The 1,153,433-nt window shown below is 31.4% G+C and overlaps 32 protein-coding genes, 4 long non-coding RNA genes, 1 other non-coding gene and 1 pseudogene across 78 annotated transcripts in view; 20 read left to right on the top strand and 18 right to left on the bottom strand.

Annotated features, from left to right (window-relative positions):
- Positions 1 to 312,490, top strand: part of CARPA (Carbonic anhydrase-related protein A) — a 626,351-nt gene extending 313,861 nt beyond the window's left edge. The window contains exons 3-10 of the mRNA XM_076394854.1: positions 56,929 to 57,065; positions 80,160 to 80,351; positions 129,090 to 129,185; positions 166,261 to 166,327; positions 252,866 to 253,020; positions 264,874 to 265,005; positions 308,082 to 308,124; positions 312,291 to 312,490. Of these exons, the coding sequence (XP_076250969.1) occupies positions 56,929 to 57,065; positions 80,160 to 80,351; positions 129,090 to 129,185; positions 166,261 to 166,327; positions 252,866 to 253,020; positions 264,874 to 265,005; positions 308,082 to 308,124; positions 312,291 to 312,361 (893 nt within the window). The 3' untranslated portion in view covers positions 312,362 to 312,490. The remainder of the gene's footprint in view (positions 1 to 56,928; positions 57,066 to 80,159; positions 80,352 to 129,089; positions 129,186 to 166,260; positions 166,328 to 252,865; positions 253,021 to 264,873; positions 265,006 to 308,081; positions 308,125 to 312,290) is intronic.
- LOC143190516 (uncharacterized) lies at positions 223,090 to 256,569 on the bottom strand. The gene is made up of 4 exons (XR_013004262.1): positions 256,431 to 256,569; positions 255,597 to 255,667; positions 223,287 to 223,390; positions 223,090 to 223,227 (listed from the first exon to the last, which is right to left on the bottom strand). It is a non-coding gene; the product is annotated as an uncharacterized LOC143190516 (long non-coding RNA).
- Positions 312,491 to 375,205: 62,715 nt separating the features above from the next.
- Positions 375,206 to 378,517, bottom strand: LOC143190859 (uncharacterized). Its single transcript, XM_076395429.1, has 6 exons — positions 378,469 to 378,517; positions 377,949 to 378,089; positions 377,618 to 377,684; positions 376,204 to 376,328; positions 376,025 to 376,143; positions 375,206 to 375,739 (listed from the first exon to the last, which is right to left on the bottom strand). Exons 1-6 carry the CDS (start codon positions 378,515 to 378,517, stop codon positions 375,206 to 375,208), a joined length of 1,035 nt encoding a protein of 344 aa, XP_076251544.1.
- A 3,256-nt stretch (positions 378,518 to 381,773) lies between these two features.
- Positions 381,774 to 384,439, top strand: LOC143190512 (clathrin light chain). 4 transcript variants are annotated; one of them, XM_076394841.1, is made up of 7 exons: positions 381,775 to 382,004; positions 382,265 to 382,369; positions 382,591 to 382,632; positions 382,922 to 383,023; positions 383,097 to 383,208; positions 383,503 to 383,514; positions 383,996 to 384,439. In XM_076394841.1, exons 1-7 carry the CDS (start codon positions 381,857 to 381,859, stop codon positions 384,192 to 384,194), a joined length of 720 nt encoding a protein of 239 aa, XP_076250956.1. In that variant the 5' UTR covers positions 381,775 to 381,856; the 3' UTR covers positions 384,195 to 384,439. The 4 variants fall into 4 exon arrangements, with proteins under 4 accessions (XP_076250958.1, XP_076250956.1, XP_076250959.1 ...); XM_076394843.1 differs by lacking the exon at positions 382,591 to 382,632 and having other exon boundaries at positions 381,774 to 382,004; XM_076394842.1 differs by lacking the exon at positions 383,503 to 383,514 and having other exon boundaries at positions 381,779 to 382,004.
- A 1,571-nt stretch (positions 384,440 to 386,010) lies between these two features.
- On the bottom strand, positions 386,011 to 388,897 carry Clc (Clathrin light chain). Of its 5 annotated transcripts, XM_076394845.1 has the most exons (7): positions 388,655 to 388,887; positions 388,257 to 388,361; positions 387,974 to 388,015; positions 387,230 to 387,325; positions 387,060 to 387,171; positions 386,886 to 386,897; positions 386,011 to 386,364 (listed from the first exon to the last, which is right to left on the bottom strand). In XM_076394845.1, the coding sequence occupies exons 1-7, from the start codon at positions 388,800 to 388,802 to the stop codon at positions 386,181 to 386,183; spliced, it is 699 nt and encodes a 232-aa protein (XP_076250960.1). In that variant the 5' UTR covers positions 388,803 to 388,887; the 3' UTR covers positions 386,011 to 386,180. The 5 variants fall into 5 exon arrangements, with proteins under 5 accessions (XP_076250960.1, XP_076250961.1, XP_076250965.1 ...); XM_076394846.1 differs by lacking the exon at positions 386,886 to 386,897 and having other exon boundaries at positions 388,655 to 388,897; XM_076394850.1 differs by lacking the exon at positions 388,257 to 388,361 and having other exon boundaries at positions 388,655 to 388,889.
- Positions 388,898 to 389,156: 259 nt separating this feature from the next.
- On the top strand, positions 389,157 to 390,132 carry LOC143190514 (uncharacterized). Of its 3 annotated transcripts, none has more exons than XM_076394851.1 (3): positions 389,157 to 389,284; positions 389,459 to 389,696; positions 389,746 to 390,132. In XM_076394851.1, exons 2-3 carry the CDS (start codon positions 389,477 to 389,479, stop codon positions 390,129 to 390,131), a joined length of 606 nt encoding a protein of 201 aa, XP_076250966.1. In that variant the 5' UTR covers positions 389,157 to 389,284; positions 389,459 to 389,476; the 3' UTR covers position 390,132. The 3 variants fall into 3 exon arrangements, with proteins under 3 accessions (XP_076250966.1, XP_076250968.1, XP_076250967.1); XM_076394853.1 differs by having other exon boundaries at positions 389,248 to 389,345; XM_076394852.1 differs by lacking the exon at positions 389,157 to 389,284 and having other exon boundaries at positions 389,352 to 389,696.
- Positions 390,083 to 392,191, bottom strand: IFT57 (Intraflagellar transport 57). The gene is made up of 8 exons (XM_076394840.1): positions 391,897 to 392,191; positions 391,677 to 391,839; positions 391,499 to 391,617; positions 391,150 to 391,300; positions 390,967 to 391,091; positions 390,662 to 390,832; positions 390,444 to 390,598; positions 390,083 to 390,391 (listed from the first exon to the last, which is right to left on the bottom strand). Exons 1-8 carry the CDS (start codon positions 392,046 to 392,048, stop codon positions 390,231 to 390,233), a joined length of 1,197 nt encoding a protein of 398 aa, XP_076250955.1. The 5' UTR covers positions 392,049 to 392,191; the 3' UTR covers positions 390,083 to 390,230.
- Positions 392,192 to 392,334: 143 nt separating this feature from the next.
- On the top strand, positions 392,335 to 476,938 carry LOC143190507 (apoptosis-resistant E3 ubiquitin protein ligase 1). 4 transcript variants are annotated; one of them, XM_076394831.1, is made up of 17 exons: positions 405,844 to 405,982; positions 443,975 to 444,130; positions 454,976 to 455,190; positions 456,623 to 456,761; positions 458,553 to 458,692; positions 458,753 to 458,893; positions 462,915 to 463,009; positions 469,050 to 469,260; positions 471,347 to 471,563; positions 471,620 to 471,831; positions 472,338 to 472,683; positions 474,181 to 474,354; positions 474,409 to 474,524; positions 474,579 to 474,713; positions 475,445 to 475,630; positions 476,173 to 476,435; positions 476,764 to 476,938. In XM_076394831.1, exons 2-17 carry the CDS (start codon positions 444,052 to 444,054, stop codon positions 476,864 to 476,866), a joined length of 2,772 nt encoding a protein of 923 aa, XP_076250946.1. In that variant the 5' UTR covers positions 405,844 to 405,982; positions 443,975 to 444,051; the 3' UTR covers positions 476,867 to 476,938. The 4 variants fall into 4 exon arrangements, with proteins under 4 accessions (XP_076250945.1, XP_076250946.1, XP_076250948.1 ...); XM_076394833.1 differs by having other exon boundaries at positions 405,859 to 405,982; positions 443,990 to 444,130; XM_076394832.1 differs by having other exon boundaries at positions 405,968 to 406,020.
- A 3,242-nt stretch (positions 476,939 to 480,180) lies between these two features.
- Positions 480,181 to 564,859, bottom strand: LOC143190510 (uncharacterized). 2 transcript variants are annotated; one of them, XM_076394837.1, is made up of 7 exons: positions 564,740 to 564,859; positions 558,627 to 559,007; positions 547,198 to 547,393; positions 523,957 to 524,100; positions 523,741 to 523,890; positions 486,653 to 486,795; positions 480,181 to 480,569 (listed from the first exon to the last, which is right to left on the bottom strand). In XM_076394837.1, the coding sequence occupies exons 2-7, from the start codon at positions 558,920 to 558,922 to the stop codon at positions 480,257 to 480,259; spliced, it is 1,242 nt and encodes a 413-aa protein (XP_076250952.1). In that variant the 5' UTR covers positions 558,923 to 559,007; positions 564,740 to 564,859; the 3' UTR covers positions 480,181 to 480,256. The 2 variants fall into 2 exon arrangements, with proteins under 2 accessions (XP_076250952.1, XP_076250954.1); XM_076394839.1 differs by lacking the exon at positions 564,740 to 564,859 and adding an exon at positions 559,529 to 559,609.
- On the top strand, positions 564,307 to 638,684 carry Dl (dorsal). 3 transcript variants are annotated; one of them, XM_076394836.1, is made up of 12 exons: positions 564,344 to 564,728; positions 564,880 to 564,971; positions 593,983 to 594,030; positions 601,746 to 601,897; positions 609,628 to 609,812; positions 625,166 to 625,344; positions 628,266 to 628,501; positions 631,302 to 631,542; positions 633,224 to 633,307; positions 634,735 to 634,797; positions 635,646 to 635,834; positions 637,899 to 638,684. In XM_076394836.1, exons 2-12 carry the CDS (start codon positions 564,953 to 564,955, stop codon positions 638,174 to 638,176), a joined length of 1,674 nt encoding a protein of 557 aa, XP_076250951.1. In that variant the 5' UTR covers positions 564,344 to 564,728; positions 564,880 to 564,952; the 3' UTR covers positions 638,177 to 638,684. The 3 variants fall into 3 exon arrangements, with proteins under 3 accessions (XP_076250950.1, XP_076250951.1, XP_076250949.1); XM_076394834.1 differs by lacking the exons at positions 634,735 to 634,797; positions 635,646 to 635,834; positions 637,899 to 638,684 and having other exon boundaries at positions 564,367 to 564,728; positions 631,302 to 634,157; XM_076394835.1 differs by lacking the exons at positions 564,880 to 564,971; positions 634,735 to 634,797; positions 635,646 to 635,834; positions 637,899 to 638,684 and having other exon boundaries at positions 564,307 to 564,728; positions 631,302 to 634,157.
- A 3,953-nt stretch (positions 638,685 to 642,637) lies between these two features.
- On the bottom strand, positions 642,638 to 642,735 carry LOC143192134 (uncharacterized; annotated as a pseudogene).
- Positions 642,736 to 646,013: 3,278 nt separating this feature from the next.
- On the top strand, positions 646,014 to 681,708 carry LOC143190506 (protein stoned-B). The gene is given in 22 exon segments (XM_076394829.1): positions 646,014 to 646,154; positions 656,210 to 656,342; positions 656,400 to 656,523; positions 656,578 to 656,752; positions 656,808 to 656,954; positions 657,880 to 658,071; positions 659,322 to 659,441; positions 661,354 to 661,534; positions 662,176 to 662,369; positions 663,595 to 666,409; positions 667,093 to 667,253; positions 667,307 to 667,397; positions 667,517 to 667,682; positions 673,702 to 673,906; positions 674,482 to 674,721; positions 674,774 to 674,851; positions 675,720 to 675,867; positions 675,933 to 676,047; positions 676,102 to 676,268; positions 677,552 to 677,703; positions 677,798 to 678,008; positions 681,419 to 681,708. Coding segments are annotated over 21 exon segments (5,925 nt in total). The 5' UTR covers positions 646,014 to 646,154; positions 656,210 to 656,238; the 3' UTR covers positions 681,558 to 681,708.
- LOC143192119 (U1 spliceosomal RNA) lies at positions 672,314 to 672,474 on the top strand. Its single transcript, XR_013004740.1, has one exon. It is a non-coding gene; the product is annotated as a U1 spliceosomal RNA (small nuclear RNA).
- A 3,597-nt stretch (positions 681,709 to 685,305) lies between the features above and the next one.
- On the bottom strand, positions 685,306 to 686,120 carry LOC143190505 (uncharacterized). The gene is made up of 3 exons (XM_076394828.1): positions 685,916 to 686,120; positions 685,604 to 685,837; positions 685,306 to 685,540 (listed from the first exon to the last, which is right to left on the bottom strand). Exons 1-3 carry the CDS (start codon positions 686,069 to 686,071, stop codon positions 685,415 to 685,417), a joined length of 516 nt encoding a protein of 171 aa, XP_076250943.1. The 5' UTR covers positions 686,072 to 686,120; the 3' UTR covers positions 685,306 to 685,414.
- A 1,064-nt stretch (positions 686,121 to 687,184) lies between these two features.
- On the bottom strand, positions 687,185 to 692,452 carry LOC143190503 (FAST kinase domain-containing protein 1, mitochondrial). Of its 4 annotated transcripts, XM_076394824.1 has the most exons (8): positions 691,618 to 692,409; positions 691,463 to 691,563; positions 691,277 to 691,392; positions 690,167 to 691,188; positions 689,958 to 690,108; positions 689,585 to 689,708; positions 688,231 to 688,411; positions 687,185 to 687,433 (listed from the first exon to the last, which is right to left on the bottom strand). In XM_076394824.1, the coding sequence occupies exons 3-8, from the start codon at positions 691,328 to 691,330 to the stop codon at positions 687,238 to 687,240; spliced, it is 1,728 nt and encodes a 575-aa protein (XP_076250939.1). In that variant the 5' UTR covers positions 691,331 to 691,392; positions 691,463 to 691,563; positions 691,618 to 692,409; the 3' UTR covers positions 687,185 to 687,237. The 4 variants fall into 4 exon arrangements, with proteins under 4 accessions (XP_076250939.1, XP_076250938.1, XP_076250941.1 ...); XM_076394823.1 differs by having other exon boundaries at positions 691,277 to 691,563; positions 691,618 to 692,452; XM_076394826.1 differs by lacking the exon at positions 691,618 to 692,409 and having other exon boundaries at positions 691,439 to 691,554.
- Positions 692,453 to 692,579: 127 nt separating this feature from the next.
- Positions 692,580 to 693,067, top strand: LOC143190504 (uncharacterized). The gene is made up of 2 exons (XR_013004261.1): positions 692,580 to 692,706; positions 692,888 to 693,067. It is a non-coding gene; the product is annotated as an uncharacterized LOC143190504 (long non-coding RNA).
- A 4,101-nt stretch (positions 693,068 to 697,168) lies between these two features.
- On the top strand, positions 697,169 to 700,062 carry l(2)dtl (WD40 domain-containing protein denticleless). The gene is made up of 7 exons (XM_076394813.1): positions 697,169 to 697,353; positions 697,458 to 697,641; positions 697,706 to 697,914; positions 697,966 to 698,121; positions 698,181 to 698,381; positions 698,436 to 698,671; positions 698,971 to 700,062. The coding sequence occupies exons 1-7, from the start codon at positions 697,305 to 697,307 to the stop codon at positions 699,817 to 699,819; spliced, it is 1,884 nt and encodes a 627-aa protein (XP_076250928.1). The 5' UTR covers positions 697,169 to 697,304; the 3' UTR covers positions 699,820 to 700,062.
- A 1,461-nt stretch (positions 700,063 to 701,523) lies between these two features.
- On the bottom strand, positions 701,524 to 702,282 carry mRpL49 (mitochondrial ribosomal protein L49). Its single transcript, XM_076394822.1, has 3 exons — positions 702,127 to 702,282; positions 701,902 to 702,076; positions 701,524 to 701,855 (listed from the first exon to the last, which is right to left on the bottom strand). Exons 1-3 carry the CDS (start codon positions 702,187 to 702,189, stop codon positions 701,563 to 701,565), a joined length of 531 nt encoding a protein of 176 aa, XP_076250937.1. The 5' UTR covers positions 702,190 to 702,282; the 3' UTR covers positions 701,524 to 701,562.
- Positions 702,283 to 703,420: 1,138 nt separating this feature from the next.
- LOC143190500 (uncharacterized) lies at positions 703,421 to 907,008 on the bottom strand. 2 transcript variants are annotated; one of them, XM_076394815.1, is made up of 8 exons: positions 906,736 to 907,008; positions 884,138 to 884,613; positions 748,245 to 748,377; positions 742,982 to 743,092; positions 737,518 to 737,750; positions 704,186 to 704,397; positions 703,834 to 703,962; positions 703,421 to 703,778 (listed from the first exon to the last, which is right to left on the bottom strand). In XM_076394815.1, exons 2-8 carry the CDS (start codon positions 884,561 to 884,563, stop codon positions 703,688 to 703,690), a joined length of 1,335 nt encoding a protein of 444 aa, XP_076250930.1. In that variant the 5' UTR covers positions 884,564 to 884,613; positions 906,736 to 907,008; the 3' UTR covers positions 703,421 to 703,687. The 2 variants fall into 2 exon arrangements, with proteins under 2 accessions (XP_076250930.1, XP_076250929.1); XM_076394814.1 differs by having other exon boundaries at positions 906,785 to 907,008.
- On the top strand, positions 768,739 to 773,218 carry LOC143190471 (uncharacterized). The gene is made up of 4 exons (XM_076394774.1): positions 768,739 to 769,288; positions 769,349 to 769,467; positions 769,752 to 770,247; positions 770,350 to 773,218. The coding sequence occupies exons 1-4, from the start codon at positions 768,967 to 768,969 to the stop codon at positions 771,213 to 771,215; spliced, it is 1,803 nt and encodes a 600-aa protein (XP_076250889.1). The 5' UTR covers positions 768,739 to 768,966; the 3' UTR covers positions 771,216 to 773,218.
- On the top strand, positions 817,207 to 971,438 carry LOC143190501 (protein FAM151A). 5 transcript variants are annotated; one of them, XM_076394817.1, is made up of 6 exons: positions 817,207 to 817,244; positions 835,099 to 835,188; positions 960,527 to 960,585; positions 964,692 to 964,823; positions 969,318 to 969,562; positions 970,768 to 971,438. In XM_076394817.1, exons 2-6 carry the CDS (start codon positions 835,169 to 835,171, stop codon positions 971,299 to 971,301), a joined length of 990 nt encoding a protein of 329 aa, XP_076250932.1. In that variant the 5' UTR covers positions 817,207 to 817,244; positions 835,099 to 835,168; the 3' UTR covers positions 971,302 to 971,438. The 5 variants fall into 5 exon arrangements, with proteins under 5 accessions (XP_076250932.1, XP_076250934.1, XP_076250933.1 ...); XM_076394819.1 differs by lacking the exons at positions 817,207 to 817,244; positions 835,099 to 835,188 and adding an exon at positions 933,720 to 933,841; XM_076394818.1 differs by lacking the exons at positions 817,207 to 817,244; positions 835,099 to 835,188 and adding an exon at positions 936,555 to 936,669.
- Positions 971,439 to 987,592: 16,154 nt separating this feature from the next.
- Positions 987,593 to 1,010,323, top strand: LOC143190497 (venom acid phosphatase Acph-1). 2 transcript variants are annotated; one of them, XM_076394812.1, is made up of 7 exons: positions 987,593 to 987,683; positions 1,000,386 to 1,000,548; positions 1,001,545 to 1,001,649; positions 1,003,755 to 1,003,980; positions 1,005,329 to 1,005,649; positions 1,007,854 to 1,008,059; positions 1,009,901 to 1,010,323. In XM_076394812.1, the coding sequence occupies exons 2-7, from the start codon at positions 1,000,408 to 1,000,410 to the stop codon at positions 1,010,033 to 1,010,035; spliced, it is 1,134 nt and encodes a 377-aa protein (XP_076250927.1). In that variant the 5' UTR covers positions 987,593 to 987,683; positions 1,000,386 to 1,000,407; the 3' UTR covers positions 1,010,036 to 1,010,323. The 2 variants fall into 2 exon arrangements, with proteins under 2 accessions (XP_076250927.1, XP_076250926.1); XM_076394811.1 differs by lacking the exon at positions 987,593 to 987,683 and having other exon boundaries at positions 1,000,261 to 1,000,548.
- A 4,531-nt stretch (positions 1,010,324 to 1,014,854) lies between these two features.
- LOC143190411 (venom acid phosphatase Acph-1) lies at positions 1,014,855 to 1,022,833 on the top strand. Its single transcript, XM_076394671.1, has 5 exons — positions 1,014,855 to 1,015,068; positions 1,015,123 to 1,015,230; positions 1,017,648 to 1,017,943; positions 1,020,595 to 1,021,057; positions 1,022,597 to 1,022,833. The coding sequence occupies exons 1-5, from the start codon at positions 1,014,952 to 1,014,954 to the stop codon at positions 1,022,729 to 1,022,731; spliced, it is 1,119 nt and encodes a 372-aa protein (XP_076250786.1). The 5' UTR covers positions 1,014,855 to 1,014,951; the 3' UTR covers positions 1,022,732 to 1,022,833.
- A 9,834-nt stretch (positions 1,022,834 to 1,032,667) lies between these two features.
- On the bottom strand, positions 1,032,668 to 1,044,390 carry l(2)41Ab (lethal (2) 41Ab). Its single transcript, XM_076394800.1, has 9 exons — positions 1,044,100 to 1,044,390; positions 1,043,850 to 1,044,039; positions 1,043,569 to 1,043,761; positions 1,043,272 to 1,043,426; positions 1,039,383 to 1,039,596; positions 1,038,915 to 1,039,075; positions 1,038,161 to 1,038,839; positions 1,035,023 to 1,035,260; positions 1,032,668 to 1,033,308 (listed from the first exon to the last, which is right to left on the bottom strand). Exons 1-9 carry the CDS (start codon positions 1,044,315 to 1,044,317, stop codon positions 1,032,687 to 1,032,689), a joined length of 2,670 nt encoding a protein of 889 aa, XP_076250915.1. The 5' UTR covers positions 1,044,318 to 1,044,390; the 3' UTR covers positions 1,032,668 to 1,032,686.
- A 1,048-nt stretch (positions 1,044,391 to 1,045,438) lies between these two features.
- On the bottom strand, positions 1,045,439 to 1,053,429 carry LOC143190496 (uncharacterized). 8 transcript variants are annotated; one of them, XM_076394806.1, is made up of 16 exons: positions 1,053,307 to 1,053,429; positions 1,053,000 to 1,053,126; positions 1,052,686 to 1,052,775; positions 1,052,487 to 1,052,604; positions 1,051,034 to 1,051,218; positions 1,049,950 to 1,050,170; positions 1,049,504 to 1,049,721; positions 1,049,265 to 1,049,383; positions 1,049,052 to 1,049,197; positions 1,048,838 to 1,048,994; positions 1,048,494 to 1,048,669; positions 1,048,177 to 1,048,380; positions 1,046,864 to 1,046,971; positions 1,046,610 to 1,046,810; positions 1,046,200 to 1,046,482; positions 1,045,439 to 1,045,852 (listed from the first exon to the last, which is right to left on the bottom strand). In XM_076394806.1, exons 2-16 carry the CDS (start codon positions 1,053,009 to 1,053,011, stop codon positions 1,045,634 to 1,045,636), a joined length of 2,457 nt encoding a protein of 818 aa, XP_076250921.1. In that variant the 5' UTR covers positions 1,053,012 to 1,053,126; positions 1,053,307 to 1,053,429; the 3' UTR covers positions 1,045,439 to 1,045,633. The 8 variants fall into 8 exon arrangements, with proteins under 8 accessions (XP_076250921.1, XP_076250922.1, XP_076250923.1 ...); XM_076394807.1 differs by having other exon boundaries at positions 1,053,000 to 1,053,118; positions 1,053,307 to 1,053,424; XM_076394808.1 differs by having other exon boundaries at positions 1,053,303 to 1,053,419.
- A 400-nt stretch (positions 1,053,430 to 1,053,829) lies between these two features.
- On the top strand, positions 1,053,830 to 1,055,266 carry lsn (vacuolar-sorting protein SNF8). Its single transcript, XM_076394799.1, has 5 exons — positions 1,053,830 to 1,054,343; positions 1,054,399 to 1,054,516; positions 1,054,575 to 1,054,753; positions 1,054,816 to 1,054,971; positions 1,055,028 to 1,055,266. The coding sequence occupies exons 1-5, from the start codon at positions 1,054,140 to 1,054,142 to the stop codon at positions 1,055,127 to 1,055,129; spliced, it is 759 nt and encodes a 252-aa protein (XP_076250914.1). The 5' UTR covers positions 1,053,830 to 1,054,139; the 3' UTR covers positions 1,055,130 to 1,055,266.
- A 131-nt stretch (positions 1,055,267 to 1,055,397) lies between these two features.
- On the bottom strand, positions 1,055,398 to 1,059,687 carry LOC143190493 (uncharacterized). 2 transcript variants are annotated; one of them, XM_076394798.1, is made up of 8 exons: positions 1,058,630 to 1,059,687; positions 1,058,322 to 1,058,394; positions 1,057,972 to 1,058,265; positions 1,057,370 to 1,057,643; positions 1,057,123 to 1,057,236; positions 1,056,765 to 1,057,063; positions 1,056,158 to 1,056,426; positions 1,055,398 to 1,055,724 (listed from the first exon to the last, which is right to left on the bottom strand). In XM_076394798.1, exons 1-8 carry the CDS (start codon positions 1,058,650 to 1,058,652, stop codon positions 1,055,415 to 1,055,417), a joined length of 1,656 nt encoding a protein of 551 aa, XP_076250913.1. In that variant the 5' UTR covers positions 1,058,653 to 1,059,687; the 3' UTR covers positions 1,055,398 to 1,055,414. The 2 variants fall into 2 exon arrangements, 1 of the variants encoding a protein (XP_076250913.1); XR_013004259.1 differs by having other exon boundaries at positions 1,055,585 to 1,055,724; positions 1,055,787 to 1,056,426.
- A 2,065-nt stretch (positions 1,059,688 to 1,061,752) lies between these two features.
- Positions 1,061,753 to 1,071,197, bottom strand: ktub (Tub domain-containing protein ktub). Its single transcript, XM_076394797.1, has 8 exons — positions 1,070,836 to 1,071,197; positions 1,070,647 to 1,070,770; positions 1,070,364 to 1,070,453; positions 1,067,589 to 1,067,752; positions 1,065,246 to 1,065,464; positions 1,064,908 to 1,065,129; positions 1,064,631 to 1,064,819; positions 1,061,753 to 1,063,423 (listed from the first exon to the last, which is right to left on the bottom strand). Exons 1-8 carry the CDS (start codon positions 1,070,866 to 1,070,868, stop codon positions 1,063,250 to 1,063,252), a joined length of 1,215 nt encoding a protein of 404 aa, XP_076250912.1. The 5' UTR covers positions 1,070,869 to 1,071,197; the 3' UTR covers positions 1,061,753 to 1,063,249.
- A 313-nt stretch (positions 1,071,198 to 1,071,510) lies between these two features.
- LOC143190488 (uncharacterized) lies at positions 1,071,511 to 1,077,945 on the bottom strand. 6 transcript variants are annotated; one of them, XR_013004256.1, is made up of 17 exons: positions 1,077,312 to 1,077,449; positions 1,076,814 to 1,076,949; positions 1,076,629 to 1,076,756; positions 1,076,239 to 1,076,383; positions 1,076,015 to 1,076,162; positions 1,075,850 to 1,075,911; positions 1,075,626 to 1,075,779; positions 1,075,454 to 1,075,570; positions 1,074,260 to 1,074,340; positions 1,074,049 to 1,074,191; positions 1,073,815 to 1,073,949; positions 1,073,632 to 1,073,706; positions 1,073,477 to 1,073,575; positions 1,073,375 to 1,073,416; positions 1,073,174 to 1,073,298; positions 1,072,655 to 1,072,822; positions 1,072,445 to 1,072,582 (listed from the first exon to the last, which is right to left on the bottom strand). XR_013004256.1 is itself a non-coding variant. In XM_076394794.1 (16 exons), exons 2-16 carry the CDS (start codon positions 1,076,942 to 1,076,944, stop codon positions 1,071,656 to 1,071,658), a joined length of 1,674 nt encoding a protein of 557 aa, XP_076250909.1. In that variant the 5' UTR covers positions 1,076,945 to 1,076,949; positions 1,077,312 to 1,077,449; the 3' UTR covers positions 1,071,511 to 1,071,655. The 6 variants fall into 6 exon arrangements, 4 of the variants coding, with proteins under 4 accessions (XP_076250909.1, XP_076250908.1, XP_076250907.1 ...); XR_013004257.1 differs by having other exon boundaries at positions 1,072,655 to 1,072,738; XM_076394794.1 differs by lacking the exons at positions 1,072,445 to 1,072,582; positions 1,072,655 to 1,072,822 and adding an exon at positions 1,071,511 to 1,071,744.
- ArfGAP3 (ADP-ribosylation factor GTPase activating protein 3) lies at positions 1,076,751 to 1,083,591 on the top strand. The gene is made up of 10 exons (XM_076394796.1): positions 1,076,751 to 1,078,243; positions 1,078,623 to 1,078,814; positions 1,078,956 to 1,079,084; positions 1,079,149 to 1,079,250; positions 1,079,320 to 1,079,412; positions 1,079,519 to 1,079,703; positions 1,079,831 to 1,079,966; positions 1,082,446 to 1,082,799; positions 1,082,861 to 1,083,034; positions 1,083,100 to 1,083,591. Exons 1-10 carry the CDS (start codon positions 1,078,172 to 1,078,174, stop codon positions 1,083,115 to 1,083,117), a joined length of 1,455 nt encoding a protein of 484 aa, XP_076250911.1. The 5' UTR covers positions 1,076,751 to 1,078,171; the 3' UTR covers positions 1,083,118 to 1,083,591.
- A 1,345-nt stretch (positions 1,083,592 to 1,084,936) lies between these two features.
- Positions 1,084,937 to 1,085,405, bottom strand: LOC143190490 (uncharacterized). The gene is made up of 2 exons (XR_013004258.1): positions 1,085,198 to 1,085,405; positions 1,084,937 to 1,085,121 (listed from the first exon to the last, which is right to left on the bottom strand). It is a non-coding gene; the product is annotated as an uncharacterized LOC143190490 (long non-coding RNA).
- Positions 1,085,406 to 1,085,782: 377 nt separating this feature from the next.
- On the top strand, positions 1,085,783 to 1,089,210 carry LOC143190487 (uncharacterized). The gene is made up of 3 exons (XM_076394790.1): positions 1,085,783 to 1,086,314; positions 1,087,548 to 1,087,640; positions 1,088,443 to 1,089,210. Exons 1-3 carry the CDS (start codon positions 1,086,094 to 1,086,096, stop codon positions 1,089,104 to 1,089,106), a joined length of 978 nt encoding a protein of 325 aa, XP_076250905.1. The 5' UTR covers positions 1,085,783 to 1,086,093; the 3' UTR covers positions 1,089,107 to 1,089,210.
- Positions 1,089,211 to 1,089,671: 461 nt separating this feature from the next.
- On the bottom strand, positions 1,089,672 to 1,091,472 carry ND-39 (NADH:ubiquinone oxidoreductase subunit 39). Of its 2 annotated transcripts, none has more exons than XM_076394785.1 (5): positions 1,091,180 to 1,091,472; positions 1,090,896 to 1,091,089; positions 1,090,416 to 1,090,843; positions 1,090,203 to 1,090,364; positions 1,089,672 to 1,090,151 (listed from the first exon to the last, which is right to left on the bottom strand). In XM_076394785.1, exons 1-5 carry the CDS (start codon positions 1,091,208 to 1,091,210, stop codon positions 1,089,791 to 1,089,793), a joined length of 1,176 nt encoding a protein of 391 aa, XP_076250900.1. In that variant the 5' UTR covers positions 1,091,211 to 1,091,472; the 3' UTR covers positions 1,089,672 to 1,089,790. The 2 variants fall into 2 exon arrangements, with proteins under 2 accessions (XP_076250900.1, XP_076250899.1); XM_076394784.1 differs by having other exon boundaries at positions 1,091,156 to 1,091,250.
- A 473-nt stretch (positions 1,091,473 to 1,091,945) lies between these two features.
- LOC143190485 (ras-related protein Rab-38) lies at positions 1,091,946 to 1,094,287 on the top strand. 2 transcript variants are annotated; one of them, XM_076394787.1, is made up of 6 exons: positions 1,091,946 to 1,092,222; positions 1,092,305 to 1,092,337; positions 1,092,828 to 1,092,981; positions 1,093,479 to 1,093,539; positions 1,093,658 to 1,093,838; positions 1,093,890 to 1,094,287. In XM_076394787.1, exons 1-6 carry the CDS (start codon positions 1,092,081 to 1,092,083, stop codon positions 1,094,048 to 1,094,050), a joined length of 732 nt encoding a protein of 243 aa, XP_076250902.1. In that variant the 5' UTR covers positions 1,091,946 to 1,092,080; the 3' UTR covers positions 1,094,051 to 1,094,287. The 2 variants fall into 2 exon arrangements, with proteins under 2 accessions (XP_076250902.1, XP_076250901.1); XM_076394786.1 differs by having other exon boundaries at positions 1,092,290 to 1,092,337.
- Tim9a (translocase of inner membrane 9) lies at positions 1,092,330 to 1,095,066 on the bottom strand. Of its 2 annotated transcripts, none has more exons than XM_076394789.1 (4): positions 1,094,897 to 1,095,066; positions 1,094,748 to 1,094,843; positions 1,094,489 to 1,094,650; positions 1,092,330 to 1,092,466 (listed from the first exon to the last, which is right to left on the bottom strand). In XM_076394789.1, exons 1-3 carry the CDS (start codon positions 1,094,957 to 1,094,959, stop codon positions 1,094,522 to 1,094,524), a joined length of 288 nt encoding a protein of 95 aa, XP_076250904.1. In that variant the 5' UTR covers positions 1,094,960 to 1,095,066; the 3' UTR covers positions 1,092,330 to 1,092,466; positions 1,094,489 to 1,094,521. The 2 variants fall into 2 exon arrangements, with proteins under 2 accessions (XP_076250904.1, XP_076250903.1); XM_076394788.1 differs by lacking the exon at positions 1,092,330 to 1,092,466 and adding an exon at positions 1,093,378 to 1,093,520.
- Positions 1,095,067 to 1,095,178: 112 nt separating this feature from the next.
- smg (sterile alpha motif domain containing protein 4 smaug) lies at positions 1,095,179 to 1,099,158 on the top strand. Of its 2 annotated transcripts, XM_076394781.1 has the most exons (5): positions 1,095,179 to 1,095,320; positions 1,095,429 to 1,095,929; positions 1,096,702 to 1,097,317; positions 1,097,462 to 1,097,660; positions 1,098,667 to 1,099,158. In XM_076394781.1, exons 1-5 carry the CDS (start codon positions 1,095,318 to 1,095,320, stop codon positions 1,098,989 to 1,098,991), a joined length of 1,644 nt encoding a protein of 547 aa, XP_076250896.1. In that variant the 5' UTR covers positions 1,095,179 to 1,095,317; the 3' UTR covers positions 1,098,992 to 1,099,158. The 2 variants fall into 2 exon arrangements, with proteins under 2 accessions (XP_076250896.1, XP_076250898.1); XM_076394783.1 differs by lacking the exon at positions 1,095,179 to 1,095,320 and having other exon boundaries at positions 1,095,432 to 1,095,929.
- A 2,006-nt stretch (positions 1,099,159 to 1,101,164) lies between these two features.
- LOC143190410 (neutral alpha-glucosidase C) lies at positions 1,101,165 to 1,119,533 on the top strand. The gene is made up of 14 exons (XM_076394670.1): positions 1,101,165 to 1,101,286; positions 1,102,211 to 1,102,315; positions 1,105,387 to 1,105,611; positions 1,105,662 to 1,105,815; positions 1,113,047 to 1,113,264; positions 1,114,299 to 1,114,485; positions 1,114,539 to 1,115,111; positions 1,116,882 to 1,117,139; positions 1,117,949 to 1,118,198; positions 1,118,261 to 1,118,418; positions 1,118,474 to 1,118,584; positions 1,118,647 to 1,118,768; positions 1,119,165 to 1,119,235; positions 1,119,405 to 1,119,533. The coding sequence occupies exons 1-14, from the start codon at positions 1,101,279 to 1,101,281 to the stop codon at positions 1,119,497 to 1,119,499; spliced, it is 2,535 nt and encodes an 844-aa protein (XP_076250785.1). The 5' UTR covers positions 1,101,165 to 1,101,278; the 3' UTR covers positions 1,119,500 to 1,119,533.
- Positions 1,119,534 to 1,126,499: 6,966 nt separating this feature from the next.
- LOC143192075 (uncharacterized) lies at positions 1,126,500 to 1,129,566 on the top strand. Its single transcript, XR_013004704.1, has 2 exons — positions 1,126,500 to 1,126,641; positions 1,129,335 to 1,129,566. It is a non-coding gene; the product is annotated as an uncharacterized LOC143192075 (long non-coding RNA).
- The last annotated feature ends 23,867 nt before the right edge of the window (positions 1,129,567 to 1,153,433 follow it).

Below are 1,153,433 nucleotides of genomic sequence, written 5' to 3'. Positions count from 1 at the left end.
CAATTGAAAAGTCCCTAGCCACGCCACATAGATGGCGTCACTAGAATTAAATCCATATGTCTTTAGTTTGTCCTAACACTCAAAAGATGCGTGTGTAAATTTGACAGCTGTCGGATCATTAATTTATGAATTATAGCATTTTGAGTAAAGCAACTTTTGTTAAGTTAGTAAAGCAAAAACTTGGCATGATGACCAGTTTCCGGACACTGCCCCAGGACAATCAACCATCTATGATTGGTATGCTAAGTTTAGACGTGGTGAAATGAGCACCGAAGACGGTGAATGCAGTGGACGCCCAAAAGAGTTTGTTACCGAAGAAAACATTTAAAAACTCCACAAAATGATTTTGAATTTCAGAGCAGGTTTTGAAGATGATCGAGCGTAATCCACTCAAGCTTTTGCATCGATATGTGACAATGGATGAAACATAGCTCCATCATTTCACTCCGAAGTCCAATCGACAGTCATCCGAGTGAACTGTACACGATGAACCCGCTCCAAAGCGTCGGAAAACGCAACAGTCGGCTGACAATGTTATGGTGTCTCTATTTCGGTATGCGCATGGAATAATTTTCATTGACTACCTTGAAAAAAAAAGGACCAATAACAGCGACCATTACATAGCGCTATTAGAAAGTCTGAAGGACAAAATCGCCAGAAAACGGCCGCATTTGTAGAAAAAGAAAGTGCTGCGCACTGAAAGTGATCGCCGAAACTGAGCCTTATTTTGAAGCAAAGGACAAATCATACGACAAAAATAGCATCGAAAAGTTGAACGGTCGCTATAATCAGTGTATCACCCTTGAAGGGAATTACGTTGAATTAGAAAAAACTAATTTTGCCAAAAAATTAGTTTTACTATGGAAGGCCGGGGACTTTTCAATTAAGATGTTATATTAGAGCCACGTTATCCGTCAAAATTTCGAAATAGCCGGCTTGGTTGGCGCAGTGGTAAATGCGGCAAGATGGCCTACCTACTGTTGCGATAGTCGCGTGTTCGAATGCTACTGGAGCATGGTCGTAAATTTATGCTTCTGATTGTTTAATATTTGTGGTTGTCTTGGACAAAATCCGACAAGAAACGACAAGAACCGTGCGTCACTGACCAATCGATAGGCTTAATGCCGAGGACTGTGGTTTAGAGCCCACGTTAAATAGTAGGTCCAGTCTAGATAAACCCTCATTAGTTAAAAGGAGACTTTAAAATATAAAAAAAAAACATTTCAGAATAATGAGAAATTATAAACAGTACATTCCGCGCTATATTTGTATGCGAAATTCTACACAAAATAACGTTTCTAAAACATGACGCTCAATTTGATTTCATTTAACTTAAAATATCCTATGAACTGGTACATTCATCAAACTTATACAAGATAAACAGTTCAAAATGCCGGACAATATGCGTATATCAGCAGTTGAGTTTATCCTCTGGAATTCTACAAGTTTTATTCATAACTGCATTCTTGTGTTATCTGAGTGACAAATGTCTGGGAAGTAAGGTGTTGTTTATATCAGGATGGGGTTAAGCCATTTCTTTCCGTAGATTAATACAAAATATACTAATATTTGTTTTGATTTGGAACTTTAAAAATTGAATAGCTTATATTCCTAGATGCCTGTTGTTACTGTTGAAGTCAAAAATGTTTTATAAAAATACTATATATTTTATGCTTTCGCTGTGTAAATTAATGTATAAGTTTACTTATTTTAAACAATTTGCCAAATAAATAACAACAACAGAAAAAAATCTATTAAAAATATATGTAAAGTATTAATTAAAAGTTGAAATATAAATTTTAAATTGGTACATATGGCAAAAAAGGAATATGAAATGAGTTTGAGAGTTACTAACTCGTATGCTTTCGGATTTTATTGAGAATCGAAGTGCTTCTTTAACACCGATTCATTACGCCTACACCTAACACCTAAAGACTAACTTAGCTATCCTATCCCTACACTACTAAGTCTTCTTAGGGAGGGATATGTTATTTATGTCACTGGATATTCATAAAAATTCATATGAAGTAGTTCCTTGTTCAAGAGTATGATAAGTTTATATTATGAGCTTTCGTTTACATTTAAATAGTGATGAAACGGGAGTATTACTTATATCAAACCCTACCTAGTAAGTCACCTATTTCCTTTTATACCTGAGATTTACGTGGCCCTTTATATTTTAATTGTTGGTTTCCAGATTTAAGCAGCGTTTATTTGCTAGAGATTATCGAATCGAATTACAAACTACATCTTGAAAAACAAAAGCTTCGAAGTCTTCCTAATAAGGGGATTCTATTTAGGCAGAGGCATATCAGACTGCCTTCTCATGGCTCGTTAGTTTTTTAAAAAATGCGAAAAGATGCCAGATCTTATATATCTTATCTTTGTTGAGGTTATTTTAATATATGTAAACCCTCTCCATGGTATTGTAGGAATGTTCGTCTGGTCGGCCGGTCGATCGAAACGTGTGGCTGTCTATGCTTGTCGATTGTTTGTTTGATCACTCACTACTATTTTTGGAAGGAATTTGCACGAGAACTAAAAACTGTGGTTGAAGAAATACTTGTTTATTTCGACTTAAACTGATACATGTTGTCGAGGGGAGAATTGACAGGACATAAGATTAAGATAAAGGAAGTGCGGTAGTGCTGTGGAAGTGGTACTGTTACAAGGGGGTAGAGAAAAGAAAAGAGAGAGAGACGTCGTCGTGGTGGCCTTTTATAGCCGGAAACCGCATGGTACCAATCCACCGGCGTTGGCAATCTTTGAACTTGCTGTAGGTGAATACGTGGTGGCCTAAAGGGTCGTAGCGGTCGCTACATTATCTTTCAAAATAACATTATAAGGTATTTAAAACCTGACCTTTATTGAACTGAATCATCGTTACTAATTTAATCTTCTATATCTCATCTATCGTTGGTTCAAAGAACTGGTTAAAAAATTTAATCGCGATAACATCTATACAACTGAAATATTTGAGATATATATGTGTAGAAGCACCAAACAAAACAAAGTATACATTAAAAATCATCGTGGTCCGGAGATTCGGCTACTTTCGGAACTATTCGTATATTCGTCTGCGCGATCTACTCGACGCAAGCCGAAATGCTAAAAGTGGATGTTACCAATTTACAGCTAGACTGTTTGCTTTATGGATGCCTTTTATTCTATAAAAATAATATATTTAACAAGACTTTCTGACATTAACTTTTATATTTTGTTTTGAAAAAAAAAAAATAATAGACTAGATAAGTTTTTTTAGTACTTAGTACAATATATAGTCTGCCCTTAGATTTGGTAACACTGTATTGCAAACCAAGCGTTTCTCAAATGAAACGGCCACGTACCGTATGCTGGTTTTTACAAATAGGATAAATTAATTAAATGACTTAGATTTTGCAGCGAAAGTAAATTAATATGTCAAGTTTGTAATATAATTTACTTAGTAGCAAGAGAAAGAAAGATTTCACCATGAGCTTGCTGCATAACTATAGCCGATAACAAGAAGGATCATTTGCGTTCTCTGTGTCTCCAATTTAATGATTTTTGTATCCATACGTACTGAATTTAGGCAGCATCTTTGATGGATCCATAATATAGATGTTAAATAATCTAATATATATTTTAAGAATTTTCAAGTCTTTGAAAGTTGGAAGCCACAAGACGATAAAGAAAAAAAAATGCTTAAAGAATGTCTTAGAAAAGAAGAAGTTAAGAAGTTTATATACGACAGTATAAGGAGTTATCATCAAGGTTTTTTATTGTTAAGAATGTTATAAGACTCAATATAGAAGCAAATACAACTAGCAATTCCTGAAACGGTAGCTATTTAGAAAAGGATTGTACTTGCTACAGCTGTATGATTTGTTGATAAGGGAAAGTAATCTTCAAAATATCAAAGAAGAGAAAAGCAGACCTAAGCAGAAATAAAAGAAAATAGTTCCTAATAAGGGGATTCTATTTAGGCAGAGGCATATCAGACTGCCTTCTCATGGCTCGTTAGTTTTTTAAAAAATGCGAAAAGATGCCAGATCTTATATATCTTATCTTTGTTGAGGTTATTTTAATATCTGTAAACCCTCTCCATGGTATTGTAGGAATGTTCGTCTGGTCGGCCGGTCGATCGAAACGTGTGGCTGTCTATGCTTGTCGATTGTTTGTTTGATCACTCACTACTATTTTTGGAAGGAATTTGCACGAGAACTAAAAACTGTGGTTGAAGAAATACTTGTTTATTTCGACTTAAACTGATACATGTTGTCGAGGGGAGAATTGACAGGACATAAGATTAAGATAAAGGAAGTGCGGTAGTGCTGTGGAAGTGGTACTGTTACAAGGGGGTAGAGAAAAGAAAAGAGAGAGAGACGTCGTCGTGGTGGCCTTTTATAGCCGGAAACCGCATGGTACCAATCCACCGGCGTTGGCAATCTTTGAACTTGCTGTAGGTGAATACGTGGTGGCCTAAAGGGTCGTAGCGGTCGCTACATTATCTTTCAAAATAACATTATAAGGTATTTAAAACCTGACCTTTATTGAACTGAATCATCGTTACTAATTTAATCTTCTATATCTCATCTATCGTTGGTGTTCTTTTTTAATCGACTTCAAAAAAGGAGGAGGTTCTATGTTCGAATGTATATTTTTTTAAAATTTATGTTCGCCGATTTCTCCGTGAATTAAGCACCGATTTCCAAATTCCTTTTTTTTTTATTTGAAACAGTGCACATCAGAGATGGTCCCATTGAAACCAAATCAGGATCTGATGGCAGAACACGGGTAAATCGAGGGAAAACCTCAAGTTTCAAAGGTGTGTTCAACGTTTTCACATATTTTATTATAAAATAATCAGATATTTGGGTATAATGTTAGTGCTGAACTGATGTGGTGGAAAATCGGTAGTTCAGTGTAAAAGCCATTCAGTATGCTTTTTAAGCACTAACCATGTCACTAACCAGAAATATTGCATGCAACTGCTTCTATAGTATAATAGTTAGAGCATTCAGCTGACATGCGCGCGGGTTCGATTCTCGACGGGGGCAACAACTTTTTGTTGTTCTAGTTTGATTAAAACATTTGTTAAATCACTTAAACGAGCGGGATCTGAAACGTTCTTTACTTTCAATCATTTGTTCCTATTTTTCCTCATACAGGCTACAGGTCATGCCAGTAACCAGGCTGGGTAAAACCGGATATCTTCTGGGATGATTTCTAAAGTTGGTCACTCGCCAGTCGGTAGGCTTAATGCTCAGGACCGTAGTTCGTTAACCTTTAGGCCCAGTCCAGATAAACCCATAGTTGGTAAAAGGAGACTTAAAAATTATTGAGTAAATAAAAATTATATAGTAATCTAACACTAAAAAAAAAATAATTTATTTTGATCAAAAAAATTAACCGACTTCAAAAAAATAAACAAGTAACTCACTAAAACGTAAAAAAATCAAACTTATATTATTAGCACAAAAAAAGTTTAATAAAAAATATTGTTAAATAAGTTAAATAAAATATGTTCATAATAATCGGTGTAATATATAAATAAAAATAAACAATTACCTTATTTAACTTATCTGCAACATGTATTTTATATTCCACTACATATACACAATTTAGCTTAATACCTACCTAAACATATTTATCTATTTATAATACTTTTTTAACTACTACCAACCTATCAGATTAAAGTCGATACCGAGCCCAAATATTACCAAAATTATAGTATAATTTTGTGACATATACACAAAATTAAATTACGAACAAAACAAATCTAATTTGTTGTTCGGACCGTCTTTAAAGTATATGGGTTTATAATACAATATATAACTTTAGGTAAGTATTAAGCTAAATTGAGTGTATATAGTAGAATATAAAATACGCGTAGTAGATGGGTTAAATAAGGCTTTTGTTTATTTTTATTTAGTTATAACAACTATTATTATCTACATATTTTATTTTAAAACGTTTTTTTTTGTGTTATAAATTTAAGTTTGATTTTTTTTTTACTTTTTATGGAGTTCCTTATCCTTCCTTTGAAGTCGGTTTGACTTTTTTGTTAAAAATACATTTTTTTATTAGCTTCACCTCACATTAGATATGCGCAGATAAATTAATTTATTACTATTATTCTTTTGTACTTGCATCAATACACAAGAAGTATTGGTAGTAAGACGAGTACGGTATAAATACATCAGTATGAATTTTCCAAATTATATGTTCTTACATGCATGCACTTATGATCCTCCCAGTTTATCCCATGTACACTTCTCCATACTCACTGGAAACGCTGTACACGCCCGTTACCATTACCTTTACCAATACCAATACCTTTGCTTTGAGACCTTTGTAGGTGAGTTTATAATATAACTTTTATATGCTTTCAGTATCTTCCAATAGACCTTCATTATCCTCATCATCATCTCTTTCCATGGTAGGCGAGCATTGGCTATTATTGCTTATTTGGAGGCTCCTTTTATTTTTTCTTTTTAAAATGTATCAATTTTGAGGAAGGACACGTCTGATTTGGTTAAGTTAATTTTATATGAAATTTAGTTCGAATATGGCGAAGGAACTATAAGATAAAGAATTCTGGATAGATCATTTTTGGGATTCGTTATGGTATTGCCCAGCTTGAAGATATGGGTTTAAATGTATATTATAAATTTGAAAAAAAAATGCGTTTCCTATACACAACAAAACTTACCATCAAAATATATAATAACTAAAATAAACTTTAGAATGTTCGTGAAACTTCTAACGGCTAAACGGCGATTTAATTTTTTTTATCGCCGTCTCAGTTGAAATCGATTCGCGTCCCCGCTCTGAACTCTCATCGCTTTTGTCTTATTATTTTCGGTGAAAATGAAGCGTTCGGGCCGCGAAAATTACTTTATTTACTTACCGGAATAATTTCGTTGTCACCGAGAGGAATCTTTTCCGTTTTTAGGCCCTTGTTCGAGATTTATCGCGGCAAATTGTATTGAAATATGAAGTTAGCAGAAGAAAATGCGATTTTTTCTTTCGGGCGGTCCGGAGTGTCGGCGACGGGGAGCGCTCGAACTTTTCGTGAGTTGGGGACCAAGTTTTCATCTTCGGAGAGGAGATGTTTGTTTTGTAAATTAAGGGGTTTATTTTCGCTAAGAGCCGAAGAGGTTCATGGAAAAAGAAAATACGAACACTAGAGTACACATTTACTTTTTTTAAACTAATAAAAAGTACTGATTTTTTTGTGAAAACTCAAACTTATTTCTAGGTCTATAATATATACTCTTTTTATACATTTGTAATCGCTTAATGGCAAAATTTCACAACATTTTGTAATATATTAGATATTATATAATATATTTCAACATTTTATTCATATTGCCGATATTCATTCTTTTGTTTTTAGATGGACTTAAACGTCTAGCTTACTTAGCTGCTATATATTAATAAAGTATCGAGTGAGATGTACTTCTACAAGGCTTATTATTTACATTTATAGTGTGAAGAGCATGCGGTTGGTATTACTGAATATATAGTTCCTTAGAATTTGAGATTTTATGATTTGAGCGCGATTTGTGTTAATTTCAGTAACTTTAAATTCATCGCCGGCAAAAGATACAATTAATACGTCAACATTTTTGTGCTATTTGATTTTCACAAGTTTAAATGTGGGTTTGCGAAAAGCCTTGGAATAACGTCTGACCGTTAATTTTGAATTGTATACTATCATCTGTTTACCATAGTTTACGGTGAAGTTCAGAAAAAGTCGTAGGAGAAGCGAATCATTTATTATCACGACAACAAAGTTGTCACACAATAGGATTTTTGATCCGCCATGGCATCGAGTATAAACACACATTTAAATAAATTACGTAATCATACATTCGAAGAATCAGTTGATGTGTGCAAAATGTGTATTTATTTATCTCTTTTTTAGAATATTTTTGTAATATTAGGCTAGATATATAAGGAACAACCCTCGTATAACTATTTGTTGCTAGCATATTTCTTAGTAAATTTGTGTGTTTGGAGCTTGGAGGTAACTCACAAGCAAGAAACTGGTACTAATACCTCTGGGGAGATTGATAAACACCAGCTCAAAATAGATTCAAAGTACTAGATTTATATTGAATACGCATGGCGCACATGAGCGTTGGACTGATTCTTCCTGCCATGCTGCGGGCACACATGTATGCCGGACACTAAATTAAACCCAAAAAACATTTTATCATGTTAAAAACAAGCAAATATTGAATTTTTAACTTAAAAAAATTACTAATACTCTATAACTAAGAAGGTCCCCGTAGACCACATGAGTTTGTCCCTCCTCCAAAATATCAGCAAATCAGAGCCAATAACGATGTCGTTGGTCGAAGTTGGTGAAGCAAAGCTTCAAATATTCGTCACCAATTCCTGTCACTCTCGATAATCTAAAAATTTCAGATACGAGCTTATTTCGTTTCCATAATCTGACAAAAGCTTAAAAAGATATTCGTGTCAATTGGTTCAAAGAACTGGTTAAAAAATTTAATCGCGATAACATCTATACAACTGAAATATTTGAGATATATATGTGTAGAAGCACCAAACAAAACAAAGTATACATTAAAAATCATCGTGGTCCGGAGATTCGGCTACTTTCGGAACTATTCGTATATTCGTCTGCGCGATCTACTCGACGCAAGCCGAAATGCTAAAAGTGGATGTTACCAATTTACAGCTAGACTGTTTGCTTTATGGATGCCTTTTATTCTATAAAAATAATATATTTAACAAGACTTTCTGACATTAACTTTTATATTTTGTTTTGAAAAAAAAAATATAATAGACTAGATAAGTTTTTTTAGTACTTAGTACAATATATAGTCTGCCCTTAGATTTGGTAACACTGTATTGCAAACCAAGCGTTTCTCAAATGAAACGGCCACGTACCGTATGCTGGTTTTTACAAATAGGATAAATTAATTAAATGACTTAGATTTTGCAGCGAAAGTAAATTAATATGTCAAGTTTGTAATATAATTTACTTAGTAGCAAGAGAAAGAAAGATTTCACCATGAGCTTGCTGCATAACTATAGCCGATAACAAGAAGGATCATTTGCGTTCTCTGTGTCTCCAATTTAATGATTTTTGTATCCATACGTACTGAATTTAGGCAGCATCTTTGATGGATCCATAATATAGATGTTAAATAATCTAATATATATTTTAAGAATTTTCAAGTCTTTGAAAGTTGGAAGCCACAAGACGATAAAGAAAAAAAAATGCTTAAAGAATGTCTTAGAAAAGAAGAAGTTAAGAAGTTTATATACGACAGTATAAGGAGTTATCATCAAGGTTTTTTATTGTTAAGAATGTTATAAGACTCAATATAGAAGCAAATACAACTAGCAATTCCTGAAACGGTAGCTATTTAGAAAAGGATTGTACTTGCTACAGCTGTATGATTTGTTGATAAGGGAAAGTAATCTTCAAAATATCAAAGAAGAGAAAAGCAGACCTAAGCAGAAATAAAAGAAAATAGTTTAGAAAAAAAATTAATATTATGCTGTATTTTTCTTTTAGCCTCTCTAAAATGTTTCGTAAATTAATGTCATGTTCTTACTCTTTTTTTAAGTAATTTTTACTATATATACATATGTAGGGTATATACAGCTTTATATAAAACTTATGAACATTGCCCTTTATTTTAATAAGTAATACAGAGTATATTTTACGCCTCAAAGACTAACATTATGCCGATATCAGAAGTTTGCTTATAGACGCGATACAGCCCCACTTATGACGTCCCAAGCAACACTGGGGACGCGCGCGCCAGCTCAGTATAGTCAATCAATCGAACCTCGATGATTGTTAATGTATCCCACAAAACAAGAAGCCACTGTATGGGTCTTCCAAAACAAGCCAAATTAGATAAAAGTTATTCGTGGCACTTCGAAGGAAATGATAGGCTGTCTCTACCGATTATCTGAACACCTGACAAAGTGTATTCATTATCATGGAAACTACTCCGAAAATCATTGAAGTAATTTATATATTTTCATTATTAAGCTCAAAATATAAATTGCAACCCTTGGAACCTCACTAGTTTATTGTCATTTTAAATAGCGTCAATTTTATAGGTCACACTCAACCTTCTTTCAATACTGATCCTACTTTTGTAGTACTCTGATTTACCAACCGTTAGAAATATGTCGATAACATACAATAAATTATCCTATGAACTCAAATAAAATCCGAAACAGAGAAATCCGTCTATCAATTACGCAAAATAACCGAGTAAAATACAACTCCATGTTTGCTAAATGGATTAAAATATTTCATAAAGATTAGTGCCACAATTTCCATCTAGCATGATGATAACTATATTGGGACGGCGATAAAATATCGTTTTATTTATTCAGTTATTTTTCAAAACGGTCCCATCGGATCGTCGGTCTGGCGAATTGTTTGGTGGGCTGCGATCGTTTTCATAATTGCCGAAGTATAGCTGTCATAAAAAATACATACGCTCAAATTGGATATTGTGCGTAGTAGTTATTGCCATTTAATAAACAATATATTTTATCCATTTTGCTTAATTTGTTATTTATTGCGACGCGTTCGGAACGGAAATAGTTTACCTAATTTAATTATGTACTATCATTCACGAATTGAATTAGGTGAATTGTTACATTAAATAGTGGAAAATTAACCAGATTTTTGTACAGTGTTTCGAAATTAAGCGTTCTTGAATACAAATATTTTGTTTTTTGTTTAATAGAAAACTTCCACATGGTATGGCGTTCACGTTTGTGAAGTTACAGAATAAATTTGAGAGTCTCAGTAACTTCAAGGGGTATAATTTTTGAAAACAACAATATTAATAAGGTTGATAAGTCCCCAACATTTTTATTACAAAGATGTTTAAAGTAATTAAAGCTTACGATATTCCACTTTACTATTATCTTATTTCAAAATTTAAATTAGATTAGCTACTAATTTTAAAAATAATATGATAACAATTTCTCCAACCTGTCAAACAGGGTAAACTGAATTTAACTAGCAAGACACGCTTCCAACTGGTGTTGAGGCTTTATGGTGTTTTTGGTCTTTTGGATGGCGGTTGGATCAAATATTTTTAATATTTTCCAATTATGACTTTCAACTTCAATTGAGATTTCATTAGCACAATGAGAAACGTGTTTCTGCTATTTATCTGAGTGTCTAAATGAAAGTACAGTAAACACATTATGGGTTCGGAAGTAAATATTTGGTATATGTTGCTAAGAGTTCATCAAGAATTGTTTTTGTCCTTTAGTGCGTGATTTTACATGACGGTTTCAATGAATAATACATTCAAATACGCAAAATAAAAATAATAATTTAAAATATATATGCGTCTTTTGAGGCTATTCAATAGTTTGCATTTCTGAATATTTTCGTAAAAAATAATGAGTCCAGAGCATGCGTTTCTTCAACTGAATTTCAGAATTTTGATTAAGACTTGACTGCGGTTTTTTTTTGTGAAATATGTCAAAATTATCTACATATATATTGGAACCTCTTATTATGTCTGGTGTGGATTGACAAAATAATATGAACACCTGACATATGCATAATATTTATTAATATTGCTATCAATTACTTGCTTTTAAAACAGCTGCGATTCGTGGAATAAATTTCCCGAGAGATTCGAACAAAATGCTGTTGTCTTATTCTTGTACCAAATCGTGAAGTTGGAGATAGAAATCTATGTCATTACACTCTGCTTCAAAATGTTCCATAACGGTTCTATTATATTTATGTAACACGATTTTGCTAGCCAAGACGCTTGATGATATTCTGGTGCTCCTCAAACCAAGCCCTAATAATTTTTCGGCAGTATTTGGCAGCCATATACTACTACTATACTAGTCATAGTAAGAATTTCATCATTGAGGAATCAAGCTATTAATATGCAGTAATGTGAATAAAAGGATCAGCTGCTACGACTACTAAAGGACTCGGGGAATCTCCCACATGATTGACTTTAGCAAACAGACACTCCAGACCATAGGTTTCTTTTGGGGTTATTCATACATAAATACTGAAATCCTGAAAACTAGTTTATCGGAACCATACCACATTCTGTTAATCATCCAATGATCGTTGCACAACTCCTTTTACAGGATAGCGATGACTTAATAGGATGGATATAATAGACAAAATAGGCGATATGATGAGAAAATACCGAATATATTCTACAAGTATGGTGAGACAATCGGTGATATGGTAGGAAGAATATTGTTAAGGTTATTTAATATGTTGGATAAAATAAATAGAATTTCGGTATAGAATTACAAGAATTCTTTAAAGATGAATGAAACTGTCACGACAAGAACGATGAAAGTAAATTGGTTATATGTACACCATATTTTAGTAAACAATTGTTATAAAACTCTGACGAATATCAAAGTTTGCGAAGTCAATACAGTCTTGGGAGGACTAATAAAAGTCAAAGTATTGAATGATCTTCGGGAAGAGGAGGTGAATTTGGAGATTGGATTGGATAATTTGTAAACATAGTGTTTGTTCAGTGAATGCGCAATTATCAGCATCTAAGAAGCAAGAATTGCCATTTATAGTTTGATAATTGTGCACGGGAACTAGAGGACCAGATGGGTGTCATACCAGTGAGAGACCAGTAGTCAATTATGAGCAAGAAGCCAACACGAACTATACAGGATCGATGGAGGTCATGTGAGTGCAGTAGCAATATGGAGTCGAAATGGACTTGGGGTGAATGAATGTCTAGCCCAGAGTTGATGAATATCTTGCAGGTATAGGCAGAGCTTTCAGTGAAGCATTTACGGTCATTACAGATGGAATATTTGGTATTTATATCAAAGTGTTGAAAATTACTGATTTTCAAATGAATATTTGATAAGGCAATTAGGTATTTTGCTTTTGTATTAAGTCACTGTTGATATGAACAAGGATGTCAAACCCATGGTCAAAGTTTCGACAGTATGTTATTAGCAGTTGTCGAGGAATTTGCTTGGAATTTTGAATTAGTTCCAGCAGTTGATTGTTGACTACTTGGTTTATACAGTGTCGTTTATTTGTTTGTTTGTTTATTTGTTTTGACGCAATAGAGGTAATTAAATTGTCGTATCGAAAAGTGGTATATGTTAAGCTTTTTCAGTTCTGAGGACAGAACAGGCTTCAAGATGACCGAATGTAAGAAAATACAGAACGGCATTGTTGACGAATTATGCAGAGGACACCTCATAACTCACTAGCCAATCGCAGCGAACGTGATGTTGGAACGGGGTGATGGAAATGCTGAGGTGTACACTTTTTAAATACAAATACAGACGACTGAACTGGAAATCATATAGTTTATTAGTAGTGTTGGGAACTATTGACTGAAATCGACTATTGTGTAAGAAATACTTTTCTTTCTTGGTAAATAAAATGCAAATGTTCAACAAAACATTATATAGGGCACTACCTTGATAATATAAGCAATTACAACGGTGATTACAATAACATTCGTCTTTTTTTTGGCCTGGAACCGGGTAGGGGAATCCTGTTACGGATACCTGAATTCTCGAGAAGACCGGCAGGAATAAGCGAGTTTGACTGGTTATGTGGAGACTGCCTTTGGGCTATCCACTAAACCCCATATCAGCTTATCCAATGACCCTAACTGATACTTTTTACTGTTAGTAAGGAGGGTGCCCGTAACCGATAACACCATTAAGGGGCCAAGGCCAGGCAAGGACGTGGCGTCGTTATCACACCACGCAGCTTGCGGTATATGAGTTAATCGCTCGCCGGAGAAGGTCGAGACAATTTGGAGTTGGAGCACGACGGGGTAGTGTAGGCTGTGATAGAATAAGGCTACGAAGAGCCGAATGAGTTATTGGCCTGAAATATGGGCTAGCTTGGTAATACATCTATTGTACGAGAGACGAAGAGTGGAGAAATATCTCAAGTAAACCTTGGATATAAAATCGTTAACTTGGGGGACGTCTGTTTCTCTATGAAACTCTTGTTTCTGACAAACCAGTGAGCATTGATTATTCTCCTGAGAATTTTGTTTTGAAAGACTTGGAGACGTTCCACCTGGATAGGTGAGACGTATTTTAGATAGACACTGGAGCCGTATAGAACGACTGACCGAACCAGCATCTTGTACAGGAGAGATTTTATAGAGGGAGGAAGCCTGCTGGCCCGGTTAATAAGCGGGAACAGCAAATTAACAACACCTTGACCTTCATGGAAGGACTTTTGAATGTGGGAATTCCACCTAAATTTGCGATCGAAGACAAGACCGAGATAGGTGGCTTCTTCTGGCCATGAGATTTCGGCGTTCTCGATTTTAAGACGCGAAATACTCGGTGCAAAACGCTTCTTGTGGAAGAAGATGGCCTGGATTTTCTGTGGGTTGACCTGCAACCTCCAGAAATGTAACCACTGGACCGTCTCATCGAGTTGTTTTTAGAGTCTGCTTCGGATGTGCGGTGCTACTTTTGAAGAAGCAAAGTAAGCAGTGTCGTCTGCGTAAAAAGCTGTCTCAACTTGTGGTCTCCTAGGGATATCTGAAAGAAAAATATTAAATAGAGCGGGTGCCAGGTGGAGCTCCTGCGTCGATGGTTTTCCGGCTATAGAGAATATCTTTAATCTTCACCTGGAACGATCGTCCTGAGAGAAATGATTTGATAAGAGCTGTTAGGTCATCAGGTAGACCTAATCGGATACATTTCGCCACTAAGCCTTCGTGCCAAACCTTGTCAAAGGCTTTGGATAGGTCCAAGAAGACCGCTCCAAGTCTTCCACGTCGGTTAAAAGCACAGTTGATTTTTGCGGCCAGCCGATGGGCCTGATGAACGGCTGACTGTTTGGCGCGGAACCCGAATTGCTCATCTGAAATGATATTGTTTGACTTCGTAAAGTCATTAAGAGCATAAACAATTGCTCTTTCAGCAAGTTTGGAAATGGAACTTAGTAGGCTGATAGGTCTGTAGTCAGAAGGTGATGATTTAGCTCCAACATTCGTCTATTAACTATGTCAACAAGTACCCTTCAAGAGACTCTAAGAAACTATATGTTCCCAGTCAAGGCGCTGGCCTTTGTATGCAAAAAGTGTCATCTCAGTATTCCCATCGCCCGGTCCCGATACCACGTCCGCCTGGTTTAACCAATGAGTCATCAGATGCCCTTTACGTAATTCCTCAACAATGCCGTTCTATATTTTCTTACAATCGACTGTTTAGGAATTCACTACTTTTTACTATCGACCGTTTCAGTCGCTATTTTCGGTCCGACTGATTTTGTTACTATTTACTATCGACTGTTTCAGTCGTGCATTTTTAGTTACTTTTGGTTCTACTAGTTTCATACGACTGATTTTTAATATTCTAGCTCTATCGTCCTAGCCGCGACCTTGACAGAAATGTACCCAATTTATATTTACATAGATTTATATGTAATATGTATATATATATATATATATATATATATATATATATATATATAAATTTATGATTTTTTGGTAGTTTGCTTGTAAATAACAATATATTGTATATTAATATAGCAGCATTTTGGAACGACATATTTCAAAATTGTTAAAGTAATAGGGTAAAAAGATTAAAATTATGAATGATAAATAGTAAAATACTTTTGACTCTCATTCCCTCGATTTTTGTTAAATAAAATATTTCCGTTAAATAATAAATAATTTACTTTATTACTATATATACTTTATTTTAAAAAGTTCTAGCAGTTATTGTGCGATCATTGTTAATTATGTCATGACTTAATTTGCTTTCTATGATTAGATATATGTTTAATTTTTATTTAGTATTTATGGTTATTGTAAATCTTTAGATTTTAGGTTTTGTTTAAGTTCTATTGTATTGTCTATATTTATTATAGTATATTATTTGAAAATAACAATTAACATATTAAAATACAATAATACATTTGTGGGGTATTATTCCTTTCCAATGAAAAATTCTATTCTTTCTTACAGATCCACAGAATATTCAAATATAAAAGAAATTCTACTTCGTTTAAAATGAAAGTATTAATTGCATGATAATAGTATTCAGTATTTTTTTGTTCCTTTTCTTTTTTAAAGTTAGTACGTGAAGGAATATGTATATCTCCATTTCGCTTATACTACCGTTTGAAAATATAAGCACACTGCTCCAAGCAATTATCTCCGTCCTTTCGTCTCTCACAATTTATACAGGAAAGGGTTCATACATCTTCGTCTGACATCACGAATTAAATAAAACAATGGAACTGTGCATTTGACTGAAAATAGTAATAACTTTTTTCAGTCGCTGGTTTTTTGACTATCGACTGTTTCGGTTGTTTTCAGTCGCTATTTATAAGAGTCTTCCAAAGAGTATCTTGTTGACGTAGCTGATAAGCATTATTGTAACGTCTATCTACGTCGTAGTTTTGTATTGACGATACGTTATTGCAATTATTGTTGTAATACCTTGTCTATAATCAAGATAGTGGACATTATAATGTTTTGTTGAATATTTGTATTTTATTTATCAAGAAATCAAAAGTATTTCTTACAATTGGCAATAAAACTCTAATTAATAAATGGCAAAATTAAATAAACGTACCGTATTATATTTATTTTAAAACGTCCGCCGCGATTATTGTCCGGAGATTTAGGAGACGCGCCCCGGGTCGAATCCCTCACGCCCCGACCCCCGCTGGCTCGAAAATAATTAAATAGAGAACTTTTTCAAGTTCAGACCAAGACGGTCTCCGACAGACGTAAATTCGATAGGCCTGCGTGTGCCGGAGATGAGATGGTTCGAACGACGAGTCAATCACTTAAATGGCTTAGCTTGCAAACTGGCTCTCCTGCGATAACAATGGAACAAAAACAGAACCGAAAGTATTCCGGAAGTATTAAGAGTAAAAAAACCGATTTATTTTATTGTGGTAATCCCGCGGGGGTTCTATAGTTAAGATTTGCTTGATGAAATTGAAAGAAAATGGTATATGCAAATCTTTTAATGTGTTAAATTATTTCTCGTTTACATTTCATTCCACTTTTTTATACAGAAAATATTTTACATGTATAAAAAAATTTTAAACAATGTGATGAGGAAAAGAAAAATAGGTAACCTAACACTCTGATTGTTTCATTCTATTCCAAAATTAACCCTCTCTTGTTACAGCTGAAGAAATAGTGGTAATATTGAATTTGCAAAGTTCTAAGGTATAAAATGAAATGAATTCTAGTATAAAACATAAGTAGTTGGATAAAAATTAGACGGCTATACTAAACAAATGTTTCATAATTTGTAGTGATACAGACATATTCACAATAGCAAATGTTGAATGAATCGTTGATATAGGAATTATAATTTACTCTTTCGGTACAGCTTACTTTGTAAAGTATAAATTAAATTTGCAAGAAGAGCGTCAAAGAGAATTCATGTCAGTTATTAAAATGATCGAACTTCAAGAAAGTTATAGATATTACGGCAAAATCAGGCAGTCATATTACCAAACTAGTCAAAATATTCGCAAGAAATCGCTCATTGAAGTTTAGCAAATCTCTGAGACTATGACCCCGAATTTAAACAGCAAAAAGTACTTCCAAATAAAGTTGAAAATTTATAAATATATTAGTATTTTATATTTTCAACTTCAAAATAAATAAAATTACATAACAGGTAATTGAAAACGGTCCCCCTCTTGGCACATAGATTAAGCCTCAAAAGATGCATGATGAAATTTGACCGTTCTCGGATCATTAATTTGTGAATTATAACATTTTGAGTGAAGCAACTTTTGTTATTGTGAATAAAATGGATAAAAAGGTATTTCGCGTGTAGGTAGAATATTGCTTTTTGAGGGGGAAAATACAGTTGAAGCAAGAACTTGGTTTGATGCCGAGTTTGAGTGCCAGACACTGCCCTGGGAAAATCAACTATCAAGGATTGGTATGCTAAGCTTAGACGTGGTGAAATGAGCATCGAAGACGGTGAAAGCAATGGACGCCCAAAAGAGGTTGTTACCGACGAAAGCATTAAAAAAGGCCAAAAAATGATTTTAAATGACCGCAAATTGAAATTGAATGAAATAGCAGACACTCTAAAGATATTAACTGAACGTGTACATCATACGATTCACGAATATTTGGGTATGAGAAAGCTTTGTGCAAAGTGGGTGCCGCGCGAGCTCACTTTTGACCAAAAAAAACAAAGAGTTGATGATTCGGAGCAGTGTTCGAAGATGATCAAGCGTAATTTACCCGAGTTTTTGCATCGATATATGATAATGGATGACACACGGTTCTATCATTTCAGTCCGAACTCCAATCGACAGTTATGAAAGTGGACTACACAAGATAATCCCGCTCGAAAGCGTGGGTGAACGCAACAGTCGGCTGGCAAGGTTACGACGTCTGTATTTTGGGAGGCGCATAGAATAATTCTCCTTGACTACCTTTAAAAATGAAGGACCATCAACAGCTACTATTACATAGCGTTATTGGACCGTTTGAAGGACGAAATCGCAAAAAACGGCCGCATTTGTAGAAAAAAATGCTGCTTCACCAAGACATTGCACCGTATCAAAAATCCACGAATTGGGCTTCGAATTGCTTCCCCATCCACCGTATTTTCCAGATCTGACCACCAGCTACTATTTCCTGTCCTCAGATCTCAAAAGAATGCTCGCTGGGAGAAAAATTTTCGTCGAATATAGAGGTGATTGCCGAAACTGAGGTTTATTTTGAAGCAAAGGACAAATCGTACTACAAAAATGGTATCGAAAAGTTGGAGGGTCGCTGTAATCAGTGTATCACCCGTGAAGGGAATTATGTTGAATAAAAAAACTAATTTTGCCAAAAAAAATATGTTCTACTATGGTAGGCCGGGGACTTTTAAATTGATCTGTTATTGCAGCATAATTGATACTGTTAAAGTATGTAGGAGACGATATACGTTGTACTAAAAACTACAAGTGTATTTTTCAATCATATACTAACAAATTTAAATACAGAATGAATTAAATTGGTAATACAGAGTGAACCCTAAATTATAGAAAAAAAATATAATAAAAGAAATAGATATATCAGGTCTCTATTTCTGTATTTTGATAATTTTTGACTTCAAAAAAACATTTATTGAAAAAAATTGGTACAAACTATATTAATAAAAATAATTTCCATCACTACCCATCTCACAATTTACCTATTTTTTTGACAGCCTGGCAATATCGTGTTGAAAGAACGACTTTGCTTTGTCAGCGAATCATTCGTCGTTCCATTTTCGCAGCTCTTCAGCATTTTGAATCCGTATGCCAGAAGACGCTATGTCCAGTAAATACACTGGGTGCGACAGAAGTATGTTCGATCCCTTTATAACAATATTTCGCTCAAACTTTTCAGTTAACTTCTGCAGGCAGATATATGCAAGACTACCACCTTGTTGATCTCACCAAGATGCATGGCATCAGCTGTACTAACTTATGACTGTTTGCATATGAGATTGTAGTAAATCCATTTTTGATCGTCATCACAACTGTCACTTTCACCTTTCGCTATATAAAACTTTTTTTTAACCTGACAAGCAATGAAACCACTATGTTGAAACAGGTTGAAATGGCAATTTTCATCCTATTTTGTCACTGACGCTACTGCCTCGAGTTCCTGCTGGTAACCGAGAAGATTGAATCAAAAATCTTTTTTGCAAACTGACCTTGCTGTTGCTTCTATTGAGAGAAAGACCCATCCAATAGTGACTTTGTCCTCTTATTTAAAAAAAAATACGTTCACGTAGGATTCACAGCGCTCATGGTTTTCAAATCGTGTTGATATTCATCGGTCTATTTTTACCATTGGCGATATTCCGTCAGATTAAATCCGCGACGTACTATATGTTCAGTGTTGCCATCTTGTGGGGAATTTCCCAATCCGGGGCGACATCATGTTGATTAGTGATTTATAGAAGATTGGCATTATACGAGGAAATTACAGGGATTTAACATCTCATCGATAATATAATATCAATAGTCCGGGGTTACAAGAATTTCAAATACACACATAATTATTTCAAAACATTTTAGGTTAGTCATGAATATCGTAATTGAGTTATGACGTCAAACATTGCCAAGCGATTTGATTTCAGCGATCCTTGCGATATACAAGGGCGGGCTCATGTCTTGCTGGATTTTGATCAACATGGACAACATGGACACAAGACCGATATTGCAGTATCTTCAATGGAAAAAAATAAAATATTAAGAAATTGGGCAGCAGTGTCATGTATAACCAATCCAGCAAAATGCTTGTAAGAAAGTAATGTTGCAATTCATAACATTGCACTTTATATTTTATTATGAAAAGATAACAAAAACATATTATCTCAACGGTTTTACTTTTACCTACTTTTTCTTAAAATAATTTTGAGGCATTTGTGGGGAATCAAATATTTCTCCCCTATTTGGAATTTTACTTGTATTACTTGTGAAATTGATAATTTGGTATTGTCTCCTTGTTTGCAGCCTGTCTCAAAATATAATTCAAATTTAACAATCAACATAATGTCTAGATGTAAGAATATAAGTAAGTATTGGTAAGTTGAAACATATAATTTTCGGCTTTTATAATTTTCCAATCGAGCCTAATATGATTAAGTGTAAAAGAACAATTCCAATCTCTGTAGGATTCATGCTATTTCCAAATAGAAAGCAAAAACTTCTGAATATAGTTTAGACATACATCAACAATATTAATATAATGTAGGGACCTTAACGTATGTCGAATTTTACATAGTGGAATAACGGTCTACAAAATACCCAGAAATATAATCCAAGATGTTGAATACGTTCGGGGTGCCAGCAGTGCCAACTAGAACCCGATAACGAATAGCTGGCAACCCCGAGACGTTTATCTGGGATGTTATTGAAGAGTATATTTATTCATTCAGTACCCGACCATCGTTTGGTTGCCCAAGCCTCGTAACCAGGTAACACTGCTGCCATCAGTTTTATCTAATCTGTATTTTCCACATTTTTATATTACTTCAATAAATAACGGTCGCATAATGTAAACACCACTGTTTCATTTCGTTTTACCTCCATTCACCGAGCCATATCAATTTACTCTAAAATAACATGAGACAAGCTTACAAAAATTGCAAATAACAATTTATTGATTAATATATTACTTATATAACACCATTTCATAACAAATAAATTATTTCACAGTTAAAACATATTTACTAAGCATACAAAACTTTTAACATATCACCCCTCCATCGTATAACTTTCAAAGATAAACACTTTTATTGAACCATTACAATACTCATTCTTATATAGCTAGCAGTATAAATAAATTTGTTGCAAAACGTTTTGCGGCGAAAAGTTTTTAATCGTTTCAAAATGTACACCAGTGAACTTTATCCAGTCTGGAAGCGAACCCTTTTGTTATTTTTAAGCCGAAAATAGTATTTATACCATGCATAATTCATTTTATCTGTCCCCGGCGACAAAGTTTAAAACGTTCGGAAAATTTCCCATATGTAAGCTTCAGCTCGGAAAACGATCTTTAAGGAATTTAAAAGTCAGTTTTGACGCCTGTTTGACGGCAGGGGTTTTGTAAATTCTTGTTTAACTGCTTTGTGTTGTCGCAGCAGGAGCACGCTAATAATTTATCATAAAAATCCAGCCAAAAGTTAGAGAGTTTGTAGAATTTAACCCATGGATGTATATTTAGAGTATAAATAATGTTAATATACAATTCATAAAATTATTTTATCATGTACTATTTATAGTTACTATATATGTAAATATATTGCTACCAGATAATTTTTTAAATTAATTAATTTATTACATTAATTTATTACAACCACTAATAACGGTTGCCGTCTAACCTACAATTTGTCTTTACATTAACTTTAATCTAGGTATATATCTGGGAGGGCCCATGGGTCCTATCTTAGGTTCTGGTGTAATTATCTTTATGTATTAACACTACTGTTTTTCTATAAAATGCACCTCACTACACTACACAAGATCATTTGGTCTGATTCTGTGAGTCAGTGTACTGTTCTAGTGTTATCCAATAGTTGTATTACTTCGATATTAACATGAAAATGTGGTCTGTCCTCATATTGGGTTGGTTACTATTCTCTTGATTTGCTGGGTGACAGTGGACATCTGAAGGTCTCGATGTAAATAACTAGTTATGCAGAGCACCACTGCACCTACAATTCTCCTCATGACTCTTTTTATGGAAAACTTATACTAGTTTTCGCAAAACATACTCATAATTGTATTCCGTATGCGTATATAAGTTTCAAAATTTGCTTTGGTCTTTTTTTCAATTAACCAATACACTTTTCTATATTTTAACTCCAGTTCTATTATTTTCTTCATTATATGTTTAATTTTGCATCAATAATCATTCCGAGACAGAATTGTTGTGTATGGAATGATATTAATCTATATTGTTATTGGATGTTGTGCCTTCTGATTGTACGTGAACCGCACATGCACAGCTTTATGTTATAATATGTGTATAGAGTATATAAAGAACTGTATCACTATTGTCTTGATTAAATTTTGTGCAGCTTATGAACAAGGCCGTCAAGCAAGACCTTTTCGAAGGACTGTGTCACATCTAAAAATATGCCTGAACATACCTTTTTAACTTCATAAGATTATTCAATTATTTCTGTTATTATATGTCCCTGATCAATTGTCGAATGCTGTTTAACAATTCCAAACTTATGTGTAGGTATTAGATTTTTCTCTCTATAATTCTAATAGATAATACCAGTCAAGTTATAATGTTCATCTTAAGTGAAACCTGACACAATTTTTATTTACTTCTATATTCTCAGCTATGGAAATCTGTCTCAGAACAATTCGTTATCTTTTACCAGTTTAGAAGTTATCCCACTTCTGAATTGGTTGTTCATTCTATTTTTTATGATGAGCCATTCTCTATGTAAATCTGATTCTTAAACTGTTGTCCTCCTACTCCACTCAATGCCATTTAAAGCTCGTCTGTATGTTGCGTTAATATCCTTTGACATTTTTTGCTATACTGATATATTTCCTGCTTCACTGTTCTTATATTGAGTTCTACATAACATGTAGCTATTGACCATATTTTGAGGAATATTGAGCATGTCTCTTGAAGCTTTACTCTAGAATCTTTTTAATATAGCTTTTGCTTGATGTGCCTCATAATTGCCGTGTGTGCAAATTGGCTGGATGATGACTTTGTATACCATCAATTTATTGACTTATTGCTGATGTGAAAGTGGCGACCTGTTAACCAATGCACACTAGGGAGTCTACTATCGAGTCTTTTCCGCTTGGTCCGTGTGTGCTTCTGTCCAGTTGATATACGATCCAAGTATTTTGCATGTCCATCTTGTGGGAATTTTCGTTATATAATTTTACAGGCCAAGTCATTTCTCTTCTCAGTGTATAAGTAACATGAGTGGATTTGGTTTGGTTTCCACCATACTTATCAAACTCATCAGATTAATCGTTACACACCTAGCATAAAGAAAATATTTTATTGTTGGGAAACCCAAGATAGCAGCAACTTATATCATTTTATTATATTAAACTAGATGAACCGGTAAACTTCGCATTATCTATATCTATCCTGCAAACTTCCTCAGATAATAACAGCAGCTATTGTTTGTTCGTGGATTAAGCGTCAACTGTGGGTCAATTAAACTTCCTCACGTGTTCATCGATAGTACTTTGTATGTCTGACAAATATGTAGGGTACCATATATGGCTAGAAACGAGAACGCTATAATAAAGATTAATAGACTGATATTTTATGAAACATGGTATGAAATAATGGTTTTTAGTAACTTATTTGTTATTATATTAGTACATGTATCCTGACAAATCTTTTTTTTTAATATATTTCATTTTTAAAATGGTCTTCAGCTTATTGAGCAAGCCATGCGGTATCGATCTAAATAAGCAGTAATCAGAAGATGCTTGGAGAGTACACTGCAACGTCTGACTGGGCGTTTCCATGAGTCAATGTGTCAAATCAATTAAAATAAAGTAGTGGATATTGATTTGAAAATAAAAGAAACAAGCAAAAGTAAATTTATATAAATCAGGAAGTAGTCCGTTTGGAAATGCAGCCAAATATCTTGAAATGACCCTTATTGTTAAACTCAGGTGGAAGCGACATGTTAAGAAAAATTCTGATTAACTTGCTATAGTAAACAAAAATGTAGTGATTATTGAATATATATTCAGCCATGTCGGTATATAATAAGGTCTTCTTTTACCAAGAAGTCTTGAAACCTGTGTGGATTTATGATGCGGTTGAACCAAATAGTGTAATAGAAATATCATACTATAATTCCAAAACAACTCCATGGTACATTCATAATGATAATCTGGATAAGGACCTGAAAGCAGAAAATGTCGATAACGTTATCGAGAACTATGCCGAAAGTCATGGAAAAAGGGTTAATCTATGGTGAGCTTCCTCAGCGCCTAGGTAATGATGGCTTAGTCAGAAGATTTATGGGAGTCAAACGATTTGATTTAGTTCACTTAGGTTTTAGGTTAAACTCAGACTTTGTGTCTAATACTCGCTAATATAACAAATACAACAATAAATGTATATATACCCTTATACAAAATTTATTAAACCACCTGGTAAAAGCAATTTATTAACAACTAGCGACCCGCCCCGGCTTCGCACGGGTGCAATGCTGATACTAAATTAAATACACTACAGAAAAAATATGAACGTTGTATATAAAAACATAGCGGCCCGCTCCGACTTTGCACGGGCATAAAATATATATGCCTATGTCACTCAATGAAAACATGATTAAAATCGATCCAGCATTTTTGGTTCATTCATTACTGCCCTCGGCCTGCACGCATTAAATTTGGAGTAAAACAATTCCTCTTCCCCTATACTTACTATGAAGATTTCCTGCTATCTTTAGAATATCTAAATTCATACAATTTTTATTACATTACACATTTTTAAACGCAAATTTTAAATTTGTAATATCTCCGAAAATATTTGTTTAATTTACATGCTGTAAGGAACCATATTGATCTATATTAATTGCACACTGTATTTAAGGTACTTAGTTCGATAAGGATTAATGGCGTATTGCTTAAAATAGCTTCGTAAATAAGCCATTTTCTCACGTAAAAAGTAAACAATAAAAATGGTTAATGTGGGTTATCCCTAAAAGATAAACATATACCATCGCGGACTTTTTCGTAGACCTTTTTATGGTGTACAATACTGTAGTACATTAATTTGATCTAACTCGTAGGGTTAGGCAGCGTTTTTGCTAATTGCTAAATAAGCCTAAAAAAATAGGTTAATTTACGACATCACGTTAGAAACCTCTAAAATTAGCAATGTTGCCTTAATATATTATGCATGTATTATACATATAAACCTTTTAAAAGATTTAAAGATTTAAGCGCACATAGGGATATAGGGACAGAAAAGGCGACTTTGTTTTATACTATGTAGTGATTACATATCGGAACTTTATGCATGTAACCAAGATAAATTCCTTAATTACCCAGTAACCAAACAAAGGGCCCATATATCCCAATATTATGCCATCCTATACAAAGAATCAAACTAAGTGCAAACAAACCCACCTGGTCCATGCCCCGAATAAGCCCCGGCGAGAAACTAACGCCAAACATATCAGCCGCATTATTAGAGTCCCCAAAGATGGGTCCAAAAGTTAAATACGACATAGAATTAGTAAGAGTTCGGGCAAACGGGACGCCTTTGATATTCCTGCGGCGCATCTGACTCCGCCAACGAAAAGGAGGTGGTGGAAAAGCGTAAAACAATAGTCTGAAAGTTGAATTAGTCGTCGCGTTCGGTCGGGGAATATTGAGCGATAACCCGAACCAAGAAGGAAAGAAAAGAGAAAACAAGGGTTAGTGTGCGGACGTGTACCGAATTACAATAGGAGAATGTCGGTTATACAATGAGTAACGTACCGGTAAGGTATAACAAAACCTTTATTTTTATAGCCCAAGGAGGGAAACGTTACTCTGGTTGGGCATTTATTCGATTGTTTACAAGAGATTGAAACTACTTTTTTATTTGATGGACAAAATCTATAAAATAATAAAACAAACGAACTTATTGGCGCATTTTTAGCAGGAATTATTATATTGTATTATCGTTTTAAGAGAAAATAACAATAATTCATACTCTACCAAAAACAAAAATGGATTTCGTGCCAAATATCCATGAAATAAATATGCAAGAATGAAGAAGTAAGAATAGAACAAATAAATGCATCCAAATACCTTACCTAGAACTATCCCGGATGGTTGAAAATGGCTGAAGTTATTATGATACCGAAACCTGAAAAATTACCAAATGAACTAATGTCTTATAGACCAGTTTCGACCTGCTACCAGTAATACCCAATGTATTCGAAAATCCAATCAGGTTGCTTTTTATGAGCAAATATTCCATAACTGACAATTACATAGAATCAAACATATTATTGAAAAAGCTTACGAACAGAAAAATATTTGATCAGATATTTTAAGTATGACATAAAGGGCTAGTACATAAACTCAATAAAATATTATCGAAGCAACATGTCGAAATGTTAGAAACATAGATCTGAGCCAGGATGTTTAGTGTTAAACAAGAAGAAGCTTATTCAGTAATAGAAGAAACAAAAGCTGGTGTACTGAATGTTTAGACCCTACTCTTTACCTACTCTGTGCATAAAAAACCACACATATAAAACATTATTATAGCTACATTTCCTGACGACACTGCTATACTTGCTAGTCGAGGCGATAACGAAGAAGTAACTAGAAAACTGCATCACTCAAGTAATATAGATAATTAGAGCCAGACACGGAAAATGAAAGTTAAACGAGAATTAATCAGGTTATATGGATTTCACTTACAGACACACTGTTCAGATACCAAAACCATATCGCTACAGTCCTTTAAACCACCACGAATTCACCTAGTCAAAGGTTGACAACGCTGGTGGATTGGTACTATGCGGTTCCCGGCTATAAAAGACCACCACGATGATGTCTCGCTCTCTTTTCTTTTCTCTATCCCCTTGTAACTGTACACTTTCTTGCACAGCGCTACCGTACTTCCTTTACCTAACCTAATATCCTGTATATTCTCACGTCGAAAACATATATCAAATGAAAATAAACAAGTATTTCTTCAACCAGTGTTTTCGGTTCTCGTGCGATGTTTTCCGGGATGAATGTTGGATGGCCCAAAACTTCGTTAAATGGAGCACATAACAATGAAAAGAACTGAATGGAAATTAAAAAAAAATATATTGGTTATGTGTAAGAATATAATTATCATTCGTACATAATAAGTTTCTGTTATACAAGCAGATAGTAAGACCCATATCAAGATGACAAAATTATTTTAGAATCGGATTCGAACTGTTATAGAGGATATTAGGAGGATCGTTACAAGGCATGAGGAAAGACTTCATCTACTCCACATAATAGACTACCTATAAACACTGAATGAACGACCTGAATAAACACTGAACACAAGATGGTGCAACTATTGGACATCACTAAACTAAAGAAAACTAAACCCCTTGATGTTCTGTAGTAATGTAGTGAATTGCACTAAACAACATAAACACTGAAGTGCTGCTAACTTTTATTTAATTTTATTAGAGACTAGCTAAGGACCAATGGGTATTCCTGGATAAGTACCCCATTTTAAACTACTTTATAGGAAAACGACGAGAAATTGTAAGTTAGTCGGCAATGACTAGTAAATGTATGACAATATATAAATAAATAATGATGGAAAAGGAAATGAATGTCAGAAATGGAAAAGCTATGAATTTATACTTTTATAGAAATAGCAAATTCATTAATGAAAAAGAGATATTAAACAAAACAAAAATGGAAATATATAAACAAATCCTTAGTTTTAGCTACGATGCATCGGCAGCATGAAAGCAGAAGAAAACAGAATTAATGCAGTAAAAATAATATATCTTAGAAGGGTGAGATAAGCGATGAGGGATGGATAGGATGAGAAACTCTAAAGCTTACTTAAAAAACCTCAACATAGAAAGTTTAGAAATATAAGTACAAAGGGAAAAACTAAGCTGATGGGGCTTAAAATGTATGGAAAGGAACTAGGCAGGGTACAAGAGTTTGTGAGAGGAAGACACCATAGTGTCACTGAAATACTGCAAAAAAATTATATTATCTGCTCTGTACGTGCGCGGATTTAATTGTCAGTTATTTTTAGATCCAAGACGTGTTTCAGCAAGGAGATGTCTCTCAACTGAATTTTATCATCGCACTCAATGATGCTACAAACTTTTTAATCGATCTGATATTACCTGACAATAGTGCTGCATTCGCCGATATACGTGTTGAGGCTTCATGTCATTGTTCGTATTGCGGAGCTCTATGGCTTGAGAATAAATAAAGAAAATATCAAATTATTGACAACAGACTGATCGCTTGCTGTTGTAAATCCCAATGTGATGCATTTGAAGCTGAACTACAGCAGATTAGGTACTTGGTAGCGTGCTAAAACTGAAGTAATACGCCAAATTTTCCAAAGCGCAGGAGCTTTTACACTTCCAAGACAGCGCATATGGACAGACAACAGAGGAAATATAACAGTGAAGACTAAAACCAGTTGGACGCTTATATTGCCCAACCTTCTGTATAATCTCAAAATTCTATATGTTTCTTTCCTTAATCGTATTAAAAATGATGTTATTCGTTTAAAATATCCCATTCAGTACAGCGTTGACCAAATTCAGAAACACAGAGAGACAATGGTTTGGTGCAGTTAAACATATTCCTACGATATCAACACCAGCATACTCTGGTTGAGAATTAGACGCTCTTCACTAGTTCCGGAAGACATCCATCAGAATCATCCAGACATCCAGAAGACATTGATAATATGATTGAAACCACGCCTCTTTCTTGTAAATTATTTTTACTTTATTGATAATAGTAAACAATATAATTTAAGGCATAAGCTTTCGCACTGGAGCCATGTTTATTGGTTAAAATTAGCAAGCATTTTGCATGGCTATAGCATAGCATAGCATAAGCTCCCGACGGTTTAGTGATCAACCGGTAAAGAAAAACTAGGTCAAATATGTCTATAAATCTCAAAACCCTCTCCATGCATTTAGTCAAAGTTGATGGATGATGTTCCCATGGTCTCTCAATAACGATGTATTACTATTTTATCCATGTATTACCATCCTCTCTGTTTCTTTTATGTACACTTTTTTGTACTCATAGGAGATCTTGTACTCGCCTGTTACCTTTAGAAGACTTCTTTTAACTCAGGTGTTAGGGAGTGCATCAAGCTTTTTCCTATATAGTTTGAATGCAACATTCCAGCTGTGTTTCTGTTACCCTTTCAGTACGATTTCTTATACTCTAAAGAAACGAGAAGACCGCTAGAAAACGTTTCGGCCTTATCTTCTACTGTTTCATTCTGGATTTGATACCTCATTCGGAAATTATTTTTATTTATATCATTCAAACTGTACGCATTTTAGATAAAACATGTCTGAAGTTATTCTATTTGAGTGAAAGTCTATTGTCTAAGAAATCAAATTCGGATGCGATAAATTCCATATAAATTAAGAAAAGGTTAATAGAATGGATAGATTTTGGACTGTCTGATGATGTAACGATGCTTGAAGATTTATGTCTGGACTTATCGGTTTATTGTAGACCTTATCCTAGCCATAACCATTGTGTTCTCGTTGAATATAAACCATTTAGAAAAGAATTTCAGTTTTTCCATTCAATGACTTTTATCTAGGTACATAGGTTATGTATAAAACTTTAGCATCTGCTAGTTTTAGTAAATAGAGGAGGCTAGAATACAAAAACCGATAATTTCAACATGAATGATCGCATATATCTCGAGACTAAAACAATTTAATTGTTTTTGAGCAAGCTTAATTAAATACTTATTAAAACCAGCTTGGCAATAGCTCATTCTCTTAACAGAATCGTACAATACTTTGACTATTTCTGAAATTAATACATTTGGAATAATTAATTTACAATAACTAACTTGAATCAATTATTATATTTGGTGTCTTACTAAAGTGGCATGTATCATTTACCATTTTTATCATGTAATATCATTTTTCAAAACAAAACTTATATTCTACTTGAAATATTTCCAAAAGGTATTTATTTAACTCATTATAACGTGAATTTTATATTATTCGCGCTGTTTATTTGTTATAAAGCCTCAGTTAGTCCCTGTTACAATGTTATATATATTCTGTTCAAAGTTATTTTGTACATACGTCATTTAAATTTGTGACATCAAAACGTCGCCATGTTGCAACATGAACTCTGAGTTTTAGTTCAGTTTGGCTTTGACATACAACCAAATTATAATCTATATAAAATAATTGAATAAAAATGTTATAAAATGTAATTTAATTTAACATTATAGTACATTAAAAACTACAGTTAATTATACAGCCACAATAGTTTATACGTTAGAGTTATAACCTCTTATTACTATTGCTTTTCAAGATTTTTGCATACGTCTGACACCCGGACGATTTTGACAGGCTCATTCGTTTACGCGTTCGAACTAATCAGAAAGTATTGTGTCTCTTTTCAACTAGAATAAAATGAGACGGAAAATATTGCATTATTGCAATATTGCATTATGACGTATGTACAAAAAATTTGAATAGACTATGTATCTTTGAAGTACAGATTATGTAAATAAAAATAAAAATATTTTTGGAATATTTCAAATATATTAGAATCCAGGATTTTCGTTATTACTAGATTAATATAAATATTAAGGGTTCACTAAAATTAAAATTGAAATAAACTTGTAATATTTTAGTAGACCCGTATTAAATCTTCTTCATAGAATAATTCAATTAAATATAACTTACGAGCGAAACCATTTCTGATGTTATTAATTATCAGTTTGTCGAAAAGTGATTTAATTCAAACAGGATCAGTGAGAATTTAATCAAGCCGCTCCCATAGAGAACACTTCCAGTTCGCTTCTTAAATTACTCCAATGAAATGCTCTTTTTATCCGGCTGATAAGTAACGTAACGTGGCGGCGGTCGCAGCGAAATCCCAGGCGTTACCTTTGATTTAGATAGCTTTCAGCTAGATTACGGCTAAAGTGGCTGAATTCCGATAGAACCCGGCGACGAGACGGCGGGAGGAGTCTTTATCATCGACTAGATACCGAGGGAGACCGCTTTTGTCGCCGCAAAATTATGCAATTGATAATAATTAGAAAGGATTTTATCAACATTTTCGTTTTCTTTTATAAAGGCAATCATTTTAAATGTTAGACCGCTAAGTGAGCCTCGAATATCATTGGTGGCTTATTACAAAATAGTTTTTAAATTTTTAAAATGTATATCGTTGTTCAGGATGTCAGAGAGTTTTGTGATGTCAGATGTACAGTACCGTTTTTGTAACATCTGCCGTTTTGTAACTTTATTACGGTATTTTGGGTCTTTCAGTCAGAACATTTTATTGTCACCAGCTGGCTTCTAGTTTACTTGGGAAAGGAAAAACTCTTATAAGTGGACTATTGGTTAAAAGAAAAGGTGATTGTCAGATACCGTATAGCTTCAGAGTGGGTGTAACATACACACCACCTTAAGTAGGGCGAACCAAGAGGTTCGGAAGAATTCGCGATTAGTTACAAGAACCGGGTACAAGAACCGATAAGCGAGAAGACCTCGTGCCACACTGGATCCTGAGAATAAACGCGTCGCACAGTGCGCAATCAGAGAAGTCAGAGATAGGGCTAAAACCTGGAACGAGAGGAAATGGGAATCATTTCCTCAAAATCTAGGCAACCCCACTGCTCCCTATGACCTCTGGTATGCCGCCAAAGATGTAGTAAGGAAAAATTCCAACGCAGTCCCCTTCTAAAGGCCGATTCCTCCACGGACTTTGCCATAACAAATCAGTAAAAAAGCAAGTTTCTCGCTAATACGTTCGGGAACCATATGTAATTCAATCCATCTCTTGGCCCACCTCAATAGACGTTATCCATCACTAACGATACTATACCCTCCCTAAAGAGGAAACATTTTCAGTGCGTCTTCTGAAGAGCATAGTCTCTCCCAAAGACCTTCATCTCTCAACAAAGTGTCTATCTTCATGCTCCAGGATCAGATGGTATCACGGTAAACCACCCGAAAGACCTCACCAGCCATCAGCTTTCAGAGCTTGCCAAGTTTATCAACTCCGTCCTGACGTTAAGCAATTCCCAAAGAATTGGAAACATGCGGTTGTTGCTATCATTCTAAAAATGAAAGCCCATCAGCCTGTTTAGTTCACTATCCGAACTTACCGATAAAGCGATATTGCACGCTTTAAACAGCTTCACAGACGCACATGATATAATCCCGAATGAAGAATTAGGTTTCCGAGCCAATCACTCAAGTCTTCATCAAGCTGCTCACGTCGCACCAACCATCTACCAGACATAAAGAAGATGTCGCTAAGCAGGAGCCATCTTTTTAGATGTCTCCAAAGCTTTCGATCAAGATTGACGCAATCTTCAAAGCGAACCAGCTTGGGCTAACGAATGACCTAATCTCCCTGATTGATTCATACATGGACGGTAGGTCCTTCCAAGTGAGGATCGATGACCCAGTCTCGTCTGGAAAACAGATCTCCGCAGGGTGCTCTACTAGCCCCAGCCCTATTCAACCTTTATATGGCTGACTTCCCACTCCACAAACATTTCCACACAGCACTTTACGTAGATGACACAACCTTTTCCATCACCGGTTACAGCCCCGATGCCTTCCACGACAGGCTTCAAGCCTAACTGAACCGTGATACAAATTGTAGCGGCTATAGATCAACCAGAGCAAAACTTAGGCTATTCTGTTCCACTGCAAGGAGTTCCGCACCTATGGCCCCCAAATCGATAAAGTCCCTATTCCCAGGCTCCAGAAATGACATGTAGGTGTCCAGTTCGACCGCAGATTCTAATGGTGAACCAAAATCCCGCACGCTATCTGCAAAGGTAATGGCGTGTACTGTCTACTCTTCCCACTCCTCTGCAGAAAAATTGGACTCCCAATCTGCCACAAAGCGATTCTGCGTCCAGTCTGCCTTCATGGAGCACAGGTGTGGTACAGGTAGAGGCAACTTGAACTAATGCCCGATGGTTTATGAGGAACGTCAAAAATCACCTCGAATCATCCCATTTAGGAAGAGTTTAGGAGAGAACGAACATTCAATTTTAAGGTAATTCTCATTTTGACGTTTTAAAAGTGGTTATTTTGAGACTGAAGACAAAGAGCAGTCTGATTTGAAGGCACTAAATCGATGAACCCATTAATGGGTATCGCTATCGACTAAAATTGATGCGTTTGCTGGGAGTAACACGGTTATTAATTTTCAATCGTTGAGGAACATGGGAATGAGTCTTGGATATTTCGTGCCGTATAAATTGAAGCTAAGAGATATTGAGAGGGATTAGGACATGTATAAAATGCATCGTATTATTTCTCGTGATTAAGTGAATACCTTGAAGGGAACTGACTGGCCATGCATCAACATCAACGGCACAAAAATACCCATAGGTCCAATGCTGTGTATTTGGTGGGATTAGCTAGGTGTGGTGTGCACTGCGGGGAAAAAACGGGCAGAATACTAACAAGGTCACAACAATGTTATTCGTCAGCATGCCAACTCTCGATCACATGTTGCAAAACCGGTGAAAACATATTTGAAAATTGGAATGGGAAGTACTAACCACTGTATTATTCAGCCCTTGGTCCTTTTGATTACTACTTGTTCAGTTATACGAGTCGTGATCTGTTCGAGCAGCGGTTCACTTCTTAAGAAGATACCAAAAATTTGTGGATTTGCGGATAGCCTCAAAAGATACACCGTTCTTTCGAGGTGAAAAATTAACTGAAAGATGGGGAAGAGTAGCAGCTATTGATAGACAACACTTCAAAATAAAAAAGTGGAGAATTTCATAAATAATCATTTATTAAAATTTTATCATTTACATTAAGGAACCTTTCTAATACACTACGTCAATATATTAATCAATAAACGTATTAATATTTACATGTCATGAAATACAAATAGATTTATTTACTGCCGTTCGAAAAATAGTCATATACTTACTCTTCGGATTCATTTTAATTCAGGAATCCATTAAGATCGACAAATATAGATACTCTTAAAGTTTCGAGGGTAAATAGGCGTTTTATCAAAAATCTTTTCGGTTGTATGCTGACAGTATTCCTCTGGGAACGGCTCCTCCTGTCGAGTCAAAGAGGGTTCGGAACGAAAAAGGTCTTTTTCCCGCGCCGGCTGCCGGTTGCCACTTCCCCTATCGGCGCCGCTGTCGCCGCCCCATCCGCCGCCCATATGAAAATTACTTTGTCGGGTCGAAAAATACGGAGTGCTTCATTTATCATATTGATATGTACAAATAGAATTGTGATATGAGAAATGTGTTTCGCAGAATCGGTTTTTTCCTTTATCGGTTCCTTGTGAACTCTTTGCCTTTTTTCTGTGATAATTACGCTCTTATATTGTTACATAAGACGAAAGATGATGGGGAATTATTTTAACGGATTAAATTAAGATATTACATAGCCAAAATCACCATAGAATGAACCATTGTGAATCACTAGATATTGCCAGATGCAGAAGTTCTAATTTGTGTGGGGATGAAAATACACCGTTAGCTTTCTAAAATTACTTTATTTCTAAGTAAGAAATGGCGACTTTCTACCGTTGCATTTAATGCATTTAAGTATGTTGATGTTTACAGAAAATTTTATATGGCATGATCGATACGCTCTCTTCCGATCGGAATTCGGGTATAATCGTGCATTCTCCGCTATCCGGTACCGTCATGCGGTGTTCTTTTCTTACTTCAACTGATTGAATTAATTATAATAAAAACAGAAACAAAGGTAATAATTTAATTTGGTTTTATGTAAATATGTTTAATTTTTTTTTTCTATTTAGATGTTCATATATTCCAACAATTAGTGTAATATATATTCATTCTATTAACATTGCATTGTTTAATTATGACAATAACATAGATACATTTACCACAAAACACATGAAGTCAAAGAATTTTATCAAATTGAAAACACCAATGGGAGTGTATTAAATTAATATTTATAACCATGATTTTTAATCGTAACATATGCACATTTTAACCATTTCAAATATAGATTTACACAACTAAATAACTAAACAAATGATAAAGGCACATATGTAATTTTATTAATTATACAAAAACTCAATATTTTGGAGATTATATTGAGACGTATTTTCATAAAAGCGTGATATTATTTCATATTATTAAAAAAAGAAAGAAAGAAATTTATTTTGGTATGTGCTTCATGTATCCCAAATCAAAATCTTCATCTTCCAGGTGGAAGTCTCCAGTCAATACATCATTATTTTTACTTAACCTATGTTCTTATATAAAAATGCATTTCTTCTTCATTGTTTGTTCCATACTTTCAGTTTCAGAGTAGTAGTCATTTGATCACAAGAACGTCGTTAATATTATGACTCTATTCGATTTATATAATTATTTTTGCATCCTGATATACCTTGTCTTGTATTCCAATATTATTATTATTCTAATTTTAATTATTCTAGTAGCTTTCTTCGGATTTTGTGCTCAACAAATTATTGCACACTTTATCAATAAAAGTAAACTTTTTCATTAATAAAATATATCATGATTAAAGTTAATATCTAATTATTCTATCTTCAATACATAATAACTTCTATCTACTATTCTTGATGGACAAACCCCACTAACGATTTGAATTGAAGTTCAATGATCTGCTGTCTCACTCACGGATAAAAAATGAAAACTTTATAACCTTATTATCTTTTTGACAAAGAAGATATTTTAAATCTACTCATAACATCAATTCATGAGCGATGGAGTTAAATTTCTTCGCAATTTTTCATGTGGGCAAAATAAATAGCAGGTAACAATGTTTCAGGTATGAATTGTATGATTTATGTAATAATACGAATTTTAAACATTTTTTTTTATAATGAAATATTAAAACGTGAGATCCTGGTGGGTGATAAGATATTTTTTGCCTATATTTTCAAATTCAGCACACATCAGTTCCTTAATCATTTGTCTCTGAAATTTTGCAATTAGCTAATTCACCAACAGGTACAGTTGATACTGAAATAACGAAATGTATAAATCAGGTAAAATATTCTAAATAATTATAAGTTACCTGTTGAAATCTGGTTCTAACCTTGTTAGAACATATGTTTTTGACAGAGTACGAGCTAACTAAACTTAACTTCCATTATTGCCCATCAGACTTGTTCACCTCGGACACCTAAATTGTCGCAATGTTGCCGTATTAACTCTTGGTTTGACTTTGACATACAACAATATTCTAATCTAAATAAAATAATTAAACCAAAGTAGTTTTATCAAATATAATTTATTTTAACATTATAATTTAATGCATATATTATCAAATGACTTCAAACTACAATTACGTGCACAGTTATAATAGTTTGTAAGGTAGGGTTCTGTTTGATTATATTTAGATGCATATATTTACAACTCCTTTCCATACAACTTATGAGTTAGAGTTCCAAGCACGTTTGTAGCTCTATCGATTGAGGCCTAATCTACGAAAATAACAATTTTATATCCTAGTAATATATTTTACTTTCATTGGAAAGCATATTTACCGTTTACGCTTAGTTATTGTATCTTTCGGTAGAATTTTTACCTTCTACTTCTACACTTTTTCTTTCACTTTCTACACTTTCTTTTACCTTATACAATAAGTTTTCCTTCAGTTATCATATATTAATTACACCCTTACTTGTTTCTATTCTCATTACTCTATCTTAGAAATTGGCAGCATTGAATGGAATAATATTCATAAAGTATTATTCAAGTGACTGTTAAACTGTTAATTTCCCATTTATCTAACATTTGTTGACAATTCCGCCATTTGTCAATTTCTTATTCAATGTATCTTATCGAGTTTATCCAAACCGAAGTTGATATTAACCATTCCTATTTCCAACACGAAGTACAATATATTTGTAACGGTAAATATATTATTAATAAATGTTATGACTAATAAAACCTAATCAATTGTTATTCCAACATTTACCTTTTTTATCTTATTTTGTTGTCATAATTCTATTTTCGTTATCATCTTGCCATAAGTGACAGTCGGATATATTGGCCCCATTCTGAAATATCCATGTCTCATCTAGATATATAAATTGAAATAATGTCTTCCTTCATTTTACTATATTGTTTTAAAAATCATATTCTTTTAAAAGCAATATCCGGAAGTTCAGTTTGACCTTTTCTATATTTTTCAGACTAACAGTTTCGTTTCAAATAATTGTATTAAATTATGTTTGTATTGAAAAACTACTCCCTGTTTTTATACATTTCATATATTTAATTTATTATAGGTTAGCTCAATCAAGCTGATCTTGATTGGTCACCCGTTCCGTATGAGGACGTTTTTTTTTCCGGTGAATTCAAGATCATATTTTTTATTTTTTGAGACATTTCAATGACCGTGTCCATAGTAATATTCAGAACAGCTGCAACACGCTAAAAAATATTTTCAATAAAAATCGCAGCAAATTAATATTTAACACTAAGAATTCTTACCTCTCGAACTCAAACGAATTTTGGTTGCAACAGGGGGCTTCTACTGTTCTGCTCTGTCTGGCGTCGGAATTTCCAATCAGAGTAATAATAAACAGCGATTGGAAATATATCAATACAAGCTAAACATTAAAATAACGTATGCCGGTTTATAACCTCTTATCACTATTGTTTTGAATAATTTTGCATACGTTTGACAACCTCACGGCTTTGACCGGTTAGTTCGGTTATACGTACGAACATATCAGACACCATTGTGTCTCTTTTTATATAGAATAAAATGACAAGGAAAATATAGTCTGCTGCTAAAACGAATTTACAAATTGCGGCCAGCAATACATTAAACCATCTTGATGATGTACAAAACTTTGAATAGACTTTTTTTTCTGTTATTTTTATATTATTACATTTTATTATATATCATTTTATTCTATACTTATATTGTTATCGCAATCATATACAACTACCATTGTAGCCGCCAAATAATATGGTTGGAGCGACAAAAAATACATTTAAAAAAATTCGCCAATTGTATCAAGGCTGATCGAAATAAACCAGGATTTTTTTTTCATTCTTTGACAATTCTGAATTTTCTTTAATAGTAACAGTCCTAATTTTGTTATAGTTTAATTTTTTATGATAGAAGAATGTTTATAAAAGGCTCATGCCAAATTTTATGTATGGCCAATTCAGTAGAACTAAAAATGTCATGTGAATCGTTTGTATAAAAATTGGTTTTGATAAAAACATGTTTAAAGCTTGTGGTGACGTTTGGATTTTGAAATCCTCTTAAGAGCATATTCTTAAAGGTATAAGCTTTTAAAAAATACAAAAAAGAGGATTTTCTCAAACTTCTAAGAACGTTCGTGAAGAACAAAAAAATGACACTAACCGTTTAGCATGACGAACGATATCCGCAAGTGAATACAGAGCGATGCATGCTCCACTTATGAAATGGTTTTCGGCAAATTGATGATCCGGCCGCTGCAATTCGTAAAGTGGATTGCAATTTCCCATTAAAAAATCAAAGCGGTCGAACACGACACGACTCGGTCGTTCTTTTTTCTTTCCGTGACTACAAGGAGGGCAGAGCTTTGATAGATCGGCAGGCAGACAAACGAAACCTCTACTTTATCAATAAAGTCCGCCCTTTGAAGTTGGCCGTCGAGTGCAGTTTTTCGACGGTCCGACGATATTTTGCGGAAATGAAATTTGGAGTGGACTCCGGACTCCGTGGCCGTTGTTCACGTTTATCAAATGTAGAGTTCGATGTGCAATAAAAAAAGTCCAAGCAAAAATAAACATTTACCCTCGGTAGCCAGATACTATTTATTTATTTCTAGGTTTTTAAGTAATTAATTGGTGGTGTTGTTGTTAATGGAATGTTCTTTATTTATCTTTATATAGTCTGTAAAAAATAGCAGTGAAATCTCAATTTATTAAACGTAAAAACGGCGCAATGTTGCCGCATTTAACGTTAAAATTTTACACAGTTCAGTTTATTTTAGCTTCAGTATATAACAACATTCTGATATAAATAAAATAATGAAACAAAATGTTAAAAAATATTGTTAAAATATAATTTATTTTAATATTCTAGTATATCTAATGCATATGTTATCGAATGACTTAAAGTACCGTTATTAAAACAGCCACAGTAGTATAGGTTAGAGTCATTTGATTAACCGACTTCGAAATAGGAGGAGGTTCTATGTTGGACTCTATATTTTTATTTTTATTTTTAATGTATGTTCGCCGATTTCTCCATCGATTGTGGACGATTATCAAAATTCTTTTTTCTCCTCGAAAGAGTGCCCTTCCGAGGTGGTCCCATTGGAACCAAGTTAGGATTACTAGGAGAGAAGGGGGGAAATTCGAGGGAAACGCTTAAATTTCAAACGAAAATCGGAAGTCGTTCAGTGCAAAAACGATTCAGTTTTCTTTTAAAGCACACATTATAGCATAGCCTCGTACAATACAAAAAGAATAATATCTAAGTTTGATTATATTTAATTTTTAGTGAGTTATTTTTTTAAATCGGTTCAGCCGGCTTGGTGGCGCAGTGGTAGAGGCGATGGGACGGTCCTTCTACTGTTCCGATAGCCGCGGGTTCGAATCCTGCTGGAGCATGGTCGTAAATTTATGTTTGTGATTGTTTAAAATTTGTGAATGTTCTAGGCAAGAGTGTAAAATCCGACAAGGAAAATGATCCCAGTCACGCCAGTAACCAGGTTGGGTAAGACCGGATGTCTTCTAGGATGATTTCTAACATTGGTCACTCGCCAGTCGGTAGGCTTAAAATGCTGAGGACCGTTGTTCGGAGCCCACGTTAAACTTTAGGCCCAGTCCAGATAAACCCATAGTTGGTAAAAAGAGACTTTAAAATTTTAAAAAATCGGTTCAATTTTTTTGTTAAAAATATTTTATTATATTTACATTGAACTATTTTCTAAACAACCTACGGTATCCCGTTACGCCTTGACGCTTTCATTGTTTTGATACACTCCATATCGTTGCTTAATAGTTTTGTTGTTGAAAATTACCGAGGCCACATAAATTGTCAATCATAAACAGATTACGTTTCTATTTAATATCTTCGACCATAAAAGAGATAAAGAGGACCGTTCTTACCAGTAAAATGCGTTTGCGAGGCGAGAATTGATATTAAATATTAAGCTGTTGGTGTTCTTATGTTAAATATTTTATTGTATTGCAACTTCACTGAACATTAGTATGGGCACCCTAACTAATATCTATCAAATTTAAGAAAAACCATGTAACTTTGGATTCACCGAAAAGAAAGTACCTACATTCCTTGACGTTATCTTTATTCAAGGTTAAGTATATGAAATGTATATAAACTGAATAGTTTTTTCAGTATAAACATAATTTCATATAATTATATCAGGCCAAACTGTTAGTTTGGAAAGTATCCATAGAAAACTTAGAATGTGCAGCTTTTTGAGGGACATAAGTCAGCACTTCAAACACTGTTAGGAAAAAGTAATACTATAAAGATAACCTACAAAGAGGCCCAATGCAATTTCCAGGCATTGTTAAAAGAATAGAATTTTTAAAAGTATATTAAAAAATCCAAAATCGCGCAACTATTGGGCCATTCTTGGAAACACTAATAAAAAGAGAGTAAAGAAAATAAATCTGGATGGAAAAAGAATAACATTTAAAGTTTTGTAAATCATAATTTTTTTTAAAAAGTTCATTACAGATATATTGCTCTTGATGCTGGAAACCTGTGGTCGGCTAAGGTTATAATTAAGGATTGGCTTGTCATATTAATTGGAAGTCATATTAAGCAGTGTAGAATTTCAATTAAATAATATTTTACAAATAGGCCTGTGGTATTAAATCTAATTTAGAAACTGCAATACGCAACACATTGTAAGTATTGATATTACACTAAATTAATACACTGTCGAAAAATATTTTGCATGAGTATTATTACTAATTATTATTAATAATGCCGCGACCAATAAGATCTATTATTTTCCAACGGAGCCGTAAAACAATTAGGCTATGGAAGATTGCGAATAAGTTAAGTGATGAAGAACGACAAATTGCACAAGAAGGGCGCCGCGTTGATACGGCATGAAGTAGGCCCGATTTCGTGCTTCTCAAACATAAGAGAAAAGAAGGACAGCCCGTGAATTGGCTGGATTAGAAATCAGAAATCGTAGGGCTTATCGAACAGGTCAACAACGAGATAATGCTCGAAGTGCAAGAAGAAATAATTCAAGTGTTGATTTGAATCAAGCAGCGTTTCTATACTATTGCACAATTGACATACAGTTAGCAAACTTTCGTTTGCATTGGTCTTATAGACATAGTTTGCGAGCCTTGGGCATTGAAGTTTGCTGAAGAAGCGCCTGGATTATTGCGTTAATAGCAAAGTGAAATTTCTCTTATTGGTTCCTTCGCCTGAGTCATTGCCTTTATTTCTTTGCGGCTAAACGTCAGAATCATGACATTTTTCTAGCGAACACTCAAAATTACAACGATTGTTCACAAATTAATTCATTTGGAACAGCAATTCCAGAAGAGCACAGATTTAGTCCAACGTTGAAGGCAATTTATATTGAAGAGTAAATGTTCGTTTTTTACTATGATAAACGGTTTGCTAAAATGTAGTTTCTTAGATTCATGAGATTCTAAATCAATAATACCTACTGACTTTGCTCTCAACTTACAGATTCAAGGTCAGATTCACTATTTAACCAGAATTAAACGTATTGATATAGTTGATTTTTGTACATTAATATTTTTTTGTGTCGTATCTTAATACATTACCGAACTTAACATCTATATTAGATTGTATTACTTCCATAAACTCATAATTTAGTACAGCTATAAATAAAATGACATTCAAAGATGGCCGCGAAACCGTCGAGAATGAGCCGCATGATCGTCGACTGCGAACCAGCATCACACCAGACAACATCCGCCGCTCTCATTTTGGAGGACCGTAGATGAATGTTCGAGACGTTTCGGCTGAACTCGGCAGTATTGGTAGTGTAGAGTATATCATCCACGAACACCTTCAATATCGCAAAATAACGGCTCGATGGGGTTTAAACTATTGAACTGCGGAGGTGGACAATTTTTTAACGCGAATCCTAACTACAGGCGAGACATGGGTACACTATTATACTCCTGAAAGAAATATGTCGTCTAAAGAGTGGAGGGAGAAGGAGGAAGGGGTGCCAGTCAAAGCGAAGACAATCAGGTCCGCGGATAAAGTTCTGGGTACGGTGACCTGGGACCGGCGGGGAGTGCTGTACGTCGATTTTCTGCGCACCCAACCTACTATTAATACTACATACTACTCTAACCTTCTGAAAACACTCGTGAAATCCGCATATTGCTCGAGACGGAGGAGCATTCCAGCACGAAGTACGATTCTTCTCCAGGATAACCCGCGCTCTCATACCATGCGTCTCACGCTTGATACAATATAGGAATTACAATGGGAGGTACAGTCCGGATTTATTACCCTGCGACTACCTCTGGAACACTGAAAGAATCCCTTGGAGTTCAAAAATTTAACACCGACGACGAAGTAGAGAAGTTCATGCGCACATGACTGTCCGAGTTGCCCAATGAATGCTTCTTATATATATATATGGACTGATATATAAATACAAAGCTACAAGGCTTGGAATGTAAATTGGAAAGAACGTTACCGACATCAATATGTACTATTTTGCATGGTGTTCGTATTATCTTGCCTACACATTGGGCGTTGAATTTAATCAATTAATGCTTTTAAGAATTAATTATACTATTGTCGACATTTAGGGGATTATTACTAATGTAATTTCTATAAGTTCCGCCTAAAAACGAAAATAATGTCCGCACGCACACCAAATGACATTCGGCGTTTCCGTCAACGTCACCATGTGCCGTGGCTATCCCGTAGATTGTTTTGGCCCTTTTATCAAGTTGTCGTCGGTCGTCCCCACTTCATTTTTCACCAGCTCGCGCGTCATTTGTCAGCAAGTTGGCGCTACACCGTAATGAGTTCGAAAACAACGGAAGGGCGTATCCGAAGATCCGTTACGTATTCGTTACGTTTCCTTTCTTGGGGGTCAATTGTTTTTTCCCCTGTCTCGGTCCTGGCTGCTCTCTTTTTCGACGGCATCCAAACTGTTACTGCTGACGAATCACCGTCGACAATAAAAGCAAGCGGACTTTGAAATAATCAAGCCCAAATGCTTTAATGTATTTAGGTCTTTTTTTATTTTTCGGCATTTGGTTATCGTAAATCTCCATGCATCATGGATATATTATGCTAGACTGTTCAATAAGTTTTCAGAGGATAATCTATTTGTCAACAGTGAAACTAAAAATTGGGCGTCATTTTAATTATCTATCTTTCATAAGAACATAACCGAAAATTAAATTTAATGTGAAATTTTTAAAGACAGGTTTAAGTTGTTTGCTCACATGTTGCCCAACACATATCAGCACGATTTTAAAAATGTTTAAATACAGATGGGATTTAGATCTATTACTGTGATTTTGATGGAGAACGATTTAAAAAGTATCCAACAAATTGTTAACGTCATTTATTTGAGACGTAAATATTACTTATAAAATTATTTAAAAAAAATAAAAATTTTATAGAGAAAAAGCTAATTTTTAATAAAAACACGAATTGATTACACAGCAGGCTTAAAATATTACAGATGCTATGTATGAGTATTATATTGAGTCTTTTCTAAAGGCTCTAAAGAATGTAAATTGGGATTATCTGAAATATTTAGCCTTGACCAGAACCTGTATAACCACAATTGTTGTTATTATAGAAACGCGTTAATAGTACTGACTGAGTTAATATTAATAACACTTTTGATGAATAGTTTTTAGATGCTTTTTATATAATACTATTATAAATCTAAAAAAAAATAAGCCTTAGAAGTCATGGTTTGTTTTTTTCAGCTGATTATATTGGTAATTAATTATGTACTAAAGACTGCTTGCAAACTATTTCTGGTAATTTGATAATAATTTGCAACACTATACAGTTCAAATATTCTCTAATTCAATATCTCTAATTGGCCCTTTGTTGCGACATCTTTTAACTCATCTTAAAAGAAGTATTTAGTCTACTATCTATAGCTCATCTAGATATAATCCTAAGTTACTCATATTGATTTATGGATATTAGCGTCATAAAATAGTGGCAATTCTGCTTGTCTACATACTGAATAATTTAAACCAGGTCAAAGCCAACTATCAACCAAGAATGAAAAATCTGACACAAAACAAGGAACAGGATCTTACAAGTAATCAGGCTATCTAAAATAGAATGCCTTCTTGAATTATTTCAGTCATAGTCACTAAAAAGTTGACTAAAAATCAAAATTAGCCAATTATATTATATGAGAATCGATGTTAAACTATAGTTTGTAGCAGTAAAAGGGCAGGAAAATTATCATTGCTTAATGTTGCCATGCGAATAGAATTTAAAAAATACTATATATTATATTAGATTCTTAGTCGTTTGGTCAATGACCCGGCACCCAGGTATCCATTTTAAATCTGCATCCGTCTGGATCCCCAAAACTGAAGTAATTTGACACCCATTTTTCGTCAACTTTTTTAACAATCAATTAAGTAATAAAAGTTATTAACTATCAAACTTGATACCCCGCCCGTTCAATATAGAGGTACGCGGGTACCCACTAAGACTAATATATATGAACGACGGTTTTATACACACTTCAGATACTGCTTATTAAAGTATTTAGTTAATTTGACTTTTAAATTTACAATAGAAAATATAGTTTGTAAATTTTTTTTTATTTAAACGATAATTAAACAATAATTCTTATTATAAACAGTAACAAAAATAGTAGGTAAGAAATACATAACTCCGTTTTATTTTATTTTATTAATATCGTATTCTATTCTTTTACATATTTTATATATTTTTATTTATTTACATTATTTTATTTATTATGACACAGTGCCTTATACAAATTGTAGTATATTAAATTATTTCGTACATCCTTCACATGTCGTGGTTGTAATATATTGTTCGTCACAAATAGGGTTCTCGCATACCGAATATATTTTTCTAGTTTAACGTATCTGGGTTTAACAGCATGTTCGTATTAGGTCCACATATCTCTCGAACAATATTACGCCTCCCACCTTGATATTCACTTGGTGATGTCGCAGCCCACTGAGTAATATCTTTTGCTGTCATTCCAGACGCCGTCGTTTCTACTTCACTTTCTTCATCCTCATCCTCTCCATCTTCACTTTCTTTATCTTCATCTTCCTGGTCTTTGTCTTTATTATTGAGTGCAATTTCATCATCTCTTATGAATAAAATATACAATTTTTATAACATCAGATACATTATAACTATCAACATACACAAGAGAAAATAGAAATATTAATTACCTGTATCATCACAATCTGAAGCTGCCGCCTGTCTCGGGGAAAATATTCATCATCACTACTCTCCAACACGCAGTCATCATCAGATTCTTCTGCTTCGAATGTTTTCTCCAAATTTTTATTACTCTGAGAGCGGGTGAATCTATTGTAAACAATTTAAAATTTATTTATTACTATTTTTTTTAATATGAAAACATAAAATAAATAATGTACTTGAAAATAAAACAATTAAATCTCTCCTTACCGTATAAAACTCGATGAATCAGCCATTGTATTTAGATTAAATACAATTTTTTTATTAATATATTATTATTATATTATATTTTTTTACACTACGCTTGTAGAATTTCAACTGAACACATTTTTCTAAGAACCATATAGATTTAAAACAAATATTTTCCTTAATTTTTTCAAAATTTCCTTAAGACCTTTCTGGAGGCCTAAGGATTCTGATTGGCAGCTATCCTATCATGGATTAATTTTTGGAATTCTAATTTAAGAATAAGTGGTAATCAGAAATCATTATGTCTAGTGAATACGTTCAATGTGACACAACTTCGAAAATCGAGCTATTATAACTCTTGAAACATGTGGCCCAGTATTGTCATACAAGAGGATGACTTTAGGCCTGTTATTCGCAATGGTCATTTTTTAAACGATATATCGTTCAGTTTGTGACATCTGCAGTAACATTTTCTTTGGCTGTATCGACACAGATTGACCTAGTCTAACCCATGACTTTTTGTGCTTGCGATTATCGTTTTTTTACCTTTTTGACAAGGAATGAAACTACAATATTGAAATAGTTCGAAATGGAATTTTCAGTTAATTCGTGCAATGGCCATTTTCTCCCAATTTTATGTTTCTCATCACATATAAACAGTTGATTCATAGAGTGCTAACGTTTTCGAGTGTGCTTTGAGAGCATGAGCTAGCTTCTGTAGAATAAGTCTTCATTATCATTAACATCAAAATAATTGCTTTTAAATAATTTCTTCTATAACATACAATTAGGATAGGGTGGAGCAAAATAACAAAAGTATTAGCGCCTGTGTATACTAAATACTGTGCATAATGTGTATACTTAATAGCTAAACTGGACTAAATGGGCAAATTTTATTTTATATAGAGAAATTCTGAAGCCACCGTATAACAGTTAGCAGTTAATTAATTTAATTGATACCAAACAACATAAAATCCTATAGACCTATATCACTGCTGCCAGTAATATCTAAGATTTTTGAAAAGCTCCCATTGAGAAGAATAAAACCGATCATAGAGAGAAAAATCCTAATACCAACACACCAGTTTGGGTTTATCAACAAGCACTCAACAATTGACCAGGTCTACAGAATAACAGATGTTATTGAAAAACCCTACAAAAGCAAAAAAGTATGCTCAGCTGTATTCTTAGATATAGGACAAGCCTTCCATAAGGTTTGGCATGAAGATGACCGTTCATAAACTACAGAAAATGCTACCAAAACAACACACCGAACGATTAAAATCATACATTACAACCAGAATGTTTAGAGTCAAACAAGAACAAGCTTACTCTACAATAAAAGAAGCTAAAGCAGGTGTACCACAAGGAAGTGTACTGGTGCCAATGCTTTATCTACTCTACGCTTGGGATATACCACAAATGGATATTACGCTGGCTACATTTGCTGATGATACTCCGATTATAGCTGTTGGACACAATAGTGAAGAAGCCCATCGAAAATTACAACAGGCAAGTGACAATATAAATAATTGGACACAAGCTTGGAAAATAAGAATTAATGAAAGTAAATCTGTACATGTGCAGTTCACCTATAAACAGACCGTACAAGTATCAATAACATTAAATAATACTATCATTCCATATAGCAACAACGCTAAATATCTCGGAATTAATCTAGATGCAAAACTTCGCTGGAAAGAACATATAAAGAAGAAAAAAAGAACTGGAATTGAAATATAGGAAACTGTACTGGCTAATTGGAAGAAAATCACAATTATCAGTACATAATTAATTGCTATTATATAAGCAAATATTGAAACCTATATGGACATAGGGAGTTCAATTATGGGGATGTTATGCAAAGAGTAACATAAATAAAATTCAAATTTTTCACAACAAAGTCCTGAGAGGTATTGTGGGCGCACCCAAATACTATAGGACTGATTACCTACATCGAGACCTTCAGATACCCACAGTCAGTCAAGAAATCAAGAGAATTGCAAGGGGGCATAAGGAAGGACTCCATTCTCATAAGAATATTGAAATATTGCAGCTTTTGTATACCACCAGAACAGGACACAGACTCAAAATAATCAAATAATCTGATCTTGTGTAGTGTTGTGTAGTAGGGTGCATATAATAAAAAATACAGCAGTGAAATGAGTAAACATTATTTCATCACCAGAGACTGAGATAGGCCCGATGGGTCCTCCTAGTTATATACCTATATTTAAGTTATCATTAAGACAAATTGTAGTCTAGACGGAAACGACTAGTAACAATGTAATAATTAAATAATATTAAAAAAACTTAATTAATTTTTTAAGACAGACGGTTTAACATTTCTTTACATTGATACTTCACATTTTCAACAAAATACTGATCCAGACACATGCAAAAATATAATATTATTCTCGGAGTATTATTTTGGGGTTCTGTTTCTTTGTAAACATAAAATAAACGATTCCGCCTCCTCCAGATATCTATATAAATATTTTTTTATCATTAGGTCGTATAATTCAAATTTGCAATAATATATATCGTATCAAATGTGGGTGATCAAATGGGTCTCTAAATATATATCATTTTAATTGTCATCCAGAACGAATCTTAAAAATGTAAAAAAAGTAACCCAGACACTCACAAAAGTATCAAGTTTCTATGCTGATGATTTGTCCAATTTATTCTGAATATTTATTTTTTTCCATGCAATAAATCAAACGTCTGATATAGGGAGTATTGAGAGATTTCCATTTTTCTTACCATATATTTTTCACTGTCGAAAATCCTTCGGTAATTTATTTATTTTCTGATTTCTTCGAATCATGTCTGTATTGCCATCGTGTCTGATTATATGTCGACCTTTTGAGGGTGTACTTAAAAGAAATATGAAATCAAAAGAGGATTTTCTAATTGTGTTGATATGAATATATCACGACTCCTAATGTAAAAAAATATGTCTGTGCTGGCTAATTTTGCAGTGTGGGATAATAAATGTTAATAGTAGTATTTGTAGACTAAATATATCATTATTAATGAAATAGGAGAATTGTAGGTGGAGACGATACCGAAAAAAAAATTGCTTCTAATTGACAAACGTATGCACATATATTAATGCTAAAATCCGGCTCTTACGAGTTCTTGTTCTGCAAATTATTTATGCGACGCAACTTCAATTACTGTTCGGACCATTTACTTCTTCTTTTAGACGTGTCGTATAGCATGTGGGACTATCTATATCTCGCTGCCTGGTGCCGTTTGAAGATTATATGCAGCTGTTCGGTTAAATAATTTTTTTATGTTATTCATCCATGATGCATTCTTTCTGCCAGGTCATATACTTGCTTCTATTTATCCAAAGGTGATTATCTATAACTAGTATTGATTGATATTTTCTTGCTACTTGTCCTACATCTACATTTTATTACCGCAGTATTGGTTAAATGTAACACTTTAATGTTCTTAATTTGGGCCTTACGTTTTATTTGCTCATTTGTCAACTGCTCGATGCGATTCTGAATGTCCAGTTCGTGATTAATTTGTTTATTGTCGCAATTATTATAGTCTCTTAGTCTTTTAGTTTAAAGTACGACTTGCTCTCATCACCTCATTCTTCTGTATGTTTCTTTTAACCTCCAGTTTTGGTTTCCAGTGTTATTTTAATGAAATTATACTATGTAGATGTGATCTTGCTTGGAGTCGACAATCAAGCTAAATTTTCTTGTTTAACTGATTTTCCATATTTCGTGGAATAAAAAGCTTTTTAGCGTCTGTTATGTCACTGGATACGGAATACATTGCGTATTCAAGTACTTGTGTTAAGATTGAAAGATGTAACGTGTGAAATATCGCCAAGATAGTGCTTCTTATCTTTCTTATAATAGACAAAAACTGTCGGTGATGTTTTGTATTGCCGTTCAATAACACGTCTCTTGCTTTCCTGAAAAAGAAGTGTATTACTTTATGGAAAGGAAAGGCAACAGGTTGAGCGGCGATACAAAACGACACTAAAGGTCAATTAGAAAACAGACCAACCCGTCTCACCCGTTCACAGGTAGTTTTAAAACACACAGACAGACAGTCAGGGCCATATTACACAACACCTTCGTTCTAAGTAATGGCTACAGGAATATTCAGGATATTTCGTCAGGGCAGCATATAGTTATTATAAAAATTGTAATTGAGCATCAATTGTAGTTTCATCCACCAGTTTGCCATTGAAGATCTTCGAAATGGCACTGTTTATACCCAAATTTCCATGGTACCATTCTACGGAATGGTTTTCCAAATTTTAGTGATTTCAATAGTCTACGGCTAAATAATTGGGCTACTGTAATCCGCCTTTGGTGACCGTTCACACTAAATTACAATCTTCTATCCAAATTCCAATAAACTGTGTTAATTCGCAGCAACATCATTCCCGTTGTATTTTGGGAAAGGGTATTAAACTAAAAAATTGATTATTATACAAAATATTAATAAATAATATTATTTTACTTAAAAAACTGTTTTATTTTACGAAAAGAACAGGCAACTTGTTGAATAACGATAAAAAGGTGGCTGAGGGTCTATTAGAAAACAGAGAGTCAGAGTCATATTACATAACATATATACATATTTTTAATTCAATAGCAGCGTATATAGGCAAAACATTGCTTTTCTTATTCCTGTTTTTTGTATTTCCCGTTGCGCTTTCACTATCTCCACTTATTATTAGTGGTATAAATTGAAGAAAACTTTTAAAATATGACTCATTAAGCATAGCTTTCCGTTTACTTGCTTGGTTCACAATTTATTTTTAGGTGGCATAGAGACCTATGAAGGCTCTGATTTCGTCTGATATCCCTGTTGTAATATTTCTGTCTTGGTTAATCCTGTTGATACTAAAATAAAATATCGAGAGCATAGTTTACTCGCCGTAATAAGGAATCATTTTATGAGAGAGAACAAATATATTTTTTTAATAGCAGACCTTGTCAAAACCTAGAGCGTGGTGAGACATATCTATCTAAATCGCGCTAGTAATCAGGCTGGAAGAGTCTAGATACCTTCCGGAATGATTTTTAAGCTGATCCGTTAGAAGTTGGCAAGTCCAATCCCTAGGCGGTAAAAGAGATTTTAAAACTTTTTTATCAAGGTTTTATTTTAAATTTTCATATTTTATTAAAATATGGATAAGATAGAATTAAAATATGTAGTAATAATTTATTTTTATCTACCTATCTTTCACTAATGAATGGTATGGTAGAATCAGTATTGTAATAATATAAAATTTTACGTGTGAATATTTCGCCAATTTAACACATTTTTTAATTCCCCGCGTTATTTCTGATAATGCTTCATTAAATCCGCATAACGAAATATCAGAGTATATCGGGCTACAGGGCGAGTATATTTAAAATTTGTCTTTTAAAAGCCGGATGGACCTGAACGACAAAATTATAACTAGCACGTTTTATATTGGCTGAAATTTTACGACATATAAAGGTGCCGTAAAAAATTATATTGACTCGTAAATGTGGTTAATGTTAAACCAATTTGCCTTTAATTAATGTCGGCCGGCTGTAAAAGTAAATTGCGATGGTGGATAATTTTCGACTTCATATCTGAAAAACGTGAAGTTTTATTTGATGAAATCGCGTCTGGTGTAAAACCGACAAGGTCGCGTTTGATGATGGAACGTGACTATATATACATTTTCGAATGTTATTGGCTGGAAATGTAGGTTTATTTGGTGTGCATTAATAGTACATTTTGATCAATTTCATACTCTATTGCACAAGTTAATAATACACCTTTGGCGCTAACAAATATGTTCATAATTAAGTTACACAAATAATTAAGGTTATATATATGTTATATATTAGGAACTATAAATAAAGGCCCTATTTGTTTAAATAAAACTTTATCTTTTTATTTCGAGTGCATTCCTTTCTCCCATGACCCGGCTATTCACACATGTATTGGTATTCTTGTGGACGAGGTATTTTAGGAAAATCAACAGAAAATGACCTTGGTGGCTCCTTTCGTTTGCGACCGTCAAACTCGCTTAAAATTTTTAAAACTTCTCGCCCGTTGCCGGGATTTGGAATTTGTATTACCGCTCCAGCTTCAAAATGACATAAGCCGTACTCAATCATACTTAAAACCCTATTCCACAGGAGGTCGTTGTGAAAAGTTCTGATCTTGCAGATTTTTCGAATTCCGCAGTTATTAAGAGATGGACAGTCTTGGCATCGTAGTGTTGCTGCATTATATGAAAGTTCACCTAGAGATTATTTGATAGGAAACACAATAATGAGATCCTTACAAAATTCTTACCATGTTCGTCTAACTAGTCGACATTCACAACAGTAACAATTAACAGTTAAAAGCCCCCGGCCTTTAAGTGATTCGCCAGCCTTAATTATCATAATGCTTTCACTTATCCCTAATTCGTTCTTTATATTAATTTCATATCCAAACCATTCATCATAAAATAGCTACTATTATAGAGATCAAATTCTGACAGCATGATTGATGTCACACTTTGTGCATTGGAAGCATCAGATGAGGAAGGTAACCACGATGAATTTTTACACTAATTCAGTAATTTCTAGCTTCCGTCCTGATAATATGACAAACGAAGTTTTTAGGGAGTCGGATTTTGCCAATATTGAAGGGGATGGTCCATCGACTACTTTGTCACTCTCAACACTTATGTCAATAGGGTTGTCTCTTTTTAACTCACTGTTATTTTCCTTTCTGTAAACACGTATGTCAATAGAGTTGTCCCTTTTTAACTCACTGTTAATTTCCATTTCCACAATATGAGTAAATCGTTCCTTTATGTTTGAAATGTTCACTGTTATTCTAACTATTCTAATTACACATACATGATTGGATAAGTATCCCAGAAAAACATGGTGTGCTCAAATCTAAGCCACAAACAGACATTGTTTGGCCTTGGAATTTATTAATTATCATTGCAAATGTCAATCTAATCGTAAATTGAATACGCTTAAATTGAATTGGCACATGTGTGGGTATAATAGGTATTCATGGTATTATATATTTTCACCTCGAAACTTGCCATTTAAAATGGTGGCTTCGATAATGACTAATTGCATACCGTTGCATGGCCGCGGCGGGTTCAAATTACGAAGCAAAATAATTGGTGATCCAACCTTCAATTGTAAGTTATGCGGTGGCATGCCTGGTAAATCCAGTAAGTTCAAAACCTCTGTTGGAAAACAAAACCAAGTGATAATAATTGATGTTATCGAGTGGGACAAAACATGATAAAATTATTAAAATGTCTATTAAAAAGCAGTGGTTGGTGATAGAAAAGGAAAATTTAGGGTTGTATGTATTTTTAATGCGATTTTAGTGATTAGTTTTTATTATATTGATAGATTGATGGCATATTTGCTATTAGGAAGTTTATAATAATCAGAATGTATAGTAATCAACTTCAATTTATTAAATATCTCGCATTACGCATCCCTGTTTTCTATTTTTTTTTAAGATCACTAAATTTTCTCTCAACCTGTGCGTTCGAAAACGACAGTATCAATAGTAAGGAGCATTCTTCAAGTATTCCTCGCAGATTTTTGAAAGCGAGGCACTTTACCCCATTAATATTCACCATCATACCATTATTGTTATCTTCATAAATTTCAAGTCGCTGGTGATCCAAACTGCATGATAAAAACATGTATAATTAAATATAGATATTATTATAATACAATAATAAAATTGCCTAAATATGAACTATAATACTTTATAGAATTCAACTATAGTATGGAGAGCATTAAATAACCTAGTATTTGGATAAACATTCTTGAAATACAATTATTGATGTATAGTTAATTCTAAACAGCAATGATCTACATCAAACAGCTAAGCCCACATGATCTGTCAAAATGTCGCAATGTTGGCGCAGCAACTCTGAGTTTTAGTACATTTTGACTTATAACATATAACAAAATGTTAATCTAAGTAATATAAGACAACAAAAATGTTATCTAATATAATTTATTTGAACATTATGATACATCTAATGCATATATTATCGAAGAATCTAAAAAGCAGTGGTTGGTAATAGAAAAGGTAAATTTAGGGTTGTATGTATTTTTTAATGCCACATAATAAAAAAAATATATTAAAAAAAAATTGGCGTTGAAAAATAGACACTATTTTCAGATGAGTGTGTGAACGAATATTGTGACATGAGAATTTTATATATAAGATATATTAAGAAAGAGCTTTTAAAACCAAGTAGAAACTATTATTTTACTTAAGAACTGGTTTAATTTAAAGGAAAGAAGAAGGGACACTCTTGGTTTTTATCTATTAGAAACTCGACCAACCCGTCTTACTTTTCCACCATTCAGATAAATTTAACACAGATGGCCCGATAGTCAGAGCTGCTTAACACCTCTTTCCTGAAGAAAAGGCCATATGGATATACGTGATTACAATTCCATCCGCACATCTTATAGCAGTTATAAGTATATTTCCATGGTACCCTCTACAGAATGGTTTTCCACAATTTAGGGACTTCATATTCCAAACGTTTATTGCTAAGAAACTGAGCTATTACAATCGATATTTGTTGGCCGTTTATCTTGATTTGCAGATTTCTGTGCAAATTCCAGTAGAATATGTTAATTCAGAGTAACCTCCGTCCGTCCTTAGTGGCCTTACATCTTGAACCGAGATGCATGTGTTGGTAATCCATGGATTAGAGGTTTGAATACTTTAATGTTTCTTACTTGTAATAGTTTATGGTTAGGGATCTTTGAGCTTCTCAATCCATATTTTGGGACAACCTATACTGAGAAATGCTTTGATTAACTGCGGATGTATTGCCAATCCAACATCAACCTGTCATTTTTTCTTGACGATTAATTTTATTCCGGTTAATTATCTTATTATTGCGCGAGTTATATTTTTTAAGGGTACTAAAGAAAAGTTATTTTGTTATTATTTTGTTGTTAAGAACTGTTAATAAATATATGTTAAAATGTATTGGGGGCGGTGAAATAATAGGTGCTACATATGTAATATTGACTATAAATATAAAAAAAATTAAATAAAAAATATAACAAGTCAATTGAACAGTCCCCGGCCTACCATAGTACAACAATTTTTTTTGGTAGAATTAGTTTCATTTTATTCAACATAATTACCTTCAAGGGTGATACACTGATTACATTGATAGTGACGTATATACATAATACGATTTGTCCTTTGCTTCAAAATAGGTTTCAATTTCGGCTCTTCATTCGAGGAAAATTTCTTCCCAGCGGGCATTCTTTTGAGATATGAGAACGGGAAATAGTCGCTGGAGGCCAGACCTGGAGAAGACGGTAGATGAGGAAGGAATTCGAAGCCCAATTCATGGATTTTTGCTATCTTTTTCACTGGCTTGTTATACAGCGTATTGTCTTGGTGAAGCAGCACTTTCATTTTCTACAAATGCGGCCGTTTTTCGGCGATTTCGTCCATCAAGTAGTCCAATAAGGCTATGTAATAGTCGCTGTTGATGGTCCTTCCTTTTTCAAGATAGTCAATGAAAATTATTCCATGCGCATCCCAAAATACAGACGCCATAAACTTGCCAGCGAACTGTTGCGTTTTCCCATGCTTTAGAGCGCATTCATCGTGTGCAGTGCACTCAGATGTCGATTGGACTTCGGAGTGAAGTGATGGAGCCATATTTCATCCATTGTCACAATTCATCGTTGTTTTTGGTCAAAAGTGAGCTCGCGTGGCATCCATTTTGCACAGAGCTTCCTTATACCTAAATATTCGTGAATGATATGATGTACACGTTCATTTGATACCTTTAGAGTGCTATTTCATTCAATTTAAATTTACGGTCATTCAAAATCATTTTGTTTGTTTAATGTTATCGTCGGTAACAACCTCTTTTGGACGTCCACTACGTTCATCGTCTTCGGTGCTCACTTCACCACATCTAAACTTAACATACCAACCCTTGATGATTGATTTTCCTGGGGCAGTGTCCGGAAATTCGGCATCAAGTTTAGTTTTTCTTTGAACTGTATTTTCCCTTCAAAAACCAATATTTTATCAACACGCGAAATTCCTTTTTATGCATTTTTTTCTAACAATAACAAAAGTTGCTTCACTCAAAATGCCATAATTCACAAACTAATGACCGACAGCAGTCAAATTAACACACGCATTTGTTGAGGGTTAGGGCTAACTAAAAAAAAGGATTTAATTCTAGTAGCGCCATCTATCTGTCGGGCCGAGAAATTTTCATTTGACCTGTTTTAACCTATATAGACACACTTCCCCTCTCAAGCCAATTCTAGGCGGTGTCACCAGTTTGACATTTTATACAGTAGATTCCTGCTGTTACATAGGTTTTGTTTTGAATCATGAGCAACATATACATGTATCAAGATCTCAATATAAAGCAGGAAATAAGTTAGCATATTATAAAATGAGAAGGGAGTTTCGCAACATACAAACGAGCTTTCATTGACGCTGGGTAGAATAAGAGGACAGCAGCATGTGAGATTTAAGGGAAGATACCCAGTCTCTACAATATGTTCATGTAGTGGGATGGGAGCTGCGCCCAGAGATTGAAACTCCCTCTTAAAAAACAACAAACAAATAGTTTAAAGTAGCACAGTGGCTTATTGTTCGGATACCGTTTGCAATGAGGCTGAATAGAGAAGGAAACAAATATTAACTACAAATTAATTTATACCAGGTTTCGTACGTAAATGCACAAAGCAACAACCAAATACTAGAGGTTCAATAATAATGCTTTATAATAAAACTAACTCAAGAACATTTCTTTAGATAATTTAATTCTCTAGGTATTAATGACAAACATATTTGCAGAAAAGCACCAAATTCAAAAAACACATTTTACATTTTTCTTTCCATAAAACGCTAATTTTATATGTGTAGTATCTCAATATCATCAAAACTATTAAAGTAGATATACCAGTTTACCACTTTACTAGTTGAACAACAAGAACAGTTAATATTGATAATAATAATCAATTATTAACTGCCTCTAGTTTTCTATAATGTACTTATATTCTATTTTATTTTCAGGCCCTGCATACTGGGGACTAATGAATCCTCAATGGAATATGTGCTCGAGGGGTCGAAGGCAAAGTCCTGTCAATGTAGAACCAGATAAGCTCCTGTTTGATCCGTATTTACGACACATACATATAGACAAACAAAAAGTGAGTACGAAAATTAAAATATATATATTTAATTTATTATCGAGTATTTAAGAAATTAATTAATTAAGAAGAATAATTAAAAATGATTAGTTTTTATTATATTGATAGCATATTTGCTATTAGGAAGTATATAATAATCAAAATGTATAGTAATCAACTTCAATTTATAAAACATCTCAATAATCCAAGCCAAATTTCCAGAAAATTTTTCTGATTCCCCACAAATTCCCCTCAAAATTATTTTAGGAAGTGAAACAATGTTCAAGGCCTTAAATAATATTTATTTTTTATATTCTTATAATATGGAATATAGTGTCATGTTATGAATTATAACGTTACGCTATTTTCTATATTTTTCTTACAAGTATTTTGTCTGATGAGCTAAATTTTCACTAAATTTTCTCTCAACCTGTGCATTCGAGAACGACAGTATCAATAGTAAGGAGCATTCTTCAAGTATTCCTGGCAAATTTTTGAAAGCGAGGCACTTTACCCCATTAATATTCACCATCATACCATTATTGTTATCTTCATAAATTTCAAGTCGCTGGTGATCCAAACTGCATGACAAAAACGCTTATAATTAAATATAGATATTATTATAATAAAATGATAAAATTGTGTAAAAATGAACTATAATACTTTATAGAATTCAACTATAGTATGGAGAGTATTAAATAACCTAATATTTGGATAAACATTTTTGAGATACAATTATTGATATATAGTTAATTATATGTATAGTTATTCAGCAACTCAACTTTAGTACATTTTGACTTATAACATATAACAAAATTTTAATCTAAGTAAAATAATACGACAAAAATTTTGTCTAATATAATTTATTTTAACATTATAATACATCCAATGCATATATTAACGAAGGATCCAAAACAATAATTGATTATACATTCACAATAATTTACAGGTTAGGGTTGTTTTATTATATTTACATTGTACTTTTTACCACACTAGTTAGGTAAATTTCTAGGCGCGTTTTTTATGCAGTGATATCCCCCGAAGGCCTAATACACCACAATTGTTCATTATTGCATATCTGTATTGTATTTTACTTTCATTATAGAGCATGTTTACCTTTTACACTTAGTTCTTGTTTCGTAAGATGCAATGTTTTTTTGTTAAGTTATTTCGATAACACTCTATTTCTCCTTAGTTTGTTCTGTTTCTACCTATATACATTTTTCTTGATAAAACTACATTTAATCAGTTCATTCTCCTTAACGCATTTGGCATATCTGTTTAATAGTTAGTATTAGTTCTTTCCTCATACATTTTAACCAAAAGTTCATGTATATTCTGAACAGTAACATACACGCTCATAAAGCTTTCACACTCTATAATATAATTTTCTACAATTAAAGTATATTAATTATGAACGGCTATGAATTTCTAAAGTACTGAGCAGACGATCAAAATACTGATTATTCTCTCGAGTTTGTTTAAAAGATCAAATCGAACAAACTACTAAAATCCGCCGAAAGAAAGAAGCATGCGAGAAGTCAAAATTATTTGCTCAGTGCTTAGAAAATATTTTCCAACCTTAATATGGTGAACAATATGATAAATTATTTAATCCAAATAGAAATATAAGTAAAGTGACAAATTAATAACTCCGTAGGATATTGTCAATAATTAGTCGACAATCGAAAAAATGTTTATATCAAGATAGTTCCAGAGTATTATCTAATAACTCGGCGAGTGCTTCTTAATTAGCTACCACTAAAATGCATAATAAAATTTGACTTGTATGCTGAGGAAGTTAGCGGATATTACTATGTTTTATAAACACCAGGTAAATCGATCAAATGACCATCAAACCATATTATTTATCACATCAATTATCACAATTATCACATTTTGAAACCCGTATAGTACCAAGTTCTTCACAGCATTATCAATTCCCCATGACATGTTAGAAATGGTAACATGCACAAATATCTAATGGTACCCAAAAAATTTAAGAGAAGAGAATAAGCATTTTAATTAAAATAAACACCTACTTTATATCTTCAAATAGTTTTTAAATAAATTGCGTGGCAGATGTTAAAATTAAATTGAGGTAACCTTCGCTCTAGTACTAGCTGATTTAGTTATCTAGAAGCAATTCATTTAATTAGCTAAACAATTTTAACAAAAATACATGGTGCAAATAATGCTACAAAAACGTTCGGATAATTTTTATATTATATAAACGAATATTTACTTTTTATTTTTATTTATACAGATAACTCGAAAAATATTCATACTATAAAAATGTTTTTAGTTTCCAGTGATCCCTATATTGCCTTTTAGAACCCTCTCCCGTACAATTACTTTGGAGAATACTATTGGTAGTGTACAAACAGGAAAATATTCCGGCAAAGGTAAATTAAACAACAGCAGACAATTTTGATTTCGTTTCATGAATATTTCATGAATACTTTCGTCGAGTTATTCGAAAACTTTTCCGAGTGCCGAACCCTCGAAATATTCAATTATTTAAAAAACACTTAATGTTTTCTCATCGGATCTGATTTTCTACTGTGGTCATTTGTCAAAAAGGGACGGTACGCCAGAGCCGAGTGGACGATATATTGTTTTCTTCTACCGCTGTGGTATTTACGGATGAGGATCTCGCGAATTATAGAAGATTAATATGCGGCGGTTATATTATGGTCGGGAAAAATACACATTTAATGGATGCGGAGTAGGCGGCGAGATTTATCCGAGCGGGGGAGGTTGGTTAAAGTGTTGATTGTATTTTGTTTTACGACTAAATTGCGGCGCTTGGCTTGGTTTGTTGGGTTACGGAATATTTAATGCGATAACATTTTAACGTTTTGGTGATATTTTTATTGTAAAATTCGGATTATATATAGGATTCTGTTTCTAATTTTGCGTGGATTTATCGTAAAGGATATAAAATTAGTTTTTTGTTCTTTGAAGGTGTGAAATATTACATACATGTTAAATAATTGGATTAAGGGACAATGTGGTTTTGTCATAGCCGAAGGAGGTTTCTCAGTCCTTCTAGATGAATGGCAATGGGTGAGTTCAGTTTTTTGCAGTTTAATCTTCTCTATTTATCTGTTGTACTTTGGTTCGCATTTGTCGCAGTGATTTATCATTTCTTTGTTCTTTTGTTTCATTTGATTCTTTAGAATTACTATGAGAAACATGCAATCAATATAAAAAAGCGACATTTTTTATTATTATTTATTAGTAAATGCTACTAGTAAGTTAACACTAATACGCTATCTGTTTTTATCCTTATTTGCTACACTTTTAAAATTACAAAGTACTTATTCTACACTTTGAGCTTAATATCTATGTCACTGTTTTTAATGTGCATTGAATAAGTTTTAGTAATATCCTTGGCTGAACTTGATCTAGTAGTTTTCATCTGTTCGAGTTTCTGACTAAGCCATCATTCTCTGTTTAGGTCTTTGTTATCGACAGTATCCATCTTCAGGTCCTTATGAAGATTGCTATTATGAATGTAACATGGAACATCCACAGTACCTCGCAGTATCTTGCTTTTAACCTTTATATAATATTTATATTTATTTAGCTGGTACAACTCTAGAATTGAACATCATAGGGCGTCACGGGTTTAAAATCTTGGTATAGTAAAAGCTTATTATATACTGGCAGTGCTGAATATTTACCCAATAATCCGTACATATTTGTACCTACTACAACTTCAGTTCATACTTTTTAATTTTTCTTTCATGTGGCTTCCAGATGAATTTAACATTAAGGGTCGTACCAAGATATTTGAATAAACTTCCTGACGAGACTACTTGTTGATGTATTAATATTATAAAACAGGAAAGGGTTTAGAACAAAAAATCCATTAGTTAAACTTAAAAATCGTTTTATTCAAAGAAAGAAGAAGCGACTTGCCAAACGGCGACACAAATCGACATTGAGGGGCTTTATTTATTAGAAAACAGACCAAACCCATCTCACTCGTTCACTATTCACTCAATCTTAAAACAGGACCGTAAAGTTTGTATAATATAACATATACTTGTTTGTGCTTTATTCTTAAATTGGTGCAATCCATATGCTCTGATTTATTTTGATTCATTGTGATGCGCTATATTTCTGACCAGCATTGTATTTCGTAAATAACTCTTTATAACTTTTTGCTTGAATCAGTGTTATTATCTCCAACAGCTGGAATTTCGATGTTTACAATTAGGTAAATGTAGAATATTTTTATTGAATGTAGGTAAATCCAGAGAATACCGCATATAAAGGACTAGTCCCAATACACTTCCCTAAGACACTCCCGCTTTTATTTTCATCAAGTTACAATACGTATCATCTTGTTTAACTCTAAATCTTATAAACTCTAAGTTTAAATTGTTCAATTATATATGAAAGTCGGTCATGGAGAAGCATTTTAATCTTATCCTTTAAATACTCATGCGTAACTTGATCGAAAGCTTGAGCAACATCAAAAAATATTGCAAAACAGGTTTTATTCTTCCTCTTTTTTTTATGATGTTCTTTCTAGACATTTCTTTAGGGTAGTTATTACTGTTTAATTCTGAGGTCTTCTTTCTATTTTTATTGCTGAGGTATTTTCAATGCTGAGTGTTGATATCCTTCTCCACCTCAAAATTCAGTTCTTCTTCAGTTGATATTTGGCCTCCCAAGCCTTTTTTGTTTGTTCTAACATTATTCTAAAACTTATTTCAGATATGCCGAGAATGGAGCATACTGACGTCGCCTTTTACGCTGACGACACTGCTTTCTTCACGGCCGCCAGGTTCGAAGTTACAATTCATGAACGTTTACAGAAGCAGCTCGATCATGCGGTCAAGTGGTTCAAATTCTGGAGGTTGCAAATCAACCCCCTGAAAACCCAGGCCATCATTTTCCACAAGAACCGTTACGCACTGCGCGTCTCGCAACTTAAGACCGATACCGCAATAATTCCATAGCTGGATAACGTCACGTACCTAGGTCTTCACTTCGACCGGCGGTTCGGTTGGCATTCCCAAATCCAGAAAGCAATCCAAAAAGGTTCGGGGATAGCAAACCTGCTATCTTCTCTGATCTGCCCTTCTAGCAGACTTCCCATCTCCATCAAATGCTTATTTTACAAGATGTTAATTCGGTCCGTACTCCTCTACGGATCTAATGTCTATTTCAAGATTGTTACACCCAACCAGGTCAAACGGCTTCAAGTTTTCCAAAATAAGCTCCTCAGGAGAATATTAAATGCTCCATGGTTTGTCAGAAATAATCAAATTCATAGGGAAATTGACACTCCAGAAATCAAGCACTTCATATCTCAATCATTCCACAAACAACAACTCAGCTCAAGTTCTTCTGAAAACGCGCTTGTTCGCTAGCTGGTCGACATGCTGGGAGCTTAGCACCGCGTCACCGCTAAGCTCTCCCCCTTTTCCAGGCTGAAACGACCTCATCCGTCGCTACAGTCATAACTTTTGCCCCCATACAACAGTACCCAGTTGTGTGTTCACTCAGGTTCGCGAATCAATAGAATCGCCGGGCCCTCGTGCCCAATAACGGCTGCCCGATCAGCGGGTGCCATATCCCCAAATTTAATGGAGTAGCAGAAGTGATCCCCAGGGGTCAACTGTGAGGCGGTTTCGGTTGGCCGAAGTGTATTGGTAAGCCCAGAGGCAGTCCCACATAACCCGGTCCAACTTGTCACTCCAGGGCAAGTCTCCCCGACCAGGTATGCGTCATGCATTCCACCGCCTGGTTTTTAGGCCAGAACAAAAAAAAATATTCTAAAACTTATTTAGGAATAACTTGGCTTTGATATGATGGATTCAGTTAAAGTCAGCACAGCTTTGTTGTGATCAGTGAATGGTCTGAATATAGTTCCCGATTTTCTGAAATTAACATATAATTGCTTTTAATGTATCCAGTTATATAGAAATCTGGAGGCCTGGGTTCTTAACTGTATCCGTTGGTCGGTATGTGGGTTTATCTATCAAAATCACAGACATATTCTTGAAAAATATTCAAAAATTCTTCGCACTTTTTTGCAACTGATGTACTGTGGATATTTTGGTGGACTATATATTCTTGGTGGCTACAGCTCTGACGTGGATATCTTCTGTTTAGAATTTAATTTCCTCACAATGATAAATATTTTCTTTTATTATCACCACACTTCCTCCTTTTCCTGCATACTCTGGATGATTTGCATAGTATGTTTAATTAGGATTAATTAAGGATTGTTTTGAAAATATGTTTCTGATATCAAAAACATCTATCTTATTTATATCAAGAACTGTTTGGCGCTCTCCATTTACAATTCAAGTCATGATTTCCATTTTTCAATAAGCGTCTTTTCTTAGTTCTTGGTTAATTTTGTTAAGTTTAAGTGGTAGTATTTGACTCTCATTTTTTGTTAGAGTCACTTTTGTGTCGATGTCCCTGTAACTATTTTGCAACAACGTAACCTCGATGATTAGCAAGATGCTCCTCTCCGCAATAAACACATATTGATCTCTTCTTTATTCTGAGTTAGATATGATATTTCTGCCAGCACATTTAAAAGATCTTGACTCTCTAACAGTTGTGTGTGTTCATACTTTTTGCATTACGGAATTAATTTAGAGTCCTTGATCGTGAGAATTTCTATTGTTAGCAAAAGTAAATATGCAAATAAAGAAAGGTATAATTCTAGTACGGGAGCTAGCGACGCAGAGAAAACAAGAATTTCAAGTAAGCTGATTTTTTTGATATTTGATCCCTTTCACTCTCTCGTTCAGCTTCTGGCCCATTTGGCTGGCGGCAAGGGTTGCGTTTACCAGTGCGCATCGTATCTGTACTGTTAAAAATAATCAATTTTTAAATTAATTATTTTTAGCCGCTTGTTTTAGATTCAATAGCATAGTAGAAAACTTAAATAACAATATGTGAAACACTACAATGAGTTTTCGTTATCAGTGCCGTATTAGCCGCGCTATATAACAATTGCCTACTGAAATGATATTTATAAGTATTGTATATGGCTTCGTCCTCCTCTTATGTAAAATGATTTCTCAAATTTTGCTGTCCTTAACTTCAAATAATCTACGACTGAGTAACGGAGCTAATGAAATTGGCCAAATTCCCTATATATACTAAATATACTTCAATTTGCCTTTGATTGTCTTACACCTTGAAGTGTGATACTTGTACCAGTAACCTATGGGCTACAGATGTTTTAAAGGCATTTATTTTCAATTCTAATAGTTAATTGCTAGAAGAGGAAACCTTTCACCACCTTCAATTCAACTTTGGTGACCTTACAACTTGAACTGCGATACTTTTTCCGAATATCGACACGCGTTTTGTAAAAATACGGCAGGACTGGACTATCATATCATATATTATATTATTTCAATCTCCAATATTTTAATATAAACAGAACCTTTAATTCTAAACACTTGACTCATACATGCCATAGTGTATATATATATATATATATATATATATATATATATATATATATATATATTCCAACTGACCTTTGCTCCCCCAAATCCAGACTATTTTTCCTTCAGAATATCCAGTCGCATATTAATCTCGCCTAATGTCCCCATTCCTTGCGTCTAAACACAACAGCGGTTAAAGAAAACAATATAACGCTGCCAGCTTTTTGCCACATATTCTTATAATAAATGACCACTCTTAAAACCCAAAATGAACGACAATATTCCTCATATGTTGGCTGAATAACAGACTTTTTTCATAAAACTTAAACCTTTTCAAAATTACAATAAACCATAAATATATAGGTATAGAAATATTGTTTTAATGAAACAATTTTGTTATATTGCTACCATTTTATTTATATTTCAGTAATGTATAACACATATAGCTACCACCTAACAATAGTAAGAAATTAAAGGATCTTAAAGATGGATTATTTGCAAGATATCTGGGTATCACTATATTAGTTTTATTGCCGAAGGCAAGCAACTCTTCATTACTACTTGAGATACTATGTATGTATTACAGGTAAATGAGAAAAAGAGTGCTGAGTAGGGTACTGCTGCAATTGAAAAAATATTTAAAATTATATGATTTCAAGTGACCTGAAAATAATATCAAAAGTATGTTATGGTTTGTAAACACATTTATGTTATCTGTTTATTTTTATAAAAGAAGCAGCCTTACCATACATGTAATAGCAGAAATTTGGTGAAAATTACTGTATTCTCTCTTCCTAGGAGGAAATGGACGAATGTACAATGTCACAGTATAAGTCGCAAAGAGATATAAATAAAATTATACAAATCGGGGGCTTCCTGATTCCTCAAACTAACGAAATACCTATTTAGACTTAAACGATACAAATATGAGATTATATTACAAGTCATTGAACCGATTTATTATTGATTAAATGCTGTCAAAGCCAACTTTTACAATTTAGTACTAATGCTCATGACTGCCTAAACGTACTAAAAACTGCGCAAGGACCTTGAAATTAAGTGTATTCAGGAATGAATCCAATATTTCGATAAAAAATATGAAAGTGTATTTACTGAGTCACACCAACATGGAAGTACAATACAACTTCTGGACGAAACGTGGACATCAAGAGTTTGAAGCGAACCAAAGTGAACTTGGCTTTGGTTGGAACTTGTTGGCAGAAGTCCAGCTACCTTAGTCATCTTGGTCATACGACGTTTAGCTCTGTTTTGCTTTAACCATTGTGTTGTGTAGCCGTCGAAATTTTATTATGGATAAATATACGCCACAAGAACGAGAAGAAATAGTGATAATGATAATTGAAAATAATCGTTCTTTTATTGCCATTTAGCGGAAATTGCGTCAATGATAGTGGGACTTTTGTCTTACGTTGTATGAATTGTATATATTACTATTAACTTATTGATATATTCTCCACGCACTCGCTTTGATTGTGAATTGATCTAAAAATTAAAGAAACAGTAGTTAATTTATAATTGAAATTGTACTTAAGTTATGTGAAAACATATTTTCTAAAATTAAGGGAGTATTAGCAACAGAATTTTATTTTATAAATGTTTAAGTGATATCTCCAATACACAAGGCTGTCTCAATGAATATTAGTTTCTTCAAAATATTGCAAAAATCTTTGCAAATGTACTGAAACACCCAAGTTGAAACAACAGAACACTACCTATATCTGTTAGAGCTTTACTATAACAAATTATTGGGCGACCTGCAATAGAACTGCTATATAAGATATATGTTTAATTGTATTGTTTTATTCGGTATATAAAAAGAACCACTAAGGTTAAATATGATAAAAATGATAAATAAAAATACACGGAATCAAATCATCAGAAACCCTTAGGTCCTAGACACGGACGTTCATGCTAACAGCGATAGGAAAATAAAGAAAATGTTCTTCTTTTTGTGCTCCCAGACCAAACAACAAACGGACATTAGAAATTAAAAGAACCAAATATGGCCAGCGTCGGTCGTATCCTGAATAATCGATTTGATTGCGTGGAAGCACAAAAGTTCTTCAAATAACAGTGGATGTAACCTAGCGGAAATATGTATAAAATATTCATGGAACAACAACAAAACAACTTTATTAGTCACGCTTAATAAATTTTCATGAGAAACTTTGTCGGTCGTTATATATTAAATAACCGATAAATTTGTTTCGTTGTTTTAAGCGGTATATTTTTGAATTGGGGTTGAAAATAATGGGCATTCCGATATGCCTTGTATACGAGTCAAGATATGATTAACAAAAATGTCTAAAAAAGATACAATTTTTATTTGTAAATTTAATACAACTATCTTCTTCACCACTTAAAAAAAAGGTCGAAATAAGGGGCAGTCCAATATGACTTGAATGCGAGTCAATATATAATTAATGAAAATGTTTAAAAAACGACTACTCAACTATCTTCCTCGTCACTTAAAAGCGTTTATCGGGTTGCCTTTAACAATATTATCAAAATACGCTTTAACGATATCAGTGTCTCTCCATCTGAAAAAGCTCCAACAATACGTAGAAATTGCCTATTACTGGATCTGAAGATTATAAAAGTTATACCATAAATATGCTTTTGTCATTCATTCAGCAAGATAATCAAAAACTGGGGTTCATATTAAGACAAAATTTATTATAATGTAAACCTTTCCTGTTGCTTTTGTATACCTCTGAGTCCACACCTACATCTACAATTATAACTTGATATGAGGTATCACTCTCGAGATATTTGATAGCACGGTAGTCATCCTTAGAAGAATTTTGCACTTGAAGACGATCAAACTCTTTCAATAATACATTTTATTTGACACATTCATTTCTTTAAATATAACATTTCAGTTATCTGTAATGCTTTGAGTGCTTTCTTCAAGCACATTTTGAAGATGTTACTATATCCTTCAACCGTTATTAATACCTTAAAATGTTAGTACGAAAATAGCCGAAAATAAACAATATTTTTTCGAAAATGTTGTAAAATTAAACATCAAAATCACATTTTAAATTCTTCAAATATTCAGTTCAGTCTCCATTTCAAATTTTCTTAAATTTCTCTAGTAAGAATATTTTCATTATTTTAAATGTAGCGATATCTTAGTATGATATCTGATAATAGACTGAAAGAGTGCATGCAAACAAGCACAGCAATAAAACACTGTTTGTTTCAATTGGTGGCTTGTGAAATTAACCTTGTTTGTAAAAACAAAAAAAAATTTTTTAAATACATTAAGGTAACTATACACAATAGCCTTTTCATTTATAACTGCCCAAATAATAAGAATCACTAATTAATCATTATAGAGTTACTTTATTATTCTGCAAATTCTTCTCATTGAACCACGTATCAAAGCTTATTTTTGTTACTTTTCAAATATCCGCAAAAAAAACGTGACTTTTTTTACCAACGAAAATCATTCTCTGCATAGTTTATTTTCTAAATTGATTTATTTTAATCAAGGTGTACAAAACTATTAGCAGACATATTAAGTAATGGTACTTGGTGGATTTCTGAAAATAAACTTGATTCAAACGTAAAAGTCAATTCCGCTTTTCAGATTGCAATTCATAAGTATGATATGATTTAACGCGTATGCCATTTTATTCTACTGACATCAAGCTTAAAGAACGTTCTGGTAGACCGAAAAAGTGTGAAGATGCGAAACTTCAAATGTTATTGGCTGAAGACCAAACGCGTTAAATGTGGTCCAAAAAATGATTAGCGACCGATTACGAGCACTGGGAACAATCCAAAAGATGGAAAGATAGATACTACATCAAACGAGTGATATGAAAATGGAAAATTGATAAAACGGCTATGAAATGAAGCTTCAAAGGTAAATTAAGTGGGAAATCATGGTCATCAAGACGGCCGATCGACTACAAAATCAAATGATTTTGGTCGCAAGATAATGCCCTCTGCTTGGTGGAACCAGATTGGCGTGGTGTATTACGAACTGTTGCAACCTGGTGAAACAGTTAATAGTAATCGCTACCTACAACAATCTGAACCATGCATTTATCGAAAAATGTCCAGAATGGGAACGAAGACGCGGTAAAGTGACTATACAGAGCGATAACGCGCCCTCTTACAAAGCAATATTCATTAAATTCATGCTTCAAAGGTATGATTGGAAGTAATTTCTGCATCGAATAATGACGGGTGACGAAAAGTGGAATTATTTTGAAAACAACAAGCGGAAACAAATAATGATTATCACCTGGATAAGCCGACCGATTAACTCCTAAGCCAAATTGTTTTAGTCGTAATACAGGTCTCTGTGTTTAATGGAATCAGAGGGGCATGGAGTATATTGAACTGTTGAAACCTGATAGAGCAGTTAATAGTGATCGCTACCGACAGTAAATGATCTATTTAAACCATGCATTGATGGAAAAATGTCCAGAAAGGGCCCAAAGAGGCGGCAATGTAATTTTACACGACGAGAATACACCGTTTCATTAAGCAAATCCGGTCAAGAAACCGTTGAAAGCACATTAGTGGGGCATATCGAACCCACCGAACTTTTCAGAGCTTGCCTCGTCCGACTATGGGATACACGTTAGCAGCGCTAATTTCGAAGGAGTTAGAAAATAGCTCAATGAATGGAATTGCTCAAACATTTTTTTAGGAATGGCATCAATTTAAATATATATATTTAAACTCAGACGGAATGAAAAAAATTAACCACCTCTGTAGTAAAAAATAACTATCCCTAAAAGGATGCAGATGTGCTTTGTGAGAGTTTCGCCCCATAATTACGTAGACAGTCGTTGAATTTTTGATGACGTGACGACGCCGACAAACGGGTACAGTTGCGCCAACTAGCGACAACGAGCTGAAAAGTGTCGACGGTCATCTATCATGAGGCCTCGTCGGTCGCTACGAATCAGGACCGTATACAAGCGTAGCCGCGGACAACCGCTAATGATCGAATCCATTATGTCGTCGGGGTCCGTGCTTTTTGCTCCCGTCGGGGGTAATAGCGGTCTCAGAGGCGTGCCCCATTATTTTTTTGTATGCGTTGGGGCTTTATAGTCGGTATTGCGGTTACCTTAGGCATTAGTTATTGTCTAGGTCCTATCCGTAAAACAGTTAGGAGGGATGTTCAATTCGAACTGGAAACGTGGTTAATACGAGACGACTTTGAGGCTAAAGTTTCGAAAATAGGAGGTTTTAGATATTATTAACTAGCATTGGGAAGAATCGACACACTTCCACGGTTTTTCTATTCAGCGATTATAGACGGAGATGTACTAATTCATTCTCGTACTAACTTCGAGACAGGAAAAGACGAAGATAATTGTGTGATTCTCTGTAACGTACAGATCAATTCATTTTATATAATTTTAAATTGGCAAGTGGCAGTGTGAAAAAAGGAATACAATAATGATACCAAATATATTTAATCGTATTTTAATATTCGGAAAGTTACATTGACATAATATAATAAAAGTAAATGGTTTATTCCTATTTTTTTACCATGCCCTAAGAGAAAGGATGATGTACATATTTGTTTTCGAACTTTCTTTGAAGAAGAAATGGAAAGAGATAATTGCTGTAATTTATTACCTTCAAAATAACTGTTTCATTTTAAATTATTTCATTTCTATATTTTATATATTTGATATGATTTTAGAAGAGGAATGTTCATTATTAAAACTGACTATTTATATATCTGACTATCGTATTTTATCAATCAATCTTTTAACCATCGCAACTTTTTCAAATACAATTATAATTTCATTTATAGTTAATAAGAAATATTTTATTACCAGGAATATTAGTACTCGTTGACACTTGAATGAAGGAAGTTTTAACATTCAAAAGGCTTGAACAAACATTGAGAGACTTAGAATGTCGAAAATGTCATTCAGAAAACGACCCAATAGTTGCCAAGATAACATTTTTTTATAACATCTTTATTAGATACGCTTAGTACAATCTTAATTTACAATTAACTTAATAGTACTTTTCCAATGTACTTAAAATAGAGAGAAATACATCAATATGTATACCTCAATTATAAAATTATAATCATTTATTAATTATTAACTTATAGCTATAGTGTATACTAAATGTATACACTTTAGATAAGTTCGTATGGTTTTGTTCGCTTCCATCTCCTGACTTACTGCGCGCTGTCCAGCAGTTGTATTGCTTTCACGTTAGTATGATTTAGTAAACTTCTTTCGTGTTTCAAGGCGAAATTTTGGATAAATTCGCAAATCCATTTGATTTCCAGGTCATCTGTCAGTTCTTCGTTGGTTACAAAGCGATAGGCATTGGTAATCAATCGAAGAACCATGTTTTAACAACCTTGTATAACTAGTTGATTTGAATATATATTTTGCCCCCCATAGGTCCAAATGGGATTTATAATTGTATTATAGATCAACCTCTTTGATTTTAGATCAAGTTGAGAGTATCTTCCGACTAACCAGTATAGTTGTTTTATTTTGGTTCTAATGTATTTTGCTTTTTGTCTAACGTGATGTTTCCAATTTAATCTACCGTTAAGATGGATTCCAAGGTATTTAGCTGATTCTGCTTGAGGAATCGGGCATTCATTGAGTAATATAATTAAGTTTTTATTATTTCGCCTCAATGTAAAATTAACGTGGGAAGATAACATAAACGCACTAAAAATTTTTTACTATTTATCAATCAAATTGGTGTTCTTTTTAACCTATTATATTAATAAATAATATTAAAGTTTTCAAAATGTTGCCATATTAAAGTACAATATATAATTATTTGCAATCATACTACAAGCAAAACATGAAACCGTATATTACATATAAATCCATGTAAACATAATTTCGGCACAGTTCTTTCAAGGAGGCGGCTAGGACGGCAAAGCCAGAACCTTAAACATCAGTCGAGTGAAACTAGTAGGTCATAAACTAGTTACTAAAAGTACACGACTGAAATAATCGATACTAATAAGTATTCAAATCAATAGAATCGAAAATAGCGACTGAAACAGTCGATAGTAAAAAGTAGTAAAATGAGCCACACCAAAAATAGCCAATCAAACAGTCGATAGTAAAAGGTAGTCACTAAATAATGGATAGTCGTTTTCAGTCAATCGTTTCCAACGCTGTTCTTAGCGATATATTTTTGATGCCTACATAAATACTCATCCAGAATTAAAGTGAATTTTTATTTAATTGTTGCAGTGATAAAAATAAATAAATAACATTATAAAAAAGGCTATTCATGTCAACTATTAGACGACACTTCATCGATTTTTGCTGAATTAAACCTCATCACGTAGTCACTGGCCTGTGTTTTGCCAGGTCTGATATTATGGCTTTAGATCAGATAACTTACGATATGTTCTTGTTAATATTTTGACTAAATTGTTGTCATAATGAGGAAACATTCCTAGTTAACTTATTTCTGATACAAAATTGAATGTTACCAAAAACATTTGTCTTATAGTACCATGAAATGGAATACGAAATCCCACAATTTAATTGTATCCTGCTTACTGTTATTGTGTAACTCTCGAAATGCAATTCATACCAATACGACCTTTCATTATTATATTATAGTATATCCAAAATTATAGTGAACTTACGTCATTTCAATTTATGACTTCAAAACGGTGCCGCATTTAACGTTGACATTTTACCCATTTTAGTTTATTTTAGCTTCGATACAAAATAACATTCTAATATAAATAAAATAATGAAACAAAAATATTATTAAATATAATTTATTTTAAAGTTATAGTACATCTAATGTATATATTGTCGAGGGAATCAAACTACCGTTAATAAAACAGCCACAATAGTTTGTAGGTTAGAGTTACTTTATATTTATTTAGATCAAACACTTTTATAAACCACCTATGGTATCCCCTTAACCTTAAAAAGTAAACTCCCGTATACACAATTAAATGTTTAATTTATATTTACCAAATTAAAAATTAATTTCTTAATTACTGGCTTTGCAAAACACTTATTGAGATATTTTTGTTGCATTCCTGTTTCTATCATGAAGAACAATATATACGGAATGAATTATTTACAAAATATTATGATTTACAGAAACTAATCAAATATTATTGTAAATTTTACTTTTTTCCATCAGCTTTTGTTTTCTTTACATTTTTTTATTAATATCTTAGCAAGGGTGGCTTAGTGTTTTGAAATACCTATATCTGTTCACAAATTGAAATAGCAAGTCTCCTTAATTTTATTATATGTTTTTAAAAACAACTTTCTATTAACTTTATAATACTTAAATCCTTTTATTTCCTAGCAGTGTTTGAAGAGATGACTTATATTCCTCAAAAGGCTCTATATTCCTAAGTTTTCTATAGATTCTGATAAATATCTTGGCAATTATGTAAAAATCTACTCACCGTTTTTACATATTTCATATAACTTATATCATTTACGTCATATCACCCATTCTTTGTAGAAACATTCAGTCAACCCTTATTGATAGAAAATAGGAGAACTTAATATTCAGTTCAGATACTCAATCAAAAATAAAATGATAATATGATAAAAAGAGATTTATAAAAAATATTTATTAAAATATCTACTCGTTCCTCATGGATTTGTTGAACATCACTCATAATTAACAAAGCTAACTACGTCTATATTTAGTATACCTATACAGGTATATTTTAAATAATATCAGTCTTATTTGAAATAAAACATTATATACAATAATTATACAAATAACAAAATAGCAATCACTGTATGAAAAGGTACACACGCCACTGTAAAATGTATTAGCTATTCTTCGATAACGCTCAAATATTACAACTGTTATATTTTCGTTCATTAGCGGCTACCACAAGGGATTCTTTAGGAACAGTAACGATTCTATCGACCTTTTATACTTTGAAAATGATTACTGGAATTTTTGTAATCGCCGCTGATGTTTCCTTTTCACAAAATATTAAGCATAAATAAGCATGTCCCAATGTCTAAATGAAATAGTACAATTATTACGAAGTGTCATATATAAAATAAATTCATACAATTGAGATAAAATACATTTGTGATTAATAGAATTAGATACAATCATTTCTAATATAGTTATAATAAGAGAGATATAAAAATGGATATTCGGTTCTTAATTATTATTTCTTAAGTAATTGAAATTTCGTAGACAACTTTTTTGTATTATGTCGAATTTAATGGTATAAGGTGCTGGGATATAATTAAGTACGAACAGTTACACATTCTAAAAATGTAGTTGTGATCAATGTCATGGTGGAACTCTGCTCACTAACATATGTGGTATTAGTAATATTTATTATATGTAACAAGTTCAACAACTGATATAAAATATTTTGGGTAATGTATAGGATTCCTTTATTCTTACAGTCACCTCAACACAAACCTAACTTAAAGATTTAGTTACATAAATGAACGTAAAATTCGAATTTTTTAATCTTAATAAATAATAAAGTAGGTCTAGTGTATTCTCACAAAATTGTAAATATATTGGAATAAAGTTCTAGAGATAGACTCTTCAAGTTCCGCCTATCAGTTTGTGTCAGGCTGGAGAGCAGTATATTTTAAAGTAGCTGCTTAGCAATTATTTGTCTTTCACGCTTGCTCTCACCTTTTTCAAGGAGAACTAGTTTTACAAATTTTATGTTTTAAATAAATTAATGAATAAATTAAAAAAATAAAAAATGTCCTGGCTATTAAACAATATTGTTATTCGGTACAAAATATGAATAACTTAATATAGGCTAAAAATATAGGCTTGTAAATAAATATTATAGAAATATCATATATATGTTTAAAAGTATGTTTAAAAGTATGTTTAAAAGTATGCTTCAAAAATTAGCAAAAATATTAAATCATTTTTAATATATTAGATTCTTCTCATATTACACGCAAATGTACGCCAATGCAAATTAATATTACGTAACCATTTGTGATAAATGGGATGAGATATAATCATTTTATTAACAAAAAGAGCTACAAAAATGGCAATTTGGTTCTTTATTATTATTTCGTAACTATACTTTTGTAGAGTACTTTTTGTTTTCTGTCGAATTTATTTATATGAAATCCTGGAAAATAATTAAGTGCGAACAGTTATATATGCAAAAGATGTCAAGATGAAATTTGAAAATATTTTTTGGCTAATGTAACGTATGCCTTTATTCTTATAGTCACTTCAACATAAATATAACTTCAAGATTTAGTTACTTAAAAAAAATATAGATATCTTCTCACAAAATTGTAAAAAAATTGGAGTACCGTTCTAGAGATAGACTCTTCAAGTTCCACCTTTCAGTTCGTGTCAGGCTGGAGAGCGGTATATTTTGAAACAGCTGCTTAGCGATTGTTTATCTTCCTAGCTTGGCCTCACTTTCGAAGGAGAACAAATTTTGTAATTTAAATAAATTAATAACAAGGATAAATTAACAGTTTATCTTGTCCTGGCTATATGAGGATACTGTGATTGTGTACAAAATATGAATAACCTTATATAGGCTAAACAAATATTACATAAAAATAAAATTATGTATGTTTAAAGACATGCTTTAAAAATTAAGGGAAAAACTAAATCACCTTTTATATATTAAATGCTTCTCATATTACACACAAATGTACGCCAATGCAAATTAATATTACGTAACCTTTCTAACGCACTAAATCATGAAAGCTTTAGTACTTCTGTTTATATCCCAGCGGAGTATTTAGGCACGGTATTGATTGCATAAAAGGCCAAGTTGATATTTTTGAAATTGCCCATAGCATACACATTATTCACATCATAAAATTCTCGTCATATTAGACTCGAAATACGACCGGATAATATCAGGTAAACATGAAATCACTTCATGTTATTACTATATTTAACACGTTACACTTAATATAATTCATACAAAATGGCCTCATAATGTGTCATTATATACTCGTTGTCTAACTGTTTTGAGAATATTATTTAGTTAAATAAATAAGTTATTATATGATTCTTTAATAACAAGTGAAGTATCGGTTTTAGCACGTTTATATTAAGTACAGGCCTGAAAGAATTTGTTACAGAAAAGTTATATGTTTCACTGTTTGTGTCACAAAAATGGTTCATCATATATTCATAAATTATGCTTAGCAAGTAGAAAAATGTACTTTACTTCATTTTTCAGCTTAAAAGGGTAACTAATATATAGTCCACCAATACAAAACTTGCCCAAAATATGTCATATACTCGTTGTCTAACTCATCTGGCCTAAGCGAATTTCTTGCTCAAAAGTTACTAGTTTCACTATTTGTGTCACAAAAATGGTACATCATATACTCATAAATTATGCTTACCAAGTAGTAAAATGTCCTTTATTTCATTTTCAGCTTATATAGGGTATATAGTATATTATCCTATCACTATTCTACTGCAATTGTCTTTTTAAATTAATTATTGGTTCTATTTTGTAGACTTTCTTCAGCGACATACCTGATATTTTATATAATTTACTTAATAATTGCTTTTTAAACTTATAAGCTGAGATAGCAAATAGCAATATTGAATTTAGGGGGTAGTACAATATATGTTTATTATTTATGAAAGGTGTTGGCATCAAATGCCCTTAATTTTATTTAATTTTAAAATTGTAATAATGTACATAATTGTAACAATATTTTTTCTAAGAATCCAACAACCCTCTCTCCAAGTTCTAGCTGCTACCTCGCGATCATGTTGATAATATATAGATACGATCCTGATTGCAGATCTACTGTAAAATAACACATGATACCTGTTCACTATTAGTAGAAGTACCATTTGCATGAGTTTAATCTTAATGAATACTTTTATAGATCTTGAAACTCCGTGGAGAGCTTGTATTGATTTGAGAGATCCTGACAAATGCGACGTTCAGGATGCATCTACGGAACTTATTTTTGAATATTTGAAGGCATTTTACCTAGCCTGATGTAACAAACCTGAAATAGACTCTAGATCTATACAAGACTGGATGGAAATAGAACCTTATTGAAGAAGGATAAGTGATATATTTTCAACTAAATAATCTCCAAATTAGTTAAATCGACATTACGAATTATACTACCGAATAATTTATCGAATTTTAGAAAATCTACTACCGTATTTGTCAAACATATTTCGACAATTTAAACTAAACTAAAGACAATAGTTTTGTCATACTGTACATTTTGTAATAATTTAATCGAAATTAAAAACCAAGAAAACATATTCTAACAGAAATAAAAATATCATAAAACAAATATGCAAGATATTTGTTGTCATCTTAAACAAGGAATTATTGTCCTGTTTACTTTTGTTTTAAAAATAATTTTTTATGAGGATGGCACACGATAATTGATGTATTTGTTTGGCACCAAGAAGAACTGTTTTCAGCGTTATATATTTCTTGGTTCGAATATCACTGAAGCGACTTTAAAAACACTGATACGTCCGTTAACTAAAACTATTATTTTTGTTATTTACTTATGTCAATAAGACTATAATGGAGAATGTTTACTTCTCAAAAGCATGTCCTTGTAGAAGGGATATTTTCTGCATCAAATTTAACGAGGATATATTTATTAAGATAAGACTTTAAGGATAGCATATATAATAAATAGCCAATAAACCATAACTTGAATACCAATCACGCAATAGGACACAAATTCAACTTATAGTTTTTTTTTAACGAACTTTTACAATTTACATTCGAATTCGTTACGAACAAAACATTTACAATTTTACTATCATTATTGTGTTTAGTTACGCGATCAACGACATAGTGAATTATACATTGTTTTTAAATTAATTGTTTTTTAAATTATGACTTAGGTGTTGTCAACTATAGTTACTGATGTAATTGGGTTAATTGTTCTTTCTTGACCTTTATGTTCTTGCTTATAGATAATCACAAACAGTCTTGAAATAATTCTTTATCATCAATCCATAGTCGACAACATAGCAATATCAACTAATATGGCTGATGGTGCCACATACTAATACCCTGCTTTTGGCTGCGGACAATGTTAGCCGTCTATCATTCTTCTTTCTCTGACTTTAATCCACCTCTCTTTTGTAAAGCTGGACTTGGTTTCTGTCTGAATAAAAATGTATTTCTAATACAACATGTGAAATAGTCAACCAATGAATTATTGAATTAGTCAAAGCAATCAGCATGATAGTGATAGTACTATCTTACAAGTGAACTAGGTATTTCTGAAAATGATGACTTACTTATTCCGATACGGAAAAAACTGACAACTATCATCGTTACTATGTGAAATATTCTAAAAATAACATTTAGACAAAATTATTTCTTAAAAGAAATTCATAACAATATGTAAATTTTATTGTCATACACTACTATTTGCGTTGGTTAATAACCACAATACATTGAATCAAATCATAATCGACGGCAAATTCCGACACGCATACTAACGAAACGAACGACAGATATTGGAAATTTCGCTTAGCAAATTCTGGAAATCGGCACGCCAAATGAACAGTTTGAGGTCGGCGCGGGACCTAAACAGAACCTGTTACAATTAAGACCTAATTTCGAAGTAAATGGATTGAAGCCTATTAAAACCCGCAACCGGGATTGCTTTATGGCTTTCGGTTTACATTCGATGAGTGTATTACGACGCCGCCAGAAAGGCTCGTGAAAAGAACACGTGACTAATATTTCTGTTCAGTGTTACGTCATCACAATGTAATAATAAATATAGAAGATCGTAATTTTAGCAAATAACTTGTTATTCAAAACAAGCAACAATAAATCAACAGATAAGTATTCAGATAAGTTCTAACTAATTATTTATAACATACAGTATTGTACTAGGTGCTTGGACATATTTTGATCAGCAATATTTGTAGACAAGTAAGAGTTTTATATTTAGTGTTATTAAGTTACTTAAAGTATACAGACGCTGTACTTTTGTTGTTAAAGTAATGCTTTTATCGTCAATGGCAAATGACAGCTTCGAAGGATTTAAATGTTCGAAGACATTGAATAGCAAACATTTATTGAACTAAAATTTCAGTTTAAGCTCTCAAAGAAATAATTGAAAAAACTAAGTCGTTGATGAATCAGATCTGTTTCAGATCTTAGATGCTTCCGATCGCTGGAACAGATTGATACTACGTCGATACAGGGTTAGTAATGACTAGAAGTGTATGAACAAATTTTGATTAGTAAATATTGCATATATCTTTAGTATTAAATGCCTTTTTAAAGTAAAAAAGTATCAGAATACATATAAGCACCTAATAAAATAATTGAGAACATGTACAGTTAAAAGGCAAAACTCTTTTCGTTAAAGATCAATTATAACGGAAAGCTTTTCTTCGCTTTTAGGTTTATTAACCTAGAATATTTATTTTTTTAGCCTAGAAATGCACCCTTAATTGTATCAAACACGTTACAATATATTGCAGTAAAAATATTCAGTTTCGAGACAAGTGGTAGTTAAGTTATAGGTTTGGGCGATACACTTTGAAGTTGTAGACCATTTGTTTTTGGCTCTGGTGCTTGTTAAAACTCTAAGCTGGTCTTTCCTACATAAATCCCGGAAACGGTTCACGGATGAGTCTCCGAGCGCCTGTTCAGTACCGTCGCGACGTTATTGCGCTTTTTATTCTCTTCGTCCCCTGTCATGTTCTGTCCCTAATCTCTAGCTTGGCCACTTTATTGCGCGCCAGCATTCGTCTCCTCTTGGCTGCCATTCTGGGTATCCCTTTCCTCGAAATCAATCACCATTTCGGCCCAAACGTTGATCCTTGTGACAGTTTCCAATGAGGAGGAGTCAATGGACTATCCCGTCTACGTTTCTTAGCTGATAGTTCTCGTCGGCTGTCCGGTCCTTTTTCCAATTTCGCATGTCTCCAAGATATGCGTCTGTTCCTGTGCGACACTTGCAGAGTACATCGGTCTTCTTCAGCTTAAACTTGTGCAAATAAGCTTGCATATTTCCGTGGCCTGTCATCAGTTACACAGCCTTCCTACTCAGTCCTATGTTTCCTGTCCCTACTTGTTGGCAGAATTTGTAAAGGGTTCTTCCTTTAATGGATTGCTCCCAATGCATTTGCCACCTTCTTTTTACGTCTCCTTCTTTGATCCTATTGATGGTTCTGCTGCTGATCCATCCGTGGTTTTCCAGTCCGATTTCTTCCTTTCCGATGGCTTCTCTCGCGAGTCTGTCCGCGGTGGTTTGGGCTAAACAGAGACTCAAATGAAACTTCCCGTTCTTTATATAGTAAATAAATTTTACACAATACAAAGAAAGTTATTGTCTTCTATCTAGTCATTACTGAGTCTTTTCTGCGTTTATGTTTATTCTGTGTTCTTCTGGAAAGTTTCTTTCAAAATTCCAATGACTTTTAAATATATGCACATAATTGGGTGATCATCATTTAATGATTTCATATATTTTTGCGATTGAAAATAATCCAGAAGCACCTGCAATTGTATATTTTATTATGTTTAAATTTCTGTTAAGTCATCAATTTTTGTAATTTGTAATCGAATTGTTTCAGGGGTATTCCACCTTTAGGGATAAAAGACATTGAAAAACTAATACACCTAACATATTACTTATTATAAAACGATTGTTTATCAGGTCAAGATACTCATATTTTTATTTGGTTTCAGGTTAGTGGAATGCTGCACAATACTGGCCAATCACTAGTTTTTCGTGTAGACAAAGACACAAAACAACATGTGAATATATCCGGTGGACCTCTAGCGTACCGTTACCAATTCGAAGAAATATATATACACTACGGAATGGAAAATCAACAGGGTTCAGAACATCATATACAAGGCTATTCGTTCACAGCGGAGGTATGTAGGCATGTTTATCTAGTTATTAGTGCTATTAGCAATTAATTGTGGATCTAATTGCTGTGACAAATTTTTTAATATACTAGAGTTTGTAAAATAGTATACGTTTCTCGCAAATAAATATAAAGTACTGAAAAGTTCCATTGATAAAAAACGACAAGATTTTGTTTAATGGAAATGAGTCAAATAAACGATCAGCCTTTACTTAGACTGCGTTTCTTACGAAATTTTGGAAAACATTGTGAATAATTTTATTTGTGACTACTGCAATTTTATCAAGGTTTGTTGACAGTGCGCATTGTGTGGATTGATCGAGTTTCATTTTAATTGTATTTATTTAATAGAACTAGTTAAAAAAAAATTTCCAATAGTAATACAGTAATTACCGAATCGAACTCAATACAGCGACTATTTATGTTACGATATGCAACTATTAAGATGCATATTTTTGTTATTACTTCATTGACTGACTACAAGTAATGAATTTTCAAGGAATGATGTTTCTTTCTTTCCTTTTCCCCCTGTGTGTTTTCAATTACAATTTACTTATATATTTTTTGTTCTGGCCTAAAACTAGGTGGTGGAATGCATGACGCATATCTTTCTCTTAAGAAACTAACTATACATTCGCGAACTTCAATTAAGACACGACTAGATGCTGTCGCATGGGGGCAAAAGTTATGACTGCAGCGACGGATGAGGTCGTTTCAGCCTGGAGAAGGGGAGGTTAACGGGACAAGCTTTCAGAATGTCCACCAGCTCGCGAGCAAGCGTGTTTTCAGAAGAACTTGAGCTGAGTTGTTGTTTGTAGAAGGATTGAGATATGAATTACTTGATTTCTGAAGTGTTAGCTTCCCTGTGAACTTCATTATTTCTGATATACCATGGAGCGTTTAAGATTCTCCTGAGGAGATTATTTTGGAAGAATTGAAGCCGTTTCACCTGGTTGTGTGTATCAAACTGGAAGTAGATATTAGTTCCGTAGAGGAGTACGGACCCAATTAACATCATGTAAAATAAACATTTGATTTGATGGAGATGGGCAGTCTGCTAGAAGGGCAAATCAGAGAATATAGCAGGTTTGCTATAACCAAACCTTTGTGGATTGCTCTCTGGATTTGGGAATGCCAATCGAACCGTCGGTCGAAGTGGAAATCTAGGTACGTGACGTTATCCAGCCATTGAATTGTTGCTGTTTTGATCTTACTTTTAAAGAAAATGATGGCCTGGGTTTTCAGAAGTTTGATTTGCAACCTCCAGAATTTGAACCAATTGACCGCATGATCGAGCTGCTTCTGTAAACGTTATTGAATGGTAACCTCGAGCCTGGAGGACGAGAAGAAAGCAGTGTCGTCAGCATAAACCCCGACGTCAATGTGCTCTTTTCTAGGCAGATCTGAAATAAAGAGGTTACATAAGGCTGGGGCCAGCGGGGAACGTCAGCGTCGATTTGCTTTCCACACAGCACTGCAGAGTGTTTTCCTGATCTTCACCTGGAAAGATCTGTCCGATAAATGGAACTTGATAAGAGCAGTTAGGTCTTCTGGAAGGCATTCAAGATGGAACAGTGTATCCATCATAAATTTCCAATTTGCATGTGTGACCGAGCGTTATCATACAGGGGTATGACTTTGCATCTGCTTTCGCTACTGCTGATCTCTTTTGTAACAATACGTCGTTAAACTTATTCAACTGGTGCCGCAAATATTTACAGCACCATATGCACTGTAATACTTTTTAATTTTGATTGAATATTTAAGTTCGATATGGATGGTTCTTCTGGACTAACTTATGATCTATTGCACTTCGGATTATTGTAGTAGATTCACTTTTTATCGCCAGTCACAATACTCTACAGAAAACTCTTCTTAAATACCTGACAAACAACGGACAGCGTCATTAAAACGGTTGGGAATTGCAATTTCAGAAAACTAATTTTTATTGTAACGATTTTATCTTATTTTGGATGTTTCCCATTACATGTATACTTCTACAAAATAATTGATTCACTAACCGCTAAGCTGTCTAAAACTTCTCTGAAGAATATATCTTAAATTGTTTAAAACCAAACCGTAAAAACCGTAGTAAAAAATTACTAAAAGTGTTTATAGATTGAGTCTTACAGATTAAAGTATTGAAAGTATTGAAATGAAACAAGTAATAATTAAAAAAATGGCATTGAATTTTGAGCCTTGCTTTATTAGCATCTCTTTATACGGAATAACTCAATGTTGCTAAATGAGAAATTGTTCTTTTCATTACTATATGGATAATTCCTATTTTCACCAATAGATATCGCTAATCAAAGGACGTGAAAGCACATGGTATATAAAGTTTTAAAATCCTAATCTACAGTTCATATTGTCAATGCGAAAAATAAATATATATTATATTGCTATATAAGATATAAATATTTGTTATATATTATATTATATATTAGTTTATTTGATCTATTTATTCAAACTATTTACTTGTGGTCTAGTTGAGTTATTGAATAACAAGATAATTTTAGAGCACGCTTAAACCAAGAACTCCAAGGCTCACCGAAAATATGTTTTGGAAGCCCAGTAGAATTGATTTTAATACCCAACTTTATAAATAAGGACGAAGCATGATAGAAAATAAGGGTATAAAAATTCGATAAACAAAATACATGAAATACCATTATCGTTAGATTTGTTTGACGAAAAGTTTCGGGCTAAGTGATCAGTAAAAAAGGATCAAACATGGAGGTCTATTGAAATATCTCCATAAAATATAAAGGAGGGAAAGGGTCTGTATATTATATCCCATAAAATTTCAACTAAAACGGAATTCGAAATTATTATTATACAATTTATAGTATTAACCTCAATATTACTGAGATTGAAGGAAGATTTATAATAAAACTTTTACTATTATTATTTAATTTAGCGAAAATTTGTAATTCACAAGCCTTTTTTCATAGTGCCATAAATTAGCTAAACATTATTTTATTATTTACATTAAAAGTTATTGAAAACAATTAATTACTACTGAATTTAATACAAATTATGAGTTAATAAGTTAAAGCTTAATGAGTGTTGCCTATACCTTTATCCGTTAGTTTTCCTTTGATGATGTTCAAGCATCATAAAACAACTTACTTTACATTCCTCATAAACGTATCAAGTAGTTAGCAGAATAAACAATTAAAAAAGCTCAATAATGTAGCTCACTAAATATACATTACTAGGAAACATACAATCAACACAGTGCCCAAATTTTGAAACTTTAACATTAAGATGATTATTGATTAAGACTACGATGGTGATCGAAAAATCTTCTTTTATCATTAGGGGCGTTCCTGAATTAATTGAAACAATTCAAACCAGAATAACCAATTCGCAATTCGTTCGCATTCTAAGTCGAATTACAAACTTAATTCTAACTTAACTGGATATATAATATATAGTCAATAGAAGTGAATCAGTTGGGGATCATATCATCTTCAGAAATCATAGCAGATATTTTACATTTCCATATATGGTCATTCCATTACAATTTCAGTATCAAACTGCACAAAAACTCTAAATAGTTCTGATATTATAGTTTATATACTTCATGTTATAAATATCTCAAAATAATTTGAAATTGTTCAAAGCGTATCTATAGACTATTCAAATTTTTTTTGTATATGCGTCATCAAAATTTGTGACGTCAGAACATCGCAATTTTGCCGCATTAACTCTGAGTTTTGGTTCAGTTTGGCTTTAACATACAATAAAAATCTAATCTAAATAAAATAATTCAACAAAAATATCATCAAACATATATAGTTTATTTTAACATTATAGTGCATCTAATGCATATATTAATGAAGGACTTAAAACAACAATTAAGAACACAGGTATAATAGTTTGTAGGTTAGAGTGGTTCTATTATAATTACATTGAAATATTGTCCACACCACCCATTAAGTAGAGTTCTAGGCGCATTTCTTTATGTAGCAGTATCCTCTTGGAGACCTGATCTACCAATTATATATCAAAGTAATGTATTTGACTTGAATTCGAGAGCATATTTACCTTTTTATATTTAGATCTGGTTTCCTTCCACTTTATTTTTTTATATCTTCTGCTAGTAGTTGTGTACACCATTCTTGATAAAATTAATCACTGAATTCTGCCTAGTGCATTTACCATATCTACAAAAAAGTTAGTATTCATTCTGTCCTAAAACATTCTAACCGAATTCTCATATTTAATTCTACAATACCATTTTCTACAGTTAATGATCTTGGTAACAGTGACTGTACCATTCTGAAATATTCACGTCTTATCTAAATATATAAATTCATATAATAGTTCTTCCTTGATTTTGTTATGTTTTTAGAAATTGTATTATTTTGAAAGCAATGTCTACAAGTTCCATTAAACCGGTCGGTTATCTTTACACCACTTAAATCCTATATTACCCAACAGCGTATGAACGAATGTTCAATATCGCTCAAATAGCTGCATATCTTTCAGCTTTTTATGGATACTTTCAGACTAACAATTTTTTTTTGAAATAATTGTATTAAATTATGTTTCGATTGAAAAAAAAAAGTTACTGTTTTTATACATTTCGTTTGTATATTTGACACAACTCTGCAATACGCTAAAAAATATTTTCAATAAAAACCACAGCAATTTGAAATTCATTAAAACAATGTTCGTCGGTTTATAATGCGTAATTGTAATACTTTGAATAATTTTGCGTATGCTTGACAATCGAACGACTTTGACCGGCTAATTCGGTTTCACTTTCGAGCGTATCAGATAGCATTATGTCTCTTTTTAACGAAACGAACAATGGCAGTAGGCAATACATTAAATATCTTGATGACCCATGACGCTAAAAAAAATTTGAATAGACTATATATCCTTTACCTATAACAAAATAGTTGCAAGAATTGCCGGCTTGGTGGCGCAATAGTAAAGGCGGTGGGACGGTCCTCCTACTGTTGCGATAGCCGCGGGTTCGAATCCTGCTGAAGCATGGTCGTAACTTTATATTTGTGATTGTTTAAAATTTGTGAATGTTCTAGGCAAGAGTGTAAAATCCGGCAAGGAATGATCCCAGTCACGCCAGTAACCAGGCTGGGTTAGACCGGATGTCTCCTGGGATGATTTATAAAATTGGTCACTCGCCAGTCGGTAAGCTTAATGCTGAGGACCCTGGTTCGGAGCTCACGTTAAACTTTACTAGTCCAGATAAACCCATAGTTGTTAAAAGGAGACTTTAAAATATAAATAAAAAAAGAAGCAGGGATTATTTAAAAAATTCCAGTTAATGGGACGTCTGAATTTCCTCACATCGATTCACCCCATTTGTACATATTACTGTTAAAAAGAAAGAAAGAGATAATGGTTAGAGTCCACGAAATTCTTTAAGCGCGCTCTCGTTAAAGAAGATTTAACAGGAAGTGTCTCACGTGTACCAGGACAAATTAATAATCGCTTTCGAAGCGTCGGAAGCTGTGTAATTGGGAAAATGGGATGGGTAAAAAAAGGGACCTAAAAAGTGACCCTTCCGGCTTCATCCTCGGTTCATTTGTTAGGTTTAATTATTTAAAGCTCTGAAGAGGACCGATATAGAAGAAAAGGTGTGAGAATCATGTATAATTTATCGTCGTTATTTTAATTCTAAAACAATTTGAGTAGTAACAAAGTACAAATACAATTCCTATAACTATTATCATTAATATTCAATGAAGGTATAAGACATTTTACCGTACTTCTAACAAGAGCTATTAATTATTTAACATTACACAAAATATCTATCGGAAAACTTTTCTTTTAGAAAGAAAACAATTTTTAAATTATAGGATTATCGGCATTTCTAACAGACACGTTATTCTATAAATATAAGTTTTTATAAAGTCCCGTTAACTTTATAAAAAAAACTTTATTTAAATAACAGATATTATAGGATATACTAAAACTAACAAGCTACATAAGAACGTTCTAATAACGTAATAAGATTGTACTTAGGCGACTATCAGTACTGCACTATTAGAATTGTACTAATTTACCTTAAGAGTCCTATGATTGTATTTATAAAGTTTGGTCAGAGCAATATTCAAGATTATGGATTTATTGAGCTGACCAGATAGAAATAACTAAACCATAACAAGGGATTTAAGTATTAATGTATAGAACTGTATACAATTTTTACCGCGTAAAACTCTCTCTACAAAACAAGTAAACATTTTCAATTTTCAGGTCATTTCCTGTGAACTTGATCCATACCTTTTTTTAATGCTACTTGCTGCGTCTTTCATGTAAAAGGCTTAGCCACAGAAGACCTTGAGGAATTCGTTCACCTCTCATTCGACGGATATCTCCAAACCCTTCCATACTGAGTCTCTGGATTTGTTTGACAACTATAAACTTATTTTCGCATCTCAAACGAAGTGCTTAATTTCTGACACAATATTTAACAGTCAAATGTCAAACTGCAACGATCTCCAAATCTCAGAGAGCTACAGAGGTAAGAAATAGGGTAACCGTTTATATATGCCGTATAAGAGAAATATATTATATTTCTTTCACTCTTTCACACGCACCATCTTCGAAAAGCAAAAGATCCGGTAGTTCATCTCATTCAGCTTATTACTAGACAGTAACGTAGGGCTCCAATGCATTTCTGCTCTATTGCTGTATGAAATTATTAAAATATCCTTCGAGCACATTAATCAAAGCAAAAGCCACCAATGTAGTTAATTCAATTATTATTTTATGGTTTCACAGCAATAAAATACAGGTTACCTTTCAATTAATCATTTAATAATAACTTTCGCATGGTCAGCAGGAGGATGGATATAGATTATGATATATATTAGGCTTAATAGGCAAAGGGGAAAGAAGAAAAGAAGAGGAGTAGCCGTTCTGGTCTTTTATATGATTATATTGGCCAATTTTAAGTACATTATTTCCTGTTTAATATACGTTTGCCGTTAATCTAAAATGTTTTTTGGAAAATATTTTGATTAAGTAGAGAAACCAGAAGAATTATCACTGACCATTTCTAATATCCTATAAGAGATTTTCAATATTCTTGAAAATCCTAAAAGATAATATTTGTGGTATTGTCGATATATATGTTTAGAAAGTTTGGAGTCAAAATATACGCTATACTATTACAAAATTAGTGTTACCATTATGACTATAAATGTATGTCAGCATTTATTTGAATTTTTTTGCTATACAGTTCATAGGAATATGTAATGACCTTAAGTAGAGCGACTCATTTAATAACGTTTCAACAAATACTGTACCATGAAATTGAGAATAAAATTACACCAAATTTACACATATGGATTTTTCTTACAAAAATAGACTACGGGTCAATAATATTTAACTCTCGAGTCAGTATGTACTATATCTGCGAGCATATCTAAATATTCGGGCATGGCACTGGATGTCTAAGTTAAGTGGAAAGATCACATATCTAAAAGAAACTAGCAGAACTTATGAATGAATCTCAAAAATTGTGGTAGTTGTTAGCTAATATGCCTGCTAATTACTTGACAACAATGGATTTACTCGGCGATTGAGGCACAGCATACGAATTTTAAAGACTAAAGAGTCTAGTTTGAACTATTATATGTTAGATTAACTAACATATTCATATGTGAAAAATTTGCAGTTTTAGTTTGGACTTGAAACATTAGACCTAGACTTGATGAACAATAGTAAATATTACTCGATAGTGAAGAATTGTTAAAAAAGAACTGCTATATACTTTTAATAAAAATAAAAATAAAAGTCAATATAAAAAGTATTATGTTAAAAGAATGTAGTTATATAGTGTATCTAATAGATAAACATAGAGCTAGACATGAAATACCATTAATGTGTTAGAGTCAATTTTTATTTCTAATCCAAAACAAATTTCGATTTACCTCTAAATTGTTTGTTCAATTAAAGTTAGATTATTATTTTAATGTTTTCCCCCAGTCATATCTAAAAGTTTTTAAAAAAGATTCTGTCAGAGCAAGATTAATTTTTAGATCAGAACAGTACACACACTCCAGCAACTTAAAACACCATTATGAAATGCAGAAAATATTTACCCTTCTCGAGAAATTTTTACGCTTATTTTAGAGTCAAGCTTATTTTTTGAGTTCTACTCATACTATACTCTGCAACTGGAAAAGAAATTAAGCGATTATTTAGTAAAGAAAGCGATTATTACCCTAATAGATATGGTTCTAATAGTATGATCTATATAACAAAAGAACTTCTAGATCACGATAAAGCCGCTGAATTCAGATTCAAAATATTTTCATTACTCGAAAACTATAACTATGCCATATATTTTTACGTATAGGTGATCCATATTTTTGAGAAATATTAAGAATTTTATTTATTGGGTGTAAGTCCTTCATAGGGAAATATCATCATGGTTGAAGTTGGTAAATAGTTGATAAATAAAAGTCCTTCATGGTCACCCACTATCAAATTAATGTTCACTACCTAACTATATGATTAACCGATGATATTTTTTGAAGTTATAGATATTAACTATTACTAGTGATTGAACTGAGGTCCAATCTCGACAACATTTTTTTAAGTTAATCATGATTGCTTCATAATATAGTAAAGGTATTAATTTAAAAATAATGTACCGAGTACTGAGTATATTCGATATTATATCAGAAATGTATTTGATATATAACATTATTTAAATAATAAATGTCTATATATTCAAACATTAATATATATACAAACTAGCTCAAGAATTTTTAAATATTTAAAATGATTTATTTAATTTATCTTAAAATATTTTAAATGGAATTTAATTAAATCTGGTTTCCTTTAAGTTTAAATAAAAAACAAAATGTTGACAAGTTTAAATTAATACAACAAAATAGTAGCAAGAATTGCCGGCTTGGTGGCGCAATAGTAAAGGCGGTGGGACGGTCCTCCTACTGTTGCGATAGCCGCGGGTTCGAATCCTGCTGGAACATGGTCGTAACTTTATATTTGTGATTGTCTAAAATTTGTGAATGTTCTAGGCAAGAGTGTAAAATCCGGCAAGGAATGATCCCAGTCACGCCAGTAACCAGGCTGGGTTAGACCGGATGTCTCCTGGGATGATTTATAAAATTGGTCACTCGCCAGTCGGTAAGCTTAATGCTGAGGACCCTGGTTCGGAGCTCACGTTAAACTTTACTAGTCCAGATAAACCCATAGTTGTTAAAAGGAGACTTTAAAATATAAATAAAAAAAGAAGCAGGGATTATTTAAAAAATTCCAGTTAATGGGACGTCTGAATTTCCTCACATCGATTCACCCCATTTGTACATATTACTGTTAAAAAGAAAGAAAGAGATAATGGTTAGAGTCCACGAAATTCTTTAGACGCGCTCTCGTTAAAGAAGATTTAACAGGAAGTGTCTCACGTGTACCAGGACAAATTAATAATCGCTTTCGAAGCGTCGGAAGCTGTGTAATTGGGAAAATGGGATGGGTAAAAAAAGGGACCTAAAAAGTGACCCTTCCGGCTTCATCCTCGGTTCATTTGTTAGGTTTAATTATTTAAAGCTCTGAAGAGGACCGATATAGAAGAAAAGGTGTGAGAATCATGTATAATTTATCATCGTTATTTTAATTCTAAAACAATTTGAGTAGTAACAAAGTACAAATACAATTCCTATAACTATTATCATTAATATTCAATGAAGGTATAAGACATTTTACCGTACTTCTAACAAGAGCTATTAATTATTTAACATTACACAAAATATCTATCGGAAAACTTTTCTTTTAGAAAGAAAACAATTCTTAAATTATAGGATTATCGGCATTTTAACAGACACGTTATTCTATAAATATAAGTTTTTATAAAGTCCCGTTAACTTTATAAAAAAAACTTTATTTAAATAACAGATATTATAGGATATACTAAAACTAACAAGCTACATAAGAACGTTCTAATAGCTTAATAAGATTGTACTTAGGCGACTATCAGTACTGCACTATCAGAATTGTACTAATTTACCTTAAGAGTCCTATGATTGTATTTATAAAGTTTGGTCAGAGCAATATTCAAGATTATGCATTTATTGAGCTGACCAGATAGAAATAACTAAACCATAACAAGGGATTTAAGTATTAATGTATAGAACTGTATACAATTTTTACCGCGTGAAACTCTCTACAAAATTAGTAAACATTTTCAATTTTCAGGTCGTTTCCTTACCTTGATCTTGATCTTGATCAGAACTTGATCCATACCTTTTTTTAATGCTACTTGCTGCGTCTTTCATGTAAAAGGCTTAGCCACAGAAGAACTTGAGGAATTCGTTCACCTCTCATTCGACGGATATCTCCAAACCCTTCCATACTGAGTCTCTGGATTTGTTTGACAACTATAAACTTATTTTCGCATCTCAAACGAAGTGCTTAATTTCTGACACAATATTTAACAGTCAAATGTCAAACTGCAACGATCTCCAAATCTCAGAGAGCTACAGAGGTAAGAAATAGGGTAACCGTTTATATATGCCGTATAAGAGAAATATATTATATTTATTTCACTCTTTCACACGCACCATCTTCGAAAAGCAAAAGATCCGGTAGTTCATCTGATTCAGCTTATTACTAGACAGTAACGTAGGGCTCCAATGCATTTCTGCTCTATTGCTGTATGAAATCATTAAAATATCCTTCGAGCACATTAATCAAAGCAAAGGCCACTAATGTAGTTAATTAAATTATTATTTGATGGTTGCACGGCAGTTAAATACAGTTTACCTTTCAATTAATTATTTAATAATAACATTCGCATGGTCAGCAGGAGGATGGATATAGATTATACAGATTAGGCTTAATAGGCAAAGGGGAAAGAAGAAAAGAAGAGGAGTAGCCGTTCTGGTCTTTTATATGATTATATTGGCCAATTTTAAGTACATTATTTCCTGTTTAATATACGTTTGCCGTTAATCTAAAATGTTTTTTGAAAAATATTTTGATTAAGTAGAGAAACCAGAAGAATTATCACTGACCATTTCTAATATCCTATAAGAGATTTTCAATATTCTTGAAAATCCTAAAAGATAATATTTGTGGTATTGTCGATATATATGTTTAGAAAGTTTGGAGTCAAAATATACGCTATACTATGACAAAATTAGTGTTACCATTATGACAATAAATGTATGACAGCACTTATTTGAAGTTTTCTGCTATACAGTTCATAGGAATATGTAATGACCTTAAGTAGAGCGACTCATTTAATAACGTTTCAACAAATACTGTACCATGAAATGGAGAATAAAATTACACCAAATTTACATATATGGATTTCTCTTACAAAAATAGATTACCGGTCAATAATATTTAACTCTCGAGTCAGTATGTACTATATCTGCGAGCATATCTAAATATTCGGGCATGGCACTGGATGTCTAAGTTAAGTGGAAAGATCACATATCTAAAAGAAACTAGCAGAACTTATGAATGAATCTCAAAAATTGTGGTAGTTGTTTGCTAATATGCCTGCTAATTACTTGACAACAATGGACTTACCCGGCGATTGAGTTACAACATACGAATTTTAAAGACTAAAGAGTCTAGTTTGAACTAATATATGTTAGTTAATTCATATATGAAAAATTTGCTGGTTTGGCTTGAACCTGAAACATTAGATCAGGGCTTGATGAACAACAGTAAGAAAAATTATTCTATCGTGAAGACTTGTTAAAGAATAACTGCTATATACTTTTAATAAAAATAAAAATAAAAGTCAATATAAAAAGTATTATGTTAAAAGAATGTAGTTATATAGTGTATCTAACTAGCTTCCAAGGTAGTTAGAGATATGAAATACCATTAATGTGTTAGAGTCAATTTTTATTTCTAATCCAAAACAAATTTCGATTTACCTCTAAATTGTTTGTTCAATTAAAGTTAGATTATTATTTTAATGTTTTCCCCCAGTCATATCTAAAAGTTTTTAAAAAAGATTCTGTCAGAGCAAGATTAATTTTTAGATCAGAACAGTACACACACTCCAGCAACTTAAAACACCATTATGAAATGCAGAAAATATTTACCCTTCTCGAGAAATTTTTACGCTTATTTTAGAGTCAAGCTTATTTTTTGAGTTCTACTCATACTATACTCTGCAACTGGAAAAGAAATTAAGCGATTATTTAGTAAAGAAAGCGATTATTACCCTAATAGATATGGTTCTAATAGTATGATCTATATAACAAAAGAACTTCTAGATCACGATAAAGCCGCTGAATTCAGATTCAAAATATTTTCATTACTCGAAAACTATAACTATGCCATATATTTTTACGTATAGGTGATCCATATTTTTGAGAAATATTAAGAATTTTATTTATTGGGTGTAAGTCCTTCATAGAGAGGGAAACATCATCATGGTTGAAGTTGGTAAATAGTTGATAAATAAAAGTCCTTCATGGTCACCCACTATCGAATTAATGTTCACTACCTAATTATATGTTTAACCGATGATATTTTTTGAAGTTATAGATATTAACTATTACTAGTGATTGAACTGAGGTCCAATCTCGACAACATTTTTTTAAGTTAATCATGATTGCTTCATAATATAGTAAAGGTATTAATTTAAAAATAATGTACCGAGTACTGAGTATATTCGATATTATATCAGAAATGTATTTGATATATAACATTATTTAAATAATAAATGTCTATATATTCAAACATTAATATATATACAAACTAGCTCAAGAATTTTTAAATATTTAAAATGATTTATTTAATTTATCTTAAAATATTTTAAATGGAATTTAATTAAATCTGGTTTCCTTTAAGTTTAAATAAAAAACAAAATGTTGACAAGTTTAAATTAATACAATGCTGAATATTATAACAAAGTGTTAGAACTAAGATTATTTTCAGAAGTGTAACAACTTCAGACTATCAAATATATGAATAAATGTTTAAACAATAAACAATTTTGAAATGTATACTAAAGGAATATATATAATCAGAATAAGAGAACAATCACTAAAATAGACTCTTGATTTTTCAGTGCGATATAAAATTATATAATATATAATGTATATAAAGCAAATAACCAAAATAATTGATAAAATTTCAAAAAATAAAATGTCATATAGTCACATATAATATTGCATTAACAATTAAATTTATCAATGCCTTAATATGTTTACAAATTTACTGCCAATAATTCATAATTTTTTATATTTGTGCTTTCTGTCTCATCTATGTAAATTATGTAGTTAGATTCATTTTTTCTGTTTCACATTTTCATTACTTCATTACTTTTCATTACTTGTATAGTATAGTATTTATAATCTTTATCTGTTTTTCATATTCGTTACATAAAATATATATTGTAAAAACCATAAATACGCCAGGCTGATTGAAAGGAATATTTTTACCTAGGTTTATATATAAAACTGCATTTTTAACTTATCATTTTTTGCTGATTTATTCCACTCTTCGATCTCACCCTTGCAGCTAGCTGATCTTTAATTTGCCTTCTATGGTATTGGTTTATATGTGTCTCATGTGGGAACTAACAATTTACCAATAAATCAGGAATTAAAATTATATGAGGCTATACATTATATGATTATATTTTATAATTGTTAATAATCATTGCAGCAATAATTTTAACTCTTGATGCACACTTATTTAACACCTGACGTATTTGGTTAGTGCTTTGTTAAGAATTGCATTTACTAATGAAATTTTCTATTAACTTATTTAGAAGTTTAAATTAAACACTAACATTTACAGGAAAATCTTAATATCCTTCAGACTTACCTCTAGTACAATGATATACTCTCTCCAGAGCCATATTAATTACTATCACTCCTTAAGCAATACAAATTGTTATACATACAAAACAATTGTTGCAATACAAGTGTTAAGCTCTTCTCTGTGCACCATAAAACATCAAATTAAATCAAACGCTTATTTCGATAATCTAAATATCTTCTACACAAAAAGGGCATTCTCGAATTTTGTTAATCTATGTTAGAATGAAATTTTCGCACATGCCGAGTTTCTATATATGTATTCTATATATGTTTCTAAATATATACCTTTCAATAAAGCGAATATATTAATTAGTTTTCTCTACAAAAAATATAAAAAATAACTTCAAGTGGTAATACAAATTTATATTCTCAATTGTTTCTATCCAAACTTGCCATAATTCTTTATTAGTTCTAACAATACGGGAATAATGGAAAGTAATTAAAAATCTTAAATAACACTGCTTAAAATTAAATGAGCTCGTTTAGTATAAATATAAAATGTAGAGATATGTCTTCGGATTAAAAATTACCTACCGATAATTTGCGGTAGCGCGCCGGCAGATTTTTCTTTTAAAAATTACGCGTGTTTGTAGTTAACTTACATAGAACAGAAATGACGAATAATCTACAGTATACCGTTGGAGCTGGCAACGTGTCGACCAGAGTTTGATAACTATTCCTGGTTGTTGTGGCTATTTTTTATTAATCTTTCAAAACTCCAATTATCTGCCGTAGGCAATAAGTATTATTATATTGTTTCCATTTTTTCATTCGATCATTTCATTTGATTTTCCAACTTTGCACTGACATTTCGAATCATACTCGTTATGGTTCTAAAGAGATATCGCGGTGAATAAGTTTGTTGGAGGCATAATATGGGCCGTCGATGATTCCTTGCAACACTTTATTCTGGAACCTCTGGAGGATATCTATATTAGACTTGCTAGTAGTACCCCACAGTAAAATACCATAAGTACAAATGGGCCTAGGTGATGACTTGTATAGCAAAAGTTTGTTATCTAAGGATAAGTTAGATGTACGCCCTATAAGCCAATACATTTGGTTTAGTCTAAGCCCAAGCTCTTTGCATTTGGTCACTATCTATTTTTTCCATGTTTATTGTCGATCAAAATGCATCCTCAGATATTCATTATTGCCTTACAAATCGTGAATGTCACATGGGTGGATTTTGTCTCATTTGCTTTGATACGCAATGTTTTCAACCAAATTCGACTTCGTTAAGATGAAGTTGGAAGTTTCTGGTGGCTGCTATTGGATTTTCGTATGGTGATAAAACCACTGTATCGTCAACATATGTTGCAACAGTAATGTTCCTTGAGGTCGGTAGGTTAACTGGACATAATAGATATAAGAGTGGACCAAAAACACTATTCTGCGGAACACCTGAATATATAGGATGTAGTGTATTTGTCACCCCCTTTTACAATAAAATGTCTGTGTGTGACGTATGATTTCAGTAGTTAAAAGTAGGTATGGGGCAAAGTTGTTGTTGCTAACTATAATAAATTTTGAAAACAAATAGCACTAAAACTCAAATATTAACATTATGTTAAAATTAGGTAATTTAAACTTTAATATTCATCTGCGCCGTTAAAAAACAAGCCGTTATTTTACTTGATATTAATCGAACAGTAAAAAAGACAACGACTAAAAAAACTAACAAAACTAGAACCGAAGCAAATGAATCAAAGGGTCCTTTGAACCGTCATCTGCCTTCGTACCACGTGACTTGTCCTTTGAAGCGGAAACATAATGATTCCAATTATTTAAACTCCACTTTCCAATCGAATCCGAAATAACAAGCAGAGACAGAGACTTAACAAACTGTTCGTTCGGGCCATTGTTCCTAAAAGCCCTTTACACTTCTTTATAATGAACCGTTTACCTTAAGTTGGGCCGTGTTCCCTCGCTGGATGCTGGGGATGTTGGAGGCGAGAAGGTCGTTAAAGGAGATCTAAGGCGGCGTACCTGGCAGGTGCCCGACAAAATTAATAAACGGCCTCAAAGTATCATCAGCCGGCGGAATAAAATGCGTCGGATAAAAAAATAAAAGGTCAGAAAATTTATAAAAAAGACCGTTTACATTTCCGATTAGACTCTTCATTGAAATCTTGTCTATTTTTTAAATATTAATTAGTACTAACTAATTATTAGTAATAACTGTACTATATATTATATATATATATATATATATATATATATATATATATATTTATTTATTATCGATTATTATCGAAGGACTTAAACTACAGTTAATTAAACAGTCGCAGAACTCAGAACACAGAAGTCTTCTGCTAACCATCTATGCTATTCCCTGGAGGCTAAATCCAACTAATTAATTTACACATCTGCCGGCTTAGTGACGCAGTGTTAAAGGCGATGGAACGGTCCTCCTACTGTTGCGATAGCCGCAGGTTCGAATCCTGCTGGGACATGGTCGTAAATTTATGTATAAATAATATATAACGAAAATAATCCCAGTCACCCCAGTAACCAGGCTGGGTAAGACCGGATGCCTTCTGGGATGATTTCTAAAGTTGGTCACTCGCCAGTCGGTAGGCTTAAAGCTGAAGACCGTGGTTTGGAGCCCACGTTAAAGTTTAGGCCCAGTCCAGATAAACCCATAGTTGGTAAAAGGAGACTTTAAAATATATATAAAAAAATAATTACACATCTAACTAATGTATTTCGTTTTCATTAGGAAACAAATTAACCTTTTTATGTTTAGTCCTTGTTAACTTCGTTGCTGTGTTTTCTTGACAAATCATTCTGATATCACTGTTGTATCCTTGGTTTCTTCTATTACTACACGTGGGTATTACTTTGGTCAAATTATATCCGATTTTTTTATTGTTTTATTTTATTCTTTATTTAATTACTGCATTCTCCCTATTGAATTTGCCAAATCTGTAAAACAGTATTCACTCTCTTTGTATATATTAACCAAATACTAATATATATTCTGAACAAATACACTCTTATCTCTGCACATACATCTTTCACACTCTACAATACGATTCTCTACAGTTATCCTATATTAATAATATTTTCAGTCATCTTTGGTTCTTTCAACTATCGTCACCATGTATTAATATTGTCAGCATCGAATCATAATCCCACATCCCATTTGTGTGTCTGACGAAATTCGTCCAAACTAAAGAGAGTCATTGCTGACAATCATTTCCACTAAAAACAGTTCTTGCTTGTATATGTTCTCCAACCTGTATGGGGTTATTCTACGCGATATTCCAAAACAATTTTATTTAATATTCAGTAACGTTACCTGTGACCTTCTTAGAGACGCCTTATCTACTTTTTTTCAGACCTATTACTAAAACAATTAAATTACATAAAACACAATTAAGATTTCATTTATATTTACCAGATAACAATTTGAAATACTTAACTCTTTAATATGGTCCTTCAAAACTTAATTTATATTTTGCAGGCCATCCCTTAATTACAGCCTTTGCTGATCACTTGTTGGGATTGTTTTGTTGAATTCCTGTTTCTAGCACGAAGATAAGAAGATATCAATGAATTAAATAATTGAGTGCAATGAATTTTTAAAAAATATTATGGTTTACGAAACCTAACCAAAAGTTATTTTAGCTTTAACATCACCTTTTGTTACCTTTACACTGTTTTAATTAGCATCTTTCAAGTTGTTCTATTTTCATTATATATTACATTGAAATGTTCTCTTTTGAAATATATATGCCTGTATACAAATTGAAGTAACAACTCTCCTTAAATTTATTACATGCTTTTAAAAGTTGTATTCTTTTAAAAGCAACGTCTGAAAGTTGTATTGCACCTCTTCGTGGGTACGTTTATGCTACTTAAATTACCTGTTTCCTAACAATGCTTAAAGTAATGTCTTATATCCTTAAAGAGCTGGGAAATGCAGTTTTCTATAGATACTTCTCATGCTAACAATTATCTTGGAAGTAATTGTATTAATATATATTTATGTTTAAAAAAACTGATTTTTATAAACTTCATAAATTTAATATTTAATATAATTTAATATTAAATTTGAAATTATGGTGCTTTTCAGATTTTTTTTTGAAAAATTTTAATTACAGTGTCCATACTAATATTAGTGCAGCTGCAACACAATAAAATATTTCCAATAAAAATCCCAGAAGATTAATGTTTACGGTAATTGTACAAATATTTACCACTCCAGCACATTTTATGGTATAAACGGGCCCCCATTATCTTGTTTCTGTTCAAAGTTATTGACTAAAGACGCAATCTATTTCGGAGTGGATATTTATTAGGACGTGGCATTTTCAACTGGAGTAATCACAAATAATTAGCAGCAATTTGAAATTTATCACAACAAATAATGCGCCAATTTGACCTATGTACCTGCATAAAATAGTTTATGTAGTATTCTAAGCATATATGATTTCGTAATGAATGAAGTGGCAAATAGTGACGATACTTTTGTACCGTATACCATTTACTTCACTGTGTATTACCTCAGAAGAATTCACTGACTGATATATTCCAAGTATATGTTAAATATGGTTTTACCTGTGTCGATCAAATAAATAACTAATGTAATCATCAAATAATCATTAAAAGATCAAATAAAATTAATTATTGGGAGCTAAAAGTACGAAATCGAAATATTACATTGTTCGAGTATTGATCTCATCTCTGAACCGGTTTTGCGTTCAGAAATTGAGCAAGAAAGCGTCAGCGTCAGAAAAACAAGAAGGTTTCTTTGTGAGGGAAAGATGACGGCAAAAGCAAAAGGAAACAAGAAAGGATGTATGCGGATTACTTCTAAAGTACTAAAACATTAATTCCAGATTATTACTATAACCTAGAAAACTTGATGCCCAAAAAATGACTATTATTTCTGCGTTTAAATTGATGCTTCAAGCATATAATTAAGACCTTATAGAAACAAATGCACAGATGGTGAGGTAAGTTATTCAAAATAAAAATCCGTTTTTTATTGGAAAGGCTTGACGTTGCTAGATTGTACTATCTGCAACATAATATGAAAATATTCGAAACGTTTGAAATAAAAAACAGACATGTGTAAATATAATGCTATTATCTCATTGGGCAATCCGATAACACCTTGTATAATATAGTTTCCATTTCAAGGATTTGATAATTAATAAAGAAAGGAACAAAGTGTTGATAACTAAACGTGATTCAGTTAGAACAAAAGCAGTAGCGCATGTACTTGGAGGGTTAAAACTAGGCTAAATTGCAGAAGCATTTTTTTCTCTGACATGATGCGAGTGAAAGGGATGAAATAGTACAGCTAGGACTTTAACCCATTCCCCTTTCGAACCTTTATCTTGCTTCTGAAATCCTTCTGAATGGTTCGAAGACTTGGCGAGAGTTATAATCTGGCATCTGTTATCTTGAAGTCTTTCAAATGCGATACCTCAAGCAAATTTTACATGTTTCCTCTGAGATCTTTTTTAGAATGAAGACACTCGTTTAGGATGCGACAATAAGCCCAGGGAGGAGGAATAAATACAGTTACATTGGTGAACAGATTACATTAGAAAGCTGAACTAACTCCAAATAAACTTCTATAAAGAAATCGACCTTTTACGCGGAAAATGCAGCGAGATTTGAAAAATTGGAGCCCTATGTTGCCCAAGGCCAGAACAGTTACTAACTGTAGAGAATTCTAATGAAGAATATTGGAAGTACTGTGGCGCTAAGAGCAGAATATTGGTTGAAAAGTAGACACTCTCCCCAAATACTGACTATCAACTCGCGATGATGAGTACTAACTGAGAAGCAGCATGATATATATTAAGTCGTGTTTTTGAAACCGTAATAGATACAGATTTCAAGAAACTTTTTGCTGGTCAAAACTTACCATTTAGTTATCATTTCTGTTAATACAATAATATATAAAAAGTATAGGTATGTTATGTAATCAGTTTGTACCATTTTATTCAATATACTTTTAGTATCGTCATATTTAAATACATGTTATAGTTTTTGTACTAAAACTATGGAATTCTGTATTTATTATTCTCCCATAAAACATTCCCGTATTAATTGCGTCGATTTTGACACACAGATAACCTCTGTTAACCTGTCGTGACACCTGTGAAATGCTGCCAGTTAAATCTCTTTTAATGAGGCTTCACTCACTAGGACATCTCTCTCTTCCGCCTTTTTCCCCTCTCCTTCTCGCTCTTTCCAGAAAACAACGGAATGTAACGCTTAAATGGTTCATTAAAACGTAGTCTAAAGAGCTTTTAGTAACAACGTCTTGGCGGATCGGCTTGTTAAATTTCGCCTGCTTGTTATTATTATGTTTTGCGGAAAATATATTCTCTTCCCTGCCTTCGATCGGGAATGGGAATTTAAATAATGGGCATCGTTTCTACAGTTTTTATTAAACAACAATAAAACAAATTGTTATCGTATCGATGGGGAGATATTCCCCGTTTAATGATTTCCTTTTGATCAGATCCTTTCGGAATCCTCCTAACGTATACCTTCGAGAAATTCTTGAGCATCATTCGTAATACGGCATATTTTGTAGATAAAGTATGGTATGCGAAAAATGGTATTTTATCACCTTATAAACAGAAGGAAGTGTTTTTGGTTTAAACTGAAAATCTATATAACATACTGTATGGTATTTAGTATATTATCTATGGCAAATAATATTAAATGTTAGGTCTTAATCAAATACTTACACGAATATACACCCTTTTAGACCTGATCAAAAGTCTCATCTCTGATCATGTCTTTGTCCCAAAATCCTTGGTATCGTCTTTCAATGTTCGCTATATTTTGCCAAATATATCGGTACCGAACCAGTATCGTACTTTTAACAGTGTCGTCCTATTACCAGTATTATGAGAGAAAATTACCGAAAAAAAAACATAAAATTTTTTAGTAAATAATTAAGAAACACATTAAAGGGGAAAATTATTAGAATACATGCATATGAACATACATAGAAAAATTAAAAATAGAGATGTAAGATACCTTTTATACTAGGATTTATAAAAATAGACTTTAATAGCAATATTATTTTCTTTTTCTACCTGGAATATTTTCAGAGCATTGAGCTTTTTAACTGCAAAATTAGTCCCATACTAATATAATAGATTTAAGGCTTTGGGCTATATTTCATACAATTAAATTATATCATATAACTACATATATAAATCATACATACAACTACTAAAATATATATTTTCTAACAGGCTTTAACATAATTATCAAAACTTAACATTGAGATAACTTGATACATATTTTTTCATAATTTTGCCTTCTCAAATTTAACATAAATTTATTTGTAAACCCGCCAAAAATTTCTTTTATTTCATAGTAATCAATGGAAAAAGAATTAGCATTAAAAATCAGTTCAGTCAGTCAGGAAAATTACATAAAAATCAATAACGCACACCGTTCTCTAAAAATAAATCTTTGAATTCATAATATATGCTGATAGAAAATGTGAAAATCGTATAATTTATTTCCTTAACTGGGCTATTTATTAGTTCATCCATACTTTTTCATTAATTGTGCAATTAATATAATTCGCTTCATTTTGTAATAATCACCCTACTTCCTATATATTTTGATTTATTTCTCAAATACAAGAAACCACTTTGAGACATCCGAAAAACTTTAAAAATCATTTTATACAACGTTGACAAAAACTATATCCAAGGTAGTTTATATCCACCAATAACCCATAGGGGTTTGTATTTCAAGAGTCTTACTACATATTTACTTCAAGGAGCATATCAAAATAACTTAAAATACAAATAATGTATTGGTCATTTGGAAGCAAATCGAAATTTTCCGTACATAATAAGTTTCTATTATACAAGCAGGTATTAAAATCTATATGAACCTATGAAAGTATTGTAATATTCTGTGATAAGTAATATTAACATAATGCAAGTATTTGGCAATAAAGTTCTGAGGAGTATTTTTGATGCACCCAGTTATTATAGAGACAATTACTTACATTAATTCTTCGGATCCATAGAGGAAATTAAGAGATTGGCAACAAGATATGAGAACTCTACAAGATTCTACAAGAGAAGTGTTTCAACTCCGTAACAGCACTGAACTAGGACGCAGACTCAGGAGAAGCCGTGTGACCTACTGTAGTTGAGTCAAGAAGTGTACTAAATGGTAAAAACTTTGGGAAGTGTTACTAACTTTTATTTTCTGTTATTTTATCACTGACTATACAAGGGCCAATGGGTCTCCCTAGATAAGTATATAGTTTTAAGTCACTGTAGAAACAAATGGTAAGTAGTCGACCACGATTAGCAATAATATATTAACAATTAAAAAATCCTTTATTTACAATATTATATTATTTACAAGTATTATTTACAACGCAGAATTATCAGACAATACTAAATCACTAGAGAACAAACGAAAAACAAGATAAAAACCAGCAGTTAAAAAGGGTAATAAAAAAACAGATTCCGAAGTCGAAGAGTGTTAGAAAATTCCAGCTTGAGATAGACTCGGTAGTTTTATCATAAAGATAATCTTTATATATGCCTAACGACGCATAAGGATAGTAAACACTGTGAACGATAGAGATTAGGTCCCTCTATAGCTTCTTTGTTACCAGAAAAAATGGCTTTTATAGGTTTTATGGTTTAGTTTATAAATCTCGGCCTTTTGTGTGAATAAGAATAGATAAAAGTTTGACAAGTATGGACTCCCACTGTCGACGATTACAATAAAGACAAATTATTTAATCAAATAATTTAATGTTGCTTCTCATCATTTTTTATCCTTTGTAATTCAAACAATATTATTTTAATGCAGCATTTTAATACAGTAAATTGAGATAGTTCAATTGCTTACACTGGTTATTACATTATATGGACGAAATCGATAGAGTATTATATAGAGTATTAACTTAAATAGACAAAGCTGGGAACTGTTTGGTGGTGGGAATAGAGACCATATTTTTGAGGCGTTTGATTCGTTCGTTTGAATTGTCCCACAAAGACATTTCATTGGCTTACTTCCATAACTCCACTGTATCAGTTTGTTTATGTCGCCGTTTTTGTGTGCCTGGCAGAGTACGATCAGCATTTTTCTGAGTTTTTGTAACTTAATTATTATGAGTATTATTTTATTACAATGTATATTCAGCCTAAACAGTGTTGTGTATCCAGTGTATATGTAGAAATAAAAAGGAAACGTCGTTTTCATCGAAAAAAATTTCCATTTAAAAATGCATTGGTCAAGCCAAACAGCCCAAGTTAGCCAGATTAAGGATATGTGTGTGACTTAGCATTATTTTTACCTGGTATACGCTATGTATATAATTATTTATATAAAGCATTTGTATATATATATATATATATATATATATATATATATATATATATATATATATATATTTATATATATATAGTTTTCAATAAAAGCACAACAAGAACATCGTTTGTTTGTTCTGTAGTGATTAGTATTATCGTAATTCTACATTGTAAAAGAAACCATGAAAATATTCTTCAAAGTGTAAACCCAAAATGAGTCCAAATGGGGCAATAGCACAATTATATTTAAAGAATATGAGGCTATAATATATCAAAAGTTTTAGTGCAAAGCCTTTCAATATTTAGTGCCAAACTTTATTACCCTTTAAGAAGATGCAAGTAATAAGATTTCACCAATTATAAACCTAATTATTTTGAAGGGGCTTATTTACTTAAAGAAATATATTTTTGCTTAAGACTCTGAATCAATATTTTGGCTTAAGGCTACAACCGAATTTTTTTGGATGTGACCCATCTATTCAGAAATATCCGTTATTCAAAAAGAATGTTTAAATAAAAATAAATAAACTTAATAGTTTTTTGGTTTGCAGTGAATTATACATCGATACAAACTAAAATAATACAATTCACAAACCAGTAAGTTGAGACTGAGTTTAAAAGAGACGATCATGACTCATGGTTGTTTTATTATAAGCTGTCTTTTTGATTGTGCCCCTCGATTTTTCCTTAATAAAAGACCCGCTAGTAAAAAGCATCAAAAGCAATAAAAATGAAGTAGTAACTGAATAATTGAAGAAAAGAAATACTTCTCATATCTCAACATTACTGTTCTATCAAAAGGGGTTACGAATTCATGACATCGATATTTAATATGAATAAATTATATCTCTATTATCGTCCCTCTGCTCACTGCACCTTCAAGATATGAGCCCCTACTGGCAAGCTTTGGTAGATGAGTTAAATGTGTCCAAGAAATCTGCAAAATTATATAAATCGTATTTAAACTTATGGGGTCGTGTGTAAACATATGTTGCTTCTTCATAGTTAACAATCGTCACCCAAGATTAATTTCCAGACCAGAGGCATAGAATAGCAAATTATATAGGCCTATGAAGGTAACAGGCATGTTCGGCTATATTATTAGTAGCAATAGCCTTCGGCAAGATATGGCATGACGACTTTGTCCAAAAACTGCCAAAAATGTTACATTATAGCCAGAATTTCAACGAAATAAAAGAAACTCACTCTACAATAAAAAAAGCTAAAGCAGGTGTACCACAAGTAAGTGTATTGGCGCCAATTTCTTATTTACTCTACACTTGACCACGAAAGAGGCCACACAAAAATTACAACAGGCAAGTGATAATAGAAAAAATGAGCTTAAAAGTGGAAAATAAGAATTAACGAAAGTAAATCTGTGAATGTGTAATCACTGTAAATATCAAGTATAATCAGACCGCGAAGCAGCAATAGCATTTAATAATAGTATCATATCATATAGCAACGACGCTAAGATCTCGAAATAAATCTTGGTACAAAACTTCGCCGGAAAGAACATCTAATAAAGAAAAGGAAAGAACTGGAGTTCAAATATAGGGAAATGTTAATTGGAAAAAAATCTCCATTATGCAAATATACACATTATTCAAATAAATATTGAAATCTATATGGACAGACGGAATTCAATTATATGGATGTTTAGCGAAATGTAATATAAATACAATAAAAATTTTCCAGTAGAAAGCCATGAGAATTATTGTAGATGCACCAAAAGACTACATGACTAATTACTTCATCGAGAACTTAACACAGACTTATTATCGACTATCACTTAGGTAATCAAGAGAGTCGCAAGGATATATCTAAAGAGATTCCATATATTAACATTCTCTTGGATACTACAGGAATATAAAACACACTCAAAATAATCAAACCATTTGATCTTGTGTAATGGAGTGAGATGTATTTAATAGAAAAACAGCAGTATTAATACATTAACATTACACCAGAGACTAAGATAGAGCTCCTGCTAGGATGATGGATCCTTCCTAGATATATACTTCGATTTAAGTTATTGTCAAAACAAATTATAGGTTAGTCGATATCGACATGTAACTACGCAATATAACATATATTATTCACTAAAGCTTTTCCACGGTAGTTGGCTACTTTAATCCTTCATCTTCTTACATTTTGAGCATCATACTATGTTTATATCAGCTGCGTACGAGTGCTAAATGATGTGTCAAGTTAATTTAAAATCCAAACCAAAACATAACAGCACAGTAGTTCAAGCTATTACTACAACATAGTGGTAGCAGTAGTAGATGCAGTTATGAAAGAAGTATTGAAGAGAAGTTGAGGAATCTAATAGTGTTATATACTCCTTAACCGATCTTACCTTGGCTGATAATACCGCTTAAATTCGCAAATACAGATATTAACAGATAGCTTGCCATTTTAAATCTCAACGACTCCCAATAATAAAGGAGTATAAAATGGATGTATAAAGTGATGTGCAATAAAAGTAAAGTAAAACAAATATTACGATCAAGACTTAAATCCAGCTGATATTCCAACTGGCACTTTAGCTTCGACACATCTCAAGTCGTTATAGTCAGACATCTGAAAGCTTAAAATCTTTCAAAAGCGACGCTTAAGGCACATTCTATATGTTCCAATTAATTTGTGAGTAACTTATGAAGATATAGGAACTTCAAAAAATAGGGAAATTTTATTTATCGATCTAATATATGTATTATATACGTATAAAGCCGGAGTTGCCTAATAAATTTTAGAGTCTAACTAGAAGCAACAAATTCAAAGTTACAGTTAAGAAGATTTCATAGTTATTTTTCTTCTGTCGGACGAATATCCTAACGATACCCATCATTTAACTTCGTTTCGTTGATCGAGACCGAAAATGGAATATATTTTCTCGAAATCGTCGAATAACAAGCAGACAAAATTTAACAAGCCGCTCCGTTAGGACGATGCTCTGAAAAGGCCTTTTGACTTCATTTTAATGAACGGTTTATTCTAACTGGGCGTTATTTCTCGACAAAGGAGAAAAGGGTAAGTTGTCGTCATGCTTGATGACGTAAGAGTTTGGCTCGAAAAGTTCTTACAGGTTATAATGTGTAAAGATCAAGGCGGCTTGGTGATAATTTGAAAAATAATTGCACAGAAAAAAAAACAAAGAAATATATTTTCCGCAGTAATATCATAAGGGTATTGAAAAAATTATACTACAAAAAAAATCCATGTACAGGTTTTTTAGTCTATTACTAAAGTCTATTTAGTGACACACTTTTTAATCTTATTTATTATTTTATGATTTGCGTTATATAATTTACTTATACTGACAGGTAGAAGATCGCTTCAGTAAGTGATCACCTGTACAAACTTATGATCTAAATCTTATTCTAGAGACTACTCTAACTTATTCTAAAGTCTATCCCAACATATTCGAAAGTCATATAACTTATTCTAGGGGGTATTATATCTCACTCTATGTGTCTATTAATCAGTTCGTATGGTAGTTTGCGTTTGAGCCTACGCACTTCACTGGCATTACGCACTTTTAACTGTTTCACAAGTGCATTGAGATGTACTAATTTTTTGTTCTGAATTTATTAGTAGATACTTTTATAAGGGATTATATGATAACAATCATATTTACGCCCAAATGGTAGTTTGTTTTATTGGCACGAATATTTGTTTTATTTTATATTACCTAATTATACGTGATTTTGGACAGGAAGAATCCAAGGCTGTTTATAAGGTAAATTGGGGACTGAATCCAAATCAGCTCTCCGTTCTTTTTTTAAATTGATTCTATAGATATTCAATAAATCCATTATTTTACTATTTTTGACTATTAACGATCATTTATTGAATTAAATAGTATACATCAAAAATGAACAGATATTGCACTGAGTCTTTTATACTGATTGGGATATGTTTCATGCGATAAGGTCTAACATTACTTTTGATTTTCGCTCTATCTTGGTGTAGACGTTCATCGCTCGTATCGTTTTGTGAGAATATATCAAGATATGAATTCAGAAAGTATATTTTGAGGTATTCGAGCTCCAATTTTACAACAAATTGTCCACTACTTATTATAATCCAATGATTGTTGGTTACCGAGAAAGTTGTGAAAAATACCTTGAAATTAAGCCCATTCTGCTGCTTCATCAGGCATTAAACATTTTATAAACTTGCGTCAGTTATCAGTTTTCGAAGATCAGGCCCAGAAAAATATTCCTTAATAAATGAAATGCTCGCCGGTGTTGAAGACGAACTTCTTAGGGAATTGCTTGCTCATGTACCTAGGCAAATTGGCAATAGATTAATGTCCATACGTGAAATTGGCTTCGACACTGATAATACGCCAGGATATGTATACTGTGCTATTTTATTTCTGTATTTATATCGACTATATTCATCGAAAAAATAGCTGTCACCTATATCGTTTTCCTATTCTCTTCATAACGTTGGTACAGAAACAGAGAAGTACTGCCAATAAGCACCTTTGAGTGCATTTTTAATTATTTCTCCATGTCTACCGAGTAGAAAACATCCACAAAGATAACAAAAACACTTTGAATCGACTTTGATACGCCACTAAGCACAATCGTAGTACAAAACAAGTCCCAATTGATGTTTAATGCAACGTCGTCAGCTGACTGTCGTTATAAGAACACTGTGCTGCCACCATGCGAGAACTTGACAATTAAAACCGATATTCAACGGCTGAAGAGAAAGGAAATGAGGTTATACTAAGAAAAGAATGAAGACATTCGTTTAATATGAAGGTCTACAATTGAAGAACAAATTCACAGCCACAGATTACAATATTTTAGAATGTCTGTCAACTTATTTAAACTAAAAAAAGTATTTTTATCAACTTATAATATGATGAAGTTATATATGAAGCTATATTTTTGCATCAAGCTGAAGTGACACCTTCAAAGCATTAAAAAAGCGCTCTTTTGTTTTCTTTCCGCAGGCTTATAATGAAAAATGAATAACGCTAGAAATATTTGGCAGAACATGTTCAAACTTTCCGAGTTTATCCGTGTCAGAAATCCATATAATGTTAGTTTAATCGACAGCACAGTGTTCGGCACTCGAGCAACTAAACTTTGCCGTAGTCTGTTTAAAATGTCGCTTATTGGCGAGCAAACTTTAACATAGATAAAGCGGTTATATGAGCAGAAAATTGAGTGTTATGTTTTTAAACTGGGCTACAATACTTTCCCGCAAACTTTTCTCCGTTATAAAGGATCCTATACAGTTTTATTTTTTGCTTGTATCATTTTATGCTAGAGTTGCAGAAGCTATTTTGTTTTATCTTTTGTTATAACTTTAATGTTTTAATATATTTCTTGCGGTACGTATACTTGCTATAACTATTAATGCGTTCACAAACACAATATACCATCAGATATCAAATATTTATATTTATACGATGTACTAGATATACCTGACAAGTATATTCGCCTCAGTTGTCATGTATTAATAGATTACTTTGATATTTTGAGATGATTCATTGATCATTTACTACCTCGCGAGTTTGACACCTATTGACAGCAGATAACTTTCTATCGAATGTAAAGAAAAATGGTAAGAACTCATAAAACAGGCAGACTTAGAATGCGATAGGCCACGTCATACCTTATGGTTGTAACTAAGTTTTATTCATTTATGCCACTTGAACGTAAAACCTGTTTAGATACTATAGGGGGAAATTTAAAACTATAAATTAAAAAATTATTTTTCAAAATGTACTTAAATATGCTTTAAACATAAGTGTGATAAGTATTATGCAGTTTCCTGATCATTTTCAGTGGTTATTGAGTTCTGGTTGTACCAGGTGACGTCGAAAGAAGTAGCTATGTTATAAATCCAAGGTTGCAAAAATCCGTGATATTAAATTGGGCAATCGTAGAGTGACTGAGGCTGTAGATATGTTAACCGAGCGGGTATATCGCAGTTTACATGAATATTTTTATATGAAAAAATTAATAGCCCGATGGACGTCGTGATTGGTCACACTCGACCAGAAACACAAATGTGTTACCTCTTCAAAAGAGTGCTTGCCAATGTTCAGTCGCAATCCGAACTGAGATTACTTGTGAAATCATTTTAGTATCAGTGTATTTCTCCTTCTGTAGCTAACTGTTTACATTTTTCTTAATAAAACTAGATTGAATCACTGCATTCTCTCTAATGATTTGCCGTATGTGCAGAACAATGAGTGTGCATTTTCTCCCCATACATTCTAACAAAATGCTTCTGAATAAAGACATATATCTACGTACACAACTCTTTGAAACTTAATGATATAAGTTTCTACGGATATCGTATATGAGTTATATTCTACCCTATCTACTTCCACTCTCATCACTATGTGCTGGTAATTGTCAGCTTTCACTCACTGTCATTTTCGCACATGGTAGTGTATTAGGCCCTCTCTTATATCTGCAGTATACTGCTGATATATCAACAACAAAATAAATATTACTTCTGCAAACGACACATTTATCACGGCAAGAGATATATTTCTGCCTAGGTTTATAGAAAAAGTACACGTAGCAGTCAAAATATACCTTCATAGCTCCAAATCTGTAACGTTAATTTTGCATTGGGGCGAAATGACAAAATCATAATTATATTATTTGTCGGATGTCTGAATCCTTAAGCAGAATCAGACTAAATTAGAAACACCGTATTAGACAAAAAGCAGAGCAGATTAGGCTCAAAAGCAAGCAACTGCATTGGTTAGTCGGAATATACTCTCAACTTGATCTAAAAACACAGAGAATAGTTTATCAATCACTCATAAAGCCAATTTGAATATATAGGTTGCAAATATGGTGATACACTAACATCAAATCAACTAGTAATCCAACGCAGCCAAAACAAAGTTACGATTAATTACCAACACAATTGAGATGAATATCTGCACGATGACCTCGAAATGCAATAGCTATAAGAAGTGATTCAAGATTCGCCTTGAAACATGAAGTAAGGTTGCTACATTATAGCAACGTGTAAACAATAGAGCTACTAGACGACAAGCAAGAAATCAGAAGATTATAGCGAATCAAACCACACGAACTTCTATAGTGTATAAGCGTATTCTTAAATACATACCGATGTATTAATCTCGTACTCGCCTTACTTATCTATTTGTGCAAGTACAACAGAAAAATATTAACAAATTAATTTTTAAATTAAGATTGTATTAAGCATATCCAATGTAAGATGTCGTTAATAAAAAAATGGTCAATTCCTGAGTCACTGTTAAAGTCAAAAATTAAACTGTTAATTTCCACACTATCTAACAGCTTCATAATTACATCACTTGTCAACTACTTCTTCTCTGTGTCTGATGTTATCTATCCAGGCTAAAGATGTTACTGCAGACAATTATTTTTTCATGTATCCCAACAGTTCTTGCTTGTATATCCTTCTCGACCTGCATGTCTATTTTAGCTACACCTTGTCACACTCCATATAAATTCGGTAGAATTGAACATGCAGAATAAGGAGGAGTACATAACATACTATGGCCATATCATTCAGCCGTCTAATTTACAGTTTTTCTCTTTTCAGGTCGATTTTCAAAAGATAAAATTTCATGAAAGTTTATTATAAACATTCCAGTGATATTTATCGAGTAAACATTTTAATCATTGTCATGGTATGTTCAAAGCGTAATGCATACTTTGCAAGCCATTCCTTAATTACAGCCTTCATCGATCCACTTCTCGTGATCTTCAAACCTGATCAAAACATGTTAAGGTTCATTTATCCATGGTAATAATCCTTAGATTTGCAGGAAAACAATAACCCTGCTCCAGACATAAACCCACTCTTGTTTCATAACACCACGATTACATGTTCCAACGCATCAGACAGCATTTCGTCTTTTTTTAACTATGATTATCTTCAAACACTACTTCGAATCATCAACCCGTCGTAGTTTTTGGTAAAAAGTGATCCACTTTGCACAGAATATACTTTCTCATACCCAAATATTCGTGAATAATATGATGTACACGTTCAGATGATATCTTAGAATGTCTGCTGTTTCATCCAATTTCAATTTACGGTCATTCAAAATCATTTTGTGAATTTTTTTAATGTTTTCGTCGGTAACAACCTCTTCTGGACGTTCACTGCGTTCACCATCTTCGGTGCTCATTTCACCACGTCTAAATTTAGCATACCAATCCTTGATGGTTGGTTTTCCTGGAGCTGTGTCCGGATACTCGGCATCAAGCCAAGTTTTTGCTCCAATTGTATTTTTTCCTTCAAAAAACCAATATTTTATCAATACGCGGAATTCCTTTTAACCCATTTTTTTCACAATAACTAAAGTTGCTTCATTCAAAATGCTATAATTCACAAACTAATGATCCGACAGGTCTCAAATTTATACACGCATATTTTGATGGTTAGGGCTAACTAAAAAATACATGGATTTAACTCTAGTAGCACCATCTATGTATCAGACCGGGGACTTTTCAATTGACCTGTTGTTTTCGATACCATCCATGATATACATTGGGCGATTTATTAGAATGGCTATAAAAACATAACATAAATATATCCGTGTTACTGAAAAATACATTGTCTTCTTTAAATTCCTTATAAATAAGTCACACCCGTTCATATATGGAAAATATCAAGAAACAACAAAAAATCGAGAACTACTTTCCTATACTGAAAAAATATCAATAAGTCCCTGTCGAAATCTGCTTTAAATATGCACATAACTCAGGAAGCTGAAGTGGTCTGACGTATTAGAAAATCATCGGTAACCTAAAAGGGATTTGCAAATGTATAAAATATTTCTCCCCGGGAGCAAGTTTCCTTTTTACCCTTTTGGGGTGACACTTAAAATATTCCGCGCGTATCTTCCCATCGAGGCAAAGTGAAAAGCCCGATATATTCAGCCGACAGCGCCACTCGCTGTTTATGCAGTTATCGAAAGAGAGTCCATTTGGGAATCGCTCTATTGGAGCGCTAAAGAAAATATATTCTGCTCGTCTCTCACCACAAAAGAAAAGCCAAACCGATGAGAATAAAGTAATAACGGAATAGATACGTATCCTTCCATGTCCGTCAAGGATGTGCCGCCTCCACACACGAAATTTGATAATGCGTGTTCATATTACCAAAGGAACAGTTACCATTAATACTTTTTTAGCCGCACAATTTAGTAATAATCCTAAAACAATCTATTCGACTGTACTAGTCGACCACAATGTATTAAATTAATCACGATTCTTTCATAAAAGAGTAAAGGGATTAAATTTAAAATGATATGTCACTAAAACTTATTTTCAGAATATTTTCAATATAAGATCGGTAATATTTGATATATAATATTAATTAAAATAACAAATATATCTCTATTAAAGCATATCAAAATAAATATCTTAAGAACTAACATTCAGTAATATTTTAATGGTATTTAATTAAATCTATTTTCCATTAAGTTTGAATAATCAACAAAGTAGTAATAAGTTTAAATTACTAAACCACTGGACATTATAATACAGCTCCTCAAGTAAGATTATCTCCAGAACTGTAACTTTATTTACTTTTATGTTATAAACATAAATACGGAATAATAGATCAGTAATACATGTTTTTTTTTAAACAATAGTCTGCCATATTTTTCTGTCAGCAAATTTAATTATAATAAAATTTACAGAAACATCTTAAAACATTTTAAAATCACCTATAATACAATGATATGCTATGTCTTCAGAATTACTACTAGTTCTTAAGCAAGAATATATTTTCTTAGCTGTTCTGGGTTCACTAGATATGAAATTAATTGATATTCTTAAAAATAAAATGGATTCATTAATGTTTATATTATGAACCTAAAAAAGTAGCTCGCCTAAATATAAATACCTTGTAAACAAAGCACAGACGAATCTTGGTATTTTGGAATATTTTTGGTCTATGTTAGGATGAAATTTTCGCATATGTCGTGTTTTTCTTTCACAAACGGACACATTAATTTGTTGTCGCTACAATAATATAAAATGAAATTTTATATGAGCATACATTTTTTAATCATTATATCACAACTACCATAACGCTTTAATAGTTTCAACAATACATGAATAACCAAAGGTAATACAAAATCTTAAACAGCACTGCTTAAAATTCAATAAAATCATTTAATAATATCTTAAATTATTCACTTTTCGTGTTAATATCATTCAAATTCAATTCAATTAATTTTTTTAGCTATAACTTAATGTTAGTATCACCAACTTCTAAAAAAACCAAATTCATATCCAACAGCGCTGTCAAATTTACGTCCTGACATAAAATTAGTCTATTTAGGTACAACAGAAACGGCGACTAGGTCATATTGTATTAGAATTGGAGCTGGAGAAAATTGACAAAAATATTTGTTTATATATTATGGGTCACCAGTCCACCCCGGCTACCCCTGATTACTTGGTTTGGGCATATCTCGTTTCGAATTCATATTCGAATTTACTTATTTGTAAGGCATATCAAACAAAAATTTAGGCCTAAAAGTTCTTGCCTCGTATAAGCCTTAATCATGCCAAGTTTCAACCCTTTCGATGCTACTGTCCTCTTCAAAAAGGGAGGCAAACTTTATATTAATATATAGAAGAAGAAATGGTCGATCAGCCTGTCTTTTTACTTATTCAGTAACTAACACTTAATAAGTAAAAAGTATTACAAGTTAAAAACTCCCCAAAAAATTTGCGACAACTTAGCAGTTGATGAGTCAACAATTTCCGAAAGTTTAAATGCAATGAAAAAAAAACTTAAAGAAGCGAAAAGATATTGTTGCAAAAAAGACCAATAATAACCAGTAATAAACGCAAAATAATCTTAATTGAATTTAAAAATATGGTATTGCTGTGTATTAAGTTGCATCGGATATATTTGTAACCAACTTCGTGTTGAAGCCTCACTGACAGGCTTCACTTTTGAATGTTTGACGTATCAAAGACGTGTGAACAAAAAAGTTTTTCAGTGCATTGGGAATGTCTGAGTATGTATGTATGACGAATGTTCAGGATGTTAAAGAGATAAAATGGGAACATGTTTATGTTAAATATGTTTATAAAATTCTTATATTTACTTGTCAAAATGCCGTCTTATAACATCTGCGTTTTTATATTTATAACCCTTATAAGTGGCCTATTGGTTCCAAGAAAAGGTGATTGTGAGATACCGCTTAGATTCCGAGTGGGTATGACATTAACACCACCTGAAATAGGACGAGTCGAACTTGCCGAAAAAGCGATATTACACGCTTTAAACAACTTCACAGACGCATACCACATAATCCCGAACGCACAATTCGGTTTCCGCGCCTTCATTCAAGTCTTCATCAAGCTGCCCGCGTCGCAACAACAATTCACCAAACACTAAGAAAAGGTCGAAAAGATCGAATGACCTAATCTCTCTGATAGATTCATACTTGGACGCTAAGTCTTTTAAATGAGGATCGGTGACGCAGTCTCCTCTCATAAAAAGATTTCCGCAGAAGCCCGCAAGGTGCTCCACTAGCTATAGTCCTATTCAACCTATATATAGCTGATATCCCACTCCACAAACTTTCCCACACAGCATTTTATGCAGATGATACCGCTTGTTTCACAACCAGTTATAGTCCCGACGCTATTCGTAACGGACTCCAAGTCCAGTTGAACCAAGAGATAGCGTATAGCGAGGTACAAATTCTGGCGGCTATAGATAAACCCGAACAAAACTCAGGCGATTCTGTTCCATTGCAAAAAGTAGCTCCGCGCCTATAGCCTCCAAATTGATAAAGTCCCTATCCCCTGGCTTCAGCATGCATATTACATGCTATTTGCAAAGGCAATGGCATGTATGTACCTACTATTTCCAGTCATCTGCAGAAAAAGAAACTCGCAATCCCCCAGACAGCGACTCTATATAAAATACTAGTCCGTCCAGTCTGCCTCGACGAAGCACAGGTTTGGTACAGGTATATCTCTGAGAGACAACTTGAGCTACTCCAAGTGTTCCAATCCGAAAAAGTCCGCGCGTTGCTCAATGCATCATGGTTTATGAGAAACGTCAACACTCACTTCGAATGGGGCATCCCGGTAGTAAACCAACTACAAGAATCCCAGTCATAACCCAGGGTATTTGTCGCCCTCAAAACACTTCACTCTGCCGAACCCGAAGCGTCATCAGCAAAAGACCATTTTGTTCTAGCTGGTCATCATGGAAAAAAAAGGTTCGTAAGCATTTACGAAGTATTCACGGCAGTAAAGTGTGCATACAAATTAAATATTCACGACTAGTTATTAATCAAGTTAAGTAAAATAAGACCGATCCGTATGATCGCAGATAGTTATAACTGTAAACATTAGTTTAATATAAGTAATTAAGAAAAAGTTTACTTTTATTTAAAGAAAGATACCCAAGAACGCTGACATCTTCAAGAACAACTTATTTTTGACACGATTGAACCAGCGTTCCGGAAATTATTTACTGAATAAAACAAGTAATTCAACAAGTTCCTTCGAATTGGATAGAAGTAGCAGATAAATCAACACCGACTAAATCGCATTTGTGGTAGCATTTACTAACGGTTGGTAGGTTAAAGGTGACTGAAGGTCATTGAATGCTGTGCGAAATTTATGACAATCATGCTCCATCGATTTCAACATGTGAATGGTGGTTTCGACGTTTTAAAAGTGGTGACTTTTGACATCGAAGACAAAGAGTGTTTTAAACAGCCAATAAATATTGAAGACAAAATCCCCGAAGGTATTATTCGATGAAACCATCAATGGAGTTCACCATCGACTATAATTGATGCGTTTGAGTCGAGTACATCGTGAAATACGGCCGGAATTATTTTGCATGACAACGCTTGACCACCTGTTGTAAAACAAGTGCAAAACATAAGATATGGATATAGACATAGTAAATAGCCTGAAAGTAGGAAAAGGTAGCGGCAATGGATGGAAATTATTTCGATTCATAATTAGAATAAAATTAGATCGACCCAATAAACTCAACGTTAGTGGATATTACAGTATTATAAACCTTTTTGACACCAAACCTAATATTACCTGGCTAGAAGTTAATTTAAACCAGAGATATAAATCAATTTTTCTCGCACGATACGGATACGACCCGAAAAAAGAGGCGAATAAATATTGTGTAGGAATGTTTTCGTCGATTCCCGTTTGAATACGAAATAAAGACATTTCGCACGTCAGTCACTTTGATCGAGTGCTTGTCTTTTCGCGAATGGAACGATCCCCTCGAACACCCACGCAACCTGAAAACTTAAAACTTATTGAATACGGATCGGTAGATTTTAATGTTCTCGATGGATTGGAGCCATGGAGTCAGTCGTGTAGATATTCTTTTAAATAAATGTGCTCGTTTATTTACTACATTTTTATACATTTCTTTTGCTATCACACCTTAGTTGGAGTATAAATATAATTTTACCTAATTGCCTATATAATCTAGATAAATATTACACAAATATATCGAATAATGTGAACATGATTGCTCACAAATTAACTCACTCTAGAGTTTTGATTAGCACTGAAGAATTTAACTGAATGAATTTGATGAGCCATTATCAATCAAATCCTGATTCTGTGTCTATAGAATTTGTTTTATTTTTATATCAGAAAAGGCTACATTTGCTGATGATACTGCAATTATAGCTGTTGGAGACAATAGTAAAGAAACCACACGAAAATTAAAACAGGCAAGTGGCAATATAAATAATTGGATACAAGCTTGAAAAATAAGTATTAACGAAAGTAAATCTGTGCGTGTGCAGTTCACTAACAATCAATAACACATGTATGTTACCAATAACATGTACCAATAACATTAAATAATACTGTCATTCTATAATGCAATAAGGCTAGGTATCCCGGAATGAATCTTGATGCACAACTTCGCTGTAATGAACATATAGCATTGGCTAATTGAAAGAAAATCCCAATGATCAATAAATAATAAATTGCTTTTATATAAGCAAATATTGAAACCTATATGGACATACGGAGTTCAACTATGAGGATGCTATGCAAAGAGTAACATAAACAAAACACCAATTTTTCAGAACAAAGTCCTGAGAAGTATTGTGGGCGTACCCAAACACTACAGAACTGACTACCTACATCAAGACATTCTCATAAGAATATTGAAGTATAGCAAGTTTTGGATATCACCATAGCAGGTCACAGACTGAAAAGAATCAAACCGTCTGCTCTTGTATAGTATTGTGTAGTAAGGTGCAGTTAATAAAACATACAGCAGTGACATGTATAAACATTATTTCACCAGAGACTGTGATAGGGCCGATGGGTCCTCCTAGTTATATACCTAGGTTTAAGTTTTCATAAAGACAAATGGTAGGAAATTACTAGTAACAAAGTAATAATTAAATAGTAAGAAAATTATAGCACTGGTATAGTATGAAGTAATAATTATGTTTTTCAGTGTAGTAGAGGCGATGCTTTCAAAATTCATGTTCTAGTTCCTCAATTGAAATAGAGGTATTACTTTAAAATGTATTTGAAAACATTGTCGAAAATAATAAAATCACACTGTTAAGAGAGTTAAGAGATAATAAATTCTTTTTCATATGCAAAACCAAATTATGAGAAATAACGCAACGATGGTCGAGAATAACTGTGAATGTACGTTAAAATTATAAATAAAAGGTTGTATTATTCTAGAAATAGTGATCTCTATGGGAAATTGGAAAGTAATATATTCACTAAAAATAAGGAAAACAATACAAAAATATAAACTATTAAAAAATCTAATACTAAAAGTGACAATTATTAGGTATAAAAGGTATATCATTAGATTACTTTGTCATTTACTAATTTCGATTTTGAAGAACACCAGAGTGGTAGTGAAATGTGTTATGTGATGTACTATGAAATGTTTGAAGAAATTAAATTATAGAATATAGAAAAGAATAATGGAAAATAAATGAAATAGTGGTAAACAATATATATCAAATCTAAGTATTGTGTAAGAATTATAGTAAAGATAGGTTAGGAACCATTTATGTACGATAATTACAGAGAATTTTTTAGACATATAACGGATGAGATAATTTAAAAAAACTTTTAAGTCTATATAAGAAGGTTATAATAGTTATCATCAAATGACCAAATAGAGTCAAGAACTAAGAAATGGGCCTAATACTTCAAATAAATAATAATTCTAATAATTTAAGGACACATGAATGAGAATACTGATGAGATAATTTAAAGAAACTTTTAAGCCTATACAAAAAGGTCAAAATTGTTATCATTAAATGTGCAAATAGTAAAGAACTAAGAAATGGGCAGATAGATCAAGAATCTCACAAGGCAAGATCAGAGAAGATTAAATTCAAGGACAAATGAATATAACAGAATATAAGATAAGGAAAAATATCATACTAATATTTTATTTAAAAGAGAGCACGAAAATATTGACTGAGTGAAAAGGCAAGGCGAGAGAAATTAAGAAAATGATGAAAATAGATTATGGAGGACGAAGGGGCCAGCGAAAAATGAATGAAAGTAAAAAAATAAAAAATATCTTAAAGAAAAGGAAAAAACCATTTAAGATAGGGATGACCAGAGAAATAAAGAAACTTTAAATTTAGAAAAACAGGAAAAGTTTAAAAGAATCACAAATATATATATATATATATATATATATATATATATATATATATATATATATATATATATATATATATATATATATATATATATATATATATATATATATTAAAGTCTCCTTTTACCAACTATGGGTTTATCTGGTCTGGACCTACAGTTTAACGTGGGCTCCGAAGCCCGGTCCTCAGCATTAAAGCTTACCGACTGCCGAGCGACCAACTTCAGAAATCATCCAGTCTTACCCAGCCTGGTTATGGGTGTGATTGGGATCATTTTCCTTGTCGGATTTTACACTCTTGCTTAAAACATTCACAAATTTTAAACAATCACAAACATAATAAATATGACACAATTTTTAAAATCATTCTTTTAGTATTTCACAATCCGCCCAATGGGTAACACTATTTGATGACATTTATATTATAAAATGACATCTAGAACTAATATATTTATTATGATGTCATATCTTATTCTAAAATTGATTCTATTTTTATGGGCTAATTAATGGTAATTAGGTTGGATTACCGTAAAGGTTGAGACTACGCACTTCAATGATTCGCACAGATTTTTTTGATATTTGAGCCTTATAAGCCAATACATCTGATTCAGTTTAAGTGGAAGTTGTTTACGCTTTATAAATATATGTTTCTTCCAAGTTAAGCGTCGACCCAAATGCATTTCTAGATTTCTAACATTATCTACTTCGCGATTGTTAATATTTACTTGAGGACAAATCCTTTTAAGGATGGTGGTACTTTTAGATTTTTATGGTATAGATTTTGTCTCATTCGCCTTCATTCAGGAAAAATACCAGAAGATGTGACCTCCTACCGACCTATAAATTTATTACCAATAATCTCGAAAGTTTTCGAGAAATTATACATAAAAAAACTAAACCATATAATAGAAAAAAGAAAAATTATTCCAGAACATCACTTTGGATTTCGCAATAAGCATGAGACTATAGTACAAGTGCATAGACTTGTAAACCAAATAAAGGCCGACCTAAATGCCAAAAGATATTGTTCGGCTGCTTTCCTAGACATATCTCAGGCTTTTGACAAAGTATGGCATACGGGCTTGCAGGTTAAACTAAAGAAACTTCTCCCTCATCCGGACTATCAGCTACTAAAATCGTATCTCACTGACAGACATTTTATTGTAAATCAAGGAGATGAACATACCGAATTAAATCCCATATATTCAGGAGTTCCGCAAGGTAGTGTACTGGGTCCAGTACTGTATCTTCTGTATACGGCTGATCTGCCCACCACAAAAATAACTACTGTGGCAACATATGCAGACGATACAGCAATCTTAGCATCCCATGAAGATCCAGTCACAGCATCAATAAACCTACAAACCCACCTGGAGCAAATACAATTATGGTTGAAGACATGGCGCATTAAAACCAATGAATCAAAATCCAGGCATATAACGTTTACCCTGCGTAGAAGAACATGTCCACCAGTAAATATCAATCATCGTCAACTCCCCCAAGCAGAGCATGTTAAATATCTTGGTATGCATTTAGATCGACGCCTAACCTGGAAGAAGCACATACTCTCTAAACGGAAACAACTAGGACTAAAATTATATCAAATGTATTGGCTCATTGGACGCAAATCCAAGTTATCATTAGATAACAAGGTATTGCTGTATGAGTCTATACTTAAGCCCATTTGGACATATGGAATTCAACTATGGGGTACCGCTAGCAAATCTAATATATCCATCATTCAACGGTTCCAAAATAAGGTGTTGCGTGCCATTGTGGATGCTCCGTACTATATTTCAAATAAAGTGATACAACGCGATATTCCTCTAGAACCTATAACGAGTGTAATCCAACGTGTTTGTGTGAAGTACTTCGAAAGAGTGTCAGTGCATCCCAATGTACTCGCTAATCAGCTAAATATGCGACGTGATAGTGAAGTGCGTAGACTAAAACGTTTAACACCACCTGATCTGATTACTGGACATATGTAGAGTTTAGAATAAGCATTAGAATAAGACTAATTAATTAAGATAATATTTTATACAGAAGATTGCTTAATGAAGTGATTTTCTACATGCCATGTATATATAATATAGACATAAGAAATACTTATTGCCAATAGGGCAGATTGTGGACTCACGAAGAGTAATAAAAAAAAATAAATAAAAAAAAATAAAAATAAAAAAAATTCGCCTTCATACGCCATTTTTTCAATCACATATGGATTTTATTGAAATAAAGTTGTATGTTCCTTGTATCTAATAAAAATAATGGATATCTTTTATTATCCCACTTATTATTACAATATTTACTATTCGTTATAATGAGCTGATTTTTAGTTACGATTTTTCATCATAATTTCATTTGAATAAGTTTTCAACACCTTTTCTTCCTTTACACCAGTGTGAAAATATAGCTAATGATTTTACATGTTCAGGTTACTTTTTAAACGACTTCAAAAAAGGAAGAGGTTTTATGTTCGGCTGTATATGTTCTAATATATTTTTTTAATGTATGTTCGCCACTTTCGCCATCAATTATAAACCTTAAAAACATTAATGGATTTTATTGAAATAAAGTTGTATGTTCCTTGTATCTGATAAAAATAATGGATACCTTTTATTACCCCACTTATTATTATAACATTTATTATTCGTTATAATGACCTGATTTTTAATTACAATTTTTTATCATAATTTCATTCGCATAAATTTTCAACAGCTTTTCTTCGACTTTTTCTAATCCGATAGAAGTTATTCATCAATAATGAAGTTTATATATTCTTATTCGGTTGATACGGATTTAAATATAAATAACTATTAACTATAATAATTATAAAAATAATTTGGTCAACTATAAATAGTAATACAAATACTAAAGTAATTTAAATTCGAAGCCAAAGTTGTTATAAAAAACTAAGAACATTAAACAAGATAAAACGAATGAGGTTCATTTTTCAAAACAGCTGCAGTTAGTTCACGACATAACGTAATTGGAACTATTACCAACCAGTATTGATATCGATAGTTCTGCAACTCCAGCAGATTAATTCAATTTGACCTTCCATTAACTTTCGCCTTGAGCTTCAATTTGATTTGCAACAACTTGTAATTTAACTTCGTTTATTAAAAGTGGCCGAAGTTGGTTTCGTGGAAATGCGATAGTTTAATTATGTTGGAGCAATTTGCCGGTGCAAATAGATTTCGTTTGGGACGGTTTCATTTACAGCGCTACTATTTTTGACGTTCAATATAAGGCAGTACTCGGCTGATTCATTCGGAATATACAGTTTCATAAAATTTAAAGTTCACTCGGAGTTTAACGACGGTTTATATCAACGATTTCATGGTGTACATAGATATTTCTACTTCGTAATAAACATTACTAAATTCACTATTCGACAGTAAATTTATTTTTTAATGTATTAATATATTATTTCTATACAGCGTCGCTCTGTAGATTACATACTAATTTCGGAAAACCCACGGGACTTTACTTAGTCTTCTAATAAAATAAAAGAAAAGAAACAAGTAGTACTTTGCTATGTTTTTACAATTTTGGTACGCTTCTCTACACAACTACACAAGATCACATGGTTTGGTTCTCTTGAGTCTGCATTCTAGTTTAATGTTATCCAACAGTTGAATCACTTCGGTGGTAACATCAGTGTAGAATCATTCCACATGGCTTGTGGCAAATCTTTAATTTCCTCTATGATAGAATCCGAACATCTAGATGTAAGTCAATGTTTCCACAATATCTGGTTACATAAACAATACTTCTCAGGACCTGATTCTGACATATCTGTACCTGTTTTTTGTTAATATTACCAATCGCAGAACATCCGAATAACTGAATTCCATACGTTCGTATAAGATAAATATTTGTTTATACAGTAGCAACCCGAGTAGAGATAATTTATATTTTTTTTTTAAATAACCAATACACTTTTCAGAAAATAATAGGGGGGTATCAAATTTTTTCTATAATTTGTTTGAATTATTTAACAAGACCTTTGGAAATACTTTGACTATTACCAATAGCAGTGAAATTGGTCAATAGGATTTTAAGTAATTTAGTGTTTACCATCAAATTTATGAAATCAATCATTATTAGGTAATTACTGCGTATTATTGCCCCCATTTTGCAAATTTTATACAACACTGGACATGTTCTATAAACTACTTATAAAAAGTTAAATATTTTAGCAAGTAAATAATATTACTTAATTAAAACTTTTATATTAATGTATATAGCAATAATATATTAATACATAAAACGTATCTAAATCTTATAAAACCTCAGAAAATCATGACTATTAATTTCTACATAAGCAGGGAATCTAATTTTCATTTTTATCATAATAGAGACTATCTACTGTCGTACTGCTGTATATATTGTTGACTCTCTACTGTATATTGACAATTGACAAATAATTACTACATTGACAATATATTTATTATACCTCTATTATCTATTGGTGAAACTGCGAGGTATCAATGTAAAAAACATTTAAACAACCTAACCAAACTATTCAGTGACATTCATGCTAAAATTTAAATGTTATTAAATAAATTAATTTGATGTCTATCGGTGAATATTCAACAACAACATTTGATGCTTTTGACAGTCCTCTAAAAAACTAAGTTTTCCATTTAGTATTATTCAAATATTCAGAGTATACAGACGCTAAATATAATACGCCAAAATTTATTTTCGATTATTCCTCCTGTATTCTTGATGTGTACTGGCTAAAAATGTATGGAATCAATTGCACTACTCCAGTGTGAAGAAACAGATAATAGTTTTACATGTTAAGATTACCATTCAACCGACTTCAAAACAGGAGGAGGTTCTATGTTCGCCGATTTCTCAATCAGATATAAACCGATTTTCAAAATTCTTTTCATATTCGAAAGGGTACATTTCCGAGATGGTCCCATTGGAACCAAGTTGATATCTGATGGGGGGAAGGAGAAAAAATCGAGGGTAAGACTCAAATTTCTAAGGTGCGTACAATATTTTCACACATTTTTTATCTGAAATAATCAGATGTTGATGTACAATGTTATTACTGAACTGATGTGACATGAATGTGATGAAAAATCGGAAGTAATTCTGTGTAAAAGTCAGTCAGTTTGCTTTTTAAGCACTAACCATAAAATATGAGACATCGTAGAAACGTTATAGGAAACTGTATCCATGGTGTAATGGTTAGAACGTTGAGCTCAGGGGAGGTCGCCTCTTTTTGTTCTAGTTTTTCAGACCTCATGGCCTGAAATGGTCCTTAGTTTCAATCATTGTTTCTTTATTCCTATTTTTCCTCATACTTTTCCATTGTAATATTTTTGAATTGTAATTTCCATACTTATCCATTGTAATACTTAATAAAATAACTGCGTAATTTAATGAGTAAATATATAACACTAAAAAGAGAAAAATAAAATATGCTTCAAAAAAATTAGAACGGACTACAAAAAATAAATAAGGAAACATGTAAAACTTTGTTGACTTTTTCAAGAATTAGACGGTCAAGCGAGATTCATGTTTTCTATAGAAATTTCCAAAATATTGAAAATCTAATCCTGATACTGGTGTTTATTGAAATGTTCATCACTACCACATAAAATTATATTTTTCCGTTTTCAATAGTGAGTGAGGTTAGCGTTATATCGCAAATATAACAAATATAAATGCCAATAACCGTAGTTACTGTTTGACAGCTTTATTCATTAAAATGTTTGTCAATAATAATGATCGCACTGTCGTCGATATTCGACCACAATTTATTAAGTTAAACATGTTACTCTGGTAACAAAGCGAAAGCTATAATTTAGAAATTATATGTTACTAAAGCCAGTTTTCAAAGTATTTCCAATACAGTATCAGAAATGTATTTGATATATCATATTAACCTTTTTAAATTGCATTTAATTAATTCTAATTTCCATTGAGTTTTAATAATCAACAAAGTATTAATAAATTTAAATTGCTATACGACTGAACACTATAACAAAATATCATAAGTAAGATTATATTCAGTACAATAACTATTCTAATTTCTATATCTATTCCCCAGTCACTGTTCACTTTTTGTTGGCCTGAACAGGATGTTTCACAAATTCCTTTAAGCATCGCTCAAGTAAAGTAGTAATATAAAAAACTTATTTTGAGAGGTTGACAAAGATCAACTTGCCATTTTATAAAGTGCTACAAAAACGCAAGTTATATTGGACAAACCCCTAAACACAACAAATATATCATCAGAATACTAACGCCAATATTATATATTTCTAATTGTAAACACCCAATAATTTTCTTTTATATAAACAAAACCGATTTCAAAAGCCAATAGCTCTACTACCATGAAATATTTTCACTTTCACAATCTACCAGTATTTACGACGAATTATTAAGTATTGACGATTGAATTTAACATTATCGAAAGAGAAAAATGGCAATAAATAAAGTTAAGTTAATTAAAAAATTCTTAGTTAGACTATAATTATAAGGTCATCATAAAATTTTTGCTTTACTATATACATTAAATGTAAAATATAGGTAATTTCTAAAGCGGTCTCAAAAAAACTACAATATATTACATAAATATTCAATTTTTCACCTTTTTTGCACTTCGCTTATAGTATACGAACCATTTTACCCCGTATCATTGAATTTTGATCGTACATTAAATTATTTGAATCGCAAGAAGACGGACATCATCTCCGAGACCATTTATATCAGTTTAAGTGTGGTCCCACACGCACTCTACCGAACCCCTTAAATAAATCAGAAAAATATAACAGTCGAATCGATACACCTTCCGGGGCGATTCTCATTTTTCTTCTTGGATTGAGAGTCTCGATCTGATCACGTTAAGTGCTTCGAAATACTTTTATTGGCTCGTAACGAGATGGTTTATGTTTTTTTCTAGGTTTATTACTGACCGAGTCGATACCGCAGCGGTTGATTTAATAGATACGTCCGATGGTCAATAGGTTTTCCGCTGGGGCAGAGCGTTCACTGAATATTAAACATATTTAAAACTTTATAGGGAATATATAGAACACTGTCTATATTTACATGTATATATGTATGTGTGTATGTATGTATTAACATATTACTACATACTCTATAAGCAATTATTTAATAGTCATTACCTCTCTTGTTATATTTGAAAATACACGGGAGAAACATATTGATCAACGATAAGAAATAGTGGTCGAAACTCAAATTTAACTGACAGATACCGACGAACATTAAAAAGGATTGTGGCCAAACCACCTAAATCAACCACGACAAAAGTTGCAGAAGTCAACACTCACTTTTGTAATGCTGTGAACTAATAACTCTACATCCCCAATAATGCCAAACGCCGCCATATATCCACTATGATAACACACTCCTACACATAACCAAAATGGTTCAATCTCAGCTTAAGGAGCACCTGGATATCATCAAACTTTTTCCCTGGCCACAATATCTATAACATATCTCAACGTAATTAAATCGTTATGGGAAGTATTAGAGCAGAGAATGAGGAGCAAATTTCCATCTCCAATACCATGAAGCAGTTGATTGTAAACATACTCTTATACACTAAAGTAGTTCGTGTGGTTTCGTTGGCTTCAAGCTTCTGATTTCCTGCGTGTTGTCCAGTAGGTTTATTGTATCCACGTTGCTGTGATTTAGCAACCTTATTTCATGTTTTAGCACGAAATCTTTGATCACATCGTGTATCCATTTGATTGCGGGATCATGGTGCGACTCTTCGTTGGTTACATAGCCATAAGCATTGGTATTTAATCATAGAACTTTGTTTAGGGTGCGCTGGATTACTAGTTGGTTTGATGTTTTAGTGCAACCCCATATTTACACCCCATAGGTCCAAATTGACTCTATGTTTAACTGATAAACTAATTTCTTGATTTTAGATCAAGTTCATAGGATCTTTCAATTAACCAATACAGTTTGAGTCTAATCTGTCCTGATTTTTGTCTGACATGATATTTCCAGTTTAACCTACCATCGGGATATATTCCGAGGTATTTAGCTGACTCTGCTTGAAGAATCGGGCATCCGTCGAGTGATACAATTAAGTTTATGTTAATTCGCCGCAAAGCAAAATTAACATGGACAGATTTGGAGCTATTAAGCTGTATTTTCCAGTTTTAGTCAGTCCATTTATAGATCTTGTTGACCGCTACATGTGCTCTTTCTATAGCCATAGACAGAGATATATATTTTGCCATTGTATTGCACTATGCCGTCAACAAATGTTCCAAATATTGTTTCTTTTGTTGTTGGGATATATATTGGATATATATATTGGATATGCGTATGCTGCAGGCTTCCGAAAGATACAGATACTGCTCTTCTTTAATACCTATTGTTTGATCTTTATTTCACTGCTTGTTTCGGCAGCTTATAGTCTGAGATTGATTAAAATCGAAAACTAATGGTTTCACCCACAACTGATTGTTTCACTGTAAATTTTGATAATGATTAGACAGTCATATTATCTTTTACTCGTGAAGTTCCTCCTTCACGAGTAGTATTCGCTAGTGGCCATGGAGTGGTTAGGTAAGTTGGGCCAAAAACCCCCTAAATCTCTAGTTCCCTGCATACTCTGAAGAGGAGGAACATTTATTTTAAAATTATTTTCAACATTCATTCAAATTGTGTTTGTTCTAACCCAATGGACAACGTGAGTTTTCCAATTATCGGAGATTCAAAAACTGAGGGTGTGGTAGATCAACTCAAGATATCAGATTCGTAACTGATCATTTAAAACACGTGGCCAACGTCGCAACAGAAGAAAAGAAAATGGATATCAACTCAGAATTTTATAAAATGTAATCACAATCATTAGTTTATAGTTTTCATTAATTAGACATTTTTTTAAATTTAGAGCCATATAGCAAAAATACGGATAGTGACTATACAAATAAGCTAATTTATGTTCAACAGGCACAAAAAAGCAAAATATTAATTCTTGCTCTTAAAAATGTTATTAGTAAAAATATATTTATTCTATATATATATATATATATATATATATATATATATATATATATATATATATATATATAACATATATGTATTTTTGTTGCTTGGGTTGTGTAAAAAGTATTGCCATTTGTATGAAGAATCTCTTATCACATATCGCTATAAACTAAATATCATAACTATCACCGGCCGTTCATAAATGTTATTCTCATTTCCAAACCGAATTTGAAATCAGCGTGTGACTGAGCTAACGAGGGATAAACGATAAAAGGTTCAATGTAGTTTATGAAATGACACTGGAAGTATATTTTAAATATAATTTGTAATCCATGTAAATGTTAAGGTCTGTATATTCATCAAATATTGTTGTTTGTAAATGTTCATTTGTATATGTATTGTTTCAATAACTAAATAGATATTTGGTTGTAAAATTTTATTTTTCTATAAATAATTTATATCCCACCCTTTTCTAATGTCTGAATGGATTGATGATTGCTGATTATCGCATCTTAACCGAATTAGACCAAAGAGAAATATGTAGAAGTTGTTTTAAGAATAGCATTTGAAATAGGTAAAGCTTGGAAGGATTGATAAGATATGTATTCAAAAGAGTTTCATTATAGTCTTATATTATCTCTTCCACACCCACCGTCTTCTTTAAGGTCGCCAGGTGAAGCTGTCTAAAAATAATATGCATTTAATACTTTTGTAAATAACTGTAGGGTTACATAACGTTTACTAGCATCTTATGAAAACATTTAACTCACCTATGGGTAGCACCCTAAATAACAGCCCTTTAAACTCAAATATCTTAAATTTATTGTAGGCTAGTGGAAAAGAATTGATGTTTCCTTCATCAGATATATAAAATACCAAATACGTAATACTGTAACTCTTAACTCTCCTTTTTGGTTTCAGATCCAGTTCTACGGATTTAACAAAGACTTATACCATAATATGTCAGAGGCATTACATAAATCACAAGGAATCGTCGCAATCTCTTTAATGGTACAGGTAGGTCACCTTCTCAATTCTAATTATATATGTACCGAAGCAATTTTCATTAAGACTTAGTATTTGTGAATTTCGTGATACTAATACAGTTATTTGCTCATAGTCATAGTCATATATAGTTATATACTCATTTGAAATATGTTTGTTAAAAAATATAGGCCTCATATAAATTATATTTAATACCTACTCTTAATAAATTAAAATATAAATTGTAAACACCGCTCTAATGTCCACGAGATGAGTGTGACCGCAAAACATGGTTTATACGATTAGCAATCAATAGAATTATGAAGCTATGGAAGGCAGGACGTATGAGATACTACAACGTCGCTAGAATTTCGTATGTTGCCTTATGAAGAGACATTTTCTAAAAAGATGCAGCGCGCTTATTAAGTAACTTCTTCAGGCATCTTACAATGGTTTCATTGGATGAGTGCAAGTGCGAAAATACTTGTCTTCTCTCCACTGCTTTTCAATATAGTATTGGCCACAATCATGCGAAAAGTTTTTAAAAACAGGCATGGCGTTCAATCTTGAATCGTTCTGATGTTCGCTGATAACAGTGCTATATTCGTTGCTAAGATGTCATCTCAATCTAAGCCTCGTCTAGTAGTCTTCATCATATATGGCTTGAAAATATTAATGGAAAAAGACTCATTATTTAAAACAGATGGATTTTCAGCTAAAGAGTTTCTTCCTACTCTAAATAAATTAAAATATAAATTGTAAGCCCGACTATAATGTCCACGAGTTGAGTGTCACCACAAAAAATTGTTTATACGATTAGCAACCAATAAAATTATGAAGCTATGGAAGGCAGGATGTATGAGACTCTACAAAGTCGCTAGAAATTCATATGTTGCCTTATGAAAAGACATTTTTTAAAAAGTTGCAGCGCGCTTATTAAATAACTTCTTCAGGCATCTTACAATGGTTTCATTGGATGAGTGCAAGTGCGAAAAGATTTGTCTTCTCCCCACTGCTTTTCAATATAGTAATAGCCACAGTCATGCGAAAAGTTTTTAAAAACAGGCATGGCGTTCAATCTTGAATCGTTCTGATGTTCGCTGATAACAGCGCTATATTCGTTGCTAAAGATCTAACCTCAATCTAAGCCTCGTCTAGTATTCTTCATCACATATGACTTGAGAATATTAATGGAGAAAGACTCACTATTTAAAACAGATGGATTTTCAGCTGAAGAGTTTCTTCCTACTCTAAATAAATTAAAATATAAATTGTAAGCCCGACTATAATGTCCACGAGTTGAGTGTGACCCCAAAAAATAGTTTATACGATTAGCAACCAATAAAATTATGAAGCTATGGAAGGCAGGATGTATGAGACTCTACAAAATCGCTAGAAATTAATATGTTGCCTTATGAAGAGACATTTTTTAAAAAGATGCAGCGCGCTTATTAAATAACTTCTTCAGGCATCTTACAATGATTTCATTGGATGTGTGCAAGTGCGAAAAGATTTGTCTTCTCCCCACTGCTTTTCAATATAGTAATAGCCACAGTCATGCGAAAAGTTTTTAAAAACAGGCATGGCATTCAATGTTGAATAGTTCTGATGTTCGCTGATGACAGCGCTATATTCGCTGCTAAAAATTTAACATCAATATTAGCCTCTTCTAGCATTCTTCATCATATAGGGCTTACGATTAATGGAAAGAGACCCATTATTTAAAACAGATGGATTTCACATGAAGCAGTTTCTGAATCTTTAAGATGGTCCATGTGGAAGACTATGGTGTCCGACGAAATTCAAACGAAAATCCGCTTCAATCGGAATCGGCTTCGAGACTTAGACTTTATCATAGTCTGACATCTGTATATGATCTTATATATATAAACATATATATATATATATATATATATATATATATATATATATATAATGCGATAATTAAGGCAATTTATATGGTTCTCCCCGAAGTAACTTTATTCCTTACAATACGACAGTCACTCCGCTGTCGAATATCCTCTTAAGTTCTGCTGCATCTCACAGCTGTGTATCGGCAGAGATGTATGTACGATTCTCCAAGAACCGACTATAAATAGATGATGATGATATAATGTAAGTAATCTTGTTAAGTGTTATAATAAATGTAGATTGATATACCCATAATACCAATAAAAACAAATTCTACTATATTCTTGATTTACTTGACAAATATCGATTTATCATTTCCAATAAAGCAATAAAGAATTCACATGCTGCTTCGAGACAATGATCCATTACAATAAATTAATTGGCTATATGACCACTTTGAAATTCGCACGCATATTCCAATGAGTATCTGGAAAAAAATTGTTATGCATTTTTATTGAAAATACAATATTTCCAAAGAGAATACAACAGATTCTGCCATAGAAGAAAACTCAAATTAAATCAAAGAACACGCCAAGTGATTTCTTACAATAAATAGTGGAGTAAAAACGTTATAACAAAAACGTACTTAATACAGAAAAAAAAGCAACTCCCAAAGAAAATATAAATTTTTAAAACGTTAGCGCTACAAATTTCCTAGAGCTTTTTCAAGAAAAATGCCCATTCGCACATAAATTCCCGACTGATAACATCTGGCCTAAAAAAGGCACAATGAATCAAATTTATCCAAGCAGAACGACATATATTTGCTTCAAATGATTTTATATGACCGTTTACTCACACTGCGCGTCTATATGGTTCAGGAAAATTGTAGACTTGAATAAAATAGAAGCCTCTCTGTCCCGAATATAGAGCCAAGTTCAAATTAATTTTCATTAAAATAATTATATTTGGTCATTTTAGATCTGTTGACGGCTAAAATTAATTCTAATTAAAAGCAAACTTACATGTAGGTTCGTATAGGTAGATGTGGCTAATATTAACTAAAATGTGCTTCTAATTTAATTTTAAATCTATTTTCGTATTATTATAAATGTTTTTATAAGAACAGTTTCTGTTTTAAAAATGTTGTAGTATTTTCGTTGTAATTTGATTGGAAGTTTTATATTGGCGTATACACTTTATTTTTTGACAAAATATTATTATCTGGTACATGCACATGCACATAATAACTGCAGCACTAGCTCAGGACATTGGCAGTAATAATAAATTGTAAATAATTTTGTATTGCGGTTCCGATTAATTCATCTCTTTAATTTTCGCTTTTTTTTTGTTTCCGTACAATATTAGCATGCATATCAAATATATGTCCCCTGGCCGGCTTGGTGGCGCAGTGGTAAAGGCGATACGACGGTCCTCCTACTGTTAGGATAGCCGCGGTTTCGAATCTTGTTCAAGCATGGTCGTATATTTATGTTTGTGTCTTTAAAATTTGCGAATGTTCTAGGCAAGAGTGTAAAATCTGACAAGGAAAATGATACCAGTCACGCCAGTAATCAGACTGGGTAAGACTGGATGTCTTCTGGGATAATTTCTAAAGTTGGTCACTCGCCAGTCGGTAGGCTTAGTGCTGACGACCGTGGTTCGCAGCCCACGTTAAACTTTAAGTCTATAGTCCCCCATTTTGGTGTAGTAAAATCTGGTAAATACAATTTGTAGGGCCTGTCATTTAAACATTTCTCGGTAAATTTTCTTGGATTTTGCAAAATGCACTCCAGTGTTAACATGTTGTCAAATAACTTCATAGCACTTTTACTCCCATAACCATACATTGTATTCACTTATTGATACAGAAGTATTAATTTAATTTATTTCAATTTCCTATTTATTATTTCAGTAACCATCTACCAAAATGATTTTATTTTATTTAAATTTTCTATTTCACATATTCAGATACTACACTTTTTGATATCACTCCCGAAAAGTATTACCATGTGCTTCTAAATATAAACGAGGTTTCCCACCTGTAAACTCCTACAAATTAACAAAGGTCTCCATAAAATACTACTGTTGGCTGAGAATTTCAATAGAAGAAAAAATGCAACAAATAGGTTGTTGAATACCTTGCCATATAATATTTTCAATTAGATAAGTTTACATTACTGAACAGTTAGTGTTATCTGTTGAATGAAATAATCTTATTTGTACATCTTAATTTTTGATATTATAATTATCTCATAATCAATAAATTAAATTTAATAATATATAGCAAATACGTAATTGACACATAATAGTGTTCTAGAAATGTAGCAGAGTGAAACAAAAGAGATAATTATTTTATCAAATGTGGTTGAAAGAACCTGATACATCTTGATATAACAATGTTTAGCATAGTTTAAAACTAAATAAATGATTTGCAGATTGAAAAATCCTTTGAACTAATATTACAACAGATTATAGAGTTAATATTTCATACTGCTCCCAAGAAGAAAAACAGAGAAACAGGCTTATCTCTTGAACATGAAGAATATGTAAAGTCGAGTCCACATGGAGTTTTTATAGTGAATTCACTTTTCATCCATGCAATAAAACCTCTTCTTTTTCAGCCATTGGAGCAATTGCTGCCATATGATAAAACCGTTGTTTTAACATTCCCAAGGACTTTGATTGTTAGAAAAGGGCTTGTTAAGTATCTTCTGACTAGTTGGCAAGCTTATGCTGAATTTGGCAATAATCTTCGTGCAACAGATCCCCCAATTCCAAAGTCTATATTTTCTCCTGCTAAAGCATTTCTAAAATTTTTCAGCCCGTATTTAGTTCTAATCTGGATGAGCCGTGGACAGTCGTACAGTATGTGGTAGAATCAAATAAGGGCACGGTGACAAAACCCACAGTGAGCAGACGGGATCGAAGTCATCAGGTGCGAAAAACGACAATGGCCCAATCTCAGTCAATTCAGAGATTCAGATACGGCATGGTGACGAAGGGAAGGAACGCGAAGGGAGAAGAAAAAATCAGCTTCCTGGCCTCCTGGACACAAGGACGTTGTATCTCGTTATTTGTGAAACAAGAAACGAATGGAATAAGGTCAGTATGGACATAAACATCCGTGATGGGGAGAGCAGAGGAGGCTACCGATTTAGCTGCACTGTCCGCACTCTCTTTTCCCGGTATATCAATGTGAGAAGACATCCACAGTAAATTTGTCCTGATGCCATTGAGATAGAGGGTACGGATGATTGATAGTGAGTCAGTGACCAGGGGATGGTTGAACTCCTGTTCCACGAAACAATCGGGAGCCGGTCAGGACTAGCCATTCTTTGAAGGATTATGTTGTGATGAAGGATTAAGCTTTGAATATCGCGATGAGTTCAGCCGTCAATACTGTACCCTGTTCAGGGAGCTTGAAAAGGAATTCCCGGTTGTTCCCACAAATACACTGCCAAGCCCGCTGCGAGATCTGTAGCCATCAGTATATATGTGCTTTAAGTCAGGGTAAGAGTGGACAAGTTCACAGAACATGGACCAAATAAGGTAAGGACAATGTTCTTTTTGATAAAATTGATATAAGGATATGTTTATGAATGGGGTAGTGGTGGTTCAGGGTAGAAAATTAGGGCAGGGGGCAAGGAGGGGATACGAAAAGCCCATTCCGGCGCTGGAAAGAAGATCAGCAATTAAAGAGGGGTACCAGTGAAGTAGTGACCCCAAGTGGAGGTCAGATTTAAGGAAGATGGTAGAGCAGGCGATCTCAGCGACCTTCAGCGGAAGTAAATCACTACGATAAGAAAGTGGTGGGGTTAATGTAAAACTGCGTAAGTTAATTGCAGGGGAGAATCGAAAGGCACCCTGCGATATTCTAAATACAGTATTTTGAATGGCATCTAGGAATTTGAGGTAAGTTAGAGCAGCAGCGGCGAAGAGTAGGAAGCCCTAGCCTAGCTTAGGAAGGATTATGGAGAAATATATTTTGAGTATGGTTTCCTGATCTGCACCTGTGTGCTGGTTAGATTGCCCCTTAATATTTGTTTACAGTTTAGCTACATAATTCTTATTAAATATTTTTCTTATTCTATACTTTATGTAGGAACATAATTTGTCATTGCACATGAACATAATATGCTGAGTAAAGACATGAACAAACCGAATCATTCGGCCCTTGCGTGAAACCATGTGCGACGATTCGGCATGGATTCGGCGAACAGTTCTCCATTGGCCGTATTTTCTGGTGATTTAGATGATATGTGGCGCGTTTATTGCTAAAATAGTATGTACGCTATAGTATCTTATTTACAGACTCCTGAAGAAATTTCAAGCATTTACAGTTCTGTAATGACTACAAATTAATCCATAGAACGAATCATCAGAAGATATATTCAGCCCCAACAGAAAGAAGCTAGAAAAACAATTGTTGAGTATAGTACGGTTAATGGGTGGTTGATTTTACTTGTCAATATGCCTGATACATTTTAAAATATTCGAATTGTTCTATGAATTAAAAATAATTAGTAGTAATATGACATTATTGTATTTTTTAACCTTTCTCCAATTACCATTTCTGCGTTCCAAACAATAATATATTCAAAAATAATGTTTCAACAACCCTTGGCAAACTTAATTTTCTATGTTGTTAATTATTAGTCTATATGATATAATCATTAAACATTTTTTCTCTCATCAGTTGCGTAATAGCTGTTCCATACTATTTAATAAGTTTTGTGCTACGAAGGGTATTAAATAATTTAATGAATTTGAATTGAATAAAATTTAATAAGAAATTTTTAATTCAATGAAAAATAGGAAGAACAGCTCATATTTTTAAGATATTATTTTATTTTTATGACATGTTTTTGATAAGTGCCTCTAGCAAAATAGAAATCCCAGTTAAATATTATTTTCAGATTTCATAACAAAGTTCATATCAGTAAAATATAAATATTTTAATTTTTTATGTTTCCATTAGATTTTTATATAATTATATTTATTGTCATTAATCATTAATAGACATTAAATAAATATTAATCACTCACAAATGCCTATATACTAATAATTAAATAAAAATGCAAAACAGGGCTTTTCTCGAAACCAAACCCTATGCCATTCATAATCTCACTCTCACTTAAATTCGTTGACCCGATTCGTAGCTCCTGGGACTACATTCTGTTCGTCGCCAAGCGCTGAATGTCATACGGCGAATACTAGAACTAAGCAAAGCACATGCGCACTCCGATTTTGAACCAATTTTGAAACCTTGAAACCTATTCGACACAAATGTTCTCCGAATTCAGTTCTGCTCATGCGAATTTAAAATTTTCTCTGTAAATTCGCCCCGAATGCTTAGGTTTGTCACCCACTTTGTAGGTGAATTCTGAATGGTACTCAACCATTTGACTATTAAAAATGTGCGAAAAAAGAAAAGTAATAAATTGAATATAAAGAAAAAAAACTAAAAAAATGCAACACATCGGCTGAAACAAGCACATTGAACACCATGGGAAACAATTCTAAAAGTAACAACAAAGCTATTTTCCTTAATTCTGTCTTTAAATCGTCCTTTCGTTCATTACTGCCTTTACATTATTAGTCTCAAAACTTAAATGGCAACCCTCGTATTATACACGTTACACGCATAGAGTAATAGAGAGTCGACTCAATAAGGATCTCTGGCGAAAAGTTTTGCTTTTCCCAACATCCAGATGGGGTTATATAGACTATTCAAGTAATTTGATTGGCTATTTTAAATCTATATTATAGGCACCTGTAAAAAAAAATTCGCTGTGGACACATTTGATTGGTTCTTTGATAAAGCTTGCCACGTAGGTGTGACACATGATAGCCCTGACGTCACGTTTAACTTTGGAACTATAAGAACTTTGGAATAAATCAAAATTACTTAATCAGCCTTTTCCCTTTCTATATTTGTTTAGTGCCATTGATTTAATCTATTAGATATGTATTATGGATTTACCAAAAAATATATAGTACACCGTATATAGTACACATACGTACACCTTATTAGTAATATTTAATCTGGAAAATCATTATGTAGTGTACAATTAAAAAGTTTTAAATTTACATTTTTAAATGATACTTGACAAAAATATGTTATATCATCGACGTGGCAATATCGCGCGATAAAATAAAAGCCATTAAAATAAAGAGACCTACGGACAGTATAATTAAACAATTTTCTGGGGAATAAGATATTGCCTTGACTCATTTATTAATATAGGAACATCTGGAATTGAAGTTATAGAGTCCTCCCCAGTTAGTATAGAATGTAAATTATTTAAAGAGCCTTCATGTTCATCCTCTTCACAATTTCTTAAGGTACAATAAGATGAAAAATATTTGCTTATGTTGAGGGCTTCAAGTGATTTCTAGACATACTAGCCGAGGATGTATATTCCTGAATCAATGAGCTAAATCCAAAAAAACTATCTTGGTTAAGTTAAGTGCATCCAAGTATAGAACAATTCCTAGATCGATAACACACTTTACATTTTGTATTACCGACTTTTATATACTAATGTAGTAATAATTTAATCTCAAAACACGCTATTCCTTATATCATAGATACTGAAAATGGCGCCATAGAGTATATATAGAGGTTTTAGTCATATAGGTGAAACTGAGGAAATGTATTGCGTAGTCCGGCTAATGCTGATTCTGAGACCACTTTATTAATTGATTCATTTGAATTTCCACACCAGATTATTTGTTTCTATGGTTTGCTCATGATGTTATTTGTGTGTGTTATTTGTCCATTATTTGATTATAATGTATCTTCATTCCCAAAAGTGTTGTGTATCCAGCGTATATAAGGAAATAATATATATATATATATATATATATATATATATATATATATATATATATATATATATATATATATATATATATATATATATATATATATATATATATATATATATATACCTGTGTGTGTATAAAATGTGTCCCAATTGGGCGATAGTAAAACTGCATTGAAGGTAACAAACCTATATTGGTTAAGATATTTATAATTAATATTTTGGCTAAAGGATCCTTAACCCAGATAAACTTTTCAACAAGGATGTTAAAAAAATACATTAATATAAAACGAACGAATATAACTTGTAGACCAACAAGATGATCAATCTCTTTAACTCCTCGATTTTACCATAATGAAACACAGCAGTAATTTTGATATATGCCATATGTTTTAACTTTTTATTACTGTTATGTAAAATATTACTTTTTGGTATGTTTTCTCGATTCTGATATATGTCATATCATACAATTTAACCATTTTAATTATCGTTTCCACAATTTTCACAATAACATTGTAAACATAATTATAACTTACTGATACATTTTTGTGTTGAACAAGTAAGTAAGATATTAACGGATACATACTTTCATCATTTTTTCATATTTCATCTTTTTGATATTTTTATAATATTAGAATTCTATTTTAATAAATTGTTTTGAAAAATTACAATTCGGTTTTATTTCAAATTGAATTGGTCAGTAGAATGTGACGTTAGAGGTTGGTCACATCACTCTCATGAAATCCTCAACCACTGAAATGATTTCCTAGTAAAATATTTTCTATACAGTTCCCTGTAATGGTAATTTAAACTAACCAATGATATGCAGCAAAATGACGTTCTCAGCGCCTTCCTGCTGAGACCACGCAGAACACTCTCTTTAATAGGACTACTCTATGAATGGTGCTCAAAATAAATAAACAACAAACGTACCATAGAAACAAAGGGAGCCAATCAGATCCCGTCGCGGGTTATAGCGTAGTAATTAAAGCAAATAAAAAGTTAAAAGTAGCGACATCTAGATGTTGGACTTCGCGAAACATTCCCCCAAAATTTGCTATAAAGTTAAATCTCTATTTCCCTATGGTTATACGTACTCCACGCATTATTTGAAACTAAAATATTTCAAGGAAACTATGTAGTGCATAAACAGTGGTTGCTTATCCTAACGCAGTTCGTTTTGCTTTTGTTAAATAACGCAGACAAAAATTTCAAGTTCGAAATGAGCAACTTCTATTATTTCTACTTCATTTGCAGTTTAACGAATTTCAATTTAAATTCCTTTTAACAAACTCCTAATTACCTGTCTTGGTGCATAACGAAGTCGAGAGCGGTGCCGCTAAGAATGCCACGCAGGCCAAAAGGCAAAGATTTTAAGTGTTTATAAATTAATTTGCTCCCGGCTCTGTTTCGAGACGACGTATTGTTCAGTGTGGCGGTTTCAGCTGCAAGAAGGTAAATTCGTAATTATGTTTAAATAAGTTGTTACAGACGGATTGTGTAAGTTAAACTTTAATACAAAGGAGTTATTTAAACAGGCCAAGTAAATAGTATTAATTGCTAAATACGCCATGAACAACGCTTAGACCAATTATGTTAAAAGTAAATATACCTCCCTTGATTACGACTCAAATAATTGTCTCGTTTTCCCGCTTAAAAAAATACATTTAGGTGTAAGTTATGTAATAGAATTTGAATTAAATTAAAATAATTTTAATCTCGTTTTCACTGGTAACGTTTTAATATTATTTAAAATATTGCGAAGGATGTTAAAATTATGTAAGTGCATATATCAGCAACATTTATTGGTAAATATGCAAAGTGCAATGTATATAACTATTAAATTCAAAGGTTCTGGCATTTCTATATATAAAACAACAATAAACCAGTGATCACCTTCAGGTCGAAATTTATTATTATAATTTATAAAGTTATTATAAAGTTAACCATGTTTCTGTCATGACATACTAACGAGTGTATCTTAAAAATGATATGTTAGCATTACTAGAACTAGTTCTGGTAATATTTTCAATTCAATATAAGAAATATATCTGAAATATATAACATTAATTACAGTAACAAATATGTGTATATTAAAATACATCCAAACTATCACAAGAACTAACACTCACTAACCAATTTTAAATGTCATTTAATTAAATCTAGTTTCCATTAAGTTTTAATTATAAACAAAGTATTAATGAGCTGTAATTACCACATCACTGAATATTATAATAAAAGTATCATGAGTAAGTTTATTTGCAGGACTGCGACAGGTTCAGAGCATCATATATAAGTATATGCAATTTTTATTTCTTTTGTGTTTATCGTTAAAACATGGAATATTAAATGAAGTGATATATATTTGTATATTTACTAGAATAATAAAGAACACAATTATGTGCTATATTTTTTAAAATACATAAATTATATTAAAGTAATGTATTTTTAAATGATACAGTTCATATAATATTCAATAGTTCATATAAATAAATAATTGATTTCTTAGATATACAAAGTAAATAATAAGAATAATTGATAAAAGATTCATGTAATAAATTGTCACCTAGTTATATATTTTATTACATTAATCGTTAAGGATCTTAATATTTATCAGCGGTTTAAAATATTTACCAAATTACTGTTAATAATTCATAATTCATTTTATTCATTATTTCATGTAATATTCTAGAATCTCACCATTACAAATAGTTCATATAAAATTAAAGGTTTTCCATGGCTTTTGTTAATTTTTGCGAATACTAGGCCTTGTATTCCTCATGAGGACTAAAAACTCACCAACAAATAAGAAATTAAAAGACTAATTTTGCTTCTTAATATAATTATTACCTACAATATTTGGCTACGGTTTAATTACAAAATTCATTTACTAATGAAACCTGAAAAGAACTCAGACGATTCTGGTTATTCTGTAATCTTATTAATCTGTATTAGGAAGAAATGTCATGTTTTTCTTTCACATCTGAATATAGCTTCCGATAAATTGCCCCTAATATAATGCAAAATGTAACTTTATATAATCATACTTTTTTAATCGTTAAATCATAAATACCATCATTCCTTAATGGTTACAGCAATATGCGAATAACTACAAGTAATACAAAATCTTAAACAACACTGCTTAAATTTAAGTAAAATCATTTAATTTTAACTAATGTCTTAACTAACTCACTTTCCCTGCTAATATCGATTCAAAAAAAAACATAAGGACTTGACTTTTGAGTTAAAATTACACCGGTATTTTGCGGTACAGCGCTGCCAGAACGTCCGAACGTAAATTTATACGTCCGTAGTCGATTTACATACAATAGAGACGGCTAATAATCTACTTTGTTAGAATTGGGCAGCAGGTCCAATGAAAATAGAGCCTAAAATATGATTTTATATATTAACATATGTGCAACTATCTGACAGCTATTCCTGGTTGCTTAGAGCGTATTTCATTTTATTGTAATTATTTCTAGGACATAATACACAAAATTTTGGGCCTAAATCCTCTTCCTCCATGTAAAATTTACGGTGTCCCGGTGTTCCTAAAAAAAGGAGGCAAAATTTTTCTTACGCCAATTAATATATAGGTAAAAATATTAGTTAAACAATAACTTAGTTTCTACAAATTCTTAGTTAGAAATAGCGTGTATATTTTAATCTTATTGAACTAACGGGAAGCTGCATATATATATATTTCACGTTGTATATCCCGATTACTTCGATTTTCGTCTATATTAACCAATTGATTACCATTAGAACGGCAATTATGTAATGGAAAAGTTCGAAATTCGAATGCAATAATCAACGCGCCAAAATGTACGTAACAAATCAGCATTTGCCAGACTGACCTGAGGGTGGAATTAGTTTTAACACACGGCAGACGAAAGCGTAGCCCATCCCTATGGCGTGACTGTGTTGAACTAAAGAGTTATATCAGATTTTCATGCACGGCCTATTTTAGGATTTTAATTAAAAAATGTACATGTAACCCTTATCGATAACCGTAAACAAACCCCTTTTGCTATGACCTTTGTTTCTTTCAAATTATTTTCGCTCGATTGAAGATTTTGTTTGATTTCATTCCTGCTGGTAACGTTCAGTAATATTTAAAATAAAATATTGAACTAAAGTGTTGCAATAACGAAAACGTGTACACTAACAGAATGGTTAGAGAACTAGATAAAAAACACTAATCCAAAAAGCATGAAAAATATGTTTGCCTGACAGACTACATAAAACGCTACATATTATATATAAATCACCAAACCCAACACTCAAAAAAAGGTAAATTCAAACTGATTTAAAAATATTTGGAAATCTCAAAGATATACAGCGACAATAACATATATAGTAGAGTTTTGCAGATATAATCCAACACTCACAAAAAAGAGGACTCCAGACAAAACTCAAATATAATTATATAATATGCATAAAAAAAACTGTTTCTATTACTGAAATAAATCTAGTTCTTTGTGTAGTGTTGCTGAAGCAAACAACAAGGATACTAAAATTCTTCGAAATGGCATGTCTATTCTAAGTCTTGTCTAAAAACCTTAGTTAAGATTTGTACCGAAAACATTGAAAAATTATCAAGATTTCATCTTTAACCATATAATATGATATATTGTTTATATCTAATATATATAATTGTATGAACGGGCAACATATACGTGTCTGAATAATTTCCAACGAAATATTATTTCATTCTTATACCAAAACATCCAATTGCATCAGTGATGTTGGAGATGGAAATCTAATCCTCATTATTTGCTCTAAATCTCCCATAACGTTTCAATTATGTTGAGGTCTGGTACAGGAGGTTTTGCTGTCCAGTGAAGACTTTTGATGATAATGTGACGCTCATCAAATCAAGACTGGACCTTTGGATATGTGACGTATCATCATCTTGGAGTATGGCAATGTTTGGGCAGCAACATGCTACTCACAGTAAGACCAATATTATTGCGGTCAGTGATGTGAATGCGAGGAACAGCTAAATACCACAAAATTAAAGCTCAAATCATTACAGAACCTAATACCACGTCACCACTTTCCAAGCTTAGCGTTGGGTTCGGTTATAAATAGTTTCGGAATTGCAGCCCTTCCATAAATTTTAGTTTTTAAAAAAATATCGATAAATTAAAATTTAACTTTTGTATAATCTCTTTAATTCACTGCAATATCAGAAATGTATAAGTACAAAACGTATAAAAACACGACTATTTTTCTGTGTAATCTTTACTATGATCTTCAAACAAGTTCTAATTACATATTATTCGACATTAATATAACTTTCTTCCGTAGCAATCTATAAAATTAAAATGACTAAATTTATAACATTTTACTAATAACTCCTGCCTTATAAACGTAATTTCGTCTTGTATGCTGCTGAGTTTCTCTACTAATTAATAAATAATTTTATAAACTAACTGATAAAAGATGTAAACATAAAATTAACCTAAAAAGTACTAACTAACCTTTACCTTTTGTTAGTGTTTTCAAATATCTACAACATCAGGTATTTATAAGTATAAAAGTATACAAATATGACCAATTTTGTTCCATAACAATCTACAAAATTAGTGTTACTAAATTATAACATTTTACTAATAATTCATAACTTACAGTTGTACTTAAATATTGTCTGCTACTAATTTTCTTTATTAAGTAATAAATAATTATATAAACTAATCAAAGAATAACGTAAACATAACATTAGCCTAAAAACACCACCTAACAAGCAAAGACGCGTGACCTCCATATTCGTCGGCACCACCATCCAAATGTTAATAGGAGCAACAAAATAGCTATACATGAGTAACGCGCAAAAGAATACAGCATTTGCTGAAAATTCGTGTATGATTTCATGTATGCTCCACTATCTGCAGCAGATCATTGCTTAAATATAACTTGAAAATAATTTTCCATGTACATGAATGTACAAAGCAGGCAAGTTGAAAAAAACGGAACTCCGGCTTGCTAGCCGCAGTAAAGAAGACGACGGGACGGTCCCTGTACTGATATCGCAGTAGTCATTATTGAGTGATGGGCACGAATCCCCAGGGGTCTAAGATATATGTAATGCCTAGGTAAGAGTATCCGACATGGAATATAATCCATATTTATACACAGTAAAAAACCTATACATGCATGCTCACACAAGTTTTGATTAACTAGAACTACCCATGCGCACTTGTTCTAATCTAGCCTGAGAATTTTCACAATGATGAGTCTTTTGTATATACACCTTGTTGTTTACTAGAGCTGTTGTTAGAAGTTAATTATAGGTTAATTTTATATTTACATTTTGTTGAGTTATTATAATTATCTCATAGGCAAAATTAGCGGCATATAATGCGAAAATAAGTATATCAGGTATAAATTATTACTAAAATATTATCATTTTATAACACTAATTTTGTAGATTGCTATGGAACAAAGGGTATGTTTTTATGTTAAATAATATGGAAACAGAACTTATTTGAAGATTATAGTAAAAGTAAGAATGAAATATCGTCATGTTTGTATACCATTTCTATCAATTTGTTATTATAATTATATCTTTCTGATTTTACAGATATTTCAAACGAAGAAAGAAACTAAATGTGTAAACGAAGTGTCATGAATTTTCAGCATAGTGTAAATATAAAGTGCACTTAATAGGAAGTGGTTGGAATAAATTCATAACTTAGGATTTGAAGCTTTGTGATTTATTGTTTCTTTCGCTTCAAATATTCATTAAATAAATTTTATTGCAATAAGTGAAATAAAATAAATAAAGAAAATGTAATCTAAGCAATACACATAGAGAGAGATATACAGAAACCATATGAACAAAATATTAAAACAAAGATTTGAATCAAAATAACTTATCTTACATTTTCCTTTCTAATTTCTATTTTGTTAAAAATCTCTTAAGCTCCACCTCTATGTTATTAACAATTTCAATTTGAGATTCCTGATTGACTGATTTCGAATCTGCAGATATATTGTCTATTCTGTTATCGATGACAGTTTCCTTATTTGCTTCTTCTGCTTCTTACTGTATGTTTTTTGATATGATTTTTCTAATTTCTTGTCTTGCAATTTAATCAGTGTCTTATCTCCCCGAACAGTAAATACATTATCTGCAAAAGAATTAGTGCCTATATTATATTGCTGATATTGTTGTACATATATTCCAAATAAATATGTAAAACACATTATTGGCAAAATTATTATTTTTTTATTCAACATAATTCCCTTCAATCCATCTTTTCGATACCATTTTTGTAGAAAGATTAGTTTTTTGCTTGAAAATAGGCCTCAGTTTCGGCGATCACTTATTCATTCGGAGAAAATTTCTTATCAGCGAGCATTCTTTTGTGATTTGAGATCAGGAAATAGTCACTGGGGGCCAGATCTGGAGAATACGGTGGATGCACGGATTTTTGCCATCGTTTTCATTAACTTGTGATACGGTCTTGGTGAAGCAGCACTTCCTTTTTCTTCAAATGCGGCCATTTTTCGGCGATTTCGTCCTTCAAACTATCCAATAAAGCTATGTAATAGTTGCTGTTGATGGTCCTTCTTTTTTTAAGGTAATCAATGAACATTATTCCATGCGCATCCCAAAATACAGACGCCAACACCTTACCAGCCAATTGATGCGTTTTCCCACGTTTTGGGGCGGATTCATCGTGTGCAGTCCACTCGGATGACGTCTGGACTTCAGAGTGAAATGATGGAGCCATGTTTCACCCATTGTCACATATTGACGCAAAAACTCGGTTTTATTATGCTTGATCATCTTCAAACACTGCTCCGAATCATCAACTCGTTGTTTTTGATCAAAAGTGAGCTCGCGCGGCACCCACTTTTCACAGAGCTTTCTCATACCCAAATATTCGTGAATGATATGATGTACAAGTTCAGTTGATATCTTTGGAGTATCTGCTATTTCATTCAATTTCAATTTCCCGTCATTCAAAATCATTTTGTGGATTTTTTAAGTATTTTCGTCGGTAACAACCTCTTTTGGGCGTCCACTGCGTTCACCGCCTTCGGTGCCCATTTCACCACGTCTAAAGTTAGCATACCAAAATACAGTTGATGCAAAAACGTTTTTATTTCAACTGTATTTTTTCTTTTTAAAAAGCAATATTTTATCCACACGCGAAATTGCTTTTTATCCATTTTTTCACAATAACAAAAGTTAATTCACACAAAATACTATAATTCACAATCTAATGATCCGACAGCTGTCATTTATACACGCATCTTTTGAGGGTTAGAGCTAACTATAAAAGATATGGATATTGTAGCAACCGCTATGATCCTTTAAGCCACCACCTACAGCAATTTCAAAGATTGGCAACGCAGGTGGATTGGATTTATAGCGGGGCCATGCGGTTCCCCGCTATAAAAGACCACCACGACGACGTCTCTCTCTCTTTTCTTTTATCTACTGCCTTGTAATAGTACCACTTCCATAGCGCTACCGTACTTCCTCTACCTAAGCTAATATCATATCCATTCTCGCGTCCACCTCATGTATCAGCAGCGCCATCTATGTGTCAAGCCGGGAACTTTTCAATTGATTGATATATTATCGAATGCTATTACAATAAGTATCGAAATATTATAAATATCTATATATATATATATATATATATATATATATATATATATGAAAGAACAAAAGGAGAAAAGAATAAAGAATAACGATGCATAAAAATAACGGAATAGCCGCAGGTATTTAATTTGTAACGCGATAAATTTTAACGGCGGCAATTTTAAAGCCAACTATGTGGTCGGGGGTGGGTTGCACGCTGTGAAATAGAGGACCGCATTTTAAATTTTATACGTTTGTTTTCCCTTTTTGCCGTGCTTAAACCGGTGCCGTATATTTTGCGACATAGTTGCTCGGTACTTTATCAGATGTACGGCGGCGATCGATATCGGATTGTCATATAGGTCGATTTAAATCAGAATTAATGGTCATTTAAATATCTACGAAACATATTAATTGTAATGCTAGGTCAGTGAATGAATGAAATTTTTTAACTTGTTCGAAATTGACAATGCTGCTGTGCAAGCGCGTTCTATCTATGCTAAAAGATTGTATTCGGATGGAAACAGATCTAAAAAATACGGAAAGCACAATAAAACTCAATAAACCATCCCAGTGACATCTACACATCTTTCACTGCTTGTCATACTGCAAAATCACCTTATCATGTCCTATTATGGGGCTTTCTCGATCATTAGTAAATGCAGAGCATGGTTTAGGACCAATGCGAATCGTCTCAACAATCGATGGACTGGCTTCATTAGATTATAACAATAATTTTTCTCACTTGTTATTTTCGAAATACATCCACTTTTGTCACCCGTTACTGTCCTATGGCACATACTTCCTTTGAAACATTTGTAGCAAAATTTTACAGCGACTCGGACCACATTCTATTTTTCCGACAGTTGTATTTGAGTTTGTGTTGGGCCTTCATCTTACAGTTCCGCATCTTCAAATATTTTTAGCCTAGAAGAAGTTCTTTTGTTCTTACTACAAGTTTTAAGTTATTTGTCTTAAACGTTAAATTACAAAATTTAAACTATCGAAAACATATCTCATATGTTCCACATATATGAATGGAGTATGCTCGCAATGATTTTCAACGCTTTCTTCTTTTGATGGAATCAGAAAATTAATACGTACCGGCAACGCATGCTATTACCTTTTTAATAGTGTTATTTTGGAATAAGGTAAATTATAATATCGCATATTTATGACTAGTGAAATATGTTACACTATATTATAACTTCAAGTAAAATGTAAAAATAATTAGCAATGCTATTAAGTATTACTCAAGAATCTAGAGGGAGAGAGAATCAATAACTCATTTTTATCAATAAACAACAATGGTGACAGTTTCCCGTTTTAGCTAAGAATAATATAAATCATAAAAAATTTAATTTTTGGATTTTTCATGTTCTTCATTTTTTCATTCACAGATTAATGAATCAATGATCAATAATCAATGACAATGTCAATTTCCTGGAGTGACATTCACAATTGAAATGTTTATTTGCGTTTAATATCAACTGTTCAAACATTTTTAACAAAGGCTTTCAAATTTTGAAGTCAAGTTCAAGTCTCAATCCTGTTGATCTTAATACTGGCTATACCGTTTTCGCCAGTTCCGCCAGTTTTGAAATATATGGGCGCCGAAATTTACGTATGCTTTCGTTTCCCCATCAGAAACTTTTAATACATTATCCAATAATTCAAAAACCAACAGAAAAACTTTTAATGACTTTAGGTCATCCCGAGTTTTTACCAAAATTTCAATGGATATATTTCGGACTAACCCCGATTTTCTTTGTTGGATATCCGGTATTTATTTTCTTCGAGTAGTTTTCACTATTAAAAATATTTTTCAGAGCTCTCTTTGGGATATTAAGAATATTTAAAATATTCCACGAATAAATTAATTCTCACAAAAAGTACTCATATTTTCCCACTATAACCATAGAGTAATTGAGCGAAAACTCAATAGGTGTTTCTGGAGAAAAGTTTTGCTTTGCCCAACATCCACGCGGGGATGTAAGAGAAACATTTTGCTGTGAAGACATTTAATTTGCTTTGATAAAATTTGGCATGTGACAGCTCTGACGCCACTTCTAATTGACCAATAAAATTTAAATAAAAAACAATTTAATTTCTAAAATAAATTTCAGAACAGATCAAAATTATTTCTTCTTTATTTTCCTTTTGCATATTTGTTTAGTACCGTCAATTTAATAGGCTATATTAGAGTTCTGTATTTTTATTTTCTTATACTGAAAGTATACTTTTAGTGTTTCTTTGTTAAAATTGGGTTTACCTATTTTATTCAAAATATATGGCGTAGTATTTTATTTTATTTTTAATATTCTATCTGGAAGATTATTTTTTAAAGACATTTAAAACAGATAGCTCAAAGACCTACTCAGAGTATAATAAAACTGTTTTCTGGGGCATGAGATATTGCCTTACCTCGTTTGTTCGTATAGGAACATCTGGAACTGAAGGTATAGAGTCATGTTACAATTTCTAAAGTCCTGATAATATACCCCCATTAGTATCACTGAGCACACTGAGCTCTAATAAATGAGCCAAAGAAAATCAAATTACCTTGTTAAGTAATCTTAAGCCAATATATTTATTGGGATAATTACACAATTTTTCATTTAATACAATGAGAAGTTCAAGGTAGATATTATATTTTTAATTGATGACACTTACCAAATGTATTTTTACCCGACCAATAAATACTATTTAAATCCAGAATTGCTTTGCACCAAAATTCCTAGTGTATTGAACTTCAGTTAATCCTCTCTTAAAAGGTTTGCATTCGGTAGCTATTATGTTATTTCATTGTTTGTAAAAACTATAAAATAATTGATCCAAGAATAAAAGTATATCGACGTTTGCATGGCTGCTTTCGGAAGAGCATAGATTCTTCTTCTTTTAATATTTGATATTTTATATGATTATTAATATGAATAAATTTACCCCAACTTACAAAAAAAAACATGCTGCAACGATCATAAATATCTTTCATACTTAACCAAGTCATTTTCAGATTTTTAACATTATCAACCCTTTTTTAAATTCTGATTCTGAATTTCTTTACTATCTATGCATCCTGGTAAAGAACACTTCCTATATCGAGAGTTCCCTTTAGGTATTGTACTACCGACTAATATATACTAATGAACTAATAATTTAATATCCGAACTTTATAAAAATAAAAACGCACTATTCAACTGGAAATGACGTCAGTGAAACTGGAAATAGCACCCGAAATAAATAAACGATAAACGCACCATAGAAACAAAGTGGACCAATTAGATTCCGTCGCGGCTCTTAGCATAGCGATTAAAGCGAGTATTAAGTTAAAAGTAGCAACATCTAGACGTTGGACACCGCGACGCATTTTCACAAAAATTCCAAAGTTAATTCTCTATTTCTCTGTAACTATAAGTAGAACATATGTTCATATTTTCAAAATTTGAAGTTTGATAGTCGATGTTAATATTGCGTGGGCGCGAACAGTCTGTCTTTTACCTATCCATATTACTTGATGTTGTTCTAAACATCATTTTAGACCAGACGCTGTCTTTGATGTAAAATTTCGTTGGAAAGAACTTATCAAAATGGAAATAAAAGAACAGGAAACAAAATACAATTTATTTATTGGATTTTGGAAGAACATTTAAATTATCCGTACATAATAAGTAGCAGGTGTACAAGCAGATATCAAAAGCTATATGGCCGGTTTGGTTAGCGCAGTAGTCAAGGCTACAGGACGATCTCACGGAATCATCCATGTCCTAGCAAGATTCACGATCGAATCTTGCTAGGGCATGGATGTACTTCATGTTTGTGATTGCGATTGTAAATGTTTTTATAGGCAACAATGGAAGTTTCGATTAGAAATAACAATCCCAGTTACATTAGTAACCATGCTGGGTAAAACCGGACGTCTTCTGGGATGATTTCTATGTTGGCCACTGGCCAGTCGGTGCCGAGGACCGTGGTTCGGAGCCCACGTTGATAAGTGGGTCCAGTCCGGATGAACCCCCGTTGATAAAAAGAAAACTTCAATATATATATATATATATATATATATATATATATATATATATATATATATATATATCATATATACATCATATATATATATATATATATATATATATATATATATATATATATATATCATATATATATCATATATATATATATATATATATATATATATAAGGTATATAGACATACATAACTCAGTTATAGGGGATATTCTGCGAATACAATTATTTCAGAATAAAGTGTTGAGAAGTATTATGGGATGCAACCAGTTACTACAGAAACAGCTACTTATACCCAGACCTTCAGATTCCAACTGTTACAAAGGATATTAAAATACTCGCGACAAGACATGAGCCAGGTAAACCATTTAAACACCAAAGTGCAAAGCAACTTTTGAATAACGTTAACCCTAGTTAACGCAAACTCAAGAGAACCACATCGCGTGACTAAACCTGTAGTTGTGTAGTGGCGTCCATAAATAGTAAAAATATTCCCTGAATTTGTCGTAATAGAGACATGTAAGGACCAATGGATCTTTTCTGTAAGTTAGTTGCCAACGACTAGTGATAATGTATTAATGAATATAAAAAATAAATATTCATGGACTACTTAAATTATTAAAACTGAATATTTATTTAAAAAAACCCATCTTTATCAATGCAAACAATAATGGAAGGTCCTTCTGAATTATTCATATTGAACAACACCGAAATATTGACAATCCTGGCGGTGTGGTTATAAAATTTTCAATGTTGTTCCGGTAGTTCCAATATTCGAAGTTTATTTAGGCGTACGTCAGCTTCGTGCTACGCCATTGTGCGCTATCGGTTACACTGACCAGACTGTCGCATAAACTAGGGCGGCCACGCCGAATAAACGTTCAACTGTCTCCACAGCCTTCCAATAAAAAGCAAAATGAACACTTTGTGTCCCGTCACGCGTGCATTTTCCCAAAATTATTAGTTCATAGATGTCGCTTTATCGACTCGAAACTCGCCCGGCTCGGCCTCTACTGCTCTTTTACCCTATTTCGACCATATTATAATGTATTCCGGTTTAATAGCTGATAATTATCCGGCATAATGTGTACGACGTCGTGTCATCGCGCTATTATAGACCCGATTGAATTTGTTTTTCGTTTTTAAGTTATTGCTTTAATTAAATGTTTTTATGTTGTAATTATACTGTTTGTTTCAGCAACTCTAATTATATAACTTGTAATTAAGTTAAATTTATCGCCAAACGTCACAAAATGGCATTTGTCTCATTTTTATTAATTCTCATAGAAATCTGAATCACTCATAATCGCTGTCAAGACCTTACATAGGATTTTCTATAAAGATTGGTCTGTGATAAAAACAACTGAATTAATTAACATTTTACTAGTTACAGTGTCCACAGTAATAACAGCATATACGAAATTATTGCATATTGTTGTGAAACACTGTCATACTCCAAGATAATAATGCATCTGTATAGAGAGCCAAAATATTTAGTGTTGGTTTGAGGAGTATCAAAATATTATTAAACATCTTTCCTGACCAGCATAACCGGCAAACCTCAACCCCCTTGTGGGGAGTCTTAAAGTAGATAATATGGAGTACGTTTCGATCTCCAACATATTTGAAATAATTGGCGGAATTTTCAGGACAATACTCCATTGGAAACTATTCAGATACTCTACGAGTCTCTTCTGAATCAGTTTTTAATTTGGTTACTCGACATACTTGAATATTCGTATTTTAGGGTCACGCGAAGCAGTAGCCGCACCTTAATTGCTAAAGAATTAACCTGATATATAAACAAACTGCTATTAAATTCCATAAATATTAAATAATTTTTAATATAGAGACTGAAGATCTGATTAGTGTGTTTCAACCATTCTCGGGAATCCTACCAGGGGAACACAGCCGTAGTGTAAGAATGCTTTAAATTACTTTTGCAAATTTACCTAACGTTAAAGACATGCCTCCTAAAGAGACAGAATTAAGAACTCTCCCGGAAGGAAAATCACCAGGCAACTAGCTTGTCAACGCAGCTCCCTTGACAAATCTACCACATAAAAAAAGCATGAGCCTAGTTAAAACATTTAATACCTGCTTTCATCTGGAACATTTTCTAAGACAAAAGAAAATTACCCAGGTCGTAATGGTATCCAAGCCAAACAAAACCCCCATAGGATAGGAACTCGTATAGGTCTATTAGACTTCTACCAGTAATTGGTAAAATAATAAAAAAAAACTCACTCTAAACAGAATAAACGAGCATCTAAACAAAATAATCCCGTAACCAGTTTCGATTTCGTAAGAATGATCTATGAGGTCGAACAAGTGTATATGACTATAGAGGTCATTAGTATATGCCTGTAAAATCGACTATACTACTCTGCTGCCTTTTTGGACATAAGCCAAGGCTTTCCCAAATCTGGCATGATGTACTGGTATACAAAATAAAACTTATTCTTCTACTTTCATATTATCATATACTCTCATCCTACCTCAATCGAAGGAGTTTCATGATCATGTATAATGACGAATATTCTGCTTTAAACGAATTACGCTCAAGTATCCAATAGGGCAGCGTACTGGAAGCGATGTTGTGAGGACACAATGACTACGAACTGTGCTTATACTGCCGCCAATTCAGTGCATTTTGACACAAAAACTGCTTCGTTACATGCCATCTGAATAGCTTCGAGAATTGATTTAATCAATGAAGAATGAAGGCAAATCAAACCAAGTCTACTCATGTCACTTATACTCTGAGAAGAAAAACCTGTTAATCGGTAAAGTTATACAACTAAAACATTCCGCAGAAGGAATATGTAAAATACTTGGGCCTTTACTTGGATCGTAGACACAGCTCGGCAAAAGCACATCTCTGTACCAAACCGCATGTTCCGTAGTCTGCTTTAGTTAACGAGTCAAAATCATCATCCAAGCCAATCTGCATATGCGCCATTCAATTATGGAGAACACCAAGCAACCGCAATATAGAAATATGGGAAAGATTTCAGAGCAAGGCTATCTGGATGCCTGGCTATATGTCTGGATCTCGGCATGTGAACAGTAAAGAAGAAAATAATAAATTATAGCAAAAATATCAGAGGAGACTTACGCAACATATGAATGAGCTAGCAGTGACGCTGAGAAGAATAAGAGGACAACAGTATGCGAAGCCAAGAGGTCTGATACCTCCAGTACCTGCAATGAATTCGTGTACAAGGATGAGTGCTGCGCCCACATATTAAAGCTCTCTCATTAATATTACTGTAACAAACTGTTGAGAAAATGGACAAAATAATGGCTTATTGTTTTGAAACAGATTATGATGGAGCAAAATAAAAAAGAAAGGATTCTTCAAACTAGTTTCAAAATTAGCATACTTCACAAGAAAAAAATATTTTTAAGAAAAATATTAAACTGGCCTCAAAAAATAAATAAGGAACTGAACAGGAACTAAAAAAACTAAAGGAACTAAAAAGTAAAAAATAATCAATATTAGATTTTTTACACAAAAAAATGTTTTAAAATAAAATCTGTACATAATAATCGTTATAATAACTAAATAAAAATAAACAAAAACCTTATTTAACCTATCTACTACACGTATTTTATATTCTACTACATACACATAATTTAGCTTAATACCTACCTAAACCTATTCATCTATTTATAATATTATTTTAACTGCCAAATGAGTACTTTGAAGTCAAATTATATTATTATTTTTGTATTCGGCTAGGCTAATTTGCAGCCAGTATGAGGACAAATAGGAAGGAAGAAACAATGATTGAAAATAAGGAAAGCTTCAGGTCCCGTGGTCCACAACCTAGCCTAGATGATTTAACAAATGTTCTAAGTAAACTGGAACAAAAGATTACTATCCCCGCCGGGAATCGAACCCGCCACCTCCATTTGGGAACTGAACGCTCTAATCATTACACCATAGAAGCACTTGTTGTTTGGGTAATAAATAAAAAACGGAGAAATCGTTGAACATACATTAAAATATATATATATATATATATATATATATATATATATATATATATATATATATATACAGTGGAACATAGAACCTCCTTTATCGAAATTGGTTAAAAAGGAACAATTTATCATTATCATATTGAGCCCACAAATATTTGCACATAATCTGATGACTATGCGAATCTCCTAATTATTTAGAGATAACTAGTACTGAAAAATAATTACCCAAATACTTAAATTATTAAAAAAAAATAAATTAAATTATCGAAATGGAAATGAAAAAACCATCCCAAAACACATCTATCCAGTTTCCAGAAAACAATTAACGAATTTAAGGTATCGGTACCTATCTTTAAGAATATAATTTAATTCAGTTTAGTATATAACATATCGGTAAAACTGTTTTTCACTTGGTTTAATTAACCTTAACTATTTTTCATATGATGCATATTCGACTACAAACAAAAAATGTGCCTGTGCTAAATTGATTGAAATGAACCGTTTTATACCAAGCGTCAAACCATAGGCGTCCTCATATTTTCGTAACGAGTACATAAACAAGGAGATTTCATTATAGACAAGGAATATTTTATAGTTCAACATACACGAAACTTAACAAGGAAACTTTCCTATCAAATCCGGATTTTTATGGGGGAGGTTTACGGCGTTTGACGCATTCTACCAGATAATTATCGACTGTTAAATTATACTAAACAACAACACATTTAAATTGGCATATATAAGTTTATAGTTGTATAATTAAGGCAGAGGCAGTTTCGACTTAATAAGCAATTTCGCTAAATAAATAAGCTAAATAAAGCTAAATAATTAATAAATATTTCGCTAATAAATTAATAAGCAAAAATGCTTCGCAATTTTAATTATATTAATATTATTCTTAAAATAAATTTAACGCATAGGACTCGAAAAATATACAATTTGCTTTGTATTAAGTGCTGGCATGTATTGTGATCAGTTTTCTCTGTTAAAAGGCATTTTTGAGAAAAACTGGTTTATCAAGAATTATTCACTGACTTTCCCATCTTTCAGGCAACATGTCGATACCGTGTCGAAAAAACGATGTTGGTTTGGCAACGATCCATTACATTGATTCGATAGCCTTTCTGTAGTAATCTGAAGAAATGGTAAGCAGGAGGCACTATATTTGGTGAGTACACTGGATGCAGTGTCCCATTCAAGCAGCAACAGTGTATCCTTCATAAGTCTTGCAACTTCTGGCCGAGCGGTGCGATGCAAGGGAATGCCTTTGCATCTGTTACTCGCTATTGCTGGTCTTTTTAGCAACAATACATTGTTCAATTTGGTAAATTGATATCGTTAGATATCTGATGTACAAGTTTCATTCGACTCTAGTAGCTACTAACACATACATCTTGCTGAAGGAAGCCCAAAGGACTCTATTTGACTTACCCAAGAATTTTTGTACTTGGGGTTATCCTGATAGGTCTAAGTCTAAGTCCTTCTATAACACGGAAATAGTTCATTCATCAACTAATAAACCCTCTAAAAATGTGTTTAAGCTTCGGCATTAGATTTCCTCAAATAAAACAACTAAAAAATTAAAGCCGAAAATACACATTCGAAGCGTGTGTGTACATTGAATAACTTAATAATACTAAATGCAAAACTGTTATTTTATGTAGACAAATATTAACCAAGTTTAATGTATTACTTTCCGCAATTGGTAAATTCGTTTTAAAATCAGACAATATATTCCTTCTCATTTTATTATAGTTAAAAAGAGACACAATTCTGTCTGATAACGTCGAACATGTAACTACAAAATTCTTCAAAATATTAATTATTAAATATGCAGGTTATAAACCGGCAAACGGCATTTTAAAGATTTGTTTTGACAAATTTCAAATAGCTGCTTATTATTATACTGATTCAAAATTGCCGAAGCCAGACAGAACAAATTACGTCTCTAATCAGTTACTTCGAACAGGAACGAGATAATGGTGACCCCCTTTTGCCAGTAAAATGCGTTAGAGAGGTAGGCATTTTAGTTTTTAACGTGTTGTAGCTACACTGATGTATGGACGTATTGACACGGTCACTGAAATATCTTAAAATATTAAAAATATAATATTGAACGGAAAGAAACGTTCCTCATACGAAGCGGGTAACGAAGTAAGAGTAGTTAGATGTTAGCTCAATCAGAGATCAAAAATATAAATGTATAAAAGCAGTGAGAAATTTTTTCAATATGAACATAATTTAATACAATTATTTTAGAGGAAACTGTAAGTCTAAAAAGTATCCATAGAAAGCTTAGATACATGTAGCTCTTTGAGGGATGTAGAATATCATTTCATACACCGTTGGGTAATATAGGATTTAAATGGTGTATTAATAACCCACGGAAAGGAGGATGAACATGATGAGGTGGTAACAGAACAAACTAAGGAGAAATACAGTGATATCAAAATGATTTTACAATGAAACGCTGTACCGAAGGAAACAAAAACTAAGCGTAGATGGTTGAAATGCTCTCTAATGAATGTAAAATATATAATAATAATATATAATAATAATATATTACTTGAATATACATTTGTTAATTAGGTGGATTAGGCCTCCAGGGGATATAACTACATAAAAAATGCGCATAGAACTCTAACTCATAGGTGATATTAAAAAGGGTTCAATATAAATATAACAAAAATACAACCCTAACCTACACACTATTATAACTGTATATTTAATTTTAGTTTTAAGTCCTTCGATAATATATCCATTAGATGTACTACAAAATTAATATAAATTATATTTCATAACATTATTTTACTTAATTATTTTATTTACATTAGAATTTTGTTTTATGTCAATACCAATGAACTAAAACTCAGTCTTGATGCGGCAACATTGCGACGTTATGACATCGTCAATTTAGATGACCCGAGCAGGGGTATGCAAATCCAATGGTAAGTAGTGGGGCAAAGTTTTGCTTAGTTCAATCATTGGCGGCGCTGACAACGTGAATATGATTGGTTCGTTAAAAATAGTTATCTAGAATCCTTTAAGGAAAATACTTTGCTTTGATTGGTTTGCCATTTCGCCTGATTACTTTGTGACGTCACATTTATTGGCCAATAGTATCTAAATGAAAATCAACTTATCTTGATATATTGAAGGTAAACTTTAAATCCTTCCCTGTTTATATTACATTATTAACTTCATTAAACCAAAAATACAATCACACCTCATAATAAGTTTTAAAATTTGGCCTTGAAAATATTATGGATTGGATAGTTGAAAGACTAAAAATGTATGTGTTTTTTAAAGATATTTAGATTTTAGAGTATTTAATCTGTGAAACTACTTAATATAGAATGTAGACAAATATTGCATGTTGTCTCTTTTTCAGAAGTTTTGTTAAATAGCCTGAAATAAGACTAAAATACAATATTAGACTCTTGTTTTTCTCAGAGCAAAGTTCTCTGGAACTGAAAATATAGACTCAGCTGGTGATTTAACAACCTCAAGTGGTACTAGATCTCCCGTTAAAAAAGAAAATAAGTTATCTAATATGTTCATCTTCTTCACAATTTTCTCCGGGAGAATGATGTGGAAAAATTGAAGTGATGATGTGCCCTTTTAAAGATTTCTCGAACATACTAAGTGAAGGATGATGTTTCTACCTCCATGGCCCCTAATAGATCCAACAAAATTCTTTAAGCAATCTTGGCTAAGATTTGTTAAACAAATGTAGTTATTTGTAAATTTAGACAAAATAGATTTCTTTAAGGTAATAAATCTAAAAGTAGCAATTAAATATTTAATTGATGGCACCGTAACAAATATTTTCTTAACAAGGCAATCAAATTTAAATATACAATAGCTCTACTATAAAATTATTGAACACCGATTGTTCTAAAATGTTAAAGTATTACAAATATTTTAGGGATATTTTACAATTAAAAGTAGTATTTATTACTACTAATTATTCAGTTATATTCATTATTACCTTCTTGTAAAACTTCTTTATGTGGAGACATCACACTGACAGCATACGAACAACTTAGTAGATTAATTGAATTTTATTACTACTAACATGTTCATAATTAGGTTTTGATTTTCTGTAAACAAACAATATATAAACAGACATGTAGTAGATAGATAATTTTATATGTACCTGATAAAAATAATGTTGTTCGTGAAGGAAGGGTAATTCTAAATTTTTCACCAAAATGCCCGTGACAGACATCATGACGTTGATATATTTGCATTTTGGTTTATCCAGATAACTTACTACTATTTACTTGATCAACCCATTTTTGGAAAGGAACGAGATCATTCTTTGGGAAACGATGTCTAATTTACGTAGTAGATTCTTGCCCATGTACGCTACAACTTTTATTACATTGACGCATTGTCATCAATTTTTATATCATTACTCCATAATAATTAATGTAAAACAGAAAATATGCACAACGTAAAACGAAGATTTCTTGATCTAAACAAAAACACAAAAACCAAAACCTTCAAACAACAAACTAAAAAATGGACGCCCATAGAAAATGCTGTCTTCGCATAATTTGATCGACCAATCATGTTCCATGTTAGTGGTGGCACCAGGAATTTAAACTAGCCAATCACAATTTGCTATCGCAGCGCTACCGTTAATTGAACTAAAGAAAACATTTCCCCAAGGTCGCCTATACCGTGAAATTTCTGTTTTCTATGGACCCGAGTCACTGTTTTAGTGAACTTTTCTTTTGCGTATATATAGCTGATCAAGATAGAAGCAATCACCTAGTAAAAAAAATTTAAGATACAATATTTTGAGGGAAGAATAAAAGCTAACAAAAAGGCGTTCTCTCAAAAATATTAAGAGTTACTTAAAAATATTCAAAAATATTACTTTAGTATCCTTTAATGTATTATCTTCTAGTGGCTTCTCATATTCAATATTTATTGTTGATTCTAAAACTAAGGAGAGCTCTGCTATTGCTGTATATAATATAGCAACATTTTGAAAGATATTTTTTTGATTTATTTGATATCCCATATGTTTGATAATTAGATAGGTAATTTCAATATAATAGAAGATAATTTGGAAATCAAGTATTTCGTGTGGACATATGATTTAAACAAATCAACAATATTAGTTTTAAATAAAATTTATATATTGTTAGGCTAATATATCCTCATTAGATTTATTCGATTAAATTAATTTTTAGAAACCATACATTAACGCAAAAACGTTTCGGGTTTACTACTGATGTTTCATTAATAAGCGCGCTCATTAGGCTTCACATAATTATGCTATGGCTATAATCATAAAGAGGAAGCCCATTACAAAATAATGATTCATTTAATGGGGGTAATCTTTTCACTATACGAACAGTAGAGAAATAAATCAACACAACTCTGTTGATAACGACATTTATAATTATCTCGATTTCAGAGTAGTTTTATCCAATTTTCTCAAACATTTGCGTTTATATTTTCATAGCTTTATATTATACTTTACCAATATGGTTCTATTTATTAAGAACTTACACTCAAAGAGACTAACTTTATATAAAAACCACTCCACTGATTTATAAGATGTTCGTATCAAACAAAGGCCTCGATCTTTCGTTACGTCTTCTCAATCATATTTTTATTTTCACGAAGTCTCATTAGTCAGAATGGCTAGCTTTACTATATTGGCCGAAACTACTGTACGCGACTCAAAACTTGCGCGCTAAATTCAAAATATTCATGGCTACCTTCACTCCCCCACCTATGACTTACAACGACAATAAAAATTAATGATTGAAGATTAAATTCCATCGTTAAAATCCGTTAAAAACGATCACCGGTGTTTCCTTAAAATATATCTATCAATTATATATATATAACAATTGTTTTCAATTTATAACTAATATTTTATAGAAATAAATTTTTTACCCACATGTTTAACTAAATTTTAAGTAAAATTTTAAATATAATTTAACTTGCACTACTCTTAGTGAATATCGTGGAATTATAAGATTTTAGAGTGGTGTTCATTTATCTGTGCAGTCTTTCAATCAGGACTATGGTGTATTAAATTGCACTAATAACTGTTTCTGTACTAGAAGTACAGTTAAAAGTAGTTGAATATATCCTAGATCTTGGATTCGCTTCAATAAATGTATCAACCCATTTAACATATTTTTCTAAATTTGTATCGCAAGTAACCAAAATATTTGTTATGTTTTCAGGTAGGTTTCCACTCCACAAGTTTCTTTTTATTTATTCTGATTAGTCTTTGATTCTTTACTTTGTTTTATCTGCAACCGGCGAGCTGTAAGCCGTTTTAAGCTATATTCTAAATATGTCGCACATTAGCTTGAATCTATTTGTCCTTGCCAGTTCTTCCACTGATGTCGTAATTGTTCTGGAGGAACGAGGCTCCTATTCAGATTTTCATCCTAAGTGTTTCAATTCTCGTCTGTTCAGAACGAGAGAAGTTTGATATCTCTGACTACGTGCTATTGAGGATTCATCTCACTTGCTTGTTTGTTTTTCTTTATCGCATCACTTATTATTTCAAACTCTTTTTTCAGATTCTCTGCGAAATAACATACAAGCAATCAATAGAGATTAGGTCTAATTTCCCTCCTGTGCTAGCTCGGCAATTAAGTGAATCTATCTAATACAATCCCTTAAACTAACCCTTAAAGTAGGCACTGAAAGCCATAATATGTTTTTTCAATACATTATACTTATAAGCTCCGAATCGATTATAAATAAATTCCGTGGAATACAACTTGCTCACATATCTTATATAAATATTTGAAACCGATCAGGGTAGTTCTCAATCCTAACACAAACAGTAAAATAAACAAACTAGTACAACTAGACTCCAACTAAACTAAATTGAGAGCATGAACACAAACTTTGATCTATCAAGGAATAGTATTTTTCAATCTATCGATAATAGATAACTGTGTTTTCTTTTAATCGCAGACTTTAGACATAGACTGTTGTATCCCCGTGTGGAAAGCATGCGTCATTTTTTCACTACTTGTATATCTTCATGTTTTACTAGAAAACAATTTGACAAAAAGATGTTAACAATTATCGCAAGGTGCTTTTGAGGATGGTAACTGATTTATTACTATTCGGTATTATTTAATTATTCATAGAACAGCAACTTCATTTCATTTAATTATTGTAAATAGCTATATTTACGAAAAACCTTCCAATTTTCTACTAGGAGCATCAACTTATCTAGGTTGTCTATGTCATATTTATCATACATTCAACTAAACGAAACAATTTATTTAATATCTATAGTTAATCGGCTTAACAAAAATTTTGCTTCCGTCTTTGAGGAAATATGGGGTTTGATGATGTTTAGTGAACAGCTATGAAAAAATTGTTGTTGCTTAAGGATTGATGGGAATTGATATAGCTCTGTAATCTGTAAAGTTCAGTTATAGTAAATTCAATTTCACTGAATATTGCAGAAAATAAATGTGTGTTAATGTCTGACTATGATGAGTTCTGGAAGGAATACTAAAAATTATAAAATAACTTCATAGAATTTTAATTCCTCATTTCCTGGTGTGATGTTAGCTCCCACGTGGGGCATTTGACACAAAGTAGATAGCAGTAGATAAACGAAAGTCATAGAAGTCAAACTAAAGATCAGCTATCTACAAGAGCAAGAACGAAGACTGGAAGAACTAAGGAAAGAATGGTGAATTATTTTTAAATTTACGTAAATAAATTATTCTTTTCAAGCTGGTGTATTTATTGTTTTAACAAAATGTATTTTAGGTGAGAAATATGGATAAAACATTAAGACTATATGAATACATAAAGTAAACTATCCACATAATTTGTAGAAATGGAACAAAGGAAAAATAGAAGTAATTATGAACTATTAACAGTAAAAATGTAAAATCTTTAAAACATTGATAAATATTAAGGTTTTTAACGATAAGTGTTAAAATATATACGATTATATGATATTTTATTGTTAAAACTTTGCATCAATCATTTTGATTATTTACTTTATAAACCCAAGATTTTAAAAATTAATAGTTTACTTATTATTTTTTAGTATTTATTTAGTAATATTCCTTTAATATATGCTTCAAATAATATACATTCTACTATATATATACAATATATATTCATTCAACCATGTATTCCATATTTATGATTATAACATAAAAATAAACAGCAGTCCTGTATACTCAGTGGTATAGCAATTTAAACTTATCAATACCTTGCAGATTATTGATTATTAATGGAAATTATATTTAATTAAATGATTATTTTAGAGTTATTTTATTATATTTTGATATATAGACTTTTATTATTTCAATTAATGTTTCATTCCAAGTACATTTCTTATTTTATATTGAAAATATTGTGAAAACAAGTTTTAGTAACATAGTTTTTAAATTATTGACTTTACTCTATTATAACAGAAACAGGATTAACTTAACAAATAATCAAATTTCGACCACAAAGCGATGACTAGTTATGTTAAATTGCTATCGAACAATACAGAAAACATAACTTACAAATCGCGCTTAACAGTTTTTAAATAAATAATTTATTTCTAAATATAATAATATAAATAATTGACATATTAATTTTCCCAATTGTGTCAAATGAAATCACATAATGCTTTTGTAAAAACAGTCCACATTATTATACTCACATTTAATATCCATATATATTATATAAATATATATTTCCACAAATGAATATGATTGTTATCAAAATAAACCTATAATTATATCATATATAAGTAAAAAATAAATTATATTTTATGTTTATATATGAACCCAAATAATAAATAATAAAATTAGATCTATAAATAGACATCTATCGAAGGTAATATGGAGGCAAATAGGAATTAGTGTTCTAGCGAATTTTATCGATATAATTATAACTGCGGTTTAATTATATACCCTTAATAAATGAACTTATTAATTAAAGGGTAGTAATTTATCGTCATGGAAATTTTCGATATTCCACGATGAAAATATACAAAATCAACCAGTTACAAACTTAACGCTATATTAGGTTTCATACATGAAGAAAGTATATCCTACGTTGATATAATATGCTTTTTTTACCTTTTAAAAATAAATCTATATTTATATGTTAAAGCTAACTATAAGTTTTTAAATTTTTACTCAGGTTCAAATAAAAGGTTTTCTTCCATTAAAAGATTTTTTTCATAGAAAATATGGGGAAGTATTAGATTACCACTGATAACAAAGGGCACTGTAATTATGTCGTCTATCAAAGATGGTCTTAAAATAACAGAACTTTATTAGATAAACAATATAATAACCAAGATTTAATAAACACTAATACAATCAATCACTTAAATAACTGTTATTTATGAGCGGTTAAATTGGTATTGGAACATTGGTACAACTGTTGAGTTAGCTGACTATTCAAACTGATGATTGTTTGACTCGCCTTCTATATGTGGGTTTGATTACCCTTACAATATCTATTTTAAATTACATCAAGTTGCCTCAATTCCTATTGATGTTTATATCGGGACAATGGAATCTCTGTATTTTAGTGTAAGCCGAACTTTGTACCGTAAACTGCTAGCAATCAAATGATGCCTTTTTTTGTTTGTCCCATCAGCTCACTTATTATTTCAAACTCTTTTTTCACGTTCTCTGCGAAAAAACATCCGAGCAATCAAATAATCTATACCGAGAGCTTTAAGTTCTCTCTTACGGTAGCACGGCAATTAACTGAACCTAGCTAATACGATCCTTTAAACTAACCTTTAAAGAAGGCACTGAAAGCCATAATAAACAATCATCAATACATTTTATCAATACATTACACTATTGATGTTTATTGTTATTGGTTATTGATGTTTATATCAGGACAATGGAATCTCTATTTTTGGTTGCATTTATGTTTACTGACCGGGCACATAACTCTGCTAATCTAGCAATATTTTTTTTAAACCCTAAAATTTACAAAAGATTTTAGTGTAAGCCGAACTTTGTACCGTAAACTGCTAGCAATCAAATGATGCTTTTTTGTTTGTCCCATCAGCTCACTTATTATTTCAAACTCTTTTTTCACGTTCTCTGTGAAAAAACATCCGAGCAATCAAATAATCTATACCAAGAGCCTTAAGTTCTCTCTTGCGGTAGGACGGCAATTAACTGAACCTAGCTAATACGATCCTTTAAACTAACCTTTAAAGAAGGCACTGAAAGCCATAATAAACAATCATCAATACATTTTATCAATACATTATACTATTGATGTTTATTGTTATTGGTTATTGATGTTTATATCAGGACAATGGAATCTCTATTTTTGGTTGCATTGATGTTTACTGACTGGGCACAAAACTCTGCTAATCTAGCAATATATTTTTTTAAAAACCCTAAAATTTACACCTAAGATTTTAGTGTAACACTTTATACCGTAAACAGCTAGCAATCAAATGAAAAATATTTTATTATAGAGTTATTATATATAAAGTATAATAGCAGTGAAAGGAATTAGTTGAATGGATTGGCTTCTAGTAAAATTATCGTAAGGGATAAACATGTTTCGATAGAACTGGATAAACGATGTTTCCAAAATCCAAGTTGAAGGAAACTTGCGTTTTTAATAGCCATATATCTTGATTTACAATTCTTCTGTTCACACTCCAACTAAGTTAAGGGATGTTGAATGATGAACAACTTACGCCATATTGACAAACCAACGTATTGCTATCTTTCTTGGCTTGTAAAATTAATTCAATAATAGATAGAATTATAATTCCTTAATATATTAATAAATATAATAATGATTAATATATAATTCCGAGTTACTGAATATATTTAAAAGAGAATATATAGTCTACCCTGAAAGAGAGTATAGAAAATTCTTCAGCTAATAAGTTTTACGACTGAATATGCTATTGAAGGAAACAAGTCCAACATTTTGCATATTTATTTAATGATTTACAGTTTCTGATTTAATGATTTACAGTTGAGATTTACACTGATATATATGTTGGATTTTTAGTATTCTTCGCAATATAATTACATTGCAGAGCCGAATGGCTGAAAAATTAATGAGTAAAGAACCAAAGAATTGCTGTGAAAGAGCTGTCGCGCTGTCTGCTATTATATTTAAATGGTATCATTTGAACATCAGAATAAATGCAGATCTTCACGTTCAAGAATTAGTAATATAGAATAAGAAAGTGGCATCTAAGCTGAAACGGCCGAACTTATTACAGCCATATTACAACAAGAAGACTTAGGTTGACAATATTTCTATACCACTCCAATACTTGAACATTGGTACTCTCTGACATATGTAAGGTTGTAAGTTATAAATGAAGTAATTCCATTAAGATGACGTTAATCACTTTACAATTGAAGACAACCATTAAGATACAAGAGCTGTCTAATATAATATAAAAAGTCCTACTACACCAAAAGCAGCACGTTGACTGAGAAGTAGATGCTATCCCCGAGTGCAGACTATTGATTGATAATGATGACTACAATGATGATAGATTAATATACGTTTCATTCAATGTCATATAATAACCTGAAACATCACACAATATATAAAAATAGAGTACAAAATGTTTTGAACTGTAATCTCACAACTTTTAATTTTTTTTTTTAAATTCCCCTATATATAAAACTTATAAAACAAATATATTTAAAAGTCTATTTAAAGGTCCTGAAAGCAGTTTAATTCAAAGGGCGGTTTCAAGCAAGTCTGAGTGTTGACTGTTAAAAATGTTATCTCCCATTTCGACTAAACTAACCTACGTATTTTTGTCACGTTCACAGGTTGGAGACACACCAAATGGAGAACTCAGGTTGATCACCACCGTGTTTAACAAAGTAACCTATAAGGGTAAGTTCGTTAAACTCTGTCGTTTTTCCCTTATTTTGTTAGTCAATTATACATAACTAATATAATGTCTGTAATTATAGACTAATAACGTTTCTAATAAACAGCAAATTATGTTATTTTTTTACTTAATAAACAATAAACTAATTTATATTAAAAAGCAAATTAGAGCATGGAAGACTGTTAAATAATTAATACTTTATTTATTTTTATTAATAAATATGTAGATACTAATTCCTATGCCACTACCTCCTCGATTCTTGAACTGTATTTGAATTACAAGTTTTAGGATAAAATTAAGCCCAAAAAATATTCATGGGTTTGTTAAATTAGTACACAATAGAAGAAATAGATTAGGTAGTATCTCTCCTTTAGGTATATCCGTTCGGGTTTTCACATATTTATCAACACGTGACCCAGAGTTTTTATATTAATATATCTATATATCGAGCTATGCATTAAACATCCATTCGGAGATCGTCAGTTATAATTACCTACTAATACATTACATCCGAATATTGTCCTCATTATAAGAAACAAAAATATAAGCATATGGTAGTGTAAGTAATATGTCACAACATATATTAGAATATGTTAAATTTTGTCAGTAAGGGCATGGATTACAATGGGACTAAAACAACATCGAATAAATCATATAAAACAAACAAGAGTGCGTAAATACCAAATTATTACACTACATATAAAGTGTTAAAAGCTGTATAAATAAATTTAAATATGTGTCAGTAACTAAAATATTGACAGTTTGTATGAAAGGTTAACTGATGTATTAGGTAAACGATAATACTTTAGAAATGAAAATCAGTTGTCTCAATTTGGGGTAGACTCTGCGAAGATATTCTATCTCTTAGGAATCCAGTCTTCATTTTCCAATATCAGTGTTATCGCGTAGATTTTGCGCTTTTAAAGACTATATAGCTTATATATGATCAAAGTGAGGATTTAATCATCAACGTAGCGCACAAACTTAGAGGATTACTGCAAAAATTCATAAACTAAGGCCAATTTCGAAATATTTGATGCATAAAATGACATAAAGTGTGTATAAAGTGATAGCACCTTCTCTTGATCCGTGCAATTAAAAAGTCCATCACTGATCTACCGCAATACATGACCACAGTTGGTGGTTGCATGGTATGACTGGTGAGTTAAAATTAAGCTCTAAACGTAGTTGGTCCTTAGTGGAATACCAAAAGCACAGTACTTCAGCAAGAAAGGTCACTTTGGGTCTCGGGGTGTCACTGATGCTACTTTCTTCATTTATCAGTTGCATGAGAGATTGTATATTTTAAATTACATGAAAAATATTGCAACCAATGTATATCTTTAAAAATAATTGAAAATGTAATTAATAAACTTAATACGTAAATAAACTAATGTGTCAGGAAGGTCAGAATTCCATTGGATCAAAAGTTGTTTCAAATTTGTACATATTTATTTGAGAAACCATCAGTCCAGCTATCTCTGAAAATGCAATATATGTAATATATAATCTAAAATATGTCTTAGCGATCAAATTCCGGAGGTATTCGATGTATATAGATGTTAAAATTAGCTTTTCAACACTTCCTAACCTCATTCACAACCCATTTTATATAGCAAGGTTTGATTCTTATGTCTATTAAGATTACTTAACAATATTGAAATAATGCAAACTTTAAAAAAAAACAAACATATAGTCCAGTCGACATATGTTGTTCATAAAATTTTTGTCAGTTTCTGCCTGCCTGTGGATTTCATTTAATCGAACTGGGATTGGGATAACACTGTTGTCTGTATAGTTTCCAAGTAAAATAAAAGTGTTGGTTGTAAATTTTACACATTTCATAACATATTTTCTTCTCATCATAACTCTTTTAAATTAATTCAATAACCAGAATCAACTTATTTATCAACAAAAATGTACATAAAGTATTTAATTTAAAAATTTTTTATTTTGAAATACATCTCTAGTCCGTGGAGTCTTTGCACAATAAACGCAGTTCAGGGTGTGAAGCCGCAAAAGTTGTTTCAAGTTAGTATGAATTATTTGGAGGCACCAAAACTTGGGCAACCATTCCTTAAAGGTTATACCATGAAAGTTTGGATAAAACCTGAATAAAATTGTTGCTCAGAAAATCATCAAACAGTTCAGAAGATAATTAATTGATAAGGCCCTGATTATTTTTAAAAAATGGTGAATTTTTATCTAACTGTGATGACTGTGAAATATGACGAGTGAAGAGTTACACCAAAATATTATACTCATTATAAAAAATAGAAAAATATGAATGTAAGTATAAACAATCTGTGAATATTGAACTCTTATTATTATATTATTCCGCGATTTATGAGAATTTTTATATCTTAATTTTTCGCAGTTTTCTACTAACAACCCATTGAACCATAAGTATTGACAATTACAGTAAAACAAAATATGGTATATATTGTTAAGGTGTTTACATTATAAGAGTTTAACAAAACTCAAATGGAATACATTTCTAGTGTATTTCGCCCCCTTCAAAGTAATTTCTCCTGGATACAATATAGGTGTATATGGTGGATACTGATTAACACAGGATGACAGTTAGCTCTCGGGGCGCATTTATTCATCACGAAGTCTTTCTGGAGAACAATGTTTATGTTTTGCGTACAAGAGTTTTACAAAAATCGATATTTCCAACGCTGTATTGCGTTTACCGCCAAGCATTTTTCTCACTTGAAAATATACCAAAAATACCAAAGTATCTGGAACCAAGAATTATAGAAAGTACATAAGGTATTAATTAGTCTGTTCATGACCAATGAGATATTTCAATTTGTAATCACATACTTACTCGAAATGTGAATAAAACATCATTCCGAGTTTTTGCCCAAAACCCATATCTAATGCACCAGAATTCAATTGTGTTATAAACTAATATTATGGTCACTTTTTAACCCTTATCGACATTTTAATTACGCATGTAGCCCATTTTCATCTCTGAAATGCAAAGAATCAAAATTGCAAGCATCGAAAACCTCTTCATTCATAAAATCAACCATTGGATTAAATTGTGTACTGAACGGTACTAATTAATAAACATTCTTATTCGGTTAATGAACAACACCATAATATTATATATTTTACTATATTATGTGATTAAAAATATCACCGCTGCTCGTATATAATATGAAAAATTAATTAGAAGTAATTAATTATAATTTTCAGTACGTTTATCTTCCGAAGAGCTAAAACGTGGACAAATGAAACACTGCGCAATGCAAATATTAATCCTAAGCCCTTTTCAAATAATAATTCTGGTCGTTAACCAAATTCGGCAGACACTCCATATGACCTGTTATAGTTAAACAGTAGCATTGTCTAAAATCCGCAATAAATTTACATTATTCGGTTCAGACTACTCCATGCGCTCATATCGGACCGTATGGAAAACGGTCACTTCACACGGATTGACATTTCATGTTATCTATAGCTTCGATACAATATACGATCAAATAAACCGATGACAACGGCAATCGTTGATGTTACACGACCACAATTTAATCAGCGGTCAGTTCAATACACTCTTGTCATAGCAGTCTTATAAACAGACGGACTGTTAAGTATTAATATTCGGACTATGTTAATCGATAGAACCATTGAAACTTAAATGAGTTTAGTCAAATTAACAAACTTCTCTCATTACATAATTTAAAACGTGCATAAATAGCATAAAACCCTCTCCGACTCTTCGATTAAAAAAAAACACTTCAAGAGTTCTCAAAAGTAACACATTTATTTCAAATCTCCTTTTAGTGACATGATTATTTTTGGATATTTTAGACGGATTTCAGTATCTCACAGTGACTTTTTGAATTTAGTCTCATACGGAACGATAATATTTCATAGTAAACCAATCCGTGAAGTTTGGTTTTACTAGCTAACAGGTCAATTGAAAAGTCCCCGGCCTACATAATTCCTTTCAAGGGTGATACAGTAATTATAGCGACCCTCCAACTTTTCGATACCATTTTTGTAGTACAATTTGTCCTTTGCTTCAAAATAGGCCTCAGTTTCGGCGATGACTTCTTCATTCGACCAAAGTTTCTTCACAGCCAGCATTCTTTTGAGATCTGAGAACAGAAAAGTCGCTGGGGGGCATATCTAGAGAATACGGTGGATGAGGAAGCAATTCGATGCTTAATTCATAGGTGTTTTCACTTATTTGTGACACGGTGCATTGTCTTGGTGAAGCAGTACTATCTTTTTATTAAAATGCGGGCGTTTTTCGGCGATTTCGTCCTTCAAACGGTTCAGTAACGCTATGTAATTGTCGTTGTTGATGGTCCTTTTTCAAGGTAGTCAATGAAAATTATTCCATGCGCATACCAAAATGCAGGCGCCATAATTTCGCCAGCCGTCTGTTGTATTTTTCCGCGCTTTGGAGCGGATTCATCGTGTGAAGTCCACTCATATGACTGTCGGTGGAACTTTGGAGTGAAATGATGGAGCCATGTTTCATTCAATATCACATATCGATGCAAAAACTTTGGTTTATTACACTTAATCATCTTCAAACACTGCTCCTAATCATCAACTCGTTATTGTTATTGGTCAAACGTGAGCTCGCGCGGCACCCCTTATGCACCGGGCTTTCTCATACCCAAATATTCGTAAATCATATTATGTACACGTTCAGTTGATATGTCTAGAGTGTCTGCTATTTCAATCAGTTTCAATTTACAATCAGTCAAAATCATTTTGTGGATTTTTTTAATGTTTTCGTCGGTAATAACCTCTTTTGGGCGTCCACTGCGTTCACCGTCTTCGGTGCTCAATTCACAACGTCTAAACTTAGCATACCAATCCTTGATGGTTGATTTTCCTGGGGTAGTGTCCGAAAACTTGGCACCAAGCCAAATTTTTGCTTCAACTGTATTTTTTCCATTCAAAAGGCAATATTTTATCAATACACAAAATTCCTTTTTATCCATTTTTTGCACAATATCAAAAGTTGCTTCACTCAAAATGTTATAATTCACAAACTAATGATCCAACTGTCAAATTTATACACGTATAAATTGAGGGTTAGGGCTAACTAAAAAAGATATGGATTTAATTCTAGTGTCGCCGGGGACTGTTGAATTGACCTGTCAGAAATGCAGGTGGAGCACAGTTTTCCTTTAATTAACTGAACAAAATCTCATGTTTCAGGAGTTGCTCTTCAGGTGTTATCTTAGAAAAAGGCAAACAAATGTATAGTACCATAATTTTATTTATATTATTTACTTTAAAAATTACATAATAGCTTGACTTAGAATACGATGAGAATTGTAAATCATGCAAATATAAGATATTAAATAATAAGCATTACCTCCAATTGACATAGACATCTGGTCTATAAATTAATTTTAAATGATTCATAATAACTGGTGTTACTCTGTTTTAAATTGCATTGGATGTATTTGTAACCAAATTCATGCTAAGGCCCCACAGACATGTTGACAGCAGTCTTCACTGTTCAGTATACAACGAATACAAAGAGCGTTCTCGACGGCCAGGAAAAAATTGTATTACTCGATAATGATCCATGTAAAATGTAAAAAGAGTATGCAAAATTATTGGGAGTAATACTAGAAACAATTTCCAATCACTTGAAGATTATGGGAATGATCCAAAAGCTTGGATATTTTGTGCTATATGAACTGAAGCGAATAGAGAATGAAGAGCCTTTGGTGATGTGTGACATATTTCTTCAACGGCAAAATCGGAGAGATTTTTTGCATGGTATTGTTACTAATCATGAAAGGTGGATCCACTGTGATATTCTAACGCGAAAACTCATGGAGACGACCTGGTCATACATCAACATAAAAGACAAAGTTAAATAACCATGGCTCAAAATCTTGATGTATACTATAAGCTGATAAAACCTAATTAAATTATCAATGGGTATCACTCTTGATTACAATTCATGGGTTTGAACCGAGCGAAAAACCTTCAAAATACGACCAAAGACACCACAATGTTTTTCATCACATGACAGCGCTCGACCATATGTTGCAGAATCGGTGAAACCATACTGGGAAGTAATATAAAATATTTTTAACAAAAAAATTAAATCGACTTCAAGAAATAAATAAGGAACTCACTAAAAAAGTTAAAAATAATTAAACTTAGATTTTTAACACAAAAAAAAACATTTTAAAATAAGATATGTACATAGTAATCGTAATAACTAAATAAAAATAAACGAAAACCTTATTTAACCTATCTACTACACGTATTTTATATTCTACCATATGCAAGCAATTTTGCTTAAGGCCTATCTAAACCTATTTATCTACTTACAATATTATTTTAACTAATACCAACTGATCACTTTGACGTCGGTATGAGCAACAAATTAGATTTGTTTCGTTCGTCATTTAATTTTGTGTATATGACATAAAATTATATTATTACTTTTGAGTTGTTTGAGCTCGTGACCAGATCCTGACTGAAATCCGTGAATATACATAACAAAATATAGAGACCAACATAGAACCTTCTCCTTTCTGAAGTCGGATAAAAATGGTAAATGTTACACCACTCGCTGTATTTTCCAGCCCTTTTTCCTTCTGATTGCTACTTGTTTCGATATATGTGTTGTGAATATGAGTTATTATCTATCTCAGCAGCGCGTCACTCCTTATGACACAAAACAATGAGTCGATTTTTAGACAGCCTCAAAGATACATCGTTCTTTCGGGATGAAATCCATACATTTCCAAAAAGATGAGAAAAAGTATCGGCCGTGTGTAGACAATAATTGAAAATCCTTTACAAATAATTTATAGGGCCATTAAGTACAAAAAATACAACTGATATTGTTCATACTAAAAATAATTGTTTCGCATAAAAATATTCGTTTATTTTCATCGATTACCATTTTGAGTAGTGGTATGGCGACAGTACTATAATTTAACTGAGCATCGTTATCAGAAGAGTAATCGTATCGCGACCACCTAATATTGGTTTGTTTGATCGTATGTCACTTTGAAATTAGATCGAGCACGAGACGCCGGCCTCCCATATACATAAAGTGATTTCGTTCTATGGTCAGTTGATACGAACTGGCCGAAAACTGTTGACCTAATAACGCAAATTTATAGCGGAATTTGCGCAAAGCCATAGTTCACGGTCTAGTGGAATATCCAGTATATTCAATTTACCATTTTGTGCTAGTGGTTTTGTAGTTCAGTAAAGGCAACTGCTAAAATAATCTCTAAAGCAAAGTATATTTATCTGACCGATTAAAATTACTTATATAGAACAGATGTATCATATTAATACATAGTCTATTCAAAACAGCAGTAAAACGACGTGATCTGAATTGACTCGCAATATTGCCGCATCAATTCTCGTACATTTTAACTTTATAACAAAATTCTAATCTAAATAAAATATTGAAAGAAAAATTTAATCATATATTAAAATTATAATTAAATATAGGGCCACAATAATTTACAGGTTAGAGTTGTTTTATTATATTTACATTGATTTTTTTCCACACTAGCATAAGTGGAGTTCTAGGCGCGTTTTTTTATATAGTGGTATCCCCCGATGACCTAATCCACCTAATTAAAAATTATATATCTGAGTAACGTATTTTACTTTCATTAGAGAGCATTTATTTACGTTTTACGCTTAGTTCTCGTTTCCTTCGATGCCACTTTTCCATGTAAAGTCAGTTTGATGCTACCGTATTTCTTCTTGGTTTATTCTATTACCGCCTGTATACATACTTTTTGATAAAACTAGATTTAATCACTGTATTTTCCTTAATTCATTTGCCATATCTGCAAAATAGTTAGTATTATTTCTCTTCTCATACATTTTAACCAAATGTTCAAGTATATCAAATATATTAATTATACACTGGAGTTTAGTTGTATAAAAGGAAGAGGCGTCTTGTTGCTCAGCGATACAAGGCGGTTCTGGGTGTTATTATCTATTAAAAAACACACCAACCCATTAAACTTGACCTTGCAGTTGCAAGTACAATGCATGTACTAAGAATCAATGTACTAGCAATGTTTTTAATAGCTTGTATGTACTTGGGCTAGAGGTCGTTGGATATTTTCAATACAACTTTTGTTACCTTATAGTTTTAGCTGCAAAACTTTTACCCGAATTCAATATACAATAAATACAACTATATCAAGAAACACTGAGTAACTGCGAAACGATTACCTCTCCAATGTCAACTTGTCTACTTTTCTTGATAATTAATTTGATTTCGATTAATTGAATGAATTCAAAAGAGATAAACCTTATAATCTCCACGGAATCCTACCGACTGCGCCAGTTATTAAACATTCAATGCAAATTTTAAATAGTAAAGAAACTATTATTATAATACTAAAAACTGCTTCGAATTTACCAACAATTTAGAGAGTGAAATGAATTTTGGCACGAATGTATTGGGCTGTGGAACATCTTTTAACGGGACCAAATAACATTAGAAAAATATATAACCTATATATGGTTTATTTCAAAGGACTTATTATTTGTGATAGTGACTATAGCGGTAGGTAATTTTTAGCCTTGAGCCAGAGCTAATAGTCATATGCATTTTGTTTTGTAGCTTCCTGCCAGATCATAGATAAAAACGATAATGAAGTGTGACTTGTAAATAGCTATTTTCACAATAATGGAAGCCATTCTGATTGCCCATCCTGATACGGAATTAATTAAGATAGATAATCTTAACAAAATATTAAAATTATGTATTGAAAGTAAAGATTGAAACATACCTTGTTACAAAAGATAGCTCCGTGTTCAAAATGGCGAAAAGGAATTTTATAGTTAAAACAAAACATTTGCCCATAATACCAGATCACTACGAAATTTCAAATTAAACGCAGCGTCGTCATTATATAATAAGAGTAAGTATAACGAGAACTAAGAGTAAACACTTTTAGCTCAACGTTGTTTGAGGAAAGTGAAGATCTTCGTTTAATTATAAAAGGACTGCAGCTGAAACATGTAGAATAATAATTAACACTAACTAACACTCATTGGAGGCTACAAAGCGAGCTATTTCTCATTGATTGAAATATTAGTAATGGTTTGAGAAGAAGGTCATTAGCTAGCATACGCATATAAGTTTGGAGACTATGAATGGCGTTTTGCACATGTCAGCAACTACTCTAACGGTAAAAAGGTATTTTTGCATTGCATGATTAATGAAAACGAAAATCAGATTATTTATGATAAGCACATGTGTAAAATAACATAACAAATCACCGATCTCTATTCTAGAAATCATGTACTATGTAGAATTAAACGGGTTGATTATTGGATTGCCTACAATTAAAAAGATTATATCGATAGGAAATTTGCATATAAAGTTAGTCGTGGATAGTGGTAGGTCCTCAAATAGATACGTAACGGTTTTTGTGAAATAATGTTTTAATATTTGAAAATATAACTACGGTTTTCAATTTATACTCCATATAACCATAGACGTTTGTAATTTTGCGCATTGAACGAGAATGAAACTTTTCCACAAATGTCATTGTAATTATTACATATATTTTCATGGAGTTGCGAATTATAGCTGATTCAAAACAGAAATACAGAAAAATGTTGATGAAGCCAAGACTGAGCCAGAGTAACAATTTTTTTATACTTTTATTGTTTTAAAAATCAACATTTCGTTTAGAGCTTAAATTATCTAGACAAGTACCAAATTTACAAAGAACTATTATATGGTTAATATCAGAATTCAAAAGAAATATTTTGTTTGAAATGTTTTTTTACGGCCTATACAAATACATACTCTCTCTTTATACATTTTTTAAGCTATAATCATATTCAGAATTTAACATTTATTAATATCAGTAAATAAGAAACACGCATAATAGTTGATGGGATTTAAATTAAATAATATATTTACATAACTCAACATAGATAATTGTTGTGAATGGCAGGATATTATCAGTAACATTCCTCAATGGTGCATACATTTATTAAGCACGAACAAAGTACATTAATACTGTGTTTAGTAAATCCTCATCTACTAATATATTGGTAATAATTATTTGTCCGGTAGATCAGAGCTTGTACGTACATATACCAATAGATTGACGCAGGAACACGTATAAAGGGCATTGGTAATATTTCATGTTACCCATACCACCCTAATATTAGTTTATCGTCGAACATAAGCCGATTACTCCTATACTGATAAACATCAGCAACTACTTGCTGAATCAATAAAGTAATATGTTTACCAAATTACTTTTTGCTATATAATTTAAAGTTATATAACATAATTTTTGCAAAATAATGTAAAAACTGAGCTAAATTTGAAAAATGCTTGTAATTTCAATTATAGTAAAAAGTGTACATTAATAATCAATAATACTGAATTACAGCATCTATAGTCCGTCGAAAATAACAGTAAATTCACGTCGTTAAAATATATGGCGTCAGTAGGTCTCAATATCGGTCAACATTAACTTTTAGATTATTTTCTCTCTCAGACGCAACATGTTTCTGGCTATTTTTTAACTTTAGCCTTTCGATAAATCAAAATAATCATTAATGCAAAGCTGTGATGTGAAAATTTTTCAATACTATTTTAGCATCAAAAAAAGTTTACCTGATAACCTCCTAATTATTATTATTATTATTATTATTAATGGATGATGTTCGGAGACATCAGACACATCAGCATTATATTGAGTCTTTAACTAGAATAAAATGAGAACGAGGAATACGGTTTGATTTTAAAACGAATTCAGAAACTACAATAGGCAATCAATTCGACGTCGTGGTGACCTGAGTTCACTGCGATGTTGGACTGACTATATATCTAACAATATAACTCTGGTAATGCTTTTGGCAAACAAATCTTAAACTAAAAGTCATTATTCCATAAAGCCTAAGCTTTTAATATACTTTCGACTATATAAAAACTCTAGTTACATAATTGTATATCTATTTATCAAGCAACTATATGAAGCTGTTTCTCAAGCAATCCAAAAATCTCGAAGGCTTCCATCCCCATTATTTTTCTAAAATATTATCTGGTAGATTAAAATCAAGCGAAGCCTTCAAACTGGCAATCTGCTTAAAGAATACCTTGGGAGTACTTGCACAGTAAAATATAAAAGGTATATCATCTACTATATAATTATGAAAATACAATATATTACAAAAAAGGTACATGATTAAGACTGCTATACATTTCTTGGTAGCTAAGGGCATAACTAATCTTATTTTCTTCTAAGAAACATCAGAATTGCTTGCTTTATAACTATATACATTCTGATGACTTTTGGCTTTGCTTATTTGTCAAAGTAACTATAAATGCCCTTTCTTAACAGTCATTTTTTCTTATATTTAGTAATGTGATTCCAAAGAAAAAGAGCTTCCATTGAATGAAGGCTTGGCACTTAGAAAAATGTATTCAATTTTGTGTAGAACGAAGAATTAATTTACTTTTTCGATGATTTGAGGGAGCACATATAATATATGATATATAAGTTTATATAGTCTGTTTATAATAACCATTTGTTTTTCGAAAAATAATTCTAATATTATTTTTACTCTAAAAATCTAAATTTATAAATCACCACCTGTATAAGACCTGTTACTTCCTTGGCGGTTATTTGCAGCCTACCTGTACTTAAGTTTTAAATAACTTTTGACTTCATAAAAAAAATCTTGCGAATTTTCGTTAAATCAAATCATTTCGCCGGTTTTCGGGCCATTAAATTGATGACAAAATAATAATGATGGATCTTTTTATTTCGATGGTTAAACAATCGATCTTACAGATATATATTGGGGTTATAAAAGAAAATAATATAACGACGATAACACCACTGGAGATATATTAGTAATAGATTATTAGTGTTCACATTTGTTTTTCTAGCTATTTAAATTATATTTAATAAAATAATTCCATAATTATTTCTGAAACGAAACATTTATATAAAAATTTCCTAATTTTTTTTATTAAAACACTATTCTTACAATGCTATTTTTGGTGTATTACATTTTAGGATTCCTAATGATTGATAATTAATTATTTTATTTAGGTCTGACAACCAACAATTGATAATCGCTTAATAATGCATAAATTATATATCAAACTAATATAATTAAATATATGCTAAAATCCCAAAGTAGTGTGAGCTTACCACATCCAGTAACTTCCTTTTATATTCCATCTTGATTTTCATTAAAAATTTTTGATATCATATTTAACTTCCTAATTTTAATAGTGGTATAAAATACAACAGTACAATATTGAAAATTATTACATTAATAAATCATAATCCAGTGACTTATAATTCGTGTTCTGTAAATCGTTCTGGTTTTACGATGTTTTCTTCCGTGCAGTAAAATATACCCATGTTCCAGTACATGCGAATTATTCTGAAAAATTAATAGACCCTTAACTGTATTGAATATTGGAGACTCAATATTTAATTTAAACTAAACATTCCCTTTTATATATTGGGTCTAGATATAACAATTACAATATTTTTAATAAATTTGTAAGCTAAGTAAAATGTAAACGAGCCCATAATGCTAATTATTTCAATGATTTTTTCAAATGGGTATTTAATGTACAATTAAAAAATGAATGGATTGTTATTGATTAATTCCAAGAACAAAATAAATGAACAGGTCACAATAAAAAATTAATGGAAATTTGTGATCTAAATTAATATACAGAAATTACTGATGGCACTTGTTTCTAGTAACACAGTAGCAACCGATACATCCAATAATGAATTTCGAGTGCCCCTAATATCCTCACATAATTACTGTGTCAAAAACATTTTATAGAGTTCTTTTAATAAATTAATTTAATTAACTAGTTAATAAATAATGTAAAAATTAATCTCTCATAAAATATGGCGACTCAAATCAATATAACTTACTACTATTCCTCTATACATTTTTCCTTGACGTTTTACATCATTTAAAAAAATGTAAAGAGATCTAAGCAATTATGAAAATTAATGAATCATTTTTTAAAACGTGTAGTTGAAGAATATGTAAGTTAATACTGATTGAATTAGAGCAATATAATACAATATATAACATCATATGATATTACAAGAAAAGCTAAATAAAATAAATGGCTCAAAATTTCAATGCTGTAACTTCTCACCCAGCCAATCCAATCCACTAGTTCAAAAATGTTCTATTCCGAAGCTACAAAAAGTTACTTCATTTTAATCGCCATCTCTGTCTGTTGCCTATCATATGTAGATGAAGAAGTCAATTAATAGTGAGTTCCGTTTATCTATATGGCTCACAAATATGGTCATTTTACCTGAAACATACCAATATATAGAACTCGTATGATGAAACAATCAACTTAGGCTATAAGTTCAAAAACAGAATAGCAAAAAGTTTATAAAACAGACTCCGGGCATCACTAATAGGTTAATTCGACTATAATATTTCCATAGTAGAATAACATCAATAATAGTTCACAATTTGTGCACTATGTTGCACAATTTGCAACAGTATTAGTAATTGCTTCGGATCCATCCTTTAGAATACCTGACATTAATCCCTATATTAGGGAAAATGGCTCCCATACCAACCAACTTAATTTGTTTAATCCTTTTAACAACTCGACTTCATTGTTTTGCAAGCTCCAAACCAAACATGCATCGTTATTGCCAGATTGTTAAAAATCGTAGAAAATGATATAATATACTTCTCTCTACAAATATATTTTTAAAGAAAAAAATTATTAAAAAGTATATAAGCATATAATAACTGATAAAATGGAAAAATTTACTTATTCAGTATTGGCCCTTTGATTCTATACATCTTGCCCATCTTTCAAGCAATTTATGCTATGCCTTGCCAAAAAACAGTTTGTTCATTTTTAAAACTCTTCCATTTTCTAACTTCTTCGAAATTGGCGAAATTCTTCTCTGCAAGCGCCTATCCCACTAATGCACAAAGTTGATAGTCGGACGGGATAAGGTCCCATCCGAGTGTTTTCAACGCTTCCTCGACTGGTTTTATTTCATGAGGCGACGCATTATCGTGATGCAAAATCACTTTAGAGTGTCTTCGGCTCCATTCTGAATATTTATCGATCAATACATGGTTCAAATTGATCATTTATCGACAGCGACCACTATTAACTATTTCACCAGGTTTCAATAGATCTTAATACACGGTACTCCTGGTACCGATTTCGCCAGATGATAACCATGATTTTTTATGCTTAGGGTCTTTAAAATAAATCCTTTCATCACCCGTCACTATTCGATCATACCTTTGAAGGACAATTTCGAAAGACGATATTTTGATTGGCTCGTCATTCAATTGATGTGACACCAATTTCCCCTCTTTTTTATGTTTGGTCGATAACTATTTCTTGGGCCACATTTAATGGTTCGGCCTTTTTGTTGAATTTAGGTTGGATCTCCATCCAATAACTCTTGCAGTTTCGTATCTTTTTCATTATTATTAACGTCTACCAGAATGTTCTTCATCTTACATATCGAAATCATCACTTTTTAATTTTCAAAACAACGCCTCACAAGTTTTTTAGGTTTGAGTGGGCTCATCGTATGTCTCTACTTGCAAACGATGACTTCCAATGGCTTTTTTCTATGAATAAATAAAAAAATTAATGCGTACCGCAAATGCATGGTTTCAAGCACGAAATTTGACATTTTCAAAGAGGTATAAATCTATGATGGTGTTAGTTTTGCAAGATATGAATAAATTGGCAAACCTATCAAATTAATATATTGCATACTTAAGCCCAGCGACATCTGTTAGGGAAACCTGTAATGACTTTATGGTACACCTGGAAAGTTTTAGCTTCAATAATGTAATCAAATAATCTTTATCTTGAGATATATATAATTTGCAGCTGTAATCGCAGTATCGCCATCCAAAAGAAAATATAGAGCCAACCCCTGCTTCTAATATTGAAGAGATCATTGAAAAACGCGAAGTCGTTAGGATTCATGCGGTATTTTTTGCACCCGCTTTTACCAGCTGGAAATATCCCTTCGAAACCGGCAAAAGAGACCCGAACAGCAACGGCATAAGCAATTTTTTGACCACTTGGTCACGGACGGGCATACTTTCCGCTATCGCCGAAACGGAGCGCGAAACCACACACACATACACAAAAAAAAAGAGAACCGAGAGATCGGACTCCGGTCCGATGAAAAACGACGTCCGGCTTCGGAGTCATCGTGTTGTTTATTGTCCAGTTAAGGGCGTCCGCTATCTGAGCGGCGATGTCGTGATTTACGACCAGATAGAGATGAGGCGTCGGCGTCGACCGCCTGGATAACGACGACGCCAATTTATGAGCCCCACCGCGTGCCCAAATATGAAGCCGCTTTTAATTATCAGCGTCGGATCGGGAACCGCAATTGAATGTAAAAATTCCATCGGGTCTCGTAAAATTCGATAATGTTTGTCGGTGCCGCGAGGGTGGAAGGGGTTGAGGGGGGCCCGGTGAAAAAAAAACGACTAGGGGAGTAACTGGAGCGAGGGGAATGTCTAATGGAAGCGTATGCATTACAATGAACGGAAATGGATTAATTAATTTGCCGGTTTTTAATTTGAGACAATCATTAGTCGAGTGTCTTCGGTTGAGTATTATACACAAAAAGGAATACACCAATGAAGATATATAAATACGTACCGGAAGATATATAAATACACAACAATTTATCTGCTAGACTTATAGTCGGAAACTATCTAGTAGAAGAGATTAATTTTTAATGTGATACTAGAGGACCCGGTGAACCATCTCGAAAATTTTATCTGACAATAACATTAGCTTCTTCGCCAAAGCGCCTCTCGTGCTCAACGGCTGATGTCTTGTCAAGCATAATGACGATGTTATATCTGTCATACATCATCAGACGTCTGTGGTTACTTTCTATAGTAACAGGTGGGGCAAAAGTCCCGCTACCATTTTTATTGCGAGCCATCTTGTCTCAGTTTTGCTTTAACCAATGTGTTGTGAAGCCGTGCAAATTTTATTGTGGATCAATATACGACGTAAGAACGAGCAGAAATAGAAAACTCACAAAACCACAATTTATTGTTTCCATTTGCATGCGAATTTTCAAAAGTACGGTACGACAGCAGGCAGGCTTCGTTCTGAAAGACAACGGACGCCTCGTAACACTGAAAATGTGGCACTGGTGGGTGATAGTATTGCAGAGTCTCCACAGACATCAATTCGACGACGTGGCTCCCAGTTACACATTTCTGCACGCAATTTAAGGCGAATTTTGAAAACTGATTTAAAATTGTTCCAGTAAAAAATTCAATTAGTCGAAAAATTGTTAGAGAGATCCTGATCAACGAGTTGAGTTCAGTCATGCAGTCTTAAGGCTGTCTGGTGAAGTTGAAGATTTTTCGTCTGAATTGATACAGAGCGATGAAGCCCATTTTCTTCTCAGTGGCCGCATCAATAAAAAAAACATTCGGTTTTGGGGAATACACAATCCTCAGTATCTTCATGAAACATCATTGCATCCACTAAAAACCACTGTATTTTTTTCAAAATGACCAAGATGTGGTAGTTAATTTCACGAAGTGGCGATTTAGTATGTCCAGCCAGATCTCCGGATTTAACAGCACCAGACTTTTTCTTATGGGTGTTTTAAAATCAAAAGTTTATATGAATAAGCCTCAAACAATTCAACATCTTAAAGACAATATTCTTCACGAAATTGAAGAAATTCAGCCTCAGATGTTACAGGATGTCATGAAAAATGTCTTAAAAAGAGCCGAAAGTTTCATAAAGAATCGCGGTTATCATTCAGCCGATATAATTTTCAGATCATTATGAAAAACTAGACGTAAAAACCAAATAAACTGTTTGTGAAAACCAAACTTAGTTATCTTTCCTTTGAGCAAAGTTATAGGACATCAAAATGGTAGCGGGACTTTTGTCGCACTTTGTATAAGGTCATTTCGTATGTATAATTGATTGTGAACGCCTATAAATTTCCGCATCCGTAATTCTTATAAAATCAACTTGTAAGAATTGATTATTTGCATCTGGCAGTGGTAACAGAACCCCTAGTAAGTGATAAATGTGTCCTGGTGTCTGAAATTGTTTAATATTTGGTTAAATTATTTCTGACACAAATTTAAATGTTGCCAAAAACTTTTATGGTATAACATCTTGAAAGTTGTAGAGTACAATATTCGTGAAACGGCATCATTTGAATACAATAAAACAACATTGTTGAATATTAGAACAAGTGGTTAGAATCATTTCACATCCCAAATACTATAGGGGTAATGGATCTGCTGGTGAGACCAATTGTGTCAATTTTACTTTTCTCATAGCACAGTAGATTAACCGCTGTATTTCTATTTCCAGATCATAGCAGAATAATCACAGGAGTAAGCATGTGAGAGAGGTAGCACATCGCTCATTAAATAGACTATCTAAGTCAGTCAAAGAATATTCTCGCACACAAAAATGTGACTAAATAAATAATAACAAATATGAAACACATTTGCAAAATATGCTTTACCATAAACAACCGCTTCATATTACAACTTTATTCTTGGTAAATATTTAGTCAACCGCAATTAGAATTAGATTCGAAATTACGGTTAACACATTAATATATTAATATATATAATATATTAATATTCAATCCTGTACCTGTGACAAATACCTACATTTGTATGAAACATAAATCCCGGTAAAGTTTTTAAACAGTCAGTGCTCAAAAATTATACGCAGTGGCGAATTATTAAACACTAGACAAGGCTGATTACTAGTTATGAAAACTGGACATATTACGAAAATCTAAAGGGAAACTTCAACAGCAAAGCCATTTATCTATATGGTATACTATAAGCCGCTAAAACTTAATGAAACCACCAATGGGAATATCCATCGATGATCTGAGATGATGATGATGATGATGATGCTTCTGAGCCAACAAACAAAAACCAGCTTGAATACTAGCAAAGAAACAACAAACTCATTTTTGAACATTCGGCCACATATTATAAAATCAGCACAAACATATTTAGATAAAAAAATACCTTCATTGTTTAATATACAACGTGGGCCAATAGTCTCGCTATCATTGACGCAATTTCCGCAAAGTGGCAACAATGGAACGATTATTTTTAATAAATATTGTGAGTATTTCTGCTGGTTCAAGTGGCGTATATATATCCATAATGAAATGTCGATGTCTGCACAATAAAATGGTTAAAGCGAAACTGAGCTAAACGTCACATAACCAAGATGGCGAGCAATCAAAATGGTAGCGGCATTTTTGCCCCAACTTAGTATCAAATCAAAATGGTAGCGGTACTTTTGCCGCACCCTATCTTTTTTATTCAAATCGCCAAATTCAAAATAAATGCCTAAAGGCACTCATAAATATTTCATTACCAACAATGTCGATTGCTTGACTGACAGTGAAACTTTTGATGACAGCGACATTGATTTCTAATATGGAGAACCAATATTTTTATTCTTACTATTTTCTTCCCAATTATTCCACATTTTCTCACCACATGAAACTTACCTGGACTTTCAAGGCCTAGACACAAATATTTCCAAACAAAATTTAACCAAATCGGTCCAGTTGTTATCTTGTTCTAGCGGGACTAACTAACAGCAGTTGAGTTTTATATATATAGAAGATGTAGAATCTAGGAACATAAATTACAATCCGCAATTTTACTACAAATAGCGTGAGCCAAAAATCAGTGCATAAAATGGAATTTTTGATGTATCAAGGCGCAACATGTGTTCATAATTTCTCATCATTACATTTGCGAATTTGACACGACTTGATAAACATTTTAATGAGCAAACACTTTTAGGTAGTGTCGACTTTTTATTTTAAATGTAAAATAACCACAGATAAAAAACCTGGAATGATAATAGAGACAAATGGAAATGAGTATGTAAAACAATACAGAAATATGAAGGCGCGAAATAAGACGAGCTAAACCAAAATTGCCAAACACAACAAAAACTTCCAACCTGATTTGAGGTTAGTCAGTAAGCCATTTCCAATCGATAAAAGGTCTTAGGACTTTTAAAAGTATATTAATTACCATATGAATTTAAGATTAAAGTTATTGAGCAGCGTTTTCAGAACAGAACTGTTCTAAAATAGGAAGAAAAGAAATGTTTGCCTCTGATTGTTACTGACAGAGTTCTGTAAGGTTTGGCAGATGAGAGAGAGATACCTTCTTATACTCTAGGAAGCCATCAAAAATTTCGACATTTCACTGGCCTTTGATTGAATAAACGGACAATGAAGACATTTATCATCATCATCATCATCAATCCATAGCCGGCGTTAGGACAGAGTAATCGGCCACAGCATGTTATGGCCTTGGACAGTTTAAACTGCTATTTTTTAGGTTGTGTTCAGAGCAATACCATTTTCGTAGCTGTTCGCTGTATCTTCCACATAAAAAATCGATTTCGCCAAAGAAATATATGAGGTATTCCTCCGCCTTTCCTTCGACAGATATGTCCAAACCATTATATGATGCGCTTCTGAATCTTGAATGAAGAACATAGACTAATAAAGTAAATAATAAATTTAGTTTCTGTGCAAAATGATTCTCAGTTGAAATTGAAAATCTAAAAAATATATTTAGTAAATTTTCAAATCTAAGATGTTAATCCAGGTCGCATCCAGGAGACAACATTCTCCAAATTCTAAAATATTTTTTCTTATATAATACATTATTAAGCTAAAAAATAAACAATTGTAACAAAGAATCTTAGCGAAACCACTATTAAATGTATAAGTCAATAAATAATTTAATATGCGAGCACTTTTGTACATATTATCTTAATTAATTTAATATTATAATCTATTGTCAGTTATATTTATGGTGATAAAATAGATATATCTAATTAAAAAAATATAGCATTTTATATTCGCTTGTTACAATTTGAATATGACATAATATTTAACTGTGAAATTCTATATTTCATAACAATAAAAGAAGTGCACTGGCGCATGCTTTTTAGTAACTAAAAAGTAAAACAGATCCGGTAATTACTTTGACAAAAAAATGTTCGCTTAACACAACTGTGGATGATTCATTTTCAATTTTTTCGAAAAAAAGCACAAAGCTGCTAACAAAGACCATTAAAATGAAATTAGTATTTAAACTCCCTGTAGATATGGTGTAAATAGATTGGATTTAAATGACTTTGTCGGTATGGCGCCTTTGAAAATATCAGGACAGATATTGATCCTACAACAAATATACTATACAAAATACTATTCCTTAGTTTAAATTTTTTTTTATAATTTCGAGACATTTTTAGATTGATGTAAAACACATTAGTTTATGTTGCATTTTATTTTATTACAAATAAATTTCGTTATTTTATGAAAATAATAAATTATAATCACTAATTTGTAATTGATTTTTGATATTAGTACAATATCTCTGGGTATTTTTAAAATAATCTATACCTAATCTATATGTAATAATAATACGTACTTTTATTTATTAGGTAATTAGAATATACGCTGGAAAAATTTAGCATTATTTACCAAAAAATTCTGAATCTCCACCCACTACACCCTTCTTCAGTGGCCCGCAAGTACCAATGTATATTAAATTAAAATCCTAAGATAGATAAGGGCTATCTGAAACAATCCAGGTGATATTGATAATCATGATGATAGAAATGAAAATTAGGAGGATGATAATCCAGTTTTCACATTAGTTTCATCCCCTAAGTTCCTCCTACTGTTGCGATAGTCGCGGGTTCGAATCCTACTGGGGTATAGTCGTAAAGTTATGTTTATGCTTGTTTAATATTTGTGATTATCCTAGGCAGAATGCAAAATTCGACGAGGAAAATGATCTCAGTCACGTCAGTAACCAGGCTGGATAACACCGGATGTCTTCTTGAATAATTTCATCGATAATTAAAGTCGGTAATGCCGAGTACGTGGTTTGTATCCCACGATAAACTGTAGGTCCAGTTCAGATAAACCCTCGTTGATAAAAAGGAGACTTTAAAATTTTAAAAATAAAGCAAACTTGATTCTTTCCTATTTTCGAAATTATACTGTATTTGGACAAAGATAAAATGAAAATATGAGTAGACTAATTTTATTTTGCTCCAAAGGGAGCATATGTTATTAAAATTTATTTTGATACTAATAGATTTCGATGTTCCAGTTAATTTTCTCGCAATATTTAATTACTGATTACCTTGCGCGTTTTCTAACAATTACCGTACATATTGCTCAAAATCGATGCAGATAGGCGGTTAACTATCCATCTAGCTCTCAAAGCCACAGGTTTGAATCCCATTCTAAGCATATAGGTTTACGATTACTGAAGGGAAAGACTAAAAATGAACCTTTATAAGTTGATAATAAACAAAACTTTAACGTAAAACGTCATATTTATTAACATTTAACATACATAGTATTTACATAAATAGAAATACTTGCTGATGAATATTGAGTATTCTTTAAATTTGGATCATGTTCCCTTGGACGCAATTCTTTATGCCTTACAACATCTATATCATAGCGTCATATATAAGATATTCTTACTGTCAGAATGGTCTAAACGATATCCACTCCATTTTCCATTTAAAGAAATATCAGTGAACATCAAGTCATAATATCGTTTCTAAATGATATAATATCGAAGTGTCTAAAGGAATGACAATAAGACTCTGTTATATAAAGCGTGTCTAAAGTGATATTAGCCAGCCTTCTACCTTTCAGTCTATAATTCTATCTGCTGCACTGCCAGATTAATGGACTCGATAATCTATCAATATTCTGTAGAACTTATTAGGTATTTCTCTTGTCCCCATCATCAGTTGATGTTTTATTTTAGAAAAGCCTAACAAGAGAATCTTCTATATTAAATCATTCAAAAAAGCAATTTATTTTGGGAAGGAAAGAAACAAATTTACAAGGAATATAATTAAAAAATCTCATAATTTTTATATTTAGAAGGTAAATATATTAAATATCTAATATTATGGAAGAAAATAAGAGATAACAAAATTGATAAACAATACGTATTGAACACTGTTGCTCCTAAATAATGAACAAAATTCCTCATAACATACACGATAGCAAACTGTTTATTTTGATCAAAAACGGCCTGATAAAAGACGATCCATCGATCAACCCTTTAAAAGATAATTAAGCGTCAACGAGAATAGACCTGATACAATAGTTAATTATTCCTGTCGACAGCGTCTTAACTTTACGTTAATTAATATCGTGAAAAACAGTTTGCTTTCGATCTGTGCGGCGTGCAAATATTTGTCACCCTGTTACCTAATTAAATTGGCGAGTTGTTTTAATTTGCCGACATTGTTTAAGAAATTCGAGAAACCGTTTACAATAAGTCTCTAATATTAGGGCCCCCATATGTCCTGATATTCTGATAAGCGATATCTATTGGCGGAAATTTGAGGTATCAACGTAAGAAACAGGCCAATTGAAAATTCGCCGGCCTGACACATAGATGGCGCTACTTACACGAATTAAATCCATATGTTTTGTAGTTAGCCTCAAGCATCAAAAAATGCATGTATAAACTTTACATCTATCGGATCATTAGTATGAATATAGTTATAGTGAATTATAGCATTTTAAGTAAAGCAACTTTTATTATTATGAAAAAAAAATTGGATAAAAAGGAATTTCGCGTGTTCATAAAATATTGCTTTTTGTAGGGAAAAAATACAATTGAAGCAGGAACTTGACTTGATACCGAGTTTCCGGACACTGCCCCAGGAAAATCAACCATCAAGGATTGATGTGCCAAGTTTAGAACACCGAAGACGGTGAACGCCCAAAAGAAGTTGTTACCGACAAAAACATAAAGAAAATCCTCAAAATGATTTTGAATGGCTGTAAATTGAAATTGAATAAAATAGCAGACACACTAAAGATATCAACTAAACGTGTACATCATATCATTCACAAATATTTGGGTATAAGAAAGCTCTGTGTAAAATTGCAAAGCAAAGTTGATGATTCGGAGCAGTATTTCAAGGTGATCAAGCATAATAAACCCGAGTTTTTGCGTCGATATGTGACAACGGATGAATCATGGCTTTGAAGAAAAAGAAAGTGCTGCTTCACCAAGACAATGCACCATGTCACAAGTCAATGAAAACGAGTGGTTATTAAAAAAAATGATATGAGAAAAATGTACATATGATAAGAGTCTGTAAAGAATGGGTACCGATACTGTTCCAGACAATATTGTAATTGTTGAACTACGAAAAATGTAAATATGTTAATAGATGATAAATAAAGTCACAAGCGAAGAATCCATATATAAAAGGAAAATTTAGAGAGCATTGGTGGTATGAAAAAACAAATGCAAAATCATATACCACTTCCCTGTAGTCTTTGAATTAGGGGTGTTGGCCACCGAAAAAAATATCGATATTTCGTTATATCGATATATTTAAGGAAAAATAAGAACAGTTAAATATTGGCTTAAAAAGATATAAATATGTTCTAAGTAGTTAACCTTTAAAATGAAGTAGCAATTTTAAATGTTAAAAAAATTATCGACAAATATCGACTAAAAAAATATCGATATATCTATATATCCATAATTTTTCTGCATCCCTACTCTGAATCATCACTTCACTATCGTTATTATTTTCTCTGTGAAATCATTGCCATTTGCATTCTATGGCATAAATATCGACTAAAAAAATATCAATATATCTATATATCAATAATTGTTCTGCATCCCTACTCTGAATCATCACTTCTCTATCTTTATTATTTTCTCTGTGGAATCATTGCCATTTGAAATATATGTTTATTTAAAATTATATTTAACTTATTTTGAAAAAATATTGAAAAATATCTGCTAAAAAATATCAATATATCGATATATCGTTTTTTTTTCCTGCACATGTACTCTGAATCATCACTTCTCTATCTTTAATATTTTCTCTGTGGAATCATTGACATTTGCATTATATTTTTATTTAAAATTCTATTCTGAATTTCTGGGATAATATTTTTACATATTTTTTTACTTATGAGCTACTCGTTTTGTAACTTGTAACTTTTTAAGTGTTCCAACTGTATAGCTTTCGTCATTGACTGTTTATATGGGCGTATGCAATTATATAATATACCAAAAAATAAAAATTGCTTATATATAAATTGCAAATAAATAATTTGCTTTTAATTTCCTTTTCAGAAAATCCGTTTATATCACGCAAACTTATTAAACAATCCAAAATAAAAATGGTCAATGTAATCAAAGAAGATCATAACTTATTACTGTACATGAACAATATCAAACAAACTAGTAATACATTAAATAAATTAAAAGTTAATCAGCAAAAATAACCTTAAGCAAACCGTTCTTCGTAGATTAGCGCAGATTAACTAATGTTACGAGATCAGGCGTTAGGTTTCTATTAGCAGCATACAAAGCATACGGGTGAATACTAATGTAGTTGTCAGAAGGATGTTGTAAATACTGCTCTAATCCCCGAAGATTACCACCTGCTCGAATGCCGTGTAGGTCTGATTAAATGTAACGATGTACTATGATGCCGCATATGCGTTCGTTGCCAGTGGCTTGTCTCTAGAGCGCAGTATTGAAATTTACAATATTGTCTCGTAAAATACGAAAACGACAAGTTATTCTACCGTGCTTGACGTTTTTCTTTGCATATTATATCAATGCTAATTATAACTAGGTAGTCCAATGCGATATTTACTCAATATGAATAACTGAATTAGATTTTTCGACAGACAATTCAAAATTGACAACATTACAACATTAATTGCTATAAACTTTTGTGTTCTTAAAAACAATCTTTTTCAATACATTTTGCTTTCACAATAGAAATTTTCATGGCATATTTTACAACACTCCGTTGCCCAAATATTCATCCAAATAATGATATCCTAATTTATGTGGCTTGCTTTGGTATTTGTGTTATAATTTCTTATATACTAGGGATCGCCCTGTGGCCGAAAATCGGCCACAATCTATTAAAGTAATCATATTTCCCTCATAATAGAATAAAATGGTTAATTTAAAACTGATATGTCACTAAATCTTGTTTTCATATTATTTTAAATATAAGGTCAGAAATGTAACATTAATTAAAACAATAAATGTCTGTATAATGAAACATATTAAAATATATTTAAACTATTTTAAGAACTAAAACTCACTAATATTTTTTAATTGTATTTAGTTAAATCTAATTTCTAATTAATAAGAGTAAATTACTACGCCACTGAACATTATAACAAAGTATCAGAAGTGAGATTATTTTCTGAACTGTAAAGACGTGTCAATAGCATCAAATATAAGTATATATGATATTTCTTTACTTTTACATTATAAGCATAAGTATGGAATAATAAATGAAATAATAACTGCTGGCTAATACATATTTTGATGACTACAAGGGAGAGATTGGAGATAGAAATAAATAAGCAACGAAAACAAAGCAATTTTATTTGAAAATTTAAGTAAATAAATTATTCTTTTAATCATCCTGGTACTTCTAATCATATCTGCTGTTTCTGTAATATATATTTTAGGTGACCAATATGGATAAAAGATAAGGACTCTACGAATTCATAAATGAAGAAATGAAAATGCAGGAGTTAAAATGAAACTAATTAAATAATTCGCGTAGAAATCTCCTTTTACAAACTGGGGGTTAATCTGCAGTGGGCCTAAACGTGGGCTCTGAACCACGGGCTATAGCATTAAGCCTAATGACTGGCGAGTGACCAACTTTAGAAGTCATCCCAGAAGACATCCGGTCTTACCCAGCCTAGCTACTGGCGTGACCGGGATAAATTTCCTTGTCGGATTTTACACTCTTGCCTCGAACATTCACAAATTTTAAACAATCGCAAACTAAATTTACTACCATGCCCCAGCAGGATTCGAACCCGCGGCTATCGCAACAGTAGAAGGACCGTCCCATCGCCTTTACCACTGCACCACTAAGCCGGCGAAATAATGAATTATTAACAGAGTACTTGCAAATATTTTAAAGCATTCAATTTATGAATATACAATTATACACTTAATTATTTAATTATAATTATACACCTTAATATTTTTAAGGTGTATAATGATTGATGCAATAAGATACGAGACTACATAACATTCTTTGAAACATATATCAATTATTTTGATTATTTGCTTTAAAGACCTAAGTTTTGGAAAATCAATAGCTAATTTAATTATTCTAAATACATCTTTTAATATAAATATCCAAATTATAAAAAATTGCGTTCGTTATTATTTTGATATACATGGTAGAGTCAATTATTAATTTCAGAATACCTCATTTATTATTCCATTTGTATTTATGTTTAAAATAAAAGTAAAAACAGATCATCTACGCTCATATTTGACACTCTGAAGTTGTTGCAGTTCTGAAAATAATCTCATTTATGATACTTTGTTATTATGTTCAGGGCGTCGTAATTTGCACTTATTAATACCTTGTAAATTACTGAAAGTTAATGGAAATTAGATTCAATTAAATGCAATTGAAAAAATATGAGTGAGTCTGAGTTCTTAAGATAGTTTGCATATATTTTAGTATGTTTTAATATACATATATTTATTATTTTAATTATTTAAATATAAAATAAATTTCTGAACTTATATAGAAAATACTGCGAAACCAAGTTTTGTAACATATTTTTGAAATATTCCTCTCGTACTCTATTATTAAAGACAAATGATTAACTTAATAAATTGTGGTCGAAATTTGACCACAGGAAAATCACTAGTATAAAATAACTTCTTAATTAATACATACAAAATAGATGTAATACGTTTTTATTCAGCTTAAGATAAATCAAGTTTGTTCAATAATTTTATCAAATTTAATATGCGTTAATTATTATATTAATAAAGATACGATATATATTAAAACTGAAATCAATACACAAACATTTGTTCGATAAACGTATACCCAACAGAAAATATCCAGGCAATATTGCGACACTGCTCTGTATTCTAAACATTAACATAACTTTTACATTGTCAAAGTTTATTACGCCCAACTTTCAAGTCAATAATAATTAACCAACTCTTAATTTGCTTGGAACTCTTTACACGAAATAGCCTTCAAGTTTGTCTCTGTTTGCTCATCCCCCTTTCCATTTACAAACTCTGAACTTTACCAACTCCCACATTAATTATGTAATTATAACGCAAATTTATACCTACCGAATTACGATTGTGTCTTATCTTTCGGGCTAAGTTTGTAGGTATGAGTTGAGAAGTGGGGAATCAGCCGTAATCAGTTGGTTATGTTTCTATCTGAACACCACTTAACCCAAAGATTAACACCTGTTCACGCGATGATTTCGTTCGATGTATTTTGTAGCGGCGTTGTATCATCGGTGGTTTAATATACCTTGTGCTATATTAACAGAAATAATAAGACATAAATTAGTTACCTAACAACTAATTGGAGAGAATTACGAAACATAGAATTACGATATGTTTTATATTTAATAAACTTTAGCTCCAAAATATTACGTACGAATAAAAATTACTGATATTCTACCTTGCAAATCTCAGAGATTTATAAATTTCCAGCTTGGAGACAGCGATGGTCAAGGCAATAGTTTATCATTCTTCTGCTACGATAATGGTGAATTTTAATCCTGCTAAAGGATAGTTTTATTATTATAGTGGTTGTTCATAGACAAGAGTGTAAAGTCCAACAATGAAAATTATCCCAATTACGCCAGTAACCAGGTTGGATAAAAGTGGGTGTCTCTTAGTCTTTAATTTGACCGCTTGTCAATCGGTAGACTTAATAGAGCAGATCATGGTTTGGTTTCAACGTTAAACGGCCTCATCACTAAAACATAGAAGAGAGAAAAATACAGAAAACATGACTAAAATATTCATAATTAATATATAATTATAATATATAAAACAAATAATGAATCATCAAGAACAGAGTGCAGCAAAATTCGAGAATCTCCATGAGAAAAGTCGCCTGTAAGACTGGTATAAGCAAGTCAGCGGTTCATCCAATAGTCAAAAAGAAGCTCAACCTCAAGGTAGGGATACATTACTCAGCAAATATCTCCAGATTTGGCACATACTGGGTTCCATATATTTGTGAAACAGGAAATAACTAAAGATTGGCACATACGTATATACAGCTTGTTCTACTTATTCCTTTTTTATAAATAAATTATTTTTTATAAATAAATATACATACATTTGATAAATAATTAATATAATATCGAAACTATATATAAGGAGGGAAATAAACATTGAACATTTTTTGAAATAACACATTTTATATAAAAATTATTAAATAAAATGAAATAATAAAAATAATTTTTTATGTCTTCCTATTTTTATAAAAACACCATATTTAAATTAATTGATATATTTGAACAGTTAACAAGAACTTCAAGAACCATATAAATATACATTACCATAAAAAAAACCAAAATCATTTAGATCAAAACCCAGCTAATATAGTTAAAACCAAACGAAAAAGCCACCACTTTATATGAATGCAGTGAAATTCTCCTAAAAATCTCCAAATATGATCAACTGTGATCGCTACTATTCTTGTTCCACAAACCCCATTAATGAGTTGACTACTTCGATTAACATTATGACTTGATTACTTCCAACATAACAAGAATAATTTTCTGCCCTGTTCTTGTTATCATTAAATTTTGGCATATGTCGATACCTATTCGACGAAAATGATGTGTTTTAAATATGGTAGCTAAGTTTGTATTTTATAACTTTTAAAAATATGACCTTACAATCTGCTCTTGCCCTTGCTTTTCCATATTTGAAAACCAATGGATGTCAAACCACCAAGAATATCACAACAATTTAATTATTATGACTACAGAATTGTTAATGTAACGCAAAATCTAAATATTCTAGATTTTTTTTGTTGCTTTAACTTGATTGACTGTACTTATCGACTCGTAAAGAATGTACCGCCATTAGGAAAAGAAGGTAATATAGTTTATTATTTTCTAGGATTTTCTATGCAGAATAGTGCGCATGTGTCAAATCTGAAGATATTTGTTAAGCAATGTATCCTCCTCAAGGTGTACGAGCTCAGCAAAAATTATATCCCCAACTCAAGCGTTGGACCACTGCACAGCGATGGCAATGCACTCTTTTCACGGACAAGAAGCTGTTCACCGTTGACCAAGCGCCTAACCACCAAAATGGAAGTCCATCCGCTGAGGTTCCTGGCACGTTGGCCATCCTCGAATACCACAAAACTACGCAGTCCGTCATTGTCTGGAGCGGAATATGCACCAGCAGCAAAGCCCTTCTCGTTTTCGTTAATCAAGGGGTCAGAATCAATTAAGAAGGGTATCATCGCGACATCCTCGAGGCTATCATACTTCAGCAACATTTTGACGATGAGAATTGAACATTCCGATAGGACTCGGCTCTGGTCCATAAGGCAAAAGCGACAATCTGCTCATTGCAGAATTCATCACGCAGGCAGAATTGCCTCCCTACTCACCCGATCTCAACCCGATGAACTACCACGTGTTGTTCATTTTCAAGGCCTGGACTGTGCTACACACCACAAAAGTTTGGAACCGTTGAAGCAATCGCTGCATAGAGAATGGGACCGACTATCGACAGAAGGATTTATCGGTTGGAATTAAAAGTGATATATTCCAATTCTATTTAATAATAATCAATTACTCTAGTGGGAAAGAACGAAATACTACTTACTACAATTTCATCAGGTGAATATATCGGAGAAGTTTTATTTCAAAAATTCCATAGGCTTTCATGTATACTCCCACCACTAAATTCTTAAATTATATAAATCGAACGATAAAATGTTAAAATCATATCTTAATTATCATCTTGATAGTTCTATAAAAATAGATTATTTATAGAGAAATAGCAACCTAAAAATATTGAATGTAGTTCAGATAAAAGCTATTTATTAGCCATAAGAGTTTTAGTAACAGTCACTGAAATGTAAATGTATTTTTAACAAACAAAATTGAACCGACTACAGAAAATAAATAAGGAACTCACTAAAAATCAAAAAATAATCAAGCTTAGATTTTAACACAAAAAAAAACATGTTAAATCAAATTAAACAATACCCGAACCCAAACAGTTATATTAATTTATATTTGTTTTATTGGTAATTTAATTTTTTGTATATGTCACAATAGTATATTATTATTTTTGGTTTGGTTGATTAGTTCGTACTAGTTGAAATAATATTGTAAATAGATAAATAGGTTTAGGTAGGTATTAAGCTAAATTGTGTGTATATAATAGAACATAAAATACGTGTAGTAGGTAGGTTAAATAAAGTTTTTGTTTATTTTTATTTAGTTATTACCACGCTTATTATACACATATTTTATTTTAAAATGTTTTTTGTATTAAAAATCTGAGAATGATTGATTTATAATTTTTAGTGAGTTCCTTATTTATATTTTAAAGTAGGTTCAATTTTTTTGTTAAAAATATTTAATTTTTCTCTTTTTAGTATTGGATATTAACTCAATAAATTACACAGTTATTTTATTTAATATTACAATAGGTAGGTCAAGTAAAAGTGCACCCGTATGAGGAAAAACAGGAATAAAGAAACAATGATTGAAAATAAGGAGCGCCTCAGGCACCGGGCTCCGTTATCTAGCCTTGGCGATTTGACAATTGCTCTAACTAAACTAGAACAACAGAAAGTTATTGTACCTTTCGGGAATCGAACCAGTCACCTCCGTTTGGGAGCTAAACGCTCTAACCATTACACCATAGAAGCAGTTTTCTACAATATTTCTACGAGTTATTATATGGTGTAATTAGTGCTAAAAAACAAACTGAATGGTTTTTGCACTGAAGGACTTCCGGTTTTCCGGCACATCATGTCAGCAATATTCACATATATTCGATTATTTTAGATAAGAAATAAATTTCGATTCAAAAAATTGATTTCCCCCCATCAGATCCTGACTTGGTTCTAATGGAACTACCTTGTAAGTGCGTTCTTTCGAACAAAAAAAGGAAATTGGTTCACAATTGAGGGAGGAATCGGCAACATACAATAAAAAAATATACAGCCGAATATAGAACCGCTTTCTTTTTAAAAGTCGGTTAAAATTTAAGATTATGGCAGTTACTAAACTCTTCAATACATTATTGAATGACCAGCTATACAACAGTTCAATAGAAAAACTTTTAAAGCCGTTTTAACCGATTTTGTCTAAGAACATAATCAAACTTCACTATAAAAATAAATATAACGTGAAGATATCATTCTCTAAAAACTTAATTAACTAATAACATGAACACATTTGAGTGCAATGTTTAAATGAATTAAAAATATTTGTGCATTATTATATTACTACGAACGATGCTTGAAATATACCAGCATGATTTCAAATTTGAATCAAAACAATAAACTAAACTATGATGTAAACCCAGCTTATCGACTCCGAAGCTAGTGTTGAAGAGTCGACCAAGAAAGTGCTACTGGTGTACAAATTTAATGTTGTCAATGGATTACAAAACTAACCAAAGTAATAAAACAATCAATTTAGTTGTCATTGTAATTTTATAAAATAATTGAGCATGTTAGAGAATAAAAATCACTACTAATAGCCCTGTAGTCGATATTCGATAACAATTTATTAAAATAGTTATGTTTCTTTTATAACAGAGGAAAGGTAATAATTTAAAAATTATATGTTGTGTGTAAGATACGAATGGAGTCTCTAGTATATTGTATAGCATTTCTCTAAAACATTTCTATATATTCAAAATTGTAAAACAAATAAAAGACTGTCTCTTTGAAGAACGTTTGGCTATTCTCATGAAAGTAATACAGTACCGTGATACCAAATACATATTGTTCTATTAAAATATGATCCAAAAGTTTCAATGCAGAACAATGAGTATCTTCTGAGGCAGTCTCATGATTATATTAGACTGAAAATTATCTAGTCAATGTGTTAGTGAACTGTAAATGTAGTTTTTCTTTCCTCCGCTTCTCAAAGAGTTGAAGAATCTTCAAGAGACATACACCTGAAAATCAAAGCTGAAATCTCATCACGGATTCATTCGAGATCATTTCCCAGGAGCGACAAGCGACGGAAAAAATCTTCCAAATATGCCTGCCTAACAAACGAGGACCTGTTCAGTTTGTGGCGCTCGCAAAAACGTTCGAATTTGAATATTTGATAAATCTGAACGACAAGAGCCTTACATTAAGGGCGGCGGTCCTACACTCTCCTATCCGGAGCCGTTCTTTGTCAACGGAATAAATAGCAACACATCATCCCTTACAAATGATGGTGTTCGTTCGGATCCGACCCTCTTAAAAATGACGACCATTATCTGGCAGACAGATCGCGAGCAATCTGACTAATGCAAAACTCGGAGTGTTCCTCCATATACCGGCGGATCCAGTGAATATATTTTAAAAATATGTTTATAAGATCCTGATTTATTCTCACGCCACGATTCTGATGCTCCGAGAACGGTCCACGTTTTCATCCCTCCGTCCCTCTCTCTCTCTTCTTCGCTGGCTCTCGTCCCGTCTCTGTTTCTCTCTATCCCGATTTTTTCACTAGATAAATGATCGCGATTTGGCCGCCTTTCGGATAAATTGAAACTTATCGTTATTATTTTCCGCTGTACGTAGCCCTGCACTTGTTTCTTCCACGATATTACGGGCATAAGTATGGCTGCTTGATGAGAAACTATCACTTCGGGACCAGATTATTCCGGTTGGTTGTTATGCTGAAGATTGTCGCTGTGCAACATCGTTAAAAAGTAAGACTTTCTTTATTACGTTGTTAAAAAAGTGCGGTTATAAAAGTTTGTTTAATCATTGGCTTTAGTTATTCATTTGATGGCGTTACTTTTTGTGAAAATTTACCCTAAACTAACGGTTACAAAGGAGATTACTAGCGTAAAAGGAAATTATATATAAAATCGTCAACTAATTTTTCAGGATACCTTGTAAATGTTGAAAAGACACTGTTACAAAAATGTCTTTATATTGTTATTATATCCAATTTTTCTACTTCTTTTGAAAATCTCAAAGCATCAATATATATATATATATATATATATATATATATATATATATATATATATATATATATATATATATATGTATATTGATGCTTTGAGATTAGAGAGAGATCTAGAGATTCATAGAGAGAGAGAGAGAGAGAGAGAGAGAGAGAGAGACAGAGGGCGAGAGAGAGAGAGAGTCTGGTAACACCAGTAGAATTGGACGTAGTCATATATGTAGAGGGGGTATTGATATGTAGGAGGTGGACAAAAATATATTTTCCAACTACATTAGAAGCAAGAAGAAAATACAGCCAAATTACATAGACACAAAATAGACACTGCTTTAATGCGCTTTGCACGTAATAATTAGATAATAATTTAATCATCATGAGGAATTAGGATCCTAGATAAAGGAATTTCAACCTACCTCCATAAAAGTTAAAACCAAAATATGCAACATAATTACTATTCAATCTATAGCAATTTATCAACCGGCAAGCATTCCTATATATTTACCAATATTAGTGAAGTAATTTGGGCTCAAAATTTCTTTGAAAGAAATAATGGTAAGTCAAAGAGCAGTAGTGAACTAAACATTGTCTTGCATGGTGATCACACGACATAAAGTTGGTGTGACTAAGTTGCGAGTATAAAAAACAGTGATGATAAAATCAATGACCCTGAAATGTTATAGATTAAACAAATTTTAAAATTTTAGCGAGTATCAGCTGTTAAATCAAATTCATAGTGTTTTATACTAATTATGTTATTTGGTTACTAATAAATTATTTACAATCATATGTTAAAAAAAGTTACATATAGTAAATATACCATTCCTATTCCTATAATATTTATTATTCCTATATATTCCTATAATATATGCTCCATACCTAATTTATCATTTATTTAAATTCCAAGTCATTCGACGTACTTAATGTGTCGGATTACGTTAAGAAAAACACACGAATATAATACCATTGGTGAAACATTCAGACGTCAGACCATCAAGTAAAACTGGTAACACCGAAAAAAAACGCTTTTGTTGCAGAGGTTTTTCTTCCATGTGCCGTGTGGCACAAGCTACTAATTTGATTTCAATTAATAATCTAACGTGATTAATAAAAAACGAAGTCTGACACAGTCACGCTAACTTGCAAAAAAACCATTTAATTTCACCACAAGAGAAATTATTTTTTGCAACAGCTTTATATGAGATTTTAAAAAGTGAATTTCCAACGAATGTCGTCTCGACTGCACTTATATTGGGCAAGCGCAATATCATTAATCAACTTAAAATTAACATGTTTTTAATAATTTATAAATAGAGCTTGATTGTATTAGGTGTAAAATTTAATTTTTACATATTTCTCAGTAGATTTATTATATATAAAAAATAGTCTTCTAATAAATAAAATATTATAGATTCATGGCTATCTTCGCAGGTAATATTTAAATACCAAGTAACTGATTTTTCCCTATCTGGACTGTAGAAAATATTTCAAATAAACCTTGCTTCTCTAATAGTGCATATGATTTTCTGTTTCGTCAATTCAGCTCAATGGACCAAAATGTATAGATAATATGTACCCCAATTATAATGGACAACTCCTTCGGTATCTCTTGAATGGAATTGCTTTTGGAACCACTTATTCGAATTTAGTAAAGTCAGTGATTCACATTTCGGTGTCACTTCCTCCTCTAAACTCCTTGGATACTCACGATACAACTTCTTACGACTAATACTCTGGCAGTTGGTTTATTAAAAAAAAATCTCTAACAAACAGGTTTTCTTCCGAAACATGTTGTCCCAATATTTCAAGAAATATTTCAAGACCACAAAAAGGCGCGGAAATAATTCTTAAGCTTCAATAAAATACCAAAATTTAAATCATGTAACGATTTGTTAGGTTATTGAGAAGCTGTTTCGAAAAAAAAAAAAATATTCGAAATAACTCCTCATTATATATGCTATGAATGGCTGAAGATTTGGTAGAGGAAGTCCGAAAATAAGTTAAAAATGATATCATGTGATAAGTGGTGATTTAAACTATTCACTAGGTCTACACAATTGAGGAAATATTTTGTTACTTGACAGTTTACAGACAGATTTGGCATCGGTGAATTTGAACACTATAGTTTCTTTCTGTCGAAGACATTTTGCATATTATATAGGGCAATAGCATGTTTGTCAAATCTAAAATAGTAAAGGCAAATAGAGAAACTCAAGCAGTCGTCGTATTGAGCTTAGCCAAAGACAAGCAATAATAAATACAAAAATTTTAACAGCTCGTAATATGGTATACTATAATATGTACCGCAAGAATTTATGCCTTGAATAATCCGCTTAGATGTCGATATGGATCATGTCTTTCATGGACTAACTTTTAACTGTTTTCACTTGAGATTGTCATAGTTCCTCCACTCAGTTTTCATTGCCAATCCCTATACATTATGTAAAAACTCTACTTTTTGTCCAGCTAATCCGTGTGGTAGCTACTTTCCCTCATTTTAGATCTTTCCCATGGATTCATCAAAAGCTAAGTCATGTGATATTTCTTTGAAAATTTAAACTGGGTTTTAGTCCTACAAATCTTGTAATTCATTTTATTAGAACATTCTTTAAAACCCACAATTGGATTATGACAGTATAGCATCACCATAATTTTATAAAAGTATTTGGTGGGCTTCGACAACATATTTCTCCATATCAAACATACACCCAATAACTCAATGATATTTGGTCACTCGCCAGCCGGTAGGCTTAAAGCCGAGGATGGAAGTTCGGAGCCCATGTGAAACAATATGTCCAGTCCAAAAAGAACACTAAACGGGAGGAGAAATATATGAAAATAATAATATGATGTTGATAATTTTAAAGAAAACAATTACAAACAAATCATGTACAACAATTTACATGATATGTTAAATATAAGAGAGCAAGGTGAAAAATTCTCGATATTACCATGTAAAATAGCAATTTTTAAAATTCTTTTATATCTCTACATAATCTCACTTGACTTCAATACATTTGTTCCAACGTTTCTTCAACGCCAGTATTTATTTCTGGTAGTGTGAGCCTGAAAAACTTTCCAGAGAGAATGAAAAATGAAGAATGTCAGAAGACAAATTGAAACTAAGTCATAAAAATTAATATACATGATCCTACGCAAAAGAACATGCTATTTTGCTGATTGTAACACAATATCTGTAGCAGAACTTTCATTTTATCATGCTAAGAAATATTTAACACTCCGTAAACTACTGCTAGAAAAAAGAGCTTTCGAGAAAGAAAATTATTTTAGTGAGATTACTACATGGAGTTCGATGTGATAAGCGCGAGAAAGAATGGAGGGCTTTGGATGTCTTAAGCGGACTTCGCTATTTAGACGGTTCCAAGTTTTCACACTTTTCTAGAGGCGGTTTCATAATTAAAAGTACTGGTCGCTGTTGGCGCACGCTATTTGTTAACTGGAAGTCGTGCGGTAAATAATACAGTTCAGACTTTTGCAATGACCGTGAAAATAAACGCGTAGTTCGATGAAGTTAGCGTGACTGGTTTTTCTCTTTATGTTGTGAACTCATTCGTTGCTTATGAGGAGTTTTTTAGGAGTTAGTAGTTGTATTTGTATTAAATATATCACGTATACTATAAAACTGTGTTAATAGAATGTCTATATGACTTTCATATAATAGCACTATCAATAGAACCTCAAGAGTTCCTCAAAATTACCGGCATAATCTACCAATAAATTTGGCATCTCGATAAGCAAAACTCAAATCAATCAAATCTAAGCTAATTGTTTTACTTTCTACTTATCATCTAATGGTAATTTACGAGAAAATTTATTTTTATGCCTTGCCTTCGTCTTGATTAAATTATGCTAATGACTTTTTAGCTGATTTCTGATCTCTATCTTGTTCGCATCCGAAGTACTAGATTCCCAACTCTCTTAATATATTATTGAATCATAACAGTAAACCCAAACCCCCATAATATTGACATAGCACTGGAAATTATTTTGATTCTTGCTAAATACTCTAAATATTAATAAAATTATCACATTACAATTAGCTTTAATTTCGTCCTTAGGTAATGACGTATTCATTATGCGCACAATTTTCTGAAACCCAAATTTCAACCAAGATATTGGTCACACGAGCGAATAAGATTTCTAAAGTGTCTACTAAATAGTTTTACTTTCATTTATGGTATATGAATTTGTTTTGACGCTACACATTTCAAAACCAAATTTCTATTACTGCACCATCATATCCTATATTTTTAAACAGCAATATAATTAGAATTAATTAGAATGCAGAAAGTAATGGGTTGAAAAAAAAGGTTTTCCCACATATTTGAGAGAGTGAATTTATTCATATAAATCTTCAGTATTATCAATAATACACCTATGGTTTTGATCTACGAGCTTTTGATATTATTCCATAATTCCTTTCCTGTAGAACTTCTAAGACTTCTGAAAATGTAAACAAAGACTCTGTTAAAGCAAGCTTGGATACATAAGATTATTTGCTTAAGAGCAAAATAAATAGCAGTCGGGCGAGGTAATATCCATGCTATACCACCATCACCAGAAAAGATTCAGCGCCTCTCTTAATGTTTAGCAGTTCACTAACTACACGTGTATTGCAGCTTTATCCTGATGGGAGGCAACACGTTTTCCATTAGCAAAATTCAATCCAATCAATTGTTCCAATTAGAAAACTGAATTAATGGTTTACCGATGTTCGAGCAGCTCATGATCACTTTCGTAAATTATTATTGTAACTGATCCACATATTATTGCCCACAATCACTCAAAACAAATAATTATTGCAAAAACGGCGGTATTTTGTTTCGCGTCAGAAGCAAATGGAATCTCAATTCCCCCCAAGAAGAGATGTCACGAAATGATTTCTACTCTTAGGAGATCAAAAAAGCAAAATATGACGAAACCGGTCAGTACACTCCATTTTCGCTGTACAATATTTATTTGTGTAAACGAACAAATAATAATAATATATATATATATATATATATATATATATATATATATCTATACCGCTATTGATCACTAAATTCCAGCTATTTTGTTGGCGTGCTTCATATAACAAACATTACTGATTTGCGATAACTGGCACATTCGATATACATTTGACCAACTGACTGAGTTATGCGATTTTAAACCATTTATTAGGAAAAATTAATTACTTCTTCCCCAAACAAATATTAAAATTTTACTAATTCAATCTAATAATTAATATTCTAGAACATTTGATTAAAGATAATAACAACAGAAACTCATTATCGCAAAGTGAAAAGACTTGATCTGAGAGCATAATAGTACCAAAAAATCAGTATAATAGATTTTTAAAAACTAATTGAAAGTAGCTAAAACAAATTCGGAATATTCGGTTATTTTAGATGTCAGTAATCCGATCATGTATTAAAACCATTTTGAATAACCTATAATTTTAACTTTTTAAAATTATATTTTAAAAATAATTTAATAAATTTTAAAAATTGTAATTTAAATATTATTTAAGTTCTCCAAAGTTTTTCTTTAAAGAATTTATTTAAAAAGTATATTTAGGCTATTAATATTATATAACTTTTTTTTTACTCTTTGTGATTCCACAATCTGCCCTATAGGCAATAAGTATTTCTTATGTTTATATTATATTTATATGGCATGCAGAAAATCACTTCATTAAGCGATCTCCTATATAAAATATTATCTTAATTAATTAGTCTTATTCTAAAGCTTATTCTAAACGTTTTAGTCTACGCACTTCACTATCACGTCGCATATTTAGCTGATTAGCGAATACATTGGGATTCACCGACACCCTTTCGAAGTACTTCACACGAACACGTAATTACACTCGTCATAGGTTCTAGAGGAATATCGCGTTTAATCACTTTATTTAAAAGATAGTAGGGAGCATCAACAATGGCGCGCAACACTTTATTTTGGAACCGTTGAATTATGGATATATTAGATTTTTCTAGCGGTACCCCATAGTTGGATTCCATATGACCAAATAGGCTTGAGTATAGACCCATACAGCAACACCTTGTTATCTAATGATAACTTGGATTTGCGCCCGATGAGCCAATACATTTGAAATAATTTCAGTCGAAATTGTTTTCGTTTATAGAGTATGTGCTTCTTCCAGGTTAGGCGTCGATCTAAGTGCATACCAAGATATTTAACATGCTCGGCTTGGGGGAGTTGACGATGATTGATATTCACTGGTGGACATGTTCTTCTACGCAGGGTAAATGTTACATGCGTGGATTTTGTTTCATTGGCATGTCTTCAACCATAATTGTATTTGCTCCAGGTGGGTTTGTAGGTTTATTGATGCTGTGACTTGATCTTCATGGGATGCCAAGATTGCTGTGTCGTCTGCGTATGTTGCCACAGTAGTTATTTTTGTGGTGGGCAGATCGGACGGATACAGAATATACAGTACTGGACCCAGTGCACTACCTTGCGGAGCTCCTGAATATATGGGATTTAATTCGGTATGTTCATCGCCTTGATTTACAATAAAATATCTGTCAGTGAGATACGGTTTTAGTAACTGATAGTGCGAATGAAGGAGAAGTTTCTTTAATTTAACCTGCAAGCCCGTATGCCATACTTTGTCGAAAGCCTGAGATATATCTAGAAAAGCAGCCGAACAATATCTTTTGGCATATAGGTCAGTGTTTACAATATAATTTAAATAATTACAAGTCTATGGACTTGTTCTATAGTCCCATGCTTATTGCGAAACCCAAACTGATGTTCTGGAATAATTTTTATTTTTTCTATTATATAATTTAGCTTCTTGATGTATAATTTCTCGAAAACTTTCGAGATTATCGGTAATAAACTTATAAGCCGGTAGGAGGTCACATCTTCTGGTATTTTTCCTGGTTTAAGATTCATTAGTATTTTAGCTACTTTCCAGATGCTAGGGAAGTAATTAGTTCGTAGCATAGCATTAAATATAAATGTTAATAGTTTCATTCCCTTTTCTGATAGTCCTTTTAAATTTTTACCAATAATTAAGTCATAACCAGGAGCTTTTTTAATATTAAATTATCTCATTATTGTTTGCTTAACTTTTTTGACCGTTAACTTCTCGTGCGGTAAGTTCATTTGAAATGGCGAATCTAGAAAGTTAGTCATTTTTTCCTCACCTTTATGTAGCTGAGACTGGAAAGGTTTAAAAACATTTTTTAAGTGTTTAGGAGAAAATGTCGGCCTTCTCTTTATTGCTTCTAGCCCAATTATTTTCGTTTGTTTTAATAGGTGCGTTATACTGCTGGGATCTAATAAGCTTTTTTTGTTACTTTCCACAATGAATAGTCTGTGGCCTCAGTTTGTGTCAATTTTTCTAGGTATTCTTGAATACCTTGGTTTTATTCATTTTGGATTAGTTCTTTCAGCTCTTTTATTGCCCTATTAAATTTTCTTCACTTCTTCTCTTCACTTCTTTGCTGTTGCCAATTCCGTCGTAACTTTCTTTTTTCTATCTTTTTCTGTATTGTACATGATATATGTGTATTTTTTCTTGAAAAGGTTTCACTGTTAGGAGTCGAGGAATATACTGCCTCCTGTATATTTTCTGTAAGGTTTATTGCTGCTATTTCTCTATCCATTTCAGTTTGTAACAGTAAGTTTAGAGAGATGTTTCGGTCTAAGTTTTCACTAAATGAGGACCAGTTAGTTCTATTATTGCATGGAATATAAAGTCCATATTTGATGGTAATTTTTGACTAAATTGTTACTATTATTGGTGAATGAACAGAAGACAGGTCGAAACATGATTCTACATGAAACTTTTTTGGTATCAATATTTTTTGAAATACAGAAATCTATAGTATCTGGTTTTTTATTTCTGTCTGAAAGCCAATATGTTGGTTCACCAGTAGAGATATGTTGTAAATTATCTGTTTTTATTGCTTTTAGTAGTTCTCTACTTTTTGAGGTTATTATTCTTGAACCCCACATTAAATGTTTTGTATTGTAATCTCCTCCGGCTATAAATCTATTACCTAGCCTACTGAAGAATTCTTGAAAGTATTCTGCCTTGTTGTTATGTTGGGTGGGCAATAAATCGCAGACATTCTTAATGGTCCATGGACTTCCTCTATGATTATATTGGTTGCTTGCAGGTAGTCTTTGCGGAATCTTTGTTTTCTTTTGCTTTATATCATCTCAAATGATTATGGCTGTACCCCCATGTGCTTTATCATCAGGGTGATTTGTTTAATAAAGTTTATATTTGGAAATTTTCAAATAATGTTTGTCCATAAAATGTGTTTTAGAAACCATCATAACGTCAATATTTTGTTCCGTTATGAACATTTTTCGTTCCCTGGTGTGTTGTTGGATCCCATTGGCATTCCAGACGGCGATTTTGTAGCTAATGGTTTCAGACATTAGGCAAGTTTGCTGACGACGGTTGTGAGTAGACCAAGCATCGTACTCATTTGATCCATTAGTTTGGCCATCATGTTTTCTAATCTAGAAATGTTGCTGCTAGTTTCAGTAGGTTGTGATGTGGTTTCCCGATTTTGTGCTGAATCACTTTCAACCATTTGGGCATAGGTTATGTCTTGTTGACTTAGTCTGATGGGTAGACTGGTAGGTGTGGATTGTTTTTGTTGCTGTTGATGCCTTTCTCTTAAGCAGGATTGAGTTTCTGTTGTAGTTGCTTGTGAAGTGCGCAATCCTTGTAGTTCGCTGGATGATTTCCGTTAGAGTTAGCACATTTCACTTTTTCATCGCGAACTTTACGAGTACAATCTCCTGTTTTGTGTTCTCTTGTACATTTTACGCATCTATATGATTTGCGACAGTAAGTCTTTGTGTGCCCGTGCGCTTGACACCTCGTGCATTGTGGTATAATTCTTTTTGTATGTGGTGGTTCGCATTTAATAATATTATTTTCCAATTTGGTGGTTGGAACTCATACACCGCCTTATTATTTATATAACTTATGTGTGATATAAAGAAGCACAAAAATTCCAACTAAAAACAAACAGAATATTTACTAAACATCCAATGTAAACTAGAAAGAGTGTCTCAGAAATTATTAGAAAGTTGTTAAAGTTTGCTAGTCTCTGTGTTGTTGAAATGAGTTGGATTACGCTATGTAACAGTAGTATATTACAATTACGAGCTGAAAAACTACAAGTGCATATCTAAGACTCAGGTGACATATTAAACATATAAAACCTTCTATTGCATAATATATAAGAACGTACAGAAAAACATTTAATAACTCATGAAATATTTATTGAAAGTAAAAAAACTAATTTTTGGGTATATTTTGGCACTCTTTATTAGGAAATAATGGTGTGTTTAGTCAGACGGTGAGATGTTGAGTATTAAATATTTAGAAATGAAGTATTGAATATAGAATGAAACGTTTCGTCTAGATTAAAATATGACAAGTATAAATCGTATAACGAAAATGGTATCGAAAAGTTGGAGAGTCGCTATAATCAGTGTATCACTCTTGAAGATAACTATATTGAATAAAAAAAATCATTTTGCCAAAAAATTTTGTTTTACTATGGTGGGTCGGGGACTTTTCAATTGATCTGTTAAGGAATTCTTCAATATTAATTACAATAACTAATATATATCAAATGTATCAATAAGTTATTGAAACTTTTTGCGAGCCGTTTAAAGAGCAAGTCATCAACCCAATACCAAGGTAATCGTATATAAGGAAACGACACCGATATCACTGGAAATACCCCACGGTCACTTCGGTCGCAAACGCCAATAGATTATTTGTCTCGGCCCTTAATCATCATCGAAAGGGATCGTGCCAGCTAGACCGACAACGAATCAATCAAAATCCGGACCGGCGTTAACTGAAATCGCCCCGAAACGTCCGCACTATAGCCGCTGATTTCGGACGAAATTAGTTTGGTTAGCTCCCAATTTTCCTAAACGTATAATTCCATTGATTTACCGAGGCAACCAACTTTCGCCATTTGCATTTGTATAGATAACGGTAAGTTAACAATAGCGCCAGTTAAATTGTCACCGTATTATATATTATTAATTGCTAGAAGCTATCTGACCGTACATGGTAAGGAGCTCATTTGAGATAAGGTCTCCAATATTTCAATTTCAAATAAGGCGGAATCATTAATCAGATGAATCATTTCTGGTGAGAGGTAAATTAATTATGCATTTTTCCGTGTATACCATTTTACGCAAACAAATCAATATTTATATGAAATAAAAAACTTGTTCGTTTATGAAAATTAAAAAGAATAAATGAAAATTAACTAACTTAAATGGTACAATGAATTCAAAATAAAATTCAACATCAGTCATAATAAAATGGTATCTATTTCAATTAGTAGAGCATAAGCGATAAGTAGAAAATATATTAAAAATAAAGACAAAACAGAAATGACAAGCTGCCCTGTCATATATCTAGTCAAGGTATCCCAACAGTGTAAATTTGACCAGCCAGTTTTTTTGCGAAAATGGTGAAATAATGGACAATTTGGTAGAGTTGACTAATTATATGTTATCTCATAAATCCCCTCATAATATACAATTGAAAGAGTTTATTCCCCCACAGTGTAACAATGTCTCTTAGCTGAATAAAGATCCGGTCCATAAACATTTCTGTAAAACTTGAATACATTGGATATAATGAAGCACTTGAATATCATCATAACAAACCATGTAATCTGCTAGCCGACTTTTATGTAAGACGTTCTAAAATATTTAAATGCACTCAACAGACAGTTGAAAGGAAATTAAAAATTAATAGGTGATTTCAATGAAGTGTAAATAAAATGTGTCTGTATTTCATTACAATCAATAGAGATAATTGACTTTAGAAAATGGTGGCCCACCTAAATATTTTAATATATTCATAGTTAATCAATAATAAATGTATGTATATCTATTGATTCATGAATAAAATATAATGTAATTGTTACATATATATTAGGCAATGTGTATTTTGATCACCAATAGCTGTAGGTGAAAATTAGAAGTATTAATGTAGATGCCTGTTAGATTCGATGCTTTTGATGTTTCCCTACATAAAATATCAGTTTTGCACTAAATATTATTGAGTATATGGAACGTCCAGAATTATATTTTTAACATTCATTATTTTTGTCGTTTGATGAAGTAGTTTCAGAAACGTATGGTAATGTTGCTCCGTCATATCTCAATCGTCGGCTTGATTTAAACGTAAATGAACGATTTAAGAGTAGTAAATTTGATTCCAATGACACAGAACAGTCTGGTTGACTAAAAAAATTCAAAAACAATGAATTCTAAGACAATGGGCAAAAACCCAAATGACGGATTTCGAACCATTTTAACATCAGGGTTTCATTACTTTCCACGCAAGAGTTAGAGTGGATGACGCAATTCCTAACAATTACGATAATTACGTGCGCAAAGATCATGGGTTAATCCAGGAAAACTGCCTATATCAATACTATGACGATATGGCAATAAAACCTTGATGTATATGGTGGAATTAGAAAAGTAAAATGTATCGCAAATTGGTAAAACCGAATTAGACTGTTATTGCAGATGTCTACTGATGTCAATTGAACAAACAGATCGAGACATGGATGATATGAATAAAAGATGTGAAAGATACACTGTTGCAGTTCGAATAAGAATTTCTGTCACACCCATGATACTCACCATACATAGCGTATTTGTATTAAAACTTGTTCAGATCCATGCACTATCTGCGTTTTGGCAGACACAGAGCTTCCACACTTTGAAGAAGTGCGACAATATAACAATGATTCGATTGCTGCGAAACCAATATCATCATTTCGACACGGTATCGCAATGTTGCTAAAAAAATTGTAGAAAATAGTGTAATTTTGTTTTATAACAAATAAACCTCAAGAAACAATGTTTGAAAAGTATCAACCGAAAAGACATAACCAAGACAACAGTGAAATGACTTATGCCCAAATTATAAGTCCAAATAACCAAAGAGATACAAAGGAAGATGATCACCAACGAATGGCTATTTAAAATAATAGCAAAGTCCAGCTTTGCCAGGAAAAAATTATTGGATATTTTTCCGAAAGAACTGAACAACTTGAATTGAAAAACATTAGGCATGTGGCTCCAAGAAATAGAAATGGCAAATAAAAATATTCAAATAGTAACTTGGAATACTAATGGGATCCAGCAACATCACGCTACCCTTACAAGTATCCCTAGATATGCAAAAAATAGATATTTGCCTAATATCAGAAACCCATTTGACAAAAGAATACTTTATAAAACTTAGGATATAAATTTTATTATACCATACATCCAGCTTACACCACAAGAGAAGGAAGTGCAATAATAATTTAAAAAAACCTTTGCCACCATCGAGAATGCGGGCTTATCATAAAATCAGGTAACCGCAGTAACTGTTAAATCCAAGTCCTCCGAGATACAATTAAGAAAAGGAAAATTATTTGAATGTCCTAAGCAACCTGGGAGAAAAATATATAAATGGAGATGATTTCAATGCAAAAAATACAAGATGGGGATCCAGAATGACAACAACTAAAGGTAATGAACTGCATAAAGCAGCTGCTGAACCAAGATGTCGTTACATGTCAACTGGAAAACCAACTTATTGGCCAACTGATCAAGAGAAAACCGCAAACCTGTCAGATTTCTTTATAGTAAGAAACATAACATCCAGCTATAAAAAAGTCGAAGAAAATTTTGAGGTAAGTTCAGATCATACGCCAGTGATTCTGACGTTGAGCGAAAATATAATAAGAAACCCAACGTTAACAAGCAAGAGAACAGACTAGGAAGGATTTGCTGAAGAATTGAACAAACGAATTCAATTAAATGTATCCCTCAAGACAACTGAACAATTAAATTTTGAAGCAGAAAAATTCCCACTAGATATTCAATAAGCTGCTTGGAATAATACTCCAGAAATTAAACACACAATTAAAGGAATTAATTATCCAAAAGAGACGAAGAAAATGGTAGCTAAAAACGAAAATTACAGAACAAACTGGCATCAAAACAGAACACCTGAAAATAAAAATACTTTAAAGAACATAAACCAAAGACAATGAACAGGGAAATACTGGAAATTAAAAACGAATCTATAAATGACTATCTAAGAAATTTAACTCATGATAAAGAAACTGATTATTCAGTCTGGAGAGCCACCAAACATCTAAAGGGCTAATGTCTACATAGTGCACCTATAAGAGACCTCTGCGGGAATTGGGCACGCGACAATCACCAAAAAGCAGAAGAATTTGCTGAATATCTAGAAAAAAAAATAAACCAATTGAATATAATATGCCGGACATGAAGTTGAAAAATCGTTGAAAAAATTAATGAATTATTGAAAAAAAATTATTGAATTAGTCACGCTGAAAGATCTAACCAAAGTTATTAAAACTGACATTAATCCCAGGAAATAATCAAGATGTGATTCAATAACAGGAGAATTACTACAAAAACTACCAAGAAATGGAACTATAAAACTCAACAACATGATCAATACAGTATTTAGACTAAAACATGTCCCAGGCATTTGGAAGTCACAAAACGAAATAAAAGCCTATATACCTATATCACTGCTGCCAATAATATCTAAGGTTTTTGAAAAACTCCTTGTTGAAAAGAATAAAACCGATCATAGAGAGACAAAGCCTAATACCAACACACCAATTTGGGTTTATTAACAAGCACTCAACAATTGACCAGGTCCACAGAATAACAGATGTTATTAAAAAGCTGAAGCACATATAATAAAAAATACAGCAGTGACATGTATAAACATTATTTCACCAGAGACTGAGTTAGGGCCGATGGGTCCTCCTATTTATATACCTAGATTTAAGTTATGATAAAGACAAATTGTTGGTTAATCGGAAACGACTAGTAACAATGTAATAATTAAATAATAATTAAAAAAAGGTCACGCTGATAACCAGTTAATTCCTAGAAAATTCCTCCGTCCTTGAGGTAAGAATTCTTGGAAATCTTGTACGAAAAACAACCCATGCAGGCAGCTACTTAAATGCTTAGGAGCGCCACTATCTGGCGCTAGAAAGTAAAGACAATAATATCAGTATGAGGAAACCTATCAGATTGTTAAAGCATACAAGAACAGATAGAAAATATAGAGGAAGCACTACCTCAGAATGTTTAACTACAGAAACAAATAAGAAAAGTCCAAAAAATACGCCCAAAAAAAAACAGGAAGAAAAAAAGGAACAGGCCATACATAAAGGGCCTTACGAATACGATCAGCCAGAATAGTTTTCGTCACGCCAACTAGACAATAACAGAAAATCCTTCATATGTTATAATTAGAATAACTATAATAATATATAATCTTTGCGCGATAAGATATATTTATCAATATATCACTAGATATTTTAATAACCATATTATAGCTTCCAGAATTTTAGTTAGAGTTAAAGTTTGCAGTTTATGTTACGAAAAGAAATGTATGAAAAGCTAGTACGGCTTGTTCCTAAACTATCCAAACTGAAAACTCTGGAAAAGTCGGGTTCCCTTTTAGGAATTAAATCTTTTTCGTGTCTTTGGAATACGTTCGTTTGTACAGAGGATAAAATTTCATTAAACGTAAACATCTTCTTTAATTAGTTCTCGAGATAATAAAGTTGAAAACTGCTGGTTTTCTGTTTAATCGAAATGAAGGAAATTATTTTATGAATTTGATTTATTTTCTGTTAAAGGTAATTAATCCAGAATAGCAGAAATTAAATGGCAGATAATTAGCTAATTGATTGTTTTTATAAATATGAAATTTTAACGCTTTTAATTTTAATTTTATTAATATACTTACAAAAAATATTAATAATAATCCTTTTTAATAAGACTTAAACTCACGTTTATTGTGGTGATTCTATCACTTATGCATAGATTCAAATTCACTATGCATATATAGTCTATTCAAAACAGTAGTGACTCACGTCATCAGTTAAATAGCTGCCGAAACTGGTAAATTCGTTTTACAGTCAGACAACATTTTCCTTCTCATTTTATTCTATTTAAAAGAGATAGAATGCTGTTTGACTAGTTCTAACATGTAACGGAATGGGCCTGCAAAAGTCGCCCGTTTGTCAAACGTTTCTAAAATTCTTTAAAATATTATAATTACGGGTTATAAATAGGCAAGCGTTGTTTCAACACTATGTTTTAATAAATTTAAAATATAAATAATTCAAAAACTGATTGCCTCTGTAATCAGTTATTTCGAATGGGAACGAAATAATGAAGACCTCTTCTTGCCAGTACTGTATATTAGAGAGGTAAACATTTTTACTGTTAAATATCAATTCCCGCATTTTTTGTTGAAAATATTTTTAGAGTATTACAGCTACACCAAAAGCTGCAAATAAATTCACAAAAAAACCGTATTTATGCGAAACGGGTGACCAATCAAGATCAGCTTGATTTTAGATGTATCAGAGTTCGAATATGCCATATGTCACTATGAAACAATAAGTAGTTTTTTCATACTAGACATAATTTAATACAATTATTTCAGCGAAAATTGTTAGTCTTGAAAGTATCTATAAAAAGCTGTAAGATATGCAGCTATTTGAGGGATGTAGAACATCCTTTCATACACTGTTGGGTAATATAGGAATTAAGTGGTGAAAAGATAACCCACGAAAGGGTTTGATGGAACCTCCAAACATTGCTTTTAAAAGAATACATTTTTTTTAAATATAAGAAAATCAAGAAAGACTTATTATATCAATTTGTATATTTAGATGAGACATGGATATTCAGAATGGTACATTCGGTCACTCATGGCAAGACGATAATAACTATAGTGTAAAGAAAACTAAAGTTGATGGAAAAAGGTAAACGTTGGAATAACTGTCGATTAGGTTCTGTTAGTCATAACATTTATTAATAATCTATTGCAGACATATAGTTCTTCATGCTGGAAGTACTTTTCTCTAAGTCCAAGGGTGACAACCTTGGAGAAATGAACCATAACTTATTTTTGCAGCATTTTGATAATCAGCTTTTAAAGCACTTGGAGGAACCATCAGTTATTGTCACGGACAATACACCATATCATAGTACCCTGGGGGAGAAGATCCCAACAAAAGCAAAAACAAAGGCGGCAATTAAAGAATGGTTTATAGTATATAAAGTAAGTTTTGAATAAGCCATGTTAAAGAATGAACTGTTTCAAATTGTTACTTGGTAAATATAAACGAAATATTTAATTGCCTAATATATTACATCGAAATAAGCTTGAAGAAAGATACACGGTAGATCCGATTGCTGAACGTTATACACAGAGTATTATACCTCCCTCCCTATCACTGAATATTTAATCCAATATCCAATATAATAATTGCAAAGAATTAATACAATAAGCATTCAGGTCGAGAAGGATATTCAAACCAGAACTATCTGAATTTATGGAAAAAAGCATTGTCGACAATAACACCTTCGGTTTGGATGAGCTCGATCAGACACATTGAAGAAAAAATTAATTGAACTGTAATCGTGAGCAAGTTTTTGATAGTTTGGAGAACTATTAAAGGTCACTATATAATTAATATACTTGAACTGTAGGAAATTGTATTATAGAGTATGCGAGATGACGAATGATACAATTTTGGCATCACCTAGTAGCAGTTGTGGTGACGGAGCATACGTAACAAGACGTATAAATAATAAGCAATATACTATAAAACAAAGACAACTCTAACAGACTTAGAGTAAATAATACAAATAGATATTTACCAACGATATATCCGTTACTTCGATACAAATATCGCTTTTGGTTGAAAAAATATCGAGCAAACATTGCATGATTTATTTCGATTTTCCTATCGACGATCATTCGCTGAATAAATATGCTTTATCCTCCTTCGAGATTTTAGTGATTTAGTAATCGGCATATTATTTTAACGGTTTGTGTACACTAGTCCGGTCATTTCCAATCGATGGCTCTCGAGAGAGAAAGCTCGAAACTGCGATATTTATAAGCTGATTTATTCGCCGCTAATAATTAAAGGAAACAGGCGGGTATTTTAATAATACCGGAACGAAATTTATTGCCGTTTTTTATTTTTAATTGAAAGACCTGAACAAACTGCCGTATTTGGTCAGAGGAGTATTTGAATGAGAAAATATTTCGTTTCTGAATAGTTATTTCTGTAACTTTATATTTAATTAAATACAGTATATTTGGTTTTATTTACTTTTGCGGTTTAGTGCGTTACTACCGCTTAATTATGAATGTATCCTAAACATATATCGGGTACAGTGAAACATTAGATGTATTTTATATTTATTTTAGTTCCCGATACTCATTAGTAAAAATGTGGAGTATTAATCTAAATAGGCGTTAAAAAATTCATTCTAACTATCAAATTCAACGATTTTAACAATTAATCGCCTACCAGGTTGACTCCTGATTTGTCTACTAGATGCAGACACCAATGATGGCCACTCGATCTAATCACGCTTGATATAATCACCCAAATTTGACAAAAACGAAGTCCAACAAACACTATTTGAAATCTATGGTGATGCTGCTTTATCATATCCCAATCATTATCTTATCTAGACTGACTTGTATGTCTACAAAGATTTTCCATGTAGGATTTTGTATTCTTACCTTATAGCACAATTATAGATAATTACAAAATTTACATTAATTGCAAAATTAATATAAATTTACAACCATGCACCATCAGGTTTCGAACCTACGACTCTTACAACAGTGGCAAAAACTGTCCAATCGCCATGACTACCGTGCTATCCGCAGTCGCCAAATAATCGCAGGTTTTGGTTGAAAGTATTTAAAAGTGGTCATATTGATGCCAATTACAGAGCACTAAAAAACTTTAAAAGCAATAAAGTGAAAGACATATCGGACCAAAATCTATCTTATTCTTTTCTCACAATTTTTCAGAAAGTTTAGCAGTTCATCAATGAACTGTCACCAGGCATGTACATTTAAAATGAGAAAAAATAGCTACTACACCAACTACCATTTCAAACCGTTTTAACATTATGGTTTCATTGTTTAACCCATAACAAAAAATTGTTTTCTGTAGCGTATTGAGATTGACGACAACAAATATACCTGCAAAAATCTCAAGCGCAAAAAGTCATGAGTCCTGGAGAGCCATCCACATCGACACTGAAGCAGAACATTGATGCCGACAAAATCTTGCTATGGGTACGGTGGGAAGGTGTAGTGAATTACAAATTGTTAAAATCGAATGAAACTGTTACTGTAGGTGTCTACCAGCTTCAGCTAACAAATTGAACAACGTATTGTTGCCAAAATCACGACCAATAGCGAGTAACAAATGCAAAGTTATCTTCTTGTATAACAGCGCTCGTTGCAAGATTGATCTATGAAGGGCACACCATTGAAGCTCGAATTAAAAGTTATTCCGCATCCAGCGGACTCACCACATCAAGTACCTTCTAATTACCACTTGCTAAGATCTATACAATTTCAAAATACTAAAGAAGTACAACAATGGATCGCCAATCACAAACAAATTACTACGAAACCAATATAGTTCTTCTTGTTAAGGTAAAAATATGATCATAATAAGTGCAAGTGCCTGATATAAGAACATAAATATGTATATTTAAGACACCACAGTTCATTTCTAAATCAATGTCTCTTTAATACGAAAATCATCCTGACTCATTTAGATATCACCAAAATTATATTTACATATCTGCTACATATATTATTAACAATTTTAGAAGGACCGATTCCAGACTGCCTTATTAGAGTATTTGCCAGGTATATCATTTTGCAAATTATTTTTAACGATATGCAAACATGTTATTTGAATGAACTAATAAATAAACTATTAAATATTAAACTAGTTTTACCATTCGTATCTTGTTTTCCGAATAGCCAGGTTCAAAGCCGTTGGGCCCAGGAGGCCAACCACAACACGTTGTTTATAAATTTATTTTATTTAAACTAATAATAAATATTATTAGTTTAAATAAAGCAAAAATCATTGAAAAATATTATTAGGCCTGTATTATTAATTATATTATTATAAATTAATTTTAAAGGTATTACAATAGATGCTATTACTGTGTATTAGATCGTATCGGGTACCTTTACACGAACCGGCTTCATTTTTGCCATTTCGACGAAGTGTAAATAAAAAAATGTTTACTGCATTCAAGATGTCTGAACCTGTATCGAGTAAATCGTATTTGCGGGATGTTTTAATTTTTACGTCAATATGAAGAAAAAAGCGGCTTACGGCAACTATCCTCCATCGATTTCAGTACGAAATACTAGTTCCGACATTTTAAACGACAAGACAAAGAGAGCGACAAATATGAGGAGTTGAAGGCATTACTCGATGAAACATCGATGAGGATAGATACTGACTAAAATAAATGCGTTTGAGTGGAGTACTGCTCGAAAAACCGCTGGAATACGGGCAAACACGCGATAATATTTTTCTTTCTCATGACAACATCTGACCACATGTTGCTCAATCCATGAAAATATACTTGGAAATATTAAAATGGATAGCGTTATCCGCCATATTTTCCAGAGTTTGCTCCTTCTAATTACTAATTGTACCGACACCTAAGTCGTGATCTGTCTGAGCCACAATTTACTTCTTAGGAAGGTACCAAAAGGTAAATCGATTTGTGAATAGCTACAAAAGATACATGATTCCTTTGAGATGGAATCCGCAAATGGCCTGAAACATGTAAAAAGGTAACAAAACATAAGAGTCCATGGAAAATACTTTGAATAAAGTGCGTTGTAGCGATTTTTCACAAAAGAGCTTAAATTAAAACAAATACCTTTATAATTTTTAGACCTTATTTAAATGTATACTTTTAATAGCACTAGAAAATTTAATATAGTCTACTCTGTATAATATATTGATCTTGTTCATTGGAAATCAATTAATATAAAATACTTTATAATGAAAAAACTCAACCGACTTAATAGATAAATAAGGAACTCACTAAAAAGTAACATTTGATCAAACTTAGATCTGTAACGCAAAAAAAACGTTTTAAAATAAAATGTATACCTAATAATCGTTGTAATAACTAAATAAAAAAATAAAAACAAAACTTATTTAAACTATCTACTACACGTATTTTATATTCTACTATATACACACGATTTATCTCAATACCTACCTAAACCCATTTATCTATTTACAATATTATTTTAAGTACTACCAATTGATCACTTTGAAGTCGGTGCCGTGGTTTTGAAATACGTTTTTTTTTATATTTTATTAACAGTATAATGGTCAAAACAGAGCCCGGCGGCCACTCGCATTTACATAAATGTAACTTTTTTAAATGCGAACTTGTGATTCTTTATTTGCCATAAATTTCCAGTGATAAGTGCAGTTTCTGATTCAGACTTTTCATATCATAGCATGAAAATATTTCAAAATTTCTACTAATATGAAATATACATTTTTCATTTTATTTTGTAAACCCCTGTGGTATCGAAACATGGGACTTCAGGTGATGTTCAGCAATATATTGCAGTCATATGGATCACTAGTTATATAATACTATGTTGCAATTATATAACATAATTGCAAATTTGATATTCATATATCTGGGCAAGCATGATCCGAATATTTTACACAAAATACAAAAATCCTAAGAATATTAAACAAAAGCTTAGATCGCAACAAACCAACTTGCCTCTGTCTCCTGTAAATACCAATTAGCTACAAATAAACTTGAAACTTATCTAGACAGTGTACTATGTTATAGTGAATTGTAAATAACAATAAGTGATGATTCCTCCAAGTTCTTTAAAAGCTAATTTTCAAACTACTGCAAAAACGAGTCATTTCAAATATTTCTTCATGGTAGTTACCCTTAGACTTAGAGGAAAAACTAATTTTGCGTCAGGAATAAAACCATTCCTGTCTCCAGCATGAACTATATGTCTGCAATGAATTATTACTTCCAAAGTTTACCTTTTTCCATCAACTTTTGTTTTCTTTACACTACAGTTATTATTATCTTTCTATGAGCGACCCAATGTACATTTCTAAAATATTTATTCCTCATATAAATATTCAAATTGATATAGATATATCAATCAGATAGATCATATATTTTAATACTTTTATATTATATTTTTATAGTGACGATATTTAGGGGATAAGCTATTTTTTACGAGATTAGTTAGCTTAGTGGAAAGATTTAACATAAATTCTAATTCTCAAAATAAACCAACGCAATAACCATTTTCTTAACCGCTTCAGAAACTATAGATATTCATATAAGATATTTTCAGCTTTTACTAAAATATTATTTGACAAAACGAAAACAAAATTATTAGCCATAATGACTATCATGGAGACATAAAAAAGATATATTTGTGTAAATTGTATAGAAATAAATATCACAAATGTACTCAATTATAATAAAATATACCGCACCCAGAAAAAAAAGGTCTAGAGTTCTATAATGTTATACGCTCAAAAAATTGCGTCCGCCCTTTTACGAACCAAATTAAGAACAACAACAAAAAAATACCAGACCCATTATATCGAACGGAAAAAAACGTGGTATAAATATTTGGCTTATGCATATATTTTACGGCGAATAACTTGCAATAACGCCGACAGTAAAAGACGTTATCTTCCATCATACTCCAAGTGAATGAAAATGCGACACAACAAAGGGACCATTTAAATGTTAAACACATTCACCGAGTGGGAAAATTTATTTTAACGATTCGCGAGCGGACCAAGAACGGACACGCTCTCCTAATTTACGACCATTATGCATCTTAATTTGACCTTAGCGGACTGTTCCATCCTGATAAATACCCTCCAACAAATATTTTCTGGAAATAATTGAAGATACTATGCAAATAACATGTACGAGTAGGCTCCAGTATAATCATCTAAAAATAGTTATTGATTCATGATATTTTCGAGCATATCATTTGTTCCATTGCTTTATTATTTGTTTGTTCTATACTATTTGTCGGTGTTCATCCAGAGCTATTAATTATTTATTAAAACCAAATGGAGTATACAACGATTTTTCTTAGAGTGATAACTAAGGCAAATACAAAATGACATATAATCATAAATAAACAAATAATAAATATTCATACATAAATAGTATAATAAAGATAATTTCTAATTAATATTAATTAGATTACTAATGAGTTAATTAACATGATATATTATTATTTGAAAATGCCTCAAAACTAATTCAAATTCCTTTTCATTGAGTAGGTTAAAATAAAGTAGGGAAAAATCTCAAAAGCCTGCTCCATTAATGGAACTCAACAATTGCTTCGAAGACAGAAAAACACTTACGTCATTTGAATTGATGACGTCAAAACGTCACAATGTTGCCGCATCAACTCTGATTTTTAATTCATTTGGGTTTAGACATTCAACAAAATCCTAAATTAACTAATAAAGAGAATTAAACAAAATAGAGTTATGAAATATAATTTATTTTCACATTATAATACAGTAGTATTAAATCCACAAATAATTACACTATTATAATGGTTTGTAGGTTAGGGTTGTGTTTTATTATATCTGCATTAACTATTTTCCATGCATATTTACGAGGTTGGGGTTTAGGCACTTTTTTATGTAGTGGTATCCCCTGCAGGCTTACTCCATCTATTTAACAGTTATATATACAAGTAATATATTTTACCTTCATTAGGGAACATATTTATCTTTGATGTTTTGTTCTTGTTTCCTTCGGTACAGTGTTTCCTTGTCATTTTCATATCACTGTATTTCTCCTTTGTTTGCTCTGTCACTACCTGTATATATATTTCTTGATAAAACTATATTCAATCACTGCATTCTACCTAATGCATTTACCATATATATTCCAACAAACCTTTATATATTCTGAACAATTACACACATATCTTTGTACTTAAATTTTTCACACTCTACAATAATATTTCCTACAGTTTTCGTATATTAATTATATACTCACCTTTAGTTGTTTGCACTCTCGTCACGCTGTCCTAAAAACTGTCAGTATTGAAGCATAATCACATAATCAGAAAGTATAAAGCGAATAACTAAGCTGTTAATTTCCAATATATCTAACAATTGTTCATGATTTCATCTTTTGTTAATTGTTTCTTCTTCAAAATCATTCAAACTGAAGGTGATATTAATCATTCCTGTTTCCAGCATCAAGACAAATATATCTGCAATGAATTATTAGTAAACATTATGACTAGTAAGACCTAATTAACTGTTATTCCAACGTTTACCTTTTTCTATCAACTTTTGTTGCCTTAACATTATTTGTCATGAGTGCGAATACCATTAGGTATATTGGTCCCATTCTGAAATATCCATGTCTTATCTAAATGCACAAATTGAAATAATAAATCTTCCTGAATTTTAGTATATGCTTTTAAACTTTTAAATTCTTTTACTATTTCTGGACGTTCCATTAGACATCTTCGTCGGTTATATTTACGCCTTTAAATCCTATATTACTCAACAGTGTATGAAAGGATGTTCTAAATCCCTCAAAGAGCTGCATATCCCTAAGCTTTCTAATGGATACCATGTGGAAATAATTGCATTAAATTATGTCGATATTGAAAAAAACTACTCACTGTTCTTCATATATTTGATCTTTGATAGAGGTAACAACAAGCTGATTTTGATTCGTCACCCGCTTCGTATGAGGATGGTTTCTTTTTGGGTACATCCAAGATGATATTTTTCATTTTTCGTATTTATATATCAGTTCGCCTAAAAATATTTTCAATAAAAACAGCGGCAACTTAACATTTAACATTAAAAATGCTTACCATTATCTTGTTCCTGTTCGAAGTAACTGATTAGAAACCAAATATGTTCTGCCTGGCTTCAGCATTCTCAATCATAGTCAAAATAAGTACCGATTTGAAATGTACTAAAACAAGCAAAGCATTAAAATAACGTTTGTCAGTTTAAAACTTGTATTTTAAAAGGTTTAAATAATACTTTGATTATTATTTATTTCGATTACATGTTCGAAGTTATCATACAGTATTATGTCACTTTCTAATTAGAATAAAATGAGAAGGATAATATTCTAAAACGCATTTACAAATTGCGATAGGCAATACATTAAATATATTAATGACGCGAGTTCACTGTTATTTTGAATAGACTATACATTTGTTGAACTACATGAAGAGAGACGAGAAATATATATAAATGGATATCTAAGATGCTGCTTGAAGTAGTACTCCAGTAATTAAGAGTACAATTAAAGAAATTAATTATACGAAAGACATCAAGAAAATGGTAGTTGAAAAACGAAAGCTACAAAAAAGATTGCAACGAAACGCTTATAACTATCTGAGAAATCTAATAGATGACAAAAAAACCCAGTATTCGCTCTGGAAAGCAGCCAAACACCTAAAATGATCATGTCTACATATTGCATCACACATCACACACCTACAAGAGACCTAAATGAAAATTGGTCCTGCAACGGTTAAGAAAAAGCAGAAGCATTTTCTGATCAAATAGAAAAAAAACCTACAAACCAAATGAAACTGATGCGGAGTATAATTCTCCGGACATAGAACGTGAAAATTCAATTAGTCAAGCCGAAAGAACTAAACAAAGTTACTAAAGTTGACATTAATCCAAAGATATCACTAGACATTTACTTAGTAGCATAACAATTGCTACAAAAACTACTGAGAAATAAAATTATAAAATTCAACAACTTTATCAATCCACCATTTCTGTTAAAAGACGTTTGGAAGATAGTTGAAATTATCATGATCCCAAAATTTGGAAAATCACAAAATTAAATAAAAGCCTACTAACCTATCTCACTATTATCAGTAACATCTAAGGTATTTGAAAAACTTAACAAACATTCGACAATTATCTAGGTGTATAGAATAACAGATGTAATTGAAAAAGCCTCTATGAAGGTAAAAAAGTATGCTCAGCATTATTTTTAGATACAGTCCAAGCCTTCTATAAAATATGACATGACGTTCTTATTCATAAGCTACGTAAGTTATAATGTTATTGAAACAACACAGTGAACTATTGAAATTTTACATTACAGCCTGAATATATAGAGTCAAACATGAGGAAGCCTACTTTACATTAAAAGGAGCGAAAACAGGCGTAACTAGGAAGTGTATTGGGGCCAATTATTTACCTACACTACACATGTGATATACCACAAATGGAAAATATTGCTATGACTACATTTGCGGATGATACTGTGAGTCTTGGCGTCGGAAACTATAGGAAAAGCCACACGAAAATTACAACTGGCAAGTGACTGTAAGTACTACTGACAAGTCAATAATTGGACCCAAACTTAATTTATAAGAAAAATAAAATTAAAGAAAATAGATCTGTAGTTGTACAGTTTACGTATAATCAGATACCTCAAGCACCAATAACAATAAATAACACTATTATTCCAGTAGTATCCAAATATCTCGGAAAAAATCTTGATGCAAAACTTCGCTGGAAGGAACATGTAAACAAGAAAAGGAAAGAACTGGAATTGAAATATAGGAAATTATATCAGTTAATTGGAAGAAAATCACAATTATCGTTACATAACTTTATATATAGACATACAGAATTCCATTAAAGGGATGTTCAGCGAAAACTAATATAAACACATGTTTTTGAAAACAATATCCTGAGAAGTATTATAGATGTAACGACGTACTACAGGATATATTCCTTACACCGAGAGTTTTCGATACCAACTGTCATAGAGAAAATCAAGAGGATTGCTAAGATACATGAGGGCAAACTTCACCCTCATGTCAATCTCGATCGAAGTAACATAACTATTGAATAACACCAAAACAGGACACAGACTGAAATAAACCAAACCATTAAATATTGTGTTGTGTAACATAGCGAGGTGTATTTAACAGAAAAACAACTATGTTAATACATAAACTCCTTCTTGATATATACCTAGATTTAATTAAATTAAAAAATTGGAAAAATAAAAACAGCGTTTGAGGTTCTTCTTTAAAAGTCTTACTATTTATTACCGCAGTAGTAAACATAAAAGTATTGTTTTAGACACTGAATTAGTATGAATATTTTAAACAAGCTGATAGAAGTCGACTGTGGAATCTGGATGTAAAATATGACCAAAATTCTTAATTTCAAAACAATAATAAAGATAAATTTAAAATGTTAATAATAAATTATTACTACTGGATACGAAACTTCTTGTTTTCTTCATACTATATGATATAAATGTAAAATACTTTTCTGCAAGCTATATTTTTGTACAAACTTTGTCCTAGTCATAACGAATACACAAAAAAACTATCAACTTCTGAAGTTATGCTATATTATTTATATAGATTTGGTTATATATTTTTTATCAAAAAGTGACGTTTAGTGTGTGTATTATTAAAATAACACAACAATAATTTATTCATATATCTGACAAATCACTAGGTCGCCGCCCTTCATAATATATGAGCGTATAAATCGACCATGGCCGATTAATAGCTTATTGATTTTAGTTTGTTTAGTTCTAGGAATACTAGGTTATAGTAGCTGGTAAACATTTAGTTTCACTTGGTTAATTAACCACAGTTTTTTAGCGTCGTTACGAATCTATTATTCCAGCTATATTAACTTTTATAGCAATTGTTTTTTATTAATTAGCATTATGGATGATTGAAAAATATTATCAAGAGTAAACGTATCATAAATAACAAATGTTGTGTCAATGTCCTTTAAAGGACAAAGAACCAGGACATATGATTTCATACGTAGCAAATGAGGCTCATTATCTTAATTGAAAAAAAAAGTTTCCTTTAGAAAGTTTGATTTTTTTTATTTTTTAGTATAATTAAAAGATTTAAACACCGCAAAGGTGATATTATCGATAGTAATTTTTTTAGATTTGGATAATGAATTTGTTTGACTTGTAATCACTTGTAACAAAATGTATAATGTATCCACACAATAAAAGACTTTTTTCAGTCAATATATCTAATCACAACATTAAAAATTCAATTTTTAGATCGATCTTAAAATTTGCTACACCAAAAAAAGAAGATATAAATACTACAGAAAAAAGGCGTTTTTTTCAGTATGTCCATTATTCTCATCTAGTTATCAAATATCAAAATATTTCTTGACAAAAGACAATAATAGATAGTTGTAACCAAATCGACAACTGGAATATGATGAAACAACATTACCATAAGTTTCTAAAATTTTTAATGGGCTTCGATGCTTATTAATTATATCGGAAATGCCATTTTGAGCGTTTCCTGACTAGCGCCTATGTATACTGAACAACTCAATAAATCTAAGTGACAAACTGATATTGCATGCAGAAAATGTTAAAACCATCGAATTTAGTAGTTAGATCAGAATGTTTAACTATTGTTTACATTGTACTTAGCTTTTCATCAATAGATATCAGCTGATGAAAATACATGCAACCGTCTAATATTTAACACTATAAAGATAAAGAAAAACTATATACATAAATTAATAATCGGCAACATACATGATATACAACGAGATAATGAAAGGTTAGCTATAAAAACAGAAAATTATTGAATAAATTAATAACTTTAACAAAATATTATATATATATATATATATATATACATATATATATATATATATATACATATATATATATATATATATATAATATTAATATAAGACATTAAGAACCAACTGATAGTTAAAACATATGCTGGCTGTAATGTACAAAATTTGAAAACCCAACAATAATTACTTGACCGTGTTAATAATTAATAAATTCGGTTCTTTTTAATTTCAGTGGTATTGACAAGTACTTTGCCAAACACGGAATTCGATCGTTAGCTACAAAGCGACGATAAAAACGAAAGAATTGGTCCGAACGAACGCACGTAAACTGTATTTCAATTAGAAGGAATCGATAACACAACCCATAAAAAAATCAGTGCACTTACACAGTTTCTTGTACCCTTATTTGTTAAAAAAAAAGATAAATAAAAAGAATATTAAGCAGAAATTATCATTATAACGAGTTTGTTTTAATTTTGAAGGACTTAAGTGAGGTTCCATAATTTGACAAAGTATCAAATCACAACAAAAATTATCTGATATTAATCTAAAGATTAGCAATTTTGAACCAAAATTAGTGTAATTTCCGACAAGTTCAGATTTGATTTTGTAACTTGGATAGATCTGCAGTTGAAGTTCATGGATTGTTAGTCAAAGCATGTGGTAAATTTAAATGAGAGAAGTTTCTGTCGTTGGTTTCAAACATTTTAAGAATAGTTAATTCAACTGAGAGTGTAAAGAAACCAGTATTTAGAAGCTCAAATCCAACAAATACTACAGGGATTCTCTATAGATACCAAACTCAAATCTTTGAATTTAGCAGTCAACAAAGAACGGTTATTATAAAAGCCGAACCTACATAAAAACCTTCATAAAATAAACCTTGGATAGACGTGCAAAAATCCCTTTATATACGTCATATTCACCAGCCGTAGCTCCATCTGGTTACTACTTGAAATTGATATGAAATATAACTTACAATTGCTGAACGATAAGAAATACTTTGAAGAAAATATTTTCTTGTCGTTTTTTATAATAAACCTTAAAATTTGATAAAACTATTACGCTATTGTATACCGAATACAATAGGTTACTGAGTTATACAATAGTGTACAAAAGGGTTATTGATGCATTATTATCAGCCCAAATGATGAGGTAGTACAAACCAACAAACAAAATATTTTTGGAAAACGTGTATTTGTTAAAAATTGTTACATGTTACATTTTTTGCAAATTAAATAGTTACTAGTGAAATTATTAGTTAAGTAGTGAAACAAGCGGTCGTTATACAAGCAGAAAGATAAACTGGTTTTACTACCATACACCCTATATATCATACTTTCCGGCATTGTTCTTCTGTTTTCTTTTACATAAAAATAATCTAACCTAGTCATGTATTGTTCATTTGAAATATAGTAACGATCAATGTATAAATCCTACCCAAAACTACCTACTCCTTAGGTATTTTATTCTATATAATCATTCTATAAATTCATGCATTATCCAGCGATATTTGTCTTCCAATATATAAAAACCACAACTTGTTTGTTTGTAACCGTATGGATTAATCCGCTGATATATGGAATTGGAGTCAATAATAATTGTATATGATTGTAATATGAAAATAAATGGAAAAAAGGAGCTAATAATAAATCAAACGCATTTGTCATCTGTCAGTTTTGATGATATTTACTTAGGAGCCAACAAATTAGACCTGATTTTCATTATCAAATGTAAAAGAAATATTATAGATAGTTAACGCATATGAGCTGGCCATTGAAAACACCATACAATAATAAATAATAAGAAATAATAACAAGTCATTATACTAGAAAAAATTGGACAAAATATCTTCATCGTATTTGGTCTTGCTGTAGAATCCATGAGCACTAACATATTAATGCTTAAAAGGGTGGGAAAGTACTATCCCACTTATAATACTCATTAGAAATAGTCTTTTCAGTTTCTGACTTATATTGGCCAATGTCACATGGTCCGACACAAAACAAATATACAGTAAAACGTTCCTATTTCCCATATATTCGGTTATTTCTGACCTCTCGGCAAATTAAATTTACGTTGCTCTAAAATAACTTTGTTGAAATAACAAAATTATTGTCAATAAATAATTACTATAAAAAATTAACACTTGACAATTTGAAAATGCTCATATTGAAAGTGGTATAAGGAAAAAATTAGTATAGTAAAATGTTGCACTATTCTAGCACTAACTTGTAGATTATCATCTAACCAATGGACATGTACGTGAAATAGTATGAAAACACAATTTCCTAGAAAATTAAATCAAAGATAATAATAAAAATTTGTTATACTTTTACATATTTCTATAATTTTGTAAATGTTAGAACAGGCTAAACATACAAGACTTATTTATATTGTATTTTCTTATTGCTGTAGTTCTATTGTATTATTATATGAATAAACCTGTATGTTATTTGTTGTGTCGTCATTTAAAATGATTATAAAATGTATATATATATATATATATATATATATATATATATATATATATATATATATATATATATATATATATATATATATATATATATATCCATGTGTATTATTGTCCTTATCAGATAAATAATGAAAATAGTATAATATATAACTAATGTAAATCCAACATCATATTACAAAATTCATTACAAGAAATCAAATGACATCAATAAGGCAACACTTCAACAAGAGCACTACAAGGTATTTTTTTTATAAATATTTCAGAGTCACAACTGATCACAACAACCTGTATTCAATTGGTGCATACATATTGAGTTTTCACAATTCCAATTTCAAATTTATAACTGCTTTGCTTGTGTTGTTTTATGATTATTATGGTTGTTTACCTTACTGTCTGTGTAGCTAAAAATCATGTTTTATTCGACCGACTCGTTTAATATTACGAGATTTTTAAACCCATTTTTATATAATTAACATTGTTAATGTATGTTATTTTTGTGTCGTCATTTAAAATGATTATAAAATGTATACAGTTCTAATATAACATTTGAAGCTGAATTCAAAATTCGCTCAATTAAACATAAACAAAATAAATTGCTTGTCCGCTGACAATAGAAAAAGAAGACACCGCCACCTGGAAGCACTTCTAAAAGGGAACTGTTAATTAACAAGCCCTGTGTCAATATAAACACATGCTGAATGAGCATTTTGATATCGGTGTGTGTGTCGGTAAACCAAAATTGCGCTAACTCGACTAGTTACGGTGTCTTGGGCCGTTCCCCAAGGAGCTTTGTTTCTTATCGCTCCCTCGTGGGAAACGATTATTCAGCACCTTTCTCTAGCCCTAGGTGTCGCTGCCGTCAAAGTCGTCTCGCAGTATTATGTTTGTTCGCCGACAATAAGATTCCTTTCGAATTTACTTGCATCTTCTAGGCGCATTTTTACTACAATTAGAGATATTTGAATAGTTCGATATATTAAACTAAATATTGTGTTCAATTTTCTACGGCCTCTTTTTTTTGTTTAAAATTATAGTACGTATTTGATCGGACCACATATATTTTAACTATTAACGTAATTTATGACATTAAATATCAAATCATTCGTTTCCTTTTTTATTTCTTCAATTTCGAATCTTCTGAAAAGGTATGACCTATAACACTTGGAATTTTTTACATAACCTTCGCTAAGACATAAAGTAATTTAGGCGCTGGTGGTAAGAATTTTTGAAGTGAATTATCAAGAAGACAACAATATCAATACACTGAAGCATTGAAAAGGTGCTAAAGATTCATCCTACAACTCTACAACAAATTCCGCGAAGTTTATCCATAATCAGTTGTTGCTAAAAAAAATTGTTTCTATACCTAATCTTATTGTGCAAGATGATTACCTTAAGTATTAGTATCACAGGCATCAATAAGATATTGCATAGTCATTTCGATCTAATGTAATTCCTATTAGATCTCGCATAATCTGATAAATGCTCAAAAACTATTTATTATTGTGTGTCAAAAAGTACATCAAAAACTGTATATAACATCTATAGGGGTAGCGAACAATGTGCTCAATACATGAACCCGAAACAAAATATTGGGCTATATTGGTGCTCCAAGTTTTAAATAATAGAAAAAAAGTTCTAAAATATGGAAAACAATAAAAACAATAAAATTAATTTCAATCATTAATACTCGCTTTTTCATTATTAAAACAGAAATATAAACAGAAACTTTCAGACCAACACTCTAACCGAACAAAAGCGACAATTTTGTGGAATTACTAAAATAAATCTAAAACTTGTGTACAACTATTGTTTAATTGAGCCAGACTGAAGTGCTACCTACGGTATAAACCGACGGTATAAAGACCTACGGTATAAACCAGAACTGCGATAACCATGATAAGTGGCAACACTTGATAAATACGACAGGTTAAGTAGGAGTTCTCATTAAAAATTATGCAAATTTTCGAAAGTTTTGCAACATGTTCACAGAATCGCGTTCATATTTCTATGGAAACTTTGAGTTTTCAATGTTCAACTTCAAATGATCATTTTTCTTATCATTTTAATTTTCCAGTTAACAAAAGTAAATAATAAAAATTGTTACTTTAATATTCCCTACGGAGAATATTGACCAGTTCTAAAAATTTCTGTATACAATTATTTCAGCTATTCTGTTCTATTGTATAACTCTAGTTAATTATATATTATTCTTTACAACATTATATTACTAATTATTTACCAATAATTTTTAGATTTTCTTAAAAGCATCATTCACACTATCAATAAGCAACTTCAATCTCGCTCTCCCCAACACTCTAGTTACAGCTAAAATAAAATATTTATATCGTGAAGAAAAACAATTAGCTGATATCAATTTAATTACATATTATTGAATCAATAACGATTTATTATTAACTGAATATTCTCTGTTCGATTTGAGGAAATTTAAACTTTATAGAACATTTCCTATAAATTCATAACAATAAATTCATATGATACAGAAATATTACATCACCAATTGTAAAAAATTCAAAATTAATTCCCAATCAGTAATGTTCCTGCATGCAGTCTAGGTATAAGTTAAGTTTTATTGATTTTGGCCACGTCAACATCTTGGGTTTTTTAGTAACTGGACCTACATCTTAACGTGGCCTACCGACTGGCGAGTCACCAACATAGAAATCATCCCAGAAGACATCCGGTCTTACCCGGCCTCTGCTTGAAACAGTCATAAATATTGAACAACCACAAACATAAATTTTACGACCTTACCTCAACACTATACAAACCTGCGACTATCGCAACAGTAGGAGGACTGTCCTGTCGCCTTTACCACTGCGCCACCAAGCCGGCTAGTCTAGGTATAGAATGACAGACTCATGCATTCTATAGTTACTCTAGATATATAAACTTCAATTTCAGTGAGTTCTTGAATCTAATTTTTAACGATACAATCATGATCATTAACTAAGAAATTTCTACTCAAATGTGCGAGCTTATAAAACCGATACAGCCGGGATAGATAAATACCATCGAAATATGAATTGAAATTAGATTATTAGATCTGAAAAAATATTAATATTTTACAATCATCGAGTCAGTTTTACCAATCAAGACAGATAATTTTGAGAATATGGAGATCAGATGAATTTCTATGAGAAACAAATGATTTTGTAAATTTTCCTAGCGCAAGTTATTTAATTTTCCTTCAATTTCTTTCTTAATAAGAATAATAATCTTATTCTATATTATATTTATAATATTTGGAGAGAATATATCAGCATTTACATTTTATTATATCTCTATTTTTATGAGAACTGGAATAGTATATTACACCACTAGGGTCGAAAGTCAAATTTTTGGCTCCTGTCGTCATAATCGCCCAAGGCGAAGCCGAGGGGAACATCACGAGCAGGACCGAGATTTCAACTTTTGGCCCATATGGTGTATACGATTTTTTTTTCATAGCCAGTCGAAAGTACGTTATTAACAACATTCAAAACAACATTGATGATTATTTTTAAGGTTAGAGGTAGCAACGTTAATGACAGCGGTAAGCAATTCGTTGTAGGGACAGAATAAATAGTCCCTAGTTACGATAATAAATACGCATAAGAAACTCTTTCTTCTCGCCGTTATAGAGGGCGCGGTTGTACTTTTCACAAGGAGTAAATGTTTCACTTTCTTCGCTGTTATTAGGGACGAAAGTACGTACCTTCGACTGAGGTATGAAAAAAAAGTTATTATTCGAGTATATGTATAACTAAAATAGACTTTCAACTATTGTAAGACTACGAACGGATAAAAATCTTATATCAGTATCAAAATCAAAAATCAAAATCAATATTGTTACGAACCGTAACCTTATAAGTTAATTTAATTGGTTTCAAGTTTTTTTTAGAATGAATATAATTGCAATAAGCTATAAATAATCATTTGGTACTCAATATTTCAAAATAATAATTATTTGTACAGTATTAATTAAGCATTAAATTTCATCTCAATATCTCACAGAAACCAGAACTCTACTTAAATTCTGAATTCTACAACACAACATATTTAATAAGCGTATGAAAGAAGGGAAAGAAACTGTAATTGCATCTTTTGCCTATTTCGAACTACCGAACACTTTTATAGAATTTGCGTGACAACATCTTGCCCTATTAAAAAGCCATTAGTTATTCATTTCCCAAGGAAGGCTCCCGTCACAACAACCGTCACTGAAAAACAATTAGTAGGGCCTTTGGGGCCCGATTGCTACGTCCATTCATCATCCGCTGATATGACGGCGTGCTTTCCAATAAGCTTGATGTTGACAATCACGGCGATACGAACCGGGCATAATTAGGCTTTCCGAATGGGGCTTCCATCGATTTCTTTTTATATCCACTCAAATATTTGAAAAATACGCCCCAATTATTTTTATTTTTTGATTTCCTCGATCAAATAATATTTAGTCAACATTACGTATACAAATAAGCCTATCACATACAATAAAAGAATTCAGCAATTACTGTAAATATTTATATTTACAAAAATGTGTATTTTACTTCAAAATTATTTTATTTCAATGGAAAGAAGAGTCGACTTATTGAAACTACTGAATGAAATGCCTTACCAGAAATACCGTATTTACCGATAAAGCATCTTTCAATTACTACTGACTCCAATTAGCTGTAGAGATAGTCCATCATGACCTGGTTGATCAGTACCTCTTAAATCGCTTGAAACGACCCGTATTTTACCTAAAAGATGGGTCATTATTATAGCTAATAATCGAATATATTTTGAATTAAAAAAGGTCAAAGACTTTCAGTTTCTCTAATCCTTGGAAGATTTATTAAAATATTAATGTAATTTATTCCAAAAAGAGGTATCTGATGAAAATTACTAGTGAAAAGAGTTATTATGCTATAGTTAATCTCAACAAAACAAATTAGATATGCTCTGTGGATTTTATGGATATAGCCAAAATCGGAACATCGTGTGGTATACTTAAAATTCTGAGTATATAGACTAAATAGATAGCAAATTCGTTTTTCGTTTACACTGTAGTTGTTTATTTATTTTAAAATTGTTAATTACTGCGCATATTAGTGGTAATTTGTTGGAACGACTCTACAAACAACACTATCGACTGGACAATTTTTTTTTTCGAACGAACAGCGCCATATCCGTCCCAGTCGGAATAAAATAGGATTCATTCTTAAGTTCAAATCATATTAATTTGAAATGTTGAAATTGTAGTCGTCGACAAAAATATAGTCACCTAAAACATCTAGCAAGATTAGTGATTGAAAACATCACCTTTTGTTAAAAAAAAAACTTCAAAGAAAAACATTATATTAAATAATTCCTAATTTTTTTCAAAAATTTATTTAATATAAAAGAACCATATTGTGGTTAAACTATGTTTTTATATAATAACTAAAGCATTTTATGAAACCAGTACGGAAATATCCGTACAGAGCCAATAATTGCTGCAAATGAAGGTAAATCTTGCTTATATTGCTATCAATATAGGTAATATAAGCAATTCAATAAGTATTCAAGGAACAAGGTATCACTATTTTATGGTAAAATTGCTTTAGCATATAAATTTCTCTCGTAAGGTAAAAAATCTTTATTTGAAATATTCTTTATTATGTTAGGCAAAAAGTTGAACAGATGACCAGAGTTAAAATTAATTTACACTACTGGTTAGTTGGAAGATATTGAACAAAACTATTGATCTAACTTGAACGAAGATAAAAGAAATTGAATTACAGAGAGAGTCTAGTAATACAACGCCACTAAAACAAGTTCATTACCAGTGCTTATCATCTTGTAATCAATGAAGAAATGCATGGTAACTCCGAAGTCAAATGGATCTTCTAAGTTACCGAATGTTTCGTTGTAAACATAAAAGTTGACTAAATCACATGAACCTGAAGACAATATAGCTACTGCACATCACGCAGGAAATCAGAAGAGTGAAGCGAATCAAACCACACGAACTTGTATAGTGTACAATTTTACTATTAACCTTAACTTAAGTTTAATTTGGGAATATATAATGTTTATTTTTCCATCACTAGTCTTACTTTTAAATTAAATTAAAATTGAAAAATAATAATAAATTAATTTGTAAATTAAGATTATACTAAGCATATTTAATATAATATGTTGTAGCGACCTTGAGGCATGTCGAATTTTACATCTTTATCGAATTTACAAAAATTGGGTTTGGACTCGTGAATGGAGGGTACGTGCAACATGGTGTATTTTACGTGGCCGTTATATTTTTTGTTTCAAAATTTTCAGTATTTTTAATTCGATTCGTTTTCGATTTTATCGTTTTCAATATTCCTTTTCACTTTATTCCTATTCATTTCATTATTTCCAATTAATTTTTTTTTTAAATTTTTTGTCAAAATTTTCTTTCACAATCCCTTGAACTCATAGATATTTTTACATCACTGCTTAATCATCAGCGTCTCGGCTAAACATTTTTTTCGGCGCTATGCTTAAATCATAATGTCTTCCTTCGCTCGCCGTCTCCGTCATAATGGCAGACATTTTGATTTGAAAGGCTTTGGGCAGCTTCGGTCGGATACCATCGTTATTTGTTTTTTCTGAATTACCGTAACGTATGTGACTACGGATTAGTCACAGGGCAGCTACAGAAGCTAGGTACCGATTGCAGTCACCGTAGACTCGTCATGTCTTCGCCGAGGTACCAGAATTGCTAACGTCTCGTCGTCGAAGAAAATAAGCTACCACGTCGTCGAACAATCTTTTGAACTCATAGATATTTTTACATCACTGCTTAATCATCAGCGTCTCGGCTAAACATTTTTTTCGGCGCTATGCTTAAATCATAATGTCTTCCTTCGCTCGCCGTCTCCGTCATAATGGCAGACATTTTGATTTGAAAGGCTTTGGGCAGCTTCGGTCGGATACCGTCGTTATTTGTTTTTTTCTGAATTACCGTAACGTATGTGACTACGGATTAGTCACAGGGCAGCTACAGAAGCTAGGTACCGATTGCAGTCACCGTAGACTCGTCATGTCTTCGCCGAGGTACCAGAATTGCTAACGTCTCGTCGTCGAAGAAAATAAGCTACCACGTCGTCGAACAATCGATCTTCCCACAGCGTCGATTACGGGAGCCCTGTCCGAAAAATAGCTTGTTCTCAACGTCGTCGATGGACCACATTCAAGTGCCAAAGCGACAATGAGACAACGGTATCTGTAGGACCGGAAGATATCAACAGCCGTACCAGATCGCAACCGTACCAACCACAACCGTTTCGAATTAACATATTTTTCAAAGCCCTTTTTATGCAGCACATTTTGTTTGTTGATGAACTAGACGTTGAACACGGGTGGGGTGCCAGCAACGCCAACTAGAACCCGATAACGAATAGCTGGGGGCAACCCCGAGACGTTTATCTGGGATGTTATTGAAGGGTATTTCGATTAATTCGGTACTCAACCCTCGTTTGGTTTAGACGTGCCACCATCGACGTCCCAAGCCTCGTCTCCAGGTAACACCGCTGCCATCCGTTTTATTATTTGTATTTTTCGCATTTTTTTATATTGCCAATAAATAACGATCACATAATGTAAACACTACTGTTTCATTTCGTTTTACCTCCATTCACCGAGTCACACCATTTACCCTAAAATGTAATAAAAAAGTAAATACAAGTGATAATTATCCATGGGCATCAATATGTGCAAAAAGATCTAAGATGATATAGTATTATTCTTACGAGAAACTTGAACGATGCGAAAAAGTTCATATTTTTGATTTCGAAAATTATTCGTGGTAGCGTAATAAACTGTAAACATCGTTCCATTTCATCCATAGTGGGGTATTTTCTGGCGAAATGCACCCGGCGAATCAATTTATTAAGCCGGCGATATTCCGAATCTATTCAGTATAATTTTGTGGGGCCGACATAAAAGATAAAATTAATGATGATGGCGTTTGCAGTTTGGAAAGCGAGAAGCTATTACTCACTTTGTCGGATCAACGGAAACGAAGTATTCGTTCTACAGCAAACAATGAGAATAAATAGAAATTATTGGTTGGCGAATGATTATCTTGTGTTCCTTTGAAATCCATCTGTTTCGAATTAAACTACTTTTATCCTGTTCGGTTAACAACCAACTAGTAAATCAATACTATGCTAGGAAACATTCGGTAAGAAATTCATATATATATTATTATAATAATAAAGAAATACTCTAAACTCTTTGTAGTGAATCAGTCCTATTCATTCAAAGTATTTAATATCTATTAGAACCAGTGACAATAACAATCAGAGGTCAGGAACGAAAGAAGTAATATCCACCAGAATATTATCATGTTTTGACATGTCTCTCGCTCTCTCTTGATATTGGCTGTTTTTTATTAAAACTTCATTCAATTAAAAGAATTTATAATCCGTAATTTGGATTAAAAAGCTCATAATAAGATATACACTACCGATCCTATCAAAGACCGAACTGGAGCTCCAAACTATATTCGCCATTGGTAAGCTTATACTAACGCTTATACTAAGACTAAATAAACAGTTTCTTATCATCAATTACAATTCCTACTCTATTGTAGATAGACAAAATATTATTCCCAAAGATAAATAAATAAAAAAAATTATTACAACAAATAAACTACAACTCTGGCAAGGACAAATTTATACTCAGAAACATTTTAGTAGGCGTAAAAAATAGATATTTTCATATTTTCAAAACTTATTACTTAAGAACATGGCCTTAATATAAAGTTTCAAAATTTAAATTATTGGAAAATATAGCTGTTTTTGTGAGGTGGCATCTGAAAATGAAATTTTAAACGCGTTTTTTCTAGAAACCGCCCTTTCGAGACGGTTGAATCATATAGCTATTCTACTGACTACTATACTATTTAGCTAAAAAAAAATAAAATAATTACTAAAAAAAGTATGTTTATTACTATTTTTTTAAAAATTCGAAAATTATTTAAAAAATTAATAAAAATTCAATGGTAATTGAATATTTTCACTAAATAATTGTTCTGACGAAGAAACGTTGGTATTTCTACTAGATTGTGAGCATGCCTATCAAATTCCATATCCAGATTTCCAGTAAAATAAAATTTTAAAAATTAATTATCTCCATCATGTAATGGTGCCTAGTAACTGATTTGGTGGCACCATAATCTATTTTCGAATTCTAGTGAAATGCTGTTGATTCCTGGCTCATAGGAGCACTATGTCTGCGAAATCGCTCAATTTCATTCTGTCGTACTCGTTGTTGTCACCAGGTGCATCGGAAAGTCATTAGCGGTTTTTTCGGAAAATAATAACAAAATTTAAAAAAAAATTACATAATGTATTTATTTCGAGTATTGGCCTTTTAATTATATATATTTTGCCCATCCTTCTGGCAACTTATAGATGCCATCTTAAAAAAAATCTGTTTCTCCTTGCAAGTGCGTGTCCCATTCACACAAAAAGTTGGTAGCCGAGCGGGGTAAGGTCTGGAGAATACGGAGGGTGCGATAATATGTCCCATTCAAGAGCTTTCAATGCTTCCTCGACCGGCTTTGTTTTATGAGATCGTGCTGTAAAATCACTTTACCGTGTCTTCAGATCCATTCTGGGCGTTGTTGGATCAATGCATTGTTCAAATTGATCATCTTTTGTCGGTAGCGATCACTATTAATTTTTTCACCAGGTTTGAATTGAATTTTGTAATACACCACGCTACTCTAATCTCACCAAACAGAAAGCATTGTCTTGCGACCAAAACTATTTGGCCTTGGAGTCCATCGGCCGACTTTACCAGGTGATAACCATCACCTTATGCGCTTAGGGTTTTCAATATTTCCATTCGATTCAGAAATAACTTCCGATCATACGTTTAAAGCAGCATTTCGCACAGGATTTTTCCATTTGCCTGTCACTCAATTGATATGACACCTATCTTCTCATCCTTCGGAGTTTCCATTTTCTGCAAATTGTTTTGAGTTTGGATTAGGTCCCCATCTAAAAACTCTTTCAGTTTCGCATCCTCAAACTCTGTTGGTCTACCAGGACATTCTTTGAATTTTCAAAACCACACCTTATACACTTTTAAAGTTAAAGCGTGCTCACTGTAAGTCTCTACCTTCAAACGATCACTTTCAGCGGCTTTTTTCGTTTGCTTAAATAAGAAAAGTAAAGATAATATAGCTTGTTATATTCCTAGAGGTATAAAACTATGGCGGTGTTACTTTCGCTAAATATAACATCTCTTGAATTAACAAATCTTTGAAGCTTGATGTCAGTAGAATAAAATGACATAAGTGTCAAATCATAGCATTGCATACTTGAGTCGTTAGAAAAAGTTAGAACGTTTGATGTACATGATATATATATATATATATATATATATATATATATATATATATATATATATATATATACAAGAAATGAATATTAGGGGTCTCTACGTAAACACATCATTAAAATTCCGCTGTGCTATTAATTTAAATTCGCGCATTGAAATCAGCCCCCAACATTAACCGAAACAAAATAAGATCGACGACAGTGTCTCATGCATAATCTAGTCGAGGCCATGGCGGAATAATAACAGAAGGTAATAATGTACGTGCAGGTGTCGTGTCGCTTCCAAAGGAAGAGTGCGTGATACCGACACATCGAGGCGACGGTCGTCTCGCGAGCCCTCTCCTCGCGCCCGCTTTGTATTCGACGTTCGAATGCCTCGCGCGCACTAGTACCGGAGAACATTGTTATGCAAAATTTCCCTCGTTCTTGTGGACGATTTTTTTGCCCCGAGTGATATATGGTTTGTTTTATTTGGGCCGACAAACATCATTCAAATTAATCACTTCCACACACTTATTTGTAGCTATTTCGGTACAATTTACTTCAGCTTCAATACACGTATTATAACGATGCTCCAGTTTATATATCCTATCACTAAAGTCGTTTTGGGAAAGCCTCCAAAATACTAAAATTCAACAGCAGATAAGATATTTTTGAAGTGCGAATGTAGCCAATAGTTTGGGAAATATAAATGTGGTGAATAACATGAATAATGAAACAATTCATACTTTAATTCATTGATATGAGCAATGGCTTCTTGAAGTGTGTGAGCAGGTACATCATCTTAGAAAAACAATATTTTTCTGTATCCAATTGGTCCAATAACATACGATAATACCAGTTTGAACGTAAATTAAAATAAAATATCCATTGCACGCTGAAAACTACAAATAAAGACCTGCTCAAATGAGTCAGATTCTTAGATTCTACAGTTCTGTTCGTCACTATAGAATAAGATATAGAATATATTTAAAAGTCATTTATGCGGGTATACCGTAATGTAGACTTCTGGGACCACTATTGTACTTACTTTGCGTCAATAATTTCTCCAAATTTGAAAAAGTGACAATGGCCACACTTGCTGGTTACTCGCTATAAGTAACACTATTAAGACGACTGTAAATAGATACATATTGCTGTCAATAACATTATTGAATGGACTAAAAAATGGAAATTAAAATTAAGTGCTATAAACCTATGTGAATTTCACATACAAAAAATATGTCAGATGCAAAAACAGGAAAATATTTGGGCATGACAAAAGATGCCATGATCAAGTGGAAGGGAATGTTGAAAAGAAGCTAGCAGAACTTTGAATAAAAGTCAAAACATGAGTGGATTCACTTGGACGACGCTGATTTATAAGTCCACAAGAAATTGTTATTACATAACTGAATTTTGAAGCCATTCAAACTTATCAAAAGAAAATTTCTCCCAACATTGTTAATGCCCTATGGTATATTAGAAATGAATAAATCCACAAAGACCTAAGAATGTCAATGGTCAGCGAAAATGTTAAAAGGTCTGTGTGAACATAAAAAGCGAAGAAAAACAGTGGAGTTCCTCGCAGATGGAAAAGACAGAAACCCTTTGAGTTAGTATTGTAGTTGGCTAAGCTATGTGTAAGAACAATGCAATGTTCTAAAATTATATAAAACGGACATGTGGAATTATATTCATCAAATGATATAACTAAATATTATATTTAGATTTTAAAAACAATATTAAGGAAAAAGTTTTAGGTAGTGACTTTTGTTCTTACAATATGCCTATAAAATGCTTTTAATTAATATATTAAAAATATCAACACAACAAGAAAAAGATACATTGTCTCAAATACTACATATTATGTTACTATAAGTGTTGAGAGGCGGGAGAGTAAGTATCATAATTCTTTTCCATGTCATATATATTAAAAACTTAAGTTAAAAGGTTTAATAAATTAGACCCTCTAATAATAGGACCGATAGAATTCTACAATTAGCGTAACTTACATTTTACATGGCTGTCCCAACCATTCAAAATAAATTTGCGACGCAACAATAACTATATATATTTGGTTAATATTGAATATGTATTGGTACAACTAATACTCAAGATTTCTTCGCTTATCACCATAGATAACTTAGTACTAGCATTCAACCTTAATGGGACATTCTAGTTTAGAAATTTGAAGAAATGGATTTCCTTCAATAACCAAATTTTAAACGTGTTTTTCTCGAAACCACTTTTTTCAGACATGATATCTGAATAGTGTACCGATTTATTTGAAATTTGATGCGAATAATCTATACACCCTTCTGGTATTAAAGTACTATACTTAATCCACTGTAGATTATTTATCATATTAGTTCGCGAGAAAATTGTTTAAAATCTGGCCTAAAATTATTTATAACCTTTTAATATGACATCAGCATATATAATACTTGTAGTGCAAGTCCATAAAATTATATCCTTAATATGAAACCTTAAGATAAAAAATACTTTTAATCTGCAATCATATGACGATCCCTTCTACCCCGATACCTTTCTTCTATTACTTTCCCGTTATAATATAATATACGGTTCCTCATTATAATTTCTGAAATTCCCAGAAAGCGTGAAGAAAGCTAAATTTAAAATTTTGAAGTTAAATTTTTGAAGCTTATCAATAACCTTTACACAGTTCTTTTATAATTTCTTGATTTATAGTTACCCAGCAGGTTTTCTGCTACCAAAACAAAATGTCTTCAAATTTGACTTTCAAAATCAGTCATAATTCATAAAAAAAATTTCTTGGAAAATTCACCAAACATATAAACATATAAACATATAAACTTATATAAACCAGAGCCAATTCAGTACTTCCGTGAATATATTTGAAAACTATGGACATGAAAATAAAGAAATCCATAGAGTTATGCAATGCTACAAGAAAATGGTTAAACAATGTTTTTTATGAAATTATAACCATTGTCAAGATCATATAATACTAGAAACTGTTCAAGTCGAAATTATATATATTAATAATATTCAAATATAAAGTTTTTTAAAGTTAATGGTTTGACTATAAGTTAAATATAATATATATGTGGCTTTTCATGTACGATATGTTTGATCTATATAACCCGAAAAGTTTCGACCGAGTTCTAGCCCATACACTATATACCCATATGCAGCAATTTAACTCTACCTTATTATCAAATAGAGCTTTCAAAAATCATACTTTCGAATACATCCCGTTGAATTCCAAAAGTTTCCGAGCAAAGTTTTGCAACACTGGAGTCCTTTACTATAGAAAAACTAATTTATTACTGCCTGCATTTCTTCATAACTAAAGCATAAAAGACATGAAAAATAAATAATGTATATGCGTTATGTTTTTATAATAAATACTAATAATGATTATTCGATACATATGATTTTACCATGAAAATAAAAAAAATATTATAAAATAACTTTTAAATATATTCTGTATCTTATTCTAAACTAACGATTAGAACTGTATGATCCAAGAGTCTGAAGAGAATATATTTTATTATGCAATATTACATTGTTATTAGTTATTGCCGACTAGCCTACAATTTATTTTTACAACAGATTAAATTTAGGTATAAATATATACCCATAACTTATTCACTGGTGTAATAATAATAATCGCTGATTTTCTATTAAATTCGCCTTACTACACTGCCCTACACAACTTTCAAGTTTGATTCTTTTGAATATATGTCCTATTCTGATGTTATTCAAGAGTTTGATATTGACAAGATCGATATGGATGGTGTCTGACCTCATGTCTCGTTACGGTTCTCTTGATTTCCTGGGTGACAGTCGGTATCTAAAGATCTCGATGTAAGTAATCAAACCTGCACTATCTGGGTGCACCTACAATATTTTTCAGGACTTTGTTCTGGAAAACTTGTATAATATTTATGTTATTTTCGCGGCACATCCCCATAAGTGTATTCCGTATGTCCATGTATGTACTGATAATTGTAATTTTTTTCGTATTAACGAATACATTTTCTTACATTTGAACTCCAGTTGTTTTCTTTGCCTTTCTCCAGCTCTTGTCATGCCTCGACATAAAATACCAATTTTGCTTTTAATATGATTATACTTTTTATTTAATACTTTTAGAAACTTATTATCATAGTGATCCTTCTTATCCTAATTTTGAAGTCAATGACAACCGACAGTCTGTATAGTCAAAAAATTGTCAGAGACAATGAATTGCCGGATTTATTATACGAAAACACAGCTCAAACTCTCCAAAAAATATATTAGAATTTCTCAGAAATCAGAGCTGATTACTGAACTGGTTTTAGACATTTGAATACTATAGGAAATATCCAAAAGGAAAAAAAAATGCCTACGATACCGAAAATGTAATTTCGGACTGTTTCGACATTGCCGTTTCATTTCTTACCAAGCAAAAAATATTTTTTTCTGTGGCCTATTGTGACTGGTGATGAGAAGTGAATCTACTACGATACTCCAGGAGATGTTGCTAGGTATAAGATGGGGTCAATAAGGTACAGCGAATTACGAGTTGCTAAAACCGAATAAAACTGTTACTGCAGATGTTTACAGGGTGAATTGAACAAAGTGAACGATCGACTGCTGTTGCAAAAAAACACTAATAGTGAGTAATCAGGCAATGATCACACATTACAAGGGTTGTGAAGGAAATCCTTGGTTACTATTTGTACAAGAAGTGCTATCAAAGATTATATGAATACTATAAAGAACAACTTTTAATAATAATGAAATTCAAAAGAGTAGTAAAAATTTCAATTTGTTTATTAAACAAGTAACCAAGAAAATTGTTGACCCATTACAAAATATAAGTTTAGGATATCTGATTAAATTACAAATTACAACTGTTTCAAATAAAATTGAGAAGTACAAATTTATTGACTGGTACAGAATATCATAAAATATAAAAAAAAGGGAGGGGAAGCATGTTACATTAAAACGCAAAAATTAATTCATCGTTATCTATCGGGGGCAATAGAAACAGCGAAAAACCAGGGGAGAATTTAATAAAATTCCTTTTTGAACGCCCATTCGGCCCCCCACCCCATCTTGCTCCGCCGCCACTTCGTTTGCATAATGTTTTCGCTTTGATACCCCGGCAAGTTTACACGAAAGCACATTTCCGCCGAACTTTTTTAATCTTAGTTTTTCCAACTATAGTTCCTTGCAGTCTTTCAACGTCTTCAGATTTACTACTATCTAAGTTCTCATCAATTTTCGATTAATGTAAATTTTTACGTACCTGCCGAGTGTGCATCGATATAAGGGTCGAGTCCGAACAAGTCCGGGCGAATATTTCTATGTAACCTTGTTCGATAACTTATCTCAGGACATGTAGAGTAACATGTGTAGATAAATACATAAGTTGAATTTCTTTAACGATGTAATGAGATACATTTTCCTTAAAGCTAAAGGGGTTAATTTAGTCTAGCTTTGCCCTTTACGGATATGCCCTTAAGAGGATTTTTCAAAAATTAAATAATTTTCGAAGATATAGCTGTTCTAGTGGCGTGGCCTCTAAACCGGCTCATAACTAATCGGATACTTTCTAGTCTAGAATTTGAGTGAAAAGTGAAACTATTTTTTCGAGACCTTTGATATGGTATCTAAAGTCCTGCCGAACCGACAAGCTAAACCTATAACAAAATTTGTACTTTTTAGTAATATTTAAAAATAGGAAATGTCAAAAGAGTGGTACAAAAATATCACGCTTTTTTCAGCAGACGTAATTTGGGGCATACAACGAATTTTCTTTTTTTTTTAATTCAAATATTAATGAGGACGATTGATTTCAACGAGGACGCGTGATTTTTTTAAAACCCCCACATCAAGAACTTAACATAACTTTTTTCTGTAATTTTAGTGTATTCTTTAAATATTCGATATATTATATTGTTCGTATTTTTATTTTTCTTCAAAAAATACGTCAAATCCATGCCACTAATAAGATGAAGTCGAATTTATTAGTCTATTATGATGTTATTCTTAAATGACTAGAAATTTTAGACATTTTTGGATATTTTCTAGGATACGAACGAGACACATGTACCACATTTCCAAATTACCTCGACTTGCCTAACTGTAACTACCTTGCCCAAAAATTAATTAATGGAGCTTCCGCCAGACTTACCGATAGATATATCTACAGCCCCCTTAGGACAGAAATTTTTCAAATTCTCAAGGAATCATACTTGTCAAATTTAGCAACAGCTTAAAAAAATTTCTGACTTATTAACAAGTCACACTTATCATAACAACAACATCAAGGGAACAGTCCCCTTAGACCTCATTAGCCTTTGACAAAATGGGGCATCATGAACAAATTTGCAGTAAAGTCCACGTTTAATGACTAATGATACTGCCTTTTCTGTACACTCTCAATCGTCCAAATATATACGCTACAAATTCAAAGAGCAGCTAAATATAACAGTAAAATGGCTTCAATTTTTGAGTGCTGCAAAACCCAAGTAATAATTTTCCATCGTAAGCAATCCCCTGCCTAAACCTCTTTGCTAGATGAAAAAGTTCCCATTCAGTTCAAAATTCAGTATAAAAAGTTAAATACCTAAGACAAAAAAACAACCTATTTTAAAGCTCCTTTACAAAATTCACCAGTTTAATATTGGTACAATTTATGTTTTAAAAACCATTGAATTACTTCAAATTATTGCCCAATAAAAACAGTAAAATGCACGTAAATCAAAAGCAAAAAGCCTTTTGTTTAGTTAACTGAACAGAACAATTAGCGGTAATGTAAATAGATTTTCAATTAAACATAGTTTATTGACACAAAAAGTATTTCGACTCATAGATGAGCGATAACTAATTTAATTATAGTAGATTCAAATCGCATTTTATCAAGTTTAAACTGTTAATATAATATAAAATAGATAACAGACCCGATACTACAAATGAAGTGAAGATATTATAATGATGATGATGAGGATGATAATATAAAAATGGTAAGCAAAAAGAAGGAGATGAGGCACATATTGGGAGATCTTAACAAGAAAGTTCCTTCCCGAATGTTGTTTGTTTTGATTAAATAAAATGTAACCGGATATCAAATAATATCTCAATTCCAATTTCAAAATATAAACCGGTTCGATCGTTCTAATAAATGTAATAGCTAGCATTTGTCTAAAAATTTGTTCGAGAGTCACCGCTAATTTTTGTACGATCGTTTAATTGACTGTACTCTAGTGACCTACGAGATATTCCAAATGTAAAAGTTTCGATAAGAGAAGCTCGTTGACTTGATGTTGTTCTTTGAACATGTCTAAACTATTGTAATTTGTGTCCCTGCATTTGTTCCTCAACTGTAGACTGATGATTACGTCTCAACCGAATAACTTCATTTTCAGCACGATCTTAGAGAAAAATATCTAGAATTTGTCTAAAGCATTGCATTTGAATGACTTCAAGCGTAAAGAATTTACAGTAATACTTGAACTCCTGCTAAACCAGTGCCTTTGCTTTCCCATAACTAAAGCCCTTGTAACTTATAATATCAAATGATAGTAATTTTGTTATTTCTACACTAATTCCCAAATTATGTGACACTGCAAGGAGAAATATAGACGAAAATTCGAAACCATTACTCCATGAAATCAGCAATTCGAATAGCTACCGTCTACAATTGATGCGTTTGAACCGAGCACTACGCGAAAAACTAGGAAAATACAAACAAGGATACAACAGTGTTATTCTTCAGCATGATAACGCCCAACCACATGTTTCGAAGCCAGTGAAAACATATTTGGAAGCATGAAAATGGAAGGTCCTATCCCATCCGCCATATTTTCCAGACCTTGTCCCAGCACTTCTTCAGCGCTTCACACACCTCAAAAGATACATCGTTCGTTCGAGATAATACCCATATGTTACCTAGAAGATGAGGCAAAATTAGGGACTGTCGATGGACAAAATCTTTTATTAAAACAGAATGCGCCGATTTTTCACAATAAAACTTCAAAAAGATCCTTTAATATTTATATTTCATTTATTTGTACTCCTTAGTTTATTTCAAACTTTATCATTTGAAGCTAGAAGTATTTCTCTTTTCATTCCTCTTTTACTAGCTATATCTGACCTTAAAATAAAAAGTAAAATAAAAAATAATAAAATATTTTTCCAAAACAATTTAATCTGACTAATTTACCGAGACAATGAATGTACCGATCAATTGATATAGCTCTAATTATTTAACATGATTGTTGTGTATGTACGTTAAACAAATAATTCATTTTCAATGCATCAAATTATAATCGACTAGATTGCCAAAGGCTTTTAGCTTGATTCGGCCAAAAGGGAGATATCCAATATATTAATAGTGCTTTAATAGCCATGCCTAATTTCTAATACGATCTGAATGATTTAGGGATGAATAGCGGCATAGAAATAACAACATTGGTAAGTTATTCCACAAATTAGTATCTTGAATGAGTTCTAGCTGTTATAGCAGTTATATAACTAGTTATTGACGGTATTATCTATCAGTATTCTTATTATTTATATAATATTTATTATAACCATTGTTTCCCATTGTAATATATCATGATACATCATGATATCGACATGATACCCGTTTTAAATTTATCTGATAAAGTTAAGGATGCGAATTTGGCAGTGGCACGTAATTGTTAAAAGTAATATCTGGTGGACTATTTCTATTGCAACTTTTAATATTGACAGTGACGAGGCATGTTGTATCCTTTGTTGTATACATAAACAATTCTTCAAAAAGAGAGATGTTGAACGTAGAACAATTATAGAGGGCAAATATTGAGGGTGTCTCTATAGTATACATAAAGGGGATAGACAAAATGAAATGAATTATATGTTGTTCCAATACTGCTTCCGTGTAAATAATGTGACACGTACGTATTACTCAGTTTACATGTCTACTCTTGTACGTTACTGCACATTGGTGTCTGAAAATTGCGAAGAATATTAAAACGTAACAATATTCTCCAAAAATTTAATCTCTCAAGTATTCTACCATGACTAATCAATTATATACTCAGTAATTTATGTGAAATGATATATATCATTCAATTATAACTCAATATAGTGTTTGTAGTGAGCTTGCTTTAATAATCTTGCAAGCCTTCGGATTTATTATATGGTTATATACAAATAAAAAATATTAAATGAATAGCACCAAATATAAATGCAGCATATAAATAGAGCAAGTTAATCAATAATAAAAATATGGTAGTATTTAATTGATAAAGGATGCAGATTTTATACGACTATCACTTTTAGGTATGCTTATTACTAAGACATCGGTAAATCTAATAGTTAACATATTCCTTATTCACTAGAGTTGGGATTGAAAGACATGACTGAATGGTTAAAAACATATTTGTGAAGGAAAGATCCAGGTCAAATGAAGTCAAGTAAGTCTTATTTTGAAAACTTTCAGACTATGACAAGCACAAAGCAAACCTTGAAAGTGAATTTCGATTTTTTTGTTTTAGTAAATGTAGTGAAGTTTAGAAAAAGAATTGGAAAAATAACATGAAAGAACGTAAGAATACTTTTTCTTTTGCCCATTCAAACTATAAACACAACTTTAAAATGAATGTAAACTGTTCGAATGCATCAAATCTATAGATTTGACATATTTTCTTTCAAATTGATCCAACCTGTCAACTCTGGGGATGACGATCCATAATAATAAACAGTCTGTATTGATCAAAATAGATCAATATCAATATTGAGTCTTGATCTAAAATCTTGATCTAAGTTAGATCCATTAACTACTTGAATTCATCTGTATATTTAACACATTCTATATTTACTATATACAGTTGTCGCCTGTAAGACGCGGAGGGAGCAATTTGGATCGAAGAAATGGAAATGCTAAGAGCTATGCTAATCTTAGATGTAATAGGACTACGCAGCAACATGAAAAACGAAATAAAATTGAAATAATTCGCAGATCACAGACAGGTGACGCTCAAAATTTTAAGGCCACAAAACTAGGTTTGCCGGATGATCTAATATCACTGACTCACTCACATTTTGGAATAAAGGTCCTTTCAAGTAAAGATTGGTGATATTATTAAGATTTTTCTTTCCCCAATCAATCGAACACAGTATTTTATGCAGACGACTGCGTTTTTCACCGCCGGATGCAATACAAAACACACTCCAAGCTCAACTCAACCAGGCGATCGTGTGATACAAATTCTGACGACTGCAGATTAATAAAGTTCCTCTATAAAGGCTACAAAAAAACACATACCCCGGTCTCCTCTTCTGCAGAAAAATCAAACTCGGATTTCCTCAGAAAGCAACGGTGTATAAAATGCTGGTTCGACCAATTTGTCTCTATGGAGCGCAGTTGTAGTATAACTACATCTCTGAGAAACAACTCGCACTACTTCTAGTATTTCAGGCCAAAAATAGCCGCGCCTTACTCAATGTCTCATCGTTTATGAGGAACATGAACACACTTCTCGAATAAGGCTTCCTTTTTGTGACATGTTTCACAATTATGCTCAGTATAAGGTTATTCCTCGGCACCTTACAACACGTCAATCCCCTGGTTAAAGCCCTACACTCTCACCATTCGCGGTAAATAAATAATCCAGGGTCTCAAAATCAAAATTACAAAAATCCAAAATACTACTTGGTAGTAGCTGGACAACTTCGTTTACACAAAAAAAAAATTGAAGCCGGTCTATTGTGTTGCGCAAATGGAAAAGTGAAATTAGTTAGCACTAGGTCCAACTAATTCCATGATTTTTTAAAATAATTATTTAAAAATATATCAACTCAAACTATATTATAATATTATTCCAACTAACTAACGTTCAGACTAATTTATAACAAATGGACCTATCAGCACCATATTAATGGACCTATTGTTTTGTTTATTTCTTATAATTATTATAATATTATATCTTATGATTTTTATAATAGAAGTTTTTTTTTAATTGCCGATATAATACCGAATATATAATATTAAAATATATTACACATTATTTGGTAAATAAATATAGCGAATATCTGAAATAAACTTATATTGTTATTTTAATATACATTATGTTATTTTTTTAAATTAAATTACTCATGCTTTACGGTACAGTATTGGAAAATTATCTATTCTAGTGATTACTCAAAAATAAAGATGTTATCAAGACTCGTAGATTGTACAAGCTTAACAACATTCCAATAACTTTTGACGGAACTATAAATATAAAGTATTTATCAATCTTTCAAATTACCAATCTGAAAAACACCATATTTATGGAACTAAGTTCTGTATGTTTTACAATATATTACAATGTTCTAAACTATATACAAAAGTAGCTTACAAAGGAACACAATTTATTTCAGAAGTTGACCGTCTTCATACTAAGCGCCTCTATTCGTCTTCAGGTTTCATCAACATCAGCTTTCTTAGCCGTTCTGTGTTCACTAGATATCAAATCAAATCAAAATCTACTTCGAATTTCTAAAAACCTTAGTTATAATAGAGTTTTGTTAATATATGCTAGGATGAAATTTATCGGATTATTCTTTCACAGCTGTATATTATATACAGCGTAAAATATAACTCTACATCATCATATTGTTCTTAATTATTTTTGTCATATATTAACTCTTTAATTTCCTTTGCGGTACAGCACTGCCAGGTCTTGGTTTTAAAATGTACACATCCATAGTTGATTTATAGATAATAAAAACGACGAATATTCGCATCGCATCGGTCAGGTCAATGAAAATATAGCCTAATATATTTGTTATGTATATTTTGTGTCACCGATCTAATCCCTGCCTGCCTGATTTGGGCGTATTTCGTTTTTTTTTGGAATTTATTAATTTGAATCTAATTTATATAATAATATTCATTAATATTTATATAATAATACAGTAATAATATTTATATTAATACTTTTTGACTATTTGAAGGACACTTGTATTACTTTTTTTGGTTAAAGGTCTCTAAATCTCCGTTTAAATCTGTAGAAAAAGTACATGTACAAACGGACTAGAGACTGGAAAATACAACTCAATAGCTCAAAATATCTCCTTGTTAATTTTACGTTGCGACGAAACGACAAAAACCTAATTATATCACTGTACGGGTGCTCGATTCCTTAAGCAGAATAGTAGCACTAAACAATCAGAAAAATAAGCAATACGTACGTTCAATTAGAAACATCATGTTGGACAAACATCATGTATTGGGTTGCATTAAAACATCGAACCAACTAGTAATCCAACAAACTAATGCTTATCGCTAGGTAACCAATGTCGATGATCACGAAATAAAATGGATATACGAAGTGATCCAAGATTTCGCCTCAAAACATGAAATAACATTGATCAATAACTTCAACATGGAATCAGTACAGCTACTGGACAACAGGCGGGAAAGCAGAAGATTAAAGTGAATCACACAAGTATTCCTGACTTTAGCTTAAGTAGTTCAATTTTATTTTAATTTGGAAAATACATACTGATGTATTAATCCCGTACTAGCCTTGCTTGTGTATTAATGCCAGTACAATACAACAGTAGTAATAAATTAATTTGTAACTTAAGATTGTCCTAAGCATGTCTAACGTAAGATGTAATTACTTTTAAAACAATATAATTTTTTCGATTATATTACTCATAGTTGACGGTACAGTATTTATACAAATAACTTATCCGTGCTAGTAACCATTACTCAAAAATAAAGATGTTATTAAGACCTGTACACTTAATAAGCTATCACAGAAAAAATAAGTTTGGGTGCCCAATATATTCCAATATGTTTTGACAAAAATTGTATCAATCAGAGATAAACCAAATTTAAGAAATTAAATTATGTACGTTTTACAATTTAATACAATGTTCTAAACTATATGCAAAAGTAGCAAAATGTATAATATTTCTTACAATGGATTACAATTTATTTGAGTAGTTCACACTTAACGCCTCTATTCCTTTTCAGGTGCATCAACACCAGTTAAACACATTTCACTGAGAGCCATGCTGCCCGATACCGAACACTTCATGACGTACGAGGGTTCGACGACGCACCCAGGCTGCTGGGAGACCACGGTGTGGATCATCCTTAATAAGCCCATTTATATTACCAAACACGAGGTACGTGTCAGCCATGCGGCGTAATCTACGATGCCAATTAGCTAAAAACCGCTTTTTGCCGTTAGCTTCGCGCGTTTTCTCCCATTTGATTTAATGGTCGGACGGATTTGACACGCGCATAACTCTGCTTTATGGATCTATTTATCTGACGATCATTATCGTAACTGGATGTCGTTTTTTTCGGCGGTCTCTCGGTCAGAACGAGATTCCTTTAGAACTAATTAACGGAAGTGACATCTAACATTACCAATCAACATTGTTCACTTTACGTTTTATTTAAAATTAAATTAATTACCATTTAAATTAGGGTTATCAGATTAATTTTTCAGAACCTTCTGGAAAGTAATGTGAAAATAAAGACCCATAAAATTGTTTCTTGCACATATCTTATTATTATATATTTGAAAATGTTCGAATCGTTTCTATAGTAAAGTTCCACTGGTTTATTTATATAGCAGAAATGGATTTATTTAAACTAAATATGCTGATATTATTATAATTGACAAAGTTTTAAATCATAATATCGTCAAAGAGCCAAAACATACAATGCTTTTTGCAAACATGTAACCATTAAATTGCATACCAACTGTTAAAGATGTCAGAGAGATAAAGGAGGAAATTTCTTAATTACTTTTATAAAATTGTAATAGTACATATTTTATGACACTTTTATAATATCTGCGTTTTTATATCTTTATGGTGGTATTTTGAGTCTCCCTGGCATATTTTCGGTCAGCATTTGATCGAATTTTGTTGCAATTAAAATATGTGTTCGCATTATAATTAGCCATTGGTTTGTTATGGGTTAGGTGACAAACTAATTGGCAGATACTGTTATGATTTCAAAGTAGGAGTGATATGCTTGCAGCCTTATATAATTTAAGCCGCGGTTTTCTAGTCATCTCTCCTCAATTATCTTTCACAATCACAATTTATGGTTGAAAAGTCTAGATAAAAAGACCCAAATTAAAGATCCGCTTGGTATATTTAAATTATAATTAGTACAGATTAAGTAAGTAGTGCGAAGTAAAAGTTTTTCATTAAGTCGCAAGAAAGTCAAGCTGAAATCGTAAAGTGTGAGCTGCCAGGGCGCAAAGTGAATCAGCAACAATAAACTAATAAAAGGGATCCAAGAACAGTTTGCTACGGAAACTATCGGAGAAGTTCTCCAACGACGAAGACAGAACTGTTTTTTAATCAACATCAAGCTCTATCAGTGTTTGCTGTCATCAAAGAAGAACATTGTCGTGATGGGAAACAGCGACTTTATTATTATTCGATTTAGACGATTTTTTTTCAATTGCCTGGCTTTATATATCTAGCTACAGAAATTAAAGTAATTCAATCATTGATCTGAACAACTGGAAGTAGATTAAAATGAACGACTCCCTTCCAGCCCCGTCATATACAGAATAACCTTTTTCGATGCCACTTCTGTTGTTTTCAGAAACACTTGTGACTGTTGACATTCTCTTGTTCGCGATTTTTGACGCTGCTCATCATCGTAATGCAACAAATTCGATATTCTAATACATAAATAATTCTCCCATTTCTTTTCCTAATTTAGAATGAAATTTTCGAAGTAGTAAAAATTCGGCAAATTATTATTCTAAGTACAAACGCTCTCAAATTGCCCAAAATATTTTTATATTTTTATTTCGACAAAAAAGCAACATATATATTGGAACAATAACAAATAAGCTATAAATTAATTAGCGTAATTCCAGAAATACATAGTAAAAATACAAATGCTACAATTCCAGGCAATAAGAAATTAAAAACTTTCAGAAAAGCAGAAGTGAGACAAGGTAGTAATCGTACACCAACTTTATCCATAATATTTATGGACGCAAAAATAAATAAATATGGGATCAACAAAACAAGTAATAAATTGAAAGTAACGGAAGCTAGAAGATGAAAATTTAAGTCAGAATTCGAAAAACTATGAATATAATACTTATATATGTTTGGTATCTTAATGCTAAGACATGCTAATCTAGAAAGCAAGGACGAAAAGAATAATTATAGAGCAAAACTGCAAGAAAGAACAAGAAAAATCAGAACGAATTTGTATATGAAGTAACAGACACCAAATTCAGTCACCTTCTTCACTTAGCGATACAGAATGTGTTTTATTTTGTAAAAAGTAATGCAGCGAATTTTACCAACCAGCAATCTTATTTACAACATATGATAGATGTGACAAAATTGCTCAAACAAAATTTTAGAACTGTCATTATAAGATATTTATTTTAAGTTAACCGCGGCAACAAACCAAATTTATAACAAGAACTACTGCATTATTATATATCTACGTATGGAATGTATAAGGTTAGTTAAATTCTATTTTAAATTTGTTGCATTTTTACTTATGAGTATTTTACATATCCTAAATACTATATGTTTTATCAACTGCATATATAAAAGAATTGTAATGTATGTAACACATTTGCTATAAAATATATTCACAATGAAGTAAAAGACTAAGAATTCACAAACTATAATTAACTAGTTTAAATATAAAAACGGTAAAAGCTAACCACATCAGAAACGCTTACTTAAAAATAAACACTTACCCAGGCATTGTTTGTATTAAACGATAATCTGCGAAGATAAAAGACACTCGCGCCGTAAAATCCAGAGTTCCCTGAAAAATATAAGTTCGAACGTACATGAACAACCTTATAAGTTTTTAGAGAATGTAGATAAAAATATACTATATTAGTGTATATGATTAACATTATTAAGAATTTCTTCCTAAATATTCTTCATTTGTTATTTTTATTTTACATTTGATATTTTATCTGATTATATTAAATGGAAATTTGTAATTGCAATAATTTATCAATATCTCGTCAAATTATTAATTGTATTACATATACCTATAACAATTTTTCTTCGCTTAACATTTCCTGAGGAACTATCAAATTATAAATCTCTCTAATTTTAATAATTTTAAATTTGAATTCTCTAAACTTTTGGCGAACTCAGAGAGTTAGTAGACAAAAACAAAACAAAATAAATATGCATAAAATAAATATACTATACAAACACAAATTATATAAATAAAACAATATTCAATCAATATAGAAACTAAAATGTAAATAAATTTTATATAATTAAAATTCAAGTGTAACATATGTAACATAGTAGATGAATTATTAAATATAGACAACATATAAATTAATTAACAATATGTTATCATGCAAAGCTACATTTTATTTTTTTTAGAAATAACAAATTAATGTTTCTGCTCTATCAGAAGGTATAACATATATAACACATGGAATGAAAAGTCCCGGGTCTAACACATAAATAGTGATAGTTTATTGCATTGACAGCTTTTTCAGTTAGTACTAACTTTCAAAAGAAAGTTTCATAATATTCCGTGTCTCCACATGATATCTTACCTCGGTCTCCATTGCGATCTCAGGTTCCAATGGTCATCTCAAATACGGCACGCTATTCGCAAAGACAATGGCGTGTACAGCCTATTATTTCCACTACTGTGCAGAAAAAGCAAACTTCCAATCCCCAAGAAAGAGACTCTGTATACGACGCTAGTCCATCCAGTATACCTCTACGGAGCACAATTGTGGTACAGGTACGTCTCTGAGAGCCAACTTGCATTGCTACGAATATTCGAGTCCAAATAAGTCCGCGGGCTACTCAATGTCCCATGGTTTATTTATATAACACTCACCTGGAGTCAGATATCCCGTTCGTGAAAAGATTCACGAACATGCTCAGTATAAGATTCTCCCTAGGCGCCTTAGAACATGAAAACAACTTGATCAAATTCCTACCCCTCCAGAAACCCCGGTAGCTAAACAAACTACGACAATCTCAGTCGAATCCCAAGGTCCCTGTTGCCCGGAAAATGTTTCTATCCCGAACCCGAAGCGACATCAGCAAAAGACCATTTGCTTCTAGCTGACCAATCTGGAATAAGAAAAAAAATCATGATATTCTAATCATAAGTTTGTGAGTCCCACCACTTCTTGTTATTTTCAAAATAATGGATCAACAACAATTTCGTGTTTAATTTTACACTGCTACTTAATTGGAAAAAAAACTGTTCAAGCCAAGCTATGGCTTGAAAAGTGTTGGTTTTGTGACTTCAAACGTGGTCGTAAAGACACCGATGATGCAGAACGCAGTGGACGTCCAAATGATGTGGCAACAGCAGAAAACATCAAAAAAGTCTACAAAATCGTTTTCAAAGATCGAAAAATGAAGTTGCGTGAGTTTTATAGTTTTATAAGTAGGTTTATATTGCATGAGCATTAAACTATGAGAAAGATCTGTTCAAAGTGGGTGCCGCGGTAGCTCACTGTTGACCAAAAACAAAAATATGTTCTGACTACAGTCTGAGTAAAAAAAATTCTGAGTACTGCTTGGCCATGTTTAAACGTAACAAATTTGAATTTTTGCGTCGATATAGGACAATGGCTGAAAAAAAGATCGTCATCTGAGTGGACAGCAACTGGTGAACCAAATCTGAAACGTCCAATCGACTGGAAAGGTTATGGCCTCGGTATTTTGGGATGTGCGTGATGTAATATTCATCGACTGTCTTGAGAAGGGAAATACCATGAACAGTGAATATTTTATAGCGTTATTGGAGCGTTTGAAGGCCGAAATTGCACAGAAACGACGGCATATAACAAAGAAAATTTTTTATTAGAGCGGTGCTGGAAGGATTGTGTGGCTCTTGATATAGATCACGTTGATGACTAAAGCTAACTTTGAATAAAGAAATCGAGCTTTTACGCTCTGGACTTTTCAGTCCATGTGTTAACTGTGAAAGAAAGTCTGAATATGCGAAAATTTCAAAATTATAAATATTATAGAATAACACGAGTCATCTGTCCTCTTCGTTTACAAGGTATTTAAATTTTTCCAAGCAAAATTTATTTTAATTTAAATTTTTGGTTTAATTTGATATTTAGTGAACTCAGAAGAGCTAAGAAAAATAGATCTGGTTTAAGAACTGATAGTAATTGATATGATTCTGGAAACAGTACACCATTGGTATTAAAGGCAATTCTAGATTGCTTAAGTTTTCTCTTTAAATTCTTATGTTATTAACTTCTAATACATTTCAGGTTTTATTAGTAAATATAGCGAATCATTAACCGAACATTTCAGCTAACAAATACGTTAATTTGTGTATCAAGTGTTAAATGAATGTTAACATTGTTGGTGAGTGACTAGGTCCCAGGTGAGACATAAAATAAAGTAGAAAGCAGTAGATTAACGTAAACCATAGAAGACAAATTCAGAATGAGCTATCAGTAAATGCGAGTTTCCAGATTTATATAAAATTCATAGAATAAGAGCTTGAAATAAATACATATAGTAGAGAATAAATACGACCACTACTTTAAAGATCAAAAAGCGGAGAATAAATAAACGAAGAATGATGCAATTTTATTTTAAAATGTTGGTAATGAAATTATTCCTTTAATCAGCCTGGTGTATTTATTTTTTTCAACATATATTTTAGGTGACAAATACGGATAAAAGGTAAAGATTATATGAACACATAAATAGAGCAAAGAAAATATACAGCAGTTGAAACGAAACTAAATCAAATATCAATTTCAGAATTGTTGTATTGGTACATTCCATGTTTTAATATACCAACATGTATCACTTCATTTGTTATATTTAATTTGTTATATATTAATGTTTATAACATAAAAGTAAGGCAACATCATATATACTTATATTTGACGCTCTGAAGTTACAGTTTTGAATATAATATTACTATTACTTAAAAAGAGTTAGTGACTGTTACTACTTCAGATAGTTTGCATATAATTTAATACGTTTTAATATACAGACCTATATTATTTTAATTAATATTAAATCTCAAATATATTTCTTATTTACAAATTTTAGTAGAATAAAATATCATTTTTAAATTATTATGTGAGAATCACGATTAAATTAATAAATCGTAGTCAAATTTCCGCCAGTGGGGTGATCACTAGTATTACATAAAAATCACACTATTTTTTTAACATTGGATATATCGAATAATACTTAATACAATAAAAGCATATGACTTTGTATTAATGTTTAAGGTAACTCTTGTTACTAAACCGGTACTAAGCAGAACTTATTGCAACCGACTTGGTTGGCGCAGTGGTAAAGGCGACAGGACGGTACACCTGCTGTTGTGGCAGTCGCAGGCTCGAATCCTGCTGGAGTATGATCGTATTAATTTTTTTGTGGTTGTCTAAAATGTGTGGTTGTCCTAGGCAAAAGTGTAAAATCGGACGAAGAAAATGATCCCAGTCACGCCAGTAACAAGGTGGGTAAGAACGGATGTCTTCTGGTATTATTTCTAAGTTGGTGACTCGCCAGTCAGTAGGCTTAATGCCAAGGCCCGTGGTTCGAAGCCCAAATTAAACAGTAGGTCCAGTCCATAAAAAATCTCATTGGTAAAAAGGAGATTTTAAAATATAAAAAAAGAACTTATTAGAAGTATCAGACGTAGACATAAATAGTATTTATTACTATTTATATCTACTATATATTGAGTTTAGTTAAAATCAGATTCAAGATTAAATCAAATCAATTTTCGCTATCCCACTGTAATTTTGACGCCGTTTTTTACTCAAGCTTAATTATAGCTCAGCAAAGTTGCACTGTTTTTTGTGTTTGTGTTTTTTTCCTTAATTGCGAGTTACCCGAACATACAATTAAGGTTCGCGGAAACGTCATTTGCGTGCGGACCTGGAATAAACCGTAAAATTACTTTGAATATTGGATTGGAAGTGTGGAAAAGTCAATTAAAACCAACCGCCCTAACGGTGCTAATATCGGTGTTATTAACGCCTGCAATAAGGTTTGGAGGGGGCTTATTATCGCCTAATTGTTTGATTTAACGGAAATTAAGGGGCTTCAATTAGTTATCTTGTCAGGAGGACGTTATTTTGTCATTAATTTCCGTTTTTTCACTACATATCGAATATAAGCATAACAACATAATCAGTGAACTCGTTATCGTAGAATTAATAAAACAGATAATAGGTAAAAATATGATAAATATCCAACACAAATTAAGTTACTTAATTGTGATACAAATAGGTTTTCTTTAAAAGATTCAAGTAAATTTTGATTATCTTGCTTAACACCTCTTTTAGAAAGTTTCCACGCTAAGTATGAATATCTTTTAATTTAACCACTCAAAAGCAATACATTCATCTTTATTACTGTTACAAAATTATAAAAATGTCACATTTTGATATATTTGAAAATTATATATATCTCATGCACTTTACAGTTCTTCAAAATCATATTGTGAACAATTTTACTAATTCAAGAAAAAGTGGCAATATAGCATCCAAAGTGTTTATCAACATTTATTTTTAGTTATCTTTTGGTTCTAATCTCCGCAACGCTTACCAAGACATTAAACTTTCGAAAGATCCAAATGAATGGTACATAGCCACCACACCAACTGGCTGCAAATATTATTTCGAACCGTTTCAACACGCTTCCCTTGCTTACCAGGCAATAAAAGAGTTTTCTGTGGCGTTTTGTGAGAGAGTTTGCACATCAATAACAAGCTGAATATTCAAAAATATTGGTGAGCATATGGTGGGATCACCAAGGTGTTATGTATTAATAGCTATTTAAACCTAATATAACTGTGGTTGTAGATGTCTACCAACTTTAATTCAACAAATTTAATGACTTATTATTGCAAAAAAGACAAAGAAATCGAGTAACAGACGCAATATATTATTTTGTATGACAATGCCCTGCCACACGTTGCAAGAATTGTTAAAAATACACCGTGGAAATTCAAATGGGAAGTTCTGCCACATTCAACAAATTACAGACGTAGAATCTTCTGGTTATGGCTGCGGAAGAAATGCAAAAATGGATCTATAATTGGATCGCTGAAAAACCAACATCGTTCTTTCAAAACGGTTTCGTCATTTGGCCAAAAAAAATGAGAAATGGGAATTTGAAGGAAGATGTTATTAACCATTCCTGTTTCCAGCACGATGTACAATATATCTGCAATGAATTATTAATAAATGTTATGACTAATAAAACCTTAATCAATTGTTAATCCAACATTTACCTTTTTCCATCAACTTTTATTGTCACAACACTATTTCTATTATCATTTTGTCATAAGTGACCGTTAGGTATATTGGTCTCATTTTGAAATATCCATGTCTCATTTAAATACATAAATTGAACTAATAGCCTTCCTTCATTTTATTATTGACTTTTAAAAATTTTATTCTTTTAAAAGCTATATCTGGAAGTTTCATTTGACCTCTTCGATACTTTTCAGACTAACAGTTCCACTTGCAATAATTGTATTAAATTATGTTTGTATTGAAAATCTACTCACTGTTTTTATACATTTTATATATTCAATCTCCAATACAGCTAACATCAAGCTGATCTTGATTCGTTACCCACTTCGTATGAGGACGGTTTTTTTCGGTGAATTCAAGATCATGTTTCTCATTTCTTGAGGTATTTCAGTGACCGCGTCCATACTAATATTCAGTGCAACTGTAACACGCTAAAAATATTTTCAGCAAACTAATATTTAACAGTAACGAATTTTACTGGCAAGAGGGGGCCTCCATTGTGTCTCCTTGATTAGATTCGCAATCTGTTCTATCCAAGCGGTGATTTGAAATTTATCAAAACGAACAAATCATTAAAATAGCATTCGCCGGTTTATAACCTCTTATCACTATTGTTCTGAAGAATTTTGCATATGTTTGACAACCGGACGACTTTGACAAGCCAGTGAGGTTACACGTTCGAACTTATCGTACAGCATTGTGTCCATTTTTAACTAGAATAAAATGATAAAGAAAATATTGTGTGATTCTAAACCGAATTTACAAATTACGACAGGCAATATCAGACATTTGATGACGTATGAACTAAAATCTTTGGATATACTATATGTATTATTTATAATACATATATATTTCCTTGTATTAAAACATTTTCCTTTTTATTAATATATAATCTACCATTTTTTTTCAATAAATGCTTGTAAATAATACGAATAAATTCAAACACCTAATACAAGCTAAAATTATTGTTAAATTTATGACGCTGTAGTCGGTAATAGTCAGTATTACCATTTATTTTGAACAATATATTATCTGGAGAACTGTTGTTAATGATTATCGAAAGTACCAAAACTTAGACGAGCAATTAGACAAGAGGTTTTAAAAAACAAGCAAATTTTTACAAAGAACCTAATATTAATTAATTAATTATCGATCGATTACAATAAATTTTAACTAAATATAGTATACCAAAAACTGCAATAATATTATTCCCTCATAGACTTATAACAATAGTAAGTATAGGTAATTATTTTCATTGAAATAAAACGACAAAATTGCGATTTTCCAAGCCGAGGTTGTGGAACGTTCACACACAGTGACACCTCCGCTAATTACGTTTTCCCTCTCTTGTCTGTATATTAACTGTTTTAAAACGCTACCCTCGGTTATTATTATGTTATAATTTGTATGTACAAGGTAACCTACCACATTTAACCCCATTTGAACGCGCCCTCCCTAGTAATAGGGGCGAAGGTAATCTGAACTGCGGTAATGTAAAGGTAACAAGGTACCAATTGTGGAGAATAAATGTCGAAAACTTTTCAAAAAATTACACGTTATATTGTACCTAATCTTATTTTGTCAGGGGACTTTTTAAGAGGCAAAATTTTTAAAGGTAAAAATGTCAATTGTATAGAAGTTTCATATTAGTTTCATAAAAGTTTAATATTATATACAGTATTCAAGAACTTTTAAAAAAGGCTTTTATATATTTCAGTTACAAGCACATAATTACATAAAAGTAATTAATATAGTTAACGTTAAGTACTCCTCCTCAATTTGTTGAATCACTAGCCCACATAATTTTACTTCATATAATAAATTTTATCTAATTATTACACACTTTCAAAAAAATGTGTCAGTAAATTCTCACTGCTAAAAACTACAATCTGAAAAATTATTTAAATTGTGAAAAAGTTTTTGTTTAAGACTTTGGATAGATTTTTAATGATCCGAATATTTGAATATGTCCAAGATTATGAATATTACTATTTCTGAAGCACAACGGGATCGTAACGACATTTCTCAATATTTTTTTCTGAAACCACCGCACGATACCCAGATTGCTCTTACTTTGCACAACCACGTATCTGAATGCCAAATGTCCATATGTTGTATGTTAACAGGGGGGCTGAATTTCTTCCAAACAGCCAATACACTTTTCTAAATTTAAATCCAGTTATTTTCTTCTTCTTTGTATAAAATTTCCATTAGTATAAAATATTATTTAAGGTTTATCAGTCATACACTATTAGACTATAAAGAATGATTTATGCACTTCTGTATGAATATATATGTATAACATATGTTACCACCGGGTCTAAGATTGTCATGCCCTTGTGTATATTGATTTTTTATTTGGATTTTTATTGGATATTTCGACAATAAAATAAATACTATAACATGATTATAATAACATCCAATTACTGACTTAGGTTCTTATATTCGAAAATATTCATAAGCTACAAAAAATCCTGGAACTCTATCTAGAAGGAGAACCAAATAATGAATGCGTTGTACATGTCACTGGATTTTTGGTAAAATGTTTAGATAGAGGAGAGATCTCTACTTTCCAAAATACCAATGAACATTGCAAGTCATCGTAAGAACCATGATTGTCTTGGATCATCTAAAGGCATCATCATTCTCACGACATTTTGAGAAAGAGAATATTTTATTTAAACATTAAATAAAGAAATCCATTAACAGGTACAACAAATATTTTTCTATAAATAATTTCCTTGTATTTTATAAACATGTTATTGTCCAGGCGCAGAAATTATCAATAAAAATATATGATCCCATTACATTGTTGATGTGTGCAAAAATTGAAAGTGGGCGATTACGATATGTTAAGTTTTAATCAAGCGAAACTTCGTCCATATATTTACCTGATGGTATCATCAATAACGTGGATGGAGCAACTGATATCGGAAATAGTTAAGCTGCGAATATATTTTTATTGTTTTTCAAAACACTAGCCACAGTGATCGATACAGTTTAATCAATTTCCAACGCATTTATAACATTCCGAATGAAAGACACCTCAAACATGACTTTTGAGCGCTTCAATAGCTTCTTCGGGCGATGAAAATCGTTGACCACGTAGTTTATTCTTCAGGGATGGGAACAAAAAGAAGTTATTGGGTGCCAAATCAGGGCTGAGTCCGGCCCATCAATTCGATGTTTTGAGTGCTCAAATAGCTTCTTGTTTGAGAGCTCGCACAACACCCCATAACTTTCTTACAGCTAAGTGGTCATGTAAAATCGCATATATGCCGGTGGAACTAATACTTAGGGATGCCTCAATCCCACAATAGGTGACATGATGATCTTGCTTAATCATTTCGCGCACAGCCGATGTTTTCTGACGATGACGATTGAATTCACTAAATCAGATACGCTGTGGCTTTTGATGGAGCTTCATCGCCAAAAGTCAAATCAAGTTGATTGATGGAATCTTGTTGTGAAAATCCACGTCGAAAATCGTAAAAAAAATCACACGAAAATTTTCACGATTCAGTTCCATTTTTTGCCGAAACGAAACTTTCAACTAAATATAAAATAAACAAATAGCCTCCGTGGGACAAAATGTTCTGAAGCGTCAAATGCACTCGTTTATATATAATTTCTGTTCCAAATCAAAATCTGACTTATTCCAACTAAAAAACCTAAAAAGAAAATTCCTGCCCTCTAAACATTCCTTATTTCTGATTTTCAGCTCTACCAGCTTCGTAAATTAATGCAAGGCTCCGCAGATGCGCCAAAGGCCCCGTTGGGAAATAATGCCCGCCCCGTTCAGCCTCTACACCAGAGGACCATTCGGACTAATATTAACTTTAAAAACGCAGAGGTAAGCAAAACCGTCCCGGCTCCATAGCCTCATAACTAAATCAGATTTTCATTTTGTTTAATGTCGGCTTTTTACTGTTCGCAATTAACTCGCCGAGACTGCCTACGCCTAAATTTATTCATTAATGTACGACGTCCTCTCAAGGAACTTGTCTCAAGTACTGATGATAGAAGAAGTGATACTGGACAAGATAAATTAATTTTTGAAATATTTTTTTACAACTGCATAAATATTAATATATATTTCTTAATAAGATCAAATTTCATGAAGTTCAAGAAATATCCTAAGGAGTAACAATAAATTATTAATATGTGGCTATGCAGCATATATTCTTACTAATCAAGTGTAATGTTTAGGTACTTTTCTGAAGTGTTAGATATAATTCATAGGTTTAATAGACCCTTGTAGCTATAGCAATTTTATTAGTATTTTAAATCACTTTAGAACTATGATATGTTTTTATTGGCATCATGACCATTGTGTTTTCATCGTGCCAAAAACATCTTTTTAGAATATTAATCCTGCCTAATCCCTGAAACGCATAAACCTAGTTTAAAGTTCGAAGAACTACTTGTTACACATTAAAATGCCGTGGTACGGTATATCTACAGCCAAAACATTTGGAAATTAAACTGAAGGAATATAGGCGAGAATAGGAAATTTGAAGTACTTGATTGATATCCTTACTCAATAACAACAAACTTCTAAAACAACTAAGTGAACAAAAAATAATATAATTTGTAATAGTTTTTTAAACAGAAATATCCATAATGACAAGGATACCTCGTCTGAACGCTTCCTTTGTTGCAATTCCAAGTACTACTGTTATAGAATGATCATTTTTGAAAAAAGTGAGCAAAACTATAGTTATTTGTCCTAAACACTACAATAAGTGTAGAATTGGTTTCTCAACGTCTACAGCACGTTCATTTGTTCATATACTAAGTCAACCGTTTTATTAGTTAGTTTTGGAACCTGCTGACTATTAATATTAGGTTAATATAATATAAAGTGACAAAGAAATATATAGAAAATTCAAAAAATAAAACATTAGAAAACTATAATATTTATTAAACATTATAGCTCAAAACCAATAAGAAAATAAAAAGGAAAATAATGGAGAAGATACATTTATGCCTAAAAAAGGTCTTAGAAATGACCGATCACTGTATTCTAGTAGCGCAAACAAATATATATGCATTAGTCTTTTGAAAACTTTTATTGAACTATTAGACCTAACATAACTTGTATTGAGATTTGATGATTTTATATGACTATATAATATACCACTTTCATATTTTTAACTTTTAGTAAGTTATAATAAGAAGTAGTAAGAATAATGTTTCCTCTGTTGAATCGGCAGAATTATTTTGAAAAGACATTTCGTTAAACTTCTTTAATTTATTAGCTTTTTCCATTCGGTATTCATATTCTAAATAATGCCTATCCTCCTTTTTGCCGAAGCTACGAGCGAAGCTACAAGCGAAGCTTCCTTATAAATGTGTACAAACTGAAACACAAAAAATAATGTGCATATTAACTGGTTTGAACAGGTGATGCAAGTACTACCAACTATCAAACAACCTAACCTAACTGTTAAATTGGTTTTTGAAACTTTTCTACATAAATGTTTCTACATTATTGACTTATTCTGTGGATACAGATGTTCAACGGACGTAAACTTTAAAATCTGCTGTTGATGCCCCTTAAAGAGTGCTACAAAACTATGGAGATGTTGCTTCGTCGTATCCTAATTGTCGGTTTTAGTGTCAACGATTTAAAAGTTGGCTATTTTGATAATAATGCCAAGGAACGGTCTCAAGGTCCAAGAATATTCGAAGACAATGAATCGCAGGACTTATTAGACAAAATTCAACTCAAACTCTGAAATATCTTTCAGATGGCTGTTTATAGACGTCTGAATAAGGTGAGAAAGATTCAAAACAAAGAAAAAATCACCATACAAATTGAATGAAAATGCCATTTTGAATCATTTCAACATTGCTGTTTCTTTGTTTGCCATTTAAAATACCAAAAGTTTTCTGTGATATATTGTAATGACAAATACTACAGCAAAACTTAATATGACAATAACAAATGTGAAATGTCGTGTGTTGGCACGGGAGAGTCACCAACACAATATTGCATCAATTATTCTTAATAAGTGCCAATTAAAATGAATCAGAATATATGGAATCACTCACCCTATGTCCAACTAAACACCTAATTTATAAAGAAACAATTTAAGATATGTTTTATAAACAGTCAATATTTACTACTAGTTCTAGATCTAGATTGTAGATCTCTTTCGCATGTCATTACATTACTTTTGTTACAAAATACTAAGCGACCACTTAACGACGCCAGACGAAGACGTAAACATTGGATAAACAATTAAATTTATATCTCACCGGCCTTCGATACCCTCTCCTAGTTGAGTAAATATTTAGGTCCTGGAATTGGCAAAAAGGAAATTAAATAGATTTTTTCTATTGTTTCTACGACGACCCTTTTCAGGAATTTATTGGGGCATTACGAGCTGTTTAATTGTTCCCTTTTATTAATACGTGATCAAAGAAACGTTCTATCTTTTTGTATGTGGCGTTTTAGCCCTCTTGCTAACATACAATAAAGAACACGCTAATATCATAAAAACAAGCATTGTGTAAAATCAGCTTAAAAGAGTTTTATAGAAGAGCGGCGTTTACATGTTGAAATTCATAAATTTTATATATCACTATTACTAGTTGGTGTAAAGAATAAAATTTCCTAGGAATTAATTCTTAATAATTATTTCTTAATTAATCCATAATTACGCAAGTATATATGGTTTTGGACCTGAGGAACCAAAAGTTCGTTATAAGGCAAATTAGAGGGAAGAATCCGAGTCAGCAACTAACTTTATAAAATTTCTCGAGTTGAAAAGTTTGAAGCTTACATAGTCCCATCGGTCTTCGTCCCAAAATCCTTATTATCACCTTTCGATTTTCACTATATCTTGGTGTAGCCACAACTCCTGCTAGTGGCTCATGTCGCGTAAGTTTTATGGGAAAAAAATAACATGTGAGCGCAGTAAATGCATTTTAATAGACATTCGAGCTTTACCTTGTGGTAATTTTGCAAAAAATTGTCGATTATGTACTTGTATGCCGGTGAATTGTGGCAACCAAGAAAGTTGTGAACAACACTTTGAAACCATGCTGCTGCTTCATCAGGCGTTAAACATTTCGTATACATTGCGAAAGACATTAGTTTTCGAACATTCATCGCACAAAAGAGGAAATCATCAATAAAAGCATACATTTACACCAAGTGACAACTTGTACAGCTTTGTTCTGCACGCATTAGACAGCAAATTCGATTGTCATGTTTGTCAGTGATTACTGCATCAAACCCAAAATACTGCAAATATGCATCTTGGTCATGACTTTTCTACATTTACCGATCATATAACATCCGCATACGTAAAATACTTTGAATCAACTTTGCAACGTTGTATCTTCATTTACACATGTTCCGAAGCACAGTCGCAGCACAAAAACAAATTAAATGATGTTTAATGCAATTTTGTCAGCTGACAGCTATTATAAATGTTGTCACCATTCGCGAACTCGAAAACTAAAATCAATATTGACATAAAGGTTGAAGATCTGAGCTCAAGACCTTAAATAACGTTAAGAATTGTTCTCATCCATTCGGATCCAAAAGTTGATCCAAATTTGTAATATTGTGTTATTTATTATATAATCGTTTCTATTATATTTTATTGTCTATATTCACTGTATATTTTACAGCGGCTTCCTCATCTACCTGATGTCATTTTCCATTAAAATTGTTCGACTTATTAAAAGACACACTTTTTTAAATAGATCTAATGATCAAATGACATTCGTCCAAATAATTCAATAAAATGCTTAATACAAATTCTGTATAAATTTCCCAGAGATCACGTCAGAACGTAACTTATTCGATTAAAACTTACCATTCAATATAGGATCGAAGAACAAAGCATGTCCTCAGTCATAAAAATACATTGAATACATTCATGAGGTCTGCATCATCAACAAAAGTGGATATAACTCTAACCAAGCACCAACTAAGAGTTAATGATGATGATTAAAACAATGCATCATTGAGAGCAGATAGCTTAGCAGAATGAAGAACAGAAAGCAGAGAAAAACTTCTCATGAGACCTACTATTAACTACTCTTTCAACAATATCATAGATTATATGTATACATATTATATGACCGTAATTCTTGGCGATTGACGATATTTGTAACGTAATAATATTAGAAACAATGCAAGTTGGTGAAAATAAAATGAAATCATAAATCGTCCAAAAACTAAGAACAAATTACCGCATTTACCGCAAAATACGTACAAATGAACTGCAGAAGAACTAAACGAGTGTATTTATAACTTTCCGGGAATGCCATTTAAACCGGCGCTGGTAAAAATTCAGTGGCGCTCCCGCCGCCCCATTAAAAGATTTAATAAAACGGGGACAGGGCGCGTATTTTATTTAAATGGACAATTAAGCGAAAACAGCCGCATTAGACCAAGATCGCCAAACCGAACAGATTGGCTAAAGTTTGCCTTAAACAGTTTTACAAGACCGTTAGCTGCACGGACCGTAATCTAACTTGGGATATTTGAATTTTACATCGAATAAAGTCGCGTCATTTTTTTCCCTCGCACTCTGACGTCGACCGCAAAACTCTCTCACGCGATTAAGTTCCTGTTCGAATCGGTTAATGTTTAGAATTTTATGTTATAAGTCTGCCAGAAAATAGGCTCATCATACAAAGACTTTCAATGTAAGTTTCAAAACCAAAATTCATATAGTAAGCAAAACCATTTTTAGTTTTAGGCGTAAAAATAAAAATCAAAACTATTAAAAAAACAAAATTAATACCGCAATGCAAAAGATGCCAATTGCATGGACACACACAGAAATTCTACAAAAGAGAATCCAGATGTGTAAAATGTTCAGCCAAACATATCACCGCACAGTGTAGAAAACTTAAAGAAGCTAGGGCAAAATGTGCAAACTGTAATGAAGCGTATACGGAAAGTTATAGAGGGTGTGTAGTTGCTAAAACACTACAAGAGAGGAGAAAAAAAGTTGCTCAAGTTAAACCTCAAGAAACAATGGTTGAAAAGAACAACTGAAAAGATATAACCAAGTTAATGGTGAAATGACTTATGCACAAAGAATCAGTCAAAATAACCAAAGAAACACAAAGGAAGATGAAGCAACCACCAATGAATTGCTATTTAAATGTATAGCAAAGCTGGGCAGACCGGAAAAAATTATTGAATATTTTTCCGAAAGAATTGAAAAACATTAAGCTTGTGGTCCCAAGAACCAGAAATAACAAATAAAGATATTCGAAGAGTAATTTGGAACGCTAATGGAATCCAGCAACAACACGCTATCATACCATATCAGAAACCCATTTGACAAAAGAATCCTTTATAAAATTTAGAGGATATAAATTTTATTATAACATACATCCAGCTAACACCTAACCAACTAAGAGGAGGAAGTGCAATAATAATTTAAAAAAACATTTGCCACCATGGGCTCAGTACAGCATAAAATCAGCTAACAGCAGTAACGGTTAGATCAAGCATATACAGGGTTACAATAGCGGCAATTTATTGTCCTCCAAGATACAATCAAAAAAAGGAAAAATTATTTTAATATCCTAAGCAACCTGGGCGAAAAATTTATAATTGGAAGTGATTTCAATACAAAAAATACAAGATGGGTATCCAAAATGAAAAGAACTAAAGCAATGAACTGCTAACCTAAAATGTATTTACATGTCAACCGGAAACCGGAAACCGGAAAACCAACTTATTGGCCGATTGATAAAAAGAAAACCCCATACTTATTAGATTTCTTCATAGTAAGAAACATAACATCCAACTATATAAAAGTCGAAGAATATTTTGAGCTAATATTTAAATCATTCAGAATAATTCAGATCATATACCAGTGATTCTGATGTTGAGTGAAAATATAATAGGAAAAGAAAGAGATCCAACGTTAACAAACAAGAGAACAGAATGGGAAGGATTTGCTGAACCTGAACAAACGAATTCAACTATATGTACCCCTCAAAAAACTCAAAAGAGAAATACTGAAAATTAAAAACAAATCCATAAATGACTATCTGAGAAATTTAACAGATAATGACAGATGATGACAAAGAAACCGATTATTCACTCAGGAAAGCCACGAAATATCTAAAGCGCTCAGGTCTACACAGTCTACCTATAAGAGACCTATATGGTAATTGGACACGTGGCAATCACCAAAAAGCAGAAGCATTTGCCGAATATCTAGAAAAAACTTTCAAACCAAAAGAAACTAATACTGAATATAATTTGCCGGACATAGAAGCTGAAAATTCGATGATTGAATTAGTCACGCCGAAAGAGCTAATCAAAGTTATTAAAACTGACATTAATCCCAGGAAATCCCCAGGCCATGATTTAATAACAGGAGAGTTACTGCAAAAACTACCAAAAAAGAGAATTATAAAACTCACTAACATGATCAATACAGCATTTAGATTAAAACATGCCCCAGACATTTGGAAGATGGGGGAAATTATAATGATCGTAAAATCTGGAAAGTCACCAAACGAAATAAAAGCCTATATACTTATATCACTGCTGCCAGTAATATCTAAAGATTTTGAAAAACTCCTGTTGAAAAGAATAAAACCGATCTTATATAGAGAAAACCTAGTTTGGTACAAACAAAAATACAAACATACTAGTTTGGTTTTATTAACAAGCATTCAACAATTGACTAGGTCCACCGAATAACAGATGTTATTGAAAAAGACTGCGAAAGTGAAAAACGTATTTTTAGCTATATTCTTAAATGTAGCACAAGCCTTCGATAAAGTTTGGCATGAAGCCTTGTTCATAAACTACTAATTGGTATAATTGGTTGACGATAACTTTCTGTTGAATCGAAATTGATTAAGTGTTTTAATTATTTGGTTTGGACACCTTGTCTTGATGGAACGAAAATTATGTAACGATTGCATGAATACATCTGATTTTATTCTTCAAGCCTCTCACTTAAGGTTGCAGTGGTGGTACTCCATATATATTTTTAGGAAGTATATATCTATCCGTATAGAAGTGGTTACTTTATAATACTGACATGAAAGGCAGGCTTGCTGAAATTTAAAGATATTCCTACAAAACGTATTCCTAAAAAAACATACTTAATCCCAAGAAAAAGGCAGTTGAAGTCATCTCTTTTTAAAACTGACTTAAAATATTTAGACGTGATGATATATAATCTATGCCCGCATAAATAAGTATAGAAAAGCCGCTGGAAGAATGGCTTCACATGATTTAAAATGATAAACCTATCCGCAAATATGAACGTAAAAGTATATGAGAACGAAAAAGCCGGTCGTTTTATGTGACAATAAACCATATTCAAGAATTACTTCTTATTACTCAAGATTAAGTACATTAAATTAAACTAAATTAAGATAAGTTTAACAATTAAAGATAAGATAAGATAAGATTCAACAATTAAATAAGTCAAAATAAGTTTTGACAGATTTCTTTGATTGTCGTGATATTGTAAATTATAAATTCCTTTCATCGAACCAAACCATCAATGAGGGGTATTATTTAATAATTATATGTGATTGATGAACATTAGTTTAAATATATGTATGGGATTATATTAACTGGGAGAAAAATAAATAATTTACCTCAATTCCAATTAAAAAAGTTTACTGCATCAGCTTGGCAATTTTCTAAAGATGAAATTCTATATGAGTTCAGCTTAGTTTGCTGATTTTTTTAAATGTTTGATTAGGGATATCTTGTCTTCATGTGGTGTTTTGTGGGCATATTTATCCTGTATTTACTTTCACCTATTCTTCACTGCTGAAAAGCTTCCAAAGTTAACTGTTCTTATAGAGAATTAACTTCTTTAATGCAAACAACCGTGTTGTAACTTTGTCTACTTTTTAACACCATCTATGCTGCAGTATAACATAACAAAAGACAACCATTTCAATATAACAGTTATTTATTCACCAACAGTTATAAACTGTATATTTTAACATTTTAATTATAACCACTAAAAGAAGCTCCCTCTAATATCGTGTTTTATCTCAGCATTGTAGCCCGAAACAAAACAGAATAACAATACCGGAGGGATTCGGCCAACGTTCTCATTCAAAGGATTCGCTTTCCGGTCTGCGCTAAAAAAATATTCTTTTCACTCCTAATCCGATAAACGAAAACAATCAGAAGCAAATTTAAGACAAACTCCCCCATAGAAATTCATTAAAAGTCTATTCTTCTCGCGGAAACTTTTCCAAAATTCATACTTCTTTCGCGCTCTTAATGCTGGACTCTCGATTCGAAATACTAAACGGATTTGCACCAACTAAGTCCTAATGAGCTTTATTAAAAATGTTCTAGAAGCTTTTTTTCTTTTGCGAAGAATTGCATATTGATTTTATTTTATTTTCCACAGTTATATGTCTAAATAATATAAATTTTAATTTAAATATATTTAAATTTATTCCGATATCATAGTACTATTAGTAATTAGATTTATAATACAAATGAAAAAGTGATATACACGTGTCATAAGTTATTAAGTGTTTACATGTATTCTCATAATTTTTTCTCTTAAAATAACATTTATTCAGAAGAGTTAGCGAAAAATGTATCAAGCTGAAAGCTGAGAAGACTTGTATACATCTAAATAGTTTAGGCACGTCACACTTCGTGTGAAACTCACACTGAAATAATTGTCTCTCTATAAAGCCGTTTTTTCTATAACATTAGGTGTTTGTCTGTCTATTTTAACTAATTTTTAACTTTACAAAGGTTACAAAAAATTGCGAAAAATTAGTATATAATAAACCATGTTGGTCGGGCAACGATCATCGATTTATTTTCGCACTTCTTGGCTAAGCCACGTTGAATCAACCTCAACAAGTGATAATCAGAAGACACTAAGCCTGATGGGTATATGCTAGATGCAGCAGAATTTTTGACTGGTGCTGTAACTGTGTACCCTTCACAACTTTTGCAACATATGATCATAATTTGTCACGGTGATTTGTATTACTGATCTCTCTTTTAACAAAACGCGGTTCAATTTATTCAAATGAGATTGCTAGACATCAATGCAATTACAGTTTTATTCAATTTTAATAGCTCGTAGCGGACAACACATTGTTCTTCACCATATGCACAGCATTGACATCGAAATCACCAGTTTTTGCGGTTGGGATTGTCGTAATGAATCCAATTCTCACCGCCGGTCACAATATGCCGTAGAAAACTCTTGTTTGATCCTGGAAAGCAATAAAACCACGATATTGAAATGGTTCAAAATAATATTTTCTGCCAATTCTGTCAATTTATGTGTTATTCGCTGCTTTCGGTATTTTCTGTTAGCACATAAATATCTGGAAAGTAAAACTGAACGGAGTTTTTTTTCTTAATTCAATCCGCAAGGTCCTCAAAAACACAACTTTTAAATATTTGGAACCAATACCAATATTTGGTATATGAGGGACCAGAATAGTCACGATTTTCTAAAAATGTTTAATGGGTTTGGCCAACAGATTTGAGGTCTTCATGATTAGCGCCTTTATACACTGAAAAACTCAGTAACTTATTACATTAGTGTCTGTCATTTTCTTCAATAGATATCGCTGACCAAAATACATATACTCATCTAATTTAGCAGCACATCGTATAACTGATACATCGCTGATACTATCGTCAGACCTGTAGCGCGATATTATTTTCCTAGTATTAATTTAATACCAGATAGTGCTCCGATTAATAGTTTAATTATGTTGGGGTCTGGCAATTGTTTTGGTCCAGGAAGATATTTAACGATGTTCTAATGCCCCTTAATTCCAGACTGATCATTTAAAACTATATTTATGGACACATAACAATTTTGGAATATGACTGCGTTTGGCAGCAATAAGCCATACATAGTAAGAACTTCATCACTGAGGACTTCCAGATATTCATTGGCACTAACATGGTCAGTGATGTGAATGTCCAGCTGATGACCACAATATTGGCACCCAAATCATAGCGAAACTTCTCCATGCTTGACAATAAAAAATAGACAGTCCGAATCGTAGACTTCTTTTGGGGTTTTGCGCACATAAACCCGGCCGTTTATAGGAAACAATATAAACGATAATCCATTGGACTGTGCCATATACTCCCAATCATCAAGTGCTAATGTTTTATGATCGTTTCATACACGACAGTAAAAAAACTATACATCCATGCCTATACAAGTTTCGATTGGCTAGAACTGCACATGCACACTTGATCTAATCTAACCTGAGAGTTTTCACAATTACACGTCTTTTTCTATATACGCCTTGTTGTTTACCACAGTTGTGGTTAGAAGTAATTTTTAGGTTAACTTTGTATTTACATTTTGCTAAGATAATATAATTATTTCATAAGCAAAATTAGCAGCAGATAATGCGAAAATAAGTGTATAAGTTATGGATTATTAGTAAAATATTATTATTTTATAACACTAATTTTGTAAATTGTTATGGAACAAAGGATATATTTTTATGTTAAATACTATGTAATGGTTTTCTGTCTTTTTGTTTGTTATTTATAATACTTATATCTTCCTGATTTTACAAATATTTTAAAAGATATTTCGAATCAATACAAATATGGCAGTAGAATCTTTGAACAATGTATTAAAAACAAATACACTGAGATGGAATGCTAGGGTGTCAATTGAAAAACCGTTAGATTCGTTAAATGATGAGACTTGATAATTTGGAAAAGGATTTTGAACATTGAAAGACTAAACTCTAGTATCTATCAGGATCGTACAATTAAAAGGGCTCATAAGAAAGCAGAACAAAAAATAAGTATAAAATACACACAGTTCAAAAAAATGCAGGCAAATTTGAAGTCAAATATTACAACAAAATATACAATGTAAATATCAATCAAATCTACGAGAATAGTTGTAAAACTTTGTATTGTAGGGTGTGTATAATTTGTTTATATAGGTATCTGTGTAGCTGTCCAGAGCATACGATAAAAATGCTATATGCAAGCATATATATATATATATATATATATATATATATATATATATATATATATATGAGCAGATAATAAGCACCTAATTATTTTGCAGATAATGTCGCTAGTGCTCAGGGAGAGAAGATTGATTAATTTGCAAGATAAGAAATTAAAAAAACCATTCTAAAAAAACACAGTGAGAAGCAGGAGAAAATAAGGAAAATGGCATCGATAACAGAATAAAAAATATATCTACAGATTCTAAATCAGTTTATCAAGAATCTCAAATCGAAATTATTAATAACATAGAGGTGGTGCTTATAAATTATACAATTATAATAATATAGTGCTTATTATTTATGTGGTTTATGTGTATGTCTCTAAATGTGTATTGCTTAGATTACACTTTCTTTATTTATTTTATTCCATTTATTACAATAAAATTTGTTAAATGATGTAATAATTCGACTTTATTTATCTGCTCTGAGGTGTTATATAAACCGAAAGAAATAACAAATCACAAAACTTCAAATCCTATGTTATCAATTTATTCCAACCACTTCCTACTAAGTACATCTAATATTTACACTCTGACGTCGACCGCAAAACTCTCTCACGCGATTAAGTTCGTGTTCGAATCGGTTAATGTTTAGAATTTTATGTTATAAGTCTGCCAGAAAATAGGCTCATCATATAAAGACTTTCAATGTATGTTTCAAAACAAAAATTCATATAGTAAGCAAAACCATTTTTGGTTTTAGGGGTAGAAATAAAAATCAAAACTATTAAAAAAACAAAATTAATACCGCAATGCAAAAGATGCCAATTGCATGGACACACACAGAAATTCTACAAAAAAGAACCCAGATGTGTAAAATGTTCAGCCAAACATATCACCGCACAGTGTAGAAAACTTAAAGAAGCTAGGGAAAAATGTGCAAACTGCAATGAAGCGTATACGGAAAGTTATAGAGGGTGTGTAGTTGCTAAAACACTACAAGAGAGGAGAAAAAAAGTTGCTCAAGTTAAACCTCAAGAAACAATGGTTGAAAAAAAAACAACCGAAAAGATATAACCAAGTTAATGGTGAAATGACTTATGCACAAAGAATCAGTCAAAATAACCAAAGAAACACAAAGGAAGATGAAGCAACCACCAATGAATTGCTATTTAAACGTACAGCAAAGCTGGGCAGACCGGAAAAAATTACTGAATATTTTTCCGAAAGAATTGAAAAACATTAAGCCTGTGGTCCCAAGAACCAGAAATAACAAATAAAGATATTCGAAGAGTAATTGAGAACGCTAATGGAATCCAGCAACAACACGCTACCATACCATATCAGAAACCCATTTGACAAAAGAATCCTTTATAAAATTTAGAGGATATAAATTTTATTATAACATACATCCAGCTAACACCTAACCAACTAAGAGGAGGAAGTGCAATAATAATTTAAAAAAACATTTGCCACCATGGGCTCAGTACAGCATAAAATCAGCTAACAGCAGTAACGGTTAGATCAAGCATATACAGGGTTACAATAGCGGCAATTTATTATCCTGCAAGATACAATCAAAAAAAGGAAAAATTATTTTAATATCCTAAGCAACCTGGGCGAAAAATTTATAATTGGAAGTGATTTCAATACAAAAAATACAAGATGGGTATCCAAAATGAAAAGAACTAAAGCAATGAACTGCTAACCTAAAATGTATTTACATGTCAACCGGAAAACCAACTTATTGGCCGATTGATAAAAAGAAAACCCCATACTTATTAGATTTCTTCATAGTAAGAAACATAACATCCAACTATATAAAAGTCGAAGAATATTTTGAGCTAATATTTAAATCATTCAGAATAATTCAGATCATATACCAGTGATTCTGATGTTGAGTGAAAATATAATAGGAAAAGAAAGAGATCCAACGTTAACAAACAAGAGAACAGAATGGGAAGGATTTGCTGAACAAACGAATTCAACTATATGTACCCCTCAAAAAACTCAAAAGAGAAATACTGAAAATTAAAAACAAATCCATAAATGACTATCTGAGAAATTTAACAGATAATGACAGATGATGACAAAGAAACCGATTATTCACTCAGGAAAGCCACGAAATATCTAAAGCGCTCAGGTCTACACAGTCTACCTATAAGAGACCTATATGGTAATTGGACACGTGGCAATCACCAAAAAGCAGAAGCATTTGCCGAATATCTAGAAAAAACTTTCAAACCAAAAGAAACTAATACTGAATATAATTTGCCGGACATAGAAGCTGAAAATTCGATGATTGAATTAGTCACGCCGAAAGAGCTAATCAAAGTTATTAAAACTGACATTAATCCCAGGAAATCCCCAGGCCATGATTTAATAACAGGAGAGTTACTGCAAAAACTACCAAAAAAGAGAATTATAAAACTCACTAACATGATCAATACAGCATTTAGATTAAAACATGCCCCAGACATTTGGAAGATGGGGGAAATTATAATGATCGTAAAATCTGGAAAGTCACCAAACGAAATAAAAGCCTATATACTTATATCACTGCTGCCAGTAATATCTAAAGATTTTGAAAAACTCCTGTTGAAAAGAATAAAACCGATCTTATATAGAGAAAACCTAGTTTGGTACAAACAAAAATACAAACATACTAGTTTGGTTTTATTAACAAGCATTCAACAATTGACTAGGTCCACCGAATAACAGATGTTATTGAAAAAGACTGCGAAAGTGAAAAACGTATTTTTAGCTATATTCTTAAATGTAGCACAAGCCTTCGATAAAGTTTGGCATGAAGCCTTGTTCATAAACTACTAAGTGGTTTAATTGGTTGACGATAATTTTCTGTTGAATCGAAATTGATTAAGTGTTTTAATTATTTGGTTTGGACACCTTGTCTTGATGGAACGAAAATTATGTAACGATTGCATGAATACATCTGATTTTATTCTTCAAGCCTCTCACTTAAGGTTGCAGTGGTGGTACTCCATATATATTTTTAGGAAGTATATATCTATCCGTATAGAAGTGGTTACTTTATAATACTGACATGAAAGGCAGGCTTGCTGAAATTTAAAGATATTCCTACAAAACGTATTCCTAAAAAAACATACTTAATCCCAAGAAAAAGGCAGTTGAAGTCATCTCTTTTTAAAACTGACTTAAAATATTTAGACGTGATGATATATATGATATATATGATATATATGATATATATGCCCGCATAAATAAGTATAGAAAAGCCGCTGGAAGAATGGCTTCACATGATTTAAAATGATAAACCTATCCGCAAATATGAACGTAAAAGTATATGAGAACGAAAAAGCCGGTCGTTTTATGTGACAATAAACCATATTCAAGAATTACTTCTTATTACTCAAGATTAAGTACATTAAATTAAACTAAATTAAGATAAGTTCAACAATTAAATAAGTCAAAATAAGTTTTGACAGATTTCTTTGATTGTCGTGATATTGTAAATTATAAATTCCTTTCATCGAACCAAACCATCAATGAGGGGTATTATTTAATAATTATATGTGATTGATGAACATTAGTTTAAATATATGTATGGGATTATATTAACTGGGAGAAAAATAAATAATTTACCTCAATTCCAATTAAAAAAGTTTACTGCATCAGCTTGGCAATTTTCTAAAGATGAAATTCTATATGAGTTCAGCTTAGTTTGCCGATTTTTTTAAATGTTTGATTAGGGATATCTTGTCTTCATGTGGTGTTTTGTGGGCATATTTATCCTGTATTTACTTTCACCTATTCTTCACTGCTGAAAAGCTTCCAAAGTTAACTGTTCTTATAGAGAATTAACTTCTTTAATGCAAACAACCGTGTTGTAACTTTGTCTACTTTTTAACACCATCTATGCTGCAGTATAACATAACAAAAGACAACCATTTCAATATAACAGTTATTTATTCACCAACAGTTATAAACTGTATATTTTAACATTTTAATTATAACCACTAAAAGAAGCTCCCTCTAATATCGTGTTTTATCTCAGCATTGTAGCCCGAAACAAAACAGAATAACAATACCGGAGGGATTCGGCCAACGTTCTCATTCAAAGGATTCGCTTTCCGGTCTGCGCTAAAAAAATATTCTTTTCACTCCTAATCCGATAAACGAAAACAATCAGAAGCAAATTTAAGACAAACTCCCCCATAGAAATTCATTAAAAGTCTATTCTTCTCGCGGAAACTTTTCCAAAATTCATACTTCTTTCGCGCTCTTAATGCTGGACTCTCGATTCGAAATACTAAACGGATTTGCACCAACTAAGTCCTAATGAGCTTTATTAAAAATGTTCTAGAAGCTTTTTTTCTTTTGCGAAGAATTGCATATTGATTTTATTTTATTTTCCACAGTTATATGTCTAAATAATATAAATTTTAATTTAAATAAATTTAAATTTATTCCGATATCATAGTACTATTAGTAATTAGATTTATAATACAAATGAAAAAGTGATATACACGTGTCATAAGTTATTAAGTGTTTACATGTATTCTCATAATTTTTTCTCTTAAAATAACATTTATTCAGAAGAGTTAGCGAAAAATGTATCAAGCTGAAAGCTGAGAAGACTTGTATACATCTAAATAGTTTAGGCACGTCACACTTCGTGTGAAACTCACACTGAAATAATTGTCTCTCTATAAAGCCGTTTTTTCTATAACATTAGGTGTTTGTCTGTCTATTTTAACTAATTTTTAACTTTACAAAGGTTACAAAAAATTGCGAAAAATTAGTATATAATAAACCATGTTGGTCGGGCAACGATCATCGATTTATTTTCGCACTTCTTGGCTAAGCCACGTTGAATCAACCTCAACAAGTGATAATCAGAAGACACTAAGCCTGATGGGTATATGCTAGATGCAGCAGAATTTTTGACTGGTGCTGTAACTGTGTACCCTTCACAACTTTTGCAACATATGATCATAATTTGTCACGGTGATTTGTATTACTGATCTCTCTTTTAACAAAACGCGGTTCAATTTATTCAAATGAGATTGCTAGACATCAATGCAATTACAGTTTTATTCAATTTTAATAGCTCGTAGCGGACAACACATTGTTCTTCACCATATGCACAGCATTGACATCGAAATCACCAGTTTTTGCGGTTGGGATTGTCGTAATGAATCCAATTCTCACCGCCGGTCACAATATGCCGTAGAAAACTCTTGTTTGATCCTGGAAAGCAATAAAACCACGATATTGAAATGGTTCAAAATAATATTTTCTGCCAATTCTGTCAATTTATGTGTTATTCGCTGCTTTCGGTATTTTCTGTTAGCACATAAATATCTGGAAAGTAAAACTGAACGGAGTTTTTTTTCTTAATTCAATCCGCAAGGTCCTCAAAAACACAACTTTTAAATATTTGGAACCAATACCAATATTTGGTATATGAGGGACCAGAATAGTCACGATTTTCTAAAAATGTTTAATGGGTTTGGCCAACAGATTTGAGGTCTTCATGATTAGCGCCTTTATACACTGAAAAACTCAGTAACTTATTACATTAGTGTCTGTCATTTTCTTCAATAGATATCGCTGACCAAAATACATATACTCATCTAATTTAGCAGCACATCGTATAACTGATACATCGCTGATACTATCGTCAGACCTGTAGCGCGATATTATTTTCCTAGTATTAATTTAATACCAGATAGTGCTCCGATTAATAGTTTAATTATGTTGGGGTCTGGCAATTGTTTTGGTCCAGGAAGATATTTAACGATGTTCTAATGCCCCTTAATTCCAGACTGATCATTTAAAACTATATTTATGGACACATAACAATTTTGGAATATGACTGCGTTTGGCAGCAATAAGCCATACATAGTAAGAACTTCATCACTGAGGACTTCCAGATATTCATTGGCACTAACATGGTCAGTGATGTGAATGTCCAGCTGATGACCACAATATTGGCACCCAAATCATAGCGAAACTTCTCCATGCTTGACAATAAAAAATAGACAGTCCGAATCGTAGACTTCTTTTGGGGTTTTGCGCACATAAACCCGGCCGTTTATAGGAAACAATATAAACGATAATCCATTGGACTGTGCCATATACTCCCAATCATCAAGTGCTAATGTTTTATGATCGTTTCATACACGACAGTAAAAAAACTATACATCCATGCCTATACAAGTTTTGATTGGCTAGAACTGCACATGCACACTTGATCTAATCTAACCTGAGAGTTTTCACAATTACACGTCTTTTTCTATATACGCCTTGTTGTTTACCACAGTTGTGGTTAGAAGTAATTTTTAGGTTAACTTTGTATTTACATTTTGCTGAGGTAGTATAATTATTTCATAGGCAAAATTAGCAGCAGATAATGCGAAAATAAGTGTATAAGTTATGAATTATTAGTAAAATATTATTATTTTATAACACTAATTTTGTAAATTGTTATGGAACAAAGGATATATTTTTATATTAAATACTATGTAATGGTTTTCTGTCTTTTTGTTTGTTATTTATAATACTTATATCTTCCTGATTTTACAAATATTTTAAAAGATATTTCGAATCAATACAAATATGGCAGTAGAATCTTTGAACAATGTATTAAAAACAAATACACTGAGATGGAATGCTAGGGTGTCAATTGAAAAACCGTTAGATTCGTTAAATGATGAGACTTGATAATTTGGAAAAGGATTTTGAACATTGAAAGACCAAACGCTAGTATCTATCAGGATCGTATAATTATAAGGGCCCATAAGAGAGCAGAACAAAAAATAAGTATAAAATACATACAGTTCAAAAAAATTCAGGCAAATTTGAAGTCAAATATTACAACAAAATATACAATGTAAATATCAATCAAATCTGCGAGAATAGTTGTAAAACTTTGTATTGTAGGGTGTGTATAATTTGTTTATATAGGTATCTGTGTAGCTGTCCAGAGCATACGATAAAAATGCTATATGCAAGCATATATATATATTATATATATATGAGCAGATAATAAGCACCTAATTATTTTGCAGATAATGTCGCTAGTGCTCAGGGAGAGAAGATTGATTAATTTGCAAGATAAGAAATTAAAAAAACCATTCTAAAAAAACACAGTGAGAAGCAGGAGAAAATAAGGAAAATGGCATCGATAACAGAATAAAAAATATATCTACAGATTCTAAATCAGTTTATCAAGAATCTCAAATCGAAATTATTAATAACATAGAGGTGGTGCTTATAAATTATACAATTATAATAATATAGTGCTTATTATTTATGTGGTTTATGTGTATGTCTCTAACTGTGTATTGCTTAGATTGCATTTTCTTTGTTTATTTTATTCTATTTATTGCAATAAAATTTGTTAAATGATGTAATATTTCGACTTTATTTATCTGCTCTGAGGTGTTATATAAACCAAAAGAAATAAAAAATCACAAAACTTCAAATCCTATGTTATTAATTTATTCCAACCACTTCCTACTAAGTACATCTAATACTTACACTATGCTGAAAATTAATGACACTTTGTTTAAACATTTAACTTTTTTCTTCTTTTGAAATACCTGTAAAATCTGAAAGATATAAGTATAATAACAAATAGACAGAAAAGGTATACAAACATGACCATTTTTCATTCTTACCTTTACTATATCTTCAGATAAGTTCTGTTTCCATATTATTTAACATAAAAATGTATCATTTGTTCCATAACAATCTACAAAATCAGTGTTAAAAAATGATAATATTTTAATAATAATTCATACCTTATACACTTATTTTCTCATTATATACCGCTAATTTTGCCTATGAAATGATTATATTACCTCAACAAAATGTAAATACAAAGTTAACCTAAAAATGACTTCAGACCACAACTGTGGTAAACAACAACGTGTATATAGAAAAGGACGGGTAGTTGTGAAAACCCTCAGGTTAGATTAGATCAAGTGCGTATGTGCAGTAATAGCCAATCAAAACTTGTATAGGTATGGATGTATAGATTTGTTACTATCGTCTTCGTTTTATCGTCTTCGTTTTATCACTTCTTTCTCAGCTTAGCATTGGGTTTCGTTATCAAGGATTTTCCATGAATATACTGTAAGCATATTATTTTTATCTAAACAGCATTACTTAAATGTGTCTTGAGTTATACTGTAACTTTTCCTTAGTTGTTTTATGTAATCATGTTGCTATACATTTAATTCGTCGATTTATGTCAGAAATAACTTTGTGTTACGCCCACTATTCCTCTTCGCCAATGATGTTTTGCCATGTTTTGTGTATACTTTCACTACAGTGGACACAACCACTCTCACCAGTCGCTTTTTTTAACCATCACAGAAGCTGAGATCTATCCCCGGTATATGTCAACTTTATTATATAATAGAAGTTTCCAGGACTGAAAGCTTGTTAATATTACGAAAATCACTAACGAATACATTCCATACTTCCATTTTTATATTCTTATCCTGAACTTTTGGCTGATTTTCCAATCAAAAAATATCGCCATTTCCTCCACTTTGAAACAACGTCTCCCGGCGCCGAGACAATGGAGTCCGAAAGTTGGCACAGTTCTTTAGAAATGTCAATCTATCGGCGTTCATTTAACTTGTCTCGAAAAAGTTTCCATGACAATAATTAATCAAAAAAGTTTCCCGTTTTGTTACTTGGCCCAACTCTTAATACAATTTATAGTTTTTCGCTTTTTTTTCTTCAGTCAAGTTATTAGTAATCTGCCAAGAAAGAAACCTATTAACTGGAAGTGTTTCTCCGCAATTTCTAAATGTCGCGATCCGTTGGAAAGCTCTGCAATTAATAATAATATTATTGAATAAAAGGAAGAGTTTTTTGCAATTCTATTTGTTGTACGAATAAGTTTTTACCGTTCCACAAAAAAGAACACCATTATCTAATTATAGTCGACGTCGAATGTATTGCCACTTTGTAAATTCATTTTAAAATCAGACCGTATTTTTCCTTCTAGTTTCATTTTAGTTAAAAAGAAATACAATGCATCCGAACATGAAAGCCATTCAGCCTATAAAATTGACCTGGCAAAAAATGTCTGCAAAATTCTTCAAACATTATTGGTAATAATTAGATGATACAAATCGGCAAACAGTATTACCCAAACATTGTTCCTTCGGATTACCACTTAATGCTTGAAAACTTGGAAAAACTAACTGCTATCGCTGGATAATACTTTGAATTCAACAGTTGTTGTAACATTGTAACACCAGCAGAAAACAGTTAAGAAAACATTGACAGTTTGACATTTTAATTTAAATTGGGTAACATAAAAGTAATGACGAGCATGTTCAACAGAATTAAATTAAATTAAATTCAATCAAGCACAATAAGAAAGAAAGAGGGAAATGCAGTTAGGAATAGACAATTAAAACAAGCTAATTCTGAGCTAGCTGCTAAAAGATATAACATATATAGTCATCATGAAGTACATAGTAAAATTAGTGAGCATTCAAATGATATTATTGTAAGTATAGAAAATCTGCTATCCTCTGTTGGGTAACATGGAAGTGTGCTGAAAATATAGCTTAGAAAATATAGTCAGAATCATCTTGAAGCACTTGTTTTAGTAAAGCAAACTAGTGAAGTAAATTCATAGGCTATTCAAATGATATAATTGTAAGTATAGGATATCGGTGACCCTGTATTCGCTATCGTAATTTTAAATGGAAAGACGAACATTTGGATATGATATAGTAGCGATCAAGCTGCTATTATTAAGACCTGAACCTTTAAAATATCACCTTATTCATCAAGATCTGCTCTTAAAACATTCTCTATGTACGATTCATAAATATAATCTAAGCCTTTAAATGAAGTCTCTCGGATCAAAAAAAAGCAAATATTTCAAATTCTAAATATCGAATAAAGCAATAATATTTTATTTATGTTACACCCAGCGTCATCAACTTCTGTAATCCATGCTTATCATCAGGTATATCTATCATGCCTATCGACATTTTAAATGTACTGATTTTGGGCACCCAAAAAGTTTGAAGACGAAGGTTTGAAGGCATTACTCGATAAAATCATCAATAGAAAACGATATTGACCTCAACTGTTCCGTTTGAGCCCAACAGATACAACAATGTTATTCTTCGGCGTGAGAACGCTCGACCATATGTTGCAGAACCGGTGAATACATACCCCACCAGACCAGAGTGCTTCTCCAGACCTTGTTACCTGATTACAATTAGTCCTGATATGTGAGTCGTAAACTATCTCACTTCTTACAAAAATGGGTCGATTCGTCAATAACCTCAAAAGTTAAATCGTTCTTTAGAGATTCAATCCGTAAATTACCTGAAAGTGGACAATAATTTTAAGAAAATACATTGTACCGATGTTTCACAATAATGTTTTGAATTAAAAAAATGCATAGTTTGCCATATTTGGAAATATTTTAGCTTCTTAACTTCTTAGTCTTAGCTTCCTAGCCTGTGACTGAAGAATTAACCTCTATAGATACATCTAAAAATAGTTCGATCTAAGGAGCCCTAATTAAAATTAGAAAGAAATGATTAAAATTAATATTGACCACAGAAGCAGATACAGATATTTCTTTAAAAAATTAAAAAACCTCTTAATTATTTTATACAAACGTTTAAAATTGATACATAATGTTAAAGGTTTACTGCATTTTGGCTCTTAATGTATTAAAAAGTAGGTTACTTTTTTAATTATTTAGAGAATATTTATATTTTTTGGCCCAATAATGGCAATCTAACCTAACGAATAAGTCACAAAAGAACCGGCAAAATTATGGAACAAACCAACGGCAATCATCAGTCCCTACATGAAATAAACCGAAATAATTCCACTAAAATAGAACCAGGATAACTTAAATCGAAAACGGCTGCTGTTACAGGGCAGACAACACATAATTTACGACAAAATTTTAGTATTGTTAGCACCCACCCCAAAATATCGCTTACATTCCAAAAAGAATTTCGTCGTTTCTCATACATAGCTAATTTGATTCTATCTGAACGTCGCCCTTATTGAAAACTATTTATCTACAAAAATTACAAACAAGTCTAATTACCACTTGTTCGGACATATGAGTCGTGATCTATTCGAGCAGCGTCTCACTTCTTGCGAAAATATAAAAATCTTAAGTCAATTCATAGATAGCCTCATAATATACATCATTCTTTCAAAAAGTAATCAAAAGGTAGTCTGAATAGATGAGCAATAGTTTGAACCTCTACAGCTAGATCTAAAGAGTTCAAATTAAGATTATAAGAAAGATCGAAATTAATAGAGAATAACTTATATCATGTTTGGTTTAACTCGAAGATTTATTAAGACTAACAAGTCAATTGAAAAGTCCCCGGCCTAACTCTCAAAAGATGCGTGTATAAATTTGACAGCTGTCGGATCATTACTTTATGAATTATAGCATTTTGAGTGAAGCAACTTTTGTTACTGTGAAAAAATGCACATGGTATAGTTTTCATTGACTACCTTGAATAACGAAGAACCATCAACAGCTTTTACATAGCGTTATTTGGCCGTTCGAAGGACAAAATCGCCGAAAAACGGTCGCATTTAAAGAAAGAGAAAGTGCCACTTCATAATGATAATGCACCGTGTCAAAAATCCATGAACTGGGCTTCGAATTGCCTCCTCATACACCGTATTCTCCAGATCTGGCCACCAGCGACTATTTCCTGTTCTCAGATCTCAAAAGAATGCTCGCTGGGAAGACATTTTCGTCGAATGAAGAGGTGATCGGCGAAACTAAGGCTTATTTTGAAGCAAAGGACAAATGGTACTACAAAAAAGTTGGAGCGTCGCTATAATCAGTGTATCACCCTTAAAGGGAATTATGTTCAATAAAAAAACTAATTTTGCCAAAAAAAAATGTGTTTTACTATGATAGGCTGTGGACTTTTCAATTGACCTGTTATGCCTATTGACCTAGTATTTGTCTTGTAGGGCTGATAAACGTAGAAACTATTTTGTTTCAAAAGAAAGAGTTGCAGAATCCAAGTCCCAATTCCAAATAGTTCCAAATGATGTTTTGATGCAACGTCGTTGGCTGAATGCCGTTATATATGCTGCCGCTATACACAAACTCGAAAACTACATCCAATATTGACACACGGATTAGAGATCTTAGTTCAGGACATCAAATAACATTAAGAATCATTGTCGTCTACTCGGGTCCAAAAGTTGACCCGAACTCTCATCCGGCCTAAAATAGCTTACAGTAGTTATACTAGAGAAAAGGTATCTGTATCTCATCTTAATTATTATTACATCAAAAACAATATTGAGAATATATAGCTGACGGTCGTCATAAGAACGCAGTGCTGCCACCAAACACGAATTCGAAAATTAGAACTAACCTTCATACACAGATTGAAGAGCTGAGTTCAATTTCAGTTTCGTATGCTCAGGTTCAAAAATTGAACCGAACTTGTGTAGTGGTCTATATTCGAAATTACGGGCTATCAATAACAACTTATTGGTTGAAAATTGGAAACTGTTTCCCCGGGATTCGGAGGGCATATACAAAAAAAATGCTCGAATAATAAAAAATGCTGGGAATAAATTTTCGTCGAATGAAGAGGTGATCGACAAAATTGAGGCTTATTTTGAAGCAAAGGACAAATCGTACTATAAAAATGGTATCGAAAAGTCGGAGGGTCGCTATAATCAGTGTCAAAAAAATGTGTTTTATTATGGCAGGCCGGGGACTTTTCAATTGAGCTGTTATATGGTTATCTAACCTTTAACTCTAACCTAACCTAACTTAACAATTAAGAAAACCTTTAACTATCGCAATCTAACCTCTCGAATAAGTCAGAAACGAACCGGCAAAATTATCGCACAAACGAACGGCAATCCTCGGTCCCGATATGAAATAAACCGAAATAATTGCACTTAAACAGGAACGAGATAAATTGAATCGAAAACGGTTGCGACTGCAACGCAAACAACACGTAATTTACGACAGCGACGACCCAACCCGAACCACGAGAATCCACAAATTAAGCTCGGAGATTTAACGGGGAATCTCTAGGTAAATTACCTTCGCCGTTAGACGATAATGTTTTAAATTAGATCCGTTAATATTTCTGGAGGAATCGCCCGGTTTAATAACGTGCCTACGAAGCAAAAATCTACGGATTATTGCCGCGGCAAAATGGAAGTTTATATCGCAATTATCTCGATGATATAATTGCATTCGTTTTACTATGAATGTGTTAATGGGCGAGATTGTAGTACGTGTCTTGGATATTTCGGCGGTCCTGGGGAGGCGGGAGAGGGATGCGAGTTTCACGACGACGGCTAATTTAAACGCGGTTAAGCTGCTCGGGTTTGGATATTATTTACCTTTATTTCTACCCTTATTTACATTTTCATTTCGTAAATAAAATGTAATTCAAGCTCGTTCTAATTGGTTGAGGTCCTGGACGTGGGCTGAGAGGATGGTAATGGTAATAAGTATAACTGATTCCGATGTGATAGTTGGGGTATTTGAGGGACGAACATGCTTGATACATATCTAAAGATTTAAATTTTTTGACAAGAATGGTTGTTGTTTTTTTTTTTTTCGGGAGCTTAACTTGTTCATTTAATTTGAATTCCGAATTACGGGGAAAGAGTGTCCAATTTTCAACCAATAATTTTCTATTGAACTGAAGTAACTTCGAACATAGACCACAACACAAGTTCTGTTCAATTTTTGGACCCGAGCATACGAAACTGATATTGAAATCAGCTCTTCAATCTGTAAGAATGCTCGTCAGGTCGGTCGGTCGGTCGAAATGTGTGGCTGTCGATGCGATTGTTTGTCCGAAGACTCACTACTATTTTTGGAAGGAATTTGCAAAGAAATACTTGTTTATTACGATATTGAATTGATACATGTGGTCGACGGGAGAATTGACAGGATATTAGGTTAAGGTGAAGGAAGTACGGTAGCGCTGTAAAAGTGGTCCTGTTACAAGGGGGTCGAGAAAAGAAAAAGAGCGAGACGTCTAGGTGAATGCGTGGTGGCCTAAAAGTTGCAATTTTCGAATTCGCTTTTGGTGGCAGCACTGCGCTTTGATAACAACCGTCAGCTATATATTCTCAATATTGTTTTTGATGTAATAATAATTAAGAAGAGATACAGATACATTTTCTCTAGTATAACTACTGTAAGATATTTGAGGCCGGATGGCAGTTCGGGGTCAACTTTTGCACCCGAGTAGACGACAATGATTTTTAATGTTATTTGATGTTCTGAACTAAGATCTCTAATCCATGTGTCAAGATTGGATTTAGTTTTCGACTTTGTGTATAGCGGTAGTATCTATAATGGCATTCAGCAAACGACGTTGCATTAAACATCATTTGGAACTATTTGGAATTGGGACGTGGATTCAGCAATTTCTCTTTCTTTTGAAACAAAATAGTTTCTACGTTTATCAGCCCTACAAGGCATATACTAAGTCAATAGGCATATACTAGGCATAAAAAGTCAATTGCAAACAACCCTTTCACACATTTTTTGGCAAAATTAGTTTTTTTATTGCACATAATTCCTTTCAAGGGTGATACACTGATTATAACGACCTCCCAACTTTTTTGTAGTACGATTTGCCCTTTGCTTCAAAAAAAGCTCTCAGTTTCGGCCATGACCTCTTCATTCGACGAAAATTTCTTCACAGAGAGCATTCTTTTGAGATATGAGAATAGGAAATAGTCGCTGGGACCAGATCTGGAGAATATGGTAAAGAAGGAAGCAATTCCAAGCCCAATTCATGGATTTTTGCCATCGTTTTCACTGACTTGCGACATGGTGCATTGTCTTGGTGAGGGAGCACTTTATTTTTCTTGAAATGCGACCGTTTTTCGGCGATTTTGTCCTTCAAGCGGTCCAATAATGCTATGCAAAAGTCGCTGTTGATGGTCCTTCCTTTTTCAATGTAGTCAATGAATATTATTCCATGCGCATCCCAAAATACAGACGCCATAACCTTGCCAGCCGAGTGTTGCGTTTTCCCTCGTTTTGGAATCGTGTGCAGTCCACTCGGCTGACGGTCGATTGGACATCGGAGTGAAATGATGCAGCCATGATTCATCCACTGTTACATATCGACGCAAAAACTCGCGTTTGTTACGCTTGATCATCTTCAAACACTGCTAAGAATCATCAAATCGTCGTTGTTTTTGGTCAAACGTAAGCTCGCGCGGCACCCACTTTGCACAGACCCAAATATTCGTGAATGATATGATGTACACGTTCAGTTGATATCTTTAGTGTCTGCTATTTCATTCAATTTCAATTTACGGTCATTCAAAATCATTTTGTGGTTTTTTTAAATGTTTTCGTCAGTAACAACCTCTTTTGGGCGTCCACTGCGTTCACCGTCTTCGGTGCTCATTTCACCACGTCTAAACTTAGCATACCAATCCTTGATGGTTGATTTTCCTGAGGCAGTGTCCGGAAAAAATCAAAAGTTCCATATCTTATCCATATTATCCAAAAATCAATATTTTATCAACACGCGAAATTCCTTTTTATCCGTTTTTTTCAAAATAACAAAAGTTGCTTCACTGAAAATGCTATAATTCACAAACAAACGATCCGAAAATCAATCAAATTCAAATTCAGTTCAAATTCAAATCGTCAAACTTATACGCGTATCTTTTGGGGGTTATGGCTAACTAAAAAACATATGGATTTAATTCAAGTAGCGACATCTATCTGTCAGGCTGGGGACTTTCCAATTGACCTGTTATGTTTATATAATTAGATAAGATCTGTTTTTATAAAATAATACCTCTCACATCTGTATTTCCGATCTTTCCCTCCTTCTACTCACTCTACGTCTTACTCTCCTCCTATCTGTACTCTGGAATTATTTTGACATGTTATGTAACCACGTCCCTGCTTCCTTCGTTTCCTATTTTCCATTTCGTATCCCCCCATTGCGAGTTCCTATTTTGATGGGACTTTTTTACTTTTGGCGTTGTGTTATTTGTTTTTTAATTTTTGCTTCACCTGCCATAGCCATGTTTGTCGCAGCATATCCCTTTTCAACCTGCACTATTATTAGTTGTTTGTTTTCCCTAATGATTCACTGATCTTATACCATAAAATTGTATATAACTGTACGTTACTTTTCTCCTCTATATTTTATTCATTTCTGTGTTATCTATTGAATATTTCCTTCCAGAATTCCATTTATCACAATTATTATTAAAGAGAATGCCTCCACTTCACACTATATTATTTCTTCCCATATTCATTAAATTTCTAGTGTTTCCAAGCTTTCCGGTCAAATATTTTAAATAACTTGAGGTGCCCCTTAAAATAGTATTTTCAGCAAGTATGAGTCTTATATCACCTTTATATTCTTCTAGATCTTCTTTTTCATTCTAAATATTTAAATAATTTCTTATTATCTATGCTACAACAACGGACACCACTATCCTGTTCATCACCTCCTCCAAACACATTAAAAAATTTCTTTTTTTTTATTTGCAGCGTTGTGAAAATTCGGTACAATGTATTTTATTAAATGTATTATCTGTCGATAGCCGCTACTTTTCTAATCTTTCCCATTTTTTGGTATTTTTGTAAGAAGTGCTTTCAGCACTGCTTAGACAAATCAGGACTCATATATAGAAACAAATGGTAATCAGCAGAAGCAAGGTCTGGAGAACATGGCAGATGGGATAGCACTTCCCATTCTAATGTTTCCAAGTATGATTTCAGTAGTTGTGTAACATATTGTTGAGCGTTGTCATTACTGAAGAATAATATTGTTCTGCCTTTGCTCGTATCCTGGCCTTTTTCCGCAGAGCATAAATTCAACTCAACTGCATCAATTTCAATTGATTGCGATACTCATTAATGGTTTCATCGAGTAGTATCTTAAACCATTCGTCATTGCCTTCGGTGTCAAAGGTTAACTCTAAAAGGAAAACTGCAAAAGTGTAAAAGGAAAACTATTAAAACCTCTATATTCACATATTGAAATCGTGGGAGCATTGCTGCCATAAGCTTCACACAAAACTTGATAAGCTTCAGTGACCATTTCTTGAAATTTTTCGCAAGAGCGGTTTACTCAAACAAATTCAGTCATTTTCGATGTATTGAATTTTTTTTATTCACATTTTGATGCAATGACACACAATGAAACGAGCGAGGCTTCAACATGAAATTGGTTAAAAATGTACTCGATACGATTTAATAAAGAGTTCGCCATCTGTCGTAAATTCTTTAAAATTAATTTATAGGCCTGATATAATAATCATTGTTTCTCATAACAATCTTAAAATTAATTAATATCCATAAAAAATAATACGTACAAAGCTACTAAACGACGAACTATTCTACGTACAGCTTTATATATTGTTACAGTTTATCGCTGTGCTACTTTTGTTGCTATGCTAATTCAAACAAAAACTACCATATGTATAAATATTGAAATCGCAATATAACTACTATATCCATAACCCGTATTTTTGTCGACGCACGATCCTAAAACCGGCCGCCGACAGTTGAATATTTAATATTTGTATTTCCGTAGCGCCATTCGATTACCGAATGATTTAGATTTGTTTGATGCCCGATAATAAATTTGACTCTGTTACAATTGTGTTTTAATTAAATCGGCGGGTATCGTTGAAGAGCGCGCCTAATTCGAATTTATCCCGACGCGTCTACGCGAAATTTACATTGTCTAGTTTTCAATTTCCTGAGGGAGCGAACCCGGCCGAACAATCGCGTCACGGGAACCGTGGGTTTCGGCTGGGCGACCGTGGAAACATATGCGGACTTTATTTCCGTCCACGCTCAATATTCGCCAGTTATAACTTTAAATAAATAATGGATCCATTCTTATACGTTCATGAATATGTTTCAAACTTCTGTTTCGATCATTTGATACAGGTCAACAATTCTATTATATATAACACATTTATGGAAAAGTCCTCGCTCACAACTATAGACGGTCTAGTATCGTAGTAATATTTAAAATGATTATCATTAAATATTATCATATTTTTGACTGATATTGGAGTATCTCCAATATCAGTCACAAGAAACCTCCAGCTTTATCTTAACTAAGTCGAATTGTAGTTGAAAATGTGGCATATCAGAGCAAAAATAGAGAAAAATAAAAATTGTAGAGCAATTTTTCCCTCAGTAAAACTAAATAATTATAAACTCCCGCAAGCAGACAACGCAATAACCTAGCAATATATTTTGATCGACGTATAACATGGGAAAAACTTATAGTGACAAAACGTAAACAGCATGGGCTTAAACCAAATCAAATATTTTTGTTGATAGGGCGTAAATCTAAATTAACCTTAGACAACAAGATTTTGTTGTATAAGTCAATACGTAGGCCCATTTGGACCTAAGGTATTGAACTGTGGGGTACTAACATAGCTATACTTCAGAGGTTCCAGAATAAAGTGTTGCGAGTCATCGTCGATGCCTCATATTACGTGTCCATCAAACTGATTCAGCTCGATATCCCTTTAGAACCCATAACGAGTGTTATTCGAAGTATTAGTGCAAAGTAATCTGAAAGACTGATAGTGCATCCCAATGCACTCGCCGAACAGTTAAATTTGCGCGAAGACAGTGAACTGCGTATGCTCAAACGTAAACTACCATACGAACTGATTAACATAGAGTGAAATGTAATAATGTAAAGTAGACTTTAGAATAAGTTAGAATAGCATCTAGAATAATACATGTAGAAGCGATCTTCTACACATCAGTAAAGTTATATTGTATACCCATGGGCAGATTGTGGAACCACTAAGAGATTAATAAAAAATAAAAAAATAGTATTCCATGCTGATTTTAATGTATATATGGTTTTGGATGTGAGCAAAAGCTGTTTATAAGGTGAATTGGACTCTGAGTCCAAATCAGCAGTCGGTGGGTTGATTCTAGTTTCAGAAATATTCAATAAATTCATTAATTTTATATTTTTGACCATTAACGGCCATTTATTGACTTCAAAAAATATAAATCAGAAGCGAATAGAGGTCGAACTGAATTTTTTTATACTACTTGGGATCCGTTTTATGCCTGAGGGTCCAACAATAATCGCCCTTCGTCACAAAATCGTTTGGTATGGCCTTTTGATTTTCGCCATATCTTGGTCTAAACGCATTCCTTGTCCATCGTCCATGTTGCCCAAGTTTTGTGGGAAAAAACGATGTGAATGTGCTCCAATTTTGTGATAATTTTGGAACAGATTGTCGACAGCGTGCTTTTAATCCGATAATTTGTTATTACTAAGAAAGTTGTGAAGAGCATTTTGAAACGTTCATGTTCATGCTGCTGCTCCATCAGGTGTTATGGTCATTCATGGTATCAAAACCCTGGGAACTTGTGTAATAGCACTTGAGTGAAAGGGCGTAAGGTGTGAGAAGAGAACTATATATTGTCGTTGGATAGACTATAGTGTGTAAAAATCAGAGGAATATTTCCGGTTCCTTCCGAATGTTTCCTAAACCGAATATAGTGGTTGCTGTATATGGTTGATATCAATATGGGTTGATTTTTTGACGATAAAGTCTATAGTCAATATTGAGAGAAAAACTAATAGTATTATTTGCTAATAAACTCACCATATTTACCATAAACAGCAAAAATTCTGTCATCTATTAAACGATGTCCGTTTTCATAAACAGGGATAATTGTATCAGAGACGAAACGATCTCCAACTTTATTTTGCCACAAACTCACGTTCCTGTCGACCACCCTGCAGGCACGCACAGATTTAATTTCCGGTCTTACCAAATTCATATTAACTTTCACTTTATGTAAGTTGAATACATCATAAAATTAGTATGTCTAAATTATAAACAATAAAAATATAATACAATCATATCCTTTAGATTTCGAAACGAGATCTCGCATATGTTCCCACACAATATAACTGAATTAATAAAAATAACAATAATTAAAATCCAATTATAAAATATATATCCTACTAAATAACCAAATATACTCAGAGCTTGATAGGCCAATAAAAAATAATTATGTAATTTTTTTATAAATGCAACATTTAATTCTTACTTTTGATATCAGCCCAGCTTCGTTCTTAAGAATATTTTCAAGAAAGGTTGATAATTTACCCTCTTCATATGCAGATAATATGTATGTCAAGTGCATTAGAAATATATAGACAGAACCATCAAACAACTCAACGGTAATCTACAAAATTGTGCATTTTATATCTGGGGGGGAATGCTTCTCATGTATATAATTATTACATGATTTTCACTAAATATAGTCACTGTCAATTTTATTCCTAATATGTTTAGTTATATTAAAGAGATTTTGTCTACATTTCTGTCAATTTTAACTGCTAAACAAAATTCGAAATCTTCGAAGACCACGAAAAGTAATTATTGGTCGATGTACACATAATTCAGAAGTAGTCGATAATTATCGATTAAATAGAACTACAGAAGAATACCTGACTGATAATGTAAATTTAGTAAAGCCAGCGGCAGCACAATACACTTGGGGTTAATAGAATTAGACTATTCGTCACGTCGTCATGGATAATATGGAAAAAATTTAAACATTGTCATATATTTAAATACAAAAGTGAATCAACCAGTTTTTGCTGCGCATCCAGGAAAGCTTCACTCCCATTGCGTGCGCCACCACAAACAGTGAAAAGACTATTAGCTGAAACTACATTTCAACAGAATTCGTAGAATTAGTCTTACTTTAAAATGACATCATCTGGAGCAAAAAATCGCCCAGAAAGATAATCCTGAATCAACATCAAGATTCAGGGCCTTATATACCGCCAAAATTATTTCTTTTTTTTTATAGTAACTTCAACACTGTTGCGTTATTTAGTAATTTAAACGTATATTCATTTTATTGGGACTGTGATATATATTATTAAATATGCCTAGTTAACTAAACTAAAACAGAATAAACATGTATAAAATACATGTATGATACAAACACTAATTGTATAAAGAAATCAATAATAAAACAGTAATCAATAAATATATAAAACGAGATAAAACATAGAAAAAATTGCACATTTAAAATATATCAATATAATAAGTAGAATATGTAACACAGCGGATAAATACAAAAATATAGATAAAATATAAAAATAAATAAACGAATAAAATTAACTTAAAAGCACATATAAACAAGAATAATATAAAAAATTATAATTCATAATACATAATATATTAATGTATTGAGACCAAAGCACTAGATAAAATATAACGTAATAGGTTATAAATATAAAATAGTTTGGTTTCTCCAAAATAAAATTAAACATGAAATAAAAAATTAAATAGAATACTCTAAATGAATTTCATGTAAATTATCAAATATTTTATCGATGTGGCTTGAAGTAGAAAGGGCTTCCAGTTTAAGTTGATAGCTTGGGCATCCTTCGTATCTTGGAGAATGATTACCATTACAATTTGAGTATACCGGTGAGATGTATCTTTATGTATATTGTGTCCACATGCAGGACAGATAGGATTATGATTACAGGAGGCAGAGACATGTCCGAACTTTTGGCAAGAGAAGCATCTCTTGCTGGGTTAGGAATATAAGAACAAACTCTCGGATGTATTGATAATTATCCCCCTTTCCTTTTTGGTTGTGATTCTTTTAATTGCTGTTATTCATATTTTTAATATAAATATATACTATCTTAGGGTAATTGATATGGCTCAGTAAATGGAGGTAAAACGAAATGAAACAGTGGACCGTTATTTATTGGCAATATAAAAAATGTAGAAAATACAAAATAGATAAAACGGATGGCAAAGGTGTTACCTGGAGACGAGGCTTGGGCAGTCGATGGTGGCACGTCTAAACCAAACGATGGTCGGTTACTGAATCCTGGAAATACTCTTCAATAACATCTCAGATAAACGTCTCGGGATTGCCAGCTGTTCGTTGTCGTGTTCTAGTTGTCGCTGCTGGCACCCCGCCCGTGTTCGACATCTGGGATTATATTTCTGGGTACCTTGTTGACCGTTATTCCACAATATAAAATTCGACATGCCTCAAGGTCGCTACACTATTATATGTATACTAATTATATATTATATATATATATATATATATATATATATATATATATATATATGAAAAAAGCAAATTATAGTTTATTTCAATTTAACTAAAAGAAGTTTGAGCGCATAGCATTCAATAGTCAAAACTTCCTCTAAAACGATGACACTATCTCGAAACTATTTCTAATGAAATTTGAAACATAGTGAATATTTAATAAATTATACTAATCTTCTAACTATTACATGCATACAATAATTTATTACACAGATTACATAAATTCAACTCATACCATAATGAGCATTACGAGTCTTTGTTGTCATTCGTCTATTTGGTAAATGCACTAGCAAACTTCATTAATAAACCAACTGTTTGCCTATAGTATAGAATGTAATTCATTAATAAATGCTCCAAATAGGTAAATATTTAACAGTCGTATATTTGATATTCGATTAAAACCGCGTTATAATTATGACGATGAGGAATATTGAAATAAATCAATTTTGACTTTTTGATCTTAATGCCGCATTATTATTTAGATTCAGTGTCAACAATTAAAATATAAAAATTAAAATTTAAAAATTGGCGGAACTGTCTCAATCTTCCAGTGTTACACCTAGGTCTGTTAAGCTGGGAATATTGGTTTAAGAGTTGTTATTGGTCAACGTTTTTGAGGAAGACAATTGACATATCGTCTCTTTCACTCACTCGATCAGCACCCAGCTCATCTGGTTGGCGGCAGGGCTTGCTTTTACCAGTACACATCGTACCTGTACAGTTAAAATTCTCAATTTTTAAAATAATTAAGAATGGATAATTATTTTAATGACTTTTGATATTTTTAATAACTAATAACAGAACTCTTTCAACATACCTATTTTATTTTCCCGATATAATCAGGGTTCCTCATTATTTAGCAATATAATTGTTGTCTGGCAAATTAATATTACGTCTTTTGATATTTAAATATCATATAAAAATTACAGCCATACTGAAATAAGTTGATTTTTTTTATAAATAAAAAGTAGCGTATCTGGTACATTATAAACAGTCATACAAATCATACAAAAGTCTAGCAATGAATTACATATTTTTCTATATATTATATTACTATATATTCGTCTTTCGATTAACCTGCGTGTAAGCCCTAGAATTTTGTTCACTGAAATTCCTGTTCCTAATTATTACAACTTTCAGTTGTATGTACTAGCGTAAAATGAATAGTTTTTAACCTGACAATACAAGGCTGTAAATTTCAGTTAAAAAATTAATTATAAAAAAAGTACTCTCCCTTAACTCCAACTACGGGTTTCTCAAATAGCAGTATTCCTTTTCTCAAGTGGAAAGCTATCAAATATTCTCAACATTTTCATTGGATGAAAAGCGTTCCCCAGAAATATATATCTTTAAGCGTGGGAATTGATGAAAATCGATGAAACTAAGAGTACCAAATCAAGTGAATAGGGGAAGTAGCCGCTCAAATAGTATCCCCGATACTGCAGTTTTTCCATCACTAAAACATCCTTGTGCAGATATTCATCATCCCGATGAAAGATGATATTTTATTATTGAAACCAGGCCTCTTTTCGCTAATTTCGGCATATAGATATAAGGTTGTTATAATATTCATCTGTAATTTTCTACCTTTTAAAAGCAATCAGTTGTTTAAGAAACACGATACGGTACTTATCCCAAAACAGGCCACCTTTACCGCCTCTAGCGTCTGGACTGTGGGAAATGTTTAACCAATGCGTTCCAACCTAAAAATATATATCGTGTAGCTTTGTTGTTTTTATATATAAAATAATTTCAAACATATATATAAATTATTTTATAAATCTAACTATTATTTTCCTCTTATCATATACGGTAATTAGTAAATTAAGTATTTATAGAAAAATATAATGTCTGCATATTTTTTGTGTTATATTTTTCAGTCCCTCTTATACCAATTATATGTTATATCTGGACCGAACCTACCGCTTAATATGTGCTCCGAACCACAGTCCTCGGCACTAAGCCTGCCGACTGGCGAGTGACAAACTTAGAAATAATCCCAGAGTACATCCAGTCTTACCCAGACTGGCTACTGGCATTACTGGGATCATATTCCTTATAAAATATTCCACTCTTTGCTATTAAACCTTCATAATTGTAAAGAATCACAAACATAAAGTACATCCCTCAACAGGATTCGAACTCCCGACATATTCAACAATATCCAAAATTAAAACATCACATTACACAAACTCCAAAAATTGTCTAGTCTAAGATATGCCATTTTTTAAAATTCGAGGTTATTAACTAATTATTATTAACGTTATTTAAAAACATGCCCAAATATTACCAGTTATCTCACAAAAATTTATTATACCCTTTTCAGTATTGTTGATGGTTGATTCGAAGAAGTCTGCAGACAAAACCAACCAAACACTTTTAGAAACTTATTTTGGTTTCAACAATTCAATAAGTATAACCTGCAAGACCAAAAAGTTGAAAGGCATTGACTTCTAAGACTTAATGAACAAAAACTCAGCTCAAAGTCTCAAAGAATTTTCAGAGAGCTTAGCAGTTGATGAATCAACTGCTTCCTGACGTATTCATCAAATATTCCTAATGTTCCTAATACTGAAGAGACGCGAAAATGAATGTCATTTCGCTATATCAACGAAAGATGGAAAGAAGTTGTAGAAAATGATGGAAAATATGTTGATGAATATATATTGTACCAATATTTCTCTATAAACACCTTTTTAAAGCAAACAAATTATCAGAATATATTTTAGTTATTTTAAAAAGCGTACAGATTTATGTATTTATTTATATATCAGACGCATGCAAATGACATTAAACAAATATGTATCGACCGCGATAACATGAAACAACGAGCGTTTATTAAATAAGCATTACATAACAGTGAAACTCCAATAAATAGTTAATATCTAAAATTTTCGATATTCCATTGGAACACGAGCGAAAATTATTGTTGTATCTACGACAATAAATTTGCTACAGTTACCATTGCGTTTTAATTAAGCTGGCGTGTATCATTGAATGGGGACTAATTCAAATTTACGTTACGCGTCCATGGAAAATATACATTGTCTAGTTTTCAATTTCCTAGGTGAAATCGACGACCGATCTCATAACGCCAACTAAACATTGTCCCATGGTCATTGTGCGTTTTCAGTTCAGCCGGTTTCGAATGTTAAATAAGCGCAAAATAAACAGCTAAGAATTATTTTCAACGGATATACATACAGAGTGAGTGAACTATTGGTTTGTTTTTGACAACAGTACTGAGACAAATCGAATTCTCCATTAACAATCTATACCATAAAGTAAAATATTAATTTTGTGGCCAAGGGGATTAAAATATTAGAGTGTTCAAAAAGTTCGCCAGATTTATATTCATATTACGTTATTTTACAGTATAATTTACCTGAACCTACATTATACTTATACTATACAGAGTATATTTTTCCAATTCCCAATCCATTTCCATTTTCCATTCCTCCAATTTATTGAACCCACAGGCAGAATTACAGAGGAGTAAATCTGACAAATAAGATGGATGTTAAAAGTATTTGTACGTATGTTATTTTTATGAAAAACTATTTCCAAGCCATTATGTTTTCAAGCCGCAATTTGAACGATATTTTGCACCGTTTCGTAACATGGACACATCACTAATAGCAGAGACCAAGGAAAAACAAGGGCAGTGGGTTTCTCCAGGTGACCCTGCACCAAAAAGAGACCAGGTCGTGTCTGTCGGCCAACAAAGAAATGGTTACTATTTATTTGTTTTTTTTATATATACGTGATATTATTCAAATCGGTTATCTTTAAAATAGTACAAAAGAACAATTATTATCATTTAGAGCTTTTGGGCATATTTGATATTGATTTAAACAAAAACTAGCTCATTTGTCGCAGAAACATTCCCCTGTATTTGGCTTTTAAGATAAAATGTTACACTTATAATGTTAAGAATATGAACGTTAACGAACTCACTAAAAAGTAAAAAATTATATAATTACTTATAGTTTTAACACAAAAAAAACGTTTTAATACAAAATATGTACATAATAATCGTTGTAAAATATATAACTAAATAAAACTAAAAAACCTTATTTAACCTATCTGCTAAACGTATTTTATCTTCTACTACTACTACTACTACTACTTCTACTATATACACACAATTTAGCTTAATACCTACTTAAACCTATTTATCTATTTAAAATATTCTTTTTAGTACTACCAACCGATCACTTTCAAGTTGGTGCCGAACACAAACCGTAATATTATTTCAGATTTGTTCTATTGGTAATTTAATTTTGTGTATAATTCTGAAAATAATATGATTATATTTGTATTGTTTGAGCTCGGCACCGACTTCAAAGTAATCAATTAATAGTAGTTAAAATGATATTGTAAATATAGGAATAGCTAGGTTACAGGTGCAGCCCGTATTAGAAAAAATAGGAATAAAGAAACACGGATAAAAAAATATGTGGAAACTTTGTACGTTCCTTTAAAACTTGAGGCTTTAAATAAAATAAGAATTTTGAAAATCGGTCCTTAATTGACAGAGAAATCGGCGAACATACATTAATATAAAATATATACAGCCGAACATAGAACCTTCTCCTTTTTCTCTGAACTCGGTTAAAAATAAATTACCCAATTGTGTTGGTTGTTGTTTTAATATTCATGCTAAAGTTAAATACCAATTTCAGAATTGTTTTTTCTTATATTCTCGGTTCATAACAGACTAATTTGTGTTTTAATATTTATGTTGAAAATATAAAAATAAAGAAAGAGCATAACAGGTCAATTGAAAAGTCGCCTGCCTGACACATAGATGGCGCTACTAGTATGAAATTCATATGTTTTTTAGTTAGCCCTAATCCTCAAAAGATGCGTGTATAAATTTGACAGCTGTCGGATAATTAGTTTGTGAATTATAGCATTTTCAGTAAAGCAACTTTTGTTATTGTGAAAAAAATTGATAAAAAGGAATTTCGCGTGCTGATAAAATATTGCTTCTTGAAAGGAAAAAATGCAGTTGAGGCAAGAACTTGGCTTGATGCCGAGTTTCCGGATACTGTCCCGAGAAAATGGTGAAATGAGCACAGAAGACGGCGAACGCAGTGGACCCCAAAAGAGGTTGCTACCGAAGAAAACATTAAAAAAATCCTACTAGGAAAACTATTTCCTGTTCTCAGATCTCAAAAAAATGCTCGGTGGGAAGAAACGTTCGTCGAATGAAGAGGTTATCACCGAAACTAAGGCTTATTTTGATGCAAAGGACAAATCATACTATAAAATTGGTAAAAGTTGGAGGGTCGCTATAATCAGTGTATCGCCCTTGAAGATAATTATGTTGAATAAAAAAAACTAATTTTCCCAAAAAAATGTGTTTTACTATGGTAGACCGGGGACTTTTCAATTAACCCATTATATACATATATTTCATGCCCTGAAGTTGTTACAGTTCTGAAAATAAACTTTCTCTTGATACTTTTGTTATAGTGTTCTAGTGTAGCAACTTAAACTAATTAATACTTGAAAGGTTATTAATTATTGAAACTTAATAGCAATTGCATTTAATTAAATGCCATTTAAAAACGTTTAATGAGTTTTTGAGATAGTTTGCATGTATTTTAATACGTTTTAATATACAGATATTTATTGCTTTAATAATTGTTATCTATCAAACACATGTCTGATAAGAAAATCAAGGTATAAATTATACATGAAGTAGAAAGAGGTATTATTAGCGAAAATAATTATATGATCAGACTTAACATACAAGATGTCCATCATGTATTAATTTTAAAAAATACTTATTGACTCGTAAATCTTAATAGTAGTGCTTTATTTTTAGTATTCAATTATATTGAAAATTGATAAATGCAATGAATTCCTTGAGAGTCGCGATGCAATTTAACCAGTTCCCTTTAAAAGGGCTCTGAAAATACATCAACGATACATTAGCAATTTATCGCCGAAAAATGTCCGCGGGAACATTTCAAAGCGTGTCGACGTAACGTAATTCGTACTGGCTTATTTCTGAGAGCACTTACTTTTCAGTCGCCTTAAATTTGCCTGATAAATCAGTCCGTCCCTCACGAACGAATAGCAAATTTTCAAAGTTAATTTTTATTCAAACACAACCGAACTGACACAATTTCCTACAACATTTCAGCTTTGCTTCGTTGGCTTTAAAAGGGGCCGTTTTAGTTATAAAAATTGTCAGTGTATTTTTAAAAATTAATTCCAAATTAGTTTGGTTGGTTCCAAAATAGTTTGAACTTTGCGATAAATAGGTTTGGAGAAAAAGAAATAAATTAAGGTGATGTTAAGCATTTGGTGGGATTGGAAACTAATTTATGAAGGACTAGTGATCGCCTGAGCTCCAAATTGGATTTTTTTTAATTAAATGATATGTTACTAAAATTTGTTGCATGGTATTTTCTATATAAGATCAGAAATTAATTTAATATATAACGTTAGTTAAAATCATAAATATCTGTAAATTAAAACATATTAAAATATATTAAAATTATCTCAAGAACTTACTAACTTTTTTCAAATGGCATTTAATTAAATCTAATTTCCATTAAGTTTCCACAATCAACAAGTATTAATAAGTTTAAATTGATCCACTACACCATTGGATATTATAACAAAGTATCATAAGTAAGATTATTTTGGGAACTGTAATAACTTCAGGGAAAAAGAATAAACTAAGATGGTGCTAAGCATTTGGTGGGATTGGAAACGAATTTATGAAGGACTAGTGATCGCCCTGAGCTCCAAATTGGAACACTTTTTTTTAATTAAATGATATGTTACTAAAATTTGTTGCATGGTATTTTCTATATAAGATCAGAAATGAATTTGATATAGAACAACGTTAGTTAAACTCATAAATGTTTCTATATTAAAACATATTAAAATATACTAAAACTATCTTAAGAACTTACTAACTTTTTTCAAATGGCATTTAATTAAATCTAATTTCCATTAAGTTTCCACAATCAACGAAGTAATGATAAGTTTAAATTGACCCACTACACCACTGAATATTATAACAAAGTATCATAAGTAAGATTATTTTGGGAACTGTAATAACTTCAGGGAAAAAGGAATAAACTAAGATGGTGCTAAGCATTTGGTGGGATTGGAAACGAATTTATGAAGGACTAGTGATCGCCCTGAGCTCCAAATTGGAAAACTTTTTTTTTAATTAAACGATATGTTACTAAAATTTGTTTGCATGGTATTTTCTATATAAGATCAGAAATGAATTTGATATATAACATTAGTTAAAATCATAAATGTCTGTATATTAAAACATATTAAAATATACTAAAACTATCTTAAGAACTTACCAACTTTTTTCAAATGGCATTTAATAAAATCTAATTTCCATTAAGTTTCCACAATCAACGAAGTATTGATAAGTTTAAATTGACCCACTACACCACTGAACATTATAACAAAGTATCATACGTAAGCTTATTTTGGGAATTGTAATAACTTCAGGGTCTCAAATAAAAGTATATATGATTTCTTGTTTTACTTTTATATTATAATCATAAATACGAAATAACAAATAGAGTAATATTTGTTCAAATAATTCATTCAAGGTACAAATGATAAAATATCATTGAATTAACATATATCTTATAACAACATATATCGTGTTTTTTTGTGTTAAAACTCTAAGTTTGATTATTTTTTACTTTTTACTGAGTTCGTTCCTTATTTATTTTTTGAAGTCGGTTCAATTGTTGTGTTAAAAGTATGTTTTACAATTTAAAATGTACATTGAAGGAATGTTTTTACAATTATAAAATGAACTATTGATTTCAAAATGTAGGTCAATAAAATAAATAATCAAATAATTGATACAAAGTTCAAAGCATAAAATGTCGTATAGTTATATATTTTATTGCGTTATTATTTAATCGTTAAACACCTTAATATTTATTGATGCTTTACAATGCTTACAAAATTACTATCATTACTTCATAATATTTTCTATTTGTCCTATATATTCCATATTTTCATTACTTCATTTTTGTTATTCATATAATATTTAGCTTTCATCCATCTTTCCCACTTAAAATCTTAGTAGTCTTTAAAATGCTCTTAGGATAATAATCCTCAGAACCATATCAATTAGTATCAGCCTTTAAGTAAAAACTTAATTAATTACTTTATTTTCTTAGCTATTCTATGTTTACCAAACATCATATTAAATCGAAATTTGCTTGCCAAAATCTAAATACCTTGTAAACAAAGAGGACAAATGATTCTTGTTATTCTCGGTTGTCTTTGTTATTCTATGTCATAATCATATTCTCACTTACGTTTTTTGCTTTAATCCTTACACAGCCGTATATACTTTCCAATAAAGCAGACACTCAACACATACTCTCTATAAAAAGAAATAAAATGTAACTTTACATGATCATATTTCTTAATCGATTTTTACCCAAACATTTCACAATTCTATACCTCCAACAATACGGTAATGACCGAAAATAGCACAAAATTTTAAACAACACTACTTAAAATTAAATAAATTCGTTTAATACTATTTTAACACAATCATTTTCTGTTTTAATATCTTTTCAAATATACAATGCAGAGATTTTTCTTCAGATTTAAAATTGCTCTGATTGCATTTTGCTGTCAGATTCTGATTTTAAAAATTATGCGTCCAAGTTGTATAGTGTATACCGGATATTTTATTATATTGGAATCTACTTATTTATAGCCCATATTACACAAAAATTTAAGGCCTAAAAATTCTTCTCCTTATAAGCTTTAACCATACCAAACTTCACGCCCCCAAGTGCCCTCGTTTTCGTCCGAAAGGGAGGCAACATTTTTGCTAAGTAGATTAATATATAGATTATTAAATTACAGCAACGAGGAAGCAATACTGATCAACAAGCAGGATAACCGAAAATCAAAACAACCAATAGCACACGTTCTTGTAGAAATTATATAGGTGTTAATTGAATCTAACCTAAGTTAGTCGAATTTATTTTTAATTTAGGATATACATACTGATATATTTATACGACACTCACCTTGCTTGTGCATTGACCCAAGCAAGCACCATAGAAATGTAGTAAAAAATGTATTTGTAAATTAAGATTTTAGTAAACGTGTCTAATTAAAGATGTAATAAAAAATTGCAAGAATTTAGAGTTTTTTTTTATATTTTCAAGTCTTCTTTTTGCCAACGAGGGTTTATCTGAACTGGACCTACAGTGAGCTCCGAACCACCATTCCTCGGCATTAAGCCTACCGACTGGCGAGTGACCAACTTGGAAATCATCCCACAAGACATCCGGTCTTATACAGCCTGGTTATCATATTCTTTGTCGGATTTTACGCTCTTGGACTCTAGGACAATCACTAATATTAAACAGCCACAAACATAAATTTACGACCATGCCCACGCAGGAATCGAACCCGCAACTATCGCAACAATAGGTGCACCGTCCTGTCGCCTCTACTACTGCGCCAAAAAAGTCGGCCAATTTAGAAATGCCTAAGCGTATTCTGAGGGCTTGTTCTAAATTTTAATGTTTCAATTTTAAATTGCAACTTTACTCTTCACATATGACATTTTACCACTTTTGTTTACTGTATCAAAAGAATGTATATCACATTGAAATATAGCCAAAAAATGTATCATGTGAACTAGACAATATCTATGCTTGCATTATTTATACTATTGACACAGTACTGCCAATGTGTAACATATGTAACTTACATTCTATGATATCCACGTCATTTTTATCTATTGTATATTTGTAAATGGTAAATATATTATGTTTGTTTCAGGTCAATAACTGTCCATCCATGCACAAAGAAATGTATTATAAAGGTGAGTTAAATATTTCTCCACATACTCTGGAAAGTCCTCGAAATGACTTATCGTATTTTAAAGACGTCATTATACTTGTCAAAAATACACAATAATACATAGAGCAATAAAGAAAAAACTCGCTAGGGATCTCTAGAGAAAAGTTTCGCTACGTCCAATATCTAGATAAGCTTATAATCGTCCATTCAAATAATTTTATTGGTCAGTTTAAATCTCCATTATAGGCACCTGTTATGAAAACCTTTTGCTCTGAGGATATTTGATTAAGACTTTGACAGTTATACGCGTGACAGCCCTGGTGTCCCGTTTCATTGACCAACGAAATTAAAACAAAACACAAATTAATTTATGAAAACAATATATTAAATAAAATTCAATAAAACTATGAAAATAAATTTACAATTCACGTTCTATCTATCAGAGATCTACCGTTTTGTTTTCTTATACTAAGCAAATTTTGAGTTTTTCTCTGCTAAAATTGTATTTAGCTGCTTAATATAAAAATATGTGAAACACATTTTTACCATTTTTAATATTTTATCTGGAAATTCATTGTGTACTGTACAATTAAAAGATTTTCAAAAAATTACTTTCTTTTACTACTTTTGACAAAAAAAAATGTGTTGTAATATCGACGTTTCAATGTCACGGAATAAAATAAGAGAGATAGCTTCGAGGACTACTAACAATAGAATAAAACAATTCTGTTGAAATCTGGAAGAGATATTGCATTGCCTGTATAAAATTAGTACAAAATTAGACCTGTCGGCCTAATAACAAAGACAAAATGGCCAAAGAAAAAATAAAATTAATTTCTTTTTTCAACATATTACCAAATAACCTGAAATATATACTATGGTACAACGTAAAATTTTGTTTGTTCGTCTAGGACCATCAGAAGCTGGAGATATCCCTGGTTAGTAAAGAAGTAAATTTACTTTTATCTAAAACGCCCTCATGTTCGTCCTCTTCACAGTTTCCTAAAAGATGAATGAGATGAAAAAACAAAGCTATGATGGGTGCCTTAAATTATTATTTAAATATGCTTGTTGAGGGATGTTTATTCCTGAATCTTGGTTACTTACCTTAGCTACTATATTTATTCCAATACGTACTGAAAGTATTTATTACACTTTTAATTAATGGCTTTTTGACACATTTGTTTTTAGTTTATTTTGCACTATTTAAGTATTGAATGGCTTTACACCAAAATTCCTCTTGTTTTGAATTTATGGTTTAGCCACTATTCAAAGGTTTCCATTCAGGAGCTATTCTTTTAGTGGAGTTGCAACTATAAAAATGATGACCAGAATATTTGAATAATAATTATTGTGAACTTACAACAACATATATAGTAACGATCATAAAATTCTTCATACTAATCCAATCAGTTTGAGATTTTTAATATTTTGAATCCATTATTTAAGCAGAGGGATACTTCTTGAAAGGAAAACAATGTTGCATTTCTTTACTGCCTGTATAAAACTTGCTGGATAAAGGATGCATTATACTTATATTGCACTACCAACTAATATCAAACTAATGAACTAACGACTAATAATTTAATCACTAATCCATATAAGAAACTAAACGTACTTTTCCATATATAAGGCAGACTGAAAATGACCCAAAAAAAAACCAAAACGCACCATAGCGACTAAAGCAAGTAATATTATCAAAGTAGAGATAACAAGATATTGGACGTCGCGAAACATTTCTCTAAAATTGGCAATAAAGTTATATGTTTACTTTCTCTGTACAATAACGCAATCATTAGATAATTCTAATTGTTTTATCGACATTAAATTCCCAAATAATTAACAACGATTTCCTTATTAAGTGTTCTAAATACTGTGCAACTATGATGAAAATACTAACTTGATATCAAATGCACCAAAAAGGGTAACATCAAAATATTAAATTACTACTAGCTAGTAAGTGAAGTTTAAAGTCTTCAGTTCAAACAGTCACCGAAAATTATTAAAAAACCTACAAAATGATTTTGAATTACTGAAAATGTTATACAGATGAAGAAACCATACACGAAAATATAAGGTTGGGGAAAAATAATATCTATTTTTTCTAATAAATGATTTAAAAGGTTATAGAACTTGAAAAACTAAAATTTGAAAACTCTAAACAGAGATTTTGCTTTTTAAGTGTATTTCCAAAAAGAAAAATATCCGGGTCAGTCAAAAATTATATGGATTTATGGTGATTAGCGCTTAAATGAATACCTTAATTAGCTAAAAATAACGAAATTCTTTAAAATGTCAATATAGAGAAATATATCATATTGTCACATCGTTATCGAACTAAAAATCAACCGTACAATTCACGAACAGGTTTGAGTCATTTACATAGTAGTAATTGACCGGACATAGAAGCTGAAAATTCGATGATTGAATTAGCCACACCGAAATAGCTAACCAGAGTTATCAAAACTGACATTAAACCCATTAAATCACCAGGCTCTGATTTAATAATAGGAAAATTACTGCAAAAGCTACCATGAAAGGCAATTATACAACTTACCAACTTGATCAAAACATCATTTAAATTAAAATATGTCCCAGGCATTTGAAAGATTGCAAAATTATAATGATCTCAAATCCTGGGAAGTCACGAAACGAAATAAAAGCTTATAGACCGATATCACTGTTATCAGTAATATCTGAACTTTTTGAAAAACTTCTGTTGAAAAGAATAAAACCGATCATAGAGAGAAAAAACCTAATACAACACACCAGTTTGGGTTTATTAACAAGCATTCAACAATTGACCAGGTCCACAGAATAACGGATGTTTTTGAAAAAGCCTACGAAAGTAAAAAAGTATGCTCAGCTATATTCTTAGATGTAGATCAAAACTTCGATAAGGTTTGGCATGAAGGGCTCGTTCATAAACTACAGAAATGTTACCAAAATACACTGAACTATTAAAATCGTACATTACAACCAGAATATTTAGAGTCAAACAAGAAAAAGCTTACTCTACAATAAAAGAAGCTAAAGCAGGTGTACCACAAGGAAGTGTACTGGAGCCAATGTTTTATCTACTCTACACATGTAATATACCACAAATGGAGAATAATACGATGGCTACAGTTGCTGATGATACTGCAATTATAGCTGTCAAAGACATTAGTGAAGAAGCCTCATGAAATTACAATACGGAAGTAACAATATAAATAATTGGACACAAGCTTGGAAAATAAAAATTATCGAAAGTAAATTTGGGCATGTGCAGTTCACCTACAATCAGACCGTACAAGCAGCAATATCATTAAATAATATAGCATTCCATATAGCAACAACGCTAAATATATCGGAATGAATCTTGATACAAAACTTCGTTGGAAGGAATATATAAAGAAGAAAAGAAAAGAACTGGAATTGAAATATAGGAAAATGTACTGGTTAATTGAAAAAAATCCCAAATATCAGTACATAATAAATTGCTATTATATAAGCAAATACTGAAAATTCAAGAGTCAATCAAAAAATCAAGAAAATTGCAAGGGGGCATGAGGAAAGACTCCATTCTCATGAGAATATTGAAGTATTGAAGCTTTTGGATACTACCAAAAGAGGACACATACTGAAACGAATCCAACCATCTGATCTTGTGTAGTGTGAAACTGAGTTAGGGCCGATGGGTTCTCCTACATAACATATATGCCTAGATTGAAGTCATCATAAAGACACATTGTAGGTTAGTCGGAAACGACTAGTAACAATGTAATAATTAAATAATAAAAAAACATAGTAATAATCACAAAGTTAGGCATCTTTAAATTGGATAAAAATTTAAACACATTCATTTGAGTTGCAGTTTTGATATAACGGCACGTATGCCATTGATTAGCATCTCAAATTTATATGCAAAAATTTTATTTACAATAGAAGACTAAAATTGCTTTCCCCAACCAAATAAATATATTGCTAAGAATATTAAAATTGCTATTGAATATTAATTAACTACTGAATAAAACTACATTCTTAAAAATGTGTTTTTATTAGATTGGATAGCTATTAGATATATATATATATATATATATATATATATATATATATATATATATACTACTTATTACATTTATATTTAAAATTTGCGATTAATCTTTCAAAATATGAAAAATAATTATGATTAACGTTTTGTTTCAGCTAACAAATGGCCGCAGAATATCAAGGATCACAATCCGTTCCACAGTTTGCATTCCTTTCCAATAGGTTAAGATAACAAATTACCTAATAAATAATTACAAAAATACAGTTACTTAATTCATGGAAAATTCAGCATTATCCCTTTTAGAAGTTATACCTTACCCGAAAAATTATTTCTTATTCAGTTTCATCAGTTCAATGTCAGCGATTCAAATTATGTCAAATATCTGTAATAAAATTTGAAAAAATTCAAGCGAGACCGAAAGAACTACGAAGATAGAAGCGAAGCAGCTCGGAAAATTTGTATGTTATATTAAAAGAAAAGGCGACTTTTGGCAGGAAATGCTGAATTTTCGTTCTTCCGTGCTTTTTTCCCGGATATAATGTTTTAATATTCGCTGTTTTCCCGGTTTCTCCCGTTGGCCTTTTGTATCGTTCCAAACGAAATCTTTTGAACAAGAGAAGCGTTTAATATGTCCTGTTTATTTATTAAATGTTATATTTCATGTTATTAAACAGTTGAAAGGGTTCTTGTTAATTTTTCTCGTTGAATGTCATTATTTTTAATATTGATGTTATTGTACATTGACAATCTAAACACAAATGTAACCACGTGTTGTATTACACGTTTGATTTTATAATATCAAAATCAGTAATAAAACTTGAATAAATAATAGTACCATAAAAATGTTAAAATATAAAATTAATAACTTGATTTAATTTAAACTCTGCTTGTAGCCAAGGCAAAAACATATTAATTAATTATATTAAATAAAATAGGATGCATAATAGTAAACTGTATATACAGGAAATAAAAATATATACTTTTTACCTGTATAAGACCAACTATTTTACAATTTCTTTTATGAAATTAAAAATAGTTACTATAAATTAGGAATGAATTGAAATAGCAATGAAAAATAATTAAATAAAATTCCTCTTTTGACATTTTTACTTATCATTATTATTAAATTACGTTAAATTATATAGTAATACATAGGGTTGTTAAAGTTACCCAATTTTTAAACAATTTTTTAGTCACTAAATAACAGAAAATAAAGGGGTTTAAAAAAATTAATGAAACAGTCTAAAAACCGTAAGAAAAGCAAATTGAAAATATAATGAAAGCATATTTTAGTAATATTACAATAAAATATTAGTTATATAAAAAATAACAAAATATGTAAAACATCAGGAGTAGATACAATGCAAATAAATTGAATTAAAATTCTATTTTCATTCTTATTAACTATGTAATATCATACCCTTTTGACTCATTACACAGTTTTGTCTGTTTTTGTTTCTATTTTATGCATTTATCCTAATTCTATATACGTTTATTAAAATTGCATAATTCAATATAACTATTTAGTCACTAACGAAAATAATAAGTTCTTGAAAAAGATATGAATGAAGATAGACTGCCAAAGCCTTAATAAAAGCAGGACGTGTAAAAATGTTGAACATTTTGAAAAGAGAAAATTTCAAGTATATTAACATGATAATAATAGTGTTTAACACATTTAGAAATACATATCTTGAATGTAGTAAAACTTAATTAACCATATCTGATGAACAATATAGAGATACCGAATTAACTGTCACAAACTTGCCAAGTATAACATTTCAAAAACTTGAACAAGTTCATTTTCATATCAAAATTTCTCTCAAACTTGAGACTCACGCAGTCGCTCATATCTGAACTATTTGCTTCCGGATCGGATCCGCTAAATGCAACAGGTGTATAAGGTCTCCTGTAAGTGAAAGCGTACATCAGAGAAATTGGAAGGATGAAATTGACTTATAAAAGATCATGAACAAGATTTGAATACACTAACCAGTAGTTGTGACTGAATATTCGCCAGAAAATTCAATTTAATAAAATCGAAGTTTTAGTCACTCCATGAGGGTCTTTTATAGGAAACATCGAAAGGGTTTGGTGATTTATAAGCACCAAAACAATTTTAATAAAAGGTATCCCCCTTTTAGGGAACACAACCTGTCCTCGTCTTTTAATTGTCCAACGTGCCATGAAAGAATAAAAAGAACCTTATCGGTTGTTCACCAATAACATCCATGTTGCTTAAATAGAATAACCTAGTTAGAAGAGCTTCAATATCATAGCTCCCATCCTGAAAATCGAACTATTGTGGAACTTCGACCAGTTTTAGTCAATAAACGCAGCACCAATCCAGAAAAAAATAGTTTAAATATTCCTCTCAAATTTAATGGGGATATAACTTAATACATAAATAAAACCACCCTTATTAATTACTATTTAATAATTAATATATTATGTAATTCTTTACTTGTTTACAACGCCAACTTCTAAAAATAAAATCCATTCATACACATAATTCATAACATGTATTGATGGCTGTTATTGTGTATTGATGATTGTTCGAATTTTAATTTAAATTAGCCTTCAGAGAATTTTAATCATAATAAAACATCGAAGTGTAGACGTATTATTGAAAATTTGCTAGCAAAAAGTAAAGCTCTAAATATAGTCAACTTTATGTTTTTTAAAAGAAATCAATTATTTTACCTATGATTAACAGAATTGTATAACGGATTTAAACTAAAAATCACAAATCATTAATATCATTAAAAAATTCTATTTAAATCATGAAAACGTGTTAGAAACACACTGTCTACAATTAAAATCAATACATGAGAACCCTTTTAGCTGTAATTATGTAATTTTAACGTGTAAAAATATATATTCAGTTAAACAATATATTAAAATATTGAGAGTATTTGTAACTAAAAGAGAAATAATAAATCTATATAAAGTTGTAGGGTATATTTAGAACAATTTATTAATATTAATAATCAAAAACAAATGCTTAGTATTCTCAATATAACTGTATATGTATTTTGTATCATTATTTAAAGAGTATTTGATTAATACAAGTGACGCTGAACCGGGAATCTTAAGTCAAACTTTTGTCAGGAACCAATTTATGAAATGATAATGCAAATAACTGTATAAATCAAAACCTTTAGTGAAAGCTTTTATATATTTCCGTTACGTATTTAAATAAAATTAATTAAAAAGAAAAAGAAAAGTGTAAATATATAACCATTACTATTCGGTAAGCTGAAACTATTGTGTATAAAAAATACTAGCAATAATTGATAAAAAAAATGTTCGCAACTATTTTATAAAAGAAAACTAGGGCAGCCGCTAAATGATTAGATTTTTAGAGAATGTGTAAATAATAAATAGGTTTCTTCAGCGGGGACTGTCAACCTTAAATATAAAAATTACTCGATTTTCTGTTCAATCCTTTGGCCAAAGCAAACTTGAATTTATTCATATTTAATTAGAAAGTCCCTCTTGAACGTGACAATTAAACAATAACCAACAAATGTCCAAAGATCTATTAAACTGAGGATTTCTATTAATATCTGTATTCAATTTTAGTTCTTTCAGTTTAGTAATTAATGACTGTGCTTCGATACAACTACAGTTCTCTGCAATAAAAAAATGTAGTTCGTCTCAAATAAGATCCAAATATTACAACTAATAACTGGACCACCACTTATTACGGACCTAGGTTATGATGGCAAACTGCATTTTTATATTGTGGAAAATTAAACAGTAATAAATTTAGCCGTCAATTGTAATGCTTTATAAGTAGGAGAATTTTAATGTAAATTGCCAAAATGTAATATATATAATTATATACAAAAATAAAGTTACTAAAAATAAATCATGTTTCATTTCTTCACAGATTTTCTAACGCTTTTTAATAGAGAACATTTACACCCTCTTCTTTTTATATTTTTATTTTTTTATATATTTTAAAATCTCCTTTTACCAACTGGGGGTTTATCTGCACTGGACCTACAGTTCCTACAGCATTAAGCCTACCGACTGGCGAGTGACCAACTTTAGAAATCATCCCAGAAGACATCCGGTCTTACTGGCGTGACTGGGATGATTTTCCTTGTCGGATTCTGCACTCTTGCCTAGGACAATCACAAATTTTAAACAATCAAAAACATAAATTTACGACCATGCCCCAGCAGGATTCGAACCCGCGGTTATCACAACAGTAGGAGGACCGTCCTATCGCCTTTACCACTGCGCCACCAAGCCGGCTTTTCTTTATTTTGTTTAATTCGTTCTGATTTTTTTTTGTGCATCTAGACAGTTTATCAGTACTAGTCGAAATTCGACCAAGATTTGTTAAGTTAATCATGTTTCTCACATAATAAAGAAAATAATTTAATTATTTTTTATAAACCTTAAAAAGATTTATTAAAAATATCGGTACTTTTTACAATATTTAGAGCATAACGTTATTTTTTGGGCCGATATATCAATATTTTTCTTAGTTGTTGCAAAATAAATGTCGATATTCTTTTCCTCCGATATATCTATATTTTTCTCGGCGGTCGATACCCCTATTACTATGTCTCCAGAACCATGTCAAATACTATCAGTCCTTAAGCAGGAACAATTGTTCTCTGTTCACCAGACATATGATTTCGAAAATCTAAATATATTGTAAATAAGGAAGACCGACAATTATAGTTATTTTCGAATTTTGTTAATCTATGTTGAGATCAAAGTTTCGCCTATCAGGTTAGGTTTTTCTTTCAAAGCAGTGTATATCTTCGGATAAAGCGTAAATATTGACTTAAGATATAACTTTACGTAATGCAACAATACGGCAATAATCGAAAGTAACACAAATTCTTAAATAACTGCTTAACACGTTCGCTGCCAATAACGCGCTAGCGCGTAATGTGAAGGTTTCATTGGACGCCAATTACGCTCAAGCGCGTAATATATGCGATGATCTTTCTGAGCCTTGTATTTAGTTCGGTAGTAGAAAGGTGCACGTACCGTTATATCGGCATTATCTGAAGATTATAGCTGAGTCGTTTACGTGCTTGGTTTCGATTTTTCCTTTTTGATTCATATGTATTACAGAATTGCATATGGCGGGAAAAAATATCGATATCAGAGCCCTCTCGTCCCAAAAGTGGAAACATTGATATGAAACATGCCCTTACAGATGCTGAATTATCAGGAATTTTGGAAGACGATTTGTCTGACTATGTGGATGAGGATTTTGATTCTAGTAGCGACGAGTTTGTGCCTAAAGGAACTTCGACTGATGAAAATTCGGAGGTAGATCCTGATGAAGATACAAACCAGTAAAAAAGACAAGATATTGAAATCAAGTCTAAACCTCTGCCAATTTTAAATTCTAAGAAGTATTATGAGTGGCGTCGATAGGCAAGACCAAATGCTTGCTTACCACGCCTGTGAAAGAAAAACGATCAGATTGACCTCTAAATTCTCGTACATTTTTAGCTCCTATTGATAATAAATCCAGAGCCAGCGAACATGTTTTGAAAATACGAATAATGAGAAAGCAATGTAAAAATTGTTATTTACAGAAAATAAGAAAAAACGCTATTTATGTATGTACTGCATGTCCTGGAAATCCTGGTTTCTGTTTAGACTGCGCAAAAATTAGTCATGACTGACTTCTTAGGATTTATTTAGATAGGGTTTGTATTTATTATGTGAGTTTTAGTGAAAATTTGTATTAGCTTGTGGTCATTCATTTATTTCTATTAGTAGTTGATTCACTTCCATTATATATATATATTATTCAACATTATTCCTATATGTTAGGAATTATAAATAAAGGCCCTATTTCTTTAAATAAAAGGCAATGTGTCGATGTCAATCTATATCCAAGGGACACTGTTCTAGAACCATTCTGTGATGTTGACATCACTCATTTATGCTGACTTAGTATCTGATTGTTGCACAGGGATTAGATTTAAATGCAAATATGGAAATTGACTATGTTAAAACATTTTTAAACGAAGTTATTTAATTTAAGACCTTCACTGTCGATCTGCAGAGCTGAGATAAAGCTGAGCTGAGCCGATATATGGTGAACCGATGGTGACTGTGATTCGCCTTGCAACTTTCGAATCTTTTTAAGGTATTTTTCATAACATCTTGCAACATCTGAGACTGACTTCCTTCAATTTCGTGACGAATATTATCTTTAAGATTGAATCGTTTGGGACTTATTCACATAAACTTTTGATTAAATAAAAACCCATACGAAAAGGTCTAGTGCCTTGAAATCCGGAGATCTGGCTGGTTATGCTAAATTGCCACTTATAATAATTGAACCAATAATTGAATTGTTAAACGAGCTGTGTGTGCTGTGGCCCCATCTTGCTGAAACCACATGTCCTGTCATAACATGATATAATTATATCCATGATACAATTTGAACGTCTACACAACACCATGGTTAAAGCGGATCTGAGCTAAACGTCACATAACCAAGGTGGCGCGCAATCAAAATAGTTAACTTTTGCCCCACCTGCTATACAAAACAAAGTCTAACAAGTTCTAAAGGCCAAAAATTAATGAAAAAAAAACGTAATTTGGCATTTAATGATGTGGTTTTAGGTATGTTAATTTAAATATTGTATCAGCTATATTATCAACAATTAGTTTTCAATTCCCAAAATTCAAAATATAATAATTAATTACTAAAGGCAAAAGATATAATTGTATATGTAAAATAGAAAATAGAGAAAAAATATGTTAAAAACAATTAAAATAGGACAGAAAAATTATATCGTGGTAATGATTTACGTTATTTATTAAATTATATTTGCCAAAAATGTATTTCAAGATGCATTCAAACAAATTCATAGCGAAGTAAACAATAGATTTCAACCCTCTTATTTGGATGAACGCACACGACAAGGGCACAAGTTATTCACGCTGAAATATTCATCATACATTCAGAAACACTTTCTATATACCCAAAAGTCTCCGAGTGAAATTTCACCCTAATGCGTCACCCCTTCCTATATTTTATGTATAACTGGAAATGGTTATAAGAACTATTCATTAACTATAAATGTGACCTACATATAATAAACGTTTCTTCCAGTAGTGCATTTGAAAGATTACATAAGATGTAGATTGGTTTCTTTTCCGTAATGTAATATTGTACTTAATTTGAAAAAGATAAGCATATTTTAGTGATTAGTTTGTTTGCAAAAAGGCGATTAAGTCAATCAAACTGAGAAATGCATAACCATTATTTATGGAGTATTTGATTAGCCAGTAGAATTCTTCCTTTTTAAGTAATTTAGTATTCAAATTACTAAAAAAATAATAATTAATCGATGAATATATAAATATAAAATGTTAAACAAAATGCATCACAAATATTTATGAAGGTAAAAATTGTTAAATATATTTAGCCCTTAGGATGGCGATTGCAGAGTACGTACGGTGCCGCAAAGTACTTTTAGAGCGGTAAGTACTACAGTTATGTGTATGTAATAAAATATTTAAAATGTTAAATGCCACGTATGTCAATATATTATTTTATTCGAATATTTCTTATTTTTGAACTGTTTCTGTACGATTTCTGGGCAATGAGCGAATATATTGTTATTTTGATTTTTTTTATCAGTAATGGTACTTTCTGATATTTCTTATTTTACAATGCACGAAGCCGTTAACATTTATTGTAGTTTTGTAATTATGAGCGTTTATGGATAAACGTGTATGTTAATATTTAAGATTAACGATAATTATCTAGTCAGATACTGAATGAAGGAAAGTACCCTTCAATAATCTCCCAGATAAACGCTCGGGGTTGCGAGTTATTTGTTATTGTACACTAGTTGGCGTTACTGGCACCCCGCCCGTGTTCAACATCTGGGATTATATTTCTGGGTATTTTGTAGACCCTTACTCCACGATGTAAAATTCGACATGCCTCAAAGTCGCTACAGGTTGATGAGATTTCTACGGCAGATTGATTATTATCGTAGGCCTTAACTCATATGAATCGCTCCCTTAACTCCCAATAATTATCATTTGTACTTGTATCCTTCAACTGCTTTAACCCTAATTATCACCCTGAACGTTGACATTTCATTGTTGACCTTTATTTTATATAACATATACATAAATCTTTGTTTCTCATAAATTTTAAAAGTTAAGAAACTTATATTACTATTATTTATATTTAATTTATAGATATATACATTTATTATCCTATGTATACGATATTCCCTGTTAAATCCAAAATCAGCAATGTATAATTGCGAAATAACAACAAGCGCGCCGAAAGCGAGAAAAAATTGTATCAATAATATTTATTAGACCAACTATCAATCGAATGTGTGGTAACTTACAAATTCTAATTTGTCTTTGAAACAAATCGAAAATTAAAAAAAAACTTACCCTGTAATATCAACTTTCCTCTACATATAAAAAAGACATTAACTTTTTATATCATAATCTTTTCAAACCCATTATAATTATCTCATGAATACAAACACAACAGGAAAAAAGTGGCAATGTTAAACTTATTTTCTCTCGACTATAAAATATCCCAAAAATTAAATTCGGCCCTTTTTGTCAAATAATAAAAAATATTAATTTTTAACCGAGACGAGACATAAAAACCGTAAAGATAGGATGGGAATAGCTTGAAAAATTTGTATTTTAAATTAAAAGAAAAGCGACTTTTGGCAGGATGCTGAGTTTTCATCCTTTTTTTCTTCGAGTATAATGTTTTAGCGGTCGTTATATGCTCAGTTTTTAACGTTGGCCTGTGGTGGCTTCTTTATAAACAAAAGGTTAATAATTTCTGCTGTTGAACTTTTATATATAAAAAGTATATCGTAATAGATTTTAAATTTTCACTTAGCGTTTTTATCAACTACTTTTGATGTTATTATATTTGAATTTAATACTATCTAAGTTATTGTTATAAAACGTATTTTATCCATTTAGTTATATTAATATTTAATATAAAAATTATATTTATTTGAATTTAATTTGAATTAATAACGACAAATATTCTACAAACCTTATGAGTATAAGTTATAAGTAATTAACCAACATTTCAAAATATATAAATAGTAATAATATAACATAATAGTAATGACAATTTTTAAATATTGTATCAATAATGATACAATAATACAATACAATAAAAACTTACCAATTTGTATCATATTACATCGTCTCCAACTATTGCTACTCCATTAGTACTATCAAGCAGCACGTTCTGCTATTCCTAGAAGATAAATATTATTATCATCGGCCTTTACTATTTGCAATTTTTATACTTAAATCTTCATAATTGATTCACAGCAACAATATTTTATTAATTGACTAGCGACCCGCCCCGGCTTCGCACGGGTGCATTGCTGATACTAAATTAAATACACTACAGAAAAAATATGAACGTTGTATATAAAAACATAGCGGCCCGCTCCGACTTTGCACGGGCATAAAATATATATGCCTATGTCACTCAATGAAAACATGATTAAAATCGATCCAGTACTTTTGGTTCATTCATTACTGCCCTTGGCCTGCACGCATTAAATTTGGAGTAAAACAATTCCTCTTCCCCTATACTTACTATGAAGATTTCCTGCTATCTTTGAAATATCTAAATTCATACAATTTTTATTACATTAGACATTTTTAAACGCACATTTTAAATTTGTAATATCTCCGAAAATATTTGTTTAATTTACATGCTGTAAGGAACCATATTGATCTATATTAATTGCACACTGTATTTAAGGTACTTAATTCGATAAGGATTAATGCCGTATTGCTTAAAATAGCTTCGTAAATAAGCCATTTTCTCACGTAAAAAGTAAACAATAAAAATGGTTAATGTGGGTTATCCCTAAAAGATAAACATATATCATCGCGGACTTTTTTGTAGACCTTTTTATGGTGTATAATACTGTAGTACATTAATTTGATCTAACTCGTAGGGTTAGGTAGCGTTTTTGCTAATTGCTAAATAAGCCTAAAAAAATAGGTTAATTTAGGACATCACGTTAGAAACCTCTAAAATTAGCAATGTTGCCTTAGCATATTATGCATTTATTATACATATAAACCTTCCTCTTGAATCACTCTATCTATTGAAAAAAACCGCATCAAAATCCGTTGCGTAGTTTTAAAGATTTAAGCGCACATAGGGATATAGGGACAGAAAAGGCGACTTTGTTTTATACTATGTAGTGATTGTTAAAAATATTTTCTGTCATTTTTGCTTAATTATTTGTAATATGTATATAAGTTATAAAATGTGTAGGGTTTAAAAACAACAGCTCTTATTTACTTAGAGCTATTTTATTTTACGGAAAAAAGTAGTGACTTATTACACCAATATCTAAGACGATACTGCAGGCTCATTTCTATTCTACTGTGAACCAAATCCTGGACATCTCACTCACTTTTTGGGTAAAATAAACACATCGTCTTATTTATTGAACAACCCATAGCCGTATCTGTTAACTAATCTAAATTTGATTGATAAGATATTGATGAAGTGAAGATCAATGCTAATCATAATCATCATCAATACATAGTGGGCGCCCGTCGAGATCGTCTATTTCTTAATTTAATTAATAAGTTGCTGTTGGCGCCACAGGCTTCTTCACTTTGTTGTGGTCGATCGGGCTCAGCTGTTCTAGTCTCGCACAATACCAGTCGTCTCCTATTTTTCAGACGTTTCCAATTTCAATCCTTCGGTTTTCAATGATTCGAATCCATTTTTTCGAAGCTGTTTGTCTTCCAAATAAAAAGTCGATTTCACTACAGAAGTCTGTGATGACGTTCATTTTTGATTCGACAGGTTTGGACAACCATTGAAATCTACGCCTTTAAATTTGTACCTCAACTGTGCTCTGATTATCACATCTTAAACGAACAAATTTATTTATAAAATAATCTTGTACTGAAACATGTAGAAAAGCCATGTATTTGCCTTAAGCATTGCATTTCAAGGACTTCAAGCTTAAGTCCATAATATTAGCAAGATAAGCGTTCGAAAAAGGCCAATTTTAGACCTGATTGTAGACAGACCAAAGTTCGTCGCTCTTCAAATACACTAAAACACTTCTTTCTTTAAAGTAATTTAATATATATATATACCTAGAATGTTTCACGGAATAAGGAAAAAGTTGCTAATACCAACATAGGAAACATAGAATTGACAAAGAGTTTAAAGCTGATGATATTATTTACTGTTATTTCCCCCATTATATAATAATAAATATATAATTAATAATATATAATTAACTAAAGAATGTTTTATCGTATGTCATAACCTCATTAAAATATTTATTTTTAGTGATACGCCAATAATCATTGTGATGTAAAACCCGTTTCAATAACAAAGAACATTTGGAATTACTTGTATCAAGCAATACCATGTTTATTAAAAATATAATTATAAAATATACTACATTTTATATGTTTATATATGTATTTATATCTTTTTATATTTCATATTTTGTATATTCAAAATATGTAAAAATATTGTTAATAATTAAAAACAGAATAAATTTATAAATAAATTAATAATAATAATTGATTACTGAAAAGTGTTATCGTACATCATAACCAGATTAAACAATTATTTTTAGTGATACGCCAATTAATATACCATTGTGATGTAAAAATTGTTTTAATAACAAAGATCATTTTGAATTCCTTGTATCAAACAATACCAGGTTAATTACTAAGTTATTTGTTATTAAAAGATAATAAAATATGTAAAGAATATAACAATAAATTATTCATTATATCATATATTAAACATTCAAAATAACAGGTCAAGTCCCCGTCCTGACACATAGATGGCGATACTAGAAAAAAAGCGTATTGATAAAGTATTGTTTTTGGAAGAGAAAAAAATACAAGAAACACTTGGCTTGATGCCGAGTTTCCGGACATCGCACCAGGAAAATCAACCATCAAGGATTGGAATGCTAACTTTAGACGTGGTGAAATGAGCATTGAAGACGGTGAACGCAGTGGACACCCAAAAAAGGTTGTTACCGACGAAAACATTTTAAAAATCCATAAAATGATTTTGAATGACCGTAAATTCAAATTGAATGAAATAGCAGACACTCTCATGTCATTCACGAATACTTGGGTATGAGAAAGATATGTGTAATGTGGGTGACGCGCGAGCTCACTTTTGACCAAAAACAAGGACGAGTTGGAGCAGTGTTTGAAGATGATCAAGCGTAATACCGAGTTTTTGCGTTATGTGTGACAATGGATGAAACATGGCTCCACCATTTCACTCCGAAGTCCAATACTGTCATCCGAGTGAACTGCACAAGATGAACCCGCTCCAAAGCATGGGAAAACGCAAGAGTCGCCTGGCAAGGTTAAGGCGTCTGTATTTTGGGATACGCATGGAATAATTTTCACTGACTACCTTGAAAAAGGAAGGACCACCAACAGCGACTATTACATAGCGTTATTGGACCGTTTAAAGGACGAAATCGCCAAAAAACGGCCGCATTTGAAGAAAAAGAAGCTGCTTCACCACGACAATGCACCGTGTTAAAAAAACATATATTGGGCTTCAAATTGCTTCTTCACCCACCATATTCTCCAGATCTGGTCCCCAGCGACTATTTCCTGTTCTCATGCCTCAAAAGAATGCTCGCTGAGAAGAAATTTTCGTCGAATGAAGAGGTGATCGACAAAACTCATCCCTCTTTTGAAGCAAAGGACAAATCGTACTACAAAAATGGTATCGAAAAGTTGGAGGGTTGCTGTAATCAGTGTATCACCCTTGAGGGAATTAAGTTGAACAAATGAATCTAATTTTGCCAAAAAAATGTGTTTTACTATGGTAGACCAGGGACTTTTTAATTTACCTGTTATGTAAATTTATAGTTAATAATTAAAAACCTAATAAATTAATAAATCAATTAATAATAATAATCGAATACTAAGGAGTGTATTATCGTACGTCATAACATGATTAAACATTTATTTTAAGTGATACGGCAATACCATTGTGAGGTGATGAAAAATCGTTTTAATGACAAAACACAAATTCAAACTATTTGTAAAACTATTTATCTCAATAAGCCAGAATTATTCCGAGACCATAGCATAGATTTATGGATAATTTTTCAACAATAATTTAACTCATATCATTCATCAACCTCCTTATTAAGTACATCACGCTAAACTGGCTATTAAGCACTAAAACTCCCTTCAAAAACATCCCTTTGAGTCAATTATGGAGATTGAAACTGAATCGACGAAGGTTGTTTCGAAAATAAAAAGCATTTTATAAATTCAATAGATCATTGAACTTACCGACATAGTTGTAGTTCGTTACAACATCGTTTTTAACATAATTTAGCACAAGATAATTTAAAATAATCCTAAATATTATCACACATGTTCACCCATTAACGCTCAAAATCAAACTGCAATAAATAGCCAAAGTATTTTAACGATTTGGCCCAATGTAAAACAACAAATATCAAACATATACAAAAAAGTTTTACTACTGATAAAAAAATGCCGATACTGTCGAGTTAGTCGCCCAGAAATTGCACAAAACCAGTTCAAAAATGTATAGTAATGTATCACTACATAGTATAAAACAAAGTCGCCTTTTCTGTCCCTATATCCCTATGTGGGCTTAAATCTTTAAAACTACGCAACGGATTTTGATGCGGTTTTTTTCAATAGATAGAGTGATTCAAGAGGAAGGTTTATATCTATAATACATGCATAATATACTAAGGCAACATTGCTAATTTTAGAGGTTTCTAACGTGATGTCGTAAATTAACCTATTTTTTTAGGCTTATTTAGCAATTAGCAAAAACGCTGCCTAACCCTACGAGTTAGATCAAATTAATGTACTACAGTATTGTACACCATAAAAAGGTCTACAAAAAAGTCCGCGATGGTATATGTTTATCTTTTAGGGATAACCCACATTAACCATTTTTATTGTTTACTTTTTACGTGAGAAAATCGCTTATTTACGAAGCTATTTTAAGCAATACGGCAGTAATCCTTATCGAATTAAGTACCTTAAATACAGTGTGCAATTAATATAGATCAATATGGTTCCTTACAGCATGTAAATTAAACAAATATTTTCGGAGATATTACAAATTTAAAATTTGCGTTTAAAAATGTGTAATGTAATAAAAATTGTATGAATTTAGATATTCCAAAGATAGCAGGAAATCTTCATAGTAAGTATAGGGGAAGAGGAATTGTTTTACTCCAAATTTAATGCGTGCAGGCTAAGGGCAATGAACCAAAAATACCGGATCGATTTTAATCATGATTTCATTGAGTGACATAGGCATATTATATTTTATGCCCGTGCAAAGTCGGAGCGGGCCGCTATATTTTTATATACAACGTTCATATTTTTTCTGTAGTGTATTTAATTTAGTATCAGCATTGCACCCGTGCGAAGCCGGGGCGGGTCGCTAGTAATAAATATTGGAGATAAATAATTTATTGAAATACCTGGCGTTTAACATTTTAAATATTTTAATTGGGGAACTCAAATCCGCGATTACCGTAGCAATAGGACGTCTGTCCTATCACTGCAGTTACCAAGGGGTAAATTAATTGGAATCTTATATATAAAATCCTAATGTGACAATGTTCGTTCCCATACTCCTCCGAAACGGCTTGACCGATTCTTATGAAATTTTTTATGCATATTCAGTTGATCTGAGAATCAACTACTCTCTATTTTTCAAACCCCTAAGTGATTAATAATTTTTTTGAATTTTTTGGATATTTTGTTATTGTTTTATTATGTGGCATTAAAAAATACATACAACCCTAAATTTTCACTTTTCTTTTTAATAGTGATTTTAATAATTTTATCACTTTTTATCCCTCTCGATAACATCAGTTATTATCACTTGGTAAGTTATCCCCTCCATGTCTCTACCAGTGTCACTTTTCACCCAATAAACAGCACGGAGTAGAAATGACAACGAAGATGGTCTCTTATTTCTCTCAAACAATAAGCCTTCTCTCATTCCCTCTACAGTTTTCGGCTATTATTAATGTTTATGCGTCAAGCACAGTAGTTAAACACAATCATTGAATCGCAAGATGCCCTCATTGAACAAATATTTTCCGATGTACACACGAATTACATAAATCTCGAGTGGCTTGCAGAAAAAAGCCATTTTAGCGGCAAAAAATGTGGACGTTAACATATTGAATTTGAAGATAGAACAGTTATTGTAAGGGGACTTGGTATCATATAAAACTATTGATACAATTTGCGATAACATTGAAGCTGTAAATTTTTCAACAGAGTTTTTGAACTCACAGGATTTGCCAGGCATGCCACCAATGCCAATTCAATTTCCGATTAGATTGACATTTGCAATGACTATTAATAAATTCCAAGGCCAAACAATGTCTGTTTGTGGCTTAGATTTGAGGACACCATGTATTTCACACGGACAATTATACGTTGCATGCTCTCGAGTGAGTAAACCATCAAGTTTGTTTGTATTAGCTAACGGGCTAACAACAAATATTGTTCACGCTGTAGCATTAAGAGATTAATATTATGTAATGAATTAATGATATAAATAATAATTACTTAAAATAAATTATAATAAAATTAAAAAATTAATGCTTGGTGTTTTGTTATTTTTATATTCCCTCATCGTTCACAGCGCTCCATGGCTTTTTCACTCATATACCACATCCTAACACACTTCCAATAAGTTTTTTTTTTCTCTATGCTAGAAATTATCTATAAATTATTTACATAGCAAAACACGTTTGCCGAGTCAGCTAGTACAGATATATAATTAATATAGTAAGCTTATTTTATAAGGACATATTTACAAAACTTCTTGCAGTAATTATACACAATAGTCTGAAACACGAATTAAAAAATCAACTAGCAATGGTATTCCCACTGATTGTCGTAGCTTCGAATCCTGCTCATGATACGAATGTATTTAATTTATGCAATACATTAAGTTTTCAATTATATTATTATAATTATTTAATTTATATTAGCAAAAACATAAGTACTCAACAATAAATATCCGTATAATACCACCGTAATTATGTCAGTAACCAGGTTGAACGAGATTGGATAACCAAAATAGTCTTTGATTTAGTTAATCGCCACTCTGAACATCACTAGTAAAGAGAAGACTTTTAAAATTTTTAGTCGTATAGGCCATAGTATTAGACTGCAAGAAAGTACCTCCATTTCATACTATGGAAGTACATATTCTACATTAAAGCAGAAAAAAGTTATTTATATAACTTTTTTCTTCTGTGCTTTTAGACAGCCAAATCGTCAGTGTTATCAAAGTTTTTTTAAACTACTGTATACATAAATTTTAAGCAAGTAATCCTCTCATTAATTATATTTCATTAATTTTCTATTGGAAGATGTAAAAGTTAATTAAAAACATCTTCTAGGGCTACATGCTTCACAATACTGTATACAGAAAGCCTATTAAAAATAGAAACTTAATCACACCTCATTAAACTTATCAGGTAATTTCACTTGTGTTGTGCTAGATTCAATTTCAAGTATTACTATCGTCTATCCAAAGTAGCAGTGAATTCACGTCATCTCAATTTATGACGTCAAAGCGGTGCAATGTTGCCACATTTAACGTTGACATTTTACCATTTTTTGTTTATTTTAACTTCGATATATAACTATACTCTAATATAAATAAAATAATGAAACAAAAATGTGATAAAACAGAATTTGTTTTAATATTATAGTGCATCAAATGCATATATTACCGAAGCACTTAAATTAGAGTTAATTAAATAGTCACAATAGTTTTTAGGTTAGAGTTATTTTATTATATTTACATCGAACTCTTTTTTCAACCACCTATGGTATTCTCTGGAGCCTTAATCCACCTAATTAACAATTATACATCCAAGTAATATATTTTATTTTTATTAAAGAACAATTTACCCTTTTATGTTTAGTTCTTGCTTCCTTCTTTGCTGTGTTTTCTTTTCAAATCATTCTGATATCGCTGTATTTCTCCTTAGTATCTTCTGTTACTACCTGTGTATATTTTTCTTAATAATGTTAGATTTGCTCAATCCATTGTCCCTAATGAATTTGCCATATCTGCAAAAGAGTTAATTAAATATCCCCTCATATATTTTAACCAAATTCTCATATATATTCTAAACAATTACACATAGATCTTTCACACTCTACAATACGATTTTCTACAGTTATTCTATAGTAATATATACTCACCTTAGGTTGTTTCCACATAACCCTATCTTGGTATTGTCAGCAGTGAATCATAATCCCACATTCAGAAAGTTTCATTCACTCACAACTAAACTGTTAATTTCCGATCTAACACTAGTTCTCAATTATACTATTTGTCAATTTTTTCTTCTATGTGTTTGACGGAGCTCATCCAAACCGAATTATAGACAATCCTTTTTACATATAAAACTGTACCTGCTTGTATATCTTTCTCGACCTGCATATCTACTGCAGTAAGTATTGGCCACATCCCATAACAAATCGATTTGATTGAATATACAGTCAAATGGTCTTATGGTCGAAGTTATTGATTAGCAACGTAATTCGTTTCTGACCGACTATTTAGTTGGCCTCGACCTTTTCAACCAGATTAATCGAAAATATTAAGCAACGATTTGAAATGTATTACATCTTATTATCAACAATGTTTTGAAAAATTTTGCAGACATTTGACAACCGAAAGACCTTTGCAGGATGATTCGGTCAAATGTTCAAACGTATCAGACATCATTATCTCTTTTTAACTGGAGTAAAATGAGAAGGAAAATATAATCTCGTATTAAAACGAATTTACAAACTGAAATAGGTAATACATTATACATCTTGATCATGTGAGTTCATTGTTACTTTGGATGGACTATGTATATAAAAACAGCTCAAACGCACCGAAAAGTCCGCAAATGTCTTAAAAAAGTCCGAAAAAGAAAAAAGGGAACCAAACCAAACGTTGCTACTGAAGATACAATTCTAAATCGGTTCCTGATTGTTTTTTCTTAGCCCCCTAAACAAAAAATGCCTCTAACGTATTACACTAGATGATAAGTGGAATTTTGCGATGACCTAGAACACCAACACCAAAAAAAAAATAGGATCGGAATTAAAACGTATATACTAGTCCTAGTTGATAAAAAGTTGTCAAAAAACTAATGAAAATACTACTGCCAATGTCAATTGCCAAATAACTAAAATCAGAAGAAATGTTGGAAAAGAATGTAGAAGGAGCTTTCTTGGAGATTTCGAAATGTTGACGAATTACGAAAAGTGATTGGGTACCGCAAAAATATTTAGAATTAAGTTATACCAGCGTTCTTCTTATAAGCATTATTTTGTGGACTCTATGTTTTCTTTTGGTTTCCTTTTTAACTACTACGAAAACTTCATGAAAATTATAAAAAATGTATCTGGTCTGAAACAACTGGTCTAGGCAACATCAATTTCTCGATGGTCAAAAGGACACATACAATTTATTTAGCTATCATAATAATTATATTATAATTGCTTAGGAGAATTAATATTCAATTTTGGAATCATTCTCATGAATACGAATGTTATTCTATCCTCTAAAATTAAAAATAATGCACCGACCCCTTAAAGGTTCTTATGTGTATTTTGAGCTGTTGTAAAAGCATAATTAAAATCTATTATATATACCAACTTTAACCATAACAATGGCAGTTATGTAGAGATAATAAAGAAGAAACTCTCGGAGCTGTTTAACAATATGAATTTAACATTTCAAAAATAAACAGGATGAAATACTATATTTCCTCTCGTTCGACTAGATTTTATATAAAAAGACATCAAAGGCAAACGCGAAAAACCGGAGAAGTAGAGAATATTACAACATTATATCCCGGAAAAAAAGCGCGGTAGAACGAGCACTCAGCATCCTGCCAAAAGTCGCCTTTCCTTTAATATAAAACACAAATTTTCCGAGCCACTTCATTCTTATCTTTACGTATGGTCTCGGTTAAAAATTAATATTTTTTATTGTATAACAAAAGCGCCTGGATTTATTTTCGAGGTATTTTATTGTTTAGGGAAAAACAATTTAATTATACGTTGGGTTTTTTTATAGATAGATTTAAATTCGCACAAATTTAGAAATTTTAATTCAATGAAATAATACTATAGCGCGTACATATACTAAACAGAGAAATATAGAATGAGAAGTTAAATGGGCACACCCGTAAATATGTTCTCACTGTGCGTCAAGTCGCAAGAGCGCCGAAGGTAAAAAGATCTTAGGATATATTTGTTCATTTATGCTTTTAATGATTTTGAGAATTTTTTTTGCCAGGCGTTATTTTTGTAGCGTTTAAAGTAAATATTATTTCTGTAAATGCAAAAACATAATAAGAGTGTTCTTTTTAAGAATGAGAAAGTTCAAATAAAATTAAATATATAAAGGATTCTGGTCTAGTACAAAAATGTTTTTTTTAAGGAAACAATGATAAACTTATTAAAAATAATAAAGGAAACATCTTATGAACTCCTGCGTCAATTCTCTCAACAGGAATGTTTATTTTTTGCATCTTACATCAACCAGATGACTATTGATCCAAATATAGTAGATCATTGCTGGAGCCTAATGCTGCCTTCCTAATTGTAATTTTAATAGTAAGTCTATCGTTCAAATCTACATAGATAATTGAATTGCAAGGCATACAAATTAAATATTGGTATTAGCAGTTACTAATCGCACATTAGAATCTCTAAAAGGATTAGAATTAAGTATATATATAATCTGTAGACATTTTTATTTATTGGCAATAGAATATACAAAACAAACGAAAATTCTCATTCAGATATTAATCAGCAAATGGTATTCTATTTTAAAACTATCAAAACAAATTCGGTAGAACATCCTGAATAAAGGCAACGTAGTAAGAGAAATAATGATTAGGTTTTACTTCTTCTGGTTGATGAAAAAAAAAAGATTGCAACGGGAAAAAATTTAAAATACATATAATATGGACTGTCCAATTAACTACCTATAAAAAATATATAGGCAGAGTCGTAAATTTGTGTTTGTGATTGTTCAATATTTGTGATTGTCCTAGGTAAGAGTGCAAAATCCGACAAGGAAAATGATCCCAAAGTCACGCCAGTAACCAGGATGAATAAGACCGAATATCTTCTGGGATGATTTCTAAGTGGGTAGTCCAGTAGGCCCAGTCGAGATAAACCCTCGTTGATAAAAGGAGACGAGATATTTTTAAAAAAACTTTAAATATTGTATTTTTAGGTATATATTTTGGACAAATGGTTTTTTAATTTGTAGCTTTTACTTTATGATATTTAGGTATACGTTGTTTACTTAGAAAATAAGTTATCTCTGACAACTGATTTTTATTTTATTATTTAACTTTTTCTAAATCTAGGTATATATCTAGGGGGACCTATCGGCCTTATCATAGCCTCTAGGGTAAAAATATTTATGTGTTAACTGTTACTGTTTTGCTATAAAATGGTAGCCCACTACACTGCACTACACAAGTTCAAATGGTTTGATTTTTTTTAGCTTTGAGTGTCATTGTTATGGTGTTCAAGTATCCAGAAATTGCATTAATTTAATGTTTGTAATTGTATCCCCATGTCTTGAAATTCTCTTGATTTGAGTAACAATATTAGTAAGAGTATACTCTTGAGTATCAGTCGGTATCTGAACGTCTCGGTGTAAGTAAACAAACCTGTAGTGTCTGGGTACACCTACAATTTTCTGAGACTTATTCTGGAAAACTTGTATTTATATTAGTTTTTGCGGAACATGCCCACAATTATATTCCATATGCAATTAGCAAATATCAATGTATTATGTACTGATAATATTGATTACTCTCTAACTCCAACGAATTTCCTTCCAACGAAGTTTTGCATCAAGATTGATTCCGAGATACTTAGCATTGTTGCTATACAATATAATAGTATTATTTGTTGTTACTGATGCTTGTGTGGTCTGATTATACGTGAACTGTACATGCACAGATTTACATTCGTTAATTTTTATTTTCAATATTTGCCCAATTATGCCCTAAGTTGTTACTTATCTGTTGTAATTTTCGCGTGGCTTGCTGCCGACGTCAATTTAACAGATTAAGTGGCGTATTATTTCAAAAAAAAGTTAGGCAATAGCGAGTAACAAACGTAAAACCATCCTCTTTCACTGCTGGAGCTCGAATGAAAAGTTCTGCCGCAATCAGCATACTCGTCAGACATTGCCTCGTTTGATTACCACTTGTTCAGATCTATTTTAAACTTCGTCCCAAGTATGTAGCAAATCGAATCCCGTAAGAATGTAATACCCTGTAATATATAAAAGCACACAATAATAATGTGAGTTATTAAGACCTTAACGATTATTCCTAAAGATCACTTTAACTCATTTAATTTATGTTTAACAAAGGTTTTGTTATACAGCTTTAATGAAACAGATAGAAAGCGCATCAAAATGAAAATAAAAATTGAACTGACGGAAAATTTCGAAGTTATTAAAAAATATTTCATATTATCAGATTACACTGTAAAATCAAAAATCATTATTTTATGAATACAAACAACGAAATAAAAAAATAACGTGTAACTTAAAACGGCCTTGGAAGGATGAAAGGATCTGAAAATAAATCCGAATATTTTTGTGATATAATAAAAAATATATATTAATTTTTAACCAAGATGGAATGAACTGTAAAAAGAGGAACGAAGTAGCTCGGAAATTTTGTATTTTATATTAAAGGAAAAACGACTTTAGTGGGATATAGCATTTTAATATTCGCTATTTCTCTGACTCTACTTTTGCGTTTTTTTTTATTTTATTGTATATTTTAAGTGTTATATCTTCAACAAAGAGACATCTTTAATTATATTTACATAATAATAAATTATTACTATTCGAATAATCGACATAATGATATGTGTAAAGGACGTGCGTTGCCCTTAATGACTCACAAAAATATAGATATACAGTGAACATAAAATATAATTAATATAAAAAATTCTTAAAAAGTATTTAAGTTACAAAACATGTAGGACTTAAAAGTTTGTTATTTTATTTTAACGTCCAGAAATGGGGACTTGGAACTACGGATGCCGAACAAATATCGACATGATATTTTGTCCGATATTTTTTTTCAACCATATATCGATATTTTTCCAATCGGGTATTTTTGAATATTTAAAAAAAAGTAAAAAAAAATTCTTAAACAGTTTAAACATACTTTTAACTGTAGTTACTGTAACTGTAATCAGTAGTTAACTTTTAAAGTTTAGTGCGTTTTGGTACTTAATTCGATATATCCATATTTTAATATTTACTTAAAAATATCAATATATCTTTTGTAAAATATCGATAGTTTTTCTGGCTGTTGTAAAAAAATATTCGACATATATCAATATTTTTTAAAATACCGAAATCGGTATATCAAAATATCGATATTTGTCTCCTCGACATCTGTACTTTGAACTGTAGAAACATACTGAAGATAAATTCATCATCAATTCTTCATTCATCACATTTCAGAGCTAGTCTAAATATGTTATTTTTCCAAATAACTGTATCGGTCGTGCATAACATTCCTCCTGAAGAAACAACTGAATATGCGTGCTTGGTCGATCTCCGGAAGAGACACTTACAGTGGTTGTTAAATTATTGGGAGTATCAATTGCAGCTTCATTCGATAGTTTGCCTTTCATGGTCTTCTATGTCGCACGTCTTAAACAAATTTCAAATATTCTTCATGATCCTAATATTTCATGGCTAGAAGACATTGAAGAACTTTTACCCAAACTGAAATAAGTGCAGAACGGTTTCCAACAACGGTCAACAGAATACCCTACTTCCAAGGCAGTCTTTAAACAATAGTATTTCTCACAAATAATCTAATATGCACTCTTTTAATAAAAGTAAGTTACCCTTATTGGTTCAACAATCTTCCCAGTTGGAAATAAGTGTTTCTTATGATAACAATTATTTACATACATGTAGAATATCACTTCATTAAGTAATTTCCTGTATGATAACTATAAATGACAACATAAAAATGACGATTTCAATAGGTTAGGTGAGAAAATTATTGATAATAAATTTAAACCGATAAGCAATCCCACTAAAATAATATAAATGATAAAAAGAAAACAAATGGTATAACATAATCTAATAGAAAGAAGGCTTGTTTCAAGCACTTAAGGCATCATTTTTAAAATACCCATTTGAATAATTCTGTACAGAAAAAAATTACATGTATGGTAAAATCCAATATAAACACCAAAGTAAAATATATGTATGGCAATAGTTTAACATATGTTACAAAATCGCTTTATCAGGAAAAAAATACAATACAATATACATATTAAAAGAATACATCGAAAGGATTAGATTCCGGTCGATACAGATAATAAAAAAATTTAAAACATTTAAAAAGCAATATAGGTGAGAGAAGAAGTGACAGAAAATGGAAAAATTCGAATATTAAACTTTTACATTCGAGATAGTAATCACACAAGCACGAAAATTCAGCATTTTCCTGTCGCGTTCTTTTAATATAACATGTATTTTCCAAGCATCCTAACATTGTTTTGAGTTATTTTTTATTTTTAAACTAAAACCTTTTTTACACTATATTGAGCTTAAAGTTACATTAACTTTTAAATGTATTAAAATGTCGGCTTGGTTTGCGCAGTGCTAAAAGCAACTGGGTGGTCGTCCTGCTGTTGCGATAGTCGCGGGTTCGAATCCTGCTGGAGCATGATCATAAATTTATGTTTGTGATTATTTAACATATGCTATCCTTAGGCAAGAGCGAAAAATCCGACAACGAAAATGATTCCAGTAATGTCAGTAACATGGCTGTGTAAAACATGATGCCTTCTGGGATGATATTCGAGTTCGTCACCAGGATCGTGGTTCGGAACCCTTATTAAATAGTAGATCTAGTAAAGATAAAACCTCTGTGGTGAAAAATAGACTCCAAAATATATTTTATAAACAGTATTATCATTTATTCACCTGTAAAAATAGGAATGGAATTTGCGACAAGATATAATCATTTTTATTAGATACATTCCTCTTCTTTTTTCTTTAGTTTCTTCAACAAAATATAGTAAATTATAGAACTAGAATAATGAAAACAATAAGGTATAAAACAAAACAAAGTATTCCTATTTTTTTGCTTTGATAACTTTGGATGAAAAGTTAACAAATACCACACAGCCTTCTGTGGCGAAATCAACTCTGACCAGCTGGGATCCAGATTAAAAATGAGAATTGTTGCGATTTGAACAATGGGAGACTAACATTATCCAACGCTGTGGTACCAACAGCAGCGTATTAATTCAAAAGTAGACTCTGTCCACATTCTTCAGCTAAGGATTCATGGTGATGATGCATTATTATAGAAAACGTTGTTTTCAAATAATATTTGGGTAAAACCATCAAATTTTGTTATATTTTTATGAAATATTAAATATCAGAATGGTGTGTAACTTTTAGTCATACGACTTTTATTTGAACCATATAATTACGTAAAGTTATCTATTATATTTTAATCTTACCAATAATTCTTTACTTGTTGCAAAGTAAATCTAATTTTAAAGCATGATCCGGAATTTTGTATTTACTGTCGAATTTCAAAAGTCGTAACCATTATATTAGAAACATAATAACCAACAAAAATATTAAAGTTTTATTGTTAAACTGATTCCCAACGAATGATGAAATGGTCCGAAAATAAATTCGAGCTTCACTGTAACACAATAAAAAAAAGTATTAATTTTTAACCGAGACGGAACGAACTGTAAAGATAAGGACGAAGCAGCTCGGAAAATTTGTATTTTATATTAAGAGAAAGGCGACTTTTGGTAGGATGCTGAGTTTTCGTTCTTCCGTGCTTTTTTCCCGGATATAATGTTTTAATATTCGCTATTTCCCCGATTTTTCCCGTTAGTCTTTTGTATCTCTTTGAGTAAAATGTTGTTAAGCGGAGGGAAATATAATATTTGTCTGTGTTTATTTTTTGAGTGTTAAATTTATGTTTTTAACCAGTTCGAAACAGTTTATGATTTAAAAAAAGTAATAATAACGGTAAAAAATAAAACACGCAAAAATGTATTTTAATGATATAACAAAAGGGTCCTATTCGCAGAATGTTTGTCATTTTTTGTCATAAACCGCTAATATATACAAAATCTCTGAGGACTGAAAATAGTATTTATTTTCATAACTCAATATTTTCGGAGCTGGAAGAAACACTGTGATTTACAGTTGTAGTCAGATTTACATAATAAAAATTAAGAATTTATTACAGTTGCTTTTATTATTAATTTTTTTATTAAAACAAGTAATATAACTAACAATTAACTTTAATCTGGCTTAACCTAGTATGTTAACAAACAACTACAACTAATATATTTTCTGCTGAATCACTTAGTGTTCAGATATTTGCAAGGTTTTCTTTCATTTGAGACGTCTAATGACGTTTCCATAATGACATAGTTCTGGGGTCTTCTGTCCGTAACCATATCAGTTTCTAGGTCGCGATAGAGACCATAGACCCGTACAAGGCGCATTCTCAATGCTCTTCAGCACCTTATTTGGAAGTTTTTCAATTATTTGGAGACTAGATTCACTGGTGCAGCCCCACAGCAGAATTCCATAAGTCCATAATGGCTTAACCTAGTATGTTAACAAACAACTACAAACTAATATATTTTCTGCTGAATCACTTAGTGTTCAGATATTTGCAAGGTTTTCTTTCGTTTGGGACGTCTAATGACGTTTCCATAATGACATAGTTCTGGGGTCTTCTGTCCGTAACCATATCAGTTTCTAGGTCGCGATAGAGACCATAGACCCGTACAAGGCGCATTCTCAATACTCTTCAGCACCTTATTTGGAACTTTTTCAATTATTTGGAGACTAGATTCACTGGTGCAGCCCCACAGCAGAATTCCATAAGTCCATAATGGCTTAACCTAGTATGTTAACAAACAACTACAAACTAATATATTTTCTGCTGAATCACTTAGTGTTCAGATATTTGCAAGGTTGTCTTTCGTTTGAGACGTCCAATGACACTATCCATATTTAGAAGTCTGGACATTTCCATATTGACATAGTTCTGGGGTCTTCTGTCCGTAACCATATCAGTTTCTAGGTCGCGATAGAGACCATAGACCCGTACAAGGCGCATTCTCAATGCTCTTCAGCACCTTATTTGGAAGTTTTTCAATTATTTGGAGACTAGATTCACTGGTGCAGCCCCACAGCAGAATTCCATAAGTCCATAATGGCTTAACCTAGTATGTTAACAAACAACTACAAACTAATATATTTTCTGCTGAATCACTTAGTGTTCAGATATTTGCAAGGTTGTCTTTCGTTTGAGACGTCCAATGACACTATCCATATTTAGAAGTCTGGACATTTCCATATTGACATAGTTCTGGGGTCTTCTGTCCGTAACCATATCAGTTTCTAGGTCGCGATAGAGACCATAGACCCGTACAAGGCGCATTCTCAATGCTCTTCAGCACCTTATTTGGAAGTTTTTCAATTATTTGGAGACTAGATTCACTGGTGCAGCCCCACAGCAGAATTCCATAAGTCCATAATGGCTTAACCTAGTATGTTAACAAACAACTACAAACTAATATATTTTCTGCTGAATCACTTAGTGTTCAGATATTTGCAAGGTTGTCTTTCGTTTGAGACGTCCAATGCCACTATCCATATTTAGAAGTCTGGACATTTCTATATTGACATAGTTCTGGGGTCTTCTGTACGTAACCATATCAGTTTCTAGGTCGCGATAGAGATTACAGACTCGTACATACCAAAGCGCATTCGCAATACTCTTCAGTACCTTATTTGGAAGTCTTTCAATTATTTGGACATTGGAGTTACTGATGCAGCCCCATAGCTGAATTCCATAAGTCCATAATGGTCTTAATATTTGCTGTTATAAAATAAGCTTGTTGTATTGTACTGACCAAGAAAGCAATGTATTGTCCTGAACCTGATGTTGAGTTCCTCGTGTTTATTTTTAAAATGTTCCTTCCATCTGAGCTTGGCATTCAGGGTCACGCCAAGGTATCTTGCTGTGTTGCTTTCTGCAACTTGCATGCTGTTAACAAAGACACGCTGCGGCGTGGTCCTCCTATTTATGAATTCAATGTGTGTAGATTTTGCTTCATTCAATTTGAGTGGCTATTTCTTAGTCCAGATAACATCTATAAAGAGAAGATTTGTGCTTCTGGGTTGAGCTCTTGACGTTCTCTGCTACTGCTAATATTGCCGCATAACCAGTAAAGATAGCAGGTGTGCTATCTAATATCGTGGAGGGGTCGCTAATGTAAAGGAAATAAATAACTGGCCCCAACATACTTCATTAAGGCACACCAGCCTTATAGGTTTGAGATCAGAGCATGTTTCTTCATTTTTAACACGGAAGTATCGATTAATCAAATATAATTTTAATAGGCCTTCATGCCATACTCTGTCAAAAACCTGTGCAACATCGAGATATGCAGTAGAGCACACACCTTTACTTTTAAGAGATTTTTCAATTATATCTATAATTCAAAGTATTTCATATCAAACTGGTGAGATGGTATCAGCTTTCTTTACTCGAAAATAAATTTGAGGCGTTTCACTATAAAGGCTAGTATTTTTTTCTTAGGATAAATACACACAAATTATTACAATATTTTATATATTTATAAAAAAAACTAACCAACTTCTTGATTGAATTATTAGAAAAAATATATTTGGAATGAAGAAACAAAAAAAGGAAAGTTTCATTAGTGTAGTATTTGTAGTTTCATTATAAAGTATTTAACTTGTTATTTATCAACCTATGAAGTTACTATATGCCTTTACTCCCAATAATATCTAACTTCTTGATAAAAACGTCAGTTCCCTAATAAGCATTAATTAAGCAAAATATCAAAACATAAAAGGCAGCCCTCGTATAAAGTGCAATTACCATGAAAACGACAAATCTACCAAAGTCAGATAATTCTGCGACAATATCTTTGTGAATTAAATGTAATTCGCGTTATTCTCTTGCAGAAGCAGCAGCTCTTATTTACTTATTTAAGAAGCTCGTTTCCATTTTTGATTACATAAATTATGTATGGCCCTGTTAAATTTAATTAATGACTTTGCGTTAATAATTTTCGGCGTTTCATAGTTCAAAACCCGTTCTTTTGAAAGGTTCTTTTATGTTTTTACGAGTAGTGTTTTTTTCGATAACATTTCTTTTGGATAAAATTATTCAGCATAAAATTTCATTTTATAATTTCTAGGTTTTTCAAATAGTTATCTAAAATATATATAATTGTTTTTGTAACAGTTCTGAATAAAATAATTAATTTTTATGGTAAATATAAAGACAAAGTAATCTGTAATTATATAAAAATGACTGATTTTTAAGTAACACATTCTCCCTTAGCCTGAACTAGAACATATTAAGGGGCTCTACCACCTCCATAAAATAAGTAATACAATTTAACTTAGCATAATATAGTAAATTATTAATATATATATTATATATATATATATATATATATATATATATATATATATATATATATATATATGCTGGCGACAGGCAACAAATGGCGGAAATTATATGATATTTGGAGTAAGGTTTTGCAGATTAAAAGTTTTAAAATTTTGAACAAATTGAAGACATAAATTAATGAAATTAAAAAAATTGTCTTAAATGAGAAGAAAATCACATTTTATCCTTCACACTCTATAAATACAGCACATTTCGATGCCAAAGTGGAAAATATATATTCTATAGACATATTTTATAAAAAAAATTGCTTGTATGTTTATGCCATTTAAAGTTCCATCAAAATAAAAAATATGACATACTAAATTATGTAAATGTATATATTAAAAAATAAGTCTCCTTTCTATCAACTGGGGTTTATCTTGAGTGGATTTACTGTTTAATATGGGCTCCGAACTCATTAGCCGCCATTGGCAGCAGGTCTACCTTAAGGCACCAACTTAGAGATCATCCCAGAAGAGATCTGGTCTTACCCAACCTAGTTAGTAGTATTATTTGGATCGTTTTCCTTGTCAGATGTTACATTCTTGCCTTTGGACAATCATTAATATAAATTGATAACCAAGCAAACGTGACCTTATTATTATAATTAATTATAAATTATGCATCAAAACTGAAAAGTATAAAGATTTTTCTTCGCTTAGTTGTTTCTCATATAGATTATTCGTGAATTTTGCAGATAATTTATTTTGCTTCTCTCTATCCCTTTTGCAAAAAGGTTTATTTCTTCACGTTCAAATTAGTACAATTAATTAGTGTTTTTTTAATTAGATAAAAAAATTAAATTTAAAACATTACCCACGCAATACCCACACAGATACTAAATTAAAAAATGAAAAATTGATTAATGACTCAGTACCTTGATAGATTTCATATAAAACTATCTCATTAGTACAATTTAAAAATAGATTATTTTAAAACATCTAATCAAGCATGATAGATGATTTTTAAATAACTTATTCATTTCATTTAAAACGTTAATTAACACCCGACCATTTCAGATTTCATTCGAGAACTGCGCGAGATTCAACTCAAGACGATACCGCTGTTTCTTCTATAATAAAAGAGGATAACTTTTGATTCGGAGTTAGGATCCGGAGGAAATTATCAGAGAGCTTTTCCACTGTGTCGCCGTAACGACTCACAGAAAGGGCGTGATTTTCTTTTAATTAAACCGCCAAAAACTTACCTTAATTAATTAAAAACTTGGCATTACCATAGTTCTGTTTTAGATGTTAAAAAATAAAAATAATAGCTGTGAAATTCAATAAATTTCTTTAAAATATTAGAATTATTCAATTTAAAAAATCCTATTGGTACCATACATACGTATTAATAAAAATATTTTCCGTTATTTTCTACAACTTTTTCCCATATTTCTGGCAACATATAATATATAAGAACGATCTTTATTCGGTAGTGACCAATTCATCAATCCATTTTCACAGGTCTTCAGCATTTTGAAACCATATGCCAGCCAAAAAGTTACTTAAATTCCAATAAACTGAGCTAAAAGGTGTTTTCGCAATTTAATAATTTCCAAATTCGAATTTTCGAAAGTTCCGATATTTCATGGCTAGGAACACTACCAGCGACTTTAGTGACCGTACATCCTGAATTGTTATTTTATCCAAATTCCGGTAAACTAGGTGTTATCTCAAATTTCTTGCTAAATTTTGAGTATCTGCTAGCTAGAGGTGGTTCCAACAACTTCGAAATGGTAATATTACAGCAACTTCCTCACCTTTGTCACCCAAATTCAATACAGACTGGATGAGACTAGGTGAAGGTGAAGTTCTTGATAACAAATTATCCTGTTAAATGAATACATTTTCAGAAGAACAGCCTTATGATTTCCCCAGCATAATTTATTTATATGTAGTGGTGAAGATGTTCCACCGAGGCACTGTTGTCAGGTTCGTTTTATAGACTATTTTTTATCAATTAATTAAATCCTAGATTGGACGTACTCAAGTAGATGTGCTTCGACTTGCTTCAATATTCTGATATTGTATGTGTTGTTCAGTAGCTGTATTATTTCCAGTTGCTATGATTTAGTAACATTAATTCATGATATAGGGCGAAATTTTCATTTTGTAAATACATCTGATTTCGAGGTCATCGTGAAACTGGGCTGTATTTTCCAGTCTCTAGTCCATTTGTATATCTTGTTGACGACCACTTGTAATTTTCTATAGCTTTAGGTATATATTTTGCCATGATAACTGTGTCCTCGGCATATGTTCAAAATACTGGTTCTTTTGTTGTTGGGATATCATCAGTATAGAGCAGAAATCACACTGATCCCAAGCCACTACCCTGGGGAACTCTAGCCGAAATATGATTGACTGTTAAGAATGCTCCTTCATGCGAGACTACAGTCGTACCAGTCTATACCAAAATGCCATACTCAGTCAAAAGGTTGTGAGACGTCTAGAAATACTGCAGAGCAGTATTTATTTTCTTCAAATACATTTCAACGCTGTTAATTTGTACACTTGGTCGATGGTGGAGTGGTGATTTCGAAATCCAAACTGGAAATCCAATATGCCTATAAATTGTTTCCTACGTTTTAGTAGCAGTTTCTCAAATAATTTTAATGTCGCAGTAGCAGCGAAATAGGCCGGTAAGATTCGACATTTTCGGCTGATTAATCAAGTTTTTAAGCAAAATTATTTGAGCAACGATGAAATGTTCCAGAAGATGCTTCAATTTCAGGCACTGAATATGTATATCAACATGACGATTGCTTTTCGTGGCAGCTCTTTCAATAGTCCGGGTGAAAAATCATCAATTTTTCAACATCAACATCAGGAATCTTTTTAGGATTGAGGCTGTTTGAATTTTTTGTTTGCTAACTAACTGAACATTTATTGCTAAATTTTTTGGTTTTTTGTATTTTTGGGCGATACAATTACGGCTTTTCGGTTTTTTTTTATTTTCAATAGCAGATAGCTTTGCAAAGTTTTGAACTTTACCATGTTGCCTTAAACGTTCTGGTGCTATAATTTTATTTGACTGAAATTATACATCCTTTATAATTGGCAGTGTATAATTTTTCATTACATAATGCACACAACTTAATTATTTTAGTACCCAAACTGAATTTCGGCAGCATCTATAGTAGTACAGGATTGTTCTAGTACAGGAACTACCTAACCTATAGTTTCCAGAAGCACAAGAAAAATTATATACTAAGCTAGCATTAATCCTGAATATTTGGAAAAGTATTGTACTTGTTACAGCTGTACACTTTGTTGACAAGAAAGAGCGACTGCTAAGAGAATCTACCAAAATATCAAAGAAGAGAAAAACAGATCTACTTTCCTATTATTAAGTTTTTGGGTACTCAATTAATTTCGTTAAATATAGTTACTATATTAAATATATTAACCTTGCCTTTATTTGGAAAAATGTTCTATCGCGAATTTTAATGTATAGTAATTAATTAGTAATTAATGTAAGTAGTATAAAGGAATGTACGAGGAAATTGTTATAAAATATTATTTACATAAAATACATTTTTAGTATTATATATTCAAATACGTGGCAGTTTAGTAAATGGTTTATGGTATAATTAAAGTTCATTTTTCATTTCCTTTAATTTATAATTAAAAATTTAACATTATGATGCATCTTTCGTTTTACCTCCCAGAAAATGATTCCTTATGTCTTATGTATATATATATAAGAGTAAATATAAAATGTATGATCATTACCTTTTATTTTAAAAAATAATCGAGAGTATACTTTAGACCTTGAAGACAAATTAATACAGTAGAAACAGTAGAAGAAGTAGTAGCAGATATCAATAGAACCCACAGCGTTACAAGCAAGAATGGAAATATTGAAATATTTCTAATATACGGGACGCACACACCGGCACAGTATGTTCAATCTACTGGACCACGATGAGTTTTAATGAATCCTGTAAACACCAACAAAAACAAGCACTTGAAAAGGAAGATCGCCCTATGGATATGACGGTATTACCAGCGATGTACCGCGACGTAACATATATTCAATAATAATATTTCTAAGTCGTTTTGTTCATCCGCCCTCCCCACATAAACCACCGAAATAAAAACTTGCCAAATTACTGTATTAAATATATTAACCTTGCCTTTATTTGGAAAAATGTTCTATCGCAAATTTTAATGTATAGTAATTAATTAGTAATTATTGTAAGTAGTATAAAGGAATGTACGAGGAAATTGTTATAAAATATTATTTACATAAAATACATTTGTAGTATTATATATCCAAATATGTGGTAGTTTAGTAAATGGTATATAGTATAGTTTAAGTTCATTTTTTATTTCCTTTAATTTATAATTAACAATTTAACATTATGGTGTATCTTTCTTTTTACCTCCTATAAAGTGATTCCTTATGTCATATGTATATATATAAGAGTTAATATAAAATTTATGATCATTACCTCTTATTTTAGAAAATAATCCAGAGTATACATTAGGCCTTAAAGACAAATTAAGACAGTAGAAGTAGTAGAAGTAGTAACAGATATCAATAGAAGTTTGGTTATAAATAAGACAGGGAATAACCCACAGCGTTACAAGCAGGAATGAAAATATTGAAATATTTCTAATATACGGGACGCACACACCGGCACAGTATGTTCAATCTAATGGACCACGATGAGTTTTAATGAATCCTGTAAACACCAACAAAAACAAGCACTTGAAAAGGAAGATCGCCCTATGGATATGACGGTATTACCAGCGATGTACCGCGACGTAACATATATTCAATAATAATATTTCTAAGTCGTTTTGTTCATCCGCCCTCCCCACATAAACCACCGAAATAAATATTTGCCAAATAAACCTTATATAAACGATATGACTGCAAAAAAAAACATTCGCGGGAAAAGTTAAGCACGATCTTCTCGGAGTTAATTAAAAGAAAATCTCGATTCCTGCGAGGGTGTGAGTTGTGATGGAGGGGTAGTGAGAACGGCGGGAACACTCCGCGACAGCGGCGGAAAAAACTCGCCGATAATTCTAAGAGAAATTTCTTTTCGGAGAGTCAGAAGTTATTTTCGTTTGGGGCGCTCGTCCCGGACAGGGCCGGTTCGTTATTTATTTAAAGCTTTCGCTTTCGTCGATTACATAAATTATTTAGAAGGAACGAGATTAATTAGCGGGGGGGCGGGGGATTATTCAAAGATGCCCCGGCACCGGAGTTCGAAGGTTCGAAGATTGGGTAAATAACAAATAGATTTGAATTTATTCGTGGAGAATCGTCAAAAGAACGATTCGGCCTGTTCAATTAGAATCAGGCCATTTATACCAGTTAACCAACAAGGCTAAGCTAAGCTAATTAGTATTATGTCATTATATATTGTATCAAAACAATTTTATTTCGACAACATGAATCAATAATTACGAAAGCGAAAAGAAAATCATCCAAGACGAACAGTTTTGAGTTAAATACTCGTTAATCTACCGATTTTTATAACAAGATCCTCATGGGGGCAGTATTCTTGAATATCGTTGATACCTTCGACAAAGTGTGGCATCATTTTCTAAAATTCATGTAATTATAAATCTTATACACTCATATTTGTAAAAAACTAGAAATTATAGAGTCGTAAACAAGTATTAGAGAGATTTTAATAGCTTGATTTCATAGCAGAAAATCAAAAATATTAATTACCAAGAATAAATGAGAATTTGGTATTTTGGAATGTATTTGGTTTAGAATGCTTTGCAAATATGATAATTACGTTGGGGAGAATGCTGTTAACCCTTGAAATTTCATTTAATCAAGAAAGGTGTACACATGTAACAACACAAGAAACTAGGGAGAAATACAGTGAATGAATATGAATCAATAAGAAGAATCAAAATAAATTGACAAGAAAGCCCGGTAACTAAACAAAAAAGCAAACCGTAAAAGGTAAATATGCTCTGTAATGAAAATTAAATACATTACTTTTACAATACAATTGTTAATTATCTGAATTAGGCATGCAGGGTATACAGTATATAAAAATGCGTCTAGAACTCATAGGTGGTGTGGAAAAGGGTTAAAGATAAAAATAATAAAACACAGCCCTGACCTACAAACTGTTGTGATTGTATAATTAACTGCAGTTTAAATCCTTCGATAATATGTGCATTAGGTTTACTATAATGTTGAAATAAATTATACTTGATAATATTATTTTATTTAGACTAGAATGTTGTTATGTCAAAGCCAAAATGAACTAAAACTTAATGGTACGTTTTTTTCTATGGTTTGCAGGTATGTATATAATTATGTATATAATCGCAAGCATTTGTATCCAAAGTGATTTGAGGATGATTCCGAATGCTCCATGACGTGTCAGAAATAACTAATTACCAAATACATTGAGAACCGAGTAGGTGTTATTGGTATGTGGATTCATAAACAATATCACCAAAAAGTTCATAAATTGAAAAACAGCTTTACACAATCCGTATTATTTTAAATGAAATAAGGTGGACTGTTGCCGTGGCTGATCATTTTACAAATATTCAAAGCTTAACAAACGACTTTTTTACTTTGAATTATTTGTAATGTATCATAAATTTACCCAAAAATACACTCACTTTGCTGCAGATATCTTTTAAAAAAGCATGGAGTAAATGTACGCAAATTTACGCCATCAAAAATGGAATTTGCTTGTTTATTATGTGTTTGCAACTAGCGTTTATCGGGACTGAACCAACTGCTTAACGTGGGCTCCGAACCACTCTCCAAGTTTCCAACTCAGAGACAACCCCAAGAGTAATTCAGTCTTACCCTACCTGGTTACTAGCGCGATTGGAATGGTTTTCCTTATCTTATTTTGCGGATAATCACAACTACAAGCAACCACAAATACAAATGTATAACCATGCGACTATCGCCTTGACCACTGCGGCTACCAAACCGAGAGAACCGCAATCTTAGATAATATACAAATATACAATCATAGATAATGAAGCTAATAGAACAAACAAAAGTAGTAGTGAAGATTAATTATCCAGCACGTTGTATCCAGTTATGTTTATAACGGTCTGTATTTTATGAAGTTACGCAATGAATACATCGACAGTTTTTGTGACAGTTTTGAGACGACACCGGTTTGTGTGGTTAAAACCACTACATAAAAGTGCACTTGGGACTCTACCTCATAGGCAGTGTGCAAAAGAGCTTAATGAAAATATAATGAAATACAACCCTAACTTGCAAACTATCGTCAATGTATAATTAAATGTAGTTTAAGTGTTTCGATAAAATATGCATTAGATACACATAAAGTTTTTAAAAGTCAGGATATAATTAATTGACCAAAATTTAATAATGTTGTTTTTCTATTATATGTGCCATGGATATTTAGCTGATAATAATAACGATCCAATAATCATCTTCATATTTTATAACTGAGTTGAGTTGAGCTTTCTCTGCCTTTCATATCAAAATAATCAGCTTCGAAGCATTGAATAGCTTAGTTATATATATTTCTGCAACTGTCATGTCAGACTGTCATTGATATATCTCTATGTTAGGTTATTTATTATTAAGTGTTATGACTAATTCCATTATTAGGAATGATCTGTTTTAGGACACAGAAGTACCTTATGCATAAAAAAAAATTGTATGCAAAACTGGCGACTTGCTGAAACAACTATATATATAATACTGCCAGTCCAACATGGCTAACACCAACACATCTCGTCATCAGAATGCTGTAATAATCCATGATATAAATAGATCAAATAATATTAATCTAATAGTACAATCTTACATGCTCGCATTAACTACATCTCGTCGTCAGAATGCTTTATTAATCTATGATATAAATAGATCTAATAATAATAATAATTTAATAGTAGAATCTTACATGCTTGCATGAACTATTATTGGGTAGTATAAACAAATATGCTACTTCAATTACTAATTTAAGTTTACTTCTACTCTAAGAAGGAACTTTTGAGATAACGCCTTCTTCCATTTTCATTAACCACACAGCCCTAGATATTAAAGGAATGGTTAATTATAGTTGTTAAAAAACAATTTATAGAAATAATATGACAATATGGTATAAAATATTGAAAAGTCATAAGAAATAAAAAAAATAATTTAATTAAAAAACAATTAAGTTTTATATTAATATTATGATCTTTAGAATAAAACAAGAATAATTTTAAAGTATTTGCAGATGTAGTTCTAATAACACTAAAAAAATCAAGAGATGGCTCAGCCTACACAAGCCCTTTTCAAAAACTATTGGAGGGTTTCATGAACTTAAAAGTTGTTGGAAAAGAGTAGAAGCTTGCTCGCTTTCTAAGGAAGTTTATCAAATAAAAAGCGAGAAAACCTATCAAGATACGTAGGAGACTCGCTGCTACTCAAAAATAAATTAACTCTAAAACATGTTCAATATCGTCTGGACTCTCGAAAAAAATATATACAAACCGCAGTAAATTATAGTCTAAAATAATTATAGACAAAGATTTAACTTATTTCGTTTTTTATCTTACTTTTATTAGACATTTTTGTGACCTTTATATTACTTTGAAAAGGCATTTATCCAGTAAATTGGTACATCATATATTAATAAAAATATTGTTTCTACAAGTTTTTCCTGTCGTTCTGGCAACATGGCGATATCATGTCGAAAGAACTTTGTTAGTTTGACTGCGACCCAATCATAGATCCATTTTCGTGTTTCTTCGGCACTTCAAAACGTTGTGACCTTCAAGTCTCTACTGCATCGATCTGAATAAGTAGTAATCAAAAGGCGCTAGAACTTCCCATTCGGGCCACAACAATATATAATTCACGACTGTTGTAACATGTGGACGAGCGTTGACGTACAAGAAGATTACTTTGCGTCTGTTACTCGCTATTGCTGGACTTTTTGCATCAATACCTCATTAAATTTATTTAACTTACATTGGTAGAGGTTTGCAGAGAGAGATTCTGATTTTTTCTGATAGCTACTAAAACGATGACTTGAAATGATTCAAAATAACACTTTGAATCAATTCGTGTGTAATAAAAACATATAATACATGAAAACATGGAATGAGAGATGAGGAAAGAAAAACATGAAAGGCGCAATCCTTTTCTTTATTCGTCAACCAATAAGCTGCTTGAAAGTTTTTTGAAGGCTTGAGCTAGCTTTCCACCTAATATATCTGGAAATATAATGCCAACTATTTTCACCTTTCAAGTTGTTCTTTGTCATTGACGTCTATATTATCATTTTTAAATCATTGAAACCAAAAACACCAACACAAGGGATATGATGGAGCAGCTTAGCCATAACTTGATATGTTATACTACTAAAACTTCTTTTAACAATATTTTGAACATATTAGTATATATATGCAAACTATTTTGACAACTAACAGTCAATATAAAAGTATTGATAAGTTTAAATGACTCACCACTGAATATTATAATAAAGTATCACAAATAAGATAATTTTCACAAATATAACTACAAAACTTCAGAACATCAAATATAAGTAAACATGATATTTCTTTACTTTTATGTTATAGGCATAAATATTTAATAATAAATGAAGTAACAAATGTTTGTATACTAAAACAGAGAATATATGAATATATAAAAAACTAAAACAATAACGAATACAATTAATAATTTAATTTCTACAATTTAGAAATGTATAATAAAGAAATATATTTACAATCTTCAAATTGATTATCGATTTTTCAAAACTTAGGTCTATTAAGTAAATAATCAAAATAATTGATACAAGGTTCAAAGAATAAAATGTCATATATTTAGTTTTTATGAATGCTTCCAAATATTTACAAAGCTACAGTGTGTATATTATGTAAATTATGTAAATTATGCAGTTAGTTTTCATTATATTTTATATAATCTTCTTCTAATTCTTCATTCATATATCCTTTATTTATATTTCTCACCTAAAATATATGAATCGAAATTCGTGAATTGAAAAACAATAAATACATATGGCTGATTAAAATAATAAATTCTTTACCTAAATTTTCAAACAAAATTGCATTATTCTTGTTTATTTATTTCATTCTTCGGTCTTTAAAACAATAGCTGAATAGTAATAGTAAGTCAGTAGATGTATTTATGTCAAACTATTATTTTATGTAATTCAGGAATCTCACCCTAGAAGACAGATCAATTTCAATTTGCCTTCTATGCTTCTTTCGCTAATATATTGCTTTCTTCTGCTTCATGTCCCACGTGGAAACTAACAACTCACCAACAAATGAGTCAAAATTCTATAAAGCTACAAAGTGGGCCAAAAGTCCCGCTACCATTTTGATTGCCTATAACTTTGCTCAAAGAAAAGATAAGTAAGTCTGGTTTTCCCAATGAAATTCCCTATGAAACTTTCGGGTCTTTTCAAGGCATTTTTCATGACATCCTGCAACACCTCAGGCTGAGTTTCTTCAATTTCGTGACAAATATTGTCTTTAAGATATTGAATCGTTTGGGGATTTTTACATAAACTTGATTTTAAAAAACCCCATAAGAAAAAGTCTGGTGCTGTCAAATCCAGAGATCTGGCTGGCCATGAAAATCGCCTCTTCGTAAAATTAGTCTTCGTGGAAAAACGTCATTCAATAATTGTTGAACGAGCTGTGTGTGCTGTAGCCTCATCTTGCTGAAACCACATGTCATCTAGTCCTTGCTCTTCCATTTCAGGCACAAAAAAATTTCAAATCATGTCTTGGTACCGTTAAACAGTAACAGTAACGGCAACACCTTGGTTATTTTCAAAAAAATAGGGACCAATGAAGTTTCCAGCATGAATACCACACCATATAGTTATTTTTAGTGGATGCAATGATATTTCATGAATTAGTTGAGTATTCTGTGTTCCCCAAACTAACTGTTCTGTTTAATGACGTGGCCACTGAGAAGAAAATGGGCTTCATCGCTCAATATCAATTTAGACGAAAAATCTCCAGTTTCACCAGATAGCTTTAGGATTGCATTGCTGTATTCAACTCGTTGAACAGGATCTCTCAGTAGTAATTTTTAGATTGGATTTTGTAAGGGGGAACATTTTCAAATCAGTTTTCAAAATTCGCCTTAAACTGCATGCAAAAATGTGTAACTGGTAAACACGTGACCGAATTGATGTTTCTGGAGATTTTGCAATACTATCGCGTACCAGAGAAACATTTATATATAAGAGTGTATAAGAGATGAAGCTGGCAGCTCGTCGGCCAGCTAAAATATTTCTTTATATATTTTGTATCACCGATCTGACGACTACTCCTGGTTGCTTCATTTAGGCGTTTTTCGTCTTATTTAAATTTACTTATTTATACCGCATATCATACAAACATTTTAGACCTAGAAATCTTCCGTCCTATTATCTTTGACTGGGCCACGACTTCAGGTACCTCCGTTCTCATCAAAAAGGGAGGCAAAATATTCGCTAAGCCGATTAATATATATAAAATGATACTAAATAGAAAACTATAATATTATATAGAAAAATATTTAAATCATAGAATTTAATAGTAACATTGATACTTCGCATTTTCACCAATAAATATCGCTAATCAAAATACACGTAAGTACCTACTAATACAGCATATTGCCATATATTTCACTGAATTTTGATTAAAGGAAGCGAAAATAAAAACAGCCTTCAAATTCGAACCGCACACACGTGTGTATAACGTCTTAATGGAATTCCACAAGACTGACTAATTTAAATGAACTCTATATATATTTTCAGTTTCTCCCTCGCACTGACTGTTGAAATTAACCAACGCACAGCGAGCGAGCGATTTAACATCGAGAAGTCACCTCGTTCGAATGCCTGAAAGTAATAGTAAGTTGTCGAAGCCGCAGAAACAAAGATACAAGCCGGGGCCCGCTTGATTAATCTGCTCGATAGTTGAAGAGAATTAACATTTGATTCGGTTTTATTCCGATGGGATGAATTCCTCAAAATCCGATAATACAACGTTATTAGGGTACTAATTCCAAAGTCGAACAGATAAAATCCATATTAATAAGAGTATAAAGAAAATACACGCTTAATATTATTAAAGCCGATAGATTAACCCGAATTAAACCGATTATTATAAATTTTGTGTCGGATAAAAGGTGTCGCTTTTACTTTTACTAAGCACAACTTATTTGCTTGTCGAATTTGATATGAGAAACAAAACACTGGTTCAGCCTATTGTTGTTTAAAGTAGTACGTGGTCTACAGAGGAATGATGAATAAAGCTTTTGGATTCTCTCCCTGAAAATAACGCATAATATATAAACATCCACTAAAATTAGCTAGATTAAGTTCGGTTTGACACCTAGCTGTTCTCACATCTCAAAAATGCAGATATTCTTCATTGAACAAAGTGGCAATATACAATTCAGAAATATTAATTGAATAATAAATACATTTAAAATATAATCTAGCTAGAATCGGATATCCCACAGAAAGACCAAACTGATTGAATAACCTGGCATCTGTCACATGTGCAATATAATAATTTCAGTAACTTTACACTGGCGCTTTTTCGCTCCTAAGTGAGTCAATTTTATCTATCCATTGTATACTAAGCACAATTTATCTGCTTGTTAAATTGGATATGAAAAACAAAAACACTGTTTCAGTATTATTGTTTAAAGTAGCACATGGTCTAGAACCGGACACGAAAATAAGATTCTGTTACGAAACTTATATAAAGATTTTCCGGCTATAGTTAACTAATGTTGAATAAAGGATTTTGGGGCTCAATTCAGAACAAATGCTTGTTTCATTGTACTAATGTGGCTCAGAAGACATCCAGACTTCCAGACAATATAAAATTTAGAAATATTAAAAAAATAATAAATACATTTAAACGTATATTATATACAGAATACCGGACTTCCCACACAAGGAACAAACTGATCGAACAACCTGTTATATCTTATATGTGCAACAAAGTAACATTAGTTAATGTGTTTTAACTGTGATTACCATAAGTAAATTCATAGACATCAATTGCATTGACCTCTTGAAGTTTGAGTGAGTCAAGCTATTGCTTAATATAAATTGCAAATTAGAAACTTTCAGTCACTAACTTTAGGGTTAACCTTTGACAATTCGTGAATCTCGCCAACTAGCGAATCACATGAACGTCATTTCTTTTACAATATATAGACAAAATAATACGAGCACCATGCAATTTACTATATTTTATTACATGCTGGAAATACTGCATCTTGGAATACAACAAGTCTTTTTTTTTGCGCCAACAATTATTTTCCAGTCTTAGTCAACTTTACATGACATGTCTTGTATGTACTATATATTTCAGTGAAGAATAAAACAAAAAATTTCTCGTATTTTACTTTTTTTTTGATAAAGATGAAAAAGCTAGCCAACAGACTGAAATCGTAGTTTTGGTTTCGCCAATTATATTCAAAAAATTTCGATGTCAAAGAAGCACCATTTGTATGGAAGGTCGATAGAGTTATTGAATATATTGAAAAACATAGAAGTGGCTGAGTCTGTCCACCATAAAAACATTATTTCTATTGCCCAAGAGAACTAAACAATACATAAAAAGGTTGTGGAATCACTTGGAAAAAGTTGAATACAAAAAAAAACTGAATACATTGGTGCCACACCAGCTAACCCAAAAAAATGTTTAAACTAATTCTCTCTGCGAATTAATGTTGAATCGCAAACAAAATCGATCCAATTTTGAAACGAATGATAACTAGCGACGAAACTTTTGCTACTACGGTGGAAATCGTTTCATCAACGCATACACATCGAAAGCGACTCGCCAGAGAATCTGGGAACTTGGTTAGAAGGCCCTTATACATCTACCTTACAACTCAGATCTAGCACTAAAAAACTAACGCCTGTTCCCGCCTATGCCGAACTATTTTGTTGACAAAAATTATTCTTAAGAGAGGATTAATAAAGTCGACTGTATTAGCTTTTTATCAACAAAAATAGAGATAAACGCTTCTATAAAACCGACTTAATTAAATTACCCTCAAAATTACAACAATTTATCGAACAAAATGGCACATATTTGACTTAAATTAGGTAACTTAGCAAAATAATGTATGTATTTTCTGATTTATTTATTACTCCAAAAGTACTGTATATTATTTTTTTAAAATACATATATAGACATACAACCAATATAAAAGCAAATACAAAATATGTTGAAACAACGGGCAACAAAAGCACAAAAATACATTATGATTAATGTTTTCCCACAGAAAAAGTTAGAGAACTCTAAAAAGTAAAACTATAATCCTGCCGTACTAATCCCGGCTTATCGACGAGCGGGATTAACATCAGCTTTTGTTTGATTCCACTTTACACACGAACGGATCTAACACACGCCTGATCTTTAAAAGATCAGCGTTATTAAGATGGAAAAGTTCTTGGGGAGCAAGAAAAGAGCCAATAAAGTGCAATGCCGTTCAAGTGTGAAAGTCTCAGGACGTGTCCTTGTTCGTTAATGCAAGAGAAAAAAAGAGCAGCAGCGACAGATATAGAGTGGGTCATCTACTTCCTTCTTTTGATAATATTTTTAAAATGGCCCCTGAAATTAATTTTAATACTTGATTGTTAACTTATAACTTTGTTAATTAGTTGTTTATGCAGCAATTAAACAGTATCCGACAATAAGAAGAAGGACGGATATTAAGTATACCAACTCTATACAACACCAAGGGCTACAAACAAGTATTAACCAATAAATATTCTTAAACCGACTCGAAAGATTAAATAACTTAATGAACAAAACACCAATTATATCATAGTTTCCATGGCATGTTTAATTGTAGAAACTTCTTGTCAGTTCAAGCCTAAATCATTTAAATGTAAAAATCATATATGTTGTAGATATGTTAAATACACAAAAAAATATAAAAGTTTAACTAATTTTTAGTCCAGCTTCGGTTTAGACGTAAAATATTTTAATAAAAATTAATTACAACTAAAGATGAAATCGTGCTAAATTTGAAGACGCAAGGGTTTGTTACATGGGGCGTCAATCTATCGTTCTTCTTAAAAAAAAATATATATATATATATATATATATATATATATATATATAAGGTAAAAACATTTCATAATGACTGTACGCAATCCTACTTGCCTAACGTATTTTAAGTCAAGTGCGGTAGCGTTATTAATATCAAAATAACACGTGATGCAAATATAAACACATACAAATCTTTAAATATACAAAGGATAGGCGAAAATAATATACAATCTGACATATACATAATATTTACTTTTAAAACAGCTGCAATTCTTCTCGGAATAGATCCGCAAAGTGTCTGAATAGTTTTCAACAAAAAGTTGTGTCATTTTTACACCAACACATGCACACGTCAATTACTTCAATGACGTTGGAGATTAATTATGCTGAAGTCTGTTGATTGTGCTGGCTAGGAACGACGTTTGATGATATTTTCATGCTCCTGAAACCATGGGTTTGATGGGCGCATTACCACTTTGGAATATGGCAATATTTATCAGCAATATTCTAATAATAGGAAGAAATTCATCATTGGTGAGGTCCAGATATTCATTCACAATAATCCGGTCAGTGCAATATTATCGCCTAAATCGTAACTTCCCCATGCTTGACAGTAGGAAGCAAGCAGTTCGGATCGTAGGCTACTTTTGGGGTTCTCCACACAAGAACCCAGTCGTTTGTAGAAAACATTGTAAATAATATAAAAATTATTCATAGGACCAAACCATGTTCTTCCAATCATTAAGTATCCAGATTGTATGCTAATTGCACCATTTCTGCTTTCGCAGCTTAGCGTTGGCTTCTGTTACTAAGGGTTTCGTAATCGTGTAGCTCTTCCATGAATGTTAGCTTTGTGGAGCTCCAGCTGCACTATTTTTGTTGAAACAATATCTCTCAAGTAAGTGTCGAGTTCTGCCATCACTTTTGCCATAGTAGTTTTATATTGTGCGGCCACAATCCTTTTAAATGTTCGACGATCTCTGTTAGTTAACTTTGGGTTTCGCCTACTATTCCTCCTCACCGACGATGTTTTACCATGTTTTGTGGATGTTATCATTACCAAGGATACTGTCTTTCGTGAAATTTGAAACAACACCTGAGAGGCCACACAATTCACCGATCGCTTGTTTTAACTGTTGCAGAAAAAAACTTATAATGCGCTGAAATATAACCCACAAGATTTAGCATATAAACTGAGCTATACATAGTCGTCGCATTATATGGGAGCAAGTTAAACAGGAGCAGTGTTGGCAACATGCATGGTTGTTCATATAATTTTGTATAATTTTTTATGTCGTTTAAATATTGTAATATATGTGAAAAGATGTTATTTATAACATCAATTAAAATATTAAAGCAACTCGAGTCAAACTGAGTGACAATACCGAGTGACACATGGTTTCAAAATGCCGAAGAAGTACGAAAATTGCTCGATGGACACGATATGGCATATTGCTAGGAACTTAGCCAAAAGTTGTAGAAAGGAAATTTAGGAAATTATCAGTATAAATATGGGCACGTAATAGTAGAGGTCATAAGTGTATTAGTGGGCAGTGTGATCAATTTCATTATAATGCTACCTCAAATGCCGGTTAAGAGTATATTATGGGTTCTTTTATCACTATAATTTTGAATAAAAAACAAGAACCTTAGTCTAGTGGTATAAACTTGGTGCCATACGAGTAGCTTCCAAGAGAGTTGACTTCTGGAAATTGACCAAGGGGGTGGTAGCATCAGTTAGGTAATTTTTTGTAGAATGTCTTTGTGACAGTATGTTTTATATAAGGGGATAGGAAGTGTATAGAAGTATAGGGAGATTATAACAAATAGTCACATCTATTTATACTTAAATATTTAATTTATTTAAAAATATGATTTCCCTCAATGCAAATACAATATTTTTCCAATTTTTTCATATGTTCTTATTATGGTGCATGGATGTTCTTATGGAAGGGTGCTTTTTTTGCCTCAATATTTTCATGCAATTTGGTCTTCGAAACTAAGTATTTTTGATACATGTGTTTTTCTATTTAATAAACTTACAGGTATAGTTTGCGAGAAATTTTATTTTTTATAAATTTGTGGTATTCAATTTACAATTTGGTATACTTCATATACTTTATATTTACACATACGATGTGCCATCGAAGAGATTATATATCTTAAGTTTGAACATCTGGATACTTCGTTTAAGATGGATAAGTCGATTTTGACGTGATTTGCTTGCACTTTCTGAAATACTTGACCATCAAGAAATTATGCTAAACTTTGTCGAAAGTCTTAATGATGTCTAGAGGGGACATACTGGCTTTGGGAGAACGTTTTGACTGGTTTGATAATACTGGCCATGAATATAATACACTTATTGGGTTGTGGTCTCTTCAGTTAGTTAAACATATTCAGTTACACTAAAATATTTATTTCATTCACATCCATATACTACACCTTCGGATTTTTTCTTTATTTTTAATAATATTATTTTCGATCAATAGTTCGTTTTTAATTTTTAAAAATAACGGCATTCCCAAGATATGATTACATTTTCACATTCGCATAACAAATACATAATCTGATGCCAGCCTAAAATCGCATCCAATATATTGGCATCCATGCTATTTATTTTTTATTATGTAGCCCGGAAAGTTTTCAGCCAAAAATTTAATAGTTTATATTAAATAACTCTTTTAATAGTTCATCCAACATATTAAATTAATGATGATCGATGAATATTTTTATTAAAGGTTAGACCGAAAACTTTTCAGTCGACTAGTTAAGTAATTGAGTGCTATACATTAAATAATGCTTGTGAATGATGCATCAGTATACCACCGCAATTTAATTAACAAATTCGAGAACTCAATATATTTGTTCATTTATTATGAAACAGACAATTATATAAAATGCTATGGAATATTTTATGAGGCCATGTAATTTCAAATTGGAACGTCTAACAGTTTAACAGTTTGTTACAGGAATTATAATGATGTGTAAAAGCGATATTTGTCAAGAAGAGTTAATCTGACTATATTAAATCTTGAAGGGGTGAAGTTAAGTAATAATGTGTTTTATTATATGGTACAATGTAATTTTCAAGATTATAGGTAGGCATTTTCAGAAATTTTAGCTAATAGAAATTTAGTTATTTGCGACTGTCAAATAGTGATTAAATAAGCAGTATTCATTTAAAGCATAAAAAATAATATTACATGGTTGATTGAATATGTAAATAGAATACGGTATGTTATAATACATGAGAAACGATTAAAGCAAATTAGAACTACAATGTAATATATATCCATTATCATTAATATATTAAATTATTTATTTATTATATTGTTACTATCTAGTTTACTTAGTTGTAGCTATCGTATGTTGTTATCTAGGAGAATGCATCAACACTATCTTAGTCGCTAGTGTAATAATGTTTATGTATTAATACTGTTGTTTTTCTGTTAAAAGCACCTCACTACACTACACAAGATCAAATGGATTGTTTTGAGTTTGTGTCCTATTCTGGTGTTATCCAGGAGTTGCAATACTTCGATATCGACAGAAGAATGGATTCTCTCCTCTTGCCTCCTTGCTGTTCTCTTGATTTCCTGTGTGACAGTGGGTATCTGGACGTCTCGGTGTAAGTAATTAATCCTGTAGTATCTAGGTGCACCTACACAATACCGATAATTGTAATTTTCTGCCAATTAACCAGTATATTGTCCTATTTTAAACTCTTCTTTTCTCCCGTGTAATTGCCGAGGCAGTGGTAGACTAAGATTAGAAATATTCTATTCTAGGTTGTTAACTTTTCGATGATATTCATAGATTCTATTAATTTATTATAGAGTTCCGTTACTTTTCTTGTTTGATTTGAAGAAATTTGCTGCTAAACCCATTCAGAACGTTTAGAAACTTATGATGATGTCGGTTCCGGTTTTAATGATTTAAAAATGGTAAGTTTGATGTCTACGTCAAAGAACGATCTCTAGCAAATACTATGGCAATGAATATTTCGCTGTGGATCCACATCCACACCGAAGCGGATATGGATAAAATCCGCTTTTTCGTCGCCAGTCACAATAAACTGTGGAAAACTCTTTTTGTCTAGAAAGCAATAAAACATTAATGTTTAAACGGTTCGAAATAATATTTTCAGTTCGAGTTTTCAAGTTCGATTTCAGTAATAGTCATTTTTACTCCTCTTAAATATTTCCTATCCCATGTCAAAGTCTCGAAATATTTGATTCATCAACTGCTAAGCTGTCTGAATTTTTTAGCGATTTTGTGCTGCATAATCGTCCAATAAGTCTTACAATTATATAACAATTACATATATATATATTAAAATATGAGATCCCAATGCTTGCATAAATAACTGGATCGCTGCTAAACTAGCATCGTTATTTCGACAATGTATCGTATTTAGAAACATTGAAAAAAGTGGTTGAAAATATTTTGATTAATATACATTGTAATAATTTTTCTCAACCAAACTTTTTAAATTGAAAATATGAGATCCGAATGCATACAAACATTTCATATATTTATTTATGATATACTAGCGACCCGCCCCGGCTTCGCACGGGTGCAATGCTGATACTAAATTAAATACACTACAGAAAAAATATGAACGTTGTATATAAAAACATAGCGGCCCGCTCCGACTTTGCACGGGCATAAAATATATATGCCTATGTCACTCAATGAAAACATGATTAAAATCGATCCAGTATTTTTGGTTCATTCATTACTGCCCTTGGCCTGCACGAATTAAATTTGGAGTAGAACAATTCCTCTTCCCCTATACTTACTATGAAGATTTCCTGCTATATTTGGAATATCTAAATTCATACAATTTTTATTACATTACACATTTTTAAACGCAAATTTTAAATTTGTAATATCTCCGAAAATATTTGTTTAATTTACATGCTGTAAGGAACCATATTGATCTATATTAATTGCACACTGTATTTAAGGTACTTAATTCGATAAGGATTAATGCCGTATTGCTTAAAATAGCTTCGTAAATAAGCCATTTTCCCACGTAAAAAGTAAACAATAAAAATGGTTAATGTGGGTTATCCCTAAAAGATAAACATATACCATCGGGGACTTTTTTGTAGACCTTTTTATGGTGTACAATACTGTAGTACATTAATTTGATCTAACTCGTAGGGTTAGGCAGCGTTTTTGCTAATTGCTAAATAAGCCTAAAAAAATAGGTTAATTTACGACATCACGTTAGAAACCTCTAAAATTAGCAATGTTGCCTTAGTATATTATGCATGTATTATACATATAAACCTTCCTCTTGAATCACTCTATCTATTGAAAAAAACCGCATCAAAATCCGTTGCGTAGTTTTAAAGATTTAAGCGCACATAAGGATATAGGACAGACTTTGTTTTATACTATGTAGTGATAATTTAGGGCCACTCTATACAGCATCTCGTTTACAGGCAGAAAAAAAGTCCTTTAAAGATCGGTCATGTGTTTTAGTTACGGAAGTAAATAGGGTTGGTAACAAACAAAAGGAATTGTTTAAGCGACTCGGTACATTTGAAAAGATTAATTCGCCAGAATGAGTGTCTTTGTGCCTACGATTTCGGAAACTTTTTTACTGCTTCGCCGAGAGTTGGACTCGATAAAAGACTATAATAAATTGTGTTGTTACGTTTTTATGATGATGATAGTTTTGTGGGATATCTTTTATATTACTTGAATGCTTCTTTCAGTAATATTTTCTAAATACAGTAGAAAATCTGTTGAAATAACAAATCGGTATTTTGAAAAGTTCATAAAAATTTAAAAATATCTTAATATGACCTTTGTTAATGATAATTTCTGGTATAGTTGAAAAGTTTTTGATATGACTAGAAATTTATTGGGAATGAGAATCACATTAAAATATGTTGGTGGTTTGGCGAAAATTGATAATACTAGTTTAGGAACTTATAAATTCCGAATTATAAATAGGAATAAGCATCTTTAAATTATTATTTTTCATTGCTCTTCCCAACACTTGTTTAGTTTAACGCTGGTTTAACCTGAGTTGCTTTAATATTTTAATTAACATCAATTTAATCAAATCCATTAATCCATAATATATATATATATATATATATATATATATATATATATATATATATATATATATATATATATATATATATATACATATTTCCGCACGGTACCTCCTAGAACCAACCGGGATTACCGTAAAATTGACTTGATGATCAAAGGGATTAATTTGGCATAACGGATTACATCTTTGTCTCGACGATTTCGGAAACTTATTATTCCTCTGTGGCAGCAAATAGGCCGCCTTTCAGACTCTTAATTGCCCGTTGTTATACAGCGTGGTGCTGAATTTTAACACTCCCTCAAGCCGATTTGGAATCCTCAGCTTGTCCGATAACAACGTCTCATAAAACTTCGAACTTTATAGAGTAACTAGAAAGGGAAAGTTGGAATCTTAATTCGCTTCTCATTTAATATTGCTCTTCAGTAAACTATCCTTTATACACGAATAATACTTCAAAAAAAACAAATTGCAAATGTTGGGTTAATAATTGCTAACAGACATTTTTGAGTCAAAATGTCTAACTGCATTTATATGTTGTAATATAAAAATTATGTACCAGAAAAGAAATGTATGTAACTACTGACAATTTTAACGCAAGACTTGCTATGAATATTTCGCTTCGGTATTGAAGTGGATCGTTCTCTTGGCCTAAGCCATCACTTTTTGCCTTTGAGATTGTTATAGTAGATCCGTTTTTCATCGCCAGTCACAATACAACACAAAAAACTCATATTTTTGATTGGAAAGCAATAAAACCAGGGTGTTGAAATGTTTCAAAACAAAATTTTCACTATATTCCTATGGTAGCTATTTTCCCTAGTTTTGGATCTTTCTCAACGAATATAAACCTTTAGAAATACTACTGTTAAGCTGTCTGAAAGTTCTCTGAGCGTTTGAATAATTTGAAATAGCGTTCGTTCAATAAATTTTCAAATTACTTTCCTCGAAGTTATTTAGTCCTCCAGACCATTCTTTGTCATTAGAATCAAATCGTCACTTTTAAAACATTAAAACCAAAACGGACAACTGAAATGTCAGAAAACAAAAAAAATCACTTAAAGTTTCTAGTAATAAGATACTAAAACGTTTCTAAAACTATTTAGTGAGCTTCAGCAGCAGATTATCTGAAATCAAACAGCAAAAGTAATGAATACTCAAACTGAAATTCTGAATGTTTCTTAAATAGCACCTAACCACACTAAATCACTTAATAATACCAAATGAAAAACGTAAAAAATGTTATTTTTTGTAAAAAAAAATTTCAAGACCATTTAATTTAACAGTTCAGTTAGGATGTTTAACAGTTGTTTACATTAGTACTTTGCATTTTCACAAATAAATATCGTTAATCAAAATACATTCAAACATCTAATATGTCACACTTCTTCTGTTGTTATTTACAAGAAGTATTTTAATGTGGTTGTTAAACAATATCGAGTATTTTTTTTGTTCTGAATTTCTAATAATATAATAATTTAGCTGCAAAGAATTTTTTTCTTCTTGGATATAATCTAAAAAAATTTAAATAAATAGTTGGAAAGATTGGTAATATTTCATCAATATACTCAAAAGCTGTAGTAGTTCTTTAAAATATTAAATATAGAAAAAATGACGTAAACAATAATTTTCATCGGCAGAAGTAGTATCATAAGCGGAATGGCGGAATTATTCGAACACATTAAAAAATATGATATGTAGACAATAATGGAGAATGTTTTTAAAACGTGTAATAAGTAATTTCAATGGAAAATTGAATGTTTTTCTATAAACAGACTCAAAATAAATATAATGCTCTCTCCTTTCATAATATTCAATTCAATAATTCGAAAAAATCAACCAAAGAAGACCTATATGTAAGATATAAGCATGTTCAGGCATACCAAAAGTCTAAAAACTTATGAATTAGAAAATTTTGCACGAGCCATATACAATGATAAATAAAAAATAAAGTGTTGGTGATTGAGAGTATAACATCAAGCATAACGAATAGCCTATATCGCTCGATTAATATGTCGTGTTAGTCAGTAAACTTACGACTATCTGTCAGAATTATCATCAGGCTCCACCACAATCAGGCGACTGAATATTAACGAATGTTGTAAAGCTTATGGCCACCGTGCTCCATCGGTTTTAACATGTGAATACATGTTTTAAATGTAGCGATTTTGACACCGGAGACAAAGAGCTCCCTGGACCATCAAAAAAGTTTGAGGATAAGGGTTTGAAGGCATTAGTCGATCATGGTCCATATAAAACACACAAAAAATGGGCAGAATTGTTGGGAGTAACACAACTATATACATTGTTTGAAGAACATGGGAATTATTGAAAAGATTGGATATTTTGTACTGTTTGAATTGAAACAAAATACATTAAGAGGCGTTTCATTATATATGAAATACTGCTTCGACGGCAAAATCGAAAAAGTGGATCCATTACGATAATTCAAAGCGAAAAAATCATAGAGCCACCTGATCATGCATCAACGTCAACGACAAAGCCGAACAGCACTTATTTGGTGAGATAAGCTTGGTGTGACTATGCTATGAGGAGCTAAAACCTAATGAAACCGTCAATGTTCGACTGACCACATGTTGCAAAACTGATGAAAATATACTTGGAAACATTAAAATAGAAAGTGCTACCCTACCCGCCCTATTCTCCATACATTGCTCCTTATGTTTACAATTTATCCAACATATGAGTTATGACATGTGTGAGAAGCGCTTCACTTCTTACGAAGATACAAAAAACAGATCGGATCGCGGACAGCCTCAAACGATATAGCACGATAGCAGCAGGAAAAGCAGCTTTTCCTACTGCTAAATAAAATTCTTTAAACGAATTTAAAATTCGATACTATATTTTAAATCATATTGCAAATTTACAGTAAATCAGTCCATATAAGTCTAAATACCTTTAAAAAATCCAGTTATTAAAAAGAAGATATTCGCTACGCTCCGAAAAGGTAATAAAGTCGAGTGTCGCTGAAGTGTAAAACTCTCCAGACGTGCTTCTCTATACTAACGCGGCAAAAGCGAACTAAATTACCGTTGGATCGGGAAATACTTCCATGATTTACATTCTTCTGGAACATTCGTGTTGATTTTGTCTCGTGCAAGCCACGATAAAACACTAGTTTGATTATTCCCATAATACGGTGTAGAATTGATGTCAATTGAAAAGAAAAATATGCTACTAGATAAGAGCTGTCGATTTTATATATTCAAAAGCACCTTCCGGTAACTCCTAAGTGCATTAGAACGGGTGTGGATAAGTAGTATTATTAGGAATAGATGATGATTTATGTTCTAAGTTATAATTAAAAATAATACATTCTCTGTCGATATTCTTATAATTAATGAAATAAAGACCGTGGGTAGCAAAGTAATCTCGAAGTACCCCGAGTCAATAAACCATTATTTGTTCAACTCTATTCTTCAACAATTCTAGCTTAAACTGATCAGAGAAGAGGTCAAAAAAAATTCAAATATTAATTATTTCTCAAAAACTTGTAAATCTGCAGTTTGTTCTTGGGAATACACTAAGGTCCTGCCAAATTAACAAAAATTCTAGACAGAACAACATTTGAACGGACGGTTCGTACGATATTGCTAAATATATATATATATATATATATATATATATATATATATATATATATATATATATTTCGATATATATAGATTTTTCGAAGAAGAAAAAGAAAATATTTAGTTAGAAATTTGAACAAATGATCGGATGGGACTAGGTATGGTAAATATGCAGCGTACACCAAAACTTCTCACCCAAAGATCAAAACGGACTTCTCTCTTCTCAAGTCACGAGAACAGCATGTCATGCATCAATATGGCTTCGTTACCTATTTGCTCAGTGAACGGACTTTTCTTATGGTGTTAATTGCTTAGTGTGTTCAATTATTAGCCGTAGCTCTTCACAATCACCTAGTTTCCTAAACTAGTTTCTGGGTACATTATACATGCTCTTCACATCGCACCTGATACAAAGTAGAGGTTTCTTTAGGTGAATTTATGTTTAAGTTCCGTTTTGGCTCTCTCATCAATCTGTCTCTGGAAAGCATTGCACAGCAATATAGACTGTCCAAGTCAATCACTAAACTGTTAATTTCGAATCTGTCTAAAACATGTTCACGATCCACCATTTATCAATTACTTCCTCTCTATGTCTTGTCGAATTCATCCAAAACCAACCTCCAAAGAGTTTTTGATGGAAAAACTTATAAATCTGCAGTTTGTTCGTGGGAATACACTAAGATCCTGCCAAATTAACAAAAATTCTAGACAAAACAACATTTGAACGGACGGTTCGTACGATATTTCTAAATATATACATATATATATATATATATATATATATATATATATATATATATATATATATATATATATATCAATAACTTGATATAAGTTAAAAACTCTGCTGATTTTATAAACATACGATAAAGATACGGACTATCCAAACCAATCCAACAAACTTATTAGTTGACGACATGGTGTTCCTTTTACCACAGTCTCTATCAATGAGAGTTTAAAGCTAAAAAGCTAAGAAAGATTATTCTTGCTTAAGGGCTGATAGTAATTTATATTGTTCTGAAGTCATGGCACATCATTGTACTAGATGTAATTCGTTGAGATTTTTCGAAGAAGAAAAAGAAAATATTTAGTTAGAACATTTCTCTTTTTCTTAAAATTCCTTAACAAAGCACTAACCGAACATTACAGGTAATACATACTTTAATTTGTGCATCAAGAGTTAAAATGAATGTTACAAAGATTACTAACAATTATAACATAGCTTCATAGAATTCTTCGTTTGTTGGTAAATTTTCAGTTTCCACGAGGGACATAAGACAAAGCAGAAAGCAGAAAATTAATGAAAGCCACAGAAGGCAAATTAAAGATGAGCTATTTACAAGGCTAGAATAAAAAAGTAAAGAACGAGGCGATTTTATTTAAAAAGTTTGGGTAAATAAATTATTATTTTAATCAACTTGATGTATTTATTAGTTTTGCAATATTGAGAGAGAAATATCGATAATAAATAAGGACTATATGAATACATAAAGGAAGTAATGCAAATATGCAGCAGTTGGAATGTTAACAGTATATTCGTAAATATTTTAAAGAATTGACATGTGATTGTGAATATGACATTTTATTCTTTGAATTTTGTATCAAATTTCTTGATTATTTATTTTATACATTTCCTAAATTATAAAAAATATATTACCTAATTGCGTTCATTGTTATTGTTTTTATATATATGATAAAGTCAAATATCAGTTTGAAAATTGTTTTATTAATATATTCTGTTTTTTAATATACGAACATATATTGCTTCATGTATTATTATTCGATATTTATGTTTACTACATAAAGGTAAAGAAAGATCATATATGATGCTCTGAAGTTTGAAAATAATCTTACTTACGGTACTTTGTTATGATGTACAGTGATGTAGTACTTTAATTCAAATTTATAAATACTTCGTTGATTACTGAAACTTAATGAAAATTAGATTTAATTAAAGGCCATTTAAACAAGGTTTGAGACTGTTAGTTCTTGAGATACTTTTATTTTAATATATTTTAAGATATATTAATGTATTATTTTAATTAATGATATATGTCAAATACATTTCTGATCTTACCTTGAAAATATTGAGAAAACAAGATTTATTAATATATAATGTTATACTATTCCCTCCATTATTAAGGAAACATCATTAACTTAATAAATTGTGATCGAATTTCGATCAGCGGGATTACTAGTAGCGTAAAATTGCCAAATATTAAGTTAAAAACGTCAGTTGTAAAATTGTTTTTATTAATTGCATCTTACATTCAACATGCTTAGTAGAATCTTAATTCACAAATTAATTTATTACTACTGTTCCCCAATTCCCCAATATTTGCCAAATTAGAATAAAACTAATCTACTTAAGCTAAACTTAAAATACTAAACTAGTTCGTGTGGTTTGATTCGCTTCAATCTTCTGATTTCTTATATGTTATCCAGAGCTGTTTTGCTTCTATCTTCCTGTGATTTATTAATCTTGTTTCATGTTTCAGGACGAAATCTTGGATCACTTCGTGTATCCATTTGATTCCAAGATCATGGTGTAGCTCTTCGCCGGTTACGTAACGATAAGCATTGATAATTAATCGTAGAACTTTGTTTTGGATGCGTCTGATTACTAGTTGGTTTGATGTTTTAGTGCAACCCCATATTTGCACCCCATAGATCCAAATAGGCTTTAGGATTGATTCATAGTTGTAAGATGATACCAGTTTTGCACCATATTAAAATAGAAAAAGCGATCCTCCTAAATATTAACTAAATCCCAGCAACGGAACAACAGAAGCAATGTTGCTATTGGACAACATGCAGGAAATCAGAAGATTGAAGCGAAAAAAACCACACAAACATGTGTAAGTGTATAAGTTTTACAACTTTAACTTAAGTAACTTAATTTTATTTTAATTTAGGAAATACATCTTATACAATACGGTCCTGGCTATCCGGCCATCAGTGTAAAAGCAAGTGAAACGCGGGTCAGTTTTCTAATAGAGAAGAACCCTCAGTGTCACTTTGCATCGCCGTTCGGTCAGTCGTCTCTTCTTTCCGTAAAATAAAGCAGTTTTTTAAGTAAAATAATATATATTTTAATACTCTTTCGCATAATAGAATACTGATGTCTTTAACCCGTACTCGCCTTGGTTGTGTATCATTGCAGGTACAACAGAACACCAGTAATACTTTAATTTGTAAATTAAGATTGTACTAATCATATCTAAGGTAAGGTGTAATTAATTTAAAAAATATACCTTTTATGTTGCAAATATATCTAGTTTTAATAAATAATGTAATTAGCATTAAGAAAACAATGTAATTTTTGGCCTTTAGGTTATTCGTACCGTGGTTTAACTATTCCCAATCGATTGTCTGAAACAAATATACGTCCCGAAGTTTTACACTTGAACGACACTGTACTTTATTGGCTTCTTCGAGCTGGGGGAGCATCTTAATAACGTTGATCTTTTAAAGATCAGCCGTGTGTTAGTTACCATCGCGATTCGGATAGAACAAATCGCAATCTGGCACTCCGACGAGATTAATTCAGCGAAAAGGGTCGACGTCTTTGTTTTTGTCATTTCGAGGACCTATCGATATCTTAGGAGACACTTGGGGGATACTTATTGGCTAAAATTCGGGGGGTTTCTCCATATATACACTTCATAAGCAAATCGTGTCTGTTAAAGTGTGTTAAAATACGTCGAAATCTCAACATTTAAGTGTTGAAATTTTTACAATTTTACGGATTTGCAGGATTCGAGACTATAAAATTATCGTCTAATTTCGAACAACGTTTTGTTTATCCTCTGAGATGTGCTACATTAACCGAAACAAATGATCGGATGGGACTAAGTATGGTAAATATGCAGCGTACCGTTCCGTTTTGGCGATGTGGTGTTTGACTTTCCCAAATTAGAATAAAACTAATCTAACTAAGCTAAACTTAAAAATACACTAAACTAATTCGTATAGTTTGGTTCGCTTCTATCTTCTGATTTCTTGCGTGTTGTACCGTAGCTGTATTGCTTCTATGTTGCTGTGATTTAGCAACCTTGTTTCATGCTCTAGGGCGAAATCCCGGATCACTTCGTGCATCCATTTGATTTCGAGATCATGGTGTAGCTCTTTGTTGCTTACGTAGCGATAAACATTGGTAATTAATCATAGAACTTTGTTTTAGGTTAGTTGGATTACCAGTTGATTTGATGTTTTGTGCAACCCCATATTTGCATCCCTAGACCTATAAGGCATTAGGATTGACAGATAGTTGTGATACGATAGCAGTTTTGCACAATATTAAAATATAAAAAGCAATCCTCCTAACAATATTAACGAAAGATATAATTACAAATAATCGCGTGAATCTTACAATGTAAATATATTTCATTTTCAAAAATAAACTAAATCACAGCAACGTGGAAGCGATATTGCTACTGGACATGCAGGAAATCAGAAGATGAATAAGAAAATAAGTGTTAAGAAATATTATCTTCTTTAATATTGGACTTATAACTTAATTTTAACAGATTTTTTTACAATTTTATGAATTTGCAGAATTCGAGACTATAAAATTATCGTCTAATTTAGGAACAGCGTTTTTTTTATCCTCGGAGATGTGGTAAATTAACCGTAACAAATGATCGGATGGGACTAGGTATGGTAAATATGCAGCGTACACCAAAACTTCTCACTTCTATTTGCTCAGCTTTTCTTATCTTGTTTTTTTTTTCGTTTCTATTTCTTTAGTGTTAATTGCTTAGTATGTTCAATTGTTAGCCGTAGCTCTTCACAATCACCTAGTTTCCTAAACTAGTTTCTGGGTACATTAAACATCCCCTTCACATCGCACCTGATACAAAGTAGAGGTTTCTTTAGGTGAATTTATGTTTCAGTTCCGATTTGGCTCTCTCATCACTCTGTCTCTGGAAAGCATTGCACATCAATATAGACTGTCCAAGTCAATCACTAAACTGTTAATTTGGAATCTGCCTAAAACGTATTCAGGATCCACCATTTATCAATTACTTCCTCTCTATGTCTTATCGAATTCATCCAAACCAAAGGTGTTATGGTCGACAATGCTTCTTTCACATATCCAAAGAGTTTTTGATGGAATATCCTTCTCGACCAGCATGTTCTAATTCTATTATAATAAGTCTTTACTACCCCTCACATCAACTGGATTGGATGGAATATACAGTGATAGGGAGGAAGTCATAATAGTATGTGACCATATTGTTCAGCCATCTGGTCTACTGTATATCTTTTTTCGGACTTATTTCTAAAAAAAGTATATTGCAAAGAAAGCAATGAAACATTTCATTTATAGTAGCAATTTGCTCTGTCCAAAATAATAAATGATGGTTCCATGGTAGTCGTCCTTGGATTTGGAGGAATACACTAATTCTTTACCAAGAATAAAACCATTCTTATTCGCTGCATGAATAACAATATCTTTGCAATTAATTATTAATATTTATTTATAATCAACAAAACCTAATCAAATGCTATTGTAACTTTTACTTAACTTTCTCCATCAATTTTTATTGACTTTACTGTCTTTTTATTACTGTCTTACCAAGAGTGAACCATGAACCATTTTGTAATACCCAAGTTTTATCAAGATACACAAATTCAAATAGTTTATCTTCCTTGGTCTTATTTTATGCCTTTAAAAATTGAATTCTTTTTAAGGCAATATCTGGAAGTTTCATTAGACCTCTTCAAGGGTTATCTTTACACCATTCAAATCATATGCTCTGTAAGAGTGTATGAACGGACGGTCTTACATCCCTTAAAAAGGGGCTTGGCCCTAACTCTTTTATGTATACTTTCCTGACTAAAAATTTTCTCTGAATTAATTTTAATAAATTATGTTTATATCGATAAAGTAGTTACCCTCTGCTCTTATATATTTCGTATATTTTATCTCTAATTGAGTCAATATCAAGATGGTGAAGATTTGTCGCCCACTTCATATGTAGACGGGTTTTCTTAGAGGAATCTAACGTATTCTTCTTCATTTTGTAAGCGATGTTATTCATAGTACCCGCACTAATATTCAGCGCAGCAGTAAAGGCTAAAAACCATTTTAAATAAAATTTCAGCAACTTATAATATTGAATATCATCAATAATTACCTCTCTAACGGAATTTACAGGTAAAAGGAGGCATTCATCATCTCGTTCCTTTTCGAGATAACTTATTAAAACTGCAATCAACTTGTGACCCTGAATATCTATTGTTTTCGGCATTTTCAAACAAAGTGATATGATATATTACCGAATGATTTAAAATTTATTAAAGTAATCAAAACGCTAAAATAAAGTTTTCCGGTTTATAACCTGTAGTAATTATAACTAATATTTTGAATAATTTTGCGTACGTCTGACAACCGGACGACTTTGACAGGCTCATTCATTTACGTGTTCGAACTAATCAGACAGCATTGTGTCTCTTTTTAACTAGAATAAAATTAGAACAATAATTTTGTCTGATTCTAAAACGAATTTACAAATTGCGGTAGGCAATACATTAAACATATCGATGGCACATATACAAATAAACTTTGAATAGACTATACATAATAATCGTTGTAATAACTAAACATAAATAAACAAAAACGTTATTTAACCCATCTTTATTACACGTATCTTATATTCTACTATATTCACACAATTTAGCATAATACCTACCTAAACCTATTTATCTATTTACAATATTAGTTTAACTACTATCAACCGATCAGCTTAAAGTCGGTGACAAACCCATACGATACATAAGTAATAATATAATTTTATGGCATCTATACAAAATTAAATTACGAATAAAATAAATCTAATTTGTTGCTCGTACCGACTTCAAAGTTATCAGTTGGTAGTATTTAAAATAATATTTTAACTAGATAAATAGGTTTCGGTAGGTATTAAGCGAAATTGTGTGTATATAATAAAATATAAAATATGTGTAGTAGATAGGTTAAATCAGGTTTTTATTTATTCTTATTCAGTTATTAACAACGATTATTATGTACATGTTTTATTTTAAAAAGTGTTTTTGTGTTAAACATCTAATCTAGTCTCATTATCATTCATAGTTCATTTTAACGGATCGCTGATCAAAATATATGTAAGTACCTAATAAATAATACCAAGTAATTTAGCAACATAAAAATTCTATATTTTAAAAAGCATACTTTTAGGTATACAGAGCAATTACCACAGAACTAATTAATCTTAAAACAAACATAACGGGAATTTTATTTTTATCTTTACTTGAAAGTAAAAAATATAATATAAAACAACGTTATCTGAAATTTATATCCTTCACAATTATTTCAGTTCATCGTGCTTATATGAATGTATAATAATAGTTCATTAGAAGTTGAGAAGACTCTCTGTTATTATAACGAATAATGGAAACATCGTGCATTCGAAATATAAAAGCCGCAACTTTGCGGAGAAATAATGGTATATATATATAGGGTTATAATATCCAACGCAAACAAAAATAAATTATATGTATCTCAATGACATTTTAATAAGTGTAGTTAATGGAATTTGTTCAAAATAACAAACTAAAAAAGACTACACCATTTACATCATTTACCAAATTACTCTACCAATTTTAATGAAGTCTACTTATAATACAAATACTACTAATACGTGTTATTTATACTGGCTTGCTCAATAATTAATATATAAAAGCATCTAGCATATCTAGCGTTCTCTGATATACATACTATGCTGAGTGCGACAGTACTTTGTCCTCATACATTTTTTGTCTTCTCTAAATCGTATGACTTCTTACAAATAATAATCATAGTTTTTTGTATTGCCATCATAAGTGGTAGTAATCCCCGAATAATATTGCTATTGTATTCGAAAATACTAATGTATAAATTGCTTTAAAATCAAAGATACATCCCATATCTTAATTTCGACTCATGATGATATTCAAGTATCACACATAGTGATGAAAATCCTTCGTAATGTAATACTTTTAATTAGTTTTAACAAACCATTTTTCGAATTTTTTCTAGTATCACTAGCATGTATAGATCTGATAAAAATTTATTATTCATATTCTTTAGTTCCTACAGTATGTATTATTTTCAGGTTATCGTAATTTTACATATAGAGTTACATTAGTGAGATTATTAAACAAATTTACATTTTTTGAATGGAGAGTTAAAACGTCTATTGATCAGCATATACCATTTCTTTTAATTTTATTCACTCATTTTACGTATAGGATTACTATTGTATTGTGATTTGTTCTGATACCATTCAGATTTTGGTTTCAAACACTAGGCAATAATGGGTAAATTAATTAGTTGAGAGTATTCTCAATACAGATGAATATCAATTATATTACTGATTTTAAATTTTAAATGTGTTTGTGTGCGTGAGGAAACTGAACAAGAAAGATTGAAATTTGACTCGATTTTGAAGATTTTGAAGATCATTTTTATCATTTTTATCTTCTTTTTTTTGGTATCGACATCCATAAGGGGAGGCAAGGCATCCAAGCAATAACCTCCTAATATAGCTTTATTCAATTTAGTTAATTTAACCAATTAATTTAACCAAAATGGCTTTGACATTTTTATTTAGTACTAGCTGACCCGACAGACTTCGTCCTGTCAAAAAGATTTGTAATGTGGCAGTTTGTGTGCCTACGTATTTTAAAAAATTCTCCTGAACAGAACCATCACCCTGGTGATAGGGCGTTGTGAATAAAAATAATTTAATAAAACATATATAAGGATTTAAAAGTAAGTAATCGCTTTATTGTTAATCATGTGAATCATAATTATTATTATTATTATCATTGTAGTGCTTTGTGGTATACGATGTTTTTTGTTTGATTACCTGGCGCATAGATAAACAATAAATCTGATGGTTTTCCAACACGGGAACAGGCAACATACAATTGACCATGTGAGAAACATGGGTTTTCTAGATTAATACCACAAACACTTAATGATTGCCCCTGGGACTTGTTTATAGTCATAGCAAAAGCAAGCCGCACTGGAAACTGTAGTCGTTTAAACTCAAATGGCACATCAGTCGGAATCATTGGGATGCGCGGTATGAGAACATCTTCTCCTTTATACTTTCCTTTGAGTATAGTTGCTTCTATCACATTGTTTAGTAATTTTTTTATCGCTAACCGTGTACCGTTGCAAAAACGCGGTTGGTTGATATTTCGCAACATTATAACCACCGATCCAACCTTTAATTGAAGATTGTGAGGTGGCAATCCTGGCAAATCCAGCGAGTTTAAAAATTCCGGTGGATAGTTGACTACATCACCTTGATTAGTAGCCGAATCAACTGATTTATATATCCTCAATTCTCCTGTAATTTGTTCTTGAATTTTGAAATTTAATTCATTTACATCTATGTTTTTGCAGCCAGTATAGCTCGTTCGCTCAACCAATCATGGTTTCTGTAATTTTGAGAAACATCTGGAAATACTTTCTGAATAAGTTCATCTTTTGATCGAGTTAACTGACAAAAACTTTGAGGAAAGTTAATGCAGCCAGTCAACATGTCTATAGGAAATTTGCCATTACCAATGTAAATGAGTTGTTTAGAGAATATGTTTCCAGATTGGTCATTTTGCAACTCGACACGCATATTCTTGCTTAAATGAAGTACTTTAACATGTTTCCACAAATTGGAGGACTTTAGATATGCATTGAGTTCATCAGCTGGCGTTGATCGTGGAATCACTGGCAATGTTTGACGAAAACCTCCTTATCATTTTTATTGATAAATCGTAGCCATCTTCACCTTGCCAAAATATAATGGGATATTGCAGTGCATCATATGAGCGGTGTGTTTCCTTTATACGTTGTAATTGATCATTCCGACGATGTAAAACAATATCACGGGATTCCAAGTTTTCTCCAACTACAACGATAGCAACTTCATCAATAGTTGGTGCATTAAAACGTCTTGTATGTTGACATGCAGGTGTTTTATCAGCTCTGATTACAATTTTGTGATTATCGGATGGCATCAGATCCAGGGCAGTTTTAAACAATATAATCAATTGATTGTGTTGATGAAATAAAGTTTGTAATTGTTCTACAATAGACCTCTTTACTAAATTGTTATGTGCATAACGCAGATCAATTTCTTGTGGTGAATTGCCCATAAAATAAATTTGCAGGAATTTGTTGTCGCTATCTGACACTGGTAACAGTGAACCTGCTCTGTGATATATTTGCCCTTGTATCTGTAAATAAAAAAAAATATTATGGTGTGGTATAAATTAATGGATTGTCAGTGATCAAACTTAAATAATATTTGATCTTCAAAAGTATATATTTAGTTTTAACTAATATCTATCAAATATAAAATATAATAAAAGTGTCACTGAAACTGAATCACCATATAATATGATGACTAAGTGATATATTTCGTAATGATTAAGAAATTGAAGATTAGTAACACATCTTAACTTTGGTGACAGAAAATTTTGTTCGCTAAAATAATTATGAGTAACTGCTATAATACATACCTTGAAAGTTGGCATAAAATTTTCCCGAACTACATTTGTTGCCCCAAATGAAGTCATTTGAAAGCAATTGTTATATTGTTGGATATGTGTCAAAAAGTGTATAGAATCTGTTCCTATTCCTGAAACCAATGAGTACAATGGTTCTGGTGGTGGATCCAATGGTATCAATTTCACTTTACCATTTGCGCAACACAATCCATTGGCTTCGTTTTTGTATTTTAATGCCTTACAGTGTGAGCAAACCAAGTTCATAGAACCAATAACAACACATTGGTAGTTATTGTAGTCAATTGACACATCGTAACTGAAAACAGCTCGATTCAAACTTGCGCGATTATTAGTTGAATGTCGCGCTCGCGCTTCACGCGTTTGTGATATCCGAATTCTTTCATGTTCATTTCCGTCGTCACGTTCTTGTGCAGTACGATTAGATCGGTAATTAGCTTGGTTTATAGCATTTCTGGTTCTTCTACCTAAACTGCTTCGTCTTATAGGAGGCATATCAAATATAAATTATTTTTTCACTAATCACGAACTAAACAAACACTAACTAACTAAACACTCTGCACAAAACACGATATACGAATTTGTTTCGTGTATCAGTTGACAAAAGCAAACTCAGTAGATTAGGTAACAGACAACTTTTTTTTTTTAATTTGATATGACTTGAAGTCAAATCCTTTTAAGCCGTACGAATTGTTTTATTTATTTAAAATTTGGATATTAAAAATAATAAAACACTGTTGGTAACGCGATTTTTTTTTGACTGATGTAATGACGTGGAAACTGATGCATTTTATCTCGCGTGCCGAAACTAATACAAAAGAAACGCGAGTTTCGGAACGCGACATTAAACTCCTCCAACTATGTATTCTGTACTCCAACGCACACACGCACATTGTTTTGATAGATATGATCTTTGACGTTAGGAACACACCTACATTGCTTAGACAACAGTGAGTGCTTGTAATTTAATATGAACTTTATACCATAGCAATAAAGCTCAAATTGACTACGTTTTAGTTACAAATCATTTGTATGGGAAAAAGAAAAGGGCTATTTTTAGGGTTTTTCCAGCAATAATTCTAATTTTTCTCGCCGTAAAAACCATTCTTGAACTTCAACGAACATTTTAAAAAAAGATTTGGCCAAATTGGTCCAGGCGTTGTTGAGTTATGCGCTTACCAACACATTTTGCGATTCATTTTTATATTATAGATTCTTGAATTATTCAGTATATACACACGCTAATCATGGAACGCTCAAAATTATATTTTCGACCTTCGTTACTTTTGGTGCGAAAGCTCTCAAAAACGTACGGTGATGTCGATTTCGGTTTCAACGATTTAGAAGTGCCTATTCTGATATCAATGACACAGAACCCCTTGAAGAATAAAAAAATCTCGAGAAAATTTAATCGCAAAATCGACTTAGAACAATAGACAATAAATCAATTATTTCTTGAAATTTACATGCTACGAAAAAGATCCACAAAGAGATCCACAAGGGGAACCATACTTCCCCCCAAATGAATAGAATCAAAATGCAATTGGGAAAGTAGAAGTTTCACCACTCATCCGTCCATCAGGCTACTCTTCTGGCGGCACACATCCATTATGCTCTTGACCGACGTGAAAATCTGGAAGAAGTCCTCCTGGACCTAACCAAAGCTTTCAACAAGGTCTGGCACTTTTGATCGCAAAGTGCATACGGTTAGGCCTCCCATAAGACCTAATCGCTCTCATCAAGTCTTATCTATCGGACATATTTTTCCAGGTCAAGATTAGGAAAACTCTTTCCACTCGAAAATCAATCAAAGCTGAGGTACCTCAAGATTTCCTACTGTCGCCAGCCTCATTTAATCTCTATTTCAGATCTGCCGAAAAAAGATCACATTGACGTCGCGATTTAGGCTACAATTTACGACACTGCCTTGTTACGGCCTCCAGGCTCGAGGATACAATTGAAACCTGAAAACTCAGACCATCATTTTCCATAAGAAGGTTTACGCACTGAGCATCTTGGAGTTGAAGATCGACACCGCAACATGGCTGAATAACGTCACCTAGCCAACCACCACTTCAACCAACGATTTGGTTGGCATTCCCAAATCCAGAAAACAATCCAGATGCTCTTCTGGCAGACTTCCCATCTCCATCAAATGCTTATTTTACAAGATGTTAATTCGGTCCGTACTCCTATACGGATCTAATGTCTACTTCAAGTTTGTTAAACCCAACCAGGTTAAACGGCTTCAAGTTCTCCAAAACAAGCTCCTCAGGAGAATCTTAAATGCACCATTGTTTGTCACACAATAAAATTCACAGAGAAACTGACACTCCAAGAATCATGCACTTCATATCTCAATCCTTCCACAAACAACAACTCAGCTGAAGTTCTTATGAAAATGCGTTAGTGTATTGGTAAGCCCAGTCCCATATAACCTGGTCCAACTTGTCGCTCCATGGCAAATCTACGCGATCGGGTAGGCATCATGCATTCCACTACTTGATTTTAGGCCAGAACAAAAAAAAGTCCAGAAGATCTATCCACATTGACCTAGAAACGGAATTATACATAGTCATAAAGACGTGTTGTGCATAAGGTAGGGTAAGCAAGGTACAGTGTATTTCGCGCTGCTAAACCCCAAGCAATGTTACCGCAGATATCTGCTGACACTAGTTGAATTTATTGGACGAAAACCCAGATCAAACAGTCTAAGAAATTTCAGATAGCTTGACAGTTGATGAATCAACGTATAAGGGACGCAAAATCATCATCTTGTATGACAATGCCGAACTTTGCAAGTGTTTTGAGGAACACACTGGTGCAGGTCGAATGAGAAGTTACGCCACACCCAGAGTATTTACCAGAAAATACCGTTTAAGCAAGGCAATGACTGGAAAAGTGTTATAAAAACTTGGCTCCATCAGAAAAAATTATAAAACGTTGATTTGCTGACTTCAAACATGGTCGTAGAGACACAGATGATGCAGAGCGCAGTGGGCGTCCAAATAAGCTGTTACCACCAAAAAAACATCAAATGAATGACGTTTTGAATGATCAGATATCAGAAGATATCAAAATAACGTGTTGGCTTTAAATTGCTTGAGCATTATGAGCAATATCTGTTCAAAGTGGATGCCGCGTTTGCTCACTGTTAACTAACAACAAGTACGTGTTGATGATTCTGAGCAGTGTTTGATCATGATTAAAAGTAACAAACTGGAACATTTGAACAGATTGAGACATGAATACATCAGATCGTCATCAGAGACATGAATAAATCATTTCAGTCCATGTCTTATATACCTTCCGATAAAGCGATCACATTAATTTGTTTTCTCTGCAAAAGATGTAAAATATAACTTTACGTGACCATACCATATTTAATTGTTTTTTATTCAAACTAGCCATAACTCTTTAATAGTTCCAACCATACGAGACTAACCGAAAATAACGCAAAATCTTAAATAACACTACTTAAAATGAAATAACTTCGTTTAATAATGTTTTAATCAATCAGTTTCCCTTTTAATATCGTTTCATTTACAAAAAATAAACAATCACTTAATTTTACGAACACTATCGCACACTATCCTTTAGTTCATTTTATTTTTTTTTTAATATTTAGCCCCTGCGACGTTCGATCGTCGAAAACATAATAATATTACCGTTAGGTAAGTAAAATATGCTTATTTATATTATTTGTAAATAACTGTCAATAGAACCTGTACTCTATAAGCTTGTCTACTGCAAGAAATGGCTCTTTATCTGCAAAATTTTAACACTTCAGCGACACTGTAGTTTATTACCCTCGAGAGTCTCTATCTAAACTTTGATCTTCAAAAGGCGAAGAGAGTAATCATGTGCGACGCTTTAAAATAAATTTCCTTCCTTAATTTAAAAAAATAATTTTAAAGCATAATCTTACCTATCTTTTAATTGTTGTTAACACGAATATTTATTTCATTAATGTTATTATTAATAAATTGAAAATACAAGACAGATAAGTTCTAAGGGTTTTCTGTATAACGTTGAAATTGTGTTCAGCGATGTTAATAGGAAATCGATATTTTTGCTCAGAGAATTGTCTTTTTGGCTTCTTCGTAAAAAATTAAACCCTTTCGACCTTCCACTGGTCTGAAATTTTACGTATAGTTTTAACAAATTTTGTTGTTTTGGCTTCATTTTCATAGCATATCATAAAAATATTTTGTTTAAATATGAAAACGAAGTAAATGTATTGTATTCCGTAAAGTGAAGGTTCAAATACAGTAGATTATTCTCCAAATGACCATGCTTTAGATTAGAAATGATTTTTAAAAGTAAGTAACGATAAGCTTTATGGAATCATTTTAGGGAGCTCCTGTACAAGTTTCTGATGATCTGCTCTTTGCATGTCAGACGGAATGGATGAAGACCCATATGTGGAAAAACATTGTTTAACCAAAATGCAATTCCTAATTTTAATATAAACAGTAAGTCTTTCATTATGACCAATGTACATAATTGAATCGAAATGCGAATTGTGTTTCTCCAATAATTCTTGAATTTGAATTTGACTTTGACTTTGAAACCGACGAATCTGTACTAATTAAACATTAAATAAACACCTGATTGTAACAATTAGTATAAGTCAACCATTATAAATGCTTAATAATAATTGATAATATATTAACACATTATTTAATTAAATCCTATTCCTATTCTGGACAGACCCACATGATTTATTGATAGTAATGATATTCAAAAAATAGTTGTAAAAAGTATATATCATTATAACTATTATTTTACAATTATATTTTTCTGAATATATTTTTAGACCGGTTTTAGTCAAACAACTTTCCCTAATTTCAAAAGAATTAAGTCTAGAAGTAATTTTGTTGTTGTTTGTTATGTTGACTAAATATTGTTTTTGTTGATAAAAAATACTGTAGACGCTAAAAAATGAATGACCTCATCATTAGTATAACACAAATTTAAACTGAAATCAGTATTATAGTAACAAATAATGGCTAAGAAAAAATCTTAATACAGAACAGTACATAGACAATATTACAATTAAATATATAACTATAAAAAGGAACTATTCACTATATATAATAAATACCACATTAATATTCAATTAATATGTAATAGTTCGAAAGTATCCTCAAAAGGCAATCTAAGCTTGATTAAATAATCAATGTAGAAATATAAGATAAGTATTTTTTGTTGAATAAAAATAAATTGTTAATAAAATATTAATTGTTAATTAGTTCATTTTTTACTTACCTCTTTTTAAAAATAAACTGAAAACAAAATATCTGACTATATTATTTGAAATATATATTATATATAAACACTTACAAATATTTTAAACAAATATGCCGTAATTTAATTAACCATATCACTTATACATTAATTTGAATTTGAATTTCATTCTGAAATAATACACCCAACACTGTACAGACAATTGGAACAAAAAAATTAAACATAGGATATAAAAACCCTAATTTGAAAAAACTATAATAAAACAGGCTTTGATAGAACAAAATTCTTAACAAAACGTATTAATCTTGAAGTGGCTTAATCAATATGCATTATTATAATTGTTATTTGTTATTAGATTTTTCTAAAGTATATAATGGTAAGTATGGTCTCAATTTTATTATGTTTAGTTATATTTGGCTTATCGTATTATTATTTATATGATCATCATATTCCCTTATTGGGTAGGCAACCTTTAATATTTGACATTGATCTGTCAGAGGGAGTTGTTTATTTGGTCTGTTGTCGTTTGACAAATAGTGGTAGTTGCTATTTAGTTCCTATATATTTATTTAAAGAATGTCCGGTTTTGGCGATAATTTTGAACAAGCGGAAATTGACCCCGCTGCAGAATTTTTAGCTAGAGAACAGAATGAATTAGCCGGGTTGGAAGATGAAGTTAAACCGGCAGCAGCTACGGTGATATCCTCCACCCTTACGAACGGAGGTAAGAAAAAAGGAGTTGTATATAAAATATGCATGGCAACTTTATATGTACGTTTTATTTCTTATGTTTAATGTATATGGAATGCATTGTATATATCTAATCCCTCGCCAAATGATATATTCAGACACACACAGAAATAATTTTAACATAATACCCAATTTCTTATACTCATTGCTGTTTATGTTTATAATTATAGGTGTGTCCTTATTTATTTCCTTTATTTTGCCTATTGTTTGTATTTCTTTGCTTTACATGTCCAGACGAGCCAACCAACTCTGCTGGAAGTTTTGAAATGATAGAAAATTTAAGTCAAGATACTATAAAACAAGATAATGATATTGATATTAAAAAAGGATCTTCCAATGGTAAGTGAGCCTGTACCTAATATGTTATAATTACCTTTCATATTGAATATTGAATGGTCATCTAGTGTATTTCTTTCTAACCATCGGTTACAGTAGTATTTTAAGTTTTTATATAATAATGAAAGTATTGTTTGTAACTTATAATATAAAACTATTGCATGAAAAAGATGTTTATAGTAGTTTATCAGTTTGGTGTAATTTGTTTTATTTTATTTTATTAGATGTTTTTGGTGTAGACAGTTTACAAGAATTTCAAGATTTTGGTAAGCCTAAATGTGGTGTGACTGTTTACATTTCATCTATAACACAAAATAAGTATCATTGTTTCATTGTCTTAACATTAAATTCTTGTTAACATTAAATTTTTCTTTTTCTTCAACTATATTTATGATCAACCTCTAAAGTATCATTGATACTAATTTTTTCAGTTTATTTTTTGATATTTTTATTCGATTTATTTTATATTTTAATTTTTCATATAAATGCCTCCATTTAAGCAAATTAAAATTGATATAAGAATATTTATATATTTATAAATGTAACTATTTGTAGGTACTAAAATATCCCCGCCTATTTCACTTATTATGCAACGAGAAGAACCAGAAAAAATCAGGATATGGCGTGAGGAACAAGCTAAACGTCTTGAGGAGAAAGGTAAGAGGTCAAGCAGATTTAAATTTAAGTTCCAAACAAGTGTTAATTAACAAAATATTCCAATAATTTTTAGATAAAGAAGAAGAACAAAAAAAGCTTGAACTAAGAGAAAATGCCAAGAGAGAATTGGAGGAATGGTATAAGAATCATGCAGAAGCAATTGCCAAAACAAAAGCAGCTAATAGGTATGAATTTTATTACATTCAAGTATAATATAACAAAAAAATCTGATCCAATTTCATTTATAACAAAAAATACTTTGTATGTATACTCATTGAACTAATTTATTATATGCACCTTATAGTTATAGTTAGGTTCTACCATGTATTTTATTGCAAGTACAACTTCAACTTAAGAATTTAGTGCTATGTACCAAAACTAATTAGAAAATCATATTATAGGCTCTTGAAATAATTTTCATGGTTATATATTACAATTTCTTAATATTGTGTTTTTGTTTTTAATTAATGCTTTAACAGGGATGCTGCCAAGTAAGTTACTATAATATATTGCTTTTTTTCTGGTAGGATAGTTTCAATGTTTTATTTAATTTAAAGATAAATATTGATTTATTTTCATGCAAATAGAATACTGTTCAGAAATTAATTATGTTTTGTTTTGAGGGTATTAGTTATTAAGTATTACTAAGATATTACATTACTGTGCTATTTTTATTCAAAAAATATATGGAAATAAGATAGGTCAAATGCTATATGATTTTTATAAACTATATTTTCTATCATATAAAGGATATTATCTACTAACATATAAAGGATCCATAGGATTTTTTTCACTGAACATTAAAGATAAGTTAATTAATAAGTTACTGAACTTAATTGATAAGTTACTGAACATTAAAGATAATTTTTCCACAATCTGGTAAATGAATAGAATACCTTTCGATATTTTCTCTGATTTTATATCACTTTAGTATTTTCAAAACCTGTGTATAAATGTGATGTCTGTATCTAGGAATGCAGAGAAACAATTTGTCGCCGAAGATGACGAAATTGAGCCGGGAACTGAATGGGAGAGAATCGCAAAACTGTGCGATTTCAGTGCCAAGACAAAACCTGGAAGCAAGGACGTATCCCGTATGCGTTCTATCATTCTACAAATGAAACAAAACCCTGTACAAATCAAGAACAAAACGCCACTACTCACAACATAGATCTGTTCCAATGTAGCCAAGATATTTCAAGCTGAAAGCCAACGCCTATTCCTACTTTACAACCCAAATTTGATAGCTTAGAGATTTTGTTAGTTATTTATGGATGTAAATCTTTCATCAACTCGAATTAATTAATTTTAAAAAGTTTGTGTGAAATTTCTCGATTTTATTGATAGGTACAAAATATTTTAAATAACTATGTTTTTGTTACTATGTAGCTCTTTAAATACAACATGAACTTTCAAGGCTGTTTTATTTTAGTTTAAAATATTTGCAAATTACATGAATAATTCACAGTATCTGAAAAATTGCATGTAATAATGAAAGGTGTAGTCAATTAAGACCCTGGCAAATACTTTTTATATTAAAACAATATTTTTAACATTTTTTTTTTGTCGGCAAATTAAACATAATCTGTAATAAGTAAAAAATACATTATTTTAAGTTGATGTAATATACAGATTTGTTATTTGATGTAAAAAAATAAGATATTACTGAAAATAAAAAAATTTATTTTCATAGTTAATTTAGCATTTGCTGACTCACTTATAAGAGAAAAGGGCTCGATATACCTAGAAAATAATTTAAATAGTAGTTAATTATGTGAAACTTCACCTATACATCATCAATAGAATTAAAAGTTCAAACTGGTAAAACAATAAAATCAAAATTTACAAAAAATGAGATAAAAAGATTGATGAAAAATACTTTACTTTCAAGTGAAAGCAACCATTTGCCATTCAAGATGACGCCGGAATAAGGATTCGCTCATGAAAAAACATCAGCCGGTGAATGAAAATACGAATTGTTTTAAGATCTAGCTTAGTCCATACATCTGCACTACTCTGATCTCGATTTAAAAATTATTTCGTAGTTAAGGACCTTGATTAAATAAAAATGTAATTTAGAATCCTTCTGGAAATCCACAATCCTACACTGATTAGCTCCATAAGTTGAGGGGAGTTATAAGAAGATAAGATCATTTTTATAAGAAATCCATTATATTTGATTACTCAATCAACACTAACATGAAACTACACAGCTAATTAATATGGTGATATAAACTAACAGTTTTAGAATATAACAAATACTTTACAGTTAGAGAAAATAAATTCCTTCCTTTTAAATGTTAATGTACTGACATATTCTGTGATAAAAAATATTTATTGTCTGTGTTTTCATCATAAGTCTTGTGGCTTGAATAAGATAGATAGATAAGTTGGAAACTCGCATTAAAAATATTTACGGCAATAGAAATCTTACCTTGTTTTAAAATAAACGTTCACAAAACACCTGTTTCTTTGAATAATTAAATTACAACACATCTGAATGCAATGCCTTCTTAGATCATAGAAATACTGATCAGCCGACAGTTGGTACACTTCTCGAATTAGCAACTCTGCAGGAACAAGTGAGTCTAAATGACAACCAACGTCGTGGTGTTTAGGAAATGTGTATAATAGAATAGCTAAAACCAATCATAGATCGACAAGCGATAGATCTAAGGCTTTATGGCTAACTAGGTAGTTAGCGCGACTATAGACTACGCAGACAACACAGAAAGAAAACAAAACAGTAAAAGTACATGTTCTGTTTATAAAAACTAAGGTCTATATATCAACTAATCTAAATCTGACTGTTAATAAATATTAATCCATAGAATATATCATCCCAATGTCATAATACATTTCTTAAATAAGACACATTTACTGAGAAACCAATACCAAATATGTTCATAACAAATTAATCTAATAAATTAGCGCTTATTATTAATTAGTTTAAAATAAAAGATGTTCAATTTAATAACTATCCTAAGCTCAGTTAAACATATATATATTTTGTATATAAGATTAACAGTATAATAAAAAATTAACTATTACAATAATAAACTTGGACATGTAACATGAATACTGATTCTAAATCAGTTCAACTTTTAAGTAGTTTAAATATACAAAGCATATGATACAATAACTACGATGTTATCCACTATGCTTTATTCTTAATCTGCACTGGATTTTGTTTCATCTGCAGGATAATGGAACGCATGCGAGAAATATCTTTACTTCCTGGTTTTGCCTTGGGGTTGAAGTCGCAAAGTTTTGAGATCCTTTCCCATTCGGTTCCCGGTTGAATTTCGTCGTCTTCAGCGACAAACTCCTTCTCTGCATTCCTAAGTTAACATACCAATAATAAATATTTCTTAATTTTATTTAAAACTAAAACTGAAAAGTCCGAATGTGTAATCGGCTTATTAAAATGCACCTTCCACAATGAATTTTGTATGTTAAAAGATTTCTATATTTTGAATAGCTATGGACAACACAAAAGCATTTCTCAACCAATTAATTTTGAGACGATCAGAAATGAATTATATTTTACAATACATTTAAAGATATTTTTATCATTAAAGAGAAACAATAATAACACAATTATGTTATGAAGAACAATACACCAACAAGAAACCCTCTGTTCTGGAAACATGGAACAATTATTACTATATAAGTGTATGTTGAATAATGTCATAATGAGGTAAAATATGTTTTTCAACTTTTTATTTAAATTAATGTAAACAAGAAATACTCAAATTTAAAATTACATTTTTGGGAAAAAAAAGTGTAGGGTTGTTCGACATACATAGACATAAATGTAATACCCAAATAAACCCTAAAGTAATTTATTGTTAGAACTTACATTGCGGCATCTCTGTTATGGCAGTGGTCAAAACAAAAAAATATTAATATCATTAATAAAAATGACTACATTTTGTTATTTAAGCTTATGAATATCCGCATTTAATTAAGTTTTAATTATATGAGATATTGCATTTCAATTAAGAAAAATTAAGCATATTGGTTTATATATTACCTATTTGCTGCTTTGGTTTTAGCAATTGTTTCTGCATGATTTTTGTACCACTCCTCTAACTCTCTCTTAGCATTTTCTCTCAGCTCTTCTTTTTTCCTCTCTTCTTCTCTATCTAGCAACATTTAAATAAACCATTCACAAACCAGGTCTTAGTTTTTTTTCTTTCTTACCTTTTTCCTCTAAACGCTTAGCCTGCTCCTCACGCCATATTCTAATTTTCTCTGGTTCTTCCCTTTGAAGTGAACTTGGTGGAGATATTCCAGTACCTTCAAATAACAAGCTGTGTAATAATTATTTATGTTCAAATAAAAATTGAAACCAAATATTTTAGTATCATCAAACTAATAGTAATCTCTTTAAATTTTAGCTATTTAATAATAGTAAGATATTCAGTATTTCAAAAGCAATGGTCTTTAGTTTCCTTTGCTGGTTCATAGTGACTAATCTTGGTTATTATTAATTTCCCAATTTAAAGTCATAATTAATACTTTAAACTGGTTAAAAATATATTAATATAATTGCAGAATACACTCACAAAATAATATTCTTTGATTTTGAATAACTTTAGGTATCTTCTCAGTCAGGAAATTTAAAATAACATTTTATTTTCATAGTTTAATTTCAATTAATTAAATATAATTTAATTTCAAAATTTAAAAAACAGCTAATTAAAAATTGCAAAATCAGACCAGCCTCTAGGGTTCAAATTTGAAAATACATTATTATAGCCTACAGATATAGAAATAATTATATATTTTGTCAAAAAATTTTAACAAAAGGCTTCTTAACATTAAATATCTTTCCTGATAATGAAATACATATATAACAAATAATTTTTTTTAATATATAAAATCATGATGAATGTGCTAACTGAGAAGAACTTTTAAAAACTGCACACAACATTTAAGGCTTACCAAAATCTTGATACTCTTGTATATTGTCTACACCAAAAACATCTAATAAAATAAAATACAAATATTACATAAAATCTATACAATCATACAAAATGTTCATGCTACATATTGGCTGACATTAATGTGAAATCAGATATATAATTAGATTTAATTACATTATGTTTTTATGTAATAAAAATATAATGTAATTAAAAAACATTGTTTTATTGATATATGATCAGAAAATATTATAGTTCCTAACTAATCATTATATATGAGTGTGAATAATCAGATAGAAACTTACCATTATATTGCTCTTTTTTAACATCAATATTATTCTCTTGTTTTATAGTATCTTGTTCAAAATTTTCTATCAATTCAAAACTCCCTGTAGGATTGGCCGGCTCATCTGGACATGTAAGGCAAAGAAAAACAAACAATAGGCAAAATAAATCAAAGGACAAGGGCAAAGCTTTTGTATTAAAACTTATAGAATCAGATGCAAGCAGTCACAAATTAACAGTAGATAATGTCATTTTAGCAATTTGGCAATATACAAAATGTGTATTACATTCCATATGCATAAAAGACAAGGAAATTAAAACATATATATATACACATACATATATATATATACATATAATATATATATATATATATATATAAGTATCGTGCACATATGTTTACGCCCCCTTTTCTTACCTCCATTCGCAAGGGAGGAGGATGTGCCTGTAACTGCGGCTGGTTTAACTTCATCTTCTAAACCGGCCAGCTCATCCTGCTCTCTAGCTAAAAATTCCGCTGCAGGATCAACCTCAGCTTGTTCAAAATTGTCACCAAATCCTGACATTTTAGCGAAAGAATATTAATTTAAGACAAACCAAATAACAACTTTGTAACTGATGACCAATCAACTAAACAATGACGTTGACATAGAAAAAGACGTTGACAATTAAGAGTTATAACGTCAAGCATATTTTAGAGTTACAAAAGCAAATAAAAAATTATAAATCTGATAAAAAACATAGAACAAATAAAATTTCGACTCTAATATCTCATTTAATGTTCATCCATATTTAAAATACAAACATTTTTTCATAAATCATATCCTAATGTTTCCATATTTTGAATCATATTTCAATATTGAAAAATTTAATGTAATCTTCTTTGTAAGTCATAGTAAAATAATAAATTAGAAGTTAACCTTTCTCTCTATTGTTAACCTACATAGAAAAAACATAACATGTTAACCTATAACATGTTAACCTATAACAAAACAACAGAATGAGTAGTATTTCCATGTTTTGTGAATAAAATTAACCTGGAAAGCAGGTGATATGAAGTTAATTGGTTTTATATATGTTGTCATTGTGTCATTATATGTGTAATTCATGTAAATCACTGTCACTAATTATGCCTTAAAAATATTATACTTACAACATATTTAGTTGACGATGAAGTGAGTTTAGAAGTGACTCTATATATTTTTAATTTGCCAAATTACAGATTTTGTATCTAACTGTAATGGATGTTGAGGAGAAGGTGATTCAAAAGTACCTTTTAAACTTTTGTTCAATGTTGCCCTCACACGTAGAATTATGGAAAAAAGCTATTGAAGAAATTCAAATACCACTAAAAGCCTTATCTAATTTTACTGAGCAGCTAGATTTTGTTCGTTCCGCAGAATTGGGAAAAGATGAACATTTTGAAAAAGTTAAAGAGGAATTGGATGTTGAGATTTTGAGTAAATAATAATATTCTATTTTACCACTTACTGTATGAACCTATTTCAGTTAGCCTAGATGAAGAACTGGATATTCTAAATTTTAAGATTAATGACTTTTATAAATACAATTGTGACTACAAAAATAAATTGACTTGTCTAGAAGAATCAACATTAAATATAGATTGGGATTCAGATTCTCCAGTTATTAAAGGTGGTCCTCTCCAACCCCCTTTACAGAAAATACTGAAACTTGGTTTTGATGTTTATATGATGTATTGGAACATGCATAAAGTTATTAGTGCCAACTTAACAAACCTAAATTCTATAGAGAAAAAATATGTAGATAATTTTGTAAAACTGTGTTCAGAAGAATTTAACAGAATAAAAGAATATGACAAAATCAATATTCTCCTGGCTTTAACACAATATATTAATAAAGACATTTATCATTAAATAAGTGAATTTGTTCTAGGTAGAGTAACATACTTTAGTGTTAAGAAATAAGTTAGATATGATCTGAAAATTGAATAATTTTAAGTGTATGTGCCTGAATTAAAAAACTGAAATAGATTGGCCAAAGTCATTTTCAATTTGTTTTTCTTCTCTTATTTTTGTCTGTAATAGAAGGCAATCAAGTACACCAATTCTTACATCCATATCTATTATTTCAGCCTTTATTTTTGATACAGATTTTTTAATGTTGACCAAAGGAGCTGTAATATAAGGATTATTTATTTAGTATGTGACAGAAATAGGAAAACATACTTCCATCTGTCATAGAATTTCCTCTTGCTTCCATTTGTTGTTTAATTGTTTCAACCCTGTCATTAAGTTTATTCAATTCCCTATTTCTTTCTGCTACACCACTACTTATACTTTTGTACTTTTCTTTAATTTTAGACAGCTGATCTTGCAAAGCCCTATAGCAGGACTTCCTGTTAATATAATGTGATCTTCCTAATGCAATATGTACCAAAACAAACCTATAAGTATCCAAAACACCATCCAATTCACGATTTAGGTACTTCTCTCGATTTCCAATTTTATCTACAGTAGATGATACTTCTTTATATAGTTTCTCCAATTGCATTTTAGTGGGAGCTAGGGATTCATTAATGCTGGTCTCATAGTTTTTCATCTGTTCTAAATGGGACCTAAATTGAAAAATACGGATTTTCGGACAGAATATTTTTAAAATATTTGTTATTAACTTGAGGGTTATTTATAATCATTAGTTACTGTTATACCACCAAATTATAATAAATATTAAATATAAATATTAACAAACCTCCAATCGCGATTCTCATTTTTTATTGTCACTTTTAACATGGGCAATACTCTCTCTACCTCTAATTTCCAACTTTCTTCATCTACATGGTTTTTTAAATCAATTTGTTGTAACTCTGTCTTGAGCTAAAATACCAACAGATGTAATTCGATGATGATTTATTTGTTTGTAAAGAGATGTTACCGGTTTAATGTTATCAAGTCTAAACAAATTTTCATCATCTGAATCGTCTGAGTAGGCAGCGATCATTTCTTCTTCAACACGATCTAGGTTTAACTCAGACTCATCATCAATTGTTTCAGTTTCCTCTTCCTTCTCTTCAGGAGGTTTGGGTCTAAAATAATTTATACTTAAAAAGCTCAAAACAATGACATTAAAAATCTGAGCGCTGCAATAAGTTTAGATAAAATGTAATAATATTTAAAATTCTAGATTAATAATTAAAAAAAAAGTACTTCGTAGTCCTAATCCTTTATTTTTTTAATAAACCCCGAAATAAATTTGTAACGTAAATGCTAAAATAATAACTTACTTTTCTATTAAAATATGTTGTTTATTAATAGCAGCATTCGCCAAAAAAAAAAGAATATTAACGACATTTTCACCAACACCCTGTTTCAACTTACTAATCGAAAAATCAGATTGTAATCCCTTAAATTGTCAAACATATTTTAAGTTATTCTTAGCATTATGGTCATTAAAATTCTTACTGCAGTTTTAACTTCATTTATAATTTTTTCGATTGTGGCATTAGGATCGTCGTCCTCTTGAGGTGGATCAAAAGTTTTGCCACATTTTCGAATCAACCAAGCGGCTAAAAGTGTAAATAAATAAAATTGTTCTCCGCTATTTTTTGTTACAACAAAGTAGTATCTACAAAAATCCTTCTGTTATTAGTAACAAGTGAAAATATACTTGGGGAGAATATACTTATGAATCGGTTTTAGTTTTATTCCTTTTAAGAATTCTGTTTCATAATTTAAAAGTTTCAACTTATCAAGTAAATATTCCATCGTTACAAAAGCAGAAAATGGATTTTCCTGCTCCTTTTCAGAAACTATTCGTGGTTCGGTAGAAATCATCTTCAATCGACTAAATTTTTACCTGGACGTTTTATGATTTGAAAATACTAGATTTGTTGTGATTGTAGGACGAAATCAATTATACTATTTGGAGTTAGAGGGCACCACGGGACTCACTACTACAGAGAACTAACTTATATGATATTGTTAATTATTCTATTATTATAATAAAACTATAAAATATATTTTCTAATTAAAAAAAAAAGACGATATTGTAGTTTTAGTTCGTTTCATATTTTAGATATTTTGATGTAGTATTTATTATGACGTTTGAACAGCTGATTTTGACATTTCTTTTGCGGTTTTCTCTAATAAATTCAAGGATACAATTGTTTATTGAACATTTACAATTTAAAAAATGTAAACAATAAGTGATACGTGTATTATGAAGAATAGTGCCAAACCAGTTATCTTAGCCGTTTTGTTTTTCCTTTTTAGTTGCACTTTATACCTGAATTATCGAATTTCTTTGTTTCAAGATCTGAAATCATCGGTGGAAAATGACTTGGAGAAATGGTTAAAGGAATTTCGCTTGGAAAACTATATTCCACTATTGAAGGAAAAAGGTAAGAGTAAATTTTATGTTCTCATTTATAAATTTTATTAAATTGAGCACATGTTTAATTCAAATTATAAATAATTATCTCTTACATACTATATTACGAGTTATTTATTGTATTGTTGTTTCAAAATTTAATTAACAAATTGCTCAAATTCATTATGTATAGTATTATATGGCAACTCATTTAGTATAGATATTTTATAGGTTCGTAATTATTTGACATGCACCCTCAGAAATAGTATTTTAACTTTAATTATTAAACATATTATATTTTTTATATCGTAACGAAGCACAATTCAAGGCCAGATTTTAACAATATAGGGACAGGTGTTGAATTTTAAATAACCGTAATATTTTATGGTATGAAATGTAAAAGTGACCTAGATAATGAGCGGGGAAAAAGTATTTTATTTTAAAATTTTCCGGTTTAATGAGAGTTGGCAATATGCCAAGTTACGTGAAATCATTTTTCTTCTTAGCGTTTCATGTACTTCCAACAGAAAGTTATGGGATATGTTCACTATGTGTTATATAATATCATTGGAATTTAGAATTCTTTGCAATGGCCTTGTAGAGTACGTGAATCATCACCCGGACGCACGCTAAAAAATATGAATCAATGATGTTTATAATATGTGCTCATATTGATAATCGTAAAAACAGAATATAATGGTGTAACCTTATGGATAGCCTTATATTGTCATTAGATATCTAGAATAGATGATAATAATATAATGGTAGTAATTGTTTTTAATTTTACATGATAATTCTATTAATCACTGAGAAAGTCACTGAGATTTAAAATGCTTAATCAAACAGATAAATAAACAATACAGTAAGCCTTGTATTTGATAAGGTATGGCTTGAATTAACTTTTTAATTAAACAATAGGTAAACAAGGATTATATAGTTTATATGTTATGTACGTATTAGACACTATATATTAATATAATGAAATATATGGATCTTGTAATCACTTAAGCCTTTAATGTTGCGAATATTATTGTTTAATATGAAGCAAATGTGATGTATGAAGTAATAAATAAAGTTCTAATAAATAACACTGGTCTGCAACATGTAACGGACATGGACATGAAGATCCAGTACAATATATTTAAAATATCACTACATAGTATAAAACAAAGTCGCCTTTTCTGTCCCTATATCCCTATGTGCGCTTAAATCTTTAAAACTACGTAACGGATTTTGATGCGGTTTTTTTTCAATAGATAGAGTGATTCAAGAGGAAGGTTTATATGTATAATACATGCATAATATACTAAGGCAACATTGCTAATTTTAGAGGTTTCTAACGTGATGTCGTAAATTAACCTATTTTTTTAGGCTTATTTAGCAATTAGCAAAAACGCTGCCTAACCCTACGAGTTAGATCAAATTAATGTACTACAGTATTGTACACCATAAAAAGGTCTACAAAAAAGTCCGCGATGGTATATGTTTATCTTTTAGGGATAACCCACATTAACCATTTTTATTGTTTACTTTTTACGTGAGAAAATGGCTTATTTACGAAGCTATTTTAAGCAATATGGCATTAATCCTTATCGAATTAAGTACCTTAAATACAGTGTGCAATTAATATAGATCAATATGGTTCCTTACAGCATGTAAATTAAACAAATATTTTCGGAGATATTACAAATTTAAAATTTGCGTTTAAAAATGTGTAATGTAATAAAAATTGTATGAATTTAGATATTCCAAAGATAGCAGGAAATCTTCATAGTAAGTATAGGGGAAGAGGAATTGTTTTACTCCAAATTTAATGCGTGCAGGCCAAGGGCAGTAATGAATGAACCAAAAATACTGGATCGATTTTAATCATGTTTTCATTGAGTGACATAGGCATATATATTTTATGCCCGTGCAAAGTCGGAGCGGGCCGCTATGTTTTTATATACAACGTTCATATTTTTTCTGTAGTGTATTTAATTTAGTATCAGCATTGCACCCGTGCGAAGCCGGGGCGGGTCGCTAGTTTATCACTATCGCTATATCAAATTAGTCGATCAAAAACTACCAATGCATATAAGGGGGCTATAGCGAAAATTTTAAGGAATCCTAAAAACTCTTGTTTGTAAAACTTGTTCTCTCGGCGTTGTTGGAGAGCTTCTTCTATAGCTTCCGTAGTAAACTGCTTTTGGGTTCTTTTATTTACTTGTATTATTAGTGCCAGCGGTTCTGTGAGGTGAAGACTGACGCTAACTTCAATTTATCTTTATTGCTCACAGCTGACGATGTCGAGACGTGTTAAACTTGGATGTAAATAATAAAGCACTCTGTACTTACTACTCATTTATTAATTAACTATTTAAACTGATGTAAATCAAGGCGTTGATTTTCCAAGGTTTTTAATTCTCAACTCGACCTTGAACGTGAATAATCATCGCCAGGCTGAAGTATGCAATGTTATAATTTCATACATATTTCATTTTATGCATCGACATCGAGCACCAAAGATATACATATTATATTTTGCAAAAGTAACACCGTCAAACATCTATACCTCTTTGAATATGTCAATTTGCGTGCCTGAAAACGTGCCTGATTGGCGGCAAGCATTACTTTCCTTATCTAATCAAAAGAAAAAAAGTCGCTAAATGTCACCGTTTGCTGATGGAAAATTAGGAGCATGCGTAGAAACTTACGAGCATGTTCTAATCTTAAAAACATGTGAGGCGTGGTTTCCTAAACTCAAAAACAATAGGCAGAAGCGTGAAATGTCCCCCAATAAACGATGAGCGACCGATTACGAATGAGGAAAATCCAAAAGTTGGGAAGATAGGTACCATATGAATTGAATGAAATGCTGCTTCAAAGGTACGATCGAAAGTCATCGATTAGTGACGGGTGAGAAAAAGTGGATTTATTTTGACAACCCTAATAGTTATCACCTGGCGAAGCCGGCCGATCGACTCCAAGACCAAATCGTTTTGGTCGCAAGACAATGCTTTGCCAGAATTACTATAATAGCGAATAAGTAATTTTACAGCACGATAATGTGCCGTCTCATAAAGCAAAACCGGGCAAGGAAGCATTGAAAGCACTTGGATGGGACATAATATCACACCCACCGTACTTTCCAGACCTTGCCTCCTCCGGCTATCAATTTCTCGGATCAATTGGATTCTCGCTTGCAGAGGAGCAGTACTTTGCCAATTTCGAAAAAGTTAGAAAATGGCTCGATGAATGGTTTTGCTCAAAGGACAAACAGTTTTTTGGGATGGCATCCAGAAATTGGCCGAAAGATGGGTAAGATATATAGAATCAAATGGTCAATACTTTGAATAATAAATAATAAATATTTCCCCCCCTACTGGGTACAAACCAGTAGTGTGTGCTAGTGATCGTATATTAGATAAAATAATATTTTTTCTAGTCAATTGTATTTTATTTTGATTTAATAACTCGTTTAACAAGCGTACTCCAATTATAAAGAAACTTGTTCTATGTTATAATATTAAAATATTTAAAAAAATTGAACCCACTTCAAAAAATAAATAAGGAATTTACTAAAAAGTAAAAGATAATCGAACCTAGATTTTTAATAGAAAAAAAAAACGTTTTAAAATGAAATATGTGCATAATAATCGTTGTAATAACCAAATAAAAATAAACAAAACTTTATTTAACCTACACGTATTTTATATTCTACTATATACAATTCAGTTTAATACGTTCCTAAACCTATTTCTCTATTTACAATGTTATTTTAGCTACTACCAACTGATCAGTTTGAAGTCGGTACTAGCAACAAATTAGATTTGTTTTGTTCGTAATTTAATTTTATGTATATGACACTAAATTATATTATTATTTCTGTATTGTTTGGGCTCATCACCGACTTCAAACTGATACTATCTCCTTTTCCGTTAAAATAAAATAGTTTTAAGGTAAAATAAATTTTTTTGTTCTAAACCCTAGACATTTTATAACTTACATACATCTATTATTAATTATTTGAACGTGTTAAACATTTGGTAATAATACCAGATTTCCAGTTTGGTTTTCGAAATCACCATTCAACAATCGATCAAGTGCACAGAGTAACTGCGGCTACTGAAAGAGTATTTGAGGAAGAGAAATACTGACCTGCAATATTCCTGGATGTCTCACAAGCTTTTGATCGGGTTTGGCATTTGGGATTAATCTGTAAAATGAGCAAATTGTTACCGCGTAACTATTGTCAATTGCTGGAATCATATTTATTCGGAAGAAAATTTAGAGTTCCACAAGGTAGCGTCTTAGGACCTCTCCTGCTGACATTCCAACAACAAAAGCAACAACACTACTTGAAACCTTAGCTGACGACACAATTATTATGGCAAAATATATATCTCTGCCTAGGGCAATAGAAAAAGTGCAAGTGGCCGTCAACAAAATCTACAAATGGACGAAAGATTGGAAGATTCAACTTAATAGCTCCAAATCTGTTCACGTTAATTTTACATTGCGGCAAAATAATAAAAACTTAATTATGTCACTCAATGGATGCCCGATTCCTCAAGCAGAATCAGCTAAATACCTTGGAATCCATCTTGACGGTAGATTATATTGGAAACATCACGTTAGACAAAAAGCAAAACAGATTAGAGCCAAAATAAAACAACTATAGTGGAAGATACTCTCAACTTGATCTAAAATCAAAGAGGTTGATATATAATACAATTATAAAGCCAATTTGGGTCTATGGGGTGCAAATATGGGGTTGTACTAAAAATTCAATAGTCATGCAACGCTGGCAAAACAAGGTTCTTCGATTGATTACCAATGCCTATCGCTATGTAACCAACGAAGAACTGCACGATGATCTGGAAATCAAATGGATTTGTGAAGTTATCCAAGATTTCGCCTTGAAACACGAAAGAAGATTTCTAAATCATACTAACGTGAAAGCAATATAACGGCTGGACAGCGCGCAGGATGTCAGGAGATTGAAGCGAACAAAACTATACGAATTTATATAAAGTGTATACATTTATTGTAAACTATAGCTATAAGTTATTATAATTTTATAATAAAGGAATACATATTGATGTATTTTCTCGCACTCGTCTTGCTTGTTAATTAATCCAAGTACATAGGAAAAGTAGTAATAAATTAATTGTAAATTAAGATTGTACTAAGCGTATCTAATAAAGATGTTATAAAAAAATCTATTATTAATGAATTTTTATTAAACTTGGTATAAATGCTCAGAAGCTGGAGAAATATCACTTGATAATAAGTATTAAAAATTAACGAGTTTGAGAAAATCAACTCACGAATACGCGATTTGTATTACCACCTTCGTTCCTATTTTTCGGTGGTCGCACATACTCGATGAGGCAAAACCCTATCAATTGTGATAGCAATCTGCATATCTAATAGGTTTGCCGCTTTTCTACCGATATGTTGCCCTTGTGGGTCGTTTACTGCCATCCAATACCTTTTTAGTCAATTTAATTAAACCTATTTTCTTGTTTCACGATATTTGCCTATACTTTGATTAAATATTTGACGACATGGCAGGGTGTGTGTGAGGCACAGGTATGTTTCCAGTTTTAATATTGTCAGTTTCGTTTAAGTTTTTAACCGACTGCGAAAAAGGAGGAGGTTCTATGTTCGGCTGTATATATATTTTTTAAAGGTATATTCGCCGATTTCTCTATCAGTTATGCACCAATTTTCCAAATTCTTTTTTTATTCAAAAGAGTTGGTGCACGTGGTCCCATTGGAATCAAGTCAGGGTCTGATGGGGGAAGGGTGGAATTCGAGGGAAACCTACAAATATCAAAGGCACGTATAAAATTTTCACAGATTTGTATCTAAAATAACCAGATGTTTGTGTAAAATGTTATTGCTGAAGTGATGTGACAGAAAATCGGAAGTCGTAATGGTTAGAGAGTTCAGCTCCCGGACATAGGTCGCGGGTTCAATTCCCGGCGGGAACAATAATATTTTGTTCTAGGTTAGTTAGAATATTTATCAAATCACCTAGGTATGTAGCGGACTCCAGGACCTGATACGTTCCTTATTTTCATTGTTTCTTTATTCCAATTTTTCCTCATACGGGCTGCACTTTTACTTGGCCTACCCATTGTAATACTTAATAAAATAACTCCGTAATTTATTGAGTAAATATCTAACACTAAAAGGAGATAAATAAAATGTTTTTAACAAAAAAAAATTGAATCGACTTCAAAAAATAATAAGGGACTCACTAAAAAGTAAAAAAATAATCAAACTTAGATTTTTTTAACACAAAAAACACATTTTAAACTAAAATATGTACATAATAATCTTTATAATAACCAAATAAAAATAAACAAAACCTTATTTAACTTATCTTCTACATGTATTTTATATTCTACTATATATACACACAATTTAGCTTAATACCTACCTAAACCTATTTATCTATACAATATTGTTTTAACTACTACGAACTGATCAGTTTGAAGCCGGTACTGAGCTCAAACAATACAAAAATTATAATATAATTTTGTGACATATACACAAAATTAAATTATGAACAAAATAGATCTGATTTGTGGCTCGGCAGCGAACGTGTTAATAGTAATCATTTCAGCCAGAAAGTAGAGCAGATCGGACTCAAAATCAAGGAACTGCTTGGTCGGAAAATGCTCCCACCTTAACCTACCATCAAATAGAGGGTTTTATCAGTCAATCATAAATCCAATTCGAACATATAAGATGCAAATATGGGGTTGCACTAAAATATCAAACCAACTAGTATTTCAAAGCTGTGAAAACAAAGTTCTAGGATTAATTACCAATGCTTATCACCTCGTAACCAACGAAGAGCTGTACGATGGCCTTGAAATCAAATGGATTTTCGAAATTATCTAAGACTTCCCGTTAAAAATGAAATAAGGTTATTAACTGGACGACATGCAGGAAATCAGAAGATTGAAGCGAACCAAACCACACGAACTTGTTTAGTGTGTAAGTGTATTCTTAACTTAAGTAGTTTAGTTTTATTTTAATTTCGGATATACATATTGATGTATTAATCCCGTACTCGCCTTGCTTGTGTATTAATGCAAGTACAACAGAACATTAGTAATAAATTAATTTGTAAATTAAGATATCTATAGCATATCTAATGTAAGATGTCATTAATAAAAAAATATTCGTAATGATCATAATGATGTTAAAGAGGCGACTGTTAAAGGAATCCCCTTGTCGAATACTATCCACTACTGCTGCTTCAGCTAAATTCGACTTGACATTATATTTATTTTTACTTGTATCTGATTTGTTTCAAGTATATTGATGCTTTTCATGGTTTTTGATCACATTATGTAGAATTTTCCTGTTAAAAAGAAGATGTATAACGTGTTTAAACCGCTGCTGCATGAAAACCACTGCTTAATAAATTTATATCCCTGTAGTTTGAGGGCTGTCTATTAACTCTTTTTTAGAGATAACGATAGCAATACTGGTTTATCGACTCCTAAGTTGGCATAAGATTTTTCGAAGGAGAGTTACTAACTTCCGAATGAGATATCGATTCAGAAGTAATTCGTTTAAAATGTCTTCTTTCTCTGAGTTCTTTCTATTCTTTAGCTTACGACGGTTACACTTACATTGGCTGTCAGTTTGTATGGTGGCGTTGGTCGCTATTTCGGTTCTATTTCTATTTCCTATTTCCTTCTATTTTATATAGTTCTCATATATATATACATATATATATATATATATATATATATATATATATATATATATATATATATTTATTTATATACTTTTTCTTTTCTATTTGATTAGAATGGAACATTCTACATATTATTGTAAAACTTAACGCTTTTGTTTTAATATATTCGGAACTCCATATACAATATGATTGAAAGTCGTCGGCCAATATCGACTAGACCAACAAATAACCTGTAGAAACCATATCTGGTGAACATGGCAGACGGAATGGGATATATGATGTGGATTTTCATGGATTTCGTAACAAGGCATATTACCGAACATTCTTATAATATAAAGAAGACCTGTAGGATCTTGGTTTTCTGAGTGTAAAATTCAAAGCAAATACTTATCCACCAGTTTTCTTAAACTCATCAATCATAACAATTGTGATCTTACATGATTCAATAATTCCAGTTTTCAAGGTTTCTTTCGATTTACATAGTTTCATAACATACCTTTTTTTTATTATTTAATCATTACATTGTTACTAGTCGTTTCCGTCTAACCTACAATTTGTCTTTATGATAATTTAATCTAGGTATATAACTAGGAGGACCCATCGGCCCTATCTCAGTCTCTGGTGAAATAATGTTTATACATGTCACTGCTGTATTTTTTTATTCTATGCACCTCACTACAGAACACTACACAAGATCAGATGGTTTGATTATTTTGAGTCTGTGTCCTGTTCTGGTAGTAACCAAAAGCTGTAATATTTCAATATTCTCATGAGAATGGAGTGTTTCCTCATGCCCCCTTGCAATTCTCTTGATTTATTGATTGACTGTGGGTATCTGGAGGTCTCGATGTAGGTAATCAGTCCTATAGTATTTGGGTGCGCCCACAATACCTCTCAGGACTTTGTTCTGAAAAAATTGTATTTTATTTATGTTACTCTTTGCAGAACATCCCCATAATTGAACTCCGTATGTCCATATAGGTTTCAGTATTTGCTTATATAATAGCAATTTATTATGTACTGATAATTGCGATTTCCTTCCAATTAGCCAGTACATTTTCCTATATTTCAATTCCAGTTCTTTTCTTTTCTTCTTTATATGTTCCTTCCAGCGAAGTTTTACATTTAGATTCATTCCAAGATATTTAGCGTTGTTGCTATATGGAATAATAGTATTATTTAATGTTATTGGTGCTTGTACGGTCTGTTTATAGGTGAATTGCACATGTATAGATTTACTTTCATTAATTCTTATTTTCCAAGCTTGTGTCCAATTTTTTATATTGTCACTTTCCTGTTGTAATTTTCATGAGGCTTCTTCACTATTGTCTCCGACAGCTATAATCGCAGTATCATCAGCAAATGTAGCTATAGTAATATTCTCCATTTGTGGCGTTTCACAAGTGTAGAGTAGATAAAGCATTGGTCCAAGTACATTTCCTTGTGGTACACCTGTTTTAGCTTCTTCTATTATAGAGTAAGCTTCCTCTTGTTTGACTCTAAACATTCTGTTTTTTTTTTTCGTAGGCTTTTTCAATAACATCTGTTATTCTGTGGAGTGCTTGTTAATATTGCTAATGCTAGTGTGCAATTGTTAATGCTAGTGTGTTGGTATTACGATTTTTCTCTCTATGATCGGCTTTTATTGTATTATTCGGATATATTGTATTCTTTTCAACAGGAGTTTTTCAAAAACCTTAGATATTACTAGCAGCAGTGATATAGGTCTATAGGCTTTTATTTCATTTGGTAACTTTCCAGGTTTTAGGATCATTATAATTTCCGCCATCATCCAAATGTGTGGGACATGTTTTAATCTAAAATGCTGTATTGATCAAGTTGGTGAGTTTTATAATTTCTTTTCTTGGTAGTTTTTGCAGTAATTCTCCTGTTATTAAATCGTGGCCTGGTGATTTTCTGGGATTAATGTCAGTTTTAATAACTTTGGTTATCTCTTTCGGCGTGACTAATTCAAGCATCGAATTTTCAGCGTCTATGTCCGGCAAATTATGTTCAGTATTAGTTTCGTTTGGTTTGAAAGTTTTTTCTAGATATTCAGCAAATGCTTCTGCCTTTTGGTGACTGACGTGCCCAATTCCCACATAGGTGTCTTATAGGTGGACTGCGTAGACATGAGCGCTTTAGATATTTTGTGGCTTTCCATACTGAGTAATCAGTTTTTTATCATCTGTTACATAACATACCTGATATTCCAAAATGCAAAATATATATGGAACCCTGAATATCTAATCTTTTCTTAACATTGATGCACTACACATAAAAATGTGTATGTTTATGTATGGATTTTAAACACATCAAACCCTTGGAATTTTAGTGGCTAGAGGAACCTATTACTTAACGTGGCCTCGGTATTATTAGTATGCTCGACATTAAGCCTACGAACTGGCGAGTAACCGACTTAGAGACCATCTAATCCTATCGCCTGCTTGGTTAGTTGTCTCCTGTCATTCGTTCACCAAGTTGAGTTAGAAACATTCATAAAGATACATCTACACCCATGCCTCTGCGCAAATGGTGACAATTGCAGCAATATGATCTCTGTAATTATCACCGATACCATCTTAAATAAACAACCATAAATATAGCACTAGTAACTAATAATATTTGTCGTGAAGCAGCGTGAACTTATTCAAGATCTAAAGACTAATTTAAAAAATGTGAAATTAGTTTTATATATAAAAAGACTATATATTGAATACTAATGGCTTTTAATTATATTATGATAATTAATTTTAATATGAAAACTTTTCGTTTACGTCTATTAAAACATATGGTTCTAAGTGATTATAATAAGATTATATATTGGTCGTAAATTATAACTGTTAAAATGTTTTATTTAATTAGATTAAATTGGATATTAGATTTGTTATTTTTTTAAATTTAATATATTGTTGATTTTATTAATAGTCATCATGATAAATACATATATAACCTATATAAAATACAATATTTATGTTAAACTTTCGTTTGATTCAGAATATAGTCAGATATATTGATGTTTCTTTGATCATATTTAAACATTTTATTGATAGCATATATTAAATACATTTAATACATATAATTTTGCCATAGAAGACGAAGGTCAGGTTACAACTGTTACAACAAATCGACAAAATAATCTACAAATGATTGTCTATTAAATTATTGCGGTTTTTCTTTTGTTTATTTCTGAAATTTAGGATAATAGTCTTGGAAGATCAACTAATATTGAAATATCCAACTGAAATACAAGAATAATTTCTAACCGTCCCATTTGGAAAAGGGAATCATTATACCGAATTGCTATCGAAGCTATATAAGTTTAAAACTATTTTATTTTAGGGAAAGAAGTTTGGACCTGTTAAACTGAGAGTACAAGCGATACTGTGTGGACTCAATCCCATTTTAATATAAACTAACTTTTTATCAGTCGTGATATGAGTGATCGTAAAGAAACTACAAAAGGAATATAGTTATCATTATAAAATTATTTGTATCGTCTGTGATGATCTTCTGAATAGCACTGTTTTCACCCAAATTTCCATGGTATACCAATAGTCTAACAGGTTAATTGAAAAGTCCCTGGTCTGACACACAGATGACGCTAGTAGAATTAAATATGTTTTTTAGTTAGCCCTAACCCTTAAAAGATGCGTGTATAAATTTGACAGCTCTCTGATCATTAGTTTGTGAATTATAGCATTTTGAGTGAAGGAACTTTTGTTATTGTGAAAATATTTATAAGAAATTTCACGTGTTGATAAAATATTGCTTTTTGAACGGGAAAAATACAGTTGAAGCAAAAACTTGGCTGGATACCGAGTTTCCGGACACTATCCCAGGAAAATCAACCATCAAGGATTGGTATGCTAAGTTTAGACGTGGTGAAATGAGCAGTGGAGGCCCAAAAGAGGTTGTTACCGACGAAAACATTTCAAAAACCCACAAAATAATTTTGAATGACCGTAAATTGAAATTGAATGAAATAGCAGACACTCAAAAGATATCAACTGAATGTGTACATTATACCATTCACGAATATTTGGGTGTGAGAAAGCTTTGTGCAAGGTGGGTGCCGCGCGAGCTCACTTTTGATCAAAAACAACGACGAGTTGATGATTTGGAACAGTGTTTGAAGATGATCAGGCGTAATAAAGCCGAGTTTTTGCGTCGATATGTGACAACGGATGAAACATGGCTCCATCATTTCACTCCGAAGTCCTTTCAACAGTCATCCGAGTGGACTACACACGATGAACCCAAAACACGACAGAAACCACAACAGTTTGCTGGCAAGGTTATGGCATCTCTATTTTGGGATGCGCATCGAATAATTTGCATTGACTACTTTCAAAAAGGTAGGACCATCAACAGCGACTATTACATAGCGTTATTGGACCGTTTGAAGGGCGAAATCGCCGAAAAATGGCCGCATTTGAAGAAAAAGGAAGTGCCGCTTCACCAAGACAATGCACCGTGTCAAGAATCCATGAATTGGGCTTCGAATTGCTTCACCACCGTATTCTCCAGATCTGGCCCCAGGTGACTATTTCCTATTTTCAGATTTCAAAAAGAATGCTAACTGGGAAGAAATTTTTGTCGAATGAAGAGGTGATCGAATCGAAATCGATGGAAAATATTACCTTACTCCCAACAATTCTACATATTCTTCTTGCGTTTTACTCAGATCACCATCGATTAATACCATCATCTTCACATTTTGTTGGCTGTCCAGAACGCTTTTTGTCTTCGGTGTCAAAATCACCACTTTTAATCGATTAAACCAGTATTCACACGTTGAAATTGACGGAGCATTGTTGCCAGAAGCTTAACGCATCATTCGATGACCTTTAGCCGTCTTTTCCTTCTCATTGACGTAAAAAAGTAAAACTTCCCGCAAATGCGATTTACTCGGTACAAAATCAGACATTTTCAACGCACTGAAAAGTTATTTTGTTTACCCGTAAGAAATAAAATGACACGTACTGAGTAGTGAAGCATGCCAATGAATCTTCAAGATGAAATTGTTACAATGATGCGACTTAATACCACTCTATCTATAGTAATTTATAGGCTTATATTTATATAGTTAAAATGTTTTCGCTGTTAGTGTTCAGTCTTAATTTGCTGGAGTTCCATCAGCGTCAGCCACAACAATGAACGATTAAAGATACAAAAATGAAAAGCAGTGGCGAAAAAAGCATCGGATACGCAACCCTCAACCAAAAAAAAAAGAAAAACAGAACCGAAAGCGGACGAAAGGAGAATTAAAAGGAATAAAATAGGCGGCCGACGACCAATTAGGCAACGGCATCATCATCAGGGCCGACCGTTTCACTTTTTATCGCCAGGGTAGCGGCATAAAGACCGTGCGATAGACACAGAAGAAGCAGAAGTAGAGAGAGAGGGGGGCGTCCGTCGCGGTGACGTCATTGCGCCGCGTGCGGCCGCCCCCGGGCCATCCTGCTGCCGACCTGCAGTCTCTGGCGCGGCGCACTGCCATCAACCACGCGGTAACCCGTCTCGCTCCGGGCGCAGAGCCGGAAGAGCGAGTTCGGGATTCCCTCGTGCTGCGAACATTCCCACCGCAAACTCCGCGTCCCTCTCTCTCGCGATCCGCGAAACTTTGTAAACTTTTTGTCTCAGGCGGCCGTGGCGTGGGTAGTACAAAGTTCAGCGAGGATGCATGCCGTAAGATCGTGTTTTGTTTCTTTTTTCTTTCATATTTGGTATACACATATACAGGGTGGTTATTATATATATATATATATATATATATATATATATATATATATATATATATATATATATATATAGATTTCTACAGTATTTTAAAATTGAAAAACAATATATTTTTTGATATTTAGAAAATATTGTATTAAGTAAATATTATTTAAGTTTCTAGTTTAGAAATTTTCGTGTTTTGTTTCTTTTTTCTTTCATATTTTGTATACACATATACAGCATGGTTATTATCAATATCTATATTTGTTAGAGTATTTTATTCTTAATGAGATACACTGGTCTTGAGTCCTATATTTTGGGGTTTTTGTTGAGATCGAAAGACACTTTTTTTTTTGATATATAGAAAATATTGTAGATTTTCTAATTGTGTTAATAAAGGTCATTCTGGTGTTGGGTTGTATATATTAGGTCTTTTGTTGAGCTCAAAAAATGAAATTTTTTGATATTTTCGATATTCTTTCAAGAGAAGTTAAATATAATTCTTAAAATTCCTTTTAAAACAGCCCTTTTTAAATTGGTACTTAAAGTATCGAAAACGCATAAACAATATCGAACCGACGTTCCTATTCTAGACTACAAATTTGAGTAAATTAAAGGTTTTTATAAAATCAAGACTTTTTACCCTTGTTTAGAGTTTTTTAATACAAAAAATACAAATTTTATAATGCCTACAATAAAACATTATATAGAGAAGACTCACCCCAAATATCAAGAAAATCCACTCAGGTGAATTTGGCGACATCATGTCAACCGTCTCCAAAGAAGCAGTTTCGGGAAAGACAGTTATATATCTTCAAAAATTCTCTTAAAACATATTCTTAAAGGATTAAGTTTTGAAGATATGAAAAAAAAAAATGGATTTTTTCAAATTTTTACTCCATAATAACATGTTAAAAACAGGTCTGTCATTTTATTTAAAATGGTTTTAATAAAGGCTATTTTGGTTTGAGTCATACATTTTGTTCATTTGGTTGATTTATTGATACGTAGAAAATATTGTTGATAAAAAAAATATATCGATTTGATATGGACCAATGATGAATTTAAGTTCATGAATTTTTTATTGACAGGATAATTAATGTAATTGTTTTCCCACGGATTATCAACCCGTTGTAGTTTGTGAAGTCTATATATATTATTGAGTGAGTAATATGGATAATTTCAAAAGTAAGTAAACTAACCATCTAAGATGATTCTGGATGTTACATTTTGCGCTCTTATCATCCAAAAATGTCAAACTTCATTCCCAGAGCCGGATTCAGCTATTCTATCTAGCAGCGAAGCTATCGGTTTAAGCGCTTAGCTTAGCCACCAACTTCTTATTTGCCTAATTAAATAAATTAAGTCTTGGTAAAAATGTCTCACTGTATCGTAGTCATCTCCACCCAACCAATATTTTAAATAACAACTGTCAAGAATAATACGAGTTAAAAATCTGGAAGACAATCTTTAAAATATTATGAACCTAGTTGTTGGTTTGACTAGGTTCCTTGTCGGATTTTACAAAGTTGCCGAGAGACATTTATAATTACAAACATAAAGTATATCCGCGTCCTGCAGGATTCGAACCAGTGACTCTCAGCAGCAGGAGGTCCGTCCTATTGCTTTAAGTGGGCGTTCTAGTCTAGAAATTTAAAAAATCGATTTTTCATATTTTCCAAGCTTAAGACTTTAAGAACATGTCCTTAAGAGGATTTTTTAAAGTTTAAATTAAAATTAATTAATTTAAATTAAAGACATATAGTTTTAGTGATACGGAAAACTTTAAATGCATTTTTCTCGAAAATTAGAATACTGCGGCTATCGAATCGTATTTAACAGGTCAACTGAAAAGACCCTGGCCTACCATATTTTATTCAACATAACTCCCTTTAAAGGTGATATACTGATTATAGCGACCCTCCAACTTTTCGATACCACTTTTGTAGTACGATTTGTCTTTTGCTTCAAAATAGGCCTCAGTTTCGACGATCACCTTCTCATTCGACGAAAATTTCTTCCCAGTGAACATTCTTTTGAGATCTGAGAACAGGAAATAGTCGCTGGGGGCCAGATCTGAAGAATACGGTGGATGAGGAAGCAATTTGAAGCCCAATTCATGGATTTTTGCCATCGTTTTCACTGACTTGTGACACGTGCATTATCTTGGTGAAGCAGCACTTTCGTTTTCTTCAAATTCGGCCGTTTTTCGGCGATTTCATCCTTCAAGCGGTCCAATAACGCTATGTAATAGTCGCTGTTGATGGTCCTTCCTTTTTCAAGGTAATCAATGAAAATTATTCCATACGCGTCCCAAAATACAGACGCCATAACCTTGCCAGCCGACTGTTGCGTTTTCCCACGCTTTGGAGCGGGTTCATCGTGTGCAGTCCACTCGGATGACTGTCGATTGGACTTCGGAGTGAAATGATGGAGCCACGTTTCATCCATTGTCACATACCGACGCAAAAATTCGGGTTTATTACGCTTGATCATCTTCAAACACTGCTCCGAATCATCAACTCGTCATTGTTTTTGATCAAAAGTGAGCTCGTGCGGCACCCACTTTGCACAGAGCTTTTTCATACCCAAATATTCGTGAATGATATGACGTACACGTTCAGTTGATATCTTTAGAGTGTCTGCTATTTGATTCAATTTCAATTTACGGTCATTCAAAATCATTTTGTGTATTTTTTAAATCGTCGGTAACAATCTCTTTTGAGCGTCCACTGCGTTCACCGTCTTCGGTGCTCATTTCATCACGTCTAAACTTATCATACCAATCCGTGATGGTTGATTTTCCTGGGGCAGTGTCTGGAAACTCGGCATCAAGCCAAGTTTTTGCTTCAACTGTATTTTTTCCCTTCTAAAAGCAATATTTTATTAACACGCGAAATTCCTTTTTATCATTTTTTTTCACAATAACAAAAGTGGCTTTACTCAAAGTGCAATTTTCACAATTCACAAACTGATAATGAAATTCACAAAAAATGCTCCGACAGCTGTCAAATCTATACACGCATATTTTGAGGGTTAGGGCTAACTAAAACATATGGATTTAATTCTACTAGCGCCATCTATGTGTCAAGCCGGAGACTTTTCAGTTGACCTATTAGTTACTTTTAAAGCAAATTTCACCTTATAAATAGATCTAAGGCTAACGGTGCAATATACGTTGAACAAGTTAGATGATCTGACGCTGGGATATTCCATTTTGCTAGAAACCTCTAGAATTATTTATTTGGTCAACAAGGAAGTGGAACTTGTTGATAATTAATAAAATCTAATAAATCTAATAATAACAAATTAATAGTATGATCTCTAGAAACTTAGGGAAACTAAAAGTAAAAAACTAGTGAAAAAGATTGCCCCTTGAATATCTAAAAAAAAAAACAATCAGCAGTCAAGAGATACAGTTCATCACGTGTTATGATTTTCAATAAGTTTGGATATATTTTCAGTGGCATTCAAAATATTAGTACAAATATTTTTAGGAGATTTTTGTTGTTCAAACAAAAAAAACTGGAATATATTCTGTCTTTTCTCTCTTCTTGAAGATAGTTAATGCGCTGAAAAATACGTGCATACGATATGAACGTTTATCGTCAGTTTATAAAGCTTCATATGAGATCAGTTTTGAAATTGGTTGCTTTTTTGATGCGCTTATCTTTTTTTTTTTTTGGGCGAGTTATAAAACATCATGTATTACAAAAAAAGCTCAGTTTTGGATTGAAGTCACATTTATTGACTAAAATTAGCCTACGTGTCGGAATTATTAGAGATTACTAGCGAGAGGCACTGCATTCGAAAGAGCGGATTTCATACTGAATAATTGTGGGTCGTTAGTGTCCTGTGAAGTGTGTTATGCCAGTCTCATTATTTAATAATTGTTTTAATAATTACCTAAAATAAAATGAAAGATACCAAAGAAAAGACAAATTCATTTTCCCTTAGAATAATAAAGGAAGATACAAAATGTAATATCATAAAGTATATCAAATATAAATTTGTACGTGAGTACAAAATTTGAGATATATCGGTTAAGTAGATCTTGACATTACATCATTGACAAGGAGGGCTTAGTTGCTTATCTGTTGAATCTCTGAATGTTAACATTCAGAATGAAACTGAAAAACTGATATATTAAGATCTAAACTTTATCCTCTTCTATGGAAATCTTTGACACCTCCAAAACATGTTCGCATAACACCTTCGTTATCTTGTTGAGAAAAATTATGACAAACCTTTTTTTTAATACCTATATTAATTTTAGAAATATATACAATAGTAATATAATACTTATTATATGCAACTACGAGAATACATGAATAATACTAATTTTAAATAACATTGAAACATTCAAGTACGTTAATTTGTCGTGTGTTAATTAAATTTAAATACCCTACCCGGAAAATGTATTTGCAAGTCGAATAAAATTTACACTGTGCTAAGGTTTCTCCTCTGTTTTTGGAACATCCTTATAAATAATTTATCAAAAGAATGGTCGATAATCGATAATCTGCTACATTATTTGGTCGATTATTTCGTATTTCATTAATTCTTCATAAGGAAAATTAGTTGGACTTTGTGCTTTAATTAAATTTCAAACAACGTTTTCTATATTTCAACTAAAATGCATCAAGGTTTCAAACCATTGGGAAAATACATGAATCTGGAAACCGATCTATATTTTACATTAACCAGTAATTGATGAAAGATTGTATTACGATGGAAAACGATACTGCAAGATAATTCTGCGCTTTAAATATAGTCTGAGACGTTTATTGTTATCGATAAAATTAATTGGTTTTATGAAAAAATATATAAGATTTAATTATTATCTAGATATGAGAAAATTCAAAAGTTCTAGATTGTTCAATAACTTCATATGGTTTGGTAGAAATAAATATTATTATTCAATATAATTTTTCAATAGAACTTCAATAATCTTATTTCAGTACTCTCTTAATTTATGTATTCTAATCGTAAATGATGTGAGACTCCAGTTGCAGAAACCAAAGTATCTTTTTTCGTTCTGTAAACCAAGTGTTAATGGAAAATGTATTTGGAAGTCGAATAAAATTTTCAGCGTCTCTCCTCTGTTTTTGGAAAATAAAAATTATATATAATTTGCCAAAGGAATGGTCGATAATCTGCTACATGATTTAGTTGATTATTTCGTATAAATTAATTCTTCATAAGGATAATTAGTTGAAGTTTGTGCGCTAATTAAATTTCAAACAACGTCTTCTTTATTTCACTAAAATGAATCAAAGTTTGAAACCATAGGGAAAATACACGAATCTGGAAACCGATCTATATTTTACATTAACCAATAATTGATGAAAGATTGTATTACGATGGAAAACGATACTGCAAGATAATTCTGCGCTTGAAATATAGTCTGAGACGTTTATTGTTATCGATAAAATTAATTGGTTTTATGAAAAAATATATAAGATTTAATTATTATCTAGATATGAGAAAATTCAAAAGTTCTAGATTGTTCAATAACTTCATATGGTTTGGTAGAAATAAATTTTATTATTCAATATAATTTTTCAATAGAACTTCAATAATCTTATTTCAGTACTCTCTTAATTTATGTATTCTAATCGTAAACGATGTGAGACTCAGGTTGCAGAAACCAAAGTATCTTTTTTCGTTCTGTAAACCAAGTGTTAATGGAAAATGTATTTGGAAGTCGAATAAAATTTTCAGCGTCTCTCCTCTGTTTTTAGAAAATCCTTATAAATAATTTGCCAAAGGAATGGTCGATAATCTGCTACATAATTTGGTTGATTATTTCGTATAAATTAATTCTTCATAAGGATAATTAGTTGGAGTTTGTGCGCTAATTAAATTTCAAACAACGTCTTCTATATTTCAACTAAAATGAATCAAAGTTTCAAACCATTGGGAAAATACACGAATCTGGAAACCGATCTATATTTTACATTAACCAATAATTGATGGAAGATTGTATTATGATGGAAAACGATACTGCAAGATTAATTCTGCCCTTGAAAAATAGCCTGAGACGTTTATTGTTATCGATAAAATTAATTGGTTTTATGAAAAAATATATAAGATTTAATCATTATCTAGATTACTAAAAAACTAAAAAATTCTAGATTGTTCAATACATTCATATAACTCCGTACAAATAAATTTTATTATTCAATATAACTTCAATAATCTTATTTTAATACTCTCTTAATTTATGTATTCTAATCGTAAATCATGTGAGACTACGGTACCAGACACCAAAGAATATTTTTTCGTTCTGTAAACCAAGTCTCAATCACATATATCTTCATCGAGCTGTTTCGCAAGATTTGAATTTGTTGTCTTACTAATTCGAAAGTTATTTACCAACAATATTCCCTTTGCATCGTAATAAACTGACGCAAGCAACTGGTTGCGTCAGTTTATTACCCTAAAATCCTGCCATTTCGCAACTTCAAACATTTTCGATCTATTAAGGCGGTCTTTGCATTTAACGTTGATATCACTACATTTGAATTGTCCAAACAACGTTTCCCATGTTCTTATGGTTAACACATGCTCATCGTAAGCTCATCCAAGAAAATGATGAGTTTTGGTGCTGCTTTTTTCTTTTGATGACATAAAAAAAGTAAGGATAAGTGCCGCAAATGCACTTTATCAGGCACAAAACTTAATGGTTAATGTAGCTAGAATAAATGGAAGCTAGTGAAATCTGTTACAAAAACCAGTAATTACCGACATTCCTGATAATTTTCTTTAAATTTGAAATGCCTTGTATTATTTATATGTATTTGTATTTAAAATAACTTTTAAATATTAATGAATGCAGATACATTTATCGTCTATACAGCATTTTTAAAGCCAAAAATCCCATTTAATGAGACGACTAAGGCTTCTACTAAACATGAGGGTAAGGTTCTCGGTCTGATATTGAAAAACTCTCAGCGATTCCCAGTTAAAAGGTGATTTAATTTTTCTACATAACACATAATCTTTTTTGACTTCAAGAACTTCTTCACTTGGTCCAGCATTTCTCCAACATCGGAACATATCAAATTAGAAGAATAAGAAGGAGGGGCTACTAAATCGTATCTCAAATTCTGTAGTATTGCATTATCACCAATGCACCCTTATGTGCGCGTATGTCATCCAGCTGAAAGGTGATTTTTTCCTTCTTCAAGCCAGGCTTATTCTCTCGAGTTTTAGCATCTAGAGAAGTTTGCTGCGTTTTTCAAGGTAATCAATATTCATAAGACCTCTTTCGCGTTCTAACACGCTAGTCATAATTTTTCTGGCAAGAGCTCTTTACTTGGCTTTTTTGGACTTGAAATACTAGCTTCCTTTATAATGGTAGATTCGTGTCTCATCTCACAACTTTATCTATCTCACTCACCCTCAATAATCTATTGTCCAACACATCATTCATTATTCTGGGGTTTCCTATGTGATTGCAGTGTTTAGCCGTCTTTCATATGGCCCTCTAACTCCCCCCAACCTTTGTCAACTTCCCATGAATTCGAATGAATTTCCTTAGAGGTTAGTCTAAGGCCTAAAACGAAATATTTTATAGCCGGCCATATTCAAGTTTATCCATTTTAACAAAAAACAGGCAAGACAGACAAGCAAAAATTCGTGTAGACAAATTACTGGAGAGCTTCGAAACACATCGATACTTATCATACGAACTAATGGCACACGTACACCCAGATAGGAAACATACTTTTTTGCTGATTGGAAAGCCATTTCTGTGTCACGCTGATAACTTTTCACCTTACTCTTATATATTATATATCGGTTAAATGACGACCCTAATGTGATCTTGTTGAGCACAAATCTTATTGAACATTCTGTTACATTAACCCTTAATGTTTCTTACAAAACTTGTTAAAATATATTCCATAGGGTACAGTTATATCCGCAGTTCGAGGAAATTTACGTATCTGCAAATTAATTTGACACCTAAAAAGCACTCATAGATTATATCTCTAAATGTAAATGTTTTCTGTTTACCCATTACCGTGGACGCAATTTAGTTATGAGTAGAGCTTGCCAAAATATTGTCCAGCATGGGTTGCAATTTGAATTCGAGCCAATACATTAGGTAATAAACTAATCTTGCTTCCGTTAAAGGTCCTCGAAAGTTAGGTTTATAGTGGAATATTAATCAAAATAATCTCCATTGTTCAATAAATCTCCATGAAAGTTATATAGGTATATTTTTGAAGTGCAGGCTATTTCGACGTTGCTAATATTATAGCGCTTAACATTGACTTTTTTTAGTATAATTTCTTTCAACTTCAGTACACTTTGACTCTCCAAGTTATATATTACTTGAAAACTATTTTAAATTTAATGAAAAAAAGTATCAACTTGTTAGACTGATTCTACACCGTTACCGTTACCGATAACGATGTATATTCGACTATCAACTAGGTACAATCGTACACCAGTTTGCCTTTGAAGATCTTCTGAATGGTACTGTTTTTACCCATATTTTGATGATATAGCCTGTATGAACTGATTTGCCAAGTATGATGACTCCAAATTCCAATAATCTACTGTTTGTATTTGGTGACTGAACTACTGAATTGCAAGCTTCTATCCAACCTTCAGTAGACTTTTTTAGCTCAACGCAACTTCAGATCGTAAAACTCGAACTGTGATGCTCTGTACCAGAAAAGTTCGGACTATGTCTATCATAGCATAGATTTTTCCTAATTCTAGGATCTCATGGGTAGGCTAGACGATAAACGAATCGGCTTGGTTAGATAGGCGATAGGACGGTACTCCTGCTGTTGCGATAGTCCCGGGTTCGAATCCTGCTGGACCATGGTCGTAAATGTATGTTTTTGATTTCTTAACATTTGTGATTGTCCTTAAACAAGAGTGAAAAATCCGACAAGGAAAATGATCTCAGTCACGCCAATAACCAGGCTGGGTAAGATCGGATGTCATCTAGGATGATCTCCAAGTTAGTTACTCGCCAGTCGGTAGGCTGAATGCCGTTCGGAGCCCACGTTAAACAGTATTAACTGTGATATAAACATCTCATTACTGTAGCGATTTTCCAGATGATCTATACTCGTTTAATGAATATTATTTCGAACGAATGTATTTTTTAAGTACGAAAACCAGAAGTCAAATAGTGCTAAACCGTGAATCAATTTATAATTTTGGACGTCTTGATAGAGGTTTTTTTTTCTGTAAACCGATCCTTTTTTACGTAGTTTTGCATCCAATTCTATCTAATACATTACGATAATAAGAGTCTATTCTTCTGCCAGTGTTAACAAATGAGGCTCAGTTATATATACAGCTTTCTTGCTATTTGTAGGTATTTCGGTTGTGCTCGTATAAAAGATGAACAATTAATATTAAAATGGTGTCGAGTTTTTAGTTCTACCGTTATTGAATAACCTAATATGTGCCAATCTTCCGATGTAGCGAAATACATCGTTTTAATCTTGAACAAATTTTCGAGAGTTCAACATTTAACATATTCTATAGACGTATCAAATAATGTCGCAGAACTCATATTGGTGCAAGTCAAACTGACAAGCAAAGTGAAGTGCGAAGCGTAGATCGTAGAAGTGTTACCTTTAATTCCCATCAAACTGATTATAGTGAGGATTATTATAACAATTATAGCGTGGCAATCGATTACATTGCTAGACAAGTTTAAAGATGAAGCAAATGTAACAGCTCAATTGAAAAGTCCCCAGCCTACCATAGTAAAAAACATTTTTTTTTGCAAAGTTGTAAAAAATAATTTCCTTCAAGGTTGATACACTGATTCCCTCCAACTTTTCGATACCATTTTTGTAGTACGATTTGTCCTTTGTTTCAAAATAGGCCTCAGTTTCGGCGATGACCTCTTCATTCGACGAAAATTTCTTGCCAACGAGCAGAGATTTGAGAACTTTTTTGAGATTTGAGAACACGAAATAGTCGCTGCGGGCCAGATCTGCAGAATACGGTGAGGAAGCAATTCGAAGCCCAATTCATGGATTTTTGACACGGTGCATCGGCGATTTCGTCCTTCAAACGGCCCAATAACGCTATGTAATAGTCGCTATTGATGATTTTTCTTTTTTCAAGGTAGTCAATGAAAATTATTCCATACGCATTCCAAAGTACAGACGCCATAACCTTGCCAGCCGACTGTTGCGTTTTCCCACGCTTTAGAGCGGGTTCATCGTGGGTAGTCCACTCGGATGATTGTCGATTGGTGAAATGATGGAGCCATGTTTCATCCATTGTCACATATCGACGCAAAAACTCCGGTCTATTACGCTTGGTCATCTTCAAACACTACTCCAAATCATCAACTCGTTGTTTTTGGTCAAAAGTGAGCTCGCGCGGCACCCACTTCACATAGAGCTTTTTCATACCCAAATATCCGTAAACGATGTAATGTACATGTTCAGTTGATATATTTGGAATCTCTGCTATTTCCTTCAATTTCAATTTACGGTCATTCAAATCATTTTGTGGATTTTTAAAATCTTTTCGTCGGTAACAACCTCTTTTGGCCATTCACTGCGTTCGTCGTCTTCGGTGCTCATTTCGCCACGTCTAAACTGAGCATACCAATAAATTAACTAAAAACATACTGATTTAATTCTAGTAGCGCCATCTATGTCAGGCCAGGGACTTTTCAATTGAACTGTTATATGCTGGCGTACTATTTCGGATTTCTCTCTGTGTTCTGAAAAGAGCCTTTAATATTTTGACGATGTTTCGGCAATATCTCATCTGCCATCTTCAGGTCTTACTTTTTGTGTGCTACTCCTCGTTACACGAGCTGAATTAGTCTTCAGCTTTGCTCACGACAACCTATATATTTGAGTATGTGTATAGACTCCTGGTATATGGACATTTTGCTTGGCCGTCTTCTCTTTGTACCATCACATCTCTCATCTTTAGTGTTGTAATTTTTAGGGTGTTTTTCGATCTCAATAGCTTTTTCCTTTATGATTTGACGATGTTTCGGCAATATCTCATCTGCCATCTTCAGGTCTTACTTTTTTGTGTGCTACTCCTCGTTACACGAGCTGAATTAGTCTTCAGCTTTGCTGAAGACAACCTATATATTTGGATGTGTGTATAGACTCCTGGTATATGGACATTTTGCTTGGCCGTTTTCTCTTTGTACCATCACATCTCTCATCTTTAGTGTTGTAATTCTTAGGGTGTTTTTCAATCTCAATAGCTTTTTCGTTTATGATCGTTTTCGATTTTTGCATTAGCATATACATTAGCTATAGCTTTTGTGTCTTAAAATCAATCGTGTGTGAAGTAATTATTACATGTTGTGCCAGAGACGATCTTTCTCTTGTTATTGACTGCATTGCGATGTTCATCCCTTCTAGTATGCAGCCTTCTATTTGTTTGTGCTTTGAAGACCTTTTCACAGTATTGGCAGAGAATTTTGTATACTTCTTGGTCTTCCTTCTCGGTAGGATTTCGCTAATTTTTTTGTCAGTTTTAAAAATTGTTTCGATGTTGTGTCTTTTATCTATTCCTCTAATTTTATCTGTGGTGCCTTTTATGTATGGCATGCAAGTCTTTCCCTGTCAATGGTTTTTGCTTTTCTTGTTTTCTCAGGCATGGCCTTTGTGTCTTATCCTTTCTGTTCGTGTGATTAAAGTCTTCACTACTACTACGTCGTGTGGTGATGTAACTGAGCATTTAAATAACGATCTATATAGGTTTGTTTTCGGTATACTGAGTACCCAAGCATTCTGATTTCTTGTTTCTGTATTAAATATCCAAGAATGGGAGTCTATTTTCCTTTTCGACCTCCATTGTCCCTTTGATATATTTTATTCGGATGTATTCATGAAAACTTTGTAAAGGTTCTTATCCATGCATCCATATAACGAAAGTATCGTTCACATATCTGCGCCACAGGAGAGGTTTGCCATGGATAGCGGTGGATATTTCTAGGCACCTTCTATTTGTAATAATGTATATGAAAAAAACGTATAAATAAATACAGTGTATCGGAGAAGACAATAAACCTGACAAAACATTGTCTGAATAATACCTAGGTTATGTTTAAAGATAAAACATATAAACAAATAGAAGGAGCACCGATGGGTTCACCGCGAAATATATTTTCAGAACCAAACGCAGATAGAAAGCCGAAAGACTATGCCACCATGTAACACCTGCGGAAGCATAAAAAACATATATTTATGTATTGTGATTGTAAAAAGTGGCACAAAAAGACTGAATGAAGAGTCTAGAAGCATGGGGGGCTGTCGCCCAGCAAATTGATATTATAAATCGCTCTCATAAGTGACTGCAGGAACTATACGATAAGAGCTATAAAAAATCGATAGAAAATAATGTGATTGTGATGAAAATAATAATGAAAACTCTGTGTCTGTCTTTATGTTTTCGTTTCTTTTAGGACTAGATATATATAAGAAGTGAGAAAATTTTCTGTCGAATGCCAAAATTTAGTGAGCAATTTAATATTAGTATTAATACTATTTCGCAATGAGCTAAGAAAAATGTAAAATAAATCTTATATTTTTCATTACTCGACGAAAAGTGTTCCATAAACTGATCCTTCATATATCGACCTAGTTACCAAAGTTTTTCGAATTATTTGTTTCTTGTTGGAGAACTGGCGCTTTAATATAATTCTACTTGGCCTTTGGCTGGCTTCTCTTTTATCTCTTTCAGTTCGAATCGACAGATGGTTTCTTTCCGGAAACTTAGGTTTAGTTTATCATTGCTTTCTTACTCACTTATTATTAGAATGAAAGCTTTATGTGTTTCATATATTTGGAATTTTTTAAATTTCCATCCAGTTTTATTTTTCCATCCAGAATATATATTTTTAGAAAAATACTGACTAAACTTGGGATTGTTTTAAATTTCATGCACACACTGTGGTGTTTCACATTTTCCGGATAAACGTGCTAGTAATTATGTCAATCATAATTATTTAATATTGATTACTGTTATTGCTTGCTTAAGAACTTACAACTCATCATTTTACCAGTTTCATTTAATAATTTCACATCAAAATAAGAAATATGAATACATCTTTCGTACAGGAAATATTTCAATGTGTAATAATAGAACTTGCTTTCGGACAAGCCGAAAATTATCATAGCCGGCTTGGTGGCGCAGTGGTAAAGGCGATAGGACGGTCCACCTACTGCTGCGATAGTCGCGAGTTCGAATCCTGCTCAGCTAGGTCGTAAATTTATGTTTGTGTTAGTTTAATATTTGTGATTGTCCTAGGCAAGAGTGCAAAATCCGACAAGGAAAATGACCCCAGTCACGCCAGTAACAAGACTGAGTAAGACCGGATGTCTTCTGGGATGATTCCTAAGTTGGTCACTCGCCAGTCGGCAGGCTTAATGCCGAGGACCGTGGTTCGGAGTCCCCGTTAAACTGTAGGTCCAGTCCAGATAAACTCCTAGTTGGTAAAAGGAGACTTTAAAATTTATATAAAAAAGAAGTTTATCATAAAATAAACATGGGCCGCTATGTCTAATCCAACACTGGTTCTTAAAGAAGAATTCGAATGATGTAATTTCACTGTTAATGAGCGATGAAGCCATTCTTTATTTATTTAAATCAACATCTTTTTAGTGGAATTATGACTGTAGCGTATTATTATATAAGGTACTCATATCACAACAGAGATCGCGTCACAGTCGGAACATATTCTAGAAATAGGAATTAGGTTAAACCTCATTTAAAACTACAAATACCAAATCCGTAATTTCTTGTAACTAAAGACAAGGCAGAGTTCATAAATTAATAATAGTAGTTATTATTACACGTAAACAATTTCAAAAATTCGATTGGTCCGAGTAAAACTCTGTATCCCTATATAATAATATAAGATAAGATAGGTACTATAATTTTAAACTAGAAAGTGACAAAAAGATGTAAAAATGAAATTATACACCTAATAGCATTATACTTTTAACTCCCATAGTTTCTATGTTCTTTTTTACCTATTGAATTAATGTTTTTGTAACCAATAAATATTATTATGTTCTTATATACGCTACTTGTTTGGATTGTAATTTATTTTGTCCCGTTCTGGCTACATGACATACTCGTATTTGTTCTATGCTCGCATTTTATTTCTCTTTTTATAGCGCATATAATGAACATTATAAACTGTGAAATATTGAGACACAGTTTATTGGCCATGCAAATACTCATATGGAATCTGTGTTTGTTTTATACAGTTATTAAATTAGTTTCGCATATTAAATAATAAAAAAATATCAACAAACATAACGCGACTGTTTAAAAAATAATCGTGGATAAAGTTAGTGAAATATACTAAATATAGTGTTAGTATAATTCATTCGTTACATTAATTTTTATTGAACTACAAAAAATATTAAAAATATGAAATTGTCGAATTCAGGTCATGCTTTTTTCTCTATATAAGAGATACTTTTTACTGTTATAATAAAAAAAGTTAATAAAAATTTCTCCGAATTTAAGTTGTGGTAAAAAAGGCCTCTTGAATAATTCAGGATGAAAAATATAAAATTCTGTCACACATTCGTGTTTTGGAAGGTGGGTCAAAATTATCAATAAGCAGTAAACTGAATTATAATTGAAATATCAGTTTTACATTCTTGTTTTATATATTTTATGTGAATTTTATGACACATTACCACTAATAATATATGAGTACGTAAAAGCAAAACGAATAAAATTCACTTTCCCTAATGGTTCAAATATTTTACATATTTTTGGGGGCAGTTTTGAGTATCATTATAATAATAATATGATAGCCAACATTTATGTATACTTATCTTCAATGTGCAATTTATCATTCAATAGCTGTACTGCATTTGTTTTTATGTTTTAATTTCAACAGACAGTGTTATGGATTTAAATCAAAACAATTTATATCGTGGTCAACATTAGTATGAAAGAAGGGTTTGTGGATGTTGGGGACCAATATTGGAGGTTATGTGTCAGCTGGGAGGTGCAATCAATCGTTGAGGGGAAGGTTCTCTTTGGCTGTTAAGCGGTTTTAATAAAAAAATAATAAGCTATAATTGATACCTTGTCACTGATTTATAACTGAACATAATGCTCTAACATGCCCAATTACTAGTCTGGCGATCATATTGAGGGTTCCTGATATACTAGACTGCATTTAGGAGGACTTTGTAATGTCATTACTTTACTTGAGTAATTTTTGACTTCGTATAAGTGAATTTACTCTAACATTAACTTCTTAACAGAGTTATCTCAAACGGAATTGATAGGCTGCTTCTTTTGTCCCACCCCACCACATTTTTATAGATGAAAAAAGCCCGAAAATTGGCTTTTCTTTTGGATCAGCGAACGAAAAGGCTATATTCGAATAAGGCAATATCTGTCGGGTCGGCTAGTAAATAATAAAATACAACATTATATTATTAAATAATAATATATGACATTATACGTGGTTTTTTAGAATGATGGTTTGACACTAACATATCTGAAACTGTCAGTAATTGTTTTTAAATATAAATATATATCTTTTCTTATGGCTTGTCCTTTACTTGATATAATTGATTTTCTGATAAACTAGTCAGCTGGATTACTTGTTCATAAAGTGAAAATATTTGCATCTCATGTAATTTATTGCAACATAAGGATACCAGATTTATTTATTCGGATGTGTTAATGTACTAAGTTCTAATATATAACAATAATAATAAAAATAAAGTATTCCAAATACAATTGATTAATACTACAACATGTACATTACTTGTGAATGAGCTTGTAGAATCTTAATAATATTAAAACTATTCCAACTTCATCAGCATATTCAAACTAAAAATAACCTTGAAAAAACTAACGAAGGCCGTATTTTATAAAAAGAATAATCAATAGTGTTTCGTGAAAGCAACAGTGTCCTCTATGATATAAAATAGGAAATTAAATTGATATTGTTATAATAAAAAACAGCAAACATTTTTACATATCATGATATCGTATATCAAGTATTAGTCACTATATAGTCATGCTATAGTTTTTATAATGCTCTATATGTATTTTTTTCTATATTTTCAAAATATGGAGGAGTATTAATGAGTAATTAAGTTAATTTTCTTGTTTAATTCAGAGTATATTCAGAAATATACTCCTTAATTACGGTTTTAGTCAAGAAAAAGCATTGTCCAGTCATAAAAATAGACGACAAAAATGCTAAAAAATTAATAATCAGTGTATTAAATAAAACTAGAAAATGTATCGACAAACTATTTTGTTAACAATAACAAGTGATAGATAACCAAACAAAATATCTAACAGATACGAAAGTGGAAAGAGCCAGAAGTCCTAGCGGTTTCAAAGTCAGTGAACTACATAGAACTAAGTGACCACAAAAATCCAGGATAGTAAGGCAGAGAAAGTTATTTAGGTTTGGTCAAATTCTGTATTCAAAACTATTTGAAAGTTATGAATGAAGAGGGGATGTTGAGTATTTACCGACAAACAAAGTGTCTATATACGATATACTATATACCGAAAAGGGGTACTGCGATTTTACAGAAACTAATAATAAAAAGAGATTTTTGGCTCCGGTTCATAACTGCTGACTAAATATGAAATAGAAACCTGTGCAAATAAAGCTAAGACCACTTCATTGAAGAACACTGTACAGTAAACAAACAAAAAATATTAATGCAGAATATCATATGAATTTATTAAACCTACTGTGGTTCTAGTATACACTTTTCAATACGGTTACTATATTTCGTAAATTTGCCCTCTAGCGATTATTTATTGTTACTAAATCTAAAAAATTGATTCAGTTTAAGAGTTTAATTCTATGAGGTCATTGCTGAAAACCTATCAACTTATTCTGAAGCAATCATTTTTACAATAAAACATTAAAAAATAAAATATACAAGGGATATTTAAATATAAGTGAGCATTTATACTTCTAGGATTTAGTGTGTAAGGTTAAACTATGTCGAAGGTCAGAGGAATATAGAGAAGGGTAAGGAGAATTACCTGTAGATGACTTGTAGATGACCTGTAGAAGTTTTTAGCGCGGTCTTATTCATGCAGATAGAAATGCGAGAGTTCATGCTTGCTAAATTCTTATTCTTGCTTATTTTTAAAACCTAGTGAGACATTACAAATAATGTATTGTGATATTCGAGGTAGTTTGGGTTTATCTCTACCCTTCCGAGTCGAAAAAGTATGAAGTGAAGAGACAAGAGGATATCAATGTCATCAAAGGCCATTAGAATTTTTAATATTTTGACCACGTTCGACACATATCGATGTATCGTCAGTCCAATCATGGCATTCTTCTGCTGTATGATCCACGAGTTGGTTTAAATACAGTACGAAATTTGAAGTACACTTAACGCCTCTACATTCCAGATCTATCATCATGAGATATCGATATGTTTGGACCTGTCAATGTAACACTTGGTGCAGAGTGTTTTACGAATAACCAACAGTCTAAATAGTTTGTACTCAATTAGTTTGGTATCCCCCGAAATCATTCTTCGAAAATGACAAGAAAAAACTACTTATTGGATGAGAGAGATCTAAAAGGAGAGAAAATAACTACTACACAAATTGACTGAAAGTGCCATTTCGAGCACTTTAATTTCTTGCCAGACAAAAATAATAGTTTTCTGTCGTGTATTGCAACTGGCCATGAAAAAGCGATCTACTATGATAATCCTAGTGCAAAAATCATAGCTTGACCCAGAGAATCCATCTAAATCCACACCGAAATGGAATATTCATGGTCATATAGTCTTGATGCTCATAAGGTGGGATCATCAAGTTATAATGTAGACATCTGCGGTCTGTCGATGCCATTTGAACAAACTAAACTGTCTATTGTTGTAAAAAATACTAGTAATAGCCAATAACAGATGCAAACTCATCGTTTTCCATGACGCCGACACACGTTGCAAAAGTTGTAAAGGACATATTACTGGAGCTTGCATGAGAAGTTTTGCTGCACCCAGGGTACAAACCAGACCAGCTTGGCTGGCACGCGGTTTGAAAATGCTGAAGAAGTGCAAAAATAGATCGATAATTGCATCGCTGCCAAACCAACATCTTTCTTTCCACACGGTATCGCCACGGACCAGTTAGATGAAAGAAATGAATAGAAAATTATGGAAAATATTTTGATTAAAATATATTTTGTCACATTTTCCCAATAAATGCCTTTTAAAAGTGAAAAATGTTTAGAGGACATGTAACCTGCAATATTTTTAGTTTTGAATATCTAAGTCATTTAACATATAGTCTATTCAAATTTAATTCAAGTGAATAACTAAGCTGTTAATTTCCAATATATCTAAGATTTGATCACAATTTCCTCTTTTGTCAAATTCTTCTTTAATGAAGGTGTTATTAACCATTCGTGTTTCCATCCCAAAGAACAATATGTTATGGCTAATAAAACCTAATCAATTCTTATTCCAACGTTTACCTTTTTCCATCAAATTTTATTGTATTAACAGTAGTTTTATTATCATCTTACCATAAGTTACCCAATGTTTCGTTCTGAAATACTCAAGACTCATTTGTAAACACATATTGAAATAATAAGTCGTTCTTGATTTTATTATATGCTTTTAATAATTGTATTATTTTAAAAGCAATGTCTGAAAGTTCCATTAGACCTCTCGTGGGTTATTTTTACACCATTTAAATCCTATATTACCTAACCGTGTACGAAGAGGTGTTCTACATGCCTCAAAAATCGTATCTCATAGCTCCAAGATATCTATGGATACTTTCTACACAGTTTACCCTGAAATAATTATATTAAATTATGTTAATATTGAATAAACTACTCACTGTTTTTATACATTTCATATATTTGATCTCTGATAGAGCTAACAAGCTGATCTTGACTCGTCACCTCCTTCGTAGGAGAACCGTTTTTTTTTTCGGTGAAGCCGAGATGATATTTTTCATTTTTTGAGATATTTTAATGACCGTGTCCATGCCAATGTTCAGTGCAGCTGCAACACATTAAAAATATTTTCAATAAAAACCGCAGCAACTTAGTATTTAACAGTAAAAATGCTTACCCTTCTAATAAAGAGGGATAAGAGGGAGTCTCTATTATCCTGTTCGACGCAACTGATTAGAGACGACTATTCTGTCTGGTATCGGTATTTTTAATTAGAGTAATAATAAGCCGCGATTTGAAATTTATAAAAACAAGTAAAGCGCTAAAACAACGTTTGCTGGTTTATAACCTTTTATCATTATTGTTTTGAAGAATTTTGCATACGTTTGACAACCGGACAAATTTCATAGCCTGGTTCGATTATGCGTTCGAACTTATCGTACAGCATTTTCTTCTCTCTAATATATTTTTAACTAGAATAAAATGAGAAGGAAGATATTGTCTGATTTTAAAACGAATTACCAAATTGCGGCAGGCAATACATTAAACATATTGATGACGTATGTTCACAGCAACGTTCGATAGACTATAGAGAGGGTGCAATGTACTTTATTCAGAACTATATTTACATTTATACAGAATATTCAATATTTTATTAAATAATTTATTATTATATGTATTTTATCATTATGTTTTATTATTATTTCCATGAGATATTATGGATTATACTCTTATAATATAAGTATTTTACTAACCTATTTTTGTGAATCAAAAAGTGATTAACAACTCACGCTTAATTAACATTAATTAATTATCACAAAAACGCATTGGCTTCGAGATTTATGTATTTTAACAACGCGTTGAAATATTAAGCTTTTTATTCGTTTAATTAACATTTTGATGTACAAAAAGTTTTTCCAACGAAACAATAATAAAATCTCAGTTGTAGGCCGGGAGAGATATCTTGTGTTTTTTTATTCAGAATTATTCTGGAGGGGTGTTTTTGTTCTGGATTATCATAAACTTTTATTAAAATTTTGTTTATGTGCAGACGAAAATGAAAATTTTGTAAAAAAAAAGGTAAAGAAGTCTCCCGCGTTATCATGAAAATAACAACCGCAACAACATTAATGTTTAAACTATAGTATAAGTCAACTAATAGTGCTTTTTTAATTTTGAAGAAAAAATCTTAGTTCTGTCATGACACTCTTATTACGTTTTTAACCGCCTTCAGAAAGGAGGAGGTTCTATGTTGGAATGTATTTTTTTAAAGTATGTTCACCGATTTCTGTATCAACTGTAGACCGATTTTCAAAATTCTTTTTTTATTCAAAAGAGTGAACGTCCGAGGTGGTCGTCCCATTGGAACCAAGTCAGCGCGGAATCTAGGGGAAAAACCTCAAATTTCGAAAGCACGTACAAAGTTTTCACATATTTTTTTATCTAAAATAATCAGATATCCGGGTATAATGTTATTTCTGAACTGATGTTACGAAAGATCGCAAATTGTTCAGTGCAAAAGCCGTTCAGTTTCAACGGTTAGTAGATAGAGGATATTTCTTTAAACATTATGGGGATCTATACACAACTAATTGTATACTTTGAAGTTATTTAGGTAGGCTGATAACCGCTATAGCACCGCTTTAGAAGTTTTTGAGAAGTTTTTATTGAGGGTTTTCCTGCTTCTTTCTTTCTCTTCATTCTTCAAAGTCATTCAGTGCAAAGGCCGTTCGGTTTGCTTTTTAATCACTAGCCGTAGAAATGCTACTGGCAACTGCAAATTGAACAATACAAAAATAATAATGGAATTTTGTGTCATAATTTAATATAACCTGTTAGGTTCAACACCGACTTCAAAATGATCAGTTGATATAATATTATAAATAGATAAATAGCTTTAGGCAGGTATTAAGCTAAATTGTGTACACATATTGTAGAATACAAAATATGTGTAGCAGATAGGTTAAATAAGGGTTTTATTTATTTTTATTTAGTTCGGTATTTCGATATTTTTTATATTTTTTAAAAATGAAATATAAGGTAAATGAAACTACGATATTAAGGTGAAAAGTGGTCCCCTGCAATGTGGTTTCTTGAGTGATCCCAAGAAAATACACTGGGGAGCTCCAGCCGAAATAGGAATTAAATGTTGATAATACTCCTTCATGCGAGATGCGTCTTTTCATCGCTCCTAGTTATTCGTGTCAAAAATTCGATTTGATTTTGATTCAGCTTTTTCACAATTAATTCCATGTATAAGCAAGTGTCGACATAGTTTTGGTATTGGTTTTATGTAAATGGTTCTAAACTAATTTATGGTCTTTGTTTAGTTTCGTGGCGATATCGCGATTTGAAATATATCAGATTCATCAATCAGTCGACACTGGCGTTTACTTAAGACCTCATAGTCATAAACGCCATTCAATTTTTCACGAGCCTTTTAGATTACTTCCCTTTTTTGGAAGTGAAAAAGCAACATATGCCAAAAATTACCTTCTGGAGTTTTGGAAGTGCAGCAAATTATTACTGTGTAAGCGAACGGTACATTTTATCTAAAATATTTTATGAATTTTTGCCTTTAAACGTGTTATAATATGACTTCATAAAATAAGAATTACTAGAAGATATGCGATTTTAAATCCATCTATTAAGGAAAATCGAAACTCTTGATTATAATGTGAATTCAGTTAATTGTAAAGTATTTGCATTGATTAGGTTTTTCATTTGATGTTAAATGTTCCTAAGATGTTAATTTAATGAAAATTAGTCGGGTAATGCGAGATTTTTATGAAATATGAAGATACATAAAACTACGAGAGTAAGGTGAAAAACTCTCGGTCTGCCATGTTCCTAACCAAGACAACGCACCTATATGATTTGCTTGGCCATCCCCTTATTCTCCCAATTTGTGACCCTTAAACTTCCATTTGTTCTCAAACTTCAGGAAATTTCTTTCTGGCAAACGCTTCGCATCCAATGAATAATTTAAGAGACACACTGAACCAAGTTGAAGTTGAAGAGATTATGTAGGAAAATAAAAATATTTTTTAACTAGGCCGGGAGTTTTTCACCTTGTAATCGTAATTTAAAAACAAACTGAACAAAATAAATTGTACTTCTGTTCAACTAAGTAACAATATTATTTAACTATCACAGCAATATCAATAAATTAAATTAAACATAACTATTAATAGTTAATTAAAAAATACTGGCTGATTAGAAGATACGCTCATGGATATTTCTATTTTATTATTTATTATTATCTTATCGAATTATTGAAAAAGAACTTCTTTTATATATGCCACAAAAACAGCATATGTGAAACTGGCTGTATAAAGAGTCTATTATATGGCAACATTAAAGGTTTTCAGAGACCTCTTGGAAGTTGGAAGGCGACTGTCATTAGTGCCGATTGGGGAGACTTAGCAGTGGCACTAAACAAAAAAAGACCAGAAAATATGAAAGTCATGCACCTAAAAAGCTTTTATCGTTCTTGGCAAACTTATACGTATTAAGTTGGATGCTAATTAGGTCGAAAGCTTTGCGAAATTTTGTTTTCTGAGTATGTATGTTATTTAGGTACTTACGTATACCATAACTTTCGAGTGTAAATATTAAATATATAAATCAGTGGACCACATATTTAAACTTATTTTATGATAATAAAGCCGTAATTATTAGAAGAAATAATTACATCTGTCATAAGATACAATTGGTTGGGGAAATAGTAGTATCATTTATGTATGTACTGTTTTAATCCATGACCCTTTGTCACTATTGTGCTAAAACCATAAATCTGTTTCTTCTTAAATGTTGCTGTCATTTAGTAACCTTATTTCATGCTTTAAGCTGAAATCTTGGATAACTTCGTAAATCCATTTGATTTCGAGGTTACCGTGCAGTTCTTCGTTGGTTACATAGCGATAGGCATTGGTAATTAATCGTAGAACTTTGTTTTGGCTGCCTTGGATTATTAGTTGGTTTAATATTTTAATACATACCCATATTTACACCCCAAAGGTATAAATTAGCTTTATGATTGACTGATAAACCAATCTCTTTGATTGATTATACATTAAGTTGGGATAATCTTCCAGCTATCCTGTGCATTTCTTTGATCATCTCTGCTTTTTATCTAAAGTAATGTTTCCAAATTGATCTAGTATCAAAATCGATGCCGAGGTGTTTGCCTGATACTGTTTGAGGAATCGGTCATTTGTCAAGTGATATTAGGTTTTTGTCATTTCCCCGCAACGCAAAATTAATATGGAGAGATTTGATGCTGCTGATTGGTAATGTTCAGCCTCTAGTTCAGTTGTAGATCTTGTTGGCTGCTACTTACACTTTTTCTAATGTCAGAATTGTTGTCAATTATGCCGTTTACTTAACTAAGCTCCCATCGCCATAAACACCAATGAATTTTCTGTTTTGAAAGTGAAAAAGGAAAATTAAATTCTGTCTTTAAAGTGCAGCAACTTTTTACTGAGTAAGCGAACGGCACATTTATATCTACAATGTTTAATTAACCTCTAAAACGTTATAATATGGCTTTCATAGAATAAGAATTATTAGTATGCGATTTTAAATCCATCTATTATCGAAACTGGAAACTATTAATTGTAATTTGAATTCAATTGTGAGGTATTTACATTGAATAACCTTTTTCAGTTGTTGTTAAATGTTCCGAAGATGTTAATTTAATGAAAAGTATTTAGTAAAAAGTTTTGATATAACCTTGTAAACACCCTCTATCGATAAAAATGTATGAAAATTGGTTTTGATGTGTCGAAAGCTTTTTCGCAGCCGAGCAAAAAGGTTTGAAATAAATACCACCTATATTAGAGGTATATTATACTGTATTAGATATATATCTATTTTTTATTTCTTGTTTCACTATTATATTAAACAAATAAAAGGACTTTTATATCATGAAATTAACCAGTCACATAACTTGACATATTTTCTATCATTTTATGACGTGCTGCTATCTACGATCATATTATCGCAAGGTTTCATCTCAGGAGGTTATTAAGATTACGTTTATATGACTCTCATGGTTATCAAAGGCTATAAGATAGGCAGATACTGAATAGCTTGCCCGTTGTATATTACGAGGGGTGTTTTTTATATTTCAACATTGTGCTTAACTAATGTTTTTATCTGGAGTATTTCTGATGGCGCATTTGTGTTCTAAAAGTATTTAAAAATTTTACTCAACGTGATTATATCAATATAATTGAATCAATAAATTTAATTAAATATTTAACGAAGATACATCATCAAGGATTATCGATTTTTGTCGATAATTGTTATGCTAGCTTACTGTTAGCTTATAAGAAAACTATTTAAAAATGTATTGAAGCTTATAATGTAGACATACTGTGGTATATTGCTGCACATAGATAATGTTTGTTTGATACATAAATGATGTACCTTATTCGTTTTGGTGCCAAGCCTGAATGTAAATGATAACCTTCTTAAAAATAGCTTTGATTAATATTGATCGTACAGTAAGATCACCATCAGTTGGTTTTCTTTGGTTCAAAAAATCCAATAACATGACGTATCTAAGTCTTCACATACATAGTCACGTCTCAGTCTTTTAGGGTCACCATGCCGCAAGAATAATGAAAAAATGTTATTAAAATGATAAAAAATATTTTGATTAATATCTATTATACCAATTTTCACAACAAATGCGTTTTTAAAATGAAAAAATGAAAATAAACGGACCAAGATGGGGTATCAGTGGTATAAACATTGAACTTCCTTGAAGATGATAGTAAATGTAATAATGTGCTATGTCGGCTTGGTTGTCGTAGTGGTCCTCAGGACGGTCCTCCTATTGCTGCGCTAGTCGCCGGTTCGAATTCAGCTGGGGTATGATTGTCCAAAAGACAAAAGTTTAAAATACGATAAAGAAAATGCTACGCCAATAACCAGACTGAATAAGACCGGATGTCTTCTGAAATGATCTTTAAGTTGGTAATTCGCCATTCGGTAGGCTTAATGTCGAGCAACAATGAGCCTTAAATTTCATTTCATTATTTCCATTTCATATTTTTAAAATTTTTTGTCCAAATTTTATTTCTTTCCCAATATTTTGAACTCTTAGATATTTTGACGTCACTATTTAATGATTAGCGTCTCGACTAAACATTTCTTTCGGCTCTATGTTTAAATCATAATGTCTTCCTTCACTCGCTGTCTCCGTCATATTGGCAGACATTTTGATTTGAAAGGCTTTAGGCAGCTTCGGTCGGAGACTATCGTTATTTGTTTTTTCTGAATTACCGTAACGTATGTGACTACGGATTAGTCACAGAGCAGCTCCAGAAGCTAGGTACCGATTGCAGTCACCGTAGACTCGTCATGTCTTCGCCGAGGTACCAGAATTGCCAATGTCTCGTCGTCGAAGAAAATAAGCTACCACGTCGTCGAACAATCGATCCTCCCACAGGGTCGATTACGGGAGCCCTGTCCGAAAAATAGCTTGTTTTCAACGTCGTCGATGGACCACATTCAAGTGCCAAAGCGACGATGAAGCAACGGTATCTGTAGGATCGGAAGATATCAACAGCCGTACCAGATCGCAACCATACCAACCATGACCGTTTTGATTTATCATATGTTTCATATGATATCATATCATATGAGCCATATCCAGTTACCCTAAAGATATATAGAACTGACTAAAGTGGTAGGTATTCAATGACAAATGAAGTAATATAAAGAAGGTAAGAATACTTAACTAAATGCGAAACATTTCAGCAAAAATTGTACAAGAAATTTAGAACTTCATATATTTTTCATATTCGATTTTAATGTTCCCCTTAATTTTTTAAATATTCCGGGATTAACTGATCTCATCGCAACCATGAACTGATCACGATAATTAGACAGATTATATGCATTGGATTGATGCATACATATTTCACCAACAATCAATCATGTAGCTTTAAAAGGCTTTTGTCATTTATGTTTTTATAAGATTACTGCTTGTGAATGTTATAAATGTATCGCATTTTATGGATTATTTATATTTTACATTTCTTTAAAATCAAACGTAAAAAATAAAAAATTTATAACGTAGTACCAATATATCTAAGTTGTTCACCTCTCATATATGAATAAACTCTTATTAATTAATGGAAAAAAATCAAAAGTATTTTTAATTATTGTCTGCTGGTATTTTTTTTTCATATTACAACAATTTTAAGTTAATTAGTTAATTCTTATATTCGTCAATTAAGACAGACTAAAATTTCAGATTATTTTTCTTAACTCTAAAAAATAATTATCTATTATTTAAATTACTAAATCACGTGTACATTAACGTAATGTAGACATTAAGTTAATTCAAAACACTCAAATAATATTCCTTGTGGACAGTTCCCGCGAATAAATTAATAACGAACACACCAAGATTTCTATGTGTACTATTTTTTGATCACAGTAATAACTTACATTAGACCTGGTATATTGTTGTTCAAGTCATAAGATTCTGTGTGGCTCTCTGTTTTTGCCTCGTCACGCTGTATTTGATTAATTTTAATACTTAATTGATACTAAACATTTAAACTACCTCAATTAACGTTAATGAACAATCCGAACTAATCCCATTAAACAATGATCCTTGTTGGAGGTAATTATGATAGCACGAGCCTAATAAATGTGTCTGTTAGCTGCGCCGGATTTTGTCTCCATTGCCGCGCGATTTACGCGTAATGTGACATCATATTTTGTAGTCGGGTTCCGTACGGGGAGACGTAACAAGACCCACGACACTATTTCTCGGGAAATTCCGCGTCGGAGTCTCCAAGATGAAAACATTCCACTCTATAACGCTGCAATTATTCAAATTGAGCGCCCAATATTTATTACTACGTTGTATTAGAACCTCTAGTTCGATTTAAATTGTCATAAGTCGATATTTTATTTAACATGACTTTCTTACGATGAAATATAAACCGTTTAAACTGCAGGTGTTAAATATGTATTGAATCATTTATGTTTTAATATATTAAACATTAAATACGGTAAAAATAGGCATTTGTGGTATAAATTCAAGCGTATTCCATCCAGTCACCCTAATATAATGTAAGCCAATAATTTTTCTGTAATGAGGGACTGCGAAAAAGTTTTGTAGCCCTTTTTCGTAAAATTAAACTGGTTTAATTATATTAACAAAAGTGCTTATATATATTTTAGTCAGCGTTATCTCTTGGTTTTTTTTATTATTTAATTAATATATTGTTACTAGTCGTTTCCGTCTAACCTACAATTTGTCTTTATGCTAACTTAAATCTAGATATATAACTAGGAGGACCCATCGGCCCTAACTCAGTCTCTGGTGAAATAATGTTTATACATGTCACTGCTGAATAATTTTTTAATATATGCACCTCACTACACAACACTACACAAGATCAGATGGTTTGGTTCTTTTGAGTCTATGTCCTGTTTTGGTGGTATCCAAAAGTTGCAATATTTCAATATTAGTATGAGAATGAAGTCTTTCCTCATACCCCCTTACAATTCTCTTGATTTCTTGACTGACTGTGGGTATCTGCAGGTCTCGATGTAGGTAATCAGTCCTATAGTATTTGGGTGCACCCATAATACCTCTCAGGACTTTGTTCTGAAAAATTTGTATTTTATTAATGTTACTCTTTGCAGATCATCCCCATAATTGAACTCCATATGTCCATATAGGTTTCAATATTTGCTTATATAATAGCAATTTTTTATATACTGATAATTGTGATTTTCGTCCAATTAACCGGCACATTTTCCTATATTTCAATTTCAGTTCTTTTCTTTTCTTCTTTATATGTTCCTTCCAGCGAAGTTTTACATTTAGATTCATTCCAAGATATTTAGCGTTGTTGCTATATGGAATAATAGTATTATTTAATATTATTGGTGCTTGTACGGTCTATTTATAGGTGAGCTGCACATGTACAACAGATGTACTTTCATTAATTCTTATTTTCGAAGCTTGTGTCCATTTATTTATATTGTCACTTGCGTGTTATAATTTTCGTGAGGTTTCTTCACTGTTGTCTCCGACAGCTATAATCGCAGTATCATCAGCAAATGTAATATTCTCCATTTGTGGTATATTACAAGTGTAGAGTAGATAAAGCATTGGCCCCAATACACTTCCTTGTGGTACACCTACTTTAGTTTCTTTTATTATAGAGTAAGCTTCTTCTTGTTTGATTCTAAACATTCTGGTTGTAATGTATGATTTTAGTAGTTCGGTGTGTTGTTTTGGTAGCATTTTCTGTAGTTTATGAACAAGGCCTTCGTGCCAAACCTTATTGAAGGCTTGTGCTACATCTAAGAATATAGCTCAGCATACTTTTTTACTTTCGTAGGCTTTTTCAATAACATCTGTTATTCTGTGGACCTGGTCAATTGTTGAGTGTTTGTTAATAAACCCAAACTGGTGTGTTGGTATTATTTGTTTTCTCTCTGTGATATCTGTTATATAATGCGAAGCATCAATGTCTGCAACTGTTATGTAAACAACCTAACCTAACTTTTAAACTTTTAGCATTTATCGATATAAAATAACAGTTTTTCATTTAGTTTAAAAATCACATTTTCGGTATTCATTACTTGTGTTAGCTGATTTTAATAAATCTGATGTCGCAGCTCATCAAACACTTTTAAAAACATTTGAATTCTGCTGCTCTGTCATATCCCGATTGTCAACTTTGGTTCCAACGATTTAAAAGTGGCGATTTTGATGTAACTCACAAGAATTGACTTGGAGGACAACAAAACTTTCAAGCCAATGAATTACAAAACGTTATCATTTCGTCCAGCCCAAATTCTCAAAAACCTTTGCGATAGCTTAATAGCTGCTGAGTCAGTTGTTCCCAGATATTTACATGCGATGGAAAAGATCCAAAAGGATGGGAAATAGAGATCAGCATTTCCGAGCAGTAGATTTTGATAAAAGTGCATAGGGGACATTTTACACACGTTTGAATAATGTTCTTTTCTTTGTCATAACAAAGTTGTAAAATAAGCCCAATTTTTTTGTGTATTTTTTAAAATTTTCAAACAATTCTTTAATGTAAACAAATATGCAGTTCACGAGCATTTATTGATGAGCCATAAGAATGTAGAGATGTGATAAAGCTGACCAAAGTGAGAGTTAACATAGAAGATTAGAAATACATAAGACGTAGAAAATCGTGAGAGTCGAGTGTGTATGAAGAAGCAGAATTAAATGTTCGAATCAAACAAATTACGAGAGAAAGTTATAGACTAAGCTTGTTAGCAAAATATACCGATATATCGCCAGTTTGTTTGGTTGTGTGGCTGTGTAGATATATTTACCACTTTCAATATCCCTAATATAGACTGTAATTCATATATTTAAGTTGAACATTAAATCACAATCAATTCTTAACAGAAATGCTATAAAGTAATTTTACAACTAACATGGGTTCACCACAATGTTTGACCCATTCCCTGGAAATATAATTTTTTACAATTACTTGTTTCATAATAATTTTTATAATTCTAGGTTAAAAGAAAACCTACCAAATTAATATACTTTTTAGACTATTGGCTTCCAGGTTGGAGCCGTGATTGTTGACTTCAGGACACGTCAAACCAGATGATGGATCCCAAAAAATATCTACTTTATTACACCCGACTAGACTCCTTAGGAAATAAGTTCATTGCCTTAGGTTGGGGATTCTGCAAATGAGCGAGCTTACTTACCTGACAAAAACTGAAACAGAAGAAAATAAACCAGACTACCAGAGTAGTAAACCATTGGCAAGGTGCTACTAAAATATATCAAAGTAATATCAGACCACATAGGAAGATGCCTCGGCGCTCTTTAACCTTAGAACCAAAAGGAATAGACATAGGACGATATGGGAATGATGATGAGTACACAGATAAAAGAACATCAGTGGTGTCAGAGAATGGACACACGGTTCAGTCAGTTTTGACTGAAAATTGGACGGATAGTTGTGGAATGTTGTGGTCAACATTCAGTTCAATAAAGTTGAGGTTTTAGTCACAAGACTATTTTGACAGAAAACGCGTTTTCAGGTTTTTTCAGGTTTTTTCAGGAACACCAAAATAATCTCAACAAGGACAATGGCCATCACTATATAGTTTGCTATTCTTCCAGTTTTTTAATTATGTAACGTATTATAAAACATATTATAAAATAGATTATAGGTTATTAAACTGAGAGAGACACTTGATTTTATTGAGCTTATCGGTGGATCACTTTAATCTGGCAGTCAAGAGTTAAAATATAAGCGACTGCATATAAATGTAATGCAATATTTTTAATAACTACGGATAAATATATAATAAAGTATGTAAAAACTGCATATAAGTTAATGAAATTATTATATATGAAATATATCATATCTTGCCAGGACCGTCGTTTTCTTAAAAATTCTTAGATTATTTCTCTAGAACAAATAAATACTTCTGGTATACCTCAAGCGACGACATAACAAACAGAAAGAAGAGGAAATGCGGAAGTGCTTCTATCTAATTAAAACTGATTAGGCCTACGAGTGTTGCCAAGAAACAAATGCGCTTTGTGCGAAGATCCTATTTCGGACTATGTCAAGACAAGGAGAGTATACATTTGTTTTAAAAATGTAGCGAATTCATTCTATGAATACAAGCGAAATTAATTATCTTGTTTTGCTCTATCTAATGTAATATTTTCTAAAAACAATTTTAATCCATTGTATTAGTGATTGTGTACTTGATTATCTTAATTTAATAATGCACGATTTTCATATATTTTGTAATTTTTTCAAATTATTTTGAATTATTTTAATTAAACAAAATACTAATATGCGAATTTGCGGAATTGAAAAAATTAATTTATATTTACAGCAATGACTTTATTTTTTAGTATAATTCCCCTCAACTTAAATGCACTTGTTCTAACGATAAAAACTTTCTTGAATTACTATAAATAAAGCGTTTCCCCGCAATAAATAGGCCAAAAACCATTATCATAGCTTAAAAATGACTGATAATCTTAAAACACAAAAGGTTCTTTATACTTTTCAAGATTATGTATAAATGCGACTAATTATGAAAGGTGAATAAATTAATACCTTAAAACCAAGTTCAGAAACATTCTGCAAAACTAGTATATGCACTATCGATATAAGATGAAGAATGTATTGAAATTTTTGTAATAACAGTTGTAATAAAATTATTTGTGAGCATCGCCTGTACCTTGTGTGCTGGATTGTCTTTAATGATCTTCCTTTTTTAATCTGCCCAATAGCTAATTCATATTTATAAAATGACATGTATCAGCTTATCAAGCAAAGATGCTAGGTTGATGTTGGATTGACAATTGTTCCGCAGTTCCTTAAAATATTCCTTAATATGGTTTATTCGAGTTCGGATAAAAGCAAGAAATTTCTCAAAACATCTCTAGCTGTGAACTATTTGTTTTTGTTCTGGTCTGATACAAGGCGGTGGGATACCTAATGCTTAACGCATAACAAACCGGGAAGCCCTAGAGTAACGAGTTTGACTTCTGGCACTAAGTAGTATACTAACTGTTTTATAAAACTAACACATTTTTATTAAAAAAATAACTCCAAAGAACCATATAAATAAACATTACCAAAAACAAGACCAAGCACAATATATTTATTTACATCGTTTAGATCAAATACAGCCGATATATGTTAGTTAAAACCAAGCGAAAAAGCTACCAGCATCATTACATATGAAAGCAATGAAATTGTCCTAAAAAAATTCCAAATATGATCAACTATGATCTTTACTGCAATTTGCCATTTTGCTCCTATTCTTGACAAACCCTATTAAAGAATTGACTACCTCCAGCTTTCGGTCGACATATTGTACATTTACTAGTCGAAAACGAATAGATGATTGTGCTTTTCGGCTGAAAGAATTTTACGGAATAATAATTTATTTATCTAGACTCTTATATAAAAATGCATTCTCTTATCCTTGTTTGTCATTTGTTTATTTTTTGTTTTATAGTTTGTTTATTTGATCCAAGTCTACTTTTATTAGCAAATTTAATTTTTTCATACTATTACTTCCTACTATTATTACATCCTGGCAAAATTTTGTCTATTTTCTTCTTTTCCGATTCTCTGGATTTGATGTTCTTCGACTTTCACTATCGACAAATTCTAGCTACATCTCGCCTATAAGATAAAAATTAAATAATTACTAAAATGTATCATGGTCAAAATAAATGTCTAATCATTACCAGTTACTACAATTTTTGCTACTATTCTTGATGGACTCGTTAATGAATTGATTACTTCCAAAACATTACTCTAATGTTCTTCTCTGTTCTTGTTATTGTTTTGAAATTTTTTGCTGTTTCGGGGAAACATTTTGGCATATTTTGATTCCTATTTAATGTCATTGAAAATTGTTTGTTATCAATTTGACATCTAAAATTCTCACTATAAAGAAAATTGATGCTGTTTGGATTTTATAACTTCTATATAAAACTTTAACCTTACATTCTGCACTTACCCTTGTTCTTCCATATTTCAAAAACCAATGTATGTTAAACTACCAAGAATAACACAACAATTTAATTATGTAGCACAAAAACTGAATTTTCTAGGTTTTTTTGTTGTTTTCACTCGATCGACTGTATGGATCGACTCGAAAATGACGTACCGCCATTACAAAAAGGAAGACAATAGAGTTTATTCTTGTCCATAGTTTATTTTATGCTATATAGTTCGTATGCGCCAAATCCGAATTTATTTGCTAAATAATGTATGCTCAAATCATGGAGCCAGAATTATCCTGATAAGCTTACTTTGGAAAAGTTGAAACGGCTTCAATTGATTTGGCGTCACAAACTTGAAGTAGACATTAAATTCGTAGAGGAAAACATACCGTATTAACATCTTGTACAATAAGCATTTGATTGCGATTAGGAGTCTGGTGATCGTACGCGTTTTTAGAGAGCAGAAGAGATGGCAGGTGTACTATCCCAGAACATTCCTGGATTTGGGATTTCCAACACAACTGTCGGTCGAAGAGAAGCCCTAGGTACGTAACGTTATCCGGTCACGGAATGGTTACATTGTGGATATTGAGTTGCGCTATAAATTGTTGAAATTTGAAAATTTACTTTTGGAGATACCTCTAGTTTGTGTCATTGTGATTGTGTCATCGCAATTCCTGGTGTAAACTACAAATGGCTGATTGAAGTTGGTCAGGCTTTATCTAGCCGTAAACTATTAAATATGGAAATTGTTAAGTTAAAGAAACATTTCTTAACTTAGATTAGTAGAATTTGGGCAGAAGCTGGTACTACCGACACTTAAACACTAACGAATATCTGAATAAAAACAGCGCAGTTCATTAAAGCTGAAGTCCTCCAAAGACGAACTGGCAGACAAAAGTACAATAGAAACTCAGGAATAATTCACTACATTCCTTTGGTCGTTTTTTCTGGAGGGAGATCTGATATGTCCTTGGTTATTCCAAAAAATCGCTGTGTCTGTGTTTAGTTTGAGGTGTGATAAGTGAAGTATTTGCAGCTAGAGGTGTCGTTTACATTAGAATGAGATTGGATAGCTAGTATCGTTCATGTAGTCGATTCAATAATCCATCACTTCTTTTCCTTAAAATAATTTTTATAAAAAAATTAAATTAACATAACTATAAGGTTGTTTTAGATTCGTTTTAATTTCATTATTTAATTTGCCGACTGTAATTAAAATTAACAGGAACATGTAGAAATATGAAGAACAGGACCATAACCGTGACAGCTGTGCTAATATTCACTTTGGTTTATATTCCGAGTTTTAGGTTTTCGGGCTTGTTCTAAATCATTGTCCCAAAATTTAACGAGCCAAATAGTCAAAGTTAAACCCAAAAGCTGGAAAGATCGCAATACGGGCAGACGACGTGTATGTCAGGATTAAATTTGTCATATTCGTAATTGTGTTTGCAAAATTCATAAATGGGTGGGGTAGATGGAAAATATAAATTAGCGTTGGAAAGCAAAACACACATATTTTAATAGGTCGGGATACTCAGAAGATAATCCCAAAGGACCTATTATGTTATTAAAAGGATCACTCTAAACTGTTTAGATTAATATTCCGCCAAGCTTTGGTGTATTCTTCAATAAAGTGGCATTAATGTCAATCATTTTTATACATTTAATTTGTTATAATATGTCTTATAGATTTTAATATTATACTTATTTATCATGGTATTCATAATTCCAGTTAAAGCGAATGAACGGGTCTCTTACTATTGCGATAATCGCGGGTTCAATCCCTGTTGGAGCATGGTTGCAAATTCATGTTTGTAGTTGTTTACCATTGTTATTCTCCAAAACGTAAATGATATCAGTCAATCCACTAACCAGGCTGGTTAAGAAACTCTAGTTGGTATAAAAGATACTTGATGCTGTATGCATTATTTCTGAGATCATGTCAAAAATTAAGTAAATTGTAGTGAGATGTGACAATCAATGCGCATATTGTCGGCTAAAATAAAAAAGAAGAATTATAATTTTAACAGTAACAGGTCAATTAAAAGTCCTGCCTACCATAGTAAAACACTTTTTTTGCCAAAATAATTTTTTTTATTCAACATAATTCCCTTCAACGGTGATACACTGATTATAGCGAGCCTCCAACTTTTCTATACCATTTTTGTAGTACGATTTGTCCTTTGCTTCAAAATAGGCTTCGTCAATCCTCTCTTCATTTGACTAAAATTTCATCCCAGCGAGCATTATTTTGAGATCTAAGAACAGGAAATAGTCGCTGGGGGGCCAGATCTGGAGAATACGGTCGATAAGGAAGCAATTCGAAGCCCATTTCATGGATTTTTGCCATCGTTTTCACTGACTTGTGACACGGTGCATTATCTTGGTGAAGCAGCACTTTCTTGTTCTTCGAATGCGGCTGTTTTTCAGCGATTTCGTCCTTCAAACGGTCCAATAACGCTATGTAATAGTCGCTTTCCCTTTTCAAGGTAGTCAATGAAAATTATTCCATGCGCATCCCAAAATACAGACGCCATAGCCTTGCCAGCCGAACGTTTTCCCACGCTTTGTAGCGGGTTCATCGTGTGCAGTCCTCTCGGAGGACTATCGATTCGACTTCGGAGTAAAATGATGGAGCCATGTTTCATCCGTTGTCACATAATGACGCAAAAACTCGGGTTTATTACGCTTGATCATCTTCAAACACTGCTCCGAATCATCAACTCGTCGTTGTTTTTGGTCAAAAGTGAGCTCGCGTGGCACTCACTTTGCACAGAGCTTATACCCAATATTCTCATACCCAAATATTCGTGAATGATATGATGTACACGTTCAGTTGATATCTTTAGAGCGTCTGCTATTTCATTCAATTTCAATTTGCGGTAATCCAAAATCATTTTGTGGATTTTTTAAATATTTTCGTCGGTAACAACCTCTTTTGGGCGTCCACTGCGTTCACCGTCTTCGGTGCTCATTTCACCACGTCTAAACTTAGCATACCAATCCTTGATTGTTGATTTTCCTGGGGCAGTGTCCGGAAACTGGGCATCAAGCCAAGTTTTGGCTTCAACTGTATTTTTTGCCTTCAAAAGGCAATATTTTATCAACACGCGAAATTCCTTTATCCATTTTTTTTTCACAATAATAAAAGTTGCCTCACTCAAAATGCCATAACTCACAAACTAATGATCCGACAGCTGTCAAATTTATACACGCATCTTTTGAGGATTAGGGCTAACAAAACAAACATATGGATTTAATTCTAGTATCTCCATCTATCCCGGACTTTTCAGGAACAGGAATGCCTGTGGCCCATCGTCAGTAGTAACGAGACTTGGTCTTGAAGTGTTGACTTATAGTCCTGAAGCTAAAAGTTCCGATGCTTGTTTTGATACATTTTGATTATCTCGTATTAAATTATTGAGTCCATTTTGAGGAAACAGCTATGCCACCTTTACATTTACTTCAACTTGTAGATTGTGTTAAACGGTGTGAATTTGGTAACATGATAGTTTTTGAGAACATATAACCTACTTTTGATACATATATGGGTTGAAGATGATTTGTAAGAGACTGTAAATCTTGTAGATTGTATATCTGGATATTGCCCACTTTTATTCTACTACGTTACGTCTTTATCGTCTATACAGAGCACCAGCTAAAGATTGATGAGGATTGTCAGTCCTCTAGGTAGGCCCGTTGAATTTATTGAACCCTCGACAAAATGTCAGGTATCTTTAAAAGAACAGTAATAGTGCTTAACCAGATATTGTAAAAACATGTTTCCGCTTGTACAGGGTATGTTTCCAAATTCAACCGGAGCTTTTAAATTACTCCAAAAAATTCTTTTGAGTTGGGAACTACATCCTTCCCCGTTAATCTGTCATCATTTCATGTTTTACTAGAAACCAAGTGACAGTATGTAGTCGCCCAAAAATAAATTAAAGAGCTTTAACTATGCTAAACTATGGAACTATTAGTACAGATATGAATAATTGGCTATTATGAAAAATGGGTAATGACTTGAACAGGTACAAGGCAACAACAGCAAAACATGTGGTATATTGCATGTACCTTTTTATATACAGTTGCGTTTGTATCTACTGCTAATCTGAGAGAAGAACCGTAGAAACCGTCAGTCTATTTGAAGAATAGCTTCAAGTAGTTACCCATGTAACACAAATAAAACTTAAGTTTTATAAAATGGGCTAAATATAATTACAATGCTAGCTTTATTAGCCTGTAGCATATTTAACGCAATCAATCTATCTATTAGTAAATCCTGGTGTTTGAAAAATAGTTCGAATAATTATGATTCTCAAATCATTAAAAAATCCAGAAGGTGTCATCTCCTACCGGCCTATAAGGTTATTAATGATAAATACCGACCAGAAAGATCACTGCCATGAAAATCACTCACGTGTCATATATGTAGACGATACGGTTGTTTCATGACTACGCAGTTACCCAAAACATCAAAGAACCTCCAAACACAACTCACTAAAGATCAATTGTACTTGAAAACACGTCGAATAATAGCAAATAAATCAAAATCTACCCATGTAACAGTTACTCCGCGTAGAAGAACATGCCCACCAGTGAAACCATCTGAAAGAAGCATATACTAACTTAATGAGAGCAACCTGGAAAAGACTTGGATAAACTATATCAAAAGTATTGGCTGATCTGGCGCAAATCCAAAAAAGGTTATTGACCATATAAATCATTCAAGCTATCTTGAAAAATAAAGCCTATTTGATCTTAGGGTTAACGTTTTATATCAAATACTAGGATATTTTATTATTCGTCTTATATTTGAAATATTAAATATGTCGAGATTTAGAATATTATTATTAACATATAAACTACACTAATATGCAGTTTGATCGCTGGTTAGATATACCACTTTCTACAAAGAAAACGAACATTATGCGAACTGCTTGATTATTATCATATCATAGAGTTTCATGCAGTTTATCTGCACATGACCGTACGGTTTCCTTTAAGCAGATCTTAACGTCTTCGCCTGGATTGGCCGATCTGGAGTCGGGTTAACGAAGAGTTGCAAGCTTTTTTCTATATTTTTGGTATTGGTTTTTTGATGGAAGATATTTTTGTTCTCACTGTTAAATAATTCCTTTTGCTTTGGAATGCCTTTGCTTCATTGATAGTTTTTATCATCATCTTCAAGCTCTTTCGGACTGTATCGAAATCTTATCAGTAAATGTGCAGCGTTAGTTTCCTTTGTATTTAACAGGAAATTATAATATATTATTTTAAGGAACAGTGAAACTATTTAGAACTATTTAGTAAGTACGGTAAATTAAATTACGCTATCTATTTTCATTTCTTAACAATTAATTTACAGATTTAGTATATTTAACCGATCGTAAAATGTATTTGAAGTCAGTAATTTTAACGTTATGCTTACTGATATATATGTAGAACCACCCTGTATATTAAAATAACAATATTATTTTTATTGATTTTAACTGTTGCACATGATACTATTTAATAATAGCCGGACTCCATATAGGATAACATAGGATTAATAAATATATACGTTCGTTAAAACTTTTAAATTCTATCGTGTTTAAAATGTCCAATCTATTCGACGAGGAAAACGAAATTTGCTCAATTGGCATGAGTATGCGTCCATCAGACAGCGTTTCTTCTGGTAAGTAAAGCGAATAATTTCTTAGTTTAGTTTATTATGATTTATTGCGCTGGATAGAGACTGATTCTAATTTTATTCTCCGCTCATTTCCTTTTGTGTATGTTTCTGTTTGTATTATACGCTTATTGATTATTTTAGGTCACTTGCTATCATTTCTTTTTGCTATGTAACATGTCCTACATTTCAGTCATTGATTTTTTTTTATTTCGTGTTGGGATGCCAAGTATATTTTATACGCTGTGTTCATTTGTTTATTACGACGCAGACATATATTTTATATAGACTTGCCTTATATAAATATTTCTTTTACTTGAAAGTCTTGGTGAAGGAATCTTTAAATTAACCGAGTTAGTTATCAATTTATTTTTTGGGGTGGATAAATAATTATTTTCTTTTGAATTTTATTATTAAAAGTAGTATCAAAGGCATTTGAACATCAAATGAATTTATTGCTTTTGAAAATATTTTCCGTAAGAATCAATGCACTTTTTTGGAGTTTTATTCGATTCTGATTGAAGTTACTTCAAATTACACATTTTGAATGCATCAACTGCATGGCTCGCCTTACCACCTGCATGCAGTCGATTTCAGTTTTGTTTCAAGCTCAATGGCATATGTACATAATTATTTATCTCTGTACATGTTACACATAACCTTTGAACGTATTTTTTTGCAGATTTCCGTACAGCAGTCGTTACTTTTCGCGTCATTTTTTGAGCGAGTTTTGAGAGTCATATTTGTCAGGTTAGACAAATATTCTTTTACTATCCACAATCATTTGATTTATTGAATATATTACTGATGCTTGTCATGATTAACGCCCAATGATGCTTCAATTCTATGGTATATCACATAACGTTATTGCATTAATTTTGTAATAATTTAACATTACGTACAGCAAGCATATATTCTGGATCAACAACACACTTTGGCAGTACTGCAGTGTTTTTTTATATAAATCAGCCATTTTTGCCAGAGATAAACTTACTGTACACGATGCAAATGGCGCACAAATTACAAAATGTGGTATGGTAATAAATTTAGTCAAAAAAGTTTCCAATGAAAACATCACATGGCATCTGATAATACTTACTGTTGCCAAGCCCAGACATATAAAGCAGCCCTTGTAGAATCAGTTATTGATTATTACAAAACAAAAATAACTAAATTGTAACTTTAATGCAATTAAATAAAATAGGATAAAAAATTAATATAATATAACAAAATAATAATCTTTTTTCATACCTCGATCGAAAGTACGTATTTCCGACCGGCTATGAAAAAAAAAAATCGGATACACCACACGAGCCAAAAGTTGAAATCTCGTCCCTGCTCCTCATGGTTCCCGAGGTGAAGCCGAGCAGGGCCGAAAATTCAATTTTCGTCCCTTGTGGTATTCCATTATAATATACCATTTCGATATGGATTACAATATATTGTCACTGTCTTAAAAATTACAGAGTGTTTGATCACAAGACCATTAAGATCATTCAAATAATTATAAAATAAAAAAAATTCATTTATAATCTGTTATAATACATTTATTGTCCAGTTACTTAAACAGTTGACTGAAGAAGGCATTTTTTAAAATATTGTTGCCGATTTGACAGATTCCTATAAAAGCATTTTGTAAGGAAGTGTAAGGAAGTGGACATTTGGATGTGTTAGGTACCATGTATTATGACATTTTTTTCATGTTAAAAAGATCTCAAAAATATTGAAAATATTTTAATCTTGCAACCTGACGATACCATATCAATAAATCAATATTGGTTTGGTATCAATCCAATCATCCATTCATTTTCGCAGCTTTTCGAGTGCCAGTCGAGCTATGCTGAATTCTCATTTGGGCATGCTTCACAACTCTTGCAACGTGTGGCCTAGCGTTGTCATATAAAAGGGTGATTTTGCGTCTGTTAGTCACTGTTGCTGATCTTTTTTGCAACAATACACTATTCAATTGACATCGGTGGACATATGCAGTTTGATCAGCTAAATCCGTTTTAGCAGCTCGTAATGCCGTAGATCTTACTGGCCTACCACATATAAAGAAAAACTTTATGGCCATTAATATTCGGCTTCCGCGTCGATCCTGAACTAATCTATGACTTTTTGCACTTGGAGTTGTCGTTGTAGATGCACCTCTTATCACCAGTATGCCATAATAATCTATCTTTTTTTTGTTTGGCAAATAAGGATCCGCGATGTTGAAATTGTTCGAATAGCGTTTCAATCGATTCATGTGGTAGCTATTTTTTGTAGTTTCAAATTTTTTGGAGCTTTTTCAACACATATAACCATTTGGAAATAGTTGGTTCATTACCTTTAAGCTCTTGATACATTTTGCAATTAATTTTTTTCGTTTTGACTCTCCAACCCATTATTTTGTCATTGACAGCAAAATCACCACTTTTAAATCCTTAAAAGGTCTATATTTAGTATATGGTGGAGCAGCATCACCAAAAGTTTCCACAGATATTTCATGAGCTCTGGCATGAGGAATTACAATAGTAATAAATGTTGAAAATGAAGTGTTAACGTTATATAATTAGAGTCTATATACAATGAATAATTTAACAATGCTAAATGGAAAACTGTTATTTAATGTAGAAAAATATTGAAATTATCGAATTTAATAATTAGGTTAGATTGTTTAATAGTTATTTACATCGATACTGTGCATTTTCACCAATAGGTATCGCTGATCATAAAGCCCTTAATAGTTAATGGTATATAATGAGATTTAGCATAACTTATGTCAACTGATTTAAATTCCATAATATTAATACAATAAATCATACTACAATTTTCTTATCTGATATCATTAAGCGAGTGATGAATTATTTTGTGATTGATTACTGTTTAAGTCTGAAGGAAATTGCTGTGGCGCTACGGAGATATGATTTCGATAGCGACTGATTTTCTTGAATATATCTTCTGTACTATTAAATGGTTCCGACTTAAATATACTATCATTTAATATTCCTTTGATTAATAGTGTCTACATGAACACGCATTTTTTAAAGTATTTGTTGATAATTAAAAGTTCCCTTAAGTTATGCGAGTGTTCGAATGAATTTTGCCAGGCTAGAGAAATGTACTTTTATGCTCTGTTCAAGGAAATATTATTATCCTACCATTGATTTATATTGCATGTTATATAATTATACATGGACATTTTAGAATAGCTTTTACACATTTTGTAATTATTTTTATAGCTTTTGAGTGGGTTTAACACTTTCCAGTATTATCTCTCTATTGGAACGAATTTCATGTCTTTTTTGTAGATAATGTGTTCTGTTTTATTAAGTTATCGTATTACGGTTACACATTATTTAGATTCGTTTGATAGTTGGGCACTAATATATTTATATCAAGATGAAACGATTGAACAAATTAATCAAGGTATTATCTATTATTGGTTACTACGCTTTACCCTTTCTAACAGTTTCTTAAAATTCCATGTAGAGCAAACATGTGTCGTCTTTTGAAGCTAGTGGGAAGTTAAACATGTTTTAATATACATTATCGGAATAAGTGATAATAGGTCGAAGCAACACTTGCATTACACGGTAGATAAGGTAGATCTTACCATTTGAGTGTTCCAAATACATTATGGTGGCTTTCATAGTATTTCCCTACTATGGTTTTATTTGGTTATAATAGATCACAGTTTTTTTATTTCACCAAATAACAGTTTTTAGATGTTGTCTTTTGTTGGATTTAACAAAAATTTCTGTCTTTTTATGTTCGAAGCAAAAGATCACAAATCAAAAACGTCTCTCCTACAATGCCAGGCGGCATTTGCTCGTGGTTGATAAGACAACTTACGTGTTTAATACAAGGTTTTAAAATGCAACGGGTGTGATGACTAATTTGTCTAAATATAATTTTAAAAAACTACTCCTCGATATTCTATGAATGTTGCTATTAATTATTAACAGTAGTTTTGTGAAGAATATACTATTAGTAGGAATATTTTATAGCCTTCCTATCTTTAGTAAAATGCTACGAATATCATCCTATATTATGTTATTTAAACGAATTGAAATAAATAATAATTTTAATTATTTACTCTCAATTTATATCTAATACGAATTAAAATGTTTGAATATACCATATTTTCACCTGAAAATTATAGTTTAAGTTATGTACTGAAATTGGTGGAACAACGGCATTATTAAATATTTTATTATTTTACGAGATATCGACATTTCTACTGGAAGTAAATCAAATTTCTCCATATAAACTGGCCTGCTAACCTTGTTATTATCCTTGTGGTATTAATTATGCATTTCTTTTCAATTACTGGTCTACGATTGGTAGAACAACTGTGATTAATTAGTTATTGGCATCGGCGGAAACGAACATCCATAAAATCGGAATTCGATTCGGACGTGTCCGTTAGGTTTTTGTAATGTTGGCATTATTGATTTCCAATTAGTTTGAATTATTTATGAAAGTTGCTGCGTCAAATTTTCTAGGCCTAATACTTTTTTCTATTATACACGCTGAATTATTAAACGATTCAAGAAAAATCGAATTTGATTTTACGATTCAGATTATGTTGGAAGGGGCTCGTGAAGTTTTTTTTCTACCATAGTAAAACACATTTTTTTGACAAAATTAGTTTTTTTTATTCAACATAATTCTCTTCAGGGGTGATATACTGATTATGGCGACCCTCCAACATTTCGATACCATTTTTAGTACGATTTGTCTTTTAATTCAAAATAGGCCTCTTCATTCGACGAAAATGTTTTCCCAATGCCAGATCTGAAGAATACAGTGAATGAGGAAGCAATTTGAAGCCCAATTCATAGATTTTTGCCATCGTTTTCACTAACTTGTGACACGATGCATTGTGTTGGTGAAACAGCACTTTCTTTTTCTTCAAATGCGGCCGTTTTTTGGCGATTTCGTCCTTCAAGCGGTCCTATAACGCTATGTAATAGTCGTTATTGATGGTCCTTCCTTTTTCAAGGTAGTCAATGCAAATTATTCCATGCGCATCCCAAAATACAGACGCCATAATCTTGCCAGCCCAGTGTTGCGTTTTCCCACGCTTTGCACAGAGCTTTCTCATACCCAAATATTCGTGAATGATATGATGTACACGTTCAGTTGATATCTGTAGAGTGTCTGATATTTCATTCAATTTCAATTTACGGTCATTTAAAATCATTTTGTAGATTTTTCAAATGTTTTCGTCAGTAACAACCTCTTTTGGGCGTCCACTGCGTTTACCGTCTTCGGCGCTCATTTCACCACGTCTAAACTTAGCATACCAATCCTTGATGGTTGATTTTCCTGCGGCAGTGTACGGAAACTGGGCATTGGGCTAAGTTTTTGCTTCAACTGTATTTTTTCTCTTGAAAAAGCAATATTTTATTAACACGCGAAATTTCTTTTTATCCATTTTGTAGTAGCGCCATCTATGTGTCAGGCTGGGGACTTTTCAATTGACCTGTTATATTAATGAAATTATTTTCCATAATGTTCTACAACTTTTTATCATCTCTCTGGTAACACAGCGATATCATGTCGGTAGAACAATGTTGGTTTGGCCATTTTTCATTTTCAGTCGATTTTCGCACTTTTTCAGCACTTTGAAACCGTGTGCAGCCAAGCCATGCTGCATCTATCTGATCAAATGAGTTATGAGATTTAACAATATCTAGTGAGTAGGCTGATTGCGACAGAACTTCCCATTCGAGCTACAATGGTGGGTCCTTCATAACTCTTTACAACTATGTCAACTTGTGCAGTCTAATGTTGTTACGCAAGAGGATTACTTTGTGCCGGTTACTCGTGATGTTGGAATAGTTCAAATTAGTATTTTCAGCCAATTTTTGTGGTAGTTACTTGTCTTCCTTTTGGATCTTTTCCATGGCATGTAAAAGTCAGGAAATAGTTGATTAATGAATTCCTTCCTGAAAGTTCTTTGATAGTTTGAGTCTGCGTTCTTATCCAATAAATCTTGCAATTTATTTTCTTCGAGTTTTTATGGTACTGCAGGCCATTCTTTTATATGTTAATTAAAACTTTTTGATGGCCTTCGGCAGCATTCCTCTTCAAATCCAACAACGAAATTAAAGATTGTCAAAAATATAATTTCCATGATTAGGATGTAAATTAATTTCCATGATTCATGAGTATAATATTGTATTAATTCAATGACATTGAGATTTAATATTTTCACCATTATGTATCGAGGATCAAAATACACGCAACCATCTGATGGTAACACTTCCAAGTGTATTCTTCAATACCATGCGCATTAACATATTTTCCACTCTTCGAAACAGTTAAAGCCTTCAGTTCAGTTCTAATCTTCTCAATTAAGATGACACCCTTGAAGTAGTTAATAACGTCCAACGAGGAAGAGTTATTGACCCATCATTCTAACCTGTTGAGACCAATAGCTTCATATAAACGACGCATATAACACTGAAATAATATTCCTTGTTGATAGCTCGCAGTATTTGAAAACGTGTTAAGGCCAATGAGACAAAGTTTACTAGTATGTCATGGTCACTATTTACTTAAACTTCCAAATATGTAGTTTTTCAAAGAGGTTGCTGTATATTTTGTCATTGAGCGACGATTGAACGTCTGCCATCTGTCATTTATTTTATTTTCATTGCTCGATTTTGTTACTTATTACTAGTCACAGCCGGCTTGGCTGACGCAGTCCTCCTGCTATTGCGATAGTCGCGGGTTCGAATTCTGCTGGGGCATGGTCCTAAATTTATGTTTATGATTGTTAAAATACAAATTCAATTGTCATTAAAAGTTAGTTACTCGTAAGCCGGTAGGCTTAATGTCGAGGACCGTGGTTCGGAGCCCACGTTAAAACTGTACGTACAGTCCAGAGAAACCATCGTTAGTAAAAAGGACACTTTAATAAAAAGAAAAAAAGTATCTGGGAGGTATCCGTTAAATGTTACTGGTGATGAAACATGAGCGTACTAATTTAGCATGTAATTTATTCAGCTAACGTTAGAATTACGCCCTCAAGCTGAGCTGAAACCTAAAATTACTCGTTTTTATTAAAAAAAAAACATTAAAAAACTAAAATAATCGATTAGAACAACTATTTTATTTCGGAAAAGGGTTACTTTGAAGGTCATACAATGAATATGGATAAAAATCATTATTTTGTTTATTTTATATTATTCATAAAAAGTTATTTCAAGAATATTCATCATTCTGGGAAATTCTGAGATACAATTTAAAAAATCAGATCATTCTTCTGGTCCATAACATATTATATATTTTCAGTCAGGTGTTAGAGTAAGATATATCCGTTCAATCAATTAAGTTTAGAGTTTTAGGGTTTAGGGTTTAGTATCTAAGAAAGCGTATGCGGAAAAATACAGATGGGGCAATAAAACACTGAATGATAAATGTAATCTAATAATTTAATCTATAGATTTAATCTGATAATCTTGAATTTACCTTTAAGTGTGGTTTATAACAGTTTAAAATTAATTAGTAGCATGTTTTAAATAAAGAAATAGTTTATTTCAAATTAAATTTAAAAAAATGAATTTAAAAATATTACTAAAATAACATTTTATATTTTAAGTCGACAAGATTTTTCATGATTCGTCGAAAAATGTTAAAAACCTGAGAGGATGGTATGCAATATAGTTTATATGTATGTTTTCTCTCAAAATAGCGTTGTGGAGTGGTTAACACCTTGACCTGATATTGACTAACGTTGGGAACTATCGACTGAAAACAGTCGAAACAGTCGATAGTCGCAAAACAGTCGAAACAGTCGATAGTCAAAAAACTAGCGACTGAAATTACTAGTTATTGCTATTTTTAGTCAAATGCATGGTTCGACTGTTTTTTTCCATTCGTGATGTCAGACGAAGATGTACGAATTCTTGTCTGTATAAAATGTGAGATAGGAAAGGACGGAGATAAATGCTTGGAGCAGTTAATTTTAAATGTCTTTATATTCCGCAAAGGTAAGTATAAGCGAGACAGAGATGTATATATATTCATTCCGTGATAACTTTAAAAAAGAAAAAAAAAACTAATTTCTATTATCATGTAATAAATAATATAATTTTAAAGAATTACTTTTATACTGAATGTTCTTGGGATGTGTAAAAAGGAATGGAATAATAACACCACAAATGTTTTATCGTGTTTTAATATATTAATTGCTATTTTAAATAACATAGCATAATAAATATAAATAGTACAATATAACTTAAATAAAACCTAAGAACTAATGATTTTCAGTAACCATAACTACTAAATAAAATGTAAACGTATACCTAATCATTGAAAAATCTAATCCATGATGAACCTAAAAATGGGCGTCCAATAACTACCAGACCCTTTTTAAATAAAAATTTTATTTATTTTTGAACAGAAATATTTTTAAATTACTGTGAATATTATCGTGTTCAACTTTTCTTCAAGGCAGTTTCTTCGATCGTTATTTGCCCAGATTTTGAAAAAACTCGCCCCCAGGGGACAGATATTGCGGGTATAGAGGAATATTTTATTTGTAACTGATATAATTCAGGTAGTTTCATTTTATGGGTTTGCTAAAAATCCAATGGGTTTTGAGTAATTACTTCTTTCATTCTAACCATTTTTTTATCAAAATATCTCCAGATGTCAATACATCCTTGGTCAATAGTTTTGTCTTGAATTTCGAATTGTGGAACAATATTTGTATTTTTTGAAGTTAGAATGGAAGATACCTCTTTTGTGATAACTTTTTGTATCGCCTCAGCATTATTTACAATAACAAATCCTGCTTTTTTAAATCAAGGATCTAAAGATGTGGATTTCCCGCATATCGTATTCATTTCTAAAATTGCCAGTCTTTTATTGATGACATCTAATAGACAATTTTATAATTTTTTCCCCATTCACTTATTAAAATCCTGGATTTGATGGAATGTTGCAGTCCTCTTATTAACGGTATAATTAAAGACATTGTTGGGATATCTTTCACCAGATAACTCGGTGGTCATTATTTCAATGGGTTTTAAAAGTTGAACACATTCTGTTAAGGTAGTCCATTCGTTAACAAATAAAAACTGTGGTGCTCTTCTTAATAGCCAAAAAAATATGAAAGTAGAGATTTCCTATCAGAAAATGTATTTATTACAAATATTTAATATACTTTATTCACCTCTTTATCGTTAATATTTTTAAAAGAAATTTAACAACTGCTACTGTAAAAAACTCTTCAAATCTTTTGGATCTATGCAATTTCTGAAACCGTTAGAACCTAATTTTAGTTTTGAAGATTTTAGGAAAAAAGTTTCGACAAACAAGAGGCTTGGACAAAAATCGTGAAAGTTTATCAAAAAAGTATTACCTATTATACCAGTCCAAAGTATTACCTATTATGCCAGTCAAAAGTATCTTACTATTTATCATTTACAATTTAATTTTTTTGCCCTCGAAAATCAGCGTTCCAAAATGCTGCTATATTAATTTACAATATATAGTTATACACAAGCAAACTACAAAAAAACATAAAATCACATATAATACATATAAATCTATATAAGCATAAATTCGGCGCATTACTTTCAAGGTCGTGACTAGGACGGAAGGCCAGAACGTTAAAAATCAGTCGAATGAACTAGTAGAACCGAAAATAGTAACTAAAAGTAAACGACTGAAACAGTCGATAGTAAATAGTAATACAATCAGTCGGACCGAAAATAGCGACTGAAAACAGTTACTAGTAAAAAGAGTCGAACCAAAAATAGCGACTGAAATAGTCGATAGTAAAAAGTAGTCAATTACTGAACAGTCGATAGTCGATATCAGTCGATTGTTCCCAACACTAATATTGACTTTATTGAACTGATATTGCGATCAGTATCCATTCAGTAATGTTTAATCTTTGATATTATTTTATCCGTGTGTTTACCATTGTCATAGTACAAACCTTGGTGATAAATTCAGACATGAATGACCGTTTGATTAAAGATTTAAACACTATTTTGTTGCTGTATTGGATATGTGTGACGTTCCTTCTTTGGATAATTTGTTACTGTATAGGCAAAGCAATAGTTTATCTGATTAGAATTTTAAATATATTTCATTAATGTTGATGGCAACTCAGAAGGTTGAATCAAGGCATCCTTTCTGCTGCTTAGTTCTCTGGGTATTTCGGTGGAGAGAAATGCTTCAACACTTTATTTCTCGATGTTGCTCAGCATATATCTTGTCACAATAACTTCTGACTAAATTGCGACACATACATGCTCAATATAGAGATATTTTCAAAGTAAATCCGCTACAAAATGTTGTACAAGTATATTATTTAGTCTTTAACTCAATAAAATATAGCCCCTAATAGCAGATTCCTTACACCTAATATATATGAATTAAAAATTTGTGAAAATCGGTTGTAAATATTGCTAAAAATATATTTAGGATGTATGCCTAACAGCTATGACCTCTCTATTTCTCTATTAAATGCCAACCATTATTATTTTCTGGATAAAAACTAAGGTATCTGGCATAGGCGAGAAATAGCTTTATTGGTTTTTCAAAATCATGATTACAGCAATACTGTCAATATCTGTGAATGGCAGCTGTTTATATCGAGAAACTTTTGGCCTTTTACAGTAAAGTGGAAAATAGAATATCTCTTTCTTCAGTTTTCCCATTTTGTTCAGCATTACATGATCCGTGATTTTTTACTCAATATAAGTATGAACTCATAAAATTTTAATTATTTAAATCACGATGAGTTATTGTAAATATTTATAAGAGATGTATTTATATCTAGAAGCTTTATAGCCGGTAACATTTCTTTTAGTACTGCATGTATGTTTTTATTTTCAGGTATTTCACTGTTTACTCAACCTGAGGAACTTCCTGAATTACCAGCATTAGACGAGCAACGTTTACGAGAAGCTGCAGCTGCTCTGCAACAACGACTGGTGCTACGACAGTGGTTGGCCAGGCATGGGTTGCAGGGACATTTGCAGAGGTTGCTCAGCGTGGGCGTGGCAAGATTAGAGGATGCCTACTGGTTGGAGGATAGTAAAGCAAAACAAGTAAGTCGTTCTGAATTAATTATTTCTTTATGTCAATTTTCTACTTTTATCATTCTCAAATTATGCACAGTACTGGAGTGTTGACGTTGTTTTAATTAAACCCAATGAAGAATTATATTCGAGATATTTTTGTTTACTTATTACACCATAAATATTAATATTTCTGCATTATCTATATTAGGTTCAAGCAAATATTTTGAGTATTATATCGCTTTAAAAAGAAATTTATTGAGAAAAATTGGTACAATATATATTAATCAAAACTAGACAGAAAACTTTCTCCCATTTTTCTGGCAATATGGCGATACTGTATCGAAGGAACGATGTTGGTACTTCTTTTTTCAACGTTTGAAAGCCGTGTACTAGCCAAGCCAACCCACTGAAAAAGTATTAATCAGAAGACGCTATGCCTTGTGATTACGATGGGCATTGCAATCACAGCTCATCCATACCATATATGTCATACAAGAACATGATTCTACGTCTACTATTCGTTATGGCTGGTCTTTCTTGCAACAATACGTCATTCAATTTGTTTACTTGACATCGATAGATATCTGCCATAACAATTTCATTCAGTTTATAGAGTACACCTTGCTTATCAATTCATGTGGTAGCCATTTTCTCTCTTTTTGGATCTTTCTCACATCTAATTCACAAACTGCTAAGCTATCTGAAACTTCTAGAACAGTTTCAGCTGAGTTTTCGTCCATTATATTTTGTAATTTATAGTATTTTTGGTTTTCCAGACTATTCTTTGTCATTGTCATCAAAATCGCTATTTTTAAGTAATTGAAACCAAAACTGAAAATTCGGATATGACGCAAAAGTATCACTATAAGTTTCTAAAAGTGTTTGATGGGCTTCGTCAGCAGATTTGTTCAAATCAAACAACAAGAGCTATGAATATTGAATATACAATTTTGAGTGTTTTTTGATTAGTGTCTGTATACATTGAATAACTGAATAATACGAGGGGAAATCAAACATAAATATAATTTTACTATTTAGCTTAGCACGTAATTCCGATTTAGAGGATTCGATGCTCGAGTGTTCTGTTGTTTATGAGGAGGGGGGAAACCTGTGTGGATAGTAGCTGTGCTCGTTCCGCAGTACAGCCATGACTGAGCGCGATATACTTTCATCTGTTGCACAACGCATCATCATAAAATGTTTACCCAATGAAAGCTGATAGTGACTAACGATCAGTGAATGCGTTTATATTTGATTACCCCTCGTACAAATTGCAAACTATTATTTTATATGGAACCGTATCAAAACCATCGAATTTAATCGTTGGATTAAGTTGTTTAATAGTTGTTTACATTAATAGTTCGTATTTTCACCAATAAATATCACTGATCAAAATATTTTCAAGTACCTAATATTATTTATAGGTATCTTAATTTTGTTATATAATAATACTTTCTAGGTATTCAATAAGGATGTGACGGAATGGTCATCAACACGGCAGTCTTTACCAACATCAAAGTCCCATCTGGATAGCCTTAAAGCTGAATTGTGGTCTGAGGTGGTGAAGTCGAGCAATCATCAAGACGCATGGACATGGGGTAAGATTATTGTTGATTTGCAAAATTCAATTTTCTTTCTTTATTTTCCTTCATCAGTTACTTTAGCAACTCGTAGGTGACTCTAAAATAACGAAACTGAAGCTCCTTCATGCTGTGTATGTATCAAGGTTTTACAACTATCAATTATGTCACTTATCTTTCAATTAAAAATGTATATGCTAAAAAGAATAGGATTTAGAAAACTCTTCAAAAAGGATACCATTTTTTCCGTTTGGTACTAAAGACATACTTTGATACTACTATAAGCCATTAAATGTAAGGTTCAGTGATAAGAAAGGGTTGACAACAAAAACGTGTTTTATAAACAATATACGTTTTATTGGCTGATAGAGCAAAAGATGGATTAAAGTACATGCTGCTTTCTTCAATCATTAGACATATTCCGATTAACTGAATTGTTTTCTAATAATTACTACTAGTACCATTAAATAAATGTCATATTCATAAATTGTTCCCGGTGTTTAAGTTGGCAAGACCTTATATTCAAATTAGACTTGGCTTAGACCACGAAAGGTTAAACTTTAACATAATTCAGTACCAACTGCATAAACTGTTATTACCATATTTCACAAGTTGGAATTTAGATACAATAATATATGTATAGGAAAACACGAATTGTCGGAACACTTTATATAAGCTAGATAACACTTTTAAGTTACTTTAGTTCTTGTTGGCGCTAATAGTTTGTGAATGAAGTTATTACTCCATTTTGGATTAGGTAGTGTTAATATGTAAGTTCCTTATAATTCTATTTATTTTATTAATATATTCAGTGGTCTGAAATGGACTTTTTATATCAAGAATATAATTAGTAATAATGAACAGGCCCAATGAAACTACACTTTGTTTTCTGAGAACTGTAAAATAGGAAAGCTGCGTTTGTATTCAAATGACTAGAAAAAAAATTTAGGAAATTCTGCTTGTGATTTAACATCTAGATTGTAATGAATGAATCAGACTACCACGGAATTTATAACATTTATTTGGTGCTCACATGTATTCTGATAATCTTTTCATGTCTTCACAACTTTTACAACGTGTCGCCCAGTGTTGTCATGTAAGTGAATAAAGCTGAGTCTGTTATAATGCTGGTAATGCTGGTATTTTTGTTGCAATGATACATCTAAGTCGATCAATTGACGTCGATAGACATCTGCAGCAACACTTTCATTTTGTTTTGGCCGTTCGTAATGATCTATATCTTGCTGATCTCACCATAACTACAGTAAAACTTTATGGATATGAATATTTTGTTTCAGTGTCGATATGGATGGCTCTCTTGAACTAACCCATAACTTTTTGCGCTTAGAATTTTCATAGTAAATTGACTTTTAATCATCAGTCATTTAATCACCTCACCACGGAAAACTCTTTTTTGTCAAGTAGGAAATGAACCGAATAACTTGTCGAATAGGTTTGGTAGCCGTTTTTCTTTGTATCTGACATCAAAATCGTCACTTTCAAATCATTGAAACCAAAACCAACAATTGGTATATGACGACGCAGCATGACCATAATTTTCTAAAAGTTTTTAAGAAATTTAGGCAGCACATTTGTTCAAATAAAACAACAAGAGTAATGTATGCCGAGAATGCACTTTTGAGTTTTCCAAGTTTCGCTTAGGTTAGGTTATGTTGTTTAATAATTATTTACATAGATATTCCGCTTTTTCACCGATATATATCGCTGATCAAAATATATGCAAGCATTAAAGAAATAAAAATATTTTTTCAATATTATGATTCTGATCAGTCAGTTTATTCTTTCTAGGTGGCATGCTTGTAGTTTCATTTTCAGTCGCTGGACTAGTAACTTTAGCAGCAATGACACAGCCATCATTAGCTCCAGAGGCCAAACACACTTTGCTACAGTATGTCACGGGAAAATATCTCCATCCCTCCAACTGTAAGGTGAGTTCATCGAGGACGAGGGAATTTTTAATGTTGTGTTAATGTTTTATTTCTTTACAGATCAATTTTCAATGGCATCTGCCACATCCAGTTGGTCAGACAGTGTGCTTTATTGTAAATTTTTATCAACGTAATGGACAGCCTTATCCAATCTGTGATACTGATAATTTTGTTGTAGATATTTCTGGGGGCACAAGAAAGGTAAGTTAAATAAGGATTTTAATAATTCAAGAATTTCATTAAATTATGTTAATTTTAAAATGGGACACAATTACTATAATCAAAAGTAACTTATCGGCGTTTTAATATCGTCTGATGTTGATCAGATAGGTTCACTAATTGTCGAATTTTTAAAAATATTTTGCTATTGAAAAAACTACAAAGTAATACTGTTTTTTGTGTAAAAAATTTAATGATTTAATGATTAATTTGAATTGGATCTTTTATGTACAGGGGATAGACAAAATAATACGAACACCAAGCAATATAGTATATCTTAATGCATGTTGATGACACTGCTTTCGCGTAAATAATACTACACGTATATATTGCTCAATTTACATGCCAAGTTTTGTAAATTATATTTCAAGCGATTGAGCGAAATAGGCGGCAAATCGTTGGTGCTCGAGTGTCCCTGACGAAAACAGCTGAATTATGTAACGTTTCACAAGCGATATTCTTCACGGTGATGACGACATAACATGGTGAAATATCATTGACGAAGAGGAATAGTGGTTGAAACCCAAAATTAACTGACGGAGACTGACGAACATTAAACAGGCTGTGGCCAGACAATATAAAACTACCATGGCAAAAGTAACAGGCAGAATTCAATAATCATTTTAGTAATACAGTTTCGATAAAAACAGTACTGCGGGAGCTCCACAGAGCTAACGTTTATGGAAGGGTTGCGATTGCGAAACCCTTTATAACGGAAGCCAGCGCTAAGCTGCGAAAGAAGTGGTACAGCGATCATAAATCCCTGACACAGTGTTTCCAAATACTCCCATATTCCAACATAATAATGCCTGCATACACACAGCCAAAAAGGTTCAGTCTTGGTTTGAAGAGCATCAGATAATCATAAAACATCTTCCCTGACCAGCATAATCGCCAGATCTTAATTATGTTAACCATTATGGGGAGTGTTAGCAGTTGGCGGAGGTTTTGGCTCAAGAATAGGATAATACATTGGAAACTATTCAGAGACTTTATGAATTTATTGCGCGAAAAATTGCAGTTTTAAAAATAAATGGTGGCTCAACATCTTAGTTATAAATAAATATTATGTCAGATGTTTATATTATTTGGTCTACTTCTTTTTATTAATTTCGAAAAAAATACACATCTTTTGTTCTACCAAAGAATTTATTTTTGGGGTAACTTAATGAGAATGAAGGTGCATTTTAATCGTATTAATCAGATTATGTGTGAATGGAATAAGTGGTAAATGGAAGGACTTTATGGAAGTAATTTATGTTTTCAAAAGTGAATGTTTTCATATACTGCGGTAATTGGTCGATAACAAAATTGGTAATATATAAAAATAGGTTCTTATTTATTAGGACTTTAATCCACACTATGAAAAAAAATGTTTTTAATTGTTGTTTTCTTTAGTAAAATCAAAATATGCTGATAGAACTTAAAAATTCTTACATTAACGAATAACAGTCACGAATATTTTGTTATTCGTGTTGTTCAACTTTTATATACGTATTACCATATATACAGTGTTATATTTTACCAACATAAATATGAGTGATGGTTTTATGGAATTATTAAACCTAGAGCTAAGATTATTGTCATTGTAAAAAATATGCTCCATTCAAAAAAAAAACTTTATTTGCATCGAGAATGGCGCAAAAATCTCATAAATCATTTTAAGCAGGAAATACAAGTGCTTTAAATCTAATCCTATTACTGCACACTCTCTTGGCTAGATTTCGAATTGAAGATATATATTTTCTCTTTAAATGTTTGAAATAAAAGTATATTCTGTAAGTTCATGCCGTATATTATGGAATTTATTTAAAATAGACAAAATAGTAGTTATTTATTCGTCCAAGTTTATTCCGTTCCGTCGATACAGAGCATTTATGGCAATATCTCGAAATCGTTGTCGAATTTGATAAAGTCGAGGTTTTTGAATAAGGGCGGATCGATATTGAAATGGACAATAACTGTGTGTGAGATGTTAACAAAAAAATTATGTTTTATTTAAGGCTTTTTATCTACAGAACATAACATCATCAAATACCTTCTCACGGTGGCACAGATACGAGTAAAGTTTAGGGGTGTCGGCCACCGAGAAAAATATCGATATTTCGGTATATTTAAAAAAAAATATCGATGTATTGGAGGAAGAAAATATTTTTTTGCAATAACTGATATTATATAATATATGCAAACATTTAAAATTAAATACCAAAATACACTAAACCTTTAAAATTAGGTATCAATTTTATAATGTTTAAGAAATAACAGGTCAATTGAAAAGTCCCTGGCCTACCATAGTAAAACACATTTCTTTGGCAAAATTAGTTTTTTTATTCAACATAGTTCCCTTCAAGGGTGATACACCGATTATAACGGCCGTCCAACTTTTCGATACCATTTTTGTAGTACGGTTTATCCTCTGCTTCAAAATAGTCCTTAGTTTCGGCGATTTCCTCTTCATTCGACGAAAGTTTCTTCCCAGCGAGCATTCTTTTGAAATCTGAGAACAGCAAATAGTCGCTGGGGGCCATATCTGGAGAATACGGTGGTTGGGGATGTAATTCGAAGCCCAATTCATGGATTTTTGCCATCGTTTTCACTGGCTTGTGACACGGTGCATTGTCTTGGTGTAGCAGCACTTTATTTTCCTTCAAATGCGACTTTTTCAAGGTTGTCAATCCCATGCGCATTCCAAAATACAGACGCCATAACCTTACCAGCCGACTGTTACGTTTTCCCTCGCTTTGGGGCGGGTTCATCGTGTGCAGTCCACTCAGGTGACTGTTGATTGGACTTCGGAGTGAAATGATGGAGCCATGTTTCATCCATTGTCACATATCGACGCAAAAACCCTGGTTTATTACGCTTGATCATCTTCAAACACTGTTCCGAATCATCAACTCGTCATTGTTTTTGGTCAAAAGTTAGCTCGCGTGGCACCCAGTTTGCACAGAGCTTTCTCATACTCAAATATTCATGAAAGATATGATGTACATGTTCAGCTAATATCTTTAGAGTGTCTGGTATTTCATTCAATTTCAATTTACGGTAATTCAAAATCATTTTGTGATTTTTTTTGTCTTCGTCGGCAACAACCTCATTTGGGCGTCCACTGCGTTCACCGTCTTCGGTGCTCATTTCACCACGTCTAAGCTTAGCATACCAATCCTTGATGGTTAATTTTCCTGCGGCAGTGTCCAGAAACTCGGAATTAAGCCAAGTTCTTACTTCAACTGTATATTATCCCTTCAAAAAGAAATATTTTATCAACACGCCAAATTCAACAAGTTGCTTTACAATACCAAATAATCCGACAGCTGTCTAATTTATACACGCATCTTTTGAGGGTTATGGCCAACTAAAAAAGATATGGATTTAATTCTAGTAGCGCCATCTAAGTGTCCTGTTTTATAATTTTTTTTAAATATCTATATATCAGTTAAAAATATATCGATATTTTTCTGCATCCCTAGTTTAGTTCAACTGTAGACGGAGTTATGATGCTTGGTAGCTAATCCATGTTACCCCTGCGAAAGATAACATATTGGCATCCGCTGTTTGACGCTTTGACATAAATACTTTGACAATAAATCGTTCACATATCACAGTTATCACCATCTAGTACTCTCCGTTGATGATGATGGATTCACCAACGATTCTCACAGCCCATGATACACCAACTAAATCCTATTGAAAACTAAAAATTTTGATCTGGCGGAAATAATTCTGTAATAAAGTTGTAGAATAATGATGAAATAAATATTTTTTGAAACAGTCCCGGATAACGCAGAAAAGCACATTTTTTGATGGAAATAAAAATAGAAAATCGACCTTTTGCTTATACCTATAACCCTTCAATAATACTTGAAAGTTTGACTTGATCATAACTACCACCACAATTTTTAGAATTTACTACTTTAGTTTGGTGATTGTATTTTATTTTATTTTTAATAAAGGTTTTTGTGTAATTTCTAAACTTTTTTAATGTTTTTTCTTTACTTTCCAGTTAAATGTTATAACTGAGTTAGGATCGTCAACCGATCCAAATAGTGCAAATGTAGCGAAAGTGAAATTTACCGTCCGACTAGCCGGCCAATATAGGTAAGCGTTAATATTATTGAGTATACAAATAAGTTTCTGCTGTTGGATATGTTTTTTTTTGTGTTAAAATTCTAAGTTTGATTATTTTTTAATTTTTGGTGAGTTCCTTAGTAATTTTTTGAAGTCGGTTAAATTTTTGTTAAAAATATTTTATTTTTATTTTTTTAGTGTTTGATATTTACTCAATAAATTTCACAGTTATTTTATTTAATATTACAATGGGTAGACCAAGTAAAGGTGCAGCCCATATAAGGAAAAATAGGAATAAAGAAACAATGATTGAATTTAAGGGGCGCTTCAGGCCCCGGGGTCCGCTACTTAGCCTAGGCGATTTGACAAATGTTCTAACTAAACAACAAAAAGTTATTGTCCCCGCCGGGAATCGAATCCGCGATCTCCATTTGCTAGCTAAACGGTTTAACCATTACACCATAGAAGCAGTTGTCTACAATATTTCTACGGAGTCTTATATGCTGTAGTTTATGCTTAAAAAGCAAATGGCTTTTGCACTGAACGACTTCCGATTTTCCGTCACAGCTCACAGAAATATGTGAAATCTTTGTACGTGCCTTTGAGATTTGAGCGTCCCCTTCGAAGTAGTCAAATCAGTCGAGCCGAAAATAGCGACTAAATGTGGTTGAGTGAAACAGTCGACAGTAAAAAGTAGTCAATTACTAAATACTCGATAGTCGTTCTCAGTGGATAGTTCCAAAATCTATTTTTTTTTCTTCTCTACTCTTTTCCACAGCAATCTGTGTTTCTGTTTGTTTGTTGTCCAATCTCTCTATGTAAATTTGTATTGCGAAGGTGGAGGTGTCACATTTCTTCTTTCTTAGGTCACGCGTGCTCTTGTCCTCTTGTCCCTCTACTCCCCTCTACGCCAATGCCATCTCCTTTGTATGCAAGTCTTCTCTAATATTGTATGCTATGCTGACTTATTTACTGCTTCACTATTCTCATATTGATATCTAGATACATGCACATATTTCTCATGCTTTAAGAAATATTGAGCATGTTCCTTAATACTTTGCTCTCAAATATTTCAATATTGCTGTTGCTAGCTGTATGCCATTGCGGACGGCCGTATATCCGTATAAGTTGACCTGATCCTTGTCAGATCATTTTCTTCTTTGTGCATTTGTCATTTTCTTCTTCTTCAGTTACTACTTGTGTACACCATTCTTGATAAAACTAATCACTGCATTCTCCGTACTGCATTTGCCATATCTGCGAAACAGTTGGTATTTTTTCTCTCCTCGCACATTTTAACCAAATACTCATGTATATTCTGAACAATTACACATATATCCAATGGACATAAATCTTCCACACTCTAGAATAGGATTTCCTACAATCATCGTATACTAATTATATACATACCTTTAGATGTTTCCACTTCATCACCCTGTCTTGGAAACAATCAGCATTGAATCATAATTCCATATTCAGATAGTTTCACTCAAGTGAATAACTGAGCTGTTCATTTCCAATCTCTCGGACGTTTGTTCACGAGTCCATCTTATCTCAATTTCTTCTTCAATGTGTCTGGTGCTATTAACATTTCCTGTTTCCAGCATGAAGCACAATATATCTGCAATGAATTATTAATAAATGTTATAACTAATAAAACCTAATTAACTGTTAATCTAACATTTACCTTTTTCTATCAACTATAGTTGTCTTAACACCATTTTTATTAACATCTTGCCGTGAGTGACTTGGGTATATTGGTCCCATTCTGAAATATCCATGTCTCATCTAAATACACAAATTGAAATAATAAGTCGTCCTTAATTTTATTATATGCTTTTAAAAATTATATTCTTTTAAAAGCTTATGCCTGGAAGTTCCATTAGACCTCTTCGATACTTTTCAAACGAACAGTTTCCTCTGAAATAATTGTATTAAATTATGTTTATATTGAAAAAACTACTCACTGATTTTATACATTACATATATTTGATCTCTGATACTCCTAACATTAAGCTGATTTTGATTTGATACAAGCAAAGCATTAAGACAACGTGTGCCGGTTTATAACCTTTTATCAATATTGTTTTGAAGAATTTTTCATACGTTTGACAGACGGACGACTTTGACAGGCTGATTCTTTTACGTGTTCGAACGTATCAGACAGCATTATATTTCATTTTAACTAGAATTAAATGAGAAGGAAAATATTGTCTGATTTTAAAACGAATTTACAAATTGCGGCAGACAATACAATAAATATGTTGATGAGGTATGTTTACAGCAACTTCGGATAGACTATATCTTAATTTTTATATTTAAGATACTTTTCATTATATTTCGTCAGATTACATTTTCAGATAGCTGATTTTCATACAATTAACATTTTTTATAGATTAGTCCTTGATATTCCTCGTATACTGTATAAAGTGGTTAACTCATCCAACATGTCGATAGGAACAAAGTTTGAAATGGCTTTTGATCCGAGAGCATTAATGTGTTTAGAGTGATCGATTTTCGGTCATTTGCACTTCGGATATTGTGCTCTCGACCGTTATAACCGTCAGATATTCGGTAGAAAATTCACAGAACAATTTTCAACGATGGAATATGGAACGATACTTACAAGCGCATGAAAAGTTTCGAAATATTGTTACGGTTTTACGTCGATTTTATTGGATCGGGTGGAATTATTACTTTTTACATCGTTTCGCAATATTAAAAAAAACTGAGTCACATATATTACAATATAATTTTATGAATTTGAATAGGGAAAAATTTTAAATAATTAGATATAACAGATCAATTGAAAAGTCCCCGGCCTACCATAGTAAAACACATTTTTTTGGTAAAATTAGTTTTTTTTTATTCAACATAATAATTCCCTTCAAGGGTAATACACTGATTATAGCAACCCTCCAACTTTTCGATACCATTTTTGTAGTACGATTTGTCCTTTGCTTCAAAATAGGCCTCAGTTTCGGCGATTCTCTTCATTCGACGAAAATTTCTTCCCAGCGAGCATTCTTTTGAGATCTGAGAACAGGAAATTTTTGACACGGTGCATCGGCTATTTCGTCCTTCAAACGGCCCAATAAGGCTATGTAATAGTCGCTGTTGATGGTCCTTCCTTTTTCAAGGTAGTCAATGAAAATTATTCCGTGCGCATCCCAAAATACAGACGCCATAACCTTGCCAGCCGACTGTTGCGTTTTCCCACGCTTTGGAGCGGGTTCATCGTGTGCAGTTCACTCGGATGACTGTCAATTAGAGTTCGAAGTGAAATGATGGAGCCATGTTTCATCCATTGTCACATATCGACGCAAAAACTCGGGTTTATTACGCTTGATCATCTTCAAACACTGCTCCGAATCATCAACTCGTCATTGTTTTTGGTCAAAAGTGAGCTCGCGCGGCACCCACTTTGCACAGAGCTTTCTCATACCCAAATATTCGTGAATTATATGATGTACACAGTGCCTGCTATTTCATTCAATTTCAATTTACGGCCATTCAAAATCATTTTGTGGATTTTTTAAAATGTTTTCGTCGGTAACAACCTCTTCGGCGTCCAATGTGTTCACCGTCTTCGGTGCTCATTTCACCACGTCTAAACTTAGCATACCAATCCTTGATGGTTGATTTTCCTGGGGTAGTGTCTGGAAACTCGGCATCAAGCCAACTTTTTTGCTTGAACTGTATTTTTTTCCTTCAAAAAGCAATATTTTATCAACACGCGAAATTCCATTTTATTAATTTTTTTCGCAATAACAAAAATTGCTTCACTCAAAATTCTATAATTCACAAACTAATTATCCCACAGCTGTCAAATTTATACACGCATCTTTTAATAGTTAGGACTAACTATTAAATATACATATGGATTTAATTTTAGTAGCGCCATCTATGGTCAGGCCGGAAATTTTTCAATTGAACTGTTATATCATTTAGTTTAAAAATTAAATTAACAACCGGGGCGGTTCTCTTGTCTGATAAGAAACAGGTATTCTAAAATGGTCCGTATTTTGGTTAGTCTCTAGGCGATAAGCTTTCTGTCGAAAATCTAGCTTCAAAGTCAACATTAAACAGTAGTTCAAATCCAGCTAACCATAGTTTGAAAAGGAGACCCTAAAATATTGTTAAAAATTATGTATTCAAGGCGTTTCGGTTTGCTTTCCTACTTTCAATTTTTAATAGTTGCCTTTTATTCTTACTATCCCAATGTAAAGGAATTTTGGAAAAATCAAACTTCAAAATTAACATTTCCACACTTTTCGAAAGATGTGTATCTCTCATGCTTCGGGTGAAGATTTTATGAGCGACAGTATCCATCGCAGTAACACACGAAACATGGTAATACATCATCAACGAACATAAAAAAAATGTGGTCAGACAATATAAAACTACCGCGGTAAAATTGACGGAAGAACTTAAAACTCACTTGAGTAGTACTATTTCAACAAGCACAGAATGATGCTGGAACTCCACAAAGTTAACATTTCATGGGAGGCCTGCAATTGCGAAACCCTATATAATGGCAGCCAACGCTAAACTGTGAAAAAATGGGCAATGATCATAAAACCTAGACACTAGACGATTGGAAGAATGAAGAATGGTATGGTCCGATGAATCATCATTTGCTTTATGGAGGGTTTACATTACAATGTGTGGAGAACCTCAAAGGAAACCTACAATCCAGACTGCCTTCTTATTATAGTAAATCACAGCTGGTCCTATCATTTATATCACTGCCAAATGAATATCTCGACATCCACAATGATAGAGTTCTTACTATGAGTGGTATATTGCAGCTGTATTCCAAATTGATAATACGCTTATACGCATGAATGGAACAATGTTCTGTTGGAAACATATTATTAATAAATAAATATTGAGTATATATCAGATGTTCATATTATTTCATCCATCCCCTGTACATAAATAAATAAATATATGTTATCCTATATTATATATAATATTTTATATAATATAATAAACCAAATTAAATATTCCCATGATATCTAAATGTGTACGCTTTTAACATATTTAAATTGTTATTTAAATTGTTTTAATGTTCTTGGTCTAAAATTAATTCTAAACGTAATATTATCTTTTTTTCTCTAATGCTCAAACGTTTTTCGAGTTTATTACGTTTAACTGAAAGTGGCTGACCCTTTCAAGCCACCACTCTACGTTCACGCAATTATTTTAATTAAATTGTATTAAATAGAAGTACCAATCACAACAAAAAGCATTTGACGAGATTAAATTGAAATGTTTATATATTTTTTGTTGGAACTACTTTTGTTCATTTAGTGTAGGAAAAATATAGCATAGGTTTACTATAATACTATATTGTTTGTGTTATTGGTATATATACGTTCAACATTGTCTTATTATTTGAGTAATCAATCTGAAATAGTGAAAATAAATTTTAACAAATTTTATAAAAAGGCGGTTTTCCAAATAAAAACTGGGAATTAAAAAAAAAAACACGTTAAACGTGTTGAAGTAATGACAGGCAATTTCGCGCATATGTTGATGCACATGTGACGAACATTTGATATGTTTAAAGTGATTTATTTTATTACAGGAAGGATTTGTTAATAATACTACTCATATTTTATCTCTCTTTTAATATCTAAGCTTAAGTTTTCTGTCAATAAGCCAGCAGATGTGTATAAAATAATATATATATATTACATATTTTTTACTAAAAATAACTACTTTTTAAACCAAAGAAAATAAATTTAATTTCAATATTTATTTCTATCTATGATTAATTGGTATTTTATAGAAGAAAATGCATGCTGAAAAAATTGTAAGCCCACTATTTCTTTACTAGATTCTTTCCTTCCGACTCAGAAAATTATTAGAGAGTATTATGAGAAGACTAGTTAAAATGATAATTAATTTTAAATGAATAATCCAAAGGACTAATGTTCGACGAACATATGTTATATTATTAGGCTTCTTATATTGTTATATATTCATGTTATTAGGCTTTACTATATTCGAAAAGTAATATCCCATATTGATAAGTGTTAAGCCAATTTTTTTCTTTATTTAGGATTTCAGTTATGGTGAGCAATCAACATGTAGCGGGAAGCCCTTTCTCGACGTATTTTGTTGCTGGACCAGCATTCGCTCAAAGAACTGTGGTCATTCGTCATTGCAGCACTGTGGTGTGCACAGCTAGCGTTGCTCATTTAATGTACATCGAACCCAGAGACGAGTATGGGAATATATGTAAATATGATCTGGACAGCAAACCAACCGAGGTAAGACATCTAAATATCTTATTTTATGTAGCTTGCTTGAGTTATATAAACATAAAGTAAAAATGATTATTTTGCTGGCTTTCCACTAATAAGTATTTGCTTTACTTTATCATTTCGGCTCTCTTCATTCTTTCTTTTTCCATTATTTCTGAATTTCGATGATTTTAAAGCTGGATTCTAGAATGTACTAATCTCGGAGGTATCTTCAATGCCCAAGCCAAGAATACCGCTTAAAAGACTAGGGCCTCGGGATTGTCACACCCGTATCCTCAATACTTCAGCTTGGAGGACCCCCTGAGGACTATCGTGCTTTTCTTGATTTTGTTAGAATCTAGTGAATCTTCTAAAACTACAATATCCAGAAGATTTCCGTTTTTAATTATGAAATTGGGTGTACAATTAAGTATTTGTGTGTACTGTAATATTTTTATTTTATTGTCTTCAGTATCAGTGGCAATAATAGAATTCATGCTAACATGTTTTACAATGTAATGTGTGTAGATCGCCGCATCACTGGGATATTATCTATCTAGTATCTGTTGATTGAAAAAGATGCTATGATCGAAAATACCAACTTATTTAACGGCTATTTATAATGAACATTCCCAGTGAATTATTTGTTATATAATATAATAATTTGTTTTATTATTTTAAACATATTATTGCATGTTACAAAAATAGGTGCATTGCAAGATTTTTATCAAATGCTGTTTCATAATAATTAAGCAAAGTATATATGTGGATTCATAACCATAGATTAAAGATAGGCCCTACGTTTCTGTTTTATAGTTATCAAGAGCTAAATTCTTATTAAAAGGGTATAAAAAAAGCTATTGAACATTACATTACAAAGTGTATGTTTCAAAACTCTTTGCGCCCTTTATTCGCTACTGTTAAAACAACAATACGTCATTCAAATTGTTCAATTAACGTTTCTAGACATATGCAGTAGCAGTTTCGATTGGTCATTTTGTCATTTTCACTCCATTTGGATCTTTCCCATCGCATGTTAACACTTCGAAACTGTTTAATCATCAACTGATTTGCTGTTGGAAAACTACTTGATAGTTTAAATTAAGTTTTCTTCCAATAAGTCTTAAAATTCATTGTTTTCTAACTTTTTGGTCTTCCAATACTTCATCATCTTCAAAATCACCACATTTAAATATTTGAAATTAAAATCGACAATTGGTATATGACAGGGCAGTATCAAAATGAGTTTTTAAAAGTATTTAATGGACTTCAGCGGCATATTTTTTCATATCAAACTACAAAAGTAAAATATGCTGATAATGTTTAATGTTCCATGGTTAGTATAATATATTATGTACCCTAAAAACTGAAATAATACTATATGGAAAACTGTTATTCTATGTAGAGAAGGTTGTAGGTTAACATACATTTATACTTAGCAAAGGTATCGCTGATCAAAATTCATGCAACCACCTAAAAATGCATTTCCGCATTATTTTGCGTATTTTTACCTTCTTCTAAAACTCATAAAAACATTTAAGTTGGTTTCTTTTTATATTTAACTTGAAATACTATATAATTTTCCACATTTCATAAACCTTTCCTTGTCATCTATTGATACTCTAGAATACGATTTCCTACAATTATCGTATATTAATTATATATATATATATATATATATATATATATATATATATATATATATATATATATATATATATATATATATATATATATATATATATAGCTTTGGATGTTTCCACTCTCATCACCCTGTTTTGGAAATAATCAGCATTGAATCATAATCCCAGATTCAGAAAGTTTTACTCGAGTGAATAACTAATGAATGAATATAATATGTAATGAATTAGTATAATATATTGGATATTCTGAAAAATGCAATAATTCTAAATGGAAAATGGTTATTCTATATAGAGAAGGTTCTAGGTTAGAATGCTTAAGAGCTCACATTTATACTTCGCATTTTTAACAAAGGTACCGCTGATCAAAATTCATGCAATCACATAAAAATGTTTTTCCCCATTATTTTGCATATTTTATAAAGCTTATTTGCTCTTATCAATTTTGATCAAGAAAATTGTATTTGTTTTAGGGTTATTCGGTTCACATAGTTCCACTTGGTTTAAATTCGCGCGAGAATATATTGGACCTCGAAGAGGACCGACACTCCACCAGCTTAGATTACGATTGGGCAAGTCACAGAGTCAGCGTACAGTTGAAGTTCTTAAGAGAGGGTTGTTATCACGCCACAATAAAATACAACGGAACCGAGCTACATAACGGAGATTTTGATATAATCGTTTTAAATAGTAAATAATTCACTCCTATTTGACAATGAACCAACCTAAATAAACATTTTCAACAGGTATCGATTCAACCTTGGTTCAGAAGAACGTCGCCACGAAGAACCACAACATCTGTTACGACGCCAAGCTGATCGGTATCAAGGGAGAACGCGTTCAGAAACCAAAGAAAGTCATGTGCTACGTGTCCCCCAAGCAGCTCATCATTAAGGAATTGATATTAAAGTTTATACCAAAGAGGCTATTTACGTTTAGGTTATGCCCTTCAACAAAGGTAGGTAAATAAGTCAAAGTAGCTCAAATACTAAGTGAAATATTTTTGATTTTGAGTTTTATTTTGATTCGTTAACAAACATAGTAATAATTTTTCCTTAAAAAGCTAATGTAGTTTGATTTAGCTACTCGGCTATATATTAGGTCTAGTAAAAATAAATCCATTACTTCTCAAAGATGGCTTACATCATAATAAATTGTACTTCGCTCTGTAAATGTCAGGTTTACATTAAATGGTATCGCCATTTCTTTTATTACGAAAACTTATTAATTTTTTCATACGAAATTCATAGTTTTTAATCGTTGACTTTGTTTGATTTGAATTCACGTCAGAGTTGGACAAGAACAAAGAGAAAATACGCTATATTTTACAGTTTCACTATACAGTAAAGCTGAAAATACAAGTCAGACAGCTGAAAATATGTATAATATTTATGTTTCTTATGCTGTAACAACCAATAGAACCATTCAAGTTTTGTTATCGTTGAATCGATATTTTTGTTTCAGTTTATATTCCAATCTGAAACTTTGAAGTTGAATGATAGTGGTGATTCCTTTATAATCGACGATGGTTGTCAGCCGAAAGTCGAACTGATTTCGAAAGAAAAGAATGTCATAGCAGCCACTTTCGCTCAGTTTCTTCTAAAAAATATGGGCGGCTCAGAAACGTTTAAGGATAAACAGGATTTTTTCTATCATGAAGTACGGAAATACCATCAGAAGCATTATCACGAAAAATTAGCTATGAGGGTGACCAGAGAGAAGTTGCTGGAGAGTAGTATAAAAGCGACAAAGAACTTTTCAGTTTCTGATTGGTGTAAGAATTTCGAGATCACATTTCAAGGGGAACAGGGTGAGTTTGAGCTCTATATTTTAAGTTATTAATTTGTATTATATTACATAAGTACTTAATAAATATTTCACGTTTCGGGTTATCTACTAACTTATATACATCCTAAATTTCTTACTCAGTGTAACAGGTCAGTTGAAAAGTCCCCGGCCTACTATAGTAAAACACATTTTTTATTCAACATAATTCCCTTCAATGGTGATACACTGATTATAGCGACCCTTCAACTTTTCGATACCATTTTTGTAGTACGATTTGTCCTTTGCTTCAAAATAGGCCTCAGTTTCTGCGATTCTCTTCATTCGACGAAAATTTCTTCCCAGCGAGCATTCTTTTGAGATCTGAGAACAGGAAATTTTTGACACGGTGCATCGGCTATTTCGTCCTTCAAACGGCCCAATAAGGCTATGTAATAGTCGCTGTTGATGGTCCTTCCATTTTCAAGGTAGTCAACCTCTTTTGGGCGTCCACTGCGTTCACCGTCTTCGGTGCTTAGCATACCAATCCTTGATGATTGATTTTCCTGCCTATAGCTGTCAAATTTATACAAGCATCTTTTGAGTGTTAGGGTTAAGTAAAAAACATATGGATTTAATTCTAGTAGCGCCTTTGATGTGTCAGGCCGGGGACCTTTCAATTATCTTGTCTGTCTTATCATATAAGGTGAAGTAATACTAGATGTAGAAATATAAGCTTTATCTTCCTACAGATACTGTTGATTACATACTTCTATACAATGGGAAATATTTTTGCTTACAAAATTCAATCTTTTGAATAAGTAGATTACAAATTTGAAAGCGGATATAAAAGTAATTTGGAATCATAAACAACGCCTTGAAAACCAATGAATAGCAAATCTATAAGGCTATGAGATAAACCACCCATCTTCAGTACTGGTGAAATTTGGAGAATAACATGAAAAAGATGGAAATGTTATCATTGTTACTTAGATCAAATGTTAGATTATCATAATATTTGACAGAGCAGACATATTTGGAAGATATATGTCGAATACTATCTAGAGATTAATCAATATGCTGCTGATGATGTTACAAAAGTTCTCACATTCTTTTGGATTTTAAGCTACACTCTCTAAGTACCTTAGATTGCTATTCAAAAGGTTTTTTAAAGCATTATTTAGAATCCCAATTCAAATCTTTTGAACTGATTGTCGATGTTCATTTATTCAAAAATTTAATTACTTTTTACAAAAATTTAATTTAATTACTAAAGAAAATTACTCTCTACGTTTATGAAGAATTTGTTTTGATTTCAATAGTTTGTAAGTGTAGCTGAAGTCAATTTCACTAATAACATCCAAAACAATATAAATATATTAATTTCAAATAATAAACCAAAAAGGATCTTTTGATTATTATTTTAATATTGAATATGTATTTAATGCACTGATCCTTATATGTGTTTGTTTTTGTTAAATTAATTAGATTATAGCATACAACTATCACTTGATATATAAGGTAAGATTATCCCCATTTTCAGGTATTGATTGGGGTGGATTAAGACGCGAATGGTTCGAACTAATTTGCGCACAATTGTTTGATGCTCGTCATGGCCTCTTCAGCACTTTCCACGAGGGCCAGCAATCATTAGTTCATCCTAACCCAAACAGACCTGCCCACTTAAAACTCAGACATTACGAGTTCGCTGGAAAAGGTTAGGTCGTATTTTTACCGAAATGGTTATTTTAATTATTGTATTGTATTACAGTTGTCGGAAAATGTTTATATGAAAGTGCATTGGGTGGATCATACCGACAGTTAGTAAGGGCTAGATTTACGAGATCATTTCTAGCCCAAGTTATAGGACTTAGGGTTCATTATAAGGTATGATAGCTGGTAAATGAAGAGAAAAATGTTAATATGGTTTAATCATTATAGTATTTCGAGCAAGATGACCCAGATTTATACTTGTCTAAAATAAAATACTTGCTAGACAACAACATAGATGATATTGAAACAGAACTGTATTTTGTTGAAGAAGAATATGATGATACAGGTCAACTAGTAAAGACGGTATGTAACTTTTTTCTATTAAAATAAAACTTTTTAATACCAAACATTTATAACACTTTTTCAATTCTCAATCTCGTATGATATGAATCAATCAACAATATGTAAAGCAGTGTCTTAAATAAGGTGAAATAAAATTCAAACTATCGGAGTTAGATAATGAATGCTAATTTAAACAAAATTTTGGAAATCTTTTACACGAATTATTGCAGATGAGAATTTTTTTAATTGATACGCTAATATCGATATTTAATGTAATATTTTGTTTATTGTTAAAAATTAAATGTATTACCAAAAGTTAAAGCAAATCAAACCTAAAAATAGTAATGCTTTTTTTAATACCTTAAGGAAATCTTATAATACATAGGAAAATGAAACGTTGATATTTATAAAATATTTATTGAATATCTTGTAGTTTCTTGTAAGCAGAATCATATGTGTTACTTATTTATATGATCTGAGTATCCAGCCTTCTAGAGAGAGAAGGAATTATTAGTATATAGAGATATCTTTTAATTCATTTAACACCCTTTTATCCCTTTTCTATGTCATTCAAAGCATAGATTATTTTCTTAAGTCTTGTTTTATATTTACACAAAAAGTATTATATTTGTCATATGGCACTAGCTCTGCTGAAAGTCTTTGCTCTTATGGAATATATTTATTCAATACTTACTATTTTGTTGCATGTAATGATATGAAGTAAATGAAATATGGATTCTAAATATTTTTAGGTTGAGTTAATTCCCAATGGTGTACAGATAAAGGTAACTGACACCACCAAACTCCAATACTTGGACGCCTTAGCTCAGTACAAGTTAGCCACCAAAGTAAAAGAGGAACTTGAGGCCTTTTTGAAAGGACTCAATGAATTAATACCAGACAACCTCCTCAGCATATTTGACGAAAATGAGTTGGAAGTAAGTAGTGTTCTGAATGCATATATAACATAAACACAGAATTTTATTTCACATTGGATTGTTTTTCATTATTTCATTCAATTATTTCACATTGAAAAAAATAATATATTATTTTTTGTCATATGCATGTGAGTTTAGTTAACACTTTAGTTATTTTCATTTAATTTTTTTTGATAATTACTCAGAATGAAACTTCCATCCTTCCTGCCCAGGAATAAGTCCATGTGATAAAGCATGCTTTCATGTTTTACAGTTTTCTTTTTCGTCAAGTTAAATTTAAACTTTAATCTTTTCTCAAATCACGTAAAAAGTTAAAGGGCTAACGAGGACCAAAATTTAACGGGCGTTAAAATTCTTCACAGTCATACTTTTGGCTCAATAATGGCATTTATATTCGACGTACGTATACGGCATAGGACGTTGCTTGGTATGTGCGTGGTCTTGTCTATATGAATAAAACAACTACAATTACACTGATATATAGATTATAAGATGTGATTTTCTCTTTAAAAACATATCTGATTTCCTTACGGGCCTTCCAGTTGCTGTTGTGCGGCACAGGACAGTATAGCGCAGCTGATCTCAGAGCGCACCACGTCCTCAATGGCGATTCAGTGGAGTTTAGACGAGTAGTGGGCTGGTTTTGGGCAGCTGTGGGTAATTTCACACAAGAAGAATTAGCCAGGCTTCTACAGTTTGTTACCGGATGTTCCCAATTACCTGCTGGAGGTTTCTCTGAGTTGACGCCCAGGTTTCAGATAACAGCGGCACCGACTTTCGGAAATTTACCTACTGCTCATACTTGGTAAGTTAATCATAAGACTTATTTTTATTTCTCTTAAGATTTGTGAAAGATAAAACGTATGTTTTGACACTTTTAAGTTTATTCAACTGTATTATCTTTAATGGTTACCATATTAATAAATAAATATGAAATTGTAGAGTTTAATTACACGGTTTGTTTACCTTTATGTTTTACACATATGTATATCACTTTTCAATCTTTTCTCGTATACAGAAACTATATTATTATTAATTAAAAATATTTAATACACTGGATTTTTTCTATTTGTATATTACAGAAATTGAATTATTATAACTATATACTTGTACATTACTGTTTTATTTTTCAGCTTTAATCAGCTCTGTTTACCAGACTATGATTCCTATGAACAATTCGAAAAGGCTCTGCTGCTTGCAATAAGTGAAGGGACGGAAGGGTTTGGCATGGTATAACCTATTAGTTGCTAGAGTTCAAGCCACATCTTCAAGGCTTCAAATATTTTAATTATATTACTTAAATCAAAAGAATACAGAAAAGCTTTAAACAAACCCATAGGAGGTTTGCACCATAATTGACTATATACTGCACTGTCATTTATAATGGCGGAAATGTAATATATTGTTAATAGCTGATATTATTCGCAAGACTGTAAAAGTTTTAATATATATCAACATACAAGGTGATGTTTATTAAATATTTACGTCTTATTTTTATTTACAAATAAAGAAAATATTTTTATTATTATTTATTTATAAATAATTTTATTTATGAAATAATATATATAGCTTTTAACTATTTTTTAACACAGCAATATATTAGCTTTGTTTATACATCATAATGAAGAATGAATAATGATAATGAAGTGAAGAATTTTTTTCTAGCTATGACTCTTTTTTTGCCTTTATAGTTTTCTTTTCTATAGTTTGGATTCTGGTATAATTTTCATCCATATGGTTAAAACTTGTATTTTTTATCCACACTTTTAATACACTATCCAATTTTGTGATATTTAAGAGAAAGGCAGAACATTTAAGCTAAAGAATATATGTCACTGTCAAATGTATTACGATTTCCATCAAATGTCAGTACAGTGGTAACATTAGCACCATCTGTCCTCAAACCAACTAAGCTAAAGTTATCTATCTGTCTAGTTGATAGATGTGTAGTTTAAAATATAAAATTTTAATTATTTATAATTATTTTATGAAGTATGAATAATTATATATTATGGTATTAGATAATTTTGATATTTTTATGATGATTTTAATATGTGGATTTAATATATAATTTTCGGAAATAAGTAGTTTGTCTAATTATCATATATTTTAATTACTATTTATTTTTACTAGTTATTTTACAATTAGAACTAACTAAATAATTATGGATAGATGCGTTAATAATAATATTACATTTCCTTCATTATTTTACAATTTATAACTGAATTATTTGCAAGTTACGTTTGCTATATGTGATAATTTTGAGTTTATTGTACTTAATCTTAAGAAATGTATTTATATTTGGAATATTTTTATTTTATTTAAATGACTTCATTTTATCAACAAATATACTTTGTTGGTTTATTTTTAATTATGAAGTTAGAGTTATATGTTAAAACTTATTATGGACTTTTCATATATTTATGATACTATTCAAGCTATGTTATATATATGCAGTATAATCTAGTTTAATTTTAACCATACAGAATGTACAATATTTAGCATGCATTAGTTTATTTAACAACTTCTATTTTGCGAGTACAAAATGTGGATATAAATGCAAGGTGTTGTACTATTTCAAATATTTCATGGCGTATGTTTAGCTGTGATAGTTATTGTTAAGAACGTGGACAATTCCCTAGATATCACTGTCCACAGTAGATAACATATCTTTGATATTTCACAAGAAAAATATGTTAATTGAATTACTACCTTTTCAACTAAATGAAATTTTAAATTAATTTATTTAATAGTATCAACACCTTGGGTATATATATACAAGTAAATAATACCAATGTTGAATATATTTACATAGCTTTAGTCATTTTTCATATCTGTGATTTTGTAACATATTCTCTTTTACTAGTAAGACGATTTTTTGCACTTTTGATAGATCGATAATTGTTTAACCATATTTATTAAAGCAGAATATCAACAATAACAAAAATAGGAATCTAGAAGAGTTAGAAAAATCTAGCGAAACAAATTTAAGATAACTGCGTGATCTATTGAAATCAAATTGGACATTTTGTTCTGTTGTTATTGTTGCTTTAACCATTATTGAATTAACAGATCGTGTAAAATGAATCTAATTAATTTTTTACTTCATATGAAGTTGTAGTTCTGCTACAGGAATTAGAAAATCATTCTCAGTATACAGTATTAACATACTCACCCCTAATTAGTAATCATAATAGATTTGCAGTTATGGTTCATTTCATACTGACATTAGATTCGTGATGACTTTTTGATACAAAATTATTATCTAGGGTTATATCTCAGTACAATAGTCAATGCTGTTTTCGAACATGGTTATTCTGAAAATGAAACGACGGTTTACATCTTTATAGTTATTGTTTCTTTTAAATAGCAGTTGTTGGGAGATCCTATGGGTTTGCTGCACTACATATTTTCTTTCTATAACTTCTAAATCATAATTATTTAATTAAATCCATGTTCCACGAAACCAGCCTACAAAACATTGAATTTTAAATATTATTCAATATTGAAAATATAACTTTTTCTGATTTTTTTTTCTATACTGTACTACTATACTATACATTTCCAAAATTTTTACAGCTGTTCAATGGTTAGTTTCTGAAAAAACAAATACGAATTTAAATTTAGGTTTTAGTTAATTTTTTAATAATTAAAAAACTTGTCAGTGACCATTTCTATTTTATGTTATTATTTACTAGGGTTTAAGTAATTCATATATATAACTTGACTAATGTTATCACTTTTTTAGTACTATAATTTTATTTATATTTTATATAATGATGTTTTATAGTCCAGTGGCATATGTAGGTGAACCATAGGTACATATATGTTGAAAAAAACACAGAGTGATTGTTAACCCATACAATTTTTTATTTTTATCCTGTAGCACGAAATATTTTGTAAAATTTCTGAGCAGATGGTATCTTTTAATTTTGGAATTGTTGGATGATTAATGACTAAGATCAGTAGGATGCAATAATTGGCAACATATGAGATTTTTTTGTAAAGCATATAATGACAATAAAGCAAAATCTGTAGAATTTCTAAAAGATCTGTTTTTAATCCTCTAAAACTAAACTCTTTAAAGTGAACCTGAAACCATTCACCCAAAACCTGAAGATTTTCACAGAAAATCTGAAGAGCTTGTGTCTATAGTCTAGAATTCCGCCATATTTCAGAATAATGGATTACATGACATTGTTTCTAGGGTGCTATATATTTGATAATGTAATTTCTCAAAGTTCCACAAACTATTGTTTGTGGAATTTTTGACAATGAAAGATGTCTTTGGATGTTTTGGATATGTTTCTTTCCTATTTATGAATTTCTAAAGTCAATAGACTGGTTGAATAGCGAAACATATTTATAAAGAAAAACTTAATGGTGCTTTCATTAAGGCTTTTTCATAGTATCTCACATAATCCATTTAAAGAATGAAGATGTGGATAAATATATTTCAGTATCCAAATTATTCAGAAAACCTGTGAACTGGAATGACCAACGTAAAAACCATTTAAATATTTAGTTTTATATATCATCATTGATCAATAAAATGATTACACTGTCTTTATTAAAAGGAATACAAAAAATGTTAACATGATACAAATTAATGGCAAGTCACAATGGCTAATGTATATCAAAATAAACTGGTAGAACAACGCGAGAGATCTTATGTATGGTGGATAACGACATCAAAGCGAAATCTTTCGTATTCCTGAGCCAGTTCATCTTCTTTTCTTCAGTGAGTTCCTGAGCGATTTCATTCATTTCCAGGGTCAGTTCGTTATTGATTTCCTTCAGGTTCTGACAGGACTCAATGTAGTCATTCAGTTCCATTTCTAAATGTTCGATCTTGATGGATATGTCCGATTTTTCTTCGTTCAGCGACTGTAATTCTTTGGAGAGCGAGTTATTCATCTCTGTTTGATTCTTCAATTCACTATTAAATTAGTTATATTAGTCGTCAGTGTTAGATAATAAAAATGACTGTACTTTTAGACAGCTTTTCTGTATTCTGATTCTGATTTTACTTTCAACGCTGATCTATTAAATCTATTTTTTCTCTATCATAAATTTGAGTTGACCACCGAGCAGTATTTACAGGCAATGGACAAAATAATATGAACACATGACATACACAATATTTATTTATTAATAAAGTATTGAGCCACAATTTGTTTTTGAAAACCACTGCAATTTCGTTACGTGAAGTAACGGAATGTATTTGTAGAGTATCTGAATAGTTTTTAAACGGAATGTTGCCCTATTTTTGTACTTATACATCGGTCATTACTTTAGTGATTTTGGCGGAGGAAATCTCCTTACTCTCAGCTCCAAAACTCCTCATTACGATCGAATTATCTTGAGGTCTGGCGATTGTGCTGGCCCCGGAGGATGTTGATTATATTCTGATGTTCCTCAAACTAAGACTCTTTGGATTTTTTTGGCTGTGTCTTTGGGCATTGTCATCTTGGAACATGGTAGGACTGTAGGACGGATCGTAGGCTTCTTTTGAGATTCTCCAAACAAAAACGATTATTATTATACCACATTTTCACAATCATCAAATGTACAGGATTTATGCTCGTTGCATCAGTTCTTTCGCAGCTTAGCTTTCGTTTTTTCTATAAAAGGTTTTCAATCGTACTTCCATGAATGTTAGCTTTGTGGAACTCCCGCCGTACTATTTTTTATCAAAATTATTACTTAAGGTAAGTATTACTTAAGGAAGTATTGAGTTCTGCTGTCACTTTTGGCCCTGTAGTTTTGTTTTGAATTATGTACACTAATGCATTCCATCAATGATATTTTACCATGTATTGCGTATGTTGTCATTACCGTGAATACTGTCGGTCGTGAAACGTTAATTAATTTAACCGATCGCTTGATTCTATCGTCGCAAAACAAAGCGTATCATACATTGAAATATAACCTATAAGACTTGGCATATAAACTAACCGATTACAGATAATCTAACGTACTATATGATTGGCTCGTTCTGAGCATACGCATTCTAATCTATATAGTCTATTCGAAATAACAGTGAACTCACGTTATTATGATGTTGAATGTATTGCTTATCGCATTTTGTAAATTCGTTTTAAAATCAGATATTTTCCCTCTCATTTTGGTGCTTTACTTATTTTGATAAATTTTAAATCGCTGTTTATTATTAATCGGATTGAAAATACTGAAGCCATTGGATAGTCAGAGTCAGAACACAGAAAAATATCTAATCAATTACTCCGAGACAATATTTGCATTAGATCATTTTATTTAGAATTATAGAGAGAAAAAACCTAATACCAACACAACAGTTTGAGTTTATTAACAAGCACTCAACAACCAGGTCCACAGAATAACAGATGTTATTCAAAAATCCTACGAAAGTAAAAAAGTATGCTCAGCTATATTCTTAGATGTAGCACAAGCTTTCGATAAGGTTTTGCATGAAGGCCTTGTTCATAAACTACAGAAAATGCTACCAAAACAACACACCGAACTATTAAAATCATACATACAGAATATTTAGAGTCAAACAAGAAGAAGCTTACTCTACAATAAAAGAAGCTAAAGCAGGTGTACGACAAGGAAGTGTACTGGGGCCAATGCTTTATCTACTCTACACTTGTGATATACCACAAATGGAGAATATTACGATGGCTACATTTGCTGATGATACTGCGTTTATAGCTACCGGAGACAATAGTGAAGAAGCCTCACGAAAATTACAACAGGCAAGTGACAATATAAATAATTGGACACAAGCTTGGAAAATAAGAATTAATGGAAGTAAATCTGTACATGTGCAGTTCACCTATAAACAGACCGTACAAGCACCAATAACATTAGATAATGCTATCATTCCATATAGCAACAACGCTAAATATATCGGATTGAATCTAGATGCAAAACTTCGCTGGAAGGAACATATAAAGAAGAAAAAAAAGAACTGGAATTGAAATATAGGAAACTGTACTGGCTAATTGGAAGAAAATGGCAATTATCAGTACATAATAAATTGCTATTATATAAGCAAATACTGAAACCTATAAAGACATATGGAGTTCAATTGGGGATGTTCTGCAAAGAGTAACATAAATAATATACAAGTTTTTCAGAACAAAGTCCTGAGAGGACTTGTGGACTTGTGTTGTGGACACACCCAAATTCTATAGGACTGATTACCTACATCGAGACCTTCAGATACCTACAGTCTTATGAGAATATTGAACTATTGCAGCTTTTGCATACCACCAGAACAGGATACATACTTAAAAGAATCAAACCATCTGATCTTATGTAGTGTTGTGTAATGAGGTGCATGTAATAAAAAATACAGCAGTGACATGTATAAACATTATTTCACCAGAGACTGAGAGAGGGCCGATGGGTCCTCCTAGTTATATACCTAGATTCAAGTTATCATAAAGACAAATTGTAGGTTAGACGCAAACGACTAGTAACAATGTTATAATTAAATTAAAAAAAATATATTCAGATTGGAATTTTGTTATATGTTAAAGCCAAAATTTACGTTATGTGAGTTCACTATTTTCTTGAATGGAGCGTACATCACGTTGTGTTTATTATATGCTAATTCTATGGTTATGTATTTGTAGGCTTATTAGTGTTTGTTTGTTTGTCACAAAAACATAATAAAACACTATTTTTATTCTGTATTGGTGACAGAGGAAATTAAAAAATTATAGCGATACTTAGCTTATGAAATTTAATTTATGAATATACGTTTATGCCAGTAAGTATCTGTTAGTATACTATAGATTAATGATACAAACTTCATTCAGAAACGTAACTAAAATTAAAAATATTAATAAAAATTATCAAATATTCGATGTTCCAATGTGACAACATCAACAAAATTACCAGAATATGGTAATTTTCAAAGCTCACGTAATGACAGAATACAAAATGCAACTAGTTGTCTAACACTTTTTCATAAAGTATGTTATATTTTTTCAATACCCCAGATAAAAGCCTTTATTTATATTGTTACTTTTTATTTATATTATTTTCCACTGTTTAGTGGAGGTATATTAATAAATTTGAGAAATTTGAGCATTAAACAATGATTTGAGTTTTTCAATTCTATTAATTCTTGCAAAATATTGATCGCATTATGATTAATTGTTTTTCAAGAGGAAAATTGGTTAAATTTATTTCTCAACGAAATACATAACCAAACATAACAACTTTTGGTCAAACATAACCAAACTAAATTGAAATGTTATTAATTGTATTTAAGTGCGCTTGCGCTCAACTAGCCAATCATGTTACATAGAAAAAAATAGAAATTTCACGCTATAGGCGACCTTGGAGAAATGGTTTGTTTAGTTCAATCAACGATAGCGCTGCGATCGCAGATTGTGATTGGCTAGTTTAAATTCCTGGTGCCGCCACTAACATGGAACGTGGTTGGTCGATAAAAGTCAGCATTTTCTATGGGCGTCCATTTTTAAATTTGTTGTTTGAAGATTTTGGTTTTTGTTTAGATCAAGAAATCTTCGTTTTACGTTGTGCATATTTTCTGTTTTACATTAATTATTATGGAGTTATAATATAAAAATTGATGACAATGCGTTAGTGTGACGTCAATATATCAACGTCATGGTGTCTGTCACGGACATTTTAGTGAAAAATTTAGAATTACCCTTCCTTCACGAACAGGTATTAGGGTAAATGCATATCCAAAATTGTTTTTATCAGGTACATATAAAATTATCTATCTACTACATGTCTGTTTATATATTGTTTGATTACAGAAAATCAAAACCTACTTATGAAGATGTTAGTAGTAACAAAATTCAATTAATCTACCAAGTTGTTCGTATGCTCTCAGTGTGATGTCTCTACATAAAGAAGCCTTACAAGAAGGTAATAATTAAGATAACTGGATAATTAGTATTAATAAATACTACTTTTAATTGTAAAATAACCCTAAAATATTTGTAATATTTTAACTTTTTAGAACAATGAGTGTTCAATAATTTTATAGTAGAGCTATTGTATATTTGAATTTCATTGCCTTGTTAAGAAAATATTTGTTACGGTGCCATCAATTAAAAATTAAATTGCTACTTTTAGGGGATTTATTACCTTAAAGAAATCTATTTTGTCTAAATTTACAAATAACTACATTTGTTTAACAAATTTTAACCAAGATTGCTTAAAGAATTTTGTTGGATCTATTAGAGCTCATGGAGGTAGAAATAGCCTCCTTCACCTAGTATGTTCTAAATCTTTAAAAGGGCACATCATCACTTCAATTTTTTCATATCATTCTTCCGGAGAAAATTGTGAAGAAGATGAACATGCTAGATAACTTATATTCTTTTTAACGGGAGATCTAGTACCACTTGAGGTTGTTAAATCACCAGTTGAGTCTATATTTTCAGTTCCAGAGAACTTTGCTCTGAGAAAAACAAGAGTCTAATATTGTATTTTAGTCTTATTTCAGGCTATTTAACAAAACTTCTGAAAAAGAGACAACATGCAATATCTGTCTACATTCTATATTAAGTAGTTCCACAGATTGAATACTCTTAAAAATAATTAAATATCTTTAAAAAACACATAAATTTTTAGTGTTTCAACTGTCCAATCCATAATGATTTTCAAGACCAAATTTTAAAAGTTATTATTAGGTGTGATTGTATTTTTGGTTTAATGGAGTTAATGCAATATCAACAGGGAAGGATTTAAAGTTTACCTTCAATATATCAAGATAAGTTAGAACTCTAATAGATCCCATAAAATTGATGGCACTAAACAAATATGGGAAGGCGTTATAGAAGAATTATAGATATTTTGTGTTTGCCTAGAATAGAGTTCATAATTTTTTTTTGATTTTTGTTTATATATATTTATAAGTTAGAACTCTAATAGATCCCATAAAATTGATGGCACTAAACAAATATGGGAAGGCGTTATAGAAGAATTATAGATATTTTAATTTTGCCTAGAATAGAGTTCATATTTTTTTTGCTTTTTGTTTATATATGTTTACATTATTTACACTTATGTATATTTGTATAGGATTTTATTTTAATAAATTAATTTTAAAAATTAAATTTGATTTTCATTTCAATACTATTGGCCAGTAAATGTGACGTCACAAAGTAATCAGGCGAAATGGCAGACCAATCAAAGCAAAGTATTTTCCTTGCAGGTTTCTACATAACTATTTTAAACTAACCGATCAAATTCACGTTGTCAGCGCCGCCAATGATTGAACTAAGCAAAACTTTGCCCCACTACTTACCGTTGGAGTTGCACACTTCTGATTGTAACTTGTTCATTTCCTTGTAGTGTATTATTTACATGGAAGCAGTGTTGCCAACATGCAACAACATAGAAGTACTATGTTGCATGGTGTTGATATTATTTTATCTATCCCCTGTATATGACTATTTATGGGATTTTTTAAAAGATACGGTACATCATTTTTCAAAGTAATCAGAAAATCGATTAACAAATATTTGAAAAAGTTACAAAAAATAAAAAAGGAATTCGTATAAAGTTTCCTAAATTTACATGCTCTACATTTTCTAAATCAGATTAAGGATAATTGATGTTAAGAGGGTATCTCTTTTTAATTATACAGGATAAACAACTACAAGGTTGCCTATTGTTAACTTGAAATAGAAAATCCCATAAATCTCGAATTTACCTACGCTACAATAACTTTTCGTTTAGCTTACACGCAAAGCGATCTCTTGACACTCGCCAATTATTGGCCCGATTTTTAAGCTATCGGGAACAGAGAGAGCAATATTTATTTTTCTTTCCAAATACCGACCAGGATCTGTATACAAAACATATTGTTCTCGATATAAATTAGTGGTGAGAAATTTCTCCTTCACTACGAACACCAGGACGGGCTCAAAACATAAATAATTATTTCGTCTGGCGAATATCCAAAAGCTATTACTGTGGCGCATTTATGACTTCGCACATCAACTACTACGCAACGAGCAGGAAGAGAAAGAATTCGGAAAGAACCTTTTCAGTTGCGCGCATTTCTTTTCTTTTATCTGGTAGCTGGACTCGAGGACCTGAAGGTTCTTCTGTAAGTTCTGAATGATGATCTCTAGATGTACGATTAATTCTTTTTGTGATGTGATTTCTTGTTGTTGACGGTTTAACTGCAACAAAAATAACATAAATAGATTTTACGGAAGGGACAATTCAAGAGAAATTGTTATTATATATATATATATATATATATATATATATTACCTAATATGTAGTTGAATATATAGATATAAACTAGCGTTGGGAACTTTCGACTGAAATTGACTATCGACTGTTTTTTTTTTTGGGTCGTGTACTTTTAGTTACTATTTTCGGTTCTACTAGTTTCATTCCAGTGATTTTTAAGATTCTGGCTCTGTCGTCCTAGCCGCGATCTTGACAAAAATGTGCCAAATTTATGGTTATATAGATTTATATGCAATATCTATAGTTTTATGATTTTTTTGGTAGTTCGCTTGTAAATCACAATATATTATATATTAATATAGCAGCATTTTGGAACGCTATTTTTCAAGATTATTAATGTAATAGGACAAAAATATTAAAATTGTGAATGATAAATGGTAAAATACTTTGACTGTTTTTATGGCAATAATAGGTTTTATTTTATTGATTTTCTATCTAACCCTCTCGATTTCTGTTCAAACCTTTTGATTGTCAAAATATATTTCCTAAATACTAGAAAAAAATTTAGATTCCAAAGGTTACAGAGTCTATTTTAAAAGACTTAAAGAAGTTTTTACAGTAGCAGTTAAATTTCGTAAAAAAATATTAACAGTAAAGAGGTGATGAATTAACAGTAAAGAGGTATTAAAAAAAAAGAAGAAAATAATGATGATCGCGACAATTTTTGGTTAAGATTTATTTTATCAGCAAGTAAGACAGAGAAATCTTTTTTATAACCTGTTTTTATTATTTTATAACTTTTCCCTAGAAGGATGCATTCAGCGAAACGTTCTATGGTTTGAGAATATTTTGTAAGGAAATCCTCAACTTCTGCTATCTGCAATTAGATGTCATCAATAAAAATAATCTATATTTTTAGATCCTCGATTTCTCGAAAAGTAGTAGTAGTAGGAAAAGTAGTATTTGGTACTACAAATAATATTGAGGCAATACAAGAAATGATCACTAAAGAGATATCTTCCATTCTAACTTCAAAAAATACAAATACAGCTCTGCAATTCGAAATTCAAGACACAAATACTGACGAAGAATGTGTCACATATGAAGACATTTTGATAAAAAAACTTGGTAAAATAAAATAAATAATTACACCAGGTGCTACAACAATTTTACAAATTAAGCAGAATTTGGAAATGCCACTTATTGGGAGTTTAGAAAACCCATTAGATTTTTGGCAAGCTCATAAAATAATATTACTTGAATTATATTAGTTACATGAATTATATTCGAAACGAGTCTTTTTTTCAAAATCTGGCCAAATTATTAATGATTGAAGAAATCGTATCACGGACAAAAGCTAAACATGTTTATATTTTTGAATAGTTATTAAAACTATTTCCGTTCAATAATAAATATATTTATTTTATTTAAAAAGCCTCTGGTAGTTATTATGCGATCATTTTTAGTTATGTCATGGATTTGTTTTTTTTTATATGATATGTTTAATTTTTATTTAGTATTTATGGTTATTGTACATCTTTAGTTTTTAGGTTCTGTTTAAGTTGTATTGTATATCTATATTTATTACAATATGTTATTTAAAAATAGCATTAACATATTAAAATACGATAAAATATTTGGGACGTCATTATTCCATTCCTTTTTACAGATCAACAGAACATTCAAATATAAAAGTAATTCCTTTAAAATCAAATGATTCATTGCATGTTAATAGTATTCAGTAATTATTTCTTTTCTATTCTTTTTTAAAAATAATAATTTTAAAATAAACTGCTCTAAAGAATTATCACCATCCTCTCCTCTGTTACAATTTAAACAGGAAGGAATTCGTACATCATCGTTTGATATCATAAATATAAAAAAAACAGTCGAACCGTGCATTTGACTAAAAATAGTAATTACTATTTTCAGTCGTTAGTTCTTTGACTATCGACTGTTTCGACTGTTTTCAGTCAATAGTTCCCAACTCTAGTATAAACTATAATTAATAGATATCTGGTATAGATGAACAAATATTGTACAATATATCGAACATGTGTTTATTTTCTTAGTGAAGCTTCAACTTTGCCCTTTTATTGTGAATATACCGAATTAAAAGGTTTAATCTCATTTACACTTGGACAACTGAAACATCTTTAACTATTCCTTTCGTAAATTACATTACCTTTCAGAGTTAATTTTACGTCTTATGCATCTATTATGACTATTTATTCAAGACTTGTAACAAAAGAGGTATAATAATAAAACAGTTGTAATCAGTTGTTAATAATCTTGGTACACCAAATGGTTTAGTAGTAGTCCGCTTCAGTGTCGATATGGATGGCTCTCCTAAAGTAGCTAAGAGATCCCCTTTCGTCGCCAGTTACAATACGTCATAGAAAACTCGTCTTTTTTCCTTGACAAGCAATGATATTGAAATATTTCGAATTAGGGATTTCGGTTAATTAGTGTGGTAGGCAATTTTCTTCTTTTGGGTCTTTCCCATCATAGGTGAATGCCTAGAAACAGTGGATTCGGTAACTACTAAGGTGTCCGAAAATTTTTATAGAGTCTGAGCTCGGTTTTCTTTCAATAAATCTTGCAATTTTTTCTTTCAACTTTTTTTAATTTCCTGATTCTTTGTCATTCGACACCAAAATCGCCATTATCTATTCATTCTTACCCGTTTTTATTACTATATTTTAAATAATTGAACCCAATGACGTCAATTAGGATATGAAGGAACAGTATCGTCATACGTTTCTAGTAATGTTTGATTGGCTTCGACAGTAGATTTCTTCAAATCAAACAGACGAAATGAATGTGGAAAATGCAATGCAATGAGCGTTACATGATTAGTGTCTACAGAAACTAAATAATACAATAATACTGAGTTGAAAACTACTAGAGAAATATCTAAACCACCGAATTTAAAAGTTAGATTAGGTTGTCTACATTGATACTTCGCCTTTTAACCAATAGGAATCGCTGATAAAAATACATGTAAGTACGTATGTAATTATCCAACTCTGTTAATTGTTCAAACTAATCACACTATAACATATTTTAACAACCACATTCGTACTTTTCTAAAAGTACAGGTCTAGAGCTGCAAACATTAAGTATTTTTTAAGTGAAATGAAAACGCAAACAACAATTTTAAGGATTTTTAAAAAAATAAAAAGTTCAGATCTTAATCAATTAAGATGCTGCTATCGTTTGTTCTTCGAAGAAATAAAAAAACAATTTGAAATACTCAATAATATTAAATGGAAACTGTTAATTTATATATAAATATAAAAATCGATAGATCGTTTAACAATTATTTACATTGATACGTCGCTTTTTAATCAATATGTATTGCTGATCAATATACATGCACGCACCTATAAGAATATATAAAACTCAGGTCTTAAAATAAGTACAATTACAATTTAACATATTATCAAGTGTTCCAGTTGAGGACGTAAATTAGGTGAAACAATGGTATAAAATAAAATTTTATATAATAGTGTCTTTATATAATTTCTCCCTTATATGCAAAATCCACTGTGACGATTTTTGATAACAGTTAATTATTTTTACCGGTAGTAGTAATCGGTCTGGCGTTCACTAGATCATACACTATCAGTTTCAATGGCAAAATATATCCAATAATGCGATGATAGTTGATAAATGATAACAAAGCCTGTATTTTTTCATCTCTTTCAACGATTTTATCGTGATTTCACTACTATACAATTGTGCTTTTGCGTTTAAAACAGGACATTCCATAAAAAGGACGTGGACAAACACAAAATGTGTATGTGTATAAATAATTTTTTTATAATAAATTAAATAAAATATATGACAAAATCCTGTATTAATTAACAGTATGTTATTAATCAATTCTTATGACACTCACGCTGTATATTTTCATGGGTATTCTATTTTAGGGAAAGCGAAAGCTATATAAAGAGTTTTTTTTTAATAGAAAACGTTGTTAATAAATAAATACAGTAAAACATAGAATAAATAACTGCATTAAGTAGCTACTGCTATTTAGTATTCATGTTGGTAATAGTGGTAATGTACATGTAAATTGCAAATATGAAAATTTGAAATCATCGATTTCAAAATAAAATGTATAATTCTAATGATACTAATATGCAAAACTACTGGCTGAAGCGAGTTTTACTAAAAATATGTATGTGTATTTTCTCCGACCTTAATTGAAAATTGCCTCTTTCGGTTCTATATTATAACATATTTATTATATGTATACAGTTTACAAACATGATTCTGTATTTTTAAAGTAGGTTACTAAGTACCAACGGTAGTGTGATAAAAAATATGCCTTTACATTTAAATCACACAGCCATTTTCAAATTGGGTTAATTTTAGGTTGATTGAAAATTAGCTGACATCTTAGTTTTAGGGCCATAGCGTCAGTAACTAATACGGTTTGCTAACAGATGTCGATTTTTAACACAAATGGAATATTCATTAAAAAAATTGAATTAAGTTGGTTTACAAAAACATTCAAACGCGCCTCTTTTCTTTTTAAGCAAAACCACTCAATTATTTCGGTAAAGAACGCATCATAATAATTTTTGACTATCAAAACAGCACCAAGTGTACCGTTATGTTGGCAAACGATCTTCATTACAAATTTGTCGATAAATCAATATAATATAAAATGATAATATCGGAATAGATGTATCAGGCCAAAAATCAAATCAAACTTTCAACAAGAAATGTTATTTGAACGTCATACATTGTTATACGCTCGAAGAGGTCTGAATTTTGAGGAACATATATTTCTATAATAGTCTTTTTGACATAGTATGAGTTCCTCAAGACCTATTTATCAATTATTGAACTCACACAATTATATCCCCTTGATTTAGTACCGTTCCACTTCCAGCCATTCCCTAAACTAAAAAAAAAAACAATTTGAAAACATCGTTTTGAGTAGCATCAAACTGAACCAAAGAAAAGAAGAAGAGTCCAATCTCTAATCCGCAAATTTCGTGGTGGTTTAAATTAGAGGAAATAACGATTATTGAATCGAATACAGCGACTGTTGATATTATATATTGAGCGAAATCTTAACATATCTTAACTTTATTATTGCAGTGTTCACAATAATAATTTTTATAGAGCCCATCTGGGTATCCATTGGCCACCCTTTCCGTTTATTTGTTTTTTTAACAGTAATATTTTCCTTAGGATTTATTGTTAATAATATATGGAGTAGCGATACAATTTTTGCCATTTCACCCAGAACTATCGAAAAATATTGCTAAATTTTCTCGCTTCGGATGCCAGGAAATCGTCTGATTTATTCTTTTATGCAACAAACTAAAACTCAAACAACAATGTTTATCTTAACTAATTTCAATAAACAGGTTTGAAAATCAAATATCTTATTTACCTTACCTAGCATTGCAACACATGTAGAAATTAAAGTATAGTTAAATATTTAATTTTCTGATATTGATGCCTCGTTAAATTTTAAATTACTTCTTATTTGTTTCTATTTTCAAAAATAAATAATTTTTCATATAGATTTTTTGGGCTAGAGACCCTAGCGGTCATACGCAGAGCAAAGAGTCTCATTACAATCTGATCAACGGTTTAACTTTATATATTATAGTGATAATACTTGGATCAGGAACGATAAAAGGCGGATGTTTCCTCTAAACATCTAAAAAGTATTTAATCCATTGCCTCGACTCTCTTAAAATTTCATTTCAAATGGATCTACCATTGGAAAAATGTACTGTTTGGGAAGTAAAACGAACAATTATTAAAGAAATTAATGCTAAAACGTACCATCCTACAAGAACTTCCAAAAAGTGCTTGAAGTTAATAACATTTATATGTAATGCCACGTTATGTCTAAACTAAGTCTCTAGCACTTGGAAAGTGACTCAGATCATTATGATTCTCAAACCAGGGAAAAAATCATCTCTCCAATTCTCAACCTCCCCCTGTATAATATACAAAATTTTCGAGGTACTATACATAAAGATATTGGAAATAATCAGAGGAGAAGGAAATATATAAATCTTAGAGCATCAATTTTGGTTGCGTAACAATCACGGAACAATAGAGCAAGTTCACAGATTGATCAACCAAATAAATACAAAATTAAATTATAATATTTTCGATAAGCTCTAGCATACTTAGATTCAAGTTAAATCAGCAGCATCATTTGCAGCTACTAAAATCATATCCCAACAAATAGACATTTTGTTGCGAAACAGAGCAAAGTATACATTCAATTACATATATTCGGGTGTTCCGCAGGACAGTGTCCTTGGTCCATTGTTATACCTCCTGTGTACAACTAACCTACCTACCACAAGAACCAATACTATAGTAGCATATGCTGATGATACGGCGATTTATCATCTCACTGGGATCCAATATCAACCACAAGGAACCGCAAAACTTTATCTCAACAAAATCTATTTGTGATTGATGGTGTCATCTATGGTGTACCAAGCTGAATGAGACATGACGTTCGATTCATTCATCGAAGTACGATTTGTCCTTAATAATCATAAACTCACGCGCAAGCAGATCATTTTAAATATTTGGTTAATTGGATAATTTAATACATCTGAATCGATGCTTAACTTGGAAGGAACATATATTAATAAAGGGTAAACAATTTGGGCTTAAATTGGCCAGATATATTGGCTTATAGGGCATAAATATAAATTATACTTCAATAAAAAGTTATTGCCATATAAGTAAATTTTTAGGCTTATCTGGACGGATGGCATCGAATTGTGAGGTACTACTAGTAAATTCAACATTACCACACTTCAGACGTTCCAAAATGAAGTGTAGCAAACTTGATCAGCGCACTTGAACCTATAATGAGTGTAATCTAAAGTGCCGGTATAAAGTATTCTGAAGGAGTGTCAGTGCACCTAAATGATGCTAAATCGTGAAGTGAATAGCTGAAGAATAGAATGAAGTGAAGGAGTGATATGAAGTCATAGAATAGTTTTTAGAATAACATAGGATAGTCATTAGATTAAGACTAGTTTATAAGCTTGTACAGATCACTTACTGAAGCGATCTTCTATAGCCCATTCTTGTTGGGCATTGGGTAGATTGTGGAATGCTAAGAGAATAATAAAAAAATAGTTATGTATTAAGTAGTACCCCTTGTAAGCATAACCATGTAAGCGCAGAGTTAAATCTAAAACATAAAAACCTGTTTTAAAAAGAATGCGAATCAACATCTCATGTTAGCGTGCTAAAACTCTATTTTGGTGCATTTTTACCTGGTTTTGATGACGATAGTTGTTTGTACCAACATGTTAATGCAAAGTTAAAATTCTGCCGAAGATAATATCTTTTGTGAATTTTAGCTTATGTGCGTGAACTGCCTATTATAATTTTCAATATTGCTAATTTGGACTTGAACTGGCAGGATACTAAATATATAACATCAGACTAAAATTCATTCATTTCCTGCCACTACTGTGAAAATGTCTACGTAGGACAAACCAATAGAAGAATAGGAAAAATGAAGAAACATCAATTCAAGAAACAAGACTGGCTTAACAAAGTATTTTGACAACACAAAAGCAATAGCTATTGTGATGTATATGTTAAATCAAGAAGGATCATAAGAAACGCTACTGAGATCGAGAAACGTCCCAAGAGTCTTGAAAACCCATCAGAAAATTTTGGAAATCAGCGCTACAAAGTGCAGTCCATACAGCATAAGTTAAGCGCACAGACATGTGACTACACTCGAGTATAGACGCCGCCGACGGCAATGCAAGAAACCAAGCAAAGCCTTTCAAAATATAAGCAATCGTCTTCCATTGGAAGCGGGACATCCAGATCTCCAAACTGATAATTGTGAAAAGTCCCCATTCCTTGGCTACAGAAGATCACGTATCTCGGTTTACACTTCGATTGACGATTCAAGTGCTCAGTGCAATTCCAACAAGATATATGTAAAGGTAATGGTGTTGCTTTTCTTATCTATCACCTAATATGCAGGAAAAACAGGCCTTCGCTGCATCTAAAATATTGCTGTACAAAGCTCTAATTAGATCCGTCCTACTAAACGGGTCCCCAGTTTGGTCTTTATCTCACTAGTTCTGCTAAAATATCTGCAGGTGAAACAAAAAAACATGATGTAGATGATTCTGAAGGCCCCCTGGTCCATGAGGAACACTGAGGAATACGCTAATCCACACAGGTACCCCACAGGTGGTCGATTTTCTTTCTAATATATAAGCGAAGTTTATGAAAGACCCCGAGCAAGTCGACGACAATTTAGTCCGCTAACTCCCAGCAAGATTTCCTCCAAGACAAGACACAGTGGGGGTATGAGTGTATATGTAAAAAACCAGTGCATTGATTAAAGATAAATGAACAAAGAAGTGACTTAAAAAACTCAATATAAGTTTATATATATATATAGTATATATTTTAAGTTAAGTCTGTTTAGATATAAATTTTAAAATAAGGGTCCTAGCACTGGCAAAAATAAGTAAAAGATATGTTCAATATCACATAACGTGTGATGTCAAGCATTTGTGTGTTGTGCTGCTTAAAGTTTAATAAATACCTGTAAGGACGAAAACTGGCTAATAGAAAACCACTGAATAATAAATTGCAGGGAACCAGTTCAGTTCGTATAATGGTGTAGCGACCTTGAGCATGTCGAATTTTACATCGTGGAATAACGGCCTACAAAATACCCAGAAATATAATCCCAGATGTTGAACACGGGCGGGGTGCCAACTGGAACCCGACAACGAATAGCTGGCGGCAACCCCGAGACGTTTATCTGGGATATTATTGAAGGGTATTTCGGTCATTCAGTGCTCAACCCTCGTTTGGTTTAGACGTGCCACCATCGACTGCCCAAGCCTCGTCAACAGGTAACTCCGCTGCCATCCGTTTCATTATTTGTATTTTTTATATTGCTTTTATATTGTCAATAAATAACGGTCACATCATGTAAACACCACTGTTTCATTTCGTTTTACCTCCATTCACCGAGCCACATCATTAGACCCTAAAATGGGAAGTAGAACAAAACATGAATGTTTTGAATTCTGGATAGTATTGGTCGGCCAAAATATCTCTAATACTATTTTTTTTTAGTTATTAAGTTTAGTAAGTTGAAGTATTCCGCAAAATTATGCATCCTTACAAAATTGAATTAGTGCGAGTTGTAAAGGAAAATGATTATATTCCAATAACTTGCGCTGAAAGTTTCTTCTTTGCAGCATAAATTAAATAAAGTAATGTTCAGAGATTTTGAGGGTTTAGAGAACGATAGCTACCGCGCAATATTGCTTCCCAACGTGATTTTGCAGAACGCAGTGTTCTTGTCGTAGTTTTTCGCCTAAAGTCACGGTGAGTGCTTACAAATTGAAGTCATGTGGACTACATGAGAATTAAATCCTTTTATTAAAATTCCTCACTACATTTTTTAATTAAAGTAAATTTTCCGTGAGTCTTTCTTCTTTTTAGATACATCTTCTCAGTTACTTTTTACCAGCCATCTGGTAGATAAACATTACCATTTCAGATTCGAATTCGTCTTCCGAATCAGATTCAGAAATAAGTTCTAGTTCAGTCGTTATTAGTGCAGGATCAATTGCCATTGTACGAAGTCTACTGCTCTGTACAGCTTTACTGCGAAGCGAGAACTGCAATCGTATTTTCTGAATTACCGTAACGTATGTGACTACGGATTAGTCACAAAGCAGCTCCAGAAGCTAGGTACCGATGGCAGTCACTGAGGTACCAGAATTGCCAACGTCTTGTCGTCGAAGAAAATAAGCTACCACGTCGCAGAACAATCGGTCCTCCCACAGCGTCGATTACTGGAGCCCTGTCCGAAAAATAGCTTGTTTTCAACGTCGTCGACGGACCACATTCAAGTACCAAAGCGACGATGAAGCAACGGTATCTGTAGGACCGGAAGATATCAACAGCCGTACCAGATCGCAACCGTACCAACCACAACCGTTTCGATTTATCATATGTTTCAAAGCCGTTTTGTTTTGTTTTGTTTGATATATCAGTATTTTGTATTTGATTTTTTTTTCATACATTTTTGTATTTTTATTTGTTTATAATAATTGTATGTAAAATTCTGACAGGGGAGTACTGTAGCAACCTTGAGGCATGTCGAATTTTACATAGTGAAATAACGGTCTACAAAATACCCAGAAATATAATCCCAGATGTTGAACACGGGTGGGTGCCAGCAGCGCCAACTACAACCCGATAACGAATAGCTGGCAACCCCGAGACGTTTATCTGGGATGTTATTGAAGGGTATTTCCAATCATTCAGTAACCGACAATCGTGTGGTTTAGACGTGCCACCATCGACTACCCAAGCCTCGTCTCCAGCTAACACCGCTGCCATCCGTTTTATCTATTTTGTATTTTCTACATTTTTTTATATTGCCAATAAATAACGTTCACATAATGTAAACACCACTGTTTCATTTCGTTTTGCCTCCATTCACCGAGCCATATCAGTTTACCTTAAAATATTATACTGATTTTTCTCATTAAAGACCTATTTAAAGTGAAAAAATGACCAGAATACAAGCAAGCACCTAATAAATACGCAATTACTACACAAAACATTTGTTTTATTTGTCAGGCTATCAAATTTGAACTTCCCTACTGGACACGCTGTAGATGTACGTAAAAGAAACATTAACAGAAGAGCCGGAAACCAAATTTGGTTTTTGATAGGAACATGCTTTGTCGCTTTATTGTCTTCATACGTTGACCAGTTGAACGTGAAAAGGTAAATGTATTTCGTGAGTAATTTCACATCTCCAGCTTACATGTGTCTGTCGGTAATGTTTTTCAATCGTTACTCGGAAATAAATGTTGTTTGTTATAGTTTTGGCCTTGATGGTTATTTTTATGCAGTTTATGTTTGAACATTCTATATAGCATTCGAAGTATTATCACGTAATTATGTTTTAATATTATATATGTATTTACTTATAGTTGTTACAAATTAATTTAATGTCATATTAGATTTAGTACAGGTTTTGATTTATTTATAACAGTTTAATCTGCTATTGAAACTAACAATTTCTATCATTATTTTAAACTATTTTTTATTTAGGGAACTTCATATAGCTTGAAGAACAGGTAGTTTTTTGCATGTTTTTTTTCAAAGTGAACTTATTTATATACATTTTAAACATTTTCTATAATCGGCGATATTCCGTTCCGTTTTTGGTAGAAACCTTAATTCCGCAAACGTAAGGCTTTGATATTTCCCAGCGAAAAACTGAACCAAGAGATTTCCATAAATATTTTTTGAAGCCAATTTTATACCATTAAGAGAGTTTTACAAAAATCGGAACAGCCGGCTTCATTGCCGCAGCGGTCAAGGCGACAGGACAGTCCTCCTACTGTTATAATAGTCGCTAGGGCATAAATGTACTTTATATTTCTGTAATTGTAAATGTCTTTATAGGCAACAGTGGAACATCCGACAAAGAATAACCATCCTAAGTCCAGTCCAGATAAAATCTCGTTTGTAAAAATGAGACTTTAAAATATTAAAAAAATTTTTATAGAAATACTGATTGAATAGGGCAAGTTTTGGGCTATACAGTGGATTTATCAAAAATTTTCTTTTCTCAATTAATAAAAGATATGTAGCCTTCTTTTTGATCAGCTCTTGACACTCATTTAATAAATTCTTGCTTCAATTATGTTGTTTACAGTAAAGAGTGGAATTAAGATTTGCCCAGGTTTAAACAGCTCATGATGAACAGTTCCTCTCCACACTCACCAAAACTTTTAACTATTTGTAAAGTTTCTCCAAGCTTCAACCATAACCTTTCTTGCCCGTTATTTAAATACAACATACGCTTTTCATCGAGAGATATTTCACACTTTCATTTCATATACTTCACAAATGATAATTCATAATGATAAAAACTGTTTTGTAGTCGATGGTGGGTTCTGTAACGATTTTGTTGAGAGAAATATGCCGATCCACTTCAATATTTGAAATTATTTCATATTAACGATTTTTTCAACAACTAATCGGGAGCTAGGTTAAGGGCAAGGGCTAAATTCTTCTTTAACAAATCGAAATTTCAGGAGCGATAACAAATAAACCCGACACTAGAGCTGACTTAAGCAGTCATCATCTTAAATACTCAACAATTTTCTATGAACTTTCGCGGCATTTCTCTTATTCGAAATTAAAAAGGCCAAATATGACAAAAAATAGTTTCTGGAATCTTTTTTGAATTTTTTATTGTGCTTTTAACTAATGAATGACTCTACCTTAATACAACGTGGGGCAAAAGTTCCGCTAGCATTTTTATTGCCTATAACTTTCCTCAAAGAAAGGATAAGTAAGTTAGGATTTCATAAAAAGTTTATTTGGTCTTTAATTTTTTTTTGGTTATGATTGAAGAATTATATTGGCTAAATGGTGACCGCGATTCGCTATGCAATTTTCGGCTCTTTTTAAGGTATTTTTCATGCCATCTTGCAACATTTGAGATTGAATTTCTTCAATTTCGTGACGAATATTGTCTTTAAGATGTTAAATCGTTTGAGACTTATTCACATAAACTTTTGATTTTAAAAAAACCCAAAATAAAAAGTCTGGTGCTGTTAAATCCGGAGATGCTGGCCATGTTAAATCGCCACTTTGCGAAATTAGTCTTCTTCCGCGGAAAAACGTCATTCAATAATTGAATTGTTGAACGAGCTGTGTGTGCTGTGGCCCCATCTTGCTGAAACCACATGTCTTCTGGTCCTTGCTCTTCCATTTCAGGCACAAGAAAATTTCTTCATCATGAATCATGTCTTGGTACCGTTCAGCAGTAACAGTAACTGCAACACCTTGATCATTTTCAAAAATTTAGGGACCAATGATACTTCCAGCATGAATACCACACCATACCGTTCTTCTTACTAGATGCAATGATGTTTCGTGCATTAAGTGAGGCTGTTCCCCGAAACCGACTGTTCTGTTTATTTAAGTGGCCACTGAGCAGAAAATGGGTTTCATCGCTCATTATCATTTTAGACGAAAACTCTTCAATTTCACCAAACAGCCTTAGGATTGCATTAATGTACTTAACGCGTTGATCAGGATCTCTAGATAGCAATTTTTGGACTAATTGTATTTTGTACGGCAACATTTTCAAATCAGTTTTCAAAATTCGCCTTAAACCGCGTGCAGAAATTTGCAACTGGGAACCACGTCTTCGAATTGATGTTTCTGGAGACTCTGCAACACTCTCGTGTACCAGAGCCACATTTTGAGCGTTACGAGGTGTTCGTTGTCTTCTAGAACGAGGCCTATCTACTCTCGAACCGTACTCTCGAAAATTTGCATGTAAACGATAAATTGTAGTTTTGTAAAGCACTGGACGATTAGGATATTTTTGACTCAATTTTCGCTGAGTGGCAATAATGGAACGATTATTTTCAATAAATATTGTCACTATTTCTGTTCGTTCTTGTGGCGTATATTTATACATAATAAAAATTCTACACAACACAATGGTTAAAGCGAAACTGAACTATACGTCACATAACCAAGATGGCGCGTAATCAAAATGATAGCGGGATTTTTGGCTTACCTGTTATTCAGAACGTTTTAACGATTATTTTGATCCAAACGCATCATAGTATGGTTTAATTGAATATGCTTAATTATTAAATATATGGTATTAAAGCCTTTTCAGGTTAACCAAAATTAATTTTTCCACAACTTTAGATCATTTTTTCATGGCCGCGACATTGATAAAAATGTACTCAAATTATGCGTACATAGATTTATTTGTAACGATTACTCTTTTAAAATAAGTAAATACTTTAATGATTAAAGCATTTACTTTATTTAAAAAAGCTCTAGTAGTTATTGTGCGATCATTTTTAATTATGTTATGGATTAGCTTTTTTTCTATACGTATATGCTTAATTTTTATATAGTATTTATGGTTATTATGCATCTTCAGTTTTTAGGTTTTGTTTAAGTTCTATTGTATTGTCTATATTTATTATAGTATATTATTTGAAAATACCAATTAACATATTAACATACGATAAAACATTTGTGGGGTATTATTCCATTCCATTGAAAAATTCCATTCCTTTTTACAGATCCACGGAACATTATAAAATAAATATAAAAGTAATTCTGCTTCGTTTAAAACGAAATTATTAATTGCATGTTAATAGTATTCAGTAATTATTTTCTCCTTTTCTTTTTAAAGTTAGTACGTGAAGGAATATATATATATATATATATATATATATATATATATATATATATATATATATATATATATATATATTCGTAAAATTCGAAAGGGTTCGTACATCTTCGTCTGACATTACGAATTTAAAAAATAGTCGAACCGTGTATTTGACTGAAAATAGTAATTATTTTCAGTTTTTTAGACTAGTAGTAACCAGCTAGTATTTTGACTACAGACTATTCCAACTGTTTTGCGACTATCGACTGTTTCGACTGTTTTCAGTCGATAGTTCCCAATGCTACTTTTTTATTTAATCAAAAGAAAAAAGCCCCTGAAAATCGTCGTTTGATGATGGAGGTTTACGGTGAGTATGCTCCATAAACCATAAGAACATGTGAAGCATAATTTTGATTTAATTATCGTGATGATTTCAGTGCTCAATGCTCAACTGAAGGAATTATTCAATGAGGACTCAAAGGACACAAACCCAAAAACAATTGGCAATAAAGTTCAATGTGTATCGAGTAGCAATTTGTGAACGATTACAAGCGATGAGAAAGATCCAATAGACGGAAATGTACATAAATTGAGCGAAAGACAATTAGAAAATCGAAAAATCTTCAATGAAATATTGTTTTAAAGGTATGATAGGAAGTCATTTTTGCATCGAATAGTAATGCGTGATGAAAAATGGATTTATTTCGAAAATACCAAGAGAAAAATATCATGTTTATCGTCGAGCGAAGCCGACCCATCTAGGCTTCGAGATCATGCTCTGTATCTGGTGGAACCATATTGGTGTCTTTTAACCTAATGTGTTGACATATTTTCTATAACAAAAAAAAGGGAAGGAAATAACGACACACCTGGTACGCGTATTTATTTTAGGTGGTTATTCCATAGAATATCTAAAATATAACAAGGTTGTTTTGGACTACTCAATAATTAAATAAATATACTATTATCGTTAATCGATTAACGTTAAAACTCGTCTGTATCTTTCGGTAAAAAGTAAAAAGTTAGTTTCAATGATAACACTGCATGAATTGTTCAGAAATTATAATTTATTTGCAGAACATATATGTGGGTCTATAAAAGATATACAACAAAAACCTAATTTAAGAACAAGGATACACTTTATTATTAGGTGTATTTAGGTGTCGTTAATGCATGCTAATGCTTGTCATTCTAATATTTCGCAATACTTTAATTTGATACGTGTGACAATAGCTGATTAGTTTTGGTTTATAATAGTATCTCTCTGTTAGGGATGCCGAAAATACACATCGATTACAAAAGTATATAGCCGATATATTTCGATATTTTTTCAAAAAAAATTAATTAATTATATATAAACTGCTTAAATTGGTACATCATTTACCGGAAGTATATTTAAAAAAAATTCAAAGATAAAGAATTGGACATTTTCTATTTTGATACTAAATACAAACAGTATGTGACACTATCAAGAAAAAAACCAAAATGAAGAAATAATGCTTGCCACTTTTTATCTATTAATTATTTACAATAGCTAGTAGCTGTTATATTAAATGAAATGACTAGTTAGTTAGGGACTGCAACGTTTCACAGTAATAAACTAATTAGGGTGTAATCCATCAGATATCCTGAAGGACCTTATTTAAGTGGATTTATGGACTTTTTACATTTGGCGTTCTTTTAAAGATTAGTTTTTGCTTGATTGAAAAATCCTTTTTTGTTGCTGAGTAATTAGTGAGTTGTGTTTACAACGCAGGAGGAAATCGTCTCTCAAGCCTTTAATTTTTTCTTCATCTATAGCACATCCTTTGAGGAAGCTAGATGACGATGATTTCAAAATAGCTCAAGATGCACTAAAACATTTGTATCAATAATTACATATTTTGTAACACACAAGGTCGTCACCATAACACACTGATCCAAGACGATCAGTAATAGTTTTCAATAAAAAATTGATTTTTGAGAATACATTTTCTTGTCTCCTTCTCATATTTATATATTTTTTAATAATTGACCAAATTAATATGTAAATAAAGATTAAAAAACCAGAGCTAAAAACTATTCATAGAGCTTCATGAATTGTTAGTATAGAGGAAAGCATAGAAAACATTCTAACACGAAGGGCAGCAAAACCATTGTTAACCAGTGTTAACTTATTAGTGTTCATTCACTTATTAGTCAAATTATTCATATTCATTATTCAGGATAGACCGACAAGATAGACATAGACAAACATATTTTAACAAATATATTAATTCCGTTCAGTATCAAGCAGTAGCAATATAGTTCGCGGAAATGAAACTGATGTTCTCTAATTTAGTATCCTAACAGTGTAGTGGTTTTCTAAAAGACCTGCTTCATTTGACGAAAATCGTTTTCAAGTCATGCTAGAGGGAAGTAAATCTGTCGTTTAAGCTGGACGTTCAAATATTTTTGAGCTATGAGGATGATTTATGTGCCGAAGAGTTGAGCTGACACCATTTCTTGCCTATTGCCATGATTTAGGATTTTAGTGGTGGATTCAAGATCCAGAAAATCAGTAATGAAACGACCCACAAAACATTTTAATGTTTTTCATTACGTCACACTCGAAAATGTATTTACTCCCATTGTGCATACAGCTTGCTGTTAGTTTAAAAAATTTAAACTAAATGAATAGTCCTAACCATAAACTAAATGAACTAAATGAAGCTCCACAAACCTACTGAATAATTAATAAAAATTATAAATTATTTTATTATTTTTAAAGGATTTAAAAATTACTGCGTTACTATGCTTTAAATATCATCGGCTACATTTGTAATCAACTTTATGTTGAAGCCTCACTGACACTTTACTTTTTGGTATGTGTCATTTCGTCGAAGTGTGAATAATATTTTTTTCAGTGTGTTGAAATCGTCTGAATTGGTAGCGAATAAATTGCATTTGCATTTTACTTTTTTACTTTATTTTGAAGAAAAAGGCAGCTGAAACTCATCGAATGCTGTGTGAAGCTTATGGTCATCATGCAACATGTAAATACTGGTTTAAATGTTTTAAAAGTGGTGGTTTTGATAGTCAAGAGTATTTTGGACTGGCAAAAAATTTGAAGAACATGATTTGAAGGTATGACTCGATGATGGTATGTGGAAAAAGCAAGAAAAATATGCAGAATTGTTAGAAGTAACACAATAAACCATTTCCAATCGCTTGAAGAGCATGGGAATGGTTTAAAAGCTTAAATATTTTGTCCTGTAGGAAGTGAAATCAAGAGATCGGAAGGTTTGAAGAATGAAATCAGAAAATCGGATAAGTTTTTTGCATCGTATTGTTACTGGTAATAAAAAGTTGACTTATTACGATAATGCATTCATCAACATCTTTCCAGTGATACTTATCCATGGCTCAAATTAATGCGCTGTATTTGATGGGAACAGCAAGGTGTGATACTATGGACTGCTAATACCTAATGAAACCATCAATGGTTTTCGCTACTAACTACAATTATTAAACTGAAAAAATACTTGGAAACATTAAAATGGGAGTGCTGCCCCTGGCGTATTCTCCAGAACTTGCGGAGTGCTTCATTTCTTATGAAGATACCAATAAAATGGCTGGATTTGCGGACAGCCTTAAAAAATGTTGCTTTTACGAAAAATTCACGAAAATCTAATTCTACAAAAAACAATACCACGGTTTCTTTAACACTCTGGGTAATAAATTAATTGCGGGAGGAGACTACAATGCAAAACATGTAATGTGGGGATTAATGACAGGAAAAGGCAGAGAATTGGTCAAAGCAATGAAGGCACATAACTTACATCATATCTCTACTGGTGAGTCAGCATATAGGCCGTCAGATAAAATTCCCCACACCATAGACTTTTGTGTTACAAAAAATATTGACACCAAAACGTGCAAAACTGAATCATGCTTCGGTCTATCATCTGATGACTCAGCAGTTATTATAACAGTGAACTCAAATATTCTCTAAATTTACCTCTCAAAACAGAAAGAGACACAGAAATAGCAGCAAAAAGTATAAGAAAATCTATACAAGAGGCCGCATGGTACGCAACATCTAATAGCGTGACATATCAAAAGTTTAATTATATTTCAATTACAATTAAACAAAAAATTATCCAAAAGAGAAAACTGCGAAAAACCTAGCAATAAATCAGAACAGAAGAAAACAAGAGAAAATTCAACAAGGCCACAAAAGGGCTGAAAGAGTTAATAAATAAGGAACAAAATCAAGGAATTCAAAACTATTTAGAAAACCTAACACCAATTGATGCAACGGAATATTCTCTCTGGAAAGTAACAAAAAAAAACATCAACATAGCTAGGGATGATAAGACTTAATTACTTTCCTAGCACTTGGAAAGTGGCTCAAATCATTATGATTCTTAAACCTGGGAAAAATCAGAAGATGTATCCTCTTATCGTCCTATAAGCCTGTTACCTAAGATCTCTAAACTATTCGAAAAACTATACATGAGGAGACTCAAAATAATCGCAGAGGAGATATTATTCCAGATCATCAATTTGACTCAAGTACTCTGAAAGACTATTAGTGCATCTCAATGCACTCGCCAAACAGTTAAATGTGCGCGATGACAGTGAAGTGCGTAGGTTCAAACGCAAACTGCCATACGAACTGATTAATAGACACATAGAGTGAGATTTAGTAAGATCTAGAATAAGCTAGAATAGTTTTTCGAATAAGTTAGGATAGACTTTAAAATAAATTATAATAGTATCTAGAATATGATTTAGATTATAAGTTGTGCAGTAGATCACTTACTGAAGTGATCTACTACATGTCAGTATAGTTAGATTATGTTGTATAACTGAAACCATATAATAATACCAATTGCCCACGGGCAGATTGTTGACGTTTTAGGAGATTAATAAAAAAAATTCTACGAAAGATGGAAAAAGTATCGACAATGCTTTTTTAAATAAAATAGATTGTACATGACAAATTTATAGGTCTAATAACACTTGTATTATTAAATGATTTCAGTAACAAAAATATTTCGCCGGCTCACTGTTTATAAACACATGCGTCTTGAATATTCTCATGAGATAATATCTTATAAAAGATAAACGAGCGTTTCAAAGAACTGGCCTGAAATCCTGATTCATGTTAATGGATAGAGCTCACCGGCATGAATCACCACGCATAACGTATACATCCATCGCCGAAACTGTTATTAACACACCGACCCATCGACATAGTGATTTTGAAAATGGCGTGACGCTCGGCCGATTTCTCCACGATTTCCTACGATGACTCATAACAACCACCCGGAAAATTGCTCGAATTCCACGAAAAGCTCGCCGAGATATACGAACCGACCTGACCTCTCCCGACTCCCACTGCCCTTCGCTCCGGGTGGGTGGAAAGGGCGCCATGATTCATCGCTTACGTATCCGGATCCCTGTTCCTCGCACTGGCTTTCGGAGGCTCCCGGAAAAGGCACTTGTTGAATCGGAGGCCTATTTTTAGACCTGGTGATTCATCGGCGCTCGGGTTTTTGATTGTGGTTTATAATTTTTGGGTAATTGTAGGTTCGGAGGAAGGCGGTGAGTATAGTACTGGTCGGGAAATTCGCATCAAATAGATAAAATACTCGACAGTTATTTTGCGGTGGGATTTTTCGAAATTTATCTCGTGTTTACCGGTTGCTTATCTTGGAGTTAGAGATTTATCCAGTAGTGATTCTTATAGTAGTGGCTGTAAATTTTGGACTTTCGTTTTTTTTGTTTTTCTTTTTATGAACTCTTTTTGGATGTTGGAAAATGGCAGAGGAAATTCATCTTCTTAAATAACTGCTAGCTAAGCTAATAATTAGAATGATGATATGCATTTTAGAAGGCATTGGGTTATATTGACTTCAAGGGTATTAATCGATTGCAACTTATTGGTATAGACCGTCGACTCTACAAGACAAAGTCTAGTCTAGTGGGATCAAATAGCATCATCTTCGTCTAAAACTCGCACCAGTTACTTTTAGATGTATTGCTAGTTGGTGAACCTCATTTGGAATAGCAGTTTATATTTGTTAATCGTCTAAAAAGATATATTTCGACCAAGATTGGGGTTCTAAAGAATACTCATTTTGATAATAAAGCTTAATTATTTTCATATATTTTCAAGACTTAAACCTATTTCGGCTGGAGTTCCACAAGGTAGTGTCTTGGGACCATTTCTATATCTGCCCTATACTGCTGATATCACAACAACAAAATAAACAGTACTTGGAACATTTGCTGATAACACAATTATAATGGAAAAAGATGTATCTCTGTTTAAGGCTATAGAACAAGTACAAGTACCGGTCAACCAAATCTACAAATGGACTAGAGATTAGAAAATATAGCTTAATAGCTCCAGATCTGTTCATGTTAATTTTGCGTTGCGGCGAATTGATAAAAACTTAATTATATCACTTGACGGATGTCCTATTCCTCAAGCAGACTTAGCTAAATACCTTGCAATATATCTCGATGGTAAGTGAAAATGGAAACATCATGTCAGACAAAAAGCAGAGAAAATTAGACTCAAAGTCAAGCAAGATACTATCAATTTGGTCTAAAATCAAAGAGATTGTTTATCAGTCAATCCTATAGCCTATTTGGACCTATGGGGTGCAAATATAGGGTTGCCCAAAAACATCAAACCAACTAGTAATCCAATGAACCACAAAAACAAAGTTTTACGATTAATTACCAATGCTTATCGCTACGTAACCAACGAAAAGCTGCACTATGATCTCGGAATCAAATGGATATACGAAGCGATCCAAGATTTCGGCCTAAAACATGAAACAAGGTTGCTAAATAACAGCAACGTAGAAGCAATACGCGAGAAATCAGAAAATTGAAGCGAACCAAACTACCCGAACTAGTTTAGTGTATAAGTGTATTTTTATGTTTAGCTTAAGTAGATTAGTTTTATTCTAATTTGGGAAATACCTACAGATATACTAACAGCGTACACGCCTTGCTTGTATATTACAAGTACAACAGAACAGTGATGATAAATTAATTTGTGAATTAAAATTGTACTAAGCACATTGAATGTAAGATGTAATTAATAAAAAAAAGAAGAAATTGGACATATTCGTTGATCGTGTAAATTGCCGTAACGGTTTGCCATCCATGATTGAATAATCAATAACAGGAACCCAATTCTTTCTTGTAGAGTCTTACTGTAGAAATATATATACGTAATAAAGGAGGTGTTATGTAATACGGCTCAGACTATTCAGCCATCTGTTTTTTTTTACTACCCGAATAGTGAATGAGTGAGACGGGTTGGTCTGTTTCTACCTTTAGTGCCGCTTTGCATCGCCATTCAACCAGTCGCCTCTTCTTTCCGTTAAATGAAATAATATTTTCATGTATATATTTTCATATTGTGAAGAACCTATCTCCAGCATAAGGTACAGATAAAATATTTCAAGTATCTGATTGGCTCAACAAAATAAAGGTGTAAGACTATCATTGCATCGGGAAGAATTGCGGAAAAAGATGAATTTGTATCAGATACACTGAAGAATTTTCAATCTTAATTACTATAGACTACTAGCATTATATAGATCAAAACAAATTTTGAATGTAGATGAATGGTTCTCTATTTTGATAATGAATGAATCAAACAAAATATATCTGAGGTAGGTAAGAAGTTCATTTGGGTTTAAAGCAACCAAAAATAAAGTTACACTGATGGAGCTGGAGATATAAAGTCACTAAAGCTTTAAATGCACTTGATAAAAATAAAATACTAGCTGCCGGCTTACTTGGCGCAGTGGTTAAGGCGACAAGATTCTCTCCTACTATTGCGATAGTCGTGGGTTCGAATCCTGCCGGGGCATGCATGTACTTTATATTTGTGCTAATGTTCAAATTTGCAACTAATAGCTCACCCAATATCTATCCTCTTGAGTTATTCGTAATGCTATTAAAGGTTTTGAAACTATGATATCTTCAATTTTTTGTCTATATATTGAAACTTTCTTTAGCTTCGCCACAATATTAATTTTCTGTCATTCAAAATAATTTCTATATTATAATAAAGCATAATTACTCTAAGACTCAGCTAAATCTATTTGCTACGGCATTTTTTAAAAATTAAGTGGTACATAAAAATGACCCGCAACTAAATACAAATATAAGCACATTTCTTATCTAATTTCATCCCATGGTTAAACGCCATAAATTTTTAGATTCTAGATTTAATTGCGGTTATTTTTTTCGTGAGATGTTCCTTTTTAACAAATTTTATTATTAATTAATACATCTGGCAAGATATCAAAGAATGCGTACATTTTGGCATATTTGTTACATTCATCACTGAAATTACTCATAGAAAAGTTAAAACTATTATTAACATTTTGGTATTACTTGTTATTTCCCACTTTATACTATATTAGTTAGGCCAAACTAAACCAATCATATTGTTTCTAAAGTATAATGTTACGTTACTATGATTACTATGATACTATGATACATTACTATGTTTACTACTATGAACTGCTAAAACGAAATAAAAATACTGGGGATCCTTATGAACCAAAATAGACGGACCTGAACGACACGACGTTATAATATTTTTAGTATGACAATGCTTCACAAAACGAGTCAAATGTATTTGAAAACTCCTAGTTCTATTCCATCCGCCGTATTCTCCAGTTATTCCTCCGTCTGACTACTAAGAAAGTTGCTATTTATATTTAAGTTTAAAGAGAGGTTTAAAACCTAACCTTCTTCAGAACTTTTTGTAATTTGAGCTCTTGAGTTTTTTACAGTGACCCGAAACTTAACTTACTCTTAACTTAACTCTTCCATTAACTCTTAAAATGGAGACATCCCCACTGTCACTGTCAAACGCTAGTATAACGAATTTAATCTTGGTCGTAATTCATTCGAGAGCAAAGGTCATGAAGGTTATCCAAAATCGTCAGAAAACATTGATGATGTGCGCGATATGATATTGCAAGATCGTCATGTGACTTACTGTGAGATGAAATCCTTGGGCATTAGTATGACAAGCATTAATAATATATTGCATAAACATTTAGCTGTGAAAAATATATTTTCGCGTAATCGGGTCAATTGACAAAAAGCTGTATATAGCATTTACACAGGTGATGAATCTCATACGTAAGGAGCCCAAATAATCAACAATCCACTATTTGGGTCTTTTAAAAGGAGCCAAACCCAATAAAAGTAATTCGTGCGCCTGAAGCACTTCTAAGCAAATTATTAACTTTTACTTCTGAATAACTAGACATGAGGCAACCATTTCATTAGGGCAATGTAAAATGATGAATTTTGAATGATACATAACCATTTCTTAACCAATAGTAGTTGAATAACCAAAAGTGTTTCGTGAAATACGAAAGGAGAAGCGAAACAAATGACCATTCTTCATAATGTCATTGCCATAAACTCTCATACATCGGCTGAAACAACCTCTTATTTAATTGGCCGGAAGGTCGAATAGATGGGTCATCCTCTGTACGGTCTTCATTTGACACAGAATTGCACCGCCAACGTTTTTCACAGCCGAAGAAATATTTGATGCATTCAAAAGCCATTTCTTGGAGGTACCTTAATTGGAGTAGAAAAAGTGCTACCAAGATTAGTTCACACCAATGCAAAAATGTATTGATCATTATGGAGAATACTTTGAAATATCGGTAAAAGTATTATGTAGAGCTGGACAATATTTTTTAAAATAAAATATTTCAGTTTGGTTTTAATTAAACTTTTCTTCCAGTAGCATTTAACATTTGAAAACATACTATTTCCAAAATATAATATTGAACTATTATGACATGGGATTGCTATGTGGTATTAATTGTTACACTTAATATAATAAATATGCTGTAATTCAAGCGAGAATATCAACTAATAATTACAGGAAGTGAAGCCAGTGTGTCTAATCTCTTATTTAGGAAGTTATTCACACATTCCAAGTTGATTATTCATTTTGTAACAGGCGTAAATATCCAACTTTTCCTATTAATTCCGATCTCTGTATATTACGAAAACAAAAAACTGGCGAATTTATCTAATTAGCCAACAATTTTCAGACAAACTTACTACTGTTCGTTAACTCTAGTTGACACTCTCTTGCTATCGTTTAAAAATAAACAACAATTTATTGGTCCTTACGATCTTTGGCTTTAATCCAAGCTTTGAATGCATGCCTTACAACTGGTCTTTAATACGCATTTTGTGGTCTCTTATTTTCAGATGACTGCTCTGGGGCGGACTACATAAATTCGCCATAGCGCTCGCCGACTGAGAAGATTTAGAAAAAAAATGGAGAATTGCCAAAATTAAGAAAATAACAGCCTAACTATAAAAATATAACGAAAATTTACCACTTCTGGGACGTTAGCCGTTGACAATGGCGATAATTTATTTACGTCGAATTTACATCTATGGCAGTTCTAAAAATAAGAAGATTGTGTACAAGAAATGGCCCGACAATCTTGACTCCATAAATCCGCTAGTCATTCTACAGAAAAATTATTTCAATATGTTGAGATTCCAGGCATAGATTTATCGATCAATATCGCTATTACTTAAAAATTGCTTGCTAATCTTAGGCATATTGCCGTAGTTGCAGTTTACAGTAATATTTCTTGTTATATTTTAGAGTCTCCTTTAGCAAGTGGGTTTTTTCTGAAATGGACCTTCGAACCACGGTCTTCGACGTTAAGCCTACCGACTGGCCAGTGACCAACTTAAAGAACATCCCAGAATACATTCAATCTTACAATTATTAATCTTACTCAGCACCCTTCCTTGGCGAGAAATCATAATTATAATATAATGCAGTAGGATTCGAACCTGCGACTATTATAACAACAGATGGACGGTCCTGTTGCCTTCACTACTGCGCCAATCAAAGCGACACCTAAAGAATTTTGTAAAATGAATAAAAACTTGAATATGGAACAAAAACATAAAAGTAGTTCTGAGAATAACAGATGCTTAGAAAATAACACCACTTGTTAGTTTGATCTCTAGTTCGTCAAGTTTTGTGAGGGGTGATAAATTATTTCTAATAGGCAATTATATTTTATTGAATGAAATGACTTGCCAGGCAGTCACTTCAACATTGTCAGTTTCACAGTAGCGCAGCTGTCTCATGACAACACTTCTCTCTTGAAGAAGATGATGAAGGTCTATGACTTTATAATGTATTTACTATTACTTAATGGAAATTTCTTATGTATTTTAAAGCTTCCGGTTCCAAAATATAATAGTCTACAGCTAAGGATCCCTAGCTAATAACTGTATAGCTTCGTCCACCAAATTCGAACTTACTAGGATGCACAATCACAAATATAAAGAGAATGGGACGTTAAATCGGTCAATGGGAACACTAGGCGTCTAAACCACTAGCCAAGAAGAACCTAGCCAAGAAGAACCTAGAAGGCCAGAGATATAAAAACAATAACAACTGACAGATTTATTCTCTTTGCTCTTGGGCTCCTATGCATCTTAGGTTATAATTGGTTTCTTCTTGGTTTTGTGTATAATTTTAAGGAAAGCCTGCTTGGTTGGCTCAACAATGGACAATTCGACAAGGAATAACTACCTGTGTCACGCCAGTAACCAAGCTGGGTAAGACCGGATGTCTTCCGCGATGGTCTCTAAGTTGACTAGCAAGTCGGTAGGCTTAGTGCCGAAGACCGTGGTTCGAAGCCAACGTTCGCTGGTAAAAAACAGAGCTTGTACTATATATGAAAAAAAAATTAAGGAAACTTGTTATGGCTTCATTTTTATAGCGTTTATTGTAAAAATAATTTGTTCAAATGCAATCTAAATATGCTCTATGTGTAATATCTAAATGTGCCTTTGGTGATTATGATGCGCAATATTTGATTACAACTTTATATATGTTGTTTGGAAGATTGTATTTTATCTGTCTTTAGTTCGTGAGAGATTAATGATTGATGAGTGTACGATATAAACGCTAAACTGTTTTCTTATTTTGCAAAAGCTATTCTATTTCAGTTGGATTGAGTTCCAATTGAATATGTCAAATATCACTTAATAAGTCTCCGATGTGGTATAGGGAAGATACCACTGTTGATAGAGCTATATTATTTCTTAGGAGATAACGAGTTTCAGTGAGGACTACAAAAATAAGTTAAAAATTACAATATTTAACCTCTCTATGATGAATAAAAAACATAAAATCAATAAATTTGTTATAAATGACAATGACAATGATGAATATATACGGCTACTATCCTAGTGCGATATATCTAATTTAACTTTACTAAAACATGTTTTTATTTAATTATGCACTTAGTCATTGGCAGTGAAAAATAATGTTAATTACTTAAACACATTATTTAAGTTTGGGTCAAAGCTATTTCATTGAAACTTAGTAAAACTAGAAAATGCACGTAGACACAGGGGCAAGTTTATTAATTTTTATAAAATCTAACGTTAAAAAAATGTTTATAAATAGTTGTTCTGTAACGTAATGAGAATCTAGAGTTTTTCTGTTTATTGAGTTAAATGGTTCAGTAGCCGCAGTGGATAAGGCGACCGGACGGTCCTTTTACCGTTGCGATAGTTGCAAATTCGAATCCCACCTGCGTATGGTTATAAATTTATGTTTCTGATTGTTTTTAATTTAATTTCATTTAATTTATTATTTTAAAAGCCCATCAAACTTTTGGGCTATTTAGGGTCGGATTACAATGTAATGTAACATGTAATGTACAATGTATTTAAATAAAGAATATAATGACATAGTAATTACATAACATATGACAGATAATAGTAAACTAATAATATATTATAATAACAATAAATTGCAATAGAACATAATAACTGATTTTCTGAAGCTATCACAAGAGCTATATCAATCCCGCGACCGTCAAAAAGTTGATAAGCATGTCCAAGAGCTTGGGTTGGACCAGTTGCTCTAATGGCCTTGGCATCCCGAGTTGCTGTCTTAGTGTTTCAAGCTTTCTACAGTCCAAAAGGATGTGCTTGACGCTCTGTTGTATTTGGCATTGATCACATAGTGGAGGATCTTTTCCTTTTAACAAATGCTCATGGGTTAGTCTGCTATGTCCTATTTGCAGCCGAGCAAGGAAGCTCAGTGGGAATCTGTTAAAGTTATTAATATTAGGAGATTGATGAAAGTCACTTTTGATCTCCCACAACTTGTTATTTTCCATAAGGAGATCCCAATTTAGTTGATCCAGTTTTGTGTATAGAGTCCATATGTGTGTTATAGCGTCTTCCTTACTAAATAGAATGCTTAGTTTAATTGAATCCTCCTTTCTGCTCAGATAGTGAGTTCTTTCGTTACTGGATATTCTCCTGTGAGAGGGAACTCATAAATAATTTATCCTTACTCTCCTCCTCTTCATCGCTATATGTAGCTCTCTGATATCTATAACTATAGGGTGGACTGTCTTTGCTGCAATCGGACTATCCAAAGAATTCATTGAGTCCGATATTATAAGTATTATTGCCTATTAATGACCTATTCAGGACAGATAGGGCCTTATAAATGGTCAAAAGCTCCACAGAAAAAATGTTAGTAATAGTAGGAAGCCAAAAGTGCTCCTCTAATAATTTTGATGTGTATGCGGCACCGACGAAATCTTCTCGTTTAGAACAATCCGTGTAAATGGTGAAGTGATTTGGGCAATTCTCCTCAAGTGTCTGGGCGAAGAGCTGTTTTATTATGGAGGGGCTAATATATTTTTTATTTAGTACCTTCATAGATAGGTTTATGGATATATTGCAGTACTGCCATGGTGGTATTGCCGTGATTCTGTTGACTGCAGCAGGGATTGATGTTTTTAGTCGATTGCTAAAGATTGCTTTAGTCTGACGAAATACTGGTGATGGACTTGTATGCTTTTTTATTGTAGTGTTGCATAATGCATGAGAAGGAGCTCTGGCCGGAAACCAAGTTATGGAATTTCTGCCTCACATTGAAGGATCTCAACCGGACTAGTGTGGTATGCTCCCAGTATAATTCTCAAGGCAGCGTTCTGGACTGGGTCAAGTCTCCTCAAATAGGAGAGAGCTGCAATGATGTAACATTAACTTCTATAATCAGGTTTATTTCTAATTAGTGTCTTATATAGGTTACTCAGTTAAATTCTATGAGCACCCCAATAGTGATTAGAAAGAGTCTTTTCCTTTTATTTTCTTAAAGTAACATTTTCCTTTTATGTAGTTTATGTGAGAGATACAATTTAGTTTGTGGTCAAATATCAATCCAAGGAATCTATGTTCCGTTTTATTTATTAAATTCTTACCATCCATCGTCAGTGCAATCATCCATAGGCAATTTCTTCGTCTGTAAAAATGGACATCTACGGACTTTTTGGCAGAAAATTTTAGTTCGTTTTGATTGGCCCAATTTGGTATTTTATTGAGGTAATTCTGTAGGAGATGCTGGCATATTATTATTATTATTATTATATTATTATCATTTCGTTTTTAGTGAGTTCCTTATTTATTTTTTGAAGTCGGCTTAATTTTCTTGTTAAAAATATTTTAATATTCTCTTTTTAGTGTTAGATATTTACTCAATAAATTACGCAGTTGTTTTGTTAGCTATTACAACGGATATTCCAAGTAAACGTACAGCCCGTATAAGGTAAAATAGGAATAAAGAAACAATTATTGAAAATTAGAAATGTTTCAGGGTCTGGGGTCCGCTACCTAGCTTAGTTGATTTGAAAAATGTTCCAATTAAATTAGGACAAAAAGGTTGCTGCCCTTTTGGGAATCGAATCCACGACCACCGCGTGTGACCTCAACTTTCTAACCATTACACCATTGCCAACAATGCTTCTACGACTTCCCATATGATATGGTTGGTGCATAAAAAGCAAACTGAATGGAATTTACATTGAACTACTTCCGATTTTTCGTCACATCAGTTGAGCAATAACATTATACCCAAATATTTGATTATTTTAGATAAAAAATATGTGAAAATATTGTACGTGCCTTTGAAATTTGAAGTTTTTCCTTGATTTCCCCCTTCCTAATAACAGTTCCTAATTCGCTTTCAGTAGAACCACCTCGAAAGTGTATTCTTTGGAATAAAAAAATAAGTTCAGAAATCGGTCCATAATTGACGGAGAATTCGGCAAACATACATTGAAAAATATACAGCCGAACATAGAACCTCCTCCTTTTTCGAAGTCGGTTAAAAAAGCAAATGGTGGTTATTAATAAATAAATATGATATATATGTTAAGTGATCGCATAATTTTGTCCATCGCCTATACATATATAAATGTATATATTAGATTGTATGTCCATAGGGGTTAAATTCTTTGTACTCATGATTTATATAGTCTCGCTATTCTTGTTATTTTTTAAGCGGCTATTATTTGTGTGTATATATTATTTCTTACTCTATATTTTTAACATTATCTTTTTCAATCTGTTGCTTGCTAAACTCTTAACACCTTCATCCCACATACATTTTTATTATGATCAGCTTATCATACGTTAAAGACAAATACATGTTTTAAATTTGTAAGCAGAAAAGCGTAAGAGATTTATAAGTCTTTTGTTGTATATATCCCAATTTATTTAGTTCTATTATAAACCAAAAACCCAAATTCGGAGAAATATTTTTCAAATAGTTGTCTCGGTGTTTTTCAAGTATTAACATATTTTATCATGCTAAACTTGAAGTCTAGTTTAAGATACTCAGAAGTTCCTCAAGATAGTATTTTATTATACAAGGTATCTTGCAAATATATTTGTACTTTGTTATGCAAAAGCAACTTTATATTTAGTTTATTAATTTTAAAAAGTCGTAGTCGATGGAAACTCATAGTTTGGGAATTTTTCTCTTAAAAATAATAATGGTACGTTCGTGGTACTTACTTAATCTAAGGGCTAATAATTCCTTGCATTGATATCGCAGTGCACTTTATGAGGCTAATAAAAGAATGCTACCATTTCCCATTCATGACACTCCAATATTATTTTAAGGCAGTTCTGCTTATTCAGCTGTCAATTACGATGAAAATAACTTTAATTGGAAAACGAAATTGCAGATGACGATATCGAGCCTCTGACTGACACTCTATCTCTTTTGTCAATTTATATTTTGCAGATTTAAGTGCACTGAAATACAATGTGATTAAAATTAAAATACGAATTATAACGTTCGAAATATCACTAACAGATTGATTCTGATTTTTTCGCCTTTTCAACCATTTTTGGTTTTACGATTTTTTTTTAGTATTTTTACACTTGTTTTTAGAATGCGAGCAATACTTGGCACTGCATTTAAATCACAAACACTTTGAATGTAACAGAATCCTCTACGCGCTACGATAAACTAATAACTAATTTTTAAACTTTTATTAAAAACACCACAGTGGTTGTTGGACATTCTTTGTGTTCTAGCAGTAATTTAAGCAAGCACAAACTTTCCTTAAAGGCATCTTAAAGAAAATAAAAAATATCCACTTTATAGAACTTTCCCTATCATGAAGAAAAATGAAGTCAAGGATTTTTGCACCAATTGTTAGAAAGATGTCAGAAAATTATTGTAATTTAATTTGCTTTATAAAAAAACATTATTAGTTTTAAATTCTAATGTGATGAAATAAAAACAGTTTTTGAATATTATCTTCACTGGATAGAACAAATAATAATAATTTTAGGCTAACAAAAATTTGTATAAAAAAGAAACCAAATCAATAGTTCTACATTAAACGACATATATTAAGCATAACGATATTGCATTGACATATTACCAGATTAATTGAAAAGTCCAAGGCCTACCACAGTAAAACACATTTTTTTGGCAAAATTTGTTTTTTAGTGCACTTATTATAACGACCCTTCAACCTTTCGATAACATTTTTGTAGTACAATTTGTCCTTTACTTCAAAATAGGCCTCAGTTTCGGCGATCACCTATTTTGAGATCTGAGAACAGGAAGTAGTCGCTGGGGGCCAGATTTGGAGAATACGTCGGATGAATGAATTTTTACCATGGTTTTCACTGACTTGTGACACGGTGCATTGTCTTTCTTGGTGAAGCAGCACCTTCTTTTTCTTCAAATGCGGCTGTTTTTCGGCGATTTCGTCCTTCCTTTTTCAAGTTAGTCAATGAAAATTATTCCATGCTCATCTCAAAATGGAGACGCCATAACCTTGCCAGCGGACTGTTGCGTTTTCCCACGCTTTGGTGCGGGTTTATCGTGTGCAGTCCACTGTCGATTGGACTTCGGAGTGAAGTGATGGAGCCATGTTTCATCCATTGTCACATATCGACGTAACAACTTGAGTTTACTACGCTGGATTATCTTCAAGCACTGCTCCGAATCATCAACTCGTCGTTGTTTTTTGTTAAAAGTGAGCTCGCGCGGCACCCACTTTGCACAGAGCTTTCTCCTACCCAAATATCCATGAATGATATGATGTACACGTTCAGTTGATATCTTTAGAGTTTCTGCTATTTCAAAAAGCTATATTTTAACATGCGAAATTTCTTTTTATCCATTTTTACACAATAACAAAAGCTGCTTCACTCAAAATGCTATAATTCACAAACTGACTAGTTAGGGCTAACTAAAAAACATATGGATTTAATTCTAGTAGCACCATCTATGTGTCAGACCAGGGACTTTTCAATTGACTTGTTACCTTTGTAAATAAAATTAAAGTTATTTTTCAATTATAAATAGTTATTATCAGTGCATTATTCCTAACGTAAGGCAGAACTTTAAGTTCATAAGATTGAAATTAATTATGTGTCAGCTTCATAAATTGTTTTATAAGTCAGTTTTAAATTCTTCGAAAACTTTAGATATAGAAATTTATCTGGACTGGACCTACTGTTTAACGTGGGCTCCGAACCACGGTCCTCGGCATAAAGCCTACCGACTGGCAAGTGACCAACTTAGAAATCATCCTAGGAGACATTCGGTGTTACCCAGCCTGGTTACTGCCGTGCTGGAATTATTTTCCTTGTCGGACTTTACACTCCTGCGTAGGACAACCATAAATATTAAACAATCACAAACATAAATTTACGACCATGCCCCAGCAGGATTCACACCCGCGACTATCGTAATAGTAAGTGGACCGTCCTGTCGCCTTTACCACTGCGTCAACCAAGCTGGCAGATATAGAATAAGATCACTTAATTCCGCTTTACTCAGACAGTGGTTTGCAAGAAAACTTGCTGGGCTCTTCTACTATGAAGGTCTCAATTACATCTCATAATTTTTGAAAAAAATATGTCCCGGTAAGTATTTTAATATGGAATGGACCGAATAAAAGAGGAAACGTCCTAGTATTCAGTTTATCTTTTGTTCACTGGCATGTCATAACATGTATATTCCAACCAAATGAGAGGAATAACAAAAGTTATAGCTCATATTTTCCTCTTCAGCTACTCTCATAACATTATTGCATAAGTTTCTCAACAAATATGACCATATGATATTTCATAACCTATGACTTATCCTGAACCTGGCAGAGCAATGAAACTGACTTCGTTATGTAAGAAAAACATTTAATTTCGTAAAATTAAATGAGTAATTGGATTCGCGATTTGAATTTATCGCAGTAAAAAGTTACTTGCATCGCGGTTGCAGGAATGGAAACATCTTGACCCTAAAACATAAGTCTTTATATACAGATATATATAAATCAAGCGATTTTACCGTTTAAAAAAAGAATATGACGTGTCTCTGCAATTATATCAATGATTTATATGTGATGAATATACCATAGGATTAAAATTTTAGCTAAGATCAACTACAATAAGCATTAATAGAAAATTTGTGGCGATCTAAAGATTGAGAAATAAATTGATGGTATTTAATTTTGAAATATTGATTGATTTACATGTCTACTACAGGTTATTGGTCTAACAGATTGAAAGACCTCCGATGACGTAAATAAGTGGATATATATCGAGAAGGGCATTGATCTTGAAAACCCGTGGGAAAGGTGAATCTCGAGGTATCAATAGTATTTATGGGCGTATAGATTTATCGAGGCAAGGAAATCATCATCGAATAAGTCTTTCCCTCTCTAGAAATAATTACTAATCTGGTTGCGAGAAGTAGAGTTAAGCCAGCCTCTTTTCTCAATACAATGGGTTATAAAATGCGATGTATCCGTCTAACTAGATATAGTCTTTACATAAATCACACCGTCTTTAGACATCAGTCTTCACACACTAGCCTTTATACAAATCACACGAGTCACCACACATATTTTGTCACTAATTATTTAAACCAATCTTTGTAATTTACATTTAATTATAAATAAAGTTGATTTTAGTTTGCCAGTGTTTCTCCCATAATCTAGAGGGACAAGCAATACCATCGCGCAAGTTTCCATTATTTTTTGAATCAACTTATTCATATTTGGTTAAAAAAACATTTTCATTCTTAGGGTCTCGTTTGGTTATAGAATTTATAATAGTAACTTTCAATGTTACCAAAGTGTCCTGATTCGTCAAATTTCGATAATATCGAGTATGTAGTTAAAATACAACAAAATTTAAAGAAAGTTGCGGAAAGAAAACAATATATTATTATAAGTCAGATTCTGAGCCAAAACACGTTCACCAAGCCTCTGGGCTAACGGTTTAATCAAATCGTGCGTCTCATTTCAACAAGCCCACTAGCACGATCCTCTATATATATATCGTTATTGTTAAGAATCGCGTAAACAATAAGTTCCTAGCTTCATTGCATATCCATCTGCGGGTAAATGTAGATTTCCGGTAATCGAAAAATTGCAGAAATCCTTTCAAGCTCTACGTCAAAACAACCAAAGCAATTATACATGTTCTAACTGGAAATCTGAATAATTCACCTTACAATGCGAGACCTTATTTACATTGCCGTTTCAACCGAATCGAAAAAACCGCGTTGGTGTTACCTAATCTTGGTGCGCTGGTCAGTCATGGGCGGGAAAAACCCGCACACACGCACGACGAAAACCGCGAGCGACGGCCGACGACGCCGTGACGACATGGAAAGAGAAGAAACGGGCATGGCTCGCGGTTTCGTAATGGACCTGCTCGAGTAGCCGTCGCCTATACCAAAACCGCGGGTTTTCCCGTAGTACTACGAAGATCGGCCGAAAATAGACGGCCATTCGGAAGTAGTTCGTCCAGGTGCAGTACGTTCCATTGTTATTTGGCGAAATGGATTATGCAAATATGTTAATAATAATTATCGGGTAAAACCCCAGTATCGGTCAGTTCGGTGAATTATTCGACAACTGTATCAACGCTTCTAATATTGTCGCTAATATGGTTCTAACATTTTATGATGGTGGAATTCCTTGTATTGTTTATCATTTAGTAGATCTTCTTAAAAATAAAATATAGCTGTATTTGCTACATTTAGGCAAATCATTGAAAACATTTCAGATATTTTTCTGAGTACAATTCTACCACCTATCTGAAGTTTATCTTCTTGGTACATATTTCGAATTAAAATTAGCTTAACTTAAACATGGAAGAATTATGTTGATTTTAAATAATACAGCCATAGAACAGCGGTGCTTTGTGATAAGATTTGTATTACTGATCATTGCTATTTGATTTTTCATAATATTGTCGATAAATGTTCAAAAAGATGAATGTTGACACTGACGAATGAATGCAGGTACTGGCCAATTTTCACTGGACACAGACTTACATTATTGGACATTTAAGTTGTTCTAACTCTTTCAAGTGAATTTGAATGTCTCACCGCGGCTATGCCTTCCTACATTCAAAAACTGGACACAATACACAAGAGCATGTAGATATGCCAAGACGCTATGGGTCCGTCCTAACGTTAGGATTAACTTATCGATTAAAAGCCTCACCAAAAATCAACTTAGCTAATATTCAGAATTTTAATAGACTTGTAAGAAGTAAATAAAACTAATACCCAAACATAGTACCCATTAGAATAAAGAATCTATCCATCTACACCAGCATAAAAATACGTCGCTTAAAGATAATATACGAATTAATTGAACGAACGATAGTGATTTCTGTTGGTGATACTTTGGAGGAGTGTCGTAATTCAGGAAACCCGGAAAACTTGACGCCTTTTCTGAAAATTATTGTTTTCTACATAGGAATATAATATGTTTATTTATAACGCTTTATTGAAGTAAAATACTGATTTATTGATCTGCATTGTTTTAAAAGTATGTGTATTCGTTGTGTTACATTTTATTTGTTCACATTATTTGATAGTATTATCGACCTTTTAATATTTTATGAGATATTGTTTTGTTCCTGTTAGTTTTGTGCTTTTTTGTGCCAATCTCTTGTATCCATAGAAATCAATAGTCAGATATATACCACATAACATCAATTGGGCAGAAGCTGTAATTTTACTTAAATAAATAATTCATATGGGAATATATATAATGATGGTGGATTGGTTTGAATTTGATTATTTGTCATTTGGCCACAAATGTTGAAGTATACTGGAATCGAGAATAATGAAAGAGTATATTATCTGGCGGAGAAAGGAGAGGATTTACCTTATCGGAAAACTTCCTTTTCTGGGGCGTAGATTTGAAATCTTTGCTGTTCTATTCTCTAGGCAACTGAATTAGCTTGGGAGGGACCCAATGGAGAACAATAAACTATGGGAGGTGAAGAGATAGTTCCCTACCAGGGCGTTAATGCTGTTGACTCAAGAATTTCTAATGAAGAGTGAGCCTTCGCCGTCATGCAATGAATGTGGATTATCACTGACCATTAGGCATGCATTGATTGAGTGTCGCTGTTCAACTTGAGATGAACAATAGGACTGTGACTAACACCAAATGCATTTTTGCTTGTTATTAGTTTATATTTATGTTTATTATTTTTATCTTATACGATTTGTATATATATAACCGCCCTCAGTACTAATTATTTCTTACAAGTAGTACAGGATCAATTTTTTCTTAGGTCAGTTATATACCCGAAAATTATTTCTGTAATCTTCACTGAAGCTAAATTGGCACAACGATTCCCTAGTGCATCATCAAAGTCTTTTTCAAAGTTGCAATTTAATTAATAAAGAAATATAATCAATGTGATTATAAACTGGGATATCGAATTTTAGATGTTAGTAGGGGCGGCAAAATTTGAATGGCGATAGATATGTGAATCCGTACGTAAAAGTGCGCTTGACTGTTAAACCTACGAGTTGATCATTTTTATATCATATTACCAGTTACCGCACAATCTAAATATAAAATATAAACCTTCCCGCAGAACAACCTGTACATGAAAGAAAAAGGAAATGTTTATATTTCGGCAGTAAAGCTACAATATCAACAATTTTAAACAAAATATAAAGGCGTTGGCGCACTGGTCAACGCAATAGGGCGGTCATCCTACTGTTGCGATATAGTCGCGGGTTCGAATTCTGTTGGGGTATAGATGTACTTTATGTTTGTACTTGTAATTGTAAATGCCTTTATAGGCAAAAGTGGAAAATCTAACAAGGAATAACCATAAGGTAAGACCGGGTGTCTTCTGGGTCCCTAAGTTAATAGATAAACCCTCGTTGGTAAAAAGGAGATTAATATATTAAAAAAAAAACGATAAAAGATATAAATATAAAATGTAGATATAGAATGACATAGTTTATTTAAAATCATACTCAAACCTATTTTAAATCTCCTACCTCGTCATCCAGTAATTTCTTCTCGTTTTTCATTTTAGCAACGGCATCTCGACACTTGAGAGTTTGATCGCTCAGAAAGTTGTTTTCGGATTTCATCATTTTCACCTCGTTCTGTAACACCTCAACTGTTATCTGCTGATTTTGATTTTCCTAAACCCCAAAACAAGCCTTTTTCTGTATCGATTATCAGTTACCTCTTATACCGTGAGAATATACCTCGTTCAGCTGGGCGTTTTCCGCTTCCAAAAGCTCGACGGCCTTCTTGAGAGCCTGACATTCCGTTACAGACTCTTCACGCTTCCGACCTTCAAAATTCCGCAGTTCGCTTAGGACGTCTATTTGCATTTGCAGTTGATTGACCTGAAAATGTACGAGTTTCGCACTGAGCACATTACTATTTCAATCATGTATTTAATTGAACATGAAAATCTCAACTTTTTACGTTAAATAATGTAGAAAAGCATAAAATTTACATAAAAGTACTTTCACAGAAGATTATACAAATATTACTGTATTAAGCCGTACAAAAGAGGTCCAAGAAGTATACTCGATTTTATATGTACAAAATACATTTAAACATACATGACAAAATATTATTACCGAATTTAAAAATTTGAAAATTTTTAATCGAAACGTAGAACTTGACAAAACTGATAAGGTGATCAAGAAACTTACTTAAAACTAATCAAATAATTTTCCTTTGGTTAGATGTAGTAGATTTTTGCTTGAATTTATTACAAAATGCTGTAATTAATTTCTTGGACTGATATTTCATTTTAGATGTAAACTGATTCATTTATGAGAATAATTCAATAGAAACTCGGCTTCGATAATGCGATCCTTTCCGGAACCGTGCTGCAAAAATTACGTTTCAGACCGTGTGGGGGTAATTATGGTACCTCACTGTAACACTTTGATAACTTATGTAAATTACGCATGGCTTTTTGCACAGTTTTAAAATTAAACTTTACTTAACGTTAAATGATTATTTCCGCTTAAATCATCATTTTTGCAGTCAGAACATAAAAAGATTTTAGTTTTGTCTCGGTGGATATTGAAAATGGGGGGTTTTATATGTACTGCACGATATTTTAGTATTTCTATCCCGTGATATGGCACAAAAGCTGAATGCTGAATCTCTTTAGCAGGATTTTGAAATAAATCTATTGCAGTTGTTACAGTTTTATGAAAATCATTGCTATTTTGTTTCCTGTTTAGAAATTTTGAGAGTGCAAGGTTTTGTGCCAAGTTTAAAAAAATTGTTATCTGCTTCGGTCAGTGTATTTCCAATTAGGAAAATATTTAGTATATATATATATATATATATATATATATATATATGATATCCACCATGATCTATGTTTTGGTCTAACAAGTCTTGCAATTATTCATCTACGAATCAGAGTCTTTGTCATTGACATAAAAAGCGACTAGTTCAATATTACTAAATTGATAACTGATATTTTGTGTAAAGAAATGTCAGAACCATGGAATTTAATAGTTGTTTATATTGATGTTTCCCATTTTCACCAATAACTATTGTTGATTAAAATATCATCTAATATGTTTTCATGAAAATTGATCTTTTTGTGATACATTTATCAAGTTTTAGTTCCCTTGGTTCAAGTGTTTTAGTTTTACTTCGATCAGTGTATTTCCAATTAGGAAAATATTTAGTATATATATATGATATAGGCCACCATGATATATGTTTTGGTCTAACAAGTCTTGCAATTATTTATCTACGAATCAGAGTCTTTGCCATTGACATAAAAAGCGACCACTCTAAAATCCCTGAAACCAAAATCAACCGTAAATAATAAAAGCATTTAATGGGCTTTAACATTAGATCTATTGAAATAAAACAACAGAAATTAATATGATTGACGTATGTAAACTATCGACTAGTTCAATATTACTAAATTGATAACTGATATTTTATGTAAAGAAATGTCAGAACCATGGAATTTAATAGTTGTTTATATTGATGTTTCCCATTTTCACCAATAACTATCGTTGATTAAAATATCATCTAATATGTTTTCATGAAAATTAATCTTTTTGTAATACATTTATCAAGTTTTAGTTCCCTTCATTTGAAGCGATTTGGACTAAGATTTTAGAAGCGGATCTAAAAGTATCATCAATATATATAAAAGTATCAGCGAGACATACTTCAATCACTTGTTGTAAGATCAGATGTTTCCTACTGTGTTATTTCAGCTTCGACTGTAAAAATATTTTAGTAGATTGGTGTTAGTGAAAAACATTATATTCCCAGATTTTTAAAAATATTTCCGTTTTTTTTTAATTCATGTAAGCTCATTTAAATCACGTGAGCGTTGTTGTTTTTTACTCTTAAGTTTTTATCCAAATGGTAATTTATTATATTTCAATCAACATTTTAATTATATGATTTATTATTTTTTTGTTTATTGATAACTAAATTATTATGGAATCAAATATGGCAGTATCCTTTATATATGCTGTATCAATTAATATTATTACATAATAAAATAAAATAATAAAAAGAAATAAATAACAATATTAGCAAGAAAAAACTGATACATTTCTGGATCCTGGTATGTATTCACAGAGTGTTCTTCCTGTGTGTGTTCTTTCTTCCATAATACATTGATAAGTGCAGCAGTTTCATAAGTAAGAAGTGGAGAAGGAAAAAGGTAATGAGACAAGGAACCGAAAGTTGAAAATAATAAAAATGAAATTAGGGAGTATATGTATAATAAGGAACAATAAATATGATATTGTATTTTCCCTCAGTCAGAATTGCGTTAAAACATATTTTAGACTGAGACTATATTTTTTTCTTAACTTGACGGCTGAGTTTGTAAATTAATTTTAATTTAAAAAAGAAGAAAAAAAGTAAATTTTAAGTAGAATTCTCACTGCATAAGAAAATCGAATATCTATAACAAAAACATTTGTGGTCTAGATAATAATCGATATAAAATATATTTTTGAAACATGCTGGATTGAATCATTGATAATCTGTTTGAATCATGTAGTGTGCTGATAAACAACGCTTTTAAATTGCTCTAAAATTATTTAAATTGCATAAAAATTCGCTCTGGTTGATGAGAAAAATATATTATCAAAAAAAGAGATACATTCCAGTCCTAATTCGATAAAGGTTGAGAAGTCGCGTGGTAATGAAGAAATAGTAATTTTTCATTCATCTTTTAAATTTCAAAGAATCATCAAGAATTTTTCTATGAAATTCAATGCACCCCATAAATTACATGTTTGAAGTGTTTCTTTTGCTCTTTTGTACTTTAAATGTTGTGACGTAAGTCAAGTTATCAAGATCATTTAAGCCACTGGATATCAAATCAGAATCAGATTGAGCGCAGTCATATCACAAATTTCCATAAAAATCCTAACTGGCCATCTTCTAGTTGAACGAATACATGAATATTCTCTATATCTCACGATGATACATGCATCGTACTTGTAGGATTACGATATGCTACAGGCCGTGCGGGGAAACCAAGGTACCCTTCATAATTAGATTCAGTTTTTCGTCGCAAATTCCAACTAAATTCAATTTTTTGTTTAAAAATGGGCTTAGTAATATATTTTCTAGGATAATCTGGAAGGAAAAAGATATCAAAAAAGTATTTTCAAAGTTATTAAAAAGAATCCGCGGTACCTAAAATACCTCGCTCGGCCACGGAAAGGTTAAACATCACTACACATTGATTTTCAACATCTTTACATCTTTACCAAAGGGTTGATTCAATATTTAAAAACGAAGCATTCATCTTGCACATTGCACCAGAATGCACTCGCCAAACAATTAAATGTAAGTAATGTGCGTAAGTTAGAACCTTTATTAACATCCGACTTGATTAATAGATACACAGAATAGTTTTTAGAATAACATAGGATGGCAATTAATTACAATAAGTACTAGTTCATAAGTTGATAGGAGACCATTGAAGCGATTTTCTACATATCATTTTTTAATATAAATCCCATTAAAACTTGTTGTCGATAGGGCAGGTTGTGGAATGCTAAGAGAATAATTTAAAAATCCATTTAGTAATACATTTGTTTATACAAATATACAGTTAATATTAGTGTTGGGAACTATTGACTGGAATTGACTATCGACTGTTTAGTAATTGACTTAATTTTACTATCGACTGTTTCAGTTGTATTTTTAGTTACTATTTTTGGTTCTAGGTTCATTCGACGGATTTTTAACGTTATGGCTCTGTCGTCCTGGCCGCGACCTTGACAAAAATGTACCCAATTTATGCTTACATTGATTTATATGTAATATATGTAGTTTTATGATTTTATTGATAGTTTACTTGTAAATAACATATATTGTGTATTAATATTATAGCATTTTTGTACAATATTTTTCAAGATTCTTAATGTAATAGGGTAAAAAGGTTGAAATTAGGTTCTCGGGAAGATTGTGTACTTCTCAATCAATTAGATCCTTTTGATGTCGTAGGGCCAAATTTTACCACCATCCAAAATGTCAATTTTGCCACCGAAGTCTGTGAGGGCCCTAGGAGGAGTTCACCTTAGAGTTCTCATTAGAGAGATATCACAGTGTAACAGTATTCAAGTTTCTGAGCCACAAAGAAGAATTGGTAAAATAAGTGTTGAAAAGAGGCGGATATTAGTCTTGACTGTAACATTTTATTTCTTCCGTATATATTCTTTTGTAATATATTCTCTGCAGCTTGACCGCTTCGATTACTTATTCTCCTGTATTACTGATCTCAAGTACGTGAACTCCTTACTGGCTCTAACTGGATCCCGTTAAGATTTAAAGTAGCAGGAGATCCGTTAATTGTCAATGCTTTGCTCGTATATTTTTTTATTTTCAAGCCATATATTATGAAGAATGCTAGAAACTTCATATCTGTTTCACGAATATAGCGCTATTATCAGCGACTGTCAGATCGGTTAAGGAATTTAACAATATATTATTTTAAACACATTTTGTTTATTAACGAAACGACCACAAAAAAGCCACACATCTGATATACCACTAAAGGAATATTACCATAGCTACGTTTGCTGATGATGCTGCGAGTCTTGCTGTCCAAGACAGTAGCGAAGAAACCATGCACGAGCATTACAACAGGTAAGTGAAAACATAAATAATTGGACCCAAATGTGCCCAAGGAGGTATGAGGAAAGACTCCAGTCTCATATCAGTATCAAGATATCACAATTCTTGGATAATATCAGAACAGGATATAGATTAAAAAATACAGCATAGTGAGGTGCATTTAATAGAAAACAGTAGTATTAACACCTAAATATTATTGCACCAGAGACTAAGATAGGGCCGATGGGTATTCCTAGATTTATACCTAGATTTAAGTTATTGCAAGGACGAATTGTAGGTTAGTAGGCAAGGAATAGTAATAAATGAATAATAACAAAAAATAACACGAAACTCTTGTTAATACCAATTGGCATTCCTTTGACATTAAGTACATTTTAATTCCAATAAAACCTTACAATATTAACTACTACAATATTGTCATTGCGTACAGACAAAAAAGAACAGTTTCCGTGATGTATTGCAAATGGCGTTTAAAATTGGACCTACTATTATATAATTCAAAATAGAAACTAATATAAAACTTATGCTCTGCATAGCTAGAATCAGAGAGAAATGATGAACTGCAGGTTGATAAATTCTGAATGAAGTCATCATTGCTGAAGTATCATGAAGTCTATTATGAACAGCTACAGAAAAAGTTACTAAAAGCTGAAAAACTATTCCTTTAGTATAATGGTCCATCAAATTCTGCTAGAAATAGTTTATGCATTGTCATGGACAAAATGCAAAGAAAAAATGTGAAAATAAGTACCCAATGTTAATGATTATTTGCCGCTAAAATAGCTACTAAATATACATAAATATACAAATAATATACTTCTAAACTTTTTTGTAATCCCATCATTTAAAGTTAGCATCATCGTCCAGACGTCGGGGACGCTTTTTTTACGCGTCGCGACGGCGAAATCGACAACGACGATGAGTGTATTATGCCATCATCCACCTATTTCGCATCTGAGCAAACTTCCTATGTTTTCATGTATCATTTCACCAATACTTATTTTCGGGACCTGTTAGTATTTATAGTTGGTGACAAACGAACTAACGGAGTTTTATAATAGATCCAATTATTTGGAAAGTGATTAGAAGTCACTGGAGTCAAATTTCTGATATACGGTTGTAGAGGTACGTTATATATAATCAAAGTAATTAGTTTTTATGTTTAATGGATGTCAATATACGATGATATAGTTACAAAATAACTAGTGTACGGCAATGGTACTTCAGCTTTAATAGTTCTGAGATCTGTCTTTTAACAAATTAGTTTAATAGTTTAAATTAGTTTTAAAGAATTTTTTATAATTTGAAGCTTTGTTGTAAAAAATCAGTACAATGGATTTTATTCAAAGTATTGTTGTTAAAGTATAGTATTTCTTCATTTGTTAAAAGGCTTGTGTGTAGTATAGTAATGAAATGTCACTAGCTTCTAGGGATTTTTAGTTATAAAAGTGTTGGTTAAGAGAAAAACCACGTTGTTGTTACATATCATTCATTTTTCCTTTATAGACTCTTCTAAGTATTGATAGGTGTATTAAATAAATATAGGTATTTGTTAAAGTAATCTCAGAATGTCAATTAATAACCTAAAATTTCAACAGGTTATGGACCTAGTTTCGTGTACAAAAAGAAAATAGATATATTTCTTTTAAGGTTATTAGTTTTATGACTAAATAGTGAAATGGATTTAATTAAGCACATTAATACGCTAAACAGTGAAGCAAAATGACCGATGTGGAAGCGTAAAATTCGAGATTTACTGGGTTACGACTCGAAGGACTCGAAGATGTCGCAACATACATTGCAAAATTGACAGGTTTATGAAATGAATTAAATAACGGACTTAAAGCCAAGAACGAAAATGATTACCTGATTTAATGTTAGTATGTAAATATTTTACAAACTTTGAAACTTTCAAATCAAGTTGGATGATGTTGTGAACTAGGAATGACATGAGGATATTCGAAGAGCTAAAAGAACAATATGTTTGAAAGATATTTTACAAAAGTCAATGATATAAAAGTTTAACAGAAAGCTTTAGTGGTAAAATCAAGTAAAGTAAACCAGAGTAAAACAATTAGAAATAAGTTTAAAGGCAAAAGTACTTGTAACTATTGCAAACAACTAGGCCATTGGATTAGACAATGTCAAAAGTTGATTGCTAATGGACGACCGTCTAAGGATGCAACTGAAGAAGGAAAAGGACAAGACAGTGGAGACAAATACAGTACTATTGGCGACATGTAATGAGATTTTTTCTGCACAAGTAGATGAAAACATTTGGTGGATTGACAATGGGGCTATGAAACATGTGAGAAACAGAATGGAAAATCATCTGTAGATGGTGCCACTCCTTACGAATTGTAGAATGGAAAGAAGCCGCGAACCAAACGTCTAAGGATCATTGGTTCAACATGTTATGCCCATATCCCTAGTCAAAAGCAAAAAAAAATGGATAGAAAAGCCATAAAAGGGCGCCTCATAGGATACGATGGTGATGAACGGTTTAGAATTTGGATTTTGAAAAAAACCAAAGCGTTATCTTGTCTAGATGTATGATTTGAAGAGAAACTTGGATATTGTAATGGACATTAAACTACCATTTCAAGAAGTGAAACCAGAAGAAGAAACTGTTCATGATGAATCACAAGATTGTAAGACAGACAGTGACGAGGAGAGCACCATTGAGGACAGTTTAAAGGAAGACTTTGATGAAGCTTCAAGCTTCATCAAAGAGGGACTAGGTGCCAGAAGCGTTGAAACCAGTATTCACATATTTAAATCGATTGAGCATGGTTGCCCTAAACTTCACACAGCCTTCCACATCTCTTCATCCGCATTCTTCTTCGAATTCATTCATCAATTCAACGCATTGAAACATTTTTTCGAAATTTCGTCTAAATGACACGTACTGAAAAGTGAAACCTGTCAGTTTAACATGAAGTTGGTAACAAATATACCCCATGCCATTAATACACACTAATATCATCTCTTGTAAATCCTTTATATGTATATTTAATTTTTTTTATAACATTTTACTTAGTACTTAGTACTGTAGCTTAGTACAATCTTAATTTACAATTAATTTATTACTACTTTTCCTATGTACTTGAATTAATTAACAAGCAATACGAGTGCGAGAAAATACATCATAATGTATTCCTCAATTTTAAAATTATAATTATTTATTAATTATTAACTTATAGCTATAGTTTACACTAATAATACACACTAAATGTTCACACAAGTTCGTATGGTTTTGTTCGTCTAACATCTCTCCTGACATCCTGCGCGCTGTCCAGCAGTTGTATTGCTTCCACGTTAGTATGATTTAGTAATCTTCTTTCGTGTTTCAAGGCGAAATCCTGCACAATTTAGCAAAACCATTTGATTTCCAAGTCATCGTGCAGTTCTTCATTGGTTACATAGCGATAGGCATTGGTAATCAATCGAAGAACCTTGTTTTGATAGCGCTGTATGATTAACTGATTTGAATTGTTAGTGCAACTCCATATTTGCACCCCATAGGTCCAAATTGGCTTTATAATTGTATTATAGATTAACCTCTTTGATTTTAGATCAGGTTGAGAGTATTTTCCGACTAACCAGTATAGTTGTTTTATTTTGGTTCTAATGTGTTTTGCTTTTTGTCTAACGTGATGCTTCCAATTTAATCTACCGTCAAGATGGATTCCAAGGTATTTTGCTGATTCTGTTTGAGGAATCGGGCATCCATTGAGTGATATAATTAAGTTTTTATTATTTCGCCTTAATGCAAAATTAACGTGGACAGATTTGGAGCTATTAAGTTGAATTTTCCAATCATTTGTTCATGTATATTTAATAATTTATATTTATACAGATCACATAGTATCAACTAAGGCGTATATGGTGATAAATTTGATTGTATTAGTGCACAAGAAAAGTTGGAGAACAAATTCACAGACACAAAGTACAATGGTTTGGATTTATTTGTTCAATGACTGATATATATTAAGGATTAAATATAGATTAAGGACCTAGAGAACTATCTATAATTGGGAGACTAATATTGTCCGAGGTCAGAATCTAAAGAGACATGATTATTTTAAGACATACATACTGCTGATAATATATCACCAAAAATGGCTCGAAGTAATTGGAGATGATAAAATTTGATAGCGTACGTAATAATTATACTTTCTTATCGATTATATTAGGAACAAATCGCATACATAACATGCACAACATAAGAACAAACCCTATCCACAAAACGAAGATAATAAACCAAAGGAAATGTTCAATATTGTTAAATGATGGTTTTAGTTTGAATAAATTAATGAAATATATTACATTGTTTCGTATCAGTAATTAAACTGCAGATAAAATTAATTTATTCGCCAGTTGTCGAACATCAAACAAATGATAAAAATTATGCGTTTATGCATTGTGTGAATAGGGTGCACTGATTAACTGCTCTGTACTATGATTAATCATTGCCCGTTATAACATTTCCATTAAAACCCAAAACTCTGAACATAAATTAAATTCATATTAGATGATTGCTTCTATTTTGATGATGTACTCGTAAAAATGCACTCGACATAATTTTTTACAGTTTTTTCCATCTTTCTGGCAACTTAGCCATATCATGTCGAAAGGACGATATTCGATCAGTGATTCAATGATCGATCCATATGCATACTTCTTTAATATATTGAAAATAGCTGGTCAACCAAGCCAAGCTGTTTTCTTCTGAACACGCTATGTCTGTTGAGTGCAGTGAGTGCGACAGGACTTCACATTCAAACTGCAACAGTGTATCACTTTGCACAGAGTTTTCTCATACCCAAATATTCGTGAATGATATGATGTACACGTTCAGTTAATATCTTTAGAGTGTGCTATTTCATTCAACTTCAATTTACGGTCATTCAAAATTATTTTGTGGATTTTTTAAATGTTTTCGTCGGTAACAACCTCTTTTGGGCGTCCACTGCGTTCACCGTCTTCGGTGCTCATTTCACCACGTCTAAACTTAGCATACCAATCCTTGATGGTTGATTTTCCTGGGGCAGTATCCGGAAACTCGACATCAAGCCAAGTTTTTGCTTCAACTGTATTTTTTCCCTTCAAAAAGCAATATTTTATCAACACGCGAAATTCCCTTTCATCCATTTTTTTTACAATAACAAAAGTTACTTCATTCAAAATGCTACAATTAGCAAACTAATGATCCGACAGCTGCCAAATTTATACAACCATCTTTTAAGGGTTAGGGCTAACTAAAAAAACATATGAATTGTAGTAGCGCCATCTATGTGCCAGGCCGGGGACTTTTCTATTTTCCTGTTATTTTACATATTTTTTTTTAGGCCGTTAGTTGTTTGATATTATCTTGTTTATATATAATTGCTTATTGATTACAACGATAGTGTGAATAATCTAGTACGTTCGATTTCGATCTGCGGCGCCTACCCATTGAGTCACTGGAGTCAGTCAGGCGCCCGTCTCTGGGTTACGGAGGGTAGTCGTGCCGCGGCCAACAAAACAACGAAGACATTCTACGTCGAGCGGCTAAGTGGAGGATTGCGTGGCCGCATAGGTGAGGCGACGGCGGCGTCGCGACGCACGGTCGACGCTGAGGTGAAAAATTAATGAGTTTACCCGACGACTTGTCTCCCCGCCGATGACCGTTGGCGCCAATTTAAAAATATTATTCCAGACCGTCAGGATTCCGTGGAAATTGCCAAGATTAATATTCTTTTTGTTACGAGCACTCCGTACAGTCGAATGTCTTCACATTATTTTGGATCGGTATCAATTTATCATTAATTTTATATACTAGCTCATTCAATAAGTTTACGGAAATAAAAAAACTGATTCGTTGTCGTAAAAATTAAACCATTTTTCGATATAATTTCATTAGTATTGTTCATGCAAAATAAGAGTGAACCCACGTCATCACGACGTCGAAGATATTGCTCATTATAGTGTGTAAATTCGTTTTAAAATCGGATAATATTTTTTCTTCTGATTTTATTCTAGTTATAAAGAGATACAATACTATCTCGTGTATCCAAAAATGTAAACGAATCAGCATAAAAAATTCGTCTGGTTGTAAAATGTCTTATAAACCGGAAAAAGTTGTTTTCGCGCTTTACTGGTTTTGATAAATTTTAAATAGTTGTGATTACTCTGTCAAAATTAAATGCCAATACCACTAAATAGTCTATGTTCGTTGGAACAAGAACAAGAGAATTGGACCTCTCTTGGCCAGTTACATGCTTAAAAAGGTATTGTAAAAGTATTGATAATATTAAATATTAAGTTGTTAGTTTTTTTTGGAAATATATTTAGCGTGTTGTAGCTGCAATGAATATTAATATGGACACTGTACCCGAAATCTCTCAAAAACTGAACAATAATATAATAGATCATTAAAGCATGTGTACAGTACATGCGAAGCAGGTGACAGAAAACTCAGGAATATGCAGCTATTAGAGAACTCAGCTGAAGGAGAACTATTTTAAATTGTCTCTCGATAAATATAAAGTAAATACTGGTAACTTATGTTTTTTTTAGAATTAAGTCTAAAAAATATACACCGTATACAATTAGATCAGATGGCATAAAAATATGATGATACACCTTGCTCCCTATGACTGCTGTTCATGCTATTAGTATGTTACAATGAAGAACACCTTGGGTTTCAATTAATTCCATCAGACGCACAGAAGAAGAAATTGACAAATGGTGGAATCGTTAGCTAGTGTTAGATATCTAGTAACTGACTTGAACTCCTGATGTGGGCTTATGGTCCAATGCTGACAATTTCCGAGACAGTGATAAGAGTGGTGGTAAGATGTATATTAATTAATATAGGATAACTATTAAAAACATATTATGTATAAGATATGTGTATAATTGTTCAGAATATACATATCATTTTACATATAATTAGATTAAATTAGAAAATATAGTGGAAATCAGTAAAATTTTGTAAAAATTGTACAAAGTCAGTAATATAATAAAATTAGGAGAAATATACTTATATATAATGACAACAAAGCGTGAGATAGAAATACAATAACTAGCCTATAAACTATTGTGACTGTATAGTTAACTGCAAAAGTAAATAAAAAATATATAATATTTGATAACATTATTTTTGTTTGATTATTTAATTTACATAAGAACTTTGTTATATGTCAAAAATTTTGATGACATGAGTTCATTACTATTTTGGGAGGATTATATAACTTTAATGCACTTAATTTAATAATTATTCAGTTGAATTTATTATAATTATTTTCAAGAAAGAATACATCTTCGTTTGGTGAAAGTCGTCTGCCACGCAAAATAGTATTGAGAAAGAAGGCAGGTTAGGTTTTTATGAAAAAGAGAAATAATTAAAGGACATCCAATTATTCGACACCCAATAACTTACAAGATTTTAAATAGTTATAAATAGGTACAAAAATAATTTTTCTCCAAAAGAATCATCAAGCAAAATTGCATTGTTAAACTATCTTTTTACATAATTTACATAATTTTTAGCAAATCAGAAAATTAGGACAACAAAAAGAATTTTTTTTTTCATTTCTTTAGTCAATTTTCGGTTAAAGAAAAGGCATATGAGAAAAAATAAAATTGTTAAGTTATTAGCTCTAATTTTTCTAATTTATAATAGATAAAAGTGTTTTTTGAGACAAATTATATTTAGATTGAGATCGCTGAGCTGCGATCTACATGCTTAACCATTTTTGTCTTCAAAAATAGATTCATGGCATTATGGAAAAGGGTTGTTTAGTTATTTTTCTTTCACACTGCTTATTTTCTACTTCCCACTCAAATATTTTGGGTAGCGTAGGAAATGGTAAACTATTTATATATAAAGTAAGTTGAATATCAGATGGAAGTTTAGTTAAACCATAGCCACGCCAAAAGCCATTGAACACATTATTTCACCACAAATACAATAAAAACTGTTTAAATATAAACAATCTCCGTAGTATGTTATAACTCATTTTCCTCTCAAAAAAGTAAATCTAGCTACTTTCTAAAACAAGCTATTGTGACAAACATCAACATTATAGTCATTGGTAATCTTCGAACAGACTTTTCAAACATTTATTGATAATTTAATAGTTAAAAGATGCACCAGAGTGGAAAAACAAATTTCTTAATTAAAAATATTATTTATTTTAAATGTGGACTAATCGCTGATTCTGATTTTTGAATATGTCGATTGACAATACTTCATAATTGACAATTTTGTTGTTTTGTAGTGTTCAAATAAGTGATAACCTAAAAGTTCATAAAAGGTTTTTACGAAAATGTGTTCAATTCAAACGAATAATTTACACTAGAAATCAATAATATTTTACAAACCAAGATACCGTCAAATACGGCATTATTTTAGTAGATCATATATTTAACATAAATATTAAAAACTATAAATTTGAATTATTTCTGGTTCATAATATTTTAACCAAACTTTATAGATACTAAAATCAATACTGCCGGCTTGGTGGCCCAGTGGTAAAGGCGATGGGACGGTCCTCCTACTGTTGCGATAGCCGAGGGTTAGAATCCTGCTCAGACATGGTCGTAAATTTATGTTTGTGAATGTTTAAAATTTGTGAATGTTCTAGGCAAGAGTGTAAAATCGGACTAGGAAAAATGATCCCAGTCACGCCAGTAACCAGGCTGGGTAAGACCGGATGTCTTCTGGGATGATTTCTAAAGTTGGTCACTCGCCAGTCGGTAGGCTTAATGCTGAGGACCGTCGTTCGGAGCCCATGCTAAACTTTAGGTCCGGTCCAGATAAACCCATAGTCAGTAAAAGGAGACTTAAATATATATATATATATATATATATATATATATAATCAATACTTGACTACTATATTTTTTATTCATATTCATAAATATATTAGAAAGTGTGTTAAATATCAAATATGATGTAAAATTTTATAGTCGATAATCTCGGCTTTCTTCGGAAAACTTAATAAATTATCCCGTTTGAGTGTGAATAAACAAACCACACAAATCCCAATTACATGTAATTGGTTAAAAAGGGGAAATATAATGTTTTGTGAATTAATTTTGAGAGATTCTTTTGAGAAACTTTTCCTCCTGCTCTCTCACAAAGTTCAGACCATTAACATTACTTATGATTCCTCTTAGATTTACCAATGAACTTAGAAGCTTCGCAGGTTAGAGACATTAATTACTCATAGAAATCATCTAGTTCGTGATTACCTTTTTATTATTGCTTGTCATAAATTTATAGATTCATCTTTATTGCACTTGAAGCTGCTAGGTTATAATGGTAGTTCTCTACAATGTATTGTCTTATTTCTCTTGGGAGCTATACTTAGAATAATTTATTACTAGTCTTTTTTTTATGGACTGGGTTATGGGACAATATGTTTCAAATATGTCGGTATATAATAATGTCGATCTAATTGTATCATCTACATACTTTGCTTTATCATCGTTCTTAATGATAACGAATGATATCAGATATTTTGTCTATTTATTGCAGTGTAAAAATGTAACTATTTTATTTTTAACCTGATGAAACCGCATAAATCCCTCTTATGTGGTAATACAGTGAATAGAGTAAATTCGTACTCTTATAATCTTTTAGTGTGGTATTAAATTAAATAAAATCTCGTTATATTAATTTTTATAAACCTAGATATTATATATTATGGCGTAGTTAACTGGAGGTCGGGCAAATTATCGCTGTTGAAGCTGTAAGGTCCCAAAAGGTATATTGAAGTTGTTCAAAGACCCATAGCCATAAAATATTACAATTAGGAAACATCCCCGATTAAAAATAAACCTTAGTCCGTGGATTTCGGGTACAAACATTACAATTTAGGGTGTAAGGCTTCCAAAGGCAGACTGACGTGAACCAACAGAGTTTACTGGAGTATTGGAGAGAAACTTTAGTTCATAGTGTACGGCGACTAAAGGCGAATTGCAGTAGTTCAGTTCAGTAGACTATTGTAATTTGGAGTCATCGAAACTAGAGAAACAGCACAGGGAAATGCGATTGAAAAAATGGTGCTATTCAAAAAATTATCAAAAGGAAGCCGGCGGATGAAGGTACAGGTCATACTAACAACTAATTTAACTATAATAGTAAGCTGTCCAAACGGGACAACAACTACGTACATTCCTTTGGTCGTTTCTTCAGGACGGAATTGTTAAATAACCGCGACTAATATGACACTGGATATTATAAGAAAACGTTTAGGTGTCTCGTTTATATTAAAATAGGAACGAACCGACGGTATTGTATATTCGATCGTTTTGGAACAACACATTTCCGTAAAATAAAGTAATTTCAGAAAAAAGCTTTTGTTTCTAACAACGATTTCAAAATTAATGATTAAATTCCGATACCTGAAATGAAGTAATAAAAATTATTCTTGGTGGATACAAGGAAACGGGTTTGTAAATTTATTTAAGTTACAAATGGCACAAATGCATTAAACATTGTTGGCTTTTCGTTTTAACTGCTCATACGTACAGCTCAATGAAGTGGCCGGATATCGTAACGAGTTATCGCTAAAGACAGACCGCAGAAATCCGAATTAAACGGAATTAGTTGAGTCTAACAACAAACGTGCATATGAGAGAATAAAGGACAGTAATCATACAACCTCAAACATATATTTTTTAATTCGTTTCCGCGAAATGTATATTCTATATCTCCAATTCATATTTAGATAGTATACTTATTCACAGGCATGATCATTTGTTGTCCAAGTTATCGATAAAATTGATTTATAGATATATTTATAAGATTATTTATATTTTTGGTCAATAATTCTTTTCGGATTCTGTTTGCAACATAATACTTAAATTAGTAGTCTTAGTAATAATGATGCTTCAACTAGTTTTCTTTTTCATTATGCTATTATAACTACAGCTATAAATGTTTTAAAATGATTGTTAAACGTCCCAAGAAAAACAGCTACGGCAAACAATGTTGGCAATAATTTAGCAATAACTCATTTTCTTAATCTAGTTTATCAACATCGATTGCACTTTTCAACAAAACAATATTTTAAAAATATTTCCTTCTCCTAATAAGTTAACTTCTAGTCATTTTAACGAATTAATCAAGTAGCTTAACAAATATGATGAATCAACTGTTTCCAGGCATTTATTTATCATCGAAAAGTGGAGGGAAAATAACACGAATTGATTGAAAATATCACTTTAAACCATTTAAACGTCGCGTTTTTCTTGTTTGCGAAGTAATAAAGAAGAGTTTTCTTTGCGGTCTTATGACTGGCTATAAAAAGTGTATCTATTAGAAAATACCAAAAGAAAACGGCATTAGAAAAAGTGTACCATTATGAGCTGCTTAAACGCAGTGAAACTGTTTCTGTATATCTCTACTTATACCATTTTAAAAAATGACGGTGTGTGACAAAAGTTTTGAATAATGCATTTTTAACAGGATCATTTATTGAAGTCTATAAAGAGCTAGTAATCACTGATCCAGCTAGATCTGAACTGTACGGTGGGCATCAAAGCCAATTGAAGGTTTTTACTACCGCCACCGTAAACGCCAGATTATCATGAAACTTTGATATGCCTTGTTTGAAAGTTAGACTTCTAGAGGAAGGCACAATATACCATAACTAACCAAGAAAATGAACAATGAATCAGCACAAGAAGAAGGATTTGAGAACGATTTATTCCCAGTAATGTTTACCCCATTGCATTCGAAAGTTTTTGAAAGTTTAGGGAGTTCTTTATTATTGCGATTAAGATTACTACTTGTGCACTATTGAATATATTCCACAAGTGTCGACAAAAACCTTGGCCATCCGATTCGTTCAAATCAAACAGGAAACATGGTAATTGTTGAAAATGTAATATTACTTAATTATCACTGTAATAACGACTAAATTCCAATAGAACACAAACTATTAAGAAACTGAATTGTGAATGTTATCGGACATTGGATTTCATATATATTGCAAAGATAATTAACTGATTATTATTCCGGTAAATAAACAAATAAAAAATGGAAAACCCCACCTACGTTGAAGTTAGCGTATACAACTAATAAGTGATGAAATTTAATATTGACGAAATGCAAATAAAATTGCAATTAATCAATTGAAATTTTGAAATAAATCTACAACAATTGCATAGTTTAAATTCTTAGCAATATATTTCACTACCCATTAGAATATTACACTAAACAATCGATCCACGTGGAATCAATAACATTTTCGATCAGAAAAGGAGCAGCTATTAAATGTTAGCCATTCAACTAATTCTCACAAGCTTTTGACCGGGTCTGGCACTTGGGATTAATATACAACATAATCAAATGCTCATGCAATATAAAACCAACACGTTCTATTAAAATCTTTACGATGTTAGCTAACTCACGCAACTTTACTTTTCGATCATTTAAAACAATCTTGTGGACTTTGTTTATGTTTTCTGTGTTACCGCCCCACTTGGATGTCCGTTTGAAGTCAGCAAACCAACGTTTTAATGTTGTTTCTCATTAAGCGGGGTTCCATTAGCTTGAACTGTATTTTTTCCCATCAAGAAGCAGTAAAGAAACAGTAACTTTTAACAGCTTCTTTTTTGAAGGTTAGTACCAACTGAAAAAGAAGTGGCTTACACTTTATAAATTTGTACCTTCATTAAGACTCGTTTCTATTATAACTTCAAATTTTATGGCTTCAACTCAAAATAAATAAAAATTTTAAATATTAAGGCAGTTTACTTTATGAGCTAATATAAATAAACAAATTTGATTTATAGCCTTAAACCACATTTGATGCACCAGAAATTTTTTAAATCCTACCACATATGTATGACGACAAACAAGGAAAACAATACCTTATATTGGCTTATTACGATAAGCTATTGAGAAATAATGAAACTTGATTATATCACGTAGATATAATTAAAATTTCAAGAAGGTGACACGAAAATAAATAAATGACAATGAATTAAGCCAATTAATCAATCGGTGATGAATCAAATGAACAAATACTGGCAAAATTAACAAGTACAAGTCACGTTATGAGCATGAATAACTACTATATAAAAAATTAATCGCATAATCGCAAATAGCCGTTAATCATACACAAATAAATCAGAAACGTATTAAAATTTATAGATTAAATGAATGGGAATCAAATGTGGGTATATGATAATTAAAAATAACGGATATTGAAGCAATTTGTATTCGCCTATTTATGTAGAGTAATCGCACATAACCCAAATAATATTATAGTTTTGGATCCTTACCAAAATATGTGTTTTAAATACATAATAACATACTTTCGCCAAGTTTTCTCAGTTATGAATTGATATATATGCATGGATCTTTTACATTTTTACATATTTGCAAATATAAAAACAAATATGGAATAAAGAGTTAATATCATAATTTAAATAGAACAATTTTTTGTTAATACAGGGTATTCATTGGGAATGTTACACTACATTATCATCTTCATTAATTTTCTGTTTTAATCGCCCATTCTGTTTTTTTTTTAAATTGACATTAATTAAGCAATTTTTAGGAAACAATTGGATTTCTATTTTGAATTTTGTGATAATTCAATTAATGCAAGTTTCAAGCAATACGTTTGATTTGATCTGCGGAAGAAGGCTATCAAATACTTGCAAATTGCAAATTGTGATGACATTGCCCCGTTATAACTTAATTGTCGTTTTTGGCTTTAACGTTTTAAAAGTAGAAATTTTGAAGTCAATAAGAGGAACAAGGAAATGAAATTAAGCAATTTTTAAGAAAAAATTGGATTTCTATTTTGAATTTTATGATAATTCAATTAATGCAAGTTTAAATCAAGAGAGAATATATTGAAGTCCTCTGTGAAGTGCCACCACTCATAGCTGTATGCTGTCTCCTTGATTGCATTTTTTATTAAATTATTAATACTAGCGCTAACGTTTACAGATATGAATTGAGGAATTTGAAAAAAAACCTCATATAAATACCAGTCCGAATATTTAAATATATATTTTGGATTATTACTAGTACTGTCAGTCTGAATTAATATCGGAAGATGATGACTGCCACATGAATCTCCTATAATTGACCATTGTATTGATAAAGGGGGCAGACTGAAAGATCGATAGACGAGAGTTTTTCAGGAGCCAAAGATATATGTGTTGGTGACACAGTATTCGGTAAATGAATCGTATCTACTCTTATCAAGTAGATCCCCAAAGTGTATATTTTAACTCCTCCAATTTTGGAAAGAAGCCATTTAGATTCCATTGAATAGTAGTGGGTGAAGGAATCATTACTGTTGTTATTATTATTGATATTGAACCGGTTCTATTGCTGTTTCTGTATCTGAAATCATTTCTGTCCCGTCTTCTGGAAGGTGGAGGGACTATGGGAAAATTAGCTAACATAAGAGTGTTTGTAATATATGATTTTAATGATGCTAAGGATGTAGGAAGAAAGATAAAGGAATAATTACTAACTACTCCTAAAGGAGTAAATGTATATGGGAGTGCCGAATGGAAATAACTGTATATAACAACAACAAATAATGCTGCTTTCATTTTGCTTGAAAATATGAGGATTTTTCCGACACCTTGGATTTCTAATTAAGAACTTAGAATTAAAATTAGAAATCTGAGCCCCTTAAGGAGACAATATACATTTGATCAGGTTCAAATATACTATCCAAAAATGCTACATAATTGAAAGTTTGTAGTCAGTTATGAGAAATTGCTATAAATCATTATGGATGCATTTGAATCGACCGTTGAAATAACAAGAACAGTTATTATTAAATTCTTACATATATTTTGATACTATCAGCGATATCTATTAGTGAAAATGTGAAGGATCAGTATAAAACAGCTGTTCAACAACACAACGTATTAATTTTGATGGCTTTGATATTTCTCTATATACAACAATAAATTTATAGCGATGCTGCTGGATGTAGCAAGAAATAAACTATAAAAAATATAAAAACTATGGAAAATATGATGTATCCCAATGCTAGGTTGTGGTTTTAAGGATTGACATCTGATGCTTTTGATATCAATGACAAATAACGGCCTAGAAGTCCAAAAAAGTTCGAATCAGGATTTATTGGTGCAAAACCCAGCTCAAACTCTCAAATAACTTTCAGACAGTTAAGCAGCCAATTAATCAACACCCAATTGATACCGAAGCGGATTTTCTAGACAGTATAAGTATATATAGTTGCTCAAACCAACTGAAGCTCTTACTGCAGATGTTTACCGACGTTTGTTGAACACATTTGACTATGTTTTGTCGTAAAACAGAAAATTCAGTATCACCACGTTAGCAGAAAGATGGAATATTTTGGCAATTTTTCTGAATGAATGTTTTTTATTAAGTGAAAAAATGACAAAATACATATAAAGCACATAATCTATGAAATTTACTCATTTATCTCAAATTGGGCAAATGAGCCTTAATGACTGTCTTTCCTATCATGCCTTATTTTAAACGAAGCCGCTTTATATAAAAGATTAACAAATATCAAATAACTTTAAGAGATTATTTTATTTCATTTATTTTAGATATTATTTTCCGACATTTAATTAAAAATTGGCGACGTGAGTTTTGTGATTATTTTAGCTAGTCCACCAGAAGCACATATTCAAGTAGGTGGCGAGATGAGACCAAGCGGTGCAGGTTTTTCGTAAAAATTAATCAGCTGTAACTAGTTGTGCTTATATAAATCGAATCAAATATTAGTACGGATACTACCATGGAATGTCAACCATTCAATGACTGATTCATTCTGGAATCTGAATTCATAACCCGGTCAAAATCATGTTATATATTTAAGCAACATTTCATAAATGAATGAATAATCCAAGGAGAATTAAAGCCAAATTTTTTGAGGCAATTTGGACCAAAGAGTTGTGGTTATTCAACTAATACCGCAGATATAAATGCAATGCGATAAACATGGTTATAATAAAATGACAAAAATGAAAAGGAGGAAGAAATTATAAAATACAACATAAAAAGGAAATAACTACTGTTTTTAAACCGAGATGCATAAAATTAAAGTATTAAAATGTTAATGACATTATTTGTTCTGATGATTTGTTAATAGAAATTGTACGAACATTTTATTCTCTTTATATTGATATGTGAATTAAAATTAAGATATCCAAGTGAGATAACGTTACACCATAGCAAAAAAATACCGAAATATAAAGATTGTATTTACTTGCAGCGACAAAAGTTCTTAAACTCCTAAAAAATTACAAGAAAAAGAATGAAACAAACTCAATTTTATTGAGGATATAATAATAATTATAAACATGTACTATAATATTACAAACTATTAAATCAAGTTTAGATTAAAATAGTACAACGTTAATCTTCACTTTTACACAGAAATCATAAATAACCCAAATAACACCATAACTCTGGAACTATTCCAATATATATATGTTTACAATAATGTCGCCAACATTTTTCAATTACTGTTGATAATTACCAAGAATGACTTGAATTATATATATATATATATATATATATATATATATATATATATATATATATATATATATATATACGATATAGTACACGATGAAGTATGTAACTACCACGATAGAGGTCTACTAGACATAAAAAGTAACGTTCATCCTAAATTAGTAATTTATTTCATAATACTCGAAAAACTCCAAATCGTTTCGTATCTTAATTTGCGAATACTAATTAAACAAGTATAATAGGTCATTGATCAATAATAAGATATTTGAGATAAAACGTAACTTAATCAAGATGAAAAGGAGTTCTACATAGATTTCTTAGTTGAAAATTCTGAGATATTGATCAAAAAAATTATTGTCGTCTTCTTCTTCTGATCATCTTCCTTCAATAAACAAGTCAAGCAAATCACTTATATTCGGACGAAATCCGTAGTTATGTTTTACTTTTTTAGTTTTGCCAATGAAGCAACAGGTCCTAAATAATTATTATAAAAACCAAATATAATGTACTGAAATAGACGCTTAATAACAGTTGTTTTTATGGAATAGATTGATAGAAGAAATATATGGTTTGTACGTCAAAGAGGGGGACGTCAAATGACATAAACTGAAATCATAGAAATAATCCAAAAGATAAAGATGAATTGTTGACCGCATTTACTTTGTATTAAACTATTGATATTATTTTTTAAACCGTAAATACACAAGAATAAGGTGAGGTTATTATTATAAAGCCTTCATATTATAATGTTGATGTTAATTAGTTACAATAAAATAACGAAAAAACGAACGTAAAAGGCAATATATTTCTAAAATTCTTCATTCATAAATATTTAAAACACTCATTCTTCTTTAATTAATAAAAAATATCTAGATAGTTTGAATCCAATATTATAATTAAATTTTATTCTTAATTTTTTAAAGCATAAAAAATATCAATCAAGAAATTAAAATTAATTAGTATAACATAATTAAATCAAATTAATAGCACTCAAAAATATACAATTATGACCCAGATTAAGCTATTAAAAGATTAATTGGTTTGGCACGTGTTGATAGTAGCACATAATCAGCTTATGTTAAAAAATAAAGGTAAATTAATAAGTAAATAAAAATCTGTTATAACAAGACAAATAAGCTTCAATGGAATTATTAACTTAGATCTGGTAAAAAACTAAAATTTGGTATTCTAATTTGGTAACTAATTTAATTTAACGTATGGATCAATTAATCTTCAATCAATTTGTTTCTGCCTATATTCAATTTCTCGGGTATAAAATGCAATAACACTAACAAAAGAAAACAGGAACTATAACTTTTGAAATATATACATTTATATATGTGGATAAATTATGTCCATCTATGTGTAGTAAACATGTAAAAATAAATACAAATATAGAATTGGCCAGTCTATTTATGACTCTTGGTTCGCCTTTTGTATTTCGGGATTTGACAAAAACCATAAATTTTAACAAATATTTTTTGCTTTTTTTGACTTTATATAGGTACAACTAACGTTCTTAAAAGCCCCATGTTAAATAAAATCGCGATTTTACAGTAGGCTTGTAGACTACAATAATATACTATTTCGTATATACGATAACAAAAAAATTATATATTACTGAAATATTTTGCCACGAATTATAATATTAAGCTAAAGTAATATTATAACTAAAATAAAGTGAACTGAAATTTAAATTTACAAATATATTTGTACCGTTAAATTTCAAATTACCGATGTTAACTGAAATAATTAATAAGAATACTCAAAACAAATCTTATATATAAATAAATACGTATTCTTAAAAAATATTAAATAAATAATGATGTACCTGTTGCTCACGATTATTTAAGGACTCTTCCAACGCGTTCTTGGATAAACGACATCGTCTCCAAGCCAACAAGATCAGTCTTCGGAAAAGAGCGCAAGTAAACTGTTCGTTGCGACATTTCTTTTGAATGGAAGTTTTGTCTAGGCATCGTGGTGTGGCATATATTTCAAATGAATCATTGGGAGTTCGAACAATTCTGTAAGGGAAAACATTATAACTTGTTTTATTTAAAAAGTAATACATGCTATTTTGGTCAAAAAGAATGAAAAGTAAGAATGTAATTTGTCCATTTCAACTTGATGCATGCATATATACCGATAATCATGATTCATTGACCTGACACATGTTCAGTTGTTCAGAAAGCGATATGTCTGTCGAGTATGGTGGATGAGGCAAAACTTATATTCTGTTTAAGCTGCATCTTAACCAACTTCTATTGCTGGTCAGTAGTTACTATTACTTTTGACCTCTTACCAACAATAGATTTTCGCAATAATACGTCGTTCAATTTATTCAGTTTAAGTCGGTATACATGTATGTATATATTACTGCGGAATTGTTTTATTCATTTTTGACAGTTTCTAATACACTGCAAGGTATATGTTGATTTCCTACAAACGTACAACATATATGCCTACCCTTGAGAGTACGAGCTATGTCTTCATTCAATAAATCTTAAAACTTTTTGTTTTCAAACATGTTAAATGAAATGAAACTTAAATGAAACTATTTTTGTTGTTGTCAGCAATTTTCAGCGTACTATGCTTAACATTTGTATACACTGAATTCAATAGTATTAAACGGAATTTTAAATATAATAGAGATTATTTTAGAATATAATAGTTGTTTACATTTTTACCAATATGTTAGATATCGCTAAATAAAACAAATTCAAGCATCTAGTAAATTGGATATAATTAGAATTTTTTTCAACAAACAAAAACTAAATATAGTAATAACTAAAAATTATTTCCATAATAATTCTAGAATTAATTATATATTCTTCAGGACATGTTTTCCCTATCAAATGCAGATGTTTCAGGATATATTAGTTAACAAATATCTCCGCTTTTGGCGCATGCGCACTATGCTGCATAAAAAAACCATACAAAAGAATAAACTATATGATCTTCCTTTTCTAACAAAATCTAGAATATTTAGATTTTGTGTTATATTAATAATTTTATAGGAATAATAATTAGTTATGTTATTATTAGGGTTCAGCATACATTGGTTTTAAAATATGGAGGAACAAGGGTAAGTGCCGAATGTAAGGTTAAATTTTTAAAAGTTATAAAATCCAAACAGCATCAATTTTATTTATTGTTGGAATGTTAGCTGCAAAATTTATAATACATCATTTTCAAAGGCATCGAATAGGTGCCAGTCAACATATGCCAAAATTTAATGATAACAAGAACAGAGAAGAAAATTATCCTTGTTGTCTTGGAGTCAATTTATTAATGAGGATTGTCCATCAAGAATAATAGCAAAAATTGTAGTAACTGGTAATAATTAGACATTTATTTTAAACATGATATCTAGACATAGTATATGGTAGCTATTTGTTGAGAGTGAGAGTCAAATAATGTGAAATTTAGAGAATCAGGGAAGATCGAAGACGAAATAATTACATTTGCTAACAAAAGTAGATCTGGATCAAATAAACAAAACATAAAACTATTAACGCCACCCTAATCATCTAATAATAAACAAGGATAAAATAATGCATTATTGTATAAGAAAATAGGTAAATAAATTGTAAAAATAATGATGTATTGACTTAAAATTAAATAAAATATATTTTACCTTAAAAGTAAGATCATCCAATCGTTTTAGGCTAGTAAATGTACAATATGTTAATCGAAACCTCGAGGTAGTCAATTCATTAATGGGGTTTGTTGATCAAGAACACTACCAAAAACTGATGTAGGGACCGTAGTTGATCATATTTGGAGATTTTTAGGACAATTTCACTGCTTACATATATAGTGCTGGCTTTTTCGTTTGGTTTTAACTATATTGGCTCGATTTCATCTAAACGATTTTGGTCTTGTTTATGATAATGTTTATGTATTTAGTTGGAGTTCATGTTAATTGTTCATATATGTAAATTAATTTAAATATGGTGTTTTTACAAAAATAGAAAGTCATATAGTAATTATATATTTATTATTTCTTTTCATGCAGTAACATTTTAAATAAAATGTGTTATTTCAAAAAAAATTAATGTTTACCTCTCTTTATATATAGTTTCAACATTAAATCAATTATTTATGAAATTTGTATATATGTATATTTAAAGAATAAATTATATAAAAAAGGAGTAAGTAAATGAAAGATAAATCCGGAGATATTTGTTAAGTAATATATCCTAGATGTTTCCAATTATTTTTCACGTTTATTCATGAATAACTTATTTTTGAATAACATAATTTTAACATGAATCACTGTAAACTATTTTGCTTAAATACTTTAAAATGATTCCATAAAGCCCATAATTTGAACTATTTTTTAGACTTAATATATTATAATATAATCTATTCTTCGTCAACAATTATGAAGCAGTGCCAAAAATGATTCCTTGAAAATGATTTTCTTATGAATCGAAAATATTAGACTCAAACTAATATAAACGAAAGAATATTTTCTTGCTTGATTTTCACTTGCTTGAAGAACACTTTTCAGAAGAAAAAGGCTTCATAGATTTAGATTGTGCAAAAATTTATGCGAATTAAGAAACCGATTAATTCAAAATATTTAGAAAATCTAAACAAAACTATAAGAATCACCAACACCCACACTGAAATCTTGACTGGATCCCAATACAACGCAAATAGTGACGCAAGTCCGTTTAAGATTGAGCTCGCTGCAATTGAAATTGGCCCACCTGTTACTTTCATTCGACGCTGTCGTCAAACAAATCCTTAACCCACAATGGCATGTTATAAAATAACTATTAGGCAATATTTGATTATACACTGTCCTATTATCGATCTATATAATATGTAAACTTAAAATAAAAAATTCCATACAAACTAACCAAATGTAATCACTATATACAAGAATTAACGTAATTATTACGTAGTATTTAACTGTAAAAAATACCTTTGAACTACAGATGAAATAAGTAATAATATAGAAAGTTAGTCTCCTTGATAGTTTTTGCGTAGTGTATATTGTGAATATTTGATGTTTGGGGATTCTTCGAATAGTAACAGCAAACGTATTAAATTTCATAGGGTCATTTCGTATATCCATTTACCTCTGACATGCTATTGAATTAGTTTGGTAATTAAAACTTGTCTTTCCGGCATTATAATTATTTTCTTTAAGATTTTTTAAGGTTTTTTCATGATGAACATATTGTCTCCATTGTGGTTGAAAAAAAAATGATTAACAATTCATATGAGTTGGTAAAATGTAGTGCAACAATGTGTAGTGTGCAACAAGGTGTAAAATAAGCCTGTATGTTTATGTTCTTATTAGTGCAGCACCACCAAAATATCAACATATATATAATAGCTTATTTGTTGTTGACATGATAGATAGATAACAACAAATATGCATTCACCACCACAAGTAACGCTATTTTAGGGGAAAATATGTTTTGAGGTGATCCGTTTATTTCAATTTAAGTAACAAAAATCTATATATAATCTATCTGTAGGATAGACTATATTGGTGACAGTTATTGTTGCGCCAACTTCATTATGGAACGAATTCCTTGACTCCACCCTCGCAAATTTAGCAGTAAACAATAACTGCTTAAGATGTATTCGCTCAACACTGCCTATGATAGATCATCTATCAACAACATAACTTTTAAGAGGGATAAGAACAGTATATTTCTATTTGGTGCTGGTGATTATTTGATGAATGCAAAGAGGGCCAGAAAAGTAGAAAAAAATTGGAAACATTAATGAAGATATAAAAAAAATACTTTTGAAGATAAACATCATTAAGAGTGATTCAGAGTCAATAAAATTCTATTACGTATGAACGAAACTTCAGAAATGAAATACTATTTCCCCGTCTATTTCTATTTCAGATATAGTTTTTCCATTGTAGAGTAATTTTTAATCACTAAAAAACTTGGTTTTGCATATAACTAAATGTAGAAATACTTTGCTACCATTCCAAAAAAAGCCTCCAATAAATTTTGTTAAAACTATTTTCTTCGAATGGTAACACTAAATATTGGCTAACAACAAAACCTTTCAATATATAGCGTTATTTTACTGACGTGATATATTTTTTTCTTTTTTTATTCTGGAATTTTCAACCTCTTTTGATAATAAGCTTATATTTCGGGTTTTTAAACAAATCTATTATTGATATGCATTAACTGCCTATAAAATTATATGGTAGAAGAATAACTTAACTTGAAAGAACTTGTCATAGGTGGTTCAGAAACCTTAAAAACAGTGGAATTAATATCGAAGGCAAGAAATAGCGAAAATCCAAAACTGTAAAAAGACCCAAAATTTGAAATTAAATCTGAAATAACCTATCATAGGAGATCAGTAACAGCTCAATTGAAAAGTTCCCGACCTGGCACATAGATGGCGCTACTAGAATTAAATCCATTTTTTAGTTAGCGCTAACCCTTAAAAGTTGCGTGTATAAATTTGACAGCTGTCGGATCATTAGTTTGTGAATTATAGCGTTTTGAATGAACCAACTTTTGTTATTGTGAAAAAAATGGATAAAAAGGAATTTCGCATATTGATAAAATATTGCTTTTTGAAGGGAAAAAATACCGTTGAAGGAAAAACTTGGCTTGATACCGAGTTTCCGGACACTCTCCCAGGAAAATCAACTATTAAGGATTGATATGCTAAGTTTAGACGTCGTGAAATGAGCACCGAAGACGGTGAACGTAGTGAACGCCGAAAAGAGGTTGTTACCGTCGAAAACATCGTCGTATATCGAGTACATCGACACAGAAGTCTTGCTGTGAATATGTTGGAGTGGACCAGGTCTAGTATATTATAACCCGCTAAAGCTAAAAGAAAATATTACTGGAGCTCTTTAACGACGTCAAATGAAAAACATTAGCTATGACAACACATAATCCCACATTGTAAAAGTTGTGATGGGTGAAATTCTAATCTTACTCGCCAGACATAGTGCCTCCTGATTACCACGTATACAGATTGATGCAGCATATTTTGGCACACGATTTCGAAATGATGAAGAATATCGAAAATGAATCCAAAGTTGTGAAAAATATGGAAGAAGTTGTAGAACATGATGGAAAATATTTTCAACGTGAAAAATATATTAGAATATATGCAATAATCTGATATTATACTGTTAGAAATGTCGGAAAAAGAATTAGCTAGTGATGGATAATATTTGTCGACTAAAACATAAAGTCCCGTTATTTCATTATACACACAACAATTAAAATACTAATAATAAAAAGAGTATTACTAAATTTGCTAATATTATAGCACATTAAAACCTTATATAGAAAACCATGTAGCGAACTGTAAATATATTGACCGGTTACTGTTAAGCGTAGTTTCAAAAGCCCTTCTTCTTGTAGTTGGCATGTTGATATTTGCATTGACGTCAACGGTGTACCAGTTAGGTCCAACTGGTTGCGAATAATCGACAGCCAGTGGTGAATAAAAAATAAGATTTTATGTCGTGTTTCATTTACTGATACATACAAAGTGTCTGTAGTAGTAAATATAATTAGGAATACAACGATTCTATAAAAATATATATATTTAAAATTTAATTATTAATATAGTCTCAATAGTATTTTATATTTATTTATAATAGTATAAATATTGTATATATTAGTATTGTATTAATGTGTAATAGTATATATATTCATTTTCAAACTCGTAAATAAAGCATTTTCATTATCATTATAACATCATTTTCAATCTATATAATAATCAACGAAATATTTTTTTTTTTATATTTTAAAATGTCCTTTTTACCAACGAGGGTTTATCTGGACTTGATCACTGGCGAGTGACCAACTTAGAAATCATCCCAGAAGACATCCGGTCTTACTCAGCTTGGTTACTGGCGTAACTGGGATCATTTTCCTTGTCGGATTTTGCACTCTTGCCTAAGGACAATCAAAAATTTTAAAGAATCACAAATATAAATTTACAACCATGTCCCAGCAGGATTCGAACCCGCAACAAACGCAACAGTACACCAACCAAGCCGACAAGAAATTAAATTTAGGTATATATAATTATATAATATATAATTTTTTAGTACACGAAATAAATAGGTCGAAGTAATTGATTTTTCCATGTTATACGAAGCTAATTTATTCATATAAATTTCAAACATTAATCAGTCATATATTATAAATCTTGCATCATATAACTATGCAAAATCAAATCACTTAGCTGGTAAAATCGTTATTAATATTTCTAGTGTGGTATTATTGTAAAATTAGTGTAGAACTTATTGAAACTGAGAATTCTGAACTTGAAATTGATCCAAATGATTTCCAGAAGTCTTATTTTTTCATCTTTTTTTTTCAGTTAGTTTTATATCTTTATGATTATGAATACCCCATTCTTTTAAGTCATTAAATATGTTTGTAATGATTTATTTTGGCTGTTTTTTAGTATGAGAATGACTTAATCGCTTAAAACTTCATGCTAACTTGATTCATTTTTCAGTATGTGTTACTTGAATGTGTGAACAAAAAATGTTTTCAGTATATTGAAAATATCTGAATTTGTACGGAGCAAATCGTATTCCGGGAAGTGTTACATTTTACTTCAATTTGAAGGATCGGATACTGTGTGAAGCTTATGGCAAACATGCTCCATCGATTTCAACATATAAATATTGATTTCGAAGTTTTAAATGTGGTGATTTTGACACCGAAGATAAATAACATTCTGGACATCCGAAAAAATACGAAGACGATGATTTGAATATGATGATCTATTTAAAACACAAGAAAAATATGCAGGATTGTTGGGAGTAACGTTTCCAATTGCTTGAGGAACATGGAAATGCAAAAAAACGTCGATTGGACGACACTACTCGGTGAAACCATGAATAGGGATCGCTGTGGATTACAGCAATGACACAACAATGTTATTCTTCAGCATGACAACGCTCATCTACATTGAAAACATCCGAGCTCAAACAATACGAAAATAATAATATAATTTTGTTATATATACATAAAATTAAATTAGCAACAAAACAAATCTAAATTAACATAACTATTTGGATTCGGCACCAACATCAAAGTGATTAGTTGATAGTAGTTGAAATAATATTGTAAATAGATAAATAGGTTTAGGTAAAATATAACAAGTCAATTGAAAAGTCCCCGGCCTGATACATAGATGGCACTACTAGAATTAAATCCATATGTTTTTAGTTAGCCCTAACCCTTAGAAGATGCGTGTATAAATTGAACAGCTGTCGGATCATTAGTTTGTGAATTATAGCATTTTGAGTGAAGCAAGTTTTGTTATTGTGAAAAAAACTGGAAAAAAGGAATTTCGCGTAATGATAAAATATTGCTTTTTACAGCTGAAGCAAAAACTTGGTTTGATGCCGAGTTTCTGGATACTGTCTCAGGAAAATCAACCATCAAGGATTGATACGCTAAGTTTAGACGTGGTGAAATGAGCACCGAAGACGGTGAACGCAGTGGACGCCCAAAAGAGGTTGTTATCGACGAAAACATTAAAAAAAATCCACAAAATTATTTTGAATAACCGTAAATTGAAATTGGATGAAATAGCAGACACTCTAAAGATATCAACTGAACGTGTACTCACTTTTGCTCACTTTTGACTAAAACCAACGACCAGTTGATGATTCGGAGCAGTAGTTGAAGATGATCAAGCGTAATAAAACCGAGTTATTGGGTCGATATATGACAATACATGAAACATGGCTCCATCATTTCATTTCGAAGTCCAATACAGTCATCCGATGGCGTCTGTATTTTGGGATGCGCATGGAATCATTTTCATTGACTACCTTGAAATAGGAAGGACCATCAACAGTGACTATTACATAGCGTTATTGGACCGTTTGAAGGACGAAATCGCCGAAAAAAAGTGCTGCTTCACCAAGACAATGCACCGTGTCACAAGTCAGTGGAAACGATGGCAAAAATCTATGAATGGGGCTTTTAATTGCTTCCTCATCCGCCGTATTCTCCAGATCTGGCTCCCAACGACTATTTCCTCTTCTCAGATCTCAAAAGAATGCTCGCTGGGTAGAAATTTTCGTCAAATCGCTCAAGATCACCGAAACTGAGGCCTATTATGAAGCAAAGTACAAATCGTACTAAAAAAATAGCATCGGAAAGTTGAAGGGTCGCTATAATCAGTGTATCACCCTTGAACGGAATTATGTTGAATAAAAAAAAACTAATTTTGCCAACAAAATGTGTTTTACTATGGTAGGCCGGGGACTTTTCGATTGACCTGTTATAAGTTAGATTATTTTTTTAATTTTTAGATAGTTCCTTATTTCGGTTTATAGTCGGTTTATAAGTCGTTTTTTTTGTTAAAAATATTGTATTACTATTGATGCATGTAGCTTTAATGAAAACTACTGCTACAGCATCACAGTACAATTGAAACAAATGATCACAAGAATCGTTTAGACTAAAATTAACATGTACTTAACAATTAAAAATGTTAAAGCGAATGATTACCACGAAACGTTTTTTATATTTCTTATAATATTCTGAAAATCATTGCGTAATTAATTCCCTTACTAATTTCTGAAAACCGTATGTAATAAATAATGTATTGACTATATTCGGCGTATTCTAACAAAAGGCATGTTTATGTTCTGTACATAAATAAATTACGCCGATAAGGTGATTCAAGGTTATGTTTGTACAGAGTGAAAAATTGTGCAACTATTAACCTGTGTCAAGTTGGGTAAAAAAGCGTTTGCTATGATACACCGAACCGTGTACCTAAATGATAAGAATATGTGAGGGGAAACATGTTTTGAGATATACGCGGGATAGCGCTACTACCAATTTTATCGATAACATAAAATGAATATATGTTACAAATGCGATTTAAATTGTTTGTATTAGATATGCTTGTTGATTTATTATGCGTAATAGCAGAATTTTATTGTTCAATTTATAATAAACAATATGCAAGGAAAATTATGTTGTTTTCTCAAATGACTGCTGATGATTTATCCTTCCCGTCTTTTTAATTATTCTATATAATTTATATTATTTTACATTGCCTGATGTAATTTTTATATGTTTAATTTCATGTGAACATCATAATATTTCATCAGTATAATTTTTTCATTCAACATTACCTATACATATATAAAACATGCATATATTATAAATCATATAATGAGCATAATGAATTTTACGTGCAGCTAGTCACATGTTACTAACCAGTGTTTATGACTGACTAATTTTAATTGGTCAATAGTTCCAATTGTGAATAACGTTATTCATCTAATTATGTATGAATCGATAATCGATTTTTGTTATTCTTTTTGTGGCAACAGATTAATTTTAATATATTTCAAAGAAATTATATTCATTTTCGAATTATTCTCAGATTGGTCATAAATTGACTACTGGCTAAAACCAGAAATAGTGGGCGATAGACATATTAGCTTTTATCAGTTAATATGATCTTGGATTTACTTGATAATTATTTATTTCTATTGGCATACGACAAGTGGGAAATGTTTTCTTTCGCTTTGTTTCAATATGACATAGTTTTATCCATGGTGATTATTTATTATATATATCTCTTATATATATATCTATTATATTTTGTATAAGGATACACAGAATTATTAAATAATATGCCTCTGTATGCCTTCAATCGGCTCAGTATGTGGTAATTTTAAAATCAAAAAGAGAAAAGGAGTCAGATCATGTACGATGTACGATGCTTGATAAAAATAATATGTTGAGCATTTGCGGTTCCGATTTTTTCAGCTAAAAACATGTCATGTAGGCGATAACGGTTATAGTCAGTAAAATAATGACAAATTTAAATCACAAATGAAACAAATTAATAGTACCATGCATTTTTTACAAGTAACTGTAGTTGTTTCAATGGAAAAAAACTACTTTATTCAAAAATATTTAGCTATAAATCTATTTTTGTCTTTGGTAGTATAAATAATACTGGCCAAAAAACCATTAACATTAAAGTTCTTGTCCAAAGTATGTTCTTTAAAATGTTTAAAATTTGCAATAAATCATGTGAATTGCTATAATGACCTGAGGAAAAAATTAGGCCAGATTAACGAAATGATTGATTCCGATTCGTAGTAACATATTATTATGTGAAAATCGCAGCCGAAGCCCGAAAAGGCTTCGAATTTGCAAAGCTCGCATTTCCACAATTGTTTGGTGGGATTAGGCAGAAATCGTTCATCATAAGCTGATTGAACCTCATTAAACCATTAATTCAACTTCTTACCGTTAACAACAATGCGACTGAAGCACGCGATTAAAAAAATAACAAAAAGTTTTGTTTTCTGTTTTCATTTTCTGGCAGAAGATTTAAAGTAACGAAATTATAGTTTCATTAGAAAAGTGGCAAGAGATCATCAATAATATCTCTTAGGGAACATTAAAAAACCCAAAATTGATGTTTTTTTTCCAATTAATTATAATCGGTTCTGTAAATTGCTATTAATTACATTAGCTATTCCTAGGTAGGTCCAGTTGGTATTCGGTAAACTTCGGCAGTTTCCGCATGATGTTGCAAAGTTGCCATTTGCAAGCATGATTACGGGAGCTAGAATCCAATGAACTACTGCGGTCATTTTTGTTTTGAACCTGATACTAATGAGAGTTCTAATGTTACTTGATTGTTAATCTCTGGTATTTTATATCATTATATTATTTTTATTATTTTATTTTACTTACTATCATATTATACTTATATTTTATTTAACTTTATATTAAGTTAGCTTAAGTATTGTATTGTTTTGAAAGCAAGGTTAAGAATTTTGTTGTTTATAGCTTATTTCTTGTTCTACCGTACGTATTTCGATTATAAATAGCATTGTTAAAAGAGTTTTTGTAGCAGTTCAAAAGTTTAGCTAAATGTGACATGATGTCCTTTATGTAAACATACCTCAACATTATCACGGCACGTTGATCATTAGAGTCATTTCATAAAATTAAAATAGAACAAGACCTTTGAAGTTTGAAGATTTTGTAATTATTATGTATATTATTAGTAATATTTTAGCAATTAAAACTCATTAAACTAAAATCTGTTGAAGCATTCTTGCACCCTTTAATAAATAAAAATTTTAAAAACACATACCTTATGTGGGTTACAAGAAATAAGATAATTTGTACTGTTAAGATAGTTATGACCAATACAATGTTTTACTACCAGTTTACCCATCAGTTTTAATGAGATATACAGTCAAAAACAATATTCTACCTTTTTCTGGATCGGTTTGTTGTCGGGGTAATCTCAGCGACAGACGCCGACTTCTGCAGGCACTTCTTGTGACTTGTCGGTGTCGAAACAGGACGAGCTGGGGTGGACATGTCGTTGAGAGCGCTCTCCAACTTCACGCGCACGGTAGGATCGTTAGGCGTTCTGGCGTTAAACTTTCTGGCTGACGGAACGGGCGGACGTTTGCGAGCGGACAAGTTCTGTCGGATACCATCACCGTCTCCATGTCCGCGAGGAGTCACGCATTCCTTCTCGGGTTGGGCGATGAACGAGGACATTTTCTTTACAGGTTCGAAATCGAAATTTCCGGGATGGTTTTAACTCAATTTGACAGATATGAGATGACATGTACAGGTGATGAAGCTGTAACAATGGACATAGGAAATATTGACGTTTTTTGTGTCAATTTTCAGTCAATTAATTATTTGAATTGTTTTTTTTACTTTAGGACCACAGATAAAATAGAGATTTGACTGTGTTGGTAATTTTGTGAATATATTTTTCGATGTCCAGTGTCTAGATGTCCTTAAAATTATTACTTGTTTGAGCCTATGTTACTATACTAAGAGCCACGAAGGCATTTGTTTGGTCCATTCCCTTGCTATGGTGCATTTGTTTTTAACCGGTTTTAAAAAAGCAGGAGGTTCAATATTCGCCGATTTCTCCGTCAATTGCGTGCTGATTTTCAGAATTATCGTTCTATTCGAAATAGTGTACTTTCGAGGTCCCATTGGAATCAAATCAGGATATGTTGGGGGAAAATAGAGGGAAATGCTCAAATTTCAAAGATACGTACAATTTTATTTCGATTCCCGACAGGAACAATAACATTTTGTTGTTGTTTAGTCATATTTGTTTGTGTTTAGTCATATTTGTCAAAATACCTAGGCTAAGTAGCGGACACCGGGGCCTGAAGTGTTCCTTATTTTCAATAATTGTTTTTTTATTCCTATTTTTCCTCATATGGGCTGCACCTTTACTTGGCCTACCTATTGTAATATTAAATAAAATAACTGCGCAATTTATTGAGTAAATATCCAACACTAAAAAGAGAAAAATAAAATATTTTTAACAAAAAAAATTGAACCGACTTAAAAAATAAATAAAGAAGTCACTAATAATTATAAAACAATCAAACTTAATAACTTTCTACTTTAGGTCTACAGATACAACCTATAAATTGGTTTTTATTTCCTTTGAGACTATTGGGGAATACCTGGTGGAGTCCCAGCGATGAATGAAAGCGTACATTATATTATTACAAAATTATTGCTATTATTCTCACAGTTTTTTTTTTTTTGAACAGATGTGTTGATTTTTTTAGACAAGCTTTAACAGACTCATATATCATCATAATCTTATTTAATAAGAAAAAAGTGTATATTATGTTCGATATTATTTAATATTATTTGTTATTTATGTACATATTTTCCTATTTTTTTAACAGTTTGATTTAAAAAATATTGGACTATGATTTCAATATTTATTATACGATAGTAATTTTTGACAGCGTTACATGCTGGACATTTTTGCGAATGTTTTGGCAAGCTCCATTTTAATGGTTATAATAAGTTGAGAAAAACTCAGCTAAATATACCAGTGCAAACAAATTATAGAATTCGACTATTGATAAAAGAGCACCAGCAGAGATTATTACTTATCGACTGCTGCTAGACCAATCATGGTTGTGATTCGGTTAAATCCAACTTTCATGAATATCCTTTATTCACAATCTATAATGCCGATTTGGTATTTCTGCTGCGATACCTGAAACTTAGAATATGGTATATCCTAAGGCATATATTTTCATGCTGGTTTGTAAATTTATGTTTCGATTTAATATTCGACAAGATTGGATCTAGTCTACGTAAAATCTTGGTTGTAGATTTTATTGATATTTCATGTTTTTTTCTCCGAGTTTGACTTATATCGCAAAATCGTCATGTAATCTGTCTTTTTCTCGAGACATCATTGCACATGTAGCATGTCGAATTTTACATCATGGAATAATGGACTATAAAATATCCAGAAATATAATCCCAGATATTGTACACGGGCAGGGTGCTAGCACCGCCAACTATGAAACGATAACGAATATGTGGCAACCCCGATACGTTTATTTGGGAGCTTCAATCATTCAGTCACTGATCATAGTTTAGTTCAGACGTACCACCATCGACTGCCGAAGCGTCGTCTACAGGTAAACCCAGAGCCGCTTCCTTCTATCTATTTATATTTTCCACATTTAATTTTATATCGTTAATAAGTAACGGTCACGCCATGTAAACAACCCATGGTATATTTTACGTTATCTTTTTTTGATACAAAATTTTCAATAATAAAATTATTGATATAATAACTAATAATATAATACGATTATTTTTCCATTTTACTTTTGTTCCTTCAACATTACATTCTTTCAAATATTTCTTCCTCATTACAGTTTATTTTAGTGCTGGGACACTGAACCTTAAAATTCATTTCATTATTTCCATTTAATTTTTAAAAAAATATCCAAATTTTTTTTACAATCTTTTGGATTCTTAGAGCTTTTAACATCAATATCACTGTTACTTTCTAATCATCAGCATTTAGACTAAAGCTTTCTTTCAGCCCTATGTTTAAATCATAATATATTCCTTTGATCGCAATCTGAGTCATATTGGCAGACATTCTGATTAGGAAGGCTTTGGGCAGCTTCGCTCGAATACCGTCGTTATTTGTTTTCTTTCGTTTATCGTAACATATGTGGCTACGGATTAGTCGCAGAGCACCACCAGAAGTTAGGTACCAGTTGAAGTCATCGTGGACCCGTTATGTCTTCGCCGCAGTACCACAATTGTCAACGTCTCGTCGTCGAAGAAAATAAACTACCACGACAAATATATTGAATTAGTATTGTTAGCCAAATTACCGGAGACGTTTTAACCTATGATAATGGCGGTCGAATGTTTAGAAATTATCATTACGACAGACTCTATTACCAACACAACAAACCATTAGACATCGAACTAGATGCCAACAGTCGGACAATTGGAATGCAGGTAAAAACTTAAAACTCAAGACAAATACTTCATACGTATATAGACTCTGGTGTAGGTGTACACCTAACTACCAATAAAAAGAGTTTGAAAAATGTTAAGACCCTGTAGAATTGAAAAAAATGATGGTCAACAAAATAACAAACACGTTTCTATGATCCGTTCCGGGGATACAAAGGTAACGACTGTTATTGTTAAACAAATAAATTTATTGTCAAAACATGTCATTTTGGACAACAGATTTGAGTCAAACAACAGTCTACAAGTACAAAAATTTGAATGCTGATGAATAGTTAATGCAATAAGTACAATAAGTTTGGCATCATCATTTTAGACATCTTAACAATGCTTACATAAATTGGATGAAGAATGGGATCGTCAACGTTTTAATTATTCAGGTATTATCAATGTAGGACGACAGAATTGTCAAGTACTTTGCAAAGGTAAGCAGTCTGAAAAATAATTTAAAGATAAGGGACACAGGACGGCATTAAAAAGACTTGTAATGTATGGTGATATTAAAACACTGAAGACATGCAATCGTGGCGTTTTCAATATGGGAACACCGAAGATAGACTTCGATATATATTCCGAAATTCACAAATTAATCTAACGACTAACCACTTGAAACTAAAGTTAAGATTTAATTAACTTAACTGTCTATTATTTTAAGCTTATATGTTATGTCTAAGTTATTTAACCGTTTACAAACATACTTAATTTTAAAAGACGAACGAAAAAATTACACAACATATAAGGTAACAAATATAATTTAATTATCAAGATGTAAAAACGTAAACATCGACTTATCTTTAAAATTACTCAATAATATATCTTGCAGAGCACTAAAAATACCTTCATTGTTTCCTCATCGAATCTCTTCCATGTGTAAAAAACATCATGGAAACCCCCTTCTCAATTAATTCAATAAAAACAATGAAAGCATGTGTGTAGGATATCCATGTATACTTTTATGGCTATATTATTTTAACTTTTCATATTGTCCTTAATTTATTATGATTAACATAAAATCTTCTTTATTTAAAGTAGAGTAGGTACTGAAAAATTAAAATTGTGTTATATATAACACACGTCCTGTATTTTTTATTTCATTTACTTATACTTCAACACTCGTAGCGTCAGTATACCTATGGAACTCAATTGGTTTGCTTTGGTAAATATTATATAAATCTTTATGAGTCAATAAATCTAGCTTTTCAAATTGCCATTACTTAACTCAGCTCATGTTTCATCAAATGTAGCATCCATTGTAATTTGGAACATTTGGACGTAATCAATTCCTGATCGATTATGTTCAAATTTAGAAGTACTAATGTCTTTACCAAAATATGAACCCCCAACCTCTAAAATCTTCAAGCGAGCCAAACTTCAATGTTTTACGTTTATTTTTAATGCTGTGAATTGACTATATGATCAACGAACTGTGGTCTTAATGAGATATACTCACATAACATTGAAAAGGCAATTGAAAAGTCCCCGGCCTACCATAGTAAAACACATTTTTCTAGAAAATCCTACTTTTTAATACCATTTTTGTAGTACGATTTGTCCTTTACTTCAAAATAGGCCTCAGTTTTGGCGATCACCTTTTCACTCGACGAAAATTTATTCCCAGCGAGCATTATTTTGATATCTGAGAACAGGAAATAGTCGCTGGGGGACAGATCTGGAGAATACGGTGGATGAGAAAGCAATTCGAAGCCCAATTCATGGATTTTTGCCATCGTTTCACTGACTTGTGACACGGTGCATTGTCTTGGTGAAGCAGCACTTTCTTTTTATTCAAATGCGGCCGTTTTTCGGCGATTTGGTCCTTCAAATGGTCCAATAACGCTATGTAATAGTCGCTGTTGATGGTCCTTCCTTTTTCAAGGTAGTCAATAAAAATTATTCCTTGCACATTCCAAAATACAGACGCCATAATCTTGCCAGCCCAGTGTTGCGTTTTCCCACGCTTTTCACAGAGCTTTCTCATACCCAAATATTCGTGAATGATATGATGTACACGTTCAGTTGATACGCCATAACCTTGCCAGCCGACTGTTGCATTTTCGCACGCTTTGGAGCGGGTTCATCGTGTGCAGCACCCGAATGACTGTCGATTGGACTTCGGAACGAAATGATAGATGTTTCATTCATTGTCACATATCAACGCAAAAACTCGGATTTAGTACGCTTGATCATCTTCAAACACTGCTTCGAAACATCAACTCGTCATTGTTTTTGGTCAAAACGGAAATTGTGCGGCACCTATTTTGCACAGAGCTTTCTCATACCCAAATATTTGTAAATGATATGTACACTTTCAGTTAATATCTCTAGAGTGTCTGTTATTTCATTCAATTTCAATTTACGGTCATTCAAAATCATTTTGTGGATTTTTTTAATGTTTTCGTCGGTAACAACCTCTTTTGGGCGTCCACTGACATAAAGGCCAAACAATCCTGTCGTTATCAATATGGGGAGACCGAATACACCTTCCCGCCAATCCAACCAGTTCTACGTAATCCTCTACGTTCTACGTCGGTTTTTCAACGCTTCTGAGAACGAATCGCGCGCCTATTCTGAACCGAGTGCCAGCGCCATCCGTCGGTAACCGCGGACAATCGGCGGCAGCGTCCAGCCGAACGACTATTTATCGCTCGGGTATCGCGACTCGCAGTATAAAGACAACAGCAGGACGAGTTAGTCGGTACGCGCAATCTCGAAATATTTTGCTGCGAATTCCGAGAACCGTCCACGGACGATCCGGTTCGCCATCCGATTCTTAAAATAAAACCGTGCCCGAGTTTCGTGCTACTTTTGATCGGGCCGATTCAGTCAGTTGTCGTGCGCGCCCCAAAACGCAGTGTCCATCTCCCCGTGCGCATCCACCGTTTCTGCGGGAAAACTTTCGAAAAGTCCGGAAAGTGCGAATCTGTGCGGAAAGTTTGGTGGTGTAGCGTTCGTGACCTTGACAAGGTTTTCCACAGTTATTCTAAGCGTTTTCGATTGGATTTTTCTTAGTATGCTGTACAGCAAGGTGAGCCTTACCAGTCCCCTCGTCATCAATGTGATAACATAAGTGTCCGAATCATTTTTCGCATCACCGATAACAACCACCACCACCACAACAACAACAACGACAACATAACCATCTCTTTTTAATTCTCTGTTCTCTGTTGCGTCTCAAGGACCCGACGTGGTGAAACGCGATAGAACTACATATCATTCCGTCAGGCGGACGAGAACGTTTTAAAAATAATCATGGACGAGAGCGAAATAGGTGTGTAATTAGTTTTGCTGTGTAATGTTGGTTTGTTTTTCAACTAGGGATCGGACGACCGAACGAATGGTTCGAGCATGCATGCCCACTGTTTGCGTTTTGGTTTTGCATCTGCTACTTTTTGGTTTGTCTCTGATGGTAGGCCTCGTGTCATAGATCTGTAGGTAGTTTGTGTGTATCTGTTTCTTTGTTTGGCGCCTTTATCTTTCGACGTCGGACGTTGTGTTGCCTCTTGTCGCAGCCAAAGTCCGACGTACGAGACGTAGATGTTTACGACTTTCCTAGCCGGATTTAACGGTACCACTAATAACCATATTTCTTAATCCACCACGTGCTGTTCTAGATATAAACAAGCGAATTCCGAATATTTCCTCATGCTCTACAGTATCTAAACTTTCAATATTTTTTAAATCAAACTAGAAGCGTAATTATATATTTCTTTGAAATCGTCAACAACACAACACATTCCGAGACTCGCTAAGATTGTAAAACTGATTACAATAATCGGTAACATAGAGTTATTTCAAAATAAAAAATAATTCTACCTAAACCGGAAGTTTTCAACATTTTTTCGATAATTTAACATTTAATTCAATTAATAGAAATGTTGAGATAAGCCGCCTTATATGATTAAGTTATCTCCAGATATCAATATTAGTAAATAAGTATAACAGAAATTATTTAGTAATTTCAATTTTACGAACATTCACAATATTTTTTTTTGTCAGCTTCGATGGCGCAGTGGTAACGGCGACAGAATGGTCCACCTACTGTTGCAATAGTCGCGGGTTCGAATGCTGCTGGGGCATGGTCGTAAATTTATGGTTGTCATTGTTTAATATTTGTGATTGTCCTAGGCAAGAGTGTAAAATCCGACAAGGAAAATGATCCCAGTCACGCCAGTAACCAGGCTGGATAAAACCGGATGTCTTCTGGGATGATTTTTAAGTTGGTCACTCGATAATCGGTAGGCTTAATACCGAAGACCGTGGTTCCACGTTAAATTGAAAGTCCAGTCGAGATAAATCCATAGTTGGTAAAAGCAGACGAAAAGTCGAATTGTTACTAAATAAAATATGTTATATTGGCAAGAAATTCTATTTTTATGATTCTTCGTAGCATTTTTATTATTTTCGATATTTTCTAATTCAGTTAATAGAAATATTGAGATAAACCGCCTTATATGATAAAGTTATCTCGAGATTTGTAAATAAATATAACAGAAATTATTTAGTAATTTCAGTTCTAGGAACATTCACAATGAAAATTAGAGTAAAAATTATAATTAATCTAAATTAACATGTGTTTAGTATATATTAATTTGTCATAATATTCCTTAATCTGCATGCTATTGAATATTGCACTTAAAACTTTACACTTTACTGCAAGGAAAAGCTGTCAGAGAGAGAGGACGACTACAAGTAACCTTAAGATGGCTTGCTTCAGAAAGGATGTGTTAATATGATTTAAACCCTTTATATTTTCTGTCCTTCACATTGCTGGTAACGAAAAAAAGTATTAAATTAGGCCCCGACAGTAATAGAAGTAATTAAGCAGCGACAGGTGAATAAATCACCCGATACTAATACTTCCAAAAATATTAAAAATATTAAAAATATAACATTTATGTCTACTCATCAATCATTAAAATTGATATAAAACCAACTGAGTTAGAGTGACAAACCTGCGCGATGGCAAAACCATACCAAGATCAAATCTGTTGTGGTATTGTGGTCAAAACATTTAATTTGAAAAATTGTATGTTGTGTAATAATAAATATCGCAATGAGGAAACATAATCATACGCATATTGTGCAAGAATAGATAAATAATCAGAACTAGATACGTGTACTTTTTGCTCGTAAAGCGTCTACTGAGTTGTCCAATAAGTTTATGGATTGTCACCTTCATGATTCCTGAAAAAAAAAACAATCTAGGGTATATTATATTTGTATATATCTGGAATGATAGTCAGACACTGAAAGATCAAATGTACCCTTCAATAATCTCCCAAATAAACGTTTCGGGGTTGACAGGTATTCATAATCGTGTACTAGTTGGCGCTGCCGCCCGTGTTCAACATCTGGGATTATATTTCTGGGTATTTTTTAAGCCATTATTCCACGATGTAAAATTCGACATGCCTAAAGGTCGCTACAATTAAAAATTGGATGTAAAGATTCAAGAAGGAGGGCTCAAGGTTGACACAATGATTCTGTGAACTCAGGACATCGATAGAGCAGATGTAGGGAACCGGTAAACCTAAAATGTGTACAAATGCCTTTTCCAGATCAACTTGACCTCTCTGCTCGAAAGTAGCCTAGTACCTTCAATGTAACAGGAACATCTCTGGTTTACATTCTACACGATTACCTATGTTATATCTATGTAATTTTATATCGCAAATAATACAATTATTGAAACCTAGTCTAGTTAGCGAAGTCTAGTTATGCTAGAAAGGTTTTCGAATTTTAAAATTATATTTTTCTCGCGAAGCATACCTCATTCCCTTTGAATATTAACGTTAGCCGACCAAATTTCAGATATTAACAGACACTGAATGAGATATCTATTCTCATTTCGAAAGGATACAAGAATTATTTGATTAATTTTTACTACAGAGAGTTAAAGAAGTAATTATTGTACAGTTAATACGGAAAGATCCGTTGAGATTTTACATTTTTTTTTTCAACCAACCTTACACGCTGCCAATAAATAGGTCTCAATATCCATCTCTCAATCAATAACATCGAGTTATTTCCGGTAAATTCATGATTACAAAAGAGGTATTAATTGTATACCTTGCAGGTCGGAGTTGTCTGCAATGCCTACATTTAAGGTATGTCTCATCTGAAAAAATATACAGTGAAATGCAAAATATTTCCAGGAATATTACACACTCATGTCTTCCTAAACTATTTCAAATATTTTGTTCAAGGACTTTTGAGCCACCTTGTATATAACATAATATTTAATATAAATTAAATTATTAAAATGCTACAAGCTAGTTCGAACTACTGGTATTCGATCATTTTTTAAAATTCGTATTTGGTATAAAAATTGTTATAGAAAAGAATGTATTAATCTCTTATAGAAATAAATATCGCATCATACTCAACGGAAAGATATTTTTCTCAACTGAGGAGACCGGATGTGGTAAAATGTAAGATTTCACAGCATTATTCATTCCGTTCAGCAATCGAGAGGTTTTAAAATGTCATGGATTTTAATAAAGTAGGTGAATTTTATTATAAGGTCTGTCTCATTCCATTGTTTATATACTACATTTGTTTTGAATTAATTAGTCTTGAGTACTAGTAGTAAAACTGGTTTTTTATTATAAAAGCAGTTTAGGAATATTTGTTAATGTACAAAATAATGAAATATGTATTAGGTAATTAATGGTGTTTTATAAGAGGTTGCGTTTTATATTTCAGGATTGTACTAAATGAATGTTTTTGTTGGTTTTTGATTTTTGTTATTATATTTAAGTTAATTTAACTTTTTTTGGTGAAACATCATCTATATCTATGTTAATGGGTTACAATTCGTTTAAGAAAATAGTCGTTGAAGTTTAACGTTTGCTTTTTTAATTCAGTGTAAATCTTTCAAGATACTTGAGAAGTTAAAATGTTTTGTAATAAATAGCACCAATCTCCAGAACAATATGCATTATTGCATGAGCTTTTGGTCGTTAAATGTTATTATACCAAATTCTCCCCCAATGGCAATCAATTTTCCTAAACCAATTCAAACAATTATTTTTTAAAACAGCTATATAATTCTGATTTGCTATCCAGTAACTTACATGATGTTGATAACTTGATTTACATCACAACGTCTAGAGAACAAAAGAGGAAAAGAAGCACTTCAAACGTGGAATTTATGGGGTACATTGAATCACATAGAAAAATTCTTAAAAAGATAAAGGAAAAATTACAATTTCTTCATTATGTAATGAGCACGTGACTTCTCAACCTCTATCGAATTAGGCCTGGTAATGTATCCCTTTTTTTGTAATATATTTTTCTCATCAACCAAAGCTAATTTTTACGCACAATTTACATTTATATAATTTTAGTACAATTTAAATGTTCAATCAAAAATATACCATCTAGACCACAAATGTTTTTGTTACAGATAATAGTTTTTCTTATGCAATAAAAATTCTACTCAAATTTTCCTTGTTTTCTTTTTTTAAATTAAAATTCATTGACAAACTCAGCCGTCAAGTTAAGACAAATATATAGTCTCAGGTTAGAAAATGTTTCAACGCAATTCTGATGAGGGAAATATATTTATTTATAATATATTTATTTTTTCTTATTACTCATTAATCTCATTTTTATTATTTTCAACTTTCGGTTACTTGTCTCATTACTTTTTTCCTCCTTTACTTCTTACTTATGAAGCTGTCGCGATTATCAAGGTAATGTTGAAGAATGACCACGCAGAGAAAAAACAATGGCGCTCTGTCAATACTATACCAGGATAGATTTTATTAATTTTATCTTGTTAACGTCGTTCTTTATTTCTTTTCTTTTGAAATTAATATTATGTAATATTATTAATCGTTACAGCATACATAAAGGATACTGCCATATTAGGTTCCATAATAATTTAGTTTTCAATATACGAAAAAATAATAAATCATATAATTAAAATGTTGATTGAAATATAATAAATTACCAAATGGATAACAACTTAAGAATAGAAAACAACAACTTTCACTCACGTGATTTAAGTGAGCTCAAAGGAATATCTTATGCCATAAATTAGAAAAAAACGGAAATATTTTTTTAAAACTAGGAATATAATGTTTTTCACTATAACACCAGTCTACTAAAATATTTTTACAGTCGAAGCTGAAATAGCACGGTTGGAAAAATCTGCTCTGACAAGTGACTGAAGTATGTCTTGCTGATACTTTTACATATATTGATGATAATTTTATGTTCGCTAAAATCTTAATCCCAATCACTTCATATGAACGGAACTAAAACTTGTTAAATGTATCACAAACAGATTAATCTTCATGAAAACATATTAGGTAATATTTTGATCAAAGATAAATATTGGTGAAAACAGGAAACACCAATATAAAAAACTAATTAAAACCATGATTCTGACATTTCTTTACATAAAATATCAGTTATCAGTTTAGTAATATTGAATTAGTCAATAGATTACATACGCCAATCATATTAATTTTGTTGTTTTATTTGAAGAGATCTAATGTTAAAGCCCATTAAACGCTTTTATTATTTACAGTTGATTTTGGTTTCAGCGATTTTAAAGTGGTGGTGGCAAGATTCTGATTCGAATAGAATTAATTGCAAGATTTTTTACACGAAAATTTTAAAGAATCCTTCAGATAGCAGTTGATGAATCAACTATTTCGAAGCATTTATACTAAAATGGAAAGATCCGAAAGGAAAATGTACGGATTGACTGAATATGTACTACCTAGTTTCATGCAAAAGAAATGTTTCCTATAGCATATTATAACTGACAATGAATAATATTAAGCATAAATGTCATGGGTTAGCCTAGAAGAGACATCAACATTGACACCAAAGAGCTACGAAGAGCCAAAATCGAATGAAAGTGTAATAGCAGATGTTTACCGATGAGGTAGAGCAAATTGACTGGCGTATTTTTTGTAAAAAAAAGGCTATCAATAGCCAATAATAGATACGAAATTATTGTCTTGCATGATAATTCTCGAACACTGCAACGTGAATGATATACTGTTCTTCAGCATCTGGCATATACTCAGCACATATAGCGCCAGTTCTACAGATCGATGCAGAATGGCTGTCAAACGATTTTGAAATACCGAAGAAGTGCCAAAAGGGATTGATGGTTGAATCGCTGCCAAATCCACTTCGTTCTTTCAGCACAGTATGGTAAATATTTTGTTTAATATATATTTTTCTTACAAAATTAAATGCCTTATTAAAGCCAAAAACACGATGAGTACAAGCGAGCACGTAACAGGCAGGTTATCATTCAAGAGTCCTCATCTAAATCTTAAGCTTACAACTTAGTTGTAACAAGTACGAGTCTATAAAGTAGGTGTGACAAAACACAATGAGGTACCAAGAAGGCTTCACTAAAAAGTATTACGAATTATGCAGAAAGCACAGTTGTTTAAAATTACATAATAGCATGTGATCTTCAAATGAAAACAGTGAAACCGGAAATAAAAGTAAATTTCGTAAGCCAGATATAAAGTAATTTTAATCCAAACATTTACTAAACACATACTAAATCATAAAAGCACAATAAATATGTTTGTTAGATAAGACCTCACTCTATATAATTGTTAGATTTTATTTCTTTTTCTTTGCACCTCTAAATTAAACTAAATATCACTTGACTTCATTATAAGCTATTATATTTTATTAATTAATTAAATGTACTTATATGTTTTGCTATATATTAGTAATGTTTATACGTGTATATAGTTTTCAGTAAATGGAAAATTACGTAATTTAAGTTCAGAAATACTAGTAAAAGTTAATAAAACTTCCAATAATCTCTCCTGATACTATGCCATTCTCAGATAATGCAGTCATTCCGATATTCCAAAAAACAATTAACGAAACACAAACTTGTGCGAAAATTTACGTTTCGTGTAAATAACTTGACCGGATAGATAGCCGGCCTTGAGGCATTCAACAAACAAAACAAATGCGTTGCTAAGAGCACAGGTATTAAACTCTAACGAGTACACACGTTGAACTAAACCGCCAGAAGGCTGGGTCCGCGAATCGGGTTTCGAGAGAGTCGCTTTCATGATTTCAGATCGCCGATCATCAGGTTATGTCGTGCCCGAGCGATGTTATGAAATGGAAATCGAAAGAAAATTATTATTCACACTACCATAAGAAGAATGTTTTTGTTACGTCTTTAATAATATTTTAATTTATTTACTATTAAAAACTGTGTTAATAAGCTTAACACAGCCAGGTTGGTAGCCGCAGTGGTTAAGACGACAGGAAAATGCTTCTAGTGATAGTCGCTAGTTCGAATCCCGCAGAACATCGATGTACCTTATATTTGTGATTATAATTGTAAATATTTCTAGGTAAACGGGTACTTTAAAATATGATTTTAAAAAAGCTTAAAATAGATATAATAAAATATGTAGAGTTATATCTGTTTAAAACAATATATGAGAAGGATATAAAATAGTAGCGTTGGGAAATATAGACTGAAAACAGTCGAAACAGTCAATAGTCCAAAAACTAGTCAAATGTACGGTTCGACTGTTTTAATCAATTCGTGAAGCCAGACGAATTTCTTGGAGCAGTTAATTTTATATGTGCTTTTATTTTCCAACACTAGTATAAACGAGACAGAGATGTACATATTCCTTCACGTAGTAACTTTAAAAAAGAAAAGGAAAAAATTATTTGATTTTAAACGACGTAGAATTATTTTTATATTTGAATGTTGTGTGGATCTGAAAAAAGGAATGGAATTTTCTATGGAATGGCATAATACTCCACAAATGTTTTATCGTATTTTAATATGTTAATTGCTATTTTAAAATAATATACTATAATAAATATAGACAATACAATAGAACTTAAACAAAACCGAAACACTAAAGATGTACAGTAACCATAAATATCAGAAAATATTGAGAACAGTGTTTTAACATTAACATTAAACATATACCTAATCATAGAAAAAAAAACTAATTCATAACATAATTAAAAATGATCGCACAATAACTACTAGAGCTTTTTTAAATAATAGCTTTATTTATTATTGAACGGAAATATTTTTTAACAAAAATCGAAAGAGTAATCGTAATCGAGTAATTACCTATTATTGCCATAAAAACAGTCAAAAGTGTTTTACTATTTATCATTCATAATTTTAATCTTTTTTCTCTATTACATAACAATCTTGAAAAATATCATTCCAAAATGCTGCTATATTAATATACTATATTTACAAGCAAGGTCGCGGCTAGGACGACAGAGGCAGTAGTATGAAACTAGTAGAACCAAAAATAGTAACTAAAAGTACACCACTGAAACAGTCGATAGTAAATAGTAGCAAAATCACTCGGACCTAAAATAGCGACCGAAATCAATCGACTGAAACAGTCACTGGTAAAAAGTAATAAAATCAGTCGAACCAAAAATAGCGACTGAAACAGTCGATAGTAAAAAGTAGTCAATTACTAAACAATCGATAGTAAATAGTAGCAAAATCACTCGGACCTAAAATAGCGACTGAAAACAATCGACTGAAACAGTCACTGGTAAATAGTAATAAAATTTGTCGAACCAAAAATAGCGGCTGAAACAGTCGATAGTAAAAAGTAGTCAATTACTAAACAGTCGATAGTTCCCAACACTATAAAATAGTAAAGGATTATATAAGGCGAAATATATAGAAGCCTGTACTATACCAGTAAATATTTTCTAAATTTTATTCTACTAGAATAATGTTCTATAAAAATTGATAATTCAAGCTCTAATATACTGTAAGTTTGAAACAATTTGTTTCGTTCGTCTAGCATACTATTTAAGTGTACAAGTCAGGTCTGTCTCACATTTAGTCTCACATAATTAAAGAGAAAAATAAAAAATGCTCATCATCGATTTATTTTTTAAATTTAATTCTATATTAAGGCTGATCTCTTAGACTAACCATTAATTTATTCATCTCACGGATGCCCGTGCAGCATGAGCTTTGCACTTGATTTCATTTTGCACCCATGTGATTTGCAAATTATTAAATGATATACCAGGATTTTTGTTTTATGTCTGTGAATGATTTGTTGTTCTTCTGGCCATTTTGGTCATTTATAAAACTTTGGATTTTGTTCCAAGAAGCTTATATATGTATATCTCTTTCCACTTCAATACTGCAGTGCCATTTAAGTTTAACCGGTTGATTTTTTATTTATTTATTGATTTATTTTTTGATAAAGTTGACAAGAACAGATTCAAGTTCATTTTGTTTTATTCACCACTTTAGCTATCTGAACCTTCTTTATAGGCAGTTCTTAATTTTTATCAATTGCTAATAGTGTATTTTGCATCATCCACGAATGTAACTAAAGTCATTCTTTTTAGTTTACATATATCACTGGTACAGCGCAGATAGAGAGGTCTTTTTTTTTGAAGAGGCTAATATTCTGATATGATTCTATTGATGTTAAGAATATCTCAATAAGTTGATGCAAATGAGCAAAAAGATGCAATGAAAATATCTACCTAATATAATGTTTCTACTAGTTTTATTATTACTATTACGATTTTTAATTAAACATATTAAATGTTTTATTATATATAAATGTAATGAGATTTATTTCTTGCTGGTGAGAAGTCAACAAAATAGATGATGTTATATTAATATGTACATCGGAATAATATATAAATCACTATATATAAAAATTATTTTTATTGGATATCTACTAATTATACCAAAGAGCATATGTTTATTATTAGACCAAAAATTAGATTTCTAGAATGTGGTATAACAGGCGTGAACAAATATTGTAGTAGAATAATAATGTATTTTGCTGTAACTGAAAAAATCGTTGATTTTTCGAGCTTTTATTTATTAATACTCCAACAATTCTGAGTACTGGATCCTGAATTGAAATATGAGCAAAAGGATGAACGATGTAAATTTTCTTACCATCTAATCACCCTCATTCAAACCACCATAAATTAAATATAATGTATAATACTTATTTTTAATATAATACATTTTTGAAAAATTGAAATAATTAAATCCATACAGTAGTATTTTTGATTATGTAATATTTTTATTTATTATTATTTGACACGTAGCAACATCAAGATAATCAAAAAGGCTGGTTATTTATTGCTGGATCTTTTATAGCTTACAAATCTAAGACCTCCAGTCTTGATAAACTAAAACAACATTGTTCTCGTAACATTCGATCTTACCTGGTCTGGAAATCAGCGTGACTGAGATTACTATTCTATTTTAGTTGCTATGATTTTATCCATCAACGGTCATACCATTTTCTGACAATATATTATAATCCACCCAAAGTTAAATACTTTTGCAATATTAATATATATTTTTTATTATTCAACGGAAAATATATTTAAAATATATGTAAGAAATATATGTGTGTGTTTGTAAAATAGTATGCAATGTAAATAATGAAAAATAACTAATCGGAATATACGCATTCTTAATAACACCTATTTTTAATTCATATTATCGTTTGATATTCATGTTGTACTTACTCATAATTGCTTAGCAAATAATATTCTATCCAATTTTAGAATAAATATAGTACTAATGAAAATGAAAATAATTATAGTGGCTCCATATACGATTTTAAATCGCTAACAAGTTTTCTTCCGGATTAGCTCACCACGCAAGTTACGTGACTAAAAACGCATAAGTCAATAATGTATCGATATATATCCACAATCATATATCGATATCGATAACATACGGATAGTTTGTTTAAATGGTTCTTCCGAGAAATATTATTTTCACTAACAGAAAGTCAGTCAACAATGATGATGTTGTAACTTCGTGACTAGTGACTAAGGCTGCAGCGTCTGTGAATTTCAATTAGAACGACGTTGTAGTTGTACGCGCTACAAGAACTAATTGTCTTAATCGCTTTCGTATTGCCAATACCACCAACGGTTACTTTCTTTTACATAAGTTTTCTCGACCTGCGTTTCGGCAGCCAAGGTAACGATACCTGTACTTGTATTGTTCATTTACATCGTGCATATTAAATAGATTTTTCTTATTTGTAACTCTCTTAAACAAGAAATCCGATAAAATCAATTATTTTACGGAAATAGAGTTCCGACAAACGTGGTAGTATCATCGGTATTTCTATAGTTACATGTGCTGTTATGCAAGTTAAATAATTTCTTTTCCCATGAATAATAATTAATTAAGTGACTTCATTTTATAATAATTTAACGTCATCATTATTCTTGTGACGCTTCAACAGCCAAAGCAGTATCATCAATATTTTTGTTAGATGTAGTCTCATGGAAAATCAATAAGTTCATGATAGTTGCAAAAATTGCTTAATTTTTCCATATTTATGAGCTCAATTTCAATAATGTGATTTTGCAAAACGCTTGCACATATTCCTCCACGGCAGTTATTACCTCTTTTGAACATTTTAATCAATCAATGTTTGTACTTTAATTCACTATATTGAAGATGGTTTTACAAACTATGTCATCAGTGGTGTGATCTTATTGTATTTCACTGCAAGCCCTGCCTTTTTCACGATTGTTTGTATATTTGGTCGAGAAAGATATAGTTACGATATAAACTTATTATTTTTCAGTTTAAAATACACAAGCAAAAATCTTTGTATCCCAACAACTATCGTATTTTATCGTGTTGCCTTTTACTTACTTACATTATCAAGATATGCTCGTGACATACAGATTTACTGTAATGGCTTCAATATCATAAAAACCACGATTGGAAAACGAAAACCTGTACTATAAAAATCATGAAATATGTTTCATTCACAATATGTATAACAGTGTAAGTAGAAAAATGCTAGAATAAATTTAATGAATATTAAACTAAAGACAATAGACAAATTTAAGGTCACATAACGTCACAGTCATCAAAATAATTGAGTTTTAAATATAGAGATTGCAAAAGATCATTTTTGCTACATTTTGTTTTTTTTTCTCAGGAAAAGTGAAAATTCATCGCATATGCGCCGAAAAGGGTGCGGTATTTATAACATAAAACGTCAAACATCAATGTCAATGTTGGTTTGCTAGTTTTCGTTCCAGACATTTTGATATTAAATTATGCCCTGTTTGTCAAACAAACAAAAAAGTTGATGAAATTTTATAAATTTTAAATTCTATAATAGGTACTTAGCTTAAACGAAAATTAACATTAATAAATTTAATGTATCATTTAATAAGTTTGAATTTGTGACTAAATTAGTAAATACTTAATAAAATAAATAATAAGTGAAATATAAGATATATAGATCATACTATACATAGAAAGAAATAGAATAATGCCGCCCTGTGTGTACTAGAAGAATCGTATTCAAAAAAGTGAGTGAAAGAGTAATTTACAGGACATTAAATGGACGAATGTATTTATCTCATAAAGCTCTCATAAAGCTAGCATTAAATCAGCCAAACAAAATTAAGGCCACTTTTATTTTAGGCATTATTTTCAAGCTAATAAAATAAAAACATGAATATCTAGTGGAGCTTATAAATTCTGTTCAATATAGCATCCAATTGATTCAAATGTCACTACTTATATAACTACTTATACAAATACAACTACCTATTGTCTAACAAAGAACCTTTTCATATTGACCTTCATTTAGAATGAAGATAGCAGTGCTTTTGATAGTAAATGAGTTTGCAGTGAGTTATTAATAGTGAGTTCAAAATATTACCTATAGACTTATAGGCTGATGTATAATCTCATTGAATTTTAGAATATAAGTAACATTTTATTATTATACTAGGCAACTGATAGGTTATACAATTTCAAGTAAATATTAACATTGTATTTCAAAATACGATTACAAGTCATTTTATTGCCTTATATTTTTTAAATTAAATAGAAACCACCTTATTGTTGACATAAACGGAAATGAATAAGCTCTGAATCACCCTATTCGCCTAAAATATAGTTCCTAAATTACCAGGAAACAAGTAAATTCAATAGAATGTGTACATTATTAAGTAACATAATAAATAAAAAAATTCTAACCCGCGAATCTAATCAGTCGTATATGATATTATTAACCAATTCGTATTTATTTAAAATAAAAAAGATGACTAAATTCATTTACTACCTTATCGTATCGACCAATCAACAAAACTTGATGTTATTAGGTGTACGGGTAAGTTTCCATCGTTCAATAATAAAAGACGCTACCAGTAATTATGTTAAAATTATCTGATGTAAAACGCCATATCGTAAAATTATACATCCGTTAACTATACAACCTTGAAATATTAACGTTTATATTAGCATAATTTGTATTCTTTCCGAGTTTTGAAGCAAATTAACGCCAACTTTCTTTAAATTTCAAAGAAATTACTATTTGATGTGCATTGATTTATCATTTATCATTTCCTTCAATTATATGACAAAACTGTTGCTGTTAGACGGGTGAATTAATAAGTTATGCGTGAATATTTTCAAAATATAGAATTCGAAGTTCTCAACGAAGGAAATTATCATTTGAAATAAGCGTTGATATAAAAAATAATTTTTGCATAGCAGGAATGCGATCGAGAACTTTTGTAACATGCTCTCACATATACGTGGAAACGCTCAAAGATAGCTTCCGTAACTACAATTTGTATTTATATGGAACGAAAACATGATGGCGGAAAAAAACATTGGTGAAAACAGCGTCCTGCGAGAAACATTTGTACCTGCACACAAAGTTCTTTTTCCACTGCTCCCCTTAAAATTAAAGATATTTCCGTCAATAATTAATCACGACCATGCGGATTGCTTTTAAAGAGGCCATAGAGAAATATTTAGGCAATAACAAAATTCTAACAATAAGAATATTGTCAAAAAAAAGCTAAAAGCATTTCAAACTTTAGGTCGCCTAACGAGTTTAAAAGTGCATTTTCGAGGTGACAATGAAGATTCTTTCCGGACATTTTAGGAGCTGTGAGTGAAGAGCAAAATGAACGAGTTCACCAGCACATCAAAGAGACGAACAAAAGGTATTAGGAAAATGGAGAAGAATAATAATTGAGAAGCTTCTCAATGATACTAGATTAGTGTCAAAAGTTTTAGAGAGACCTCCTAAATTCTTCCCGCAAGCGAAAATGTACAAAGAGGATCCCCACGGGCAAAAGGAAAAGGTTTTAGGGCGTGTTAGTGAACGTGTATTAGAGCAAAAAATATGTATCGTTAATGGTTTGTAACTAACAACATAGTTACCCAAATTGTCATAAGACATAACACAGAAAACTTAAATATTGCACCATGAAACCTAATCTGGTCTTTGAAATGTTTTTTCAGACCGGTGATAATATTTATCGGATATTACCAAGATATCATCATTAAGCAAATTTCTGAAGCCAATAATATTTATCACTTGACGATCGTTAGTTATAAAAATAACTTGTGTTATTAAATCACATGCAAGATATTCCTGTTGCTATCCACATAAATAAAGATTCTGATACTTAAGTTTAACAAATCTAACCATTCCTCAAGGACAACGAGAAATATTAGTAAAAAATTTAAAGCAAATGGAAAATTTTTAATAAAAGTCAAAATTGGCCATCACTTGAAGGTTACAGAAACAGGTGAACGCTCTCTTGAAATAATTAATAAACAAGATCATTGAGAGACTTAGACTATGCAATCATCGTTTGGTAGATAAGATTCTAACAATATATGTTGGAGATGAACGGAAAACTTGGAATATAGCCTTTACAAAGTATGTTAGAGACAAGGAAATTTCTTATAATTTATGAAGTTTTTAAAAACAAAAACAGGCGTGATTAGGAGCATGTACAAAAATTACATAAAATAGCGGCAATACTATAAAAAGAAAGTGGTCTTATAATTGATATATATAATTTGATTGATAATATATGAATTTATTCTGAGTATCATATAATGAATAACATCTTGTTGTCCTTTACATTTTTACTAGTCATCAGTCTGTAACCATTTGTTATCATTTTATCAAATACGTATAAACATGAAAGCATTATAAATGTAAATTTTTAAATTAAAAAATCAATATTCATTAAATCTAATTATGTTCTGCGACCCTATGACTTCAAAATAATGAAACAAGTGATTTTAGATCAGAATAAACGTTATGCAAAAATAGATAACAAACAATAATCACATGCAGATAATTAAATTTGAGGTTAATTGAAAAATTGTTTTTGTGTCACTGTAATATTTTGCGAACTTTGCCGTTTTATTTGGTTTTCTTGAAATTTTGGTCTAAAAACCGACTTGTTTTTTATTTTCAACTCTTACAGGATTGTAATAATTCTGAAAATTGAGTGGCATAATTCAAAAAATGAAATTTTAAGTTCATAATTCGAGTCCAATTTCAATGACAATGGAGTAGCACAAATTATCTTCTATGGCTAGAGCTTCAACTGCTCTAGAGAACGTCAACAATATTCATTTCCAAAGTTATCCATTGTATAATTTTGAAAGGCACCTGATCAATAAGAAGCGTTAACAGCGATCGTAGTAAGCAAAAAACGTCACTAAGTTTCATTCGTTCACGCTACTATGACATGCTGAAAATTCTAGCAAGGTAGTATATCAGCTTGGATGGAAACTTCAAAATAATCAAAATAACTACCATTATAACTGAATAGTTGCCTTCACTATTGAGCTAGGATATTTGATAACCAAACTATCAAATGATAACCCATCATTTGGGGTAAAATTTTAATAAAAACATGAAACAAGTTTTGCTTTGCATAGAGATGAAAACATACTTTTATTTTTCTAAACAAACCTAACAATAACTGGAGATCTGTTCGTATGTTAACCTGATCGAGAGGTTAAAATATAAATATTGCCATCACTTCGAAAACAAACACTGGAATTACCAACAGCGCGCCAGTAGTACGGCGTAACACTTCTTTCTGAAGAAAATGCTTTACCACATTTTTAAATTTTTGTCGCTTTAGGCTGTTTGTAATTGTTCTTATAAGTATTTGTAATGCCTTTCTCTCCATTTCAGGATTTTTGAACAGCAGCTTATTATTCTAACCTTATATTAACCCTGAACTGCAACCAACTCAAAGAACAAACAAAAAGAATAAATTTGAAGTTCCCAATTCACGGCTATGGTCACTTTTAGCAACTTCAGTCCACCAAATGGCCTGAATTGTGATGCTTATGTCAATTGCTTAATCCAAATTGCATGAATTTGTAGATTAGAGGTGTTTTTTTAACTCTCTGAAATCTGTTTAAATTTTTCTTTAAACGAAAGCCTCACATATAAACCCTGGCTACCGTTTGAAAACAAATAATGAAGTTTCCAGCGACGTACCTTTTACATCATCAAGTACAAAAAATTAGTTTTAAGCAATTATTTTGTGAATGTTTTTTTTTCACCACCATCAAGTACAATTAATAAAAATTTATTCATTGACCTTTTTGAGTTCATTTTCGTATGCATCATTTCAATAATTCTTAAATTAACTATTTTTAAAATACTTGAACTAATCTACAAAGAAATATTTTTGTTGTTAATAATGTTAGATAGCTGTGATATATAACTGTGATACAAAAATAAAGACTTACTTAATAAAACTAAAACGAATTACTTATTCTTTCACATTTATTTTTACCCATTTAAAGTAGTATTCAAAGCTCAAGAAGTCCGCTTGGATATATTAATTCGTGCAAATGCTTTTCCAGTCTTCGACACAGTCGTTGAAGTCGATCCCTGAAAGGGTTCCTGAAACCTTCTACGATTCCTAAAATTACTCAAAACGAGATATTTAAAATATAAAGGATCTAAATCGGGCGATAATAAGATGATTGATAGATGTATTGGAGGAGATTGATAAGCTAGAATGTCAAACTTTATGCACTTTTACAAATGTGCTGTTTAGATAGATCAGGAAAATTAAATGTTGTTAAAGGAATGTTGCTAATAACATAGGTGCCGAATGCAATATAACGTTTAATTACAATTTTACATTATTAAGACTGAGTTATAATGTTTTTTACTGATGCTTATTTCGATATGTTTATATTTGCAGAAACAGATGACTATTGTAAATACTAAAGAAAGCTAACTCTAACTAACAGTGGGACAACAACAAACAGTGGGTGCTAACATTGCATCCACTGTTTGCTTTAACTGGACCGGAAAGGTAGCAACAAAGAATAAACTGAACAGTATATTAAACAACAATTTTATATCCATAAAATAATATTCACTGTTGATATCTTGGTCCTGCCGAAAGAATGTGAAAATACCGCTAATTTTATGAATGATAAAATATGTTTCGATTTAATGGAATTAAAAATATTCGTCTAATGTAGCTATTATGATATCACGCGAACCTCGATATCCGAATACTGACCTTACCTAACGTGGAAATTTATCACATTACAACGTGCTTCAGTTATTTTATCGTCTAGTTTTAAGCAACATAATGAAACACTGGAAATTCCCGAATTCAATGTGGTCTAAACGCAATCGCCAAAAAAAACGTGTTACTTAACTAGACTCGTCATATTAAAGATGTAAATATTTGCTACGATAAAACGTTGCCGGAATTACATCGGGCATTTATCGTGTTCATTTTGATTCTAATCGAATTTTTTTAGTTTATTTCTACTGTAGATAATAAACATCAAAGATAGTTTTTAAGTATCTAAGAAAGCGCTAGAAAAAAAAATATATATATAATAAATATAATATGGTCTACCCAACAATATATTTTAATATATTTATATACTAAGGTGTTATAATTCATTAAAATTGACTTATCTATAATATTACCCATTATTAGTTTATGACTCTTGAATTGACACATATTCCGTACATCTCAAAATAATTACTGAAGAACAAATAACATTCAGCTATAACAGACGGAGATGTACGAATCCCTTCCCGTACTATTTTTGAGAGAGGAAAGGACGGAGATAATTGTGTGATTCATTCATTTTAAATAATTTTAAATTAGCAAGTGGTAGAGTGAAAAAAAGGATACAATAATGATCTCAAATATATTTCATTGTATTTTAATATTCGGAAAGTAACAATGACGTAACATAATAAAAGTAATTGGTTTATTTCTATTTCATTCCAACATCTGCTTAGCCGGCTTGGTGGCGCAGTGGTAAAGGCGATGGGACGGTCCTCCTACTGTTGCGATAGCCGCGGGTTCGAATCCTGTTGGGGCATGGTCGTAAATTTATGTTTGTGATTGTTTAAAATTTGTGAACGTCCAAGAGGGTAAAATCCGACAAACAAAATGATCCCAGTCACACCAGTAACCAGGCTGGGTAAGACCGGATGTCTTCTGGGATGATTTCTAAAATTGGTCACCCGCCAATCGGTAGGGTTAATGCCGAGGACCGGTTTGGAGCCCACGTTAAACTTTAGGGCCCAGTCCAGATAAATCCATAGTTGGTAAAAGGAGACTTTAAAAAATATATGAAAACATAAAAAAAAACCTGTGCTTACTATTTATTTTCAACTGTGCCATACATGAGATAGAGATGTATATATTTGTTTACGAACTTTCTTTAAGAAAGAAAAGAATAATTGTTGTAATTTATTACCTTCGGAATCGTTAAAAATCAGTCGAATAAAATTAGTAGGTCCGAAAATGGTAACTGAAAGTAAACGACTGGAACAGTCGATAGTAAAAAGTACTAAACAATCGATCATTTTCAGTCGTTATTTCCCAACGCTATACATATAATCACATATTCTATTGCATAATAAGAATCTATTATGAATAATACAAAAAAAACAATACTAATAATACATAATAAAATATTTAAATTTATTTTATAAATAGGATTATAAACTATGACTGATCTGTAGAGTAAATATAAGTTAATATAATTCTTACATAATAAGTTAAAGTTATATATAACTCCACAGACAATTATATACAAAATAATCGATTATTTCTATTATACCCAATACAAAAAATTAAAATACATAAGATAGAGATAATACCAAAATTTAAAATATAATAAATAATAAAAGTAACTAAGAATTTGTGTGTTACTGCAATCAATATGATCTGTTGTTGGATTCGATTGGTAATTTATGAAAACTGTTCATCAAGGCCATGGTATGGAATATAAATGGTAAAAAAATTAGATTAATTAGAAAATAATTTGCAATCACATAATAACCAATTCATAGAAGTTAATAATCGAATGTCTAAAGTTAGATCTTTATCAGATTGGTAGATATTTATCAACATGAATGTTGAGTTTGTTGTGTTGAGAACAGTTCTTCAGGAACTCCGCACAGATGTCCACCTAGTGGCATTATATAGTATATTATAGAAACAATATCAACCTTACCGATTGACATTTGAGTTTATTGAATGTTAGTCTTCGTCAACTTGCAACGCGGACTCAAATAGGTCTTGTAGAGCCGTAGTCAGATCATGAAACTAAAAGAATATCTCAATTACATGATTTACAATTAACCGAATATTCATAGAGCTGAAAGAAAGACGATTTTATTATTTCTATCACCATAATCATCATCATCGTCATCAATCCGTAGTCGGACGAGGAGAGTGTCTACACTACAATCTCCCTACACTTCAGTCGCAAATGAGTAGCTTTGGACAATGTCAAGTCTCCAGATCTATTTTTCAGATCACTTTTTATGATCTTTTTCGGAGCAGTTCGCTTCGCATCTTAAAGAAATTAGTTCTAATTTCTAATACAATCTCGATGCAAAACATGTGGAGTTTACCTTAAGCATCGCATTTGAAAGCTTACAGGTGTCAGACTGGCAAAATCTTAGAAAAGCGCCATCTTAGAAAAGCAACAGTTACTGCAGCTTGTTCTGTTCGGCATATTACTTCAGTAGAAGATGCCACTTTATAGTGTAGATGCATTATTATATAATAGGGGATTATCAATACTCTGGCTTTTTCTTCATTAACTTTTATTGGTTCCCGTATGGCTCTGCAATGAAATCTATATCATGAAGAATGTTATACACCTCAACATCTGTACCAGTGAATTTGGCGTTATCACCAGTGAACATCTGATCGGCCAAAGAGTTTATAGCACTGTAGGAATGTTCGTCGGGTCTGTCGATCGGTCGAAAAGTGTGGCTGCCGCTGCGGTTATCTATCAGAACACTCACTACTATTTTTGGAAGGAATTTGCACGGGAACTAAAAACACTGGTGGAATCAAAGTTGTTTATTTCAACTTGCGATTGATACATGTGTTCGATGGGAGGATTGACAGGATATTAGGTTAAGGTGAAGGAAGTACGGTAGCGCTGTGGAAGTGGTACTGTTACAGGGGGACGGTGATAAGAAAAGAGAGCGAGACGCCGCCGCGATGGCCCTCCACACTCCAGAACCGCATGGTACCAATCCACCGGCGTTGCCAACCTTTGTAGTTGTTGATGGTGAACTGGTGGTGGCCTAAAAGGTCGTGGCGGTCGCCACAGCACCATATTGAACGCCTATTTTTTAAAACTTTTGCATAATTAGATCACAAAAATGTTGAAAATAGTGAAGAGATGGCATCTCCTTGGTGAACACCGCTTCAGGTCTCAATGGGTTTAACGTATCCAGCGGGTTAGAGCAACTGTAAATTGAAACAAATGAATTTGACAAATTTCTTTGAAAACCTTTGCCTTCAAAATATACAATTTTTTGACTGTCGTGTGTCATTTCAGTTTATTCTTTGTTGCTACCTTTCCGATCCAGTTAAAGCAAACAGTGGGTTCAATGCAAATCGTCCAAACCTACCAATTAGTTGGCGAATGAGTTAGCTTTCTTTAGTATTTACAATAGTCATCTGTTTCTACAAATATAAACATATCGAAATAAGCATCACTAAAAAACACTATAACTCAGTCTTAATAATGTGAATTTTTTGTGGGCCGATTTTCAAAATTCTTTTTTTGTTCGAAAGAGTGCACTTCTGAGGTGATCCCATTTTAACCAAATCAGGATCTGTTGGGAGGAAGGGGGCGAAATCGAGGGAAATGATCAAATTTCCAAAGCACGTACATAGTTTTCACATATTGTTTATCTAAAATAATAAGATATTTGGGTATAATGTTATTGCTGAGCTGATGTGACGGAAAATCGGAAGTCGTTCAATACAAAAGCCATTCAGTTTGCTTTTTAAACACTAACTATAGCATTTTTTTTATTATTTAATTAATATATTGTTACTAGTCGTTTCCGTCTAACCTACAATTTGTCTTTATGCTAACTTAAATCTAGATATATAACTAGGAGGACCCATCGGCCCTAACTCAGTCTCTGGTGAAATAATGTTTATACATGTCACTGCTGAATTTTTTAATATATGCACCTCACTACACAACACTACACAACATCAGATGGTTTGATTCTTTTGAGTCTGTGTCCTGTACTGGTGGTATCCAATAGTTGCAATATTTCAATATTCGTGTGAGAATGGAGTCTTTTCTCATCCCTCTTGCAATTCTCTTGATTTCTTGACTGACTGTGGGTATCTGAAGGTCTCGATGTAGGTAATCTGTCCTATAGTATTGGGGTGCAACCACTCTCAGGACTTTATTTTTTAATTTGTATTTTATTTATGTAACTCTTTGCAGAACATCCCCATAATTGAAGTCCGTATGTCCATATAGGTTTCAGTATTTGCTTATATAATAGCAATTTTATTATATACTGATAATTGTGATTTTCTTCCAATTAGCCAGTACATTTCCTATATTTCAATTCCAGTTCTTTTCTTTTCTTCTTTATATGTTCCTTCCAGCGAAGTTTTGCATCGAGATTCATTCCGAGATATTTAGCGTTGTTGCTATATGGAATTATAATATTATTTAATGTTATGGGTGCTTGTACGGTCTGTTCATAGGTGAACTGCACATGTACAGATTTATTTTCATTAATTCTTATTTCCCAAGCTTGTGTCCAATTATTTATATTGTCACTTGCCTGTTATAATTTTCTTCAGGCTTCTTCACTATTGTCTCCGACAGCTATAATCGCAGTATCATCAGCAAATGTAACCATCGTAATATTTTCCTTTTGTGGTATATCACAGGTGTAAAGTAGATAAAGCATTGGTCTCAATACACTTCCTTGTGGTACACCTGCTTTAGCTTCTTTTATTATGGAGTAAGCTTCTTCTTGTTTGACTCTAAACATTCTGGTTGTAATGTATGATTACTATAGCATATAAGACTTTGTATAAATATTGTAGACAACTGCTTCAACGGAGTGTGGATTAAGGCGATTAGCTTCCAAACGGGGTTCGCGAGTTCGATTCCCGGAGTCGACCAATAACTTTTTGTTGCGGACCCCGGGGCCTGAAGCGCTCCTTGATATTAATCATTGTTTTTTTTTCTGTTTACTTAAAAAATAATCACTTATAGATTTTCAATGCAATAAAAATATTTTGAAATAAAATAGGCACATAATAATCATTGTAACAACTACATAAAAATAAAATCCTTATTTAACCTATTTACTACACGTATTTTATATTATACTATATATACACACAATTTAGCTTAATACCTGCCTAAACCTATTTATCTATTTGCAATGTTATTTTAACTACTGCCAGCAGATCACTTTGAGGTGGGTGCCGAGCCCAAACAACACAAAAATAATAATATAATTTTGTGGCATATACAAAAGAAATCCTAATGATTCAAATTACTTCAAAAGATTTTTTCATTTACAGAATCAGTGAAAAATCAGTAGCTGGTCGAAATAATACTTTTAATTTCAAGATTTATCTTGAATAATAATATAAAAACATTTTTTTCGGAATAACGAGAATTTATTATGAAATCCTCAAAATTAATTCACCATCCTTTGTTACATGACCTCGATATGTTCACATTAATTTGGTATAGTATTAGCGATAATCAGCGTTCTGTTTATTTTATTAAATTCTCGAAATAACCAATTCGGGAGATATTATTTTATCTATAAAATAACAACAATGGAATGTGTATCAGTAGCAGACCAGCTGCCGTAGAGGCAAAACTGAATAAAATTGTAAATCATCAAGACAACTAAATCGCTTAGTTATGTTAGCTGAAATGGAAACTCATTCTGATGAGTGTACTTTTTGACTTAGGCGAGAGTTGTCAATTTATTTTTAGGTTATTGCGTATATTGTTTTTGTTGAAGCTCGCCGACAAAAATTATGAGAATGCAGTATTTTCACCCACGCATGTCTGGAAGTATTTCGTGAACGAATGTTTTTTTTTCAATGAATTTTTATTTTCAGTTTCAACTTCTCACATCTATAACAAGTATTCACAATTTCAAGTTAATTGTCAGTTCACTGCATAACTCCAAACATTTCTGCTCCCAAACGAGTGCCTAAAGTTAAAACCAGGATATTACTTACACAATATTAATTACACAAATTTAAAAAAATAGATATTATTTTTGACTTCCAAGTCAGGTGATTTTTTTATTTATTAATATTTCTTGGATAAAACTTAACATACAAATTATGGCGTCAATTTTTTAATGAATCGGCAATCTAGTTAATTAATATTCGCATGATACTTAATTCCACTTATGTGAAAATAAATTTTAACTTCATTTCAACATTATATTAAGACAATATCACAATGAGATAATTACTGAAGCTGATTGAAGAAATGATTGATTGATTTTTAATAGAATGTTAACGCTCAATTTGTTGTCATGGTCGCATGTCATATTCTTATGAATTTAATAAATTCGTATTATAGCATTAGACAATTATTATTGATGCATTTGAATTGAATTAGTTTTATACTGAGTCGTTAGGATGACTCTAGTTCATAAATATTGTTCATAATATTGTCATATGATATTGTTACAATTTGGTATATGTCAAAACGGTCCTCTTTTTACTAATATATTTTAGCTTTTATTGAGACTCAAATTAATGTAAAATATTTAATATATTTTAAATAATATAACAATTATTATCGTTTTTAAACGTAACAGCCTCAAAAAATTCTAAATATTATTGTGTTTTTGAATTTATCTGAATATTCCTTCATACCACGGAAATTTCATGCTCTCTCATAAATTCGATCATAAGGATTTCTTTGACACTCAGTACTGCTTTTTGTTTCTTGTATCTCATTATAGTATATATGTAATTTTTTTTGTATATATTTTAAGTCGCCATTTTAGCAACTAGGATTTATCTCGACTGGGCCTACTGTTTAACGTAGGCTCCGAACCGTAGTCCTCAGCATTAAGCCTACCGACTTGTGAATGACCAACTTCAGAGATCATCCCAGAAGACAAATCGGATCCGATCTTACCCAGCCTGATTACTGGCGTGATTGGGATCATTTTGCGGACAGTCACAAACGTTAAAGAACTTCAGACATAAATTTACGACCATGCCGGGGCAAGATTCGAACCGACGACGATCGCAACAGCAGGAGAATCGTCCTATCGCCTTTAGCACTGTGCTAACCGAGCCGGCATTTATATGTAAAGTAATACAGCCCAGACTGGTCATCTGTTTTTTTTACTACTTAAACGAGTGAGACGGATTGGTCTATTTTTACCCTCAGTATAGCTTTATATCGGCGTTCAACAAGTCGCCTGTTTTTCTTTGAATTAATCGGTTTTTAAACAAAATAATAGATTTTTTGTTTAGTACCCTTTCACATATTATAACTTATATAGTTATCTATATTATTACTATAATGTGGACAGAATTTTTTGGATTATTTTTACAACAAAACTGTAAAGCAACTTTAATATACCATGCAATAAGAATTATATATAAAATAACGAAGTAAATAAAAAGTGATAAAAATCTAAAAATGTATACATTTAGATCATCGATTATTTACATTTACATATTTTCATCCAGGCGGTTTTTATATAAATTACTGTTATAAATTTCGCGAGTAATACGAATACTTAATCACCCACATTTATCCCACTCGAAACGGGAAAAATAGCCAGACTATCCTGGCAAGATACGTCCATCAATTCATCACTAAAAATAGACATCCACTAAATATCAGCAGAATTCCAGTTAACAAAAGATCAGGAGATTTTGCAAACAATTTTTAATATGAAATATTTTTCAGAATACCAGTGAGTACTGTTACACGTTTAACAGTGTTTAGATAAAAATCATTGTTTACATTTTTAATAATATTAATAAGATAAGAGGCACAAAGCACGATAATGATAAAATTAGATTTGTTGTGGCGCAACGATTAAATAGTTCATTAGATATTAATACCTTATTCTTCAATAACAAATTCAGTCCATAATGTTCAGTTTGATAAAATTTGATATAAAATTAATCAAATATAAGTTTGAGTATTATTTTACAACTTGCGATATTGCCAATTTGATATATTTTTCTATGAATATTACGTAGGATGTATGCGATGAACTATTTCCGTAGATCAATGAAATTAATTATACAATTTCATTTTTTTTTTGTTAATAATCTATATTTGAGAAAACCACTATAATTCTCTATTAAAATTAAAACTAAATATATAAGATCAAAGGAACAAGTTTCGGGGTATGGATTAATTATCCCTATCGTTCTTATCCTACTATCGTATACTATCAGCCCAGATATACACGAGACAAAATAACACGAATAGCTGAAATATAGACAATGTTTATTTATTAATTAGATGCTGAATAGGTTCATAAAGCGTTCGATGGGGAACGTTATCCCATTCTTGTATTAAAACAACCGCCATTTGTGCCGCAGATGGAATCTCTCCCTCTCCTCTCCCCCTCCCTCTCCCTCTCCCTTGTAACAGTACCACTTCCATAGCGTTTCCGTACTTCCTTAAGCTAACCTAATATCCCCTTAACGGTTCAATTATGTTGAGGTCTAGTGGTTATGCTATTCAGAGAATGATGTTCTTTAAACGAGGACTGAACCTTTTTGGCTCTATATAAGAGCTCATTATCATCTTGGAATATGATAGTGTTTAGCAGCAATATGCTACTCCGAGTAGGACTTTATCACTGACGATGTCGATATATTTATTAGCTGTAAGCAGGCAGTCCGGATCATAAGCTTAAAGTTCACTCTTGTTGTCACTTTTGCCGCAGTAGTTTTGGTACAACCTTTTTAATATCAATCGATCACTGTCAATTAACTTTCGGTTTCGCCCACTATTTCTCTTTACCGATAATGTTTTACATTTTTTTGACTTGGCATGTAACGGCAAGTATTGCTAATATAGAAGATGTACTACATGGTATTCATATTATGTCCTGTATGTATTTACTATCTCGTAGATCGCGCAAATTACATCAGGACGTCCACGAAAAAGTAGCAATTCAAATATTCTAACTCCTTGCAGTCAACTGGAGCCTAACTGCTTTAACTAGCTGATTTAATCTTATGATAATGAAAATGTTGATGATAACATTTAGACTTCGCGTTCCCACCACCTAACAATGTCGTCTGTCTTCTGTTGTTAAGTAATATGTCTCTAAACAATCTTATAAACCATAAATTAAAATATTGTCATACGATTCAAAAGATACAGTTAGAGAAGTGCTGTACTAAAGCTTGAATCGTTCGAAGTATTCCATGTCATGTATTCCCTGTGGTACTTTAAATATTTCAGACAAAAGTGTTAGTAATCGTGTACATAATAATTCTGTTGTTTACCGTTATTTATATGGACGAATCAAACCAAACCGACCATTGTTGTGAACATGACAGGCCATCCAACTTAGACTCTTGAGGAAAAGTTGGAAAGACCACCACAGAGTCACTGTTAATGATCTATGAAACCATCTTTTGAATATTTAAATTAACACATGTTTAATAATAATAATATTCCGTATATGATCTAAGATACCGGGTAGATTTTCTTATTATTAAACATTATTTAAGGTCCTTATCACCACAGAAGTCCCTCCAGTCATATAAAAAATTCATATATGTATATAAGGAAAATGTTATTAAACTAAAAAAGTAAATTTAATTTGTTTTTAAATATATTTTTAAAGTCTCCTTTTACCAACTAGTGGTTTATCTGGACCGGACCTACACTTTAATGTGGGCTCCGAACCACGGTCCTCGGTATTAAGCCTACCGACTGGCGCATGACCAACTTAGAAATCATCCCAGCCGATAGTCTTAACCAGCCTGGTTACTGGCGCGACTGGGATTATTTTCCTTGTTGGATTTTGCACCCTTGCCTAGGACAAAAAATCACAAATTACGACCATGCCCCAGCAAGATTCGAACCCGCAACTATCGAAACAGTAGGTGGACTGTCCTGTCGCCTTTACCAATGTGCCAAACAAGCCGGCAGTAAATTTAATTGTTATTACATATAAAAATATTTAAAAAATTAGTTATTAAATATTTTATGTCAAAAATAAAGTTGTCATAAAGTGCCTTAATGAATTCAAGAACAATGGACTCATTTTAGAGAGGAGTTAGAACCAACAAAGCAGAAACCCGGGAAAAAAGGGGTATCTAGGTAAAAAAACAGTAACATAATATTGTCAAATTTGTCTTCAATGCTATTTAGAAGATTTGCAAAAACAGTTTGATTATTAGTAATAGCTGAAAAATAATAAAAGAAGAATAATGCAAGTAAAGACTATAATGATCTGTTAGGCCGAATTGCAAAATATTAGAATAATGTAGGAAAGTCAACAACTAGTCCAATAATTGTGAGGCAAGAAACATAAAATATTGACGTATATCATCGATATTACTTTAAATAATATTGACAATATAGGAGGTAAATTTAATCATGTATTTTTGCAACACTTAAATAAATGGTTTAATTTGTAAGAAATACATATCCAATGCCAATTGTATTAAATTATTTTTCGTATGAACTATAAATGAAGATTTACACATCAGAACGAAACAAATTAACATAAAAATATCAGTAACAGTTTTATACTATCAGTAACAAGAAGCAATAAAAATACATAATTATCGTGACCAAATTATCAAATCCATAATATCAAAATGTGAAAATATCAAAAAAAAAACTAGGAATTTACTACTAATATATATTATAAATTATAATACACTCTACATCTGTAGTTCACAAGTCGTATATCAAATTACGAAACAACTCCATTTAAATAACACAAACATAAGGAACAGTCATCATTTATTTGCTTTATGTTACTAATAAAACAAATCTTTATAATTGAAAAACTTTAAATATGTTTTAATTACTATACTAAAAATAATCAATTCGTATATCTACTAGGAGCAATAAATTTTGAGTAAGAACTTACCAGAGCGATGCTATTATAAGAGTTATAAAACTGTGATTTATTTAAAGAGCCATATTTTAATTTGAACCGTGTAAATATAGCAGGTAAAGGGAAAATTATTGCGGTTATTCTCCACAAATAGAATGGATGGTATATATTTAATAATGTCTCAAGTTGAATAACACACAAGGTGTTCGTTTTAAATAAGTTGAATTGTTTTCAGTCCAACTCGGTTACTTAACCATGAAACTATTATTAGGGAGCTATTCATACATACCACGGTTTTAAACACTACCTTTTTTCAACTTATTCGCCTTTTAACCGTCTTTCCTTTTTGGCAGAATTCAAAAGTGTCTTCAAGATATAGCCAATTTTACCTCCAAGATTTTTTACCGTTTTAGACCAACTAAAAATAACCAGGCGTTGTATATATTTCATAAGCTTTCTTAACAACTTTGACTAAAGAAGAATTTGTCGTTGTTGTAGGAACAAGCAATCATGTATGCTAATGAAGATTTATTTACTTTTATAAAATTATTTCTAGATTTCTTCCAAAAACTATTTTAAACAAGTCAATGTGTTTACAACTACGTCAATTACAATTACGTGTACAAATTAACTAACCATTCAGCTAATAATTATACCCGTTTATTTATACAATATTATGCTAAATTATAAAATATTATTCAATAAAATTCTTCGATAAAATGAACTGATTGTTTACGTTTTGAAGAATATACATGTCAACACATTGTCCAAAAACCTATTGATCTAATTCATAACCGAAAATAACTGCTTCTGTATTTTTAGCTGCCCACTCTTGGACTGCATGCTCTATGATATGTATATAGCATGAGGGTTTTTTTATGAAAATTTTTTATCTTGAATGATTTTTTAAAATTTAATTGTGATCATTTTTGCATGTTATCTCTACTAACTTTAAGCACTATTAATAGTACATAATATTAATTTAAAACCATTAATCATTTGTTTAATAAAATTCTGATTAATTTTATTCATCATCTTATCAGTCTTATGTTTTCTTTTGTTTAGATAATGCCAATGACGAGTCGTTCGACGACACTCAACTAAGTGATGTCAGTAAGTATTTCTCATTTATTATATTGTCGGATTTTTATATTGTTTGTAAATATTACCACCATTGTGTAGAATTTCCTAGAAAAAAACAATAACTGAAATGAATGTTATATAAACCAGGTTGTTAATAAGTTTACTAATAGGAAAAAACAGTTATATTTGTAAAATGACATATATTGTATTATGGTATAAAGTGATTTAATGGTTTTCTGATAGACCTGCCAAATACATGTTATTTTACACCTTCGTGAAAATCGCGCTTTAAGGTTTGGGTATAGCCAGAAATCAGAGTGAACTAAATCCGACAAGTAAGTTTGATTAGATTTGATTTTTGGGCAAGTGCGTTATCTTGATGGTATTTTTTTCTTCTGTAAACTGTTGTTGTTGAACTTGAAGTTCTTCCAAAAACATTTGCGAGCATTCTCTTGATCGCTCAAACTGCTCCACAGTTTTTTGTTTTTATTCAGGATTATTGTGATAAACTGATCAACACACAAAATCCATGTCAACATTTCGAATGTGTTTTTGTTCCATTAATTAATGAAAGCGACACCCATTGAGCACAGAGCTGATGTTTTTTTTTATTATTTATTTTATTATTTCAAACAAATTTTCAAATTTAATTTAAATTATTATCAAATCCTTCTTACGAAAAATTAAATATTAAAATGGCTGGTGTTCCACGAAAAAAGAAACAAAATCAAACAAAAAATTTGATTTTTATGCATACTACTATTTACCCCTATAGTATTATTTAGAAAGAAACAGAAAAAGGGACGGAGGGAAGAAAAAACGTAATAATTTAAAGAAAGTAACAAAAAATAACCATATGTTATTATGTTTTATTACATTAATTAATGACTTCACACTCTACTATGAAACTGAAAAATGTTTGAAGTTGAGAAAATTACTTGAAATCTTAAAATTGTTATTTAAAAAGAAAGTTGTGAATTTGTGAATTATCAATTTGGTTCAAGAACCATTGAACAACCAGTAGTATAAAATATATGCTCAACTATTATTCTAGAATGAGACAGAGCTTTCCATACAATTACTTAACACAAGTTCATTACTCCAGAACAATATATCGAAGTCAAAACAATATTACAATAAATACATTTAGAATAAAAACTCAAAGTATCATAGTAGGCATAATAACTTACTTCTTCTATACCATTACATTAAAACAATCGAGGTATAATATATAGTTTTGATATTAAAATAAATCATTCTGATAAATTTTGGTATTTTTACAAAAATGCTTTCACTGTCACTTCAACCATTGTTGTTGAGAACCATTTAATTATAATCGTGCCTACAAATCATGCTTCACTGATTCCACTGTTCAATATCCGCAATATAGCCAATAATTTATTCCCCAGACTATTTTTTGTCTATTTTATAAATATACATTATTATGAAATATAGACAAAATGAGATATATTTAAGTTTATAATTTGAAAAACAAATTTGATGTCATATGAAACCATTGTAAATTATTCATTGTTATTTATTTATGTGTCCATTAGAGTCATTAATATTAAATACCCTAGCAACTATATTTGTTTTTATTCCTTTTTTCAAATTGCCCATTGAATAATATTCTACACTAATTCCGAAATACAGTGCAGAAGTGATTCCAAGTTTTAACTTTTTTATTTTAGTGTGTGTACCATATTATTATTACGATTTAAATAAATAAAATAATGAAATAATGAAGAAAATAACGAGAAATTGCGACAAATATGGAGTAGTGGACATTAATTAATTCAATATACAAAAATAGCCCAGGTTGTATATGCTATGACTATAGTTTTGAATGCAAGTCATAGTCAAATTTTTGAAAAAGAAGTTATTAAGGAAAGTACAGAAACTGTACTAGTAGATGAGAAGGAGTGAGATGATAGGTTCAGAGCTCAACCAGAGCTCTTGTCTAATCAATAATACTGATTATGCTGATGACTGATGTATGTTAGTTTGAAGATATTTTAACTCATATATTTTTACGTGTTTTCATTATATTTCTTTTTAATTAATAATCATCTCATATAATATTATCATCAATATTATTTCATAATTTCAATTTAAATTTTCAATTTAGAATTATTCGATGGTCTTATTATTTTATTTCATAGAACAGGAAAATAAGTGGAGACGTACAATTATATCAATTATCAACATCCGTTCATAATATCAGTTAATAAATCAGATTATGCTGCGCATATATATACGCATAATTACTTTAACTAAAATGTATTGTATTTATCTATATTTTATGTATTTTTATATGCAATTTTGCAAATTATTATTGATATAAAGGAAATGTTTTATTTCAATTCTAGGTCTTGTTATGAAAAGTAGTATAGAATATTATTATTTCCTTCAATGCTCAAGTCTCAAGTGGTAAGATATAGTCTCGTATGAATGAGAGAATTGCTAAAGAAACTTCTTCCAGTCTTTCATTCTTCTTTTTCCCTTTTTATAGTAGTGAGGATTTAATCTTGTCTCTCATTTGAAAGAGTTTTTTATTTATGTGCCTCAAACAACATCAAATATGAGGAAAGACATGTGATAGTGATCAATATCTGATTAAAAGAATCAACAGTTTGGACGTGATGAAGGCTACGGAAACTACGGAATTCAGGATGTATAATTTCTGGGTAGACGTACCCTGAAAGTAGATGTCTGTATCAGTGGGTTTCAAAACCGTATAAACTAGCTGACCATTGTCTTTTGTCCAACTAAAACGATGTCTAAGAAGGATGCTGATAAACTGATTGATTTTTTCCATCTCATGATCCCAACTGACAAAGCTATCATTAACATATTTAACGGTACTAGCCACTGCCTTATTTTCAAAATGCTTCTTTGTGGTTATATAGGTGATATGGGAGAACCAATAGAGGCAATGAATTTTTATTCATAGAACTGTTTTTAAAACTGGAAATACGCGGAGGAAAAATACTGCGCGAAGGAAAGGGTTCTTTTATTAAAATATATATATTATATATTTATCTGCATTTTAGTTTATCTATATGCAAACTATTGTACGCAGATAAAGAATTTTTTCTTTTAATACAAGATTTTTCCATGAAGAAATAGTGTATATCATTATTTTCAAAGTATTACCACCACATGCAGCCACTGCACCTATAGAGTGGGGCAAAAGTCCCGCCATCATTGACGCAATTTTCGCTGAGTGGCAATAATGGAACGATTATTTGCAATAAATATTATCACTATTTCTACTCGTTCTTGTGGCATATATTTATTCATAATAAAATTTGGACGTCTACACAACACAATGGTTGAAGCGAAACTGATCTAAACGTCACATAACCAAGACGGCACGCAAGTAAAATGGTAGCGGGACTTTTGCTCCACCTATACATTTTTGATTTCATAACGAGCGCTCTTCTGTCTATGCTCAAGACAGTGGTAAAAAATGGCAAAATAATTTAATCATTCGTTTTGAAAATTTGGAATTTTGATTTTTTTTTAATTTTGGCATTGCGCTTTGTAAAACATCAAAATCAAGACCATATAGAGTAAATGTTGAAAGTTTAGAAAAGAAAAAGAAAAATTCCTGCTAACGGAAGTGACACATAGTAAAACTAAAAGCCTAATTACAATACTTAAACATGAACTAAAATTCCTTTAAATTAATTCACAGTCCCAGCATATAATACATCATAAGATTACACATCGTACTCATTATTAATAATGAAGACTATTAAGAAGAAAATCTAATATGACGACTAAGTGACATTAGCTTCCAAGTCAATCCAATTACCAGATGATACAATACGAAAAGCGGATAAATATAGCTTTTGAAATGAAAAGGCTGTCCGAATCGCCAGTATAATGTTTATGTAAATCGCATGTCTTCGAGGAAATGCGCAAGAGCAGTCCCGATTTTATTTTTGGCTCGCGATTTATAAATATTTCATCTCGTCCATTTTAACGTTGTACGGTGGCCACTAAAATTATAGAATCGGATCGAAAATAACAAAAAAATTAACACTGGTTAGATTAAAGTTCGATTTTATATCGCGGGATCTAGTTTTATCTTTTGTTTTATAAATCTAGATCTAGAAAATAACGTTGTTATAAACGTTTAAAATTACATACAAGAAGAAATAAATTGATTAGATCATATTTCGACATTTGCCTTGCCACATAGCAACATTAGTTTTCAAGATAAACGCTATATTTAACAATTCAACAATATTTATTTTTGTAACTATTTTTAACCCTCTTTTCATTTTCTAGCAGATAGAGGTGGGTACAAAATTGTGTGATGTGTGACTGGACCAGAAAAAATTAAAATTCATTCAATTTGACACTCTAACTGAACTTAACAAAGAAATACAAAATTATATTAGCGTAAAAAAAAGTATCCTAAGGTTTTGACTTTATTCCCGGGAAAGTATTAAAGGAACTTCCAAAGCAAAGCACTAATTAAGATAATCAACCTAATAAATGTGTCATCTGTACTGCTGTACGTACCACAACTGTGGAAGGTAGCTGAAGTAATTATGATTGCTTAGCCAACAAATCCGCCTGAAAATCATTATTGCCGATAATGTCCAAATTATTTGAAAAACTTCTATTGAAAAGGATAAAGCCAATCATTGAGGAAAAGCATCTTATTCCAGATCGTCAATTTAATTTTTACAAACACCATTCTACGAGTGATCACGTTCAGAGAATCTCCTATGTCATAGACATATAAAATAAAATTCGTTGTACAATATTTTTAAATAATGCTCAAACTTTCGATAAATTTGGCATGAGTCATATAATTGACCGATAGTTCAGCGAGTCAAACAAGAAGATGCCTATTTCAACCTGAGGAAAATACAAGCAGGTGTGCCCCAGGGAAGTGTAAGGGGATGGAACCCCCAGAAGACCAGGCACTTATTTAAATTTAATGAAAATATTGTTGCTATATTTGCAGATGACACTGCATTCCTAGCTATTAGAGATAACAACACTGAATCAACCGAAAAGTTACAAACAGTGATTACTGAAATACAATGAAGAATGGCGCCACAAAATACATCAGAGCTTATTGATTTCACCAACAAAAGAATCAAGCCAGTATATATAAATCAACAAGTAGTCCCGTATGAAAATACAGAGTAATATCTTGGCATGACCTTTGATGTTAAACTCATATGGAAGCTATAGTATTATGAAAAAATGTGAATAACCCGAGCTGAAGTCCAAAAAATGTAATGGTTATTGGGTATATATTTAGCCCTGTCGTATATAAAGTAAGTCTTTAGTTTACTAACACGTCTTGAAACCAGTTTAGTGTTCCAGTTCAGTGAATTTATAAGTAATGCTCAGGGAACATTAAAAACAGTGACATAGATGTTAAACCCAAAGTGTAAATCATATGCGAATAAATACTTTTTAATATCAAAATGGTAGCAAATTAAGCTAAAAACATATAGGTTATTAGTGTTAATTTACTGGATTGCTATAAGTAATAATAAAAGAATTATTAGTAGATAATTAAGTATAAGTTAGTATGAATCCCAGTTGTACATTTTACACTAGAATGATGATTAAGTTGATATTGTTTATTATGCAATAAGAACTTTTCTAGGTGTCACTTTAAATACATTTAAAAATAAGGGTTTCTGATTTACTTGTTCCTTGGTATAATATATTTTTTAAATTATTAAAGGAAATTAATTCAATATAAATTATTGTTTATGGTTTCATATGTCAGCAAAGAACTTCAAGAAATATGCTTACAAGAATGGCATTATTGAAATAACCACAAAATGATTGAGGTGTGGTGGTACTCGGGATTATATACATAAACGATTCCCGTATATGCCGGAATTTTAAACACAGAGACGTTTTAACTAACACGATTTATTCTCGCATTTGGTTGTATAATAAAACGTGGTTTGGTCAAAAAATTAAACTATAACGTAAGAAGAATAATTGATCAGCTTACATGTATGTATAGAATAAATGACGAAAGTTTGTTTTCTCATTTGTCTACATATGAAAGTAAAACTGATATAAATTATAGTTAGTAAATAAGTTATAGTTAGTAAGTAAGTTATAGTATAAGTAATATTCCTTCACTATTTTAATAAAAGGAAAAACACTAACGTAACTTTCTATTAGGAGTACAAAATTAATACCAATATTATGTGTTAAATTTGAAAAGTTTATTACAAAAACATTATTATATATTTATTCGGGTCATTATCCACGAACGAACTACTGTTAAGCCAAACCATGTCCCTTTGACCGGTATATATGCTAATCAAACAAACAATGTTAACTTTTTATGCTTTTCTTGACATTGCAACAATTTTTCTTTTAATGCCTGGTTAACACTTAAATTGAATTAGCATGCATGCCACTCATTACTTAGAACATTATGCCGAGTTGGTCTCATACTGTACACAACAAAATATTCGTGCCATGAATATTTGGCTTCCTCATAGAGGCAGCAACGTGGCAAGGATATCCCTAAGAATTTTGCGTTTGGAGTTGGCATAGTAAATGCACTTTTCATTTCCAGTAACTGTGTGCAAGTGATGCAAAAAGCTCATTATTTTCGACCGTTGGAGCAGTTGCTGACATGTGGCAAAACATCTTTCGACATCTTTAAGCGTTAACTCGTATGTTGGCCAATGTCCTTTTACATTCTGAGGTTGTTGCAGTTTTTTGCAATAAAAATCAACAACCACCGGAAATGATACCTTGTTATTGAGCTCCAAACTAATAACGTTTTTATAGCGACGAGGAATTGTAAAAAAATGTTTGCTTGGTGTATCAAAATCAGTAGGTAATCTCCAATATAATTCTTTAATTAAATTAATGATTCATATTTTACAACCTAGGCGTTCGGAACATGGCTAAAATTATCATTATCTCAAAATCTTGAAAATCACCTAATGAAATAAAAGCCTATAGGCTCTATATTACTGCTACCACTAATCTAAGGTATTTGAAAACTCCTGTTGAAAAGAATAAAAGCGATTATAGGGAGAAAAAAACTAAAACCGACAGATCAGTTTGGACTTATTAACAAATATACAACAATTGACCAGGTGCATAAATTAACAGATGTAATTGAAAAAGCCTATGAAGGTAAAAAGCTTTATAGTTACGTAGCACAAACCTTCAATAAGGTAGGGAACGACTGTTGTATTCATAAGCTACAGAAAATGTTACTTAAACAACACTGAACTATTAAAATCTTACCTTACAGCCAGAATGGTTAGAGTCAAACAGGAGGAAGCCTAATCTACAATAAAAAAAACTAAAGCAGTTGTACCATAAGGAAGTGTATCGGGGACAATTCTTTACCTACTCTGCACATATGATATACCACAAATGAAAAATATTACGATGGTTACATTTCCTGATAACACTGCGATTCTTGCTGTCAGAGACAATAGCGAAAAATCTAACCAACTGATTCGCCAAGTTCAGCACCCTTTGATTTCTTCATACTCAAGAAAGCTCTTTCTTAAAAAATGATTTTCATTAAAAGAAGAGATTATTTTACAGGCCTTTCGAGAAACCACTATAGTAATGGAATCCATTAATTGGAATATGTATTGAAGTCGTGCAAAAATTATAACAAAAGGTCATTTATATGTTGTTCCTAGTACATAGTTTAGTTTTTAGAAAGCATAATGAATATGATTCTATGTAATAAAATTTGTTTATTGCAGTTGGTGTCCTCGAAAACGATCCGGACTTCGCAAGTCCAGTTGTACCAGAGCGCTCTTTCCCGTTGTCCATGTTGAACGGAGGTGGTCAGATACCGGCGCCCCCTAAGCCGTCCAATCCCGGGGCCAACAGACGACGCAAAGGCTATGTTAGGGTGAGAATAATTTTATATTTATTTATACTTTAAATGATCAATCAATGTGAACATACTATCCAAATTAATATATAGTCCGTTCAATGAAACAGTGAACTCACGATATCTGAATTCATGACGTCAAAACGTCGCAATGTTACCGCATCAACTCTGAGTCTTAGTTCATTTTGGTTTTTACATACATAAGTTTTTTAAAATAAATAAAATAATTATATATTATCAAATTAAATTAATAATTAATTAAATATTAAATTACATTAATTACTGTATATACTGTTAGTAAATAGTACTTTTATAAAATATAATTTATTTTAACATTGCAGTACATCTAATGCATATATTATCAAAGGATTTAAAACTACAATTAATTATACAGTTATAATAGTTTGTAGGTTAGGGTTGTGTTTTATTATATTTACAGTGATTTTCTTCCATACCACCTATGAGTTAGAGTTCCAGGCTAATTTTTTATGTAGTGGTCTCCCTGGAGGCCTAATCCACCTAATTAACAATATATATCCAAGTAATATATTTTACTTTCATTAGAGAGCACAATTGTAAAGTCATTTTTATATCACTGTATTTCTCCTGAGTTTTGTTCTGTTACTACCTGTATATATATTTCTTGATAAAACTATATTTAATCACTGCATTCTCCTTAATTCATTTGTAATATCTGCAAATCAGTTCGTATTATTTCTCTCCTCACAAATTTTAATCAAATGCACATTTATATTCTGAACATATCTTTACATATCTGTGCTCATAAAAATTTTCACAATTTCAACATTTGTTCACAATTCCATCATTTATCAATTTTTTCTTCAATGTGCCTGATCGAATACATCCTAATCGAAGTCAAATTAGTAGTAACATAACGAAGGTTACGACTAATAGGACGAAGTTTTGTTGTTTTAAAACTATTTTTATTATCATCTTGCCATGAGTGGTTGGTATTATTAGCCCCCTTCTAAAATATACATGTCCCATCTAAAACTACACATATTCAAATAATAAGTCTGCCTTGATTTTATTATATGCTTTTAAAATTTGTATACGCTTAAAAACATTGTCTGGAATTTCTACTCGACGTCTTCATATCTTTACACCATTTAAATCCTATATTACATAACAGTCTATGAAAATAGGCTCTACATCCTTGAAAGATCTACGTATATGTAAGCTTTCTATGGATACTTTTCAATATATCTTTTTATACTTAAATTTTTTATTATATATACAGATCAATAGTTTCCTCTGAAATAATTGTATTAAGTTATGTTTATGTTGAAAAAACTACTTACTGTTTTTATATATTTCATATATTTGACCTCTGGTTTTGCTAGGGTCAAGCTGATCTTGATTCGTTACCCCCTTCATATAAGCCCCTATTGGGTGAATCCAAGATTTTTATTTCATTTTTTGAGATATGTCAGGGACCATACTAATATTTTGTGCAGCTGCAACACGCTGAAAAATACATTCAATAAAAATCGCTGTAACTTAATATTTAACAGTAAAAATATTGACCTCTCCTTCAAATTTTACTGGCAAGATTTTACTCCATTATCTCGTTCCTCGTTATATACTCTAATGAATGTATCCCCGCTTTCTCGATTCAATATAACATGGCTTCAGCTATTGGTTAAATTAAATCAGCAATTCATCTTTCAAAAGACATCCTGGTTTTCCCATTTTTGGGAAAATGGTTGGGTTAATCATTTGAAAATGCGCTGAATCAAGTCAAGTACTTCGGTATTTTCATCATTGATATCTGCTTATATCACTAGTTATAAATTACATTTACTTTGAACCCTTCTCCGTCTTCTTAATATGTAATACTGATACAAATACCAATAATTGAATATTATGTTGTTTACAAGACAATATGATGTCTTACATCAGGCAATTTTAGATTACTTAATTGTTGGCTTCTTCTTTTGTTGTGTAATACACATCTAATATTACATATATATATATATATATATATATATATATATATATATATATATATATATTAAAGTATTTTCGACGATTTCTCCGTCTATCGTTTTTCGATATCGGCGATTTTCAACTAACGGACCTGTGTTAAGCTGCCCTTCCTTCCAACTAAATTAACTGACCTAATTTAGTTGGAAATAAATCAGGATATGTTGGGGGGAAGGGGATAAATCGAGGGAAACGTTCAATTTCAAAGGCAGGTATAAAGTTTCACATATTTTTTATCTAAAATAATCAGATATTTGTGTATAATGTTATTACTGAGCTGAAGTGACGGAAAATCGGGAAAGAAAATTTAAGCTTAAACTTGTTAATTATGGATTAAATTATTATAATAGTAAATGAAAAATATCGGTAATTAACAACTAACGATAAACAGGTAATATTTATATCGGAATATTTAACAATACCGAAACATATAATACAAAGATGTTTTATTGAGATGACGCTTTTCATTGTTGGTGAGCCGTTGTGGAGACGTTGAAAATGAACTCATTAATTTTAATGAGACTAATTGGATATAAAATAATGTATGTGCAGGTACTGCGTATATAAGAATGGCCATAAAATTATAAACAGCGTTTATGTTTTCTCGATTTTCATCATTAAATACATTCAATTAAATGGTTTGCCTTGAGACGGACGCTTTTGGTCAAATAACAATCAATGATATCCGAGAGAAAAAGTAGCTTATAATACTCCATAATCAAGTCTGTGTGTGAATGTATGTTATATCGCGTGATTTTAATAGGCCTGATTATGAAAACAGTCTATTCGAACATGAGAATGGGGGTGTTTATGTTATGACGAAATGGAGATGATGAGTGAGACGTCTAGACATAGGCGGTTTGGTTTATGTTCGAATACATTTAAATCATTTATCGGTCAGCCTTATGATCTTCCCGGAATTCTACCGACTGCCCGAGTTTTAATATGTGAAAGAGTTTTGACAACAACAACTATTAATTTACTTGAAAATATTATTTTATTTAAGGGAAAGAAAATTGATTGAACGGCGATGCAAAGCAATACTGAGGGTAAAAAAGGACCAAGCACTCACACTCGTTCACCATTCAGGTAGTAAAAAAATCATATAACTGCATAGTGTGGTCCGTATTACATAACTTCTCCCTCCTAAAGAGGCGAACACACGGGGGTGCGATGTCATTATTCCGTCTTGATATTTTATAGTTATGTTTGAGTATCGCCTGTACCTTCGTCCGCCAGTTTGCCTTTGAAAATCAAAATGGAAATGTTTTTATCGAAATTTCCATGGTATCCTTCTGTGGAATGTCTACGGCTAAGAAACTGAGCTGCTGCAATCTGTATTTGGTGGCCATTCACCATGAATTGCAAGCTTCTGTTCAAATGCCAGTAAACTATGTTAATTAACAGAAACTTCAATCCACCCTTGATGGCCATACACCTTAAACTGTGATGCATGTGCCGGGAATCCATAGACTGAGGGTATTTTTAAAAGCTTGACTGTTTCTTACCTAGAATAGTTTGTGGCTAGATTGGGCTTCAATTCACCTTTTATGACCTTACAGCTTCAGCTGCGATATTTTTGCCCGAACTCTTATTGCTCTACTTAACCACTATTGCTGCTTTTGTGCCATTCTGGATTTTAACAATAATACACTATTTCTAACACTATTTCTGTACAGTTGAATTTTACCATTTTTGGAAGGGGTGGTCCATCGATTGCTTTGTCACTATCACAAACTATGTCAATTTAATTATTAAATAAGGCTTAAGAATTTGGCCTATCAATTAATTGATTAGCTTTGTTAATAGAAATAGTCTGTTGATAGATAGACTTGTCAAAAAAACATAGCAAAATAATTTACCATGGTCTGGAACTGTATCTGGATATCTAATGGTTACCTCTTAGCACTAATTCCCTTAACTAGAGAGGACAACATAATTATTAACAGCACAATACTCTATAGTTATTAAAACTCCGAAAACAAAAAAAACACAATTAAGTATATCCCTATAAACAATATTATAGTCTTGTCTTGTTTGTCCTAAATGTTATTTATTATATTAAAGGAGTTAAGCGGCTATGTGCCTAAAAGTGTAATTGAAAGCGAAAATAAAGAAGAAAATATTAACAAATAACACCAAGACCTTCATTTTATAATTATTCACAGTGCATTTCTTTCATTTTTCAACTTATATAACGGATGATTTATTAATATATATGCATTTCAGTTTGTTTACTGAACAAATCCTTAAAATTCGAATACCTCCCTGTGGTTAATGTCCAGAACATCATTCTACATAACCTATAAATTTGTAATATTATTGGTTCAGGTTTATTTTTCTACCAGATTCTTTCAAGGCACATGAAAATAATTTTATAAAAAATAATTTCAAAAAAATCTGAAAATCACCGAAATCATTAAAAAACCAATACATTACGGACAGCTACTGTGAAAACAAATAAGTTTTAAACGGATCCCATCAAAATCCTAACGTGTTACAGATAGATAGATGTTTTTTAAATAAAGCGTCAAGTTAAATGTATATTACCAAAACTCACAAGAAATATACACAACGATGTTCCCACTGAGCTGATGTTTGATGTGGGAATAAATATTATTCCATTTAAACTTACTATCTTATATAATTATGGACAAATAATAATTATCATTTAAATATTATTCTTAACTATAACAACTTTAGTTACTCGTTAACTTAAGTTGATAATACCAGAGTTCCATAAATATATTTTTCTCTGATACTCTTCACGATTGTCATGACTTTTGATACTTTCATTTAATAGAACGACATTCTCATAACGTATTTGCAGATCTAGTAGGTTTTTCTCAAAAAAAGTTCGCAGAAATAAAAAAGGAAAGGAAATGTGTCAATCCAAGTAGTATATTCCGGAAGGTCTGCAAAAATAGCTCTTCACAAGATTTTCGAAGATGCGAAAAGAACTAAGTTCAAGGGAACTAATAAACAGGATATTTAAACTATTCGTACTTTCATTTACTGCGTTATCAATAATTTTTGAGCTTCTTATAAGCAGATACGTCTTAAAAATGGGAACTCTTCCACGCGAATAACCAAGCTGGGTAAGACCGACCTTCTGTCTTTCGTTTTGTCTTCAGGGATCATCTCCAAGTTGGTCATTCGTCAGTCAGTAGGCTTAGCGCCGAAAACCGTGGAGCCCACGTTAAACTGTAGGTCCAGTCCAAATAAACCCTCATTGATAAAAAAGAAAATATAACCAAAAATAATATTCAAATTTCAAAGTACCCAAGACACTCCCCTGATGTGAATAGTATGGAATAGATTATAGATATTATAGATTGCTGATGATGGAGGATGTAACATACCCATTACTGAAATATTTTTTTACCTCACTGTTCTATAATTTTGTCGCATCGTTCGAGCTGCAATCTGTTGTTTATTTGCAGGTTCCACGTAAAGAACCTGTAAGTAAACAATACATTTGTAATATTTACATTACTACCATGATTATGCGCCATTAATCATGGAACCCAGAACGCTGAGTTATTGAACATAAAGATTTGAACAAATCAGAATGACTGAATGGAGAAACTCCAGCTTAACATTAGTTTAGGTCTGAAGAAAACCGACTTGGTTGGCTATGTCGTCTTGACAGGACCGTTATACTAGTGTTGCGATAGTCACGGGTTCGAATTATGCTGGAGCATCGTTGTAAATGTATATCTGTGATTGTTTATAATTGTGATTCAATAACGCAAGAGTGTAAAATCCAACAAGGAAAATTATCCCAGTCATGCCAGTAACCAGGCTGGATAATGCCGTATGTTTTCTAGAATTAATTAAGTTGATCACTTCGGACACCACCTTCAGCAATAGGCCTATAAAATAAAACCTAGTTGGTAAAAAGGGAACTATAAAATATAACAAGAAAATTTCTGAAGAAAAAGACGCAGACTATCAACACGAGTTTTTGTATTTAATTGAATTAAAGTAGTAAAATGTAGTAACATACAAGAAATCCGAAATTGCAATTCATTATAGTTTTTTTTAAGTTTCTGATTTAGGGGGATCTACCGTCTGAGTCATCGATCTTACTTACCTTTCAACAATAATTTTGTTATAGCAGATTAATCATTACTCATTTATAATTGCTTTATAAAACACACATACTTTGAGCTGTAGTTTAAACTGGTTTATTTTTTATATTGGTATTCATATTAAATTGGTATGACGATATCCGCACATGCATAAGCAATCAATTTTTAATTTAAAAACTATAGTAAACCCAGTTATTTTTTATTTTTTTGCTGTTGAAACCGTACATTCAGTATTTGTCCACGTAATGTTTTATCCTCCATTCTGCATTTAATATATTACACCGTCATAATATTATAAATATGTGAAACATATTAAAGAAAATATTTTAATTTACACATTCTAGCTCGCTCTAGTTCTCATTCGAATGTCTTTCACAAATTATTACAGGTTAACATTTGTTTACTAACTTATCGTTTTAGAGTTCGGTTTGGATTAACAAATATAAACAGGATTACATCAAAAAATATGTGAGTGAATGAAGTAGACAAATATTACTAGCTACGAAAAACAAATCGGAGATTTAAACCAATTATTAGAATACCACAGTAGAGTAGAGTCTATTAAATGAGCAAAATAAAAAGATGAAATGAAAAATTAAAAAATATTTCACCTAGGGTTATTGTTATTAAATAACTACCACGAAAAGCAATCATCATGTTGATATACATATGTAATACCTGTTTGAGACTGAAACATGTTTCAAAAACCTGACAGATCGACAGAACAAGTCGGATCTTGCGGGTATATTTCACTGCTACCTTCGATATGAAAATTATTTGGGAAACCTCTGTTAAAACATTAAACCGTTTATAAAAATACCAGATTTCCAGTTTTGATTTAAATATCATCACTTAAAAATCGGCCAAATGCACAGAGGAACCGCAGTTGTTGAAAAGGAAATACTGCCCTGCAATATTTCTGGGCATCTCACAAGCTTTTAATCCGGCATGACATTTGGGTTAATCATCAAAACGAGGAAATTGCTACCACGGAACTATTGTCAACTGCTGGAGTTACATATTTTCGACAGAAAATTTACAGTCTCGCATAGAGGACTATTATCAACTACGATAATGTCTTGGGACCACTTCTGTATCTGCCCTACACTGCTGATATCCTAACAGCAAAGGAAACAGTACCTACAGATGGGCTACAAAAAGATGTAGAAATTAACTACATGCTAGAAATACATCTTAATAACTCCAAATCCAGTAATTAATAAAAAACCTCATTAATTCCTTAATATATATTTCGCTTACCAATGTATCTACAATTTCCTTTTGCGTTACAACAAATAGGATTATTCCATATCACGATGCTTCACTTTTCTTCATCTATTGTTCCTTCTTTAATTGATTCTCAGCTCTATTTATGCTATTAATTTATATTTGCTCTAGTTACAATAATGTATAGTCATCGTACCGGTAATTACCAGCACAATGACAGCTAACATACACAGTCACAGAGTTTAGCGTTTTTGAATAAGTCTCCTCAACCTATTGTTTATCGTTCATTAGGGCCTAATTCAGAATACGAAAGGTCACTAACAGACCGTCTTGATGACTATTAATTAATAAATCACCTTATTCTTCACATATTACTATATAGACCAGAGCTTTACTAATTAATAATTTGATTCTTTCCAGATTATTGAACAACCCGCATCGAAAGCGTTAAGGTTTCGGTATGAATGCGAAGGTCGTTCAGCAGGTTCCATTCCTGGCGTTAGTAGTACGCCAGAAAACAAAACATATCCAGAAATCCAAGTGGAAGGATATCAAGGACCCGCCGTGGTCGTCGTATCATGCGTAATGAAGGACTATCCTTACGCGTAAGTTAAATTTGCTTAATTGTTCTGCTTTAATTAACTTAAATCATATAAACTATCGTTCCAAATTTTCGAAACAATAAGGTAACGAGAAAAGCGACAATAAAACAGATACGTTATGATTTATTACACTCAAATCTTTACACTACTAACATTTAATAAGCTAGTTAAATATATTTAGCACAGATGACAAAAAATAAACATATTTTTAATTACTTGTTACAAAATGTATTAATTTTGTATTAACATTTTAAGTATTTCTAAAGAGATATTAACAACTATGCTTCGAGCTGTGAGTTCGATGGGCTAATTCGACAGGATCCGGAAATTGTTATGGGCATTTTATTATTTACAAAATTTCTTTGTTTTCCAACCTTCTCTACACTTTGATACATATAATGTCCTTTTTGGTTAAAAGTACACATAGCAATATTTTTTATACATATTTTAAAATCTGTTTTTACCAACGAGGGTTTATCTGGACTAGACCTACTGTTTAACGTAGGCTCCGAACCACGGTGCTCGGCATTAAGCCTACACACCTTGTCAGTGACAAACGTAGAGATTATACCAGAAGACGTCCGGTCTTACCCGACCTGATTACTGACGTGAATGGCATGGTTATTACTTATCGGATTTTTTACTGTTGCCTATAAAGCCCCAGCAGGATTCAAACCCGCGACTACTGCAATAGTAGGAGGATCGTTCTGGCACTTTAAACACTGCGTCACCACACTTAGCTTCTTATTTGCTTTATTTTATGTGTTTCAAAACTATTATATGAACCCTTTATGACGTTCGTACACTGAACTGTAAACTAATAGTTTTTGAAACTGTAGACCCATATTTAAAACATAAATAAATTCTATATAAAAGCAGTCACTAAAAACCGCCAATTCTATGGAATTACAACAATTGGTGGTTTATTAATCTTTGTGCTGTTTTCACACAAAAAAACGTGGAGTTTGAAAAACCAAGTTTAGTAAAGTACAACTTCTGAAATGATGTTTAATTGTTGAAACAATCTCTCTACCAAAATATAAAACTCGATAAAAAGGTAATCTCATAATTTTAAGCGAAAAATGAAATATTCATATTTATCAAAACAATCCAATGAGTAGGAAAGTAGATGGAGTGAGCGTTGAAATATACTTTTAAAAAGTTTTATTTCACAATTTAATGACACGTGACTCAATAAGTGTTTAGGTCAATTAAGAAAATATACTATTTATGTATCATCATAGTCTCTTTTAAGAGTGATAAGTCATTCCAACGGTCCTCCAACTTTCTGATGCTTTCTTTTCTAGAACGGTTTGTTATATATATATATATATATATATATATATATATATATATATATATATATATATATATATATATATATATATATATTTATATTAAAGCCTCCTTTTGGCAACTATGGATTTCTCTGGACTGGGCCTAAAGTTTAACGTGGGCTCGGAACCACGGTCCTCAACATTAAGCCTGCTGACTGGCGAGTGACCGACTTTAGAAATCATCCCAGAAGACATCCGGTCTTACCCAGCCTAATTACTGGAGTGACTGGGATGATTTTCCTTGTCAGATTTTACACTCTTGCCTAGGACAATCACAAATATTAAACAATCACAAACGTACATTTACGACCATGCCTCAGCATGATTCGAACCCGCGGCTATCGCAACAGTAGGAGGAGCGTCCCATCGCCTTTACCACTGCACCACCAAGCCGGTACAATTTGTTTTTGATCACTTTGGTCGGTTTTTGCTGTTTGCTGCGGGAAGTGCTGTCCACTCACTTGACAATCTTTTTGACTCGTATGTGTAATAGATCCATATGTTGATGATTTTTGCACATAATCCAAACTTATCATGCCACTGTTAACCTTAACAGATTTTTAGATTAAGAACAATATCTAAGCAACACGTATCCTTTTCTATAATAATAACAAATTTGTTTTGCTAAAATCACTACAACTTTTATTTATTTATTACACTGTTACTATTCTTTGCCGACTAACCTACACTTTGTCTTAACAATTACTTAAATCTTTGTACATATTTAGGGAGATCCATCGGCCCATTTCTTATTATGGTATAATTATGTTTATGTAATACTGCTGTTTTAATATTAAATGTATCTCACTATACTACACTATACAAGATCAAATAGTTTGATTCTTTTGATTCTGTGTCCTGCACTTATGTTATCCAACAATTGTAATACGTCGATATCGACATGAGGATGCAGTCTTCTCATATCTCCTTGCGACACTCTTGATTTCCTGACTGACAGTGGGTATCTGAAAGTTTCGGAGTAAGTAATCAGTCCTGTAGTATTTGAGTACACCCGCAATACTTCTCAAGACCTTATTGAATCTTGAATTGGCCAATTCTTGAATGCTTGTTGTTAAATCCAAATCCGTGTGTATAGTTATGGTATTAGGTTTGCTTCTCTCTATAATGAAAATTAGTGATCGGCCCATGGTATTTGATAATAGAACTGGGCAGGATATTAACTGTAAGTATTAACTAGACAGATCTAAATCAAAGTTTCAAACTAGAATCGCGGCTAGAGCAACCCCCTACATCTCTGTAAATGACTGTTGACTGACCCACATTCTACTACTGAAATATCGCCTTCATTGTTCTCCAATTTTCTAGGAACACTAGACATGGATGCCCACATATAATAGAAAAATGATTAATTACACTTCATTGCTTTATTGACAACTTTCTCAATACTGAAACAATATTATTTTGATGTATACCATATATCGCTAACTTAATAGTAATTATTCATTTATTTTGATTAGTATTAACAATTGCAAATCCATCATCATTAAAACATCTTTTTTTGCTGATTAATTGTTGTCTTTGACGGACCGAAGTATGCTTTAGATTCAAGGTTAATATTATTAAGTTTAGATAAATTTAACCTTAGGAACTCAAGGTTTTGTTTTAGATATCGGGATATTTACAAAGAAAATAATTAGAAATCAGAAATCTGTGTTTATGAATTAGTTTTGTTATAAAGAGATTATGGTGATTCGAATTAATAGTTTTTAGTAATCCAAGGTTGGTTTTGATCTTGCTATTTTCAATATTACGTATGTTTAAACGATTATCAAACGAGATTACTTTCATTACTATAAATATATTATGTATTAAACGGAAGTGATAAAATTCCTATTCCATTTTTTTTTAACGATCCTCGAATGAGAAAAAAAGAGGATGGACGACTACTAACTAACGATACGTGATTTCCAGTAAGTTTTGGTAAACTACTTAAATTTCGATATAAAATACTATATGTAATATATGTACAGTGGACAAAGCTGTCATTTTAATAGATGCAATTCAAAATGTTTCTACATTTTCTAAAATACATATTTCCAAAAAATACTTCGTGATATTTGTATAGCAACTCTTTAAATTTTTAAAGTACGATTTTGATGACGTGATGATATTACGGATTGCTGCATTAATGCTGCTCAAATATAGAACAACTAAGTATGGTGCACCAGTATGCTATAATAGTACATCTGTAGGGGAAATTCATGGTAAGATGTAACCCGTTGTTTTCTTAAGTAACATATTATCACAATATTTGTAAAAAAGAAAAGGAAAAATTATTCTCCTAGCAAATAAAAATATTTCACTATTCTGTCAGTGATTACACAAAATATTCCAGAACCCGTACAAGAAAGCCACGTTGATAGTCTACCAAAGGACTAATAACTTTATATATTATTTAATATTATTTATTTTATTTAACAGTATTGGATACATTTTCTATATCAAACAAAAGAATGGTATTGTATTATGGATCTTAATATAGTGGATATAGAATTCCCCATGGAAGTATTGAACGTTATATTGACATGATATACAAACGACAACTTCGCAGGAGCATCGAAAGAATTCATTCTGTTGAAACAGAACCAATAAAATGAATTAGTGATTTAGGCCTGTGTTGTACTAACCTTGTGCTAACTGTTTCGTAATTATATACTTGCTTTACTCATGTTTTGTATCCATATGATTGTATTGGTAATGGTTTTAGATATTTACTTGTTTGTAAGTGATACGAATAAATAAATGAACCACGTCAATTTTAACTTGTTTGCTTACAAACAAACGCAAACATCCATCGGAGTGTAGAACTCCTAAATAATCTCAACAAAGACAAGGTCTATAAGAATAGCCCTGTCTATCCTACCACCCTCCCAGCTTTTTTTTTAATTATTCAATAGGCCATGAAAAAAACAACTTATCGGGTGATCACTGAGCAGTGACTTTTTTAAATAGTAAAAGTAACAGAGGGGAAAGTGCAATCTGTAATAATTGAGAAACTTAATAAAGTTTTAGTAAATAAACACGGGTCCAATTCGAAAACCAACAGTTGAAGTGAATTCTTAGCGAGATTTTAGAATCGCTCTAGACATTACACCACCACGCCACTTTTGCCACAGCGGTTTTGTAATATGTGGTCAAGCGTTGTCATGCTGAAGGATAACGTTGTTATGTTTCTGCTCGTATTTCGGTGGTTTTTCACGCAGTGTTAGGTTTAAATGCATCAATTGTAGTCAACAGCGATGCCCATTGATGGCCCAATTAGGTGTTAGCAGTTCATAGTTTACCACACCAAGCCGGTCCCACCGAATACAGATCATTATCTTGGAGCCATAAATGTTTTTAAAACGTCGAAACCAGTATTAACGTGTTAATATCGATGCAGTATGGTTACCATAAGCTTTGCACACTATCCAATGATCTTGTTCTGAAGTAAAAAATAAAATATTCCGCAAATGCAATTTGTTCGGTACCAATTCAGACATTTTCAACGCACTGAAAAAATGTTTCGTTCATACTTCGACGAAATGATACATACTGAAAAGTGAAGTCTGTTGGCGAGGTTTCAACATGAAGTTGGTTACAAATGTACCTCATGTGATTTAATGCACAGTAACACCGTCTGTAAATTGTCTGTAAAAATGTAATAAATTATTTAAAATAACATTAATTTATAGATCTTATAAATTAAAAAATTGCAGTCCTATTATTTATAGAATATAAAAAAATAAAGTAATATATTTTTAATATATTATATGAAATAAAAAATGTAATCATGGGTTTTTTTTTTTGACGTTTTACGTCATCTTACAAAACAGTGCGTTAAAATTGGCTTATTTGCCAAAAATTCAGCTCTACTTATTTAAAAATAGCATAATCTATAAAAGACCTTCAAGGCTTATATTAATATATATTCAGTTTCTATCAAATACGGTACAATAACAAGAGTATTCCAACAATTAACCTGTCAAAAATATCTTCAGGTTAAATTTATATTTGAACATCAATAACCTTATCGTATCGTTGTACAAATTTAAGCAAGTTATCCTTGAAGTAGTGAATCATCCAACCGTTTTAGGCAAATAATAATTAGTAATAATTAGAAAAAAAACGATAATTTACAAGCTAGGAATTATCTGAATAACAACCAGTAATTCAATAGGAATGATCAGCGTGATTAAAAGCTTAAAATACAAGTTCATTGATTGGTTAAGATGTTATTTACTGGTGGCGGAAGAAGGTCGCTCTTCAGAATTTGTTTGGTATTGTGATAATTTTTTTATCCTCAATATCTTTAAAAAATATATAAGGAAATATGATATTATTTCATACCAAGAGTATTACTGACTTCTACACACAGTGTAGCATAATTTTCGTCGGCAGTGCATGTTCCACACGCGTGCTACGACCATGAGTGAACGTCAAGTGCCACCGCCGTAGCGCAACGTATTGTCATTCTTTTTTAGTGTGGGAATGCGTTAACAAGACAGACATTTTTCTGCGTTTGCGAAATCAGTTCAACAGTGAGTGTCTGAGTAGAGTTGCCGTGTTTACATGCGCCAAAGCATTCAAGGATGGCCACGAAACCGTCGAGAATGAGCCGCATAATCGACCGCGAACCACCATCACACCAGACGACATTCGGATGAATGTTCCAAACATTTCAGCTGATCGGTACTGGTAGTGCAGAGTCTATCATCCACGAACACCTTCAATATCCAAATAATAATAAAAGTTTGTCGCCGCTTACTGACATCACGTCACGAGGCGGAGGGGGGCAGTTTTTCAGCGCGAATCTTCACTACAGACGAGATATCGACACTTTCGAAAGCAAGATGTCGTCTAAAGAGTGGAGGAAGAGGGAGGAAGGGGCGCCAGTCAAAGCGAAGACAACCAGGTCCGCGGGTAAGGTTCTGTGTACGGTGTTCTTGGACCCGCGGGACGCGCTGTACGTCGATTGCCTGCGCACCCAACGTACCATTAATGCTGCATACTACTCTAAACTTCTGATAACACACGTGAAACCCGATTATCGCTCGGACGATAGGAGCCGTCCAGCACGAAGTGCTATTCTTCTCCAGAATAACGCGCACCCTCATACCGCACGTCTCACTCTCGATACGATATCGGAATTAGGGTGGTATTGGGACACCCCCTACAGTCCGGATTTATCACCCTGCGACTACCACATGTTTGGACCAATGAAAGAAGCCGTCGGAGGTGAAGATTCAACGCCGACGACGAGGTAGAGGAGTTCGTGCGCACATGGCTGTCCGAGTTGCCCAAAGAATTCTTCGATACCGGCATCAAAAAACTTCCGGAAAGATAGACAAAATGCGTAACTGGTGAGGGCAAATACCTAAAAAAAAACTGTAAATTTTTTAGTAAATAAACGCGTCAAAGTATTTGTCTCGGTTATATTTGCACCACCCTCGTATATACATATCTGAACATATTTTAGCACTATCGAGTCAAATTTGTTAATTATATTGGTTGTTTGCCAATAAATCGTTATGATAATATGGCTACCTCTTACCGTATTGCTCCTTCGAGACTTTTTTTTATCACATTGAACTAAGATAATTCCCCTAATTTAGCTCTGTTAATATTTCAGTTATAACTCTAGCCTAAACTCAAAAGGCCACTTCAAGGATATCTTTCTGAGGCGATTAAAACAATTAAAAACAAATTAAAGAAGCCAGTAAGAGCTACTATATATCAGACATTATATTTAAGAAAAATTACTTTGCAATCTTAAGGGTCCGACTCTTTAAATAAATTAGCAGATATCTTGATAAGGTCCAGATGTTCGCGTAATTTGAGTTTTTTGCTTTTGGTTATAAATACATATTTAACGAGAAAAAAATTAATCTGTTTCTGTCATCTATTTACGTTATTCTAAAAATAGAACTGGGAAATGATTTTAAAGAAAAATTCCCTTCCGAAATAATAATTCTTTCTTTTATGCAAATATGGCCTTTTTAGCGAGCTTACTCTTCAGTTTCCATTTCTTTCATATTAGTAACGTTAACTACAGTTATAGTCGTTGATGATTTACCGTAAACTTTCTCAACATTTTGAATAATTTTATATGAAATCCCATTTTCAAATTTTGAGACAAAATGGCCCCATACATTGTAAATTCCAAAAAGGCAGTATTTGACAGTATGTACATTTGTGTACACCAAATATGAATTTTTAATTTAGGCGAATTAACTAACGAACATTACTGCCGAAAATAAAATAAAATTCCTTAAATAATCAGAAAAGAAAAACCTAACGTTAACAAAGGTGAGAACAGACTGGGAAGCATTTGCTCTTCGTGCATGAACAATTGCACAATCGAATTCAACTAAATGTACTCCTTAAGACAGGCGAACAATAAAATTTTGAAGCAAAAAAAATCCTGGAATAATACACCAGAAATTAAAAATATAACTAAAAGAATTAATTCTCCGATATAAGGAGAAACGAAAGTTACGAACAAAGGTAGCAACACAATAGTATACCTGAAAATAAAAATATGGGTTAACCAATGGGTTGAAAAATATCTTCGAAATCTAAGAGATTGCAAGGAAACAGATTATTCGTTCTGGAAAGCCACCAAATACCTAAAAATCATGTCTTCACAGTCCATCCTAAAAAAACCTATGTGGAAATTGGGCACGCAACAACCAACAAAAAGCGGAAGCATTTGCTGGCCATCTAGAAAAATTTTCAAACCAAATGAAACCAAACCAAAATGTTTAAAGTCAAACAAGAGAAAGGCCACTACTATTGGGGCCAATTCTTTACCACTAAACACGATGTATCTTGGACCACTCCGTATATCCACACCATATCATATCATAACCACACCATATCATGGACCAGAGCACAAATGGAAAATATGGAGATGGCTATATTTGCTGAGATTCTTGCTATCTGAGACAATAGCGAAGAAGTCATTCGAAAATTACAACAGGCGAGTGACCAAAAATGTTTCGCGAAAACTAATATTAATACAACACAAGTTTTCCAGAACAAAATCCTGAGAAGTATCGTAGGTACACCCACTACAGGACTGATTACCTACATCAAAACCTTCAGATATATATCGACTGTCACTCAGGAAATTAAGAGAATCTTAAGGTAACATGAGGAGAGGCTGCATTGTTATGTCAACATCGAAGTGTTACAACTCTTAGATAACACCAGAACAGGACGCTAACTCAAAAGCATCAAACCATTTGATCTTGTGTTGTGTAGCGTAGCGAGGTAGATATATATGCAAGTGCAAACTGGACGAAAAATGTTCAACATTTTTATATAGACAGATTTAGCAAGCAGTCTCTATAGAATTATGTATTAGAGTGTGTATAATTCTACAGAAAGAATATATAGGTTAATTAAATAATTAGTTAATCAAACTAGAGAAGATCAGTATTGCGTAAATTAAAATGACTTGTTTATCACTTCATCTTTTATCCAAGAAAAGTTTTTTAAATTGTGTCTGAATTAATTTTATATGCATTATTTATCAGTCTAAATTGATTTCTTTGAAATGCAAATTCTAAAAAACCAAATCTTCCTCCAAACACGACATTTCCTAATATTGAGCGAAGAATAATTGATACATAAATTCAACGAACATGCAAAAATATTACATGCTCATTCTTAGAAAATTGATTCGGACAGTTATAAATTGCTGTATACGGGACATGTTTTCGGCATCTTGTTATCGGGGCATATTTCGAAAGAGTCTGAGAAACAACAGGTTAAATATGTTGAGTTAAAATCGTTGCGAATCGTTTACAATGGCAATGCCATCGAAAGTTGACTTTCGTATTGAACCTTGATATTCGTACAAGTTACGAACATTCTTCAATGCTACGACACTTTCGACTATTTGACATTGTTGTTTTTTATTGTTTAACATCATACTTGAACTATTGTAGATTAGTCAGATTTCAATAATTATTAAAGATGTATATGAGGCCAGTCACATAGGATCAATAAATATTATAAATACTGCTATTTTGTTTGAATACAGAACATTGAAATTTTGTTTGGATTAATTATTGATTTCTTTCTAAAACTATAACATGATCATAATAACATGTTATGTGATATATTTCGATAAAATACAGTTGGTACATCGAATCGTAATGGCGATTCTTCATACGTGCTCTTCGTGCATGGTTATGATTTTACATACACTTCCTCAAAGTTGCCACAATATCCCTATTCTTCTCTCTTTTTCTCTCTAGACAGCGTGAGTTAATTTATAAAATCAACGCAACCGTTTAGAAGGAGTTCATATACATGGACAGAAGAACCATATACAAATTAAGTATACAAATATATTTTTATATACATTTATTATATAAACTGGCCGTTGGGCACTAGGTAATCGCATTATTGTGAAAAAAGATCATCGTATACTGTAGACAATTCTGCACGCCACCCGTAACAAAATATTCTTAATCCACGGTAAAAATTTATTGTAAAAATATGTAGGTTTATTATTACATTATCCAAGATATTCATAATTATCAAAAGGATCAAGATCGGAGTATATTAATCAGCTACTCGTTCTCTATTCTAACATTATAATGCGCGTTAAACTTTCATTTATGGACTTTTTGTACTGTTTTATCAACTATGTGGTAGCCGCCGTAGACTGAAGTGTTTGATCTTGGTGTGTACACTTTTGCTCTGTAGCTGGACGGAAGAAGGAATCTAGGGCATTCGGGGGCATATATTAGAAGATATGTCAAAAAGACAGGAAATTGTTGAAAGGACGGCGGTTTAGTTACATACATTGATGGTAGTATTGTAACGCATTACAGCAGCAGTGAAAAACTTCTAGCTATACTCGCTGGTCAAACTTATTATTGTTTTACTATTATTAAAAAAAATATTTCATGTTTTCCCAAAATAGCTTTTGAAAGGCAGTATAAGCCTTGTAGTTTCCACATGGTCTACTGATTATTCACTAAATTGCCCAAAGGACTTTACAGACTAAATATATACTATACCCTACTTATCTTATTTGAATCTATATAGAGTATGTAGTTTCATGTTTTTAAAACGAATTAATTCATATATTATAAATTCGGATTAACACTAATCAACTTTCGATATTATCGGTAGTAAAATTCTAGGTGGTATATATAGCAAGTGAAATCTTCTTTATTACCTTCTTTCTTATTTTTCACGACTTGGGATTCATTATTATTTTTGCTACTTTTCAAATTCTAGTAAAATAATTCATTCAAAATGGTGTGTAAAATATAATAATATTGGCTTGAATAGATTTTTTAAGTAATTTGAGAAAATGCCAGCCTTCTCTTTATAGCTTCCAACCATTATCATTATTTTTAGTAGGTGGGTTATGCTGTTGAGGCGCTTTGAGCTTTCTTGTTATTTTGCTTAACGAATAATCTGTAACCTCAATTGGCATCAGGTTTTCCAAGTATTCTTGAATTCGTTGTTCCAGGTTCCAAGTTCTTGCTGCCAATTCTTTCGTAGTTTCATTTTTTCTGCTATTTTTTCCTGAACTACAAATGATATGACAAATATATGTATATATGCATATATGTTTTTCATGTAGATGCTTCACTGTTATGAGTCGCGTATCATACTGCCTCCTGTATATTTTTATAATGTTTATTGTTGCTGTTTCAATATCAATTTCTATTTTTAATAGTAAATTGAAGGAGATTACAGGTAGTTTTATTATTACACAGAAAAGATGGTTTGCATTTGATGATAATTTTTGAAAAAACTGTTCTATCCGATGCCAATTTGTATTTATATTTTTTGTAACACAAAAGTCTGTGGTATATGTAGTATAAGTTTGTTTATATAAAACGAACTTAAACACATGAATAAATTAATTTGAGATACATACATTTCCGCTTAATAACTCCCGCTTAATGAAGTGGATCAAAACAAATTCGGCGAATTCGATAATCAAAATAAGTTCTAGGTAAAAAATATAATAAATAAATACCCGTCGGCTCAGAAACTAGCGAGTTAACCTATAAGTAACGAAAAATACAAAATCATATATTTCGTAACAATCAACCGGAAATTACCGTGGTTTTGTAACCCTAATTTGGTTTTCAAAATCATGGAAAAAGGAGTTTAGTGCATTGGTTCAGGAGTAACATTATATTTATCGGAGTTATTCACCAGCGTTCAAACTTTGTCAATTCACTGTCTAATATCCTAACTTATAGGAGTATTCAGGATGATTGCAGCACTTACAAATCAACATCGCAATTCGCCTTTCTGATAAGATTCTTCTTTTTCAATCAATCGAAACACTGTATTTAAACTCACAACCACCTTCCACATTCAATAAAACACGAAATCACTGCAACGCAACCTTTTCACCAAAACAATCCAAAATCGTCTTTGGGTTTGGATTATTTTTTGTTTTATAAAAACGTATTTTATGAAAACGTGTAATATTTCTAATTTCTTGTCTTACTTAATTTCCCAAAGTCTGGTTATGTATAACTCAGTCGACATTCTGAATGACGGATACAACTATGTGTCTTAAACATAGACGAGAGAAGATCATTTGAAGAAAAGAAGTGTAATAATATCTAGCAATAAAGCTACAGAAGGTAGAGTGATATGAAACGAATGAAGTAGTCGGGCTTTACATAAAATAGTTAATATTAGTTTCATAAGTTTCATTCAACATTTTAGTGCTTTAAAAATACATTAGTATACAAAAGCAGTATTCTGAGATATATTAGATATAATTAAAAAAACATATTCAAAACAAAAATCACTTTTTAATACTTTAGTCTTTCTAGTCTTAATAATAACATATTATATATTTTCTGATAACTAAACAATTAACAATGAACATAAATATATTTTAATGATTTTACACTAGTACATTAATTACCACCATACTACTACTAAAAATTTAGTTACCTAATTAAGATCACATTAATCGATATTCCATAAAAGTATTTATTAAATAACGAATCGAGGAAATGTAACAAGAAATTTGGATCTTTCAGATCATTAAATAGTTTAATTTTTTAGTTATTATGAGAAAATATAATTTTCTTGATACAATTGGTTTAATTTTAAAATTGTTCTTAAAATTTAGTTTTTTTTTTATATTGAAACTTATTAATTTAATTTATTAACAAATGACCTGTGAAAAAGTATCTGAAAATATAATAAACACTACAGGTTTGATGGTTGTTTGATGTCAGACTTGATACTCTTGCCTATAGAGAGAAAATCATAAATATCTATGCATTAAATCTTCTTGATGGTGAAACGAGCTACCAACAATTTTGTTACAACTATTGTTATAATATTGGTGTTGATACAGCTAGAATGTAAACAACGGTTATGTAACTGTGGTAATTAATATTGATAATAAGGGGGTTCACATTACAACAGAGGTAGAACAACCGGCGGCTAATAAAAGAAATCAGAAAACATTGGTTTAAATATGTTCGATTAAATTGGTTTGAAAACAATGAACAATAACTATAAATGTTTATACGCTTTACAGTATTTTAATGGGTTAATAAAGATGCTTCATGGCGCTATTCAATTCGCAATTCTACTTAGTATTCCATCGATAACATGAAAGTTTTATTCATTTTCTTGGAAACAACTGTGTACCGAGAATTTCACATTTATTCGCGTTTTATCGTTTATTTTTCACAAGAGTTAAGGTATTCTAGACTAACGTATACAGTCACAATGTACAAGTCTATAAAAATTACTTCGAATATATAAAGCTGGTCTAATGTTTCCGCCAAATAAAATTCCTACGTCCAAATTGATATAACAAATATTATTCCATTGTCACAAAGATGATCAGTTGTTCAGTTCAACTGTTTCTAAAAACTGACACATTATTTGAAGTTAAAAAATAACAAATTTTGCCAAAATTGCCGAAAGTTATTGGAGTAATTATTTGATTATTTTTTGAAAATAAGAAACTATTGATATTCCAAGCTACAGTCATTATCAGAAACAATAAACAGGATTATACATGTGTCAGCCTCTATGCATATTCCAAAAAATATATATAACAAGTTTCATTCAAGTTTACATATTCAAGTTCTCGCATGGATTCTGATGATTATTTTTTTCAATTAAAAAGGCATTTATCGACAAAAATTGATACAATATGTATTAATCAAAATATTTTGTTCGAAGTTTCAAGAAGTTTGTTCCATCTTTCCGATAACATGGCGATACCGTGTCGATAGAAATATGTTAACATTTCAAAGCTGTACACCAGCTCATACTGAATTAGTCTGAACAAATAATAATCAGAAGGCGCTAAGTCTGATGACTACGCTAGCTACAGTAGTACTTCCCATTATAGCTGCAACAGGGTATCATTTAAAACTATCGCAAAATATGACCGAGCGATGTCATACGGGAGCAGATGATTTCGTATTTACTACTCGCCATTGCCGGTCTTTCTGCAATAATGCATGGCATAAGTTGTCCAATCGACGATTTACAGTAACAGTTTCATTAGGTTTTAGCATATTAGATATAGTTCTAGCTTGCTGATCCGTTACGACGTCATTATGAATAGCTTTCCTTTCCCTCCTTTTAAATAGTTAATTTTTAGTAATCGATAAACTGTCTGAAAACTTGTTGTTTAAGTTTGAGGTAGATTTTCGTTCAATAAGCTTTCCAATTTATTGTCTTCGAACATATTTCCTTCTGCAGAACGTTCATAGACATTATAATCATCACCTTTATAGAGCTACATCATTATAGATTTCTAAAAGTATTTAGTGCTTTGAGAACATCTTTTTAAAATCAAACAACAAACGTGTTGATGTCGAAACTGTAATTTTGGGAATAGCTCAATAATTCTAAATTTAAAACTGTTATTTTAGGTAAAGAAATATAAAACCCAGCATTTCTGTATGAATTTTTAATTTTATATCTTGCTTATGATGAGGTATTGTGACACAGTCATCTTTGTGACTATTAAAATTAAGACTACTTTTACCATAGGTTAGAAGATTATATCCAGGATCCTACTTTAATTATGTTCTCGAGATGGTATATTGTTCTTTTCATTATATTTCGCAATGCAAATATATTCGAGAATTAACATATTTTAAATGAATATAGTGATATTAGTGTACTTCCTAATATCATATTTTTCACTAATATTCTTTTTTATAGAACTTTGTTTTGAAAACAAAATTAAGTGTAAAACAACAAACAACGCATATATTTTCAAACGTTTCTTTTTTTGTCATGACGCATATGTTGGAATAAGTTGTAATCAGAAGGCGCAATGTCTGGAAAATACGGTGGATGGGGTAGCACTTTCCATTTTAATCTCTAAAAATTTGTTTTCACCGGTTTTGCAATATGTAGTCGAGCGTTGTCACGCTTAAGAATACATTGTTCTGTCTTTGCTCGTATTCCAAGTGTTTTTCTCGCAGTGCTCGGCTCAGATGCATCAATTGTAGTCGATAGCGATACCCATTGATAGCTTCATGCGATTTACTTGGTACAAAATCAGACATTTTCAACGTACTGAAAACATGACATATACTGAAAAGTGAGACTTCAACATAAATTATGCGATTTAATATACAGTAACGCCATCTGTTATAAATACTTTAAAATGTGTTTATAAGCCTGACATATGTCTATCATTTGGAGTAAATACTGACTCTGTCTTCGAAAATATATGAGATTCTTTCTCTTTATATCGACTGTAATTTAGTTTTTTTTAACAAGCAAGTTTAATGTCAATATTAAGAGTTAATCTCGTGTTCAGAATCACATGTTGAAACTAGAAAATGTATGTTTTAACACTGATGACTGTCTAGTTGTAATGCGTGACTAATGAAACACATCTTCACTAAATCATAACTATCTGTTTTCATCACTGGTATATTTGTGGTGTGGTTTATATTCCGGTCTTTTATTTTATTAATTATATGATACTGATATATATCTAACAAATCATTGAATTTTTTTCAGGGTCCATCCTCATAATTTGGTTGGACGAGAAGGCTGTAAGAAGGGCGTCTGCACGCTACAAATTCCCGAAGATACGATGCGGGTCCAATTCTCGAACTTAGGCATTCAATGCGTAAAGAAACGAGATATTGAAGCCTCGTTACGACAGAGAGAAGAAATTAGAGTTGATCCATTTAGGCGTAAGTAGGAATGGATTCAATTTGTTTTATACAAAGATGTTCAAGAAAGACAATTTTAATGATTTTTAAATACATTACAATTTATCATTCATCGTCACCTGAACTTCAATTCCTGGAAACCATCCCTGAAGTAACAATAAAAAGGTTTAAACGAAATAGATCATATTTATTAGATGACTAATAAAGAATCCCAAAAATATTGATTAATAATAATAATATACTATAGAGAAATTATTAAAATATATTACTTTAAAATTCAAAATGGGAGTACGTACTAAGATGTTACCAAAATTTCAATATTCTGCATATTAAGTTAACACCAATCAGAAGCGTTACGAAACATTGACGTCACTTACCGTTTCCTAACCATAATTTCCGCTTGAGATGCGTTTGAATTTTTCACTGCATTTTGATTTTATTTGGATTATTCTTGTTATATTTCACAGTTAAAAAATTGGTTTTGTGCTGTGAAAGAAAAGATAAACGAAAAAATCGAACTTGTATTTATCAAGACGAATAACCTGGAATCGATTCGTCGATGGTGAATGTAACTGAAAAAAAAAACAATTACAAAAACAATGCTAGAATTTTTATAGAATTAAAATGAAGGGGTATTTCAGACACACTAACTATGAAATGTCGTATACGTTGAAGAACACTAAGTAAAAATACTATAATATACTAAAGACTTGACAAGAAGATGAAATCAAGTACCTTATACCTAAGACAAATCAAAATTGTATCGGTGGCAAACAGGCAAAATATTCTACATAATTGCTAGTAACGACAACATAAAGAAAAGTTTAAATTATATACATTCGATGATGGATGTTTCATTTTCTTAAACTTTTAGCAGCTCTATGGAACAAAAAGTGTATCCAGTATTGTATCAAATTACTGTGTAATATTTGCATAAATAAAATATATATATATTGTGTAATTTTGAAGTTTATTTTAATAAGAGCCTTACATAATTTACATAAGCACATAAAACTGCAATACTTCAAATACTTTCAATAACCAGTATTTAGACATGTTTTAACAGTTTAGATCTCCCATAAATTCTTCCACCAGATCTCTGTTTAGTTTCTGTTCATACATCGTCTGTGCATAAGTATTTTCAAAATGTTTGTTTCCCATAATGCAGACATACCAGGCTGTAAAAACTTGATAAAATCACATTGTTCAATCAAATATGTATCACTCACCCTTAATCTGGTGAAGTATAGGTCATCGAACTATATGTAATCTAACCATGATTGGGCGTGATTGACATTTGCTTGAATTGGCTTGAATTTAATTAATATTTTCAGTTTATATGGTCGTTTAGTAATGAACAGCAGTGAATGTTCAGTCAGTTCAGTTATAACATTCCATTAAAACTATTATTTACCTCTAACAAGTCAATTGAAAAGTCCCCGGTCTGACACATAGATGACCGTTATTGACTAGAATTAAATTCATATGTTCTTTAGTTAGCCCCAACCCTCAAAATATGCGTGTATAAATAGTTAAGTATCATTAGTTTGTGAATTATAGCATTTTGAGTGAAGCAACTTTTGTTATTGTGGATAAAATGGATAAAAAGATAAAAAGAAAACAAAAACTTGGCTCGATGCCGAGTTTCCGGACACTGCCCCTGGAAAATCAACCATCAAGGATTGGTATACTAAGTTTAGACGTGGTGAAATGAGCAGAGAAGACAGTGAAAGCAGTGTACGCCCAAAGGGGTTGTTACCGACGAAAACATTTTAAAAATCCACAAAATGATTTTTAATGACCGTAAATTGAAATTGAATGAAATAGCAGACACTCTAAAGATATCAACTGAACGTGTATCATTCAAGAATATTTGGGTATGAGGAAGCTCTCTGCAAAGTGGGTGCCGCATGAGCTCACTTTTGACCAAAAACAACGACAGTTTGATGCTTCGGAGAAGTGTCTGAAGATGATCAATCGTAATAAACTCGAATTTTTGCGTCGATATGTGACAATGGATGAAACATGGCTCCATCATTTCACTCCGAAGTCCAATCGACATTCATCCGAGTAGACTGCACACGATGAACCCGCTCCAAAGCGTGGGAAAACGCAACAGTCGGCTGGCAAGGTTATGGCGTCTGTATTTTAGGATGCGCATGGAATAATTTTCATTGACTACCTTGAAAAAGGAAGGACCATCAACAGCGACTATTACATAGCGTTATTGGACCGTTTGAGGAACGCAATCGCCGGTAAACGACCGCATTTGAAGAAAAAGAAAGTGCTGCTTCACCAAGACCCTGCACCGTGCCACAAGTTAGTGAAAATGATGGCTTTTGAATTACTATCAGAATTCTATACCCATTGTGCACTGAGCATTTCGAAACCCAAAATACCTAATGACATATCTAATTTCTATTAAATGTTTTCTAATTAAACGGTTCTCCAAAACCATTTTCCTTATTTTTTTACTATTCAAGTTGAAGTTTAATTAATTATTAGTGTAAAAACATTAATTAAAAAGAAATGTATACAATCAGCTGTGAAAATAAAACGACTACGACTTTTTATAGACTTATTTTCGTCACATCTGAACCATTATTTACAATAAGGTGTTAAGTCGAAGTTTTATTATAATCAGCTACAGCTTCAGCTGTAGTTTCTGTAGCTTAATAAAGCTACAGAAAGTAGTTCTTGTTAAGCTACAGAAACAATAACATCTAAATAAAACTGCGATGAATTATAGTGAATTTAACAATTATATATTAGTGTATAATTTATTTTTACAAATGTTTCCTTAAATTTTTATATGAAATAGATTCGCTTAAAATTAACTTATACACCCAACAAGTAAATCATTACAAAATTCACTTTAATAAAACGCCACAGAAACAATTTTAAATATTGTATTTTGTTCTATAATGATTTTTTTGTTACAGAACATTATCATCACAAGAATCAACCTACATCAATAGATCTCAATGCAGTTAGATTGTGTTTCCAAGTGTTTTTGCAAGGCGATTGCACGAATAAATACAATGTGCCTCTCGATCCAGTGGTTAGTGATATTATTTACGACAAGAAAGCAATGTCAGACTTATCAATCGTTAAGTTATCTGATTGTGTAAGTTATGTGGACGGTGGCAGGAAGGACATTATACTTCTGTGTGAAAAGGTATTGGAAACTTTTTTATTTTTATTTTATATTAAATTTGGGGCAAATTACACTCCACAGTACCTAATTTTTATTAATTTTTTATTATTAATTAGTTTTAATTATATTATTCAAGAATTTAAAGAATAATATTAAGCATGTCATAAATATCACGAATATAGGACCGAGAATAAGACATTTTTTTACTTCATAATTATCTGAATTTAAAATAAAAATCAACATAAGAATTCTCTTTAATAATTTTTTCATTCAAACTAGTTTAAAATGGCCATATCATGTAAATTATATTATGTTCCGTCTTATCAGTTAAATTAGCATTCTTATTATATAAATGTACATTTCAAACATGTTTATGGAATTAAAAATATTTATATTTGATAAAGCAATACTAAAAACATATATACCACCGTAGTTCTTCACAATAACGAATTATCAATAATTATATAATATAATATAAATAAATTAGAGATAATGAATTAAAGTTGACATAAGGTTAAAATATGTATATAGTAATGAACATTTATTATTGTATTGAATATAACATATTTATGTGAATATCCCATGGTGTTCCCCAAGGTTTATTTCTTACAAACAGTGTAAAGTATTATTAGCTGCTTACATGTATCTTGATCAGCGATATCTCTAATGGCAAAGTATCAATATAAACAACCTAACCAAACTGTTAAATTATATTGTTTTGTCGTTTCTCTGCGTCAAATAATAGTTCCGTATATCCCAATTATCGGTTTAGATTTCAACGATTTGAAGGTGGTGATTTTGATGTCAATAACAGAAAACGGTTTGGAAGACCAAAAAGTTCAAAGACAATGAATTTTAACACTTATTGCGCCGACAGCTTAGCATTTGGTGAATCAACTGTTTCTGCACTGATTAACTAAGGATATTTTGGAACTATTTGCACATCATGGTTGACGATGAAACTTTTATATAATACGATAATACTAAGAGCAAAAAGTCACACGGTCAAGCAGGAGAGATCTAGCTCGACGCAGGAGCGGAATATTCATAGCCATAAAGTCTTACTGTGCCGGTGCACACGGTATTATCAGCATTACTGTCACTGTAGATGTCGACTGAGAATTGAACAAATTGAACGACGTACTGCTGTAAAAAAATACAGCAATAACGAGGACATACACAGTCATTCTCTCGCGTATGTACCACGATTGGGTTACAGGTTACAAGAATTGTAAAGGATACACTTTATGCTATACGATACGTCGCAGCTTGAAAGTGGAATGTGCTGTCGCACCCAGCGTAGTCACCAGATATAGTGCTTTCTGATAATTACCTGTTCAGACCGATGCCTCTTGGCTTGACTGGCACATGGATTCGAAATGCTAAAGAAGTGCAAAATGGATCAATGATTGGATCGCTGCCAAACCCATATCGTTCTTTAACACATTATCACCATGCGAGAAACATAAGAAAAGTTGTAGGAAGCTGTGGAAATTGTTATAATTGGTATATAATGTAAATCGATATAATATCCATACAAAATAACTGAGTATTTCCGTGAGGATCGGAATATATCTACAATTTACTGAGCTACGTACTTGTTTCACTATGAAACCCGCATATTCGGCGCGTTGATCAAGGTACTTCCCCATTTTCTTGCGTTAACCGTTAGCGCATTATCTAAATTTAATATATAGTTCTTTCAACAAAACAGCCAATGCACGTCATATATGATGACGTTGAATATACTGCCAAAGGTAGTTTGTAAAAATGTAAAATTATTTGCTTTAAACTTAAATCAAATTTTTCTGATATCTGATGCGTTGAAATATGTAACCGAATCAGTCTATAAAATTCAATTTGTTTTGGTACTATTCGGTATTGTTGTCAAATATTAAAAAGAATTCTTCGAAACATTATTCAGAGATAATAATTAGAGGTTAATTACATACCAGCAAACGTTGTAAACCAAAATTGTAAATTAATGAGACGTGCTGGCGTCATAAATGTTAAAGACATACTGACTGTGTTATTGGATCGACCATATAAACTTTTCCAATGAACACCCTGAAAAAATTCTAAATTAACATTTATGGATTTAGATAACTATATATGAATTTTTATGAACTGTTATTGTGTTTCATTTTGCTTGGTTCTAAAAAGACATACAGCTTTCTGGGCTTTGAAGTTTGAGTTATGACTATAAAATAGACTTAGAATGCGATCTCCCCTGTATAAAGTTATTTCCAAGTTTTGTTCGTCTAAAAGATAGGATTAAAACTATTTATATTACAGTGGGAAATTAAAAAATATAATTTTAATAAAATATTTAATTTCAATATCTAATATGGCAACTAATATCTTATTTTCTTATTGTACATTGTTATTGCCTTAGATATTACAAAGTAAAAATCTATAAATTAAAAAATAGTCCGAAATATTCTTAAAAATACTTTTTATTTATTTTATACTTATATTATATTTTGCGGTCGGCAGTGATCTCCGTTAGTAATTCAAACGAAAAAATTGAAACTGATTGTATTTTCATCAAAAAGCCAACTTTTGTACAGGCTTAAAAGATATGTAGGATTTTTAAAGACCGTAAAAAGACAATGATTAGTCATTAACAATACAATACTAAAATAAATTAGCTGTATAATATATAATAAGAAAAATAGAATTAGAGGTTTTTAAATAAGCTCTTGAATTTGCAAAAGAAAAAAATAATTTTGAGGGTTTTACTAAATTAATTCAAAAATATATGCGTAGTATAGTTGCCAATAAGATGCGTAGTAATATAATTCGGAATGTCCATTTTCAGGTCGCAAAAGAAGACATCGAGATCCACTTCTACGAATTAGAAAACGACAAAAAGGTATGGGAGGCTAAGGCGGATTTCCAACCGTCCCAGGTCCACAAACAGCACGCCATCTGGTTCCGCACGCCACGCTACAAGAAACTGGACGTGACCGAACCAGTAAAAGTCTTTATCCAACTGTTCAGACCTTCCGATCAAGTCCGGAGCGAGCCGTTACCGTTCGAATTGCTCCCCATCAATGCAGGTAGGACGCAGCCCTTTTGGTCCTTCAAACACGACCTGGCCAACAAAAAGGTCAACTACGACCTGTTCAATAGTATTTTGGTCAACGACGCCAAACTAGTCGCGAAACGTCAACTAAATGTCGCCGACGGCAATACCGTTACCGAGACGAACAACAACGAAAGTCACGTGCCTAATTACGCCGACGTGAAAAAGAGCAAACTGGATGACGACGTCGTCTTGGTCAGCGAGGAGGTGTTGACCGTTGACGCGGCGCCCGTCGAAGAACTCGATGTGGTAGCCGAACTAGACGCCATTTACTCTGACAATCGGGCCAAGTTGCTGAACGAGGCCGTCTCACAGGTTGTTAATCCTAAACCTCCCGCAGGTCCCCCCCAAGACGAATCGTTTGACGATGCCAGAACGTACACCAGTTTACAGATGGCATTTAAAAATCCCTTAGCTATCGAAAACGGTAAACAGTATGAAGACGTAATTGTTAATCCTCCGAGTCCCAAGGTGGGCGTACTGGCGCCAGCTGTACTTCCTCCGAAACCCCCTGCTAAACCTATAACACCACCTAAACGCGATAACGATTCCACTCTGCCTCCGCTTCCTCCAAAGCGCACTAAAAAACTAGAGACATACATAGGAGGTTCCATCAGCAGTATCCAGCTTACTGGCAAACAGGCGGATATACTACTAACTCGATCTGGTAGTATGCGCTCAGCGTCAGTCAGCAGATCGCAGTCATTCAACCTGCAACGCCCCAAGTCGCAGGGGGAATTATCTCCGCCTACCAAAAGCTTACCCAGCGCACCAAATGCTTGTTCTACCCTACCCAACCCGAAAAAACGCGGTTTTTTCTCGAAATTATTCGGACGCAAAGGTTCCAAGTCGAATACACCAATGCCGTCACGAGAGGCTAGCGTCACCCCGTCTTTCCACAGTACCAAGTCGCTTCAAGTAGACCAAAACCTATCGAAAAGTTCTGGTAACATATCCACACACTCCAGTAATAGCGTCCGGATCCGTTTGAAAGACGACAGTCCCCCACCCCTCTCCGAAAAAGCAGTGACACCGACCGCAGTTACGTCAGCGAATTTCCCGACAGCGCCACCTTTCGACGACGATTTAGACATGCAATTCGATCTTACAGACGCGGAAAGGTACGCGTTTTATACGACAATGGCACCACAGGCTACCCAGAGCGAATTCGACGAGTTCAGTGCTTATTACGCGCCAGTAGAGGGCGGTCGTTTACTAACTAACGCGGAAGTTGCCGCCAGACTAGCTGGACGGACGTAATATCCAGTTTGCTCCTTCACCCAATGGAACAAATATTATCTATGTTTACTGTAATAATAAAGGGTGCTCAATGTTATTTTTAAAAAAAGCAAACATCAATTTAACTGTTCAACAAATTAATATATTGAACACCCTAACTAGTAAACTCTTGGTATTCCCATAGACTATCATGTCAAACTTGTACTTAATTTGTTAAAAATTTTAACACAAAAAGTGGTATATTAATTGTTAAATTCAAACTATAAAACTATTTGGTCATTTGTATCATGAATTTGTTCTTTGCTCTGTTAAAATGAACACCACTTTTTGAGTTGTCTTGTGTATTTTTGTCACAACTTTAGAATTGATTTTTTAAAATTTATTTTTTATTTATATGCATTTTGTTTTTATTATAGTCTGCGATAAAGATATTAAACGAAAACGGCCGAAATTTGACCAAGCCCAAGCCCAAATAATGAATCGCATTAGCGATCAAGATAGTAAGTTTATGTCATTGTATTCTTGGTTTATTATTGGTGGTGGATAAATGTCCGTTCATTGATAGAACATATAACGAAAGTTCGCGTTATATGTTCTGTTTCTGGTCGCAAATTGTTAAATTGTTTACTCGATATCCTTCTCGTCATTCGATTGATTTAATATTAGATAATATCCGACTAAAACATAGGCATTTTAGGTGCCCAAACAACCATTTCGAACATTAAAGGCGTATAACAAAAAAATTAAGCCGATCCGAACTTCTTTGTTGTTTATTTATGACCAATGTCATTATCATTGTACAATTTTATGCCAGGTGGTTTTTTGCATACAATTTCTACCCTAATTATTATAATTTCTTTGTTAAAAATTGGAGAAACCATCTGGTATTTATTTTATCGATATAATGTTGCAAGTTGTTTTTTCTTTGAGCTTTAATTTTTGCAGCTAGGCAAAGATCTTTTATATATTTGAACGATAGAAAACGATGTTGTTTAGTTGAATTGTTTTTAGCGTTGTATCTATGAACACTTTGTTATTTAAATTGTTACATTTTCTGTTAGATCATATGTGTACACAACGATATTTCCAACGTTTTTAGTTGTGCCCCGCAAGATAGTTCCTTTCTGTTCTGGTACCATTGAGCATTTAGACCTGATTCTAACGAGAACTATCTTGACCTTGAAAGAATTTATAGTGTGTTATTAAAATGGGAAAGTTTAAATAAAACAGTTCGTTAGTTGAATTTGGTAGTTGACAAGTATTCGTAGCCCATATACAATATAAATGTATCTTTTTACTTTTTGTAATACTCCGCTTTTATAAGGACTAAAATATACTCATTACCGATTATTCTTGAGTAGTTGCACATATTTTATTCTCCATTATTCCCAATCCATCTTCGACTTTTTAGGTTTAGAGAAATGTACAGGCTACAGATGAAGGTATGAATCAGGTTTTTGCATGCTTTTTTGAGTTTTTTTTGCATTTTTTAGTTCGTAATTCGCATTTGCTTTAGGATGTTTTTTTGTTATTTCTTAGATCATTACAATTGAATTCCTTAGCAGTATTTTTTCCTGACACTCATTATAAACACACACATTATAATTTTCCAAGTTTTTTTTTTATTTTTTTAGTGTTCTTTCTTTGGTGATATCTTTTAAGTTTACATGCAAAAACTTGAGTGTTGTAACATGCCGTGGCTATTACTGCTGAAACACAAATTTTATACTTGGAGTACCTATAATTAAATTGCAAATTCATATATAAATTTTGTTTCAGTAGAATTTCTTTTGCAATAGTTTGTTTGGGTACCTAATTACTTATAGTTTCTTTTAATTTATATATTATTTAGTGCATGAATGTTTTGGTGTGTTTTAATTATTATATATTTATTGATGGAAACATATACTAAAGTTTTGATTTTTAGGGCTATTATTGCACCACACTATGAATACCCCCTTAATGGAGCCTATTAAAACGGAACCACGAGGTAAGAATCACTTTGTCCTATTCGTTTATTTTTTACATTATATATATTTATTTATATTATATTATATATATTAATAGTATTAAGCAATATATGATCAAAATTATCTCCATCATTTTCAGTACTTATAGTAAAAATTAAACTATATAATTATTCTATGGATATATTCTGCTAACTATCCAAGTATACAACACAGATGTATCTTATTCTGCAATAAAAAATGTCACCTGAAGAAATTCTAGATCATTCAATTCAAGGTCCTGAAAAAGCACATTTTGCCATTTTAATCTCTTGTATGATTACTACGTATTAGTAATGGAATAAGAGAAACAAAGACATTTAAAATCTAAAATTACTTGCTAATAGAAAGTGACTATGAATATACAGCTTATTTTTTATTATTTATCCATGGAGTATGTATATTTTTCATCATTTTTGTTTCTTCACTAAAATGTACAGAATTTTTTCAACCTCTAAATGAAACTGTCACACTCTCATCACTCACTGGAAGATAGATCAATGTTATCACAGCAAAATATCATAACATAAAATATTAAATATATACATTAAATAACATTAAATATTATAACATCAGATCATAAAAATGCTACAAGGTATAATATTATTTATGTTTTAGACTATGTAAATATTGAAATCAAGTCGAAAAGATTCAATTAAATGTACAAAAGTTCGACTGAAAGAAAAATAATAAGAAACTTAATTAATGTTTGTATTCCTTGTGACATATTTCACCTTATACAATTATATATTTAATAAATTAAGATAAATTTTATCAATCTAAAAAATCATGCAGTAAATTTAATTTTAACACATGAAACTGATTCGTTTAGATACAACTTCACCATATGGAGGTTCTTATGGCATTATGTTCCAAGGAGCGAGTCCCAATTACGCACCCAGTCCTGCTGTATCACCGCAGTACTTGGAAATGGCACCAACGCCATCCCCAGAAAATATAAATTACATACATTATAGACAGCAGCCAATAAATACGACGAATTTTCCGAATATGTTGCAGCGTAAGTAAATTTTAAGTACTTTAATAAAAAATGTTATATACTTCAATTTAAAAAAAAGTCCCGGGGCTTAACACATAGATGGCGCTTTCACCGCTTTTTTAGTCAGAAGAAAGCTGTTAAAATTTCCTGATATTCTACTCATAAGTTTGTGAGTTATTGTGCTAAGAAGAGTGACGCTACTTTTGTTGTTTATGGATTAAAAAGAATTTCGTGTTTTAATTTTACACTGATTCTTGATGAGAAAAATACCGTTCAAGCAAAGCAATGGCTTAAAAAGTGTTATAAGGACTCCGCTCCATTAGAAATAACAATAAAACGTTGGTGGGCGTAAACTTCAAACGTGGTCGTGGGGACATCGATGATGCAGAACGCAGTGGACGTCCAAATAAGATGGTAACACCAGTAAACATCAAAAAAATCTACAAAATCCTTTTTAATGATCGAAAACGGGAGTTCCGGAAGATAAATATATCAAAAGAACTCGTTGCTTTTATATTGGATGACTATGAGAAAGCTCTGTTCGAAGCGGGTGCCGCGTTTGGTCACTGTTGACCAAAAAACAAGAACGTGTTGATGATTCTGAGCAGTGTTTGACCATGTTTAAACGTAACAAATCGGAATTTTTGCGTGGGTGTGATGGATGTGAATGTGACGACGGATGAAACATGGATGCATCACTTCACTCCGAAATCAAAACGAACGTCATATCAGTGGACAGCAACTTGTCTATTTTGTCGCAAAAGAAAAATTTTTCTAAAACTCTCTACCGATTTTTTATATTCGATTATGTTTTTATCTTTCTAACACACCTTATATATTGGCACTATCGGATTATATATTTGACAATTTCAATTGAAATACTATATTTGTAATTATACAAGATACATTTCAAAGTAATCACAATTTTATCTTCATTAACAAATATAATTTTCCGAATAAACTTAAATCACATAGTGAATATAAGGAATATACAAGCGTTTAATAGTGAAAATGCATTTTTTTTATCAATAACTTTACCCCAATTATCATTATCAATGGGATGGTGCATTGTCAGGCAACAAACTCTAATATATTCGATTTTGGATGAATTCCCTAAATTTTTGATTAAAATATCGCTCATTATTTATTAAGTGACTAGTTGTATAGATTTCACCCGAAAAGGGCATTTATTAAGTAAAATTGGCAAAATATATATTAATCAAAATATTTTCCATAATTTTTCGATTCTTTTCCCTAACTTTCTGGCAACATAACGATACCGTGCGGAAAAAACGCGTTGGCTTTGACAACGATTCAATCATTGATAAATTTTCGCATTTCTTCAACATTTCGAAACCCAAGGCGTGAGATATATATGTACAAGTAATGGCCAGAAGGTGCTATGTCTGGTGAGTACGCTGGGTGCGCCAAAACAGCCTATACTTAACCACTACTGCAACATGTGGTCAAGCGTTGGTATGCAAGATCATTTTGTGCCTGTTACTTGCTATTGCTGGTCTTTCATTGCAAAAATGCGTCTTAAAATATTTGACTTGCTGATCCCACCATATATGAAACTTTATTTCTGTGAATATTCCGCTTCGGTGTCTACCTAGGCTTAGAATTTTCTTAATAGATCCATTTTTCATAGCCGCAACATTCACAATACGTAACAACGTTCTTTTTTCCCCGGAAAGCAATGAAACCTGCGTCAGTTGGACCTCCAAGCCGTTGTTTATCAATAATTTTGAAATCGTTGAAACGATTTTTCGAGCATTTTTCAAATTAAACAACAAAAGTCATGTCGAAAATGCAATTTTAAGTTTTCCAGCGTTCATACAATAATTAACTCAATAATGCTAACTGGAAAACTGCTATTTTATCTAGGAAAATGTTAAAACTATCGAATTTAAATGTATTTTCACCAATAGATATCGATAGAAAATGTTTATGACTAATTAGGAGTAGTAGAATACATTATTATTTAAAAAACGCTTTGGGACGCGTCTTGTAATGGTTTATAGTATAAAGATTATTTTTAAAATTACCTATTCATTTTCGAAACTAATAATAATTTATTTTCAGCGATTAAAACAGATCAACCGACCTGTTCCACTTGGAACATCCCCACGGACCCGGTCCATTTGCCAAAACCGAATGCCGCCGCGGTCAACTCCTACCTGGACTTAGACAACCATCAAATCAGCTCAGGGGAATTGGTGAACACCATCAACGACATGAACATGCCGGTGAATCAACTGATGGAAATCAATAACTTGTCTCTCACCGATCTGATACCCACGGAAATGAGTTCGGACAGTTTAACGAACATAGTAAACGACGCCGCCAAGAATCTGCTCTAACAATTCATTTGAAATGATTTGTATGGATAACTGGAAGAGAATACGCGAGAGTCCCCTGTCAGTTCAGTACAAGGGACAACAAAATGGCATCCACGTTAACTTGTAAATATTGAAGGAACGAGACGATACTAATTCAGAAACAAAGAGAGAACCGGAAGCTATAATACTCCAAATGTAAAATTTATTGAAGATTATCAGATCCAGAATCATCCCATTTTCTCTCTAAATTTCAATGTAATTTTAAATGTCTGTAAAATACAATAAAACGTCTTAAATTTTAGTAATACAGACACCTCTATGTTACTTAATAGAGATATAATATCATTTTTATGCAATACATATAGTTTAACAAATAAATTAATATTGTGTTAATTTTATTATGATTCCGTTTGTTAACCGTAACGAACTGTTCTATATAGTTTTTACATGTTGTATATAGAAGTGAATAGTTTTATTGTTTTTTACATTAAATAAACTGTGATTCGCAAATATATTATCGAAAACGGAATTGTTTATGTTTTATTATTATTAAGGGCCTTTTTAAAAGATGTGCTAAAATTTCACAAACTACGAATTTTGCACGATTAAAATTTTGTGCACCCAAAAAAACAGCGGATAGAATATAATTAATAAAAAAGACAAGTAAGGTAAAAATAAGATAATGCTACAAAAAAGTTTTAATGGTCTGCGCATCTGATTTCAGTTTGAAAATCTGGAAGGAATTAACAACACCACTTATGATTTTGAAACTCGCTATTAGTTGTTCTTCTTTTCTACATTGGCTCTTGTATCGCCATAAATCACATCATGTCATATCATTTAACACCCCAAGTCAATTTAAATGTATCTAACAACTAACCTAATTGACTTAATAAACAAAGATTACAAAAATACATGCAAATTGCCAGGACAGAACTGTTACATCCTACATAAAAATTTGTTGAACTATTCTAATTCTACGTGGTGAGAATTTAATTTTTCTTAGTGATTTAATTGAATAAGTCAGCACAATTATCTTATAAACAAACGTATCAATTAATTTTTTACTTTATACATAATTATCCCTTGATCACTCTTAAAAAACTTCAACAATCATAGAAATAACCGTCAAAACACTGTCCGCTTTTAATACCAATTATTTAGTTTGTTCTTGGACTGCCAAGCCTACATATATATTTTCATTCGAATGAATGTATTCGATGCCACTAGGTTGCCTTTATAAAATGGTATGAATCCATTAAAACTGTTTCTAGTTGTTTACCACCCCAGTCTTCATAACTTGCTCCTGCAAGTCCACTATCGCCTTACATTCCTTGGTAACTTTTGGGTTTTCAAGTATTCTTTTTATAATCTCATAACAAACGAAAATTATACAAGACTGCATTTTAATCTTCTATATGGTACGCTTTAAATTATTTCTCCAAATTTGCTGATGTTCAAGTAATAATTTCAATTGGTTTGGTATCTTCCATCTTCCCTAGAGCACTTGTTAAATAATGAAACTTTGAACCATTTTTCTATTTCTATTAAAAGAAAACATTCTACTTCTCTTATACTTCATAAAGACTTTCCATAAAGCCGCTGTTTGTTCTTCCATTGTATTATTTTATTAATGCATCAGTATTGAATATTACCGAATAATTACTACTTTTTGATGAGCATAATGTGATCTCTCATACTGTAACTTGTTCGTCACTTCAATAAACCTTATGTGCCAACATTTTGGTGAATTTCTTACATACAGCTTAAGCCCAAACAAAACTTTATTTAATTGTTGGTATCTTGTTTCAGTAATTAAACACTTTGTTTTCCTGATATAGATACCTTTATCTATTGTTCTATTTAAAAATACGATTCGAACTTTTATTTTGATTTATCTTCAACTTTACTCCCAGTTGTATTTTTTGTAACTAAACTATTCCCCATTGATTTCAATGGCTTTTTACCCTTCCTGTAATTCTGTTGGAACTCATGTTTCTAGTTTTCGAGTGCTTCACTGGTCCTTAAGTGCTCATCTTCCTGCTTCGATCTTCTTTTGCCTACTTACTTTTCTATATAGATATATATTATTATATAGATATATATTTGTATATATACTTTACCGAACTCGAACTTTACCTAACCTTAGCCCTCTGCTTCACACACTTGCCACAGCTTATGGGTCCACATCTCTCGGTATAAATGGGAATTATAGCGATGATTACGAGCGATGTGGACCCATAAGCTGTTATGAATCGCTTATGATTCGGGACGGGACGGAGTTAATAACACCATTTGTGGCTTTGGAGCAAAAGAAAAACTTTATTTACATCTCTTTCCTCCAAGCCTAACATCATACCGCTCCTTTTTATAATATTAGCTCACAACCACCGGTATATTGGAATAGATTAATATAAAATGCTCATGAGAGACCTTCTGACGTTGTGACTAACTAATTGCCAGATCAAGCAAGTAAAAAGCATTGTGACTTTTGTAGTAAATTTTTTGTACTATCTAGTTAGTAACAAATTTATTAGGTAGTTCCAAGATTTCTAACAGATGAAAAGACCTTACAAGTCATCATCGCAAGAAGTCGGATATATATGTAGATATAAAATTTAGGAATGAAGGCTTAGTAAATTAAAACAATCAAAACGGATAATTTTTGGATTTTTAAATAATCCTATATGAAAAATTTGCCAAAGAACTTGGTGGAATCGAAGGAATCTGTTGTTCCAAGAGTTATTAAACAGTAATAAAAATTTTATATTTTTAGTTATTTGTTTTGTTTTATATTTTGTCGGTAATTAAACACACTGAACCGAGCCAAGATGCCAAGAAGCAGGTATCCTCTGCGCTCTCTCTAATAACATTTAGTATTCAGCAGTTTCAAAAATAAATTTCTTTTTGAACTATCTTGTACATTAATTGGAATTTTCTACCTCACACCAACTTTAGCTAGATAACTGAAACGAAATGATTAAACATTATTGATGTTATTTTTTTACTACTCAAATTAGTTTTCCTGTTATAACAATGATTAATTTCAATAAAACACCTCTTCATTTTATTATAATAATATCGTAATAATACATATATTCGTTAAACGTTCATCTTTTGTTTACAGGTAAGAATACAATTGGGAGTAGACCCAAAGTGAGTTGGATTAATTATGTATAACCCAAGGGTTCTAGAGAGGTATTAAAACCTGTTCTAACTACCGTTTAGTTTATAATTAAATAAATGATACCCCAGATTAATTTGGGAACATAAGCGATATTAAACAATTGTAATCATTAGCACTGATGTTAGCGTTGAATTTGTTTTTTTTTCTGAAATAACATAACATGTCCGTAGAACCCTATCCTATTTCTTTCTTTGTACATCTATTGGCTTAAACTATCCATTAACTATTGGCTTTCTGTTTAAATTATTTATATTTATCCCATTTGTTATATTATATTATTTAATATTAATACCCATTTATAATTTAATAGTAATTTAAAGTATTGTAGCCAGTATCCATCCAGTATTCAACTAAAGCTGACTGGACTATCAGTTCTATCATCTGTGCACCTATCCCCCTCCCACTTTTTCCTATCTACACTTTCCTATGCTCACAGGGTACACACCTGTTAATTTTAATGGTTCGCTTTAGATTTTAAGTTATTAATTTTGACGTTGTGTTTAGTTAGTACCCTGCCAATATGATCTGTTGTTCATTAAACCAATGGCAGAATTATTATGGAAACTTCCTGTTTCTCTTATTTCAGTAGATGGGTATTAGACCTCCGTATATATTTTGAAAGACACGTCTGAGTCAATTAACTTCATTTTTATTTTCATAAGATTTTCTGAGAAATCTAGTTGGGAAGGCTTAATAAATTAAAGAATTCAAGACGGATAATTTTTGGGATAAGTGATAGCGTGGAGTCATTCATTTTAATTCAAGGATGTTAAGGAAACGAAAGAGTTTGAGAAGGTTTCTTGAAGTAAGGTGAGGGAAATCGAATTTAGCTGTCAACATAGCCAAACTATGTGCCAATGTGGCACATTATGCATAAAGCGCTACGGTGTTGGAGGATCTCTCTTCAGAAATTATGAAGGTGTAAATGCTTTATTGGCCCAATTTATTGTTATCTTCAAGTAGGTCCCAAGCCAACTTTATGAAAACTTACTTAGCTTAGTATCAATAAAAGGAAATAGGTCTTTGAATAGTATTATGTGTTCGTGGCAGAGATCAACAATTTCATTTCAATAGATTCTCATGTGGTTGGGGATCCAAGCAAGATTCCGGTTTAGTGTGATCAATTACAAGGATTGAGAGGAGTATTGAGAATATTTACAATTATTGGATGACCGTGGGTTTGTGATTCAATAGCACTTAACGCACTGGAAGGGTCCGTGCAAATCAGACATTCAGCCGGCTCTCCATTTAGAAGCCATTCAAGGGATTTACAACAAAGATAGCAGTGGCAATACAAAGAAATGGAATGCTTCGCGGGAGTGTTATTATTGTACGAGGGCCATGATAATATTATATGTATTGTTCCAATTTTACTACATGTGTTGTATAACACTGGTTACGGCTTTGATTATAGCGGTTATGTGCAAGGGCTGTTTAAAAACTGCTCTTTTAAAACTATCTGAATTATGAACGAGTAAGATAGTTTGTCTGTTATATAATAGATAAAAATCTTCCTCCTTTTTTTAAATAAAATAGTTTTTTGTGTTTAAAATCCTTTCCCATATTATAACTGGCGCAGTCGACAGGATTCGGGGAGATCATAAGGCTCTTATGAATTAATCCAATTATTCGGAATCACATTAATTATCAAGAAACGGAGTCAGGTTGACGTTTGATTGGCAATCGTTCCGCAATTGCTCCAAGCTTGCCTTGGTGTAGTTAAGTGGAATTCGGGCCAAAGTATAGCAACTATAAGCCTGAAAGACTATTTCAACTAAGAAATATTTAAGCTTTAAAAAACACCTCTAGTGCGTGAATTCCCGGCACATGCATCACAGTTCAAATAGTAGTTCAATAGTTTCAAATATTTTCAAACACTCAAAAAGAAAATGTACAACAACTTGAAACTTCATTCATTAACATTTCGTATATTCAGTTATATATAACGCTTATAGTTGTATATAATTATAACTTTTTTATAATGCTGCTTAGGGTTTTGACTATGGCGGTCATGTGTAACAGCCTTCTGGCTTAAAGCTATCTGAATGGTGAACGAGTGATATGGATTGGTCTGTTACTAATAGATAAAACCTCAGTGTTACCCTTAGAATCGTTTTGTATCGCCATTCAACAAGTCGCTTCAAATTCAAGCCTTTCCCATTGTATAAATTATGTACCGCCGAAGCGAGTATTCGTCATGATAATGTACCGTTTCTTTTCAATTCAAGTTATATGGTTATTCCTTAAATCCAAAAACAAACGCTGCTAGCACATAATATTGAGTTGATTTCAGAGACCGAATACTGTTCAAAATTGAACAATAGAGAAAAAAAACCTTGACTTAAAAAACTGTACCTAATAAAAATATCTGAAAATTTTGGTACCGAGGCTAGGCAAAGCATATTAGAAGTTAGAGGAGGTCTTATGATGATTGTAACCATAAACTTAAAGAAGGCTAAGATCGTGCATTCTTTAAAAGTCCGTAATGCACGTGTACTAACAGCGTGAGAAGTTTCTAGCTGGTTTTTCCCTCACCGAAATTCTGAACGAATCGGGATCTTCAACCAGCTTTCTCAACCACCACCAAGAACCTGAGGGGGGAGCTTTAGCGAAAAAACACGATGCATCGACAACGAGAATCATTACAGAAAGGAACAATTAGAAAGGATTATCGAATTGTATAAAGAATTTGCAAGAGAATTAGAATTAAAGAGTTACAGAACCAAAACCAGAAATAGTAAAATAATTACAGAATTAGTCAAAGAACAGAAATTAAGATAGAATCAAGAGAGTCAAAAGAAAGAAAAGTTATCAAGAACGCAAGTCAAGAATCAAGAACAGTAGGATTCTTATATTTTGTGTGTATAGATATCAGTTGCGTCCGATGACGAAATCAGTGTTATCCAAAACAAGACAGATGATTTAGTAAGTCATTTCCATTCAATTCATAATTCTTTCACTATTACGTATCGATTTGACATCTTTAATTTATATATTTTTATATTATTCATTTAAATAAATACATAAAATACATTAAATAAATACATTGTTTTCTCTCTTTAACAACTCAGCAATCACTTTTGACATCTTTCTTTGTGGTTTGAATATAAACTTTGAATAGAAACTTTGATATTGTGTTTCTTTAGTATATTGAAGAAATAGAAGAACTAATATGAAAACTCGTTCTGTTTCTCTTGTTTTAGTAGAAGAGTTTTGAATCTATATATCTACTTTGAAGGGCACCTTTGAGTCTATTAATATCAATCAGCAATTTCCAAAAAAAAGGATTAGGAATTCAAGACGGATAATTTTTTGGATCGGTGATAGTGTAGAGTCATATATTGTTTCTTAGTTCAAGAATGCTAAGAAAACGATTTTTAGTTAGCCCTAACCCTCAAAAAATGCGTATATAAATTTGACGTCGGATTATTAGTTTGTGAATTAACATTTTGAGTGAAACTTTTGTTATTGTAAAAAATGGATAAAAAAGAATTTCGCGTGTTGAAAAAATATTGCTTTTTGAAGGGAAAAATACAGTTGAAACAAAAACTTAGCTTGATGATGAGTTTTCGAACACTGCCCCAGGAAAATCAACCATCAAGGATTGGTATGCTAAGTTTAGACGCGGTGAAATGAGCACCGACACCGTCTTCGGTGCTACGCAGTGGACGCCCAAAAGAAGTTGTTACCGACAAAAACAATAAAAAAATCCACAAAACAATTTGAATGGCCGTAAATTGAAACTGAATGAAATAGCAGACACTCTAGAGATATCAACTAAACGTGTATATCATATCAATCACGAATATTTGAGTATGAGAAAACTTTGTGCAAAGTGGGTGCCGCGCGAGCTCACATTTGACCAAAAACAACCACGAGTTAATGATTCGGAGCAGTGTTTGAAGATGATCAAGCGTAATAAACCCGAGTTTTTGCGTCGATATGTGACAATGGATGAAACATGGCTCCATCATTTCACTCCGATGTTCAATCGACATCCGAGCGGACTGCACCCGATGAACCCTCTCCAAAGCGTGATAAAACGTAACAGTCGGCTGGCAAGGTTATAGCGTCTGTATTTTGAGATACTCATGGAATAATTTTCATTGACTACTTTGAAAAATGAAGGACCATCAACAGCGACTATTACATAGCGTTATTGGACCGTTTTAAGGACGAAATCGCCGAAACACGGCCGCATTTGAAGAAAAAGAAAGTACTGCTTCACCAAGACGATGCACCGCGTCAAAAATCCATGAATCGGGCTTCGAATTGCTTCTTCATCCACCGTATTCTCCAGATACGGCCCCTAGCGACTATTTCCTGTTCTTAGATCTCAAAAGAATGCTCGCTGGAAAGAAATTTTTGGTCGAATGGAGAGGTGATCGACGAAATTGGGGCCTATTTTGAAGCAATGGACAAATCGTACTACAAAAATGGTATCGAAAAGTTGGATATATATATATATATATATATATATATATATATATATATATATATATATATATATATATCCAACAGCATCCAACTAAGAGTGAGGAAATCGACTCGCAGGACCAAAGGGAAAGCCGGTTGCGCAAAATCAATACGCCCCCTCTCACTCTCCCCTTGTCGAATCAAACCGTCCAGCTCAAATCCGCCATTTTCGAGCGGTCCCGACGCGATTTGATAAAAACACCGGCCCAACCTGGAATATAATCAAAATGTTATCGCCGAAAAAAAGTGACGACAACGCTGAACGTTAGTGAATTCCTCTAGTCTCGCCACAACATTCATTAGCATTAATGTAAGATTTGCTATGAGGCTAACAGTGTAAGTTGTTTAACGTTTTTATAGTTTTTATATGTATATAAGTTCCCATTAGAGAAATATTGACGGCGACGTCGTTAAAATCAAAGCGCCATAAAAATATACGAACGAATATTAGTAGGAAAATAAAATTCAATTTCTGCTTTTCTTCATAAAAAAACATCCGCGGTTATTTTAGGATCTAGTACCACTTTAAAATAGTTTCAACATAATACACAAATGGATGTAAATAGAACAATAAGATTTCAACCCATATCTGTGAAAAATCAATAGAAGGCGACGCATGGCGTCGATAGCAGCGTCGGAAATATGGCAACGCTGGGACGACGTACGATTCTAATATCTCGTCGTTGTCCAAGTTATGAAGGGTTGTTTCACTGGCTTTAGATTACAAGTGGCGTGAATGCTCCGAGATGATAGTGCGTATTTTCCTATAAAAGACTCTTTGGTGAAGTCGCTATGGAAAATAGGATGGTTATCTGGTATATAAGACAGGTCAGTAAAGGAAGACTATTCTTACACCATTATTGCACAAGAACAAATACTCAAAGTTGACTCTAAAATTTATTATAGATGTTGTTAACAAATTTGGCGACAAAAAGCAAACTTCTATATTTCCATTGTCATAAATCACATTCGTCATCTCACAACGTCTAACACCGTGTTGTTTAAATTCTGAATTTGGAATGCGTCTTATACTTTTTTTGTCGACTATATTCTATCATATTCTGTATTTATATTTTCATTATTTAGTAAAATTAAAAATATCTTTGATTATATTTCGTACCGAACTATAGAAGTACCAAATACATTATACTTTATTAATTATGTTTTATTAATAGTAGATAATAATAGTCCTAATAGACTGAAAATACATTTCTTGTAAAAAAAGAAAAACTGTGTGAACCGAAATCTTGTGAAGGTCGTCTATCATCTGTTAAAATCGATCAGTTCTTCAGGACATAGCACGCTGTTGAAATATATATTACCTAATTATAGATGTGCTGAACTTATTAAGCTTAATTAAAATTCATTATTTTGAACTTAGCTGGAATGATTAAAATATTAAATTAATTTAATAAAGAGAATGGAGCAAAATATCTATTATTTAGAGAAAGATTAATCCAATAATTTTTTTGATTATATCATGTCATTTTGTAATTTCATATTACGTAACTATCTTGGTAATTTGAAATCAGTTCTAAAAAATTGTATGGAAATTAATTTAGAAATATATTACGATATTATTTATTCAGGAAGGATATTGTAAATCCAGCAACCCCCTAAATTTGATAACCTTTTAAAATTCAATTTTCCCTACTATTGAGATTTTTTGTTTTGACATGGATAAGCATAAAAAAAATCTATAATTAATGAATGTCAATAAATGTAACAACATTAATTTCATATCTATCTTTACTTTTTGATATTTTGAATTAATGAGTCATATAATCTATATATATGCCAATTAATCAAATAGATGTGTTATTAGTCAGTTTGGTTGGCACATTAGTCAAGACGACAGGTCAGTTTTATTACTGTTGCGATAGTCGCGGGATCGAATCCTCCTGGATGATTTTACATCTATGTTTGTGATTGTCCAAAAAGCACAAATGCAAAATCCGACAAAGACAATGATCTCTGTCACGCCATTAAGCAGGCTGGGTAAGATCGGATGGGAAGGCTTAATACCGAGGGTTGTAATTCGGAGTTCACGTTAAGCAATAGGTTCAGTTCAGATAAACTCTAATTGGTAAAAAGGAGACTCTAAAATATTTAAAAAAGATTTTCTATTGTTATTGGCTTATATTTCTTCATGCACTTTGTTAATTTTATTGATTCAATATCTATTTTTATTCAAGAATTGGTAACTACCAATATTTATACCATAATAATGATCATGTAAAGACAACCTTAAGTAAATTAATATTCATTATTATATAATATAATCAGTAAGAATTTCTATAAAATACCACATAATAAATAATTTTACCAACTATTAATAAAAACTAACAATTAGCTCTTTTGATTCACTTTTTCCTGTCACTTTTTTATCTTTTGTTATATTGCCAGGATTTACTTTAAATCCTTTAGAGATCCAGTTTTCCCATTAATAAGAAAGCTTCTCCATATCTTCATCTTCATTGTATGTATGTATGTATAAAGTATTTAGATCAAGGTGGGTCCGACTTAGAAACCATCCCGGAAGATACAAGACCCAACCTGGTTACTCACTTGACAGGGCCTCTTCAAAGTAGTTAAATTCACTCAGCATCAAATCTTTGCAAAATTCTCCAGTTCACTATCAATACGCTATTATAAGTTAGATTGTTAACAAAATATGTTTAATCGGTATCCATGATCGTCATATTCTAGCTTATTCGTTCATTTATATTAATTCATTTGATCGATGCAGTGCAAAAAATGCTTCTTTATAATCTGTAAGATATACCCTGGCTAATATAACTTTCATCTTTGGATCGAATTTTTAACCATACATTGGAGTAAATTTATCTTTAGGGTGGAATCCGAAGGAAATATTAATATATGAATCGGGCAGCCTGTTGCTTACCTATATGAAACAAGCTATACCACCCTAGAATACTTGAATAACATCATTATGAGTAAAATATTTTGATGCCCCAAAACAGATCATAATACAAACTGGTGAATATTAGTTAGAAAGTTGTTAGTGAGAAGGTGAAGTATTAAAATAAATAATTGTTAAATAACCTAACCTAAAACATAAAATAATAATTTTCTTCCTTAGTATTATGTATTATTACGTCCAATATAAAAGGAAGAATAGTTTTCGATTACGTACTGTGACGAAAAGTAGATCTGCTACGAGAGTCACAAGCAGAAAGATCATGAATGATCCAGAAAAACCAACTGGACATCGAAGCAAAACATTGCTATGTCAATAAGACAGTGTATTACGAGCTGCTGAAATTGCTGACGTGTATTTCGAACTGATTTCTATTGAATTCAATTGAATAAATAGAACAACGTATTGTAATAAAATAGACCATCAATAACTAGACAGACGCAAAGTCTTTGCGAATTCTTTTGCACGACAATGGTCTAACACACATTACATAAGTTCTGAAGAATACATTCTTGCAGTTTGAATAAGAAGTTCCGCCACACCCAGCGTATTCACCTGACGTAGCACCTGACACGGTTCCAAAACGCTCAAGATGTGCGAAAATAAATCGACGACTGGATCGCTGCCAAACCAACATCGTTCTTTCGACACGGTACTGCCATTGTACTGATATTTCACAAAAAATCCTGATGTCTTAAAGGAAAAAATGATGAGAGTACATGCAAGCACCTAATATATGTCAAACTAAAATTAATTTCATACATATAGTCTATCCAAAGTTGGTGTGAATATACGTCGTCTCAGTTTATGACATTAAAACGATGCAATATTGCCGTATCACCTCTGAGTTTTAGTTCAGTTTGGCCTTGACATATAACAAAATTATAACCTAAATAAAATTATAAAACAAAAATGTTATCAAATATAATTTATTAAAATTCCCGTGAATTATACAGGCACAATAGTTTATAGGTTAGAGTTATAACCTCTTATTACCATTGTTTTCAAGAATTTTGCAAACGTTTGACAACCGGACGACTTTGACAGACCGGTTCGGTTACATGTTCGAACTTAGTAGGCAGCATTGTGTCTCTTTTTAACTAGAATAAAATTAAGAGGAAAATATTGTCTGATTCTAAAACAAATTTACAAATTGCGGCAGGCAATACATTACACATATTGATGACGTATGTTCAGAGCAACTTTGGATAGACTATACATTCATCCGCAACTGTTTTGAACTAGCACCGTTTTCAAGTGATTTCTTTGCAAGCCACGAAACATCTCATTTAATGATTTTCACAAAAAAATACAATTATTTTATTATTTTTAAATTCTGTTGCTCTCCATGCTGACGGTATACTTCCGAATCATCAAACTTAAAACTTCTTAGTAGAAGTACAATACAATACAAAACTTCATCGTAGAAATTCAGTGAATCTACTGCGCTTCATATATACACGTAAATAATATAGGCTATATACATGTATTCTCATCATTAGACCTGGTCATGTGTGTTTCAATTAAGAACATTTTATTTTTCTTTTATTTTGTAAACTAAATTTTTATATTTATATTTTATCCAATTTTAATCATATGTGCAATATTTCATATTTAGATTTAATAGCCCTATGCTAGAACTAGAAACAGTAGGTGACTATTATTGAATACTGTATATTAAGAGAATGCACACAGCAGTGGCTAATAGTGTTTTCTCATGATATTATTGTCTCGATATCCATTGAAATTCATGGAACAATGTACACATGTATCCTATTTTATGTACAATTATTTATTGTATAGCTTGTCCAGTGGGGTTTCATATCGATATCCGCGTCTTATAACTCGAAATCTTATTTGCAATCATGTCATGGCATGTCAGTCCCATGTTTCGAGCAGTTCTCTTTTCTGTGCTTGAAATGAAAATTTTATACTCGAAATAATCCTGGACGCAATTGTCTCCGAGTTACTTTGTTAAAATCTATATGCCGACATTAAAATAGAGCAAGGGTAGTAAAACTATATTAAACCATTATGTGCTTAAAATTTTATTAATCAATAGGCATTAATATTTTACAAATTCCAATATAGAGATGGTAACTTTCAGTCGAATATCTTACACTCGATAGTTTTATAAAAATTATCCTTTTCAATCAACTTTTTTCAAAAATAATTCGATGGGTCAATGATAGTTAAGAATTATAAGTATTTAACCTATTTTATACTGAAATTGTACATTTTGTAGAAAGCATCAGGAAAGCATCGCTTGTTTATTTATTTCTTCAATGTTTCTTCCCGTGGGTCAGTTTTAACACTAGTACTGTTATTTAAAAATATATTATAGTCTACTCAAAGTTATTTTGAACATACGTCATCTAAATGTGTGGTATCAAAACGACGCAATTAGCAATTAATTAATCAGTCGTTTAGCTTTGACATAAAACAAAATTCTAATCTAAAAGAAATAATTGAACAAAATTATTATCAAATACAATTTATTTTAACATTATATTACATCTAAAATCTATATTTAATTATACAGCCACAATATTCATTTTGCATACGTCTGGCAACCGAATCAACCTAATCAGACAGCATTTCGTCTCTTTTTAAATAGAATAAAATGAGAAGGAACATATTGTCCGATTCTAAAACGAATTTACAAATTGCGGCAGGCTATACATTAAATATCTTGATGGCGTATACACAAATCAACTTTGAATAAACTATACATACAGAACATACCAAATCCAGATTAACCATCTTTAAGTATTTATCGAAACTGCAACTAAAATCTCATATTCGAGATTGTAATACAACTCCTAATTCATTTTGAGACCACAAGATCATTCAACAAAATAGGTACTAAGAAACATGGCTAAAAAGTTATAAGCTTTAACTACATTTAGACTAAAAAACATACTCCAGCTTGCTATTCTCCAAATCAATGTTTATTTCATATACTACAAATATATTATTGCGCTACTGTATGTAAAGAATATTCGGCTAGTTTCAAGATATTAGATAACATGCAACAGCAAATTTAACAGAATTTTTAAAAATATTTGGAGGAAATTTATCTTTATAATTTATATTAAATACGTAATGTTTTTATTCGGTAATGTTTAGTATATATTTTATATATTTTTATATACAGATTTTGGATAGTCAAAACGCCATATAATCGGATCAATACGGAACACTCCAGTTGGCACTCATTTTTTTCTAATTCTTTTCAAGTTAGGAAATGGGTCATCGACATCCCTGCTCCTGACGTTAAAATAAGATTCCCTATTTCTTTTCTAGACTCGTAAAATGAATTCAAAGCAGATGTATTTCCTTTATTAAAAATATAAATTTTGCTCTACTATGAGTAGAATATGTAAATATCGTCTATAATAAGCCTTCAGGTTTAAGTTTTGTTTAACTTTTAAAATATTTTATTCTGCCAATTACGAAATATTATACAAAAGTATAAAATATTTGTATGTTTTCTGGGATGGTCTCTAAGTTGACCACTGGCTAGTTGGTAAGCTTAATGTCGAAGACCGTAGTTCCGAATAGGGATGCTAAAAAATATCGACATATCGATAATTTTTCAAACTGGCGATATCTGTAAATCAGAATATCGCATTTGTATTTTTAAAATAAAATATTGTTATACTAGGGTTTTCGAAGGATAATATCGAACTATCGAACAAACCCTGGTTGGTAAAAAGGAGAACAAAATTTAATTTAAAAAAACATCTTATCCGATTATATATTATATTATTATCCAAAAGCAATAACAAATTCTAATTGCTAGATATTTAAATATATATATATATATAGTTCAAAACAGTTGCGGATTAATGGTGGAATGAATGTATAGTCTATCCAAAGTTGCTCTGAACATACGTCATCAATATGTGTAATGTATTGCCTGCCGCAATTTGTAAATTCGTTTTAGAATCAGACAATATTTTCCTTTTCATTTTATTCTAGTTAAAAAGAGACACAATGCTGCCTACTAAGTTCGAACATGTAACCGAACCGGTCTGTCAAAGTCGTCCGGTTGTCAAACGTGTGCAAAATTCTTGAATACAATGATAATAAGAGGTTATAACTCTAACCTATAAATTATTGTGCCTGTATAATTCACTGGAATTTTAATAAATTATATTTGATAACATTTTTGTTTTATAATTTTATTTAGGTTATAATTTTGTTATATGTCAAGGCCAAACTGAACTAAAACTCAGAGGTGATACGGCAATATTGCATCGTTTTAATGTCATAAACTGAGACGACGTATATTCACACCAACTTTGGATAGACTATATGTATGAAATTAATTTTAGTTTGACATATATTAGGTGCTTGCATGTACTCTCATCATTTTTTCCTTTAAGACATCAGGATTTTTTGTGAAATATCAGTACAATGGCAGTACCGTGTCGAAAGAACGATGTTGGTTTGGCAGCGATCCAGTCGTCGATTTATTTTCGCACATCTTGAGCGTTTTGGAACCGTGTCAGGTGTTACGTCAGATGATTACGCTGGGTGTGGCGGAACTTCTTATTCAAACTGCAAGAATGTATTCTTCAGAACTTATGCAACGTGTATTCGACCATTGTCGTGCAAGAGAATTCGCGAAGACTTTGCGTCTGTCTAGTTATTGATGGTCTATTTTATTACAATACGTTGTTCTATTTATTCAATTGAATTCAATAGAAATCAGTTCGAAATACACGTCAGCAATTTCAGCAGCTCGTAATACACTGTCTTATTGACATAGATGACATGATATCTGTAAATGAGAGTATCGAATTTGTATTTTTAAAATAAAATATTGATATACTAGGGTTTTCGAAGGATAATATCGAACTATTAATATTAAGTATTTTCTCAGTTATAATTTTCTTCTACTATCCTCTATGTACTTATTCCAAAGAACATTATATGGATTAATGGAATAGGAGTTATCTTCTTATGACGACTGAAAAAATAGACTGATCAATAGATTGTATTTAAGGTAGAAAATATTTGAGTCACAAGAATCTTCCGTTATCCGGAATGATAATTTTTTTATTCAATTTCTTTTAAATTAACTTTTTATAAACGTAATTACTTAATTTAAATATTATTATACATGGATTATTACGTGCATGTACAAGGGCGTATATACTTCAGTACATGCCAATTTTCCATGTTCTAATTAATTATCAAAAAAACTGTTACAAAATATTTAATAGTAAAATCATTATTAGGGACTTGAATAACTTACAGTTTCTGTGCAAATATTGCAATAAAAAAATAGTACCATAATTGAAAGTATTGTCTATGACAATGTACTACCTTTTTCCACATCTTTAAAAGCATTTAAGTTTTATGATGCATCTTTGTGTCCATTTCCTTATATATTTTCGGATATTTTCATAAAATTGAAAATGCTGCTTATGATGTGGCACTAATTTGAAACAAAAAGTGATAAGAAAATACAAAAATAAACACGATCTTCACAACATCCCATTACCAAACCCATAATTCTAAGTGCAATCGGCTAACATCATAAGTTTTTCCATTTTATGTGTTCCAGCTTTCATGTTTTTAAACAAAATTATAGATAAGTACTACCTTTTGTTGTATTTTTGTTATGTCATCTATATCATGTGAGAGGATTTTTGCGATAAAAAATATGAATACTAAAAAATTTGCATGTGAACAGTAGAATCACACTGATGTTGAAAATTGTATTGAGCATGTTTAGGTTGTCGCTTCATATGCTTCCACTTTAAAAGAAAAAACACCCTCCAACCCTAAATAACGACATAGTTAACAAAGTAAAATATCAGACAATAAAATGCTTTGGTAAATGAAAATCAATACAGCAAGTCCTTATTCATCCTGAGTTGTTTAATTGTTCCGTTTTGGTCGATAAACGTTAGTTATTTTTCAGCATTATTCATAAATGAAAACTTTTGTTTTTACGGATAAAATGTGTTTCGTACTGTTGTTTTAACACACGAGTTGAATATTCTTCATACCATTACATTGTACCGAGAGGAAATATAAATTATTCAACCTGTTGTTAAATGTGTTGAACAACAAAAAATAACTTTTAAAATTAATTAATTAAAAGTGTCAAGAATAAAGAAGCTAGATGAATATAAACCTTTATTAGGTAATTTCGAAATACGCTGTGTGTTTTTAGATATGAACCCCGGCTTTTTATAATATAAAATTCTGAAATATATAATCTATAAAATAAATGTAACTTTTTAATGTCTTATAATTTTTTTTCGTTTAAGAGAATTTGTGAATATTTTTCCTATAAAAATGAGCTTTGGTTTCCTTTTTTATCGTTCATATGTAAATATGGAAACCAATATCTATAATTTTTCAAGCCGTAAAAACATATTGTTAATTACTGGTACTCGCTAGCCATCTTTAAATTCACTATGACTTTTACATTATCATATAATTATCACATTATGTGCCAGGCTGTTAATTAATGTTGATTAATTATCATTGCCTAAATATTCGCGACAACTAACACAAAAACATAACATAAACATAAACATCCTTCAGGTTTTGTTAGAATTGAAAAACTTATTAGAGGATTAAATCAAAATCACAGTATGTGAATAAACGTGAGTTTCTTAGATACAGAGGTCGCTGGTGCTGCTGCTTGCTTTGACGTATTATGGCAACATTTGTATTTCATAGTTGTGCCACCAACATGTCATTTTTAATTTTAGTTTTAAACATAAACAGTTTATTAGAAATATTATTACAAAAAACAACCCCCAAAAAATGTAGTAAACTTTTTAAAATGTACACTCCATCAAATATTTGCAATATTCTCAATACCAAAATAAGAAGCTAAAAAATATTAAAATGCAAAATTAGAAGCATTAATGCATCAAGATTTATTTAAAATACAATCCAAATTTTGCGCTGTATCAAATGTGTGTAGGATGTAGATAGCAATATTCTATAGAATAACATAACAGAAGATATAATAGTTAAACGAAATAATACAAACAAAACATTGGGTGCTACATGAATTAAATGCTATTATATATTAATGCACTATTATATGCCGGCAAAACTATGTATTAAATAGTGTTTGCATGAAGAAAGAAGGCTTTTCAAATCATTACTGATTGAATGAATGACGAAATAATGTTGAATAGAACCAGATGAAATCAAATGTAAAATAAATATCCAGAATGAAACTCGATGTTGCTCCTAATGACCCAAAGAAATGTTATTATTGAACTAAATCACATTAAATACGAATCAGTTTGAAACAAATATAATTAATTTTGAAGAATTTTAGGTTTCTTGCAATTATAAATGACCAAAAATATGAACAAAGCAAACAAAATTATATCTAAGTTTTATAATAGAAATTTAATTATTTTCCTATTCTTATTCAACACTCAATAATGTTTCATTATTTTAGAGGCCTCAATGCTCCTTCTAGATTAGAGAATGCACAAAATAGCAAAAGGCTTGAAAAAGAAGAAGAAAGGCAAAAAATCAAAACACAAAGAGGAAGAACTCTTCAAGCCGGAAGAGCTTGAAGCGTACCGTAGGTAAGACAAACGCTATACCTACCCGCCACACGCCAAAATAATTCGGCGTTATTTCAGAGAACACGCTACAGTTGGTGAAGAAGCATCAGCCAAGAATGAAGAGTGGAAAGACTTTCTCTCTTTAACTTCTGGCGTTGATGATATTTTAAAGAAAACTCAGGACGATTTAGATCGTATTAAAGTAAGAGCGGATAGCTAATGAAGTAATTACCAAGTTAAAATCTACTGATTTCAGAGCACTTCCTTCTTTCAACGTATTCCACCACCCAGTGAATCTGAAAAGCAAAAACAACCTGAACCAGCAGACGACAAAGTCGAAGCCAGGCCCGAAGAGCAAGCAGCAGTACCAAAGGAAGACGATCCACAGCAACTTGGAATAGTTCCAGTTTCTGAATCGGAAACAGAAGAAGGTTTTTTGTTATATCCTTGACATAATTCATCAAATATTTTAACTCAATCTTACAGAGGACGAGGATGACATATTCGACACTACTTACATCGACGCCATCGCTGCTGGAGAAGTAAAACTAGCCTATATCCCAGAATCTCCAACTGATAAACAGGAAGGAGACGATCCTTTTGATACATCTATTGCAGAGAGAGCGATCTTAGGTAAAGAAAAAAATTTATATTCCAAAAATATTCAGTTTCAAAACGATTAAAAATAATAACAATTTACACAATACAAGCACAATAAAAAGACAAAAGGAGAACTATGAGAAAAGATACTTTTATTAAGTAAAAAATTATGTTATAAAATACGTAATTAATTATATTAAAAAAATCAGAGGAAATCTAAAATTATGATTACTATGTTATTCTATTAATTTATACGAAAATAACAGCTGAAAATTCTTGAACTAATCCTAAAATATCAAATCATAATCACAAAATAGTAAGAATTGTATAAAACTATATATAAATTATATAAAACATAACTTACAATAAGTTTATTAGTTATGCAATCCTACTTTGGATAATAATTCGAATTAATAATCACTAATAAAACTCGATATTCAAAAATAATAAATATCCTAATATGTGATTGCTATACCAGCAAGCAAGTTTTATTTACTGAGAGGTAAAGCTACCCTCTATGGCCTAAAAAAGTACTTGAAACGGTCTATAATACATTCAATAGACTCCACTTTATTGCCAAAGAAGCACTTTGATGACCCCCAATATCGGTTAAAAAGTTATATTTCAGTACATTAAGGATTTAAACTTTGTTGAACGCTCTCGTGTGGAAACTATCATCCACTTGATTCCATACTCCAGTCCATTCCTACATAATTTAAGTTTGCTTTATTTGAAATAGACATGTTTAGTTTAATCTATTTAGTGTGGTTAATTTGACAATTGTGCTATAAATACAATTTAAGGATATTTGATTATTTCAGCTAATATTAAATTTTATTGATGTTTGAAACTTTTTACTTTTATTATGACAACGTCATTAGCAGTTTTAAATAATTCATACTTAAGTTCATTCTGCATAATATATCACAAATATTCCACTGAAATAAGTAATTTCCAGGTCCTGCGGTTGATAAAAAGGGAAAGAAACTAGTACCTTTAGGCGCAGCTGTAGAAGTACTTACTGGACGGGTACAATTACCTACTTGTGCCACTAAACCAGTAAACAGAAGGCAGATTTTAAAGCAGCAGGACTTGCTTTTGGGAAGTTTTGATAACTCGACAGATTTAGTCACTACAAGCGCACCTCCAGGTAAGTTCAGAAATCGGCATATTATAACAATAAAATTAACCTTAATATAAGATTTACATTTATACATTTGTATTAGCGAATATTGCTGAATCATTTGTTAATAAATATATGCTTTATCACTGGTATTCAATTTTAAACTTACTTATAAATTTATATCAGTTTATAAGCAAGGGTAAGTCTCAACTATGACCTGTAATCATAATAAGTTATCATGACATGAGTGCAATATAACTGTATTAACATAAATATAAGATAATATAGTAGTAATTAGTATTATAAAGTAAATTTAGAATTTTAGTAAATAAAGAATTATGTAATATATAAAATGTAATGAATGAAAAAGTATAGTTTATTTTTATTAATTCAACAAATAAGCGCACACAAAATTATTAGAAAGGTAAAAAAGATTAGCTACTAAAAACTGCACTTATTAATTAATTAACAATATGAAGTTAACAAACACGGGGAATAGACAAAATAATATGAACGTCATGCAATATAGTACATCCTGGTGTATGGCATATATTGGCAGCACTGTTTCCGCGTAAATAATATGACGCGTATGTATCACTCAGCTAACATTCCGTAAAGAATTACGACTATTTTAAAAGCAAATTGTAGCTCAAATACTTATTAATAAAGAAATATTGTATATGTCAGGTGTTCACATTATTTTATCCATCCTGTGTACTTCAGTAAATCTGAATAATCAAACCAGTAAAGCTACTAAATTCAAGCAGGTCCTATAAAGCAATTCTGCATAATTTATATAGTACTAACTTGTACGCTTAACAAAAAGAAATAGATCAAATCAATTAAAGTATCGTACAATCTAGGAATGAGAAGGTAAGGACAATATCCTAACCATCCTGAAGTTTTAGATAAACCAATGAGGACATTATATATCAGACACTAGACGCTTTAATTAGCACTATTCATCAGAACACTGTCAAATTTTTGAATTGGCACTATACAGCAAATCATTGGGAGGCTCTCAAAAAAGTATGAACAACAAATTCACTAGTATATAGTTTTCGAAACCATTTATCAAAAGTTAAGTGTACAACTGTAAATACAAATCGAATATTATATGAATTATTTCATAAACTATAATATATTATATTATTAAATTATTAGACTATATATAATATAGTGAGCAAGACATTAGATAAGATAAATTAAGACCAATTTAAGGTTTGGGAAATAACAACTAATAATAATCATCAGTAAGATTATTATTTTTCTTACAGAGTCGCCACAAAATATAAAAACCCTTCTCGATGATGATGAAATTCCTTTGCCCGACGAACCAATCGATCTAAGTAAAACACTCTATATACCTCCACCTCAGCCTGTCGCATCTGAGGAAGGTAACGTAGAAGAGAGTGTAGATGCAGTTTGCTTATAGTAACTTAATAGAAACGCCATCATCCACAATTATCATAAACATATTCATTGTCCCTGAAAATGGTACTTGTATGATCTCGATACACTGTTACATCTTCAACATTTTTTCTCGTTGTTACATAAGACACGGCTAAAAAGTTCTCAGTATAATAATCATATTGAAATCTAGCAAGGTAAATCCATATTATATACACTCACAACTAATTATCACAATTAAATAGTGAACACGTTGTTGCTTTTAGTTTTGTACAAACAAACACGCGACTTCATTTTCGATATATAACTAGTGAAATGTTACAGTAATTCAATGTCATTTAATATTTCGTCTTAATGTCTTCAATAATAAAATTTCTTCAACTGAACATCTAAAAAAATAAGTAACACCATATTTGTAGGCTCACATCAAAGTTCATCATACACAGTTAGTTAATAGCATTTTTACTGTTAAAAAAACAATGTTTAATCGACACAAACAATTATTCCTGTTCCTGTTTGTTAATACACTTTAAATTGAAGCAACGAAACAATATATGATATTATATTTTCCTCAACAATCTTCCTTTCGTAAATAATATGGCGAAATATCTTCTGGAGGTTTTATTAATGCTCATAGGTCAAGCAAATAATAACTAAGTATAGGTAAAGTTTTATATATATCGTGACTTCATTTGTTTAATAACACGTAATTGCTAACTATGGAAAGCATTAAAGTAAATCGATTTTGGTTGTATTCCATAAAACAGGGCTTTTTCATAGATTCTACTTGTATATCGGCATTCGTTTTATACAAGCTATATACTTAGGTATATATCTTAGTCCTTATAGAGATTTTATTCACTGCTTACTGTCACCATAACATAATGTCAAGAAGTGAATGTCTGTGAAATACTGTCGCGAATACTGTCACGAAATAAATTTGAAAGCGTGGTAGTGATAAAATCTTTGACAGCACATCATAAGATATGCTGCATTAAACCAAATAAATGGTAGTCGGGTGGAACCAAGAATATGCCGTGTGTCAAGTTCAAGAAGGTTTTCTAAATCACTCAAGCAATGTCAGGTTGAATATTATTATACAGAAATATGACAATATTCAATATTTATCATCAAATTATTTGTTTGATCAATTGTTGGCTGTAGCATTTGGCGGACACTGTCTGACCAATTGCCAAAAATTCGTAACTAACCGCCCTCTTTATGTCACACCAAGTACTTTTTAAAAAACATATGCTATAGTCTCCTTTGTTTCATGTAGAGTCTATTTGACTCTGTAGGCTGTGAAACCACGTCTCTAAAAACATTCGGCTTCACCCAGCCTGGTTATAAACCCGCGACAATAGAAGAACTACCCTGTTGCATTAGTTACTGCAGACATATATTGAAAAAGTGCATGTCGTCGACTTCGAGTAAAACCCATATAAAACCACCACAAAATCTTCATAGCGTGTTTTGGCATCGATGTTATAGATGCTTTGATGTGAAGACACATGTTCATATGTTGAAATTTTTGTCGAACTCACTTTCCATATTTTTACATTTTTCCAATTGGTGCAAATGTCTGGGAATAGCTGTTTGGTAAACTCATAGCTGAGCTACAAACTCCCATTCCGTTTACGCTGTTTCTTCAGGAAACAGAGCTTGTTCCGTAACTTTCGGAATTGTTCGAACATTCCCAGACCACAAAATAATTGTTATTTTAATCATAATTTTGAGCTCGAAAAGATATCTGTAGAAATTAACCCATACTACAAATATCTACAGGAATCTATACTACAATATAACCACATTATTTATGACATACGTACTTTTTAACACGAAGTATTATTTTAATACAAAATCAAATCTAGTATCTAATACATTAAATTGAATTTACAGCTCAATCTCAAAATCTCGCGAGGGAATTCGAAGACGACGAAGACAAGGAATTCGAAGCTCTTGCAGCGGAAAGTTTGAGTAAAGGACCTGCTGGTGTAATCGCTGTTGATACTTTAAGTAGTGCAGTAGCGCCAATTGGTCCAGTACAAGACGCTGGTTCTTGGAAACCTTTCGAGACTGAGTAAGAAACATAATATTCATCATATTCTTTATGATACTGCACCAGACATATCATAAATATGTATTTCTATCAGGAACGCAACTATTTATAAAATAACAATTGTTTGTAGTCATAAAATTAGTTTCATTTTATTAAAACAACATTTCATATCTTCGTTTTTAGGAATTTTACGGGTTTTACATGTTACAAAATTATATAGAGTTCATGATAACGGGTGAACTATTTTTCTATATTAGTTACATACATACTTTTAATGTAATTAAAACAGAACGGGTAGGTTTATTCCGTTTTCAACTTAAATAATGAATTGATGTCAAAGAACTCCCATTTTTCAATAACATCATGTAGTATTCAGGTTTAGTCCTTCTGGCCTTTAATGTTATTACAGATATTCATACAATTACCTTGAATTCTAGTTTCAATCATTTAATTTAATTCACTCACTTTCATGTTAAAATCGCAACTCGAAAATCTTTTAAATTGGAGTTAGTGGGGCACAATGGTAACAATAAACAAATTAAGGAATCCAAAAAAAGATATCTAATTTTCATATATATTGAGTATAAGTAAAATTTTCCAATGCGTCAAATATTACATTATATTATCTTCTGTGTATATTTGGTATTAATTCTTATTTCCAGTGAATCAAAACAGGGAAACTTAGAAGAAAACTCATACGAAGATGATCCATTTGATACTACATTCGCTGACAAAATCCTACCTGGAAAAGCTGAACTGAAACTTATTGAGAGAGATATATTAGATAACGACCTCGATTTTGATCCGAGAGCTCCAGTATCTGGTGTAGATTCACCGCTTAAACGCCGAATACCAGGTATGTACAAGATTTATTGTTGATAGATAAACAAAATTATTTAGTAACACTAAACCAAATTAGTTAAATCAGGCAATAACGACAAGTATTTGATGGCTGAAAAATTATTTCATATCAAGAAATCTTATTGATCTACAAATATCTATTCCACTGATCCTGATGTATTATATTCTTGCAATATATAGTGCAACAAACATCAACTTTCTTCTCAACAGTATCTTAGTTGAAGGTGACAATAAAATACAATTATTAATTAACAGTCTAACTGTTTCATCAGATAAGAATTAGTGACAGATCCAGGATTCTGGTTTATGGCAGTTTAATCTCACTAAGCGAAGATTTTATCGACACAAACAATAAAAAAGGTTTGTCATGGGAGTATTCTGCTGCATTTTGAGGGTGGCTGCATAAATTATTCATATAGTAAAATAATATAAACTAACGAGAACTCTGTTTACCTTTAACTTCTCTAAATAGCTCCAGATGAATTCCAACTGGGACGCTTCTATTCTAAACATACTTATATAGCAAAATTTAAAAAAAAATACTATTTTCAACAAAATCGAGGCATTATTCACATATATCTTCGAAATCTTAATACATGGTTACTTTAGAATACTCGCTTGTATTTATATATATTCAGACAAAAATTCAATCTAAAATTCATATTGAAATATCATTGTCCTGGTCTATGGTACTGAATTTTCGTTTTGCTCTTGAATTTTCATTCCCTTACTACCGCGTTCTATCTGCATATGATTTTTGGTACGTAATTTTGTTCAATTGTTTCTGCCCTTTCGATCTGACATTTCCTTATATATTTCATTAATAAATGATATGAGCAAAGATGTACTTCCGCCTGGTCTTAGTCCCGATGGGCTTTTCAAGGTGTTAGATTTCTTGTTGATAAAAAATATTTTTAAGAAAAAAATTGAATCGACATCAAAAAATAAATAATGAACTCACTAAAAAGTAAAATATAATGAAACTTTTAACACAAAAAATACGTTTAAAAATAAAATGTATATAAAATATGTTAATTGTGTGTATACAGTAGAATGTAAAATACGTGTAGTAGATGATGATGTTAGCATCTACTATCAAACTAGTATCAAGTTTGTTAAAGTTATCATCAGCAATTTTTGAACTTAACTGTGTTTATGTTTATTATATAAATAACTGATCCTATCTGTGATTAAGTTTACTAAAACCATTTTATTTACAGAATCCCAACTTAACCTTATTACTCCAGTACAGAGAGATCTTCTAGGAGGCAGCACCAGCGACCTTTCCAAACTAGGCGAGGCGCCTATTCGTCCAACCGAAGATCCAACTCCCGATGGAATAAAATATTGTGATCCTTTTGACACTTCATTGGTAGACACTATCAAAGCTCCTGGACAAGCTGAATTAAAATTTTTGGAGAAGGAATTATTAGGGGATATTGGTGATTTCGATCCCCGGGCTTCAAGTGACGTAAAATCGAAACAAAGGACATTATCAAGACCGGACGTTTTAAATGTTGGGCAGAGCAAAAGTGTATCTTTTGCAGTGCCAAACGGGGCCAATTTATTAGACGTGAACGACGGTTCTAAAGTATCGAAGCCTTTAACACCCTTCTACGCGCGCAAAAGTTCGTTACCCAGTACGGAGAAGAGTCCAGACGAAGAGGAGGAGGCACAAGATCCTTTTGATACATCTTTTGTCTCGAGCTTGGCACCGGGCAAAGCGGAACTGAAAATAATAGAAAAACAATTATTTAGTGCGAGCAGCGGTAGCCGAGTGGTGCCCGAAGACAAGGATTTCGATCCTAGGGACGAGAACAAAGTCGCCAAAATCACCACTGTCGAAGCCATCAAAGAAATCGTTAATCCCAAACCAAAATCAGACGTTTTACCTGTTGTCGCTCAATCGGTGGACCTTCTATCCGCTTCCGAAAATATATCCGCCAAAGTACTCACTCCAGTAGCGCCTGTTTCCAAAGAAACTTTCTCCTACGCGGACCCATTCGATACTTCCATTGCTACCAATATATTACCGGGTAAGGCGGAGCTCAAGCTCCTGGAAAATGAGCTAATTCAGCCCGTATCCAGCAACGTCTTCGAACCAAATAAAGACCTGTTAGTACATAACGGCGACACCATAATCGAAAAGCCTCTATCGCCTGTATTAGGGAGAAAAGCGACCATTGAAACCGATAACTACGACTACGACCCTTTTGACACCACTTTCGCGAGCAATATCCAGCCGGGAAAAGCAGAACTAAAAGTGCTCGAATCCGAACTTATTTAAGTGCGCTTGGTGAATTGTTCAGCAAATATGGCGGTGAACCCGTTCCTCTTCCACGATGAGGGCTTTGCGTCGCCCGATAATCAGTCGGTGTCCGCCAACTCCAATCCATTCCTGATGGAGGAGGATGAGGGACTGTACAACAATGCCATGGGAGATGATAATCCATTCCTATCGCAGAGTGCAGTGGCGGTTACCAATCCTTTTGCTTTCGATCCCATGGACCTGGAACCTGCCGAAGCCGCAGTACCTAATGTTGACTCATCTACGAACGCCTTCATGGAAGACTCTAGCGCCTCCCAAGAATTATTCGGTACTAACACCAACACTACCAGTACAGCAAATGTTGGTATGTTCCTAGACATGAGTGACAGTTCGGACATGATGAGCGGAACCGTGCAAAAACCCGCTGATTTGAACTTAAAATACTCACATCAGTTTAGCGGCCCTGCTAGGCCTCCGCCTCCACGACCTCCACAGAGTAAGGAAACTCAGGATTTGTTAATGTCGGTTATGGGAGCGATGGACGCAACCAGCTCTCATCTACTCGATAAAATCCCGCCGACGCGCACTCCCAGCCCCGTATCCATGAGGGATCTCCAATCACCTAGTCCGACACCAGAACCGACTTTTGGTGACCTTTTGGACGTTGGAGAACCAACCGTAAAACCTACAGAACCTCAAAATAACTCGGTCGATCTATTATCGATGACTTCCTCTCAACTACCGCATGATATCAATCAGAATCCCTCGGTATCGCCACCTCAAAGACCCACAGTACCTCCGGCTCGTCCCGCGCCTCCTGTGAGGCCACCGCGTCCAGCGCCACCTCAAAAACCGCCCCCTCCCTCTGTACCTCGACCCCCAGTTAGTCCAGTACCCACAGAAAAGTTTGAGACGAAAGAAAACGAGGCACAAAACGTAGCGCAAGACGACATAATGGACATGTTCGATGTATCCGTTCCTCAGCAGCCCAAAACAGCCACCACGGCAGATATAATGAACTTGTACAATATGCCCAAACAAGAAAAGATTCAACCGGATCTACTATGCGACGTAGGTATCGAGGCTATGAATAAAACACCGACCATAACCCAGAGTTTAGTGCCCGATGAGCTCCAATTGAAGGAGGATGATTCGGGATTCGTAGGGGAAGCTAGCGATGATGTAACCCCCACCAATCAAGCAGATGCTCTCAAGGAGAATATCATTAGCCCAGAGCCTTCGGGCGAATTGCAGATGGACACCAGCGACAGTCAAAGCAAGGGATCTGTATCCAGTGTGACATTTAACCCATTCGCTGCAACTGACGATTTCAGCGCTTCAAACAAGGAACCCGATTTACAACAGGATAACCTGGATAACGTATTTAAGAAAGAAACCGACAAAATGGATATCTTCAGCACACCGGCACCTGCTCCCACTCCCATACCAGGAGCCAATTCGGATGGCTTCGATTTTGACAGTGCTCCGACTGTCAACACCGGACACGACGAATTTGACGCCTTCGCCGAGAAGTTTGAGTCAGTGAAAACTGACGAAAACAAGAATGGAGGCTTCGACGCTTTTGGGGAACAACCAACCGGCCAGGGGGTATGGGGCAATGATTTTGGAAGCGGTAACAATGAAGAAAACGGATTCGGTAATGAAGGAGGATTTGACGAGTTCCTCGCCATGAAGGCTCCACCAGCTGCCAAGAGGCACGAAAGTCAAGACTCAGACGACGAAAAAGATTTCTCAGTTATCATCAGGTATTATTATCAGTTTATGTTGATATTAAAATTATTTTTCTTAGCAACTAAAAATGTCCTATAATATTTTTTTTTCATAACATCTTTATTAGATACGCTTAGTACAATCTTAATTATAAATTAATTTATTACTACTTTTCATTTGTATTTGGATTAATTCACAAGCAAGACGAGTACGAGTAGCTACTTATAGCTACAGTTTACACTAAAGGTATACACTTTATATAAGTTCGTATGGTTTGGTTCGCTTCAATCTTCTGACATCCTGCGCGCTGTCCAGCAGTTGTATTGCTTCCACGTTAGTATGATTTAGTAATCTTCTTTCGTGTTTCAAGGCAAAATCTTGGATAACTTCGCAAATTTATTTGATTTCCACGTCATCGTTCAGTTCTTCGTTGGTTACGTAGCGATAGGTATTGGTAATCAATCGAAGAACCTTGTTTTGACAGCGTTAGATGACTGGTTGAATTGAATTTTTAGTGCAATCCCACATTTGCACCCCATAGGTCCAAATTGAGTTTATGATTGTCTTATAAATCAATCTCTTTGATTTTAGATTAAGTTGCGGGTATCTTCCAACTAACCATTTTTGTCTAACATGATATTTCCAATTTAATATTCAGTCACTATAGTATATTAATATTTAATTAACATTTACAAACAATTACAAATTTTATTTTAAGACCAAAAACAGATGATACCTTCTCTGGTGTAACTCCGATTCTGGCTCCTCCACCTGTTCAGACCCAATCTGCATTTTCTGATACTTCTCCAAGATTCAATCCCTTTGATCAACAGAATGATGTCACTGCCGTCATTCCCCAAGATCAGGCCACTCCGTTCAGTAAGTAAGTAATGATATCAATTTATTATTTACTGACATAATACGAATTCTAGCTACGGAAATTAAAAGAACAGATTCTCAAGAATCTCCTTCGACACCCTTGTTTGATGACGATGTTTCCCAACCATTAGAAGAATTTCCAAGGTAAGTCTCCAAAATTCAGCATAATATCCTAAAATAATTAGATTTAACGCTATCCTAATAGTTAAGACTGTTAAAAGACCACATAAATTATATTATTAATACTAATATATTTTGATTAGGATAACGTATACAGGAGAAGGATGGGAAATGCATCTGAGACAGCCGAACAAGAAGAAGATCACTGGTCAAAGATTTTGGAAAAAGGTGTTCTTAAAGCTATCTTACCAACCAGACTGCGTCCTATTACAGTTATACAATCAGCAATCTGACAAAGATCCTTTCCAGGTAAGGTTACAGATTTCTAAATATATTTATTTATTGTTTAATTATTATATTGTTACTAGTCGTTTACGGCTAACAAACAATTCTATGTCTTTATGATAACTTAAACCTAGGTATATAACTAGGAGGACTAATCGGCCCTATCTTAGTCTCTGGTGAAATAATGTTTATCATGTATAATGACTTCATGACTACACAACACTACACAAGATCAGATGGTTTGATTCTTTTGAGTCTGTGTCCTGTTCTGTTGGTATCCAAAAGCTGCAATATTTCAATATTCTCATGAGAATGAAGTCTTTCCCCATGCCACCTTGCAAATCTCTTGATTTCTGACTCACTGTGGGTATCTGAAGGTCTCGATGTAGGTAATTAGTCCTATAGTACTTGGGTGAGCCCACAATACCTCTCAGGACTTTGTTCTGAAAAATTTGTATTTTATTTATGTTACTCTTTGCAGAACATCCCCATAATTGAACTCCGTATGTCCATATAGGTTTCAGTATTTGCTTATATAATAGCTATTTATTATGTACTAATAATTGCGATCTTCTTCCAATTAGCTAGTATATTTTCCTATATTTCAATTCCAGTTCTTTTCTATTCTTCTTTATATGTTTCTTCCAGCGAAGTTTTGCCTCTATATTCATTCCGAGATATTTAGCGTTGCTGCTATATGGAATGATAGTATTATTTAATGTTATTGGTGCTTCTACGGTCTGTTTATAGGTGAACTGCACATGTACATATTTACTTTCATTAATTCTTATTTTCCAAGCTTGTGTCCAATTATTTATATTGTCACTTGCCTATTGTAATTTTCGTGAGGCTTTTTCACTATTGTCCCCGACAGCTATAATCGTAATATCATCGGCAAATGTAGCCATCGTAATATTTTCCATTTGTATCTCAGTACACTTCCTTGTGGTACACCTGCTTTAGCTTCTTTTATTGTAGAGAAAGCTTCTTCTTGTTTGACTCTAAACATTCTGGTTGTAATGTATTATTTTAATGGTTCGGTGTGTTGTTTTGGTAGCATTTTCTGTAGTTTATGAACAAGGCCTTCATGCCAAACCTTATCGAAGGCTTGTGCTACATTTAAGAATATACCTAGCATACTTTTCTACTTTCGTAGGCTTTTTCAATAACATCTGTTATTCTGTAGACCTGGTCAATTGTTGAGTGCTTGTTAATAAACCCAAACTGGTGTGTTGGTATTAGGTTTTTTCTGTCTATGATCGGTTTTATTCTTTTCAACAGGAGTTTTTCAAAAACCTTAGATATTACTGGCAGTAATGATATAGGTCTATAGGCTTTTATTTCATTTGGTGACTTCCCAGGTTTTGGGATCATTATAATTTCCGCCATCTTCCAAATGACTGGTACATGTTTTAATCTAAATACTGTATTGATCAAGTTGGTGAGTTTTATAATTCCCTTTCTTGGTAGTTTTTGCAGTAATTCTCCTGTTATTAAATCGTAGCTTTCCTATTAGTTTAAATAGCAATTCGTTGGTGATTGCTTCATCTTCCTTTGTGTCTCTTTGGTTATTTTGACTGATGCTTTGGGCCTAAGTCATTTCATCATTAACTTTGTTATAGTTTTTCGGTTGTTTCTTTTCACTGATTGTTTCTTAGGTTTAACTTGAGCTACTCTATTTCTCCTCTCTTGTAGTATTTTAGCAACTACACATCCTCTCTAACTTGCCGGATACTCTTCATTACAGTTTGTACATTTCGGCTTAGCTTGTTTGGGTTTTCTACACTCTGTGGAGATATGTTTGCCTGAACATTTTACACATCTAGGTTCTCTTCTGCAGAATTTCTGACTGTGTCCATGCAATTGGCATCTTTTGCATTGCGATATTGAGTTCAATTTTTTAAGAGGTTCTATTTTTATTTCGACGCCTAAAATTTTTTAATACCAAAAATGGTTTTTGCGTCCGTATCATGTTCAAATTCATGGCACACAAATAGAGGTAATGGCTTCTTGTGGACTAAAATCTCTGCTTAGTTATTTTTGATCTTTTCTTTTTTTTTGAATATTTGTCGCATTTAAGCCCATTTTAGTTCTGCGATAATTTTTTCACTTTTAGCTGTTCTTCTCTTAACTTTGATGTCTCTGGTTTGTTTGTCTTCATAAGAGTGCCATTGCAATTTCAAGCAACTCTAGACAATCTATTATTTTTGTGAATATTATACGACATTCAGCATTCAATTTTATTTGCCCATTGTTTAGTACCGTTGCTTTGAATACTATATAGTTGGACCTCAATGTTTCGTAAAGCAAGTCAAGGTCGGTAACATTACTTACGATAATTGGGGGTGGCGTGGTCATTCTAATTTATTTTGTTTATTATTTTGTTTTATTTTTAATTGCTGCGGTGAAGATCCTGGGGAATTATTTGCTTTTCTTTTTTTATTTTTAACCGTTGTCCAGCCTACTTCTTTCTGCAATTCTTCTTCATCTGTTTCATATATAGAATTGGAAGAATTGGACTGCTTTGTTGGCTTGGTAGTTTATCGTTGTTTTGTCCTTGACCTCAGAGCTTTGTTTATTTAGTTGTAGCTGGAGGGCATTTATTTGTTTTTGCATATCGGCTAATGCAATTTCAAGACTCTCCCGCGCCGACTTTTCGTTCATTCACGCATTGTAGAGTGCTTGTTCGTTCTGGGTTCTAGCTGTATTCTCTAGATTCTAAACTGCAATATGTAATACGCCTGATGTCGATATTTCCATTTTATCTGTTTTTTTGTGCAGTGTTCTCCATATTTTTTACGTATTGTTGAAATAATACTGTTATTTTTATATTCCGATCGCACTTTCACTTTTTCACCAGTCATTAAAATTTTATTGTTAGACTTTTTTTCTAGCGCCGCATTTGTGACACAGATGTTGCACTTTTGTTTCGTTTCACTGACCATCTCTCCGAACACGTCTTTACTCTGTGAAAGTCAAACGTCGACTGCTTAAATATTTTGTTTACGTCAATAAATACATCAATAAAATTGTGTTAGATAAAATCTTACTGTAAAAAAATGTAAAAAAAATCGTCTATATATTCTTTAACATTGACTATATCAAAGAAACAATTACTAAACATTACTCACAGTATGTATTTTTTATAGAAATTATTTGTGATTAAATAGCATACCCCATTACGACATTATTTTATTGTCAAAGTTCTACGTATTTTGATCAGCTATCAGATATAAACTGTTAAACAACCTAACCTAACGTTTAATTCTCTATATAAAATAACAGTTATAAAGTAACAGTTCTTACTTAAATGCCGAGCATCATGTAGAAGACGTTGAACACTTTTTAAATTCGTTTCTCCACCAGTTACAGAAGCAACTTCGTTCGCGGTTAACATAGAATTTGAAGCAACTCCCAAAATTGCTAGTCTACTTCTACCATTTATAATCCTAGACCGGCCGTCTGGATTTTTTAAATATAATTTTCAGAGCCTTTTAAAGAATGCATGATATTAGAATTGCTATTTGTGACATTAAATTTGTGTTTTTTTACAATATTGATAATATTAATTCCACCTGTACTGTAAGATTTTAGTTCGCGATGCATCGTGAAAAAATAAACTGATATTTTGAATATGTATTATCTTGAAATACGTATAGCATTCGCAAAACAATAACAATACATATTAACCGGTTGCTAGACAACTGCACACTGCATATACTATACTTTTGTCAAATCGTTCGGGCATTACGATCTTATGGGAAATAAGCAAGCAATAGCGGAAAATTTATTTTTTATATATAATTTTATTAGGCTATTCTATTCAAATTTAATATTCAATTTAAATGTTATTTACATTAATAGTAAATTAATTATGGTGGATCATACTATATTTTCGAAAAAGTCAGTGCTAAAACTTTATTGATAATTTATTGTTATAATATGTTTATATTTTAAATTAAATGCAGTCATATTTTGCATAAGTTCTATTGGTTAATTAAAAAATATGTTCACACTGTTTCCATTATTATTGCACAAACTACATACAACCAGCAATGTTTGTTGTATGTACGATAAGCCAGTGTTTAGAATAAGGCTGATGTCTTCTCTCTTTCCTATTTTGAATTATGTTCATCCTTATCGTTAAGCTTAACACCATTTAATAGATTTGGATATATAATTTAAAGATACTCCTGTTAAATAAAATATTCTAAATAAGAAAAACCAAGTATCTTCTTTTTGGTAATTTTGATAATTACGGAGATGCTTGTTTATCATTTAATTAATAGATATAGACATTATCATTATGCCAAATGTAGTGTACTGTAATCGTATACAAAAATTAAAAATATCTACTTATCTATAAATAGCTAGTTTAATCATAGCTAAGATAATAAAATTAATAATTAAATTAAGCATGGACTTTTAATTTTGTTAGAATTTTCATTGTTTTACGTAAATATTGGATAAATATTTAAGGAGAAGGTAAAACCTGTCGAACAAAAAAAATAAGCATTTTTCTTTTTTGTGGTTTTCATATTTTACACCATTAGGCATTCCTACTGTAGCCACATGTTAGATGGCACCTCTGTCGAAAAGTAACCTTTTCTAGTCAATACACCCTAGACAACAACCATATCGAAGAGGCTAAAAGCATACTTACCTGGCGTAGAGATTACCGTGATCAACAAGGCGGTTTCTCCGAAACGAGGCCCTACCATTGCACTACGGCTGGGCTGACCTTTGCGATTATCCCTAATGTGGATACTCGGACGCGTAATTTTTGGTAGCCGGGACTGCGTACGCGCTGTCCCGACATTAGATAATTTAATACAATTTTCATTAGAGTAACAAGAGGCCTAATACTAGAATAAGGCTGACATGTTAAGTTGCTGAATGTGTTTTACTCAGTTTTGTAAGATAAAAATATACTTGCCCAAAAAAATATGGATAGCAATAGACAATAATTTGTTGTGATATGCAATATTGGCAACACTGTTTCCATTTAATAGTACGATACCTATGTATTGCACACAGAACATGATAAAATATCATCGGCGAAGAGGAATAGTGGTCCGATCCCAGTGTCAACTGACAGAAACCAACGAACATTAAAAAGGGTTGTAGCCAAAAAAAACATAAAACCACCGGGGCAAAAGTCACAGCAGAAATCAACGCTCATTTCAAATTACCATTCATGGAAAGGCTGCGATAGCAAAAACCTTTATAACGAAAGCCGACGCTAAACTGCGAACGAAGTGGAGTAACGATCATAAAGGCTCGTTCCAATCACCGGCTCGACACCCGGTGATTGGAAGAATGTGATACGATCCGACGAATCATTGTTTACATTATTTACTATGAACGGCCGGCAAATTCATATCTCATGTCGAGATGATCATATTATTTTGTCCATCCCTTGTATATATACTATCGTGCATATGTAATAATATTACTACATAATTCTTCTATGTAAGGAAAAATTAGATTATTTATTTTTATTATTTATTATTTGATTAATTCGTTAATCATTAATTATACCTTTTATTCTATATAGATTCAATGTCAATAGTAAGAATGCGTACTGATTATTGAGTGCTCGATTTTATAAACGGTTATGTTAAAAACAAATAGCCTAGATTTAATAGACTTGTATAGCCTTCACAGCATAAAATCTGATTTATTAAGAACTGATTTTTATTTTAATCTAATAATAAGCCATGGTCTGTCAGTGATGTCAGACAAACGTCCACATAGCCCAAAATCAAGTTCGAAATACCAAACTAGAACTAATCTTGACACATCAAATAATGTTAAGAACCATTCTCATCTGTTCGGGTCTAAAAATTGATCCGAATATGTAAACTTCTGTTGTTTTCCTTGATAACTAAATATCACATTGTTTAATTGTCAATTTAATATTAAAATGTAATCAACACCCCTTGATTATATTATTAATGTTATGTGTTAATGTTATTAATATTTGAATACACTAGTCCACGTTTCTATGGATAACAATAATAATCTGCTATTGCTTTTTCAGGAACTACCCCTGCAGCCCTGTTATTCAGTATCAGAAATTGGTGCTCAACAATACGATCAGTTTGGCAAGATATTCACTATCAAACTTCAATACATATTTTACAAGGAACGACCTGGTGTAAGACCAGGTCAAGTAAAGAAGGCCGAAAGGATAACGAATAAATTAAGCCAATTTGCTGCGTATGCCATTCAAGGCGATTATCAAGGTAGTTTTTTTATTATTATACTTAATTAAGAACGTAGTAGAGAGTAGAGAGTTGATGATAATAAGAAGTACTCCATAGCTGAATTCCGTAGAAATAAAATGGTCTCTTCCACTTTTACATTCAGCAATTTTATATATTTTTTAGCAGCTTAATTACTTCATTCGTTGTGCGCTTATCTAGTTTTAATACTGATTAAATGTATATTGTGAATTCAATGTCTGATTTTTCACTTTTTCCTGTGTAGGATATATCTTGTCTCAAAATAAATTTTTGTGCAAAGGTAATGTAAAAAGTAGGGAACATATGCCAAGACTCAGTCAAAATCTAAATTCAGAGGTAATTATCAGAATCCGAGGTAATTATCACAGTATTTGAAGATGTTTTGAATAATATTGTACACATTTAATAACATATGCTTAGTGTTTATTATTCATCATCATAGTGTCGTTTATCATTATTGTTTTTTGATTATATTGCTATGAATTTTTGTGCCACCTAAAAGATAACTCTAAAGATTCAAAAGTTTTATAGTTTTTAATAATAAATAATAAATAATTCATATAATAAATTTACAGGTGTAAAGGAATTTGGAAGCGATTTAAAGAAATTGGGCTTGCCAGTTGAACACGCTCCTCAAGTATCTCAAGTGATGAAGCTAGGTTCACTAAATTACGAAGATCTTAAACAGTTCTCGTTCTGTATCGAAGAAGCGCTATTCAGACTGCAAGCTCATCGAGACAGAGCCCTCCACTATAAAATGGAAGAGGTGCAGATTACTGTTGTTGACGAATTATACGTTGAACAAGCAGCCGAAGGTAAAATAAAAGTAGTTCATTGAAATTCTCTTATAGCATCGTTGTGTTTTAGGTAACATCGAAAAACAGATAGCTCGAGTGCGTTTATTCTTCTTAGGATTTTTGACTGGAATGCCCGATATCGAATTAGGTATGTACTCATGGTTTTAGTAAGTGTAAATTAGAAGTATCTTTTTCTGTCCGCAAAAAATGTATTGTGGAATTTCACAGATCCTATAATAACAGCCTATATCTCATTATATTTATAAGACATTTTCAAAAGATTACAAATATATTTTTCCCAGCTGCTTTACATTTTTACTTTTGTTCTTATTGTTTAATTTAAGCAAATGTTGGCTTGATCATATACAAAAACATGAAAGTTGTGATTATTTCACTATAATTGATAAAGAACCCTCAAGTTAATCAAGAGATATATATAGAACAAGACAAAGTTGCTCATTAATAATGATAATTGAATTTTCGTAATAGAGCAGTTTCCAAACATCCACTTTTACACCACTAACTATTGGTACAGAATGTATACGGGGTTCAGTTGTGAGATTTTACAATTTACATGATTATAATTGCTAAAATCTTCATAAAACAGTGTAAATGAGGACAGATAACTGCGATAATTAATGTTTAAATATACCAAAGTTTCTTAAATATAAATAATATTGTATATGATGATCATTAAATTAGAATAGTATCTGAAAAAAGTCCATAATCAAAAATATATTAAGTTATATTTATATGTAAGTTTCAGTGATATTTAGAATAATTAAATAACTAGATAATTAAATAACGATCAATTTCAGAGATGATATTAAACTCAGATAAATTAAATGAAATACTGTAAGACCTAAGATATATTATTCAGACAGTACTTATAATCTTTGTGGTCCAAATGGCAATACTACACAGTAGACAACTCTTCATAAAAAAACAATCATAAACCTATAGTAGAAATATAATATTAAATATTGCAACCTAACAGATTTTTGTCTAATTTATAGGAATTAATGACATGAGAAGACAAGGAAAGGAAGTCGTAGGTCGCCACGATATTATACCCGTAGTAACTGAAGAATGGATTAGGTTAGAAAATGTCGAGTTTCATTCTTGTGTACAGCAAGACGAATATGAAGATACCCATATAATAAAGTAAGAAATCGCATAAATCACAAAATAAGTCATCTATTGTAGTATCTTACCCGTCGTTACTTTAGATTTAAACCACCTGACGCTTGTTACATAGAACTAATGCGTTTCCGGGTCAGACCGCCAAAGAATCGTGAACTACCGTTGCAGCTAAAAGCCCAAATATGCGTAACAGGCATGAGGGTAAGTATTTTACTGAGACTCTAGGAAAAAAACACAGAAAGAAACTTATTTCAGGTGGAGTTAAGAGCCGACGTCTTAGTACCGGGATTTGCGTCAAGAAAACTGGGCCAAATCCCATGCGAAGACGTCATGATACGATTCCCAATACCGGAATGCTGGATCTACATGTTTAGAGTGGAAAAACATTTTAGATATGGCTCAGTAAAATCAGCTCACAGAAGGTAATTCATTAAGTTATTTTAATTTTGTTACGTTCACTAAAAAACATCTACTGGCAAAACAAAAAATGTATTTCGAAATAAACAAAAAAAAATGTAAGTATTAAGAGAAATGTATTCAATTGAAATGAAGGAATAAGAAGGACTTAATTTCAAGAAAACACTACTAGTTAAATAATATAAAATTGTCCCTTTTAAAACATGGAATGGACATGTGTCAACAATATATATTTTATAATAATTATTTGTGATTTTTTATCAGTATAACATCCCTTTTTTCATTTTTTCTACTCCAGCTTTGAGCCAAATTACCTTCATTTATGAAGAACTTTTACTTTACCATTATTGATCTAAAGAGGTCTCCAGATCGGAAATAGAGATTATTCGTAGAATCCCATGGTAATGCTGTAAAACAGTAAAAACAATAAGAGAAGTTGTCAAAAGAAGTAAATTTGACATAGAATACAAAAAACTGGACATGAGTTCAAACCAAAGCAAATCATTGAAAGACACGTTTAAGCATTTAAAACAAACTGCTATATAAATAGAAAGTTGCTAACCAAACTTTATATAATATACTGTATTCTTGATGAATATACTTTTGCATACAAATAAAACCATAGAAAATACTATATTATATTCCACACACATACACATTACTACATACACTTTGGATTTTTTCCGAATCTTGAGTAATTAAAAAAGAGAAACAGGGTGCCTCTAATAACAAAATTACTTATTTATTTAAATAATAATTTTTTATTCAAGACTAAGTTAAAAATGCAAACAAAATTATTAGCATGTGGCAAAAGCACATATATGGTATATTTTGATACTATATAGTATCTTTTTTCCATTAAGATTTTTATTCCTTTCTCACATCCACCGTATTCTTTAGATATTGCTCCTTATGAATACCACTAGATCCAATCGATACGTTGTATTAATTTCTATAAATAAAATCAAAATTACCAAGAAAAAACTCCAAACTTAGAAAATTATACATCCAATAAAAGACTTATTTACATCCAATAAAATACTTACCAGTATATAATATTATAAGCTTGATTTGGTAATGCCGTTTTTAGCTTATTCAGAGATGTATAATTTACAATATTGTAAAGGCGTTATAAAAAAGTTTATATTTAATTATAGTTCCAAAAAAGTTATAGATTAAAATAAGGAAAGAATGAAGTTAATAAAGATAACGAAGATATTAACATTAATTTTAATTTAATTTAATGAATTAGCATTGTAATATTTGTTTTTTATATCTCATTTAATAGAACTGGTAAAATCAAAGGAATAGAACGAATATTGGGTACAGTAGATACATTACAAGAGAGCCTCATCGAAGTGACCTCTGGACAAGCTAAATACGAACATCAACACAGAGCTATAGTATGGAGGTGCCCACGATTGCCGAAAGAAGGCCAAGGTAATAAATGAAATTGTTGCTACTCTTCTTTATTATATTTAAGATATTAATAATGATCATATAAGGATATCATTAACCTGAATTATCTTTACAGGTGCATACACAACACATAACATGGTCTGTAAGATAGCTTTGACTAGTTTCGATCAAATGCCAGAGAAATTAGCGGAGTATTGTTACGTCGAATTCACGATGCCGGCCACACAAGTCAGTCACACGACATGTCGAAGCGTCAGCTTGCAGAATTCAGATTCAGATGAACCGCCCGAAAAATATGTGAGATATTTGGCAAGGCATGAATACAGGTCCGTATAATAATTAAAACCAGCTAAAACTCTTATTTTTTATTGCATATTTTCCTATTGTATTATTAGGTGTTGGTGTGCAATTTATCAGAGAAATCTTTTAGTGAAATGAGAAGCACAATGTAAACAAGTATTAAATAATCTAAACTAATGTTGAATTCAAAATTTTTAACATCTCTCTGCATAGAATAATAGTTTTTCGTTTCATATTATTGGATTAATCAGTGTATACAAACATTAATCAAGGAAAGTTCAAAATTGAGTTTCTTTACTTTTGTTGCTTGAAAATTTGATATTATCTGGTATCAATGCCCATCAGCCATTTTTAAAAGCTTATGGCGTCATAAGTCAATTGTGGATTTTGGTCTCAACGATTTAAAAGTGGTGATTTTTATATAAACAGCAACGAAAAGCCTGGTAGACCAAAAAAAATTTCAGGCAATGAAGACTGATTAGGCGAAAGCTCAACTCAAACTCTTAAATAACACTCACGCAGCTTAGCTGATGGTGAATCAACTATTTTCAGTATTTTTCAACTATTTTTCTGCGTGGCAAAGAAAGAAAAGTTTTCGATGGCATATTATGACTGGCAATGAAAAATGGATTTATTATGACAATACCAGGAGACACACACATAGGAGAGCCAATCATATTGACACCAAAGCGCAATATACACAAAACTGGCTGATGTGTAAATGATGAAATTTTTGGAAAATATATACTGATATATTGATCTCGTACTCTTATCTCGTCTTATTTGTGTATTGATACAAGTCCAACGGAACAATAAAAATGAATTAATTTGTAAATTAAAATTGTACTGAGCATATATAATATGAGATTTAATCAATAAAAATATATGATGGGATCAGCAAAGTGTAGCACATTACCGTTACTGCAGATGACTACCGATCTTAATTGAGCAATTCAAATGATGCAGTCATCCTCTTGCGTGACAATGCTCGGCCATACATTACAAAATGTTTAAAGAATGGAAGCAGGTCGAATGGAAAGTTCTACCGCATCCAGCTTACTCACCATACATAGTGCCGTCATATTATCACTGATACAACGTGGTTTGGCTGGCGAACGACCACGAAATGTTGAAGAAATGCGAAAATGAATAAATGATTGAATCGCTGTCAAACCAGCATCGTTGCCAATCCACAACATGGTGTGTTTAAAAAAAATAGAATTAAATCGCTGTATTTTATTTAAGACAAAAAGCTATTTTCATCTGAAAATACATTAGAAAACATCAACCAAATACATTTTATCATTCAATATAATCTCCCAAAGTTTCAGTATTTTTCATTCAATTCTTTTTTCTTTGTTAATTCAATTCATGTGATAAAATCCAGAAAATAGGATGTAAGTTACAACAAATTATATTTCACTGGCTTTAATGATATGAAATGGCTTAAAAAATATTTTTTAAATATTCTAATCTCTTTTTTTATCAACCTGGATTTGTCTGAAGTGCACCTACTACCTAACATAGGCTCCGAACAATGGCCTACCGAATAGCTAGTTTTATCCAGACTGGGATTCTGGTATGCCTTTACACTTTTGTTAAAATTAAACATACAGTTCTAATAGACTATGTTAGTCTACAGCCACTTAAGTCCAGTTTTGGTCGCCTTACACATTAAACTGTGATGCTTGTATCAAGAATCCATAGATACCCCTAAATTTTTCAAAGCATGGATGTTTCCTAATTGTAATAGTTTATGGCTAGGAGTCTGTGACCACTTTCAACCTGCCTTTCGTTCCCTTGAAGCTTCAACTGCGATATTTTTTCTTATACTTCCCTTAGCTATGCAAAGAAATGCTTCGAGTAACTGCGAAACGATTGCCAATATAACGTCAACTTCTGTCTTCTTTTCTTAATAATTGAATATATTGTGTAAAGTTTAAAAACAAATACTTTTATTTTCCTTAGAACTATTTTCCATCAACATCACAAACGATATTGCTGACTCAGTCCTAATGTATTTTTTATTAATTATATCTTACATAAGATATGCTCACTAAAATCTTAATTGAAAAATTAATGTATTACTACTGTTCTGTTGTACTTGCATTAATACACAAGCAAGGCGAGTACGGGATTAATACATCAATATATATATTTCCCAAATTAAAATAAACAAGTTCGTGTGTATATTTTCATGTTGGAAAATACGGTTTGTCCAGTTCCTAATCCATTTGTAGATCTTGTTGACCGCTTCTCGTACTTTTTCTACAGCCTTAAACAGAGATACAGCTTTTGCCATGATATCGTCGGCAAATGTTCCAAGTACCGTTTCTTTTGTTGTTGGGATATCAGCAGTATAAAGCATATACAGGAGTGGTCCCAAGACACTAACCTGTGAAACTTCAGCCGAAAAAGGTTTAAATGCTGAAAATGCCCGTTCATGCAATATTCTAAATGTTCTTAAGAAAATATATGATTCCAGCAATCGACAGTAATTCCGCGGTAGCCATTTGCTCATTTTGTAGATTGATCCCAAATGCTATACGCAGTCAGAAGCTTGTGAGACGTCCACCTCGAATGCCTTTTCAACAACTGTTACTCTGTGCACTTAGTCGATTGTCGAGAGGTGATTTCGAAATGCAAACTGGAAATCTGGTATTTCTATAAATGGTTTAATACGTTTAAACAGCAGTTTCCCAAATAATTTTGATATCGCAGGTAACAGCGAAATAGACCCGTAAGATCCAACTTGTTCTGCCGGTTGGTTAAGTTTTTTAAGCATAATTATTTGAGCACCCTTAAGACATTCTGGAACATGTTTCAGTCTCAAACAGGCATTGAATATATATGTCAACATAATTAATGCATTTCGTGGTAGATGCTTTAATAACCCAGGTGCCTTTTTAGGATTGAGGTTGTTGTCACTTTCTGTGGCAAGTTCCATTGGAGAAATCAGATTTACAGCTACATCGGACTGATTAAACAGGATTTAGCGTAGCTTCTTCTGTAGCAGACCGAATTTGTTCAATTATATTTCGGGTTTGCTGCTCAAGATCGTCTATACTTTTGAGTCTTACGTTTAAACCAATTTGTTCCTGCATTATAAGTCTAAACGTGTCCCAGATAATAAATTTGTTAGTAAGATTAGCCTTCTTTGTTCTTTTTTCAGAATTGTCGCTCCAAACAACACTAGAGTGTTATCAGATGATAGTTCGCAGAAGCTCTCGATTTGTATTTGATTTGATGCCTTTGGAAATGTACAAGTTCAATAGATCTGGGATTTTATTACTGTCGATGGGCCAGCAAGTTGGTTCACGCCCTAATATGCTAATGTAAACAAAACCTTATGCCTCGACTCCTCACTCATCAAGAACCAGCGCCTTATCAATACAAAATTAATAAATATAATATAAATATAATGTTATAATTTCAGGGTTGGTATTGAACACACGGAAGGAGAATCACCGAACGCCTATTCAGCTGCGACCTATGTATCTAAACCAGCAGCACCACCACCGGTGGAGGAGAAACCAGCACCGGTAGCGGAAGAATCTAGTTCCGACAGCGACTAAACATTTTTAGTGATCGCTACGCATCTAAAACTAAGTTTTAATTCAAATTCAAAATAACGAGACTGAGAAATGAACATTTCTTATGAGATGATCTGTAATCGTTGTATTTCTGTCTTTCCGTGCATGTGAAACTAGCAGAGCAAAACTAATTATGTCTGTTGTTAAGTTTTTTTTCTTAAAGTTGATGATATTTGACTATGGCATGTGTTAAACGCTTATCCTTTGAAAAATTTAGTGGCATATACTTCTAGGATTGTTGTTGTTTAAAAATTATACCAATCAAGTGTGCTCAGTAATATCCGTAAAGCGTTACCATAAAAGTGAGGTTATATAGAGAATGCAGAAATATTGATGTCTCGATACTTATCGATATATAAGTAATAAGTTCGCAAGTTGTATTTAGCTACTGATCGTTTAAATATATATATAGAGAGAGAGAAACTCTCAGATTCACGAAAATAATCGGCCATACATCCAGACTGTTACAAATATTTGTCAAAAAACGCTTCATTCTAAATGAAGTTGATAATTCTACGTGCTTTTATACAAATACGCGCACCATAGGAAATTTATAAATGTTGAAAACACCTGCCTAAAATGCCTACATCTATAAGATAATAATAAAAGAAATGTACCATTACAAAGCAAATTTAGAAAATAACCAAGAATAGAAACAAGTAATTGTAAAAAATGTTACATGTCATATTTGCGTTATTAGTTGCTAGTAAAAAATTATAAGGACGAGAATATTTTTAGTGAGCTATGTAAGAAGTAAGTTATAGATATAACTAATATTTAGCTTACCTGATGTGGACAATATTTATGACGGCAATAGCACAAGGCCGATGTTTCAGCAAATTTAGTCATTACAATCAACAACAACAAAATTTTACCCAGTCGTCTAATAACTGTCAGTCAACAAGATTGTCTTTTAATCTTCCAACACCAAAGTATTAAACGTATCATCGCCAAACATAACCGAGCAAACATACAGCTTCAACATCACTCCAGTCCCTCATATGCCTGTTAATTTCTGAACATATCACCTTACGAGAGTTATAATTTCTAATCTTAAACGATTTAATTAGAACGTCCCCCATATTCATAATCATTGTTAGATTTGTTAATTGTTTTCGTTGAAAAATTGTATACGTTGACTAGTTATAGAGAAAGAATTTTATTTATATTTTTATTTATTATATTTATTTTGGCATTTTAAATGAAAACGTAACAGTTTTCAATCGGAGTCAACTCTAGTCATTAGCATTTAAGGTAAAATAAGTATATAAATATTAAAATATTCGGATAAGGTAGCGAGATATTAAGTACCAAACTTAGATAGAGGAATACCCTTGATTAATAGGTGTAACTTTTAAATATACACTTAAATATGTATAAGGGAATAAATTAGTACTGCTAAACTGTAGCAAACATGTATCTATATGAATTGTATGTAAATGTAAAGTAATAAATAAAAATCATATCGCTTATAATGAAATAAGGACTGTTTCAATATTGTTGTTTCACATCATCTAACATCAATAACATGTACTTCTCACTGTTTATTGTTCACGTTAAAATTAAATTGCTATTTTCTTGCTTGCTTACTTGACATTTTTTCAAAAATAATACTTACAACGTGTGGTCATACATGTTATAGATCACTTAAAAAAACGAAATAAATTGTTAACATTAATTATTTGAGGGTATAAAATATAAGAAAAAGAAAGGTAAGAAAAATAAGAAAGGTAAACACTGGAAGCTAAAAATTAATTAGATTCTTGAAACTCTGTTTTGAAAAATTTCAAGGACAGTAGACCACATGGAAGCTTTGAACAGTATCGTAAAACAGTAAAAAGACATGAATACCCAACATACTAGTACTGGTACTAGTGGGCGATGTTGCCAAAGGTCTGCAAAATTATTCAAAACATTAGTGATAATTATTAGGGGTTATAAACTTAAATGCAGCAACATTGCGACTGGCGTGCTGGCGTCATAAATTTTGATGACGTGCATTGGCTATTTTATAGGATTGAATTTTTCTTGCAATTAATGGTTCGTTTGGTTAAGAAAAAAAATAATGAAACTGTCGAACTAAAAAAATATGTAGAATAGTTTAGTTAAAAAAACTGACCAAATAAAACCATCCCACAAAAAATGATAACCGCCTGATTTGAATTAGCAAAAAAATTAAAGACGTACAGAACAAGGCGGAATCCACCTTTACTACTATATTTTCCCGAGTAAGTACCTGAAGTCTTACCAAACCTGATCACTAGCGTGACTTGGGTCCTTTTCCTTGTCGGATTTTGTACTCTTGCCTAGGGACAATCACAAATGTTAAATAATTACAAACATAAATTTACAGGATGTCCTCTCGCTAGTACAAAAATTCATTGAAAAATGTATCATAATAATAATGATATAGTATAATAAAATAATATAATAAAAATTATAATACATTCGAGATATGACGATATCAAGAAAACTACTAGGATAGGTTAATTTAAAGAAACAATGTAAATAATAATGTAAACATTATCGTTACATAAATTGAAGCCTCAACAAAATATTAGCTTAACATAACTATAAAGACGTCATACATAATCAAACTAATTTGAAATGCTACTAATTTTTTTAAAATGCTCATTTGATCAGTTAGCCGATAGGCTCTGTTCGATTCCCTGTAGTCTGAAATATGGGTTTTTAAACCATAATAATGTTATATATAACCAAACTAAATTGAATTTTACTTATTTTTTTAAGTATGCATGTACACAATCAACCAATCATTTACAACATCTTATTTGTTAACCGTATACACAAAATTAAATCGTATACACAAAACATTAAGAATTATAGAGAATAGAGAAAATATAGAGAATATTCTCTATATTTTGCGATCGTGCATACTTGCATATCAAGCAATGCGTGTGTTAAATTAACAAGACATTCAAACCAAAAGTTATAAGTGATAAAAATTAAAAACGAAGTTACAGCAATGGAAGAAACGACATTGGCTGTAAAATAACAGTAATGCAAATCAAAGTCCAAACTAATCCAAGTATAACATGAATGTGCCAGTTGAAAAAACGAAAATAAATTTAAAAAAATAAAAATTTGTAATATTTTAAAAAAGTTGTTTGAAGAAAATAAAATAGAAACCCCGAAATTACAGAAGAGAATAAAATAGTTTTTAAAAAACAGGAAAAGACAATATTTAAAAAATAAGTGCCTGAAAAACCAGGTTAATAAAAACGATGAAAATACGATAAAATATGAATAAAGCAGATCAGTATCAACGTGAAAGAGAGTAAAAGGACACGTAAAAGGAAGCAATCGAGCTTCAAGTATTCTGTTATTAAAGAAAGACAAAAAAGTTTAAAATGAAGTAATACATATAACATCTGCGCTGGATAAATTTAACATCTAAATCAGTATCCAGAATCACAGATAAACGTCGCGATTAAAAATATGAATATTTTAAATAAGTTCAAAATATTTTTTTTGAAATATATTTATTTTTATATAAACTGAGAAAATTTGTGTTCAAAACTAATAGGATTTGAGTAAAAATTCTAAACATTGTCCTTACATGACTTATATGTCAAAAGTTATGTTTAATTACTACATTCCAGAGAGGTCTTCTTTTGAAAATAAGAAAAGTCACCTTGACCAGTGCTGATGACTCAATGAAATATAAGTCCATTGACATGTAATATACAACAAATAACTGTAGCCTCACTCAAAAGTACATTTTATATTGAAATAAAATATTATAGTTTATGTTATATTAAAAAGTATGTATGATTATGAATTTAAAAATATAATTTCTAAATGTGGATATTATATTTTCAAGCATTCAGTAAATCAGCATATGCGCCTTGTATAAGATCTTCTTTTTTAATTCCTAGTTTATTCATTATATCATTTGCTATTACTTCTCCATCCTCTAAAGTCTGTTCAGGTTTAAGGCACACCTAAATGAAATGTAAACTGTTTATAGATGGATTTTAAAGTTCTTGCACTGTACTTCACTGTACCTCCAGTTCCAAAAAATTACCCAAATTTTCTACCTCATCAATGTGAACTCTAGTCTGTCCAACTAGAAATAAATGTCTCAATTTTTTTACATCATTTTTGGCTCCTAGTGCTTCTATTAAAACATCATTCAAGACAGACACTTCATTTGATTTAATATCAGCTTTTTTATATGAACTCAATTTTGGGCCTTCAACATCTGGACGATCATAAAATATTAATTCCCCATCACCAACCTTAAAATAGTTAACTGACGTAATAGTAGCAACATTAACAATAAATTAACATAACGAACAATGTTCATGATAACATACATCTAGAAGTCTTCGAAGTTTTAAACGTCCTTTTGTAACATTATAAAATGTATCATGTTGTTTAATTAAAGTTTCTGTAGTTCCAAATAACTCTTTAACTCTCAATAATAGAAGCTGAATATCATTAATTTTAGCTTTAATTTCAACATTTCTCATTTTCACCACACACACAAGCTTCGAATATCTGTAAAACAGGTTATGTTCCATAGAAAATGTTATGTTCTATGTTGATTATAGGAATGACGGAAAAATATCGATATTTTTGGCCGATAATTTTTTGACGAAATATATGGATATTTTCCCATATATTTAAAAACAATAAGTATATTTCTAAAACATTATAAAAGCTTCTTAAATAATTTTAAAAAACATTTAAAATTGATAATTAATTTTATAGATTTAGTTTTGTTAAAAATATCACTACTTTTCAGAGTATTTAAAGAATATCAATTTTTTTACGGTCGATACATCAATGTTTTTTTTTATTATTGATATATTTTTTGTAAACTTCGATGTTTTTCTCCGTTATAACGATATATTTTTTTAATTTCGAAAACGATATATTGGTATTTTATACAATATCGATATAAAGAAATATCGTTCTACCGATATTTCCGAAGATTTTTAATATTTAAAATCTTATTATATAATCCATTATCATTTAAATGCTAAATTATATAAAATAATTGGGACAATTATTTCATTCCTTTTTTACAAATACAAAGTAACACTAAAACATAAAATTAATTTTACATTGCTGCAATCAAGTTGATAGATAATAATTTTGAATGAACCACAGAAAACGAACTATAAAATAAAGAAACATTTTTATATATTTATATTTTGTACAAAATAAACTGCACGAGGAATCCAATTATTATTATTAAGGAATTCGTACACCTCCGTCTTGCTTATAACTCTATTGAAAAAATATTCTTATACATTCATTTGTGGTAATGAAATAGTAATTACTCTTTTTAATACATTTCAGCCACAAAAGCTTTTACGTATAAACATAAACAATGTTTATTTATTCAATATGCTGATTGAATACTACTGTATATATATATATATATATATATATATATATATATATATATATATATATATATATATATATATATATATATATATATATATATTATAAATCAAAAATAACTATAAACCCCTATGCTAAAATTAAGCTAAAAATATTTCCTGAGTGATGAAAAATTATTACCTATATAGTTTACTTTAAATCTTAACATTAACTCTACATTAAAAGAGGCCTTAACTGAACTACGTGTTTATTTATGAAATTATATACAATAATCAGTCTAACATCATGAGAAAATAATATTTCTAATGAACTCAACTCTCTCAACGGAGTATAAAAGATTGGCAAAATCATCCCATTTGATGATTTTTACTTTGTATCCCAGAATTTCTAAATGTATATTCTTTAACATATCTTGTCCTTTAAGATGCACACAGTTTTTCGTATATGAATCAGAATACTTGATCAAAAGTGCCAATTTCCTACAAATTAAAATTACAAATAGTATATATAATATAGCATATAATTACAATGCCTTTGGCAAACAAACAATAAAGGTGCTAAAAGTTCTTAGAGTGAACTTAAGCTGTATATATTTTAATATATACTAATAATATATAATATATTTTTAATATATTCTATTTTCACTTTAATTATGAAAAGTGGAGAATACAACAATGCAAAAAGAAATTTCATTATTGTGTAATACAATAAAGTGATTAATAGGTTTAAAATATTATCAAAGCAATAGCATTTTCTTAAAAAAAAGTGAGACATAAAAGTAAAAGTATTACACAAGTTGAAATGTAGTTTTGTCTCTTTCAGAAAGTTAGAAAGGTCTTTAAATTGGCTTCATACCAGAACACAGCTTAATAAACTTAACAAGTTGATACTTACAGATAGCAAATATACCACATGTACCAGATATTGTTGGCTGATAATGGAATATTGCAATATAAATTATAGAGTGATATTGCGTAATATTCCAGAAGGGATAATTTTTGAGCCATATTTTGTTGTATTAATTTCCAAAAGTTCTCTTTAAAGTTCAATTTGACCATTAATTATTTTAGTAAATATGAAACATTTCCATACACAGTGACGATTTGGTTCTTAGATCCAAAATAGAAATAACTAGTAGACTTGTCGAGAAAGGGTCCATCATCACCAGAAGTAAGTTCATAGGGATATACTAATTTTAAACCAGTTTTACGACAAAACAATTTGATTTTTTCTATAATTGCATTAATGTATGCAATTATAGAAAAAATCTACTTACATAGTTTGAGGATCGTTGAAATCGGTCGTCGGTTGTTGATCCCTATCCGTATGTATAACAAAATCTACTCTGTACCCATAAGGTAACTTTGAGTTTTCTAGAACTGAGGTTTTTGGAACAACGTTTAATAAGTATTCTCGAATACGCATGTGGCATCTGTTGCTCACATCATCGATGGCAACTAAAATTTTAAATAAAATTGTTAATAGATCTATATATAGTGTACTAATATAACCATATATATTATATTATATGAGTAAAAAAGGATCAACGCTTTTAATATTCAAATACGTTTTAAATATATCTCTTCAGAATATATTTTATATGTAAAAAAACTGTTCCAACGTTTTAAAAATAACCAGATTCATAAGTCTCCTCTCAGTCTTGACTATGTGGGTGCAGAAATCCATCCTATAAAACATCAACTCATTTTTAAAAGGTTTCCAACAGAAAATTTAGTCGTGCCTTGTTAAACATGTTCTCGATTTACGAACAATGCGCGTTTTTCAGCAAGTTGTGAGTAAACTGTTTCAATATGGACATAGCCAGCTTGTAAATTAACGGTTTGGCCACATGTTTAAAGAACTATATGCAACATCCACAAAGATGACCAAGTTCATTAAATTGTGAATAATTATTTTTTATATCTTAACAGATCCTATCTATTGTTCAGGTACTTTAAAATTAGACGTTTTAGATTCATCTCATGTAAGAATTCGATGGTTAATTTAGAATGGTAATATGTAATGTTTTAATTTTTTTATTCATTGATGTGGTAAATCTTAAAATTAATTGGAACGTTTTCTTACATTTGAAGCATGGCAGTGTAACTGATCATCCAAGTTTATCCATTATCATTCATTATCTTCCATTATAAGTCATTGTTAGTGATCCGATAGAGCCTAGATAACTAGTATACTGTTGAAATGCAGATTAAGCATATTTGATCACTTCTGTGAAGAAATAACACAGATAACAACGTACCAACTCCAAATAACTATGGGTTAAAATAAAATATCAAAATAAAATTATCAAAATCCTTCAAAAATTATTAACACCTTGTATAATATATAGTTTATAGAACGACGGTGTTATTGAGATTAAGACGACGATTTTTTTGCCCAAATTGAGCGCAATTGATACAAAGAACATATGCCACTACCGGTCGATACTCTTTGGGTCATCATAACGTAGGTCATGCACTTAAACTCAGTCAAGTTTCGAGTATTTTAAAATGAACCACTATTTGAACGATAATACATATTATGTACTCGTTTATATAGTACACACAGTTTGTTTCATTCAATTCAACCTTCCCTTATTGAATAATACTTATTGATTAAGAAACACTTACAATTTTTTTGAAAATTTTCGACAAATTTTTTATGAAACCATGGAATGTTATACTCGGGATTTTCCAAGCACATTGCTCTGTTCAGCTGCATGAGAATATATTTCACTCTATATGGATAACTGTCCTAAAAAAAAACAAAATATAATTTAAATGTATTAACTTGTAACTTTTTTTACATACATAAAAATTCTAAAATTTTAAATAGTTGAATATTTTCTTTAGAAATTTGACTCATCTATATTGATATTGATGATATTAACATATTGAAAACTTGTTTGTTGTCATAAAATCAATAAACAAAATAAGATTTAATAATTAATATATGCAAAATATACTATTTAAAATAAATAAGAATCGAAACTATTTTACAAACCCTAAAGTACGAATTTGTTAGCTCTATATCCAATTTATCCAAAAATTCAACATTAAATATTTGCTTGACAAAACTGTTAGGAATCCTATTGAAATAACTTAAGGACAACGCGGTTTGTAAATATGCTAAGGTACTCAACCTCTCTTGATCCCTAAAAATACAGAGTAATTGAATATTATGAAAATCTATTCTTAACACTTGTTATTTACCTTATAATGACATCTGTTACTACTTGAAAAAATTCATCTGGATATATCGGATAATAATTTAAATAATATAATAAGTTCAATAATCGTTCTGCATTGAAACCCATAATGCTGCGTCTATTTCGAACAACATATTCGACACATCTATTCAAAGTCTCTGGAACCAGGAAATCAGTCCGTGCGAAGTTGAAACATATGGTTTCAATAAATTTCGAAGATACTCGTTCAATGTTCTTTGTATATAACAGCATATCACTAATGACATCATTATCAATATCGTTCCTGAATATAGCTGCTTTTACCAAAAGACTGTTGGACATAACGTCGTTATTGTTTATAAATAATTTTTCCGTTGCTTGCAATAAAGAAGCTTTTATATCCTCTTTACAAAGTTTCGCCACTCTTCTTTCTATTGATGATGATAGTCCCAGCGTCTGTGAGATTTTCAAACAGTTAGGGATGGAAAGTTGCTTCACGAAGCTCTCGTGGTATGACTGGTATAATTTCATAAAGAACTTGACATCCCTACAATAAGCCAGAGCGAAACAAAAGCTAGTAAAAAAGTTTGACGGCCTGTAAAGCAATCTTTCATTGTAATATTTCTGAAGTAACTGTAATATATGGTACTCGAACGCATAATGTCGATATTTACTATTAATAGATGTAAACTTCAAATAGTTATCTGCTAGTTTCATGACACTCTCAATATCTTGTGCTCGTTTTAATATTTGACAAGCATTATCCCAATAACGTTGATTCATTTTAGTATCAGAAACTTTCAAATATATATAAATTTTCCTTAACGCAGTCAAATTTTCAATGGTGTTGTTATCGCTCAAATATTTGTGTAGATCTTCTCGAAACTGTATGGTGTTTATCGGAGATGAAAAAAAAATCAAGGAAGAAAATAATTTTAATCTTGCTTGACGATGGGTTTGTGAGTCTTCTAGCTGTTGCAGAAATTTTGCTGAACACCTTTGGATGGTATTCAAAGCATCACCTGGTTCTTGAATAAGAAAAAGCACCTGAATATAAAAAAGTATTATAGCCAAAATTATAACGTATTACACATATACACACAATGTATCACATTTAGAAGAAATATAGACATACCTCGTGAAGTAACTCCAAATCAGTAAAATTTAATTGATGTATGTGTTCCTCCATAAGTAAAATACATTTAGAAATAAATTCACTATAAGATAATCTCCATCTAGGGTGGTTAAATACTAGAATTATTTTTAATAAGGCATGAACATGTTTTTCCATTAATACCTTATCTTCAATCAATTTGTTTACCTTTGATTTGAATGATTTTAATATATCATCTGTTAATAGGTAGGAGATATTTTTTAAACAAATGGTTAAATACTCCAAGTCTTGAATATTTTCTATTTTATCTAAAATATACATAAATATATGTTGAATGTTAAAAATAAAGAAACAAAATTTACCTATATGCTGTACAACAACTGGTAGTAGGTTAATCACAATATAACATGGACGAACACTATTTTCTACAAAAATTGTTTTAAACAAATTTGCAGCTATTTCTAATGAGAAATTTTCCTCTAGGTTATTTTTTATTTGTACTGCCATAGATTGCATGAAATTGTTTTCTACAGGTACACCCAGCTTACGAAGGTGGAATATAGCATAACTAAGATACAGGGGGTTGTAAGTACTTAATTTTTTTTCTATACTGGATACAATAGTATAAAATTCTTTATATTCCAATAGCTTTTTAAAAAAGTCATCTCTTCTGGCACCCTCATCATTCATATGATAAAAATATATAGTTTGTATGTTGCTCATTGCCAAAATAACTTGAGTTAAACATTTATCAGTTAAATAGTCTGGATGCTCTTTAACAAACTGAAGTACTTCTTCCACTGAGGCACATTTACTCAAAATATTACTACTAATATCTGTATCATTACCAAATAATTTAGACCAAGAATATTCTTGTTGGAAGTTAGGTTCGCTATCTATATAGGGGTATAGATCTGTTGTTGCTTCATAATCGGTAGAAGTAAACTCGGTAGAGGAAAATTTATATTTACATTTTTCCTTAAAAGTAGATTTTGAAAATAAACCATCCGAATTATATGTATCTAAAGCCGCTAAATTAATATAACTCTTTTTGGATAAAACACGCCTTGTTTTATAACAAAGACCGCACAAATTAACTAAATGTTTTGAAATATTCATATTGTTGGGGTTAGTTAGCAACATTTTGTGAGGTTGTGTTTAACAAGATTCAAAATCATTTTTTTTTATGTAAATGAATAAAACATTTAAATTATTGATGCATTATGGGTAATTGATATAAATATGAGTGTTAAGCTATTTATTTTACATATAAATTATTTTAGGTCCCAATTATACTTTTCGTAATGTACACTAAAGCAAACAGATGAAAACTCTAAACGAGATTTAATTTTTTTTCATTATTACAGAAGCCTATGTTTATAATATTAAATTATAACGAATAGTATTAGGCATATAAAAATAATGTTAGTTATAGATTTTATAGCAGAATAGTAAGTTGCATAACATCATACTAGATAATTTAGAGTAACTTAGAAAATCATTTTTTGAAGATGAAAACATTTTCAACCATAATACATTAAAAATAGATCACTATAAGCTTATTCAATAAAATTATTATATAAGAACAGTAAAATATTTGTATGTAGAAATAAAAGAAACTATAAATTTCAGATTACGCCGACACATCAGAAGGATGCACTTGTGATTGACATTAGTATCCATGGATTATCAATTCAACTTTGTAAAACGCCTGTATATACATAGAATACTGGCAACCATATTTTACCCTACTCAGCCAATGCTTTCGATGCAAAAAATTATAAAAGTAAAAAAATAAATGGCTAGAATTATGGAAGTTAGATATTACTGCTTGATGATCCTATAAATTAATTAGCCAAGCTGCCTACAGGCCATATTGTGTCGCACCTATGCTAATTAGTTCAATAACATCTTAATCTTGATTGTAATCAAAAATAATAACAGAATAATCTATCGGCCGCTTATGATCTTTAAGTCGTCCATTTGGCGACTGCCAACTTAAGTGAGAATACTTCCTGCATAATTTGTAAATAACATATTGACCAAATGATAAAAAACTGAAGGAAAGTGAATAATAAAAATACATATATAATTATAGAAGATTTAAATGCATTGATCATGGTAATTAAAAGTCTATTTTAACAAGAGGTAGTAACATAACGATGCTTTTTAATAGAACCAATAGATCTTACCGATACACTCAGCCACTAAAAGAAAATTTAATCATTTTACTAAAGCAAGAATTAGAAAAACAGTATAGATGTGATTTTACTGTTCCTAAAAATTCTCAACATCTTGTACAATGTACTATTAACATAACAATAACAAATATATTTATATTACCTGCATATATACACTTATATACCATGTATTATTCTTCTATAGCCACCCACTTTGGAAACTTATTATATTTTCTGGTTATATTTTCTATAGTAATCGCGTTCGTTCAAGTTTAATGTCCGTCAACTTACCTGAAACAATAGAGAAAAAAAAATGTAATAAAGTGTTATACCATTTAAAGCTAATGTGAAATAAACATTATGAAAATTATGAAACAAACTTCAGTGAGATTAGGTTTGATATCATTATGCATATAATATTTTACTTATTAAGTAATAAATAATAAATATCTGGAGACACCTTGAAGTTATCTCTAATCCTGCTGTGGTCCCCAACAAGTTCATTCCAGGCCAGTATCAACTGCTAACTCCTTCAAACACAATTCCAAGAAACAAATGCTCCATGGAGAACGTTTGAAAATGTTAGCAATAAACAAACTTACATTGGACATTGAAGATTATAAACATCTTTAATTGTTCAACGCATATCGCTAATAACTAACCTGGAATCCCGACGCGACACTACCTGTTACTCCATCTGCGACAAATCAAAAATGCATTAATATTGTGTATAAAATATACAACAGGAATTTACCTTATGTTCCAAATCCTAGCGCTCTGTATGCTTCAGTCCTACCCCAATCAACGGAACGACACAACTCGTGTGCTCGACAATTTTATGAGTACCCGAATATTTCCTACACGAATAAATAATAATCCGATATCAGGCTCGTCGGGACCTTATTTTTCGCGGGGGTTGGACCACACACTACCGGCACAATAAACACTCAAACTCACTTAAAATGACCTAGAGCAAAAATAAAAATTATTAATTTAGTTGAAATATTGAAAATATGCCAGAAAAACTCACCGAACTTTCCTGAAGAAAGCGCCCGTGAATGCTGGCTCAGGTTAAGAAATTTCAATACCGGCTCCGAGTAACAATAAACCCCTAAACTAACAAATGATGCGATAGAACATTTCACTGACGAATTACAACGCTAAAACTGTTGTGAGTTTGAATTAGTATTAAATTTTATTTTGGCTTAACAAAAACAGTGGATTATTTTATGGCACCGGGGCTGGTAATGTTGGAAACGAAAGGCACGTTTTGAATAGTCCTCACAGTCCGTCTAAAACTTGAGGGAAAGTTCCAAGAATTCATTAAATTCAATCCGAATGGAGTCGCTAAACTTAATGGCCATTGAGACCCACATTAACACAGGAAAAAAACGAAGCTCTATAGAATTATCGATGAATTAAACTACGAGAACCCATCCTAATCATAAATTAATCGAATTTCCAGATCTCATAGTGAATAGAAGTTACAACAGACAATATCACATAATGTACCAGAATATGAGATGATTTACTGCTAACTGAATGGAAATATGCATCAGAACTATGCAGAGTATTTAGAAATTATAGAATGATTCAGAATAATTGGCCAGCCATATTAACTCATTAGGAGTGTCACATATGTAGAACGCATTGTCCAAAACCTGAAAATAGAAAAAAAATTATTTCAACTCATACGAAGGATGAATTTCTTATTCAATTAGTGTAATAAACATTATGATATTAATAATTAATCACATAATCCTGCTCACCTATTGTGGAGCGCAGCAGAGCACCGTAACGCAAAAAAGATCGCAATTGAAATTACTACTGAAAAAAATAGACATATCACACGTTAAAACATATTAATAAGCGATGGCATACAGCCACCTGAGATTACACCGTTATTGTACAATTATAACGAATAAAAGTTCCTTACAAATCTGCAGATTGGAATGCGCCGTTGTCAATAATCTGGAAAGATAGTCATTATTAAACCTATTATATATATATATTATTATATTTAAATATATTCAATTGATCTAAAATCAAAAAACTGGTAGTATACTACGTTTAATTTCACTCGAGAAAATTTAACTTTTAATTTGTTTAAAATAATTTAATTATGCATAATTAGAATAATGAATAATGGCAACGTTTATGGGGTCGCTAAAATTATTTCAAGCCACACTTATTTCTTTGACAAAGAAGCAGGATTTTTTAGAATGCAAAAAATGTTTTTTATATACAATTTTGAACAAATTTAATATTTTAATCCAGCGACGCAAAAAATAACTCTATTTTTCAAATTAAAAAATAACTATTAAAAATATCATTATTTATAAAACGCCTTCCTCCTTTGTTTGGATTAATTTCTGTTCTTTGTGTGGAAATTTAATTTTATTTTAATCATTTTACAGTTAACCAAATAATATAACACTGTAATAATATTTAATTTAAAAAGGGAACACAGTGTTAACTTGTTATAAAATTTATTTATAAAGAATATTAATAATCTTCTTAGACATTATTCAGAAAACTCATACAACCAAATATTTATTTCACAAAGAAAGAACAATAGTTGTCAAAATAATATACATTGCTTTACTACTGTATAATAATCGCTCAATAAATACTGTGTAAGAAAACATTGTAATATTAAAACATAAAAGTCAAACAAAACTAACAAATATTTAATACAAAACACAAAATATTTGCATTTTTGATATGACATGAATGCAATGTAGCTTCATTTCTATCATTTGATTTAAAAGAACACCAATATCGTCTCTCTCTCTCTCTCTCTCTCTATATATATATATATATATATATATATATATATATATATCCTTTATCATTTCAAATACTTCATGATCATCGTACAAGTTGAATCAATTTGCTTGTAGCGGCAGCTGTGGAGCTGATATAGAAGTTGTTTTTAACACTGTTGCATTGCTTGTATAGTAAATATCGTAAAAACAACCTTTTAAAACTATCAAATTGTTATAACTAATAGGATAATTTATGATTCTAACATTGGGTCTGTAAATTTTTCAGCCAGAACTATATAAAATATTAAAACAAATAAGAATAAATAATAAAAAATAAATAATAAATGCTACTTATTCTCTGTTTTTGACTTTATCGTTAACTATTGCTATTTTTAGGTTAGGAGGGGAATCACCAAGTTTTGCTCATTTTCAAAAAAGATTTCATTCAATTTAAGTACGATCTTGAAATAACTATGTATCAAAATTGTTTAATATTACAACATATGTTTTGCATCTGAAATATTTAAGCATATATTAGAATTAATCGTAAAAAGTTTATTGAACTAATCCTTTCAACCCTTCCTGTCTTTTATTTATAGTGTGATTTACACAAATGTAGAGACTAGGAGGCATAGAGTTTAATTTTTCTACAGTGATTAGGTTTTAATTTATGCACCGTATTTTGTGTTGTCTATGTATCGTTTATTTGACATTAATTATTTTTTATTTTTAACGATCTTATTAATTCACTTTATTTTAATTATATAGGTACTGACATTTATATGTACATATAATTTTTAAAAATTAATTTAAGTATGTAAGGTTAAAGCTAACTTCACTTTATTTATATCCGATGTCACCTTTCTGACATATATAACAATTCTTTCATCACAGTGTATATTTCCATTTCACTCTTGTACATAGATATTTCTATTAAATCTTCTGTGGGCGTACATAAAAAATATTTAAAGATGTATTATTGGAGGAATAACCGTTTTCCCGCACTTTATTTGTCGAAACTTATCTTGTGGACCTTTAAAGGGATTTAATTTTGGCAATAGTTACAACGCAATCCTTGAATTTTAATAATCTTAGTTAAATATGAACGCCAATAATGTTAAATTATTATTTAATCAACAGTATGGATTTTGTGAGTACTATATAAACTACTTATTTTGTATTACTATGTAATTATTTATATGTAATTGTATGTATTTCCTGTAAAGTATTATTAATAACATAATCTGTCTACAGCACCCTGGAGAGAAGCAGATAGTGTTATGCATAAATTACATTGTGAATCAGAAACAGATTTACCTTTATTTGATTCACCAATATTTGCCTGTAAAAGTGCTTTGAAAGATCAGAATGAACATTATGTTGGTATGGCAAATGAAGATGGAAAATTGGCTATAATGAATTGTGAGACAAGACAGAGGTAACAATCAATATGTCTATATATGTAACAAATGTAATAATATATTGTTTTACATCACTCTTAGGTACTGTACTGTTGCACATAATAATGCAATATTTGATTTAGCTTGGATGTTTGATCAAATGAAAATTGTCACAGCTTCAGGAGATCATACCTCAAAGCTCTATGATTTTGGTGATGGAGATTTTAAAGAAATTCGAATGTTTTGTGGTCACACAAGATCGGTAAAAACTGTTACATTCCGCAAAGATGATTCAAGTGTTTTTGCAACAGGTTTGTCTTAGTGTTTTAGATTATATAGTTAGAATAAATATTAATTTTCAGGAAGTAGGGATGGGAACATTATATTATGGGACACACGAACTGATCAAAATAATTTTATTGGGAGGGCAGATCGAACAATTGTAAATTCTCATGCAGGAAAAGATATTAATACACCAAGTAAATCAAAAAGGAGGCTGCAGCAGCCAGTAAATTCTGGTATTCTTTTAATTAATTATATGATGTAATTTGTTTATAACTAATTCATTTAATTGTAGGAATAAAAAGTGTTACTGGATTGGTGTTTCAGGATTATAATACTCTTATATCATGTGGAGCTGGTGATGGAATAATAAAAATTTGGGATCTTAGGAAATATTATAACACTTCAAAAAAAGATCCTCTTCCAAAATACACAATACCATATACCGGCAACACTGCTAAAAATGGTTTTAGTAACTTAGTTTTAGATAGAGCAGGTAATTAAACATTTTTTAATTTTTAAAATTAACTTATCTTGTGATTTTTGGTAGGTGTTAAATTGTATGCAAATTGTTTGGATAACACAATATATTGCTATAATGTGGCTACGTATGATAGCAAACCAGTAATGAGGTATACAGGCCATCAAAATAGTACATTTTATATTAAATCATCCTTAACGAAGGAAGACAATTATTTAGTTAGTGGAAGCAGTGATGAGTGTGCTTATATATGGAATTTGAAATATTCACAGCCAATTGTGAAATTGATTGGCCATAGTGCTGAGGTAATGAAATATGGCTTTAATAAATTAGGGTTTTTATTGTATTTGAATTCAATTTAGAGATTATTTATTTGAACTACTTATTTATTTACATTTTTATTAAAATTCAGGACAATACTATATTTAACAAATTTTGTCATTTGATGTGTGAAATATTTATTGTTTAAGATACATTTTATCATTAAATTCCCCCTAGTCGTCAATACTGGAAGAATAGACGCTGGGTGTACTGATGTTTAACTTATTAGTCCATATTGTGTTACTAATTTAGTTTGGTAATTAATAATGAATTTTGTTTATAGGTAACTTGTGTGGCCTGGTGTAATAGTAAAGTTGTTCCTTCATTGATAACATGTTCAGATGATATGAGCCACCGGTTGTGGACGATATGCGGTGATGACTGTTCTGATAACATTAGAGGCAAGGCGGAAGTATTACCCTATCAGAAATGTGCAAAGCATCCGAGAAAACGACTGATTAGTTACGGCATAGAATTAACTCCAAAGAGATTAGTACGTCAATGTCCTAATTGCCAAGAAGCTATGGTTTCAGATATGTTATGCGAAAACTGTGTCCCTACAAGTCTTAAGCGTAAAGCCGAGGACGATTTATGGAACGACTCTAAGAGAGTGTCAACTGAGTTTGGTCCTAGACGTCTGTTCGGTTATATAACTACCAATGTAAAGGATAAGGAATCGGTTAAACAACTGGAGAAAAATGATGAAGACTCCATTAATTTAAAGTCGCTGGATACTGCATTGGATTCATTCAAAAACAGCGTTGCAAGAGAGAATGAGGCTCCCACATCACCAACTGTTAATTTACCTAATTATGTTATGGATGGTATGGCACCCCATTTGAATCTGTCACCTCCAAAGCGAAGGAGTCAAGACTGGCTGACGAAAATACGAATTGAACGCCAGTTACGCCAGGACATGATTGAAAGGACTATGGGGCCGCAATCCCCGAAAATGCCAAAGCTCGAACAGGAGACCCCAAGAAGTAGTAAGAAAAACGCAATGTCAAGTCCTCTATTGCGGTATTTTAAGGTTACAAACAGCAACACCAAAAATGATAATTTAAGTTGCTCATCAAAATCTCACAACTGTAACTTTTTCAACAAAAAGTCCAGCTATGAGCAGACAAATTAGTGTGATATATATATTTATTCCATTTTTGTGTTTATATTTGCCATTTAAAAATCTCGATATTAGGTAGTTAAGAATTTTATATTATCGTTCTAGTTTGTAGAAACGCGTATGTGCCTATCCTAATACACCTATTCAATAGGTAGTTTTAAGTTTGTTTCTATGTTCCTTTATTTATACCTTGTATAGTATTAATTGTTAATCCACTCTGACTGAAATAAATTCGTGTATTTTCTATTGTTTTAATTGTGTTTAATTCAAACCTAAATATAATTTTTATTTGTACAAATATGTTTTAATTCTTAGTATAAACTGTTTTTAATAAAAACAAGTTTATTTAAAGAGAGTTTGAAAAAAGATAAGTATTATTTACCTATTCCTATATAAGCTTTAGTTTTACTCATCTTCGGTCTATAGACTAATTCCGCGTTCTAAGAACTTGAACTTAGATGGAGAGGCGATTGGAGTGCTCTTTTTGTTTGATTAATTCTAAATGTTTTTCTTCATTTTTCTTAGTAGATCAGTCTCTTCTGATTTCACCAAGTGAACAGATTGGATTTCAACGTGACATTTATGTTTGCCAGCAATCATAACAGATCCATTTTTCATTATCGGTAATAAAACGACACAAAAACCTTTTTATTTTATTCAAAGAGACTTTGAGTTAAAATTCGCATAGAAATCAATTTTCTTCATTTGCATCAAATCAAAAACGAACAAAAGTCTTCAGTAACATCGATAGGAAATTCCATATTAATACAACTGCTATTTGACGTTTTTTCGCCAAATAACTAATCTGCCATCTTCAACTCTTTGAAACGTAGAGTTCAAACATTTTAGATGTTTTTCTACTTATTGTTTCCTATTTGATTCTTCTGGGTGTATGTTCTAATATTCGCTACTTTTCAAGTGATTTATGATTCCTAAAAGCTCCGATTATCTCGCCCGTATTCTTTTTACATATGGAAAGCGGGTGTTCCGCAAAGAGCTCTTAATACCCTTATGTGCTATTGCGGCGTTTTGATTTTTTATAAACTGCTCTAATGTACATCGATAAAAAGAAAAAAGATATAATCTCCTATATTAGAAGACTTTACATGTTGTGAATTATTTAGGATCTATGGACCATTAAAGACACTTCAACAATGGAATGTCCACTGAAAATCTATATCTTAATAAACAGACTTATCTGACATTTTATAGGTATTTGTAATATAATGCTGTAAATATTGAATATATTATGTTTTGACCATTCTTTTTAATTGTAGTGTACGAAATTTATTGAATAATCGACATACCAGATGTAATATAAACAGCTGAGTAAAATTTGTAAACTTTTTTGCTCTTAATGTGAGCAAACCAAACAATATAGTCTCAAAAATAGTGTGTATACACATTCATAAGTAATGTGAAATTAAACATATTACACAACTGTGAGCAGGTACATTTTTTCTATATAAGATAATAATAATAAGATATAAAATAATATATAAGATATAAAACTATTGATGATCTAGAAAAATAAAAGGCCATATATATTATCTAATAATAAGTTTTAGATATGAGGAAATACTTTTAAATTCACAGTTTATTTCAGTTAGTGAAATTGGGATGCCCATAGAAATTGATTCCTTAACAATTTTTTTAATAACAGGAAACATTTTTTGTTATGTAATTGCCTTGAATAATAAAAAAGAAAACATGATATAATAAGAACATAATACATTTAATCATCAATTAATAAATTTAATAACCTTTTTGTTCTAAGAAGTACTTTACAGCATTTACATGATCACCATTTATCCTAATATAACCAACAAATTCATTAACCTGACTTCTCAATATTTGGAAAACCTGGGGCTGCAAAAATTCTTTTAATTCCTTCTCTAAGAGCCATATATCTCCTTCAATATTTTTAAGTAAGGTTGTTCGCTTTATACCGCGCTGCGTAATATGTAGATAGCAAGGAAGCATATGATTCTTTGTTCTTTTTATAAAATATGGTCGATCAGCTAATTCATCTGACTGCGGTTTCCAACCTAAAAAGTCCATATTAAACTTATTCGCAAAATAACATTTACAAACCTGATGGGTATGAATCTTTCTTTATTGGAGGAGGAACTGTTTTTAGTGGTAAAACTCTTTCTACATAGCTCCAATCGATGGGGTCTTTAGTTACTTCATATGGAGTGTTAATTTTACCAACATCTTCGAGGAACAGGGATGATTTAAAGCTAGAGTTTCTAGATTGAATAGATACCTAAAATACTTAGTATTTTCATTTGGAAATAATATAACAATTTAACTTACACTTGATGGTATCAGTGCTGGTAATCTATTTGCAAGACTTCTTAATTTCGGAATTATAAACATCGTAAATTATATATACTTTGAATAGAAATACTTAAATAACTGTGATAAAAATATTTTAGGTTAAAAATATAGGTTAAATTGAGATATCTTAGGCAACTAATTCAAAAACGAATTTTTTAAGTTGCCTATATTAATAAATATAGAATTTTTATAATGATGCTTTGCAAAGATGATATAATACCATTTAAATATTGTATCAAGGAGGTGAACTTCAACTGATAGTTGATTTTAGTTTGATGGAGCAAAAAATAGTAGAACAATTAAACCGATTATAGACTACATATTATACACCAAACAGTATAGAAATAATGTTATAATAACGATGACAAAATTCACAAGATTCATTATAAATGTCATAAATATTCTTCTTTTAAAAGGAATTCTGACGCCTCTAAGCTTGAAATATTCTAGGCAAGGGGCAAGCAAGATAAGTTTTGTGCATTTTTCATCGAAGTTGTGATAGAAAAGAAGTTATTCAATTAAGATGTATTCGAGTATCGATGCGCAGTCCATGAATAGTTCTAATGATGCAATTTAAAATTGTTTTTAATGTTCCCCAAATGAAACGTGAATGACTTCTGTGATGAATATAATTTTTGAACAAAGGATACAACGATAAAAATGGATTGTATTAGAATAGCAGAGAATGATATGAAAATAGAAAGTTAACAATGTTTGAAGTCAGAACGGCTGTGAAGTAGGTGTAGTTCCGAAGCACCAATAATATGATACCGGTTCAGAGTTAGATATTTATCCTATAATACTTGCAAATATGAGCAGGCTATTATCTATTAGAATTCGTGGAATTAAATGTATGGTAAGAAATATTTACCAAAAAATAAAACAATGAAGAAAAAATAAAGTTGTATAATAAAAAAAGCGCAGTAGTAAAGGCGGTTCTCCTATTGTTGGGATAGTCGGGTGTTTGAATCTTGCAGGGGCATGGTCGTAAATTTATGATTGTGATTTTCCTTAGGCAAGAGTGTAAAATCCGACAAGGAAAATGATCTCAGTCACGCCAGGAGCCAAGCTGAGTAAGACCGGATGTCTTCTTGAATGATTTCTAAGTTGGTCACTCGCCAGTAGATAGACTTAATGCCGCGGACCGTGGTTCGGAGCCTACGTTAAACTGTAGGTCCAGTCCAGATAAACCCTCGCTGGTAAAAAGGTGGTGACTTTAAAATATAAAAAATATATATAAAGGGCATTAGTAATAAATGGTTGCAAGTTCTAAAAATTTAATAGTTTATTTATATGTACAACTTTATTACATATGGCGTGAGTTATATATAAAAAAACAAAATCAATTTAAAATTAAAGACTAGGTTTGGCTAGGGATTTTTAATAGCCATTTTTCGTTATTCAATTATCTTACAAAAACTTACATAATACTAGAAGTTATTAAAAACCTAAAAAATTCATTCGAACAAGTATTATAAAAATAAATATAATATATTAATTTATTTATGATAATTAATTTAAAATGGTTTATAGATTGTTATTCGTCACGTCTGGGACATCTTCCGCGCTCTTTCATATATGGACCGTATTCGCATTCTATCATTCCACACTTACGGTTCATTATGCACCTGAAACAAAATACATTATTAATTGTGAATACTTGTTAATTACAAGTCTACTTACAGTCTGTCGGTGAGGCTGTAATATTCTTTCCCTTTTTTCATTCTTAAGCAGTCTTGGTTGGTTTCATTGCAATCACAAAAGCAATTTGAGTATTTGATTATTGGGATAAATTCTTTTGGACATTTGCATCTATAAAAACAGACTTGTTCAAGTTATTGTTTCAAGATTAGTTCAATACATGGTACTTGAATGTCAATATCAGTTGAGGTTCTTTCCAGTATAAATTAATATTCGAAAATCAGGTTATCTAGTTTTAAAATTAGTTTAATTCAGAGTTTTAAAAAAGAACAGATTAAAACAACGGATTGTTTTGTGAAAATATAAATTTTATAGAAATATTTGATATGCTTACTTTAGTTGTATATTCTCAGGTGGTTGTTGAAATCTATCTGAAGATTTCAGTATCAGACCTGCTTTCATAGTAATTGCACTTGTATCTGGTGTAGCTATACGTTTCTGTCTTTCTGTGGCATTTTCGACTGATTTTTCTTTACATTCGCATTCGGTATGATTTGAAAAAATCAGTTTCTCAATCTTTGCTTGATCAGATCCTAACTCCTTCACCTGTAACAATATTAAAAGTTCAGCATTTTGTACTCTTTTATTCTACTATAATATATTTTACTATAAATATCACCAGGTGTACCGGAAAGTCATTACCGCTTTTCCTAACAGACATATGGTCTGTTCAAAGTTATTTTGTGCACACGTCATTTAAATTTGTGCCATTAAAACGTCGCAATGTTGCCCCATCAACTGTGAGTTTTAGTTCCGTTTGGCTTTAACATACAACAAAATTCTAATCTAAATAAAATAATTGAATAAATATGTTATCAAATATAATTTATTTTAACATTATAGTACATCTAAAAATTACAGTTATAACCTCTTGTCACTATTGCTTTTAAGAATTTTGCATACGTCTGATAACCGAACGACTTTGACAGGCTCATTTGTTTACGTATTCGAACTAATCAGACAACATTACGGCTATCAAAATTGCGACAGGCAATACATTAAACGTCTTGATGACGTATGTACAAAAAAAACTTTAGACTATATGTGATTTTTGCTGCACGAATTATTTTTATTCTTTAATCAGAAGAATAGTCATCGTTTGCTGGTAGAAACTTACGATGAGGATGTTCTAACTTTAAAACATGTGAGGTCTGGTTTCCAAAATTCAAAAGTGGTGATTTCGAAGTGCAAGGCAAAGAACGTTCTGGTGGACCAAAAAAGTTTGGAGATGCTAAACTGCAAGAGTTATTGGGTGAAAATCCAACCCGAATTACGAGCAATGGGGATTTTGAGATTTTACGGTTATTAATTGATATACTGAGAGTACTTTTAACAAAAAACTTTATTTAATACATCTATCTAAACAGTAGAAGACTTTATATAAAAATTAACTAATGAATTAATCTATATACAACAACCACTAATAACGTGGTTTCTCTCTTAACTAACTCTTCTGTATATCTGACAACCACATAACTCAAAAGTTCCTAAAAACTAGTAACATTTCATTATTGTACTTAACACAGATTCCCACTTTTAACTAAAGAAGAAATATTGGCTTTAACAGAGGAGAATCCAAAAAATGGGAAAACGGTTGTCACATTAATTGAATGACAGTCAAATAGAAAATCGAAACGTCATCTGTGAAATGCTGCTTCAAAGGTATGATCGGAAATCATTTCTACATTGAACAGTAACGGGTGATGAAAAGTGAAATTGTTCTGAAAACCTTAAGCGCAGAAAATCATGGGTATCACCTGACGAAGCCAACCGACCGACTCTAAGACCAAGACGTTTTGGTGGCAAGATAATGCTTTCTGGCGTGGTGTATTACGAACTGTTAAAAACTGGTGAATCAATTAACCGCAACAAATGATCAATTTGAACCATGCGTTGATCGAAAAACGCCCGAAGACACGAAATGATTTTACGGCAAGAAAACGCGCCGTCTCATAAACAGTCAAGGAACAGTTGAAAGCATTTGGATGGGAAATATTATCGCACCCGCCGTATTGCCCAGATCTTGCACCGCCTGACTATCAACTTTTCGCATCAAGGACACGCGCTTACAGAGTATCAATTTCGAAGAAATTAGAAAATGGCTCCATGAATGTTTTTGCTAAAAGGACAAATAGTTTTTTCGGTTAACATCCATAAACTACCTGAAAAATGGGCAAGATGTATAGAATCAAATGACCCATACTTAAATACATTTTTGAAAATATAATAATAAATACATTTTTCTATTTTCTTAAAAACTATGTAGTTTTTTTTCCGAAAAAAAAAGGTAACCATTTAAAGAACTAAGTAACTAATTATTGTTTGCTATTGTTATTAATTTAGTGATATGTTTTATAATCATTTTGTTAAATGTATATGAAAAATTGTCTATGTAAGAACTGCGTATATTACATATACACTATTTTGCATTCATTTATTTGTTGGAACATTCTATCATTCTATCAACTGACGTCTGACGTTTCCTGCACGCTTGGCTTGAAATATAGCCTCCAAGCGTTGTTTTGTTTAAATGCAGTTGAAGATTACAAATGTTTTTAGATCCGGGGAGTGATGCTGTATTTTGTTTTTGAGATTAATTGTCGAGTACATTAAAGCGCCATATTGAACGTAATATCGGTTATTTACAATAATTGGTCCCCATTTATAATTTATCGGATGAAAGCGGAAGTGCAGATGACAATTTACTTTTTTGTTGTGGTTAGCACGTGATGCTATTTATGGTAGTGGGTTATTTTTAGTATATTTGGACAATGACAAGTATGCCAATCTCATAAATATACATCAAAATATCCCGTAAAAGGATTTAGCTTCCATTAATACAAGTCAATTGAAAAGTCCCCAGCCTACCATAGTAAAATAATTTTTTTTGGCAAAATTAGTTTTTTTATTCAACGTAATTCCCTTCAAGGGTGATGCACTGATTATAGCGACCCACCAACTTTTCGTTACCATTTTTGTAGTACGATTTGTTCTTTGCTTCAAAATAGGCCTCCGTTTGGGCGATCACCTCTTCATTCGATGAAAATTTCTTCCCAGCGAGCATTCTTTTGAGATCTGAGAACAGGAAATAGTCGCTGAGGGCCAGACCTGGAGAATACGGTGGATGAGGAATCAATTCGAAGCCCAATTCATGGATTTTTGCCATCGTTTTCACTGACTTATGACACGGTGCATTATCTTAGTGAAACAACACTTTCTTTTTCTTCAAATGTTGCCGTTTCTTAGCGACTTCGTCCTTCAAACGGTTCAATAACGCTATATAATAGTCGTTGTTGATGGTCCTTCATTTTTCAAGGTAGTCAATGAAAATTATTCCATGAGCATCACAAAATATAAGCGCCATAACCTTGCCAGCCGACTGTTGCGTTTTTCCACGCTTTGGAGCGGTTTCATCGGATGCAGTCCGCTCGGATGACTGTCGGTTGGACTTCGAAGTGAAATGATGGAGCCATGTTTCATTCATTATTACATATCGACGAGGTTTCTGATAACTTAGGTTTATTACGCTTGATAATCTTCAAACACTGCTTAGAATCTTCAACTCGTCGTTGTTTTTGGTTAAAAGTGAGCTCGCGCGGCACCCACTTTGCATAGAGCTTTCTCATACCCAAATATTCGTTAATGATATGATGTACACGTTCAGCTTATATCTTTAGAGTGTCTGTTATTTTATTCAATTTCAATTTATGGTCGCTCAAAATCATTTTGTGGATTTTTTAATGTTTTCGTCGGTAACAACCTCTTTCGGGCGTCCACTGCGTTCACCGTCTTCGGTGCTCAGTGAAATGACGTAACTTAGCATACCAATCCTTGATTCTCATTGGTTGATTTTCCTGGAGCAGTGTCCAGAAATTCGGCATAAAGCAAAGTTTTTGCTTCAACTGTATTTTTTCCCTTCAAAAAATAATATTTTTTCAACATGCGAAATTCCTTTTTATCCATTTTTTCGCAATAACAAAAGTTGCTTCACTCAAAATGCTATAATTCACAAACTAATAATCCGACAGCTGTCAAATTTATACTAGCATTTTTTGAGGGTTAGGGCTAACTAAAAACACGTGGATTTAATTCTAGTATCGCCATCTATGTGTCATGCTGGATACTTTTCAATTGACCTGTTATTTTAACAGAAAAAGATAATTAAATAGGAAATTTAAAGGTTATAAAATTTTCAATACCGGTACAATTTTTGTTAATGTTCTATTTTAATGGACCTACCATATGAAAATATTACAATGAGGGAGGTTAAACAAATAATAGTGAGATAGATTCTAAAAAAGTTTTCGGATATGATTTAGTAACAAGTAGCAAAAATAATAATGATTCTCAAACTAGGAAAAACACCAGAAGATGTCACCATCTACCGGCCCATAAGTTTACTACCAATAATCTCGAAAGTTTTGGAGAAATTATATATAAAGAGGCTTAATAATATAATAGAAAAAAGAAAGATTATACCAGAACATTAATTTAGGTTTCGTAATAAGCACGGGACCATATAACAAGTAAAAAATTCCTGGACATATCTCAGGCTTTTAATAAATTATGACACACAGGTTAAATTAAAGAAATTCTGTTATTGTTCTGTTAGAAATTTTCTGTTACTAAAATTTTCGCTATAAAATAAGACGATGAACTCACTGAATTGCATCTAATATGTTCATGAGTTCCGCAAAACAGTGTCAGTCAGTCCGATACTGTATGGCCTATATATGCCAATCTACCAACCACAAAATCTATGAAGATTCAATTACAGCATCAAAGAACCTCCAAACACGCCTTGATAAAATACAATTGTTGCTGAAGACATGGCGTATTAAAGCAAATGAAACAAAATCTATCCATGTAACATTCACTCTGCGTAGAAGAACATGTCCAGCAATGAATATCAATAATTCCTCAAGCTGAGGATGCTAAATAACTTGGTATGCACTTAGACCGATGCCTAACTTGGAAGAAGCGCATACTAGCTAAACGAAAACAAATGGGACTTAAACTACATCAAATGTATTGGCTTATCAGTCGCAAATCCAAGTTATCCTTAGATAACAAGGCATTATTATACGAATCAATACTCAAGCATATTTCATATGAAATCCAACTATGGGGTACTGCTAGCAAGTTTAGTAATATTGCCTTCATATAAAGGTTCCAAAACAAAGTATTGCGTGTACTTTGAACACTTTGAATACTTTGAAGCCGGTGTCGAATTCAAACAGATATATTAATTTAGATTTGTTTTGTGGGTAATTTAACTTTGGGTATATGTCACAGAATTATGTTATTATTTTTGTATTGTTTGGGCTCGGCTCGGTAATAGTTAAAATAATATTGCAAATAAATAGGTTTAGGTGGGTATTAAGCTAAATTGTGTGTATATAGTAGAATATAAAATACGCGTAGTAATAGGTTAAATAAGGTTTCTGTTTACTTTTATTTAGTTATTACAATTATTATTACGTACATATTTTGGTTTAAAACGGCTTCTTGTGTTAAAAATCTAAGTTTGATTATTTTTTACTTTTTAGTGAGTTTCTTATTTATTTTCTGAACTCGGTTCAATTTGATTGTTAAAAATATTTTCTTTTTTCTTTTTAGTGTTAGATATTTACTCATTACATTACGCAGTTATTTTGTTAAGTATTACAATGGTTAGGCCAAGTAAAGGTGCAGCCCGAATGAAAAATAGCAATAAAGAAACAATGATTGAAAATAAGGAACGCTTAAGCCCCCTGGGCCCGCTACCTAGCCTACCTGGGTGATTTTACAAATGCTTTAACCAAACTAGAACAACAGAAAGTCATTATTCCCACCGAGAATCGAACCCACAACCTCTGTATGTGAGCCGAACGCTCTAATCACTACAGCATAGAAGCCCTTGCTGCAATATTTTTACGGCTTCTCATATGATATGTTTAGTGCTTAAAAAGTAAATTGATCGGTTTTTGCACTGAACGACTTCCGATCTTCCCTCACATCAGCAATAACATTATACACAAATATCTGATTATTTTAGATAAAAAAATATGTGAAAACTTTGGACTTTGTCTTGGAATTTGAGGTTTTCCTTCGATTTCCCCAGATTCCGCCATTAGATCCTAACTTGCTTCCAATGGGACTACCAAATCGGTGAACATAGATTAGAAAACATATACAGTGGAACATAGAATCTCCTCCTTTTTTGAAGTCAGTTAAAAACAAACGCTTGTGTGTTAAAAAATGTATGAAAAAGTCTGTTTGGGGGCCTATTTATAGAAAATGGCTAACAGGACTTAAGATAATAGAGATAATGTAAATCATAATGTAAAAGTCTTCATAAGAAATAAAAATATAACAGGAATATATTATTTAACAAATATACCCTACAACAAATTTGTTTGTTTAGTTTAGGCGACCATTTCGGTTTCTGCAAAACCCTCTTAATGATGGCTGGCTTCAAATGATACTATCGAAATCGATTTGAACCCATTGTATATTAAATTTAATCTATAATTATATATATATTTCTAACATCTATAAATATATAAAGTTGTTAATGCATATGCAGTTGGCTTATTTGGATGTAATATTTCACACAACGCTGTTTGTTTTCACTACGAATGACTCCGATTTGTACGTCCCATCTTTATTGAAGTTGTTTATGTTTATTCAGTACTTTCCGGTTTACTCATTATCTTTCTATTGTTAGTTTTCATTGGAGTGCGTTGCTTTTATACTTAACAGGAAGATATCCATATAGGCAAGAAGGCAAGTGATACACAAATAAATATTTTTTGGATTTAGATTATACTAATATTTTATTATGGAAATTGCTACAATGTTAAGTTTTTTTGTGATAATATATAGACAACTATATTAGATTATTTGACAACTGTATATTTTGTATTTTCTTTCTTTCCTTAAATTAAATATTGTTATTAGTCTTTGTCGACCATTTTACAATTTGTCTCTACCGCGACTTCAAACTGGGTACTTATCTAGGAAGATCCATTGCTCCTTACTTAGTCTCTAATAACACATGGGCACAAAAGTGCTGGGCCCTAATAAAGAAAATGCGTTTTTTCTGTTCAAAATTGGCTAACACTACTCAGAGTCATCAACATGTTCTTGTTTTTGGTCAATAGTGAGCAAACGCGGCACCCAAATTGATATCTTTACCATGTTAGTAAACTTACGCAACGTCAATTTTTAACTTCACATTTTCTGATATTACCCCCTCATTTGGACGTCCATTGCGCTCTGCATCATGGGTGTCTCTACCATTACTGACTGATAAACAGGATTTATATCTATTGTATATTCTATATCATTCGGTTGGAATACGTTAGCTAAATGTTATACGAATAATTTAGCATTTTCATCGTTGCGTCGAACCCAACAATTAATTAGGTTTTATTAGTTGTAACACTTATTAATAGCGCATTGCAGATATATTGTACTTCATGATGGAAACAGGAATGGTTAATAACACCTTCTGTTTGGATGAAGTCAAGAAGACACAATGAAGAAGAAATTGACAAATGATGGAACTGTGACCTATTCACTTGAATGAAACTTTCTGAATATGATATGACTCAATGCTCCCAATTTCTAAGACAGGGTCATGGGAGTGGAAACAAGTAAAGGTGAGTACAAAATTAACATATGATAAATGTAGGAAGTGTTATTGTAGAGTGTAAAAGATTTATGTACACAGATATGTGTGTAATTGTTCAGAATATATATGAGCATTTGGTTAAAATGTGTCAGGAGAGAAGTTTAAAAGTAAAATAAAAGTTTTTTTTTTAAAACCCTACACGTCTCATAATATACCTACGTACGTACTTGTTTTTGTGTATCAAAGAAATAATGTATTTTTATTAAGAAAGATGTATACAGGTATTAACAGAACAAACAAAGGAGAAATGCTAGTGATATCAAAATGTTTTTGCAAGAAAAAACACTGTATTGAAGGATACAAGAACTAAGCCTAAAAGGTAAATATGCTCTCTAAAGGAAGTAAAATATATTACTTGGATATACAATTGTTATATATAATGAAATAATGAGGTGGATTAGGCCTCCAGGAGATACAATGACAAACGGACCAACTCTAACTCATTGGTGGTATGGAAAAGAGTTCAATGTAAATATAATCAAATATAACTATAACCTTCAAAGTATTATAACTGTGTATTCAATTGTAGTCCTTTGATAATATAAGCATTAGATTTACTATAATGTTAAAATAAATTACATTTGATAACATTATTTTTGTCTAATTATTTTATTTGTATTAGAATTTTGTTGTATGTCAAAACCAAACTAAATTAAAATTCAAGGGTTAATGCGGTAATATCGCGACGATTTGACGTCCTAAATTTAGCTGACATATGTATAAAATAACTAGATAGATTATAGATAGTCAGGTGTTCATATTATTTTGTCCATTCCCTGAATAGGTGATTTTAAAACCATATCTTAAGAAATATTAAAATTACTTCTCTCCAACTTTATATATTATTAAGATAAGTCAAGTAATCTGTGAAATAAAATTATTCCTAGTGACGTTTACTTGTACGTGCTGCAAATAATAACGGAACATATGTGTAAATCTAATAATTCAAAGAGAAGAAAAAACTCCAACAACGTAAAATTTATAATATTGGGCGCGGACTTCAACACCAGTAACATAAATTTTACAAGACGCTTCATTCACTAAAAAATAACAGTCCTCTGAAAACTTGTCATTTAATAGAGAAAAGGGATCTCCGAGTGAATGTTAAAGGCGCAGGAGATTCACCAAAACGTCGGTTATATCCTAAAGATTATACTATAAGATAAACTCCAGATGGTTTCGTTTTAAATCATTAAATTACTCGAACATGCAACCACTTTATATTGTCCATTGAGATTTGCTTCTGTCCGTTGTTCCATAAACTTGTTCGTATTATTCAATCATTCATCTAGATCAGATAACGGCCGCTTCTTGTACATATTTAGATTTGAATCGTTTCATACTGTTTGCCTGTTTCATATTCCTCGCTTGTCTTGTTTTTCCTTAGAATTGAAATGTATTTGCTGATGTGAAACATTTTTCTATATCATTCGCTGTAGTATGGAAAAGTATTATAGTTCTCAATTTACATAATTGAGATAAATTATATTTAAGATTATTATGACCACAAATCGATCCGTATCAGGACCATCTATTGATCGAAATTTTAATGTTGTCACTTTAAACTGTTAATAAATATTATTATTATAAATTCTGTTATACATACTCAAAATAGTATTTTTAATTTTCTTCTGTTAATTCCTTACTACGTGCACCTAAAACAGTGGTGGCAAGTTTTAGGTTATGCTAACTATTTTGCTATTTTTTTTCTAGGTAATTTTGAAAAAGTTTGTAGACAAGATATTTGCAAACATTAGTGGATATTTGCAAACATTGGTGGATATAAATTCAGGTTAAATGAATTAAAAGTTTGTGAAAGAGCTATGAGTCGAACTAATAGTTGTAAAACGCTTGAATAAGATGGAAAATATCAAGAAACGGAAATGTTTGCTAAACGAATTTACTAATAATGTATATCTTGGTCCTAGAATACATCAATGTCGCAGTTGAAATAATATAATATTTGGTTTAGAAAATAGCTAGAAAGAGTAAAAATGGTAGAAAATTAATAAAAAACGTAATAAAGATCTTATCGTACTACTTGTTCATAACAATGAAGATACTTTATGAGTTAAGATTGGTGATATTAAATTGAATGATTACAGGCGGTGAATAAAATTTGATAAAATATCGGAGAAATAATTACTGTGATAGGACATTATTTTTTGAGGCTTCATATTATTATATTCACTTCAATATCTTTGTAGTTTCAATAAATATTAAATTGTATCAGGTCCACACCAGGTCCAAAAATATTTTTCAAAAATATCGATATTTTTTGAAAAAATGATTATAATGATATATCGATATGTTTTCATCATCCCTAGCTTGCATGTTACAGAAAACATTCAAAAAGAGAGAAAACTGTTACTGGACGAGTTTAATGGATAATGTGTCTAATGGCAAGGTCCATTATTAGTCTGAGAAAACATTAATATCGTGATTAAAATATAATAATATTTGGTGTAGAAAGAAAGTGAATGAAAATTTCAGGAAAAAAAGGATCCTATCATTTTGCTTGTTAATAATAAATTTAATTGTTCTATCTCAACGATGAAAAGAAAGAATGTTATGAGTATGTTAATGATATAGTATATTTATTATGCAAACATTTGTTGAAATAATGAGTACATCTGATATAATATTTTGCAATAGAATTATTAAAGAAAAATTCTAAATATTATGTAGAGATTGGATAAAAATGACTGTGATAAGACACCATTTTTTGATATCTATATCTTATTATCTTCAATAGCTTTTTAATTCCGTTGTTCGATATTAATAGAAAACATTGAAATGTAGAAAGTATTTCTGTTGTTTAAATACTATATGCCTATGCAAAGAAAAGCATTGCTGAACTATATTCTTTGACGTAGCTCAGGTGGTCCTCGACAAGGTTTGACATGAAAGATTTATCAAAAAATTGCAGAACATGTTACCGGAATAACAAATTGTAATACACAGAAACATTAACTTACAGCGAGACCTTCGGATTTTGACAAGTCAAAAAAAATACGCAAGATCTTCACGAAGACATTAAACTATGGCACATATTCAAGAAATCTAAATAGTTTGAGCTTGCATAGGAGGAATATAATCAAGTAGAGCAAACCAAGTGGCTATGTTTTTCAGCCGTATATTATTGGAATTTGGATATAAAACTGGGGAAATCATTCCATACAGGGTATACTAAAGAAATTTGGGTAATAATACATCATAAGGTACAGGTGATACAAACATTTGAAGAATAACAATAACGATTAATACGGTATTAACTGTTCTAAGAAATCGGCTTGGAGTCTAGTGATGTGACGAGTGATACGTTTACATTATAAGAATCTCATATTAGAGATTATCGATATTCAGCGAGGTTTTGACATCGATGTGTTGATAAATAATTACTCGTGAAGTCTGTGGTGAAAAATATGTAACCTGTACTTACTATAAAAGTGACAGATTTCCAACCAAAACAGACAATTTACAAAATAACGCAATTAAACAAATGAAGAATGGTAGCTGAAAAAACAAGACTCATTACTATTATGGAAAGTGTTGGAATCCACCTAACCTAATTTAAAGAAAATAGCTCTTAAGTATTTCTGCTGTACAGCGACATCCACAGCTTCAGAAAGACTTTTTTCCCAAGCTGGTCAACTACTGTACTAGCAACCGAACAGATTAAAGGGAAAACACCTGTCAAAGTAATTTTTTTACAGAGTGTGCTAAAAAATACTGGGAATGTTAATTTTCTTCTTTAACTCTTGTAATTTCAGTAACAATAAACACATTTCATTAATACAATAGACCGTTTTATTTGTTAACGACAAATAATAAGACATCGATGTTTTTCAATCGATATTTATCGTATATCGATACTTTTGATTCGATAGTAACATCGATGTCAACATCAGCTAATTAATAAGTTTAAAAGCAAAATAAAAGTTTTTTTTAAAAACCCTACACGTCTCATAACATACCTACGTACGTACTTGTTTTTGTGCATCAAAGAAATAATGTATTTTCGATTCATAGTCATCCTTCTTTAAAAAGATATTCTCATTATGTTGACTAATTTTAGCACGATTCCTTTTAGCTCTTTATATATTTGACGATCAGAAAATGACTTTTTTATTGCTCAATGTAGATAAACTCTTTTAGTACAAAAGTGCCTTGGTCTGATAAATATTTACGAGTTATTCGGTCGGAATACAAATTTAATGGGACCATAACAAGAATATCAGATGTTTCAAGCTCTTCTAATTTACCGACCACTAAATTATTGACATTCCTTCTAGTTGGAATTAATTGATGTTTTATATAGACAAATGATATGCTTGTCTTGTTTCTTTTTATATAAAAAAAGATTTTATTTCAAAGTCAATGTGTTGTACTCAATAATTTGTATTGAATAATAATTTAATTTTTTAAAATTTAACTCTATTGATTATATAGACATAGTTTAGTTATTTCAGTTTTTCTACAGGTATCGCTAGTAAAACTTTTCTTTTTCTATCTTAGGATTAATTAATTATTACTTATTATAATCTTAATTGTCACCACTAACTCTATCATCACTAACAAGTTTCAATGATTTAAAAAATTACAATTTCAAATAAGTCGTGGCTAAATTTCTTATTAATATTTTCTGTATAGAGTCTACTCAAAGTATCAGTAAACTCACGTCATCAAGATGTATTGCCTATTGCAGTGTATAAATTCGTTTTAATACCAGACAATGTTTTCCTTCTCATTTTATTCTCATTAAAAAGAGACACAGTTATTTCTGATATGTTCGAACATGTAATTGAATCATCCTGCAAAGTCATTCGGTTGTCAAATGTCAAAATTCTTATATTCTTATATTTTGTTAGAGATAAGAGGTTATAAATCGGCAAACGTTCTTTCGGTGCTTTGTTTCTTATGATAAATTTCAAATCGCTGCTTAAATATAATATATTAATTAAATATTTCGATTTCGATGGTGACAGTATCAGGGCGATGAGAGTGGAAACAACTAAAGGTGAGTATATAATTAATAAAGGATAAACCGTTTGTTGTGACTGTATATTATGAATTAATTGTAGTTTAAGCCCTTCAATAATATATGCATTAGATGTGCTATAATGTTAAAATAAATTATATATTATAACATTTTTGTTTCATTATTTTATTTATATTAGAATATTGTCATATATCGAAGCTGAAATAAACAAAAATGTGTAAAATGTCAACGTTAAAGGCGCCAAGATTGCGCCGAGGACGTAAGTCCACTGCTACTTTGGATAGTTATATATTTTTGATGTATTATGAGGTACTTACAAAGTACTTAAAATTCAAATTTTATTGAGAAAACTTTGTACCATATATCTTAATCAAAATTCTTTTCATAATTTTCTACAACTTTTTTTCATCTTTCTGGCAACATGGCAACCTTATCGAAAGAAGGATTGGCAGCGATCCAATCATCGTTTATTTTTTACATTTTCAGCATTTCGAGAGAGTATACCCGTCAAATCATGCTGTATCGATCTCAATAAGTGGTACTCAGAAGTCGTTTAAGTAGTACGCTGGTTGCGTCAGTATCTATTCGAGCTGCAATTCTGCTGCTAAATTGTTTACATTTCTTGGAATACCTTTGTTTCCGTTATTCGCTATTGCTGGTTATTTTTGAAACAATTACGTAATTCAATTTATGTAATTGTCGTTGATTGATATTTGCAGTAGGTTAACAGTTTAGCAGCTCACATTCCAGGTTTTGTTGATCTCATCATATGTACAGACAGGCTTTATGGTCATGAATATTTTGCTTCGATATACATGCGGATGGCTTTCCTGGAATAATCTATGATTTGTGCTCTTGGGATTGCAGCAATATATATTTCATGATTTGTATTTATGTTCAGTGAATAACTCAAAAATACTTAATGGAAAACTTGTGATGTGAAATGTTAAATGTGAGATCGTTCAACAGTAATTTACATTGATGCGTAATTTTACCAATAGATATAGCTGATCAAATACATGCAAGCATATAATATTTTTTATATTCTCGCTGTTTGTTTGGATAACATGTAATTGTTTCAGAAGGACAAGGACGCGGAAATAAATTGGCTTGAAATTCTTGAAGTTCATGAATAAAACCTTTTAGTTGGTCTATAATAGTCTAAGGGCATGTTATAAATTATTTTAAAGTATAAGTAACTGAACAATTCGAAAAATTTGTGTATCATATATCATATATCATGATATTTTTGTAGTTTCAGCTGTCAAAAACTAGATTGCAATGGCGAGATTTTACAAATCGATATTTCTCTCTAGATACCTGAAGAATGAGCTATTTTATTTAGACTTAAGACGTTAATTTATTCTAATTAGAATCGTGAGCTATAACTAAGGCAACAGTCAGTGGAGAGAAGAAAAAAACAGAACAAAATATATATGAATTTATTAAATACGCTGCAAAATATGTATTAAAATTGTGAACGCGAGTATATATAAAAGTAAAAAAAGTATAAAAATACAAATAAATAATATAATAACCATTGAGAGATCATCTGAGGTCATTGTATTATAAGAGAAGGAGATTTATAAGAAGAGGTTTCATAGAAGACATTAAGAGATTTGCAACAATGCATGAAACCCTACACACACATGAAAGACTCCACTCCTATGTTAATATAGAAGTGCTCCAACTCTTGGATAAGTACCTAGTTTTAAGTCATTGTTATAATAATTAAAATAAATATGTAAAACTGCATCAATTTTCATGCAGAATATTATGCAAATTATTAATTTTGATTAGCTGGTGTCTTCGATATATATGACCAAAATCATGCTAGCGCCAATTTCTGAGAAACGTAAATTTGGAATAACTATATGCATTCAACTGTATTATTCCACATGTTTTGGAAAAAATGTTTTTCATTTAAATTATATTATTATTAACAACGTTATGAAAAAACTATGAAGTCGAAATATCTATATAAAACAAGAAATAATAGATGGGATCTATTTTGTATGTTTAGGAGACAAATAAAAATATGATGTAATTTTAGATAGAGGATGGTCTTGAAACGCTCTGGATCTTGGCAATGGAATGTGGCTGAGTCGAATCTAACGCCAAAAAGTAAAAACGCGTGAATTATAAAAGGACAGTTGGGCGGCGTTTATACCCCGAGCAGCAATGTTAAAATAGCGCAATAAACAACGATTCAAGTCTAAATTTATGTAGGCGGCTGTTATCTGATGTAACCGGATGATTAAATAATACGAACATGCTCTTGGAATGATGTACAAGAATATCTCAATGGTCAACACGAAGTAGTAAACGTTTTAAATGTCTGGAGTCTAGGGATTAAATACTTAGTTCAACTAAGTATGTAAATGTAAGTTATTATGAATAAATATTGGCTCTTATAATAATTATCCATTAGTATATGGTTAGCATTGGATGTAAATATGTTATTTTCGCATCACTACATAGTATAAAACAAAGTCGCCTTTTCTGTCCCTATATCCCTATGTGCGCTTAAATCTTTAAAACTACGCAACGGATTTTGATGCGGTTTTTTTCAATAGATAGAGTGATTCAAGAGGAAGGTTTATATGTATAATACATGCATAATATACTAAGGCAACATTGCTAATTTTAGAGGTTTCTAACGTGATGTCGTAAATTAACCTATTTTTTAGGCTTATTTAGCAATTAGCAAAAACGCTGCCTAACCCTACGAGTTAGATCAAATTAATGTACTACAGTATTGTACACCATAAAAAGGTCTACAAAAAAGTCCGCGATGGTATATGTTTATCTTTTAGGGATAACCCACATTAACCATTTTTATTGTTTACTTTTTACGTGAGAAAATGGCTTATTTACGAAGCTATTTTAAGCAATACGGCATTAATCCTTATCGAATTAAGTACCTTAAATATAGTGTGCAATTAATATAGATCAATATGGTTCCTTACAGCATGTAAATTAAACAAATATTTTCGGAGATATTACAAATTTAAAATTTGCGTTTAAAAATGTGTAATGTAATAAACATTGTATGAATTTAGATATTCCAAAGATAGCAGGAAATCTTCATAGTAAGTATAGGGGAAGAGGAATTGTTTTACTCCAAATTTAATGCGTGCAGGCCAAGGGCAGTAATGAATGAACCAAAAATACTGGATCGATTTTAATCATGTTTTCATTGAGTGACATAGGCATATATATTTTATGCCCGTGCAAAATCGGAGCGGGCCGCTATGTTTTTATATACCACGTTCATATTTTTTCTGTAGTGTATTTAATTTAGTATCAGCATTGCACCCGTGCGAAACCGGGGCGGGTCTCTAGTGTACCATATAACTTTGATGGTCTAAAATATATTTCTCAGTATTGTTATTATCTTACATTTTAATAATTGGGATGAATACTAATTTTGACAAACTAGTTTTACTATTTCTCAAAAATGTATTCACAAGTTTCATAGAAAAAACACCTTTTTCTATTTTAAGAATTAACTCTCACCAAAACGTCAGTGTACAGTACTGAATGAATGAAGTTGCGTGTGCAAGAAAATAATTTATTTCGTGTCATATATCCTAAAGTATATTCTAAAAAGTACAGGACACATATTACAGTTTATAACTGGTATGTGGTTTTGTACAAAGGCAGATAAAACGAAAAAATCAAAAAACCCTATCAATTATCAAATAGTTCATTATCAAAAGTATTTAAATTATCATTGTGGCTTTTGTATGTTTTGGTTATATGTTATTAAATAAATTATCAATCTCGATCTAAATATGACAATCTAATTTTATTAGATAAATATAATATTTCCATGACTGTACATCATAATTTGTCCAATTCTTATCTGACTGGATGAAATTTGAATTACTTTTTGAATAGCAGTTTAGATAAATTATCTAGGGCAATATTTACGAATTTTAACTAATAATTATACAATAAATAATTTAAATTATGAAATTTGTCAAATAAACAAAAGATAATAAATAATTAAATCTCTAGGTATTTCCACAAGAAATGTAATGTAAATTAAGAAAGTTTTTAAAAGATATACACATATATAAACTATATACACTTCATCTAATATTACTAAATTGTTTTAGAGAAAGGTATCCAAAAATATAATTATTTACTTTTTATTCGAGAAAAGTAAAGTAATAAGAAGGAAATAAACCAACAAATCAATATAATAGTACGTTAGCTGTTGAATTTTATACTGGACATACTGTGTTTATTTCACGAATAATCATTAACCAAATGTATTTGGGATTGGCCATATGGACAAAAAACATATTAAGGTTATTTGTGCGATAGTTATTAAGAAAGAAAGAGGGTAACACGTTATTTATATTTATTTAATTAGATTTTAAATTTTATTAACACTATCTATTCATCCAATATTTGTGTTATTCCTCTTATTTCAAAAAGTTATTTCGGATTGTCCTAATAGATTGCTTTAAATCTGCACATCTCTTGTAATGCTTATTCATTGCGGCCATACTATAGACTGTTTGAATGAAAACAGTTCGAGGAATATTCTAGATATAAAGTTAACTTCTTCCGTTTATTCACTTAAAAATTATTGTGAAAATCTTGAAGAGCACATTCGCCATATTTTGCTTTTTTAATGCCAAATATAATAAAATGTCGCGTGGGCTATCTTATATGAGGTCGTCGCTAGATCACATGAATTTTTAATGTCTCGGTGAACATTGAAAAAAGATGGGTGGGAAGTTTTCGTGCATCTATACTATTGCCAGTAGTTTGTTCATCCGATTAGTATTTGTTCCGGTTTCTTCAAAAGAGGCTTGTGAAGGTTGCTTCAGAAAGTCCTACAGTAACGGAATTATGGCATCATCAAAAAATTGGCAAAAGATTTTTTAAAATTATTTAATTAATATATTGTTATTAGTCGTTTCCGTCTAACCTACAATTTGTCTCTATGATAACTTAAATCTAGGTATATACCTAGGAGGACCCATCGGCCCTATCTCAGTCTCTGGTGAATAATGTTTATACACGTCACTGCTGAATTTTTTAATATATGCACCTCACTACACAACACTACACAAGATCAGATGGTTTGATTCTTTTGAGTCTGTGTCCTATTCTGGTGGTATCCAACAGTTGTAATATTTCAATATTCGTGTGAGAATGGGGTCTTTCCTCATGCCCCCTTGCAATTCTCTTGATTTCTTGACTGACTGTGGGTATCTGAAGGTCTCGATGTAGATAATCAATCCTATAGTATTTGGGTGCACCCACAATACCTCTCAGGACTTACTCTTTGCAGAACATCCCCATAATTGAACCCCCTATGTCTATATAGGTTTCAATATTTGCTTATATAATAGCAATTTATTATTACTGATAATTCCTGTTCTTTTCTTTTCTTCTTTATATGTTCCTTCCAGCGAAGTTTTGCATCGAGATTCATTTCGAGATATTTAGCGTTGTTGCTATATGGAATGATAGTATTATTTAATGTTATGGGTGCTTCTACGGTCTGTTTATAGGCGAACTGCACATGTACAGATTTACATTCATTAATTCTTATTTTCCAAGCTTGTGTCCAATTATTTATATTGTCACTTGCCTGTTGTAATTTTCGTGATGTTTCTTCACTATTGTCTCCGACAGCTATAATCGCAGTATCATCAGCAGATGTAGCCATCGTAATATTTTCCGTTTGTAGTATATCACAAGTATAGAGCAGATAAACCATTGGTCCCAGTACACTTCCTTGTAGTACACCTGCCTTAGATTCTTTTATTGTAGAGTAAGCTTCTTCTTGTTTGACTCTAAACATTCTGGTTGTAATGTATAATTTTAATAGTTCGGTGTGTTGTTTTGGTAGCATTTTCTGTAGTTTATGAATAAGGCCTTCATGCCAAACCTTATTGAAAGCTTGTGCTACATCCAAAAATATAGCTGAACATACTTTTTTACTTTCGTAGGTTTTTTCAATAACATCTGTTATTCTGTGGACCTGGTTGAACAATTGTTGAGTGCTTGTTAATAAATCCAAACTGGTGTGTTGGTATTAGGTTTTTTCGCTCTGTGATCGGTTTTATTCTTTTCATCAGAAGTTTTTCAAAAACCTTAGATATTACTGGTAGCAGTGATGTAGGTCTATGGGCTTTTATTTTGTTTGCTGACTTCCCAGGTTTTGGGATCATTATAATTTCCGCCATCTTCTAAATGTCTGGGACATAATCTAAATGCTGTATTGATCAAGTTGGTGAGTTTTATATTTCCCTTTCTTGGTAGTTTTTGCAGTAATTCTCCTGTTATTAAATCGTAGCCTGGTGATTTCCTGGGGTTAATGTCAGTTTTAATAACTCACGTTCTTTCGGTGTGACTAATTCGGTCATCGAATTTTCAGCTCCTATGTCCGGCAAATTATGTTCAATATTAGTTTCGTTTGGTTTGAAATTTTTTTCTAGATATTCAGAAAATGCTTCTGCTTTTTGGTGATTATCACGTACCCAATCACCAAACTGTTTATTGAGCAAACAAGTTCGTTTTGAAAAACATGAAAACAAAAACAACCTATTATTTCTGAGCTATCGGATTATGGTACAGAAGTTCCAGGATTTAGCTTTGTGTTTTAAAACAATTATTTTATTCTTCGAAACACTATGCTTTTTTACTCTTAAATATTTTATAGATTAAAAGTGTAAATTATTATTAGTGTAAATACTTATATAATAAAATATATTAATAAATTATTTTGAAACATTTATAGATGTTAGATAGACCGTTCTTCTAGTTTTAATAGCTGTTATGCGGGCGCTAATAAAAATGATAATTTCAGTTGATTCATATATGGTTTGAGATGCTTAATTGTGAATTTTATTACTATTTAATTTTTTAAAAACTGATTGATAACATATTTATTAACTGATATTGGCAATGCATTTTATATTAGAAGTTATTCATATTTAATTGAAGTACCGCGCTACATTATGTGTTTCTCATTGTCTTTAATGCGTAATATAAATGTTAAAACCTATCCACCATACGTAATATGTTTAATAGATTATGAATCTTATAATGTACACATTTATGAATAAATGTAATGTTCAAATATTAAACAAGACATAAACATGTTATCTAGTTCCATATTATCCACAGTGGATCAAAAAATAATATGAACACTGTGAAATATATCAGGTGTACCGGAAAGTCATTACCGGTTTTTCCAAGCTAAAGTGTGTAATAAATTATGATTTAATGCATATGTTATTTTATTGGCATCAAGCTTCAAAGCTATACATGTTATATTTTGCGAATGTAATACCGTCATGGTTTGCCATGAAGCATGTTGCCACTGAAGGTCTTCGTTTGCTGGTAGAAACGTACGATAAGCATGTTCTAATCTTAAAAATATGTGTCACGTGGTTTAGAAAACTCAGAAGTGGCGATTTCGATGTTCAAGATAAATTTCAGAAGAATATTCTGGTAGACCGAGAAGTTTGAAGACGCAAACTCAAAAATAATTGACGGAAGCGTTAAATCTTATCTAAGAAACGATTAGCGACCAAAAGTAGTAAAATCAGTCGGACCGAAAACATCGACTGAAACCGTCGATAGTGAAAAGTAGTCAATTACTAAACAGTCGATAGTCGTTTTCAGTCGATACTTTCCAGCGCTAATGAGAACTGAATAAATAATTATTGTGGATTATTAGTAATATTGTTGTATGATTCATTGTTTTCAATATAAAAGGGCCAAATTGTCAGCAAGGAATATTATCTGAACACTATATATCATTTTTGTGTTTTTCATGAAACTACAGTGTTACACAAACCATATGTGACCAAAATGATTGGCTTTTAATATGATATCGCGCCCTTTTATACAGAATCAATTATTCACGAAATATTTAATTCATATTATTAGCTGTCCTATTTGCCTGATTAGTTCTGTCTGTGTTTAATCTGCTGTATCTTCCAGACGTTGCTCGCTTTTTCACAGATACGATTTCCGAAGAAGTGGAGAATATTGCCTTCAAGGATGATACATTGAATGATAGGTATATTATACTATTTAATCAGTTTTTTAATAACAATAATACCATTATAATAATTTAAAGAGATTCATTGTAAAGGGCATATTAACATGTGACCTGCTTTTGTGAGATTGAAACGTCCGTCATCAGGCGAAACAACACCAACTCAAGCCAATTGTCTTCCATGAATAATGTAACAACTGTTATTACACCACGTTTCATGTATTTAATCGGCGATGAATTGAAATTATTCTTATCGGCCAATCGTTTAATACTATGAAAGACCTATCTAATTAATGTATCCATGGATCTCCATACGCAGCAGCTGTTGTTAGTATTCTGATATAATCAGCGTAAATACGACAATATGCTCTTTGGATTCGAGTTTCATTATTCATTTTCTAATCTTGGGTTGCCAGAATGGTTTGTTTTTGTAATATTTTTACTATTTATTATATTATTTTTTTGCATGATGTATTTCGTCATTCATCAACGATTTTGGTAATGGTTCTATTTTAATATTTTACGATTAAAAAAACGATTAATAAAAAAGTGTTTGCATGTATCTTGATCAACGATATACAAAATGCGAAGTATCAATGTAAATAACTCTTAAATCTAACTTTTAACAGTTAAATTCCATAGTTTTGATATTTTTCTACATAAAATAACGGTTTTCTATTTAGCACTGTTAAATTATCCGGCTCATATCCTTTTAGAACCTTATGATGATATATCTCTATTGTCGATTTTAGTTTCAATTTAAAAGTTGTAATTTTAATGTCAAATTACAAAAACTTGTCAGGAGGAACGAAAAAGTTCAAACACAATGAATTGTAAGACTTAATGAATGAAAACTTTGCTTAACCTCTTAAAGAACTTTCAGACATCATAGCAGCAGATGAACGAAGATGTTTCATATAATAGTTTCAGATGTTCAATATAGCTACGACATGAATATACTGAACATACCATTTGGACGCGTTTCTACATCGTTGTTTCATTGCCTTTATGTGCAAATTTATATGACGCATTGTGATTAACGATGAAAATTTGATCTACTATGGTAAAATTTTTGTAGAGTGAATATTAAAATGCAATTTTTTTGTAATCCTAAATGATTTTATGAGCAAATTATTTTCTTTTCTGGCACCAATAATTTTATCTCTCTTGAGAAGAGGAAGTTAAGCGAAGAAATCGTGAATTCAATGAGAAATAGGAATTAATTCGTCTTATTATTATTAGTCTATCTTTATCTATTACAAAAATAATAATAAAATACAATCACTAATTTGTATGGAAACAAAGAATATGATGTTAAACGATACTATACTTCTTCACATGAAGAAAAGTATAAAAAACATGTTGTTGATGTAACAAAAGTTATGGTAGCTGACTACAAAAAAAACTAATATAACAAACAAGTATGTTTTCTAAGGTAAGTATAGAGTCTCATTATAATTAGACAGAGCTAGGAAACCGGTTAGTGATGGAATTTTAATTAATATAAATTTTTAATAAATGCGCTGTTGCAATCGACAAACGCTTCATGCAGCCAAAATTGGTGGAAAGGTTTGAATCCGTAGCACTACTTCATCAAATCGTGGCGCGAAGAATAGATGACATGGGTGATTTATATTTCGCAAAGTATGTGTGATCGCTTTTTAGATTGCGGGTATTATTCAATACGTTTGGATGAAAGTACCGACCAGATAGATATTAGTCGAGTAATAATTTTTATACGTGCATTTCGAAAGATTTTATAATCACGAGGAAATGCTGGATTTAGTGCCATTATATGGAGCAACTAAAGGCAGTGATATATTTGAAGAAGTTAACACTGTTATGGAGTATGAACGATTTTGTAAATCTTCTTGTATTGTTACTGATTCAGCAAAAGCTATGAACAGTAACAGGATTGGCGGAAACAAAATGACATTGATTAAACATTATTCCATTGAATAATTCACCAAGAAGCCTTATGTGGAAAATCTTTGCGTCAAATGTATACTATGAAAGTTGTTGTTAGGATAGCCAATTTGGTTAGAGGTGGAAACAGAGCATTGACAGATAGAAAATTTAGGGACTTTTTAAGTAAATTAATGCAACCTATGGAGATTTATTGAAATTAAAAAAATAGATACCTTTACTTTTAAAGAATGAAATAGCAATCAATCTGATATTTTCGAAATGCAAAATGCAAGATCCTCAGTTCCTGGCTGAATTTGCATTTTTAATTGATATGACGCAACACTTGAACTAATTGAATTTAAAGTTGCAAAGCAAATAACATAATATAGCCAACTTGTTCTGTGCTTTAGATTATTGTAGTAATTACCATAATCTAAAGCACAAAAGTCATGGGTTAGTACACACAGCCCTTCAGATAGACACCGAAGCGGAATTTAAGGCTATAAAGTATTGTTGGGCATATGGTGGTATCATTAGGTGTAGTGTATTACGATTTGTTAAGACTGAATGAAGATTGTTTCAAGAAATTGGACGAAAAATTTTTGAAAAAAAGACCAGCATAGCTAGTAACAGGCACAAATTCATCCTCTTGCATGATAATTCTGTCCATCAAACGTTACAAGAGTTGTGAAGGATATATTGTTGCAGAATGGGAAGTTTTTTGCCACATTCAGTGCATTCCCTGAAAATTTTCATTCAATGCAGCTTATCTTGGCTAGCAAACATATTCGAAGTACTGAAGAGATGTAAAAATTCATCGAATATTGGATTACTGGCATACCCGCATAATTTTTTCAGCATTATATCGCCATATTTCCAGAAAGATGGGAAAAAGTTGTAGGAGATGCTTTCGATAAATATTATACTGTTTAAAATTGAATTAGCTTTTCATTAAGCTTCATTCATACGTTCTCAAATTTATTCAATTAATATATTATCTAATGAAATGTGTTATAAGAAATATAATAATGTGTAACAAGCAATTTCGGGTATCATTGAGGGAGTTATGCAGATATTGCCGGTTACACGGTAATAACAATTAAAGATTTGTGTGATCTGGCGTTGTCCTGATTGTTTTTCTTTAATAGCATGATTCGATAACATTAGTAGAGGGCCTGACTAATGGTTGATGCTAAGTATCAATGTTCTTAATTCATTTTATGTTTAAGGATTTCATCGGCCACAGTTCATTTTTTCCTTTTCGGAAGTATAAAAGCTAGGCAAGACGAAAATTAACTTCTGGATCTCCATTGTTAAAACGTAATAATTTTGAAGGAGTTAAGGAATGACGCTACCTTTATTTCTAAAATGTTTTATGGACTATTTGCATTTGAAACGTATTACAGTGTCTTTATTGAATAAGTACTACTGCAGATATGTGACTCTATTATCTGTTAGGAAAATTACTTTTTTCTCGACCTTATATTATCCATTTATTGATTTAACTTGCTTGAGCTTGTCCTCAACTGTTAAAACCAAATTTAATGGTTGGGATATAATGGTAGCGGATTTCTTAAAGAAAATGTGTAAAATATCCAAAATGGTTTTCGATATCATATTATAACACTATGACAATTAACTTCTTTAACCAATTTGAAATATATGTATATGAAATCGCAGAACCAGTGTGAAACTAGTGATTTTAAAATAACTGATTTAGTATATAATATAACATCCAAATTATGTTAATAAAAACATTGTTTGAAACGGAAAACGATTTTGAAATTGAAAGGAACATGGAAGTGGGAAACGAAAATTGCATCGTTCGATTATTTAAATTGGCGTTGAACTATACTATGGCGGAATGAAAATAGTTCCAGGTCTAAATATATGAAGCCGGTTATGAAGTGATGCAACCAAATAGGTGAATCATATATACAAGTTTCTAGAGCGACAAACCGAAATATCCAATATAAATCACCCAAGTAATGTTGTTCTAAGAAAACACGAGCGCTGTTGAACTAGTGCATCCATCCTAAGGTAAAATGGCGATGAATATTATGAGATTAAATCAAACAAAGATTATTTCTATATTCTATTCCGTCATTTCTCTAGCAGCTATTAGATAATTTACATCGCATGGTGAATGTATTTTTGGCAGATTTTCTTTAAATTAAAGACATTATTTTACGATAGTAATATAGTGCCGTAGAAAGTAAGTTCGACTCGTTATTATTTTTATTATAAAAAAACATACTAGAAATGTTGGTATAGAAGTAGTAGCAAATTCCATAGGATTGATAAATAGCACTTGCAATGTTTTGATGTATGAAAAAGGAGGTAAAATAAACTGTAATTACTACAGGAGGATTACTCTGTTGGGGACAGTCATGAAGATATATGAGCAGATTGTAGAAAATCGTCTAAATCACTAGTGGATAAGAAGCTAAGAGAAGATACATATATTTATTATAAGATCAATAGGGGAGAAAGTTTAACCCAAAAAACAGAGATAGCATTCATTAATTTGTAAAAGACACCTAACAAAGTAAGAATAGAAATACAAATATTAGAACAAATTAGTATATTCCAATGGTTATATTAGGTCCAAAGGTTAATTAATAGAATTGTAAGAATAATTCAAGAAATATACAGGACAAATACCAATGCTATTGCTGATTACAGATAATATGTCTTAGACAAGGCGGAAGTTTAAGCTGAATACTGTTTCTAATATCGATGAAATAATGAAAAAATATCAAATAGGTAATATAGGACTACATATAGAACGTAAAAATGTGGAAAAAATTGAAATATCAATATCCGAGCTTCTGCAGTTGATATAATAATAACAGCTGATAGACCAGAATGGATACAAAACAAAAGAAACAAAAAAAAAATAAACAGATGGAATATGATACTAAGAGAAGAGTCATGATGATGAGAGATCCAGATGTAATAAATATCCTAACTGAGGGTGTAAAAATAGAACACCTAAATGCATATTTAAGTATTTGGGAATAGAAATCAATGTCACAAATTGGTACAAGTCATGAATTTGTACTTCGCTATCACTAATTTTATATTGAGACCTTCTCTTATTATTATCATTACTTCTCACCCCGTCCATCTTTTTTAAATCTTTGACTTTTAGACTTCTGACTCTCCGCTGCTTGTATCTTCCTTTTATTTCTATTTGACGATATACAAGACAAGTAAAGAGAAATAAATTGGATCGAAATCTTTTATGGGAGATGCCATATTACATTTAATGGTCTTTGAGCTTGGGATGTTACTATGTCACTATGAAACTTTTCTTGGGAGAGGCCCAAACGTTAGGCGTGAAGAAGCAAAAGATTCAGTAGTACTTGAAGTTTAATTAAGTACCTATTAAGATTCATTTAGTACAGTTATAATTTCTCTCGTAACAATATTTGTAATAATGAATATTTTGGCATTAAGAAAATGTGTCTTTACTATAGTATTTACATATATTACTTCATTCTTGTGCACGAAGACCCCTAATGTTTATCAAAACCCGTATCAAAAAAAGCTGCTAATTAGATTGGTTTTATAAATATATATTTAACATTTGACAATATGCAAAATACCAATAAAGAAAAAAGTCTGCTCGCTTATAATTCTAGGCGTAACCCATGCCTTCACAAAAGGTTGACATGGGGGACTTATACATAAGTCGCAGAAAATTTTACCGAAGCAACACAACTGAACTTTTAAACTGATATATTTCGGCCGGAATGTCTAGGAGGAAAATAGGACCAATTTTTTACCCATTCTATACTTATTGATATGCCACAAATTGAAAATATCACCATTGCATTGACACTTGTCACGGCGGGCAATAGCGAAGGCGTAAATAACGTCGAATAAAAGTTAAGGATGTGCATCACCAGTAAAATCAGTACATATTGGATGAACATAAAGCCAAACCGCATATTCACCAAAAACAATGAATAATAATATTATCCTATATTGTAAAAATCTATGCAGTAGTATTATACCATATTGTAAAAATGTTGAGTAACCGAAGGTGAATCTTTATGTAAAAAACCGCTGGAATGAATATATCAACAGGAAAAGAAAAGAAAAAGAAAATGAATTGGTTAGTCGGAAAGAAAATTATAAGCGCCTGATAAGTTGACTGCAATATAAGCAAGCCTTAAAACTTGTTTGGAATAAAGTTACGGAAAGCTTTACAAAGAGTAACATAAATACAACTTTGAGTAGTACTCAATCCGTACTAAATTAATCAGAACTGAATCACTGAATCATTGTAACTTGAAGTTGTCATATAGTTAATACTGAGAACAAGAGGTTTGGACAGCAAACATCAGAACATCTTAAAATAGTACGGAAACAGTGATATAATAAGTATTTGATAAAATTTGTTTTACGAATAAAATAATTTAAATTTGTTTAGTAAGTGCAAGTGAGCAATAACACCTCAATTTTAACATAAATAAATAAAAAATACTGATCTATTGTGCACTAAATGACATGAAAATAAATTCATTTTGTTTTATTATAATAATGCCGTTTCCTAGACACTGTAGTTTGTTAAATTGATCCACGAGTTTGTAAACCTTGACATTGCTTTTATGTGGAATTTCATTCCTTAAATGCTCATGAATAATTACCGTCGGCAATGAGCTGTTCTGTTGAATGCGTGCAATTTATTGTCGTGTTATTATCTATGATAAGATCTGTCTGAATATATTAACAATTTTCTTTTGAGGAATTTGTAGTGACTGGATATGTTTTTTATTATTAATGTTTAGTTTCATATTTTTATTATGCTAGGTGACCTTTTAGAAAATACAGCTTAAGCTCTTAAAAATAAATCTTTACATATATATATATATATATATATATATATATATATATATATATATATATATATATATATATATATATATATATATATATATATATATATATATATATACGTTTCTTCGATGAGTATTTTGCTGTCGATCGAGTGAAAACGACAAAAAATCAAGAAAAGGGAGAAATAATATATTATTGTAGTAATGCTAAAGGTAATTATTCATTTTCTATACGTTTTGTTGCTATTAACCATCTTCTTGTTTTAAGCTATGCAAATAAATAGAGTTTTTTTTTAACTGGAATAGTAGCAAAAATGTAGTAACTGGTAACACAATTAGAGATTTACCATAATTATGATATATTTTAATAATGGTTTAATTTTTATTTTACAGATTTACAGATTTACAGAATTTGTTGAGAGCGAAAGCCAAAGAAAGCCAAATTAGAATGAGATAATGAGAAATTAGGTTTAAATCCCGCAAAATCCTACGAATAGTGGAGTAATATAAGTGAAAAAGTAGAGAAAATAATATATTTTTATACAAGAACATACAGATTATATACAGATACAAATAAATAAGTTATTGTTTCATAAAAGTAATGACGCTTTTACTAGAGGCTTCTTTCATCATACTTTATTAAAATTATTATGAAACATGTATGATTTTCAGCTACAGTTTTATCAAGGTGTGTTTGAAGATTTATCGATGATATTATTGGATCATTGAGCTAAGACTGCCGTACAGGCTGCATACGTAGCCAGGAGGTATAACATTGGGATCAATACACTGCCTTGTGGGATTCCTGAATATATTCGATGAAATTCAGAGTGTTCATAATTTTGCTTCATAGTAAACTGTATGTCACTAACAAGAAAAAATTTTAAGCCGGTAGGAGATAACCATAATTCTAAGAGATAATGTATATTAATATATACAAAAATATAATTGTTCAAACTATGAAGAGGTTGTTTTACGGTTAATTTCTTTCATTATTATTTGTTTAACTTCCTTCATTTATCCATCGAGTATGTTAATTTGGGAATTAGATAAGTAATTATGATTCTTCACAGAAATGTTGATCATATGAGATTTAACTTATGTACAAATGGAGCTAATATTTAGATTTGTTTTTCATTATATTATATTTTATTAAATACAAACTTCGCAAAACTAAATAGAGGACTGGTCTGTATTGGTTCCCTATAGCATTTAAGACCAGGTATTTAAAAATCTGACAAGCATTTTAATTTCTATATTTTTAATATATTTTTCATAAAAGCAATATACCCATACATAGAGCTCAGAAAAGCTATTCTGAAAATGTAGTTATAGAAATTTTTTAAACGCGCTTTTAAGGGCATTATGTCTGTCAAAATACTACGGCTATAATAAAGTTTCAAGGAAGTAATTTAAAGAAAAATCGAAACCAGCGACATAGCAGCTGCCTTTAGTGGCAACTTAATTGAAAATGTCTGTTATGTATTACAATATTTTCAGTTTTTTTGGAGCTGTGGACATGCTCTGATTGTTATTTATAATTAAATTACTGCCTAATTAAAATTTTTTTGGTCATAAAACGAAAATAGCATGGACCTTGTCCCAATTTTTCTACAAATTTGTTCTAGTACAATTAATTTTATAACGTTATCATGAATATAAAGCATATACAATTATTATTACACTATATATTATTTAATTTGTTGTTTTTATCTAACTATCTAATATTCAATATTTAATTATTTTAAAATAATTCACCATTCAGTTATTAACTAATTTATTCGATTTAAAAACTACAAAAATTTCGAACTACAAAAGCTATTGCTACAAAGATATACAAATTTTTATTATTTCTCATTAGTTTCCCGGCTTTAGAATCACTATTGTGACATTCAAACTCTGAAAATTTTATTATAATAATGCTAGAGGAGGAAACAAGAGAGGTTAGTTCAGTTTAGTAAAAATAACGATTACGTGTTATTTTAACGTATCAAAAAATATTAATTCATATATCTTAATGTTTATTATTTACTTATTTCAAAAGTATATTAGGTTCAACATTTCAGTTTTTAATTCAAACAAATCATATAAAATTAAACCTTGCATCTTTTTATCAATCAGGTGTGGCCAATAAAATAAAAACTTTTTATTTTATTTTAATGGAAATGAGTGGCAATTTGTTGGAACAACTGTATAGAGAACACTGACGTCCCATTCCTATAGTAATATAAATGAAATCCTTAATAACATAATAATGAAAATACTTCATAAGGCACATCTCGCAGTCAGGCATAAATGCAACCATGATCGTATTAGTCGTTCTGTATGACATAAAGGTACGTAAGTACTTGTGGTATATTGCGTGATTGATTGAAGAAATTAGACATGAATTTATGTTAACACTGACTGGCGTGATGTGTGAAACATTTAGGGATAGGGGTTTGGTTTATGTTATAAAACATTTAAATCCTCAGTGTCGTTATGTATGGTCATCCACAAGTTGTCACTTGAAATAATTTTTTTTAAGTAAAATAAAAATTTTTATTGTTTGATATTTTGGTGATCATTTTCACATACCATAACTGTTGTAGTGGGTAGGATTCTGGAGAGATCATAAGGCTGTTGATCATAACTCATGTACATATTTCACAACACAAAAATTATAATAAATAAATGCTTTAAACTGTAGATATGTGGTCTAATTATATTCTTTATTTTGTTAATTATTTAAAACTTAACGCTCTAAATAGTTCTCTTGAGCATTTTTAAAGTAAATTTGGGTCACAAGTGTATGTTTTTTGTTGTTAAACAAGAATATTAAAACTACTAAGGTTGCTAGGTAGATGGAATTTAATTAAAACTGTATGTTAAATGTCATAACATTTTGAATATCTGTCTACGCCGTACATTCGCCTGTATACTATGTATAATTAAATTACTAAATCCAATTATAAGTTTGAGGAAAGGTTTAATAGTTTTTTTCTTCAATATCTTGAAATTATGTTTTTTCTTTGTCTCTTATGGTGTTATGGTGTTATTTATGATAAGGGTTATGTTTGGACGTATCCTGGCATAATATATATTGCTTAACACTTATTTGCATATATATTATAATTTATGGACAATTAAGTCGACATCTGAATGTGAAAAAGTATTGGCCTTTTTCGTCTGAGCTATTTAAAAATGCAGAAAATAAAATTATCAACTTCCTAAATTACCTATTTCAAATGGACTCTGAGAAATCTAAATAGCCGAATTTCTTTACAAGATCAACCAGATAAAGGTGTAAAATTATCAGGCCTATTAACAAATTTTGTAGGATTTACTATCTGTTATAAAGTTGTATTGATGTGTATTAAATCTTATCGAGTACTTTTGTAGTTAACTTCATGTGGAAGTCTTATTAATAGACTTAAAAGAGTTTTGTTACTTTCCAAGGGTCGCAGAATATATTAAACATATACTAGAATTTACTAATTGAAAGAGGTACGATCATTCCAGAGAGCTGCTTTAGTTAAGAATGCAGAAGTATGATTGCTCTTTATATACTAACAAATGAATATTTGAAAAAAAAACAATGCTAAAGTTAATGCGAAAGCAGTAAGAATGGGATTTAAAGTTGTTTGAAATATTTATTAAACGATAACAAAAATAATTAAAAGGTTTTTATAATATTTTAGAAATATCATGAATTAAATATCGAAAGATATCGACTAACAAAAATATCGATTTTTTAGTGGTAATAAATTAATTTGTAATTTAAAATCGTACTAAACATATATAATGTAAAATGCAATTAATAAAAAATAAATTGAAAGGAAAAGTAAAGGATTTGTCCTACTAGACATAATATTTTATTTTTTGTAAAAACCAGATTGCAATTAAAACAGTTATAGGACCACATTTACAATGAAAATTGATGCAAAACACTAAAGAACCTTATGATTTTGTGTACTTAATAAATAAATTGTATAAAAAGAATTATAAGTAGGTTTATATAAATATAGATAGAAAGATAATAATGTTTAAAATTGCAAAAAATTATCTTTGATTAGAGTTAATTATGATATTGTAAATTAAGTATTAGACCTTAATAAATAAGAAAGAAATATAAAAAGACAGAAATATAGAACGTATCAGGGAATATCTTAAATATCTTATACACTGTAAAAGCATGTAAGTATAAATAGCCTCAGCAATATTTATATTCAATTGTCAATGATGGCAAGTAAATTCCTTAAAGATATTAATTATATCAAAATATTTAATAAGTAAATAAGAAGAAATATCAAGGATAAAGTAATATGTTATCGGTTTATTAAATAACTACCTGCAGCTAATCCGTAGACTGTAGAATTCTTTAGCTCCATGGATTTCAACAAAGCCGATTAAAACAGTCATTAGAAAGATGTACATATTTATGGCTTTAAGTAGGATTTTAATTTTTTTTTAGTATGATTCAACGAAATACTTGAAAATGAAGGTTGGGGTAAAGTAATTTCGGTTTATTTTAATAGATAGCTCTATAGTATCAAAACTCTAGTAATACTTATTTAACAATGCCATGTTACAGAGCGTTTAAAACATTTTAAACTAACAGACTAGATATAAACTCGTCGCTTACTCAGTTAAATGCTTTCGGATTTACCAATATGGATCTGGAAATTTTGATATTAACAACGAGCCCTACTAATTGTTGAAAAATTCGATCAATATATATCAGGATCGGGATTAATATATTTCAGGAGAGATGTTTGATCTCTTCACATCGACATGGAACTAAATATCGACTATCAAACGTCATTGAGTCATGCACAGGAGGTTGGATTCTCAAAAAAAAACTCGATGCAGTCGGATCTACATGGATTAACAGTAAAAATGTAATGAATCGAGTTTCTAATTCTAAATCGCTACTGGAACGAGTCGATATTGAGTACTTTTTAAAGCAAATGAATACCGGCGGCAAAAGTATATCATGTACGATAACAATATGTGAAAAATATCATGGTGGAAGACAAGGAAGACGATACTCAGTGCTTGGCGATACAAGCTGCTCAAAACTGGTCAAATTATTAATTTAACTCTCCGCTGTCAACCAGTAAATCATATAAATAAAGAATTCCGGGATTTATTACTATCTTAAACACATAAGTGACATTAACAGATATTTGGTTAAATTAAATTTTTAGCTACAGTATACAGCGTATACAGAAATTTTGGAAATACCTACCTACCTCTTTAATAAATATCTGTTCATGTAAATGGCGTACATTTAACCCTATTTTGCGAATTTTTACTATAATTTTACTGTCTGAAATTTTTTAACTGATATTAGCTAGTTGAGGAGCATTTAAACATATTATTTTATCATATATCATATATCTAAAACGATCTTATCTTGGCTGATGATACGCTATGCTATATACAGATGCTGATACAGATTTTTCTAGCAGGCTTCTAGTATTCTTCACGACATAGTTCGCATTGTAGAGTCCTGTAGCTTGATAATTAGTGAAGAAAACTGAAGTATGGACAACTGACAAATCGCCTGCTATTGTAAATCTTAACGGGATCTAGTAAGACCAAGGGCATGAGTTCAAAAACTTTTGATCAGTAACACATGAGAAGAAAGTGGTATCTACTACCGATACAACAAAATGAATCGGCCAAATTGCAGTAGTATTTGCTTTTCTAGGGGCTGTTTATCCTGTCGATTATTTTTTATGTCTCTGAGACATGGAAAATGTTTAGCTTAACATTTGTAAGCTTGAGATTTTGCACAGTTGAATCAGAGCACAGTTGTAGAGAAATGGTTAGATGCAGATCACAGTGGTTTGAACGTGTTGTGGAATGGGAGCTGAAAGTCCCGCAGCACCAATAGCAGCGTATTGACAGATTTGTTATCGTTATATGAATAACTTTTTCATCTTTAAATTTAATTTGACCTCCGATTGCTATCACGTGAATACTAAGCAACATCAAACTATATTAATTCTTTAAACTATAGTGACTTTTTCAAATATTACAGTCACCTATCGGTTTGCTACTTCGTACTTCTTATCTACTCGTAACCATTTTTGTATGTTTATAAGTGGGCTGTGAATTGGTTTCTCTAAAAGCAATTGACAATAATGTTTGGCTTTAAAGTGATTGTTTTAAATTGCGAAACGAATCAAGTTTTAATAAAACTTACGTAAAAATACAGTGGAATATCCACTTTTTCCTTATATTGACAGGTGGCTCCATCGTGTCTACAACAACCGGTATCTTCGGCACACCTATGTAGGACAGTGCAATGAGGTGTGTAAGTCACTGTTGGGTTCGGATGCTCCTGCTGAACTGGTATCACTTTGGGAATGGGTTTTCGACAGGATCCGGTATTCTTCACTCGAATATAATGTTCGATAGCAGCCATTGCTCGGTTTTCTAAAAACAAACACGATTTTATTTGATTATGATTGATTTAATTGAATTAATTTAATTCAATTTCAAGAAAGGGTATTATAAAATAATTTATGCTATATGGTATTGGACATTTCTCAAACAAAACTTACGCTAGAGTTCAATAAGAAATCTTTTCTTTTTGTTATATTTTATTTTACTTTTTTATTACCATTAGTAGTTCAACAATCTGCCTAATGGATCATGAATACTTCTTTGATATATATATATATATATATATATATATATATATATATATATATACATGACATATTATTATTATGACATTATTACATGACATGAGCATACTTCAGTAAGTGATCTCCTGTATTAAATATATTATTCTAAATCTTGCTTTAAAATCTATATCTGCCTATTAACTGATCGAATATTAGTAGTTTTACGCTATTACACACATTTAGTTCTTTGGTAAGTGCATTGGGGTGTACTGACACTCTTTGGTTTCAAGTAGTTAGGATTAACAGTTTGAATGATACTTTTTATGGGATCTAGAGGGATATAATGTCATAAAACTTCATTAGAAACCTAGTACATATCATCGTTATATGTGTAACTACCAAAAATACTAACTTTGATTGACGCCCGACAAGCCAATACATTTCGTTTAATTTAAGTCCAAGTTGTTTTCGTTTAATAAGTTTGTGCTTATTCCAGGTAAGACGACGGTCTAGATGCATGCCACGATATTTAGTATCCTCTGCTTGAGAGTATAATTCTTAATATTCACTGGTGGGCATGCTTTCCTATACAGAATAAAAGTTATATGGGTAGATTTTCGTACATTGTATTTTATTAGTTGTATGATGATGCTTTGGTGCTATTGGGGATCTACATGAATTAACAGTGAAGTATTGAATGCTGAAGTGAAATAAAATCGATCATTTTTGAAGCAAATGAATACGGGAAATCAAAATTAGATCAAGTACGACAATAAATAATGAGCGAAAAAATAATGAATGGAGAAATCCGAAGAAGGTTAACAAATAGTTGTAAAGCCGCCAATGAAGTTTTTGATGGAACTGGGTAGAAAATGTTCATCCTGAGTTGTCTGAACCTGAATTAACTATTAATGCCTCTCTAGTATCACCAACTCATGTCATTGAAGAAGTCGATTAAAAAAATTACAAACTGATCAGGAATTGATCAATAGGAAATATGTAGTCTTCCATCCAGACTAGAAATTTAATGTATGTTCGCCGATTTATCCGTCAATTGTGAGTCCATTGGAACCAAATCAGGATATGTTGAGGGGGAGGGGGAGCAATCTAGGGAAACGCTCAAATTTCAAAGGTACGTAAAAAGTTTTCACATATTTTTTTATCGGAAGTCGTTCAGTGCAAAAGCCATTCAGTTCGCTTTTTAAGCACTAACTATAGCATATAGGACCTGGTTTTTTGATAGACTAGCACCTTTATTTAGCCTACCTACTGTAATATTAAATAAAATAACTGCTTCATTTAATGAGTAAATATCTAACACTAAAAAGATAAAAATAAAATATTTTTAACAAAAAAACTGAACCGACTTCGAGGAAATCACTAAAAATAAAAAAAAATTAAACTTAGATTTTTAACACAAAAAAACACCTGTAGTGTAGTAGATAGGTTAAATAAGGTTTTTGATTATTTTTATTTAGTTATTACAGCGATTATAACATGTACATAACATATTTTATTTAAAAATGTTTTTTTTTGTTTTAAAAATCTTTAAGTTTCATTATTTTTTAATTTTTTTAAGTTTTTTATTTATTTTTATGTCGGTTCAATTTTTTTGTTAAAAATGTTTTATTGGATGTCAAATTAAAATGTTACTGTGGGATGTCTATGATGTAATTTTTATACTTATTGAAATTATTTTAAACGTTGAAGACTAAAAACCTCAAGATTTTTTAAATATTACTTTATAAAGTTATGTGTGTTAAATATATAACTAATAAATTTGAAAACATATCGGTCAAGTTTTAATAGCCATATCTTACATAATTGATTAAGTTGAACAAATTAGTGCTAGTTAATTTAAGTGACTGATCAATTTTTAATGGCGACTCGGCGAAAGTTCGAGCTGCTTACTTTCACGTTTATTTGTGAAAACAATTCTTATAATAGATATTTTCAAATGTCATAACGTGAAAATGACAACGGAACAATAAATCGGTAACAATACGAGGTAATTGCGTAAGAACGAATCGAATAAGAAATGACTATGAACTTGATTTATAAAGCGCACAGCCTTATATGATGTTATATAATCAATTCTAGACGTAAACTTTACATGAAACGTAGAGGTGTTACCAGCGATTTCGCAATTGGTGTTTTAAAAGCGCGCCCGTCCTTGTTTTTCTGTATCAGTCCGACTAACCCGTGAATGATTTTTCTATTATAAACTGACAGCACAAGTCATCTTGATTTCATCGGTGTCCCTGAACCAAATAGTTATCTGAATTAATGTATTTATGAATATGTCTTACCTACAAAATTAAATATTGTTTGTAATATACTGTAAAATATTACGAATATTGTAATGTTTTTATACTATCACTTGTAATCGTATCAGAACAATGAATATGTGTTACATAAAATAAATTAACAATGACATTATTGTGAAAATAATGGGCGTCGATACATGATATTAATAATAACACGAAATTAGACTCGTTTGATTTGGAGTGAAATATTATTAGTCAATAATGTATAATATTAATAAATCCTAATAACATGTTTTAGTTCGTGGACCACCTACAGGGGACAGACAAAATAATATGAACATAGTGCAATTATGGTCTATCCAAAGTAGCAGTGAACTCACGTCATCAAGATATATAATGTATTGCCTTTTGCAATTTCGAAATTCGTTTTAATACCAGGCAATATTTTTCTTCTCATTTTAATCCAGTGAAAAAGTGATATAATGCTGTCTGACACCTTCCAACATGTAACCGAATCAGCTTGCAAAAGTAGTTCGGTTGTCGAATATCTGCAGAATTATTCAAAACATTAGTGATAATAACAGGCCGGTGACAATAACCGGCAAACGTTGTTTTTGCGCTTTGATTGTTTTAATAATTTTCAAATCGCTACTTAATATTTGTGATTATTTCGGCTGAAAATGTCTAATTAATAACTTTGAACAGGAACGAGGTAATGGGGGCCCATCTTTACCAGTAAAATGCTTTAGAGAGGTAAATGTTGATAGTATTAAATATTAAGTTGGTTTCGTTTTTATTGGAAATGTTTTATTTGTATTAAAGTTGCACTGTATTTAGCCATAGTGCCCATATTATGCAACTTCCAAACATTGCTTCTGAAAATTACAATTTTTAAGAGCATTTAATAGAATTAAAGACGACTTTTTTTTAATTTGTTTACAGAGAGAAGGTACTTCAATATGGAACATTAGGTCACCGCAAGCAAGACGCTAATAAAAAGACTGTATAGACAAAAGAGTTGAAGGAATAACGTAAAAGTTAGAGTAACATTGGATTAGGTCTTGTAAATCATAATATTTTTAAATAATTTGTTGCCGATATATTGTTCTTCATGCTAATAAACAGGAATCCAAAAAAAGATTCCAAGTGGCCGGCAAAGACTGTAATTAAAGAATGGCTTGCAAAACCTAAGTTAAATTTTGAAGATATCATGTCAAGGAGTGACGAAATTGAAATTGCTACTTGGTAAATATAAACGAAGTGTTTGTGTTTTATGTAATTTAGTTTTTTACTAATGGACCTGAAAAAAGATATACAATAGTTCAGATATATGAACAATATGGCCACAGAGGTCAACGTCTTCCTCCCTATCGCTGCATATTCAATCAAATCGAATTGTAATCGGATGTGCCAAAGAATAACTACAATAGACATGCAGGTCGAGAAAATATACAAGCAAGAACTATTTGAAAATGTGGAAAAGATTGTCGACAGTAACACCCTTCGGCTTGGATGAACACAGAAGAAGAAATTTGCAAATGATGTAATTGTGAATCTTAGCAAACACCAGCTTATATTTCAAACGAATCAATTAATCAAATTTGCATAATAAGTAAGAGTCAAGTAAGATGCCTAAAGAAGTTTAATAATTTATATACATACACATGCATGTACAGTCGAGACCGGACGAAAATTAATAAATAGAAAAAAGCAGCCTTTCCACATATGACACATTTTTTCATAAAATGACAAAGAAATGTTTTCTAGGCAACTGCGAATCGACAACTGGGATTCGGCCCAAATCCAACATGCTCTTCTTGGTTTTGCCTCTATAAGAGGTGGTATTAATCTCATTTGTACAATTTTCATTAGTATTTTCCCGAGAGTTAGAAGAAGTAGAATTCCTAGAATTCCTCAATAGTTTTTGAAAGCTACACTATTTCCATTTTGTAATATTGGAAGCATTATTGCCTTCTTCTTTACTGACGATATTCTCTACGATTGTTTACTTAAGCAAAACGCGAAGCCTTTAAAATAATGTTTCCCCACTGTCCTTGATCATTTTTAATAGTTTCACTTATTTGTCCATTGTCGGCTCGTCAGCAGAAAATAAAGTTTCTGGAACATCATGTATTAACGGAGTTTCTTCTTCCTTTCTAATGTGGTCGCTGGTATATTTACTCTAACAATTCAGTCTCCTAAGCGTTTGGAACAATGGAGACTAGCCTGGCATGTGAGCTATTTTAATAGATGAGGAACAACACGATCACTGGTTGAAGTTATCGAACATAATTGATATACTTAAATAACGAATTGAATGTAAAATAATGTTAGGATTTAAATCTCTGTATTGAAAGAAATATCCTTCAAAATTAATTCACAATACCTATCTTAATAAGATCAAATATTCACGATGTAAATTTTAGTAAAATATTTTTTGAAATCTTGTAAATAATTAAATAATAATTTAATTGATAATTAAATAATTATTAATTAAAAATAAGAATAAATTGTAACAAATGATATGTTCATATAACAAAGCTTCGTAAAATACAACCTAATGAGGATCCAAATAAACCCTACATAATATAGACTTTAAAATTCTATTCAAATGATTTTAGAAAAATTGAGATATTATTTAAATAAAACCCTCACTAAGAGCAATCAGAAAGGCCATTACGTAGTTCGGTTTGAAATATGAGTAGTTACAGGCGGCGTGTCTGACCATTAACGTCGCTGTATCATTTGCATTCATTATATCGTATATTACCTTCGTTAGTTTTTTTAATATTCAGGTGCATTCTTCTGGCTTCTTCCACTCCCTTTCGATTTCCGTATTGGTCCCATTTGAAATCGGACATGCTTGAATAGGTTTTCGGCGCTGAAAGAACAAATACATTGTGTCGTGAGAATCAATATCAATAGTAAGATTTATTAGTAAATAAATATATAAATAATAGTAATTATAAAGGAACTAAGGAAATTAAAGTAATAATTAATACTAAATTGAACACACTATAAGAAAATATAGAACGGCATTGTTCACTAATTACGTAGAGGGCACCTGACGATCCACTCGATAATCGAGGGAGACGTGGTATCGGGACCGGGCGAAGGGAATGATGAGATGTACACTTTTGGATATAAAGGCCTTGACTAGAATGGATATAGTCATAGAGTAAATTAGAGGTTTAACTTAAATAGGCGAAACCGAGGAAATGTTTTGCGTGGTCCTTTCAATGGCGGCTCTGAGACCACTTTTTTGATCAGTTCACTTGAATTGGCCTACGAAGGCATTTGATTGGTTCATTTCTATAATGCGATTATTTGTTTCAGTTTGTTTACGACGCCATTTTTGTGTGTATGATATAAGTACGATCAGCATTCTTCTGTCTTAAATATAATCACTATTATTCGATTTTAATGTATCTTCATTCTTAAAAGTGTTCTGTATCCAGTGTATGTGCGGAAATAAAAACCAGACGTAGTTTTTCTTGGAAGAAACACCCCAAGTTAGCAAGATTAAGGATTTGTGTGACTTAGCATTGCTTTTACCTGGTACGTATATTTATTTATGTAAAGCATTTGTGTTCATATATATTATTATTTACAGCAATACAACAGAAGAAATTATGAACATATTACACAGACTCTAAATCCAAAATGTGTCCAAATGAGGCAATGGTAAAATTACATTGAAGGTAAATGTAATTATACTACATGAAAAGTTTTTATTACCTTTAAAAGGTTGTTTGTAAAGTGTCTTAAATTTAAAACTTAGTTATTTAGAAGGGGTTCATTTACTTAAAACAAATGTATATTGGTCAAGATACTTATAATTAATATTTTGGCTTAAGGCTCCTTAACCGAGATAACTTTTTCAACAAAGATGTTAATAAAATACATTAATACAAAATATTATAACACAATTTGCATACCAACAAAGTGAGCTTGATTTTATAAACAAGAGGTTATCATGATTGTTTTATTGTATTGTTAATAGATTCTTAAGCTGTCTTTTTAACTCCTCGATTTTACCATAATAAGAGCACAGCAGTAATTTTGAAATATATGTTTTAATTTTTTGTTACTGTTCTTTAAAGTATTACTTTTTGGTATGTTTTTTCCCATCTGATGTATATCATACGATTTAACTGTTTTAATTATCCATTCCGTAATTTTTGCAATAACATTGTAAAAATAATAATAATTTGCCTCAATACATTTTTGTGTTGGACAAGGTAAAATATTAACAGACACATATTTTCAGCTGTACTTTTGTATTTAATACATCTTTTTTGAATTGATTGCAGCACTAAAAATATATAAAAAAGGGAAAGAGTTATAGACAATTTTGATTACGTTTCGCACGAGATATGTTATGTTTTTAATTAGATTGCAGCCATTTTTATATCCACATTTAATTATTTTTTATTTATACTTATGTTTATATTTATCTTTATTCTTATATTATATTCTTATGTTTTAGCTTTTTGATATTACATAATATTTGTATTTATATAGAATTTTATATTATTAAATGGTTTTGAAAAATTATATTCTGGTTTTATTTAAAATTTAATTGGTTGATAGAATGTGACGTCAGAGGTCAGTCACGTGATATGTATGAAATCGTCGACCAATGAAATGCTCCCCTTATAAAATATTTTCATTATAGGTGCCTATAATGGTAATTTAAACTAACCAATGAAATTCAGTGAAATGACGTTCTCAGCGCCTTCCTGCTGAGACCATGGAAAACAATTCTGAAATTATTTGTATTAAGTTAACACTCTATATATTACATTGCATATATTACATATTATTAACACTCCCTCGAAGGGTACTCGTTGACGTAGTTGATAGACGAATGTTACTGTAATTACCGTTGTAATTACCTATATTATCAAGATAGTAACCATTATAATATTTTGTTAAACATTTGTGTTTTATTTACCAATAAATAAAAGTATTTCTTACAACACATGGGTTATATATTTTTTACATATTATTTAATTAGCCACGGTCAAAGTGTCTCCCTTGAATATGTTAAGTGCTCGCATGTATTTTGATCAGCGATATTCAGTATATATAGACATTAAGGATCGAACGCTTAAAATTGCATTTTGGACGTTCATTACATTTGTAATGCCTATTAAACACCTTTAGAAGCTTATGGTGACGCTGATTCGTTATATTCTAATCGACGGTTTTAGTTTCGATTTCTAAGTAGTGACTTTGCAAAGAATGGCATACATTGCCAAAATAGTCCTAAAACAATGAATTGCAATATTTACTCGATGGAAAGTCAGTTCAAGCTGTCAAGGAAATTTCAAACAGCTTAGTAGCTGACGAGTCAATTATTTTCAGACGTTGGCATGCTATGGAAAAGATCCGCGATAATGTCATTTTGAACCATTTCAATATCATGGTTTCATTACTTATCAGGATTGAAAATGTATTTACTACAACAACTCTAAGCAAAGAACTATGTGTTATTGGAGGAGAGACTAACATGACATTGAATATTAATTGTCACAAAGTCTTGTTTATATGGTGTTAGCAATGTTTAGTGTATTACGAGTTTCTAAAACCGAATTAAATTATTGCTGTGGATTGAATTGAATATATTGAATGGCATATTGTTGCAAAATAATCTAGCAATCGCTAATAACAGACGCAGAGTCATCGTTTTGCATGGTAAGGCTTGGCCACAAGTTTCAATAATTGCGAGGGCTACATTGTTTCAGCTCAAATTTTGAAAACAACTAATGAAGCTTAATTGGGCAAGTAGAATGGCTGCAGAATGAGATGTGATAGATTTTTTTATGGAAAAGTCATGAAAAAACAATGGTGGGTAAAAAGGCACATATCATGATGAAATAGTTAAGAAGTATCGCCCTTTAATTCTGGTCTCTTGGGACAAATAGTATGCCGATGACCTGATTATATTTGTGTTAACGGCTATTGTCTATTTAATTGGTTTTTAATGTTTCATTAATCTCACATAAAGAAATAAACACATCGTAAATATTATTATAAATGTTCATTATTTTTGAGAAATGTATATTACGAGGGTGGTTTAAATATGGCCGAGAGAAATACTCTGACATATTTATTTACTATTGAAAAAATTTACAAAAATATTCAGTTTTTTTTGTAGGTATTTCCTCTCACTAGTTACGCATTTTGTCCATGTTACTGGAAGTTTTTTGATGCCGGTATCGAAGAATTCCTTGGGCAACTCAGACAGTCATGTGAGCACAAACTCCTGTAGGCTCGTCGTCGGTGGTGAATCTTTGACCTCCGAGTGCTTCTTTCAGTGGTCCAAATATGTGGTAGTACCAGTAGTAGTAGGTAGTGTTCCAGTACCTTCCACCCTAATTCCGAAATTGTGTCGAGCGTGAGACGCGCGGTACGAGGGCGCGCGTTATCCTGGAGAAGTTCAATTGGAAATTTATATTGAACATATCCTATTAATTCAGAAGTGCGAGAATTTTCGAGTGTTATTTGTAATACTTCGATATTGATATGAGAATGGAGTCTCTCCTCATGTCTTCTTGCCATTCTCTTGATTTAGTAATCAATCATGTAGTCTCAGGACTTTGTTCTGGAAAACTATATTGTATTTATATTACTTTTTATGGAACAGCTCTATAATTGAATAACGTATGTCCATATAGGTTTCAATACTTGTGATACTGTGATTTCTCTCAATTAATCAACACATTTTCTTATATTTTAATGCCATTTCTTTCCTTTTCTTTTTGCATGTTCCTTCCAGCAAAGATTCTTGCATCAAGATTCATTCCAAATACTTAGTGTTGTTGGTATATGGAATTATAGTATTTTTTATTATTATTGGCGCGTCTGGTCTATATTTACTGCTGTTAATTATTATTTTCCAGATTTGGCTCCAATTATTTATATTGCCAATTGCTTGCTTTTTTGTGTAACTTCTTTGCTATTGTCTCGCTCAATAAGAATCTCAGTATTATCAGCAAATGTAGCCATCGTGATATTTTACATTTGTGGCATCTCGTATGAGTAGAGTAGGTAAAGAATTGGTCCCAAAATACCTGGTAATACCTGCTTCAGCTTCTGTTATAGAGTAGGTTTCCTCTTGTTTCACTCCAAACACTATATAAGATTATGGTAATGTAAGGTTTTTATAGTTTAGTATATTATTTCGGTAATATTTTTGGTAGCTTATTATTTATGGATATTTTTTTAGTTACCAGTATTTCATTGAAATATAGGAAAATATACTGGCTAATTGGAAGAAAATCACAATTATCAGTACATAATAAATTGCTATTACATAAGATATATATAAATATTGAAACCTATATGGACATACGGAGTTCAATTATGGGAATGTTCTGCAAAGAGTAACATAAATAAAATACAAATTTTTCAGAACAAAGTCCTGAGAGGTATTGTGGGTGCACCCAAATACTATAGGACTGATTACCTACATCGAGACCTTCAGATACCCACAGTCAGTCAAGAAATCAACAGAATTGCAAGGGGGCATGAGGAAAGACTCCATTCTCATACGAGTATAGAAATATTGTAACTTTTGGATACCACCAGAACAGCACACAGACTCAAAAGAATCAAACCATCTGATCTTGTGTAGTGTTGTGCAGTGAGGTGCATATATTAAAAATTCAGCAGTAACATGTATAAATATTATTTCACCAGAGACTGAGAAAGGGCTGAGCAAAACAGTATTTCCATTTTGAATCATTGTTTTATTTTGTTACCGTTTTTGATTGTGGCTTTCGTTTTTCAACTACCATTTTCTTTATTTCTTTGAAACGGTTTGAAAAAGTATTTTAGTCACTTCGTGTGGTGCATATAAAGGCCTGGAAATAGCTGAATCATCAACTGCCAAGATATCTAAAAGATTTTTGAGAGTTTTAATTGGTTTTGCAACCAACAAGTCTTTTTAATTTTTTATGGCTTTATTTTGATGAAAATACATGCAAGTACCTAATACGTAAATATTATTATGATCAAAAACTCACTGGATTCGGGTCGTTCTGGTGGTTCCTCTGCTTGTATATCAGCATCAATATCTTCATCATCGTCGTCGTCATCTTCATCGTCATCATCGCCCGTAGAATAGAAGAATTCATCTTCAAAACTGTCATCATCTTCCTGAAACAAAGTTATGTATAAGGATAAGTTATATATAAAATTTTGATCATAATCTAGTTAAAAGATACATTACTCGAGGGGATATTAATAATGTCTATAATGATTATTTAGAATGAAGCCATATATCGACAGAGAAAGAAGTTTTAAAAGTACATTTGAATTGTACAAGAGTATCAGATTTCTCAACTTGTTATCTTAACCAGTCGAGCTTAAACATGTCTTATTAATGAAATTACTTTTTATAGACTGGTGAGTTTCAAAGCCAATCAAATATTGAATGTTGAATATTGGCTTGTTAAAATCGATAAAAATGTTTATTTATTAAATAATTAAACACTTATTTATAATTGTTAAAATATATAATAATTAATAGATGTGCTGTTACATAAGTACGATATTTAATATAAGTCAAAAAATCAAAATTCCAAATCTTATTATTTGGTGAATTGAAAGCTTAAAGGCTTCCAAAGGGAGCATTCAGTGAGAAAGGATTGCTAAATTGGCATGTTAACTTTTCCCCTTTTGTTAAATCTACAAATAAATCGTCTCCTATTTATATAACATAGTCTATACCCTTCTTTCAACGTAGATTTCATCGGCTATTATAAATAGAGAATATATTTTCTGATAAATAATTTCTAATTTTCAATTTCTGATGATTAATTATTCATTTCAATTTATTGTAAAAATAATATAATTAAATCACAGACACAGTCACATTCTTGCATTTAACTTAAGGAATTTTCAATAAAATAAACAGGATTTTGCTAAAAAGCTTACTTCTGAGGACAACATATAGAAAAGTTACGAATAATTAGCAATTCATACAACTCACTTGTATTATTATAATAACAAAAATGTGGCTTCGATTTTTAATATAATTTCAATAAACATTTAAAATGATAAACAATTTGTCATGACTCATTGTTTATTTGCAACAAATTTTTATTCAAATATTTAATTTCTACGATTCGACAATCGTTTTATTCATCTTATTAACATTATCTTGACTGAAATGAAAATATTAAAACCCAACTATTCATCAGTCAGAAATCAGCTTCAAATTTTTTACACAAACTCAATCAACAACTGTCTTAAAGATTGGAAAAAGCTTTTTTATTTAAAAATAAAAGACTTTGGTGCTAATAACATATGTTTACTATGATAATACTATTTGTCACAATTCTGCTCATTTAAGTGACAATTATATGATGATTCGTCCTTCGTATATTCCGCCGTATTTTGTGCTCAAAGATTTGCATTCTTGCATAATAAAAATAAGTTAATTAAACTTGTTACATCCGCAAAAGTATCCAAATTTATAAATACTAACATTAATTTCAAAAAAACATCCGATTAAGACTTAATAATCGGGACAAATGTTGAATAATCTACCAAGAAAGGCAATTGGCAGAGCTACAAATTAGATTTGTTTTGTTCATAATTTAATTTTGAGTATCTGTCTCAAAATTATATTATTATTTTTGTATTGTTTAGACTTAACACTGACTTCAAACTAATCAGTTGGTAGTAGTTAAAATAGTATTGTAAATAGTGTAAATAGGTAGGTATTAAGCTAAATTGTGTGTATGTAGTAGAATATAAAATACGTGTAGTAGATAGGTTAAATATGTTTTTTGTTTACTTTTATGTTATTTATTTATTACGACTATTATGTACATATTTTGGTTTAAAACGTTTTTGGTTGTGTTAAAAATCTAAGTTTCATTATTTTCTACTTTTTAGTGAGTTTCTTATTTATTTTTGAAGTTGGTTCAATTTTTTTGTTAAATATATTTTATTTTTCTCTTTTTGGTGTTAGATATTTACTCAATAAAGTATACATTATTAGGTATTTTATTAAGTATTACAATAGATAGCCCAAGTAAAAGTACTGCCCGTATGAGAAAAAATAGGAATATATAAACAATGATTGAAAGTAAAGAATGTTTTAGTCCCTGGGGTCCGTTACCTAGTCTAAGTGATTTGACAAATGTTTCAATCAAACTAGAATAAAAAAAGGTGCTGCTTTGTCATGAATCGACTCCATGATCTCCGCGAATGCAACACTCTAACTATTATACTATAGAAACAGTTGCTTACAGTGTTTCTACGACGTTACATATGATATGGTAAGTGCATAAAAAGCAAACTGTCTGACTTTACACTGAACTACTTCCGATTTTCACATCAGTTTATATTAGTCACAATATCTGATTACTTAAGATAAAAAATTACTAAGCCAGGGACAATAGGTCTTCCTAGATAAGTATCTAGTTTTAAATCACTGTAGAGGTTAATATCACTATACTGAGGTAATCACTGAAAAAAAGGTTAATGTTTTCCGAAATAAAAAATTACGATCCAAATACCTGATTGTTGTGTACCACTATAATCAACAATATTCTTCGTTTCAAATCCTGAAAAATAAACGGCAATTCTTACATACAAGCAAAAATTATTCAATGATCAAAATACTCATCAGATTTTGTTATAAAGTATAATTATTCAGGAAGTGTTCTATTTTGGCTATATTTTAAATTGCAAGCCAGAGCAACTGGAATTATTTGACCTCAATTGTTATATATAGTTAAAAAAATATGACACACATATATTCGCTGGAATACCCGGAAATGCGTTTAGTTATATCTGTGAAACTGTAGGGAATTCAAATGACTAATTTAAAAAATATTTTATTGATGGATGTTTTTCCTAAAAGTTCATCGTACTAGCGTCATTTAAAAGACATAAACTATTTATTTTTATGCATTTATCATAATGGTTCAATTATTTCTATCAGAACCCGGCCTGTACATCCCTATTAACGCGTGACTAATACGAATAAGTATCCAATTTTAAATGCTCTTTCGGGCCTAGCGAACTAGCTCCGACAGATTCCATTGGACAGCAGTTAGTTTATGTGACACAGCGCACACATGCACATTGGAACGGGAATAGTTCCTGTATGACGACATTTTAATTAGTAAAATTATTCTGGAATTCCATTTTATACGCCGGGATAGTTGCTGTGGAAACTACCATTTAAATGTTTCGTTTGTTCGAAAGGACCACCCATGTAAGTCGCAGTCTATAAAATTCACTTTTTTTCTAGGCCAATTTAAGTGTAATTAATGTGGCTCGGAGGCTATGATTTAAAAGCCGAGAACAAAAAAAGGTATAGAAAGTGCTTTTTCTTGTTCATGAAAGAACAGTTGTATTTAATGTAAAATGATATTTATTTACTTTTGAACTATGGATGACTTGCTAGAACTGTGAATACGTTAAGTCCTTTTTCTCATAGGATGACACAATCCAATAATGGATACATATTTTTTATATAATATACGTTCATTAGCACACACTAAAACTCTTTCTTTTTCCCATTGAAGCTACTATTTGTATATTTTCGTTTATGAGAATAATCTGGAAGGTCTCTGTGAAGCATCCAACAGCAATCTGATATTATTGAGATGCTCCATTTTCCTCGGAGGCTTTTCTACATCTCTTTAATTTCCTGGCGAAACCCTTCATTGTAGTCTTCAGTCACATCTTCCAAATCTTTCGGAAAGTACTCGAGGTGGGAATGAAGAAAAAGTACTATTAGACTCGTTGGGCAACCTAGGTATATATATATATATATATATATATATATATATATATATATATATATATATATATATATATATATATATATATATATATAGAGTGATTGTTACCTAGATATTGAAATCCTTTTGGATTCTTTGGACGATTTGTTTATGATTAAGGTTTTTATGATTGCTTAAAATTGTGTCTATGACTTCCTTAAAAGCAATCCACCCTTCTTTCGTCAGGACGCATCAGGGTCGTTATGAGTGATCAGACATAAGCCGTCTAATGTGTGGTCTGACGAAAACACTTTGCCTTATCTGGATAATCTATCTTTGAGAAGGGAATTTTCTAGAAATTCCTTCATCAATTCCAACCTTAAGTATTGTGGCGGTAAAAGAACTTTATGTTGAGGTATCACTGTTTCTTGAAGAACGTTCTTTTCACAAACTTTAAGCTCCCTCGGCAGTCAACTCTTTTTAGTCCAGTGATCTGCTCGGTCTCTGTTATCCCATAGACACAAACAGCAAGGAAATTTGGTAAACTCAGCTTGTCCAAGCATCATGCACTAATTTTAAAATCATCACACCTGAGATTCGCGGTCTTCATATTTAAATATGTGAAAAACCAATGATTCTTACATATGATACCGTTATTTATTGTCAGCATAAAATATTAAGGAAGTACAAATTGATAAAAGGGCGCGGCGCACTTTTACCTGAAGAGACCCTTGGGCAGTCGATGATGCCACGTCTTAACTGAACGATGGTCAGTAAATGAGTGATCTAAATTACCCTTCAATAATATCCCAGATCTCGAGGTTGCCAGATCTTCGTATTCATTTACTGGTCGGCACTGTTAGCACTCTGTACGTGTTTCAACATCTGGGATTTATTTTCTGGGTATTTTGTAGACTGCCATTCTAAAATGTAAAATTCTACGTACTTCAAGGTCGTCAAGCCTACAGGAATGGAAGCATTTAAGGCTTTTTTAATGAATTTATGAAAATACGCCATTCTGCCATCTCGTATTGGATCTTAAATGGATCCATCAAACCTTCAATATTGGTGCTATAAGCAAATTCGTTCTTTTGGGAAAACTCTTTGGACGGGAGCCCTTTCGCACTATATCTAAGCTAGGAGGAAGACACTGTTGGCACACGAAGTAAGTTCCGGTTTTTGAGCCTTGTGCCAACCAGCTTTGATCAAATAATGTAGTTTGCCCTGGGAAAATAATTGCGGACTTCTATCATATTACCATTCAGAATTTGACACGTAATCGGGTTCAGGTACGTCACCATTTTCGTCAGAACTTGGAATCTCGGCCAACGTCGCCTTAACATTTGGGCACCGGTATATCTTTACCATGAGGGATGGGACGAATAGGTGACTGCAGATGTTGATATAAAATTACTGCCATTTTGCATTACAATTTACACTACGATATATTTTGAGTTAGATCCTTTCACATTACAGGAAAAAACGTAACAATCGTTACTATCGTTCTTTTGCTTATGCTATAGCATAAGAATTCCATATTGGAAAGCTTTTTCCATACCTTTGAGAGAAATTGGTTTAAGAAAGGTCTTCAACATATCGTCTGCACATTTTATGAGGTGTCTAAGGTTTATCCAGAAGGAAGTCTCTAATATTAAGTTTTGGCTTTACAATATAATGCAAATATAACAGAAACTGTCAGGCGAATTCACACACTTTCGTGAGGACAACATAGCGCTATACTTTAGGAGGACACATAAAACAATGATAATCAATCAATGACAATGACATCTTTATTCGGAAGATAATAGTACTTAATCTTCTAAAAGTGGTTAGTTAGTTTAAAATTAAATCTCTTATTTTTATAATAATCTTGTATATTTTTTCCATGTTAATTTCGTTTTCTGCATACCGAAATACATATAAATTAGTTCGAACATACTCCAATAGCTTTTTTTCGTGCAGATCTGTGTTATTTATGATACGAGAATCCGACAGGAAGGAAATATCTCTGCTACATCAGTAATTAGATCGAAGAAGACTGAATGCCTTATGGGATAATTTCTAAGCTAATCCAACTCCCCAGTAGGTAGGCTTAATGACGGAAGTCTAGAAACCTTCTGACCTAATTATTGAGCTGTTAAGATATTTTAATTAACACTTTTTACCAGTTTTGAACATTGTGACCTTTATAGAGATTACTACTGAAGTTCATTGATTCATTCTGTCAGACATAACGAACTGCTTTTAGAATAGCTCTTCTCGCTAAAAGAACTTTGAAATGTTAATTGCTGTCCATTGTTGGTATTACAGATTACCGACTAAGTATCATACTATAAGGTCAAAAAGTGACATTTTTTACAAAATGTTATTATTTGGTGAATGAATTTGATTTTAATTTTCTTTCCAAATTGCTAGTCATAGCGACATGTTTACTAATCAAGTTTTTTTTTAATTCCAGAATACTGTAAGAAGAGTAGGACGCACATTTTTTAGCTTATGTTTCACTATCCTAGATGAATTTTTGTTTTTTTTATTAGAATACCCCTTCAAACGGACTTCAAATTAAGTTGTAGGACCTTCCTTTAGAATATTTAAGTAGACTTTTATCTTTCTCGTCTGTATTTGAATATAGTCAGATATTGAAAATTCACTTTTTTTGTATTGCTTATATAACAGCATCAACTATAATCGATAGGAATGCCTGCCTTTGTTCGTTTTATAGCAACATAAAGAAGAAGTTTCGAAGAATCAATATTCTACAGGATAACGAGCTTTTAAAATATAATTTTGTTAATGACTGTTAGTGATATCTTTTTTAATAAGTTTTCTGCAGCACCCATCATGCTCAGCTGTATTACCACTTGCTGTTGGTTTGACTAGCAAATGTTTTTGAAATGATCGTGAAAATGGATCGATTAACGATGCTGCCTAATATATATTAATTAATATATATTGTATCAATTTTTTTTAATAAATGTCTATTAACGTGAAAAAAAAAGAATGATGCAAGCATCTAATGTTACATTCGTATATATATTATTTTTCATCGCTACTGTATAAGTAAGATCTGACCATTGCAATTTTCTATGCAATTAGAGATAACGGTGAATAAATGGAGGAACTGATTATTTTAATTTCTTTTTAGATCGATTAAATAGAAGGAAGTTATACTTAGATAAGTACTAACACATAACTGAATTCAATTTTTTTTAAACATTTACTGAATAACTAGTTTATTATTCTTATATGTTAAAATAATAATATTTAAATATTTATTACTAGTTTTCATACCTAACCACTAAAAATTTGTATTAAATTACAGAAATTTCTCTTAAATAAATTATATTGATTCCATTGTTTAAAAAAATATTTATTATTAATGTATCGCTTTGGAATGTAAGTTGGGAATGAAAAAGAATAGTGAATATTTTATATAATATATTACATTTATTATTTTGTTATAGATTATTTAAAAAAATAATTCTTTTCGAAAAATCCTTTCGTCAATTTTGCAGAATTTTAGAATTTTTATATCAAACTAGAACTGAACATTTACATCAACATTTACATCACTTACAAGAATAAATTAAACTTTATTTGCATTAATTTTAGGATCTTACTTTCTTGGAATATTTAGTAATCTTAGATAATAATGGGAAATACTAATATTCAAAATACTTAAAAACTGAAGATTAGTTGTATATTAAACAATTTATAGTCGAAATAAACGTAGTAAATTGTACAAAATTTACAATTGAGGATTATTTACGGTGATATTTGAGTAAAGAAATATATTTTTTAAATAGTAGTTTAAAATATCATTCCACATTTGAACTTCATTTACATATTTTGAATAATATACCTTAGTTTATATAATAAAATATTTGCTATCGATTATGTGAAAATCAGTAGAAGCCTATCGAAGGGACTTGTAAAGCATAATAAGAAAGGAAATAAATAAAATAAAAAATATTCTTACCACTTGTGTTCTAATAAATACGTGTTAATGAAGCTAACTGATTAAGTATGTACGAAATCTGCAAATATATTTCTTTCCTTATCTCTTCTGTTAACCTAAACTAACTGCAGTTTTGGATTTTATTTCATTACCTAAATAAATATTATTGATACATTATTGGATAGTTTTGGGCATTTATGGGTTAAATATTGACTTTCATACATGTCTTCGGGCATTATCTTCTTTTATGCCTTACTTTTATTTGGGTATTGTTGTAACATCTTAAACTACAGTTCGCATCGCATGTATATTTGTTTATTGTTTAATTATTTGAAGAGGTTGTGCTTACGTTTAGCTCACATAATTACAATTTTTTTACGATTGTATAAAACTGAAGACACTTTTCCATCTATGTAATACCTGTTACATTATGTTTTGAGGTAGCTTAAAAATTGTTCAGTATCTTTGCTACGTTCAATTTTGTTCTCATATGCACTTTTAAATCAATTTAATGGTATTTACATGACTTAAAAGTCCATGTTAACTCAAATAAGTTAAATTTGATAAACTGGCGCAAAAAAATATCAATATAAAATTGAAAATTTACAATCATATATAAAAATACTGGTAAAATTATATCATTGATTACGAATTTCTATTAGATATGTTGAATAAGATGTTAGAAATTATGCGTTTCGTATGCTCTGATATTGTGATTTAACTTTAAAAAGGTATTTATGGATAATAATATATGTTAATCAATATATTTTCCATAATTTTCTACATCATTTTCCTATATTTTTGTGATACCGTGTCGAAAGAGGGATGTTGATTTAGCAACAATGAAATCATCAATCAATATATGGACCTCTTTAGCTTTTCAGAATCATGTGTCAGCCAGTCTACGCCACATTGATCAGAACAAGTTGTAAAAAGATCTGGAAATCAGAATGTCTGGTGAGTACGTTGGCTGCGACAACACTTCCCATTCAAACTGTAACAGTGAATCATAATTTTTGCAATGTGTTATACCGGTAGAGATGATATGAAACTTTTCTTTTTTGTCTGGCAACCAATGAAATCGCTATGTTGAAACGGTTCGAATTGGCATAATTCGTATTGTAGCCATTTTCTCTCGCTCTAGGCCCTTTCCCATCATTAGAAAGTGTTGATTACTAACTGCTAAGTTGCCTGAACGTTTTTTGGGAATTTGAGCTTTTTATTTTATGAGTCTTGCAGTTTATTCTCTTCAAATTATTTCGGTCCTCTTGGTCGTGCAATTTATAATTATATTTTGGGATATGATGGAGCAGTATCACTATGAGTTTATAGAAATATTTGACTGTTAGGAAATATTTAACATTCAGTGAATAAAGTGAATAAAAAAACCTTTCAATGTTATTTTTATACTTATTTTAACATAAAACTAACTATTTTTTAACGTTGGGAACTATCGACTGAAAACAGTCGAAACAGTCGATGGTCAAAAAACTAGCGACTGAAAATAGTACTACTATTTTCAGCCAAATGCCCGGTTCGACTGTTTTTTTCAATTCGTGATGTTAGACGAAGATGTATGAATTCTTTCCTGTATAAATTGCGAGAGAAGAAAAGACGGAGATAATTTCTTGGAGCAGTTAATTTTGTATGAGTTTATATTTTTTCCAACGCTAGTATAAGCGAGACGGAGATGTACATATTTTTTCATGTACTAACTTTAAATTGAATACTATTAACATGCAATTAATAATTTCTTTTTAAAGGAAGTAGAATTATTTTTATGTTTGAATGTTCTGTGGTTCTCTAAAATGGAATGGAATAATACCCCACAAATGTTTTATTTTATTTTAATACGCTAATTGATATTTTTAAATAATATACTATAATAAATATAGATAATAGAATAGAAGTTAAAATAAACATAGAAACTAAAGATATACAATAACCATAAGTATTAAATAAAACTTAAACATATACCTAATCATAGAAAAAAAACTAATACATGACATAATTAATGAGGATCGCACAAAACTACAAGAGCATTTTTAAATAAAGTGAATGCTTTATTTATTGTTGAAGGGAAATATTTTTTTAACAAATAATCGAGAGGGTAACCGAAATATTGCCTATTATTGCTATAAAAACAGTCAAAAGTATTTTACTATTTATCATTCACAATTTTAATCCTTTTATCCTATTACATTATCAATCTGGAAAAATATCGTTTCAAAATCCTGCTATATTAATATACAATATATTGTTATTTACAAGCAAACTAATAAAAAAATCATAAAACTATATATATTACATATAAATCTATGCATAATTTGGGTATGCTTTTGTCAAGGTCGCGGCTAGGATAACGTTAAAAACGTTAAAAATCAGTCGAATGAAACTAGTAGAACCAAAAATAGTAACTAAAAGTACACGACTGAAATAGTGACTGAAAACAGTCGACTGAAATAGTCACTGGTAAAAAGTAGTAAAATCAATTGAACCAAAAATAGCGATTGAAATAGTCGATAGTGAAAAGTAATCAATTACTAAATAGTCGATAGTCGTTTTTAGACGATAGTTCCCAACGCTACTATTTTTTTGTTAAATTATAAACGACAGATTTTTTAACAAAATTTTAATCAGTACTTACTAAATTTTTTATTATTTTGACTACTAATTTAAGTGAATTCCAAAAATAAAAGGGGAATTTGGGCGGTTCTACAGCTTCTATGATAGTCGTGGTTTGAATACACTTATGCGTGTTTTTAATTTATATTAGTGGTTGTCCATAGGTATGAGTGTAAGATCATCTATGCTAGTATCCAGACTAGGTAAATCGGACATCTTTTTGGATGGTCTTTTAGATGGTTACCAGTCAGTAGACTAATGATGAGGTTCGCGGTTTAGAATTGTTTATTGTTTTTATGATTTTTTGAATTCAAATTTGTTTATTTGAAGATAAAATCTAGTTGGTAAAAATTATTCTGCAATATAATGAAAGTTGTTAAGCAGTTTAGGTATCTAACATCTTTGGTCTTAGAAGTGTTTTACTTTAATTCTAAGCGGATTGAAAAAATGATTAAACCACCGCTTCGAAATCCCTATTCAATAATAACATTAATATGTAAATGTAATTTTTTCTTATATTAGAAGTGGTACCGTTTGAATAACACGCTCAACAATAAAATGTGTACTTAATGAGCCGTGTCTAAGCAAATACTAAACGAAAGCCATTGTAATGTAAATAAAGCGAAAACACACATCGATATCCACTCGTGCTGAACTTCAACGGTAGACAATGAAAAAGTACTTGATTTCTTCACACAGCTGTTGCGGGATTAATTACTATTCACAAGATATCATTATTGTATAGTTATTTGATACATTATAGTTTTTTAGGTTCTGTGAGTACCATTTATTCGTATATTGTTTGAAAGATACAGTGAATCCTAATATTGTGAACTAACTTTAAAGGGTTGTTAATAAATACTTTTTAGGGTTAATTAGGTGGCTCGGGGAATGGAGGTGAAACGAAATGAAACAGTGATGTTTACATTCTGTGACCGTTATTTATTGACGATATAAAATATTATGTGGAAAATACTAGTGATAAAATGATTGGCGCTGGGTTTACCTGATGACGAGGCTTGGGCAGTCGATGGTGGCACGTCTGAATTCAACGCTGGTCAGATACTGAGTGAATCCCAGTCCCAGAAAAACGTCTCGGGTTCGCCAGATAATCGTTATCATTTCATAGTTGGCGCTGCTAGCACACCGCCTGTGTTCAACATCTGGGATTATATTTCTGGGTATTTTGTAGACAGTTATTCCACGATGTAAAATTTGACATGGCTCAAGGTCGCTACAATTTTAATATACTTTAATATAGAGAAAAATGATATGTAAACCAAATGTACGTAAGATATGATAGTGTTGTGTTCTAGAAAATCTGTGAAAACCTACATAGAAACGTCGTCGGATCTGAGAGAGTATCACCACTTTGGTAAAGATAATCGAAAATGATATGTCGGTTGTTCTTGGAATTCTAGTTCTCTCAGAAAACATAGTAGCTCAAGAAATGTTGAGGTACACGATTTCTCAAAACGAAACCTTAACATTATGAGAAATTTATCACGTTTAATTAACAACCATTAAAATATATATGTCAACTTCATCACTTCTAATGCTAGGTTACATGTTGGGAAAGAATTTGTTGGAAAAATATTGTCTGCTAGAAAATAATTTGTCAGTTTTGTCATTTAAAGTTAGTTTCAAGTATATCAGAACGGAGTACTAAGAAAAGTAAGCTATAGATAGGTATAGATAAGTAAGTAATAGATAACTTTACTGTCACGTATCTGTGGTAACACTTATTTAATGAAACCCTGCAGCGCTAGATGGTCCAAATTCTAGTATGTTTATGGCGATGAGGAAAAAAAGGTAAGAGATTAGTGTGTTCGTTTTTATTCAGCCAATCTCGATGTTCAAAATCAGCCCTGGCTGGCTAATCGTTCAAGAAGCCGATAGAATTCTTAAAATTATGCAGGGAGACCTAAATATTTTCTCAATCGCTACAGAATTAAGCACCGATCATAAAATAGCTGTGAACTATTTACATAAGACTAGATATCAAAAAAGCTCTATACTTGGATTCCATATTAATTAATAGCGAAACAGTTTATTTAGGGTTTAGATACGATTTGTTAATTGTTGTTAAAGCAAAATAGGAAAAAAATTGAACAATATTTGAAATGTATGATTACGATGGAGGAAAAGTGGATCACGTTCGACAATAGTGGGTAAAAATATCGTCGTAAAAGCCCAGAAAACTTTAATGAATAGTTCCAAAGCCTATATTGATGCCAAGGGAAATTGGGGTTGAAATTTTTAATACCGTTTAAACAATTGATCATCATAGGCTCCTAAGCTTCCAACCTGGCCAAATCATTCTCTATTGCCAATAACTGATTTGAATGAAGCAGGCCATTAAAAAACAACCCGAACTAATCAATGAGAAAGTTTTTTGTCTTTCATCTCGACAACGCTCGAGCATACACATTTTTAGTGGCTCGATAACAATAGGTTCTGAGTTTGAGATCACCCATCCAACTATACAACTAGCTGTATAATCTGTACAAAAATATCTCCACATTGTAATTCTTGAATTTAGAGTAGAAGCTTTGATTAGATGTTTGTGCAAATTATTCGGATTTTGGCTCAGAAATCCAAGAAGTTTTAATTAAAAGTGACTACATTGTGATTTTGCGAGAAAAGTGAAAAAATATTAACGATCAACACGTCGCATATATAGTTGGTTAGTATTTTTAATTGATATAAATAAATTCGATTTGAAAAACCTGAAAATAATCGAAAGTAAATTTCCTCCAACATAGTTTTTCTTGTTAATTGAAAAATTCTACTGAGCTACTCGTATATTCTATATAGTGAATTCTAGTTGCAGGGGAAAATTTTGCAGACATTAGGTTTACAATTTCTTCTATGTTCAGAAAACCAAAACCAGGTCCAACCTTTTGTAGTTGCTTGATTATCAGTTACTTAGAATAACTTTTGGAACAATATTGCTACTTTAAGTACTTATATATTGTAAATGATAAAAAAGTCTTAAGATTAAGAATTTGTTAAATTTTAACCATACACTAAGCTGCCTGTCTACAAAAGCCCATTCGAAGAGACTTTAAAAATTAAAAGGATTTTATGGGATGTTTCATTAAGTAGTTAAGTCTTTCGGCTACGAGGCCAGCTCGTGTAAAATAATAGGTCAAAAATGTGTGAATTTTATTTTTGATCAAATTAATTTTAAATGGATGCAAACATTTGAAAAAAAAATTAGGATTAGAGAAATAATAAAATCATTTTTCACCAAGACAGCTCAGCACGTTTTTAAAGCAGATTTAGTTTTTTTGATATCTTAAAATATCCTTTATGTTAAATTATTATCATTAAATGGTAATGGAGTTAATAGTTACTTATAATAGTTAATAGTTAATAGAGGAGTATGTTCCAGTTTCCCTTTTACCAATCAAGGTATTGACTTGACACTACTTAATGTAGCCTTCGAACCTATCAACTGACTAGTGACTGACTTAGAAACCATCCCAGAAGACATTTAGTCTTATCAAGCTTTGTTACTGACGTGACCGGAATGGTTGTTTATTTTCAAACTTTACACTATTGCTCAGAGACATTTACAATCACAATCACTAATATAAAGACATCAATGCTTGGCGGGATTTGAACTCGCGATAAGTACTTTACATAAACACGTTGAATGACACCAGTTATTGGTTCTAGAATATCGTATTGTATCACTTCATTTAATATATAGTATGGAGCATCGATAATTGTAGGCAATACTTTATTTTGGAACCGTTGTATGATGGATATATTTGACTTGCTAGCGGTTCCCCATAGTTGGATTCTATATGACCAAATAGGCTTGAGTATAGATTTATACAATGATATCTTATTATCTAATGAAAACTTGAATTTGTGCTCGGTATACCAATACATTTGTTAGAGTTTAAGTCCAAGTTGTTTCCGTTTGGCAAGTATGTCCTTCTTCCAAGTTGGGTGTCGATCTAGGTGCATACCAAGATATTTAGCATCCTCTGCTTGCGGGAGTTGACAACTATTGATATTCACTAGAGGACATGTTCTTCTACGGAGCGTAAAAGTTATATGACTGGATTTTGTTTCGTTGAATTTTTTTACGCCATCTTTTCAGCCACATTATACTAATAAAGAAATCGGTTTAGTATTTAATTTCCATGAACTTATTAAACAACTTAGCGAATAACAATTTCCGATCTAATACTTTCTCTAGAGGTATAACAAACAACAAAGGATGATTTAGGTATCAGTTGAGAAACAAAGCAATAGGGAATATTTATTTTTTTATCCTATAATCTACTTATAAAACATGTTATCTAGTCGAAGAATTATTGTGGTAGTCTAGTCGAGTCGACAATCGAAACACATTCCGAACGAAAAATCACTCTCCACGTTATTCCCTTCTTGTTGCTCGTTTTCTCTTCGATCGGGCATGCAAATGAAGTTTTATTCTTCGGCATGCCAGATTACACGAGGCCTGGCGATAATATAAGGTTCCAATATGTCTTTTCGTTTTATTATAACGTCGCTGAGTTTACGAGCGGGATAGCTGTGCCTTTTATTATACGTTTCGATTCAATCAGATTGTCGGTCCTCTCTTCGCCGGCTCTGAATAGGCATTTGTTCGTGCTGTACCGCTTCAAAAACACAACTGGTCTCTCTGGAGAGTTCGTAAACGCCGATATGTATCAGAAACGTTGTAAACAACGCGCTCCGATCTTATGCTTTGTTGCCGGCATAAAGGTGTTATTGTTGGGTATATGATAAAGTTTTTCGTCCAGGGTTGTTGCTATTGTAAAATCTATTCAAAATACTAATTAGATTTTTTAGATATTCATCTGTTTGCTATTTCGAATATAGGTTATATGCAACAAATTAAAAGTGATTTAAATGTTACACTTTTTTGACTTCATTGAATTTGATGATGATACTTTTCTCTTCTATAATTATTGTTATCGTAAATACTATTCAAAATACTAATTAGTTTTTTTACTTTCATCCATTAATATAGGTTACGCAGAGTAAATTGTGATTTAAATGATTCACTTTTCTTAGTGGAGTGGGTTTAAGGATTGTTTTTATTTAATATTTTAATTTATTTATAGAGGGTGGGTCCTTTAGTGCTTTATTAAGTAATAATTTGATCATTTTGACAAGCTATTATGGAATATTATGTCGGATGTTAAAAACCTGTATTATGTTGTGATGTAGAAGTATTGAATCCTAAAAAGTTTATTGCATTCTGAAAGGATTTGATGCGGGTTTTGGCACAACGCCATTGAAATTTTTGTGATGTAATAGTACAACTTGGGGCAAAAGTCCCCCTACCATTTTGATTGCCTATAACTTTGCTCAAACCAAAGATAGGTAAGTTTGGTTTTCACAAAAGTTCATTCGGTCTTTAAATTTTTTTCTCGTTATGATTGAAAAATTATATGGGCTAAATGGTGACCGCGATTCGCTATGCAACTTTCGGCTCTTATTGAGGCATTTTTTTTATGACATCCTGCAACATCTGAGGTTGAATTTCTTCAGTTTCGTGACGAATATTGTCTTTAAGATGTTAAATCGTTTGGGGCATATTCACATAATCTTTTTATTTTAAAAAACTTCATAAGAGAAAGTCTGGTGCTGTTAAATCCGGAGATCTGGCTATCCATGCTAAATCGCCACTTCGCGAGATCTTCATGAAAAAACATCATTCAACAATTGAATTGTTGAACGAGCTGTGTGTGCTGTAGTCCCATCTTGTTGAAACCAGATGTTCTCCAGTCCTTGCTCTTCCATTTCGCGCACAAGAAAATTTCGAATCATATCTTGGTACTGTTCTGCAATAACAGTATCTGTAACATCTTGGTCATTTTAAAAAAAATACAGACATATAATGTTTCTAAAACCATACAGTTGTTTTTAGTGGATGCAATGAATTAATTGAGGAGCCTGTGTTCCCAAAACCGACTGTTATGTTTATTGACATGGCCACTGAGAAAAAAATGGGCATCATCGCTCATTATCAATTTAGACAAAAAAATCTTCTGTTTCACCAGACAGCCTTAGGATTGCATTACTGTACTTAACTCGTTGATCAGGATCTCTCGGTAGCAATTTTTGGACTAACTGAATTTTGTACGGGAACATTTTCAAATCAGTTTTCAAAATGCGCCTTAAATTGCGTGCAGAAATATGTAACTGGGAACCACGTCTTCGAATTGATGTTTCTGGAGACTCAGCAACACTGTCGCGTATCACAGCCACATTTTCAGCGTTACGAGACGTCCGTTACCTTCCAGAATGAGACCTATCTGCTATCATACCGTACTGTCGAAAATTCACATGTAAACAATAAATTGTGGTTTTGTGAGACAATGGAGGATTAGGATATTTTTGATGCAATTTCCGTTGAGTGGCAATAATGGAAAGATTACTTTCAATAAATATTGTCACTATTTCTGCTCGTTCTTGTGGCCTTTATTTACCCATAATAAAATTTGGACGTATACACAACACAATGGTTAATGCGAAACTGAGCTAAAAGTCACATAAAGATGGCGCGCAATCAAAATGGTAGGGGGACACCTGTTAGTTAGATTGCATCCACAACTCGATAGGAACAGATTAATTGACCCGTTCGTAACAGCTTCATCCAGCCAGAATTGAGCTAGAAATAATGGAAAATATAAGATTCCCTTAAGATAACCATTATTTGACCAACCGCAACAGTTATTTTCAATTTTATTTAATTAAAGCAACAACATTTAAATAAAATATTTAAAAAAAAGTTGAACCGACTTCAGAATAAATAAGTATCTCACAAAAAGTAAAAAATAATTAAACTTAGATTTTAACGCAAAAAAAAACATTTTAAAACAAAATACGTACATAATAATCGTTATTTCGCCTATCTACTACGCATATTTTATATTCTACTATTTACACATAATTTAGCTTAATACCTACCTAAACCTACTTATCTATCTACAATATTATTTTAGCTACTACCATCTCATCATTGAAGTCGGTGCCGATCAACAAATGAGATTTCTTTTGTTCGTAATTTAATTTTGTTGTGTTCGTGTTTAATGTTTGCCACAATATTATATTATTATTTTTGTATTGTATTGTGTTGAGTGTATACTTATGTTCATCATAAATTGTTTGTGTATAGTAGAATATAAAGTACGTGTAATAGATAGGTTAAATAAGTATTTTGTTTTTTTTATTTAGTTATTGCAACGATTATTATGTACAAATCATATTTTAAAAGGGTTCTTTTGTATTAAAAATCTAAGTCCTATCTTATATATCTAATTCTATCTTAGTGAGTTCCTTATTTATTTTTTAAGTCGGTACAATTTTTGGGTGAATTTTTTTTTACCTTTGCACTTTGAGAGTTTTTTGTGGTCTAATAGAAATATAGTGGCTTAGATAAAAAATATATAACCCTTTTTTTGTGGAAGGAGGGAATTGAATGATGCATCAAAGGTACACAATAAGGTTTATGCAATATATTTTAAAAATATCGTTATAGGAAAGTAAAATATTTTGACAATCAAAATAAGTCGGATGAATTCAAAATAAATTTAAAATAAACTATAATATTCCAAACGTTGTTTTTGCACCAGACAACGGTTTTGGTATATTTTTAGTTAAAGAGAAATTTATTATTTATTATAATAAATCAATCAAATCATAAAGATCAAAGCAAAGTAAAAATGTTCTCCAATCAACATTGCCGAGTTCCAGACTCTGAATCTGCTTCACGTGTCTGATAGATAGTCTGTTATAAGTCAGAAATTCAGAAACTATTTTTAGTTGACGTTAATACGATAGAAAGTATGCCACTTGAGGAACAGGTGTCCTCACTGTAACTGTGGCCAGAGCAGCGTTACATTTGTGATTTATGACAATTTTAAGCCAGATACGTGTTGTTTAAGGTTTTCGGCACAGGTGGGACAATACGAGTTTCCTTAATTGGCAAGAAGAAGGATTAATTTATGGGTTGTAGGATTCGAAATATTTTTACTGGAACTGTTGCATATTTATTTGACATTTAAAAGCAAATACAATGTTATTTACATGTGAAAGGCAATCAATAAAAGAATTTCAATAAAAGGCAAGATTTAACTTTTATTAAAAATATACTGAAAATATATAGAATAACAATTTAAAATATGCAAAGTTTAGATTGTTTTAAACGATCTATAATCTGTTAATTAATTAGATATAATTAGGATTCAGATTGTTTAATATAAAACATTGATAAAGTATATCTGTATTTTCGAATTTTGTCATTTATCTTAAAATTATCAATTAAAATTAAAAAATTAGCAAAAAAAGCAATTATTAATTCTTTTTCTTTCACTCATTTCGCGACTATACAGTTGTACGATGTTGATCGAAAGGAGACAAAAACAGGGGGTTAAAAGAATAGATAGTGTATATAGAATTTAAAAATGAATACAAATACAGGACTACAAACACAACTATAACAATGTAGAGGTTATATCCAGACAGTACACGTCAGCACCCATACCGAAGTGGTAATGGTTATTTGGTCAGTAACTTTAAACTTAGCATAGGCTAGATTCTATGGAGAAAATCGATATCTCGTAGAAATCCGAGGAGTCTGCCTGTATTTTCTCCTGTTATTTTTAAATTTGGCTGCCCAATCTTAATTCTAATCTGGGTGAGGCGTGGACAGTCGTTCAATATGTGGTAGACTAAAATAGGGGCACGGTGACAAAGCTCAGAGTGAGCAAGCAGGCTCGAAGTCATCAAGTGACCGTACGAGAAACGACAGTAGCCCAATCTCAGTCGATTCAAAGCTACGACATGGTGACGAAGTGAAGGAACGCGAAAAGAGGAGAAAAAATCAGCTTTAACCTGAAAGAGCCTATTGTGGCCTCCCGGGCTCAACGACGTTGTACCTCGCTATTTGTGAAACAAGATACGAATGGTATAACATCGGTATGGACACAGACATCCGTGATGGGGCTGCCGATATAGCTGCATTATGTGCGCACTCATTTCCCGGTATACCAACGTGAGAAGGGATCTACAGTAAACTTGTCCTGATCCTATTCAGATAGAGGGTACGAATAATTGACAGTGAATCGGTGACCAGAGGATGGTTGAACTTCTGTCACAGGAAATAATCGAGAGCATTTCAGGAGACGGTCAAGATTGGCCATTCTTTGAAGGATTGTGTTGAGATGTACGATAAAGCTTTAAATATCGCGAAATGTTCGGCATTCAGTAGGGATAAGACGGTCCAGGACGGGTGAATGATCCCAATTATTAATTGATGCAAATTTAGTTAAAGTTCTATTCGACTAGTCTCATATACAGCCGGTCAAATAAATCCTGTTTATTTACAGACTCTTCTGTTAAATTATTACACAATGTTGGAAATAATGTATTCAGAATTGTTATACGATTCACCAGGTTTATGAGAACGTATTTAAGTGATAAGCTTTTGGCCTAGAACAATTTAATCAATAAATAATATAATGTACATGATGATATAGTAACGATAACGATGAAACCATCTTTTAAATATTCAAATTGACACCTTTTAAATAACTGTAACCTCTCAAATAAAATTTTATTTTAATAAATCAAATATAATGTTATAGTATATACATCTCTAATTTTTGTTTGTTTTCATTTTTTAATTTTTTTATGTCAACATTGTTGACATGATCCAAGCGTTACTTGTAAGTTAAAAAATTATTTGCAAAATGCTATTGTGACAATAAAATTAAAAAAAAAACAAAGCAGAGATACATAAGATTGGTATGTTGATAGAATGCGAAATTTATACATTTGTCTTATATATAATTATAGTTAATCTTATATATAAAAATGAATCGCAAAATATGTTCCTAAGCGCATAACTCAACAACGCCTGGACCAATTTGGCCAAATCTTTTTTTAAAATGTTCGTTGAAGTTCAGGGATGGTTTTTACGGCGAGAAAAATTAGAATTATTGCTGGAAAAACCCTAAAAATAGCCCTTTTTGTTTGAATTTGTTTCGTGTATCAGTTGACAATTCATCTGTCATCTGTCAAAAGTCATCTGTAACAGACAACTTTTTTTTTTAAATTTGATATGACTTGAACTCAAATCCTTTTAATCCGTACGAATTGTTTTATTTATTTAAAATTTTTTATTTGTTTAAAATTTAATTCAAATTTTAAATAAATAAAACAATTCGTACGGCTTAAAAGGATTTGAGTTCAAGTCATATCAAATTTAAAAAAAAAAGTTGTCTGTTACAGATGACTTTTGACAGATGACAGATGAATTGTCAAGTGATACACGAAACAAATTCGTATATCGTGTTTTGTGCAGAGTGTTTAGTTAGTTAGTGTTTGTTTAGTTCGTGATTAGTGAAAAAATAATTTATATTTGATATGCCTCCTATAAGACGAAGCAATTTAGGTAGAAGAACCAGAAATGCTATAAACCAAGCTAATTACCGATCTAATCGTACTGCACAAGAACGTGACGACGGAAATGAACGTGAAAGAATTCGGATATCACAAACGCGTGAAGCGCGAGCGCGACATTCAACTAATAATCGCGCAAGTTTGAATCCAGCTGCTTTCAGTTACGATGTGTCAATTGACTACAGTAACTACCAATGTGTTGTTATTGGTTCTATGAACTTGGTTTGCTCACACTGTAAGGCATTAAAATACAAAAACGATGCCAATGGATTGTGTTGCGCAAATGGTAAAGTGAAATTGATACAATTGGATCCACCACCAGAACCATTGTACTCATTGGTTTCAGGAATAGGAACAGATTCTATACACTTTTTGACACATATTCAACAATATAACAATTGCTTTCAAATGACTTCATTTGGGGCAACAAATGCAGTTCGGGAAAATTTTATGCCAACTTTCAAGGTATGTATTATAGCAGTTACTCATAATTATTTTAGCGAACAAAATTTTCTGTCACCAAAGTTAAGATGTGTTACTAATCTTCAATTTCTTAATCATTACGAAATATATCACTTAGTCATCATATTATATGGTGATTCAGTTTCAGTGACACTTTTATTATATTTTATATTTGATAGATATTAGTTAAAACTAAATATATACTTTTTAAGATCAAATATTATTTAAGTTTGATCATTGACAATCCATTAATTTATACCACACCATAATATTTTTTTTATTTACAGATACAAGGGCAAATATATCACAGAGCAGGTTCACTGTTACCAGTGTCAGATAGCGACAACAAATTCCTGCAAATTTATTTTATGGGCAATTCACCACAAGAAATTGATCTGCGTTGTGCACATAACAATTTAGTAAAAAGGTCTATTGTAGAACAATTACAAACTTTATTTCATCAACACAATCAATTGATTATATTGTTTAAAACTGCCCTGGATCTGATGCCATCCGATAATCACAAAATTGTAATCAGAGCTGATAAAACACCTGCAGGTCAACATACAAGACGTTTTAATGCACCAACTATTGATGAAGTTGCTATCGTTGTAGTTGGAGAAAACTTGGAATCCCGTGATATTGTTTTACATCGTCGGAATTTTCAATTACAACCTATAAAGGAAACACACCGCTCATATGATGCACTGCAATATCCCATTATATTTTGGCAAGGTGAAGATGGCTACGATTTATCAATAAAAATGATAAATCCCATTACAGGTAACTAAAATATTAGTTTAGCTATGGCGATAATATCTCAGTCACTATATTATGTATTTTAATTTTATATTTGAATGTTATTAAAACAAAATCTGTTTACAGGTTCTGAAACCAACAAAAAAGTCAGTTCAATGAACTATTATTCATACCGCCTAATGATTCGGGAAAATGCAGATAATCACATATTGAAATGTCGGCGATTATATCACAAATATGTTGATGACATGTATGTTAAAATTGAAACGGAGAGATTAACATTCATCAGGTTGAATCAAACCAAACTCCGATCTGAAGAGTATATTCACCTTCGAGATGCGATTAATACTGATGGAAATGCACAGAATGTCGGTCGGATGACTATTCTTCCAGCAACATACATCGGAAGCCCTCGGCATATGCACGAATATGCTCAAGATGCTATGTCGTATGTTCGTCATTATGGTACAGCAGATTTGTTTATCACATTTATATGCAATCCGCAATGGATAGAAATTAAGCAGGAGTTATTACCTGGGAAATCATCCATTGATCGTCATGATATTACAGCCAGAGTCTTTAGACAAAAGTTGAAATCTTTAATGAATTTCATCGTAAAACATAATGTGTTTGGTGAGACACGCTGCTGGATGTATTCTGTGGAGTGGCAGAAACGAGGATTGCCACATGCACACATTTTGATTTGGTTGGTTGAAAAGATAAGGCCAAATGAAGTTGATGCAGTGATATCAGCTGAAATCCCTAATGTACAAGTAGATCCTGGATTGCATGAGGTAGTTATCAAAAACATGATACATGGTCCCTGTGGAACTCTTAATCAAAATTCACCGTGTATGATGGATGGTAAATGTTCAAAACGATATCCACGGACATTAATATCGGAAACAATTACTGGTAATGACGGTTATCCATTGTATCGTCGCAGATCGACAGCAGACAATGGAAAATCAACAATTGTCAAATTAAATTAACAAGATATTGAAATAGATAATCGTTGGATTGTTCCATATTCACCCATTTTATCAAAGACATTCAAAGCACACATCAACGTTGAATCTTGCCATTCAGTGAAATCGATTAAATACATTTGCAAATATGTAACCAAAGGGAGTGATATGGCTGTGATTGGAATTGGTGCAGAGAATTCTAATGATGAAGTTACCCAATACCAAATGGGCCGCTATGTCAGTAGTAATGAAGCAGTTTGGCGAATATTTTCTTTTCCTATTCATGAGAGACACCCTTCTGTTGTTCACTTAGCTGTGCATTTAGAAAATGGACAAAGAGTGTATTTTACAGCACAGAACGCAGTACAAAGAGCTGCTCAGCCACCATCTACTACATTAACCAGTTTTTTTGAGACATGCCAAAACGATGATTTCGCACAAACATTGCTATATTCTGAAATGCCAAAATATTATACCTGGAATCAATCCTCAAGGAGATTTATACGACGGAAACAAGGAAAACCAGTTCCAGGATATACAGATGTATATTCCACCGATGCGATTGGCCGGATTTATTCAGTACATCCAAGCAATGATGAATGTTTTTATTTACGACTGCTATTAGTCAATGTACGTGGCCCAACATCATTCCAACAGTTACGAACTGTTGATGGTGAATTGTGTGGATCCTACAGAGAAGCCTGTCAACGTTTGCAATTGCTTGAAAATGACGCTCATTGGGATCAAACTCTCAATGATGCTGTAATATCATCACACACTCATCAAATACGAACATTGTTTTCTATAATCATATCTACATGCTTCCCATCAAACCCAATTGATTTGTGGATGAAGTACAAAGATTATATGTGTGATGATATTTTGTATCAAATACGGAATAGAATGGGAAATCCAAATATACAAATCAGTGAAGAAATTTACAATGAAGCATTGATTTCAATTGAGGACATGTGCTTGATAATGTCAAACAAACTATTAATTCAATTAGGCCTGACCGCGCCCAATCGTCCAATGCATGACGCTTTTAACCAAGAGTTGCATCGAGAAAGACTGTATGATCTCAACGCTTTGAAAGAATAAATTCAAACAAATCTTCCACTGTTAAATGAACAACAGAAGTATGTATTTGAAACTCTTATGAAAGTAACAAATGATGAAACTGGAGGGATTTATTTCTTAGATGCACCTGGTGGTACAGGAAAAACTTTTTTTATTTCATTAATATTAGCAACAATTCGCTCACAAAATAAAATTGCACTTGCACTCGCTTCGTCGGGAATCGCAGCAACTTTGCTTGAAGGTGGTCGAACAGCCCATTCAGCACTAAAATTGCCATTAAATATGCAAAGCAATGAAACTCCAACCTGCAACGTTTCGAAGAACTCTGCAATGGCAAAGGTTTTGCAGCAATGTAAATTGATTGTTTGGGATGAATGCACGATGGCACATAAAAAATCTTTGGAGGCTTTAGACAGAACCTTAAAAGATCTACGTAGCAATAATAACCGATTTGGTGGTGCAATGATTTTATTAGCAGGAGATTTTCGTCAAACATTGCCAGTGATTCCACGATCAACGCCAGCTGATGAACTCAATGCATGTCTAAAGTCCTCCAATTTGTGGAAACATGTTAAAGTACTTCATTTAAGCAAGAATATGCGTGTCGAGTTGCAAAATGACCAATCTGGAAACATATTCTCTAAACAACTCATTGACATTGGTAATGGCAAATTTCCTATAGACATGTTGACGGCTTGCTTTTGCTATGACTATAAACAAGTCCCAGGGGCAATCATTAAGTGTTTGTGGTATTAATCTAGAAAACCCATGTTTCTCACATGGTCAATTGTATGTTGCCTGTTCCCGTGTTGGAAAACCATCAGATTTGTTTATCTATGCGCCAGGTAATCAAACAAAAAACATCGTATACCACAAAGCAATATAATGATAATAATAATAATAATTATGATTCACATGATTAACAATAAAGCGATTACTTACTTTTCAATCCTTATATATGTTTTATTTAATTATTTTTTATTCACAACGCCCTATCACCAGGGTGATGGTTCTGTTCAGGAGAATTTTTTAAAATACGTAGGCACAAAAACTGCCACATTACAAATCTTTTTGACAGGACGAAGTCTGTCGGGTCAGCTAGTAAAAAATAAAATATAGCATGCTTGCATCGTGAGCTCTCGACAAGTCACGTAACCCATTGGTTTGCGTTCTTATTCATGTTTATTCGAACGCCTTAAGGTTCACATATTTCGATAAAAATAAAGAAATAGAAAATGAAAGTTATTTGGTCACTGGATTAAGAATGAAAAAATTTTGAGACTAGTTACTGGATGACAAGTAAGGGGGTGAATGGAACTGAATATAATTATAAAAAATGCCTAGATGGCTTGGTTGGCGCAGTGGTAAAAGCGACAGGACGGTCCTCCTACTGTTGCGATAATCGCGGGTTCGAATCCTGCTGGGGCATGGTCGCAAATTTATGTTTGTGATTGTTTAACATTTGTAGTTGTTCTTAGATAAGAGTGCAAATTTGACAAGGAAAATGATTCCAGTCACCAGGCTGGGTAAGATCGGATGTCTTCTAGGATGGTTTCTAAGTTGATCACTCGCCAGTCGGTAGGCTTAGTGCCGACGACCGTGGTTCGGGGACCCCGTTAAAACCGTACGTACAGTCCAGAAAAATTCCCGTTGGTAAAAGGAGACTTTAAAATATACAGAAAATGCCTATTTTATTATACTGAAGTATAATGGTATTTATTTATAATATACATTTGTAGTTGTTCTTAGATAACAGTGCAAATTCGACAAGGAAAATGATTCCTGTCACCAGGCTGGGTAAGACCGGATGTCTTCTGGGATAATTTCTAAGTTGGTCACTCGCCAGTCGGTAGGCTTAGTGCCAAGGACCGTGGTTCGGAGTCCACGTTAAAACTGTACGTACAGTCCAGATAGTTTCCCGTTGGTAAAAGGAGACTTTAAAATATACAAAAAATGCCTATTTTATTTTACTGAAGTATAATGATATTTGTTTCAGTTATTATATATAAATTCGGTAATTGGTGTCTCGTGGTTTTTTATTTCAATACACCACTTCTATAGACGCACACTCAATATGTTTTGTTTTATTCGACTCAATGTGCGATTTTAATGGTGTGAAAAATATAGCATTCGATATTCTCGATCCCTTATAATCTGAAGCGTCAATTAATAATAAAATGCCTACAGTTTAAATAATGAAATATAAAATTTTTGACGGATAATCTTTGATATATAATAGAATGGTTTTGGAAAAGAAGTTTATATTTAATAGATTGATTAAAAAAAATTAAGGTGTCAGTTGAAAAATTAGTTATATAAAAATATGTATAAGCTTCATTCAAAAAATATGGGTAATAAGTATTCGAACCAATGTTGTAGTCCATGCTTCGGAATCGTTGTGCTTCAGTAGCGACAGTTCTTCTTATTTACGTGTTCATTAAGAGTAAAATGAGTAGATCATAATATAATGCGCTGGGTTGTCAGTTGCTTTACAAAGCCAACACCCTGAGTAGCATCCTGGGGATTTACCAGTTAAAGTTTGTAAGGGCGCATTAGCAGATTTTTGTGCAAAATGCCAAAACTGTTTTTACATACCAGTACATAGACTCTACTAAAATCATAAAGTCTGCTTAAATACGTATCATACCAGCACAGCTAAGGTATTATGGCTGCAAGGAAAATGTTTTCTTTTTGTTTTAACATTTTAGAAGGCTTTTCCGAGGTCGTACAAGCTCAATGTAGTATTTGTGGTGGTAATAAAAGGTATGTATGTTTACATGTTTGGTATAATTATGTATTGCACAAAGATTGAAACGGTATTTTGATGTAGATTTTATGAATTCAATTATGGAACAAAATAAATATCAGGAATATGGAATTTTGATTTCACCATAATGTTAATTAACTGAGCTTTCAGTTGAATTTTTTTGACAAATTGTTTTCAGCAAGTTTTGGAAAAATTTTCCCGATTTCGCCAACATTCAGTATTAACGTTCGATGATTTGCTGATAATTACTAAGACAGATTGATCATTAGCCCAGACGAGAGCTCAAATGACTAAAGATAAGTTAAAGATAAATTAATTAATATCGATTCACAAAATTCAAATAAATTTGAAGTAAAGCCTCAAGATTAAGCGTACAATGTAGATTTTAATCAAGATTTAAGTATAGAGGCAGAGCAGAGTGTGAAAGATTTGTGTGTATCAATATATTTGTAATTGCCCCGAATACATAAAAAATATACACTGTGTAAGAATGTTTATATGATTAAAATAAATGCGGAGATAAATGGTGCTACTTTGTAAATTATATTAGCAAGTGCTTTACTAAATATAATAAATTATTCCTACACCACATAACTGTTATGGGCGCGTAAAAAAGTGTAGTTTAAGTATTTAACTAATTGTAGTATTGGCTGATAGTTACATACCTAATGTATTAGATGTAAGTACTAGTATATACCAATTAAATACTATTTTAAATAATAAATAGCTATATATTATACTATTTCTCTATATTATTTGACCTAAAGCAGTGAATAATATCGTCTAGATAATAAATATTGGTGAAAATGATGCCCCAAAATAACTTTAAGTAATAAGTATGCATGTGCTATTTCAACTTTAAGATGATATTGTAGGACTAAGAAAAAATAATATTATAATACCTATGATTTAATAGGAACAGTGGTCAAAATAAGTGAATTTTAAAATCTTGCTTCAAAAACATGCTGAAGGCTTATAACTCCTGAAGTAATGATAAGAGGAGCTTTAACTTCTACTATAATAATTCTACTCAGCCCATCGTGTTTTCAAGATGTTGCTTGCCATGAAATACAGTGAAATTATCTAAAATATTATCTTAGTCTTGCCCATTTCACTACAATTAGCTAATTGGTGAACACATTGGGCTGCGTTGACACTACTTAAGACTTGCGAAGTGCTTAACACTAATAAATCTTTAATCTATATCAATAATAAATCCAAATAGATATTGCGCTGTAATACTTCATAGAGACATTGTACGGTGTATATAATAGTACCAAATGGACTTGAGTATTGAACATCATGTATATATATATATATATAAACTTTATTATGAACGTGGATGTGTGGTAAAGCAGAATAATATTGCGTAAAATTGCGTCTGCCTGCATAATATTTCCAGCATAATAGTATTAAAAACATCAAGAGTGGGTTACTGCTTTAGCAGGTGTTTCCTTCAGTTATCCCAAGAGGTTTTGATTTATAATCATATGGAGGATTTTTTAGTGGTATCATGTATCTTGTATTTTATTACTAAAAAAATATTTAAATGATGTTTAATTATAAGCGTGCATATCTAGTGATTTAAATATTATGACAATTTGTTATAAAAAGTACACAAACTGTGTAATTTAGTTCAATGATATTTACTCAAGGTATATATAATGATGAATTAATTAGGCAACATTAAAGGTTAAGAATACTCAAGTTCTGGTTTAATGACGCCATTCTTGTGTCGACGATCCAACAGTCATAAATTAAATTGATCATATCGTCGAACTGCACTCACTTATGCAAATTATATCAGTGGCCAAATTCCTCAGGAATGCAGTTGGCTCACGGTAGAGAGGCTGACAAATAAAGCAGTTATATTTAAGACGTAGATGATTTTGGTATTCGAGTGTTTTATGAAGAGGTTTTCGTGGTTTGATATATTACATTTGCATTAATATGCGAACGACTACGTCAAATGTGAGGGTTGCTTAGTTAAAGCTCGATTATAAAGTAAAAACTATGTTAAACTAACTAAATTCATGTTAAAAGTTATGGTTTTATGTTCTTTATTTATACAATACGACTTTTAGGACAGTGTAGCTGAAATTTCCAAATGATTCAGCATTTTCTGCAAATAACTATTCCTTTATTTTTAACTTATTGATTTTTGTTACTAAAAGCATGATCTTTAGGTTTATAAACCAACAAGCTAGCATTTAACTAATAACATATAATAATGTTTTGCTAAATATAATTAATACATATGCTGACTTCCTTGACGTACTGACCTAGGCTACGAGACAGTCCTACTTCTACTGTTGGGATAGTCGCGGGTCTGGATCCTGCTGGGTCATGGGTTTACTTTATAATTGTGATTGTAATTGATAATTTATTTATAGGCAACAGTGGAAAATCCGACAAGTAATAACCATCCCAGTGACGTCAGTAATCAAGCTTTATAAGACCGGATGTCTGGGATCTCTAAGTTGGTTACTCGCCAGTCGTTACGCTTTATGTTGAGGACCGTGATTTGGAAGTTGCCCAGTTGGTCCAGTCCAGATAAATCCTTGTTCATAAAAAGGGGACTTTAAAATATTTAAAAAAATTAATAAATATTATCATGTTATTTTAAACTGTTAAAATATTAAACGATCTTGGTTTATTGTTTTTGACAAGCGAATACTATAATGTATTGGCCAATTTTATAAATGATGATTTCAATATCAGCAGAGTATAGTAAAAATTGGCGTCTGACAAAAAAGGATCTGACAGAAAAACTCGTGAAAAAAAGGAATGTGTTTTAAAGTAAAAAAAAAACAATTACACCAATTTATAAATTTCGGCCAACTTGAGCAGATGTAGAGACTATGAATGAGACTATGCAGATGTAGATGAATACGTGTTCAAGATTGGTTCTAGTTTTCGGGTTCGCGCATGGTAAGCTCTGCGCACTTATAATGGCTGTTAGTCGATGACGAGGATGATCATTTGGAACTTGTTTTTGCATTGTATTTGTGCTTGGGAAGGGGTGAATATTTAGAGAAAACATGGCAAAGTCGATTCACAGTGTTTTTGTTATGTTTATGGAATGCACTTGAAGATGCATATTTGAAGTATTGTGGTTTTGCTACAGTAAACACTAATGAGTCATGGGTACGGAAATTGTTTTGTAACCCGTGAAGAAAAAAGCTGTAGAAATGGTGACTTTGTAAACATTTATAGCTTTCGCTGTATTTTCTATGCTAAAGTTATAGGGAAAAATCATTTAGATGATTGTTACTTTTTCTAAAGTACTTTTTGTACTTTTGTTTTTGTATTATGTCATCATGATCATCATAATTATATCATGACGATTAATGCCGAAGTTGGTTTGTCTAGCTACAAGTGCAAGTGCAAACAATACCTTAAGAACTTCGTCTTCATCACCGACAATAAAAACAATTTCGCTATGGAAGAAAGGCGTTTAATTTCGCAAAGTGAACTGACTAATTTGATTAATGTATAAGTTAAGTTTGCAAAATGTTTAACGCCTGTTGAAGCAGCAGCACGGACAGCATTTCAAAATGTTGTTAACAACTTTCTCGGCATCTGCAAATCAGCAGATTATAAGCACGTAATTTGAACATAGTTGCAGAATTAGTACAATATTAAACATTAAAAGCCTCTCAAAATTAATATTCTATATTCACATGTTGATTTTTTCCCACTAAGCTTGGGAGCAATGAGTAAGGAGACTGGCTACACCAAGACATAGTGAAAATCGAAAGGCGATACCAAAGATTTTGGGACGAGGGCGTGGTGAGCGATTGCTCCTGTACCCTGCTGATTTGTATTCATTCATTCATAAAAAAGAGTCAATTCTATATGAATAGTAAGCATTTAAATATAATAATAAATGTATATCTAAATACAATAAGTGTTATGAACTAACTATATTTATGTTTAGGAAAAAAGCTATAAACCTGTTAAGTATATTGTAGTAAAATTTACAACAAAAATTACAGCATGAAAACTTAACATCCATGAACCTAACTTGAATAGCAAGGAATCAGACTGGGTTTAGTCGGATCAGCATTAAATCAGATCAGGCGCAGGAACGCGTTTTGATGTATGGTAGATGACAGAAAATTAAATTAATCATGTAATAATAAATCATCATACATGTGCTTGTAAGAAGAATAAATCTTATTTACAACCGGCAAATCTCTGAAAAAAAATGTATCATAACAACATAAAAAGCAACAATAAAAGGGTTCTCAGTTAAACCAACAGCTGTGGGCTGTGTTATTTGACAACAGGTTTTTATTAGTCTATGTTAAATGACTAGAAAATGCTCTTGAATAGGGAAATACATAAATATATATGAAGAACATGGAAGGTAGTAATCGTTGATAAGTGAGCACTAGATAAAAAAAGGATAGATAAGAGCATGTCGGTAGAATGGGTAACATAAGAGTTAAAAGTATAGGTGTTGATCGCTGAAAGTTACAAGAAGTCTCCGAAAATGATGGTGCGACAAATTAGACGACAACAAATAGGCGAGTCGCTTAAAGCAAAGAAGGAAGAAATTGCTGATAATCTGAAGAACCTTCTGAGATCACAGATTGTTATTTTGTATTTTCCACATGGTTCTTTATTTTTTGTCTATTAAAACTGGCTGCCATATCTTCAACGTAGTAAGCAACTTGGTCACAAAAGTAGTTGTTTTGAATCTGCTCTTAATATTCATTTTGTATAAAGCTCTGACCAAAAATTGTTTTAATTTACCCGACCTTGCACTCTTTGTATAGGCACTTTTCAACAAGAGTATGGTTGACAAGTTCGACTAATTACTTATATATTTGTTATATATATTTCTGAAATATATTTGTGTACTTATATATTTGTGAAAAAAAAAATGAATAAAAAGGAATTTCGCGTGTTGATAAGATATTGCTGATTGAAGGGAAAAAATACAGTTGAAGCAAAAACTTGGCTTGATGCTGAGTTTCCAGACACTGCCCCAGGAAAATCAACTATCAAGGCTTAGTATGCTAAGTTTAGACGTGGTGAAATGAGCATCGAAGACGCAGTGGACGCCCAAAAGAGATTGTTACGGACGAAAAAATTCACAAAATGATTTTGAATAACCTTAAATTGAAATTTAATGAAATAGCAGAAACTCTAAAGATATAAAATGAACGTGTACATCATACCATTCACGAATATTTGTGTATGAGAAAGCTCTATGCAAAGTGGGTGCCGCATGAGCTCACTTTTGACAAAAAACAACGACGAGTTGATGATTTGAAGCAGTGTTTGAAGGTGATCAGGTGTAATTAACCCGAGTTTCTGCGCCGATATGTGACAAGACATGAAACGTGGCTCCATTATTTCTTTCCGAGGTCCAACGAACAGTCATCCGAGTGGACTGAACACGATGAAGCCGCTCCAAAGCGTGGGAAAACGCAACAGTCGGCTGGCAAGGTTATGGCGTCGTATTTTGGAATACGTATGGAATAATTCTCATTAAACACCTTGAAATAGGAAGTACCATCAACAGCGACTATTACATAGCGTTATTGGACCGTTTGAAGGATGAAATCACCGAAAAGCGGCCGAACTTGAAGAAAAAGAAAGTGCTGCTTCCCCGAGACAAAACACCGTGTCACAAGTCAGTGAAAACGATGGCAAAAAATCCATGAATTGGGCTTCGAATTGCTTCCTCATTCACCATATTCTCCAGATCTAGTCCCCAGCGACTATTTCATGTTCTCAGATCTCAAAAGTATGCTCGCTGGGAAGAAATTTTCTTCGAATGAAGAGGTGATCGTCGAAACTGAGGCCTATTTTGAAGCAAAGGACAAATCGTACTACAAAATTGGTATCGAAAAGTTGGAACTGTATCAGATATCTATGTATGTTTGTATATATGTATCAGAAATTATATTAAAAAATATAGATCGCATTCAAGATATGAACTCAAAAATATTTCAATAAAACCAGCTACGGATCCAGTCAAACAAAATGAAGACATTAACACAGAAAGCAATTTGGTAGCGAAAGGTCGTTGAAATCGGCTTTTACCTTTTAGAGTAAACACCATTAATTCGCCGCGATTTTCAGTTAACACCGCGGTATATGTTTTCTCGAGCAGCAACACGACCTAAACAAATATTTGTGTAGATTTAAATTGCACGGCGAGATTAAGTTGCACTTTCACTTTTTCAGTTAAGCAACGCGCCGAAATTGTAGCAGACTTTTCCGTTTTCGGTAAATAACTTTAATGACTATTCTTTTAATAACATGCAAAGAACTCTTAAAGTTAATCAGCTAAGTAAACAGCTAACACTAACTTATTAGCTAAAAAATAATGGTTTATCTAATTCTATTGTTAAGGATTTTAATAAATTGTCTAACGCACTATTTCAGGGCAATATCCTACTGGAAGCCGAGTGTGATATACTGACACCATGCACCACCCACCGTATATCCCAATGCACTCGTCAAACAATTAAAAGTTCACGATATCAGTGAAGTGCGTAAGCTAAAAAGTTAAATACATAAAACAAGTTAGATTTGGTTACACCATTTATAACTAAAGAACGGCTAGAGCGATTTATAATATCTAATATTTACGAAAAATACATTATACAAAAAAAATATTAATAAATAAATTAGGACTGAATAATTAATATCCACTGCAAATAAGATTCACACTACACATTATGGACTAGAAACATATTTAAAATACATATTCGAAATAAAAAATAGTGGGAAAAAAGCATATTTAAATCTAGAAAGATATTGAAATATATTAAAATACTGGAATCACAATGTATTTTTTTAATGACCCTTAATATCATGACATTATTTTCAAGTCATGAAGATATTAAGCGCAATGAGTGATGTTCATCATCTTACGCAACTAATGTATCTATTTAAGGTTCCCAATTATTTTTCAGATGTTCAGAAATAATCTTTGGAAAATTTCTCGTCTCCTTCTATTGATGTACTGTAGAATACACTTTTGAAACCAACAAGTTTCTATAAATATTCTCATTGCAATTTACTTTAGATACACCCCTAATTTTAAGATAAATAGCATGATGTTTCGGGTGTCTTTATTAACTGTTAATTTATATTATTTAATATAAAGCTCAAACTCTAAACTAATACGGTAATGATTTTATATAACTATATACAATAACTAGTTTTTTAATATCATAAACTGTTATATGTTGATACCTTTGAATAATAATGAATAATTCCCCTGTGTTATTTAAGAGCCTTAATTGAATTAAAAAAAAAACAATTATGGTATCCAAGTGAGGCCGCATTTATTATTTTTAATGAATTTTTTCGCAGTGTCGGCCTTAACAATTCTACCATTCGTTCCAGCACTGCATTCATGTTGTCTATAACAATTATAAATAAGTAGTAATCCTTTGTATTAATATTATTATTGAATAATTCGACACACCATCTTGTGCGGTCTTGAGTCGTTCTTTCTCCAATGGGTTCCTTTAAGATTTATGTTATCGCCAAGTTTTTTTTTGCTTGATGTTATTTATTTATTTATTATATAGTTCCTTATTTATCATTAGTTATGTTCCATCATTTAATTATTCAGAATATATAACCAATGTTATACTGATTTCAGCTTTCACTGGTAGATCATCACATTTTATTCTAAAGAGGTTGTAGGTTATTTTTTTTTTCACTTTTTATCTTAACTGGGAATCTTAGATAAGGTCTAAGAATGTTAAATTGATGGAAAGGCTTTGTATATGAAAATCGAATCTAGCTTTCTATGCTATTTTATTGATTTATAAATTGAATTACTGTTTATTTAATTTTTCATCGCAGAAGTTAGCCAGTTTGGTTGACGCAGTGGTCAAGGCGATAGGTCAGTCCTGTTACTGTTGCGATAGACCCGGGTTCGAATCTTGGTGAACCATGGATGTACTTTATGCCTGTGATTGTAATTGTAAATGTCTTTATAGACAATAGTGGACTGGGTAAAACCGGATGTTTTCTGGGCTGGTCTGTAAGTTGGTCACTGGTCAGTCGGTGGACTTAGTGCCCAGGACCGTGGTTCGGAGCTCACGTTTAATAGTCCAGTACAGATAAACCCTTGTTGAGAAAAGGAGATATGGTTAACAAAAATATTGTTTTGATATATCATAGTATGTTACATGATACGTTTTTAAAATAAATATGTATCTATTTATGTTGTATAATATACTTAATGTATACATAATGGTGTAAATCAAATAATTTTAAATATTTTAATATATTTGGTATACATTATTATAAACATCGATTTATTTTCACACTGTTCAACAATTCGAAATCGTGTGCCAACCAAACAATGCTGTATGATCTGAAGTGGTTATCAGAAAGTTCACTGTCTGATGAGTACGTTGTGGGTTGTTGTGTTCACAAGTCTTAGCGTAGCCACTCGTTTGATGTTGCTGGTTCCACCATATGCTCAGCAAAATTTTATGTTTTGTTGTTGGTGTGGATAGCTCTTCTGGACTAACCTATGACATGACTGTCACTGTATGACTATGACTACTGTTGGTTCTTCAGATCATTCTTTGTCACTCAAGACAATATTTTACATCAGAATGGCCACTTTTAAACCATTGAAACCATCACTATAGGTTTCAGAAATTATTGTGGGGCAGGTTTCGACGGCATATCTCTTATAATAGTAGTGAATGTCCTGATTAGCGTCTGTATACACTGAATTACTCAATAATACTAAACAGAAAACGGTTACTTTATGTACAGCAATGCAAAAATTATCGAATTTATTAGTTGTATACTCCTCAACTAATAGATATCGCTGATCAAAATATATGCAAGAATATTTAATAGCTCTGAAGGGTTTCTAAGCAGTTTTAATGACTTACAAATTATTTGTTATAGTTATTGAATTATTGTTGAATGGATATTTATTTGGTGCTATTGGTGTGTAGTGACAGATCACACATTAATGTGTTAAAATTAAGACAAATATGAACCTGTATATTATATTTAATAGATTTATTTTATGTTATTTATGCATATATGAGATAGTGAGAAACCTAGTGGAGCAGTAAATTAAGCGATAAGTATTAAATATTTGAATATATAGAATATAAGGAAACTTTAATGCAAAATAGTTATTTCACAAAAATGTAAATAATCTTCTTTATCCTGATAACATATGTTCGGTATCATTTTCTGTCTTATAAAGAATCTCTGGTAAAGTAATCTGAATTACTTACATTTCCAAAAGATTGCAGTGGGATTACAAGAAGAGCTTGCCTCATATGCTATTATACTTCATACTATAGTTACAGTTAGTGTAATTCAATATTGTACCGTAATTAGTGAAATTACGCTTTGACGCTAATCGTCTTAGATATTTATGTTGTCAAAAAATAATATTATAATTTATGTTCAATTTATTATCATTATTAACAAGTTCTCATATACTTGGTCATAGTTTGCGAAAAGCTATTTAAGTCACTTGTATGATTATAAACTAGTGCTAAACATTCAGAATCTGATGTTTAATTGAAGGATCACGATAATCACGTTGCAAAATCAGTGAAAATTAGCGTGATAAGGTTTAAATCTAAATTTTCGACTATTGCCTGTTCAAGTTGATGATTCAAAAATTGTATTCAAAAAAGTAAAAGAAAAGTTTTTTTCACCGCGATATTTGTATGGTAATATTCATAAGGATGGAAATGGTAGCTAATGATGGATAATCCTTGTAATAAAATGGATTACCAATTTCTCTAAATAAAATTTAAAAAATCTTCAAAATATTATATATGTGTATAAAATAATATACGTAGGTTCTAATATGTATTCTTAATTGCGAGTTTCATGTTTATTTATCATTAAAAATATAATTTATTGAATATGAAATTATTAAAAAATGATTGTTTATATATTTATCCGTTTAATTACTTAACACTTAAGTAACTGGAAAACGTGTAATAACAAATATAGCGGGCTTTGTTGACGCAGTAATAAAGGCGACAGGACGGTCCACCTGCTACGATAGTCGCGGGTTCGAAACCTGTTGGGGTATGCTCGTAAATTTATGTTTGTGATTGTTTAATATTTGTGATTGTTCTAGGTAAGAGTGGAAAATCGGACAAGGAAAATGATCCCAGTCACGCTGGGTAAGACCGGGATGTCTTCTGGGATGATTTCTAAGTTGTTCACCAGTTGGTAGGCTTAATACCGAGGACCGTGGTTCGGAAAGCTCGTAAAAATAACAAATATATTTTCGTTTTTTATATAAAATACTCTTTCTTTTCTTACACGTATGAATTTTTTAATTATTTCAGGGTTAAGCACAAGATCTATTTCCAGGTTATATTCCGACTGTGACGGGCGTTCTGAGTGAAATGATTTATGAAGAATGAAGCAATAAGTATGCTGGAAGTACTATTGATTAGAATTAATAGAATTATACCATCACTCTATTCTATCATCATATATTTTGGATCATTATGCATTAAGATTTTCTAATGCAAAAAAAATTGTGTTGAGAAATTGTCTTGATAAATGATGGTGGAATTAATAGAGACGCATTAAGCCTGTAGCAATCTTGAGGCATGTCGAATTTTACATAGTGGAATAACGGTCTACAAAATACCCAGAAATATAATCACAGATGTTGAACACGGGCGGAGTGCCAGCAGCGTCAACTAGAACCCGATAACGAAGAGCTGGCAACCCCGAGACGTTTATCTGGTATGTTATTGAAGGGTATTTCGATTATTCAGTAACCGACCACCGTTTGGTTTAGATGTGCCACCATCGACTGCTCAAACCTCGTCTCTAGATAACACCGCTGCCATCTGTTTTATCTATTTTGTATTTTCTACTTTTTTATATTACTTCAATAAATAACGGTCACATAATGTAAACACCACTGTTTCATTTCGTTTTACGTCCATTCACCGAGCCATATAAATTACCCCAAAAGTTAATTGGAAACAATTGTAGTTTTAGTTTGATTAGTCCTTATAAATAACAGTTTACGTCGTTATAATTAAGATATTTGACAGGAACACGTAAAAGACAAACATCATAAATCACCTGTAACCCCGAACCTCTATATTTCCAACTGTCTAAAGTTCAGCATATTTCTAACGCTCTGTAGTATCTGGCATAACGAAATCTGTGTTTTTCTATTAACGCCTACGCACACTATGCTAGTTTCATCGGCTTTAACTATTATATGTGTTGTCATACACCCTGCAGAGTTTGGGCTCTCCTTTCATGACTTTCAGTAGTTCTTTGCACCCATTTATGTTCACCATTGCAAATAGTATGACAATTTTGAATTTAGATTTTCTCACATTATTTAGTAATAACTTACTTTAACAAGGGGTGAAATTCCAGTTGGTATATGGTTCAATGGAAGCATTTGAGTCACAACATTATCATTAAGATTTTCATCGCTAGAAGAATGAAAACTTTCAGATTGGCTCTACTTGACTGGTTGAAGTTTGAAATGTTATATAATAACTACATCTTCGTGGTCGTCCTCTAAACATATTTTTTAAATACATCAAAAAGATATCATGAGATTGGTTAAATAAATCTTTTAGTCTCTTTTAGAGTGGACGGTAGGGACTGATTTGTTATTTCATAAAAAAAATTAATGTTATATTGTTTTTAGTCACGTCAGTTTCTTGGATTTTTTAGTAACTGGACCTACAGCTTAACGTGGGCTCCGAACCACGGTCCTCGGCATTAAGCCTACCGACTAGTGAGTGACCAACTTTAGAAATTATCCCAGAAGACATTCGGTCTTACTCAGCCTGGTTACTGGCGTGAGTGGGCTCATTTTTCTTATTGGATTTTACAGTCTGTACAATCACAAATATTAAACAATTACAAACATAAATTTACGACCATGCCTCAGCAGGATTCGAACCCGCGTCTATCGCAATAGTAGGCGGATCTTCCTGTCGCCTTTACCACTGTGCCACCAAGGCGGATTTGTTTCATAAAGAAAGAACAATTAACAAAACATCTACACGTCACATTGTTGAATTTCCTTGGAATAAGGCAAATAAAATTTAGTAGTATAAAACAAATTTTTATTGTTACATTAATTATATGCTTATAAGTAGGAACTAATGTTTAATTATTTGTCTTGTGTTTATTGTTATGCATGACTTAACATTAGTTTCAGTTTATTTCAATTATCTTTGTATTATTTATAAATCGAACGTTTTACATGCTTTTCGTAACTTTTTGTAAAACAAGAATTCTAAAAAAGTGTGTCATTGGCAAAGAATGCAATCACAACGTCCTTTATTTCTGAAGAGCTTGGTTATGTAGATTAAATGGGTCTATTAATTTATCATTGTATCATATATATTAATTTAGTAATAATATAATTGTTATCTATAGCTTATAAAAAATGTTATAAGGCGAATTCGTAAGTAATAGTGACAATCAAGTAGATTAGGGACTAGATAATATTAAACAAGCGACCGCCGAAATAGCTGGGAGCTATGAGGAAAGATTGCGGAACCATTGCATCGTCGAGGCTGCTAAATTGCTGGACCACGTGGATTCTGTTAAATGCCCGAAGATGGTGAAGTTTCCGAGTGTTCTGTTTTAATAATTATATTTTATTTTATTTGCGTATTGAGAAGATTTAACAACTCTAATTACTGTTTGGCTATTTTAGTAATTATTTATATGTTCAATCATAAGCTTTCCCTTTTCCTTTTCATAAGCTTTTCCGTCATATTTTTCCAGATATGTCTATTCATCTGACGAATACCTACGGAAACAGATACGAAAAAATGTTTGGCTTACTAAGGCTTTTCCCAAAAGCACCTAAAGTTTGGCATACTCATATGATATAAATCTCATGTCGGGCGAGGAGGTAATCGATCAGGAGTTATGTTTGGTGAATACGCAGGATGGCCTGGGACTTAATTAAGCTTATTTAAGCCTATTTAAGCGTATTCATGTAGATTTTCAGTGATTTCATAACATAGAGTGGAACATTGTCGTTCGAATCGAGTCGTTTCTACAGAGGCCTTTTCCTTCCAATTCCGCGTGTTCGTATGTTTTCGGCTTTACGTTCTTACTATTTGACGTCAAATTCGCCGTTTCTAAATACATAAAATCATACATAATAAATTGTACTAGTTAAGTTAGCTTTATCACAGTGAGAGATCTTAAAAATAGACGATATGTTGTTTAAAAAATTAAGTATGGTTCCTGAGCATATATTGTGTTCTTTTTCAAATGATTCAACGGTTTTTTAAAGTATACACTGATTGGACATTTTAAAATTTCGATCTAGTGAAAACAGCAAAAATTTCTTGAATATTTAGATTTTGTTCCGCAAATAGGAATTTTAGTGAAATTGTTGTATTATTTTTGGTCTTGTAACTAATATGTTTATAAATGTAAATTTGTATATAATTGGTAGCTGCCAAATTTGTAATAAAACATTTTCAACGACATTAAATAGGAATCAACATATGTCAACAGCCGTAGTTTTCAAAATGATAACAAGAAACAGAGAAGAAAATTATTCAGTTGTTCAAATAAAAACGTGCAAAGGATTTGAGGGATATGATGTGTAACTAAGCTAGAAATAATACTAAAGGTCATTATTACTTTAGAACCATACAATCATTCCAGAGCCACTCTAACATTTCAATACCACATTTGTAGAATATTTAAACATAGCTAAACACTGCTCAGAATCATCAACATGTTCTTGTTTCTGGTCAACAATGAGCAAACGCGGCACCCACTTTGAACAGAGCTTGCCCATAGTCAAACGCTCATGCAACACGTTCTTTTAAAATCTTTACGATGTTAGCTAATTGAGCAATAACAGTTTTCGATCATTCAACTTAGGAGTAGAATATCATAAAAAAATTGTGCTTCCTTCTGAAGACTAGTAGTAACTGAAAAAGAGGTGAACACAATAAAAATAGCGCCATCTATGTGTTAGACCCGCGGCTTTTCAGCACATGTGTTACAATAGAAGGCGAACCGTTAGTTGTCAAAACTTAACTTTTTTCTTTATTAATTATCAAAATATATGATACTGTGGGGCGAACTATATTGTGAAGAATACAGAATACAGTCTCAATATCTGTATCACCAAATACAGAGCGCCATGTCTTTTCTTAAAAACTATTCGAATTACATCCACTACTATGTTGAGAAGCAAGTGAAGAGACGACTTCTCTTTGGCAAACACCGATTCGGATTTTAAATTAATTTGACAAATCATCATCGTAAGATGTCAGAAGAAGATTAATAATGTTTACGAGTATATATTCAGTTTACAATGCTGACCAAAGTGTATATAGTCGAAAGCAGAATGATAATCAATAAAAACGACGATAGTACACACATCTAATATGTTCCTTCATAAACTGTTGGTATGCGAAAATGTTAACTACACAGCAGATAGCAGACTTATTCCTCGATAGTTTTTATAATATTTATCATATTCTTTTTTCGAATTTTGTATCTCTTATTCTCTTCGATTGATAATTTTGAGTAAGTTTTGGGAACGTCCATTACTGGTGGTGTTGCAAAACCTAACCATGGTTTTAGAGATGAGTAACTAACTCCTATCTTTCGAGACCTCTATCTGAATTTTGAATATTGTCGCTGGAAGATGGGGTTTGAGGGTTTGGTATAACGTCTGATATTGAATTTTCAATGCAGTAATTTCCAAATTGTTGCCACACTATTCCAGCAGGCTCTTCTTTGATGATGATTCTTTATTGATGAACAAAAATACGCCATATATTGTAAATGGTTTAGATTTAATTCATAGTTTTAGTATCATTAACCAATCTTGCATGATATGAATGACATACCAGATTATTTATGTTTACCGTAACAGTAAGTTATGATTCATATAAGTAACATTATGTTAATCATTTTCTCTCTCTTGCAATTCGATTTGGAATTAATCACAATTACATGCCAAGATTATTAATGATACCGTAACTAACTATATTGTGTAAAGTAACCATGACTCTGAAGCAGCAGTTGTTTACCTACAAGATGCCAGCATCCGGTTATAATGAAGATAGGAACAAAGCGTTAATCGAATGTTTTTCTGCTAAATTTAAATGCTTTTATATTCTCGTTTAACTCTTAACGATATCAGTTTTCTTTGTAATAGGGTCATTCATTAAAATTATGAATTCTGCTTAATTCGATATTTGCTACACATTTTTTATTATTTCATCTTAAAAGAAGATAAAAACTATTGTACTGTGGGTTTTATGAAATTAATCGCAGCTACAACAACATTTGAATGATAAGTCTTTTCTTACTTTAAAAATCCATAATATTTTCCATCATTTTATATAACTTTTTGTAGAATTGGTGAAGTTTTTTCTTCATTTAGGGTTGTTTTCCATTGCATGTAAACCTTTAGGAACAGTTAACTGTTCAACTGCTAAGTTTTCGTCCAATAAGTATTGTAATTCACTGTTTTTTGGTCCTTCCAGTCCTTTTGTAACTAAAATCGCCTAAAATTGCAACTGATACATGACGAAACAAAATCACTATACGTTTCAAAACTCTTTGATGGGCCTCGACAGCAGATTTTTTAAGCAAACAATAGAAGTAAACAGTGTCGAAAGTGTAAACCTGAGCATTTCATGATTGGCATTTGTACATGTTGAATACCGTCTTTATCTTATGTTATATATTTCTATCCGAGATTATATTATAAATGAAGTAATTTGTTTAATATGTTTATTACTTTTTGGATGGAAGGAGTAGCGAGCAGCTCCGAAAAAGACATAAATCAATATCAAAGAAGGAATAATAGGAGACCACTGTGGTTGAAGCCAGTATCCCACTGTGGGTAGATTTGGTTAAACATATTCGAAGTCGTGCAGCACAAATATCTAGTGTTTTTAATAGTTTTAGTTACGTATTGATGGTTATTATGACGATAATGATTTATGGAAAACTTCTTGCTCTTTTGCTACAGTAAGCTTATATTGAACATACTACATAATTCAATAGGTGGAAATATCGGTGTCGAAGTTTTAGAAACGGTAATTTAAGTATTATCTGATACCCCACGGGACTTGGTATGACTAGGTACGGTAAGTGATGCCACTGAGACCTGAGTTCTTTTTTCCTGCTTTAGTATCGTGGCTTAGTGATTGCATGAAGGGTTAACGACGCCTAGGGTTCAGCTTCTATTCCCTCAATAAAAACCTAAATCCTAAGGTTAGGTTGAGTTGAAAGGATGCGTGGCTGAATAGATGATTAGTCTCTATCAACCCAACTACAGAGTAATTCTCGTCTTTCTATAGCAATAGGGATGCCGCTACATCCTGGGCTCTGTGGTGGTGGACATATATTTCGTCATATGGCTCTCGTGGGAACATGAAAAACTTTCATTTCCACGTCTTCCGGGGTCAAATAGGCCACGATATGAAATTAATACTAATCAGTCTTCGATCGATAATGATCACATTTGTATAATATCGAATAATATTACTTCATTTGAGAAGACGAGCGCAGCTAAAATATTTATTCAAATCCTGGCACAAATTGGCTAGCCTGCAACTATGAATAAAATAAGAAACGCCTCAATACTCCTTTCTACAAAGTGCGATGACCAGTCTAAGAAACTTTAATCACTGTCTTCCTTATGCGACCACTCTGTTAAGTTAAGTTAAGCCCCACTCCACTCTGAATCATTATCGGGTGTAATAGCTCACCGCGAGCTAACTCTTTGCATATATTATGAAATTACAGAAAACCCAAAACCACTTGGAGTGGATAGACTGAGAAGTATCACTCAGACCAGCGATGGAGTAACTACCACTACGGATAGCGTGACCCTGAATTTTAAAAGAAAAGCTCTCCCGGAGAGAGTTAAGTTTGCTTATTTTTCGCTCCTTATTCGTCCCTATGTCCCGCCCCCATCGAGTTGCTTCAAGTGCCAACAGTTCCGACGCACCTCAACTTCCGGTTCCGCTAACTTTATCGGCCCATCACATAAAAATTCCTGTACTAACCCTCCAAAATGCTACAAGTTGTTGTGAAAAGTGTAAGTCAGAAAGAGCCATTCAAAGAATAAGAACAACTGAGCGAGTGTCTTATCTAGAAGCCAGAAGAAAATGTAATTTACTACAACTAAAAATCACATTAAATGAATCTATGGCTGCTCAAAAAAAACCTTCTTCTGCAACCATAGCTAAATCCACAGAACTAAAACGTTCTCATGTCTCACCCTTGCGAAAAAATTTACCATACTTCTTGCCGTTCGGTGGCTCTATTGGCCATCTCCTCTTTTCAAGTACCGCTTCCCCCTCCCCAAAAATACCTCTTACTACTCGGTCGAGTCTCAAAACTTTGGAGAAAGGCCCTTTTAAGGAGCATTAAGCCGTCTTTCTTCCTGGTCCTCCACTACCGGATTCCTTATCTCTCATCCAAAGTCCTCTGTAATCCACTTTTATAAAAGGTGTAAATGTATCCGCGTCCATTCCTTCTCTGTTAATGTTACCACAATCCCAACTGTTGATCGTATAAGGTTCCTGGGACTCATTTTCTACTGCCGGCTGTCCTGGAAGCATCACATCAACGAATTTAAAACTCGCTGTTCCAGAGACATGCAAATGTTATATTGGCTATCTAACGGGCACACAGGAGCAGACCAGGAAACCATACTTCCTTGCAATTAACTTGTGCTGTCTTACATCCACCCCACCTCTTTCCTATTGTAGGGGTTTACTTTAACTGAAGCTCGCTGTGAGATCGCTTGATCTATCATCTTCTTTAAATCTGACTTGGAGTCATCCACCTGTCCTGGACCATCTTATCCCTAACTACTCCACTCTCAAATAACTGATCTTCTTTCCAGGTCTGGAGTTGGCTTGCTGCATTCCCTCCTTGCCCACTACGCCAATTTTCCCCCCTGGACGTTCACTTCCTCCTTAATAAACATATCTTTATGTAAATTTTATAAAAGAGAACATTGTCTTTACGTTATGCGCACATATATATGGGCTTGGCAGTGCATTTGTGGTGGACAACCGGTCATTTCGTTTCAAGCTCCCTGAACAGGGTTCAGTATTGACCGTTGAGCTCTTCGCGATATTCAAAGCTTTATTCTACCTCACAACACAATCCTTGAATCCAAAGAATGGCTAATCATGACTAACTCCCTAAATGGTCTCGAATTTTTTTTGGAGCAGAAGTTCAACCATCCCCTGGTCACCGACTCAATAATCCATACTCTCTATCTGAATGGGATCAGGACGAGTTTACTGTGGTTGTTCTCACGTTAGCATACTGGGAAACGAGCACGTGGATACTGCGGCTATATCGGCAGCCTCCTCTCCCCTCCGCATCACGGATCTCTGTGTCGAGAGTATCGAGAAATAACGAGGTATAACGTCGTTGGACCCAGGAGACTAACCACAACAGGCTATTTGAGGTTAAAGCTGATATTTTCTCCTCTTTTCCCTTCGTCACCATGCCGTAGCTTTGAATCGACTGAGAATGGTCCACTGTCGTTTCTTGCACGGTCACTTGATGACTTCCAGCCCACCTGCTCACTGTGAGTTTTGTCACCGTGCCCCTATTTCAGTCTACCACATATTGAACGACTGTCCGCCGCTCACCCAGATTAGAGCTACAAAATTTTAGAAATGCCTTAACAGGAAAAAATACAGACACCTCGGATTTCTACGCGAAATCGATTTTCTGCATAGAATCTAACCTATGCTAAGTTTAGTGTTACTGACCAAATAACCATTACCATTTCGGTGTAGGTATTGATGTGTGCTATCTGAATATAACCTCTAATTCGTTATGGTTGTCTTTGGAGTACTGTATTTGTGTTCATTTTTAAGTTGTATATACACTAAGTATTATCTGATAACCACCTGCTTCGCTGAGAACAACATAAAAGTTAATTGTGGAATCTAGGTGTAAAATATGAATGAAATCATCTTAATTTCTAAACGAGAATACATCTTTTAATGTACTAAATAACTTGGCTTGGAACTTGGTATTTAAAATATATTGCTATATCATTTTATTATTCATAATCCATCATTTTAGTGCATTATTAACGCATCAGTTAATGTTTCATTATCCGGATTTGCAAACATACTAGATAATGTGTAGAGTGAAGCTATTCTACTAGTTCTTTAAGAGCTGCAATATCCCTTAACCTTATATGAATTCCTAGTGTTTTCCACGTTTTTCATCTCAGTCAGTTTTTGAGAAATAATAGCCATGTTGGTAAAGTTCATGTTGGATATTGTGATGTTCCTAGTAAAGGCAGCCAATCAGGTTACAGGTTAAAGCCACCAGCAAAAAAAGTTCTTATCTTATTAGAAAATACCTAATAGCACAATTATGTCCGTTTCATATCGAATTTTAAACTCGCGGTTATAAAGAAAATATTATAATTAATTCACCAATCTCATAGCGTGTATGTATTACATCAGTGCTTCTTAACTAGCTTCTTTAAAATACTTGTACATATTAACAAGATTCTTCTTTAATGCCTCGGGTTATCTGGTAAATGAAAAGTCTATGTCTCTATCTGTGTACGTACAACGTAATTATTTCTTCTGTGTTTATATGCATCTGTCGTCGAACGTGTGGTAATTTAATATGTTTTCAAAGAATCACAATGATGTCTTTAGAAATGGTTGCCTTAATTGTTTTCAAGGTAATGTGTTAAGCGTACAGTCAACAAGGGTGTTATCAAACAAGTCGACGAAGGTTATTTGATTTGGAAAGTGTTTATGCTGAAGAATTTTTAAAGAAATGTCTGTATATGTGTAAGGATATGAGTGTAGTTTACTACAAAAAATATTATTGAAACAATGCAAAATAAATTAATCTAAAACAAATATTTGATATTTTTTATTTAGAATGAAAACGTATGCTATAATATGGTAAAAATAATTAAATAATGTAAAGAGTATCATTCATTTAATTCGTACACTCAAGATAGTTTAGTTTGATTATGGACTTTATAGTTTGATTATGGAATATTAGGTAATATTCTGACCATTTCTTAACTTTAAAAATTGTACTGCAGATAGTCGCAGATATTCGATATTAATTGTTTTTTTGCAGCAATAAGTCGTTTGAAAGACGTTAGGAGATATCTGCAGTAATAGTTTAATTCATTTTTAGAAATTCGTAATACACTTCACTCTGATGACCCTACCATATGCACATCAAGACTTGATGGCGATGAATACGAACCCTGAACACATGCCCTCTGACGTTAGGGACTGTTTACTTGTAGTAGATCCACTTTTCATCACAGTTACAATACTCTACAGCAAGCTTTCATATTTTTTCCTAGCAAGCAATGAGACCATGACCTTCCCTTCTTTCCGATCATTCTCATCGCATACAAACTCATTTTGTCAATTTCAGTCAATTTCTAAACAAAGCATCAATTTTAAAGTTCTTTTAGAGTTTGGATTGGGCTTTCGTTCAATAAGTTTTCTGATTCATTATCTTTGTTTTTCACGCTCTGTGCCATCAACAATAAAATCGCCATTTTAAAATTGTTGAAACAAAAATTGCTTTTTTTGGCATCTTTAATATATGGCAAACTAGCATCACCGTAAATTTATAATATGTGTTTGACTGGTTTCCACAATAGCTTGATTCAAGTGACACAACAAAAGTAATGAATACAATTTTGGACGTTTAAAAATTAGCGGTTGGATTCATTGAATAACTCAATAACACTAAACAGTAAACAGTTATTATATGTAGAAAAACATTTTGTTATATTTTCGATATGGTTTAAAATATAGTACGATAATTTACTTCAAGTACCAGACACTTTATATAGTCGCAACTCTCCGACAGATCCCTTTGATCTATATTAAACTGATTTGTTTCAAAATATTCTTAAAAACCATTATTCAATAAATCAACTTTCAAACTTAAAATTAAATCTAATTTCGTCTGCCTTTCATTTAGTCTTTAGACATATGACTTATTCCCACTGTGTGATTTACATGAAATATATTTTTGTCCTTTTCGTATTGGTCATCGAATAGTCCCAAATAGAAAAGAAGTAGAAGCTTACAGTAGAATATAGTTTAGAAAATAATAAAATAGAAAAAACATATTTATAATCACAGTCACAAAATGTATTCATTATACGATAAATCCAAGTATTCTCTGAAGGAATATCTATATTAGTAAGTACATATATATATATATATACATATATATATATATATATATATATATATATATATATATATATATTTATACATAAATGATATAAAAAATAAAATAATATGAACAGTCTGGTAAATCTTATTACCACTTGGCATCTTTGCTTCCTAGTAAATAATGCGGCGCTTATATATTGCTCAATTTACGCCTTGTAGGTTATATTTCAGTGTATTATTGAGAACGTTTGTGCTTTGTTAGCGAGTGTGTCTGTGATGAAAACAACCGAATTATTTAATGCTTAACGAGCTACGGTATCCACGTTAAAGACATCATACATAATATATGGAAAAATATCAACGGCGAAGTAGACGAGATCCAAAGTTAACTGACAGAGGTCAACGGATATTAAAAAGCAGGTTTATGACCAGACAACATGAAAATATCACAGCAAAAGTGAATTCAACACTCACTTGAGTGATACTGTTTAGACAAAAATAGTTCGGCGGGAGCTCCACAAACCCCTTTATAACGGAATTTAAGGCTAAGCTACAAAAGAAGTGGTGCAACGATGATAAAACCTGGACACTTGATGATTGGAAGAATGTGGTATGCTCCGATGAATCATCATTTACATTGCTTACTAGAAATGACCGGGTTTATGATTGGAAGGTCTTAAAAGAAGCCTACGAGTCAAGCATACGGAAGGTTTCGTTATATTTTAAGCGGCAATATCGTGGTATTGATCTCGTTCTCTTTTATTTATAACCATTTACATCACTGGCTGGATTACTGCAAATAAATACCACGATATCCTCAACCTCAACATATTAGAACTGGTGCTTGAGATTTAGAGCTGAGTTTAAGATTGCCACGAAGATATTTTCAAAATTAGATTAAATGTTACCATCAACAATGTAGATATAAGTTTGGTTTTCTTGATTTTTTATAGATATTTTAACCAACTTCATGTGACCTATTAATTAACTGGTTAGGGATAATTAACAAAAGTAAATCTTACCTTTACAAAATTCATATTTTCATGAATAAATCAGGTTAATACTAGTTGTCAGACCCGTCGGTTTTTTTGACGGTACCATTGAAAATAAAAGAAAACATCACTAGCATTTGATTAATAATTTATAAGCCTTGAATTGTTTCAGAAATATAAACGGCAATTATAATTGCAGGCGCCAATATAAAAATGCTGGAGATTTAATGCCATGTAAATGTATTCGCGACTGGACAGAATTTGCGCATTTGCTTATATTTTAGGAATTTGTAAAATGATTGTTATTAATGGGACTATAATTGCTACAACAAAATACGCACGTTTATTGCAAAATTGCAGTGTCCATTATTCATTTAAATCTAATAAAAACAAGAACATTTACAATGTTTTCACTTAACAGGCATACAATTTAAAGGTAATTATTTCTTTGTTTAGTTTCTTAAAACAATGTCTTTAATTAAATAATTATATGTTTTTTAGATATAAACCATACAATTCTAAGCATTAGCCTTGATATTTGTTAATAGTAATTACAAATTACTCTTGTGCATAGTGTGAACTGTTTGTATAAGATTGTAAATCCGTTAGTTATCAAATTTGAGTTTCATTAACCCCAGTTACATGTATTTATAACTCCATTGCCAATAACTCGATCGAGCATTCTTTTGAGATCTGAGAATAGGAAATAGTCGCTGCGAGCAAGATCTGGAGAATACGGTGGATGAGGAAGCAATTCGAAGCCCAAATGCAAACGTTTTTCGGCGATTTCGTCCTCCAAATGGTTCAATAATGCTATGTAATAGTCGCTGTTGTTGGTCTTTCATTTTTGAAGGTAGTCTATGAAAATAATTTCATGCGCATCCCAAAATACAGACGCCATAACCTTGCCAGCCTACTGTTGCGTTTTCCCACGCTGGAGTGGGTTCTTCGGATGACTGTTGATTGGATTTTGGAGTGATTATAGTATTTTGAGTGAAGCAACTTTTGTTATTGTGTAGAAAATGGATAAAAAGAAATTTCGCGTGTTGATAAAATATTGCTTTTTAAAGGGAAAAATACAGTTGAAGCAAAAGCTTGGTTTGATGCCGAGTTTCCGGTCACTGCCCCAAGAAAATCAACCATCAAGGATTGGTATGCTAAGTTTAGACGTGGTGAAATGAGCACCGAAGACGATGAACGCAGTGGACGCCCAAAAGAGGTTGTTACCGACGAAAACATTTAATAAATCCACAAAACGATTTTGAATGACAGTAAATAGAAACTGAATCAAATAGCAGACACTATAAAGATATCATCTGAACGTCTACATCATATCATTTACGAATATTTGGGTATGAGAAATCTCTGTGCAAAGTGGGTGCCGCGTGAGCTTACTTTAGACCAAAAACAACGAAGAGATTATTCGAAGCAGTGTTTGAAGATGATCAAGCATAATAAATCGGGTTTTTGCATTGATATGTGACAAAGGACGAAACATGGAACCATTACATCACTCCGGAATCAAAACGGTCGTTATCTGAGTGGACAGTAACTAGTAACAGGCCTATTTTGAGGCAAAAGATACATCGTTCTACAAAAGTGGTATTAAAATGTTAGATCAGCACTGGAATTATTGTGTGGCTCTCGATGGAGATCACGTTGATAAATAAAGCCAATTTTTAACAAAAAACACCGCTTTTTCTTTGTCATGCCCGGGACTTTTCAGCCGATGTGTTATGTAATATTTATTAAATCATTAAATTATGTATAACAAAATGAACACAAGAATCATCAAACAGTAGCATTCGAAGGATCATAAAGAACATTACATCATTCCATTCTTATGGTTAACATCGGTTACTTAATCTTCAAGCGTATATTTTACGACTTTAAATCTGTGTAAATGTTGGTTTTCGTAAAGGAGGTTAATATAAAGCGGGGTTCTTCGTGATCAAATAATAGGTCTTTTTTACCATCTGATTTTTAGGAGGATTATTTCAACTACTTATGCGGTAACATTTGAAAGGCGATTTTAATCTCCGTAACGTGGATCCTGATATATCCGCGTGGTATTAAAAGCGTCATGATTTAAAATGCAAAATTGAAGCTATACGTGAGAAAATGATATCACCATCTATAAGATAATATTATTTACAAATCCTGAAGAGTTTTTTAGATCTATTTGTCGACTAATGTGTTAATAACTAGTTCCGTTTAGTTGTTAATTGCTTGTTTTAATTATACCAATTGTTGTCCAAAAATTCATCCAAATGATTTTGTGTCATTTAGACAATAAAATGGTACCAACTAGAATATAAGTGAGTTTCAGTTGACACACTAACAATTAAGATATGAACCGAAGCAAAATGAATTAGTGCTTTAAATATTTCATGAAAAGGTTAATTTTAAAGTATAATTATGAAAAAATATGTAATTGTTGTTTCTAAATCAATCTAGCCAATTTGCTCTTTTAGTTGTTTGGTTGTAGTATATTTATTAATATTTTTCTTTCTTCTACATTTAGTATCGTCATTTTGCCTAGTTGATCAAGGATATTCAGCACTCAGTGTGGTAAAATATCACAGAGATCTGAATTAAACTAAATAAATTTAAACGGTAATAACTAGCGGTAGGAATTATCGACTGAAAACGATTATCGACTGTTTAGTAATTGAATACTTTTTACTATCGACTGTTTCAGTCGCTATTTTCGGTCCGACTGATTTTGTTATTATTCACTATCGACTGTGTACTTTTAACGTTCTGGTTTGTCGTCCTAGCCGCGATCTTGACAAAAATGTACCCAATTTGTGCTTACACTGATTTATATGTAATATATAGTTTTATGATTTATTTGGTAGTTTGCTTGGAAATATCAATATATTGTATATTAATATACCAGCATTTTGGAACGATATTTTTCAAGATTGTTAATGTAATAGGATAAACAGATTAAAATTATGAATGATATATAGTAAAATATTTTTGATTGTTTTTACACCCTCCATATTTTTTAAACAATATTTCCCTTCAATAATAAATAAAGAGCTCTAGTAGTTATTGTGCGATAATTTTTAATTATGTCATGGATTGGTTTTTTTTCTATAATTAGGTATATGTTTAATTTTTATTTAGTATTTATGGTTATTGCACATCTTTAGTTTTTAGGTTTTGTTTAAGTTCTATTGTATTGTCTATATTTATTATAGTATATTATTTAAAAATAGGAATTAACATATTAAAATACGATAAAACATTTGTGGGGTATTATTGCATTCCATAGAAAAATTCCATTCCTTTTTACAGATATACAGAACATTCAAGTATAAAAATAATACTACTTCATTAAAAATTAAATTATTAATTGCGTGTTAATATTATTCGGTAATTTTTTTTTTCTTTTCTTTTTTACAGTTAGTACGTAAAGGAATATGTACATCTCCGTCTCGATTATACTACCGTGGAGAATATAAAGTACATATAAAATTAACTGTTGCAAGCAATTATCTCCGTCGTTTCCTCTCTCACAATTTATACAGGAAAGGATTCGTATACCTTCGTATGACATCACGAGTAAAAAAAAACAATCGAACCGTGCATTTGACTGAAAATAGTAATTACTACTACTTTATTGACTATCGACTGCTTCGACTGTTTTGCGACTATCCACTGTTTCGACTGTTTTCAGTCGATAGTGCCCAACGCTAGTTATAACCACCCTAAAAAAATTCTTGAAAAAAGTAGAGCGAGGAGAAAATGGCATCGTTCCAGGGCTCAGCAAGATAAAAATAAGCCAAATAATATTAAGCTGCAACTGATACATTAAATTAAACAATCCATGATGCTCTATAAGTATATAAGGTTGAGGTTCGCGAGCTGCTTGATAATGATGGCTTAGTCAAAAGATTATGGAGAGTAAAACAATTCGATCTAGTTCAGTGAAGTTATAAGTAGAACTCAGTGCATATTAAAAACAGTCAGATAAATGTTAAGCGTAAGGTTTCCATCGTAGAATAAATAGTTTGTAATTTAATTTTCTTTTTATTTCTAGAACTATATCTGTATGAAGTTTTATATGCTAAGGCCTCTTCCAATGTTTGTTTTTATTATTTCTCTGTATTTCAGCTGTCGTTATTTCTATTTGCCTTACTATGTGTCAATTTTAAGTCCTTTTATTTTCCTTTATTCCCCTAGTCCTTTATTATTTAATGATTAAATGTTTTGCTAATTTTTTCAGTATATTTTAATCTATATAATATAGATCAACTTATGCTAATAATTAGCTATCAATTGTTGTTAATTCCTTCTGTATTTCATTATGTTATATATTCCATTAATATGCAGAATAGTGTGGCTACAAAAAGTTTTCTCGTATTACTCGTATGAAAAATTCCTTCATTTTTGAAATGAGTTGTTACTCTTATTTTAGTTTGTTTTAGTGACATCTTTATGAGCCTCCTTAAAAGAACTCTTTCCATTACTTCAAATAATTTGTCCCTATAATCAAACGCTTCTTCCATATAAACAAATATTATTTTAACCTCTATTTTTGGGCTTAAACTAAACCATATGTATTGGTTGATAGGACGTACATTTAAATTATCATTAGATAACAAGGTTTAGCTGTATAAGTCAATACTTAGGCCCATTTGGACCTATGATATTGAACTGTGGGGTACTACTAGCAAATCTAACATAGATATCCTCCAGAGGTTTCAGAATAAAATGTTGGGAGTCATCGTCGATGCTCCATATTACGTGTCCAACAAACTGATTCAACGCGATATCTATATAGAACCCATAACCAGTGTGATTCAAAGTGCTAGTGCGAAGTACTCCGAAAGATTATTAGTGCATCCTAATGCACTCGCCAATAGTTAAATGTGCGCGATGACAGTGAAGTGCGTAGGCTCAAACGCAAACTACCATACGAACTGGTTAATAGACCGGGTGAAATTTAATAATTTCTAGAATAAGTTACAATAGTCATTAAAATAAGTTAGGATAGACTTTAAAATAAGTTAGAATAGTATCTAGAACAAGATTTAGATTATAAGTTATACAGCAGATCACTTACTGAAGTGATCTTCTACGTGTTATGATGGTTATATAATATAACGGAAATCAAACAATAATACTTATTGCCCACGGGTAGATTGTTGTCGATCCAAGAGATTAATAAAAAAAAACCTCTATTTTATACTTCATAGTCTCCTATTTTCTATTTTTTTCGATTATCTATTTTAGCGTAGTTTGTTTTTAGCAGTTGTTTACAAATCTATATTAATAAATTCCTATTATCAGTCTTGTCTCTTGATCTTAGGAATAATTTATAGATTAAATTCTGGATTTCATCTACACATTTCTCACGGAGTTAAATGCTATAACATATGAACAATTTCATAATACATTTACCTTGAATGAACGTGTAAATGTCGTAAATTTTAATAAATCGCATATCTTACACATATTCCCGACGTAAATACATAAGCGAGAAAGTTGTAGAAGAATGATTAATACAATCTGAATGCGATGTAGTTTAATAGTCTAAGAATTTGTATATGCGGTTCGGATTATTATTATTATTTTTTAATTGTTGAGGTTTTGCTAATGAGAAAACTGAACACGTTGTCATTCGCGTTAACGAAGTATGAATGAATAATAATTAGTAGTTAATTTAGTTGCCTTGAATAGAGTAAAAAAAGAAAACAATAGGCAATTATCATTCTCTTTAATATCAGGAAGAAAAACTATCCTTGTTACTTCTTCTTTTTGTACTACAATTAATATTTGTTTTTAAGAATGTTACCTCCTTGAATATAGAAAAACAGATTAAAGTTATTTGATATAATCTCGAGATACCTTAAATCTAATGATTCAAACATAGAAGAAATACATAATTGGAAGGCAATTGGGAAATAATATCTTACAGGAAATGTTTAACTCAAGGACATTTTCAATGACGGAATCAATTTGATGGATTTAAAAATAAATGGAATAAGATGGGTTTAAATTAGGACTACGACTGTTTAGTGTAACTAAATATAGAAAGCCAAAGTAAAAATAATTTCAATTAATTAAATTGAAAATTTAAAGTTCGTGATATAATCTACAATAATTGAGGTAAGTTACAAGGATAGAGTAATAGAGATGCAACTCAATAGGGGACTCTGGCGCAAAGTTTTGCTTTGGCCAACATCCAGAGGCCGCTATAAAGGGCCATTCAAGTAATTTGATTGGTCAATTTAAATCTCCAATATAGGTACCTGTAAGAAAAATATTTTACTGTGTAGACATTTGATTGGTTCATTATATATATATATATATATATATATATATATATATATAAAACCCTAAAGTCTTTTTTATTTTTCATATTTGCTTAGTGCCTTTAGTACCTTTAATGCCTAATTTAATAGGATCTATCAAGAGTTCTGTCTTTTTTTTATATACTGAATGTTCTTATACTGAAAGCAAAGGAAGTCTTTCCCTCTTAATATTCTGTTTTACTCAAAAGTAAAACACAACTTGTTAGCCTTTTAATATCTTATTCCAAAGATCATTATGGAATGCACAATTGAAGGGTTTTAAATTAATTTTTTTTTAAACATAGCTCAAAGACCTACTGACAGTAATAAATCTCTCGGTCTCAATTTGTGGGGCTACTGATTTATTCATAATTATATGTCACACTTATTTTCTTTTTTCAAAAGTTTTACTAAATAAACTGAGATGTACACTATGGTAGAACGTAAAACTTTGTTTGCTCTTATAGTAACATCTGGACTGAAGTTATAGTCAAGTAATTAACGGTAAGAATGAGCAGAAAGGGGGATACTGGCTGAATGAATACAAATTTTATCATTACCTTCTGAAGTTTGTTAGTTTGTTTAAATGTCGATGATACTTGCTTCGAACACCCTGGTTGTGGGCCTGGAACGATGGAAATAGGCACTACAAATAAAGTAAGACAGTTTAGAAATAAATGGTAACAATTATGAACAGAAATGTGACTCCTTCAATTTACTTTCTATAATTAACACTACCTAGAACGAGTACATTTGTAACCAACTTCATGTGTGAACAAAAAAATTGCCAATGTGTTGAAAATGTCTGAATTTGAGTCGAGTAAATTGCATTTGTTGTAAGTGATTAATAGTTTTGCGTTGCGGCGAATTGACAACAACTTAATAAGCACAAACAGATAGTAGGTTAAATTGAAAACATTATCTTAGACAAAAAACAGAGTAGAATGGCAGTCAAACAATTGTATTGGTTACTAGGAAGATACTCTCAATTTGACCTAAAATTAAAGAGATAGGTTTATCAGTTAAGCAAATAACCTATTTTATCCGATGGGGTGTAAATATGCAAATATGGGGTTGCATTAAAATATCAAATCAACTTGTAATCCAACGCAGCTAAAACAAAGTTCTTCGATTAATTACCATTGCTTATCGCTATGTAACCAACGAAGAGCAGATCCAAGATGTAACCACAGAAATATGGAAGATGTATTGTTGGACAACACGCAAGAAATCAGAAGAGTGAAGCGAACCAAAGAACATGAACTTCTATAGTGTATAAGTGTATTCTTAACCTTAGCTTTTAGTTTTTAAAGTAGTTTAAAGAGTTTTATTTTTATTTGGGAAATACATATTGATGCATTAATTCCGTATTTGCCTTACTTTTCTATTAATATAAGTATAACGGAACAGTAATAATAAGTTAATTTGTAAATTAAAATCGTACTAAATGAATCTGATGTAAGATCTAATTAATTAAAAAACAATTTCAGTAAGTTTAACATTTTTGCTTCAGTTTTAATGACGGCTGAAGATCAATAAATTAATTATCTGTGAAGCTTATGGCAACCATACCTCAGCAATTTCAATACGTGCGTACTAACGTTCTAGAAGTCTATTTGTACCAAAAACAAAGAGCGTTCTGGACAGATAAAAAAATGACGAGGACTTGAAGGAATTATTCGTGGTACGTCGGAATGAATTGAAACTAAGGGACATTGAAGGGCTTTTGGAAATGTGTGAAATACTACTGGAAATTTTTTGCATTATCAATTATTGCATTATCATTATCATTATTATCACTGTTGATGAAAAATGGATCAATTACTATAATCCAAAGCAATAAAATCGTGGGATCACCTGATCGTGCACCAATATCAAAGACAAAGTCGAATATGCATGATTTAAAGCTAATGCTCTGTATTTAGTGGGATTAGCTTGATCTGATGTACTATATGAGTTGCTAAAATCTGATGAATATATCAATGGGGATCGCTATCGACTAAAAATGCGTTTGAGATGAGCATTGCGCGAAAATCGCCGGAATGCAAAGAGGCAACAATGTTATTCTTCATCCTGACAGCTTGTTCTGATATATGAGTCAAAACCTGTCTAAGCAGTGCTTTATGAAGATAGGAATAAAATGGTCGATTTGTGGTTAACCTCAAAAGATAAAATATTCTTTCGAGATGGAAATTGTCTGAAAGATGGGAAAAAGTAGCGGCTGTAAAATTAAAGTTACTTATATTCCTTAGTGTTTGAACAAAGAGTAGTATTTTTAATTAAAACAATTATCTAAAACAAATTAATTCTATGATGGTTAATGGAACAGTAAACATTTATTAGTAATGGAAAAAACTTGTATAAGAAACAATATTTTTTCACGGTACTCTATGATTTTCATGTTTCATGCATTACTGCAATACCTTGGACGTAAAAAACTACACGAGATGGACATTTATACGGTAACGAAGTTATGGTCGATGAATAAGTTCGCCATAATTCAACCTTGACTTTAAACGTAATAAATTTCAATGGCATATATATGGCCCGTGTCTCGCTGGATATGTAACATATTCTAATCAAAGATAAATCCTTTCGTGTTTATTACAGAATTAGATAATAAACAAGATATGTACATATGTTTAAATTCCTTGAAATCCATACATTAAAAATACCGCGATAAAATTGCAAATAAATTAAATTAATCATTTAAAAGTTTGTTTCCGTTCTAAATATGATTGTTTAGATCGTTCTTCTTGTCACTAAGTAACAGAGCTAACATGATATTAAAATAAGTTATTTTTTGTGTGAAATTAAGATTTGCAAATAATTTTACTCTATTATTATTATATGATGAAGAAGGACCTGCTGTAGGTATTTATTGTATTGTTTTGGACATTTATGAGGAAAACGCTCCATAAGAAATCGCTTTCAGAAATTGGGTTCCAGTAAAGAATATAATCCCTATTTTGAATTTTAATCTTACGTCTTTTCGGAGCAGTTCGCTGTATCTTCCATCTAAAAAATCTTTTCATTTGTTGAAATGTACTGAAATTTTTCTGAATAAGATAAGTTAATCTAACTCCAATTTTCCAAGTGGTTGTGATACTATATATTTACAATTTGACGATAAAAAATTGCACTCTTCAGATTTATATTCACCAAGACTAGGCATAGATGTGCAAGTAGTATATATATATATATATATATATATATATATATATATATATATATATATATGTTTATATATATATATATATATATATATATATATATATGTATATATGTAAGGTCGGAACATATGCTGTGCTTTATGATGCACAACTTAGCAGATTTAAATATTCCATAGTTTTGGTTAACAAATGTTTTTAATTATTTTCTGTTCTGTTCTGCAGAGTCATAAAAAATCAGTATAACGAATTCAATCGTGGCTAGAACTTGCTCCACAATGAATTTCTTGAAGATATTCCAAAATACGTTGTCGTGTCAGAAAACACCATTGAGGTATACGATCTTATAAAGCAAGATCATCATCACTACATAGTATAAAACAAAGTCGCCTTTTCTGTCCCTATATCCCTATGTGCGCTTAAATCTTTAAAACTACGCAACGGATTTTGATGCGGTTTTTTTCAATAGATAGAGTGATTCAAGGGGAAGGTTTATATGTATAATACATGCATAATATACTAAGGCAACATTGCTAATTTTAGAGGTTTCTAACGTGATGTCGTAAATTAACCTATTTTTTAGGCTTATTTAGCAATTAGCAAAAACGCTGCCTAACCCTACGAGTTAGATCAAATTAATGTACTACAGTATTGTACACCATAAAAAGGTCTACAAAAAAGTCCGCGATGGTATATGTTTATCTTTTAGGGATAACCCACATTAACCATTTTTATTGTTTACTTTTTACGTGAGAAAATGGCTTATTTACGAAGCTATTTTAAGCAATACGGCATTAATCCTTATCGAATTAAGTACCTTAAATACAGTGTGCAATTAATATAGATCAATATGGTCCCTTACAGCATGTAAATTAAACAAATATTTTCGGAGATATTATAAATTTAAAATTTCCGTTTAAAAATGTGTAATGTAATAAAAATTGTATGAATTTAGATATTCCAAAGATAGCAGGAAATCTTCATAGTAAGTATAGGGGAAGAGGAATTGTTTTACTCCAAATTTAATGCGTGCAGGCCAAGGGCAGTAATGAATGAACCAAAAATACTGGATCGATTTTAATCATGTTTTCATTGAGTGACATAGGCATATATATTTTATGCCCGTGCAAAGTCGGAGCGGGCCGCTATGTTTTTATATACAACGTTCATATTTTTTCTGTAGTGTATTTAATTTAGTATCAGCATTGCACCCGTGCGAAGCCGGGGCGGGTCGCTAGTATGGTATATTATGAAATCGAGGATTTAAGATATAATATCTTATCAAGGTATAATTTGGCCGTAAAAATATGTGTTTGCGTTGGATCTCGCATTATCTGACAATTACTCAAATAATACATTGGTGTAAAGAAAAAGTAAAAATATATGGATAAGTGTATGGATCTTTCAAAATGAGTCAAACCCGACAAAAGATGTTCGCGTAAGAATTATATCGAGTGTTGCCATATTCGCTCAAATAATAAGTTAACCGGCGAATATGTCCAAGTGATGGTTCATCCGTCGTATATTCCTGATTTAGTACACAATTTCTTATTATTTGTGTATTAGAAAAAAAGGTACATGTTCAACGCTTTTTCGTACTCGAAGAAGTTGTTAATGCGGTTCAAAATATATGCTTTGGAACTACAAAACATGAAAAGCTGCACTGATTTTTAGGAAGAATATATTAAGAAAAAGTAAATCAGCTTCGATCGTCAACAATTGTCTTGTCTTTATTATGTCGGAATGAGAAACATAAGCTGTCTAATAAAACATGCTATGCACGTCCAAGATTTATGATATGATTAGGTCGCAATATTGCCGCACCAACTTTGATTTTTGGTTTATAACGCTTGCTGGTTTACAAGAATTTGATTTTTATATTTTGAATAATTTTGCGGACATTTGGCAATATGGTCGACCAGTTCCAACCCAAATCGAATTTTATAGACTGATTTAGTTACAGGTTTCCATGCACCAGATAGCAATTTTTATTTTTTTAACTAGGATAAAATGAGAAAGAAAAAGAGCTGAAAAAAATTAATGCTTCTTTACTAATTGCAAATTGTACTGTGTTCAATGTTAACTATAACGTGCATTTGCAGTCTTATTGGAGATGGTGCTACTATTCCGTGTTATTATCATTATCAAAAAGAAGAAAATAAAATAACCCTGAATAAATATTGCATTCAGTAGTAATAAGTCAATTATTTTAAATATATTTTTATTTAATGTTTCTTACTTTATCACATGCTCATCTCGAGCTCTCAAACTTGTGATGCCGGCATTAGATCGTAATTTCGAATTATGCCATTTCAAAGATATGATAAAAAGATAATTTTAAAATAATGGTGCTAGAGTACATGAAGTCCAGAATTGTTGAAAAACTGTTTGCAATGTTGCTTCATTTATATAAAACAATTTTACATTGTATTTCTTACTGGGCCAAAAAGTTGTATATCCATTGTACCCCAAAATACTGCTCCTATTTGGTGAGATTAGAAGTGTCATTAGACAATGTTAATTATGGTGTAGTGTATCTATTTTTTCAAAAACTGAAATATTGAGTATCTTCGAATGATGTATTCACCTATATTAATACTGAAATAAAACCTGAATATACTTACAATGACGCTAAAATAGCGAGAAATGTTACATACATCAAATGTACAAAAACAAATTATAAATGGCTAAACGTTAGAGGTAAACATTTTTGAGACTAATTAAAGAAAAATCGTTATTAATGGTTCGAATAATGAGTATGATAGCAGCAAGAAGCAATCTAACAAGAAAAAAAAAAGGGAAATAACTCGCAATTCTTGGTACGTTAATTGGAATCGCCTTCTGAACGCTCACCATTTAACTTCAGTGACTAAGTCATATATATTTCTAGAATTGACACTAACAAATAACCTATTTACGATCGTATCACTTTATACATTGTGATACAGTGCGGCTGATATGGTGTTTACAATAATTATTATTTAACACGACCGAAAGTTCATTGGGTCAACAATGGAAGTAATAAATTTCCATATGTTTCATATTTTGTGCTCGATTGATAAACGGTTCCGATAAAATGTATGTCTCAATAGTCGTCTTGGTAGGTATTTTGTTTAAATATTAGTAATTAGCAATACGTGCGTTAAATTAAGATATATTTTTAAAATGAAATCTTTAATTTTTGTATCAAATTGTGCTTACCATCAACAATATATAGGATTTGACGGATTAAACATAATCCATCTTTAATTCAGCTCTCTAATAACAAATATCAAGCTTATAATGACGAATTAGAATTTAAGTTATTTTAAATTATTAGTTTAATCTAAATAATGTAATCTGACGTAAACTGATTTCTAAACTAAATTAATAATTTGTAATTAATTATCAATATATCGCGGCATTATATATTATTCCTTACTCTCATCCACCGAAAGATTGACCAATTTCCTTATGTCGGGTATCAAATTTACGCACCTGAAACAAAAATGGTATTAATAGTAACAATGAAATCACACCAAATTAGTTACGAGCAACATATTAGATTTGTCCTGTTTTTAATAAATTTTTTGTATGTCACAAAATTTTGTTATTATTTTTGTATTGTTTGGGCTCGCCACCGACTTCAAAGTGACCACTTAGTAGTCGTTAAAATAATATTCTAAATAGATAAATATATTTAGGCAGAGATTAAGCTAAAGTCGAAGATAGAACTTCCTCCTTTTTTGAAGTCGGTTAAAAATAATAATATCATTATTTATAGCTTCTTTCTTTTCACCAATATATTATTTGAGTAATTGTCAGATTATGCGAGATCCAACGCAAACAAATATTTTTACGGCCAAATTATATCTCCATAAGATATTATATATTGATGCCTCGATCTCATAATATATAATATGATGATCTTGCTTTATAAGATCGTGTACCTCATTGGTGTTTTCTGACACGACAACCGATTTTGGACTACCTTCAAGAAAGTCATCGTGGAGCAAGTTCTAGCCACGATTGAATTCGTTATACCGATTTTTTATGGCTATGCAGAATAGAATAGAAAATAATTAAATACATCTGTTGACTATGGAATATTTAAATCTGCTAAGTTGCGCATCATAAAACACAGCATATGTTCCGAACTTACGGTATTAAATATAATAGTATATAATACAATACATTATCACTAATATAATTTATAGTGGAAAAATATAATTTTATATATATATATATATATATATATATATATTTATATAATATATATATATATATATATATATATATATATATATATATATATATATATATATATATATATATATATATATATATATTCCTCCTTTTTTGAAGTCGGTTAAAAATAATAATATCATTATTTACGCAATTTGGGTAGGTAAAGTATGTTATTTCTGTGAAGTAAATGTTATTTATAGAAGAAATTGTTTTATTTTAATACTAATCTTGCCGCTGTTTACAAAATGGCAATGTCTGCTATATTTTTAGATCAATTTATATTATTAGATTAAGTTTGTTGAGGCGTTAAAACCTTTAGGTTTATCTTTAAAACAAACATTTTCGATGAAAAATTTAAAATTTCTGGCCATTTTTGTCAAATATCTTATAATTTATAGGGATCTGCTTTATGACTCTGGAACAATGCCGTGTCATGATTTGTTTTGATTTTAGATGTGTATAGTCTAGCTTTCATTTTTAGCTTAAATAATAATTAGCAAAAATAATAAATTTGTAATACCAATAATTTTATATACATTTTTGGATTCATAGTTATGTTTTCCTTCCTTGCTTTAAAAACACTGGGTCTTTTGAAAATTATCGTGAATGTTACTACATGCCTTCGAGCAAAGCAACCATTGTGGTACTTGTTCTTTAATTTTTAAGTTGAATTGTGTAAGCAATGCAGCATGATTTAATTTATATATTAAAATAGTTAAATTATAACAAATTTGGTAAAACTGTTATTTCATGTAGTTGATCTGAATCCACTAAATAACTTTGCATCTGTTGAAATAAGTTTTTATATATATAATATTCAATATGTTTTAAAGTCCCCTTTTCACCAACGAGGGTTTATCTGGACTGGACCTACAGTTTAACGTGGGATTCGAACAACGGCCCTCGGCATTAAGCCTACCGACTGGCGAGTGACCAACTTAGAAATCACTCCAGAAGACATCCGGTCTTACCGAGCCTGGTTACTGGCGTGATTGGGATCAAGTTCCTTTGCTTAGGGCATTCACAAATATTAAACAATCAGAAACATAAATGTACGATCATACCTGCAGGATTCGAACCCACGAATATCGCAACAGTAGGTGGATCGTCCTGTCGCCTTTACCGCTGCGCCAACCAAGCCAGCAGTTTTTAGATTGAAAATTATTCGTATTAAAATTATTTTAATTTTAAAATTTAAATGAAAATTCGATGATAAGAGTGGATACTAAACTAAATATGAGCAAATAATGTCAATTGTGTATTGATTATTAAATTTTAATTAAATTTTTAATGACTCAAGAGAGAGAAAATGCCGAATTTTAGTTCTATTTGTCAAATTCTCTTGTATTACTGATTCTTAATATTGGAACATTTTACTATCACCACCAAACGTCTGTTGCTAATTCGTCATAGTTCTGCATATTTGGATTGTTAACATATTTTTGAATATAGGAATATAGGATCATTTTTAATATTCTTCGTTTATTCGATAAAATTAGATTTTTCCACTATAAATAATATTAGTGACAACGTATTGTAATATATATTATTATACGTAATACTGTAAGTTCGGAACATATGCTGTGTTTTATGATGCGCAACTTAGTAGATTTAAATATGACATAGTCAAAAAATATATTTAATTATTTTCTGTTCTGTTCTGCAGAGCCATAAAAAATCGGTATAACGAATTCAATCGTGGCTAGAACTTGCTCCACGATGACTTTCTTGAAGGTAGTCCAAAATCGGTTGTCGTGTCAGAAAACACCAATGAGGTACACGGTCTTATAAAGCAAAATCATCATATTATATATTATGAGATCGAGGCATCAATATATAATATCTTATCGAGATATAATTTGGCCGTAAAAATATTTGTTTGTGTTGGATCTCGCATAATCTGACAATTACTCAAATAATATATTGGTGAAAAGAAAGACGAGTATATCTATTGGTGTAAAGAAAGAGTAAAAATATATACCGAGCCTAGTTTTTCTTTGTCCTTGAATTTCTTCCTCGGATTTTACACTGTTGCCTAGGGCATTCACAAATATTAAACAATCAGAAACATAAATGTACGATCATATCTGCAGGATTCGAACCCACGAGTATCGCAACAGTAGGCAGATCGTCCTGTCGCGTTTACCACTACGCCAACCCAGCCAGCAGTTTTTAGATTGAAAATTATTCGTATTAAAATTATTTTAATTTTAAAATTTAAATGAAAATTCGATGATAAGGGTGGATACTAAACTAAATATGAGCAGATAATGTCAAATGTTTAATGATTATTAAATTTTAAATACATAATTGTTTTCTTAGGATGACTCAAGACAGAGAAAAAGCCGAACTTTATCTCATACATTGAACACGAATACGTAGTAACTACGCTCTATAAATAAGCAAGCTAAATAAAACATTTTGTTTTTATTTAATATCGATTGTAATATTGCTTTTTGTCAAATTCTCTCGTATTACTGATTCTCAATATTAGAACATTTTACTATCACCACCACACGTCTGTTGCTAATTCGTCATAGTTCTGTATATTTGGATTGTTAATATATTTTTGAATATAGGGTTATAAAATCATTTTTAATATTCTTCGGTTGTTCGATAAAATTATATTTTTCCACTATAAATTATATTTAGTGACAATTTCACAGAATTACTGTGTGTTATTTGGTTAAATTTCTAGTAACTTTAATCTAGATAATAGATACCTAGATAATTACTTTATTTGCTGAGGTGATAATAATTCAAACCAGCGATGAAAATCCAATTACAGTAATTTTACGACAGTTTCCTTTATCCGCTATTTGCGTAATCAAATAATTGGTAATTTGCAATTTAAAATTATTTTTTGTTAGGATTTAATAATAGTGTAACATATGCAATATAATATTTATGCAGCAGAAAATTACTAGCGAAATTGTTATTAGCATGAGAGTATTAACTTTTATCGAACGAGAAAAATATTCATTTAATGGATTATATCCTATTTTATCACAGTAAAGGTATACCTTTATTTATTTTTCAAGTATGAAACTGAAAAAAATATTTACATAAAATACAAGACCCATTTTTAATTATTAAAACTTTATAAATATAATTTTGAAATATTTGAGGCTATTTATTTTAATGTCATGTATGAAACTTATATGGATCTAGTGATCTTATATGGAATTTTGATCTTCTAGATCATTATAATTCAAGCGGAATCACAGTGGGAGAACGCTATTGATTTTGATTACCTTTGACTATGATATCACCACCCATTATTATTTCCATTGTTACTACTTATTACTTCAAAATATTTCCGGTTCGAGCTTAGATGAGCAGTACTTTAATTTGTTTGAAGATTCACGAATATTGACATACTCTGTATAGCTTTAAAATTCTTACTGCCAGCTTGGTTGGCGCAGTAGTAAAGGCGGCAGGACGGTCCTCCTACTGTTGCAATAGTCGCGGGTTCGAATACTGTTGAGACATGGTCGTAAATTTATGTTTGTGATTGGCCTAGGTGTAACCAGGCTGGATAAGACCGGGCGTCTTCTAGAATGATTTCTAAGTTGGTCACTCGCCAATCGGTAGGCTAAATACCGAGGACCGTGGTTCGGAGCCCACGTTAAACTGTAGGTCCAGTCCAGATAAACCCCTAGTTGGTAAAAGGAAACTTTAAGATATAAAAAAATCGTATTAATATTTAATACGATATATAACATTTTAAAAAGAAAAAAAGTCAAATTAAAATTTGTTCATATTAGTGAACACATATCGATCATATTAAGGGTGCATTAGTTTCAACAAATTAATAATAAAGGATGTAACCGATGCATATTATTTATCAATGGCATTATTCATTTCTGTAATTATTAGATCACCATGTATTCTGACCTATTTTTCACTTAAAAAGGCATTTATTGAGAAAAGAAGAGCAATATAGTAATCCAAATATTTTTCTGCAAAACTATCAAGCTCCAAGAGAGTATTTTTAACCGACTTCGAAAAAGAAGCAAGTTCTAGGTTCGGCTGTATATATTTTTTTAATGTATGTTCGTCGATTTCTGCGTCAATTGTAGATCGATTTTCAAAATTCTTTTCTTGTTCGAAAGAGTGCACTTCCAAGGAGGTTCCATTAGAACCAAGTGTTTGTTGTTTTTTGTTTTTTTTAATTATAAGTGTTTGCGTTCGGCACCGACAGAGTAGTTAAAATAATATTGTAAATAGATAAATATGTTTATGTAGGTATTAAGCTAACTTGTGTGTATATAGTAGAATATAAAATAACTTTTTAACTAATTTATGGGCCAATAATAAGAAAGCACATACTTATTAGTTAAATGAAGAATTCTTCAGCTGATGCATTATTTTAAACTCGAACAATAAAATATTTATTATCAACATTTAAATTTAACATAAACTTGTTACTACAATAATTGTCGCATTATTATGCCAAAATACGAACATGAGATGTGCTTAACGAATCTGATGTTCAAAGGGGAGAAATCGAGGGAAACCATAAAATTTTAAAGACACATACAAAGTTTTGTGGTCTACTACCAACTGATCACTTTAAAGTCGGTGCCAAGCTCAAACAGTACAAAAATAACAATATAATTTTCTTACATATACAAAAAATTAAATTACCAAAAAAATACATCTAAATTAATATAAGTGTTTGGGTTCGGCACCGACGGAGTAGTTAAAATAATATTGTAAATAGATAAATATGTTTATGTAGGTATTAAGCTAAATTGTGTGTATATAGTAGAATATAAAATTCGTGTAGTAGATAGGTTAAATAAGGTTTTTATTATTATGTATTGTGTATTTATTTTTTGAAGTCGGTTAAATTTTTTTGTTAAAAATATGTTTATAACTTTTAAAATGTGCAGCTGTACGCTGTAATACAAGAGGATGACTTTGCGCTTGTTAAATCGCATATCAAACAATTGTCTGGGAACAATTGATTAATCAGTTGTCTAGAAGTTATTTGAGAGATTGGGCTGGGTTTTGTCATATAAGTATTACAATTCATTCTCCTTGAACTTCTTCGATAAGATGGAACTCGGCAGCAGATTTGTTCACATAAAACAAACAAAAATAATGAACGTGGAATATGAAATTTTGTGTGTTCCATTTTTAAGCCTAAAACAGTTATTTTATGTAGATACTGAATAAGACAGTGCTGAAAAAGTTCGAAGATGAAAAATTGAAAACTCAAATCATACTATACCACCATGGGGGTGTCATGCCATGATATCGAACTATGTAAAATAGGTGAATTACAAATTACAAATTAAAATAAAACTCTACATAATAAGGGGGGGTGTTTCCTAGAGTTAGAGTATTTTAAAATGGAATTAAACAGCAATATGTTCTGAAAAATGTATAGTCGATTCGTGGATAGTCTCAAAAGGAACATCATTCTTTCGATATAGAATCCGTTAAATGATATGATGCCACGAACGGGATGCCTGATTCGAGGTGAGTGTTGACGTTCCTCATAAACCATGGGGCATTGAGTAACGCGCGGACTTTTTTTTGGATTGGAACACTTGGAGTAGTTCAAGTTGTCTCTCAGAGACGTACCTGCACCACACCTGTGCTCCGAAGAGGCAAACTGGATGGACTAGCATTTTATGCAGAGTCGCTTTCTGGGGGATTGGTAAATTGATTGAAAGATGGGAAAAATAGTTTGAATAAAATACATTGTACTGATTTTTAAAACTAAAGCTTTAAATTAAAAAATAACCTTTTAACTAATTTATGGACCAATAATAAGAAAGCATATACTTATTAGTTAAATGAAGAATTCTTCAGCTGATGCATTAATTCGAACTCGAACAATAAAATATTTATTATCAACATTTAAATTTAACATAAACAACTTGTTATTGCAATAACTGTCGCATTATTATGCCAAAATACGAACATGAGATGTGCTTAACGAATCTTAAACGGTATTATGACGGCAATATAAATGAAATATGATAGTACTCAATGAAATTATCAAAGAGATCAACTGCACTGGACTGCACATTATGCGCGTATGTTTCCTATATCTGCGTTCCACATCAAACGATTGTTTCAAATCGTTAAACGATTCACCAAAATACCACCGGCATTTGTACTTGTAAATCGCGCCATAGATCGACGTTCTCTGAGATAAAATTTGGTTCTGTAATTGTAGCAAAATCTTTGAAGTACAAACTGCAAATATAATTTAAAATTTATGAAAGTGGATCAGCCCGAAGTTGCAACTAATTCTCTTTGACGCTGTCAGTTTAGGGTCAACTTTAACTTAAATAAGTGAGTATATGAACTTATTTTAATTTATTGTTGAGTTAAACCATTTTTAACTTAAATATGATTAAATTTAGCATAGATTTTTGCACTCGATTTTTTCGTTCCGTATTCCCTATTGTCTTAATAATGTCTTTTTAATTTCTTTCCATCTAAAAGGTTAATAATTGTACAGTAAATTATCAAGAGTTTGTAATAAACTTGTTACTTTTAGCTATTTTATTCGAGTAATTTAATGAAATACTGATTACTAGTGAAAGTAAAAATTCTGCTGAATTTATTCATTTTATATTTAAATGATACAGTTAATTTTTTGAAAATATTATTTTCATATTCTTATATTTTATTTAAGGGGCTATTTTTACCACCACTCTATTAATAGCTTGATCAATGTTATCAATGCATGAAAATCACTTTTCCCTATTTTTTTTTATAACGATCAATATTACAGTACTCAGCTAAATCTTGTCGATTTCAGTTGATCTTTCATAATTTTTTAATTTAAATTTACAGTTACAAGTTTATATTCATATTCCTTTGTAAGTGTTTGATATTTTGACCAGATACTTTTTATTAAAAACGTCAGATTAATTACTCACTTGTTTGAATAATGGTGTTCGTCCTTTTAATCTACATTTCAATGACATGTTTCATTCTTACTAGCACTTTTAATTAAATTCTGCAGTTAAAATATGAGTAAAAATATCTTCGTGCTTTATTTAGCGAAACAAATATATTAGTCTTAATCAACTGAGAGTCAGTCAAAGTCAACAACAACAAGAAACAGTCAAATGACAGTTTCACTATAAAAAACCGCATTAATTGATTATTGAATTAGAATCAAGAATGCCGATCTTTTACTCGATTTCAAAATAAAAAATGTATAGAATGTATTAGAAGTACGAGGACGCGACATTAGAAGTATATAGCTAATAAAACCATTTTAGAATATTGCTGTAGATTACAATTGATGCGTGTTTAAACTTATTCCATCTTTTATACATTTTTAAAAATAAATTAAGGACCTATGAAACATGTATATAGTAAATGCACAACTTAGTTACATTTTATTTGAGTTAAAAGCTAGTTAAAGTTAAGGATAGATCTGATAACCACAAAAAGATGATTTAGAAGTAGTTTTAGGCCAAAAGACGCTCTGATATAACACCCATTTTGTGAGGGTTTAAAATGTAACGTTGAAAGGTTAAATGGATTCAGATCCATTCAACATTCAGTCATCGAATGAAGCGCATGATATAAGAGAGAAGCTATGAAAATATCGAGAATAAATTTTATTTATTTTATTAACGGATTTATTGAATAAACTGACAGTATTAGATGGAAACATCCAGATTAGCTTTATAAGGGTTTTCTCACTAAAAGCACTGAATAACACTGTCGGTATAATTCATGCCTGAACTGGCAAAAAGCAAATCATAATTGATGGGTAGTATCCAGGAGCTCTATGTATAACATATAAAATAAGTGTATGTTAGGGACAAAAATATTACCACTGTAAGTATAGTTGTAAAGCAATGTTACTTTTGTAAAAGAAAAATATTTTAAAATGGCTATTTCAAGTATAAGATATCCGGATATAGTAATATTATGAAACATATATGTATTGATGTGTAGTATGTGGATTGAAGAGCTTTGAGAAAAATGGAAAACAATTTTAGGCAGCAAAATATACTTTGTGAGATCAGCGGGGAAAAATAATTACTTCAAGGGTTTTAAGGTAAAATTTATATGGCATACCATATAAATAATAAGTATCCATATAATAATAAGTGTCCCCAACTTGTTAATTATTCAAGGGATCATGAGACGGTAGAGACAAATGCAGACAGTCGAATATTTAAAATATGTTTAAAATATGTGATATCTTCCAGTAGATAGAATTAGTTATAAGTAGGATATATATTATACACCAGTGTTTGATATAAACACCTAAAACAAAACTTCATCCTATACAAATATAATTTTTCTAATATTATGTACAAATTAGAAAGTACATAACTTATATTTTGCTGATTATTCTTAATGTACAGCACAAGGTTTACCATGTACTAGATTATAAGATTCAAAAACTAGTTTCTAAACAGATATAAATTACTAAAATAAATGTTATAAATAAGTGTAAGAAGTAAATAAGTCAATATAAAATAATAATTAATTATAATCATATAGTGTTGAATTGTGGTTTTCACGTTAATATACTTAATTATTCAAATTAATTGAGGAAATGAACAGCACACAATGTGATAAATTATTACGTGTCATGCCTTATTTAGGAAGTAATGCTGTTATTTACGACAGACGTAAATTGGGAAATTTTGATATGAAAAAATCCGACAAATATTAACACACTATCGATTTGTTGATTAGATTTTCAATTAATCGGTAAATATTTATGATATATATGTAAATGTTCCTGTCGGGAATAAATAGAATTATTTCTTATGCATCGTCGGTTTGCTGTTGCAATTTAATCGGTTCTCTAATTATAAATAGATGGTGATGTCATTAAAAAGGTGTTTAATGTAACATAATTTAAAATCTTACCATATAAAAATAATGTTTAACCGTTTAATTCCTTTTAGATGGAGAATGATATTAAAAGGTTTATCTCGAATATGATTTAAAAAAACAGTTAAGTATATTGTCAAGAATAATTGAATAAACTTAAATTTTTCAATGATTACAACTTTTCAGTTATTAAGTGTCAATTCAATTATTAATAATAAACTAATTGACATAATTTATTGCTAAAATAATTGACATAATTTATTGCTAAAATAATTGACATAATTTATTGCTATTTTCTAGTGGTCGATAGCATTTTCAGTTTTTTAGGCAACAGACGATTCTTTTTAATATAGTTGAACGAAATCTTGTCTTGTAAAATTATACTCAATTGTTATGTTATTAGCAGAATTTTTTTGAATGAAAAACCCTTCGTATGAATTTTGGTTTGGCAATTAATGCTCAGATTATTGCTAATCAACGATGAAGTGTTGCAATGATTATACTATATTATGATATCTATTACTTGTATTATATACTATAAGCATATTACTTATTATATTATGTAATAGATCTTTTACTGTCAAATTCGTATTTGTTTTATTAAATATTAAATAACGAGAATGAACAAAGTTTTTATCTACAATTTGAGGTTAACTTAATTTTTATATAACTATTTTGTAAAGTATTTTGTATTTTGTAATAACTGCAATGAAGTTGAATAGATATGTGAGCGATGGTACTGCTGAATGAATATGAATAGATAGTATCAAAATGACTACTAGATATTTAAAGCAACTGTAAGTAAGAAAATTAGGCAGATAATCATGAAAGCGGATTGAATACCCATTGCACAAGATCACAAAGTAGCTGCGGAAATTAAATGATTGATATATAGGATATTTTAGGATGAGGGTTATTTAAGGTTAAAAATTGTTCACTAACAGATAAGTTTTATATGATATTGTCAATGAATATTTGTGATGAAGAAAAGTTTGAAAGGTATGGCATAAATGTGATTGTTCTGAATACATGTTGTTGGCTTCGGATTTGATCATGTAGAGATTATAGCAAATCCATAAAAATATTTAAATAATTCAAAATAAATAAGAATATTAGTGATAATATAATATATAATGAAATAAGCGAAATTCTAATAGTATACCTGTACAACAACACGAGATTTAATGAAGAAAAATGTTGACATACGTAGTAAAAAGAATTTGAATTTTATGTCATAATAATACGTTAGCGTAATAGCATAAAACACATCTGAATATAAATGCAACTGTAGTATAAGGAAATAATTCTGATGCGATATAAGCTCTCATGGTACGTATATATTTTCAATAATTCGTGATAATTGGCATCTATTATATGTACAGTTATTTTACATGTATTTTACATGTAGTCTCTTCCATTTAGTATTTTATTAAATTAAACTTACCCATTAAGGAAAGTAAATCCTTCATTATTAGATAGATTTATTTTAAATATTTCCTTATTATAACTAAATATGGCTTTAATTAACAATATCTCTGTATTTTTTTAATGTCGTTTTCTTTTGATAACAGGTCCATTTTGTGAGGAAAACATCAATATTCCTCATACTCTCCTCTGAATATAGAGTATGGAATATGCAACAGTAATCGTCCATAACATTAATACTAAATCATCCCTGGCTTTGTTTCTCTATCTTTTTGATGTCTTGGTGAAACCATTCCCAGAATTATTCACTTACAGCACCTAAGAACTGTAAAGAAGACCAGATGATTGAGAAGCAGAAGGCTTTAAGGCCCATCAGACAATCAATAATTCTTCACTTATCAGTCATATTAATTACCATAAGTTTTTAGTTGGATGCTGTTGTCTGAAGGAAACTTCACAACTATTTCTTAAAGTGCATCTTTTTTATTTGTAGTCGTCGCTGCTTTGAAGAAAGAATCGATCATCAATTTACGAATATAATTCCTAACGAAAATACCCCCTTACAGTGTTACCACTGAAAAATAAGATAGCTTCCTACACAAATATTTAAAATAATCATAACTTTATATATCATGGTTGTAGAATTATATTTTTGAGCTAAATAACACATAAATTAAAAGTAAATCTACTTAAAGTGTTTTTTAATCTTGTCTCAGTTTAGTGCGTTTTAAGATAATAGGAGTCTCAAAGAAATGATTACAACGACATAGTAGAAAATTTCTGGATTCGGACATTGAATTATTTCATATACTATATTGAGATATGACAACAAACAGCAGAGGAAGCTAAATATAGCGAAGAAGTATTAATTTCATACTTATACCGATATTCCGGATAATGATTTGAATTCCGTGGAAAAACGATGTCTTTGTTTTATTTCACAATTTTGTACCTTTTTGAAGGGGATTTACGAATAATATTACCTGTCAACCAGTCCAAAAAATAACACTTCTTGGCCAACTTTTGGTTCTAAATACATTTTGGACACGACGTATATAATTTATTTATTACTAAGATATTGAATTATCCGCAGAATAAATTAATATCTGAATATTTTCCAATGTAATGTCCCATCTTTGTCTCAAAATATCCGCCAGCTGCTCCAATAATGTTGGAAATTAAAACCTATTTCTCACTCTGTACTTCAAGTCTTGCCATGATGGTTCAATGATGTTAAGATCTGGCAATAGTGATGGCCAAAAAGATAATTGATAATGTTCTAATGCTCCTTAAACCAATACTAAACTTTTTTGGCTGTGTATATGGGCACCTTATCATTTTGGCAGTGTTAGTTTAGTGTTATAGTAAAAATTTTTCAATGAGGATATCGAGATATTTATTTGCAGTGATCCGGCCAATGACGTGAATGAAAGGACCAGCTGAGTGCCAAGATATTGACGCCTAAATCATAACAGAATCTCGTAGTCGTAGTATCGTCGTCTTCTTCTTGGGGTTCTACATACAAAAACCCGACCCTTTGTGTAGTAAGTAGAAACAATGTAAGATTTAGTATGTATTTCGCATCTCGTTATTTATACGGAAGCAGTGTTGCCAACATGTAATAAGACGTACTATATTTTATGGTATTCATATTGTTTTATTTATACACTGTAGTTTACACTATTTCCCTTTAATCGATGACTCATACTTGCTAAAACACGAAAAAATATTTCACATACTATTTAATGAAATGCTTAGGGCTTCCGTTAAAACTTTCTCGTTTAATTGATGATCCAATAATCAATGGAAAAAATGATAGACATAAAAGTGCCACCTTTCATGAGACACGGAACTTATTGAACAACCCATTTAATAATCGTACATACCTTCGGCAAATACTGTTAAATCGTATCTCGATGGATTATATCCAACTATTAGAAAACATTGGACGGTGAAGTAGTAACAAACATAAACAATTTATTATATAAAAACCAAATACCATTACAGTTGGCAAGGCTTCGAAGAAAACTGCATCAATATGTGGCATTCACCTCCAACAGTTTCAATTAATTCCTCGGATATTTTCCCATTACCATTTGGGCATCAACGTTAATCTTCACATATATTAAGCGGCAATAAATGACGCGCATACACCCGACGACGTAATTTATGGGAAAAATTAAATTTGCCCATTTCGCGAGCTGCCTGACGTCATACCGCCGCTATTTCAATGATATTATGTTTTGCGCTCAATTTCAGCCGTTTAAAAGGTAGCCAGCACCTGTAAAAGCTCTGGGGGAATGCCTCGAAAAGTAGGTGTTAAAAAGTTAAATCGTTCAAGGTGTTCAAAACGACGTTGACTGTTAAATTATCGATAATTTGCGGAGAACCACATTTTTGCGTTGCAATATATTGGTGTTACTTGCATAAGGTCTAGTTTGCTTAGTGTATATTGGTATCTAATTCGAGTTGTTTGTGGATCTAGAACTCAACGTCGAACATTTATTTTATAAAAACTTCTATATGTTGACTAACATGATCCTAATACCAATTGTATGCTTATTCATAAAATGCATAAGATTAAGATAAAAGCTGATAACAATTAGGTTACAAAGATAATATTCTTTATAAATAAAATATACATAAGGCTAAAAAATCATTTTCACCACTTTTTCCAATATAAATATTTTGACAGTTTTATTCATTATCACCTTTCAGTATTCTTAATTTCCACTGATATCTGTATAACTGTTAAAATGCAATATGTTTGCCCAAAACACAGTGGACTGGGTTAAGATACGATATGTACATCTCCTCATCATCTGGTTCTCCAAATTCAGGCTGTCATTTTAACAGCTATTCGATTATAATTACTACTTCAAAACTGCTTCAAACTTTTCAAAATTAATTTCTTTTTTTATTTAAATGAAACTGTTGCCGAAAGTCATTAAAACCTACTAGAAACATATAGTGGTATCGTTCTGTCATACTTAAATTATTTGTTTCAATTCAGCGGTTTAAAAGTGTTGATTTTTACGTCAATGAAGAAGGACGAACTGGAGGGCGAAAAAAAAATGGGAACGCAGCCAATTTCAATATTCCGTGGACGAAAAGCCAGCCTAAATTCTCCAAAAATTTTTAAACATCTTAGCAACTGATGGACTGCGGCCATGCGATGGGAAAGGTTCAAAAAGAGATAAATTAACAATCATATGAATTGAGAAAAATATAACTTCGATCCGTTTCAATATCACAGCTTCATTGCTTGGCAGGCAAAAAGAGAAGAGTTTTCAGGGGAATATTGTGACTGACGGTCAAAAGGCAATCTTCTATGATAAGCTCAAGCGCATGGTATATTTCAAGGTAACTATCCACATAGACACCGAAGCGAAATATTCATGGCCATAATGTTCAGCTATACCCATAGTGAGATCAACAACATGTAGTGTACTATGAGCTGTTAAAACCGAACAAAATTTTTGCTGCAGATCTTCACTGATGATAGTTTAATAAATTTTAGTACGTTGTTACAAAGGAAACTAGCAACAAGGAGTAACAGACGCAAAGTTATCTTTATCTAAAGTTGTGAAGGATACACTGTTGAAGCCTTCTGATCACGACTCCTTTAGATCAAGGCAGCACAGTATAGCCGGCACATGGGTTCGAAATGTTGAATATGGATAAAAAGATGGAAAAAGGTTGAAAATATTTTGATTAATATATATTGTGACAATTTTTCCCAATAAAGGCCTTTTTAAAAAGGTGGAAAATTATGAAAATAGATGCAAAAACCTAATATACATGCATTTGAAACCCCAGTGGCGTAACAGTGGAACTTCGTAACTTAATACTAACTAACTATATGACTATATGACTAATCTATATGACTGTATTGAGATCAGCTTTTATCTGCTGTACAGTTGGGGCTTGTCTACATTCAATGAATATTTTATTGCTATATTTGCAGGTGATACTGCAGTCCTAATCGTTGTAGATAACATCGTTGAATCAACCGAAAAGTTATAAACAGGTATTGCCGAAATACAATGATGGTAGAAAAAGGGACCATCTCAATTAATTAAAATACATCAGTGTATATCGATCCCACCATCAATAGAATCAGTATACATAAGCCAGTATACATAAATCAGCTAGTAGCCCCATATGGAAATAAAGCCAAATATATATGAATTGGAAAAAAAAATAAGGAACTTAAGCTGAACTATAAAAAATGTATTTCGACAGATATTCAGCGCTCTCAGTATATAATTTTGATTTACCAACAAGTTTTGAAACCGGTATCAGCCAAATCACTAGAAATATCATACAAAAATTCCAAAACAAAGCACTGCGATCTATTCAGATGTTCCACGGTATATTTGTAACGACAATTTGCATGAGGACCTGAAGGTAGAAACTATCGATAACGTTATCAAGGACTATGGTCAAAAATATGAACAGAGGTTCCATCAATACATCAACGCTGAGGTTTTCCATCTCATAGATAATTATGGCTTAGTCAGAATATAAAATAAGTTGATCTATAAATCTATCAAGATTGCTATAATAAATAATTTAAAAAAATATAATCAATTAATTCCAATACATCGTTATACACATACTAATAGTTATTTTTCGAAGTACAATTTAATTCATACCAAAGCAACGTATTGCTGTTTTAATTCTCATTAAATTAGACTAACAACAAGCAGCGAAATGAATCGCTCAATCAACGAAACGCCCTTTAGGACATTATCTTGTCTGGGTTCTATCTTATGGCTAATAATTTCAGATTCGGAATTGCTTAACAATCGGAACGGAATCGAGATTTAATTAAGCAATTTCAACAGTTGCGAGAATCTCCTCTTTCGTTTGCAAAACGGTTTCGTGGTGGGCGTTCTGCACCTCTAGTGGAACGGATGTGACTCATCGTTCTGTCTGAATGAAAGGGTGAACAGGCACGATTTGCTGTTAATATGATTTAGGTAAGAAGAACCTTAGAATTGACATATCATTTGTTAATTTAATTTGTACCTATGTCGTATCGATATTCAAAAAATTTGAAACATAATAAAAATGAAAGGAAGGTTTGAAGGATAAATTGGGTAGGTCATTCTGTTCTGTACTATCAATAATACCATCATATTCTTGGAATTATATATCAAAATATTTATTAAATATTTGTTAAATAATTTAAAATAGTCTAACTATAATAAATAATTTAAAAAAATCTAATCAATTAATTCCAATACATCGTTATACACATACTAATAGTTATTTTTCGAAGTACAATTTAATTCATACTAAAGCAACGTATTGCCCTTTTAATTCTCATTAAATTAGACTAACAACAAGCAGCGAAATGAATCGCTCAATCAACGAAACGGCCATTTAGAACATTATCTTGTCTGGGTTCTATCTTATGGCTAATAATTTCAGATTCGGAATTGCTTAACAATCGGAACGGAATCGAGATTTAATTAAGCAATTTCAACAGTTGCGAGAATCTCCTCTTTCGTTTGCAAAACGGTTTCGTAGTGGGCGTTCTGCACCTCTAGTTGAACGGATGTGACTCATCGTTCTGTCTGAATGAAAGGGTGAACAGGCACGATTTGCTGTTAATATGATTTAGGTAAGAAGAACCTTAGAATTGACATATCATTTGTTAATTTAATTTGTACCTATGTCGTATCGATATTCAAAAAATTTGAAACATAATAAAAATGAAAGGAAGGTTTGAAGGATAAATTGGGTAGGTCATTCTGTTCTGTACTATCAATAATACCATCATATTCTTGGAATTATATATCAAAATATTTATTAAATATTTGTTAAATAATTTAAAATAGTCTAACTATAATAAATAATTTTAAAAAATCTAATCATTTAATTCCAATACATCGTTATACACATACTAATAGTTATTTTTCGAAGTACAATTCAATTCATACCAAAGCAACGTATTGCTCTTTTAATTCTCATTAAATTAGACTAACAACAAGCAGCGAAATGAATCGCTCAATCAACGAAACGGCCATTTAGAACATTATCTTGTCTGGGTTCTATCTTATGGCTAATAATTTCAGATTCGGAATTGCTTAACAATCGGAACGGAATCGAGATTTAATTAAGCAATTTCAACAGTTGCGAGAATCTCTTTCGTTTGCAAAGCGGTTTCGTGGTGGGCGTTCTGCACCTCTAGTGGAACGGATGTGATTCATCGTTCTGTCTGAATGAAAGGGTGAACAGGCACGATTTGCTATTAATATGATTTAGGTAGAAGAACCTTAGAATTGACATATCATTTGTTAATTTAATTTGCACCTATGTCCCATCGATATTCGAAAAATTTGAAACATAATAAAAATAAAAGGAAGGGTTGAAGGATAAATTGGGTGGGTCATTCTGTTCTGTACTATCAATAACACCATCATGTTCTTGGAATTATATATCAAAATATTTATTAAATATTTGTTAAATAATTTAAAATAGTCTAACTATAATAAATAATTTTAAAAAATCTAATCATTTAATTCCAATACATCGTTATACACATACTAATAGTTATTTTTCGAAGTACAATTTAATTCATACCAAAGCAACGTATTGCCCTTTTAATTCTCATTAAATTAGACTAACAACAAGCAGCGAAATGAATCGCTCAATCAACGAAACGGCCATTTAGGACATTATCTTGTCTGGGTTCTAACTTATGGCTAATAATTTCAGATTCGGAATTGCTTAACAATCGGAACGGAATCGAGATTTAATTAAGCAATTTCAACAGTTGCGAGAATCTCTTTCGTTTGCAAAACGGTTTCGTGGTGGGCGTTCTGCACCTCTAGTTGAACGGATGTGATTCATCGTTCTGTCTGAATGAAAGGGTGAACAGGCACGATTTGCTGTTAATATGATTTAGGTAAGAAGAACCTTAGAATTGACATATCATTTGTTAATTTAATTTGCACCTATGTCGTATCGATATTCGAAAAATTTCAAACATAATAAAAATGAAAGGAAGGTTTGAAGGATAAATCGCGTGGGTTATTCTGTTCTGTACTATTAATAACACCATCATGCTCTTGGAATTATATATCAAAACATTTATTAAATATTTGTTAAATAATTTAAAATAGTCTAACTATAATAAATAATTTAAAAAAATCTAATCAATTAATTCCAATACATCGTTATACACATACTAATAGTTATTTTTCGAAGTACAATTCAATTCATACCAAAGCAACGTATTGCTCTTTTAATTCTCATTAAATTAGACTAACAACAAGCAGCGAAATGAATCGCTCAATCAACGAAACGGCCATTTAGGACATTATCTTGTCTGGGTTCTATCTTATGGCTAATAATTACAGATTCGGAATTGCTTAACAATCGGAACGGAATCGAGATTTAATTAAGCAATTTCAACAGTTGCGAGAATCTCTTTCGTTTGCAAAACGGTTTCGTGGTGGGCGTTCTGCACCTCTAGTTGAACGGATGTGATTCATCGTTCTGTCTGAATGAAAGGGTGAACAGGCACGATTTGCTATTAATATGATTTAGGTAGAAGAACCTTAGAATTGACACATCATTTGTTAATTTAATTTGCACCTATGTCGTATCGATATTCGAAAAATTTTAAACATAATAAAAATGAAAGGAAGGTTTGAAGGATAAATCGCGTGGATCATTCTGTTCTGTACTATCAATAACACCATCATGTTCTTGGAATTATATATGAAAATATTTGTTAAATAATTTAAAATAGACTAACTTCTAAATATTTATAGAAACAATTTCATTTAAATGTCTAGCATGGTGGTTTTGGTAACAGCCAATTCTTCCAGTCCAATTTGGTAGTTCATTGCCATTTCACGAAGAGTTTAACTGGCATTTCCAGTAGATGTGAAAATTGTTTAAGTATTGTTGAAGTAACACTGATCCTTAATATATATTCACATAAATAGTTTACCGGCTTTGCAGCAGTAATGGTTAAGCAGTGAATAATTAATAATCGAACGGTCTTCCTGCTGCTATTACTCCTTCCTATAGTCGTAAGTTCGAATGCCGCAGGGGGCGTTGTAAATGTATGTTGAGATCGTCCATAAGTAAGTGACCAGGATGGGTAAAATTATACTTCTTCTAGAATGATTTCTAAGTTGATCACTTCGCAAGCTTAATGCCGAGAACAGTGGTTCAGAACATAATTTACATACGCTGCAATTTCAGTTCAAGTTTTATTTCATCTTAGTTAGTATAAAGGAGACTAAAATATAATAAAAATGTTCAAAAAAGTTATACTATCCTGTTACAAAAATCTTGTCGTCCGATAAATATTAAAAAATAGTAATTGTAATAATAGTAATTTTGTATCTGATAAGGTTCAACTACTAAAGAATTAGTAATATATAATATAATAGACATTCTATGCTAAAAGGCACATTTGACAATTACGTGTATTTAAAAAAAATGTATAATTCAAAATTTAAATGAAACAATATAAGTATTTTTAAAGTAAAATCAATTATCATAATAATCAGTCTATAATAATACACTATATATAAATTACCCAATACTTCATAACCACTTTTATTTTTATTTTTAAGGATAATTTGTCTAAAACCAACAAAGGCTTCTGAAGTCTGTCAGGTGTCTTGTTTATCCGGTTCTTGCTTTTTTTCCACGGGTTTAATTCCTATAATGAACCCCCTTTAATATTGCCGCCACCGTGTAGAGCAAGAATGTAGTGGAAGGTGGTGTAATTTTGACATTTATATATATTATTAGAAAGTCATGATTTTAGTAGAAAGACATATGACCAAAAATAATTGCAAACATTAAATTAAAATATGTAGTAAAGATATTAAAATAATTTATTATATACATAGTTATGTAATTACATACAGTTAGTTAATTACTATTATTAATTAATTATATTGGAGAATATAGGTGTAAAGAATTATTGAGTCAAGGTCTGGTTTACATAGCCTAAATCTTACTTAGCCAAAAACCCAAAACACGAATATCAGCGAATTAAAATATTAATGATTAACCTTATTTTCTAGACTGATAATCTCAAAGAGTTCTTGCATCGAAGAGGAGGTAACAGTAGTTGTCGAACTGCATTTATACAACTTTTAGGAACATAGTCAATGTCATAGTCACATTATATCATTAGAAAAAGTGTGTTACAAACGATGACAGAAAATACTAAGCATCTTAGTATACGTGTTATATATACCGGACCTGGTACATAAAGAATAGTATATAAAAGTATCGCAATTTAGTCTATAAGGTCATCAAAATTGAATTTAAGGTATTCAAAGTTCCCAGTCTAATAAACACGAACTATTGGAATAAATAAACATTTATATTTTGATAAACACTATTAGATCATGAGTTCATACAGAAAGCATCACAATTTCGGATGTAAAGCCATCAAAGCTAACTGAAATTGCTGTGATCTAAACTATGTAAGTCTACTAGAATTTGGGTCTACTACTTGCTTGTTGAAGATCACCCAATGAGTATTAGATATCAAAACTTCGAATAACTTGCGTATTATTCATATTTCCTTTTATTTTTAAATTAAGTTATATGTTGTGTTGTTTCCTATCAATCAATTGCATAACTTATATGTGTATAAACTAAAACAATAAAAACTGCAATTATTAGCAATGATTAAGAATTAATGATAGAAGGACATCTGTTTTCTATACCTTACAAATATGTTGTAAAACTGGCACTTAAAATAAGTAATAAAACTTTAAACCTGAGATACATTTTAAAATATAGTATATAAGAACAATAAATACATTATTTAATATCATTTAATTTTTAAAAACTATTATAAAAAACAACTGCCTGTTTGCCATATGATAATATCAATAAAAATGATGCAAAAAATTATTAGCCATGCTGGTGTATCAATTAATTTCATCAAGAGTTTTTATGAAATATTCATTCACTGAATATCAGTCTAAGGACGAGAGGGAAGTCTGATGCTCCTCACATGTCTCGTTCGGCCGGTTCTTCTTTTTTTCCTTCAGTTTTAATATGTTTAATGTATCTCCTTTAATAATGCTGCTACCGTATAGTCCCGGAATGTAGTGGAAACTGGTGCAAGATATGACTGCTTTTTAACTTAAATAACAGGCCTATATATTAATTTTAAGAGACAACAACAACAGATGGAGGTACTGTGTATTAACTAGTGGCGACCGCCACGACCCTTTAGGCCATCACACATTCACCTAAAAGTTCAAAGGTTGGCAATGCCGGTGGATTGGTACCATGCAGTTCCAGGCTATAAAAGACCATCACGACGACGTCTCGCTCTCTTTTCTTTTCTCTACCCTCTTGTAACAGTACCACTTCTACAGCGCTACCGTACTTCCTTCACCTTAACCTAATATTCTGTCAATTCTCCCGTCGACCACATGTATCAATTTAATATAGAAATAAACAAGTATTTCTTCAATCAGTGTTTTTAGTTCTCGTGCAAATTACTTCCAAAAATAGTAGTGAGTGTTCGGACAGACAATCGCATCGACAGCCACACATTTCGACCGACCGACCTGCCCGACGAATATTCCTACAAAATCGCCTCGGGTACATTTGTAACTTTATGTTGAAGCCTTACCAACAGGCTTTGATTTTCAGTTTTATCATTTCCTTAAAGTGTGAACAAGGATGTTTTTCAGTGCAATGAAACTGTCTGAATTTGTACCGAGTACATTTAATTTGGCGGAAGTTTTACTTTTTTACTTAATTTCAAGAAAAGTGCTGTGTGAAAAGTCATCAAGTGCTGTGTGAAACTTACGGCAATTATGCACCATCGATTTCAACATGTAAATACTAATTACGACATTTTAAAAGTGGTTATTTTAGCGCCGAAATCTAAGAGCCTTCTGGACAACCAAAAATATTTGATTGCGAAGATTTGAAGGCATTACTGGATGAAACCATTAATGGGAATGATTACCAACTACAATTGATGCGCTTGAAGCGTGTACTGCACATAAACGGCCGGAATTAAAAGTGTAACATTAAAATGGGAAGTGCTATACCACCCATCCTGTTCTCCAGACTTTACTCCTTCTGATTATTACTTGTTTTGACGTATGATTTGTGACCTGCCTGAGCAATGTTTTACTTCTTATGAAGTTACCAAAAAATGCGTGGATTCGTGGCTAGCGACAAAGATACATCGTTCTTTCGAGATTGAGTACGTAGGTTTTATGAATAATGATAAAAGTAGGGGCTATGGATGGACAATACTTTTTGTAACAATTTAGTTCTGTATAATAGTTATAAGGTTTCGTTTTATATGACTGCTCTATAATTCCTTTTTCAATAATTTGACACCATTTCCTTTGTCATCTTTCATGAGAGAACATAACAAAATTATATTTAGTTAAAAATTGGAAAGACACGAATATCATAATTTTTATTTGCCAGATTTAAATTCCTCTCACCTCTCGCTCTTCGCAGCCTTCAAATAATTATTTCGCTATAATTAATTTTCATCAAACAGTGACAGAGCCAATAATTGGAATAAGGGTATTGAGGCCGAGGGAAAAATATCTAATTTTTAAAGCATTTTTATGTAGAAAAGTTATAACATTTTTACGACATTCTTAATTTAGCATAATGAGTTAAGCTGCCTTAGGTCATCCGTTAATATACGAGGAAAACCCATTTGTACATACAGAATGTTAATTAATGATGTTGATTAACGAAATTGGTCACCACCAACTGACCTTAAAATTCGTAAAACAACATTAAAATACAAAAGAGGATTATCTCGATATCTTATCGCGTTAAAAATGTATATTGTTATGTAAATTGGACCCGTCATACGTGACGTCACGGCCACGGAGCGACAAAGTCTCAAAGGGAACGATTTAAATGATTGGAGCGAATATCATTTCCTTTTAATTCTCAGGACCGCCAGCCAATGACATGAATTTTTTTAATTAAATATTTTTACGATATATATTGTTACAGTATTATAATAATTATTAGTAAATAGAGAGTAGTAGTAACTTGAGAAGAGTAACTAAATAGTAGTAACTTATTAGTAAGAGATATAAAAATCTCAGAATATATATGCATAAATGCAGATGAATGTAATGTTGAAATCGGTATTTCGATTGAAATCGATGAAGTATGGTTGCCGAAAACTTCAAACAGCATTCTTTTAGCAACTTTCATCCCCTTTATTCAAATTCAAGTAAACAAGTGAAACTTAAAGCAAATGTGATTTGCTTGGTACAAATTCAAAACAATTTCAGACATCGCACTGAATTTTTATTACACACTTCAACGAAATAAAACATAGCGAAACCTGCCAGTGCGGCTTCAACATAAAGTTGATTAGAAATGTACCCGGTGCGATCTAATACACACTAACATCGTGTGTTTTAAAGTCAATTTGTAGGTCTGGTATTTTAATTATCTGAAATTTTTTGTCGAAAAATTAAAATAACTTATTTAGTGTAATGATATGACTTGATACTTGGTATGATATGCATTTTAATTAATTCTTAATTTAAAATAGTATAAATATAAATTGCTTAAGCTTTATAAAAAGAAGGCAACAAAGGTTAATATTATACAAATGTTGAAACATTCAATCCAATATATTCTTTAATATATTGGCCTATAAATTAGCTTTAAATTTTTTTTTTAATTTTGAAGCTTTATAGTGAAAAATCGGTACGATATACTTTATCGAAAGTATTGTCCATCGCTAGCGTTAATTGTTCCCAAATTTCAAATAATCTACAGATTCAATCTCGAAAGAACGATGTGACATTTGAGGCTATCTGTGAATCGACCTATTTTTGGTATCTTTAAAAGGAAATTAAGTGCTGCTTGGACATGTCACGGCACGACCAAGGTGTAGAGATTAGGGCGGGTGGTGTAGCACTTAGCACTTTGAATTTTAATGCTTCCAAGTATATTTTCACTTGTTTTGCAACATGTGGTCGAACAATGTCATGCTGAAGAATAATATTGTTATCTCTTTGTTCGTATTTTGACTGCTTTTCGCGCAGTGCTTGGCTCAATGCATCAATTGTAGTCTATAGCGATCCCCATTGATGGTTTCATCGAATAGTGCCTTTACATACTCGTATTGAATTTTTTTGGCCTGTCCAGTACCTTGGCATCTGTGTGAAAAACGCCACTTTTAATATGTTGAAATTGGTATTTCGATCGAAATCGATGGAGTATGGTTGCCAAAAACTTCAAACAGCATTCTTTTAGCAACTTTCAGCCCCTTTATTCAAATTCAAGTAAACAAGTGAAACTTACAGCAAATGTGATTTGCTTGGTACAAATTCAAAACAATTTCACACATCGTACTGGATTTTTGTTACAGACTTTAACGAAATTAAACATACTGAAGCCTGCCAATGAGGCTTCAATATAAAGTTGATTAGAAATGTACCCGATGCGATCTAATACACACTAACAACGTCTGTTCAAAATGTTTTAAAATTTGTAGGCTTGGCATTTTAATTATCTGAATTATTTTGTTGAAAAATATCTTATTTAGTGTAATGATGTGACTTGATACTTGATACTTGGTATGACATGTATTTTAATTCATTTTTATTTTAAAGTAGTATAAATAGCTTAAGCTTTATAAAAAGAAGGCAACAAAGGTTATTTTCAGTGGAGTAGTGTTGATTAATATAGTCAGGTGGCCATTATTTATGCATCTTCGTAATTAAATAACCTAATTTCTCTTTTGATCAAAGTCCATAAGCACTGTCTGTTTTATTTGATGCTTAATTGTACTGTGATCATTTATTCGCTTTAAAAATGCATTTATTGAGCGCAATTGGTACAATAAATATTAGTCGAAACTATTCCATTATTTATTACAATTTTACAGGAGACATGGACATACTGTGTTGAAGGAACGGCATTTCTTCAATATTCCGAGACCGGGTGCTAGCGAAGCTATGCTGCATTCATGTAAACGGTAAGTAAAGTGGTAAATAGAAGGTGAGGTATATTTTTTGCAGCAATACGTTGGTTAATTTATTTAATCGATGTTGATGGACAACTGATGCAACAATTTCGTTAGATTTTAGTTGCTCGTAAAATATTACACCTTGCTGATTCCACCATATGCATTTTTATACAAGATTTTATGTCCATGAATATGCTGTTTCAGTGTTGTTGATGACTCTTCTGAATTAAGCCATGCGCTTGAGATTGTCGCAGTAAATCCACTTCTCTCCTTCATTGACATTATGCCAGAGAAAACCCTTATTTTTGCCTGGCACGGTTCTTGAATCGGTCTGAAATTGCATTTTCATACAATTCGTGGGCTAGTCTTTCTCATTGCATGTATATATCCAGAAATTATGGTAAAACCGCTCTCTGAGAGTGCTTTGGTAATTTTAGCAGGGTTTACGTCCAATAAGTCTTAAAGTTCATTGCCCTTGAACTTTTTTGGCCTTCTACACATAAATTGACATTTGAATTGGCGGATTTATTCAAATTAAATATCAAAAGTAAATGATGTCGAAAGTGCACATTTGAGCGTTCCATGATTGAGAAATTTATATACAACGTGGAGCAAAAGTCCTGCTACCCTTTTGATTTCCTATAACTTTGCTTAGAGACAAGATAAGTAAATTTGGTTTTCATAAGAAGTTTACTTGGTCTTTACATTTTTTTTCGTTACGATTGAAAAATTATATCGGCTAAATGGTGACCGCGATTCGCTAATGCAGCTTTCGGTTATTTTTAAGGCCTTTTTTTATGATATATTGCAAGATCTGAGGCTGAATTTCTTCAATTTCGTGACGAATATTGTGTTTAAGATGTTGAATCGTTGGGGGCTTATACCCATAAACATTTGATTTTAAAAAACTCCATAAGAAAATGTCTGGTGCTGTTAAATCTAGATATCTGGCAGGCTATGCTAATAATTGAATTGTTGAACGAGGTGCCCGATCTTGCTGAAACCACATTCTAGTACTTGCTCTTCCATTTCAAGCACAAGAAAATTTCGAATTATGTCTTGGTACCGTTCAGCAGTAACAGTAACTGCAATACCTTGGTCATTTTCAAAAAAATAGGGACCAAAAATGTTTCCAGCATGAATACCACACTATATAGTTGTTCTTAGTGGATGCAGTGATATTTCTTGAAATAATTGAGGAATCTGTGTTCCCCAAAACCTGCTGTTCTGTTTATTGGCGTGGCCAGTGAAAAGAAAATGGGCTTCATCGCTCATTATCAATTTAGACGAAAAATTTTCCATTTTATAAGACGGTCTTAGGATTGCATTACTGTACTCAACTCGTTGATCAGGATCTCTTGGTAGCAATTTTTGGACTAATTGAATTTTGTAGAGGAACATTTTCAAATCAGTTTTCAAAATTTGCCTTAAACTGTGGGAAGAAATGTGTAACTGAGAACCACGTCTCCGAATTGATGTTTTTGGAGATTCTGCAACACTATCGCGCACCAGAGCCACATTTTCAGCGTTATGAGACATCCGTTGTCTTCTAGAATGAGGCCTGTCTAATGTCGTACCGTGCTGTCGAAAATTCGCATGCAAATGATAAATTGTCGTTTTGTGAGGCAATTAGGATATTTTTGACGCAATTTTCGCTGAGTGTCAATAATAGAACGATTATTTTCAATAAGTATTGTCACTATTTCTGTTCGTTCTTGTGGCGTATATTTAGCCATAATCAAATTTGAACTTTTACACAACTCAATGGTTAGAGCGAAACTAAGCTAAACGTCACATAACCAATATGCCGCGCAATCAAAATGGTAGCGGGACTTTTGTGGCATCTGTTATATACCGTATATTGCCGTTCCTGTTATTATTCAGGTCTTATTATTTAGCCTTGGTTAATTTTGTCTATGAAATTAATTCTAAAATTTCGAGAAATGACAAATTGCTGTCGATAACAACTAACTTGAATGGAACAAACATTATTGTATAAAATAAAAATACGACAATATAATTGTATAATATGGTAGGCAGTAGAAACCGTTAAATATTATATAATTATTTTAAGTTTTTATAGTTGTACTTATGATACTCTTAAACCAAATTATATAAAAATTATTTTAATCCAATTTTACTAGCACATTTAAAGGACTTTATTCAAGAAAACGAAATCACGCTAGGATTTCTGAACAGCGATATGAAAGAAAGGAAAAGAAAATTAAAATTCTGGCGGTATAACGGCTTAAAAATTCAGTGATTAACCGTCCTGATCACAGAGATTCATGTCATTTGGTTACGGTGAATATTAACGTTGAACATTCCGGCCTTATCAATGGTACACATCTTAAAGTTCTTGATAACCTTAACAGACGACGACAAGAGTATGGCATAATTTAACGGACATTTCATGTAAATGCAAAGTTGACAAACTTAACAAAATGTCTCTAAAATCTGATAATTTCAACTTCTCTAGTTATAACAAACATTATTTTTTGGATAGATTTTTTAAAAATCACTAGTTTATATAGGATAGACATAATGTAAAATATATTTATTTTTAAATTACAAATATTACTGAGATTTTTGTCGTTACCTGATGTACACACGTTAAAATTTCGCCATATTAAATTAAACACATATTCTTCTTTAAAAAGTTGCGCCTCTTTCTTGAAGAAAACGCACCTGGAAGGGTGAAAATTGAAACATCGCAGAATTTGAATGTTAAATAAATAATTAGAGAACAATATAATTTTATTTCTAAATGTAGGTAAAGAAATAATGTTTTTAATCGGCCTGGTGTATTATTGTTCTTTCAATATATAATTTAGATGATGATAAAATATGGATAAAAGATAAAGACTACATATGAATACATAAATGATGTAATAAAAATTTGCAACGGTTAAAAGCAACTAACTTAATTTGCATAGAAGAAACACATAGGAGGAATAGGAGAAACTATTAATTATTAACGATAAATTGTAAATATATTAAAGCATTGATAAATATTAAAGTGTTTAACGATTAATGTATTAAGATATGTGACTATATGATATTTTATTCTTTGGAATTTGTATCAAATATTTTGATTATTTACTTTATATCATTTAATGATTGTAAATACATTCTTTTAATATATGTTCCTACAAAGTAAAAATAAATTTTCTAATTGTGTTCGTTATTGTTTTAATATTAATATACGCGGTAAAGTTAAATAACAATTTAAAAATTGTTTTATTCATATATAACCTGTTTTAACATACGAACATGTACTACTACTTCATTTATTATTCCATATTTATGTTTATAAAATAAAAATAAAGAAAGATCATGTATACTTATATTTGATGTTCTGAAATTGTTACAGTTCTGAAAATAATCTTACTTTGTTAAAATGTTCAGTGGCGAAATTTAAACGTACCAATAGTTTTTTTATTATATAAACTTAATGACAATTCGATTTAATTAAATGGTATTTAAAAAAGTGAGTTTTAGTTTTAGAGACAGTTATTTTTTTAATAGACATTTTAACAGACATTTTAATATGCTTTAATATACAGGCATTTATTATTTGAGTTAATGTCATATATCAAATACATTTCCGATCATATGGTGAAATTGTTGGGAAAAGTTATAGTAACCTATAGTTTTTATATTATTCTCGTTATTCTTTTATGAGAGAAATATTTTTAATTTAGTAAATTGTGGTCGAATTTCTAGTTAAAGTAATAAAATAAATTGTTAAAGTTATTAAATCATAGTCGATATATTTTTTACACTGCCGTAAAATTACAACTGTAACTATTTTAAAATTACTAAAACATGTCTAAACAGTACAAGTGCTGATTATTTATGCCATACAATTTCTGTTAAATATCTACCCCTGTTGGTCTGGCAGTACTCTAGCCTCTTAACCTAATTTTGCAGCAGATTACCGAATGCTTGATGTATGCTTTCCGAAAGTGTCTTGACTGTTTGTAGTTCTTTGGCATACCATCAATTTAATAAAACACTCAAAAATATTTAAACTTGTGGTGAGTTGATGAATTAAAATGATATCATAAATCATAGACCTCTCTGGACCAACTTCATCAGTAATGAAATACATGTAAAAAAGTACAAAAGATAATTTAAAGCATTAAAAGATAATTATATTCTATCGGTTGTTAAAAAATGGCAATATAGAGAAATATCTATAAAATAAAACAAAAAAGAAAAAATTAAAATAAATACGTATTATTCAAGTATCAAAATCAATTATACTTTCGGCAAGCCACAAGATGGGTTGTATAAAGTAGTATTAATGGTACTATTGGACCATTTCTTTGACAACATTTGGTATGAGTAGATCGAGATATTATCAGTGTGATGTGGATCAAAAGACCAGCTGAATACTTCGATATCGCCGCCCAAATGTTAACGGAACGTCCCCCATGCTTGACTTAGTGTTCTCCATATATAAATTGCAACTGCTTGTAGCAAACAAATTAAAAGATGATTCATTTGACCGTACCACATTGTTCCAATCATCAATTGTCTAGGTTTTATGATCGTGGTATTTCTTCTTTCGGAGCTTAGCGATGGCTTCCTTTATAAAGACTCAATCGCAATTGCACCTTTCTATGATTATTAGCTTTGTAGAGCTCCCACCGTATTGTTTTTGTTAAAACAGCGTTATCCAAGTGAGTGTTAAGTTCTGTTGTTACTTTTGTCGGAGTAGTATCATCTGGCTACAATGTATTTTACTGTTCGTCGGCCTCTGTGAGTTAACTTTGGGTTTCGTAAGGTAACTATTTCTCTTCGCCAATGATGTTTTACGATGATGTAGATACTGTCGCTCGTAAAACATTAAACAATCCAGCTGTTTTCATCACAGACGCTTATCAATTGTTGTTGTTAGTATATATAACGTATAAATATATGCAACAGAATTGTGAAATTATCAGACAATATAGTGAAGAAGATTATAAGAAAGCGAATAAATTTAAATATACAAGCCTTTAATATACATATCTTTATATACTTTTTTCGAATAATGTCAATAAATAGCAGGTTTGGAATAGCAACTTTTTTCATGTTTATCAGAGGGAATTATTGGAGTCAAATTAGTAGTTTGAAGTCTGATATTCGAAGAACAATGAAGAACAATTTATATCCAAGTTTTATCAAATAGTATCAAATACTATCAAAGCCTCACCTTTCTTGACGTCAATGCAGTTGTTTTTGGGACTATTCTCAGCTGCGACTATTATAATTTTCGTACACTATTGTCATATGTGTGATCCACTCTTCATCACCTGTGTCTTATGTAAATATTTCAAAATTATTCAAACATCCATCACAAGAGGAAATATTTCGATTTTCCTCAATATGCTTAAGAATTCATAAATGTTGACAAGAAATGGGACGGGTCTGACGAAATGGATTACAGTATGCCTTCATTTACTAAAATCTAATAGATTATATTAAGACCTATTAGGAACAATCGCAGTAAAAATCTTATTGTAATCTTTAATTTATAAAAAAATTATAAAATCTTTCGCTCTTCTTAGGTCATATTGGTTAAAATAACAGTTAATCAAAGGAACTATATAAAGAGAAGTTATTCAAAAACATTCAATATTAACTTAATTATAAATTTGACGATAATAGCGTAATCTTAACTGAATCGTAGCTTAACTTAATCAAACAAATCTTCTTGGTCATTCTGAATTTGAGTGCTTTATCTCCTCTACAGAGATAGGTATGAATTTTCAAAATTAATTTATTTAATATAGCATGCGATTAATAATTTTATATTTGGTTTAATTTTTAACTATATAGAGTTAAATGTTAACACTTATGAGTAATTATAATATGTAGGTTATTGTGTCGACTGTATGCGATTTATTAAAACATACTTTACGATTAAGTACCGCACCTAATATTTATGTCTGTGTGTATTTCGTCAATGATAATATATGTAATTCAGGTTAACGAAGTAAGTACAACAAATAGTCGAATAAATATAAATCACATTTTAGTATGAATATTATAAATGGTTTTATCGTAGGTCAGTAACCAAATAAAGTGAACTTACGTGTATGCAGCGATGATGTAATCAAATATATATATCTAAATATATGCTAAACATAATTTTAAAACTCTTGATATGTTTGGAATTGCTAAATACATTATATGAACTACTATTTATATTAATAAATATTAGTGCCATTTAATGAAACGTATAGTAACATTCTGGTTTTAAGAAAAATAAAAGAAAATAAAAATAAAAATATATCAAGCACAAAATAACAAATGGCCGATAGTACGGTTTCTAATTATAATTATTTTAGAAAAATTAAGAACACATTTAAACCACTTTAAGCTCATTATATCCAGATTAGAGCATATAATTTTAATTTCTAATAGACAAATTAATTAGTATATTAGTTAAGGAACGTGTGGTATTTAAAACAAACAACAACATTTTATTTTAAAGGAATGAAGTGGTGACTTGTTTTGTGGTTTAAAAAATCGTTTCGTAAACTTTATTAGAATTTCAAAGAAATTTGTCGAGTTTATAATTGAATAGTTGTGATATTGTAAAATATGCAGATAAAGGGCACTATGGAGTTTACAATGTTATCATGACGAAGGAATCATTGCACTTTGGATGATATGGCGAAGACAGCTATAATTTTCATATCCAGATTGCCAGACTAAGTAATACAAATCTAACAACTTAAACTTTTCTAGTTTAGTGATGTCAGTGGTAATGATACCAGTCTAGCAACTTTGATAAAATAATCATTTACATCATCACTAACCTAATCAAAAGAACTATTTGCTAACACATAAAATGTCATTAAAATTTGATCATGCATAAAATGCCAATTAAAATTTGTCAGCTCTATTAGAAATATCTGAAAAAATCTGATATATACTGATATTTCAAGATTTAATTATTTTCAATGTTTAATAATTTCTATGTTTAATGATCTTTTTACCCCTTAGAGTTGAGCTAGACTAAGCTTCGAGTTCATCGAGTGATTAACGTGACCGTTCAATTTACGGACCATCTCAGAAAACATCTGGTACTACTCAGCAGAGCACTGGCCGATATAGTAAGACATTTCCTTGATAAATTTTACACTCTTTCAATAACTATAAACAATCACAAACATCAATTAAATACTTGTTTGTCCCACAAATGCATTTTTCCTTATAATTTAACAGAATAACATTATTAAGAATAATATATGAATAAATTAAATATTATTTACTAAATACTACGTATCTTTCACCATATTGCACATTACTGTGGTGTTTTAATAAACAGTAAATGCTGTTACGCAATAAAACAATTAACGGCTTTATTTTACGAACCAAAGCTGCTAATAAAATATTTTCCTTTCTAGTAATAATTATAATTTATTGGTACTTTCTGTACGCTTAATCAAAATTAAGATTCTAATACGGACAGAGGTAATTTTGTTATATTCGTATACTTGCGTAAATAAATATATCAAAATATATTGATACACAGCAACAAAATTCGAAGATTGAATAAAATTTGGCAAACCCAGGTAACGTATAAAATATTTTTTGGCATTCATCGACTTATTCGTAACGATGCCAATGCATTTCCAGGAAATATATAGTTCTATAAAAAAACGCTCTTAACTTACAGAAAATCACTTGGTCACTATACAAACTAGCTTTGCTATATTTAGATTTGGATGATCTATTTTGATGAAACTTAGTAGTGTGATATGAAATATGTGAAATATTTTTGGGTTTCTTTCGAGTCAAAAGAAGTTTTGTATCTTTAAATTGTCAAAAATAATAATAAAATATCCATATATAATGCGATCAGTCCGTACGAACAACAATTTAGATTTTTTTGTTCGTAATTGTGTATATGTCACAAAATTATATTATTTTTGTATTGTTTGGGCTCGAAACCGACTTCAAAATAATCACTTTGTAGTGGTTAAAATAATATTGTAAATAGATAAATAGGTTTAGGTAGGTATTAAGCTAAATTGTGTGCATATATTAGAATATAAAATACGTGTGATACATAGGTTAAATAATGTTGTAGTTTATTTTTGTTTAGCTATTATAACGATTATATATATAAATATATATATATATATATATATGAAGGTTTTTTTGGTGTTAAAAATCTAAGTTTTATTATTTTTTACCTTTTTGGTGAGTTCCTTATTTATTTTTTAAAGTCGGTTCAATATTTTTGTTAAAACTATTTTATTTTTATCTTTTTAGTGTTAGATATTTGCTTAATATATTACGCAGTTATTTTATTAAGTACAGGGTAGCCCAAGTAAAGGTGCAGCCCCTATGATGAAAAACAGGAATAAATAAACAATGATTGAAAATAAGGAACGTTTCAGGCTCCGAGGCCCGCTACCTTACCTAAGTGATTTGACAAATGTTCTAACCAACCTAGAACAACAAAAAGTCGTTGCTCCCGCCGGGAATCGAACCCGGGACCCCCGCGTGTGTGCTGAAGGCTCTAACCACTAAACCATAAAAGCAATTGGCTACAATCTTTCTACGACCTCTCATATGATATTATTAGTATTTAAAAAACAAACTGAACGACAGCACTCAACGACTTCCGGTCTTCCATTACATCAGTTCAGCAATAACATTATACATAAATACCTCATTATTTTAGATAAAAAAATATGTCAAAACTTTGTACGTGCCTTTGAAATTTAAGGCTTTCCCTCGATTTCCTCCCCTTCCTCCATAATATCCTGACTTCAATTCCAATTAGACCACCTCGGAAGTGCACTCTTTCGAATAAAAAAATAATTTTGAAAATCGGTCCATAACTGACAGAGAAATCGTTTAATAAAAATGGGATTCATGCCTTCTCTTTTGAATTTCAAGTCTCTATGTTTTATTTTTTGAAGCTTACGTTAAATTATATATTACAGTTGGTCTCTTTTAACTCTTACTTCTTCTTTATATATTTGCTAAAGTTTCTACTATTATTTCCAAAAATTTTTTGAGTTGTGTTCATGGAGAAATCCTTTTTTTTACAAAAAACAATTTTTTTCTACTTGTTTTTAAATACAAAATCTTTTATTGATTTCTAGTAGGTTTTTCGGCTTAGTACAACCCCACACTTGCAGCACGTTTGTTTAAATAAATCAATATTTTTGATCGTAGATTAAGATGGGATTTGCTCCGATTAACCAGTATGTTTGTTTAATCTTCTCAGTTTTTTTCCTAACTCTATGTTTCTAGCTTAATCTACCATCGAATAGGATGTTGAAGAATTTTGCTGATTCTATTTAAAAGCTTTGGGTATCCCTTAAGTGATATAATTATGATTCTATATTTTTACAGCAACGTCAATTAACATGGACAAATTTTGAGTTATTATCTGTATTTTCCAGTCTGTAAAACCATTTCCGGGTTTCTGTTGAATGCTACTTGAATTTTTCTATAGTTTTATAGCTAATATCTCAGACATAGCTTTTTTCCACAATGTCTGTGTGGTCAGCATATGTTTCAAGTATTCTTTCTATTGTTGTTGGAGTATCGACGCTATGGAGCAGGTGCAGGAGTGCTCCATTTCATTTATTCAAATGCCTTTTCAATAACCGCTGTTAATCTATGCATTGATCGATTTTTGAGTGACGATTTCGGAATCCAAACTCCAAATATAGTATATTTATTATCGTTTTAATATGTGTTAACAGTGTGTTTGTCAAATAATTTGGGTATGGCATAAAGCAGTGAGAAGAGTAGTTTTGATCTAGCTTTCAATGCCAGAAGGTTGAAATCATAATAATACTAGAAAACTATCGTGAATGAATGAACTATGTGTATAGCAATAAATCAGCAAGTCGGCATTTCATATAAAAAATTGAAATTTTGCTAAATAGGCTTTATATTAGAGAAGTTTACTAGGCAACATGAAATCGACTTTTACATTGAATATTTTAGTAAAATCTACATTGTATTACCGATCAAAATTTTCTACAAAAAATCCTTTTTGCCGGCTAATTAGTTTTCGCATATGGGATGCATCTTCCACATTTTTCGTATCTGTTGCGTGGTGTTTCCATTCAATGCAAATGTTTGAATATTGAGATTTCCTAACTTAAATTTTTAAAAGCTTTCTCAAGCTGGAAACATTCCCAATTTCGTAAAAGGCTGCTGAATATTGTATGTATGCCGAATGTATGATAAATATTAATCGTTGAGTCCTTATTTGGAGTCCTGAAAATGTAAGTCAGATTTTTAAAAATCACAAACAATAGAAACTATTATTATTTTAAATAATAAAAATGGTCATACACCTAATATATACAATTGTACCTAAAAATATTATTGTAAAAGTAAAATAAACTTAATAATTAATGGTTGAAGAAAAATACTTATGTACTAAAATTCCACATGATTTCTATAAAGTATTTTGTTATAATAAATAGGTACCAGTAGATTGACAGCAACAAAAAAATTACCTAGACTGTAGCAGCGAAGAAACATTTTTGATATATCTCATAGTAAGTTATGTGAGTTTATGTTTATAGCATAATAAAATGCCTATGTCATTGGTATTCAAACAATACACATGTCTATAGATATTCTGGAAAATCGAAACATACATGTAATGTAAAACGTAAATAATGCACCTCAAATTTAGAATTATGTAATGGTTACTTGGACGTAATTCTAGGTTGTTAACATGCAACGAATTTCATCACTAAAAGCAAATTCTGCTCAACACTGTCTGATATATTTATAAGGAAAAACAACGTTAAAGTTATTTAAATGTTTCAGAACTAAGTACTTTGAAGCATTGTTAATGATCCATGCTATTTCTTCCTTTCAATTATTTTATTCTTGATGAGATACAATAAGAAATTGGATGGTCTATTTTCGAATACTATAAACTTATTATTAATATTTTAAATTTTCATGACAACGTTGAACTAACACTGCTGTCTCATAGCAGTAGTCTTATGTGATAACTGATAAAAAAATTACTAGTTCAGGATAAAATCACACCAAAAAATGTCCAATAGAATATATATTTAAAATAAAGAATATGTTTTCGTTAAAAGCATGTGTCTTAAAAGTCTTGATTCCTATAGATGTTAAAATTGTATCATTGTTTCACTTCTTTATAATGTTTAAAATTAATTTAAAAAAAGCTTGTGTAGACTATTGAATCCTATACTCTATAATACCCTATACTCTTTAAAAGAGCATTATTAAGAAAAATTGGTACTCTACATATCAATCAAAATATGTTTAATCATTTTGCTATTGACCGATGGCGATAGATATCTGCGGTAGCGGTTTCATTCGGTTTTAGTAACTCATAATAAACTAAATACCTTACTAATCCCAGCACATACACAGCTTGCTTTTATGGCCACTGATATACTGCTTTGTACACATCGTCTTAACAATCCCATGATATTTTGCGACTGAGAATGATTCTATTTTTATTATAATCATAAAACTCTATCTTTGTCTTTGTATTGGAATGATTTGACGTGACATTTTCAGATAATTAGTACAATATCCATTTTTATCCTTTTGGATCTTTATAGAGGATCTCAATAAATGCTGATTTATAAACAAAATCCTAGCATTAATGATGAATTAAGAAGATATTTAAGTTAAACACGTCTATCGGCCATATGGCCATAATTTGATTTCCTTTAGTCTTTTTATTCTCTAATACCAAGAATACTAAGTTATTCAATAATATTTTTTATATATAAGTGAGCTCATACGTCCCTCAGATGTATATAACCTAACCTAATTTTATCATTGATCTAAATTTAATTTGAACAAATTAAAGACTGTATTTATGTCGCATTATTTGATAAATGAATAAAAACACATCCAAGGACGACTAATATGTTAAAATTTAATAAAATAATTTTGTTGTCACAGTGGATAAAATCTACCATCGTGATCGTGATCGTGAATCAAAATAACAGACTAAGGTTTGGGAGGTTTTTATTTTGAGAGGTCTTGAGGTGCATAATTGCTTCACAGTCTAGCTCATTTGTGAAATTTAATTACCTTTAACTCTAACAACTTGAGGTTAACAAATTGTGCCATCGAAAATAAATTATTTTTATCAAATGAAGACATTCTTTAAATGGGATTCACGTGAGTGTCTGTCTCATTTCCGCGAATTTAATGAATAACTTGGTATATAAGAAAATTAATTGTTATACGTAGAAAAAATATACTTAAGAAATGTATTTAGATAAATGAAAAAGTGTATTGATAATTTAATAATAATTATTTTAACCCCGTGACCTGAAATTCCGCAACACAAAAGGAAATCACAATAGTCAACTTTGGTACATATGATTTCGAAAACAAGTAAATCCAACGCAAACACTGATCCAAGTTTATTAAATGAGGATGTAAATTTTGTGGTATAGTCTAGAGTCTAGAGTATTATTAGTTACAAAATAATAATATAAACTAAATTATCAATTTAATTAATTGTAATTTCCTTAAAACTGTACAACAAAAAACAATTTGTGTTTTTTTTAATTTCATACAAGATATCACTTTATTATTAGGCCGACAAAAATGAATATAAAAACTATAAAATATTGAATATAGATTGTAGGGTATTTATCAGACAAACTAGTGTTATATTAACATGCGTAAACAGCTTCATGGATTCTAGAAGTTTTCATTTCTCTTTTGTCAAACGTGTGCAATAAGAGTACTCAATTCAACTCGATTGAGTTAATGTGGTTTGTAATATATTGTCTTAAAACAAAATCTAACCATCTTGGAAGACCTGAGTTTTATTCTTTCTCTTCTTACTTACATTTCATAATATTCGATAGAAATAGTATCTAGCAAAACATTCTGAATAATTCGTCGGAACATTTTGATATTAAACATTATCTCTTTTCTTCACTGTTCAAACATTGTTTCGTTCTTCAGTCATTCTCACAACATTACTACCTTTCGACCGATATGTGCAGACCATGCCTCATTCTATAATATCATGACAAAATAATGCTGGTCTAGTTAGTCTTTATAATAGCCGTCAGATGACCTGAAAAAACTATGTGATTACAAGGTACTAAATCAATTCAAAATGTATTTTTTACCTTAAAATATTTCCACTGTTGCTCAGTGTAATCTATCTTAACGTAATCATTACCCATCTTTTATAACTTATGAGAAAATTTTGGTGATTGTTTGGGAAGTGATGTCATATTTCTCATCTACTTAATTCCCATTTATTTCGTAATGTATAAAACTTTCTCGAAATATTGTTATGAAAAATTAGTTTTATTTTGCCTTATAAAACCGAAATAACTTTAAACAATTAATCATTAAATATTGCAAAAGACAAAGAGTAGACAAAGCGTAAAATAATATCTCGAAATCTTCGCCCACCAAAAGAATTCTTAAGTTACCTGAAGATTGACAAAATGATGAAAAACATAGATAGCTATGGAGACGCGCAAATAAAACAAAATCGAAGATGTATGTGAAACAATGGAGCTATATCGATGCAAATTCGTCATCGGTATGTGTGTGTATTTTTTAAGTTAATAATATGCTTTCGACGAAATACTTGACTGAGGTGATTCAATCCGGCCAGACTATGGTTACCAGACAAAATATGTGGGCCACCTACCTCGTCGGAATTTTTATTTACTTGTTTTTCGATATTTTTTTTATTTGCAACATTAAAATTCCCTACCCGTGTCAAAAATATAGAGGTATATTTATTTTATAAAATTTAATTTATATACCACCATAATTTTTTAAAGTAAAAATAAAAATAACAACATTAGTTGCCATATAAGTAATTAATATATTTAAGTACAATTAATATAACAGAAAATGTACGATATAAAAACAATAACAAATTAAAACATCTTTGCAGTATGCTTACTACTATTGGGATATCTTAATACAGCAAGACATTTCTGTCTAATTTACAAATTAAGTTTACTATATAGAGATAATCTGTCTGTTAGAAAAGTTTTTTGTGCATTTCTAATTAAATAATAGTATTTCAATTAACAGGTCAATTGAAAAGTCCTCGGTCTGACATATAGATGGCGCTACTAGAATTAAATCCATTTATTTTTTAGTTAACCCTAACCTTCAAAAGATGCGTGTATAAATTTAACATCTGTCGGATCATTAGTTTGTGAATTATTGCATTTTGAGTGAAGCAACTTTTGTTACTCTGAAAAGAAAATGGATAAAAAGGAATTTCGAGTGTTGATAAAATATCACTTTTTGAAGGAAATAAATACAGTTGAAGCAAAAACTTGGCTTGATGCCGAGTTTCCGGACACTGCCACAGGAAAATTAACTATCAAGGATTGCTATGCTAGGTTTAGATGTAGTGAAATGAGCACTGAAGACGGTGAACGCAGTGGACGCTCAAAAGTGGCTGTTACCGACGAAAACATTTAAAAAATCAAAATTATTTTCAATGACCGTATATTGTAACTGAATGAAATAGCAGACACTCTAAAGATATCAACTGAACGTGTACATCATATAATTCACGAATATTTGGGTGTGAGACAGCTCTGTGTAAAGTGGGTGCAGCGCGAGCTTACTTTTGACCAAAAACGACGACGAGTTGATGATTCGGAGCAGTGTTTGAAGATGATCAAACGTAATAAACCCGAGTTTTTGCATCGATATGTGACAATGGATGAAACATGGCTTTCTCATGCCCAAAAACACAGAGCTTTCTCATGCCTTGCTCTTTCCCAAATATTCGTGAATGATATGAAGTACACGTTCAGTTGATATCTTTAGGGTGTCTGCTATTTCATTCAGTTTCAATTTACGGTCTTTCAAACTCATTTTGTGGATTTGATTTCGTCGGTAACGACCTCTTTTGGACGTCCACTGCGTTCACCGTCTTCGGTGCTCATTTCACCACGTCTAAACTTAACATATCAATCCTTGATGGTTGATTTTCCTGGGGCAGTGTGTGGAAACTCGGCATCAAGCCAAGTTTTTGCTTCAACTGTATTTTTTTCCTTCAAAGAACAATATTTTATCAAAACGTGAAATTTGTTTTTATCCATTGTCTTCACAATAACAAAAGTTGCTTCACTCAAAATGCTATAATTCACAAACTAATGATCTGACAGCTGTCAAATTTATACACACATCTTTTGGGGCTTAGGGCTAACTAAATAACATAATAATAATTTGTCAGGCCGGGGACTTTTCAATTGACGTTTTATAATATTTATGCAGTTATTTATGAAATAAAACCAGAAAAAATCGAAAAAGTGCTTTTTCTATATAATATTATACAGAAAAATATCCAAAAATTTTATGTTGTTGTCGTATAGTCTTTATTACAGGTTTGTAAATAAATTTAAAGGAGCTACAGCCCAAGAAATTGATTGACGTATACAAAATATAAATAAAACCTTTTTGAACCCCTCTTAATAAAGCAAAAATAATTTTAAAATGTTTATAAATCAAGATTTAATGACACTGCCAAAATAAATCAACAGGTGGCGGAAATTCTTTTGAAATCAGGACATGTGTGTAAAACTTGCTGTTAATAAAAACCCGACAACAGGCTTGTCAATGATTTAACATCAACTTCCTATTTCATAGTTTTTGATATTTATCATCATAGGATTTCGACATAACGCCAAATAATGGATTTTGAAATGTTTTTACATCATTCACTAACTGTAGTCTGAATAGTGCTTAATTTATAATCATTAGAAGCGGAAATGGTTCTTAATGGCATCATTACGTCTCTCTCAATGACTGAAATTAACAAACAAACCCACAAGGGAAAGGTTCAAGTACAAATTCTGCTTGGAAACTGCCTCATTGACACAAACTCGTTCACAATCACGAAACAATAGAGGCCGAGTTGAAGCTAATCGACGGTCCTGCACGGGAAAAAGTTATTTACGTGTCATCAGATGTCGAACCCGTAATATTTCTTCGACGCCCAAGTCACCTGTCTACCAATAGCTCAGCTGTCTCTTATTTTATGTTAATCGACGTCGGATGGTTAAAGATGATACTTTTTACAACATGGGTTGTGTAAATCTGGGCGTGTAGTCGTTTGTTTTTAACATAATGAAATTCAAGCTGTATTTGCTTATAATGAATGTGATTTGTGCAATAATGTGAATGAAGTTAATTAATAGTTACGATATATGCAATAAAATTGAAATCATTTTTCATATATTTGCATAAGCATGTTAATTATTATCGTTGCTAGGCAAGTTATATCCTTTATGGAATTATTTAATCGCATATAATTAATATTTCACTATTTTTATGTCACAGTTCAACGCTTCGATATTTTATGTTATTTTTGAGATTGTTTTAGGTTCTCAGTTCAACCACTTATTTTTCGTTGTCATATTTTCATTTCATTTTCAGAGATCATTTGATATTAAGGGTGTATTCTAGTCTAGAGCCCTGTCAGTGGCCAGTGACCAACTTAAAGACCATCCCAGAAGACATCCGGTCTTATCCAGCCTGGACACTGATGCGCCTGGGATGGTTATTCCTTGTCCGATTTTCCATTAGAAATATATTTCAATATTTCAACATAAAGCACATCCATGACCCAGCAGGATTCGAACCCGCGAAAATCGCAACAGTAGGAGAACCGTCCTGTCACCTTGACCACTGCGCCAACAACGCCGGCACTATTGATGTTTAACTAGATGTTTATTAATGTTTAAAGAATACATGAAGGAAAACTAACAAGAAAGAAAATTATTAATTTATAGAAGTATAAACAATTTCTACCATTGTTTTTAAATTTCCTAATTTAGAGTATAGAGAAGGCTCACACCAAGTTTGAAGTAAATCGGTTCAATAAAACTGGAAGAAAAATATATTAACCGTCTCGAAAATAGTAATTTCGAGAAAAACGTGTTTAAAGATTCGAGTAAGGTTACAGCAATCTAAGCCCTATAACTTACAAATATTTTATACTTATAATTATATATACATATTTTTTCAATCTACGATTCTTCCTCATTCCATTGAACTTTCCTCTACTTGAAAAAAATATTTTACAAACTTCTTTAAGCGTCATTATTTTTAAAATTGGAACGAATTCTTAAATACCTAACTGCTATAAAAGTTGCAATTGCAATAGTGTGAGCTCCAGCATGTATATCTTTAGGTAATCTAGTAAATCTATATTAAAGTTAAGAAGAGAAGCATTTAGAAATTCCTTATTATTATTTAGGGTTCCTGAACCTAAACATTGTAGGAAATACGATCTAATGTAGTCGGAGGATCCATATAATCTATTTTTCGAGTCGATTTAGATGTCATGTCACCAAAACAGCACTGTAGCTATAACTCCGAAAATAATTTAAATTTTTAAAAATTCTCTTAAGGTCGTACTCAGCTTTGGAAGGATTCAGCTTTGAAAATACGAAAACCATCGATTTGTTTAAGTGTCTATACTAGAATACCTTCTTAAGCGGTAAGCTTAAATTAACTTTGTTATCTAAGTTATGACAGATAGCGTGATTTTTTGATTTTGGTAGTATGTCATAAAAAAGTACAATTAATATGACCAAAATTATATAAAAGATCGGGTTATTAGGTTATTTATATCTCATAAACAATATGCGTTTTGAAGAAAGGCACATTTGAGATGATTGGGTTAGTCTTCTAAGGATCCATGTTCAAAAAGTTCTTCGAGGACGGTCAGCGACTACGTAATTCTTGGCCATAAAAGATTTGGCCATAAAAAAAGTGTTATTATTGTTATATAAGCTATATTAAATTAATATATTACTATTAATTTATGTTATATATGTTTTAATTATATCTTATGAGCCACTAATTAGTATAAGTGTATTATATTTGGTGTCTCTTATTTTACGTTCCATATACAAAGTCGGCCCTTTTTTATTTGCTTCTTTTAAATATTTTTGCTTGGACTGAAATGTTTTCTCTTTTCTGAAATATTTCACTGATGCTTTCATCTCAGGTTCGCTTAAGCCGACATATAGTTTTTCTCCTTTCCGTCTTCCCAATATGTATCTTTTATATAAATTCTTCATAGCGCCATAACTTCCGTTTTGTTTATTATTCCATATTTTTTGAGTACGATATTTAATCTAGTTATGGTTATCTCTATATTATCAGTAAAAGCTAAACACTAATGGCATTTCTAAATCCGCTCTGTGAATCTTTTAGTTTTTATCTAATTACTGATTTAATTTAATAATATTTTAGTTCTAATAAGTGTAGTGTCGCATTATTTCCAAATAGGTTTTTCTTAAATTGCGAATTGCTGTTTTGAATGCCTACAAATAAAGCAATACAACAGAAAAAAAAAGAGACACTGCCATTCACTCATTATTTATCTTGGATACGTGAGCTTTGAATTCGCATTGAATGCAAATCTAAACGAAGATGGTATAAGATTGTCTTCAATTATCGCCAGATGGGTCTTCATTGAGACAAGCGACAACAGTACCGTTTCGCTGAAGTATATCTTCTTATTCTTAGATCGAAATAATCGCTAGATAAATTTAATTGGGAAAAATAGTTTTTTATCCTTCAAATAAACATTTTTTCTGTCTATTTTTTAGCTTTTTATTATTATATAACAGTTGCATTGAATATGTCGGGACTGCGTTATTTGTCTCTGATTAATGTTCTTTTGTTATAATTTTATTGAAGATTTAACTATTTATGTTTAATAAAATTGTATCCCCTTGTTACAAAATCTATTTAGCCTTTTCAATCGTAAATTTTTTTACAACATTCGATACGTATTAATGTAACAATAGTGTATAATGATTAATATTTGGCGATGGAGTACTGTCTGTCGATGGTTTGCCGTGACCGTAGTTTGTTTAAGCACGAATTTCGTGAAGGTCGTCCAAAATATGTTGTGTAAATATTTATTCCATACGTGAACTGGTACTGCATGATTGACATATGACTTACACTTTATAGTTCATCAGCATTTAAGGCGTCTATCTTCCTTATAGTTCCAATTTGGCCCTCAATGACTTTATATTATAGAATTTTATTCCCGTATTTCATTTGTAGATAGGTAATGTTTAAAGATAAACCACGTCTTATTTTATATTGGAGGTATATGGAAAAATGTTCTCGTTGGGAATGTTTGAAAAACAGTGCTTTTTCTAAACGCTAAATTGGGCATATTTGAAACATGAAAATAATTTCGTAATAATATATCTTAAAATTAATATTAATGCTGTGATATGAATATAAATTATTAGTTCCAATCATATTGCAAACTTTTGGGTAAATTATATGACTCTTTGAATGGAGGTAAAACGAAATGAAACAGTGGTGTTTACATTATGTGACCGTTATGTATTGAAGTAATATAAAAATGTGGAAAATACAAAATACATAAAACGGATGGCAGCGGTGTTACCTGGAGACGAAGCTTGGGCAGTCGATGGGGGTACGTCTAAACCAAACGATGGTCGAGTACTGAATCAATGTAAATACCGTTTAATAACATCCCAGATAAACGTCTCTATTCGTTATCGGGTTCTAGTTGGCGCTGCTGGTACCCCGCCCCTGTTCAACATCTGGGATTATATTTCTGTTAGTTTTCCACTATGTAAAATTCGATATACCTCAAGGTCGCTACAAAATAAAACATAAAATCTAATAATAACATATAAGAATTAATTCAGAACGTTAACGAACAAAAAAACGATAGTTTTATATGAAATTTAAAGCTGTACATACTAATTATCATTGACATATGTTTAATCTCTTAGAAATACAAATTGAATACCGTCGTTAATTTTAAAGTTTTATTACGCATATAATATTACATATTTATTCGGGAATATACCGTCCACAAATCTTTAAAAATTTGACCTATATTTTGGGCAGCATTATCTGTTGATGAAATTCATTTTTTGTTTAAGGCAATCCAAGAATAGACCCAATTTTTGATATCCCCAATATAGTGACACTGTTTATCAGTCAGTATGTGAGGGATTGGCCAAAATAGATGATAATCCCAAGGAGCATTTAGCGCTTCAATATAAAATATATTTTTATTTTTTAGCCGCATGAGGCCGCCCACCGTTGTCATATAACAAGATTATATGCCTTTCTTGAGGTAGAGGCCATTTGTCATGCCTGGTTCAAACGTATAAAGTATGATGGTTTCGTCCCGATTTAGCAACTCATAGTTTACCATAGCGAATTAGTCTTATCATATACATAAAAAAAAACTTCGCTCCATTACTATTTGCCTTCGTTGAAATATGGAAGTGCAGTCAGGGTATCCTAGTGAATCCACTTTTTGTCTCCAGTATCTACGCGATGCATTTCTTTTACGGTGGTGGAGCAGTGCGCCCTTGTTGAATCATTCTCAAGATTTTAATCGATAATATAACTTGTGCAACTATGCTTATTGTCTAACTTCTAATGCGTGGGCAAGTTCTTGCTGAGATTGACAACAATGTTCGTCGAGCAGTTCTTCCACCTCCACGTCTTTACTGATTAAAAATAATGATAATAAATGTACCCAATTTATGTTTACATAGATTTATATATAATATATATAGTTTTATGATCTTTTTTTGGTAATTTGCTTGTAAATAACAATATATTGTGTATTAATAGAGCAGCATTTTGGAACGATATTTTTCAATATTGTTAATGAAATAGGGTAAAAGATTAAAATTGTGAATGATAAATTGTAAAATAATGTTGAATTTTTTTATGGCAATAATAGTTGAAATTTCGATTACTCTTTGGAATTTTGTTAAAAAACATTTCCGTTCAATAATAAGTAAAGCATTTACTTTATTTTAAAAAGCTCCTATAGTTATTGTATGATCATTTTTTAATTATGTCATGAGTTTTTTTCTCTAATTAGGTATATGTTTAATGTTTATTTAGTATTTATGGTTATTTTACTTTTTTAGTTTTTAGGTTTTGTTTACGTTATTTTGTAATGTCTATATTTATTATAGTTTACTATTTAAAAATAGCAATTAACATATTAAAATACGATAAAACATTTGTAGGGTATTATTCCAGTTAGAAAGAAATTATATAGATAGAAAATTGTCATCCCTTTTTACAGATCCACAGAACATTCAATTATAACAGTAATTCTTCTTCGTTTAAAATGAAATTATTAATTGGAAATTAATAGTATTCAGTAATTTATTTTCTCTTTTTTATTTTAAAGTTAGTACGTGAAGGAATATGTACGTCTCCGTTTCGCTTATACTACCATTGGAAAATATTAGCATATATAAAATTACCTGCTCCAAGCTATTATCTCCGTCCTTTCCTCTCCCACAATTTACACAGGAAATGGTTCGTTCCTTTTCGTCTGACATTACGAATTGAACAAAATAGTTAAACCGTGCATTTGATTGAAAATAGTAATTACTATAAAGTCCTGAAACTTTAAAAAAATTGCTAAAAATACTAATTACTATTTTCAGTCGCTAGTTTTTTGATAATCGGCTACTTCAACTGTTCTCATTCGATAGTTCTTAACGTTGATAATGTTGATTCACTAATAATGATCTAAACCACTGGAATGATGAGGAATTGAGGACAAATCTTTTTTCTTTTTTTGACATATCAAAGACCAGTTTACTATTTTTAAGCCTCGTTTGAATTCATATCCGTATTATCTAAAACCGCCGAGATTAGCTGTAATTATAAAGCATAATATACCAGTCAGAGAAATTTCGATTTTGAATTTGTTGTAAGACCAAACTGAACTAATTCGTACTCCTAGCACAAAGTGCAACTCTCATAGTATAAGACCACCAGTTTATAAACTGAGAAAAAAAATCAAACATAGTCAATGGGCCATAATCCGGACCATTAACTCAATTAATTAATCGCGATATCTCTGATCTTGATGCGTCGGCTATCTGGCCCGGGCACATTCCATCTAATGAAGTTCTTAAGCGGTTATACAGCTCGTTAGGCCGCCGAACTCATCGACACCATAATCAACAAATTTAGCGGAATGATCGATGTCATTAACCACACAACGTTTCGGATGGTGTCGTAACATTTCACCGTGGTCTATTTGTTTTCATTAACCCACTTATTTCAGGCGCCGGAACGAATTCATCATCTACTTTTATTCTCGGATCAATTGTTCTATTTATAAACAAATTAATTTTTCCTATTTTCGGCGCGCTAATGAACAGTTAATGCAATGAATTGAGAGTCCGTTATTCTACAACAATGCAACTTCATGGTAATTTATGACCGTATATCTATTTATTTTTTTAACACATCAATTGAATTGTTCTCGATGTATTTAAAAATGATACATCCAATTAAAAACAGTAGTTTTGGTGCAGCCTTTTTGAATATAAAAATAAGGGATGTATTCGTATATTTGTTTGATTAACACGTCTTTTTGAACTGATTTTATAAATATTACGTGAACCCTTAGGTTAATACTCGGAACAACCTTTTGGAGGTTAGTTATTATATAAATATTTAAGACAGAAATCATATTTGGAAGGTATGGGACTTAACAAAGAAATACAAAAAAATCATCAGGCTATGAGTTATTAACAGGACTGCTGCAATTGCTGCAAAATCTATTCAGAAAGGCAATTTTAAAACTCAACGAATTTTCAGTCGCCAATTTAATAAATTTCTATAAAAACATATCCTAGATGACTACTAGTGCATAATGAAACTACTAGTTTGAATTTATTAAGCATTCAACAACTAACCAGGTGTTTAGAGTAACGCATTTAATTGAAAAAGCCTATGTAGGTAAAAAGGTATATTCATCTATATTCTTAGATGTAGCACAAGCTCATGGTATAACATGATGGCCTTGTTCATAATCTACAGAAAACACACACTATAAATATACACACTAAAACACTACAGGTTACCTAAACAACACACTGAACTACAACTATCTTACATTAGAGCTGGAATGTTTAGAGTAAAACAACAGCAAACTTACTCTACAATAAAATGAGCTAAAGTAGGTGTGTCACAAAGAAGTGTATAGAAGCCAATTTTTTTACCCACTCTATACATGTGATATACCACAATTGGTAAATATCACGATGGCTACATTTACTGACTATACTGCGATTCTTGCTGTCGAAGACAATAGTGAAGAGGCCACACGAAAATTACAACAGGAAAGTGATAGTTACCTAAAAAACACACTGAACTACAACTATCTTATATTAGAGCTGGAATGTTTAGAGTCAAACAACAGCAAACTTACTCTACAATAAAATGAGCTAAAGTAGGTGTGTCACAAAGAAGTGTATAGAAGCCAATTTTTTTACCCACTCTATACATGTGATATACCACAATTGGTAAATATCACGATGGCTACATTTACTGACTATACTGCGATTCTTGCTGTCGAAGACAATAGTGAAGAGGCCACACGAAAATTACAACAGGAAAGTGATAGTTACCTAAAAAACACACTGAACTACAACTATCTTACATTAGAGCTGGAATGTTTAGAGTAAAACAACAGCAAACTTACTCTACAATAAAATGAGCTAAAGTAGGTGTGTCACAAAGAAGTGTATAGAAGCCAATTTTTTTACCCACTCTATACATGTGATATACCACAATTGGTAAATATCACGATGGCTACATTTACTGACTATACTGCGATTCTTGCTGTCGAAGACAATAGTGAAGAGGCCACACGAAAATTACAACAGGAAAGTGATAGTTACCTAAACAACACACTGAACTACAACTATCTTACATTAGTGCTGGAATGTTTAGAGTAAAACAACAGCAAACTTACTCTACAATAAAATGAGCTAAAGTAGGTGTGTCACAAAGAAGTGTATAGAAGCCAATTTTTTTACCCACTCTATACATGTGATATACCACAATTGGTAAATATCACGATGGCTACATTTACTGACTATACTGCGATTCTTGCTGTCGAAGACAATAGTGAAGAGGCCACACGAAAATTACAACAGGAAAGTGATAGTTATCTAAACAACACACTGAACTACAACTATCTTACATTAGAGCTGGAATGTTTAGAGTAAAACAACAGCAAACTTACTCTACAATAAAATGAGCTAAAGTAGGTGTGTCACAAAGAAGTGTATAGAAGCCAATTTTTTTACCCACTCTATACATGTGATATACCACAATTGGTAAATATCACGATGGCTACATTTACTGACTATACTGCGATTCTTGCTGTCGAAGACAATAGTGAAGAGGCCACACGAAAATTACAACAGGAAAGTGATAGTTACCTAAACAACACACTGAACTACAACTATCTTACATTAGAGCTGGAATGTTTAGAGTAAAACAACAGCAAACTTACTCTACAATAAAATGAGCTAAAGTAGGTGTGTCACAAAGAAGTGTATAGAAGCCAATTTTTTTACCCACTCTATACATGTGATATACCACAATTGGTAAATATCACGATGGCTACATTTACTGACTATACTGCGATTCTTGCTGTCGAAGACAATAGTGAAGAGGCCACACGAAAATTACAACAGGAAAGTGATAGTTACCTAAACAACACACTGAACTACAACTATCTTACATTAGAGCTGGAATGTTTAGAGTAAAACAACAGCAAACTTACTCTACAATAAAATGAGCTAAAGTAGGTGTGTCACAAAGAAGTGTATAGAAGCCAATTTTTTTACCCACTCTATACATGTGATATACCACAATTGGTAAATATCACGATGGCTACATTTACTGACTATACTGCGATTCTTGCTGTCGAAGACAATAGTGAAGAGGCCACACGAAAATTACAACAGGAAAGTGATAGTTACCTAAACAACACACTGAACTACAACTATCTTACATTAGAGCTGGAATGTTTAGAGTAAAACAACAGCAAACTTACTCTACAATAAAATGAGCTAAAGTAGGTGTGTCACAAAGAAGTGTATAGAAGCCAATTTTTTTACCCACTCTATACATGTGATATACCACAATTGGTAAATATCACGATGGCTACATTTACTGACTATACTGCGATTCTTGCTGTCGAAGACAATAGTGAAGAGGCCACACGAAAATTACAACAGGAAAGTGATAGTTATCTAAAAAACACACTGAACTACAACTATCTTATATTAGAGCTGGAATGTTTAGAGTCAAACAACAGCAAACTTACTCTACAATAAAATGAGCTAAAGCAGGTGTGTCACAAGGAAGTGTATAGAAGCCAATTCTTTACCCATTCTATACATGTGATATACCACAGTTGGAAAATATTACGATGACTACATTTGCTGATTATACTGCGATTTTTGCTGTCGAAGACAATATTGAAAAGGCCACACGACAATTAGAACAGGAAAGTGATAGTTACCTAAAAAACACACTGAACTACAACTATCTTACATTAGAGCTGGAATGTTTAGAGTCAAACAACAGCAAACTTACTCCAAAAATAAAATGAGCTAAAGCAGGTGTGTCATAAGGAAGTGTATAGAAGCCAATTCTTTACCCACTCTATACATGTGATATACCACAGTTGGAAAATATCACTATGGTTACATTTGCTGATTATACTGCGATTCTTGTTGTCGAAGACAATAGTGAAGAGACCACACGAATCGAAGTAATAGGCCGCAAGTCTGCGAATTTTTAGTTCTACTGTGTTAACTAATAAATCTAATACGAACTTTTCAATATATATGAAGCATGATTATGTTCCTTGATCTGATGTATTTATTATCATAACTAGTAACCTATATCTAGCAATCGGTATCTATATCATGATGTTTAACAATTTTGAAACAGATATAAAAGAGTACCTTGTACATCAATGATTCGTACATCGTACATCGACCAAACTCATTTATTGTATGCCAAGTGTCACCAAAAAATGTGAGATATAGTACTCGTATATACTACTATTCTACTAGCACTCTACTACAGAATATATATTAGAATTCTAATAAAAATATTTAATTAAATATCCGTCATTATTTGTAGGATTAACAGTAGTAGATTACATTGTAACATATATTACTAATTAATTACCTACTGAGATACGAATTCAAATTAAACATGATTACTGAAGTTTCTTTGAACCTCCAGGTTCAATACGCACATCAAGCTTCCTACCAACTCTCACTTAATTAAAATTTTCAATCACTTTCTCCGTCGGAAACTATTAACAACCCACCTACTACCAACAAAATAATTAAATATTCTCGCTTTTATGACACCAAGAAAAAGCACACCAGCCTTGCCTAGAGCTAGTACTACGAAAAACATATCAAATGAGTGATAATTGATCTAATCAACTATTAATAACAGCATTAGGCTAATCGGTTTCAAGTTCCTTCTGAAGTTTATTATTTCTTGTATATTTCTTAGTTCCTTAATTTATATGCATTAACATAACCATAATTTTACATGACTATTCTAGTCATACTTATATAATATGTATTTATTTATTTACTAGTTATCTACTAGTGGAACAATATATTTTATTCAAAGTATTGTCTATCGATAGCCGCTACATTTCAATTAACCCATTTTTGGAATCTTCATAAGGAGTCAAGCGCTATTCAAACAGGTCACGACTCATATGTCGGAATAAGCAGTCATTAGAAGGAGCACGGTCTGTAGAATGTGGTGAATGGGGTACGTATGGAGTCGTCATGCTGACGAATTGTTATTGTTGTTGTTTCTTTGCTAGTATTCCGACCATTTTTTGCACAGTGTTCAGCTTAAACTCATCAAATATAGTCAATAGAGATCCCCATTGATGATTTCATTAGTTTTTAGCAGCTCATATGATTCCAAATACAAAATACCCCAAAATACAATACATTAACGTGGTGCCCTAGTGTAGAGGATATGGCGTGGTTTTCTAAGCTTTGTACATACTATACTACTGTACGTATATATAAGAAACGTATGTTAATCGACTTCCTAAATGATGACCACAGTCATTTTCCACTAGATAATTCATTCATCGTACAAATATTAATTATTAGGTGAATTGAAAAGTCACCGGCCTGACACATAGATGGCGCTACTAGAATTAAACCCATATGTTTTTTAATTAGCCCTAACTCTCAAAAGATGAGTGTATAAACTTGACAGCTGTCGGATCATTAGTTTGTGAATTTTATTTTGAGTGGTACAACTTTTGTTATTGTGAAAAAAATTGATAAAAATTAATTTCACGTGTTGATAAAATATTGCCTTTTGAAAGGAAAAAATATAGTTGAAGCAAAAACTTGGCTTAATGCCGAGTTTTCGAACACTGCCTCAGGAAAATTAATCATTAAGAAATGGTATTCTAAGTATAGAGGTGGTGAAATGAGCACCGAAGACAGTGGACGCAGTTGATACCCAAAAGAGGTTGTTACCGACGAAAACATTTAAAAAATCCACAAAATAATTTTGAATGACCGTAAATTGAAATCAAATGAAATAGCAGACACTCTAAAAACTCATAAAAGATATCAACTAAACGTATAAATCATATCGTTCTCGAATATTTAGGTATGAGAAAGCTCTGTGCAAAGTGGGTGCTGCGCGAGTTTTTGCATCGATATGTGACAATGGATGAAACATGGCTCCATCATTTCATTCCGAAGTCCAATCAACAGTCATCCGAGTGGACTGCATACAATGAATCCGCTCCAAAGCGTCGGAAACAGCAACAGTTGGCTGTCAAGGTTTTGGCGTCTGTATTTTGGGATGCGCATGGAATAATTTTCATTGACAAACTTGAAAAATGAAGTACTATCAAGAGCGACTATTACAGCTTTACCAAGACATTGCTCCCTGTCACAAGTCAGTGAAAACGATGGCAAAAATCCATGAATTGGGCTTTGAATTGCTTCCTCATCCACCGTATTCTCCAAATCTGGTCACCAGCGACTCTTTCCTGTTCTCAGATCTCAAAATAATGCTCGCTGGGAAGACATTTTCGTCCAATGAAGAGGTGATCGCCAAAACCAAGCCTATTTTGAAGCAAAGGACAAATCGTACAATAAAAAAAATGGTATCGAAAAGTTGGAGGGTAGCTATAATCAGTATATCACCGTTGAAGGGAATTATGTTGAATAAAGAAAAATTTTGCTAAAAAAATGTGTTTTACTATGGTAGGCCGGGGACTTTTCAATTGACCTGTTAATCTCTTCTTACTGATTCCCCTACCATGTTCAAAAATTGTGAGCTCTGGCTACAAAACCTTCATTTTTACTTTCTTACCAACACTTAAAATATTGCTCAACTATAAAAATAAACATTATTCAATTCAACATCATTAGCAAATCATAGGGAGCTATCACGCTAATTTTTGTCGATAGCAACAGCTCCCATATGTAGGCGCATGATTTATATATAGCTCAGATTTTAAACGATAGAATATATATTAAATATAAAATACAAGTTAAGTATTAGAATTACAATAATAAACACATATAGTACATTAATGTAATCCGGTATAAAAACACAAACCAGATAATATTAGTGAACAAGAAAGCTCAAAAAACATTTGTTGTATTCCACATAATACTTGATAAAAACTTAGTAAATTGTTTATCATTTTACTATAAATAAATCTAATTATAAAGTAGTAATATATTAGCATCCATATCAATATTACTTTTTTGTTTGTTGAGCTAATTAAAGAAGATTAAGCTGCAGTTTATAATTGGCAACAACTAACAAAAACATTAAACCAATTAATACATTTTATATTATTTTTGTTGTCAATGATATAAAATAAGTTGCCAATTTACGTTCATTAATTAAGTACTATTATCTCATTATAGCATTGAATGGTTATATTGACACTAATTAATTCGTTGACAATTTAAAAATATACAAAGACAATTAACTGCTCAATATATTATTTTTATTTAAATATTAATGACCGGAAAATTGATTTAATATTTTTTAGAGTCTCCTTTTTGCCAACTAGGATTTATCTGAACTGAAAATAATGGGGGCTCCAAACTAAGGATGCCCAAAAAGTATATATATATATATATATATATATATATATATATATATATATATATATATATATATATATATATATTTGGCCTATATATCGATATTATTGTTAGACGATATACAAAAAAAATTAAATATGTTTCTTAAGCATTATGTAAAACTGTTTAATTATTTTTAAAAATCGGGTAAACTACTTAAAGATCCCCAGACATCCGGTCGTATCCGGCCCGGTTACTGGCGTGACTGGGATGATTTTTTTGAATTTTGCTTTATAGGCACCTATAATTATAAACAATCAAAAGCATAAATTTACAACCATGCCCCAGCAGGAATCCATCATCAAAATTAAAACGAAATAAGTCTCAAGTTCGTGTCATACATTTTATGGAATCAACAAGAAATGATGCACTATTCCATTTGTGTGTTAGGTATTAAATATATTAGTGTGCAAATTTGTTATTAATAATGTCTAACAAAACTTACCTGGATGTTCAGTTATCAATCAAATTTTAATGTATTTTTTTATTTTAAGGAAAATTGATTTCACAAATAACTTTGGTATAATAATTGAAATTCAAAATAAGATTTAATATTATACTAACATAAATTTCTTGCTTTTCCAAATTATTTCTATGATAGGTAAATTAGCCATATAATCTCAAATTTTCTTTATCAGTAAAATGCACTCTATTCCAACATTTACTATGGAACTTATCAATCTATATCCTTTGTGGATTGATGTAGCATAATATGGCTGATTAGACGTGAGACTGATGAGTTAGTATGATGCTTCTTAAATCTAAAAAAATTATGAAAAATTTGAGTTAACTTAACCTATCAATCAAATAATATCAATTATTTTCAAGTAAGGGAAAAAAAGTTATCGGCATGATACAAAGATGCCAAGAAAAGTCATATGAAACAGCAGTTAAATCACTGGATGGATCAGGTGGTTCAGCGCCAAAAACTGTATCGCATATACAAGAAACTGTATATTATCTGGAAAAACAAAAGAGCCTGGAAGAATATTACATCAACCTTCTTGGCAAAGTTTTGGCTTGAGGAAAATCATTTTTTAATTGGGACAATACACTTATACGAACGAGTGTGTTGGCAATGGGAACATTACGAGATTTGGGATACGATTGGCTAGACAATTCTCTCCATACTCCCGCTATTTTCCTATTTAATTAAAAAGAAGTTTCCGGGAAGGGCTTAACTTCCAATGAGGAAGTTAAGAGGTTTGTAGATGAAATACTTTCACAATCTCAATGAACAATTCTGTGACCTGCAATTTGAAAATCGCAGTATTTCATTGACAATAGAAGAACTATTCAAATTACATTCATATATATACTCGTAGAGTACTCCTATTAAGATGAAATTAATATGCTAAATGATTTTATTAAACATATCTCATCGGCATTTATAGAAATAAATATGTGAATATATAAAAAATAACACTGGCAAGAAAAAAAAACACATACTCGTATTTTATCTGAATGCTTATTTTTAGTTACTTACTGTAAATAAATCAAGAAATAGTCCTAAAAACAAAATATATTTTTTAATATACTTAAAACAATGGTAGGTAAATAAATATTTATATATTCATATAAATCGCAACATAGGAGAATAAATAAATATGTTGTTAGAAATCTTGACAGAAGAATATATGGTCACGCCACTACAGACACGATTCACAAACGTTAATGTGATTGAGACGACGTCATAGCGTTTCCTAATTGAGACGTTTCTGATATGATCTGAGAATCAGTCAGAAGATCGGTGCATTCGTATTTTGGTGATAGCTAGTTGATGTTCGCTTTCTTTGTTGTCATCAACGGACATTCGGCACCATATTTGGACACCGGACGTATAACAGCCGAATGATTTTAGATTTTAATCTGCCGTCGTTTATCGCAATCACGTTACTGTTATTCCTATAGTTAGTTCTTTAAAACATGTTAAGCAATGATAGTAATTGGGATCAAATATTTAAATTAACTAATAGAATGATAGATGGAAATTTGGTATAATTATCATTATTATCACCTGGATTGAATATATGTTTAATGTTTAAACTTGTTAAGACCTACTGACATAATACATACGATTTTGTTTTTGAAACAAGTAATTTAATAAATAGAATCGTTTTTCGATTCTCCTTTGTTTCTTTGTTGTTGTCTGATCTGATATTTTTCGCTGCTATTGCTTTAATGTTGTTATACTTCATAATATTTCCATTTAGTTTATCAAATAGCTGTTGATGTGGTAAATTGTTCTTGTAATTAGATTCGATATTCATCTAATAGTCTGTTCACAGACGTTTTGCATTTTACGTATTGAAATCAAAATATGTTGCGTGTAGCGTGCATTTTAACCATAACACTGTTTCGAATGAACTTGATTAACAAATTGACATAAATGCTTTCGACTATTAAAATTGAGTGTTACTAAAACTGATAGAATAATTAATAAAACCTTTTCAAAACAAACTTGAAACAATATTAATTAATAATAATATATTAAACAATATTTAAAACCAATATCTAGAAAATAATATTAAAAGTTATACAATTAAATCAAAGATACATTAAAATAATTAAATCAGTTTGACATTATATTTGTAGATGAATTTAAAATAGATACGTTATATTATTGAATTAAAATATTTATTAAAAACATTATAAAATATATACGTAACGTACATGATAATTAAGGTATACATTTTTGAAAATATTTAATCCATTTGATTTATTCGTATACTAATTGTCTATAAAACTATCAATCTATAATGTTTATATTTATTTGTTTTTAAATAATGTTAATTTATTCATATTATTCATAAAAATAAAATAAAATCAGCAGAAATGGTCCCTAGAAGAGTCGGTGTTGTAATAAAGTAGCACAGGTTGAGAAGAAAAGAAATAAGACAAAAACCTCAATATTGAATCAGTGTTAATGTACATAAACAGAAGACAACTTATTTGGTAGAGATAGCGTATGAAGGGCACAAAATAGGTAAAGAGAATATGAGAAGCAAGGATGAAGGGTAATATTCAGAGGACGACCTAAACAAACCTGAGTTGAAGGTACCAGAAAAAGGTTCAAGCGGCAAGAAAACTGAGCAGATGCAGAATTATTTTACAATTTGGAATTTATACATAAAATGAGAAAGAGAGAATAGACAATAAACATAACACACCTACACCTAATGACACAAAAGTGCACCTATATCTTATGGTAGAAAAGGTGTTTTGATATAATCACATATGGGTAATTGTAACATATTTTTAGAATTGAAAATCCATTAAATTTATTCATATATTAATTTTTTAGAAAATACAAATATATAGTGTTTATATTTATTTAAAAAGATAATAGATTTTATATATTGCTTAGCATGACCTCCAAGGCAGTGGTTTTGTGTAATCAACTTCCCGAGATATCGAACTTTATCTAAAGTGGTTTACAGTCTTCCTTATGGATAATCATAATTGTACGCAGTAATCTTATTTTCAAGCTTCGGAAGGATTCGAACCAGCGACTACCATAGTAGTAGGAGGACAGTTCTATCACCTTAACACCACTATCCTTACCAAATTGGCTTAAAAATGTATATCATTGGTAAATATCTTGAAAATTTCTCATTATATACTTAGTTTTGTATCAAATAATTTTTATTTCACAGAGCAACAGCTATTTATTTATCCACTTAGCACGACTTTTATAGTTCATTGTCGTGAACCTTATAAATATCATGATAGCAGACATGAATAAGAACAATTAGTCAAATTTGACAAATCTGAACGGCATGCCTTAGTTCCTAACTGACTGATTTATAACATACCAAGTTAGTATCTAATACATACATAACATTTAATATTAATGAAATTCATGTTTGTTTTAACTACGTATGTTAAAGGAGTATGCACATATTTTTATGCTGTAATTAACAGATTATAAGAACTATTAATAAAGCATTTTATTACCCGTATTAGGAACATTCTTATAATATATACATAGAATATTTTCACATTATATGAAGTCTACTCATCTCCAAAGACAACAAACAACATACGTAGGTCATTCAATAACTATTTGAGAAATTTAAGATATGATAAAGCTTGAGATGTGATTTAATTTTTATTGCTGATTATAGAACGAAAATATTGTTTGCATAGAAAAAATAAAAATAGTGTAGTAAATATGATTTAATAAATATATTTTAATAAGTCATTGTAGAAAAAAAGAAGAATTAGTAGAATTATAAGAATTATCTATCTTTCAATGGTTGTTCCTCGTCAAAGGTAGCAATGAAATTTAATGAGCTCAAAAGAATTACCAAACATATTATTGAATATATTTCTGCTGGGTGTTTCGTTTTCTTAGGTAAATTACTGTAGTAATATTTTCAAACAGTATTCTTCTTCAGTATGTACCTAATTCCGATATGTAATACAACTATTGACATCTCTAGATGGTGGTGGTAATGCTTAATTTAAATAGATGTAAGTGTATGTGAATTTTACAATGTAATCCTAAATCTGCGTCTCTGAATTTGTTCCTCAACTCAACATTGCTTGTCGCACCTTAATTGAATGTCTTCATACCTCTGTATTAGTATAGAAAGTATTAGTATTGTATTGTTATAGAGGATATTCCACAATACTCCACATAATTCCACACAAGAATATATTAAGGCCTTAGACTTTAAGTTGAACAAAAAAGTTAAAGCAAATGTTCATGCAAATGTTAAAGTAAAAACATTATAATTAGAGTTTAAATTATCAAAATATATATTAGTTTCTGTAGAATTATTAGTTTATTAAATTTATTCTGAATCAAGTAAGGATATATAATCTAATTGTGATGAATAAAGATACGAGAATAAGACTCCCATTTTACAGCTTTACACGAATCTTCATATTGCAAAATCATTGGATTATATTTATGCTTAAATATCAACCAAGTTTCTGTTAGTGTTCTATCCAAATTCATCAAATTATATAGAACCACCTCTCATGGACGTTTTATTTAGCTAAAGTCTAGTTAGCTGAGCTAACAACTCAGCTTTTTTATACTTTCAGTCTTACGATTTTTACATTCTTGAAATGTTGAAACCACTTACGATACTTTCATAACCTTATGATAGTTCTATCTACAAAAATAGGTTTGTTTGGATCAGTCTACACTATTTGGAGAAATCTTTATTAAATCTTCTATTTTAAAAAATCAATTCAAAAAACTATTCAACATTAATACTAGACTCACCAATTAGTGAAGATTGAAAAGTATATCTACCAAATGAAACTAGACACCTTTTATAGCTTTAAGTAGTTAATTTATATTCAAATCTATCAATGTATTAATTATTTATGTTAAATCAATTAATACTATATAATTATGTCTTCACCACATAACAATTATGTCTTTTTAAGTTGCTTTTTGCGCAAGATGTTTTTTGGGATAGTCGTGGTTTAATGAGTTGTTTCATAAGTAACAAATCAAATAGTATTAAATTAATACATCTACGAAAATTGAATTTTGATTGTAAAGAATCACAACAATTTTCTTTGAAGTATATTTTATAAAATTAACATTATAATCAATTATAGTCGTCTGAATGTTTTAATCGAAAGTTATTTTTTTTACTTATTTTAAACCAATTTACCTACATCTTTGTATCTTTAATTGCTGAAATCTTATTTTTATATAGTTCTCATAACTTTCTTTTTATCAAACACAACTGTCTCACAATCTGTAACAAACAAAGTTTGTAAGTTTTCCCTTCTTTTATTTAAAATGTTCTTCATATGGATTTTAGATATTAATGATCAACAATGAATCCTAAATATTTGAGCCATAAGCATTATAGTTGCCACTAATACGCAAGCTCTAGTATTTAGGCTTCAATATATGCGAATTGAAAGAGCAGGGAGTTTCTAGTTTCAGCAAATTAATATTCATTCCACGATAATAAAATGTTGAACACACATACAAAGTCACATAGGGGTTTCGTTTACCTGTATGAAATCACTGATATTCATTATTGTTTGTACTACAATATGTATCTCAAGTCATACTAAGAAAAGAATAAAAAAATAAGTGAAAAGAAACCGCAAGAAGAGAAACACAAAAAAATTAATATAGCCTAATAAAATAACAATAAATTACACTATTTTAATGGCTAATCAAAGAGATCCACGTGAAAAAAGATCTAAGTGATATGAAGAAAATAACATGCACCAATAAACAAATTTAACATATCATTATAAATGTATTCGTAATGTGTAGCTATATTTCAAATAAATACATGTAGAATATATTTTGATCAAGAACTATATAGATGCAGTGAAAATATGTTATTTGATTCTCAGAAGTATAGGACTTGAGGATCAATAATTGACTTGATTTCTAGGTCTCTTGGTCCATGCATAACATCCATTTTTGATGCCTTTGCTCAATATTCTTGATTAAGCCGGGTTTTTTTCTTCTCTTTTAAAGTATTTTCTTGCCAAATGAGTTGTTTCCTTTTTATGTACTTTGAAGTACATCATTTCTTTTGCTTCTATAGCTTTATCTCTTTTTGACAATACCCAGGTAAATTAGTTTGTACACTTCAATTTTCTATTCTCAGTTTTTCCAATTTCGAAATTTCCTGTCTTCTATTCCTTTTTATTTCTATATCCAGATACTTCTACACCTTCAATTTGTATATTAATTACTTCTAGCTTTATCATCACATTGAGTTTCGTTTCTCTTATATCATCTAATTTTATTTTAGTGTTATATTTAATTCTGTCTAAATAATATAATTGTCAAATATAATAGATGGAAATGTACTTAATATATAGAAGTAAAGTATATGTAGTATATAGTATTAAATTAACCAATAGAATTGCCCACAATTGTATTTTATATACAAAATGAACAGCTTGTTTATTTCTCATCATTTTGACAGAACTCCATGCTTAAATATTTAAATTTTATGGAATAGTTATCATTCTTAATATATATCGTCATCATAAAAATGCCTCATTTCCATTTTATTCTCATATCTTAATTAGTGATTACGCGTTAGTCTATTAAGTATAGTATATCGGCATAACATAAAAGTTAACACATTTTATGGTTTTTAGTTAATAGTTGTGTGATAATTCAGACTTAACCCAATTATTTAATATTCATGATGTATTGGTTTTTCAAAAATTATCGTGTCATTATACAATAATTAAATAATATATAGATTACGCTTATACAATTCTAAATTAGGCTATAAATATTGATATTGATGTTTTGAAATGAAACAAAAACAAATAGGATTCCTGTTAAGTTAACAACAACTAGCAAATATATATGTCATGAAAATTACCATTTAAATTTCCGAATAAATTTTAGTAAATAACAAATCGGTTCACCAAATTTTAAAGTTGAAAAACCAAAACTTATATACACAACATAAAATAAGTAAAAATCGAAAAAACCAAACGATAAATAAAAATAAATAAAACCAAACGAGATATTAAATATTCGCAAATGAGATTAAAATTGCATGAGTTTTGAGCTAATGTATTCATCGAAACCCTAAGAAAAAGAAAAGAGTGATGAAATATTGACATTTAACTAGAGACATTTTATAGGACCTCACTACTCACTAGATTCAACAGCGTGTCTCCTGTCTCCCCTATCTATTTTAAAAATAAATATTGTGATAATTTTGATTTCGATAGCCAAAAATATTCTCCACTAAAGCCACTGAATTATATAACTTTCATACCATTTAGTGTTTGATTAACTATTTTTAAATGTTTATAAGTGATGGAAAAGATCCAAAAGGAGGGGTAATGTCTACTACATGAATTGTTGCTACTCCTACTGTTTCAACATGGCGGATTCATTGCTCAACAAGCAAAAAAGCTCCTTCCACAATCTGCCCAGACGGTAACAAGTATTTGTTATGTTTATATTATATAGACATGGCTTGTAGAAATTTATTAAGTTATCTCCTGTATAAAGTACTATTTTAAACAATTAGTCTATTTAGTCTTAGTCTTAACAATAGTCTTATTTATTCTAAGGCTTATTCTTCGGTCCAATATATATGTCCAATAATCAGATCGGATGGTGTTAGACGTTTTAGTCTACGCACTTCACTGTCACTTCGTATATTATCTAATTAGCTAGTACATTGGGATGCACTGACATTTTTTTCAAAGTACTTTACGTAGACACTTTATTTTGGAACCATTGTATGATGTATATATTAAATTTACTAGCGGTTCCCCATAGTTGGATTCCACATGACCAAATAGGCTTGAGTATAGATTTATACAATAATATCTTATTATCTAATCATAATAATATCTAAAAACTAAAAGTTATATGACTAAAAGTTATATGACTGCGGAACTCCTGAATATATTGCATGTAAAATGACGATCTGAGAAGTAAAGTTTTAATAGCTCATAATCTGGATGAGGGAGAAGTTTCTTTAATTTAACCTGCAAGCCCGTATGCCATATTTTATCAAAGGCCTGAAATATGTCTAGGAATGCAGCTGAACGATATATCTTGGCATTTAAGTCCATATTTATTTAGTTAACAAGTCTATGTACTTGTTCTATTGTTCCATGCTTATTGCGAAACCCAAATTGGTATTCTGGAATGATCTTTCTCTTTTCAATTATACAATTGAGCCTCTTTATGTACAGTTTCTCAAAACCTATTGAAATTATCGGTAATAAACTTATATGCCGGTAGGAAGTGACATCTTCTGGTGTTTTCCCTGGTTTAAGAATCATTATTATTTGAGCTACTTTCTAGCTGCCAGGAAAATTATTAATTTGCCAAACAGCTGTAATTGAGTTTCTTTGATGGTCAATTTACGACAATTTATTCAAAAAGTCCTGGGTAAATCCAGGAAGGCCATTCACATAGGCGCCGAAGCGAAATTTTCATATTTGTAAAGCGGTATCGCAATGATGGTCAGAAATCAAAATCAATAAAATGGTCAGAATACATGCAAGCACTTAAATAATAGTCGTATAAATATAATATATTTAAATTAAATTCTGAATATATTTGACCTTTATTCAACTTATAAATATTTTAAGAAAATTTAACTGATAGCAACAAGCCGCTTTACCTTTTTTAAAAATTAGTTTTTATTTGTTGCATATTATCAAATTTCTTTCATATGTTCTGTTCTGTTGTTAATATGATTGTAAAAATTATGTCATATATATAAAAGTTGAACCTAAATAAGAACTTCCTTCCTAACACCGCTTTACCAAAACAACAATGTCGAACACATATAATTTAGCGGATATAATCCATAAAACGACAGAAATGTGACCTTGTGATTGTGATGGAAATCATCCTACGTATTCGTTGACCGTTTCTTAATATCTCGCGATCGCTTTCCTCTGTTAAATCGATTCAGTGTATGATTACGTGAAAAATATTCATGAGAGATAACCGCCCATTCGGCTGGTGAATTGTTGAAATGTCTTTCGTCAGAATAGAAGAATATGCAACAGGTCAGTAACGCCCACGTCCAAAAGAATTTTTCGAATAATTTCTATTTTTATGTTGGATTAAACACATATATGTTTTAAACTAGAAAATATACAATAATATTAATAAAATTATCAAATGGGGAAATACGAAAGTTATATATGCGTGTATGTATGTATGTTTTAAAAGTCATAGTAATATAAATGACAATTAATCATTTATAATAGCAAATTACAAAATCAATTGCATGATAATTCCGCATATAAATTACATTATTACAAAGATACAATAGCAATAATAACTAACATGCAGGAATATTTAGATAAGAAGTTGTTAAATATATGTCATAAATATTAAGATTACATTAAAATTAAAATTAAAACATACAAGTAGCATGTAAGAATAAATAACTCTCCTTAAAAGATTTGTTTATTAATTACATCTTACATTCGATATACTAAGTATAATCTTAATTTACAAATTAATTTACTGCTACTGTTCTGTTGTACTTGCATTAATATGCAAGCAAAGCGTGTACAGGCTTAATATACTAGTATGTATTTCCCAAATTAGAATAAAACCAATCTACTTAATCTAAAGTTAATACTATTAAAAATACACTTAGATACTAAACTAGTTCGTGTGGTTCGTTTCAATCTTTCGATTTCCTACCTATTGTCCAGTAGCTGTATTGCTTCCACATTGCTGTGATTTAGCGACCTTGTTTAATGTTTTAGGGTGAATCACTTCATGTATCCATTTAATTCCGAGGTCATGGTATAACTCTTCGTTGGTTAAACAGTGATAAGCATTGGTGTTTAATCGTAGAACTTTGTTTAGGGTGTGTTGGATTACTAGTTGGTTTGATGTTTTAGTGCAACCCCAATTTGCACCCCATACTTCCAAATAGGCTTTATGATTGAATGATAAACCAATTTCTTTGATTTTAGATCAAGTTGAGAGTATCTTCCGACTAACCAGTACAGCCTTGACTCTGAGTCTAATATGATCTGGTTTTTGTTATATATGATGTTTCCAGTTTAACCTACCACGAGATATATTTCGCGGTATTTAGCTGATTCTGCCTGAGGAATCAGGCGTTCGTCAAGTGATATCTTAAAACTTATTGTATATTTAAAATGCATTATAAACAATATTTTTTCTAAACCCAGCTCAAATATATATAAATAACTTAGTGACATTTGAGTGGTTGAGAAGTAACTACAATCTATAAGTGAAAATCACAAATGTAAAATCTAGTAAAAAGAAATCTACTATTCTTCCAGTAGATAGCTTTAATAAATTATGTCTCGTTCTATAAAATTCGAATTGTTTTCCACTGCTGACATTTCTTGGTACTAAAAACTTATTTGACAGTTTTGTTAAATGTTGACATTGATCACAAATGCAAGCGAGTAAAGAGAAAATATGCTATATTTTACAATTTTCCTTCAATAAGGGTGAAAACAGAAACTAAGAGGATGAACATGTTAATATGCTATTTATTTTTTCCTGTCTAACAATGAAAAGACAATAATTTATCAACGAAGATGGCTTAATTATTTTTGAAAGTGTTTTTCGTAATGTTCAATACAGTTTTGCATACACTTGAACTAATTTTCATAACACTTATTCCACTCTGATTAAGGTATCCCCAAAACGTAGTTATTGAATGTATTAGCGGCTTTTATATTTTCAATTTGTTCTTAATGCCAGAACAAAAAGTCATTAAGTCCAAATCAGAACTGTACGGAGGGGTTATCCGTTCGGTCATCAATTAGATTTTTTCGCCAGTCGAATAGGTGGTTGTTTCTGCCGATTTGTGTGACCTTCCACTGCCATGATGAAAAATGTTCCTTCGTTACTGCCTATTTTTTAGTATTTCACGAAGCACTTCTGGTAAACAAATTATTGTGTATCATTAATAATTCACAATTCATGTTGCTTTAGTGGTGCGCGGTTGCCATATACCCAGTTATTCCCAAGGGCCAGACGATAATAAAGTGGATTGTTGTTTCGTTTGGGACACATATATCCACGATTCGTCATCTGTGTTAATGTTATACACTGCTTTTGATTGTATTTCTTGTCCAATTCTTTGCACACGTGTTAATTGTGACGTAAGCATCTTTTGCCACATTATGCGGACTCCAATGTGAACAAGTCTATTCCACTGTTAAATGTTGATACAATATCTTATAGATGTTCCTCATATTAATGTCTAAGGGTGGCTTAATCTCGCAATAAGTCATATGACGATCTTGCAATATTATTTCGCGTATAACATCTTATTTTGGATGATCTTCACGTCTTTTGTTTCTGAACAAAGTGCGCCCACCATTAAACTCGATATACCCACGCTTTGTAGTGGCGAACAATATGGCATCATCGCCAAAAATCGAAGTAAGTTGATCACTGCACTTCTGTCTTGAGAATTATCATCGAAAGTTGTAAAAATCATCATATGAAAATATCTACGAGTTAACTTCATATTTTCACTGAAACAGAATTTTTAAGTCACTGTGAACAAAACAAGTTGTGCGCAAATGACGAAACGTCCAGAAGAAGGTTACACTTATAAAGGTCAAACTTCCAATTGAAAACTTCAGATGGAACCTAACAACTCTTAGTATTACCAAGGCTCAAAATATAAATAGCAACCCACGCAGTGTTTATGCTTCTGTTAAAATCCAATCATGTAATAGTATATGTAATTTCGATGTCATATATGAAGCACGCTCTGGAAAACCATTTGTCGAAAACATGGACAAAAACAGAGAAATGGCAGACAGATAATCAGTGTTTTGATTATGTTGGTTTGGAGGTTCTTATTCATAAAACCTGTTCCTGTCCATGGTGAGCTATTTTGCTGGTGAGATCTCTCCTCGCAGTATATTCAAAATAGAGACAAGGGCTTAGTGGAATTACCTTCAAAATAGCAACGAGTTATGGAATAAAATGGCACATATTTGACTTAAATTGGCTTATTCTAAGTATATTAAATAAAATCTTCAATATTCATGCAAAGTAATCGATTTCTTTGTACTATTTTTTTTTAAATTTTCTGGCACAGCCAATTTTAGACGACATTCACGAAGCTCGTCGGACAGCGAACTACGACCACGATTGAATTCACTAAACCAGCGATACACGGTGGTTTTTGGTGGAGCATCATCGCCAAAAGTCAAATTAACTTGATTGATGCACTCTTGTTGTGATAATGCACGTCGAAAATCGTAAAAAATCATCGCACGAAAATGTTCACGATTCAGTTCCATTTTTTTGCCGAGACGAAACATTCAACTAAACATAAAATAAACAAATAGCGTCCGTGTGACAAAATGTTCTGAGTTTTACTTTACGATGGAACCGTCAGATTGGCTCACATGACAACAGTCTTGCCAATTCCCGAAATATAAATAGTGACCTTCGTACACTATTATTAATTAAGAAATATAATCTAAATCAAAATACATTATAATAATACTGAGAACATTTACCATTATTATTTATTTATGTTAATACATCAAATATTAAAATACCAAGCCAAGAAATAGTTTCACTATTTCACTATATATAATGATATCATACTGCTAAACGACCTTCTGAAAAGACCGAAACGCTACAATGTGCTTAAGGTTTCGGTTCATTATTTATATTTTGTTTCAAGGAAATGCCTCAGTTCAAAGGTCGCGCTTTGCATATTTAAATTTATTTTTGATTTGCCTTTTCTATGACCCCTTTAATTTTGATAACCGACATATCATTCTAAACGTATGTAAACGCAAGCATATACATGTGTGTACATACATATGTATATAATTGAAACAAATGACTGTTTTACTTTAAATGAAAGAAGTCACCTCTTGTTGCATCGACTGCATAATTCAAACTATTGGTTCAGTTTTATTATAACATAAAAGAAACCATTAATTCTGAAAATTTCACGCATTATAGCAGACAGTCTAAACAGAACGTTTCATTTACCCGATGTGGTTTTTGCCCTATCAGGACGGCTCAGCATGAAGTTGATTATATTCTGAATCGCATTATTCTTACTCAAATTTCCAAGGTGTAGCAGGGTGTAGGAAATGGCTTCCCAAGATTTGGTGAACAACTACAATCTGTGTTTCTTGGTCCGTACACCATGAACTGCAAGTGTCTATGAAAACTGAAATAATCTGGGTCTGGGTAATGTCTATCCATTTTTGATGTCGACATGGATCTTTTATAATTTTGGTAATTTATAGTTAGGGTACTTTGAATACCTTCAATTTAACTTTATGATCTTATAGCTTAAAGTACGATACTTTCAGCCTGCTCAATCTCACGCCTACCTGTTGTGTTTTCTTGATAAATTTTCTTTTTTATGTAAGTTTATTCCGATTATTTAAACAAATTCCACAAAAGAAAAAAATCCACAATCATCTAATAAAGTAAAACTTTCAGTTTACCATCAGTTAATAATTCAAGATGATATATAAAAAGACTATTGCTATTGTGGAACTATATCGAATTTCAATAAAACTACTCAAAAGGAAACAAACAAATCAAGTAAAAAACAGCAACTCCAAATTTGAGGATTCTGATGGAACTGGAACTGGAGGTTCATTGTTACTAAAATTCGCAAACTATTTATAGAACTTATATTATTAACTGTTTATAGAAAAATATTGATATTATTGAAGATTTGTTATATTAAAAATAGAACGTGTTGTCTTCGACATATCATGCTAAAGCAAAATTTGTTCGCATAGAACAAATTGATTCATCTTGACTCGCTGATATTTGGTGACCTAGCTACTTACACAAGATACAAAGTATATTAATAACGTGACTGTAATAACTGAGAAATACAGTCAGCCATCCCGATATTTTGATTGTCCTTAATCAGTGTTATAGCATGTTAATTCAAAAATTAGCTGGAATTAATTCGTAGCGTTCGAAATAGTATAGCAAATAACAATAATGTGTACTCATATGAGATTATTCTGAAGACAAAATGTTTTTTCAAGAAATTTTACTAATGTATTCAAAATAATTTGAGCATTTTAATACGAGCGAATTAGATTTGCAATGCAAATAGTAACCGGGGTAACTAACAGAGTACTGTTTCAAATCCGGCATATTTGCTGCTAGAGCGTTGAGCGAGGTCATGCAATAGCATTTATTTTGGTTTTGTTATTAGCTAATGCTCATATTTTTGCCAACAATGCATCATTCTATCGACAGCGGTAGACGGAGTAGATTGCAGGATACATTATTCTCTAGATTTAGCGTATGCCAACTCTCCTGTACAGAGTAAATCATAGAAAAGAATAAACTATATCGCCTTCCTTTTCTAATGACAGTCCATTCTTTTCGAATCGATTGATACTATCGAGATCAAAACAACAAACAAATCTATAATATTTAGATATTGTGTAACATTAATAATTCTTTACTAATAATAATTAAATTGTTGTATTATTCTTGGTGATCTAACATACATTGGTTCTAAAATATGAAAGAACAAGTGCATAATGTAAGGTTAAATTTTTGAAAGTTATAAAATCCATACAGCATCAATTTTATTTATAGTGGGAATTTTATCTGCCAAATTTATATACGTCATTTTCAACGACCTGGAATAGGTATCAACATATGCTAAAATTTAATGATAACAAGAACACAGAAGAAAATGATTTCTGTTGTGTTGGAAGTAGTCAAGTCATTAATGAGGTTTGTCCATCAAGAATAGTAGGAAAAACTGTAGTAACTGGTAATTATTAGACTACCTACTTAGATTTAAATTTTATTTTGTAGCTAAGATGTAGCTAGAATTTGTTGAGAGTAAAAGTCGAAGAATGTGAAGCTCAGAGAATCAGAGAATAAATTAGACAGCATTTTGGTAAGATATAGAACAGTGTACCATGATACGTTGAAATAATTAAATTTGCTAACAAAAGTATACCTGGATCAAATAACCAAAATATGAAACTATCAACGACATCCTAGTGATCTTAAAACACGATCATCCATTCGTTTTCGACTAGTAAATGTACAATATGATACAGTACAATATGATACTAGTAAATGTACAATATGTCCATGGGGTTTGTGGATCAAGAATAGTAGCGATAATATTTGGAGATTTTTAGGAATATTTTACTGCTTTCATATATAGTGGTGGCTTTTTCGATTCATTTTAACCATATTTGCTGTGTCTGATCTAAACGATTTTGGTCTTTTTTATGCTATTGTTTATTTTAAATTGTTCTTGGAGCTATTGTTAATTGTTCAAATATGTAAATTTATTTAAATATGGTGTTTTTATAAAAATAGAAAAACATGTAAAAATTATTTTTATTATTTCAATTTATTCAATAATTTTTTAAATAAAATGTGTTATTTCAAAAAATTTTCAATTTATATCTCTTTCCTTATATATAGTTTCAACATTATATCAATGATTTATCATATTTGTGTATTTTTATTTATAAAAAATAATGATAATATGTAATATGATGTTTTTATAAAAATAGAATAGTTGGACATATATTAATTATATCTTTATTATTTCGTTTTATACGATACTTTTTTAAATAAAATGTGTTATTTCCAAAATTTTACCATTTTTATTTACCTCCTGGACTTATTTACCTGCTTAATATACTCGATACTATATTCAATAATCACGATAAAACATAAGTAAATAAAGCTGTATATACGCATGCGCCAAACTTGGCTTATTCTCTGTATTCCAATTAAATGGAGCCAATATAATGTATCCTGACATTTGCAGTATCAGCTTCGCTCGGTTTAACAGCTCGTAATACACTAAATCTTGCTGATCCCATCATATGCTCAACAAGAATTTATGACTATTAATCATCTGCTTTGGTACCGTTTGTACGGCTCACCTGGGCTAACCCATGACTTTTTGAATTTGAAATTGTCGTAATAAATGCACTTTTCATCGATTTGAATCGGTTCGAAATGGCAGTTTTAGTCAATTCATGTAACAACCATTGTTATTTCTCTGTACATTTTCCAACTCATGTTGCAACTGAAATAATTCATCAACTTCTGAAGTACCTGAAAGTTTATTGAGACTTTGACTGTGGCTGTCGTCCAATAAGTATTGCAGTTCATAACCTTTGAGATTTTTGACCCTCCAGAGTGCTGTTTATTATTGATAAAACCACAACTTTCAAATTATTGAAACAGAAGGCGACACTTGGCATATGGCGGGGTGGCATTATCGTAAATTTATAAAAAGCATTTGCTGGATATCAGCAGCAGATCTATGCAGATACAGGATAATTCAATAAAACTAAACGAAAAACCATTAAAGCTGTTGAATTTAATAGTTAGGTTGTTTAACACTTGTTTACACAGGTACTTCGCATTTTTACCAATAGGAATCGCTGATTAAAATACATGTAATTATATTTTTAAACCATTATAATTAAAACTATCAATTTATAAGTGGCAGATTTTGGATTCTTCATTGCTCATTCAAAACAAGAAATGACCAAAATATCATATTCATATTTCCATTATTGGTAATATCATATTTCATAATAATACTATTTGGTAATAATAAAAATATTTTATTAAAACTAACGGTCTACGATGTGTTAATAAACCATTGCCCAATATCGTTTCTGAAATGTCCAATCAGATTAGCTTAACTAAAAAAAAAACACGAACACCTATAGAAAGCGAAAGAATCTTTAAATTAATATATCCGACAGTATACGCATTGAAAAAAGTCATAAATCAAACCGCAGATATAATCCAATTTAATTGAAAAGGTTCTATTGACCGACATAAATGTTAAAAGCCTATAATTGATGACAAGGAAAAAAACTAGGCAAGGTCATGATAAAATGATAAATGATCCCCGCCCGCCTTAAGACATGCCTTCCATCGTCCACAAACAACTTATTGTTAATATGGGTAAAACAATTTTCTGAGACTTACTGTATGCTTTCGACATACGCGATATCGCCTTTTAAACGTCTAACGCAACTTACTATTATGAAGCTTAATTAATTATCTAATGATACCATCGGGTGAAGGTTGATGGAGTGAAACGTTAAATGGTGAATTTGTATTCAAAAATTAACCGGTTAGAGTTCGTTGTCTCCGAAAAGTATTTGATAAATGGTGACATAATTAATTTAACTGATAACGCCACGTTAAAAATAATGTGTGCTTATCTATCACAATAAATGTTTCTGAGGGGAAGATATATCAATAACATTAGCTCGATAGCCTTGTATTTGTTCTTTGGACCGAGCAGAGGACGGTATTCTCTTAACAGGAATATATCTGACGAAATGAAGCTCTGAAAGATCAAAATCAGAATGGTCAGAATGCAGACATTTTATGGAGGTACATGAGTAAAGGGTGTATAATTCAAATCTTACAAAAACAGGGAAATAATAAAGAAATCAATTTCAATTAGCATTGCAAACGCACAAATTAGTCTACGAATTGCTACCACATACAGCATATACTCCAGATTTAGTCTCCTGCAACTATTTCCTGAAAACGAATCACTGAACGACAATTTTGACGGCCTTGAGAAAACTTATTATTTGGAAGACCCAAAAAGTTGGAAGCTGTAGAAACGATTGGATTTCGTTAAAACGAAATTATGAAAGATTTTTTGACAAAAATATCATGTTTTCATACAAAAAATAACTGACTTCAAACAACAATCAAACTGTCCTATATTATATAACCTAAATATTAACGCAACACATATTATTTTCCATGGATTCTTATCTGTCAAACGCGCCACAATATATTTCCCTTGAATAAGTATTGCTGGAGATAAAACTCATAGGAAAATCATCATAAGAAATATGAAAATGAATATTTCTTCAAAACAAATATCTGAACTATTAGTGCCACCACAACTGGAACGACATAATTTATACCGTATTATATAATTGTATATGATATTCTTTGATTTAGCTTTTTTACTTTATTATGCACGTTTCTTTCGTGTTTCCAAAACAGTATTGGACGATAAAGAACTATTGTAAATTGACGAACTAAAATAACGGTGAACTCATGTCATCATTACTTCGAATAGATTGACTATTGCATTTTATAAATTATTTTGGTTTAACTATTTGGTCTGGTGGTCTGGCGTTATCTATAATAAAACCTTTGGTTTGGATGAACTCCAGACATGCAAAAGAAGAAATTGGTAATTGACTTGAGTAGTGATTCTGATAAAAGTGACACTGAACGAATGACATATTCCTGATGTGCGCTTATGGCCCAGTGCTATTACCAAGACCAAGATGAGTTTTAAGAGCAGAAATAGCTAAAACTGTTTATAAATAATATGTATATAATTATATGTGTATTATATGTATGTAAAAGAATATACATGAGGATTTGGTTGAAATGTATGAGAAGAGAATGGATACTAATTAGTTTACAGATGATTAGATGTATTAGGGGGAACGCAGTGACAAGAAGATATAAAGAAAATCAATACAATTTCATAAGAGAAATGTGCACAGGTAGTAATACCAGAAAATAAAAAAATACTTGGAATGGGGATGTGAGATAGAAACACAGCAATGAAGCAAACAAGAACTAATTGTAAAAAGGTATGGTGTATTACTACACGGTAAATTAGCCTCCAAGGGATACCATTACATAAGAAAACGGGCTTAGAACTCTACTTCATAGATGGTATCAACCCTAACCAATAAACTACTGTAATTGTATAACTTACTATAGTTTAAGTCCATCGATAACATATGCAATAGATATACCATAATGTTAAATTAAATTATGTTTCATAACATTATTTTGTTTCGTTATTTTACTTAAAATATAATTTTGTTCTATGTGAAAATTAACTAAAACTGGAAGCTAATACGGGAATATTGCTACGTTTTAATGTCATAAAATTTGGAGATGTGAGTTTATTGTTATCTTGGAGAACTCTCGATTATAAATTAACTTCACTTACGACAAAGAGTTCTTTTTTTTTAATTCGTTTTGATGTTTTAACTGGTGATTTGACTTTCTTTTACAAAGTTCACAGAGAAAGATCTATGAAATTCAAGCCGAACAAAAAACAACGTCTTTAGGCAACTAAAATTTTATTTTGAAACATCGAATTATTTATGTGAGGGAATGGTTTTTAATTATATTTTTGTGTTAATTGTTAAAATTAGATTACTACTATTTTAAGACTAATTATATTTAGTCTCAAAATAACTATATATTTCGACACAATATGTTTACTGTTAATTAAACAGAAAATTGTATTAATTAAACAATTTTAATTAATAAAATATTTAAATTTATTTGATTTTAAATATTAATCTACCCTGAAGAAAAATTCCTGAAGCCTATATATTGGGGCCAAATTTAGATTTTCCTCAATTACATGATATATAAAATTAATATCACTTACCAGTTTCTCATCTTTGAACAAATCCTCGTCTGGACTTGGCGTGGTCGTCGTTGTTGTCGTGGTTCGAAGCCTGTTCGACCATCCGTGATGTCTAAACTTCCTATTTCTACCATCACTAAACAACCAATTGTCTCCATAGCGATTTTTCGCGACCGCAGCAGTGGAGTCACTACCTAAATTATCGATACGGGTCTTTAGCTCGTCGAACTTCGGAAATTTCGACGAATGTCTCAGTTTCAAGTTAGTGTTTATAGGACCACCGAAGTGGTTTAAGTTGTTAACCGCACTGACGACCGGACCACCGGAAAAGTACTTCCGTGAATTATACCTCTGACTGTCGTGGATGTAGTCATTTTTTTGGTAACAGTCGATTACCTGCAGCAGGAAGAAAAACGAGAATAATACTTCACTATTCCTGAATTGCATTGTTCCTGGATCACTTGGTTTTGTTCCTTTCCTGTTTCATTTTTACAGATCTGAAACAAACAACATAAGTTATCATATATTTACTCAGTTTGAAACTGTAACAATTTATAAGTTAACAAGTCAATTGAAAAGTTCCAGGCCTGACACATAGATGGCGCTACTATAATTAAATCCATATGTTTTTTAGTTAGCACTAACCATCAAAAGGTGCGTGTACAAATTTAACATCTGTCGGATCATTAATTTGTGAATTATAGCATTTTGAGTGAAACAACTTGTGTTATTGCAAAAAAAAATAATAAAAAGGAATTTCGCGTATTGATAAAATATTACATTTTGAAGGAAATAAATACAGTTAAAGCAAAAACTTGGCTTGATACCAAGTTTCCAAACACTGCCCCAGGAAAATCAACCATCAAGGTATGTTAAGTTTACATGGTGAAATGAGCACCGAAGACAGTGAACGCAGTGGACGCCCAACAGAGGTTGTTACCGATGGAAATATTTAAAAAATCCACAAAATTATTTGGAATGACCGTAAATTGAAATTGAATGAAATAGCAGACACTCTAAAGATATCAACTGAACGTGTACATCATATTATTGACGAAAATTTGGATATGAGAAAACTCTGCAACTGTGCAAAGTGAGTGCCGCGCGAGCTAACTTTTGACCAAAATCAACAAGTGGATGATTCGGAGCAGCGTTTGAAGATGATCAAGCGCAATAAACCCGAGTTTTTGCGTCGATATGTGACAATGGATAAACCATGGCTCCATCATTTCACTCCGAAGTCCAATAGACAATCATCCGAGTGGACTGCACACGATAAACCCGCTCCGAAACACAAGAGTCGGTTGGCGTTATGGCGTCTGTATTTTTGGATGCACATGGAATAATTTTTATTGACTACCTTGAAAAAGGAAGGATCATCAACAGCGACTATTATATAGCGTTATTGGAGCGTTTGAAGGACGAAATCACCGAAAACCGACGCATTTGAAGAAAAAGATAGTGCTGCTTTCTTAAAACGATGGCAAAAATCCATGAATTGGGCTTCGAATTGCTTCCTAATCCACCGTATTCTCTAGATCTGCCCCCCCGCAACTATTTCCTGTTCTCAAATCTCAAAAGAATGCTCTCTGGGAAGAAATTTTCGTCGAATGAAGAGGTGATCGCCGAGACTGGGGCCTATTTTGAAGCAAACGACAAATTATACTACAAAAATGGTATCGAAAAGTTGGAGGGTCGCTATAATCAGTGTATCACCCTTGAAGGGAATTATTTTGAAAAAAAAACTAATTTTGTCAAAAAAATGTGTTTTACTATGGTAGGCCGGGGACTTTTCAATTGACCTGTTGTACTGTTGTAGAGTTCTGTACGGTATATGAAATTCTTTTGCTGCATAATTTATACTTTTTTTTATTAAAAATAACACTACTGTGTATTACAATATTACTATTATTACAATTTTCACTATTGTGAATTATTTGCTCCGTTCTAAAAAACAGAGGTTTCTATGACGTATTGTAGCTGGAGATTAAAAACATTTGATCCGAAAAACATTGGATTAACATATGGAGATAATACATAAATCACAAACCGAAATTCCATAAAAGTTTTTTGGGCACATTAATATTTCTGATAGACAGGCTGGCGTTACGACAGAATGCATTTATTCATCACAGCCGAACGATGGTTTCATCTGACCGAGACACGACCTACTTTATAACGCATTCTAAATGGATCGGCATGCGCTGCCCTATTTATGACACCGTCGCCAAAATCGATGTTTGACGTTGCCCAAATTAGATTTATCTTACGATTTATCCATTAAAACCGGCAGCTGTCCTCGAGAGTTCCCTAATAATGTGTTGTACAACATAAACAGTCGGTCAACTTACGAAATATTTTCGGGAAACACATCTAACTAGAAAATGCATCAATTCGACGGTTTATCTGAATTTGTATGTTGTGTATTATGACGGATTATCTATTTTTAGACACAACAGACTGTCACGATCCAAAATACACATTATCGTTAGCTGGTGAAATAGTTTTTCAATTTTCTATGGCAGATAACACAATTATGCCATTAATGTTGATCTGTATTAATACATAAATTTGTTTACTTAATAGGACTATTTTCAATTTATCATTTTGCTACTTACGTTAACATAAATCACTATTAGGAATCACCATATATATAGATATGAATAAAATACATTTTGACATACTACAAATTGGTTATTTTTCCACTTTAACAAGAAATTTATTAAGAAAAATTCATACAAGTTATATGGATCAAAATATTTAATTTTGTACATTTTTTTCCATAACTTTAACAACAATCTGTCAATAATCTATCGGAACAACAAAATTGGTTTGGCATCTATCCAATCATCGATCAATTTTTTTACTTGTTCAGTATTTCAAAATGCCGCATCGATCTGAACAATTAGAAATGCAGAAGGCACTATGTCTGGTAAGTACGCTGGGTGAAAAAGGATGTGCCGTGCCGTGAAAATGATGACTATGCGTCTGTTACTCATTTTTGCCTGTCTTGTTTTTTTTTCAATAATACGTCATTCAATTTAATCAATTTATTCAAACGATAAAGGTAGAAGAAGATCTTAATGATGTCTCAACATTCATCCTCATGAAGTTCTGAAGCTACAGGGTTTTTGTAATTAGAACTCCAGTGTACATGGGATACATTAACTGGAAATTCATCCGCAAAAAGTTAGTTATTATTATTATTTAGTTATTATATTGTTACTAGTCGTTTCCGTCTAACCTAAAATTTATCTTTATGATAATTTAAATCTAGGTATATAATTAGGAGGATCCATCGGCCCTATTTCAGTCTCTGATGAAATAATATTTATACATGTCATTGCTGTATTTTTTATTATATGCACCTCACTATACAATACTACACAAGATCAGATGGTTTGATTCTTTTTAGTCTGTGTCCTGTTCTGTTGGGATCCAAAAGCTGTAATACTTCAATATTCTCATGAGAATGGAGTCTTTCCTCATACCCCTTGTAGTTCTCTCGATTTCTTGACTGACTGTAGGTATCTGAAGGTCTCGATGTTAGAAATCAGTCCTATAATATTTGGGTGCGCCCAAAATACCCCTGAGGACTTTGTTCTGAAAAATTTGTATTTTATTTATGTTACTCTTTGCAGAACATCCCCATAATTTAATTCCGTATGTCCATACAGGTTTCAGTATTTCCTTATATAATAGCAATTTATGATGTACTGATAATTGTGCTTTTCTTCCAATTAACCAGTACATTTTCCTATATTTCAGTTCCAGTTCTATTATTTTCTTCTTTATATGTTCCTTCCAGCGAAGTTTTGCATCGAGATTCATTCCGAAATATTTAGCGTTGTTGCTATATGGAATGATAGTATTATGTAATGTTATTGGTGCGTGTTTGGTCTGTTTATAGGTGGACTGCACATATACAGGTTTAGTTTCATTAATTCATATTTTCCAAGCTTGTGTCCAATTATTTATATTGTCACTTGTTTGTTGTAATTTTCGTGAGGCTTCTTCACTATTGCCTCCGACAGCTATAATCGCGGCACCATCAGCAAATGTAGCCATCGTAATATTCTCCATTTGTGGAATATCACATATGTAGAGCAGATAAATCATTGGTCCCAGTATACTTCCTTGTGGTACACCTGCTTTAGCTTCTTTTATTGTAGAGTAAGCTTCTTCTTGTTTGACTCTAAACATTCTGGTTGTAATGTACGATTTTAACAGTTCGGTATGTTGTTTTGGTAACATTTTCTGTAGTTTATGAACAAGGCCTTCATACCAAACCTTATCGAAGGCTTGTGCTACATCTGAGAATATAGCTGAGCATACTTTTTTACTTTCGTAGGCTTTTTCAATAACATCTGTTATTCTGTGGACCTGGTCAATTGTTGAATGCTTGTTAATAAACCCAAACTGATGTCTTGGTATTAGGTTTTTTCTCCCTATGATCAGTTTTATTATTTTCAACAGGAGTTTTTCAAAGACATTAGATATTACTGCCAGCAGTGATATGGTCTATAGGCTTTTATTTCATTTGGTGACTTTCCAGGTTTTGGGATACAAAAAGTTAATGTTTGGGGGATTTTACAGTGGTGTCATCATTAGTCCATGGTTTATCGGGAACAAAGTTTACGAACTGATTAAATTGCGCCACTAAATTCGTGTCATTTGAACCTGTTATATTTCTGTTGTTTTCCTGAAGTTGTAGATATATGTCATGGCATACTTTTATTTATATTGGAAACTTGTACATCTTTTGAAATTTAATCAAAATATCTGTGAAAAGTTGTTGGGTAGAATTTTTCATGTTCTTCCGTCGATTTCGAAGACTATACGGGCCTCCTCTTAGTAATCGAAACATAATAAAAGAAAACAACCCTCTTTTATAATAAATCACGTGTAAATGTCCGGTTTCGGGAATAATATCGCTTCATTTATTACTGGCACTTCTTTACTTTACTATATTATTACTTATAGTATGTTGACGATGCTGTATATATGTTATTTTTTAGATTATCCTGAAACGGTATTTATCGAGAAGAATTGCTACAACAGATATTAATCAATATATACTAGCTGTTTGCTAGTTTTTGCAACAATGCGTCATTCAATTGGTTAGTATATATCGACAGTTTCTTTCAATTTCAGCAGCGCGTAATACCCTACGCCTTGCTGATCCCACCCTATGCACACCAAAACTTTATGACGATGAATATTCCGCTTCGCTCTCGATGTGGATATCTCTTTCGGACGAACCCATGCCTTTTTAAGCTTGGAATTATCATAGTAGCTCCGCTTTGCATCATCATTCATCATAAATGACAGAAAACCGTTCTAATATTGCCCGAACAGTAATGAAACCGCAAGTATTCAAGTCTTTCGTGTCATAAGTCTTTTCTCACCTCCTGAATCTTCCCCATCCCATATAGACGTCTGGAAACAATTGATTCATCAACTGCTAGTCCACGTGAAATATATTCGAGATTTTGACTTGGATTTTCGTTCAATAGTTTCGTCTGTAATTATATTCGACTTTTTTGGTCCTCAAAATCGTTAGTATTGGTCAAAATAAAATCGCCATTCTTAAATTATTGAAACTAAACGCGAAATTAGGATGTGACGGAGCAGTATCACCATTAGATTACAAAAGGGTTTGGTGGGATTCAGTAGCAAATTAAACAACAAAAGTAACTTAAGTAACACAATATTCTGAATAACTCAATAATACTAAACCCAAAACTGCCATTTTATGAAAGAATGTCAAATCTATCTAATTTTACCGCTAGATTGTCGCTGAAACGAACAAGAACGTTGTTTTAAAAACTTGATATGCAATTTTTTACTTAGGTCTATTGCATATTATTTGCTACAAATATTTCTATGTTGATAATGTTTCTATATTCACGTATTGAGTAACGATGTGCATTGCATATGATAATATAAAGAAATCGTAGATGTTCTTGTTCAGGACAATATCATGTCATAACATATAAAACTTTCATGGTTCTATCGATACATACCTTGAATTTAACTATCTGGTTAATAGGCTGCTGCTAATATAAGGGTGAAATTTTTCTTGATGGGCAAAAATACCCACAATGGTCAAATTACACGCTTTAATAATGAAGCAAACCTCAAAGTTAATGATAATCTATCAAATATACTTTTCTGTATTAATCCTATGCACCTTTATTTAAATTTTTTAAAAAAATATTCTTTCAATCTTTGAGTAACGGAATGTATGTTTGATACTCTCTGAGGTCTATATTAGATTACTAATTTCTATTATATGCTTAATAAATTCATTCATTTCATGTAATAATTACTATTATTATTATTATTCTGCTTGTTCTTTTCATTCTTTTTCACATTTGAGTATAAACTGTAGTTTTAGCATTTATTTTTATGCAGGTAGTTCTTGTTTATATGTAGTTTCTAATAATTATTCAACCATCAAGCAGTCAGTATAAATTCCTCTAAGTTATACTTTTACTGATTTAAAATTGTTGGTTTTGATAACCTTTCTACATTACTTTCTTTTCCTATTACTTTCAACAAATTTTCATATTCGTAAAGTTAATTCATCCTCTCCCGGAATATTATTTTCAACGTTTTTAATGATCATGTAAATCACCGTCAACACAACTGTACTTACAAACCACAGAAATAATTGAAAAGTCGTTAGAACAGGTAAATATATTCTTGATATTCTCACTAAAAACAGGAGCTTTCTGCTTAAATCACTAAATTGATATAAATTTGCCAATTCTATGCTGATAATAGTCAAGACTTGTACTAAACTACTATGCTTATATAGATAAAGACCGAAAGGGAATGGAAAATAAATTTATAATGAATAGATCTAATTTTGCTTATATTAATATAAAAGTAAAATCAATCAAAATAATATTATCAAAATAAAACTGTTAATAAATACGATTTTATGAATATTTCAATAATATATTGGACACAAAACTAAGCTGAGCTAAACTACAAACAAAAAGATTCAAAATAAAATTTGTAAGAAACATATATTTGCACCAATGATAAAATTGTATCATAGTAGTATATAGCCAATAATCTAGGTATAAACAATTTTTCAATACCATGGTGACCTGTATTTAGCAATCTACTTTTTCAGTGATTAATATTTGCACAGAAAGTTTGTGATTCTCTGATGTGAACTCTCCTGTGTCGAAATAATTTATCCCTCCAAATTATAATCTATGTAAATTTATAAATATGTTTGAAAGTAATGTAAAAACAATAGGTAAATAAATTATATATTACTTAATTAATGTTTAAATTGTAGGTTTGGCGATAAAACGGGAAGAACATGTTATATTCAGCTATAAAAAATATAGATATTGAAGAATTTTAATTAATGTATTAAGAGAAACATCTGCTAAGAAAAAGGTTTACGTTGTTATAAAACAGTTAGTGCACGGACTGCTAACAAGGCATGGCAAAGAAATATGCTGGATAACAAATTGGCTTTCGTCGAGGCTTTTGGCGTTTAGTATGCGTTCAGAATTGAATACGTATGGACGATGAGATTCTAAATTTAAATTGGCTTTTTGTTCGTTTCGTTCTAAGCCAGGCCGCTATTGCAATTCTTTATTTTGTTTTATTTTCGTAACATTATCCGGAAAAAAAAGAACATCATCACAAAATAAGCTATTAACGGTTGGCAATAAATAATTTGATACATCTTAACTTCATAATAGTACTTAATTATCGTTGTCATTTCGATAAAAATTTATAGGAATTTGAAGACAGAGGAACATATTTTTCAATTTTTACTTTTTAATGAATGAAACAGTATAACAATTAAAACTTAAGAAAAGTGCAGAAAATAAATAAAAAAATCACCGAAAAATTCAATACCTATTCCTATGAAATAACTAAATTTTATTTTACACTCTTGTCTTATGAAAATCCGCAATCGCAACAGTAGGAGGACCATACCTTGACCTTTGACCCAACGAACCCAGCAAATGCTGTTACAATTAAATTCAGATTATCCGAAATAAATTTCTTTGAAGATGACACTTTTAATTATATATTCAAGCAACCGAAAATTCTTATTATTTCTGTCACATCACATTATCAAAAACTTGATAATAATAGTCTCGCTAAAAGTCAGTAAATTTCGATATTGTGCCTCATCACTAGCCCGTCTTACTACCAATATTCACAACAACATTTATCAAAATCTAACTTGTGCCTAATTTAAGCCTAGTCTAATAAAATCATTTAAGGTAAAATAAAAAAATTGGACGTTCTTATACAATTTTCTTTTAACAATGGGCATCCTCTCTCAATACCGTTATCTAAAGAAATTGAGGTCAGTTGGAAACACCCACGAATTATATAATAATTGTATATATTTTAGTTGTTTTCTTCGATTTTTCTTAATAGACACTTTCTTTTCCGAAAATTCTCTCTAATTCTCAATAACTTTAAACCTATTGCTTATTGACAGTTTTTTTTTTAAAAAGCTAATAATTATTAGATCGATTGCCAATTCCCTTACATTACATGGATGATGTGACTTGCACCAAGAAATGGGAACCTATTGTATTCAGAAACTTTAAAAATGCATAAATAGAAGCCTATTGGCACATAGTTAATCGTTATCCAATTTTCATTAATATTATAAAATAAGGGATATATTAAGATTTAAAATATTAATTATTAATAAAATAGTGTAGATTAGCTATTTTTAAGATGCAAATAACTTACTAAGATTTGCTTATTTTTTCTTTATTTTGTTTTTCATTTATTATTCACTACTGCTTTCGTATACATTTTTATACCATTATATCTATAAGATAAACATAACTTCTGCACATTTTGACTCATTGTTAATATTATGACTGAAAATATTTTATGTTATTACAGTTCCTTTAAACGCTCATTTACGTCTATGTCTATAAATAATGTTAACCTTAACAAATATATTACTAAAAAAACAAAGGCAGAAATAAGAAAACATCTTTTATTGGATATGCTTAACAAAATATGATATTAATTACAAATAAATATGTTGTGCTATCAAAAAGTAACTTAAGCTGAAATTTTGCACTAACTCATTTAATGTTTCAATTTCCTACGCATAGTCTGTTATTTGTACTGTTTCCTACCCTGTTTTATTCGTTCAACGCTTACTAATCTGATGTTAAGTTCACTGTAATTTAAAGTTTACTTACTTAAGATCTTATTTGTAATTTTAAAATTGATTTAAACAGATTTTTCACAATAATGTTTATGTGTCTGCAAAATACAAATGCTTTTTCTGTTATTGTTGGAATATCGAGAATGTATAACAGATGTAAACCACCTTGACTGATTACTGGCGTCATTGAAATAGTTGTTTTCTTGTCAAATATAAATCATGACATTATATCATAGATAATACTTCAAAGAGCTAGCGAAAAGATAAGCCGAGAAGAGCAGGCATAACATAGTTTAGACCGAAATGCGGTTATGTAGATGGAATTTTCGAACCCCCTAAGAGTGTAAAGCATATGATTGTTATTTAGTTTTGCTCTGCTTCGACTAGTCTACACTGGCTATCACTTTGAACAGCTCTTAAAGATTTTCACCTAAAATTTATAAAATTTCTTCAGGCACCTTACGATGATTCCATTAATTGGGGGGAGGGGTGCTTCTGTAATAAATCTCAATGGGATCCAGTTAGAGCAAACTCGGAATTTCAAGTACTTAAGATCAGTAATATAGTATAACAAAGTAGAACCCACTGCTGAAATACTAAGCCAAATCGGTCAAGCTGTACGCGATTAAATGGCAGTATGTATGTATGGTTTGGACTTAGACACTGTCACAGTCTAACACCTGCAATCTTAAAGTTTTTCAAGTGCCATGCTCAAAAATAAAGTTATTCGTTTAAGATGCGAATTACATTGGCAATGACGCAGATTACAATGGCTTGGACATGTATGTCGAATGAAAAATGAACGAATTCCACAGGTTGCACCAACAGCAGCGATGCAACCTGTGGTACTGGTTAAAAATAGACAATCTTTTTGACTGCTGTGTATAGATTGATGATGATGACGCGCAAGAAAATCCCACAATTTTCAAGAGAATAGATTATCACAACACATCTTTTGAATATTATCAGTAACGCCACAGTGAAAAAACCTTTTTTAATTCGTCATAGAAAATCACATTACTGTTGAATCATAACTGCTGTATTTTATATCAATATTCAGCTTATTGTATTCTAAAGTTGAAAAAAAAATTATTTATTACGCTTCACTAAAATAACTTAACAAAAATGTATAAACGATAAATTTAAAATATAAATTTTGAAACAAGTTTAGTTACTAAAGTGTGCAACATAATAAGTCATAGGTAAACGATATAGTAACGCATCTTAACAGTTATTGTAAAACCTCTAAAATAAATTCATTATTCTAATAAGATAATAACAACTATTATTAATAATACTAACATTAATTAACATGTCTTCATAAATTTTATTTGAAATATGCTCAAAGAGTTAAGAGATCGCATGTACTCTCGCCACTTCTTCCTTTTAAAATGCATTTCATGAGAAAAATTGGTACAATATATATAAATCAAAATATTTTTCATGATGCTCTTAAACAATTTACTATTTTTTGACAATATGACCATCGAAGAGAACGATATTGGTTTTGTAGCGACCTAATCATCGATCCATTTTCGCACATAATCGGCATGTGGTAAACATGTACCATCCAAGTCATACCACATCGTTCTCAACAAGTGATAATAAGATGACGCTATGTCTAAGAGTCCAATGGGTTTGGTCAAATATCTCATTCTATCTGCACCATAATAGAAACCGTCTCAGAAGTTCGTTCGTACCCAGCCAGATTATTGATACGGCTAAGATAGTTGTTTTTATCTATAGATACTCAGAAACACAAAACTAAAAACGCATATGTCCTGATTGAAGTTGTAATTAATTTAATATTATATTACTCGTTATAGAAGTAATTGTGAACTAGGAAAGCTATCTCATGAAACAGTGTCATACGGACCAATATCGCTATTGCCCACATTTTCTAAATTAGTTGAAAAACTTTTATAAAACCAATCAATGAGAAATAGCATCTTCTCCCACATCACCGATTGCGTTTCAGTAAACATTACACGACTAATCTAATTCACAGAGTCAGTGATTTCATAAAAAAATAACTAGAAGAAAATAAAATGTGTTCAGCAATATTTTTAGATGTTGCTCAAGTTTCCGTTAATGTTTGAAAATGGTTAAACACATAAAATTAAAATGCTACTTACTAATCAATATTCTGACTTAAGGAATATACATGCAGGAGTGCCACAAGGAAGTATGTTGGGACCAGTGCTTTATCTACTCTACACTGGGGATGATAACAATCCTAGACATTGGACACTGAATTCACCGAAAAGTTACAAGCAGCTCTAACTGAGTTAAAGTGTTGGACAGAAAAATTGAGAATCAAAATGCATATTGTGTGATCATTAAGTGAAAGCCAAATATTAAGAAAAAAGGTGAAGAACTTAAGCTGAAGTACAAAAAATATTCTGGTTATTGGGTAGATACTCAGCCCTGTCAGTATAAAACCAGCTGTTACTTTGGCAACAAGTCTTAAAAAGTGTGAACTTTGGAGTTGTACTAGCCAAAGCAATAAAAATATTATACAAAGATTCCGAAATAAGGTACAGGGAGGTATTGTTGATGCTCCTTGGTATATTCATAATAACAACTTGCATAAGGACTTGAAGGTAGAAGCTGTCGATAACGTTATCAAGGACTATGTCCAAAGACAGAACTGGAGGCTATATCAGCACACCAAAGTTGAGGTTCTCAAATTTCTAGATAATGACGGCTTAGTCAGAAGATTAAAGAGAGTGAAATCATATTGGACTAGTTCAGTGAAGTTTTAAGGTAAATTGAATGTACATTAAAAACAATGACATAGATTTTAAGGCCGAAGTGCTTATCGTAGAATAAGTACTTTATAATTTCCAGACCGTACAAAATTATGATAAAAACAAATAGCTTATTAGGGTCAATAATTAATAATTAAAAAATTATAATAATATGTTAACGTAGCATTTAGAATCAGGAAAGAAAGAAATTTTTGAATTTTCTGTAGCATTATAAATTATTGTTAAAATTAGAATTAAGGTATACTGAACAATCATGTCAAGTTAATGTTGCCTAAACATGAAATAAACCAGAAAAAAAACGCTACAACCTTAATTATAAACCCATACAAACGTTGAACAAACGCAATTTGGTTTTTTTTTTGAAGAAATACATCGCGCCGACGGCCAGTGTAATCGACTATTATTCAACAGCGATGCTTTCTATTTTAAGTTTCCTTCTGGCCATCAGCGAAAGAACGGCCGTTATTTTCGAGCAGGGCAAAATATAAGACGTGGAAACACGACCATTGTCTAAATAAAGATTTGTCGAAGAAACGCGATGGATTCTACAGAGAGGGAATGCGATACGAGGACGGCAAACAATTCGGAATTCGATGTAATAAACACATTGTGAACGATCGAATGGAAAAGGGTAAATGCTAATTGATCAAAAATATGCAAACGACGATAAAAAACGAAGTTAAACGCCATTAAATAAAGTGTAAGGGAAAGCTAATTAAAGACAAAAATTCGAAACGCTCTAGTAATTGTAATAGTAATCTCAAGTAGTTATCGGAAACAACATATAGGGTGTACAAATAGGTATTTTGAGGTATTTTTTGAGAATGTTAATATTTATTTAAAGATATTTTTTATTAATCTCTTAGAATTTCAACAATCTGCCCGGGGGAATAAGTATTATCATATGATTTCCGTTATATAATATAACTATCCTGACATGTAGAAGATCGCTTCAGTAAGTCGTCTGCTGTATAACTTAAGTTATTTTAAAGTCTGTTCTAACTTATTCTTAAGACTATTATATTATTAAATGTAACTCTATGTGTCTATTAATCAGTTCGTATGGTATTTTGCGTTTCAGCCTATGCACTACACTGTCATCGCGCACCGTTTTTAACCGTTTGGCGAGTGTATGGGATGCACTATTAGTCTTTCAGAGTACTTCGCACTAACACTTCGAATCACACTCTTTATAGGTTCTAAGGAAACATCGCACTGAATTAGTTTGTTGAAGACGTAATATGAGGCATCGACGATGACTCGTATTAATTTATTCTGGAACATCTTGAGGATGACTACATTATATTTGCTAGTTGTACCCCACAATTCAATACCATAGTTCCAAGTATTGACTTAAACAGCAAAACTTTGTTATCTAATGATAATTTAGATTTACGCCTTATAAGCCAATACATTTGGTTTAGTTTAAGCCCGAGCTGGTTGCGTTTTGTCATTTAATGACAATTAATGTACTTTATTAATCTAGAAAAGCACTGTACATAGTTCGTTAGAATATTGGGACAATTAATGTACTCCATGTACCATACATCTGTATTCATACGAATGTACCTCATACATTTGGAAAAGCATTGTATATCGTTGGTTACAACTTTTCCTTATAATTCTGACATGACACAGATTCCGTGTCTTTTGAAACCATCTAAAAATCGACTTAATTAGTGGTTTATTTCTAAAAGGATTTTATTTATTTAAGAAATGCTTGGCAATTTTTCCTTCATAATATTTTCGAAATCCAAATCCAAGATTTTAGACCCAAACTTGATTGGTGTTTGATGGATATACTTCCACTCGTACATTCCGCATAAGTTTAAAACATGCTATAGTTGTCACACATAACTTCTTATAGTAACTCAAAGAATGTTTGTCTCTTCAACCTCCAGGTAGGTCCACTGTTGTCGTGCCAATATAGTACTTAAACGTTTTTATGTCACTTTTTTTGTCAAACCGTTTAATTTCTTCACTGATCATTGATACCTTTAGGCCTTTGTAGATGTCGTAATATATAATATACCATATAACACTACTGCAGATAACTCTTGTATTGTATTGTGTTGTAATGTTTTTTTTTTCAGTTTCTTAATAATATTCGTAATACGACGTACTTAATACAATTATTGAGTGTTTATATATAAATTCCAATTGACAAACCGGGACAATTTGTTTTCTTTTCATAAATAATATAAGGTATTTTAAGAATAACAACAATATGACATCAATATAATGTTTTCTCATTTGGCGATTTACCTTAGTCGAGTTGAATAGAATTTATTTGGAGATTTATAATGCAACTTCTTGACAGATATTTAAGTACTTGTGCAATTTAATAAGTGGTTAATGATCACACCCTTTCCTTTTTGATATTCAAATATTTCTGAATTTCCTTCCCCCTTTTCTTTGGAATTATTGGGTTTATACCTCTCTTTTCGTTTCTATCTGTATTAGGTAACGAATTCTTTAGCAAGGAGAGTTCGGACAGTATTTGTTAAATATAGAAAAAATAATTCCGCACTCCCGCTATCTCTTTTACCCATTCTCCATTTTTTTTTAAATTTATTTTTTACAATTTCAATCTATGGTTATTTTACTATAATACGTTTTAAACCAGACAACTTCACATCAATGTACGTGTTCTTTTGTTGAATGAACGAAGATAATTATTTCTACATTTAATGAAATACCCCTGCTTGTATTAGAACACAATAAATAGTCAACTAAATAAACCAGGCGCCTTGCTGTCATTTTTATTCCATGAAAAATTTTAATTTATTTGAGTTGGCACTGGTGGATCATGTTGCCAAAAGTCTGCTATTGCTATGTCTAAGAGTCCAATGGGTTTGGTCAAATATCTCATTCTATCTGCACCATAATAGAAACCGTCTCAGAAGTTCGTTCGTACCCAGCCAGATTATTGATACGGCTAAGATAGTTGTTTTTATCTATAGATACTCAGAAACACAAAACTAAAAACGCATATGTCCTGATTGAAGTTGTAATTAATTTAATATTATATTACTCGTTATAGAAGTAATTGTGAACTAGGAAAGCTATCTCATGAAACAGTGTCATACGGACCAATATCGCTATTGCCCACATTTTCTAAATTAGTTGAAAAACTTTTATAAAACCAATCAATGAGAAATAGCATCTTCTCCCACATCACCGATTGCGTTTCAGTAAACATTACACGACTAATCTAATTCACAGAGTCAGTGATTTCATAAAAAAATAACTAGAAGAAAATAAAATGTGTTCAGCAATATTTTTAGATGTTGCTCAAGTTTCCGTTAATGTTTGAAAATGGTTAAACACATAAAATTAAAATGCTACTTACTAATCAATATTCTGACTTAAGGAATATACATGCAGGAGTGCCACAAGGAAGTATGTTGGGACCAGTGCTTTATCTACTCTACACTGGGGATGATAACAATCCTAGACATTGGACACTGAATTCACCGAAAAGTTACAAGCAGCTCTAACTGAGTTAAAGTGTTGGACAGAAAAATTGAGAATCAAAATGCATATTGTGTGATCATTAAGTGAAAGCCAAATATTAAGAAAAAAGGTGAAGAACTTAAGCTGAAGTACAAAAAATATTCTGGTTATTGGGTAGATACTCAGCCCTGTCAGTATAAAACCAGCTGTTACTTTGGCAACAAGTCGAGTTGAATAGAATTTATTTGGAGTTTTATAATGCAACTTCTTGACAGATATTTAAGTACTTGTGCAATTTAATAAGTGGTTAATGATCACACCCTTTCCTTTTTGATATTCAAATATTTCTGAATTTCCTTCCCCCTTTTCTTTGAAATTATTGGGTTTATACCTCTCTTTTCGTTTCTATCTGTTTCTAAGGAGAGTTCGGACAGTATTTGTTAAATATAGAAAAAATAATTCCGCACTCCCGCTATCTCTTTTACCCATTCTCCATTTTTTTTTAAATTTATTTTTTACAATTTCAATCTATGGTTATTTTACTATAATACGTTTTAAACCAGACAACTTCACATCAATGTACGTGTTCTTTTGTTGAATGAACGAAGATAATTATTTCTACATTTAATGAAATACCCCTGCTTGTATTAGAACACAATAAATAGTCAACTAAATAAACCAGGCGCCTTGCTGTCATTTTTATTCCATGCACAATTTTAATTTATTTGAGTTGGCACTAGTGGATCATGTTGCCAAAAGTCTGCTATTGCTGTAATTTTTTTCAATACACAATTTTAAGGTATATTAATGATGCTCTCATTTGTCTGAAACAATTCATAGATTAAAATAGCGATTAGAAGTAATGACAAACTTAAAAGTGGAATTTTCACATCAATATAGTTACAAAAGCACGACCAAAGTAAGAGATCTCTTCTATTCAAAACCTTTAAAATAAATAACCTATTCTAGTAAAGTAGAAAAGCAATTTGCAAAATTTTCAGTACAATCAGAGTATACACAAACATCCTTTTAGCTATCTTTAAATCTAATACCAAAATAATACCTATCAGCAAACGGTATTACATTTTCCTGTATGAAAAAACCTTTAGTGGGTAAGGAGGATGTTACGTAACTCTTTGCATACTAAAAAAATAAGTGCTCATTTATCATGAACTCTATTCATTCTGATTAATTCCGTTAATTAATTAATTGTAATTGCGATCAATTCGATTAATTCTAATTACGACTATAAGACCAGGTTTTCACTTTAACTCAACGAGGTACAATTTTCGTTCAATATTCACCATGGAATCTAAACTAAATGACCTTTTTGGTAAATAAATAATTAAGCAATCCGACCTTGAATTATTGTGAATTGTAAAAATCAATCTTCAATTTGGGTTCGATGATGATATAAATCATTGGGATGCCTTATTCCGTCAACTTCTTAACTTATTAACCACTAATAAACCATACTTAATGGTGGACAGGAACCGGTCCCAGATTTGATTCGTTCGTTGAGATAAGATCGTGACAATTTCACGTTTAACTCCTCTGATATGTAATAGCATTTGGATACACATTTCTGGATGTTTATCCCAAGCCAACTATAGATAAAGCAGCATCTGTTGAAACTTATAACAACCATTTATAAATAAACAAATTATAATGGCTCCAAGGATTATGATAAAGTGCTAGAATATATAGTTAATATTACAATATTAAAATGATCCTAATGGAGCCTAGAGACAGAAGACACATTACACAACAGGTATAAATATGACCGCAATAGTAAAACTACTTCTTTAAAATAATCTTAAAAAATTAATTTATAGTCCATAGATTTTTTTAGCACCAATATAAAATGTATTCAACTATATTAAGTAAAAATTAATTACTATGAAAATCTTATATAACCTATTGCCTTTCTACGATTGTTTCTTGCTGGAAGAGTAAGATATGCATTAGCATTTTAACATCTCACTTTTATTAATAGAATATAAAAGTAAAATATATTGCTATCTATATGTGTTACATATAAGAAATGGAACACACCGTAGTTATAATAAACAATGTGCAGATACCATAAACGCAGGCAGTAAAATATAAGGCTACACTTACAAGCAGATAACAATTTAGAAGGTAAAACTGCATATTGTATTATATAGATATCACACCATACTAAACATATTACGTTAGGGGAAAATATAAACTCGATTTTTTCTAGCAGAAATTATCTCTAGATCTTTTAAGAAACACTTTGTAAAAATATCAAATTCGTTTTAAACTCTGAGCAGATATTTCCTCTTCGTTTTATCCTAGTTAAGAACACATAATGCTATCCGATAGGTCGGCATATGTAACTGAATCAGTCTATAAAATACGATTTATCAAAACATTAGTGATAATAAGTAGAGGTTATACTGGCAAGTGTTGTAAATCAAAAGTCAAATCTGATGAGACAACATTGCAGCATACTGACGTCATAAATTTTCATGACGGGCATTGGCTGTTTTGTTGGGCATTGGATGGGCTATATCTACTAAGAGTCCATGAAGCCGTACTATATGACGCATAAAAGATAATAGACTTTAAAATATTCTAGATATAAAGCTAGGACCAGTTAACTGTTAAAAACTGTAACAACACTAACTGTAACAAATTTAGTTACCGTTTTAAAAATGAAGTATCTAGAGGGTCATTTCTACCATATTTATATTATTAATTAGTATTTCTATAACAATCATTCAATAATTGTTCATTAAATGCATATGAATTACTACTAATTATAAAATATATTTACACATCATTATTTTAAATAAACATAGAATAATTTTAATAACATTTATATATTTTCCTTTTATATCACTTATATCATATCATTATGTTCCAGTATTATGCGCTATAATAAAGAAGGGAGTTTAAGTATTAATCAATGTTTAAGAATCAATCAAAGAGCGTCGTTTACGCAAAAACTTAATAATATTGAATGCTGCAATAAAGCAACTGCAAAAATTATATTAATAGGAACGATATACGACCTCTGAATTCTAAATGAATTCATTCTTTAAACAAATATTATTTGAACTTATTATTTGAAGCCTTTGTAACATATATCCAAATTTCTAACAAAAGAGGAATGTGTGTGTTTACAGATACTATCAACTACAAACTTTTTAAATTATGATTCAAATAGCATGTGTATCTTAGACAAGTAACACTCTATAAAAATAGGATTATATTACAACACACCAACATCTATCAGGGTCTCAACAGACTCTTTATGAATATGTATTAATCAATTTTTACAAAAATAATCCCAATTTATTAATTCTTGCATAAATTTAATCCAGTTTTCCAAATTAAATAATGAAATTATTTCAATCATTCAAGAGAATCGCAATTTTCGCAACATATCAAGATTGGCGAGACAAATTAATAGTAATAATTTACCTAATAAATAATAATTTATAGCAAAAAATGGGAAATATTATATGATAAAATATAATATATAAAATATATAATAATAAATCATGAATATTAAATGAAAAATGAATACTGTTTAAATTAACAACTAAGCTGCATAATATAATATTTGTGAACCGAAAAAATAAGATATTAGAAAATATAAAAAATTTAACAAAATTAATTTGTCTATGTTAATAATAACCTATAATGTAAAAGATAAAACAAAAATACGTGGAAAAGCTAGTATCTATGTGGAAAGTCTTAATTAATATCCTAAGTGTTCATTAGAACATTAACTGTCTCATAAATCAGGCAAAAATCATATAGTTGAAAACCGCCGGTTTCTCCATTCAGTGACATAAAATTTTGTTTGAAGACCCGTCAAAGTCTTCCGGCATCAAAGCGAGCCTCAATTACGGGGGCAAACTTTAACAATGATTGTAGGAACTACGAACACCTGTCAAGGCGGTGACAAAACAGCCAACTATTATAAAAGTACTTCCTCAGTGAGACTCAGTGTTTGAAGTATATACGAGGTGTAGCCGTTATGCTATCTGACTATATTAATATTTATCTTCATAAGTTGTAACAAAAAATATCACTTCATAGTTATTAGCAATTTAAAAGCAATATATAGTAAATATAGTAAATTAAATTATGTTTATTAATATTTAGCAATGTGAAGAGCAACATATATAGTATAGTGTATGTAAAATTGTTACACTCTAATATCTGACCAATATAATTAATGTGCCATCTACCTCAAATAATTACAATTGATGATTTCTAATGGTATTTTTTGAACAACTTTTAATTTTTGACGGTAGAGATTTCAAGATTAAAAAATATAACAGTTGACTCAATTCAATATCTTTATAAAAAGTATCATACCTCAAATTATCAAACTAATAGTTTACAAAAAAAACAAGAGTTTTTTAATATATAGAAATACTTGGAATATATATATAGTTCTTCATAAAAACTTCCATCATAACAAGGCATTTCTTCATTGTTTCTTTTTTATTTTATATTTACATATTTACTAAATAATTTGCTGCTGAAAGATTTAATGATTGTTGGGAAGTTATGTTGAATAAAATATGTTGTCGTAAATTTAAAGCAAATGATAATATCATGGGACATCGCAATAACTTCCTGATAGCTAAAAAACCGGAAATTCTTAAACAGCTTGTTTCAACCATTAAATTCAACAAACACTGCAACTTTCAATTATTATTTGTTTTATCCAAAAATATTCAAGAATGAATATACTTTTAAGCGCTTACCATAGTGTTTTTTCGTTAAAAATCATATTTTCGACAGTTTTGATCGGCGTTTGATATGGAAAAAACATGTAGTGATAAAACGTAAACAGCTTGGACTTAAACTAAACCAAATATATTGTCTGATAGGGCCTAAATCTAAATTATCACGACATAATAAGGTTTTGCTGTATAAGTCAATATCAATCCATTTGGCAGCTAGTAAATCTAACATATCTATCATTCAGGTTCCAGAATAAAGTGTTGCGAGTCATCGTCGATGCCCCATATTACGTCTCCAACAAACTTATTCAGCGCGATATCCCCTTAGAAGCCATAAAGGGTGTGACTCGAAGTACTCTGAAAGACTATTAGTGCGTCCCAATGCACTCGCCAAAGAGTTAAATGTGCGCGATGACAGTGTAGTGGCTCAAATGCAAACTACCATACGAACTGATTAATAGAAAGATATAGTAAGTTTAAATGACCTTTAGAATAAGTTAAGATAGACTTTAAAATAAGTTAGAATAGTATCTAGAATAAGATTTAAATTATAAGTTGTACAGCAGATCACTTACTGAAGCGATCTTCTACATGTCAGTATAGTTATATAACGGAAATCATATAATAATAATTATTGCCAACGGGCAGATTGTTGAAGTTACAAGAGATTAATGTGCTGCCAAATGCTACTAATTAGCGAAGGACAATACTATGATCAGTTGTAAATATTCACAATGTTTCATAAAAAACACATATCATATTCACATAGACATACTTTCAGAAAATCCATCACAATTTCCATAAAAATAACGAAGAATAATTTATTATATTATTGTTTGTTCTTTCAGTTGTTAGAGGCAATATATTCAATTATTTTTATATCGAACAAATTTTAAAATAATAATTTACAACTTCAACGTTATACATATATATGTTACATACATGGAAATGAAAAGTACCTGATATAACATAATTGAAAATATTTGCTTTAGTGACTTATAATACCTGGTAAAACTACCTGCATATTAATGTCTACAAAAGAGTCTAACGTGTGCTTGGTTCGTTCTGAGTTTTGAACTAGAAAATCTATTATTGGAGGACAAACAGTAGCAAAAGGGGTAGTTAAGAAATGTCAATATGTTTACAATAGATGAAGTCAAAGAAAAACAACAATTGCACGTTTAGGTACAATACCATTATATTATAATATTTAAATAAAAACAGAAATATGTTGAATAGTATAACTAAGGACATTTCCTATAAGGATAAATAAAAAGCAGCAAAGTATTTTGACCGCAAATTCAAAATTTGATCAATGTTTTTTGTAAATAGTTATTCTTTTAGAATTACACTTAAATTGCTATTAAAAATATCATGAAAATAAAGCAGTTTATATTAAGAAATTCAAAAAAATCTCTAAAATATAGGTTTCATAAACGATCTTACTAAATCTTTACAGATTGTTTATATATTTTATGCTATCAGTTTTGATTAAAATAATCTGTTTATTATATAATAATAAAGATAACTGTCTTTTTGCTGATGATAATATGTTTTTTCAAATATATCAAATTTAGGACAATATTACAAAAGACTCTAAAAACTGAAAAAGGCTTGCGGGAAGAAACCAACACAGAAATAGCATAAGGAAAGATAAAAAATAGCAAGATTCAAAGAGCTATGAGTGGCAATTGATATATTCAAGACAAACATTACAAGAGAAAATTTATTGTACGATGAAGAAATTTTGCAAAATATTTGAAACAATTTGCAAAATACTTGAAAAATATATGAAAATCCATATAGAAGCGATCTATGCAGTACTACTAAGACACCAAAAAATGGATTTATTCCAAGGCATATTGTTTTTCTGCATAATATTCAAATTGTACTAAATGTATTGTACTAAGTAGCCATAGACTTAAATGTATATAAATACATGATTTAAAAATCAATCCACTAACCAGCATAAAAAGTAAAACAAATTACAAATAATTTTTGTGTAATCAAGATAAAACTAAATTTAAAATGTTATAGAAAACAATTCATGTAATGCAAAAGTACAAGTTAATATTTGAAAACGTATTAAAATCTTGGACAGCAAAAGTCACAGGCATGAAAGTTGACTTGGCAAGTGCTAATAAATATATAACATATATGAATTTAAAAATCGGTTGATATAAATACTTGAAAATAAATTTAAAACAGAAATGATTCCAGCTGGACATTCCATTTAAACTTTATGTGAAACAAAAATATTCCTCATCGGATCTCCGCGGTACGTACAGAAAATATATAAATTGCAAATAAAAACAGCACAGTTGCATACACAAAAAATGAAAATCTAATGCACGCTAACCGAATTAAAAACAGTAGACATAAATATTTGATATAGATATCCGCAGAGCGAACAAAAACAATTCTGAATAAAATTACTTTACTATAATTTAAATATATATTAAAATAATTTCTTACTAAAATGAAGCAATTCAAACCAGGTAAAGCGAATGCAAGAGACACTAACCAAAACGAAAAAAAGCCAACCGTTGATATGGAGATTAAACCTGTGAGCACTCACACTAACCACTAAAACAATATCACTGGCGAAAAATTTTTCGGTTGTTAAAGAAAAAAGATGCAAGAGAAAAAAACGGACGAACGTATTTTTCAGTAGCGTAGTCGTCTTGCTCGAAGCTCGTGTCGACTTGAGGACATTCGCGTGTAGCCCACCGCAGACCGATTCAAACTGAATCTTATTGTGACGAATCCGCTGTCTAGCGTGGTCCATTCATCTGCAGCAGCATTGGATTCTACACAAAAATGGTTGTGATTTCGGGATTTCGTTTCATTTTTATTTTTAATTGTGTTAAACTTAATAGAAAAATATACGAACCCTATTGCATATGAATTGGGATAACAAAATATGTAACAGAATTATTACAGTGCATACAATGATTGTAACAATTCCGAATTAATTTTTATTTATTTTAATTAACTTAATCTAATCAACAATATATGTTTTTAAATTATTTAGTTATTACTGTGTTATTAGTCGTTGCTGAGTAACCTATAATATTTATTTACAATAATTTACAATAAGCAGGTATATATCTAGAAGGACCTATCGGCTCTGTATTAGTCTATGATGTAATAATGTTTATGTATTAACACTGCGGTTTTTCTATCCTCACTACACTACACAATATCAAATGGTTTGATTCTTATGAGTCCGTGTCCTGATCTGGTGTTATCCAAGAGTTTTGAGTATTAGTTCGAATTTGACATGAGATTGGAGTCTATTCCCATGTCCCCTTCATAAGATTCATTCCGATATACTGAACGTTGTTGCTATATACATGAACTGCACATGTATAGATATATATTCGCTAATATATATTATTTTCCAGGTTTAGTTCCAATTATTTATTTTGTCACTTGGTTATTGTAATTTTCTCGTGGCTCCTTTGCTAATGTCTACGACAGCAAGAATCGCAGTATCATCAATAAATTGAAAGTAGGTAAAGAATTGGTCCCAAAATACTTTCGTGTGGTAATATTTATTATTGATCTCTTTTTTTTCTTGAGCAATATATAGCATGAGAAAGTTTGCTTTTATAGCCAAGAGTACAGTGGGTAAATATTTTACAAAATCTATCAATTAAAATTTTATCTATTGATAAAACGAAGCAAATATATTTATATATAAATTTGTATCATCTTTCACAGCCGCATTAACTTCCACAAAAAAGAGTGAAGAAGTCTAAAAATTAACTGTGTTACTATTTCTTTCATGTTTATAAGTATTTTCTCTCACTAAACCTCATTAGTTCCTCATCATGTATTCGTAGTATTGGTCCTAATAACATTGCTTGTCATAACAGGTTCATAATAAACGTTCCCTTTGTACTTTTGGATTCAAAATGGTATTTTCAAATTTTTGTAAATAAGCATGCCACATATGTACTTATAGAGGCGTATCAACTAACTCACCGTAATTTACAAGTTTGTTGTAAATTAAAAAGTCAGATACTGCTCTTTTAAAAATATTCTAACGATTTCAGTTGCAACGACATATTTAAGGGCTGTGTTTGATGTCAAAAACAAAAAATCATTTGATCAGGACAATAAATTCCAATACCTACTGAACGAAACCTTGGCTCAATCCATCCAAAAGTTTTCGAACAGCTTAGCAATTGATAAATCAACTATATCCAAACGTATCCATATAATGGGAGATATCCAATTCACACAAATTGTCTAAAAATGTCATTTCGAACCGTTTCAACATCGCGATTTTTTTGCTTTTCAGGCAATATAAGAAGACTTTCCTGTCATGTATGATTACTCGTGATGAAAAATTAATCTACTATGATGATTCCAAGCTAAAGAAGTTATGAATTTTGTTCAAGAGAGCACCACGTCCACATCCACATCGACACAGAAGCAAAACATTCACGGTCATATAGTATTGGTGCGCATACGGTGAGATCAGCAAGCTATAGGGTATTACGCATTGCTAAAACCAAATAAAACTATTACTTTAGATGTATATTAACAAACAGAACGACGTATTATTGCAAAAAAAAACAGCAAAAAACAAGTATATTTTGAAAATATTTTGATTAGTATCTATAGTACCAATTTTTCTCAATAAATGCCTTTTTGGAATACATGCAAATGCCTAATATTACATACAACATCGTCGAAATGTTAGCCATCTTTCCTCATAGTGGCGAGTTGTTTAATTTTGAATGTCCACCGCAAAATAAATTTATCCGATTACGAATTATTAACACGCATCTACGACTTCAAGAAAACACACAAATGATATAATTAAATTCAATTGGTATATACGCATCTGCATTGGCAAAATTATAATAATAAATGACCCAATAAGTGAAGTTTCCAACCGATCTGGCCTCCGATAACTCTTTCTTCTTCCGATCGTTCTCTAGGATCTTGTCACACCGTTCTTGAGACTTATTGGGCGATGATTCACACAAAAAATCACACTAACCAGTCCTAACTAGTAACTTTTCAACAGTAAATAGTTCTGTTAAGAACCTTTCGCAAACTTGACAGCAAAAACAGGAGGGTGACATTCCACTGTAATTAGAATAGATAAACTAGGAAAATGAGGCGTGAAACAAATAAAGTTAAATAAATAAACTACTACATATCATGATACATTAAAAATGAAAAAGCCAAAATAATTTGGAGCATACACACAATAATTTAAATGTTAATATATTTTCAAATAGCAATGTTTATATGAAAATACCAAATTAAAACAACACTGAATCTATATAATAAACGTTTTGAATTTTAAATAATTCAAGAAGGTCAAATTTGCTTCAAAATGAGCTCCTTGATACTATTTTCTATGTAAATTACTATATAAATCCATAAAATATCCATAATATATACATTACAGTTGTTATAATTTATTTCATATTTTTAATTAAGTAATAGTATCTTAATTATTGAGTAAAATGGTGGTATCAGTTTTAGTTATTAGTTAATAGTGAGTTGTTAATTTTCCATATTAAATGTAGATATTTTACTTTCTACTAAGTCCATAAAAACTTAAAAGACAATAATATTTGCTTGTAATAAGAATTTTAAATATTTCTTGGCCTTTTGAGATATCTACTCCTTTTTCAAGTAATTAATAATATATCATATAATTTGCTAAATGACTGCTACCATGGCTAGATAGAAAATAGTTATATAACAGACTAATATAAAAACGGCGGCGAAGAATCAGAACAGTAGAGTAGACAATATTTCAGTAGTTTTCAAACCACTTTATAAATAATTTTTTATATATATATTTTAAAGTCTCCTTTTACCAACTATGGGTTTATCTGGACTGGGCCTAAAGTTTAACGTGGGCTCCGAACCACAGACCTCAGCATAAAGCCTACCGACTGACGAGTGACCAACTTTAGAAATCATCCCAGAAGACATCAGGTCTTACCCAGCCTGGTTACTGGCGTGACTGGCGCAGCTATAGAAATAGTAGGAGGACTGTCGCCTTTACCACTGCGTCATCAAGCCGGCTTGTAAATAATTTTATGAAATATAGTTTTCTTTAAAAATTAACTTCTTCTAAATGCTGTAATTTGAATTACTAAAAATAAAAATTGGTAAAAAATATTTTTTTATTTATAATAAAAACACTATATATATATATATATATATATATATATATATATATATATATATAGATAATAGATATATATATATATATATATATATATATATATATATATATATATAGGATATATGATATATATATATATATATATATATATATATATATATAGATATATATATATATATATATTATATATATATATATATATATATATAGATATATATATATATATATATATATATATATATATATAGATATATATATATATATATATATATATATATATATATATAGATATATATATATATATATATTATATATATATATATATATATATATAGATATATATATATATATATATATATATATATATATATAGATATATATATATATATATATATATATATATATATATATAAATATACATAAATAATAGTTATTACATAATTATTTATGGTTATTACATAATTATAATTATTTATTTATATTATTATTATTATTTACATTATATTTATATTCAATACTGTACACACCACTCTATAAATTGGACCTTAAAGCATTAAATTTAAAAAAAATATATAAAACTTTTATTTAAAAAAATGAACAATGGCTATTGTGAAACGTCTTTCTATCCAACTATAAATAACATTTCTGAGCTTTCACGTTATCACAACAGTATTGTTTTAATCTCGAAGAAGACAACAGTTTTCAATTAACGTCGGAAATTGATATATTTATATATCAATTTAAATTTATGGTGTTTTTTTTTCTAGTTTTTCCTCTAAAAATATCATGTCTGTAGATAAGCAAGTATATATATAAAATTAATTTGATTAAGATATACACTTGTTATGGAGTATTTCATATACCATGATATCTTAAACAGTATTATGCTAAATATAGTTTTCCATTGATTTTAAATTTAAGTATTTCTTAATTAACATCCATGCCCATCACATAGTTTAAAACCAGTTGAAAATGTACGAAATAAACAACAAAATAAAACTAATAATGTTATAACTAAGAATGGCTTATTTGCAGCATTTTTACAGGGCTGGAAGGAATGGAATATTAAACGATTTAACTGGAACAATTTCTAGAAGATATCGATACATAATTGAAGAAAATTTTGTGATATTAATTTATTTTTTAATTAATTTGCACTGATATTTATATTATACTAATTATTTTGTAAAAATACATTGGTCTGCAATAGCACCTGTCAAAAGTGATGCTTCAAGCGCTTTTAAATATAGTCAAGTAATATAATATTTCAAAGTGTACAGTTAATATTATTCATACTATCGTACATCATTAAGTACTTTCTTTATTTTCAGAGTATATGCAGATCTGTGTCTAAAACTTCTTCGTCTGTTGAAGTACACATCGATCAAACTATGTGTCGTCGACCAAAATAAGTGTTAATAGAAATAAACAATATCAGTGACACAAAATCATGTTTTCATTTTTATAACGAGAGTTTGTATTTAATAACTAAATCCATTCATAACGATCTCACATAACAATTGAGTTTGGTGTACACGTTCATCCGTTTCTTCGTAGACTTTTGGTATTTCGTTCGAATTTAAGCTATAAATTTACATTTCTTGTTATGTTCAAATAACTCCCATTAACGTGTCTCTTAACTCAGCCTTATTATATGTTTTTAAAAACAAATGATATGCCAGTCTAGAGAATCCTTTAAATTAAAATGGTAGAATAAAATGGCCAGCAACGTACAATTATTCAAGAGAATTTGCAAAATAGAAATAGAAGAGTAAAAATGTATCCTAGTATATCCCACTTAAAGACAAATAAGTATATATTACCTAACTGGTACCGTTTTCTTTTGTTAAACACAAGAGACTTACTTTTACACCTATTGTATTGATGTGGTCACCTCTATCTCTTCGATATACTACCGATTGGACCTATAGTCTATTCAAAGTTTTTTTAGTAATGCGTCATGGATCTTCGTGACGTCGAAGTATAGCAATGTTGCCGAATTAACTCTGAGTTTTAGTTCACTTTGTCTTTGACATACAAAAAAATTCTAATCTAAATAAAATAATTGAACAAAAATATTATGAAATATAATTTATTTTAACTTTATAGTAAATCTAATACATATATTATCGAATGACTTAAGATTACAATTAAGACACAGCTATAATAGTTCGTAGGTTAGATTTATTTATTTATTTTTACTATTTATTACTATTTATTAGTTATATTCAATTAATTATCTGCATAACTCTGAAACAACTATCCACTCTCATCACTCTGTCTCAGGAATTTCCAGCATTTTTACAGCATTATCACATATCCTGAAAGTTTCCTTCAGTCACGTTCACTTTCTAATCTGTCTAAAACATGTTCATGATTCCACCATTTATCAATTACTTCCTCTATATGTCTTATCGAGTTCATCCAAATCGAAGGTTGTGGTGGACAATGCTTCCTTCCACATATACAAACAGTTTTTGATGGAATATCCTTCTCGACCACCAATATATCTGCAATTCTTTATTAATAAATATAATGACCAACAAAACCTAATAGAATGCTGTTGTAACTTTTATCTTTTTCCATCAATTTTTGTTGTTTTTACACTTTTTTTGTTAGTGTCTTGTCAAGAGTGCCACAGTGAACCATTTTGAAATATTCAAGTTTCATCAAGATACAAATAGTTTATCTGCCTTGGTTTTATTTTATGCCTTTAAAAATTGAATTATTTTTAAGGTAATGTCTGGAAGTCCCATTAAAGATCACCGAGGGTTATCTTTACACCATTTAAACCCTATGCCTTGTAAGAGTGTATGAAAAAATGTCTTACATTCCTTAAAAAACTGCATATCCCTAACTCTTTTATATATACTTTCCAGACAGACAATTTTTTCTAAAATAATTTTATTAAATTATGTTTATATCGATAAAATAGTTTGTCTACCTACTGTTCTTATACGTATCTCTCTAGTCTTATATTTATTTCGTATATTTGGTCTCGAATAGAGCCAATATTAAGATGGTCAAGATTCGTCACCTACTTTGTATGTAGACGGGTTTACTTGGTTGAATCTAAATTTTTATTTTTCATTTTGTAAGCGAGATTATTTACAGTACTCACAGTAATATTTAGCCCGGCAGCAATCCGCTAAAAACATTTTCAATAAAATTGTATTCATTTTCAATCAATAATTACCTCTCTAATGGAATTTACCAGCAAAAGGGCGGCTCCGTTATCTCCTTTCGTTTCGAAATAACCTATTAAAGCCGCAATCAATTTGTGACCCTGAATATCCATTATTTTCGGCATTTTCAAACAAAGTAATATGATTTATTAGGCAACGACTTAAATTATCAAAATAATCAAAGGGCTAAAATAATGTTTGCCGGTTTAGAACCTGTAGTAATTATAACTAATATTTTGAATAATTTAGCGTACATCTGACAACCAGACGACGACCGGCTTGTGGCTGTATAATTAACTGTAGTTTTTAGATTTACTATAATGTTAAGATAAATAATATTTCATAAAATTTTGTTCAATTATTTCATTTAGATTATAATTTTTTGTATGTCAAAGCCAAATTGAAGTAAAACTCAGAGTTAATTCGGCAACATTGCAATATTTCGACATCACAAATATCCATGATGCATTACTAAAAAAACTTTGCATAGACTATATTGTCTAGTATGGGCTTTGAAACACGAACCTCAATTACATTCAGCTAACGTTCCAATCAAATATTTGGAACATCTCAGGAGCAATCTAAGCTTACCTTGCCCAATTAATGAGACTCAAATGTCCAGAAATCGATTATGTCTTAACATCAGTAGCATGCTGATTTCTTGTGAAATACTAATAAATAATAGATCTTATAAAAGATGTGCTTATAATTATTAGTTTAAATAAAAAATAAACATTAAGTCTAATTGTTTCAAACAATAATATACATTTATATAGATGATATTTAGATGTAGCTTTGAGTAAGGTTTTTCATTTTTCAAGGCGAAGTTATAAATTTGATATATTAATCCGTTGTACTATTTCAATCGATAACCTTTTGCCATTGATTTGATAAAACTATAACTCCGTCATTATAGAGCTTCTAAAAGTTGTGTATAAAAAACTACACCAAGTCACAAGGCTCTTATAGTCAGCTCAACACAACTAAGACTAAGTTTTTCAGAGACTTGAACAAATAATAAGCTAGCGTGGTCCTGGTTGAAGATTTTTTAATAGCCTGCTTCAACCTTGTCAGTACTTGACAATAGAAAAATCACTAAAAACTTAGATTCACTTTGTGCAGGCTTTAGCCATGATCTTTTTTGCGCATTATAGTCTAACGTGACTCTACTTTATTATACGGTATTTGTTTCCTTCAAAAGTAACGATTTCAATTTATTTATTAAATAGTTCATCAAAAAATTCACTATTAATTCATGGGAAACGCAAATATCAAGTTTTTTGGTATCCTCTCACATACAAATTGTTCAAAATTGTTCTGTCGTTGATGTTTAGTTCCGTAACAATGACACGAGATGAAACATGACAGTCTACCTCGATTTTAAATTTTCGTGGTGAGGTTCACCTATGCATTCATCGCCATAAACACCACCAAATTTACGACGATCAACTTATTTTTTGGTATATGATTACACGATATAAATAGAACAGACTTTTTTATAATGAAGTGCATTTTTAAGTGTTGTTTGATGGCTACGTTATATCCACTGTTAAAGTATTCTATAATTGTTATCATCTAGCAATTGCTCATCATTTTAACAATTTTATACCCAAATGAATCAATGTATTGTTTACTAATAAAAATTTACAATTTCAAAACAATTTATTTCTTCGGTTAAATCATATGACACTGTCTTTCGTCATTTCAATTCATCATAGTTTAATGCAAGCCTAATTTCTGGATAACTTATACTAGAACTGTTGACGAAATATTGTCTTATTTAAACAGCAAAATGAAGAATACGTGTCCCATCCAAAATAATGCTCCGAAGGTTGTCAATTGAAAAGTTTATTTTCATCTAATTATTTAATTTTTTTTCCAGTAGCAACATTTGTTTTCATTGGTCATAATTCCAATTTACGTACCAAGCTTGCCTGTTCTTAAACAAATATATTCTAAATGATTTAAAAAAAAATTTAAATTGAACAAAAAAAAATTTCATTATTTATTATTTATAAACAGCAAATAGGAACGAATATTTAATTAAATATATCCTGGTTGGTTTATCAGTGAAAGTAGTCGTTTATTATAAGTTTTAGTAGTTCAACTTTTAGTTGCGCAAATAAATTCATTGCATGAAACATTTTCAAACAAAAAAACATTCCCGCCCTACCAAAAAAATAATAAAATCCCTTATTTAATTGTAACGTTGCACAAATCTTAAATATATTTCCATATATGACCGTTATTGGGTATCGTTTTCAAAAATAAACTGCAATAAACATAGAATCTTATTTCATTATAATAAAATTTTAAAAACTTAAATTACATTCCCACACACTTACATAATCTTCTTTAATGCGCATACAGTGGTTCCAAAATAATGTCAATTACTTCATTTAATTATCTAATTAATTCAAGAACCAGAATAATGGTCAGGGTATTGAATGAGAAAATACCGTTATATTTTTTTTAACTTCTAATGCATTCCTTGTTTCTTATTCGAGCATGAGCTTTACCGTTTCTGTGAAACAATTGGCCGTTCATTTCCATTTCAAGAAGAGAACACCTACACCTAATTAAGTATGCAATTAATAAAAACGTGGAATTATTCCCGAAACTGGACGTTTACACGTGAGTTTATTACAAAAGAGGGTTGTCGGTACGTTTTTATTGTTAAGAGGATGCCCGTATAGTTTTCGAAATCGACTAAAGAACATGCAAAAATGCAACCCAACAACTTGTCACAGGTGTTTTGATAAAACTACAACAGATGTACAAGTTTCCAATATAACTAAAATACATAAAAAGAAAGATCCTCGGTTTAAACAGTTGTTACATAGTTATGTATTCAATATTTTTATATAAAAATTTATGTACGTCATTATTTCGTGCCCCAGCTACTATTTTTCTTTGTTGGCATGTAAATACATCTTTTAAAAATTGTATCTAGTATCTAGTGGTTTATAATCTAAAGGAACAATGCATAATAGTTACCATAGTGTCACAAATTATTGTTTTGAAAATGTCCTTCAATTATAATAAAAGAAGATATTGCAATGGAAGGTATTATAGAGAATGTTTTAAAATTACTATAACACGCTAAAATAGAAACCCAATTTTCATAATATAATCGTCAATATACTAGCCACTAGTATAAATATTTCTGTATGAGCTAAAGTGAAAATACGCAAAGGAGAAAACATTTGAACCTTTCTCATTACAGTTTAATAAAACTTGGTGTACTTTTAAAACTAAGTTGCTATATTAAGACGATACTATCATATAACGTCTATAAGTACACCTAATTGTAATAAGATCATGGACGCTACATATTGGATACGGCTAGACAATAAGCGCTAGTCACTGTTATTTTGGCGGCACCATGGAAAGCTCTACAATTGAGCAGCATATCCATATTATAAAATTTTTTAAATAAAAATATTTATGACAAATGGTCTTACATGATATGAACCAACCTTGATATACCAACCAATGCCAAGGCTCACCAAATGCATCCAAAAAAACTGCCAGTCATTGTAGAGCAAAGATAACGGATATATTTGTTATAAATTTAATGATATAGGTGTGTGGATGTAGCATTGTCAGTGAACAATTTGAGATATGTTCATCTCTCAAGAATTGGCTACCAAGGTCATCATGCCAACATGCCAAAGAAAACAACCTTTCTGCAGGTCCTTGCAGGGGAGCACAAGCTTTATATAGTATGAACACATTTTTTATATATGCAACTGACTAACTATTTGATGACTGACCCTAGACTGACTTTTGATGATTACTGTTGTTATTGATAGGCTGTATATTATGATTTTTATAGTTTGCCTTTAAGGCAAGAATTGCAAGATTTTGAATTATTTACCTTTCATCTATTGTCGTTGAAAATCGTTTCCATAAATGTAACTATATAGCTTTATAGCAACTGATTTCAACATTTCAATTAATTCTTCCAAGTATTGCACGTTCTTTGATAGAGAAATTCTTATTCTTGCCCAACTTATTAGTCAAAAATAAGTCACTTAATTTTGATTTGCTTCTAATTAGCTGCACTATAGAATCGTAAACCGAGTTCATCTAGTATCTAAGACGGTATTTTATGACTTTAGTCTATTTGGCCTGAATGATAAATGAATTTTTGTTCAAATATATTTTGAAGACTTATATATTATATGGTATTAGAAATACTAACTACAAAATACATCAGCATCAGGTAATTGAAATACCAATTACAAATTACATTCTTAAGAAGTAATTGAGTTACAAATTAACATACTTATTATTAACATATTAAACATATTAACATGTCAAACAACTTATTATTAACATATTAAATATGCCTAAAATTAAACAAATAGTGCTTCAAAATTACACACAAGAAGTCACTTTCCACCCTTACTACTTAAAAAATAAATTAGTTAACATGAGGCATATTACTGAAAGTATTATTAAAGTCAAATAATGGTTTGATTAGTGCTTTAAGTGCTGCGTCAGACCCAAAATTATTCCAAAACTTAAAACTATACAAGATGACGCAAGAAAAAATTAGAGAAGGAACTAAAGAAGGAATTTAACGTAAGGCATTAGCAACAACCCACTAAAACGTTATATAAGGTTTAAATGTGTTTAAATGTAGACACATCATTGTTTTTTGGAATCATGCAACTGACAACTGAACTCCAACAGTTCCTGACTGACCAACATCCAAATATGGAGACCGATTAAAATACCTAGATTTTTTTGCCTTAGACGTTGATCAAATAGGATATTAGATCTACAGGAAACTCACACAGTTACAGATAATTTCATCATCATTTCATAATCAGATAATAATAATCTGAATTCGATAAAGAATAGAGCCTTCATCACATCTGACAATGATAATGGCAACAACATTCGCTTCAACTAAAAGTTGTAGCCATAAGGCCAACCTTTAGTTTTTGAAATACAAGGGAACAACAACAAAACAACAAACAACTACTTCATCTGGCATCCACTCAACTTTGTAATTATTCGACAGATCATGGAAAAAGTAAAACCTGATTAAGAAAACCTCTGCATCAGAACCTTCGAACTGAAGATGCAATATGTTACGATCGTAATATTTCCGTTAGTTTTTATAAATTTCATGTAAGACCAACCAGGATGGAAATAATTCTGATAACAACAGTCTTAATCTAAGTCATGTTATCTATTAATAAAAAATCTATTTCTTTCACTTTTCAATCATAGCTTTGTTTTTAATTAATAGTAATCCCTTTTATTTAACAATATAACTTTTGATAAGTTTTTTTTACATCATATTTTTACGTCAGTATTAGCAATAGAACAATATTGCAAACAAAAGTACTCACCGATCATCATCTTAAATATCATTACTGTTCTATAATCGTTTTTTTCCAATATAGGTACTACATTGAAAATGACCATCTATGATGAAAGGAGCATGTGAAGAAGAAACTAGTCACGCTGAAAATAAAATGTAAACAACCATATTGCCTTTTTGGAGGAAACTCCAAAATGTCAGTAAAATTTGATTTATAGTCAAGCAATAAAACTAATAGTTAAATTATGTGGTTACACCCGGGACAATAAATATAAGGAAAAATTCGAATATTTTAGACCAAAATTTATCTGGAATTAGAAATTCTTGCGGTCAAAGAAGAAATCATAAAGTTCGGGAAACATTTTGCCTCCAGAGCAATGAAAATCGAGTGGTTAATAGAAGTAGTGGACTACTAGAGCAGTAGACTCTAGTAGCACTAGATATGGAACAACGTAAACTCTTTCAATTATTTAAATAAAATGTCTCTAATATAAAATTTATAACCCTATGTATAACCCTGCTCAATAATATTATCTCTGTATATACAGGGAGTATGTGTATAGATATATAGTATCAATATTTATATACATATATGTTACATTGTAAATGTGCATTGTGCAAACTGGAACATTTATTTTTACACAATAAATTAATAATAAACGCTCATCATATTTAGAGTGATTAATAGATTTAACAGTATATTTACCCATTTCAGTTTACTTGTATCCGTAAAGTTATCTATTTAAGTTTTAAGTAAATTATGTTAGTTGGTCGCTGGAGAAGGAAATTAATTATTAGGTCGTTCTTATTATATCGTTAATTCCGACGCAAACAAATATGTTAAATAAAAAGGCAATTTCGCAGAAAATCATCTATTTTTAGTGCTCACCAATCGACCCGTTTCCAAACAGTATCTATAATTGAAAACTGTATGGGGGCATCATCGCGAGTGAAGAAGCTTTTTATTTTAAAAATTAATTTTCTTTAAAGTCTGAAGGAAATATAAATCATCATATACATTTCAACGAGTTCCGAAGAAGTCAAAATTTCTGCAAAAAAACAGATACTTCGATCAAAATAATTTCAATATATAAATATATGATACAATTTTGTTATACGTATTCAGAGTAGCCTTGTTTATTCATTACCTCTTTTCTATCAATTTACAAGTAAGACGAATACAGGATAATACGTGTTTTCCCAACAAAAAATAAATTGGAATTTAATTAATTAAAGTCAGTAGTAAAACACTCACTGCAATCTTCTGACATCCCGAACGTTCTCTAGTAACTGTATGCTTCCATGTTGCTGCGATTTATCTTTCTTTCATGTTTTGCTGCGAAATATTGGACAGCATCGAGGATCCATTTGATTTGATTCCAGATCATAGTGCAGTTATTTGTTAGTTAAATTATAGTTACGTTAAATTAATTAGTCGAAGATTTCTTGGCAGTGTTGGATTTCTAGTCTATTTGGGCACTTGGTGTAAACCAATCTTGGCACCCCATAAAACCAAATACGCTTTATTATTGACTGATTGACCATCTCTTTGATCTTATGTCAATAAGAATATCTTGCATCGAACCAGTACAGCCGTTTAATTTTTAATCTGATTTACTCAACTATTGTCTAACGAAATGTTTCCAACCTGATATACAGACAAAGTCAGTGCCGAGATATTTTGCTGATTCTGATTGAGATATTGGGCATCCCCCTAGTGATATAACCGGATGTGTGTCTTTTTAGATTTCAGTTATGTTATCAGATGTTAAATTTAAAAATTTCAAGCTGTATATTCCAGTATGTAACTTGCCACCTGTATTTTTATAGCCCTAGAAAGAAACATTTATTACAACTTTACCATGTATCTTTTACCATAATCATGAAATGTTAGAGTGATGTAAGACTGGTCCTCGTATATCCACAATAACTTATATCGTTTGAATTAGCATTAAGATCCACAGCTTAATTTAATACTGAAATAGTTTTCAAGGCATAATAGCTACTGCTAAGGAATAGTCATCCAAGTAATACGTAATATATAAAGAACTGGAAATATGCATGAATTACCGTAAAATTAATCACGAAACTTTTCTTTTAATTTATTAATATTTTAACACTAATAATACCGATTAATTTACAATCTGTCTCTGCAGAGATTTATAACTAGGAAGATCTATTGGTCCTTACTTAATATTAATAAAATAAAAATAAAGTTAGAAGCACTTTTCAGTATTTTTACCGTTTAGTAAATTTTGCTACACCACTACACAAGATCACAAGGTTTAGTTTTAATGAGTCTATATCCTAGATTAGTGTCCAATAGTTGCAACACACAGAGAGATTGGAGCCCTTCCTCCTGCCTTTTTACCAATCTTTTAATTTCCTAGAACATCCCCATAAATGAATTCCATATTTCCATATAGATTTTAGTAACTACTTTAGTACAGCAGTAACTTATGTACGGATAATTTAAATTTTCTTCCAAATAACCAATATATTTCTTTATACTTTAATTCTAGTTGTTTTCTGTACTATTTAATACGCTTCTTACAAAGATGTTTTGCATCAAGATTTATCCCAAGACGCTTAGCATTGTTAGTGTAATGGATAATAGTATTATTCCTATTTATTGGTATATGAACAGTTGGATTATACGTCAGTTCAATATGCAATGATTAACTCTCGTTGTAATTTATTATCCATCTTTGGGTCCACTTATTTATATTACTACTTACGTATTGCAGTTCTCTGCTTACCTCTTTGCTTGTCTTTAATAGCATAAAATAACTATGAAACAGATAAAATGCCAAATTAAACCGATACATTTCATAAAACATAAATAACATTTTATGTTAAATGTTGACAATATTAAATCTCTAAAATAGTGTGAAGAAAGTATCAAGCATATATAAATTTGCTTGCCACTTAAATAATAATTTTAAAAATTAACATTCTATGGAAATTATGTATTGATGTATATATTATGGAAACATTGATAGTCGCTGCAAAAATGAATATAATTCTGTTGCCAGCGTGTTAAAATAACTCAATTGATAAAAAAGTGCATGTTAATCGAGGAATTAGTTCAAGAATCAGTCAATACCGTCATAGAAATTATGTGAAATGTAATATTTCTATGACATCAATACATTTAGTTTTACTGAACAGCTGTGCATTGAAAATGACGATCCTCTCTTATCAGGATTTATTAAAACTTTTTTTTTATTAACCTCTTAAAACCTCAACAACCTGCCCGTCGGCAATAAGTATTATAATATGATTTCCGTTATATAATATAACTATCCTGACATGTAAAATATCGCTTCAGTAAGTGATCTGTTGTACAACTTATAATCTAAATCTTGTAATCTAAATGTCTATTAATCAGTTCGTAGTTTGTGCCTGAGCCTATGCACTACAATGTCATCACGCACATTTAATTGTTTGGCGAGTGTATTGGGATGCACTAATAATGCCTTATGAGTTCCAAGGGGATATTGAGCTAAATCAATTTGTTGGAGACATTATTCTGGAACCTCTGGAGGATAGATATGTTAGATTTGCTAGTTGTATCCCACTGTTCAATACCATAGGACCAAATGGGCCTAAGTATTGACATACAGCAAAACCTTGTTATCTAATGATAATTTAGATTTACGCCTTATCAGCCAACATATTTGGCTTAGTTTAAGCCTAAGCTGTTTGCTCTTTTTCACTATATGTTTTTCCATGTCAAACGTCAATCAAAATGCATTCCTTGTTATTTAACGTTGTCTGCTTGCCGAAGTTCATGATTATTCAATTTTACTGCGGGACATGTTCTTCTACAAAGGGTGAACGTCACTTGGGTAGATTATGTCTCATTTGCTTTGATATGCTAGGTTTTCAACTAGAATTCGACTTTGTTAAGATGAAGTTGGAGGTTTTTTGTTACTGATATTGGATCCCCGTGTAATGATAAAACCGCTGTATCGTCAGCACATATTGAAACAGCTGTATACAATAGATATAACAAGAGGCCAAGAACACTGCCCTGCGGAACACCTGAATATACTGGGTGTAGGTCAGTGTATTCATCACCCTGTTTGACAATAAAATATATATCTGTGAGATACGACTTCAGCAGTTGAAAGTGCGTATGGGGCAAAAGCTTTTTCAATTTAACATGTAGTCCGATGTGCCACACTTTGTCGAAGGCCTGATATATATCGAGAAGGGCAGTTTTAAGTTTTTGTTAATTTTGTTGACTTATCTGTGTACTTATTCTGTTGTTTCGTATTTATTACGGAAGCCAAATCGATGCTCTGGAATAATATTTCTCTCCTCTGCGATTATTTTGAGTCTCTTAATGTATGCTTTTTCAAAAAGTTTGGAGATCACAGGTAACAGGCTTATAGGACGATAAGAGGAGACGTCTTCTTTTTTTCCCAGATTTAAGAATCATAATGATATGAGTCACTTTCCAAGTGCTATGAAAGTAATTATGTCTTAGCATAGCAATAAATATGAATGTTATAAATTTGATGCACTCTTCTGAAAGCTCTTGTAAGATCCTTCCAGTAATCCTTTCAGTAACCAGGAGCATTTTTAGCAATGGTTTCTTTAACAATTGTTTGTTTTTCTTGCTTAACAGTAAATTTCTCATGTGTCAGATTCATTTGAAACGAAGTGTTAAGAAAGTCAACTATGTTATTTTCTTCTGTCGCGGATATTTCAGACAGGTACGGATACTGTTTTTACGTGTTTAGAGAATACTTCCGCTTTATCTTTATCATTCCTAGCCCAGGTATTGTTGTCAATTTTAATGGGTGGATTATGTTGTTGAGGTTTTTTTAACTTTTTTGTTACTTTCTAGAGAGAATACTCTGTTGCATCAGCTGCGTTAAGTTTTATAAATAGTTTTGAATTCATTGATTGCTCTTTCAGCTCTTTTGTTTAAACAACTGATTTGCTAAAACTTACTAACCATTTTCAGTATAACACATTTGTCAAAGGTTATAATAACCTGAAGGCAGTTCAAGCTTAAAGCTTAAACCGGCACTTACCAAGACGATTTTACTAGTTATGTTATGTTCTTATGAAAGATTAATTATTATAAAGTTGCCTACCTTTAGCAATACTACAGAGATTATCTTATATATTTCCAATACCGAGATATTCAGCTCAGCCATTAAAGCATGCTAACTTGATGATACACACCCAGTCAATATATATTTAGTTCTAAACTTCTCATCTTATTATGTACAAATAAAGACAAGATCATACTCAAGCAAGCAATCAAGTAACAAGAGTTTTGCTTTTATGTTCGTGCAAATGTGTTTAGAAATAGATAATGATCAAAAAAAAAACGTAAATTAATAAAATTTTGCCATATATGGTCTCCTATTCTTAAATTTTTCTGATTATTAACATTTTCGCTAAATCATCTTAATCATTTCAAACTCAAATTAATATTTACAATGAACGAATTTCTATTCAAATTTTAACTTTCATTAAATCTAATTTGTTTTCTTTGGTTACATTGAACTTGATCTCCAGACTTATTGATATTGTCCGATTCTGAAATTCCATCTTATTTTTAGAAACATTAACGTATTTGAAAGGATATTGGACTTTTTACGAGCCCACTTCGAGAACGATTTTTAAAGCGCATGAATGAGAGCATGCATTTTGATTTAATGTTTTTACCGAAAATAAAACAAGCGTTTTATTTATAACTGTTTAGCAGATAGCTATTTCTGAGATGTAATGTGAAATAAAAACAATTTTTTATCAATAATAGTGCTTTAACTAATAATTAATCGCAAACATATGAAATCCAACTCTGGAAAGTTTGGATGATGCAATATTAGTTCAAATTAAGAACTAAATATGGTACTTAATTATATATGAATCATTTTTGACATTAACTAATAAATAATTGACTAATATAGTAACTTGAAACCCAAAGTTAAAGAACATGTACAAATCGATTATTAAAAAAAAATTATCTCGATGTCAAATGAATGTTTAAAAATAATGAAATCATATTACCTATATCAGCAGCATTAATTTGTAAAATTTGGCTTCAAAAAATGTTTGCATATACCCTAAAGGTACCAAATTCTAACTCATACGCAGTATTTATCAAATGTTACTTCTTCTTATTCTAATTTATCTTACATCATAATACCTTCTCACAGCATCTCAAAGTCTTTTCACAGCATAATATATTAGTTGAAGCACAGCAATGACTTAACAGCTTAATAGAAAAATACTTTATCTAGTCTAGACGTATTTTCAATACGAGTTGCTTTGAAAATAAATGCAATGCCTGAAATATCAAGAAGACAGTAATGTGAAATTTGTAGCTAAATTAGTTGGACGCTGTCAAAAGAAGGTTGTTCGATTGATTACCATTGTCTATCGCTACGTAACCAACGAAGAACTGCACGATGACTTGGAAATCAAATGGATTTGCGAAGTTATCAAAGGTTTCGCCTTGAGACACGAAAGAAGATTACTAAATCATACTAACGTGGAAGCAGTACAACTGCTGCACAACGCGCAGGATGTCAGGAGATTGAAGCGAACCAAATCATACGAACTTACATAAAGTGTATACCTTTAGTGTAAACTATAGCAGTAAGTTATTATAAATTTATAATTGAGGAATAATTGATGTATTTTGTCGCACTCGTCTTGCTTGTGAATTAATCCAAGTACAAATGAAAAGTAGTAATACATTAATTTATAATTAAGATTATATTAAGCGTATCTAATAAAGATGTTATAAAAAAAAATAGTCGGAGAAAATAAAAATGATCTTTTGAGCTCTTATATCTGATAATACATGAAAAATTTCTAACATTTATCGTTTAACATATATCGTTAACATAATCGTTTTCGAATTATATTACTTAAAAAGCCTTTTTATAAACAATAATTTCTATTTAAAAACTAGGTCACTACTTTAAATATATATAATACAATAACAGTCTGCTTTGATCTGGATAGCTCTTCTGGACTAACCTATGACTAGTCACAAACACAAACAAAATTATCACAAAAGATTGTTTGAAATGGCGTTTTCAGTTAGTTCGTTTAGTATCCAAATAAAAAGTTCAATGATCAAATATGCAGAATAAATGTAGAAAGTAGAAAAGTAGCGATTATTAATTTTATAAATTATTATCTATATTTATTTACCTTTAAGTTTATTTCATCAATCTCTCATATTTTATCAATTTATTCCCTGTTTGCTTGAATTTAAAATCAAATAATATAAGTCCTGCAGATAGTTCATTTAAAATATTGTCTTGGCTTGACTAATTAACCGTAACTTACAGTGACGGTATTATGACAATGTCCCTTATAACGAGTACTGCTGATATAAATTTTATCAACAACAGAACGAAATTTTATTTCGTAATAAATTATTGCTAATAGTGATCATTAATGCCAATAGCAGAGAAATACAATCAAGAGAAATTTCAATAGAATTTATCAAGTATGTTATTTATAAGAGCAGATCCATTGATGATGTAGGCATGCATGATTTTGTTCACTAATATAAAACGATTTAAAGTGTAAATCAAATAAAGTAATAAAGGTACTGAAGGTATTCATTTCTAAGCGATACTTAAAGTTTTATATCTTATATAAAGTTTATTATACGTATTTTTTGTGAAGTATAAATATGAAAATGTATTTTACTCCACGGCAGTGAATCAACTTCTCTGTCAGCTTTTACGATATTTTATGTATAAGATGGATCTGTTAATTTAATTAGTACTGGAGATATTATAGACAGATGATAACTATAATAACTAATATTTATTCAAATTCGAGGTATCAATGTAAGTGTTAAATTTATATATATTTCAATTTAGTCAATTTAGTATTATTGAGTTATTCAACTTAACTGTGAGTTAACAACAACGAAACGCTAATCATAGAATACTCAAAATTGTATTTGCAACATTCCTTAACCTTGATTCCTTAATCTCACCAAAAGCTTATGGTAATGCTAATGCGTCATACCCCAGTTGTCGATATTGATTATTTATTTAAAAGTGTTGATTTTGATATTAATGAAGAAAGATAGCCTGGAAGATCAAAAGAGTTTAACAGACAACAACTTGTAAAAGACTTATTGAACGGAAACTCAGCTTAAATTCTCAAAGAACTTTCAGATAGTAAAACCTTTCAGATAGTAGGCGAATCAACGAATCAATGGGAAAGATCCAAAATGAGGGAAATAGACTATCCGACTACCCTACTTTCATTTTTATTGATTTAATTGCTAGCCAAATTCAAAAGAAAACCTTTCTTCGTAGCGTATTTTAACTAGCCATAAGAAGTGGATATAGTACAACTAGGGGAGCTATCCCCATCGTGACCAAAGCAGATATTCATGAAGTTTTGCTGTACATATGCTGAGATGCATGAAACCATAACAAATATCTACCCACGTTAGTCGAATAAATTGAATAAGCCATTGTTATAAAAAAACCAAGTCATCATCTTGGATCATCAATATCAATAGTTGTGGATAGTAAGAATACACTGGTGCAGCTTGAAGTCCTGCCTTACCCAGAGTACCCGTCAAATATATGACCTGATAACCACTTGCTCAGATCTCTGCAGCATAGCTTGACAATTTCGAAATGTTGAAGAAGTAAGAAATTGGGTCGATCATTGAATTGCTGCCAAACCAACATAGTAATTTCGACACGTAATCGTCATGTTGACAAAATGATGGGATAACATATATAATTTTTTCTCAATAAACGCGTTTTAATTTATTTTACACCTATTAGGTATTAGTGTGTTTATTAACAGCAAAATATGCTTGCAGGCTTCAAAGCAATATCATTTTCGACCAATTACTATTTATTTCTTATCGCTTTAAACTGTTTCTTCAACAAGTTGTGCTGGAATTAATGGTAGATAGATAGGACCAGGTTTGATAGGTAAATAGCATAGGGCCAAATAAACAAGATAAACTTCTTCCCTATTCCTAGTCAGTGTACTGTGTCGTCTGGAAAGTTTCCAAAACATTTGAATTTGATATTATCTTTAGAAACATACATTTCATAACCCGTCCCAATCTTCTATAAAAATAATTTTTGTTACAAATTTTTCCCGTCTGGCGCAAATACTTGAAAATAACTGTTTGGTAACTGATGGCTAAAATACAAGTTCATAATGTGTTAGTGTTAGGCTTACTGCATCTAATTTCTTTGGAATCGCCACTTCTGAAGCCTTTGCACCAAAAATCAAACATAATTCATAAAACGCAACGTTGGCAAATACAACAAACCATTTTGGGTTGTTATATATTAAAAAAATCACCAAAAACTAATATTTAAAAATTAAATTTCAACTAAAAGCACAACTAGCTACTATATATGTTTTAATACAGTAGAATTATAATTAGATTTCTTAATATTTTTACATGTTTTACTCAGCATTACCGAAGTTATAAATCATTTTCTTAACAGTGAATTGACGTTCGAGATTTCTACACTTATGTCGGTACCTTCTATAAAAGGATTTATCAGTCATGCGATAAATTACACATGTCTATAATGTCACATACAGTTACAGACAATAAGAATCATTATGTATATAAAACAACGCGCAGAGAGTCAAAATTTTCCGCGCATTATGTAACCCTTTTGTATGATAAGCAGCGTAATTTCCAATAGATATCCATAATGATGTGTTACACAATCCATTCACAGTTCTATACAGGACGACAAAAGAATTAGAAAGTCTAATTAACAATAAGTGTTATTTCGCGCATTCGCCATTTAAGCATTAATTTAAAAAAACAATGTGGAAGTTTATTTTCGAGACATGACACATCTACTGAAATCTCTCTAATCTGCTAATTGAAAAAAATGATTAAATATAACTAGTTTTCTTCTTTTGGCGAACTACGGTTTATCTGGAATTGACCTACTGCTTGAGGTGGGCTCCGAACCACGATCCTAGGTAAGCATTAGGCCTACCGATTGGTGAGTAACTGATGAAGATCATCATCTTTCCAGATTCAAAAATCCCAGAAGACATCCGGTTTTACCCAGGCCATTTACTGAATTTTCCTTGTCGAATTTTGCACTCTTGCCTTATGGACAATCACAATTTTTTTCTTTTGGTTATTAATCATATGATAGGCTGTGTTCCTGCTGCTCTTACTTCTTTTGAATGTTGACTTTCTTTCAGAAATCATGTGCTGGCCGTAACATAATGATAATAAAGAAAAAACCTTCAATGTACAAAGTATATTTCATTTGAACATTTTATTATCTTTCAGCTGGATAAAGTTAGTCCATTACCTTCAAAATACGTGCTTCTTTCGTGTATGACTCCATTGATATTAATAATTGATATTCTGCATACATTTTCTAAACTGATGCGCACTAAATATGGATTGATTTTGCTGATATGCTGCAAAGAGGCATGTATTGTCAGCAGTTCCAACCAATTTCAGCAATCAGTCAATAAACAAATATCAAACTTATCTTTGGACTAAGGTATCCATTCAATTTGAAGCCTCACAATGCCGAGCCCAGTAATGATCCTCAACATGGACACGAAAGTAGGGAAAATAAAATCCATCATCTTCTTCTTCTTCTACTACTACTCCTTCTTTCTCTTCTTCGACTATCGAACTAATATGTCGCAAATTAAAATAATAGATAAATGTGAGAGTTAAATAAATTAAATTCTGAAAACTGGAAATTAAACCACTATAAGCCCAAGTAATAATTTTATATTAAAATCATTCACTAGATGAAATTTATTTATTGGCTGAAAAAAATTCAAAAAACTATGAGTTAGAAGCATGAAGAAAGTCACTTTCAACATATTCTGAAAAATCTTAAGGCGAACCTGAGCAAAATTGAATTCAATTATATCATTTTTCAGAATATGTTGAAAGTGACTTTATTCATACTTCTATCTCACGCTTGTCTCATTTGTGGAACATTTACATCACATCCTAGAGCTAAGCGTACACAAACCAGGATGCCATCAATATCTAATTAACCCATTCTAACTGTGCTATCATAATATAGTAACTTGCAATTTATAACGGTATTTCGATTGATAATTAGAAAAGACCCTCATACCTTTCCCGAAGTTGTCACTTCAAGAAAATAAACAAACTCGCTAGCCGAATGGGATTGAGTTCTCTCTGCAATCTCCACGCTAATTAGTAAATTACACAATTCAAGACTATACAACGGAGCTTGTTTAAAAAATTTGACGATCTCAGTAATCTCACACATACCCTTTAATAACTGAATACGATGTCGTAAATGACGTCTACTATGAAAAAGTCTTCATTAAAAAACGTATTTAAATTTAATAGGTCAACTAAAAAGTTCCCGGCCCACCATAGTAAAACACATTTTTTGGAAAAAATTTGTTTTTTTTTATTCAACATAATTGCCTTCAAAGGTGATACACTGATTATAGCGAGACTCCAACTTTTCGATACCATTTTTGTAGTACGATTTGTTATTTCCTTCAAAATAGGCCTCAGTTGCGATCACCTCTTCATTCGACGAAAATTCTTCCCAGCGAGCATTCTTTTGAGATCTGAGAACAGGAAATAGTCGCTGGCAGCCAGATCTGGAGAATACAGTGGATAAGGAAGCAATTCAAAGCCCAATTCGTGGATTTTGCCATCGTTTTCACTAACTTGTGACACGGTGCATTGTCTTGGCGAAGCAGCATTTTCTTTTTCTTCAAAAGCGGTTGTTTTTCGGCGATTTCGTCGTTTAGACGGCCTAATAACGCTATGTAATAGTCGAGGGTTGATGGGCCTTCCCTTTTCAATGTAGTCAATGAAAATCATTCCATGCGCATCCCAAAGTACAGACACCATAACCTTGCTAGCCGACTGTTGCGTTTTCACACGCTTTGGAGCGGGTTCATCGTGTGTAGTGCACTCGGATGACTGTCAATTGGACTTGGAGTGAAATGATGAAGCCATGTTTCATCCATTGTCTCATATCGACGAAAAAACTCGGGTTTATTACGCTTGATCATCTTCAAACACTGCTCCGAATCATCAACTCGTCGTTGTTTTTGGTCAAAAGAGCTCATACTCAAATATTCATGAATGATATGATAAACACGTTCAGTTCTTTAGAGTTCGTTCACGTATCTTTAGAGTATCTGCTATTTCATTCAATTTCAATTTACGGTCATTCAAAATCATTTTGTGGATTTTTTTAATGTTTTCGTCGGTAACGACCTCTTTTGGGCGTCCACTACGTTCACCTCGACATTATTTTGATACCAATCCTTAATGGTTGATATTCTTGGGGCAGTGTCCGGAAGCTCGGCATCAAGTCAAGTTTTTACTTCAACTGCATTTTTCCATTTAAAAATCAATATTTTATCACTACGTGGAATTCCCTTTTATACATTTTTTTCACAATAACCAAAGTTGCTTCACTCAAAATTCTAAAACTCACCAACTAATGATCCGACATTTATAAACGTATCTCTTGAGGATTAGGGCTAACTAAAAAACATATGGATTTAATTCTAGTAGCGCGATCTATGTGTCAGGACTTTTCATTTGACCTGTTAGATCTCCAATATTTTATGATCGACAATAAAAGGACAACAACAACGACAATGAAGATATGAATTTAGGATTATATAATTATTTTAATTTAATAACTAGCATTTTCGTAGGTCCACATTTACCAAAAACGTCACTTATCAACAATAAATATCACTCTTAAGTATACTCAAAACAATATTTGTACAAAAATTTTTCCGAGTAGTTATTCAAAGTTATTTTTAAGATTTTGAAGTAAATCCGTCAACAAATCAGCCAAAACTGCTAAACACTATATTAGATTTTGATCACGTTCGTAAAGCGTCATTTTATCGATTGTGATTAAATAAAACATAATAATATGGTTTAAATCTACCACCACTGATTCAAGACAAAAGGCTAAGGACTACTTTTCATCAGCTCAGAAGAGTTTTTGTGATCAGAAAAGAAAGATCGACCAAGAAAGTGTTATCATTAGTTTTTTGGAATGCAAAATGCTTTTGATAGCTTTTATTAGGTGGACAAAAATTCAAGAACCAGTTTACAGAAAAATAAAATAGTTGTGCCATAGAGATAACGCTGCTACTGGTCGCTTAAGGTAGTAAACTCCAATTTTGGTTGCTGTGTACCCTAAAGTGCTGTGCTAGTACCAAGAATAACGAACTAGGAGTATGTTTAAAGGCATAGATGTTTCTTAGTTCTAATAGTTTATAGCTAGGGGACCTTAAGCACCTTCAGTCCACATTCGATGACATCACAGCATAAACTATGATACTCTTGTCCGAAGAGTATTTAACTATTTCAAAGAATGCTTCGAATAGCTCCGCAACCTTATCCAAGGTTGTCTGTTTGCTTCTCTCTTAATAATAAACTTTATCAACAAAATATAGAGCAAATATTCATCCGGATAAGTTTAAATTCAGCACTAATAATGCATTTTCGATAGATTTATTAACGGGAGAGTAATCCAAAAAATGAACGATGTGACTGACTATTTATACAATATGTATATATATACAAATACAATATACCATATTCAAATCATCCTGACTCAATATCCAATGGAATTTTAATATGTTAATAAATTATTGTATTAAAATATGTGTTTCTCATATAAAAAAATATATTAATCGATTTATCCTGTATATAAACCAGTCCAGAAACCTCTCAATCAATCCAAAGCACAAATCGCCTAAATCGATTTTAGCTCAAATACATTCATATTTTATAGACAGGAAATATATAATAAATACATGTATTATGTCATATATATTTTTCCAATACAATTTTAAAGGGTCCATTTGCTACCCAGGCAAAATCTCTTTGAATCTCTGATGATTTATACTTCAAATTCAAACACGATATTGTCGACATACCGGTCATAAATCGCTTGTTGACCGACATTCAGGCACAAGGACACGAGGTAACAATGGTTAAAAGACCGGTGGGTCTTCGCTAATACCCATTGTACCACGCACCCCCGTGTTATCATTCCTCACCCCACGTACGGTCATATGTCGCACACCTTATGGCATTGGTACCCATGAATCACTAATTATTAGATATTGACCAAAATCACGTATAAAATAAATGGATAGTATTTCCCCCCTTTTAGGGTGAAATGCTTAGTAGTATTGTATGAATTTCGCAGAATTTTATAAGTTAAATGGATTTTTAGAGGGAACACCTGGATTTAATTATATGTTATAGGATTATATTACAATACGAGCTAGGTTCTATTTAAAATGTCAATTCTATAAAATAGGTATGGCATAATCGAGCAAATATTGTATAAAAGAAAGCAAAATATATACTTAATAATTCCAATGTTTCTTTTTAAAACAATTGCGAATGCTATCAGCTGTAACAAGCGCCTTCGCCTATTTATAATAGGAAATATTTTAGTTTCATATGTACATATTTTTATGAACCTTATAAGAAAATGTTCTTTTAAATATTCTGTTAAATTAAAGGCTATAGTTTCAAGAGCATATTCATCAAATCGGCCTTGTAAGCAACTCAGAAAACATATACTTCATCCCATAATAGAATCAAATCTAGCCTGATTGCTTCAAAAATCGATACAAACTCTGGTTTCATTTTTTTTCAATGATTAGAGCGAGACGATAAATGTTTCTATTGGCAATACGGCCAGGCACTCGCGCGAAACTACAGGTAACAATTTTGGTATGGAAAGTATCGTTTTGGCAACACCGACCTCGACATTATTTTGAAATTCCAGTGTATCGTTTTTGTTAAAGTCCGTGTTTTAAACTTCCGTAAATAACGTGGTGAACTGATCGAAAAATATGGCTAATGTGAGCACTAATTATTTTTAAGTATTTATTTTATTTATAAAATATCTTAAAATAGAACAAGGTACATTATACATAGAGAGAAAGCAAGTATACGGGAGAGAGTGAGTGAAACCAACTCCGCATAAATAAATGAAATAAACTATTGGCTTCAGACGAAATGAACCGTTAATTATACAACAAAACTTCAAAAACGTTATTGAAAATAAAGTGTTTTATAGATATGCACTAATTGTTCACTAAAGCTAATTTAAATATTTAAATATTAGGAACTAATGTCAGTTTTGTGAAATAATTTAGAGTTTTTTTGTTCCATTCCTCTCTTCGTTTGGAAAGCAACATAACATTATCATCAGACAACATAACAATTCCATCTTCATAAAAACTGCTTCTCAATTAAATTATACGGTAGCAATTAAAATGAATAATAATCAACATGCGCAATATTTGATGAATACGAAAGTAAAGGAAAGTGACGTAAAGTTGAGACTAGAAAATGTTGTCCAGCCTGATAATTACAAGGTTTTTAGTTTTTTAAAACAAAATATCAGCAAAACAAGTAAAAGCAAACGTATAAAACGTCAAATATCATGTCAACTGTGTCAAAACATCTAGTTTTGAGAAAAGTAAATTAACCTCATAGGTTTAAAATTTCTTGTCAATACTTATGTTCTCAATCGTTTGAAAAATGCAATGCTTTAATTTTAGAGAATATTAAGTTCAAGAAAAGGCAATTTCGTATTTTCTTAATAGAAAGTGGCGTATATCTAGTAATACTTGAAGTCATACTATAGTGAGTTTGAAAGATAACACAGCATAAAACATTTTAGTATAAAGTGGTACTACCTTTAGATATTTTTACTTTGAAAATTGAGATTCCAGAAAATCTTATTCCCATATTTCGATTTCAAACTCATCGAAAATTATGATGATTAGTGTTTAAGTGAGTGCAACCCTCAGAATTGGTATGTTCATTTTCATTCCTTAAAATCTGAGTGTTGGTGGTCACCTTGATCGATGAGTCGTATCGAGATGGATCAGCATGTATTAATGTCTATTTGTGAGTCGCTGCAAAAACGAATCAAAATCAAGCCATTTTTAAAACGAATAATTTCTGGCTAAGAAAAATGGATTATGTGTGACAATAATATGAGGAAAATAATGATAAGTCCTTAAACCATTGCAAAGTCAGCACTGGTGCCAAGGAAGGTGATTTTTAAGTGTTTTGCTGCCAACAACTAATATAATTTAAACAAGTAATGAAAGAAAAACAGTGAGAAATTGATCGATAGAAAAGATGTTGCCTTTTGTCATCACGACAACGACTCACATCACACATCCTTAGACACTCATTAAAGATTGAAAGAGTTTGGCTGGAATTGATATTGGCTGTTTAAGCATCCATTATATGGACCGAATTGAGTCCAACTACCATTTGCTCGAGTATTTACAAAACTCTCTCAATGGTATACAGATGTCTTCAAAATAATCTTGTGAAAATCACTTAAAATGAGAAATTATAAAAGTAACTTCTATCAAGTTTTATTTCTACAGTGACGGAATTATAGCTTTAGCAAAGAAGTAGTAAATAGAGTCAAATGCAATGACTGATGTTTGACATGTATATTAATAAACTTGTGTACAACATGATGAAAAAGAAGTCAATTTTTGCCCAACACAGTTTTTCTTAATCTACGATTTTAATCTATAGCAATGTAATAATAAGACGGAACTTCCAATTCGTAGCTGACTCAGAGGAGAGTAGGCTCAAAAACATCTGAATCCGATGACAAATATTGAATAAATTTTAAAATTATTCTGAAAAAACTTTTTAGTATTTTAGTATCGAAAAAGAGTCCCACAAAATACACTATATGTAAAATACAATATTGTGTATTTTCTAAACAATAAGAAATTAATAAAATACTACCTTGAGAGGGTCCAAACCCCCCTCAAATCAAAACCCCATATAAGAATATATAACACTACATAAAAGTAACATTGCCCGCTTGGTTGGCGCTGTGGTAAAGGCTACAGTCCTACTGCTGTTGAGATAGTCGCGGGTTCGAATTCTGTAGGGGATGGTTGTAAATTTATGTTTGCGATTATTCTTAGACAAAAGTGTAAAAAAACAATAAACGAAATGATCTCAGTCACACCAGTAACAGTGTCTTCTGTGGTGATCTCAAGTTGATCACTCGCCAGTCGGTAGAGTTAATGCAGAGGACCGTGGTTCCGACCCACGTTAAATAATAGGTCCAGTCCGGATAAACTCTAGTTGGTAAAAAGGAGACTCTAAGATATAGAAAGTTACATTTATTTAAGCTAAAACAAATATATTTATTAATTTTAATTAATTCAATTATTACTTGTATATTCATCCTGTAATAATAGGATATAAGCATATAAGGAAAACAAGTGAAGCTCATGTTGTCTGCAAACAAATATAACATAGCTGTTTCAATGTCCACAATCTTTAGCTGCAATACCAAAATCTGAAACTATACTAAATAAACTAAATACCATTAAAATTGAACTGTTAGTAAAAGCTATATGCTAGACGATCAACCAATACGCCGTTCATTTCAATATAAAATCAAAAAATAATTTAATAATAAATAAGCACCAGTTAGTCGAACACGTTTTTATAAATCTTAAATTGTTCGAGAAAAAGTTAAATTAATTCGCAACTTTGCGACACCCTGTATATAATAATTTCAAATCGTACGGCAACAGAATTCCATTATCAAGTTGCAACTGACAATTTGCGTTATTGTTTTTCTCGTGTAATTTGTAGTTCGACGAGGAGCTTAGTGTTTTGTTATTTTCAGGTGAGTGTTACTAAATTATTAACTCATTGAAAAATTTAGTTATTGGGATAGATACATAATTAATAACTTGTAATTAATACGTTATACATTTTTCGTAATAATATAATAATATTATCTATTTTTAATGTTCAGAAATTAAAAATAAGCATTTAATTAATCAAAAATGAATTAAAATTAATAAAGAATTAAAATACATGTATAAAAATATATATTTATCGTTATATTGTATGAATTTTTAATATGCACTAATTATGTTCAGCCTAACAGGGTAATTAAAATGATATATATATAATATATAACTCTCAACAAGTGACTTGGAATTTATTGTTTTGTTTATTGTTTATATTTTTTGCACAATACACACTCGTTATATATAAATACCACTATTATGTTCATGTGTATAGCAGTTTAAACGCAAATTGTTTTACTACATGAATCATTTCAATTCATTTATCGCCTTGTTAGCAAGCTATTGCAATGCTAATCGATTAATTGAATTGTTATTGATAACCTCATAAAATATCATAATAATCTAATAATATAATAAGTAAATATCTTTCTTGGTAAATAAATAATTAATAAAAAAAAATATATCCGTGTTTGGGAAAATGTAAGGAACAAGTATTTTTTTTTTTTTTTTTTTTTTTTTATAATTATATACATTGTTACTAGTCGTTGCCGACTAACCTACAATTTGTCCTTATAATAGCTTAAATCTAGGTATATATCTAATAGGACTCATCAGTCCTACATAGTCTCTAACATAATAATAATTGTTTTAACACTTTGAGTTTTTTCTAATGCACCTCACTGCACTACACTACAACACACTACACAAGTTCAAATGGTTTGGTCCTTTTGAGTCTGCGTCCGGTCTTGGTGTTGTCCAAGAGTTGTAATACTTCGAAATTAACATGAGAGTGAAGTCTCTCCTCATGTCTCTTTGCAATTCTTTTAATTTCTTGATTGACAGTCGGTATCTGAAGATCTCGATGTAAATAAATGGTCCGGTAATATCTGGGTGCACCTACGATGCTTCTTAGGACTTTGTTCTGGAAAACTTGTATTAGATTTATGTTGCTTTTTGCGGAACATCCCCATAATTGTATTCCGTATGTCCATATAGGTTTTAATATTTGTTTATATAGAAGTAATTTATTATGTATAGTTAATTGAGATTTTCTTCCAATTAGCCAATACATTTTTCTATATTTTAACTCAAGTTCTTTTCTTTTCTTTTTGACATGTTCCTTCCACCGTAGTTTTGCATCAAGTGTCATTCCGAGATACTTAGCATTATTGCTGTATGGTATGACAGTGTGGTTTATGGTCAATGGTGTAAGCGCGGCCTGTTTATAGGTGAATTGAACATGCACAGATTTGTTTTGGTTAATTTGTATTTTCCAGATTTGGGTCCATTTATTTATAGCGTCAGTAGCCTGTTGTAGTTTTCGGGTTGCTTCTTCGCTATTGTTTCCGACAGCAAGAATAGCAGTATCATCAGCAAATGTAGCCATTGTAATGTTTTCGATTTGTGGTATATCACATGTATAAAGTAGGTACAGAATTGGCCCCAGTACACTTCCTTGTGGTACACCTGCTTTAGCTTCTTTTATTGTAGAGTAAGCTTCCTCTTGTTTCACTCTAAACATTCTGGCTGTGATGTAAGATTTTAATAGTTCGGTGTGTTGCTTCGGTAATATTTTCTGTAGCTTATGGACGAGGCCTTTGTGCCATACCTTGTCGAAAGCTTGTGCTACATCTAAGAATACAGCTGAGCATACTTTATTATCTTCATAGGCTTTTTCAATAACATCTGTTATTCTATGCACTTGATCAATCGTTGAATGTTTGGTAATAAACCCAAACTGGTGTGTTGGTATTAGGTTTTTTCTCTCTATAATTGGTTTTAATCTTTTCAAGAGGAGCTTTTCAAATACCTTAGCTATCATCGGTAACAGTGAGATAGGTCGATAAGCTTTTATATCATTTGGTGATTTTCCAGGTTTTGGAACCATTATTATTTCAGCCATTTTCCAAACGTCTGGGACATATTTCAGTCGAAATGCTGCATTGATTAAGTTAGTGAGCTTTATAATACCCTTTCTTGGCAGATTGTGCAGCAATTGCCCTGTTATTAAATCATAGCCTGGTGATTTATTTGGCTTGATGTTAGTTTTAATAACGTTGGTGACTTCTTTCGGAGTTGTTAATTGAATTGTCGAATTTTCGCCGTCTATGTCCGGTAAAGTATGTTCAATTTCACTTTCGTTTGGTTTGAAAGTTTTCTCTAAATGGTCAGCGAATGCTTCTGCTTTCTCCAGGTTGCTGCGTGCCCAACTTCCATGCATGTTTCTTATCGGAGGACTATGTAGACAGGATCGTTTTAGGTATTTAGTGGCTTTCCAGAGCGAGTAGTCTGTGTTCTTGTCATCTGTTAAATTTCGTAGATAGTTATTTATGGAGTTGTTTTTAATTTCCAAAATTTCCCTCTTCAACCTTTGTGTTATGTTGTTTAAGATATTCTTATTTTCAGGTGTTCTATTTTGCTGCCATTTTTTCCGTAGTTTTCGTTTTTCAGCTACCATTTCCTTGATTTCTTTCGGGTAATTTATTCCTTTGGTTGAAGTTTTAATTTCTGGAGTGTTATTCCAAGCAGCCTGTTGGATGTCTGCAACGAATTTTTCGGTTTCATAATTTAATTGGTCTTCTGTCTTAAGGGGAACATTTAGTTGAATTCGATTGTTTATTTCTTCAACAAATCCTTCCCAGTCTGTCCTCTTGTTGGTTAATGTTGGATTTTGTTGTTTTCTTATAATGTTTTCACTCAGCGTCAAAATCACAGGTGTGTGATCTGAACTTAAGTCAAAATTTTCTTCAACTTCCATGTAGTTAGTGGTTATGTTTCTAGCTATAAAGAAGTCTAACAGGTCTGGAGTTTTCTCTGGATCGGTAGGCCAATAAGTTGGTTTTCCTGTCGACATGTAACTGCACCCTAGCTCAGCAGCTGCTTTATGTAATTCATTACCTTTAGTTGTCGTCATTCTAGATCCCCATCTTGTATTTTTAGCATTGAAATCACCACCGATTATAAATTTTTCTCCTAGGTTGTTTAGAACATTCAAGTAATTTTCTTTTTTTTGGTTGTATCTTGGAGGGCTATATATGGAAGCTAATGTAACCCTGTATTTGCTAGATATAACAGTTACTGCCGTTACCTGATTTTCTGCTAAACTGAGTCCGGGTTCTTGATGATGGCATATATTATTTTTTATTATTATTGCACTTCCTCCTCTTGCTGTGTTAGCTGGATGAATGGTGTGGTAAAAGTAATATCCTCTAAATTTAATAAAGGATTCCTTTGTCAAATGGGTTTCAGATATTAAGCAAATATCTATTTTTTGCAATTCTAGGAATACTTGTAGGTCAGCGTGATGTTTCTGAATCCCATTAGCATTCCAAATTGCGATGCGGATGTCTTTACTTGCCATTTTTAGTTCTTGAGGCCACCGCCCTATTGTTTTCGAGTTTAAGTAATCTTTCAGAAAACGATTCAATAATCTTTTCCTGGTTGTCCAGCTTTGCTATAAGTTTCAATAGCAGTTCGTTGGTTGTAACGTCTTCTTTTTTTGTTTCTTTTTGAGCGGTTTGGTTTATGCTTTGAGCATAGGTCATTTCATCGTTGATTTCGTTGTACATTTTTGGTTGTTTATTTTGAGTCACTGTTTTTTGCTCTTTAGCCTGACTGATTTTATTTCTTCTCTCTTGGAATGTTTTCGCAACTACGCATCCTCTGTAGCTTGCTGGATGCGCTTCATTGCAATTCGCACATTTCGCTTTTGTTCCTTTGGGTTTTTTGCATTCTCCCGTGATGTGTTTTCCTGAGCATTTTACACACCTTGGTTCCCTTTTACAGAATTTTTGTGTGTGTCCATGTAATTGGCATCTCTTGCACTGCGGCACAAGATTTGCCTTTCTAAGAGGTTCTATTTTTACTTCGACTCCTAGAATTTGTTTAATTTCATAAATTGCTTTTATGTCCGTGTTATGTTGGAATGATAACATAAACAGTGGTAAAGGCTTCTTCTGGACAACTATTTCTCCATTGTTATTTTTATTTCGTTCTTTTTTCAGGATATTTGTGACGTCAGTACATTTAAGTCCATTTTTTATTAACTCTTCCACTATTTTAGTAGTTTTAGCTGTCGGTGGAAGCCCTCTTGCCATTACTTTAATGTCTCTGGTTTGCTTATCTTCATACGAGTGCCATTGTAATTTTAGGAATTCCAAGCACTCAGCAATTTTCGTAAAAGTTTTACGACATTCGGCGTTTAATTTGATTTGTCCATTGTTTAATGTTGTTGCTCTAAATAGTATATTATTTGTTTTCATTGTTTCATATAGCAAGTCAAAGTCTGTGACATTACTTACTATAATTGGAGGTGGTCTCGGCACTTTTATTTCTTTATTCAATTCTTGTGCTTTAATGGTTTTTGGTTGTTGTGGTGAAGCTTCAGGTGTGTAGTTTGCTTTTCGTTTCTTATTTCTTTTAACTGTTATCCAGCCTACTTCTTTTTGCAATTCTTCCTCGTCTGTTTCATAGTTTACAGGCAATTTGTTTTCAGTGCACTGGTTCACTACGGGAATGCTAGTTGGATTGTATGTGTTTTGGTTTTTTATTAGGAGTTGTAGTGCATCTAATTGTTTTTGCATATTTGTTAGTGCAATTTCCAGATTCCGTCGGGCTGTTTTTTCGTTAATATACGCATTATAGAGAGCTTGCTCATTTTGCGTTCTCTTATGGTTTTCTTGACAAAAGATTTGATTCTGTTGTGCCAGATAAGCTTCACCTGACGTTGAGGATTGTGTTTCCATCTCATTTAGTCTCTGGTTCTCTCTATTAATCATTTTTATTTAATGAATAGTTTAATTCACGTTTTTACAAAAATTTCAGTACCGGTATTTGTTTCAGAACCGTTATAACGCCGCATTTGTGGTACAGATGATGCACCTCCGACCCTTAACAGCCCCCAAAATTTTACCTTTGTTACTTTATTGCAGTGACCATCGTTTTAAACACATTTTCACTAAACATTTAACGCGCAGTTTTAACACTGTTATTGTCGTCACGGTTTTTACTTATTTTTTAAAATCGCATTTGTGGCACAGGTAGTACACTTTCAAATTTATTACACTGACCGTCGCTCCAAACACGTCTTTACTCTACGAAGGTCGAACGACAACGAGGAACAAGTATAACAAAATAAAAATCTGCTATTGGTAATATGCTTCAGAGTTCCCACAACACAGATTTCTATAGGAATTTGGACACTAATATAAGCAGTTCTGACATAATAACCACATAACTTCATTAATGAGTCAGGAATATAATATTCAAAATTCAAAACAAAAAAAAAACAGCAAAACACAAGATGATCAATATAACATTTATCAGAGATGGTTTTTAATAAAGGTAATTATTGATATACGTATGATGTTAGAAAATAATCGTATTGTGGCTTTAGTTGAAATTGAAAAAAGAACTTGTTAACCAATTTAAGTTAGTGACATTTTTAAAAATGGTAAAACATTTATATAACTTCATATGACTTATAACTAATAAAACACTGCAACATAATAAGCCATAATAACACCATTCATATTTCAGTAGGACCATACATGTAATACAAATAATAAATTAATAAATCTTATACCAAAATCATAACATTTGGCAAAAATATTTTGTTTCTACTTGAGCAAAATAAGACAATAACAAATTTATTGCATAAAATAGTTACCATTTAAATCATTTTAAAAGTATGCCTATTAGGTGAAGAAATTGAACATATTACCATAAAGTAGACATTTATCTATCTATAAAAACAAAAATACATAAAAGTAAATTAAAAATAATTAAAATTAAGAAGAAAAATGTTAAAATGTATCTGGGATCCATAGATGTTATTTCAAATAGTACCACCATAATGTTAACGTAATAATCTAATAACATTTATATAATAAAAATATTTACTTATTAAAACAAACAAAACCCGACAGTTATTTTTAGTTATTATATTTAGTGAAGTCGTCGTGTTATCACACAATTGAATATTTTAACAAATATTATAACAATATCTAAATATCAAGTAACAATAATTGTATTTACTTGATAATTATATATATTTTATTATTTTATAATTAGATATAGCTACTTGATTTAATATACATATTACTGCTTTTCTATAATTCGATCACTGTACCTCTGAGAGTTGTGGGACAAAAACTGAAAATAATAAATATTTATAAACCTCTTTTGAGATAGTTTTTGAGAAATCGAAACAAATGACAGGGCTGTGTCATTTGTTTCATGTGGATGGAAATCAACACTTATCAGCCAATCTCTAACAATTTTTTGTTATGATGGAAGACAACTTTTCTATTATCACTTGTGGCATCTCTTTTATGAATCTCCTGCTGAGAGTCAGTCAAATTAATAATATATAACTCGGTTCAAGCAGTGTATGATGAACAATTAATATCCCATGTCCCCATACATTGGCTTCAGTCATGATCTTTTTCATACATTCAGAAATATCATGACTATATCCTTGGTCTATTACATTTTTCACTTTTAGTTAATGTGAAATCTATCGAACTTTTTTAGATATCCAGTCTTATATAAATTATTTAATACTGCTTTATATCTCATATATAGTTCGAATTTTTGTCGAAAAATGTCTTTCTTCCTCAACATGTCTAAGAATATCATCATTAAATGTTTTAAGATTTATCCAAATGATCAATTCCATCTTTAACATTAAAATTTCCGAAAAAAATCAAGGAAAACTCCGTTTTCTATAAACATAGGCTACATTTCGTCTTTTAAGAATATCTCTTTCAAAAACTTCATCACTTTTGACTAGGTAATGAAAGTACATATGAAACCAAATTCTACCTAAAATATCTAGAATTTTATAATGACTATTATCTTTAAACGCAATGAGATACAGCTTCATTGAAAAAGTGTTTTATGCCACTTTTATGCCACCTATTAGGAAACGACATTGCATTTTAACCAACTTTATATGGATCATAGGTGGCTCTATATTGTGTGCACAAAAGCTTTTATAGTGTATTTATTAAAACGTGTTGCTCTTGTTCGCTAATACCTTCAGCATGAACAGGCAGTTAAAGATCTCTGTTTCTGAATAAATGAACCATCTTACCCGTAAATAACCAAGTAGCAGGTTTTTGAATTGAACTTCCAACATTCACCAGACATTACCCAAACCTACTACTACTCTACATATGTCTATTGATATCACATGGTCTAGTACAACAGATCCTAGATATTTTTATCCAAATAAACACTATTAATTAGTTAGTTATATGTTATTGTGGATTTTTTATTCTTAACTAGCCATGAAGAGAAAAGATACCATACAAATACCATATAAGATATAAATTTCTTCTATAATTACTAACATAAATGTGTTATCCATTACAAGAATCATCCATAGTGCAAACAGCTTTCTGAAACCCAAAAATTTCAGATACATTGCTCCCACTACCTAACGAAATTTCGAATTCAATGTAATAACCATATAAAAAAATAAAAAAACTAATAGCCCCATGTGTTGTTGAACACAATCAAACAACCTATTATTATTCACAACTTTTTCTTTAAAAAATTTTTAAATAATATTATTGTATTGGTTATTAAATTGACTTTTAATGAGAAGAAAGTAACTTGCGGTTTTGGTTTAAAAATAAATCTCATGATATAAGCCGGATATATTGGGATTATTCTAGTCGATAAGATTAGTAACTCTTGTTACTGGATGGACAAAATATAAATTTCGATTCTGAAACGTAATAATTTTGTTTGAAAAAAACTATCAACTACGTTAAAGTTAATTTTTGCAAGTACGTGTATAATAATATACAAGAATTATGATGTTATTATGAATTGTGTAGTATATGAGTTATTATACATCCTTTCACAAGTCCACTTTTTGTGATAGTGTTATGTTCGATGGTTTTGATATTTCTCTATATAAAGTAACAGTTTTGCATTTAATATTACTGTATTATTGAATGTATATAGATAATAATCAGAGAAGGTACAAAATTGCATTTTAGACATTTCTTTTGTTGTTTGATATAAAGAAATTGCTGTGGAAACACTTCATATATTTTCAAAGTTCAAATTGGTGGTTTTGGTTTCAATGACTTAAAATGGTGATATTCACATAAATGAAAAAAACGGCGTACAGGAATAATTCGAAGACAATGAGTTCAATACTTATTGGGCGAAAATCCAGTCCAAACGTTTAAATAACTTCCAGACAAGCAGTTTATGAATTAAAAGAGCTGCATATATCGACAGCGTAGCGGAATATTAATGACCATGAAGGCCTGGTGAGCATACTGTAAGATCAGCCAGATGTAGTGTTTTGCGAGATATACAGACGTCTGTCATAATATATAAAAGACAGCAATAGAAAATGAACAAATTGAACGACCTATTGTTGAAATAAGTCAAGAAATAGTTAGTAACAAACGCAAAGTCATCTTTTTATTTGACAACGCTTAGCCACAAGTTCCAAGGGTTGTGAAAGATCTGCTGTTGCTGTTGCAGCTCAAATAGGGAGTCCTTCACCACCCAGTGTACTTACCAGACCTAACACCTTCTAATTATCATTTGTTCAGCTCAAAAGGAAAAAAAATTATGGATGATTTGATTAATACTGAACTATTAGCTGTTCTTTCAATATACTATCGCCATGTTGCCAGAATGATGGAAAAAGTGGTAGAAAACGATGGAAAATTTTAATATATGCCATTATCAATAATAAAATATATTACATAAAAATTTCTCAATAAATGCCCTTTTAAACAAAAAAAAAATCAAATCAATATAAATATCAATTGTACATCAGGCTATTCATCTGGCGGCACACATCCATCACGCTCTTGTCCGACGTGAAAAGCTTGGAGCAGTACTCCTGGACTGAACCAAAGCTTTCGACAAGGACTGGCACGACGGTTTGATCGCAAAATGCGTACGGTTAGGCCTCCCAGAAGACCTAATCGCTCTTATCAAGTCCTATCTATAGGACAGATATTTCCAGGTTAAGACTAGAAAAATTCTTTCGAGTCGAAAATCAATAAAAGTCCCTCCAGGTCCGGGAACACCATTCAAAGACATTTACAGAAGCATCTCGATCATGCGGTCAAGTGGTTCAAATTCTGGAGGTTGCAAATCAACCCCCTGAATTCCCAGGCCATCATTTTCCATAAGAAGTGTTACGCATTGCGCGTCTCGCAGCTCAAGATCGATACCACAATAATTCCGTGGCTAGATAGAGTCACGTACCTAGGTCTCCACTTCGACCGACGATTCGGTTAGCATTCCCAAACCCTGAATGTTTTGGGGATAGCAAACCTGCCATCTCCTCTCGTTTGCTCTTCTAGCAGATTTTCCATCTCCATTAAATGCTTATTTTAGAAAATATTAATCCGGTCTGTACCCCTCTACGGATTTAATGCCTACTTAAAGTTTGTTACACCCAATCAGCTGAAACAGCTTCAAGTTTTCCAAAATAAGCTCTTCGAGAGAATCTTAAACGCCCGATGGTTTATCAGAAATAATCAAATACACGGAGAAACTGGCACTCCAGAAATCAAGCACTTCATATCTCCAATATAACTCAACCACAAACTCATTCCACAAAGAACAACTCAACTCTAGTTCTTCTGAAAAAGCACTTGTTCGCAAGTTGGTCGACGTGCTGCGCGCTGAGTACCGCGTTAGCGCTAATCTTCTCTATATCCAGACTGCAACGACCTGATCCATAGCTGCACTCATACAACGCAAACTGCCCTTTCGCCAGGTAGTCGTTCCCATAACGGTTTCCCGGTTAGCGAGTATATGCCCAAATTTAATTTAGCAGCAGTACTGGTCTACAGGAGTCAGCTGTGAGGCGGTTTCGGTTTAGTGTGTTGGTGAGTTTAGAGGCAGCCCCACATAACCCTGTCCAACTTGTTGCTCCAGGTCAAGTCCCCGTGATCGAGTATGCGTCATGCATTCCATCGCCTGGTTTTAGGCTAGAACAAAAAAAAGAAATATGAATTCAAAATTAAGCTATATGGAATAGAACAGAACGAGAATAGAAGTAAATTTCAAATATTCAGAATATGTATTTATGTTCAAACACAATTGAGAAAATTTCTGATGCCTGTAAATAAATATTGGATTTATAAAAACTGGAAAATCGCACTATATATATCAGACACAAAAACCAATACAGACATATAACAAAAAACATATGGCGACAAAAATACGTTTGACAGTAGTTTCTTTGAAATTTATGTGATCCAATTTGCCAGTCAGTTCCAAAAGTTATTTTAATAACGAAGTAATTGCTATAATGAAATATTTCAAACAATATTATTTTTATGAAAGGGAATACAAAAATTAAGAAAACGAAGAATTATTTCAAGATTGTTCTAGGCAAGAGTATAAAATCCTACAAGGAAAATGATTCCAGTCACGCCAGTAACCAGGTTGTGTAAGACCGAGAAGATCTGGGATGATTTCTAGAGTTGGTCACTCGTCAGTCAGTAGTGAAACCCTAGTTAGTCAATATATATATATAAATATATATATATATATATATATATATATATATATATATATATATTATTAACAATATTCTTATCACCAATACTCATACCAAAATTGCTTATTTGATTATGTTTCATATCTCTAATGTTTCATGGTCAACAATAATGAAGTTCCATACTTCTATGGTGTACCAAAATTTAATTACTCCTTGATATACATTTTTCTATAGACTACTCAGAACAATAAAGCAGATATAATAGGATTGATAAAGCCCTAAATTGGGTATATACTTATTTATCATTTTCTAAATAAAAAAAACATCATTATCTTGTCATGCACCATCAGTAAAGTGATAACCTGAATAGCTTTGTTTATTCAATATCATATAGAAAAATCTTTATCAATATCGGTGAAACATGAAGAGTTGTGAATGTTAAATAAATTGGAAGTCTCAATTTGAAGATGTTTCATAATTAGCTATAGCTTTTTAATGGTATAATCAACTTAGATAAGAATCTACACTGAAGAAAAAGGAAAAACTGAATTACTTGTAACATTATAGAGTCCAAACTTAAAATTGTATCGTTATAAACGAAATTAATATGACGCAAGGTGTTATGTTTGAGACTTTTCGTTTGACTTTGTATTACATCACTTGACAGATCTACAAAAAATAAATCTGTTAAAATTTGATAATAATCTCTACCACCAACTAGTAGTAAAATTGTTATTTGCGATTAAACTTACATATCAATAGTCAATCCAAGGAAGTATAGATCCGATACAGTTAAATTAGAATACCAGAAGACAGTTATTACTAAAAGTAGTATGGAAGGAAAGAAATCATATTAAATGATAAACCATTGTTATAATAACAGTAACAAAACACCTCCCTTGCTCAGCATATTTAACAACATATAACTAGCTATTTTTGACCTCAAAAAATATTTACGAGGCGAATGATTTCTCTCCTTAACCGACTTAGTTTTATATTATTCCAACTACTATTTCTCTCGATTATATCATTTCTAACAAAGGTTATGTATGTAACAATTCCGTATATGTATACCTGCATTGAATAGTATATACAAAAGAAATTGAAATATACTTGACAATTTTCTCGAGTTAGTTTAAATTACAACTTCCATGGAATTTAAACTACTCATTAACTTCAGAAAATTGAACAATATTTTTTTGTATCCTACAAATAACTGCTTATACGACTAATTTTTCAGTTTGGTGACATGAGAGTGCTACTCTTTTCAGCTATTGTAATAGTTCTTAGCATAGTCGTAGGTATTAGCTTTTCGATAAGTGGAAATATATCCAACAAATCATAGCATAATAATTAGATGGTAGTTTACATTTCTAATGTCCTTTACAACTAAATAAGATATGAATATCTAAAACTTGTTTTAGTCACACTAATCTCTACCCATTGTTGCGTATAGGAACATGTGATATTATATATATATATATATATATATATATATATATATATATATATATATATATATCTATATATATATATATATATATATCTATATATATATATATATATATCTATATATATATATATATATATATATATATATATATATATATATATATATATATAATGTAATATCAATAATAGTTTAATATAAATAAATATTGTAGAAAAACTATAATGTCATCATTACAAAATTCCGTATCATAAATAATAAGCACGATTATGATACACATAAGACGAGCACTTTTAAAATTATCACATAAAATATTATTGGTATTGTATGTTTACCTAATGGTATTTCAACAGAACATTTCTATCAAAAAAAAAATTATAAACATTCACTGTTCAACAGAAAAGTATTTTAATAAAATTGCATTGAATTTATATATATATCTCAATGCATTATTATTTTTATTATGCATTATGTATTTCATATATAACACAACCATAGCAGTAATAAATGTGCGTTAATATGATATACGATAGTGTACTCCTAAGTCCTATAAATCTCCATTAATTGTGAACTTCAATAAAACTATTTAGATCCAGTTTATGAAAAGATAATATTTCTGAAAATATATAAAAACTCAAATAAAACAATGTCTCTGTAACTCGATATCTATATTTTATTAAATGTCATTATTGAGATGATCCATAGTTATGTTAAAATGTATGAAATGAAAGAAAGCGTACATTAAACTAAAAAATAGTTATTTTGTAGATATTTTTTGAATGCAATGTCATATTATATATTTCAGTTATAAACAAATTATACATGAAAATACAAATTGTTTTATATTTACTATCAAAATTAGTATAAAACGCATTTAATACTTCTTTTTTTAATTTCAAACCAACCTGTTAGTCTGCTTGAAACCCAGAATTTCATAGTATGTTCCTATTCTTTAACACATCATATTCTTCTGTTTTTATTCTCCCCGTACTACGATAGCTCGATTGTATAATATGAAGTTACTCTTTAAATCAATAAAGAATGACTAATTTTTGCTTATAGTAAACAATTAACAATTTAAAAATTTGGGGGGAAATTTTCATAGCATAACCATTTTTAACCACATTGGGCACGATATTCCTCATGAGCTACCTGACATATTTACACCAAGAAACCTATCCAAACTACTGTTTCTTTAGCATTCTTGAACTAAGAGACAATATAGAACTCCAATAATTACATCACTTGTGATCAATTCCATTTATATTCATTCCATGTACCTAATTATTTTATCTATACACATTTATGTTCCATTTTATTAATTTTTTATTACATATGAACATATTTTAACATGTTTCTGTACATTGTAATTATTTATTTTATCTATTTACACATTCAACTTCGGTTTTACCCATTTTTTATTATATATAAATAGTAACATTGGGAACTATCGACTGAAAATGACTATCGACTTAGTAATTGACTACTTTTACTATCGACTATTTCAGTGAACTAGTTTCAGTTAATAATTTCGGACCTATCATCCTAGCCGCGACCTTGAAAATATTGTAACTAATTTATGCTTACATATATTTATATGTGATATATATGGTTTTATGTTTTGTTTATAGTATGATTGTAAATAACAATATATTGTACATTAATATATCAATTCACTTAGTAGTAGCGTTGGGAACTATCGACTGAAAACAGTCGAAACAGTCGATAGTCACAAAATAGTCGAAACAGTTGATATTCGCAAAACAGTCAAAACAGTCGATAGTCAATAAAACTAGCGACAGAAAATAGTAATTACTATTTTCAGTCAAATGGATGGTTCGACTGTTTTTTTCCATTCATGATGTCAGACGAAGATGTACGAATTCTTGTCTGTATAAAATATGAGATAGGAAAGGACGGAGATAAATGCTTGGAACAGTTAATTTTAAATGTCTTTATATTCTCCAATGGTAGTACAAGCGAGACAAAGATGTATATATATTCATCCACGTGATAACTTTAAAAAAACTAATTTCTATTATCATGTAGTAAATATAATTTTAAAGGAAGTAGGATTACTTTTATACTGAATGTTCTGTGGATGTGTAAAAAGGAATAGAATAATAACACCACAAATGTTTTGTCCTGTTTTAATATATTAATTGCTATTTTTAAATAACATAGCATAATAAATATAAATAGTACAACTTAAATAAAACCTAAAAACTAAAGATTTTTAATAACCATAACTACTAAATAAAATGTAAACATACACCTAATCATTGAAAAATCTAATCCATGATGAACATAAAATTAAATAAAAGTTTTATTTATTTTTGAACGGAAATATTTTTAAATTGCTGTGAATATTATCATTTTCAACTTTTCTTCCGTGAGCCGATTCCTTCGATCGTTAATTATTTGCCCAGATTTTGAAAAAAATCGTTCCCAGGGGACAAATGTTCCAGGTATAGAGGAAACGTGTAACTGATATAATTCAGGTAGTTTTTCCAAATACTGCTAAATCTGTAAAGTTGCTGCAGTACTTGGAGTAATTACTTCTTTCATTCTAGCCATTATTTTATCAAAATATCTCCAGATGTCAATACATTTTTGGTCAGTAGTTTTGTCTTGAATTTCGAGTTGTGGAACTATATTTGTATTTTTTGAAGTTAGAATGGAAGATACCTCTTCTGTGATAACTTTTTGTATCGCCTCAGCATTATTTGCAATACCAAATCCTGCTTTTTTAAATCTAGGATCTAAAAATGTGGATTTCCCGCATATCGCATTCATTTCTAACATTGCCAGTCTTTTATTGATGACATCTAATAGACAATTTTGTCATTTTTCTCCCACTCACTTGTTAAAATCCTGGATTTGATGGAATGTTGCAGTCCTCTTATTAACTGTATAATTAAAGATATCGTTGGGATATCTTTCACCAGATAACTCGGTGGTCATTATTTTAATGGGCTTTAAAAGTTGAACACATTCTGTTAAGATAGTCCATTCGTTAACAAATAAAAACTGTGGTGCTCTTCTTAATAGCCAACTTAATAAATTGTTGAACATTAAAGTAGAGTTTTCCTATCAGAAAATGTATTTATTACAAATATTTTATATACTTTATTCACCTCTTTACGGTTAATATTTTTAAAAGAAATTTAGCAACTGCTACTGTAAAAAATTTTTCAAATCTTTTGGATCTATGCAATTTCTGAAACCGTTGGAACCTAATTTTAGTTTTCAAGATTTTAGGAAAAAAGTTTTGACAAACAAAACACTTGGACAAAAATCCTAAAAGTTTATCAGAAAAGTATTACCTATTATGCCAGTCAAAAGTATCTTACTATTTATCATTTACAATTTAATTTTTTTGCTCTCGAAAACTAGGTTTCCAAAATGCTGCTATATTAATTTACAATATATAGTCATTCACAAGCAATCTACAAATAAAAAACATAAAACCACATATATTACATATCAATCTATATAAGCATAAATTCTGCGCATTACTTTCGACGGAAGGCCAGAATGTTAAAAATAAGTCGAATGAACTAGTAGAACCGGAAATAGTAACTAAAAGTAAACGACTGAAACAGTCGATAGTAAATAGTAATAAAAACAGTCGAACCAAAAATAGCGACTGAAATAGTCGCTAGTAAAAAGTAGTCAATTACTGAACAGTCGATAGTATATTTCGGTCGATTGTTCCCAACAGTACTTAGTAGCATACAAAGTCTATCCAAAGAAGTTTTGAATATACGTCATCTAAATTTATGACGTCAAAATGTCGCAATGTTACCGTATCAACTCTGAGTTTTAGTTAAGCTTGGTTTGTTTGAAAAACTACTCACTGATTTTATACATTTCATATATTTAATCTCTGATAGAACTAACATCAAGCTGATCCGGATTATGTGTTTCATATTTTTAGATATTTCAGTCTCCATACTAATATTCAGTGCAGCTGCAATACGTTAAATATTTTCAATAAAAATCGCAGAAAATTAATATTTAACAGTAAAATGCTTACCTCTCTCCATTATCTCGTTCCTGTTCAAAGTAACTGATTAAAGACACAATCTGTTGTGTCTGGCTTCGGAATTTTATCAAAAGAAGCAAAGCATTAAAACAACATTTGCCAGTGTATAACCTCGTATCACTATTGTTTTGAATAATTGCATACGTTTGACAACCGGACAACTTTGGTAGGCTATTTCGGTTACACGTTCGAATTTATCAGACAGCATTGTGTCTTCTTTTAACTAGAATAAAATGAGAATGAAAATATTATCTGATTCTAAAATGAATTTACAAATTGCGGCAAGCAATACATTAAACATATTGATGACTTATGTTCAAAATTTCTTTGGATCGACTATATTTCCAATCCAGAATACTACCATACATTCCCTCTATAACAGGTCAATTGAAAACTCCCCGGCCTACCATAGTAAAACATATTTTTTGGCAAAATTGTTTTTTTTTGAAACATAATTCTCTTCAAAGGTGATACACTGATTATGGCGACCCTCGAACTTTTCGATTTTTGTAGTACGATTTGTCCTTTGCTTCAAAATAGGCCTGAGTTTCGACGATCACCTCTTCATTCGACGAAAATTTTTCCCAGCGAGCATTCTTTTGAGATCTGAGAACAGCAAATAGTCGCTGGAGGCCAGATCTGGAAAATACGGTGGACGAGGAAGCAATTCGAATGCCAATTCATGGATTTTTGCCATCGTTTTCACTGACTTGTGACACGGTGCATTGTCTTGGTGAAGCAGCATTTTCTTTTTCTTCAAATGCGGTCGTTTTTCGGCGATTTCGTTTTTCAAACCTTCCAATAACGCTATGTAATAATCGCTGTTGATGATCCTTCCTTTTTAAGGTAGTCAATGAAAATTATTCCATGCGCATCCCAAAATACGGATGCCATAACCTTACCAGCCGACTCTTGAGTTTTCCCACGCTTTGGAGCGGATTCATCGTGTGCAGTCCACTTAGATGATTGCCGATTAGACGTCGGAGTGAAATGAGGGAGCCATGTTTCATCATTTGTCACATATCGACGCAAAAACTCGGGTTTATTACACTTGATCATCTTCAAACACTCCTTCGAATCATAAATTCGTCGTTGTTTTTGGTCAACAGTGAGCTAGAGCGGCACCCACTTTGCACAGAGCTTTCTCATACCCAAATATTCGTGAATGATATTGATGTACATGTTCAGTTAATATCTTTAGAGTGTCTGCTATTTCATTCATTTTCAATTTACAGTCATTCAAAATCATTTTGTATATTTTGTTAATGTTTTCGTGGGTAACAACCTCTTTTGGGCGTCCACTGCGTTCACCGTCTAAACTTAGTATACCAATCCTTGATGGTTGATTTTCCTGGGGCAATGTCCGGAAACTGGACATCAAGCCAAGTTTTTGCTTCAACTGTATTTTTTTCCTTCAAAAAGCAATACTTTATCAACACGCGAAATTTCTTTTATCCATTTTTTTCACAATAACAAAAGTTGCTTCACTTAAAATACTATAATTCACAAACTAATGATCCGACAGTTATACAATTTATACACGTATTCTTTGAGTGTTAGGGCTATCTCAAAAATATATGGATTTAATTCTAGTAGCGTCATCTATGCGTCAGGTCGGGGACTTTCCAATTGACCTGTTATTCTTATTGAATGTACATACTGACTGTGAACAATGCCACTAATATTGATATATACAAATAAAAGATACTCCACCTAAGAGTATTAGATAAATATTTACATTTTATATTATCTGCCATTATGTGGGTTAATTTTGTTGATATTGTCATATCTAGAATGTACTATATTTTTTATTCCCATTTTAATGATAATTACATTTTTCAATGAATTTTGCATTATTAATTCACATTATAATTATATGTTATATTTTAAACTATTACCGAAAGACTATGAATTGAAAGGAAACAATTGTTGCTGTTATTAATAGATACCCTAATTATTAAGTAAAATATTAATAGTGTATAGCAATATAAACATAAACATAAAACTGACAATTAATAAACATAACCAAATGTAGATTGGTGTCTTATTCTGAAAAAAAAACTAACGCCAAATACAGTTTCAGCATTCAAAAATACATCAGATTTAAGTTAGTTAGGTTAAGCACGTTTCAGAAACATCTTTTGTCGGCCTAATATTAAGCAATATCACAATGAATAAATGAAACCATTTTTATTCCCGGTTATTCAAATTCAGATTAATACTGCAGGAGCAAATAAGTTTAAAAGTAAGACTTAAAAATATAGATGATCTTGAGCAACAAACTAAAAATATAATTAAAATTTGGTCAGCTGCAAAAGATGCTACTCCAATATCAAGAGAGAAATCAACAACCTCGAAATTAGAGAAATGATAAAAGAAATGTGAAAAGCTAGAATAGTATGGCACTGAACCAGAAATGCTGCAGAAAAAAACTACTTTTAATATAATTAGTAATCAGACGAATCAAAAGATCAAAGAATATAAACAGAATTGCTCTCAAAAAATATGTAAGTCAATTAAGCACACAAGCAGACAAGGAGTATTCGCTATGGAAAGCAACTCGAAGATTTAAAAGACCAATTATTCGAGTAGCGCCAATTAACAATGATCGAAATGAACGGGTTCGACGCAACGATAAAAAAGCTGAATTGTTCGTAGAATACTTCTATCTACCATGGATACATCTCCTGTTTATCAACCCGATGTAGATCTAAATCTAATTTCTCCATTGGAAGTTGCCACTGAAATTAATAATCCCAATCCTAAAAAGGCAACTGGTATAGATAACATTTCAGGTGGATTATTGAAACAACTGCCACGAAAAGCAATCACGTTAAGGCTAAAGCATGTTCCGGAATGCTTTAAGCTGGCACAAATAATTATGCTCAAAAAACCTGACAAACCTGCAGAACAAGTCGAATCCTACAGGCCTATTTCGCTGCTACCTGCAATATAAAAACTATTTGTGACAATAATATTTAAACGTGTTAGGAATTTTGTAATAATACCAGATTTCCAGTTCGGTTTTCGAAATCAACACTCAACAATCGATTAAATGCACAGAGTAACTGCGGCTATTGAAAAAGCGTTTGAGGAAAAGAAATAATGCCCTACAATATTCCTGGGTATCTCACAAGCTTTTGGTCGGGTTTGGCATTTGGGATTAATCTGTAAGATGAGCAAATTGTTACCGCGTATCTATTGTCGTTGAGTCTCGCACAAAATGTCGTTCTCGATATTTAAAGCTATTTCGCCTGGATTTCCACAAGGTAGCGTCTTAGGACCACTCCTGTATCTGTTCTACCCTGCTGACATTCCAACAACAAATGAAACACTACTTGGAAACTTTGCTGACGACACAATTATTATGGCAAACGACATATCTCTTCCTAAGGCAGTAGAAAAAGTACAAGTGGCAGTCAACAAAATCTACAAATGGACGAAAGATTGGAAAATTCAACTTAGTAGTTCCAAATTTGTATGTTAAATTTGCGTTGAGGTGAAATAATAAAAACTTAATTATATCACTTAATCGATGCCTGATTCCTCAAGCAGAATCAGCTCCCTCGGAATCCATCTTGACGGTAGATTAAATTGGAAACATCATATTAAAACAAAAAGCAAAACACATTAGAACCAATATAAAACAACTGTACTGGTTAGTCGGAAGATACTCTCAACTTGACCTAAAATCAAAAAAGGTGATTTAAAAGACAGTCGTAAAGGCAATTTGTACATATGGGGCGCAAATATGGGGTTACACTCAAAATTAAAATCTAGTTGTCATCCAACGTTCTCAAAACAAGGTTATTCGATTGATTACCAATGCCTATTGCTACGTAACCAACGAAGAACTGCTCGATGACCTGGAAATCAAATGGATTTGCGAAGTTCTCCAAGATTTCGCCTTGAAACACGAAAGAAGATTACTAAGTCATATTAACGTGGAAGCAATACAGCTGCTGGACAGCGCGCAGGATGTCAGAAGATTGAAGCGAACCAAACCATACGAACTTATATAAAGTGTATACCTTTAGTGTAAACTATATCTTAAGTTATTACAATTTTATAATTGAGGAATACATATTGATGTGTATTCTCGCACTCGTCTTGTTTGTGAATTAATCCAAGTAGAAATGATGTGTAAAAAAAATTCCCGGTTATTTTATTTCCATAATATATAGAATATTTATAAAATGTAACTCACCGTATTAATTTATTAATCATATTCTTTTTTTTAAAGCCAATATTAAAATAATTTCCTATGACATAAAATGATTTATATAAGTTACTGTTTAGTAATCGCTATGAGTCTTAGTCTCTTAGTCTTACATGAGCAGACATAATCCCCAAAACACACATTAACATAATCTTTCATATTAATTACACCGAAATATTGATATGACTTTCCGTGTGTGTCTCAAATGGGGATAAACAGATTTCGCTCGTTTATTGAATCATTCAGCACTTATCAGAACTTATTTGCCTTTAATAAAACATATTATCAGATCATAGTCTATAATATTAATTTTAGTTCGGCTATGTTGACAGTTACTTCCAATCAGTAATCGTAATATTATATAATATTACAATGTTGCTTTGTGTGTTATCATTCAGATTGAAATTGTTTCAAGATAACACAAATCTATTTCGGTTTATCTAGTTTGGTCGTATTATTTCTATATTTTATGTTTGAATTAGTTTTGTTATTTAGTCGGTTTATTGCGTTCTCAAAAAACGTTACTGCTGTCTTAAAAATATTTAATATACTTGTAAATATTTAGAAAGGTACGTAATATTTCTATGATTTCTATTAGCAGTCGCGAATTTACTTGGAAATGCATGTTTATTTCAATATCTGAATGAAGCAAACCCAAATTCCAATATTAATTACTAATCAAGAATCCACAGTCTGATACGCTGTTGTTAATGCTGCAGGGCCTCGAATATTCTTCACCAAATCTCACCACTGGTGACGATCGGCCTCAACCATTCTGGTTCTGGATAATGTATTAATCCATAGTTTTCGCCTCAATCTCTATGATTTAGAGCAATGTCTTTTTCGAAGCTGTTCGCTACGTCTTCCGTCCAAATGATCGTTTTCATCATACAAGTCTGCGAGGAATTCGTTCACATTTCACTCGACACGCCTATCCGAAGCATTGAAAAATGCATCTTCGAATTGGTTCCTCAAATATGCAGTGTACAAATTGTTAATGCATTCTTGGAGACCAAAACTTTTAGAATTTGCCTTAAGCATCGCATATGAAAGGTCTCAAGCTAGCAAATACCAGATTTTAACAGTGTCCAAATGTGGGAACCGTACATTGATATCACTTGATCATTTCTTCTCAGATTTCCCGTTCCAAGATTTTAATCAATTTGGTCCAATAAATACTTAGCCTACAAAAGAAAACAAAAGTGGCCATTAATTTTTCAACATAGTCTTCTTTTAGCTCAATACACTGACCCCGTTCAGCAACAAAAAGTAATCGCATGGGGCCAAAAGGTATGAGCCGGTGCGTTGTCATGGTGGAAGGGTACTTTTTCCTCGCCAAATGAGGTTGATTTTTCTATAATTCGGCGTCGAATCGGCTTAATTATTCGGCATAGTATAGCCCTCCATCTTGTGCATGCCGGAAAATGATGACCATCACATTTCCGGCCGATAGGACAGCTTGCGTCTTCTTTGGAACACGTTTACCGAATAAAGTTCACTGTTTCGACTGTTCCTTGGTCTCTGGTGCACACCAATGGATCCATGTTTCGCCGAAAGTCATAAAACGACGCAAAAACTTCTTCAGAAACATAAACACTGCTCTGAATGAATCTTACGGTTGAACGGTACTTATTTTCTGTATTAAGAAAACGCACAGGCATGCCATCTCATGGCCAAAATTTCATGCAGGATATGACCAACGCGGTTTTTTGAGATGCCTACTGTTTCAGCTAATTAAACCAATTGTTAACGGTTGCAATCGAAGGAGAAGAATCACCGTACACAGCATCCGAGCTCTCTTTAATTTTGCTGCATATATATATATATATATATATATATATATATATATCAGTATTTATATGTCCCAATTTTAGTTATTATCTTACTAACCATATTTATACAAACATGTAACGTGTGGTATTATTCACCGCAATACAAATATATCCAAATATATATTATTTAATCAGAATCTTCTAAATAAAACATGAGATTCAAATATTCCGTTTCAGGAAATGAACCAACTGGTTCTGAATTTAAAACAATTGATAGAAGAAAACCATATTTTGTATTTTTTATTCAACCTAATAACCTGAACTATTATATAACCGCGTCGGATATTGGTTCAATGAAATACTGAAAATATTAAGATATTTTAGGCAATGCGTAACCTCGAAGCTAAAAAAGATCCGCTAAAGAGAACAGATATGTACAAGGTGCCCTTGTATGTTGTTCTAGCTACTTCACAAGACTATTTTGAGAAAAAATACCAAAAGTACTATAAGATTTTTGAACACTAAAACAATTTCAACAAACAGAGGAGCTATAAGACCAATCCTATTTGCATACTATCTTCTGATATCCTGCGCGTCATCCAGTAACTCCATTGCCTGCACGTTGTTGAGATATAGTAACCATCTTTCAAATTCTCCGGCTAAATCTTGAATAAATTCGAAGATCAATTTGATTCAGGTTCTTCATTCAACTCCCTGATGACCTGAACTACAATAAGTATTGGTAATTAATTGAAGAACTGTTTGACAGCGTTGGTTTGTCAGTTTAATGTCTCAGTGAAACTCAATATTTACACCTTATAACATAATTGATTCATAAACCATCTCCTTGGCCTTGGTCAAATTGATGACTTGGGCAGATTTGGAGCTATATTTTCGAGCCTATAGTCCCTTTGCGGATTTTGTTGACGACAACTTACACTTTTTCTACAGCCCTAGGCTTAGTCTAGACCTATATCTTATGCCATAATGACTGTGTCATCAGCAAATGTTTTAGGAACTGTTTATTTAGTTATTAAAATATCAGCAGTGTAGAGCGGATACAGAAATGATACCAATACACCTTGCGGAACTGTAGCGGAAATAGACTTAAATGTTGAGAATTCCTCTTCATGAGAACCTCTAAATTTTCTTTCGAAAAGATATGACTCCAACAATTGTCAATAGTTCTGCAGTAACAACTTGCTGATCTTGTGGAATAGTCCCAAATACTATACCCGGACAAAAGATTGTTAGACGTCCGGGAATATTACAGGGCAGTATTTATTTTCTTCAAACGCTTTTACAATAACGGTTGTTACTTAATTCACTTAGTTGAATGTTGAGTGCTGATTTCGAAATCCATGATTTAATAGCAATCTCTGAAATAATTTGGATACCGCAAATAGCAGCGAGATAAAAATGCAAGAACCAACTTGTTTAGTTGTTTTGTCAAGTTTTTCAAGCATAATTACCCGTGTCACCTTAAAATATTTAGAAGTGTGTTTAATATCCAAATACAATATTATATAAAACGTACAAGTATCTACTGAAGCGTTTGATATGCTTTGGAAAAGCACCCAGATTTTTGTGTTATCTAATATTTTGTATAGTTCGTAGAGACAGTAAAGAGACATAAACCAAAACGAGACTTTATAGTTAATGAATCACGTATTACAATTTTAAATATAAATAGAGTAGAATAAGCAGAAAGTTAAAAAATTATTACAGTAGTTTATTTTTCAGATCAATAAAAGCAAAGATGACCAAACATATACATAAGAAAAGTTTATTATTCTATTGGGGTAAGTATAATTATTTATTTAAACCGTAACATTATCTTGTCAATTACTCATATATTTATGAAACGAATTTAACGTCAACACACGTCTAACGTCGTTATAGTCAAAACCGTCATCTATCATCCAGCTTTGATCTTATTTATCTTAATACAAGTATTAATTAATATTCTTGTTGATTAAAACAACATTACTAATATTAAAAATAGCTTTATAGATTTTGAAAGTAAAATTCGACAGAAAACAATTATTCGAGTCAAGCCAGTAACCAGGTTGAACAAAGGTGGGTATCACTACCCAGTCGAGGAATTCACGATAAGCATTAGGTCCAGCCCAGAATAACTCCAATTTTGAAGAGGAGACTCTAAAATGGAGTTTTTAAAAAATTAATAAAATAGAAATAGGAGCACAACTATTACAAACATAAAGGACATTTAAATTCGCTATCTTTGGAGACGCGATCCATCAATTGACTTAATATTTAATATCTTGCACGAATAAACCTGCTGTTCCGAAGGAGGATAATAATCCTTAATAATCTGGTCTTGAATAATAATCCAAAGGAGCAATATCTAGAGAATACAACGGCTAGGGTAGCATGTCCCATTTTAGAATACGCCCCATGTAACAAGATTATTTTGTCGTGCTTTTCTTGATATAGCAGTCCTTATGTAATCATTTCATCGGGTTCAAGCAACTCGTAATACACCATGCCGAGCTGTTACCAGCATATACACATCAAGTCTTTGGCAACATGAATATTTGGATTCATCGTGGAAGTTATTGAGAGCTATGACGAGTTATGTGATTTATTGACTTACTAAAATGACAAAAAGTATAGGCTTTAATTCATTAGACAGCCAATGTCCTTCTTTCTGAATGATTTCAAAGACTTGTAATCTATGAGAAATTACCTAACAATTAACGAAGTAATACTATATGAGTAGACAAGTTCACACAAGTTCTTTGGAAACAATTTTCATACAAAAACTCCCTTAGTTCCACCTCTTCAAACACATTTGAAACAAAAACTTTAAATAAATATTGGAATCATATTATTTCAATAATACAGTCGTCTGCCCAAATACTGGGAAAATATCACCCATTCACCATTTTAAGCTCACCTTTTCCGCAAGTGTCATTTTCTGTAAAACGGCGGATTTCATTTTTTACCATTTCTATTTTATACGACTATCCATTTGATCTGTCCATAAAAATCATTTTTATGAAACATAAAATATTCAGCAGTCGCATAGCAAAATACCCCATAAACCAGAAAGAAACTAAAACTATGCTACAGAAATTTTAGAATTAATATCAAAAAATAGAAAAGGAAGGATATTTAAAAATATATTAAAGGAGCTAAACAAATTACATTTTAAGACCATCAACCTGATAAATGCTTCACTCAGACTACAATGTATACCAAAACTGTGGAAGGTGGCTGAAATAATTGTAATTCCGATACCAGGAAAGCCACCTCATGAAACAGCGTATTACCAGCCAATGTCACTATTGAAAATCTTCTATTGAAAAAGATAAAACCAACCATTGAAGAAAACATCTCGTTCCGAAACATCAATTTGCTTTCAGGAAACAGCATTCCTCGAATCGAAAAAATCACTAGAATTTTTTATATTTGTATATTTTTAGATATTACTCAAGCTTTCGATAAAGTTTGGCATGAGGGTTTAAAACATAAGATTAAAATGCTTCTCCCTAAGCAGTAAAAATATCGAAATCATGCATAAATGACCGATACAAGACCGAGCCAAAACAAGAAGATACCCATTCCAACTTGAGGAAAAGACATGCAGTTGGACCACAGGGAAATGTATTCGTATCAGTCATTTGTCTGCTGTATACTCGGGAATTGTCTACATTCAATTAGACTGTTGTTGCAATGACAATCTGCATAAGGAACTGAAAATAGAAACTGTCGCTAACGTTATTAAGGACTATACCCAAATATATGAACAGAGGTTCAATCAGCACATAAATGTTGAAGCTCTCCAGCTCCTAGAAAATATGTCTTAATCAGAAGATTAAAGACAGTAAAACCATTTGATCTAGTTCAGTGAAATTATAAGTAAAACTCGGATGCACATTAAAAACAATGGGACAGACGTTAAGCCAAAGTGCCTAAAATAGAATTAGGATTAGAATAAAATCAGAATAAAAATAAATAGCTTATTAGTGTTAATTTACTAGATCGCTATAATTAATAAATTGCTATAAAAAATTAAAGATAATGTTATTAATATAGTATAAATGTTATAGCTATATAAAAAGCCTTACTTATAAAAAAATATGATACTTAAGCTAACTTCATGTAAATTTATATAATATATAAATATAATATGATATGTACAGATATCAGATATAAACAATTAAATAAAGCTAGATCTCATAACAGTGCCAAGATCAAAACAAATATAGCTGTCGTAGTTCATTGCATTTTAGCTCTCAATCGCTTGAAAATGACAACGTCGCAAAGTTAGGCGAAAACTGCCGAAGCTTACCGAATGCTGATTAGGATCATTCAAAATTAGCCACTACTAAAATGTTGGGCTAGGTTTTCGCCCAATAAGGCTAACTTATTTAATCCTCTAAACCATTGTTTGTCATTTACAACCCATCACCATTTTAAATCGTTAATTAAATAAAAAAGACAACTGGGATATGATGATGGGATATAGGGGAAAGATCACCTAACATATCTAAATGTGCTTAATGTGCTTAAGGCGCCAGCAGATTTTTTCAAATCAATCAAAAAATGTAAGGAATCTTGAAAATCTAATTTTAAGTTTTTTACTATTTGCGCCTGTTTCCATTAAATAGCGCGAAAATATTAGATAGAAAATATTTATTTTATGCAGACAAATATCAAAACCATGACATATGACATTTAGGTTAAGTTCTTTAATGATTTTTTTAAATTGACACTTCATATTTTCACCAGTAGATGTCTCTGAGCAAAACACATGCAAGCACCTGACAAATAAGTTTCTAATCGTAATTTCCTAGAAATCAGATATAATTGTAAAACCTTCCATTAACCAAAATTATTTGAAACTTTATTTCCTAGGCTTGCAAACTTTGCAAAAAAAATAAAAAATTTACAATAATTTTTACTAAATATATCAGACAAACCAGTCTCACTGAATTACAAAATTACCATATATTTTTCTACAAACTCAAACAGTTTCTGCATAATATAAATTTATATTTATTATTATCACTAATATATTAGAAATAATAATGTTATTGTTTACTGAAACTACCATTTTGTTATTAGAGGAAATAAAGAAATCATTGTTAGGTCCTCCTATAACTGTTCTGAAAAAATTCATGTGTGCCATTCTATATGGTTCGAGGCTATACTAGGGGTGTTAGTCGGCGAACAAAATATCGATATTTCGATATATTGATATTTTAAAAGATATCGATATATTAGAGGAAAAAAATATTGATTTTTTTTGTAATAACAGCGATATTTTAATAATCTTTTAAAATTAAGTACTCAAATACAATAATCATTTTAAATTAAGTACCAATTTTATAATTTCTTTAATTTAAAAAAAATATCGAAAAATATTGGCTGAAAAAAATATCAATATATCGATATATCGGCAAAAATATCGATATTTTTTCGACACCCCTGTCCTGAAGAATATCTAACCTTTTATATTAATGAATTAAACTTTTCCCTCTTTTACTAAATATACTTGAGAAAAAAAAAGGTAAATTTTCACGAAAGAAACATGTCCAAGTATAAATTTCTATTTCATAACTAAATAAATTAAAATGTCTACATTTCAATAAATAAAATTTTAATAATATATAAATAATAATAAAGTACTGGAACTTAATATACGAAACTTTAGAATAAAAAGTTTTAAAAAAGAAAAACCTTTCCTTCATAAATAGTGTCCTTAAATATAGTTAACCAACAAAATTCGTAGTAAACCCTTATTGTTATGAATGTGTCTGAGTTAAGGGTCGTTTTTCTACCTGCTCGATAGTAAGAGGCCAATGTACTTCAGAGTTCAGTTCATTTCTTTAGTAGATCTTCTACAGAATGGCGGTATTTAAAAGTTTTTCTCTTTTAGCTTCTATCATTTTGGCTGTTGCAACAGCGGATATGGAGGATTTTTTCCCAAATATCAAGGGAAATTTGACAAAAATTTCATGGGCTCATGCGGTCAACAACCAATCACATTTAGCAGCCGTTCTCAATGACTGTAAGTATTACTATTGATATTTTACTCAGAATATTAAATTATATTATTTCTATTGTTTATATTAACAAACATATGTGTGTCATATTTATAATGATAAGTTTGTTTACGTATTATTAATCAACTTAGGTTTCTTACCGGAGTATCATCAAACAGTGAAAACAAACATTGTATAAATAATATATAATCATGTATGTATTGACAAACAAATATGTGTCATGTTTGCAATGATAAAATTGTTATTGTACTTTGAAACAGAAAAATTTCGCTCAAGTTATTACATACTTTATTAGAACAATAATAACACACATGATAAATTATACTTACTGATCTAGCACTATTATTTTAATAACGAAGTTTTCTTGTCAGCAAAGTCTTCCTAAGAACACTGTTTTATTATTCCTTAAACTCTTAAATTAATTACGTTTAAAACCAATCTCCGATACATCTTCGTATAAATTACACATTTCGATTTATCAGATCATAACGCTGCCCTGGCCGTATTTAGAATACAGCTGGAATTGTCAATAAAAGCATAATGTAATGTTGAAACAGCCATTACATTAAAAATATTAACAAATGTATGAATTTTTAAGTTATCCAATATTCAATATTCAGTTGACAGAATTGTATTTTCGATATTCATTATTTCTGCTGATTAGTTTGAATAAATTTACATCAAAACCATTTTACATATGGTGTTTCATTATATCTCAGATGTAAAAAATCGGTCTGGAGTACCAAAAACTTGTAAGGCAATGCCAGACTTCAAGGAAAACCTAACTGAGACACACAAAGAAAAATCATACGATGTTTCACTCAAAATGCTATTTTAAAACTGTTTCAACATCGATATTCTGTATCTAGTATAAAAATGTCAACTGCAAAAAGTCATGGGTTAGTCAAGCAGAGCCATTCACATCGACTGAAAAGGAATAGTCATGGCCACAACATATGTTATTTGCAGGTGTCTAGTTAACGTTATTAGGATTACGTTAATTAATGAAATAGAACGACGTATTTTTGAAAAGAAAACAGCCATAGCGAGTAGCAGATACAAAGTCATCCATCTGTATGACAACTCTTCGCCACATGTTGCACCTAGCGTACTGACGAAACATAGTGCCTTCTAATTACAACTTGTTCAGATCTGAATAAGCGCAAAAATTGTTTGAAAATCAGACGTTGGGAAAAGTTGTAGAAGATCATGGAATATATTTTTATTAATATATATTGTACCTATTTTTCAATAAATTCCTTTTTATAGAGGAAATATGCTCAGAATATATGCAAGCACCTAACGCTATGCTAATGCAAAATAAAAATGGCGCCTAATGGCTAATAATATGTCTCGGAACTCTGTAGATGTTTTTTAATGCATTTTCACGGTATTTGAAAGTTATCCTCACTAGCCTTTTTGGACTCTATAGCCATTCACTCCCTCGCTTGGTTTCACTAGTAAGAACTCTAGTACATTTTCATTGAATTACTAAAACATATTCTCATGCATTCTTATTTTTGTATATATTATATTAGTAATATATTTATAAGAAACATAACAAATGACAAAAATTTAAATATATAATTTTACGTAATTTCTTGTTTGATGTAATTTCTTGAGATTATAATTTGTAACTTCTTCATTTCTATTTTAGCCAATTGCAAAATAGGAGTATCCTTGAATGAAGCATATCTATTAACACTTCTCATATAACTTACTCGACTTATTCTCCATCCCTTGTTTATTTTGTCATTTCCTATATTTAACTCTTATGTCCTTATCAGCTACATTGCTTGATTAGCCTTTCTTTATATGCTTGACCAGTGTCAACTATTATCAACTAGCATGGTTACTAACTTTATTAAATTCAATATATCGTTTTCTATTCAATCGCAGTTTTTGCTTAATTATTTACATACATTTTATTTTAAACTCTATTAATGTAAAGTAGATATAATAATGTACATAATAATTAATTATAAATACTTTTCATAAATAATACTGATATCGAAATAAAAAAAAGAATATTTATAAAATTGTTATGATGAGAAACTTGAGAATTGGTCCTAATAGATTTATATTTCATTCGAAAGAACTGTAATGCTTCTAATAAGATTTAATAAGAAAAATCAGAACTATTATACAACAAATTCATCACAGAAAAAAAAAACTGAATCTACTCGTCGGCCATTTTAAAATTTTTAACATATTTTTCTTAAGAACATAACCAAATTTTCAGAATAAAAATAATTTCAAAATAGAATGAATTTGATAAAAGAATAATTTCTGTACATACACTTTTAAATAAAATTACATCGTTTTTTACTTATTTATTCCGCTATTTAATCCTTAAAAGAGTAGCTATCATAATTTTTCCTGCCACGAAATTTATTTATCTCAAGCTATCATTCTGATAGATCATCTTATATTTGTCTTCTATGGCTTTCATTAATCTTCTGCTTTCTAAAAGATCCATTTTAACTCTTAATGCAAAAATTACCTGCAATATTTGGTTACGAAATAAATTTATTAATGAAATCTGAAATGTATTGAAGTTAAAACCAATAAAATTTACAGAAAAATCTTAAGAAAGCTAATAAATGCCTTTAATACAACGATATGCTATATCTTCACAACCCTATCAATTACGACCAGTTCTTAAGCAAGAATAATTTTTCTTGGTTGTTCTGAATTCACCACATATCACATTAATTAAAATTCTTAATATTAAAAACAGATTGATTCATTTTTATATCATAGATCTGGAAAAGCTTCTTACGAAAATCTAAATTCATTGTAAACAGAGCACAGACAAATTTTGTTAATCTATATTAGGATGAAATGTTCGCATATGTCGTATTATTCTCTCACAGCTGAATATACTTAGCGATAAAACGGACACAGTAATTTATTGTCTCTATAAATAATGTAAAATGTAACTTTATATGATCACACTTTCCTTAATCGTTAAACCATAACTTCCATAACCCTTTAATAGTTTCAAGAATACAGGAATAAGCACAAGTAATAGAAATTTTAAACAACACTGGTCATAAAATAATTTAAAAATATCTTAAATCAATCACATTCACTGTTAATATCAATTCAAATAAAAAACGCAAAGAATTTTTTATTTAAAATTGTTCTGCCTGCATTTTCCCGTACAGTGCCGAAAAGTTTATGCCACAACGTAAAAATACGCTCCATAGTCGATTTACAGTTCCAATTCTAATAGAATAATCTACTCTATTAGAATTGGAACTAGCAGCGAGTAGCTATTTCTGGTTACTTGATTTCGGCGTCCTTCCTTTTATTGCAATTAACTTATTTGTAGAGTGTATTACACAAAAAGGTTAGGCCTAAAAGTTAATAAGCTGCAATCATGCCAAATTTCGAGCTTCTCACTGCTTCTGTTTTTATCAAAAAGGACCGAATAATATATACATTACGACTTTTTAAATATCCATCTTATTGGCCAGAGACTTAGAGCCTGTTTACCTGAAAATCATTTGTTTTAATCCAACAAAGGTGTAATATCTGCAATGAAAAGGTATATTACCAATTTTAACATGAAATCGATGGATTAAACCTACTGAAATAATATTAAAAAATAATATAATTTGTTTCAACTACAATACTATTTTTCATCTCTTCTAATTGAACAATCTACTAACAGTAGGTCATCAATTCATAGTGTTGACTTAATGGAGAGAAAACAATGTTGTAAATAAAATACGGATTATTTTCTCTCTTCTTTGCGTAAATTAATACGCAAAGGCGAGTTGTTTATTTAAGTTAATAACATAAAAATATATACATTTAAAGATATCAAATCGGTACGTCATGTCATTTTTGCTTCATTCTGAGTCTGATATTTATTTTGTTTTTCGACATTTTACTACTTCTGATCTTCTGATTCAATTCTTCAGATATTCTTTCTTGTCAACCCTTTTATCAGTGGTGATTCTCTTTATCAATGCACCGTGTTTTATCGCTAAAGCTATTCCCTTGCGTTCTTGGTGGTGGTGGACAATGCTGGTCCAAGAAACCCTTTCCTGTACCCCCATATGTTCAGAATATCGGGGTGGGAAATACGCTTCCAGACAGGAACTTCTCACGTGCGTTTCGGACTCGGAAGAATTCTCGAATATTGCACGATTTCGGGCCTTCTTGATGTTTATGGTTATAAGCCCCATAAGGAGTCTTCTACCAGGTCTAACTTCTGACACGCTCGGCACTTAAACGATACATTTATACGAAACACTAGACAACGAGCCGATGGGTTATACTTTTTGTTGGACCTGTGTTCTGTTTACTTGGTGCCTTTCTTGGTTCACCAGATATTCGATACAATGCGAATGTTTTATGTTGTATCAAGTCATAATTCTTCCTATGTCACAAATATTACGAAAAACAGTTAAATGGTCTAATAAATTAGACCCCTAAACTATAATTGCGTCGCAACATATAGTAATATTAATTTGTTTTTGTTTCAGCCGCTATAATGATGATTGAAGCAGACGTAAGAGTAGGAACTGTTGGCAATGACACTAGTGTTATTCCTATAATGGCTCATGATGGCAACACGTCCGATCTAGCTTTATCGGATTTCCTTTCAAAGGTTGCTGAATTCAATCAATTGCATTCCAATGAAACAGACAGAAAAGGAGTCAAGCTTGATTTTAAATTGATCGATGCATTTAGGAAATCTGCACATATTCTAACGGAATATTTCAACAATGTAAATATTTTTGCATAGATTTTCATTATAGCTAACCATTTAGCAAGTAGCGAGGGGTCTGAGATCAAATTGTCCTTATCTTTGTGACACAAAATTGTACACATAGTTAATTGTCACTATAAAAAATGTGAAATTAATTTTATTTTGATGGGGTTTTAATAGATTCTAAACCTTGTGAAAAATTATATATTAGGTCCTGACATGTATTCTGATGATTTTTTCACTTTGTAAACGCATTTACTGAGAAAAATTAATGTAATATATATTATCAACGATACAATGTGGAAAGAACGATGTTAGTTTGACAGCGATATCACTATTAATTCATTTTCGCACTTCTTCAGCATTTAAAAGCCGCATGCCAACCAAGTGACGCCGGTAACTAAAAAGTGCTATGTCTGACGAGTATGCTGTGTTCTGCAGAACTTCATATTCGAGCTGCAGTGAATCTTTCGCCACTCTTTTCCGGCCAGGCGTAATTATGCAAGACAATGAGTTTCCATCTGTTATTCGCAATTACTAGTCTTTTCTGCAACATTACGTCAGTCAATTAGTTTAATTTATTTCGGTAAACATCTACAATAACAGTTCCATTTGGTTGTAGTAGCTCGTAATATACTACACCTTGTCAATCTCACCATAGGCACAGTAAGATTTAATGGCCATGAATATTTCGCTCTTATATCGATGCGGATGGCTCTCGTGGACTAATCCATGATTTTTGCGCACAAAATTATCGCAGCAGATCCACTTTTCGTTATTACTCAGAATACACCACAGAAAACTACTTTTGTCTGGAAAGTCATGAAACTATTAGAATAGTAAAAATTGTCTCTTCCTGTTGGATTGTTCTTATCGCACAAATGCCAGCACGCAGTCAATAAATACATTAACTGTCTGAAAGTTCTTGAGAGTTTTTAATCAATAAGTCTTGCAATTCAGACCGTTTCTTGTTATTGACATCAAAATCACCCTTTTTAAATCATTGAAACCAATTTATTTTATTTGATGGGCTTCGACAGCAGACTTCTTCAAATCAAACAGAAAATGTAATGAATATCATTGTTTTTTAACAATTTACTTACATTGATTCTTCGCAGTTTTGCCAACAAATATTGCTAACTTACAGTGACAAAGGGTGGGATTTTGTAGGACATAAAATATAAATGGTATCTTGAATTTAATTTGCAAAATATTTTTTACAGGCTGCTTTTCCCATATGGTTAAATGCTGATATTCTTAAAGGAGAAAGTTCCAATAACGAGTCCTTGCCGGAACCAGTAAATGCAACAGAATTTTTGAAATTAGCCAATGATAATTTTCCTAATGCTACCTTATCGCTAGGATGGACTACTACAGGTGACATCAATTTTCCTTATACGAAAAATCAAACAGAAAGCATGATCAGTCAACTACATGCATATAACTTTACATCCATAACCTTCCCAGTTAGAGCTGTACTAGCAGCAAAGAGTGTGGATATTTTAGCTGATCTAGTTTCAAGCTATCAGAAATCAACAATAACTATCTGGTCTGCAGTTAATGACAAAGACATCGATATTGAAGGTCTTAGGTCTCTAATACGTAAAGTTGGCCTAAAGAAAACTTATATTGATGTTCCTGATTCATTGTTATCCCAATTACATTTGAACACTATAAATGGAGTTGGCAAAACAATACGTTTGAGTTGTATAACAGTCATTGTTATTACATTATTCTCCGTGTTGTTAAACATGTAACTATTTTAATTTTTGCAATACGAATAATCCTAAAACCTAACAAAAAAAACATTTTGTTGTAAATTAGTAACTGTAAGTTATAATTGTATTTTAAACAATGTTACAAAAGAAGTACAATAAATTTTAGATATACTAATTTTATTGATTTTTACTTCTCATTTTTCCTCTAATTTTCATTCCAGTACAAAATATATTTTGAAGTATAATATTTTGATTTCTAGTGGTACAAAAACTAACTAAAACCTTTATACCAGAATCGATCTCGCGTCGCAAAAGTAAATTACAAATAAGTATTACAGCGCCATGCACTTCAAGTACATATCTGAAAAATACTTTAAAAGATTTATATGTCTAGTAATTAAATATGAAAGTATGAACTAACACCCATGAAAGGATATCAGAGATTCTAATGAATTTTCTTGTCTATTTTTCCCACAATTTCTTTAATTTTCTTCCTTATTTCAAATTCTTAACTCCAAGAAATCATGTGGAAACTGGTGTTGAAGCATAGGAAGTACGTTGCAAAAAATGCAAGTGTATATCTCTCCTCTTTGTTCAAATTAATCCGCAAAGATGTATATAGAACTGTTGCAGACTATACATATCCTCATAAGCATTGCTACCTAATGTCTTTGTTTCGAAGACTTATGTTTCGTGTATTATGCTTATGGTAACACTCTATGCTTCTTACTATTGTTGCTATTTACTATTAGAATGAAGACTCTGGTGATTTGATGAATTCATCGTGTTTTATCCCTGAAATTCCCAGGGTTCAAGGAACCTTTTTTCCGGCCCGATTTATTTGGATTTATAGGGAGAGAAAGACTCGCTTAATAAATATCTCATATGGATTAGAAACGTGCATTTTGCAAATTCTTAGAATGTTCTTCAAATTCTTAGTTTTTATGGCGATGATCGAAATAGTCTTCTATGAGGTCTAACTTATGATACCTTTCGTCCAGCGCCTAGCGCCTGCACCCTTGTATTACTATTCATAGTATATCCTCATCTTGTTTCTTCACAAAGATTACTTTTGCACCTTATACCATTGCGGAACTTATTAATTTATCATATCATATATATTGTTATTTTTAATTATGTCTATTATGATTATTTTTGGTAAATTTATTTGGCTAAAATCTCAGTCTATTCATAAAATATAAATATGTATACTTGTTTATCTATTTCATTCATAATTTGGCTTCAAAAATACGTCTCTCACCCTGGTTATCCATTAAGCGGGATAAAAACATTTTTTCTGTCTTCTTTCTCAGAAAGTCGTTCCTATAACATCTCTGGCATGGGTTAGTTCTAATTTGAGAACCATCTCAAAACCAGTGTTGATATTCTTAGAAAAATATCTCCTTTAAAAAAATTTGGCTGTACCAAATTATTTATACAGGGGTTTAAAAAATTAATATAGCCTATATCAGACCAATATTCCATGTAAAAATGTCAACATACAATACTTTATGAAACCCATTATATCACATTTTTTTCATACATAATAATTTGTTGAAGGATTAAGTTTAACATTCATATCGTATATTTCATCATCTCTATACAAACCCGTATGGAGACTCTCTTCTAAATATAATACGTCCTCTAAACTAATTCCATGCAAGAAATTTCTTACTCTCCTAGAAAATATGCATACTAACCGCTGTATTCTAGTATTCTTGAGTAATTTAAAACCTCTTATCGCAGAGTTAAAGAGTTAGCGCAGAATTCCACTGGAATCAGTTATTGCCACTACCCAACTCAACATATGCTTTTCATTTGAACAATAAAAATGCACAAAAAGTAGAAATGGAACAAAACTTTACGCCAAATAAATGGCATGTATCAAAAATCAATGCACAGTCATGTTAATTAATGCAGTAAAATTTAAACAATTGTATTTCCGTGTCTAGTAATTCAAATAAACTCTTAATCACAACTTCCACTGATAACTCTTCCACCAAATTTTCGGTGGAAGGAGATACATTAAGAGACATATAAGTATTAAGACAGTTAAGGGAGCACGGGACAGAGTACTAAAGAAATAGCAACTTTATGAATTCGTAAATTCGCAAAATCATTATACCGTTGTATGAAATATTGTTCATTAATTCTGACCCTATACACAAAGGAACTAGAAATAAGAAAATCCCCTCTTACCTGAACTATTTGTCGCTGGTGTATATCTGCCATGCAAAATGCTATTATCCAAGTTTGAACAAAAATTATCTAAAATTATTTAACATAAAATATAAAATATCGCTTTGTATTGCACTAAATTATAATTTTTATTAAAGTTTTGAGGCTCCTTCGAGACTAAATTTAGCACTCTCTAAAATTTGTCATCCCCAGCCTGCTGTTAAATCCACCACTGACCAAGACGCAAGTTAAACTTAAAAAAGGCGCCGTGAAAGACTGTAGACAAAGAACTGTGGCGACATTAGGGCATGCCGAATTTTACATCTTACAACAGCGACCAATAAAATACCCAAAGATATTATCAAAGACGTTAAATACGTGCAAGATGCCAGGAACGGTGAAACTAGAGGTTAAGCTATCTTTAAATATTTAAAGGTTTATTCAGTACAGACGTGTCTCCATCGACTGACCAAGTGTTCTCAGGTAATAATCCTTTCTTTGTCTCTTTGTATTTCCTTTCATTTCTATACCTACAATAAATAAAAGTCATGTTATGTTTGTCGTGACATTATTTCATCTTTTATTTCATCCTATTTCCAATTGCCAAACAAATACGTATTTTATTTAGAAAGTTTAAAACTGAAAGATATTGAGATTAATCAAAATCTTCCATATCAAACAAAAGTCAATAATTAACATTAGTCAAGTAGTCACAGGAATGGAACTGTCCAAGTATGAATGATCAGTGCTTAATCGCCAACAAACTGACTATAATAATATAAGTAGCTAGAAGTGGTAACTAAATTCAAAAATAAATTAATTAAATACATTTCACTAAACACTAAACGTTGATATATGTACCATTTTCATCGATGTTTTTTTACTACTTTTCTGGTAAAATCATAGTTCTGTCGCTGTACAACTGTAGAAATTTCTGCTCAAAAATCTGAATCTTATGATGTCCATAGATCTCTTATGAAGCTAACAATATTAAAAGAGTTTTATAAAGGTTAAAAAAAATGTAATAAAATATATAATCGGGGAGACATAATTTTGGACTATATGGTGAATACATCAACAGTTTTCATTTCAACATCCCATATTTATAAATATTTATCTATTGCTATTAGAATTAAATCCATATCCTTTTTAGTTAGCCCTAATCCTCAAAAGATGCGTGTATCAATTTGACAGCTGTCAGATTATTAGTTTGTGAATTATAACATTTTGAGGGAAGCAACTTTTGTTATTGCAAAAAAAATGGATAAAAGGGAATTTCGCGTGTTGACAAAATATTGCTTGACAATTAAATTTGACAGCTTTGACATATTGCTTTTTGAAGGGAAAAAATACAGTTGAAGCAAAAACTTGGCTTGATGCCAAGTTTCCAGACACTGTCCCAGGAAAATTAACCATCAAGAATTGGTATGTAAAGTTTAGACATGGTGAAATGAGCACCAAAGACGGTGAACGCAGTGTCTTCGGTTGCAATTTAGAGTCTCCGGGACATTCTCCACACCAAACCTATTTTAGCTGGAGTTTCACAGGGTAGCGTCTCGGGACCACTCCTATATCTGCTCTATACTGCTGATGTCCCAGCAACAAAAGAAACAGTACTTGGAACATTTGCCGACGACACAGTTATCATGGCAAAATAGTTATGTATCTCGATCTAAGGCTATAACATGAGTATAAGTAGCGGTCAACAGCTCCTACAAATGGACTAGAGACTGCAAAATGCAGCTTCATAGCTCCAAATTTGTCCATGTTAATTTTACTATGCAGCGAAATGATAAACACCTAATTATATCACTTGACGAATGCCCTATACTTCAAGCAGAATCAGCCAAATTCTTAAATTAAATGGATACACAAAGTGATCCAAGATTTCGTATTAAATCATGAAATAAGGTTGATAAATCATAGCAACGTGGAAGCAATATACCTACTGGACAACAAGAAACAACAACAGGCAAGAAATTAGAAGATTGAAGCGAATCAAACCACACGAACTTGTTTAGTGTATAAGTATATTCTTTACTGTGGCTTAACTACATTAGTTTTATTTTATGCCTTGCTTGTATATTAATGCAAGTACAACAGAACAGTAGTAATTAAAATGTCTTCACCATAAATACCATACATTTTTCAATTATTTTCCCTTTCAGTACGAGAATGACCTTCACGAACGTCAATTTTCAAAAAATAATAACTTTTAACTGTATAAACTAAGGTCTAAGTATACGCTGCCTATTATACCTAAAGTGTTCTTAGAACTACTTCCCTTCAAATACGCTACAGTAGGGCTTCATTGAGTAAGTATTATATATAAATAAGACAGATAAGAGGTTTTTTATTTGAAAAAACCGAAATTAGTTTTTCTCAAGCTATATTATAGAAAATTATTCACACAATTACGCTAGACTATTTTATACATAGTATTGTATTTTACTTTGTTCATGTTTTTGTATTCATATAATTTTAGTGCGAATGTCCATTAAAAAAAATATACATTTTGAAAAACTCTGAAAATGTCAAAACAATCTCAAACAGAACATTTACAACTCGCTAATATATAGATTGGATACGAGTACACACTTATAATTCTTAAAATATAAAAGGGTCAGAATGTTTGATATGGTTACTCTTCTCGATCAATTCTATTTAAGGTAAAGGTATTAGAAAGCTTATTACCGTACTGAATACTGGTATATTGGAATAAAGAATAGACAAGAATAAGTCACAACAAGATACATAGTTCAAGATTAATAAAACACTATTATTATTAACGCATTAACTGAAAACTAATCTACCTAGCATAACTAAAAATAATATTTAATCAAATATCAGACCTCAGAAATTATTAAATTAATATCAGTTACGCAATTAGCCTATAACTCCTCCAATATTTGTATATATTATACTAGATGTAAGTATGGAAGTAGGCTTCAACTTCTATAGCATAATCATGTCATCTGAAATTAGTATATGATTAACATATACATAATATCGACATAATATTTTATTTCAGCTAAATCACTGTTGACATGTTACAAATAAATATTCATTATTAGATTTATACCAAATAAATAGCTAAGCAACTTTGCCATGAGAAATTTGCACTAGCAATAGAATTGCAAATACATAATCATGAGATTATTTATAATTATGTATATTAATATTCATTCATCATTTTCCGGCTTTCGTTTCTTTTAGAGAAAACAGTTTAGAGACAGTTAGTTCATTAACTCCTGAGCTGTGTGAAGGTATTTCGACAGTTTGAACTGATTATCGTGGAATCAATACCGACAATTGATATATCACAGAGCATACAACAGGCAATACAAGTAAAAAAAAGGTCGATTCTTGTCTTTCTAGATCTCATCTAGTCTAGAACCAGATTTGTTCAAATCAAACAACAAAAATAAGTAGTGTCGAATATGTAGTTTTGAGTGATTATGACTAATAATAACATTACTCAATTGACACAATGATAGTGCAAAAATTATTTAGACCTAAAAATAATTTCTGTGTTAGAGTATGTTACTATACAGAATATTCTGTTACAGAATACTGGTACTTTATATCTATTAATGTTGAATTTAACAGTTAGGTTAGGTTGTTATAAATTTTCAGATAATAAGCAGACTTTCTTTGTAAAAATGCAAACTCGACAAGGCACCTTGACATCACTTGGCATTTAGCCAAACTTTATATTAAGAAAAAAAGGGAAGACAAAGGGGATTAAACAACTGGTCGTAAAATATCAATAAAAATAATAACAAAGTTACTTGAATAAACTTGAGTAACTCAAAATTGTTAAAGTAACATAAAAATTGTTAATAAGATTTCAAGAAAATTTTAAATGAAAATTGAACATTCTAAATACCATAATTTCAAATTTTATTTTGAAGAATTTTCGCATCATGTGATTCCATAAATAGACGATATTTAACATATCGTGCAAATTATATCTGAAGGCCTTTGAAACTGGGTTTCCCGTACTTATAAATAATATATAATCTATTTAGTTTCCTGAAAATTAAAAAATACCGATTCAGTATTTAACCGCAAAATACTCATTTCATAATTTATAGATGTGTATATTGTGTTAGGGTTTATTATATTATACATTAATAATAATTACATACAATTGAATAGTCGATAAAATCGGATGACTTTTTAGAACTAAGAAAATTAATTAATAATACTAATATTACAACCATCAGGATCGTAAACATCATTACAATCAAATTAACCCCAGCAGATCATACAATAACTCTACTAAGATGCTGCATCAGGGAATGCAGGTATAAAAGAATGTCGATTCTTGTTTTTCTAAACCTCATCTAGTCCTAGATCATGACAGGTCATTCCAGATCAAAGTAATTAAGAAACCATCCTCTAAAGAAATTCTAAAAATAGAAAATTCCCCAGTAATCAAACATTGCACTGACTTTCTTCAATTTATACCTGACGGACTTCCGAACGAAGCCCTATTTGCTGAGGTAGCAACTCTAATGTCTGGTTGAAAAAAAATCAAAATCATTTTCATATGATATTGGATCAATGGCCAGTAATAATAACAGTCTTTTCAAAAATTATCATCAAAAATAAACCGTTCTCTGAATAATGAAAACTAATTGAAAAATTATCATTAAAAATAAAACTGTTTAAAACAATATCCGTAAAATAATAAAACCAATGTGCTACTATCTAGAGAAAAACTAAACAGAATTATTTATCTAAAATTACCTTTAAAAGCCGAAACTGATATAGAAACAGCGGCAATAAGTGAGACATCTCCAAGAAAAAACTACATATCATGTAAAATTTAGCAAAATATTGCGAAAAAACGAAAAGCGAAGAAAACAAAAGAAAATTTCATAAAGCAATAAAAGAACTGAACAGACTATTCGTTATAGATATTACCTAAGTTACCCTACCTGTGTTAATAAGAAAAAGATCATCACCTAATAAAATATATTTAAGCCCTTCCCGTCTGAGCTATCTAAATATAAAGAAAATAAAATTACCAACTCTCTAAATACCCCATTCCAAGTGGGCCTATCCTTTGAGAAAATTACTATCAGAAAAAATAAACAAATAATTAGGGAGATTAATGGTAAAAACGCTGGATATAATCTAACAACCAATAAAACTTTACAAGAACTATTAGACATGTATCGAAATAGTAACATTTATATTTAACGGAATATTATGAATGAATTATTTTTAGCGGCTAAAAAAGCTCTTAAAGTATAATATTACTACCTTAGTTAAAAGAATGAATCTGTGTTAAGTAAAATAATGAAATGTTACTAGTTTCTAGTGACTTGTTTCTAGTAAGCTATGTAATTGTTAGATATATATAAGTGCCAGTCAAGGCAAAAAACCAAGTTGTTGTTGTATATTGGTTGGATATATTGTATATTGATATAATCTATAATCATTCATTACTTCGTTTTTTATGGTCTTCAACTGTTTAGTAATGTATCAAATCAATAAAACTGTAAAATAATATCAATTAATAAACTAAAATCTCAACAAAAGTTAAAAAAAGGTTTTAAACTGAAAAAACGTCCAAATAATAATAATTCTCAAACCGGGGATTTATTATTCCAGAACATGATTTGTGCCAGATTTGGGTATTGTAATAACCACGGAATTATAGAACAAGTGCATAGACCGGCACATAAAATAAATCTACGCTGTCTAATCTAATGTAGCCATCATTCAACGATTTCAAATTAAAGTGTTGTGTGCCATTGTTGATGTTTCACGTACTATGTTTCTAATGAAATAATGCAATGCAATGGTGCTTTAGAACACATGTCTAATTAAAAGTGTTTGTAATAAAAGTTGTTGTTCAAAGTTCAACATCAGAAATCGCCTCAAAGTTATTTTGGAATATCCTTGATTACTCAAGAGAGATTTTATAAGAGCCCAGAACGTTTTTCATTGATCTAAAAAGTAATAACAGTCATTGGTGTTGTCGGTGATGTTGGTGCCGAAGGATATTCCTGACCAAATCATCAATCACATTGAGCGATCGACTATTATTCAAATCTGATTCAATCTTAAATTGCCGCTCAACTTACCACTAATTATTGCATCTTAAAGGAATTACTTCATTTCCAACACTATCTAACAGAAACATGTAGAATTTGCATTAACCATCGCATTCACAGCTTCAGACTCATAGTCGTCCGGTTGTCAAACATATGCAAAATTCCTCAAAACAATAGTGATAGTGATGCTTTACTTGTTTTGATAAATTTTAAAACACTGCTTATTATTGCTCTGATTAAAATTTCAGTAAGTCAAGTCAGACAGAGTAGAATGTGTCTATAACTTTGAACAGAAACGAGATAATGGAGGCCCCCTCTTGCCAGTTAAATTCGTTAGAGAGATAAGCATTTTTACTGTTATATATTAATTTGCTGCGATTTTTATTGAAAATATTTTTTAGCGTGTTGCAGCTGTACTGAATATTAGCATGGACACGGTCACTTAAATATCTCAAAAAATGAAAAATAAGATCATCATTTCACCGAAAAAAACTGTCCTCATACAAAGCAGGTGACAAATCAAGATTAGCTTAATGTTAGCTCTATCAGAGATTAAATTATTTTGACACGGTGCATTGTCTTAGTGAAGCAGTACTTTCTTTTCCTTCAAATGCGACCGTTTTTCGGCGTTTTAGTATTTCAAACGGTCCAATAACATCCTTCCTTTTTCAAGGTAGTCAATGAAAGTAATTCCATGCTCATCCTAAAATAGAGACGCCATAACCTTGCCAGCCGACTGTTGCGTTTTCCCACGTTTTGGAGCGGGTTCATCGTGTGCAGTCCACTCGAATGACTGTCGATTGGACTTCGGAGTGAAATGCTGGAGCCATGTTTCATATATTGTCACATATCGATGCAAAAACTCAGGTTTATTACGCTTGATCATCTTCTAACGCTGCTCCGAATCATAAACTCGAAGTTGTTTTTGGTCAAAAGTGAGCTCGCGCGGCACCCACTGTGCACAGAGCTTTCTCATACCCAAATATTCATGAATGATATGATGTACACGTTCAGTTGATATCTTTAGAGTGCTATTTCATTTATTTTAGTTTAGTTTAGTTTAGCATGTATATTATAGATCCAACCAAGATGCTAATAAAATTCAGTATGTACGGGTACTAAAATCATTAAGTTGAGGGCAGAGAGAAGGCAGATGATCTTTTTTGTCATCGACTTTAGTTGTGCAGTGAAATTATGGGATGTCTGTTTCTTTCTCTTGCTGCTAAATATGTCTTATTACAAACTTGACATTTTAAGTCACTTAAGTTATTTAATTGATTTATCCTATGTGTAACAACTGAAACTAAACATACTTGTAATCCTGTTAAAATGCTGAAATGTTAAATTAAAAGGCGCTTTTTTTTAATAAAAAAGAAAGTCAAAAAATATATTTATAAAAAGTGCCCATAACAAATAAATGCCCAACATAAAATCAGACCATAAAAACGTATCTACTTTATTATTATTTTTTGTTTAAAAACAAAATATAAAAGTTAATTTCAGAAAATCTTGTTAAATAAATGATTTTCTAACACAAATTAGATCCATAAAGCAAATAGCCTAACGGTAAATTTGGCCAAAAAACGGCCCCAGTGTCTATCTAAAATACGTATTACCTAGCCAGGTGGAACGTCTTCAAGTCTTTCCAAACAAAATTCTCGGGAGAATAATCAATGCCACCTGGTTCGTGAGGAACAATTAAATTCATAGAGGAACAGACTTCCTCCAAGTTCACGATTTTATATCCGAGGTTCAATATATATCCGAATTCAACAACTCATTCGGCTCTTCGTGGCCTTATTCTATCACAGCCGACACTTCCCCGTCGTGCTCTAACTCCAAATTGTCTCGACCCTCTCCGGCGAGCGATTAATTCATGTACCGCAAGCTGCGTGGTGTGATAACGACGCCACGTCCTTGCCTGGCCCTTGTGCCTCTTAATGGTGTTACCGGATACGGGCACCCTCCTTACTAACAGTAAGAAGTATCAGTTAGGGTCATTGGATCAGCTGATAGGGTGGGGTTTAGTGGGTCTCCACATAATCAGTCCAATTCGCTTATTCCTGCGGGTCTTTCCGACCAGGTGTCCATGGCAGGATTCCCCTACCCGGTTCCAGGCCAAAAAAAAAGTAAATTTGGCAATAGCGGCTTTTAGCATTTCGGCTTGCCGCGAGTATATTGCGCCGACAAATATACGAATAGTGCCGAAAGTAGTCGAATCTCTCGACCACGATGATTTTCAATGTATCCTGCGAAAACCTTTTATAATCATTACGACTGATTCGCACTTTTTTTTTGCACACCATATCTCCATGCCTGATTCGTTAGCATCAAGTGTAAACACATTTAAAACCTTCCTTTCGAATTACACTCTGTATATAGTCTGAATTAATTATCAAACTGCAAATCGCTTCAAATTAAAAATAAATGATATATAACAAATTAAATCTAGTATAATCCTGTTACTTCTGAGTTCGTTAATTATATCTAACATATAACTAACACAAATTTACAAAAATGTGCTGCAAATAATAACAAACTTAGGCAATTTTGCAATGAACTGAAAAACCTTTGGTCATCTTAAGATAGAAAGCTATGGATCATTGCATATGTCTCGTTGATGACCTATGGCACACGATTCGATTTTTTTCGAAAACAATTATAACGATCATGTAGAAAAGTAACATTATAAATATTTTAAGAAGGTCAGCACATTAATTTAATTTGGACCAATTTAGCAATGTATATATATATATATATATATATATATATATATATATATATATATATGCAAGTTAATAATTATATATTCAATATAATTATATAAACAGACTTTGTTCTAGTAGCCAACAATTAAATAAGTGTTTATTAAGAAGCACACATGACTTTTTTCCTACCTAAAACATATAATTAATTTACGAGATTCAATTTTGCCTCAAAGGTTATATATGAATATAAAATATTACAAGCAGAAATGATTAAGATACTACATTTCTAAGTGCATGAAATATATGTTTGTTCATTGCCAATACTATTCTTAAAAATTTGCTGCAAACACCAAAAAAACTTTAAAAAATACTCCAAAAACCTAAGAATTAAATACCTATAATTATTTTAAATTGATTAATTTGATCATATATATATTTGATGTCCATTCCTTTAACATAATTTTGCAGCGTATTGTAAAGTTATCCTATTTAAGCAAGTACCTATCACGACTGACTGATCAGTCGACAGGGCCCTTAATTTTTCATAGTGCTTTAAGTAATTAAAAACCGGAAGAATGATGCCAAATAGGGTTGGCATTGTTAGCCCTCTGTTTATAGTTCGTTTTCAGAAGAACTTGAGCTGAGTTGTTTGTGGAATGATTCAGATATGAAGTGCTTGATTTCTGGAGTCTCAGTTTCCCTATGAATTTGATTATTTCTGACAAACCATGGAGCGTTTAATATTCTCCTGAGGAGGTTATTTTGGAACAAACTTGGAGTAGACATTAGATCCGTAGATGAGTACGGACTGAATTAACATCCTGTAAAATAAGCATTTGATAGAGATGGGAAGTCTGCTAGAAGAGAATATCAGAGAAGATAGCAGGTTTGCTATCCTTGAACCTTTCTGGATTGCTTTCTGGATTTGGGAAAGCCAACCGAACCGCCGGTCGAAGTGGAGACCTAGGTACGTGACGTTATCCAGCCATAGAATTATTGCGGTGTCGATCTTAAGTTGCGAGACGCGCAATGCGTGACGCTTCTTATGGAAAATGATGGCCTGGGTTTTCGGAGGGTTGATTTGCAACCTCCAGAATTTGAACCACTTGACTGCATGATCGAGCTGCTTCTGTAAACGTTCATGAATTGTAATTTAAAACCTGGCGGCCGTGAAGAAAGCAGTGTCATCAGCGTAAAACGCGACGTCATTGTGCTCTTTTCTCGGCAGATCTGAAATAAAGAGGTTAAATAAGGCTGGGGCCAGCGGGGAACCTTGAGGTACATCAGCATCGATTTGTTAATGACTGGAAAGTGATTCTCTGATCTTGACCTGGAAAGATCTGCCCGAGAGATAGGACTTGATGAGAGCCAATCATCATCTCGTTTCATCTAATTGGACAGTATGTTCATATCTCATACATCGTTGATGATCTTTTATCCGTTTACTTATCTTGTCAGTTTATACTATGTATACTTTCCCACAGTCACAGGGGACCTTCCACACAGTTCATTATCTAGGAATTCGATAAAGATATGATGAAGGCCTTATAAATTAGAGAAGATAATAATTTTGGAAGAACTTGATATCTATGAGTTGATCTCCTGTAAACCTGATATCTCAGTTGAGTATAATCTCTTCATCGAACCAAAATGTAGTATCGTCACCATATCTAAATCAAGTAGAATGTTTTAGTTACATACTGACTAGCGATTTGTTTTCAAACAAAGTAACATTGAGGTAAGTAAAATTCTAATACCAGTTCATATTTCACGACTGCAAGTTATATTATTTTAGTGCAATAAGCAGTGAACATAAATTTGATTAAATATAATTGGCAATGTTAAAACAACTAAACATTATAGATTATAATAATGTGTTTTCTAACGGTATTTTATACAAAACATTTTACAGGTATGAACCAAAATTAGAACAAACTGGATAATAAACTAACTTTTAATATATAAATAAACTTTTAAATATCTTAATAAAAATATGATATGATCGATTTTATGCCCCTGTGAATTTAATTTTGATTGTATTGATGACATTTTCTTCATACAGCTATATGTTAATTGCTATAGAACTATATATTACAAAATATATTTTAAGGTTCAGCATGACTATGGGCCTTTTCTACATCGCTATAATAATTATTCGTACTGTTATATATGTATCTATAGACTACAAACAGATTTCAGTTAATCGTATAAATTTTAGATTTTATATTAGATTTGGTTGTTAAGTTGTATTCTTTGTAAAGTAGTTTTATTTTATTTTCTGAAAATATGAGTGATCGCCAAGGAAAAAGCTGTATTTCTTTAGTTTTATTAAATTAAACAAAATATAATGTATTGATTATTAAAGAATATACCTTAATTTTCTATGAAAGTTTTTCATTCTCCATAATTTGGATATAAAAGGGTATAAGACTATCTAGTTTAAATACTAAGAATACATAAGAACATATTATGTACTTCCATGTATTTTTTCATTATAAAAGAACATTTATTGAGATAAATTGGCACAATATATATTAACTAAAATATTTTTCATAATTTTATCTTTTTCTTATTCCCATCATTGTGCCAACAACAACAATACTGTGTCGAATGAACGACTCGGTAAATTATTTTTTACAGCAATCTAATAAATTAGCACTAATAAACTATTTATTTTTATCCTAATTTGCTACGGTTTTAAAATTACAAAGTACTTATTCCACGATAGAAACTTTGGACTTACCATCTATGTCACTGTTTTTAATGTGCACTCAGTTTTACTAAGTTCATTGAACTAGATCATATGGTTTTACTCTTTTTAATATTCTGCCTACGCCATCATTATCTAGAGGCTCGAGTCATGTCTAGAAGTTTCATCTCGGTTGGGATCTAAGATTATTGAACTTAGTTCTCTTAATTATTCCTGGCTCTTTTTATTCTGATGTTAATTTTGAAATTTCTATCGGGTAGTTATTACCGTTTATTTTTATTTATTTTGTGTCTACACAGTTCACCTATAAGAGACCTATGTGGGAATTGGGCACGTGACAATCACCAAAAAGCAGAAGCATTTGCTGAATATCTAAAAAAAACTTTCAGACCAAACGAAACTAATATTGAACATAATTTGCCGGATATAGAAGCTGAATATTCGATGATTGAATTAGTCACGCCGAAAGAGTTAACCAAAGTTATTAAAACTGACATTAGCCCATAACATTAAAGGAAATCACCAGGCTACGATTTAATAACAGGTGAATTACTGCAAAAACTACCAAGAAAGGGAATTATAAAACTCACCAACTTGATTAATACAGCATTTAGATTAAAACATGTCCCAGACATTTGGATGATGGCGGAAATTATAATGATCCCAAAACCTGGGAAGTAACCAAACGAAATAAGAGTCTATAGACCTATATCACTGCTGCCAGTAATATATAAGGTTTTTGAAAAACTCCTGTTGAAAAGAATAAAACCGATCATAGAGAGAAAAAAACCTAATACCACCACCCTAGTTTGGGTTTATTAACAAGCACTCAACAATTGACCAGATCCACAGAATAACAGATGTTAATGAATATGCCGACGAAAGTAAAAAAGTATGCTCAGCTATATTCTTAGATGTAGCACAAGCCTTCGATAAGGTTTGGCATGAATACCTTGTTCATAAACTATTAAAATCATACATTACAACCAGAATGTTCAGAGTCAAACAAAAAGAAGCTTACTCTACAATAAAAGAAGCTAAAGCAGGTGTACTACAAGGAAGTGTACTTGGACCAATGCTTTATTTACTCTACACTTACGATATACCACAAATAGAAAATATTACGATGGCTACATTTGATGATGACAGTGCGATTATAGCTGTCGCAGACAATAGTGAAGAAGCCTCACGAAAATTACAACAGGCAAGTGACAATATAAATAATTGGACACCAGCTTGGAAAATAAGAATTACTGAAAGTAAATATGTACATGTGCAGTTCACCTATAAATAGACCATACAAGCACCAATAACATTAAATAACACTATCATTCCATATAGCAAGAACGCTAAATATCTTGGAATGAATCTCGATGCAAAACGATGAAAAGAAAAGAACTGGAATTGAAATATAGGAAAATGTACTGGCCAATTGGAAGAAAATCACAATTAACAGTACATAATAAATTGCTATTATATAAGCAAATACTAAAACCCATATGGACATACGAAGTTCAATTATGGGGATGTTCTGCAAAGAGTAACATAAATCAAATACAAATCTTTCAAAACAAAGTCCTGAGATGTATTGTGGGTGCACCCAAATACTATAGGACTCATTATCTACATCGAGACCTTCAGATACCCACAGTCAGTCAGTCAGGAAATCAAGAGAATTGCAAGGGGGCATGAAACATTGCACAAACTCAAAAGAATCAAACCATCTGATCTTGTGTAGTGTTGTGTAGTGAGGTGCATATATTAAAAAATTCAGCAGTGACATGTATAAACATTATTTGACCAGAGACTTTTTGAACAGAGTTAGTGCCGATGGGTCCTTCTAGTTATATACCTAGATTTAAGTTATCATAAAGACAAATTGTAGGTTAGACGAAAACGACTAGTAACAATATATTAATTAAATAATTTTAAAAAATCCTTATGACTTCTTCACTTCACCACCTTAAAATTCAGTTCTTATTCAGTTTGAGTCTGATCTCCCAAGTTGATTTTTTCTTCTAATGTTATTCTAATACTTATCCAGTTGTTTTTTTATTAACCAGGCAGGAATCAGAAGTGATGAATACTTTATTTCATAATTCCCAAAATTCCTCTATCTGCTACGTTTTCTGGACCTGTACAACATTTTTATAGCTTCTGAATTAAATAAATAGTTGCTTGGTAAAATGTGTTACTCATATCAAGAATTGCGTGAAGTTCTTGCAGATAGTTGAGCCATCAGTTTGAAATCTGAGTTATGATTTTGAGTATGTTATTCATTTAAAGTTGTTATTGGTACTCTCATTTCCATTTTCGCGAAAATATAACAAAAAAAACTTCTGAAATTGAAATTATATACTTAAAAAAACGCTCGGTATACACCAAAATAAAATGCGTTTAATATTTATATAATTAATTTGAGTATATCTTATTCAAAGAGTACCTTATCTATTTTTTGTACATTTTGCAACACTTAAAAACGCATTATATAAATTCTATATGTAAAAATCGACGTACTTAAAAGAGTTTTATTTAGATATGTAAAGTCTCGGACCTATTTTTTTCGTTGTTGTCGTAAAAGCCATTAATTTTATCTTTTGAGTAAATCGTGACTGAAATTAGTTAATTCGCCCAGTCAGTCGATATATTTGAAGTAATAAAAAGTCGATCCGAATACTTCAATGAATTTACTACGGTTGTAGTAATATATCAGTGATTTAGTGTTCCCGAAAATATTATATAATATTATTTCAGGTAAGAATAGATTATTTAAAAAAAATGTAAAATGCAAAGAGAGTCTGTACAAAGAGATATGTATTGAAAAATACGAAATAAAAAACTGCGCTAATATAAAACAATAGAAAAATAAATAACAAAAACATTTCAACACAATAAATTTAAAAAAAAGGTAATATTATATAGATCAATATCCTAATATACAACCAAAGCGAATCTGTAGGACTATCGAAATATGGCTCTTTTTAACCGACTTCAAAGAAAACGACGTTCTATGTTCGGCTCTATATTTCTTTTAAGTGTATGTTTACCGTTTTCTCCGTCAATTATGGACCAATTTTCAAAATTACTTTTTTATTCGAAAGACTGCACTTCCGAAATGCTCCCATTGGAACCAAATCAGGATAATATGGGGGGAAGGGGTGAAATAGAGGGAAAATCTCAAATTTCAAAGGCATGCACAAAGCTTTCGCACATTTTTTAACTAAAATATTCACATATTTGGGTATAATGTTATTGCTGAACTGATGAAAATCGGAAGTAGCTCAGTATAAAATCCATTCAGTTTGCTTTTTATGCACTAACAATATTTTTTGGAAAGGCGTGGAAATACCGCAGGCAACTGCTTCCATGGTGTAATGGATAGAAAGTTCAGCTGACATGCGGAGATCGCTGGTTCGATTCCCGACAGGCGCAACAACTTTTTGTTGTTCTAGTTTGATTAAAACTATTTTAATTTATCAAATGACCTGGACTAGGTAGCGAACAATGGGGCTTGAAGCGTTCTCTATTTTCAATCATTGTTTCTTTATTCCTATTTTTTCTCATACGGGCGACTTTACTTAGCCTACCCATTATAATACTTAATGAAATAATAACTAATTTATTGAGTAATTATCTAATGCTAAAATGAGAAAAATTAATTATTTTTAACAAAAAAAAATTGAACCGACTTCAAAAAAATAAATAAGGAACTCACTAAAAAGTAAAAAATAATCAAACTTAGATTCTTAACACAAAAGAATAACGTTTTAAAACAAAATATGTACATAGAAATCGTTGTAATAACTATAAATGAAAATAAACAAAAACATACTATATTAGCCCAAATAATACAAAAATAATAATATAAATTTGTGACATATACTAATATGGATAATAGATTAAATAAATTCTTTTATATATGAGAAAACTGATCTAATCATTTTTCCATCGAAGTCATTATAAGCCTCTTACTAATATGCCTATGAAAGTAAAATGGTATGCTCAGATATATTTTTAGATGCAGTACAAGCATTCAATAAGGTTTGGCATGAAGGCCTTGTTCATATACTACAGAAAATACTACCAAAATAACACACCGAACTATTAAAATCATACAGGAGTACCACAAGGAAATGTACTGGGACCATTGCTTTATCTACTCTACACTTGTGATATACCACAAATGGAAAATATTACGAGGGCTACATTTGCTGATGACACTGTGATTATAGCTGTCGGAGACAATAGTGAAGAAGCCTCAGGAAAATTACAACAGGCAAGTGACAATATAAATAATTGGACAGAAGCTTGGAAAATAAGAATTAATGAAAGTAAATCTGTACATATGCAGTTCACCTATAAACAGACCGTACAAGCACCAATAACATTAAATAACACTATCATTCCATATAGCAAGAACGCTAAATATCTTGAAAGAAAAGAACTGGAATTGAAATATAGGAAAATGTACTGGCTAATTGGAAGAAAATCACAATTAACAGTACATAATAAATTGCTATTATATAAGCAAATACTAAAACCTATATGGACATACGGAGTTCAATTATGGGTTCAATTATGGTGCTTGATTCGACGAAAACCTAATCCAGTTTACCATTCGAAATATAAATTACAAGGAACTAAATCTGACGAATAGTATGGATGTTAGACTTCACACCTTAATTCACTGATCTCTTCGATGTATATTATCTTGACGGAAAATGACCGCAGCAATTTTTAAAACCCGCATTTGAATTATCTCCAAACTAGATAATATATTAAATAAATTCTTTTATATATGAGAAAACTGATCTAATTATTTTTCCATCGAAGTCATTATAAGCCTCTTACTTTAATTTAGGATCATAAAATGAATCTGCATCTTATCCACATTGATAAATGTTTGCACAAAATGCCTTAAATCATTTTGTAAAAGTCGAAACCGACGTCACTTCGTTAAAAATCAGTCTTAGTATAAAAGATCAGTTTTAACACTGAACTCTTCTTTATGATTGAAAGTAATAAAAGAACGTCAACTAGTAAATTCTGTAACAATATAGCGCTTTTTTTTTCATGCTTTTCAAAGCGAATTTATTTATATAAAATTCAAACGCTATGCATCAAAACTTCCCAGGCACTCTCTCTAATACCTCTAGCGTCTAGCGTTATCATGATGGATGACAACGCCTTTCCTGTTAACCAATTGTAACCGTTTTTAAATCGCCTACTTCCATTGCATCAGTTGGTGAGAGTAAAGAACCATTCCAATCCCACCATAGCCTTTCCACCACCTTTCTGGGCGTTAATAGAGGCTTTACAACTATTTGTGAAACTTCTTTAGGTTTCAATCACGATTTCTTTTTTTTTCGCACATTAACAGCGTACGTGGTGCACTTTTCGTAGATTATAATTACTGATTTCAACAATGAATCAACTTTGTTTTGTTTCACTAGCGATTAGCACATTTTTCAGTGTTGATTTTTCAGTTTGATGATTGATTCTATTTTCTTAAAACGAAAACAAACAAATTATTTATGACATTCTCGTTCACTTAAACACTGATCATAATCAACACCATATGATTTTTGATGATTCTGCAACACATTTTCCTCATTTCTTTTATTCTAATTTATAAACATATCTTAATAATGATTGAGAAAATGAAAATCTTACTGAAGAGAACTTTAAATATTGGCTGCAGAAATCGAAATCAAAAATTCTTTCAAATATTAGAAAATACTAGTAATGAATTATTGGAAACTGCTTTAAAAGACGCGATATAAGTTTGGAATAATAAATGATCGATCTGCAATTTATTTCAAAAATCTTACCACATTTTGGACCAGAGTAGTAAAATAAAAGTTATCGTTTGTAAATGTTCAAATGAATATAAAATATAATCTATTAAATTAAATATAAACCCAGATTGATAATAAAGTTGCTTAATAATCCTTATTAAAAATTAAAATAAACGTGATCTATCACGTTTAGCAATAAGTATATCTCGTGATTGATAACACTGTTTAGCAAACAAATTAGCTAATTATAACGAGTCAATTTAACGAGATCATGCGTATTTTTTACGATTGTCGTCCTTACGGAGGATTTCGTTGATCGCTAAGATAAGCGTTCTGGTGTATATGGAGTATTATGGAGTATTATGGAAATGTGTAGATTTTAAAAACAATTTTTTTGTTAAGTAAAGTTGTAAAAACTATTTTATTTTGATGATACGACTTATTGGAAAGACAGGGTAAATGATACTTAATCCTATTCTAATGTAACTGAAACCCTTTTGTCTAGACACCTCACTTACCACATATTCCAGTTTAATACAAAAACAACCTTTTTTCATTTTGAACAGTGTATCAGTACAAGCCGTATCAGTCGCTCGATATAATATATATTCTATATGTATAAATTACATTTCAATATTTAGCCGACATATATCTTTTTTACTGATTTAATAAGATTATTTATAAATAAATACATAATATAGACAATATAATAATAAAAGGGACTTGTTTAATTACTCAACGTCATTACTTTAATTATTGCATATACTGGTATTTAGAATCAAGGTTCTTCATATATAGCATTAATAATAACATCTATTCATAGATTGTGAATTAATTATTAGCATTTTTTGAAAAATCAAAGATTTATAATTAAAAATTGTTTATTATAATATTTCAATTATTTTAATTATAATGTTACTAACACTATTTCAATACCACATCATAATACGATAGTTTTTTATAGTTTATAGTTTTGAACTATATATTGTTCTCAAAGTGACAATACAACTTTGTCTCGTTACTGCTTTGATATTTTTTTGCTATTTCCAATGTTCTGTACAAACTGTTTAACGAATAAAGCATTATTTGCCCAATATCTGGATACCATACATATGAACCATTAATAAATTGAGTAAAATAAAATAGAAACCAATTTTATCCAGTAGTATTTTCAACATAACTTTCCAATGTCATTTAATATCATTAGTTTTTTTTATTGCATTATATAGAGAATGTTTGATAGAACTTTAACACGAACGTACTTTAAAATCTTTCTAGTGTACCATTGTACTATATACGACTTGATGATATTTATACTATTTATATCAAAATAATATGTTTATATTATAAAATCTTAAGATACAAGATTATAATTTCATTTACCAGTCTGGCACTAACACTAATCCATATTTAGTTCGAAATTGTCAATTGGAATCAAAGTATATCGACCATTGAAAAATTGTAATAATGATAATTTGTGCATAATCGCTAATAATTTATTCTTCATGTACTCTATATTTACCTTAATTATTATGTAATGTTTATGACAATGGGTAATTTTTGGGAATTTGTCAAATAGTAATTATTTATCGACAAATAAGTTAATGAAATAAGAATAGTATTATCGAAGAATATTCCATTAATTGTCTAATTATAAGAATATTCTAATAAGTTTAACGTGGGGTCCGAACCACGGTCCTCGACATTAAGCCAATCATTCCTAGGCATTAATCACAGAAGACATCTGGTGTTACCCAACCTGGTTACTGGCGTGACTGGGATCCTTGTCGGATTTTGCACGAGGGTGAACATGTTTCGTCGAACACCACTTTTAATGAATAAATAGAGCTTATTCTTCAACCACCAATCTAACATAAATTCTTCCTGTTTCTCGGTTGAAAAAATGTTTATCTTAAATGAATCATAAAAAGTGTCATAGAATAAACGAATATTATAATATTAAAAGTACAACATTTAATTAGCTCTAATTGTTACGACATGCAGAAGAGATGACCAAAAAATTTCGTTTTTGTTAAGAGAATGGTAACTTTTAATTATATATGCTAACAATATTTAAAAAAGTCCTCATATTCATTGGTACATTATAAATTGTTGAATAACCCCTGTCAAATGATTGGATGTACAAAGAATCAGTTTGTTGTCTTGGAAACTTTCTCCCTGCTCATCATTGACAGCTATACAACTAAACAAAAAATCGAGATAACTATAAAAATTAATTATTTTTAGGAACACGCTGAAGTGAATGATATTTTTATGAAAATTCTATGTGTAACTTGTCATCTCTTTTGTTCACTAAAGATTCATATATAACTCCTTAGACGAAACTCCGTAGCTTTCCAAGATTGCTTTTGTTTCCTTTCCAAAACTAAGCTGAACGCAAGATCCTTTACAAGTAACAATATTATCCTGATCTCTAACCTTCATAGCAAAAAAATATAAGTAATATATAATGTCAGTAAATAAAAAAGAAAACATTGTCCTTACCTTATTCGGTCCAAGTTCTGTGAACTCTTACAGAGGGCTTGGCAGTGCTTTTGTGATGGACAACCGGGCATTTCATTTTGAGCTACCTGAACAGGGTTCAGTATTGACCGCTGAACTATTCGCAATGCTTTATCCTACATCACAACACAATCCTTCAATGAATGGCTAATCCTTACCGACTCCCGAAATACTCTCGAATGTTTCCTGGGACAGGAGTTCAACGACCCCTGGTCACCGACTCACTGTCAATTATCCGTACCTTCTATCAGAATGGGATCAGGACAAGTTAAATGTGGATCTCTTCTCACGTTGGTAAACCGGAAAACGGAGAACTCTCCCCTCCCCATCACAAATATTTGTATCCATATTGACATTACCCCATTCGTTTTTTGTTTCATAAAGAACGACATACAATGTCGATGGAATCAAGAGGGTACAACAGACTTTGTTTTTCTCTCATCTCTTCTCGTTCCTTCCCTTGGTCACGATGCCCCTATTTCAGTCTACCACATACGATGCCCCTATTTCAGTCTACCACATACTGAACGACTGTCCAAGTATGAGCTACAAAATTTTAGAAATCCGTAGGAGAAAATGCCAACAGACTCCTTGGATTTCTACGAGAAATCGATTTTCTTCATAGAATCTAGCATATGCTAAGTTAAGTGTTACTGACCAAATAACCGTTACCACTTCGGTATGTGTGCTAATGTTTCCTGTTTGGATAGAACCTCTACTTCGTTATGGTTGTGTTTGTAGTCCTGCATTTGTGTTAATTTTTAAATTGTAGATACACTATTTTTACTTTAAGCGCTTGTGTTTATATTATTAATTTTATTTATTTATTAATTTATTATTTTGTTTATACACTTTATGTCTAACTCCAACCCCTTTATATCAACACCGTACTATTGTATAGTCACAAAATGACGACACCCATCAAAGCGATAAAAAAAGTAATAAAAAAAATGTTACTCTCACAAAAGCCATCAAATTGAATTTTGTTAATTTACTACGAATGTAACAAAATTTCCTTGGCTTATTGATGAACTTTGCTCTTTACAACACACCAGAAGATATTCTGCACCAATTACAACAAAAATACCATTATCCGTAGAGTATTTATAACCTACAATCAGATAGATTATTTGTATTTTGGTAGTTAACATGTGTGCCAATATCGAAAAATAAATAAAATTCAGAAAATTAAATATAGGATATAGAAATATAAAATGACACTTGTATTTCTGAAACTACAGGTGGTGATTTTTAAGTTCAGCAGATAAAAAATACATGAGAATAGTGTCGTAGATTGTTGATATACTATTGGTATTTAATATTTTGTAAATGGGTTTCTGGCCATTTTAATTTTTTTAAATAATTACAAGGGCAGTAGCCTTGCTATAGCGATATGAATTCCGATTATATCTTTATAAAATCAGAAAGAATATAATTATAAAAAAGCTATTGAATTATTAAATATGTACTGGTATATACAATTAAAAAAATATTTCATTAGCATTATGACTGGTCATACAACTTACATTGAATGTTATTTTTAGATAATGGAATACAGTATCTACAATTTGTTTAAAAAAAACATAAACAACGTATACATACTAGAAAAAAGTATGGTGTATTTAATTAAGTTTGAACATTTCTTACAATATAAACTCTAAGATTAAATGTATTTTTAAATTAAAAAATTATTACAAATAATTAGAGTTATTAAACTATTTGTATATCAAAACTTCCCTTGTCCCATATTTGTCTGGATTTTAAATTTATATTTCTTACTATATTTTCCTGAAAACTCCAATTCCAATATCGATTGGCCTTCTCTTATTTTGTATTAAATTTATGATGAAAATACAAATCAAACTGTAAAAGGAATAAGAGTAATTTAAAAAGCAGTAAATGGCTTAGTTCTATATATTATTTAGAAAAAATATGCTCTGACAGAAAGATGATAACAACAACGAATTTCTGCTGTTGGTGAAATTAGATTTATTTTCACAGTTATGTGCTAAACAAACGTATATGTTTTGAATTGTGCACACAGTTTCTTGAAACAAAATACTTAAACAGTGTTTTTATTATTTGTGGTATTAATACACTGTTTAATTAATAGCTGAAGCTGTGAAAGAGCGAAAGTGAAAAAAGACTCCCGAGGAAACAAGAGGAAGAGGAAGGAAAACCAGACAAAAAGAAAGACTTGTATATCTCACATAAAAGGCACCACAGATACAATTAATTGAATCCTTGAAAAACACAAAAATAAAACAATTTTGAACACCAACAAAAAGATTAACGCAATCCTACCAACCCCAAAAACCAATGTAGAGCTGGAAGTCCAAGGAGTATACAAAATTCCGTTCCAAGTTCAGCTCGCGTAACGAGAAATATAACAAAAGGAAGCAAGACCTGAAGATGGCAGATGAGGTGCTGCCGAAACCTTGTCAAAAAATAAAAGATTATTTTCAGAATCAAATATACCTAATACCTAATAAAACTGTTAAATCTATATATATATATATATATATATATATATATATATATATATATATATATATATATATTAAATCTAAATAAAAAATAACTAGGAGGACCCATCGGCCCTATCTCAGTCTCTTGGTGAAATAATATGTTATTTATATGGAATTTTTTAATATATACACTACTCAACACTACACAAGATCAGATGGTTTGATTCTTTTGAGTCTGCGTCCTGTTCTGGTGGTATACAAAAGTTGCAATATTTCAATATTCGTATGAGAATGAAGTCTTCCTCATGCCTCCTTGCAATTCTCTTGATTTTTTGACTGACTGTGGGTATCTGAAGGTCTCGATGTAGGTAATCAGTCCTATACTATTTGGGTGCACCCACAATACCTCTCAGGACTTTGTTCTCAGGAAAAATTTGTATTTTAATTTATGCTACTCTTTGCAGAACATCCCCATAATTGAACTCCGTATGTCCATATAGGTTTCAGTATTTGCTTATATAATAGCCATTTATTATGTACTGATAATTGTGATTTTCTTCCAATTAGCCAGTACATATTCCTATATTTCAAGGTATTGATCCTTCTAGTGGCTCTTCCAAAGTAATGATAAAGCTATACATGATACTCATTTTCTATCAATCTTAAGTTGTTTAAGAATCCATTAAAATTAAATGGCATACCAGATATATTCACCTAAATGTCAATTTATATTATATAATACAATAAATAAATCTAGTACAAACCCAGGTACAGTGAATTCAAATTAAATGTATTTCCCCTAAAACATTGCGAAAATTTAATATGGTATTTCCCTTTAACAAGCAAATGAAAGTTACTACGATGCGGACTGCATAAAAATGCAAGATATCCGAGCCGGTCTTGGAATAAAATTGTCCCGACTATAACATGTCTAATGTTAGTGGGTTTCTTGACATTCAAATCTCCCAATGTCGATGCTACATTTTGGTCTTTTTTATTCGGCATTTGAAATGCAAAACATTGCAGGTTCCAAGAATGGCACCTTTTAAAAAAACCATGTCTGGCTAACAATAAATTTTTGTTTTATTTAATCATTTTAGTTTTTGTTCTGAATTATACATATTTAATTAACATGAACGTCTACTTTTATCACTTTTACCTTTTCAAAATAGCGTATAAAAATAGCTAATTTTAATAATACAATAAATTAGATATATTTAAACAGTATATTCAAACGAAAAACTACAATGTATAATAAATTGTAAAGGACGGTACTTACTAAATAATAAATTATGAATTCCGAAATGGTATAATTAGATTCATCATTTGGTATTCATTTTTGCTTAAATACTTGTTTTAATATGATCAATTGTTACTTATAATGATCAACTAGTTTATAATAGTCTTACTAGGCTTTAAAAACTCGTAAAACGCCGTAACATTCTGACTCAATTAAACATATTAGTATTACATTAATGTTACTACCAAAATAACACAAAAAAGTGTTTTACCTTAATTGAAAACATATATACAATTGTAAACTGCAATGTATGGACCATATATACTGAATGTCTAGACCTACTACTAAATCAATGTCTATATAACAAATTTATTATATTACATAATTTTTGCCCAATATACCGATATATCGATATTTTTGTTAGCCGATATTTATCGATATTTTTCAAAAGAATTTAGATATTCCATAAACATTTTGAAAAACCTTTTAATTATATTTAATAAACCATTAAAATCGATAATTAATTTAAAAAGTTTAGTGCATTTTAATAATTTTAAAATTGTATTAAAAATATCCCTATTCTTTAAAATATTTAGAGAATATTAAAATATAATTATATATTTTTTGTAAAACATCTATATTTTTCCTTGTTAAAATAAAAGTATCATTTCTTTTCTTCTATATAACGATATTTCTTTCCGCAGCAAATATGCTACCTGGAGAACAGTAATTGACGTCTACAGCAACGTTTTATTTGAGAAGATATTGATGTGAAGCTGAACAATATTCTATTTTTCACCTATAATTTTTTTTGTGTTTTCATGCTATATTATATTAAGAGGTTATGGTATTTATAGAGGTATGGTCAAAAGGCTTAAGTCCTAAACGCTTTTCAGAGAGGCATTTCTAACATTCAATATACTTTGGATCTTCTTTTTTACAAAAATTTTTATAGAAATTACAAAAAAATCAAAATTTCGAATAGTTGCAAGTAGGCCAGTTCAATTACATTGTCACAAATATTTTTTTAACTCCAAAAATAAATTGAATTGTGAACAATCCTCCGAAGATATTTATTCAAAAAGCCCTAAACCTCGGAAACGCGAATTTGTTATTTGACGCAAACCCCTAAATATGTAGTATAGCACCAAAATACTACTACAACTTATACTGAAAAAGAAATTGCGACAGAAAATTTAATCAAAATGCTACTGTTAAAAAATTAAAATACTACAGAACACAATTAAATGTACATATAGTATACTCAAGTTATATATACAATATAATTTTCTGCATTTAATAAATTGTTACTTGGTTGACAAAGTGGTCAATATGATAGGACGGTCGTCACGATAGTTGCGGGTTCAAATCCTACTGTGGCATGGTCGTACATTTATTTTGTGATTGTTTATAATTGTACTTGTTCTTGAGATAAGAGTGCAAAATCCGACAAGGAAAATGATCTCAGTGACGCCAGTAACCAAGCTTGGTAAGACCGAATGTTTTCCGGGATGATCTCCAAGTTGGTCACTCGACAGTATGTAGGCTTAATGCCGAGGACCGTGGTTTGGAACCCGTGTTAGTCAGTAGAACTAATCCAGATAAACCCAAGATGGTAAAAAGGAGACTCTAAAATATACCAAAAAAAATTTAATTCTTACTTATTAATATTTAATACTATATTATTTTATAACATATTTCTTAAAAAATGTTTTTACTAATATTTTTTTAATTAATTTCAATGTTCTTTAATTAATTAACAATTCTTTTATTATATCTATTAACAGTTCTTCACATTTTCTAATTTATGAGATGTGTAAAAATGCCAATTCCAACATTATTATCTGTCAAGTTACATATTAATCAGTGCCATAACAAATTCAAGATAACTTCTTATAAAGGGCAATTCTTTATAAAAAAGCAATTATTGAGAAAAATTAGTACAATATATATTAAAGAAAATATATTCCATTTTCCTATTATTCCAGTAAGTGATGGCATATTGGTTTGCAAGCGAAGATATGCTGCATTGATCTGTAACAAGTACTAATCTGAAGCAGCTATTTCTGATAAGCACGCTGAGTGCGGCAAGAATTACTATTCGAACCCCAATAGTGCATCCTTGCCATAACTCTGGCAAAGTTTAGCCAAGCCTTGTCATGAAAGATGATAAAGTTGCGCCTGTTCCTTTCAATTTCTAATCTTTTATGTAACAATCAATCGTTCAATTTGTTCAATTAACGTGGTTAAACATCTGTAGCAACAGTTTGATTTGGTTTTAGTAGCTCGTAATATACCTTGCCTTTTTGCCACGGAATGACTTTTTGCATTTGAACTTATCGTAGTTGAACTACTTTTCATAAACAGTCATAATACACCACAGAAAATTTTAGTCTTTTGCCTGACAAACAGTGAAAATGTGACATTGAAACTGGTCGAAATGGAATTTTCCATTCATTTATGTGGTTCCCATTCTCCCCCATTCTTTAATCTTTCCCATCGCATATAGATATGTAGAAACAGCTGTCCCATCAACCGCTAAGCTCTTTGAAAATTCTTTGAGAATTTAAACTAGGTTTACGTCAAATAAGCCTTGCAATTCAATGTGTTCGAACTTTTTGGTCCTCCATACCGTTTTTCATAATTGACATCAATGTCGCTACTTTTAAAATATTGAAACCAAAACCGACAATTCGGATATAGTGAAGCATCATCACTATAAGTTCCTAAAAATATCTGATGGGCTTCATCATTAGATTTCTTCAGATAAAACAACAAAAGTAATAAATGTCGAAGATTTAGTTTTGAGCGTTCCATGATTAGCCTCTGTATACACTGAATACCCTCAATAATACTAAATGGAAAACTTATTCTATGTAATGAACTATTAAAACGATCAAATTTGATAGTTGTGTTAGCTTATTTAACAGATGTTTACAATGGTACTGCGCTTTTTTGCTAATAGATATCGCTGATCAAAAAACATATAAACATCTAATAACTACTGTACATTCCTGAAAAGTAAAACATCTAATTATAATATACAATATAATAAAATATAATCATTTTAACATTCAGAAGACATAATTTTTTAAACGTATTTTTTCCGAGTTTTTCTCGAATAGCTTCAGCAATAATTCGTGAAAAATTAGCATCACATAACGGTGAGGCACCTGTGTAACGATAATTCCCTACATCTAACAGCGATCTCTATTTTATTATGTGCAATAAACGCACGGCACCTTTTATTTATTTATTGCTAAATTGTTATTAATATTATGCCGGTCTAGGTTTTCCTTTATCACTGCAACAAACATACACACACATACCGTGCGATAAATCGCGGAAAAAATAATTTTTGAAACGAAAATGCCGTAACTTTTACTGGCCTCCTCCAAAGGTGAATATAAAAGGTTTTTTCGCACAGTTTTCAGTTGAAATCCTGCAGTATGGTATTCAGGTTCTGTTTGGTGACTATCTTACCTCTCGTGCTGCTGCTCAGTGATGGATACATCATCAATCCAAAAACAGATTATACACGAAAAACAGTGAGAGTGACTGCGGACTCATCGTTGATCTTAACTCATGTTGTAAGTACTAAGTCCATAATTATTACCTTAATATACATTTAGTTAATAATAATATATATTAATATATAACATATATGTATAAATAAAATATGCGTAACCTAGATTTTCTTGTTATTGACGTTGGATTTTACTACAGAACATTAGTTTATAGCGAGGTTTCAAATATATATTATTGTACATGTTTCTAACGTATTTATGTGGTTAAAAACATAAATTACGATTAATGAATGAAGAATTTCAATGTCTCCAGTATTAAATAAAATCCGGTAAACTCCAGTATTAAACTACAATCGATAGTATTGAATCAATTATTAAAGTATTGGTTAAGAAAGGAAACCATTTTGGAATTACTATTTTTATGAATGTTTTGGGATTTATTGGAACGAAAGAAGTAATTGAAACATTTCTACGAGTATTTTTAATGAAACATTTTTACTTTTATCATGCAATATGTGAGTTAAACATTTATTGTGAAAGCAACTAGTATCGATTTGATATGTTTGAAAGAAATCAAAATATTTACTTTTTCAAAATTATCTTTTAAAGACTATAATCATAATTAACATTTTTTTAAACATTTAAGTTTTATTAAGTAACAAAAAATTTTAACTTTTGTTTTTTTAAATATCGGTAAGTTATGTTAGTTGTTGGGAGTAAATACCATTATAGTCATTGTTCTAGTGCCGATGACCGTCAAATTGATTATTCAAAGTAATTGAAAAAATCAATTATTCTGATTTCCTAAGGTAACTTCCCTTTAATTAATTAACTACTACCTAAATAATTTTTATGCATAAAACAAAAGTATCTATTAGAATTAGAATTTGAAACTAGACGATGTTTATTATCCACTATCAAATTTGTTAATTAGCAATATTATTATCGTAGAAATATTTTGTTTGAATGTTTAACTATTTAATGATGTATTAGTGAAAAACTGTTACTATATTGAAAACTATTTAAATGTTTATTAATGTAGGTGGAATATTTTAAAAGATTTTCAGACATGGTAACCGAACCCCAGAATATTCGGAACGATACCCAAATGATCCATATTTGAACAAAACATATTATCCCTATGGAATTGGACAATTAACAAACGTAAGTATTTTTTTCCACGAATCTGGTAGTATTTTCTCTTGTGCCTCACTGAGAATTTATATGATAGATTTACGACAAACCTCATTGAACTAATTGGATTTTTTTACATTTTATTCATTACAGAATTCTTATATCAACAAATAAAATTAAACACAATATATGTTAATTTATATTAATCACTCTAATAAATATTTAGAGAAGATTACTAACATACTTAGAGATTTAACATACCCCTCTTTTCAAACAGTCACAGCTCCTTATTGCTAAATTATATATCATACTAGAAAAAATTCATATAATTCCATTCATTTTAAGTCTTGATTTTCAGTAAATGGTATTTTACATTTTATTATTCTAAATCTGACAAGAGACTAAAATCCGCAACATTTATTTTCCATCCACAATGTTCCAATCTCAATTTATTAATTTAAAATAATAAATTGAATTAAATTAAGTCAATTCAATTTCAATCATATTATATTCGAAACAAAATTTAAATTATTATTTTCCAAAACAATATTGATTAAAATTAATTAAAATAAAATGTACTTAATTTAATAAAATTTCCATATAATTTGCAAGGAGAAAAACAAAATAAAAGCCATTTGCCATAAACTTATCAGTTATCATCGTATGTTTTTTGCGCAAATTCGTTCCTGAAGAAAAATAAGATAGTAATAACCATAGTACTATAAAACAACCAGACTATTTTTGTCTAGCAATTTATGCATATGTGCGTATAAATGCAAATGCATTTGAATAAAATATAATATAATGTAAGCTCCATAAAAGGAAAGCAAGCATTACTAAAATGAAAAGTCATATTATTACTTTATGAACTGAATATTTATAGCTGTTAATTTAACAATTTTCATAAAATGTAAACAAATTTAGATAATTAAGTTATTATATTCTAGTTAACACTGATAGTCAGCAAATTAATACTCACAATTTCACTTATAGTAAATATAATAACAAGCAATAAAAGCATGATTACATGCTATATAATTAAAGTAAATATAAATAAAAGAACATTACTATTACTTGGATTAGTTAAAATATTGCACTATAAATATATAATACAGATAGTACATATTTAATATGTTAATGAAGTGAGCAAAATCTAAATTCCCGAGAAACATGATCATAAAAATCAGATCATTAAATTTTATGATGAAAAATATAATAACACTTATTATAGCAATGCCAGTAAACTCTCCCCTATATTGAAAACATGTTAAAACTACATTGTGGGATCTTAAAAAAAATGAAGAAAGGCATAAGTAGCGTATTGGCCCAAGTGTTAGAGGAGCTCTACATAAATTACTTTTTCGTTTAATGTTACTGAGTTGTGTTTACAAGCTCTATTTCTGGAAAGCTCAGAATTACATATTCGACATCTAATACTATTAATATTTGATTTGATGTAACCTGCTACTGAACGTTTAGTGATCCTGCTACATAATATCCCAAATGGCGGCTTTAGGGAAACCAACTGGGATGCTTTTTAACAAAGAACGACCTGGATAACCAAAAAAGTTCGAAGGTAATGAAACGCAAAACTTCTAAAAGAACCTCCAGACAACTTAACAGTTGATAAGTCAGCTATTCTCAGACATGTACTGTACATTCTGTCACGTCCAGTTCTACTCACCAAATAAAGTACCTAGCGAATACGGGTTCTTCAGATAGATAAAGAATAATTTGGCTGACACACAATTTTGAAATGCTGAAGAAGCACGAAAACAGATCGATGATAGTATCGTTGGCAAAGAAATTTTCTTTTGTTTTTTTCATTCCTTCTAAGAGATTGCTATGTTACCAAAAAGTTACCAGAAAATTATGGAAAATATTTTTGATTAATATATATTATATCAATTTTTAAAAACCTGAAAAAATGTACATAATACATATAAACACCGAATAATAAGAAATAAATGTATAATATAATAAATTAACAATATATAAAAAAAGAATATGTTGACTTTACCCCAATCTTTATTAATTTTAACACACTCTATAAAATAGAATATAATCCGTTAGATCAAAATATAATTAAGAACCAATTAAATAGCATGGAAATTAACTTTATTATTCTTTTTTAGTTTGGGAAGAAACGTGAATACTCCATTGGTACAGCCCTAAGAGAAAGATATGATAATTTCTTAGGTGAATATTACCAACCAAACATAATCGAATCAAGAAGTACGGACAGAAACAGAACCAAAATGTCCTTACTTTTGGTGTTAGCAAGTTTATTCCCGCCAAAATGTAGACAAGTGTGGAATGGAGAGTTGGACTGGCAACCAATACCTTATAATTATGTTCCAGGTAGTTAAATGTGTCATTTTTGTCTGATTGACTATCATAACTTATACAATTCACATTAAAATAATCCCCGAAATTCATCAATCATTAACTAAATTTCATATAAAAAACAGGTCAATTGAAAAGTCCCCGGCCTACCATAGTAAAACTCATTTTTTTTATTACCTTCAAGGGTGATACATTGATTATAGACCCTCCAACTTTTCGATGCCATTTTTTGTAGTACGATTTGTCTTTTGATTCAAAACAGGCCTCAGTTTCGGCGATCACCTCTTCATTTGACAAAAATTTCTTCCCAGTGAGCATTATTTTAAAATATGAGAACAGAAAATAGTCGCTGGGGTCCAGATCTGGAGAATACGGTGGATGAGGAAGCAATTCGAAGCCTAATTCATGAATTTTTGCCATCCTTTTTGACTGATTTGTGACAGGGTGCATTGTCTTGGTAAAACAGAACTCTTTTTTTTCTTCAAATGCGACATTTTTCAGCGAGCTCGCGCGGCACCCACTTTGCACAGAGCTTTCTCATACCCAAATATTTGTAAATCATATGATGTACACGTTCAGTTGATATCTTTAGTGTCTGCTATTTCATTCAATTTCAATATACGGCCATTCAAAATTTTGTGGATTTTTTAATGCTTTCATCGGTAACAACCCCTTTTGGGCGTCTACTGCGTTCACCATCTTCGGTGCTCACTTCACCACGTCTAAACTTAGCATACCAATCCTTGATGGTTAATTCTCCTGGGGCAGTATCCAATAACTCGGCATCAAGCCAAGTTTTTGCTTCAACTGTATTTTTTCGCTTCAAAAAACAATATTTTATCAACAGGCGAAATTCATTTTTATTCTTTTTTTTTTAATAAAAAAGCTGCTTCACTCGAAATGTTGCTCACTAATGTCACAAACTAATGATCCGACAGCTGTCAAATTTATAGCATCTTTTGAGGGTTAGGGCTAACTAACAAACATATGGATTTTATTCTAGCAGCACCATCTATGTGTCAGGCCGGGGACTTTTCAATTGACCTATTATTTATTATAAATTAATTATTATTAATTATATTTAGATTTACATTAAAATGTTAACAAATGCAAATAATTTTTATTCTTAGATTAGTATTTTGCACTCAGTTATATATCTGTATTTATTTTAATATTACTCATTTCATTAGAATAATGATGTTAAAAATAGTTAAAAAAATAAAGAAGCTAGCAAGATTATATTTTTAAGTTTCTTACCCAAGTAGACAATCAATACTCAAATAATTTAGTTATCTTTACATTCTGTATTTAGGCATTATACTACATAATATTTCTATATCTCATTAAAATATTTATGTTTCAGAAAAATACGATAGTGTACTGTATGGCATCTCCTGTCCAAATTATAAAACACTATACACAGAAGTCTTACAAAGCCCTGAAGTCTTAGCCGACTACAACCAATACGCCGAAAACTTCTCCTACATAGCCGAACACTCGGGCTTGAACATCACGAAGATAGAAAACGTTTACGACTTGTACTTCGGTCTTGCGACCGAAGAAGAATATGGCTTAACACTACCCGAGTGGACTCAGAAGGTCTGGCCGGAGTTTATTAATGAAATTGCCTTTAAACAGTATGAGATTTATACAAAAACTACTGACTTGAAACGAATAGCAGCAGGTAAGTTTAAATAGAAATATTTTTCTGCAAATACATTCACATTACTAAAAAGATATGCGTTTAATAAGCAATCAATATTGTTAAACTAATTTCAGATAGAATACATAAAAAAAGTTAATTCAAAACTTATTTTCAAAAAATAACTTAGTTATAATAATAACTTAAGTTATATTGGAAAAAAATGTTAGGTCGTTAATTAAAAAGACTGGTCATCTTGTTATCGAAACTTAGATGGGAACAGATTTACTGATTTATTAATATATGTTACATAATTTCTTCTTTTGGATATGAGCAGTAGCTTCAGATTGAAAATAGATAAAAGTAGAAAAATGTTCAGCCTTGTGGAAAAATATCTGCTCGGTACTATGAGTCTAATTTATCAAAATCTGCTACACAGCAATGGCCCACTTTCGTTTCACTAATTTTAATGTGAAAGATAAATTTAATGATAAAGATATAAACGCTCTGGTCGTCCAATCGCGAAGAAAGTATTGGCAAAAAGAATTTCGGCGCGGAATCAATTAACAGTGAGAAAACATGAATTTAGCATGTTTTTTATCACGTGACAAAATGCAAAGGGTATAAAATACAATAAAATAACATTTATCTTAAGAATCCCTTAACGAAACACTGAATACATTAATACTCCCTACATATAACCTACCTTGGTCCGATGGAATTAAAAAGTAATAATTCACCATAAGCTACTTCAAGTTAGTCAAACTATTTATTCTCAATTGTGCTGTAAACAAGCAAAAAGAAATTAAAAGAAAAAGGTCCGAATTGATTAATAGTAAACGTATTCCATCTTAAGAAGGCCTGACTCTCACTTATTCCAATGACTATAGAACTCTCACAGAGGAATTAAACTCTTTTCAAAATACAGTGCGAGCATCATTTGATGTAGCCTTTCAACTAGAAACAATTACCCGAACAAAATTACCCAAATAACAAGTCACATATCGACGCAAAAACTCAGGTTTATTACACTTGATCATCTTCAAACACTGCTCCGAATCATCAACTCGTCGTTGTTTTTGGTCAAAAATGAGCTCGCGCGGTACCCTCTTTACACAGGGCCTTCTCATACCCAAATATGCGTGAATGATATGATGTACACGTTCAGTTGTTATCTTTAGAGTGTCTGCTATTTCATTCAATTTCAATTTACGGTCATTCAAAATCATTTTGTAGATTGGGCGTCCACTGCGTGGACATCGGTGCGCATTTCACCACGTCTAAACTTAACATACCAATCCTTGATGGTTGATATTCCTTCAGCAGTGTCCAGAAACTTGGTATCAAGCCAAGTTTTTGATTAAACTGTATTTTTCCCTTCAAAAAACAATATTTTATCAACAGACGAAATTCCTTTTTATCCATTTATCCTGTTAAATGACGAAACATAATAAAACACGCCACGAACAAAATTCAATAATTAAAAAGCCATAAAACAGAAAAAATACTATCAAAAATTCATTAATTTAAATCTAGAACAATTTACAAATATACTTTTTGAGACTATTAAATTACCTTTAAAGTAAAAACCACATTTTTACTTCAGTCATAACATTGTATTAACACATATGCAAATTTATGTTAATATAATTTGAAACATTCACCCAATAATGTAGAACATTTATACGTAATAAATAGGCTTTACTTTTAGCATAATTAAATTTTATATTATCTGTTTTCCATGCACTAGTTATAGTCAATATGTTAATACTTGTAAAGACTTCTCTTGTATTCGTGTTACAATTTAACATCACAGATTTACAATTTGGCGTCTACTTTAAGTATTAAATATACATAAGAGTTCTAAAACCTTGGTTCCTTCCGAACTACACTTGTTGAAAAACAGAAACCTACAATCCTATATTTAATAGATATATTTGGTTGAATAACTTTACTACTACTTCCAAAATAATAATTTTTATAGAAATCTATCTTGTTTTAATAAGTTCTTTATCAGCATATCGTACATTTTTCAATACTAATAAATATAATATGAATCCCTTGAATTGATACATTTTATTCTTGATGATCTTGTATTTAGAGTGAACATTTTGCTCAGAATTTTACACATTATGGAAAAGGTTGATGTAATATTGAGTTTTTGAAGACTGAAGATAATAGCAACCATTAAAATATAAAGTATCTTGCGTTATTCCTTAATAATTAGAAATTACAATTTGTTTCAGGTTATCTCATTGAAAAAATTATCCAAGATACGGAATTAAAAATTAACAACGCCACAGAAACCAAGATGTATTTGTATTCTGCGCATGAGAACAATATTGGACAACTATTCCAGACGCTCAACTTATTTGAGTACCATCACGTGCCCACCTATGGTTCCTACGTCTTATTTGAAGTACATTGGATCAATAACACATACGGATTTAAGGTAAAGTAAAAACTAAAACTATAATAATAGATATAGCACACCATTATCCCCCCCCCCCCAAAGACAACCGCGAAAAGTACATTTAACTAATCAATACACTTCATTAATAGACGATTTAATAGATAGTTGAAAATGAAGTTGTATATTCAGCTTAAATAATATTTCAATACATTGAGAAATAATAATGCAGTACTATCACTAACAGGTTAATTGAAGTCCCCGGCCTGACACATAGATGGCGCTAATAGAATTAAATCCGTATGTTTTTCAGTTAACCCTAACCCTCAAAAGATGCGTGCTGTCGGATCATTATTTTGTAAATTATAGCATTTTGAGTGAAGCAACTTTTGTTACTGTGAAAAAAAAATTATAAAAAGGAATTTCGAGTGTTGATACAAATATTGCTTTTTGAAGGGAAAAAATACAGATGAACCAAAAACTTGGCTTGATGCCGAGTTTCCGGACACTGTCCCAGGAAAATCAACCATCAAGGATTGGTGTGCTAAGTTTAAACGTGGTGAAATGAGCACCGAAGACGGTGAACGCAGTGGACGGTCAAAAGAAATTGTTACCGATGAAAGCATTTAAAAAATTCACAAAATGAATTTTAATGATAGTAAGTTGGAACTGAATGAAATAGCAGACACTCTAAAGATATCAACTGAACGTGTAGCGCGAACTCCCTTTTAACCAAAAACAATGACGAGTTCATTCGGAGCAGTGCTTGAAGATGATCAAGCGTAATAAACCCCGAGTGTTTGCGTCGATATGTGACAATGGATGAAATATGGCTCCATCACTTCACTCCGAAGTTCAATCGATAGCCATCCGAGTGGACTGCACACAATGAACCCGTTCCAAAGCGTGGGAAAACGCAACAGTCGGCTGACAAGGTTATAGCGTCTGTATTTTGGGATGCGCATGGAATAATTATCATTGCCCACCTTGGAAAAGGAAGGAACATCAACAGCGACTATTACATAGCGTTATTGGACAGTTTGAAGGCCGAAAGACGGCCGCATTTGAAGGGAAAGAAAGTGCTGCTTCACCAAGATAATGCGCCGTATTAAAAACCTGTGAATTGGGCTTCGAGTTGCCTCCTCATCCCTCCTCATCCACCGTATTCTCCAGATCTGACCCCCAGCGACTATTTCCTGTTCTCAGATCTCAAAAGAATGCTCGCTGGGAAGAATTTTTTGTCGAATGAATAGGTGATCGCCGAAACTGAGGCCTATTTTGAAACAAAGGACAAATCGTACCACAAAAATAATACGAAAAGTTGGAGGGTCACTATAATCAGTGTATCACCCTTGAAGGGAAATATGTTGAATAAAAAAAAAATTTTGCCAAAAAAATGTGTTTTACTATGATAGGCCGGGAACTCTTCAATTGACCTGTTAGTTGAAAAAATCAAAAAAGAAAAAATTAGAAAATATATATATAATAAAGCAATTTTGTAATTGTTTAAAATTAAAAATTTTAGAGCAGTTGTTAAATGTAGTTAAAATGGCGTTAAATATTGAGTGCTACAAATGCTGAAACTTAAATAAGAGCATATATTGTAAAATATAGTAGTGTTAGTTATAAATTATTTTTCATTATAGAAGGTTGCATAAAAATTATGTTTGATATGCAGCATCGGCATATACTGAATAATACTGAATAAAACCGAAAAATACTGAATAAAATACAATACAATAAATGAACGGTTGTCATATTGCTAATCAAAATACATACAAACACATAATGTAATAATGCATATGGTTATTGTTTAAAAATAATTATACAACAGCAAATTAATTTTCAAAATATATAATATTTATTTGTTGTATTTGTTTCAGATTTATTATCAAAACTACATATCTGATTATCCAAAACTCCTCAAACTTCCAGCATGTGAAGAATTCTGTTCTCTGGACACCTTCAAAACGCTAGTCGACGAATACCTACCAACACCGGGTTTATGTGGAATCTAAAGTTACTTCGACTAAATTGATATTCATTTAGAAACGCGACATGTACTTCAAAACAATTGCAATTTTCATTATCTAGTCATCCAAATATCGCTAAAAGTATTATTGACTTATTTATTTCTTTGTCATCTTAATGTCGGAATTGTATTAAGTTTCAAGTATTTACATTTCAATTTGACAAGCAAACATATTTATAACAAAATCCGTTATATTTCTAATTATAATTTATTATATAATATTATAATAAATATAATTTCAAGAAGTGTAATAAAACATATGTCAACATTGTAATGTAAACTGTTTATATTTTATAATATGTTAAGGGGACATATTTGTGTAGTGATTCTGACATTTAAAATTGATGATATCTATACAGTTGATAAATAACGTCCTGATTTACAAAAAAAGCCTCTAAAGTGACAAACAAAAATCTTATTACATTACAATTCAATCGTTCCGAATACTAACAGAAAAACTACTGCTATGCATATATTGGTAACATAAAACAAAAATAACCAAAATTTTGTTCTCTAGCACATTTTTAGCCCTATTTTAACGTTTAGTATCGCCTTCAGATGTCCCAAAATAAAATACTTTCATCGATGCCCCCCTCTTACATCTATAACAAATTAAATGCTAAAAGAGTTTAAAAAAATGTGAAAATGGTAGGCCCCACATATATGTTACAACTATGTACACTTGTATACAAAAAGTATAAAGAAAAAATTTAAAAATAATTAATTGTTTTTACTGTGTCTTTTTGTTACTGTGATGTTTTGAGGAAAGACTCCAAACACAGATCCTGCTATACGCACAACTGTCTATACTAGAAAATGAAAATATTGTGAAAAAAGAAGAACTCAACAAGAGTTCAACAACCCATGATCCTAGTTTCAGAAAAAAAAAATTAATCTCATACAATGAACCTATTCAAGTTGAGTAATCTCATTTGAGATATTGATTTAACACTGGGGAAGGCGGAACTTCTAGAATAAAAGCTTCAGCCTAGAATAAAAGCTTCAGCAAAAAAATATTCTGCATGATGTCATTGCTTCTTCTTAAAAAACAACAAAAAAAAGAAATTTTTCTTTGTCATATTCGTTTGTCTTAACCCAAAACTGGTATTAATTTATTCACAAAGCAAAGGAAACCTTCAATTTTTTTTCTTCAGCAGAGTAAGAGATTAATAATACTGAGATCAGAATATGGATAAATGGATAAATAGGATAAATGCTGATAGGAGGTGTTGAAAATTGTTCAAACTCTATCCAAACAATAGCAGGATATATATGAAGAAGCAGATACTCTCTGAAAGCTCGAACTAATTGTTGATGATAATGATGTAATAGTCTCTTCAGGAGTAATGTAATCTTAAGTTTTATTAGCAGTTGATGCCATTCTTATAAACTTAGTCGATGACAACAAAAATAGATAAGCCGGCTTGGTTGGCGCAGTGGTAAAGGCGACAGGCGACAGGACTGTTGCGATAGTCGTGGGTTCGAATTCCGCAGAGCATGGTCGTGGATTTGTGTTTGTTTAACATTTGTGATTGTCCGTACTCAAGAGTGCAAAATCTGACAAAGAAAATGATCCCAGTCTTCTGGATATCTTCTGAAATGATTTCTAAGTTGGTCACTTCTAAGTCAGTCGGTAGGCTTAATGCCGAGGACCATGGTTCGGAGCCCACGTTAAACTGTAGGTCCAGTCCAAATAAACCCTCGTTGGTAAAAGGACTTGGAAAAGGATAAATCAGTCTAATATTGCTAGCTTCTATTACATGATACAAAGACAAGATAAAAATTTTAAAAGTATACGTAAGAGTATGCTAATATCTAATCCATAAATGCGGCTGTCAATAACAAATCTCTTTTTTATATATTTGTTTGATTTAGAATTTATCTTAGTTGGGAATTTTATCAATAAATACACTATCAATAATGTAATGCATAATTATAGTATGAATATCGATCAATCAACGTTCACATGATTCTTTAAGTGGGTCTCGTTTTTTTTTATTAAAATTTTTAGAAAACATATTACGTTTGGTGGACTGGAGTGTGTCAAAAAAAAATAATTAATTTTCACATAATTTAGAAAATATATCTATAATAAAGCAATTTTGTAATTGTTTAAAATAATTATATCATTGAATTGTATAATCCATAGAAATATGTTCTTGTATATTGTATAAATAATAACAGTTCAAACTATTCAACCTTTTCAAAACTGCATCACTTATTCGCCAAACTGGGCTCTAAAATCAGAAGATACTTTTTGTAATTTGCTTAATACCTTCACCAAATTGTAAATAAGGAAATAAATATCCACATTTTTATCTGTACGATATTAAAAAATAGGGTCAATAGAAAAATATCTATGCTAGAACTCTAAATCAGCATTTTCGGGAATTTCTAAACCTTGAAAGCGATTGTCACAGTTTGTATTTAATGAAAGCGGATGCAGCCAAGACATGTGATAAATGAGTTTATTAGGATTTCTAAAAAGGATGTTTTATCACTGGAAAAAATTTAGGAAACTCTCTGAGAGTATATCCTCTAACCTTGCTAGCTTCAATTTCACTATATTTCAGATCATGGGTGTACTCCTTCATGAAGAAACACTGGTCTTAAATACTGAGTGATTTCGCATTACCTAAAAAAATCCTAAGGCCTTATTTCATCTATTTTCCAATTGTCAATTAGTAAACTTTATTAATTTAGACTCAATCTGTCTGTGTTGCTTTAGTATTAACCGTTGTAGAGACTTATTTCAAGCTTCCATGTATCCTATTATACCTCATCAGAAAATAGGTAATTAAATTAAATTGACAAGTTTGTTATTTCAGTTGAGTTAACCGGAATGAATGTATCAAAATTCTATGACATAATTTAAATCAACCAATTTAATGCAAGTGTTACTAGCATACATACTTTATAACAATGAATTAGATAAAAATTACGAAAATATTATAGACAAATTTAAAATAAAAGTAGGCCAGCAAATTATTTACATGAAATGTTATTACAATATTACTAAACTCTTAATCAGAATTAGTAAAAACTTAATCAAAATATCGTTCATTTATGGACACTTTCTATCGACGCTGAACGTTCATATAAGATAAGTTCGTTTAAGATACATATACACACATACAGCGTCGGTAAAAGCTTCATTTTTTAAAACTATACATGTTGGATGTTTACTCAATCTTACGATACAACGTTTTAAATTAATTTACTGGTAGTGGCTTCATTTATCAGAGAAGTCTAAAATATACTAAAAGCTGAAATGACTAGGTCAATGTCTGCAAATGTTAACTTGAAAGCTACTAGCAATATTCTACCATAAATCTTACGCCAGAGTATTCTTTGCTCTATTTGATATTGAAATAAACCTATGAAAAAGTGAAAATCAAATAATACATTTCAATTTAATTACAATTTCAGAATATTTGTCTCACAAATTACTAAACACTAAAATGCGACGTTTCCCCATCCCTTTTTACCTTTTTTTAGTCCATCATCCAATTCAATCCGCACTTCAACTATAATTTTTGTCTCAAATAAAAGAGTAGTCCGTAGCCAATGTCGTAATAAACACGCGATGTAACATCCCAATTGTAAAATATAAATATGATGGGTAATCATATCAAAGGGATTGCACAAAAACATGTGTACAGCCTTAATGTCTAAACAACATAACTAAACCCTAATAATAAACTGAACTAATTATTGAGTTATTGAAGGTAATATAGAAGTAAGTGAAGTTCTTGAACTTTTCTGGATAACAAAAGAACATGGAACCTTCTTTTCGCAAAATTTAGATATGCACAAAGGTACTTGTAGTTTTCAATAAATATTAAATATCAAGACATCATGAACATCAAGGAAGCATGGAAGAATATGTGAAAGTAATATGTGATCTAATACAAAATGAGAAAGTTTAAGAACCTATCTGCGAAGTTGTACGGTCTCCAAAAACCTTCATGATCAGACTTATAGGAAGATAATTTTTGCAAATGTATAAAACTGCTTGAATCAACTATTTCAAATATTTCTCAAAATCAAAAACGTTGCAAAATAGAGGCTGTGAACCTGACATTTTATTCGATATATATAGCTCGTCATCAAAATTTATGACGTCAGTATGTCGCAATATTTCCGCATCAACTTTGACTTTTAGTTCACAACGTTTGCCGCGTCGTTTATAGCGTCTAATTATTATCACTAATGTTTTGAAGAATTCTGCAGGCTCTTGGCAGCATGGCTCAACAGTACCAACCAAATCGAATTTTATAGGCTGACATTCCCAACACATAAAACAATATCTCAGTATATCACTATTTAACGAAAAAAGCATTTTTACAAACTGCAATTGACAGTAAATAGACGATATCTATAATGTCAGTTGAAATCAGTTCGAGATTGACGAATCAACATTGAAAACATATGAACCGAACTATAAAAAAAAATGTTTCAGTCGCTATAATTTCTCGTATTAATTGTACTTATTTTCTTAGATGATGCAAAATAAACGACTGAAAAGACTTTGAAAATATTTGAACAGTATCCAAATCCTATCTAAAATTATTTGCCAACGACTAATGCAACTCTTCAATCAAATCGAATGATCATCAATCAAAATCAACAAACATGGATTACTTTTTCATGCTCTTAACATATAAATATTTAAGGATATTAATCATTTATGTAAAAAATATAACCACACCACCCTCTATGTTATTATCAAAAATCCTAAATTAGAAACACTTGAATCAAAGACATATCAGTTCGTCCGGCAATTGATATAAATTAGATTATCCTACAATGAAAGGAGCAGTTCTAATAGTCGACGAATATTCGTGGAAATAACCTCCAAGTTTCAGTACCAGTGCGTTGGTGGAAACTTTAACCCTCGAGATGGCGGTTTGTTTCAAAACTCTATTCCTTCTATTGTTCGCCCTTCACTGGACCCAAGAAGAACTAGCTGTTGTTTATAATGAGTTCGATCAAGACAGCCTGATTTTAACCCATGTGGTAAATTTAAAACAAACAACAAAATATCGAATTATATTTAATGAATAACTTTAGTTGTTTAGACATGGAAATAGAACAGCAGACAGACAGCATGAACTTTATCCAAACGATCCATATCTTAACGAACCATATTTTCCATATGGGAATGGACAATTGACGAAGGTAAGCTTAGCATATTATTTTAAGTGACATTTAAACTTCATTAAGTTCATTAACAATATGCGTCCCAAATATAATTTCTTCTATGTGCGGATGATTCTTTACAATAGTCTAAGGTTGGGTTGATGGAAAACACTCTAGTCATACATAAAAATATATGGTATTACGAGATCCATTGATTTTTTAACCTACAGACAAGGATGCGTCCCAAATATAATAAGTGCGGATGATTCTTTAGAATAAGAGGAACCAACAAGTGCACTTTGTAACAACAGTCGGACAATTACACAACAGGAAACACATGACTATCCTAACGGCCCACATCTTAGTTGTTCTCTGTCTTCTTCGTTTTTCTTATGATTTACTTCGGTTTCTTATGAATCACTTTCGGTTCCGTCTCCAACCACAAACAATCTACACGTTCTACTGTACAGGTTAACACTAATCTTCCAACTGAACGTTGAATAGCAACCTGATGAAAGCACATTCTTTCTCGGATTACTCACATTCTTTGTCATTTTTAGAGTAATACAAAAAAGAAATAAAATATAACAAACACCATAAACATCTTACCATCCAATTTATCTAGCCTATATATAGCTTCACAGCTATAAGAGTCATACGCAGAATTCATCAGCATGATCTGTAAGAAACCGTTAGATTAGATACAATCAAGCATATCATAATAATATACTAATTCATCAATAACCTACTTACTACGTTTCCTTATATTTTTGGGAACTTTTGATATTTCAGTATAGAAAATTCGAATGGAACAAACTATTTTTGAAGAAGAAGTACTGTAGAGACGTTACTAATTTTACTAATTTGTAAACAATATTTTAATGAAATGTAATGCGAATTAATTTTTATTAGCACTAGTTATCAGCTAACACTTCAATAAAGTTTCCTGTGATCTACTTGTAAATTTATTTTTAAACACAACTATTAAAAACATTTAAATTATTAAGTTTTAAGAGGTGTATGTTCCACCTAATAATTCATATAAACCATTCAAAAAATAAACCATTTTATAAATGAATTACGCTAGATTAAATTACGAGGATGAAAATAAATGTATAACCCACATAAGATCTGCAAGTAGTTTCTTTCCTTGATGATTCGTCTACAGAGTCTTAGTTGTCTAGTTGTAACTCTACTCAACATACAACGAGAAAAAAGGACAAGATGATTCCAGAAGAATTTTCTGTGATTATTACGTCCTCGGAGGTTTTTTATGTTTTTTCTTTAAAAAATCAGAAAACATACACTATAATAAAAATCTACTAATGTAAAAAGAACGTTAAAAATATATTCACTTGCACGAAAAAGAATTTGGAACCCGATTGTGCCAACGTATTTTTTTTTCGCGCAAAGCTTCTCTTTTTACCCGTTCTTTAGATTCTCCTTCAGATTTCAGCATATCGCCACATTTACCCATTCTTTTTGAACTGATTATACCTTAAGGAGCATTCTCATGCAACATCATAGCTTTGCTACGTTCATGTCCGGTAATTCTATGTATGTGTGTTATGTTATATGGAAGAGTTTGAAACACAGAAACATTTAATTTACTTTAAAATACTATTTTATTTCATGGAAAGAAGATGCGACTTCTGCAACGAAAATACAAAACGATCTGAGTGTTCTTATCTATTAGAAAACAGACCAAAACCTTCTCGTCGTCTCACACATCACATAATTCAGTCTTAAAATACATGGCCAGCTTCCTCGAATATATCGCAATCTCTAGCCAGTAACATAGGTAGCAATTGTTGTCCCGTCTGGACAGCTTATAGTTGCGCCTTACACTAACTATAAACTTTATTTTTCAAAACTTGAAAGTTTGCGTTTATTGATGTTCTATAATACTACTCTCTAAACTCCACTCAACTACACCTAGGAATGACACGATTTCTATGCAAATTTCCATACTATATGTCCTACATGGAAAGTTTTTGTAACTTGAAATACCAATAATCAACGGGTGAAAAACTAAACAACTGCAGTCCGCCTTACACTAACTATAAACTTAAAAAGTCCCGTCGCCTTCTGTCTATTCTTGCCCAGCAAATCTCATTTTCTAATCCAATTCTTGATCTATTTGTTGAAATGTTAGTTAAACAGTCACCAAATGGCCAGGTCGCAGAAATTTGTAATTAAGCACCACCTTTATATTCGGTGTATATCGGTGGTACACAGGAAAACTTTCTTTAAATGGATGTTCTACTTTATATGTGCCAATGTAGATTAATAGAAATCTACTATTCTGGGACATGCCGACTCAAAACCTCCGAAAGATCTAAGAAAAAATCAGTAAAAATTAAATTATAAATATGCACTCAAATATTATTACAAGGGAAGATTTGATACAATAACGAATGACGCATCTAGTATAAATAATATACTTGTTTTCCCAGGTTGGCAAAAAGAAGGAATACGATTTAGGTAAATCACTACGAGCTCGCTATAACACCCTTCTGGGCGACCAGTACGACCCTATGATCGTCGATGCATACAGTACCGACTACAACAGAACGAAGATGTCGCTGCAGCTGGTGTTAGCGGGGTTATTCCCACCAAAAGAAGAAGATATATTCGAAAACGGCTTGCTATGGCAGCCAGTACCTTTCAATTATCTGCCAAAATATGAAGATAAAGTTCTACTTGGCGTTCTATGTCCCAACTACCTGAAGATGTACGACGAAGTTACCAAGTAAGTATTAACTTACCATTATTAGAGATCTTAAAAATTTAGTGATATTTTACATATTATATAACAGCGAATTTATTTTTTTTTTGTAAATACAGGGCAAGTAAAATATTGCATTCACTGTTATTTTTAAAGCATTTTCCACTTTTTCTGAACAAGCTTAAATACGTATATCTTTTGATATTATCCGAAAATAGACTAAATTTTGAGTCTTATTAAAAAATATCTGTTGCTCATCAGATCATATAACATTAATCGGAACAAATGACAATCTGGTAGATGGAATAAGATTATTTAAGCATTTGTATGATGTCATATATCACATTATGTGAATATACAAGGAAGTTTTTCTTCACCAGCCATCTTCCATCGCATTTTTGTTCAGTTTTAACACAATTAATATAATTCGACATCTTCGTAAGTTTTCGATTGGCCAGAATATTCTTTGTTAACTGTATTGAAATTAGTAATTCTAAAACGTTACAAATCTTTTTAATAGATTATAATGGAAACTTATCCATAATCGAGCAGTCCATGATTTTACATTAAATTAAATTGAATCCTCCATTGATTAAATGAAAAAACTTTGGTATTTTATTGGCCCAAAATATCATTTCGAAAATGTAAAACCTAATCAGTAGGTTTTGACATAAATATAGATACGTAAATTATCGAAGAATTACTTATAAGGTGATTGGTGATGCGACACCGCTAAGAAGGTATCTATTTTCTAAAGAGATTAGCGGGTAATACTTAATATGCCTAATTTTGTTATTCTTCTTTATCAACTCCCACTTAAGCTGCGATTTAGAATTTTATATTAACAAAGATTATTTAAAGAATCATGTTTAATGAATTATTATCACAAAAATAAACAAAAAACACAAATAATCAAAATAGCTTATATTATATTTGAGAATATTGAATTAGTAACAATAAATATTGCGAAATTGTAGATATAAAATGTAGTAAATAACTATTACGTAAAATGATACATATGAATTTTGTGTATACATTTTAATGATATAATAGATAGCACCATAATAATCATAATTTGATAAGATATAATAAGCAGATCCCCTAGTGAACCTCTTATAAACTAAAAAAAGTTATATAAATAATTTGTTATATATTATAATTAAATTGTAATACTAGTCAGGATTATTGGTGATTAATTATTTATTCATCAACATCAAACAATTCATCATCAACAAATGGTTTTTATACTATAATATATTAGAATCATGTTAAAAATAATTAATTATATTAAATCCTAAAATACCAAAATTTAAACTGAGTTATAACAAGGACATTGATATATTGATAATATTCCAATCACTCTTACATTTTAAAGAAGCACTTAGCGAAAAAATTTTCCACAAAATATATTAATCAAACTATTTTTCATCATTTACCGTGTCGTAAGAACGATATTGGTGTAAAAGAGATTGAATCATCGAGCCATTTTCTCACTTCCTCAGCTTTACAAAACCATCTGCCGGCCAAACCATGCTGCATCGATCTAAACAAATGGTAACCAGAAGATCTCGAATACGTTGGGTGTTTCAGAATTTTCCATTCGAGTTGTAACACTGTATCCTTTACAACTTCTATAAAGCGTGGCAGAGCGTTCATCGTCACTGACAAGACGCCAGAGAAAACTCTTTTTTATCTGGCAATTAATGAAACAGTGCGCATATAAACATCTGAGAACAGTTGCTTCATAAACTTCTAAACTGTCTGAAACTTCCTTAAGAATTTGAAATGGGTTCCGATATTTTGCTACTGCGATTATCGTTTCAAATTTTTCATCGTCACTGACAATACGCCAGAGAAAACTCTTTTTTATCTGGCAATTAATGACACAGTGCGCATATAAACATCTGAGAACAGTTGCTTCATAAACTTCTAAACTGTCTGAAACTTCCTTGAGAGTTTGAAATGGGTTCCGATATTTTGCTACTGCGATTGTCGTTTCAAATGTTTCATCGTCACTGACAATACGCCAGAGAAAACTCTTTTTTATCTGGCAATTAATGAAACAGTGCGCATATAAACATCTGAGAACAGTTGCTTCATAAACTTCTAAATTGTCTGAAACTTCTTTAAGAATTCGAAATGAGTTCCGATATTTTGCTACTGCGATTATCGTTTCAAATGTTTCATCGTCACTGACAATACGCCAGAGAAAACTCTTTTTTATCTGGCAATTAATGAAACAGTGCGCATATAAACATCTGAGAACAATTGATTCATAAACTTCTAAACTGTCTGCAACTTCCTTGAGAGTTTGAAATGGGTTTCCGTTAAATAACAAAAAAGTTAAATAATTTTTAGTCGTCCAGGACGTTTCTTTTAATGACATTAAAATCACGACTTTTAAATGAATGAAACCAAAACTGACAATTGGTATATAACGAGTTACTAAGTTATTAGCATCTATATATACGGAATAACTTAATAATACTAAATGGAAGTACTTAATGTAGATATCATTATTTTTTATGCCTACTATAATCACCGAAATACCAATTAAAAATTATCACAAGCTATTGTCTCATATAACAATTTTTATATATAACATACCTATGTATCTATCTTATTTGTATATCTAGATCTAGTTTTATTGTTTACTAATGTATCTTTTATTATAGATCTGAAGAAATGCAAAAAAAATTTGCAGAACATGCGAATGCATTCAGATACATCTCCGAACATTCAGGACTGAACGTGACGAGATTCTACGACCTCTACAACCTCTATTTCGGACTTTCAACTGAGGAAGAATACGGTTTGTTACTGCCAGAGTGGACACAAATAGTCTGGCCAGAAACCATCACGAATCTGGCTATACAAGATTACTTTGTCTCAATGACAACCGATGATATGGTAAAGATGGCTTCCGGGTACTATATAGAGAAGATCATTCAAGACACCATAAAAAAGATTATCAGTAGCGACTGGCCAGGAAAAAGGATTTATTTGTATTCAGCTCATGAAAACAACATCGCGGAACTGTTGATCAGCCTGAACTTGTTCAACAAGCCGCACGTTCCCAATTACGGAGCTTGGATATCAATTGAAATCCATTTTATTAATAACGTCTATGGTGTAAAGGTAAGTTTGTTTAGTCACAACTGCAATTTTAATTATATCATTTGCATTATATTTTCACTATACTTCACTATAACTATAAATTCCTTTCAATAATGGGATGATAACAGATATTTCCAAACCAAGTATCGACTCTAAACACAAAATATTTATGTTGCTGTTCTCCACCGATTCTCGATCAATTTTCAGCGATTCTGTTGTGATTTCTAATCAGTTGGCCTTGAATTGAAACTGTAAAAATATCATATATCATTATTTATGTTGACTCTTATTTCATTTATTAGAAATATTTCATTTCGACTATTTCAATTATAGATTATTCAATTAGCAGTTCAGTAATTTTCTAATGTATGTATATTAAGCTCAGTTTCTCTGAAGGAAGCACCCTTGAAGGAGTTAAAAATAAATATAATTTCAACAACAAATTTAAATCTCATATTGACGCCGTCTATTAAAAATGATCGAAGTGAATGGATTCACACAATCTGCAATGGATACTGTTTATCAGCCTGAAATAGATGTGAAGCTAGTTTCTCGAATGCGGCTTTTCAGGGAAATTGACAAAAACTGTAATCATAAAAAACCTCTTAGAATTGATGATATTTCACCATTACTATGGTGAATATTATTGAAAAAACAGCCACGAAAAGCAATCATCATCTCGGAATACACATTTAATGCCTATATAAGAATGAAATGTTCCAGAATGTTTTAAGGTGGCATAAACAATTATGTCTGTAAAATTGGCAACCGGCAGAACTAAGTGGATTTCCGAAACTGGTGGTAATACATATAAAAATACCAGATTTGCAGTTTGACCAAGAACATTCGACCAAGTACGAAGAATAACACAAGTTATTGAAGGCCATTGAAGAAAATAATTACTGCCCTGTAATATTATTAGACGCCTCACAAGATTTTGACCGGGTGTGACATTAGTCCCTAATCTATAAGATGAGAAAATTGATACCACGGAACTAATGGATGTTTAGGGTTTCGCATGAAAGGACATTTTCAACATTTAGACCTATATCGGTTGGAGTTCCGCAAGGTAATGTCTCGGAACCAGTCCTACATTTGCTCTAAACAACAATACTTGGAACATTCGCCGATGACACAATCAGTGTGTCAGAAGACATATTTGAAATAATTATGAGGAATTACGCAGAAATGTTTAGCCTTGATACATCAAATTATCGTTCAATTTTCAATTTATACCTCGAAAAATATTATCAAAAAATGTTTGTTTCTTCACGGGCTATCTGCAATTTAATTTATATAATTTTCGTAAACACTTTTCCGACAATTAATGAGTTAATATAATTAATGAGTTTCACCTTTGGTTTTTACAATCATGATTATTCTCTATTCTCAGCACCTTAAACAAATGTTCATTCATTGACAATACATTACAATATGATGAAAAGCTTTATAATATCAGTAATACATTTAGATCTGTCTTATATACAATTTCACTGATCATAACCAATCATAAAAAATGGTATTAAAATTAAATATTACAAATTTTTTTCTATATTTCAGATATACTACGAAAACTACACCGGAAAAGGTCCAGAGCTCCTGACTATTCCAGATTGTGAAAGTTTCTGTCCACTAGACAAGTTTATCGCATTAACAAGCCATTTGATTCCCAGCGAAGACCTTTGCGGAATATGACAAGTATAGCAATCAGCTACCAAACCGTTTAGTCCTAAGAACAGAGGAGAATCTCCCGAAGAGTATTTATTTTTACATACTAATAAAGCAGTAATTGGAGAATTGAGTTTTATTCAAGAATACGTACATGCAAAAAAATGGCAAAAGCTAATATATGTAACTTTCTAAGTAATAAATAAATTCAGAACGAATTGAATTCCTTATCTATAAAATCATATAGTGATATAAACTAAAACACATGGCAAATAATGAAAACTTAGCAGACACAAATAATGAATAAACATGTTATTTTTGAGTAACACTTAAAAATATCTTTGACGTATCTAAGAAATATCATATGATCAATCAGCTGATAGAGTGTCATAGTCTATAATATATTTAATATCTTTGAATGATCTCCGAATATTTTGTTAGTAGGCTTTTACATTACGTGTTTCTCAGAGTCTTAAAATCTTCCACTCAACCATTGTCGTTCCCACTAGTAAATATGAAGATAGACTGTGAACAAATGAGAAATAGATAACTACAATTTTTCTGATTGGCACAGTGATGCAAAACTTGAGTGTAACAATCAAACTGAAAGAACGTACACAAATCCATCAAGTCGTTTGCAAATCTCACAAATAATAAAGGATATTCCTTCATTTAGTGTGCAAAACTAGATGAAAACTTATGTTAATATAATAACACATTTCTTTATATGATAATTTACTGACGTGACATGATTTGAGACAAGATTTAACATATCACTCCACAAGTCTCGGGACTAACATATAGATAACCTCCCTAAACCTAGCCAAGTAGTCCAAATCTTCACGTGTTAAAATTTCATAGAAATCTGGTGTAGAGTTAAAAAAGACGCAGTGGTTTTAGCAGAATAAGTTTTATTACTTTCAAAACAATACGACGTGTGACAAGTCGATGAAAACGATGATCAAATTAAAGACATTGCTTCACGATACACCATATAGCTCAGACCTGGCTCCAGTAACTACTGGTTATTAAAAAAAAGGTAAAAACAGAAAACCACTAAGTTAAACGTATCAGTCTAAGTATTTGATGAATAAACTTTAATTTTGTTATCAAGAATCTATTTGGACCAAAATCAATCAGTTATCATTATTCTGCAATGTTCTTTTTTTTGGATTAATTCTAGGATAACATCATATGGCTGACATATTTATTGCTTGCTAACATAATCTTTTATCCAAATATAAGTCTCACAATTATAGATGCTTTTAAAATAATAAGACTAATGTAGAAATCGTGTTGGGCTGGAAATCACTTGGAAGGCTATAACATAGACCAGCATAGATAGAAGATAGAAACATAGCTAGAAGCCTAACAGCCTATCTCCCGTTTTCTTAAAAATGTTATATCTGTAGAGCCTATCCAGTCATGATGCAATGTTTGATAAATGCGAGCATTTACTTCAATTTTCGATAATACTCATTAAAACTTTCATTAAGTCAGTCTTATCAGAAGTTTCCTCCAAATGTGACTTATTCAGCACAGAAAACAAAAATATTATAATATATGAAAAGTGGAAAAATATTTTCGACTTATCAATAAATTGCTATAGCGTAATTGGAAGGTAAGATCCTTAGAAAATTGCGGAACATGCTTATTTAGTTAAAAGCTATTGAAAAAACGTAGATTCCAAAAAGTCATGTCCGTCATATTTTGCTTTCGTGCTTAATAAACTATAATTAACTAATTAATTTCAAATTTTTAATAATTTCGACCGACATATTTTATGTTTTAAAATCAGCAGGGCCATCTTAACATGGACTATAAGATAATTTTAAACTTTTTAACAAAATGACAAAAACCTAATTATATCACTTGACAGATGGACATTCTCAAGTAATTCCTCAAGTAAAATCAGCTAAATACCTCGGAATATATCTCGATCGCAAGTTAAATTGGAAACATCATGTTAGTACTGTACATCATGCAACTGCACTGTCTAGTCGCAAATTACACTCAACTTGACCTAAAATCAAAGAGATTGGTCTATCAGTTAATCACTAAGCCAATTTGCACATATGGGGTGCAAATATGGGGTTACACTAAAACATGTAACCAACTAGTAATCCAACGCGCCCAAAATATATACGAAATGATCCAATATTTTGCCTTAAAACATGTAATAAGGTTACTAAATCACCGCAACAGGGAAGCAAACAACTAGAAGACAACATGTAGGAAATCAGAAGATTGAACCGAACCAAACCAAACAAACTTGTACAGTGTATAAGTGTATTCTTAACTTTAGCTTAAGTAATTAATTTTATTTTATTTTGGGAAATACATACTGATGTATTAATCCCGTACTCGCATTGCTTGTGTATTAGTGCAAGTATAACAGAACAATGGTAATGAATTAAGATTGTACTAAGCAAATCTAATGTAAATTATAATAAATAAAAAAAAGTTTTCTATGATTTCCTCGTCTGTATACAAAGTATAGTTTGGAACCACTTCACAATTGTTTCAACAATTTTTTGGAGGATTTACCCACCTGCGAAAGGATCTCATTAAACAATTTTACTGCACTAACAGTCTCGAAGTATGCAATCTTACTAGATACTACAATGTAATGATCATTGTCAAAGGAAGGGCGATATGAGTAAATTCACATTGGGATCTGAAGAAGAGGGAATGATTCATAGTGGACCATGTAATTATCACCAGTATATCCAGAACTATACGTCCACCACCACAAATCCCGGAATATGGCGATAATCATAATAGTAATATAAAAAATTACTGTCTTACTATCTCCTATTCAGTCACGCATCCTTTCTGCCCAACCTGACCGGTTGATCCGACCAGTTAAGCCAAGTTTAAAGTACCCTGAGCTGTTCACTTCCGAAACATGGCCATAGTCGGCAAGATCTTATTATATCTGAAGATCTGCAATTGATCTACAGACATCGTTGGCCCTTACAGAAATTCCCAAGTCGCGACACTGCAGTAGGAAGAAGAGAACTGAGGCCATGGTGGCGTCACTCACCGTACTTGGTTAAACCAAGTTCCGTGGGGGATTGCGGAATATTTGACTACTTAAGAAATTATTTTAAACTTTTCATTTATTTAAGAACAAATAAATAATATTATTGTGACTACATTTGCCGATGGTCGCAGTCTCATCTATTGGAAACAACAGTGAAGAAGCAACCAGAAAAGTGCAACACGAAAGTAATCATATAAATAGGTGGACCCAGACATAGGCAATAAAAGTTTGTCCATACTCCAATAAATATGAATAATACTATTATCCCATATAGTAACAACGCTATCTACCTTGGAATTAATTTTGATGCAAAACTTCATTAGAAGAATATAACAAAAGAACTAAAAAAATCAATATAAAACAAATATTTCAGAATATAGTCCTAAGATCTATTACGCACCTGCGAAAGGATCTCATTAAACAATTTTACTGCACTAATAATCTCGAAGGATACATTCTTACTAGATATTACAATATAATGATCAATGTCAAAGTAAGGGCGATATGAGTAAATTCACATCGGGGTATGAAAAAGAGGGAATGATTCATGGTAGATCATTTAATTCTCACGAGTATATCCAGGGTGTCAAGGAGAAAGATAAGTCCACCACCACAAATCCTGAAATATGGCGATAAGCATAATAGTAATGATAATAAATTACTAATATATTCAGTCACGCATCCTTTCTGTCCAACCTGACCGGTTGACTCGACCAGTTAAGCCAACTCCAAAGTCCCCTGAGCTGATCACTCCCGAGGCATGACCGTAGTCGGCAAAGTCTTATTATAGTTAAAGGTCTGCAATTAATCACCAGCCATTGTTGGCCCTTAGTGAAATTCCCAAACCGCAACACTGCAGTAGGAAGAAGAGAACTCGGGCCCCGGTGGCGTCACTCACCGTACTTGGTTAAACCAAGCCCCGTGGGGGATTGAGAAATATTTGCTTACAATCGCAGTGTCATCTATTGAAAACAACAGCGACGAAGCAACCAGAAAACTGCAACATAAAAGTAATAACATAAATAACTAGACCCAGACATCGGTAATAAAAGTCTGTTCATACAAAAACAGATATGAATAATGTTATTAACCCATATAGTAACAATGCTAAGTACCTTGGTATGAATCTTGATGCAAAACTTCGTTAAAAGAATGAAAAAAAGAACTAAAAAAATATATTGATTATTTCGTCTAAATCTAAATTATTCGTACATAATAAATTGCTGCTGTACAAACAAATACTTAAACCTATATAGACATTGGACTTCTGGAGATCTTCTGTGAGAAATAAAATCAATATAACACAAATATTTCAGAATAAAATACTAAGAAGTATTGTGGATGTCCCCAGATACTGTAGGAATTACAATTACACTAGACGTTCAGGCGTGAAGAAGTCAGAAGTTCGGATAGGAGAAGTATTGCAACTCTTAGGTAACACTGTACTAGAACGCAGACTGAAAAGATCCAAACCTTGTAATCATGTGTAGTTGTGTAACGTAACGTAAGTGTACTAAATGGTAAAAATAATGAAAAGTGTTAATAACTTTTATTTTATTAGAGACTAAGTAGGCCAAGTACCTATTTTTTTTAAGTCACTATAGAGGCAAATTGTAAGTTAATCAGCAACGACAACAATTTTTTTTAAATTATTTAAGGTTCTCTTTATATATTTTCCAATCCATCTTTTTATTTTGCAGAAGCTCTTAGTAGTACTTATGTTTAATACGTGTTGATCACTTTTACTAATAAAAATAAATGCAGTTGTGTTCAGTTTAATTGGATGTAGTTCAATTACTCATTATATAAACACGTTTGTAATTTATTTTTGATTCTAGTACATCACTTGTCTATAACAGTTTCTTAATTTTCATTGACTTTTGTTAAGGATTTTTTAATTATAATATTTCATCTTGTATTACTGTGAAGTATCTAATACGTATATTCAATTGTTAGAATATTGTGATGTTCTTGTATTTAGAATAGCATAGTAATATTTATCAAAAGTCGTTAAATCAAGGAATGTTTCATATTTCAGGAAACTGGCACTAAAAAACAACTTATTTTCATTCGAATAGTATTCCCATTACATTGTTAATTAACAGCTGAGCTACAATTTAAAGGTTTTTCATTAAAATTATAGTAATAATTTGGAAATAATTCATTTTCTTAATAAAAATGCAGATTTAAACATTTTCAGGAGAATGATAGTTTAAACTTGCATACTTATTATATTTTGTATATTTTATTTTGTCTTATTTACATTAAAATAATTTGTTGGACATTCATGTTATCATAAAGAGGCATTTAAAATATTACGCACACATCAACTTATACATTCAAAATATCCCTATCGTTATTCATTAATCAACATTAAAGTGCGACATCCGGTCATAGGTTCAAGTATCTACTTGAAAAATTGTTGCAAATTAAATACAAATTCCAAAAATACCCCAAACATATTTCAATAAAATTTTATCGTAAACAAATAAAACATTTTGTGAACAATGGGAACTGTTATTGAATTCATTCATTTGTATAAAACAAGTATGCCATTCTTTTATAGATAGAGTATTTTATCATATTCGTCTTTATAACGACACATTCCCTAATTATCGAAGATGCCATAAGATCTTACAAAAACCGAACCATTGTAAACCAAAGATATAATAATTGGAATATAATTAATGTATAAGCTAAGCATTTTGCCTCAGTCTTAAGAAACGACAACCATAGTATCTCCCCAACCTTCTCTGGCTTTACTGGATCCACATCCAACCCTACAACCCTTCCTAATGTGGAATCCATCAATCCCTTATTCTCTTACGCAGAATTATCCTCTGCCCTCCGTCGCCATCGCCCCTCCACTACGGGACCTGACAACATTCGTTTCCTCCTGATAAATCCTCCGTTTATAATGAGATTTGGTCACTTCGTTCCTTTCCACCCTCCTGGTCCCACTATATCCTGATCCCAATATGGAAGAAGGGCAAACCCCGGACATCTCGCCCAAGCTATCGTCCCATTTCCCTCACCGACCATTTGAGTAAGGTATTGGAGCATATGGTTCTCAAGCATATCTAATTTTTAGCGTAGGTTTGGCTCCGCTCAATCCACAGTTAATCATTTGATGGGCTTAGAGAATGATATAAGAAATGATTACTCTGACAGAAAACACCCGCTAGTACTATCATTAGATTTACAAAATCAATTTGATAGAGTCAATAGGTCTTTGATAATCAACAATCTATACTGCTTCGGACTCATGCGTAATATCATAGACTTTGTCAAGAATTTTCTCAGCAACAGATCTTTACAAGTCTGTCGGGCGGTTTTCTCTCCTCCACATACACGCTCTCGACCGGAGTCCCTCAGGGTTCAGTCCTACTTTATTTGTAGTCAAGTAATCTTTAACTTGATAATCTTTGTAATCTTTATTTATAACTCAATATTTATTACTCGGTCAAGTCTTCAAACTTTGGCAAAAGGTTCTCTCAAGGAACATTAAATTGTATTTCTTCCTGGTCTTCCTCAACCGGATTCCTCATCCCTCCTTCAAAGTCCTCTGTAAACCACTTTTGTCGGAGGCGTAACTGTACCCGCGTCCATTCCTTCTCACTTAATTATACTTCAACTTGGGAGCCATTTTCAACTGCCAGTTATCCTGAAAGCATCGCACCAACGATATTAAAACTAGACCAGAAACATGCAAATGCTGCGTTGGCTACCTAACCGGCACACAGGTGCAGACCAGGAAACCATACTTAAAATATATTCCTCCATAATCTTTTCTGATCTATGGCTCGCTCCTCTTCACCGGTGCTGCTCCAACTTACCTCAAATCCCTTGATGCCATTCAAAATATTGCTCTTAGAATATCGCTGGGTGCCTTTAGATCCTCCCCTGTAATTTACTTGGATTACCATCTTATCCTTACCTACTCCACTCATGCGTCTCAAATAATTGCTGATCGTCTTTCCAGAGCTGGAGTTAGCTTGTTGCGTCTCCTCCTTGTCCACTACCTCAATTTTTTACCTTAGATCTTTATTTCAATTTTATAAAAGAAAACATTGTCCTTACCTTATTCGGTTCAAGTCCTATGAACTCTTAGCCTGGTCACAAGCACATATATACCGACGGCACTAAATCTCGCAGCGGGCTTGGCAGTGTATTTATGGCAGACAATCGGGCATTCCGTTTCAAGCTTCCTGAACAGGGTTCAGTATTGACCGCAGAATTCTTCGCGATATTCAAAACTTTAACCTACATCACAACACAATCCTTCAAAGAATGGCTAATCCTTACCGACTCCTGAAATCCTCTCGATTGTTTCTTGGAACAGAGGTTCTTCTCTTCAGGGCAAGTTTACGAAGAGTGTGGATAGTGTGGCTAAATTGGCAGCCTCCGCCAGTTTCTTGTTTCACGAGGTACAAGGTCGTTGGACCCAGAAGGTCAACCACAACAGACTCTTTGATGTTAAAGCTGATTTTTTTCCTCCCTTCGCGTTCCTTCCCTTCGTCACCATACCGTAGCTCTGAATCGACTGAGATTGGGTCACCGTCGTTTCTCATACGGTCACTTGATGACTTCGAGCCCGTCTGCTCACTGTGAGTTTTGTCACCATGTCCGTATTTCAGTCTACGACATACTGAATGACTATCCACGGCTCAACCGGATTAGGGCTATGTATGGACTGCAAAATTTTAGAAATGGTTTAATAGGAGAAAATATAGACAGACTCCTCAAATTTCTACGGGAAATCGATTTTCTCCATAGAATCTAGTCTACGCTAAGTTAAGTGTTACTGACCAAATAACCATTGCCACTTAGGTACGGGTGCTGATGTGTGCTGTCTGGATAAAACCTCTACTTCGTTATGGTTGTGTTTGTGGTCCTGTATGTGTGTTCATTTTTAAATTGTATAAACACTATTTATACTTTTGTTTAAGACTATTTATTTATTTATACTATTTATACCCCTGTTTGTGTTATTAATTTTTTATATATACACTTTATGTCTGTCCCCGTCCCCCGTTAAATAAGTTTGGTTTTTTCATAAAATTTTTATTTGGTCTTTCGGCTCCTTTTAAGGCATTTTTTATGACATCCTGTAACATATGACGCTGATTTTTTTGAATTTCGTGACAAATATTGTCTTTAAGATGGGTCGTTTCGGGCAAGGTAAGAAGTCGTTTGGGGCTTATTCACATAAACTTTTGATTTAAAAAAAACATAAGAAAAAATCTGGTGCTGTTAAATCCGGAGATCGGGCTGATCATGCTAAATCGCCACTTCGCAAAATTAACGTGGAAAAACTTCATTCAATAATTAAATTGTTGAACAAGCTGTGTGTACCCTGGCCCCATCTTGCTGAAACCACATGTCCTCTAGTCCTTGCTCTTCCATGTCAGGCACAAGAAAATCGAATCATGTCTTGGTACCGTTCCGCAGTAACAGTAACTTCAACAACTTGGTCATTTTCAAAAAATAGGGACCGATGATGTTGTTTTGTTGTTTTTAGTGGATGCAATGATGTTTCATGAATTAATTGAGGATTCTGTGTTCCCCAAAACCGACGGTTCTGTTTATTGACATGGCCACTGAGAAGAAAATAGGCTTTATTGCTCATTATCAATTTAGACGAAACATCTTCAATTTCACCAGACAACCTTAGGATTGCATTACTGTACTCAACTCGTTGATCAGGATCTCTAGGCAACAATTTTTAGATAAATTGAATTTTGTACGGGAACATTTTCAAATCAGTTTTCAAAATTCGCCTTAAACTGCGTGCAAAAATGTGTAACTGGGAACCATGTTTCCGAACTGGCACTGGAGACTCTGCAACACTATCGCGCACCAGAGCTACATTTTCAGCGTTACGAAACGTCCGTTGTCTTCCAGAACAAAGCCTGTCTGTCGTCGTACCGTACTGTCGAAAATTCGCATGTAAACGATAAATTGTGGTTTTGTGAGGCACTGGACGATTAAGATATTTTTGACGCAATTTCCACTGAGTGGCAATAATAGAACGATTATTTTCAATAACTATTTTCACTATTTCTGCTCGTTCTTGTGTCGTATGTATATATTTATCCATAATAAAATTTGGACCTCTACACAACACAATTGTTAAAGCAAAACGTCACATGATCAAGATGACATGCAGTCAAAATGGTAGCGTAATTTTTGGCCCACCTGTTATTAAAAATTGTAATATTATTTGTAGATATGCATTATAACGAAAATATAATATTCTAGTATATATAAATGTTTGACTGGTTATTCGAACAAATAAAATACTTTAAAGAAAAAGTGTGTTTTCATCTCCAAGTCATATTCAAAACTTATTCTTATATCAAGTATGAGTTGAACAGAAAATTAGCGAGGCAAATTCAAAAACATATCAGAAAGAAAGCTGTTACAATTTCATGGTATTCTACTCATAAGTTTGCGATTGTTGTTATTGTACTAAGAGTAATACTACTCTTGTTATTTTCAGAACAGTGGCTCAAAAAAAATTTCGTGTTTTAATTTTGCACTGCTTCTTGATAGAAAAAAATACAATTCAAGCGAGGCGAAGGTTAGTACTAACTGAAAAAGCGGCGAATACAATAAAACTAGCGCCATTTATGTGTTATTGCCGGGACTTTTCAGTATTCCAAATAAAATCTGTAAAAACTATATTATATAACTATTATTTTATTCATATATTATTAAATGGAAAGGTATATTCCAATAACGAAAAATTATAATAATTGTTACCAAATTATTATGAATGGTAATGAATTACTAAAAGCAATAGTTTAAATAAAAACAGTAAAAAACCACATTGCATGAATTATTATTTTATTGGTATAATATTATTAAATTAAAAAATATTTCATAGTGAAGTGTTGTAATAATGGTAGTAAATAGACAGTAGCCTAAGAAACTTTATTTTAGAAAACTTGTACGAACATCCAGATTGCTCTGATATTCTGTAAATATGTAGACCTTCAAAGTATTATAAAGTCGTTTCAATTCCACACCGTATAATGGAAAGTCCGACTGTAAATTTTCAACAATACAACACAGCTTCCCATTCACCTCTTTTAACTCCGAGTGCGTTCGTTTCATCAGAGATCGCTTGGTATGCAGAAAAGGTTGCTTTTTCGCATCCAGGTCCCTGTACACGTTCAATTTCTTCTGCATCATCAACAGCATCTCATACTTGAGCTGACGATTAGTCTTTCGCTGTTCTATATCGAAAAGCAACGACTTCTGATAGTTTTCGCAAAACTCTATTTCGCTGACTACGTTATGCAGTTCCTGAGCGATTCGATCTTTTTCCTCATATAATTTTTCGATTTTCTCCTGGACAGATTTCATTTCATTCTCCTGCTGTTTAATACGATTTCTCACCTCGTCCATTTTACGTGAGTAGTTTATCCGCGTTTTTTCTTCCAAAGCCTTGGATCGTTTTTGACGAGCTTCGGCCACTGTAAAGATAGCATCTCGTCGCGAAACACAATGCTCCAAATCTTTCAGCAATTTTTCTTGAGCCTTCTTCAATTGGCTGAAATACAAAGCATATATTGTTTTAGTAAAATTCTAGTTAAAGATATGATATCTTAGAAAGACTTAAAATGTATAATTACATATAATATTAATTACTATATTCAGTCAAATGCACAGTACGACTTTTTTTTTCAATTCGTGATGTCAAACGAAGATGTACGAACCCCTTCCTGTATAAATTGTGAGAGAGGAAAGGACGAAGATAATTGCTTGAACCAATGAATTTTATATAGTTAATATTTTCCAACGGTAGTATAAGCGAGACGGAGATGTACATATTCCTTCACGTACTAACTTTAAAATAGAAATGGAGAAAAGAAATTATTGAATACTATTAACATACAATTAATAATTTCATTTTAAACGAAGTAGAATTACTTTTATATTTGAATGTTCTGTGGATCTGTAAAAAGGAATGAAATTTTTCTATCTAAATAATTTCTTTCTAAATGGAATAATACCCTACAAATGTTTTATCGTATTTTAATAAGTTAATTGCTATTTTTAAATACTATACTATAATAAATATAGACAACACAATAGAACTTAAACAAAACCTAAAAAATAAAGAAGTACAATAACCATAAATACTAAATAAAATTAAACATATACCTAATCATAGAAAAAAAAATTCAATAAGTACTAGAGCTTTCTTAAATAAAGTAAATGCTTTATTTATTATTGAACGGAAATATTTTTTAACAAAAATCGAGAGACTAATCGAAATATTACCTATTATTGCCATAAAAACAGTCAAAAGTAATTTACTATTTATCCTTCACAATGTTAATCTTTTTATTCCATTACATTAACAATCTTGAAAAATATCGTTCCAAAATGCTGCTCTACTAATATACAATGTATTGTTTCTTAGAAGCAAACTACCAAAAAATCATAAAACTATATATATGTTATTACATATAAATCTATGTAAGCATAAATTGGGTACATTTTTGTCAAGGTCGCGACTAAGACAACAGAGCCGGAACGTTAAAAACCAGTCAAATGAAACTAGTAGAACCAAAAATAGTAACTAAAAGTACACGACTGAAACAGTCGATAATAAATAGTAACAAAATCAGTCAGACCGAAAATAGCGTCTGAAACAGTCACTGGTAAAAATGGTAAAATCAGTTTAACCAAAAAAAGCGTCTGAAACAGTCGATAGTAAAAAGTAGTCAATTACTAAATAGTCGATAGTCGATTTCAGTCGATAGTCCCCAACACTAAATATAAGTAATAATCACAAGGAGAAATGTTTGAAATATATGTCGAATAGTGGTCAGGCACTATTATAGGATAAGAAAACTTTTTTTGGTTTGCCAATGATACACTTATTTGACATTATCAATTACATAATTAAAAACAATTAAAAGATAATCACTTAAGGCACAACCGATAGATATATTGTTATTTTCCCTTAAGTATTCAATTCACGACATTTAAACGTCCACTTTTAAATAAAACATTTATTGTAAAGTTATATTCTGACGTTGAAGACATTAAACGAGAATTATCAAGAATGGCTTCACAATAAAAACAATTTCATTCCACTAATAATGAATATCATTAAGGCGGTGCCACCTTTATCTAGTAGTTGCTTATTATATTACTACAAATTACTATTAACTAAATTATATAAATGTACAAATATATTTAATTGATGAAGAATGTTAATACCATTAGAATTAACGCGGAGATAATAAATTTACCTGTAAATAACATTCATCCTTTGAATTTCAAGCTTCATGTTCTCTATTTCGCCACCTTTGTGCTGTTCTCCTCGCAACTGCAATTTCGTTTCCTTACCCAATTTCACTTTTTTCTCCCACTCCAATGCCTCCCTGTTCAACTCGATTAGCTCTTTGCTGAGGGCAGCCTTATCGTCTTCGATTTCGGCTATATCTGTTTCCAGTTGAAGACACTCTAACTCCGCGTCTTTCAGTTTACCTAAAACAAAACGCAAACTGTGAAAATATTAAATGTCTACATAAACTACAAGAAATTGGCCAGCTGAACGATACTAATATTAAAGCTGTAAAATATTAAAAATCTGACATATCCCTAGACCTCTGACGAGTGTTTTCCGATGGTATAAAAACGAAAATGAGCATAACTCAACAATTTCGAAAAATACTGTAAATTAAATCGAGATATCAGGAAAAAAGTAAAGTTAAAATAGCTGAGCCCAAACAATACAAAAATGATAATATAATTTTATCACATATACACAAAATTAAATCACCAACAAAACAAATCTGAAATTTAAATAGATAAATAGGAAATGAGTGCACTAACTTGTCCAGGTGATTTGGAAAATTATTCCTATCAAACTAGAACAAAAAAAGCTGCTGCACTCTTGGGAACTGAATCATCAGCTTCAGCGTACGAGCTCGACGTTCTAACCATTACGCCATAGAAACAGTTGCCTACAACATTTATACGACGCCTTATATGATATGGTTATTACTTAAAAAGCAAACTAAATGACTTTTACCCTGAACTACTTCCGATTTTTCGCCACATCAGTTCAGCAATAACATTATACACCAATATCCGCTTGTTTTAGATAAAAAATGTGTGATAACATTAAACGTGCCTTTGAAATTTGAGGTTTTCCCTCCTACCCGGGTGAGGCCTACTGAAAGATAGTTAAAAAGAGAAATATTCGAAAAATACGATTGGTAGGAGTAAATATCCCAACGATTGCATTAAAAATGTAGATAGAAGGTCGCAAAATAAGCGTCTAAAACGAATGGTGCACAAAAATGAGTAAGTCACCCGGTGGAAAAATATTATTTCAACGGCTTAGAATTCTGCTTATACACAAGTACTTACAGTGTTGAACCTGAGCAATTAAAAGCTGTTTATAAGTAAATTAGAGGTGCTGAATGTAAATCAGCAGCCCGTTCTTTAAAACTGATTCTGATTTTAGAAATATTTAAGAAATTCATTATTTTATTGTTTTTGAACAAACCATCTATGAACAAATGCCATTCATTTAAATCATATTAAATGAATCTTTGATATCATGGCAAAAACACATGTAATTTTATTTTTTGAAGAACGCTAAAATCGCGTAATTTCGTTCAGTTGATATTTTTAAAGCGTCTGTTATTTCATTCAATTTCAATTTATAGTCATTCAAAATTTTGTAAATTTTTTAAATATTTTCGTCGGTAACAAACTCTTTTGGGCGTCCACTGCGTTCACCGTCTTCGGTGCTCATTTCACCAAGTCTAAACTTAACATACCAATCCTTGATGGTTGATTTTCCTGGGGCAGTGTCCGGAAACTCGGCATCAACAAAACTTGGCTCAATTCAACTGTATTTTTTTCCTTCAGAAAGCAATATTTTATCAACACGCGAAATTCCCTTTTATCCATTTTTTCACAATAACAATAGTTAATTTACTCAAAATGCTATAATTCACAAACTAATGGTCCGACAGCACCGACAAATTTATACACGCACCTTTTGAGGGTTATGACTAACTAAAAACATATGGATTTAATTCTAGTAGCGCCATCTATGTGTCAAGCCGGGGACTTTTCAATTGACCTGTTAGTTCACATTGAGATCCATAAAGCTTGAGAATGGATGAAGAAGAGACTAAATATTAACACATTACCTACTGTTGTAAATATCAACGGCATCCACTTCCTGCAAATACAGGATTTCAAATATTTGGAATTATTAATACAGAAGGAAAAAGTGACACCAAACTGCAGGAGCTTTCGCTTCTCTTAAAAAGTGCGACGCAATAGTGGTTATTTAGTATATATAGTTATTTGATTATTAAATAGCATTGATTTCATTATTGTAATTCTTTATACTATGTATTAAAGATGTTTCTAAATGTATATAAGATTGGTTTAAAACAATTTGAAGGTCTATTCGTTAGCGTATTTAAACGTTATATTTATAAGGAAATTGGTACATTACAGAAAAATTAATTTTGGACGTTCACTGGGATAAAAATGAAATAAGTGTACAAGCAAATAGCAATTTGAACCCGATGGAAACAAAACTTAAGTAGGTGTGCGTGACCTTAAGCAATAAATCGTCAAGAAGGTACTTTTTGGTGATAATTTACAACGCACGTGTCCCATCTGAGAAAAAGCCACAATTGGGTAAGTTTTTTCCTCCAACCAGAAAAAACAAGATGTAACAGAAAAAGAGGCAGAACAAATTTTAATTTAAGTTGTTTATAAAGATATTAAAAGATTATAAAGAATAAAGATAAATATATTAAAACCAAATACGTATTTGAGGATTAATTTGCACCAGGAAAAGAAAAAATACACTTGTATCCTATAAGGTGTATCCTCTCCTACTCTTGAATGGTGCGCCTGGAAGAGGAAAAATGTTATAAACAGGGCTAAAATCCGGATCATTCTTTACTTAAATGCTTCTTTGTCAGCTCTTCTGAATGATTGTGAAATTCTGGTACTGTTGCAGCAGTGTTATCTGGCGTATTCCAAATGTTTATGAGTCTCTCTCTCTCTCTCTCTCAACTCATGTTAAGAATGTTCAAATTAAGATGCAGTGTGGAAAAAATCCTGAGAGCCAGGTTACGATGGTTTAAACATGCTTGAAAAATGAAATATGAGTAAATTCCTAACAAACTTCTGTAACGAAATTGACCTTTTGGAATGAACACGCAACAAAAAGCATCAAAAAAGACATATCAGAAAAGACATAAAAGAATCAAAATCATAGGAAAGTGATATGAAAAATAGGAAATCAACACTATCTGAGGCCAGAATGGTTATGGCGTATTGGGTGGGATGTGAAACTTATAGTTTTAATTATTTTAAATCTTGTAGATATGCATAACACTACTCACCATCATACTGATATTGTACATAATAATTGGACTTATCCAACACCGATTTTTTGTCCTTCCTCTTGGTTAAAATATCGCACAGACTCGACACTTTGTTTTGCAGGTTGTTGATATTGCGAAGAATATTTCTCTCTTGGGCCTTGTAACTTTCGATCTCGTTGCTGACCTTCAAATTTTTCTGTTCCAAAATCAGGTTCTGTTTCTTCAACAGGTTAAGTTTGTGGATCTGTTCCTGTCGCTCTTTCGACACATTCAGCAAGTTCTTCTGCTCTCTCAGCCAAAATATTTGCAGATGCTTAATTTTTTCCTGGGTCTCCTCGATGTGCTTCTCCAGCGTGGTTATTCGCAGTTCTTGCGGCGATATCAACGCATTCATCTGGGATTTCTCCAACAGAGTCTCCAGCTTGTTATTCAGCACAGTGACCTGCCTTTCCTTCTTTCTGAAGAGCATGTCGTATTTGTCCTTGTCAGCTTGAATCTGATCAGCCTCGTTTTCTAAGTCTGTCCTTTGCTTCTCGACCTCCGTCAGAAGTCTGGTATTCTCCTCGTTCATATACTTCTGCACCTCCATGTCGCTGCTGATAAGACTCTGCTTATTCTCTGCCTCATTCATTATAATCTCCAGATCTTTCTTCTTTTCCTTGATGGTATTCAGTGTCCTATACAGATTTCCAGCTACCTATAAGCAAAAGTTCTTGAATGTTCAAACTTCTTAATGTATATTACTGAAAATAACTTCTTAGTTTACGTTTACCTTATCATTGGCAGCTTGGTTCTCGATGTCTTGAAGCAGCTGCTGTTCCAAGGACACCTTCGTGTTATATATTTTGTCATAATCCTTAGTTAAAATTGACAGGACAGTTAACTTGGCATTATTCTCAGCAACTATATGCTCTACGTCTTTTTCAGTTTGTTCTACAAAAAAATATATATATTTACATATAAACAAAATTGTATAATATTTCTTCTTAATTAAAAGAAGCAATCTATGCTAAATAGAACAATGAAATATTACTAGTTTCTGGGGACTTTGAGGTATGTAGTTGTTAGATATATATAAGCGTCAGTCAAGAGAAAAATCACGTTGTTGTTGTTGTGTATAGATAAGATAGTTTAGATAGGTGTATTAAATAAATCTGTTTAAGTAATCTCAAAATATCAATTAATAACCTAAAATCTCAACAAAAATAAAATATAGGAATAATAATAATAAACAAATTACCTATTATGTTTTGCAGGTTGGCAGAAGTTGCGCTATACTCATCAAATTTAGCGAGCTGGTCAGCGATCTGCCGCTTGCAATTGGACACATCCAGCTCCGCTCTGGATTTATTGAGCGTATACCTTTCGTTTTCATTCATCTCCTTCTTGGTGAGTTTGATCACTTTTTCTATTTCGGAGATCGTGGATTTAATTTGTTCGTTAATTTTTTGGGTCTAAAACATATAGATAATGGTTAATTACCCAGTAGAGACATATTAAAATAAGTATACATTATAACCTTAGTATAACGTGCCTCGATACTCATAACGTAAAGTCTATCCAAAGTAGCACTGAACGTAAGTCATCTAAATTTATGACGTCAAAACGTTGCGATGCTGCCGCATCAACTCTGAGTTTTGGTTTATTTTGGCTTTGACATATATCAAAATTCTAGTCTAAATAAAATAACTAAACAAAAATTGTATCAAATATAATTTATTTTAAGATTATAGTACATCTAATGCATATATTATCAAATAATACAAACTTCAATTAATTATAGAGCCGCAATAGTTTATAGGTTAGAGTTGTTTTATTATTATTATTCTAGGCGTGTTTTTTTATGTAGTGTTATCCCTTGAAGGCCTAATCTACCTAATTAACAATTGTATATCTAAGTAATGTATCTTGTTTTCACTGGAGAGCAGATTTACCTTTTTACATTTAGTTCTTATTTCCTTAGATGGTGTATTTCCTTGTCAAGTCATTTTGATATCATGAATTTTCGCTAATGCACTCATACATTATAACCTAATGCTCATGTATAATTCTGAATAATTACACACATATCTATGCATATAAATCATTTACACTCTACAGTTCAACTTCCTAGTTATATATTAATTATATACTCACTTTTAGTTTTTTCCACTCTCATCACCGTGTCTTGGAAATTGTCGGCATTGAATCATAATGCAATATTCCGAAAGTTTAATTGACGTAAATAACTAAGCTGTTAATATCCAATCTATTTAAGATTTGTTCACATTCTATTATACATTTATCCCAATATCCCATTTTGAAATATACATATCTCATCTAAATACACAAATTGAAATAATAAGTCTTCCTTAATTTTATTGTAAGCTTTTAAAAATTGTATTATTTTAAAAGCAATGTCTGGAAGCTCCATTATGTTAGATCCCTTCGTGGGTTATCTTTATACCATTTAAATCCTATATTTCCCAACAGTGTACGAAGGGATAGCTCTAAGCTATCTATGGATTCTTTCCAAACAGTTTCCTTTGAAATAATTGTATTAAATTATGTTAATATTGAAAAACTAGTCAGTGTTTTTCATTCCATATATTTGATCTCTGATAGAGCTATAAGGAGGCCGTTTTTCTTTCGGTGCATTCAAGATTATATTTTTCATTTCGAGATATTTTAATGAGCGTGCCCATACTAACATTCATTTCAACTGTAACACGCTAAAAATACTTTTTTAAAAACCGTTACAACTTAATATTTAACAGTAAAAATATGTACCTCCCTAATGAATTTTACTGTCAAGGGGGACCTCCATTATTTCGTTCCTGTCCGAGGTAACCGATTAGAGATGCAATTTGTTCCGTCTGGCTTCGGCATTTTCAATCAGAGTTATAATAAGCAGCGATTTGAAATGTATCAGAACAAGCAAAGCGTTAAAACAACGTCTGTCGGTTTAAATCCTGTAGTTGTTGAAAGTATGTGAAGACAAGGACGTAGAGTTTTAAAATGGTTAAAACTATGCCAGGAAGCAATCGGAGGCCTTATCCTTCTGGAAAAAGCTCAACAGTTCGTAGTAGAATTAAGGCATGCACAGTTCCGTGCTAGCAACAGGTAGCTTCATATTTTTAATAAAAGAAACGAGATTATTTTTCGAAAAACATGAAGAAGTATGTAATCAGTAAACCTCGAAGATACCTTCAACATCGATGAAACAAGATTTATACAAATATTTTAAACTATATCAATGTTTACAACGATGTTTTAAAAATGTCAATACTTTGCCAGCAATGTACACTTCAAACACTAAGACTTAGATGACCTGTGATACTTTGATAAGAAGATTTAAAAAAAAATTCGATTATTTCACATGAAGACATTCCTAATTTAACAAACATAAAAATAAAGCACTTGCCTACAAACATAACTTCGAAGTTTCAACCACTACACCAAAGCATACATCAAAGCTTCAAAATGCACTATAGAAAGGAAATTGTCAGACAATATCCTGCTAATATTCAACACCAAACGCCAACTACAAATGACTTGCTGCAATCCATGCGAATGATTGCCAAAGCTTGAAATCAAGACATTGGAATACCAATCACAAACTGCTTCAAAAAGAGTGGATTTAAAGTTCTATATGATAATGGCAACGATGACTTGACACTCGCCGAACCTACTAAGACCCGACAAATAGTTCAACCTTCACGAGACTGAGTTCGAAGGGTTTGTTACTTTGAAACTTACTGATGCTGAACTGTTCATATATTGTATCATATATTCATATATTGTCTATTGCCACTTACTAATGAAAAAACGAACGATGGCGAGGAGGGATAAAATAAAATTAATCAAGGTGACTTTACTCAAATACTCTGTATTTCTCAAAAAATATGGTTTAAATGAGGGTGTAGTTAAATGTAAAATGTTAAATGTAACTAAACTGTAGTACAGTTAGGTAAATGTAGTGATAATGAAAAAGGTGATTAATATTTTTAATTTTTATTTCAGTAATAAGCACATCCTCACTTATCTTTCACAAATGTTCAATAAATATTCACAAATCAATAATATTCAATAAATTCATTATTTTTTGACCATTACTTTTATTTTTGACCATTAATGGCCATTTATTGAATTACAAAGTATAAATTAGAAATGTACAGATATTGAACTGAGCCTTTTATACAGAGTGGAATCTGCTTCACGCATCAGGGAACAGTAATCACTCATCATGCTTTCGTCCCAAAAACCTTGTGTGCCGCTTTCCTTGCTCGTCGCTCGTGTCGGCCAAATATTGTAAAAAAAAATTAAGATGGAAATGCAGAAAATATAGTTTGAGAGACATTTGTGCTCCAATCTTGTGGTAATTTTGCAACAAAATGCTTCCAAACAAGTGATTTGTGATTACCTAGAAAGTTGTCGACGACACTTTGAAACGATACCCATGCTGCTGCTTCATCAGGCGCTAGATTGTAAACTTTCCGTCGGTCATTCGTTTTCAAGTATCGGGTCCGACCAATATCACTCTCCGGGGATGAAGACAAAGTTCTTAATACATTTTTTGCACTTATACCTAAACAACTTGACAATGAATCCACTGTCCATACATGAAACTGACTTCGACTCTGATGATACGTCAGGATATCTATTCTGAGCTATTTTATTACATTTATGCCGACGACATTCATCCAGCAAAACTAGCAATCATCTACATGAATTTTCTCTTCTTTTCATAACGTTGGCATAGAAAACGAAAAGTATACATTTTCACCAATTGACCTCAAGTGAGACATCTATATCAAAATACCCCCTTGCGCCGACTTTGTTAACGCAGTGGTGAAGGCGACAGGACCTTCATCCGACTGTTAAATAATCGCGCATTCGAATCCTGCTAGTGTATGGTTGTAAATTTATGTTTGTGATTGTTTATAATTCCGATTGACCATTTCGCAAGATTGTACAATCCGAAAAGCAAAATCATCCAACACCAGCTTAAGAATAAAACGTAAATTTGATCAGGTTAATCATGACTTGACTAAACTCGTGAACAAATCTTATTTTTATCAAAAACCCACATGCCTTACTTGATTTCATTCCGAAGACTTTAAAATTATGTCAATTAAATAATAACTTACCTCTTTTCTTAAACACTCCACTATTCTATCTCTGGACCCAATCGCAATAACAACAGAATTCCAAGAATGCATCAAACAACGGTATTCAGCTTGTAACGCTTCTAGATGCGTATTTCCCATAGCGATTCTTTCTTCAAGCTCGTCTTTTTCAGATTCTAAATATATGACATACAGTTTTTTTATTCAAATTACTATAAAATTTAAAAACAGGTACAACAAATGATAAACAAACGAGATTAAAAATGCTAAAACTTATAACTTTAACTATATTCAATATTTATAAAATTATGTAGATACCTTTTAAAGTAATCTGAAGGTTCATCGTTTCTATTTCACCCTCCAGTTTCCAAATGGAACACATAACTTTATATAACTGGGCATCCTGTTTTCTTTTCTCTTCTGCTAGCCTGAGATTGTCTTTCCTTGTTTTCTCGGCAATTCGTTGATTCACTAAAAGATTCGACTCTATTTTTGACTCCCATTGTGAAACCTGAAACAAATAATTTTGAAATGTAATACACAATAAACAATGAGAAAGCCTGTCCAATTGTAAATCAATACAGTAGATACTCACTCACCTGGCTTATTAGCAAATTAACCGAATTTATCTCATTCTGTAAATCCAAATTATATTTTTCAGCAGCAATGAGTGTTTCTTTAGCTTCCTTATATTTATCTTTACTTTCCTGTATCTTATTTTCTACCTCTTGTTTCGCTGTTATGATATTTTGTACGTCACTCGTTAGTTCTTCCAGGGTTTTCTGTTGCCTATTTATAAAAGCCAAATAAGTATTTCCTAATTATATTGAGAAATACCTTTGCTATTACCTGCAAACAGTTTGCTGGGTTTCATACACCTCCACTCCAAGTTGATCCCTTTCTTCATTTTTCTTTTTAGTTTCGCTTTCATACTCGAATATTTCACTTTTTAAGCGGTTGATCTGACGAACGTAATGATCTTTAAGTGCGTCTTGAAATCTTTTCAAAATTTGATGATCAGGGTCTAGAACTGATTTCTCCTGAGTGGTTGCAATATTGATATCCATAATTCAAAATGTATATTTGTTATTTTACATAACGTAAAAAATAGTAAAATTATATATAGCACATAAAAATGCCGGTATAATATGACATGTTTGATCAATAATGGATATAACGTTAATTGGGTGTATCCATGGTAACGTACAAAAGTGAAATAAAATATGTATATTTCTTAATTATTTAGTTTGTAACTATAACTTAAAAGTATATAAAATAAAAGTATTATAAATTATATATCCAAATTATGTTAAACAACGAAATCAATAATTATATAAAACGAAATAAAAATAATTATTAGATATAAAGGCATTTCATCCGTTCATCGGAGGGGCCATTAGTCATAGAGTACCATTAGGTGTCGTCAAGTAATAAGATGTCGTCATATAGTAGTATACTATATGAATGTTATATCGTAGGATTAGACATCTGTCAACAACATAACCTTTAAATATTATTTTTGTATATTTTTTTTTTCATCTATTTGAGTTTTGAATCGAGTAAGCCTCATTTTTGCCTTTAACTTGAAGATATATTCAAATAGAATAGATCAATTGTTTTTAGAACCACATAGTAACTTTGAGTTAAACGTTACAAATTGTCGGGAGTGGTTGAAAAAGCTTAAAGACGGTGAATTTGACATCTAGAGCCCAAAAGGTATATACTAGACAATGCTTCTTCCAACTACCAATTTTTTGAAAAAATACTAATTTATGAGCGTGAACGAAATAATAAAAAAAAGAACTAGCAGAAGACGGAAAAAGTATTGAAACCTTCATTTTACAAAAAATATTCAAATGTTATAATAATAAAGGACGCATCAGCTGGAAAAGTTCGAAGATGAGGAGCCTCAAGCTTGAACCGATCGAAACGAAGAATCATAGAAGATTGCCATAAACTACAATAAATGCGATTCAACCGAGCATTAAAAGGAAAACTGATTATTCAACAAGCGACAGAATAATTTCACTTGACCTAACGCATCCTTCTGCACACATCATCTGATCAATGTCACATGGTATACCATTTTTATAAAGAGTTCGTTATGGGACTTCAAAATAAAAAAACCACTAGCAGTTAATCAAATAAATTATATCAGTATATTCTTAATAATAAAATAAAACCACAATTAGTAAATCATCAAATCTATTTCTACAAATTTTGCATAACTATATCCTATTATAATGAACATAGTTAACCCAAGAAAAAGTAAACCATTGACATTAATTAACAAGTCTAAAACATACATTCACTGTACAGTGAATATTAATATTAAAAAATACAATAGTAAACATATGCCATCTTAATAGCATTAAAACATAAATCAAAAGGTCTGGGCGGCCATATCATCAGCGCATATTCCAAGCAAGGCGAGGTCATCATCTGGTGGTAATGGTGGAGGTTCAAGTGGTGGATGCGGCAATGTTTGCTCTTGTTCCTCTTGATATTCATACTGTTGTGTTTGGTACATCATGTTATTGAAACTTTCATAATATTCACCCATTGCGTCGTGATCAAATTCCTGGTTTGTATATGTATTTTCCTAAAAAAATAATTTGAACTTAATATTCCACAATAATATTTAAAAATAAACCAAAAATTTACCAACACAAAAATTTGAAAAATATATAAAATTTTCTACTAATCTGAGATCCCAAGAATGCTAGACTTACATCACTTTATAGAAGTTAAAAATTGCAAGGCAAATGTTTCTTGTAATAGTGTACATCCATAGAAAAAATGTATGTTTTTACAAAAAGATATGTCTGATGTAACAAACATCACAAAAGATCACTGAAGTATTATCAGAAACTGCCCAAAAGATACTCTCCAAGTAACAATATATATAACTATTAAATATATTTTACATAGACATAATAAAATACAAACCTCAGAGTTATCAAATTGTTTGATAATCGGTGGAGGTGGGGGCACAATTTCATCGGGTTTGCTAATAGAAGGTGCTTTTGGTGGAACCATTTCATCCTCTAATATATCACTTGATTTTGATGAGTGCTTTTTAGTGTGTTTAGGAGAATGAACCTTTCCAGATAAAATTGGTGGTGGCGGAGGTGGAGGCGGTGCAGTGATGGGCGGTATAGAGGACAATACCGGAAAACAAACGACATCTGGTCTTGGAATAAAAGCTTTCGCTAAGTTACCAGTTTCAAACCTGTAATATAAGTAACGCAACTTTATAATGTGTTATGATTAATACAATACATACATAGTACACAGAATCTCATTAAATACAAGAGGCTCTCAAATTCTTTATTTGAAATTATAGTTCTACAAATTACCTCGTTTTACGTTGAGGTTCGTATTCTTCTTTTTTAATAACCTTAGCTTCTCGTTCCATTTTTGGCTCAATCTTCTTCTTAAACAACGGCATCCTTCCGATAAAAGGCAATTTCTTATTGCTGGAAGATTCAGACCTCCTTTTTCCCGTATCACGGTCGGAACTGTAACGACTTTTCGACGATCCATAATCCCGGTGGTTCCTAAAAAGCAATTTTGTCAAAACATACAAAAATATTTATTAAAGAGTAATTACCTTGGAGATGCAGATGTTTCCTTACTCTTGGAGTACCTTTTATCATCTACATCATCCTCGCTACCTGACTTTTTTCTTCTGTGCTGTTGCTCCCTAGATGGCCGAAATCTAACAAACACAAGAGAATTATTTTCTTTGGTTGTCCAGTAACTATGAAGTAGAGCTGAGCAATTATTTCATTGCTGGTACCGGCAATCCAGTTACTGTTTAAATAAACCGTTGCTTAAATATCGCTAATCATTTTCGCTCATCGTCTAGCGTTGGTAAAGTTATATCTTAAACAACGACTTAATCATCCCAATGACGATAACACGGATTAAAAAATTAAATATTAATTTTATAAGGTATCAATGATTTATGGTATATTTATTTACAATTTTAGTTTAATTAACGTCGTTGATTAATTGTTGCTATTTGATATTTTAAAAGAATTATATTAGAAATGAATCCTTTTAACTACCAATAAATCTATATAGTAAATTTAAAATATGGTTATATAACAAAAACCAGTTATATTTGTTATAACTCTTTAAAACTGAAGATGGTCGGTATTTTTCATACATATGTACGAAATAAAATCATATCAAACAAATTCCAGCATGAGGTAACACATCATCATGTTAGGTCAAACGTCACCGTGTAGGTCAAAGATAAAATGCTACAAACATAAAATTTTTAAAAAATTGTAACATAGTGGGCTCGACACAGATGTCCTGTGCGCACGATGAACGTTCACTTGAATGAAATAATTTATACCAATAATAAAAATACTATATGATCTTATCACAATAACATCCAAATAGTAATTTTATTGTAATATATTCTTATAGTCCAAAAATGTTTAAAAGAATAAAAAAATCCTGGAGCCCTATCACAACACCACCTATAGCGCCTAAGATATAAACTATAAAGTTTTCCATGTTTATGATTTGGTTACTTTAAATACTGCTTTCTTATAATCAATGTAATAAAAATTATTTGATCTTATATTCATACTTGTATATCAATGGAAGACCGTTGTTATTGTTGCCCTCTCTCTCATAAAGAGGCATAACAAAAAAAAAAACAGCTAAGAGCTACTAAAAGAAACAATGACTGTAGGTAACCTAAAAGTAGCTACGCGTAGCGAACAGCTAGGCCACCACAAATAAAACCTATGCTCGATTCTAGCGTTGGCAAAGATTGATACCACGCAAAGTCAATATACAAGTAACAAATGAACATTCCTACACTAGTAAGCTCCTCTCTACTACTGAGTAATTGTTCAACAATTATATCTAATAACTGAATAATCTGGACCACCAAAAACTTACTTGACGTGTCCTCGATCTTTATCCAAGATCCGCTGAGTTTCTTCTTGTTGTTTCCTTTGCTTCTCTTTTTCCAACCTCTCCGCTTCTTCTTTTATTTGCCTTTGCTTCGTCTCCTGTAATTCTTGTTCTTGTCGCTCTTTCTCCTTACGGCGCCTCTCTATTTCCGCAAACTTAGCTTTTTCAATCTCTTGTTTTACCCGCATTCTAGATATAAAGATATGTTATAAAACAAGGCAAATATACAACCAAAAAAAGTCTTAAAATAAATCAAAAGCAGTTAAATCCAATTTAGGACATGCAGAAACTTTTACACACACCTGTCTTTTAAAGTATCTAAAATATTTTTCTCTTTTGTTGGTTCAGACACTGTCATCCATTGACTGATCAACTCGTCTTCTGTATTGTTTGTTTTTACATCCCTCTTTCGATGATCTTCTAACAATTTTTCCAGTACTGTCCACTTCGACATATCTTCATTTATTATGGATTTAACCTATTATCAAAACAAAATAGACCATATAATTATGACTTTATATACATCAAAAAACAGCTTAATAAATTAATTTGAATACTACTACTTTTAGAAACTCAACTGAACCCCGATTTAAAATAATAATTCGCTAACAACAAATTGAAGAAATGATGTATTATGAGTATTAACCTGAGACATATTTCTCATAGCAACGCGGATACTTTTACTCCGGTCATTAGACTCTTCATCGCTGCTACTGTCTGAACTACTCGAACTGCTGCTGGAATCGCTGGAATCTTTCTTCTTCTTCTTTGACCGTTTCTTCTTCTTCTTCTCCTTCAATAAGCTAAAATATTATCAATATTAGTTACATATCCGCCAATCTAATTAAATATAAAAATACCTTTCAATGGACGAACGGTGCTTTCGTTTTTTCTTTTTCACGCTCGCGTCTGAATCACTGGAAAGATTTTTACCATTTCTACACATGGCCTTTTCACGATCCTTCAGCCATTCTGTTTCCCAATGAGGATTTTGCTCCACGAAGTTCTAGAGAACAAATATGTCGGTATATGTGTAAAAGATAAATAAAATATTAAAAGCTAGCAGTACCAACCTGATAATTCTGGGAGTGAGCTTGCGATTTCAAATGATGTGATGCACAATGTAAATCGCCGATCCAAATGTCACAAAGTTTACAATACCAGGATGGCGCAGATATAAAAAATTGGAGACCTTAAAATAAGAATAGTTAGATATTTTAAGTATGGATGTAAGAAAAAATTATGTTTCTTGATATTACTTCAATAACATTCAATATATCTCTCATTATATTTACATTATATAGAAACTTACCTTTTATAGGTACTCTCTTTTTAGGAGCATCATCATAACTAGGTACAATTGGCTCAAGTGGTAACTTGTGCCAAGGGGTTATATCCACTTCATTCTCCTTTGCCATCTCCTGATGATCCTTGGAATGCAAGTGCTGAAGATATTCTTTTGCAGTTTCTGGGAATTCATCACAAGCTCTACACCAATGCAATCCAGTGTCATAATAAACATAACTGAACCTAAAATAAAACGAAAATGTAAGTATATTACAAAAATCATTTACACAAATTAAAACAATGTGGAGCATATATTTACAGCATATTTAGAATAAAAAAGTTTATCCAATTAATAAATGTGTACTTTATTATGACAATGTTACACAGAAGTATATAATCTGATGACTTTGTATATAAAATAATTATACAAATAAACAGATACTTTTAAAAATACATTCAAGACAATTTTACCGTTTATCGCCTTCTTTCGCAGAGTCTAGGTCAGTCTTGTTTGATGTAGCTGGACTGTAACGATTACTTTCCGTGCCATGAGGCTGTTGCGAGGACCAAGAGAACTTTTCTTCCTTATCTAATTCATCCTCTAGGTCTCCTATTTTCTTACCATCCCTTATAATACTGGACAACATTTCCACTACATTTAAAATCGCCTTCAATTTCCCATTGATCTCATCCTAAAAAGAAACATGATTTAATAAAAGCTATGAATGAATATAAGACAACATCACAGAAATATAATATGCGCCACTGAATGTTGTTTAATTCCATGGTCCTCTTCAGAGTTTAATTCATAATCAGAAATTATAATTATTTCACAAAGACACGTTATTTTATAGCTAAAAATTAATACAAATGTACATTATTGCCAATAATCAACAAGTGAATGTATGATACTCATAATTAATTTAGTAAAAATAATTATCCTGGAAGCTTTTTATTTCTACTGACCATATTGAATCTAATCGACACCAGTTCAAATACCAACATTATTCACGTTTAGGGCGAATATCTATAAAATATTCCTGCTGCACTAATACAAATTAGAACCACTGGATGCCAGAGACTGGATTTCACAAACCAGGCAATAAAATACTTTTCAATATTTACAATGTTATTTTACTTTTACGACGAAGTGCAATTATTCGGTTATAAATAGCTGTATTAGCTGCTATATTCGCGGAAGAAATTATGGGGAATATTATTTTTAAGAAATGCATTCACAAACTACATAAATATTAATACAATTTCATATCACTCAATCATAATCACTCAGGCTTACTTTTTTAAATTAAAATTTCTTTTCAGACACCTTGTATATGATACAAAAACTACTCAGAATGCAAATATTAATAACAAGTATAAATAGTAAATTAAGATTAACACCATTATAACACACATTAAGATTAACCGATCAAAAAATATAAGAACATTATCATGTTCTTACTAAGTATATAAATAACCTAAGTGAAAATTAAAATGCACAATTAAAAATATGAAATTAATATTGTAAATGTAAATATTTAGTGAAGGAACTTACTTGAAGCCTTTCATTTTTCTTTAGAACTGTGGACAGTTCTTTATCTGACCGGTCATTGTTCGCCAAATCCTGTTTTTGTTGACGCAACTGATCCAGCTCTCTGCGTAGAACCATCGCTTTCCTAACATAATCTTCTCTTTGTTTGGTTAGTGTAGCCTTTTGATGTTGCATTTCCTGGACGACAGCTACAAGAAACAATCATTAGCTTTAACTTTCGATGAAAATACGAGAATATAACAACTTTATACAAATGTTATACTCCTTGTTAAAGTGGAAAATTTTAGAGACAAGTCGGTCAGACCTTCCTTTCATTTCTACTGCTTTTGGATGATACAAAACCCTACGAAAAGATAGTATTAAAACTGTGCTACTATAGCGGTATATATCATTTTGTATTTGTATACAAACCATAGGCGCCTCTGAACCAGTTAGCATTTTTATACATTAATATATACCAGCAAAAATACATTTACCGCCTTATATATATATATATATATATATATATATATATATATATATATATATATTACTATTTATAATCCATGATGATTTATTAGTGTTGCTAATAATACCACTTTATTAATTAATCAAGGAGTTTAATAAATAAAAAATTATAATTGATAAACAAAAACTAAACCAATCCAACTGACAAAGATAAACCCCAAAATATTTTTATATCTGACCAAAATTGTATATCATAGGACTTGTTATACATATCAGAATGTCACAGTAATAGTATAGTCATAAAAATCAGTAAAAAATCACAATATAGTAGATTTTTAAATAGTTAATCAATAAATCTCAAGGTAAATGAACACCATTCAGCTCCCCCAACACAGCAGTAGAAAGCTAAATATAAGCTATTACACATTACCAATGTTAGTTCATACACAATCCTTCAAATTATTTATTACCTATATAAGAATTGCATATATATATATATATATATATATATATATATATATATATATATATATATATATATATATATGAACTTCCGATCACATAATTAGGTTTCACATAGGTTTTAGAATTTAAAAGTTACATATATATAAATAAATAACTAATAATTGATCTACTAATTCAATGATTCATTAATTTATATCAAAACATTTGGTTCAAACAAATTAAAGACAACAAATCTGGATGGTAAAAAACCAATAATTTAATAAATTATAATAACACACTGAAAAATAAACTAGTAAACCAACATTACAAAAAAATATTGGAAAAATTACACTATTTTTTCCACTTTAAACCAACCATTATATTCAATGAAAGAGTGTAATAAGCTATATAAAAAATTGTTTTACATAACATGGTAGTTCTCATACTTACTTTAAACATCAGATCAAAAATAATCAACTACCAAATATTCACTTCAATAATAATAAGGTATGAAATGCGCAAATAACAATGACATTTAAAAATGTTACAATTTAAATATACTCACCCTCTGTTTTTGCTTCCTCCTGTGGTGGTTGTGGCACAGTGGAGTAGTTTTGATGACCAAGTTGATTCCAGTTATTCTGAGAAAACTCTCCAGGTGGACCTGGCTGATTTGTTTGATCCTTTATTTAAAAAATTTAAATTCAGATAATGGTATACATAAATTAACTTTACAAATGCATACTAAGTTTACAAACACCTACCTGGTACCCATAGTTAGAATATCCATAAGCATTTCCATAACTATACACAGGATAAGAATTTGCATATTCTGAGGGAGGATATTGATTTGTCTAAAAATAATTATTAAATTAAATCACCAACAAATAACAACTAACAAAAAGAAACATTACATAAAAAAGGAATAATAAACAACATAAATACTTATTAGATGTAGTGCTCTTTATAAATTACAGTCAAAATATCAAATAACTAATTAATATTATTTAATTCAACTAAACTTAAAGTTATAATAATAGCATAATAAAAATATATATGAAATTAAAAAAATACTCACATTATTATACATTGTGGTTAGTTTACTACCAAAATGTGATGGAAACCATTCACCTTCTCTAGCGATGAAATCTTTGTTTACGTGAATTTCGGATGGTTGCAAATTTGGGCTTACTTCTCCTGAAACTCTGTAATAGCCATCACCCATGATATATTAACCAATTACGAAATTATGAAATCTAGAATCATAATCACTGATATTGAATTGAGCGTCACTACTTAAATGCTACCATTTTACTGTAAATCTTTAGTTAACGCAATTTTTCTACAAATATACTTTTATTAAAAATTAATATTAACATACCCACCTCACTTTTTATCTCTAACCAGGGATTATTCTTGCAAATTAACAAAACTTAAGAAACACCATAAAACTACTTCCTTTTGGCGACATCTTGACATTCTGCAGTGTTGCCAATGTGAACAATGTAGCGATGTCGAAAAATATCGTTAGTTTTAGTCGAATTTTTTTAAATCAATATATCAATATTTTTATTAGCCGATATTGTTTCAAAAAAATTAAATATATTTCTACAACCTTAATAATACTTAGTTTTAAAGGTTTGTTAAAAGTATCACTAAATATAATAATATTATATTTTGATGTTTTTTTAAAAATATCGATATATTTTATTTTCTACGATATATCTATATTTTTTCAAAATTATCGAAGTCGATAAATCAATATTTTTTATTATATAGAAATTAGATCGAAATTTTTCTCGGTGGCAGACACACCTAGTGCTGAGAATAATCCTATCAATACAGTCGAAGTTCTATGAATCGTAGGAACGTTTTTTAATAATCGAAGTGTTATTCTTTATTTGAATTACACCAAGATATATTACCCAACCTCCAAAAAAATGTGAAATATACATTATTACATACTTTATATTAATAAATTAGGAATTAAAATTATATTAATATCCACAACACGATAATACTAGTTTTACCGTAATTTAATTTTTTTATTTATGATGAATTAATATTTTCATAAAAATTTTAAAAATGTCATTTAAAGTGACAGACAACCCTAACCTTGAGATGGTTAAAGTTATTTTATTATTATTTTAAGAATCCTAAATGTAATGTAAAGAGTGACAGATTAATTTTTAATTCAACACAAAAATTAATTTTAAAAATGAGGCGACGTGCAGGATTAGGGGCAATTCAAAAGCAAAGACTTGAACAAGAAAAATATAAGGATAAAGGCACTGAAATTCAAGAAAACCAATTTGAACAAATTACAAAACAAATGGAATTTTTTAAAGTAAATCTAGAAGAATTTGCTACTAAACATAAAAATGAAATTAAGAAAAATACAGAATTTAGACGTCAATTCCAGGTAGACAAAATTTAGAACATAATTATATTTATATATTAAACTAATTCTCATATAGGAAATGTGTGCTAGTATAGGAGTAGATCCTTTATCTTCTGGAAAAGGTTTCTGGTCAGTGTTAGGAATAGGTGATTTTTATTATGAATTAGCAGTTCAAATTGTAGAGGTTTGTTTAGGTAAAAATTGCTTGTATAAAATGAAATATATAGATATTACAAGTAATATTTTGTATAGCAACAAATGATAAGAATGGAGGATTAATTACTTTAGAAGAATTAAGAGAAAGATTGATAAAAGCTAGAGGAAAAAGGAAAGAACACCAAGAAATATCTAAAGATGATTTACTTAGAGCCAGTCAAAAGTTAAAAAGTTTTGGTAGTGGTTTTAATGTTATACCCTATGGCAAAGGCAAGGTCAGTTATAGTAATTATGTTAATAAAAAGGGTATTTTATTCATTAATTCTTTTACTTTCAGTATATGATACAATCTGTTCCTGGGGAATTAAGTATGGACCACTCAACTATTCTTACTCAAGCTTCTTCATCCAACAGAGCATATGTATCTGTATCATATCTTAAAAAAGAATTAAATTGGGAAAAGGAACGAAGTGAGAATGCTCTTGAACATCTAGTAAGAATACATAGCATATATACTTTAAAGTATATTTATGTATTGCATATTTTTAGGTAAAGCAAGGGCTAGCTTGGATAGATACACAAGATACATATGAGAAACTTTATTATTTCCCTAGTTTATTTAATGACTGTGTTAATGCTACAGCTAACTAGAATATAATACAGATAAATATATTATGACACTAAATTATATTTTTAAAAGTATTGTTTGTAAATACATATAAAATAATATTTCCATGCATTTATTTACAGTATAATTATGCTTTATACTATTAAAAGCTTTATCAGACTATGTACTGTTTGTAATACCATTATAAAAACTAATAATGTGAAACCTTTCAAGCATTATTATCCTACCTGTTACATTTAATTAATAAATATAACATCTTTAATTGCTCTAAATTTGGTTCTAAAAATTTCAAATGATTAAATGTATTTTTATAATGTTGAAACATTGAGCTTCCCAACATCATTTGATATTACTTCAATAAATCTCTTATAATTACTAATTTTACTCAATGATTTTGAGTACAACTGCTTGACTGATTTATTTTCCTGTCTTAATACTTGCACTTGACTTTTAGTATGTTTCACAGTTTTCTCCAAACCAGTAATAATAGAATTTGATTCCTTCTTCCACCTATCAATCAATTCATTCTTGTGAGTTATTTGTATTTGAAGGTCGCTCACATTTTTATTATAATTAATTGTCAATTCTTTTATTTTACTTGCATATTCATCTTTCAACCTAAAATACAAATTAATATTATGAAGAGCCAGAATGTGTCTTCCAGCATAAAGATTTATTACTGAATCTCGAGATCTAAAAGGAGGAGAGATCCTTCTTTATAAGTGCAAAGCCTGCTTTCTAAAGAAAATCTTCTCTAAAGATAAGCCATAAAAGTCACAATATGAGGATCCATATTATTAAAGGTGTGTTGTTCTGAACCATCTCGTTACGAAGTTGATTAGAATTGATAAACTTTTATACTAAATCTGGGAAACAGCAAATAGTATAGAACAAATAAAGGTTTTACCTATTTTAACGAACATTTAAAGAAAACTGTTTCTATGTTTTGTCAGATAAAAGTATTTTACCAAAGTCAGATAAAGAGGCGGAGCATCAGGTTTCCGAAAACTGAAGAATTTGAGAGCAAATATTCTAAAGGATGTTAACTCACATTGCTATACTTCTATTACTCCCTTTCAGTTCAGCTTCCTTATTTAACACTTCTTGATTGAGTTTATTTATTTTGCTGGTCATTTTATCAATATCTTTGTGGCACTCATCGAGTTCACCTTCTAATCTTTCCATTTTTAATTTCAGCGATTCCAACTCCGTATTCTTCGCTTTAATATTAGTTTCGTAAAGACTAGCCATTTGGTCAATGTCATTTTTCATCGTTTGTTTCTCAGCAGCTAATTGAATATTTTGTTTCTCGGAATTTACCTAAAATAAAACTTCCTTTGGTTAATATACTATAACTGTGTTGATTTTATTTGATTTTGAAAAATGCTTTTTCGTATTTTTAAGTTTTTCATTTTGCCCGTATTTCAGTACTTACAAGTACTTAGTAAAAATCCAGATTCCTACATGTCTTATGAAGCTACCCATTTCCGAGTATATTTATAAAAATAGACACAGAAATGGCACGCCGAAGTATCTATTTCAGGCAAAGACCAACACAGGTAATAATTGGTGACTAGCGTGGAAAAGTTTTGATATGATAGGCCATATTGAAAATTAATACTGAAGGACAAAAAATGTATTCCATTTATTAAACATACCAATGATTGAAATGTAGTTTCCATCTTCCTTTCCAACTCAAGTAATTTCAAAACGTTTCCATCTGTGCTTGACAACTTTATGTTCTTGAAATCATTTTCCAACAAAATACATTTCTTCTTGCATTCTTCTAATTCTGTTTCTTTTATTTTGATGTCACATTGCGCTCTATTAATATCCTCAAGAAGCATAAGCTGTTTCTTCTCAAAATCCCTAGTTACAATCAGTACTTCCTTTTCAATCTTATTTTCATAATCACGTATCATTTCGTCCATTCTTTTAAGCAAATTTTCGTTCTCAACTAAAACATGAGCAGCGTTTAAAATGTGCTAACAAATGCTTATAAATGAGGCTATATACCTTTTATTTCATGTTGCCTTAATAATGCCGCATCTTTTTCATTTAACGCAGCATCGACCACACTCACAGCTTCAGTTATTTTCGCCCAATATTCAGCATTCTTATGCTTCATTCCTAAATTTAAATTCGTATTAGGTTTATATATAATGTAAAAAATATTTTAATAAAATATATGAATAAATGACAATATGTTCTCGATGTTGAAATTTTAAAATCCTACAAATTACTATTACCTATTTTTTTGTACCTTGAAGAATATCATCTTTGTACTTCAAAGACCTTTCCAAGTATGTCTTTTGTTCGACAGTGTATTCTAATCTAGACTGTAGTTTCAATATTTCTGTTTCCAAATTTTTGATGATTTTAAATGCGGTAGATTGATTTTCTAGACATTTCTCAAATTTAATTCCCCTCGTGTCTTGTTCCTCCAAGGTATTCTTTAAAGATTCGTGCAACTTCTCTTTGGTACAATGTAAAGTCTGTTCCATTTGGCGCAACTTTTGCTCATAAGAAATTAAGATCTGAGTATAATTACAAAAAATATAAGTTATATTACATATTCGTATGAGCTATAACATATTTATTTTTTACATTATATTTTTAATTTATGTATTAATTAATATGAAATCATTGCAATTTGTAAGCGTTATTAGACCTACTGTTTAACAAGAGTTTATCCCTAATTAATATTTACAGTGAGTAGTAAACTGACGAGAGCCGTACCAAAAACCGAATAACCAAAATAGACACTTTACCGAATCTGTTTACTTTAGTTACTTATGTTTTACAGTTGGTTTAATTAGCTTCAAAAAAGATTTATGATAACTAATAATAATATTCCAAACCTACCTTATCAAGTTCTGGCTTAGGTATAAATCGTTCAGTTTCAGCATGAAAAAGCTGCAATTGATCCTCCAGCTTCTCCACGGTTTTAACACTATTCTGCCATAATCTCATGACGGTCTTTTTTTCTGTTAAAAGTTCAGCAATTTGTTCTTTCAGATTGTTAATAGATTGCTCGTTAGCCTCAACTACGTTTTCGGAATTACATTTTGATTTCAATAATTCCGAAATCCTCAGCGAAAGAGCTTTATTTTCTTCGAGTATCGCATTAAATTCAATTTTAAGATGATTGTGGTCATACTAAAAATATAAATCTGTGTAAAACATAATACTAGTTAAGAATGAAATATACTAACTTGTAATTTGTGGAGCTCTTCATTTAACTGTTTTATTATCCTGTCATAATTTTGTAAAGATGTTTCTATCTGTCTGGAAGAAAATCAAATAGAAAATATATATTTGTATTTAAGCTCTTGTATCTATTGTATAGTATTATATATATTTGTTATATGATAACGATAGTATTTATTATAAGGTATATCAGTTGCATTAATATGCATAAAATATATTAATAAATATAATATATAGTAAATAATTTTATTAAAACTAAGTCTCTTTAAAAATCAATAAAAATTATAATAAATTAACATAATAAAGTACTTACATAATGTTTATTTCGTCTTCCATTCAACCTCACCCTTCTAATACAAGATACAAAATGTTCTACCGCAAAACACATAGAAAAGAGACAATTTAAATGACAGATATAATAGTGCTTTTTGAGAATTCTGTAAAAGCTCAAATTATAAACTGTAAACTTTAAAATGACACGCTTTGTAGATCGATAATAATTTTCCTGTTTGTATGATGGAGCCATAGCAACAATATCTAACGCTCGACACAAATATACCATACTTTAGATATTTGTCCAAAATATTTAAATTCCAATATTTCTAATCTTTCAATATTCTGATTCATAATTAGGCGTAAAACACACATACAAGTCAAGTCAAAGATAATGTAATTTTTTTTCTGGCCTAAAAATCAGGCGGTGGAATGCATGACGCATACCTGGTCGCGGAGACTTGCCCTGGAGTGACAAGTTGGACCGGGTTATGTAGGACTGCCTCTGGGCTTACCAATACACTAAACCGAAACCGCCTCACAGTTGACCCCTGTGGATCACTACTGCTACTGCATTAAATTTGGGGATATGGCACCCGCTGATCGGGCAGTCGTTATTGGGCACGAGGGCCCGGCGATTCTATTGATTCGTGAACCTGAGTTAACACACAACTGGGTAGTGTTGTATGGGGGCAAAAGTTATGACTGTAGCGACGGATGAGGTCGTTTCAGCCTGGAAAAGGGGGAGAGCTTAGCGGTGACGCGGTGCTAAGCTCCCAGCATGTCCACCAGCTCGCGAACAAGCGCGTTTTCAGAAGAACTTGAGCTGAGTTGTTGTTTGTGGAATGATTGAGATATGAAGTGCTTGATTTCTGGAGTGTCAGTTTCCTTATGAATTTGATTATTTCTGACAAACCATGGAGCGTTTAATATTCTCCTGAGGAGCTTATTTTGGAAAACTTGAAGCCGTTTGACCTGGTTGGGTATAACAAACTTGAAGTAGACATTAGATCCGTAGAGGAGTACGGACCGAATTAACATCTTGTAAAATAAGCATTTGATGGAGATGGGAAGTCTGCTAGAAGGGCAGATCAGAGAAGATAGCAGGTTTGCTATCCCCGAACCTTTTTGGATTGCTTTCTGGATTTGGGAATGCCAACCGAACCGCCGGTCGAAGTGAAGGCCTAGGTACGTGACGTTATCCAGCCATGGAATTATTGCGGTGTCGATCTTAAGTTGCGAGACGCGCAGTGCGTAACGCTTCTTGTGGAAAATGATGGCCTAGGTTTTCAGGGGGTTGATTTGCAACCTCCAGAATTTGAACCACTTGACCGCATGACTGAGCTGCTTCTGTAAACGTTCATGAATTGTAACTTCGAACCTGGCGGCCGTGAAGAAAGCAGTGTCGTCAGCGTAAAAGGCGACGTCAATATGCTCTATTCTCGGCATATCTGAAATAAAGAGGTTAAATAAGGCTGGGGCCAGCGGGGAACCTTAAGGTACGCCAGCATCGATTTGTTTACGACTGGAAAGTGATGCCCTGATCTTGACCTGGAAAGATCTGTCCGAGAGATAGGACTTGATGAGAGCGGTTAGGTCTTCTGGGAGGCCTAACCGAACGCACTTTGCGAACAATCCGTCGTGCCAGACCTTGTCGAAGGCTTTTGTTAGGTTCAGAAGAACTGCTCCAAGCTTTTTACGTTGGTCAAGAGCATGATGGATGTGTGGAGCCAAACGGGAAGCTTGATGGACGGATGAGTGGTGAGCGCGAAAGCCGAATTGTTCATCTGGAATGATGTTGTTTTCCTTAGTGAAAGAATTGAGAGCGTAGAGTATTGCCCTCTCGACAAGCTTCGAAATGGCGCTGAGAAGGCTGATAGGCCTGTAATCAGATGGAGATGATTTTGCTCCTTTCTTGGATATAACCGCTATATGTGCGTGTTTCCAAGACGCCGGGAAGTGTTGCAGTCTCATGATGGAGTTAATGATGTTTGCCAGTTCTGCGAGCTGCTTATGCGGGAGCTTTTTTAACTGGGTAATCGATATTCCATCGAAACCTGGAGATTTTTTGGTTTTAAGTTTGCCGATCATAGTCTGTAGAGACTTTGGAGACACAAAATGGTTGAGAAGAAAGGCGGGGGTTACTGGTCTTTTGACGGAGTTGGATTCGTTGATGACAGTGTCAATGTCTTTAGCTTTAGTGTTCTGTGCGGGTGGGAGGTATTTCATTTGAGCTTCGTAGGTCTCTGCAAGGAGCTCGACTTTTTCTTGGTCAGTGACTGCGAAATTTCCTGTAACCGCTGACTTCAGGGGAGGGATGACATTGTGCGTCTTCCCCACGAGGCATTTGGAGACACGCCAGAAGGAAGGGGGGCCATCCAGCCTTTGGTCCGCGAGAAATGAGTTCCATTTCATTGCTCGCCATGTCAAGACGACCGCCCTTGCCCTCTTGCATGCTCTGTTCGCCTCCCTTTTGTCTGCAGCATCAAGGGTGAATCGAGCTAATCTGCATAAACCGTTTTTGATGCGAATTTCACGTTTAAGAGAAGCGGGAAGGTTGTTTTTCCACGGCTGGGGTTGTGATGAAATTTTGACTGTGGCAGATTCGTGAGCAGACTGAATATCGCAAGTTAGCTTGAGTACAGCTTCCTCGAGGTGTTCTGGTGTGTTAATTTTCGGAATTGGATCGGATTTCAGGAGAAGAGATTAAAGATAATGTAATTATGTTAATACAGAGAATATCAGTCCTTAGCAGTTGGTAAATGAATAATGCAGAGATCATGTCTCATTCCTCATCTTCTTACAGAACCTGGTTTCTGGCACGATTGAGATGCCCATACCATTTATAGGGTCACAAATACCCATGTCAACCGCAATATTCAAACACGTGTAACATAGTATAAATAGTCTTAGTATAACATATAGACATAAGACTATGAATATATATTTTTCAATTTTTACTTAAATTTTATATTTGGCCCACTCTACTAGGTTGTTCAATAAGTTCTAGCGGCATCATCTAATAAACAATAGAACTAAGAATTCTATAATATTAGCTGATAACCAGTTCTAATCTATATATTGATATGGGAAACTTTGGGATTCGTTTGTCAGAATACCATAGTTAATATTTTTAAGGAAAAGTGTAAAAGGTCAAAAATGTCCATGAAAGACTTTTATTAATGTCTGAATAGTGTAAGGAATATATTGAATGTTTATTAATCCACTGTTAGTATATTGGTAGTTCAAAAATAACCGTCAGATGGCCCTATAACTATTATATTGTTTTAGGAATGTTTATATTCCTTTGCACTGCTGCAATACAACTATTTTTTACAAAATAAACAATTAAATAACTTAATGATTACATATTTGACAATTACTCAATAGTTAATAAACCGAAATTACATGTTCTGGCACTACCATAATATTGATTGTTTTACAATATTTTTGTTTCCATTAGAATTTTTGTATCGGATTTAATTTATAGTAGTACAATGAAATATTTAAAGTAGCATTCAAATTGTACATTATCTAATACTTTTTAGGACCAATTAGGTTCTTCATTATGCCTACTATTTATCTTCATGAATTTGTCAACATTAGAACTAAAAAATCGGAATATTGTTCGTGAATTATCTCCAAAATGGCAAAACAATAAATCCAGATTATTATTGTGAACTTTTGAACAAATTGAATGCAAAAATGAGTAAAAAGGGCCAGTTTACATTGCTCAAAAAAGCATCTCTAAATCAGTTAATTATGTATTTGTGAAAACAAATTAATTTAATGGAAAATGAGAATCAAATGAAAAGAATCAGTGCTAGGATCTATAATATAATAGAATTGTTGAAATAAATAAAATAAAAATATAACGCAGAAAAATTTTAAATAAAATTACGACTTATCCCTCTTCATTTCTAAAAATCTTACTTGTTCAAAACCTGGAAAAAGATCAGTTAGTTTATAGATATGTACACTAAAATATAGATACAAATTAAATTCCATATTTGTCTGCCTATTTGAATAAAACGAAATTAAAATAATAAATCAATTATAAACAGGAAATTAAAACACCACAAAATAAAATCTACGTCAAAGCCAAAATAAACTAAAACTTTTAGTTTATGCGGCAACATCGCCACGTCTTGATGTCACAAATTGAGATGACGTATGTTCACTGCTTCTTTGGATGGATTATGAATATTTAAATCTCCAATTCAAACAGGGTTAAGAATAGATATCACTGTGGCCTTCAAATAAAAACGTTTTATTTTAAAAAATAATTCGACATTAAAAATACGTCTCATATATATAAACGCTAAAATATATAAACTTACAAAGTGGTTTGATATTCGTCATTTATAAATTTCGACTTAAAAAAATACATTTAAACTCGTGAAAATGCAAGCAAAAGTGCAATTCCAAAATATATTCACACTCTAATACCGAATACTGATCGAATAGTGACCTCTCAATAATCGAAATAAATATAATACTGTCATCTAAAGTAAATTTGAATAAGTTAAAAATAATCAAATCCCTTAGGTTTTGATCGAGAAAAGTCGACGTGATCATTCATTTGTACTAAAATTTAATCAAGTACGTTGTTAGTTTGCAACTAACAAAAACAATTATCACAAAATTATCCTTGTAACGGTTATTCACAAGCCAATTTTCCATCGAAACTACTCAGTGCGATAGCGAACGCTTGAAGAGCGCATAACGGATATCGAAAGTCCATGGTAAAGGCGTCATCCGCAATCCGTCCAAATTGCATGACAACGTATTCAGGATCGCTGTCGTGAACAATTTGGAAATTTTTGACTGATGCCTGGAAAATATAATTAAATCAAACATTAAAAGTCATATAACAGTTCAATTGAAAAGTCCCCAGCCTGACACATAGATGGCGCTACTAGAATTAAATCCATATGTTTTTTAATTAGCCCTAACCCTCAAAAAATGCGTGTATAAATTTGACAGCGGTCGTATCATTAGTTTGTGAATTATAGCATTTTGGGTGAAGCGAACGGGAATTATGCGTGTTGATCAAATATTGCTCTTTGAAGGGAAAAATACAGTTGAAGCAAAAACTTGGCTTGATACCGAGTTTCCGGACACTGCCCCAGGAAAATCAACCATCGAGGATTGGTATGCTAAGTTTAGACGTGGTGAAATGAGCACCGAAGACGGTGAACGCAGTAGACGCCCAAAAGAGGTTGTTACCGACGAAAACATTTAAAAAATCCATAAAATGATTTTGAATGACTTTAAAATATCAACTGAATGTGTACATCATCTCATTCACGAATATTTGGGTACGAGAAAGCTCTGTGCAAAGTGGGTGCCGCGCGAACTCACTTTTGACCAAAAACAACAACGAGTTGATGATTCGGAGCAGTGTTCCAAGATGATCAAGCGTAACAAACCCGAGGTTTTGCGTCGATATGTGACAATGGATGAAACATGGCTCCATCATTTCACTCCAAAGTCCAATGGACAGTCATCCGAGTGAACTCCACACGATTAATCCGCTCCAAAAGGTGGGAAAACGCAACAATTGGCTGGCAAGGTTACGTCTGTATTTTGGGATGCACATGGAATAATTTCCATTGACTACCTTGAAAAAGGAAGGACCATCAACAGCGACTATTACATAGCGTTATTGGACCGATTGAAGGGCGAAATCGATGGCAAAAATCCATGAATTGGGCTTCGAATTGCTCCTCATCCACCATACTCTCCATATCTGGCCACCAGCGACTATTTACTGTTCTCAGATCTCAAAAGAATGCTTGCTGATAAGAAACTTTCGTCGAATGAAGAGACGATCGACGAAACTAAGGCCTATTTTGAAGCAAAGAACAAATCATACTTATAAAAATGGTATAGAAAAATTAGAGGGTCGCTATAATCAGCGTATCACCCTTGAAGGGAATTATGCTGAATAAAAATAACAAATTTTGCCAAAAATTTTACTATGGTAAGCCGGGGACTTTTCAATTGACCTGTTAAGAGAAATAATATAACTTTATTACCTGTGTTACCCTCCCATGGAAATTCAAAACATACGACTGTGTGTCATCATTCCATACTGGCGTTTTATTTCGTAACAGGACAAGACGATCAGTACGTCCAGATCTCCACGCTTCGACAAGCGGCTCGTCAGGACCAGCTCTATGCCCATCAGCTAATGCAGGAACTAAAACAGTCATCCGACGTGGACCCTGCAAAAGTGGTACGAAATATATGTTTAATTTAATGTCTTAATCTAAAAAAAAACGTAAATTAGAAAAGTGATAGGAAGATACTTACCTTAAAACCTAAAACATTGGCATCATATAAAACAGCTGCCAATTCTTCTTTAATATGACCATCAGGTTCATCCCCTTCAATTTTGGTATTCGGGGGATTTTTACCGGCCCATGCCTGAAACCTGGTACCCAAAGCATTGCTACGCAATTTACCTACAATGCCTGAGCCCCTTCTTGACAAATCAGTTGGATCGGCACTAATTACATAATGACTAGTAGCACTCTGAAATATATAGAAATTATTTATAGAAAATATAATGGCAACTTCATTAAAATAGTATTGTATACAAAATTTTGAGTGATATTTAAACAGAACTTATGAATATTGAATTATGTTACCTTCTTCCTTTTTCGCGCTGCCAACAATAAAGCTTTTCGGCCTCTAGGTCTTTCTAACTGCAAAAAATAAGTGGGAAACAGGCCTCGATCAACTCCTCTCCTGTCACGTGCAATTCGACAGCGAAATAATACTCGAGGAGGTGCAGGTTCCAATACAAATGAGGCAATATCATCATTTGGCAGATCACCTTCAACTTCCAAATTTCCAGCAAATATGGTCTAAAAATGAAAAAAAAAACCAAAATAAACTAAATAACTAAATATAAAATAAAAAAGAATCATATTTCTAATATACTGTTTGTTGGTAACCAGTGTAAAATACAACCGTGGAAAAAGTCGATGAAATCTTTAAACATACCATGGCAGACATACACATTTCATTACGCGACATGGTTAAGACAAACAACGACCATAAAACAGTTTTGAACTATAAGACTAAATAATAAAAGAAGTTGGGTTCCAAATGAACTAGAAGTGTAAAATTTAAGAGACCAAGTTTCCATTTGTGAATCACTACCGAAAAAAAAAATCAATTCTTGAAATTGATGATTACGAATAGTTATTGATTAGTTTTTAGAATTTATAAATTAGCTTTGAAAAATATGAAAAAAAAAAAATTTGATTTTTCACCAACCCATTATTATACCCACCATTATTATCAAGAGATGAAAGACAAGGTAAACAACAGAAATTATTAAAAAATAAACATAGCTCAAAAAAGACTATAATAAAATAATACAATATATTAATAAGACCAATAATGTCATGAAATATAAGCGACCAGAGAGAAATTATTTTTATATAACCCCTTTTATATAGACCTTTTGGTCAATTAAAAAATCCCCGGCCTACCATAGTAAAACACATTTTTTTGGCAAAATTAGTTTTTTTATTGAACATAATTCCCTTCAAGGGTGATACACTGATTATAGCGACCTTCCAACTTTTCGATATCATTTTTGTAGTACGTTTTATCCTTTGCTTCAAAATAGGCCTCAGTTTCGACGATCACCTCTTCATTCGACGAAAATTTCTTCCCAGCGAGCATTCCTTTGAGATCTGAGAACAGGAAATAGTCGCTGGGGCCAGATCTGGAGAATACGGTGGATGAAGCAATTCGAAGCCCAATTCATGGATTTTTGCCATTTTGCGTTTTCACTGACTGGTGACACGATGCATTGTCTTGGTGAAGCAGCACTTTCTTCTTCTTCAAATGCAGCCGTTTTTCGGCGACTTCGTCTTTCAAACGGTTCAATAACGCTATGTAATACTCGCTGTTGATGATCCTTCCTTTTTCAAGGTAGTCAATGAAAATTACTCCATGCGCAAACCAAAATACAGACGCCATAACCTTGCCAACCGACTGCTGCGTTTTCCCACGCTTTGGAGCGGGTTCGTCGTGTGCAATCCACTCGGATGGCTGTCCATTGAACTTCGGGGTGAAATGATAGAGCCATGTTTCATCCATTGTCACATATCGACGCAAAATCTTGGGTTATTACGCTTGATCGTCTTTAAACACTGCTCCGAACTCGTCGTTTTTGGTCAAAAGTGAGCTCGCGCATCACCTATTTTGCACAGAGCTTTCTCATACCCAAATATTCGTGAATGATATGATGTACACGTTCAGTTGATATTTTTAGAGTGTCTGATTTTTCATTCAATTTTAATTTACGGTTATTCAAAATCATTTTGTGGACTTTTTAAATATTTTCGTCGGTAAGAACCTCTTCTGGGCGCCCACTGCGTTCGCCGTCTTTGGTACTCATTTCACCACGTCTAAACTTAACATACCAATCCTTGATGGTTGATTTTCGTGGGGCAGTGTCCGGAAACTCGGCATCAAGCCAAGTTTTTGCTTCAACTGTATTTTTCCCTTCAAAGAGCAATATTTGATTTTCACAATAACAAAAGTTGCTTCACTCAAAATGCTATAATTCACGAACTAATGATCCGACAGCTGTCAAATTTATACACGCATCTTTGAAGGTTAGGGTTAACTAAAAAACATATGGATTTAATTCTAGTAGCGCCACCTATGTGTCAGGCCGGGGACTTTTCAATTGACCTGTTATAATAACAAGCTGGGTATCAGCAGAATAAGGCAAAAAGTCAAAGTCAAGTGGTATATGGACAAAAGCGCGTCAATAATTAAACAAAAACCCGTCAGGTACAATTACCTACAAAGCTTCTTTAGAAGTCAAAATGCCTTTTAAAGGAGTATTAAACCAGTCGTACATCATTTTACCTTTACATAATGAACATCAGCAATCAAAGCAGAATAAGTTTTGAACTCTAGGTTTGCAGTAAATTGCTTTTATTTTGATAATTCTTCAATAATACCTTATTGGTGTCGTTGCCAGAAAAGTCACTATTGGCATTCAGATCGTTTTCAGATGGGTTGTCGATGTCGTTTGAGGCAGTTATGGGCGATGACTCTTCATCTTCGATATCTAATAAATCGTCACTTCGCATATTATTAGTCATCAAATCGGACACCAAATTACCTAAAATAAATTATTTTATTAATTATCCATCTTCGACATAAAAACATAAACAAATATTCCATACACAGGAATCTAAGTTCTAAATACTTATTTGAATTAAATAGGTGTCGTAAATGTATTTACATTTTAAAGGGATAATTTGAAATTTGGTGAAACTATACAGTTGATTGCATAAAGTGAAAATAATCTTACAGCCGTGGTTTGGTATTAATTTATCCCTGTAACAATTATAACACCTTTTTATTTTTAAATAATTTCATCGGTTACACTTTCAGTAATAAAAAATAATCTTGAAAATTTGATTATTTTGGAAATTCAAGAACCATGAAGATCAATCTTAGTCGATTACATGAATACTGTTAAAGTGAAAAAACTATGTTTCCTACTAATTTCTATGAATAACAAATGGGAAATATGGTTCATCACTAAACTAAATTAAAATATACAATACTGTTCGTCATGAAAATCTGCTCCATATTTACACGCAACATTCCAGTTATAGGGCAATCTTATTTTAATTACATATTATAGACATATTATAGACACATAAATAGACATGTTAATTTAAACGAAAGCCTAATGAATTTTCTTAAATATTGAAACAGTTTAATAATGAGTTCTATGGATCAATTGAATTTCTATAGAAACAATAGCGTATTGATTAGTTGTCGATTTATATTTTATTTTATTGGTCTAAAAGGTCGGTTATCTTCCAATAAATTTAAATATTCATAAGCATTTGACACATATATTTCATAATTCAGATATAACAGATAAAAAATTCAATACTATAAATAAAAATACACATCTAACAAAGTTGTCTCTATTCAATAATTAGGCAATATTTCAGATAGTAAAACTGCATTAGTTTAGCTTCCTAATGAAAATTTTTATTAAACACCTATATATAAATTTCTTAAAACAACTTACTGTATATATAATAGTTGACAAAAAATAAAAATATGTTCTAAAAGTACAAAATTGTTTTTATATGAATTAATAATTATATATTGATATGAGTCTAATTCGTTAAAAAAATTCTACATCACTATCGCTGTTCTCACACAATGAAGAATATCTTATTAAATAAAACTTTCTCAGGCCCATCAAACAATATAAGTTCTTAACATTTATTGTAATAAAATTGGCAATTTATTGTTAATTTACACTCTGAATTAATTTAATTATGGGGATCTGATGCGAAAAATCCAATTGTCTTGATACAATGATCGAGTTCGCCATTCCGTGAAATTACCATTAAACTCAAGCGAGATAATCTGAGTTAGGCATTGAATCAGATCGTTCAAGACGTTTGAACGTCTTTAATTGAATGTTATTCGTAGAATGGATGCTTAATCGAGATAAGACTTGAAATATAATAATTCGGTAGTTTTAGTTATACGCTTATCATAAAACAAATAGTGTAGTTAGATGTAAAAAATGAATATGCATATTTATACTGGCAAATAAATATATATTTTTTTAATTAACAAAGTCACAACAGTTTAACGTTTTAAATAAATAAATAAATATATCAAAAACCAACCAATTCTATACGCTTAAAAGTTTAGCACATTTACTAGGTGCTCGAAACGTTGAGCTAAAAGCTTAAATACTTTTTAAAATTTGAAATTTAATTTTTTTCGGTGAGATTTTAAAAGTAAATATGCAAAATTACGAGGTATTTAACTGCAATGTTCTATACAATCTTGTTTATTTCAATTTCCAACATTAGCACGAGAAGTCACAAAAATAACGACGAACTAAAAATACCAAGAAAGTTTGATCAATAGTGCAAATATACCGTTTGTAAAATATATCAAAATGAAATAAATATAGACCTTATACTCTTGTAGTCCAATAATTCTATATATAGAACGCATTGACTGCTGTTCAGATATATATTATTGATACTTAGTATGTATTTGTACTTATATTTTACATACACGTATTTGTGTCATAAATAGTATATATTATCAATTAGAAAATCATTAAAATTAAAATCAATCAAAATTAGCTTTGTTATAGTTATCAAAAAAATAGCATTTATATTATAATATTTTCTTGATCAATATTACGAAAATTACATTTTAAATTGAAAAAATAATGACTTAATTTAATGAAGTTATTTCATAAAATACTCATAGCTGATTAAACCATACAATTTAAATTTGTTTAATTATTATTGAAACACAATGATGATCTTAAACTCATGATTGTAGAGAGGTCTCAAGAAATCACTATACTTTCAAATTTATGTAAAATTTTACACTACAATTGCTTTATTAAAAATAAGAAATAAATTAAAAGACGTAATGATTTTTAAAAAAGTTACTGTAATAATACATACCAATAATCATTCTTCATGCAATTACTATTCTTTAACTTTAAAACTTAATAATAAATAAAATAAATAAACTAATAAATAAAATAAATAAACAAATAAAAATATTTGACTTATTTTTTCTAATTGTTTGGATATTATGTTAATAATATTTAATTCATTAATCATTATTATGTATTTAAATAATATATAAAGTTTAAGATTATCTTAGACTGAATAATATTTTAAAATAATAAAAATACTAAAAGTATGAGATATAAAACATACCATCTATACTGTCAACACTTGATCTGATAGTAAGAATTTCATCTGGATTGTTGTCCTGGTTCATTGCATATTGTAAGGGGCCATCATAGCCTGAAACAAATATGATGAAAATAAAATATAAGACCCAATTAATATCTATTCAATCAATTCAATTTAATTCTATTCAAGGAACATTATCAAAAAATCTTTAATCCTGAATGAAAGCTAAATAATCAGAAGTTACCTTACTTTAAATATACTGTGTCATTTATGAAGTTATAATAACATACATAATTTAACTTACAATGTAATTCAGATCCTGTAGCACTACTACCTCGGCTTCTCCCAGAACTGTTCCTGGCATCTGATGCTTGAACCATACCAGATGTGAGTCTTTTTCGCCTCATATTTTGCTCTAGGATATGTCTCTACAAACAATAATAATTGCGTATTTATATATAAACACAATAATAATTTAAGACAACACATTTACCTGCTGCTCTAATTTTTGTGTTCTCGTGTCCATGTTCTAGACAGTTCATGCCCTTGTTCTGAATTTCTATTTGTAATAAATGATTTGTTGTTACTCTGGGAGATTCGATAAATCGATTTTAACCGACTCAATTTTACTTAAACATTTTTGTTTACTGTTTCGCAGCGATTGCTAGGAGTGTGTTCGATACCAACTCCATTCGTTTTAATTCCCGCTCAATCAGCTGACAAAAATACATTAATGTTTTTTCCTTTTATCGATTGTTCTTTAAAGCCTATATAAATAATTTTCGCAAATATATATCAAAAATGATTGAACCTTACTTGAAATCAACACTTTTAACATTAACATAATAATTATAAATGAGAGTTTAAAAATGCCGACTATTTCTATCTTTGTTTTATTCTGCAGGAACAATGTAAGATGTAAGAGATAGAGCATATTTTTAATGGATTCTTGATTAAATTTCTATTATGCAACTTATAATACAGCATAAAAGTTTTATGTGAGAAATTATACATAAAAGTACTTTTAAACAAAACACTATAACGAAATAAAAAAAATATTATTTATAACACATAATTTATTTATTTAAAACTATATTTAAGAATTTAACAAATTCTTAGATCGCATATGATCTTAAAAATCCTACAATAAACACTTATAAAAGAAAAATCAGAATAAAATGTTAACAAAAACATAAATAAAACATTAGAAGATTTAACTGAAACAATTATTAGAAATAATAAACTAAGAAAAACAGGTTTAAACTTAAAGAAACATAAGAATGCAACTTTTTTTTTCAAACGGTTAAACTGCATTAAACGGCTCGAGAAACTTTTTCAATACATTTTAATTCGCAAGAGTTTTCTTTATTATGTAAAATTACAAAACCATCTTTTACCAAAGCTGAAAAATAATAACTTTTATTATTTCAACACCCAACTAGAGTTGCATTTTAAACTTAGAGGATTTAAAAAAACAATCTAGAAAGGCGTGTAGCATCTAAAAATAAATAAACATGTTAGTTAAATAGAAATAGTTTCAGAAAACTGTATGCAACATGGGGATGACACTTAATAATAATTTAATGAAACAAATTGGAATGCGATTTTAAAAATGATTAAAAGTATCAAACGCAAAAGGGAACTTTGTAAACTGATGACAGTACATTCAGATTATTAATACAAATTCGTGGGAAAAGATGTTTACAGAGAAAACATATTTCCTTAAAAATAAAAACCATCGTGAAAATGAGTGATTCTAAGTAGTAAATGTTTCAACACCCACCCTCTTTGCCGTATTTATCTCAGTCTGATTCATTACTATTCTAAAAAAATCCAAAAATTCATACTTGTTTTTTTTTAAGACGAATAATAGCCGTGCAATTGTATTTGGACAATTGATTGACAATGGATAATTAAATAAATGATGGAGATTTAATTAATAACTTAGAACCCATAACATTTTCCATCGCTATAAAAGTACTATTTTGTATTAGCAAAGGGTGTTGCTGAAGCGAGTTAGCTGATACTGTTGCTTATCCTCAAATATATATGCCATTTGAACCACTAAACTTACTTTGTCCAGATTATTTGTTGAGGTTTAGGTGCTGTCTATCCTCTCGTTTTTTCTTCCCTTCAGAAAGCATGCCTTACGATGGTTTGCATTCTTTTGTCACTTATATTTATCATAATGATATTTATCCTTTGTAGACAAAATGTATAAATTTCAACAATGAATATATCTATTATACCAGTAAGCAAAATGAATAAATTCAAAGTTAATTTATATTTTATATATTGCCATAGATTAATACCTCATGATTGTGTTGATATGATGTAAATCAATAGCCCAGGCTCGGGACTGAGCTAATCTACCCTCTGCAGAATAACTATATTTGCTAAAATCAATTTATTCAAATAGTATATCATAAACTTCTGAATGAATGAAAACGGCTGAATAATACACATGAGATGAAGAAAATCTAAAATAAATATGTAGACCTGAAACTTAATAACTAATATATATGATAATCTACTACAACACAATGTTTATGTGTATAATAAGACATTTATTACTATGTAATAAAAACTGTCATCCCATAACAGTAAAAACTTTGAATTTATAACTGGTTAGTTCACTATTACTCTTTTTCAAATAACTAATGATAATTTATTAAAAACTGGTCTTGAAATATGATACCAATTAAATCAGTTTCATTTTGTATGCGCGGGTTTATATTGTGTAGGTACATGCACTTACTTAAGTAAGTCACAAAAATGCAGGTGTGTAGTATTTGTAATGGTATATGTATGCATGGGTTTTGTAATCTTACCTAACAAAGTAGCAAAAATACGAGCCATGGTTAACCTTATGGGTTTTTTACCCATATCGTTGCAGATATCCATGATATCAATGTCATTTTCTCTTTTAGATATTACCTCCAAAATATCATTCCTCCTACAACGCAAACAAAATTAATCAATTCATAAAACGCTTATATAAAAATGCAATGTAAAAAACACAAAAAAATTACCAATTAGTATGGAAACTTTGTTGGATGGTTTTTTGAACCGGCCTAAAGAAATGAAGTCACTATTATTTATGTATTTTCGAGAATAACTGTATGATGGATTACCTAGATGATATTTCCAGAGTATCTGACTCTCCACCCATAACAGGATCGATTATTTCCTCTATAACCGGTCTTTCAAGTGGAACTTCTTTATCCTCGACTCTAAACGAAACGAAGGAATACACTACCAAAAATAATAATGTAAAAAATTGTCTTACATTTTTTGCCTTTTACTTGGAATTTCTGAATTCTCGCTCTCTGCAGCTGGTGGTAATATTTCAGTAAAAGTCTCCCTAGATGGAGAAATACCGGAATTATCAATTTGTTGTGACACACATGTGAAATGAATTATGGAATACATGTGATAAAATTATATATCTACACAATTAAAAAGAACATACCTGGGTCGTTTTCTTGGCGTTAAAAATGATTCAGAAATCATTTCAGCGTGGATATCTACGGTTTGAATCAAGGGGGTGACAACACTGGGAGTTCCCGATGATTCTGATTCAACATTAAGGGATTTGCCAGATACTCTAAAAATACAAAGCAATTTATTTATTTAATGAATGTTAACTAACTCGTCTCCCTATAATGTGTTCACTTCCTTTAAACATATCTCTCTCTCGATTTACCTTATGGAATCAACATCTTTAGCTCCTCTAGCAACGTCGATAGTAGGCGATGAGATGTACCAATCTGACCAAAATATTTTAAAAGGCTTAAAAGTAGAAACTTTAGGCAATACAATGTCGAATTGAATCCCTTTCATGGTTTCCTAAGTAAAAATTAATGTCAGATAATTATAAGATTTACAGAACACGCATTTAATTTTTAAGTACATACTTGCTCCTTATTTAGGGGTACAAACTTTCGTGGCGTTTTATCAAATAGCTTTAAAATCGGTTGAAGTGATTTTATCGGCACCTTAAAAATATGTATAAATAAGAACCATATATTTATTTAAATGTCTACCGTAGTTTATGGTTGTAGGTACAGATCAATTGACGAATTAAGTGATAACCTGGATTATATTGCCTTTACCGATTAAGATTTATCACGACTTCACAAATACCCAAAAGAAAAAGTTGTAATGCCAAATTGTATTATTGTGTGGTCAATTCACGTCACTTTTGCAAGAGATAACAATACTATTAGACCGTTTCTACAGAATGTTCATAGTAGTATCTGCTATGTGATACTTAACGGCTTGTTCAAGTTGTATTGTAGGCTCACCAATATTGCTTTTGAAAAAGTACAGACCATTGCATTGTTACGTAGTGAATTTCGTCTGAGCTTGCTTTGTTTCATATATGGCAATTATGCTTGTTAAAGTAGCCTTCTAAAAATATAACTCTTTAACATTCCGAAGCCCAGTAAACGAAAAAACGGTATTGTATATGGCCACCAATTTTAAGCTTCTTGGTGGCTTGTATGATGTACGAGTCCCGACGTAAAACCTGCCAGTTAAGTTTGCTACCTAGTTCATGTCTCGAATTCTTCTCCGCACATTCACGCAACGACCTTATCGGTCCATCTACTATTTTTTTTGAAGTTCAAGTATTGGCAAATTGTAATTTGCAAACAGAACGTTTTGAATTGGTCACCAACATTGGAGAGTTATTTTTGACAACCGCATCTACCATAAAATCTGCACGATGCACTAATTTTAATAAAAAAAATTTAGCGTTTAGGAGTGCTATTTATTGTATAACTTGCTATGTTGATTTGAAATTAGTATCTGGTATAGGATAGGATATCATTTTTGACTTCGCAGGAATTACTTTTAATTATGCAGTTTTTTTTCGATATTAATATTATTACCGCGCTTGACATTGATATACTATAAATTGTTAAAGCAGCATAAACAGAACAGTATTACTCTAACAAGTCCTAAAAACGGATTCCCTTCAATTGATTTTTTCGAAACAGCTTGCAATAAACAATCGACAATATACTGAAAATTAGAACAGTTTACTGTTGTTAAGTTTACAGCCGCCGCAATCATTGATATATATTATAACAAATTGATATAAATACCCTCTCTCCATTAGGTTTTTTAGAACGATCTTTGGTAGATTTCTTCTCGATCGACACTGAGGGTACTATTTGCTCCTCTGCTGGTACTATTTGCTCCTCTGCGGGTACTATTTCCTCCTAAATATATCAATATAAACATAAAAAAGTGTATATTTTTAACGTATTATCTTACCATATCCATTACAACAGGTACTGGTATTTCCTGCTCTTTTTCTTTGAGTATCTCAAGTTGCTTTTCCTGAATTTCCTCAGGTAGAGTATCCAAAACTTTTTCTTGTTCTATCGGTATATCCTTTTCAATCATAGGAGCTGGGACTTCAGATATGCTATAAAAGTATATTACAGTTTGTTATATATTTAAGTTTTCCAAATAATTTTAAAACATGTCATGCAAACCTTGATTGTTGCTGAAGAGGTGGTATTTCCATAAACCCAAAATCATCATCAATTTGGAGTTCCTAAACAAAAATAAAAACACCTCACTTAACAGTATACAAAAATTAAGAAAAAAATGTTCCACACTCTTTGAAATTGAACATCTACCACATGTTTGAAAAGTACCTCTGCTCTGGGTATTTCCTCCCTTAATGTTATTTCATCAAGACGAGCAGGTTGAACATCATTAATTTCTTTCAAGTGTATTGGCTCCAAAGGATCCAAATTAAATTCTGAAACTTCTGGTTGGACTCGAGAGGCCGTTACTGATATCCTACCAAAAACGTATTTATTAAATTTTTGGAAAGCATAAATACAAAATGGGACTTAAAATCTACTGAAGGTCTTACATTCGTAGAGACTCTGGAGTTTCGGAAAGATTTTCTTTCTTTCTAGGTTTCTTAATTTTGGGTTTCGGTAATGGACTATCTTCGAAAGTTAACTGAGAATGTAGCAAGGCATGCATCCTCATACTGATCATACAATCTATATCAGCTACAACAAAAAGTTAGTAAATAATTCAATTAAAAATAGAAAGTATTTTATTAAAATTTTAACATACTGCAAATGAAAATTTCACAAACTTATTAATATACAGTATTATTCCTAATAGAACTGTCCAAACTCCTTAAAAGTTAAAATAAAAACAAAAGGAATATATTTTGAATAACTCTCCAATATAATTCACTTCAAAAAGTAACCTTTTAATTTCTAATTTAATGCTTTAAATTATAATGTACCTTGAAGAAACATGACTTGTTTTCTATAAATTAAGCATACTCCATGAATTAGAATTGTGGACAATCTTAGCGAAAACCTTTTAGATGGATTCAGCGAATTATTGGTAATAAATTCCGAAATACAATTGCTGCAATATAAAAGTCATAAAAATTTTAAAAAAAGATAATTATGGAAGTTCAGTTACCATAGCGTTACAACGTCGCACCCCTTGATACTTCGAGGGGATAATTTGGAAATGCCAACAGTAGCTGCTCTCCAAGGCAAACTAAGTCTCATTTTATGCTGCGGTTGCAGCAAAGTGATGTTGAAGAACATAGTACCTACATTGTTACATATTTTATTAAACCAGCAGATTACAATTTAAAACTACATTATAACTAATGTCTCTGCTGATTATTATTATTGAAACAAATGATACTGCTTTTTTAATATGCTGAAATTCATGTAATAATAAAAATAATTTAAAATTTTTTTAAAACATAGTGTATTCCAATGTTAACGATTACGGATTTACAAGAATTTCATTTATTCAAAACATCTATACATTCAATATTTGAATGACTAAAATATGGATTCGATAAATAAAAGTAATTTAAATATAGTACGTTACTATGAAATTGTGTAAGCGCGTATATAAATATATTTCTATTTAAAATAGTTAAAAACTAAAACAAATAATTACCTTATTAGATATTGCTTATCGGAACGACTATAATGTTACAAATCAGAGCTCTCCTTCAACAATTAATGATCACCATAGAGTATATTATATATTACTTATATATATATTTATGATAATCACACCTGAATATTTAAAGTTCGCGTACATTCAAGCGGGAATCTGTACTGTCAAATTTTTGTCATCAATTGTTTTAGTTCTCCTATAGAGCTAATAAAGATACAAGAATCGAAAAAAACAACTTGCAGATATTCCACTAAAGCATATTAAATATATGTATGTTAAATTATGAAATTTTGTTGTATTCACTGAAAATGGTGTGTTTTAATTTTTTTAACTGTATAATTTCGAATATTTTATAATATATATTATTTATATTGGCGGCCATGATAATGCAGAAAATGTATTTATTTTATAAATATAAGTATGTCCCGAATCATAACCTTTTAGCTAATTTTCCACTAATTTTCAACTTATTAGCTTATTAATACATGTTTTATATTTACCAGTGCCTATTAACAGTTATGTTAAAAATGTGTTATTGTAGTTTTGTATATAAATATATTTACAAGAAATATGTGGACTAATATATAATATATACACACAAATCTTAACAAATTTTTGTCGTAATATGAACGATTATTTCTATGCTATATATATTGAGATATATACAGTTTAAGTGAAATAAAACAAAAGTTCGATACAACATTTTAACTAATGTTTTCAGTATTTGGCAACATTGTTATTGACACATTGATGTTTCTTGTCACACATTTATAGAAGACATGTCACTCGTTGAAATCGAATAATCTTGTAGTAGTATTTTTGTATTTTAAAGGATTCTTTTCGTTGAATTCATCAAAATGGACACTCCATTATCTAAAGAAGACATTAATGCTGTTTTTCACAGATTGAAAACAATATCAGGGAATAAGGTAAGCAACTATTACCTTTTTACCCATTACTTTTAATGACGTGTCTTAAGTTTTAACTATTTTATTTTTGCCTTTAATTTTTACTATGATATTGTTTTTTAAATAATCTCTCTCTTAATACACAATTTGTATTGCTCTTTTATCTATTTCAGTAACATTTAATTTAAATGTTTACATGGGCTATAAGCTTTCATATATTGTATCTTAGAAGAAATATTTAATTACAGATTTTTTCTTATATTTAATACAATATTAGTTATCAATTTGTTGAAATTGAATTTAATAATATCCGTACCTCTGTGACCTTGCTATGTAGTATAACCTATAGTATAACATATTGCATTGAAATATATTTGTCAATAAGTTATATTGTTTTTAGGCCTGCTTTGATTGTGGAGCTAAAAATCCTACATGGTCTAGTGTTACCTATGGAGTATTTCTTTGTTTAGATTGTTCTGCCACTCATCGAGCACTAGGTGTTCATCTTAGTTTTGTACGTTCTATACAGTTAGATACAAACTGGACTAGGGTTCAAATACGTCAAATGCAATTAGGAGGAAATGACAATGCTGTAAGTCAGAAATATTATCAGTATAATTATTATAAGAACAATATTAAGGGAAAAATACTAGTGAATAACTAGTTGTAATGTGTGCCATATGCTTTTTAAATTAAAAAAAAATATTTGCTATAAATTATTTTGTATATATAGATGCAATTTTTTTCACAACATAACTGCAATACAACTGATGCTCAAAAGAAATATAACTCAAGGGCTGCCCAACTTTATAGAGAAAAATTACATCAAGCTGCCTTGAATTCTTTGAAAACCAATACAGAGGTAATGAAATTGTTGAATCAATTTTATGTAAATGGGTGTGTTATAAAGTTAAATTTTGTTTTAGCTTCATGTCCACAGTGACAAAGAGTTAAAAGTTGAAGAAAAAGTCACACCAGATTTCTTTTCTCAAGATGAGTTTTTGTCAAAAAGTGAAGAGCAAGAAAAGGTGAAAATTGTGTTTAATAATAAGAATTTGGAACTTATTGTGTTCTTATGATTTTTTTTTCATATGCAGAGTAATCCAAATGCACAATTAAAAACTGACACAAATACAACAGAACCAAGAAAATCTACAATTGGTGCTAGAAAAGTTGTTAAAAAGTCAATGGTAAGTAAACATTTAAACAGTTTTAATAATGATAACTGATTATAAGATTGATCCAACTGTAAAAATTGTATTATTATATAAAAACAATTAAACTGGTATTTTTCAGCTTGGAGCTAAGCGTGGAGCTGGTTTAGGAGCTACCAAAGTTAAGACCGATTTTGCAGCTTTGGAACGGGCGGCTGAACAAGCTGCCGAAGAAAACAGACGTGGTATCGAGGATGCTGAAAGAGCAGCACAGAGGGCCTCTGAGGATGCAGAAAGGGCTGAGGCAGCTTTAAGATTAGCATACAGGTATATTATCAACTTGTCTTTAAGAATAAAACTTTAAAATATAAAATTTATCTAATTTATTTTAATTCCAATAATTTTAATTTTAATTTTTTTTATTATAATAATTTAATATTTGTTTATGGTGCAGAGAAAGAGAAGAAGCTAGCAAAGGTGCTACTACAGAAAAAGCTGCCCAATTTGAACGATTAGGGATGGGAATTACAAAAACTTCTAGAGGACCTGTATCTCATTCTGCTTTAGGTGATATGCAAGTAATTGAACAAGTAAGTGTTTTTCTAAACAGTAATAATTGTTTTGTCATACCTGTCAAAAATATTCATATGTATAAACAAAAAAACTTATTTTGCTTAAAAGCTATTTTAAATGAAATTAACTCCAATAGTAAAGTAGACATTTCACCGACAACGGTTTTGTCAGATCTGATGACCATATTCTGGCTCTCAGATGCCGATCCAACGCTATTTTGAACATTTTTACTAAATAGTTCTGATCAAGAAATGTTTGTAGTTCTTGGATAATTCTCTTTACATTTGAATTGTGAGGATATGTCTTATCAATTTCTATATCTAGATTGAATGAATTTGTAAGAATTGATAATCTGCATCCAGTAGTAGTAAAATGCTCCTAGTAAGTGATAAGTCTTGTTATTTTCAATATTGTCAAAAAGCTTTTATTATATATTAGCTTGGAAGTGGACATAAAACTATTCTGTACAACATGTGTTACACCAAAAGACGTCATTTGAAGACAATTATTACATTTTTGAATATTGGTCAGGAAGTGATTCGAATCATTTCCCATCCCGGAATCTAATGAGCCTAATGGATATGGTGGTGGTATTAATTTTGGAAGTTTTACTTTTATATCTGCACAGTATAGTCCAGTAGATTCACCGATGTATTTTAATGTCTTGCAATATTTCCAAACGGCTGGTTTTCTCTAACTGTAACTGATTTGTTGGGACCATAATTTATTTCGGGATGATAGGGTATATCATACTTATAGGAGCACTAAGTCTTCAGAACCGTTCAATTTCATTGTTGTGCTCGTTGTTGTCTTCTGTTTCTGTATCTCGCTGATGAACAATGCGGTTAGCACGTCAGGTAGCTTGTCAACGACAGCCTAATGCAGAAAGTAAGGAGAATACTATTCGTTGACATTGCTAATAATAAAACTAAAGAAAGTTCTAGTGAACTAAATATGCAATTGAATAATAACAAATGTGAAATACATTTACAAAGTATGCTTTACTATAATCACAACTTATTTAAACTATATTTTTCTGAAACATTTACTCGACCGTAACTAGCATAGTATTCGAAATTGACATTAACGTTCACAGAATATGCTATCTCCCGACCCGAGGGCGCGCAAAAGGGGTTTATTTGCTGCAATGGAAATAAAAAAAATAGAATTATAATGTATTACTTATATTACAAGGGAAAAAAAAGATTAAATTGTAATAAAATATATTATTTAGATACTAGTTAACATTTGTATAAAACATTTTCAAAATACATAGAAAATTAATACCTAATCTAACAACTTATTTTCTGATTATATATTGTTACCTTAAAAATTATAAAAGATAAAATTCAAATTAAAAATGCAATATTTAAATTTACTGGGTATAGTAAATACATGTCACAATTTTGATTAGAACCTCCTGAAACCTCCTTTTCTTATTTTCCATATTATATGTAGCCATGCAATATTTTCCACTACCCTTTTCAATCCTATTTATTTTTCATTAACTGGAACAAACAACACTTAATTATTATTTCTCTTATTACATTATGTTATTCATTTATAATTATTATTCATATACATTCTTTTGTCAAGAAATCTAAATTAAAGCCTGGAGATAGTTTCTCAAAAGAATTAAAATAGGTTCCTAGTACCACTAAATAACATTTGCATAATATAACATAACAGCAGATTTATAAAAAATATATATAATAATTCTTGCTCTCAATATTACCTGGATATGTGGTAGTATTTAGTCTTTTTGTTGTTATACTGTCTCATTCTTATCAGCACGAAGTTGAAGGTACAGATTCGTCTGTTTCAAAAATATTTACCCAGAAACATGTTATAATTTTCAGTTTTCAAACCCCAATTTACTTCCTTTGAAAAAATAATGATAAAAAATTGATATTTATACTTCTAATTCCTTTTGAATATTGTCATGTGGACAGAGTAACTGCTGATTCAAATATTTAACCTATTGTGAGATCTGAAGAACTAACAAATATAACCTGTCGCAAAAATATAAAATTTCAAAAAGAAATATGTGAGTGTTACTCCTGTTATATATGGTACGCGGTTACGGTAATACGGTTACGCGTGTGCCCATTAAAGTTCCCTTTCTATATTTCTGTTTTGTGTTAATATATATTTGCCAACTAACAACAATGTTGATCCTTTGTAACAGCAATAACGATACTTTATATGCGAAAACAAAATTGTTGTTTTTATTATTCTCTGGACATTATTCCATATTTTCTCACAATCTGGACTGACCTTCCCTGGACCGTACAAATAGAGAGAAAAAAATTTTTCCATAGATATTTCAAAACTAATCGTCCCGTCGGTCTCGAGTTTTAAGGAGACTAACGAACAGCAATTCACTTATATCTAAAAATGAATGCCTATCGAAAATATTAATATAAAGCAAGACACTAATAAAGTATGTTTTTTATGGTGAAATATAATTTTCTAATATTTTATTCTTTCTCTCAGGAAAAACCATCAGTGCCTTCCAAAACCATTGATACATTAGGAAGATTGAATTTAAGTGACGGTCCAGATTACTTTGATGACTACATCAATGGTACAGGCGTGTATGCCAGTACAAATAATAAAGATAGTTGGGTTGTTGTTGACGACCCTCCGGAACTCGAACGGCGCCCAACGGTTGAAAGTATCAGTAGTAAGCCTCGGAGCCAAAACCCAATCAAGTCTAACTCTTCAATCGAACATTCTACCGACGAAGCCCAGAGGAAATTTGGCAATGCGAAAGCAATTTCTTCTGCTCAATTCTTTGGCGGCAATGAAGCTGATGCTGAGTCAAAGGCTACTCTTAACAGATTTCAAGTAAAAAATCTGATACATTCGTAAAACAACGTTAGTTACATATTTTGTTTAATGTCTACAGGGTTCAAACAGTATATCGTCCGCTGAATTTTTTGGTCGTAACGAAGAAACCAATCGGGGAGCTCATCTCCCAGCTTATGATTTGGAGGATGTAAAAGAGAGCGTCCGCCAGGGTGTGACTCGAGTTGCAGGAAAAATAGGTTCCCTTGCCAATGGTTTGATGTCGTCTATACAGGTATGTATATAAAACGAACATCCTTTTATAAACATGATAACTCATATTTATTTTACTCTTTTTAGGATAGATACGGGTACTAGCAACACAAATTACTTTATTAAAAGTTGAATGGTTCATCTGTAGATACTGTAACACGATTCAGCAAATCAGAACAAATAAATCATCGAATATTATTCATATATTACTACCAAAACTGCAAAATACAGAAGTTTCCTAAATCAGAAAGACATTTTACGATCGAAGGTAAATAATACATTTCGTTGTTACATCAGATTTACCAAAGATGCGAAGAGAACATAGGTTGCCGTCTAACAAATTCTATTTTGTCGCCGAGAGAAATATTAAGAAATTTTTAAATGACTTGTACTGCGTCATATGGGAATGTCTTATTTTTCTATCTTTCTAGCAAATGTAGTTATACTTATATTATTATACATACATGTTTAGGATTAAATGTGCAAATTCAACGCGGTGAATGATGGTATATAGAATTTAGTTGATAATTGTAATATGTATCTAACACAAATTTTAATATACATTGTATATAGCTTTAATAGTTGTTTTACTTTAAAAGTATTTCAAAGTAATAATAAGAATTGTAGGTGTGAGAAGGATTCGTGAGGTTTAAATTAAGATTTTTAATAAGAGAAAGGAATGTTTAGCCTTGATATGATTGCTTATGAGATCTGATATATTAGGATTTTCCATTTTTATGTAATCTTGGTACCAAGAAATACTCAGTACATGATGTACTTTTTGAACTATTTGAGGTAGGTTCTAACTTGGGAAAATCATCATAAACCATATTTTTGAAGATGAATTGTTTGAAATGAACAAAGTTAATCGATGATTGTTCATCAAAAAAGATAATTACTTTCAACTGTATTTATTAAGGAAAAATAATTTGTTATAAATATTTACTAAAAAAAAAAAAGGTGATTAATAGCCAAGACGACAGGGCGATCCTTTCTTTTACTGCTGCGTTTGATTGAATCCCACAAGGACATGAATATATTTGTTTAATTTTATTAGCATTCGACAATGTGCCTAACAGGCAATAAGTATTTGATATGATTTGCTTTCATTTTAAAGCATCCCTTTAGTAAGTGACCTGTATAAACTAAGACTTAATTTAATTACAGTCCTATGCTATTTTAAATACTATTCTGCGTCTATTAATTTAATCAGATTGAGTGGTAGTAAATGTTTTGTCGTACGTGTTTCATTGTCATCGCCCACATTTAATACTTTAACGATTCGGATGCACTTGGCACTTTTTCAGATTACTTTACACTGGAACTTTGGATCACACTTGTTCTGGGTTTCAGATGGATGTCGTGCTGAATTAGTTTGTTACAGATGTAATACGGGGTATCGATGATGGCACGCAACGCTTTACTTTGAAATCAATATATAATATATATCTATATATAATATATATCTATCACGCATCTATGTTAGATGTAGTTTTTCATTCCATCACCGTTGAAAGCCACAGATGATAACCGGTTTCTTTTGGTCTCAGTTGAACGGTATGAATGTGGATAGCGTACACTTTGTATGAAATATTTAAGGATATGAATTACGCAGTTTAATTAATTTCATTTCAAGATCAACTTGTCTTATTGTCATAGACAAGATTAGTCTCCTTGAACAACAAACAATTACCTCAAACATTCCCGTGATCGGGCTGTGTAAGACTGGATGTTTGGGATGGTCTATAAATTGATTATTCGCCACTAGCTAGACTTAAAGTCAAAGATCGAGGGCTACAACCCATGTTAAACAGTGGGTTTACTAAGTGAAAATTCAAGACATTGACGAATTCATATACATAACGTATGTCTAATATACATTTATGTTTAATTATTCATTTGATAACAAATAAAACAAAGCATATAACGAAATAAAATGTATTATAATTATATTTTGCCCATATGTAGAAATTAAATCATAAAGACAATAAGGCTATTATAGCAACTTTATATACACTCAGGATGGAAAGGGTGAAGGTAGTTTCCGGCAACACATCCAGTCGCAGATTTTCCCAGTTTAATGCAAGTTCCGACTACACGTTTCATTACCTAAAAATACAGCATAACGTGACTAATAATTCTAATATTATTAATAGCTAGTTATTGTTTGAACATAAAAACTTACTTGATATTCCATATGACAAGGAGCGTGTTCAATTTCTCCTTTAAGATCTTCATTAACTTCATTTTTTTCGGCCGCTTCAACTTCATATATTGGTACTTCATCACTGACGAATATATCACGACCTTGCGAACTGATTATGTATGAGAACAACAAAATTATCCAGAACTCACCCATGATCTAGGTTTATGATATCCGCTCTTAGCCCTAGAGCACTTTTATACTATCCAAAGCGACCCTACAAGTGTTTTTAATTATAATTCATGGATGTTTTGCCAGGTTTCACTTTCGTTTATTTACGTATACATGTTAATTGAGTCTATTTATACATATATAAAGTAAAATATATTGAAAAAAGAATTACTTATTGTCATAAGTTTTTTTTATAATAAATATTAAATTAAATTAATTAAAGTTAAAAAAGAAAAAGTAAGAAATCCCATTGCAATTAATTTATTAATTATTTTAAGAAAAGTTAAATTATATCAATTTTATGTAAAAAATTAATAAGGTTTTTTACTATTTTGCCAATTAATTAATGTCTTTAAAATATAATTATTATTATATTCATATATATTTAAGGTAAATGTTTATTTGCCCTTCTCAATTCGCTTCATGTTATAAACTTTTAGGTGCTGGTTAAAATGGACGCATTTTTTCATTGAACATATTTCTCAAAACCGAATTGATTTTATCCTTTCGCGCCTGAGTTCATATTAAACACGTGGTTATTAACCATCCATGTCCAATTCAATACGATTTCATTTTGGTATGCGTCCTTTAAAAACCACACTGCAAAAAGATGGTGTTACTCTTCGCAGATATATTACCTATATAAGCCGTTACACAATAAATCGGTATCATTGATTTATTGATTATATGACGAACAACTATCGATCATGAGTTTCACATTATTTTTTCGGATAGTTACATTATTAATGATATTTTCTTTTAATCATGCGGTCGAACTGGAATCGTTATATATGAAGACATCAAAGTTGGACGACCAAGCAACATCTGGCTCTCAATTTTCTTACGTGGATGTACCATCTAGTTTGTACCAAAGCAACAATGATGCAGTAGCAGCTTCATCATCCCATGAGCCTTTGCTAGTTGAAAGGTAATATATATTTTTATTTTGATCGTATTTCATTGATAATTTTCGTGACTGTTGAATCCAGAGTAATATAGTATATAATAAATTTATATAGTTCGAAAAAGAAATAATGAAGCTATAAAAGTATTTTCTAATACTTAAATTAATTTTCTTATATTGTTAAGTAAAGTTAAGTTACCATATTTGAAAAATTTTATAGAAACTTTATAAGGTCAAAAAACAGCAAACTGTTATTTGTTTACATTGTATTACTTATATATTTTGTTAGTAAACTTTATATTTTTTATTCAAAAATATATCACGGTTAACATTATTCGTATTATACAAATTATTTTAAGCTTTTTTTTATTGTTACTTATAATTTTAAAATACATGCTAGGTATTTACCCAGTACTCTTATTTTTGAATTACACTATTTTGTAAAAAGTAGTTAAGTTATTTTTAATTAATGTTACATTAATATCTAATGCAAGATAATAAAATTATTTAGAAATATGCAAACATCAAATCCTTCAATTGTATTGCGTTATTACACTTGGCAAGAACGTCACAAGTTCGAATTTCACTCTAGCTGTATATATATATATATATATATATATATATATATATATATATATATATATATATATATATATATATATATATATATATATATATATATATATATATATATATATATGGACAGTAGGTAATCAAGAGTAATCGGTTTTCCAGTTTGAATAATGCCAATACGTAATAATGACTGATAAATATAATAATCATAACAAATTAATACTCGAACTTAAAATATATTTCCATTAAAAAATGTATTACATTTAGTTAATCTACTTTTTTTCTTTATTATTTAATTATTTCTGCATGGTTGAGTACATTTGTGAATAAAAACGTTTTATTTGTGGCGATTCATTGACTTTTCACGGTGATTATTATGTTTTGGGCAGTTTTTAATATTTATTATTTGGGTAAAACAAATAAAGTAGATTATACGTGACCTTAGGCATTCCTTTAATAATACATAATGTTTGTCAATCACATTTCTGTTCTTTATTCATTTTAATTCTGAATTTTAATAAATATTTAATACAATCAATTAAAAATTGAAATGTTTCTAATATTGACCATATTTATAGTCTATTGAGTACATTTTAGAATATCACAAGTATAGTTAATTTAAAACTTTACCTTTATATTACATTGCACACTTTGACATAAATATAAACATTGTTTTTTTTTCAGCTATGGCAAGGATCTTCCTTCTATAACATATGTAACGGAAGACGAATTGAAATATGCACCTTATTCAATAGTTGATTATTACAAAGGTCTTCAGTAAGTATATAAGTCATATTGTATTTTTTGTATTATTCTATGTGAACCTTTCATATGCATTTCAATGATATATGAGTTATCTTAATTGATATTAAAAGCATAATTCCGTCACTATAGAACTTCTGAACTAATTTTCAGAAGCCTGTTTTACACTATTAAGACACAAAACATCGATAATTCTCTATATCTTATGCATTTATGCATGCAAAGACCAGAACTGGCTAGGTTCGAGCAGTTCATTATGATCAATTCCTTTCCAATCCCAAATCAAACTTGGCCTCTATGCGGACTTTGCAACCGTTTTTATCTGGATTTTTATCTTGAATTACTTGATTTCGTTCCATTTTATCAGCGATTCACTAATTGAAAGTTAGTTCTTCTTTTAGTACATAGTTTTCAGTAAATGGTTCAAAATTAATTTATTATGTATATTTTGCTAGCGATCTTGTGACATGGCATATATTGCTCTACAATGACGTCTAGAATTCTATTGAGTTTTTCCACAATTGGCCGATCAGAGAAGCATCACAAAATTTTCCATGAACCTGCGTTGAATTTTTCGTTTTCCGTAAGTTAGAAGTCCATAATAAGAAAATGACCTTTTGGAACCTGCATTTTAAAAGAGCAATAACTTTTGACTTAGTGAATGCGACATTTATATCCAGGAAAATCTATGAACTGTTCATTGAATAAGTATTACTAGAAATATGCATCGTTAAAACTATCTATTAGGAAAAGTGAAAATATATACTTTTTATATATTCAATAACATAAAAGTAACTATTTGATATCATTATTCTAGAAATCCATATGGGATCACCTACGGAGAAGGAAATGGATACTTGACCAAGTTCATTGATGATAAAGGAAACATATACAGTTTAGATAATAAAGCTCACTATGGATATGATGACAGCAAAGGTTACGACAGTACACGAGACTTCGAAAAAAAATTGAAAGGAAATTATTACAACGTAGACGATAAATCGTATTACAACGAGAAGGGTGGTAAAAATGGATTAGCTTTGCAAAACGATGGGCATTATGCTAGCCAACACGGGTATGGTGTGGCGCATCACGGTGGCTCGTTTTCACAAAAAAATGGTCATGATAAGGGATCTAAAATTAGCGGATATCAAAAAGTGTATCGCAAGGACGATTACAACAAACAACATAAGTTCTATGACATTGCCGATAAGAGAGGTCATTATAAGAAATACGGCAGTCGTCATGCCAAAGATGGCTCTAACAGTGGCTATTTTGTTCACGATAACAACAAAGAAAGCCAGTACGTTGACAAAAACGCCGGAGCTAAAGGCATTAGCGACAAAGGATACGTAGATGAATACATGGATAAATTTAAAGCCGCCAAAGGATCTGATAATTTCGCTAAAGAATATAGTAAATACGACAAAGAAAACGGTTCTGAAAATAAAGCAATTTATGATACTTCTGTATATACATAAATATGGTTTATAACAAACTGTGTGATTTTTTTTAGGTGTAAAATATCTTATAGTAATTTTGTTAATTTTAATTATACCTTTGTTAAATATATAAATATACAATATCTCTATTGTTATGAATCCTACCTAGAGTATATCATTTATGTATATAAAAGTTGGGACCCAAAAAATAAATAAGTAAGCCAGTTTTCCATACCGAGGAATATGGATTTTAGCGGAGATTTCGACGAGAGCGAAACTCAGAGAAAAAAACGGAGTAATATCAAATTGTAAAATCAGAAAAAAATATATGTAAGAGTACATAACTTAAAAAGAAAATTAAATTGCAATAAAAAAGTTTGAAATTGTTACGGAAGACTTAAAATTTATATATTTAGTCATTTTGAAAAAGATAAAGGCTTGGCGCTTTAATTAATTGGCAAAAATCTTGAATATCGCAGACGTGAATTCACAAAAGTCAAGTTGCCGATTGACATATCCTCTGTAAGTTAAACATATGTAAATTTTCTTTCTAGTTACCTTGTATGGTCTCCAGATATAAACAAGAGAAATTCAAAGAATTGAAAAAGCTAAGAATAATTTATTAACCAACATAACAAAGAATGAAAAAACTAAAACAATTTTAAATCTGATAACATTTTAATTAATCTTGTATTGTTTACAAACAAATGTAAACTTTACATTTTATATTACAACTTTTGGTGGTTCTGCTGGTGGTTTTGGATCATCAACATCATGTCCATGATATATGCCATCCGTGAATGGTTTTAGTTCCCATGGAATCTGTTCTTCCATAGTGGTCAGTATGACACCTAGATCCTCCAAAGTTAAGACATCTGATCTGACAACATCAGAGAGATGTTCTCTTTCAATTTTCTCCCAATGCAAATTTCCAAGGGGCCAATTTATTGAAAACTTCTCATTTAGAGTTACTCTTAACTGAAACAGGTAATCCCATTTTAAATCAATCAGTCTACGACCATCAGTTCTTCTCATAATTCGGTATAAATAATCAACAATTTCAGATAACAAATATCTTTTAGGCCTAAAATGTAATCAATCAGTAAAAAGTTATGGTAGTCTAATCAGTACTCACCCAACAGCTTGATAAATTTTGCCAGCACTATCAGGATCACGAATGGCTGCAACTATTCCAGATGCTATATCCTTAACAGAAATTGGCTGTTTTTCTGTTTTCTCCCCTTTATTCCATAACGGCATATAATTGAACTGATTGCGCCATGGATGAGCATAATATCTACATATAATATTAACTGATATAGTAGAAATTATTACAAAATGGACTTACCTAATAAAACGATCTTCCTGGCCATATACATCAGATGGTTTAATAATTGTAGCTTCTGGAAACTCTTCTAATACAGCAATATCACCCAATGCCTTACTTCTTAAGAAAGCTGATCCACCAGGAATGAAAATACTTTCAGGGGTTTCAGAAGCATTTAATGCTGACAGATGGATGAACCTCTCAACACCTGCTTCTTTAGATAATCTGGCTAGTCTTCTAGCTCCTTCAACATGTACATCATTAAAAGTAAAATTTCTAGTTTCCCAATCACGACCAACCAAATTTATAACCACATTAGAGTATTTTATGGCTTTTCTGATTGACTCTTCATCTCTTAGATCATATTGATGAAACAATACTTGACCCAAATCACCACATAACTTTAATCGCATTGGCTCATAGTTATCACCTCGATATGGCAATATAAGCTAAAATATTTTGAGAGCATTAAATATTTATTATTCCTGTTAAATGTTTTACCTGGGTTCCAATTTTTCCCAATCTGTTGCAAACATGCCGCCCAATAAAGCCTGTGCTACCAAATACTGTGGCGACAATGCCGTTAAAACTAGAGCGACCTCCAGTTCCTCTCTTATAGCTCGATAAATTCGTATAACTATTATCGGTATTCAATCCCCTCACCTGAGTACATACTGCCAAAACATTTTGAGGCTCTAAAAAGACATATTATATAATCATATTTTTAAAAATAGATAAGGTAATGATCAAGTGGTCTTAACTGAAATCAAATTTTTTCAACATACTTATATTTAATAAAATTGTAGACTTATTCATATTTTTCTTTTTATATAATATTTTTCTTCAATAACACATTCCCTGTCAGTAGATGTCAGACTGACAACATAGCGTCAAACTCCATATATTAATAAATAATTATTAGAAAATTGTGTAAAGAAAAATGTGTCAGGTAATATTATAGATATTTTTAATCACGTTAATTATTGGATAACTAGCTTCTAATGATTTATTTTTATTAGTGATTTAATACCATAGAAAAAATTTAATGCTATAGATTAAGCTAAACATATTACTAGTTATCTATATATCACATTTTATTAGCAGGCAACACATATGGCAATCTTAATTATTTGAAAAGGTTTGGGTTTATTAACGATTTATTATTATTATTATATCATGAAATATCTAATATTAGCATTAAACATAAATTAAGTCATACATTTTCAATAAATATAAATTCTTAATACTTCTTATATCTATATGTTAAAAACAGTTTTAAAATAATACACCTCAAATCTTCAAATCAATTATTAAACTTGAAGTTTGCAATAATATAAATATATATTAAAAATTATTTATTAAAAGTCTATAACATGACATTAATGAAGAATTAATTTATAATTAACTCTTGTATTTTTTATAGTGAAAAATATACTTTAGTAAAAATATCTCCCAATAGATGGTGCTGAAACAAGTTATTAGCTCCCGCTAGCTTATTCAAACAATTATTTGTATGTTTCGCGCGTCATCAGCGTATCAGGTGTTAATAAATAAAATCTGATAACAGCAATGAGATATCTCTTTAATTAGTTTACTATTTATTAGGAAATGTTAATCACGAGTGACAAAAATGTGCCTTTAATTTAACGCTCCATTTAAGTTTCTACGCCTTTATTGTTTCACAAAATGCAAAATAGTTTAAAAGAAAATTCCAATGGTGTTATAAGCAGAGACAGATTGATTAATATTAGTGATAGATTGCGAATAGCAAATTTGCATAAAAAAGAATTGACTTTTAAATTTGTTATTATTGGTGATTTTGGAGTCGGTGAGTGAAGTAATCATCACTATCCAAAACTAATATTAATGTTTTGATCTATCTTCTAATAAAACAGGATATCTTTTTACAGGGAAAACGTCAATAATACAAAGGTATACAGACGGTAAGTTTGTTTATAAATAAGCGTTAAATAAGTAGGGATAATTGTAATAATCTTTGTGGGTGATTGTGGTACTGGAAAAATCAATTTAAACACATTCTTGAAATTCCTTGAGGCGCGATCGATGATTTCCTAGAAAATAGTACAAATTCCTCAAGATGTCAAGGTCAAGTAGATTATTCTATTTTGAAAATATGGTTTCGTTTTCCTAATTACTCTATATTAATATTAGTCAAATTCTATAGAGATGTAAATGATTTAATAAAATATGCAAATGTTAATAATAACTTGCTATTGCAGAGTTTCCTAGATAATATTTTAAGTGTTTTTGTTATTTGGAAAACAATGATTGCTATAGTGGATTTTAGAAGTTCAAGAAAAATAAAACTAATAATTATTATATAACATAAAAAACCAGTATATATAAATTTAAAATTATCAAATATGGTCATATATCTAAAAACTAATTAAATAACTAGATGTCAATTAACAGGTGAATTCTCCTCATCATATAAGGTAACCATTGGTGCAGATTTTGCTGTTAAAACCTTGGAATGGAACGAAGAAATTCGGATAAATTTGCATTTGTGGGATATTGCCGGTCACGAGCGCTTTGGCGCTTTAACAGGCATTTTCTATCGGCACGCGTAAGATATTGCATTTGAATATTTTTTTTCACAATACAACCATTTTTTAATGATGTTCAAAATCTGTTTTTTAGATTTTTATATATGGTTATTATTGACATTTAAAAATTCAAAAGGGAACTTTTACCTTATATAATGTAATTTTAATTTATCAAGAGATTTAAAGTTATATACGAATTTGGAAAATGATTTAACTAATTATTTATTTAGAATAACACCATTAATTTTAAAATAAGCGTTTTTTAGCTAACAAAAAATATTGGTTTTATAACTGTAACATTAACTGCATAAAGTTATGTAATAGTTCATTAATAATACTACATCTGCTAGAAATTTTCTTTTCTTGTCAAATATAGATTATGTAAAATAACTTAAGTAATAATTAGACAAGTAGTTTAGGCTATTTAAAATTTTATATCTAAGTAAAAACATAATTATAATATAATAATTTAATAATTCCCTATTAAATATACTTAAAAAATGGCATTCTTCTTTAGATTTGGTGCTGCTTTAGTTTTTGATTTGACCCGTCCAGAAACCTTTAAATCAATATCTAAGGTAAATAATATTTCTATACTCTGTCTAAATTAGTATTACAATCAGGTTCATAAGATAGTATTATACAACTATGTATTTAAAGTTTAGATATATCATAAGATATTATAACATATTTTAGTGGCTAATAGATTTAAGAAAAAAAGTTAGTTTACCAGGAGGAATACAAATACCAACCATATTATTAGCAAATAAAGGTGATATTACCACAAAAACAGTACCTATTGATATTGATGCATTCTGCAAAGAAAATGGTATTATTTCTTGGTTTGTTACATCTGCCAAAGATAACATCCATATAGGTATGTTTGTGTAAGTGATGGTTGTAAAAGTTAACAGATGTTTTTCTTTAGATGAGGCAATGATAAGACTGACTGCAGCAGCTTTAAAGAATCATCATAGTTTGCAGTTTCCTCTTATAACAGATGATGTAATAAAATTGGCAAATCAGGATCAATCAGATAATAAAAATTTAGAACAAAAAAATCCTAAATCCTGTTGTCATTTTTCATAGATCTTCTGTTGTAAAATGGTGACATTAGAGAATCTCTGGTTTGAAAAATTATTATGTAGAACCTATGCAATTTTGTGTTTATACCAACTACAACCATTAAACTATGGTTTAGTGATCTTTGTTATTAAGAAGACAATACTGTTTTGTTATTTGATGCATCCTTGAATAAAGGATTAAAAATGACAAACTCTCGTTATTGTTTGAGCTTATTAATAAAATATAACAAAGCTTTATAAATCTTTCATTTCACAATTTTTATTTAATTGTTTATTACTAAAAGATTAATAATTCGCTTTTCCAAAAATATCTTGTATTACTTTATGTTAAAATTAAGTCCTAATTCAATCAAAGAATATCAGATAAACTAACTAAAAATTATTTCCAAAAAACATCTAAAACATATTTTATTAAATTAAAATTAACAATTCACTAACTCACAGGTATCACACTAACAGTTACACATTGAATATTTCAGCTTCCCGTTTGTTTTATTGATGCTAAAGCATTTTCATTTGCTAATACTTGGAACTCCTGGAATCTTTGGGATATTCTTTGATTTACTTTCAGAAACTTTTCTAAACAGTTGAGAGCACACTTATCCTAAAATTGTATTAAATCATGAATATTAATGATGTGGTATATGTCATCTTTTATGAATTAGTCTGTGAGAAATTTCAAATTAAAAATACTACTTTACCTCAGCATGTTTAATGCTTCGTGAAGTAAAGTCTGATACACAGTCATTAAAACACATTTCAGTCAGTTTATTGTAAGATATAAGGAAGTCCTTAAACTGCAACAGAACAAATTATAACCTTAAAATATAATACAAATTAATTTACTCACGGTTTTGATTTGTTCTGAATCAATATTTTCTAAACCAGCCCCGGGTGGTAATGGTACACTCATTTTTTTGGAAAAATCTTTCTTTTAAGGAAGATTAAAAAACGATGAGGCTAAGCTAGATGTACGTCAAATTTAAACGTGGGGGCTTCGATATTTCAAATATTAAATTTGACATTTCGTCTCCTGCGCTTAGTAAATTATCGTCAGCTGACGTTTGTTTTTTTGAGGTTTGAACAATATATTTTTTTCCTGCTGTTTTTTTTATTTCATTCAGATAACTTCGACAAGAACATTACACATGTAAGTAAAAGTTTTAGGCCAAAAGTGAAGTTTTCTGGGGCAATAGATTCAAACTATGTTAACGACCTTCTAATATATAACAAATTGATCAGCAGGAATAAAATACAAAAAAGTTATTGACATGGTAAATGTTAAAATTCTCATTTTAACAAATATGTAGTTCTGATATTATAGATAAATGCTTCCCTGTCTGTCAGATTTTTTAATTTAATATTTTAATATTTATTTTTAGAATATGGAGTTTGAATCTACCAAAGACTTTTCTGAGTTCTGTGAACATCTAAGCGAATTACGGGTAAAATTTCAGAAATGGGACAGTTGCGAGAAGACAGTTGCTCTCTACTATTTAATGGTAGGCCTGCCATTTTCAAATGCCAAATTTCTTCAGAATGCTTTAAACCAATTATTGCCCAGCATTCACACAGCTGAAACGCAAACATTGGAAAATAATGCAAACGATCCGTCTATAATTAATAACTTCTTAACTGAAAATCCTCAGATGGCCTTGTGCTTATTATTGCATCATATTCCATTATTAAAACCTGGTAATAGGGGTGCTGCACAAACTTATCTGAGTATAATCAAAAGAATTCTAACAGAATGCATAACACCCCCTTTTAAGAAAATTTACAACGAATGTGTTGAACTTATGTCCTATGTGTATATTCACCCTGCATTTGATAAAGATGATAAAAGGTCTTTCAAGCATCTGCTAAAACAAGTATTGAATAAGGTAAGCTATTTTTTAGGTATTCATGAGATATTCAATTCTAAATACAGGAATTATACCTGAAATATTTTATGATAGATTTAAAATATATTAGTCTTGACAATGATAAGCTTTTAAAAGATATTTCTGACTTTTAAGTTATTCTTATTTTAAAATAGATCTTATTAATAGAATGTAATTAATAAAATAATGTAACATAGAATTTAATCAATAAGATTGCCTTATTCTTAGATTTGCTATTTCAATTTAATATAATTTACTAATAATTTATTTGTTCTCTTAAATAAGAATTAAATGACATCAATTTTGTTACAAACATTTTTAAGTTTTCAGTCCACTAACATTATACCAGTATTATGTATATATGTATGTATTTAAAAAAAATCATATTAGGCTCACCATTATATATAATTATTGATAGTATACAGGGTAGTAAATTCCCTGAATGAAATGTGTCTACTATCAGTGTAAATATATAGATAGATAGGGGTCTCATAATCAGCTAACAGCGGGCTTGATAGATATATAGTCAGAATTATAGTTACTCTATGGTCAGAATATAGATACAATATTTAGATTTATAGTAGATTTTATTGATACATTCTTAGTTATTGAAACATTTTATTTTACAGAGGAAATTTCATCTTTTTTTATGCAAATATGCTTTATATCTTTATTTGGTATATTATTATTTTATTGAAGCGCAATTTAGTAGTTTAAATATGAAATGAAATAAATAATATGATGACAAATTTAATTAAATGAAACGTTTTAGGTTAGTCCAGAAAATTTTATTCACACTCCTGTAAATGAAGTGATAGATGAATGTGGAACAGAAACTACTGATATGATCGACAACGACAAGAAAAGATCGAACAGTCTGATACCAGAGACCACTTATGTAGAACAATGGTCTTCCCAAGAGAACTTGGCTCATATGCTTTCTAAACCTCGAAGTTATTCGTTGTCCTGCGAGAAAAATACATTACAGATACCCCAAATCCATGCTAGTAGTTCAGAAACCAAACTACAAGAGGTTTTAATAAAAAACAACGTGCCTGTGATGAAGTCGATCTTATCGTGGCTGAAATCCTTGCGGTTACATAAGTATAGTTGGATATTTAATAATTTGACGCCCAGTCAGATGTTGAATCTGACTGAAGAACATTTGATAGAGGTGGGTGTAACAAAAGGAGCGCGCCATAAGCTGCTAATTAGTTTGGATAAACTAAAGGAACGGAAAAAATTGCTGGATGATTTAGAATTGACAGTTTTAAATGGTGGTGATTTAAATAAGGCCTTGAAGGAACTCAAAACAATTTTGTTTACACCACTTCAGATATCTACTGGTGGAGATCTGTATTCGCAGTTTGTTAAAGTTATGGGGAAAGGTAATAATCATTATTAAGTATATGTTTATTAAAATTTTGAATTAATGTATTAGTTTTGGATATATTTTTGTTGTTTTAATATAACTTAAGAGCATATCTATTTCAGAAATTAAAACTTTTCTCAAAGCTGTTTATGATTTCTAGTGTGTACTCAATTATTGACGATGCGGCATCCTGCTGATGAAAACTTGGTGATGTTTAATTCATTGTGTGAGAAAGCTGACGATATAGAAGGATTTACCATTGACCATAAAAAGAAGTTGTCTATGTGGAAGGAGCAGTTGTCTGCAAGCACAAATATACCTGTATATGCAAAAAATAGTTGTTGTCGAAAGAGCATGAGGTAAATATTTTTTTTGTAATGCTTATACTCTATGTTTTATATTTTTAATCGCCAGTATATTCAATACTTTTCTATAGTTTTACCATTTTAGTATTCATTTTATTATATTTTTTATTAGTTTTTATATATTTTATTTTCTTTTAATTATAATTAATTTATTTAGGATTATAATTTGATATGTTTCAACAACTGATATTAATGAATGATTTTAAAAATGACTTTATTTGTTGTTAATATAGAGTTTTTCAATAAGGGTGTGTGCGAGATATTAATGAAACAATTTTTTTTTAATAATACATTCATTTTGAGGGTATTACCTATGATTTCAGGAAAGCACATTAAAAAGTTACGGAGTCTTATCTTTCATGCAAAATGCCCGTCATGATGTCTTTTTCATGACCACATTTTCACATCCATATGATTATATTTTTATAATTTAATTTCTCATATTTGAACATTTCCGATATCTATATTGCAGTTTTAAGGGGTCGAAACTAATACGCTTTGTTATCAATGGAGTATTACTGTAAATTCCCCACGACGGTTCTTCTACTGTTGCGATAGTCGCGGGTTCGAATCTTTTGGCGCATGGATGTACTTTGTGTTTGTGATTGTAATTCTAAATGTCTTTATAGGCAACAGTGGAAAATCCGACAAGGAATAATCAGTCACGTAACCAGGCTGGGTAAGACCGGATGTCTTCTGAGATGGTCTCTAAGTAGTTGTTAATTGGTCAGTCGGTCGGACGTCCAATTCAGATAAACCTTCGTTGGTAAAAAGGAGACTTTAAAATATTTAAAAAAAAGAGTACTAAATTTCACCAATATTTTTCTTTGAATTGAACACAAACAGCAAAACTTCTATTTCTCATGTTCAAAGCTGAGGAAAATTTTATGTTTATAGCATAAGTTACTCCATGTAATTCTCTCAAAATTATTCTATAATCTTAATTTTCATCTTTGTTTTCATTATAAAAAAATATTAATAAATAAACGTAATATTTCAGAAACAAGCAGACGAGGAATCATAAGTCGTACGGTTTCGAAGCATCGATTGATCAGTCCAGCACACAAAAGAGCTCATCCTACCCTAATATGCAGAGCACCTCCACATATCTCGGCCATCGGCATTCTGTGGACAGCGGCACTCTGAAGAATCAGCTTTCGCGGATCAATCCTATAGTTTATAATGACGCGTGTTCAAATTATAAGTGTAACACGAACTCGAATCGTTTTAAGTCAACTTATCCGGCGACTAAAAATAATTTAGATATCGAAAGCAGTTTAGAATCTCTATGCATCCAAATGATGGAGCACGCGTTAGGGCCCTAAATGTTTTATTTTCGGTTACACGTTGTTGACAAATTAATTTTTTATTTAGAGGCTAGTGTATGGTTTGTTTATTAGTACTACAATTTTTGTAGGAAGATGTTGATATATGTGTATGTGATGTAATTTAAGTAACTATGTTATATTTATAATAAAATAATTTTATCATGCTCTCGAATATTTTTATTTTAAGCTTTAATTTGATTTAAATACCAAAATAATTTTTTGATTTTGTTTGTGTGTTGTTGAGATTGTGTTTAATAATATTTTCCTTGAATTATTTTAAATAATCAGGAACAATGTTGCGTTATGTAAAGAAAATGTGGAAAATAACTTCTACAGTGGATGAGCCCTGTAAAGAAATAAGCAAGAAGAAAGGTGTAGCGAAAATAAAACAAGAAAGTGAAAGATCAAGGATATAAAGTTCCACAAGTATGGGATTGCGTATAAAATTATAAAAGAGTATATAGGATGCACAAAATTTGAATATAAGGATTTGATGGCTTAACGATCGGAAATAAGAATAGCCTAAGGGGGAGACTGCAATGAGTATAGGTTAATGATATTGTAAGATAGTAGAAAAACGGTGTTGCTTGTAATTGCAGTTATGATTGTATTCAGAGAAGTTCTGTCTATAAAGGTCGTAAAGGTCCTTGACTGATATACCACAAAAAATAGCAAGCTATTAAGGAAGTTATAAAATAAAGAGAATGGTTTAGTACACAAAGCCAATGAGAGATCAGAAGACTTAGATATTGAGAAAGATAAAAAAAGGAATACAATTGAAAGGACTATAGTGCCTGTTATAATAGGATTGGCCAACATAATTTATTAGCTCATAATTAGATATCCCATTTAATTAATTATCTTAATTAACTTATATATCTGGTTCATTGGTTGCTCATTCGGCTCCACCAATTACAGTACTATACCACACACCAAGTTTCAGTCATTCTTATGTAGAAAATTTGTATCTTATGTTATCGTATTATTGCTGTTAATCTGTGTTGAGTGAGGTAAAATAATAAAAACAAAAATTAATTTACTGCTTAAAAGGAAAAGGGTGTTAATCGGTAGTTTGGCTCTCCAAGAGCACGCCTTAAACCTGCGAGAGTGTTACAAAACCGCGATTCGGCGATTCTCTTCTATGGTTTTCGCCATTTAAATGAGTCCCAGTACTAGTTTTAATCAAGAATGGTGGAATAGTTTGAATAGGTTGTTATAATACTGGAAAATGTAAAAGCCAAGCGATTGAGGTCATTTAGAAGAGTAGAAAACGTGGAAACTGCTCGTCAGTCTTTCGCGACGAACTGATCCTTTCAATTTGGATATTTGGATTGCCCTGATATTTCAGTTAGATTTCCCGAAGAATACCGCATACGGATCAAAAATAAATTCAAATAATTCAGCTACTAAATTTAAATTGACAGTTACAATGTTAGTTTTTTTTTAAATTAATTAGATTCAATGCCAACTTTGGTAAAAAGGAAACTATTTTGGTAAGACTTATGGTAATTTAAGACGAAAACTACACGTGCAATAGAAATGTGAGAAACTAAAATTTCGATTAAGATAAAACTGCTACATATATTTAATCCAGTTTCGTTATCTCAACGTTCTTATGGTGTTTGTATGAACACTTGAAGGCGTTTAAATACTTACATGAAAATTAATATAAAAGGAAAAAAAATGAAAATATCCTGAGAAATTCGTTCGAAATTGGACATAATATAAAAAAAGAATTTTAAAACTGCTGCTATAAAAAATCCAACTTGCTGGAGATATGCTTACCCAGCAGTTTTTCACTATGTTCTGCATAGTTTTAATTTCACAAAAATCTTCTTATAACATCAACTCAATGTACGGATTTGTCGATATATTATTTTCATTTCAACATTTTTCTTCATCATCCTTGATAACGTGACAAATCTGTGTTTAATGTCGTTATTCATCATACAACGTCTATAACTTTGATTCTCCTGTGACTCTTGAAAAAAGATATAATATCAAGAGTAAGACTAAATAAAATGAATTGTTTAGAAAAAAATAATAGGTACCTTAAGAACAGTTTAGTCACACAATGTTCTGAATTGTTCTTTTTTAAATTTTCCACTGTTCTTAGTATGTATATGATTAATTAGGTGTTATGATACTTATCAAAAAGATTCTCTTAAGTGTCTTGTTTTTATTTATCGAACTCAAGTACTTGTTTAACTGATTAAATATTCTGTTATAAATACGATGGTTAATTGCGGCAACTGGTTAGTGCCAGGGAGTGTAAGTTATTAATATGTTTAAGTAAGTACATTTTTTGACAATTTTCGATTTTAAACTATTTGAACAGGAGTTAAAAATAATATATTGGATTATTTTATTTTATGTTAATTTTTGTTAACTGTACTTATACTGATTGCAAATTAAGCGAACTAAAAGTAACATGATGAATATTATCAATTGAAATTCTTCTGATAAAAATATAGCAAGATGGGGAAATTGGGGTATTGTTCATTGATTCTTCTGCCTAGCCAAATAATTAAAACCTAATTAAGCCTAATTTAGCTCCGTTGAATTTGAAGCTAGTCCTTAAACTAAAAAAACGCATTAAATTTAGAAATTTTAATTGAAGATGTTTTTAAAAGGCATTTCAGAAATTTAAGACTTTTTTTGAACAGGGAATAAAAAAAATAACGTAAATACATTTTGTACGCAGTGTGTTAATATAGGATATTTCTTGGAAAGGAATTAAATAAATTCTTTTTTTTTTGATGATTTTGATCAGTACATTTTATATTTTGGCTCTCAAGTATTTTTATTTTTTAATATTGTAAATATTTGTGTACTTTTTGGATGAGTTTATCTTGATGGTGCTTAATATCAAATAAGTCTAATCTGTCAGTTTTTATATCCTTATATACATTTTTAATGTTAATTTTGCACTTAAAGTTATTTAAATTGATCTTTGTATTTAAATGAAGTGTTATTGTTGACAATCACATAACGAAAACATTTCAAAACCTATCGTATCCGATAAACAACTTAATAATGTATCGAGTAAATCGCTTAAGTATATATACATTTTTAATATGAAGCGCGTTATGTATATTATTTACCATCATATTGAAAGCACTTAAAATATTAATTTATTTAATTTTGTCTAATTTTTTCAGGCTATATTTTAATATTATGAAATGAGCTAATAATATTAATTTTATTATTTTACAGGTACATAGTAGTGGGGATCCTTTTCTGGGCTGCTACTATTGTAGTAGCAGATAAAAATCTCGATATCCCGTTTCCATATAATTGCTCGACAAGAAGTCTTTGCTAGTATGTATTTAAACTTAATATGTAACATTATATATTTTATTATTTGGTTATTAACATACACATTTTATATACTCGCGCATTGTTTTACAAATATTTTCCATTTTTCTTATTTAGGTACAATAAGTTTATATGCATTTAATTTAATGCATTTGATTTAATACTAGGTTATTCAATAAGTTCACAAAACGGTAGAATATTGCATATTTCTTAAATTTTCATGTTTATATTAAAGTTAATTTTAAAATTTTAAAGATAACAAATTCTGGCCACAAATGCCGCATTGGTTAACCGTGATCATGATTATAATCTTCACTATAATGTTGAACCAAATCAAGAGAGTAAGAAGTGAAGTGAACCCCGCTCTTTGCCTCCAAAGCGAGTTTTTGTTTAGAAATTGGCCAAGAGACTGTTAGAATTATGGTTTTTGAATGCAAAAGGAATATTTATATTGATGTTATTAGTGTAACCTTTCGCCTTCAGACCACAGGCCTATCAACCCACTTAGACAGGAGCAACCTACTGGACATTGAACGTCCAAGATTATTGGAGAGAACAACATACTTCTGTCTTATCTGCACCATTTTTTTGCAAAATTCTTGTAATTTATCTATAAACAAAGTATTATTTATGTATATATATTCTTATATAATATTTTATAAGAATATTTTATTCTTTGTATTTCTTAGTAACAATAGAATCAAATACTATCCACTCTGATCATTTTATCACATTAAAAAGGCACTTTTTGAGAATAATTGGCATGAAGGTCTTAAATGTAAAGTCATAAAACAGGTATACCTGAAGACCTAATCATTTTATTGCGGTCTTCCTTAGAGTATCGATTCTTTGAGGTAAAGATAGGCAAAACCCTTCACAAATTAGTCAAAGCCAGCGTCTTTCAAGGTTCTACACTAGCCTCAGCCTGATATAATTTATTCATCTCATGTTAATAATATTTCCGTAGTCAGCCCATATACAGTCACAGTAGATACCGCTACAAATTCAACAAAATGTCCCGTTAAGTGGTTAAAATTCTTAAGGTTACAAATCATCCCCCAGAAAACCTAAGCCGTCATCTTTCACCGTCATAGAGACATTCGTGCTGATCAGTAATCAGAAAAGATAGAGTAATAGAGGGTCAACTCAATAGGGATCTTTGGCGAAAAGTTTTGCTTTGCCCAGATGGGGTTATATCGGCTATTCAAGTAATTTGATTGGCCAATTTAAATATACATCATAGAGAGCTGTAAAAAACAATTCAATGTGAAGACATTTGGTTCTTTGATAAAGTTTACCACGCAGGTGCGGCACGTGACAACCCTGACGTCACGTTTAATTGACCAATAAAATTTAAATAAAAAACAATTTAATTTCTGAAATAAATATATTAATTCAAGGAATTCAAGGAACGAAACAAATATAATCTGTAAAAATAAATATATCTATAAAATATAAATATTATATATATATATATATATATATATATAAAATCATGAACAAAGAACTTTGGAACAAATCAAAATTACTTTTTCAGTATTCCCCCTTTTCTATATTTGTTTAGTGCCATTAGTTTTATCTATTAGAGTAATATTCTGTCGGGAAAGTTATTTATGTAGTGTATAATTAAAAGGTTTTTAAATTTACATTGTCTAAAGATATTTGACAAAAATATGTTATATTATCGACGTAGTAATATAGCGGAATAAAAGTTTAAAATAAAGAGACCTACTGACAGTATAACAAAACAATTTTCTGGGGCATAAGATATTGCCTTGACTCGTTTATTCGTATGGGAACATCTGGAATTGAAGTTATAGAGTCATCCCTCGTTAGTATAGAAAGTAAATTATAAATTATAAAATTGTAAAGAGCCCTTATGTTCATCTTGTTCACAGTTTCCTAAAGGCCAATGAGATGAACAAAATTAACTTATGTTGAGCGCTTCGAATTGTTTCTAAAACATACTAGCCGAGGATGTATATTCTTGAATCCATGAGCTGGATCAAAAAAACTATCTTGGTTAAGTAGCCTTAAGTCAATATATTTATTTGGATAATTGTACTTTTTTTCTTTAATGAAATGAACCCCTCAAGGTAGTTATTAAACTGATGATACAAATTTTACACCAAAATATCCTCTCTGATTAGATTTGCATTCAGGAGCTATTATTTTATTGGAGTTGCAACTATTAATCCAAGAAGAAAAGTATATAGCCGTTTGCATAGCTTCTTTCACATGATTAATTTCTAAAACTAAAAAAATAAATATTTGATATTTATATATATGAATAAACTTACCCCAACTTACAACAACAAAACATGCTGTAACGATCACAAACTTCTTTGATACTTAATCCAATCGGTTTGGGATTTTTAACATTATCAACCATCTTTTAATGACAGCCAAATACTTCTTAGCACGAAAACCATTCCGCATTTCTTTACTATCTGCGCATCCGGATATATAACATTTCCTTGATCGGTAATTCATTTTATTTTTTTACCTACGACTTATATATACTAACTATTTAAAAATTTAATCTCTAAACGCGCCATTCCTTATGTCAGCCATACTGAAGACAACAAACTTACCATAGAAATAAAGTGAACCAACCAGAGCTCGTCGTGGCTTATGGCGTAGCGATTAAAGCAAGTAATAAATTAAATGTAGCGACATCTAGATGTTGGACGTCGCGAAACATTTCCCCAAATTATCCTATAAATTTAAATCTTGTGAGAAAATCAGCAAAATAGTGATGTTCATCATATGAGATTATACTAAAAATAATTTCACGAACTTATTGAATGATTACCGTAATATATTGAACAATATAATATTTCAATAAAAATAAAATAGTCATATTTACTGATATTACGTAATTTTTTTTTTTAAATATTATAAGCTTTATTTTCTTTCCACTTTATTGAATAATAAAACAATATTTGCTTAACAAATATTCCAAAATTACATAATATATTTAATATAAACACTTTATTCTTGATAAGTACCTTTTTAAGTTATATTGATAGTATTTGAATTAGTGGCCTAATTAATTCTGTTCGATGATCTAGTGAACTAAGGTTCAGACTTCCAAACGAAAACGAAGAATATAACGCCAAATTTGAATCCGCAAACGAGAATGGATTGAACTTCAGCCTGTCGAACTTGAAAGGAAACGAATTGACTCTGTTCATCGGCGGTGTGGAGAACAACAGATTCCGGGTCATAATCGAAGAACCAGATCATCACAGATATAAATTGGAACATGTTCTTGAAAAAGATCCAGTCACTACAAGGTAGATACCAATAAAATGTTAATTTAAAAAATGACAAATACATCTTTTAGTTTGAAAGTAGACGAATCCGATGATTCTTCGGTGACAGCTTCGGATGACTTTGGCAACAAAGTTGTAGTTCGTCTTCAGCCATTGTTCATTGAATTTTATCATAACGATGTTTTGGAGACGGTCTTGGAAGGAAATAGAATTATTATGCAAGATGTAAGTATGTCATAGTGATATATTAGTATTTAGATTTTATTTTTTTTTACTCTTTGTGATTCCACAATCTGCCCTATAGGCAATAAATATTTCTTATGTCTATATTATATATACATGGCATGTAGAAAATCACTTCATTAAGCGATCTCTCTCTCTCTCTCTCTTATTATAAAGCTTATTCTAAAGTCTATATATGTCCAGTAATCAGATCAGGTGGTGTTAAACGTTTTAGTCTACGCACTTCACTAGTATATTTAGCTGATTAGCGAGTATGTTGGGATGCACTGATACTCTTTCGAAGTACTTCACACAAACACGTTGAATTACGCTCGTTATAGGTTCTAGAGGAATATGGCGTTGTATCACTTTATTTGAAATATAGTACGGAGCATCAACAATGCCACGCAACACTTTATTTTGGAACCGTTGAATGATGGATATATTAGATTTGCTAGCGGTACCCCATAGTTGGATTCCATATGACCAAATAGGCTTGAGTATAGACTCATACAGCAATACCTTGTTATCTAATGGTAACTTGGATTTGCGCCCGATGAGCCAATACAATTAATATAATTTAAGTCCAAGTTGTTTTCATTTAGAGAGTATGTGCTTCTTCCAGGTTAAGCGTCTATCTAAGTGCATACCAAGATATTTAACATGCTCTACTTGGGGGGAGCTGACGATAATTTATTGGTGCGACATGTTCTTCTACGTAGGGTAAACGTTACATGAGTGGATTTTGTTTCATTGGTTTTAATGCGTCATGTCTTCAACCATAATTGTATTTGCTCCAGATGGGTTTGTAGGTTTATGGAAGCTGTGACTGTATCTTCATGGGATGCTAAGATTGCTGTGTAGTCTGCGTATATTGCCATAGTACTTATTTTTGTGGTGGGCAGATCGGCCGTATACAGAAGATACAGTACTGGACCCAGTACACTACCTTGTGGAACTCCTGAATATATGGGATTTAATTCGGTATGTTCATCGCCTTGATTTACAATAAAATGTCTATCAGTGAGACACGATTTTAGTAACCGATAGTCCGGATGAGGGAGAAGTTTCTTTAGTTTAACCTGCAAGTCCGTATGCCATACTTTGTTAAAAGCCTGAGATATATCTAGAAAAGCAGCCGAACAATATCTTTTGGCATTTAGGTCAGTGTTTATTTTGTTTACAGGTCTATGCACTTGTTCTATAGTCCAATGCTTATTGCGAAAGGCAAACTGATGTTCTGGAATAATTTTTCTTGTTTGTATTATATAGTTTAGCTTCTTTATGTATAGTCTCTCGAAAACTTTTGAGATTATCGGTTATAAACTTATAGGCCAGTAGAAGGTCACATCTTCTGGTATTTTTCTTGGTTTAAGAATTATTAATATTTCAGCTACCTTCCAGGTGCTAGGGAAGTAATTAATTCCTAGCATAGCATTAAATATAAATGTTAATAGTTTTATACCCTTTTCTGATAGTTCTTTTAAAACTCTACCAATAATTAAGTAACATTTAACTTTTTTGACCGTTAATTTCTCGTGCGGTAAGTCCATTTGAAATGGCGAATATAGAAAGCTAGTAATTTTATTTTCGACATCTTTAAGTGGCTGAGACTGGAAAGGTTTAAAACATTTTTTTAAGTGTTTTGAGAAAATGTCGGCCTTCTCTTTATAGCTTCTAGCCCAATTATTTTCGTTTCTTTTAATAGGTGGGTTATGCTGCTGGGGTCTCTTAAGCTTTTTTGTTGCTTTCCACAACGAATAGTCTGTAGCGTCAGTTGGTGTCAAGTTCTCTAGGTATTCTTGCATGCCTTGGTTTTGTTCATTTTGGATTAGTTCTTTCAGCTCTTTTATCGCCTTATTAAATTTCTTTTATTTTTTTGGGTCCTTTGCTGTTGCCAATTCCGTCGTAATCTATATATCTTTTTCTGTATTGTACATGATATATATGTATTTTTTCTTGGAAATGTTTCATTGTTAGGTCGCGTTTAGTCGCGGAATATACTGTTTCCTGTATATTTTTGGTAATGTTTATTGCTGCTATTTCTATAACAACTTCAGTTTGTAACGGTAAGTTTAGAGAGATGTTTCGGTCAAGTTTTCTCTAAATAAGGGCCAGTTAGTTCAAATTTCAATAAAATTTTCTATATAATTATGGGGTTAGTTATTCTAAAAAATTGATCTATACATTGTTCTGGATATTGATGTTTGAACTTTACTAGGTCATAAATTTTAGGCCATTTTTTATTTAATGATAATAAAAACATAAGTAGGTTAGCGTTACATTCAATAACATTATTGGGTGTAGTGTTTTTTTCTAACAGTGTATTGTAGTGTTAAAATTTAAAGACTTCCATTTATCATACAATTACTTATGGGTATGCCCTTAATTTTTTCAAGCTTGTTTCGATTTGTTAATGTTCTGTTTAAAATCATACTAAGGTTCTTTAAGAAATGTTATAAAATTCTCATTGCGATTTTCGATTAAAAAAAACCTTACTTTTCAAATTGCGATGTTCTCAATGAGCTGAATTGTCTATTTATAAGATAGATAATTTTTAGTTGGAACTCTTCTTTAAAAATACAGTACCCGTCATCAAAATATCAATTTTTTCGCCATTTTATTATAATCGCTGGATAATCAAGATATTATTATTACTTATCTCTTGATATTTTTTAATTATTCTAAAAGTATCTTGAAACTGAAAATGTATCTCATAAAACTCAATTCTATGTATGAAGAGAGTACCAGATAACTGACATACTAAAACAATAGTTTTGGAATTTCTTAAATTCTTTGATTAAGACCGTTGGAATGGATTTATTTTTTATAACTTCGATGCAAAAATTCCTTTTCTTCCTTCCCCTTTTCGTTTTTAGAGCAGCTCAATGTCGCTGGGATTTGATTTGTCATGATCTGGATAATTTTTACAGTGTTTAATACCTTCTTTATGGAGCAATTCCTCAAATTCTTCACAGTTAAACTTCGTAGGCTGTGTCGGCGTTTAAATATTTAAAACTCGAAAACCATCTTGGACATATTTGCTTTCCTAGAGCCTGATTAAAATACGCTTAGTTTTAGTACCACTTTAGCGAAAATAAAGAAGTAAAAGCTAATCTAACATATTTTATAGAGAGCAAATTATTATAATTCAAGGTTTATAATTCAACAAACGTTTTAAGGGAATTAAACTACTGGCGAGGGTAACATAACATAATTTTCGTTGTTAGAGCAGCTCAATATCCTGGAATTTAACTGTTATGATCTGGATAATTTTACAGTGTTTAATACCTTCTTTATGGAGCAATTCCTCAAATTCTTCACAGTTAAACTTCGTAGGCTGTGTCGGCGTTTAAATATTTAAAACTCGAAAACCATCTTGGACATATTTGCTTTCCTAGAGCCTGATTAAAATACGCTTAGTTTTAGTACCACTTTAGCGAAAATAAAGAAGTAAAAGCTAATCTAACATATTTTATAGAGAGCAAATTATTATAATTCAAGGTTTATAATTCAACAAACGTTTTAAGGGAATTAAACTACTGGCGAGGGTAACATAACATAATTTTCGTTGTTAGAGCAGCTCAATATCCTGGAATTTAACTGTTATGATCTGGATAATTTTTACAGAGTTTAATACCTTCTTTATGGAGCAATTCTTCAAATTCTTCACCGTTAAACTTCGTAGGCTGTGTCGGCGTTTAAATATTTAAAACTCGAAAACCATCTTGGACATATTTGCTTTCCTAGAGCCTGATTAAAATACGCTTAGTTTTAGTACCACTTTAGCAAAAATAATGAAGTAAAAGCAAATCTAACATATTTTATAGAGAGCGAATTATTATAATTCAAGGTTTATAATTCAACAAAGGTTTTAAGAGAAATAAACTACTGGCGAGGGTAACAGAATATACATAATTTTTGTTGTTAGAGCAGCTCAATGTCCTGGGATTTAATTTGTTATGATCTGGATAATTTTACAGTGTTTAATACCTTCTTTATGGAGCAATTCCTCAAATTCTTCACAGTTAAACTTCGTAGGCTGTGTCGGCGTTTAAATATTTAAAACGCGAAAACCATCTTGGACATATTTGCTTTCCTAGAGCCTGATTAAAATACGTTTAGTTTTAGTACCACTTTAGCAAAAATAATGAAGTAAAAGCAAATCTAACATATTTTATAGAGAGCAAATTATTATAATTCAAGGTTTATAATTCAACAAACGTTTTAAGGGAATTAAACTACTGGCGAGGGTAACAGAATATACATAATTGTCGTTGTTAGAGCAGCTCAATGTCCTGGGATTTAATTTGTTATGAAATGGATAATTTTTACAGTGTTTAATACCTTCTTTATGGGGCAATTCCTTAAATTCTTCACCGTTAAACTTCCTAGGCTGTGTCAGCGTTTAAATATTTAAAACTCGAAAACCATGTTGGACATATTTGCTTTCCTAGAGCCTGATTAAAATACGTTTAGTTTTAATACCACTTTAGCAAAAATAATGAAGTAAAAGCAAATCTAACATATTTTATAGAGAGCAAATTATTATAATTCAAGGTTTATAATTCAACAAAGGTTTTAAGAGAAATAAACTACTGGCGAGGGTAACAGAATATACATAATTTTCGTTGTTAGAGCAGCTCAATGTCCTGGGATTTAATTTGTTATGAACTGGATAATTTTTACAGTGTTTAATACCTTCTTTATGGAGCAATTCCCCAAATTCTTCACCGTTAAACTTCGTAGGCTGTGTCGGCGTTTAAATATTTAAAACTCGAAAACCATCTTGGACATATTTGCTTTCCTAGAGCCTGATTAAAATACGCTTAGTTTTAGTACCACTTTAGCGAAAATAAAGAAGTAAAAGCTAATCTAACATATTTTATAGAGAGCAAATTATTATAATTCAAGGTTTATAATTCAACAAACGTTTTAAGGGAATTAAACTACTGGCGAGGGTAACATAACATAATTTTCGTTGTTAGAGCAGCTCAATATCCTGGAATTTAACTGTTATGATCTGGATAATTTTTACAGAGTTTAATACCTTCTTTATGGAGCAATTCTTCAAATTCTTCACCGTTAAACTTCGTAGGCTGTGTCGGCGTTTAAATATTTAAAACTCGAAAACCATCTTGGACATATTTGCTTTCCTAGAGCCTGATTAAAATACGCTTAGTTTTAGTACCACTTTAGCAAAAATAATGAAGTAAAAGCAAATCTAACATATTTTATAGAGAGCGAATTATTATAATTCAAGGTTTATAATTCAACAAAGGTTTTAAGAGAAATAAACTACTGGCGAGGGTAACAGAATATACATAATTTTTGTTGTTAGAGCAGCTCAATGTCCTGGGATTTAATTTGTTATGATCTGGATAATTTTACAGTGTTTAATACCTTCTTTATGGAGCAATTCCTCAAATTCTTCACAGTTAAACTTCGTAGGCTGTGTCGGCGTTTAAATATTTAAAACGCGAAAACCATCTTGGACATATTTGCTTTCCTAGAGCCTGATTAAAATACGCTTAGTTTTAGTACCACTTTAGCAAAAATAATGAAGTAAAAGCAAATCTAACATATTTTATAGAGTGCAAATTATTATAATTCAAGGTTTATAATTCAACAAACGTTTTAAGGGAATTAAACTACTGGCGAGGGTAACAGAATATACATAATTGTCGTTGTTAGAGCAGCTCAATGTCCTGGGATTTAATTTGTTATGAAATGGATAATTTTTACAGTGTTTAATACCTTCTTTATGGGGCAATTCCTTAAATTCTTCACCGTTAAACTTCCTAGGCTGTGTCAGCGTTTAAATATTTAAAACTCGAAAACCATGTTGGACATATTTGCTTTCCTAGAGCCTGATTAAAATACGTTTAGTTTTAGTACCACTTTAGCAAAAATAATGAAGTAAAAGCAAATCTAACATATTTTATAGAGAGCGAATTATTATAATTCAAGGTTTATAATTCAACAAAGGTTTTAAGAGAAATAAACTACTGGCGAGGGTAACAGAATATACATAATTTTCGTTGTTAGAGCAGCTCAATGTCCTGGGATTTAATTTGTTATGAACTGGATAATTTTTACAGTGTTTAATACCTTCTTTATGGAGCAATTCCTTAAATTCTTCACCGTTAAACTTCGTAGGCTGTGTCAGCGTTTAAATATTTAAAACTCGAAAACCATGTTGGACATATTTGCTTTGCTAGAGCCTGATTAAAATACGTTTAATTTTAATACCACTTTAGCAAAAATAATGAAGTAAAAGCAAATCTAACATATTTTATAGAGAGCAAATTATTATAATTCAAGGTTTATAATTCAACAAAGGTTTTAAGGGAATTAAACTACTGGCGAGGGTAACAGAATATACATAATTGTCGTTGTTAGAGCAGCTCAATGTCCTGGGATTTAATTTGTTATGAACTGGATAATTTTTACAGTGTTTAATACCTTCTTTATGGAGCAATTCCTTAAATTCTTCACCGTTAAACTTCGTAGGCTGTGTCGGCGTTTAAATATTTAAAACTCGAAAACCATATTGGACATATTTGCTTTGCTAGAGTCTGATTAAAATACGTTTAGTTTTAATACCACTTTAGCAAAAATAATGAAGTAAAAGCAAATCTAACATATTTTATAGAGTGCAAATTATTATTATTTAGGTTTATAATTCAACAAAGGTTTTAAGGGAACTAAACTACTGGCGAGGGTAAAAGAATATACATAATTTTTATGTAAATATTTTATTATTTGCTTTTCAGAGTAACATTAGAATCAAAGGCTATCTACTATGATCATTTTGTCACATAAAAAATGCACTTATTGATAATAATTTTTATGCGATATTTTATTTTGTCATAATACTTTTCCCATGTCATAAATATTACGAAAAACAGTTAAATGGTTTTCTAAATTAGACCTTCCGATTAGACAAAAAGATATAGAGAAAAAAGGAGAAATATTACAAATTTCGTAAAGTCAATTTTAAACGACTTCCTTAAATATAAATAACTAAAGTTGCGTCGCAACATCCTGCCCGCCTTGAACCAATAGGTTCAAAAATAAAGAAATAAATAGTAATAATCAGAACACTTATAATTTTCCTAAATTTAAACCTACATAATTTTGTGAAACATAGGTCAGATATCGCTCTAAATTTTAAATGCCAAATATTACGATTTTTGGGAACAATATTTTATCTCTGTTTAATTATTTCCAGACTGAAGAAAATCAAGCCTTCACATTTTCAGTGAGATTTGTTGATGCAGATCGTTTGATGGGTCTTCACGAACACGCTGATGATCTTGCTTTACGTCATACAGCCGATTACAGCATCGATCCTTACAGGCTCAGAAACACCGATTATGGCACTACAAAGTACGATCTTAACACCACCGAATCTATGTATGGATCAGTACCTGTCATCTATGGATTTGGGTAAGAGAAGGTTTTGATTTTTATTTAAAGAAAATAATAGAGTGCTGTATTGTTACTTTTAAGCGAAATAAATATATACAGCATTATTCGTTTATTTTGTTACTATTTTTTATGTTTATGTGTTAACTTGTTACGTGTGGAACTGAAAAAAATTCCTAGATATAATCGTTATCTTTTAGAAAATATCTGATATCTGATATTTTATTCTATTAGTTTATTATAATGAGTTTAGATTAATCACTTTAGTTATTAAGGAGGTACTATTGTTTCATTGAATTACTGCTTTGGGATGTTCTAAGAAATGACTTGTGATTAGTTATGATTAGACTAAATTGAAGTGGACATTAAACAAGCCGTTTTGTTTATATTATGAATAATTCTATTCTTTTTAGATGTATTATTTAATATCTGTGGAAATTGACGTCTATGCTTTTGTGTTTCTACTTATTTATTTAGTCTTTGATTGTTTCTAATTTAAATTCTAATATCTATATAATTAATATTGTGTGAAAAATTATTATATGGCTTGTATAAAGAGCAGTTAGTTGATATATATGAAAATTCATGTTTTCTTTTATATTCATGAATTATGAAAACGTACTGAGTGTTATCTAATACGTTCTATAATTATTCTATAATCAGAGGCTTTAAATGTATATTATTAAAGAATATTTCGAGTATGCCTTGCATTTATTAACTTCTAGAATATGATTTTAGTATCTGATTGGATGAAAGAGGCAGTATTTGCTTTAATTTAATCTATAGCATAAATTGTAGTGTTTTTTCTTTATATATTTGCATACACTAAAATTAGCTTAAAAAATTCAAATATTTTTTAATTACAAGAAATTAATTACAAGTATTGTTGGCTAGTTACAAAATAGTATTAATAATTTAATAGTACAATTTGTTATAAATAAATAGAAATTATTATCCTTAAAAAATAAGATAAATATTTCTTTGGTCAAATTCATTATATGACATTGAGTTTATATGTTAATATCCAATATATCTGTATTATACTTTTTTTATAGAGAAAAATCTTCCGGAATATTCGTTCATAATGCCGCTGAAATGTTCATAGAAATTAATAATGATAGAAAATCCGCATACTTTATGGTAGATGGTGGTACTCTGGATGCCTTCATTTTACTGGGACCTACTTTGAAAGATACCATCAGACAGTATGTCGATCTAACAGGCAAACCTCATTTACCACAGGTTAGTATCGATAATATTATTTGGAATGTTGTACTTATCGATTATTTTTCAAGCTGTGGGCTTTGGGTTACCATCAATGCCGATGGGCTTACAACACAACTGAAGATGTTATGGAAACTATCGGCAATTTCGACAAATACGATTTTCCTTTGGACGTACTGTGGCTGGATATTGAATACACATCAGACAGACGATGGTTCACCTGGAACGCTTCCAGTTTTCCCGATCCTGTTGAAATGTTAAATTGGGTTGACAGTCAAGGTCATCGTAAATTGGTTCCCATCTCTGATCCCCATATTAAGGTTGACTTGGACTATGACATCTATAATGATTGCTTGGAGAACAACTATTTCGTGACTTACGAAAACGGGACTCCGTTTGTGGCCGAGTGTTGGCCTGGTGATACTAGCTGGGTAGACTTTTTGAATCCTGCTGCCAGAGATTATTACGCTAATTTGCATTTGTATGAAAATTTCCCCTCCACGCCGGCCTTGGGAGGTTACTGGAATGACATGAACGAGCCTACCTTGTTCGATAACTTGTACGAGAGAACCTTACCTTTTGATACCGTGCATTATGGAAATGTGAAACACCGTGACGTCCATAATATTTATGGAATGCTTCAGGTAGGATATTTCGAAATAGTTTTATAAATTTTATAGTTACTTCTTTTGAATAGTTGTCATTAAAATATGTTTGTAATCCATTTATTATTCCCAGATTTGTGAATTGAGTACTTAACATATTTATGAACAAGTTTTCTTGAAGATTTAATCATATCTAAGTGAGTTATTTCCAATTATTTGATAATTTTTAGTCATAAAAATATGTATGTCTTATTGTTATACATACTTGTTACTTTTTGGTACAACTTAAGAGTTTTTTCCAATTTAGGTGAATAAATTTTGGACATTTATTAAACCTTAAAAAAGAGCAAATATTACTATTAAGTTCATTTTTTATATATTGTGCCAAGAAAATGTTTGAGCCTTTTCTTAGTAAAATTCAGTTCACCAAATTGGTTTTATAACAGAGTGAATGAATGCATTTAAATTAAATATATTTCCTTATTATCGACAGTGTTTAGAAAGTTTAGAGCAGAACATGAGTTATTATTATTATTATATTGCTCAGAATAGAATAAAATAAGGGAAAATTCAATAAAACAACAAGAGAATTGAAGGAATTAATTAATAATGAACAAAACTAAGGAATACTTAAAAATGTTATAAAAAATAAAAAATATTTAGAAGGAACATTTAAAAAACCTAACGCCAATTAAATCAACGGAATATTCTCTCTGGAAAATAATGACAAAGTTTAAAAGGCCTCAACAACATAATCAAATCGTTAAATACAGTGATGATACTTGGGTCAGGAACGATAAAGAAAATGCGGAAGCTTTGTCTAAGCATCTAAAAAAGTATTTAATCCATTCCCGTCTGAAATATGCGTAGATGAGGAAAACTATATAGTTGACGTTCTTAACACTCATTGGTAAAATGAATAATAAAGAAGAGAAAATAAATCTACTGGATTTGGTCTAATAACTGGGAAAATCTTATAAGAATTCCGAGAAAAGTAGACCAAATTATTATGAATTTCAAAATAGGGAGAAAGTTGAGAAACTATACATTAAGAGGCTCAAACTAATCATCGTCCAGCCCGGAGCGTCAATTTGGCTTTCTTAACAAACACAGTATACTAGAACAAGTTCACATATTGCTAATCCAAATAAATAAAAACTTAAATGATAAAAAATATTGCTCGGCTGCATTTGTTGATATATCTCAAGATTTTGAGTATACTGGACTGTAAGTTAAACTGGAAACGCTGCTCCATTCCCATTTTCAGCTACTAAAATTGTTCCTCACGTATAGACAATTTATTGCGAATCAAGGCGCCCAATACACTCAACTACATCCAATATATTCAGGTGTTTCGCAGGGTAGTATCTTTGACCCACTATTATAATTCTTTGACCCACCGATCTTAAGAACTACCATTGTGGCAACATATGATTCAATATCAGCCATAAGGAACCTTTAAGGAAAATTCATTTGAAAAAAATCCAATTGTGGTTGAAAACATGACGTATTAAGGCGAATGAGACAAAATCTCTGATGTGATATTCATTCTGCATAGAAAGACTTGTTCCCCAGTAAATATTAATAGTTACGAACTCAAGTTACGGCAAGCAGATAATGTTAAATATCTGCGAATGCATTGAAAATCAATTATATTGTTTTGTCAACAATTTATGATTTTAAGATAAATTATAGTATAATTTTAAAATAATATTACCAATTATTAAAAAAATCTATTAATGTTACTTTTATTTCTTATGTTTAGTGTGCAAGGGTTGTACTTGAAAATATTCATATTAACTGTTTCAGACTATGTCGACTCATAAAGGATTGATGGCTCGTGATAAAGGACGACTGAGACCGTTCATCCTGTCCAGAGCTTATTTCGCTGGTAGCCAGAGATACGCGAACAAGTGGAGCGGCGATAATTGGGGATACTTTGATGACCTCAGATTTAGCGTCCCTATGACGTTGACCTCAAATCTTGTGGGCGTGGCCTTTTATGGCGCTGATATTCCCGGATTCTTTGGTACAGCCACCGAAGAATTACTTATTAAGTGGTATCAGGTAAGTTCATTTTTGTTTTTTACATACGGCGAAACCTTGATATAACGAAGGGAATTAGAAAATATTATGTTGGACTTATAATTGTTTAGTTTTCATTTTGTGACTCTTGATCAGAGAATAATATTGTTAATTATCATATTCAAAGCACGATTCAATTTCGTGATGGATTTGACCCCACCGTCAGTTCAACCACCATTTTTGAGCGTTACATGCATCTTTTATAGTAAAATTACGTTGATTAATTTTACCTTATTCTTCCTCGCCTTCTTTTGCTTGTTCATTAGCAACTGACAACTTAATGTGACAATTTTAACATCAATGAATTCTCTACATCCAGTTAAATCATCATCAAAGGTAACTAACTCTTCAAACTCAGCCTATTGGGAGGATGAATTCTTCAACTGTTTGCTGGGTCTTAGCAAGTTCGACGAGTAGTAAGCCATCGTTCTAATCATCATATGGAATTCTTCTATTTTTCTTAATCTCCTTATCAAGACTTTTAAGTCAATTTTTAAAAGCACCACAAGTTTTTACCGTTATGACACACACTCTGTTTCAAATGTATCTGCTACATGAAAAAATTACTGTTAGTGACGTAAAAAGAACAATAAAGAAAGAAAATAAATATATTGGATTTGGTTAAATAACTGTTTATATAGTCTTGGGAAGTGGACCAAATTATGATTTTCAAAACAAAGAAGAAGTATGTTGTACTTTACAGCCCTTGTATTTCACAAAATTTCTGTAACGTTTTGTTGTAGTTGCAATTAAATTACCATGGTTAAGAACATTTTTGATTTCAATTTCAGATTGGTGCTTGGTTGCCATTCTTCAGAGCTCACGCAGCTAATGGTTCGCCAAGAAGGGAACCTTTCCGCTTCTCCAACGAGACTCAAGCCTTGCTTCGGGAGGCGATGGGATTAAGGTACAAGCATCTCCCCTATTGGTACACACTATTCTACGAACACACCGAAACTGGTGATCCGATAGTTCGTCCGTTATTATATGAATATCCTGAAGATAAAAATGGATACGATCTCACCGACCAACTTTTAATCGGTACATTTTTTCAATGCCATATCGACATATTATTTTCATTGATTTTCTTAAAATTATTATAGGTAAAAATATTCTGGCTGCATCTGTGTACACATCCGAAGCTTCATCAGTTTCCGTATATTTCCCCGGTGAAAATCAGTATTGGTATCAAGTCACTGGTGATGTAGCCAAAGTTTATAAGGGCGGTAACTCTGTTGATATCAGCGTAGATCTTTCCTTCGTAAGTTGCTCGATATGGTTATTAAAAGAGAATGTAATTTAATATTTATTTATAGAGTCCCGTATTTTATCGCTCTGGTAGTATCATACCGAAGAAACCTAGAGTATTGAGATCAACAGCTGATATTAAGGATGATCCAATAGAATTGCATATCATACTTGACGAGGTAAGATATATATAAAAGTATATAAAAAATATTAATGTATATTAAAATATACTAATTTTTAGGAAGGAAGTGGTTTTGGTAGAATTTATCTTGATGACTACGAAAGCTTTGACTACACCAATGAAGATAAGTATTTGTATGCTGCACTTGAGTATACTGATAAACTGAAAACCCTTTATGTAACGTAAGTATTGTTATTTTTGTTTTTCTTTGAAAACATGTTGTTTCTTTTATTGTGATCGCATCTGATATACTTTTCGAACTCTATTAGTTTTCAAGTCTTGGAATCATTGAGAATAGGTCGCAAATTAGAGTTCAATAAAATCTAATTTTGGCCTTGATTATTATATTTTTCCACAAGAACAAAAGCAACTGCATCTTGGCTGATTCAGCTTATTACTTGAATCATGGTTGTTTCTGATTTTTTCTATATTTATGCCTAAACTAATTTAAACAATAATTAGAAAAAATATAATTTGTTTAAAAAAGTGTGATTTTTAAACAGAAAATCTTAAATAAAAAATAAAACTAAAAATGTAGGAAATCAATTAAACTAACGATATTTTATTGTTAATTTCAGGCCAATTGTTGATAGCAATTATACATCATTTGAAATCAAGGCTCAGTCTCTCCACCTATACAGGCGAAATGGTAAGTTTAGTAACATAATATCTTTTATTTTAACATAATGATAATTTAAATGAATAATAAATAATTAATTCGAATAATAAATAATTAATTCGAATAATAAATAACCGTATTATATATAAACTATAGTTGAAGTTCTTCCAATTTTACTATTTTTTCTCCTTTGTTTTAGATGATGATACCTACACTATTGAAGTTGTAGACCAAACTAAAGATGGCACTGATTTGAAAACAATCAATCTAGTAAATACATTCGTCGAGTTCTAAATACATTCTTAATAAATAATATTTGAAATTCAAAGTTTTTCTTCTTTCACATTTAATTTACTTAAAAAACGATTTCATTTTAAAAGAAAAAATTTGGTATATACAAATTATAATGCGACAAAATGGCATTTTCTACATTTATTACTTTTGATCTCTCATATGCCATCGTTTCGACTTCAATTATTTAAAAGTGGTGATTATATGTTAATCAGTAGATAAATCAACTATTTCCAGACGTTTTGGAAAGATCCAAAATGAGTGAAAATGGCTGCATGAATTGACTAAAGATTCTATTTGAAACGTTTCCAAAATGGTGTTTTCATTGCTTGTTGATCAAAAAGAGGATTTTTATATGGCTTATTGTCGCTAACGATGAAGAGCGGATCTACAACGCGAATCCCAAGCGCAAAAAATCCTGAGGCATGGTCTTTATGTTTGTGATTGTCCTAGGCAAGAGTTTAAAATCCGGTAAGGAAAATGGTCTCTATCAGGGCAGTAACCAGACTGGGTAAGACCTGATGTCTTCTGGGATGGTATCTAAGTTGGCCACTGACCAGTCCGTAGGTTTAATGCCGAGGACTGTGGTTCAGTGTTCATATTAAACAGTGGGTCTAGTCCAGATAAACCCTCGTTGATAAAAAGCAGACTTTAAAATAGATAAGTCCTGGGTTAGCGCAGGGGAGCTATCCATTTTGATACCAAAGCAGAATATTAATATCTATAAAGTTTATTCAGTATATTTTATTTATTTATAATCATTTAATTAATAAGAACAGTGAAAATATCTTGTGAATGAAACAAATAGGCTCACATACAAAAGATAAAATAGCTGCTTCACCAAGACATTGTCGTATGTTGACAAGTTGATGAGAACGATAGTTAACAGGTCAATTGAAAAGTCCCCGGCCTGACACATAGAGGGCGCTACTAGAACTAAATCCATATATTTTTTAGTTAGCCCTAACCCTCAAAAGATGCGTGTATAAATTTGACAGCTGTCGGATCATTAGTTTGCGAATTATAGCATTTTGAGTGAAGCAACTTTTGTTATTGTGAATAAATGGATAAAAAGGAATTTCGCGTGTTGATAAACTATTGATTTTTGAAGGGAAAAAATACAGTTGAAGCAAAAAATTGGTTTGATGCCGAGTTTACGTATACTGCCCCAGGAAAATCAACCATCAAAGAATGGTATGCTAAGTTTAGACGTGGTGAAATTAGCTCCGAAGACGGTGAACGCAGTGGACGTCCAAAAGAGGTTGTTACCGACGAAAACATTTAAAAAATCCAAAAAATGATTTTGAATTACCGTAACTTAAAATTGAATAAAATAGCAGACACTCTAAAGATGTCAACTGAGCGTGTACATCATATCATTCACAAATATTTAGGTATGAGGAAGTTTTGTGCAAAGTGGGTGCCGAGCGAGCTCACTGTCAACCAAAAACAACGACGAGTTAATGATTCGGAGCAGTGTTTGAAAATGATCAAGCATATTAAACCCGAGTTTTTGCGTCGATATGTGACAATGGATGAAACATGGCACCATCATTTCACTCCTAAGTCCAATTGACAGTCATCCTAGTGGACTGCACACGATGAACCCGCTACAAAGCGTAGGAAAACGCAACAGTCGGCTGGCAAGGTTATGGCGTCTGTATTTTGGGGGGCGCATGGAATAATTTTCATTGACTACCTTAAAAAAGGAAGGACCGTCAACAGCGACCATTACATAGCGTTATTGGACCGTTTGAACGACGAAATCGCCGGAAAACGGCCGCATTTGAAGAAAAAGAAAGTGCTGCTTCATCAAGATAATGCACCGTGTCAAAAATCCATGAATTGGGCTTCGAATTGCTTCCTCATCCACCGTATTCCCCAGATCTGGCCCCCAGCGACTATTTCCTGTTCTCAGATCTCAAAAGAATGTTCGCTGGGAAGAAATTTTCGTCGAATGAAGAGGTGATCGACGAAACTGAGGTTTATTTTGAAGCAAAGGACAAATCGTACTACAATAATAATATCGAAAAGTTAGAGGGTCGCTATAATCAGTGTATCACCCATGAAGGGAATTATCTTGAACAAAAAAAACTAATTTTGCCAAAAAAATGTGTTTTACTATGGTAGGTCGGATACTTTTCAATTGACCTATTAAGTGTTTGATGAGCTCCACTAAATCATTTATTCGACTTCCACTGACAGTTGAAACGACAGTCAACAACTAATGCATTGAAGCAAGCGATTAAAAAACGACTAGATTTGGATCAATAGGAAAAGTGTTGTTTTAAATAGCAACGACACCAGACCACAAATCTTTAGTGGCTCAGCAAATTAAAAAAAAATTGGCTGGGAATAATTGATTGACCTACCGTATAACCAGAACCTTGCTCTGTTTGATTGGTTCAAAAGAAGCTTGTGTAAATCATTTGGTGCAGTTTTTTGCCTAGAGTGCCTAGAGTGATTAATAATGATTTTATAAGAAATGTGGCAAAAGGTAATATATCAAAATGGCATAGTATTCCTGGATTAAATTCCCTTTTCTCAATGCACTATTGATATTTCAAATTGATTTTAGGTTTATTTATTGTCCATTATTTGATAGATTTATAAAAAACAGAACGTATTTGAATTTTCCAACGAATGTTAGTTATTAATACAGCGTATATTATTACAACGTTGAAATCCGCATACTGTTTTCTTATGTTTTTGCTCAAGAAATATTATTAAGGATACATAAAAATGAAAAGATTCCTACGATATTGTGATAAAACAGTATAGCAGAACACAAATTATCTGCAAAAGAAAACAGCTTAATCAGATAAATATTGATACTGTTGTTATGTGTCATTTTATATATATATATATATATATATATATATATATATATATATATATATATATATATATATATAAATATATATATATATATATATATATATATATATATATATATATATATATATAAATATATATATATATATATATATATATATATATATATATATATATATAAATATATATATATATATATATATATATATATATATATATATATATATATATATATATATATGTGTGTGTGTTTATCTGGACTTGGCCGAAAGTTTAACGTCAGCTCCGAACCACGGTCCTCAGCATTAAGCCTACCGACTGGCGAGTGACTAACTTTAGAAATCATCCCAGAAGACATCCGGTCTTACCAAGCCTGGTTACTGGCGTGACTGGGATCATTTCCTTGTCGGATTTTATACTCTTGCCTAGAACATTCACAAATTTTAAACAATCACAAACATAAATTTACGACAATGCCCCAGCAGGATTCGAACCCGCGGATATCGCAACAGTAGGAGGACCGGCTTTGTGTCATTTTGAAATTATAATAATAAAGTTAAACTTTAATTTAATCCATTTTTTAATTGAAACAAAAAATAATAATACTTAAGTTATATATTTTTTATTAATTAGATATTACACTCGATATGCTAAGTACAATCTTAATTAACAAATCAATTTATTACTACTGTTCTGTTGTACTTGCATTAATGAGGATTAACACATTAATATGTATTTCCCAAATTAGAATAAAACTAATCTACTTAAGCTAAAGTTAAGAATACACTTATACACTAAATTAGTTCGTATGGTTTGGTTCACATCGATCTTCTGATTTCCTGCGTGTTGTCCAGTAGCTGTATTGCTTTGACGTCGCTGCGATTTAGCAACCTTGTTTCATGTTTTAGGGCGAAATCTTGCATCGCTTGATGTATCCATTTGATTCCGAAGTCATGGCGCAGCTCTACTTTTATTATCTGTTTCAGCCGGTATTTTTGGTTCGACCGATTTTACTACTTTTTACCACTGACTGTTTTCAGTCGCTATTTTCATTGGAATGATTTTCTTACTATTTACTATCGACTGTTTCAGTCGTGTACTTTTAGTTACTATTTTTGGTTCTACTAGGTTCATTCGACTGATTTTTAACATTCTGGCTCTGTCGTCCTAGCCACGACTTGACAAAAATGTACCCAATTTATGCGTACATAAATTTATATGTAATATATAGCTTTATGATTTTTTTGCTATTTTGCTTGTAAATAACAATATATTGTATATTAATATAGCAGTATTTTGGAACGATATTTTTTAAGATTGTTAATGTAATAGGGGAAAAAGATTAAAATTGTGAATGATAAATAGTACCTTTGAGTGTTTTTATGGCAATAATAGGTAATATTTTGATTACTTTCTCGATTTTTGATAAAAAATATTTCTGTTCAATAATAAATAAAGCATTTACTATATTTAAAAAACCTCTAGTAGTTATTGTGCGATGATTTTTAATTATGTCATGGATTAGTTCTTTTCCCATGATATATACCTATAGTTTTTAGGTTTTGTTTAAGTTCCATTGTATTGTCTATATTTATTATAGTATATTATTTAGAAATAGTAATTAACACATTAAAATACGATAAAACATTTTTGGGGTATTATTCCATTCCATATCAAAATTCCATTTCTTTTTTACAGATACACAGAATATTCTAATATAAAAGTAATTCTACTTCGTTTAAAATGAAATTATAAATTGCATGTTAATAGTATTCAGTAATGATTTTTCCTTTACTTTTTTAAAGTTAGTACATGAGGGAATATGTACATCTTATTCAAAATAGTAATTACTATTTTCAGTCGCTAGTTTTTTGGCTATTATTTTTATTTTCTTACTAATGTTCCATATTTTTTCTGTCTCTGCTCAGTCTTCTTATTTTTGTCGGTGTTTGTCATCCAGGTCATGCCAGGCTCTGTCCTTATAGGTTCTCTTTACGTGCCTTGCGTCATTCAAGCCTTGTAAGTGCCCCAACTAAGTTTTATTCTTTTTTTAAAAGATTTTTGTTATTTTTTACTTCTCATCCTGACCATTTTTATTACACCTCTGATTCTACTGGAGTATTTCATATCTGCTGCTTGTATCTTACGTTTCTATCTCTTGGACTACCCTCAGAAATTTGGTTGGTCTGTAAATTGATTTGTATACTTCCATTTTAGTTTTACTTAATATTTCCTTTTTCTTGATGAATTTGCCAGTATTATTTATTATCTATTTATATTTATTGCTTCTGATTGGTGACGGGAGTATCACAATGACTGCCGTTTTGCTTTTATTCATTATAATTCTATATTCTTTTAGTATTATATTTTGTTTGTTTAAATTTCTATGTTTTTCTGTAGCTGTTCTGGCCTATCAATTATTATTATTACATCATCTGCAAAAGCTCCTACCGACGTTTCTTTTTTTTTTCATGTTTTATATTATATATATATATATATTATTGTATATATATATATATTATTGTATATATATATATATATATATATATATATATATATATATATTATCTAATAACATTTATTTGCTATTTCACCCATTAATATTATAAACAGGGTTGGACTTATATTTCCGGATTGTCTTAGTCCTGCTTGGGTTTTGAAGGATTTTGATCTCATGTTGGTTGCAGTTGAATTATTTTTACAATTTTATTATTTATAACTGTTTATTATTGTATAGTAATTCTCTTCTTACTCTGTTAAATACTGTTCCAAATCAATAAGCTACATATATGTTTTTTTTTGGGGGTTGAAATTTTCCAATATTTGTCTTGTACTAAATAAATGGTCTTGCATACTTGTTCTGACTTCAGACGATTTTCTATAATTATATCTTGACCCGATGCTTTTCTGTGCCTCAATTTTTTCAGTATAGTGCTTCTTTAATTTTTAATTCCTCTGTGCTCTCAGTTCTCTCAATTCTTGAAAGTATTTTTTAATTCTTCAATTATTATTATTTTTTTTCTTTTATGGCTCTATAATTATATGCTTTTTCTCTTTTGCAAGTTTTTAAAACTTTATGTTCTTTACTGGTTCCCTCCATCCTTCCTCCAAATTATACCCACGTTTCTTTTTTTTGCTTCCCCTATCTTTCGTGTTACTTTTGCTCTGCTTTTTGTATATTTCTGAGTTTTCAGTTAACTTTTCATTAAGACAGCTTCTTTTTTTGTTTTATTTCCGACCATCATGCTGTTTTTTTTTTTGGTCAGATCTTCTTTTGTTAGTACCGCAATTCAATTTCACTGCATATTAGATTAATCTGATAATTTCTGAAAAGTAAAAAAAAACTTTCTATTAATTATCAGCTTTTCTTCAGTGAAATGTTACTTCAAACACTTTTTTAGTGAAACATATTTTTTAACTATTTAGGTGAGATTAGGTACCATTATCATACCGATAACCTTCCAATTAGTTGCACCTTGAATTTGCACCTTCTAATTTGTCGTTATATTTACAGACGATATTGATTTAATTACCATATCGGCTTTATTAATTAATTATAAAGTTTTCATGTTTTCATGATGACAGTAGGCGAATATAACCGAAAATTTGGACCCATTTGGATAGAAAATCTTTTTATTTTTCATCAAAGTTAGTTGTCATTATTTTTTCGATTGAGAAGGAAGTGGTAATGATTTTATTCAGGTTATTAACTGATCTCCATGAGAGGTGTAGTAGTTCGCTTTTTAATATATTTCAATTTTTTTGAGTTATTTGCATAGCTAATTGGATAAAAAACACTTATTAAATTATCTGTCTTTTTGCGGGTTGTCTTTTTTTCATTCATTAGGTAATTAGTTGATTATTAATTCTCCTTTCCAAGTCCTCTGGTGGTGTTAAATAGTTAACGGTTTAATAAAATATTTAATATCCTTATGTGTGTGTATTAAGAAACAGAGTGCAATAGTTGGTCAGAAACGGGCCTAAACAAATTGTAGATTATTGAAATTTTTATCAACAAGTAGTTCTAATTAGTTTATTAAAATAATCGTTGTGTTTTTAACCGAAATATTTGAACCAACAGCTTGATATTGATTTACTCTCGATTGTTGTGCGGGTGCGCACTGGCACAACATTACCAACTGACTGCATTTTTCTTTTCCATGGAGGCCAGCTAGTTTTCCGTGATATACATTTGATGCGAGTTCTTAGTTAAGATGTCGCTTTCCACGGCTTAACATCCATTTCCATTTTGATTGTTAGTGTTCGTGAAATGTAGTTGATAACAGATCTATCAGAAATCGGATATTTCGGTGAGTATTCATCCAAGTCAGTCGTTTCGTGCTATATTTATATTACACCGAAAGGGGTATATGAATTATTATGTGAGAACATTCAGTTTTGTTTCTCCAGGTCAGAATATTATTGAGTTATGTAAGGGATATCATTCGGTACATTTCGCATCTTACAAATTCAAACTATATGGTTATATGTATATGAATTTTTTTGTTAAATTGCTCAAATATTATTTTAACATATATTCGCAATTAACAAAATGCTATACTTAATTTTATTAAACTTTTTAATTATTTATTATTATTTACTTTAATTTGATTGAAAATATTATGTTATACATAAATTTTTATAAAACATATATATATATATATATATATATATATATATATATATATATATGTATATACAAATTTGACTACAAAAAGTTTTTTAATATTTTTTTATTTATTTAATTTATAGTTTTGTAATTCTAAAATTTAATTTAATTAGAAAACATTACTAATTTTAACGACTATTGTTAATCTGTTTTCCTTAAAAATATTACGGATTTTGGTAATTAATCATAAAGTATCTTTTTCTGTTATATAATGATGCTATATAATAACGAATGAAATATGTTAATGTCAGGTTTATAAAAAGATGTATAATAGCTATGATAATTAGTTATAGATGAAGTGTAATTGTCAATATGATATGATTAATGCCTGTTATTAACTGACCGATATTATAAAATGATCTTTAGTAATACATTTATGACAAAATAATTAACAACAGAAGACCTTCATACCGTTAAATTGTAATATTCTAATTTTCGATATTACAATATTTATCTACTATTATATATTATATAGATTGAAATTGAAAATATATAACAATTTATAATTGATTATATAAGAGAATTTCGATAAGAGACATAGCATAATAGGAGGAATGATTAATAAATACATGGCCTAAGGTACATATATAATTTTCCAGAATAATATTAGGGAACTCTCAATAAGGGATAAAGGATTTCAAATACTAAATTGAAAGAGGAACCCAGTTAAATATATAATGTACCCTTGTTGTCGATTATGTTTGCGGCTTTATAAACATAATTATTGCCAATCGATTTATTTTTGATATGACTGAGTTCAAATTCAAATTGAAGTACCTGACTTGTACCTTATTTCATTTGATATATCTTTCAAATAGAGAATGTATTTGCCAACAATATTTAGATATATTGAATGCAACTTTTACGTTTCCACGTCAAGAAATTAGAATATGAATAAATTAAGATGAGGAAACTCTTTATATGGAGAGAAACAGCAGCGATGATTTTACTAAGTACTAGTCAGCTGGGTGCAATTCATTTGCATTTAAATTCGAAATAAAAGATAAGCAACATGTTTACGGACACAACTTCACGCAATAATGACACCAGTGATCTTACAAAGCTTTCTTTCGGAAGACCAGTTTACAATATATTGAAAATATTATGCTAAAGGATCAGAGAATAAAAGTGAGTAAGATTGCGCGAAGACTGTAATAATTTTGGCGCTAGTTTATTATTATTGACGATTATATATTCGTTATGCAAGGGAACAAACCGTTTTTGTCGATTAACTCTAAATATACAAAAAGATAATTAGTAGTATTTTAAATACAGATGTTAAGAACTGTAAATGTTATACCATTACTACTTGAATATCATTTCTGGCATATAGGCGTGGATGGGCGGATATAGTCCAATCAGGAGGTCTAATTTTCTACCACAAACGGTACTACAGTTTATCGATTCCATCTTCATCGATCGTTACATATCAAAGTCGTTGACCATGGTTTTAGAGTTGTCCCCATTCACTGTAACGATGTTATATGCATCGCTTTTATAAAAGTACGGACTGATAATTCTCTCAGCCCATAGAGTACTAGCATCAAATAGCTAATTATTGTGAATGAAATGATAGTAGTAGCGTTTGTAGCATACTGCAGTTCAAAGGTTTGGAAACAATAAAGTAATTTAAAAAATGACAATCAAACAGATAACTTATGATTTATTCATAATTACTCAAAGAGTGTAAATTTAGTAAAAGCTACTTATATATATTTACTACCAATTAAAATAAAAATGAATAGATTTTTCATTAAATCTTGGATTTGTATAAAGGGCCACCTTTATTTTTAATTTTTCGTTCATAAATTTCTTCGCTTTTTTATTAAGTTCATCCCATACCAATTCAATAGGAGTGAGGTCTGGAAATTGTGATAGCTATTTCCTAATTTGTATATTTTTTCCTTTCGTTTTTGCTCTAGGAATCACCGACATCATTTTTGACAAATATTTAGGGTAATTGTATTGAAAAAACAAATAACTTCAATGAATTAGATTCACTCCAGAAAGAATCTCATTTTGCTTCATTCCCCAAGTGTTTTTAGGTAGCCTTCTTTATTAAGTTTTCTATTAATTTTGGCTTTTTATTACAGCAAACTTTCAGTGTATGCATCTGAAGCTTGTTCGTTTTTTCATCGGCGCACAAAAACATATTTATGAGTCTGAATTTTGAACATATCCTCACATTCTCTTAAGCCAGTGGACAGTCTCTACATAGTTGTAGTCGAAATTGGTTATTCTCGTGTTACATGTAAAGTAGCGGCAAATTGAAGCGTAATTAAATGTCGATTTTGTTTCGACAACATTACAATAAACTTATCTTCCTTGTTGTAGATTTGGGACGTTTGGATCCCCCGACCTGGACTTTCTCCAGCAAGTGTACCTTTACATGTGTTCCCGTTCTTTTCTGTAATTTAGTGCCTAGAATATTGAATTGTGGACATCGTAAAATACCAGAAGGCGGTCTTTTTTCAAACTAAAAAATAGTTGATGAGAAACTATTAATTTTGTTGATGATTATTATAAATTCTGTTGTAAAAGTAATAAAGTCCAATATCAACATGTTTATTTAAAGATTTATTGTGCTAGTTTTTTGTTTTATTTCCGTTATTTCTTCAGATCATCATGTTGTTTTTGGCTAGATTTTCTTTTGTTAATATCATAGGTTAATTTTGCTGCATCTTTGATTAATCTAGAACTTTTTGCAAAATCAAAATTTTGTAAATATTTTGAAGCTTTTCTTCAAACCCCTCTTCAGTGAAACTTTATTTAAATAATTTAGATGATATTAGATACAGTTGTTATACAGAGAGCCTCTCAAAATAAGGGACAATCGATGAAAAACTATTAATTTTGTTGATGATTATTATAAATTCTGTTGTAAAAGTAGTAATGTCCAATATCAACATGTTTATTTAAAGATTTATTGTACCAGTTTTTTGTTTTCTTTCCGTTCTTATTTCTTCAAATTACCAGGCTATTTTTGGCCAGATCTTCTTTTGTTAATATCATAGGTTAATTTCGTTGCATCTTTGATTAATCTAGATCTTTTTGCAAAATAAAAATTTTTGAAGCTTTTCCTCAAACCCCTCTTCAGTGAAACTTTTATTTAAACAATTTAGGTGATATTAGATACAGTTGTTATACATAGAGCCTCTCAAAATAAGTTAATAAAATAAATTCGACCGTAAAAGTAATCCAATACCAACATGTTTATTTAAGGATTTATTGTGCTATTTTTTTTTGATCAATTTTCTTTGTCGGATTTTGGATAGTTTATAATGAAAAATAACAAACACAACAACCCGAAACTTTAATTAACTAGTATTTCTAACTCAATATTTCCAATTTTAAGGGTTCTCATATTGTTTGTCCTATATGTTAAAATCGTCATTGTTCATTGTTAAATTGTATAATGTTAAGTTTTCAGGTAAATTATGAACGGTATATTTCCGGGACATTTTTTTGTTATATTTTAGAGTCTCCTTTTTACTAACTAGAATATATATAGGATATATATATATATATATATATATATATATATATATATATATATATATATATATATATATATAGGTTTAAGGTTTGTATAGATATTTAAATGCCGAAAGAATAAAATAACATCGAGGAATTAAGGACAATTTGTCATATGACATGATCGATATCTTTTACGTCACAGACTAACAACGTTCACTCTCTATTTATACGTCTGTTGCTAAATATATCAAGTGTTCTCAATATATCGAAATAATATTTTCTTATATAATAATAGCGCTAATAATATTGTTGATGTTAGTTTTATATATGTTTGTAAAATTTGGATACAAAAATATTCATAAAAATTAATATACATAATACTCTTCTTATTATAGATAGTATAGCAATTATATAAAATTAAATTCATGTTATAAGCATTTTACGAAAGTTGAGCAGTAACAATTGGGAATGAAGTTTAAATGATTTAGTAGTTAGTATAATCTTTTATCTTTCTATGTCAGTTAAATTTATTGAATTTCCATAGACAGTGTTTGACAAATAACTAATTTTTGATAATGAAATTGTCACAGAAGAGCTTTTGATAATGATTTCTGCAACAAGAATAAGATTCTGTAAAAATGACAATAAACGCATAAGTATATACGAATTTAATGAAATTCGTTGAAATCATTCTTAGCTATGGTTTACTGGTGGTATAGAAATTTCAACGTAGGTTGTAATTCGGTTTTATACATCAAAATGCTTGTTAATTAGTACTAATTCTGAAAATTGTTGCGATAGAAAGGATGAGAGAAGACAATCGATTATTTATGCCATGATAGTCGATCTAGTTCATACTTTAGGATCTGTAGGATCAGCTGCTGAAGTGTTTCCTACTTTAAGATGATGCTTGTGGAAGGCAGGAAATGTTACAATCAAAACTAAACACAGTTGATACACAGTGCACAGTTAAGGAATTTATTCAGAGGCAATTAGTTGCAATGTTTGTTTTTTTTTACATATTTTAAGTCTCCTTTTTACCAATGAGGGTTCATCTGGACTGGACCTACTGTTTAATGTGGGTTCCAAACCACGGTCCTCGGCATTAAACCTACCGACTGCCGAGTGGCCAACTTAGAAATCATCCCAGAAGGCAACCGGTCTTACCCAGCCTAGTTACTGGCGTGACTGAGATCATTTTCCTTGTCGGATTTTATACCTTTGCCACGACGACAATACACGACTACGACAATCACAAATATTAAACAATAACAAACATACATTTACGACCATGTCCCAGCAGGATTCCAACCCGAGACTATCGCAAGAGTAGGTGGACCGTCTTGTCGTCTTAACCACTGCACCAACTAAGCTTGCTGAACAAGTTTGTTGAATGAAAGATTACAGATTTTTGTGCGATTATATAATATAGTAAGACATCTGAAAAATAGGACTAATATCATTCGGGGTCTGAATAGTTGCGGCTGACCATCAACTGTTGCGAGATTTAGTGAGGAATATTAGAAGTCATGCGGCGGCACCACCAGCAGCATATTGGTTGAGAAATAGATACTTTCAACGAATGCCTGTCAATATTTATATTTGGAAGTATTAAAAAGTCGCTATTTTTATCGCTTGATAAAGATTTTCAAGACAATATACTGATGCAAACGAATTTGATGGAATTCCTAAAAGCAGCTAGTTTAAAATGGTGGAAACTGACAGTGATTGAGACTATAGTTGTTATCGTCAAAATGTTTGATTATTTATTATAAAATAAAAAATCTGGAAACAGAAATCAATCTTTTAATTTCCAAAAATGGTAGTCAGAATATAACGAAGTTTATAGTATTTGATACGAAGTTATCGAGAGCGAATTGGAGCACTTTCGGGTTGTTGATTTAGAACGTCAGGACCGCAAATATCGTAAGGGTTTTCATAAGCCCGATTCCTTATCTCATGTAAACAGTTCAAGTCGCTTTTGGTAAAGATAACTTTTTCCTTTTACATTTTCTGAAATATTTTGGTATTTAATTGATATTAAATTTAACGAATGTGATTGGTATTAGTAGAGAAATAAATTGATTACAGATATTAAAATATTGGTGTTGTAATTAATTTGTATATCTAAAACAACTAACGATATCTATATATAGAAGGAATAATAATTAAGAATATTAAAATAAGACGTATATTAAAAATATATCAAGAAATTAATTAGGTGAATTTGAGATGTATGTACTAAACCATTATGGCTATATTTATTTGTGTATGCTATTATTCTGATCATAAATTCAGTATAAGATACGGCGACGAATATTGAGATTTGGAAGCCATCCATGCAGTGGTACCGCTTGGGCCAATATTGTATTTACTTTATGACAGTGATATTCCTGAGTGTGAAGGAGTAACAATGAGTATAACATATTTGGTGATAATAATGCCTTCCTCGCTAAAGATAATAATATCGAGATAACTCTAAATAGTTTACAAACAAATGGATATTGGGTGTCTAGCTCACATGAAAAGAGCATATTAAGAAGAAATAAGCGCGATTTTCTATGAGGGTTAAATGAAAAATGGTTCAAAACAAAGTGTTATTATATTTACACATAAAGAAAGATATTTACATATAAAGTGGAGGCACATAAAGAAAATCAATGTTAATATATTGATATTATCAATAAAGATATTTTTAGACCTAAGAGTATCAAAGGTCAGTGAAAATCTAAACGGTTTGCGAAAAACCAAAAAGTGAGATTCCGTGAATCTTCTTGCCAGAAAAATCGAAAAATATGGAGAAAATTTTGATTAATTTATGCTATACTAATTTTTCTTAATAACCGACTTTTTCAAATGAAAAGATGACGAGAACACATGCAAGTACAATAATATGCAAGTAATTATTTATTATACATATATTACATTTTATTTTCCATATCCATAGTTGCTTTTTAAGAGATAAAATTAGAATAGAAATGTAATTAAGCGTTAAGTAATTAAATAGTTATATATAGAAATTAAGTCATACGACAGATTTTTTTTAACTGTGTAAGTTTGCATAACTTCTCGTTACGTTAATTAATAGTAATTGCTACATTAGCTAAAATGTTAGTGCTTTAAATATTTTATTAAAACTTCAAATTCAATTAAATAATGTATTTAAAGTAAATTAAAATTACAATTTGTAGGAAACTTTCCTGTTTAGTTCAAATAAAGATGCTGTTATCAGTTGGAAGTATAAAAGTATATATAAAAAATAACTGTAAATCTTCAAGGAACAATAAATAAAGAACAAATTTCGAAAGTATAAATCTGTTCATATTAATTAAACTTTATCTTTATAAGGAAAAACATGTGAAATTGGAGGACTTTTTATTTACGTATTAAAACAAATAATTAGTCAATTTACTTCACTAAAAGTTTATTTGTCGGGCAAGGTTTGAATATTTCCAGAAGCTCTATTAAACATTCAAATATCAGGAACAATTTTAAACATAAATAAAACATAATGTCGTAGTAAATGTAGGTCATGAAGAAACCTGTAAAGGTCTTTAAAATTTTATTTACATCTTTGAGGTCAGGGAGATCGATTTTTTAGCAATACATGCTACTCTATGAAAAACGACTTAAAATGTATAGACAAACAAGTATAACATAGTTTTGTTTATGAACAATATTTTTAATAACTGGAAATGAATTTTTTTTGGTTTGTGAGCATGCTTATAAATAAAAAGTATATTTTTTATGTAATTTGATTTTTGAGTGAAGCAACTTTCGTTATTGTGAAAAAATAGATAAAAAGGAATTTCGCGAGTTAATAAAATATTGCTTTTTGAAGGGAAAAAATACAGTTGAAGCAAAAACTTGGCTTGATGCCGAGTCTCCGGACACTGCCCCAGGAAAATCAACCATCAATGATTATATGGTATGCTAAGTTTAAACGTGGTGAAATGAGCATCGAAGGCGGGGAATGAAGTGGACGCCCAAAAGAGGTTTTTATCGACGAAAACATTAAAAAAATTCACAAATTGATTTTGAATGACCGTAAAGTGAAACTGTATGAAATAGCAGACACTAAAGAAATCAACTGAAAGTGTACATCATATCATTCACGAATATTTGGCATGAGAAAGCTTTGTGCAAAGCGGTTGTCGCGCGAACTCACTTTTGACCAAAAATAACGACGAGTTGATGATTCGGAGCAGTGTTTGAAGATGATCAAGCGTAATTAACCTGAGTTTTTGCGTCGATATAAGGCAATGGATGAAACATGGCTCCATCATTTCACTCCGCAGTCCAATGGACAGTCATCCGAATGGACTGCACATGATGAACCCGCTCCAAAGCGTGAGAAAACGCAACAGTCGGCTGGCAAGGTTATGGCGTCTGTATTTTGGGATGTGAATGGAACACTTTTCAGTGACTACGAAATTGCAGAAAAGGGGCCGGATTTGAAGAAAAAGAAAGTGCTGCTTCACCAAGACAATGCACTGTGTCAAAAATAAATGAGTTGGGCTTCGAATTGCTTCCTCATGCACCGGATTCTCCAGATCTGGCCCCCAGCGACTATTTCCTGTTCTCAGATCTCAAAAGAGGTGATCCACGAAACTAAGGCCTATTTTGAAGCAAAGGATAAATAGTACTATATAAAAAATGGTATCGAAAAGTTGGAGGGTCGCTATAATCAGTGTATCACCATTGAAGGGAATTATGTTCAATAAAAAAACTAATTTTGCCAAAAAAATATGTTTTACTATGGTAGGCCGGGCACTTTTACTGCATTTAAGTAGATAATGGATGAGTCGCTAGTGACTTTGTTATTTCTATTAAAACTTTTTAGGTACTTTATGATATGAGCTTGATATTTTGTATTTGTAAAAATATAAAGAAATAATCATCAGGATATCTTAGTTTTTAGAGGAAAATCAGCATTATTAATATCAATTTGTTTATTACTATGTACTTAAATTATATAAATAAATAATTGCAGTTGATATCTTGTATAATTAATTCCTATATAACCACTGTCCACGGCTGACCCAGATTAGAGCTATGTATGGGCTGCAAAATTTTAGTAATGCCTTAACAGGAGAAAATACAGACAGACCCCTCGGATTTCTACGAGAAATCGATTTTTTCCATAGAATCTAGCCTATGCTAAGTGTTATTGACCAAAGAACCATTGTCATTTCGGTATGGGTGCTAATGTGTGCTGTCTGGATTGAGCCTCTACTTCGTTATGGTTGTGTTTGTAGTCCTGTATTTGTGTCCATTTTTAAATTGTATATACACTAATTAAACTTTTAGCCCCCCTGTTTCTGTTATTAATTTTACTTATATGTTAATTTATTATTTTATACATACACTTTTTGGCTGTTCCCGTCCCCTATAAATCAACACCGTACTGTTGTATAGTCGCAAAATGACGAAATCAAAATCGAAATAAAAAAACTTACCGGAATAATTTAATATAAAAAGTATCACAAATTGTCAGATATGAAAAATGTCTTCATCACCGATATAAATTCACAAGCTCACATTTTTGTTTATCCTCCATCCTATCCTATCTTCCATCGTTTACTGGATTCATTAACTTTGCTCAGAATATCTACTTTTTATTCAATATGCTGGAGTTTGCTCAGTAAAACATATTAATTAATACTCAAAGATCTTCTGACGTGATTAACTGTAATTCGCCGAGTTTGAGCATTTGTGATACTAAATGGCATGAATCTCGATGGAAAATTAGTCCACATTAAAAAGAAAATCTCAATTATCTGTAGATTATAAGTTGCTGCTATACGAACAAATTATAAAGTCTATATGGAGCTATGAAATATAGTTATAAATATATAAATTCAGAATAAAGTCCTAAGAGGTATCATGGATGCACTCAGGTATTATACGAATGATTGGTTACATCTAGCCCTTTAGATACCGAGAGTTATGCAGGAAATCAAGAAAATTGTAGCTTAATTCAGAAGCATTGAAATTCTTTGATAACATTCGAGTAACATTGTTGTAAAAAGTACTGTTAAATAATATATGAACATTACTACTCTAGAGATTCAGTAAGGTCCAGTCTGTTTGGCTAGAATGTATCTAGCTTTTAAGCTATTGTAAAAATGTAGAATGTAGATTAGTCGGCTAGTATTAACGACTAATAAAAATGCATTGATAATAAAAATAATATCAACTCATGGCTCATTAAATATTTCATTAGAGGTTGACTTTTAAACATATATTTTTGTATGAGCTTTGGTTTTGCACAAACGTTGAAATCGTTATAATAAATGCTATATCATTATGAAGAAATATATTCATCCTGTCGAATCTTGGATAACATTAAAAGACGAAAAACAATTTAAATGACGGTCATTAGTATTTACTATGTCCATGATTATGCACATTAAAAAATACTAATGCATACAGTTTTCACAAGATCCTGAATTGATAACAATTTTACAAAATAAATTTTGCTATGTTTTTGTTCTTTAATGTTTTGATCTTTTTTAGTATAGTGGCTTTTTTTTGGTTGCTATGGGTAGCTTTACTGAGTGGACTGTAGCCTGTTAATCCATCTTTTATCTTTTTGTACATTTTATGAATATATTTTAGCTGTAACTTATTATTTATTCAATGTGAAGGTTGCAAACACGTACTTTTCGCATATTTTTAAGGTGTGAGCTACAACTAATTCTTTTTGAAAATTATTCTGTAGACCTTTTATATTTTTCGGAAAAACTACTGACATTGAGCGACTATACAGTATTCCGTATCCATGTATGTACGATCCGTTTACATTCAGTATATCAGTAAATAACAGTTGATTTCCCTGGTGCAGAGTTTTATTAGCACATCTCGAACTACTGCTTGGCAGCAACTGTATTTTCCCCATCAAATAATAAAGTGTGTCCAACACAAGGATTTTCTTTTATTGATTGTTTAAAAATTACAAGAGTTCTTTCATTAGAACTATTATTATCTATACACTATTAATTTAAATGATATGAAATATTCACACATATCATATGAAGATTAATACTCTCCAGGAATCAAGGGGTCTGGAAACAAAAATACAATTTGTGCGTCAGACTGAACATTTAATAAGTGATGTATTATATGCAATAATAAGTTAAAATTTACAGTAATCCCTCGTTATCCGTGGCGGTTACGTTCCAATAAGGTGGCAGCGGTTGGTAAAACCGCAGTTGATGATGTAATGTAAAGCATGTAATTTTGTTAGATTGATAGTTTAATTTATTTGTCTATTCATTAATAAAGAAGAGTCTATGCATATATGTAAGTAGATATAAAATTTATTTTTATTTGTATTTTAGTTGCTGATAAAAACATAAAATAACAAAAAACATCTATAGTACGTAAATCACAAAGTTACATGTAGTTAGAAAATAGAAATGTAAAAAAACAAAGTTTATTTTTAAAGAATGAAAGGATTGTTGTCTGTTTCATTATTTTCTAAATGTTTGTTTGCGATGCTTTATGCTGTTGTTGTAAACCCTCTAGACCATCATTAAACTTAATACTTCGTTCCAGTGAACGATCCAGGTTCAAAACCAAATCCTGCAGATCATGAGCAGATGACAAAATCTTAATTTTTTTTTCTAGACGTAGTTGAATTTCCAGCTAATTCTTGAGAACTATCTTCATTATTTATATTTTTTTCCAAAATTTCAACGAGTTCATCTTCTATGAGTTAATTGTCATCTGGTGACTGAAGATCTTCTTAACCTCCACGTATTTCATGCATAACTTTTTAGTTAATGTTAGTTACTTCGGCTTCCTCGCCCGGTAATGTTGAAAAATCGGTAAAAACATCCGGCACTAGGTTTTTATAGCATGCATTGATAGTTGAAGGTCTTAACTCATTATTAAACAATATTAAACTGCTTCCAACTTCTGGTAACAGTCAACGAGGGATCTGCTTCCATGCATTGTAATAATGTGTGTTATAACCTGATCTAAGGGTTGCAGAAGCGAAGTTGTGTTGGGAGGTAAACATTGTATTTTAACATTGGGCTCCATTAAATTTAAGGTCTCCGGATGTCCAGGCGCATTGTCAATAAGCAGCAGTACCTTAAATAATAGTGACTTAGAAGCCAAATACTGTTTAACACTAGACACAAAACAATTAGTAAACTAGTCTCTAAACAGCGTCATCGTAACCCAAGCATTAGGATTTGCTTTCCAAAACACAGGCAGACAGTTCTTATTTTTATTTTTCAAAGGCCAAAAGGGTAAACAAGCATTGGGTTCATCAAAAAATGACCTGAGGCATTACAATAAAAAAAAGAATTAATCGGTCTTTAAACCTGAAAAGCGGAACCTGAAACCTGAAAGATTACTGTATAGCATAAAACAATATTAAATTAACAAAAGTTTGTATCGTCAAAAAATTAGCGGCAATATTTTTGAAACAGTGGCCAACGGAAAACTGGCCATAAATTGTTCGACTAATTTAACTACGTCATGTAGAAAAAGTCAAAGTTGTTTGCCAATATAATGATGTACCCTCTCGGGGATATCACGACCATTTTGGGATACATTTTGTTGGTGGAAAACCATCGAAGTCGTAAAAACGAACGAGAATTCGCTGTGACAATGTTTTGCAAAAATATCGATTCTAGCGAGGGAGATTATGTTCAGTACGGGACAAGAAAAAGAGTCAACTGTTTTCTATTGTACGATTGTCGTTGTGAAAGATAAAAAGGAAATGATGCTAATTAAAATTTCAGCAGCATTGCAAGCGTTCATAACATTTAATTGCTAATCAGTATTTATTACATATAAATTACATTAAATTATAATATATTAATTTGTTTTGTGATAATAGTTTTATTTTATTAATAATTTGATATAAACAAAAGTAAATCACAAGAAATTCTACTAAAATAGTTTATAATACACTATTGTGATATGACAAATCCTTAAATTTGACATTTAAAAATGTTAAAATGAAAAGTTAGCAGTTAAAATATTATCAAGAGTTAATTTTAAGCAGTGTTATCATTTTGTGTTACTTTCGATTAAATGTTATGACAAGTTTGGATGAAAACCTATTAAGAATAGCATGGTCACTTAAAATTATATTTTACATTTTTTGCAGAGAAAACAAATTAATGTGTCAGTTTTATTGGGAGATATATACAGCTGTGAAGAAAAACTCGACATATATAATAATTTAATCTCCATATAGATTAACAAAATTCGAGAATAACAAGAATCGTCAGTTTTTTTGGTTACAAGATATTTAGATATTGGAAATCAGTTTTAGATTTAATTTGTTGTGTTGTTTTAAGTGTTGTTGCTTATGGACTGTTATTGATTGATATAATTCCGGAGGCAGTGTATATCATTGTATTAGAATAGATTTTGAATGACCGTAAATTGAAACTATATGAAATAGCGGACACAAAAGAAATCAACGGAACTTGTACATCATATCATTCACAAATGTTTAGTATGAGAAAACTCTGTGCAAAGTGGGTGCCGCGCGAGCTCACTTTTGACCAAAAACAACGACGAGTTAATGATTCGGAGCAGTGTTAAAGCACTTAAAGTTATATTTTACATTTTTTGCAGAGAAGACAAATTAATGTATCCGTTTTATTAGAAGATATATACAGCTGTGAATAAAACTCGACATCTATAATAATTTCATCTCTATATAGATTAATAAAATTCGAGAATAACAAGAATCGTCAGTTTTTTTAGTTACAGGATATTTAGATATTCGAACTCAGTTTTTGATTTAATTTGATGTCTGATGAAGAAAAAGAGAAAAAGAAAAAGTGTTGTTGCTTATGGACTGTTATTGATTGATATAATTCTAGAGGCAGTGTATATCATTGTACTAGACGTAACTCTAAAGGTTGTTAAGATTTTTCTGAAAATGTTAGTGATAATAAATACGTTAATTTGTGCTACAAGAGTTAAAACTGATATTGCATAGAATATTAACAGTTATAAAATAGTTTCATAAAATTCTAGTTCCTCATTTGTTGGTGAGTTGTTAGTTCTCATGTGGGACATAAGACAAAGTAGAAAGCAATAGATAAATGAAAATAATAGAAAACAAATTAATGATGAGTTATCTGTAAGGGCGATATTGAAATAAATAACCAAAGAACAATGGAATTTTATTTAAACATTTAGGTAAAGAAATTCCTCTTAATCGGCCTGATATATTTATTGTTTTTGTAATATATGTTTTTGGTGACAAATATGAATAAAATATATGCACTATTTGAATACATAAATTAAGTAATATAAAATTCAAATGAAATTAACTGTATAATTTATATGGAACAAATCGGGCAAATAGAAGAAATTATCAATTATTAACAGTATATTTGCAAATATTTTAAAACAATGGTAAATATTAAGGTGTTTTATGATTATTGCAATTATTATTGCAATAAGCTACTAGATGACATCTTGTTCCTTGAACCTCGTGAGAATTATTTTGATTATTTATTTTAAAAACCTAAGTTTTCAAAAATCAATAGTTAATTTAATAGTTGTAAAGATATTCCTTTAACGTACCTTTTAAAATGTATTACCTAATTGTGTTCGTTATTATTTTACTATACGTTCATAAGTTAAATATCAATTTCAATATTGTTTTATTCATGTATTCTCTGTTTTAGTATATAAACATGTATTACTTCATTTATTATTCCATATTTACTTTTAAAACATAAATATAAAGAAAGATCATGGATATTTATATTTGATGCTCTGAAGTTGTTAGAGTTCTGAAAATAATTTTACTTATGATACTTTGTTATAATGTTCAATGAAGTAGTAATTTATTATTTTTCATACTTTTTGATTATTGACAGTTAATGGAAATTACATTTAATTAAATGCTATTTAGAACATATTAGTGAGTGTTAGTCCTTGGGATAGTTTGCATATATTTTAATGTTTTATTATAGAGACATTTATTATTTTAATTAACGTTATGTATCAAATATATTTCTGATCTTATATTGAAAATACCGGGAAGACAAGTTTTACTAACATTGTGGTCGAATTTCGGCCACAGAAGGATCACTAGTTTATGTAACATTTTTAGTTGACAGTTTGGTTTGGTTTGGTGTGGCAGAAGATATGCATAGAGAACAACACCATTATTTTTAGGTTTTATTATTTTCTGATCATAGTTATATGTAAATATTTTGTAATTGTTATTGATTTATTTAATAGAATATAACATTTGTTTATATAGAACCATTTCAATTAAGAAGCTATTGTGTTTTGTTTTGCGGTAACCCAATTTCTTAGTCTAATTAGTAGCGTTTGTTTGTTTGTGGATTCACTCCATGAGTATAGATAAAATCCTTGTCTATATCGATTGTGTGTAAGTGGTTGAGGTAACACCTGTTCTTGACAATGTTTGTCAATAAATTTGAGAGCACACCGTTAATATGTTAATAGAACTAAACGTTTTGTACGTGAATTTCAACAATGTAATAAATAAATCGCTCGGGTTATGAAAGTTGATATCGTACCATAAAATCACACATTGAGTGAATCTTGAACTTGTAAAATAATGGTTTGTGCGCTAATCAGTTCATTTAAAAGTACACAAACTTCAGTGTACACTCCTTGGAGATGATCTACGTGAAGCAAGTTATAAAACGGCATAAGCATTATAAGTTTTATAATAAGAAATAATTTTTAATTTAACTTCCCGAATATACACACTGATGAATGACCGTTTCCAAAATGACCAAAAAAGTAATGGTGTTATGTACGTTATGATATTCTTTGGAACCAAAATTTTGAATAATGAGGCAATTATGCGATGGTTTCTTACAGACCCCATATGATTTTGTGGAATCTTTTAACATTTTCATAATATACAATGTTTAAGAGCAAGACAAACAAGATGGTCGCCATTTCTTTCCGTTAAAATAAAATAAAGTGCTGTTTCATAACTATTCATACTTTTCATCACTGATATAGTGGGTATAATTCCGGAGAGATTACAAGGCTGTTATTCTTTGAATTTATTCAATTAACCGGAATGAATTCATTCAGTTTCACATAGGATTGGAAGTTACTCAAAGCATTCTTTGATATTGTTTAATAGAGTTATAATATCGCAGTTCAGGCTGTAAGGTGGATTGAAGGATAGAATTCCCCTAGCCATGATGTATTCGAATTAGGAAATATTCATGCTTTGATAAACGTTTTAGTCCATAGATGCCAGGTATAAGCATCGCTATTCATGGTGCAAGTAAATGTGAAATGTGTTACAAACTAATCTAGGTCATCGAAATTTGGGCTTGTAATTTAGGTCGTAAAGTTATCAGGTCGTAGTAGGAGTACAGTAGCTCCATCATTAATTAGCATGGACTATCGGAATGTCGGGAGCCAAAACTTAAATCACAAACAAACTGCCGAATGAGGGTAGAGTTGGTAGATTGGTTCGTTGGTCCAATAAAACAGCGAAAGTACGTCATCAAAATATATGACATCAGCACGTCGCAATGTTGCCGCATTTAGAATTTTGGAATGCGAGTTTGTAACCTTTAAATATTGTCACTAATGTTTTTAAGAATTTTGAAGACTGATGTGTTTCGAAAAATCAGTCAGCATTGTCCCTTTTTAACTAAGGTAAAATGAGAAGGATAAATTCGCTCGTAGTTTAAAACAAATTTTACATTTTCACAAACTACATTTGACAATATGTTCGACGTGCATTTGTTATTTTATTGGAAGGACTTTATTTAGAATTAACGGATTCATTTCTGTACAACGGTTCTAACAATTCGCCAGAACGCAATAGGTACATATCAATATTTTTAGGCTTGTTTAGCTCTGTTTTGATTAAAGTAAATAAAAAACTACACGGACGTTGAGTTAATTAGTGGAAACTTAAAAACTAAAATAATCTAGTAATAAAAGTCTATAAATAAACACATTTCATGTATGACTGACCTTTTAGAATAATACTTCGCTTGTATTTAATTACATTCTTTTTTGTATTTTTTATAATCGCCGACATACAATAGCTGTCTCTTTTTGCCTTTTTGGTACTGAATGTTATCAGAAACTCCCAACATGAGCCCATGTTTTTGTCACTTTAATGCCCGTTTGTTTTTATGGCTGCAGCGGTGTCTCGCAAATGGAATTCATCCTAAAACGACCGGGATATCTCGAGAGATCTTTTCCACAAATGCTCAATTTTTCACGTAAATTGCGTTCCTTTTAAATTATAAATAAAGGCAAATAAATACTAATCCAAAAGAATCATAAGTGACATTTAATTATATAACCAGAAAGGCCATAGTCCCTTTAATGATTTTCTAAAATATGAGATTTAATTAATTCAAATACGATGGTGGTCCAAATATGATGGAGACAAACTCTGTAGAGATGTTTTTTAGTATGGTAAGGCGTTAACAAGACTGAACTTTTTCTGCGATTGCGAAATCAGTTCGGTAGTAAGTGCCTGAGTAGGGCTGCCGTGTTTAAATGGGCCAGAGCATTTGAGGGTGGACGCGAAACCCTTGAGAATGAGCCGCGTGATCGTCGACAGCGAACCAGCATCACACCAGACCACATTCGCCGCGTAGAACAACTTATTTTGGAGGACCGTAGGATGAATGCTCGAGATATTTCGGCTGAACTCGGCATCAGTATTGGTAATGTAGAGTATCTCATCCACGAACACCTTCAATATCGCAAAATAACGGCGCGATGGAATGTTAAACTGTTGAACTTAGAGCAAAAGTTTACGCGGTTGACGTAGTAAAGTTCGTCGCCGCTTGCTGGCGCATTTTTTAACTCAAATTTTCACTACAGACGAGACATGGGTATACTATTAGACTCTCGAAAGCAAGATGTTTTTAAAAGATTGGAGGAAATAAGAGGAAAGGGTACCAGTCAAAGCGAAGACAACCAGGTCCGAGGGTAAGGTTCTGTTTACGGTGTTCTGGGATCGGCGATGCATGCTGTACATCGGCTTCCTGCGCACCCAACGTATTATTAATGCTGCATACTACTCTAACCTTCTGAAAACATACGTGAAACCCGCTTATCGCCCGAAACGGAGGAACATTCCAGCACTAAGTGCGATTCTTCTCCAGGATAACGCACGCCCTCATACCGCGCGTCTCACGCTCGATATAATATCGGAATTAGGGTGGGAGGTACTGGAACATCCCCCCTATAGTCCGGATTTATAACCCTACGTATACCACATGTTTGGATCACTGAAAGAAGTCCTCGGAGGTTAAAGATTCAACACCGACGACGAGGTAGAGGTGTTCGTGCGTACATGGCTTTCCGAGTTGGCCAAGGAATTCTTCGATACCGGCATGAAAAAAAATCCCGAAAGATGGACAAGATGCGTAACTAGTGAGAGGAAATTCCTAGAAAAACTACATATTTGTAAATTTGTTATTATGTTAACAACTACTTTGAATTAAACTTTTTATTATACATCAACTACGATACGCAACATTTTATTTTGAAACCGTTGATTGATGCTAATAGTACTTCTTAGTTTGATTCCGCAGGACTAAATAGCAATATTTTGTTATCTAAGGATACTCTCGATTTGAATCCGATAAGCTAAAGCAGTTGGTTTAGTTTAAGCCCAAGTTGTTTTGTTCTTCCAAGTTAAGCGTAATTGGATTATGTTTCTCTGCGCAAGGTAAAATATACATGGAGTAGATTTTATTTTATTGGCTTTAATACGTCATATGTTCAACCATACTTTTATTTTATTAAGGTGTGTGTGGAGGTTGGCTTTTGATGCTTGTACGATGTTAAGATTGTCATGCTGTCTGCGCATGTAGCCACAGTAGTAATTTTTATGGTTGGTAGATCAGCAGTATACATGATTTGCAAAATCCAGTACACTGCTTTGTGGAACTTCTGGATATATTTATATATCGGATTATATTCTTCTGAAATATATTGGATGTAATTCAGTGTGATGTTATTAATATTTTTATAGTAAATGTTGTAATTGTAAGATAACATTTCAGTAGCTGAAGGTGTGGATAAGGGAGAAGATTATTTAATTTAATCAAAAGTCTGTGATATACCCAGGAATGCATTTGAGCAATATATTTTGGCATTGGGTCTTTTTTAATTGGTTTACCAGTCTACGTATTTGTTCTATAGTTTAATGCTTTTAGGAGGTTTTTTTACGTTTAATTTTTCCAATTGTTATTACTTCTTTAACTTCTTTGACAGTATTTTTTCATTGAATATATACATTTATGTGTAATACGTATATAATAAATTTTGTAGGCAACTTTAAAAATATTAACAATAATTATTAGGAACAAAGTAGAAGGACAAAACTAAAGAATTGTTTTAGTAATTAATAGTGCGCAATTTTATGTTATTCATATTGATCTAAATATGTGTTTGCATCACAGGAAATTGACAGAATGAAATTTCCAGTAATTAACAAATACATTTTTCAACTTTGGATTTAGAATATAGAGATATTATATAGTCCCCATCGTTAATGTAATATGGAGGAGTATATCCTAATCTTTCTTTTATTAACCTACAGTTTATTGATATTTATATCTATCGAGATAGCGCTAATAGGCACACATTCTACTGTTTTGTTATAAACTACCTGATTTTATGCTTATTTATATTTATGACTCTGGTGGTGTCCCACAAGTGGAAATTATCTTTAAATGATTAATATATCTCAAGGGGCATGTTTCATATTTACGCAATCTTTATGTAAATTGCCTTCAGGTTGATTTTGAAATGGAATCTTACAAGTGATATTTAATTACATTAACAGTTTCGTAGCGGTTAGTAAATATGAAATTGATTAAATAATTTCTAATTTATATACCAACCTTAATAATGAGTGATATAAATGTAGGTGATAAAGAAATGATATAGATTTGTGAAAATATTTTGTGTCAAAGGACATTTTGCAATATTTTCTAATATAATAGGCAAGAAGTTAGTGGTCTTTATTTGGGTCTATCTATTTGATTATATAAATAAGCATTGATAAGAATTTGCTCTAATTAATTATTAATTTATATCAGAAGTTGAGGCTAAAATGAATTTTTCACTTACTGAATTATTTTAGTTTAGTTTACAGTATTTTAAATATCAGTATTTGTTGAGATAATATTTATAAATATCGTTATCGTCACTAAATTTATAGTTACTGTAAATAAGGAATGTATAGAACGTAAGGACAGTATGGCCAGGCGCAAAATGGGAAGCAGCTTGGCGAGGTGACACAGTGAGGGTCACGGCGAGTGTACGCGGGATGAAACTGTCAGACGCCGACACTGATCGCAAATACGATGGTAGTTCTCGCTTCGCAGTAGAGCTGTACACAATAGTAGGCTTGGTACTGAAATGGTAATGTTTATCTTCCAGATAGCTAGTAAGAGATCACTAAAGATTTTGTATCTAAAAAGAAAAGAAAAATTCAACAATTATTTTCGGCTAAATCGTGATCAATTTAGAGAGGTGCACGATTTAATCAAAAAAGAAATTTATGCAGAAGGATGTAACGCTAAAGGCGAAAAACTGCGACAAAAACATTGCGTCCCACAGGATCACGTTAGCGGAAGCACGGAAGCGTCCCATTTTGCGTCTGGCCTAAGAGTATCTTGAAGGAACGTAACGCTCAGAATGGGATGAACGTATGAAAATAATTGCTTACTCCACAGTATCGGAATGTTAGAAAAAAATAGAAATGTTACATATAATTCTGTGCTCAAGCAGGATCCTTGCACTAGTTTTCGATAAAAAAAAGTCTAAAAACCTTTCATTTTAATGAAAATTGTTCTTCATAAAATAAAATATTGTTTTTTTTCTGGAATTTTGAATTCAATTTGCATAAAGGTATACAATAATAATAATAATCTGGGTTTGCTGCTTTTATAGTTTCGAGGTAATGCATGTATAAAATTGCTTTTAGACCTCAAAAAATTGCTTACACTTTCTTGGCTGTTTTCTGAAAACAAATTCGCTTCGGAATCAAAGAGCAGGGTTCCCACAATAATCACACAATGATTTAAACACCAAAGTCCTAAATTCTTTAAATATTTGTTAAGTAGCGATAAGTTTTAAATTCTTAAATTAAATATAACTGGAAGACATAAAACGTAACCTGGACATAAACTGAAATTGAAAACAATTTTGTGTCATATATTGAACAGTCACTAGAGATTTTCCGAACATGAGAACTGCCGTATTCCGACTCACGTCATCAATTGTTATGGTTGATCACTCCGAGATTGACCGACAAGTATTTCATTTTTTATGAGCAGTTTTCTAGGCACACTCCTTATGTTTTAAATGTGCGGCTAACTATGGACAAAACCTTGAATAAAATACAGTTTAAATAAAGTTTCATAATGATAAACGTTCTAAAACATTATATGTATATATATATATATATATATTTTTTTTCTTTTTCTTCTAATAAGTATTACCATTAAACTATTATTTAAAGATAATTTGATATTTCATAACTTGATTGATCATTCAGCTTGATATTAAGTGATAATAATGACTAAAGTATTGTATTAAAAAATTATAAATTAGTTAATATTATTGTTCCATGTATTGTATTGATTCAAATCTTTTAAGTATATGTAGTAATTGTGTTAACTTTGATTTATTTCACTTGTATTGCATGGTATGTAATTGACCGTTATATGGTTTCTGTCAGTAACATTCAAGTTTGCGTTCTGTTCATAAATACAATTTGAATATTATCGATTTAGTAATGCATATAATTTGTGACACAATATATCTAATTCATTTTTAGTATGCTATTATTTAAATTTCTTTGGTATGAATAAGGATCCATGTGAAGTTAAGAATAAATCTAGCAGGCAATTTGTTCATAAAATCAATAATTATTTTATTTTTCATGACAATATAGTAGTTTCCAGACCAAACATAACTTAATTAATAATATCGGATATAATTTAACATAATATTCAGTAGAGACTATTCCATATTATATTTTAATCAAGCATGATGTAATTATTTAATTAAATATTATGTTACTATATTATAAATACGAGATAATAAATTATATACTGGTAACTCTCATGTTAGTATTTATTAATAGTAATTAGGTTATTAATTAATATACCAAATCTAAATTATGTCTTTGTATATGTAATTTCTCTGCGCGAGTATATGTCGTTGAACGTATCCTAATTTTTTTTTGTGCGTATTTGTGTGGGCCTCGGGATGCTTTAGATTCACAATTTGTTCGGATATATGGCGCTGCGGTAGCAAAAACTTTTTTTCTTAATGTCAAATATAAAATATAGGCAAGCTTCGTAATATTTTTCGCGATGATATTTAGGGAGATATGGATGAAATGTTAAAATGTGTAAGCAGCGTTTCATAAATTATTGTTTTAAAGAAAGAAAACAATATGAAATTTAGTTCTTACTCTAAGTAAAATGTAATTGTTTTAAAAGAAAGAAACGGTTTAAAGGGTAAAGCGTTGCCATTACACTGGTAAATGGATGAAAAATATTTTTGGTGAACACTGTAATTATACACTAAATTAGATATTTTCTTTTATTTTATGGCCCATCAGCCTCTTGGGCTATTTAGGGCCGAGTACAAATTTAATTACAATTAATAAGAATGATAATAAATATCAGTATATACAAACGATTAAAATTAATAACATAACGCAAGATGTATAAACATAGGGAGTATAAATAAACAAAGGTAAAATTATGTAAGTAGACAATGCAATTAACATGATTACATAGAATGGCATATAAATAAACTTTCGATAAGGCTAGATAAGTTGGAGTATACTTGCAGCTGCAAGGTAGTTGATTAGTTGATTCAGATTTTTCAGTTGGATCAAATGTTCCATGATGTCCGCCATTCCAAGTTGCTGTCTGAGTAATAATAGTGTAATAAGGTTTGACACTCGTTGCACATAGGAAGTCGTTTACCTTTTAGCAGATATTCATGGGTAAGTCTGCAATGCCCGATTCTTAGTCTAGAGAAGATGCTCAATTTATGTCTTCCTATATCTCGAATACTGGGATTATGATAGAAGTCTTTCTTGATTTCCCCAAATTTATTGTTAGTTAGTAAGCCCCAATGTAATTGGTCGAGATTTCTTAAAAGGGTTTTACAATGGGACTTTATATCACTCTTTTAAAGAAGAGAACTCAATCGGGCTGAATCCTCTATCCTGACCCGCTATTCCCCTATGAGGGGGAAGACACAAATAAAGGAGATTGTGTCGCCTCTTGTTGTTGTAGTATGGAGCTTCTTGATGCTCTTTACCAAAGGGTGACCTATCCGCGCTGATCTGAGACTCTCCAGGGAGCTCTTGGAGTCCGTGACAATTACTACAGGTCTACTATCTATTATTTTGAATGGACATTAAGGTTTTGCCTATTTCTAGTAGTTCAGCAGTGAAAACACTAGTCTGGGAGGGAAGTTGAAAATGTCCCGGCGCGAATTCGGCTGTAAAGGCTGCTCCTACATAATTTCCTCGCTTATATCCATCCGTATAGAAAGCCAAATGATTAGGGTATCTTTCAGTATAGATTTGGCGGAAAAGATGATGAGGTCCAGAAAAGCCGCCCACATCTTTATGTAGAGCTTGCATGGACAAGACAATAGGCATATGTGCGTAGCGCCACAGTGGTATTTCTGTAGTCCTCTTATATGCGGTGGGGATTGCAAATGACAGACGGGCACAGATTTTATGAAAAATCTGAGATTATTCCTTATATCGTTTTCTAGTGAGAGCGTAGCAATCACCAACAAGAGAAAAATGAGCTTTTGATTCAGTTGCGGCTTGAACCTTAAAGAGCTCGCATAATTTAATAATAAGAGCTCCCGCCGGGAACTCAAAGGAGAAATCTTTGTTTCACAGTGCAGACTGTCGATAGGGCTGGTATGGAAGGCGCCTAGTGCGATCTGCATTGTATTTGACCTATTTGTATAAGAGGAGGCCGCAGAGATGTAACACTGACTCCTATAATAAAGTTTGCTTCGTGTTAAGGTCTTTTATATTAGGTATATATATTTAATAGAGATATTTGATGGGCATCCCAATGAAAGTTGGCATCTATTTCTTAAGTAATTAATATGAGGGACGCAATATTTTAAATAAATAGACAATTTATATTAGACACAAGGCATTATTAGAACGTAAAAGTCGAATTGAAAAGACTAATAAACCACTAATAGAAGTTAATAATTTAGTAATTGAAGAATAACAAAATAAATTTACAGGATTGAATAGTGTAGACATTGAAAGTAATGTTAACAATGAATTTTCAAGGAATAAAAAGATGATAATGAATGAATTGATGCTATATATTGCTGATAGCTAAAAATTAGGAGTAATAGATTTGTTTTATTCATTGTCCTTTCATTTCATACTTTTTATTTATTCTATTATAGTACGTAACTCTTAAACATATAAATTGAAAATATTGACAAACTCTGTATTCGCAACGTTTGTCTGATTCGCAACTGATTTCAGCAACTCAACATATTTTCTAGGTTTAGACAAGATATACATTGAGTAAGATGTTCGAGAAGAATTGTAAAAAGATAAAGATGTACCTAGTGCTGCTATTAGCAGATTTCAGTAGAAAATGTCAAGAATTTTGTACTACATTGACTTTAGGCATTATCAAGTAATTTGTTTTCAGTGATTTCCTTTGTATTATTTTATAGCCGTTGTAAATCCACCAGAAGCTCAACAACTACAAATTAAATCACTGGAACCAGTGTATGATAAATGACAGAAAATACACACACGCAAACTGTGATAGTACAAGAATCAGATGACGAGGGCTTGCACTTCATAAAGATAATATTGTTGGCGAATGCTTCTGGGGTAAAGTGTTTAGCCTTAAAAACGCTGCGAGAGAATAATTGTTTCCAAATATAAACATTGCCGTGCAGAATAGTGTCATTTTCGAAAACGTCGGTCTAGTGAAAATGTAGTGTCCTTAAAAATTTAAAAACAAAGAACCGCAATCGACTAGATACATCTACAGTAGTGTATTTAATGGCAATAAGGGAAGGTATTAAGAAATTGAGCGGCAGTGTCAAGTTTAACCCATCAAGCAAAATGCTTGCAAGAAAAATATGTATCAATGTGTAACGTTACACTTTATTCCATATTACGAAAAGATAAAATACAAATATTATTTAAACGGAAATATTTGTTTCATTTTCTAAAATACTTTTGACGGGGATTTGCAGGGAATCAGCAAATTTTTCTCCGTAATGTAGGGAATCTGACATAGATTATTGGGGAATTTGTTAAATTGATATTGGCTACCCTGCTCAGTACATCACTTTATTTTTGAAATTTATTGTAGACGTATTTATTAAGTTTAACACTGGATATGGAGGTAATTATATCATTTTGGAAGAAAGAAATGTTATAAATTAACTAGAATAAGATTGAGATGAATAGCAGCCAAACTTATAACAGCAAGAATTGATATTGATGTGATAACTTAAAATTAGCCAAATATCATTATACATAAACTATATTTACATCCGTCCATAAAATTGTAAGAACTCCTGCACCTAATATACAAATAATATACTGATTAGTTTTAACGGAAGGCGCCTAGATACCTCAATATACGATTTCTATATATAACTCTCAGTGTCGAACTATTCTTTACTCATATTGAATATTCTATGAAATAATACATATTAACTACTTTCTCTCTATAATATTGCGATGAGTTTTAAATGTAACATTAAATGAATCGAAATTAATATTTAACAATAATAGTACAGGAGGAGTCACTTAGATTAGATCATTAATATTATTGATTGTTAAACTGCTACTAAAATTTGTTAATTTATTGTTTATTATTAATACTGTTATCTTAGAGCCGTCTACGTATTAATACATTTGAAAGCGGTTCATTCACAGTGAGTGCTTAACTAGGTCGGTATAAAACGTAAAGCAGTAAAATAGGCCAGTCATATAGAAATAAATAAAAGTGAGCTAAGCTAAATCGAAAAGCATACAGTTGTCTTCTCATTAACCTAAATAGATTTGGAATTGGTGATTGAAAAATAAAAACTATTTCAATATTGTCCGTCTGTATATCACGAGAATTATTTCTATTGATATTCCTGTTTTCGGTCAACAATATTGATGCTTTTAATGTAATAATATCTATGATATGGGATAATGAATCGATATAAATTGCAGAATCCAAAGCCGACAATTGAGATATGAGGGAGCAGCATCGCTATAAGTTTTTGAAAGTGTTTGATGAGCTTCAGCAGATTTCTTCAAACAAAAAAAAACAAACAATAAAAGTAATTAAATCGAAATTATGAGCATATTTTTATTTCCTCTTGTATACACTGAATATCTTAAAAACACTATAATCGAATTTAACAGTAACTTAGATTGGTACTTTACATTTTCTCCAATGGAAATCGTTGATTTATTCAATTTCAATAAATAACTGGCCACGGCGAGGTTCAACTTCAATAGTCATCAGAACTATCAGGTCATTCATTTAACTTATACTATTTTTTGACTCTACTTTTATATATAGTTATGTAATGTAATGCTACCTTTCAAAGGCACTATGGTATAGCATCATTGAATGAGTATTACATCGCATATAGATATGCCATTTTAAAATCATTTTGTATTAATTATATATTTAGTAAATGTTATTAATATCGAAAACCACTTCTTTTATCACCTAATAAAAGTGTAATAACATTTAGTGGCTGAATTATGGGGACTATTAATGTAATAATATTACACTTTGTACTACGAAAGATACTTTTAATATAGTTGTTAATTAGTTTATAACATCATTAACAAGCAGAGTGCACAACCTAGGAAATTCAGTTTGAGATGGAACTTTGTAGGTTTGCCTCACATATAAAGTATATTCACCCATG

This window comes from Rhynchophorus ferrugineus, unplaced genomic scaffold (assembly GCF_030347505.1).
Source record: "Rhynchophorus ferrugineus isolate W39M unplaced genomic scaffold, kcgeb_rfMv2 rfM2, whole genome shotgun sequence".
In the NCBI taxonomy this organism is placed as follows: Eukaryota; Metazoa; Arthropoda; class Insecta; order Coleoptera; family Curculionidae; genus Rhynchophorus; species Rhynchophorus ferrugineus.
Note: the sequence above shows the minus strand (reverse complement) of the source record. Positions and strands in the feature narration are given on the sequence as shown.

What these genes read in the sequence shown, in the direction of transcription:
- LOC143190859 (XM_076395429.1), bottom strand. Translation starts at nt 378,517, where the DNA reads ATGCCTACCCGATCGCGTAGATTTGCCATGGAGCGACAAGTTGGACCA. An exon ending in GGCCGTAACAAGGCAGTGTC is followed by an intron (nt 377,685 to 377,948) that starts GTAAATTGTAGC and finishes AGCTTTGGTTAG; the next exon opens with GTCCAGGAGGACTTCTTCCA. An exon ending in TGGATTGTGTTGCGCAAATG is followed by an intron (nt 376,144 to 376,203) that starts GTAAAGTGAAAT and finishes CATTGGTTTCAG; the next exon opens with GAATAGGAACAGATTCTATA.
- LOC143190512 (XM_076394841.1), top strand. Translation starts at nt 381,857, where the DNA reads ATGTCCGGTTTTGGCGATAATTTTGAACAAGCGGAAATTGACCCCGCT. An exon ending in CTCCACCCTTACGAACGGAG is followed by an intron (nt 382,005 to 382,264) that starts GTAAGAAAAAAG and finishes TTACATGTCCAG; the next exon opens with ACGAGCCAACCAACTCTGCT. An exon ending in TAAAAAAGGATCTTCCAATG is followed by an intron (nt 382,370 to 382,590) that starts GTAAGTGAGCCT and finishes TTATTTTATTAG; the next exon opens with ATGTTTTTGGTGTAGACAGT.
- Clc (XM_076394845.1), bottom strand. Translation starts at nt 388,802, where the DNA reads ATGTCAGGATTTGGTGACAATTTTGAACAAGCTGAGGTTGATCCTGCA. An exon ending in CTCCTCCCTTGCGAATGGAG is followed by an intron (nt 388,362 to 388,654) that starts GTAAGAAAAGGG and finishes TTACATGTCCAG; the next exon opens with ATGAGCCGGCCAATCCTACA. An exon ending in ACAAGAGTATCAAGATTTTG is followed by an intron (nt 387,326 to 387,973) that starts GTAAGCCTTAAA and finishes TGTTATTTGAAG; the next exon opens with GTACTGGAATATCTCCACCA.
- LOC143190514 (XM_076394851.1), top strand. Translation starts at nt 389,477, where the DNA reads ATGGATGTTGAGGAGAAGGTGATTCAAAAGTACCTTTTAAACTTTTGT. An exon ending in ATTGGATGTTGAGATTTTGA is followed by an intron (nt 389,697 to 389,745) that starts GTAAATAATAAT and finishes AACCTATTTCAG; the next exon opens with TTAGCCTAGATGAAGAACTG.
- IFT57 (XM_076394840.1), bottom strand. Translation starts at nt 392,048, where the DNA reads ATGATTTCTACCGAACCACGAATAGTTTCTGAAAAGGAGCAGGAAAAT. An exon ending in GACTTGATAACATTAAACCG is followed by an intron (nt 391,092 to 391,149) that starts GTAACATCTCTT and finishes TTGGTATTTTAG; the next exon opens with CTCAAGACAGAGTTACAACA. An exon ending in GGTGTTTTGGATACTTATAG is followed by an intron (nt 390,599 to 390,661) that starts GTTTGTTTTGGT and finishes GTCCTGCTATAG; the next exon opens with GGCTTTGCAAGATCAGCTGT.
- LOC143190507 (XM_076394830.1), top strand. Translation starts at nt 392,434, where the DNA reads ATGAAGAATAGTGCCAAACCAGTTATCTTAGCCGTTTTGTTTTTCCTT. An exon ending in TCCATCCCTCCAACTGTAAG is followed by an intron (nt 458,693 to 458,752) that starts GTGAGTTCATCG and finishes ATTTCTTTACAG; the next exon opens with ATCAATTTTCAATGGCATCT. An exon ending in TTACGAGTTCGCTGGAAAAG is followed by an intron (nt 474,355 to 474,408) that starts GTTAGGTCGTAT and finishes ATTGTATTACAG; the next exon opens with TTGTCGGAAAATGTTTATAT.
- LOC143190510 (XM_076394837.1), bottom strand. Translation starts at nt 558,922, where the DNA reads ATGTCCTCGTTCATCGCCCAACCCGAGAAGGAATGCGTGACTCCTCGC. An exon ending in TAAATAATCGTGAGCAACAG is followed by an intron (nt 524,101 to 547,197) that starts GTACATCATTAT and finishes GTACATTTTCAG; the next exon opens with GTCAATCAACTGCAAATGCA. An exon ending in AGAAATTACTGGATGACGAG is followed by an intron (nt 486,796 to 523,740) that starts GTAGGAGATTTA and finishes TTTTTGTTGCAG; the next exon opens with TTAAACCGTCAACAACAAGA.
- Dl (XM_076394834.1), top strand. An exon ending in CACTCAACTAAGTGATGTCA is followed by an intron (nt 594,031 to 601,745) that starts GTAAGTATTTCT and finishes TGTTTATTGCAG; the next exon opens with TTGGTGTCCTCGAAAACGAT. An exon ending in TAGAGTTGATCCATTTAGGC is followed by an intron (nt 625,345 to 628,265) that starts GTAAGTAGGAAT and finishes TTTTTGTTACAG; the next exon opens with AACATTATCATCACAAGAAT.
- LOC143190505 (XM_076394828.1), bottom strand. Translation starts at nt 686,071, where the DNA reads ATGAGAAATGTTGAAATTAAAGCTAAAATTAATGATATTCAGCTTCTA. An exon ending in AACTTCGAAGACTTCTAGAT is followed by an intron (nt 685,838 to 685,915) that starts GTATGTTATCAT and finishes AACTATTTTAAG; the next exon opens with GTTGGTGATGGGGAATTAAT. An exon ending in GTAATTTTTTGGAACTGGAG is followed by an intron (nt 685,541 to 685,603) that starts GTACAGTGAAGT and finishes CATTTCATTTAG; the next exon opens with GTGTGCCTTAAACCTGAACA.
- LOC143190503 (XM_076394823.1), bottom strand. Translation starts at nt 692,398, where the DNA reads ATGTTGCTAACTAACCCCAACAATATGAATATTTCAAAACATTTAGTT. An exon ending in TAACAAATTCGTACTTTAGG is followed by an intron (nt 689,709 to 689,957) that starts GTTTGTAAAATA and finishes GTTTTTTTTTAG; the next exon opens with GACAGTTATCCATATAGAGT. An exon ending in CGAAAATTTTCAAAAAAATT is followed by an intron (nt 688,412 to 689,584) that starts GTAAGTGTTTCT and finishes TTAAAATTTTAG; the next exon opens with TTGCCATCGATGATGTGAGC.
- mRpL49 (XM_076394822.1), bottom strand. Translation starts at nt 702,189, where the DNA reads ATGTTTATAATTCCGAAATTAAGAAGTCTTGCAAATAGATTACCAGCA. An exon ending in CAGCACTGATACCATCAAGT is followed by an intron (nt 702,077 to 702,126) that starts GTAAGTTAAATT and finishes TAAGTATTTTAG; the next exon opens with GTATCTATTCAATCTAGAAA. An exon ending in GAAAGATTCATACCCATCAG is followed by an intron (nt 701,856 to 701,901) that starts GTTTGTAAATGT and finishes TGGACTTTTTAG; the next exon opens with GTTGGAAACCGCAGTCAGAT.
- LOC143190471 (XM_076394774.1), top strand. Translation starts at nt 768,967, where the DNA reads ATGCCTCCTATAAGACGAAGCAATTTAGGTAGAAGAACCAGAAATGCT. An exon ending in TGGATTGTGTTGCGCAAATG is followed by an intron (nt 769,289 to 769,348) that starts GTAAAGTGAAAT and finishes CATTGGTTTCAG; the next exon opens with GAATAGGAACAGATTCTATA. An exon ending in ATTTTATGCCAACTTTCAAG is followed by an intron (nt 769,468 to 769,751) that starts GTATGTATTATA and finishes TTTTATTTACAG; the next exon opens with ATACAAGGGCAAATATATCA.
- LOC143190501 (XM_076394817.1), top strand. Translation starts at nt 835,169, where the DNA reads ATGCTGCATTCATGTAAACG. An exon ending in AGCAGCCGTTCTCAATGACT is followed by an intron (nt 964,824 to 969,317) that starts GTAAGTATTACT and finishes TTTTTGTTTCAG; the next exon opens with CCGCTATAATGATGATTGAA. An exon ending in TAACGGAATATTTCAACAAT is followed by an intron (nt 969,563 to 970,767) that starts GTAAATATTTTT and finishes TATTTTTTACAG; the next exon opens with GCTGCTTTTCCCATATGGTT.
- LOC143190500 (XM_076394815.1), bottom strand. Translation starts at nt 884,563, where the DNA reads ATGCAATTCAGGAATAGTGAAGTATTATTCTCGTTTTTCTTCCTGCTG. An exon ending in ATATTCCACTGTATTTTTAC is followed by an intron (nt 704,398 to 737,517) that starts GTAAGTTTTATT and finishes ATATTGTTACAG; the next exon opens with GTGAAGGAGTTAGGATCTGA. An exon ending in TACAGCCTCACCGACAGACT is followed by an intron (nt 703,779 to 703,833) that starts GTAAGTAGACTT and finishes ATTTTGTTTCAG; the next exon opens with GTGCATAATGAACCGTAAGT.
- LOC143190497 (XM_076394812.1), top strand. Translation starts at nt 1,000,408, where the DNA reads ATGGTATTCAGGTTCTGTTTGGTGACTATCTTACCTCTCGTGCTGCTG. An exon ending in CGTTGATCTTAACTCATGTT is followed by an intron (nt 1,000,549 to 1,001,544) that starts GTAAGTACTAAG and finishes ATATTTTAAAAG; the next exon opens with ATTTTCAGACATGGTAACCG. An exon ending in ATAACACATACGGATTTAAG is followed by an intron (nt 1,008,060 to 1,009,900) that starts GTAAAGTAAAAA and finishes TATTTGTTTCAG; the next exon opens with ATTTATTATCAAAACTACAT.
- LOC143190411 (XM_076394671.1), top strand. Translation starts at nt 1,014,952, where the DNA reads ATGGCGGTTTGTTTCAAAACTCTATTCCTTCTATTGTTCGCCCTTCAC. An exon ending in GCCTGATTTTAACCCATGTG is followed by an intron (nt 1,015,069 to 1,015,122) that starts GTAAATTTAAAA and finishes GAATAACTTTAG; the next exon opens with TTGTTTAGACATGGAAATAG. An exon ending in ATGTACGACGAAGTTACCAA is followed by an intron (nt 1,017,944 to 1,020,594) that starts GTAAGTATTAAC and finishes CTTTTATTATAG; the next exon opens with ATCTGAAGAAATGCAAAAAA.
- LOC143190496 (XM_076394803.1), bottom strand. Translation starts at nt 1,053,146, where the DNA reads ATGGGTGATGGCTATTACAGAGTTTCAGGAGAAGTAAGCCCAAATTTG. An exon ending in AAAGAGAGTACCTATAAAAG is followed by an intron (nt 1,049,384 to 1,049,503) that starts GTAAGTTTCTAT and finishes TCTTATTTTAAG; the next exon opens with GTCTCCAATTTTTTATATCT. An exon ending in GAAACATCTGCATCTCCAAG is followed by an intron (nt 1,046,811 to 1,046,863) that starts GTAATTACTCTT and finishes ATTGCTTTTTAG; the next exon opens with GAACCACCGGGATTATGGAT.
- lsn (XM_076394799.1), top strand. Translation starts at nt 1,054,140, where the DNA reads ATGAGGCGACGTGCAGGATTAGGGGCAATTCAAAAGCAAAGACTTGAA. An exon ending in AATTTAGACGTCAATTCCAG is followed by an intron (nt 1,054,344 to 1,054,398) that starts GTAGACAAAATT and finishes ATTCTCATATAG; the next exon opens with GAAATGTGTGCTAGTATAGG. An exon ending in AATTGTAGAGGTTTGTTTAG is followed by an intron (nt 1,054,517 to 1,054,574) that starts GTAAAAATTGCT and finishes TATTTTGTATAG; the next exon opens with CAACAAATGATAAGAATGGA.
- LOC143190493 (XM_076394798.1), bottom strand. Translation starts at nt 1,058,652, where the DNA reads ATGGAAGACGAAATAAACATTAT. An exon ending in CTAAGCCAGAACTTGATAAG is followed by an intron (nt 1,057,644 to 1,057,971) that starts GTAGGTTTGGAA and finishes AATTATACTCAG; the next exon opens with ATCTTAATTTCTTATGAGCA. An exon ending in AAACTACATTTCAATCATTG is followed by an intron (nt 1,056,427 to 1,056,764) that starts GTATGTTTAATA and finishes GTTTTATTTTAG; the next exon opens with GTAAATTCCGAGAAACAAAA.
- ktub (XM_076394797.1), bottom strand. Translation starts at nt 1,070,868, where the DNA reads ATGGACACGAGAACACAAAAATTAGAGCAGCAG. An exon ending in AAGTGTTGACAGTATAGATG is followed by an intron (nt 1,067,753 to 1,070,363) that starts GTATGTTTTATA and finishes AATTTATTTTAG; the next exon opens with GTAATTTGGTGTCCGATTTG. An exon ending in CAGCGCGAAAAAGGAAGAAG is followed by an intron (nt 1,065,130 to 1,065,245) that starts GTAACATAATTC and finishes TATATATTTCAG; the next exon opens with AGTGCTACTAGTCATTATGT.
- LOC143190488 (XM_076394793.1), bottom strand. Translation starts at nt 1,076,944, where the DNA reads ATGTTCTTCAACATCACTTTGCTGCAACCGCAGCATAAAATGAGACTT. An exon ending in ACAAGTCATGTTTCTTCAAG is followed by an intron (nt 1,076,384 to 1,076,628) that starts GTACATTATAAT and finishes TTTTTGTTGTAG; the next exon opens with CTGATATAGATTGTATGATC. An exon ending in CCAAGTAAAAGGCAAAAAAT is followed by an intron (nt 1,073,576 to 1,073,631) that starts GTAAGACAATTT and finishes CGTTTCGTTTAG; the next exon opens with AGTCGAGGATAAAGAAGTTC.
- ArfGAP3 (XM_076394796.1), top strand. Translation starts at nt 1,078,172, where the DNA reads ATGGACACTCCATTATCTAAAGAAGACATTAATGCTGTTTTTCACAGA. An exon ending in TAGGAGGAAATGACAATGCT is followed by an intron (nt 1,078,815 to 1,078,955) that starts GTAAGTCAGAAA and finishes TTGTATATATAG; the next exon opens with ATGCAATTTTTTTCACAACA. An exon ending in AAAGTGAAGAGCAAGAAAAG is followed by an intron (nt 1,079,251 to 1,079,319) that starts GTGAAAATTGTG and finishes TTTCATATGCAG; the next exon opens with AGTAATCCAAATGCACAATT.
- LOC143190487 (XM_076394790.1), top strand. Translation starts at nt 1,086,094, where the DNA reads ATGAGTTTCACATTATTTTTTCGGATAGTTACATTATTAATGATATTT. An exon ending in GAGCCTTTGCTAGTTGAAAG is followed by an intron (nt 1,086,315 to 1,087,547) that starts GTAATATATATT and finishes TTTTTTTTTCAG; the next exon opens with CTATGGCAAGGATCTTCCTT. An exon ending in GATTATTACAAAGGTCTTCA is followed by an intron (nt 1,087,641 to 1,088,442) that starts GTAAGTATATAA and finishes TCATTATTCTAG; the next exon opens with AAATCCATATGGGATCACCT.
- ND-39 (XM_076394784.1), bottom strand. Translation starts at nt 1,091,210, where the DNA reads ATGAATAAGTCTACAATTTTATTAAATATAAGTATGTTGAAAAAATTT. An exon ending in TGGGAAAAATTGGAACCCAG is followed by an intron (nt 1,090,844 to 1,090,895) that starts GTAAAACATTTA and finishes AAAATATTTTAG; the next exon opens with CTTATATTGCCATATCGAGG. An exon ending in AAAATTTATCAAGCTGTTGG is followed by an intron (nt 1,090,152 to 1,090,202) that starts GTGAGTACTGAT and finishes ATTACATTTTAG; the next exon opens with GCCTAAAAGATATTTGTTAT.
- LOC143190485 (XM_076394786.1), top strand. Translation starts at nt 1,092,081, where the DNA reads ATGCAAAATAGTTTAAAAGAAAATTCCAATGGTGTTATAAGCAGAGAC. An exon ending in AATACAAAGGTATACAGACG is followed by an intron (nt 1,092,338 to 1,092,827) that starts GTAAGTTTGTTT and finishes GTCAATTAACAG; the next exon opens with GTGAATTCTCCTCATCATAT. An exon ending in CAAAGATAACATCCATATAG is followed by an intron (nt 1,093,839 to 1,093,889) that starts GTATGTTTGTGT and finishes GTTTTTCTTTAG; the next exon opens with ATGAGGCAATGATAAGACTG.
- Tim9a (XM_076394789.1), bottom strand. Translation starts at nt 1,094,959, where the DNA reads ATGAGTGTACCATTACCACCCGGGGCTGGTTTAGAAAATATTGATTCA. An exon ending in ATTCAGAACAAATCAAAACC is followed by an intron (nt 1,094,844 to 1,094,896) that starts GTGAGTAAATTA and finishes GTTCTGTTGCAG; the next exon opens with TTTAAGGACTTCCTTATATC. An exon ending in GAAGCATTAAACATGCTGAG is followed by an intron (nt 1,094,651 to 1,094,747) that starts GTAAAGTAGTAT and finishes ATACAATTTTAG; the next exon opens with GATAAGTGTGCTCTCAACTG.
- smg (XM_076394781.1), top strand. An exon ending in TGTTAAAGTTATGGGGAAAG is followed by an intron (nt 1,097,318 to 1,097,461) that starts GTAATAATCATT and finishes TATGATTTCTAG; the next exon opens with TGTGTACTCAATTATTGACG. An exon ending in TGTTGTCGAAAGAGCATGAG is followed by an intron (nt 1,097,661 to 1,098,666) that starts GTAAATATTTTT and finishes GTAATATTTCAG; the next exon opens with AAACAAGCAGACGAGGAATC.
- LOC143190410 (XM_076394670.1), top strand. An exon ending in GCAAACCTCATTTACCACAG is followed by an intron (nt 1,114,486 to 1,114,538) that starts GTTAGTATCGAT and finishes TTATTTTTCAAG; the next exon opens with CTGTGGGCTTTGGGTTACCA. An exon ending in TCAGCGTAGATCTTTCCTTC is followed by an intron (nt 1,118,419 to 1,118,473) that starts GTAAGTTGCTCG and finishes ATTTATTTATAG; the next exon opens with AGTCCCGTATTTTATCGCTC.